This window comes from Cuculus canorus, chromosome 8 (genome assembly GCF_017976375.1).
Source record: "Cuculus canorus isolate bCucCan1 chromosome 8, bCucCan1.pri, whole genome shotgun sequence".
NCBI classification, from domain to species: Eukaryota; Metazoa; Chordata; class Aves; order Cuculiformes; family Cuculidae; genus Cuculus; species Cuculus canorus.
This window is the reverse complement of record NC_071408.1, coordinates 23,907,206-25,060,638: the sequence shown is the minus strand read 5'-3', so window position 1 is coordinate 25,060,638 and position 1,153,433 is coordinate 23,907,206. Positions and strand designations below refer to the sequence as shown.

The window sequence follows — 1,153,433 nt, the reverse complement described above, 5'->3', positions numbered from 1 at the left end:
TGATGTTTTCAGCAATTGGGACACTTGGGCTCCTCTGAGGAGACAGATTTTGTCTCAGATACATAAGAGCTGAGATTGCACAGCGAGTATTCTTGCAGAAGGGGCATTAAGCACTCTCTTTTCTATCCATTTACCCTATTTTTGTGAGATGTATGAACTTAATATGCATAAGAGTTCTCTCGTGTGTCCAGTTTTGTTGAAATTGGCCCATGTGTTTAGAAGTTGCAAGAGATGAGTTGGGGTAACAGGAAAAGGAAGACAGACTGTAAGGATTCATTAAAAATTCAGCTGCAAAATAATGCTAATTGCACAATCACTTACTGCCATAAGAATTGGGGATTCCATTAGAAAATTAAATTCAGTCTCAGATGAGATACACCACAAATGAGATTCAGCCACAGCTCTACTCTCTCTCTCTTGAAAACTTTATGAATATTGCTCTTTTCATTTCCCTTGCTGACAGGGCCTCAAACAACAAGGGCTACAATTGCAAAAGATGCTGCAAGAGCCCGCTGACAGGTGATTAACAGCTCCTGGATGCTGTGAGCCTGACCACACTTCTGACCACGGGAGCAGTTAAACAAATTATGTCCAGAGCAGTTTTGTGGTTAACTAACCCTTTTCTCTAAACAAGTCTGCTAATGACATTCCCAGGCCTGACACCCCATGCACTTGTGAGCAGGCACTGTGTGCCAAGACAGATTGTTTCTTATATCTAACAAACTCCTTTAAAATACAACAATAACAACAATTAAGACCAAACTGGAAAACAGAAAGAAATGTGGACTCTCAGTAACATACACCGCAAAAACTGAAGGAAAGAGTGCATTTTAAAAGACTAATTCTTTGGAGAGTCTTTTGGCCAGATGAGGAAGCTAGAAATGTTTTGGTCCCATTTATTTCAGGGCAATCTTTAGCCAAACCTTTCTGTCAGAGACAATATTCTGTTCTCCATCTCAGCCAGAGCCTAAGAGAGTAAAGCAAACCCCTGACATTTTCAAAGTCTTGGAGATTAGAATCCAAGAAAAGGATTCTGAAGGTGGGCAGCAATTGAGCAAATTGTTCCCCTTGCTACTTGTTCAAAGCCTTTGTTGGAACCAATCCTAGGGGTCACAGCGTGGAATGAGAGGGAGAGGAATCTCCTGTCTGTATTGTGAGGCATTGACCGTGTGGAGAGGGAAGGAGAGATCCATTTAACTCTAGGGTCACCATGGGCTTTGTAGAGTGATGGATGCACAAAGCTTCACAATAAGTCACTCAGACAGGATTTGATCACAAATAAAAGTCACTGCTCTGATAGGTAAAGGAGACAGGGGAAGAGGTGGCATTTGTGGGTCTGGGGTCTGGGGTCTCTCAGAAAGGAAGACTTTGCCTGGCATAGCAGGATGTTCCAGAGCTGCCTCTGCCTGCTGCTTGAACTATATTTGTCATTTGTCATAAACTCACGTTTTTATTGCTGAGAATTATTTATTTCTCAAGTCAAAAGTCTTCTCCAGGTTGGTTGAGATGCAGCTTTCCTGAGAAATGTACTACTAATATGCGCTTAGCTCCACATGCTGGGTGTTTGTTTGTCTGCCATTGCCCAGATAATTAATGAACTTCGTATCTCACAGGGGTTTATTCTATCACTTCACCTTCAATTCACACATGAGAGATCCCTTATACCTGAAGGCATGTTGCTGAGGCTCCAGCACTGCCTTGTTAGCAGTGTGGAGACAGACTACTGTCTACCTTGGATGCCTCCCTGGCATATCTTATTCACTCAAAGTTACATTTGATCAGTGGTATGAAGGGTGGAAGGAAGCTGAGGAGATTCCACACCCTGGGGTGGTTCATCTGGTCATGTGGACATCATCTCTGTGACTCTGAGGAGGCTTTGGATTCTTGGCAGCTATCTATGATTGAGAGTTTAGTCTCCTCAGGAAAGGGGTGATTAGGGCTAATCTCAGTCTTTGCACTTCATTTAGAGGTGTCTGGGTGAAATTGAACACATGAGGATGAACACAAGAATAACCTTCCAGCGTGTGGTGATGTTTTGAGAGATTCCTGTCATACAATGGGTCTTGGAGCCAGTCCTAGGAAGCTGCAGTAATTCAAGGTATAGGAACGGCTTCCACCCCAGCTCTACTGAAGATCTAAGCAATTTTCAAGAAGCCAGGAGCTCTAGGGCTGCCACTCATTTGGACTCCTCCAATGTCTTTTCCTGAAACTGATAGGGAAAGAGGATGTTCCAGACATCATCAGATCGTGTCATGAGGGCATAGGGAGGGAGCATTCAGAGTGCCACCTTGATTGTTGCAGGTTTGATGAGACAGGAGTTACCAGGAGAGCTGGAAAATTGTAGTAACCCAGATAGCGTGTCCATTTTAATTGTAGCCTCTCCTCTTTTGTCTTTCTTCCTCTTTTCTTATAATATAGAAAAAAATCTTTGTCATGACAATGAATTCAATAGCTCTCCAAGGAATGAAAGCAGATGGTTTCACACTCTTACAGAGTGAATTGTTTAAGTCAGAGAAGAGCCACGAAATACAATCACTGGCACAGGAAGTTTACAGCTCCAGTAGCTCATTGAGGTGTGCACACAGAGCACAGAGAGAAAGTACTCACCATACTTAGGCAGGTAGTGTTTGCAGTGAAAAACATTGTATGAACCTGCCTTTTCTTTCCTTACAGATAATACAAGCAGGTGGCTGTGCAAAGTCCAAGCCTGAAGTGCTTTTTCACTTTGAAGGCTTCAGGATACAATGATTTCGTTTTCTCCTTGATGCATGAATGAGAAGTTGGGTGTGCTCAAAACCTGGCCTAGCCCCTGCATACTTAACCCTGCTGAGAATACTGGGTACATTTGTAAAAAATTGAGAGGGAGGAAGAAAGACAAGGTTGATGTTATATTCAGGCTCTCTTCTGAGCCTGTTCTGCTGTGTCCTGCCATTTTCATTTCAGAGAAGGAGTGTTATCCCTTCAAACAAGGCAAATAATGTGTTTTTGAAATCATGCAGTGGCTTACACAACATATAGAATAGCTAGAATAGCTTTTTCTTTAAACAACAGTCCTTGATATTTCTTTAAGTAGCTTTTTTGTTCTGAAAAAAAAGGATGAAGAGTTCTAAGTCCCCCAGCTAGAAGAAGCTAAAATTTATAATGTGAGCAAGGCACTAGCAGGGGAACAAAATGCTATTCTACAGTATGCCCTATGCCACTGTCATAACTGAAACCATAACTGAAGAGAAGCTGTTATGTTATGTGATTTATAACAGCACTGCAGCCTCTTAGAAAATATTCCTTCTTTCCAGTGCTCCCCACACCTGTCTTCCTTTCCCATTTCCCTGTTCAGGCCATCTTGTACCACCAAAGCCGTCTTTGCTAAAGACATTACAGGTGACTGCTGATGGGTTATTAACTGCACCAGGACATCACTACCTGACCACACTTCTGACCATAAGAGCAGTTTAACTAATTAACCACAAGGCAGGTTTGTGTTTATCAAGTCCATTTGTTATAAACTGCCTGCTAATGAAGGCACTCATTTTGGCACCCCATTGTGCTGCTGCTTTGGGAAAGGGGAAAATGAAGGAGAAATATTTAAGGCAGTTTTATTACGCTTTCCACATAACAGTGCTAACAAAAATTGAAGGCTAGAGAAAGAGAAGAGAAATTGCCATCTCCTCAGGAAGGAATCTGGTAGATTCCTTCTAACCAAAATAAAGGGCTTTCCCAGGCCCATTTTTTAGGTTAAAATAATGTGTGACCATGATAGATAGAGGAACTCAATACCATTATCCATCTAACTGTATCTAGTGCTGTAAGGTATATTTGGGGCTTTCAGTTGCCGTTCAGATAAATGTGGATCTCCTTTAGGTCTTGGTGATGTCTGTCTGCTCCGTGAAGACAGATACCAGAAGAAATCTAAAAAGTCTCATTGACGAAATTATTCAGAACTATTTTGGTCCTTTTTCTTTTTATCACATTGTTTCAAAATGTCCTTTAGTTTGAGGAGGAACCCTAGTATTTACATGCAAATTATTCTGAAACATGCTAAGTGTGTCCACATGCAGGATTCAGTGAGAAAGGCGCTGCTAGAGGACAAGGGAGTTATTTAAGAGAGAGATCCTTTTAGACTCTCGGTTTCCAAAACAAAAGCTTGACCAACATGAGGGCTCCATTCCTGAGAGAGGAAGGGTAACAGCCCTTCATTTGCCCTGTAGCCCATGGAGTCAAATGTTTGCTTTCTTTAAAACAGAGCCAATGCAAAAGTCCACTAAAATCTGGTGGTAATTTTAAGTAACGGATGTGCTTTTTTTTTTTTTTCTCTTTTTGTTTCATGGTGGTTGTTCTAATGTGTTTAAATGAAGAATAACGTGCAAATGCATAATTACTAGCATGTTTTCTGAGTAAAGCTTTTTCTGACTTTTTCCTGCCCTCTGATGTGCTGTTATGACTTTTGTTTTTACTATGTCAGAGCCATGGCTTATTTTTGCCAAGAAAAATCCACATGTCCCTGTGTGTCTACACAGCAGTCAAGGCAAGTTTCTAGAATCTTGCTTTTGCAGAGAGATTTGTTAGCAAAAACTATCTCTGTGTACTATAGAAGGACCGTGAACAAACAATATTTCTGGGTTAAATATGTGTTGCTTTCCAATCAGCCATAGAACGACGAGGTTATTTGCAGGTGAGCCTATCAGTCAGACCAGAAGAATGGCTTTTTTTCCCCTCAGTGGTCACAAGGAGAAATGAGGAAAGGGAGGGAGATGATTGTAATTCGTTAGACCAAATCATAGTGCTGCAGGTCATTTAGTAAAACAAGGAAAATACAATCAGTCAATTTGGGCCACTCAATTTAACTTTCCGGTTATATAGTTCTGAAGATAATGACAACAGTTTTTAAAGAATTATCTCAGAACTAGCAGAGCAGACCTCAAAAATACATTGATACAGAGGAAAAAACCAGCCTGCATGGTCAGTTCGTTGTTGTGTGTTGGAGAGACAGCATGATTTAAGGACTAAGTTTTTCTTGAAGTTTTGAAAGCTGATCTTCCTTCAAAAAAAGGTGAAAGCATTCCCTCCTCCCCTTGAGCATGTAAATTCAGCAAAGACGTGGACAGCAGCTTTTGTAGCACTTCATGATGGACTTCTTATTGTGCTTTACTAATGAAACCAATAAAAACCAAGACATGAGAGCAAGGAGCAATTTGGAGCTGTTTCAGGCTCTCTGCAAACTCAGGGTACCATTTCTGCCTTAGTATCGCTACATCTTTTACAGTTTTTTCCTCCTGTACATACTGTAGCAGACAGTGTTTAAACGCTATAGGATAGATGTAGGTAAATATGCAATGTATTTAGCATCATAGATTGCACCTTCGTTTTTCAAGAGTATTTTCATAAAGGTATTAGCTAGGGCCTTAGGTGCTTCACTCTGGGTGTATTAGACAGCTTAGGATCTGAGCCTATGAGTCTCTAAAGGAACTCTTAAGAGGCCTTTCTGTACATCTTGCCTCCCCATACCCAGAGCCACAGAGTATTTCGGAAAACGCTGAATTATATTGTTTACGTCAGGTGCTTGTGTTTCAGATCCAGCACTGCTCTTGTTCCTCTTATGACTTGGAACTATTTGCTGCTCGGTACTTGAATTTCTTCACTTTTTTGGGTAGCTAATCATGAAGCTTTTCACCCCACATATGCTTTAGCAGCTAACTGACTTCTGATGAGGTGTTTAGACCAGTGGCAATGGAAGGCATTGTTGAGAGAAAAGGCTTATTTGATCGGTGCTGAGCTGTGAGATCACTGTGAGGCACAGAAAGCATATGATCTGTAAATATCTAAAGGAAACCTTTATTGGAGAGAAACTCACAAAACAATCTATTGAACCCCTGCATTTTGCATTTCCAGTTCCACAGACTGTCATAGACTCCCTTGAATTTCCTGTTTTACAATTACTGATAAAATGAATGCTGTGCCTTGTAGATGGATTTCAAATGTGTTTGAACTCCACTTCTTGCTCCAAGGCAGCACTTTGCAAGAAGCATGAATCTATCTGTATGTAGTTTTGCAATGAGGAGGTGACATCTCACAGGGACTAGCTTCAGCAATATTTGCTGGTGTCTTCTCTGTGAGAGCAAAGGCAAGCTTTTAACATTTGTGCTAACCATCAATCCCAGTTAGGCTGAGAAGGGGAGGAAGAGAGGGTCCTTTCTAGGACTGTGGGACCACAAAGGTTCATCCTGATGTGCTTTCCAAAGGGTAGTCTTTAGGGTCATGGCCCCTTCCTAGTTCTTCTACTCACCAATCAACCAGACCTTTTTCTGGAGTACCGAGTCCTTACAACAGAAGCTTCTGAATTGTAATATCAATGCAGAAAGTACAGGAGCTGCAGCACTGGATTCTGCCTCCCATACATAAGTCAGACTCGTCCCTAATACATGCTTATTCCCATTTTACATGAAATAAGACTATGGGCAACATTTCCTCCATTTGCCTACTCTCCCTGTCCAGCAAACCACAGACCTGGAAATTCACACATTTATACTTGACTGCAGCAGATTAAGCTCTTGTTACGAGTCAGTGACCAGTCTGTTTACCGAGATATATTTTCTAAGGATTCTCTTCCCCTCCCCAGTCCCAGCACTCCTGAAGCCTTTGCAAAATATTCCTTTTTGGCTTTTGACAATCTTGGTTTCAGATTCCTTTTGCTGGCTAAAGGATTTCTGGGCAGGTTGACAGACATAACATCTCTTTCTTTTAAAAACAGTCCATATACTGGTCAAAGGGCTGGGAACTGTGTTTGTCTTAACTCAAATCACAGAGCTATCACTCAAGCTGGAAAGATCTTCCTTTGTCAGCTATTTGTGAAATTAAAGACCACTTGCATTTGACTCTGTTCAAGTTACTTTAAAGTTGCTTCTGCATTTGTCAGGAGCTCATTTGGATGTAGAAGAGAGCGTTACCATGCTTTTAGAAGACGTACTAATTACAATGAAGTAAAAAAAAAATCAGTGAGAGAAAATCATTGTAGGTCTTGAATCAGCAGTGCCACCTTTCTGGGTGACTTAATCTGAGCTAATGTATACGTTATTTTGCAACAGCAAAGACATTTTTGTTACTTTCTGGGCAGGTCAAAGCAGTCAGAAAGGCCTGATAGGTAATGGCATGCGATTGTGCATGGACCGTTTCGTAGGAGATTCAATGCTTTAAGCAAAATAGCTAACACTAGAGATGGGATACCAGAAGCACTTTGTTTGCACTTACTGTAAATGAACATAAATTCTACTACTACTTTATTGTCGTGTTGTAGTTCTTGGAAGAATAAAAGGGGTAAGGAACCAGTTCCCAGTCAGTTTTATAAAGTACAAGGTTGCTTGTATTGGTACCAAGTCCAACGTGCAATATTTCAACTATGAATGATTGGACGTTTTCCCAGATTCCAAGTCATTAAACACAATGTAAAGGGTCACCCATAATATAACCAAAAGAACAGTGCATGCAGAACTGGAGCAGATTGTCAAGACAGCCCTGGTTTTCAAGGAGATGAGTACACACTTTCAACTGCCATAACCTTGGAGGTAGCCATCGTTGTGAAATTGGGCCTTGAAAAGTGCTCTCTGGAAAGGTCTCTTCTATTGCTCACTATGGCCTCTCCAGATACATCTTATAAAAGCAGCAGCCAAAAGTGTTTCCATCCCTAAAGAACTCATCTCATGTGGAAGTTCCCTTTGGAGAAATCTTGAAAGAATTCCCAGTGATCTTCCAAAACCAAAAAAAAACAATGACTCTCACAGTTATTTTGTTGGATATTGTGGGAAGGTATCATCTAAAGGAATAAGGATGATGCCCAGATGATCTACATATATTATTTTATACCTCTCCATATAAGTAACAGGCAATTTGGTTCTCACCTATGTTTATTGAACAATTCTGCAGAATTTGATAGCTGTCCTGTGATTTTTCTATTAAATCAAATAACCATTCAGCAAACTAGTGGGGAAATAATTATTTTCTAGCCCACTTCTATAGAAGGTGAAAGTGTACCATTGGCAGCAACTAGAGGTATTCTGCCTGCAAAAACAATGCTCCTGAGGAAGAGCTCTCCAAGAAAAACCAGGGAGACATATCATTAGCCAGAAGGGACACTACTAAGCATTGGGAAGTGCATAATAGCTCAGCAGATGATTGACTTTACGGCTTTTTGGTCAGCTTCACCAGTGGAGCATCTCCTTCAGTGCCTTGGAGGTCCAAGCCTGCTGCCTCAGCAGAATGTTTGTCTTTCAGTGGCATGGGAGGGCGAAGATGAGATTGGGAATCATCTCCTGGTTTCTCTCTTAGCAATACAAAGCATTACCACTAGAGCAAAGTAGGTCACCGTGCAGATTTAAATGTTCACAAAGAGTTTGTTTTTCTCAGGAAGTGCTCAGTCCGGGATGGAAAATAAACTTCTTTAATTTTGCTTTTGACATCTGCTGTGGAGTCAGCTCATTATGAAGATGCAACAAGAGGCACTTCCAAATCGAAGCAGAAAATATTTGTCTGCCTATGATACACAAAAAGCCTATGCAGACCATTTCATGCTTGCTTAGGGAAGCCACAGACATGGAAGCAGAGGCTGGATGCAGGGTTAAACTTTTCACAGTCCTAGGTGTGTTTGGGTAAAGGGTTTGGCTTGGTTTGTTATGCCAGAGTAAAACCAGGCCATGAATCTGAATTTTCCCAGAGTTCAAATGTAACTGAATTCAGACTCCTCAGACCCTTGTTTATTTGGCATGTTGTGACATTTACACACACAGGGACTCATTTAAACCATCCAACCAAAATCTTGCTACAGCCACAAACGCATAAAATTTGAATGCTTTTTTTTCAGACATCTTGGCTGAAATGGAACTTTTTTATAGTAATAAATAACAGAATAATTATTTTTACTTCCTACACAGGAACTCAAATGTTTGATTGAGTTTGCTCTTTTTGGCAGAGCTGATAGGTCTGAAATAGTTTTCCCTGGCATCTCAGCAATAACGGTTCCCATTAACCCTGCAGACTCCTGATGACCTAAACTCAACTTCAGGATATTCAATTTCTCCCTCCTACCCACGTGGGAATGTGAGAGGAAACATAAAACAGCATAGTAGTGATGAGAGCCTAACTTTTCTTTTCACTGTCCCTAGTACAACAGTTTAAGGTAGCTTTACATCTGTCTTTTCATACACATGTACTTGTTTTGTACTTGGCATTAATTTTTTGTAGAATCTGAGGGGTTTTTTTTATATTTGTCTGGTATTTTCTTATCCAACAGAAAGAGCAGAGAGCTACTGTGCCATTCTTAAAGGAAATCAACTGATTGTTCCTCCATTACACCACAGAAACCTGACGATTTCTGATCCTCACAGCTCAGTGCTTCCTGGAAGTCCTGGACGAGCCCTGCCTGCACACTACGGAAGATTTTTCAGCATACAGTAAACCATCTACAAACTAAAGATGTTGGTGTTAAAGGACCACACCAAGTAGCTTGGATGGCTTGATGCTTCCCAGAAACTGCAGGCTGAGTGTGTGTGTGTGCAGCATACACTGTCTGTGCACGTACTTCTGTCTGGTAAATGCCAGGTTCCACTCACCATTGGCAAACGCTTACGTTTAATAAGAGCTACTGTGCTGACAGATCTTTGGCTGCTGTGATTACACGTGAACGGTAAAGACATTATTGTTCTCACTAGTGTGACTTAGACCCACATGCTTGCCTGCCCTGGCTTGTTCCAAGCCACTTGAGTTTGGTGGCCTGTGTGACACACATTTGTCTCATTGTTCATCTGAGCTGATTCAACTACCACCAAGCAAACCCAGCTCACATCCAGTTTAATCTCTCAAGCACTGACGAGTTTTATTGTTCCTGTACCCAAAATGATACAGTGATCTCCTTTAACCTTCTGAGTATATTTATATATGAGAGAAAGAAGAAGAGCAGACTTTTATTAATTTAAGCTAATTTAAATAATTTAGGGAGAAATCAGTAATCAGGGGCCTCTACGTGCAAGAGACAGTGCGATGAAATACAACATAGGAGACTTTCCCCAGTGAACACCATCGTGGTTATATCGACTATAAACTGCAAAAACTAACAGGGAACAGACTAATATGCTGAAATAATGTTTTTGGTGTCTCTGTCTTACTGATGGTGGACTCTTGGATCTGTTTGACCATCATTCTACTGGCAAATTATTGGAGTTTCCATGGTCTGCCATGCTTAAGAAGCAAAGGATCTTCTTAGCATTAGAGAGCAATGTCTCTTCCCACTGCACTGAAATGTACAGCAGAGTAAGTATTTAGCTAAATTATTGTTCTGTCAGTGGCTGTGTTTTCCCAGCCCCTATCTCATCAGCCAACACAGTCTCACTCCTACCTTAATCTTTCCAATTTGAATGTTTTTATTTAAACTGTTGACACCTCTAACTTGTCTTCTCAAGTGCTCTATGAAACTTGTATGAAATGAGGCAATAGCACGCTTGTGTTGCCTGCTGTACATCAGGCTTGTAGATGGGGAACCTGGCAGAAAAGACAAAGATGCAGAGAATCACTTATAATGGTGACTTTTACTTTGTCTGGAAAGAGATATGTGGGCATATATGTGCTGAATCATTTGTGCTTTACTGGTTCTTCAGGGAACCAGTAAAGATTCTTAGAAGTTTTTGCCTTCCTCAGGCAGTTCATGTCTTTGGTGGGCTTAGACAGCTTCTGGACATACCAGTTTGTCTTCTCTAACCACAGGCACCCCAAGGAGCCACTTAGATGTAGGCACTGTCTCCATCTGGGCCAATATGTCTGTGTATCGATCTGTCATTGGGAGACTGTCACTGGTTTACCCATATGGTGGCTGTGAGGATAAATGTTATTGGAGATATGTAGAAGTGGAGGGCTGGAGAAGGGTGCATGATAGAGTGGCTGATGTGTATGAGTCAGAGATTGCCTCTGTGTGTGTGCATAATCTCATTCAAATTATGCAGGCAGGATCTAGCATCTGAGAATCATTTTCTCTAAGGATCATAATTGTAAAGTTTAACCAAATAAATATTGAAAGACATTATATAAAACTCCCACACAGGGCCCTGCAACCTGAAACATAAAATATACATACAGCAGATTCTGCTCACCGCAAAACTATGCCAGGAATATAAGAGTATCTTTTTATACAGATTGGCTTGTATCCCATTCCAGGGTCAGAGACATGACGTCCCAATAAACATTCGTGGATCGCTTGGAAATCACAGGCATCTATAAGCTGCCTTGCCTGCCTTCCCTTTTTCAGCTGAACATTTAGTGCTGAGTCGATAAAGCCCCTCACTCCTGCCTCATCATTCTCGTCTCCTTAATTCCACCAAGTAATTCATATGGTGCAGTTTCACCAGCTAAATCATTTTTAAATAGTTAACCCCCTTTTGGGGCTTTTAAAACAGCTGGCTGTAGGACTGACTCAAAGTCTAATCTGTATCTCTCCTGAGAGGGTATTTTTTCCTGCCTCTCACTTTCTTCATGACTATGGACCCAATAAATCCAATACTTGCTAATGTTGTAGTTGCTTGCTTGCCTTCCTTCTCACAGAGGGAGCCACTATGCTGAGAAAACAGCAAGAAGAAAACTCTACAAATTCAGCCTTATACATTCAGAGCCTTTTAAAACTGACCAAGGGATGAATTCCAGCAGGCAACCTTTTCCTCTGTAGCCATGTGCAAAAAAAGACCCAACCCACTGAACCCTCATGCCACATGATGTGTGCTGGTAGGCTTCCATTAGCACTCAGGAGTGGCTTTGGCCTTTCTTGGTTTGAAAATCAGTGTGAATTCCCACTCTGCATCAGCTAGTGGGCAGAGAGGAGGGCCAGCTGCCACACCCAGTTGTCCAATGCTTTTGTGATGCTAGTTGGTTCAAGCTTGCAAAGGCAGCAGTCATGTAGTCTTTAGGTCTGCTGACCCCATGGTAGCTGGTAATCTTTCTAGATAACAAATGTATAAATGCATATCTGTCAAATCTCTCCCCATGAACAGAGAAACCAAAGAACTCTTCATTGATGTATCTCCAATATGGGGAGATTGCCATTTACCATGGAGATAACAAGGTCTAAAGACTAAGCTATTACTAAAAGACTTGTTCTATCTTTTTCCATCAGAGATGGTTAGATAATAAAAACATGCTTTCATCCTGAGTTACCTCTGTGGATTATGAATGCATGGATAGGCTCCTTCAAGCTACAGTAACGCACAGACAAATAGAAACATCACTTTTCATTGGAGAAGGAAAACAGGAGTATTATGAGAATGGATGACCAGAGACAATACTTGGACAGGATAGAGCTGGAAGACCAGATGATATTTGATTCATTCCACTGTATGACTTCAGCAGAGATCATCAGCATATAAATGGGGACAGCTGTCCAAACAGCTACGGAAGTGATGCACCTGCATGAATAGAGACTTGCACTCATAAGTTCATGGTTATGAACTATTTCAGTACTTTTTGTTAAACGCATATTAGGAAATGCATTAGAAAGACTCTTATAAATCTCTGCCTATATCTAGGGGTTCTACTAGTATGAACACATGTCCCTCTTGCAGGCAAACCTCTCATTCAAAAGGGGTAGGTCATACAAAGTGTGGGGACATCTCCTTTCTGTGGTGACCTGCAGAAAACTTGGAGGGACTAGTACAGTTTGCTGAAGAAAAGAGATAAGAAAGTGGTCTGTATTCAGTCTTTATAGATGAGCATGACCCATCTTCATTGACATTTCTGGGAATGAGAGCAGTTTAATAACTTTAAAAAGTGCTTTTCAATCTGAGTATAAAACTTAAGGACAGGTAGGTCAGTTGCTTGTGTTGGGCATTATTCTAAGAATTTTTGGGGTAGATTGGCTTTCAGGGACAGAAACTGAATCCTGAATTCGGTGGCTGTTGTCAGATTTTGTTAAAAGTTCCCTGATGTGCTTGGAACTGCCACCTTCTAATTTAAACATACGCAGACCTGGGCCTGTCTCTTGGATCACTTGGGGACTCAGTCCTGAGAGAACATTGTTATGCAAACCCAGCAGTGGCCCAGCCAGTGAAAAGCAGTTGAGTGAGTCACAGGCTTTGTGGCATACAGAGGCAGCAGTCGGAGATTCAAGTTCACATTGAGAAATGCAGCCTCATTCTGTACTTGCTGCCATCTGGAGACAGAGAAATCAAATACAACTGGCATATGTTAAAACCCCTCCACCCTTTCATATGGTTGAATCTTGCAAATTGCATTTGTTTAGCAAAGGAAAAATATATTAATTGTTCTGCAAATGTAACTAATGGTGGTTAGTCCTATTTTTCTGTCAGGAAAAGGGCTGCAGTTGACTGCATTTAGCTCCTGCTCAAAGCTGCCATGTTTTATGCAAAGTTTTCAGACTTATACCAGCTTCAAAGCCCATATTGCCAATCCAAAGCACTCTGGGGTTAGCAGAAATACCTGCCCACACATACTGCAGAGACTCAAGTTTAAGATCTCTAGAACTTGAAGGAACTCAAGAGGTCTGAACAGAAAACAGTTCCCTTCTAAACAGAAATATCTGTGTTTCTTATCGAGCTTGTGGAGGCTGATTGCTGATTCTTTAGCATTTTGCCTTTTAGTAACTGAAGCCTTCGTAATTTCTAGATTGGATGACAGTAATATATCCTTTATATCCAATCTGAGGCTGGTAGAGTATGCCACATTTTGTTTCTTAAGCATGATAACTGTAGGAACATGACTTATTTGTGGCTTAGAGGTTTCAAAGCTGAGGGCCTGGTCTATACAAACTATGTTGGGGGTCCCCATATTGGTCTAACTATCCTCCTTTCAATGTAGGGAATTTGGAAAAGGCATTTTTTACACTGCTGGAAATGTGCAAATAATAAATGCATCTGCTGAGGGATAAGGAAATGTTGGGATGTCAAATCTATCTGCAGTTCCATTTCACATTTATTTTTTTAATCCTCCTGCTTCCATCTCTGTCTGTGTCTTATAATACATTCACCACTGCAGTCACATAGTGTGTGGCCAAGAGCACATAAATGTGGCTAAGAAATGCCACATAGAAATACGATGTTATCAGCATTAATGGTCTCTGGATATGTAAAAAAACCTCCCACAGAATGAAGATACGACAGTGTATGCATGCAAATCCCTCTCCTCTTTGTATGCAACGTAAAAATAAAAATCTTATATAAAATGGATGATTTCACACGGTCTGAGAAGGTAGTATCTGTGTAGTTAAGGAAAGGAAGATAGGGAGACACAGACTAGCTTAATAGAGAGATCCAATCTCTGGAGAATATTCACTGGGACACAAATATCTGTGATGAGAACAGAGGTGCATGGGAAGAAAGAGCTCTTTTCCGCCAACAATCTTTATACAGAAAGGAACGTGGATGACCAGCAATTCCTTCTTTTTCTTGGTATTCCTCTACCAAGAGGTCAGGGTGACTACTGTATGTGGAATGTGATCCCATCCTAAAGCCACACTCAGCTTCATTATATTTGTGCTACTACCTTTATTGCTGCTCCCTTTGCTTGTAGAATTGAACCAAGAGCACAGAACTGGTAAATCAGAATTGACAGCCTAGGAAGCCAAGTAGTCATATTTCAGCATCGGTCAAGTGCTTTCTCAGGGAAGAATTTGCGAAGTAACAAGTTCCACATCTTTTTTTGGCATAGTCTGGAAGGAATAATCAAACAAAAGGAGCAGCATGTCTTCTGTCTGCTCCAGCAACTTACACAGATTTTTTCAGTATCTTATTGAAGAAAAGAAATATACCAAAGTGGAAGAAAAGTAAAATCCTGAAACAAATTTTGTCCTGCTTTATCAGTGCCATGGAATTTAGGATCTCTTTGCAACTATTCTCTCAGGACTGTCTGAGGTATAAGTAACCCTCTGCTGTTCTTCCAGTGAAAAAGCTATGCTCAGAAACTTAAGCAGGGTTGTGGCACCTCTGTGTATGTCACAGGCTTTCCTTAATTTTCTACTCAACTTGCCAGTCCTTGCCTTTGTACCACATCGACTCAAACTATAAAGACAGCAGAGTTCCAAATAATGCATCTCAAGGGTCTGGCTTCTTTGCCACGGGCAACAGAAATGCATTGTCAACTTTACAGCTTTTTCCAGTGATCTTACTTAGAAACAGCAAATTAGGGACTGATGTGAGTCAAGTCAAATAAGATAATTGGATTTCTTCAGATCTGTCTCACTCCTACCATTTTAAACAGTGTTCCCTACACACTAAGGAGTGTGTTAACTGAGTTCAGATCTGCCTGTATTTTGTATTGTGTAGCCACACAGCTAGCCTGGAGTTTAGCCCAGGCCTGACCAGAATCAACTGCTGCTTGTCTTACCTTCATGACCATTGCACTGTAGGCTCTGCCATTCACTCATTCTGCATTTTCTCTTACTGTAAAGGGACTAAATTAAGGGAGAAGTGATTAGAAACAGAAGGGAACTTGACTTTAATGATCTGTACTTTTTTCACAAAATAACTAAAACCCCATTCACTGATACCTTTTGATTTGCAGACCTTCCTTGCAGGCTCTGAGTCAAATCAGTGATCCAGAAGAGCTCAGAAAGGAGACATTTTCCCCTCTCAAAGCAGCGATATTGGAAAAAGATGTGGCCCTCTGCAGCTGTCATGGCCTTTGATATCCAGCTACATGTTGTTTCCATATTGCATAGTGAACTGTGAGACCAGATGATCTCCATAAATAATTCAGTCTTGTGAGTTCCTCAATTACCATTCCAACACAAACTTCCAAAGGGTCGATATAGCTGGGAGCACTCACGAGGGCATGGGGACACCTAAACTTTTAGAGTACTTGAAAGCATGGATGAGAGATGTCCCCATGTGAGAGGCAATCTAGACATAAGCATCCAATCCTGTTCAGGGCTGTGACACTTGGAAATAAACCTACAGCAATTTGCATTATGGAAAAGTATAGTGCTGGGCATTGAGAGTTGATGGCTAGCATTGTTAAGATGGTTCCTGAGGCTGTTTTACATATGAGATTTCATTCACAACATGATAAATTGTGGACATGGACATAATTCCTTTATTACCTCCTTCTAGAAAGTCCTCCAAGCCTCTTTACAGAAAATTCCCAAATGGAAATTTTTTCTTTTGTGATGTGGTTGCAGTTGTAACAAACTTGTTAAATATTTTTCAAGTATGTAAGAAAACACTTAAGAAGTCTCTTCCCAAGGAGCACTCAGTAAGATGTCTTCTCTCACCAAGACATTGACCACAGGAGTGACAAGCACATATGACTTATTAATGCTTTTAAACTAAATAAAATTAAATATCATAAATTTACCTTTCCCCATCACAAATTAACACCTTTGTGTTTCCTCTGCCAGCAGCTGTAATTATTTTCCAACACGCAAACTTGTCTATTCTCCAAAAGTTCCTTTTTCCCTTGAAAGACTACACCATCTCTGTGCAGTCTTTACGAGGTTAACTGAAGGCATCCTTGAAAGACTGAGCCTTCTGAAAGGACCTAACAGGGCATAGTGAATGGTCATGTTTTTAGAGAAACAGCAGAGCAGGATGTCAAGGCAGACAGCACTGGCAGAGCTGAGTAGATGGGAAGGTGAGCTGAAACAGATCAGTTATTCACTCAGGCCCCAGCTGAAAGCTGATTATACGGAAAGTTGTGTGTAAAGTATTTATAGTCCAACCTCAAAACTCAAAATCTGTTCCCAGTGGGATTGTTTACATAGCCAAATCTATTCCCATTAATTACCTGTATTTTTGTATTAAGATGCTTTGATTAGGCTTGGGAGATGGTGTTTGGCTTTTTGAAAATATCTGCTAATTACTCTTAAACAATGTCATCCTGTGAAATGTTCTTACTGAAAGATTCAAACTGTCTAATAGGAATGAGAATTCCCACCTCACTGGGAACAGATTTATGCCTGAATTCAGCCCTGAGTCTTGCCTCCCACAGGCAGTTCCCAACAAAAGAAGTAGTTTGGTTTTCTTCTTTTCCTCTCTAAACCCTAGATGCCACATGCACTGGGTGATCGTTAGTGATTATGCCTTTAATTTGTTGCATGGCATGAGAGCATATGGTATCATAAAACCCACCAAAAATAGCAACCCAAGTATTGGCTGCAAAAATCACAAAGGGCCTGGAAAGCTCGGAGATGACAATTGTGAGAACCTCCATGACATCTTATTGAAGTTTGGATAGGTCTTCTCAGAACAAGACACAATTAATGTACAGACTTCTTAATGTTTATGTGTACATGAATGTGCTCAAAATAGACACTACATTTAAAACTACCTTTTGCAGTCTGATATTACAGCTGCATTTAAAGCAGCCCAGGAACATGATAAAAAGAGTGACGTGTCATATCTCCGTCACACCCTTTCTGCAGGGTTTTCACTTTGGTACTTTTCAGTCATTGTTTGGCTGATATGTGTTTATATTCATGCATGCAGGCATGTTTGTATGTGCATACAAATATCTCTTCAAAACGGATACATTTCTTCTATATTTTGTTTCTCCCTAATACTGTGATCTCCACAGTCCCGAGCCATACATTCTCCTGTTTGGGTGTTGTATATAGATAAACACATTGTAATAATTCCCATAATTTCCCACACGCCTACAGCCTAATTTATAATGGCTTAAAATGAGGAGAGAATGTCTTTTTCTTAGTGTGGGCTTTGTTGAACTTTCAGGAGGAACTCTGCTGCCACGTGACCTGAGACACAGAAAATGTTGATACCAGTAAAATCTTGGCAGAGCATGCCAAGGAAATCAGCATTTAGTTTACCTAGGATATCCCAGAGGAAACATACGGTTAATACTGAAGTTTAAAATATTGTAGCCCTGGAATCTTAAAACTCCATCAGCACTTGGAAGAGGAGGGAGAAAGACTAACATAAAATCCCATAGCAACAAGGAGGTTAAATACACACATATGCACAACTCAATGGATCACTTTTAGCAGCTATGGATTTTGTCTGACACAGGTTTTGCTCTTGATCTCCTCATATTTGTAGCATTGCAGAAAAAAAGAATTAATAAACCCTTCCTCTTTCTGAGAGTATCTTATAATGAAAACAAGAATATTTTGAGAGGAAAGAATAGGAAATGTTGACTGAGGTGTCCTGCTGCTTTCTAAGTAGTCCAGCTCCCAAGATTTATGTCAAAAGCAACAGAAGGTTGGAAATGAAAGAATGCCCTTGAAGTTACGCTCTGTAACTCAGCCAAGCGAGATGGCTTTTTCATTTACCTTGTCGAAAGCCCAACATGAAAAAAAAGATTTGGAGATAAAAATCTTACACCATTACTGGAGATTTACAAATGATGTGACAGAATAAATGTGTTCCATGCATGAGAAAAAGTACTCCATCCAATGATATACCAGCTCCCCTGCTAAAGATAGGTGATACTTAGTTTTAAATCTGCAGGGCATTGGCTTGAGTTGCTGAAGTTTTACCCTTTTGGTCTGAAGCAGTCCACATACATGGGCTCTCAATAAGGTTCCCAGGGTAGGTATTTCTGAGTGGGAGCACAGACACTGGTAGGGTTGCTGCTGTGGGATTAACGAGACAATAAGAGACAGCAGAAGAAGTTAAGTAAAGGCAAACAAGGCAGCTGTGTGAAGAGTGTGCTATTGCCCGAGACAAGTCTTATTTGTGTACCAGTGTGCAGATGAAAGTTGCATCTCCATCATGTGTTTCAGATTTTGACACACGACACCTTTAAGTCAGTCAATGGTATGAAAAGGGTCTTATTGGCTTCAGTTGATTTTGGTCTTGCAGCATTGGCCTTAGTTGATTTTGGGCTTGTGGATTTTTTTTCTTAACAGCAGGGTCCAAAATTCATTGTGCTGAGCTGTTAATAATTTCTTTTGATCAAACTGATTTAGCAAAGCCACTAATACCTGGAATGAGCTTTCTTTCCTTGGGAACCCCGGCTTCCAAACCTTGACCAACCATGCAAGGAACCCCACATTTCACAGGCAGGTTGTGCTAATACCCAAAATAAGAAGCACATGTTCTGGACAGATCAATAGTTAGTTAGAAATCAATTATTAAGTGAAGAGTGTGCCGCATGCATTAACATGGGTGGTTTCAGTATGCTAAAGTGTGGAGTGCTTAATTCAGACCACCCACCCTCAAACTCAGCCTACCCATACATGATAACCATACCTAAACAGTAATATCAGAAAAGGCGGCATGATTGCACAGACTTTTGGCAGAGCACAGATTAGGGAATGGTACATGGTTTCCACCTTTAACTTCAGTTTGAGGTGTACCATGTATGAGAAGTTGCTTTGGTCTTCAAGAATTAACTACTGTACTGACTTATGCAATGCATATGTAATTCACTACAGAATATTTTATAAGCATTAATACAGAACAATACCTAATTTATTTGATTTATCTAGTGTATCCAACTTAGACACCTAGACCTTAGAATTTCAGCTATATTGGAACTTTCGTCTTCTGTTTATAGTGTAATTCAGACCTCCAGAGTAAATACTAAAGGATCTTCTGTCAGCATAGGGTGCCAGATCCCTCTGGGTGCCTGCAGAGATCTTTCCACCAACATTAAATGTCCACCTCTGTCCTTGCAGGATCTTTTACAGACCAATATGCTATAAAGACATTTCCATTCAGGATGCATATTTTTAAGTCTTCTTTTTACAAACATTCCCAAACATTGCTGGTTCTTGCTAAAATACAAAGCAGTAGTAAAAGTCTTGTGGCCAGAATGTTTGTTCCAGAAAACGGATACAGGTCCTTGGGTTATCTTGAGGAAATCTGAACTAACACTACAGGAAAGGTCTTTAACTAATACATATCATCATATTAAAATGAGCTTGCTGTTCTTAAGACTACTATTAATTGCTCAGGAATCTCCAAGGATAGTAGAGTACTAGATAGGAGATAGGTATATATCCATAGCCAAAATACTTTTGGGTTGTGTTGTCAATATAATTCCAGAGTATGAAAAACTTTCAGGCCAGCGAAGGTGATAATTAAGGGCTAGACACCAATGGATTTGCAAGTTCTGAAAAGTAGATGGATTATGTAGTGAATTTTACTGTGTACATTTTACATAGCCAAATCCCAATTCTAGAGGAATGGAAGCTGAATGATTCTTAGCCTCACATCTTTCTTCCCAGCTAATTGTTCATCATTTTGTGGTCTTCTGTGTCATGGAATCTAAATACCTGTTACTCTAAGCAGATTCAAACAATGTAGCTGTTGTACGTGTAATATGATTTAAGTATCTGCCTCATAAAAAGAGAAAAATGAGAACAGACTAAACACACCCATCCATGAAAAAGGCAGAGGATAGATATGAATTCCAGTTTATTTGTTCACTGCTCCCTCTGTAATTGGCCAAGCCAAAAACCTTAAATCCAAACAGCCCTAAACTGTGAGGAAGTTCAGATCCAAACTCTTACAAGCCAGGCCATCTCTAATTATTGCCTCATTAAGAGTATTATGTTGAGCCATTTCTATTGACCTCATTAACTCTCTGCAAAGAGTTTGTCATGTACAATCCTTAACAGATGTCTGATTTCAGGCGTTGCGAAGTCAGTCATCTGGCCCTTTCCCCAGCATGCACAGACCCTTAGCTTTCCAATCCTATGCTCTACTCCCTCTCAAGAAGGGTTTCATTTTGATGATGCTGTATTATTGGGAAATTTACTGTGGCCCTGCTTGGGCCAGTTTTTAAGCTTTCATCCACTAGCAATGATATCCCACATATTTCTTCTCATCTGCCTTGTTTCCTTCTGCATTGATCCAGATGGGTTGTATACCAGAATTGCACTCTTCTGCAGAGAATATCTTCTGGCTTCTCGAGTCAATGAGGGTTTGCAATGCTCCATTGGGGTTAGGCTGTAAAAATCCTCTATTATGTGTGCAGCTGGGCTCAGAGAGCAGATTTCACTTTGTTCTTTCTTTATCCATGATTTAAATGGCTTGGATAGAATGGTTATTAAATGCTGGGGTTCTGGACCACAGCCTTGAAGGTTTGTCAAAGGATTTTGAGTCACTGCAGCTGAGAGCAGGATGTGGGACTGACAGGATCAACAAGGAAGGAAGAAAGCTACCATGTGAAACTGAGACTCAGCCAGGTCTCAACTGGCTTGCTGGGTAGGCAACATGCAATGCCAGACATCTGGGGATGTTTTTTGGAGAACATGTGGATTCTGCAGCCTTACCCATTCCCACCTCAAGACATGCAGACATTGCCCCAGGAGGTTGCATCCCATGCATTGACATAAGAACAGCCTCGTGCAGGCAGGCCAAAGGTGCATCCCTCTGATCAAAGTCAGCCTACATTGAATGTCCAGAGTAATAGTTCAGGGATTATACGCAGGGATATTTCCACAGAATGTCTCTCAGCCTTTGGCATAATACAGTTCAGGTGACTTCCTGTGTTAAGTATCTAACATTTCTTGATAGATTTGGATATTTTCCTCCCCAGAAGTTTGTGAGCTCTTGTAAACCTTTACTTTCCACAATCTCCAGTGGCAAGTATTTCCACAGCTTAACTACATGTTAGATGAAGAATCAGCTTTTTTTTAAACCTTATCTTCAACTTTCCGGTTTGTTTTTATTCTTTCCTCTTCTTGTTTTGGAATAGAGTTAATAACTATTTTGTTTTCATCTTCTGCAGGTCAGTCATGATTTTACAGACATTTATTCCTTCCATTTGCAGTCATCTCTTTTCATGTTGCTCTGTATCCATTTGCCATCTGACTTCTGATAGGTTAAGAACCATAACAGACTGAAGATCAGGATGATTTTTTTTTTTTTGTAGTGTCAGGGGAGAAGGAGACACAGGAGTTGAGGAGGAACCTGAACATCAGTGATTAGGTTACATATTTTGTTGTGATGGTGGTACAGCTTTGAGAAGGAGACACAGGAGATGAGGAGGAACCTGAACATCAGTGATTAGGTTACATATTTTGTTGTGATGGTGGTACAGCTTTTACCTGAAAGAATATCTTGTTTTGTAGCTTATATTTGCTAAGTTTCAGAAGCTGTAACTATATAAAAAGGGGAGGACAGGAATTTATGCAAACCTTCCATCTCCACATAAAACTTAAGCCCACTTCTCCTCTTTTCTTTCATAAAAGTTGGTTTGTAACATGGTGTTAACTTGAATTATTGCAGGGATTAGAAGGTGAGATGTGTCCAGTTCTCAGTTCTTCTCACTTCCTGGTTTTATAGATATGCAGTTCTCCTGGATTTATATCTGATTTACACCAGGACAGATGGGAGAAAAGTCAGGCCTATTGTTTTTACACTCTGCTTTTGACAGTGTTGAGAATCTTCACGCTATAAAAGTGTCCGCGCTGTGCTGTCTTCCATCTGTATTGCATATATTGTATCTGTCATGCTGGTTAGGAAGAGCTGATATTTTTGGCAAGCTTCCCTTCTTGTACAACTCCACATATAGCACCACAGCATAAAAAGTAGCATTGGATGGGAAAAAAATATCTGACTCATGGGAAATTCACATACTTGTTTTATCCAATGTCAGGATGGAAGAGTACCAATTTTTTACACAGTAGAATGAAAGGTTTTATCAGATTTCAATTAGTTTTTATCCAAATGTAAGGAGTATCCTGAGGCACTTGGACACTTCAGTTATAGGAGGCTGAGATTAATTTCCTATAACTGTAGTTGTCTAAAAGCTGTCTTCTAAAATGAGTAAAAGAGAGGGATGAGCTCATCTAGAGTGCAAGTAATTTCATCCTGAACACCTCATCTCGGATACCAAAGATCATTGCAGTTCAGAGACACTTTACTCTCTGTACTGATGAGAAAAGGAATCCAGACATGCCATTTGACTAACTGCTTGCCTTTTGGTCAACTAAAATTTGAAAAAAACAACCCTTCATTTTTTTTTGTGGACAGAATGTGAAACTCATTCATTCAGAGAAGACAAGGACACAACAAATTCAGAACAGCATCTTCCGTGAGGCTGATACAGAGTTCAGTGCTGGTGAGAAGTAATTTACCTTCATTTTTCCTGGCAAAAAAAATCCTTTAAAAATCAACCATTTCCAGGGAAGACTTTTGAATGAGATGACATCCTGCCTTCCCATGCAAAATTTTTTCACTCAGAAATTAAGAAACAGCTTCAAGAAGTTAAAAAGATAGTAAAAAGTTGTTGGTCAATGAAGCATGTAAGTGGCAGCTGATAAGTTGGAAGCCACGATACTCTCAGTTTCCATAGCCAAGATGAGGGCCTTTTCTTTCACGCTGGCAATGACTTCGCTTATGCAAAATTTAGACATCCAACCTAAGCATTTTTTGAGCTCCTTCCATGCTCAATGTAGATACACAGGCCTTCTAGAAAGAGACCCATCTCATATTTTCTGTAAATGTGTTTAAATGAGGAATTTGAATGGCTGTGAGTAAGGAAGTTGCATCTCACAGTGTATTTATACTTTTTTAGCTCCACTAAAATACTTGAGTCATTTCCACTATGAATTTATAAAGATGGTATGAATAGATAATCTACTCAGCACAAGATGTGTTTCCCAGCTCCAGAAGAGACAGGGAACAGCTCTTTATCCCCAAAGATTTTCTCGCAAACAAAGGTCCAGGGAAAGATAGAATGAGAGAGACCTAGAGAAGTTCTTGATTAGATCCACTAATTGCAGATGATAGAAATCTCCTTAAATATAATGTATTTACATTACTAACAGCTTCTGGCTCCAGACATGGTGTAATCTTTAATTTCACTGGATCAGATTTGGGGGGATTTTCATATGGCAACAAAAACAAGCTGGATGGAATCGTGGATCTGATGGAGGGTAGGAAGGCTCTGCAGAGGGATCTGAACAGGCTGGACCACTGGGCTGAGACCAATGGCATGAGTTTTAACAAGGCCAAATGCCAGGTCCTGCACTTGGGGCACAACAACCCTATACAGTGCTACAGACTAGAAGTATGGCTAGAAAGCTGCCTGGAGGAGAAGGACCTGGGGGTGTTGGTTGACAGCCAACTGAACATGAGCCAGCAGTGTGCCCAGGTGGCCAAGAAGGCCAATGGCATCTTGGCTTGTATCAGAAACGGCGTGACCAGCAGGTCCAGGGAGGTGATTCTCCCTCTGTACTCGGCACTCATGAGACCACATCTTAAATACTGTGTTCAGTTCTGGGCCCCTCACCACAAGAAGGATGTTGAGGCTCTGGAGTGTGTCCAGAGAAGAGCAACATAGCTGGTGAGGGGCTGGAGAACAAGTCTTATGAGGAGCGGCTGAGAGAGCTGGGGTTGTTTAGCCTGGAGAAGAGAAGGCTGAGGGGAGACCTTATTGCTCTCTACAACTACCTGAAAGGAGGTTGTGGAGAGGAGGGAGCTGAGCTCTTCTCCCAAGTGACAGGGGACAGGACAAGAGGGAATGGCCTCAAGTTCTGCCAGGGGAGGTTCAGGCTGGACATCAGGAAAAAATTTTTCACGGAAAGGTTCATTGGACACTGGAACAGGCTGCCCAGGGAGGCAGTTGAGTCATCTTCCCTGGAGGTGTTTAAGGGATGGGTGGATGAGGTGCTGAGGGGCGTGGTTTAGGAATTGATAGGAATGGTTGGACTCGATGATCCAGTGGGTCCTTTCCAACTTAGTGATTCTAAGAAAAGGCTACACCTAAAGGTATCTTCCAGCCAAATTCCAAGCCTTTGTTTCAAATTAACCGATTCACTAGGAATATGGAGAAAGAAGAATGACTTCAGTTCAAATAACGGATGTCTGGCGGGGTCAATAGCAACTGGCCTGTGGGTGTTGTGATGGGAAATGCCCAGTGATTTTCATAGCAGCGCTGATTCCAGCCTATTAATGGTAGCAGTCTATAAGTTAGACAACACTACTTGGTGGCTGTGAAGTTTCACTGAGCCTGTGAACTGACCTCTGTGTCTAAAGTGTTCTAGCATGGGGTGAAGGGAGGTGGCAGGAGGGCATGCTGCAAACTTGTGGACTCATTTGTAGTATGCCAAAGGGGAGAAAAGCAGTAAGGTAGGAGTCCGGGAAAATAAGCCGTAAAGCAGTCCAGAAGTAGCCCCAAAGCTCCTGCTTCATGGTGTCAGAAGTACAAACACAAAATGACAGATCCTTAGGTGGCTGTTGACTCTTATATGGCATTAGTGTGCCATAACATGCACCCTCATTTTATCATATTAGCATGCTAAGGAGGAATATGTGGGAGCTTGCATCCTTGCAAGATGAGTTTTCAGTAAACACTTGATTGCTACCCTATGACTGAGATTAAGAGTTTTCACTTTCAGTGTTCCATAAGCTCATGACCTGAGACCTTTCCCCAGAGAATTTCAAGTGGTTTTACTGGCTGACTTAAGTAAAAATGCAAAGAGGCCTTATGACTTAAGCCTGTGAATATGTTTTCTACCCAAAGCACAATGATAGGGCAGTGTTTATTCTGTGTTGTCTAGGGCTTGCTCTTTTTGTTTTGCACTGAGTTTCTTTCCTGTTAGACATTGTTCACGAGCCAAAGTTTTCTTTGGAACAGCAAATGAGAAAGGACCACCTGGGTTAGGAATTCCTGTCCTCTGGCATTGCAGGCTGCTGTGCCAGTTTCGTCAGTTTTTTCCTCAGAAAAGAAGAATGTAGTACTGGCTGGGAATATGTAGAGATGCTCTTGCTGCTAGTTGCAGATGGACACAGGGGGTAATCTTCCAAAACAAGATATATTATAATGTAATGACCAAGGTCTCTTCCTATTCTTACCAGTATCAGGAGATGGCAATTAATAGATTAACAGTAGATGCACCTAATCATGTTGAGGCTAGGAGGTAGGTCCTAACAAAGGCAACAGAGTCAGTCTGGTATTCAACCACAGCCCTCTGTAGTGCCAAGGAGAGAATGCAGAAGGAGAAGGATTAGTTCTGTGGCACTGTGTCATCCTGCAGGCCACTCCTGGTGGGCATATGGAGACGTTGCAAGATACCCATGTGAGCTGCCACGGTCATGTCTGTGTCTTGTCAGAGCCAAGGAGTGAGGCCACAGCAGAGGCATGTCAAACACATTGTCAGAAGGTGCTGAAGTGGCTGGGTTTATTTTAATCTGGAAATGTGGCCCTTGTTGCCTTTTATGATGTGCCAGTCTAAGCTGCCTCTGGCAGCTGTGAGAATATTGGTTTTGGCAGACAGCTGCAAGGAGCAGCAGACTGGAAGGAGTCAGCAGCAAATGTGATAGAAGGGGAAAGCTGCTGATGCCAGGAGGAAAAGCACAAGGTCTCACTGATTACCAGAAACCCTTCAGGAGTTGTGAGGAAGAGGAGGCCTCCTCAGACTCTGGGATGGGTGGACAGAAAATGACTAGCCCTCTCCTCTTGACTTAAATTGATATGCCACACTGCAAGTTTATGATACTCCACTAGCTGGATGGATGCTCCAAAAAAGGATGCTCCAAAGGAGAAACGCGAACTGATGGAAGATGTGAGGGAAAAATTTCTCTCTTTACCTGGCATTTGGCTGAATTGATCCTCTGATAAAAAGGACTGGGTCTGGCCATGAACAGAACATACAGATCTGTGGAAGATGCTGTCCAAAATAAAGGCTAAAAACATGTATGTAACCTAGTCAGTGCTGCACTAACAGGTCCGGTATTTCTCAGCACTAGAGTTTTATTGCAAAAACCCCTCATCTCTGTCTCACAGTTCCAGCCCTTCTCCTCTTTGGGACTATGATTTTTTTCGGCAGGAAAGAGGAACATTTTAGGTGCCAACTTGAGGATCCAACCTGTTTTTTAACAGTGTGATTTCCAGTTACATCCAGAAATGAAAGCTGATTGTTTACTCAACCTGCAGCTCAGATCACTGCAGGACAAGAGGTTTTGATTCAGCAGGTACAGTGCAGAAAGCTGTTGGCTGAAAAGGGGTATTCCCAGGCATTATTGCTGATGATACAATGAAAGGCAGCACAACATTCAGGACAGGATTCTTCAGAAAATAAATTTATAGGGCTATGTTTGTTTGTTTGTTTGGCTTTTTCCCAAGGTCTGAGATACTGTTGTTCAACAGGATTTATTTTTAGTATAAATACGGAAGACTTCTGTTTGGGGTGTCATAGCCAGCAAAGCAAGATGCTTAGCCAAAGGGCTGCTTACCCAGCTTGGGTGTGTGACGCCTGCATGAACACAGCAGCAAAGGGTAGCAGCTGCCCAGAAGCTCACTGTATCTACCCTGGGCACTCCAGTGCTCTGGACTTTTTTCAACTACACTAATCAGTGGAAAAGGCAAACTACTCAATGTTTCATATTTGTTAAAAAATAAACAAAGGGCAGAACCTCCTGTCCTGCCAGCATTCACTGCAGAGGGGCAAAATGGCAAGAAAATGTGGAGATTGTCACATTGACCCTGCAGTGCATGATCTCCTGCACAAGGACTGAGACTTAAATCGAGTTTCTCCTGGATGGACCTTAGTCACTTGGGCCTGACTTAACCAGATCCACTGGGATACTTTGCCCATAAGTCCATGTATGCCCTTTTAATACACAATGGCTCAGTTTTGCTTTCTATTACATTTTTTATTTCTGATCAGGGCCAGCAAGAGAGAATGGTGGAGAAATAATTTGAAATACTCTCCTTCTATTTTCAGTACAAGGAAGAGTAGAAAAAAATAGGTATAGGAGCTTTTTGTTGGGAAAATTCTAGCTCAACTTCGCAAACAGACCTTTCGGGGAGAGTCAGATAAATCTCTGAAGCATATATAGCTTATCTGAAACAAAAGTGCACTCTGAACCTATCTGAGATATGCCTGTGACTAGCTTTCAAAGAGGAATTTACAAGCCTGGAACAGTTTATAGCCAAGACAGCTTTCCAAGAAATAAATATACGGATAAATATTTACCTCCTTTCTCCAAATCTCCATACCAAGACTTGTGCTGAAATAATTATCTTCCCTTTTAAGTTGTACGAATTCAGATATCTATGTGGCATGGAAAAGGAGTCCACGTTTATATAATAGACACCTTGTGTTGTTGTATACAGAAGAACACCATAAATGTTAGTCACCCCTGGTATGTTAGATCTGCAACTTCATGGTGATTCTAGGGAGTATATTTAGGAATATAATATATGTGGTAAAGCTTGTTGCTTATGATACTAAGTCAGAGTAGTTTGGAGATTTGTATCGCTGAAATGTTTGCTAATGACCCAGATGGAAATAGCATTCATACCACAAGTTAAAGACGTGGTTGATGGTTTTCATATAGTTAGGCACACTTGCCAGGCATCCTTTTTTCCCCAACAATTTCAGATTTTCAAGCAGTTGATTTTAATAAAAGAAAAATCACTATTTTGATCTAACAAATATGTCCCCCTATATTTTTCAAAGGCTTTCAAACTTTCTGAGAAGTTTCCTGCAACCCAGTGATGTTTTGCTTACAGACCGCATTCGAACACTTTTCCATTAGAATTCTTTCAAAGTAAAAGAAAAAAAATAAAAAAGAAAACAACAAAGCAGACTGAAGAAAAGAAAAACCTTTTGTGCCAATGAGCAGCTTGAACTTGTTACTTTATCTCTGTATTTTTCAACCTAGAGCCCTGATGTCTATGGCTGAGTGATCTGGTTCATGGCATTCTGTTGTTATTTATTAGGGGTGTAACAGCAATGCCACACCATCGTAAGTCTGAACTGTGCCAGGTGGTACATTTGAGCCTGGAGAAAAATCATTCCCACTACAAAGATAAAACCAAGAAGGTGACAGAAAGAAGACAATGTGATGGTTGCTACATAAAAGAGAATCCAGCAGAAAATGACAAAGATAATGAGAAGGACAGAAAATAGAACTTCTGCGAAAAAGATTGACAGAACTTGGATTGTTTAGTCTAGAAAAAAAGACAACTGTGAGACAGTTGTGATAACAGTCTTCAAATATGTTAAAAACTGCAGCAAAGAGGGAGGTAATGAACTCTTCTCTGTATCCGCTGGGGATAAAGCAAGAAGTAATGGGCTTAAATTGCAGTGGTGGTGGTTTGAGTTAGAGAGGAGGAAAATCTTTTTAAGGGCAAGGCAAAACCACAGAACAGGTTGCCTGGGAAGGAGTCTCTGCCTCTGTAGGTCTTTAAAAAGCACGATGGAGAAAGATACAGTTAGTAATGTCTCTCAAGGTCTTCAGCTCTTTTGCAAGCTTTATGATTTTCCTGGTAGAGATTGTAAGGACAGAAAATTGAAGCAACTCGTTGGCAGCGCAATGGGTAACCTAGAGAAGCAGTAGAAATCAAATATCCTGAGTTTATCAGCTTACTGAACAAAAAAAGAACAGTGTCATTAAAAATAAATAATTACCCCACTGCCTGATAGCAGCTAAAAACAAACATTAATTGATTCTAATGCTTACATTTTGAAGATTTAGGGAGTTTTTTCATATGCACTCTTAATGAAAATGGGCAAAAGCCCCAAATTTCCAGTCTGCAAAAATTCCAATATTCTGAAATGCTTTTATTCAGAATCAGGTTCAAGATAATATGTTCCATTCAATGTCGAAACACAATGTTAAGTATGAAAGGATGCACACATTAATGTGCTGTAATAACTGATGTGTACTATATGTTCAAACAGCAAATCAGGACATTATCAATGACACATAACATTTTAGCATTAAAAGAAGAAAAGGAAAGAAATCAAAATGATTAGTTGTTAGTTTGCTTGTGCCAAAAATGTAGTTGTATCAGAATGCTTTGTTGAGCCAAGCAGGATTCATATTTGCCTATTTCAAACATGAAACTATGTGCTGGCGTTTTTTGAGCAACTCTGTTCATGTATTTTCCATTATTCTCATTTTCTTTCTCTGCTAGAACAAAATCGGAAGGGCCACAAAAAAAAAAAAAAAAAAACCCCACAGGAAAAAGCTTCTCTAACTGGAAGCGAGGTTACCTGATATAACCCCAAAGGACCTGCTCCCTTCACATTTCCAATCAGTGAAATTACTGAGTTGTCATCTGTTTATTTTTGTATCAACATGTTCAGCACAATGAAGTCAGCTTATCCATGAAAAGGCGAAGAACTGTGCTGGTATCCACTAAAGAGTCACTTTTTAAAACACATACTGGAAACATGATAATATGAGCAGAAATATCTGCACATAAATGGCTCACTCATATTTATCTGGGTGGGTGTCGTGCTATCCATGTCTGTGGTATCTTGTCCTTCACAGATAATCACAGAGAAGCTAATGCACTGTAGGAGTAGCATTTTATCTTAATGTCTTTTATCTGTCCACCTCTTCAACCAGATGTGACACTTGGCCATTAAAAGCCTAGTTTAAGAGAGATGTTTTGAGTCATGCACGAAGGAGTGATAAATACTGGCGTTAATGAAAAAGAACCAGAAGGTCCCACTGTGTGCAGTGCCAAGCACTCCACAGCACAGGGCAAGACCAGGAGAGCCTGAGGACCAGAAGTAGAGGTGTCTTAACTGGATACCACTTGGAGAAATCCTTCACTGGTTTTGACCATGCAGTAGCTATTTTGCAAAATAATTGCATTGCTCAACTGACACCTTTCCCAATCATTAAATCCACTTCAAAATGGTTCCACTGTAAGACACATACCCCGTAGGTAGCACACAATGTACAACATGCACAAGTCCTGCATTGCTATTATTGCTTCAAGGTTCTGACTGGCATATTGTCAAACATTTTACAATCTTACATGTTGCCAAATACCTTCTAATTAAACAAACCGTTCCTTGCATAATGCCAAATAATTAAATAGGTTTGTAGTTTTTAATCTAACACTGGATCTGGTTTAAAGGTCTGGTTTAAATATCAAAATCTTCTGATCACCCAATTGCAGCTGACAGCAGATGATGGAGCATTTCACTCATCCATACTGCAATGTCTGGGGAATTCATGTTTCTTCTATTTTTTCCCTTATGAAGTGAATTCATGACAAGTTGTGCATAAAATATTTTGTCACCATGACCAGGTTTGAGGAAGCATCTTTGATACCAAAGAGAGATTAAGGTTCTTCATTATTTCCTGGAGAGCTTCCCTCCAAGATTTGCTGTGTCATTCACTTGAACAAAAAGAGGCACATATGACCAGTTTAAGGACCAGATCAGAAAGTCAAAATGTAAGTGTATCAACCACGCTAGGTTTAATAGGGCTTTCAGTGTCCAAGGTGATCTATCTGAATGTCCAAGGTGGTCCATCTTATTCCCTGACTTTGCCACTCCAGTATTTGCAAGATCTGGGCCGGAACCCAGCAGAAGGAAAGGAAATAGTCACTGAGGCTCACTGGAGAGCTGATGTGAGGGAGGAGAGCACCCCAGAAATGATCCTGTATAAAAGCTGAAGATTATAGCTTGCACCTGAACAATGAACAGAGATGTTCATCCAGAGCTCAGACCCATAGCAGTCAGTAAAATCTGAAACCTGTTGATGCTGAGACCATTGAATATAACTAATTTCCAAACAGCCATTGGAGGACTTCAAACAAGTTGCTTTTCACATCTATGGCAACCAAAGGGTTGGATTCAGCAGCATATTTATTTAGTGAAAGTTCTCTTTGCTGTACTAAAGATCTCTATCGATGTCTTTGTAAGATACTGTTATTTCCTATTGGTACTTTTCTGTCTTTTCATGAAGATAATCATTCAGGTGGAGGTGGAAGGCAAGCTAGCACACCAAACCGTAAAGAAAACAATGGCTAGTATAACAGCTGGGCATGTAACTGGAAGAGACAATAACCCCACAACCAGCCAGGCCCAGCTCTATTTATGCAGGTGTAAAAGGGCTCTTGCCACTGGAAATAATGTGCAGTCATTGTATTACACATTCTTTCCTCTGTCGGCATCCTGTTTAAACAGGCTGAGTGCAAAGGGGTGTCTGCCTTTCATTTGCGGATGCCTTGTGATGATATGAAACATAATTGTATAATTTATGCCGAATAAACCAAGAAATGGCTGCTGTTCAAGGCAACTAACAAGGCACCAAAGTACTTGAAATATTGGAGCAGGCAGAAAAGATAACAAAGCCTGATATTTTTGCTGCTCCTTTTATTAAGGCTGCTCTTGTATAGGGGGAGAGGAAATGGTTAGTGAAAGAATGTGATTCAGATGTGCTTGGATATTGCTGGAAGTGAGAGAAGCACAATGACTCTGCAAACCTATTGAGTAACTCCACCAAAGCCAACGTACTTGCCCTGGGAATGAATATTGGCCCCTGGACTCTTCTTTCTGTGCAGTGCAGCTCTTCAGATGTTTGTGAAAATGAATGTGCAATTGATTGTTTGTTTAGAGCCAACAATGCTGAGCTGCACATTATGGTCCTGCTGTGTTTGGCTTGTTCATGACTTCTCTGCCTGAAATAGTTTTGGTTTTCTTTAGCCGGAGGAGGGAGGAGTACGTTTGGGACTTTGTTTTATCTTGTAACACAAGATTCAAGTCTTGGATGTTAAATTTGGGGCTTGTCTTCGAGTGAGGTCAAAAGAGAATAACTTGGAATAAAGTGCTAATGCCGAGCCTTGCTTTCTACATAATGGCAGGATGTTTTCATGCTAAGAAGCTATGAACAAGTCCTCTAGAATTACTACAATCTTACCTTACAATGAGATTTACTGGCTTAAAACTAAGACTTCCTGATTTTGGCTTCTCGAGCAGGAATGCTATTGCTACATTGAGTTAATAAACTCCCAGGCTTTTCATGTCCATACCCTGATTCAGCTTACAAGAAATTTTATGCTGGGAGAAAATAGTCAGAAATGAACATGTGGAAAGCAAAATGTCTCAAACTGCACTTGATATGCTGCGGTTCTTTCTCTCTGGCTCAGTTCTTGTGAAAAAATTACTTCTTCTTATTGTTCAGCAGCTTCCTTTAGAAAATCTGGTTCATTCAGTGTTTTCCTGTTAATTGATTTCAACATAATCAGTGTTCAATTTTTGTAACAACACAATGTTTGTTCAATACACAACTCCGAGCCAAGCAGAACATCAGATGCTCAAGAAATGTACACCCAGAATCCCCGTCAGAGAAGGGCAAAGATGGATGTGTGAAAGTGCACCCAAACCTGCCATTGCTCAAGTGGTTCACAAAGATTCCAGTCTGGTTCCATCTTCTGCTTGAAGCTGTATTTGTTCAAAATCTTCTGTGTGCAAAGGAGATTCTGAGGATATTCACTGGGTCAAAGTAAAACTTTAGTATGCTGTCCTGAAATTTATGGGTTTTTTTCAGGTGAAAATAAATGGCTGCTTTTTAAAGAGCTCCTTTGGTACTTTCTAGAGAATCTAGCTGTGTACCATAGGATTTGTTCCGCTCTACAAACACAAAGTAACCTTTTTTTATTTTTTTTTTTTTGTCTTTGACCCTAGTGGAGGCCAAAATCTGAATGTCAAAATAATGACATTTACTATGGAGATAGAAATGGCCTTTTCCAACCAGCTGAATATTAATGAATCTCATCAGAATTTAGTATTATTTTGTAAAACAAACCCCATGTCCTCACTCTGAGAAATATATGCGTATTGAGGCATAATCAAAAGCTGACGTTTTCAGAACACCATAAGAGCAACATTTGGACTGTTTTGCAATCACAAGAAATGCTGACACTAAAAACGACCCAAATTTTTATTATGGAAATATGGTCACCATAAATAATACTGTTCTTTTGGCTGTTGTCTCAGAAGGACCTTTTTTAGGTCATTGCTAAATCTCTCAACATCACAGGGAGGTTGAAAAATGTCTTTCTAGGGTGAAATCTGTGCACTAGTGGCATTCCCAGACATGCCCACAGTCATGCAGTGTATTGAGGATGGACAGAGACCAGAGTTAATACCAAAGATCTGTCTGTCCTGACTGGTGGTATCCTGATCTAAACAAGTTGGACAGTTCAGCTAAACCTAGGCTGAGTGAGTGATCTTGCAGGTTTGGAACAGAGAACAAGATAGACCAGAATGATGTATTCCTTAGGCTAGCATAGGGTCTTACTGAGTCAGGAGTCAAATAGCTCCAATAATGGAGATTTCAAAGCCTCTTTGTCCCTTTTTCATTGTTTGACTACATTCATCATTTCTTTTTCCTAGTTCTTATCATACCAGCATTTCCCTTCTTGTTGTTTGTGTCAATTGCCTCTTGCCCTGTCATTTTGCAAGTCTGAAAAGAGTCGTCTCTGTCTTCCTTATAGATTAAACAGTAGGTAGTTGAAAACAGGAGTAAGATCCCCAATAGCTTACTCTTTCCTAAGACTGCATGAATCAATCTCCAAAGTTTTCTGGGAAAATACCACTAAACCCTTGCCTTGCTTTTATTTCCTTTCCCAGAAAGCTAACGTCAGGTCTGCTGTCAATGCAAGCCAACATGGACCATTTGTCTTGCCCACTATTGCGTTTGCGTATCATTAGGAAGATCATACATACCTTCATCTAAATCCTCAAATCCTTTCTGTGAGCCACAAGGTTGTGATTTCAAGTTAGCAAGAAGATTTAACTTCTAGTGGTTGTTTTAGATGTTAAAAATTTTTTAAAGTTTGAAAGTTGGTGCGGTGCAGTTGCTTTTAGGATCAAGTTCCTTTTCAGATTGACTTGCCCTAACATCTGAAAAGTGATTTACTTCTCAGTGTCTGTTTCAAATTCAATAAAATTTACAGCCGCTATATCTGACATCAACATGCTCCTATCAACAACTGTGCAGTCCTAAAGCAAAATCCACAATTTCATATTTATATTTTCAAACATAATGATTCTCTTCCCTTTCCCTTCCCCTTCCCTACCCTTCCCTCTGGACAGAATAAGAAATTCTGGCCAGGTTACATCAATTAAACTAAGCAAATGGAAGTACCTGTAAAAAGGCTGTATTTGTGTAGTCAATTCCAGAGCATTTCAGCCTGATTTTTGTAGAGTTAAGAAAGTTTCAGGCATGTTAATCTCCACAAACCTCTTATCATGGAACACAAAACTCTTCAGATTCGGTGTCTGACTTTTAGCAGTAGATGATGAGCTAGGGTTACTGGGGTGGCAGGAAGAAGAGCAAGAGTATGGCAGTTACAAGGATGTGAGCTGCTTGATCGTGTTGCCCATTGGGCAGTGAAAGTTTGGGCTTCTTCTGGAAAACATTTTTTCAAATACATAAACCAATTTGCAACCCCATTATGAAATATGGTATCCAATTTTTACCTTGTTATCAATGTATATATGTATGCATGCTTATGAAAGATTTATTGCCAGGTAGGATTTCTTCTGAGCTATGTAGCTGAATCAGGTCTCAAGAGATCTGGCTGTATGCTACTGGTTTACTGGGTGATGCTGGGTAAGCCCTTGCCTTCTCCTGTCCTTCGTCTTCCTCCTCTGTAAAGATAAGAACCCTGATTTTCTGTGCAATGTACAGTTAGGAATTACTGCTTATCAACCTGGTGGTTATTATTAAAAATGAGAAATAAGAAATGATAGTAGCAAGTGAAACAGGGAAATGGCAAATGTCCCAAATAATTTCCACTAACAACTGTTCCCAGTAAGCCTGAGGAGAGGCTCCTGCTCTGCAGCATTTCTCCATTTGACCAGTATCAATAAGCACATGCTTTTGTGGCATCAGCCCTGAAACTGAAGGAGGAAAATTATTGCTGTTACCTCCATAACAAGGCGCATCGCTTTTTGGGTGAAAACTTCTGCCTTTTTGGGTGAAAACTCCTGCCTTTTTGGGTGAAAACTCCTGCCTTTTTGGGTGAAAACAGTTGCAGGAAAAGCTTGACCAAAGGTGTCAAACATTGTGGCTTCACCTACAAACATCTCCATAATTGGGCAGGAAACCAGAGAACATGTTATTGCAGTTGAATTTCTGCCTGATCACCAAACAGCCGGGCAATTTTGTGAAAATTGCCCAGCTGTCCCACATGAAAAAAAAAAAAAATCCTCTCTCAGCATTAACAGTTGTAAAGGGTCAGCAGTTTTTAATATATGGTAATTCATTTTCTTCCTCTTTCTGCCCTTTTTCTCTCTGTGCCATGGATCTCTTTGCACATTGCAGTGCTAAACTGGAGCAGGGATAGATGCTGAGAACTCAACACCATATAATTCACCCAGAACAAAAGGGAGGGACAGCAAGGGAAGGCCAGGAGTTGGGGAAAAGCCCCTTTTAAGGAAATGCTCAAACACTTAAAAGTCTCTTCTCTTGAGGGAGGAGGAAGTGAGTAAGGTAAAAGGAAAATCCTTCTCATCTCTGTGCTCTCACACATGAATTTTGTGACAGAGACAAACAGAGAGCAGGTGAAGAAATAGATGTAGTGAGAACAGAAAGCATATGGGTAATGAGAGCTAAGCACCTTTCTCACAAATCTTTTTCCCAGGGGAATGAGCTGCTGCTGATTTTGGCTGTCAGCAGTGTTGTTGGGATTTACAAGGTGCTGCCGGGCTTTCTCATCCTAAGTCAATGTGAGGGAGGCAACAGAATGCCATCATCCTTGTCGTGGCTAAATGAAAGGACTGCCTAACAGACTCATGCAGATATTTGTGAAAAAGCATTTGCCTACTTTATGGTTTGCATTCTTTAAAGAAGTAAAATGCTCTCCTGACTTTCTTGGTAGTGGAGGAGGGAGAAACTTGCATAAAATATTTTTTGCTTAAAAAAACTCCTGCTAGACAGAGTTGGGACAGACTTGGGTTACTGGGATTTCCCTCCACTTCTTTCTGAGCTTAATTCAATAGTGATATTCCTGTTCCTTTCAGATCTGACTCGTTAGCAAAATGTCTGTATAATTATTTTCTCTGGTGAAGAAGTGGGTGCTGTGTATGCTTATTTATGAAGAATGTCCATATTTCCATATTTTCCCAAGCACGGCTGGAAACAACCAGATGAAAACAAAGCAGCAGGTCACGGTTTCTTTGCACATGGTGCTGAGCCTCTTTCTGCCTGCAAAACCTCTGCCTTTTCTTCCCCAGGATAATGCTACCAATTCTCTCCTGGCAGTCTCTAGTGCTTCTCTCACATCTCCTCTGAGAGTTCCTGGGGCTGTTCTGACATTTCACTCTCATATCAACCTCCTCCACTTGTACTAACCCTCGCCTTCCTTGGAAATGCTTCCTGTCCATCAATGACCCAGCCCATACCCAGATGAATGCTTGGGAGGTGGTTTTCCCTTGTCTCAATTGTCATTGAGCTCAGACAGTATAAGATTTGTTCCTTTTAGCCAGAATGGAAGATGGCTTTCATGCCTGCAGCCTTACTCAACTGATACAGAGGAGAAAGCAGATCAACAGGAGTTCATCTCCTTTGAGAGATTTTTATAGCTGAAAATGGGAGGTGGTCTGCTGCTCCGTGTGCCAAAGTACACAGAATTTCACCTATCTATTACATTATCATGGACAGTGTAGTTCTCTGGCTGATACTAACCAGAACTGAATGGCATACATTGCTCCACAGCAAGAACTTCTTCCCTTCCACTTACAAGAAGTGATGCAGGCATGAGCTGAGCAGGCTGGTACAGGACCTGGAGATCAGCTGCGTAGCCTCAGCCTGCACTCCTTGACATCTTCATCTAGCGATGATCAAGGTCTCTTCTGAAATGCAACCCCCTTTCCAGGGCAGAAAGGGCGTCCATTTGACTGGGTTTCTCAGGAGTGAAGGACCCACTCATGCATTTTGTACCTTGTTTTATACGTCAATATTTTCTGTTATGACACCCAGGCAACTTTCTTGCCCTGTAGCTGCTCCACAAGTCAAATCCTGTGTGCTTAAGTCTGTTGGAGAAGAACAAAGACAAATGAAAGAGGGCAGAGGAGTCATCAGTGATAGAAGACATCAGAAGGGATGGGCTGCAAGGAAAGACAAAATAGTTCAAAGAGCTCTGGGATGCTGAGATGCCATGGAGAGGAGATGCTAGGAAGTATACACCAGATATAGCAACAGAAAGGCTGCAAAGTATTTTTGAGTGCATCTGAGCAGAAATGATGTGCTGGTTGATTTCAGTTTCCCAGGTGTGAAGAGCTTCTTGTGCTAATTCAGAGAACATACAAGAAACAGACATGAGTGCACTCTCATGCTCTTGACCAAGCCATGCCCTTCTCTCTTCCTGCCTTTGTTCAGCTAAATCTTGAGCTTGTTAGGCAGGAGCTGCTTTTCAAGATCCTCCACAGAGTACTGGTGAAGGAAATAACAGCTTATGTTTAAAAGAAAATAATCTGGGGAATTGCAGGGACACCGCCACAGAGTTAGCTGTGATGTCCAGTGAGGGATCCAATATTATGCACAAACTCTTTCATTGCCTCCATTTCACTGAAAAAGAAATGGAAATAATGCCCCCCCCAGCCCCACGAGGCATGAAAGTGTTATTCTTCTTTTTTTGAAAACAAATGGTCTTTTCAATTAGACAGATTTGTCCCTGAGACAATCAATCTGAGGTTTATAAAAGCAAACACTGGAGTAATTAGTTCTATCCAGGAAGAATATTAACTCTGTTTATCTTTGTGTAATTAATCACTGACCCTGCCAGCTCTACAAAGCCTGCTTTGCACAGATGGGGCAGTGTAGGAGGTGAACACAGGGCAGGGGCAAGGCGAGTAACATGTGATAAACAATAAGAGCGTGTCAGGGTGCTGTAACATACATCTTCCCCCCTACACATCTAAACAAGTGCCCATGTGAGTTCTGTGAAACTGTATTCCAGCCACAGAGCCACGAAGATATGAGAGGCTGCTACTTGAAGAAACAATAAAAAACATTTTCAATATAATTATATCTGTTAAACTTTTAGCTGTGGGGACATTCAGCTCTCTACCATGATTCATTTCCCTAACTGCTAAAGCAATTGTAATATTTCCCTGTAGCACTGCTGTAACCAGGGCCACAGCAGGTGAGCCTGCACTCAAATGCCTTCAGCCAGAGGACTCTCAGTCTCTGGTCCACCTGGACTGAACACTGACAAGTGCTACCCCAGAGCTGGTTATGTCTCAGTGGCTGATGTTACAAGCTGGCTGTGACTTTGATCTCAAGTCTACAGGGAATTAAATAACAACTAGTCTCTTTCTCTATCCCTGACCTCCAGTTTAATTTTGAGGAAACGTTTGGATTTAGTCAAGTGTTTTTCAACAGCATGAAACAAGATTGTGGTCTATTTCCCTTACACTTGGTATGATTATACAGACCATCTCTCCTACACTGCTTCATTAAGAGTTTTTATTAATTTTACAGCGGCAGCTGAAAGCACTAGAATGAAATAAAAGGTGACAAATACAAAATTGTGTATATATGTAACTAAGAAATGTTAGGCAAAATGCAGCAGGTGTGCGCATCAGGCAGATGGGAAGATTAGCCATAAGATGAACAGAACTGATGTGCATCTTGTCATGACTCAGGTTAGAGAAGACCAGAATCCTTACTGTAAGAAACAGTCTCAATTTCTGCCCACAGTCCCCGAGCACTTTTATGTGTCCTGGATATAAAATTAGAAGATGAGATGCAGCTCTCCGGACTCGTGGCAGAGACCAGGGTGATAGAGGAATTGTTTTGTCTGTCAAGTCCTTGGTGATCCCGTTCATGGCCACTGCTGTTGCTGATCACATGCGTGTACAGTGGGTGTGCAAAGCTGGCTGGTGAGAATGGGTGGGTCTTGCTCCTCCACACCTCCAAAATGGCCTTACATGGGTTAACTCACTTTGGCTTCTTTCACTAGCTTCGATTTACCAATGGGCAGAAAGAGCTCATCTGAGAGGGTTAATTTCAAAAGAAATTATGTCTGCTGGGCAAAACTTGTGTTAGCCAATGTTTCCATGAATGTGAAATGTATTTTCATCTCTGAAACATGTTTTCATCTGTCTTAGGTCCTAGAGTCTGTTTTATTAGCCCTGGCAGAAGGGACTGTGCATGTGCTCATGTGTCTCTCTCTCTCTGTGTAAGCAAGGGACTTCTTTGCACTGATCTCAGTGCTTCTCCCGGTAGGGCTTTGCTGTGACATGCAAAACACACCACTTTGCATGCAGACCATTGCTGCTGCTGGCAGCTCATGAACAGCTCAAGGCCAAGCTTTTCCACTGAGGAACAAAAAAGGGTCCCCCTTTTCTCACTTCCCTTGTGTTGAGCTACCTTGCTATCTCAGCCACTCTTGGTTGCACCCAAAGAAGTTGAACTCCAGGTCAGAGGAAATCTGATCGTCCTCTCCCACCTCCTACCCTGAGTTGCTGTTCATTAAGGTGAGGTATAGCTTTACCTTCACGGGACACTCCTTTTGCTCTTTCTCAGCCCCGCTGAACACTAAGCAGGTCACATATGGCCTCTGTCAGCTACACTGCAAATCTTTTGTACCTTTTAATGAAAACATTGCCAGTGTTTTCCTTCTGTCGCTGTTGGAACCCAGCCGCATCTCAGTGATAAATGGTGCCTATTGATGAAGGAATGCTTCAGCCAGACCCAAGACTCTGCAAGGACACTGTGCCAATCCGAAACTTAAGCCAGGGGTTGCCTCCATCAGCCTGGGGTGCAACAAGGGTTTCAGCCCCTCCCTGCAGATGGGACAATTAAAAAACCCCTCTACTACTTTTTTCACTGGCCCTCAAGAAGACTGAATTTCTGTATTAACTTACATTTTTATGAGAGCTAGTAAATTCTGAGATAGTCTATCATCAACTTCAAAACACAAGCTGAACATTTTTTTACAAAAAGTCTCTCAGTTTTCAGTTGCCACAGAGCTTGTTTCAGTTTGATAATGGATTGCACTTCAAAGGCTCGGTGGAGAGTGAGAGTTTGTGGAAATCCAGTAAATGGCACTGCATCCATGTTCCATACAACTAGAGGCCAAAAGGTGAAAGCAAGGAGTGGAGAAAGAGTTAAGGAACTGGGTGCAAGCTTCTGTGTCTTTTTTTCACTTGAACTAACTGTTGTTCTGAGGAGACAAACCTGAACTCCATTTGCTGCTCCTTCTGAGTTTCTGCCTGGGTCAGACAGTTGGGATATAAGTGTTATTCCTTGGTTTTGTAGTTTCTATACAGTGTAGATTCTGACCTGATTTGAGGCTCACAGCTCTTCCTGTCATTCATCCCTGGGGTCCCTGAAGAGACAGTGCTTCTCCCACAGTTCACCAGGACCTTGCTACTGCCAGAGAAGACATTTACTTCTGTTTCCTTTCTGTGGTGACATCCATGGCTGTGGAAGACTCAGATCACTTCATTGATCTAGCTTGCAATCACCCTAACAAGAAAACATTTGTAATTATTATTTTTATTTCAGCTAGGTCACCAGACAGATTCAACTCCCGCTGCAGCAATGTGGTTGCTGACGTTGAGACAAAAGAGGGACCAGGTCCGTATGGCCAGGAGCTGGAGAAAGGCAAGTGCCTTAGATTACTTTAAAGCAGCCATTAATCCTCTTCCTTTAAAGAGTCATGATTTCAGTGTTAGATAATCTCAGGTCAAGCCCAAGTGGCTGTCAAGATGGGTGGTCATCACAATAAAATATAGGATATCAGGATGCAACTCAATTTAGCAAGTAATCTGCCAAAGTCAGTGACCCTGTAATTAATGTCTTAAGGGAAGGAAAAGAAAATCTTTTCTTACAGGAAGGCAAAGACATTTTAATGTCTTCAGGGGGTTATGCAACGGAGCAACGTTGTCTAAGAATGGTAGCTGGGGAAAGGAATCGCTCTCAATTTCCGATTTCAATACTTCACTCACTGATGCATGAGATTTGAGAAGTCAACGAGTGTTTCCTGCAAGTCAGCCTAACGATTGTGAGTTCGAGCATATTTTTTTCTATTCAGCCTGCATAGGTTTCTCTGACCATTACTGAGAATTTATCACAGAGATCATATGGAGATACATCATCAGCCTTTGCTATTTTTCTTTTCTGTTTCCTTTTTTCATTTAAAAAATAAAATGAATTTTCCAAAGCCACTGTGGCTGTAAATCAAAATTCCACTCAGACAGTGCCTTGGACACCCAGTGCTTCAGTGCTTCCGTCTGCACCCTTCAGTGTAAAAAGTTTCTGGAATACTCAGGAAAAATGGTGAAATAATGCACCTGTATTTCTCTTCACAGTAATGCAGCTGCATAGCGGTCAGATTAACCTGATTGACAGTTACATTTCTACCTTTGGTTTAAAACAGCCCTTTTAGGTGCACTCACCAGACTGTCTGCCTGGGACACCCTCCATGTAGTTTGAAAGCATTCGCAGTGGAGAAAAGCAGTCTCCTTAGCTTGAATGAGTCCTGCACAACTGGCTCCAGGTTCTTCAATGGAATAGGAACAGCTGCATTGCAGTAGTCTGTGGATGAGTACCAGGAGCAAGGGGAGAGGAGAAGGTGGCAGGAGCAGAATGAGAGGGTAAGTAGGACAGAGAAGCAGAGGTAGATTCCTGGGATTGTGGATTACTGCTCGTGCTGCCAAAAGGGAGTTAAGAGGATGGAAAGAGGAAGCAAGGATGAGCAAGGTGCTTGTTTTCTGCATGAACCTTCTTTCCTGGGCAGCAGGACATTTCCATAGAAGCATCTGTTTTTTCTTTACTCAACTGCAATTAGTTTCCTCGTACCTGTTGCCCCTGATGGAACAGAGCATGCACAAGGAGTCTGTACACCCTAAACATTTCTCCCTTCCATCCATTAGATGTGAAACACCAGTTCCAGAGACTTCTGTGTTTTTTAAGATTCTTCACAAGACTGGGGAAGAATTTTCATGGTTCTTTGGCCTCTCCTACACACAACTGACACAGGGCTAGGTATGAGTTATTCATAAGCTGGTGAAATTTAGGTGTAGAAGCACAGTAGAGGTCACCTTCAGGTGTCCCAGTTAGCTGATGACCATATCACCTGTCTAGCATACAATCTCTGCAAATTATGGGAAGACTTACCAGCACTTTCACAGTCCTAGCAAGACACAACTGCAATAGCAGAAAATGTCCTGAAGCAGGGCTGGATTTTTATTCAGTTCTGGCCTTTGAGGCCAAAGTGACACTATGCAAAGTGTTGAGCTATTTCTCTCTGCTAGTGAATTTTGGAAAGTGAATTTAAAGGGAATTTATTAAGTGGTTTAAGGCGATTGAGAATCTGCAGTGAGGGAGGGAGTACCTGTCTGTGCGAGGAGCCATGGCTGTTCCCACAGAACAGAGAAAGACACAAGAAAATTACTTTTTCCTGCCATCCCATTACCTATCTGCCTGGGCATGAACTGCTGTGACTGAGACAAATCTGACCTTCAAAAAGAGGAAGCAAAATGTTTCTTTATATTCTACGCATAGCCTTTGGGTGAATGCCTTGGTGGTCTGATACATACTGGCACAAAGGAGCCATTAATGGCACGGGGAGTCCCAAGGAAGCAGTGATACCACCTAGGAAGGCACTGCAGCTGTAATTCTCCCAGAGGCTTTTTTTCTTTCTTTCGCACCTTAAGACCTTAAGGAAGATGGATTTTAGGAGGTGGAGGAGTTAGCTGTAGTGAGCGTATGCTTGTGTGTTTTACTGCCATGTCCCAGCGGCTGCGCAGCTCCAGTGAAAACTGGAGGTCTATTATTAATTCTCTTGTATCAGTAGAAAGGAGCAGGGCAGCAGGGTCAAGGGAACTGAAAGAGGTCTCGCAAGGCAAGCAATAGAAAGCATTGAGGGGAAAGTAGCGCTATCAACTCTTGTGGTGTGATAGCAACTTTCACCATCCTTGACCTCTTTCTGAAAAACTGTGCCTATCAGAGATAAATGACTGTGCTGTGGAAGCCTAGAAATTGGATTGGAGAGTAATTAAAATGATTTTTTAAAAGCATTGGGGTGAAAAGGGAAACTACACGTTTTATGTAAGAAGTTCATGTAGTTTACAATGTCAGTTATATTTTTAAAACAAGAAACTAGGCCTGCAGTCATTAATGATATTAAAATGAAATTATACAAAGTGGTCACAGGCTGAAAATGAACGGTCTAAGGGTTCACAAAAATAATCACAGATGTACATATGCTTTCATGAGAAATTATATATTATTTATATATAATCATTGCCTATGGAATTATTTAGGTTTTATCTTAGATATAACAATGTGTGATCTAAGCTGAACTATACTCATTTGTAAAACACATTGTTTAAGACCATGTCCCTGAGCATGAGACAGACACATGAGTTCTAATGGGGACTGAAGCACAGGTGGTGGCCAGCGTGAAATGCTGCTGCCTGTGGTGTGGAGCACACTGACCAGCAGGGTGCCTGAGACATATCGCCTTGTTTTCGTTTTTAAATGCTAAGGGAAGGAGATAATGACTCAAAGTTATGATTGTAGGGTAGAGGAAGAAAGAAGCGCATTATGGCTTCAAAGAGGCCCAGAGCAGCCTTGCCTGGGATCACCACCCCTTGCAGAGAAAGGACTATGCCTGTGGAAAGCAGCAAGTTGTTGTCTTGTTTTTGTTTTATTTCTCTGTTTTCCTACAAAAAAAAAAAAAACAAAACCAAAAAACCCCACAAATTCAGAGCTAGCCTAGTTTGGATGCTGGTTTATAATCAATGAGATTCCCATCCGCTGATTTTACTTGTGCAGTCACTTCAGCAAATGCTGAAATCTTCATTACAGGAAATCACCTTGTGCAAGTATTCTCCAACTGTGAAATGCTTCATTCCCTATACAGGCTTTTAGGGGTACTGTTAGACTCAGTGCTTTCTCTGGGGAAGGAAGAGAGAGAGGAAGCTATCTGTTTATCCAGGTTTCTATGAAATTGCTATTAACCTGTGACACGGTGCAAGGCTTGCTGGCTCTACCTGCTGGCTGGAGGGGAAACCACACTCCCCTTAACAGAATGTCCTTAAAGTATTAACAAACCGTTTCATGAGACAGTGGATTAGAGCTAATAGAAGAAATCAAAAAACAGCTGCTACCTGATCAGTTTTGAGCTGTCAGGTACGCCAGCAGAGCAAGACTGATGGTCCAGAGCAGTGGGAATTAATAATATTTCTCTGCTTCCTGTCAGGCTCTCAATAACTGAGCGATGAGAAACAGCAGCCCGGAAACCAGTCCCACTGCAAGAGTTTCATCTGTGTGAAGATTAAAGCTGAGACCATCACATGTCCTGCTACAATTGGGGGACTTGGGGCTTGACTCTGTTTCACCTCAATCTCCTTGTGTTCTAGGGCACTGGAAAGCCATAGGCTGAAGGGAAGGTTTTCATTACTGAATTTTAGCGCCATGGTGTGAGCTGTGATGGAAAAAATGAACAGCTACGAAAGCAAAGTGGGGCTTGTCTGTGGTTTAGCTGATCCCTTTTTATTTGGTGTATCATTAGGAATGAAGCGAATGGCCTCTTCTCTCAGCTTTTTCTCCAAATAGTGATTGCCTCCAAACACTGATTCCTATGCAACCAGTACTACAATACTGACATTATAATCCTTTTCTGAATGTATTTTCAAAGTCCACAGTAAAAAATAGAGTGTTTTTTCCTTCCTAATTGCCATCCCAGCCTGGTTCTTGATGTCAGCTTGAGCTCTCCTGTTCATATCTTGTCACAGGCAATTCAAGGTATGCCTCTCCAGGAGCCTTAGGGAGCTTGGATTCCAAACCCAGAGATGAAAATCAGTGGGTTTCCTGTGGAAAAAATGCTCAGAAATCTTATCAGCCCAATAATGTTCATTTCCAGACGTCTAATCCTGAGAGACTTGCCACTGAATTTACATCTGGATTGTATAAGTTTCACTGAAACACCTGCATTAGGCTCCCTATCCAGTCAGCGGAAAAGATCAACGGGGTTCAGAATTCTACTGGAGATACTCTGCTCTGCTGGAGGCTGTGGCAGGAGCTTAAGGTGATGAGCCTCCTAGCTTGGACAGCTCAAGAAAATGCAGAAAATTGTAAGGATACACTTCATCCAGAGCTAATAACTTTGAGTTATCAGACTAGAACCCTGCTCCAGTCTTTCTGGAGTGAACCCCACATAGTCTGGCTTTTATCACTTAGAGGAGTAGCTGATCATCAATGTCTGAAAGGCCTGTATGTCTGGAGAAATTATAAGTAATTTTTAAGGCAGAACTACTCAGCAAAGGAAGATTTTTGCCCAACACGTGCCCCATATTTAGCAAACTTTGTTCCCCCTGGTCAGGACTCAGCAGCTGGATCACCCTGGGCAGCCTTTGGAAACTTCTGTTGTTCTGAATACGTGCCTGTGGGATTTTCCTTGCATAAAGTTTTACTTTTTCTCTCTTTCTTAATTCCTCAAACTTTTTTCTCACACAAACTAATGGTGTCTTGGAGAGATAATGTCCTCCCTGAGAGATGTGTTCTTCACCCATAAGCAAGAGACTGGAAGTGGGAGTCCTCAGCTGGGCGTTTGTGGCTCCTTCTGGGTACAAACTGGACAGAGATCTTTCAGTTGTGCTGTCCAGCTACAAAGAGTTTGTATCCCAGATTACTTGCCCAAAATTTACTACCACCATCAAGCACGAAAAACAAGTACATCAAGACTTCACAGATCAAGAGTGTTCTGTTCACTGTTCTGGCAGAGCTAAACCACAACAGGATCCATTTGTCATTATGCAGGGTGAATTCTGAGCAATTTCCTTGTAGGAGATAGAATCTTTCTTTGGGGTTACTAAAAGATGCTCTGAAGCTTGGCTTTTTGACTGTGTAAAAGAGATAACTAAGAAGAGCTGTTGCCTCTTTAATACTTGCCTGCCATACTGATTGCATGTTATGTGGCTAGAAAAGTGGCAAAACTCTCCTAGAATCTTTGAAAGGTCTGATTATATGCACGGGGAAAAGAAATACCTTCTAAAAAACTGCTCGGCACAAAGTGATGTCAAAATGCTTTACACAAATTTTATGTTCACAATAGTTCTATTAAGTTAAAGATCCCATTGTGCCCAGTACTGTCACAACACAACACAAGGTAAGATTACCCTTAGTCCAAAGAAATTGTTCTTAAGCTGAGAAAATAGAAAAATTAATTTTTTTCACTTCATATTTGAAAGCAAGTAAGTGATTCACCCAAGGTCACAGAGAAAGTCTATAAAAGAGGCAAAACCACTACCTAGCTTTGCTGACCTGTCTTCTGGAGCTGTAACCGCAAAGCCGTTCCTCCTCTCACAATGCAGAAATTGGTTCCGGTTGCAACAATTTTTAAATGAGGGGATTTAACCATCATTTAGGTCTCTGCCATGGTGGGCAGAGCTGAGGCAAACCTCACTGTTAAGCCAATGATGGTATTCGTAGAATTGACCTTTTGGATGTCCTCGATGCCCAGAAGAAATTCATTATGGAAATGATTCTCAAAATCAGCCTATAATTTCAAGTTGCTAATGGAAAACAACTCTGCCTAAACTGCATTTCCGAAACATTTCCTCCAAGCAGCAGGCTTTAAAATATATATATGCACATATATATTTTTTATTTAATCGGTGTTGTATTTCTCTGACAGATTGGTCCAGAATGCAGAGGGAAGGGAGAAGCCACTGGAATGTGGTCTAAATTAATAGTGAATTGTGACACAATCCAGAGCACTCATAATAATCAAGTTAGTATGTTTTACATTTTCTCTCAATGTGTTTTGCATTTTTGCTGCATTGGGAAGCAGGCTTTAGATATTGAAACAACATAATGTTAAACTTAAAAAATGACAATTCAAACACTGGCTGCTTTAAATAGTTTATACCTTGATAGTCTAATGCTCTGTGCAATGTAGGCATGGTTTTGTTAGGGACCCCTCCAATAAATATGGATTATTTGTGATTAATGGATGAGTATAGATTAAAAAACTCCTGACTGCTGCCTGGCTAGCCACTCAACAATGTTTTTTTTCACACATGGGCAGTAACAAAACTGTAGTAAGGAAATGAACAAGTATTTGCTTCTATTGTTCCTGACCTTTACCTGGGACTTCTCACAAGGCATGGACGATGTGTCTCCATGGTCCCTGCAGTCCTGTTTAGTGGTACCAGAGTGATATTTTTAATCTTTCCCAGGACATCCTGCTTTTGTTTTCTCTTCCCAGCTATGTTAAACGTAACCCTACATTCATCTGGTGACCTTGAGGAAAGGGGGTTTAGGCCACAGAGTTATTCAGTGGGTCTGTTTTAGGAGTCAGGTAATACAGATTTTAATCCTCCAGTGAAAGGGTGAAATTTCCTGTAACTTCAGTGTTTCAAGCAACAGCTGTCTTGTTTAAGGTCATTGCATGATATCTCTTCCATTCATCTCGGCCGTCTTAGACATAAGAGATGAGTCACAACTGAAGATGCCAATGTCTCTGTGTACCTGCAGTGGGATTCTCTGTAAATGGCATAGTCTGGAAGCCAAAATTTGAAGTTACTGCTATTAGGTTAGAGTAATTCTGCCATATTGAGTGAGAAAGTCACATCAGGCATCATAGCTAGGGTAACTGTGAAACTCAGCTCAATGACAGATAAAACAGTGTTGTACCTCACAACAACAGTGTCTTGAGAACAACATGGCAAGTATATAAAAAATTATTTTATTTAGGCAAAACATTTAAAAGACTTCTACAGGAGTTCCATCTTCTGTGTAATTCTGTAATATGTAGTAACCATTCTAGAACTGATAAATAATAAGTGATTTGTGTTGGACTGATGATTAATTATACATTTTAATGTATACCAAAGGCATTTTTTTAGTATCCTTCTTTGTATGTGTGTTGCTGGCTGGCTGGTCAGGCTACACCTGTCTAATCATTGGCAATTGGTATATTAATTATATCTCCTACTATGTTGTTTTCTAAGTCAGAATTAAAGATCACTTTGACTATCTAAATGACAGATGACTTAATAAATGGTTCTTGGGGAAAGAAGGAGAATTGAAATAAATTGATACAGAATAATACCTCAATATGTGTATAGCTTGGATTAAAAGAATTTTAAATTAGCTATTGTATGTCACCTTTACTCAATTTTTGAAAGACTATTTACATCCTGTCGTGATTACTTTGGTGCCTAAATGGGATTCTCAGAATGAGACCGACAGTTAAGATGGTCCATTATGTTCAATAAACAATGTCCTATTGTAAAATAGTTCTTTTTGTACTAGAATTGTGCAGTTTGAAGACTTCCCATCCCCATGCTAAGTGCTAACCATGTCTACAGCCAGACACAAACATCAATGCCAGAGATCTTCAAGATAAATAGAGCAAATTGGAAGAGTAAGAAGGCTTAGCCAACATCATGCAACAAGTCTCTAGAGGAGTAGAGAATAGAGCAATTGACAGTGGGTACCCATATGATGATGGCCAACTGTAATACCATTACCCACTCAAGTTCACACCCTAATTAACACACAACTAAAACAGACTTGAGAATAGTATTTAAGATAACACTGTTTGTCAAAGTGCCTTGTTAGATTAGCTCAAATATTTCAACACATTAGTGGGAAGGCAAAAAAAGCTGTGAAAAATATGAGGTGAAACTTGTATCCAAGTACTGTATTCCCATCATCTTCTCTAAAGTGTCAGAAAAGGAGGAAAAAAAAAAAGATAAAACCAAGAAGAACTGATGCTACTTTCTTGCAGAAGAAAGAAGTCACTGTGTAAAGATCTTCTCGTCAAAACCTGGAACATTTGGGAGGCTCTTTTCCTAGGAACATCCTGAAATCTATTTTTCCTGACAGAGAAAGAAGAACATCTCCTTTATGCCTCTAATGCATTACAAGGGTTTTCCTAGACTCGCTGTTCTCCTGCTCTTCACAAATCAACTTTCTTAGTAAATGACTATCTCCTATGCTTGCTGTAAAGGATACTGTGGGTCTACCACGTATTAAGCAAAGGGGACCTAATACAGTGATCATAACTCAAACTGCTGCATGTTTTCCAGATGGAGCTTTGTTTATCTATGATACATATCAAGCAAATGAACTCAACCTTCTTGAGTCCAAGTGTGCTGTTTTACATTTTGGACTTACTTAATTCCTTTTAGTTTGTTTTTGTAAGAATTTCAGCATATACAAAAAGCTTGTCTATCCATAGCTTAGTAGCAGTTTGTTACCAAGAACAAAAAGTGGGTTATTGTGATGGGAAGAGAATTTTAAAAGACACATACAGTGCATACTCGTTTGCTTTGCCATGGAAATACTTGCTTATAATTGACTAATTCCACAAATTCATTACTTGAATAGTATCTAGTCACCAGATACTAATTTTTAAAAATATTTGTTACCTTCAGTCTGATCATACCAACTATTCACTGATCTTTGTATATAACTGGTTATTTATATTGCACAGTATCCCTTTCTGTTTTATTTTTCAATGCCTAATGCTTTCTGATTTCATAATGGCATAACAAGACTCACAAGAAGCAAATAATGAAGAGCGATTAACTATTTAAATCCTAGCAACACATTCATTACCTGCAATCTGGGCTTCGTAGTCACCTATAAATCTCCAGACACTTTCAGCAAAAAAATAGCATGATGCCAGTCATCAGAACGAGTACATTTACTGCTTGTATTCACAAAAATCTGTCCTCAAATCAAAATTTTATGTTACAACTTTTTGGAGCCTTTTTTCCCCAGCATTCACGGTGCTACTAAATTTGCTGGCTGATTAATATGTTCGCAAAAGAGATAGCTGCAGCTTTGTTAAGTAGAAGGTGTGTACTATTGATGCTACTCCAGGATATGTACCATTGCAAAACAAATCTAAATCAGTTTATGTGACAAATGTTTGATATGAACCACTGAAGGTTGAGAGAAGACACTATTGACTAATGTGAATGAACATTTTTGTCTGAAGAAAGTGGAACACAAATCATACAAATTCTGGATCATGCCACATTATGGGGGTTTTGTACTCTGTGGTCAAAGACTTCATGAAGACCCAATCTAGAAACATATTCAGTGATAAATACACATGCAAAAGAAAAAGCTATTTAAGCCAAAGGACTATGTTGCCATAGGAAAGAAAACATGAGGAACAGGATAAAATGTGGCTGTAAATATAAACTGGCCATGAAAAAGTTCAAAACTAAGAAGAAGGGAATTGTAATACTCTACAAGAGGAGGGAGTGCATAGAAGGAAACGTCAGATATCTTCTCCCTTATATCCAGTGATAGGATATGTGGAAATGGTTCAAAGCTGCACCAGAGGAGCTTTAGACTGGACTAGGAAACATTTCTTTACCAAGACAGGGGGCAAACACTGGAACAGGATTCCTAGAGATGTGGTTGATACCTCAGGCCTGTTAGTGTCTTAGAGGAATTTGGACAATGCTCTTAATAACATGCTTAGCTTTTGGTCAGCCCTGAAGTGGTCAGGCAGTTGGACTAAGTGATCTCTGTAGGTCCCTTCCACCTGAAATATTCTACTCTATTCTATTCTGTTCTGTTCTGCTCTGTTCTAAAAGATCTATGGCAGGTTTCAAGATGGAACATGATGAAATTTTGTTTTGGATGTAGGTCCAGAAGGTTATTTCAGACATATGTCATCTCTCAAAGGAGTACTCCACCAGCATGAAAAAGAGGTTGATAATGTGACAATGACCTGTGGTGCTGTGCTTCTGGTATCTGTCATTGTTACATTAAAATCATGGTCTACTTTCTATTAGAACATATGTATGGAAGCTATCTTGATGCAAAAACAGTCCCAGCAGCAGATCTGGACAGTGGCAAGTTACTCACGTGTAAGTAAAACGTAGCTGGAAAACTGTACATACACTTTGTTACTTGTCATGGCAGTTTATTTCTTTTCTTTCTTTTTTAAATCAATCATTTGACTCCCCCCAAATATCAGCCTTTAGATGCAGAAGACATTTATTCAGGCTGGCTATTACCGTATCCACCCAGACCTCCATGCTGATTGCGCAGATTATATAAACCTTTTGGTTACATTAGCACCTGAATATGATTTATGTGGGCAGACAGGAGATGGTGATTGACCTGCTTGCATGAAAGCAGCCTGTTTGCTGTGAAACAGCTTCCGGCATAAATCATTTTAGACATGCTTTTACACCAGGACTAAATAAACACTCACTTACCCCTGGTACCTGCTAATATGTTAACAAGTAATGTCCTCAAACAGCCTCATTCTTTGATTACATCTGAGATTGGGGACTTTGTGCTGTTGCTTTCTCCTCCTGCCAGGATCTCATGAGGCCAGACACATTAGCTCACTTCAATACAGAGAGAAAGTAGGAGTTTTATCAGCCTCTGTTATCAACCCAGCATAACAAAATAGAGCATGAAGGCATTTATGATCTCATGGCTGAGGCATTATAATGCAAATGTCTTAATCCCTGCAGTTCTTGACGGTGCTGTTGCCATGTCTTTGGGTCAGTAACACAGTGCAGGGTTAATTAAGAAAGACAAATACAGTGGAAGCGAGGGAAGCTGGAGGGCTGCCTGCATCCCATTTCTGCTTGCACTTGTGACCAACATTACTCTTTGTCTGGGGAAGATGTTACCTGTTGCTGCAATCTGTGCAGCGTGCCCCTCTTCAGCAACAGTTACCGAAGTAGATCATGGCTGTGGCTGATGTTGCCTTCAAGACAGAGGAAGGTGACCACCCAACATGGAAGAGAAGCAAAAGTAGATACACACAAAAACAGTTTTTATCTCAGGTGCAGACTTTAGTTACCTGCTTTGCTGCTGGAGTACGCTGGGAACCAGCTCAAGATGAACTTACCCAAACCTTTATGTATCTTCAGGTAACCAGCTCTGTAAGTAATGCAAATACAAAATCAGACAATGTAGCTGGGCCTGTATTAACTACAGTTATCCAAAGTTATATCACTTTTCTCCTTTTGTGGCCCAAGAGTGTCAACATTGACAGCTGAACTTACTTATTCTACATAATATCATTATTTCAATATGACTTTGACATGTTAACAGGCCTCATGAGCCACTTGGGGACCAAACCTTTTGGTCCGGCACCAGTGTTTCTAATTCTTCTTCTAGGCACTGAAGGGCTTTGTAGAAAGTGCAGGAACTCAGATTATATAGAAGGGCTGGGGTGGTGTGTGGGGGGAAATCATCCATGAAAGAAGAAAGGGAAACACCACTTTGGGAGTTATATGAGCTTTATGTCCAAAATGTGGTGGCAACCACTTGTAATTAGCATCAGCCACCAGAAGCACCTTCAGTGATTTTGTCAATAAATGACTTCCCCCGAGATACTTTGTCAGCTCACTGCTGCAGCAGCTGTGATCTTACAAGGAGTTATTTGCTACCCTCTCAGGGAAATCAATACGTATTTGTAGTTCATTAAACTGTACTTCTGTTATCTTGGGCACATGAGGATGTGGGTCTCCATATGGCATATTTGGGAACCCTCAGTGAAGAGGACAGGGTGGTCGAGTGGTGCTTCCCTGTCATTCAGGAGTGCAAGTGAGAAGCCAGGCTTCACCTAAAAGCTGTTTAACCTACTGATATGGATCTGAAGCTAACTGCATGTAGATATATCCCACCTCCAGGCTTTGGGAACATCCTGGTACCACAGCTTGATCTGCCTTCTTAAAACACAGAGCAGAATCCATCTTCACATTAATATATATGTATGGATAACAATGAAGATTAACTCAAGATTATAGGCACACAAGGATTCAGGCTTACTCTGAGAAGAAAGTCAGAACTGCAATGCCAGGAAGTTGTCCCTATTTTCAATATAATTACCTGAGCTCAGAAGTTTAACAAATCCATTTAAGTTGCCAATAACCAAAAGCTTTAGACCTTTGTTTCATCACCTTTGATGGAGCCATGCCATGCCTTGCAATAAGATGTGGTTGTCTCTCATAAAATGGACAGTACATGTAACAGATTTCAGATCCTGACTTAGGAAAGCTTTCAGCTACTGGAAAATGTCAGAAGTACATTTGAGTTCTGTAGTAGTGAAAAGGACATAGAGGCATACGGTCCTAAATGCAAGCTTCATAAATGCATTGAATTCCAGATACTTCTTTACCTGGGACTGCCTCCCCCCACCCCGTCTTTGCTAAGAAAGGTTAGCAAAACTGATAAAGGTGAACACTGAACAGAGACTATTTTTATTTTATTAGATTTACTTTGCACCTCACATTTATCATGGCTGTCCTAACAGTGAGGCTGTCCTTGCCATGATGTAATCTGCAATTAACTAGTCTCCTTTTGTCAGCCTGCATCATCAAAGCCTGTTTTTATGGAGTGTTAAGTCTAATATTTGCTGTGTTAAATACTTGAACAATATTTAAATTGGTTTCATCACGTACTATATTTAGTTAGAGTGATATTGTCTGGTTAACAGCAATGAAAACAATTCTGTTCTTTTGGGTTTTACATTTTGAGTGGGTATTAGGTAACTGGAAAATATGGTCATTATATTTGTCTAACATTTCTACAAGTTGTAACATGGCATTTCAATTTGGGCTTTAACTCATGAATTATCCATACGCAAAACTTTTGAGAAGTTTCCAGGTTCAACATCCAAACAAGCACAGAGTTCAGTGGCGTGTCTGAAAGGGAGGCAGTTTAATGTTTATACACATATATAGAAACGTATGAAGACATTTTTCAGGACCTTTTCTTTCCAACAATGCTGTTGTTACACAAAGCCTGCTTCAGAGGTATTTTTAATGTCAAACAAAAATCACAACTAATGTGTGATCTCACAGAGACAGACAACACTAACTTTCTGGGTACTGCTCCTTGGAGTTTTTATTTGTCTGTGTGATTCCTGTTTGTCTCCGCTTGTAGCTTGTATGAGCTATCTTGCCTGTACTCTCCTGAGCAATTTTGTCCTTCAAACCAAAGCCCTGTGAGACACTGCAACTGTGTTGACTTCTCATTTCCAGCAGCAAGGAATTCCTTCTTCAAGCGATGAAGACGTCTCCCTTCTTCAAAGTAGAGGTCTTTCCCAGAGTTTTTTTTTAATCTTTAGGCACTAAAGTGACTGTTATAGGAACTTTTTTTTTTTCAGCTGCAGGGAAAACCTTTTATCTTCTTTCTTGTCCTTAACGTTTCTTTTCCTAGTGTTGGTGTTAAGATATCTTCCCATCCCAGCAATGTGATTTCTAGCTATCCCACTGAGTTAGTCATTCCTCTCCTTGATGATCACAGCCATGGTCTCTGGGTCAGAACAATACATGCTCCATATGTTGGCTCTTGTCCACCAGAAATTTCTGCTCCAGAGACTTTTGTCTATAGTTCTACACAAGAGTCAGAACCATGAGGGAGCATGACATGGACAAGGATTTTCTTCTGCCTCTTAGAAAGGAATCTGCTCACAAAACCATGACTGACTCAGCTTTGTTGAGCTAGGTCTCTATGCAGAGGATCTCACTAACAAGAAAGAGCTGTAATCCTTTCAGACAGCCTTTTGAACTGCCCAGGAGCTCTTTGAAAAAACCTGATATAGCTTCTGAAACACTGGAAACTTTTAATCACCTATATTATTTGTTTTTAGCAGACAGAAATAAGAGATTCTCTAGAAATCTACAGTCAGGTTACAGAAAATAAAGCATATCCCAAGAGATACATGGTAATTTTGTTAGTTATTGTATGAAATAAAAATTAGTGCATTTGTCCTTTGAATAAGTCACAGGTTTTTAAGATTTGAAATCTACCTGGTTTTAGAGACTTTTGAAAGAAAATCAGTAAAGACCATTTCTCTCTGTGAATTGCAGTTTCTCCTTAGCACTGCAATGTGCATTTGTTCTTTGGATTTAAAACAAATTTGGAGTATGGAAGCAGTTCTACATACTCTTCTGCTAAACTTGTACCCAAGCCTTTGCAGGTGTCACAAAATTGTTGCTTGCACATGGCTGGTTAGAAGAGGAGTGGGGAAGTGGAAGGAAAATCTAATCTATGTATGATATTGCCATGACCAGAGTCTCCAGAGTGTGTTTTTAATAACAGCTTGAGTGCTACCTGCTGCAACTCCAGTTTTCAGAGTGTCTGACTGAATAGAAAACCTACTCAACCAATAAATAAATTAATAAAAATATCAATAATCAAATAAAATATGCTTGAATTCACCATCCCTGGTACATCACTTGGGTAAGGCTGCATTCTACCTTCAGCTCCTTCCTCCTCTCACTAGCTAAGTATTCCCAAAAGAAGCATTACAAATAAGAAATCTTTGCATTGGCTTGAATGCCAGTGCCAAATTGTCCCAGGCTAATAGAGCAACATGGGGAGCATCAGAGCCCCTGAGGAGTTACTTCCAGAATGTGGAAAGCCTCAATAATATTTAGCTGTTTTTTTTCCTATACTCTTATGAACCATCCATTCTTACAGAGGTGAGCATCTCCACACGACATTTCCTTTTCTACACAGGAAATGAAGCGCTGAACACTCCTTTGGCAAAGACTGATCTTGTGGTTTAAAGCATGCTTGAGACTTTTAGAAGGGCCTGAGTGGCCAAAGTTGAATTTTTAAATTCTTTTTCATTCTGTTCTTGCTTTTGCAGGTTGAACATCAGTATCCAGTGCCTAGCAAGTATGGTCTTTGACTGTGGTTTGGAAAGCCCTGGTGAAAAAGTCACAGAATGCTATAGGTGTGGGAAGGATAAAGACCCGGGAATCAATTCTTTGCATCTTATTTCCTACTTTCCACATGGCACTATGTAATTATCACATCAATTGTTTTATATAAAGTATATAAAATGTAGCATTTGGTAGCTCTCAGTTATTGAAAGAGTAGTTTGCATTATTTTTCAGAGAAAACTTACTTTCCCAACAATCTTCACGACAATTTGTAAAACTTTCAAAATGTTGTCTGTACAAACCCAGAGTTTTTATCAAGCCTTTCTAAAGCATTCGGCTGGTTTGGGAAAGTGAAAGGGAAACATTTAGTCATATTCCTTAATGAAACTGTGTTTTAACTTGAAGATGTCCCTTAGCCCCCCAAATCCACATATGACTTCTGAGTTTGCTACAAAGCAAGCAAAAAAAGCAGGAAACATAAAACAAACTTTGATTAAGAGCCTGATTCTGCTGATTAAAATCAGTGGCCAAACACTTTCTGACTCAGAGATCAGACTTGAACCTCTGCTGTGCTGGACCTGCTCCAAAACCCACTAAAGGCAATAGGAGCTTTTCTTCTGAGCTGGGTCACTGGATGTCTGTCTGCCCTTTTCTCTCTTAAATTATAAATCACCAGGAGGAGTTTAATCTTGCACTTTTCAGTGCCAGTGTGACATTTATTTTAACTTTAGCTGTTGACAAAGCACTCTGCATCCTGCATTTCCCTGCTGGCAATCACGTGTCTATTCTAACTCATATGTTACTTTCTGTCAGGGATTTTATTTTATTTGTCCTCTGCTTATTGCCATCCACTTCTCCAACCCTCCCTTTTCATCTGTCCATCACATTTGGCAGCAAGAAAAATGAATCTGTTTTGCAATACCAATTTCAGTGCCACTTGCCAGTCCAAATAAGAGTTGTGTATCTAACACACCATACAGGGTCTCAGTTTCTGGATTTTGTCACAAGAGCTGTATTTTCTCGGCAGCTTATTAACAGCGTGTGTTTGGGGTGAAAATTAGGCAAATGGAAAAAGGATGTCACAGCAAGGAGCTGTGTTGCAACACTTAGGTTATTATATTGCATTAAGTTAAACAAAGACTGTTTAGCCATGTTATGACTATGATTCTCATTCATTCCAGTCTCTTGAGAAAATGTATTTGAAAAGAGGCAACTTTGCTCAGTCAATTTCCCTTTGGTCAAAATGCTCCCAGGTGCCACTCTTGTGAATTTGACAGGAAAAAAAAAATGTTAAAAGGGACTAAAACTTTGGAGGGGACACCAAGGGGAAGATTGCCCTAACTCTGATGATGCCAAGAACAAGAAGAATAATGGGATCCGCCAGAGATTGGAAACTTTCTTTTGGTCATTTATTAAACTCATATTATTTTCTCATCTTTCACTGTCTTTGGAGACACGTGTGTTTGGTGAACAAAAAATGTTACGAGAAATCTTGAATTGCACTCCACTTTCCCAGGAAAATGTGCTGACCATCTCTCCTGTGCCTGAGGTCAACCATTTGACTTTTAAACTGGCTCTGGATCCATAAATAGCCCTTGGACAAGGCTGCCAGACAGCTCAGAAGGCTTTGAATTTCTCATTCAAGAAAGAGGTGACATACAATTGCTCTCTACCAAACCTCCAACTGGCTTTTTCCAACATCTGGCCAATGACTTTGTTGACTAAATGGGAGCTGAGCAATTCTAGAAATTGGACTCTAAGTAGAAAACATTCCCACTTCTGCTCTGTCAGTCGTGTTAGTGGGGAAGCAGAGCACAGTGACACTTTTTCCACATGTAGATCTCAAGAATAATTTCTAAATCCCCTGTGCCTGAGCCATAGCTTGTTGAACAATTCCCATCAACTTCTGTTTCTGATTAGGGTGGAAATTATGCAGGTGACTTTGATAAGATGAACTTCTTACGTGACCAAATTGAAACACAGTTATTCCACCTTGCAAATGCCTTGTCACTTGGTGAGTTTTAGCCTGAAAACCGTCAGTTTTAAAATGAAAGAAAGGGACAACTGTGTCTGCGAGGTCTGACCTCTGCAGAGAAATCAACCTCCCTCATATGCTGCAACAGTGGGACAGTGGGTGCTGCATCCTTTCTCCCTGTAGGGTTTCCCACTTTAAGGTCTTGCTTCTAGGTCTTTGCATACAAACTGAAACTCTCTTTTAGTTACCTGAACTGGGCATAAAGCTGTTTGAACATGATTTCTACTTTCCTGATCAGGGATGCTACCTTCAGTCACACCGTTCTCTACTGATCATTCAAACAGATTTTCTCCCATGCTATCCTTCATTCATTACCCACACTGTACCCATCTTCTCCTGTTTCTGCTCACTCTAAAAAACTCACTTTTTCCATAAAGCAGACAGCAACAGGTGACCTGTTAATGACCAGGCAGGTGAGGATCTGTGTCTTGGCTCCTAAAACACACCCTGCTGGTGGCCTACTGATAATCTCACATCTCATCACAAAAGCCACGTTATTTCAGACACCACCCACTCATCCATCCATTTCTTGCATGTGAGCTGGATCCAGGGCTAATCTTGAGTGGCATCCAACACAGGAAACTCATCCAGCCTTGGGCTATGAAAAAATGGGCAACATTAAACAATACATGTTGTTAAGCTGTGAAACTTCTTGCCACAGGAAACTGTGGATACAAAGAGATTTAGAAGTAGCTGGATAAATTCCTGGAAGCAAAATTCACCAGGGGCTATTAAATACAAAGACACTATGTCTGGCTCCGGAAATCCCAGCACCACAAATCACTTGCCCTGAGCCACGATTTGCATGTCCTGTTCTGATATCCTTCCCTAAGTACCTACTACAGCTGGCTGCTGTAGGCACGTATTGGGCTGGATGGGCCTTTGGTCCTAACCAGTTTGGCTATTCCTCTATTTTTGTATTAATAAGTGACCTGGGACTGAATATCACATTTGGCACTAATGTTTCTGTGTTCACCCAGCAGCATTTCTATCACCAGCACTCTCCAAGCTGCTTCTGCTGTGACATCTGGACATCACGTAGCACCTGAAGCACATTAAGCTTTTTCAGCAGGTAATAAACCCCTGGATAGTGTACAGCAGGCGAGCCCCTGTCTCTAAATACCCACCATGGACATTGCTTTCTCCAGCAATTGCTGAAGCCTGGTTTAGATTAAACTACTTCAGACCAGCCACTGCAGAAGGACAAGGCTGGAAATGGAAGTCTCTCCTGTTTTGGTTGGGCTTTTTTTCCCTGCTGATTTGTTGTTTTGGGCTTGTTTGTTGGTTGTTTTTTTCTTTTTTTTTTTGCAAGTTATGTAAAGGAAAAATATAAGGCTAGGCAGCTGAATGCATCAAGAAGTTCAGCCAATTTTTGAGGCTACTGTCTTTTTCTGGCTGTTCCACATGAAAAAAAAGGATCAGGCAGGGCTGTATCTCCCTGGTTGCTTCCCGCACTGTAAGGTAGACTTCTTCGATATAAAGCACGGGGTTATAGAGGTTAGAGGATGCTGAGTGGCAATGCCATACAGAACACCAGCAAGACCCTTCTCCCTGTTGGGCAACTACTCTTTTCAGAGCCATTCCCAGTGTCATATATCCAGGACCATTGTCCTTCAGAGTCCTGAAACGCAGCTGTGCTGTTCAGCTCTGGGTTTCTGAATGATGTGGACTCGGAGCTTTCCATCAGCGTCTGGCTTCCTAAACTCCAGGGATTATAGGGAAGTCTGGGCCACAGCAGTGGAAAACTTCTTGTGAGACATGGGTTGTGTCAGACTGTCCCTTGCAGCCCTCTCTCTGGAGGGGACCATGCACAGGCTGCCCATCCCCACCAGTGTGCAACCCAGTATATGAGCACCAATATGCCAGATCGCCATGAACAGGGGAAGATGGAATGCAGAGCTCCTCTGGGAATTATTCTCCGTTTCTTGTCTGTAAATGGGACAGTTCAACCTGGAAAGGATTGCATCAAGGAAGTTGACATATGAAGGAAAGAAGGGAGGAAGTGATGTGAGAAAGGAAGGAATGAAAGCAAAAAGAAAGAAGGAAGGAAGAAGAAAGTAAGAAAAAGAAGAAAGAAAAGGAGGAAAAAAATAAAAAAAGGGAGAGGGAAAGAAAAAGAAAAAAGAAAAAAGAAAAAGAAAAAGAAAAAGAAAAAGAAAAAGAAAAAGAAAAAGAAAAAGAAAAAGAAAAAAGAAAAAGAAAAAGAAAAAGAAAAAGAAAAAGAAAAAGAAAAAGAAAAAGAAAAAGAAAAAGAAAAAGAAAAAGAAGAAAGCAAGTATACATTTCTGATGACAGCTGCACAAATGTGCCTTATTCTGGCAGATCTCTCAATTAAAATCAAGCCACCCTAATTTAAGGGGAAAATAAACACAGGCCTGATGTTATGTGCTTTGCTTTCAAAAAGAATCAGCCTGAGGAGAGGCAGCTGGGCCCTTAACTGGACGGCTGGCTAGAAGGGAGAGGCAGACCTTGCTGCATCAGCTATTGCCCGTGGATGCTGAGATGAAGCCGAGCAGTGGTTTGTGACCCTGGAGCAGCGTGGGGCCAGGGGCAGGAGAGCCACATCTGCATTGGCTCCACGTATGAGGGGAAGAGGCTGGTGTACCCCAGAAAACTGGGGCAGAAAGTTCAGAGCAGAGACTTGCTGCTCCCTTTTGACTGAGTCCATATCAGCCAGGGGACAGAGGGGAGGGCTTGGACAGTCTGTGCCCTGACACTCTCCCTTACAGCGCAGAACAAGTTCAAAGCGCAACCATATTTTCTCATGTTCTCCACCCACGTTTTTAATTAAAAATGAGGGCACTTTCTTTACACATAGGTATTCTAACACTACTGGTGACCAATGAGAGAGACTGCTCTGTGAATAAGCAAGCTAGAAGTGCCCTTCACGTGGAATCCACGTGGTTACATACAGTGCTCTGGCTCTACTGTAGTGCTCCTGCAAGCTTCAGGATGAGAAACTGCTTGATGGCTATACTCCTACCTGGGAATAGCTAAACTTTCTTAAAAGCTCCTGTTCATCCTTCTGCTGTAGTCTTTCTCCCTCTTCTCACTGGACTCATGGTGAAAAAAATTATCACCATCCAACTTTGGATAAGAAAACAGCAGAAATCAAGTGAGTTAGCTCACAGACTGAGTTCCCATTGTGCCTCCCATGCTTGTCCAACGAAACTATTCATAGAACATTCTGTACCACTTAGGGACCAGATAACATGGCATAGGCAAACCTCTATGATTAATCTTGGGGCTCTTAGAGATTTCTGCAAGCCATGTACAGCTCTTAGCCTGCACGGTGGGAATTGCTACTGTGTTGTGGTGGAAGAACCCAAAACCCAGCAGCACAGGGATGCAAAGGTCCAAGGGTTGGGGGAACCATAAAAGCATCACTTGCTCTGGTTGGACAGTAAAAATTTGCTGTACAGAAGGAATCTTTCTGAAGTTTCAGGGGAGGAAATAAGAAAGAATTTAAAGAGTGTAACAACAAGAAAAAATATGCAAACTCTTCAGCATAAGCTATGGATTCAGCTCTGGATTACAGAGGTTCAAGAGATCAAAGCAATAGCAGTAGCAGAAGGGGCAAACCAGAGACAGCACACAGATAAAAGAGGTGAAAACCAAAGAAAGCTTGCATAGGAGGCTGACGTTGGTAAATGAGGAACTGGGGTTGGATTAAACTGTTAGTGCTCAAAGCATAGTCCCTTTTTGGCACCATTTGTTTATGCAGAACTGAAGATTTGGGGGCTGGTGAGGGGTGGGAGGCAGAGGAAAATGATACTTTCATTTTTTGTCATTGCCAGAAAAAGCTTCTGTGTGTGAGTCATCTCCACACTGCCTGTGGAAGGCTGCAAGGAGTGGAGACAGAAAGGATGCTCCTGGGGGTGAAATACTGCTCAGGGGAACGTTGGGCCCAGATTCAACTGTGCTGCAGGCTCCCCAGCTGTCAGCCTGGTGGGACGCACTGCCTACTCTTTGTCCTACATGTTTGGGACAGGGGGCTCGGTTGATGCATAGTGTTTCCTTACTCCCTGGGATCAGGTGTGGATCTGGCCCTCCTTTATGTAAGCTGATGGGGTTTCTCTGGGAATTTTATAGATTTAAAGAAAGCACTCCTCTTGCCTGGTCTGAGAGAGTAACCCAAGCAGTTGCATTAGCAGAGCCCATCATGGCCTCTTGACAGAGGATCAATTAATCAGTCAGTGCATCAGAGAAGGGGCAGATCCCCTCACTTCTGCAGCTGTTCCAGGTGAGCAGGTGGGGCTGATCACTTTCCACAGCTGCCCTTTGTGAGCTCGGGTATTTGCATCTCTCTCTTTTCTAAAGCAGTACACCTGGGTCATCAGTAGGGAGGTGGAGAGGAAGAAGAACAAGAAGGAGGAAAAGAACAAGGACACCTCAGAAGAGCATGGGGAGCTGGAGCAGGAGTTGTGGTATGGTGCAGTGAGATGTTCTTGTTGCAGGACTGACTGGGATGGAAGGAAGGACCTTTCTGAGTGGTGAAGCCTGAAAATGAAAGGAGTAAGTGATAATAACAGGGTAATGCTCGCTTCTGGCCCTGGTGCTGTGGGGAGCTGCTGCAGCCCAGCAGTCTGATGTGTTCTAGGTAAGGCTTTGTTGCAGAGAGGGAGCAGGGACTGCTCCTGTACTCTGAGTTACTCTGCCCAGCTTAGACCGGCATGAGCAAGTCTGAGGTGAGATCAGGTTAGAGAATTGGATCTGAATGATTCTGTGGTTTGAGAGGTCAAGCTTGAGGTGGAGGGAGGAGATACATGTCCTGTGAATTGGTTGATTTCTTCTTCCTTGGCAGAGAAGGACAAGCTCTGTGTCCTTCCCAGCCTCTTCTCTCTGTCCTTGCTGGAGCTCCTAGTGCATTCACCTTCTACCCAGGGTGAAAAGCAGGAAGGTCGCATCCCCACTCAGTGGTGAGGCCATATCTGTGCTAAGGTCACCCAGTATTTGCAAGCTGCGCTTACAAGGCCAGAGAAAGCCCAATTGTCCCTTTGTGCTGCTGTGCAGCAGCACCGCAGTGATCTCCAGCTGCCATCTGCTGGTAACTGCACTGTGTCGGAGCTGGACAGCCCTCCCGTCCCTGCCAGACAGCTTTCCATAGCTGGGACAAAGGCTGGGCATCCTGGGGACCAGGGACCTGCAGCAGCAGCTGCTGGCTTTCCGTGCCATGAGAGATGGCAAAGGAAGTGGAACTAATGGGACATTGTTTCCAGGCATGCGTGGATGAATCCTGTTAGAGCAGAGCAGTGAAGGATAAGCAGGGTTTAAGTGCTGCAGTAAACTTGATGATTTATTAGAGACTATTTTTTTTCTGGAGAGATATTAAACCTGCCTCGGCGGGGCGGGGAAGAGGTGGGAAGCAATCTGTTAAAATACATTTCTGCTGTTTTCTGGTCACTTAGGCACAGAAAAGCAAGCTAGCAAAAAGTAAGGTGCTTATTGAGAGTTTGTGTGTTTGCATAGTGATTTGTTTTGGTTTTTTTTTAAATTGGTGTCTGCAACTTCAGAGCTGTTCTGCTGTGTATTTGCCAAAGAAAATATAAGCCAGATGGGTCCTATGGCCATTGCATGAATAGTAACTGTCCCTTACAGCGTGAACAGTAGGCTCGTGGTGCTATTCACACCTCTGGTTGGGCTGGAAATACCCTCTCGCTGCCTGCAGCCCTGAACTGCTGCCCCTCTTATCTCGGACCTTGTCAGGTACATCACGTAACACGGTGGCCAGGCATGGCCTGTTGTGTGACCTGCCAGCAGGCATCCGTCCCCTCTGCGTACAGACCAACACATCACCCCTTCTGCTTTGGGTTATGGTATAAAGCTAATAAGTGTGAAAGTGTCCCAGACAGCGCCAGGTCCGGTGACGCCATTCCTGCCTTCCTTTTGTGCAGGACTCTTTTAGGTGGGAGGCGAAAAGCTACAGATACTGCCACAAGTTGTCCGAGTAATTTATTTCACTGGATTTAGAAGAGGGGGAGGGTTCCTGTGGTGATCACAGGGAGGAGGTGGCAAGGGTGATTTGGTCCTTGTGAGCAGCAGTCATGGCCTCAGTCACTAATGAACACATTGGTTAACACCAACTAAGCTTGGTGGAGTACTAATAGTTTTGAATATACGTTCTTACAAGGTTCGTAAAAATAAATGAAGGAGCAGAGGGGGAAGTCTATCAGTCTCGCCAGTGAAGGAAAAATTAAAGTGTGAGACATAATTCTCGCTAACCGGGAAAGAATCCACAGCAGTAGTGTATTCTGACCACCAGAATGGATGTGTGATACCTCACACCTTCCTCTGACACCAGAACCTCCTGTCTTAGGATGTACATCCAAAGGAAAGCAGGTTTCATCAGCTTAATTGTTCACAGAAGAGCTTGTTTCCTGGAGTCCTCTTGGAGACATGTCCTTGCAGCTGCAGCTTGGAAAGCTGCACATTGAAAAGCAGAGACTGTACTGGGACAATGGGGGAGTGTAAGAATGGGGCCTCAGCTGAGCACTAGCACTGGCAATTCTCCTATGGAACTGGTGAGGTTTATTGTTTTCCCTGGAGTCCCAGTTTCTGGAGCCATGGGATTGCAGTAATCATCCCAAATTTCATGCAAATATGACTCACTTCTAGAACTCCTTGTGGTGGAGAAAAGTATAGAGAAACACTCTCCGGGAACACAAACCAGAAGGAACAAAAAAGTTTCACTGCTAGAAAAGAAGTCACCATGATAGCTTAGCCAACATAATTCGATTTTGGCCCCCAACTCAAGATGTTTTAAGGCTTGGAGCTGGCAGTAACAACGGTCCACTGTTTTTTGGCCAAGAATAAGGGCATTATTTCTTGTGTCCTGGTCTGTGTCCTGAACTGTATGATTCCCCTTCCATGTACTCAAAACTATCTCCTGGAAATTCAGCTCAGCATGAGGTGCTTTATCACGTTTTGCCCTTGGCTTCTCCAGGGCATCATGAAACAGCAGCATCCTCCCACACTAAGTCTCATCATACTGTGCAAGTTGATGGCAGAAGTTTATCAAGTCTGATGCATTGCTCAGGATACAAGCTGCTCAGCAAAAGTATAGGAGTCATAAGTTGTTATTACTGTTATTAGTAGGAACACTAGCATTGAGGGTTTTGCTAGTGAATGTCATGGTTTTTCCATCTCCTTTTGATTGGTTTTATGTAGTGCAGTGAGGTTGGAAACTGAACCAAAGAGGCTTTTTATTTTTATTTTAGTTTTGTTTTAAGAAATCTCAGCCCTGTGGGGAGCTGTCATTTTGGGATGCTGATTAGCTTTTGCAAGTTGACAGGGAGCAAGGCGGCTTTCTCTGTAGTGATCCCAAGTTCTTTCGCCTAATCAAGCCAACACTGCAGGCTCTCTGTGAAGGAAGTGTAACCCTATCTCACTGCCTGACATCTCCTTCAGTTCCAGACTTTGTTTGTTCAGTCCCCCCAAAGCGTAACAAACCATTAAGTTTGATTTTCCTCCCCCTTTCCCCCCCACCCTTTCATTTTTTCAGCAACCATTTTGGCTCAGCCATCCTTCCTGTGGCTCTTTTCCTTAGGGATAGCAGCTCTGAAGACTGCGCTCACTTCATATATATCTTTCACCCATAGAGCTTTTCAACAGCTATTTTATTGACTAGACAAAGGATATGCAGCATCCTTCAAAAATTCTCCGTTCTACAAAAGAAAGAGAAATGTATCTTATCTGAACAGTTTGCTTTGAGCAGTGTTCCAACTAGAAGTGGATCAACAGGCTTTGTAGAAAGCTCTTGCTGAAGCTAAACAGAGGGTCTTGCAGCTATAGAGTTTGACTTAAAAAACTTGGATTTCATTTCCAGTTGCGTGAGAGTCTGTAATGCAGTGACTACAGGGAAGAAATATAGCTGTCTTTCACTGAGGCTGGATGTGAAAGGATGCTTGGCTTGTTCATAGACAGTTCATTGGAGCAAGAGAAGCTGCTGCCCCAGACTCTCAAGATAGCATTGAAGGGAGGGTCAGCAGCCAAACCATGCTGGCAGAGACATTTTCCCTGAGCCCCCAACACAGCCAGGGGGAACAGACACTGAGTGAGGGAGCTGCATATGAGGAAGGGAAAGAGGTAGCACAGAAGATCATGAGGAAGCCCTGCAGAACTCTAGGATGAAGTGCCAGCTGGGAAGAAATCTTTCTTCGATTCCTTCTGTTGGAATTCAGTATTTCTAAACAAGCAGGTTTACCCCAGACTTCACCTCCTGGTGAGAACAGCTGCCAACTCCCCAAACATTGACTAATCTGTCAAAAAGGAAAATGTCCTTACCCAGCCTCCTACCACTAAAATGAAGAATCTAATTCATCCTTGCCGTTTTTGTCCAGATGTGAAGAAGAATTTTCTAAATAGTCAGCAGACAGAGATCGATCAAAACTGCCTATACCTGTCTGAATCTGCAGTTCTAAAACATCGAGGCTCGTGATGTCTGTGATTTTGTTGTGGGACAATTTCTCCTGAAATGGGCATTTGCAAGAAAATGCTGAGAGAGCGTGGGATAAAACAAAATGATGGAGAGGTTTTGTTGCCTCCCTTGGTGTGATCTGTAAAAGTCGTCAAAGGCCATATCAGGAAACAGAGACATGTACCCTGTTTCCATGCCCTACAGGAGCTTTCCAGGTGATCATGCCTCAGCTCCAGTTTTGCCAGTCTTGGTCTAAGTTCTTTGTGATTCTCAGACAATGGATTGCAGGGGAATATCAAAAGAAACCAGTTGTTCCCATAGTTCCTACCAAACATGCTCTTTGCAGGTGCTGTGAAGCATTACCTTACCTGCTTTGCTGTGGAGCATTACTATTCCAGGCAGCATGACTTGTCACCTGCTGCCCTCCGCCTTGGCTGGCTGTCATCTGCAGAGGTACACAGAGAGGATGAAATAACGTGGATGTGTTCTAACTGCAACTCCTCCATCTCTTTTTCTTGTTGATTCAATATTACTGAATCTTTGTCTTGCTGGTAGTGGCTAATGGTCACAGCTCGCAACATCCTCATTGTGGAGCATTACTGTGAACACATTAATTCAGAGCTCAGACTGTAGAGCTTATGTGGCTTTCACTTCCTTGGTGTTTCTTGGACCATCATTTCATTTGTACTCCAAACTTGTACCATCTTTCCAGAAAAGCAATACCTTAATATAATAGTCTTAATATAAACTACCGGTAGATCTCTTCATGTCTTAAATTCATTAAAAATACCCTTACAAAAAGATTTATTCCCAGGGCTTTTACCTAGACTTCTGCATGGAATTGGCAAAGACCTTATGTAATAGCTAAATCTTCATTAGCTATGTCTGTTTGCTTTGAGTCTATGTGACAGTGATGAAAGCTGTAAATAAGTATATTGTCCCTTCTTAACAAGGATAGTGTATCCATCAATAAGGACACTTACTCTGCTGAGATCTTTGCGAGGCTGTACGGGGGAGTAAATTACAGGGAGAACAACATCCTTCATCTAAAGTGTCCTTGTTCTGTCACTTAATGTTTTACCCTTGCTAATACCTTTCAAAATCTGACTGTTAGTCAGAAAAGTCACTCAGTAAATGTGACATATTTTACTCAGCGTAAGTCTACTTGGTCCTAGAATGATTTTTCTAGGCAGAGACAGCTGGAAGTGCAACTTGAAATGCCTCCTGTGGCTTCTTGTCTTGGTTTCCCAGCACTCACTGAAGCTTTCCAGCAGGGCACATAAGGATGGAAGGATGACCAGAGGAGTCATAGCACCTCAGTTGAACAGGGAGGCAGACACCTTTGTTTGGAATGGCATATGAGCTGTCTGGATAAAGGCAGGTGGGATGAGACTCCACTCAGTAGTGTTGGCTTCAGCCTAGACTGACTGGTTAGTAGCACCGTGCTTGGCCCAAGGCATCTCCTCTCGGCCACTGAACCAATTAAGTGCAGCAAAACCTATATGCTGACTTGAAACTGCCCTGTATGTCAAGGCTGTTCTTATTCTACGCACAGATGACAGGGTTATGGGTTCACATTGCCCAGGCAGGAGCTACAGGTGGTCTCTGGGACAGAGTGAGGAGGGAGTAAGTGATGGTAGTGCCACTTGCTGGCAGAAGTCCTTGCTCCTAGCTCCCTGCTGAAGGGAGAGCCCAAGCAAATCCCACCACATGTAAGCCCATCTGCCTCTGCCCCAGAATTGCATGGCTGAGGCTGAGCAAATGCATCCTGTGCAGGGCGATCCCCTGTCCCAAAAGCAGACAAGAGGTGTCTCCAGTGCATGGAGCTGTGAGCTTTCCTGCTGATGTGATGGGTGCGCAAAGGAACCTGCTGAGGAACTGAGGTTCTCGCTAAAAGCAGCACCTTCCCTTGTTTGTCTGCACAGTGTTTATACTACTGCTTCAGCACAGATATTCCTGACTCACCCTAGGGTTAAACAAAACAAACAAAAAAGGCAAGGAGGCTTGAAGTGATGGACTTGTTCCAGGTTTTTGGGACAGACCAGGAGTGAAAATCATAGTGTGGCCTGCAGAGGGAAGAAAAGAGCTTTGGTAGCACTGCTGCAGCTTCCCGGGTGTCTGCTCCTCTTCCCCACCCCTTGCCTGCTTCCCAAAGCACTGCTCCTCTGGAGCAGGCTGAGCTGAATAGGCCGCCTTTAGACATTCCATTCATATCAAACCAAAATTAAACTGCTGGATTTTATTCAAGAGACATTCCCCTTGAGAAAGAGCTGAGAAGAAAATAATGATTAGTGGAATGCCTCACCCATCCAGCACACAGATCCACCCCCATCCTCCCCCCAGGATGAAGGGGAGAAGTGAGCCTTGGCTGTCGCCTTGTCTCATTGCATTGTTATCTGTATATAAGCTGATTTCTCAATCCATTTAGGAATTCAGAAGTTGTCGTTGGAGTTATTTGCTGACGGTTGTGAAGTAGCTTTGTAGTAAAGAGAAAGTCCATTTACGGGTTAACGTTTGAGAAAATAATCACCTGTCACTTAACCAAACATCCTTTGCCCCAGACGCACTTGCTCTTCAGCACGTTTCCTTTTTTTCCAGCTGCACGCTTTGAAACGCCACTTATAATTTGCAGTCCCTGAAGGGCTCGTTCTCAGCTGCTGTGACATGAGTAAGGGAGCACACTCCACAAGAGGACACTAAATGTTCTGTCGCTTTTGCTGCAAGGAGAGGAGACTGCATTAATGGTGCTGCAGGAGACCTCCAGCAGGCAGGTTGCAGCTCCAAGGTACTGTTTAAATTGTGTGGGTTTATGGGGCTGCTGCTCCTCTGCAACCTGCTCTGCACCTCTGCTGGGCATCCCAATGGTGTTGGGAGAGGCGGCAGGGCCCAGTGCTAACAGGCCCGTCTCTGGCCAAGGATATGAGGTGCATGAGGTAGACCCAGCCCCGCTATCTGAGCTCCAGAGGCTGTTTTCTGCCCCTCACTTGCTTGCCCTACTCTCAGCCCTCACAAAGGCCAAAATAAAAGACTGTATGGAGCCAGGCATGCACCAGGGAGTAAGTTCTGGAGGGAGGAGGAAAGGCTTTTTGGGAGGTGGAGGAGTGATGTCTCATGAGGGAAAAGAGGAGAGGAAATAAATCTATATTCCTCAGGTTAGTTCAGCCCATTGTGCCCATTACACCCATGAGTGGACACTCCACAACAGCTTTATTCCCTGTGCATAGCAATTGGTCCCTCCCCACCATGGCCAGCACTTCTTCCGCCACCACCACTGCTCCCACCAGCACAGATAACATAAACCAACCTGCCCCTTGGCTTTGGGGAAGAAAAAAATCAGCTTTGACCAAGAGGCTTTGAGGTGCTCTGCTTACTGAGAAAGACAAGTTTGCTGTAGCGGTTAACCAGAGTATCCAAGGTGCCGTAATTAGTCCCCTGGAATAAGAAGGAACAAATGAGTGTGCCTCCCCAAGAATCAATAGAGATCTGTCCTGTTGCACCTCCTGGGCTTATGCTGTGTAATATCTTTTACTCCAATGACTGGTCATTTGTTTGTCAGCTATGTTGAATTTTTATTGTTTCCTGGACACGTGAATTCCCCCATTCATTCCCAGGGCAAGGAGCACCACATCTCCTACAGGTGGATAGCTGCCGATGTTGACTTAAGAGTGCGTGGAGCAGGAGATAAGCACTGCCCTGCTGTTGGGGCCCAGCGGAGCCGTGCATCTCACTCCGTGCACCACGCTTCTCACCTGGGGCTCCTGCTGCAGGGCTGGGAGCCAGGGCAAACGCCACGCAACACTGGCATGCGTCATCCAGCCCCTTGGCTTTGGGCAGGGGCAGCAGCCACATCCCCGGGGGACAGCAGGAGGAGCACACCTCTGCAGCCAGCCCTGAGGTGTGGGGAGCAGCACAACTCCTGCCTAAGCAGGATTGAGGGAAGGAGAGCCACAAGACCACCAAGCACTGAAGAGGAGGACCACTGCAGACACACCAGAGGTATTGTCCATGTTCGAGGTGCAGCTACTACAATCCTACCCAATTGTGCCAGCAATGAGGGTGGCCACTACCGTTTGGGATGGTCAAGTCGGTGTAATAACACTTTTAGATAGAGTCCTTCCACTATAAGCCAACATCATTCTAGAGGGTCCAATGGTCTTATGATAGCTCACAGCTGCTGGGAATGGCTTATTAGATGTATTTACTTTTCAGGTGTGCAAGCTTTCAAGTGTTTGCAAGTGCTAATTACTACTGGTACAGTGCCTTGGGAAAGTGAGGTGAAGGGCTGGGTTAGGCAAATACTTCAGGCTGGGCTCCCCAAGGGGAGCAGGATTCCTGGTTTGGGAAGACTGGAGATACAGGCTGTGCTTGCTTCTTGGGATGGAATTTGATGTGTTTCAAGATTAGGTGACTGCCTTTTTGCTTTTGGGTGCTGGAGTGCTGAAAGTGAAAAGTGTATGGGTGAGTGTAAATCAGCTCTGCACAGGGAGAACTGCCTGTTTACATCAGGGTATTGGGGCTTCCAGATATTTAATTTCTGGTAACTGTACTTCAGCTTGCAAAAACATTTCGGTCTTGAAAGCCCTCTTCAGAACAATGAGGCTACGTTGAGGTGCTGCTCCCAGAGAGCCTCAGGTTGGGGTGCAGGAGTGGGCAGGGTCCTTGCTTTGGCAGTGCAAGTAATGAGCAAGCAGGTAGCCAGCATGTGCAAGAAAACACAGAGAGAGAAGGGGATGAAAAAAATGAGAGAGAGATTTTGTTGCCTCTCTTGAAACCAAGAACAAGCAAAGCTCACGTAAGTTTGAAATAGCCCACCTTTTATGTCATGGGGTGAGTGACCAAAGATGGCTGAGGTAGGAGCTCGCTCTGCTTTGAGGACTGGGGAACTGCTTGGAGAAGGCTTGTGCCCTACAGCCAGCTCTGTAATGGCTCTGCACAATCTGTCCTAGCAAAGGAGCAGAGGAGCAGTGTGACCTACACACTGTGCCCTCATTCGGAGGGCAGGTGGTGCCAAGGAGAGCTGGGATGGTGCTGGATGGTCCCTGCTTTGTCTCCAGACCAGGCTGGTGCCCTCGGCTGAGGTGTCCTGTCCCCCACCAGCAGATATGGGATAACTGCAGACAGAGGTAACGGAGGGATGTGCAACCACATTGGAGCTTGAGTCTTGGTGGCTGGACCGCTCTATGTGTGTTTCCCAAGTTTTATCCTCTTTAGCATCCAGATACAGCTTTTCATTATTTCTTTTTTTAATGAGCCCTGCTGAGCCTGCCAGGGTGGCAGCCCCGAACCAAACCTTTCCCAAGGACATTAGTCATAGCCTCTGCCTTTGCATGCCAGCCTAGCCCACTGCCCTGTCCTCCTACAGCGGCATTCCCATCTCCAGCATACTTGTAATTTCCCTGATGCTGCTGTGAGTGGGGAGAGGGAAGCAGGGAACTGACGCTGTCTGGGAGGGGCATGCACAGCACTGTGGGCACTCAGTGGAAAAGACAAAAGTAGCTCTTCCTTAACCAGTGAAGAGAGAGGAGAGATATCTCCAGAGGGTGACCGGGGTCAACCATAATCTGGAGAATTTTGTATTTATAAACTAAGGAGAAAATGAATGCCACAAGCCTCATGGCTTTGAGGGTGGTGTCAGGAGCCAATATCTGCAGGAGGTGAATGTCTTTTAGAGTAATTAGGAACCATGCTGCCTGTCTACCTGTCTTGGGCTCTTAGGTTATGATCATCAACTGAAGCACCCACAGGGACCATCCTGCACTCCTCCTGGCACCTCTGAGCAGAGTCCTGGTGCAGAGGGAGGTCGAGGAACAGGTCCTGCCTGGAAAATGTATTAAGAGACGGAGAAGGGTGAGACCTTTCATGCAGCTGGGCAGTAACTGCTGCACCAGGCAGCTCCCAGGATAGGGAGGAGGATCTGCAGTTTGAAGTTTGCTGCTGTGGTAGGGAACAAGCCCCCTCCTAACTGCCTATGCCTCAAGACAGATGCTGCTCCTGCTGAAATAGCAGCTTTCCTGACTCACACAGGTGACCTGGAGTTTGCTCTGCTTGTCACCCACGAAGCTTAACTCTTTCACTGCTGGCTGTGCGAATGCTAGAGAGCCTGTAGAGAAAACTCAACTGTCTTCTCCCTACACTTCCGCTGGGGCTGTAGGGCTCTCTGCAGCATGGAGTATCCCTGAGCTGCAGCACTCGACTTGGAAGGAGGAAGCATATAACTGGACTTGTTTAGGGAAGGAGCACCAGTGCCCTTGTCTGTGGCTGGTCCTGCCCCTTGGACGTGGGTGCAGGTGTGCGCCCATCCTGCATGGATGGATATCCTCACCACCTGCACCACGAAGAAGGACCAGCTACCCTCTATGGCAACTACTCCCCTTCAGGATGCTGTGGAGAAAGTGATATGAAAGAGGGAGGGGAAAAAGACAATTTGAATGCTTATCCATTTGCCATCCCAGTGGCTGTCACTGAGCTATAAATAAGCAGGGGAGGGGACTGCTGGTAAAAGGACAAAGGAGCAGTCAGCAGGAATGCTTACACTGCAGAGCTATGGGGAGGTCCTCACTGATGAACCACAGAGACAAAGCTCCTGCTGGGGGCTGCTGGGAAATGTTAGCTGTAGCCCTGCTGGGCTCCTGCTCCCTACTCACATCTTCTCTAACCTGTTAATTATTACAAGGAAAGCGATGAAGGACAACGTGCACCAAAGTCCAGTGTGAGAGAGACAATCAGCTCACAACCATGAACCAGCCAACCTCAGCTGCCACGGAACTGCCTACGCTGCAGGGGAACACAGCCTTTGGGGTGGCAGACATCATCGTTGTGGTTGCTTACTTCGTCTTTGTCCTTGCCATTGGGATATGGGTGAGTCCCAGAGGTGACTGGGTTTACACCTGTCTAAGGCAGACAGCCTTTGGTCCTCCTTGGATCTCTCCTGGGTACAAAGGTGTTTCCTTCAAAGAGTATCCTCTGCACACATCATTATCCCACAGCCTGTTAAGCAGGTTTGTGGGGTGACAGTAATCTTCCTGTTAGCCCTCACCCCTACCCCTACGTGAGGATCACCAGGGGTCAAACCCTGGAGGTTGTTCCGGGGATGATATCTACCTCTTATACTGCAAAGTAGTCTCACACTAGGATAAGGGCAAACAAGGAGTAAAGGCAAGCGAAAAACTGGGGTTGAGGAGGAGAAGACTAAAACAGGACTTTAAAAAGCTTTGGGAATACTGTTACTAATTATTTGTTCATGTTGTTTTTGAAGGTCTCTTACATAGAGGCCTACAATCTTCTGGCTGGCTGATGTGGTTTTGTCTCATCCCCAATGGGTAAATTCAAGGAGAAGTCATTAAATGGGTTTAAACAGCTTCTTTCCAAATCAGAAACCTGCACAAAGAGAGGTAGAAATAATGGCATACTTAACAGATACCCCCAAAAAATTTTGGAGCTAATGCTTAGACCAGGCATTCAGGCTTCTGCTGGCTTCGTGCAGCGCTGCTCACCAGTCTGGCTGCTGCCACGTGCACAGGCATTTTGCAGCAAACCATTTTATTGTAGCTCCTGACTGTAAATTCCTTGTTGCTGCAAACAGCAGGCACAGTCAGCCTCAGTCACATCAGAGGAATTGCTGTCCTATGAACAGCCTATTGCTCTTGAAATCTTGCAGTTCTCGTGCAGTTCTTAGATAGGGCTGTGTGATGTGTCCATACAAGGGTGGGGCTGCTGGAAAGCCTGAATCCACAGCAGTGGGAAGAAGCAAGACAGCAGGAGCTACAGCAGAGCATTGCTAGCCATCCTGGAGCGCACCTGCATGTCATGCTTAAATGCAGTCCTTGATGGCCTCCCATGGGGTACGAGATTGTCTTCTGATTCTCACTCCTTATTTGGCTCTGAAGACATTCACTAGGGATGCTGGACAATGAGGAGGGAAATGCTCCCTCTTAATGCATATCATTGTCAGGAAGTAGGCAGCCTTTCTCGGGAGCTATAAACATGTACCTTCACATGGCTGAGAGCAGCTAGACACCCAGATTTCTCAAAACTACCTGCCTTTCACATGGGCCCTGCTTCAGCCTGCGTCAGAACCATGTGCTACCTGTCTGTGCTGCCCCGGGTAGGGCAAGCCGGTTAACTGTAGTGACACCCAAGGGAGTAAGACGAGGGTGGTGTAGGAGGCTGCTAATGGGATGTTTCAAGGTTACTGGGATGGGCATTGATTCTGACTTGAGGGTGGGTGAATGGAGGAAAACATTTTTCTTTTTCCTGTGCTTCCAGTCATCAATACGAGCAAGCCGGGGGACCATTGGAGGCTATTTTCTTGCTGGACGATCCATGACTTGGTGGCCTGTGAGTGAAATGCATCTCTCTGTTTTTCATCGATTGAAAGCAATACCAGGTGTAAGGAGGGCAGTCCTAGTGAGGTGACCCAGTCCAAACATGTTTTGACTGTAGTACTGAAATGAAGAGGATCCACCAGGAATCATCCCATGCAGCTTTGCTAAATGGTCTACACCATGGAGCTGCCAAGACAGAACGGATAGTTCAGCATCTTCAATTTTTTTTCAACTCTTGTTTCCTCTGTTAAAGTTAAAGCAATAATAATGTTCACATTGGTGGAAGTGAGGGAGTGCTGACTGTCTAGCTGGGTTTGAAACTCTTTGTCCCCAGCTCACCAAAGATACCGTTGTCCCCGAGCCAAGAGAGTATTAGGTAGTCTAGGAATGTGTTATCCAGTAAAAAAAAGCATTTAGAGACTGAAGAAAACATAACTGCAAAGCCCAGGACTTTGAGTCCTTGCTGTTTAGGGTAAAGTTGAGATTATTGACTAACGATGTAAAGGATATAAACTTCAAACCACCAAAGTATAAATCTTCACTATGAAGAAAAAAATCCATTGAAAGTGCCTTTTCTTGGGAGTGAAAGGTACATATAAAGATAATTTAAAGTTTTAAGGGCATAAAAACACCACAGGAATAAAGATCTTTCTCAGCCGATACCAGACTCTAGCACCATATGTCTCTCCAGTGAATCGTGGGGAACGGAATGCACTTCTCAACCAAAACATGGCATTTTTTTTCTTTTTTTTTCATTTGAATGTACATTGCCTATAATTCACCAGGCTAGACTTTCAACCTCTGCCATCAGAGAGACAGACCTCTAAAATCTGTTACTTCTTAAATATTTTTTATACTTCTGTCTTGGCCAAATGACATTTAATGGAAAAGCTTAGCTCAATGGGTGTCTTTAATTAAGAAGGGCAAAACTAAAAGATACTAAAATGGAACAATTTTTCCCCGGCATTTTTCTTTTTGTTCTGTTTTTTTTTTTTAAACAAACAATCCCCAGAAGCATTCTCGTTGGTTTTGGCTACAACCACAGGTGGCCACAGAGTCTTTTGTGTACATCTTGGCTCTTGGCATTCCTGACTTGCCTTTCTAGGTTCAAAGCAACCTCTAATGCTGTTCACGTTTTAATTTTGTTTGTCAGAGAGCTGGTTCCTCTTCTGCAGCACTCCTTCAGGCTCAGCTCTTTGTGGCCTTCACCTTGAGTACATAACTGGCTTATACATGTTTTATTTTTTTTCTCAGAGGTGGTGGATTTCTGCTGTGTGTTAGGCAGTCTCAGCTAAACCCTGATATTACATCACTGGTCCCGTGCGATATATCTTTTGTATTTCTGGTTGATAGAGATATTAGAAAACTGTTTACATCTTTTGAGAGCCCCGGTCCCCATCTCAGTTTCAAATTCATGTTGCAGCAGCCACCTCTCTAATCAGGACTTTTCGTTGACAGGCAGAAAGGCAGAGCTGTTGACAAGAATCATCGTGGGTGTTGATGCCATATTAATGTTTTACCTTGCTCAACAGTGAGAAGCAGTGGATCAAATTCCATCATTCTTTATTTCATGTTTAGCAGTACTAAAGAGAGAAAAGCTCTTTGTAGGTGATGTGGCTGAAAGCAGACTTTCTCTGGAGACAAAATGGCTATGTCCTTTGAGTAACTTCTCATTTGACCCTGAGATTTAGTGTCGGCACACAGAAAGGAGGTGAGGCTTTATGCTAAACAAAATTAGTAATTAAGTCAGACAGTCTTTGCCCTCTTTAAAGCACCTTGGAGATTGTATTCTTCCAATTAGAGTGTCAATGAGCCATGTAAGGGACAGCCTATCATGCCTAGAATTAAAGTTAACCCGAGACTTTAGCATTTTCCAGCCTGCTGCAGAGCTGAATATCTTTGAACATATATGTTGACATTATATTCAAAAGGCCTCCATGTTTCTAATATCATCCCTGCTATGATTCAGGAATCTCCTCCCTTAGGAGGAGCTTCAAGAATGCAGTCCTGTCGCCCTGGCTGTGTAAATCACTACATACATATTCGGTGTAAGATTTAGAAGAGACTGGACTGTCAGCAAGACATAGAGAGTTAGAGCAAGGGTCACTACATTGGAAATACCACATTGCTGGCTGAGTAACAAGGGAATGAGGAAATCCAACATGTTTTATGGATACTCGGGTATCTGTGGCTGTCACTAGACTTCTCTCACCCCTTTGTAATCCCTCTAACAGGTGTGTATCTCAGGAGAACCACTGACAAAGTCCTGAGATTAAGCTTTACATTGGAGTCGAGGTGGTGGAAGGGAGTGCACACACCCTCTTTAAGATATAAAAATATAGTTCTCTTTAAAAGGAAAACGCAACTCTTCATTAGCACCCGGCTACCTACCTGCAAGGAAATGAGGTCCCAGGGAAATAGAATGCTGGGGAGAAATGCTTGGGCTGATACAGAAGTTCATCAAGGTGATTTTCTGGGTTTTGTGCCTGTGTCGTGTGTTTCAGATTGGAGCATCGCTGATGTCCAGCAATGTGGGCAGTGGCTTATTCATCGGTCTGGCGGGCACTGGAGCAGCTGGGGGCCTTGCTGTTGGGGGCTTTGAGTGGAACGTAAGAGCTGGTTGTGTTGTCAACTACGATATTGCTGCTTAAAAGGAGACTTGAGGGTTTGTTTCCAAAATCAGATGCTAACAGTACTGGCAGGTCCAAGTTCTCAAGCCTCAGGAGAGAAGCCTCCAGACACTGACACAGCTTTAAAAACATGATATCTTTATTTTAGTTTAAGTGGAATCTGCTAAAATTATTAGCTCTTTGACCTTCTCTGGAGCACGCGGCCATATTTTTAAGCTTTAGTCTGCACTCATCATGGTTAAAATAAAGGCAAAGAGTGCTGAAAAGGTTTTGGATAATCGCAGTATTCTGGGTAAGGGAGTCTGAAAACAAAAAAAGCAGCATGTGCTCCTAAATTCAGTGGAAAGCCATGAGAACTGACAACACTGTATTCACCTGCCAGCTGCCAAACTGTGATGTTTCTGGGGTGAACCTCTGGGTGCAAAGTCAGGCCTCATTTTGCCCTGTTGAACTAGCCTGGAAAGTTGCCACAGACACAACACAGAGCATGCACACCAGGCCTTTTGTGTGTGATGATAATGAAATTTCTCAGCTGCAGTGATAAGGAGTGAGATTAGTGCCAGCCTCACAATAAACACCACTCACCTAACTCTAAATCTCTGGTCTATATTAGCAGAGACTGCTAATAGTGTCAAATACTTGCCAAGTACAGGCAAAGCCCACTAAAAGCTCTTTCCTGGGATATTGCATTGAGTTGTTTTCTTTTCCTAAACCACTAAGATCACCTCTAAGTCCTTGGAGAAGAAAGCAAAGCCTATGTTCAGCTGGGTGCTTGTAGGACATACCAATATCGCTATACTTTAGGTAAATCTATTCAAGTAATTTTAGCAGCCCATGAAGATAAGATTGTATGTCAAGGCAAATCTAACATCATGAGTTTAGATTAATTTCTTTCAGACTGGAAAGGGACCTTAGATATGCCATTATTTTCTTCCTTTGGATGGGTCATCACTCAGCTGCAGGGATCATATAAGCATCTTTTACTAAGCCAATCTCTGCCACCGCAGGAGCCATGGCCGTTCTCCTTGATCATTCACAATCTCTGCTCCCAGGGCTCAGTTTCATTTCTGATAACTTAAATAACCAATCAGAGTAAAATCTGGACTAATATAAGGTACTTGGATGAAAGGTAATGGCCTGAGGCAGCCAGGAAGAGGCTTGATAAGAAGTTTGATAATCCAGTGGCTTTTATTTATGTTCAGGATCTCCTGTTTGGGCTTTTGTTTGGTTTCAGAGAAGAAATATGTAATGGGAGACACCTTTTCACCTTCTAAAAGGCCCTTCAACTGTGGCAAAGTGACTGAACTGCCCCTTTATCTACCAGCAACAGAAGCACATATGCGTTAACCTGCAAGGAAAACATCCCGGCAGAGTCTTGCTGTTGCTTATTTTTATGCTCCACAGGGATAGACTGCTGCCTCAGCCTCATCACTTGCTAATCAAGCAAGAAACAGATGCTGCCATCCTTCTCTGAATCACTTAACTCTTTGCTGCCACAGCATCACTGATTTTAAAGGCCATCAAATACACCATCTTTCAGATACCCAGAGTGACAGAATATACCAGCTTGCCCAAAAGATTGTGAGGTGCAACAGAATGTGCCACCCATGAAAGAAAGACACAGAACTTGAGAGGAAAATTTCTAAAGCTTTTAATCGTATAGTAATAATTCTTACATTTGTCACCTTACCTTCTGAGCAGGAAGAAAAGTTTAGGCTGCTTTCCTTTCCAAACATATTGCATGACGCTGTACCCTTCTATGTTCTTAGGATGTCCACTTGAAGAGAAGAGGAGAAGGATATTCTCATGTGTTGAGTAATGTGCCTTTATTTTCTCTGTCTCCTTCACAGGCTACCTGGGCACTTCTGGCTCTTGGCTGGATCTTTGTGCCTGTCTACATTGCAGCAGGAGTAGTCACCATGCCCGAGTACCTGCAGAAGAGATTTGGAGGGCAGAGGATACAAATCTACATGTCCGTACTGTCCCTCATTCTCTATATATTCACCAAGATATCCGTATGTATCCAATTGAACACAACTCTTGTGTCTAGGGCACTGGCAGGTCGTCCTGGTACATTGCAGGGCTGCTCAGAGATCACTCAGATGTCCTTGAAAGGACAGCTCATCTACCACAAACAGCAGCAGTGTGTTAGTGTGCTGATTTGCTCAAGTAAATACCTGCCTCTGTGTTGATCATGGGGACCTACCCTAAGAGAAAGAGCCCTCATTAAACAACAACGAACAGTGAGAACATTACAGGGATATGGCAGCTAATTACTAAACAGTATAAGTATCATAAGCTGTCTGCCTGTTTTTCCTCTTCTACTGTATCAAACTTTAGGCAACGTAGACAGGAACTTACCCCATCTAAGGATCTGGATGACTGCATCTTTGGGATGGGAGATTCTCTTAAATTATGCGTCTGCATTGTCCTAGTAATTATTTTGCTGATGGTCTTGTGGCTTAATTTCCAGCATTAGGTATGTTATGGTTTTTCCTCTCTCTTTCTGTCACTTGTCTTGTATAACAAGGATATGGTGAAAAGGAGGTGGGTTCTGGCTTAAGACAAAACTCAACTTCCTTCTTGGATTGCTTGTAGCATTGTACCCTGCAGGCAGCCAAAACACAATGCAAGCTTTTGGGAATTTCCCTTAATTTAAACACCATTAATAGAGGCAGAACTTGCGCTCAGGGATTTGCTAAGATCTACCTATGCCCTTGCAGGAAGGGAACTTTTATTTGAGAGTCCATTACAAGAACTGAAAATGTCAGTCCTCTGTCTCCAGCTGATTGTCCCTTGACCAGTACGAGTCAGTTTTTTCTAGGCTCTATTGAACTATTCAGATGTCAAATTGCCTTGGAAGGCATAGACTGGAGATGAAGTACCCGTGTGCCTTTTGTAGCTGCTTTCAGAGTCCTGTTCTCAGGCTTATTATGACTTGGGTCCTGGAAGATGCAGTTCCAGGCTTGAGAGCGTGGGATAGATTTCCTCCTCTAATTACCAGCTCTTGCTTACAATATGTACTGCTGTCATGACCGTCTCCAGGAGATTTGCTCTGTAGGATTGCCCAGGGAGAGGTCCTGCAAAGAGGTATTTGGAGCAGAATTGGGCGCATGATGGGCAAGTGAAACATCTCTCCTGCAACAGCACTGCAATATGCACAGCTACACAGCCAATGTATGTGGTGAAAACGGACCAGTCTTTCAAAATGACCTTCAGCAGAGCAGTATTTGCTAATGCTTTTCAGAGCAGGACCCTGGCCTTAGTCATTGCTGTTTCATCTCAGTGGTTTCTCCTCTGTGCAGCCAATTCACCTGTACTTGATGGATGTGGCTGGTGGAGTTTATGGGCATGACAGGTGCTTTCTATTAAGCAGGGCTATTGTTTGTAGGGAGCTCATTTAGCGCCTGGCTGGACAGCAGGCAGTTGGTTACAAGAAGGATTTTTCTCCCTGCGCTTTTTGCCCAAACATAGGTTAGCAACTAGGGCATTGCAGTCCTCCCTTCTCACAAAGAAAAGCAGAGATCTCAATAAACAGTGTTGTCAAAGAACTAATCCTGCATGGCTAGTGTTAGGTGTTTGTATTTCCTTCTAGGAAGTAAAAAACCAGAAGGCACAATGGTTCCTGTGATGTGATGACTGTGGTTGTCCTGTCTCAGAGCTGCAGAGGTCAGGAGCTGCACTGGGTTCTCGGTTTTAAGGTGCTTATTTCAGGCACAGCAAACAGAAATCTTGCTCCACACCTCCTGCCTCCCTTGGCAAATCCCTTCACCTGTATGTCACCCCATACCACATTTGCACGTGTCCTTCAAATTGATTTCCCAACATACACATCTCCCACATCACTTTTTGCATTTGAATGATGTTATCTTCATAATTCTAGGTTTCACCCAGTGTCTAGTTTTACTCCCTCTGCTAGTAGATCCAAACAAAACGAAGCTGATGGGGGTTTCTGTTTTTCTAGTGAGGTCTTCAGCAGTTAAAACCTGTTTTTCTGGGTCCTTCTTGTATGCCGACCTGCATGAATTGGAAGGCAAGCTATTGACCTTTTCACACAAATCACTCAAACAATAAGGAGTCTTCTTAGCAGGAGTGTCTCCTGGCCACTAGGCCACCAAGGTGTAGTCTTGCGAAGAACCTGGTCTCTGTCGTTTGCCATCCTTTCCTTTCTGTGTCTGCCTGTGGATACATTGGCTCCTGCTCCCTATGAATGTCTTCACAGGCAGCAAAAGGAATGACAGTTTCCACCAACACCTCTCTGTGCCAGTGAGTATTACATGCCATGGATGCTGCATGTAAGAAAGTCTTTATTTTGATGACTTTTTATTCTCTTAGCGTAGGACCTTGATTTTCACCCTCCTGCTGCCCCAGCTCCCAGATGCTGACAGCTCTGACCCAGAGGGAAGATTTTTCCTTTCATAGAGAACGAGAAGGTTCACAGCCAACAGCCTTGTCCTCTGTCCTCCGCTTCCACTTCACCTTGGTGGTGTCCTCCTTCGTCAATGCTTTCAGCCGCAGAGGGCTGCAGACTGCTTTATTAGATATCCCTTGCACGAAGCACTACTAACGCCAGACTGCCCTTGTGTTTTTTTCTTCCAGACAGACATTTTTTCCGGAGCATTGTTCATTCAAATCTCTTTGGGCTGGAACCTCTACTTGTCCACTGTAGTCTTGCTAGCAGTGACTGCTGTCTACACCATAGCTGGTAAATAGCTGATTTTAAAGGAAATGTTATAAACTGCAGCATAGGATGTAACTTTCCCCTTTCCTGCATAAGGGAAAAGTATTCAGGTCCTGGTCTGAGGGAGAGATTCCTTCAGCTGCTGGTTGTTCCTGCCCTGTTACTCCCAGCTTTTGAAGATCTTTGGCTACTCCCTTCTCACCTCCTGGCCTAAGGGAATCTGTTATATGGGGAAACATCACTGTTTCTAGAGAATATTCTAATATTACAAAAGACTTTGTTTTGTAATGTTAGCATCTTTAGATATTAAGATGTTGAGCTGCCTCCAAGTCCTCTCATAAGCATGGACAAGCCCTCTAGGCCAACCCTCATGGGAGGGCTTGTGACAGCAATAGGGTCCTGGGGACCAGCTCACTGCCAGTTTCTCCCAGAAGGTCAGTCTATCCTGAAACCACAGGACTGGGGCCAAGGGAAATATTTCCGGGTGAGGTACCCATCTGATGGTGATGCACTCTGCCTGTTATCTCTGGTTCTCTTGACAGGTGGTTTAACAGCTGTGATATACACAGATGCGCTACAGACCCTGATTATGGTGCTGGGAGCTTTGGTCCTTATGTTCATAGGTAAGGGGAACCTGTAGTGACATCCTACACTAGTTTAATTGTCCCAAGGGCATTAGACCTTATCATGCTACCTCACCCTTTCACGTAGAGAGCAGAAATAACGTTTAACCACTTGCAGAAGTGATATCAGCACAACTCTTGATAAGACATGAGACTTGCTTCCTCCTTTGCACTACCTGTATGGAGATGAAGTTCTGGATAACTTCACCTCACCAGTTTGAATTTATCAGGAATTGCCAAAGAGCTTGCAACACTGCACCCCCAGAGCCAAATTCAGTTCTCTCTATGCTCATGTAATTTCTGCTAGCTGTCCATGTTGACTTTAGGAGTCACTGTGGATTCACCACGGTGTAACTGAGGGTTATAAAAAAATAAAAAGGTACAAGGAACTGACCATCATCAGTCATTGCTTTAAGCCTTCTTGGCAAACAGAAATTTAGACGTATCTTTGTTCTTGTCATGCTTCCTGCTACAGCTTTTGCAGAGTGTATGAGTAAAGACTGGATGCTGAAGACATGGTGGGGATTAGGATCATGGAGATTTTCCTCTTCCAGTATGCACCGGTAAAACCACAAAGACTCTAGGCAAAATCCAGCTAATCCTGTGGAAACTGTGACTGCCAAAAGAGAGGGTGGCATGAAAAGAAAGGAGATGAAGAAGATGGGGGAAAAAAAAAAAAAGTAATCGTGAAACTCGGATAAGGAAATAACTTTGCAGGATGGCACCAGAACTTAAATCACTGGTATTTTCTTTTCAGGATTTGAAAAGGTTGGGTGGTATGAAGGGCTCCAGGAGAAATACAGCACAGCAATACCGAAGATCATAGTCCCAAACACGACCTGCCACCTCCCACGTGCAGATGCCTTTCGTTTGTTAAGGGACCCAGTCACAGGAGACATTCCTTGGCCTGGCCTTATATTTGGCCTCTCTGTGTTGGCTCTTTGGTGCTGGTGCACTGATCAGGTAAATGAAGTCTTTCCTTCTCCAGGCAAACCATCACACTGCAATTTTCAGCCCACACCTCAGTTTGTAGATCTGTGAGCTGAAGTACGACTGTGCTTCACTGTGCAGGGTTTATTACCTTTTTACTGGTTTAGACCAGAATATCTCACTCCTTCCACCTTCGCAGGAAGCTGCTAATTTTGTGTACTTCTTAGTGCAGAAAGAGCAGGTTATTTTCTTTCGTCTTTATCTCAGTGTGGGCTGGTGAGTGCCAGGGATCTTCATGCAGTTAGCGTGACAAGGATATGAAAATGTGGATGTGGAGCTGCCTGTGCAGTGAAATTGTGTAGGTCTCCAGATAAGCCATTCACATTCCCAGAAGGTCTCACATTTCTTATTCCTTTCCAAGCTAGAAAAAAGGAAAACTTTTTTGTTTCTCAAGACACAGTGCTTTTGTGCATTAATTATGAAAACCCACCACTGATCTTTTACCAAAACGCCTATGGACTGCTTCATTCCTTGTCTCTTGCTGTCTTACAGTTGCTGTCTCCTGTCCTCAAGGTGGCTGCATCTCAGTCAAGGGCGAAATTATTCTTGTAAAGGAAATTTCCATGCTGCCCTCTCCTGTAGCCTGTACACCGAGCTTTGAGCAGTGGTAGCAGGCTGCAGTCAACCAAGATGGGAAAGTTGCCACTGGCATGCAAAACACCCTGGGATCCTGCCAGATCAAAGTCATCCATGAGAACAAGAGACAGAGAGAGCATGGCTCGTGCTCTCTCTGTACTGCTTCTGTTTTACTCTCTGCTCTCTTTCTGCACTGATTGTAGGTAATAGTCCAGAGGTCTCTCTCTGCCAAGAATCTCTCCCATGCCAAAGGCGGATCTGTGCTGGGAGGATATCTGAAAATCTTCCCTATGTTTTTCATCGTCATGCCAGGAATGATCAGCAGAGCTCTTTACCCAGGTAAGCCTTCCCATCTTCCTAAGGCTTTATATCTGTCATAACCACTAATCCCACACAGGTCTGACAGCACTTTTACGCTTCAGAAACAGCTGTCCTTCAGGCATACTCATATAGATTCCTGTTGTACAACGGTGTTCCCATGACCTTCCTCCACTGCTAGTGCTCCCACAGTGGCAGAAGTTGCTGAGTGTATGAGTGTGGTGTATCAGTATGAGGTATATTTTACTCTTGGGGTCAGAGAGCTCCATACAGTGGACATTGCATGCATCTGTCTGTCTGGAGGAAGTCAAGGAAATTAAATACGCGAAGCACTGACTTGCCCTTCAGGTCCTATAGATTATTTTTGTTAGGTATTTGGTGAGAGTTTTAGCAATCATCTAGCACACAGATTCATGCAGTTCCTGGTAGATCATGTGAAACAGCCCTCCTTTGTGAAAGAGCAAGTATTCCCCTCCTGGTGTCTCCCAAGGAGTTCTCATTGCTGTTTTCTCCAAAGCATGCCACTTCCCAGGAAGAATTCCCCAGTTAGGACAACTATTCCCAGAGGAAAATTTTGCCTCAAGTGCCTCTCTCCCAGATTTCCTCAAATAGGAGCCAGCCAACACCTCTAGCAACCCAGCTGACAGGACCGTGGCAACAGTTCAGTTCCCACAAATGATAAGTCATCAAAGATTACAATTATGTAAGGGAGATTTTTTTCTGTTCCCTGAACAGAGCTGCAAAAAGTCATCTTGAAGTTTTACCGTTATTTTATGATGTAATATGCTCTTCATCTTCATTCTAGCTGTATTCCAGCTGCGTCTCTAACTTATATAAAACCAAACAGGGCATTCAGATTTGTTCCCTTGAATTAAACAACCTGTGGTTCAATGGGTTTTACACTGGCTTCTTGTCCTTTTCCTGTTTTCTATAGATGAAGTGGGCTGTGTGGACCCAGACATCTGTAGAAGGGTCTGTGGAGCTGCAGTGGGTTGTTCCAACATTGCCTACCCCAAACTCGTGATAGAACTCATGCCTGATGGTGAGGAACCTTTACACTTGTGGAGCTGGGCTTGATCCATGCTCTGCATTGGGGGATCAGACTGCGCTTATCCATCCTGAGGATGAGGAAATCTAACTGCAGTTACCAGACATCAGGTTGAAAAACCAGTGCTGAGAGGCCAAACATCTAGTCCTGATTTTTCATCCTCTTTTTATTCCCCCAGGGCTCCGGGGTTTGATGATTGCTGTGATGATGGCGGCCTTGATGAGTTCCCTCACCTCCATTTTCAACAGCAGCAGCACTCTCTTTGTTATAGACATCTGGCAGCGGATCCGCAGAAAGGCTTCGGAGCAGGAGCTGATGATTGTGGGCAGGTCCTTACATTTCTTTATGTCTTAGTTCTCTCATCATCTGGTTTGAGTGAAGCATTTACATTCTTCAACCTGTACTCACCAAGAAAAATCTGGTGTCTACAATATAGAACAGGAATGCAGCCTGAGAAAAAGCATTTTGTTTTCCAGCTTCATCTCAGACAGACCTGGTCAAAGAGGCTACTGTGCACCACTAAGCTAAGGGAGATCATTGCCTCTCTCACCTCTAAACTTAACAGAAATACTGCCTTAAATATAGCTTTTAGAAAAGATAAAGGTGCTCTGGAGTCCTTGTCACCAGAGGTCTTTAAGAACATGTTATTTTTGCATCAAACAGAAGCAATAAATTGCAATTATTCCTTCTTTCAGGAAAAATGTGCAGAGAGCTGGGCCTTTCAGCTCTCTGTCTCTCTGATAAGTTATAGTGCCCTTTGTGAGCAAACGTTGGTGCTGCATTATATCAGAAGCATATAAAGTTATCCTCCTGATAACAGAGTTTAAGCTGCGTTCCACCCGTTTATGATGCTTTTCCTCTCTTGTCGTGAGTATTGAGTCTCTAAACTTTGTTGTAGGTTGGGGGAAGGCTGCAGGTAATCTCACACTCCACCACTGTAAAGCAATGAGAGGGAAAGTATCTCTTGTTCAGTGGCGTAGAGAAGCCTCTATAACATACAGTGCAAAGAGGAAGAAGGGTTATGATATGCACCTGAGACCTCAGAATAAATTCTAATAAGCAGCAAATGAGTTGGAATTTGGCAAAGGCATGAGGCTGAACATGTTATCTGCTTTGAAAGGTGGCAGAAAGATCGCTTCCACAAGATTCCAGCTCCCTCTCTTTGTCACATCCAAGAGCTAGTCCTTCAAAGAACATGTTGCTCTCTAGGACAAATTAGGTTAAAAGGCTTGTGCTGATCCAGCTCACGGTGGGAGCCACCATGCCCTTGTGGATCTGTCCTGCACATTGACTGGCAAGTTCTAGATCAGCACACTCTCAAATCTGCGAATTTAGCTCTGCAAATTGATTGAATTGACTTTCTAGAAGAGAACAATTTTATCTTCTGTATACACATGGAAAGATTCTTCTTGAGAGTCATCAATGGATTTTTTCCTTAGGAGATGCTGAGAGCAACTGGAAGCGTGTTTTCCTGAAAAACTTCATTTTCAGGTGGACTCCACCACCTGCAGAGCTAATACGACTTTATCCTCATCTTTCAGAGTCTTCATCCTCATCCTCATAGTCATCAGTATTCTCTGGATCCCGATCATTCAATCAGCTAACAGTGGCAAACTCTTTGACTACATTCAATCCATAACCAGCTATCTAGCCCCACCGATCACAGCTCTCTTCATCTTGGCAATCTTCTGCAAAAGGATTAATGAGCCTGTAAGTAGAGTGTCGACAACAAACTGATGTACATATTTAATTTCATAAAATGAATAAATAACTCTCCCCTCACTACCTAGCCTTTGAGATTCTATAAACTCAAAGCCAGTCCAGCTAAAGAGTGAAAATGAAACAGCCTTTCCCTGGCATACATTATGGATCTTGGCCCAGTCTCTAATGTATGTGTATCTGCTTCCAAGAAGCCAATGCAAGCGGTACTTCTTTGCAATTTCATTTGAAAGCACAAAAGGCAAAGTTGTTCTTTGCTTTAGGGAGGATGTGTCATAGTCTTGTTGGAGGCACGTTACTAGGAAGAGTCTTCCATTGTCTGTGCTTTAGCTGTCCTATGTTCAAGGACAGAAAGACGAAATGAGGATTTTTAACTGAAAACAACCTTCTTTGATGCATGTCAGTGTGGGTTTCCATCAGGCATAAAAGGTCTTGGTATAAGAAAGAGAAAGAAATTAAAAAGGGGTGGGGCGGGGCAGGGCAGGGAAGGTGAGGGGGCGGAGGGGAGGGGGAAGCTTAAACCAAAGGTATCACGCAGTGACTTTTTTTTTTATGCTTGCCTTTTCTCAGGGTGCTTTCTGGGGCCTCATGTTTGGGCTAGTTGTTGGTCTCATTCGGATGATCATCGAGTTTATTTATAGCACACCATCTTGTGGTGAGGAGGACAGAAGACCAGCTGTGCTAAAGGACTTGCACTATCTCTACTTTGCCCTCATCCTCTGTTCCCTCACTGCAATTGTCATTGTCCTTATCAGTGTCTGCACCCCACCGATCCCTGAAGAAAAGGTAAGTGACTTGCAGTGGCATCCTTTTCTCAAAGGCCCTGTTTGGTTTCAAAAATCTCTGAAAACTGTCCTTTTCTTTTCCTCCCATGGTTAAAAAAGTGGTGTGTAAGGCATATGCTGCAAAGGAGCCCTTGCTCCTCGGCTTTCTATTTCCCAGGTAGCATAGTGTTAATGCTTCTTGAGGCACCGAGTGCTTCAAATTGAGTGTGAGTTCCCATGCTGTGCCTAGAGCTGAGCAGACACCACAGCCCATCATAACTGGAATAGAAAGAAGAGAGGGAAGAAGGTGAAATCATATTACAGACCACCGCTGAGGAGGAATTAAATATATCTAATTGTAGCTTCTTCCCAGTTTCAGCAGAGCCAGCATCAATCTTGCAGGTAAACAAGATTAATACCTTTTGCAACATGGGCATTTAGGAAAATAACATTTTGTCCCCATGTGATCTCAATTACATTTAATAACTTTGAGTCAGGTAGAGGTTTCTTTTACTTAACACATTAAAATGGTGCAGACTTGGGAGGTTTTATATAATAAAACCTCAAAGCAACTCTTCCCAGTTCCAAGGTTTAAAGCAGCTGTCAATATAAAAAACTTGCCATCTACCTCCAAATGAAGGTTACGGGATAGATTTAAAAGGCTTCTTTTTTTCCCTAACTGCATGAGGAAACAAGGGTGATGCCACCATAGCATTTTTTATCTCTTACTTCCTCGTAACTTGTAAAGCATTAACTAGTTCCATCGATGTTTGATTGAATGTCAGTGGTGTCAAAGATACCCGGCTCCTAAAGATTACATGAAAGCAGGTGCTCAGATAGAGGCGACGTGGGGAGCGAGAGACTGTCTTTGTGTCTGCTTTGAGATAAAGTCTCAGCTTTTATTAGCTATCAGAGGATCCACATGGGAGAGAGAAATACTGGCAAGGAGGCACTATTAGTTCTGCTGCTTGCGTTGTTCACTACTGCTCAGGGGTGGCCAGATGGTTGCCAGCAATTAATTACTGTAGTTTAATGAGTTCCCACTCATCATCTGACCTGTGATAACATGTGCAGTGGTCCCTGCCCACAGCAATAGCAAGATAAGATGCATTATGCAAATAATGAACATCATAGTTCAGGAAATGAAGAAACTGGCCACAGCACCTATAGGCGTTTTAATCTGACCTCAGAGGTACAAAACATCTAAAACACATTTTAAAAGGGGATTTCAGGATGGAGACCTACTATAACAGCAACAGGAAAAGAGAGGTTGTGATTATAAGAAATTCCCTAGAGGAGATTCTCAGTAGAAATAGGTGAGTTTATAGGTGCTGGATTTAAGTGATCTTATTTGACATATTGTTCAAAGGGTGAATACTCAGAAAAGGTTGGTTCAGACTGGGCATGGTCCAGGGAAGAAAGGCAATGGGTGGTCAGGGAGGTTCAGATTTCACCTGCAACAGCTGTGTGCAGTTTTCGCAGAGCAAATGATGAGGGGTGGTGGCTGGACCCCATGTACATCTGGAGTGCCAGGGAGCGAGGGGAGCTTTCTTAAGGACAGTGTTGGCCATGAACAAGCATATGTTGGGCTTTTTGGGGGAAGTTTTCTAAAGAAGGATGTTCAGGATAACGTTTTCGGAGGCCATGGGCCTCACATAATGCTGAGCTCAGTGCTTGACCTTTGTATAAGAGATTCTGTTGAAGAAAATTGATAAGAAATAATGATTATTGCTGGCAGTGAAATACGGTAAGAATAATGGCAGTGAGAAGCTGAAAACAGAGACTCGGATCAATCGTCTGATGGTGGTGATGACTGCCCATGTCCCATGTGCCCTCCTGCCCTCAGTATCTTCCCACCAGAAGTAAAATGAGATGGGCTACCAGGCAATTTGTGCCAGTAAGTAGTAGCTAATTCCCTCTTCTCATAGCTTAGTAAGACTGGGACAGCCAGCCTCACTTTGATTTATTCTGATTTCCATTTGATTTCTACTCTTTATCCCCAATTTCAACAGAAGAGGTATGACCTTGTTCCTCAGAGAACAGCCAAAGCGAAGGCATGTTTTTTAAGCTGAGGTAAGTGCTAACATTGCTTGGTTGCTGCCTATCTGGCACGAATCTGAGTGGACAACGTTAAAACCAAAGTTTTTCATCTTCCTTTAGTCAGACTCACCCCAACTTTTGCCCTAGACGTGAGTACAGGTGTAGGTTTGGACCATCGCTCCTGGTGGCATAGTTTCTCATGGTGTCCTGGAAGCAAGGCTTGTATCCTCATCCCAGCTTAGTCTGTGGCTGTGCTGAGATGGCTTATGGACAGAAGGGTTTTGGAAAGGAAGGGCAGGAGGTAGAAATCAAGATGGATATGTCAGGCTCTAACCCTCTGGGTAGAAACTAGCACCTGAACTTTGGTTTCGTCATTAGTGACCTGAGGTTGCTGGGTTCTGGCATACAACTGAGCAAACCTGTGGTGAAGAGGGCTGTATGTCCCCATGATAGTGGCCGAGAGGGGGAAATTGGTAGTGGGTGTCCTGGCTGAGGATGTCTGAAGCTCTGGTTCTTCCCAGTCCCCTGAGTTGGTCAATTCACTTTATGAGCCTCAGATACTTTCCCCATAAAAACTGGATGGGGCTAATTCTGCTAGTCTTTATCTGTGCAGAGCTTTGAGATGCAATGATGAAAGACATCGTATAAGAGCTAAGAATTACACCATTTATTTTGTCAAGCCAAAGGAAAAGAAAAACAAGCCACCAAAGAAAAAGTCAGGGAAATATAGTGATAGATCATACTTCAGCAGATGTAAATAAGCATAGCTCCATTGCCTTCAAAGACCGGGAGCAGCTGTTGAGCTCAGTTATCCCACTTTACACCAGCTGAGGATTTACATTGGACAGCTTTAAATATGGAATCTCAATGCTTTTCAGATAGTAAATGGGCAAAAGGAGAAAAGAGATTTGTATCTGATGTTAGAGTGGTACAGCTAATGTGCCTGACTTTAAATGAATTACAATCCAAGAACTGCAAGCTGTAGCATTTTCTCCTGCTGTTTTGGACACACTCCCATCCCTGTGGTGATTGATGCTGTGCTGGAAAACAAGTATGCAAGGAATTTGTTTGGTATGCTCCAGAGTTCATATGTCTTCATTGTAGGTAGTCCATATTGTGTCACTCTGTCCTTGAAAACCCTGCAAAAGAGCTTACAATTAAATTTGAGACTGTGAAACTGAAACACAACTGTCAGGTGCCAGATGGCATTTTGGAACAGAAGGATTTATTCTACTTTACAAAAAACAGAAGAAAAACTTTGCTGAGTTCTTGCAAACTCCCTTCTCCAAGGAGAACGTGAGGGTGAAAAGGGAGAGGAACAGCCCACGGAGCACAAGTGCTACAGGAGGCGACTTCCCCAGGGGTCAGGGCTCACCCAGACAGGCTGATGGATTGGCAGTTCCACCTGATCTATTCTGGTGTCAGGGATGTTTTCCCTGTGTTGTGAGGTCTGGTTTCAGTGTCTCTTTCAGGAGCACAGCCTTGGAGGAGCACCAAGCCCACCCTGGCTGGCCTGAATTCACACTGTGCACTCCAAGGTGCTCGAGCTGAAGCTCCAATCATTTAGTGCCATTGAAAGCAAATCATGCTCAACTCTTCTGGGAACCAGGCACTTGTAGAACAGCAAACCAAGGGGGACACAGGGCTCCCCAACTGGTTCCCACGCATGGCGCTGCAGTGAGGAGGAGTGGTTGCCTCCTGCTCCCTTGGCCTTGAGCATGGCAGCCTCAGGCGGCATTTCCAAGGTCCAAGCTAATTATGCTAGTGCAGCTTCCCCATCAGCAGTTCTCCTTGTTTATGTATTTGCCTGCTTTCTCCAGGAATGCAAAACACAAACCATCCTCTGCCTTCCTCATTGCTTTAGGAGTCTGCACCAGGAAAGCATAGCCAACCCTGTGATGGCCTCCATGGCCTCACGGTGCTGCCAGTCTGCTGCACCATGTGTCCTTCTGGTGATGGCAAAGAGAAAAAAGGGAGATCTCAAGGAATTCAGCCAGCCAAAACCCACCACAGGGCAGCTTGTTGCTGGAGCATGGGTGTGACACTTCACCAAGAAGCCCTTTATGTTGATGGTTTGATTTATTTGGCCATGGTCAAAGTACCAGCTTCTGGGTGGGTTGGTGGGATTATATGCGATCAGGTTATCTTTGTGTCTATGCTGCTTTCAACTGGGAATTGATCCCATTTGGCAGAGCCTGAGCCCCACGTAAACTCCAGCCTTTGCAGATTTTGCTGCAATGTGAAGAGGCAGTCATTCAGAGACACAATGAAAGAGGAGGGAAAAGAAAAAAAAAAGTTTTTGGGAATCCTTTAGTACCCTGAAACTTCGCAGTGTTCCAGTGACATTTCTGAAGTGATTAAAAAAAAAAAAAGAATCCTTGAGAAAGATGAGGATCATCAAATCAAAGCAATTTAGCACATCGTGACAAGAAAGATTAGCCTTGCCCAATGCTCATCTTGGTTGAAAATGATTTAAATAAAGCTATAAATCTTCTGGAAATTATGCAACATTTTGTGTCAGCTGGAAAATTCTGCCTAGATTTGCGTGTGTAGAATTCAAAAATTAAACTCACGTTACTTCATAGTTTGAGACATTCGTTTCCATATGGGTACAGCAGGGAGGCAACCACTTGTCAGACAAGCTTGTGACTTTGCCTGACCTGTTATCCCCACTGCAGCATCACTGCCCTGGTCCCATCCTGTGGCTCCTCTGCAGGGCAGCTGACAGGCTGGAGCAGGAGGGCAGCCCATGGACCTGGGCAGTTGCATTTCAGTCAGATTCATGAGTGTGGTCCTTGCTGCCTGGCTCGACGAGAGCACAAAGAAGTTAGGAAGTTCTGATTCTACCAAGCTGCATGGTGTGCCATGGTCAGCCAAAGAAGCAGCAGAGTGGTTTAAATTCAAAGACCTGAGCCCCTGGGATGGTTAGTCCCACCCCACAGGTGCAAAAAGACCCACTCTGAGGTTTGCAAGATTAATGCCTCCTGTGCTCAACTGGCGTCCCAGGGAGAAGACATTCACACTTGCTCTGGGATAATAGCTTCAGGCCTTCTGCTTTTGTAAAGCAGAACAGATCACAGCCATGGCAGCCTGTCCAGGATGGATTCATTCATGGCTTTCAATGGTTCTTTCACTGAAAGACTGCAGAGAGGTAATGTCTTGTATTGGCACAACTGGGAAAACTGGAATTGAAAAACAAAGTGAAAAAAAGGCAAACAAACACTAAAAGAGAAAAGGGGTTTGTACAGGCAAGTCTCACAGTGTGTGCCCAGAGCTCTTTTTTTTTCTACTTGTAACTGGTAGACCACCTGTTGCTCTAACGTATGGTATAATCCTCCCTGTGAATTGTGATTTTATATTGACCTTTATGTCTTTGTCTGCCCACATGGCTGCACTTCTTGTGCAGTCACAGAGCAAAAACAAAATACTGATGCTTTTCCCACTCAGAGCCCTGAGATAAGCTCTTTTTGGAGTGCAGGTTGCTGCTTTGATGTGAGCTTGTCCCAGGGTTCAGTGTTCACACTGTGTTTTCTTTTCCTATAAAACAACAACTGGGATGAGACAGAAGATCCTCCCACGTCCCAGAGAAGGAGCTGCTCAAAGACCAGTGTTCCCATGGCCGTATGTCTGAGTTGTGACCCTATGGCCATATATCTGTATGCCTACACCCAACCGATCCTTCTCATCTGAGGGTACGATTGCTATCTGTGATTGACTTTATCCAGATTCTTCTTTTGTTGTTGCTTTTAATTGACTTTGTTAGCTTTCCTTGTTGGAGGGCTGCCATTCTGGACTCAGATCATCATTACTTCATGTCAACCAAGTGAGACTAGCAAATAGCTACTTCTTCAATGTCTACTGAAAGACTACTCCTGGTAGAGAGACAGGGATGGAACAGGTTGATTAAAAAAAAAAAAAATAGAAGGAAAGAAACTAGATTAATTCATGCTTTTTCTCAGCTTTTCAGCTCAAAATGGATGGTTCCAGCCTTCTTTTCCAAGGCGTGGGCATCCATCTAGAAAAGGGAGGTGAGAGGAAGTGGGGGAACAACTGTTGCCCCAGAACAGATCTCTCAGCACCGTCTTGGATCTGTCTTCTTCAAAGAAGGAGATGACTGGCACGTCAGTTTGAGACTGACAGGCAACAACATGTTTGTTCTGTGTATTACTTTGCAGCTCGCTTGCCTGACGTGGTGGACAAGACACAGAAAAGCACCTGCCATTGACCTGAAAAATAACCAAAATGAAGAAGCACAGATCAATCCAGCCAATGGAGAGAGTGACTTGGACGAAGGTGCAGATTCAGTTGATAAGGAGGAGGCAGGTAGGTGATTGTCTGTGAACGAGCATGCTCATGTGCATGTGAGTGCACAGCCAAGATCTCATGCAATTCCTTCAAAAGCTCATGAGAGGCCATTTGTTTTATTCATTGGAGCTGGGGCTTGTATTTATGGGTATACCAGTTATAAGGATGTGACAAATGAAAGTGTTGCAGATTTTGGTCCTCCCTCTGTATCTTCTATCATTTACTTTCATGTCATAATCTTCAGAATGACTCTGAAATGCTGCCATTCCTGAAAAACACAGAACCACCACCGTTCAGTAAAATGTTTTCCCTCCTTCTCCCTAGAACAAGTTATTTACCTTAGTGAGCTACCACAATTGAGCTCTTCCCAAGCCATAGTGTTAATTTAGCACTTCGTGTCTGGACTCCTAATGTGTGTGGGACTCCTTAGATGGAAGTCAAACATCCCTTGGGAGGGTGGAGTCCTGTGCTGCTGGGACAGTATTGACGCTGGGACTTTGTGCCGTGACACGACATCTATTTGTTTCACCAAGATGCTTGAGAATCTCCGTAGCACTACTGCAGGCATAACCAAAGCAGCAACTACCACTAACGCTATGAATATTCCTGCAGGCTCTGTATTTTCAATTTTTAGCACATAAAAATGGCATCTCTTCCTGTCCTTATCATTGCTAGGAGATAAAACTCTTGTGTATGTGTTAGACAGGACTCCTCCTTACTCCTGCATGGGCTTTGCTGGCCAAACTCTCTCATTGGTGCTGTAACTTACTGTATCAAAATAGCATCACAGTCTGAAGGGAGCGTAAGACACTGGGAGCAGATGTGTACATTTTGTGGATGTTGTAGGATAAATCTACAAGCCTCAGTTTTCTGTTTTACATTATGCCAATAGTATCTTTCACCTTCCCGTAAGATATAAGCCGTGGCTAAAACTCAAACCCAAGTTGCTTAAATAGGTGTGTATCCTGCCAAAGGTATTTAATAAGAAGGAAGGTGAAGAGTCAAATGCACTTAAAGGGCTATCAGGAGACAGAACAGTAGTGAGAGATGCTACATAGGCAAGTTCTTTTTAGAGTGGACAGAGGTTTATTCTGCAAATCCACTGAAAAAATGAAGCTTTCCGATTTTGATCTTAACCTCCCCAGGGTTACAAAGCAGAAAAATTCAGAAGAAAGACTCGTACACAAGATTTCACTTCTTCCTTTTGCTGGTCAGCTCAAAGGATACTGGTACCAATTACAGCCAAGCTAAACAGAAGTGAACAACTAAAGAAATCTGGTTTGCTTTTTTTTTTCAATAGAGTAAGCTTGGTTTTAAGTTGAATGTAGCCATGCAGCATTATTTATTATTTCCTATCAATTCCTAGTTCACGTAACTGGCTCAGATTTTTATAAACAAATGTCTTGGTATTTCGGTAATTAGTAATGATGGGAAAGGAAATGTGAAACATAGCAGTTGACAGTTTAATGAGGTTCTTTGGGGGTAACACCTTTTCAAGGCTTTATGACATCTGTATTTAAGAAAAAAAATATATATTTAGAAAGAACATCCAGTGAAATACACACAGCACAGGGCTGTCAATTAGAACACATACTACGTCTAGCAGGTCACATGTAATAAATAAACCAGGAGATCTGTGAGCGGACAATCATGTTGTCAGGAATTTGTGAAAGTGGATAGAAGCTGGGTTGAGAAGGACAGGGAAGAGGTCTGTTAATTAGCTAATGAATGATTGTTGTTGCAATCAGCCAACTGTAATCAGGCTGTGCAGTACATGGTTAAGGCAAAGCCTTTCCCTTCCGATTCCCCTTCCTCCCTCTTTTCCCTCTCCCATCATCATCTCACATCTCCTGTGCAAAGTGCCTCTGAAGCCCCACTCCAGGTTTGTCAATGCACTTCCAAATTAGTGGAAGGAGAGAGGGAAGACTTTCAGCTAGACACCCATTTTTTTGGTTCGTCTCTTGCAGCAGCCAAGATTCCCTGCTGGAAAATGCTGTACTTGTGGTTCTGCGGTCTGTCCACTGGCCCCACACCCACCCTGTCCCAGGAGGAGAGAGCTGCCCTGGAGCTGAGACTCACCAGCATTGAGGAAAAGCCGCTGTGGAAGACTGTTTGCAATGTTAATGCTATTCTCCTGCTGACCCTTAATGTCTTTCTGTGGGCATATTTTGGCTGAGGTAGGATCAGGTAACATTTGGTTTTGGTTTCTCTTGGGGATCCTCATCTTCATGTCTAAGTCAGAGATGTTGGATGACAGAGACCCTGGTGATGGTCTCCAATGCCTTGGCACAGCCCTTCCCTGAAGGCACTGCTTGCTGGAAATGACTGCAGGGTTCAGTTTCTCCATAAGATAAGGTGTGACCAAGACTCAAAACTGGTCATGTTCAGATGCAGGGGAAGTGGGGGAAGTCAGGAGAACTGAGGTCAAATTTAAAGGTGCAGAGCCAAGCCCATCAAGGAGCCAAAGGCTTTGGGAAGTCCAGTTGTGCCATGGCTGGGTCCTCATTCCCCTCATGCACCAGTTCAGGGCTGACTTTGCACCACTGCTTCTGGTTTACATGGATGTGAGGAAGGAGACTTACGCACTACCTGCAGTTTTTATATACAGCCAGAATTCAGAAGGGGTTAGTTTAGGACCAGTTAGGTTAGTCTAGGTTAGCTCAGCAGTGACAACCTTGAGATCAGCAGCGGGGACAGGGGCTTCCCCACCCTCCCTGACCTCCCCCACCCTGACCACTCTGCCGTGTGACAGTGGGTCTTTCAGCAGCCTGAGCCTGTTTATTCATTGGGCCAATCCTGCCCCTTAACAGCATTACCAGCAATAAAGGTGCCTTAGTAAGAAAAACAATTCTGACTTTGGGTTATTGTGGTTATATATCCTGCATTGACACACAGTGATCTCTCTGGGACCACAGTGATCTAGCTGTGGTAGGGAAAAGAAACATCTCTCCTTAGGCCAGGTCCAAGGCTGGACCTTGCTCTTCTTGGACAACTCCAGGCCCCTCTGAGTCACCTTGTGTCATCATGAAATGCGGCATGGCCGTAACCTTTTAAACTGCGTCTAGAGAAAGAGGTGGCAGTACCCACTGTTAAAATCCCTGCCTGATGGTTAGGATGCTCACCTGAAGAAGGCCCACAGAGGTGTGATCCCTCCACTCCAGCATCCAAGGGGCACGTCCAAGCCACCAGGCATCTGCTGTGTAGGAAGGTGAGAGCATGTGGTGAAGCACAGCACCATGAAGATGAAGAAAATTATTCACAATCCAGCAAGGAGAGGGGAAACAAGGCTCAGTACCCTCTTGGAACAGCGAGCTCAGGTTGTGATGCCACTCAGTTTGGCATGGAGGAGACCGAATCAACTGTGCGGGATGGGGTCTGTCCTGTGCTCGTGCAGGTCAATACAAGCATTTGCTTTTTCTAAGAGGAGAAAAAGATTTCCTTTGAATAAGGGAGATAGCTCCATCATGGCCCAGCCATCCCCATGGGAACAGGCACAGAACGCAGTGCTTCCCTTGTCTTTCCACTATTCGATTTTGAGCCCATGGTGCCCAGAACAGAGGGTGCCTTAAAACATTTAGAGGAAATCAAATTACCAGCTGTGATTAATAGCTAGTAAATGTCTAATAATACCAGACACATTTCTAATGCATTTAGAAATACCAGTGCTCTTGCCTACAGCAGTGAGGCGCCGAGTGCTCCTGAGCCACAGAGGCCCTCAGATGCACTAAGCTCAATGGTGTTATTGCCCTTTTTGGACCACGAATCTGCTAAAGTAAGTAATGCAGAACAGAATGAGGAATAATGGAGCGGTTTTTCAAACGTTTGTTGTTATTCTTTTTCCCTAAGAAAATTCCAGTTTTGCAGAGAATAGAAGTGAAATTAAGTAAGCCTCTTTTTGTTTTTAAATGAGAAAAATAGTTTCGACCTTTGGATGTACAATGCTGACCCTTCCACATCTCACCCCATGGACGCAGGAAGATGATGTTTCCTTTAAAATGATGTCTGTGTCAGCTAAACAAAGTAGTGCACTTTGAGAGACACGACTGTATGCTTGGCCCACAGAAGGAATGATGACATTCACAGTGCCAGATGCAGGCAGCTGTGTGCTCCACAGGAGAAACACATTTCAATGGTAAATTTATTTGACTTGCTACTCAACTTTGAACCACTAAAGCAAAACAAAAGAAAAAAAGATTCACTAGGGAAAGGGACTCTGAAATGTTTTACTGAACTAAACCAAAGTTGTCTCAAAATATCTTGAACTTCCTTCGTGTTCACTAGGGAAATAGCATATTTAGAGGAAAAAATTTAAAACCAAACCGAAAAGAGATGACGTGGAAGATTGGGAGTGGAGGGAGTTTCCTTTTCATGTCCCTCTTCTCCATCCTTCTTGTCTCCTACATCCATTCCCTCTACCTGCATCCATGTGCAGCTCTTCCTCACTGCCTCTTCCAGCTCCTCTTTCCCAACCCTGGTAATTTCCACCTCGTGCTACATCTCTCCATAGGTTGCACTTGAACACACGAGAATCCCTGCAGCAAGCGGGACTTTGCTCGCCCCAGCAGCACCCCATAAGCCTCAGCCCTGTGTGCCAAGAAGTCGCAGGGACAGGGATAGGTGCAAGGATGGGAACAGGATAGGATGAAATGGGTGGGGTGGTTCTCAGCTCCCTGCTGCTGTGAGCGTGACGCTATGGCAGAGCTCTGATGTGATGGTGCAGCTCTTTGCGCTCTCAGGTGCACTCTGGGGTTTTTAAGAGGGGAAACCCCAACAGAGGTTGTGCAGGTGGAGTGCTTGTAGGCCCCAAATAAACTGCTCTTTTTACTAACAGGGATGATCAAGGGCAAAAGAAACAAGGCCCGTGACAGTCTCATGTTGCACCGGTGAAGACACATTGTGCACCCATTGAAATGGGGGTACTTTCTACAGCTGTGTTAGATGAAGACACACAAGTGCTTAAATGCCCGTGGTAGGCTCTGAGGAAACCTTTTCAGAGATACACGAGGCGGGACAAGGGCAGACCCTGAGCAAAAGAGTATGTCAAATACCAGGTGCTGCAGCCCAAGCCGCTCTGTGCCAGGAGCAGCTTCTCCATCAGCATTGTTCAATCCACACCACGAGGGCAAAACTCCCAAGAGAACAAGAATTATCTGCAAATCCAGCCAGCCACATCCCCAGAATCAGGAAGGAGTAAATTCATTGGATCTGGAAGAGTTTTTAGCAATAACATGGGGAAATGCACATGGGAAGTCAGAGCCCAGCAGAAGCGAGGCTTTGGTGACGACAGGCTCATCCGACAGCGGATGCGGCAGGCTGTAGTGCGGCTTCGGCATTTGGCTCCTTGTGAGCCTTTCCTGGGGAGAAGCTTGTCATCACCCCAGGAGCGCTATACAGCCTCGCTCCTCACAGCACATGATGAATGGCAATATCCTAACAAGAACACATCGCTTTCAGAGCTGTAACCAATATACAAGTCCATTGGCAGCAGATGTTATTAATGATGCCAATACATATTTTCCTATTAATCTTCCATACTAGGCTTGTGTCTATCTGCAAATGATTATCATTCATTTTCCTGACAAATCTATCAAGATCATTTATTACTGTTCGGCGAAGGATCTTCTTTTAAACAAAGATTAATAACATTGCATTTTATCTGGCTGGCTGAGCCAAAGGAAATGAAATTAACAATGAACCCTACAAACATGTCATCACTTTAATTTACCGGAAAATATTTTAAAATGTTACTTAAAAGAATATACGCTGTGGTGGGCAGAGTTTACTACAAAGGATAGAAATGCAACTGCATGCATGCAGGATGGTGAGTAAGTTAGCAAACAGGGCATCGTGTTTTCTCTGGTTCCTTGCACCTGTTTCCCTGGACAAGGAGGGAGCAGCACCCACAGCCTTCTTGGCATGCACACATGGGCACATGCATGGGTGAATTGTACCTGGAAGTCACTATTTCTGTGTTAAAATGGATCCTATCCAGGATCACAATCTCTCATCCCTGCAGAAAACATTGCCCTCCCTGTATTCCTGTAGGAGGAATCTTCAACAGAGTAAAGCTCATGGAGACCCGAGGGAGAATCACAGAATCACAGAATCACAGAATCACAGAATCACAAGGTTGGAAAGGACCCATTGGATCATCGAGTCCAACCGTTCCTAACACTCCCTAAACCATGTCCCTAAGTACTTCATCCACCCGTTCCTTAAACACCTCCAGGGAAGGCGACTCGACCACCTCCCTGGGCAGCCTGTTCCAGTACCCAATGACTCTTACTGTGAAGAATTTTTTTCTGATATCCAACCTGAACCTCCCCTGACGGAGCTTCAGGCCATTCCCTCTAGTCCTGTCCCCTGTCACTTGGGAGAAGAGGCCAGCTCCCTCCTCTCCACAACCTCCTTTCAGGTAGTTGTAGAGAGTAATAAGGTCTCCCCTCAGCCTCCTCTTCTCCAGGCTAAACAACCCCAGCTCTCTCAGCCGCTCCTCATAAGACTTGTTCTCCAGCCCCCTCACCAGCTTTGTTGCTCTTCTCTGGACACACTCCAGAGCCTCAACATCCTTCTTGTGGTGAGGGGCCCAGAACTGAACACAGTATTCGAGGTGCGGTCTCACCAGTGCCGAGTACAGAGGGAGAATAACCTCCCTGGACCTGCTGGTGACCCCATTTCTGATACAAGCCAAGATGCCATTGGCCTTCTTGGCCACCTGGGCACACTGCTGGCTCATGTTCAGTCTACTGTCAACCAGCACCCCCAGGTCCTTCTCTTCTGTGCAGCTCTCCAGCCATTCTTCCCCCAGTCTGTAGCGCTGCATAGGGTTGTTGTGCCCCAAGTGCAGGACCCGGCATTTGGTCTTGTTAAACCTCATCCCATTGGTCTCGGCCCAGCAGTCCAGCCTGTTCAGATCCCTTTGCAGAGCCTCCCTACCCTCCAGCAGGTCGACACTTCCTCCCAGCTTAGTGTCATCTGCAAACTTGCTGAGGGTGCACTCAATGCCTTCATCCAGGTCATTGATAAAGACATTGAACAGAGCTGGACCCAGTACTGAGCCCTGAGGAACTCCACTTGTGACTGGCCTCCAGCTGGAGTTAACTCCATTGACCACCACTCTCTGGGCCCGGCCATCCAACCAGTTTTCAACCCAGGAGAGTGTGCGCCTGTCCAGGCCAGAGGCTGACAGTTTCTGCAGCAGAATGCTGTGAGAAACTGTGTCAAAGGCTTTACTGAAGTCCAAGAAGACTACATCCACAGCCTTTCCCCCATCCAGTAGTTGAGTGATTTTGTCATAGAAGGTGATCAGGTTAGTTTGGCAAGATCTGCCTTTTGTAAACCCATGTTGACTGGGCCTGATCACCCGGTTCTCTTGCGTGTGCTTCATGATAGCACTCAAGATTACCTGTTCCATGACTTTCCCTGGCACTGAGGTGAGACTGACAGGCCTGTAGTTCCCCGGATCCTCTCTGCAACCCTTCTTGTATATGGGCACAACATCAGCCAGCCTCCAGTCTAGTGGAACTTCCCCAGTCAGCCAGGACCTCTGGAAGATGATGGATAGGGGTTTGGAAAGGACATCCGCCAGTTCCTTCAATACTCTTGGGTGGATCCCATCCGGCCCCATAGACTTGTGGACGTCTAGCTGGGCAAGCAAGTCTCTAACCGCCTCCTCTTGGATCACGGGAGGCTCAATCTGCCCCTCTAACTCTTGGATTTGTAAACAGAAGGAACAACTTTCTTTGCTATTAAAGACTGAGGCGAAGAAGGCATTAAGTACCTCAGCCTTGTCCTTATCCCCTGTCACTGTTATTCCTTCTGCATCCACTAGAGACTGGATATTCTCCCTCGTCCTCCTTTTCCTGTTAATGTACCTGTAGAAAGACTTTTTGTTGTCTTTCACAGACTTAGCGAGTTTTAATTCTAGTTGGGCCTTGGCCCTCCTGATTTTTTCCCTGCACGATCTCACTTCGTCCCTGTAGTCCACCCAAGATGCCTGTCCTTTCCTCCAGAGCACATAGAGCTTCTTTTTCTTATTGACGCATCTTGAGATCACCCTGCTCCACCAAGCTGGCTTTTCCCCCCGCCGGCTCCTTTTCCGGAACACAGGGATGGCCTGCTCTTGAGCTGCTAGGATTTCATTTTTCAAGAGCGCCCAACCCTCATGGGCTCCCTTGCCCTGAAGGACTGTTTCCCACGGGACTTTGCTAATCAACCTTCTGAACAGGCCAAAGTCTGCCCTCTGGAAGTTTAATGTGACTGCTTTGCTAACCCCCTTCTTAATCCCACCTAGAACTGAAAACCCTATCATCTCATGATCACTTAATCCCAGGCGTCCTCCAACCGTCAAATCCCCAACAAGACCTTCCCTATTCACAAACAGCAGGTCTAGGAAGGCACCCTCCCTTGTTGGTTCGCTAACCAGTTGTGCAAGGAAGTTGTCTTCGATGCACTCCAGGAACCTCCTAGACTGTTTCCTTTCTGCTGTATTGTACTCCCAGCAGACATCCGGAAAGTTAAAGTCTCCCACAAGGACAAGAGGCAGAGATTTAGAGACTGAAGAGGGCACACGTGGACTGACAGAGTCCTAGCAACCATTGCACTTTTGTACTTTATGAGGAAAAGAAACAAATTTAGTAAGTTTACATGGGTTAGTTTCTTTCCTTCTGCACCTTCTTCTTACTTTCCTTTCCCTTCATTTGAGGAAAATAAAAAAAAAAAAATTATAAATACATAGCAAAGAACATATCAGAACTCCCCTCCTACTATTACTGTGAATAGTTATGTAAGAACTTAATATCAGCTTTGCTTTTGCATTGCTTTGTTTGTACCCATGAACTTATATTTTGAGCCCCATTTTTGTGGGGGTACCTACCGCTGTGCCTCTGCAGGACTTTCCCCATATACCTCGCTCTGCACTGTGAGGTTTCCAGCAATGGGAATCTCACCACTCCCCTTCACAGCCTTCTTGTGCCTGGAAGGAGCTTCTGCTGATTACCTAATGCTGCAGATCACTTATCTGTTTCTCAGTGACCACTGTTTCCAACCCCAGGGGTTCGGGTTATTTGAGGACATCCAATTAGGACCTGGGGTTACTTGAGGTCAAAGCCCCTCTCTGGCTGCAGTGCTAGGGGTTACTTGAGGTTATGCCCTGAGGTTGCTTCAGGTCATCCAGTTAGGCTCTGAGGTCACTTAATGTCAAATCACCTCTCTGGGGACCATGCTAGGAGTTACTTGAGGTCACCCAATTAGGCCCTGGGGCCATGTCAGGTCAAAAGACCTCTCTGGGGACACCCTAATAGTTACTTGAGGTCATCCAAATAGGCCTTGGATCACTTGACGTCAAAGAACCTCTCTGGGGACCACCTAGGGGTTACTTGAGGTCATCCAATTATGCCCTGGGGTTACTTGAGGTCATCCAGTTATTCCTTGGGGTTACTTGAGGTCAAAGCACCTCTCTGGGGACCCCCTCGGGGTAACTTAGGTCATTCAATTAGACCCTGGGGTTACTGGAGGTCATCCATATAGGTCTTGGGGTCACTTGAGGTCAAAGCACCTCTCTGGGATACTCTAGGGGTTACTTGAGGTCATCCAATTAGGCAATGGGGTTACTTGAGGTCATCCGGTTAGGCCCTGGGTTTACTTAGGGTCAAAGCACCTCCCATGGAACCCACTAGGGGTTACTTGAGGTCATCCAATTAGGCCCTGGGGTTACTTGAGGTCAAAGCACCTCTCTGGGGACCCCCTTGGGGTTACTTGAGGTCATGTAATTTGGCCCTGGGGTTACTTGAGGTCATCCAGTTATTCCCCGGGGTTACTTGAGGTCAAAGCACCTCTCTGGGGACCCCCTTGGGGTAACCATAGGTCATGTAATTTGGCCCTGGGGTTACTTGAGGTCATCCAATTAGGCCCCGGGGTTACTTGAGGTCATAGCACCTCTCTGAGGACTCTCTAGAGGTTACTTGAGGTCATCCAATTAGGCCCTGGGGTCACTTTATGTCATGTAATTTGGTCCTGGGGTTACTTGAGGTCATCCAGTTATTCCCTGGGGTTACCTGAGGTAATAGCACCTCTCTGGGTACTATCTAGAGGTTACTTGAGGTCATTCAATTAGGCCCTGGGGTTACTTGAGGTCATCCAATTTGGCCCAGAGGTTACTTGAGGTCATTGCACCTCTCTGGGGACTCTCTAGAGGTTACTTGAGGTCATCCAATTAGGCTCTGGGGTCACTTGAGGTCAAAGAACCTCTCTGGGGACCCTGTAGGAGTTACTTGAGGTCATCCAATTTAGCACTGGGGTTACTTGAGGTCATAGCACCTCTATAGGGACTCTCTAGAGGTTACTTGAGGTCATCCAATTAGGCCCTGGGGTTACTTGGGGTCATAGCACCTCTCTAGAGGCTCTCTAGAGGTTACTTGAGGTCGTCCAATAGGCCCAGGGGTTACTTGAGGTCATCCAATTAGGTCCTGGGGTTACTTGGGGTCAAAGCAGCTCTTCGGGTACCATGGTAGGTGTTACTTGAGATCATCCAATTAGGCCCTGGGGTTACTTGAGGTCATCCAGTTAAGCTCTGAGGTTACTTGAGGTCAAAGCAGCTCTCCAGGTACCATGGTAGGGGTTACTTGAGGTCATAGCACCACTCTGGAGGCTCTCTAGGGGTTACTTGAGGTCATCCAATTAGGCCCTGGGGTTACTTGAGGTCATTCAATTTAGCACTGGGGTTACTTGAGGTCAAAGCACCTCTCTGGAGACCATGCTGGGGGTTACTTGAGGTCATCCAGTTAGGCCCTGGGGTCACTTCAGGTCATGTAATTTGGCCCTGGGGTTACGAGAGGTCAAAGCAGCTCCTTGGGTACCATGGTAGGGGTTACTTGAGGTCAATCAATTAGGCCCTGGGGTTACTTGAGGTCATAGCACCTCTATTGGGACTCTCCAGAGGTTACTTGAGGTCATCAAATTAGGTCTTGGGGTTACTTGAGGTCATCCAGTTAAGCTCTGAGGTTACTTGAGGTCAAAGCAGCTCTCCAGGTACCATGGTAGGGGTTACTTGAGGTCATAGCACCTCTCTGGAGGCTCTCTAGGGGTTACTTGAGGTCATCCAATTAGGCCCTGGGGTCACTTGAGGTCATCCAGTTAGGCCCTGGGGTTACTTGAGGTCATAGCACCTCTATTGGGACTCTCTAGAGGTTACTTGAGGTCATCAAATTAGGTCTTGGGGTTACTTGAGGTCATCCAATTAGGCCCTGGGGTTACTTGAGGTCATAGCACCTCTCTAGTGGCTCTCTAGAGGTTACTTGAGGTCGTCCAAAAAGACCCAGGGGTTACTAGAGGTCATCCAGTTAAGCTCTGAGGTTACTTGAGGTCAAAGCAGCTCTCCAGGTACCATGGTAGGGGTTACTTGAGGTCATAGCACCTCTCTGGAGGCTCTCTTCAGGTCATGTAATTTGGCCCTGGGGTTACGTGAGATCAAAGCAGCTCCTTGGGTACCATGGTAGGGGTTACTTGAGGTCAATCAATTAGGCCCTGGGGTTACTTGAGGTCATCCAGTTAGGCCCTGGGGTTACTTGAGGTCATAGCACCTCTATTGGGACTCTCTAGAGGTTACTTGAGGTCATCAAATTAGGTCTTGGGTTTACTTGAGGTCATCCAATTAGGCCCTGGGGTTACTTGAGGTCATAGCACCTCTCTAGAGGCTCTCTAGAGGTTACTTGAGGTCGTCCAAAAAGACCCAGGGGTTACTTGAGGTCATCCAATTAGGTCCTGGGGTTACTTGATGTCATCCAATTTAGCCCTGGGGTTACTTGAGGTCATTCAATTTAGCACTGGGGTTACTTGAGGTCAAAGCACCTCTCTGGAGACCATGCTGGGGGTTACTTGAGGTCATCCAATTAGGCCCTGGGGTCACTTCAGGTCATGTAATTTGGCCCTGGGGTTATGTGAGGTCAAAGCATCTCCTTGGGTACCATGGTAGGGGTTACTTGAGGTCAATCAATTAGGCCCTGGGGTTACTTGGGGTCATAGCACCTCTCTAGAGGCTCTCTAGAGGTTACTTGAGGTCATCAAAGTAGGCCCCCTTGGGGTTACTTGAGGTCATCCAATTAGGTCCCGGGGTTACTTTAGGTCATCCAGTTATTCCCTGGGGTTACTTGAGGTCAAAGCACCTCTCTGGGGACCCCCTCGGGGTAACTTGAGGTCATGTAATTTGGCCCTGGGGTTACTTGAGGTCATCCAATTAGGCCCCGGGGTTACTTGAGGTCATAGCACCTCTCTGAAGGCTCTCTAGAGGTTACTTGAGGTCATCCAATTAGGCCCTGGGGTCACTTTATGTCATGTAATTTGGTCCTGGGGTTACTTGAAGTTATCCTCTTAGGCCCTGGCATACTTGAGGTCATTCAATTAGGCGCTGGGGTTACTTGAGGTCAAAGCATCTCTCTGGGGCCCCCATATGGGTTATTTGAGGTCATCCAATTAGGCCCTGGGGTTACTTCTAGTCATCCACTGAGGCTCTGGGGCCAGTTGAGGTTAAAGCACCTCTCTGGGGGCCCGCTAGGGGTTACTAGAGGTCATCCACTTAGGCTCTGGGGTTACTCTAAGTCATCTAATTAGGCCCTGGTAGCACTTGAGGTCAAGGAACCTCTCTGGGTATCATGCCAGTAATAATTAATTAAGGACATCGAATTAGGCCCTGGGGTTAATTGAGGTTAAAGCATCTCTCTGGGTACCCCCTAGGTGTTACTTGAGGTCATCCAATCAGACCCTGGGGTTACTTGAGGTCTAATTCAGTGGAAATACGGGTCTTTGTATTCTTATGTGTAGGCGTAGTTGAGATAGTAATTTGGGATGCCTTTTCATGGATAGTCCTATCAACCTTTCCGCATCCTACTTTGATTTTTCCTCCTACAGTCCCCTGAAGTTGCTGAATCCCCTGTTCTCTACCCACATTCCATTTGTGCCTCACATATACTTGATTTTCATGTGTAACCGCAGTTGCTAGATTCAAATCCTTTTGATCAGAATATTTCCCAGGGCTCCAGTACACTAAATAAAAGCTTGAGACCAAGGTCACTCAGCATGCTTTTGCCTAGAGGTGCCTTTCACTCCCTGAATTATAATTATAATTATGAAAAAAAAGTTTATTGGTTGGACTTGTGTGACCCTCCATGGAGATTTATGTGCCTTTTTCACTCAGGTGCAACGGATCCATGCGCTCTGCTCCTTGATTTCAATTGCTGTGAAGGAGGCAAGGAACATCTGGAATGGTCCTTCTCACTGCAGTTCCAGAGTCCTCTCTGCAAGACACTTTACATATACATAATCTCCAGGTCGTATGTTATACACAGGTTCATCCAAATCCCTACTTTGCATCTCAGCCTTGTGTTTTTCAATCTTTTGGAGTTGTTTGTGCTATGCCACCATGTAGGAGGTCATAATTTCATACGCAAATAGAGACTTATCTGTCGTACTAATTCTGAGACAAAATGTGGTCCCCTATCAGGAGACATAGTTGCTGGAACCCAAAAGTGTGGTATTATCTCCTGTATTAATGTTCTGGTTATCTCCTTGTTCTAGTAGGGAATGCCTCTGGCCAACCTGAAAAGGTACCAGTTAATACCAATAAGTATCAACATCCCCCCTGTCTTGGGAGTCCTGAGAAATCAATCTGCCATTATTGCCCAGGCCCGTTGCCTCTTCCAATTTGGCCCATTCCTGGTTTCGGGTAATTTGGGGATTAGTCTGGAGGCAAAGGTCACACTGCTGAGCCACTTGTCTCACAATGGTGTATAAATTTCTAGCTGCAATCCCTTTAATTAGGTGTTTATATAAAGCTTCTGTCCCCCTATCTCTCTTCCTGTCTTCTTCCCTCATCAAAGGCCGTGTTAAATAGGGGGAATGATTAGTTTCCCTTGTGGAGCGGGGACCCACCCCTCTTTACTATATGACCCTTCCAGGTCTATTATAAATTTCTGATTATCTGATCTTCCTTGGTATATTCTGGCTTACCTTCTACAGAGATTCGCCTGTCAGGGATCAAAGCCCCTTTTGGTTTTATCTCACCTTTGGCTGCCAGTTTTGCCTCTCTGTCCACCAGCTCATTTCTTCTCCCCAATTCTGAATTCAATTTCTAGTGCGCCTTGATGTGCATGATTGTCACTTTCTCAGGTATGGACTGCTGGACTGCTTCCAGCAGTCTCAGGATCCCTCTGCATACTTGATGGTTTTGCCCTGGCATGTCTTTTATTGCTTAAGACATAGCTGTTTCCATCCATGAACCAGCCTTCAGTGTCTTCCATGGGACTGTCTTTCAGGTCCAAACGGCTCAAGTATGTGGCCTCGATGGTCTCTAAGCAGTCCTGGTGCACTGGTTCTCCTGTATGTCCACTGAGAAAAGAAGCTGGGTTGATGATGTTAGTAACCACAATTCCCATATCATGTTCCAACATTATAGCTTCGTATTTTAGGAACCTTTGTGGAGAAAACCAGTGCCCACCTTTTGCTTCCAGACATTAACACAGTCATTTTCTGGTCCCAGGGTAAATCTTCGTGCCTCCTGGATGTTTAGCACGAGCTGAAACCGCTCGTAAACAGCCAGGCCCTAGGGTAATCCCTTGCTTCTCATGAGAGAAGAGGAAAAATGGCTTACTCACATCTGTAAGTCCTAAGTCCGGGGCCGACATCAGGGCTTTCTTCAGCTGTTCAAAGGCTTGCACAGCCTCTGCGCTCTGTTGGAGGTATTTCTGTTTGGCGGTGGTTAGTGCATACAGGGGTTTAACAAGCAGTCCATAGTTATAGATCCATAGCCAACACCATGCCAAGAAAGTTCATAACTCTTTCACTGTTTACAGTCTCAGACTTTGATATATTGCCTCTTTTCAGGCCTGTCCCAAAGTTCTTTGTCCAGCGCTGATTTCATAGCCCAAATAGATCACTTCGTGTTGCATTATTTGGGCCTTCTTTTAGATACCCGCTATCCCTGGAGCCCCAAAAAGTTTAACAGACTCACCATCCAGGTCATGCAAGCGTTGTCTTGGTGGCAATCAGGGTATCATCTACATATGGCAACAGTCTCCCTTCCTCAGGTGGGGCTTCCAGGCCTCAAAATCCTTTGCAAGTTGATTACCAAATATCCAGGTGAGTTGAGCTCTGCACCTGCTTTCAAGGTTTTCCCATTCAAATGCAAATATTTTCTGGCTGGCTTCATGGAGAGGGAGGCAAAAGTAGGCATCCTTCAGGTCTAAAACAGTAAGTCAGGTTAGTTCAGGTATTAATACAGTTAATAGGGTATATGGATTTGCCACCACATGGTAAAGGGTTTGGTTATTTTATTTACAACCCACAAGTCCCAGGCACATCGGTGGACCATACCTCGCAGTATACCTGGTTAGTGATTTCTTCACTGATTTTTCCTTCTGTGGGAACACTGACTAAGGATAAACCCATTATTTGTATATACTGCTGGTCATCTACCTCCAGAGTAGTCTCTCCCTTTTCAAATTTGATTATTGCACCCAATTGTTCTAATAAATCTCTCCCAAAAGTGCCTTCGGGGAGTTGGGCATATACAAGAATCTGTGGATGCCCCATTGTATTCCCAGTTTAGAAGTTCACAAAAATATACCTTTTCACTTTGGCCAGTTGCCCCTTTTTGTAGTCATTTCTTAGGGACATCAAATCTTAGTTCAAAACCGAATATGTTGCCTCTGTGTCAACTAAAATTCTACTTTCTTCTCCTCTTTCCCTGGCTTCATTATAACTATTGAATCCACTAGGGTGGATTCCCCACGTCCATCCCTGTCAATCTTCCTTCACATGAGCCACTATTCCTCTTTTAGACTGGCCCAAAATAAAAACCTTGTTGTTGTATTCCTACCCTTGACCCAGGATCCAGCAGTGTATTGCGGCACATTATATCCCTCAGTCAATTTAGAAATTCAGATGGTGATTTAGAGGGACCTTGTTTACTTGTTTGGGAATGGCCCTTTTCATTCCCTTTGAGATTTACTTCTGATATACCTGTAAATTTTCTATATGTTTAGATCTGTCTGGATCCCACATTGGGTCTTGGATGGGAAATACTCTTTCCAAATCCCATACATTTTTACAATCAGTTTTGTTTGGGTTTTGGTTTTTTTTTTCCCTTTCTTTTTCATCTCGGTCTTCCCGGAGAGGTGCCTGTAAAACTGTCAAAGCAGACCTTTCCCTGACGCAGGAGGATACTGGGCTATTCGGGGGGGTGGGGGTCCTGTCTGAGCCCGTGTCCCATTCCTGTGATCAAGGGGGAGGCGTAAGCAAATCAGGTAAATCTTGTTCTGGTGTCTGGTGAATTTTATTTATTCTAGTGCACCCGTGCTCAATACTGCACATCACACACCACCACCTCAGTTTACCTTTAAATTCTTTGTTATTTTCCCGCTCAAGGGCGAGTTAACATAGGGTCCTGCAGAGGCAAAATCCCACAGTCCCTTTGCCACACCGGATGGTTTCGGAAGGTGAAAAACATTTCATTCCACTTTCCCTCTCTCCTTGAAAACAACATTAGTTGCAAAACGGTACTGCAATCCTTTCTAACTCATTGAGCCCCCGGCTCCCCCCACCAATTCCTTCCAGTGCTGTCCTAAGGGGCTTGCCTAAGGAAATTCTCGCTCAATTTTGCCCCCATACTACCTTCCGACTCTATCTTTCTCTAACTTCTACAAAACATTTAAACACTTACAAATGGCCTGTCTCTAAGTTCGCAGGGACTTCCCACAAGACTGGAAACAACAACAATTCCCATCTACAGATTATAGACACTCAGGACAACAGAGTGATCCCAGCCTAGCTGAATAGCACAATAAAACATTATGAACAGTCTGAACACCAAATCTGATTCATTTCCACAGCCTGCAGAATTCTGGCTCCCCTGTCCACACAAACCATTTTGCTTTTACACTTTCAAATTACTTTTTTCTGTCACACAGAACACTTAACTCACATTCCGGGAGGGTTAACTCATACACATAGCACCTAACTTGCACACCAGGAAGGGGGGAAAGGAAGAGGCACTCTCAGCCGCTTCTCCTGTTTTTCTTTTTTTTCTATGCTAGGTATTTTAAAATTTCATCCTTTGCAGCCTTCCGTTCCAAAGGTACAATGTAAATATACCCATTTGTCGGCTCAATGGACGTTTGGAATTAAAAAGCTTTGTAGATGCATTCCTGGGATCAAGACAAACAGGGCTTCTAAACAATCTGCAAGTCTTTCAACATTTTGAGCTCAGCCCACGTCTGGTTCCTGTCTATGGAGGAAGAATGTCCCCTGGTAAGCTGTCCCTCTCAGTTCCGCTGGTACTCTGTTATATATCAAACAACTCACAGAGTATACTTACGACATAAACCACACAACGTATAGCAGTGATCACTCGCTTCGTTCGCCTCCGGCTGCCTCCTTTGCAGGAGAGCAGAACCGCGGATCAGAACTCCGCACTCGCTTCACGCTCAATGCTACCACGCATTCACATACAAACACTCCACAACATATGAGAAATTTAAAATGAGCTCTTAAAATATATATGGTATCGATAGTGAAGATTTGCAAGAGGTGCAGAAGATGATAGCCCTCTCATATGCAGCACTCCTGCTTCCCCAGCAAGGAGTACCCAATTCACAATAATACTATAACATTATTTTACCTATAATACCATATATAATACCATAATCCCTCACTCCGTGTCTACTGTCTTATGAGAATCTTGGAATTATATTTTACCTGGTGCTTTGCTATCACAGCAGGGACCACCCATACCATACCACAACAGCGAATTCGCTATTTTACCCAGAGGTGGGCAGTGCCACCTCCTCACCCGGCACAAGAAGGGGATTCATAGCCCTCACGGGCTTATGGGATCTCGGCAAAGTGACCCTAACCCTTTGTCATCACGTGAGGTGTCCCATACATGATTTACAGACTCATCCCGTAATTCCCCTGCAGGTACATCCAAATTATCATACCATATCATACATAAATCACATACCTGGTCCACCCGCTGATGGGCCAGCTCTTCCCCCACAGCGATCGGGTAGAGATGGGAGATTCTCCGGAGAAATAGCTTACCGGGGCATGCCTTAGAATGTCCCACTCCCCACCGATCCCACATCCGGGCAGAGAGGGTGTCCTGTCTGGGTGGCCAAATTGTTTTGCGGACTCAAACCCTATAACCCAAAATGAGCTATAAAGCAGGTATGTTTATTTCCAGCGCTGGGGTGCAAGAGGGTTCTCCTCCTCGCTTGCACACCGTATAACTTAACAAGCAGCTACTTATCGTGTAAAGACATGCATAGTTATAAGCGCCTACTATATATTCATAACCTTTCCCAATTCGTATTATAATTAGTTCTGGGAAGTTCGCTCCAGTCCTGTGCCTGCATAGTGCCTCCTGGTGATCGTGGGCCGGGGTCTTAAGGGTGAGGAAAGAAGTCTTCCTCAGGATAAAAAAAGTTTTTTCCTTGAACTGTGCACAAGCACAGCTTCTTCTTGTTGTTTTCCAGCTTTCTGCATACCAATGCCCACTTATCAGTAAACTTCTGCTAGCTGGCTCCTTCGTTATCAACTTCCAAGGTCTTCAAGGCAAACAACGTCAAGCTCTAATGAACACACCCAACCCCCTTGTCTGCATTCGCTCATCAGTAGCAGTCTCGAAATGCTGATATATCAGCAAGAGGCTTTCTGAGTATGCGTTTGTGTACCTCTGTGGAGCAGCAAAACACAGTCTCTAAACTGGCTGGTATTTAACCATATATTTTATTGCTACATAACAAAGTCTTCTGGTTTTTGTTGTTTTTTTTTTAATTAAAAAGAAAAGTCATCAATGCAGCACAGGTCTTTAAAAAATTATAATGAATAAGAAAAGCCTGATTATACCCCAAAGCAGGGTTTGGCTTGTTTGCAGATTAAAATGCAATGAGTTAATAAGAGAAACAATCTGGCAGTCTGAAGCTGTATCTCCAGTTACTTTGGGGACACTCTGTAGTTTTAAGTGGCAAGAGCTCAGACTGCACATATCCTGGCCACACATGCTGGAGTAGGACCAGACTCCAAGCTTCTAAAAGATCTCATCTTCTGCTTCGTGCTAGCATTTACTGGTAGAATTTGTGATCTTTGGCTGAGCAATAACCACAATGCATATGCAGAACATCACTGCCTATTTCTTTATCAAACTTCCAGCTTAGTCATGTTTCCTTTTAGCATAATTGTCAATCCCAGCATAAGGACTGCAAGCTAAGAAGAAACCACTTTCTGGCTAAAGTGCTCTAAAAGCCAAATACTCATTATATTAAGAAAAAATAAAGGAGCTGCACCGTATTTCTAGTGTGACTGCACCTTGCTTCAGCTTTCAACTGCTGGATCTCATGAAGCGTCTTCTATTACATTAAGGAGTTGTCTGTTATGAACTTACATCACACTAATGAAAATCATACATAGTGCATGTAGAGAAACAAGGCATTATAATAATGGAAAGGCAAAAAAGGGGATAAAATCAAAAGGAAGTGGCAAAGGAGAAAATGCAGCAGGTGCAAAAAACAAATTCAAGCCTTTCATCACACAGTCCTGTATAGATATGTTTATTTTGGGATATGGGATATGTTTATTTTCCCCATTTTGGACTAATACTGGCATAAAATGGGAGATATTCAACCTCGGTTATTTCTCAAAGCCAGGTATGAGCAATTTTCAGTGTTTTCTCAACTTTCTGTGAACCAGTGAGTCTTGAAACTCATACAGGAGAGACAGAGAACGCTGCTGTCCCAGAACAGCCCCTCAACACAAGCACTGGGCATTCTTCAGAGTCTGTTATAGGTTTAAAGTCTTTCGAGGGAGCAGAGAAGTCTGCGGCTGTCAAATTGCTCTTTAATTCCTGACCTGAGATTCTGTATAATACCAGAAGCCATCTTCATGCCTTTCCTCCTCTTGTCTCAAATACAATTTCCAACACTTCTGTGTATCCACGTCCATCACAGTACATTGGGGCATGTTATTTAAGCATGTGCCATCTGGTCAGAGGCTGGCATCAAGGTGTTGGTGTGCCATTCAAGCACAGCCCAGGATTTCACGAGCAGAAATGGAAATATCATGCAGTGCAATATTATGGATAAGCTGTCCAAGCAAGACCAGATGGCACCACTATGCCAAGGACAACAAACAGATATTAAGTTGTCAGAGTGTGAATCAAAGTGAGCCTGAGCTGCTGAGCTCATGCCATTTCTGCAAACGATTCCCAGAAATGAGAAAGAAGTCCCGAAAGACGCTGCAGAAATGCTCCTGGAGAGGGGACTTCAACAACGCTCTGTGAGCCACAGGGTGTCACCTGAAGAGTCCCAGTGCCACACAAGAGGGAGTTTGCCTAAGAGTGTGCATAAGAGTACATGTGTACATGCAAAACATAAGAGCCACTGCACTTGCAACACTCAGCTAGTGCTCTGTGGTGTGGTTTTTCTACTAAACTACGACTGGGTTGGGTTGACAGCACTCCTGATTCACTACGGGGATGGAGATCATCGAGGACAATTTCGCTGCCCACTTTCTGGTTGAGGCTAACAAAGTGGGCTGTATCTCCGAGTGTGTATGCTGGGGTCTGGGGTGGGGGGAAGGACCAGGGTAACCATTTTAAGAAATCCATGATTTTTGCTGCATTTATTTAAAACAGGAATGTTGTTCAAAACATTCAGCTGTGACTCACTCCTGTAGCTTCCTCAAAAGAAGCATCCAATTTAATATGTGAGGCTCATAACCAACTCATGCAGTGCAATAGTTCACATCAGTTTGGAGAAAAAAAAATTCTGCTGGCAGCGCAGGCAAGTAGCAGTGTCAATTTTTCATTAACCTCCAGCTACTCTCTCTGTAGACTTACAGCTATAAGTAAGATTACTGTTATAATTTCTTCTGGTCCCTAAGGAAAAAAAAAAAACTTCTCAAAACTTTTAAGGTCATTAAAAAAACCCTACCTTTAAACTGTAGGTAGTTTCAGCTTACTTTCATATTTCAGAATCAAATCTTAGCTTCAGCCTCACATCAAAGCAGAAATGTCAGTTGTTTTGTTTCTACATCTTCCATGAAAGAAGTTCCAGCTTATACATGAGTTGACTGCCAAGTAAATAGATTTTCCTGGGGAACAAAAGCAGCTTTTTTTTTTGTTTGTTTTAAACATATGTAAATAGAGTCCCAGGAGCTGAACTGCCTGTCACTTCAAGCAGGTTACCCTCATGTCACTCCAGCTGGTTATTTCTGACTGACCTTAGGTCAGAACTGCAGAAGTTTTCCTCCCCACTCCTCCATGTGCTCCTATCAAGCAGCCATTCAAGACCTTTCCCTCCAGCCTCATACCTCAGCAAAGGCGAAACAGTTTAATGTGCATTCTGGTTTTGCTCGTCCCTTAATTTCCCCCCCCTTTTTTTTTTTTTTTCATTTTTAAGCTCCAGTCAGAGAATCACAGAAATACTTTGGTCCTCTGTCACAATCACCCAGACGGTTCTGACAAGCTTTCAGCAGATCAGATCAGTAACTGACAGCCTGTGATGGCTATCAATAAACAGCCAGGACTGTGTCCCTATATACCAGCAGTATGCAAAGACTGATGGTACCCAGTGGTTCACAGTCAAGATTACAGGGGGGAAGGAAGGATCAGGAATGGATATGTGACAAAAAATTATTTTTTTTTTTTCCAAACAGGACGGCACTTTCAGTCTATTCTCTTTGCAGTACCGGGCATTTAAACAGCAGTTATTGTCCACAAAGCCAGAATACAACAAAAAGAAGTACAACCCATTCATATGCCCATCTTCTGTTGCTCACTTTATTTTTTTTTTAATTTAAGAGCACAGATCAATGAAAAATTAAAAGTACTTCATGCTTGTCATTTCCAAATGGCTCGGGTTATATCTCAATCTTCAGCACTTGCTTTGGGTGTAATACTAGGTAGCACAGAGGGATGCATCACTTTGTAGGCTACACATAAGCCACAATTAAGGAAAATCCTCAAGTACACGAGAAACCTCAATTTTTATTGGCCGAATTACCATAATGTACTGATAATTCAAATCACTTGAGTATTATTCAGTGTTTTCTTCTCTCTTTTTTTTTCATCTCTTGACAAGTTTACAAAGAAAAGAATGGAGCAGAGCTTAGCTGCATTACATCCAATATGCTGCCTACACAAACGCCAGAGAAGCTAAATGAACCCCAGAACATATGGCACTCTGCTGACAGAGCTCAGAAACTGGTTCTGCATGAGCAACAAGGAACATCTTGAAACGCACAAGACATATGTGTTTTAGGAAGAAGATTGAAGTGTTTCATAATAAAACAGGACAAAGTGAAATACAAGCGCTGTATAAAATTTTAATTAAAAACTGGTTTTACCCCTCAACGTGACTATACAATATGTTTCCCAGATGGATTTCATATTTAAGCATTATCCAAACCAAAAACGTAAATGAGACAAATAAAGCCTTCAAAAATGGCACAGAGGCTAAAATGTATGTAAACACTAGATGACTGTGGTGAAAACAAGGCAGGCAAGGAAAGCAACCTCTTAGTAAACATTTTTACTACTGGAGTGCTGAATCAAACAGTTCAAGAGGGAAGATGCTTTGCAACAGCAAACTCCTTTCCCTGAAGAGGTGAAAGGAGGCTCAGATCACTACTTCTCAGACTGCAGAGAGTTCTCTGCTAGGTCAGAAGCGATCACCAGAACTGAGCGGAAATATACACGAAGAAAAAGCACAATCTCTACATTGATCAAGCAAAGTTCATCAACACGGGTTCACAAAAGGCAGGTCTTGCCAAACTAACCTGATCGCCTTCTATGACAAAGTGACTCGACTACTGGATGAGGGAAAGGCTCACTCGATCATCCAGTGGGTCCTTTCCAACCTAGTGATTCTATGAAAGATTACAATTCCTTCACATTGCCATCTAGACAAATTATCACTGCACTTCATAGAATTTCTCACTTAAGACAAACAGGGAGCAAACTGCAAGTCTTTGCTAAGCCAACACCGTTAACAAAAGGAGATACTGCCTCGTATTTTAAGGGGGTTGGTTGACGATGCTTTGAATTCCATGGACAAAGCAGTATAGAATCATAGAATCAGTAGTTTGGAAAGGAGCCACTGCATCATTGAATTCAACCATTCCTAACAATCCCTAAACCACGCCCCTCAGCACCTCATCCACCCATCCCTTAAACACCTCCAGGGAAGGTGACTCAACCACCTCCCTGGGCAGCCTGTTCCAGTGCCCAATGAACCTTTCCGTGAAAAAGTTTTTCCTGATGTCAAGCCTGAACTTCCCCTGGTGGAGCTTGAGGCCGTTCCCTCTTGTCCTGTCCCCTGTCACTTCGGAGAACAGGCCAGCTCCCTCCTCTCCACAACCTCCCTTTCAGGTAGTTGTAGAGAGCAATAAGGTCTAAGGTAGAAACCAATGCAGTCACAATGTGGTTTGAGCTTGATAGATGACTACGTAATAGAAATGGGAATATTAGGTGTTCTTGATCACTTCCCATAACATTGCTTTATTTGTTGAAACTCAAAAGAACTGGGCAAAGACTGGTCATTCACTGCTAGCAGAGACCATCACCTAAACCAGAGATCACTTCTGTCAGTGAGGTAGCTCATTAAGACCATCCACAGAAGTGCTTCTTAGCTTCAGTCATTTTCACTGGAACCAAGAAACTAAGCTTCATTGATTTGAATTTTCCCAAATCCCTTGACTACAAAACAAATCTCTTGAGATCCTCACAGCATCCTCATCATAGTGATCACTCCATGACCACTGAAGCAATTAACATCGGGGTAGGCTTTCCTATGACCTAGAGATTCCATGTTACAAGATATACACAGTTAAGCGACCACCGCTAAAAGGCTAATAATTTTGTTGAATAGTTCAGTGTTTCAGAATACACTTTCATACAGATCTATCTAAAAAGCTGTTCCCTGTACACAGACTGAAAAGGCTGAGATTCCTTCCAGCTTACTTTCCCTGACAAACCCGTGGCACACCATACAAACTTTTCCACTGTCAAGTTGCACACAGCATCGTACCTGAGGAGAGGATGAGAACAAATGATGTGATGGATGTTAACAGTGCTGATTAGTAGATGCAGCAGACAGCACTAAGACATCAGGAAGAGAAACAAAATACTTTGCATTAAAAAAAACCCCAAACCCCGATACCATAAGATCAATCCGTATGAGCATGATGAACCCGGATCATGCAGGCGACAGAAGCTGAGTAGGATACCAACTGTAAAGATTAGCTGCTAAAAGCATGTGCAGTAAAGCAGTTCATTATCTTTTTCAGCTGTCTATTAGATTTAATAGGTTCCTATCTTGATAAGATTAAGACCTGCTTAATAATTTTGATTAAAACATAATAAAGCTAGGAAAATTAAAATAAAGCCTTTTTAGTAACCTGGAGATGAGATGGAACTTTTCATCCAGGCTTCTACAAAACAATTTCTGTAACATTCCCCTCAGGATCCCAAAGCACTTCACAGTCATTTAATTAAGCTTCAACAGAGCACAAACTCCCCATTTCACAACTGAGGTAACAATGAGAGGGAGTTTGGATAAGACTATCTAATACTGAGTAGAGATAAATATTCTGTTATTTTACCCCTAAAATAGATTCCCAACACCTATAGGTAGATTTCTTTTTCCCCTCAATGTTTTGGCAGCCTTTGAAGTAACAGTAAAATTGAAGCACGTGATGCATAATCTAAAGAACAGCTCTCATCATCTTCCGAGCTGCTCAGATTTGCTGTATAAGCACTGCTGACCGTCCATCTTACAAAGCTGCTCCTGCCTGTTCCCATTACTCCAGCCATCCCTATGTCTTTTGTTCCCAGTAGACCAATTTAACCTTCCCTTCTTTCAGTTGAAAACTTAAATAAGGCAAATCATTAAAGAGTTTGACACTTTTTGCCTTTAATCCACAACAGGTCAATGACTGAGTGATTTCCAAAGCAACTACTGCTCAGTATAGGATTTGCGTTTCTTCTGAATGATGCCAGGTAGTTTGCCTAAAGCCACCCCAAGACTCCAAACTACACCAAGCTGTTAGTAGGAAAGAGGGAAGGGAGCAAGTAGGAAGCAGACTGTGACTTATTAAAATGGAAGTGTTTAAAATATTGCACTGATTGCATACTGCAAGCAACACTGGCTGCTGAATAGCATTTGGTGAGAATACTTATGGGTTATAATAACTTGAGGAGGAAGAGAAAGAGACCAATTCTACAGAAAACCACTAATTCACTCTTAATCTAGCTCATTATTTCTAGATTTGAGTAGGCAGCTTTCCTTTAGGAGGTAAAATGATGGGGGTGGAATTATGCCATCCCACTGTCACTAACAGAACACTTTGTGGATGGCAAAAGATAAGGAATGAGCATAGAAAACGCTATTTAAAGCTCCACTCAGGAACCTAGAAATTTGCATTTGATAGAAGGGATTTAAACTGTATTAGAAGACAAGGTGCACTAAACAATTACAGTTTATTATTATGTTGGTTCACTGCCTGAACCTGTACTTATCACATACTGCAGCAGCAAAGGAGCAGCAGCGCTCAGTGCACTTGAGTTGTATGCATATTAAAAGGAGGGTTAGTTGAGTAAACAGGGAAGGGGCCAAATCCTCCTGAACACAAAGTGGCTTGCAGATTCTATGGACAGATTGGAGTAATTTCAGTCTTAAGTCACCTTTCATAGAAAATTTTTCTATTAACCCAACTCATTTCCAGCACAGTGCTTGGAAGAGAACACTCCTTGCTGTATCATAGCATACAAGCTGTAGAATGACTCTGACCAAAGACAGAAACACATATCCTGCAGCAGCCAATTCAGAAAGACATTATACACACCATCTCCCCTTGCAGCTGGAGCAGGACCAAAGACACTCATAGCTTATCATCTGCTTCATTTGTTGCTATGCTGCATATATAGGCTATGGAAAGAATATTTATACTGGTCAAAATTTAATATATGGCACCTTTCCCCCCCTCCCATCTGCTTTTCACCATTGATAAATATTTTTTCATGTTTTTTTTTGAGGAAAAAAATCGAACCATACTTCTATGTCACAGAACCAGATTAGGCCAAAGGGGAGCAGGCAACCTTCAGAAAACCAACTTTTACTAAGACACGACAGTGCGAAGGGAAAACACAGAGAATATTGAATGAAAACTGTGGGATACCAAGAGAAGGACAGTAGATCTTTTGGTTCAAACACATAAAGGAATGTTTAGCAACCTTCAGATTAATTTTAACCCAAAAGCTTGGAAAGTATCTCTCAGAATGTGCCCTACCTATTTAGGATCCATTTGCATATACCTCCTCTCCTGAGCAGCAAGAAGAAAGAAACTATTCCTTTACAGACTAAGGTCACAGGGACAGGTTAATGGAAGAATACCTGGTGCCAGTAGCACAAACACTCCATGGCCACCATGCCTTCCGTGGCACAAACTGCCATTCAAGTTTTACTTTTCACTTCTGCAAAAAAATATTCCGCACTTCATAGAGTGACTCAACACTTGCCCATCACATAAGACTGTGCAACTAATGGCCTTTGAAAGCATTAATGTGCTAAATGGCACCAGGGACAGGAAGTTATCAATGCTAATCCACTTCAACTGGTTTAACAGTTACAAGGAATAGAAATGTCTACATGCAAGATACTTCCTCTGAGAGTCCCCTTTCCTGAAACAGAAGCACACAGCCTTACAATGTGCTTTCCCACTAGCATAATTGCTCACCAACTGCTTTCTCAAATCAATTATGTTGTCTCAGCATTAAAGGATAGAAGGCAGAGTAGACCAACTTTTTGTTTATCTAGGCTTGCTGGCAGGTTACAGTCATATGTTCCGCCATCTGTACAGTTAGCTTTATCCTTTATCCAATCACAACAGGTAAAATGGCACTGGTGTAACTGTATCTGTTCGCTCAGTCAGGGAAGGAGCGAGAACAGGCATTTGTGTTTTCCTCCATTCCTAAAGGAAGCAGGAGACGGACACTCTTGCCCTTTTAAAACATTCCGCTTTTCAATAGATGGGCAATTTGCCCTGGTCTGCTAATGTGGGATCTGTTCAATGCAAGGCTGAAAAGGTTCCATCCCCAGGGAAAGCATCGAACTGCTGATGAACATTTGGTGGCCTTTAGCAAAAATGATGCAATTTCTGCCAACAGTATCCCAGCAGACTGGCAAGGACTGGCTCCAAATTAGGTGGGATTGTGATGCAGGAACTTCAGAAGGCCTGTACGGAGTATATGAGAGCTTGTGGACAAGCTCCAATCTTTCCCTCTCCACACTCCTTCCTATTTTATATTTTTAAAAATAGAGGTATATTGGCAAATGTCATGGCTGCATTCAAGAGAACCCGGAAACATCCAGATGCAGAGGGTGTGCAAAGATAACCTTTCTTCTGACAAAGGCTGCTGGGCTGGGTGGGTTTCTTCTAAAATTTGACAGTATTAGAAAATTTGTGACTGAAGGTACTTGAAATCACTTTGAAAGTATGTCTATAGGTCAGTATCAGTTTCTGCCTGTCTCAAAAACAAACAATCCAAAAGCAATTTTCACGAAAACAATTCCCTCTAGTCATAGATGGGATGCTTTTAAATCAGCACTCACATTCACCTTCCTCTTTAGAGCCCCTCTCTAACCACTAAGAATATTGCTTCTTCAACCAATTCTGTTTATGTTAATAAATAGCTTTAATTATTTATTAAGAATTGGCTGCAGCTGAAACTTGAGGTGATGTCAGACTGGAATTTCCAGCAGACCTATTAGTCTTCAAATAAATATGTTTTCATATTCTCGAAGGAGCAACACCATCTTGATTAACTGTAGAGGGGCTTAGTTGCTGTTGTGATTGGGTGAGAGGGCAAAGGGATATTAATAGTTTCCTTTTGACAACCCAGGCCTAAACACTGCCCAAACATAATTACATATTAAAACCAGAGTACAAATATTTGTTATATAAAAATAGGTTTTGTTACAAATACGAACACTGTATACTGTGCGTTTCCAGGTGAATTGCTATTAGGAGTACATTTAGTCTGAAACAGTTCCAGAAGCTTTTAGGTACATATTTCTGTATATTTTCTCAAGACTGTCTTCAAAGATTGCTCTGTGAGGCTTCCCTTTGTATACAGCTGCACGACTAGACCAATATTCACCATTATCCAAGTGAAACATAGCGTTCTTCCGCACTGCTGAACTGTCAAACAGAAAGAACAAAAGAAATAACAATCAAAGTGAGACAAGGAAGAGGAATTAGAAGCCCCAAACCAGCAGAAATCCAAATGCAGAATTTCCTAATCATGGATTACCTTTCATAAATTGATAAAAAAAACCCCCGCACTGCAGCTATTTCTAAGAAATGGGAGCCCCACGTTATTCATTCACACAAATTCTCCCCCACTTATCTGAGTGTACTTGATAATGCCTCCCAAATAGAAAGAGAATTAATTTTCAAAGAGCATGCAGTAATTTTGCTGTATTTTCATAGGCGGTGTGACTAGGCACTAAGCCTATGCAAGAGCAGCACAATAGGATTTTTGTGTCCTTTGAAGGTCAAAATGTAACCACAAGCAGTTATTTCAATATGAAGACAATCTATCAGAGGTATATTAAATTACTGTGGTTGCAGCTGTAAAGTGCTCTATCGGAAGCATCTTGGATTAAGTATTCTACCAAATACATTATGATATAGTGGCAATCGAGTGTTCCTTCCCCACCCCATCTTCTGTGTCACTGTTTTAATACTAAACACAAATACAGTCTCATATTTCAGTTTCTTTGAGAAATTATCTCCTAGAGCTATGAAGTGAAATTTATTCTCTGAAAATCATCACGGAACACTGACAACTCTGAAGTATGTATATCTAAACTTCCTGACTATTTACCCTTACTTGAAAATTCAAAACAAAAGCTTGTGTCATACAATGAAATCAGCCATTTTACTGTAATGAAGCACGATACAAGCAGCTCAAAAATCACAAGCAAAAAATTACCACTGAGGTGACATTTTTCATCTCTGCTCAGAGATTTAGGCACTTGAGACACTTAAAAATTAGGACTGAGTATCTGCAGCCTTTCATGAATGTTTCATTCTGGGAAGTGAAACTGGAAATGAGGCTTACAGTGTCTATCTTCACATACGAAATGGATTACACTTCACAGGGAAACGTTAAATATTCTTAGAGATATATATATATATATATATCACTTACTAATCTACTACAGTCAAATCAGTACTTAAAAACCTTGTTCTCAAGTTACTATCAGTAAACATCTGTGACAAAATTGAAGAAAATTTATGTGAAAGAATTCACAAATATGCTTATAGCTAGCTGCAACAAAACACAAATTTTTCACTTTAAGAAAGGAAAATGGTGAGGAGAGGACAATGTGCGATCTGTTTTCTAAATTCACATTTCTCAGCTTCCACTGTCACATGGAAAAGAAAAGAAGGAATAGCTTTTTTAATTTCTTATGTTCCAATATTATGGTGCTGCCAATCTATACCACATAAAACAAGAACAACAAGATTTTTATGTGGCTTCAGAATTAAAAAGGAGGAAGGCCACTTTCACACCTTTTCATAGAAGTTCCAACATTTAAAATTAGTCAACAGCATGAAGAAAATGTAAACCCGTTTATCATCCTGAAGCGTGAGAAGTACGCTTGACAGTTTGGACACAAAGAGACCAACCTACCAAACAGTAAAATCAATAGAAAAGTTACACAGGCCTGTGTTAAAGGTAGACAAGTCAATACCCCGGGGACCCTTCAACAACTGAAGTTTTACCTCCTCCTTTCTGCAGTTCGTGTTACCTTACTTCTGATGGAGAAGTCTCAGGCCAACAAATAAACACAGCACTAGGAGCAGCACTTGCAACTAAAACTAATAGCTCTGACACTCTTTTCCTCGGAATCCACTTTCTGCAGTCAGCCTTGCCTTTCCTTCTACTAAAAGCTAAATCTACATTGAGACACTCAAAATCCAACTACTTTAACTTCATTAAAGGAAAGACTCAAAAACCAACAGCAACTTTCACAAACTCCTTATTCTGGTACTGACAAAGACGTTTGAATAAAGACCCTTTTTTTTTGGTGAGAGGGGTAAGGAGATTGGGGGACAAGGGTAGGGTGGAATGTGTGTGTGTTTATGTACTTCCAGTAGCCAGTCCTTGCACGTGAGATGCTTAGCACTGGTGAGGACAATGATACAGCCAAGCTAGGGCAGAGTCCCTCTCCTGTCTCAGCTGGAAACCAGCTGACAACCTGAGCTAAGCAATCTGGGAATTACACTCACAAATCATATTAACAGCAGGATTTCTGCACGCAACTCCCGGCTCTGAAATACCTGTCATATGCTTTTGTTCCCTCATACATCTCCTTTAAGAGTCCCAGAAGTTCTTTTCTGAGTGAATCATATACTAAATATTTCACAAAACACAGACCTTTTCCTCACTCCCAGTGGTTTTCAATCATCTACTTTATTGCCAACATTTGGTGGACAGTACCATGTCCTTCTCTGAACTCTGTCTCTGTCCTTGCATTCTGTTTACGAGCACTGTGGCAAACACACCGCAATCAGACTGTCCTTCAGTCCTTTTACGTCTCGCCCTTCAGTGAATGGGACTAGTGCTGCTGGCCTCTAAATCCAAGGAGCAGTCCTTTCCCAACTTGAGTGCCACATTTCATAACCCATCACTTCTCGATTCTACAGTATTAGCATTTGTTTCTTCTTTTTTTTCACGGTCTGCAGTTTCAGCATCAACCTCAAAGTCCCAAAGCTCCCTCAAAACAAAAACTTGCACTTTCTCTCTCACAAACACATCCTACACAATTTAATTGCAGCAGCTGTCAGGACAAAGGATAAAGGAGCAAAACGGCTGCACGCAGAATACAGGAATGAGTGGAGGTATAGAAATACTAACAAACATGAGTAGCAATCTCACATACATGAGAAATTCTAAGACTAAATAGATCACAAATCATGGGCATTTTTTAAAAAAAGCACATGTCAAGACCTCTCAAATTTAGCACCATAGCACTGGACTCTGTTTATATGAAGAAAACCAGAAAAGCCATAAACCCCCCAAAATATTTTACATTACTTAATATCCTTCCTCCGAAAAGTACCCCAAATGTTATACAAAATACTGCCTTCAAACTTTGAATGAAAACCTAGTCATATATGTGAGGAGCACACAGAATAATTTCAAGATCTCAGGTTTTCAAGAAGTCTTCTGAAACACGGCATGCTGAATCACTAAACCATTGTATACATACTTGCTGTGTTTTTTTAAGATGCTTCTTTTTTTTCCAAATATGTTTTGAAAAAAAGAAAAACAAACAACAAAACAGCCCCAAACCATATGGTTGAGCAAACTTCAATTTATTTTTGCATTTGTAGTTTTAAGAAAAAACAAACAATTGGTTATTTTTGAATTGAAATTTGCTCTCTGTTTGATGAAATTCAAAAACTCCTCCCCAATGAATATTTTTTATGACATTGTCCAGTTCCAAAATCAGTGCTTTGTGAAAACTAAAGTGCCAAACTGCTTGAAAGGCATAACGTTAGCAAATTATTTTGCTTTTAGGTGAAAAAGCTTGGTAGGACTAACTCCTACAGAAGGCTTTTCCCAGTCTAATATATTAGACAGCTCAAAATACAAAGATTAATTTTTAGCTAAATTTAAAGGGTGATAATATGAGTATGACTGTTCTGTCTTGGTCAGCGAAAACTCCTTACCTGCTCTGCAGTTCACTCCTGGATGAGGGCGGTTTATGTGAAGACTCTCTTGTCTCAGTCAAGTCTCCTTTTAATGTGTTACTGTCATCCTAAAAAAAACAGAAATCAAATTCTCATTACGTTGGCTTCTGATTACAATGATCTAATTTCAAAAATACTTTCTTTTCATTTAGTAGAAGACTATTAAAGTGCTTACTTTTCTTGGGGGAGAAAGGGACAAAGTGGAATGAGCCAAATGTCATTTATGAACAATTTTAATTAAGTTCAGTACAGCTCAGCTAATAATTTTCAGGTAATAAACTGGAAAGAATTTCTAGACAGTGTAGATCTAAAGAACTATGCAGACAGTACAAACTTCAATAATCTCCAACAAACACATTGGTCAAATGCTAGGAAACCTACTGCTTACTACCTTACTTTTGTTTCTTGCAGAAGAAGGGAAAAAGAACCCAAACCCTATTATTTATGATCTTTTATAATGAGTTATCATTATCCATTTAATGCATTTTACCAGACAGAGGCATTATACACATCTGTATGCTTCGATTCCGCATACAGGGCTGAGAACATGCTTACCCAACTTTTAAAAATATCTATGATAGACTTAATGACCTTCAGTGCTATTTAGGAGTTGCTAGAAAGCAGTCTTACTTTCCAAATGCTACCTAGATGTTAATTAAACCATATTTGCCCTCTTAGGTAACTAAGAAACAAAACACCTCATGCGAAGGCAGCCAGTTGCTCGCCTGAGACAATATGGTAGAAATTCCACCACAACCACGTTCACTCTACTCTGAAGAGCAAAGACACTATTTAAGAGGCGATATTAAGTGACGATTTTAGCAGAAACCAATTGCTGTAAGGATTGGTAAACAAAATCATCTTTCATGCTACAGGAGAAATAACTGGGAAAAAAGACTGCAGTAAAAATTATGCTTGCTGGTAACACAAAACTGGTAGAAACAATAAATTTAGTGGTAGAAGGCAATAAGGTGCAGAGCAAGCTGAACGGCAGGCATATGGATGAAGAAAAACCTAACAAAATTTATTGTGGTGAAATACAAGGTAATAAGTGTGTTTGTAAACAAGAAAACTCTCTTCCTTCAGCAGTCACAGACTACTAAGCACTGAAGAGGAAATGGGGTACAGTAGTAAATAAAACTCTGCAGCATTTGCCAAAGGCAAATTATGTTCTGGAAAGCAAAGAAAGATGGAAACATTACGATACTGTCAGAACGTCACAGCAGAAAGCTACAACGGACACCCTAAGGAATGTGCAGCAGAGCTCCAGTCATGCTATTTTTATAGAACATTGTAGAAACAAAATTTTGGAAAATAGAGCTGAATGCTTCTGGGAATGGTTACTTAGCATTAAGCTCTTCAGAATGAAACACAGGAAGGGATACTTTTTAAGCATTCAAAGTTTGGAAGAGGATCCAGACTGGAGTCAAGATCTGCTCTCTACATGGCCAGCGCACTTGCTTTGCTATTCTCTCGCTTTCAAGATGACCTGTTCGCCTCATCCATCCACTGCAAAACAATGCAGCCCAGATTTTGGGTCATCTGGGGAAGCACAACCAACCCTGGTGTACTTTACAGCACTCAATGCAAGTAAACCTGAGTTTTCTTTTGAAACAGGTCAGCATAAAAAGCTGCTTTTAGCACAGCTTTCACAAGTCACCTGTACACAATTACCAAACACTCCAAGACTTCTCTGCAACATTTCCCCATTCCTTTTGTCAGCAGAAGAAAATGGACTGAGAAAACTGGACCTTTTCCAGCACTCTGCTCTGACTGGGTTGGTAATTAATGACTCAAAAATCCTACCCAACACCCTGATACCTGGATTTTTTTTAGAGCAGAAGAGGTAACTGGAAAGCATCACCTCTGATTACTAATCACTGTGAGTATTCAGTAAGCGTTTGATACTAGAAGTGACAAGGTGTACTAACAGAAAGCCAACAGAAAGCACCATGCTTCAAGAGCCTAACACTATGCTTGCAAATTCATGTGCATTTGTGCAAAATTGTGGTAACAAGTGAATTCTAGCACATATGTAAGTCATTCTAGAGTAGAATGTTTTAAATTATAAAAGTAAAGTAAGTAAATAGAAAGAAACTGATCAAATTCTCCTTTACCCACTATTATACTTAATAGTCTTTATGACTGTATGGAGAGACCATGTAACCAGCTATCCAGCTCTCCCCACAAACCAGTAATTCTTTTATAATAAAGTCATGGTCTACTGTTCAAGGAAAGTAGACTTTCATTATATGTAGGTGCTGGGCCATCATGAAATCCAATTTGTTACCTTAAGTTCATTGAAACATCAGAGAAGCATTTGACATGATTTGTACCTATACCGGAGTGGCTAAAGCATAGAAAAATGTGATGGACATCTTCTATTTGAGAGGCAGCAGCTTGCAAGACCTTAACGTTCATATATAAACTCAGAGAGGTACAGAATGAACAGTCGTAGAATTGTTGAGAAAATGTTTTTCTGAGTTTAAGACAAAAAGCACAATAACTAAGCTAAAAGTGAAGGTTGAACAGAAATGAGAATATAATCAGATTAAGAGAACTTACAGGCAACACAAGGAGCTGGCCAGGTTGGTTAAATTTGAGGAAGTAAATGGGTCAAGCAGCAGTGGATCGAGGCAAACACCTTCACCCAGCCCTCTGCTATGGGTTTACTGCAGTTAGTGGAGTCGCCGTACCCCAGACAGCACAGCTCGTATGCCAGCACACTCATGTTATGCCTGCCATTTCTGTGCTGATGCATGAGGTGGGAAGACCAAGACTCTCACACTCTTTATTACAATTCCCACTGATACAGGAAACTACATCAGAGGGGAAAGGTGGACAGCTGGGTACAGTAGTAACTTAGAATTGCAGCAACATTCAAAAGCAGATTTCTGTCAACACTCCTTTTTCGAGGAGGAGAAGCTGAAGCAAAGACGTCTTTCTCCACTTTGAAAGACTCATGTCTCTTCTAACCGATCAATAACATTTACAGGTTAGATTGACAAAAGTAATAATCATATCAGAAGTCCTTATCTTAATCTTACCTACTCTCATCCTTACATTGTTTTACCTTAGCTTTCTTTTACCTCGCCACATACTCAAGACCCTAAATTCTTTGCATATGGACAAACTTGTTCAGTTTGCACAATGCTTTTTAATCAGAGGTTCACATTAAAGACCATGTACTTCGTAGAAATTCAGTTTTGAGGTGCATGTGTGCTTTGGGTTTGAACAAAACATGGGACAGACTATTCACTTTGGCCAGTGAGATTCTGTGCCACAACCAGGTTTCTCAAAATTGCAAAAGCAAAAATTATTACCTGACTAAAACCACAATTCAGAATTCCATCATGCTCAAGGACAAAATATTCTGATTGCAGGAATAATCCTGTTCATTGAAGGTGAGGTAATGAAGGGAAAAAAGCATGTATCTGAAGAAAAATATTAGCTCTACAAATGGCTGGACAAAAGAAGCTGCTGATGTACAGCCGCACAACACGTTAAGCCTTGATGTTCTACAACACATTCTTTGCTTAAATTGAAAGCAGGAAACCAGATATAAAGAAAAAATGTAATTGTCCTCATTACCCTGTGAGAGGGTTACCTATATCAGCTGTCCATAAGAGCTACACTTAAGGGGGCTACTGAAGTCAATGTGAAACAGTTCAGCTTATTTACGGAATCCATGCTTTGACAATCAAGGCTGCTTCAAAGGACAACATTATAATAAATCCACGATTGTAGGCACAGTTCACTTATTCAGCCAACTAGGAGAAAAGGATTTAATTTGCAGTCAAACTTACAAATATGAGGTGCTGTCTAGCACTGTGTGTCCTCAAAATATTTCTCACTCTTTTATGGATCTCATCTCCATTTGCCGATGAAGGCCACACAGAGCTAAATCTGCAAGACAAAGAAGAAAAAAAAAAAAAAGAAGAAATATTTCCTTGTTGAAAAGTTCAAACATACTTTTGACTCAGATTTGTTTGGCTGTTTTTTTCTAATTACGAAGCATGCATTAGTTCTCTTATTTGGAACATACATAATGTTTACATTTGATACTTTTTCTCCTCTAGGGTACACGTGCAGAAAAATTTCAAAGCAGAGCATAAATGGTATGCATCCACAATACCAACAGAAGATGCAAAACATAGAAAATGTTGATCATTTTGTAATTTGAGTAATATTTCCACAATGTTTTTATTGTTCCTACAGAACAGAAAAAGCTATAGAGTTATTCTATTCCTAGTGATCAGGTTTCATTTTTTCCTTTTTAAAGGAAATTCTTTTCACTGGAATAAATCAACAGGAAGAAAACCCCAATGCCTGCAAATTGGAAAGCCCATGGAGTCAAAACCCCTGCAAATTCACAATCTCCATTTCACAGGCTGAAACTGCATTTTAGGTTGCTTTTTTTAACATTAAAACCAAAGTAGCTTGCTTGATATGGGTGGCTTTAAAACCAACAGCTACTTCTGGATTTTACCCTTTTATGTTTCGCAGCACAGTTTTTTCTCCAATTTATTAAAATAAAAAACCCCCTCATCCTTCTCAGCAAGGCCAGAAGCTGCTAGAAATTTGATATCAATAGTTGTTCTCAGACTGTTAATGGAGGCAACTAAGATTTTAAGAATAGGATTACTTAAACACCAACCTCCATGTGTTAGTACAGTCAAAGAAGTATTATTTAAACAAAAGAAAGAGATCATCACGAGGAAAGAATTATCGGGGAAAGGTATGAAATGTTTACTTACACAATTCATCACAATGGATAGAAACAAGGCATCAAATCAAGACTGGACATCTTCATTTCACTGTTTCCTAACCTTTGAGAAACTGGCTATACACAAAAAGGAAACAAAACCTGATGATATGGTATCATGCTAATATGAATATGGGTCACCAGACCAGCTGTGAACTGGTGAGCCATCCTGCTGCAGTTTGAGCTACAGCCAACAGCAGTACTGGGCTGCCATACTCGGGGAGGATTAGGAGCACAAGACACAGTGACATGCTTTGATAGTTGCCTTCACAAATTTGATGCAGCATAACTCTGAACCCTGAAATTCTAAGCTAGTCTCTGTATGGGTTTGCGGGACTGGAACTGGAAGCCTTTCTGCCCTCTTCAATTTATCACATTCCCTGTCTTATCCAGTCTATCACTCCAAAAACCCAAATCTCATCATGCCTGGCTTAGTCTACCTTCAACAAACTTGAAGAAATTTCAATACAGCTAAAGAACGGTACAGCTCCTTCCAAAAGAACAAACAAAGGTCACGTAAAAAGCTTCAGTCCAAACCCAGTAACTTGGCAATGTTATAATAAATGGAAGCAGGATTCTGAAAATCGGAAGCACCAGGCTGCCCTGAAGGATACAGGCAGGGCAGGGAGCTCCTTGCAATCATTCCTTCTGTTACCAGAGAGAGACAAAAATATAAAGTGATCAGTTCTCTGCTGTTGAGTAACTTTCTTCTATTTTCTTGTATCTAATCATTTTGTTTGGACTCACTTATTATTCCCTACCTTTCAGAAATATCTCTCTCTGTTCTAAATAGCCCCAATCTTTTCACAGCGTTTTTATGAGGTTCCTTAAATAAAATTGTCTATTTCTGAATGCTTCTGATTTTCTTCAAGAAAGGGTGCTGAGAAATAACACAATATTGGAAGGATGAATCATATGATCTATATGGGGATACATTTTCCATATTTCTAATGACATATAACACTATTTATGTTTGGATCACTACAGGCAAGAATTTTCACAAAGCTGGCTATAACATTTGTATTAGCATCCTGAATGTTTACAATTAATTTCAAACCCAACGGCATGTATGGCAAACCTATATTGTCCAATTCCTTTGCAGGCTGGAATCTAATTATCTGCTGCACTAAAAGATCTCACATAACTTTCTCTAAAAGAAAGTAAAACGGTTTGTGAATTTTGTTAGGGGAGGAAAGCACTACCTTTAAAGAAATAAAACTCTAAGTCCCTTAAGCAGGCATGAACACTCATTTCCCTAACGTAGTCAAACACAGTTTGATGTACTGCATTACAATGCGTGTGCTCTATCACTAGCAGTGTTTTGAGAAAACCCTTTTATTTATTTACTTATTTTAAGAAGAAAGGTAAAGGAAGAGGGCTGGAGTGGTACTACCATCTTCCACGATGATCTTCCAGCTTCCCATTAGCATTTACAAACATTTACTAATGTTAAAGAACCTCTGAAATGCATGTTTAAAAATCTGCATCCTAGATGCAGTGAGAGTGAGTCATTTCCCATCTGACAAATAAAAGATAGACCCATGAAATCATGACATTTTCTCTTCTTTATACGGCAGCTGCTGTTCTTCCAACATCCAGGTTGCTGGCACTGAGAAGAGATGTTGAAATACACTGCCTTTGGGAAATATATTTTATGATGTTCCTATGTAAGATTTCAGATCATTGTTATTAATTTTAAATTTACAAATATCCTTGGAGATAAACGTATTTACTTTTGGAAAAAAAGAAAACCTGGCTTGCTATTGTATTCATTTAGAAAATACATAGCTGTGTCTGCAAGAAGAGGAAGAAGATTTAAGTACTTAATTCAAGAACTATTAAGATTCCTTTCTTCAGGTGATTTTATTGATCAGTCCACTAGTGTGCGCTGTGGTATAAGAAATGTTAGCCACTCACACATACCCCTTACTTAATCCACAGCAATAAAAAAAGAACAACAAAAAAGGAAAAAAAAAATCAAAACCTTAAGTGTGATTAAAAAGCTTCTTTTTAATTATTTTTTTCTAGTACTGCTATTGCCTAGTTTTAGGAATAACTATAGAGTCTAATCCACATTTAAAGTCATACTGTTAATATTACATCAAAACCTCAAACTAAAATAAAATCACGTCTGAAATGCAACAACCATAATCTGAAGTGGAACCTTTTTTATGATACCCTAACTCTCCTATTGCAAATATTTTATAAAACTGACTTTAGAGCACAGCTTCTTAAAGTATAAATAAAGGGATTCTATTTGCCCAAAATCACCAATAATGAGTTTTTAAAATGACTAGCCACTTATTTATGTGATTAAGGTGTCGCTATCATATTGCAGTGTTGAAAGGAAAGTAATTTCATTTCAATGACTATTTGTCCTGATAAATGAAATAAACTTCTACAGCTGTATTCTTTGTCATACTTTCAATTTTCCCTGGGACTTGCAAACATTCTGCAGTTACATCAGTTTAAATTGTTTATTGATTCCAATAGATTGTATAAACACTTTGAAAATATAGCTCAGTGACCTAGAAAAAGCCAGATCAATCAGAGAACTTCTCAAGATTAATTTCAAAGATGTTGTGTCGAGTACGATCAAGGAAACAGAACCATTTTCCCTTGTAATGTGACTAAAGGCATTTATTTTCTTTTATGAGATAAGGATTTTTTTTAAGGTCATACAGACAACATCTACCTTGATGAAAAATAAAGCAGCCAAGCAGACAGTCTAGATCTTGTGCTAAAGATTAAAGTTAGTTTCATGTATAATTTCATCCATTAGGATGAAATACACCATTAGGAATACAAACAAAATATATCCACCCATGTACTCAAGTCGAATAGCAGCTTGCAAACTTGAGAGCTGAAATAAATAGAAAGTTTCAAATGTCAGACAATCTAATCATCCACTTGCACACAGCAAAAATGTTAATATCACATTTCTGCAGGAGATACTAATACATTTCATATAAGTAGAATTAATGTGAAAGCCTAGTGCAGAATATTTGCAATGCCTATCGTGACCCCTTCCCCCAACCATCACACCTCCTGGCCCTGTGAACAACTTGGTGCCTGTGGCCTCCGTGCAGAATTCATCAGCTTCAAAGACACAGACTTCATGCTGAGCAAAACCACAAACAAGGACAAACTATCAGAGGACAGAAATCAATGAAGTACTGTAGTACCAGATTCACAACTGGAGAGAATGCTTCTGTAACTGGGGAGAAGAGAGAGAAAGAACTCTTAAAGCTATGTATAATCTGAAAAAACACAATCTACAAGAACTTACACATGGAACAAGAAAGATTCTCAATAAAACCAAATATATTTAATTCTGAAATAGAAAAAAAATAGGCATTTATGCAGCATTCACAGTAAGTGAAGCTGTTTTTTTCTCATTTAAGAGGACATGAAGTGGTAATTCAGGACGACGAACCTGGTTCTCAGTGTATACTGGTCTGTACAACAGAAAGACTGGGCTACACTCCAGTGTTTTACTGGTCTACTTAGTAAAGGATGCAATTTTGTTTTGCTTTTTCTTAAAATGACTGATAGATATGAACCTTAGTGTAGATGCAGCTATATCACTGCAAAAGCGTTTTACATACTACACTGGTACATACCACTTCCTGAATTGTAATGAAAACACACCAACCTACAAATACTGTAAGAATGTAAGAATTTAAGTGTAAGAAATATGCTGCTTTCCACAATGCCAGGATACTGCTATGAAACAGAAACAATTACACGCAGACAAAGCCTTAAATCAAAGCACTGCACCCTGTATATTTGGAAGGAGAAGGTGACAGCTTACCTGTGTACCCATTTGTTCTCCCTCCTCAGTAAGAATTTTTGAAAAAGTAAAGATTTCTTATCCTTTCTAAATAGTTTCTCTTACTGCCAAATGTCCTGTTTACAGTGAGGCCCTGAAGTACTAGAGCTACATTCAGTGCTGCGTTTTTAAATCAGTACATGCTTTTTTTCCCCTCCCACGCTTCATACCCACTCCTTAAAACTGGGGCAAGATACATCCTAATGTAAAAAGTTAAACCCAAGGGACAGACAGTTGCTGAGATTTCAGGGAAGGCCCAATAATGTAACTGTCACCCAGCAGTTGTCCCAGAAAGGCTTGAGTCATTCTGGTACTAAAGCATTAGTATATCATAGATGGGCTGCTCCTCATTATCGCCTTCGGAAGCTTCTCCACCACCTTCTATCTTCTCTGAATTTATTCATTTATATACAAAACAGCTTTGACAGCAATCAATTTCAAATTTCCCTACCGCTGCTGCAAAGTCAACCAATGAAGATGACAAATAGTACAGATGTTGGTCAAAAATATAAAACAAGGCTTAGGTACTGCTCAGTTTTGCAGAATATAGTATGAAATAACTAATCTTCAAGTGCTGATTTTCAGAGGTTAACTTAAAGAATGCAAAATAAGGACATTTCCCCACGAGGTGAGATTGATAAACCCAAAAGATTCAAGAACAATCTCACTACCAAACTAAACTCAAAATAATCTGAAAGAATAACTTTTAAATCGCTAAACATAGATAGGAAACCTAGTAGCAGTCTCTCCCTAGAGCAAGCTTTTTCCTCTCAGAAGTCTGCTGAATTTTCCAGTGTTCCACTTTGTAGTAGAAAGTTTTCAGAACTTAAACACAGTCTCACAGAAGTAAACCCTGTCTTAGGATGCATACTACTCTCTAAAATATTTGAGTAACAACCTGTGGTCTGGAGTTTCCTATGCAACAAAACTAGTACCCAAGATCTTGGGGTGCCATTTCAACATGACTTCATCAAAGCTTTATCACAGCTTCTGATAACTGGAATTTGCAAGGACTTCATGTAGGATCTAAGTCTTTCACTAGTATTTATCTATTAGAATCATTACAGCTATCATTAGTGAAAGCTAACTTCATGTGGGTATTTCCCTAGTGCTTAGAAAAAGATAACATAAAAAGATGGTAGTAAAACAATAGAGGAATATTACAGAAGAGTATCTGACCCATACACCAACAAATGCTTTCCTTAGATGACCTAAATAATGAAAAATGTAAAATAAAGTATGAAAAATAAATACTCAGAACATTGCTGCCTTGTTCTGCAGTAAATCTATTTACAGTTCTGCTTCTGGCTCAGACCCAGTGGAAAAAGGGAGAGGATTGATTTGTAGTCTCTCTAGCAGGCTCACAAAAAGGGACTGGAAACTGCTAGAAAGGATACAAAAGGGCTCAGAGGACCTTATGCAAGACCCCAATTTCTGTAACACTGAAAAGTATTGCAGTGGCATAACAACTATTCAGCAGTGCTCTGCTCTCAAGAAGGCAGACATTCACTTCACTCTACTTTTTTTTTTTTTTTAAAAAGGGAAAAAAGGAACTAAAGGTCAAGGTGGGGAGTCAAGTTCCATATTGACTGTGGGTTGACCAGCATAAAAAAAAATAACCTGGATATGCTAAGCTCTTTGTCTTTGTAATTCAAAATAAAATTGAGGAAATAAACACCAAATACTGTGAGATAAGGCTCTCTATCCTTGCAAATACACTAACACTGGTGTACTTTCAGCAGTACTGATTTTCTCTGCATTTCTATGACCTGAAGAGTGTTTGCATGCATTTCCAAACACTGACCTCTGATCGATGTTTGTCATTCCAACTCTCAGTACACAGCCAGCTAAAGCCATTGGTATCCCAGCAGCATGAAATAGAGATAAATTTTTTTAGACTATGTCCTTTACCTTCTCTTTTTTTTTTTCTGATGACATTAGTAAATGCCTACATCTTTAACAGAAAGAGATGTTACATCTCTAAACAGTAGAAAATACTTGTTCTAACAGGAAAAAAAAAGCTAATTTCACAAACCTCTTCTGGAGAGGGGTTCATAAAGAGAAAAAACAAGAACATTCAGACATTTTCAAGATTAACTGGCAGATGACTAAATTACTATGCATGTAACAGCAGCTCAAAACATACAAGACTTTCCTGCTATCAATATAAAGGGCCCTGTCAGCTTTAGAAATAACGCATTTTAAAATTTACAGCCTCCCCCCAAAGGAGTCCAGCTGAAAAAAAGGATAAAAAAGTCACCATATCTTTTCCCCAGACATGGGTAACTCATGTCACATTATTGCAACACAAATGATGTCAGGAGAGAGTGGGGAGGTAGACAAGGCGACAAAGAAACCTCCTCCAAACCCCAGATACATCCTAATCTCTGTGTAACAGTTCTGAAGAAGTACTATTACACAGAACAACAAACAAGCAGGTTTTCAAGCAGAGGAAGATGTTAAAACACCAACTTGATCTTCGTAAGTATTAAAAATTCAATCCCCACCTGTCATTTTTCTTTCAAAGAAAAAAAACTGGGATAACTTTTCTATCTTCAAAAAAAAGCACTGGGCTGTGTATAGGCTATGAAAGGCACGCACAAACATTGACTAACAGAAGTACCAATGACAACAAGGATTAAACAACCTGAAATGAGTGTGAACTAGCCACCAAAGTACATCTCCAGGCAGGATCTCAGTAAACACTTCAGCATTTAGGACAGGACATCAGTTGAATCCTCAGCTTCTCACAATTATTTTATTTATTAGCTTATTCAATCCCAGCTTTGTATATAGGTTTTCTGCTCCTGGAAAGCCATCTAGTAACTTACTAAACTCAATGTACAGTAGAAGCATCGCACACCATGCACGTGTTGTCCTCAGCAGGAGGTAGGGAATTGAATGACTAGAGGACTTCAGCATGTAAAAAAAAAATCTATCACTTTTTGACATTTCTTTCATCTCACCCTCATGAGACACTGAAGCTGTGAGGCTTGCCCAAAATATTAACCCAAGGACTAAAATGTACTGAACTAAGGAATATTAGAAACTGTCTCCACTCCAAGTCCATTGGGGTCAGTGGAGACTACTAAGAAAACTAATTTAAATATAGCAATTAATACACACATACACAATTGATGCAGAGGCACACACTTCAACTCAAATAGAAAAAAATCTGAGGATGACTTATAAAGCAGAAAGATTAGAAAATACAGTGACTAAATCAGAGCTAGCCCAAGGATGTTAGGTACACTAGTCACGCATCTGACTACAGCATAGCCACAAGTATGTGCTTACAAACACTAGACTGAAAAAGTCAGAAGGAAAAAAGGTTTTCAAGTACCTCCCATAAATACTACTTGACATGTATCTATATTTACATTCCAAGGATTCTAATCCACCCTGAAACAGTGACATTTTATTTATTTCAGTACACTTTGTTGTAGAGGGACATTGACAGCCTGAAGTCTGGGGCTTCCTTGTTTCAGAGAAGGTTAGCAACAGCTATTTCTAAGATCCTTTCCACTGCCGTGTTATTAGGATTGTATTTATTAAGCAGAGAAGTGATGGCAAACACAGCACCTAAGGAAAAGCCAAACAACAACATAGTTGCTGGGGAAGACTTTTCAATCTCATCAGCCTGCACACCTCCAAACGCGCAAACTACAGTCATGCAACTACCGTTATCTTCTGCTTATGTTAATGATTCCAGAATTTCACAAACAAAACCAAGTCATTACCTTTCCCTGAGAGAAGATCGGTTAAGCACAGAACTTGGAGAATGCTTCGGAAATGCTGGAGGTGTTAAATGCTCTAGTGGATCAGCAGAATGCGACTGTCTGTTGGATGGGTCTAAGATCATATCTTCACAGCATACATGAGAACTGTCAAAGCCTTTTCCATGAGTAGATTTTGCCTGTAAAAGAATTGACCAAACCTTCCTAAAATATATTATAAATATGAAGAACACAAAATAAATATAAAAAACATAAAATGAGGTTTTCATGTTTTTATTTTTCAAACCAGAAGGTTAAAGCTTGCACAATGTATGCAGGAATATGCCTGCTTAGGAAAGAACAAAGACCCTCATTTCATAGAAAGAGCCCTGATTTAAATTAAATCAATGAATGTCAGAGGACTCCGTTGGCATCCAACACCCCATCTCATGGCAAAGCCTAGTGTAACAGGCCTTTTAGCACGTTTTCTGACTTCACACTTTAAAGACCTACACCTCCCGGGAATCTCACAGATTGAGAATGATGCCTGAGAGTCTAAACACCACGACCCTCAGACCTCTCCTCAGACTGGGAACTCTTGTTCTTTGACCTCATTTTTTTCATGACTCGCTGTTCCTCAAGGGAAAACTCAGGCCCATCTATTCATCCTCTACTCACTTCTCACTAAATTGCTCCTCATTTAAGTTGCTCCTTTCATAGTTCCTCTTAAGCTGAAACATACCACTAAAATGTCTCCCTTGGTTACCCTGCTTTACCTGGAATGGGGACTTTTACAGAAGCTGTTACCTACAGCTGAAAGAAAAAAATCCACAACAAACCTAGGCCAACAATAATCAGGTTATATTAATTAGCTCTTTCCAAGCTGCAGGTTTTTTTCCTCAGCTTTGGGAAACAGCTCCTCTTAAACAAAGCTATATTGTATTTCTGGCAAGAGAAAGATACATTCTCTTCAGCTCTGACTGTGTAAGAATCACAAGTAATTAGAGGCACCAAGAACATGATGAATTAACCTGTAGCTCAGCTCTCTGAATTCTCCAAACAACAACTGCTTCTAAAATCTACTTTCGCATTGGGGAGGATCATATGCCCTTAAAAAAGCCATCATTAAAAACAAAAACAAACCTACCCCCCAGTGACATATTTAGTAGAAATTCTCTATTTTCTTTACAGTTTTTCATTTACAGCCATGGAACAATCCAGAAGTGGCACAATATGGTATACATATGGTATACAAGACTGCAATTCTTGGTAACAAAAATTGAGAATCAGACAAAAGTGTGCTTAATATATATCAAGGTTTATCCTTTTAATTCCCCTTCCTTCCTCCTCCCTGTCACCGTGAGTTTTCCCAGCCATTAGGAAATCTAAGATGGCATATATAATTAAATACCTAAAACCACATTTTCTACAGTATTTCAGCAACACAGGCAACAACAATTACATTGGGGTGGAAAGAATAAAAAAAAAACATCAAAACCCAAAGGAACCCTGACATCAATCTTCAGAACCACTTAGCATACAAAGCAGCTAAAATCTGAAAAGGCAAGGATGTGAAAAGTAACGGAACAGTGGCTTCTAGTTGTACCAGTGCCATGTCTGCATTCAATTCCAGAATGATGCGTGCCCTCAGAAGGGCCAGGAAGGTAAATGCTGACTGCCTTTAAAGGCTCTTTTACAGTCATCACAGGCCTTAATGCCAAGGAGAAGCAAGTTCTGAACCTACAGGCATGAGTAACTTATAGAGCGTTAAGTTTCACACATGTATTTGTAAATAATCTGTCATCAGGCCAAAACTATTAGATAAGATTTAATATGTCCCTTTTCCTGCTTTTGATATTACAGGAGATGAAGGCTCAGAAACACTGAAACAGGACAATCCTCCTCACTCGGGGCTTCCCAAACAATCCAGCTGTAACAATAGCACTTCAAAGTACTCACTTTGGCTTTCTTGGGTCTGTAGCTTCCGAGAAGAGAAGGATCTAGAGAAAGAAAAAAGGTGTATCCTTGAAGGAATTCAAAAGAAAATTGGAATGTCCTAAATTTTATGAAATCTTTAACAAAATAGCTTATCTCTCCTCCCAAGCAATACTAAAGCAATATTCTTCTTCTTTTTATTATTATTATTGTTATTATTATTATGAAATTCTGAGCAGTCTCCTCAGAATATTTCAGAAAATAACTTTCTTTAGCTGAAAACATTTAATGGAATACAATGTTTATGATGATGAATCAGCGTATGCATCTCTTCTGCATAGACAGAAATCATACATTTCTTAAGGTATTACTTGCCTAAATCAATATAAAATCAGGCTCTACCATTCCCAAAAATTCTCATGTACGTTATGCTACCTTACTAGTCCTCTCTGAACAAGCTTCTCAATGACCATTTCTCCCTCGTTCTCTCACTTCTTTATTCCTTCCCTCACCACTGACCTACAAATATGAGTATGAAGCTCATGGAAACATATGTTGGGAAACTATATAAGGTCCATATAGGCAGGATATTTCACCAGTGTCAATAAACACCTCATGTCTGAGGGACTGACATTATATTATGTCTGGCTTCTTGATCGGTTATATCAGGCTGTACTGAATAACTCTCATGCTGTGACCGAGGCCCAAGGAGGTGCTTCTATGTTGTACAGCAATGTAAAGACACCCTTCTACCAGCTAACTTCATGAAAGCAAAAAAAAGGACTAAACTCTACTGTCAGCATTAAGATTTCTAATCCTAGGAATCTGATTTTTTCAGAAGTTTTAGTTAAGGTTCAAGACACCAGCAGGTGTCTAGTCTATCCTCTAGATATTAACAGCGAGGTAGATTTTGATCTCCTAACCACTGGCCAGAAACCACCACTTCATTTCCTAAGTATGCAATGGTATCAGATGATAACAGGTCTGTTACATTATCCTGTTACTAAAGATTGGTATGACTGCAAAGGGAACGTGAAACCTTTAAAATCCTGCACCCAGTGCCACTACAAAGAACAAACGTAAAATAACAGGTTCATAATGATTTGCTATGTAACAATTTATAATTAGTGAGGAGGCGCAATGAGGCACAGTACACACAACAAACAGATACTGATGAGACTCACTAAAGTCCTCATATTGCCAGACACCTGCAAGAAAAGCAAGTTTTAGGGCATTTCCTTATATTTCTGTTCCCTCAATTTCTAATAATTCTCACTGGTATTGATGAATGCCACAGCAGATATTGGAGCATATTCTGGGTGCTCATTAATAATGGTAAGCCACTGATCTACTCCTCACAAATACTGCTAAAATAAACATTACTCATTTTTGAAGCAACAGAGCCCTTGAACTTCAAAATGATCACTACTCCAAGCCTGATCAACACACCCACAGAATGTGGTGCAGATTTGCTCCACTATCCAACTCATCAGAGCAAGAGAACTGAAACAGAGCACCTGCCTGGGCTTCAGTGTTTTTCACTCCTACCTTAATATCATTTAGAACTCTGTTCCAAGTTTCAGGAGGTAAAGAAGTAATCAAAACTACCTTTTGCAGCAGCAGCTTATATGGTATTCTTCCTATTCCCAGGAAGAAAGAACAGATCTTTCCCCATTATCGACTGACTTTTTTTAATAAATAAAAACCAAAACAACCCCTCCAAAACAAAATAACCTTACTAAACTACTGCAGAAAACAAAAGTATTGATGAGATACAAATAGTAGAAAATACTGACCATTGTCTACCTTGGTCCAGGCTTCCGTAGTACTCTTCTGTGTGGGACACCAGGTTTGGAGTTTGATAATAGGACTTGGTTGTTCAACCTGAAGCAAAAATACTGTTAAAATTGTCAATGCCAGATGTATCAATTTAGATTTTTTTTCAGACATCCAGTAATTTCTGAAATATTTTTATTCTTACTTAAATACTGTTTAAAACTACTTTCACAACAATGTTCATGTTATATGCACTATTAACATAACTGTGTACACATTAACAAACAAAAATAGTGCTGGAAGGGTCTAGAAAACTCTGAATATCATACTGTTCAAAGAAAAAAAAAACACAGATAGTTTCTCCTTCACCTATAACGTTTGCAGTTATTTTTAAATGGCATCTCATATTTATTCCAAACAGTTCAGATCTCACCAAGAGAGATCTGAATCTCTTCCTAATTAAAAAAGTTACATTTAACATAATCTAATTTTAATCTTCATGAAAGACAAAATCTCTAGGCCAAGAGAGTCCTCAGCAGTAAAGGTGCTCTGAAAGGAGCATTCTCAATCTAGAAAGGCCACAACAGTCAGGGAATGGTACGTTAAGTGATAAGCTTTTTTCTTTTTTGTATAAACATAACCAAGCAATCAAAATCAATAACCAGTGTTTAAAGATGCTATAATTAAACTGTGAACTTCACCTATAGATCAAAACACAGAATAATTGATTAAAAGGAGTTAAAAGAAAAATATCTGAGAGAGAGAGAGAGAGGAATAAACAGTAGGCTGATGAATGATTAATGGCTTATTAAGGCTAATCTGAATTTCTAAAACGTACCTATACATAGAATAAAACTTGGAAAAGAACTTTTAAACTTGACAGGATATTATTAATTACTTTGTATATAAACTAGAAAAAAATTACATAAAGCAAGAAGCAAACTAATTAAACAGTAAATTATCTTGATGGCTGTGAAAAGTGTCCACAACTGTAGACAAATCATAATGTCATAGCACAGAATCAGAACAATTCCAGTTCTGCCCATACACATTCAAAATGATATTCTAAAAATAAAGGACTGTTGCAATCATAACAAAAAGTAAGAGGTGGGAGGAGAGGGAAAAGAATATGATCCCGCAAGAGTCTGGGAAATCTGGTCCCTTTGTATTAAAGCCCTTAAATAGAGTTTGTTTAAAGAAGTACCTAATTTTAGAACACTTTTTCACATACAGTTAGCAAAAAGTCCTTATGCAGGTGCTAAAGTCAGGCTGGTTATGAACTGTAAGTCAAAGTGTTATAGATGCAGTTCTGCGCAAAGGAAATATTTCAAAGATCATGGGATAACAACATAAAAAAAGTTGAAAGAGAGTAAGTGTAAGCGTTCATAATGTGACTAGACACTCTCTTTAAAGTCTTATCTGGAATTTTTAATAGTAATATCAATTACTTCCAAGCTGAATTTATACACCTATTATCCTGTCTAGTGCGTTGGAAGAAAAGAAATGGGGCCTTAGAGAGTTTAACCAAGATATTCATGAAAGAATTTGATCTTTGTCTGTTACTAACACAGATAAAAGAAATTTTATTTTAGATAATTTTACGTTTCAATCACTATGTGACAGATTGTTAAGGTGAGAGAAATTATTCATCTAAACTAAGAGCTGAATGAAATTTTGGAGCAGCATTTAGCGAAAGAACAATATTTGATCTCAGCTTAAACTGGAAGCACTTATGAGAGAATACAAACCCGTCTAACTACAAACGGAGGTTTATTGGTTTCTCTTCTGAATTCATAAGGACCAAGGTTTAAATGGGCCAGTCGTTGCCTGGCATCTTCTGATAGTTCACACATTCGTCTTTTTGTGTATGGAGATGGAGAACGTGATTTAGAAGCTATTGTAGGCTGCTCGTAGTTCTTTGTTGCTAAGCTGTGCCTACTTTTCTCAGATGAATAAGTATTTTTCTTTGGTAACTTTGTTTGCAATTTTCCATTCGGTGTTGAGTGATGTACCCAATTCAAATCACCCTAAAGTGAAAAAGAGAAATTATCTGGTTTTACCGCATGCAGAATAAAGATCACTGAAAATAATGCAATCAGGAGACTAATAATTGTAAGAGAAGTGCCATGTCAGCTCAAGTTCCCTCACAAAACTACAATCAAACAGCAATTTAAAAACCAACAACGTATTAACCATTTTCTCTGAAACCAAGAAGGGGTTAAAACACACATTACTACATCTTAGATGTTAAGTGTCTCATACTTACCCAATTAGCTTTCCCACAGTTAGTGTACAGAGACTGTAAAAAATTAAACTGAGTTTTGTCACAACTTAACGTAACACAAACTTTACATGAATAGGACATACACAGATTTGAAGCATTTTTTCATTGTTTAAATTTTTTTAACCATTTAAAATTCTCATCCTTTTAAAATAAAATACATAAATTAAAACAGAAGCCTGTTTAATAGTTTAAATGACATCCATTTAGAGTTGCCCAAAGCCTCACAAGAAGTGCAAATATATTCCCGGATATTTATATTTTCTTGCATCATGGTGAATTTATAACTGTTTAAAGAAATAGTAATCAAGAAGCTATAAAAAAAAAATCATTCCCTCCTCTCCAAACACTTAAAGATCATCTTCTAAAGATCCTCTCAAATCATGTGAATAGTTTTGCAAAAGAAGAGGCAAAGCAGCTCTTTATTGGTAAAACTGGCACTTGACATCTGAAATATGGATTTGGTAGCTAAAATTTATAAAAGGCTGCCCAGGAAAGTGGAATCATCATCCCTGGAGGTATTTAAAAGTATAGCTGGGGCACTTAGGGACGTGGTTTAGTGGTGGACTTGGCAGTGTTAGGTTTACGGTTGGACTCAATGATCTTAAGGGCCTTTGCCAACCTAAACAATTCTATGATTGTGTGATTTCCATCTACAAATTTACCAGGGATTGACACTTCAGTCGATCATAGAACATAGCAGCTTTTAATTGTTTCAGATTCAAGGAACTCTCGGTGTTTACTGTCATGCACTAAACCCACTCTTTACTTATACTTTATTAAATTTTTAATCAAGTTGTCAAGCACCCATGACAACTGCTTTAACCAAAACAAAAGAACGAGAAAAGTTCGAAGTGAGCAGCATATGCAAAAATTGGAAGCAAGGCTATCAATATTAAATCTAGAAATTAAATTGCAAACAATTAAATTACGCTAACCTGTATGTGACTCCTTCCTGAGCTTAACAGACTTTCTGCAATAAGGGAGCTCGTAGAAAATCTCAATTTTGGTGCAATTCCCTAGAAGAGAGACAATAATTGAACATCAAGCTCCAATTCAAGATAAAGGGTATCAAAGAAGTAAATGTCACCTAATGTAACAAACCATTCCTAATTTTCAGCCATTTCCTTTGTTAATTTCAGCCTTTAATAAAGATAATTAGAAAAGACAGAACAGCAATGGTAAATGTCAAGATGCTAACATTTGCATTTCTGACAATTCAATTACAGATGATTATATTGCTTCTGTACAACAATTAAGGTCTGACTTTTATTTCAATACATATCTTTGTCAAAAGCACTTTTAAGGATTTTTCATGCCATGCTATATAGTATCAATAAAAATTCCAGTCATGCTCTAGAAGTTTCATTAGTGCCAACTTCAGAAACTTATTTATAAAGCCTCAATTGTGCAACCTTTTTTCTTGTAAAAATATTTTGAAAATCAGTCAATTACAATGCCACTAACTATTAATTTGTACCAGAATGATTTAGAATCCTCTTTATTCTGTAACCACTAGAGCCAAGTCTGATTTCTGTGGATTGCTTCCCATGTTCTATAACCATGTTCTGCTTCCTCTCAATCCTCTCTTACACATGTGGTTGGCAAGAGGCAGCCCTAGTCTCAGTTTGGAGTCAGTGGGGTCCTCCTGGTCAACCAGCACACATGTAGTAATGGCCAGTAGGTCCTTCCGTCTTTACATGGCTATCAGTTCCTGTTCAACTCATTCTTTTACTTCAGCCATGTCTAGAAACATCATGTTTAACAACCCTACTTCCTATACTTTAGATAGAAACAGCCAACATATAAAATATTTACAGTGTAAATGGCACAGACCATGATGCACAATCTTTATTTCCCAAAACTGCAATATTAAAAGACATAAGAGAACTAAAGCTCGTATATTCTATAACGGGAATCAGCTATGTGCATCTTACACAGCTCTGGAGAAGCAAAGAGAATCAATCCTTACAATTTTCTACCCTCTCTTCTTTCACACGGACAAAGTTTGCTGCACATCCAGAGGCATCTGTGTGCATGGGCTTTTGTGCACATGAACACACAAAATCACTGAGAAATGAAAAGTTGCTGGTGTGTTTTTGACTCTGCCCCACATTCTTAAGAATTAGCAGGAACTTCATGAGTGAAATCTACTGCTGAACCAAACCATTCTCTACCACCTGCCTAAACAAACTGATTTCCCATAAGGGAGTATGATCTAGCCTCAGGCTAGATTATGGAAATGAAATGACAAAAATGCCAAGAAAACTCAGTCATAGCAATTAACAGAGTCCAGGATTCAATCAAGTCAATTTATGGCATATAAAAAGAGATTTTAAAGCTGACCATCCTTAATCAATTCATTTTTATTACTAATGGATTGTCAAGTGCTATCAACAATTTAAAAAAGAGACATCAGGATAACTAAGCCTTCTATAAAAAGCAACAGCAGTTCACCTACCGCTTTTACAGCGACTGAGAATGATTACAGAACAGTTAAATGCTTATAGCTAAAAAAAAAAAAAAATCACATAAACCCGTATTTTTTTCAGATAAATGGTTTGTAGAGAGGGAGTATGGGATGGCAGTCACATACACAGGCATGGATATGTCAAAATTAACTTACAGGCTAAAAGCAAATCGGAGGAGTTTTTCTGCTACCTGCAGTTCTCAAACTAGGGATTGATGAAGGATATTCAATCTACTATTATGTAAAAACTGCTGTACAGCCCCAAACACACCTGCAAATGAAAATCCAGCCAGAAAGCTTTTGGGATCTATTCCTCTGCTTCCAGCTTAGAAGTGTCTACAGCCCTGAACAGGCTTTTCATTCTTTCTGTACCAGTCCTTAAACAGATGTGATATGGACATATTAATTTCACCACAGAGAAAATGTAAAGGTGGCTTGTATTTGTAAGAACTCGAGTTGGAAAACAAGACTAATATGTGCTTTTTGACTGTAAGGAGCACGAAGACAAGTCTGTAGCTTAAAAAAGTATATATGAATCTAATAAGAAGTCTTGCATTGGTATGCTAATGGAAGAGAGTATAACTAAAAAGAAACTTAACGTGGCAAATACTGCATGAGGTTGGGGAATGCAGATAAGAACATCTGTAATAAGTCACCACCAGTCAGGGCTTAAACACATTCTGAAAGGCAAGAGTTGCAGAGAAATACAGAAGAGCCAGAAAGGCTCAGCTGGGCAACACTGGACCAGGAGAGATAACTGGAGGCACGTCTTGTATGCGTATTGTGTTTGTAAGCCTCATAAGACATTTAGCCAGAGACATTATCAGCCAAGTGCCAGATTTCTGGAAGAGTTCTGATCCTCTCAACGTGGGATTCCTTCCAACTGGCAGATTAACAGTGTTAATCAGACACTGCTTGTCATTGCCTATCTGAACTCCACAACCGTAACGCTGCTGTTGCTACCTTTATTTTTCTAATAAAAGACAAATTTATTGGGAATCAAAGCGCCACTGAAGCACAGATGTCAGTCAAAAATACTCAACATCTCAGCTAGCTACAAATAACTTTTCACGTTGGAAGAACATGGCTTGACCAGCACCAAAATAATGTGAGCGTTCTCACGACCTTGTTTAACACTTTCCCTTTTGCTTAGCATACACATTCAGGACTTGCTGCTGACAAGAGCTAGGAGACAATTGCCAGTAAAGCTCAGGAAACGCTAGAAGATGGAGGCATTTGAGACTGCATTTCTACTGGAAGTAAAAATCCTCACAGCCATCCCATTTGTCACACGAGAGGAACCACAAGTTCTTATGGGGAGCATCCCCTCAATTCCATCAAGCACAGCTTTTTTATCATTCCTCACTATGCCAAAACCCTTTCATAAACTTGTTCTTTTGACAATGGAGACAGAATGGAGCAACAGATGCTTCTGCAGTCCTCGTTCCAGGGCAAAGAAGAATTTCATTTATACAGTTCCCAAGGACACGGAAATATATTTCTATCTTACATCAGTCAACTTCTTAAAGCTACTACAGTGTCATCATTCAGCTACACATCAAACTGACTTTGATCACCTCTTCCCACAGCTCACAAATTATGGCACCTTCTCTTTATTGGAAAATACATAATTTTTGTATTAAAGAACTCAGTCCAACAGAAAAAAAAACCCACACTCAAACTTCTCTACTGTATCTGGTTCTAAAAAGGTTCATTATATTGCAATTACAAAAAAATCTGAAACCATTTTGCTAATACCACCTCATTTATTAGTCTCTCACTATCTACTGTTTCTCAATACTAGAAATGTACCTATTCCGTAAGTAGTATGAAGGCAAAAGAGTCCCACCTCCTCTCCTGGGCCACCACTAACACGATTACGATAAGCCATATCAAAGAGATGCTATGGCCCAAAAAAGGACGGCTGCTTTTGCATGGATAGTTTAAGCTGTTGCAGAGCCATGCATTATGTATCACATCATCACAGCTTTAATTCATTCAAATGTAACACAGCATTAGACACCAAATTAGTACTTCTAATTGCAAGTGACTGGACAATGTCCAGGTTGCCCTTGCAGGGAAAATATTATACCAACTAAGAGATACCAATGACCTTTAATTCAGGTTCCCCTCCTGTCATGTGATTTGAACCCAATCACAATAGACAGGGCAACTGAGTCCCTGTCTTCCCAATCCAAATGTCCTGCTACTCCACTAGTAAAACGTAACCAAAACAAGACAAACAAAACAAACGCCACATCAGTCACATTACCACCATCATCTTCAAAGTGTCTTCCTCAAATTATTCCACTGACACCTAAGATTCAATAGTCAAACTCTTTGAAAAGGCACTGTGAGAGAAATTCATTTTCATTTACTAAGTACTTGAACCCTTATCTCCAGAAAATTAACATTAATCCATTACACTTTTGCTGCCAATTAGCTGTCATTTATCATGCTTTTTTGAAACTGTAGAAAAGGCAAGTTACTAAATAAGCGTGAATGGCCTTAAGGAACAGGCACTGGAACTGAAAAACAATCGTGCAGTGCTAAGCTACATTTCAGTTTCTTGCTATTTTAGTGTCGATCTTTCATCTCAGCGAGGCCCGCAGGTCAGGTGGTACAGCACTATACATTTGCACAGACTGTCATTGTCCTAAACAGTACCAAGGTCTGAAATGAATGCTACAAAGAGAGCCCGAAGGGGAGGAGGTTACAAGGTTTATCTGTTTAGAACCACGAAGTTGATATTATATCTCCTTTTTCTCCTGCACCCGCACCACAGATTAAACTGAATGGAAGACACATCCTGATGCCACATTACAAACCTAGCGGAAACTAACTTTTTCACATAAACTAATTTCTTAAAGCATTTTGAAGAAAAGAGTATACCTTCACTGAAGTTCAACTTGTGGATTTGTACATTTAGCAACTGAAATGGCAAAATCTGTCAGAAGTAATCGCTTTTCATTTGAAGTAGTTCAAGGGGTTTCTTCAGTGAAACACACTGTATGATAAATAAAATCCACAGATATTCACTCACTGTAAAAGAAGGGGACCTCTTCATTAAAATCTCACGATCTAAACCATGGTGCCCACGGGTAAGCTTAGGGTCAGGGAACAGGAAATCTCTTGTATTTTCTTCATATGTAGCTAGAATTTTTCCTTCTAAAAGAGAAAATATATACTTTAACTGGAAAATAGACAAACCCATCTAGTACAAATGCCACACACAAGACCAAATTGAAACTAAAATAACTTTGTTCTTTACAAATTAACAGCCTGGCTCTAAAATTTGTATCACACTACAAAATAACCTCCTGAAGTTAAATCATCAGCAGAAATGTACAGAATCTACTCTGAAAGTATGTTTTGCTGTTGTAAAAAACCTATACAACAGTTAACAGAGTCTTCTGTAAGAGACATATGAGAAGTTTTCTCCAGGCAATTCTTCACTAGTTTTCCTCTTTCTTTCCCTTCCGTGCCACAGAACAAACTAGTATTTATTTAACAGCAGTCAATCCCTTATGAAAAATTGTATCATTCCATATAACAGAATAGTAATAACAGTAGTAACGGTAGGCACAGTAGTAAAAAAGAAATACAAGCAACATTAAAATTACTATCTCAAGTTTTTCTCACTATCTTCATTTGCTACTTCTAAAATATACATTCAAGGTTTTGCCCTAAAGAAAATATCATAATAAAAACTTAAAATGTGCTACTGCAGTCATCTTGTCAGTCTATGCTAGGCTCTGTCACTGACCTCTGAAATTAAATGCCTTATCAGAGATATTTTACCCTTTCACAACAAAAATCCACTTTCAGTACATTTCTTCAAGTAAACAGTCTGGTGGGCCACCCGAGAGAAGCAATACTTTCCTTGAAAGCACTAAAGACAAGTGACAGAGAGTGCTTTTAATACCACAGTTTCCAAACGAGTCTTCTTTAAAACTTGACTTTATTTCCAATAAAATGCAGATTTACATTATTCATGGGAATACTTGAATTTCATTAAAATAGATTTTATAATTACACAAACCAATAACAGAAGTATGACAAATCGCTATTTATTATCTTCACATATCCCATGAGACCTGTAATACTTATAGTGAGGATAAGAGTTTTCCCAATGGTGACCATTAAAATGGAAAGAAAAAAAGTGTCAGTCTGAGAACAAGATTATCCACTCTGAAATTCCACAGGCAGCCCCTTTGCAAGTGAATTTTGATGCAGTTAATAAAAGTGCACTGGATGATTTCAGTTTATTTTCCATTTTTAAAATATTATCACTTTCCTAAGCCTGAGTACGGTACATTTCGATATTCAGTTATTATTCTCTTTCAAGAATGAGATCCTCTTGATCTACTAACATTTTATTTTCAGAGGACTATTTGTTGAAGAGCTTTCTACGTTGTTTGTGTGTTGGAAGAATTGATTGTGCTGTAACGGGCAATGTCCTTATGGAAATTCACCTTTTAAACTGCATAATTTATGAAGGGACTGATACAATACCTGGAGGAATGAGCTGTATTAGTTCAAGTACTGTTGTGTCAGCTAGAAAGGAAAAAAGTTTTCTCATGAGTTAAAATAGACTAAAGTGGAAAGTAATTCTCCTAGTCAAAAACCATCTGACTTAGAACTTGGTAAATTCTGTCTGCTGCCAAGCTTTTCCTTCTTTTAAAGGAGACAATGCAAGATTCGTCATTTTTTAAGATAACTCCTAGTACGAGAGACTATATTCCTGGAGCTTGAGTTAAGGGTCAGTGTTGTCTCACTACAATTCGTTAAGCTCCATGTGTGGCAAGACATATAATTTTCTTAAAAAATTAGAAGAATAATTTTACCAAAATCAAAGGTTTATGCTTATATTATTTGAAAATTAATCAAATAAATGATCAGGTAAAAGAATCCATTACCTATCCGGCTAACCAGGTAGATTTTCCATTCATTCTGACGTTTTACTCTTTTCCTGTTCTGAAGCAGTTAGTGTACATTTCTAGAGGCATTTTGTTAGATAACAGTATTTTGGGTAAGTTACTATTCACTAAAGACAGTAAAAATCTGTCTGCATGGAAAAGAAATCTTCTGTTCTGAAAACCCCCTACTGCTAGGGTCCTACTAGACTTAGTGTATGAATTACTAGAATGGTTACTGACTATCTTTTCAGAGAACAGATTCCTGACAGAAAAATTTTCACATACTTTAAACCTCCAAAAAGTCTTTAGAGCCCATACATCCATGACAGTAATACATACAACAGAGTAAACACAGAAGATGGAACCTACATTCCAGTAACTTCACAAGGTCTCCAGGGTCGACTGTATCAGTAAATGCCTGGAAAAGAAATTAATACATAATAATAATAATGTCACAGTCAAAGTCATCAGATGGACCTCTGGGAGAAAAGGAGTGAGGGGTGGAAAACAAATATTTTTTCTTGCTTCAGATGGTTGCCAAGAGTCCTGTCCTCACAGAAAAAAGAAAAGAAACTCAAAATTATCATTTGGCACACAATCAAATTAATTGAAATCCAGAAGTTCTTGTCATTTGCTTTCTAGTTATTACAGGTTACCTTTCCATATTAAAATTAGGAGGTATTGTGAAGAGTTGAACACGTAGAGGTAAGTATTGTCTCAGAAAACTTCAAAAGAGCAAGATAAATTGCTGAATGTACTACAATTCCGATAGACAAAAAATATGGTCTTCTCTATACTAGTAATGCTTTAAGCTCAATTTTCCTGGAAGTGATTATCAATGTAAAGAGTACCATTCAGGGTTTTTTCTAACCTGAATCCCATGTGAATGGATGACAAGGAATAAGGTAGGACGTTGCACTGGGTATTCAGTAGGTAACAGTCTTCCCCCTTATTCTGTACAAAAGTCTCAGCAGAGTGGTGTAGATCACTTTTCTGGTACCAAACACTAAAAAAAAAACCCCAAGCACTTGCTCCACAAGTATCTAGACCTATTCAACAGTTATTTTAGGAAGACAAATATTATTCTCAGCTTTCTTGTTCACCTCTTTTGTAAGCACATAGATCCTGGTGTCTTGGAGTTCCCCTAAATCACAATGAGAACAATATTCGGTACATTTCCCTTAAACTGCCTGTGGTATGCTTGCCTTTAAAGAACTATGGGCTATTTTACTCTTCCATATCTGGTGAAATTATCACTATTTGTATCTTACCACATCATTAGAGCGTCATTGGTGTTTACTCGGTCTACTTTTCAAAGTGCTGAGGGATGCTTAAAGGAAAAGAAGTAGAAAGGGCAAAGTATTATTATTCATAGGTAGTCAAGAAGCCAGATCATATCTGTAAGAGACTGCGTTTCATTATCCCTGTGGTACTAATAATGACGCTAGTAGGGACTCAGAATATGTGATAAACAACTATAAATTACAATGCCAGAGTACCAACCCGGGAATTCTGGTGACAAACCATGAAAAAAGGATCTCAGAGGGAGAGAGGCGTCACCAAAAAGGCTCGAGCTGCTATGCTATCTCTCTACTAATTTAAGTTGGCTCTCCTATATTGTACAGTCTTCGTCCTTCACCTTGCCATAATTTTTAGAACAAAAATATTCAGTTCCTTCCAAGTCAGGAAAACAGACACTGAAAAAGGATAGTGCGCAAAAGAATGAACAAACACCTAAGAAGTTCCACCATACACTATAATCTTCAGTGCACATAGTTCTTGAGTCATCCTTTGGATAACATAGGCACACACCTTCTTTGTGTCAAAGAAAAGCAGGAATCATAACATGATGCTGTCCTCAATGCGATTACTTGTCTTGAGAGGCTTTTTAGTGAGTTTTTGTGGAGTTTGGGATAGGTTTTATTTGGCTTGTAATAGCTCTTAACATTATCTTACCTTTTCAAATACTAGTTTTTCTTGAAAAAAGAGTGGAAATGCTGCAGGGACACATTGAGTTTTTTTGTACTGCCCGAGTACAGAGACACTGAGATAGAGTTCCTCTTTGTCTTTCAGCAGCACTCCAGGGCAAGTTATCTGTAATAGTAACACACTCAATTAAACAAACTGAACTTTAGTTATAGCAGTAACAGCTGTTTTCAAGATAAAAATGAAATGGTCAGTGCTGAAATGGTTGATTTCTAAAAGTCAGGTTATAACAGACTACAGTGAAAAGTTTTCTTTTCTAAAGCAATTCTGTTTGTACAAACTGACCAGGAAAAATAGTCACCATTTTAAAATAACCAGGACCAAATTCTTCATACTGTAAAGTAAACATAAACCATTGTCTTCAACCAAAACTGAAACCTAGTATCCCAGTTCCAGGTTAATACACTTAAAGGCATGCACTGACTTTACATAAGAGTTAATTATCAACGATCACATCAGGTTCTATGTGAAGAGTCATGTAGAATGAAGTCTACGAGATGCCAAGACAGAACCACACCCATCCAAATTTTAGCCTAGCTTAAAGAAAGAATGAAGCTAGTACATATGCACTCTTAGATCACCATACTCTGTCCAGCCACCAAAAAGGGCAAGTTTATTTGCAAATAATATATTAATTTTGCCTTCTAATATGTAATTGAGAAAAAGCAATTGTTGCTCTGTTGAAATCAGACAAACAGCACAAAAAATTTTATCCGAGCAGTTTGGCCACCTTAGAAGGTATTCAAGACAAGGAAGGTTCCTCACTAGGCTGCCAGATAGTGCCACTAATCTCTCAGCTTCCTCTGGGCAATTATTATTCTTTAGGTAAGACGATGTTGGTATGTTTTTATAGCTCTGATGAACATCAGGCATTTTTACTTGTGTTTTCACTGCAAGGATGTACACAACTCATTGCAAAACCATTTGCTGTTTTCTCCAAGCCATGCAGTTTTATTCTATTACCCAGACAGAGAATTGTCACCTTTCACTTCAGTTCTACTGCTCACTTTTTATCGCAGTATAATAAATACAAGGTTGTCTCTTCCAACATAAGGTTCCTGGAGAAAGTGTTCAGACTTTCAATTGCCAGGTAGAAAGACAAAGGAGAGTGACAGGAATTAAAATAAGTGCTTTAGTTACAGTCTTCTACTCCCAAATGAATGTTTTACTTGAGAAATCCTAACTGGATTTAAAAGAAAACTATATAAACAGCAGAAAAACAGCCTGGGGTGAAAGAAATAACAGAAACCAATGTGTGATAGATCATTATAGATGCAGTATAAGCTAAAAAAAGTGCTTTCACTCATGAATATCCAAAGAGGAAAAAAAAAAAAAAAGGGTGTCCTCTCCATGTAGATGAGGGCTTCAAATATGCAAGAAAAGTGCTAGAAGAATAGATATCTGAATTGAAACAGACTGTCAAGCATTAAACAGCTTGTATGACACTCGCGCAGTTGCAAGTGTAAATAGGAGTAAGTGAGAGAGACAGATTTCATTCATACAAGGCAAGATGCCCGAAACTACATACTACAAGTCAGATTAGCTTAGTTCTCACTTTTCATATTGTCATTTTTGTAGAATTGCAATGATTTTTAGCTGGGGTTTTATGCCTTTCACCTTAGAGAAGGCAACCAATAGTCACTTATTTATTGAGATGAAAAGTGAGATGTTTGAAGACAGAGGATGGGGCAAAACTGCGAACAAGAACCACTTACTCTGGCTATCCTGTAAAAGAAAATGAACTCTTACAAATCAGCATGTGGGGCAAGGTAGCAGATGTGGAAACTTGTAGTTCTACTGCCCTTGAGATAAATTGCACAATGCAGCACCTGGTCAGGAAGATCAAATTTGCTTGTTCACTGACTTGAAACCAGCTCCAAAAATGAAGACACGTGTGTCTGCAGTTCATTAAATATATTTTGTAATACGTGATGCATGGAGCTGCATTATACTTAGGAGACAAAGCTCTTATCTAACTGTTCAGGCAGGATGAGGGACCATTTAAACACCACAGTAGTATTACCTGTGGATCAGCTACGGAAAAGGGATATCAATGCTAAAATTAACTGGTCTTCCAACCAACTAAGAGAATTATGATAAATGCCTAGGACAGTGGATTTCTTTCCTGCAGTTCCCAGAAGGATGGAAAACTTGTACCAGCCCAGTGTCAGGACATCACAAGTAGCCATAAAGAAATCACCGAATTAATCTCATGGAAAGGAACAGAACTCTACTCATCCACCGCCTCCTATACTATTTGTTTGTTACGCTCTGTCCTAAAACAGTACCTGCAAATGTAATCAATGGAAGATGCAGGCCTTGAAAAACATCCCTTTAATTGCCTATTTCTATCAAAACAAGAAGAGCTCCCTATGAAGGGCAGAAAAGCATTTCAGACATAGAGTTGTAAAAGTCATCTTCTCAATGTGAATACATGCCATTTTAGTCTCCTCACCTGACTGCAATCCACGATGCTATTAATTCATCTTGGTGCCTAAAGTTTTACTTACCTTTACTGCTGCATTTGTGAATTCTCCATGTAACAATGACATGAAGAATAACGTGAATTTCATTCTGTTGCTACAGGAGCAATCTAAATGCCCGCAGCAGAGGTAGGTACCCAAATTAGTCTCAAAAAGTCCAAATAATGATGAAATCTCAGTCTGAGCAATCATGAATTATTCTATTTCAATTAATAGCAGGATAAACCAAGTATGGTCTTTCACCAAGGTTTTCCATTTTAGAAGAGCAGTCTTTCAGAAATGAAGAAAATTAGCAGTGAGATAAACTAAAGAGCTGTTGGACTCTGGAAAAGATTTTGGAATTTCATTAGGTAAAAAGGAGCAAAATCTATCTGTATCCCGAAGCAAGGGAAAACCAAAGCGGCCAGAATTTCTAACATGAGTGGATAGGTTTCAAAGAGGATTGAGAAGTACGCAGAGCACTGTAAAACAACAGGAAAAGGAATTAGAGATCTGGACAAGGCTTTAGTGAAAAATAAAGAAGGACAAAGCAAGTGGATGTAGTACAAATCAACCAAGATATGAAAACTAGCAAAACTACGTCCCAACACAACTGAATATTTTGCCTTAGTTTTAGTGACACAACTCAGGAGAAAAATAAAAACCAACCTAAAGAATGAAATGATGGAAACAGAAGTTACCCAAAATGCCTTAGGCTGGAACCAAGGAGCCACAAGAAAGCTGAATCACATTCAGCCTAGGTTCTGAAAGAATGTAGGTTTTCTTGCTGGATATATAAGTGCGTTATGAAAACAAGGATAGCATCATCTGCTGAAAAATAACAAATGGAAGGCCCCTGTGAGGCATAAAAAGAGATCTAGAAAATTATAACCCCATCAATCAGAATATTTAAATATGCAAAAGTAAAGAATAAAGATGCAAAGGAAAACATGACTAGAAAAAATCCCAGCAGTGCATGTTTCTTAAAAACAATCAATCAAGCAAAACCTGACACACATATGGTGCTATATAAGAAATTATTACTTATGATGCAGAAGATGGGAGGTAGTATGGAAGTCCTAAGGTGGCACAGCATCAATAATATGCAAAACTGGGAGGTATCAAGCTGAGGGTTACTATTAAAAACATTCCTCTATATACCCTGGGATCTATGCCTTTTATTATTTTTAATGATCCTGAAACAAGACATCTCATGATTATTTTTCCAATTAAAATCCAGAAATCGTCAGAAGCCAACAAGAAGATACAGAAAAATCTGTTTGCAGGACCACAGTAACAGAGACAAGATGCACCTACTGTGTATTAACAACAGCTTTTGCTTTCACTAGGGAGGCTAACCTTCAAAGCTGTCTGAGGGGGAAGATGATGACTGTGTTAATAAATGACAGCATAAGTGCAGCGCGGCTGTAAAGAGACTACTATTAAGACATACAGGATGAACGTTCTTCACTGACATCACCTAAGGCAACAGCGAGACCCCTTCTGGAATGCTGAACTCAATTCCAATCCTAATCAATGCAAATTCAAAGCAGAAGAGCAGTACCCATCCCTAAGATGAGTAGAAGACTGGTGAGCCTATCACACAGAATACAACCAAAAGAATCAGGCCTGTTTAGCTGACAAAGGCGAATTGTGAAGTGACAGAACTGCTGCCAAAAAAATACATCAAGAGTGCAAACACCAAGGAAGAAAAAAACATATTTAAGTGAAAGGCCAGTGTTGACATTTGGGTAAAAGCAGGGCATCAGCTAGCCAGAGGGAATTTAGGCTGCAAAGTTTTCAAACCATCAGAGGAGTAAAACGCCAAAGCAGGCTCCAGAGTCTAAATGCACCGATTTTTAATAGGGATATGTGAGAGAAATTATCCTGCATTGCAGGGATATAACTGAATGACCCACATGCGCTGAAAGGGCCATTCAAAATCTGTGTTGTAGATTTCATGTTCTGTCCCTTTCCATTGTTACTTGTAGCCTCCAGAGCAGGGTGAATAAAAAAGGAACACAACTGAAGAACTCTGACCCCAGGGAACCACGTTTCCTGTACCCCTTCCTGGGACAGGAACAGCTCGTAGCAGCAGCAACAGAAAATGAAGAGATATTTACTCCTTTCCAGGAACCACATTGGCCTTTGCATTATGAAGACAAACACCAGCTGTTGGGAGAGCAGGACAACATCGTTAGGGTGAAACCCTGACCATACATGTGCACAAATTCACACCTCTCTCAGAACACCTACACCAATTTGAGAACATAAGTGGTTAAATAATCAGGAATACCATATTCATCTCCCAGCATGTGTTTTCCAGATCTGCACTGGAATGTTTTGGATAGCACCTTGGGTTTTCCTTTCAGCAGCAAGTATTCAGGCAGCACTTCCTCCATAAGGAGGCCAAACCTCTGGATTACAGTGACCAGGGCCTAAGAAGCCAACAACTCAAAACTGACAGGGTACAACTCCTTCTTAAAAGTTAACAGAAGAATGACACGCACTCTTACTCCCAACTGGCATATAAGCAGAAAAGTTTGCAAAAAAACCACAAGGAACTGTCTTAACGTGACAAACATTACGTCTTCCCATTTTCAGACCTCCTGACCTCAGCTCCCCATGCAGCACTGGGTCCTTTGGAGCTGCCCAGGGGCACCCCTGCCCCTCACAGGGACCCCATTGCTCATGGGGGTGCGTATCCCACACACAACCTGCTGTTTCCCGGGATGTCTTTTGCTCTGTTTTTAGAAGAGTGCTTTTCCCACACCATACAGATTCCCAAGGATCACCATCTCTGAAAAAAAAAAAAAAAAAGGCCTTTTCCACCGGGAAGAGGGAGCTGCGAAGGAGTAAGGCTGCTGCTGACACCGACACAGGTGCCGAGGGAGCGGCTGCCGCAGGACGGGCACACAGGAGCTGGAGCTCCGAGGGCTGCCTTTCGCTAGGCAACAGGGCCCGGAGCAGCCTCCCTCTGGGCTGAGAAAGCTGGTTAACAGGGGGAAGCGGCGCCGGAAGGGACAAACGGCGGCTTCCCTTTCAGCGTCGGGCACTCACCGAGCGGAGGTCCAGCTGCAGAACGCAGCGCAGCGCTCTCCGCGGCATGGGCCGCCGAGCGGACGGGCCGGGGCAGGGAACCTGCCGGCTCCCGGCCCGCTCCCGCTCCGCGGGGACGACGCCGTTACCGCGGCAACCGGACAACTTCCGGTCTGCGCCGCGCCTACGCAGATTCCTTCCGTGGGGAGGGGCCGACCTCGCCTCCCTGCCCCCGCTTCTCTGCGCATGCGCATGCAGTCACCTCCCCCTCCCCCGAGGCACCCGGAGGCCATCACTTCCCTGGAGCTTCCGCTCCGCTTCCAGCCCCGCCCCCGCCGTAATACGCATGCGGACACTTCCCAGGGCGGGGCGGGGTCAGGCCTCCTCAGGGCTTCGGCTCCGCTTCCGGCTCCGCGCATGCGCATTCACTCCCCCGCGGGGCCGGGGCTCCATTTCCGGCCCCGCCGCATTGCGCATGCGCACCCGCTCTTCCGCGGTGCAGGAGCCGTCTCCCCGCGCCTGTTGCCCGAGACTGCGTGTCAGCGGGGCCTCTCCTCCTTCCGTCCGCGCCCCGCGGCGTGTGGCGAGCCGGTGGCAACCATGGTTCCCACAGTGCTCTGCTCGGCAGCGCCTGCACTACCCCTTCCTGATAGAACCATAGAGCGGTTTGGGTTGGAAGGGACCTTAAAAGATCATCTCGTTCCAACCCCCTGCGAAGTGCAGGGACATCCCACTAGATCAGGCTGCCCAAGGCCCATCCACCTTGGCCTCGAAGTAGTTGCTCGTAAAGAAAGTGGAATATTTTGATTTAAGCTAAAGTTCATAAAAATAACTGCAGTCTTTGAAAGTTGGACAGAATGTCCCTCATAGCCTTTTCTTTGATAGCATGTTTTTTTCAAATAGTGTTTTTCCAGACACTGTTCAGTTTTGTTTCAAGCATGATCTGTGCTGAACAGATGTGTCGTCTGTCATCATAGAATTATAGACTCACTAGGTTGGAAAAGACCTCTTAGATGATCAAGTCCAACCATTCCTCCCAGCTTCTGAACCATGTCCCTGAGCATCTCTTCTACCCGTCTTTTGAATACCTCCAGGGATGGTGACTCCACCATCGCCCTGGGCAGCCTCTGCCAGTGCCCAGTGACCCTTTCTCTGAAAATTTTTTTCCTGATATCCAGCCCGAACCTCCGCTGGCACAGCTTGAGGCCATTCCTCGTTGTCCCATCACCTCTGTTTGTAGCCTTTCCCCATCTCAATGTGAGGTCAGGCAGAGGTGGCTCTGAAGCTCCAAATTACCAAGAGATATGACTGTTGTGAAGTTCATAATAACATTAAAATTAGTGATTGCAAAGTAATTGAATATGCATAACATTTCTGGGAAAATTTATATATATGCCTGTAAAATGGAGATATATTCTGGAATGAACTCTTGTCTCTTTGCACATGATTGATGGAGATGGCTCGCTTGTGTTGCCCAGCCCTGATTAAAGGATGCTTGCTTTCTAAAACTCCAAAAGTAGGCTTGGAGAGTGGATTTCTTGGCATTCTTGGTATCATCCCCACAGTGCCCTGTGCCAGTGCCAGGCTCTGATCCATGGCCCCTTTCAGCCTGCCTGTCTCCTGCCTCAGCCCAAGCTCCCGCTCAACCCCACAATGCGCCCAGCTGTCCCCTTCCTGTGCCCCCGGCCTGGCCAGCATGGGGCCTTCATGGAGTAAGGAGCCGCAGGGCTGTATTGCAACTGCATCAGGAGTTGGACTTGATGGTCCTTGTGGGTCCCTTCCATCTCAGGACGATCTATGATTCTGTGAACTAGAGTCATTTCCAGCCCAACTGAAAGACACTCGGCTGCAGTGGTGAGGGCTCTGCTGTGCGATGGATTTCTGGTGCTAAGGCATCCAGCCTTGGGTGGGGAGCCAGCCCTGCTGCACGAGTGCAGGGCACTGCTGTAGGGCATTGAAAAGGAAGTGCAGAGCCTGGGATGTATTTGTATCCCGATCTTTCTTGGGTGTCCTGCAGCCTCTAGCTCAGAGAGCCTTCCCTTCAGAAGAGGGGGACACTAGCCAAGTTCTACATAGCACCAAGGCTCAGCAGCTGAAAGACAGTGAATTTGATGCTTGGTTTTGTCTTTTTTTTTTCTTGTTGTTATTCTGATGCGTACTTGGATTTTGCCTACATCCAGTTTTGGGCACGTGGGCCATTTTAGCTCTGAGAATCCTGTTTTAGTGTTCTCTGTGGGTGAGACGCAGAGTGGACATTTTGACTGGCTCCATTTTCATAGACTCATCTCCACACTCATGTTTGCCACTGTCTTTTCAGGCCTCCCTTTCTGCTGTCATTACTGGACAAATTAAAATTTATGCCACTGATCTTGACCACTTTTATCAAGGATATTCCCCAACATCTTTGCTCCTAAGTTGTTCTCAGAGTATTTACAGTCACATATGTCACCAAAATAGTTCAAACTTCTGTTTTGGCAATGGCAGTTAATTTCAGCCTCAGACTGTGAGGGGCATTAAGCCATCAAATATGCTTTCCAAATTCAAGAGTACAGCTGTAGAGAGGGAAGGAAACTCAGTGGACAATTTTAATTTCCTGCAGAAGTGAGCAGTGGCTCAAATGCATCATGTGGCTTACTTTATTTTAATTCCTGAATTTCAAAGAAAAATCATACTGAGCGATGTAGAAAGCTTTGCTAAGTGATCTGGAAAGAAACAGCATTCTCAAAATGTTTTGATTTTCAGTGGTTTTTTTTTTTAGAGGAAACTATACAAAGAACATACCATGCCAGTGTCAACAAAAGTGAAATCTATAGATGGATCAAATGCCACTACTAATACTTGATGCCAATCATTTAAAATAAATAGATGACTGGAAATAAAAGCGTTATTTTCATGAATGTTACTACTGGAGAAGCTCTAAGTTTGGTGTTGTTTTTTTTTTTTTATGTCTGAGCAAAGGACAGGATTCTGTATTTAGATCCTGGAAAAGACTTCTTTTTGAATTGCAGGCCTATAATACATATATTGAGGAGCATTTGACACTTGGATAAAGTCATTTTCTATGCGTTATCATTCTCAAGGTTATGAATAGCATTCCAGAGTTAATGAAAATAAAATTCTCAAAGATCCATAGCCTCAGATGGTGACAGTATTAAAATGTTTTATTGCTTATTTTCAGGTACTTTTCATATGCATGCTTTTTGGAGGGATAAATAATGTGTTAAAGATTGTGAAGTATGAGATATTATGGTAAGTGTGGCCATATAAGAACAGAAGACAGATAAATGCTGAAATCAAAAATGGCATCATGCTTGTGATGAAAATTTAATATCCATGTGCAGTGCCCTGGAACAGAAGGACTTTATAACCCTTGAAAAGGGAGCACGAGGCAGGACAGAAAGCTTCTCTGAAGTGATAAGGCAGTGATGAATTTCAGTGTTTTTCCCTGGCAAATCAGGGAGACTCTGTAGTAGACTAGAGAGTTATGCTCTCTGCACAGAGATGCTTCTCCGTCCTTCTGGTCTGCAGAGTTTCTGCTGCTTCGCCCCGCTGGGCCTTGGAAAGAAAGGCTGTTGTTGCAGTGTTTTGCCTATCCAGCCCTTTCTGCAGTGGTGTGAGATCCATCTGGTCCTTCTTGTTATGCTGAAATGGATGATTTAGTCTTACATTTGTACTACAGGAATAATGATGCAGGAATTTGGGGGACGGAAAGGGGAAACCTTGACTTTTTGCACAAATCCTTTTGCTAATAAGCAAAGCCACGAGAAATGTCTGCTACTTTAATAGACCTGAGGTCTTAACTGCTGTAAAGTTTCCCTGCTGTGAAAGCGCATTAATTCCTTTGCTTTTACAAAAGTAAATCTTCTTGTAATGCTACTTATACTTAGTGCCATGTAATAAAAGAGCCTGGATGACAGCTCTGCTTTATGTTGAGGTTTTTGCAATCTCCTCCATTTAAAATCTTCCTGGTTTTCTGTCCTCCAGCTGCTCTGCCATGCCTGCTATGCAAGAAGCCTGGTGTCATCAAAATATGCAATTCTGCTCATGTTTCTACCATTGCAAACCAGGAGTAACTATCAAAAGAGTGAGGTTGCACTGGTTTGAGGTAATTATCACAAGATTTATACCATAGTGTTGCAGTGCTTATGGTGGTAGGGCTAGAAGGAGTCTCAGTATATTGAAATATGCTACAGAATAAGTAAAGTGGGAGAAACAGGAAGAGTCAGGCTTGCTAACAGTGGGTGTTCTAAAGTTCAGAATCTAAATAATACTGTAGATCAAGCAAAATTAGATCAGATAAGACCAGAGATCAGAGAGGAAGTAACATCACTGAGTTTGTCAGAGATTCATTTTCTGCTAAGAAGCTGAGAATGTTTTTCCTGTTAATCTTAGGGAGCATTACACTGGGTGCAAAGTGACATTGCACAATTATTCTGGCAATAAGAATGAAGGAAATAAAGGAGCTTTCCACATTTTTCCATCCTCCACTGCAGTTCTTATGAGAAGGGCCTGGTGTTGATGGGGCAGCCAAAAGAGACCTCTGTCTTACTGCACATCGAGCCCTTTATTTAGATATCATTACTCCGTATGATTGCCTTGTCATTAGTAACTGTAGAGTATTAAAGGAAGAGATCTTCTCAAATAACAGCAACAAATTAAGAGATATGGAAAGATTTCCATATTGGAAAAGATAAACAAACAATATATTAATATTGTTTTACTTTGGAGAGGAGAAAAATAAGATGTAACACAGAAAAAGGTACATACAGGACTGAATAATATGTACAAATGCTTTCTTCTATTTACCCATGCCTATTTATCCTTTCAAAGGACACATGCAGTGAAATTAAAAGACAGCACAATCAAAACTGATAGAAGAAAGTACGTTAGATAGTGGAACTCATTATCACAAGATACATTAAACAGTGTTTAAAGCAGAATTGGAGCTCTTTAGAGACCACATAAGGCAATACCCACATGTGTTATTTTGATCTTTTCACTCACTGCTAGGTTAAAAGTGCAATTCACAAAAGTCAGTTCCTGTGTAAAGAATTCATAGTCAAGGAAAACAGCAAGCATAAGTTAGGACTAAACAACCCCAGTATGCTGTAGAGCAGAGCTGGAAGAATTTCGTAATATGAGAGTTTTTAAGGAGGGGATCTAAGGGGACCAAAGTGAATTGTGTTACTGCAGACAGTAATGTAACGTGGAAGGTTGAGTGTTAGATTATTGATGAGGACAGAGGATGGAGATTACCTGAGGGTGTCAGCACACTCTTCACAAAATACGTTTTCATCTAATCTTTTTACTTTAAACCAGGAGAAAAGTTGCCTAGAAGTTAGCATTCATTAATATCTATTGCTTTAGAAAAAGGCCACAATGATTTTGTCGATCCTGTCATATTGAGCGTCTTGCTCTTTTCTAGCATGCAAGGACACAGCTGAGCAGAGCTCTCAGGCTTCCTTGATGAATCTTACAAGTTGCTACAGACAAAAGGCTATCCGGTCGTGTTGTTATGTAGGCAAAGCAGCAACCTTTCTTCCCTGTGTGCTCTTAGTCTCGCTAGTGTCTGTTGAAGAGCATCTTTCACTGCACATCTGGAGAAACTCAAATGTCTCTCCGAAAATTTCAGCATCGCTCAGCCATGACAGAGCAATTCCTCTGTATTGCTCTTAAGCCAAGACTCGCTTTGGTGGATGTGACCAGTGACTTCACTGATTCTTAGTGTATGTTGTGTCTGCAACAAAGAAAAAAGCATGCTACCTAAAGACACCGAAAGTTTTTTTAATGTGTAAGCTCTTTTTCAGGTCTGCTAAACTCTTTCTTGACTGACTGTAGCTAGAGAAGGAATCTAATATGATTTGATTACAGCCACTAGAGGAATGTTCCAGTTCTTGAATTCAGTTATAGTAATTGAAAACTTGCATTTTAAAGCAATGGTCTAAATTCATCTAAGAGAGAACTTCTGTGAATACAGTTCTATGAATTCAGAAATGTTACAGATACAATCAGCCAAAAGAGCATTAGCTTTGTACCCGTAGAAAGTTCCTGGGCTCTCCCTTAGTACCAAAAGAGGTAACACTTCCCTTTGTGTTTTACATTTAAAAAAAATCATCTTAGATGGAGCCCCAGCAAAGTTTTTGCATGAAACAAAATTCTTCTAACCACGTTATAAACCTCTGAAAATAGGGGTTTATAATGGGAGTGCTGATAGACCCTTAACAATAGCGTTGTGAATAGCGCTGCTATAATTAATGATACTTCAGAAAGATTTATGGTCCTTAGACAGAGATAAAACAGAAATATCATTGCTTCTTTGCCTCCCATCATTTTATCCTCTATGAAATTTTATGTGAAATAAGTCAAATGAAAAATGTAAGCTCTTAATCTTTTCCCAGAGTCCTGTCTCTCACTTGATGAACACTTTTGCAGAATAAATTAGAGCTTTTTATTCCTTATGTATGTACAGCTTTGTATTTAAAAAGCAAAGAAAAGAATATTATCAGGTTGGCAAAGCAATTGAAGATGATGGTCATGGAGGAAGCAGAAATTACCTACCAAATATTCCTGTCCATTCTTCTACCATTCCAGAGTCAATGACTATGGTCCTGCAGGAATTCAGGGCAACTGGCTTGGAAGTGTTCAAAAAGGCATCTGTATTCTGTATTCTCTATTAAAGAACTGCTGCTCATGGGAGCTTAGCCATGATGGCTTTAGCTGCAGCACTGAGAGCACCGTGGCCTGAACAGAGGGCCAAGACAATTACAGTGGGTAGTATCACGTTGAAAAATGCAGGATACTGTATGGTTCTTTAATATAACTGGGAAAAGCACACCAAGAGGCAGCCGCTAGAAGCTGAAGCCAGAAAAATTTGTATTAGATATTGGGCTTTATATGGTAGCAGAGAAGGTGAGTAACCTCTGACGCAAGCTGTTGAAGGGAAAGTGACTTCTCCATTTTTCTGACAATACCAAAGGAAAATGAGGAGCTGACTAAAGAAATACTTTTGTCAAAATAAAACATAGTTTAGTCAAATGAAAAGAAGGGTGCTAACAGTATTTAATGGTCTGTGATGCATAGGAGACTACCTGAACAGTCTAAACCTATGTTCTGTCTTTAAACGCTGCAACTCTGTAAAGCACGTTAAAGTGAATGGTAAAATACTGCTTACTGAGCAGAGACCTGAGGAGAGGATTCTGAACAACTTGTTTCGGAGCTCCTGCATTGCAGCACCTGGTGTTGCCAAAGGAGATGCTGGGAGGGCAGCAGGGAGCGTTGGCTTCTGAGGCCCTTAAGGCAGAGGCACGGCGAGGTTCCAAGCTTGTCAGAATTGTCTTAACTGAGCTACTTCTGAGCATGCCAGGAAGCGAGCGTCAGACACCAGTCTTCATGGGGAAGAGCTTCACCTCTGGGCAGCCAGGCTGAGGCAGCAGCTGAACAGGGGGCTGAGAAATCACAGTTTTGGCAAAGACCACCTGAAAATGGCACTTAAAGCTCAAAATCCATCACATCCCATTATAGTCCTAGGCTCTGCCTTCTGTTAGCCTCATCCAGCTCAGATGGCATCTAGCTGCTTGTTTTTCAAAAGCCTCTCTGCAGTATGTCAGGAGTTTTGTCCTTCTGCCCATTAAAGTAGCAGTATTGGAGCATCTTCCATGTTAATTTGATTGACAACAGTGAAGTCACTAGAGAACCTCAAGGACTTTCTGGCTGGCTTGTTTTCCTGTTATAAATTGTAGCTTGTTATTGTATTAGAGAAGAAAACCGAAACGCTTTCTTTAAGTAATAGCCTGAAGTTACCCTGTTTAAAAAGGGAGCTCTGAGATCTATGTTCAAATTCCCCGTAAATTATAACATTACTCCTTTAAAATTTCTCCAATCCATCAGGAATAGAGAGGGATTTTTTTTTTTTTTAACAAGAACTTTCGGATTTCAATGGAATTCACTCTGGAGGGCAGGACATATTTTTTTCATTGTAAGGAAGATTTTCAAAGGGGCAGGATTGTGGCTATTATTAGAGTCCTTCCTAAAGAAAATCATCAAATCCTTTACAGTACTAGGCAGATCTGGGCTAGAAAGTATAACAGGATGGCACAGAGCAGCCCAGATAGCAACAGAGAGAAAATGGAGCAGGAAGAAAGAAAAAAATGGAAACCCAAAAGGAAGAGCAGATGCCAATTAGAATTCTTGCAGTCTGCAGCAAGGGGTGAATATAAAAGCTGCAGGAAAAGAAAGGGTAGAGTGGGTTAGTGTTAATCACAGGCACAGGAAAGCAGGAGAGGTTTTAAATGAGCTTTAAAAAGCAAAAATAGAGTTAGCAGCTCGGAAGAGAATTCCAGATCCATCAAGTGTAGGAGCAAAAATAAAATATAGAATACCAGGAGATATACATCTGAGTCCTAAGCAATTAACTTCAGAAGGTAATAAGACATTTTTGTTTGCAAGCAGAGTCTTCTCCCTCTCTCTATTTCTTTCTCTATAAAGACAGCACTGTTTTCCTTATCCCAGTGGAAAGGTACATTTAGTGCTAGAAGAAAGTGACTCACACCTGATTTTGTTTTCATTGTCCAGTTGATATATACATACAGCATCCCCCTACAGGAAAATAAGTAATAAGGAACTAGAACTTACCCAGTCTCTTGCAATGAATTTTCCCAGGCACATAGTCCAGATGAATTTTCTGGAGTTGGGTGAGTTACACCAGGTCAGAATCTGGCACCCTATGGGGCGGTGTTTGCATCGCAGTCATGTGTTGTCTGAAGACCTTTGCCTTGAAGACGAGTTCCAAAATGCACTAGAGCCGTTATTAACTTCAGTAGACATTAAAGGAGAATGGCTGGACCATGAGGGTAGGGGTTCTCCTTACAGCTCTGAGATACAAAACATCATTTAAGATTTCTATGCTGCTGATTTAACCACCTGTAAAGTGAGGATGGTAACACTTAGTCACCAAAGAAGAAAAAATACGTAGAAGTATAAAAAGAGAAAAGAAAGTGAAAAAGGCCATTGGTTATCTGTTCTTAGGAGCTACACAATTCTATCATTAAAACCCACTATTTTTAGCTGTGCCTTTATCTGCAATGTAAGAAAGAATAGCATTGTGTTTGAATTTTGGTTTCTTTTACAGATGAATCATCATTAAAGGTTAATGAGGAAGCAAACAATATATAAAATGGTTGTTTTCTCACTAGTTAAACACTTTCTTTTTAAAGCTCTAGATATTCCTAGAATATAACAAATTTATTATTTAGTAAATGAAATCTTAGTCCCTTTTTATTTCTTTACACACCATCATTTTACACAAATGCAATCAATGCCTTAGTTCCAGTCATCAATTCTGGACCTCTGCACCACTGGATCTCCAGCAGAACAAATGCCATCCAAAGAAAGTGCAGATTTGTACATCAAATCTGTCAGAGCTCCTGACACAGAGTTCATGCCAGGTTCACGCTTTAGCATTAGCTTCGTACTGGCTGCTGAAGGACAGACGATGCGGGATCCAGAATGATGTTAGAGTAGAACAAAGTCAATACCTATTGTAGCATAAAACCCACCAGCGCCTTGTCAAACCTTCCACCATTTTTTGAGTAAATTTGAACCAGCAGAGTGAGTGTGTATGAAATCACTGTTTCACACCGCATTGCCACAGTGGTTGGGATCCAACGCTAAGAGCCTTAAAGTTGTAGTCTGGTCACACCCAAGCCTGCAGTCTTTTCTTGCTCTCTGTTTACAAAGAAAGAGCACTGTCATAAAATATCATTAAATTCCAACAAATCCTAAAAGACTCACCCATTTTCTATGCAGTGGGATATAATAAGTGATGAAACCAACCCTTGTGGCATGATAGAAGAAGATGGGTCCTAAATCACCACCAGCGTGTGTGTGGTGCCTGGGAAAAAGATGAGCTCTCAGGGAACAGAAAAGTTTACTCAGGCTTCTTGCTCCGTGCCAGGGGCGCACGTGCCAGCTTTTCCAGTTGGACATGGCTCTCTCTTAATGACCAAAGTTACATCCCCCTGCTTGCCTCTGAAAACAGGGCTTCGTGACAGAAACACCTACACAGCTGTAGCAGCCACTTCTCAGATGTGCTGCTGCTTATGAACCACAAGAATAATATGGCGAAATGTGCCGACTTTTGCAGTTTCCCCCTCTTTTGTCGAAACTAATGAGTCACGATTAGAGTAATGCTTTTCTGTGACTCGGAAACCATTTTGCTTAATGAGGTACTAAGTCTTTATAATTAGGCCCAGAAGGGAACTGGGATGTGGCCCCTTAAGAGCAATAATTATTTAGGTTATTTATGGTAATAAAAAATTGAAAATAGGAATTCTTCCTCAGAATGTGACTATTTATTCTTTTACATATTGCCTAACAGGCAATTACCCTATTAAGGCAACGTTTTGTTGCTAAAGACATTAATTGAAATGTAAATTAAATGTAAATCAGCTAATTAAATTGATATGTAATGAACTTGTCATGCAGGCGTTTGAGATCAGATGCATTTTGCTAATAAACAAGTGTTATAGTGGTGCCATTGCTCACTGGAGTTAAGGTTGTTTAACGTGTTATGCCGATAACTTCCTCTCTTCCCAAATTCAAGGGTTTGGATTGTGTCATTAGAGCCCAGGATGGAGTTGGCACTGAGAATTTCCACATTTATTCCCTTCAATTACTTCCTGATCAACTTCATTGCAAGGCAAGGTGTTCTTCTAATGGCGAGTGCTGCACATCCCATCAGGGTGCATTCCAAGCTCCGTCTATTCCTTCTGCTCCCCAGAAATGACAAAGCACTTTGAAAAACCCCTTGCCAAGACCGATGCTGCTGTATCAAGCAGCTTCTGGAGGGGTTGGTGTTACTTCTGCCTCTGTGCGCTGTGGCCAGTTTTGCAGGGAGAGTGAACCCTCACAGCAGTGGAAAGATAGCTCTAGACATTCCCGATTTACAGAGAAATAAAATGATAAATGAAGCAATCAGAATTTGCTTGGCAATTATGTTGATAATGTGCAATGTAAACATCAAACCTGACATCATCAAGTCAATACAGCAACGGACGAATGAGCCAGAATAATCTTCTGTGCTGTCCATAACACAGGTAGACTTAATCATCGAAGTGTGAGTCAAACCGTAAGTTAGAGGGAAGGAATATGAAGCTGTTAGGTCTCATATGAAACAGTCAATTTTCTGCAGCTACATTTTGAGACAGATCTACTAAAATTTCTGAAAATAGGACCTGTACTGAAAATATCTTGGAGGATAGACATCCCTCTCCTGCCAAATACACAAACCTCACTGCCCTACATTATGCAACTCTAAGACAAACATCACAGATTTTGCTTTTGAAAAATCTCAGGTCTTCAACTTATAAAATCCACTGCTCACTTCCATTCGAATGATGCAGACATTTTGTGTGCACAGTCTTAAAGCTCCATGAAATGTGCCGAAAAGAGCTGTGCAAGCAAAAGAATAGAAACATGGTTTGGAATTGTGGAAACACTTTCGCTGAATTTTTTTCCTGGATCCATCATGCCACTGTTGCACCCGAACATGCATAATTGTTCTGCCTTGAATAAATCTGATGCTGCATTTCTAACTTCTTCTGCCTCCACCCTGCAGTCCTACGAGGCCTGGAGGTATTTAATAAACATGTTAACTACCACTCTTCTTTAGCTTGAATGCAGCATCTTGTTTTTTCCTACTGAAGAACACTCCAGTTTGAAGTTTACAGAGCAATTAAAGACCCTCATGAGGCCCCTGATATGTAGAGATTGTCAGCATATGTAGATTAGTAATTGTCAAGTTTCTCCCTAAGGCCAAAGAGCTCTTAGTCAAATTCCAGAGATCATCAAGTATTCAGATTTCAGTGGGCTTTGTCTCGTACACAACACTGTGGCATAATTAAACTACAATGCCTCTTTTCTAATAAACTTTTGGATCTGACTATGTTTCTATTAATTTCTTTTTATTAGCTGTGATCGCAAAATAAAAATGAACATCAATCTAAAGCTGCAACTTTGCTGCTTCCAAAAGATGCCCTGGGAATAGCTTTCTCTTTAAGATGTTGTGGTTTGGGGACCACATTTACTGGCATGACTTGCAAAGGCCTGATGGAGGACAAAAAAACAGCAGACTGAAGACACAGTCCTCTGGCTCCTTTTTGGCTGACGAATGGACACAGGTGAGTGAGTGGTACGGCTGTCTTGAACTGTGTCTTCATTGAACTATTGGCTTAGACTCTAGCTCAAATTTTAGTCTATTCATCATCAGTTTTCGTGTCTTTGAATGTTGATCTAAATAGAAACTGAAAAAATGAAGATTTACTTTAGAGGTCTGAGAATGAAATTAGTATAAGTGTCCTCACAACCCATCTGATGCTGTGATGGCCATCTCCAACGTTGTTGAGCTCTCTGACCTCCATGCTGGGCAATTAAATATGCACCTGAATTTAAAATTCATTTGCTTCAGTGTTGAAGAGGAAGTGTCCTGGCTTGCTTTGCATCTTGCATGGTCCAGCCCTTGAAGATCAAATCAATGCTCCAATATGATATTCCCTTTAAGCCACAGGACAGCAAGAGCAACTGGATGAAGCATTCATGCAGTGAGACTGGTCTGTGCGTTTCTGCCAGCTGGATCTTCTGCTGTGGTTCCCACGTACATTGTGTTGTGGTCCCAGGGCTTGGAAGGTGCAAAATGTTGGTCATCCATTTGAATTCCACTCCATCGATCTCTGTTTGCAGACAAAGCCAATGTCAAGGAGCAAGTTGTTACAAATGTCTGTGGTTTTTTTGACCTACAAACTGAGATTTTCAAAGCCACATGTGGGATCTGAAAGTTTAATTCCTAATAAAATAAAAAATAGTTAGACTTGGAAATTGTGAAGGCAGCTTTAAGAACCTTCATTGCAGCATGTTACATAAAAGAGGTAAATTATTACTCATGGTAAGTAGATGTTCATTTCCAAGCTGTTCACACTTTCTACGTATGGCAGAGGACAAATTGGCTGTGCTTGGGTATTGTCAGCGATCTTTTTAGCATCAGACTGCCCATGCACACATGCGTGTGCTTTTTCAGGAGCATTCAGACATACATGCACAAAAAACTGGGCTAGTAGGTAAGACCCTGTGAAACCCCCAAAGCATTTGTGCATCCTGGAGAAACCTCTGTATTATTATCTCCATCACTGTACTTGCACAGCACTTCTTCCTCTGTAAATCCCATCTTATTTGTCACAACTTACACAAACCGTCAGCACTGGAGACAGCTCTGAAGATCGAGATCTTTCACTAGCCACAGAAAAGCCAGCCAAAGCATCCCCTTCCCAACAGAAAGGATAATCTGAAGCCAGTGGGTAATTTCAGAGTGGTTTTCTGCAGTCTCAGGATAACTTCTAAGCTAGGTTCTACTACTTTACCTCCTAATCTCTAAATAGTCTCTATGTCCCCAAGCCCCTTTGTGAGCTAAATCCTCATTTCACAAAAATAACTTGAATTCTTCCCATCATTAAGTAACACCCATTGGTTAAACGGCTCTTCTCAGCTTGGCCCAATGGGCATAGCAGAATGTTATGCTGCTTTCTATTCAGAGGTCTGTTCATGCTGTGGTATGAAAGCTGGATCCAAGCAGCATGAACAAAGTTGTGCTTTATGTAATAGCCCAGGAGGAGAATCTCAAGAGTCCCAATAAAAAGAAGAAGAAAAAAATCCTCATATTCTTCTTATGATGATACATCTCAAAATTATTAATTTTGCTTGTCCTGTATCATATCTTAGAGCAAGCTGCTTTTCCCGACTGAATTGCAACGTGGCGTTTGCTTCGGTAGGTTTAACTGAAGCATGGCTATCTGGAAAAGGCAGCGTTATCTGTAATAAAGTAACTCCTTCAAATTTCCTTTCTTGATCTTGTACTTTGGTTGGGCTGCCAGAGTCTTAATGACTGGAAAAGTATCTGTCACCCAGGGACCCTCATTTTAAAGGACTGTAAGTTTTTAGGGGCTGGATGGCGTCATCTCCCTGTATCGATTTTGTCAATGTATTCCTGTGAGCAAGCCAGCCTGAGCTGCTTGCTAATTTCCCATCTCCTCTTTGGCTGACGACAGTCCCTGGCTCAGCGAGATTTCAGTTTTTCTCACTGGACTCTTCTTTCCCTGCCCTCCCTAAGCTATTTTTTCTAAGCACCAATTTCACTCCAAAATTAAAGATGAAATTTAAAGATTAGAGACTGTAGGTTTTTTTTCCAAAGGCATTTCGATGTCTCATGCTCATTGATTGAGTTAGGTATCTAAATCATCCAGAGCAATCTGGCCCCCATCCCAAATTATGTGATGTAAAAGGCCAATTTGACTTTTAAAATGCTTTCCATTTTAATCGCCTGCTGTGCGATTAGCACCACACGTAATAAACACATTGTGTGCTGTGTGCATAGGGCAGGTGTAGGGTGATGTAATGAATCCCGCTGACTACCTTGAATAAAAACGCCAGGAATATCAAATACTACGTGCACCAGTCTTAGTCCCAGTCAATTCTAATTACTTCAGTGGTCTGATTCCAAATTCAGATGTACCATGGTGTAACTGAGGTCAGGATACAGTACATGAGTCTTATCTTAGTACCACTTTTGTACTGTAAAGGTCAAGCTGAGCATCATCCAAGGAGAAGAGGCGAGGGCTTTGTTAATTAGTCTTCTCTCTGCTCCTTGAACAAAGGGATGAAGATTGTGGCTCTGCTGAAGAGCATTCTGCTTTACTGTGTATTTAAGTTAAAAAAACAAGGAGGAACAAAGGAACCGTTCCTGCAGTAATGCTTAAATGAGCCTTACTAAGCTTTACCTGAAATCTTACAGCACTCACTCTGCCAATCTTTCAAGCTACGACTGTACTAACCCCTTTCCTGCTGTCACATCCAGGGAGGGCAGCGTTCCCCCCAAGGCAGGGGTAGCTCCCAGTTCTGGCCATTATAAAAAGCCAGCTTTGTCTGCCACGTAACAAGTTCAGAAAACATTAAGCCCCCATGCTCATTCATAGGTGTTCCCGCTGTCAGAGGAATCACTGACTCACTGAGCCGAAGGTTTGAAGACTCTCCTTTCAACCTGCTTACAACTCTCCCCACTTGAAAAACAAATAAAGCACCACTGAATATGAATGTTCCCTGTATGCCAATGTGTCGTGGTTTAACACAAGCTGGCAGCTAAGCCCTGTGCAGCTCCTTGCTCACTTCCCCCCTATGGGATGGAGGACAGAATCAGAGGGGTAAAAGTGAGAAAATTTGTGGGATGAGATAAAGTCCATTCAAAGGTAAAGCAAAAGCCATGCACGCAAGCAAAGCAAAACAAGAAATTCGACCTCTGCTTCACACTGGCAGGCAGGTGTTCAGCCATTTCCAGGAAAGCAGGGCTTCATCATGCGTAACAATTACTTGAGAAGACAAATTCCATCACTCACCCACCTTCCTTCTTCTTCCTGTAGCTCTACGTGCTGAGCGTGATGTCATATGGTATAGAGTATCCATTTGGTCGGTTGGGGTCAGGTGTCCCGGCTGTGTCCCCTCCCAGCTTCTTGTGCACCCTCAGCCTGCTGTCTGGTGGGCAGGTGGGAGAAGCAGAAAAGGCTTTGACTCTGTAAGCACTGCTCAGCAATAAAAAAAAAAATCCCTGTTTTATCAACAGTGTTTTCAGCACAAATCTGAAACATAGCCACATACCAGCTACTATGGAAAATATTAACTCTATCCCAGCTAAAACCAGCATACAGTAGTAGTGTTTTGTTCCCTGTTTTGCATTAGTTTTAACCACTCTAATGGGTAGAGACTGTGAAAATCTGAGTTCAGAGCTGGTTTTAGTTGAACTTTCTGTTCTACTGACTGTTGAGATGTTGTTATTAACTACACCCATTTGATAGAAACATTATGGTTGGAAAAATCCTCTGAGATAATCCAGTCCAACCAACTGTCCAACTTGACCATGCCTAATAACCATGTTCTGAAGTCCCATGTCTACGTGCTATTTAAACACCTCCAGGAATGGAGACTCCACCACTTCCCTGGGCAGCCTGCTCCAGTGCTTGACCACTTGTTCGGTAAATATTTTTTTCTAATATTCAGTCTGAACTTCCCCTGATTGAGTCCATTTCCTCTTGTCCTATTGCTTGTTAATTGGGAGAAGAGACCAACACACACCTCACTACAACCTCTTTTCAGGTAGTTGTAGAGAGTAATAAGGTCGCCCCTCAGCCTTCTCTTCTCCAAGCTAAACAATCCAGATTCCCTCAGCTGCTCCTTGTAAGACTGGTGCTCTAGACCCTTCACCAGCCTTTTAACACATTTCAGCAACTCGAGGTCCTTCTTTTACTGAAAGGCCCAAACCTGAACACAGGCTTCAGTGCCAAGTACAGGGACACTATCGGTTCCCTTCTCCTGCTGGCCTCACCATTTCTGATACAAGCCAGGATGCCGTTGGCCTTCTTAAGCACCTGGGCAATCTATTGCTTCATGTTCAGCCAGTTGTCAACCAGCACCTTCAGGTCCTTCTCTGCCAGGCAGCTTTCCAGCCACACTTCCCCAAGCCCATAGCGTTGCACGAGGTTGTTGTGACCAAAATGCAGAACTCGGCACTTGGCCTTATTGAACCTCTTGCAATTGGCCTCAGCCCATTGATCCAGCCTGTCCAGGTCCCTCTTGCCCTCAGGCAGATCCACACTCCCACCCAATTTAGTGTCATCTGCAAACTTACTGAAGGAGCACTCAATCCCCTCATCCAGATAACTGATGAAGATATTAAACAAGACTGGCTCCAACACTGAGCCCTGGGGAACAACGCTTGTGACTGGCTGCTAACTGGATTTATCTCCACTCACCACAAGTCTCTGGGCTCAGCCATCCAGCCAGTTTTTACCCAGTGAAGAGTACACCTACCTAAGCCACGGGCCATAACATTTCCAGTCTATTTTCCCATAAGTCCGCACTCGCAAGACATTATTTTGTTCCTTCTCCGAAGGCAGTGAGAAAAGTCTTTGCTAAAACCTTAGCGCAACCCCAATCCATAGCTGTTTCACTTGTTTTGTTTTCTGGTATCTCTAAAGTGTTAACTGCTGAAAGCAGAAACGTGAAACCCCACCACAGTGAGAGCTGTTTAAAATTCAGCCCACTGTGTCACACATAAATAGGAAATAGAGAATACATGGCTGTGATTAATCGTCCATAAATGGCCATTGCCTGATTCCTCTATCCCACACAAACACAATCTATGTATTTATTCAGCTCACCAAAAGAGTAACAAGCAGATCATTCCTACTTGTCAGGATCTGGGATTTAAATGAGTACTTAAAGTGGGAGCTCTGTTCTTGTGTGTCTGTAGACGTGCACACACATCTGCTCTTCTGCCTGATTTTTAATACTCATGGAAAAAACCAGAACATTATCTTTTTAATAAAGGTGTATTTGTCAATAGATCAAAATATATTGACATGCAAAATCACAGCAATGTAAGCTTTAGTTAAGGAATTTTTAGGGTATTAGAAACAGCAGTGTCTAAGGATTGATAATAGTAATAATACTGTTAAAGAACATTTCTGTTGTTATCTATTGCAACTTGGCCAAATCTGAGACCTGCAGTAAAAGCACTCGGGGAAAAAAAAAAAAGGAATCATGTGATACACAGAAACTAGACCTGCAGTTTGAAGCACTGGTGGGTAAAGACTGTTTATGCCAGTTGTGAATACGCTTTCATTAAAGCACCAGCTTGCTTGTTTGTAGTTCAGCTGAGCTCACCAGAGCAGAGCTGCCTGTGCCATTGTCTCCCTCGCAAAGCACAGAAGCATTTCTCTTTTGCTGTGATTTACAGTCCAAGGGCTGCATCCATGGGTAAAGTGCTGCATCCAGAACCTTCTGCTGTCACTCAGCGCTACATACACTAAGCATCTCTCTCAAAATACTGCTGTCACAGGCATTGCAGTTGCAGTGATAGTCCACGAATGGGAGGTGACACTCAAGAAATTTGGTCCCTCAGCCCCCATCCTCCTGAATGTCCTTAAGAAAATCACGTTTTCTTACTGCTCCAGTTCTCCTAGCTGTTAAAAAGGGATGGTGAACTATAAACCTCATTAAAGGTGTTACAGGTCAGTGAAAAATGCCACAAAAGAGCTAAATATTTATGTTATTACCCTGCTTGCTGCAAAATGACTGAAATTGTCAGAAATTAGTATAAGAAACGGGAAACAGAATCACATAATGGATGAAAAGGAAAGGATTCTGAGGTCATCTCATCCATCCCCTCTCCTCAGGCCAGGTCAGCTAGAGCAGGTTGCCCAGGGCTACGTCCAGCTGGGTTTTGAATATCTGCTGGGATAGAAACTCCACAGCCTTTCTGGGCACCCTGTTCTAGTGTTTGACCACCCTCACAGTTAAAAAGTGCTTTCTTGTGTTCAGATGGGATTTCACCTATTTTTTTTACACCTTTTGTGTAATGTATGGTCTCCATACACTTCCAAGCAACCAGCAAGCCCTGGTTGGGAACTGCACATAACCAGATTTGATTTAAGTTTTGTCTGGTTACCTTTGAAATCCTAGTATACGTTCCCTTTTTCCCTGTTTATCTCTGTCAACATCAGATTTGTCAGCTTTTGTGTGGAAACCAGTATCAGATTGTTGAACCAGTGAGTTACCAGCCTCACATCTCCTGGATATTCTCTGGCGCTATCCTAGGGCCCAGCATTCCCAGGAAGTCAGCAGAAGCTGTGTAGCCTTTGCTGGGACAGCCTGCTGAATTGTAAAACACAAGGATTAACACCACCACCACCATGAGACAGCTCTTTCAGTAAAAAGTTCATGCCTAAAGATGCTATCATGCATAATTCAGGGAAGAAATCCATACTGCATTTAAAAGATTACATCTTATCATCCAGGGTACTTATTAGCTTGATGATTTAGAAGTACATGGAGATAGAGTCTTTCCTGCTATTCTGCACTGGCAGCAGTGCAGTTGTGCTGATGACTGATTAGCTTTATGGCTCGGTTTGGGACTGAATTGCTTTTCTGATGCCAGAACTGGCCCAGACGGGTTTGGGATGTACCTGATGCATGGTGAGCAGCTGCGTCTCTGCCTGGGTGTGTGGTCCCTGTGCGTTATGCCAGACGGCCATCCATGGTTACACCAAGGACTGCTTCTTTCTGTTACGTTTGGTTAAATTTGTGGCAAGCAGTAACAAGGGGTTGGTAGTGTTTAGCTCCACTGATAAATCCCCTCTCCAGAAACACACAGCACTCCTGTCTTCCCAACAGCATGAGAAAATGCTTTGGGGCAGCCAAGGGCTTAGTATGTTGGATATGCTTCTCTTTCTCAAGTGCAGAAACACAAAGCCAGCCTGTACCACTGCTGATCAATGTGCTTGCGGTCGTTATTATTGTTCGTATTAGTTCAACTGTAACTGTTCACCCAGAGGACTCACAGTAACACAGGATTTTGGCCTACAGGCATGTAAGAGTAAGGGATTGCAAAAATATCTGTGAGTTGTTGCTACCCCCAGGCACCCCCTCCACATCATGGAAACATGCAGACAGGAAACTGACCACAAATGCGCCGATAAACTCATGTCAAAGAAGCAGCAATATGCATCTCTCTCTGTCGCTTTCAGTTGTGCCTTTGTTCAAGTCCAGTGTTTGAACCTGCAGTGTCTGCCTGGGGTATGAACGTGTTTTTCTACAAACTGCAGACCTCTGGATACTGGAAGAGTGGTGACACTGAAAAGAAATTCAGGCAAGTTTACCTTGGCCATCACTAGTTGCTCTTATGGCCCTTGATGATTTCCAAATACAGGATCCCCTTCTCAGAACGTGCCCTCCTTTTGCCCTTGGATGTCCCATGCTGCGTGGCATCCTAGCTCAAAACAGGGCTTGGGTTTCTGCCTCTGGCCCTGTACTATGCAGACAGATACGATTTTTCTAAATCAGTGAAAATTAGAGATTATTTCTTTCCAACCCATACACAGGCTGCTTTAAATCCAGTTACAGATTTGACATTTACAGTTTGAATTGTTTAAAAATGGCATTGGCACCAGGAACAGTTTTATTCAAATACCACATGTCTTGAGGTTGAAGGAAGAACTTGGCTGTGACTGTCTTTTTTGCACCATTGTGCTGTCTCTATTATGTCTTGCACCTCCACTGGATCAGAAGGCAGGATGGTTGCCATTCATGCCAGACTATTCCAGCTAACTATCCCTGTACCCATCTGCAACATCTAAATGAAGTACATGAATTTAACCTTTTTGTTTATGGGTTACATGGATATAATGTGTGAAACAATGATGAAGTTGAGCAGGGAAGCTTAGGAAATACCAGTTTGTCATCAAAGATATCTGGAGGTTGTCCTGGGCAAAGAAGATTAACCCCAAAAGGTGGCACCTGCACTCATTACAGCAAGTAGCAAGGTGGGGTTCTGGAGTTCTTTGTGTGGTTTTCCACACAACCTCTTGTCATCTCACAGATCCCTTGATCGTATCATGGGCAAGGGACCAACTAATAACCCCGGGGACTGTGATGCTTACAGGCATTTCAGTCAGAAATCGTCAGATGAATGGTTTGGGAAGTCTCAGTTTGGCTGAGCAATACTTTGCTTAAGGAAGAGGATGTATCAAACATGTAGTGTGAGACTGACTGAATTTTGAAAAACTCTTTCCTGTTTTTTTCAGGATTGAGAGGTTTGAAATACCTGCATTTAACAGCCATTATTAATTACTGTTTACTCTCTGACAGCACTGTCTTGGGAGCATCTGTGATGATTTAACCAAGCACCCACTGCCATCCCTCAGCTGTCTGCCCTGGCTCAGCGTGGAGTCCCATTCGCTTCCCTCACTGGCTGTGACCCACTTCTGTCCTGCTTCAGCTCACTCCAGCTTCCTGAGTCTTGGGCCACCATGTGAAAAATGGATGTCTCCTCACGTGAAAAAAAGGTGTATATTAGTATGAGACAGAATTAATGTGGAGTTTTGGATGGTAGAGACGAATCACAGAAAGAAATACTCCTCACCTAATCTTAATACATCAGATTCATGGAAGAGCTGAGAGTTGTATTCAAGATTTCCAGGGTAAAGTCCTGGCTTTATTTAGAAGAATAGCAAAACTCTTCTTCACCTAAAAGGATCAAAGGTTTCACCCAACCGTCAATGCTGAACCACAAGCCCTGCCATAGCCACTCCCATGCTAAAGAGCACCTTTATGCCTTAACTAGTTTCCTGAGCTGAAGTTAAATTGTGTTTCTCCATTGTTTTTTCTCCTCTCTTCCTCCTACTACCTAGGCAAACCTTCACAGACATGCTATGTATTTTCCACTTGGTGACTCAGGATCAGCTGCTCAAACTCTTTGGGAGCGTGACAAGGCTGTGACCAACTGAGAGGGAAAAGGGATCTGCCTTAGGGAAGAAAGAAATGAAAGTGCTAAGTACAACACGGATTTGCGAGAGAACAACTTCCCCACCAAGAGCAGACTGTCTCCCTGCAGGACTGCACTCTGCATTTGGCACTGCAAACACCAGCGAGCAATGGCATCTTGCAACTGAGTCACGCAACACGGGTAACACTTCGGGCCTAAAAAAATTACACCTCTAGAAATTTCTTCATCCAGGCTTAAAATGGGTCATAAATGCTAGAACAGAATCTTAGTGGTACACACAGGGAGGAAAACCAAAAAAATCCTTCACCTTCTCTTAGCACGGAGAGGAAATGTGTACAAATCCTCAGCTTTTGTTTATGCTGCTTTGGCTGAAAGTACCAGGGGTAACAGCCCTAAATGTGCAAAACGAACAGGGGACTCTTTATACTCAATATAATTTTGTGTATGTGACGGGGGATCACAGTAGGATATTTGCTTCCTTATGCCTGTGAGAAAGACTTCATCCCCAATGGCAAAACTTGCTCCAGTACTTTATGTTTTCTTCTGAACACTAGCTAATAAGAAAATATTCCTTCATATACCCAGACGGTTGATACTGCAGCTTAAGTTAGAGTTGATGGTTTCTGTTCCCACTGCTTCCAGACAGTAAATTTCAAGCCTTACTGGAAAAGTAGTGGTTTTATATTTTGTAAATTTGGATTTTTTTTTAACATTTTCAATTAAGATTTCTTTAATGAAAGGCTTCCTGAGGCTGATTCCAAAGTTCTTTCACATACCCTGGCCATCAGTACTCAAGCTCTCAGTCTCCCCTATGTTCCTTCCACAGAAGGATTCAAACCCCTCCAGACTTGCTCTCTGAAAAGCGTACCTTCCTTCTGTGTGTGCTATTCTGGCATGGAGAGCTGCATGGAATGGGAAATAAATCGCACCTCCCTGTATTAACCATTTGTGACAACTCCTGACTGCCATGCTGCTGCAACGGAGTTCACCTCAGGTGTCCTCAGATCTCTGCTCAGAGCTACCAGATGGGGAAGAACATGAATAATGAGAGGTGCTCCTCCATGCCCAGGCAGAACCATGGCAGGATATATGACATCTGATCTGAAACGCCCTCTCGTGCACCACAAAAGTCCAGACCATAGCACACTTACCTTCAGAAAACAGATGAGGTGACGGTTCAGCAGCCTCGCTGGGTCTGGAGCATGCGGCTTCAGGAAACCTGGCTCTTCCGTGCCTGGAGGGGACCCTGTTGCGTTATAGGGAGATGCTGAGGCACTTGGGAGGCTGTGGGCCATTCCTCCTCCTCTGAACGGTGCTTGCAAGGTGCACTTACTCACACGGGCAGGCTGCACCTGGCTGTGGATGCAACAGATACATCTGCGCACATCTTCCGTGTAGCCTTGGGCTTGCAGAGACACAGTGAACTTTTGCCGTCTGTTCAAGTGGGGCTATGGACCACTGAATGCTGATACTAAAGCACAGGGAAAACCTTAATCAAGTCTTGCAAAGTGCTTTGAAATGTTTGTCTGCACAAGGACAGAGAGATGTTAAAGGGACAGAAAGCAGTTCCTTTGCAAGCCATGTAAAATGTTTTTTAGCAGCCTCCACTACAAAAGGAAATGCAGTGAGCTCTGCTTACGAATCGTTACCATCCAGCACTGTGCCTCCATCTGCTGAGGAAACTGGTTCAACTTAGTTTATGAAAAAAGATAGACATAAACACACAGACACATATATATAAAGCAGACACACACACACACACACACGTAATCTAGGAGGCAAAGAGACACTCTGTAGCTGAATTTGTGATATCTTCCTGCATCAGGTAAGGAAAACATCTTTTTCCTTTCAACAGAGTGCTGTACATATATTGTTTCCTTGCAGTCTATCTTTACTTATAGTGGTTCACAAGGTTTTTTCCTGCAGATGTGTTATTCAATTACTTCAGGGCTTTTCCATTTGTAATATTATGAAGCAATGATAGCCAGCAGACTTCACCTGTCTTTTAGAGATAGCCAGCTTGGTAATTTTAACTCTGCCCATTTTATCCACACCAGTAAATCTCATAACATGGTTATAGAGAGATTCCAATTTTTGTAGAAACTTCTCCTGGGAATTCCCGTATACAATATTGCCATAGTCTGTAATGGACATAACCTGTGATTGGATTAATGTTTCCCTAGTGAAGAAGTCAAAGCATTTCATGTTCCTATAACTGGTTTGCAGCTCTGCAGTAAAGGTCTTTGGTGTGGCAGTGAAAATAATTGCAAATGCAGCCCCAATCAGAATATATAATCCCTTCACAGCGAGGGTCCAATTCAGCTCAGTCAGACTGCCTGCACAGGGGTTTGTAGTGAGATTTTCTTGTCAGGAAAGCAGAATACACAGAAAACAAGTTAATTTTGTCATTTCAATATTTATCACCCAGTCCCGTACAAAGGGAGGTAAATGCATTGCTACTGCTCCAAGGGAGGGCCCTCCAGATCCCCCAAGCAGGGCGGAAACAGGCAGGGCAGTTCAACAGGGCTCTGGTATTGCCATAAGAGCCCTCCATTTGTGCTCAGATAAACACATGCTTTTGCATTTAGGAGTAGATGTCCAGTTTTGGACCATATTGGGTTTGGGACATTTCAAAATTCCTGGTGTTATCTTACCTTGAATCTGACACAAATGACTGGTAAAGAATTACTTGAGCATCCAACATGCTTTACTTATGTCTGAGACACAGATCATCTTCTCTGGGAACAAGAGGCTCATGGAAGGCCAGAAGTAGGCTCTGAAACAGCATCTATCTCCTCAGATGGAGGGAAAAAGGATCTCGGTGTTCATATGGCAGGAAAGTGAACTAGAGACTTTCTAGTCAACAAAAGGTCTAGGGAACAAAAGGTCTCATCTTTTCAGCTCCCATGATACTCTCTCCAGGCATTTGTGAAATGGTGTGTGTACATCACACATACTCGGCCACACCAAAGTGTAAGCTGATCATGGGAGCTACAAAAGAACCTGCAGTGCAAGGCTCTGGCTCCTGTCCCCAGATGGCCAGGGAGAGCTTTCAAGAAAAGAAGTTCATTGGTGAACCCCAAAAGCAGACGTGGGTCTCTGGAGAAAGCACTGCAGAGTCAACTCTGCCTATAGAGGTCAGAGGAGATATGATAGGGACCTCAGGGTGGAAAAAATGGCTAGGGGCAGCTGTGGGTACACCAGGAGGTACCAGAGACAGATGTGAAATGGGAGGCAAGAAGAAAGAGTTTGAACATGACGTGCTGGAACAAGGATGGGGAGAATAGACTCCAGAATGGGCATGCTGCCCGACTGAGAAGTAAGGCAGATGCTCTTGGCAGATAACCTTATTTTTGGATGTTATGGTATTGCTAGGCAGGTGGAGAGGATGGGAAGAAGGTTACCAGCATGGGGCTTGACAAATGAGATGTCATTGTTTCCCATATGGTAAGTGTCTCCAGTCTGTCCTTTCTAGCCACCTGAAAGCTTAGGATATCTCAGCAGAGATGAGCGTTCTACCTTAGGTCTATACTAAGGCCTGGAAATTATAGACTGTGGGGCAGATATGGGTGGCAGAATCATAGAATAGTTAGGGTTGGAAGAGACCCTAAAGATCATCTAGTTGCAACCCCCCTGCCATGGGCAGGGACATCCCACTGGATCAGGCTGCCCAAGACCCATCCAACCTGGCCTTGAACACCTGCAGGAATGGGGCAGTCACAGCTTCCCTGGGCAACCTGTGCCAGAGCCTCACCACTCTCATGGTGAAGATATTCTTCCTATTGTCCAGTCTAAATCTGCCCCTCTCCAGTTTATACCCGTTCCCCCTCGTCCTATCACCACAAGCCTTTATGAATAGTCCTTGTCCAGCTTTCCTGTAGCCCCTTCAGGTACCTGGAGGTCGCTGTAAGATCTCCTCGGAGCCTTCTCTTCTCCAGACTGAACAACCCCAACTCTCTCAGCCTGTCCTTGTATGGACATCTTTGTAGCCCTCCTCTGGATCCGTACCAGAAGAAAGCAAGTAAGAAGTGGTAACACTTATTTCCAGGAAGACCCAGTTATTAAATCTAAACTTAAGAGACTGACTTTTACAAGTCAGATAGCAGAAGCCTCTTGCAGCTGATAGTAGGGCAGCACAAAGGCTTCCCCAGGACCCGCTCATCCACATCTTGGTGTTGAAATGACTCTGGGGGCCTGTGAGGAGGAAGGAAACAACAGACTCATTCCACAGCTGCATTCATAACTTTATTCATATTTCTAGAGTATTTCTGTTCAATGGCAAAGCAAATACCCGAAACTCTCTTGTTATATATAGAGAGATATATATGTATATCTAGAATCATTCAAAAAGAAATAATGGATACGCAGAAGGAACATTATCACCCCAGTAAACCAACTTTGAAAGTCTTCCACTAAAACCATATAAAACCCAACCTTAGTCATAAATTAACACTAGATTAATTTGAAGGAGAAGTTATCCCCCCTCTGCGTACCTTCTAATCCATATCTCCAAGAGGTCATTTTAATTATCAGACTGTCACTGCTATTCATTACTCTGCTTTTGGAGACAGAGAGCCAACACTGTGCCTTTTGGATGCCTTGGAATTCATCATAGGAAGGCATTTTATTCCCCCTAAAATCTGCACAGTTTAACCTTCCTCACCTTGAAATACTGACAATATCAGGTTTGCTTGGCATTTTAAATAATTTTCCTTCCAGTGGTGTATCTCTTGTTTTCAAGCAAGTTCCCCTTACCAGAGAGAAAACAATTAACTAATGAAAGCCCAGGTAACGAGTGCCTAATGCACAGACACACAATTAGCTCAAGTTTTGTCAGATCCTGAGTAACTTTTCCTTTCTGCATTTGGTATGCAAAGCCAAACATTTGTCCTGACTTGTACCTGCTCACTGTTTCTGGCTGCAGTTATGCTACCTGTATAGAGACCGTATGCTAGTTGCTCCCTGGAGGGCTGTTGTGATGGGGCTTCAGAAGTGCATGTGAGGTCCCGAGACACAGAACGCAGACCTCAGCCTTGACTCTGCTTGTCTTGTTTTTACTTGTATGGAAGGGAGCTCAAGGACCTCACACAGACCTCTCTTCTATCCACCACGACACAATATGGGAACTGTATTCAAAGGCAGATGAGCACTTACGAGGGCCTGCCAGCTTCCTGGCTGCATAAATGTAACCTGAGTTGCTTTCACTTCTTCGTAGGATCACATCTTGGTTCAGTGTTGGTCATGCTCAGGCCTTGCAGCCAGGTCTCCATTGCTGAAGAATAACAGAGTAGTTTCAAAAGTAACAGTAAATTTAAGTTACCTGGAAGGTCTGTTTAGTCCACAATTCTCAGTTTTTCTCACACCGGTTCATTTAGACTCAGGATGCATTCTTCTCACACAGGCCAGTGCAAGGACTCAGCTGAGCCTGATTATTCCTAGATCGCGACACTCAAGTCCTGGGAAGGAAGAAAGGAGCAACCAACCCAGCTCTTTTACTAGTAGTTAGACCAACCAACTACTACTCTTTTACAACCCAACTACTACTCTTTTACTGTCAGAGTAGCGTCTGGGGCTACTACTGACATCAAGAGGCGCTCCTTCAGTCTTGTTTCACATGTCTTTGTTCACTTCCAGTCTGTTTCATCCTTTGCATCTCTGTCCGTTGGGTCTTCGCACGTTTTCTTCTCCAAGCCACCATTGCAGCCCAACTCCTAGCAGAAGACAGGGAAGAGAAGCTGCTTCCCAAGTCTTCTGATGGGTTGGCAAGAGGGACTGATAGGTGCACCATCCCTTCCAGTTCCCTGGGAAACACTTGGACTCTGCTCAGAGTCATGCTCTTCTACTCACTATTGGCCTTGAGCTTCAAATCCACATCACTGGCAGGTGTTCAATTAGTCACACAAGACAGGGGACAAGAGAATCTAATGATGGTGGCTTTGAGCAGATATTTCATGTGCTGCCCATATAATGGGAAGATGGTGAGGTTTCACTTGGGATTTCTTATTGTCATGGCACAACACTGTTTGTTCATCCCTTTCAGCACTACCCCTAACTCACACTGCCTCAGTCATACATCTTTTGGGAAGTCTAGTCTTTCTAGACCCCAACAAGTTTTTGCTGGAGGACCACGGTTCCTGCCTGTTAGATGGGTCTTGCGGCCAGTTTTGTGCCTGCAGCCTGACAGTAACATTTCTCTTATGACCATTTTCCTCAAATGGTCTGATGGAAGAGCAAAAAACCTAACCATGCAGCGGATGATAAACGGCACACTGAGGAGCGCCTGCCTGACTCCCAGAAGCTATTTGTCAGGCTCTCTTAATGCAAGCTAACAGGGCTAGCACATGCAATTGGCATAAGAGCTTCTGAGCCTGACACTAAAAGGGGGAGACATCACATGGTGCAGCAGGGGAGCCAGGACTCCCTCGTTAGCTCATCATATGGATTATCCCTTTAAAGAGAAAGAGTGAGGCTGGTGGAGGAAGGGGAGGCTTTCTCATTTTAACAAATAGCTTTTCAGACCCTGCAAAAGATTTCTGTAAATCTATTGAGTCACTCTTCTTTTCTCAGAGATGAAACAAAAAAGAAAAAAAGAAAAAAGCCCTGAAATTGATTTACCATCCAGAAATAAAAAGAATCAATGGTAAAATTTCTAGCTAATTTCCCTCTCCCTTTTCCCTCCATGGACTATTTGTTATCTTAGAAATAGTTATCTGGGAAAAAAAGAGAAACATCATTGGTTCCAGACCCAGATGTGCTCTTCCACCCTGCCTCATGCCACAGACCAGTCCTCCTCTTCTTCCTCCTCCTGCTCCGCTCCTCTCCTCTCATCGTGTGGAGACAGACTGGTCCTTCAGATGTGCCTGGCTCCTCTTCTCTGGCTTGCCACCAGCATGGCTGTTCCCTTGGCCCCGCTGGGTAGGGCATTTAAAAAGTGGCAGTTTTTCTTTCCTGCCAAAGGGAGAGAGAGAGAGAGAGTGAGAGAGAGGACGGGTACTGTAAAATGCTGTGGTGTTTCAGCAGCAGGTAAGCTGCATGTGGGATGTGCTCTGAGGAGAAGCCATGTGTAACATCTCAGTGAAGTGCATCTGCAAGGGAGGCTTTGGCAGTTCACGACAAATTAGAGGTGGTTAAAGACCAGCTGGTCCCATCCTTCTCTGGCCAGAGCAGGGTTAGTCCTTCCAGGAGTCTTCAAGGGCTTTGTGCTAGCTCTGAGCTCTTGGAGAGAACGGCCCCACTGCTTCCCCTTGGGCTAATGCACTTACTGCTGTTTTCTCCTCACTGCAGCCCCCACCTGCATGAAATGTTTTACTTAATTTCTGCTCATTAACAAGCCCTTGTATCACAGAGCATATACTGTTCACCGGGCAGCTGGGTTCATGGGTCTGCTCACCACTGGATTACCCCCACTGCCAGGGGTGTTCACAGCTGGGGTCAAGCTCTTTAGTGACAGACTCCCACTGCACAGCCGGGGAACACCCATTGTCCAATACATGACGCCAGTGCTTCCAGTATCCAGACCAGTGCCTTCCAAGAGCCTGATGTAGTGCTACTATTCATCGTGCCTGTTAAATCCAATTATCTAAAAGTCATGCAAAACTTCAGTTGTCACTGTAGTTTGCAGTGTGGCATTTCCAGACCACCTTTTGCACTACAGTCCTAGAAGAACAGTGGGAGTTCAACTGCTGACCTCCAAAGGAGCAGAGTTATTCTAAATACAACATACTTTTGCAGTGATGCCCCAGGAGTTCACGGGCTCAGAACTGAGCTCCTCACAGCTCTGCACCACAGAAACATCTCCTTGGCTTCCCACTGCTTGTCTGGGGGAGACAGACCTATTTTGTAACACTTTGGTTCTTAATAAGTCTCACTACTTGTTTCCCAGACAAAGTGCTGCTGGGTGTGCGTTTATGGTGTGCAGGATGAACGTTTGCTGCTTTAAGGAAAAGTAAATCTCTATTCTCTCTTTTCCATTAATTCTGTAATGTTCCTGTTCTATTTACTTATATAGCCTCTGCTTAGAGGCCTTAATGAAACACCCCCCCCCCCAATCCCACAGCCCAGCACTCTCGCTGCCTCTCCTCCCTCCAGGTCCTAACACACCTGTGTGTCACAGCAAGATGGGCACAAGTGACTGGACGGCCTTAGCGCTGATCTGTCTAGCTGCTAGGCAGAGCCAGACCTCGGAAAAAGCAGCACAACTCACACCATTGTACCCCGAGCCATCGCTTTGATGAGAGGCTCAATGGCAAGGGGTGTGGGTCCTGCACCACCGTCACCTCTGCTCAGGCAGACTGAAGCATCACCAGATCATGCCAGAGCAGGGAGCTTTGCTTCACCCCCTGCAAGCACCAAGGTGGAACTGCAGAGGTGCCCCAGAGCCAAATTCTGGAACCAGGAGCCAGAGGAACCAGGTGTTGGCTGCCCGACAACTCTGCCAGCAGAGAACGGAATCCCAGTATACTTTCCCCAAGCAGCATGAGCTCCGAGCAGCCATCATCATCCCTTGTGTGTACTAAACTCCAACTCTGTGGTTCTGCATCTCCCACTTGTCTTGGCAAAGTGTAACTCACTAGGGGTTCCCATCCTGAGGAAGGAAATAAAATCACACTGCCAGCCTTGCTCACACCAGTCAAGGGGCTTCAATGAGCCTTCAGGATGCCCACTCGTACAGCTCTGGGCTCGCCCCCAGTACCTGCCATGCCATGCTGGTTCTGTTTGTTTACCCCTCCCACTGCTAAGGCAGGGCACAAACAGAGAGGGTCCTCTTCTTGTGCGTGATCTACTCTTTCAGCACTCAGTCTGCTCCCTCTATAGTATCACTGTGCTGCAGCAGCTGGAGACCCAAACCAAGGTCGTACGGGTGCTGTATCAGTGTGTAATGAGATGCGATTGCTATGAAGGGGAGAACCTATCTGTTCGCATAGCCATGGTACCAAATGTGAAGTGACCTACTGAAGGCCATGCAGCAGATTTGTGGAGAACTGAAAGGAAATGAAACTGAGATGGAAACCTAGGTTTCCTGATCCCTCCACCCTGACTCACCCCTGAGGACCTGGGCTCCTCTGAATCTGCCTTCCCCACAACACAGGTGTGGTTTTGTGAGTGCATCTGCTTTTATTTGCAGAAGGAGATTTCAAAATTGATTTCAAAAGAACTGAAATGATGTAGGGGCCAATGGGGCACTGGGCTAAGAGGGCTTTACCTCCACCAGGCTTTGCCTCCCCTCTGTCATCACAGCTGCCACCAGTTCAGCATCTACCGCATCTCCACAGTTGTCACCAACCTAAGGCACACTGGTATTTTGAAAAGATAAACACTGAGACAAAAATAAATAAATTAGGACCCTGGGAGGGAGACCCAAGAGGCACACTGAAGTGAGAACCAGCACTTTCTCTCCTTCTGTGTATAATTGCATTGACATGTTCCTAGACAACGCTGGAGACCCAAACACAGCAGCAGCTGTGGACCAAACAGAAACCCCCAGAAAACATAGGAAAGCCAGCCAGTCAGTCCATCCCTTGCCCTGGGGCTGCATCACCACTGCCTGTGTCACTGCTGTCAGCCTGCCTGCTTGCTCCCACGAGCAGAGCCAGCTCGGGACCGGCAGGCAGGGCTCGGCTCATGGCCACGCTGAGGCTGGCTCTTCCATACAAACACCGATCTCTCTGAGCTCACTCGGCCAGTCCACTAGTGCGGAATGCCATTCCCACTCTCCTCTCTGCAAGTGAGGGAAACAATATGATATGAAACATGCAGAGGATAAAAGTGGATCTTAAGCCTCCTTCCTTTTTCATAGAATCACTAGGCTGGAAGGGACTCACTGGGTCATCGAGTCCAACCATTCCTAACACTCCCTAAACCATGATTTGGGTAACACAGACAGGAAATCCTGTCTGTCCAACAGCACTTATAGGTGGGATTCGTAAGCCCTGGTCTTTTTCAGCAGCCATCCAGGCATCCATTGAACTGAGGCATCATGAGTATCAGCCACTCTTGTTCACATCAGGCACTTGTGACAAAGTGATTTTTTTAGATGTACAGCCAATTGACAGACAGTCATGATCAAATCACGACTTTGTTGCATGCTCATTGTACAGACAACAGTTAATCTTGCAGCCATGCACACTGTTCTGCAAATTGAAATCTCAGAGGCATAGCAATTACAATACCAAATTTTTACCACATCTCTCAGTCAACTAATTGTACATCCAAAAAATCACCACTTGAATAATCTGAATACATTCACCTTTACAGCTAAAAAACCCTGCACTACATGCTTGATCTCAACACAATTTTGAGTTACAGAACCCCATGGGAAAAAAAAAATGCCAGCCTCTGATTTCAACAGCAAAATTGCTTCTATCTAAATACAGCAGATGCATAATTCACACTGAAGTCTAACATCGCTGTTTCTGGCGATGCTGTTTTTTACATTTTGCAAAATGGGGATATTCCTATTGCTTCCTGTGGTGCTCTCAGCCCATGTACAGGAAGCCAAGCCCTATATACATCTACTGAAAATTAAGTGTACGTGTTCACATCTACAACAACTGTATCTGGATTTTTCATTGTTAGGAAAACTTAAGCCTTAAAGGTCTTAAAAGGAATCAGCAGACTTGCAACCCAGGCTAATGCTTTAGATGAGCTGAGCTTTACAAAGCCACCACCATAAGCATGCTTGTGCCACTGTGGCATTTTGTGACTTTTGCTTCCATCCAGTGAAGCAAATTGAGGCGGGGTGCAATAGATCTGTATGAGTGATTTTGCAGCTGACATATTAAAGAAGGCCAAAATAAAAGAGAATTCTGTGTTTAAATTGCAAAGCAAAGTTATCCAAGCCGTGAGTGGGATGAAAAATTAATCGTCAAGGCTGGAAAATAGCTAACCTCTGATCCCTGAAACCAAGAAAACTGGCTGCTGCCATGTACCTGCTGATCTAATTTTTACACTTTCCCCTCCATACAGAGAAGATGCGTTTCCATTGCAGCCATCACAGCTGAACAATCAATGCCTGATTACTTCAAATGCTACACTCTCAGGGATGCGCAATTAACCAGGCCCATATTTGACACTGCAAAGGGAGTGCAGTATTTTCTGGGGATGTCTGACAAGTTTAAAACATAAAAAACACAAATCAAATGGCCCAGCAGATAATGACAGCCAGTGCCCTGGCAGTTAGATGATGTGTGTGCTCCAAAGCAAGGCCAATTAGAAGCAATAAAAACAAATTTGAAATGTTAGAGCAAAGGTCAGAGATCCTCAGTCATTACCACAGGCTTGATTTTTTCTTTTTTTTTTCCCAAGTGGACGCCAGTGTCTCTTTCCAGAAAGTGAGCACAAATTCATGCTTGCTGAATGACCGCCCACCTATTAAAACAGATGATGATCTCTGGGCCATATGAACCTTACTGGGTGGTGCATGGAGAATCCCAGCACCGTCTGAAAATCTCATCAGATCCATATCCTGTGGCCAAGCATTTTTGAGTGCAGAGCCTGATACATGCTGCTTATAAAGGAAGCAACATATTAGAGCCCGCTTCCCCAGGAGAGTTTGCGGGCGTCTCTCCCTCAGTCACAGAAAGGATCCTGCTACTGTCATCCATTCCTCCATTCCTGCTCTCCTTCCCCAGCTCACTGCAGCGAGGCACACCTCCTTCACCAAGGAGATGGTGCACCAGAGGCAGAAATGGTTTGCTCGTAACCGGAACCACATTACCACACATGAGAAGGAGAAATAGACACAATTGTGGGCAATACACGTGGCTAAGACAGAGCCATTGATGTACCTCTTTACTGACCCTGGATAGGAAGCTGCAGAGAGGATAAGAATAGGTTTTGTCTTGCCTCCTATCCTGTTTCCTAAGGAGCAGCGGGACAATAGTGGGTTGCACTTACCTGATGAGATACTAGCAGAGAATGACTACATCTTGAGCTTGTGCTTGCACGAATTACTAATACAGTATTAGGATTAACATGATATATATATATACATATATATATACATATATCAGATGCCACCCATGTCAAACCACCCTACACGTAGTAGCTCTGTCTGCTTTCAAAGCAGAGTGCTCTGTCCTGCTCTTTAGAAATACAGGAAGAAGCCACACGGGGGTGAGGTGTGAAATAACACAGATGCTGTAAATCTACTTACTGAGCCCTGGCTTTCTCAGAACAATGAGCCCAAGGAAGGAAAAGGAAAGCAGGTGGATATCTCCAGGAGTATCTATATAAGGATGCCTGTGAGAGCTAATTCAAACACATTTAGAGTGTAAATGTAAAGCTGATTAGTGAAACCGCAGTAAGCTCCTATGTGGATATGCTCCTTCAGAGTTAACGGAGCTATAATTCAATTTATTCGTTTAGCTCATTTCCAAAAGTAAATTAAAGTAGAGTAAATTAAATTATATCAGCTGACAGCACCTTCATTTTGAAAGGGATTGTTAACATAGACCCAATCTACTTCATACAGTAATGCAGATTATTTTCTCCTGCTGGGCCACCTGTCAGGCACACTGGCTCCCTGGGCTAGTTCTGAAGTATTTTTACACACACACATTCTGTTCAGGGATTGTTTGAAAGCAGGACCAAGCCAGAGGTGTATTTTGCTGTTTGCATATGCTTTAGTTTGTGTGTGTTTAAATCCAGGGTAAAATCCTTCCAGACGGCATTCTGGTTCCCAAAAGCTTGTTGAGTAATTGTAATGTGGTATTTTGGTGAGCCCTCTGCTGGGAGCTGGCCAAGCACTGCAAATCTCCCCAAACTCTGCAAATGGATCCTTTTCATTGAACCCACGCAAATGTGTCACCATTTAAAACCTGAAAGGTTTTCTTTAACGACAGCTACAAGTATCAAGAGTTGCATAAAATGTGCAGACATGTGTGGGAGTGAGCTGACAGATTATAATTACCAGTAGAGAAGGGGGAAAAAACAAAAATTAATTTTTCAGGCAAAACATATAATTTGCCTTTAAACCATAGTAGTGCTCCCATTACTAATGCAATTTACAGCCCTGGAAATCAGATTGTAGTTGTTTGACTCCTAAGCAGTTTTTCCTTTTTTTTTTGTTATTTTCCTTTTAAAAGAGCACCGACCAATGTGGGAGGATAAAGCAAGGGGATTTTTAGACGCTAATATGAGCTTTACACTGTTTGAACACGCAGAGAGTGAGGTTAGACAGTCTGCAGGCTCTGGCTGGTTGGTAGGATCATACACCACTGCAGCCCTGAACGGTCCTGCTAGTAATGTAAGGAAGATTTAAATACGGTCTGGTCCCACTTGTCCCTACAAAAGTGACACAGCATAGAGCACCTGTGGACCAGGTGCTGGTGAAATCTCTGAGACAGGCTGCAATCCGCCCTCCAAAGGAGCTGGCATGATGATGGAAAGTTTTGCAGCTGACTCTCCTTTTTTCTACCCTCATTTCATTTCCTCCTTTCTCTGTGAACTCTAAGTGGTTTTGCTGACCTCTCTCTGGAGCGGCTTTGGAGAAAGGGGAACGAACCATTTACTTTGCTGTGTCTGCACAATTCAAGAGGCATTGACAGTAGCGTTTATGATACTATCTCCATTTTGGTGCCTTAGGACTCTCAGGGAGTCCTTTAACATCCTTGAGGCTGTAGAAGGGTGAGCTGCTGATGCTACAAGTAACCTGGGGTGGCAAAGAGCCTGCGTGTATCCTCTGCCAGACCCACAAGTAGTTTCAGGATTGCTCTGGGACACTTCTGATTGGAGACCAACATCAGTTTTATTTTGCAGTAACTAAAAGCAAATTAAAAATATGGAGCCACTGAACTTGCTCTTAATAGCAGCAGTAGCCTCTCAGAATGGCTGAAATGTGCAGCAGAAATCGGAGCTGCCTCTTCAGTCACGCCGGAGAACATGTAGCTTGTTTGGCCCGCATAGGTCTTTCATTCAAACCAATTTGCTAACTGGGTTATTTTTTCCTATAGTAACACATGCCTATGCCTTGTCACAAGAGCCCAAGGAATGAATGGCTCAAAGATTGCCAACAACATCTCCTTCTATGTCAGAGCAGTTATGAGAAAAAAAAGAAAAGGTGCCAGATTTTCCTTTCTTTCACTGTCATAGCATTGCAGGGCTACTTAGAGTACTTCAGATCTCAGTTGCACCAACATCAAATTTGGTGTGGGATATTGTTGCTCTGACAAAATTTATAACTCTTGCTAAGAGATCCAGTTTTTATTTTTTCTGTTTATTAGGCTCTGCTGTCCTCTTAACCAGTGAAAATGGCGGGGGAAAAGATGACAAAGACAGTGATTTAAATTTGGGAGAAGTGAGCTGGGGATGGCAGCAAACACAGCCTCTAGAGAATGACAAGAGCAGCCATCTACATAAAGCAGACAAGTGGCTTCACTCTCAGCTCACTTCACTTTCAGCTGTCATCTCAGTCCTATCCAGGTCAAAGAAAGCACTACTGGATGTAGGTGAAACCTCAAAAATCCTGAAGGCAGATTTTAAAAGTGTACAGAGTTTTTCTGGAAGGCAGCAAGAGATGGACTGGGAACAACATCCCATGCAGTGGGATGTAACCCACACACAGCGTGTGCCAGAAAGCAGTAAATCCCTGGGATGACATCAGTCTGAGCCAGTAAGACCACACAACTTTTAAACACAGCTCTTTAGTGTCAAGATGGGGCTTAAAACTTGAAAGATTGAATTGTCCTCACAGAAGTGCCTCCCATCAGACTGTGCCCATACGGAGAAAGACATTCCCCAGCTCCACCCAGCGTGATGCCCATTGCCTCTGAGGATGACGGGACAGTCCCATGGGCCTACCCAGCTTGTTGGATATGCAGCTGTGGATTCATACATCATCATTAAGGCTGCAAAGTCAAGCAGCAAAAGGAGGAATTGTCAGAATAAAGGCTGTCAGAGCAATTTTAATTCAACCTCCCGGCGGATATGCCTTCTGATGTGGTCTTTAATTACCTCATTACAGCCTACTTTTTCTTCAACATGACTGCTGCTTCATTTGGGGCACAATGGACAGATGGCAATTAATGAAGGGCCAGTCAATATTTTGTTCTGTCCTTTTTTTTCATTCAGTGTATGGCCGCAGGCATTATTTGCTGCATGCCATCAAATCCTCACTCTTAGAATTATTCATCTTCTCCTGGACTTTTCTCTCACATGTATCAGTGCAGCAACTGTGAGCATCCCACACAGGAAGAAATTCTCTTTCAACACCCCTGTGAGCAGAGAGCTTGGCTTTTACCTACAGGAAAATATGGTGCAGATGAGGTACAGAATGTTCCACTAGTGAGGCCCAGGTGGGATTTTTCAGGGTACCCATATTGTATCTGTTCCAGGCTGAGCTCTCCTAACCTCTTCCAGAGCTGTAAGCACTCAGCACTTCTATAATTTGAACTTGAGTGTCCAGAAAATGAGAAATATGGAATTGGTGGCTCACAGAGAAAAAACATCAGTGGTTTAAAGAGGCAACAACTCCATTGCTGAGGCTGTGCTGGAGCAGAGCTCTGTTGTGGAGCCAATGAGCCAGAGCAACAGTGAGCAACACTAATATGGGCAAAGGGGTGGACTTAAGGCAGTTCAAGGTCACTGGCATTTGCAAATTTTTCGGCAAAATTTATGTTTTCTACCTTACCCACTCTCTGTAACAGCTGTGTTCTGCTTTCTCTTAGTCTCTTACAAATGTTTCACCTTTTACCAAAGGTTTCTGTGGAGGGCATTTCTTGCTTTTGACCCAAACACTCTTAACCTTTACTCCAGCACAAGTAGAAAGAAGTGAGTGCAAGATAGAGACTCAGTAAGAGGAAATGCTCCCTGTGCGCTGGTGGCATCAAAGGGAGCCCCACTCAAATGCTTTCCAGTGAGTGCAACAGGAGCAGAATTTGCTGGTCACTGAACAGTTTAGAAAAGGACAGGAACAAGAGGAGAGGAAGAGCACGAACCTTTGTGCCACCTGACAGCCCCTTTCTGCACTGTACTCTCCTGCTCTGTGCCCACTTAACCCAAACTTAGAGAAATGTCTTTGTGTCCAGAATGGACTTCCCTCAGCCTCTCTGAAGAATGTCTAAGTGGCAGCGCCCTCTTCTCCAGCAGCTTCTGTAAACAGAACAGAGGTCTCTTTTACTCTGTTAAAAATTCATTTTGTCACTCCAGAAAATGTCCAGCATTTTTAGCAAGGCTTTTAATTCATTAGCTCACATAGGAAAATATTCTAACCTCACTGCCCTCCCCAGCTGAGTCATTGATGCTTTCTTATCTCGCCACAGACACATCACCTTCAGGAAGATAATTGCTTAGTATGCTGATAAAAACAGACATTATCTTTCTGAGCTGGACGTTTGTTTGAGATCACAGGGTCTTCCCATGATGGGGACTGCAGGACACATTGGGGTTGCTGTTTGAAACAAGCCCTGACCTTGCCTTGTGGCTGTGGGAAACTTTGTATGGCCTCTGGGCTGGACTCCCAGGGGACCAGGGGGAAGGTTGGAGAAAGTTGAGCAAGAGGGAGGGGGCCAAAGGGTCCTGTGAGGGACTGGATGAGCTGTGGTGGGAGGGTGGGTGCATGAAAGAATAAACTGTGAGATTTACCCAGAAATTCCTTCAGTTACAAGAGGGAGCATAAGCCTCTAAGCTTGATTTCTCTGGCCTGCAACTGTGAATACCTCATCTTGCTGGTGAGGACACGTTGGGAGGGAACTGGATTGCCTAGTGCAGAGTGGTGTGTACGCGAGCTCGCTCCAGCCCTTTGGAGACTACCACCACCACAATGTGTTCAAGATTAATTTCTAGCAACCAGCCACTTGGGCAAAACTCAGGACCCCTAGTGCCCCCCACCACTGGCAGGCTCAGCAAATACTTGAGGGCTCCAGTCCTAACGTGACTTTTGTGGTGGCCTCTTGGGAGGTTGGTGGAGACTGACTCCTGCAAGGATACTGGGCACTGTTTCACAACAAGGAACTGAAGGCCTTGTCTTCAGGTGACATTTGTCTCAGGGCTTCTGTAGACAAGGGCAGGTAGAATTTAACCACAGGTCCAACCGACCAGTTGGATTCACTTACAGGTACATAAGCACCTATCACCGGCACAGGGGTTCCTCTTTCTCTCTTGGAGTGAGGTACACAAGCATATGGGATAGTAGAAGGTAACTTAGCCCCAGCCTCAATCTTGGTTCTTTAATAAGAGCTGTTGCATCAGTTTTTGCCTCTTGTTCCAGATGATCCTAATTCAGTTCACACTGAACTGCCAATTCTCTAGGATGGCTGCTGTCACACGGCCTGACTGCGAGGGAAGAGGTGCCTGAATTTGGGTGCCAGCTGTGTTTTGGACTCTCGGGACTATTTTTCCTTTTCTGTGCCTCTATTTCCTTCTCTGCAACATGGCGATACCAACATAAACGTTTCCTCCTTTAAGATCCTTCAGTCAGATGTGCTCTGGAAGTGTTGCAGGTTGTTGCTATTTCCAGGGCTATCATTATAACACATTTTGCCTGCACCAATTCCCTCAAACAGAAATAGTTCCGCCTGTAGTAGGCTGGGACAAAGCAGCCAATTTGTTGCCCCTTACACGTTTATTAACTCTGCAGCTTTCTTCCAATGAGTATGTGGAATCTGGTAATGTTTTAATATATTTTCATAAACTGTGGGCACAACATGTCCTGTTTCAAGCTAATAACCATGCCATATAATTAGTCCTGATTACACAGATATTTAATATCATTTTTCATATTCCAGTCCTTTCCTAGTGCCACTGCCTAGCCAAGGAACATTTAAAGCCACAGCCATCTCCCTTCTGTTTCCCAGCAGTTTGTGAGATTTTGGTTTGGACAGGTTTGCAGTTAACACGACAGCTCCGAAGAACAATTTCATTTCATTGATGTACGTTTTATATGTGTACAGGCTCTGATCAAATGTCAAGTGACAAAGCTCAGGTTACAAATAGAAGGCATTTGTCTACTTAGAGGGAAAAGCTGTTATTTTAAAGCTATAAGGAAATTAACAACATGAATCTTTAAAAATCTATTCCTTAAACATCTGTTGGCTTTGGGCTGAACATTTACTGTATTTACGATTTTACTGGGAGGTAGCACTCCCCAAACAAAAGATCCCTCACCCCATTACACTCTGGTGGGGAAACGAGAAAAATTTGCTCTATGCAATCTGATTATAGATGTGTATCTTCCCCTGCTGGCATGGCTGTCTCTGTAGAGATGGACATGGATATTTAATGAGATTAAAATGCTTCAGTTACCACTGTCAGTGGTTCTTCAATTTAAAATGAAGAAAACAAACAAACATTCCTTTTGATGAGGTAACTGAATGATGCTACGGAAAAGGACTTTGCTGTCAGGTGGTAATTAGGTTCAGTAATAGTCATGGGTTTTTAGCCTTGGAGGCTGTGGCCCCTGGGAGTCTGAGAGAAATGATACATTCAATTTCCAGAGGAGAGGAAGATGCTCGCTGCTTTTCTCTGCTAACCCTGCAGGTTTCTGCAGATAAGAGCATTCAGAACTGCCGTGCTGACAATCCTCCTTGAGCCAGCCTAAACTGTTGTGTCAAGATCACGAACAGAGAAAGGGAGATGGTCTCAAAGCAGGGCATTTAAACACCTAACACAGCCTGCCTCAGACCACATATATAAGGCACTGCCAGAATGGCTGCACCAAGAGGATTTTTAAAGGCTGCAGAAGGAACTTCAGCAATTGCTCTATGGTCTGGGCTGATATTTGTAACATCTATCTTATACATCACTAGAAAATCTTCTATAGGAAAGTGTTCCTTTGCAAAAAGCAACAATTCCTACAAGTACTTTTTTAATAGGGAGAAACGGTAGGGGAAAAAGAGAGTGAATTTCGAGGCTCAGCTACCTCCCTTGCCAATTTGAAATTGGCTTTTCCACCGAAAAATATAAATTATATCTGGTTGTGGCATTAAAGAGTTGAAACCTGAATGAAACATTCCAGTTGGCTCAAATGCATTTAACTGGAAAATTTGAGTTTGGAGGCATTATTGCTTTTTCCTCAGAACAGAGAAAATTCTGAATATGGTGTTTCTCATGAAACAAGAGGTCTGGTTCCTGCTTCGCTCCCCTCCTCATGTTATTATGCAGCTTTGCCTGTTCAAAAAAATGATGTTTCTCTGCAAACAGTTCTGTGGCATCTCCCCTGCTCCTTGCACGAACTAAGAGATGCTGAATGGACACCAACTGGCCAACACCATAGAGAGGACCAGTAGCACTGCAGGGATTAGACCTCCTGCATTTCAAATCCTCTGTTCACACTTGTGTGCATTGCTCACAAGTGCCTTACTTCATGTCCCAAAAGACTTCCATTTGGACAAACACTAAAACATCCAGTAAACTAGTTGTAAAGCTTATGGCAAGAGGGGTTCCCCAGGCAAAGGAGCCCAGTCGGACTGGCAGAAGGAACCTGCCACCTGGCTCCTAGCACTGCAGCAGGTCCAAGACCAGATGGAGAACCCTGCCTTTAACACAGGTTTGCCAGTGGCTTCCTGAAGCTCTGAAAAACTTTTCACTTACGGAATTAAAACTTTTCAAAATAAAGCGGGTCTGATTTTCCTCTCACTCTCAGGAGATAAATGAAGGGTAAGTCCATTAAAGATACTGGTGTGAGATTGGTGTACAGCAGACAGAATTCAGGAAAGATATCGATATCTCCAAAATCCTCTGAATATTTTTCAGGCATAAACCAGGTATCTTTCCTGATCATAAATGCTTTATTTCCAAATGGAATTTCAATAAAATAAGCACAGTTAGACTAGCACGCTTATTATAAAGCCATAATGCAGTAGCACCAAAGTTTAGTCATGAAAAGTATTAAAAAAGCAGACCTGCTAAAGCAAGAGAAATTGCTTTCTGACCTACCGAGTTTTAGGAGTAGCTGCCAGTGGTTTCTCCACCAAGGAGTTCAGCCTGTAGTAATCCAAGAACGTCCTGGCCACATTTCTTCCAAGCCTCATATCTGTGAGTTTGTAATTAAGGAGCATTTTTTTTTCAAAAATAAAAATAATAATAAAAAAGCAGAGTCTAAAGGTAAATTACTGCTATTTGATGCATGAGCCAGTTTTAGATTAACCATCCCACAGCACTCAGGCTTCAGGCAAAATGACTTATGCAAGCAGAGGGTCATCTTGATTGCTTCTTGTTTTCACAGGCATATGCTGCATGAAACCACAGATAGGAGGAAACCATCTCCCTTGTCCCCCATGCCTAGTTGTAGACCCCTTTGTTGGTCATGAAGTCATACACTAGACTAAAGGGCCTTCCGATTTCCATGTGCAGGGAAAATAATACCTAAAAATGCTTGGATACAGGTAGTATGTCTGTGCTTGTATCCAGGAAACGAGGTCAAAAATGACAAGGTATGAATGAGCCATGGATCGGTGTACAAACTTAAAGTTGGGATTAAAGCTGTAGTCCTCCAAACCTTTAGAACTATCCCCACATAGACTCGCGAGAATATTCTGTTCTTTGACTGTGTTGTATTCATGTCCTGAAATTGTGATTTTAGCGCTGCACTGGAAGGACAGTAGATTACCTTAAGGAGGTCAGCAGGCACTCCACGGGCTCTTCCCTCTCACTAGCCATGATTCCTCATTCAGCTAACCCTGAGCCCTACACTAGGCAGATGCTGCACATCAGAGCTGCCACACAGATCTCACAGGGACAGGAATTAGACCTTCCTGAAAACTCACTTGCCTAAAAAGAAGTTGAATAACCTGCAAATGCATTGAAAAATTATATCCTTGACATGTCTATGGGGTAAATTTTCTGCTTGTGTCATCAGCACTAGATCCGCCTGTTACAGAGCAGTACCTGCTGTTATCTACAGGGTGATGTCCGGCTGGAAGAAAGGCAGTCAATGATATTATCCACGGATTTATTTTGGAGGCTGAGGACTCTTTCATTTGCCTGTTTTGAGCTGATGCCTACCCATGCTACAATAACCACATACTTCTCCACGACACTGCCACAGGTGGTCATCACAATGGCCATTTCAAGGACGCTGATGCAGTAAGTGAGGTGTATACATAACCTGGGGAATCTAAATACACCTCTGCATCTGACACGCAGTAGTCTAGAAGAATAATCTGTTGCTGAGTTGTTTTGTGTCCATGCATGCGTTGTGCTTTATCAATAGTTTTCTGGTGATGTTTCCATTAGAGGAAAATTCCAGAAGTGCAGTGTCCCAGGGGCTTCCAGCAGTGCCTGTGAAAATGCTAGCTTCTAAATGAAGCTTTTATTACCCGCCCACTTACATTAGACACATCAAAACAAGTGAGCATGAGACATCAGGTTCAGGCATCACTATGAGCTCTCTGTTTATAATTTATTTATTTATTTAAAAGGAAGGTCAAACTGATATGACTCAGTCTCCAGCTCTAGTTCTGCAAAAACCCATCCACCAGCTCTGCTAGCACTGCAGTCGAGCCCTGATCTAATGACTCAGGATGATTCCTGAAACTGCTTTTATCTCCAGTGATATGGTCTCACTTGTCCAGTTCTCACTGCTGTGCCCGAGGATGGTTACATGGATCTATCCCTTCTGTTTCAGAGTCTATCCTGGTACATTCATTGCTATCCTGTTACCATATGTGCGGTGGGCATCAATATTCTTCTGCCCAACAGTACAGTGCAGCCTGAACAGCTGGTGTTCACGGCTGTTGTCTGCATGGACAGGGATAGTTGGTTGTGTGAAACAGCACCGGCTGTTTCCTGCTGGCTGCAGTACCCAGTAAGCTTCCCTGCAGCCTGCCAGCACTGACGGAGGAGATTAACCATACGTGCACGACAGTTCAGAAAGTTGGAGATGGCTTAAAGTTTATCAATTGCAGAGAGGGCAGCATTGCTTTGAAGGTGTTTTGTGATTGCTACTGGAGTTTGGGGATGGCTGGGGTTAGTTTGGTATCTGCAGATGTGAACTCAAAGCAGCGGCAAAGGTTAAGAGTTCAAAGTAGTCTGAGAAAGAGAGAAAGAAGGGGATATGGCTGTCAAACATTTAAGGGATTGAGAAGACTAACATGGCTTGATCTTGTAGTTTCTTTCAATTACTCGACACTTTAAAGACATAAAGTGGTAATTGGACTCAGTAAAGTCTCTAGGACATTTTGTCAGTGCCAATCTCAGAAGGCTTCTCTGCCAGCAATGGCCCTGCCGCCCTTTGCTTTGCCTTTCTACATTGCTTGTGTTTGCATGGTGGAAAACACCTCACCTGCTGTCCTGGGGGAGGAAGCCCTTAGATGAGAGTAGGTGCAGCCAAGGAAGTGCCTATATGAGCTCCTGCATGATGCCTTGCAACTCTGCCTTAATCCTGGCATGGAAGAATCCGGTTCCACTGCTGAACTTAGGTCTTAGTAATAGCTTTTTAAAGGTAAGGACAGTTAAACACAGGAATAACCTGCCTTAGCACATCTGGAAATCTCCAGACTAGGGGTCTTCAAGAACAGGTTAAGCTCCCCGCAGACAAAAATGCTACGTGGTAATGCACAAGTTTGGAAAAAGAAGTATAGAAAAGCCTCTAAAGGCCTGTCACCCCAGTTATCTACAGTTCTTGACATGCAGAAGATCTTAAAATGCAGCCCACACAAACCTTCTGTTTGTTAAGATTACCAGGAAAGGCAAAGGCATTTTGCGGAATATGGACCCATGGCTAGACAGACACTGTGAAGAAACTGGAAATGCGAACCTATGCTATATACAGCCACTGAAAAGTCACAAAATGGGAACAACTTGTAGTCGGCACCAATGGAGAGAGACTCAAACCAGCATGGGATAAAAAAATGTGCATATTCTAACACAGTCTCGCAGGCCATACTACCCCCACTGCTCTGCCTGCTGCCTCTGCAAAGGATGAGCAGTTTCTGTCATAGAAATTGCACACCTGATACATAAAAACAGAGAAAGCAATAACAGTCTCTCCCTGTGACTGCCTACCCTGGGCGAGAAATGGCCAGTCTCACTCAGCAAGTGCAGGTAGCACACGTGTGCAGAACTGATGGAGAAAAAAAATAAATCAAAGAAATAACATCTGCATTTATTTCAGATGCACAGAAGACCCAGGTTCCAGTTTGGCCTACAATATATCCTGGGCACATAGATAACTGCAACTAGAAGCAAAACTCACTTTTGATGGGTGGTTTGTTTGTTTATTTTTTAACCAGCTTCCCTTCTCCAATCACAGATGTTGTGCTTTCGCCCACAGGAACTTAGCTTGAACCACACTTGACAGAAGGCCATTTCCCAGCTATTCCCACTCCAGGTTCTCAGCTCATGTAAGGCAGTAGAAATTCATTTGAGAGAGTTACAGTGGAAACATCTAGGTGAAAACTCACCTTTATTAGCATCTGTGGTTAATTTTTCTCTCTCTTTCTCCTCCACAGGTTCATTGTTCTCCCATGCTCTTTATTTCTACCTGGAAGTGGAAACCAGCACGCCCAAGGCCCCTCCTGGAAGCTCCATTCTCACAGCATTCACTGTTTGAATGGCATCAGTAGTTTTGGGGAGATTTGAGAATAGTTCGCTTATGCACAACTGACAAATTTCACAGATATTTCTGCAAATTCTCCCCATATTTCTGATCCCTACCACGCCTCACACCCCTAGCTTCCAGGTTTGGTAAGAAAAGAGGACAGAGGAGTGGCGAGTTTCATCAGCTATTAGGAATGTTCAACTGAGAAGAATCATCAATCCTATTATGAACAGCCTGCGTAAGCTGGAGCCTCTAGAAACACGCTCATAGCCTTGTTCTGTCTGTGCATGGAGGCAATAAAAATCTCAATTTGGAAACCAGTTAGCAGTACAAGTCATTTGGGGAGGTACTAAATGTTGCTGCTTTAATAGCTCACTGATCATTTAATAATGTCACTGCTGCAGAGCATGGTGGCACCATTTGCTCACTTTTGTTTTGCCTTCTGAAATTCAGGGTCATTCCACTTTCAAGTGAGTGGATTATCTCTCTTTCCTTCTCTTGCCAGACATGGCAAACTGCTTTAAATAATTAGAAAAACGATGGCTCCTTCAAGTTCACCATCTCATTTTCATGAGGTCCAGTGTCATTGCTTTGGAACAGGAAAAGAAGCTGTGGTGTTGGTAAGGATTTGACAAGGGCAAAACAGTTAGCAGCCCCCACTCATCTTTGATAAGTCCTGTGGGGTCTCTGCCAAGCAGATTGGATGTCTGTTTTTATGTCTCATCTAGAGGACGACACCTCCATCAATTTGAAACACTGCGCTAGGTTATTAGCTTATGGAATTCATCCAATTTTAGTCCTAAGCAGGATTTGAAATCATGACCATTCAATCCAGAGGCTGCACTGACCAGACCCACACAAGTCTTTTGTTTCAGACAAACAGCTTTAAGTTATCCTAAAGACAGACAGAGGGGAAGAAAAAAAATAGAGAAGGAAGAAAGAGGGGAAGGGAAATGAGACACAAAGAGAAAGATGAATCTTTTTAATAGCTCAAATTAAAAAACAGAAGCAGCTCTTTGTTCGACGAAACTGAATTCTACAGTAAATCTCAGTCCACCACCACAACAATCCCATTATTTATGAAAAGAGGGTTATTTTGTGTAGGAGAGTCCCAGATGACTGTGGTCAGCTAGCATACTGTCAGCTTCATACAATCTCAAGAGAAATATGGTTTAGGTTTTCTCGTCTCTTTATAACAGCTTCCATCAATGGATCAAACTCCTGACTCGAACAAAAGCTCTAATGGAAAATGGCATTACACGGCTTTAAACCACCATGATATATCATGCCCAGCCTGATAAGAACGAGTCCTTTATTTTATCAGAGCTGTTTTCACCAGTTACTTACTTTTTTTGTTTCATGGGGCTGACCCTATTCTCTATTAAATAAAATATGCTGCCCATATCACATCTAATGGGGGGGGTGGGAGGGTGGGAACGGGGACGACACACACGTCAAACAAAGTGTAATTGGGGAAATTCAGAGATTTAGTGAGAGAGGGGGGAGAGGGGCTACTCTACGGCTTTTCAGGAGCATTTAACACTGTGCAAGTCTGGAGCTGATGATGCATCCATCTTTCCTCAAGACTGTCATTCCAGGGAAACGAAGTTCACAGTGTCTAGTATGTCTAGTTACATATTTCAAAATCCTTATCAAAGGAGGAAGCTTCTAAAAGTGAGTATAGGAAGGGGTTAAAACTTACCCTTTCCTCCTAACTGACTTTATAGAAAGCAGGTCCTGTGCAAGCAAGCACTGAACTTTCAGGTTGTTGGTTTTGCAGGGCTGTGAGGTGTGTGTAGGCGTGCTTTCTGGGGAGAGTCTGCCACTTTCAGTGAGAGTGGGGCTTTTTGTAGCTCCAGGGTAAGAACCAGGCTTGATGCGGGAATTACTGGTAACACTCTTTCCTGATAGTCCACAGGTCAAGCTAGAGAAATGCAGCCAGATCATCCAACCTTAAAATCTACAAATGCCTTGAACATGGCCAGCCTGGAAATAGCAAAGTAAGTTTCCCAAAGGAGATCATTTCCATTCCCACAGCCCCAGATCCAGATCCTGATCCCAGGTGGGACAGATGCTTTTGGAAATGAAAGATAACAGAAACTACAAGTCTTCATTTTTATTCCTCTTGTGTGTTACCAGGGAAGGAACCAGGCGGAATGATCCCTGACTGACTATTTCAGGCTTTCAGTCCGTTTTCCTGAAATGCTTGATTGTGGTGGAAGAAATTACAAAGATGGAAGTTGTGCACTCTTCTCCCTGAGTAATCAGAGGCCTGTAATTTTTCCTGCTCTGAAAGAGGAGGTTGGAGAGTAGGAGAGCACTGCTATATCTCTGCCAGAGGGACTATGCCACTAGGACTGTATTTCCCACGAACTCCTTTCAATGTCAGCTATCAATTCTGCCCTTCTTCTGAACTAAGCTGAAACAAGAAGATCCCAGCTAACACCTGGACGTGGGGAACAGAGGGCTCTCAACAAAGAGAGGAAAAGGCAAGAAAGTGGAGGTTCTGCACGGGAGACAGTGCCAGGATAGAGCCAAACATCCATGACCCTGCCAGGGTGCTGCCATGGAAAGACAGCAGAGACTTTGCAGAGGGAGCAGTGGGGACCGCGATGGAGTGCCTGTGTACCCCAACTCTCCCTCTGCAACACAGCAGCACCAGCAAAGGAGCCGCCCCACTGAACCCATTTTGCTACTGATTGAAACCTCCATGCAATACAAAACTGCAGAGCTACTACTGCACATGGCCATGGAAAGGGAACACTTAATTCAACGTGAGATTTGAGACATACGGACAGGGAAAGGAAAACCAGGCTGTCCGGAGCAAGCACAGAAATAGAGAGGAACAAGATACTACAGGCATTGCCAAAGTAACACTAAACACAACAGGGCCATTTCCCATTTTTGCCTCTGAATCCACATGGCATTTACCAGCACTGTGAGCATGATTTTGCAGGGGCACCTCTGACTGCTGTTCCATTATCCTAATGCCATGTTCACGTTGCTTCGTGTAAGTTACATTTTATCCATCTTACAGCTCCTCTTCAGCAGTGGGAGATGGAAATGAGCCCTCCTTTAAATAGTAATCTGGCCTAAACTATAAAATTACAAAATTACAAATGCTTTATGTAATATCTTAGCAGCAGTGATTCCCGATGAGGTAATCCAAGGGGCAGAGGTTGGAATCAAGCACATAGCTGAAAAATAAAAACCTAGAAAGGGTGAATTTCAGGACCAGTATATTTTAATTCATGAAAATATTTTATCATCATTGCTCTGTATGTTGGTATGATTTAAAAATTATATACTTGAAACCTGATTGTAACAGCTTCTATCAAATTGTCACAAAATTAATTTGGCTCTGCATTTACTGGCCTCACATTAATGTTTGAAGGATCTTTAGTTAGAGTACAAGGAAAACACTAGGATGAGTCTCTTCTTGTGATTTTAATGTTTCTGATCTTTTGTATTGTTTAATTCTGGCCACTTGCCAGATCTGGGAAGGAGCCCTTGTGGATTAGCTGATCTCAGCTCTTTACGCAGTCAATGAAAATTACAGCACTGATTCTCTCCGATATACTGAAAAGATATGAGAAGAGAGGAAGAAATTTCCACATAAAAATCCAGCACCCACAGTCTTCTATCACTGAAAAATGTTCTCAAATGCCCAAGGGAAAAGTAGTATGAAAACTTAAGTCTTAACTGCTTTCAGTTTGATTGAAGATGCAAGAACAACACAATAATTTCCAATCCTAATTAAAATCTCCCAAATATACTAGAAAATAATGAGCTGAACTTTTGGTGGATCCTTTTGGTTCCTCATATCTCAGCCTAGAAGTGTGATGACATCCAGTGCTACATGTCTGACAGTTCCCAATTTACATTCCTCTCACAGCTTTGTGCATAACATTCACCACCACCCAAACAAAATTGGTTTGAAGATAAATGGTAGAAAGACTGTTTCAACACACCAAAGTGTGGATAAACCATTTTTCATCCCTAAATTGTTGGAAGCTTATGAGTTGTATAAATCGTAACTAGGCATCAGTAGTCTGTTGCATACTGTGTTTTCCCTTTTCAGCTGCAGCTTGCATTTTGAGACAGGGCATAGGCAGTAACTTTGACAAGAGCAATCCTAAAAAGAAGAAATAAAGACATATGATTAAATAAGGCATACAAGGAATTAAAAAATATAAGGATTGTGTTCCTTTGTGATATAAACCTGCATATAACTATTTTAAAAGTTCTTGAGTAGAGGAAAGTTAAAGAGAATTGCAGAACACTGACAGTGATTGCAAGAATTCCAATTATTTTGGAGGAACTTCCTTCCCTGGCTGGGATGCCCCAGGCTCTTCTGTGTCCAAGCGCACCTATTTGTAGTTGGGAACACGAACACTGAACAGATGCAGAGGACATTCTGGAATCTACCGTAAGTCACTTGTCTAAAAAACGGCTCAGTACAGTGGCTATTAGATTATTTCAGTCAATATGCCTCTTCTTCAGGATTTGCTCAAAGACCCACTGCATTTCTCTTGCTTTCAGTCAGTCTTTGATAAGTCCCTTCAAGGCAAGTCAACATCTGCATTTGTAGTGAGCAAAATGAAAGGAAATACAACTTATACTCAGGAATTGACTTAGTTCCTATCTCAGACTGTCATGGGAGAAAAAAGGACCACGGCCTCAGAGGCTGTACCTTTAGAAACACTTGCAGTCTTCATGTAATAGTCATGCTTCAGTGTGTTCAACATTTTGGCTGAGCTCAGTACAAAGTGCAGTGATTTAAAGCTGGGAGATCAGGCGGGATTCAGCAAATTCAGAGTTATTTATTTCTTTGGAGAAGAAAGTCTGGCTACAGATTATTTACTGCAAATGTGTCTGTTTTGGGGAGGGGAGGAAGGTGAGAGGTTAGAGAAGAGGCAAACTGATTGCTTAGATTTTTTCAATTAAAACAAGCAGTTTTTAAAAAATATTTAAGGCTTTATTGAAAAATAGAAAATAATTCAAGAGTCTGGAGCCCTGCAAAGTGCAGATCATAGAGATGAGGAGGAGAGGAAAGGAAAATTTTATTCTGTAGGAGAAGGGAAGGAAGAAAAAAAAGGAAGCAAAAATATCATTATCTTTGTTTCTTTGGCTACGTTAATGTATTTCTCCCCCTGAGTTATCTCCAGTATCTGCAAGTATTGATTCAGAATAAGGCATTGTGGTGTAGGCTGCAGGCAACAGAAAGCTCTGCTGGGAGCGGCGCATTTCCAGTGCTGTCAGAGCACAAAAAAGATCTGGGGATTGGTTTTGCAATGGGATCTATGGTTTGCCAAACCAGAGACAGGGCATCTGCACTCTGTGCAAGGACCTGGCTGGGCTGGGGTGGCACAGCAGGTCCAACTCAAGGGATGATTCAACCGTGGAGGTGTCTTTGGGTGCTTTGTTTGGGATTGAGTGACACTAAGGGATGAGAGGACAACAAGAGTTAAATGAAGTTAAATGAGAAAGAAGGGGCATCAGCTCATTCTGCCTACATTGCTGACTCAGACTCAAGAGTCAATGCCACGCTTGAGCTCAGGCTACCAGCTGTAGGGGAGTTTCCTCCCCAAAGCAGGGACACACATGGGCCAGAGCTCTCTTCACATCAGCTAGACACACCTTATTTGTAGCCCGTAACTCCAGAGTGGTGTTGGTGAAAAAGAAGAGGACAATTAGAGCTGTTACTAGTAAGTAGAGAAACTAATGCTATTTTTGTCTTTGTAGGGAAGGAGTAAAATATTACCATAATCTCTACATCCCCACCCTCAATTAATTGCTTCTTTGCTATTATAATTCCCATTCCCAGATAAATTTAGCTTTTTCTAAAACCTTTGTTTTTTCCTTTGTGTTTTAAATTCAAGCTGGAATGCAGTGATAAGGCACTACACACACACACATATATATTTAATCTACACACGCACAAATATAGTTATATATAGTCCCTGCCACAAATAACACTCCTCTGCTGTCACAAAGCCCTTGCTAAAAAGAGTTACTCACCCAAGCTGGCTTGTTTTCCCACATCCTGTTCCCCAGGGAAATATGGCTGGTGGTGGTGGTCCTGTGTCTAGATAAAGATGCTGGAAAGGTCTGCAACTCTCCCCTTCCCCACTGCCTGTCTCTTGCCCTCACTTCTCTGATGTGATGGGAATAAACTATTGCCAAACTTCAGATCCACCAACTCCACCCTTTGAAACAACAGTTGACTTTGCCGAAGTGGCTGGAAGTACACAGCTATACAGGCAATGTAGGAGCGGTCCTTGATTTACAAAAGGGGAATCTCAAGCAAGTGCTTGCGAGGGGATTCAGCGTTAACTGGTGGGCCAGCTTTAGAGTCAGAGCTTTCCCTAGTAAGAAGGGCTTTCATAACAACATGCTTGTGACCATAATCTAACCACCAACCTCTGTATTTTATGAGAGACCTAAACAGCTACTTCACATCTCTCCATTTTCCAGAGTGTCACTCATGGCTATAAAAATCACTTCGCCTTCAGGCCCTCCTTATAGCATTGAGGCCCTCCTGCAGCACTGCTTCTTACTCTGCCGCAGCCCCTTACCAATAAAGTGAGAGGCTGGACTAAATAAGAGTTCCAGTGGATAAAGATAACAAGTATAGAAGACTGTTTGTTTGCTGAAAATTCAGTTTGTTCATATGATTTTTTTTCTATTAAACATTCATATTTTTCAGGCCACATCCTACTTTGCTATTGCCACAGTCTTGCTGTCTGCTTGTGTTGCCCATCTCTGTCTCTGTAGTACTGATAAGAAATAATTCCAGCAGCCCTTCTTGCCTCCATTCACAAGTTCCAGTATTGCCCTGGGCAATTCACACCGATCTGCTGCTCAGGTGACATAGCAACACTACCATCTGCATGACCAGAGTTAGGTCCCCTTTCCCAGACCCACTTCTGACACTGGTGTTTGCATTGTGCTGAGGAATATTCACCCATGGGTTCTAAAGGCCGTTTGCTGCAGCTGATGCAGATCCTGATGCAGAGGGCTGGGACTGACTGACTGACTCTTCCCTGAGCAGCCCTCTCTGGTCACTGCAAAGTTGGGTGGCCGAGCTCCCGGCTGTGTCCCAGGCTCTTGCAAGAAGCAGTATTTGGCTGTGGAGTCGCCAAGCAGAGTTAGACTGTGCTGCTCCTACAGTTAGTTTGAATTCAGCTTAATTGTCCGGGGACTTTAAGAGCTTTGGAAAGGATGATCAGAAGTCCAGAAAGCCTGAAGAGGAAAAATTGAAAAAGATTTGCAGCCTTTGGACCACAGAATAGTGAAGAAAGAGAGTCTACAAATAGGTGAAAGCTGCTGTAGAACAGGATAAACTTCTCTGCATCTGTTGAGGATGGGACAAGAAACAATGGCTTTAATTTACAATAAAACAGCTTGAGATTAGATTTTGGAGGAAGCATTCGAATGAAAGGACTAGTGAAGTGCTAGAAAAATATCTCCTGGGGAGGCTACGGTGTCTCTAAGACAGAATTAGGGAAACAGATATCAGGAGAGGGGAAAGTAGAACCGACCCTGTTTGAGGACAGGAGGGGTGGGCAGAGGGTTGCCTCTGTAACTCAGTTCCTTAAGTTCAGATCTTGTTGCATAGTGGTACTCTCCCCTGGAGTTTTTCTCACTCGTTGGCAATGCAGATATGACAAATCTCTGTTCCTTTCCTTTTGCGCTGTCAGAAACAAAAGAAAGGGGCACAAATTCACCCCTTTGTAGCCTAGAAGTCCCAAAAGACCACTGTAACCATCTCACCACTATGGCCTGAAATTAAAAATTCAGCCCCTCCTTAAAGATGTTTTGTGCTGCCTTCTTCAGCTGGACCAAAGCCCAGTTCCCTTGCCCCACCTATATCTTCTCCTTGTGAATTCTAACACTGTTCTTTGAAAGCCTCTCTGCCTTTTGCTGCTAATTAAAATATTGGTTGCACTCTGGCTTGCTTTTCCAAGAGGTCTGCACAGCATTGTAGGCAGTTCAGACAACCAACCAACCAAACAGAATCCATTAGGAACTGCCACTGCTGACTGTCGTCCTTTCACATGCATCACATTGAAAAGGTTAATGCTTCCCTAAAGGGGTGGAAGAGAGGAGCGGAGAGGAAGGGCAGGAGGGATCCAATCCTGCAATGACCAGATGTCAAAGATGCTCGATACTTCTCAGAATGGGCTCCCCCATGAGTAAGGCAATTGCCCATCCCTTGGCAAAGCTTCCCTTTGAGGGATCTATAATTTATTAGGGAAGGTGGAGTGCTGAATAAATTGTGCATAGAGATGAAGCAGTGACGATCGCTAACTCAAATCCCTAGGAACTTGGCATTTTCAATCTTTAGCTCCCATTTGCATCCCCCTGGTCCCTACTAAGTGAGCAAGCCAAAGAGCTGAATATCGACAAAACATAATGAGCTCATTGAGATCTAAGCATTGCAATTAGTAGGGTGGAATAGAGCAGAGGGGCTGAGAGGCAGACTGTAATTATTTATAATGCTGATAATCACTTACATGTAGTTAAAAATATAAATACCACCCAATGCTTGATGGCATTAACTACCCTTCAATTAGCTCCATGCCCAATAAGTAAGTGATACCCAAGTATTTACAGGAGAAAAGCTAAAGGCATCTGTCTTGTGGCTGTACTCACCAGGAACTATAAAGTGATGGTGTGGGTGGGTGGAAGAAGAATATTTGAAGGAGATACCATCATGACAGCTCATATCACTAGATAATGTTGCTAATGAGTTGTGGAGCAGACCACTTAGACAAGTGGTTCACGTTCACATAGTGGTAGAACACCTTCTGCTATCCTTTTCATAAATTTCATGACACCCATCTTATGGATATCACTACAGTTTCTCATCCAGATGACCAGAATTTGCTTAAGTCAAGGGGTACTTGTACAGAGAGCCCTGTTGGAGGTGAGGAGTTGTTTGTTGTGTGACGGGCTGATATCTCTGTACTGCAGTCACAAAAGTAACGGTGGTGTATTACAGTGCTACTTGAACTGTCGTTAGAAGCACTCAAACTACAGCATCATGTGTCTCTGCACAGCTCACCTCATGCTGTTTTTTCTGTACCTAAGCCAGCTGGTTTAAAAATAGCTTGAGTACCTTTGTGCTACAGATATTTCCTTGTTTCTGAAGATTTTGACCAAAGCAATTTTTCCACAAGGTCATCCAGTCTGGATGATTTCACAGATAGACAAGCACTTTCCTTTCGTGCAGTATCCCATGTCTTTGTAGTTATTGAATCAAAATGTCTTTCTTACAAAAACCTAAGAGATGCTATGAAAGAGTTGATCCAAAGACAGTCATATTTTACTAGCCAGAGGGAAGGGAGAATAGGCAGTGAAAGGCAGCAACTCTAAACGTAGGCAAGTTCTCAGGGAAGATTACGTACTTGAGAGCTGATCTGAGGATCAAAAATGCACCTTCGCCTGACCAATAAGAAGAAGTGACCCTTATCATTTCCACAGTGCACTCCATTGGTGTAGAAGTAAAGCATAAGTCAAGTTTTAATGGAAAACCAGATAAGAGTCAAACTACAAGGGAGGAGGAGATTACTGTACATTAAAAAAAAAAAAAAAAAAAGACATTTTGGTGTGGGGGAGTATATAAAACCCCAATCTGCCTGCACCATTGACTTCCTTCCAGGTGAAGGGAGATTTTGACGTACTGAGTTTAAACTTGGACCCATCTCTGAGCAAATGTACAGAAAGGGCAGCAGCAGAGAAATGGTCAACAGAGTTTAGTAAGGGAGCTTAATGAAAACATGAAAAATGTGCAAAGAAGAAAAGAAAGGAAAAAAAAAAGAAAAGTAGGGAGAACAGAAGCAGACTGTATTGCAGTTGAACAAGCTCTGAGAAAATACAGGCAGTGTTCAGTGAAACTGAAAAGGAACAAAGCAAAACCAGAGTAAATGGAAATTGTTCAAAGATAATTGAATGTATGTCCAAGCCCTTGCGTTTGCCAGCTAGCAATAAATACAATGCCGGCAAAAGCAAGCCAGTATGGGAAGGGGAAGAAGTGTAAAAAGCAATCGGGGGAAGCAAGAAGCATATGCAAGCAGGGCTGCAGTGCTGTAGGGTATAGGAACAGGAGACAAGGGACCACAGGTTAGGGAATGAAGCTGTGAGGCTGGAAATGAGGCAGAACTATGCATCTTGAACTGCATTCAAATAGGGCCCTTAGGCATATCTCGAGTGTGCTGGAAACCTGAAGGAAAGGCAGCTGAACCATGTGTAAGGGTCTGGCAATGGCTGGAAGAGTTGGTGTGTTTGGGACTGTGTTCAGTTTAGTAAGAAGGCACGGGAAACCGGTCCTTGCTCTGTGTATGACTTTGCAGGGACTGAAGCAGCTATCAGAAATATACCTGAGCTATTGTAGCAGACAAAGAACAGAGAAAGCAGAAAGGACAGGGAATTTCTGGCCTGTCTAGAAAACCCACAGAGAGCAGGAATAATGGATTCTTTCACAACAAATATCAAACCAGGTCAGACCAAACCTAACCTACTCCAACAGCCTGTCTTTCTCATCAGCCAGTGTTCAAAGGAAGAATAAAAGGTGTACTCCAAGTGAAGAGAACTTTCTCCTGGTATGAGGAGCAGCAGTGTTGCTACCTCAGCAAGGTGCCATCCCTGAGCTGAGCTGATCAGTTATCTGCTCTGATTATCTTGGGCACAGGACTGGGTAAACATGGCTCAGCTTTTTCAGGACCAATTTCCCTTCTCTGTTGCCAGGAAAGCCTTCCGAGAACCAAAGGGAACACCACACAGGCACTATTTCAAATACCAAGCCAGGAGTCAGTATTTGCTGCTTCACATTCTTTTAAGTGGTGTTCCCAAATGCAAAAATTAGTGCAGAACTTATAAGGCATGAAAAGCTTGTCACAACAACAAATAAAACAATACCTGCCAATAGTAAAAACCTTTCAAAGGCTGCCAGGCTCTTCCATTTGTCGATTAAATCCAAGGGGTCGATTAAATCCAGCCCCACCAAGGAAATGTGGCAGCAGAAACGAGCAAAGGAACAGCATCCTCACTTGGCCCATAAAAACATGCCTGTCTTTGGTCAAGGTGCTTCTTGCACGAGAGGAGACAGCTTAAACGCATTGTCTGGTGAGGAGACCGAGGAGGTCATAGCATCAAAAATATTTCCACAAAGATTTTCTAGGAGAAAATCCCTTTGCTCCAGCTAAATTTGTGCTTGCAATTTACATTTGTGTTTTTGTCTTTCTCACAGTTTGCAAGAAATAAGTGTTCTGGTGGCTCACCTCTCACAACCACAAAGTAATGCCTCATTCACGTTCAGCCCATTCAAGCACAAGGAAACAAACCCATGGGAGAGGAGAGCCCACATGAAGCAGGTCACCTGTCAAAACATAGCTCCTATGAAGAACGGCTGGCAATTGAACAACCACCCAAGAACTGCTTGGCAAAGTAATTTTGAACTGAAGTAGCTGAGAAAATGTGGGTCTGTTAGCAGATCAGTTGTCTGGCAGAAGAGTATACCAGACTGATCAGAGAAGACAAAAGCTGTCAGAGGAGTCAGGATGTGTCCTATTGCTGAAAGGGCACAAGAGCTGATACCTGTCCTTTACTTAGGCCGTTCTGAGCAACCTGCACATTTTTGCTTTTGTAGAAACGCTTGAGCTGATTGCAGCGTTTTGGTTTTTGTTTGTCTGTTTTAAATTTATTGTATTTTTAATATCAAAACCATTATAAGTGCTTTTTGTTTTCAAGTTGGGTCTTTTCAGAAAAGGACATCTGTTAATAACAACTACTATTTGAAATATGGAAAGAAAATTAAAAAGGCATTTTTTCCAGTCTTGCAACATGGAAACTTCTTCAATGTTTCAATGTTTTCATTGCTACAACTTTTTTTCTCTTATGCAGCCAGATCGACTCTAATTAGTTCTGACTAAAGCACCTGCTTTAGCAACACCTGATCTCCAAGCCAGGGAAACCAACAGAGAGACTTCTACTTATTTCAGTGTGCTTTTGAGAAGTTTCATGTTGGATTAACCAGTAAATCCAGTAAAAAAACCCCGTAAACAAGAAGGAAAGTAATTCAGGCTCCCCAAAAAGGACATTCTGGCAAGCAAAATCTGAAGGTGGGCAAGTGTCTAGATCAAAGCCCTTTCACCTTCCTGTGATTCATGCAGTAATCTATTGTACATTAGATCAATTTATGATAGAAGGAGCCAACTCAGCTAAGACCACAGTGGCTCCACAACCCTGCTATTCTTGTCCTGAAAGCCTGATACATTTATTGCCCTGTTCTTCATGCATGCTAAAATCCCCTTTTTTCTTTTCTGTGCTGCTGTTGCCTTTGATTGCACAGAAGGGATTTCTAAATGCTTATTTACTACCGTCCTCTTATAATTCCTGTATCTTGGAGGAAAGACAGACCAGTTCATTTTGAAGCAGGATGTTCATCTTTTTGACTGCTAACATAGACTGAGGCATCAATAAATTAAGGCTTCTGAGGATTAATTGATTGGAACAAGGTTGGTTAACTTTATGACTAAATGGGAACTAATCTGCTAGCAGACGTACTGTAGCTGGGTTGCATTTGTACTCAGTGAGTTTGGGCTGTGAAAATGAAAAATTGATGATGATAATAATAATACAAACAGGGAAGCTGAATGGAAAAGGAAAAAGGAGGTTTTTCTCCCTAAAGAAAATGTACACAGGCTCTGTTAGATCTGAAATGATATCTCCCTCAACCTTTTTTCTTTGTGAAAATCACTACTTCTGAAACAGAAATTCTACTGAAGGAAAGATCCTATTATCAGCAGCAGTCACATTTCACAGCAATGTGATTAACTGCCGGTCACATGGTCCCCTCGCTTACTACTTGTAGACAGCTCAATAATTTTAACGAGGAAAGAAGAGGATCTTACCCTTCCTTTCTTTCTTCCTTCTTTCCTTCCTTCCTTTCTTCCTCCTTTCCCCTCCCCCTTCCATTTTTTCTTTCTTTCTTCTCCTACCCTCTCCCCATTCAGACGTCCCTTACAAGGCACACAGTTGAAGCCGACCCTTAAGGAAAACCCCACTGGGACCCGGATATGACTTGTCAAGTCTAAATATGGTGTCCTGGTCCAGGTTGATGTGAAGTGCGGCAGCCACATCTCAGAAATCTCCCCCTTTCAGAACAAAACCAGTCACCTTGGCCAGGAAATGTACTACCTCCATCACAGTCACACTTCAATCACCAGCCTCTCCCTTGTCTCAGCTCCTGTCCTTGGTTTGGAGTATTTACAGCCCATCTGTCTGTCTCAAACACACTTCTCACTCAAGAGGGAAATTAATCTCTCCTTCTCTCCCCTCTCTGCTTTCTCTCTCCTTCTCCCTCCCCCTTCCCCCAACACTTGCAATTTGCCATGAACAGCTTCCCTTTTCTCATCTAAAATTCTCGATGACTTTGAAAATTGACTGCACCCACACACCTGGGCACGGCAAGAGATAATTGATTGCATTTTTATTTCGTCTCTTCCCTAAACTGTTTTCCTTGTTAATGGCCAGTTCACTGCTTTTTTTTTCTTTTTCTTTTTTTTTCTAAACTGACACTCTGTGTGAGGGACTGAGGAAAAAGAAGAAATAACCAGCTGCTGAATTTTGTCTCTTCTACTTCTCTAAGGAATTAAAAGCCATTGGAGATGGATCAGATCTCACAGGATCCAGGTGATAGAAAGCTTTGAAGGCAGACTCTCTGTGGCTTTGCAAATGGGCATGGCCTCTGGCACTGTTAGTAGCAAAGGTCACACAGGCTGCACAGCCTTAGACTACAGTCACATCCACATTTTTCTGTCTCACCATCAAGACTTAAGTTACCCACTGCTTCTGCACTCTCTTTTCAAACTGAGCAGGCTCCCCATTTTACAAACAGAGAAACTGAGGCATGGTGGAAAAGGGTGATTTCTATGAAATCTTTTGAGATGAGAGGCACCACAGCTGACAAAGTGACAAAGCACAGGACTGGGAGTTGAGACACCCTAGTTTAACAGCCAGGTCGTCCAGCTTGACATCAAGTGAGGACAGAGAAACCAGAATAATCAGATATGAACATTGCCCTTGGCTCCTAGATCTAAATGAAGGCTCTTAAAAAGACAGCCATATTTCTCAGGTGAAATACTGGTTGTAATGTCTCTGACTCAGTTTCCCCATTGTAACAGTAACAGGCCAATCTGAGCATGAATCTAACTCTCACCATCAGGAACTGGTGACGGCTCTCTTATGCCTTCTGAGCTGAAAGCATATTACTAGCAAATTTGTTGGCAGCAGACCCCGCTTCTCCTCACGTCCTCTTCATGGGGAAGAGTAAAAGATGCATCAATATTGATTAATTTGGTAAATGACTCAAAAAAGTGATGGCAGCCCTTCTGAATAGCCCACAAGCCAATGCATAAGGACAAATACGGGCGAGAGCTGCAAACAAAAAACAAGTCACTTAGTGGGGGGGAAACCTGTGCTAATTAGAACTGCTCTAGCTCATATGGAAATCTAATTGCAGAGGAGGTAGTGGAGACGATGCAGAATGGAATTAGGCTGCAGGTATGCACGATATGTTTCATAGGAGGAGTAAAGCAGAACTGGTGAAGCAAAGTCATCAGTTAAACCTAGAAGGCATCTCCTGGTAAGGTGAATATTTCCTACGTCCGTCTACCTCCTTAAGGCTTTGCATTTTAGTAGGTAAAAGTTGTTCTGCTAAGTGGTGACTCTTACTGCAGGAATGTGCTGAGGAAAAATGCAGAAGTTTCTGGATTGTTTGGGGGCAATCCACCTGCAGCTGAAAGTCCAGCAAGATCAGTCTGGAGACAGATGGCAACTCAGGAGAAGCCACCTTTCAGCGACACAGTCATTTGATCCTCAAATTCTGACAGACATTTGATCCAGATTGCCTGGAGTAACTGAAGACACCCCTAGGCAAACTCACATTTGTATCTTAGAAAACTAGTAATAACTGGAAAAAAGATCATGGTCTACGGTTTAGGGAAGATTATGAGCACCTTATAAAGCATTTGTCTTTGTGAGTCTATGCCTAGCTATGGAAGGAATGGGAATGGGGCTACTGGGGAGAAAGGAGGAAAAGGACTGGATTCAAACCTGTAGGATGCGCATGCCTCTGATTTCCATGCTACCTATGGCCAGCAAGATCCTGGCACTGGAATCAGCCTTCAGCTTAATCCTATACCTGGGAGCTCAAGAGAAATTTGAAGAGAATTTGCAGTCCTATCAGATTTCTGCAGTGTAAGATGGCAGAATTCCTGTGAAGTAACCTGATTTTGCCAGATCACTTTCCAAGACCTGAAAGCATTTTGGCATTCTGCAGTTTAAAATCTATCCTGTGCTTTAGTTTCCTTTCAAGTCTATACAGCAAAACTTGATCCAAAAGAAACATCTCCTCTATCTATGGCTATAATCTGTCCAGCAAACTGTGAGTTTGCACTTATGTGGGCTAAGCCAATTTACCTCAAGTGTCATAAGACCAAAGCTACTCTAGCATTTTGCTAATCTGTAAGTCAGAAACATCCTTCTCTTCTAACCTTTCCAGCACAGATCAGCTGATTACATACATCAAATACTAGTGGCATAGATGAGCAAGAGCAGGAACAGTGGGAAATAAGATTTAGCCCTTACCTTCATTTAATTTTTATGATCAAAATGTTTCAAAACCCAGTTACGTCCAAGGATATTTGGAAGCTGGACCCTTCTTATCTCTTAACCCATTGCAGAAAACAGGACAGGCTGGACAGGTTCCTAAGCAGTGCTTCCTGAGGATACATCTCTGAAGGATTTCAAGGTGGGAGTTACCGAGCAATAGCATTTAGTGAAGCGTGGATGATATTTTTAGGGACAATATAGGTTTGTTTGATCTATTCATCCTCACTATACAAAACTGTTTCCTCTTCTATTTCAGTAAGTACATAGTTCCTCTCCAATTTTATACTCCTAGATGTTTACATAACCTTCACTCAAGGATCACAGATTTAACCATAAATATGTTTGATCCTTTCCTTTCACTTCATATATAGATTTCTGTAACTGCAAGAGAGGAGAAGCGCTCCCCAAGGCAAGCTTCCGTCTTATCAGCTTGCAGTGACCTCAGGTCACAACCTCTAGTTTTGCGAAATGTGAGCAAACACAAAATTTGTACAGGGCTGCAGTCCAATTCAGTTTTAACATTTCCTTTAAAAGTCAAATCTTTTTGTTTTCTATTGTCAGTCTTTAGACTACAGCAATGATAACGATTTCTGTGATGTGCTGTGATCTGCCCAGCTTTCTTAGCTATCCCCAACATTACCCAAAACCATTTCCAGAGCTGGTGGCTGTGAACAAGAATTGGCTTTCACTGGCCCTACACAACTCTGTTCTCAGACGTGTCTGATGGCAAACAATTGGCAATCTCTCTGTTTGCAAACTGGAGATCAACTTTCCTTTTCCTGAGTGCTCCACTAACAGGCACTCCTGAGCGAAAGGATGAAGAGACTCAAACCTCAGCCCAGTTGGGAAACCTTCCTCTGTGTCCAGCAGGACCTGGATCAGGCTTCTTAACAGGTAGTAATTACTTGAAAAGTAAGCTGTTGTAATCTTTGGAGGTAGCGTGGGGCAGAGAATCATTCACAAGTGTTAACCCTGGTGCTGGTGTGTGAGTAACTCATCTCCCTCCCTGCCTTACAGCATTTTTGGGGTCAGCCTTCTCCAACTCAAGTACTCGGTATGACCTCCTGCACTCCTGTGGGAAAGGAAAATCTTAAATTTGAAACCCCAAAGATGCAGTCACCAGCAGGCCACATGCCTCGAACTCTCTCAGCAAGGGTTTGTGTCTTTGCAGTCAGGCTGAGCTTTTTTACAAATACATTTCATACAAGAAGGGAAATGTAACAACCAAAGCATTTAATTAGCAGGTACTGCAGAAAGCAAGAAAAGAGCAATGCTGTAGAGAGTGACTGTGTTTTCCTCTCCATTTATTTCACATAGATAGAAGTGTTAGCGACGGCAAAAGAAGTAATAGTAATTCCTGAAAGAATAATTAAAAAAAAAATCAAGAAAAAAAAAACCCAAATAAAACTTAACAGTGCCTGTTTATAGGCAGCCTGTAAAATAAGCAAGGCCCTATTTGATCCAAACAGTATTTGATCTGTACGAGAACCATCCTCTTTGGGAAGTAATATAAATACAATTGATTCTTCCACTGAAGCACAGGAGATTTACACTGATCACAGCCAGTCTCACTAATGAAGGTGCCCATACAGAAGCAGGAAAAAACAGACTTTTGGAGAATCAATATATACATTATGCACATGCATTAATTTTTTGCTACTCTTTCCTTAGCTAGAGTGCAAATATACAAACATTTTAATCTTCACAGATATTCCAAAGCTTCATTCCCCTTAAGTGATCTGACCTTGGTTGGAGCCATAATGGAGTTGCTGCCATGACTCCACCACAGTAGAGACCTACCAGATGGTACTTGAGGACCACCAGCATTAAACTCATGGCCCAGTGTTGGTCTGCATTGTCCCGAACAGATAAAAATCACATCTTGCCCGAGTTATCTGTGATCTGAATATGGTTTGATGCCAAGACAGTACTATGAAATCCAGAAAGGTTTCACTGGTTCCCAGTTAAAAAACATTTACCACTCTCACTGTAGTCACAGATGCTTTCAAAAAACATGTTTTTCAGTCCAGAGAAGGATTCAAATAGTTCTCACTACCTCACAAAGCCACAGGTGATACAAAGCCTTCCTGGGACAAGGAGTGAACACAAGAGTACCCAGCATGGCTTAAAATTCATGATGCTTCTGTAGCTTTGTCTTCTGGAGCAGGTGAGACCTGAGCGAGCTACTCTGCACAGAGCACTGCAGCTACTAGTTAGGCTCCAAACCTGCCAGAGCTAGTGGAAAAACGATATGCAATTGCTGTGTTTGCAAATGCAGGGATGCTGGGACTCTTGTGTAAATAAGAGGTATCTTTAGCCACAGCGAAGTGAATTTAATAACATTTAGTAGGAAAAGCTACAAGTACAGGATGATGGAAATGTCAATTACCCACTAACTGAAAAGAGTCAGACTCTGAATATTCAGAGCAGAAGCCCATTGAGAAAGCATGTGAGAGAGAAAAGACAACACAGTTATTTAAAGTGCTGTCAGTTTCTGAGGCTGCAGGAGGCTTAAAATGAAAAGGAAGCTGAAAGGCTGTCTTACAGACCTGTACAGTATTCCCTTCCAGATGACCAACACCAAGAAAGAAGCAAGAGGAGGTGCCAGAGTTCCAGCATGCTCACCTGCATGCAGAGACAAACTCAAATCTAACTTTCTACAAAACACCAGAGGGTGGTAGATGACGATGTTCTGTCTCCACGTGGATGAAGAGACATTTTAAGTTTGCATCTGCCATGGCCAGAAGCTGATAAAAACATCTCACCAGCTGTCTCACAGGTTCCATATGGACTGGGCCTAGGCTTTAGAGGCAAGAAGATCAGGTGGTCACCTGCAAAATGCTGGAGAAGGTCACCTTGGAGCAGATAACTATTTGGAATATCACATCCGTTGTGTGCATCATGCAGCTGAAGGGAGTGTTGTGGTCTTATTTGCCAGTGGAAATGTGTCCACAAGACAAAACTTGCTGCCAGGGTTGGCACTCTTGTTGTGTAATTTCACAGAGAAACAAGGCACTCGTGGGCTATTGGGAGGTCTTTACTTTTCACTTCTAAATCCAGTCCCCCCAGATAAAGGCTAAGACACAATGGCATGGGTAGGCTCTCCTGTGGATATATTTTTGGGGGCCTGTTAATTCAGCACTAAATTCACACACATGCGCAAAATTGTTATCCGAAGATATAAAAGCAATTCCTTGTATATGTCACAGCATTCACAGTATCTCACAGCCACTCTCTGGAGCATTCAAATACAGCACAGTCAGATCTATGGAGACTTGGAGCCATTGGGTTACCTCTGAATGCAGTTACTAGCCTTTTCCTACACCCTTGTGGCCTGACTGGTAATGGATGTTTCAGGGAAGAGCTCAGAAACACAGAAACTGTTTCACACCGATTGCATTTTAGAGCATTATGCTGTGAAAAAGATGGCCTGCACTCAACAGCTCTCCAGAGCAAAAAAACTGGAGGCAGCTGAAAGCACTTGATTCTTCATGGAAACCCAGACCTGCCTCCTGGTAACTAGGAGAGATCCTTTTGAAACACCCACCTGCAGCACAGTAAATAGCAGTCTGTCTTGCTATGCTACATTCTCATTCAACTCGGACAAACACTTTTGCCACAGCTGGAAGACAGTGCTGATGATGCAAATTTCCTGAGCTAGAGATTTAGTCACTTGTGACTGTGTTGCTCTACTCCTACCTCTTAACTTCAGTCAAAATCCACTCATCTGCCTCACTGAAATGAGTCGTATCCTTCTTGTTATTTTCTGTTAAGAATATAAACACCACCAAGTGTTTGTAACTGTTGGGTCCTACCTGTCGATGTTTGCAAGCGTGTCCTGACACAGGCAGTGGACGCTGGGACAGACAAAGCCATGAAGTGAGGTTTTCTGAACTCAAGCCATCAGTGTTTGCATGAAGAGCAACAAACAGGAGGGCATTTGAAATGTGCATATCCACACAAGTGCATTTCAGTGAGCATCAAGCCTGTGATGCGCATCCACAAGGTTTTTCCTACGTATGGATAACACAGCATGTACGTGTGGCTGTGCCCCCATTGGCTAAGCTAAGTCTACCCCAGCTGCTGACCAATGCGGTCAAAATGGAATTGACCCACCTAGGCTTATGTTTGCTTATCTTGCTTCATGAGTGGTCATAGAACAAAGCTCCTGTCAGTTTAGAGACAATCAGGGCTTACCCTTTTCAAAGTCCCAGTAGTAATGGAAAGGTGAGAAAGAAAAAGAAAAGAAAGAAAAAAATGATTTACCTTAATGATACGGTTTCGTTAAGAATTAAATGTTGATGAAAATTTGAAAGCTAAAGCCCACTTTTTAATTCACAGACCAGCTGCAGCACAGCATGCAGAAAGTAGGGTTGTCTGTCTCATTTGCTAAAACACCTCTTTCCTGGCACGGTGATGACTATACTCTTCTGTAATTCAGTTTAATTGAAATTCTATGCCTGTTAAATTCTGAGTCCTATATTGATCAACATATGTCAACTGTGGAAAATTGTACTAAATTGTGTTGTGTTACTGTGCAGCACTAAACTGTCCATTGGTGTCTGAAGTTAGTTTATTTCACCTACTCAAAATTGGACCTGGACTAATATTACATCTAGAATTGCATTTTCTGTTCTTGATTTTTAATAACTAGGATTTGTGCCATACTCTGAGAGATAAGCAGAGCTAGCAATCCATGGATGAAGTAGAGCTTTGCCTGATTAGGAGCTGCATGGAAAACCTCCTAGGTTCCCATTTCCAGTCTGCTATTGGTCAGGGTGGTGCTGAGGTTTGGATATACAGCTCTCTCCCCTCTCTGCTGATCCTGAACTGATCCAACTTCCTACGGTATGTGGCAGTTAAATATGCTTCTGGTCATATTTTTTCCACAGTATTTCCCAGGACTTTTTTCCTGTTCTGAATGATCCGCTGGGGCTTTCTGCAAGAATCATGATGCTGAAATGCTGCATCCTGAGCACTGGAACATGTGATATTCTGATCTAGGCAAGAATCCCTCAAATATAAAACAGGAAGAGGAGGATAAAATTATGTCAGTGTATATAAAGAAAGCAGATAAAACAATAAAGTGGCCCAAGTGTGCTTGCAGGTTACTATACCAGCATGGGATTCAAGCATACTGTGTTACATGGGATCATCTTTTGGCACACCAGTCACACTAGACTTCAGGAAACATAACTCAACATCTAACACTCCAGAAAATGCAAAGAGGGTGGAGATTGCATTTCAAATGTTTCAGACTGAAACTCTCCATGGGTAAATTTTTCATCATAAGAGGTTCTCTTTGTGGGGCTAACAGGTGACTTGTAAAAGAGGCAAACACTAATAAAGGTTTTTGCCTTTGCAGCCTAGTGGTAAAGATGCTTCCCTGTAGTTCTGAAAGTGAATTGAAGGCACTGAATAATTACAAACAGACTTTGGGATCTAGAGACTATTCCTGTATGAATATTTTCTCCTTTGTATTTATTTCAGCTGGAAGTAACTAGCACGGTTTCGATTTTTTTTTTTTTCTCTATCCAGTCATTGGATAACAAAATCTTTCTGCAGAACAACAGAAAAAGTAGTTCTTCATTCTTTACATCTCCTTTTGCATTTACTGTTCCTAGATCTGCCAGCTTAACTATCTGTAGCCTAACCTCAAAAACTGGCAATGGTGAAAGAGAAAAGTGCAAAAAATTGCCTAGACAAGAGAGACAGAATGAGATGGAGCCAGTTTTACCTTTCTTTTGCTAGACAGAAAGCGACTGTAGTTGTCTTTTCCACTTGTTAGCCAATATTAAGCCAGATAAGTGTCCCACATTGGTTCTTCTTGGACAGCAGGATGTTGCTTTAGGCTGACCTATTTCAGCATGGAGGATCTTCAATGAATTCTACCCATCTGGTTTTGAGGAATGGTTATAGGAACAGACTGAGCAGTGTTATCTGTGACAAGATTGGAATGGATGCTCTTTTATCAGATAGCTAACCCTCAAGCTGAGTGTGGGTGGGAGATCCAAGGAAGTAAATTGCCTGTCACAGAGCTACTCTGAGTCACACTAGTGATTATATGGCTGTTGGGCCTACATCTGCAGCCTAGCAGAGGGCCTGAAGATCAAATGGACCTGCTAAAATGAAATTAAAACACAGAGACTTCTAGGAAAGGACCTTCTGAAGTTATCTAGCTTCTCTATCTCTCCTACGTTGCTCTGACAGCTCCTGATAGATGGGTGTCCCCTTTGTTCTGAAAGCAGCAATGGGGATCCCTAAGCCTCCCATCCCTTGTGCTCCTCCCTTAAACACAGACCTCGCTTTCACACCCTTAGTACTTCCATCATGTGTCAGACAAATCCACTCCTTGCTACAGGTTAAGCCTGTGACTCCTACTGTTAAACACCATGGCCATTGAGAACAGATTATTCCTTTCCTTTCTGTAGTCATGCAGGTATTTAAAGACTGTAATGTTTCCTCCCTCTGTCTGGCTTTTTCCCATGCTAAACAACCCTGAGTTCTTTTGGCCTTTCCTCTCAAATCCTGTTTTCCAGATCTCCAATTGTTTCTGCATCTCTTCTCCTCCTGACTCTCATTTTTTTTGTGAAAAAACACATTCAGAACTAGCCACAGTGCTTTGGCTTCTGATCTAACTAACCCTCAGAAAAGCAGAGGAGTCATTCTAGTACTTATTTCCAAGGAACACTGCTGGTTTCTCCCCACAATGGAATGTATGTCATGCTGGTGATCCACAGTTCCCAAACCCTTTTTTTTTGCAACTAGTTTGTCACCTGTCTCAATCTGTACAGCTGATTCTTCCTGCCTATGTATAAATTCCTGCCTTGGCTTTCACTGAATTGCATCCTCCCTCTCTTTCATTTTTGTTCAGAACATTTCTCCAATTTGTTTGATCTTCTTCAAGTGGAAGCTCTTGCACTGAGCAGCCTCTACAAATACATGTTGCAGTTTAAATTCCCCAGTGTTAAAAATATATGCTTGACTGTAAAATACTCTACATCTTATATGGAAATAGCAGCTCACTGGGACAAAAGTGTCATTGCATTGCATAGCATGCTGAAGCAATCTGGGAAAAGAAAAACTATTACATAGCAAAAATAAGAATACAAAGTAAGTAAATAAATAAAGCCAATGGGATTGAATCTACAAACATATCAAAATCTTCCTACGCAGAGACATTTACTTTCCATGCAAAAGTAGTTTCTTATCTGCTTTTATCTCCATTCTATATGCACGCTGTACATCTCAGGGGACTGACTAGTTGACATGTTATTGATTTGGGGGGCAGGAGGACATAGAGAACTGACACATACTTCTTTAGCAAGTAGCACAACTATTCGCTCAACATCCATTGGCTTCAAAAAGCAATTCTGTCCTGTTTTCCCTATTTTCTCATTTTCTTTTCAACCACCAGTGACAGATACCTTCAGCTTTCTTCTCTTTCATTCCACACAGGGGAACCAGCAGTAATTAATTCTAATCACAAATTAAAAAAGCATAACTGTAGAGCATATCCAATGGAAAACTATGGTGAGAAACTCCACACACACACTCCTGTCTGTCTGCATCTATAATGCACAAGGAACTGTGAATCCAAAGGAGAGAGGAAATGTACGTCTCGCTCAATATTTTGTGCTTGTAGTAGACCAGCAGTGAAATAGAGGAAAATAAAAGCTCTGTTTAAGTTTTCATGCAGAGCATGAATAAACACCTCAGAGTGAATGTTGCATTTTAAATGGTCAGCAGAACCCTGGGAACACATATGCTACCAGACTAGGACAGACTGGTAGACTCCCTAAGGACAATATCCACTTTCTGATACTTCTCAGTTCTCTCTAATGCTTACTACATGATATATTCGTGGTTTGACAGTATGTGTAGGCAGAGACCCAGTAATACTACATTTTAGCATGGATTAAGGATAACCACTTCAGGTCTATATATAATATAAATATTAGCAAAGTGACAGGAGATACAATCTTTTCTTCAGCTGTTTCTTCCAGACGTCCTTCTACAAGGAAGTTTAACCTTTTACACACACACGCAAACATGAATATTAGGCACCTGTGCCTAAAGTAATTGCCTCCTACACCAAATAGCTCAATAAAGTTGAACACTTCTTAGCAAATTGCTACTTTTTCCTTGCCAGTTGGCTCATCTGCATCAACTCAAGACTTGCTTGTCCTTCAAGCCATGTTTGACTACAAGGTTTGTGCGCTAAACACCTCTCTCAACACCACCTTCTCAAAGTAATGACATATCGAGTCCTTTTTTCTTTTAAGATATTCATTGAAATGTTTTTCTGAATAGTACTACACTGAGGTTCACAGCTCAGTATACATAGCAAAACAATTCATGGATGCTAAGTCATCTTTGATCACCAACTTCCACCTGTTTTACCCATCTTATAGGAAAGTATGGACACACTGATCTGCCAGCTCCACCTCTGTCAGCTATTAAGTGAAATATTTTTTGTGAGCTAAGTGAGCTAATAGAAAGAGGAAAACAGTTAATATCTCTTCCAAAACACCTCTGATAAAAATATCCTCCATGGGAACCTTCCATGCTGCATTTGATTGTTGCAAACTTCAGTTTGGACTCTGTTGGAGAAGCACTTTGCATTACAGAAATGGCAGCATAATTTTGTCTTCTTTCAGTCCAAGTGGCAAAACACAGCCTTCTTTCCTCACCAGCAGTGTCCTAAGCACTATGCAAACTATGCATTTCAAACCAGCAGGATTCCCCAGCCAGGCTGCTTTTACAATGAAGCAGCACTAGCAATCCCCCAATAAAAAGGATAACAGTAAGGAAATAACAGACATGCTTGGACAGAAAGACTTCATGACAAAGTGCTTGCATTCACTCACAAGTCATATCTGCACAAACACAGGATGAGGAATTCAGGTTTAACAGCAGCACTGAGTTTTAGTGACTAAATAAAAAAGGTGCAAAGAAGTAGGAGGCCTCTGGTGGGCAGACCTGGGTTGCTCATCTTGGTATCCAGGTTTTGGTACCTAACCCCTTAGCTAGTGTTAGGTCAACACTTTATCCAATTTCTAGAATAGAGACAGATCTGTCACCAAACAAGCATGGTTTACCCTTAGTGGGAAACTAAAGTCTTTTAAGAAATGTCAAAGGTAGAACGATACCTAATTGGTGTTTTTAGAAAAAAGCTTTCTAAAAATAAAAAAGGCAAGGAAAAAAAAGATCAAAATTTTGTCCAATATAATTAACTGATAGGTGTCTCTAAATTTATAAATCTGGGCATAAAGCAAGTTTCTTGATAGCTTGACAACAGAGTTTTATAGTATTTGGTATTAGGATTTAGACGTGTTTTCTTTTTAATTAGTGATGTCTCTGAATTTCTGAAATTCCATGCCTATCTTACATTCCATACTGCTTTTTCTTCCAATAAAAATATATGAACTGGAATAATCTAACAAAACAGCACTAATACTTCCTCAAAGGATCCAAAATCTTCTAGATTATTACTCACTACTAACAATGGCCTACAATATAAGTAGCATTACAATATAAGTAACTGTTTAACAGCACACCATAACACTAACAAGCCTTAAGAAAAGCATGAAGAGCAACGGGTCTGCATGAGAAGTTCAGAGAGATAAAAGATCATTACATCTGCACCACCATTTAGCTAAGACAGATAGCTGCTAGAACATCAAACACTAATATCAGGCCTTAGTATTATATTATCATTTAATCCAAGGGCATGTGTTTTTTTATTTAAAAAAAGAAGCACTTGCTTATTTCTACAACCTCTGAGCCAGTAGAAGACAACAAGCATAAACTTCCTTCTATGTGTTCAGAAACACTTAATGGAAGGGTCTGTAGAAGTGAAAGGATGAACTTAGTCAACATTTTGGATTCATGGAAACTCATAAAAAGTGGCTCTTTCAATGTCCCACTTCCAGGTGGGTACAACTGGATTCTCCTTAGCTATTTATTGTCCGTCTTACTTCTGGTTTCTACCAGAACACAGAACAAAAACTGCAACAAAAGGATGTTATGCAGATAGTTTGAATGCAACAAAACATTTAGTTTACGCTTGGGGTATACAAAGTCAATGGTCCTTGGAGCAATTTTGACTGGTGTTAATTTCTGCTGCTTCACGTAGGCACTTGGGGAAATACTTCTTGTGCTATTTCAGTAGCTTAGGCATCATATAGCACAGAAGCTAAAAAATTTCTCTGTCCTCATCCCTCTAACATATCACTGGAACAACAGAGACAGCAAAAAACCCCAGCAAATACAGTCTGTTGATTAGCTAGTGGCATGTGTAAAAGGAAGCAAGGAAGATGTGAGTTCAGGTATTTTATTATACTCTGATTTTCATTCAATCTGATTTAAACCATCCATTTCAGAGTCAATACTTTCTTTTCTTTCAGAGAAGCCTCAGATGAAGAGACTTCTTTTTTTATCAGTATGAGAGTAACTTATTGCAGTATTGATTTATATCAAGGAGCAGGTGGGATAACTTGAGGCCAACTTGAAGGTTTACCATTTAATAAGCAATGGGCAAATGCAACTCATTACTGTATGGTGTGTCATAAAAATGCTACTTACTATTTTCATTTCTACAAAAGAGCTGATGCTTTTGTAAAGGATGTGTTCTGTTCCTGAAGATGAAAGAAACACAAATGATCTGAAAAACATTCATTAATCAGCTAAGCATCCCAAAAATATATCTATTTAATCTAAACATGCATACAAGTATACATGAATACTATCTATTGGGCCTAGAGATGCACTTGTACTTGTGTCAGGCCTTTCACCTCCTCCTAAAATCCTCATGAAAAGAATAGGCAACGGCAGGGTCAGAGGTCAACAAATCTTTGGAAATCACACAAGGGTTCAGTTTCTTCATGAGTTATGGGGAGTAGTTGGTACCATGAAAACTACCTAAGGAGTTCTTATTTTCAGTTCTTCCATCACTAACTGAATTACCAGGCAGCATGAGCTAAAATGCACACTAATGAATCAAAGTGGTCATTCTGTTCTCAATTGTGAGTTGTGGGTTAGTTTTGCTAGGTTACTAAGATTTTGTCTTCAGTCCTGGATGAGATTTCAAATTCCAGACCATGGCTGGAGGGAAATGGCATTGACTGGGCAGGCACAAGACATAAGTTCTGTTCTCAGCTCTGCAATATATTTCCTACCTTACTTTGCACATGCCTTTTTCTTCTCCCATAGTACATTTGTCCACCTAAATTGTACATCTTCTTGGCAAGGATGGCCTTTGTCTTGGTGTTTATATCTGGCATCACGCAATAGATCTCCTGTTTCCTCCCGAGTTTTGAGCAGTATTGTAAGTCAAACAATTAAGAGCAGCAAAAAGCGTGATTATTCTGCCTAAAAAAGATGGTAATGGAACTAACACTGTGCAGATGGGAAAACAGATACAACATATGACTATTTTCTTCCATTACACAACAAAGAGTCAACTGTGAGCAACTCTCTAATAAGCTGGATGTTGGTAATTCTTTGTCCAGGCCTCTCAGCAAATACTGATAAATAACAAGTAAGTGTGTATTTACGAGTGATTTATTAACCAAAACCAGAAGCTAACATTGTAGCACAAACTCGACTAAAAATGAATGGGCATACTTAGTTTGCTGTCACCAGTAGAGGCATCTTCACTAGTGATAATGGAGACTTGGACTGCAGACTCTGCAGGACACAGATTTTGCTCTGTGTTCATATAACAGTTAGCACAGCGGGATCCTGGTCCATTATGAGATGCCATGAATGCTAAATTAACACAAATACATACTTAGTAAGGAGTAAATGATAGTTGTTTTGTGGGCAGCCAGACTGCCATATTATTACAGAGTACTCCTATAGCCCAGGCAGTTCTAAGAAAATACTATAAAGATGCCCGGGATATTTTCAGGAGATGTCTCATGCAATATTCAATCAACTGAAGTGATTCGAAGCACTGCTGGTATTAGAGAGCATACTTTGCTGTATTCATTTGTGAGCTGCTGCATACAGAAATCTGAGCACACAAGAGATCCAGAATCATGGGTAATGTCTGACAGAGGTCTTTATCTTAGAAATTCAGCCATCAACAACTGCTGAGCTGGGCTCTGGTTTAGATGAGATTTACGGAAAAGCTATTGATTAAACTACAGCTTTAGCTTTGTTTACCACTCACACACACACACTTACACACAAACAATTAAATACATTACAGAGCTGAATAGCATTTCAAATTATACAAGTTTCCGCTTCTAAAAGGACTTAAAAACAGTATCCACAGAAATATATGTTTGCACTATTTAATAGACATTGTTTTCCCAACTCCTTTGAGTCACCTGTAATATCAAGTCAATTAAGTATTATTTTCTCAACATATTTACTGAGCTACCTAGCAATCAATCCACCTACACCCAGAGAGAACAAATGCTCATGGGGGATGGTAGAGCTTAAAAAAATGCTGAAAAACTGTCAGCCTCCTCCAATGGCAGCCAGGCTCATAGCTTTGTGGGATTACACAGCTTGACATCTTGCAGAAAATAAGTCCATGGGATAAAAGCTCCATGTTCTGACAGTGCCATTTCTTCTTTTCAAGTCAATACACTTCTGCATAGAATAGCATTACTGTTTCAGGTTCTACACATGCTAAACATGTTTTGGGTTACACTGGAATAATTAAATAGATGGGAATATGTCTCTTTCCCATCTCTGGGCATGAGGTCATCCTTAGAAACTAGTGCTGGAACAGGACAGTAAGCTAGACCATTCAGAAAAATCCAGTTTGTTTCCTGTCATTGTCACATGCTTCCTAGGTGATCTTGGGCATGTCATGCAGGGCCTGACTTCCAAAGGAGGCTATGCACATGGTGGAGATACAGTAAATCCCAGCTGCTTGGTATCAGCTAGTCACCCCATCTCAGCTCATCCACAGCTCATAGCATACTCAGCTAACTAAATGGTCATCCATGCAATATATTAACTTTTGTTATGTGTGTGCACCAGTGCTGAAGGAAACAGAGATAAAGACATCATCAATTGCTCTCTGTAAAGCTAGTTTAATAATGATCGATTCACAGGTGGTGTATTTGCAAAGTCTCACTGTGGTCTCTCTCACCAGGAAGTATGTGGAGTCATGTAGCAGGGGAGCTCGTCCTATCCTCCGCCATATCAGGCTTTGCCACTGCCCTGAAAGGAACTCCCACTGCAATTTGACATATAGGACCTATCTTGTGAGAGGCCATATAATCCATTGACAAATACTTTTTTGTCTATGTGCTCTATTCCCTAACCTGCTAAATCAAAGCATTAAATCCTTTTTGTCCTCCCTTTGTGCTGCATCTCAGGCTTCATCCCTGAGCACCAGTAATGTCCCTAGCACAAGGGGGCTCCAATTTACACAGGAAAATCTGGGTCTTTCAACATGAACCAGACAGTAATAAATCCTAGCAGTACACTGTACAAAGACAGCATGAGGCTGAAATCAGAGATGGCTATAAAGCTCTTTCAGAGTGAAAACTACTATTATTTGTATTGCTTCATTTAGTAGAATGGCAAGTCAGACCCCTGTACAAATATGTACAATTTTGGACGCCAAGCCAGGCATTGAAACAATAGCAACTGTGACTTGTCAGGTGAGACAAGATCAGTCAGGCCAGAATGTGGAGTTCAAATCACTATTGGAAATAGAGCTTCCTGGGAGCTAAAGCAAACTAAATTAAAGCATAGGTATTCATACTGCCAGAGCATCTCAAAATGAAATTTAAAGGGCTTCTTCACAGAGATCGGAGGGTAATGCAAACAAATGTCCATGAATATTTGTTCACATTTTACAAACCTTTGCTTTGGACATTTTCACCTGCCTTCAGTACTTCAGTGTGTCTTAAAGTGATCCACATTTCATGGTTCAAAAGTCACAGCATTTCAGTGTTCACTGCAAATGGCTTGTCTAACATTTCCAGTTGGGGAATAATACCAGATGATTCCCCCTGCTCAGCTGTATCTGTTAAGACAGTCCTACTTCTGAATTCAATGCCAAATGAAATTTGGAAACCTCCTTTCTCCACAGACCACACTAGTTTTAGCAAAGGTACCTGCTTAGCTTTTTTTCAGAGTGGTGTTACCTTTTTTTTTTTTGCCTTCTATGCTCATCTCAGTCAAGGCTGAAGGAGGGTCTGAAACTCAAGTCTTCCATCATGATGGCCCTTTGCTACTTTATCCTTAATATCTGTTCTTCCCTTTACGCATTCTGTGCTAATCTTCCCCCACTAACAAGTTGATGTGCCTACGTATCCTGTACAATGAGACACACCGGCAGCTGTCAAAGCATCACTGAACCTATTGTTTGATGTAGTGCATACGTACTCTTTTCACAGCGCTTTTAGCTTGCCTTTTCATCACATTCAATGCAAATATACCACAAGGAAGCAGCAGAATTTCCGTTTAAATCAGCCACTCTTATGTACTGATGACAGCTCCGGAACAGACATTTTATCCCTTATTGTTCTTTTTCATAAGAAAAACACGTTGTCTTCCATAAATCTTTTCTGTGAGTCCACAGGGTCATCTATTTGCCAAAAGAGCAATTATTGATTATTACCGGTCTACAGCGTCTGTTGCTGTTCCTGAAAGTGTGTATCCATTTCTAATCAGAGCTAAGGCTATGAAACCTTTTGTCATCTGCTTTCCCGGAAAACAGTAATATCCCAACAATGTCCACAACCAATGCAGTGGTGTAAAGCACAATAAAGAACAGGTTCTTCGTCAAGAATCTTCTTTTATTAGAATCCCATATTTTAGCAAGGTTGACACCCTGCACATCAGTCAAATCAGCTGCAAGTGCAGCCAGTCCTCTGAGTTTGTCTGAGCAGGAATCTCTGCCAACTCTTTCTAGCACATTAAAGCTCAGAGGCAAAAAATGTGTTTCAAAATACCAGTTAAGCATTAAGACTTAGCCAGGCATTTAGAGTAATGATCAATCACTTGAAATTCTGAAACTAGATATTCTGATCCTTCTTGCTCACCAAATAATCACATTCTTTCACCAAGGGACAGTAAAGGACATGAATCTGCTAACTGGTGTTCAGAGGTTTTATATGAAAACTTCACACATTGCTGGGACTGACTGGCCCCAGGAAATGCCAGTGACACTCCTTCTTAGATCATTAGTTTGAATCAATGATGATGGGTTGGAGGGGCCACTGTGAAATTGAGTTCCTAATTATCATCATGTGTACAGACGGCATTATAAAATGGGTTGGGATGCCCCATGTCAGCCTTTACTTTATGTTCATGTGTTTAATCCCCATATCAGATAATTCACACCCATTTAAGAGTGCCAGCCTGGGAAAATAAATCCTCAGATAACCCACACAGTCAAATAATCCTCCAAATCAGATGTGGAGGGATGACCAGGGATAGAAAACTGTTAGGAAAAAAAGGTGCAGACTGGGGGAGTCAGAAGAAGTAGAGCTTGTAGAAGAAAAGGAATACTGAGGTAAATGTACCCTCATCTATGCATAAATGTGAGCAGAGACCAGGCTGCTCCAGGAGCATTTTGACTTGTTTATTTCACAGAGAATGAGCAGCCTCTTCATGAGAGAATGTTATACTACATGGAAAAAAATGAGATTTGAAAACTGCATATTTTCCACCCACACTACAATGGGCATTATTGCTGGCAGCCAGCAGTGGGAATAGCTGGATAGACAACCAGCCTTAATTAGGAGGAAGGTATATTCTTCTCAAGAGAAAGCCAGGCTTGCAAATGTTTGCAGCAAGCGACTTCCATAGATTTTAGATGCAGCGCCATTTGCAAAACAAGGTCTGATTGAAAATGAGTGCACTGTAGGGCATAATTTTCAAAATCCTGCACAGGATATTCCTCCAGACAAGCAAAGGAGAATGTTTTTTCAGATGCTGTCGCTTCTTACTGTATGAATTGTAGGTGATGCATTTATCCAAAATACCAAGTGTCAGAAACAAGAGCCACAATGTCTGCAAGGGTTGAGCCCTCTGAAACATCAAGATCCCTGAGCTGGCATTTAAACAACTCAAGTGGAGCTGGAAAATTGTTCAGGGCTCTCTTTCTGCTTTCCTATGCGGCCTTGGCATGTGTGACCAAACTTGGTCTGCACCGACACTGGGAGTGAGCAAGTTGGACTGTCTGTATAAGGCGTAAGCAATTATATCCCCTTAAATCACAATGATGTTATTAAGGGAACTTCCTGTAGGAGTATGAGGGGCTAGGAAGGCCAAATGGATCAAGAGTTCCCAAAGCAAATATGGCCCTTCATTCGTGACACATCTGCAGCTGACCCTCAGAAGCATTAGTTCCTCATGGAGTCCAGCGCTGCCTTGGCCGCCAGAGCCGATGTAAGAGAGATGGAGGAAGTTGTTGCTGAAAAGCATTTTGCAAAAGCATTTCCTATGCAAGATCAACACTTGCAGAACAGTTTTATGCCCTTCCTGCATTTGTGTAGTTGTTAGAAAACTGTTTGAAAACAGAAAGCTAATTATTGTTCATGGTGAAAAGCTAAAATGTTGTGTTGTTTATTCTGTTTTGGAAGTGTTTTGGTTGCAGACATCTGAACCTGGCTCCATTTCTTCTGTATGGCTTCCAGCCTCCCCTGGAGACATACTCACACACACAACAGCCCTGTCCTCTGCCCTCCCACTAGCAGGCTGCCACCAAGCCAGGAGGTGCTGCTTTCTCTAAAGTAGTCGTCAATGTCAGCAGATGAATCTACTGACAGATGGAGACTGAAAGTCATGAAAAAAACAGTCCTGCCCTAGAGATCAAATCCATCAGCTTCCCACCAAGTCTCACTCCTCTTACTCACCCAGTAACTGACTTCCTAAGTTCCCCTGGAAGATGAATCTCCCTAGGGCCAAAGCACAAACCTGCCAAGAAGCTAGCTGAGCTGGGGTTTTGTTGTTTCACACTGTAATTACACATTAAGTTTTGGAATGTTTTACTGGTGTTTTTTTTAGAGACAGCTGAATCTCTATGGCCTGTCCCATCCAGATGGCTCTCCAACTGGATGCAAATCTTCCGACAACAATTTTCCAACTTCAACTAAAAACCCAACAAGAACAAAAAAGAAAAAATGTAACTGAGCGCATTCTATGCCCATGAAAGAAACACAGATGCGAGAGGGTGGGAAAAAAAAACCCAAAACACCAAATCCCTTAAATACCTGAGGTGTCCATATGAGACACACAGGTCTGACTTTTGGTGACTGGGGGCCAGGTGGCACCCAAGGATCTGGATCAAGCCTCTCCACTCTTTACAGGACACATGAAGAGAGGCTGGTACCCCACGGGGTGACAGGAGTGTTGAGCAGGAGCTCCACAGATGGAAGAAGAAGGAAACAACAGGCAGAAAGCTAGTGCCATAAATTCCCCTGCTCTGTGGTGCCTGAAGCAGGGCTGGACAGAAGGCTTTTCCATCCACACAAGCCCTGTCCTTGGACTCATTTCCACTTTTATGTCAGGATTTTTTAACAGAAATTCAATGCACAAGCCTTGAAAGAGAAAAATTGCCTCTAAACTCTCTCCTGTCAGATGGAGGTCCCACCTGCTGAGCTCTCTAGCCTTGAGGCCTCTCTCACCCTCCTTCTGACCCACAGCTCTTCCACTCCTTTCTACAAGGGAACACATATCTGAAAGTAAGATGCTCCTAGCAAAGTTGTCACTGGGGGAGACAGGCCAAGAATGTGCTTTTCAAGTTGGGAATCACATTAATTGGGATACCCTTCTTTGAGGGCAATTATTTATCTACAAAATGATTCCATGAAAGGTGATACCTGTCTCCATTTTCAAAGCAAAGCAGATACATCTGATTTTGGGGACAGCCTCACCTTTTCATTGGGTGGTGCCTCTTCAGAGGGTCTGGGTCAGAGTGGGGTCTTTGTAGCACCACTCTGTTTTTAGTGATGGTGAGGCTCCAAAGCACACTGAACAGAACATAGGTGTTAGGCTGAGTATTTAGGCAAGACTGGCATAAAAAAGAGATGTATCAATATGTGCTTTAAGAGATGGGCTCTAAGAATTGGCATTTAAAAAGCAGGTTGTTATGGAACACAATCTTGGAAGGATATGCTAGAAGACCCTATGGATTTTGTTTTGGGTACCCAGTCCTTTCCTTGATCCTACTTCAGATCCGGTATTTTACAGAGCGGATGCAAGCATCAACACTGCAGATCTCCTCCACTGCCTTCACAACACGCACTGCACCAACCCCTCTACCACAACTCTATCAGTCCTATAGGCTGACCTCTGAAGAACAGCAAGCAATAGCAAAGGCCTCCATGATGTGGCACTGATGATATGCAGGCTCCTGAGACCTTATCAGACAAAACTATTTAGGCATGGATTCACTAACTATACCCGAACTGTAAGGCATGTCCCACATATCTTTTTGCTTCCAAACTACCAATCCAGCACAGCCTGGGTTCAAAGTAAAATGTGATGCAATCCCTCTAGTAGTTGACATAGGTTGTTTTTGTTTGGTTTTGGGGTTTGTTTTTTTTTTTCTTTTAAACTCAGAAACAGGAAAAGGTTGTAGTCAAGCAGGCCTGTCTGTCAGAACTGAATTGAGATCATAAAGTCATGTAGATAAGAACAGCAGTTAGAAGAATGTACTGCGTTTTGATCCTACCAGGTAAAGGATTTCTACCTCTTCCTTAACACCCATGCAACGATTTACACCAATTCATTCCTATAAATCCAGAGCCTGGGGAGCCACCATGACGCCTGAGGCAAGAATAGCAAGATAGTAGATGACAATCCAGAAGAAACTAAATTTGATTTGCCTAACATGCAATTATAAAGGAAGCCCCTCCATCTAAATGGCTTCATGTTAATTTTCTTCATCTGTTTCACACTTCCTCCCCCCACCCCCTTCATCTCCTCACTTCTCCAACAATACAAATGATGTTGGCTTGGACATATTTTCTCTCCAGCAGTTCAATAATTTGGAGACAGTGATGCATCAGAGCTCTCTGTTGGAAAGCACATTCAAACATTTACTATTCACTCCTACGCTGATTACTCACTCAGAGTGCTTAAAAAAATAATAATAGCAACATTAAAAAACAACAAAAATATCAACATAAAACAAAAATGGGAATATGGAAATGTACAGCATTAAAATAAACTCTGATTCCCTTGCCAAACTCATTAATAATTTTGGCTTTCCAAAAAAAAAAAAGATTTGGATTGCTCTGCTCTTCAAGTATCAAAACATCCAATTAACACAGCTAATTAGCGTCACAAACAGCAGTCAAAAGAATGGTAATTTAGATTCAGGATTTCAAAGGTTTCTTAATCCCAGGCCAATGCAACTAATCTCTCAGAGGCTGAAAGTGTTTTGTTGTTGCAATGCAATTGTATAGCATCCCATCAATTAGTGGCATTGCAGGGAACATGCTTGCATGATTCATTTGTCTAATCAGAAAAAAAAAGAGAGAAGGAGAGAGAGACAAAAGGGAACAGAAAAATCTAGCTCCTTATACTATGCCTTATCAATTTTTTCAAATAATTTATACCATAGCTGGAAATGATTGTTAATAACACTATGTCCTTCCCAAAACCGAGCCAACAGGCTGAAGGGGTTTTGCTATTTTTTAAGAGATTAATAGGACAGTAAAGCCAGCCACACAAGTGGTATCAGATGGCCTGCAATTAGATGTGTTGGCCGACATGAACATTTTCTTAGAGAGGGAAGAAATAAGTTTGAATGAAAAGACTGCTTTCTTACCAACCTTCTCTTTATGCAGGAAGCACACAAAAATGGCAAGATTCTGAGTAGATACCGTTACATCCTCATCACAGTCAACTGCATATTATCCAGGGATTTGACTCCCAAAACTCCTGACAATCCCAAAGTTTACCACATATCTTGCAATGTCACTCATGTGTCTTAAAGCTCATTTTTTTCCACTGGGCCAGGAATGGAGGAGCACTCAGCACCACTGTTATCATCACTATTCTTGTCCTGGCTTCAGAACTGAAGTTACCAAATTAAGATTTGAAGGAGTATCTGTAACACCCAAACATCTCTGCTTGTTCAGATCTAGCATCAGCTCCATTTTAATGGCAAAGTCCCTTGGAAAATGAGCAAGGACCAAGTTCAGATATTAACCTGCTCTTAATTCGCCGTGTTTCTCTATAAATTCGAGTCTGCTCAGCCCCAGTTTCTGATAAAATCTTTTAAATTTTTACCTTCTTTACTCTACTCTGCTCTGCCATCTGACCCTTCCAAAAAAAATGTTGCAGTCTTTTTTTGGCCTTCTGTTGAATTTACCTTTATTTCAGACTAAAAGATTTGTATTTCACACTATACCTTCCTCAGCACCAACAGACTAGGATGCCTTGTACTTAATCCTTGCTCTGGCCTATAATGTGACCTTGCAAGTGCCTAGTTTCCCTGAATTCAAAGCAGTGCTAAATAGTTCCAGACTGCACTCCAAAGGGATCCACAGAGATACAGTAAAGTTGGCATATTAAAAAAAAATACCCAAAGCAATACCTGAGCTCTGGAATGAAACCATTATATTCTACGAGGACGATAATTTGGGGGGATTATGACAAAGAATACATTTCAGAATAACAGTGGTAAATCACAGAATTACTTTAAGCAACTTGTAGGCAGAACTGAGCTGTTTAGTATAGCCTGCACCTGGAGGAACTAGAGTGATCCAACTAAGTAACAACAATGCCTTTTCCTTCCAGTGTATGCACAGACTGACCCATTCTTCCTTACAACAGGGCCTTTCTGCTCCATTTTGTGTTGGGTACATAGCCATTTTCCAAACCTCACCATTTCTACCACAGAAGTCGCTGAGGACTTCTCAGTTCTGGATGCTTTTAGTCTAGTCACAAAATGCAGTCTATGCTTAGAAGAGGCTGGAGGTGAAATGCTCACTGTAAAGGAGGTCCTACCCACAGTATCCCTTCTTAGTGTCTGGAAAGAGAGTGAGAAATCCTGAGAGCGAATGGACTTGACTCAAAATAAAATCAAGCAGACAGATTCTTCGCGAGAGGAGGGAACCTTTGCCCTCCCCAGTCCTAATTTCTAGCTCCTGTATTGGACCTGCCATATAACTGCATTTACTAAGAGCGCATTGAACAAGACAACCCACGTGCAGAACAGGCTCTGTAATGAGTTAAGTGCATGGCCAAATCTAACTGAAATCAAGAACAGAGAACATGCAAAAGCCGGCACTACTCTCTACTTGAGCACAGTAAATGACCCCAGTATTGGTTCTGGTCCAGGCAAAGTAGGTATTCAGAGGTGAAAAAGTTAATGTACAAATAGTGTTCACTCTTGAAACCATTACCACGTTTTAAGGCATAAAGCACTAATGAAGATGTATAGACTCAATCTCATGGACTTATAGACTGAATCTTTGCCTCACTTATATTAAGCTCTGGCTGCTCTTGCCCACTCAATCATCCTTAACACACTCATTGGCATCAACTGCTTCTTTTGTCCTACACAGAGATCCCATATGCTGCAGGTTTTGATACAAAGTCTAAGGAATGGATAATTATTAGAGGGTGCTTTGTTGTGACTGGGCTCTACTGGTTGGGTTGAGCTGTTGCCATTTACTCAAGAAAAAATCAGGAGAAATAAGACCTTTAGAAAGCTCAGACAAAGCAAAAAATTTCTCTGAACAGTATGCTTGATTAATGCATGTTATTAGAAATGACCCAAATGGGAACCTTATCTATAAATTCCTGCACTGCTTCAGGACTAAGGAATTCTCAAATCAAAGTCTGCCTGCATTATTTTCACAACAGAATGGGTGTTAAAAAAGAGAAAGAAGGAATCTATATTCATTTCTTATTCATGCAAGTGAAAAAGATTACCAGTCTTAGAGGATTCAAGCCTCAAATGCAGGTATCCTTCGTAAAGAGGGTGATATCATAGGAACATTTATACTATTTCTTTAGAAGTACTGAACCCCAGACCCACCTAATCACTCAATAACACTAGGAACACTCATCCTTAACTATCCCCTCAAACAGAACCTAAATCTCAGTATCATTCAGCTAAGCCAGCACTAAGGCAAGACACTCTCTGCAGCACATTCACATACAGGTAACAGATGGAACTCAAACATTAAAAAAAAAATTGGGAAAACAATTCTGCTTCTGAGCATTAAGTATTCAAATTATGTGGCACTTCAACTGTTGTTCTGCTATTATATTAGGAACAATTGCTATCAAACTATTCAAGAAACCTTCTGTTTCTACTTCAAAGGAAAAAGTGGTATTTTTGATCAAGATGGTTCAACTTTTTCACCTCCTGGTACGGCTCGATAACAGAGCTCATAGACAAAAGAGAATGAAAAGGTAGAAGCAGTTATCTTCAGGATACCCCACACCTGGAAGAATTCAAGACCAGGGGCCTTGGGCAGCCAGAGCTGGTGGGAGGTGTCCCTGCCCATGGCAGGGGTGTTGGAACTAGATAATCTTTAAGGTCCCTTCCAACCCAAACCATTCGATGATTCTAGAATCTCTAAATAACACTGTAAAAGTTAGCAGGTAGCTGGTGAATTTAGGTTTTAGTTGAAATCCTGTTTTGCAGCCTTACTGAAGATCAAGCAGTAAGAGGTGCTCTTACTCTCTAGCTAACTAAACCATGACAAATACTGTGCTCATAAATAAACACATATGGCCTATTGTCTTGTAGTCCAGTGAATTGTTTGCCAAACATGTTCCTGATGTATAAAATGAAAAGAATATTGGCCTTCCTTTCTAAAACAGTTTGAAACTCGTGAACGTAAAGGCTATTATATAGAAGCTCAAATGTATTCTTTATGTAGGGCACATTTACTGTCGCTTTTTCACCTTGTCCTTTCTAGATGCGTTTGGAAATGTGCAATAAATTCATAGCAAGAAACAATGTTTGCCCAGAAAAAAATATCTTGATGTCTGGACTTCCTAGTGTTAGTGAGTCTTAGTCAGGTGCTGAAACATGATCTTAGTGCCATTTCTATGTATATTAGCTCAGAGTTAATAGATAGGTACATAGATCTACATTACAATTAATAAGCCTAGCCAGGGAAAAGTAGGTCCCACAGCACACCTTTCAGAAGCAAGCTGTTATTAATCAGCATTTTAACGAAGCATAATTACAACAGCTTATGGCTCCCACCAGGTAAAGCAATAATTATAGGTGCAACCAAATAAACAGAGAAAATAATTACCTGTTTCTCAGAGCTAATATTAATTTAACCAGGCCCGGAGTGATGGCTAGACAGACAGCTCAGTGCTTTTGCACTGCCAGCCAGAAAAACTGTTCTGATTTAAACAAAGATCACAGTTGCTATTGTCAAAGAGAGGGGAAAGTACACAGTCTGTTTAGTCCCCAGGACACCCTCCAGATTTCAAGCAGGCATTGTGATTATTCATTGGGTGGTGAAATTCTTCCTGTATGCAGTGTTTATAAGAAGCATATCTTCTGCTGGGAAGAAGAGGTGAAATACTCTGGACTGACACACACAACCATGCCGGATGGACAGCATGAAATACACAGTTCTCAGCAGGGTGTGGTCACCCAAGTTTGAGAATGGGCCACCAAATTATTCAGGTTGTCTACAACAACAGGGGATTGGATTCAAGGAGGATGTCAGCTTAAAGCACTCTGTGCACTGACAGAGACATCCAGACAGACAATTCCAAAGCAGCCATGCAAAGGGCAGGCAGGACATCATACATTCAGTGAGTTTCTTATATGCTTGGCAGGAGAGTTAACCACTGGCAGGTGAAGCCCCTGAGTTAGTCCTGCCACCATGACTGGTTTACAGTAAACAATGCTGTTCAGATGCATCAGCAGAAATCATTTAATAATTACTTTCTAGGGAAATTTCTGGTCTGCTGTACTTTCTATCCATGGAGACAAGCAGATGCAGACACATCAAGTGCCATTATAATATCTAGAACACTCCAGGCTTCCTCTGGATTATGGTGACTTGTAAGCACACCCCCTCCTGGACTCAGTGAGGCTTTCTGATTGCATTGGGGATCCCCCACTGCATTGATGCTGCCTTTTGCAAGCAAGTCCCTAGCATAAGAAATAAAAACAAACCAAAGATCTGAATTTGTTTTCATGATGCTCCCATCTCACTATAGAAACACAAACAAAATAAAGAGATTGATGATGATTTATTGCACACATGAAAAAACCTACAGCCCAGTTGTGTTTTTGATTCCAGATCTAATACTGTTAAATATAAATACCTTAATCATTCTAATACATGCTAGTTTTACCTCGTGATCCAAAGGAAGGAGGGGGGTTCAGTGAGAAATGTGGAATGCTGCCAAGCACAGCCTATTCCTCCAAAGAGCTGGAGACTACAGTGTGAAGGCAGAAACAGGGCAGGAAAGTAGGCATATAACAGGAATAGCACCCCATAAAATCACAAGCTGATGGGCCAAGATTGAGACCAAATGATATTGTGAGTGATGTCATTACGACACAATCACAATGTGGCTCTACTAAGCCACTGCATTTGTCCTCAGGCCACTTTCCACCCCTCTGAGTGTTTCAGCACTGCTTCATTGGGTTCTCCAGTGTTTCAGAACAAATTACAGTGGTAAACAGACTTGTGGCCACACTTCAGGCTGAAAGACCAACTATGCCTTTGAACAGCATTTATTCCACTGATACAAGTCAGCACAGATATCTCTGGCTCCAACAATACAACTGGGAGGAGTGAATCGACTATTTTGAGAGTTCACTTAACTGGTTCACTAAATCGGTTCAAATCCACAAACTGTTTTCCCTCCTCTCTGAGTGTCAAAGCGTTGGGTTGCCTGGGTGTGAGGGCCAGGCTCTGCCGAAAGCATGTACCTCACAAGCATCCTTTGTCAGGGTTGCTTTGACTTAATTATCAGAACAGCTCCTTCATTCTCATTCTTCCCTTATTTTTTTTCTCTAGTATTACCAACTCTGAAAACATTCAATTGTGTTTCATGTTTAGCAAAGTGACTGCGCATCCGATGTGAAAAACAAAGGAAGAAAAAGAAGGCACTTGCCAAGGACAAAACTAAAAAAATAAAAGCCATTAAACAGGGAGGGAGGAGATTTAAGACATTTCTGAAATTAATAAAAAAGCCAGTGATACAGACATTCCTTAAGAAACCATGTTCTCCTGAGGAGCTCCAGAACTAATCACTTGGGAGAAAGTTTGAATGAAGCCTTGATATGTTTTAGCTAAACTAAAGCAAATCCCAAAGCCTTTATAGCTTCACCAGCACTAAACGTGGGCTTATGCCACTGTAATTTGGACTTGAATTGAAGACATGAATGTCAATAGAGTCAAGAGGTTTGGATACAAGTAGGGTGGAAAATTTACCCTGAGGGATAGATTTTACCCCTTGCAAAAGCTGTAACACAAGGATTATGCAGAAAATGAAGCTATATTGCCAAAAGCAGGATATTTAAACCCCTCAGGCAACTTCTATGTAATTTTATTATTTTTTTAATTTAATTTCTTAAAATGTCTTTCTCTCTCCACTCCAAACAGTAACCATGAAATGACGCACAGAAGAAGAGATGATGGGACCAAATTCTCATCAGCTGAAACACTCTAAGCTCAATTTGAACTGACAAAATACCTACACGAGGCTCTGAATCAAGTACTTGCCCTGTGTAAAGCAACTTTTCCTTGCAACAGCGGGCCTTCAGGGTCTCAAGGCTTCAAATCTTCCTGCTGCCAGAGCTAAAGTCTTAACTGAAAGGAAGATGGAGAGGGACAGCTAACCTGCTGTCCTGCTGCCTTTGTTTTGCTTGGCACAGAACAAATGAAGACAAGGCTATTAGTGTCTACGCAGAACTCAAAAGCAATAGGTACATTACCCAGATGTCTGGGTTGCCCATATGGGTTTTTTAAACCCAAAATGTTGGACCATGTATCCCTTTGGGCCAGAAGTACAAACAGAGTGATACCCTCCACTTAACTGCTTGAATCCGACTTCCTAGGATATCCCTGGAATTAAAAGGTGTTCAAACACTAGGTGTTTTATAAAGTCTTAGGAGGAACTTTTCTGCATTTTAAATGCCTCTAAAACCCTTCACCCATCTTTTGCCTCACTTCACATATTTTAAGTACAGTAATAAGTATCATCCCCTGTCTCAGAAGTGTGCTATGACATTTCTTGAAATACATTAGTCAGCTCTCATGAGAGGACCAAGGGGTAGAAAATTCTTACATAACTATAGGTGAGAAGGACTCATCCCATGCTAAACATGGTTACATTTCACAAGAAAAAGGCTCAAAGTGAATATGTGAAGTGTCTCAAAGTACACAGTTTCTGTTCAGCTGCTGTCTCAAAAATGAGAATCCTCCATTGAATTTTCCAAAAATCTTTCTCATTGGAATCTCATGTGATACTCCAAGTAGCTGCAGGAGTCTTTCCAGGCAATTCGAAACCAAAGTTCCTGCTACTAGCTGCCTGAGTCACTTTGACAAAGGTTTATTTTGAAGGGTGTTACCTTAACTTCAAATTCTAAGAAGAATAATAAGGGGAGGGTTTTGCTTAGCCTGGATGTAAGTTTAATGCCTGGCTGATCAAAGCAGTCTGTCTCAATCCTGTGCAATATCTAACTTCACAAAGCTACGTTGAGAAACTGGTCAAATGCTTTCCGCAGAGAAGGAAAATACACTGGAACAATGTCAGCATGTGAGGGATCAGAAAGGATGCAAAAACATCCATCACTGAACCAAATACTGCAAAGGTGGGCCAGATCCAGGGAAGAGCTGGATAAATGCCTCTACAGAAAGAGAAGCCTGAAGTCCAAGACCGCTTTACCCAGCTGGTTGCCTTATCCTCAACACTAGATAAGGAACTGCACCATACAGTAAATAAGCAAAGTATCTCTTCCTGCACTCACAAGCCTGCAAGTAGTTAGAGGAGTTACCTTGAGGGCCAAATTAACTAAATTAACTTTTTTTTTTGCTTAAGTGTTAAATGGAAAATATGAATAAGGTATGTGAAATCACCAGTGTCCTTTCCCATCCCTATTCCGTGTCATCTGACAGAGATGTGGGAGCTGCATGGTGACAGTGTGCACAAGGGGACTTGTGTGGCTGGGACCTTGCCTCTTTGTCTCAGAAGTATGGCCATTCTCAAGCAGAGAACACAATGAAAAAGAGACCTGCCACTCTCATCCAGCTCCCTTTTCTCCCAGGCTATGCAGCTACGCTTACAAAGAACTGCAGTTTTTTTTCTGGTCTACAGTATTTTCTGTAAAAGTCTAGGCTCTAGGAGGCATATGATTATTTGAGGTTTCCCTAGCATTCATTTAAATATGCAATTGTAGGCTTCACAGTTGGAGAGAAAAGCTTAATAATGCAACTGTATGCAGACCTAAAAATAGACTCAAAAAAATTTAAATACTCCCAAATTCACCTGGCAATGCTAGATTCCAGCTTCACTGATGCATTCCCTTGTACTTCAATCTTTTCTTGCATGCACAGGGAAACAGAAGAGAGAATTAAAAGAAAAAAAAAAAACCAAACCCAACAAAAAATGAAGAGGAAAATATAATTGTAAAAGTTCAAAAACACTGAGGTGAGAATTAGGAGAAGATTCAGTGCCAGAAATTAACTCATTTACAAAACCTGCCTGGGTCCCTTTAAATGAACACACTCGGCACAAAAAAGAGTCCACGTTGTGTGCAATGAAAATGCTGATGAACATCATCACTGGCTTTAAGATTGATTTGTGGGGGGTAGGAAGGTTTTGTTTCACCTTCCTTAGTGGGGAAGCCAGACAGAGCTTTAAGCTCTATTGACTCTGGTATTATAATCACCGTTGCTGGTCTTTCAACCTGTTCCAGAATTGGAGAAAGGTTTTCTTCTCTGTACGACTAGACACTGTAGCATGGTCGATTCTGTGCTGAATTGAAATTCATCAGAGCCTGCTTTGTCTCAACAGAGTAATAAAAGCCTAAAATGTTATTATGCATGAAATGGTTATGGAGCTGGCGAAAGGGTTGTTTTTCCCCATTGTTGCAATAACAGGGAGGAGAGGGGAAATCTGACCTCACAATGAAAAGTGACTGAAAGAAAGATAAGTCTTTTATACAAAATTGGCTTTATCTGCAAAAATGTGCAAGAGAATCAAAAGCACCAAATACATCTCAAAGAAGGAGCCTAAAGGATGAGATGAGAACTTCATCAAGACTTGGTGCTGCTCAGTGCAAAGGACTCAGCTAAAACTCTCTCTGCTTATAGATAACCCAATGTTTAAATACAGCCATAATCTGCACACTCAGTTCTTTTCTTCTTCTTTTTCTAACATGAAACATTATCAGAGACTCCAGTGCACAACACAGCAAAATGCTGTCCCTAGCTCCAATCCTGCAGAGAATTATGTGCTCACCACACACTCTGTCCCAAAGGAAGCATTTGTAAAAATTCCTTGTGCATTCTAAAGGCCTCAGCAAGATTCACCTTCCTTAATATAAACTAAATCGTAAAAATACATGCACACAGTCAAGACGTGACTGAGGTAGGGACAGAACCACTGTTACAACTCAAGACATCTTCATCTTTAGAGGTTCATCTCTTCCAGCCTACGCATTGCCTGCCGAATACCTGTGATTCAGGCAGCATTTTGTGCAGCTTGAGGCAGACCAAGAGTGATGTAGCAGTGTTCCAGCCCGGCTGCATGTGCAGTGGGAAGGGGCATTGAGACAAGCACTTAAGGATCAAGGGCACATCCTGTGCAGTCTTTCCGAGTACCTATTAGAGTTAATTAGCAGTTAAGTAACTGATTTATATACAGTTACATAAACAAAAACCCCATACATCTATGGATAAGAACCATGAGCTAGTCTATGCCTTCCATATCTGTGCAGTGGCATGTACACAGAAAATAAGACACAGGGGGAAAGTTTGACCTCAGTGAACTGGATGGGAGTTTCCTAACCAGCTTGAATGGCACTTAGACTTAGCTTGTGGCTGTTGGCCAGGGAGGACCCTACCTCTGAGGCAGCTCCCTAACAGGTCTGCCTATACCTATATATCAATACCTGCAGGGCCAGTCTCAGGCTCCTTTGATCCATAGCTGAGCTGGGTGGGTAATGCTAGCTTTACAACCACGTCAAACAACCTTGAGCCACTAAACACTTCCAAGTGTTTCAAGGAGGTAAGAACAAGGTCCAAAACACATGCTAAACAAAACCACAATTTCTGTGTGCTTTTGCAAATAGCTCAATATAAACCACACATTTTTACCCTCCCTTAAAAAGAGGCTTATGAAAGTATCTGGTTGCTAAGCCTCTTGATTCCTCTCAGAGGGGGGGCTTTCAAAGCAATAACTATTAAAATGTTACTGCCATTTGTCTAATGCAATTCCATGCTCCACATCCATCTTTGGAGAGCTGACTTTCATTAACACTTCAAAAATAATTTAAGGTTTTCTCGGTGAAGGTTAGAAACTTTTCACAGCTCAAAGCTAATAGCTCTGCTGTTTACATGCTATAATGTCTTGATAACCTTTTCAAACACACTGTGGCCGGCAGCTGGGACCTGTCCCTGCTATTTTTGTTCCCAGAATATAACAGCAGAAATGTGATGACTTTGTGCCCCTGAAATGGTCACATTTCTTCTCTTTAGGCTTTGCTTCCATTACAGCACTAACAGAAAGGGCCTCACCTTTTCAAGAAGCTCCTGATGTATTGAAATACAGCCCTGGCTGTCCTTTCTCTGGAGAAATGAAACAAGCTGATTGTCTCATTGGAAACCAGGTTCAGGGGGCACAGGAGGAGGGCAGGCAGTCTGCTTTTCCTATCTGGAGGTGCCTTGGAGAAGACAACGAACTTATGTGAATTATTTTGCCTGGAAGAATAAGGATAGAATTCTTGTTTGCAGTAACTGGACAGACAAAGTCATAATCCCACAGTGTTTATTCTGACACTGCAGCAAAATCAGTGCTGCAGCTCTCTTACTTTGTTTTACTTGAGTTGTATGTGAACTATAAATCCTTACTGGAGATATGGGAGGCTGGCAGTCATAGCTGAGTGCAGTGGCATCTGCAGTCTAGAAAACAGTGCCTCTTTCTAAAAGCAGATATTTCAATGCTTTATGCTCCGGCCCACTCAACAGCTGGAACAGGAAGGCAGGATGGAAGGATGCTGTGGTGTCTACACGCCTTTCTAAAAATGTCACACGGATCTAATTTCATCAAACTGTCCTTAAAATCATTGGGCCCAACAGTGCCCTCAGATACAATTTACATGGAAATATTCAATCCATGGAGAGCTCCAAGAGGGGGTTTCTCTCCCCTAAACCCAGAAGCAAATAAATGCAGCTGTTCCAAACCGATAGTGAGTAAAGACCCTGAAGCTAAGAGCATGGGACCAGTCCATTCTTATTAAGTTAAAGCATTAAAAGTCCTGGACAAGCTGTAAAAAAAGAGGAGACATAATCAACTCAGTCAAATTTACAGCAGACCTGGGGGCACATCCATGATGTTCGCTCTCCTGGGAGCTCTGCTAGATACAGCCTCGGAGCAGTCACAAGCACCACAGCACGTGTTGCAAACAGCAGGGTAAATGAGCCCTAAAAGAAATCGTGTTAATGATTATCTTTCTCCTTTTGGGCAGGGATGTGAGAGACAGAGGTTGATTTGTGACAAGCTCCCTGTAGCCCTCCTGAGCCCATTCAGAGACCAAAGGAGGTGAAAACAGGGTTTGTGAGTTCCTCCCAGTTTTGAGAGGATTTCGGAGGGCCAAGTGACTACGGGTAGCATGGGCTGCTGCCACCACAGAGAGCTTGTCCTTTGAGAGAAGGATCTGCATGTGAGATCCTACAGAGCAAGGTGTAAAGTATTTCTTGCTACTACCCAGTCACTGTAAATAGCTTGAAGCTAAGAACAGGCTTCTGGTCTCCATCCAAGTGCTTTAATTTTTTAAGGTTCAGAAGTGATGACAAAAACTTTCAAAAGATTCTTTGGCTTAGAAGGAAAGGGGAGTAAATCAAAGAGTAAGGTATAGATCATACAATTTATGTGTCTTATTTAGGCAACTTGGCTAAATACACCATGGAAAGCTGCAAATTCAGCAGAAATTTTGCAAGAAGTTAGCATAGAAAATGAGAACAGATAGTGATCAGGCTACAGAACAGCAGAACAGAGTCATCATTAATTAAGAGACCTAAATGATGAGACCTGCTGAATTAGGTCAGTTCTAGTTTTAGGTTGTGTAAATGACTTCAAGTGAGGTCATTTTCAGAGTCCCTGCAGTTGCCAGTGGGGCCGTATAATGGACGTGAGAAAAGCAGCGAAGATATATCCAACAATTTAGATCTACTCTAGAACTGGGTCAACATACGGCAAAAGAAAATTAAAGTCAACAAATGCGAAGTAATGTTCATCGCCACACGATCCTTGGAACCCCTGCTAAGCCTAATTTATATAAATGGCTTAGAGAAGCTGACTACAAACTGGTTAAGCCTGCTGACAACACAAAATTGGGGAAGTGGACATGGAGAGGAAAGAAAAAAAAACACTCAAAGAAATTCTATGGAGTCTTTAGCTTTGCTAGGTAATTTGGACAAGGTGCGGCAAATAACGCTTAATGTTGACAAATGCAAAAGCAATACTATTTAATTGCAAGATATCAGGACAAAATAGGAATTGCCTTGGACTTGAGCAAGGGGAGGCTAAAGGACTATAGCAGGAAGACAGTAGCCTTTTCTCACAAAGGCCAGTTAGCACAGCCATGTGTTTAATTTTTAATCTAAGAAAGGAACAAAGCTGGACACAAAAAAAAAAGCAACAACATTCAGGTTGCTTAAAGATGACCCCTCGAAAGCAACAAAATGTACCTGCATCTATTTTGTACCTTTACAGCAAAGTCTTTAGCTGGCAACAAACCTGCATAGCTAATACGCTACAAAGATGAGCATAGCCAGGACGTTGATACAAGTGAATGCAGCAACCTTTCTGTGAGCCAGATGGAAAGGTGGTAGGGTTACTCCTGGGTTATTTCTTGTAGGGATTGCTTTTTAGGCTGTTTAGAAATTTCAGTCCTATGTTACACTAGCGGTCCTAGAGAACAAAAGCAATGAAAAAGAATCCTTAGAGAGAAGATGTTTTGGGGGAAACTTGGCCATTACCTCAAGATTGATTCCAATGTCTCATACCCAATTGTGTGCAAGGATGGTTTCTTTCAAACAACCAGGGCTTAAAAGCTGTTAGCAAATGAGGCGGTGAGAGGACAATTTTGTAGAACTATCACACAGTTTCTAACACTGTCCAAACTAGCATAGCCAATTGATCACACTGCAGCATAGGGCAGGCTAAAGATATCAAGCCTAAAATTGAAAAGGAAGCGGAATCAACTTATCTTAAAAACAAAACTTGCCAGACTGTCCTCCATCTTTATAAAAAGCAATACAAGGTAACCCTTTGGAATACTATTGTTCAATTCAGACCTTAAAATCAGACCGCACAATACTTTGACAAATACATAATACTACACAGGGTGCGAGAATTGACTGACCTAGATACAACAAAGTGATACATGCTGTAATAGTGAAATGAGCAGTGTGAAAACCTATAGGACTACTGTAGGCTGTAAAGGCAGAGCAGATGAGGAAGAGTTCAGAAAGGAAACTAAAAGGAGGGAATAAAAAATACAACACAGATGACATCACAAGTGCTGTAGTCAAGGAAACACGTTTCATTTTTTCCCTCAGTTCAGAGAAAGCAATCATAAAATGGACAAAAAGAGGAATTCAGAGCCACTCCTGTCTTCTTCCCTGAGCTTATATAACTCTCAGGGACAATAAAAAGCAGGTTTAGTCAGTACAGATTTGGAATCTAATCTTCACAAAGGTTTGGTCTTTCAGTGTTCAGTTCACAGTAATTTTGCTCCTGACTTCAATGCACATTGCGTCAGGCCAAAAATACACAGAACACAATCTATGTAGTGAGAACATCTTACCTGCCCCTTTTTTAGGGAGTCTTTCAATCACTATGTGTTAAAATATTATATTAGCTAGTCTAAATTAAGTGCTTGCAACATTGTCGAGGTGTTATGATTGGATAGTTGAACTCCCTTTTGAACCTTTTTATGAATGTCATCTCCTTTAGCATAACAATAAAGAAGGCATTATATTTCTTACCCTAAGCTGAATACCTCTGGACCACAGAATCTGCAGAACGGTACAAATTTCCCCGTTCCACTATCAGAGGTTTCTACTCCCTGAAGTTTACAAAGGAATTAAGAGGATTTGTACACAAGCATGCCTCACAACCTGCTAGACATCCAAGGAGTCATGGAAAGATCTTTTCCCCAGTACAATTCAATAACAAAGCAAGAAACAAGCCCACAGTGGAAAAAAAAGAAAAAATATGAATGACAGGTATTGTACTTTACCGTTAGTTAACCAACATATTTTAACATCCTAATTTACTTTGTCATTCTTAGGATAACATAAACAAGCTTATCATATAGTCCGCACTTCTACACACTATCCTGTCTAAGGTGAATCCCAGGCATTTCCAAATGTAACTCAAACCCCAAATGCTTTGTATTTTGCAAATCACTCAAATTTTTCTTCACTCAGTGTCACAAATATAGTCACAATGAGGGGCATGTTCCTCTGTTGCAGGGCACACAGAAACTGGAAAATCCCCACAGAAAGCTATAGTCCAACACCGGGGAGCATTTGCCCTGTGCCTGGACATAAATGTGTCTGGGTAGTGATCACGGTACCAGTATCAGCTCCACCCATCCAGTGGCATTCTGAATCAGGAAAGGGGTAGCAATGCTGTGTTACCACTGCAGGATTGGAGGAATCGCAGTAGATCCGCTCTCCAAATCTTGGGTGTTGGTCTTACTGAGTAAGCCTTCCGTATGAGGTCAAGGCAGGACCGGTTCAGAAACAGTGTTCCTTTTATTGTCTGTAAAGTAATTTTTCTCCTCTCTCTTTCAGAATGAGCAGGCAGGGGGGGAGGGGAAATGTCTTTTATTTGCTCTTAAGCTACTGTATCTTCTTACATTTTTATGTTCTTACAGATCCCTAATCTTTGAGTTACTTCTGTAACTAGTGTTTAGATACTAAATTAGGAATCACAACTGGATCAGTGGCTATTGAGACAACGGTCTGCTGTATCCTCTGGATCAGGAAGTTTTTGATGCCTTGTTTGCAAAAACTGGGTGAATACTTCAGAGTTTCCTCTGCCTTAGGTTTCCCAGTTTGCTTCATTTTTAGTGCTATTCAGTTAAACTTTATTATCACTAAAACCTTTATCAAAGTGCATAATGTTGCCTGAGGTCATACCAGGAAAATCTTGAGCATCATGTGAACTGTTTTGATGCACAGAAAAAATTCTGTCTTTAACAATTCCAACCTTTCCTGATAAACTGGTCCATCTCTAAAGAATACTGATTTCAAAATTTAATATACCTCCATGTATTCCGACTTGTGCTGCAAATAGCACCAGGAAGAAAGATTTTTTTTTTTACCCTATTTACTCTTAACTGTTAAATCATGATTTGTTTTATGACATTTTTCTACACTTCATCCTAGTGGGACATAGAAACAAGTTTGGATGGATTCATTGCCTGAATTCAAGCTACCTGGTGTGGTTACATTCTCTGCACTGGGAAAGAACTTTTATTTCCTGTTTCTGTACTGTCTCTACCACTTTTCCTAGGAGGGAAAGATCTTCTCCATAATACAATTCAAAATAAATATAACAAAATATTTCTTCATTCTATATCTAGGAATTGTAAAGCCATTCTGGGGAGATATAGTTATACATCTCCCAATTTAATTCAGTTTTATATCTGTTCAGTCAAGCAGAAGATTTGCCAATGTGTATAGCTTTGCTACAGAGAGGCCAGACCAGGCGGGTCTTGACCTTGTATGGAGGGCTTGCTCAGGACACCTAATCCCCCATATTCACTGGTAACCTGTGGAACTCCTTGTTGGCAAATATCAAACATATTAAGAGCTTGACAACATTCAAAAGAGAGGAGATGACAGAGCCAGATCTTGGAAACACGCTTTAGCCTGCAGACCAGGGGAGACTGTGAGGTTAGCAGAGGGGAAGGAGGAGAAAGATCCAGCACGTTTAGGGAAGACAGTGCACAAGAAGATGTACAGCTCACCAATAAGTGTATGGGCCTTGATAAATTTCTCAGATCACCCTGGGAGTATGTGTTATCAAGGGGAAAGGGGAAAGCATCATGGCCAGCTTTGCAGGCTGGGTACAATCCTGCTGCTGCTTCTGCTGTTAAAAGACTGGGGAAAGGATGACCTGGCTGACAAGGGCACACTGTGTGCCCATTTCAGGTCCCCAGGCCAGCACACCACCTTCCAAATCATCACTAGACACCTACAAACATTCCCACTCCCTTGTTGGCAGTTTCAGAGAAAGGTCCTGGGTAGGTCCAGACAGGCAAGGATCAGCACACTGCTTCCACTGCACCTCTTCTGTACCTGCAGCCCGTTTTGTAATGTTCATGGCAGAGCTGTTACAAGCACTAAATTCACTCTTTCTCCTACATGCACACCTTGTAATACCTGTACTTGGGATGCCTTCTCTTGTCATTCAGACTGGCTGTTCAGTGGCTCAGAGCTGAGCTAGCTGGAAAAGTGAGAAGCACAAGAGCTGACATTCTCAAGTTGCAGAATTTCTTCCACAAAAAAAGGCATTTAGTAAATTTATTATCACCTCAATTTAGATGGAAAGACAAGGAGACAGAAGCGACCCATGAGTTAGAAGGGAATGGGGCTGGTTGGAAAAAGTTCATGAGAGGAAAGTTGTCTCCACAGCCATCAAAAATGTCTGATCTTCCCGACAGCTGCCTTGCTTAAAGCATCCTTTTGTTATTTGCCCAAATGCAGCCAACGCCAGCTCTCACGCCTAAAATAATTAGACTTGTGCCATTTAATGGAAGGACTTTGGCAGGTGAGAAACAGCAGAAGAAAAGTACAACAAAATGCTATTCCTGGCCAGCCTTCTAGAGAGCGGTGATATGGGGCAGCAGCAATCCAACTGGAAAAAAAGTGGCATGAGACAAAGGGGACAAGGGTTGTTGAAAAGACCAAAAAGGCTCAAGATGTCATCCTTGCTCATCTAACCTGCATGTTTCTCAAGCAGAGGAGCAAAGTGCTGTCTCTGCTGGTTTCCTGGTGGGCAGCAGTGAAGGGAAGCAGACAAAGTGATATTTCTCTCCCTCTCTTGCCTTGAGCAGGTGCCAGCATACTGCTTTGGCAGCTGCCGAGTGTTGTGCTCTGGGAATTTCTGCAGCACAGAGTGTTGGTCTCACTGCCGCAGTTGGATGACACCAGACCCAGTGGTGACAATGAGCCTTACAAGGAGAAGTGAAGGTGTAAAAACAAGATGAAATCCAAACTGTGTTCTTTAGAAGGGAAGAAAGCATTTACTGACGTCAAGAGATGCAGCCGGTTCCATTTGAGGTGTGTGTTGTGCCCAAAATGAATTTGAGAGACCAGAAATTCACCTGGAAGAACAATTTCATGGCCTGAGAGTCAGAATGTTAACTCTGTATCACTCAACTCCAAAACAGTCCCTTTTTTTCCCTTTGTGCGATTTTTCACAGCCAAAGCCGTCCTACCTTTTTCTGCCGAGGCTGGGAGAACGCTGTGTTTCAACCCCTCACTGCTCACCAGCATCCAAGAGGCACTGGAAAAGCAATTAAAACTGAGAGGATTAGGGAGCAGTGAAGTATGTGTGGTGTGGCAAGGGGCCAGGGAGGCAAGAGGGCTTGCAGGGCTGGTCTAGGCTCACCCCTAACTGCACGTGGGATCATTCTGCCAGTCAGAAGGTCGCACAGCAGATAGGGCAACAACTGATTTTTGTTCCCAAAGAAGCTAAAAAGTGGAATGAAGGATTTCTTTCTACAGAAAGGAATAAAAGCAAGGCTAATTAAACACTCTGCCTGCTTCTCTGCTTTGGCTCTATGGTTTCATTGGTGCAAAGGCTACAGAGGTGACTGTGGGACAAATTTCAACTTTGGGGTCACTTGGATGATTTCAGGAGGCTGATGCTGCAGCAAATTAGCCAACTTACTTCAACAAGCTTGCACCCAAGATGCCAAACAGCCCCAAAGTACAGTCAGTTCTTCATTGTCCTCCCAGTGAATGGACTAAGCCTCCCTTTGGGTGACACCAAGCCCTGTGCCCTGCTCTGCCCACTGTCTCACTTGGTTCCACTCTCTACACATGATCAGATATGCTTGTCAAAAGGGACAATCAAGACACATCCTGGGTGACCCATGCTTCATCCAACTTAACTAGTTACTCTTATTTTCAGTCCACCTTGAACTTTCTACTACCTGGAGCAAAGGAAGAGGCAATCAGCTCACCTAATGCTGAAGGGAAAACATGCAGACATAGACATTGAAGCAGATCAAGAGCAGTCCACACGGGGAGTCTCAGCTTTTGGAGAGGGGAAGCCTTTGCTGCCTCTATCCTCCCCTCTGGCCTTCTTCAAAACTCCCAAACACACTGCAAAGCCAACACAGATAATACAGCAACCAGTGGCATTTGCAAAGGGTTGGGCACACAGCAGCCAGATAGCGTGGAGACAGACTCCCACCAGGATCTGGTCTTCAGTGTTTCTGTTTGCCCTGCAGCAGTTTCTGAAGCATGGAGGTGTTTGCAAACTTGCTCCCGCTGATCCTGTGCCACAGCTCAGCTTTTCCAGGGAGATGGGGAGATGATTAGATCTCTGCACTGCCTTCCTCAAACACTCTCCCTCCTCAGCTCATTTTCTGTTGATGCACCCAGTGTGGTTTTGTAGCTCCTGACAGGGTTAATTGGCAAGACCCAGTAGGGGAAATAAAATGTTTCAGCTCTGTGGCTGGGTTTTTTTGTCCTTGTTTGCTCTTGAGGCTGTGGGAAAGCGCTAGCTGCTGAAGGGTTAAAGAGCTAGCACAGCAGGCAGCCGGCTGCTCTAGATCTCCACAACTTATTCCTGGCCTATTCAGGCCTCTGCATGCTGCCCAGGTGTGTATGAGGGCCACTGAGGGCAAACACAGCCCCTGCTTCTCACAGCCTCCGGCTCCAGGGAACAGAGGGCACTGGCAGGTGCTGGGGGAGATGGCCAGGGCTGAGGGGGGTGAGCTGTTGGGCACAGCCACAGCCACCCAGGGCCATTTTGGACCCAGCAGCCATGGGGCTTCTCTAACCCTTTTGCTCTCCCCCTGGGGCTGGGCTTCCACAGAGACAGAAGCCCCTTCCCAGCTTCTTCTCTGAAAACACCCTCATTCCTCTTCCATTTTCATCTAAGTTTCCAATGAAGATATATTATTCTGAGTGATTATGCTGCCAACCAAACGAGCAAGGAATGGAAATGTTCTTTCTTCTTGCATTCCAGCCACTGGTCCTTTTGGTTCTCAGCGAAAAGAGCTGAGATGATTTTAGTCCCTTTTTCTTACAGGTATTATTTATTTGCAAGCTGACAGGATGTGGGAAAACCCATCAAGAATCAAACCCCAGGGCATGAAGTTTCATTATTATTCACCTATTTAAAACCTAGAAGGAACAGTGTGGTCAGTTAAGTGCAAGTAATGCTCCAAGGCAAAGGCTCCCTATCAGCACCAAAGACAAGTCAGATATAGCATGAGATGCAACTGAGAACAGGCAAAGGAGGCTGTGAGGAGACAGAAATGTCAAGATAGAAAACAGTAGTGGTTTCTATCCCACACTCAGAAAACAGAAATTTTACACAACATGACAATCACCAAGGAGATGAAGCATGCATGGATGCACAAAGAAATTTTTTTCCCAAGACCTACAAGATCAAGATTTATTTTTGCAGATTGATTTATTTGGGGTGAGAGGGTGTGATTTTGTTTTAATTTTCACTTCCTTGCAATGAGAATGTAGCCCTGTGTTATGAGAATGTAGCTGCAGCAGTAGCACTATGCTATACCTGATCGACAAGAGCACAAACCCAAATGTGAATAGACAGAGAACCCAACTAGTCCAATTTTGGTGCCCACCTGAGAGAAATGCAAGTAACAAACAGATTGCAGCAAAAAAAAAAAAAGCCCCCCTCATGCTGGATTTCTGACACTGCTGGTTAGATTATTAAAATGGTAATCAGTAAAAAGGGCAATTTCAATCAATCAACTTCATCTCCTAAGGAGAAGCCACAGGAGGGAGAGTGAAGGAGTCAGGAGATCTGGTTGTGCAGATTTAGGCAAATCACTTTGCCCTGTATGCTTGTTCCACTCTCCTTTTATCTCACTAGACTGCGTCCTAGCCCCGTGTCATTGTCTAGACAACACCATTTCTCCTGTCTTGCATTTTCATCCAAGAAAAAGCTGGAAGGAGAAAGGACAGGCACCAAGTCTGCAAGCTTTTTACAGAGCCACAAACAGAATTCAGATCACCAAGTCTTAACATCTCTAGTCATCAGTAAATGGCCAGGAAACCCTCTGGCAAAATGTACCTTTTTTCTTTCCTTATGTTGGTCCAACAGAACGGCAACTTGCTATTCTGTTATCCCAAGCAGCAGCATCCTGCTCAGTGAAGCTGAAGGCTCAGCCCTGCTGATATACTGTGCGTGTCAGCACAACAACACTTCTGCTCTCAGTTTGCTTTGACAAAATCCAGGAAATTGCACACAAATTCAATGTTAAAAAAACCCGTTACAATTGCAAAGCTGAAAAGCCTGCTAACTGGGAAAAGCAGTGAGGAAGATTGTGAGACTCGCCTGAGGCCAGGCAAGGCACACAGGTATCCTGACACGCAGCTAACCCTTAACTACAGATCAGATACAAGGTCCCAAATTGATGCCCTTAATCAAAACAGGGCTGAAACGTCCTACCAAGGTCACTGCAAACAAAGCTCACCAGGAAAAATACAGCTTTTTGGGGAGACTGTTTATGCTAACAAGGTTTGAGGTTTGTCAGGCTTCCCTACGACCCCCTCCGACAAGGCTGCATGAGAAACCAGTGGGATGGGGTTCCCAAACTGCCAGCTTTGCAGAGCACACTTGGGAAATAAATGAATTACACAGAAACTCTGTCCCTTTGGGTTTTTCTCTTTCTCTTCGTATTATCGTGTCACTGTGCATGTCACCTTCTAACACTGGGTTATTTATCATCACTGAGTGCCTAGATTGGCCCTCCTAGAGAAAAATCAAAGAAAGCAGCAGGGGCTGAGGTTTGATGAGAAGGAAATAAATTCTTCCCTTCGAGAAGCATATGCACTTCTCTGCTGCCCCATACACACCCCCACATGCATACACACATTTCCAGCCTGCTCCCCTTCCCCCCACCAGCAGGCTTCTTTCAGCCTAGCGAGTCCCTGCTCTTCTCCCTTTTCTCTGCTCAGATTCAGTGCCTCGTTTCTATGGATTTCTGTGTCAGCTCCCTCAAGGATATTCACTGGAATGGACACATTTACAGGATGACTAACGTTCTGAAAGCAGGTGGTGCTATTATAGTCATACAAAAGCTGCCTATTTTTGCTGCCTTGTGCTGTCATCCTGTTAGGCTATACTTTGCGTTGCCTTGTTATCATACCGACTTCTCAGCACCATTACTCCAGGCTGCTCCAGTTCCAGGGCTGTCTGCGGAGGACTGATAGAGGGGCATCTTTGTTCGTTGCAGTGGTAACTTGGAGCTCCCACACACAAAGAGAGGCCTGCAAGTTTCTCTTTCTGTCATAATTAATTTCCTTCATGAATCTTGAGAAAATACTTAAGAAAAAGGAAAGAAGTTCTGGTATATATGCATATCTAATGTATGCATGCACTCACATATATATATTTTTCTATGCAGAACAGCGTCCTTAAAATGATATGTTAGAAGATGACGGTGTTCACTTTACCCTTATGTCATATTTGGGATAATATCTTTGGAAGTCATAATGTAAATTTTGAGTATTTTCTGCTATCTTGAATGATGTCTGTTCACATTAAGTACTTTAATATCTCAACTTGTATTGGCTTGGAAACTCTTCGCTTGCCTGGTCTCAGTTCTTGGCACGTGATCTTATCTGTCCTTGCACTCTTGGTTTCAGTGCAATAACATTGCAAGGGTGATATACTTATCCTCAGCCACAGACCATCTCTGTCTAAATGACATCTAAGCACCCAGGACTGAGAAGTGACCAGGAAAAAACAATGTCAGCATACGACAGTTTTAAAGTGCATGTAACAGAGCAGGGACCACTGCAGAAAGATCCTCAGGCAGACCAAAACCACCAGAATCTCCTATGTCCTTTTCACCTTGAAGGGAGAAGCTGGATTTTCACTTCTAGCTCGGCACTTTGCAAAACCTGGCAATCCTGACTCCAGCTCCTTTTACGCTGCATAAACCCTGTGGAGGGCAGTACAAATTGTATGTGTAATTCCTAAACTAGTGTATGCCAATCCAGCTTGCGTGAAGAGATTTGCATTCAGAGAGCCTGCAATAAGTACAGAATTATTAATACAGCATTTTACTCAATAGCTGAGACACTGCTTGTAACCAGGGAAAAAAACACTACCCTTCTGCTATAAAGGATCTAAATGGGCATCAGGCTCAGTCTTGTCTCATAACGTAAATGTCCTGACCTACTGTTCCCTTCTTTGTAACACAAATTCAGCTATAATCAATTATGGCTTGAAATGCTCCTTAAATATAGAGAAAAATCCAAAGCACATGCAAAGGCCTCTGATGGTAACTGATATGATAAAGCAGTGCAGGAAACTCCTTTTTCTTATTAAAGACTGATTTTAAATCCCTCTGCAGACAGATGCAGTTGCTGTGCTGTGTACTACTAACCTTGAATTCACATTAACAAGTGTATGAAAAGTTTCCTTTTCCAACTGAGTGCTCAGCACGGGAGCATCTCTGACAGCGGCTGCACGTTCCTCTCTCCCCACATTTCATCACCAAGCATTCCCTGCTAATCAATAAAGGTCAAATCTGGATCCCATTGGAATTCACAGTGAAAACTATTGACATCAACAGGTCAAGAATAGCCAAGGGATTATTTTTATGATAGAGAGCAGAAAACATAAGCAGGAAAAGGCCACCAAATTCTCAGTTGGTGTAAATCAAGAAGGATACAGATTTACACCAGCTAAAGATAAGGCAGGAAAAAGAAAAGACAAAAGAGAGAGTCAGAGAGGAAAAAAAAAATATTTCTATTTAATGACCTCAGAAACAGACAAAATCTCATCACAGTACTGTACTACAGAAAAGCTTTGACCTATCTAGGCTGATATAGCAGAGGGGCTCCTTCTTCTTTGACCGCTGTTGCCTGCCAAGACAGCCTGAGACACAGAGGGGAAGGAAAGGAAGAGAAAACCTGCTTTGTTTCTGATTTCAGCAACCATAAGAAAAACAACTTCTCTTCCATCGACTGCCACTGAGGAACGAAACGTTTCGTGCCAGAAGAGGGCACTTGAACTACAGGCAAGAGTCAGCTGTGCCGCCTGGGGCTGGCCGGGTGGGGAGGGGGCATCGCTTCATTAGCCCGGGCCTTACACTGGGGAACAGCCACAGGGAGGTGCAAAGAGGCACCAGGGTGATGGGCCCCCACCCTCCTCCCAAGGGCTGACCCTGAGTGCTCATCCTCATTGGTTTTCCTGCCTTGGATTTGCTCATTTTCCCCCTCCCCCATCAGCAAAGAGCTAGAGCTTGTGCTCCTGGGTCACACGGGCTCCTGGTCAGGCCAGGCTTAGTTTGAAATAGGAGGTAATTGTCCCACCAACAGTGCGACTATCGAGACCCAGTCCCTAGCCTGGGCTTCTCCAGCAATATGGGTTTTGTGCCAGCTGAAATTCTCCCTGAGCTGTAGCATTTTACAGCACCTCCCCCATACAGACCCTCTGGTGTGTAATAACACATAAACTCGCTCCAGCCTTTTTCCCAGCAGAGGCATCGGCTGAGTCTCATTCCTTTGCTCAGCTGCCTGTTTTCATAAAACTTGCCCAAACGTAATACCCCTGAGAAATCTCTCTAGTTGGAAACAGAAAAAAAAAAATAGGCTCGGAAATTTGGGGGTGAATGTATATGAAACACACATACACACCTACTGCCCAGCAAAAGGACTCTTAAACACACAGACTGTCTGCTTTTTCCCACTGTATCAGCTGATTCAAAACCAGATTGGTCTCCCTACAAGCCATACTTGTTGAAGCACACGCAGTAGTCCCATGGCTCTAAGCACAATATGACCAGTCATGTCTTGTCTCCACAGAAAAATCTTGACAGCACAAATTTCAGAGGTTATGCAAAACCCTTAATTAGAGGCGAGAAAGACCAGAAGAGATGGAGAAAAACAAGCTGGATGATATAGCAAGTATGAGAATTTAGGTCTGGCTTTGAGAGTTTTGTTTCTTTCCTGTGGTGTTCCCTATGATGAATCTCAAGATATTTTCTTGTTTGAGATAGGCTAGCACAGAGTAATAACTAATGTGTCTGAACCAGTCCATAAACTCCCACCGTATCTATCTATACCATCAAATTCTCAGTGACTGCCTCAGAGTAGTTAGTCCTCTGTTTGCATTTCAAAAGTTTCCAGACACATAAATAAACCAAGCACGGATAAATTGGGTCTGAAGGTCTGTTTCTCAGAAGGATCTGGCAGCTGCCTTGGTTTATTGGCAGTTCATTTATCATCTCAAGAAAAATATTGATGGTCTGGAGACACAGGCCCTTTCTGTATCCTGGTTGAAGGAAAGCTGTCCTTCTGGGCAAGCTTTGGAAAGAAAGTCAATGCAACAAATTCTACTTGGCAGACACATGAGGGATGCAGTACAGAGAAGAATCATCAAGCAAGGAAGAAGAAACACTAGGATGATAATCCTGTTGGCCCAGAAATAGCCCAGTCTCAAATCTTCACAGTATCACAAGAATATGAGATTGTGAGACTGCCATCAGGCACAGTCACAGGAATCTTCTCAAGACAAGGTATTTATTACTGCTACACAGTAAGAGACAAGCAGCCTGAAGCTGCAGTCTGCCAACAGAACCAGTCACTTACCAGACCTTGAAGAATCCACAGAAACTCCAAGAAAAGGCTTGAAAACAGGAATAATAGGTCTGAAGTACTGTAGATTCTCTCCCCTTGGGTTGGCAGAATCGTGCAGTGCTGACTCCAACATATAGGAGCATTAGCAGTCTGGCTGCCTCTCCAGCAGAAAGTCACCAGGAAGACAACTGGATCTTCTTTCCATCGCCTACCTTGATTAAAACAGCTGTGTTCCACTTAAACAGCCTGGTAATGATTTATTGAAAGGAAGCTTGAGCTTTGTCATGGAGTAATATGGTGGAAAGAGATCTCACTTTGCACTTGTCCTGCAACACTGCTCCAGCTGAATATCTGCAGAAACCAGTCCAATGTGAGCTTTTGCTACATGTGACTCTGTAGAGCCCTCTTTGTTACGTAAGAAGTCTTGAGTAGTTAACCTACATACTGGATTCCTTGAGGGACTGGCTGATAAGGAAAACATGAATGGATTGTCACCTATCATTTGGTCTTTTGTGGCACCAGATGACAGTTGCTGGTTTAATAAGGATTGCCTAGTTTTAGAAAAAGAAATCAGTAGCCTGGCAGAATCATGAATGCAACCTGACTGCAGGAGCGTGTTATTCAGAAGTCGGTTTGCTGTGGAAGAGTGATGCACACCAATCATAATGACAGAAAGCAAGGTATTTGGGATGTTGCAATTTTCAAAAACCATGTATTCCTTGAGCAGGAGTTGGTTCCTAGACTCTTTTAGCCAGATGACAAAAACTCCAGCCTATGCTGAACTGGAATTCATTTGTTTCAACAAGCTTTGAGTTACTTCTAAATTTTAAGAAAAAGAGAAGTACAGCAGAGAACACAGACTTTTAAGTGCATGAGGAACTGAACACATAATGATTGCAGTGTGTGCTCTGAAACCAAGCATCATATCTCTCATTTTGGTGCTTATACTTGCTGCTTGTGTGATCAGCGCAGGATTTATCTGGACCACAATTAAAAATCATAATGCATAGCAAATACAGGCTCTGCCATTAGAGTCACTGGAGTTGATTTTCCATTGCTTAGCAATTCATACAGTTGTGCATACCTAGAAAAAAAGTGTAAAATCATATACCAACTCTAGAAACGAAGGAACGATCCTGATCTGGTAGTATTTTTCTGCTTATCATGTAGAGAATAAATACTCAGTGAATAACTAGGTAGACTTGAAACATTTAAAAAAGGGGACTGATGTGAGTGCCATGGGAAAAGCAGATGGGGTTCAATGCTCCTTCCAACTTAACACTTGGGAATAGCAAAATAAAACTTGCAGGTGGTAGGCTTAAAACAAACAAGATACTATTAAGCTGTTGAAATCCCTAGCAAGGAATGCTGTTGGCGCTAAAAATGTATGAAGGTTCATGGGAGACAAATGTATTGAGTGTCACTACAGGCATAATCAACATCTCTGGCTCTGGGATCCCCAAACCAGTAGCTGCTGGAAGCTGGAAGAATATTTAGGGGAAGTATTGTTATATGTTTATTTTATTATTATATTCTCAGCAACTGCTTTTGGCCTCTATCAGAGGAAAGATATTACAGAGGGCTCAGTTTGATCTGAGCTGATTTGGCTGTTCTTCTGTTCAGAGATGAGACATGGGAGAATCAAACCCATTCTGCTCTTATCAAAACATGAAGGTTTCTGAACACTAGATCAAAGCTGGAGATTATCTTTAGTTTCTGCCTGAGACACATTCAGACTTTGTTGATCACCTCTAAGTGACAAGGAATGCTGTTGTCTTGGGGTGGGCGTGTATTAGCCTTGGCTTGAATGGGTATTCTATCCACCTATGAACTGTACCTGCCAGGTTTCTGACCTCTTTCAACAGTGGCTTGATGGAGAAGGTGAAACCTGCTTTTCAGGATGCCATGAGATATTCTTTGTTAATGTTTACAGGGATGTTAGGAGTAACAGTTTTGTAGAGAAAAGGAAAGTAAAGCAGTGTCTCTACTCAACAGTGACATGCCCAAGAAAGCAAGGAGATGCGGAATCTGTTTCCTGTGACTTTCATGCCTACTGACCTCCTTTGGTTTCTAACAATAGAGATGCAGCTGTCCCTGCTAGAGAGATTAATTTTGGTCTTTCTACTCATTCAGCGAGCTATTTCTCGTGAAACTCATAGGAATCTAATATCTCTAAGACTTTTATCACTGTCAAATTCAGTTGCAATTGCTCAAGCAGCTGAAGAAGACAGACAGACACTAATTTCTTTGCTGAATTTCCTGAAAAACCATCTCTGATTTCTTTCCAGGATGTTGGTATTTGTGACTAAGGAAGTTGTAGCTAAAATGTAACTTCTGCTCCTACCCTAGAATTCCCTTTAATCACCACTAAGCCCTGCCAAGCCTTTAGGTGGCAAAACATAAAAGAAAAAAGGGTGAAAGACAGCATAAAGTAAACAAAAAGCAGAGGCTGGGTGTGTCTGATTAATGAAATGCCACCTCCAAAAAATCAAATGAGATGACAGAAAGGTGTAGGGTAGGGATAATGACCTAAAACTGTGAACAGGGTGGTGAGGATACAGATGCAAGACAGGCAGGCACAAGGGAGAAGACTCAGCCAGAAGTAAAGAGACACAGCAAAGAGGAAAAAGATGACAAACATAGAGACACACAAACACCAAAACAGTCTGGCAGAAAAACAGATACCTGTCACAGAGACACAGCAATTTTTCCGTTTATTGCCTTTTGAAAAACACCTCATTCTGAATGGCTTTTTTCTTTTCATTCTCATTGACATTTGGGAAAGATCCAAAGCACAGCACTGGCTAAAGCCCTCTTCCAATCTAAATCTTCAGCTTACAGACATTACTCTTTAGTCATATTAACCACTCCCCTGAGACATTTCCAACAAATTGTTGATATCTTTTAAGTCTTGCTGTCCACTGCCTTTCAGATTAGCCTTGCCCTTTCCTTTGCACTTAAGTTTAGCAAGTGTTACTAATAGGAATTTAACATTTACCAAAGAATTATTTTAACTGTGGGTCTAATAGCATTTGTATGGTGCTCTGTGCACCCAAGAGCCTTCCTATCGGTTCTATATGCTTAGTTTTGTCTAAGTTGTTTATAACATGAAGGAAAAATACAAGTTTATGAAAAAAAACGGTTCATAAGTGAGGTGTTCAAAGCCTTGAGAGCCAGTTCCATGAGGGACAGCAGTGCCTGGAGGGAACTTCTCCCCTTGTTTATATTAGCCACAATTTGCAGTCATTCATGTAATCAACTTCACATTCTGACCATTCAGTGAATACATCACTTGTGCTTGCTCTAAGTTATTTTCTCCTGTGTGCAAAAGAAATACTAATGGAAAAATGTATTAATTATCATTAACTGGCAAATTTTATGATTTTTTATAACACCATCAAAACTATTTGAAATTAGAGAGCTCTGTGCTTGCAGGCCACTGATTTATCTGGCCTGATAGCAACTATAAGTCATTGATAGCTTGAATGGAAACTACTGATGAGGATTTCAATCAGTAAAACCTCAATGACAGTTTGGCGGCAGTTAACATGCAGTATTTCAACAGAAACCCCAAAGGTTGCATTTGGTATAAGATCACTGTTAAAGCTGGCCTTTCTCATCTTATATGGCTTAAAAGGATCTGTCTTCCCATGTCACTGGATACAGCCCTAGCTAGCCCAAAGAGCAAATTCTCCACCAGCACTGGTTGAAGACGGCTGTCAGGGAGTAGGGACTATATTTGCACATGTGTCTCTGTAGGACACTTATGCACCCATTGTCCCTGCTCTTGAATAATGTTGTAAATATTGGCAGCTCTCAAGTCAACCTGTGCAAATTCCCTACTCCAGGCTCACACCTGTTGAAGTCTTTCTGTCCCTCAAATACCACAAGCTCCTTCATTTGTGTTTAAAGCTGTCTTGAGAACATTTCTATAGGTCTGGATGTGTACACTGCTTACATTCTGGTCCCACAACAAGTCTCATCATCTCTTCCCTGTATTTTATATCCCTATGAAAAATCTGTGTACACAAAAGGAACAAAATTAATCTACACCCTCACAGAGTCCTCCCTTACTATGCTGAGGGCAGCTCAACTCTGGAGCAAACCATGGTGCTCAGTTTAACTTGTGCCTTAAAATCTGATTGGACAGGTTGGTTTTCTGTACTTCTGATGCTTCATCCCCCTCAGGACTAGATCCCCAGCTCACAAACTCCCTTTCACTTCTACTTAAAACAGGCCCATGAGTCTGACCTGCTCTCCCTCCTTCCCCACAGAAATGCATGTGAATGGCTTACTAAGAGGACACATGCAAAGCACCTGGGCACGCAGAGAAATGAACCAGTTATTCAAGACCTGTCTTACTGCAGCAGTTAATTGCAAGACCGTTTCCACACTCACATATGTGGTATTTGATACTTGGCTCCTAGCCAAAAGGCAACTGGAATCACATGGTTAAATCCCCAGGAAATACTTTGAAGATGCTTCTCATATTCTAAATTTCAGAAAAAAAATTCTTTAAAAGAAAAAAAACACCTTTATAATAACACTTTGCACTTTCATAGCATCTTTCATCTGAGGCTATCAAAGCACTTTGGGATACAGATGCTAAGAAATCCATTACAAAAAATAGATATTCCTAAGTTGACTGTAGTCACTTGCCTTAATTTCCATTTCTTTACTGATACTCCCAGATGGTGTCTGCATAGATTGATGCAGTCAGTACTACAGGCAACTAGATAAACAAATCTACATACAAATATCCACTCTCCCACACAGCCACCCTTTCTTATGGTAAAATAAGTATTATTCTACAGTACTGTCCACTGTATTGAACTGAGGGAGGGAGGGAGGGAGGGAGGGAGGGAGGGAGGGAGGGAAAAAGGTGTACATACTGCAACACCATACACTGCTTTGCACTTTCATTCCACTCCATTTCATTAAACAGACATTCACTGTTTCTTAATTTTCTTTGAGCAGGTCCCCCTCTATATACCCAATATGAACAAACACACAGATTCCTTCTGGGTATGAACCAACAGCTGCAACTCTGAAAAATATCAGCTTCTTATATCATTAACTGAGTTTCCATGGTGCCCTGGGGCAGAGATATTGATGCTTGACAGCATTATCACTATAAAGTAACTTTACAACTCTATAATTTAACTCTGTGCTTCCAGTAATATTAAGAGCATTTGAAATTGTGGCTGTAAACCTTGACACTTTCACATAGACAGGGGAATTGAAAGAAGATTTTGTTTTCTTTCCTCAAAGACAGTCCAAAACATGGTACTGAGAAATAGCCAGATACTGGAGAGATGATGTGCACACGTCACTCTTAGGAAAATTTTCAGGATTAAGATTAATGCCACTTTTTGCAACACACAGAAGGGAGACAGCTTCTAGGAGCTTAGCAGAAGAAGGATGAAGATGTAGACCTTTGGAGGTCTTTTCCTGAGTATGTGCCCGATTTATTTGAAATCATCTTGGCAACAAGCTCTAACTCAAGTTCAAACATAAGCCACACTAGATAACCTCTGCAGAGCTCCCTCAGCTTTATCAGCACAGCCTTTCGTATGTCATTGGCTTTTGCTAGTAATGTTGTCTTTACTGGATGGGAATGAACCTGCAAGGGCCATAATCTGGCTCATGAGGACCTTCTTTTAAAGATATCACTAACAGAGCTAGGAGGATCAGGACACGCAGTTGCCGGAAAAAAAAAAATGTAAAAAAAGACCAAAATAATTAAGTGCACTTGCCCTAGAAGACTAGCAAGTCCATGAAGCTTTAAAAGTTATGGATGCTTTTACTGGAATTGTAGTTTGCATATATATATCTTTTCCCTGGGATAGGCGTTTACTGAGATCCAGGTACTCTTTAATCTGGATGTAAGTAAATGACTATTTTCTCCAGAGTATTTAATTTCTCAAGTTCCCAGTCAAGAAGCAGGCTGGTGCTATGTTTGAAGTTAAGAATAAGAGTGAACTCAGTGGTGCCAGCTGTGCCAAGAGTCCAAGATGTAAGGTCCTGTTACACACCCAAAGAGACTCTAGTCAATCTAAGCTTTTGTTCTGTGGCTGTAGCTGCATAAATACATTTTTAGTGTCCATAAACAGGCGACTTTAGCAGTGCAACTACACCCTGTTTAAGGGATGCAAAGCTTCCAATTTAACATATTCAGTGAAATGGCTAATATCAAGTCATATCTTTGATAGTTGGTTCAGCTGTAGTGTTTTAGAGCATTGAGATTATTTTGTAGGCAATTGTAATGTGAAAACACCTTGGGGTATGTCTTTTTCTTCTGTGTTTTTCACCCATGGCTTCCAAAATGTTATTTTGATTATTTTGTTTGTTTGTTTGTTTTACAAAAAAGTAAATTGTGTTGAGGACATTAAATCAAAGAAGTGAAGTGATGTGCTTAGAGAAGCCTTACGAAAGAAAACTGTTCCACCAGACTCTCAGTCCAAGGTTCCATTATCCTGCTTCACTCAGAAGTGATTTCAATGAGTAAAGCCATACACATAGATGACTAAATAGGATGAGGGCCTTCCCCACCTGGAGGAAGCTTAGAATTAAAATTACAGTACACAAAATAGTCACAGACACACTAGCAGTTTTGATGCCCACCACAATTCATCATCGTGATGATTCTCCCCTACAGCTACCAGGTTACAATCATACCAGTTCTTGCCTAGTCTCCATAATTTCTATTTTCCTACCTCATGGCTAGTCTTTGGAAGAGTAAAACCTTTTATGCTCTCTTATGGGCTGCCTGCTGTGCAGCAGGGATTCAGTTCAAACACTAAAAAATGAACCCAATAGATTTTAAAACAGTTGATGTGAGACTCCTTTACTGGCCACTCTCAGGTCAGGCTGTGACAGCTGTGATCAGCAGCTGTAGTGGAAAGCAATTCTGGTTGTGCTGTCAGAACAGCACTTAGAGTCCTACAGCTGGGGATTCATCCTTCCTCCCCCTCTTTTATCCTTTGTTCCCTGCCCAGCTATGAGGCTGGCATGTAACTAGACAGCTCAGCAGCTGAGCTGCTGGTGGTGAATGTTACAGAGCAGTTTGCATGCCTTGTGTCGTGAGCCTTGTAAATGCCTAGTAAAACACGGTATTTAATGGAAGCATATCAGCTCATTTTAAAGCTTCTTTAACTGGTGCTGAGTAAACTATATTGCTGTCCTTTTTAATCAGTTACCACCAAATGTGCACACGTGTGAAAAGGGTTTTACAAATTTCTCTGCCCACTTCCAGGCGACTAACTGACAAGCCTACAATCCTGTTATTATGCCTTCAAAACAGAGTCCAGTCACTGTTATCTACAGCACATGTTATCATAGGGTATTCTGCAGAGCCAGGCTTATAGAATATATCCCTAATGTTTCTCATACACCAGGTACATATCAGTTAGACACAGACCTACCAGACACACACATACCTCTGAAGGAAACTATAACAAAATGTTCAGTAAGTTACACCTGATGAAGTGCTTTGTTTGCAGGATGAAAATAGAAGAGACACTCGAGCAATAACCATTATTAGTGTAACGCTAACCGAGGCCTGAGACATTCATGCAATCATGTTAAATCCCTGTTAGAAGGTGCCAGAAATTCAACTCTCCATGGGATGCTATTATCCTATCATATATGTACGAAACATATACCCCCTGAGCAAACTCAAGAAGATCCTTTGCTTGTAGATGTGATTTAAATTGTGAAGGCTCAGGAGCAAATTTCTTTTTATAGGACGTAGCAGGTATAGTACTCTAAATTCTGAATCTTTGAGGTATTTAATTTAGGAGAATGCATTCAGTCATACTAACTGGAATAATTTGGAACAGATTTTTACTTTTAATGATACCTTCTGTTCCTCTTTTCTAAAAAAAAAAAAAATTCTTACTTTTCTTATTGAAAAAAGTTACTCTCTACACTAAAAATGTCAGAATTCATGTAACACTTACCAAACTAGAAGTCTGTCTCCCATTTTCATGCATCTAAGGTATCCATTTATCTCGATAATTACCAAGTATGTTTCAGTCACGCATGTCTGAAAAAATGTGTAATCTTACCAAATGTAGAAATATATCTGTTACAGGCTCACGTAGAGGTTTGGATAGATCATAGAGTTAGCATGTAAGCCCTGAGGAACATGAAGAGATTAAAAAAAAACCAAAACCCACAACAAAAAGCCCCAACTTAATCCATTTATACTATGTCATGAAAGGGGGTAGTACTATGATCTTATTTGCCATGAATGCAGTAAAGGAAAGAAACTGACAGGTAGAATTAAATGCCACCAGTGCAAAGAGAAGACACTTCAGAGGTTTTTTTCAGTTTTCTCACTTGTCAACAGGAACAACATTAGGCTAAATTAATGTTCTTGTAGAACCTTGAGATCCTCATATGTTTTCGTGTCTACCTGGAGACAGTATGGCTAGTTTCTGAACGTGGGGTGTGATCTCATTTGTAGTCTCTGTTCAAGGCCATGGATTCCCTAAACTTGAGGCTGAGTCTCAGCCCATTGTTCTTAATCCAACACTAGAAGCTATAAACATTCCTAGCCTCCCTGATTCTTTTTCTATTAAAAATAAAACAAAACCCTCACAACCCAATACATCACAGTGGGATGAACAAAATCCTAAGAAATACATCTTCGAAGGTAGGTTTCCTGAATCAGTTCACAGTTTTGGGGCTTACTGTATTTTCTTCATTTATTTGCTTGACTTGCTGCCTGCATGTAGCTAGACAGTTAATAGAAGCACACCTGTCCTTGGAGGCCAATATGAATTGACTGTCTGTGTCTTTGGTTCAGGTCCATTAAAAAATCTGAGCATTAATTAATCACCGGCTTGCAGATAGCTTGGAAGAGCTGTTTAGGCGAAATTGGAACGTTCTGCAATTGTTTTACTTTTGGTCACAGGCACTTCAGTGATATAAAACTTCTCCCCTCCGAGACAGGATGTGCATAAATCCAGCCACTCCTGTGTTAGAGCAGACCAGCCTAGAGACTGCTTCAGGCAGCTCCATTTCTTTCTCTAACTAGGAAACTGCACACATGAGAAAGAGCTGTCATAAGCAGCACTCTTGATAGAATCCCTCAGCTGAAAAGGAAATAATAAAACCTACTAGGGCAAAATGCCAGTGGAGTGTACTACATGGGCAAAGAGCCTTCCCAACTTGCTGTCTGCTAGGCCAGTCAAAACCAGTTTTTTCACTCAGCTAGGTGAAACCGTAACTGTAGAAATCAAGCTACTGCTTGAACTTTCCATAAATCACCAAGGAGGAACTCTGTGATCTGGGGTCTGTTTTCTGTTCTCTAGCTGCTGATGGTCACAATTAATAAATTGAGAATGATGCAGCTCTGTCCACAGAAGTCAAGCCAAGCAAATAGATAGAGCTGTTAGACCCCACACCCGAAATGTGAAGCACAACCCAAATATCTTTAGGGAAATGGAAACTAAATCAGGATGATCTAAAAGTCATGAAGAAAAACATATTCAAGGGAATCAAGAATCAAAAATACCAATGTTGGAATATAAATACCTAAACCTAACAGTAAAGACAATTTTTTCCTCAGTTGCAAGATATACTACATATAAGTACAGTGCAATGCATGTTACTGGACAAAAAAGAGCTTGTATTCCAAATGCTCAAGACTGATAAGTCACCTTAATATATTCACCTTCCTCCAAAATTTCTCTTTAAATGCAGAAGTCAAACCAGAAACCCCAAATGACTAAGAATGACTTTCTCTGCACCTTATTTCTTGCTCTTATTCCCACATAGTGCACATATGCATGGATGGTGAAGAATTAGGTCTCATATGAAAATTTCCTCCTTGCCACCCTAAAGCTGTAAACCTTCCCGAACTTCTATAATGTAATGGAGAGGTAAATAGGCAGTCACAGCTAATCTTTCTCCCACTGCGTTTTTTCTAAACCGGTGGAAATCTCAAAAGCTACCAAGATAGAATGATGAAATGAAACAACACACCCAAGCTTGAAGCACAGGTACTGGTTATTTGATTGGCCATGGTGACAAAAAGAAAAGGAAAACATAAAACCAGATCACAAGACCAGTCAGAACAATTCTATAAATTGTTGATATGTTGAGATAGCAAGGTGGATGTGTGTATTCTGTGTATAGAATTTCTCAGAATTCTATAATTCTAGGTTGGAAAGGACCTACTGGATCATCGAGTCCAACCGTTCCTATCAATCCCTAAACCATGCTCCTCAGCACCTCATCCACCCGTCCTTTAAACACCTCCAGGGAAGGTGAATCAATCGCCTCCCTGGGCAGCCTGTTCCAGTGCCCAATGACCCTTTCCATGAAAATTTTTTTCTTGATGTCCAGTCTGAACATCCCCTGGAGGAGCTTGAGGCCATTCCCTCTTGTCCTGTCCCTTGTCACCTGAGAGAAGAGACCAGCTCCCTCCTCTCCACAACCTCCTTTCAGGTAGTTGTAGAGATACTCTTGGGTATAAATGAGACATTTCTTTGTCAACTGGTATTAAAGACCTGGCCCTGAGGCAGCCGCAGAACCTAATGGATCCTTTAGAAGCTTTTGACTGCAGTTTAAAGACAGAGAAGATATTTTAAGTTAGTACCAAGGATACGCTTTCAACTTGCTATTAAAACAATAGTACAAACACAAGGATAATGAGAGGTAAGAAGAGAAATGAAGAAAGAAATGGAAGACCGTGGAAGGGAATGGATCACAGACTCTCCAGGACTAGTTTCTGTAATAAGTGTGTGAGACAATCTCCTACAAGAGGGAAATGGTTTATTTGATCTAATATGCCTTTCTCTTCTTGAATTTCCACAGTATGGAGAATCAATACAAGGGAAATTAAAGCATCAGGAGCAGACTCACATTTCCACTTGTGTGTTCCTATTTCAGCAAACTCTTATTGAGATAGAAGTATTTACCTTAAGTGCCCAGTTCATGCGTGCTCAAGACGAGGAAGACTTTCAAAAGGATACATGCTTCTTCAGTGTAGGGGACAGTAGAAGTAGGTCCACCCAATATGTAGCTGTAGAATGAGACTTCCAGAGTGTAGCAGTAGGATGTATCATTTAAGAGCCCACCAAGAAAACGCCGCCCTGTCCCTGCTTTCACAGCATCTCTGTTGAATGATGTACTGGACTGCAGGAGGAAGAACACAAAGACATGAGTGAGTGGAACAAGGGAAAGACTGGGATGCAGTCTGTTAAAATTCACATTGCCAAGTCTCATTTACACTATATGAGACTGCATTATTTTTTGAGCATGGCCTGGAGAGACCATGAATGGAAACATAGATTTGGCACATAGACTAAAAATAATGCCTTGCAGACTTCCACAAAATGACTCTCAGCTCGCTAGTAACATCACGTTTTCTCCTCCTCTTTTGGGTAGTACAAAGAAAGCCTGTTATATGCATGAGTTGAAAGTGAACTTTCCAGACCCTCTATTCTCAAAAGTTAAGCTGAAATGTTATTTGAATATTGGTTTCCTTCCCTCTACTGCATTCCCCTATAACGTAGACATTCTCCTCCCGCTTTACCCTGGACTCTTCTAAGCAAAATAGAAATACAGTGGCATTTACGTTTTGGTGAAACTTTCTCACCTAAGACATTTGACTGGTTCTTAAATTAGGTCATACAAATTTCCACTTCACGATTTAAATGTTAACTGGGTGTTGCTCACAGGGTGGAAAAATATACTGCTCTATTTTATAGCATTAGCAGGACAGTATAAAAGGCAATATTTTGTGCTATTACTGAAGATCGTGCTTTAAGAACCCTACGGCTTTATGATTATTCATTTGAGGGGGGAGAGGAGGACTCCAAGTATTTCCATAAATGAGTTTCAGCTCTCCTTTGAAGGCCTGACATCTGGAGACTAAAGGGGAGCTCATCTTCAGGTTGATTGAAGTCTCAGAGCTTGTTCCTACCAGCTAGACAGAAAAATGGATTCTGATTTAATTTCGGTTATCAGACTCTATTCACAAACCTCATAACTATAATGCTGAGTCAATCTGGGCTCAGCACAAGCTAGTGTCCACCACAATAAAATAAAAGAAAAAAAGTGCTTAGTAGTTCTGACTTGAATATGTTGCATAAAAGGCCTTGATATCTCCTGCTTTAAGAATTCTACATTGCCAGTGAAACATAAAGGAATTTTAACGTAGATTGCTGTTCAGTCATCGTGCCCACGGTAAATGCTCTGTGCTATTCAGGGTCCTTCTTTTGAGCCTTAAGGCTAGTACCTTTTCTTGCTAACATAATGTTAATATTTATCGAGTCCACCTCCTATCAAAACAGGGAAAATAAGAAATGTTGAACTTCTCTAGACTGAGAAAATCACACTAATACTGAAATGAGCAACAATTCTTAATGAATAGTGTGCACCAGAAGATATATAGAATGGAAGTGCCTGTGGGTTTATTAATATTCTGAATGTTTTGAAGTCTCTCTCATGTTATAAAAAGGAAGTCTTTCCAGGTTAATTAGAATAAGATGAAATTATGTTTCTTATTAGCCTTATATATAGGAGTTTCCAAATGCAACTTGTTGTCTTTGTGCTAGCATAATATTTAGCTTTGTGGTAAACTGTACACAGAATGTATTTTGCTATGTATGTATCATATAATTTCCTCCAAATTATATAGCTGAAACCTTGAGGATATTCTGAATATCCATGGAACAGGGAGGTAAGGTGCTCATAAGGACTGATGGGGAAATTATTGGTTTGATACATGGAATAAAATTCTTAAAGATGTCTACAAGAAGGAATGTTCTCCAGCTTCCTCCTACAAAACTCTTCAAAAGACCACCAAGACCCTGAAACTGAGGAAAGCTTTGTCTTCAGTTAGATTTCAGAAAAATAAAGGAATATGATCTCTGGGGATTGCTTCCTAGGTCAAGTAAGCATTTATTTCAATGGACAGTGCTTCATGTTCAAATGACTGCCTGTGATGGAACTTTTAATGCACAAAAGCGTCAGCTGATGAATATGGGTGTATGGAGGTAGCTCAAAGGAGATGTCAACAGATGTGTCAGAATATAGTGTTGTGGTTTGTGAACAGAAGCATCACTCACAAGGGAAAAGACCTAGTTCTGTGGCTGTATTTGGCACAGTGAAAATAACAAAAATGTTGGAGAAGTGATTCAGGGCAGAGATTGGTGACAGAAGTACTCCAGTCATTAGGAGATTCAGTTACTGACATGGAGTATCTAATGAAGATTATGGAATCTCATCATCTATGTTTAAGAACAAATTGGACAAGTATCTGCTGAGTATAGTTCATGTGTTTGGGATACAGTTTGGACTTCAGGTCTTTTTTCATCTCTATTTCCCATTATTTCAGTCAGGTTAGAGAAAGGTTATGAGTTGACTTCCTCAAAGGAGATTCTTGAGATAGAACTTCCACAGTGTTTTCATCACAGTTCTTGGTATGGTAAAGGAGGACCATGCAAAAAAAAATTTGCTGATGACACACTGTGGAATGAATCAACATTATGGAGAAGGCTCTGAATATCATAAGAAAAGCAGTGGGATGACTTCGAGGACCAGAGTGATAGTCAGATGAAACTCAGCTACAGAAGTGCCAGGTCATGTACTCAGGGCCTAATAAAACACAATCTCTTCTATAAGCTGAAATCTCATCTGCTGGAAATAGATGAAGAGAGAGTCTGATCTATTACTTCACTGAAGTGATTTTTGCTTCCTGGCAGAAAATAGCTGAGAAGTTGGATCTAGTTATTGGCAAAATTATACTTGCCATAAATCAGAAGTGAAGCATAAGTAGTTTAAATAATTCAAATGTTTTGTAAATAGCCAAAAAGGAAAATAAAATGTGGATTTTTCTAGAGTGTGAACTTTTATAATGCTATTTTGTGGGGTTTGGGGGATTAGGGGGGGGGGATATTGGTTTTTCTTTTTGTAATAGAAGGGTTCTAGTTTCACCTGTGCAAAAGGACTTGAAATGGCAATGCTGTTAATAACATCACCCGTTCATTTCTTTGCCAGGTACAGCTACACATACAGGATTAAAAAATACTGAGCCTTCATTTAGGTGCACAAATGTAGATTCTGGAGGTTACATTTGTCCTGGCTTTGAAAAAAATCTGATGGCATCGACCAACTTGATGTCTGAAGTAAGAAGTAAAATCTATGATTTGACTCAAGAATGTTGTAGTAGTGAAAACAACAGAAACCCTTCAAATACAAACACATGCAGGTTTTGAAACACTAGCTTGAGCTTGGCTCTAGAACAAATGTGATAATGCAGACTGTGATTTGATGTTTTAGATGAAAGGAAGAAAATTACAGATTCAAGAAAATTTAGCTAATGACAAGGAAGGGCAGCAGGTACTTGTTTTGAGTCCAACCTTCTACCAACTGTTTCAAGTCAAGACAAATGGAATGGAGAAATAAACAGCAAAACTTTGACTCCTCACAAAAAGTGATCTTGACAGCTGATAATGCTGAAACAAATGCTATGAAAAGTCATGAGTTTCGTGGCAAAGAGCCATATTTAATCAAACTTTGATCTGGGGAAAAGGGTCAGGGGAGGAGTCGGGGCACAAGAGAGGGGAAATATCATAGATAAGGTTGTCCGCAAATGAGTCTCTTGTTTTTTTTCTGGGAGAATCTATTGCCCTAAAACCCTTGGAAAGCTGAACTGAAGTCATCATTAAGCAAATACACTGAGCAGGCACAGCAGGGGAACAGCTAAACAAATATTTATTTCTCCAAGGCTGAATTGGATGGGAGTGCCATCAATAATAGCAACAAAAAGTACAAAGTCTGGAGGGTGGAGAGAAACACCAAAGACTTTGAAGTACTTAAATGGGGATATTTGTATAAAATCAACTGTAATTCATTGTTATAACACCCAGATACGTTAAAGCTCACAGAAGGACTGTGCTTCTCAGGTTGTGTGAAAAAAATCAGTGAACAAATAGATATCTTTAGCATTCAACAAGAATATAGTATTAAAAGAGCAGAGCAGGAAGAGTGAAGGATTTCCCCACTTTCTGATGGGAAGATACCCACCAGAAAACTACACCCGGATTTCATACACACTTGGGCACCTTAGAGTGTGCTGATCCTCTCTATACATCTCAGGCATTAGTGGCAGACCTTCCTACCAGATTTCGTTCTTCTTCCCCATGCTTTGACGAATACCTACTGTACAACCAGTTTTCCCACTGGGAATGAGAATGAGCAGCCAGCCAGCACAAAGACATTTGTAAACCTATTGGACCTTATTCAGACATTACAGCAGGCAAAGAGATGTGTGGAAGGAAATAAGAAAAAAAAACCATGCAAATTCTTTCTGGAGAGGGCTTAAAACAGGAAAACAATCTCGGCCAATCTTGGTCAGACCTCTCAATGTGCCAGAACCCCTGTCTCCAAGGCAGTCTTGTCTTTTGGCTGGTAAGGACACTCTCTAAATTATAGGGTCTCTCCTCAATGAATTCAGCCTCCTTGTAGTTAGCTTGCAAGCTCAACAGCTAAAGCATCTCCTATATGGGTAAGGGATACTCTTGGTTTCTCACCACTGCTCCACTATTCTGCTGATAACTACTGAAACGAATGCCCTGGACAGTCTATATTCACAAAGTAATGGCAGTCAATTTACTGGCTGCCCCTGCATGCCTGCATCAATCTATCACAAGAGAGCCTCCAAAAGACAAAGAGGGAGAACAGCATATTTCTCACACATCTGAGACTGAATTTGCCCAAATCCACCCTTTGGCATTCTGATGGACTTGGAATCTGAGGGGTTCTGCTTGGTGAGACCTTCCACTGCTGGGACCTCCTTCTCAGTGTATGTATGACTTCACAGGGCACTTGTCTTGCTGCAGCATCAGAAAACCTCAGAATCCACAAAAATAAAAATTGGAGGCAAAACCCTGTAAATCTGTGTCCACTGTTCAGTGGAAGAAGAGATGCCAAAAAAGACTGAAATCTCAAGCAGGCCCCTTGTTCAGACAGTAACGTATGGGAACTTCAGTTCTACTGTTCACTGATGCAAGGGCAAAAAGTCAGGGCACAAAATGGTACTTTTACATACGGAACTTATTGGGGAATGAATCTTTGTCATCTTCCAAAATTTCTCAACACATTAGGGAGAAAAAGCATCAACGTATGACCACAGTACAAATAAGACCTTGCCAGGCTCCTAGCGTGGGAACAAGGGTATAGACTGCACATTACTTATGATCAGTCCTGAGGTATTTTTCCCACACAGCAGGGAAGAAAAGTACAAGATACAAATGATTCAGAGTAATTAGGATAGAAATCATCAACCAGACAGAAACATGGTCACAGGCTTTGACAGATTGATAAAGATGAATTTCTGATGTAGCAAGGTTTAAGGGGGTCCTGAAATCCAATAGATAGATTTTACCAGCTGTTCACATCTAATGCAACACAATTAATGCCCATGGAAGGAAGTAGAAAACTGCATATATCTTCAAAAACTTGAGCTCTAGTGTGCACATGGATGTTTCCTGTTTGTTCTCACAAACAGAGTATCTGCATGAAAGTCAGAATAAAGAGATCCTCCCATTTGCTGATATAGATAATGAGGTAGGTCAAGAGTTTTACGAAAGGATGTATCATGTTCAACTGTATGCTCACAAGAATCAGAGTAATGTTAGAAGTACTTCCTGGAGACAAACACAGACATAAACAATGCCAGAATTCATAATTAGAGAATGGTTTCATATTACAACACATAATTAAAAATATGCTGTGTCACCCTATGCCATTCCCATTTGAGGAAGAAGATGTATTTCACAATTGAGGCCGAATATTCCTAAAAAGCCAACAAAATCAGAAAAATTGCTCACATTTTTCTTGAGCAATAAGCACTTTACCTACCAGGGTAAACTGGGATTATGCATACAAATTGCTTCATGTTCTTCACCTATCAGCACTGGCAATGGCCAAATGTAATCAAGACTCAATTACAATTTCACCAGAGTTATCTGCTGATGCTGCTCTTATAGCTGAAGAGCAAGCTTTTTTTCTAAAGCAGGTCTGACCTCTATGATCCTTCAACTCACTGCCCCAGTGTAGCAAAAAAGTGATAATAAAAAGTTAGTAGTTAGTGCTCTAGAAAAAAGGAATGACACACTTGTCATCAAGGAAGAATAGATGTGCCATTGGGAAATGGACTGGAGCCCAGACAATGTCAAATCCATCTCGGTGAAGAGTTTTACAGTATCAGCTATAACTCACTCACTCTCATTTTCTACAACGCTTTATTGAAGTCTGCAAAAGTTGGAAAGAGAGCACAGAAATGCACTGGCTTTGAAATCTTTGCCAAAGAAGATCGTAAACAGCAATACTACAAATTGTGACTCTTCTGTTTGCACCTCCACAGGGTGAGGGGTGAAACCAGCAGCTCACTTTCCTCATTTGGATAAAGCTAATTACTGCCATGGTGTGCTAAGTAGTCACTGCTTTGACCCTGCCATTCTTGCAGCTGGTAGCCCATCAGGCTATCTTACAAGCAAAACTTATCTCCTTACTTCTCTGGAAACACTGAGGAAACTTCTCTCTTGAAAAGCCAACTTAACTCCCTCCTCACACCCACTTCTCACCAGCTCCATTAACTCTCTTAATAGACTGGAAAGCGTATGTGTTAGTATTTTTTGTGATAGACTATCGACTCAGTGCCAACTGGGTCTGGAGACTTGGAAATCATGGCATTTGGGAGGCTGCTATCAGGCTGCCTTCTTCCAATTCATTTTACAAACAAACTGCAGCCAACATCTGAAATGTACATGGCATTGTTAAACATAATATTATGAAATGGGAGCACAGCTCAAAGTTACTCCCTGATTTATCTCATTTTGCAACTTTGCTGTGTTTCTGATCTACAGGAGGAAAATTTATTTTGCCTCAACATCATCTGTGACTACTGAGATTTAGGAAGAGGACGTTTTGAAAAGTCCAGGATCAAAGAGAGATCCCATTACTTGGAGTCTTTCCAGATGCCTTAGGGACAGTCAGATTGGACTGATATTCCTGTGAAAAGGGTTTGGTCACTTACTCTCACTGACTGCTCTGCAGCTGACAGCATTTTGTTTCGTAACTTCTATGCCTGGTAGGAAACACTGAGGCGGGCAGCAAACTATAGGTTTAAGAAGGTAATATTCTCTGAACTAGAATTTGACTTGCAGAAATCCGAGAAAAGACGTGCAGAGGAGATCTGTAACAGTTTGACCTGCCCTAACAATGTGAGAGAGAAGAGCATGAAACTGAAATCTGAAGATCAAATAGCCTCATATACTAAGATATTTCTACTACCTGTATCTTTTTGCCATTTTCCTGCTGCTCAGTGGAAAGCAGTTGGCCATCACCCTTTCTTAAAGGCAGCATCACATTGTAGGAGTACCATGAGCACAACCTGCTTATACCACATAGTCAGGCTTTAAAGTGTAACTCTCCTCAGAGAAAGAACAGGTTAAAGGTACTTTGCCACCACACACACACATTTACTCCCTGAGGGGTTTTGTTATCCCTTTAATGTGCAGTGAGAGAATGCCCGATCTTCCCCCATCCTCACCCGTCCCAAGTGTCTTTCAGTCATGCCTGCTTAAGTTTGCTGATCAAAACACATATTGGCATGATCATTAGGAGAGGGATTGAAAGGAGGGAGCTTTATAAGCTCTTAGTTTACGCCTCAGAAGCAAAGCTACAAAACGAGCTCTCTTTTTGGAAACTCTGTAGTTAAACAAGCAAGTGGGTTTAATGCTTCAGAGTTTCAGCTGTTGACCTGCAAGAATGACAATAGCTGCACTTTTCTTCTCACTGCTCAAAAATATCTGTGCTCTGTTGTCTTCAGCGCTCTGCCATACAGCATCAGGACTGATGGAGGTCTCTGCAACCTGCTGGCTGACTCTCTTTGCACCTTGTACTTGTTACACTAGCACCATGAGTGCATGAACTTGGCCTGTGTTTCACATTCCCCAGAATTCATCCTCATATGCACTGAAACAGGTTGTACTCGCAACTCCCACCTCCTCAAGTGCTACAGCACCAAAGATGCTTATTGAGCTCAGTGGCTTCACCACAGCAGCCAATGCAACTGGAATTCAAATCAATACAACAGCTCTTCTGGGAGAGCTTCTTAAACAACAACCTGCAGTCAAACAAAACAGGTTGGCAGTGTCCTTAGCTGAGACCTTCACGAAGTCAGTCAAAGGCTCCCCTACAAAGCTGAGCAACCCATCACAACCTACTCGTAAAAGGCAAGAGAAAGAAACCAGTTTCACTCCATCCTTTAATGAAAGCCTCGGTTGGAGCTCTTCTTGCCACTAGATTATACTAGACTATGCCACCCTAAACAGATGCGTGCATGTGCACATACCAACCATTAACCTATGCACAAACCCATCACCCATAAACCAGAGAATTAGTCTAGAACCTACCTCCCTTTAAATAGCCAGCCCAAGCTTTGTCCAGCAGCACACACAAATGAGGGGGTCTGCAAATGCTTGAGGGTAATAATGAAGAAAAGATCTGTTCCCCCTCTCCGCCTTCCTGTTCTTTATTAATAACAACTTCTGCTTCTCAGAGCATATCATTCCCCAAATATGCCAAAGCTGGCATTTCCTAGTCTAAGCTCTACAGAACAATCACACCATTTAGAAAATAACATATGTCTCTGGAGTTCTCAGTTTCCCTATTTGTCAGCAGAAAACGAGACATTTCCTCAAAATATACAATAAAATAGCCTCTAGCAATAGCCTGCAATACTTTTCTTTAAAATAGTTTTATGAGCGTGTGTGTGGTCTCCTGAGAGTGCTTTCATAATCATTTATACAAATGACAGAAGCTTAGGACAATGAGAAGCAGAAAGGGAAATACAACCATCATGCATACATTTGCTTTGAACAGTCTGCAGAAAAATTGGTTTGCTCTGCGACAAAGAGATGTTTTCTCAGTTGTAGGTCTAAATCAGGAGATTACAACCCCTCCCAAGGAGGGGCAGCAGCTGTACGCATTCCCAAGGCAACCCAGTGGAGCCTATTTCTCAAACTCTGCTTGGGCTCTCTCACCACCCTGGAACAATTCCCAGAACCAGACTTGCATTCTACATATGTTAAAATATTGCATAGTTAAAGAGGTAATATTCAGAAAGAGATTCTGGGAAGGGGGACAGGTGTCCAGTTCTTAACCGACTTGTTACCCCTTCTTCATAGCAGTTTGTCCCAGCAGAGTGAAATTTCCAGCACTCTGGAAGAGGGGTATAGTTTGCTTTTGAATGTAAAGGGGCTCTTTTCCTGTGTGCTACTCTGGGAGACTGTCACCTGATCCCAGCTTGTTGACATTACGTAAGAGTAATGATTGTCTTTGAAAATACAACATAAAATTGCTATTAAAACTTGTTTCTTCTGTAAGTGTTCAAAATTTTTACCTGTGTCGGGGCAGAGAAGGGACAGTCAACTCCTATAGCACAAACCACACAGCAAGAAGGTAGAAAGAAAATCTGTTTTCTCAACACTTTCCTCCTTCACTCCTTTTCCTTTTCTTTGCAATACAAATTAATTCAACCCTCGATATAATGAGAGGAGTGAACTGTTTCAGTATGATATAATGGAGTAGTTTAATTTAGACATGACTCTCCAGAGGGCAGAGCTCTTCTGAAACCAAAACCTGTACTGCTTAGAAGCACAGGCTTTACAAGCTGTTCCCTGTGCCACCAGAAACAGGTTTTCTCTTTCCCCTCACCGAGCCTCCAGGATAAATAAATAAATAAATGAGTGAACTTATGGAGCAACATGTCCAAGAAGCAGCAAGCACAAATGCTTCCCAGAGGGGTGCTAAAGCATATAATAGCTGTATTTGTCTTCCTTGTAATGCCCTCGTACAAGACAACAAAAAGAAGGTAGGATCATTTGTTGTGCTCAGGTTTTAAGAGATTTCTGAGTAGATCTGTTAAGCTTGCATGATGTTAACAAAAGCTACCTGAATGCAACAGCTTATGCCCTTCTGAGACAAGAGTCTTTTATACCAAACTGCAGAGGGGCACTTAGAAGACAGTGTTGAAAATGAGTATGGATTTTACTTTGCGATGAATTCTAAGTCTGAGCAACTTTCTTACTGCCCCTCCCTACTTGCCCGACTACATGCAACACAAACTGCTTCTGTTTTATTTTCAAACGCGTTATTGTGATTTGCCTGTTCAATGTTCATGAGGTGTTATTAATCCCTCTCACATTTGTGCCAGCACTTCCTTCAGACATGGTCCAAACCACACTGGGATTAGTAATAGGGATAATAGGATCATGGGAGGGAGATGACCAGCCAGGGTAAGTGATAACAACCCAGCAGGGCTGCCTTGGGTAGATGGCACAAGGCTTGTCAAAAGAAACCCATCTTCCCTAAGAAAGCTTGGATGGATGAGAAGGTGCTGTGGAAATGTGAAGAACAGACCTGGAGTATGTGGAAAAAAGGAAAATGAAGAGAAAATATAGATAGATTATTTTCTTTGGTTTCACAATTTTAGATACCCAGGCTAAAAAAAAGCCAAAACAAATCATCACAAAAAGTACCAGGGCAAATCATTCTATATCTGAATTGTCTTATATTGCTGAGACAATGATAGTTTCAAAAATATGTTTCGGATCCCAGCATTACAGCGCTGGGGTTAACAAAGTGTTTCCCTAAAGGAAACCGAGTGGGTTGTTGTTCAGAGACTTTACTGTTCAGTGCGTAGTGTGGTATAAACGTAGGGAACTGCTGACAAAGAAACCAGACTTACTCTTTGGAGACCTGGGTTTTATTCTCCGATATCCTCAGCAAGTCACTTCCTACCCACCCTCTTTATGTTTCCCAGGATGACTGGAAGCTCTTGGGGTTGAGGACTTTCTCAGTAACTACCCAGTGCCCGACATAACTGGACTCCAATTTTAGCAGGGTCTTTGGTTAACCATGGCATGTAAAGGATGAGAAACGGTATTTCTAAAGAAGGTGCTCTGCTGAGAGACTGAGTACAAGAAAATAAAATGGGAACTCAAAGGCAACCCAAGCACCACCAGTTCAGAATCCAAACTAAAAAACCCAACAAGATTAAGCCAAGTATCTCTGGCTGGTCTTTTTCCTTTAACTGCAAAGAAAAGCAATCTTTATGCAGTGATAAAGCCATCCAAGAATGGCTGCGGTTGTTTCTTTTAAATGAACCAGAGAGAACAGATGGTCTCCTCTCATTCTGTCACAAAGGTCAAAATTAGCCACCTCTAAGACTAGCAGGTTCTTGAAATGCTGAAGTGCCTGTGTCTGGTTGTTATGACTAATCCAATCTCCAGAACAAGAAAGGTCAAATGAAGAACACCCCTCCAAATACTGCAAGAACTCCTAGCCATGGCTGATGTGTAATGCACTCAGACACGGTGTCAACAGCTGCTCCTAAAACCCAATGAGTCAGCCTTTCAAAAGACCTTGTCAGCTCTCACTGTTAGAGCTTTCATGCAGATTATATTTACTCCTCAATGTTTAAAAATATCCATATTAAACCTTGAAAACATAAAATGTTTTCCTTACAGAATTTGTCCTTTTTCGTCAGACAGCTGCCCAAGAATCTCTCATGTATTTATTTGGCAGCGAAAATTCCTAGTTCTTCTTTCACATTCCTCTTCACATACTGACAGCTAAACCAAAGGCAGGACTCTGTTTCTGAAGTCATGTACAAATGAAGAATTTTTGGTTCCTTTCACACCTTTTACCTGGAGAACACTGTCAAGTGTTCCAGAGTACTGTGAGGTTAAGTGTTCTGCTCGACAGATAGGGTGCAGAGACATGGGGTGACTTGTCTTTGGTCCTAAACCTGCACGCAGGCACAAATCCCCTATCCATCCCGTACTCTAATCACCAATCTCCCTTGGATGCTGTCATTTAAATAAAAAGGCCTATTGGAAATGACAGGTGAAGAAAGCAGTCCAGGCATGAAATGCAGTCTAAAGTATATTAATAGAAGGTTGCCAGACAAAAAGGCACAAGGCATTTGATCGCATCATCTTAGGCTTGTTGTTCATGCTCCTTTGCATCTGGCTGCGTGATTTCTGCCAGATTCTTGGCTGGAGGAGCAGGCTAGGATTTGCCTGCTTTCCCTAACCCATGCCGGGCTCAGCTGCAATCATGCAGAGCACTGAAAGAAATCCCTTTGAGTCGGGATTCATTCCGAACATGTAAAACCCAGACAAATGACTGCTTCTCCAAAGTGAATCCCATTTCACAGCAAGTAGGTTATTAGTGTGGAACTCCATACAAGTAGCCTGCATTCAAAAGCCCTCTGCATTATTAAGAGAAGATGAGCTTTTGACATCAAAGGAGAACCATTATGTATGCTAAACGGTGGCAAAAATTGTACCCGCACTTCAAACCTTTTCAGTTCTTTGTCGCTTGTAAATCAATCAAGGTTGACAGATGCTTTAAGGAGAGTAATCTTTTCAATGATACTGTCAATGGATAACATAATGGAACATTGTCTCTGTGCTGTGTGAAGACATGGAGCTAGTCAATTATGGACAACACTTCATGCAGCCGCCAGTTTTCACTTGAAGTGCTGCTGTTGAAGTATTATAATCCCAACAAATGGCCGCAGCAGCATACAATGTAAATGAGACCTCCTGAAGCTTTGGAAAATTAATTAGTAACAACAGTGGTCCGTTCCCACACTTTCAAACACCAGCTTGGTAATGTTAACGATGCACTTCCCCCCCTCTTCCCTTTGGGCAGTCAATAGGGCATATTTACATACACTATTTTTAATCTTCAACACTTCCCCCAACCCCCCTTTTAAATGCAGGAAGCTCTGGATTCCTTTCCTCTCTTTCAAGCTGCAAACTTCACCCCTGATACTTCCAACCAGTCACATAAGCCACATGGCTGGAGCTGAAGCAGGAGAACAGAGACTTTACCACTTGGAGACAACAGTAATAGTCACTCCTCTTGCTTCTCACATGTTGGACACTTTGCGGCTGTTTCCTTTTCCAACACTACTATCCCCTCAGTTGCCCCTAGAAGAATGGCTTGGGTGGATGGCAGGGAAAACTACTGGTCTCAACAAAAAATCAGGATGTGAATTGTAAGCCCGTTACACTGAGTGCCAGTAGCACCTAGGTCAAACTGTAGTGCACTGGATGCCAATGTATGTATCCTATTGCCACCTTCTAGAGAAAGGAGATTGAGTCAATGGGGAGAGTCTACTCTGTTTACGTAGCTATTGGCTTTCATTTTCCTACATATTTTTGTCAAAGATTTTCTCTTGTCAAACAAGGCTTGCATTAAGAGGAACACCTAATCTCTCACAGTAACAGTGAGAAATCCTACACTTGAGCACAAAATTTCTAAACTATCAACCACAGGTTTTCATTGCTATGATCCACAAATGCTCCCTTATCAATAACGTGATTTTGAAACAACCCGGTGCAGATATGAAACTCAATCACTGAGGTCTCTTCAAATAAGAACAGGCTGTTCCTTGAACCCAACTCCCTTTTCCTGAGGCTCCAAACAGCTGGGAACAGGTGCAGCTGCTGTCCCTCCTCATTTAGTATAGTTTTGGTTTTCTGCACTCTGGACAGCTTTCTGAGAAGCCCTTGCAGTGATTGACCACAGAAAGCTTTGCACTGCAAACTCCCAAACATACAGTTGATGGTTTAATAATACCAACAATGGTTAAGCAATACTATGAGGCAACAGAGGAAGCAACAACATCCACACACTCCCAGGCATTATTCAGCCAGTTGCCACTGCAGATCCCAAGAAGAAAAGGGAAATATTTGGTTTACTAGAGGTGCCCCTCCTGGGAACAGAAAAGAAAGACAAAAGTGTATCTTCTGCCTAACCTGAGAAAAGTCAGCGACTTAAACAACCTTTTTTCCCACTCTTGCATAAAACAAACCGCCATAGAAATGGACAGGAGTCAGAAGGTTTTAATTCCTCCTTCCTTTTACCGGAACAGATCTGTCAAGCAAACAGTGGCACAACTGTGTTTCTATACTCACTTCCCACTCATGTTCCATGGTGCAATATGTACAATCACAAGACAAAAATCCTTTAGTGCATCTTGATGAGAAAGCTTTAGGCTGGCCTTTTTGCCATGATGAAAATGGATCTTTTTTCCAATTACAACTTCTTTTGCAGTGCAGAGTAATTTGGTTTTGTATTTGGTTTTAGATTTTTTTCTCTAGAGCTAAAAACATGGAGTGCTGTGGGGTCCCTATCTTCCCTCACCCACCACACCTCTGCCATAAGTTGGTTGGGAAGGCACAATGCCCCAGTTGTCTCTGTCTATGACACAAGACGGAGTTTTATCTCTCTGTACCAGGAGGATACAGTATAAGCAAAAAGCGGACAGCAGAGACTGTGAAAATGTATGATGGGTGACAAAGAGGGTTAAGAATACAACAGGCATAAAAGCAGAGCTCAAACAATAGTTTCTTCTGCTTGGTGCAGAATTCCGAAGTAATTTTCAGTTAAGCCCAGTCCCACTATAAAGCTGCCAAATATCATCCGCCACCTTCCCTCCTCACAGCTCATGGCTGGAAGTTCTCACTGCATTGTCTGAGACACAGTGAACATTTCTTATCCCAATTAAAGCAAAATAGGTCTCCAAACACCTCTTGCTTGAAAGACTGTCCACTTAAGCAAACCTGGAGAGCATAGATTGAAACAAGAGCAAAGGACAGCTATCTAGAAGTAGCTTAGCTGGCAGCTCCACAGGTGAGTAAGATGGGCCAGGAGAAGAAAACAAGCAGTTGCAGGCAGACTTGGATGTTGTGTGCACTTTCACAGCTTTCAAGGAAAACTGGGACACAGGTGGCTATGGAAAGGGCCACGATATTGTACTCGGACACAAAGTTGCACCACACTGGACTAGAGCCTTAAATCTACTGACATCGGCAGGACTACTACAATTAGTGTGCGCTAAGGAACTGTTCTGCTCTATTCAAAATTTGATCTAAAAAATATACGCCTTTCCAACTTATTTATAGAGTCTACCATTTATTTCCAATAACCAGACATACCTACATATATACTTTCTTCTAAGTTCCAAGACACTTATTGAGCAACTGCAGATTTTCTTGAAGAGCAGTTTTCATACAATCATAGAATAGTTAGGGTTGGAAGGGACCTTAAAGATCATCTTGTTCCAATCCCTCTGCCATGGGCAGGGGCATATTACTAAATCACGCTGCCCAAGGGCCCATCCAACCTGGTCTTAAACACCTCCAGGGATGGGGCATCCACAACTTCCCTTGGCAACCTGTGCCGGTGTCTGACCACTCTCATGGTGAAGAAATTCTTCCTAATGTCTAGTCTAAATCTGCCCCTCTCCAGTTTGTACCCGTTCCCCCTCATCCTATCATCACAAGCCTTTGTGAATACCCCTCTCCAGCTTTTCTGTAGGCCCTCTTCAGGTACTGGAAGGTCACTATAAGATCTCATCTGAGCCTTCTCTTCTCCAGGCTGAACAAGCCCAAATCTCTCAGCCTGTCCTCATAGGGAAGGTGCTCCAGCCCTCTGATCATCTTTGTAGCCCTCCTCTGGACCTGTTCCAACAGCTTCATATCCTTCTTACATTGAGGATTCCAGAACTGGACACAGTATTCCAGATGAGGTCTCACAAGAGAGGAATAGAGGGGCAGAATTACTTCCCTCGCCCTGCTGGCCACGCTGCTTTGGATGCAGCCCAGGATACGGTTGGCCTTCTGGGCTGCGAGCGCACATTGCCGGCTCACGTCAAGCTTCTCATCGGCCAGAACTCCCAAGTCCTTCCCTGCAGGGCTGCTCTCAATCACATCATCCCGCATCGTGTACTGAAAATGGGGATTGCCCCAACCCAGGTGCAGGACCCTACACTTGGGCTTGTTGAACCTCATGAGGTTCTCACAGGCCCACTTCTCCAGTCTGTCCAGGTCCCTCTGGATGACATCCCATCCTTCTGGTGTGGCAACTACACTACTCAGCTTGGTGTCATCTGCAAACTTGCTGAGGGTGCACTCAATCTCACTGTCGATATCATTGATAAAGATATTGAACAGCACCGGTCCCAGTACAGACCCGTGAGGGACACCACTCGTCACGGATCTCCATCTGGACTTTGAGTTTTCCATGGTAATATCAAATATAATAATTTCAAAAGCATACATTGCCTTTGTCACAACTTTCAACAGAAAACGATCTAACCTTTTATCTCAAGTTTATTATTTTTACTCCTATTTGCTATTATATTATTATTTGAAGTGTACAAGTGAAAAAAATTGCCAATATAATAAAATCTAAACAATGAAACAATATAGTTGATCCTGTTGATTGAAAGACAAAAGATCTTCTAATGAAAACTAAATGTTCCAATAATTCAAAACCAAAGGTTATAATGGAGAAAATTAAGAACCTTCTCCTGCTCATGTGTCCAATGACAATATAGAAGATCACAACTTACCACTTTTGGATAAAGTAAGAGGGAAGATGGCAGCTAATAATTACAAAAACAATTTAAATAGCTTTCTATTAATATTAAAATTCACACAGTCCAATTAAGCCAGAGATTAATCATTAAAAATAAATTAGGAAAAAAGAATTAAGAGATACATTGCTTACATAAGAAAAGTCTTCAGCATTCTGACAGAGTAGCTTGGGAAAAACAGCCTGTCGCTGAAATCTTTCCTCATCTTCAAAGATGTTCCCATACATGAAGCCATTCATCATGGTGGAGTGGGCATGGATGTCAATATAGAACTCCAGGTTAATCTTCTGTTGAGGGAAAACAACAACAACAAAACATTCAGCGTGAGATAAATCAAAACTGTGTTTTGTAGGTGAAGCCACCCATAAATCCAGTACTGCCATCCTTAAATCCATGGTGCCAGCATCAGAGCCATGCTAAAGGCATTGCTTTGTTGCATCCCACCATTCATGCCTCTTTGTGGGTGTATGTGAGATGCAACACAGGACCATAATAGACATTGCTTTCCCTCTTCCGAGAAGGCTGGAATATTTATGCAGCACAGGACATTGTGCAAAATAGAGCCAAAGAATTATCCTTCACTTTGATACAGAGCTTAGTACCACTGATAAGTTTATGCACCTTCCAGTTCTAGAGCATGATGGTTTGGACACAGCTTTGCCACTTCTGCTCAATTCTGCGTCACAATATAGAGATGTACCCTTCAGCCAGGAAGGAGACCTTCGGTATTTCCTGTGCGGTTTATTTCAGTTTGTAAGGAGAAATTCTTCAAATGTTTTTGTCTTACTCTGCTTTGTAGTGGTAATTCAACAGAACAACTCCCAAAAACAAGCACCATGAATGCTTCGCTGCTTGTAGCTTCCTACATGATTCTGCATCAACTCTTGCTTCAAAAGAAAACACCAGGACCCTCCAACACAGAAGTGCCCGCTCTCCCCAAACCCTTCCTGGTTCGGTAATAAAGTGTCAGAAGGCTCTGTAAGAAAATGCTGCACAGGTCTCTAGTCAGGGTCACATCATCTTCTTCACATCGTATATGAGTAATACTACTTCCTCTGCTCTCAGTGGCAAAGAGTGAACGTTCACCTTGATCACCGTGTACAGTGCCGTTGACAGCAGTGAGAAGGCAACATCCAGTACCAAAAAGCGTTAGCACAGCAGATGCCACTGGGTTACCCATAGATTCCATGAACTCTCGCAATTTCTGGTCCTGAACAAATGGTGCTCTGTGACTAGACAGTGACAATGCTACCCCTGTCACCTGGCCACCGCTGGGCCAATAAGAACCTTCCTGGTGACCAGAGGGCTACAGTTCAGATCTCCATTGCCCAACATCGTGATGGAGAAGAACTCTGTTATCAGCACAGAGATTACAACGTTTAGCCCTGTACCCTTTGGTGCTAAAGGGCCTGGTCGGTAAAATATAACACACAGCTCTCTGGCCACATCCTGTCTGCTCAGACTACTGGAGAATGCTGAGCTACAAGAAAGGCCAATGTAATACGAACACTGTATATTTTGCTGTTCATGTGACGGAAGGGTCAGCCCTTCAAGATAGTCTCTGATGGGGAGAGAACATCATTCTGTGTGTGAAACTAATATGATACAGATTTACTTTCCCTTGGCAGAAACCCAATGTGCAATGCACAATGACTGTTTAGTCTAATTAAACAACCTGAAGTAATACTGTATCTTATTAACCCTCTCCTATGTTAAAATGTTAGCTAATGCAATGCCAATATCTGATCGTGCTTCATAGGGAAAGGAACATTTGATTGCATTTGACTCTAATACAATAAATTGTTTGACCCCACAAAAACATTATGCTGTGCAACAGAAGACCAACACTGCAATAAAGAACACATCTGTTATTTGGAGATCTAGCACTGAGAAGAAAGAGTTTCACTGATGGGATGAAATACCGCATAGGATTTTTTTCATCTCCACGCATATAGAAACTAAAACAAAGATGGCATAATATTATTTTTCATAAGAATTTCCCCAATCAGAAATAGAACTTGATGAGATCAGATGCACACCGGCATATTGCCATAAAACAGAATATGTTTTAGAGTCTCAAACCAGCGATTTGATAATGAAGTGAGGAGATAATCTCGTTAAACTGGATATTTCTAAAGCATGAATGTCCTTCACACAGAAGCCAGTGATCCAAGTCATACTTATTTTAGAACAACTAGACAGAATTAGTTATAGGGACATATTTACTAATATATAGTAGCTGAGGAGCACAGTGAGATATACAACAATAGATTAATATCATTGTGTCTTAACACAAATAAAGATGCTGACATAAACAATACGATTTGTGCTGTGTCATCCTACACTTATTCATCCATAGTTACCAAATTGTTTCCAAAAGAACATGTCTACAAACAGGGACACAGAGGTACAGATTACTAAGATAACTTTCCATAGGCTATCCAGCAAGAAATTCACCAGCAGAACATGAGTTACCTGAGCCCCAGTTTAATATTCAATGATTAATTCATACAGTCTAATACAGTATCACTAGAAAATATTTTCTAAATTCTCCCGAGAGCCTCCCCTAAAAAAAATTTCCAACAAAAGTGTTCCAGAGAATTTTAATTAATCTCTTGGGTGGCTGAAATTTCTTTAAGGGTCTTGGTCATCAAAACCATTTTCAAATAGTCTGGTTACAATGGCTATTTGTGAGGGAGCAGTGTCCTTCACAGGCATCGCCTTCACCTAAAGATGAAGCTTCCAAATTACTTATTTGGAAATCATGACATTCAACAGATAGCTCATCACCTCGGCAAATGTTTAAAGGCATTTATCGAGTCATTTATACACATATATTTCAAAAGTAGCTTCCTAAGTCAGCCCTCAATAACTGTTCAACAGTTTTTTCTAGTCTTTTATCCTTACCCTCCTACTGAATATATTAAAAATTCTATTTCCCATATTCCTGCCCATTAAATTTAGTCCAAATTTGCAATTGTACATCCTCTTCAGAAAGTTGTTAAATATTGTTAGAGTAATTGCCAGTTAGGTGTACTACACCTAGGCACTGCTATATGTGAGCAGAACAGTATTTCAGTGTTCCATGTTTCTTTTCTTCTCATCACATACATTATTTTATCAAAGAGAAACATCTTGAACATTCTCCATTACAGAACAAAATAATTCAGTGCATTGTTAATATAACGCAAGTTCCTAATGGAAAAACGCTCTTTATTCACAGACACATGGATATTGTGGCCTTAAAATGGATAATAACAGCTGAGTCCCTGGGACATTAAACTCAAAGTTTGCCACCTTGCACCCTAAATAGTAGAAAATTTGTTTGCTGACAGTTTTTGCAAAAGAATTAAGATCTGCTCCTAAACAATAGTGGTATTCCTTGTCTTTCTTTAAAGTCATATATATTCATGAGTACTTTACGTGTAGGAATGTTTCACCCGCTGCCACACTACCAATTTAAGCCGGGGGATAAAGTTTCATATTTCAGCTGAGGTTCTCTATAAGATTTTGACACAATTGCTGATCTCCTACAAATTAGGCAGGATCACAGAATTAACATATTCTTAAATATATAATGTCACCTATTGATGAGAATTTCAGAAAAATCAGCGGAGAGCTGACCTTCTGAAAAGGTTTCTCTTTGAGACAGGGAGAACAAAGTTAATAAATGTATGCGTGTATTTACATGGGCACAGGCAAACATACTTAAAACACAAAACAATACTATCTGCTGTTAAACTGCAGGGATATCTGTCAGTATCTACACAGCAGAACCCATCCCTGTTATGGCTTCTAATGCGGTTTGCATCTACAATAAGAATGGGAATAAATTTAGAGGTGGCTCGAAGTCTTCTAGTCACATTTGCTTCATCCTTAGTGAATAACCAGGCTGAAAGATCTCTGGATACCATAGCTGCCTTCGGAGAGACAAGTTACATCTTACAATATGATATTAAACTCATAATTTTCTGTTTCAGAAGTGGAATGCAAAATCATTCAGATGCCTTATAAAAATCATCATGCGATTTAATTTCCTCAAGTGCCTTTTCTTCGTGCTTAGAAGCAGTAGCAGAGATTTGCTTTCTCACACTCTTTTTCCTAAGTAAAGCTGTAATTACCTGGATGACCCAGCTTACAGAGTTGGAGAAAACAAAGGCAGACTTGGTCTTTCTTTTCTCTGTGTGTCAAAACAGAAACCACTCACTAGACTGACAGAGACAATGATTGAATCACACTTCCTAGAAAACAACAGTTAACATACTTTCCCTTGAAAAGAATGGTCTTTGCTTCTTCTTGCCACTTACCACATAAAACCAGAATAAATAAATAAGCAAACGAATTTCAGCTCCAAAATTAATTTGAATCCCTGCCTTTGTGACACACACTTTCCACTGTTTCCCTGAGTCAGTCTAAAGTTTCTGGCAGCTTGAGAAATATACATATAAATTAGAGAGGGGAAAAAATGAAAGAAATCTTGGATAAAGAATAAGAGCTCACATACATTGTCAAGATATGAAATAGTCAAAGTAGCACAGAAACTGGAAACTGGTTCATGATACTATGCAAAGTTTTGAGAAAATATATTCTCACTTGTCTGCATTTTTATTTCATTAGCTGAACGCCTTCAGAAGGTCAGTAACTAAAAAGCAAAAGGAAAGAATGATGTTAAAAGCTAGCGTGGATATGACCAAAGTTAGATTTTGAACAGTGCAATTATGATTCCTCAGGAAACAGAGATTTAATAAATAAATAAATAAATAAGAATCAATAAATGCCATAATAAAAGGATAAATGTGCATTGAGCCTGGAACATGAGCCACTAGAGAGACAAGTGATGCAGGAAGAAGCCAGTTCTGTCCACCAGCTGTCACTTCAATATGGATTTTATTAATTCTTGAGCATAGCAATTGCTTTAGGGAGAGAGCATCCAAGAGCCTTGTTCACTCCAGTATTTCATACAGGGGGTAGGATAAACTCCTTGCAGTGTTTTGTACAAGCCACTAAAACCATGGCTTGCCATCAGTGGCAGAGAACAATAGCCTCCAGGCAGACTTTGCACTCTTACTGCTAAGCTACTGTTTGAAGCAAATGGACTTACACCACTTGGCACAACATAAATAGTTTGCCCATTTTCGTTCAGAAAACATTCAGAAATTCCCAAAAGGCCAGCTGTTTGATGCTCCCTCAGCTCTAGAATCTCTCAAAAGAAAATTCTGTGTGGGTCTCAAATATATCCATTTTGACATACGCGTCATAACCCATGCTTAGTTATTTTGACAATGCCTACAATGGTGACACCAGAAAACACAAGTACAATGTGCTAATAAACAAAATAGAGGAAAACTAACCGTTCAGCATCACTTTTTCAGCAGTCTACATGAAACTAGAAAACACTAGGCTTAGCCCTTTCAGCTCCAGGGAGCTTTGCCCAGTGCCTTGAATCACTCTTCAGGGATGCATGACACTTGATTCCCTCTGACTATACATGGCAACATGAAGTAGGATTCAAACTGTCTGGGTATGGTTCACACTTTCAAGCTTCCATTGAAATACCTGGCTTTGGATTCCTGGTAATTTTACCCATATCACTTTTGTTATATCTACCTTCTCCTGATGTTTTTTTTCCCCAAAATTTGAAAAGGGCAAGGTAAACACTCACTAAAAATAAAAACCCCAAAACAGATACCACCCCCAAAAATCTTGCAAAAACATTTTCCTCTGCCATTTGTTATCACCTCTGACAAGTCAGTCCTACAGTGTCTTATCCAGTTTTGCAGGTAATGTAAGCCACACCTTATTAGAGGCACTATTTCAGCAGCATGCCACTACTCCTTTGTAGCCATAGGGGCAACATCTTTTTCCTTTCATACGTCATCTCATGGATCACCTGCTCCATTAACCTTTGTAAACACCATGGCAACAACAGCAATTATTTACATAAGAAATTAATAGTATAGGAGTGGTTTATTATTTTTAAAACCCTTCTAAATGTTAAAAACTTCCAGAAAAAGTTTCCTTATCTTGTTTCTGGAGAGGGGAAAATGCTGGTTTAGAACCACTATTATTCTCACTGATATGAAGCACAAAAGCCAATTTATTCTTAGTCTTGTAGACACCTTTACACAATTTGACAATGTTTTTTTCAGTGTCCTCACAGAAGCAGCTCACAGATACTGATGTACCACTAACATTGCATGCCCTTCTAGCAATTCTTCATAATATTTCATGCATTTTTTTCAGATTATTTCATTGATGTTCCAAGAGCTGTTGTCTTTCGGAATGAACCACTCCATCCTAGTTGCATTCAAAAATAATTATTTACCAATCCAGTTATACGGCAAGTTTTCAATTTAAATAATGATAGCGCTTAATTATAGGCATGATCTGATATGACTCATTACTGCCTCACAGAGGCTGGAGGAGAAATTTTTGTTGGCTCCGTGGGCTCATACAGTAAAAGGATGGTGTATCCATCAACACTGCTTTTCTGCCTGTCTTAAAAAATAAGGAATACTTTTATCCATGGGAGAACATGGGACCCTCTTCAATGAGCTTGAACCCTGCCCTGCTGAGCCTGTCAGTAGCCCTGAAAGGAGCTAAAGTCATAGTTTCAGCCTCAGAGTGGGAGGTCAGCAACATGCATATTCTGATCCTGGTTCTTTATCTGCTTGCTTCTCTCCCACCTGCCAGTGCAGATAACAACACCTCCTGAGGATTCGCTGACGTTTGTAAAGCACTTTGAAGATATAAAGCATCACAGTGTATACAAGTTAAGTATTAATTCATCTGCCAGGCTGATTCACTCTTTGACCCCTCTGCAGAGATGTCCAGTTAGTGTCAGCTCTGACAGTTTTTGCAATTCAGGCACCTGTCCACCAGCCACTGGACTGAAGCCAACAATTCAAGCAGGACACAGAAGAGCCGTCAGATGGTAGTAACATTTGGTCATGACAGGCCTGAATTGCATTTGAAAGGGTGACCTGGAGGTGAAAAGCTCTATCGAGAAGCCACTTCTGTTCAAATGCATATTAAATTAGAGAGGGGCCAAAGAGACAGTGTTAAGACCTAGATCAAGTTTAGACAAGACTTTTGGGTCAGCTGCATGCACAATTCTTGTATAATTTTTGAGCTAAATGAATAGCAACCAGGAATTACACTCTTCTGGATTTTGGGGCTGACCCCAAGCCAAAACTAGATGGGTGACTCTGAACAAGGACAGTCATTGTTCTCTCTCATCTTTTCTCTTTCCCTCATATAAAAGCAAACATGCACATACACTCAGCAACATGGGTTTTGACCTTCACAAGCTCTGAAATCTTTAGTTGCCTGGTTAATTAGCATAAAATCTTGGGATTGAACTGGGTCTCGGGGCATTACCTCACCCTCAACTTTGCTGATCTCACTCAGCTCTGCATATCTCAGACCTCACTTACACATCCTCACCATATGTCTCGCAGAACAAGCTCTGTAAATCTTACCTTGCTCGTTTGTCTGCTACTGAACAGCATTTGCCCAACAGAAAGAGAGCTTTTCAGAAATGAGAGGGGAGAATTGTGGCAAAAGAATCAACAGCTTTTTATGGGAGGGAAAGAATTCTACTATGAAAAAAAGAAATAGAAAAGAAGAAAGAAAGAATGAAAGAAATAAAGAAAGGAAGAAAAAACGTAGAGGCAGTAACTGTTTTAATCTGATAATTAAGAAATTTGGGTTACAAAACAGAAATATGTAAATGACCATGTTTTCATCAGATAATTCAATTTGGCTCTGGTCTGCTTCTGAAAGTTTGCTCAGCTGAAATGCTCCCAATAGTTGCATTGAGGGTTTTAGCACTCCTCGCTACTGTACCTTAGACAGCCACTTGCTTGCTATGTAACCATACACAAGTCACTTAATGTCTTCAGGCATCATTAATTGCTGCTTATACATCTGAAAATGTATTAGGCTCAAGAATTCCTGTTCAACTATTCATTTCACAGTAACATTAATAGTTCTGTGTTTTGCCAATAACTTTTAATTACAACTCTGCAGAACCTTCTAAGGTACATTGTCTTTACTTTGCAAGTACATAAATAAGGCCCAAAGACATTGCCTCTGCCTTTCCTCCAATTACAAAGGCAGAGTGGTAGACTCAAAAACAATGGCTAGGAGTTATGACTCCCTCTCCCCTAATTTTCTAGGAACTATTCCAGTTGGACTAATTGTGTTTCGTCAAATCAAACTCTGTTACAACGAGTTTTTCTACTCTCTCAAATAATATATAGCAGTATTCACTATTTCTTACTAAATAAATAAGCTGGCAGAATATAAAGTTATCAGACAAGACCAAAGGCAAACAAAATACATTGCCTTTTAAATCAACTTATACTTGTACTGCAGAATTTACTGCCACCAGATTTTGGCCAAAATACAGATGAACTTAAAGATCTATTAGATAAGTTCAAAGAAAAATATTACATTGTGTTATTACATATAAAGCAGTTGATACAATTTCTTGATCAGAAAGTCCCCAAATTACATATTGACAACAGCTTTGTCCTGTTTTTAGTCTATCCCTTAGCATCTGCAACAGATCAGTGGATATGAGCAAATAGACCTTGGGTTTGATGCAGCATCACTGTTTTTATTTTCCGGTTAGACCTTAATTTATGCTGCAGAGTGAGACTTCTGTAGTTCCTAAAAAGTTAAGGTGTTGATTGGTGGTAAAAAAATGCAAATTTCTACAGTTTAAAATGTCCACTTTAAAAAGAGATTAGTTAAATTACTATAAAGCAGTAATTAGCTATGAGTGTCTCAGACTCCATATAAATGCTCTGCATGAAGCTTTCAGCTCAAGAAGGTCTGTAACCAATGATAACTACAAGCTGGACATCAAAGGTAAATATTCATTTTACACATAAAATTTCTTATACAAGCCCCTGAGTGTCTTTTCCAGCCTACTAAAAACTTACTCTGAAAATCTGATTAGTTGGACCTATGAGAGGATTTGTAATGGATGTTTTTGTCTTACATAGGTCCACATAGAGCAGGTCAGAAATAAACATATTTGCATGCAAACTGAAAACCCGCCCAGTCAGGTGGAAGGAAACAACACTAAATATGTCATTCAAGGGCTATGTGGCCATCTACTTGGTTGGGAAGACAGAAGGCTGTGAATGGATATTGTATTCTTGCTTTAGTAGTGATTAACAGCTGAAAAGCAAACTAACTCTTTCTCTCCATCTTCCTGGCACAGCCACAAGTTATCCATGGTCATCAGTCTTATTCTGTTCCTTTGCAAGTTGCATCTTTCTTTTCCTTCCTTGTACTCAATGCAGGCAACAAGCACATCCAAGTAAGAGATAAAAGTGAAAGCCGATAAACAGGAACAGAAAGACACTGAGAGAGATTAGGGACTATATATCAGACATAGCTACTGAGGGGATGGACAGCAAGCTAACAAATAAAAAGAAGAATTGTGCCTAATATTCTCTTGTTGACCCAAGATTCATCCATGACTGGAAGAATAGTTTTCTTGGGTTTGACCAACTCAGAGACAGATCAGAATAGCATTTTGCACCAAACTGCAGAATGTTTTTTCTGTGGCTCACATCTAGCAGTATTTATTGTCTGTACAGTGCTATAAAAGCTAAAATGTAATGGTCATTTTGGCAGGATGTGCTTTTACAACTGAAAGGACAACATATCATGCCTTTTGCAAGGCACTTACCAGCATCAGTTGTATCTGAAAGTTTTTTCCTCCAATACTCTCCTACCCACACCGGCCAATCGGAAAACATGTTGCTGCAGGCAATAGCACCTTGTGTTCAGCCTATCACACCAAAGAGCAGAGCAGATAACTGTGCCTATAACTAAAGTCACAAGATCTCAAAGACAATGTATCCCCTGCAAACACATATTGGGAACCACTATTCTTTTCACCGTTTCCTACAGAAAGAATATTGAGGTCTTGCAGAACATCAGAGACTCAAGATTCAGCACAGTGGTATAAGAAAAAATCGGGGACAATCTTGAGAGGTTTCACCGGGGCATAACTAAGAAAAAGTGTAGTAGGACTGAATAACAATATTTCCCACCCCGGGCAACTGCACCTGATCCATACTGCCAATGGCTGACTTCTAGATTTAAGCAGGTTTTGTCTGCTTTTTCTTCTATGTGCATATATATATATATACACACCTTTACAAGTGTGTGCGTGTAAATGTATGTTTAAATAAAAACAAATATTTTAAACTTGTTTTCATCCTCCTCCTCTGTCACTGTTACAGCTGTCTATAATGGACGGCAAAGCAATTTGCTCTGAATTCTAGATATATCAGAACAACATTTGATCTTTGCTCTCCTAAATGCTGCATCAACACTGATGGGCCACATGCTTTCAGCGTTTCACCAAACGCTGAAGTGAACAGCCAGTCACACATTACTGACAGTCTCGGGAGCTTGGCCCTAAAATATGACTGCACTGCAAAGCAATATCATTGTGATTTAACCCCAGTAGGCAGCTAAGCCCCACACAGCCACTTTCTCACTCCCCCGACAGTGGAACCAGGCAGAGAATCAGTAGGGTAAAAGGGAGAAAAGAAGGTTTACTATCTTATTCCAAAAAAGACTATACAGCAAGACAGAAATCAACCACACGCAACAGCATCACAGTGAAAGTTCTCTGGAGGCAGAAAGTGATTGCACAAATTTCAGAAAACTCATGGGCAAACCAAACTTCTGGTGAACTTGCTCTGTTTCTTCATAGTTTCACTGTCAGTTTCCTCCTGTCCCCATTCCTACACACCACGCTGTGAGTTGGAGAAAGTCCGGAAGTCTACTTTAATAAAGCTTCCCCCTTTTCCAACCACTTCCATTTAATTTTAGATTTCTCTGAAGGGAGAAGGTTTCTGCTATCTGTGATGACTGGAACCTGATCCTGTCATCATTAGCTTTCTCAGAGACTCTTCATTTGTTGAATGTTGGTCTGTAATAAGAGGCAGGAAGGATAGTCATTTTTATAGCAACTACCTGCCATGGATTTCAATTCTTTATCCCTTCAAAATCTCACATCTGTCTATGTCTCCAGGCACTAGTGGGAAAAGCTCTGCATTAGTTATTTTTATTATCAACATAAAAATCTTTCCATTTATTTATTTATTAAGAAAAAAACTGAGTTATCTACAAAACTCAGTTCGTTTTGTCCTTAGGCAGACATTTAAAGCTGTCTGCCAAGTTCTTTTCTTAATAAAAAATAAGCTAAAGTCTTTATTACACACAGTGTAACAAAATGCAACTATCTGCATTTACCCAGTTGAGACGTGTGCCATCCATTTATCAGGTAAGGATTCTGTGACTGAAAGAGGAAACATCTTATAAAGACGGCAGCCCATTTTCTGAAGCCTGGCCACTGATGGGTCCTGACCACAGCACTGGGCCCCAAAATGTGCCCCATCCCTGCAGGCAGCTGAGTCCACACTGTTTAGTGAAGCAGGGACAAACATTAAGCTCATTCTGACCCAACGACAGAGAGACAGTAGAGACCTGCCAGTTCAGAGCATGGAGGGATCCACTGCATGACTATTGTGCTTTTGGGACTCAAGTCTCTACGTGATGCTACGCCAAATGGCTTCTCCAGCACTTCCCTAACACAGCGGAGAATGGTAAAGCTTGTACTGTGGGGTGGACCCTGGGGAGACACCACCACATCCTTAACCACCAGCCTCTCAAACACACCAGCCAGATCTCTTTGAAATAATGCACTCTCAGACTGGGTCTTTGGTTTTGCTTCTTAACAGCGTGGTATGCTGAAGACTGAAAATAGATCCCAAACCACTCCAGTTCCTTGCACAAATGCCTCTTGGACTCTCATACGAGGACACGGTAGGTGATGACAACTGTACCTTCTGCCCAAAATCCTGTGGCCTATTTCATAGTGAGCACAGTCTCTGAAAAGCAGGAAGGATTTGGAGCCATAGCCAGAAGATGTGTCAAGAGCTGGTGCCCGCGCTCTTTCTAGGCTGGTGACTGGCATGTTAAACCCAAACAACACATCTTAGACTGACACAAGATGAAAAACATTAGGCAGATGGCATGTTTTCTCTGCACAAGCCAGCACCAGAGTATTTCTTCCTAACGATCTCCTGTTCTTGTTCTCACAGCAAAATTAGTTTTAAAGTAAAAAGAAACAGAAAAATACGTAACATGATGAGAGCATAGATTACTATGTGGAAAGTATATCAATATCAACAAGAGAGGGATTTTGTTCTTCCAGTTCTATGGCTTTTATTTATATATATATTGTTTATGAAAATAAACACCTTTGTCAGACCTGAAAAGTCAAAATTTACATTTAAATGGAGGCATTTAGGTGGTTGAGTTTTTTTCTTTTCCTCTCATCTCAGAGTACAAAAGACTAAAACCTCTCAATTTTCCTAAATGGAAGGATAACAGGTGAAGTTTGCATTCTGGGGGCTATTCATTTAGTGAACAATGTTCGACTCTGCAATGACCAAAGACCAGCTGATCAAGGGGAAAAGAGCACTGGCTATTAGGCCTGACAGGGATTTGCTTAACAGCTGAGACCAAGAGAAGCTGTGATCTCATTATGTCCTGTTCCCAAGGAGGAAATTACGCCAAATACATCTCCCTAAGGGCAACACCTACATTTCCAGATGTACAGTGGATCACTATCCAACTGAAAATCACTACAATTTTAGAAATTTCAGTGCTACAGTAGTTCTGGTTTCATTGCTGGACCTGCTGCAGATATTTAAAACATGAGGTAGTTTGCTTGTGAGAGAAAATGACAATACTTAAAACAAGTCCATAATTGCACAGTATTAAAGCCATGGTAAAATAGTGGCAGTAGAAGCAAATACTGTGATGACCCTTAAAACTTGCCATCAATTACCTTCCTTTATTTTTTCGTATTTTCTCCTTGGCAAGGAAAACTAATACCGTTAGATTCTAACCAAGGAGTCTATCAAACAAGTAAAATTGAAGCAACTTGCTCAGAAAATGCCACCCTAGTCCATGGGAAGTTGCAGCACCGACAGTAACAGATCAGGTACCATAGCACCTCATTCAACTCTGGGCTGGATTGCCCCTCTCTGGCTATTTCTGACATGCAGCTAATCCATAGCATTAAAAGGACACAGGCTAAAATTAACTCCATATTTTTTTAAAGTGCCAGCACTTTGTAGGGTTTTATGTTGATTGTTTTTAACTGTCTCTCACGTGTTACATTGAGAGAAACGCAGACAAAACAAAACCCAAACACCCCCCACCCCCAACTATTCCCTCCCACAGTAAAAATAGTCTGGCTGTGTTTTAAAAGCAGAGGAAACAGTAAAAAATGTTTGGAAAAGACACATACACAAACAAAATGCCTGGGAGGCAAGAGCACTATCGCTATGCACCCAGCAGCAGGAAATCACTGACTCACTCTTTTTAAAGTTACAAGCAGTATTTCTAGTCTCTCAGGGCTAGAAGCTACAAGAATGTTGAAAGCTTATGGGTAAGGACTGGAGACTGAGATGAGAAAGGGAACTTTGTGGCTGCCATCTACTACAGGCCACCCAGTCAAAAGAGGCCTATTAACGAAGCCTTCATACTCCAGCTACAGGAGGCATTGGGCTCACAAGCTCTTGTTGTGCTGGGAAACTTCAGCCTGGCTGCAGTGATCATGCACTGGTGGAGTTCACAGTCCTGGGGGACGTGGGTCAGATGAGGAGTAAAGTCAGGACCCTAAATTTTAGGAAAGAAGAATTCCAGCTCTTCAAGGACTTAGTCCATAGGACCCTCTGGGAAGCTGCCCTCAGGGACAGGGAGCAGAATAGAGCTGGCGGATATTTAAGGTTGCTTTCTATGGAGCACAAGAGCTCTCAGTCCCCGCATGTAAGAAATCAGAAAAGGGAGGCAAGAGACTGACATGGCTGAGTCAAGATTGCTGGTCAAACTAAAGGGCAAGAAGAAAATGCACAAGCAGTGGAAGCAGGGACAGGTATCCTGGTAAGAGAATACGGACGCTGCTCAGCTGTGTAGGGACGGGGTCAGGAAGGCCAAGGCATAACTGGAGCTGAACTTGTCAAGGAATGCAAAGCATAATAAGAAACGCTTCTAGAGATATGTCAGCCAGAAAAGAAAGGTCAATGAAATTGTATGCTTCCCACCCTCACTCCCAATCAATAAGCAAGATGAGCAAACTGGTAACAACAGATGAAGAGAAGGCTGAAATGCTCAGCAATGTTTTTTTGCCTCAGTCTTCACTGGCAATCTCTCTTCCCACACCTCTAAAGCTGATGGACCAGAAGATGGGGACAAAGGAAGCAAAGTCTGTCTCAATGTAAGAGAAGATCAGGTTCAAGACCACCTGAGGAAGATGAACATACAGAAGTCAGTGTGACCTGATGAGATGTATCACAGAGTCCAGAGGAAATTGGCTGATGTAGTTGCCAAGACACTTTCCATGATATTTGTAAAGTCATGGCAGTCAGGAGAAGTCCCTGGTAACTGGAAACGGGGAAACATCATACCATTTTTTTAAAACAGGTAGAAAGGAGGAACCTGGGAACTACCAACCTGTCAGCCTCACCTGTGCCAGGGAAGATCATGGAACAAATCCTCTTAGAAGCCATGCTAAGGTATGTGGAGGACAGAAAGGCGATTCAAGACAGCCAGCATGGCTTCACCAATGGCAAGTCCTGTCTGACCAAACTAATGGCCTTCTCTACTGATGTTACTGCATCAGTGGGCGAGCAAAGAGCTTTGCCTATCCAGACTCCTGTAAGGGTTTTGACAGTCACCCCCAACATCCTTATCTCTAAATTGGAGAGGTATGGATTTGATGGGTGTACTGTTCAACACCTCCTTTTCTAAACTCATGTCTCTACAACTGGGCTCCGTGATACTCTCTATATACTGCTGCCCCACTTCAGTCAGAGATCGAGCATGTGAAGCCAAGGTGGGCTGTTTCCTCACATTTTGACTGACTTCCTATGGGAGGACGCATCAGGCACGTGAGCAGATACTTCAGATAGACACTGCATCTGGGCAAAATCCTGCCCTGCAAACCACAGACTGCACACAGGTTTTGTTTCTCAACACCTGCAGTGCCTTGTTTTTATTTATTTCTGTCCTTAAAAAAGGCAGCTCTTCAAATCCATCCAGTTGCCTGCAATCTTCCAAAGCAAACAAGGCCTGTTGACATGATGTGGCAAGTTTCCCAGAACTGCTGTCCCTTCAGTTTTATGGAGGAGCTCAAGACTACCAGACATGCTGTCTTTCACGATATGTGGGTAATTAAAGCCTACCTGGTCTTTTACCCCAAATATGAAGTATAACACTAAGATAATGTTGAGATCACTATGCTATTACTTCAGCTGCTATAACGAATGCTTTAACACAACATGAGGTAACAGATACTGTTCATGGATACAGACACATCTGAGCAAAAAAGCAGGAGTTTTTTTGCTTCAGATAACCCATAGGATAAGATTTTAGCTTCCAAAGTGATATCAGCTTGATTCACCCCTCAGTTCTCCCCAAAATCCACCAAGAATATATTATAGGTCCTGTAAAACATTCCCTTTCTTTGCCATCTTTTACCGTGACCTGTTCTAACTAAGCTACACAAGGGTTGGTTTTATTTATACACATTTCTTGTGGCAGCCATGCCTATAATGTCCAAATCTGACATCTATTAATTCCACACAAGTGAACTCAGTTGGACAAGAGGATATAAAGTAATATAAAATGTCACCTTTCATGCTATACAGATTAAGCCAGCCATGTAATCAGGCACTCCTTATGATGGGCATATCATGGGCAAGCAATGATGACAGAGTTTATCAGATACCAAAAGCCACTAATATATATGCCTGATTCTGTCTCTCTACGAGTTTTTAAATCAGCAGTCCCAAACTTAGGCACATGGTTATCACAGCTGATGGAAACATTAAACCTTCTGGGTTACCTTCAAGCCCCAGCAAGGTTTAGTGTGCCCTTGAATTAACCTTGAATCTTACCCAGGGGAATAACTATATAATAGATTGAAATGGGCAGTGCTAACTGGCTGCTAACGTGTAAGCATTGGGACAGAACAGGGCCATTGGAAACCCCACAATAAATCTGAGGCACTTCCCTCATCTATCTGCTTGTCTGAATGCTAGACTACTTTGCTCAGCAGGCTGCTGTGCTCCTTCAAATAGTGGCAACTGATCCCCAAAGGGCCATGCACTGAGTAAAACTGAATTACATTTCATGCTGAATATGCAACTTCTCTGGAATCTCTTATCTGCTGGAACTGCACCACGCTGGTGTGAAGAAACATCTTCCAGGTGGGCTCTGCAATAGAGATTCTCCATATATATTCAGCTATGCTGTTTCCAGATACTGGGAGCAAAGCTGAGTGACACTTTTCTGAGTTATCGGAGGCATTCTTCTTGGCCTTGAACTGGATATGTGTACATTTTGTGTTTGTTCCAAAATTAATATCCTTATACTCTTTTCAAAAGCCAAGCTGTGGGGAAAGGAATTTTTTTGGATACATTTTTCAAAGAATAAACTTTGCACACAGCAGCATCAGGTGCCTCACAGCAACAGATCCAGCTCAGACATATACTGTTCTTAGCAGTGTCCCATCTTTTTATCAGTGTTCCACATCATTATATCCACTAATTGCCCTCTACTGGAGGGATCTTCATATAGCTTTACCTCCTCCTCCTCCAAAATAACCCCACAAGCCAACAACATGCAATTTCCTGTACAGTCATTTTGACAGGTCTTTAATCTTGAACTGTAGATGGGAAGAAGACACACAAAGCTTAGTAATAGTGAAAAGCTGTATAGGAACCATCCAAAATTGAGTCCTCCTCTGTGCTAGTATGCTGAATTTATACTCAAGATCACCAGAACTAAAACTGTTCTTAGCTTCATGTCTACTGGGAAAAAAACAACACATATCATCATGCCATGCTAAAGGATGGTTCTGGTGATTGGTGATGAGTTTTTTGGTTTTCAGGGGCTTTGGGGTGCGTGGGTTTTTTTTTCTTCTTTTTTTTTTTTTTTTTTTTTTTTTTTTTTGGGGGGAGGGAATTCTTTGCTTTGTTTTTTAAAGGTTTCCAGGTTCCTGTAAATGTCACTGCATTGTGTATAAGGCTGTGGCATTTTGCTCTCTAATATCAGGAATTTCATATACACACATTTTCAGTTGTTTATCTTGTGAATACAAAGACTGAATCAAAGCATCACAGGAAAATAAAGTGAGTTCTTTACTTCCCTAACTTTTCTGGGACTCAATAATATTGCTGGTTCCTCTTTCTCTCCTACTTTTATTTTGTCTTAAGGCTCTGCATCTTGGAAGACTGTGAAGCTGCTGTGTGATTTTTATCTCCATGATTAAAGTGCTACACTTTATTGAGCTCTTTGCATCAGCACCAAAATCTGCAATGCAGGATTTTACATAACACTTCATTTTCTCCTCGCACCATTACTGTTATTAACCTGGTGGCAATAAACAGAAAATACAGCTCGGCTCATGATGTACTCCTGAGTTTTTGTGTGCATAACAAAAAAGGAGAAGAAGAAAAAGAATGAAAATGAAAGAGCCTCCGCCCTGTGAAAGATTAAGAATGGCTGCATAAACTTGTATTTTCCTCAAAGAACAATCACAGCTTTTCAGAGTTAAAAAGATAAATACTGTGCTATAGCTTCTGCATGTAAGGATTTCTTCTAAAACAAGAGATCAGAGGAAAAAAAAGAACATCCAAACAACTTCAAAATTCTCCAACTCATTATTATTCTTCATTAGACTTCCCAGATGGAAGATTTGATTTATATGCTATTTTGAAGTGTTGCTCTTTTCTTTGTTTAAACGTTTGTTTAAATGACAATTTTTTGGAGAGCATGAGATCTGCCAACAGGATAGCAATAAGGGTCTGAAAAACAGCTGAAAAGCTGCGCGTGCATCCCAGCTCAGATGACCTTCACACTCCATCAATGGATGAAAACAGCATGTTTCACAGACATGTGATCGCTGAGTAGCCATGAAAACAGTGGGAGTCATATATCCTAATATCTCTAGGAATCTAGGTTACTAACAGAGATACTCTTTTTGCTGAAGTGGGAAAGGCCTGCAATTTCTGGAGCTGAGGCATCTAGATAAGAGAGCAGGACCACAAGAGTCATGCAGAAAAGGAGGGTCGTTATTGAACAATTGGTTTCCAAAACCCAATCAAAGCCTAACAGTAATGAGAGAGAGAGAGCGCGCAAGGGTGTGCATGCAAGAGAAAGTGCGTGCAAGTGAACATGTCAGCAAGGGGAATTATCTAACTTGACATTTCACAGAGAGAGCATTCAGATGCAAAGTCAGTTTTATTATGAAACTTGCAACAATGCTTCAAGTGCCGAGATAGCATCTTCAAAAAGGAAAAAAAAAATAGGAGTGCAGACTTCATAGTCTTGCTCTGCATCTCTTCCCTTCAGATGACATAAGCACTTCTTCTGCAGTCCTGGAGTGTTGAGAGTGGAGAGTTGGGGGACATGCTAAAAACCTGATTCCAACCCACCTTCAGCAAAGTGCTGTAGATCAATATGAACGGCACTGTGTTGCCACATCCACCCAAGCCATCTCCTCACAGAGTGGTTAAGCGAGTCAATTCAGATTGGGTTGAGTGGTATTGCTATAGCTTCCATCCAACCAGTTGCCTACCCTGAAATGTTCTAGTTATTTTTGAAGGATTGTTTTGTTTTTTAACCCAAGAGAAAGCTTTTAGAAAGCTCTCCAATCTTCTGCCCCCTACTTATGTGGGTTCCTGCTCTTTACTCTGGCTATTTATTTTGCACTTGCTCTTTACTCATAAATGCTGCAGTTTGAAATATAGCAGGACATTTTTCAGTTCGTCAGTGTGTTGTTTGCTGTCAAGGAGACAAAATGTTACTACTTTCCTCTGGAGAAGCTTAGGACATGATGGATGAAATGTCACAAATAATTAGACTTTTCTTATGAATTACATTTTTTTAAACTTCTGTTTTCATGTCAACAGGTATGTTACAGATAGGCTGCATGAAAGGACCTGGGGAAATTTTAGTTCTCTGGGAATAGCAGTAATGCAATATCTGATAAGCCAAGGCATAGCTCCAGCTGAGAAAAACTTTAAACAACTTCCACTATGAAGATTCAGGGCTATGAAAGCTTGAGTCCAGCTGCAGAATCAGAGAGGTCAAGTCCAATTCCTGACTAGCATGGACATAGTTAGGAATTTAAAGATTGCTTGATATAGTTTGACCTAAAGTCCATCTACTCCAGTGTCTTGTTTCTGACTGCAATAATTTGTGAGGCTGTTAAGCCCCAGACAATACAACATCCAGTGATAATCTAAACAACTATGAGGCTTAGAGGAAATGAAAAATGCAGTTCACTTTCACACTTTGAGCGGAGATGTATTATAGATAGGCAGATATTCAGATTGCATAAAATTATCTGGGAGACCGACACGAACAAACCCTCCAACTCTGAACTATCTCTAGGTTGATTGAGTATGATAGCTGATCTGCACCTCATGGATTGGGTACACTTCTGAACAACCCCAGTATCTGCCAAATCCCTGAGCGTGCTGAGGAAAACTGCTGGAGAAAATCACAGGCATTCATATACTACTACTTCTTCATTATTGTTATATGAGTTTCTAAAGCTCTCATCATTTTAATCTCTAAGTTTATAAACTGCAAGTTGTTATAGTAGGTAGGCAGTAAACGCTGGATGAAACATAACACTGCAGCTGAATTACTGCTTTGAAATCTTGTATCACATGCAATGACTTTAAATTGCTTGCTTTGCTAGAAAGGCTCAAAGAATATGAAGCCATGACACTCTAAATCATGCTAATCAATGATGTAAATCTTAACTGACAGAATGTATCAATAATCAAGAATACTCTAGGGGAACAAATCATGGGAATGACACACCTTTTAGGTCTCTCTTCCATAACACATTTATTGCCATTTATTGTAGAATCATCAAGAAAATACAAAGATTAGCAATGATGCAGCAAAATTTGTTTACCCTTTGGCATGGAAATAAATTCTTATTTTTATCTACAGGGAAAAAAAAACCCCACATGTATTTGCTAAGCAAGCTCAGCTGATTAGAGATTATTGAACTAAAATAAAAGTGTTGCAGTAAATGTCTTGAAAGGATCACTGAAATTTTCTCAGGAGATTTAAATTGTTATTTTTAATGATAAAGATTAACTGTACCCACATATTCATGTGTGGAGTGGAAAGGGAGACCTGAAGTTCCAGTTTTCCTAATAAGAACACAGCTAGTGCTGGACTTCCTGATACTTCAGATACTTACTGTAGATATGGTATTATTAAAACAAGGCCTGGGAAAACAGTTTTCAAATATGAGAAAAAGGAGAAAAAAAACTTCAAAACCTTTTCTCCTTATTCAGAGAATAAGGCTGTGATCATCAGCTCATCACTAAGGATCACAAAAGAACGAAAGAAAATTGCTTTCCCATGGCTAACACAAGGGGAAAAAAAAAGAGAGGTTGAGTAGCTTCTTGAGCGTGTCACTTCCTTCCAGCAATACCTAATGAGATTCCCTGTCAAGGTGGAACATGCCACACATTTCTCTCCATCGAAGGGGATCTGGAGGGTATTTTATTGCCTCAGACTATCACGCTGCCTAGTATGGTAGATAGCCGCTTCTAAAAGTCCTCATCACTCCCCAAAGTCACCTAGTGCTCTATAAGGAGCTTGGAATTTGATAAAAACTATCATCAAGCACACATTTCACTGCTTCACAGCTGTTTATATTCTAACAGCTGTGTACAGATTTATCAAAGAGTTAAGTGGTTGCATTCTTTCTCTTTCTTAGTCAAGCCCATCATAACTTATATTGTATAATAGCTGTGCCTCCTTGCTCTTTGTTCACACTGCACCCAGATAAAGCTTAGGAATACTAACAAATTCCCTGTAGTGAAATCATAGAGATGGTCCCATGATAGATTCCCAATCTATTAATCTACTGTTTGATGTGATACAGCCACCACCACCACCGTGTTCCTAATGGAACGAGTCTCAATAAGCCACACAGACAACTGTGGCCGCTGCTCAATATGCCTGTGCTCCCTATGGCACTTTTAATCTTCAGCAGGTCCTAAAACACTTCACCAATTAATTTAAAGTTATCTGTGCCACATTGCAGCTTGGCAGACTGAAGCCCAGAGGTAGAACAACTCACCCAAGGTCATGCAGGATGTTAGAAAAAGTCAACCAACCTTTTCAGATTCTGTCCATTATGATGCTACTGTTATTTGTTTTGAAGCGGTAGGTAGACACTCTGGGTATTGAACTGAAATCTTTCTTATGATAGACCTCATTTTCAAGTAGAGGAAAAGTGGACATTGTAACTGCAAAAATGACGTGGAGATGGGAGGCTACTAATCTCTTTCTTTCCTGCTTCTTCTGGATAAGTACTTAATTTAGAGGACACAGGAAGGTATAGTTTAGTCCAGGTTCTACCAGTAATGAATGTTGGCGAAGGAGATAATTTCCCTGAAAAACAGCTGCTATTACACGTCCTTGCTATTTTCTGCGCTTTTACACTGTGAACCTTGCTTCCTTCATTTTTGGGACAGAGATATAAAGAAGTATTCTGATATGAACACATAATTTTGATTTTGCTCCACTTGACTGGAGATAAGGATGCAGTGTCAGCTACCTGGGAGCATAACTCTCAATGCTGTGATATTTTGTGGATTTCTGTGGTTGGTTCCCAACTCACTGTGCTCATTTATCACACACTGAAGACTGTTGTTACTCCTACTACAATGCTAGCTCCAGGAGGCCTTGCCTCCACTGTTCCCAAGCCAGGAGAAATGGAAAGAGCAGGAAGACTCCATACCATGAAATATGTGCATTGATTTCTCAGTTCTGACACGGGCTTTGCATTTGACCTTCAAGCAGTCGTTCGGTTCTGCTCAGCTCTCACTCTTATAATGGGGACTGAAGAATGCCAGTCTGTCTGTTCTTCATAAATCACCACATCCTCCCGTAGTGTTTAGTAGCACAAATTCAATGGGGTGCTGATCAGAACAGGAACTGCTGTGCTACAAATAACCTGCAATTTCACAGACCTTAACACAACGCCTTTTCATTGTGCTTCAGGATGGAAGCGCAAGAGTTATTGTAACAGGAACATCCAGATAACCTGTTATTTGAAAAGGTGCTGTTTACTTAAGAAACCACCCTTACTTTGTGTTTAATGTTTTGTACCTCAGGTTAAGTCAGTGCAGGAAATATTCTTTCTACTCCCATATCTCAACAATAATGATGCAAAAGGTCATACAATATATCATCAATAACTTACTGTCTCTTGAAAATCTGTTTCGCCCCACAGTTTTCATATAATCAAATTATTTTTGAAACAGAAGTGTCATTCTTTAACCCCGTCAGGAAGATAAAGGCACAAAGTTCAGTTTCCATTTAAAAATCAGTGTAAAAGGGTAGAAGGAAAAAAAAAACCAACAAAAATTACTAACACAAATGTCAGTTGGGCCTCGCAAAAAAAAAAAAAAAAAAGAATGCAGAGATTAAATGTTACCCACCCTTTGTAGTTTGCAGCCCAAAGAGAAGATCACTGAGCTACAGCATGACAATAAAATCCACTGCACATATGCAGACAAACCAAACAGTCAAACCAACCGGTTTGTCTCTCTCCAAGCTGAAAAAATGACCAAAGGAAAAAAAACAACAAAACAGAAGAATAAATAATGCTTAAAAAAATGTTTCTATTTCAACCTGATAAAATAAGTTGTTCCTGAAACCAGGGGGCAAGTCTGAGGGCTTTTCTTTTCCTGTTAACATGGAATTTTTACTCTGACAATTTCTCTTTAATGCTACTTGAACATAGGTTACTCTAGCTGCACGTCAAAATATATTGGCCTGAAGTTTAATTTGGGGACACTTAACATTACATTTTCCCAAGAAATGGCTGTTCTTTTCCTGAATTTGATGGGTCATTGAGCTTTCAGGTAAGAGATGGGTTTACAGGGATATATCTCTGTACATTCTTTACAGTCCTTATAAAACCGCCTGGCCAGCCAGCGCACTCTGATTGCCTGGGGAACATTTGGTAGGGGTAGGTTAATCTCTGTGACCTCCATAGTTCATCTGAAACTGCCCCACAACTTTCTAAGCAGCCAACCTTATTTCCTCCTCATACTCTCTTCAGTTTCTGAGTGATTCCCAGACACACCCTTTCTCAAGGATAGCTGGAAACAAATGCAAAGATGAATCCGGACACATTTCTTCCGGTAAAAACATGGGTAGTGGTACAGATAAAGATTCAGGCCTACCCACACACACCCAGTCCCTTGTGTACCAATTCAAGTGCAAACCCATCTATAAACGCAATTATTACACTCCATTAGTATTTCTGTACCAAGAAGAAACACAATTCAGCTGCTGGGAGGGGTGCATTACTAGCGAGGTGCTGTCCTTTCCAATGATGAAAATAACTTGTCTGCTTTCTAAGAGGGAAGGACAAGCAGATATGATTCCTTCCAGGTTATAGTCATTTTCCTACATGTAATGTGTTTGATTTTTAAGCTGATGGTGGGTTATCTATCAAAATTATTCTGACTTAGAGCAAAGAGGTAGCTCTGCCACTGCTGGTAAGCCTTTCCCTCACCATCCTCCAAAGCAGCATTATTCAGAATTGCTGCCTAAGCCACAGACCATTTACTAACCCTACCCGTCTTCTTCCCACCCCTTAACACCTCCTTTCCTCTTTTCTCTCACCCCATCAACATTGTCCCCCCCAGCAAAAATTGCCACACATCTCTCCAAAGGACAAGCAGAAGAATAAGGTGACAGTTCTTTAAGGAAAGAATAAAAATGCAAATTAACAAACACCAAATTTGCTGTAAACATTAAATACTTCAGACATGAAACCTTCTGTGCTACAAGAGTGCTTTCAGCATTATCTATTCACAGCAGTTCCTCTGCTCCTGAGGGTCATAAACACTGAGAGATGGAGCCAGCAAAAAAGCTCTAGTTGAAATTCAGCTCACAGCAAAAGCAATTTCCGAGTGTGCAAAGTGCTGTCAGCAGGCCTGATGTTTGTGTATGAAATATAGACAATATGACTGGCCCATCGGCAGTCACTGTCAGCCTGATGGATGGTGCCTGAAAAGAAGTAAAGCGGCTGCTGTTAGGGCCCAGTCTATCAGACGCTTGATGGAGATTCGGGGGCTTAATAGAGGTAAAAGTTTCTTCTAATCGGACAAAATTTCCAGCGGTGATCACAAAGAAAATAAAAGGGATAGCAGTGTGATGCGAGGGCACAAGTAACACTTTCCCTTCTCAGCCACAATACAAAACAGAGGAGGAAAGCAAATACACTCTCAATACCAAGGAAAATTGGTACCTCTGTCCCTGGACCTTGACTGCCCCAGAACAGACGTGGCAGTCTTACAGCTCACTGCATGCACAAGCATCTTCAGGAATTCTCCACAGCCCAGATCCCCCACAAAATTAAAACATCGCCTTTGCAATTGTTTTGATGCTCTTTGCAGCACATCTGTTGCCATCACAGTGAGAGGGAGTGTACAGAGCAGGAAGATACTTACACCAGCACAGAAAACTTATGAAAAAACCTGTTCAAATGTCCTCTTTTTGTTTTACTATTTAGAAGCCAGTCTTGACTTTTTCTCTGCTCCCTCACCCCCAAGCCCAAGCTTATGTGGATAAAACTTCACAAGTGGTCCATCTGAAATGGAAACACAGAGGGCTAAGCTCCACATCGTACTTCAAGCTAGGGATCGCTTAGCTCACGATGTCAGTCAAAGACCCTCAGGCAGAAAAAGTAGAGACTGTGTAACAAAGGTACAGCATGGGTCAGAGAGCACATGCGGTAGTTCGGTTCCTAATACGTGTGCCAAGAAACCATGAAAATCAAAAGGCTCTGATGAAATAACACCAACCACCTCAATAAAACTGGAATGGTTTGCAATTAGAAGTGAGCTTGTGCTTCAAAGTTCATGTGCCAGTCTATATCAAACTATATGTATTTTGAAACTAAATTAACCTGCAGCTTTGATCTCTCCCTATTTGCAAAGGCAAAAAAAGAGTTGACAGCTGGCTACATTTGCCTTCCTTCAGGTACATGAGAAGGGAAGCTCAGAGCAAGAGGAAAGGAGGAATTATTGGAAGTTCTCACTCCAAAACAGGACTGTCAAGCAGAAGAAATTTCAATAAATGCTTAAATTTCTTAAGCAAAACCAAAGCATGAATTAAGGCAAAATGCAGAATAGGAAATAAAATATGCACACAAAAGGGAAATCTCCTCAGGTCTAGGAGCCTGTTTTGGAAGAAGCAATGCATTTCAGCAAGAAACTGTTCCCTAAAAAAACTCCTTCCTTTTCACTGGGACTTTATGCTTTTCACATCCTCATCAGAAGCTCTGCTTTGATGAGAAATAGAACCAAGAGTGGCTGCTGGGGCATTTGGGAAATTGAAAAGTGGTTGTTTCTTTGCAGCAGTGTTTAAATAGATCATACTCTATCAAGAGAAACAGCGAGTGTTTCAATACTTTAAATGGTCATGGCACAGGACACAATACTCAACTGGGGCACAGAAGGACAGAGTACGCTTGGTTAATTCCTTTACAACCTTCCAAACATACAGCCTATGGCATTCTAGTGGTTCTCTCACTTTCTACATGTTCTCTGAAAATTCAGGTTTTATTCTCTGGACAACCCCTCCCCGAAGAGACGTAACACGGAACAACTCTCTGCTCTCAGACTTGGACCTGGACTTCACACTAAGTCCTTTAGTGTTTCTGCAAAATTCAGTGGGCTTTTTCCTTCTGGGGCCAAGATAATTCTACCCCAGACTCAGCTGCAAATTCTGCCGCCCAAAGCCACGCTCCAAGATTTGTCACAAGGGCTGTTAATTTCTTACTTACTGAATGTACACAAGGGCACTCAGAACTCTGTTTGAGTCTCTGGTAGCAAAGCAGCTCCTGACATTAATATCCTTTAGCACAGGCTCCAGAAGAGGTGGTATCAGTGAGCTTTTAAAAAAGATCGCTGCATCTCTAACGGGTTTTAAACCAAGATCCTTTACCCTATTACTAGCACCTGATGAAAACGACTACCCTATTGAACTCACCAGCGGGCCATTAGAAGTGTGTCAGATTATATTAACTAGGCAATTAAAAAAAAAACACCCAACCAACAACAACGAGCAGGCAACTCAGCACACAAGGAGAGCCTGTCTGTCGTTTTGTAAATCCCCAAATTAGTTTTGAAAGGCCACTTTCAGCCTGGAGTTAAGGCCAGATTTACCCTCTGTGCGTCTGCAATTGGCTGAATCTCTGCAGTAACCTGATGAAACTGATTATTTATGATAAGTGACTGACACTGGACTGCTGCCCAAAAGGCAAAGAAATAAAAGCTGCTGTGACCCCAAATGAGAAGATTTTGTTTGATCAGCTCACACCTCACACAAACTTCTAAAGAAATTATGACTTTCGGTTTCATGCAGAAGATCAAATAATTAAACAAACAGATGTGCAGATATTGGTAACAAAAGGTGTCACATGGGGGAAGCATCCAACCACAAACAAGCCATTTATTTTAAGACTTAAGTGTTGCTGAAATTCCCAATCAGAAGAAGAAAGAATGATTTTTAAGTGTGGTGTGGGAGGCATTTTGGAGAACTGGGGATAATTTAAAGCAGAATATGTTTTTTTGATGAGACTGCCAAAACCGAGATGCCTCTGGATAAAAAATAAAACAAAAAAGAAAAGTTAATTTACATACAGACAGAGTTGTTGGATGACCTGTCAGCAGAGAGAGGGATAACAAGTCTTTAGGTAACAACTCCCTTGGTTAGGAAGACGGCAGTGAGAACCAGGATCAAGGGAAAAGGAGAGTCACTGTACAGATGTTTTAAAGGAACAGTTAGCATTTTCTGTGGCTTGGAGGGCTGACATTGCAGCTGCCTGCTCAGTACAAATATTAAAAAACACCTGCATGAAGGATATGTATATGTAGCTTGGGAAATAAATAATACCTCCAATTTCTACAGAGCAAGAGAAGGGTATGAGCATGGAGTTTGGATCTAGACTCCAACCTAAACTCTCCCCAGCTTTGAGTTTTTGGGGAAGGAGGAGGAAGTATATTATTTTTGGGGTTCAGTCAGGCTCTCTGTCTCCAGGATAGTCAGAAAAAATTTAAGGAGGCAAGAGGGAGATAGTCACAGATCCTGTCCAAGAAACCTCAGGGACTAACATACAATGCGTCCATGAGTCCAGCCAGCTGAATCAAAAGCCCGTCATAAGAAAAATAAATGAAAAGCCAAAGCAGTTCCTTCATAACCACAGAATCACAGAATGGTACCAGTTGGAAGGGACCTCTGGAGATCAACCGGTCCAAAACCCTTGCCAAAACAGGTTCACCTACAGCAGGTTGCAGAGGAATCCATCCAGATAAGTTTTGAATACCTTCAGAGAAGGAGACTCCGCAACCTCTCTGGGCAGCCTGCTCTAGTGCTCTGTCCCCCTCAAGCAAGGTAAGAGCTGCAAAGAGCAGACTGCAGAACTGCATTAACACAGCAGCTGGTCCTTGTCCTCCATTATACGCCTACAGTGTCAACAGCAGTACAGGGACTGCTGATATTCAAGATTAGGAGGGAGATGTGCCCCAGACTGTGGTAGGTGTGCGACTGGGCCACCTGTCCTTCCTCACCCTGAATATCAGTGGACCTTATACAACTCCCACTTCGTAAATCTCTGTGGATACAAGGCCCAGCTGTAAGCACAGGTGCAAGAGATGGGATTTGTCTGCTAGTGCGTTGCCTTTTCCCAGGAAGATGAGGGCAGAGAAGATGGAAGGATCCTGCTAGCCAAATCCAGTCACAAGCCATCAGCTGAACAAGACTGAAATGGTTTGATTTGCACATCTCTTCTACCAGCTTTATCTTTCCCTACTAAGAAACTCTTCCCTGAATCATGAGATCTGCCATCCTCTTCCATCCCTTTAATCAAAGTGCCTCAAAAAATTGTGAATGTCCTGTGAAGACTTGATGAGAAAGAGATTAATTTCAACTCAATCTCTCACTTACTCTCTACAGCTATGGATATGTGACATGAGAAAGGGGAGAGCTTGTTTTACCACAATTAAATGTTCTTGCATTCCTGAAAAGAAAATATGGAATATCCCTTAGTGTCTCAGTGATGATGCAGAAAACTGAGATAGATCCCAAGAAACAGTATATGATCCATAAAACTAAGCCACTGGGTATAATGGTCACATGCTTTTCAAGGAACTCAGCAGCCCACTGATCACATTGCAAAATCAATCATTCTTCTCAATCAGCTTATTATTCTGACTCACGGAATCAGTGGCTCACCAGCTGGCTGGCTGGGGAGTCAAGCCCAGCTGACATTTTAGCTGTGTTCAACAGTACGTGGGTGCCTCTGCCTACTCACATGGAGAGCCTAGCAGAAAACAAGACATTCATCACATTTTTACTGGAATCAACTGGAATGCTGCCTCTGACAGAGGGAGTAGGTGCAAGCAGCCCATATCCTCCAAAAGAGAAGAGTGGAGCTGGTCAAAGTGTTAATGCCCAAGTTTGTCAGCTAAAAAAGTACTACCACAGGGCACATAGATTTTCAGGAGAAATGATTATCTTTTTGTCTAGAAGGGAGTGCTTTTCACAAAAAGTGCATTTTTCTGTTCTTATGCCTCACATAAATAAACCCTTAAACTGTTTAAGCTAAATATCACACAGAAAATTCATTTTAATAAACACTGAAGAATGTATGTCACAAGCTTTACAAAGAACAAAAAAAACCCAACTAGGACCAAACCTCTCCTAATACTGCTTTAACACTGCCATTTTTATGTACATAGTACAAAGTGTCCTACATGCTGCACAGAACTGTCCCTTTGTGATCAGTGTAATATTTAAGTAAATGCAGTTTCAATGTGACAGTGAGTTTCTTCATAACCCTAAAGAAAACAACTGTTAGAACAGAGCAAAGTGGTTTTTAAAATCACAGTAGGGTAAGAAATAACTTGTCTGGGTGTGGGGGTGGACTGGCTAATCTTGCAGATTGTTCCCATCTCTGTCTTCCAAGTTGCTAGAGAAATGACAAATCTACCAGAAAGCCTCTACAGGTGACTCACAATTATCTGCATTTCACAATCATACCCTCTGATTGTGATGATGTGACTGAAGATCAGATGGGGTCTAGTTTCAAAAAGCAATATGTACCCACAACTCACATTGACATTATCTTCCAGCAAGTACACAGAGCTTGATGCATTTTGTCTTACAGATACATAGCAAACCAACAACAAATCTTTCAACAGTATATCCTTTCACTGTTTCTGTTGAAATACTACCCAGAAAGCAGGTACTCACACATAATTCAGTGAGGTGAGATGAAAGAGACAGAAAATCACTAAAATCTAAGTTATTTCACTCAGCCAATTAAGTAAACATATACAGGATAATAATTCTACAAAAATAAAATCAAAGTATTCTAGTGTTATGTATGTGATGCGATATTTTTGGCTGAGATGGTGTTTTTATCTATTACCACAATTTTTTAAATGTTTCAGTCCATCCTTAGAGTTTGTAAATTTCTTCTTTATTTGGACTGTGATTTATCATGCTTGCTTACACACCAGAAAGAATATTTTAAAGCAGAACAAAACAAAACAATACTTCAAAGAAACACAATTTCAACTCCTCTGAGCACAATACAAATGGGGGGCGTAGGGGTTGGGGAAATCATAGTTTCCAGTATAGTTCCAGTTTCCATAGATTTATTCATATCCTTCCTCTCCCTTATTTTTCATGCTTCAAAATAAGTTCAAATTCCAGAAATCAAATTTATGAAGTAACCCAGTCCTCAGCAAACAGAGATGCTCAGACTGGAGAGGCTTCCTGGCTGCAATGGTCTACCTATACCCAAGTCTTTCCTTTGACAGAATCACGTGGACAGATCACTGATAGCTCTTTATGGCACATGGTCTTTCCTGCCTTCCTAGCTGACATCATGTTTTTCCCCTGCACAAAGCCTTGCAAACATCTATTTGGAGTCTCTGGTTTTATTTCTTCTTTTCAAAATTCCTTCTCACTCCTGAAAAGGCAAAAGTTAGCCTTACTCGACAGATGACAGTCAAGGAAAATCGTTCTCTTGTTCATGATCTGAAATAGGGATAGAAAGGGTGGAACAAGGTCTCTTTTGCCCCTTAACCTTAGCATAACTGTTCTATTTGACATGTTTTCGAACAGAACACAATTAAAGTAAATCTTCCCTTACCATGTACATCTCAACATGCCCCTCCCAGGACACTGGATTGAGAATTCATCTGCATGTGACCAGAGACAACATGGTGATTCAAGTCCAACACCAAGCGATTAGGAATGGTGGGGGCCGGGGACCAGGGAGAGAACAGGGAGAGAGGAATGACTACAGAAACTGAAACTGATAATCTGGCACACACCCCGTTTCCTGTTAGTGCCATCATGTTCCCACGCAGACAGACACTTCACCTCCCTTCCCTTTACTGAGGTTGTACATCCCCCTTACTAAAAATCATTCTTAAGATTGTCTTTACTCCGACCTCATGATACAAGAAAATAGCAGCACCAACAGTAACAAAATGTGTCCTTTACTTTGAGGAGTCTGCTTTCCATTTAAGCTATGAAAATAGAAAGCAGCAGCAGCTGATAGCTGCATAAACATAACTGTCTGCAGTGCATAACCGGCACTTTGCTGAACTCATCTTTGCAAAATAATAGGTGTTACTGTTCTGATGTGATAATACGCGATTGATGTAGCCACATGGTCTTTAAAATGCAGCTGATGTAACCCTTCTGCTGATATCTACCCATGAAGCATAGATCTAAAATCCACATATTAAGTGGATTTCTTGGAAAGGTAGAATTCCCAAATCAAAGAGGCTGCTAAGGTTCAAGAATATGGTTAACATGATGAATATAACTCTGTAAAGCCAGGGCTCATTGCATGCCAAGTGCTTTGGATAAAATGGCATCTCGACAATATCTTAGTGTGATCCTCATTCTTTCTTATGTCATGACCTTTACTGAAGTTTTCCAAAGCTGTGAAGCCCAGATTTACGGACATATCAATACAAAGAATAAGTAAATAAAATGTCTTCTGAATAAGTATCTGAATGTTTGAGTGTTTATTCAGATTTTTCCTTAACTTCAAACCCTGCCAAGCTTAAGCACTCATCAACAACTGTGACTCCAATTCAGCATTACCCAGCGACTGTATTTGACCGCCACCACCACTTAGCAAGTCTGTAGTTCTTTATGTCTTGGAGGAGTGCTTCATTTAATTTGTCCATATAGCTCAAACACTTGCTTTGATACATAACTGAAAAGAATGAAAGGGATCTCTCATAACTGTTATTCAGTAAGGCATCTACCAACATGTTTTTGAGAGCTACAGGCAATTTAGGGGGAGGACGTGATGGGAATCACGGGGAAACAGCAGTAAATATTAAAATGCAATAAAGGAAAATGAACATTGCTACAACAAGAAGAAAAGAAAATGAAGTTCTGGATTTGAAATCTTACAGGATCAAAACTTGTTTCTCCTAAATAAAACTGAAAGAAAACCTAAAAATTCTCTGTAAGAAAGCTACCTATTGGAGGTATTTATTGATTCCTGCTTTGTGAGTTACAAAATAAACTTTATCAAGGGAAAACCTGAGTATTTGTTTGTTTTTGCCCTTGACAATCATAAAAACACACGTCCAGGCCTGATAAAACTCTTCATTAAAGAAAAACTTTCTCCACTCCATTTGTTTCCCATATGTATACTTTTTATTATTCACCCTTTTCTATCAATAACTTCCAGCACTTGGAATTTATGTGCAGTATTTAATAAGAGCTGCTATGAATGTTGAAAGTATCTTGGTAAGATGTTATGTGTCAAATAGCGATCATGTTACAGTGTGATGGATTAATATGAAGAAACAGCTTGAAGGCAACATATTAATCTTTTTTTTTAAAATGACAACACTAATACATTTGTTTCAGTTCTAAAATTAATTTCCTAATAGTAAGAAAGGTCAAAATGAACGAGAGGCATATAAGCCTTTTTGTCATCTTTAACAAATTATCCAAAACAAGCCTGTCAGATCAAAAGGGATAACATTTTGAGTAATAAATGTTAGTACTGATTAACTGGTCAAAGTTAATTCCTTTCAGGAATCACTATATTCAAAAGGTACAAACCCATCCATTTGATTTTTTCAAAAACTTATTTCTTCTATCCTGTTTGCAATATTTTTTTTGGAAATAGACTTACTAAGAATCTTCTGCAAATGTGCAAATGTTGTCTATTAGATGGAACAAACTAAAGATATCCGAGTGTGTCGAAGATATCTTCAGCAGTGCTCACATGGGAATCTACTTCAACTGTTGAAAAAAGTCAGATAAACACTAAAACCAAGTCTTCCAATTTATGCAACACTACTGAGCTTAGGCTCAAATTCAGGAAACACAAAAGCTTCTGTATTGTAAGTGCTCTCCTGCATTTCATTTTTGAAACGCAGGTATTTCTGAAGTAATTTGAAATTAAGTGGGAAATCAATTGAAAGAAAAGGGAAGGAGATATTTCGCAGTTCTCTCCAGTTTTCAGATACCTGCTTTTCGGTGGGATTACGGTAGGGATTTCTCCTGAAAGATCTGCTCTCATAACTATGCAACAATTTAACATCCAGTTACAGAATCCTGAACTCTAAAATAATGAAAAAGATCTTTATGACTGCTTCAAAACTGCTAAGGACAGGCTTATCATTAGTGTGTGTTGCTCTTCCAGGTATGTTTAGAGGCCCTGAATGACTAGAAACTCTTTGGGGTGAGATTGGGGAAGAGAAACCGTAATTCCCTCAGACGAATTGGGACCAGTCTGAGAACAATAGTCAACAATGTCCAGCAGATGTTACCGGCTCCTCATCTTTGCCACCTAAAAGACTTTTTCAGAAAAGAAAAATAGTTCCTCCATTCTTAATTCACAAAGACCATATTACGTGGGAAAGATGGCAGTCATACTCAGTAGGCACCAAAACTGTTGAACAAATTGTTATGAACATCTGGTTATGAAGCCAGCATACACATAATTTAACTAGAATTCTAGGAGCCTGGATTTCCCAAATGAAAATCCAACCTAGCTCTCCAGAGACCAGATGTAACTCATAAGATACAACTTGTTGGCAGAATGTCTGTGGCACAAAGCAATGACAAACTTGTCCTCCTTGTCCAACAATAACAGCTGGGCTAAGAAAAATTATTACATCTCTTCCTAAAAGCCTTCCTTCTTTCCTGGTCTGAAACAACAGCAGCCACAATAACGTTACACCTCATCCCACAAGAATACCCTCATGTCTCCCAGAAGTCTTCACTGTGTCCAACAAACTTTTTTTTACATTTTTGTAAGGCGATTTCACAGAAGTTGCAGTTGATGAACACAGACAACACTGTGCAATACTATTCAGGGCAGAAGACAATTAGTTGGTGTGTGCACCATACTACATCCCTTATGCCTCTGAAAAAGGGCTACTCTTAATTTAACACACACAATTTCAGTCATTTTCCTGGGCAAGCAACATTTTCAGCTTAATGTTACCATTCTGTCCTCTCTGATGACTTCAACGGCTGCTGTGTATCCATCCATATTGGAAGAATCCAGTGTAGTTTCTAAGTCCCTGTATAATTCAGTTTCCTAATTAGAAATATTGACATAACATTATTCATCCAGCTCACAGTGGATATTTGTGGAGACACGGGCCCACCAGTGCCTCCAGAAGTATCAGAGTTGCACCAGTATCAAGTCCTCCACTAGTGCGTATCCTCTTATTTTAGATCATGTACTACAAATACCCTCTTAACGATTTCCACAGAACTAGTAAATAGCGTGTCATGGTCCTGACACAGCAAATAAGCAAAGGTTTTTTTCTGTGTCAGTTTTCAATCACTTAGAAAATGAGTCCCTTTCTCTGTTTTAATTGTGACACTACTTCAGCAGTCTGTTAGAGCCCACAGTAAGGGAAGTTCTCCCGTTAACTTATTTCTGTTAACTTATACTGATAAATCTTTGGCCAATACTGAATAAATCCTTTTCTCTTTGGGGGTTATGCATTTCAAAGAAATCTAGAAGAGAGCATAAAGTTAGGTGACAGGGAGGGGAAGAAATATGCTGGATTCTGATAATTATTGGATGCTCTTCGAAGAATAAAGGGTTCTCAATTTATTACAGTTGGAAGAATTTCTGCAGCATAGAGAAGGCTGTATCAGTCCATACATATTAACACAAATTTGGGCTTTCTATTATATCAACACTTTTCCAAAACAGATAGCAGCATGACTAATCTCACAGCTCCAAAAAAGAAAGCGTCTCCTCTTTGTTTGGCCTCTGAAATCTTCCAAGTATTTTTTTTAAAATGTTCCCTTCTCTTCACCTCCTTCTGCTACTAAAAATTCCACAAAACCCTCAAACCCCAAGCAAGAAAAACAAAACCAAAACCACCTCAAAAAAAAAAAAAAAAACCACAGAAAATAAAAATCCCTGAGAAGAATTTAAAGTGAAAGAGTTCATTCAAAAATAAAACATAAAGATAAAACCTCCAGTGGTAGATTCCTTCTAACCGGTGAATTTATTCTAAACTCAGTGTGGAGAACTGAGTAAAATAAAGGTCAGCCCCTGTGCTGGGAATTCCCCTGACCTTTCAGGCTGCATCCATCATTGGTATTACATAGAATGTGCCATTTATCACACCAAACAGAGAGCAAATCTTTAACTACTTTTCTCTTCCCAACAGTACAGACCGAACAATTATTCAGATTTTAAAACACAATCGATGCTTATCCAGCTTCTTTTTACAGCTCTGCTTCTTTGGGCTCCTCACTTCTCCAACCACAGGATGCAGAGTAGGCAACCGATAAAGCAGGGAGCATGTGAGAACCAATATGTCTTGGGGAGATGAGTGTGAAGGGATGATAAAAGATGTGTTTGAAAAGGCCTTTTACAAAGGGTTATGCTTTCCTACTGACACTTACCCCATTTGAATGATATTTGAATTCTCTCCTGAATTCAGGATCATATCTAGGGAAGTCTGTCACTATTGAAGAGGAGGATTCTTTGAAAGTTTCAGACCTTTAGAGAGCATCATGTAACTGCTCTGCTGCACTTCCTACGGAAGTTTGGCACCTGCTTAAGACAGATTTGGCTAGTTTTTGAGGAGACCTCCAGCTGTGAAACCACTGGAATGGACTCCTGCAAGCTGCATAGAGCAGCCCGCCCATCAGCACACAGCCTGGCTCATCACCATGGATGAAATTTTCTCTGACACAGAAATTTCTCATTTTATTCTTTGCTCTTCTGGTACCAAAGTGTGATCAGCCCAGCAGTGGAGACCAGAAGAAGAAACACAATATGGGGAGGAAATATTGCCATGTGGAGATTCAGCTTCCTCAAAGCCACAGTGATCAGACTAGCACTGTTTCTCCTCCAAGAGTCTCCAATACATGTTCCAGAGAAGAAAATGGATGAGTGATGGTGATAGGGTTTAACAAAATCACATCAAGAGCAATGGAAGGGAAGCCGATCCCCGTCTAACTATCGTCCTATATTTACAGCTGTACTCCTGCCCCAAAAGTACAAGGATCTCCTCAGAGACTTGTTCTCTGGGGTGTTCCAGCTTAGCTTTCCAGACTCAGGCAGCATACATCAGGATTCAGAGCAAACCCCCTTCATCCAGACAAGGGGATCTCTTCCTTCCCCTAAAAGCTAACAGTATGCCTAAGCCACATGGTGCCCTGGTGCCATTCAGTGTCTTCTGCTTGCATTTGATACATGCATTACTGGAACTAAGGCTCAATTTAGGAGCTCCCAATCTTCCTGCTTACAGAGAATGAAGGAAGACTGAGCAATTGCCAGGTTATTTATAAAAGGGTGCATGGGGCAACTATATTTGCGGGAGGTTAAACAGCCTAATGCCTGATATGAGCATCTGTGTCATGAATCAGTGATTAAAGTAAAGTCTCTTTCATCAAAATTCAGCTATCTCAATCATGGTAAATAATAGGCTAATTAGGCATCTGCTCATTCAACATCCAAAGGGACAGGCCAGTTCCTGGCACAAAGTGAAACAGTTTTTGCACCAGTAAAAAGTAATTTTCAATCCTGTGAACCACATACAGCAAAAGGGATAATTTTCCTTTACCAAATGATGCTACCTACATGGAGGAAAATAAGAGTACCTCCACCTTCCTCTTCCTGCTGGCACGGCTTACAAACTGACCTTGAGTGGGCAAACCTGAGCCAGTGCAAGGTGACAGGAAACTTAAGACCTAACTTTTAAAACATTAATTGCTTAGAAATGAAAAAGTTGGAAATTATAATGTTCTCTGCCTAGATGTGTCAACTGTAAGGTTTGACCTTTAAATACAGTCACAAGGGGACAGAATTTGACCAGCTAACCAAATAAGCAGGTTTGGTAAAACAGTGATTATTTTTCCTTGCATGAACTCTGCCAACCACTACATTCTTATGGCCCAATAACTTCTAGCAAAGATACATTTGACTCCTGACTGCTTCCCTCCCCTTCACTCTCAAATTAGGTTCGCTTTCCTTTTCTGTTTTCTTTTGGCTCCGTATGTGCAGCACAACACAGAAATCAATGCATTATCTTGTTGTGGTGGTGATAGCAGCATCCTCCACAGTTGGCTGTGGCTGTGGTAGCACTGCAGTGGGCACATCCACTTGAATTTTGACCAGATTTAAGAGGTGGTCTTCTAAGGTTGATTGAAATAACCCTAGAACTGCAAGGATTATATTCCAGCAGGGAGACTGCAGATGCATCGTTATTCAGAATAAATGCTGTTTCTTCCCAAGCACTCTTATCTATCCCTCACACATAGCTCTAAGAATCCTTCAAGCAGTGAAGTGCTGCTGCCAGGAGACTGAATACCTGAAGGCCACTTGGCACCAGGCAGCCCCTCAAGTAAAATTTGTAACAAATTTCTGTCACACCTTTAAAAATAGCCAGGTGAAAGTTTTTATCTCAAGATTCTTCATTTGGCTGGATATTGGATAGGAGGACAGGTCTTCAAAGGAGACATGTTGGCCACCCCCTCCTATACTACCATAAGAATAGTCAGCAACTCACTGAAGAAGTCTAATGAACTGCTTCACAGAAGGTTTATTTCTCTTAGCACACCATCTTAATGCATCAGCAAGGCTTTCTGTGGTCTAAAACAAACAGGCCATGTGCCTGCTCTCGCATTCCTTGGACTCCTGCGTTGCTCCCCTGGGACAGGTTAGATTTTCGATGGCAGCTTGCAGCAGGTTTAAGAATGGAAAATTTTGCTGAATGCAATATGGTCATGAATAACATGAGGAGTTTAATAACCTGTGTGTTATTTATTTTGCTACCAAATCCAATCCATCCAGTTTATTACATCCAGGTGTCACCTCACAAAATATGTCAAGCCTGCTCAGTTATTGCCCAACGTACAATAAAGCTGTTTCCCTCATATTGCATGAGGTTATTCAGAATTACTTTAAAAAATATTTTACAAATTACAAAAATACTACAAGAAGCTCAGGGAAATCTAACATCCTCTATCCTATGCTGTTTCCATTTGTCTGCCTGACTATTTGACCTTTTACACTTTCAGCAAAATTTCAGCACAATTTTTCATATGTATCCCGACAGAGAATTTTTTCTGAAAGCTACAATCCTCAGGACCATTACTAGATGCATTTTTAAAGACACTGTGAGTGGAGAGAAAGAAACAGATCTTAAAAATATCCTCCTTTTGCAAATATAATTTCACATGTCAAACTGTTACAACCAATTTGGTCCTTTCCACATTCATAGGTGTTAAACATAAGTATTTTTAGTCTCTGAATTTTTGTCTCGTACCCTCCTCTACTTTAATTTTAATGCACAAGGACTGAGTAGCACGGTGATAGAAGTATGGACTACAAAGTATAATTGGTTTGGGCAACCATAGGAGTTTATTGGTACTGAAATAATAAAGCTCAGAGAAAGCTGCACAACAACATCCGCATGCTTGCAAACCAGAACTAGCTATTTCGTTTATGCAAGTGGTAGTCAAATCAGACTATTTATCAGATGTTCAGAAACAAATTGTACATTCCCATGCCCAGGACTGATGGAGATCATGCTGATTGTATTTCAAACCTTCAGTACAGATGTAGGGATGCTTTCTAGACAGCCAGATCAGGGAAATTTGACCCAAACATACACATGCATAAACAATCAACTCTATATTTAGAGTTGGCTTTACAAATAATTTTTTCCACAATCTCTTGTTCCCCATTTACATTTCACCTTACAGGCCACAATAAAAGCCACCTACAGAGCACATTGTTCCTCAAGCAGACATCTAGGAACATTCCTAGGGAGTTTATCTGCGTCTATGGTCATTCCTTGGTCACAAGTTTGGCTGCAGAAGGCACGAGAGAGTCATTTCCAGGAACAGAGAGACTAAGCATGCATTTCAAGATCCCATGTGCGTGCCTCCTCATCTGGGCACCAAAGGGCTGAAGCCTGCTGGATCAGAGCTAGGAACTGATACTTTAGACAACTCCCTGCCTTGAAAACTGAGGGAAAGTGGGTAAGCTGCAGAACTAATGTCTGAATAGAGGCTTGGGTAAATTCAAGACGTGGTATTGAGGACAACTCTCATGTCATGTCTACTTAGCTGCCAAGTGCTAATCTAAGAGGTTTTCAGAGTACATAGGAAGAAAATACTGATTTCAGGATGACTTTACATAATTGTATACCCTAGCGTAAATCGGTATCACTCTGTTCCCTCTGTGAAATACAGCAGCTCCCTAATCCAACTTTTTGAGCTTCACCTATTCATAACTACAATGACTCCACAAGGCTGAAGAAAACAATGGCTAAGAGAAGGGATACTTAGGGAGAGATAATTCAATCCATTCTATCTATAGTCTGTTCTATCAATTCCAGTCCAAACGACAAAAAAATCTAAAATATCTCACACAGTCCCAGTATGGTTCAAGAAAGCATAGACTTTGTTATGAATAAAGTCAGCCAGGGTGCAGAGCTAGTTAGCCAAAGATCAGCTTTATTCTCTCTACAGGGTCCTGAAAGAGGGTGGCAGCTGGCAGTGCACTCCAGCCAACTCTCCATCACACAAGTTAGAGAAGGAAAATTCCTATCAGGTCATCCGGCTGGTCTCCAAGTTCCTGCATGATGGCTCCCTACAGCTAACTGAAGGTCTGTGCTCCAATTAGCATGGACCCTTTTGATGCTGGCCAGCCTGCGAAACCAGATGGCAGCTTCTACTTGACATTTTGGGCCTGGGTACCTGGTGTAGACCACAGTTTTTCTAATAGCCTGGTAAATGGCTTCCAAGCGGTATTTCAAAGGCTGTGGTCTTTCCCTGAACTGCAGCTTAACTATTAATAGATACAATAGTACCTCTGAACTCCACAGGGAAGAGATGCAGATAAATACCTTTGCAACAGGAAAACAATACATAAACTATACTATAGGTGTAATATATTTATAGACACACACACATGCATTTTTCCTACTGCTCCTAGTCCACAGACATTAAGGGGTTCAGATGATAAATCAATCTGAATGGCTAAAAGCAGCCACAGCTTTCACTGACTTCAAGATGATACTGGGACTATTAGAAGAAGACTGAAACTAAAATAATATTTCACTTGAATGAATTTCTGTGTTCCAGATCTAGCAAACTGCATTTAAAGTTATTTTCACTAATAACATAAAATCACAATGCCTGTCTTTATATACATTTTCATTGACCTTTGTTATTACAATACTGCAGAAATCAACAAAGTAATTTGCAAACGCTCTGTACAGAATACCATGTTATTATACAACAGTGGTATATATCAGCTTGACTAATACAGTAAATAATTGCTAAATATTTGTTTTTGAGGAGAACAATCTACTGTTGTGACAGATGTATTATAAAATCCTTGCAATAATACACTAGGTCGAAAAGGTCTCTTTGCACTACTCTCTAGCCAACCCACTCCAAATCACACTTTCCAAGGGTCTCTAGAGTGCAACTAAGCAGTTCACTGCCTCTCTCCCTCTAATCTTGTTAGAAAGTAACCATGGTTCTTGGAGAATGATCTTTGGAATTAACAGACTAGAACCAGGATGAGATGGGATCAAGCAATCAGTATTTTCCAGCTTTCAAGCAGAAGAAAAAAATAAAACCATTTTGCCCTTTAAATCTCTCCTCCATCTTCAACTCTGGGAAGAAAACAATCTAATAATCTAATAGCTAGTCCTGTTACCTCACCACCGCCCTTTCTCAACTATAATCTTAGGCCTTATGCTTTTAAAAGAAGTCTAGAATCCATCAAAAATTATTCTGTCATGACGAGACACATTCATCACTGCAGAGCTAGGATAACTCTTATTTCAAAGGACAACTGGGATTTTGTGCTAGGAAAATCAGGTAAACAGATTTAAATTGTTTTCTAAACAAAGAGCCAAATCCCCCCAGCAGTATTAGGAGATTCATCAGTTCTCACTTCTACAGCTCTACTTTGAGTTGCCGCAAGTAAGAATTTCAGTTCAAAACCTTTTCTCTTATCTTTCACCTTCTAGTGAAAATTCCTTGTTGAACTGAGCAAACAAGGAGATTAATAAGTCGTTTGCCTAGAGCTGTCAGGGTAGACAACAGCACACCTTCCTCACTGTTCTTACTCCTGGATCAGGTCAGTTCCAGCAATTTTATGTTGTTTTTGTAAAGGAAAGGAATGCTCAGCTTATTTAAAAACAAAATCCATAGGTGTTCTTGCAGAGCATTGTTGTTGTGGTTTTCGTTTCCCCAAACCTGAACATTAGGCTAACCTTTAAATGTTCTTGCGTTTCTTGGCAGACAAAACAAACGTGACAAAATATACACTCTTTCTACTTTTAGAAACATCCAAGTCTGACATATGCCAGATACCTACACATGCCATTTTCCTGAGTCACCAAAATGTGTCATTCTACTGCTTTGTCTGTCACACATCAAGGTTGAGAGATGATGGAATGTGTCTGCTGGTGGCAGTAACAGCCCGGCGCCCTTAGAAACATTTGGCCAACCGTGAACCTTTGCTTACATCAGGCCAGATCAATACAGCCATTTTCAAGGGACATAAACAAAATAAAAGGCTGACTCTATTGCACAAGTTAACCGCAGCAAGGGGAGAACATCCAGCTCTTGAAGGGCAGACTCGCCAAAGAGACACATGCAATAATGTTTCCATAGACTACAAGTCATCAGAAAGGATTAAATCTACTCCTGCTGAGATTTAATTCTGTAGTGAGTACTTTTTTGGGGGGGAAGTCATAAACCACCACAAATTCCCTAGCAGAAGACCAATATTAAGATGAAGGCAGTTTATTTTTGAAAAATACAAAACAATAAATTAGCTGAACTCAGAACAGAAAAAGATTTTTTCTTGATGCGCATCTAAGCATAGAGCCTTAACATAGCACTCTACTGATGGGGTCTTCTCCAGAGGTAGAAGATTTCAATACATACATTCAATACATACATGAAATAGATACATTTCAATAGGGCATAAACTGATTCCTAACTTGTATTTTAAGTTTCAAACTTTGCATTTAAGATATAATGAGAGAGGACAGCATAATATTTTAGTAGGTGCTTTTGAAAATCCAAGCCTAAATGCAAGATATTCTAACAGTTAGAAAATTATTTTATTGAGGATATAAATGTAAAACATTTAAAGCAGCAGTGTAGTTAACACAATAAAATGCTAACATTTTATTTTCTGCTGTATTATTAATTCAGCAAAAGCATAAAACCCACTATCCCCCTGAATCAAATTCTATACATCAACACATAAAAGGGTAAACCAGACCAAAATGCTGTGATGAAGGAAGGAGCAAAGCTGTACTTGCTTTAGAAACTTTGCATGTAAATTATTTTGCAGACCCCCTTATTCATGAATATTAAGAGCATCGTTCACTTCTCCTCCCTGCTGCAATTGCACCATGGTATGTGGTGTTCTTAACAGATTTTGTTCTTTATACTGAGGCAACCCTCTGTTCCTCCCAGATAATGAAGGTTATCAGTCCTCATAATGCAATCCTTCCTCTTCTTACCATGTTTGAAGAAACAGTAAAATAATTATCAGCATTGTCTCTCAAGGAGTCACCATGGAACATGACAAACCCCAACAGAAATGAAGGAAGCAGCTCACATTTTGTTATACTCCTGGCTTTCTACACACTCGGGTGGACTTCACACATGAAGTATGTTTAGATTTTACAGCTAAGGCCAAAATGACTCAGCTCAGTAATCCTTGCTCTACATTGCCATTTCCTACAATAGTTCCCAGCAGGCAGATACACAGAAAAAAGAAATAATTAATTAAAAAAAAAAAAAAGGGAAAAGTAAAAAAGAATGGTGAGCCTAACAGCCTTATCGGCACAAGGGTAGGGTTTTGAAGATATTTGGAGAAAGATTTGATATTCCAGATGGTCTTGTGAGATAAACCCTCTAAGCTCTTTAAGATCAGTCATTCTCTCTAACAGCTAAACCACCACAAGTTGAGGAAACTCAGACTTTGATACCCATTTAGGAAAACCATGATGGATGATATTTAGTACTTTGTTAGTCAGACTAGATTATCACGGTGATTCCTGTCTGGTTTTAAAAAACTATTGATCTACTGATGTCAGCACTCTAGAAGACAGCAATCTGAAGCTTTCAAAATACTTCTAAGATGGAAACTATTGCTAACTTTGATGCTATAAAATTCCAACGTCACGATGCACCTCCTGAAAAGCGTAAAATTAAACTTCTGCTAATTAATACATTAATTTTAGTTGGATTTTTTTTCACGAGGCATGTAGTAATCAGATACTGAAAAGATAACTGAACACATCCATACAGGAAACAACGATCTATTATGTAAACTTTGACTTGAAAGAGTTAAGCTACTAACACAGTTTTCTTGTCTGAATAAACTTCCCAGCACAGTTTTGCATAGAGTGGTCTTTCAGATTTGGGGTAGTCTCTAAGCATTTATAAGTAAAAGTAGTCAGCAGAAAAGCTTTAACAAGAATAGGAATTAAGTCTTGTTCCAGAGCAGCTTGAGCAAATCTATGAATAGGTCACATACATCATGAAAATCAGCCATGAAATATAAGAACTTTCAGCCATCCAGAGACTGATTAATGATTCAAATAAGCAATCTCTTTGCATAATAGCACTTAGGGAACATTATAGACACAGACCCCATTCAACAGCTTAAACTGGGCTCTAAATCAAGAAAACATATGCAAAACTGCAGGGTTGCTGCCTGCAAATTCCAGCTAGCAATGCTACTGCCATTAAGCTATTTTTGATGCCTATGACTCAAAAAGTGCAGTTTTTCTTGTTTAAAAGTAAGGATTCTGGAAGCAGCTCTGCTTCATTATAATTCTCATAGGATGAGTTTTTTAAAAAGCAAAGACCCTGGAAACTCGAATCATAAGGATGTCTAATATACTTTTCAAAAGAGCAACAGTGTTGTTTGTTCAGCTCTAGTCATCCACTCTGTAACTAAGGCCTATCTGCCTAAAATGTCCCCATTGGATCCATTAGTTATTATACCTTTCTCTAAGCTGTTAGTTAGGCAGCTGCTGTGTTTTTTCACACAGGATTCCTGTTCTTAGACGCAGGCTCCGGATGACACAGTAAAACAGGCACAAGATTAAAATAAGCAGTGGAGGATCCTATCCACATGATTGCTTGAGATTATTATTTTGGAATGAGATATGCCAAGAAATCAAGGAACCCAGACTATACCTTTGGGTACTGTCAGAAAAGGGATATAATGGCCTCCACTGAGGATAATTCTCTCTTTTCTAGGGAAATTATAAAGTTTGTAGGCTTCCTCTTCCCATTCAAAATACAGTTTCACATCAGTTTTTGGCAATTTAGTGATCCTGTATGCACTGCATACTACCTCCTCCAAGTTTCAGGTAGCCTCAACATAATTACAAGAATGCAGAGGTGCACAGGATAATCAGAAGGGAAGACCAGAGCTTTCATTTAGGCAGAACAATATTGTTTGTTCATAAAACCAATAGTGCCAATCCAGCTGTCATACAGGCACTGCCTTCTACTTTATTTCAAGAATAGTACAAGAGACTGGCAGAGGGCAGTAGCAGAAGTTGCGTCCTTCGCCACGCAGGGGCTCAGGTAAGAGCAGTCATACAGAGATTCCTGAATATGAACAGCACAATACATATAAGAAAACAATGCAAGAAAAAGCACAAATATGAACTTCCCCAAGTAAGAGCATCCCTATTTTTGGCATTTTCTAGATCTCCCAACTCTGGGGACAGCATTAATAGCCTTCGACAAACTACTTCTTGTTTCTCAGGTTTCGATAACTTTCATATATTTAACTATTTTTTTAAAATTAATTTATCTCTCTTCCAAGCTGCAAGGCCTATGCTAGACAAACTTCTGCTGTAGACAAATAATTTCAAACTTCTTGTTGTCTTTCTTCTTTACCCTTCTCTAGAAGGAAAATTTCTGAAATAAGGTTGTTGGAATCATACTCTTTTCCCAAGATACAGGTAAACATATGAATTACCATAGTGATGAATCTAAAGCAGTCTTTGCCTTCCTGAGCACAGCTGATCATTGATAGGGTATTTTTAAAGCTGTCTCACAAGGTTCTTTCCCAAGTGGTATTATATTACTAACAGGCACTGGATTTTTTATTGTCTACTTCTTTGACTTGACTTCCCTCCCACATCATCATGAAGACACGCAGTGTCTTTGCATTTGTTGATATTGGATTTCATCTGCCATTTAATCACTCAGTATCATAGGATCTTCCTGTGGTGCAACTTTGGCTACATCAAGTAATCGTACACCATCAGAAGAATCTATTCATTCTTATTTTATGAATAAACTATGAATATTTTGAATAATACCTAACAATCTGCCCATGTAACTTTAATCCCACGTGAAAATTTACTTCATTTGTCTTTAGTCCTAAGGAAGGATTGGATCCTATCCAATGACAACTGAGATTCTTCATTTCTTTAAAATAATTCTTTTAGCAGCTTTGCCAAAGCTGTTCTGAAATTCAGATTATGTAATCAGTAGTGGATTGCAGCTATTTTCATGTCTGTCAGTTTATCTAAAAAAGGCTAACAGATACACAACGTACAAATTCCTCTTCCAAAAAGCTACATACTATTAAACCACTGTTATCCATGTCATCTGACTTGTCTGTTATAAAGAGCAGCTCTAATTTGGGAATTCCCTCTGGGCTTCTCACAATGAACACCAAAGCAAATAATTCATTTAGCTTTTCTGCAAAGACCTTATTTTCCTTGAGCACTTCTTTTACATCTTGATCATCTATCAACCTCATAGACCTTCAGGCAGGCTTCTTACCTCTGATGTGTTCGAAAAAGTTTTTATTATTAGTTTTTATGCCTTTAGCAAATTATTCCTCAAAATTGTTTTTGTCCTCCATTATTATGGGTTTGCATTTATCTTGCCAGAATGTACTGGGCTTTTTTCTTAGTTCATTTGGGCAAAACTTCAAAGGGTGGCCTTTTAATGCTAATGACCTTCTTCAGTCTAATAATCCCCTTTGCTAACTTCTCATGCAACCTTTTATAAAGTTGTTGAGTTTTTCAAATAGGAGTAATAAGCTTACCATCTAATGGTAAAGCTGCAAAAATGCATTCCTACAACAGTGATTTTATATAGCTGCCATGTCACCTGAAAGTGTTATCTTATTCTGGTTTGCCCTTTTAGCTACTGCTTTTAGTTTTCTTCCCATTTTATGTTGGTCCTCTTTCAGAAGCGTGTGCCAATCTAAGGACTTTTTTTGCTTTTGTACTCCACCAGGATTGAAAAATTTGAACATGTTTATATTTATTATTACAGAACGATTCTTTGAAAGTTACATCTTAAATCAAGACTTAATCATTGCTCAGGGAAAAATAAAAAAATCTAGTCTTCTCTTTTGAGCTCTCTGATTTCTTACTTCAAGAAGACATATTTATAAATGCAGTTTCTACATCACATTTAATCATGACACTTAATCACTCCCCATCTACATTCTTTCAGTCCTCATTGGTTCTTTGGTAAGTCTGAGCATGCCATTAACATCCCATTTTGGCATGAAATTTTAATGCATAGAGATTCTGAGATTGTTCGGTACTTGTTGATAGGATTCTGCGCCACTTCCTTCTTTTTTATATTTTTTTCCTTTTTTTGCTTCTGACCTTTCTTTCTGTCACTCCTCCACTGGGTGGTTTTCTCTGCTATTCATAAGTAATTTTACACTGCTATTCCACTGCCGATTGAGATGCTATTACGTCAACAATATATCCTCATTTAAAATCAGCACTTTACCCATCTTCATTACATATGTTGGGCTAATTGTCCAGTGGCTGGGTGAGCCTCTATTAGAGCTATCTTACACCAGTAGAATAGCATGAACAGACATAGCCAGGTCAAACACTTGGCCAGCTGTCAGTAAATCATTTTTGAATAATAAGAGCTCTTTTGTATTAAATAGAAAAGCCCTGGCAGTGACTTTGCCCCTGATTCTTAAAAGGCAAATGCAATCCCAGGTGGAAAATTGAGCTACATGAACAAAGGGCATGTTCCCAGTGCTGTCTGAAGTAGGAAAAATAAAATGGATCAGCTCATTCCAGGCATTTCCTCTTGCATCCTGTGAAGTCCAATCTCTAAGAAGCTATAGCAAGAGCCGGCTGGAATTGACTGTTCTGTGGCTCAGGAGCTAATTCTCCTCAAATGCTCATCAGTTCAAATGCAACCATAGACTGAAGCAGACTTACGAGTGACTTTGACTCTGACCCAGTTTATAGAAGCATGTAGGGGAGGAGCAAAGGGGGGTATTTTTCATAAGTGGGTAAAAAGAAACCTAGAATCCTCCGTCTCACAGGAAAGCAGAGATGGGGAGGAGAAACATGAAATCAGAGCTACTAAGGAGGAGCTTAAACGTCCAGACTCAGGAAAACTCTCAACATAGCACTGAACATGTCAGATTGCCACATCCTGATTAATGCTGCTTAAAATAACAAAAAGTCTCTTTCCCCCATGCAGATACTGAAAGAGGAATTTGATAACATCACTGCTGTAGGAATCACAGAAAGTAGAAACAGAAAGAAGATGAAAGAGAGGGAGAAAAGAATCCATACTGAACCTCTCTTGTACACTCAGACCAAGAAAAAGAAGTGTATTATATAAAGGAAATATTTTCCTCCATTGACAAGGGGTAAATTCTTTGAAGAGATGGTACTGATTCATCAGCAGGGTGCTGGCAGATGCCCCTAGAAAAATAGAGAACATGGCTGTACATCACCAAAAGAACTATTTTAGGAGACAATATTTCCTCAGAAGGATCATTTGAATTGTGTTCAGCCCGCTGGGCATGTCCCAGGAAAATACAACCATGTTTTGATGGTAGAGAAGATACTCAAGCTTTGATGGATAATATTTTGATTCAAGCTAAAGAGAGGAGTTTTACTAAAGGCTCTAAAGAGCTCTGGAAAGAGACAGCTGCTGAGCTAAAACTAAGAAAGCAACAAAGCAAGTTCCATGTAATAGTAATAACACATCTGGAAGAAAAGATAAGGTGCACAGTAGAACACTGTGAAGTGGAAGTCATAACTAACAGGTCTGCCCCAAACAAAAACCAACAGTACAAGGGTTTCTCAGAATGGTGAACTATAGAAAAACACCCAAATGTGTGCCTGATTTATATGTTTAGAGCAGCGACCTGCAAATGCTAATGCACAGATACCCTGAGTTAAGGATGCAAATATTAACCCACTAGAGAAAATGAAAGAGTTAACTAAAGGAGTACTTATCTAGATATATGTTAGTGAACCACACACTAATTTGTCTACAGTGCTTTAAACAGGTGTTTGAGTGTAATGGAGAAGACCAGGATAAAATGTTTCATTCTTTGGGAGATAAATTTTAGCTAAAAGCATTCCTATTGTAGATACAAACATTACTAAATGGGGACAACAACAAACCCAACCAATCAACCAAAGAAACCACAAGCTGTGTCAGAGCTTACCAATAGGTGATATGATTAGCTCATTGAGTAGAAACAGAAAGAGGTTTGGGTACTGTAAACAGATGCCCTGGAGGCTCTAGAGTATATGACCCAAATATAGTGGACACAGCTAGATTACGAGAATGTCAGTGTGATTAAAATGAAACAAAAGCAACCAAAAAGCCCATCTAGTTTAGATGAAACATGGCTTGTAATTCTCCGAGCCTCTGCAAAAAAAAAAGATATAAAAAAGACTATTAGCAGAGGATGGCCTAAACAGCACTCCCATGATTATCACTTCAAGGACTTCAGTTCCAGGTGGGATTTCATCTAGTTGCATCAATGATTCCTACCAGGGAAGCTATACATAAATTTTTATATATACATTTATATATATGATGATGTATGTGTGGGCAGTTTACATGTTAACACCAAGTCAAATAGAAGGGGCAAGGATCATAGATTAATTGGCGATACGAAGGGAATCTGTAGTGGTTATTGAGCCTATTTGACTGCCTCAAAAGGGAATTCACTCTATCTAAACCTTTCCCAATAAATACCTGTCATAAAACCCTCTAGTGATAAAGATTCAGCATCTCCTGTAAATAATCTATTCTCGTGCCAAACTAGCTCTGCTACTAGTGAGTTTGTCATAATATTGTGTGTGTTTAAAGGACTGTGGGAAGGAAGATGCTAAGATCAGAAGCTGCTTTATTTAGCAGAATATAGAACATACTCGTAGATCAAAAAAGAATGTTTACTCCAGAACAAAGTGGAAGTAGATTTGTTAAAACTGAGTGAAAGAGACTGAGGAATTCTTCTCAACTATTACTCCCACTCTCACGAGACTGCTTGTCAGAAAATACCACAGCTAACAAACTGATCGCGCACATCACATTTATTTCTGTCCACAGGCACCCAGTGTATTAATATTTAACAATGGGAAGAGTTTAATGGGAATACTTAAACTGTCTATATAAAGTATAGCGTTAGTTAGAGGATTAGTAAGGTGGGAAATACAGTCGAAAGCCTAAGCACCCACTAGAAAAAGCTGCAGAATCAGACACTAATCTGTACATCTGTTAAATCACGCTCTAGCACCAGTGAAACACAGGTGGCACTTACTACCATTTTGTTCAACAGAGAACTGAAATAAGAATGATAATTGCAATACTAAAAAGTTACACTACAGTCAATAAGGGCTTACAAGATAGAAGAGATAAGGCATTCCTAAAATGTCAAAACACTGGCACAAAACCAAACATTACTGTGGCAAGCAGCCACAGGGTTATCATAGTTCAACATATACTGCAAAAGAAGACTCTTAATTTCAGGAGGAGGGAAATAAGCAGCACTATGTTGGTCATTTTGCCTAAGAAGAACTCAGAATAACATGCACTGTAGTAGGAGGAGAACTATTGGCAAAAAAAATGAAGCCTGATGTTAACTGTTTTGATGTCTGAGTGAAAACTATCAGGTACAAATGACAACTCAGAATATCTGAGGGACTATCTGAACATCACTTCCTAGTAGATTGTTAAAATACAATATTCTTTTAACAATGATTATTCATTACTATTGTGGTGTTTAGCTAGGGAAGGAAGTCTAAAAGCTCTGCAAACAGCAAAATGGAACCAGGTAGTTTGTTATCCTACAGATCTCATTACCCAATATTAATCTCCTATGACTCCATATACCAGATGATGCAGACCTCAGCTGATTTGTTTGGCTCTGAGTGGTATCTGAGCAATACCATACCCCAAGCCCACTGCCTTTCCAAACATTTATTAACATCCAAACTGGCTTCAGCTGGAACGAGAACCAACTTATAATTTTCCTGTGAAATATATTCCACTTTGCCGCTCCAATTTAGAACAGGAAAAAGGGAAATGGTGAGGAAGAAGATGAATTTTGGAACAGAAAACGATTCCTTCTAGTTATCCAAATGCTAGATTATACTTGTGGGCTTAAAGTACAAAAAGCCTAAGTGTGCAAATCTGATGTGGAACCTTTGCAAAATCTTTTACTATACTTTATACTTTATTCAAGGAAGGCAAGAGACTGGCATACCTCAGTAAGGAAGGCAAGAAACTGGGTGTAAGGACACTGCTCATTTGTGTAGGAATGGTTTTAGGAAGGCCAAGGCATGGCTGGAGGTTGGACCTTGCTAAGGGATGAAAAGAATAATAAGGACTTCTACAGATACGTGAGGCAGAGATGGAAGGTCAAAGAAAGTGTACCACCCTGATGAAAATGGCTGGAAAATGATAAAACAGAAAAGGAGAAAGATGAGGTGTTCAACAACATTTTTGCTCCAGTCTTCACTGACAATCTCTCTTCCCACACCTCTGGAGTGGATAGACTGCAAGACAAGGACTGGAAGAGCAAAATCCCTCCCACTGTAAGAGAAGATCAAGTTAGAGACTACCTGAGCTGTCTGAACATACATAGTGGGGTTGAATCACCTCACTCGACCTGCTGATCTTACTTCTTTTGATGCAGCCCAGTATATTCTGCTCTGGTGAGACCCAGCCTGGAGTATTGCACCCAGCTCTGGAGCCTTCTGCACAGAAAAGAAGTGGATCTGTTAGAACAGGTCCAGAAGAAGGCCATAAAAATGGTCAGAGTGATGGAACGCTTCTCCTATGAAGACAGGCTTAAAGAGTTGGGGTTGTTCAGCCTGGAGAAGAGAAGGCTCCTGCGAGACCTTATTGCAGCTTTTCAGTTTTTAATGGGCACTTACAAGAAAGATGAGGACAAACATTTTAGCAGGGCTAATTGTTGTGATAGGACAAGGGGTAATGGTTTTAAACTAAAAGAGGGTGGAATTAGACTAGATAGGAGGAAGGTATTTTTCAAAATGAGGGTGTTCAAACATTGGAAGGGGCTGCCCAGAGAGGTGGGAGATGTCCCATCCCTGGAAACAGTGATGGTCGGGTTGGACAAGGCTCTAAGCAGTCTGATATATTTGAAGATGTCTCTGCTCATTGTGCGGAGTGGAGGAGGTGGACTATTCATAAAGGCTTGTGGTGATAGGACAAGGGAGAATGGGTATAAACTGGAGATGGGCAGATTTAGACTAGACATTAGGAAGAATTTCTTCACCATGAGAGTGGTGAGAGACTGGCACAGGTTGCCAAGGGAAGTTATGGATGTCCCATCCCTGGGGGTGCTCAAGGCCAGGCTGGATGGGGCCTTGGGCAGCTTGATTTAGTGGGATGTCTCTACCCATGGCAGAGGGGTTGGAACTAGATGATCTTTAAGGTCCTTTCCAACCCCAACTATTCTATGATTCTATGATTCTACATTGCCTTCAAAGGTGCCTTCCAACCCAAACTACTCTGTGATCCTATTCTATGATTCTGTGATGCGTCAACTATGCAGTACCACATTGATATTAATAAGTAACAAATTCATTTCAGAAAACAAGTAGAAGTAGAGCCGCTAAGATCGACACAATTTGCAGGACTGACAAAGGAAAAGTTATGTCATATTCCAGTGAAGTAAATGCATCTTGGGGTTCAGCTACATTTTTCTTTATGCGGAGTTGCGTGGTGGAGGATGTAACACTGCCAAGGGCAGAGAAAATGGGAGATAACTAAAACAATGCTGCCATTAGAGATAGATGCAAGCTGTAAAATATCAGTTAGAGGTTTCCAAGTCTTCTTTTTGTGATCAAGTTTTCCATGGAGCAAGAAAGCTTCTCTCCAAGTACGACACTGCCTTTATAACCAGGGACAATAAATACAAAAAAGAACCTGCTTTTCATCAATGCAAAAGTTCAGAATTAAGTTGGGGGTTGGTTGTGCAGCACATGGAACATCACGATGCTTTGAACATGGCTTCTGCACAGTTAAAAGTACTAGCATTGATAGTAAAGTCCAAGTCATGCTACTGAAGACCTAGAAAAGAACTAGGTTGAACAACATAATTGGTTGTCACCAGTTGAAATAGTTTCTGAAGACAACAGAGTCAGTCAGAATAGCATGAAAGGCAGTGACTACAGGCCTACGTCAAGCATTAACATCTGGATTGTATCTTTGAATGAGATGGGGAGTGTTTTGGAATGGTAGGAACAGACGTAATTTCCTGACAGAGATGAACAGATCTTAGCACCAGAATGAGAGAAACAGAAGGTGAAAAGAAAGTCTGTGGGCACAGGGGAGAGTTGAGGCTTTACTCTTCAATGATGGTGGTGGGAAAACCTAGAAAAAACACTTAGCTGAGTAATATAATAAGTTACTCTATAGCTCTAATAAGTTACAGATCGTCAAGGAGAGAACACATTCGCTTTCAACTGGCTACACTGCTCTGCTTTACGCACCTCTCAACATTCAACCCCCCCTACATTTTTGTGTCTGGGTTTATCAGCAGAAAAGGCAAAAAGGTGGAACTCAGAGATCAGCTCAGACCCTTTTCCCCAGGCCAAACTCTCTCTACTGTCTTCCTGCTGTAGTGAAGGTGCATGACACACTGAAGGGAGCCAACCCTAGTGAAGGGTATCCAGCTGCCTCTTAAAACAGGCGTAGAGATTGATGACAAGAGAGTGTATGTTCAGTATGCTTGGGAGGGAGTAAATATTTCTCTTTATGTAAAGAAATGTAGTCATCTGCTGAAGAATCCAAAGTTACATTGACTTATCAGACAAACTGATTGCACCCCCAATCCTACCTGGATTGAAAATGAAGTCTTCTCAGAGACAGGAAGATTGGAAACTTATGCATTTTTTCAAGTCCTAGCCTCTACATGGGATCATAAAAAACCTTCTTGAAACCATAAAAGGTGTCATTCGGCCTTAAATATCCCCCAGTACCTGCAGTATTATATTTACTCGTCCTTTCTTATTATTAGTTCAGTTGTCAGCAGATACCAACAAAGCCCACAGGCAAAGTGTCTCTTTCCCCTGCTCACACCAGTCCACTTCAATAGCAGATTGCCATCCTGTATCAGTTAACTCATCGGTTCCTGTGGTGGATGTCTGTGTGGTGGATATAAAGGTTATAGCCCAGCAGATGACTCAGATTTCAGCACACTGGATCTTCATTTCAGCCGTAGTTTTTTTGATTTGAATCAATGAAAACCTTCTCCTAGAATAGTATTGTAAAGGCTGCAACATCAAGCCCTCCAAAGTCAGGAACAGAACCAGAAAAGTTGCCTATGTGGAAATAATTTCAGAATTTGGTATAAGTGTGCATGACATTGAAGATGATAATTAATGACCACACCCCAGATAGGTGGGGTTTTTTTTGTTTTCTTTTCTTTTTTGTCTGGTCTCCAAATCACTCGGGGCACAAGGCGAATAGTGTCTAACACAGGGATCATTCACGTGTAGGACTCTAGCTTCAATGACAATGGGAGGTGGAAAATGGGCAGAATAAAAAAAAGATGAATGCAAGAAGATAAAGTACAGTGTTGCAATGAAAGTGCCTGGGAGCACTGCACACCATCTCTGCATTTTCATTTGAGGGGGACAAAACACTCAAAACAGATTGTCCCCAAGCAATCAGTCACTACCTATTCCTTGTCTTCTAAGTCCTAAGAACTCCAAATGACAGAGACAGTCTATCTCAATCTTCACTTGTGGAGGATGCAGTAGAAAAGAGACAGTGAACTTAATCAAGCCTTGGTGAATGACATGAAAAAAATCTGATCCCAAGCATCTTAAATTATCTATCTTAAATGAGTAGGTACTTCTGCTTATAACTGTCTCTACTTCTGTTTCCTATCCATACAAGGATAACTTATTTGTCTCTCACAGAGGTCCCTCCAAAAATAATTAAGGCTTCTGAAATGCTCCCACAGTACAGCAATGAGCAAAACAAAAAAGCCCACAAGGAGATTAATAATTCTATCCTCAGAGCAGGATCTGAATAGAGCACAGTAAATACAGAACAGGCTGCACAATGAACACTGAAGCTGAAACAAAACACTGAATAGCTGCTTATTATGTGAAAGTTTTCCATTTTGAGAACTCAGTGAGGCAGAGGTGTAGCTGAGAGAGTAACGTGAGCCCCTATGACTAAAGACCAGATCACAATGCACATGCTCAAGGGAACTGAGCTGACACTGAACACACTACCTAGTTCACTCATTAAATCTGTTTTAAAGAGTGCATTTCCTTGTTGGGAAAACTGTTAAATGGTCACACAGAACCCGTCCAACATTCTAGCAGTTCTATTGCTCTCTCTGTCTCTAAGGCTTCATGTTATTCCAGAGATAAGGACTTTTTGATCTCCATAGACCATCCATATCGTGCTGAGCATTTGATCCCCCATCCAAAACATTTAAGCACCTGCTTTACCATAAGCGTACAAGGAACACTGCTGAATCCCAATCAGATGGTTGATGTGTTTAAATTGATCTATACAAACGTACTTTATTAAATTACTTACCTAGACGTTTGTTCTCCAAACCGCTCTCTACTTCAAGTGTGTTATCATGCCCAAGCAGAACTTCCTGGCCCCACAGCTCAGCTCTTGGAACAGCTCATATGAACATTCTTTGTCGTGCTTCAGGCAAAAGTCAAATGAGTTGGTTTAATACATTCATGTTCTGAGCTAGTTCCACTAACCTACTCCAGCACAGACAGGGGAACCACCTATGCCTATCACCTGGTGGAGATGTGGGAAAGCAGTGACATCTGGCATATGGACAGGAAAAGGTACTTAAGACCTGAAATGTTTTCAGCCCATAGCATATGATCTAGAAGAGCAAGTCTGTCACTTCAGTCTCACCCGCAAGATTGACACTACTAGAAACAGCTGAAAATATCCTCTCATCTCACAAAGGCCAGCACAATGGCAGTGACTTACCATCAGGAATGATTGTTTCAAAATCAGTGATGTGGAAATCAAAAGCTACCTATCATTCTCCAATCTCCTCACCCATCCACATCCTCGGAAGGATTATATACTCACCATGGAATTTGAAATACTTTAAAAATAAAATAATCACGTTTTAAAACCCAGAAGAAAAGAAAGCCACAAGGGCTTTGGTTTATTTTTTATATAGTAACTGCAGCAAACACTTAGCTTTGGACGACTCGGTGCTGGAATCACTGTAGCTATGGCATTGTGTGCGTGCCTCATACCCACTTCACTTATTTCTGTGCCAGTCATCCTCTCCCTACAGAATGAACTTTTTTCAAAGGAAACAGCTTATCTTCCATACTGCAGTGGCAGAAGAAAAATCCTCCTGTATAGCAATATTTAAAATGTGGTTTTATGCTCTTATGGCAGCTAATTTTCCTTAAATGATTTAAGAGAACAAGAACATCTAAAAGGCCTGCACTGAGCCATTCTGCAATAGCATCATGAAGCCAAACTTCCTCAGCTTTAAACAATCCAATCTCTTGTGGATAGCTCCTCACAGCAAATCTTGACTAGAAAGGGGGGGAGGGAGGTTATTTTTGTTATATTGTTTTGCAGATAACTTTACTTTACATTTTATTTCTTTTCATGCTTCCCAGTGTGGGGAGACTTCAAGTGAGGAGGGGGTGTGTTCAAGTGCATGATCCCCGATCTGTCGCAGTTTGAAAACAGCCCCCCTGCAGTTGGTTCACCTATACAGGCAGCCAAAAAACTATCATGTATTACTCGTCTAAAAGTTACACTCTACTCTTGCAGAGTAGCTAAAATCTTTAGGAGCCTGAAGTGATCCAAAGCAGGTTTTTATTCTGATACTCTGTCATGAGGGCAGGAGCGGGTTTTTTATCTCAAGTACTTAATAAAACTGGTCATTTTTACAGCAGGATGGCACACATCAGATCTCATGCCTTCTCTAGGAAACAGGTGGCATGTTTTCCCCTTTTGTCCCAGCCCTTTGAATATGGTCTGTTCATGCAGAGAGTACTAGAATCAGAGGGACTAAATATCTGGTTATTGCCCAAAAAGAAAAAATAATCCTTTATACTGCATTCCATTGTTGAGGGTCTCTAAAACTGTCTGAAAGGCTGGTACAAATTTGTGGATTGTTGATACCAAACAAAAAGTCTTTTTGGTGAGTAGCTAATTCACTGAGAAATGAAACTCTGAAGAGCCACCTGAACTTTGCTGCTAGTTTAATCCAAAACAGAAGATTCCTAAATAGTATTTTTAAAAAAAAATAAATAACCCTGAAAATGAATTGCTACATTTGTGTTTGAAAGGCTCTTTTTTCATTTGCTGAGAAGGAAATGAACTGGAACTGGTTCATCTCAGGTTGATCACTGGAAGTGGGGAGGGGAGAGATGGAGGGAAAAAATTATTTCCACTTCAGACCTACTCTGACGAAATATTTCTTTTGATTTTTCATTTTAGCCGCCACAGCAAATAAATTCATTCTTCACACACAGGGCAGCTGGAAACTACCAGAATTTTCATAGCTTCCCAGGAATGGGACAAAGTTGAAAAGCACTCCACCCCCATCATCTACCCCCAAGAATAGTTTTATTTTACTGACAGTGACTTATAATTGTGCCACAATTTGATGCTTTACTAGCTGAGAACATTCCCCTACGCTCAACCTTAAAGTTTGAGGATCTCTTTATTCTTGGAAAAAAAACTTTCTTCTCACACAAAGGTTCTCACCATCATCTACAAGGAAAATTTTCTTGCTCTTTTGGGGTACAAAATGCAGGAAAGACTAGGCTGGCTGTAAAACTCCTTTCTTTACTTTCTACTATCATCACTCTAATACAGATGGGCTTGTCACAGGCACAATGTTAGGTGCTGCAGTTTAAGAAATTATTTTCCATGCAATTGGATTCCACTCCGTATGTAAGGACCTTATCTATTAACCTATCTTCCTGGTACCTAAATCTCCTTCTGCACAGGTCTTGCGACTAGCTGAAAAGTAAAAAGACGGATAAAGATGTATTGGGTGAACCAGGAATTAAATTAAAGGAGCTCTTACCCTATACATGATGTAGCCAGGGGTAAGAATGCTGTTTCCTTATTAGCAAGGAAAACCCGGTCCTTTCTCACATTAACAGACAAAAAAAAAAAAAAAAAAAAAAAAAAAAGTAAGACCTCAGGGAATTAAAGATCCAAACACCACACTTGTAATGGAAAGCAAAAAGAAAGGACAAATACTAGGAATTCCATACAGAAAAAATAATCATCTATAAAATTTCCTCTTATGTTTTTTGGCAGTGATTTTTTCCTACCCATCATCATCTTTGTTCAGCAGTTTTTCTTAGGTGCCACGTTCAATAATCCTTCTGTGCTTTGATGTCAAACATTCAATAGCTGTCTGCCTCCCTCCCACTCCTCCATATTCTCTGCAATCCATCTCCTCTGATTAGCTAAGATTTCACCTTCAAGAACACCTTCGCTTTTTTGAGTGAACATGAGTATGTGAGTGTGTTTATATAATATTTGCAAATATGATCCCCCTCCAGCTCTGCATGCTACATAGCAACCCCTGCCGGAGCTCTGGATTAAACATCAATGCCATTCAGTAATTCAATTTGGGGGGCCTGCTGTTTTGAATCCAGCTCAGGACATCACGAGAACTCGATTAAATTTAGGTCCTGTTTTCAGAATTATTCCATATTTTATCTGAGCTGAACTTCATTTCACTTGCTCTCTCCCTTCTGATGTTCCAGTGACAAAAGACACAAAAGTTCCCTGATCTCATGCTGTAGGAGTGGTGTTTTTTCACTTTTCCCTTATTTCGGTTTTACCACTGGATTAAGCCACATCAGAGTTGCTGGCATCTTGTGCAACCCCACAGCGGGAAAGACTTGGTACCTCAGCAAGTGGCTGTTCTGGCATCACATTTCCCCACTCACCGGATTGTTGTACATCTCAATGATGAGCTGTTTCACTCCATGCAGTGTGGGATGAGCCCAGGGAGATGGATTTGCCCAGTGCCGGTTCAAATCAAACCCCATCAGGGAGCACCTGCACACACAAAAAACAGCACACACAAAGGAAGTGTAAGGGCTGCAGTCTCTTCTGGCTTCAGCTGCAGAATTAGGGCTATATCCAGAACCTTATACATTTAAACAAATAGTTGTCATTTAAAAAAACAAAAGCAAATGCTCCCCCAGGGTTGAGGAAAGCCTGCAACAATGGCCACTTTCAGAAACAACATGAACAACAGAGTATTCAGCTGTCTTCCACTCCACAACACATGTGCTCACTCTGTCCTTTGCCTTTTGCCAGCTTGCCGCGCTGGCACTGGAAGAGCTTGCTTGGCCTTTGTAGTCCCCTTCCCTTTGGAGTTCTAGCTGGAGGTTTATAGCTATGAGGATGATTCATAAACTACAGCACCAGGCCTTTACTTTGCCCTCAGTCAGGCCTTGAGTCAGCAAAGTTGTTAAGAGCATCAAAATTAATGGCCATTATGCATGTGATTAAGGGATTTAAAGCACGAACATCATTTTTCCGCTAACCCATGGCCTCGGTCTCTTCCCCTCCAGCAATTGCCTACACAAAAGTTAGCCAGCCAAGACACTAAGTTAAAATGCTTATTAGCCATCAAATCTTGTGGATGTTGAGGCATGTATGCCACCTTGGCTTCTCCTTCCTGCCCTGACTCATATCCCGCTCAGTACACTGTCTGAGTTTGATACTGCTGCTCCCAGTCCCACAGAGTTATATCCCATTTTTGTGAATTTCTATTGAAACTTAGAGTGAGCACAGAAGATATTAAAAAGCTGGAAGCTACACAAATAGGATGAGGAAACCGTGTCCCTTGCTTGCTGCAGAGATCACCTAGACCATCTGTGTTCACTGATACAAGCAGTCAGCTCAAGCTGAACTTGAGGCCAGAGCATTTTGGGTAGATCTTACTAAGAATTCTATGAAAGATCACACAAATAATAAAAGCCCAAGCAAAGATGCAACTTCCTCTATGCTTAAAACAAACAATCAAAAAAATCAAGCTTGTTCCTAAGCCTTAAAGCTTCTTGAGAAAAGAAGAGCTTTCATTGATCCCTGGTCTATTAGGAGAATGCCTGTTCAGCCTTAATCTTTAAAACGCACCTATGCAAACAATAGAGATTTACTTCAGTAGCTCTATCCCTTCACAAAAATTCTAAGAATCTGATGACCAAAAACCGTAAGTTTAGTTGTCAAAAATAAAGGAAAATTCCTTATTCTCTAACAGCTGAAATAAATGTTTACATACATCAAATCCATATGAAAACTAAGACAGAGAGGTGAAATGCTAAGAAAAGTGAGAGGATGAAACCATAGGATTAAATTCATTTCCAAGAAACGGTTAATATTTCTCTATGAGCCAAAAATGCAAAGTTAAAGAGACATTCATCTGAAAAAATTATTGTGGGAATCTAAACAGGCAGGAGCTGCCGTGCTACTTGGCCTTAGACAACCCAACCGTAAGTCTTTCTAGCAGTTCAAACACCTGACTGCCAGCTCTGTAGCTCCGTAACTGCTAACCAGGTGTACCGACGAGCTGGATGGCTCACTTGGTGGTCACTTGTCTGCTTGTCTAGAGAACAGATGGATTTCTTCTCTGGACACTCCAACAGCTACAATTGCACAAACAACTGTAGCAGTTTCTCCATCCCACTATAAAGCAAAACATATAAGATTTCTCTCTCTTTTTTTTTTTTTTTTGTCTTCACATAAACTGTCTCCACTCAGTTCTACTAAATCCTATCTTCTTTTGAACTCACAGATATTAATGTAAACCCAGAAATACTTCTAGTGACATAGGTGGAATTACATTGGGATAAAACTGGTATAAGAGCAGAATCACAGGAATGAGTTTTCCATTTAACAAAAATAAAATCTATGGTGATGATTGTGGGTCTTACTCTATTTTGGCATAGTTCCCAAGAAAACAGCATGTTCACTCTACAGGATAACAGTACTCTACAGAGGAGATCAGAACTGGAAATCATATCCTCTTATATGGTTAATCTGTCCTATTTAAATTTTGGTTTAAGAATATTTAAAAATAATAACATGACAGGAAACAAATACGTTTTGATTCCATTATGTTCATCTCCAGAGCACATTGAAGCAGCCAAGCTACAGAGCATCAAAAGCAAATTTTAAATTCAAAGATGGATTGTCAATAAATTTTGTGTTTGGAACTTTTAGATAACTTTATATAGCTCATCTCTGCAGGGAAGAGAAGTTAGCAATATCTAATTTCTGGAAGATACAAAGATATTGCCATTTCCTATATTTGAATTTGCCATGAATTTCTAGTTAGTGATTATTTCATAGTTCATTTCAGGCAACAAAACCAGCTGAAAGTAGTTGTCTTTACTAGAGAAGACTTTATAAACAGAAGGAAGCAATACTTGACAGACAAGATATTCATTTGGGAAGATCTTCTGTGATCTATTTAATAGGAATTAATTTCCAAATATCATTTAGCTAGTCTTTGATGTGGTGCATCACATCTTTATCAATGTAACAACAACTGATTAAATACATGATGTAGGTATTACTATTTCTTTTCGGTCTGGGAACACAGTAAAATTTTTTTCTCCTCCTTTTTTTTAAGTCTTTTCTCCTTTTTTTTTTTTTTTTGCCTAAAGACTAATTTGTATCTACCACATTCTCTCTTTATTCATCTGCTGCAAACTTGTGGTTTCTCTAAGGAAACATCAAGTCGTGTTCCTGGGTACTTCAGATTTGATTATTGACTCTATTACATGTAGAACTGTCTCCCAAAGCTCACGTATATCAGGACATGACTAAAACATACGGTAAGAGTCTCCCACATGCCTATTACAGATCCTGCACTCATTATATTCTCTTGTTCCCAAATGATGTGGTCTCCCTTGTGGCTAATACCTCCAATGCAAGAACTTGAACAGGCTAACTTAAAAATTGCATCTTGCACTGCTTTTTAATTCCCCTTACCAATCTTAAACGAGCTCATTTCTAGTACACATTGCTTGCTGCATCCATTGCTTAACTGTTTACCTGCTGGTTCAAGCACTGGGTAGGCAAAGTAGAGATATAGATATACTCTGGAAACAGCAGCTGGAAAATAAGAAACAGGTGTGTTCCAAAATAATACAGGATCTTTCAATATCTGAGACTTTCTTACACAGAGAGCAAGTGTCGTTCTTGTCTTCAATAAAGTTCCTCATGTAACTATAAATGTTCCTCAGATTTAGAAAGGTCTTCCAAATCTGTTCTATACAGATTCAGTTTATTTTGTGCAGTAAATAGACTAACAGGTTCAGAACAAAATTAACAAGGGGAAAACACCTAAATTAGATCACAGGGCTGTTTTAAAGATGGTTATTAAAAGGGGATATGAAAGAGAGCAAAACAGGAGAGGTTACAGAATCCGAGAGGTGCAATGGAAGACAAAAGCAGCTTCAAAATTAGTGAGGGCTGTAGCAGGTTAACATTTCCAAAGTAAGGACAATGGAGAGAATAATCCATTCCATGAAGTTTAATGGCCATGCCCAGGAATGCTCTTATAAACATCGCAGGTAATATTGACATGGAGCCAGATAAGAATGATGTGCTGACTCTCATAGGTTAGAAAAAGGTGCAATCAGAAGTAGGTGAGCTTTCTATAATAAGCAAACTAGCAAATGCTACTGTTATCTGATTATGGTCTTCATTCATATTGTGAAAACCTGGTCAGATAGTTGTTGGCACCGCAAAAAATGACATGTATGTAATTTAAAATATTTAAGCCATTAAGAATTGGTTGAATTTTGGAATATGCTTGTTAGGGTTTGCTTAGATATACAGACAGCATACAATATTTCTGCATTGTGATTGAGTGTACATTCAAATCAGGTTCTGTGATTACGCATGTTGAATTAGGATTTGCATTTCACAAATGTTCTCCAGTCTTCTTCTAAAATTTCTGTTTTCTATAAGTAAGTAGATAAATTTATTGCAATGTTTATAAATTTACATAAACACACTGCAGATTCAGTCAAAGCAAATGAGTTTCAATATTGAAATGGAAAGTGAAACATTTTGCAGTATTCATCCTTCCCTACTTGGGAAGCAGCCAGCTCTCAAGAGGTTACTAGCTCAAATCAGTAAAACCAAAGATGTTCAGACCAGCATTCAGCTTGCTGGGCAATTACCTGGACAGAACCTCCTTCCCTCTAGGGGCTTAACTCATCACTGATTTTAAGGATATCTTATGCAGCTGCTTTAATGAAAACATCCCTGGCCCTTTTTAGAACTGAGCGAGGTTTAGTACCAAGGGCCACGCCAGGTTTATTTTCAGGGCTACTTCCTATTCTTTCAGATTGCACCTCTTCTTTCTGGAATCTACCGGTTACACAAACCTCCAGGAACTCTGTCTTCCTTTCACTTCAGTTCTCCCTCCCCTGTTCTTTTTCCTACTATGTGAGTCTAAGTCTCTCACTAACAGACCCATTTCCACAAGGTGAGATATGGAGAATAATGGAGGAAAGGAGTTAAAGAAATCCTTTTTCATGGCATGTGATTTATTACAAAGAGAATTCTACACTCTTCCCTTCAGCTTTGTAGGGTTGCGTTGGTTCATTGGATCAGCACCAGGTGAATCTCCAGATAATGCCGCACACAAAGCCAGGGAGTTCAAATCCACAAATGGCACTACCAACAGGGTTAGGATTTGAAATTGAAAAGGTAGTGGGGGGAGAGGGGGTACACTCACAGTTTTTTTTTCCCCTCGGGCTGGTTGCAAGAAGAGTGGAGACAGAGGGTAATTGGTCTCTATTGTTGCACTTCGAAGCAAGAGTTATAGCAAGAAACTGCTGTGAGACTGCAGCCTGCGATATCATGCAGGAAGAGTAGGTGTGCAGTATGAGAGACCGAATACAAGGGGAACACAAGGAAGACTTGCTTCTTTTAATAGATGTATAATTTTAAACATGATATATTCACGGCATTTTACAAATCAACTCTACACCTGCCGTCAAAGCCAGAATTAGTGTGCCTTTCAACATTTGGGTGCTTGGGGTTTGCGATTTATGCATTTGCCTATTATTCATTAAGGAGGATTCATTCCAGCCCACACATTCTAAAGCAATTAGGTAGCAAGACATCCTAACACTCCAACTAGAGAGAATCCTCCCTCCCAACTCTCTCTCCCCCTCTTCCTAGTTTTCTGCATTTTTAATTTAGAGCTCTGGAAACCTTCACAAAGGCTGGTTAACATAACCACTGCAGTGTGCTCCAGGCGGAGCACAAGTGGTCATACGGAGCAGAACAGCATTAGCTCCCAGAGACCACATGGTGGAGTAGATGTTTACAGAATGAGCACTGCGTGGTGTACTGACATAATTGTAAATAGTACATGACGGTTAAAGATGTGTTTCTCCATTTTCTGTGTAAACAATGTTAAATAAGAATAAACACAAAGGGATATTTTCTCTTTTTGATAAATACATGCATTTCTCAGAGCTGGTAATAGGCATTACAGACACACGCCCCAAGTAGAACACGCATCCCCACCTGGCACCGGCAAACTGCTTTCTCTGATCTTCAGGATATATCTCAATGTAGTACTTAGCACTCCCTACACACCCTGGGTCCTCAGTAATGCCAGAAGGATTCCTGGGCATGAAGCAGAATGCTGGAACTGAAAATCCATCCTGCCATTAGGAGAATAATGTCTTGTGAGTGTTCCTGGGATGAAAGATGGTAAGATCCTGTCGCTATCATAGCTCATCCCTACCACTAGCATAGGAGTCACCCCCACACACATATTTTCCTGCACAGTGCCCAGTCTGATTTTCAGTTTTTGAAGGCACAGGGTGCCCAGCACATCCTCTGGAAGGCAAGTCACAGTATAAGAAGGTTCTCCTAAGAGGAGCGCATATCTGGCCCCATGTGTGGATGCCTCCAAATGAACACTCTGCAGGATCAGGTCTCATCTGTCCTGGCCCTGGAAGGTGTTCTCGGGACTCCCACTCTCAGCTGCACACTGAGTCACACTGGAATATCAATCTTGCACATCAAGAAGCTTTAACCAAAGCATTGAGAACACCTACAGTTCTTCCATTTTAAAGCCTGAATCATTGTTTGCCCTTTTCAAAACCAAACGTACCATTGACTTAATGACAGGAACACAGAAGACAATGTCTTTTTCCAACTTTTCGGTCCCCAAAAATTTCCACTGCAGGCATTGACTCTTCAGAAATTTCACACACATAGACTATAATGCAGTATTATATGAACTTTTTTTCCTGAAGTAGTTAGTCCAAAAGTTACATGCAACTCATAGATCATAAGCTGTAAATGATCGAGAGAGTTTTAATTTCACATGGGCTTAATTTACTGGACACTCACCTCTGTGAGTGCTGTCAACAGGTCGAACTCCTCTAGGTCCTCCTACTCAGTCTGACACCTCCATACAATGCCCTAATCCTGCCTTCCTATGAACCTATCCCTTAAGACAGACAGACCTTTTTCAACTATTTGTATTTCTTTGTCATTCTACATTTCTGGAGGTGGAGTTCGAGTAGAGATGAGGCAACCTCCCACAGTGGTTAACAGAAAACAGCTAATATACATGTAAAGATTTCTGGAGACATGGCTCTTCTTGAATTATACTTTTGTTCCCACTTCCTCCTTAGACTATGCAATGAACCTGATATTTAATACACTTCACAATAGTTAGTAAAATACCCCAACTGCTGTAGAATGTCATTTCCCCACTTCACAACATGTATTTCACATACTACTTAGTAGATGAAGCTGGCCATCTTTCTTAACAAACTTATGGTTGGACTTGATGACCCAGTGGGTCCCTTCCAACCTAGTCATTCTATGATTTTCAGACAAGAGGAAAGGAGTGTCATGTTCCCTATAGTCCGGCATTATACATACATCCCCTAAAGATAGTTAATCTTTTACTATCAGACCTATTATACACAAAAAACTGTAGTTAAAGGAGCAACCTTAATGTCACAAAGTTGAGCTCTTGAAAGTTTGGGTATACCATGAGTGCACAGGTACATACAACCTTCATTGAGCGCTGCATCTGTCATTTTTGTGAGACATCTTTTAACTACAGGAGCACAGTGTGTTTCTCCACAGGACTCTTGCTTTATTCTGTGCACAGGATCAACACAGTTTGTTAATGAGTGGATTATTCAATATTTTGGCTTTTCCTTATTGTTCAGTATGCAGCCCTAGGCTCCTGCTTACTGCATGCTACTCAAAGCCTGCTCTGAGGACAGAGCTATTCAGTTCATGACTTTTCTGAAGTGCTTAGCACTGCAGGAGACAACGGCTTTATAAACACTGATGGACTAATTTTCCCAACAGCACTAGTACAAGAGGGGATCACATTGTCCCCAATTCATGAAAGAGCAATTGGGACAAAAAGTGACCTACATAAGAGACACCCGCTAATTTGTGCCACCACATCTGAGAGGCCAAGTACAGGATTTTTAAGAGAACTTAGATTTATACACCAAGTTACATACTCGGCATCTAACTTACTCTGATTTGAGCTGAAGCTAGCTGTACTCAAGGCTTCTCCAAATCTGACCCCCAAATGGCGATATAAGTGAATAGGATATTAGAAACCTCTAAGTTTGTGGTATTAGGATAGTCAGAGGTTACCATAAAATGGTGAGACATTACTGTATCTAGTCATGAATGGGGTTAGGTCATTTTTCAATTATAACTCAACTCAGTCATTTTGCTTGGCTTTGGATCCCAATACTGCTGCTTTCAACTGTGTCTGAGAACATGCTCTAAAACATTGTGGTTCAGGTTAGCACTGTCCTTGACATTGCCTTTACTCTCCTGACTAGGATTAAATAATTACTCTGCTACATTACAGGCTACCAGACTATTTGCATCCAGAACATCACTTATGCAAAGGCAGCAATGCTTCACACACATTCTCAGTAGGCCATGCCAAAACTCAGCCAGCAGAAGTCCATCTCCATCACTGCAAAGACCTTTTCCTCTTTGATGTTCCGAAGTGAGGGACTGACTTGATACCAAAACTGTCAAGAAGTTGTGGCCTATTCTGATGAGAAGCAAAGAGAAAAACAACACAGGACTAGCAAACTGCTGGCTGAATACTAACTGGCAAGGCTTAACTGCCCAACACCAGAGAGCACAACTGCTGGCTTCTTTTTATAACTGTGTTTGCTAACACATTTAGGTTATTTCTCACACCCATACACAGCCAGAACATTGATTGTATTACTGCATAGTCTTGCCATGTCTGTAACACATTCAGCTTGCAAACAACTTTTTGGATACAGAAGTATCCATCTGTTTTGGATTGGTGGAAGAGAAGCCCCTTTTTATTGTCTCTTTACAACCTTTCCCAGCTGATATAAATTGCCTGCAAGCAACCTAACCCTGCTTTATTTGTTAGCATGTACTGTTTTCACCAAAAGTTAGAGACAGGGATGCGTCCATTACCCAGACTCTCCAATACAAAGTCCCTTTGCCTCTAGTAAGTGAAAAAATTACAATTGTGTGGAAAGTCCTGAAAGAAAACTCAAGTCTCATAATATTGCAGGAGAGGGGAAAATGACCCAGTAGTTCACTTATGGTGACAACGTGAGACTGTTAAGACCTCTTATGCAGCTTAGGGAAAACTTGCAATTCCTTAGTTCTTCCTTTGTAAAAATAGTTTCATTATCAACCCTCCATGGTATTTTGAGAGGAAACACATGAAGGATTATGAAGTACTTTGGAGCTACAATGATGGGGATATATTAGAGCCTACAGATGGAGTTTAAATGATATATAGAATAGCAGAAACATTTTCTGGGAGACCCTGAATTTTGGTGAGGTTTACTTCCAACTAAATTGCACTACTTCACATTTAACAAACACTTCTGAAATGCCTGTAGGAGCAGTAAGATATCCCAGTCCATTTTATGAGAAAAATTCTGAGAGTTTGGGTGGAAAAGGGAGATTGTGTGGGGATGTTTTGTTGTATCAGTGTACATTTCCTCTTGTTTCTTGTATCCCCAACCGCTTGTTACTAAAGATATTTTCCTCTCAAATGTGTCTGACTTTAATTTTCAAGGTCATCTGGCCTACTGTGTGTGTTACATATTGCTGTCTAATTAAAGAGAGAAGATTAACCTTATTCTATTAGATTGTTTTAGTACCTGCCAGCTGACTACTCTGCATCAGCAAGGGGACAACGTGGCCAAGTCAGTTAAAAAAACAAGCAGGACCCAACCAAACAAGAAAAACCCCAGCCAAACAAAAAAACCCACACCAAAACCCAGACCATTCCACCCTTGGAAAGTCCACCAAAAACTCTGAGCATTATACAAATGTTCTTTCCATAATCAGTGCTATACTAAACTAACAAAAATTTCAGAGCAGAAATAATGCCAGTGTTTTGTTTGTCACACAACATTTCAGGAGATGGCAGGCAAGCAGTAAAGCCCTGATCTGTCTCTGACTGCAATCAACAAAAACATCAGATGCTTTCAAAGAGAGTTAGATCAGGCTCAGATCTTTTCTATTCACTTGTTAATTTAAGAGGCAGTGTTTTACCAACTGAGCTTCATTGTGTTGTATGCTTCAGCCCAAACAACACAGAGAAGGATGAACTGTTTGACAGCATGGTGGTCTGTTATATTACCAGCTTCTACCACACATCACTTAGCCTTTGTATTTTCCACCAGTCCCACTAGTCAAGAATGCTGTATGCCCTAGAAGGCAAACCTGGCAAAGATATATTTCTCATAATGCTCCATGTCATCTCCTCTTACTAACTCAAAACAATGTATGAGGGGATTTGGCTCCATCACATGAGATATGGGTCACTTCTCCGATATGGATGCCTGTCCGATGCAGAAGAATGGGAATGTAAAGCATTCAAACTGTAACTTCTATCAGTCACTGCAATGCACCAGCAGAATGTGATTTGATACCAAGCCAAGCTGAAACTACACATTTTGATTCCGGAGCACTGAAACATCTCATTGCAATGAATAATGATACAATGAAAGATCAGTTTGAGAATCCTGATGAGAAAGTTAAATGTGAAAAATTTAAACCTTCAGGAATTCAGAGCATTATCTTTTTTTTTTTAATTATTATTATTATTATCCCTCAAAAACAGGCACTTGATGGTAAAAATGGTCTACTATTCTTGTCTACCACTTAATGGAAAATCTATTATTACACACTTTTCTGTGATGTAGAGAAGAATGCAACAATTACTGAAGATATGTAACAACTGAAGAAAGAAAGTGAGGATGAAACACCATGCCAGACTAAATCTTCAGGTAACCATTACAAAGGCAGACCAGGAAAGAATTCAGGTAGAAGCTGGTCTTAGCATGCTTCTTACTCCTTTCCATACATTTAGCTTACTTAATCAAAACAGCAGCTGTGTTATCTAAATATTCACAAATTAAAGATTGTTTGTCATTCCAGTTACTTGAATTAAACCTGAGATGAAGAACTGATTTATTTTCTTATGTAATCCTTTGAGACATCATCCAATGTGAAATTATGACATACCACCTGACTTGCCTTTGTCCATCTTACCTCATCCTTAGATACTTCACTTTCAAACAACTGTAGAAGGCTGAGAGTATCTGTCAAAGACAAGAGTGCACCCTTCAGTCTAACTGTATCTCTCTGGCATTACGGCCTACATTATTTTACTAGTGAACCCTCCTTTCAATCAGTGAAAAATTACCGATGAATATTAAAGCAGTAATATACATGGATGCATTAAAATTGTGTGAGCAAATTGAAACAAGAGATCAACCATATATTGGTTCAATTGTAACCTTGTACATTGTCACTCAAAAGGTAAAATACATAAGTAGAGCACAAGCCCAATATTGATATAGCCAAGTTTTATTGGGAAAATTACATTTACTCCAGTAGCACCTCTAAGAAATTCTTAGACCTGACACTGTCAGCACAAGTGCAAGAGTCAGCCTTTGTCAGCCTCTGTCGAGATGGTGAATGTTATACCTGTTCTCTTAAGCACATTACATGTAAAATGTAAGATGCCATGTCAGTGGAAGGAAATTCAGTGCAAGATTATCTCATGGTTAAAATGTACAAATGCTTATGTATGCTGCAGCACTAAATATCTTTTTTCCCCCCATGCTGGTTGTTGTTGGTTTCATTTCCTCAACATATCTGTACTAGAGCAAGAGAACCTGCTACTTCTCAGTCCGCCTTCTTAAGAAAAAAAGACTTGAATAACCGTACTGATCATTAATAAAAGTGTAGTTTTGCCTCTCTGACCTTCTCTACCTGTACCCCATCTAAATTTAAACTCACTGGCCAAATTTTGCTCAGTTTCACAGAAAAGGGCATAATGGTAAAGAGGCTTACGTGTACATATAAAATGAGTGCGTGCATGTGTGCATAAACAGAAATGGTCAGGCTTAGGGATGGAGATGCATTTAAAGTTCTTTCGTAAATTCAGGCAGACCTGAGCTCTGCTCTCCATCTGGCTCCCTGCATGCCTCTAAATGGATGAGAGATGAAGCAAAGTGACGTGGCAGTGCTATGAAAAGCATTCCCTACAATCAGCAATGTAGAGATATGAGAGAAATTGGAAGTTTGAGAGGAATTTTGATTGAGTTTTTAGGATTTTTATTTGAAAGAGATTCCAGCAGATATGTCCAGCACTAGAAATCACTTCCTCCTGTGCTGGGATTCAGACCACACAGGAGAACGTTACAGTCATTTCAACCAAGGCTGTTGCTTTAAGAGGGTTAAGCTCTATCATGTCCAGCTGAAAGCAGAGAGGAATTTAAAGATCACAGCACATAACAGCCTAAATCCTATCCTATAGCACTGGAGGGGAAAGACTTGCTACTTGATTTGTCTTCTTTTAGTTAAAGGAAACAAGACTGATTATATCATGCTGTTTGTGCCCGTATTGGTTCTACATTTCAGTAACTTTTGGGTCAATTGGTGAACTTCAATCAAATTTGACAACAACTTCAAAGATTTTCAATTTCTGTAAGTTCTATGAATACAGGCAGCTAGGCAGAAGAGAAAGTAGAAGATTTCATGAACATTTCCGAATAAAAGATTATATAATGGTGTTAGTCTATCAGGCAACAGAGAATCCACACGGGGAAAAACTCACCCAGATTATGACTTTTTATCCTTGGAGATTTTAAAAACTTCAATGTAAAAAGCCTTAAGTAACCAAATGCAACACTGAGGTTAGCCCCGCCTTGAGAAGGGACCTGGACTGAAGATATCCAGTGGTCTACATTAATCTGTTTTTTTCTATAATTCTATGAAAATCTCAAATATATAGAAAGTTTCAATTGTTGCCCATACCTCAGACACCAGAGAACCCAGCTGTGGGACAGCAGACTTCACAGGCTCATGGAATGACTTATTTTACTTTATGCATATTTGCAACCTCACACAGTTCAGCACCCTTGAGATAAAATCCGATAGCAGAAATGTACAGTGAATGAAAACATATATGAGCGGGAAGTGGAGGAACAAACAGATTTCAATTTCAAGCTTTCATGGCTTAGCATAAACAAACATGAAACAATTCATCCTCAGAATATAAAGGTGGGAGGGAGATATTGACAGTGTCCTCTAGACACACAGAGAGACTGAGAACTAGGGAGCCTGAAGCGAAGAGAACAAAACTGTTTAAAGGCTTAGAAAAGTCAGAAGGAAAGATGAAGCTTGCCCGATTCATTCACTGGGGCTGTAACAACAATTGTCTTCATACACTGGTACCCCCCAACTGTCCAAAATAAGCCACCTCTGTCAAATGTTGCTTCCTCCTTAAGAAAGGCGACCTTTTAAATTCTCAGTTAAAACTTGGAATGGCTGAACAGATTTTGGAAAACTAAGAACAGTCTAATAACTTTCTAGAAAAAAAACACAGAAATGGCTTCCAAGAAACTCACACTGAGCTGTCTCTTTATGAACCTGCAAAGGCTATTTGAATTTTTTATTTTGACCTCCTTTATTTTTCATAAATTCATCCTCTGCCAATCTGACATGGGACTAAATCTCAAAATTCTCATCTGAGATGGGGTCCTTTTTCTACACCTTTTAGTTGACAGTGCAGTGATCTTGCAGTTATTATGAAGTGATTATGGAGATGGCTTGCTTCTGTTACAGGTTCTTGTAGACATTCATTTGAGCTGCAAATGGACAAAGGAAGTCTACCTTCCCAGCTAATTTGCCCATTAGCTTGCTGTTTCCCATAGTAGTAAAAGCAATGATTAATTGTGTAGACTGTTGCTCACTGCTTTAGCACCTGCAGTGCCTCCCATGGTAAGTCTGTTTTGAAGCATGTCTGACAAAAAAAAAAGGCTAATATTGGTCCAGACTATACCCTTAAGCCTCTAAAACCACTGATCCTTGTACAATGGAGCAAAGTGATAATCCTTGTCTTTTCAACTCATCGCGCAATGTCACCTTCCTGGTTGGGTGTAGGAATTGGTCCTTTTGGCTATACCCTGCCCTGAGAAGTACTTCAATATTTAGCAGGAAAGACAGAAAACTATTCAACAGACCTGATATACTTGGTTTGTTCAAGCTAAGACTAGAGTCTGAGCGATGTGGCTTCCAGCTGTGGACTGATTTAGTTCTTTGATTTTGGTAGTTAGCACTCCTACCTTTGAGTAGTTCAGAAACTGATTCTTATTCTTGCCTGCTGATGAACAAAATGCGAGGCAACTTGATTTTTAGGCTTCTGGAATGAGATTACTGGAGGCTTGTAGAGAAAAGAGCAATTCATTGCTCTCAAAATCCTATGATTCCTCTACATTAGCTTGACCTGAATGCTTGCCAAGAGCACTATGGTATCCCTATCTGAAACTCACAAGGCAGAATTAATAAAGTAAAACAAACTTTGACGCTAGTGAAATGGGTTACTCTGACCACGCGTGTGCTTGAAACAGAAAATGGAGGTAAAATCTGAGGCTTACAAAACGAAGTGGCTTATCTGTAATAGAAGCACATGGAAAGAACAGTTTCATGGCCAGGAAAAGAGGAGATGAAAATTACTTTCTCCACTTTAAAGTAAAATTTATTGAAACGGGAAGACAAGAACAAAACCAAACCAAAACAAAACAAAAAAGCCCAGATGAGCTCTGAAAATCCAATCTCTCCCATCAGCCTCTGGAAAATGGATAACCTATGTGTGGTATGATTGAATTTTTCTGTTTCATCACCCTAGTGGTAGCATCTTGTATGAAACTCTGGTTTATGAATTGAGTTTTGAGAAGGACCTGAGAGAGCAGGAGTTATACCAATCTAATCAGGATGTGACAAACACATGCATCAAAATATTGCATTGTCAAGATCCAGAAGCCACTTAATTCCAGAAAGATTTTAAAGTTGAGAAAGCAGTTTTGGCAACAGGATTAAAAATGATGAGACAGAAGATGAAAGTGCAGGTGGAGGAAGATAATACAATTTTTTTCAAAACATTCTTTTAAAAATTAGGCCATGTTCCTACATTTTTTCTGACTAATTTAAACAAACATGTTTTGTTCAAATGAGGAACACCGGTGCCTTCTTCCATTTATTCCATCTACTTTCTAAATATATTATAATAATTGAACGAAAGAGACATGAACTGAGAAAAATAATATATTAAACTCCATAAAACTCACACAACATTCTGAGTAAAACATCCTGACAAAACAGTTTAAATACAAAAATAACATGTAAATGTCCTTGCCATAGAGCAAAGAAAGAAACATGCTGATGCCACTACCATATAGGGAAGAAGGTGAGATTCATGAGATTGCTTTGTAATGGTTCCTAAACAAAAGCAGTGCACAGAAATAGTCCACAATAATCAATAACATGAGACCAAATTGAAAAGCATGTGCATTTAAGAGTGAAGACATCAAATGTTTCCTTCAAAAGAAAAAGAACATTACAATCACTTTGTATTTCCCTGGTCTCAGCCTGCATTTCCTTTCTAAATACCAAAGACAGCTTCACAGTATAAGTACAGGTTAGCAAAATATTCAAGGTGATTGAATGGATTAGTATTATTGTTTAGCACAATGCAAGGTGATAGAAAAATCCACAGAAAAGGAAGGTCTGATAGCTGGACAGCTATTTGAAATTATGCTCACACATTGAATTTCTACATTTTTTATAACATCATCAAGCATCACAGTAGATGCCTGAAAACAATTCCAACTAAAGAGTGAGATTTAAAGCTGGGAATCTTGAGCAACAGGTGGAACAAAAATTCCTAAGTAAACTGCTATGTTCTTCATCACATAAATAGAAAATCCATATGTCAGTGCCAGAGGCAAAAATAACATGTTCTAACAAATTACACATAACAAAATTCTGAAGAAACATTTGTCTATAGGAGCAGAGGAGAAGAGAAAAAAAAGAATTTAAATGCATCTAGAAAAGTCTAAATTAATTCCAGAGGAATTCAACCCACACTAGATTCCAGACCCATACAAACCATAAATACATGGCACCCTCACCATTCTGGCTACCGTAATTGTGCCCAGCACCTTGCTCTCTGTTTTCCCTCATCATCATAGAGATAGATGCTTTAGTTGCAGGTTTACTGATATGTTTATTCCCCTTAGATCACAAAAATGAAATACTTTATCAAACAGAGAGACTGTTTTGTGCTGGTTTTTGGTATTTGGTTTATTTTTAGATATCCAACATTAACAGAGTGAGGCTGAGGTCAAACTATGAACAATTCCACATAGCCTGTAATTAGGGATGGAGATTTTGCATTCAGATGTTACAATTCTACAGTTTTCTTTTATTTCAGAACCAAAGAATCTGTACTTCAAGAGCTAAATCAAATCCTTTCAAAATTCAGACACCTATGGTTTGCTTTTCGACGGGTTTCTTGGAGCATTTCACAAACATTAATGAAATGTCCTCCAATGCTGCAGTGAGGCGGGTGCGTAGTATTAGTCTCGCTTTGCAACTAAGATGACTGAGAAACAGAGGGGGATTGAATGAATCACCCAAGCTAATTCTGGACTTGTGTGACAGAGTCATAAATGGAAATCAGGACTCTGCAAAAAGTAAATAAATCCCCTCCCTCTCCTCCCTGGAAGAAGTAGCAAAATATTTGTTTAATTTTAACTGCGTGCATCCTTCCATGCTTCTGGGTTGCAGCCAGGAAAAGAAATATCACTATTCTAAGCAAGATTGTTCCCACAAAAAGTCTAGGAAGACTTTTAGCCATAAGAAACTTGCGCAAACCTCACATATCCTCACAAGAATTTTGTTTGAATATTTAAGGTCCAATTATATCAATGCTGGTATAATGATTTGAGATATCTCAGTAAGACTGCTTTATCTGAAGAGAACCTCAGTTCCAAATTTACTCATCTTTTCTCATGGGTAATTATTGAGGCAGGAATAGACAGTAAGTGACATTAACCAAGTGGACACAGGACTGCTAAATATGCAGGTTAGCAAAATTATCTTCAGATATGAAAAAGTGACTTGGTCTAGACTGGGATGAACAACTTTAACCAAGCTAAAAACAAATTAGTGTTGTTATTTATATCTCTCCAACATAGCAGATCAGCTTTACTGGTTTGTATGGGGGGAAATGAATAAACCCAATGAGCTCTGCTTGACCAAAGCACTGCAGATACCTCACTGACTCCCAGGAATGCAATATTCAAGGTTAACTGGAAAACTTAAAATACATTATTTGGGCTAAAAAGGCTGTTTGCTTTCTATTTCTCTTGACAGTTTTTACAAGATGACTTATCAGATGGTGGTTCAGAGATAGATGTAAAGCTGAAAGGCCAATTACCAACTTTCTTCTCTTTCAGAAATATTTGAAACTGCTTCCCGTTAATGAACAAAACACAAGCATATCATTGAAAACTGAAAGGTGGCTTACCTAAGGCAATCAGCACGATAACTGGGACAATTCTCAAACAAAAATGTCTCTTTCCAAATTTATGTTCATAATTCTTCTGAACTTCCCTCAACCTCTGAATTATAATTCAGGACATCCATTTGCCAACACTGGCACTCTCTGCACTGGCACAAAACATGCACTGCAGTCATCTCTTTGGGTATATTGCTCAGCAAATTAAGATCATAAACCTGGCTGATAGTTTGACCAAATTGGAAAAAAAAATAAACATTGCAAAACCCCAAAGTCCTACTGCAAACAGGGAGCATTTGGGTTTTATTAATCCTTTGTAGCAGGAAAGGGACATTTAGAGATGAAGTCTGACATCGCAAAATCTCTTTAGCCCTGTTTGTGTCTTTCTCTGCTGTGCCATCCTGCTTGCTCTAATATTTGAACAGATGACAAGAAAGTTTGAAAACAAAAGAAACTTTTAAACTTAAGAGACTGAAAGGAGTACTACATAAAGTAGAAGCCAGGTCTGGACAAGATGAAATATGCACATTAAATAACACTAGACATTCATGAGTAAAGGTGGAGGAAAGAGGGATGATGCAAAAGCACTATGACAAATGGAAGCAAATGTGTTAGATTCAGAGTTCAAGGGGAAAAGTGGTGGTGGTGGTGAAGATGTATAAAAGCAGTACATCAGTATCGAGATAAGAAACTAAAGATTCAGGAGACAGAGATAAGGGAGAGATGAAAACCGGGATGATAATAACAGAGATAAAGGTGGAAGGGAGTAGGAGCCGAGCACACAGCTGATCACAAAAAGTGAAGAGTTCATAGCCAGAAGACAGATATTCAGGGTGGCCAGAGGTGAGTGTGCCACTCTTTATGACATACGGAGAATGTTTTGAAGTAATCACAGAGTTTGTCTTTTGTATCTATTTCTACAGCACCATCCAAACTCAATCCACAAATGTAGTTGTTTCCATCATAACATACACAGGATTCCCAGGCAAAAACGTGACAGACTGGTAAAGTTGTGTTCGGAATTATCTCAAAATTAAAAGAAAGAAATACAGAAGGAGGAAGCCATACAGGAAAATGAAAATCGAACAAGATAATTAACACATTACTGAGACCAGTATATCAATACCAGCATATGGCACTAGCTCATCACAATTAAGATACTTAACTAAATAGACTGTTGGTTTAGTCTTCTGTAGCAATTCTCATGTTCTTGGAAAACACTTCAATGCAAATAAGGAATCAGACAGACCATTCAGGCATGGTGACTGAGCCAGAGTCTAGCGATTGTAGCATCTGGTGCTATTATACTTATTAAAAATAATAATAATAATAATAATTTAAAAATCCAGTTAGTGTTAATTGATAACTGTATGCGTGTACACCAGTAAACTGATGGCAGCTGGAGAGCAGATCTGACTTGTGTTAAACAGTTTAAGAAAGGCAAGATAAATCTCACAGTAAACCCAGTCTCCTCAACTCCCACAAGTCAGCAGGGTTAGAGAAATCTGTCCATATGGCACTTCAACCCGATTGTTGTAGATGGCACAAATCACTTTCAGGAAATGCCCCACTGACCACAGACAGCTCTAAGCCACAAGTCTAGAGCAGATGACAAACTTCTTTATATGGCTAACAGTTAAACAAAATTAATCCAATTTGTATTATTCAAAAAGGTATTTAAATCATAGGGGGTGTTATACCTACTAAGCAAAGTCCAGAATCTATAGGGTAAGATCTGACAACATGAAGACAGTAATCCACTAATCAAGTACACCTTTAGGCTTTTCAAAATACTAAAACCCCAAGGGAAACTTTGTCCTGAAGAAATTTCAAGTCAAGTTTCACAACTCAAAGAGGTGCACTGTTTTTTTTTCACGGAGTTTTCCAAATGGAGCATCCAAACCTTTGAAATCCTCTCATGGCTCATTTGTAGGCATCTCACTGCATCCCAGTGAGAGTGGATGAGAGGGATAATTGAAAATGGGACACGTGGGCATCAAAACAAGCAAAATGATCCTCTCCTTTTTCTTTTTCTTCTGGTTCAGGCTTCTAAATGAAATCCCAGGCTGTCTTCCAACTGCTACCCAGAGCTGTCACAGAGAAAGAACATGTAGAGAGCACTTAAACGACTGACTGACCTATTTCCATCCTTGTCAGTGCTGCTGCATCTAAACCCTTCGTTTTGAATTCTGCGCACATACATGCACACATGCACAGCAATTTTCCTGTATACTCCCATGAGAAACTCTTTCCGAAGTCTAACCTCAGCTCCTAAAGGAGTTCTCTTTTGCCTCCCAAACAGCTGTTAACCCCATGGCCTAAGTGCCCTCCTTAATCAAGTTAACTTTTGGGACTCTACCCTCTGGGGGAGATAAGGAGAGCTTTGGCTCACTGACTTGTTTTCTCTTGTGTCAGTTTGATCTCCATTGGATGATGCTCTATATCCAAGGAATTCTTATACAAGGATACTTTCATCCCTCTTAAAAATGCAAACACACCAAGCACCACTGCCTAGTGAATAAATATAAAGGCACATTAATAGCTACAAAGTTCTTGCAACTGAATTCATGCATATGGCAACACATCACCAAAAAAGGACCCAAAGGGCTAGTCCCCTCCCCCAGCACTTAAATAAATGAATCTCAAGAATGGTAAAAGGTGTCTAAAGCTTAAGGTTTCTCTAATCCTTCCTACCCCTTTTGCAGTAAAAGAATACATGAGCTTTGTTGTCCTAGTAATTCTGCACTACTGTGTGCTCCTTTCCAGGAAAAAGCAGTCACTGTCTTGCTGATCTTGGCTGAACTTCAAAGATACAGAAAAGTTAATTGGATCAAATGAGACTTCCAAAGAAAAACTTTGTGTGAAAAGACCTTCAACAAAAGATTTTAGTGAAATCGCTAATCAGAGGCACTGCAATACAGAGTGGCATCAGCATTCTTGATATTGTAGTGGAACCAATAGTACTTAGGAGGGAACTTTTCTTAGTTGTTGTTCCTCCAAAATGTGTTGTTCCTTCAAAATGTGTCCTTCTTATGCTTCTTCCCCCTCTAAATTAAAAGGTTTATAAAACGAGAAATGAAAAAAAAATGTTAATGAAGGCAATATAGAGCATTAAAAAAAAGATTCTTTTTTAAGATGGTCACATTATCCTTTAATGGCCCCTGAAAAAGAATAAAGTAAATGTTGTTTCATTATTATTTCTCGTTATAACAGTGCACTGACATGAGTGAGTATAATTATTGCATCTGCAATTTTGTATCATTCTTTCGATAAGTTTTCTATTTCTACTTAATGTGTTTTTGTATAGAAAGAAGCCCTGGTCAGCAGGGTGCCAAGTGCTGCAAAATGTTCTTGGGCTTTCGGGGAGCTGAGAATGCTCCTTTGGGAGATTTTTCAAAAGCTTTGCAGAACTGGACCAGAAAACTAGTCTTTGAGAAGCCCTGAAAACTGTGACAAACTTCAGACTATTCACTTACTCTGATAAGCCAGGGGAGACCCTTAACTGATCCAGGCTGACTTTTTTAAACAACAAACCATTCAATGATACCAAGCTTCTACAAACACATCCGTAATGGAAGGAAATATTTAGTTTTCATCTGCAGGCCTCATGAGATTACAATCTGCTACTTGCTTTGGTAGCTTGTTTCCTTTTCAAAACCTTCACTCTTCAAATATTTTTGTCATATCCTCCACTGCTAAAGTTTTCAGTGCTTGCCTTATGCCTCTGACTGAATGCGTGCAGGATGCTTTCTATATTAGCTACCAGTTTCCTGCGTAAAATAATTGATCTTCTTTATCTTTCACTGCAAGATATGTTTTTCGGTCCTCAGACAGATCTTTGCCTCTCTTCTTCATGCTCCCATTTTAAACCTCCTTGGCAGAGTCAAGGCAAGAAGGTGTATTAGCTAATTAAGAGCACAGGATTAGCCCAATGACTCAACCAGGCTCTTCCAGTATCTGAGTGTAGTCCACATGCCTGTAAGATTCCCTGAACTCTCAAGATGATGTTGCACAAGCCCAGGCTAACAAAAGGTGTCTAACAGCCCTTCTAATCAAATAGCAGCAAACACAATGTGGCAACGGCATATCAGCCTAATATAAGAAACCAGAAAGCAAATCATACCAGCACAGACCAGTAAGCAAGAAAAGAAAGAGAGAGAGAGAGAGAGAGAGAGAGAGAGAGAGACTAAGAGAGAGAAAGCCCCATCACTGCAAATGATCAGCCATGCTCACAGCAGATTTTAGCTTTTACACTCTGGTTCTGTTTATGTCAAGGCATAAAAAAGAGTATCAAATGTTACTATGATTCTGCTCCGCACAGCCATTCCCAGAAGTCCCCCGCACTCTATCTTCTCTCAAGTCGAGGATCGCTACAGAAAATCTAACTAATGCAGTCTATTAGAGCTCACATTTAGCATGTTCTGTGGGTGTTAGAAATGAGGTCCTTGTCTGTCAATTATAAGGGAGCTAATTCTTATTTTTTTGTTAATAGGTTCTGTCCCAGGACATGTTGCTGGAGTCGATGGGAATTAGCCACATATTACCTTTAAAAATTTATTCCAGAATAGCTGCAGTCCAGGTGCTCAAATTGAAGCACGTGTCATTGGTTGAAAGGTAATTTAAGTGCCAAAATCAGCATGAGCATTTGTGCTAAGTTCTCTCTCAGGACTACACTGAGGCTCATAATTCAATTAGATATTACAGCACTAAAGAAAGACCTTTGTTCCTAATCTCCAAGTAGACGATTCGGTATTTTAAAGAGACAAAAAAGTAGATGACAGCACTTTCCCTCCTGTTGAGGTCTGTATACTAAGGGCCTGTTATCCAGCTTTTTTCAGGAGATTAGAAGACTGAGACTCCTATATGCTGTAGTTACAGAGGTGGGTTGAATAGACAAATGCCCCCTCTAAAGAATTTCTTTCTTTTTTTTTTTTTTTTGATTTGGGATAAAGAGAGTTCTGGAAATGACTCAGAGCATGTTGATCTTTTAGAATGACTGAAAATAGTCTCGAGTGGAGCCTTGAAACATGCAGCTGTTATTTTCCTGTTACTTACATACTATACAGACTACACATGCCAAAGATTTCTGCCTTTTTTTCTTTCCCTTTATTTTTCTTTTCTTTTTAATAACAGATACAGAAGCTGAGGTTTCCAGGAAGTTCTTGGGAGAACTTTAGCAGTCTCAAGAGAGAAAAAGAAAAAAGAGAGAGAGTACAGCAAGGCATAAGTCCATTCTGCAGCTGAACACTCTCCTCCAAATTCCATTTCTCATAAGCTGTGTGTCCTGAGGTGCCCCATCCTGCCCTAAACAGATCCTTAGTTAACAGGACAGAGGCAGCTGCTCTGTCTCAACACTGGTGCATTTATGCCTGCAGGCAATCCCTTGGGAAATTTTACTTGCAGCTGGTTTAGGCCTGCTCGTCCTTTTGGACTCATTCGTGCAAAGGAACAAAATCCAGTGGCAGCAGCTGTGTTACGAAGCCAAGCTGTTACCACCACTTGTGGGGCAGAACTGGGCGTCTGACTTGTGGGAGATGAGAAATGCCAAACAGGCCACCAAGACACGTGCATCTAAATGGAAACAAGCATTAAAACAGGAATAAAAGTGAAAGCTTTATGCATCTGAACATATACTTCTCCCTCTATTCTATTTGCAACACAAATAACTGTAGAGCCTTTCTATGGGATCAATGCGGATCTACAGTTTAAACTCCAAAGCCAGAAATTTTGGGATTTTCTGTCTAGGAATCTGATTTGAGACATGCTATAGAAGCGCCTGTATTTTTAAACACTGCTTAACACTCTTCATCTGGACTCCAGAAGCCTTTGACACATCTCATTGTCAGCAACTAAAATATCAGCTCCTGAGAACCACCAGCTGCGTATGGAAACCTGAGCGTAAATCTCCGCAGACCTAAGGCTTTCCTCATGAGTAGAACAGGACTATCCAGCTGGGTAACTGTGCCCCATCCTGCTACAACAGGATAAGAAAGGCACAGGAGCATGTGAAAAGCACAGAACTGATGTCTAGACTCCATCTCCCTTGCAGTTTTCTTGAAGTACTGATTAAGAAACATGGAGTGGTACAAAACAACAGTCTTAATATCAACCAGTTATATTAAAGTAGTTCCAATCATGTAAATGACCATTTGGCATTTTTACTGTATTTTATCAATATGTCATTGGCAGTAATTCTAATTTGCAAGATAACTCTTGAGGTAATTAAATGGTACTATGAACACATTTGCAGGGAGAAATTTAGGTGATCACTTTAATTAAGATGACCAAAGACAAAACATTCTGTTCCTGATAGAACTAAATACCAGCTTTCACCTTGATCGCTGGTCAAAGTCCCATTGGAATCATTTAAGAGCTCAGAGTCTAATACAATTTATGCCCTCAGATATAGGAAAATACTGTATTGTTTCCAGGAGAAAATAAAAGATATGTTGACTATCCAAGAGATCCATTTATAATGAATGTAGCTATTTTCTTTGTTCATGCCAGCATTTAGTCATGGCTTGCTTTCAGCTTAATTAGTTGTTCCCAGTTCCATGTTCCAGCCTTTTATTTTACAGGTTAGAGATTGTATCTTTTCAATTAAAAAATCTTTCTTTTCATGCTTGACTTAAACTAAAGCACCATGTCTGTAAAGAACTTAACTGTCATAGAGGAATATGGAGGTACAAACCATTTTTCATCATGCCAGTAATGATGGAATGGTCAAAGTTGACCTTCCTACTGCTTCTGCAGACCTGGAACAGCTACAGGGCTTGTACAGCTCCAGCCCAACAGCTTCTGTTTAAGGCAAGCGTTCAGGGATGGATCAACGAAAGTTAACTGGATTTTCTGAGAAAATATGGAGTTATATTTTGTAATGTTTCTTCTTTACCTTATTAAGCTTCCACAATACCAAACTGTGAACCCCTCTGCATTGGACAATTGAAAGAAAAAGCCTCTAGCTTTTACTGATTCTAATGTAATGTGTCCACTGAAAGGAAGAAATTCTCTCCGGAACTCATAGCATACGTTAATTTGTATGATTTAAGTTTATAGGCGGTGGGGTCAGTTTTCCAGTCAAACAAACTTATTATTCAAAGAGAGACCAAGAAATCATCGGGTATATGAGCTACTTTCAAAAAAAAAAGGAAAAATCAGCACTCTACAATGGTTTGAAAATCATACATTTTAAAGCCAGGAGGAGGACATGGTTATTATCTTTACTGATCTACCATTCACACAGAGATCTTCCCTGAAACCATTCCCATTCACAAAAAAAAACCCCAAAAAACCAAAGCCCTCAGCAAAACAAACAAAGAAACAAAACCAGAAAAGTATCTTTAGGAAAATATTTTGATTTTGAAACAGTCCACCAGGAAAAATATACCACAGTTTTTAACTATCCTCCCAAGCACTTGAATCTTCATTTCTTGAACAATAGTGTCAAGACATTCTGCTCTTTTATGCCCTCCCCTGTAAAAACTGAAAAGTAACGTTCATGTTACTCCATGGTAGTATATTCCTTATGTACGTACTCAGGCTTGGATCACGGACTGGTGAATCTCCACATATGGTCTCAGATTATGTCATTCATTCCTTTGCCTGCTGTCTGTTATTCTAAACAAACTAAGCTCCAGAACTGTCTTGTCACATGGCAATTTTTTAATTCTTTTTTCATGCTTGTAGTTCTTCAGAACAGGTTGAACCTGCAGCAAACACGACCGTTTACACATCTACGGATTGCACTTGTCTGACTGTCAACTATTTCAAAAGTTATATTTCTGAATATTCCGGTTAATAAATAATAACTTGAGATAAAGCCAAGATACAAAAATCACAGCCGAGTGACTCAAAACCCCAGGGTTCTTAGAAACAGAATATTTATCTGGACCTTTTAAGAGAAGAAGCAGAAATAAAAGTCTGAGATGGATTTGCTGTTCAAAACATTTTAGTTGTCTGGATTGAGAAAGCTGTGGTTGTCTCCTCCTCCAGCTTCGAGATGAAAAAGGACTTGACTGAGTTCTTCTAAGGTAGAAGTCATTTGACTTCCATGGGAATTTATGAATCCTCAGCCGTGTTGTTACCGTTAACAAGACCTGACAGTTAAATGCATTTCATTAACAGAAACTAGAATGAGAATGACAAGACTTTAGCATATCAGATCTGTAATTGAAAAGGTGACCAATATAAGAAATAAGAACTGTCTGCTAGGATTGCACTTGCCTCTCACCCATAGCAGTAACAGCATATCTCCTGGACGTGACCTGCCTTTCTTTTACACTACTTAGCAAAGCTTCAGCAAGATGGAGATGTCAAGAAGAAACCTATGGCAGCATGAGTTCCTCCTCGCATGTCAACAGCAGGAATAAAAGTAAACCCTGCAGGAATAAAAGTAAACCCTACCTGAAGAATTAAAAACAGAAAAGATTTTAGCAGCTGAAAATGTACAGAAGATTATCAAAGGCACAGTAGAGAGTAAAGGAGATAGACTGGCAATTTGTGGATTGATTCTTTTCTGTCTTGGAAAAGCAGACAGAAGATCTATCCAAGGAAAACTGTTGGGGTACAAGATTTGCTGGGAGTGCTTTCACTGAATAGATATTCTCACTGTGTAGTTTTCTCACTAGCAAACATTGCCAAAAGATTGACTGGGCCTTGAACATCTGTAGGTTTCCAAAACCTACTGAGCAAACCTACTTCCAGATGCACAAAATGACAATTTAATCCAGATGTAAAACAATGGGTAGAACCATAATACTGCTTAGCTGCAAGAACATCACTAAAATCCTAGTGCTAGAATTTAAATGATATTTAAACTGGGAGCTGAGTAGAGTTCCACAGTTTTGCTCAAGGAGCAAAGAACCGGAGAGCAGAACATCTAAAAGCAACTCGTTCTGAAGAAACACCTTTTGGGTCAACCTCCCTTTGCAAATGTATTTTGTCCCTGAAAGCTCCTTCCCTGGGTTCACCAAATTTAGAATAGTCCTACTATCAGCTGGTGAAGGTTATTCAGCCCGATTGTACAGTCAGCTATTGTGTTTCCTGCCACCAAGCGGCTGCGGGGGGCAGACACATAAAAAAGGAAAAAAACCTTACCACTATTCATCCTATTATACTTAGTACTCTGTCTTCCCCTGCTATAACAGCTTGCTTGATTGCCTTGTCCACCTGCTGTGCCACACTCTTTTAGCTCTGAAAGCACTTTGGGAAAGTGAAGATCATTTATGATATACCTATACAGTACCTAGCAGAACAGGATTGTGGCTTCTGGTCAACACTACAGTGTCAATGTATTATTGATCATCTGAACATTCAGGCTTCCTTGCTATCCTATTTAATTTCAAATTAATATACAAAATTTATTGTTAATAATACAAAATATGACCAGCCTGAGAAGCTTTGCATACTTCTGTGACATCCTTCTTTCAGTTCTTGAGATTCTTAAATCTCAAGATTTAACACACAACCTTCCCATAAGCCCTACTAACAATGCAGCTCACTCACTGCTTTGCACAGGATCAGATCACAGCTCATCCCACTCTGTGAATAGAGACTGGTCTTGTTTACAAGAAAAACCCATTCTTCCACCCAGCTGTTACTCCGAGAATCAAATGCAAGGCCCTTCCTCTCTTTCTTTCCCTGGGCATAGTGCAGAGGCACCACAGAGTGTTTCAGGCTTTTCCTAGATCCAATAGAGCTGGCAGACTCCCAGGGTAACTGCTGCATTAGCCTCAGGGTTTTGGAAAACTCCAGGCTTTTTGAGAGCATTTGGATGTCTGAATGGCAGCAATGAAAGGGAGGGGGCAGCTACCCCTCCCCCAGCAACATTCCAGTGTTATTAGAAATTCAGCTGCTCTCTGCAAACAGGCAGGATTTACTGATCATATTTTGGTTAAAGAGACAGATGAAATTCCTCTTCCCCATCCATTATCATTGTATAATCTATACAATTCATCAGCTCAATGGCCGTGTCAGTAAAGAAAAAGGAAAGGGAGCATTAGTATTCAGAGCACACACACCACACAAGGCAGCAGGTTTATGATCTGCACAACTTGAAATAAGCACTTCTTTTCCCTGGAGACCCAGGTTAACACCGAGTAGCTGCACATTAAGTCGCATATACTTCTATTAATATACATCCTTTCCAGTGTGGTAGGGGGAAGAAGAGGCAGAATACCTGTTCCACTAACACATACAGAAATGCCTAATGTTTTTGTGGCTGAACACTGTGTGTCCAGAAATGTCACATCCCCTTGCTGGTCCCAACCCCTACATGTTAGCAGAGTGCTCTTCCTCCAGCTTTTAGGCACCAACCAGGCAAAGCCATCAGGTGTCAATCAGCTGTCACATCTGCCTCCTGCCAGACTACCCTGACATCCCCCTTCTGCCTGGTGCCAGGGGCAGCAGAGAAGTAATCTGCTATGAGATTAATTGCTCCCTCTGCCATGTCAGCACAGCTATGATGACTTCTGTATTTATAGGGAGTAGAGGGAGAAAGGGATTCTGTGGACAGTTTTTCACTGTGTGTGTGTAATGGGGTATAACAGTTGCATGGAAACAGCTCATTTCCAGCCTCTGACAACATACAGTCCCTGTTTTCCTGAATGGACATCTCAAGCCACCCAACTTGTTACCAGGTAGTATAAAAAAATCATTTGCTACTGTTAGTGAACAATAATCCTAAGAAAGAGATCATGCAAGTCACATTTGAACACACCAACAACCACACAAGAAATCAGTGGCTACCTTTGTCTCTCATTTCCAAGTTCCCCTGAATAACTGTACAACAACTGCCTAGATCCTGGGCTCTGGCTTCAAAATTGTTTTAACCCCATCTACATCCAAGATGTCACTAAACAGGGATCCTTCTCTGCTCATTCCTCCATTCTGTCTTGGTCACAATTTTCTGGATATATAGGGAACCAGATGAGAAGTGTTTTCTGTAGGATTGGTCATTTTCTGGCTCACAGCACTGCCAACACCAATCCTGGCAACAAGGAGATGGCAGGGATGCATAGCCAGGAGGGAAACCAGAACCTAACCACCCCTTTGGGTACCAGCACACACTTAGCTTAAAGCAGCTTTGAAACTGAAATCTCTAATTTCTCTCTGCCTCAGCAGAAAAGGCTTGTGTACTATAGCTAAGTAAATGCTTCTTTTATAGCCACAACCTAAATTTTCAAAGGAGTACCAGAATTAGTTTTCAAGAACTCAACACCTTGCAAACTCCTGAGACTCAGTGCTTAGCCGTGTTTGGTTTGGGACATTTCAGCTATGAGAATTAACCAAAGACAAAAAGGTTTCTTCTCCAAACAGAGAAAAGGAAAAAACCACAACTCTGAACCACTTAGAGACAGTTTACTGCAAAGAGTGAAAGCAGACTTTTCTACATCACCAAGAGATTATGCTGTCTGAGAGCCAGCGTGCTGACCAAGACATGCGAGTGGGAGCTATGGGCAGGTATCTGCCTTTACACTCTCCAGAAGTGATATACATCCTCAGATTATTTAATGTTGTTTTATTAACACAATATAGTTTTAGATAATGGATGTTTATCATTTAGATCTGTCTCAGGATTGTTTTCATGTTACACGACGCAGCCCTTAGGACTAATATTATAAATTATACAACAAGCTGCCATCATTTTAAATGCTGCAATTTAAAAAAAAAAAAAAAAGAAAAGAGAAAAGAACAGCTGTCATCAAGGAAAAGAAAACAACAAAAAAGCAACCTAAATAAACATTCTCTTAGGCTGTTATCGTTTTCCTAATAATTTGGATGGGATTTTCCCCTCCCCGTGCACATAGTGGCAGTTGGAACATGAAGATAGGACTTTTCTATTGATAGTTGATAAATCCTTCCCTGGTGAACTGAAGGCAAGTACAGAATCCCTCACTTGCATAATGTGATAAAACTTCACTACATGGAAGGGGACTCTTGCAGAAACTTGGGAGTGATCATTGGTTGTTGGTGATCTTGTATAAGTGTGTGAAACGTCAGAAAATCCCAGGATGTCTGCCCAGAAAGCTCTTCATAAAGAATTAATCCCTCAGCTGCTTTCCCTGACAGCTGGTGAACAATAGGTGCTCTCATTAAGGGAGATTTTAACCTCTATTTGATTATTTCTACAGTTAAGGAAAATATCTTGACTTGTAGTTTACATTTTTCACTTAACTGTTCCAGGAACCAACACTGCTGGCATGAACCAGCACTGCAATGTAACCTGTAAGACTGAAATACAAAAGTAACCTGGCTTTGTCCCTTGGACCAACAGACAGAAGGGTTTTGGTCCTCTTTGATGGTCAGGAGAATACTGCCAAGTACTGCAGTAACACCACAGTAACCAGGAGAAATCCATTCTAAAGTAACTCCCAAAGTGAGGGAAAAATGGAGGAGTTTAGTTAGGCAACAGTCCCACTCAATAACTGATACTACCAGGACAGCAAGATTCCCTGTTTATAGCCTCAACTGCCTGGGTGTGTACTGGGCTGGATGCAGCTCTTGCTTCCCAGGACAGAAAAATACAGGCTGGAGCTGAGCTAAACCTCATCAACACTTCACCTTCCAGGATTTTCTCCCAAATGAGTCAACAACTCAATGATGCTGCTGGCAAGGCAAACGTAATGCAGATAAAAGCAGCACCGTTCATACTAAGCTTCTACTGCTCTTGATTTCTGCAAGGAACCACACCTGTTTGGGCCATTAATTGTGTTAAGGAAGGAAAGCAGAACAAAGGGCAAGGAAACAAGGGGAGGAAAGCTCACAGAGAATCAAGGCGTGCTCCTGAGTCACAGGTTTCATTGCAAAAGACACTCCTGGGCACTGCTCTGTGAACTAGACCTTCTGCAAAGCAATGGTATCATTAATTTTGTTTGGGGGAAGGGAGAAAACAAAGGAAATGGAAGCTGGATCATCACCATGCTGACAGCCAACAGCTGCCATACCGTGGATCATCTCCTCCTGGGAGAAGTTCCCCACGGACACCTCACCTGTACACTGCTACCATGCTGAAACTTGCTCTCTTCCAAGGTGCTTTGGTGCAGCATCCTTATGGCACCTGCTAGGGTGAGAGGATCATGTCTCTGCATCTGCAGGTAGGTGCAACGTGTTAAAAGCTAACGATATGTACGGTGTACGCAGGCAGCTGCCTGAAAAACACCAACGAACATAGCCAGTTAAAGGCAGGTCTTGCACCTGTCTCTGGAAACAGCTCAATAAACTGTACCAGTAGACAGCACTTGTAAATGCATTGCATATTTCTTGGGTGGCGTCACAGCCATCATTTCCCATGTCTGGCAAATAGCCTTTTTGGAGCAGCCCTCCAGTCTTTCATATCGGCTCTTAAATGCTGTGGATTGTGGCCTGGCAACTGCTGTTTGAGAAGCAGAGCTCAGCTCATTACGACAATAGACAGAGACCAACTCAGCATGTTTCTCTCTTCTCTCACTTGAAAAAACAAACAATAAAGTACCGCTTTAATTACATGGGTATATTTAAAGATATCATTTTTCTAAACAATACTGCTTGGTACCTACCTAGTGCCTCAAAGCCAAGGAATGCAACATGTTTTTTTTTTACACACAATAGTAAATGTAGTTCCACAGCTAATTTTAGATATATGAGACCTAATTATTGCTAAATTGCAGATGGGTAAACAAACAAAAAAAAAAAAGGCCTACAGCAAATTGGCTGAAGTTTACTGCAAGTCATTTGCAAAATTAAAAGAAAAAAACTTAAAAAAACCCCCAACAATCCCCACCCCATGGGGAAAAAACCAAAAAACACAAAAAAAAAAAAAAAGAAAAGAAAAAATCCAAACCAGAAAAACAAAGCAACCACTGGAGCCTTTGTTGCTTTTCTCCCAGAGACACAAGGTAGCTCAAAAAGGGGGATGGGGAGAGAAGAAAGCCCAACATGTTTAGTTACTTAACTGCAAGTAAAGCTAAGAAATGCGGGTGGGATTATTCAGACCTAAGATTAGCTATAGAGGAGGGGAGGAAGAGAAACATATATCTCAACCAAATTGACATTATTAATTACAAATACATTCTAGAAGACAAAAACATATGAAAAGTAAGCCAGTGAAGGTCAAGAATAGGCTCTGACAGCAACTCACAGACATAAATGGCAGTTAGGTACAAAACTTTGATTCACTTGGCTGGGATTCATGAGTTGGGTGCTCATTCTCTGCATAAAGGCTCAAAGGTAATAATCACAAATGGTGGTATTTAAATGGAAAATAAATAGCCCTGTCTCTTTAAGGACATCGTGTCTCATTCTCAGTGCAATAATGGCAGATATAAAAAAAGCTATGATTTCAATACTTCTCTTTATGACTTCTCTCCTTGCTCATCTAAAAATAAAAGGCTACTCTCTAGTCACAGATCAATCTAACTAAAAGAGAAGGGTTCGCTTACAACAACAAAATAGCAGCTCTGACACTAGTTATGTATTCATCACATGTGAAAATGGCCCTATAATGCTGCCTTCAATCCCTTCCAACAAGTTGTATTAAATTACGTTGGGTTCGGATTTTTTTTTCTTTCACCAAAAGCAAAATAAATATAGCTTTATTTAATGCTACTAAAAGGTTCAGATTTAACTGGAACCCCAAGGCATGTGGCTTTGTTGTTAAAGCACATATAGTGACTCTATTGATTGGTGCAGTCCTCTGTGCAAGAGAATTTGTCACATCAATAGCAACTGAAAAGTACTCAGGAGCTGTAATATGGTTTAAATGAGCAGTTACTACATCAATATAAAGAGCATTTTCAGTGTCAGTAGATAGGAACCCTTTTGCAAGCCTAGTATTTGTTTTAAGATAAAGGATGACAACTTTTTTTACAAGGAATCTTTTTTTTAAGTAATGATGAGCAAAACAGCCAGCACTGTAACTATCTTACATTCACAGCACTCTCTGGGCAATAACAGCCACAATGGAAAGAAAACTTCCAAGCAAGAGAGGACTAGCAATGCTATGGGCCAGGGGGATGTAAGGGCCAGAAAAAACCCCTCTGCTGCTTGCTTGCCTCCCTAGTCTTTTCCATTGCTGCTGCACAGAACACACCTGTGCCACAGCTGCTGATCCAACCTGGACTTTGCTTTCCAGGGCCCCAACCCGACACACTGTGTGAGCTGTGAGATCCAAAACAGGCGCAAACAAATGCAGGAGGTGGAAAGAAATTAGTACATAGTATTCCTGACCCGTCCTCAATGCCAAGCAAGAACTGGAGAAGGAGAAATCTTCTGCCATCCCTCATCTTCTTCCCCAACTACTTAGGAGAAGGCAATACAAGGAAAATGCCTTCTCCTCACAGCGTCAGGTGTCTGTGTTTGTTTTTCCCCCATTATCGGGGCTGACTGCAGGTATATTTTTAACCTAGCAGGCTGTCAAGAGACACTAAAGCATTGGAACAGCACTTTGGATTTCCAATTTTGAAAATGTTAAGGGAGGAAAAGAGGAGAGCTCGGTTGCCACTATTCCAGCAGCAGGTCAGCACCGTACTCAGCACCCTTTGTCTGCTCTCCTGTACTCCTAGCTGGGATGGGGAACATCATTTCCTTCTACATGAGCCACAACTCCCAGGTGATACCAAGTGTGATTTAGGCAGGCACAGACAGACTCCCTGGCCTGAATAATATGCAATCTAATTTAAGATGACAAACAAGGTACAAGAAGGATCACTGAGGAGAAGTCCGTGAAACTCAAAGCAGGCTGAAGTGGGTAATGGACTGGGGCAGGAGCTGAACAGCCTTGGACCAGAGAAGACTGAGAGCGCTTTCCATCTGAAGGAAAACTGGACAAACACGAGGAAAACACATCCACTGAATATTAAGGAGCAGACAGAAATCCCATGAGGTCAGGAAATGCCTGGAATCACTGGAAGCTGGGGAACTGCTTGGGGGAAAACACCTTATGAGCATCTCCTGCTCTTACAAGGAGTGTCACTGTCCACTCACACTGAGAATAGCACGGCTGTTCCCACAGATCCCCTAAAATGCCTGTGCTTTGAGTTGGAAAAAAATAAATAGCAAATTCATGGCAAGGAACAAATCTCTATTTCATGGGACTGAAAAATTCCCATTTTTCAATAATAATAAATAGTTCTATGTTTTCAGGGGATGGAACATACTTTTCCTGACTTGGTGTATTTTTAGAGTGCAATTCTCTCTCAATCACATCCCTTCTTCCCTTGGGTTAATGTACAATGGACATTCTTGTCATTCAGGCAAAAATCCCACTAAATGAAGACAAGAAGCGGCATGTGCTGCAAGTTTTGAAGGAGATGAGAAATCTCACACTATCCTGATATCTTCCGGGTAACTGCTTATTTTATGATGACTAATGGGCAATTACTATGGTAATACTGCAATACAACATGTGTGAGGTTTGGGAATGAGAAATTATAGGTAACTACTTTGGACTCATTTCTATGGTAACAAAAAGTAATTGTCATTAAATACCAGTTATATCGTGGCTGTACCTAGTAATTATAGAATTTTTATGCCGAGTAACATAAATAAAACCAATAAATTTATTCAAAAGGTCTATGATTGTTTACTTATACGTTGTTATATAGAATACACAATGACAAACACCTAATTAGGAAAAATAAACTCCACTGAGAGCTTCATCGTGTCATCTGAGATAGATACCCTGTTTTTCCAATTCAAGGCAATGCATGAATTTCATATGCATTAAATGAAGCTAAGAAAAAAAACCTTTCCCCATCAGAAAAACAAGTGAAAAACAATCAGGATGTATTATGTAAATGACAACGTGTTTCACAACTGGACAAGTGATATTAAGAGCCACACAATATATCCAGTCATTGTGAATATACATATACATACTCATATGTATATATGCAGGTATAGGTATATCCCTGAAAGTGACACTATCAGAGACCAAAATCAGCACTCCTCAGTGCTATAACACGTAGCTTTGATTTAGACGTATAATAATTTGGATAAAGGCCACATATGCTTTTACTATTGAAAGACTCCTCATAATTTACATATGAACACAAATATTGAGCTTTTGACTATTTTTAGAGTCACAGAAAAAAAGTCAACAAAAACTTACTCAGGATAAATCTGAAATATTTAATCTGATCCAAAATTTCATTTTTTATTTGTATTTACGAGTTGTCAAGATGGATCTTAAGAAAAAACAGTTTTTAAACAAATCATGCCATTAAACCAAAACAAGAGAAGGTTGTCCTTTACTGATATGAATAATTTTAAATGTTTCTCAAGCCTTCCCAGCTCCCTTTTTCACTTGAAACAGTTTTCCAAATTCAACTCACTTCCAGAAAGCATTTCAGCCTTTACAGAACTACATTTCTGGGGTCAAAATATACCATTTGCCCAAAACATGTAATCCCAGCAGAGCTTTCATTTTATTGTGGACTCTGGCAGTGTTTATGGTGAGTCTGGGTATGACTAGCCTTCTTTCTGTTCAACACATTGCTTTGTCATAGAACAGTTTGGACCTTTAAAGTTTCTCTAGCCTAACCCCCCTGCAATGAGACAGGACATCTTCCACTAGGATCAAGTTGCCCAGAGCCCCATCCAACCTGACCTTGAAAGTTTCCAGGGATGAAGCGTCTTCCACCTCTTTGGGCAACCCTTTAAGGTGTTTCAACAAATAATTATTTTATATCTAGTCTAAATCTACCCTCTTTTAGTTTAAAACCTTTTGTCATCCTGCAGCAGGCCTTGCTAAATATTTGTGCCCATCTTTCTTACAAGCTCCCTTTAAGTACTGAAAGGCTGCAATGAATAAGGCCTCCAGGGAGCCTTCTCTCTTCCAAGCTGTCTTCATAGGAGAGGTGTTCCATCTCCCTGACCTTTTTTATGGCCCTCTTCTGGACCTGCTCCAGCAGGCCCTTGCCTTTCCTCTGTTGAGGGGTCTGGAGATGAACTCAGTGCTCTAGGTGGGGTCTTGCCAGAGAGGAGGGGAGGGGCAAAATCATGTCCTTGACCTGCTGGCCGTCGTTCTTCTGATGCAGTCCAGGATACAGTAGTTAACAATTTGCCGGAGTGCTAAACCCTCACTCAAGCAAGCAGTATGAAATGTCAAAAAAAAAATACTGTGCCTGACAGTGAGACAATAAAAGACTAGAATCTGGTGTGCCACCTTCTCTCTAGTCACACAAATTCTTGCAGTCCCTACAATCAAGCTAGAATGATAAGAATGATATTGTGGTGGTGATCGTTCAGAACATTTCAGCTAATTAATGACTTTAATTTACTGAAGGCTGATGCTGTCGCACTTAACCAACTGAAGACAACAAGGAAATGGCAAGTAACAGGAAGACTTCCTGGGTCATGCAACAAAGCCTTTAGAAAACGGTCAGGATATTTCAACTGCTTTGTCATGACATTTCAGGGATACCTCAGTGAAGAGTTGTCCAGACTAAGAAACGCATTCCTTTTGGTGCCAGTATAGGGTTTCATCTCTGGAAGGTGAGCCTGACAAATTGGAACTAATCTAAGACAGTGTGGTACAGTCATCTCGCCTGCAGGGACACATTTCAGCATTCAGCTGCAGAATGCCAGTTTAAGAACAAGCTCTCGATAAAGGAAAGTTCAGGCCAAGCCTGGGGATGCACGACTTTTAAATCAAGAACACATTTTTTCTCTTAGTCTAACCCCACCTCCCTGGGGATGGTAATAGGTTCAGAAGATGATAAGGCTATACCACAAACGGAAGAAGAAAAGTCAAGAAATCTCTCTTCTCTGCACTACTTTTCTTTTTTTTTTCCTAGATCTGTTTAACAGTTTAATCCATCAGAGAGGGTGAGATTAGTGTTATGGAGAAAACCACAAATATTTTTATTTTTTGCCATTTTCTTTCACAAAGCTGAAAACCAAGTCATGCACTATCCCCAGCAAAAGGGGTGTCTCAATTCAGGTGAGAACTGAGGACAAATTGCCAGGCAGAACAGAGGGCAAATTAAGCTGAACACCCACTATTTTACTTAGGTCAACCAGTAGCATCTTCTTAGACTATTTAATTACCAAGCCCATGTAGCATAACATTTTCTACACACTGTAACTGCAAAGCCAGTTACACTTTAAAGTACACTATTTTCAGGCTTTAAAGACTTCAAGAAAGGGATGAAGGCTGTGTTTCTGTTTTGGGAGAGACCCTAGATCCTTGGCCACAAAAAATAGCAGGTACTTACCATTACCCTGCATGTTAGAAATAACTGGGTGTACTCATGTACCAATAAAAATACTATAGAGGGTTTTTTTTTTTTCCACTGAAGAGAGAGCATAGTGTAGCAGTCATCTTCAGAGAAGGGTATGATGCTAGCAAACCAGCAAACAACAGCCAGCATTGCAAGCAGGAGCAATCCCAATTAGCCATTCAATACCTGGGCTTGGAGGTGAATTTGCACTCTGGGGGCTTGACTTCTCTGCGCCTGACCCCTCTGACACTCGTACCCAGCCAGCTGTGATCTACTGTAGTGTGGTTTGCCAGTGATTTTTCATTTTTCAGCTCTTTTCAGAAAGAAACAGCTGAAGGCAAAAGTTAAATATTCTGGTTTCTAAACAGTCAGCTAGAAGTTTGACTGGAAATTAAGTCTGGTAGTACTTTCACCAGCTCTCTTTGTTTATGTACAAAAGTAACAGCTATTAAGATATAGAACTCTACTAGTCCACTTCCTATTAAAAGATTTACAATCAAATTGCAACTTCCTCCATTTATTTTTAAAAAAATACTTTTTTAAAATTGTGTATATACTCTACAATCATTCCAAATTAGAGGAGATGCTTAACCACTCCTTTAGGTCACATAGGCACCTTATTTTTTCCTTTCTAACTGTATGGGTCCACAAATATTCTCAAAACTCATTCTTAAATATTCTTGCATCTACTCAAATAAATCAGTAAAGTTTAGCACTTTCCATGCATTCTGATACATTGAGCATTGATGTTCATTTCCATGACCATTTCTTTTAGAGCTACCTGGATGTACATGCAACATATAATCAGCCCTCCTCACAGACGTGTCTGCACTGTGAACACTTGTGCTTTTATACCCTTGGTACGAAACTCACTTGTTGCCAGTTGTAAACATTTCAACACAAGAAAGTCCCTTTAGAGTCACAGCACATTGGCTCTGTTCTCTTGAGAATGAGCAACAATTTATAGACAGTTTTTGGCATTGTTGTTGCAGTTTTGGCTTAAACTCCTAAACCTCCACTCACAAGCACACAGAACAAAGGAACAAGGATTTCGGAGAAGAGCACAGAACCCACACACTTGGTGAAAGTCCCACATCCCCAAACATGACACCAAAGAAAACCTTAACAGCCAACTACTACGTTACCATCCTGGGTAAAGGAGTGGTTAGTTCCTGTTTTAATCACAGGAAAACTAGTATATCCCTTTCATGAGAACTGCTGACATACTTAGAGTTTTAATGGTGACCATTACACTTGGGATTTCAGAGGACAGTGAAGTGCATCTGACGGTATACTTCGCCAATTGTACAAAGCTGTGTACTGGTGGGGTAAAAAAAAAAAAAATCTCTCTCACACTGGCAAGAGATCAATTTACAAACTCAAGCATGAGGTTTAATTACCCATTTCATTATCTTAGCTTGCATAGCTCTGAACATGAACCTTCAATGAACCAAAGAAACAGTCACTGGCTACCGCTTTGAGAAAGAGGGAGATAACAGGAATTAGAAGTTCAAATGCTTAAAACTGCTCTTGCTGCATATGGCACCACAGACCTTGTTTGGAAAAGCAGAGAGATTGTCCCCAGCCAACAGATCTGTGTTACACCCTACTACGTGGAAGGCTTCTGAAAGTTCTATTTATGTGCTAATCTGGAAAAGACCAGAAGAGATGAAACAGACTTATCTAGCCTTATCTAGCCAATCACAGAGAAACTTCAGAGTTAAATTTTCAAAAACTAGCAATTGCTCCTTAGAGATTTTTTAAAACTTCATCCAGTAAATTCAAGCAAATAAATTGTGATGTGCTTGAGGATTTTGTATGAGAAGGAAATAAAATATTTGCTGCAAATTATTCACTCAGCGCTAGTTAACTACAAGGCCGGCACTTTACTAGGCTTTTTAATATTCTTCTCAAGATAATAGGTAGCATTTTGCTTATTACCCTCATTTTTAAGTTATTGGTTACATTAGGCCTTTTGTAAATAAAGTGAATAATTGCAAGAAAATCAAATGCTTTTCCAACCACCTCATGAAAAGTCTCTTTAGTTCAGTAGGGCCCAAAATTCTGCATATCATGAAAAATTAAAACAATAGTATACCATCAGGCTCAGAAATTCCAAGTGAATTCACACGCCATTCCATAGTACCTGGATTCCCCAAAAGCTTTTTCAAGTTATGAGCCATATGCTGTAAAGCTGCGTGCCTTTCAAAAAGTACAAATAATAGCATAGCAGAAAAACCTACAAGGACAAGTCTATTTATGGGGGAAAAAAAAAGCTACTTAATTGCATCTGGAGTTGCCCGTGCACAGGGCACCTGGAAGTGCATCTGGCACTGTAGTGTCAGATACTAGAGCGATTTTGGGGTTTTGTTCCCGTAAGGTGACATAACCATTATAAATTCCTAATGCCGTCAGATGCCAGGACTGCAATACTGATTTGCCAAGAGGTGAGGGAGTAACAGCGTAGCTGAAAAGAGACCATGTGTCTTCAGAAGTTTCACTTATAAAACATGTATATAAGCATTCCTGAAATTACACCTATGCAATTCCCTGCTATTTCTGTTTAGTAACCAGCAAGCACAGGAAGGCTATGAAGCACAAAACAGAACGGACAGAACAAGTAGCACCATTTTCTGCAACTTCTAGCTTCTTCCTCAGTGGTCTCCTCATTCACACAGTAACCCAGTCTTGCTCTGCTTAGCAATGGAATAGCTAATTAAATCAAAGCTCAAGGTAGCCTGGTTACAGAGTCTGTTGTGTTATTTAGTCTTGCGCTGTAAGCAAAACCACACACAGTATATTACATTTCTCAGGGGCTGCTCCAGAGAACTATGTGGTACATGTAATTGCCCCCACAAACAGATCATCAACTAATCAACTGCTTTTCATTATCACCTCCAGCAGCACATTTATTTTGTAAATAAATGCATTAAGGGTAAACAATTCTAGGGAAAACAAAAGATTATCAGAATACATTTTCAACAGAAGAGGTGGTAAAGTAGTAATTCTAAAATTACTAAAATGAAGCAAAATTAGCATAGGGTGGAATAATTATTCCATTCCATGTATCCCTATCTACTACAGTACAATAATAGACTGAAATCTGTGACTTTAATGGATTATCTGAGTAGTTGAAGGGAACTATGCTTGACTGACACATTTACATTGAGCCTGATAAGCAGCATAATGAATGCATTTATGAAACACAGCTAAAGTCTGACTATAAGCTGACTTCAACTCCCACACCTAGAGGAGGCTTGCAGAACAGATACCCCGCTGTCTGCGAGAGTTGCCCTCTACCTCCTAAAGCAAACAGATCTCAATGGGAACTTCAGGAAACATACAGCCACTTGAGAACCTCTGGTTCAAGAGGAATTAATTGAAACAAGCCATATAAGGTTGAATGACAAAACACTGCAGGATGTAGAAGGTAGATATAACAATACTCGCATTCATACTCCGTACCATACCTGTAATTTCCTAAGTATACTCCATCGGGATTGAGCATGGGTGCAATCTTGAAAACCAGGTGGTCTCTCAGCACTTTTGCAATAGGATGCTGGCTCACAAGGAAATCAATTATACCTGAGAAAAATTAAAGAAGAGTTTGAAGATGTAGGTTTATCACATCAATGATTTCCAGATATCTATCTGAAATTTCACATATAAAAGATTAGAATGATCATTCCTCTTGGTTCCTGGCACTGCTCCTGCTTCCAACAGAACAAACCACTTGCAATCACATAATACTTCTAAAAGTGCCAGAAATAAGAGCTTTAAGGGCAAATACCTTAGTTCGTCCTCACAATGCAAGTACAATATGGCTATACTGTCAGGCAGTCAAATTTCCAGCAGAAGTTGTTACTGCTCACCAGTTGAGTCACAGTAAAAAACCATTTCTCCTCCTAAAAGATGAAATGAAGTAAAACCTACCAGTTTAGGCCTAGCACCTTACACAGCACGCACAAATGGACATCTACTGCAGCTTATCTCAGAAGTGGCAATCTGTTGAGCTGAGGCATCTCAGATTTGATTGAGCATGTGGTCAGACCTGCCTTTGATATATGATCACAGAGTTCAGATAATCTGCATGTATAAAGAGGTATTAAATGCCTCCCTAAAACTGGGAGAGTTACATAAACTGTGTACTAGGCATAGGAAAACTGTGGGATAGACTGAAACCTGTAAGGTCAGATTCTTCACTTACTTGAGGCTCAGAAAACCTAGGAAAAACTCTACCTCATCAGTGAAGCTCCTTTAATGTGGAATCAAGGCAAGTGACGGGGAATGAGATCCTAAATGACCTTCTTTCAGCCACAGCCTCAGCATCAGAGCCTGCAGGAGCTCCTGCCTCTGGACTTTGTGCTCAGGGAGCGACTGAACATTTCCTTGCTCCGAGGCTGGTGGTGGGGCAGGAAGCAGGCAGTCTGGCAGTTTAATTCATTGCTTATTCCTCCACTGAGTTGGTACTGACAGAAATAGCTTCCAGGGAATGAATGTTGAGATAAATTGAGTTCCTGTGTAATCTCAGGATACCCACAGATAGGTCATGACAATTTGCTATTTATTGTAAGGTCCATCCTGTGAAGCAGGAACCATTTACTGAATTTCCCCAGAATACATCAATCACTATGCTCTAGTAACAGGATAAAATTAAGCAAAGAAAAATTAAGGCTGATCATCAGTAAAATTTCACTATTGGCAAGCTCTATTAGACTGTAGAATTGTCTCTCCAGGGGAAGAGTGGAACCCCGTCATCAGAAACGTTTAACGCTGGACAGGGCAAAGCACTAGGGAATAGATATAACAATTCAGCATAGAAGAGATGGCATGGGCTAACTAGTTGACTTCAAAAAAGCTGACTTTAGACTAGATTTTTTTGTGATGCAATCGATACCTTTTAAAACAAACAAACTTAAACCCAGGTACATGCCAGGTTAAACACATTTGTTTATAGTTTGGCTGAAACACACATTAAAGATGGGAGCAAAATCTCACATTCTGTAGACCTGCTTCATTTAGCCCATTTTCTAAGGCCCATTTTATATTTCAAATACTAACAAATCTGAACCTATGCTGCTGTTGGAATGAATTACAATTTATTGAGGCACATGGGGAAAAATTAAGCTTCTGAAATGTCTAAGATAATCAAGGTATAGTTGACTCTAAACATAAGCCATTTTTTTCATCCGTTAGTGACTAAACCTGAAGAAGAGAAAGTCCATTTCTGTAACCAGGTTCTTCGACTCAGTAAGAGAATAAACCTGAATTTCTGAAGCAAATTAGCGTAAGCATAATTGTATTGCTCAGGAAATGTTTCTGCAATTACCTCCTTCCAATGAAGAAAACCAAACATCGATCTGCTTTTTGGCTGGCGCTGTGTCTTTTGTTCATTATACAACAGCATGATCGTGAAGAAATGACAGGAACACAGTTGGATCCTGAATAACCATGTTTCTTAACTGTATGTGAACATGAAAGGCTTAGCCATGTTAAACTGCTGTCCTCACTGTTTTCTGGCAGTGTCTAAAACATAACCCACAGTATGCACAGCTGGAGGGCTCAAAAACTACTTAAAGGGATACAATCACACACTTAGTCCACTTAGGACTTGAGAGAGTTAACTATTCAGAAAATATTATGTCCAGAACATTCTTTATCCTAGGGTGAAGTATGACCTTTCAAAGCAGTCACAGTAAAGGTGGCATAAATATCATTGTGTACTTCACCAAAGACCCTGGTGGAACAGTTTTGCCATGAGATTTGGCAGTGCACCAAGTACGTACTTGTGACAGCTCTTCATGCAGTAGGGAGGATAACCTCGGGGATAACATGAATGCTTTTCATTCAGTAGGTGACACAAGAGCTCAGACTCTCAGAGCTTTACTCCAGTTGTAACTGCTCCAGGGAAGCGGCTTGTCCAGGTCCTGCTCATTTTGTTCCTGTTACTAGTGCAGCCTCACTCACAGAGCTTGGCAAAGACATCTTGGCAACGAGAAGCCACAGCTTTCAGCTTCATGCAGGGAATTATTATTGCCTAACCAAGAACGTGCTATGATATGGAAGGCTGGGTATAAACACATAACGGGTGAGCCTCTGCTCTACTTGACTCACTGTTGCACCAGGCGCACCAGACTAAAGGAGAGAGATTGACCTTGAGCACCCAGCATCTTGGTGGCAAATGAGACCAGTGTTTCCCAACGTAATACAAGTTATTAGCAGGTATTGCAGCCAAGTTCACCTAATCCAAAGAGACTTACTGTATTTTCTTATTTAGGAGACAGTTAATTAAATCTGAAGAAGTCTTACTCCATGACAAAAATACAAAGCAAGAGTTAAAAATAACTGACTCGCTGCAGTATAACCTGGAAGTACAGCCAGTTCCAAGGAACATAAAAGAAGCGTTAGATGAAGGCATACATCTACACATACAAGCCTCACCATAAAATTATTGTAAGCATCCAAATAATCAATAGAGTCAGCAAATAGCTTTGTCTTTCATAGGAACCCAATAGTCTCCGGATCAATAAAATTCAAGGTAAAAAGACAGATATCAGACTATTAAAAAAATACCATAGCAGAGAACTTGGTCATTCTGTTAATAAATCAATACAAACTAAATTTTACAGCTTCTATAATCAGCAAGAGACATATCACTATATCTCATTAGGCCAGGGTTAAGAATTTGGCAGCAACCAAAGCCCATTTAATATCATTTACTTCAAGGCAGACATGGCAATACAACAGATGCCCTAATTTATTTGTTGATCTTTGTATTAAAATAACAGTTTGCTGGTAAACAGGAAGGGTAATGATGCCAGTCACCCTTGTTAGTGCCTAATAATTGCTTAATTTGTCCACTAATTGACCTGTGCTACTGTTGAAGCACTGGATCGTGTTGCAGGGCATGAAGTAAACAAGGCCACTGTAATGTTACTTTAGAGAATGACTTCTGGAAACAGAACTACTTATTGCTATAAATTTTCTCTTCACAGATGAGCAGATTAATTGGTCTGCCAATTAGCCTGCTATTAAAGAAAAAAACCAGCTGTCCACAGATTGGTTGGACCTTCAAACCGCAGCTCCAGTTTGGGTCAAATGAAATAATCCAATCTGAATCAGTCACATCAGCTATGAAAAATAAGACAAGTATTATTTAAAAACAAATCTCTGTGGCTAGAGACCAAAGAAAACAGCCCAATAACCAAGTATTAGATTTTTCAAGTGACTTTAAAATAAAATGGAAAACATGATGGATGGGCCTACTTAGGCACATTGCAGTATGGAAAAGTTCTCTGATTAAAAGACGCAAAACAATATAGATTATTTTCCTATCATCCACTCTGGAAAGTAATTAAAATCATTATTTTTCAAATAATAACATGCAATTATAGATGCTGCCTAGAACCGGAACAGCTCAGAAATCAGCATTCAGGCATGTCATAAGAAGAGGCTTATCCATAGTCCACAAAAAAACACCCGAAGTCTTTACACTAAGTTCAAGCAGCTTTTCATACTTGTGAAGGAAAGGAAATAAAGAATCAAAAAGAAGGAAAAGGGAAAACAATATTGACAACTGTGGGTCATTAGACACACAGTCACAATAAGTCCAAAAATTTTAGCATTTTTTTAATCGGTCTTTCTTGGTAAACACATCGTCACTGACACTGTGCTAAATCAGGACCAAATCTCCCCTGCTCCGAGTCACTTCTCTGTCATTATTCTTTCTCAAGGCTAAAGATAGTTTCTCAAATTTCTCTTGCCTTCTGCAGCTCAGCATCTCTCGCCTACTCCAACTCTAGATCTTGTATCATCTCTCTGTCCATGCTAATTCAGCCTAAATTATGTACTGGTGCTTCACAAGCAAGTTAGTGGTTCCCTCTTCCATAACATGTCAAAGAAGCCACCTCTACTCAGATGATTTTCACCACACTGTCTAGACGTTTCCTCAAGCAACTACTTTAAACTCTATTTAAACTTCCCACTGTCTGTAGCATGACCTCTCCACATTGGTCCTTCCAAATGAAAGCCTGTCTTATCTCCTGTTTCTCCATTATGACATCCTTTCACTCTCAGTCTAACAATATGTTTAATTGTTTAACTACATGATACATTCACCCTGCTCCTATTACTGCAAATCTAATCACCGCAGATCCTAATGCAATATGGCAACTGCTAATGCAAACATATCCTGGACTGTGTCTAGTATATCCCAAGAAAGGAGTGATTTATTTTTTCAGGCTTATTTCCTAACACTGAATAGCTGCTGGTATCCTGCAGGCAGCTCACCATAGCCTGCAGGTTAAAGAGAATGCAACAGTTAGGTTCTAACACCAAGACATATTCATCGGAAAACAAATGCAAGGTAGTCCTGAACACTTATGTTTATATAAAACTGCTGAAATGTTCTGTTAAAGGAGACTGAAACCAATGTGAAAGACACTATGCTTACACTTTCATGGAGAACAGGGAACCAAAAATCTGGGGTTGGGTTTCTTTTGAGAGGTTATTTAATGCTATGGTGAAATAAAATAGGATAGAATCATAGAATCACTAGGTTGGAAAAGACCTTTGAGATCATCAAGTCCAATTGTATCTGTGCACTACTAAATCATATTCCTAAGCACTTTGTCTACCCACCTTTTAAATATCTCAGGGATGGTGAACAGCTCTTCCAGTGCCCAATAATCCTTTTGCTAAAGAAATTTTTCCCAATGTCTAACCTGAACCTTCGCTGTCGCAGCTTGAGGCCATTCCCTCTTGTCCTATCACCTATCACTTCGCAGAAGACACCAACACCCACCTTGCTACAACCTCTTTTCAGACAGTTGTGTACAGCTATAAGTCTCCCCTCAACCTCCTTTTCTTCAGGCTAAACAACCCCAGCTCCCTCAGCTGCTCCTCATAAAACTTGTTCTCTAGTCCCTTCATCAGCTTTGTTACCCTTCTCTGGACACGCTCCAGGACCGCAATATCTTTCTTGTAGCGAAGGACCCAAACCTGAACACAGTATTTGCAGTGTGGCTTCACCAGTGCTGATTGCAGGGGTAAAATGATTTCCCTGGTCCTGCTGGCCATGCGGTTTCTGATACAAGCCAATCAGATGATGGGGCCAAGCTAAAACATCTCCACAGAACAAGTAAACAACAGCAGGACACTACTGGACTACTGTTTGTTGGGGAAAGAAGTCTTTTGGCAAAAAGGCTCTTGTCTGGTCAGCCCTTACACTTTCTCATGAAGCTACAAGATAACAAAATGTGGAAATGACAAAAGGACACTCTTCTCCCTCCCAGCACGGTGGGAAACGTCACACTCACACTGAAACCTACTCAGCACAGGTCACAGGAATGCTATGCCAGTATGGTTTCTACAGAGCTCATACCTATACTTTCAGTGCAGACCCATCACAGGCCAATAAACAGAAACGCTCCAATAATGTCTTAGGCTGAAGTGTTTCCAATTTTCAACACAACAGCAAGGGGAAAAAAGAGCCTGTGAATGGTGATAAACGAGCAGAGGTGACTCACAGCAGGATTATTGACATGATCTAACATCATGCTGTCACAGAAATTATCCCTACACAAGATCATGGCATGGAGTGTTCCACAACCACAAGACTGTTGCAGATGCTGACTCTGCTCTTACTTGCAATGCTGTTCCTTCCCTTAATGTGTACAGACTGCCAAACTCGACTGCATTTTTCTTTACTTTTTAGAAACATATTTGTTGCGGAAGAGGGGTTGTGGTGCACAAAGGTGCACACATTGTTTATAACATCAACACAGAAGGAATTTGTAGATTTGGAAAGCTTTATTAATTGCTTTCCCTATCTTTCCAAAGGTCCCTTTGGAATCCATGGCAAAAAAAGTTTATTTCATGAAAATTGTAAAAATAATATGGATGATAAAGGAGCACTGCAAAACTGGAACAGGCACCTGGCTACAATGTTAGATGAAGGAAAAATTGTTGCCTGAAGTATATCAGACAACAGTTTCCAGTTGCCAAACCTGACGTATATCTGCATGCATATGCCTCACTCTGAGTTGTTACTGCAGTTAAGTGAGAGTGGAAAAATCCAGAACACTGGCTGTTTTTCATTAACTCTCTCTCTGGATGTCCTCAATACACACAAAAGTGCAAGGGAATTGCATGTGCTCAGAGAGGGATATAGTAACTTGCACATAACCTTAGTGAGTTTTCATCAGATCCTGCTTTTCACATCGGTCTCTGCTCTTCCTGTTTCCCCCATGCTGATGCTCGAATTTCATCTCACCTTCCCCCAGGACAGGCCCAGAGGGGGCCTGCACAGCCCTGCAGGTGCCACATGATGAAAAATAATCAAGTTCTTAGAAAACGTAGAGAAGTTAACAATTTTTCCCAGTGGTTCCCATAGAAAGATAGCTCTCAAGGGAGACAGGATAGAGGGCCAGACATGTCCTGGGATGCATCAAGCATGTCATTGGTAGCCAGTCAAGGGAGGGGATTGTCCTGCTCTACTCCACACTGGTGCAGCGTACTGTGTGCGGGTTTTGGCAACACAGAATAAAAAGGATATAAAGCTACTAAGAGTGTTCAGAGGAGGCCACAAATTTTGCTTTAGAGGGCAAGTCATAGGAGGAGCTGCTGAAGTCACTTTGTCTGTTCAGCCTGGAGGAGAGGAAACTGAGAGGAGACCTCATTGCGGTCTACGGCTTCGTCACAAGAGGAGGAGGAGGAGAAGGCACTGATCTCTTCTCTCTAACAACAAACGATACAAGCTCAGGAAACAGCACAAAGATACGCCAGGGAGGTTTGGGTTGGATAGTAAGAAAATATTCTTCACCCAGAGAGTGGTGGAGCACTGGAACAGCTCCCCAGGGAAGCAGTTATGGTGCCACATCTGACAATATTCAAGAAGCAGTTGGACAACACCCTCAGACGCATGGTTTGAATGCTGGGGTTGTCATATACAGGTACAGGAGCTGCATTCAATCCTTGTGTGTCCCTTCCAACTCAGGACCTTCTATGGTTCTATGAATTGCTAAACAACACAATCAAACCAAGGCACATGAGACAGCATTACGAAGGACGCAGTAGGTAAACCAGATACATTCCTGGTTGCAGTTCATCTAAAGTGTCCAGAAAAAGGGGGCTTAATTGATTCCCCTGGAATACCAAGTTTTCTGATTGCTGAGCATTTTGTCAACTGGACAAGTAAACATTTCAATGCTAAGTAAGATCTATTTGCTTGAATGTGGTTGGTAAAAAGCACCCCAAAAAGTCTTAAGGTCCCTGTGGTCATTTCAGTTGTTTTATACCTACAACCATCATTGTGAAAAAAAAAAAAAAATTTAAAAATTTTTAAAAAGTAACAGTTAAGTCCCTAGTGGATTGTATACTTGGCCCCAGTTCACTTATTTTTAAAGAAGTTTTAATCAACTTGAGACAGAAAAGTTGCAAAGCTAACTTTAAGGATTCAGCTATGATAAGCAGATTGATTAGGAGCGTGTCAAGCTATATTATGGCATATTTGTTCTTTTATTTACCATTTACACTCTCATCTATTCTCTGCTGTGACTCCATGTCTCTTCAAAACACAGGATTAAAAGCAAAGGAAATCTCAAATAATGGGATAAAATGAATGTGCAGGAAATGAATGGGTGAATTAGATTACAGCAGATGAAACACTGAGGTCTCAAATGCAAAATGCAGGGAGTTTATTTAATTTGTTACTCTTTTTAAATGAAAATATGCTCACTGACTTGAATTAGTAATTTCCCTGTTTTAAGATATGTTAGGCCATTATAGCTAGGCCTGTTTCCAGAGCAGTGAAATAGATGGAAAACAGCCAGTCTCCCAGGGAACTCACTAGCTTACTGCATTTCGCCAGCCCAGTGAAACAGTGCTAATATCAGCTCCAGAGAAAGCTATGCTTCTGCTATAGGGGCTGCATGCAAAGGAATTGTGACAATTACTAACAACAAATACTTAAAATGGCAGAACAAGCCTCTATGGATTTTAACTCGAGTTTTAATGTGCATGATAAGCACAGACAGTAATTGATTTAAAGAGTATTTTAAAAAATTATTTTTCCCAACTTCTCTCTCCCTTTCTCTTCCAGTTAGCACAGAGTTCAGCAATTAATTTAGTATTCAGTGTGGCTGAAACACAAACCCATGTGAAAGAAGCAAGAGGTGGAAACAGCAGTCATGAACCTCCCAAAAGGGTTCTGCCAGCATGAGAGAAAGATTGCTCTGTCAGCCTCTGACCTGAGGGTCTAGTCCACAAGTCTTATGAGGAATGGCTGAGGGAACTGGGGTTGTTTAGTCTGGAGAAAAGGAGGCTAAGGGAAGACCTTATTGCTCTTTGCAACTATCTGACAGGAGGCTGTAGTGAGGCAGGTGTTGGTCTCTTCTCCAAGGTAACAAGGCAAGAGGAAATGGCTTCAAGTTGCACCATGGGAGGTTTAGACTAGATATTAGGAAAAAAATTCTTCACCAAAAGGATTGCCAAGCATTGGAACAGGCTGCCCAGGGGAGTGGTTGAGTCTCCATTCCTGAAGGTACTAATGAAGTGTAGGCGTGGCACTTAAGGGTGTGGTTTAATGGTAGACTGGGCAGTTAGGTTTATGGTCAGGATCCACGACCTTGAAGGTCTTTTCCAACCTAAATTATTCTGTGAATCTGATTCTGAATCAGGGCATCCCAACCCCTTACCTTCACTCTACCCATCAAAATTTCTCATTTCTGGCATTACAACCCCTAGTAACATTAAGACTGTGATTCAAGGAGGATTCAGGAACACCTTGCCATAGTGAAACATTCTAGGACTACTGGGTGATATGATGGACTGTACAATGCCGCTAGGCAGATCTTCTTGTCCGTTTTAATGTATCTGCTGATTAAGAATGGATGTGACAGACTGAGATGGAAAAACCCTGTTTATATATTTCCTTACATTTATCTTCCTTGTTTCCACATAAAGGAGGTACGCTTACACCAGCTATCTTTCATGTGAAGTGACTATCCCACTCTTTTTGAGAGATGTCTACATTTAGACCATGTAAACATTGCCTTTAGAACCCCAAAGAGTTCCAGTCCAAGGTACTACAGATGTATTTCAAGCAGGGAGGCTATATAGAGAAATGGATATGACTGGAAGAGAGTTGGCCACAAATCATCAGTCTAGAAGTAAAATCAATTCAGTGCAAAAAGTTTTAAGTGATGAGTGTTTGGAATTTCCTATGTATTTTAATTAGCTATGACTCTTTCCTCATAAAAAGATTCACATCTGCTTTGGAGGATATGTGACTGCTGGTGCTGGGCTGGAGCACAACATCCTGATTTGGTACTGAAAAGACACAGATATGAATTGCCAGTAAAACATAATTAAAGTTGGCATTCCCAGTGACTAGGATGCGGGACCAGGAGCCAGAATGATTGATCTTGGTCTCTAGCACTGCTGATTTTTGGCAGGTTACTATCAGAGTCTGCTATTTTAGTAAATTCAACTTGTGATAGCAATGGCCAGATTTACAGGGCAACAAAGCTAGCATCTGTGGGGCCAAAAACAGCAGATGGATTTTTCAAGCAAATTCATGAAGTTCATTGGTGCTGACTGCACTTGGAAACGTGGCAAGTGGCAACAACAAGGGTTTGCTAGGGGTTGAGCAAATTCTGAAACTTTTCTAGTCTTACCCAGCTGGCACTAGGAGAGATATGTGCCACTGATAGTCCATTCCCTTACCCTTTTGCCCCAAAGTTCTAAAAACCAGCTCTGTAGCTGTCAAGAGGGAAAGATTTTTAGTAACAGAGGCAACCAATGTTGCTGATTGCTTCAGAAATACAAGCTTCAGTACTCTCAGTTGTGCTGTCTTTTCTTCCAAACAAAATCAAGGAACACTGAAACTGTTCCACAAGCCACAGGTGGTGCTCAGCACCTCAATGGATCATCTGGGGAGGGTAAAACACTGTATTTGAATTTGCTTCAATCAAAAAAGTGAGAATTAGGCATTTTGTAAGGGCAAGTCAAGTTCCCACATGAAAGTTCTCCAGGTAATTCACTCTAGCCAGCACCTGATCTTGACTGAAAAACTATTACTAAGTGCACTTTGGTAGTTGATGGAATCAGACCATAAGAATTGCCTCATTATTAAAGACTGCCTAGTTTGTATATATGCAATGTTGTTCTGATAAAACAGTCTTCTAGCATACCTTAAGATTTGATCTGATGTTTTGGCAGTTTAACAGCTGGAGACCCCAAGGGACTTAGCAGTTTGACCCTTTCTCTCATTTGTTGGAACCAGCAATTTTTGGTGTCAGGACTCATTTTGGTGCCATTGATTTGGAATGTGGGTCTTTTCAGACTTTAGGAAAAAGATGTATAATGACAGAAAAAACTAGATTCTCAGCAGTCTCAGACTTGGAGATTTGTGGAAGCAGCAGGATGCTTGAAAACTTGATCAGAGTAGCGGTAGGGTGACTGTAGAACCATCTACCTCATCCCACTACAGCTCTGAGCACATGGGACTCGTACACTCCTTGCAGCAGTACCTGGTATGCATTGCGAGTACGGGTAGTACCACATTAACTTCTCCGATTATTTCATGGTATCTGTCTCTCTTTTTCCTTACAGCAATAAGATCCCCACTAGCATCAAAAAAATTAGACCGACATAGAGAAGGAAAATGAGGCCAAGGCTGGATTAGTCTGGTAAAAATTGCAAGGCTGAACAGAGGGGAGCATACTGCCTCCTGACCTCTGCAGTGATTAGCCCATACCTCAGCCACTTTATTACCCTGATAGCTGATGTAGCTTGCTTAACTACAGACTAATCTGCTCCAGACCCAGAGGGCAGTCATAAAGGTCTCCAGTAGAACAGATGCAACAGTGAAGACCTGTGGAATTGACTTCAAAGAACGTGTCAGGCTGTCAGAGAGGACATATCAGCGGGAGTATACAGCTGCTGCAGAATGGCCCAAAGGGTTCGTAAATTCAGTGCACAGTACAGACTGAGTGGGTGGCTTTGTTGGTTGGCTTTGTTTTCTTTAATTTTCCTAATATGCTGTAAGGAGCTTGGAGTTCTCTTTGCATCAAAATGAGCCTACTATTACCCCCTAGATGATGCCTCTCTTTTCCTCATGGGAAGAAACAAAAGGGTTCATGGAGTAACACTATGGGGATCAGCTGATCTTACTTTATTAATGAATTACTTGGGATTTATTAGAATAATTCTAAAGATGTTACTCGAGAAGATGATGTGTTTGGTCATTATTATTCAAAGTCTGTCCTTCCCATGAGTAAGAGTCCTCCAGACAGCTCTAAAAACATTTGCTGGATTATGGGCCTCAATTTTTAGACAATTAACTCATGTTAAATATAGTTAAGATTTAAGCCTTAGAATTGAACAGAAATATTCAGATCTTACGTTGCAACCCAGAAAAGTGTCTCTATTGAAAAGTAGGGAAAAATAGACATAAGTAAAAAAAAATCTGAATGCGTAAACCAGAAGTAAGCAGGTACATACCTTGACAGAATTAAACCCAGGTATCCTTGCATTGTTTCCTGCTACCCTTATTGATTACAAAACATCAGCCTTACCACTATGTCCCTTTAAAGGAGAGTTTCAGCTGTACACCAGTGTCTTGCATAGCACTAGCAAAGAGGGGAAAAAACTAAAACAGAAAATCACTTCATTCTCCAGTTTTCTTTTTAGAGCCATAAGGGCCTTCCAGGGAAAATAGGAAACTAGAACATTACATTGTTTCTGCTCCACTCAGGACCAGGATAAGCTGCCCAAAGCCTGGAATATGACTGTTCTCTTCCCTTCCATGACAACCGGACATGTGGACATCCAAAACCCTTCCAGGTTAAGCAAGGAATCTGCACCACAAGTGTGAAGTTTCCAAAGTTGTCTGCACCAGGGGAAAGATTCCCAGAAGAGCATTGTAAGTGACAAAAAGGAACTTTTATGGGCCCAGGGAGGACTAAACAAGATTTGTTCTAATTGGGAAACCACTAAAGTTTGCTGTACTACAAGACATAGCCAAGAACAAAGACAATTCTCCTCTCAAACCTTTTGTTGCCTTGTCTCACCAGGACTACAAGCACTCCCTACGCCCAGAATTGACTTTCAGAATCTGGCACCAGTATGTTTCTTTGGGGACCACGAAACTTGGAGTTTTCAATATGCTTAGTTTAACAGAGGTGGGCACTGGTCATGGAGGGACAGACTAGTTTTACCTAACGCCTCTCTTGGGAGCTCATCATATAGTGCTCCTTTGCATATTTAGTAAGAACAAGCAAACAGCTACATCGTGCTTTTAAGTCTTACGGCACTAACAGTGGTAGCAATGAGAACTATAGGAGTCTTAAGATGGATAGATCAGACCAAGCAAAGAATGTGTTGTAAACTAAGAAGACAAAGTATTTCTCTGGAGGGAAATGGAGAATACGTTTACATATGAAAATCCAATATACAGTGAAAAAAGGAATTACATAAATAATGCTAGGGAAGAAATGAAAAAGATAGATTTTTTTAAACACATTCTAAAGATGGTTTCCAACATCTGCAAATGTGTTGCTCAGTCAAGTAGAGACCCAGAAGCAATAGGTAAGAACCAGGCATGTACACAAAGCTACATGATGCAGAGAATAGAGAGGCACCGCAGAAGGTCATTCACAACTATCCTTTCCAGTTTCCTTTAGCTGTAGAACATTGCAAGAGTATATGGGGAAGCATCTATATTATCTTCCCTTGACCTTTACTAACCTATGGGCATTTGCTATTGGCCACTGTCAAAAGTGAGCTACTCAGCTAGACAGACTCCTGGTGTGACCCACTGCTCGTGTAAAAGTAGAATATGTATTGCAGCAAGACCACAAGGCGAAGTAGGTGCCCCCATGGGTGATGCATTGCACGAACTCTCAGAGTCTCTCAAGATAAACATGCAGGATTCAGAACAAAATGGGAACGTAAGCTCAGGGAGGAGCATGCATTGCATTTTCTTGTGGTCCAGCTCAGAAGTTTAGTCTACTCAACTGCAGAGAAGAGCTGAGGTGTCCACTCCTCAGGGCTGAATCCCAGTTGCTCATCTCTACTGGAGCGGCTGCTTTGCCATTCCTATATGAATATGTGCATATGTACATTTCCCAGATCCTAATAATGGCAGCTGACAGCCTGACCCTATAGGAAACCAGCACAATTACTTGTCCTTATTTCCCTTGTGGGGACACGTGAAGCGATAGCTTTCTGGTTACTCCTGATACATGAAAACTTACACCAAGCCAGCTATAATGGCACCTTTTGGCTGCTTCATTAATTTCCACTTTACTAGGTTTGCAGTTTATGCTGCTTCGCTTTCACAGGATTTTCCTGTCTTTCGATTCAAATCAACTATAAAGGTACAAGACCTGTTGCATGTTTCCACTCAGGGAAATTGTCTTGTAAGACTTCTGTAGTAAAGCGGGGTACAACGTCCACAGGCATTATGCAACGCTGGTGTCACCCAGTAAACCATCCCTTCTGAAACGGGCAACCATCAAATTCTGAAAATTGAGAGTACTGTTAATTTAATGAAGAGCTATTTTACACTTTCCCGTGGTTGCCTTCTGGTCACGAGAAGCAAGAGTGGCAATACGGTTGTCTTGCTCTTCCTGAGAGGTGGCCACCTTTGCCCTGGATCTAGCATGAGATCTCTGCTTGTTCTGGGTTTCCATCTCAGACAGACATCTAAAAATACAGCATGAGCAAAACCAAACAGCATGTGAGATGAAAGTAGATCTGTATCCATTTTTCCCTTGATACATGCAAGTTGGCAGTAGACGCTGAGCAGTTCTAACCTGTGGCAAATAATAGTCAAAACCGAAACGAAACACAAGAGTCCATTTGCACAAATTCTGTAACTTCAGCCTTGGCAGACAATGAAAGCAAGGACTGTATCCAACACCTGAACTACTTCTGGGTGACTCATGAGCTGACCAGACTAGGAAAGAAAAAAAAAAAAAAAGGAGTGATTTATTAAACAAAAAACTAATCCTGTGGGAAGAGCCGATGGCCAAGAAAATGCTGTCTGCATCTGAATTTTCTCCTCTTTAATCCAAGATGAAAGTTGTATATCTGTAAATTACTTCCAGTGGTGCTGGAGGGGACTTGTTGGATAGCTACTTGTACTGGACTCCTGCAGGAAAAAGCTTTTTTCTGTGTGGTTTGGTTTTTTTTGCCTTAGCGAAAGAAACAAAAAAATTGCAAAAGCTGTGCTTTGCCCCTCACCAGTGGAGTTGGATCTGTTCTTTTATTTACACTGCATGACATCCAGGCAAGAACAAGCTCCACAGAAATAAATTAGGGCCACTCCCTGCCAGTATGGATATGCTCCTGGCTGATAAGCAGCAAAATACATTGTAAGCCCCCACCTCCCCTCCAGAGAAAATCTTGCTGTGAAAATGGAACTGCACTGCAGATCCTAAAGGTGATGGTAATTAGCACTGAAGACAGAATATTCAGAGAGAAAACTGTCCTTACGTGAGTAAGGCCGCCATAAGCAACTGACATTTCTGCTTGTGAAGAGGTAAAATTCTCCAGGAGGGTATAAAGAGCATGTTTCCATCTGAAGAACACAATGAAAGAAGTTAGAAAGATATAACTTTCAGGCCTCCTCTAAGCACCGAGTGCTTTTGTTGCTGTTTTAGTAAGAAGAAAAAACCCACAATATCCTAAAGAATTCTGTTTGGAGACAGTCTTATTGCTGAATCTACTTTGAAGCATATTAAACTAAGAAGGAATAAGATGCTCTTGTTCCAGAATAAGAATTGCTGAAGAAATATTCTATTACACTCTACATTCACAGACTGCCTCAGATGCAAATGAACTCTCAAGTGCTGGCAAGCCCTTAGACAGAAGCTCTCCTCAAACACTTTGAGCAATGGGTTTAAACTCTGGCAGCACTGTGACCACATAAGCTAATGTCAAGGTGCTATTTCTCTCATATGGCCATTAGGAACGCTGCCAGGAAGAAGAGGAAATGACAGAGTTCACATGTAACCAGAAGCAAAAACTGTCTAAATTCCTACCTCGAATATTCACACTGAATTTTAACATCTTAAAGGTGAATTTAACTTTAACAAACAGCCTCTTTTACTGCATGAAAGATACCGATATCAGAAGGGAGGGGTGCCACTGGACACACTGGACAAACCGAGACTGCAGAGTGACGTGCATACTGCAAACCAAACTGTTTGTTTCAAAGCCGCTAGAGGGGTCTGTTAGCTGAGCATGGTGGCAGTCACTTCCCAGCTGCTGTCTCCAGTTCAGAGAAGGCTGGGTCACAGCATATTTCAACTCCATTGTTGATTCTGTGATTGACTGTCTCCTGTTTGACGGAAGATGGCTACAGCTCAGTAACGCTGAATGGCTTCTCCTGTACCAGGGAATTAGCTGTGCACCTGTTCTTTGATGTTATGACACCGAGCACTGGTGTTTGTAAGGGGGTTGAATTCGGGGGTGATTAGTGCCATACAAAACCTGTCGTGGCAGTAGAAATTTAATAACCATGAAAACTGAAATCTGGCATTGATGCTATAAATAGCTCCTTTTGACTAGGTGGAGGGCTTGGATTAATAGAATCACTAGGTTGGAAGGGACCCACTGGGTCATCGAGTCCAACCATTCGTAACACTCCTTAAACCATGCCCCTCAGCAACTCGTCCACCTGTCCCTTAAACACCTCCAGGGACAGTGACTCCACCCCCTCCCTGGGCAGCCTCTGCCAGTGCCCAGTGACCCTTTCCATGAAATTTTTTTTCCTGATGTCCAGCCTGAACCTCCCCAGGCGGAGCTTGAGGCCATTCCCCCTTGTCCTGTCCCATGTCACTTGGGAGAAGAGGCCAGCTCCCTCCTCTCCACAATCTCCTTTCAGGTAGTTGTAGAGAGCAATAAGTTGTCAGCACCACATCTGTTTTGTGGCCACTCAAAGATCTGCTTTATGCTAGACCATAATATGAGGCAGGGTCCAGCTTTGTAAGACATTGCCTTACAAAGGCCTGTATCACTGGCCGAACAACAACTGAGATGTTATATCACTGGCTGAAAACTGTGAAGTAAACTTTGAAAATTTTGAAGAAAATTTGTCGTAAGAAAACTATACTTTCCCTTTCCTCCTTTTTTTTTAACTGAACACTGTAACACATTTTGAACTTTCTTTGTCTCTTCCTTCTCCCCTTATGTTTTCCCTAGAGTAATAAAATGACAAAAAAAGCAGGGAGAAAATAAAAAGACAGAAAGGGAATATAAGAGACAAATAAAAGTAAGCTTGTGTGAAATTTAAAATAAAGCGTTCTCTTTGAAAACCTTTGGCATAACCCCTACCCCCAAATTATTCCTTTTCACCCATCTCAAATTATCTTCTACATTTAGCAGCAGAAAGGACTAAAATCGTAACCTCCAAATCAGAGCATGGAGACCAGGGATCTATTACCATTTGCTGAACATAATAGGTAATTAGACACTTGAACTAACACTATAGGGCACATATGGAAATCATCACTTAGGGGCCACATCTGTCACTAAGAAACAACCTACCTGGAGACAGTGAATTTTTAAAGAGCTGTGTGCCACTGTTCAAAACCACCCTAAATCCACACTTCCTGTCTACAAAGTGTTTAACAGGAGTTTGCACACAGATTACAGTACCAGCAAAGAAGCAATTTGTGCCCACATTTCTTCCAAGATAAAATTAAGCAGGGCTGGCAAAGAATTTATGACCCCTTTTGGATGGGGCATGTGTCCTATTACCCTTCCTCTCCATCCTCTGAATCCAGAGAAGCAGGGCTGTATTGAAAGAGCAAAAACAACTTCTAAAGGGCTATTATCTGAGGCAGGAGCCTGCTTTCATCCCAAGCTCCTTCCTCTTACCCTCCATACACACTTCACACCCTTTTTCTCTGTAAAATGCAGAGGTCAAGGAGACATGCCTTTTATAAACGCGTACACAGTACCTTGCAACAGGCACACACGGCACATGTGAGCAATGTGCAGGGGCAGAGGAAGAATTTCACCCAGGTGCCCTTGTGTCAAAGAAAAGTTTCCAGCAGCCAAGTCCTAGTCACATACAAATGCTGTCTCCTCAGAGCGGCAGCTACAGGAATGCAGAAGGAGCAAGAAGGCAAGTGCAGGGCACCTCAGAGGCAAAAGAACTGGAAACAAAATGAAAACAAACTGAAAAAAAAAAATCAATTCATCTGAACCAAGTCAGGGCAGACAAAGTACAAAGGGTCAGAAGACAAAGCTGGAAATGATAGACTGGCATGATTAATATCAGTTGTGAGGAAGAACTGGAACACAACTGAAGGAGAATGGAAAAGGCTTAAAGTATAACAACTAGAAGAGATTTCTAATTGTGATGCCTTACATACCATGGCAACACCTGCAGCTTGGTCAGTACAGATCTCACACACTGCTGCACTCACAGAAAAGACTCATCTCACAATTCAGGTTCCTCGAAGTTAACGCTGGTCACTTAGTAGAAGCATCTTCTTTTTTTCATTAACAACAGAGTCATGCAAAAGAAATCTAAAGACAACTCCAGCCTTCCTGTGGTCTTTACAGCTCTTTTTCAAGTTTTGCATATTCCTGCCCTAGTCTAATTCAACCAGGGCAACTAGAATTTCAAGATTTCTGCCTGGAATTTTCCCACTAGCAACAGATGCTCCAACACTACTTGAACCATGCATGTGAAGTCTTATTTGAGGAACGCTGCGCTCACAGTACACGGGATGCTCTTGGCCATCTGCACAGCCACAGACTTAGCAGGAAATGCCATGAGTGAAGTATTAGCTAGCCCTTCCAGAGGGCCTGCTCTTCCATAGGCCCAGGGAAGATCTGTTGCATGGGCATAATGCTGCTCCCTAAAACTGCAGACTTGATCTTCGTGGCCATTCAGAGCAATATGCACAGAAATGACTTTGTAATTGGGAAGACATGGATAAGTATCTTCAAAAACCACTTGGACTGCAATTTCTAGTGGGAAAACCAGGTCATAGTATGGAACACTGAGTGACCATGAAGTTCAATTGAATCAATATTTTCTCTTTTTCTTATCTTCAGCCGTCAGCAAAGTGCCACAGTATGCTGTTACAAAGATGATGTGCTTTGCCCTAAAGGCAGGTTGGTTAGGGCTGAGATAAGGTCGTCTTCAAACAAGCTAATGCTATTCAAAAGTAGGGCCAGTCCAGAAACATTTGCAAAACCATTATGTTCAAGACATTAACTGGACAATCCCATCTGGAGACAAAGGAAATTTTGCTGCTGTTGTATAATGAAGCCTTTTTCAATTCTCCATCTTGAAGACCAAGGGCTCTTTTAGCTCTCTGAGTATTGTAAAGAGATTAGTTAAGCAGAGATAGTCAAAAACCTGCCCTGGGCAAAGGCCAAACTGAATTAAAGCCACTTGACATTTCATAGCTGTATAGGCAAAGCTGACCTTGTCCCAGGAATGAGGAGTTAGGATTGATCCATTCCTCCTACTGGAAGATGCAAGGTATGCGTGCAGGGCTAGGCTTCAGGGCTGAGCCTACCTGGCAAGTCCAATTTTCCTTTCCCACTGCTGCTGAAGAGAGATGGAAGAGATGAGACAGCAACTTCTGCTGTTGGTGGGAAGGGGTGTCTCAGCCACACAACAAGCCTTCTTCTCAGATGACACAACTCTTCCCTCAGAGGCAGCTTGGATCTCTAGAGCTCTGGAGATTCCTTCTTTCCTTTGCAGACTGCAGATCCCAACCCTTGCACAGCCACCTCCACCCACCCTGCCACCATCACGCTGCCTTCTCTTCTGTGCAGGCATTCTCTGGCATATGCAGAATGCAGAAAGCATTCACGGCGAGAGAGTGAAATGCATAACTCTATAGCCAGAGAAATTTAACCTCATTATGAATTTCCTCCAGCTCAGAAAACCAGGTGTGTAACCTTTCATACTTGCCTGACACCATAGTGAATTGATTCAAAACCTGTAGTACCTTGTAACAGCTAATGTCACTTTGGGTAGCAGAAATCCTTCTAACGGTCTGTTTACATCAACACAATTTTAAGAGGAGCTTTTATTACCATTACTTCAATATGAGTGTTTTATATTCTCAAAACAGCCTCTCACTCTCCCGGGATACTTCACACTAAAATCCCATCCAGGAGATTTATAAGGGACAGACAATAGTGTTTTTCATGTTGCTTTAGAAGTCAAGGAGAGTGTGTTTCCCTTTGTATTAAAGCTTAGGAGCTGTGCACTTAAAAAAGAAAAAAAGAAATCTTAGTGGGAAGGATGAATGCAGCCTAACACCTTTAAGTGAGCCCTGTATCTCATTTTATGGCTGGGTTGTTGAATTCTGTTGTCTTTGTCTGCTTCTCATCATTTGGTTTCCTGAACTCCCGTAAAAGAGACCATGAACTGCATGGTGAACAGAAGTTCACCATGTTCCCTCATCACCTGTAAGTGCTACGCTACTGCTAAATGTACAGAAGAGTGTTCTCATCCTCTCCTGCCATGACTTATGCATAAAATCTTATGCACACAGAATACTATTAATTTTGTAGGAAGAGTTTGCTCTTCTTCTGACCAAGATCAGTCACCTCTAGAGTGGAACTGTGCAATATCATGTGCATTTTCCTCTGGATTGAAGCCAGAAGAGGAAATTTGCAGAACCTACAGGTATTGAAAGGGAACAGAAACTCCCTGGCTTTGTGGCAAGAGAGTATAAAATTCCACTAAAACTGATCAGTCCAGTTCTCTTCAGTATTAGCAACGGAACCCACAAACTGAAACGCTGGCATCAGCCCCCATAAAAGGCATTTCTGCATCAGAGAGTACTCACAGGTCTGCTGCATGCCAAGGCAGAGCATCCTCCTACATCCGAAGATGAATCACAAACTAAGTCTTTGTACATATGGAGGTGTTCACTTTGAGTCTAGAAGTGTTTGTTTCCATTCTCTTTCATTTGGCAGAAAAGACAGAACTCAGACTTTACAATAATATAACGAACATACGTATATAAAATCTACACTCCTTATGGAATCCTATTTTGTTTCCTCCTCTAGTAGGAAATATAGCTGAGAAATTAAGATTATTTGACTCACTAGAAGGAAGAGTACCACAGATTAAGTACCTAGAACAGGTCAGATGTGGTGCAACTCATTCAGATGCAAATTCAGTTTGATATGAAGTCTGACGGCTAATGCTGTCAAGATTCCGAAGGCTCCATCATTAACACAAAACCCACATTCTGGTCTCCATCCATTATAGCTGCTGTTACCAAAGCATCCTATACCAATGCCTACAGAAATGGAAACTTTCTTTATGAGAAATTTATCCCCTGGAAACAGCTAAGCAAGGTCATCATCTCTGTTACTTCAGAAACATTCTTTTCACATGCAAACATTTCATCAGCTGCGTTTACTCTTGCATTTAAAACATACCCTATCCTGTTTTTCAGTTATCATTTATGCCTTAGTGCTCAAAAGCTTTATGCTTAGTGAAAGAAGCAGAAAAGCAGTTTGTAACCCCCACAATTTCTCCTCTGTCTTCATAATAAAAGAGAGGTTTGCTAGAATTCCAAGCAGTAGCAACAGGTTTCAAAATGACTCTTCTCACACATACAGCTGCCTTTTCCACAAACAAGAAAAAAAAAGGGAAAACAAACAAGTGAAAAAAAAACCAACCAAACAATTAAAAAAGCCAAGTCCCACTCATGTTGTAGCAACTTCACTCTTTTACTAATTCCTTCAGGGTTCCCGCAGGATCCAATTCAAAGAATTTGAAGGCACTACCCTCTATGAAGTGAGCTAGAAAACTGCCACTACTTTTTTAAGAGGTTATCTTAGAATCTGTAGAGGAATAAAATCCTTTATAGCATGGGGCACATCTTGGTCACATGGAGAGGAAGTTCAGTTACCCACTGGCCCAGTGAGTTATTGTGCAAAGGCAGGAATCTGAGAGAGCTCGTGGAAGACTTTTCCAGGCAGTCTGTCCCCTTCTACCCCATTTTTTAAACTTCTAATCAAAATTTGTATAAATGTTTTCACATTCTTTTGCTGTCCTTCACTAGTAAGAAGGCAGGGATTAAAAACATAAACCAAGAACTTAACAGGAAACCAAGAGACATTGCCCAGTGCAGTCTGTTTTTTTTTTTTTATTTCATATCACCTGTTCTAAGGTGAAGCAAGAGGGAGCATTCATTTAAGCAGCTATAATGAAAAAAGATTGATTGAAGAGTTATTTTTGCTCTATTTCTTATTCTCATCTGTCTGTTTTCCTTATATTTTCTTTTTAATGTCTGTTGCTTATTCAGTCCATAGGCTTCAAGGTCAGCTTTAGGTCAAATTACACTTTGCACAAGATGTTCAGTGTTCGCAACCCAAGCTGTGGGATCCCTCTCCCTCCTTTCTTGCACTGAATCTTCTGTTCTGGGCTCCTAGCCTGGCAAAATACATTGAAGTAAAACGCTTAGGGCACGGATTCTTATTTTTGCATTTAGATGGCATGGTAGATGCCACACTGGTAAATGTGTTAAAGGAATGACAAATGACATCCTAAGTCTATGAGTTAAGTATGTACCTAAATCCATCCAGACATGTTTAAGCTGGCGATTCCTGACTGCTGACAAAAACCAAAGCACACAGGACAAGCTTAAACATGATAGTCATCATGGCTCCTACAACATTTCATGCACATGAATAATGAGGAACAGTTGTTTATGTCCCACAAATAAAATAAAATAAAATTCAGCAGCCAAAGGATGGAAAATAACACTGTAAAATTACTGGGAGGGCAGGGGGAGGAATGCTCCTATTGTCAGATCTTATAAAATCCAAGCCTCTGGAAAACTGCTTTATCACCAGTGTTTAGAAGGTAGGGACTTGTATAGATTTTAGGCATGAGTTTCTGGACACTACACACATACGGCATTATCTGATATCTGACCTCATAAGAGTTAATAATTTACTTCGATTAAGAGTATGATATGGAAGACAGAAAATAATATACATTTTCTTAAATAAAAATACTGGAGGGGAGAAAAGTAAGGACGAATATCTAAGAAAGGGGAAGAATCTATAACAACAACTTCAGAAAAATCCCCCAGAAATCTGAACAGCTCATGAGACATGAGTTGGAGCTGTAAGATGAATTCGCACTCTTTTGTGTTACACTACAAAAGCCCTCCAGGAGCAGCAGTGACTCCAGTTGGTTAGAAAATGGTCTGTAAGAGCAAAGTGAAAACAACAGTCCTCTGCATTCTAGATCCTATTTATTCATCCCCAAACATGACAGAGGCATCAATGCTACTGATGACAGTCATAGCCTGAGGAGGAGAGCACCGTCCTACCTTTGGATGTAAAGGGTACTCATGCGAATATACTCTCTGGTGACTATTCCATCTCTGTCCCTGAACTTTGCAACAGTCAGTTAGAAACTATCAGAAAAACTTCCTAAAAAGGCTAACCTGAAGCATCGTAATAACTCTTAAAAACCGAAACAGAAACAAAACGTTCTTAATCTATCTTTCTATGAAGAGGTTCTCTGGGATTTTGTCTACCTTTTAAGGAAGTGAGCTACAGCTCAGCAGCTGCACCATGTGCAAAATATTATAGCACTTGCTTTTAACTGCTGGAAGAGGTGCCTAGTGATTCTAGGGAGGTCTGGCTGCAAGCAGTCCACAGCTGTAAGGAGACAGAGGCGCGTATCCAAGTTTACAATACTTGTACATCTGCAGGAATATGGGATGTTTGTATCCAAAATTCAGTTTTCAGTGGATTCTTCATAACAGAATATGAAGAAGCATGGCACTGAAACAATACAGCTCTGAATGGGTAGACAACGTCATGGTCTACCCACAGGAAAACGAAGATCCTTGCTTAGATCCAATCTATGGGTAAAGTGAAAGGCGAAGGACCAAGAGACAGCACCAAGTATATCCTGATGTATCAAGGCTAGACAATTTTCTTCGCATCAGGGTATCTTGCCAAATCAAAAACCAGAAGATATACTAGGGAGTGTCTGTCAGGCCCCGGGAAGCCGGTATTGGTACTATCCATTGCTGTATATACTTAGCAGAGGGCACCCCAAAGAGAGCAGGAAGAGGGCTGGCTCAAAGACAGGTAGAAAAATGAGTAAGGGGTTAGTCACGAGCTCAGAGCTTTAAAGGTGAAGACAGAGCCTGAACTGAATAAAACCAAGAAAAAATGAAGAGCAAAAGAAAAAAGAAAGCTTGTAATCCATTATCTAGTCACCTATTGGCTGACTCTCCAGGCCTCATTAGTCACAATTCTGCTCTTCTGTATAAGAGGTGCTGCTTGCACCTGGGGCATCTTTGGGATTAGCTTCCATATCTTAATACTTCAGGTGGTGAGCATAATCAAAGATTCAAGAATAAATCTCTCTACCAAAAAAAAAAAAAAAAAGAAAAAAAAAATAAAGGTCCTGACATGTTGATGTGTTCCATATGCACTGGGCTGGCATTTGGATACTAAACCTACAGCACCTAACTCTGCCAAAGTGCTTCCCAAGACTCCAGAAATAAAATTCCTCATTGTGCCCTCATTTGACTGCCAAAGGGATTCTTTTTAACATTTCTTTTGACCCTCCCACAAAACAGTTTCCAAAGATGGAGCAAGCACCCAATTTCACATTTGGCCATGCCAGAAACAACACAGCAATGGCCCCAAAACGTTTGCCATTTCTCCTTGTCTTAGCACTAATTATACACACAAGGCAGCTTCATCTGCACTTAGCAGAATGGCTCAATGCGCAGTGAAGTTCAGTGCTTTCAGATCTGTGTATTTCCAAGCAAGTCAAGCGTGCATTATAACTGCAATCACAGCAAGTTTCTGAAGTGCTTCTCCAAGACTGAACCCCTTCTTTTTCTTTTTCTTGTTTTTCTTCCCTCTCTTTTTGTTCTCATTTTTCTTACCAGACACTGAGGCAATCAGAGCATGACTTCCTTCCAGTTGTTTCAACAGACTAAGCAACATGCCACCCTCTTTTTCACATTCCCCACTTTCCCCCCCCTTTGCATCAACTCTCCATTATCAAAATAAAATATCATCATTTACAAAGTACCACCTCAGCAGCACGCCTCAGCCCTTATTCCACAGGGCTGTTCCAGCAGCCACAAACAGAATCAAAGCATCCAACTAAAAACTTGTATTCGATAACAAACATCACGTCTACTATAGTGCCCTGCATTGACCATACCACCGCAGATGAGAAACTTGCTGAGTTTTTCTGCTCTTAGTCTAAAGCACTGTTTTTTTAAAGGAAAGCACCTTCTCTGCAAGAAGAGACCAAGTCTTCTGTAGCACAATGGGCTACAGCAGCAGAAGTGGCAGCTGTTGACCTTTTGCCTTAGAGAGATGCCAGAGACAGGACCTTGCCAGGATGAGAAGCACACAGAGAAGACCATGGAACTGCGCCAGACCTTCCCCACAGAGGTCTTTAGGTATCAACAGGGCCAGTCACAAACCAATCTCTGGCATTACAAGCAGCCAACGTAATAAACTCGGCATATGCTTGATTGATGCAACTCATTGGCTAGGCAGAGCCAGATCCAAGCTAATGTTGTAAATTAGCATGTTGCCTTGGCTTCATGGAAGTTACGTTGATTTATACCATCAACAATTTACTGCCTCGGAAAGCCACATACCGTAAGTACAATATTTCAGACTTATACAATGATGTCATATGAACACATGCCGGGATTATTTATTTATTTGTACCCACAAGCGTGAGATTTACAACTCTTTATAAATACAAGCTGAGCAATTTGCTTTCTATTTTTAGCAGAAATGCTTTATGCAGGGATGGCTGTCAACCACTGGGAGCTGTGCTTTTCAGATCAGCAGCTTCCAACAAATAGAGGCCTCTTAGCATTAAACTGAAGAAGTAGGGTCACTGCTTTATGGTGGAAATGAAGCTGAAGATAGTAGACATCAAAAAAACATAAGCACTTAACAGAGAACCTCTCCCAGAGCTTTTCCAGCCTGTTTTCCTAAGAAAATGAGGCTTACATGATCACATTGCATATGTCCAAGTCTGAGTGTTGGTTCTTCCTGAAGAGCTTTGGAACCCACTCTCCAGTTCTGACCAAATTCAGCAAACATTCACATGATCCAGTGATAATTTAATTCTACTGCTTGCAATAAGACAGGCAGCTGGGTAGAGGTGAAAGATTCTGCTAATATCCTCACTGTGGAAAAAACAGTCAAATGACCTCAACCTTCTATCAGATTCAAAGCTATGCAAACCCAATACACACAATAGGAAAATTCAGGTCTTATCGGATCTGCCATCTTCATGCAGCTACTCACCTTGGCACACGAAGGAAGACGGTGTTTCCCCAGGGTGGACTCTTGCAGTGATGAACACCACTTTCTGTTCAGCCCCTGGACGCAAGTTCGCTGCAGCAGAAGAGGGTGGAAGGGGACAGAGGGGAAAAAGAGATATAAAGATCCTTAAACTGGGTCTCATACGTAGGACACAAAGGGCTATTAATATGAAAGCATATAATTTATTAAAATTAGTCATGCATTATAAATAAACACAACCTATAATTAAAGGAGGCAGCATCACTAGGTCTCTATAGCAGGCCATATAGCAGACTGCGCAAGGGCTGCAAAACTAACAACATGCTGCCAAACCTACAACAACAAAGTTAGCTCTCTTTTTAAAAACCAAGATTTACTACAGTGAGCTTAACTGCACTGTAATTGCTCTCTCACTTGTGATAAATGTCCCCCTGGGGCGACAAGAAGAACAGTGGGGGTCCATTCACAACGTAAAGCCAATTGCACCCTGCATTACACTTGATACAAGCCTTAACAGTGCCAAGCAACAGTAAAGTGCTAACAAATGGCATTTATTAGGCTATGCTCTGGGGGATCTTAGGGGTTATTTTTTTTTAATCTCTTAACTATTTGAGACTGTATCTGCCCTGACTGAAATAGAAGTTCAAAAACAATAGAATACAGAAAACAGACCAGGATTAAATTCAGCAACCTTCTCCATTGAGGGTGTGAAAATACGCTGCATCCCCTTCAAATTACAGATAGGTGGAAGTGAGACTTAGATCCCAACTACACTGAAATTAATGTGGGTTAATCTCCCAGTACTGAAAACACACTTCTCTCACTACTTGCTTCAACAGTAAACTGCACGGATCAAGCAGGATGTATTTTCTGTTTGTGTAGCGACTACATTTAATAAGCAGGAAATACAAATTACCCTCTTTCAAAATGGGTTCTGGGAATTTTAAAGGCCATGAGGGGTCAGAACTTCAGTTAGATGTCTTATCTAGATCTGAATACATACAGTAGAGGTAATACTAAACACAGCAGGATACAATTGTTAGAGGCAGTTTAAATCTTCGTTTTGAAATAAAAAGTTTACACACTGAAAGGAGACTGGAAACAAGATTTTTTTCTTTTTTTAATTAGGTAGGTGCATTACATATGTACCCAAATATAAACCTTTAATTTCAAAGATGTTTGAGAGTCCTTGAGACCATACCTGAGTTATTTTTTTAATTTCCTGCATTCTTAGAAATGCTCAGTTTCCCCAATGGTAAATCACACCTAACAGCACCACAGGAATAATCAATATATTTTTGGTTCTTCTCAGGAGACAATCTCATCAGATTTCTTTATTTCCTTAACCTCTCTAAATGTCCTACAGCTGCTCACCCTTTAACTCAATCACTCATTTGTTCTCTCATACTCCAGCTACACAAATGTCTGGTGGTTTTGAGCCACAGAGAAAAAGAAATATAAAAAAGAATGTCTCTGACAAATATAGTACCTGGTGGGGTGAATTCTTTCTGCTGAAGACACGTGGGAGGCAGCAAGAAAGAACACAACACTGTCAACTAGAAGTTGATGACCACTCCAGATCATATGCATTAAGTAGTGTGGGAGGATGGAAAGAAATCATCAAACCAGCTTTAATAAGCAAAAGAAGTAGGCTGGGATCATTTTCACAAGAGGAAAGGACTTTTCCTCTTCTATTGGAAAACCAGCATAACTTTAAAGGGACAGTGGCTCAGCACAGAAGTGTTGCTCTGCAACATGACTGGCACTATTTGGTGCTGGAATGGCTTCTTGGTTAGGAAATCTTTTGGACAGAGGATTAGGGGTTTTTTGTTTTTCTGTTTGTTTGGGGCTTATTATGGCTCTGGTTTGGTTTTAATTACAACATTTTTTTTAATTTATGCTTTACATTTTTTAACAGTTATTAAAATCTTTAGTCAGTTCACTCTTCCTGAAGCTGATGAGAAATTTCCCAACTTAGGGCTTAGTGCAAAGATGCTTGGAGATGGGAGATGTCCACTGGGTGATAACTAGGACCTCCCTTGTCCTCTTCCTTGGGGGATTAAAGACCATCAAATTACCGTCCACATCCAGTGTCGAGCAACTTCATTCTACCGTGGCTTACAACCCCAAATAAATCATTTCCCAGCCCAGCAGTTACTGCAGAGTGTGAGTGCACAACTTGCAATGTGCAGACCCTTCCACAGTGCCCAGCCCCGAGACACACAGTGCTCAAACTGAGCAAAGGCACAGCTGACTGTCCATTTTCATGTAGCAGACATTTTCTCCAAGTTTGTCAAGACCAACAACACTACTATAAACCTTTCTCTTTAAGCAACATCCTGCAGTATTGATACAGAGACAATAAAACACACGGCCTGTGTGACTGTGCACACGTGTATTTCTTACTGATATTTGGGCTGGATGGAATAATAAGACCTGTTAACTATTTCTTAGGATTTTTTTTTTCAATATTTGGATTTCAGAATGTGTGCATGTGCTTGAGCAAAGAAACATTTCTTAAATGTTTCTCAACACTTTGGAAAAGCATATGTCATTAATGCAGCTCAGAAAGCCTAGAAAATTCAGTAGTGTCTTCTAAATATGAGTGAGTCCGGTATAAGTTGCTTTGGTGAATAAAGTCCTTGCCTAAGTACAACGCTCTGTGAACATATAGGAAGAGACAAAAATGGCAGACAATCTTTCAGTTCCATGCATCTTCTTTGATCACGGTCCAGCTACTCTGAAAACTCTGGTAGAAGAGCAACATATGAAGAAACGCAGATGCCCATTAACCAGCCAAAGGGACAAGGTGCACCAAGGGCTTCCAATATGAACCAAAGGCTAGTTTATGATGAATACCACAGCACCCAAGAGTTTGAGATGGGGAGTTCGAACCCAGATGGTGCAGGGACTTCTTTATTTACAGGCTGGGCTCCCAGCCTGAACTCTAACCCAGCACCAGCACATTATAACTCATCCATTCAGACATTCTATGGGCCATCTTGGAAATCATATATTCAGCTTCACATGCTTGCCTTGGTCTCTATAATATCCTGTGATAAAAGGAATGGCAAATAAGTATGCACCCACTCCCTTAAGTCCAAACCTCAACAATGTCTTCTCTCTGTGGTTTTATATATAGCTTAGAAACAAACGAGTGACATAAAAAGAGAAAGAAAGGATAACTCTGATCAAGCCACAGTAGTTAAGATTTTGAAAAAATAAAGAAAACAACTCAGAAAAAATATGCTTTGTGTTCTTTTTTCATTACCATGTGTAGTGGTGTCCATGCCCAGGTGCGGGCAGCCAGGGTTGCAGGGCTGAGGAGAGACTGGGCTGCCCCAGGCTGGTTGCAGATGGTTCCAGATAGCACTACAACTGTCCCACCACAGGACACAGATGAACTCCTCAGCAAAGTTAGTGGAGATGCCTCCTTGAAAGTGCATTTAGGGAAGGACAGAAGTGCCACACAGGCAGTGAGGTGTGAGAGGAAAAAGAAGTGAGAAACAGTCCTGTGAGCTCCAGGGTTAGAAGAGAGTGGAGAGAGTGCCCCAGGTATCAAGGGAGAGACTTCTCTGCAGACCCTTGGAAAGGCCAGGCTGGAGCAAATAACCACACTGCAGCCTACGGAGGACCCTATGCCAGACCACATACTTCTGAAGAACCACAGCAACGGCCCAGACTGGAGCAGGGGAAAATGTGAAGAAAAAAGAGCAACAGAGGGGAATTATTTCAGACTGACTACAACCCCATTACTCACCCTGGCACCGCTGGGGCCTGGTAGATGAGAGTGAAATCAGTCCCCAGAAAATATGTGTGGGTAAGTGGAGGGGATACACATTTATTTTTTTCTGTCTGATTCTCACTATACAAGTCTACACAGCAATAAATTAAATTATTTTTTCCCTAAGTCAAGTCTCCTTTGCCTGCAATGGTAATTAGTGTTATCTCTGTCTTTATCCTGACCCATGAGCCATTTAATCTTGTTTTCTCCTCCTGTCCTGCAGAAGAGGGAGCAGCTGGGTAGGTGTCTTGCACCTGGCCAAGGTTAACCCACCAAACCAATAATAGATCCAACAACTACAAAACATCGTTTCATACTTTAATTTAAATCTTACATTGAAAACGCATCCCATTTTCTACTTCAGGATTGAAAAGATCAATCAAAATTTAAAAGATTAGAAGTGTACAGGTCTGCTAAGTAGGTGCCAAAAGCACTTAAGCAAAATGACAGGAAGGCACACTCTATTCAGCCACAACTTTGCCAACTGTGGAAATGTACAGAAATAGTCAGTTCTGGTACCCCCTCTACCCTCCCAACAGCCATAGCAGTGAATCTTGGAAAAAAAGCTAAGCTGTTTGACAAAAAAGATTTCCAAGGGAAGAAATTCATAGATTTCTGGAATTATTTCTTTTTTTCATTTTCTCTTCCAGAAAGTATCTTGAAGATTGAACTGAATTTTTTCTTCCCCCTCTGAAAGCTACCACTACCACCATCAGTGATAGTATTTGCATTGACTTAATAATCTGACTCGGACCTAAACAATCTGCTACTACTCACCCACCACTGTCCTGTTGCTCTGCTGGAGAGGATAATTCCCTTGGGCAAATCTGAGAATATCTAAGGTGCTGCTCAGAATAAACAAGCTCAAAATCCATTCTGGCTCTAAAGATACCACAATGGTGATAAACACCAAGCGAATGTCATATCGAAAAGAAACCCTGTTAGCTGCAAGCAAGTAACTCAAATCTCTCACTCCAAATACAACTTGTGCTGTTTGGACCTCAACTTATTTTCCTTCTCCTCTAATACTAAAGGATGTATAAGCCAACTACTTCAAGCAATCCCACTGGCAACACTCCTCTAGCTGTCCCCTGGGAAACAGCAATTTCCACTCTTGGTTACATATGACACTAGTGCAACTAAAACAAATTCCCAGAGAAAGTATTTTCTACTGAAAAAAAAAAAAAGACAATCAAATCAAAATCTAAACCTTCATGGGATGGTAGAAAATTCACTTAGCCATTTTCATTCAATTTTCATTTTTATACTACTATAAAAACGTGAAAATGACAGTATTTGTATGTAGAAGTTTAATAGTAAGTATCTAGAAGTTTCATGCAGAAATATTAAGTTTATGGAATCCCATTTACACTACCAGAATGAAATGCTGCAACAGAACTGAGCTAGAACTTCACTCAAGTTCCAGGATCTTTACTGCTACCACGTCAGACCAGAATAGATGGCACAGACATTGCAGATTTGTGGTTTAGGTGTTACAGCAGTGGTATGGTAATGATGTAAGTTCACAAATTAGTACTGAGGCTGATGGAATACAAAGGAAAAGCAAGCCTGACCCAGAATTCTCCTTCAGAAAGCTTTTATCTGGCACCCAGCTAGAGAACTGGGAAGTGAGTTCCACTCCTTTGCAGAGAACTTTAAGGTTGGGTCAAAGCATTAAGGAAAGCTTGCCCTTCTCCCCTCCCACATTACGTCTCATCTGAAGATGGCCGGAAAGCGCTAGTCAGAAGAAATGGAAATCCATCATTCTAAAAACACATACCTAAAAAACTCATTTGATTTAAACATCCACATGTATTTCCATGAAATGTATGTATCCATTGCAGATAAATTCCATAATATCTCCCTCTTTCTCAGGTACTTTGAACTACGAGCTGGGCTGTTGACAGCATTTTATATACAAACCTCTGTGAGTTAAAGACTCTATAGATGAAATCAAAACAAAATCTATTGCATTACACTTCACTGTGTTGTCTCCGCTTGTCTGTGTCCCACAGAACCGTAACACCTGTGTCAAAATAAAACACTGATGTCATTGCTACCCTGACTGCCTAGTCTCTACCACATTAACCTGCTTTGGCAAATCAAATCCAAGCAGCATTTACTGTACTCTGGCTTTTCTTAAGAGACCGTATTAGCACCTAATTCCATTTACCTTTTGTTACTTTTGGTCACAATATCATTTCAGGTAAAAGTGCACATCTCAGCAACGCTGAGTGCAAAAGAACACTGTTTTCGGTCACTACTAAATCCCACTGGACCTGGAGAAGTCAAATAAACACAAGATTTCCTTTCTTGCTCACTTACAGCTTCTTTCTGCTGCTCAAGCTAACTAAGTAGCACGGAAGGTAAAAATATGTCATTTGTATCGCGGAGAGATGATCCAAGACTGAACTACATTTTTTTGAAAGCCAGACACCTATTCCTATGCACTTTTACCTGGAAAGTAAAGGAAAGGATCTTGACTGTCATGACAAAATCCATGGGAGGTCTGGTCTGTGCAGGGGTAGCACTGCCACAAGGAGCCCTCATTGCTCATTGACTCACTTGCTCATGTCTGGATTGAACCATCTGAAGCACAGAGTGGCTTTATTTAGCAAAACCTCACTTGTGCATTCACCTTATACCCAATGATGGTCCTGCATGTAATGCTCAGAACTGGATCCAAACCTCTAAAGTTCTCAATTTTCATTCAGGTTCTGGCCCCAGCTCTGTCCGGTTCTTAAATAAGTGATTTGTTTGATGGACTTCTGTTTTGTTTAAAAACACGCTTAAATACAATTGTTAGCATAAGAGCTTTGCTGAATTGGAGCCATTTAGCAGGAAGTCTGCCTCTGAGATCGTCACAATTTTTTAAAGTTGGAGATTGTGCAACTATTATCCTTTATTACCCATTTTATGCCAAAGTCTCTCTTTCTTTTTACATTCCTCTTAAAAGCAAAGCTATTTTGGAGCATTTAATATTATTTAATCCCTTTACTCTGGCAGCGTAGAAATTACAGAGACCATTACAATGGTCCTGTGTGTGCATATGCTTTATTGATGTATATGCTGACCTAATATCAAACTGATTTTGCTTAGCTTTTCTGCTGACCATGGAAAAATGCAAATTGGATATTATATTTGCACACTAATTTTATTGGGCCCCTGTGTCTTCATAAAAAGATAAAGTTTGGGCTAATAAAAATAAAACATTTCTGGTGCTAATATAGGCAAATGTTTATGTAGGCAGGTAACAAATTGGTTTGTCATTTAAGGGAACATAAAGAGTACTAAAATCATCTTTAGGCAAAATAGATTGGTGGCTTTTGCTTAGCTTTTATCTTTCATTTGCAAAATCAATTTAATGTAGCACAGCGTCTCAAAGACAGGGTGACACAGGATTAAGACATTCATTGTATTCCCCCTCTGCAGCTCTCCCTTATTCAGAGGCCCTGGGATTTGGGTTTGCTCTTGCTCAAAGCAAATTAAATGTATTCCAGCAGGAAAGAGGAAAAAGAAATATTTGGATTTACACCACAGGCACACATGCTATAGGGAAAAACACAGGGGAAGGGCAAGAAAAGGGGACTCTGTGTTCTGAAGGTAGATGCTGAAAGAGTTATCAACAGTTGTCGATGTCACCAGGAATCTGAAAGCGTAATACTTGTATGATCTCCTTGCCTTGCTATTTCTTTGTTCCTCCTTCCTCTTCCCTCCGAGTCCTCAGTAACAATGCCTTCCACATCTCTAACGGCCAAAAATCTCTGCTGGAAAGCAGCTAAGTGAACTTCGATGACAGTTTAAGTAGATGGGCATATATCAACAGCCTAAAAGTTCTATTTATTGAAATAAGTTGACCTATTTAAATCCCAGAGCAGACACTATTTCTATCCAGCTTTTGTTTTCCAGCTTTTGTTTTTCATCCCTTCCTTCCCCTTCTTTCCCTCAATTGCAGGGTATTTTGGAGGGGTTCCATTCAGTGGGAGGTTACATAAACAGTTTCAACATTAATACTTGACTGCATTTTCAACCTAATAGCCCAGAAAAGGGATCTGTAAAGCAAAAGGCCAGAAATATCTCCTGGTAAAATTATACTGAAGCACAGATCAAACTACACTGCAGAGTTATTTGCAAAATCAGAAATGACAAACATCTATAGAGCAAGATCCCCCTTACCTCCCAGCCCCAACTGTTTGTTTCTAATCTTCATTACATCTTGAAAGCAACCATTTTTGCATCTGGGCTTTCTGATACTGTCAGTTTGCTACACTTCTGTAACAACTGAAGTTTTCTGTAGGAAAATTAACTGCGTGCAAAACCAGTCAAGGTACACTCACATCTTTCCTCCCTCCTTGTCTTCACTGAAAAACCACTCCCCAAAAACTTGAGGTTTTGTTTTTAAATTATACATATGCATTTGAACCTTAGAACATACAGTCCTATGAATAAGAACAGAAATATGGAATACGAACAGCACATTGTTGTCCTCAAATGGCCAAGGTGATGACAACTCACAATTAAGGATGCAGACAGCAGCATTTAATGTCACCTACCTGCACCACCATCATATCATAACAGTTTAGTAGGCAGGTCCCCAGCCTGTTTTCTTTTTCCCTCTCCTGCTTTGCTATTTATAAAGTCAGCTTGGAGGTAGATAAACCCCTTGCCCTCCAGAGACCAGAGGCAGGCAGTAAATTATGGGAAGGCTAAGTGGTACATCAAATGTGTCTCCTCAAAGCTATATATCATCTTGTTAAATTTGATGTCTAATCCCAGAACCCCAGAAATCATTCCCAAAATCCCAGAAAATGCATGTGTCCTTCAGATGATATAGAACAAGAAAGTAAAGTTTACCTGCAGGGAAAAGAAAAAAACACTAAGCCAAAAACATTCTAGACACGATTTGCTAGAAGTCTTTATTTTACTTAAGTGTCTTTCAATGCTATTTCCTTAAATTCCATAGAGTCAGAACTCATCCATCTGTGCTTGAATACTTGAACTCTGATCTACAGTACTCATCTCATTTTTTCTTGCAAAGGTCGATATTAAATTACAAACTGAATAAACCACAACACACCCACACCCTACTTATCTCTCTGAAAATTTTACACCAGATAAAAATGCAGAAGCCTATAAATGTCGCAGCACTTCTCCAGTTACCACCAGTGACAACAATAAAGATATTCAGCCATAACACAGGGTTCTCTAAACTGAGATCCACAACCCTACATCAGTGAAGATAAAGTAGAAATGCTAAAGAGCTGCCTGCAGCCACAAAGGAAGCGGGCCTCATCTTTAGGGTAGGAATCGATACGAACTGGTACCGCTCTTTCTCTCTCTTTTCACAGTTATCATCCAACTAGAAATGCTTACCATCCCGGTAGCCTTCACTTTATACAAAAGGATAGAAATAAAATATTCAGATGCAGGACATTTCTACCTGCAATACTACAGTTACATGTGTATCTTTTCAGTGTCTTTAAAATCCAGGGATTCAAAAAGATATTGCTAGGGTCTGTTATAATGTAATTCTCTATCAGCTCTCTCCAGTGGAAAGGGCGAAGGCTATGTTTGTTTGCTACAAGTATGCATGGGCTGAAAGATAAGAGAATAATTTATGTCAGAATTTCAGCCAAGATAGCAAAGAGGGAATTACCAACCACTCACAGAGTAGTCCAGCAGTTACAGGAGCAGCCAGGACACCTTTGTTCTGTTCTTTCCAGTTTTTCTGTGGATTTGCCTGTGATTAACTTCAGTGCTTAGATTTTTCTCATACAAAAATCAAGTAAAAACATGTGCACTTCAGAACAAAACTGAAAGTCCTGGTAAAGCAATACTCAAAAATCTGTTTTGTTTCTTTCAGATGCAGCATCACATCCTTGCACTCATCATGGATCCTTCCGAGGAAGGCAGTGCCAAAAAGGATAGCTATAGCTGACATGAGATACAACACCAGAATCCTCCAGTCCATCATCTCTAACTTCTCAAGGCCAATGGACAAAATAATAGGGAAGGATCAAGATGCAAGACATCATGCAAAAATAGAAAAAGATGTTTCTGGGAAGCTGTAACTAGAAAACCTCTATTCACTGTGGCTATGCCTCGTTTTTCACTTAAGAAACAGGCAAAAAGCACAACAGGAACAGAAGTGGAAAAAAAGGTGGTTAGCCATGATATGGTGGACAAAGTGGAATGGATACCCATTCAAGTACCTATCATTCTGTGAAGGAAATAAAGAAAGTGAAACGAAGCCAAAGTTTCAGTCAGCTGGGCTAAAGACTCAAATTTGAAGGAGCAGTGAGGGAATACAACCAACACCATCACTGGATTCATCTCCTACATTCCACCTTTTAGACATTGACTTGAAAAACATAAACCCTTCTCTCTCTTATTAGTCCTGAATCATTAGTTATAAAAAAGTGAGGACACATCATGCTCAATTGCAAGACACAGGAGATAAAAATTAATCTACCCACCCCTCACTGCTCCCGGGTATTGGGCCCTGCCTGGGAGAAAGGAGAGGGACTGGCAGGGTTAAGCAGAATAAAGCTTTCAGTGTACAAGACCTGGCTTGAAATCAGTGATCCTAGGCAGGACGTGCAAGGTGTTCTGCAAAAGGTTTTGGCCTTTACTGAACTATGACTGTGTGTTCTTTGGTAGCTGAGCAAGCGGTCAATAGAAAGCAACCTGCTGAAATGAGATTAATGAAAAGCAATGCTCTTCAGAATGTGACACTGACCTCTCCAGGAAGTGCCAATGCTCTCTTTGGAAAGAAGCTTGAGCCCGCAAGACAATAAAAAGACACCACTGAACAGCATCTGTCTTCACATTCACAGTTTGCCCAAAATCAGAATTCAGACCTGAACGTGCAGCACCAAAAATCAAGATGTTTGGTAGAGGTTCTTACATACCAAATTCAAACTTTGAAATGCATCAGCAAGATGGGAGAAGCAGACTACCCTCAGGGCTGAAAGACACATGTAAGGGAGACAGAACTAAATCCTTTTTACAGTAATGTTACGCACTGGTTTTGAATCAGGCTGAGAGACAGGTAAGAGGGATGGCAAAGATAGGGTGGAGAGTGTTCCCTTTTCACAAAGAAGTGGAGTGACCACTCCTGGACACACTGCCAGGCACCTGCTTTCGTTTATTGATTCTTCATAGTTTTTAATCACAGGGACATCAGGAAGTCTGTGCCTTGGGAGGAGTCTCATTAGTCCTAAATCACCTTTGCTTAGATGTGTGTATTTCCCTCACTTTTGACTATGACTGCAGTATCAGCAAACGTCACAGGCATGACCTCAGACTGAATTGTACTAGGAATATTTACCTATACCACATATCCCACAATCTGGCAGAAGAATGTCCCCTTGTCCTTTCCTTCAAAAGAAAAGGGTGAAATGCAAGCCCAGAGGTAGGGCACCTTCCATCCTAATCAAGGAGCAAGAATTAAGAAAGCTACCGTTCTTATTCAGATGCTGCTTATGACATTTTCCCCTCTGTTGCAAAACAATTATCACAAAGGTGTTTAAATTTCACCTGGACGTATAAAACCATCTCCCACTTTAACTACCCTGCCATATCTGTCTCCTGCCTTATATCAAACCGAGAACAGCTACTTCACAGCTGTGATTCTTCTCTAAAATATCTGTAAGAGCCACATTATCTTCATGTGCAAACAAGTGTCTATCAATCCTAATTGTCCTTTTTGTCCCATCATTAGCTAGCAATAAATTTCAGAGGCGCAGTCAATCAATGGTGTGTATATGGAAACATGTTTTGTTGTCTGCATATAAACACTCTGGAAGGCTGTGTGAGCTTTGTAAAACGTATCTAGTCAGCAAACTGTTAAAACCAATTTATACACACAGGCACACTCTCTCTCAAGGCAATAAGCCTATGGAGAATTTTAATTAAAGTCAAAGGAGCTTTTAAAAGTGGAGGGGGGAGAAATCTAGCACAGCAAGAAATAAATTAATAAAAACACACTCCAAGTTGAAGCTCAAGGGGATCACTCTCAGTCATCATTTATTTAAAGGATGGGACACGTCAAAGATAGGAATGTCGAGTGGGAGATGCTGTGAAGCAGTAGAGGACAGAAAGGGGCTGAGGAACTGGATGCCACAGCTTCTGTAGCACATCATTTTTTGTCATATAGGTTATATTTGTGGCTGCCCACCTGCTGCTTGATATTCACTGCCTCTCAAAGTCAGCCATAAAAATACCTGTATTCCCTTTCACATCTGATCTGGAAAGGACCTTTAGCTTATCTAAATAATTCTTATCTGGCCAGCACCCAATTTCTGTGGAAAACTATTCCATTGTCTCACCCTGAGGATATTTGTCTTTGTACTCAGCCAGCAATTTCTTGTGTTGAATTTCAATCTATTTCTCACTTGTATCTTCCCTTGGTGTTTATATATTTTTTAAATGCCTTAATTGTGTATGCCTTGTTTCTGCTTTTACTCAGGCCAGATTATTCCAGAGGAACAAACTGATGCCTTCAAATGAACCCTTACACGAAAGCACAGCACAGATCTGCTCAATTCTCATGTCCTTATGATCTTTTTATAAAGATTCAATGCTCAGATGAGAACTGGCATTCTGCTCTTCACTTGTCATTCTTGCAGCCACTGCATCATATTTTTTAGCCTTTTCCATAGCAAGGGGAAGAGATTTCTTCACTTGAGGCCAGTTGCAAACAAGCAGTGCCACATTGCTTAGCTTTAACAGCTCCCAGTATCAGCTGCTGCAGCAAGCTCTTGTCACCTCTGCCCGTCTGTCTTGTAACAACTCACTAGGGTGTAAGATGCTTGTGTGGATCAGCATCCTCAGCAGCTGGGTCTCCAGCCCCGTATCCAAGGGAATAGAATGCTTCTAGTCTGTGCTCTGTCACAAACCTCCCAGCATCAGATGCAAATGAAAGTAATCATCCATAATCAATCATGTGATTATGCTAGAGACCCATGCGTGTCTGATCCTTCAACTACAAGAATTATGGAGATCCAATATTAACTGCATATCTTGACACTCATTATCTCATTTACAGAGTCTTGGGCTTTCTATTCTTTGCCAGCCAGATCCCCTGGCAGAGACAAAACCGCCATGGATTGGATAAGATCCCACTTTAATTTCCATGCAAAAACAGGGAAGTGTAACTCATTTCCGACATAAAAAATATCTGTGAAATATTTTAAATATTAACATGTATATTTATTAGAGAATGTAAATTGAATTATGTTTTGCCCTTTTGCATAAAGGAAAAAAACCCGTCCTCTTCATGGAAAAAGGGTTAGAAAGGTTAAAAAATGAAGAAAGTCGAAGTCATTACATTCCAATCAAACTTGATAAATATGTAAATTACAGCAACTAAACAGTTGGCTTTGACAAATGACTAGCACGTAATGGATTTTTCATAGTAATGAGACTACAGTGCAATTGTTTTTTTAAAGCCTTACATTTCTCATTAATACAAAGTGTGAGCCAGTATGCACAATGGGGATATTTACCAAAAAAAATTAGAGGCGGGGGGGTGTGGGGAGAAAACTCAGACTGCAGTTGACATCACAGAGGGATGCCACAGCCTGAGATGGTGTTGTTGCTTTCATCAGCATTGACACGTTGTTGACTAGTCTTTAATTAAGTGGCTTGAACCCAAGGAGCTACTCAGTGCCAAAAGAAGCATAAAACCTAGATCTTTGCCACTTGCAATTCATTTGATATGTTTATCCATCCAACACTATCAATGGTGCCAGCTGCATATGCTATACAGACTCTAGGAGACAAAAAAAATTGGGAAAAGGTACAAGAAAATCACTTTAATAATCTTTAAGTAACTTCACTGCCCACCAGTATCCTCCTCCCTTTGACATTTCAGATCATGCCAGTCATCACAGTATCTTTGCACCCTATTATCTTTCTAATGTATGTTGAACGCTAGTCAATACTTAAAGATTCATACAGGAAGATGATTCTCATTCAAGGAATACTGTTTTCAGTTGTCTTACCACTGTCCTGAGAATAGCTTCGTATTCAGTAAGGCATATTACAGTTTCTTACTCTAGACTTGTGCTTCACTTGATGCAACCTACTTTGGAATGTCCAAGGGACAGCATTCAAAGGTGGTTTGTGTCAGCAACAGCTTTTCAAAACTAAGGTGTGATGATTGCAGTAAAAATATCTCCAAAATCATGGAGGTTTCATTGCCATGCACACAGCTTTAGAAGGACCACATAGGGTTGTGAGGGTGTTCTTCCTTTCAGTGCAGACTGCTGGTAATCAACTAGCCAATTGGTGATGGCATCGAGACTGTATTTAGATGACCATGTGCAATGGCCCACGTTTGAAACAGAATTCTCTGTTCTTAAGCAACCCGGTTTTTCCTGCATACAACTAACCACATGCGCAGAAGCATTGTTATCCCCACCTTCATCCCAATTTAAATAGGAAAACACAGATTAATTAAAAGGGGCAGAGAACATTAGTTTCTCCCCCTGTATTTCCATTTACCCATCCTTTGCACCACCCCACACAAAGTCAAATTACTCGGGTGTCAACAGGGCTCAGTTTGCATATGCTGCATGGTACAGAAGTTCTTGAACAGATATAGGGGAAATTTCAACATGCATACATATGTCATTTGATACAATTTTGGCTGCTCAGCCCTTCCTGTTTGAAGGAAGGCTGTATCCACATCTCCTTACTACAAGGAATGCCACCTGGCATTTGAATTCCTAAGCCTAGGCTGTGGAACTGAGCTTATATTTACCCCTACACACTCTCTGTACACTCAAGGGTCACCCAATACAGGATAGTGATAGATCAAAGACTATGCTGCTGATTCTAAGTTATTTCAAGTAAAAACAACCCTTTTCACCCCAATCTGTTGAAAGTTCGTAAGGTTGAGGAAAGGAAAACACAGCCAGGGGGAATGTCAGCAGGAAATAAGGACAGAGGAGGTGGAGCAGAGGACTGTTTATACATCTTCTAATAAGCCTATAAACCCTGGCTATATCTCTGCATGGATGCATTTCTTTTGCTGACATAGGATGCTCACTCCATGTAATGCTATTCTTGTTAGCCAGGAAAATCTGCATGTATTACAGCAGGAGAATGCTAATGACCTTCAGCTGAGCTGGAATCCAACACCCCTTCCCTTTATCAAAGGTAGACTTCAGAGCAAACAGTCAACCTTGGGGTTCCATATGGAGTTAAAAATCAATGAACACAACACGACCACGTACATCCCTGTTTATGTTGAGTGTCCCCCAAGTGCACAGGAACTGATAATCCCTCCCAGATATCCCTCAGGCTATAACACAGGTACTTTTCAAACAGTATTTTGTCAGTAAGAGAAAAGCAATTTCAAGCCCATTTAAGTGAGGAATATTTGAAGCAAAGATGGGTTAAAAAGTTCACCCCACACCGGCTACTAAATCACTGCCATAACTACCAGCAGAACATCTGTATTCCATCTCCCCATGCCTCCCTGTCCTCATCAGGCTATGGGGACAGTAGCTGCTTGGTTTAACCCACATCTGATAGAAGACACCTCACTCAACCATACTGTTCTCCAGTCAAAAACTCTTGGGTGATTTGGGGCTGTTTCAGATGAAGGAAAAATTAACAGAGATATTCTAGACAAGTGGAAAACCAACAGCAATTGATGGAATTAACCCTGCTAGCCTTACCCATAAATGAGACAAAAGCTTGATTTGAATGGGAAGATAGGTCAGCGCTTGCAACGACTGTCTTCTCAGTTTATGAACTGATTTCGAAGAAACAGAATGGATTGCTCCTAATTTGCTTTATCTTTGCATTCCTGATCTACTGATTAGAATAATTGTAGAAGCTATCTTCACATTAGCCACAATTATTACCATACAGACAGCATGCAAAAGTGAGAGTGGATTTAAGCAGTTTTGTTAGCAGCATTCTCATGTAATACAGTCCTGCACATTTCCAAGACAGAGAAGGAAAAATAAAGCTTCCGTGCCATTAAGTTTCAGTAGATTTTCTCATCATTGCAGAATTTAAACTTTCAAACTGGTCATGCCCACACTGATGACATTTAGGACTGAACCCTGAAGAGACTTTTCAGAAGTTGTCAAGGCTGAGCCCAGACCACTGTCCTAATTTTGAAAGAGCTTTTAAAATAATGGAAAACTTTTTGAAGGTCGTTGTCCTCTATCAAATATATGATGTAGCACTGTCTGAACATAAGGATAGAAGTCAAAAATCCTGTGTTCTTTTCATTGCTCTTCCTGAACTGAACTGAGGAGTAACCTTTCAAAAGACACTCAAGAATAAATCCACAAACAGATTTAGCAACTAAAGTAGCCTAAATCCCATTTAAGTCCATAGTTTAGAGCTTCAAAAACTGCATTCAGCTGTCACCTAGTTCAGGAGATGTTGGTATCCATAGGCAACCAGAGTCCTCCCTTTGGCCAAGCCTCCCAGAAATTCACATACCCCTGCCTCTCTCACTAGTTTTAACAGGTATTTCTGAGTTGTATCTAATGGAAGAGCACCAAAAACACAGTGGTAAAAAAGCAGTGGCAACAATCCCCTATTTTGCCATACTTCCAGGCTCAGCAGGCTTAGCCACTGTGTGGAAGGACCAGGCAAAACTTCTTCTCAGCCTGAAGGCATCTGAAAGTACATTTGTGTTTGCAGGAGTACCCTAAACACATTATATTGCAAGATTTTTTTTTTAAGTATAAATATGTATATGACACACTGAATAATAGGCTACAGGATCATAATTGCTTTTGCTCGACAGCTGACTCAGTTAATACTGACTTGGTTGACAAAGAAAAGTAACTCCACAGCATGAAAAAAAAGACCCTCTTCCCATCCCCAAAGCCTGAGAATGTGGCCTCTGCCAAGGTTCAAAAATAGAATGCACAGTTTGGAAAACCTAAACTTACAGGGGTTGTGTCAGAATCTTGTTCCTCTTTCCCAGTCGTCCTCTGACTTGCCTGACTCCAGAGTGAGAGCACCTTCTCAATGCTGACAAAACAAATGAATTCAAGATATGGACCGAGTTCAAGGTCTGTTCTTCATCATGCTCTACTTGAGTGCCTTGAGTTAGCAGCTTTTCTAAATCTTTTCTGCTTTATCTGGGAGCACAGACGACTACCAAAGGGCTGATGATTCTTGTAAACAGCAGATCAGGTGTCTCCAAAACCGGCACAGGGACCGTACATACCCACACTACTTTTTTTGACTTTTATTTTCAGAACTCTGTTTTCCTCCATTTTAAAAACAGTAGTAACGATTATCTAGTTTTGTACATTGCTTTGAGATCCTTGAATGGAAAAAAACCTTTACCTCTGCATGCATTTATTACTAAAAACAACTTATGTCTTTTTCTTCTCTTCACCGGAAAACAATCTGGAAAACGCTTTCCCCAAATCTGCACCTTAATCATGCAGTACTTTATCTACAAAAATGCAGACCTTAGGTTGTTAGGTTTTTTTGCTTGAATGAATAGGAAACTTGAGAAGAAGGAGGGAAAAAGAAAACAACCAAACCACCAACAAACCTTTTTTTGAGTTTGTTTTTAATATATTCCTTTCCTACTCCTCTAGCTGTGGGTCACAGAAGCCTTTCACGGCAATGTATGTCCAGATGATACCAATATAAGTCAGTAGTGGATATATTTTGCTTTTATTTTTAATATGCCATTTAATTCTTTTTCAGATAGAAAATGAGTACCTGAGCTGCATACAAATGGGTCACAACACCTCATGTTTACTGTTAAACATGAATTAAATCTGAGTAGCTTGGCATATCTCTATAATAAAAATAGCACCATTAATAAGATTTCATTAAATGGAGAGCTAATGTGTAACAGCCTTATATCTGATATGTGAAAAGAGAATTTCATAACAAGGCTGGGAGAAGTATTATCAAGGACCTAAGTAGAAAATCTGTCTTTCTCGATACTGGAGGAATTTATATTTGAAGAGTGTTCTTTCCTATTGAGATCTTCATTGACTTGTACAAAAATACCGCTTTTAATCTCAAATCCCCACTGGCATTTTCATATAAGCACTGAAAATGCTATTGGGCTTTAGAGATTTAATTTAATGAAGGAAAAGTATTTCTATTAAAGTGTGTAATTTTTTTTTATTTTATTTTTTCAAACACAACATCTTCTGAGGAACCAGGGAAACGGGATTATTTTAAGCTCTGCAAAACTGACTAACCTGTGCCCTTGTAGAACTCTTGCTTCACAAAGAAAGCTTAACAGCTGCGGCAGAGCCTGTAGGTGCACTTGAAAAGGGACCCTACTGTCCCAAGTCACATGCACACTGAGAATGCCAAGCCTGTAGAAGGCAGCAGAAAGAGAGAAAAAGAAATGTCCTCATGCAGTCAGGCTGTTTATGCTAAACTGCTGCATCATTAAGCTCCATTCTGAAATGTCAAAGATGGCAAAAACTCACCAAAGAGGTACTAAATCTTCTGCATTAATGGACTGATCCTCTCATCCATTCCTGTCAAAAAGTATTAGGTCTAGCTGGGTAGGTAGCAAATTCTCTGTTGGGGTAGATGAAAGCCACTCCATCAACTTGGGCAGAGCTGCACCTGTTGGCTCCTGTCATAAGATAGACTTTGAATTTTGAGATATAGGATTCCCTTTGTATTAATTTTCACAGTACTGCTTTTGTGAGGATAAAAACCTTGGTTTTTTTTCCTGTGGATAACCCATGTCTTCATTGTATGAATATTCATTAAAAATACAAATTCCTTTTCATATCGAGAGAGTGCACTTGACACCAGGAGGCCTCTCAACAGGACACTGCCAGGGCTGACAAGCTCAATGGTGCACATAAGTTAGAGCAGTTGCTCTGTTTGTGTGCAGAGCTTACACAAAGTTAAATTTCCTGAATTTAAAAAAAAAAAAAAAAAAAGGAAAAGGCTGGTTTTCACTTAGCAACCAAACAGATCACTATGTCTTCGCAATACAAACCCTATAAGTTACCTACTACAACAAAAGTTGGGCCAAGGTATTATATGAAAAAAATCTGTGACAGTCAAAAAGGGTAGTCCAGAAATAAATACTTGACTTCTAATGAGATTCACTAATTATCTCCTATTTGGACAGATAACTCTAGAAAGGGGTCTGCGTAAGGAGGTGTAGATAACAGAGCACCCAGAAGCCATCATAGACAAGGAAAAGGGTCATCTCCTCTTTCTGAAGTGAGACAAGCTCCGCAAAATGAGAATGTCCAAGCCTATGATGAAAAACTAGTTCCTCGTAACTGGCTGATGGAGCTGGTGTAGGTTCCAACAGGCCTGCGGCACGAAAGCTTCCTCATAGCCCAAACAATAGCCCACTTTAACCTTTCATTTCCTTTTCCCATGTTTAGCTGCCCATTTTGCCTATTAATAATTCTCAGACCTTTCAGGTAAATTATATTTCTCCCGAAGCAAGAAATTGTGAACAAAGAGATAACTCTGCTATTGACTTCAGTAGATCCATGATCCTCCTGTGTGTTTATAGACTGGCCAGTACAGCAGAGTACCTTACTACTTGAAGTTTCCGTAACGAACAATAAAGCCAGCCTAAATGGCAATTGGGAACTTGCATAGCTTTCTGAACCAGATAGATCATTACTGTCAAAGAAACCAGTGGTTCAATTATATTAATATTATATATATCAGAATATTAAAACAAAATATATATATCAGAATATTAAAACACTTAGCAGAAAGAAGTTAAATATGACAAATCTGGGGAATATGGGCAATTGGCTGAAGTATTTGGAAAAGCAAAGGTTCCATCTGTGGCTTCTGTGCATAAAAATATTTTTTAAAAAAAAAATGATCCTTGAATATTTTTTATTAAAATAAACATACTGTTTGGTGGATGCCTTGATAGCTACACTTCTGAGCTTGACACATAACTACTTTACCTTACTCAGTTTGTTCTTTTGGTGTGTACGGGCAAGCATGATAGATCTGATTTCATTGATTGCTCTTGAAATGGTCCTGTGCAGGTGGACCATTCAAGTGTGAAGATAGACATGGTTTTGATGTTTGGATTAAGAAGCATCCAGAAGTTCCTATTTTCACTCAGCTGTCACTCAAAAGCATGCAAATAGTCACAAGAGAACTTTTTTGGGGTTTGCATGAAAGAAATCAGTTTTGTCAGAACATTTTTACAGTGGCAGTTCTGGCTCCTCACTAAAGAAATAAGATACACACTGGCTTATACCCTACATAAAAACACAATCCATCCTTGAATGCTGTCATGAAACTGGCAGAATATTTCCATTCTTCCACAATCTAAGCATAAACAGGAGAATAAAAATCTGATTTGATAGCACGCGATCTTGGATACGACAAGTGTTCATCTAGCCTCCTGCTTTTTCTCCAGCAGTCGTCACTATTGAATATTTACAGAAAAGGAAAAGCACATTGTACTCAGAAAGAGACCCTTTCCCAGCCATTCCCTCCCAGGTTCTGACAACTAGGCTTTTTTTAAAACATAGATTTTTCTATCAGAAGCCAGACTTACGGTCTACCCAAAGCAATTTAACCATTTTCTATTCAGAACCACTCTGGAAAACATTAATACCTCAGTCATGAACGACATCAAACTTTGGATACAGGTGAAAACTTTACAAGCAATCTCTCTTGCTACTAAGACCCAAACAAAAATCCCAGTGCTGTAGGAAAAAAAAAAAATAGGCTGGGTCAGGTTCAAACCATGAGGGACTGTACTTCAGCACAATAAAATATTACCGCTCCATTGAAGCCAATGGAACTATGACTACTTGCCCCAGCTAAGGAGCTGGCCTGAGTCACTGGCTCACGTCTAACAACACTGCCAGGGGACAGAGTGGGTGGAAAGGAGAAAACAGGCAGGGAGGAAGGTTGATGTAGAGCAGCAGTCAGTATCTTTTTTTTTTTTAAAGAACCTGGCAGTGTTAATAGAAATCCTCTCTCTTCCACAGCATTCTTATGCAAAGCTCAGATCTGAAGGTTACCTGCTTCCCCAGTGACTTGAAATGGAATTTTTGTGAAGTAATCTCTTCAATCTGCCTCTTCCTCTATTTACGGAGTGTAAAAGTAACCATAAAATGCCACCACGGTTTTGAGCAAATCTAATCTGCCCTTCCAGTAATACCAGGCCACACAATTATTATCTTATTTTCTCTTTGACAAATGTGGAATTATTGGCTGATGATTGTAAAAAAAAAATTAATGTCTCTACATCAGATAAATAACAGTAAAGACAAATAAAAGTATGAAACACCGAGCATAGGCAATAAGAGGCTCATGTCTCTGACCAGTGAACTGTTCTGCAGAGTCAGGGACACAGCAGTCTGTCATTTTTTATGGCTCTTCCACTCCTCTTTTCCACTTCAGTTTTAGACAAGACAAGAGGGGGGAAAGAAGACAAGATGAGAGGAGAAAAGCAAACTATTTTCTTCTGCTTGAAGGGGGGAAAACATCAAGCTCTTTACAAAAGGAAAGCAGTGAAATAGCCTGGTTTTGGACAGCCTCATCTAGGGTAATGCAAGATCTCCATAGAGACAAGGTCAAAGGTTTCTAGAGGGGACGTTTCACTCAGTTACCTGTGTACGGAGAGAGATAGACTCTAAATGAAGCTCAAAAAATGTAGGATGCAAACATTAAAAGAGGAGAGAGAAATGAACATCTATTCCAGACTAATTATTGTGGCTTGAGAGAAGAAGAACCTGTCCTTCGAAAATCCAAAGCATCACTAACTCCAGCGAGAAATAACAAGCAGTCAAAACAAAACAGTGACAGTCTCAGTAGGGATGCTATTCCTGCAGCAGGTACAAGCTGCAGGAGTGCCAGCACAGTGTCGACCAACTTGATGTGACCACTGAAAAGCACAGCACAACTGTTTTCCCTGAAGAAAAACAAGGAAGTCACTGCATGACTGAACAATCCATAACCATATCTGGGTCAGACACAGTGCCTCTGATCCTAAACTCAAAGGAGAACTTTGCTTTCCCATTCAGCTTGACTTTTAACAGGTAGAAACCTTGGATATCTTTAGTCTGCTTACAATGGTGAGGTTTGTGTATCAGTCCCAGCAGTCAAACAGCACAGAGTCAACCTGATGTGAGAGCTCCTCTGCCAGAACTAGCAACAAATGTTACATGGAAAAAAAGGTCACTTGTAGCCTCAGGCAAAGGAATGGAGAGTTCCTCTGGCTCCCTGGAAAAATACAGGAGAGCAAAGTCTAACAAAAGAAGTCCTGAGGCTGCATGAAAGAGCTTAAGCAGGAACAGATCCAAGAGGTTACTCAACAAACATCTGTCCTTTTTGAATCCATGGGATTTAGATGATAAAGGAGGAGTCAGGCACCTAACTGTCTTCTTGTACCCTGGCTTTCAACCAGGGTTCATCCTATCTGGCTTTAAGTGTTCAAGTAATGAGCCAACTACCTGCAGAAGGCAAAGCAGGTCTTAGAAGGATCAGGCACTCTCTGCAGCTTCCAGTCTCCTTGCACTGACTGCAAAGTCAGCTTGGAGTCTCCAACCTGGGCAGCTCAGGCAAAGACTCGGATTTAGCTAAAATGAATCTTTAGTTTAGTCTCTCTTCTTTTCTCCTTCTGTGAAATAAAGATCAGCCCTTACCTATTGTAGCATATCCATACCTACCAGAAGCAATTCTCACTATGAAGGCATCAACCTGCTTCTGCTTTATACAGGAGTCTTACAGCTGAGGTGCCCGAGTAAAACCTCAGATTAATCCACAGTTATGATTTTGTTAGGTGTAACGTAGACTACATTTTATTCTACAGCAGCCTAATCCACACCAGGACTTGAGAATACACTACAGCAGGGAAAAAACACAGCATAAGCCAGGCTTGTTTGGTGTGGAGAGCAAAGAACTGGATGAAAACTACAGAAGTCTTGCTTAGGTCAAGCAACTGCATTAAAGAATCCCCATTATAGTCATTACACTTTATTCCTGCACTTTCATTTTCCACTGTCATGAGACACACACTAAAGGCACATTTGCGTTACCCAGGTGTCAGTAACGTGAAGTGAAACAGCTTAAAGTTTTTTTATAGACAATTCATCTATTTATAGTAGATAAAGGGATTAAAGATCCTACTAAAATCCATTAGAATAAGGAGTAATACTGCCACATATAGTTTTATTTTGCATTTTTTCTTGTATCTTTCCTCCCAGGATCTGAGAACACTTGTCAAATAAGAAATTAGGTTCTGCTAGTTTAGCAGCATAAAATAAAAACTATGCTTTCAGATAGAGAGGACAGCAATAGCGACAGCTGAAGGTCACAGAGGAACAGAGCCTGGGTACTTTGGCTTGTGGGTTTCTGCTCTAAAGCCCATTCCCTTTTTCAATTAGAGAGATGACAATGCCACATACACACAGTACTTAGGGTAAACATTTGTCCGAGTTCTTCATCTCCTCCTACCATTATCTGTACCATTTTTATTTGAATGCCTCATTTTTTTCCAGAGTTTTCTGCAAAATTCAAATGAACCGTGAACAAGAGAATGAGAGGTTTATTGAGCCATAGCAGGCTAACGCTACCCATGTTGCTGCATGATTCGAATACTTAAGTGGCCCAGATGCTCTAGCATTCAATTAACGAATTCTGGAGATTCGTGAAGGGGGTGGATAGAGAAAAAAAAGAAAACTACACAAGATGTTGGCTTTGCCATTGCATTATCCTAGGTGTCTCAGTCTGATGAAGGTTAATGAGGAGAGTTCAAACGCTAAGACATAATTTAAGAGCAGTAATTAAAGAAACTGACACTGCTAGTAGCAGAAAACAGGAAATAAAGCAAGATTGTTCCCCTTTAAAAGAAAGTAAGCAGTTACTGTTTAAACACAACCCTATCAAGTTTGTGACGTGGTTTCCGATATTCCAAAACATGAGGCAAGCACTCATTAACTGGTATCATTACCTGTGTAATGCTGTTTGCCTTGCCTTTCCTGATCCCATTTGCCTATTTTTGGATGGTAGCCTCACCACAAATGAAGCTCGTTTGGCAGCAGTGCACCCTAAGCAGAAACAGACATGTTGTTGCCCCAGCTAACACAGAACTGAGAGACGATCCTGCGCTCCCCAGGTAAGCCCAATATGAAAACTGGCAGGGAAAAGAATTATAAGGCAGGCAACACTCTGACCCATATCATATGTGAGCAGTTGGTGTAGGACAGATAAGCTAAGTCAACGTTTGGAAAATTGGAGTATTCAGATCCTGAATGGTATGATGTTTTGGAGCATCAGCCATCTCTGTTGTGGACTAGCTGGTGCACACAGCATGCAGCAGAAAGGAAGAAAAAAAAAAGTACAAGCAATTTCTACTATATTTTTCTAATTAATTTGCAGCTGCTAGTTAACACACATCTTTTGTTAATGAAATCAGAACTTCCTACTGTTCAGAAAATTTCACTGATTTACTGAACACTTGAAAATCACTCAGCACTGTCAACAGGGCAAGCACTACCATGGTAAACACAGGTTTGCCTGCTGTTGAAATCTAGCTCTGCACTAACTGAAATCAGGTACAGATCCTGGCAAAAGCAGCATTCATGTGCACCGGTACCCTAAAAACATGACCATCCCATCACTTCCACACTCTTCTCCCTCACGTGGATATCCTGATGGATTCAGATGGATTATTCTACATGGCAGAAAGAAGGACAATGAAAGTGCTACATAAAGTTGCCAGTTAAAGGGTCGTCTATATACGAGCATATCAAGTTCTATGTCAGGCTCACACATCTCTTGATGCTGCCCCAAGGATTTGACGAAAAAGTCAAACAAGGAGAAGGTCACCTCAAGCCTACAGATATACATTTGGTGGTGAATTACCAGGCACACTAGAGTTTCCTCTCGGTGTTCTGTGTAGATAAAGCTGGATGATTCCTTTTTGTAGACCCAGTAAGGAATCTCTTTCCTTCCTTTCTGAAATAGTCTTGTCTGCAGGAGTGAGTTAATTGGTGACATCAAGGATGTAACCTGAGCTGCAGTGATCACACACTGGTGGAGTTCATAGTCGTGAGGACTGCAAGACAGGCAAACTGGTAACAACAGATGAGGAGAAGGCTGAAGTGCTCAATAACTTTGTTTGCTTCAGTCTTCTCTGGCAATCTCTCTCCCCACACTTCCAGAGCAGATGGACCACAAGATGGGGACAGAGGGAGCAAAGTCCCTCTCACTGCAAGAGAAGATCAGGTTTGAGACCACCTGAGAAGATGAACATACAGAAATCTGTGGGACCTGATGAGATGCCTCCCAGAGCCCTGAAGGAGCTGGCTCATGTAGTTGCCCAGGACACTTTCCACGATATTTATAAAGTCACTTCAGTCAGATGAAGTCCCTGGTGACCGGAAAAAGGGAAAGAGCGCACCCATTTTTAAAAAGGATAGACGTGAGCAACCTGGGAATTACCATCATATCAGCCTTGCCTCTGTGCCAGGGAAGATCATGGAACAGATCCTCCTAGAAGCCATGCTAAAGTGTATGGCGGACAGAGAAGTGACTTGAGACAGTCAGCATAGCTTCACCAAAGGCAAGATCTGCCTGACCAAATCAGTGGCCTTGTATGCTGAAGTGACTATATCAGTGGATGAGGGAAGAGCTATGAATGTTGTCTATGTGGACTCCTGTAAGACCTTTGACACAGTCCCGTACAACATCCTTCCCTCTAAATTGTAAGGATATGGATTTGAGGAGTGGACTGGTCAGTGAATGAGGAATTGGTTGAAAGGTCACATCCAGAGGGTAGTGGTCAACAGCTCAATGTTCTGATGCAATTTAGGTGACAAGTGATGTCCCTCAGGAACCTGTATTGGGATTGGTCCTATTTATTGTCTTCCATGACACAGGACAGTAGGATTGAGTCCTCTGCCAGCAAGTTTTCAGATGAGACCAAACTGAGAGGTACAGTTGACACACCTGAGCGGCAAGATGTCACCAAGAGACACTTGGATGAGCTTGAGAAATGGGCCCAAGTGAACCTCTTGAGGTTCAACAAGGTCAAGTGTAAGGTCCTGTGGCTGGGTCCAGGCAATCCCTGGTATCAATACAAGATGGGGGATGAAGGGTTTAAGAGCAGCTGTGCTGAGAAGGGCCTGGGGGTACTGGTGGAGAAGAAGTCAGATATAAGTCAACAGTGCGCACCCACAGCCCAGAAGATATTTGGGGAAGAGGGAAGGAGAAAGTGTTGTTAAAAATTCGGTGTAAATCAACCCTCATTAGAAAGCGGCTTTTTCTAAAACAGATCAACTGACACTTCACCTTACTCCTTACCAAGGGCTCCACAACACCGATACAAAGTTTATCATTGCAAACACTTAAGAGTAGTATGTTTCCCTGTGTAAACTTGCCAGGAGTCAGTCAAGGCAGAGCTTGCAGCATTTTTACTGAAGGTGCAAAATCCAGTATCGGAGCAGGCAAGTAGCAAACTCATTTTCATCTGAAAGTCAGACTATTATTTGAAGGCAAGTCTCAATGGGTGAAAGTTCCATGCATCAATCCCCTGAACCCCCATGCTTTCTTTGGTCATTTTGTCTTATTCAGAGGCTAAAATTGTGAGGAAAACACCACTGAGAATAAGACAACCTAACTAAAAAAAAATAAAAAAGTACCTCTATGCCTATCCACATTACTAAGGTGTGATGACCTTGTTCAATGGTGACCAAGGGGAATTTGGTTACAGATGACTGGTGGCTGAGTTTTTGACAGCAGAAATATGTGTCCTATAATAAGTTATCCCTTGTCTAAGGTAAAATACTCTGCTGTCTCTTTCTACCTACAGATGTCTTAAATTTGAGGCAAGAACTTGGCAGTAGTTTGAATCCAGGCAAAATGCGCTGCATATACATCCACGGAATTTATGCAAGTTGAAGCTCAGATAGAGACCTAATTATAACTTTGTAAATTCTTTCTAAGGCTGATTCTCCAGTGGCAGGACCTGGATGATCGACTTCATAAAGCTGGTCACTAAGAAATTGTTTTCGGGAAAAAAGGACTGTTCCAGAGACACAGGAGTAACAAGATAAGACAACTGGTTCCAAAAGATCGGTTACCCATGGTAGCCATGATACCAGCTCACAAAAAAACCCAAACTAAAACAGCCAGAAAACAACCAAACACCAAACCAAAAAACCAAAACCTAAAGCAAACACCCAAAGCTAAAACCTGTACGCAAAGAACTCTTGACTCATGTACTCACAACCAATTCAAGATCTGCACCAGCACCCAAATGTTTCTCACATCAACGTGTACCATAATAAATACACTTTTGCTCTTCGACACTTTTTTTTTGCAGAGATTTATAACTGCTGGATAGTCAAATTGCACACAGAGAATTGAGATAAATGAAACCTGTCTTTAGCTTTTAAGGCCCAAATGAGTTGGAATACCCATTACGATGACTAGGGGGCACTTAAACTGATCTGGGAGATCATGGCGTATTTTCATTCTTTCTCTGGTATAACAGCTACAGGCATATAATCAAAAAGCTCTTGCTGATTTCATGATCTCTTATGTTTCATATTTCTTGATATGTTTTTGGGGTTTGGTTTTAGGGGTGGGAACATTTAAGATTAATTGCTTGGATCGTTAATTAGCTGGAAAAGAGTCTCAACAAGTATTTAGAGAACTTGCATAACAGCAGTTCAGGCTTCAGTGTACTGACCTTCACTGTCCAGATTACTGAGAGCTAACCCTGAATGACTTGAACTGTTTTATCCTTTGAACTATTTTTAATGGAATAGTATAATGCAAATAGTCAGAATGGCCTTTAATACAGTACAGGATGGAAAAGCTAACATTGACTCTTAATAATCTAAGCCTAAATTTTGATGAATTTGAACTACCCAGCTAGATCATACAGATGGAGACAGTAAACTCTCGTAGTCAAATAAACATAGGAAAAACTTCCTCAGAGACAGGTGTCTCAGCATTTTACTGTACAAACCTTCATGTCTGTCTCACTACAGCTTCTTGCAAAGCCTTTTTTTATTTTCAAGAAATATTATTTTTGAAATAAATGTGCTTAAACACCAAGAGCATCTAGTCTGCCACCAGAACATCAAGCTCAGAGCAGAGAAAAAGAAGGACCAAGAAGATAAGGAAGGTACACTGTACATCAGCAAAACAAGTTTTGTCACATTGGGCAAACTTATAGAAAAAAACCTGTAATTTATGTTTATATAAACTAACATAAATGTCTTTATAATTTTGCTTTTATGTGTAACTTTTTTGTCACCCCTCACATTATGCATTCTGTGGGATAAGAACTGCACCATTGTCTTTTATCCAAGGCTAGCACTTCTGTATTACTCCAGCCTAACGAAACACAACGTTATCATAATCTCCTCTGTAAAGCTTATCATCAGTTGTTGATTATCCACAGCACTGGGATGAGAAGAGGAAATAACAGAGCTGGCATAGCAAAAGAAATTGATAAGGTGAAATATACTTAAATTGGACAAAGCAGGAACTGTATTTGGGATACATATTTTTGAAAGGTGAAGTTAAGAAGTAGAATGATATTTTCAATACAAAAGAGCTTTTTAAAAAGATTGAGATCAAGATGATTCCTAAATACCATAGGTAATTGGCTAGTGAATAATCAAAAGTCTTGACTATACTCTGATTTCTTTCTTTCTTAGAGTGTGTTTAAACACATCATTTCATCTCCTACTGTGATTTATACTACTTTTATATAGCCTATACTGCAAGAAAGTTTTGGCCTTCAAATCAGGTAGGTCCACTAGGAAGTCCATTATTCACCCAATGAAAAGCTACGTGAAAGCCTTCCATCTAATGACTTTTTCAGGCAGGGAATTATAGTGAAATGATGTCCCAGTCAAACAAGATGGTGGAAAAAAAGGATATTTGCAAGCAGTACATTCCAAATTACATATGGACAGTATTAAGTTACAAGTGAGTCATCAATTTCACTATGTCAAGTTTTCTCATAATTAATAAGGAGGCTATTCTCAATTTTCAAAAGTAATATGTACAATGCAAGATCATACACAGATGTTTGAGAGAAAAATCAGAAGATTTTGCCCATTAAGAGTGCCAAGAAATTTTAACAAGCACAATAAATTGAAGTTTTGGCATTTGCTTCAACATACACGCACAGCCCACATGGTGGGTATAGCAAGGAACTTCTGATGCTACTTTTAGAAACATAGATGGAAAACATGCATTCCAGCATCCACCTGCTTTCTGGTCAAATGACCCAAACTCACTCTCTGCCAGCACTAGAGGTGAGGAATATCTGCAATCACCTTAATTCATTTAGAAACAAAAATATTAAAAATAAGGAAGAAACTATAATAATAGAGGCCTTTTACTGACATTTTACAGAAAAAATATATTTATTATGCCAGAGGCCAGATACCTATGAAAACAAATACAATTATAAATTATTCTATTATTATACCTTTCCCTCATTCAAATGCTTCACAATTGAGAAGTAGTAACAAGAAGGATGAAATTAAGAAACATTAGAGTGCAAGAAAAAAATGAGTCAAATACAATCCTGTTAAGACTGATCATCACACGAAATACTATCAGCACCATTAGACCTCTGTTTATTGTGAACCTGTACAAAGTTTATTTTTCAAAGGTGGTTTCCTTTAACCTGCCATGCCTGTTTGTTCATGTGGAGATGATGTGTATACTTCAAAAGATTACATTTCTAAAGCTAGGAGACAGATGCTGAAGTGATGCTGGGAACGCATCAACAAAGTTTTGCCCATTTACATCACAGAGTAGTAATCCATGATGTAATATCCTCTCTCATATCCACTCTCTTTCACATTTAATGGTTAACAACTCCTTACTGGGAGTCAAGTTTGTATGAAGAAAATTTTCCGTAATAGGAAACAAACCGTGCTAAACATTCATCTGATTTGTGTTTTACCTGGGGTATCCTGCCTCCCATGCTCTAAACGTACCCAATATCCTCAGGAAACAGCACAATATTAATTCCAGTCATACACTTATCTCCACCTAATAGTCCCCTCTCTTCCCTCACTCCCCTAAACATGAAGACAAATTATATATGGTTTTTAAATTCATTCTTTTGGTAATAAAGAAGCTTATGTTATCAGTTATTGCATGCATTAAAGCGTTGTCCCCTGGAGGTATAATTTTCCACTATATCCTGTCCTTATTTTAGGATCTGCTAGACAAAACTATATTTACAATCTCTCTATATACTAATACCTGACCCTTGGCCTTGAGGTAGGAATGCAGATCCCCAGCTTTATCTGATGATTCTTGTTTTCCTGCAGTTGCCTCTAAAAGTAAATGAAGATTAGTTTGCTTTCAGGGTTTATTGATTAAGCACTGTAAAAGATGGTTGTTGTGAACGAACTTAGGTCATAATCGCTTAAATAGGTCTCAGGAGCAAGAATAGTCATTTTCGTGCACAGATAGCTGAAACCACATAACCACATATACAAGATAAACACACATAGGTTTTAGGGTTAGCTGGTGCTTTGTGTTACAAATAAATACCATCCAGAGAAGCGTGTTTACCCCTCCTTTACAAACTATCTCACCACTTTCCTTTAAGCTCAGGAAAGGAAATGGTGGTGATCGTAATCTCTGAGATGCTACTGTGCAGTCACATATTTTCTTCTTACACAGTGGCTTTCATCAAGGATCTCGAATTACATTTCGAACACTGATTAATCCCTACCTGGAAGATAAGCATTCTCATACACACAGGAGGACACAGAGCGCTCAACAGCTTATCCAAGGACACAGAGTTCATGAGCTGTAGAGCTGGTAACTGAGCCCAGCCTTGGCTGGGAAGCAGGGTAGGCTATCTCCAGAGGACCCTTTGAACCTACGCTACTCTTCGCGATGCCATGCAAGCATGCCAGCCCTCACTTAACGTAGTTTTATAAGCACCTTCACACAATTATTAAAGAAAATCATCATAAGTTTCAAAATAAAATTCATACATCCTAAGGAGTAGCGGTGGGAAGGAAGATGGCCTCAGGCTGAAAAGACATTATGTTGGAGGTGGCTGGAGAGAGTGGGCCTAGCAAGAGTTTACGGCTTAAATTGGTTCCTGCTGAAGACAATAACAGATCATTTGTTATCTCCCAATGTAGTTAAACCCCAGATCTAAACCCAGCCCCCAGGGAACAAGCATAAATAACAGGATTCCCACTGAAGAACACCACTCTCTAACTTTTAGATAGTGAAAAGACTGCAGTGGAAACATGAACTCAGTATTTGTGTACTGCAGTTTATGAAATTCTGTATCATCAATGCAGAACCATTAAGCTCAATACTAAAAAAAGAAAAAGGTAGAACTTTAAGGCGTACACAGTAGCCATTTCTGAAATCTGTGCTTACTACCAAAGTTACTTCTCTGAACTAAGTTTGTTTGGAAAGTACTTGGCAGGTATTGGCAGAAACCCCACACAAATATGTAAAAATACTTAGTATTTTTGTAGATGAAGACAACCAGATTGCTTAATAAAGTGCTGTTTAAACTTCAAAACTAAACAGGATTAAACACATTAAAATCTGACATAAACCAGATTTTAAAGAAGATATACAAGGCAAATAACATTAAATATACAAAGATACACAAGTTCAAAAAATGTACAAAAATGTACAAAATATTCGATGAATTACAAAAATCAATGCCGCTTATTTGAATACTGCTTTATTTAATAAGCAAATTGCTGAAGTCTTTTCTTTCTGCTTTAATCAGTTTCTGAGAATCTGCCTTGCAATAACTAATACTTTTCTCATCCTGTATCCACAAGAAAACCTCTTGTGACCAGAAACGCAACCCACACACCAATTCCTCTCCCTTCCTGCCCTCTCTGTGCATGCATTGGTTATGCTGTCCTATTTTCTTGCCTGAAGTTCATACTTCCTATTAAGCACAGTTATTAGACCCTTCAGCACAAAGAGCGAGTTTCAGGTATCTCTTTCAGATTCAATATAGATTTCTGCAGTGTGTAGTCAGCAAGCATGACAGAAAGACTAACTCCAAGTGAATGGATAATATGCCAGTGGTCCTCAGTGTTCACTATGCAATTCTGCTTTCCAGTTACTCCTACTCCTTTGTCATATATAAGAGCAATAAAATCAGAATTCATGACAGGGTTTTTTTTTTCCTAGCTCCTCTATGGAACTAACAACACGGGTCTTATACAAAATTATCAGAAAAATGATAACTAAATTTTGTTCCTCACTGAAGATTCTGAACCCAACTGTGTTGGCTGACCATTGTGTCTAACAAGATCCAGTTCAGCTGAACACTTTCTGGTTATGCTTACCATTAAAATTTTTCAGGCTGCATAGCAATTTGTAGATCACATTCATTATTATCCTAATATCTAAAAATCTTCAGGTGGTATTGTGAAACAAAACTTGAGAAAAGATGCAATCAATAAGTGTTTCAAAACCAATACATGAGATAGAGAGAAATTTGAGCTGACATTTGTTGCACAGAAACAGGTGTTGACACTCACCCACCCTTCACAGAACAGCAAAAGGGGGGAAAAAATATCTACATGCATTATAATGCAATTTTCTGTTTCACTTGAAGGTGGAAGAGCTTATTTGCCAATTCTCTGAGGCTGAAATATCTTGTTTCCAGTCAAAACTCTTGGAAAAATTAGAAAATTTAAAATCAGGTTGTCTTCTCTCGGGATGTTCTGTTGTAGTAATGGCTGATAATAGATTTTTCTGGCCTCAGAAGATGATCCCAGGTATCATTTGTGGCAATTGTCAAGTCAAGCCCATTTTTTTAGTGCACCTTTTGTCTTACTCAAAAGAGAACATGTATTCTATACATATATACACATGCACACGTAGTAGTGCTTCAAACTGATCGAAAGAGTACCTGCACAAAAAAACCTGTGTTGCAAGACTCCTAAATCATTGCTAGCCAGTAAAAAAAAGGTTTGAGGGACAGTATTCGAGGGGCAGAGGACAGAGTAAGCAGAGTTCCTCATCGTTACCCTAATACCTGAATCTGGAAAAAACAGTAAAACCCACTCACACTTTGTTCTCTGGCACAGTTCAACCAAACATCTCCAGAAAGACTAGAAAGTCTAGAAAAGCTCCTTCATACCTGTGTACTTTATGCTCTTCCATTTTGGGATCTTTTATAAAAATGATCCTGTTTTATTTTTTTCTCGTAAAAAGCCCTATTATATTCTCTGACCTCAAATAGAGCTATTATGGTACCTTTCCCCTTTGCAAAACACGGCCACTCTTGTTTGTTAATTATTGCATTGACTTGATTTTCCTATAAATAAGAACACACAACACTGGAGACTCTCATTCACTCTTAGCCTCTGAACCTATTCCTCCTCTGATTCTTCTCAAAATGCCACCGTTTGGTTGACTTTCTGCAACACACTCTGTTCTGAATTTCAATAGGAGATGCACAAAGCCAGCTTCACGCATGTCAGCAGAAATACACGGAGCATATAAGAATAAAAGCCCAGACACGCAATCAAGGTGTGAGAAGCTACCATGTATCAGTCGAGACTATTCCTGTGGTTCGGCATGTTAAACTTGTGAAATAAATAGTCTTAGCTGAAATCTTAACAAAAGGTGTTTGAGCAGAATGTTATTACTGCTTCTGAACAGAGTGGCATAAGAACTGGGGCAGCTATCTTGCTCATCTGATGCAGGGTAACTGGATGAGCAGACGTAATTTAGTCAGGTATCTTAAATGCACACACTTTTTCTGCTGCTACATGTCTGATGGCATACAGCAAGTGTATATGCTATGTATAGTGTAAAGCACAAGTTAATATTTTAAGGAATTATCCTCAAAAATCCTCACTGCAGGTTTGGGTAAATATCTGAGATGATGGTAGCACTGAAGTCTTCTTGTACTCAGATGTTTTCAGTGAGCTCTGCCTACAGATCCCTCAATGGTTCTGGTTCAGGCTCTTAATGCTTATTTCTTAAATGCAAGCTTCTTAGATGGCAGAAAACAAACAAACAGCTTCTCCCCCAAGCGAAATACTTAACTGCTAGAAAGATATTAAACGTTCCCTTTGTTCTTAGTCTTGGAGAAGAGGGGGAAGGAGCTGAAATTTCCTGGTCCAAGTTACTCTCATCATGCTGCATCAGAGCTGGCTAAATCAGTCACGCTGCATTACGTTACATGGCTGATTTAGCCTCGTATGATGAGTCACTGCAGTCAAGCGTCAGCAGAGAGATGTGCTACTTAAGAAAAAAAAAATCAGGGCAGGTGCTGTGTGGCTAATTTTCCTTTTAGTGTATATATATATATAATTTTTAAGCGTGGTAAGCATTTAATTGATCAGCTGTGGCAGTTCAACAAATTGTAACAATCATCCTTGTTCTTTATTAACCTGTGTCTCTGGGTTCCCAGTGCACACGGGACTCTGTTGCACTAAGCACTGTGTATTTGCGTGGGAAAAGGCAGTGACAGTGTTCTGTGCCATCTCAACACATCAGCGCAAGCAGGGGAATGAAAGAGCTGAAAGCAGTAGGAGTCTGCCATAGGGTTCCCAGACCTCAGACTAAACATTTTGCTAAAATTCCGAAACCTAAAAAAATAAATGATGTTTTCAAACACAGGGGGATGAAGAGGAGGAAAGCTTAGAGACTGTTAAATACACGGGGTCTGTCAATTAATAAGAGAAGCAGAGAAGTCAATTTTGATGACCTTGACATCTCACCATTGTCTACTTAGGCAGCCTTGTCTCTATGGACACAAGAACTTTGGCAAGTTCCCTAAGTATTCCTGCCTCCCAAAAAATGACAGTGACCAGCCTTCATGTCTAGCACATCATCTATGCGCTATGGAAAAGCAGATGAAGATCAAACAGGTCACTGGCATGCTTTAATGGAACATGGACCTCACTCTGATGGCAGAAGAGGCTTTTCAGCATTTGAAGTAATGTTTTGGTTTGTATTTTACAGCAATCAGAGTCTGTATTTTGATGCTCACAGATCTCAGCATAATCCCAGAAAACTATATAAATCATGGTCCCAAGATAGATCTCCTCCTCCCCTTTTTTATACTGCTTTCATTTCCTACTTCCTCTCATTTGCTTTTAGATGCCTGTGTAGATTTAGATTAATCTTAGGGCTGAAATGTTACGTTGAAGGGTTGTATTAACGCCTGTTCTATCTACTGCATCCTACTGTAATTCATGTACATTGGTAGTAAAAATAATCCTCTGGGAAAATACAGAGGGGAATGGATTTTTTTTGTCTGTGACTGTCAGCACATTTTCATTCTAAAGAAAACCAAAAAAGAGTTTCTAAAAAGATGTTGCAGTAGAAATCTTTAACGGGAATATCTCTAGGCAGCTAATCATTCCAGTTCACTAAAGACAGTTTGTTTTCAGTCTAAAATAAAAAGAGTGGGAGAAGTGCAAAACCAAAATATTATTAACTATATTCCATGTATTTCTTGCCTTCATTATTACTTCACAGTTTCTAGTTTAAGAAGCCAGAGATCAGACTTTTCTACATATTGCAGAACCTATTCAAGTACCACTTAATCACTTGCCGACAGCTAAATGAGTGCTCCAACAAGACCCAGTCCTGTCCTCTTCACATGAACATAATGTATCAGAACCCAGGTGCACCACTTCTAAAAAGCAGAGTTAGCACCAATTTTTCCTACTGTTAGGTCTCGTTTAAGCAACCTTCTAAAATAAGCATATTCTAATTGAACTGCTCACAATACTTGACAGCATCTTTTGCTGCAGAAAACTTAAAGTACATTTTTTGTTTCTGAAAAGGCACCTAGGATTAATAATTTTAAAAGTTCATCCCAGGTGGTAAAATATCACAGATTTTCTGCAGAATTGATATGCATAATGTAGATCAAACAAGCAGGTGATAATTTTTAACAGTATTTATTTATAAGATATACTGGTGAAGGAAAGGAAAAGAATTTTCCTTTGCTTCACTACACACACTGACATGAGCAAGTAATCATTCAAATGTTTTTAAGAGATGCAGTCTTGCTTGTACAACTCTGTGGAGTCACAGGGAAATTAATGTAGATTACAGCAGCAATAGAGAAGCTATAAATACACATACTCTGCCAGTCACATCTGGTAAGTTTTTTTTTAACACAGGATCATGGTATTGATGTATGTCTTCTTGTAGATGATTTAAACAATTATTTAGGATGTCAAGATTCAAAATAGTCTTTTAAGGAGCAGGTAAAGCTACGATTCCTTGATTTTCTTTGCTATGCTTTCTAGATACATATTTCACCTCAGAAAAAAAAAGCTGCTTACTTATGGCATATCCCAACCCTCGATCAAGGATAAGGCCTTTAAACAAATAGGAAGCTTAAAATAGATAGTGTTATCCGGGAAAATAAAATCAAATAACACACCAACTAAGTCAAAGAAGTGTTTTGCTAGAAAGGATTACTTTTAATGCAATTTTAATTTCAAAATTAGTCTAAGTTTCCTAACTGTTGATGTTTATCGTATCTGCAATTTGCAGATGACCTCACTTTTTTGACTGGTTTTCATTCAAAGTGAGGAAGGAGGGGGATGGGGTTAAAAATGAAAAAGGCATGTTTTCATTGACTTATTCTCAAACAAGCACACAGCAAATCTTCCCTCTCCTAGCTCAACACAAAAAAAAACCTGATCACTTGTCATTTCACAGCTTCATCCAGCTCAAAATGGGAAACATTTCTGAGCTTTTAAATTGTCAAATGGTGACACCACTTGCTGCCTAGTTTTAATGATTATTCTTTTAGTTTCCTTTAAATCCAACAGTTCCTGACATTCTGTCTGCCCCCTCCACCACCTCAAATAAATACCAAAACAAAAGGAGAACGTATGGAAATCCACTCTCACAGCAAAGATTTCTTCACAATAGAATAGAAGTCACACAGGCTAATATTATTAGAGGAAATCCTACATCTTCCCCCAGAACTGGCAGAGGAACCTTAGAAGAATCGAACCAGGAAAAGACCTCTGTCTGTCTCTAGTTCAACCCATCATGCCAGAAGGGCTAACTTCCAAGTCGGATTTAGTTGAGTCAAGACATCTCATTCCCATACAATTTTAGGTGCCAAATCAAGTGATGTAACTCAGAAAGAAAGATTTCACATCGCAGAAATTTGATTTTGCAGTCTTCCTCTCTCATTTTCAACCAAACCACCAACACAGCATTTAGAGACTACCACGGTTTACAGCGCACAGTATGCAATATTCAGTGATCCTGTTTGGTAACACCTTATTTAATAGCTGTATCCTGTGAGCAGAACACCAACACATCCATTTTCCAGAGCAGGACAGCAACTACCAGCCCATATAAAAGGCTGTGTGTTATGCAGTCAATTCAGATAGTCAAGGAGTCCTATCTTTGTTTGCCAGCTGTCTCAACAGCATTTGGGGCAGATGGAAATCCAGGTGAGGCAGTACCAACCTCACATTCTCTTCTCCAGCATTTGAGGGCAGTTGTGCACAGTACAGCTGTTCTCTAGGCAGAGTTAAGCTGCATGACTTGCACTTCTATCTGCAAGTCTCCACAGATCATACTAACACTGATAATTTACAGCAGCCATTTCTTCCATACAAAGAAGACACAATTTTCTTGAATGAATTCTCACGTGGGTTGGAATATAGTAAGATTTTCTTAAACAGTGGACGAGAAGGTCTCCTCTCTTGTTCCTTATGTTTATCAAACATTCATCTTTGTCAAATATCAAACATCACTTTCTAATTCCCATTTATACTTTTCAGTACCTCTGTGTTCCTCTGAGGAAAATGCTGCATCAGTTTGTTCTACAACTTTTACATTTTTTAGGCAGCTTTTTCCCCCCTAATCTCAAGTGGAGGATAATAACTGGTAAAGTTTTCTGTTCTATTTATCTACGATTAGATTGTGCTGAGCACAAAGACAGTAAGTTTCAGAGGTGGTGAAATTGGCTGCAAGCCGGACTTACTCAGCAATTTCTGAAGAATTCTGAATCACTCTACAATTTAATTTAAGTTTGAAGTTATGAGTATCGAGATAAAAACATGGTCCAAGCAAGAAGAGAGCATGTAGAATTATGTAACCCAAGGATTTGGCCCAGTATACATTTATTTCTTAACATGAGCAATAGGCTGTGTAGCAAACCAGGACCTTTCACGATGAGATGAGCACAGCAAGATATATACCTTGTCTAGCCATTCACCTTAAAACAGCGCTAGCAAATGTAACTGTTTAAAGGCAACACCACAAGACCTTTCAGAGCAGTACATAACACAACTCATCTTTATTAGGAGACAAGCATCATTTTTCATGGGGGAAACTAACTGTATCCAAAAAGAACAGGAAAAAAGAGAGATGGATCGCTTAATCCTTCAAGAGATGGAGGCAGATCTATGTGAAAGCTAGCATGGGAGAAGCCATGACAATAAGAGCTGGTGATCAAAATAAAAGGAGGTGTTATAAGCAGAACACTTGAACGTGGAAAGAAAAGGAACTTGAGAATAAAAAGATATACCAGACACTTGCAGCTTGGTAATCCAAGGCTGGTCTGGGACAACAACAAATTCTTACTTTCAGAAGTCCGTCCGACTATCCTACCACACAGGTAAGTCTCTAAATTGTAGCAGCCAAATTATAAGGAATTTTAAAAAAATGTTTCGCTTTACCCATTGAAATATGCACCGAACCTTCCATTTAGCATGATGCATTTCAGAAGCCAGTAGCAGTGTTGGAATAATATTACAATGTGCACAAAGCTATTTGTCAGGACATAATGAAATGCCAAAATTGGTTCTGATGGAACGTGCAACTGCTCACCCCAGACAACACTTGCTGTCCAAACAGATAGAGATTTTGTAGCTAAAGAGAGAAATTTTTTAATTATTATTTTTTTAATCATCAGTGCAGTCATCCCATTAATATGAGCCAAAAGGAACTTGACCTAACATAATACACTATGTCAGAAATGAACAAAAGATCATTCCCTTCTCATCAGCAACCATTTTCAATTAAAATATCCACATTTGAATTTAAACATATTGCAAGAGACTTACTTTGGTGAATACCCTAGCTCTCCTAAGCTAGTCAGTCTTGTGTGAATAAAAGATCAAGGTAAACCTGTAATTAATTATTCTTTCAGACAATCACATGCTATGTATGAACCAAACGTGTGAAAAAATGGGTGCTAGATCCTGTGCTTACATCCTTCCATCACAGTGGAGTACAGTTTGTAAGAATTTGACTCATTTCTGTCTATGGAACACTCAGAATTTCCCTTTTTATTTATGATCTTTAAGTTTTGTTATACTCTTGGTGTGTTAATGTAGCCTAGACTTGCTGGGCTTAGGTGTATTAAGGACAATGACAAAAATTAAGGATAAACATTTTCATGCATGTTCAGAATTACAATGGCATTCAATCCATGATCAGTACCTCCAGAATTTCATGTAGATAGGCCTAAGCCAGACAACACCTTATGAGAAGACACTACTGAGCGTATTGCCACCAGTAAACATTTTCAAGAACATAATGCAGTAAGTAAGAGGGTCTAGAAGTTTGGCGGAAAAAAAAGAGGTCACGCATGTTTGGCAACACATCATTAACTTGCTAATTATGCACTAATGGACATCTGATATTTCAAAACCACTACTTGATGCAATTACATTCCACTTTCCTACATTAAAGGAAAGATATAACAGCACTACATCGTCCACCTGTTGCATTTTTGTACATATTTTAAAGCCCACTTACATCAGAATAAATTAATCACTTCTATCTACCATCAGGCAACACAAATAAAACTAGTTTTAGTACACAAAGAAGTAAAAATATTTAAAACTTTCAATCAGCAACTAGTCTCAGGTACTGAAATATTTAGGATGTTAGAAATAGCCGGTTACTGAAAGTTTTCTCCAGAGCCCCGTGGTAATGAGTTACAAGGTTTGGGTCAAAAACTCTGCAGTTATGACAAACGTTAATGAATGTCTTTTACTGCCAGGTCTGCAACATCAGAACCAACATTAACAAAATAACAGTGCTTTCATGTTTTGTCTCATTACTAATTGCATGTGCCCCTATTCCGTTAGCTGAGATAGTAAAAGCACAGTTTGCCATAGCAGCCCCAGATAGAAGAAATTGTTGAAGCTTCTATCTTGAAGCGGAATGGAAGAGGAAGAAAACCACTGCATTCCCATTTAGTTTTTCTGATAATGCAAGTGAACCTGAAAAGCAGCTGCACTTTGCCCCCACGGCCTCTCTGCTGGATGCTTTTTTCACCATCTCTCTCCTAGCATTGGAAATGTTTTTGTGTCATGTTTTGCACAGACAGAGAAGATACCTGCTTCCACATAAATTGTTTTTTCCTGCCTTCCTCCACACATGGGAGACAATGCATGGCAGGGAAATCGAGGATGTCTTGCCTGGATGCCCAGACAACATTTGCGTAAGTAACAACTACTGAAGAATTCTATTACTCTTGAGCTCCTGAATGCCTGCATTAATGGCACAGTCTTTACGCTGACAGTCTTAGCAGTGGAGTCCTCTTCTTCCACTTACTCCTGGGGTTAACTTACTTACTCCATGGGGTTAACATGTTTTACTGCGCCAAGCAGAAGAGATTCTACCACAGTTGACTTGTGTTCACTCCAAGTGTCAGGAAAAAACAGACCTAAAGCTCCACAAAGGCAAATCTCCTATGGACTTCAATGGTTACATCGTTAATTAATGTTGTATTTTATAATGGCATTGCAATCCCCATAGAGATACAGCTTCTACTCCCATGTTCTTCACAGACTTCCATTTTAATCTACAAATACCTAAATAACCTCAGAGCCCTCCAAGCTGTACAAAGGGATCCCTGATGCTGATTAACTAATGACTATTATCCCCTAAGCCCTTCAGAGGGAACTCCCAGCTCAAAGGAGGGTACTGAGACTCCACAGGTAATACCCAAGGAAGTGAATCGGACAGAGCGCAAGGAGCAGATGGTGGCACTGCAGGAAATCCTAAAGAAGCCAGTAAATCCCAAACGCTGCCCACTCTGGCTGAGGTGGATTTTCTGTGTGGAGAGAGCATATATTAACTTTATACTCTTTTTCTGGGCCAGGATGGGAACGTAGCTCACATTTCTCCAAGCTGGGTGGCCTCAGGAGGCAGAAGAGTCATGCTTACACACTGTCACCAGTGAACATGGATTTTTGTTGTTGTTTTTAAACAGAAAATTCTTGCAAGACTGAAGAAGTGCCACGCAAATAGGACTTCTGTAATTTCTTAATTTTTAACTAAAATATTAGTGCCTTTTCATGTCAGACAAATAGAAAGTGTGCTGGGTGGCCCCAAAAGGAAGTTCTCCATTTTGTGTCTTCGATCAGACAAGACACCCTTCCCCCCTCCTCAGAGTAGCAGCTCAGACACAAAAGAACATTCATACAGCATCCCAAAACTGGTTTTAAACCATATGTTTAAAAACTGCAAACTAGATCCAAGGGAAGAATTTAGCCCCGATGAAACATAAATTAAATCCCATCAGGAAAGGCCTGTTTACATCCCAGCCTCAAAGGGCTTTTTGCAAAGTTACGAGCATTCTCAGATAAATTTGCTACCATGCTTTATTTATAACTGGGGAAGACCTTAGATGAAAATCACATGCAGAAATCTGCAGTGCTGCCAGCTGGCCTCCAGAGGGAAGAAAGTGCTGTGAAACTTCTGGAATGGTTTAAAGCTCCGAGTCCCTACAAGGCAATTTGGATTACATGATGGCCCACAGCAACATGCTGTTCTTGAATGCACAAAGCATAAATATAGCAAATCGAGTTAATGGGTTTTGTACTGCATGTCTTGTTTTGTTTGCAGACAGAGCTACCAGAAGCAGCTTCCAATACAGTCCAGCTTCTTTCATGGTTGTTTTGGTCCAGCTCCTGGCTGTTTATGCAAATATCCATTGAAGAGTGGCAATTGTAAAAAGCAATTGCAAATTAGCAAGCACTGTCCAAGGACTAGTAGAGACTGCTTGGATCAATTCCCTCCTCCCAGACAATCATGTGAGAAAATTCAGGATCAGACAGGCCCATAATGATGTCTGCTTTCCCAGTTTCTTCTCTGCCCTTTCTTGTAAGCTTCTCAGAGCACGTTTCATCTGACAGATCTGATGCCAAACTGGCAGGTGTTGGTCAGGACCCGTCACCAACTCCATGCCAAGGCCATGTATGAAGAGCACTGCCAGCCATGGCAGACAGACCTTCAGGGAAGAGGGTGTCAAGTCCGACACACCTACTGTAAGACAATAGGCCAAGCTTAAAAATTTAGTCTTGGTTTTCACGTCTTAATGGACATACATCCCCACTAACAGCAATTCTATATGCTCTGCAACCCTAAAGCGCCATACAAGTTTAGCCAGACAAAGAGAATAGGATAACGTCACCAGTCTAATTTAGGTTGTCCGAATGGTCAAGTATCATCCCTTCATATAACAATAAATAGGAAACCTTTGAAGGCAGCATGTTCATCTTTTGATGAAACAGCAAGTCCGGAGAGCTGAGGCAGTGCCCAGACCTGCAAATGACTGCAGGCTGGGCAGGAACTGAACAGGCAGGAGGCACAGAAAGGGAGCTGAGAAACAGCTCCTCAGGTCAGACTGTGTCCGGAAAGGCATCCTAGAAACTGGCAGTGAATAACGTTCGGCTCTGCTCCATTCAGCAGATCAGGGTGATGTTTTAGTTGCAATAAAACAGAATTACACCATGAATTGATGGTTCTGCTCATGAGGAAGCCCTCGCCCATGATCTTGCATCATGGCAATTCAGCCCAAGAGGAAGCAGTGCCACTTCCAGATGTGCACAGGCTTCTACAGTCTGACTTTTTAGGGGAGAAAGCCCAGCAGATTTATCATGGAGAATCCCAGCCTGAGGAATCATGGACTTAAAACAGTATTTGGTCAACAAATTATTTTGAAGTGTGACTCCTCTCCCATAATCACCTACTGTATCTTCTTTTTTTTTTTTTTTTTTGCTATACTTCTTGTGCAGAGCAAAAAAAAATTATTTGATTTCTGAGCAGCAGATTATTTAACACATCACAGTCACTTTGGGGGTGCAGAAACTAGCTGGAGCTTCATCTGAGAGTGCCTTCCCCTGCCTTTACCAAGAGGGCCCCTAGCATACACATCTTTCTGTAGCACCGGATTCTAAAATAAGCCTCCCAGAAATGAAACGGTATCCTACATGTAATTTGGGGTGGGGTTTTCTTTGCACGGCTTTATTTTCTTTTCTAGATCAAAGATAGCAAAAAGAAATTATTCCATGTTTCTAACCTTTCTCCAATCTGCAGTGGATTGTTTCATAATTATTTGCAGACAGCTGATACACTGAAGGATTGCTCACCCCTCACTGCAGGCGCAGCCTCAGCAACTCACAGAGCCAGACACCCATATGCGAGCCTGGGCCCTTTCCAGTCTGCCCAAGAGTCCTAGTCCCTCTTGAAATACTCCAGAAGGCCTCATTTAATCTCAGCAGCTGTAAAACTTGTCCTTATTATTTAGCACAGACAGAGATGTGCTTATAGTGCTGGGGAGTGAGAGTAGAGAAAAACAAAAATACCCACACCCTACAGAGGGAGAAGTAAAACTTAAAGGGGAACAAAAAGAACAAATATATATATATATATATATATAAAGCTAGATAGACACCACATAACCTAGTTATTGATCTTATAACAATGTACATGGTTGTGAACTTTCCCAAGACTTTTGCACATTAATTCATTGCTCACCTGGCACTTTTAGCTGTGCAAACTAAAGCTGTACACTCCAGTTGTTTGAGAAAAACTCTCTCTAGGCTTGGCAGGCAGCACTGCTTTCAGTTTTCATAGCTACAGCTGAATATATTGCTAATCATCATTCACGCTGTGGATCCCAACATACATAAACATCCCTAAAGACTCTCCTTTGAGGGACTAGCAGGACCAGACCATCAGCTGGACAAAAAAACAGAAAGAGAGCTTCAGTGCTGTCTTCGTCAGCCACATGGGATGCAGAAAACGCATGAAATCATCTCTGCAAGAAGAAGCATGTGAGCATTACAGGGAACTGCATGTTAGGAGAGGGCATCATTAGATATGGCACAAAACATTGGAAGTTTGGTGGGAATCTGTGCTGGGAAACAAGGAACAGGGTGAGTTCAGTCTGAGTTTGGCACGTGCACTTCTTCACTTTATTGACACTGAAGTCGTTTGAAAAACAGATCTACAAGCAGATCAGGGAAACATTCCAGCTGAGTTGCAATTGACTGCCTCTCCTGTGCAATATCATCTTCGAGCCTTAATCCAGAGACACTGCAAGACAAGACAGGAAATCTGATGTCCCATCTCCTGCTGATTAGCTGGCAGATGTGTCAAGACGACCTGGGAGATTCCCTTTTAAATAAAAAAGTCTGTTGCCAGCACCAACTGATTGACATTAATGCAAATAAGCCATTCCAGAGTTTAATTCAACCATGCCACGTGTCAGCATCTCATTACCGCATTACATTATGTAAATAAATCTCCAAGAAAATGCAAATAGAAAAGAAGAAACTATAATCTCAGCAGGCATCACTGTTGAGTGCAGACCCAGCTGCCAGTCCCATGCAGGAGTTATACTTAAATTCCTGTAAAACAGGTTACAGTCTTTGCACTGGGTCTCCATTTGCCTCTACTTCCATATTATTTACTCTGTATTAAGGACAAGTACCTGCACACTGAGGAAAGAGGAGCTAAGAGGACTCTGACCCCCATCCCATGCTGCTAGCACTACTGGAATAACCACCACTGCCCAACATATGAAACTGCTGACCACCGTGTCACAGCTCTACTCTCCCAACTCAGACCCAAATCCATCTCTGTAAACCCAGGAATGCTTTGTGCTCCAAAACTGAAGTGGAAAAAAAACAGTTTGAAAGATACTTATTTCATACTTTCTTGGGAATACTGAAGTTGCTAAGCACTGAACTCCTGTTCAGTTTCACAGGGACTGAAATCACCCTTCCATCTGCTTTTGCTCACACACTATTTGCTTAGTCTAACCTTGAGTTTTGTTTTCAGAGATCCAGGTCCAACCCTATTCGCCCTCACTCTCTACCCACGGTCCAGCCTTGGTGCTTTCTGCCTCTCACCTGCTTTCAATCTACTCAATGCACTTCCTCCTCTGTTCTTTTTCTGCATTGGGCTGTGCTAATCTCATTTTTCAATCCCACCACTGGCTTCATCTCACCTACTGCTCCTAAATCCAAGCTTCTTGCTCCTCACTAACACCCCACACACACCCCACAAATCTCTTCCTCCTCCTTTACTCCCTGTATTCCTTTTAAGACTCCCTCTTCCATCTTTTGCTTGCTTTTGTGAAATCTCACCTTCCACCCATGCATAAATCTACTATTTCTTATATGCCCAATGTCACAGTTTAGCCCCAACCTGGCCAATTTTGACAGATAAAATTGAGAAGTTGGGCTCCCAAATCCTTCCCCTCCACCCCCAGAGAAAGAAAAAAGACATGCAGGTTAGAAACTAAAACTACAGATTTAATTAATTAATGATAAAAATAATGAAGAAAATTATAGAAAGTAATAAAATATAAACAAATATATGATATTGTGCCCGCACTGCATCCTTCAATGACTATACGTCAGCACAAGTACTGTGGAGCAGACACAAGGGAATGGGTCCACAGCCAGGAGGCAGCTGGACTCAGGAACTGGATTCAGGAATGCAGGGATCTGGGATCAGGAGCAAACAGACAGACAAAGTCCTTACTAGGCGTTGGCCATCACAGAAGAGAGTGAGACTGCTGTGATTTCTCAGTTTCATATGGAGTATGATGTGTATGGAATAGACTGCTCAGCTGGTCAGTTTGGGGTCACCTGCACAGTCCACCCCTCCCTGCAGGTGCAGCATTTTTTTTTGCCAGCTCGAGGATGGCCTTGGTTATCTTAGGAATAAGTTTAAGCACTGGCCTTTCTGCATACCAATGCCCCATGTTATCACTGCTAAAGTGAACACTGTCTGAAAATTATGCAGTTAAGTTTCAAAAAATGAGGTTGTTTAGACAAGACTTAGCTAAAGTCAGAAAACTGGTTCTGCTTTAGCTCAAACCACAACACCTGATCATACTTCAAATTCACATCTTTGCAGAGACATGGCTTCCATGAGATCTTTCAAACAAATGCACCAGCCAATTGTAACAAAAATATGTGTACCGCTTTAAGACCAAGCTTTGGTGGTCTGATTCATCCCAGACATTGCTTATTTGGATGCAATACCCACTGCTTTGCTCAGCTCATGAGAGTACACAAACAGGGGCTGTGATTTCTTGTTTCATGGGGCACAGCCTACACTATCAGGGCCTAATAAACACCGAACGATGTTTCATTTCCCTATAATTAAGTTGCATCATTTGACCCATATTACAGAAATGGAGGCACAAAAGCCATGGATAGGATTCTTACTACCTGTAAAAAAAATCAATCAAATTCAAAAGCAGCATCCAAGGGATGTTTAAAGAACAATAAAACTTGAAAGACATCATCATAAACTAAAGTAATCCTGCTGTGGGGATTATGTGCCCTATTCAGTCAGAGAAAGGAAATTTAGACAAACAACTTCTGTCCAAAGTTATATTTACCATTTAACAACACTTGGTGACCATACTGGGGACGTAGAAGAGGGACACGGAAAGGATATTTTTTTTTTTTTCCTCCTTTTACTATGCAACACGTTGTACTTATTTTTGTATCTCAACTTCTCAGAGTCCCTTCCCAGCGGATGACAGTTGGTTTCATTTATTGGGAGATGATTTAGGAACTCCAGAGGCAGAATTAAATGTAGAAAAGGTAAACCAAGCAGCAAAACAAACTGGAAATGCTTTTACGGTACGGGGATAGCTAAAAAGAAGGTACAGGATACTATATAACCACAACTTATTTTTGGGTATCACAATATAAAATAGAATTGACAGTAGTGTTATCCTCAAAACCTACAAACACGTGGTCATACCAGTGTCCAGCTTCAATCACATAACACCACATCCATTGGCTTTATCGGGGTTGCTGTGATCCTCAGCCCCTCTAGTCAATCAGCAGCTGATCTTTGCAAGCCTCTGCACTGGCAGTGAGAAGGGCTATCTCTTGCAGGGCATCAGTTCTCACTTTGAACCTTCATTAATATTCCTCTGTTTGGAGGAGAGTAGGATATGGTAGGGTGGGTCTTACTTCGATCTCATGCTTATGTGTACAAAGGCCTGAAGGTGTTGGAATGGTCTGATGCAAGAATAGCAACAGTTCTTGAGAAGAGGGTTCAGCACAATTAACTGCACTGATGTTAGCTGGATGTGCGTCACTCAAAGGGAGACTGCATGGTTCCAGTCGTGTTGCAAGAGTAAAGAACAAGAGAAGAACAGAGCAGAGTCTCAGTGGAGGAAGGATGAACATCTGGTCTGAGGCAGATGACACTTCTGGAAATGACGGGCATGCAAATCACTGTCTGTACAAACTCAGAACAAAGACCGCACACAACAGATGATATCTAGGCTCATGCTGCCATATAAATGGAATCTGCTAAGAAACAACCATGCCATTTTCATCTGCAGCAGATTTGTTTTATGACATGCTGGGCCTGACTGGGCTTCTCTGCTAAAGAAATGAAGAATTCCTGAAGCCAAGAACGTTAGAAGGTAGGACATGGTGCCTGCCAAGTCCATCTTCCCCCCCCCCGCTAGGATGTACAGGCTCCCAGCTCATCCTAGATCAGTCACGACACTTTGGGCAATCTGCCACCTCAGCCTGGTCAGACACCAGCCAAACATCATTAGGAAAGCTACAAATCCATCCATTCAAAGAAGTGAAAAACACACATAGTGCAATCAACTCTCTGCATCTGTTAGGGCTTTAGTTTGTGTCTATGTTTCAGAGTCACTTTATGAAGTGAAACCAGATTTAATCTTAGAGCTACCAATAAAGTATGGGGGCATGCCAAGAGAGATAGCAAGGACATCTGTGCTATGATATCAGCCACAAGCAGGTGAGCCATCACATGAGGTCTCGTTATATCCAAGCAGTGCCAAGGCTACAGATTTTATAGCACCTGTAAATATAGAAGTTTTGGAGGATATGGATCTGGGTGCAGTTCAGCACAGAGAAGATGGAGATTGGGTTGCCGAGGGGAAAGGAACGAGGCTTATTTTGAGAGGACAACAGTTGTGCTTCCATAATCAGGAGGCATGATGGAGGATAGCGATTTCCAAACTCCTTGAGAAGACATACACCTTTCATCCTGGCATTGAACTACAGTTTCATCCACATTTCCCATTATCATCACTGAGTCATAACAGCTGAGGATTACAGAAGAGTTCAATTAGACTTCCAAAGGCAAAAAAGCAACATTTACTTAGCCAATGTTTTCCAATATTTTAACATTCAAATGTAAAGAGAAAAGCAAACGGTAGAGAACTAACCTTGAATGGAAACCGCAGGGGATTTGGGAAAGCCTCCTGCCTTTCCCTCTGCATTACTCAACTCCTTTGGCTCATCAGTCCTTGATCCAAGCTGCATTGCCCTTGGAGTACCAACATCAGTTTTAGAGACTGGGAAACTCACATGCTAAAGGGTTTGTTTGCCTCCCAGGCCAGTCGTGCACACGTAAATGGTTAATAAGGCTTGCATTAGGACTTACGCTTCTGCATAGAGGCTAAATCAACCCTCCAGCTCTGTCAGCCTTTATCTGCTGCTCCTAACAAGACCTGTATGGGAAACTTTGACTGAGCTACTTGAAGAGAGAAGGAAGAAGTTAAACCCCTGTGAAAGGTCTGAGAAAGCCCACCAGCAACATGGGAGGACCTCAGCAGCTGAATTTGAATACTTAGAAGTATGCACCCTGTAGGTCGCGTAGGGACCTCAGCAAGTAAAGGATGAGGCCTACTTCCCAGAAGACCCATATCTCATCACGTACAAAGAAAGAATCAAGATTATATAACCTTAAACCAAAATCCCTCCTACAGACAGGCCTTCCTCCAACCTCTCCCTTGTGACTTTTCTCTGGTCCAAGAGCTAAGCCCATACTACCATTTTCAATATGGACAGAGGTCACAGTCATAGAAGTGCTTCATGAACTACCTTCCATGAAGACTTTGGAAGCTCGTTTTTGAGACTACCAATTTTCTGTCAGTTTTGGTTAGCTGACAGCAGCCAGTGGCTCTGGAAGTTATGATGACATGGTACAGTGGGAAGAAATAAAGACATCTTTCCCATGATTCGTTTTAAAGACTCTGAGTTGAGTACTTAGGTTGAGGACTTGACAGGAGCTGCCCACACACGTACAATTTGTATAACCACTATCCAGTGGAGCAAGCACTATATGTCTCAGCTGGCAGCTGAAAGCAGGGATGCAAGTCACAGAAATGAGTTGTTTCTGAACCAGCCATCACATGAAAGTAACTCTTTGTGGAGTTTTTCACATGCATTGTTAAAGTTGAATTGTTGCTTGAAGGTACAAAGCAGAAAACCAACAAAATCAAAACAGACTTTCCGAAGGGCAAGGAAATATGCCAACAAATACACTACACAGGGCTTCACCTTGTCAAGATTTTGGCATGCACAGACTTGAAGAAACAAAGAAAATCACCTTTTGCCACTTGCTTTAAGAAATTTCAGTCCTCTAAAAACATACAATGAAGTAGCTCGTAACGTCAAAGCTGATAAGCAGCTCCTGGATGGAAGACAAGGCAGCTTTCTGTTTTGCACTGTAACATTTTGTCATGAAACCAATCAACAACATTAACAGCAAGTAAACTTACTCATTAAAGGAAAGATATTTCTACATGTGTTCTTTGCACTGGCAGCTGGCCTCCCACAGACTGCATACTTCAAGTCTAGCCCCAGAGGAAGGAACCAGGAGAAACATTTTTCCTTCAATATAGATAAGCATAGCTTGAGTTAACCTTAGAGGGGGAGGAAAGTAGATTATCCAACTAGCTCAACTCTATGACTACACAGAAACTACACTGACATTTGGGCTGACCTTTTTTTTTTTTTATATTTTCAAAAAATACAATTTATTTTGTCTTTCTGCTTCTGCCAAAGGTCTTCCATCTAGGTCCAAAATACAGAAGCTTGGCAAGAAGAAAAAAGGTACAGAGATGCCAGAACATTCCTAAATATCCAAGAACAGTTTATTCCTCTCAACGTCCCTAGCAACTTCCCATGCACAATGCAGGGCAATCAAGCCAAAACCAACTTGGCAAGAAGAGAGCACGATTGTCTTTCTTAATAGAATATCACTTTGTTGCTCTGTTCAGGCTAAGAGGGCTGAGTGACAGAGAAAACTAAGAAGATATAGGAATGCTTACTGTCCTAACATTGACAAAATGTTTTCTTGCACTCTTTAATTATTAATTCCTTCTCTGCATTTTAGTAAGGGCTCTTCTGAACAGGGATCAGTGGAATTCCTAATCAAAACCACAACAAGGAAGAAAAAAAAAAGGACTATTTCTGCTTCCCAACGTGAAATATTTAGTGTAAAAATCCCATGAGCTGCAGCAAAATGACATCATACTAATGGAAGAAGAGAAAACCTTTTGACAATTAAGAAGAGCCTTGCTGAGAAAACACACAAGAAATTGTCCAGCTGTCATTAATATATTAACCACAACTCATTGGACAGTACTGCAGGCTACTGTAAACCCATTTGTCTTTTTAATGGGCTGCATCAGGAAACAATAAAGACTATAAACTGAAGGAGGTATTTCTTTGTTTCCTTTTAAGCAGAGGAGTAACATCAGTTAAAAGGCACTGTCTACCACCCATCGCTGCCCTCGAAGCCTGTTCCAAGTCTACAGTCCTACTGTCCCCTCTACAGCACCTGCGCTGCCTTGGAGCAGCTCTGAAAACATCAGAGTTAGCCCACTGCAAAAGAGAAAGAAGTTTGGCTTAATGCGTGTTTAGTTTTCTGATAAAAACAAAATTTGCATAGGCCAGCAATTAAAATTTTTTTCCACCTCCTGCGTTTCCAGCAAAATTGTCAGCAAAAGGCTGGTTCCAGAGCCGCGACTGCTGACACAGTAATACACACGGCAGGAAGAACACAGCTTGAGTTTTAGATGCCAGGCTGAGCATGCGGCACTGGCAGGTACCGAAACTTTGTTTTGACTTTAAACTTGAGTAAATCTGATCTGGGAGTTCACTGATGGAGTATAAATATGAAAGAAATTGATTTGAAATTGTGTCTTTTGAAATGATGAGTTGACAGGACAAAACCAGCAAATTCAATAGGTACCTGACTACCATTGGTATATTTCTTTAAGCAGAGATCGCTGCAATGTTCCAGAGCTACACAAAAGACACTCCAACATGCAATCAAATTACAGGTCTGAAAATACACCAAGAAACATCCAGTAACGTTCACAACTTCTAAGAGCTGGACAGATAAAAGAAGCAATTGCATCTTCTTTGAAACTCTGGGTAGCTATTTTTAGTGTTTTAATCAAATTCTTCCACCTTTCTCAACACCAAATAATCCTTTACCCTTTAATTATTTAATTATTTTCACTAGTATGGCTACAGTCAGATTAAATTACTATGACGCTAGAGTTCAGGTAATCGGAACCTGGCCCAAAAACGTTCTGAATCGGAAACAGAGACTCTATCCAAGCAGCAGCATCAGTGGCTAAAAAAGCACCCCTTCACTTCTCAGCATCATGGATCCAGCCCAGAGCTGGAGGCTAAGGTTTACTCACTGTGATATTTAGCCAGTGGCCTCTCTAGGGCTGTGCTAATCAGACCAACTGAGCTGGATCACAGTTTGACGCAGAGAGATACAGATGGCTATTAAGGATTGGATTGTGACCAACTCATTCACAAATGTTATCAGGCTATCAGACACCAGTAATTTCTGGGCAAAGCCCAGGAGAGAAGGGTAAAAGGGAAAATATATTTTAAACGACAGGTTTGCAGTATGAACCTCCATATCAAAGCCTGCCACAAGTGCCAGACTTGGGAGTGGCTCTGTACATTGTGCATATGGTGTTCTGCACTGGTTCAGTGATCTGAATCAGGGTAGAAAGATCCAGAACCAATGCAAGAAATCTTTTGATTGATGCGTTTTTTGCTGTGTCTATACCAACATGAAGTCCAGCCCTGGAGAGAATGGTGGAAGACCAATACCCAAACAACTACACCCAAGAAGTATGCAAGCCAGAGATATTCAAGTTTTCATTGCTTTGGAGACTTGAAGTAGATCCAACAGTCAGCACAGCACCTTGATGTGGTCCTCGGTGCTTTAAGCGAGTATCAGCATTTGTCAGGTTTTGTATTCCACCAAAACAAGTCATATTTGGGTCGTATTTCAGCTTCAGCACTTTGTTCTTTTTCCTAAATCTTCACACTCAGATACTCTCACTCAGCACAGCGCTCTCACCCTTGCTCAGTCAAGTAAGAAGCACCAATTGCCTCTTTCTGACTGCCTTCTCTCTGGCCTCCCCAAAGTTCTCTCTGTGCTGCATATTGGGGAATTTTTAGAAAAGCAACAAAAAAAAACAATACAGAAAGGCACCAGAAAGAGGATTAGTGTCCCACTCCCATAGTAGTTAATGTGTGTTTCCACTAAAGAAGCCAAGTTTCTCTCTTTCTTGTCCAGCCTTTTTCTGGAAATGAAAACATAAATAAGAAGAAAAAGCCCAAACACCCCTGAGTGTAAGACTTTTAAAACAACCTTAAATGGTAAAATAAAAAAAGAGACTGGCTGCAAATAAATGAGTTTCTGAACATGGTAGAGTGTTGAATGGAACATCCAGTCCCCCAGGAAGCGTGCAGAACCTGGGCATGGCTGGGAGAGTCATATCTCTGGGAACCAGGCCACTGTGGCTGTAGCAACCCTTCGATCTTGAAGGTGCTACTTAAAAGACTGCAAGGAGGAAAGAGAAGCAGCAAGGTAGAGACCCCTTGCCAATTGTCAGGCATACAGGAGAATCTATTCCAAAGTTAAGAGTAAATCCCAGGGAGGTTCTTGCCCCTAAGTAGTCCAAATTCCATCTAACAATAAAGCACATGCAATTCTCTCCCTCGCTGCAGCCTGATCCATATCCTCTTCAGCAGCCCTCCCTGGCTTTGCCTTCTGACAATCATTAAAACATTTCCCTTCTCTCTGACTCGAGTTAGGATAGGGGTTATATGTGCCTGAAATGCATCTTTTGTACACAATGTCAGGTCCAGTCTTCTGAATTTGGTGATACCCTGCAGTACTAGTGAGTTCAGCCCAGGTAAGTCAAATATGAAGCGCTTCAACAGGATAGTGAAGTCCACATAAATGACTATAAAATTCAAGTATTCCTGAAATCCAGGACTACTTATCACAATTAAAAAAAAAGATGCACACCTCCACCTTATTGCCAGCATCAGAACAGACAAAAAGTGGCATCACATTCAGGTGCCTGTGGGGCAATTCAGGGCACCCTTACACAAGGGAAGGTGAAACATACGATGCAATAGAGCATGGAACTGCAGCAGGTTACCACGAATGAGGTAATCAGGAAGGATTCTGAACAACTCTTACATCATCATAAACACTGATGAAGGTGAAGTTACTTTGTTCCAAGGAGGATTTCCTGCTGCAGCCTGAAAACCCTCCTGAAAGGGGTACAAGGTATTGCAATGTGAATTAACCGTGCTAACAGTTGTGGTATACACTGACCTAAGTCAATTGAATAAGTGGAATATTATTCCAGGCTTCATTTTCCGAAGAAGCCATGTGACAGCTGTTGCCTTGCAAATTGCTCTGTAGAAACAGGTGCAAAATGAGCAGAAAGAGCTCCATTTTTCATCCTTATTGAACTGAAGCACCCAGAAAAAAAAACAAAACAACATTTACTAAGAACTGTATCTTCAGAGAGCTGGAAGGCCATGAAGACCTTTCAGTCTCTTCCACAAAGAAATGCTACCAGCAGCCATCTCGTGGCAAGCAAGGCAGCCCTGCAGAAAACCAGACCTCAAGTGATGTACGGCTTAATTACAATTCGTGAGGTCTTCAAAGACTCTTAGCTGGGAAAGCACTAGAAATGCAAAGTGTATTACCTAAAAACAATAATAAAAATATCTCCCTTCACTTCAGAAAACTGCTATGAATCCAAAGAACAGAAAAGGAAAAAGCCAAATCCTCCATTTGAAAGAATGAAGCATAAAACACTCAATTCCCAACATAATCACTAAACAAGACAGTATTTCCAAAGCAGCTTTATGAAATTACAAACAGCGAGGGCAGATACATCTAAATTCTCACAGAAAAAGAGCAGCTCACCCACTCATTGTTTCGGGATTCTAAAAGGATCAAAAAGGGGCATTTAATGCTCAAAATCTGCCACAAAAAATCTCTCTCACACACATTCCAAGCAGGCTAGATGGAAGAGAAAGAAAACTGATCAGACACATCGTGATTCAGGGAGATCTGAGTGCAGAAACTTGTGAGCATTTCACTGAATGCAAAGCAGTAATTAAATGCTTCCTTAGAGAAAAGAAAGGTTGTCCCTTGGACACCTCTGTCAATCTGTATTTAACAGACGCAGTGGCACACAAGTGCTCCACTTCTTCACTGAAGTGACCTTAGCTGTCAGACCAGCCTGTCCTGTTCAATATCTCCAGCTCTGCTTGGTATGTTTTGTGAACACGTGTGGGGATGAGAAGATGTAAAAAGAAAAAGCATGATGAACAGGCAAACCATCGGTCCCAATTAAAAAATTAAACAGGTGTCCCAAGATTGTCAGCTTGAAGATGGAGCATCTACATTTAATTAAAGGGATAAGTTTAGCAGAAAAAGCCACTCCAGCTACTGTCAGAATGTATGATTAATTTGTGATAAAATACCCAGCACTTCTAACAGAAGCAGACGGCTTGGGGACAAGTATTTACACGATCACTTGTTACTTCTTGAAGATATTACCAGTGACCCCGGGCTTAGCGTCAGTGCACCAAAATGTAGTTCTCACATCTGATCTTTTTAAGTTTCAGTCTGAGGCTTTTTGAAGTAGCCTCAAGCGACAGCACACCGGAGCCTGGGAACAAGAAACCAAGCCACCTATTGGAGGCTGCTGCCTTTCAACCATCCGTGGAGGTCACATGCTGGCTCTTAGTCTCAGTTCATCCACCCATCTCCTACAGTGACATAAGGGTATGGCTCATCAATGATGCCAGTCCTTTCCAAGAGATTCCCTGGCACAACAGCAGGTGCTGCACCCATTGCTAATCAATTGCTGTTACAATTAGTAGTTAGGGTAGGGTTTGGGGTTTTTTTTTTGCACATGATTGATATACTCTGCTATTGAGATGTTAAAAAACACAACTATTTCTCCTTAATCATAGAGACCGTTTTGCAAACCATTCGGGTCAGATAACATGCACAACCATACCTTGGAGTTTGACTTTTCCGGCCCATATGTCCGCTTTTGAAGTAACAATTGTAAGGTCCCCACAGGCTTTCAGCAAAAAAGAGAGGCTGGTCTTATTTACAGGCCCTGACACTGAAGATGAAGCTTCCAAGTTCACAGCATTTTCTCCCTCACGGAGGGAAGATTCCCTTTTACTAGCTTGGGTTGTCTCAGACCCCACCTGTGGATAGAGTTGTTGCTGAGCTAGAGCAGTTTTAAGCATTAGACCAACAAGGCTCTGAGGACACATCTGTGGAACTTCTGCTGAGTTGCTTCCTGGGCCAATGCTCTGACATATCATAATAGATAAAAAAAATCTCCAAGCAAAGCTCTCATCGTTTCACATAATAGGTAGCATCAGAAAGCTAATAATCATCCCTTTTCCTACTACCAACTTAACACACAGGACCTATACTCAACATGCCAAACTCCTCCAGAAAAGAGATTATTTCCCGAAGTGCTCCACAGTATGACAGCCATTGAACAGACTTTATCGATAAAGCTGACCTCTGAATTTTACTACTTAATTTTACTGCCAGGAAAGCCCTTCTTACTGGAAGAATTGGACACAGCATACACCGATGCACGCGCAGCTTCAGAACTGAGGGCATCATCCTGGTGCTAAGAGAAAAGCACTAAAAGGAAACAAATTTGAAAGTAGAACTATTTCTTGAGGAGGGTATCCCATAACCCCCTGGAGACAGCTGGTATATTTTATGTTAGCCTTAGGAAAGAATGGAATGGAGTAATTAGGGGGCCCTTTGTCCTCTTTTCTAGTTGTGAGACTACCTCATTGCTTCCTTTTGCTCCCAAAGAAAGATGGATTTTTTTCAGGCTTTCTGCAGTTCTAGCATTTTCAGTAATTAAACTTATCTCTGAGGCAATCACATTTAGGATTACCAGGTTTCCTATGTGCAGGCTAATAGGGTCAAAATGCTTAGCCGCCCTCCTGCCTGCCAGTTTATAGCATTTTGCTAATGGATCGTTTCCTTCCATGGGGATAAGACATTGGCTATTAGGTGCTCTCTTGTTGCACTGCAATTTTAGGTGGTCAGGCAGCAATAAGAAGTGTTCTTGTTATATGTAGACCGTATTGCCAGATTAAATAGAGTAAGAATAACTTTTTGCTCCAGTTTGCTGGAAAGGGCTTCAGGCAATGACAAGGAGGGCTGCCGTAACTTCCTCAATGGTTCTCCAGTTTCCACCTCGCTTACATTCAGTCTCTCGTTTTTACAGCACTTGTACTAGCAAGCTGCACTACTACTTAGGTGGCTACACTTAAAAGTTAATGCGTTTGAAGAATCCAAGTTCAACAAGTTTCTGCCTACTTCTACTCCTTTCCGGAGAAAATCTGAACCTGCAGTGCCTTTATTTCCAAACCAACAAATAAGACTGGGCCTGTAACTCTTTTTACTTAAAAAATTAAAAACAACAACTATGATCACCTTCAAAATGGTTCCCTTCCAAGTTAACTCACAGCTGCATATGATTCTGCTAACATTCAAAGCAAAACGGGTATAAACTGGAGAGGGGCATATTTAGACTAGACATTAGGAAGAATTTCTTCACCATGAGAGTGGTGAGACACTGGCACAGGTTGCCACGGGAGTTGTGCCTTCTCCATCCCTGGAGGTGTTCAAGGCCAGGTTGGATGGGCTTTGGGCAGCTTGATTTAGTGGGATGTCCCTGCCCATGGTAGGGGAGTTGGAACTGGATGATCTTTAATATCCCTTCCAACCCAAACTATTCTATGAATTTTATAGATCATTTTCTGAAAGGTTGTTGAGGATCTCCGTCATTTTCGCTTTCACATCTTTTACCAACAAAAAAAGGTGTACCTTTGAGCACCAAAATGATCTTTAGGAAGAGGAAGCCAAGCCTAGCTGTTCAAGCACAATCATGTTGACAGGTGCTGCCCACACACGTACAATCATGTTGTTATCAATTAAAAACTACTTCCCAGACAAAGTGCTGGGCACTGACACACCCCAATGTTTTCGGAACAAGGGTAAGAAAATGTCTGTATTTGAACACTAGCTCATGCATACTGAGTGAAGCAATCAAGCTGAGCCTTGTCTCACTGCGACGGGTTAGAATATACTCTATAACCACCTCTTTTTCTCTCCCTTCCCACTCTTGGTTCTCGAACTATAAGGTCAGTCTCGTTTTCGGGGGTTTTTTTTGTCAGTCTTCGTATTCCTGCACTTACTTTAGATCTCACCCTTTCTTGCCTAGAGAAGCCTACTGCAGCCATCAAAGGTTTGATCAAATTGGCATCTCCATGTGTTGATAAGTGGGGGGAGTAAGAAAACACAGTATGCAAACTATTCATTTCTACAAAATGGAATCTCTTTTTAAAATGGCATCACTTAGGCTATGTTCAGACACACAGAAATTATTATTTCCTTCCTCTCTCATCATTCTAAAACAAGTTTTATGTATTTGTGCAAAACTAGAACACTATAGTCATACCTAATACATCCTAGTCTTAACGTAAAATTGGATGACAGTGGTTTACCCCCAAAACGTTGATTTTCTGTTAGGAGTGTTTAATATTACTCATTAGGCCCTACCAAGTGAATGAGTTAAAGTTATAGGGTTTTGGTTTTTTTTTTCTATTAGACTTCAAGGCCATTACGTTGCACAAAAAGTAATAATAACTTATCAGGCTCTCCACTTTGCACTTACAACCCTATTTCCGCAGGGGTGAAAATATAATAGGTCACTCAAATGCTCTTGTTTTAAAGAATTTGATGCAATCAGTGCGAATTTCACATTTTTGCCCGTTTTCAAAAAGGACCTAAGATGACCAATCTGGCAGGGTTACCATTCTCAACAGCTCAGGACAAGATGAATTCAAGTTAATTGCGGGTAAAATGAAGCATTTTAAAGCATGCCTCTCGAGCTCACATAACTGAAATAAGCACAGAGAAGATGTATTCACTTATCTTTGGTTGTAAGACTTGTTTTGTGGAAACTGTAATACTCAATCCACTTGTTCCTCTTGCTGCCTCTGTTTGTGATCCCATCAGACCTCATAGGCTAAGCCATCTGGCTGGATCAGTACAATAAGTGGAGAAGGGCAACAAAACCCAAACTTGGACTTCATGAAAAGTGGCTCTGCTGGTTATCAGAAAGAGCTTCTTCCTAAACAAGAGTCATTTCACCAGTGTCACTTTACAACCTACTCAGCTGATCACATTGGAGATGAAAGGGGAGAGAACAGGATTTTAGAGAACACTCAAGACTGAAGCCTTAATCACTTATTTCCAAGATGTTTTCTGCAAGAGGAAGAATCAAACTCCAGAGAGTAGCTGCTATCCGAACAAGTCTAATTCTCTTGGCTAATCTCTACCAAATGTAAATTTACTTGCCACTAATCCTAAACAGCTTGGTTGAAAAGTTAACCTGTATGTTTCACCCAAGCCGCATTTCAGCATTGGTTGGAACAACTGACCCACAGACAGCTGTATCCCAGCACCACACACACAGATTCAAGTTGTATGCACACATCTAGCTTAGGCCTAAGCCTGGATATGGGTGTACCAAGAGCTCGGCATAGGCTACCCAGCTCCAGTTGCATGGGGTGAAGGGCAATAGGCTGCACTGGGCTCATGGATTAACTTAAGAACAGCGCAAAGTGAATGCTTGGCAAATTATTATTTTTCATGCCACCTAATGGCACTGTAGTACTAATGAAACATGCTTCAGTCCAGTCCAGGCATGCTTTTGACTGCAAAATACATTTATCTTGCCGAGTACAATCTATGATTTGCTCTGGGATCTCTCTGAATGAAAGACAAGTCATTCCCATCCTCAAGGTGTGGTAAGACAAAGAATAATCATGCACAGACTTAGTTTTGAATAGGATCCTGATTTAAGCATCTTGTTTCTTATCATTCATGTTGTAGCTTTCAGCAGGTGAGCTGATTTGCTTTCTCAGAGAGATCTGCGCTCCACGCTGAGCTGGCCAGGAAATTTTAGGTTGTTTATCTGTGGGTTTGTTGGATTTGGGATGGGGGTGGTGTATTTGATATTTTTTATTTTTTTTAGTTGATAACTAATGAAAACAACATGACAAGGTAACTCTTGGGAAGAAGAGGTTGTTTTCTTGTCTGGGGTGGGCATGCCGGACTCACTCTGCCTTTTGGACAAGGCTGCTCTGTAACCTGCAACTTACTCATTGAACTCCCACTCACATCATGGAGATATCAGGTGCAGGTATGCCTGGAATATGAAATCAGGTCTGCCACAGAGAAGCAGGCAGAGAGGAAGGAAAGTTGTGCCCTGCCTTGTTTTTGCACTTTTTGATTCAACCTGAGCTACAGGCATCGCCTGCTTCTTCGCAGCTGCCTCCCACAGAAGGCCAGGCCGTGCCCTGACCTTCAGGTCTGAATTTGCAGACTTATGAAGTGCCTGGATGTCAAGTGGCCCCTCCAGGCTTCGCGTTCCTCTAAGGTTGGCAACTCCAGCACAGAGTGTTTGCAGTCCAATTACAAGCATGACTAAAGAGCACGCAGTGGCAAACAGGCCATGCAGCAAGGAGCCCTTTCTCTTTGAAAGGTTTTACTATGGGTAGATGAGTGGAGGCACTGCTTCAGTTTTAAATATGGTGATCACCATCGACAACAATGTAAAGCTATTGTTCTCTATCATTACCAATAATAATTCCTCAGGGTAAACTATTTGGTGCACAGAATCCTGCAATTCTAAATTGCAAGCCTACGTGTGATAACAAATCATGCTCTTGTTAAAGGAAATTGGCTTGCAAAAACATATTAAGATGACCCCAACCCATGAAGTATCAATGCAAGGTCTTGATTTAAGACCTTTTTCACTCAAAAAATTACTAAATATTCTTTTTCCCCCCCCTCTTCCTTTATGTTGTTTCTCTTTGAGTAATAAATAAAAAGGCAGTTGAAAACAGAATCCAAGTGCAAAGCCCCAGATCTGAAAGGGACAAAGACTCCATCTGTCACAGAGAAATCCAAAAATCCAAGTACCAGTACAGAGCCCACCTGCCAAAAAGGTTTTATGTTTATGTTAAGTGTGGCTTTAAGAAACAGAAATGTTCTTGCAGATAAAGGCAGACACAAGAATGACTGAGATGCACAGACAATAATTCCCTCCTTTGATTTCCCCTGCTGTCACCACTATCAGTTAGACATCTGAATGAAAATCAGCTTAGAAACTTTGATCCTTTCTAAAAACAGAAAAACAAACTCTGTAATCCAGAGATCCTTAGAGGAATACAAAACTTTCCCATCCTCCTACACAGCACCTTTCGGTGCAACACTGCAACCATGGGGAGAAACGCGCCAGGTCCCTGTCTCCCTCCTTTACAGCACTGTGCCTTACACCAAGCAGCCTCCAGCCCATCACAGGCAGGTGGTGCAACACTTGAACACTTGTCATTGTCTTCTGGTCCTGTCTCGGTCCTGCATGAAGGGGAGGGGCTTTGCCCTTCAGCCCCACTCAGAGAACAGCATTCCTTTTCCAAGGCTTGCTTGCTGCTTTGCATATTTTAAATAAGGAGAAAATAGGATTGATATTTCTCTGCCAGATATGCAGAGGACTGAGGGGGCAGCTCTACAAAATAAGGTTCCTTAAATAGTTTTGTTGTTTTCCTTCTAGTACCCACAGACTGCAACATCAATCTGCTGCCCCAGAGCTCAGCCCTGCACCTTGAATACAGGGGATGCTACTATGCCTTTACCTTTATGTTGAATTAGAATAAATTTTGTTTATTTTGTTGGCCAAAGGCCAGGACCTAAGCGATGGAAAATGAAGATGCTATGGCAGTGCTCCTCAGCAGAAAGCAGAGATGAGATAGGGGCAGCTCTGTAGTGACATCATTACTTGTTCTGAGATAGTACTTTAAAGGACTTCATTAACAATCTCCACACTAACCCTTCTTGAATACCGACATCACAGAACTAACACCAATGGTATGCACTAGATATAAGAAGATCCAAATGGCAGCAATACACCTACTTCATAAAAAAAAAATCAAAATCTGCTATAAATTCAGATTGGAATCTGCCCACTTAATTACACAGTCAAGCAGATGTAGTCAAGTTAGAGACTTACCACGCTATCCCCATGACACTTGGGTATGTGCTCCCTTCCCCAGCTGTGAGCTGAACTGGATTACCTGGCTCTCTCCAGTGGCTTCCCATTGGGACTGGGGCTGCAGTGCAGCAGCAGGAGAGTGAACCAAGCTCCCATCAGCATCACAGTGGCCGAAGACAAACACATAGGTCCAATTCATAGTTATATCCCCCATACTGGTGCAAAATCATTTCTTTTAATGGAGTTAGCCCTGACATGCTTTAAGCAGCTCCCCTGCAGGCACACGATCAGCCTCTGTGTCAATTTTGCACGTTTTCCTCTCTCCAGTGACCTTCTGGGCTGGATGTCTGCTTGCTCCATTAACCCATCTTTGCGGGACACACAAAATACCTGAACTTTCTGGAAAAAAGCTATCATGGCCAATACAGGCAACAATTTTCCTCCTAGTGTCTCCCGGCACCCTTCAAGCAGAAGCAGTCAGGTGTTAGATACTCAGGACCTAAGCAAATCAGGTTTTTTTCCTCCCCTTTCCTAATGCAGCAGTCCCTACAGATAGCCTTTTCTCTACAAAACCTGAGAAATGCTATTACATTTGTACATGCCTTGGTGAAAAACTCGACTACTACAAGCTAACCCTGCTCTCTGCTGTATATTAGGCACCTCTCCCCTCTCAACAGGGCAGCTTTCAGGTGTAATGCACACCCAGATGATGCCCTTCAGCAGGGTTATTGGGAACAGTCCCCTCCTCCAGTCCCTGTGACTCACAAGGAAGCACCGGCCCCAGCGTGCCAGAGATTGAAGAGTGTTTCTGAAAAACAACAGGCTTCAACACCCTTGCACCCTGATCATTAACTATAATTGTATTCTACATCAATCACATGAGTTTTCCCCTTAAAGGTTATTAAGTATAATTTCTACTATGCAAATAGTTCCAGCTTCATTAATGGATTTTTGGTTTCTAGTAGAAGTTATTCTTTGATGAATGACTCTAGATGTCAGTATCTGAAAAATGTATCGGGGGGGAAGAAAAGCCTCTCTGATGCAGTGTAAAAAGATCCATTGCAGAGAGGGGGTTAGTGAAGATAGAAATATAATCAAAACAATTAAAATTCCTATCTCATGACCATTTACAGATGCTCCAAAGTGGCTCTAAATTAAAGGGAAATGTCACAGAGCACTGATGCTTCTGCCAAAAAGCAGCATTAAAAATGACATATTCCAAACAGCCTGAAGACTCTCGTTAAATCCAAGGATCAGGACTTTAACAGCCCAACCAAGGCAACAGAGTGAATAGACAAAAAAAGAAAAGCAAGCCCAACAGTGAGCTGCAGAAATGAAGGGGAGGTGACCAGGGAGAAGTTATCCACCAGAATAACCAACCAACATGAGACCTACGTATTTTTACATTTATTCCCACCACATCAGCTCTCTTTTCTATCATCTTGTCTTTAATGGATGCAGACAGTCTGTTATTATGGCCTCAGATACTGCTTTTCCTAACCACAAATTTGTTGGCTTGATTGTTTGGTTGTGGTTTTTGTTGTTGTTGTGGGGAATTTTTTTCTTTTATGTCCAAAAGCTCTGATGAAAAGCTACACCCAACATGAAGAACCACTGGTTGAAGGTTCCCCCACACATCCACACCCCAAGTCCCAAATCAACACAGGGAGAAGGATGTAGGGGATGCATTCCCTATGCTTTTTCTATTGTTGTTTTTACCCCCACCCCCCCTTATCTGCATGCTAGGAGAAAACTCTTTTGGAATATTTTTTCATTTATATTGTGAGAAACCTCTGTTGGTGTGCTGGGGTGGGGGATCTTGTTTTATTTGTTTGCCTACTTTTATTTTTTTTTAAAAAAAGAAAGGCCATCTGCCTAAACTTCTCCTTCCACTCAGGTTTACACTGAAGAAACTCAATTATAAGAAATACAATAAATATTTATTGAAGTGGTGAGAGCAATAGCATATGCTGAACACGCTCTGTTTTCCCGGATTTTTCCCCCTGCATCAAGCTCTTGTTCTGTCAGAATTGTTTTCATGTTAGTATTAGTCAGTCACTCGCCATGTGTCAGTAAATGCAAAACATGCCTGCTGTGAGACAGAGAGCACGGGTGCCACTTTGCAGTTCCTCAGGATGCGAGCTGGCACAAAGACAAAGCACACACAAAGGATGACAGGCACCACAGCCTGCTTTTCCAAACAACAAACTGTGGAAATGATAATACCTTGGGAACGAGGTAGGGCTGGGGTGGGGGGGGGAGGAAGCACATAGACTTCAAGAAGCTGAAGTTGAGCTGGAGAATGTAAGGGAAGGTTTCCTCGGCAGAAAGCAGACCTGCACGGTACAGCTGCTCAAGGAAAGTAACATCTGTGCATGGGGTCAGGTATTACAACCTGGTAGCAGAGCCTATTAAGTGGCCATCTGTAGATGGTTCGCTTATTTACAGGCATTTCAATAGCACAGCTCATCATTACCTAATAAATGTTAACGAACTTGGTTGTATTATGTTGCTGTAAAGTAGGCAGGCTTTCATTCCCTTTCCAGATGACAAAAAGCATTAACTCTGGATACCGCCGATCCTAGGGGCTAGGCATTGGCTTAACTGGAAGCCTCTTCCTCTGGCTAGGTTAGACCTAGAGGGGGATTCAACTCAGGCTATCTTCTGCATGGCACTGGCCAAATTGCACAGGATCCAACCTCCAGAACACTTGGGCATTGCTCAGTACTGCTGAGCTGGCTGCGGGCAAGCAGACCTACAAGCCCTCTGCAAAGCCTAAAGAACACATCCAGGCTCAGACACGTTCAGCACAAGCACTGGAAGAACAATCAGCTCTAAAATTATCACAGGGGAATCAAGTCAGGCATCCAAAATGAGGACCATGGACCTATATGATCCCATCTCACATCATACAGAAAGACTGTGGTACAGTCCGGAAATTAGCTCAACCTTTCAGCTTGCAGCATAGTGCCACAGCCAGAAGAAATTATAGTACAGGAAATTATTGTTGACTGGATACATCATTATTCTTTTACCATCTGTTACCTTCAGGTTAGTGTTTTTCATAGCTCATATTGGTTTTCAGCATTGCATCCGATTTTTAGTGACCAGAAGACGTAAAAAAAAAAAAAAAAAAAAAAAAGCAGCTCAGATCATGATCAGGAGTTCACCTTCAATTCCCAGGGAAGATTTCTGTCATGAAAAATGCTACAGAATCATTAATGAGCAGTTGTAGTGGAGACCTCTGTTTAATCTCCCATCCATCAGATGGCACCTTTGGCATTGCAATGACCCAAGTTTCCCACAACACCTGGCCTTACATAGTGCTTCACCTCCTCTAAACATTTAATTGGCATAATAGATTAATGTTTATAGATTAGCTGACTTGGAAGAATACGACCACCACATTCCACATTTCTAATGTCACCCTCTTTCAGCATATAGTCTTTAGTTGGTGGATAGGAAGCAACCAATTAACCTCTTAGCATCCAGGATTTTGCAGGTTACTGCAAACCTGTCAGCTCATAGGCATTAGGCTCGGAATACCCCCACAGATATGTATTATGGTTAAGACAGTCAACATCTCCTAACTCTCTTTCATGTCATCACTAGATATGAAATTGAATCCCCTTCCACTAGTCATGGGCAAAGACCACACACCCAGGCTGGTTCAGGTGTCACGTGGTACCCTGATCAAAACCTTCAGCAAGCATCTCTAGTAGGCTGAACTGTACATGGCACAGTGATTATCACTGTCATTATCACAATCATTTAGTGGGTTTCGGAATAAATATATACTCAACCACTGAGCCACGAGGATTTGTCAACATTCAACCCCCCCCATTCCACCCACTATGCAGTCCATAAATTCACACACCCTTTACAGAATCCAAACCAATTCATACATTTACTTCCTATACAAGATGGATATCTTACCAAAAGGAAAGCAGGGAATGGGCGAGTGTGGCCAAGTTGAGACCTGCTGGTCATACTGAAGAGCAAGAGGGAACTTGCACAGGCAGTGGAGGCAGGGACAGGTAAAGTGGGAAGAACATAGGGATGCTGCTCTGTTGTGTAGGAATGGAGTCAGGAAGGCCAAGGCACAACTGGAGCCGATTTTGGCAAGGGCAGCAAAGAATAGCAAGAAGGGTATATGTGTGTAAACCAAAAAAGGAAGGTTAAAAAAAGAGTACCCCCCAACGAACAAAAATAGTGACCCCATCTCAACAAATGAGAAGACTGAGGCATTCATCAACTTTTTTTTGCCTTAGTCTTCACTGGCAAGCACTCTCCTCACCCCTCCTGGGTCAATGGACAATAACATGAGGGCCAGGGAGGTAAAGCCCCTTCCACTGTAGGGGGAGACCAGGTTCATGACCACCTGAGGAACCTGAACAAGTATAAGTCTATGGGACCTGAAGAGAAACATCCCAGAGTCCTGAGGGAATTGGCTGATGTGGTTGCCAAGATGCTTCCCACGATATTTGAAAAGTCGTGTCAGTCAGAGGAAGTCCCTGGTGACTGCAAAAGGGGGCAACATTGTGTCCTTTTTAAAAATGGTTAGAAAGGATGAGACAGCCAGCATGGCTTCACCAAGGCAAGTCCTGCCTGACCAACCTAGTGGCTTTCTATTATGGGGTGACCACATCAGGGGACATGAGAAAAGCAATGTATGTAATCTACCTGGACTTCTGTTGGTCCCCCCCCAACATCCTTCTCTCTAAATTGGAGAGATATGGGTTTGATGGGTAGACTATTCACTGGATAAGGAGTTGGTTAGATAGTCATGTTCAGAGAGTAGTGGTCAACAGCCTGACATCCAGATGGAAATCCATGACTAGCAGTGTCCCTCGGGGGTCCATACTGGGACCAGTGCTGTTTAATATTTTCATTGATTATGTAGACAGTGTGATCAAGCGCATCCTCAGCAAGTTTGTAGATGACACCAAGCTGAGTGGTGTAGTTGTCACACCAGAAGGCAGGGATGTTATCCAGAGGGACATAGACAAGCTGCAGAAATGGGCCTGTGTGAACCTCATGAGGTTCAACAAGGCCAAGTGCAAAGTCCTACACCTGGACCAGGGCAATGTGCAGTTTCAGTACAGGGTCGGGGAATGACATGATTGAGAGCAGACCTGCAGAGAATGACTTGGGGGTGCTGTTGATGAGAACCTTGATATGAGCTGGCAGTGTGCACTCACAGCTTAAAAGGCCAACCGTATCCTAGGCTGCATCTAAAGGAGTGTGGCCAGCAGGCAGGAGGCGGCAATTCTCCCCCTCTACTCCACCTGGAGTACTGTGTCCAGTTCTGGAATCTAACATGAGGATATGGAACCATTGGAACAGATCCAGAGAAAGGCTACAAAGATGATCAGAGGGCTGGAGCACCTCTGCTATGAGGACAGACAGAGAGAGTTGGGGTTGTTCAACCTGGAGAAGAGAAGGCCCCAAAGAAACCTTACAGAGGCCTTCCAGTACCTGAAGGGGGTGTACAAGAAAGCTGGTGAGAAGCTTTTTACAATGGCATGTAGTGATAGGTTGAGGGGGAATGGCTTTAAATTGGAAGGAGGAAGATTTAGATTAGACTTAAGGAAGGAGTTCTTCCGAATGAATGTGGTGAGACACTAGAACAGGTTGCCTAGGGAAGTAGTGGATGCCTCATCCCTGGGAATATTGAAGGCCAGGTGGGCCGGGGCCTTGAACAACAGAGTTGGGTGGGAGGCGTCCCTGCCCGTGGCAGGGGGGTTGGAACTAGGCAATCTTTAAGGTCCCTTCCAATCCAAACCATTCTATGATTCTATGTACCTGTGCACAGACACCTCCAGGAAGCAAAGAAAGGCTGTTTTAAATGCCTGAGCTTCTCTCTTCAGCAAAGCATACCAATGTCCTCACTTCAGTCAATGAACACTGTTCTTAAAGGATAACCACCAGCTTAAGACAAGGTTTAACAAGCACAAATGCTGCCTGTAACAAAACACTTTCAGATAGAAATAATATTCTTTGACACCTTCTTTGGCTAAGATTTAATAGCTGCAAAAATCAATGCTGTAATCAAACAAAATACTCATCTTCTAGAATAATCCTCTAACACAGCACTTGCTATTTCAGCTGATTAGAAGCATTGCTCAAATAATAGAAATTCCTGATCAGTAACCTAGGAGTCCAAGGCAAGATTTTTATTTTAATCCAAGGCAGTTAATTCCCTTCATCCTAAATGTTTACAACTGGAGAAACACTTGTAGAAATTCTTGTGTTGCCATCAACTTAAACACCAAGTTCTCACAGCAGTGGATAAGTCATAGAATCACCAGGTTGGAAGGGACCCACTGGGTCATCGAGTCCAACCATTCCTAACACTCCTTAAACCACGCCCCTCAGCACCTCGTCCATCCGTCCCTTAAACACCTTCAGGGAAGGTGACTCAACTGCCTCCCTGGGCAGCCTGTTCCAGTGCCCAATGACCCTTTCCGTGAAAAAGTTTTTCCTGTTGTCCAGCCTGAACCTCCCCTGGTGGAGCTTGAGGCCATTCCCCCTTGTCCTGTCCCCTGTCACTTGGGAGAAGAAGCCAGCTCCTTCCTCTCCGGTAGCTGTAGAGAGCAATAAGGTCTCCCTTCAGCCTTCTCTTCTCCAGGCTAAATAGTGGATGATTAAGCTTTTGATGCCTAAACGCTGATGTGGATGGTATTAACAGCCAGACCTGTGCTCCTAACATTTAAATTTTTTTTTTTTTTTCATATTTCAATAGGCACAAGCAAAGACAGGATATCAGACTCTGAAATTCTGAGGGAGCACAGTAAAGACCTCAGGCAACAGCGATGGGATGCCAGCAGTCCTAGGTGAGTTCTACAGGTGGGAAACATTATCTTCAGAAGACTCACTGTCAGACAGGATAGTTTTCAATAAAGAGATGAAACTGATAGGAGGTTTTCTTTCTACTTTTCTGTCTGCATTTGGCAGAGTAGACCTGTGTGTGAGCAAAGAAGTTATGACTTGACAGTGAGTTGTAAAGCTTTTCCTCTTTATCAAGGCAGAGCAGCTGAGACAGCTTCTTCTACAGTTGGCTTTTTAATTGAAAGATTAGAAGTTCTCTTATGCAGTTTTTGTGAGACAGCATCTTCGAAAAGTCACTCGGGGCCCAGGTGTTCCTATACTCTGTCAACATCAGGGGTAGAATTAGTAGGGCTATTAGCATGGGGAGAAGACAAGCTGGTGTCTCTTACCATCAGGTCAAGATGTGCCAAGAAGAATTTGATCAAGCACCCTCACTACAATTAAATGTACTCCAAACTTGGTGGCCGGTGGCTACAGGAATACCTCAGTAAATAAAAAGTTCTTTCGGAGTCACACCCTGATCATCTTTTCCCAGGTGGCTTGGGCTTTCTGGTGCCAATGCAGTGGCACCAGCTTGCCCAGTGAAAGCACAGATAAAAGCAGCTGAGCCTTTTGCTGTGGCTCAGGCTGAAGGCCAAAGCTGAGACTCTGCAGAGATGTTTTAAGGAGGCAGTCAGCTGCATCTACTGGTGATATCTGAAGTCACTGCCTGGGGAAAAGCATTGACTTCATTCAGGAGAGAGTGGAGAGGACAAGCTGGCAGCAGCATTAGCAGGACTTTGATCATGTAGTTTGAGCTCTTATTTAGACCTTCTAATTTAATTCATTTAACCTATCTTTGACTCTTATAATCCCCCAGCGAAGCAGCAAATACTCCAGCACTGCTGCCCAGTGGAAAAGAGCCAGGAGACAGTTTTAGCATCTTCCAGCTGAAGAAGAGAGGCAGAGGAGCTTCATCCTATAGCATCCCCCTCTCAGCTCAACTGCTCCTGGCATACCACGGCTGCCCTATGTCCCGGCAGGGAACAGCTGGAAAACTCAGCTGGTGGAGGGAGGCAGGGACATGCACTCAGGCCCACACAGGTACAACACAATATCTTTTTAGTCATTTCAATGTCACAGAAAATACCCAGCCCCTCACAGGCTGATTTACCAGAAATAATCTCTAATCACTTTAAAAATGAGGAATGCAAAAATCCAGGTCATAAAATTCTGATATCTACAGTACATAGCACAGAACAGAGGTGATTGCCAACACGCTGGGAAACAGGAACCAACAATAAACACGTTCAGAAGAGACAGCCTCTGTCAAAATAAACAGATGCATATTTCCGCTTGTTATTATGCTGCCACACACGGCCCAAAGTGTATTTCTAGACTCACACAGTTCATTATTAAGTAGAACAGACAAAAAAAAAAGGCAATGTCACTAAGGGAGAGCACCTGTGTGAACACCCCATGCTTCAGGTTTTAATGCCTAGGGAAATAACACAAACCCAGTCCACTGGGGCAGCTCAGGAATGGCCAGCACTGTTGCACCTGGAGACGCAATTACTTTAAATAAGGAAAACCTTGTTTTCTTCAACCCAGTTGAAATGAAATTCCAATTAATTGGGAGGATGTGGATTTTTCCAGCCGATAATCTAGTTCTTTTGTTTGAATCAGGCTTTTTAAAAAAAATATATCAGTAAAAGAAAACCAAATTCTCCTTCCTTTAAGCCTTGCAAAAGTCATCCATCACCCATCTGTCCACCTTGCACCTCGTTATTTATTATTCAAGACTCCACAAGCTAGCATGCCAGTTAAGATTTTCCCTGAAGAAAGCTGGCATCTAGACAGACAGCAACTGCTATCAAAAATGTTTTTTTGATTTCTCTGCCCTCCTTCATTCCACCTCTTGTGGAGGGAATAAATACAAAACCTTTAAAGTAAATAAAACAGTTTTTAACGAACCAGCAAAAGCAAGAGAAAAAAACAAAACACAGAAGTGTTTTCTTTAGTCGGACTTTATCAGTGCTCCATTAAATCACCATCCAGGTTATTCCTTTCATCCTCCCAATTTCTCATCCAGAAGAAAAAAAATCTGGTCTTAGACACATATAGGCTTCTGAATACAAGATACATCTGTTATTCAAGCCACAGGTCCAAAACATAACTACAGCCATGATGTATCTTTTCCAGGTATCCGTCTAATGAGATTATTTAGTTTACTGGATGCTGGAATGGCAGCCACCATAACTGAAACTTCCTCGCAGCTGTTTGCTGTAGCAGCAGTGAAGCCGAAGACGAAGCAGCCAGCAGCACTTCTAGGACTGGGTCCATCCCAGCCATGCGCTGGCAATGCTCTTATGGGCACAGAGAAAACCTGAAGGGCAGTATGAACTCAACTCTGTTCACTAGGGACTACGTGCAGGTCTCCTTAACCCTGAGAGGGTATTCTCAAAAGTGGTATTACTCTACAGCTAGAACATGGTGGCAGTCTCCAGTCAGTTTGCCTCTACCGATAGGTACTCCAGCAAGAATTCCCCTGTACATGATAGTGTTGCCCAAAAGCATCAGCCTCAGTGAGGTTCCGACGTGCGGTGGGCCAGCCATACAGCTCTTCTCTGTGCAGGTGTCACAGCATACAAGCTGCCTACACAGGAGATGCTTGGCTTTTGGATCAACTGCTTTGTCCGTGTATTTGAACCAAGGGTGTCTGGCCCTGGATTTGAATTCTCAGCACTCAATACATTGAAAGATAAACACACATCTGCTGCTTTGACCTCCTCCTCTACAGAATAATTTAACAGCAAGCACCACTCCCAGCCTGAGGGTTACAGGCTCCACGAGGCAGCCTAACACAGAGCCATGCATTAGCCCATGTTAAAACGTGCCTTAGAGTAAAGCCTCAGATGTCTGAAAAACAAGGCCTTTATTGCCTTCACTGTTCCAGATAGGTCAGCTCCGTGACGAAGACGGAACAGGGTAAATAAAGTGCCTTCCTCTCCATGATAACACCTTCCTATTTTCGTATCTTGCATCACAGCCTCCTTTATAGCAAGAACATTTATCAGGAAAATAAAACCCACAAACCAGAAAAGGTGAGATCTTTCCCCCCCTCTATCTGCTAGTTTCCTGCCTGTCAGAGTTTCACACATTGGCTGATGTGTCTTCCATCTAATACATAAATATAATTTATGCAGGAATGTATCTGCAAGTGTATGTGTTAAGGGGCTCTACCCTGTGCATGCATACAGGCACATCTTGGGGCAAACAGCTTACGCAGAGGCTGTGTAAATAGTTAGATTTGATGAATATAGGGAAAACAGTTAGTTTTCTCAGGCTCACAGCGCTCGGAGAACACAATTTTTGGAAGGAACAACACAACTGTAACATGAATTGGGCTTTGGTGCACAGGCTCATGCAAGTGGTGCATGGTGTTCACCACTCTTGTCTACAGCTGAGAAGTTCCAAGCACAACATAATACTGGCATCAACAGGTATGCAACATGTATCTCCAGTGCCAAAAGGAATACAAACCCATGGCAGCACCTGCACATGCAAATACGTTTATCATCCATTCATCAGGACTCTATCACTAGTGTGAGCGCCACGTCACGCCCCCCAAAATAGAATCTGAGGTTCTTCTAGCATTTTAGAAAAAGCTGCTCTGGAGATATGAGTTTTGTGTTCTTGATTTTCCAAATACCCATTCCTCCCCCTCCCAAGTGTCTCTTTTTTTTTTTTTCCCCCCCAAAGGAACTTATACTAGTAACCTAGTGTATTTCATTCTCATAATTCATTATGGTCATTAAGTTTTAAGCCCACTCAGCAGTAAACCAAGACAAGAAGTAAATAGTTTCTCTCTGGTTGTTCTACGAGGGGGAGCAGCAGTATTATACGTGCTGATACACACAGCTGTGTCAGGCCATGATGATGGAGAGCTGCTTCTTCTTCAGTCTCCCTGGCTAAGCAACATGTCACCTATCATATCAAGTTACTGAAAATACTAAAAAAAAAATCTGTCTATATGTAGTGCTTAGCTTCACACACACAACCCAAAGCGTGATGTCCTGATAGGGAAATGGTCTTTTCAAATAGCTTGTCTCTAGAAAGAGAAGAGTAGTCTAAAATGTCAGTTATAGTTATTTCATAAATATAAAATAGCAGGGTTTGCAATTCTCCTTGGTTTTTGGGGGGGGTTTTTGTTTGTTTTTTTTTTATGAATCTGCTTTACTCCTTTAGCTGCTTACTCATTTGCACTTAACTTTTAGTCTGATCATGTAGAAAGGTTTTGGAAAAAGTACAGAGGAACAATAAAAACATAATGGTTTCTCACTGCTCGAGGGCATAACTCTAATTAAAAAAAGAACATTCTTGCTTTTAGCACACAGACTTTTCCCTCTTCAAACTCTGAACTTTGACATTTTCAAGCTGAGATTTAAAACAAGAAAATAATTCTCAATGCTATGATGAAGGACTGCCTTCATTGTACAATGGAAAAGGGGAGGGGTAAAGGAGAAAGAGGTTCAAAGCTAATAGACTTAAAAGAATTTGAGCTAGGAAAATGTGGATTTGTCCACCAGCAAGACCCCAGCTCACATTCACACCAGCTCTGTGGTATTATTTCTGTGCAACACTGGAGTCCCTGCACAGACCCCTGATGTGTGGTTCTGCTTAAATGAGCATGCTCACTAATATATATGCGCTCACTAATATATATGCTCTCCACAGACTACATACACATATATATTGATCTGATGCAAACTGCCGTGCACCAACACACATTACTCTCAATAAGACCATACTACTGCATGGAAGTGCTTGTATTCAAACCCATTGCCTGGTAATGGCATCAGACACCCATCCATGTGCCACGCCTCTCAGGATGGTTTCATTGCCCTTTGGTCCACCAAATTATACATGTGAACACCTCTACAAGCAATGTAGACATCTCTAATTACATTCTACATGGCCACATACTACATTTAACAGGCATAATGTAATCAGTGCTACACGTGAACCCTCTGGTTGGGGGCACATCTTTACACATTCCTACTTTCACATGCAAGTAAGAACCTCAAATGAGTGCTACCTGCTGACATACCCTGCAACATTAACACTGGTTGGTGTCTGCACATCCAGAGATTTCTCCTGGCTCACTTCAGGAATTCCCCTCTGAGTAAGGGCAAGGGGAGACCTGACAGGTAAATCCCTAGGGCCAGGCCAGGCATTATGAAGTGCCTTGTTGTTGCTCTAAGCCCAGCAACAGTTGCTCATCCCAGTCTCAAACCACCAGCTATGGACTTACCACACGACATCTAACACAATCTTCTGTAAGTAGTCATACAGATACATAAATTCATACACATACAAGAATCTTCCAGAAGTTCAAGGCAGGTTTGCCTGGTGCTACTCTGGGCACCAAGTATTTAGCAATGCCTCCACTCCCATAGTACACCCCCATACAGCAAGACTTCCCAAAAAGACTCCCATTAGGCTTAGCTGCTCCTCCCAACTCCAATACAAGCAAGTTCAGGTTGGAGCTGCCCTCTTGAAAGCCTCTCTTAGGTGCTCTCAGCTATGTAAAGCAACACTGCACCTTTGCAGAAAAAAAAACAACAATTCAGGATGTTTGTAGCCAAGACCCTCCTCCTCCACACATGCTGGAGAATGATCCTTATTACTGCAGAAACCATGAGGAAATAATTACTTTAGAAACTAGAGCATTGCTTAGCAGGAGTCTTACGCCACCATTCCACAAGTCACTTTTGACCAACCACGCTCACACATACCTGCAGAGTGAAAGTAGAGTTAAAACACCATTTCCACAGCCAGAAGATTTTGCAGAAGCCTCAGGGCCCATGTCAAACCACTGGGTCAGAGCTCCTAGCTGGCAGAATGGTTACAGAGATGTCCTTTCAAGGGCAAGGCCTCCCATTAGCAGGTCCTAGCCAGCTACAGCCAAAAACCTCTCTTAAAAAACGTACAACTTCAAAGCTACAGATATACCCTCACACTACTCAATCCCCTTTCCTTGTTTCTACCCTATCTGAGGGTCAAAGCCTTCAGCTACCCCTTTAAGTAATTGAACAAATTGGCAGAACAAAATGAAAATCAGCAACACATGGGGCTGAGCAGTCACAGCTATAGCAAACTAACACCTTGTTTTCTGCATAAGTTTTGTTTAGAGCCCACTTTATTCTTGTGAGATATCAACTATACATTTGAAAAAAGAAAATTAAAAATACATATTTTATCATCAGCTTCTTACGGTAAATGCTAAAAAGCATTTGTTCTTGGATCGGGAGTGGGAAAAATAAGGAAAAGTGTAGGCCACAACCTCCGAAAGCAAAACTCAATAGACATAAGATCAAGGATAAACAAAGAAAATTTTCATTCATTTTGGAATCAAGAACTATTGAAAACAGCAATTTGGAAAGGGGCATTGCAATTAAAAAATGTGGTAGCAGTATGAAAAAAGCACATAATACTCTATTTTAACTTTAACAAATTAAACACCATAGTTCATGTCTTCTTGTAACAGGAGTAATTCAATCATTACCACCTCCAACCAATATTAGTATTAATTTTATTTTAAGTATCAATATAGAGGAAACATTTACTAACAGCAAATCAAAACCCACATATAAATAGATTTCCATGCTGAAAATCAGTTAATCAGCTAATGTGAACAAATGACTAAATTATTTCAATATTTCATATCCAGCACTTATTCCTTTACAATGCCTTTGTAGCTGTGCTTAACATGACAGAGTTGAAGTGTTTTACAAGTGAAAAATATGCACACTGATGGGACGGGCTACCCACCCTACTGCCTCTGTAGAAAAGCAGATTCTCCATAACTCAGTATTAACCTGCCTGGCAGAAGCACTGAGCTTGCCAGGCAGAGAGCTAATGAGTAGCTATCAGAACAACACGTGTTGTCCATCGAATCATTTGTACAAGGAGCATCCTCATGGCAGGGTGTGCTAAAGAATTCAGAAGCAGCTGGAGAACAATTTATTTTTGGTTTTGAGTTTTCATCCTGCATAACAACTTTAACTGGCTTCTGGATGATTGACCAGCTTCATCCATCAGATGTTTCAAAGAAAAGTAAACCCGTGCTGGAAATGTTACTATAGGCAGATTCCCTCTTCCTCCCTTCACTTATTTGCCTAAAGGAGAGGAAAAATTTTTCTTCAGTCTTCTTTTATAGCAGCAATGCTGCATGCACAAATAGGTGTGTGCAAAGGAAAGGTCAGAGGGAGGGAAAAAAAAAAAGAACAAGACCTGGCGAAGCTGAGAAACCTTCAAAAGAACTGGACGTGAACCAAAGACAGATGCACAGCAGCCCGACAGAACTACCGGCTCTGGACTTTCACACAGTAGTGAAACAAGAGAGGAGGCATGGGCCGTCCTGTTCCTCAGTGACGAGTGGTTTGCCTGGTTTGTGAATTTCTATCGATAACAGAATTTTGCAATTATTGTCCCTGAGTAATGTGAAAGGGAAACAACCTTCTGTTCTGCTGGAGTTTCATTTATTTGGGGTTTTAATTCTGTCTAAGAGTTATGTTTGAATGAGAGCAGAGGCTGTGAAATTTGCCCACTAAGCCAGCACACACAGAGGCTTTTTTCAAATAATTTAAGTGTGATTTAGGCACTTGAGAAAAATCCCCAAACCTCAACTAATTGTTTGCAACTAAGATACGGATGAATTTCAATTATTCCAGAGACTGATCTTTAAGCGACAGATTTTCAAAAGAACCTAATAAAGAAAAGTGTCCAGTTCCCATTAAAATGTAATGGAATTGATACTTAATCTGTTTAGGGTCCCCTGAAAAATCCACTTTAAATTAATCTGTGGAGAAACTTCACACTTTTGAGACTATGAGTTAGTAGAATTGACTGTTACACTGTATAAATCTGATGAATGCTAAATAAGATGCTCCTAAAGCATCTGTCCATACATCTCCATCTTGGACACCATTCAGTCTAATCCAGTCCTGGACCTGGGCAATAGAAATACTTTATTTTCCACTTACCATAGCATTGCCATATGGAAAAAAAAAAATGCAGCAATGACAGAGGTGATGGAGCCAGATTCCTTTCCATATGTCATCTAGAGTAAAACAGAACTAAACACAGGTCTCTCCAGAGGAGAAAGCCAGGTACAGCCCATTTATGGCCCGGCAGGAAGAGCTCAAGTTGCCTGGCAAACACATCATAAAAAACTCTCACAATTCTTCTCCACTAGGATGAATTCTCTGCATAATTATTTTGTAGTACTGTACCCAGATACGAAAGCCTGGTTGTCTGCCATGAGTACTAAGACTTCAAACTGCAAGCAAAAACTTGAATTACTTGGTAATACTGAGAATGCCATTCTTACAGAAATTCAGAAGTGTCTTGATGGCATTTTATCAGCATTTCAGCAAAAAGGATGTATCATTTATGCAAAAAAATAAATCATGGTTATGAATTTATGTTCTTTTCAATGTAAAGATGCTGCTAACAGGCATGCTGCAATCTGAAAGAAGTAATGCAGGTGACACAGCTGGGAAAACAGTGAATATTTTCCCATCTTTGCCCAACAGAATGTAGGATTAAGTCGTGGGCAAGAAGCTAGCAATTGCAATGTGTTCCCTCACCTATTCATTTCCCTGCAGACTGAAAAATCTACAGTCAAGGAAAAAAAATAGAAATCTGGGGAAAAGACTTGGCAGGTTTGCAGTTATTCAGCTCAACTATCCATCCCCATTGTTTCACCTCATTGGTCTATGAAAATGATTATTCCAGGTCAAGAACAAGTCCAGAGGACAGCTCCTTTGAGCTGGAAACGGCTTTGTATCTGTGCAGTGGTAGGAACCCACACTGATGGTGCAGGGACCTGCCCAGCTCTGGGTCTCTGCCCACCTGCCGGCACGAGCAGCAGTGCAGAGCACGGCAGAGGAGGGGCAAAGACAGGACATTAACCACCTGGAGTGAAGCATGGAGATGCTTACCTGGGGCTGACTTGGGTTCCAGTGGTTCTGACCTTGGATTAGCTGCTGCCTCACGTTAGGGCAGCTCTCAGAGAAATTATTTTGCTTAAGCCAAGGACTAAATAAGAGGTATTACCTCCAGTCCTCTGCTAGGCTAATACCTTCTCTCTGCCAGGAATTCCATGTCTCCAAATGAAAAAAAGCCTCCTCCTTCCTACCATGGGTGCCTCCAAGCAGTTGGTCATATGTTCCCTGTTCTAAATGCCGATACAGCCCAGAAAGGTTATCCAATTACAGAAACAATACTTATTGGATGCACTAATGCTTCTACAATTTTAATAGCAATATGATAGCTAGGATTTATATTATTTTCCCTTTCTGATTAATTATTTACACGGAGACAAGCCTAGATTATTAAGTACGTGCGTGCCATGCCAGGCTGCAAAGAGATTTTTTGAAAAGGAGAGGGAAGAAAAACTCTAAACTTTTTGAAAACAAGCATCCTAGGGTTTCCATATCCTGTGACCCAGCACTTTGCTTCAAGGCTACTGGTACATTAGCTCAGAGCATAGACTTGATCCAGGACATTACAGGTAATGTTATAACTTCCTAGTTTGGTGTTTAGCTACAGGAGGGAAAGGAAACCCTAATGTCAATGTGTCAGTCAAGGAAAGCTGTGTTTAGCCATAAGCCTAATAAAATGCCACGCAGCAGCGCATGACAGCTGGGAAACAGCATGTAATGCTGCAATGACTGTTCACCTATGCTCCATGCAACAGGTCCCTAGGGTGCTAACTGGAAACAGGAGAAAACTTAGGAATAGTCAAGACTTCAGGGGGATGTTTGTCAAATACTCAACCCATTTCAAAGAATAACCATGAGTTCTTTAAGTAGACTATACTCTAGAGGAAACACACATTTCCCCCCTTTTTATTAAAAGTGCCCAACACCTGTCTAAAATATGTCATCTCTTCCCAAGATCAGGATTTCTCAGAGATTTGCCCCAATATACTTTTAACAGACAAGTCAGATACTTCTTGTTAAATGGCAACACTGCGCCTGGCCAGCTATTCAAGTGGGATGATCTCATTTTGAATATTTCATTAAAAAAATTCAAATGAGTTCAAATGAGCCTAAGGCACTCTTAAAGCTATGGATTAAATTCTGCCAGTTTATAGAAATTAGAAAAATGTAGCCACTGTACAACTATTCAGTCTGAAACAGAAATCTCTTCTACACTTGTGCAAATTCCTCTGCTTTTTTTTTATCATTCTGCATATCAAAAAATCTCTTTGTTAACTTTCTACAAGTCCAGATGTTTGCAGGAAATGGTGCCACTATTCTCCTTTGCTGCAGTGGTGAAATTAAAAAAGGAAATTCCTAAGGAGGCAAAAGACAAATTTTTATGCTTATGTCATTAAATCATTCAGCCTGGAAAGAAATTAATCCTATCAAGTTTTAATCAGGTGTCAACCTTGCTTTGATTTGTGAATAACAGTTTTAATAAAAGATATTTCACAGAAGAATAGCTAGTGCAAAATGCTCCAAAGTCTCCTCGTCTGACTGGGAGTTTCTGGTCATTTGAAAAAAAAAAAAACAAGACAAACCCAAACCCAAACCAAAAGCAGAGCCATCTCGATCCACTTCATCTGCAGTGATGAAAACATGAGTGAGAAGACAGATGAGAAGACAAAAAAGTAAGTCCTTAGAAAAAAAGTGACCAAAAAAAAAAGAATCTAATTGGAGTAACTGTAAAATCTCAATATAAGCTCACAGATTAGGAGGGCAGGAAAAGCAGTAGGCTATGAGATTCAGCAGGCCATGCAGTTTCTTCTCACATCTGCTTTCATGACATCACAGATGGATTAAGAAAATCACTCCAGGCATAAATTTATGATAATAGATGGAGGGGATGCTTCCTTCCCCACTAGGATCAGGTATCCATGGCTGTACAGGCTGATATGTCAGCCTGCCAGAGCACAGATCATGATGCAGTGGAGGGAAGGATCTGTGCCTGTCCCTGTGCGATGCCTTCCAGGCAGCTGGAGGACAAAGTGAAACAAGAGACTCCTCCTAATCCCTAACACTGGAACACAGATGAGCAACCATTGCAGTGCCTAGAGAAGAACTAGATAGGGTGACAGCCCGTGTCTGCACAAACATACCCCCAGAAGAGGGAGAGATTTAGGAACAGAAAGACGTATGCATCACAAAACTAGTAAAGGTCATGGTTTAGCCACAAAGTGACACCACAGCCACAGAAAACCCCTTGATCTATACCAATGGCTGGAGATACTTGGACCAAGGATGACTCTCAGCCTCTCCAAGACCAGAGGAAAATGAACTGCTACAGCAAGGGGTCAAGAAAGGGGCAGATTTGTTTATCTGAGAACGGTAAGTAACAGTCCCAGTAGCTTCATAACCTTGGGTGGTGGTGAAGACAACAAACGCCAAAGTAAAAGGGAATGCAGAAACACTCTTGGATGTATCCATTTGCCTGTGGTGTTTGCAGTAACACTGCAGCTTTGTGAGCATTGCAGAAGTATCTTCTTCGTGCAAGTCCCCCCTGCTTCCTCCAGTCCAAAATGCATTTCTGGAACAGGATGGGGCAGGAGCAGGCACCGCTCTGCCTGTGAGGAGAAAAGGCAGATCTAGCACGTTTCCACCCCCACTATTTTCTAGTGAGAACTTCACAATAGAGTAAATCTCAGGTTGCGATGAAGCCTGCTGTGTAGGGAAAATCCAAGTATGAATAAGAGACACTTCCATCACACTGTCACAGAAAGCAAGTTCCCTGGAGATTGAAGGAAGGCTGTGCCTTAAACGATTTGCTCCTTAATGGGCTTTTTCTTTGCAATCAGCATGTGAACTTTAAAAACCACTGGCTTGGTTTCTAGAGCGCATAGTCTTGGTCCCACCAAACCCACGCAGCTCCCTGCACATGAGCTGCCTGATTGGCAACCCTGCCATCAAGAGCCTCCATGCAATTTCTACATTATGTATTGTATTAAAAATAACATGCTTCTGAATTTAAAGAGTTTTTGGGTTTTTTTTATTAAAGACATTTGACTGGCACATGACTCTTCTAAAAGCTGAAAAGAAGGGTTTTTTAGTAACAGAAATACAAGCAAATGTCTGCAACTGGGCAATATGGCACACCTGCACATATAGAGCCCCAGGGTCAGATGAGCCCTTCTGAAACCAGCAGGTCTCAAAGTGAGAGTAGAGGGTTCATCAGGGCCAGTGGAAGCGAAGGATCAGTTCTTACCCCTCTGCAGAGGGAGGACTGCAGGCAAGGATGTTCCTGAGGGAGATCCTGAATAGCTGGTTGCAGGGAGGTGGCTGAGTATTCTCCAATGCAATTACTACATTGCAACAGAAACGGTAGGGTCTGCAAGATCCAGCCTCAGCTAAAGGGAAGTGCCAGAGTTGGCATTATCTGCATGAAAAGACTTCTCACTGCCTGTGTCACCGCTTCAAGACCCCTCAAAGCCTAATCAACATAAAGAGTCATGATTGAGCCTCCAGCACACACCCAGGACAGGACAGATGTTGTCTCCTGGGTTACATGTGGAGCCTACTGTAGACCGGACAACTGGACCAAGTGCTCAGCTATCTTCTTTACACCTAGACCAACCCTCTTCTAGCTTGTGTCCTGCAGTCTCCCACATCGATTGCCTCCTAGTCCCTTCCTCTGAAGGCCCAATTGCTATCAACATATCTTATCCTCTAGGAAAGTTACAGAGGCCTAATGCTGAGTAGCAGCTTCTAACCCCTTGTCATGAAACTTGCTTAGCCTTCATTGCACTGTATTTACTTCTGTTTTCCAAGGCTAAGGAAAAGCAAACAATGTAAAAAACCTTTAATTTCACATTTTTTCCCAGCTGGTAAAAATGATAGCTAGATATACACACATCAGTACAATCATCTTCTAAACAAATGGCACAATGACAAACCGAGGGGGCGGGGAGAGGGGGAGCAGAGCACAAGCTGGTGTTTTCAATTTAGAAAGTATGCATTATTTACACTGCCATTATTCCACTCAATTTGAGTTCATGCTTTAGTCCTAATTTCAGTATAATCAAAGTCAATGAATATTTAATCAGCATTGCTTCCAGAAATTGAGTAATGCCATTAACATAATGTCCCCAGGACTTCAATGCTGATTTTCCTCAAAAGCATTGGACTTCCACTCTTCCTGCCCTTCCCCCCTTTACTTTAACCAGTTGATGCTCTGATCTTCACCTTTGCTATATTTAACAAGGTGGAACTTGTACAAAATGCCAAGAATGGGAAAACCACTTCCCAAATGCAGAGGTGTCTCCTCACCCATATTGATCCAGCCCCAGCATAGTTAATAAAAGTAGAACATTTCACTTCAATGTGGCTCAGTATGAAAAAGCGTCATAATAACAATAATCCATTTGCACTTCTGGAGCACCTTTCAACAGAGGGGCTCAAGTCATTCTGCAAGCATTAATTAATCTCTTCCACTCCCCTGCAAGGAAGACACTTATTAATGTGATAGCTAATCTACAGATAGCAAAATCGGAGCATGACGAGGTTAAGTGCCTAGTTTACAGCCACCTGGGAATCCAGCAGCATTTGGGCAGAAGTTGGAGCTCTGACTCACTCCAAGTTTCCTTTTCTAACTAACAGACTGTGCTGCTTCACTAAACTAAGATCAAGAAAAGCAGCAGTACCTATGAATATTTATGAACAATACAAAATTACAGCATAAAAAATTGTACAGACATTTCAGAGCTGCTAAGTGATGGCTCCAAAGCTGTATCTCTGTGTGCAGTGAGCATTCAGTAGTCTGTGCACACATGCCCCCTCCAGTGGGACTGCATCTAATCTATCATCTTTTCTAACATGACTATCACTGTAATATCTCAGCAATGCCTTCAGCTGAAGACCTATCACAGCCTTCCATCTATCTGGGCTAACTTTTAAATCTTTTCTCCATAGTGCTGGAAAATCTGTGGGGTGTATGCTTTTAAATACTGGATAAATTCCCCACTTACCCTTCCTTAAATCTAGATATAGTCTTAATGCAACCTTTATCAGTAATGAACAATCTCTTGTTCTCCCATAAAATTAGAATTAATCCTGTTTTATACCAAGAAATAAGCCACAAAGTTCAATTTTGTCCATACTAACAACACATGCAGTTGGGAAGTCTAAGGTTATGTATGGAAAGTACTTCGAAAGCTATTCTAACTTGATTATTTAGAGGATTTTAGTAGTTTGGGATCATCACACTTTCATAAACTCTTCCATGAACAATTTCTTATTTCATAACAGTTTACTACAGCTTTCCCAAAGGTAACATATTCACAAATCCAACCCTTGCTCTGACGAGGCTCCAGCACGGCACAGGCAGATGGCAATGCAGGTGCTCTTTACATTGAGAATCACTTTAGAGCTGCTGAATATTTTTTGGTTGTACCTGTGCATGTGGTATAGACAAAACTTCAGATTCCACCTCTAAAAGTGGCCTTCAAAAATATTTTCTCTTAAAGTTTTGCAAAAGTCGTTCAAGCTCAAAACCAGTATCACTAATATTTGAGAGGTTTTGCTGAATTACAACACGATTGTGGCCAGCTCATGTGTAATCCTGTGGCAACACCATGCATTTGGTTCGAAGTTAGTGAGAATGAGAAGCATCAGACAAATTTACACCCTAGGTTTATGTAATTTTTCTGATGTGGGTAAACACGAAGAAGTACTATGTAATCATTTACAAAGCTTTATTCTTGACTCATCTGAAGAGTTTTCTTTTGCAGATGAAATGGAGGAAACAAGTGATGCAGCCAGAACAGGGATAGAGGAGTAAAATATGTGCCTGCAGAGGGAATGAGGAACTGTTTTGCCTGAGCAGGAGTGGAGAAATATTTGTTAGAGTCTGAAGAAAGGTGGAAAGACTTTGTCAGCTCAGAAGCTCAAGTCAGCAGCAAGGAATAGCTTGTACATGTCACTCCAGCATTAACTATCACAAAATAAAGCCCCTCTATAATCTCAGCGGAAACTGTTCTATAATGCCAGGTAGCATTTTTCTAAATTATCTTGCTCTTAATAACAAGTATTTTAAAGTCAGAAGCTTAATGGTTCTGTGTAAGTGACATATTCTCCTGTCTCTTGAATGAGGTTATCTCAGCCATGTTCCACCAACACCGTTTGACACCTCCTGTTCATCATAATGGCTTTAAACATTAGCCTTAGAAAACACCATTACCATCCTGGCTGAGAGCTAGGAAACAGCACCAGCTGTCTTTCAGCAGTAGAAGGAAAGAAAAACAATGATTGTGCCCTGGAAAACCCCACCTTCACTAACTCCAAATGAAAATCAGTAACTCTGACAACATCTAGAGATATTTCCCTTCAAAGAAGAACAAATCAGCCATCGTACATGTCCACACTGCAGCTCACCATCACTGAAAGGCAATCAGGTTTTTGCAACGCTGTTGGGGTGGTATTTCATAGTGCATCTCCTGACAGGCAAAGTAAGAGTTAAGGTGGAGAGTGGGGGAGAAGCTAGAAGATTGCCATAACATATCATCAGTGGGTCTATTAATAGGGTACAGGTTATAACTTATTCATGAACTTCTGCACTTTTCACTCCTACAGTATGGCAGGGTAACACAGGAACACTCATGAATGACACTACTAATGCACCAAAGAGAAAGGAAACATAATTCTGGTGCTGTTGCCCATTAAACATATATATTGTTCCTCAAGACTATAGCAGATCAGTCAAGCAGACATGGATACTACTGTTAAAAGATCAGCCCTCAGTGCATCACTACCCCTGGTGACCCTTAGATGACTTTGGCAGATACAGAACACATGAAATCTTTTAATCTTGGGTGAATTTGTATAACTTGTATGATTCCTGTTTCTGCAAATACTTACGAGCATTGTCACATTCAACATGTAGCACTCATCTCTCCAAGGCTCGAGTTATCGTGGCCCAGTGCCAGAGCAGAGGCATTTCCCTTGATTTTTGTAAGCCAAAACCAATTCAGAGCAATGACCTTCCTTTAACTGTGCACAGTACAGTTCACAATAGACTACTGCTAATTAGTTGGGCCAAAGCAAATGATCGAAGAAGCTTCACACCCTGGAAAACCAGTTCCATGCTTTTCGAATTTCACATCCAAAAATTCAAAATTGAGCTCACAAGAAACATGAAGGCTCAAATTCACATTGTTATTTCAGTTCCTGAAGGAGACTAATACTATGGCGCAAATAATTTAGGACTTAATAGCTATATCAAAGGCAATGGGCTGAGTCAGTAGCAAGGCTGCGGAAAGAAACTAGATATCCCTAGGGACCAAGTTTATTCCTCTCACCTACTCTCCTGGCAAGAGATTTAACACTTGTCACTGGTCACTATTTTATCTCCGCTGTCTTAATTGTCTTCCTGCTAGTTAGACCTCATTGTATGTGATATTGATTGTTTCTCCCCACTAATTGGCTGTGTGTTTGTTGGCTTCTTTAATTGCCATCCTGAAAAGCACTGTAAATTGTACTACATCAACATTTGTGATGGCAAAAAAAACATAGCGGGGCCAAGGAATCTCAGTGTTAATAACGTGGGGGAAACATATCAAAGCAGACAGCCTTTCTACCCAGCCCAGGTACACAGTCTAAGTCCTGAACTTTATCTGTTTTCCAGCAAGCTTTTGATACATGTATATATGAAGATATGAAGTGTGTTCTATATCAGAACAAGAAGATCCTTAAATATCTCCCCAAGAGTCAAGGGAGCTTTCAACCCCTTGCAAAGGAAATGTTCCACCTTTTGAAAACATGCTGCCACCTGATCTACAAGATTTTGCAGAGCTTTCAGCCCATTAAATCCTCTCAGCTAGCTCATCCTAATGTTTTACGCTGAAAATGAAGATATTCAAATTATGATTTCAACTTCTGGTTTTGAACCATATTCTGGTTTGATATACATTGACTCAGATGATGTACACAGCCTACAACACACATATGCACTTCCTGGCTTCTCCTCCAGCTATCTGAAGTCTGATCAAAGCCAAAGAAATTTGGGGGTATTTGCTTTAGAATTCTACAGGCCTTTTGGTTCAGATCTTAAAGCATTTAATGCTCCTCTCAGACCTAAGGATGCCTAGAGAGATAAAGAGAGATTTTCCAAGTCATCTAATTCCTCCTAATTGACTGAGCCATGTAAGAGCCTTTGAAAGTTTGACCAAGCACTCACAGACATTTTTAAACAGTTAAGTTTCTTTACCAGGATCAGTCCCTCACCCTCCATATCTGCAAGCATTGTCTGCACTTGCAAATCCAAGCTCTCAAACCAGCTGCACTGAACAAGAAGAGTCATTCATACCATGTATTTAAATTTTGTGGACATGAGAGAATACTACAAGAAGAAAGATTAATTGAAAACCTAGATAAGAAAATAAAGCATTCAAGAAAAATATTTAGTTTGGAGCTTGGAATAAATATCCCCTTCTAGATCCCATTTAATGTTAAATTAGTTGTATGCACATTTTCTTCCATGCTTTACACCAAAAGTTGCTTGGGCCTTTATCTAAATGTTTGTTCTTGAACTAAAGGGGAGCACGGCAAAGTTTATGAATCAACTGTTCATCTTTCAATCATGCCAGCTGGATGAATTATTTAGCTTCCTTTTCTGACTGGAATGAAAATCTAGTTGCTTTATAACTTCTTAAAGTTCCTAAAGTAATCCATCCAAATGGCAGACCCAGAATTGACTAAGATAAATAAGAAGAAAAAAAGCTATCAGTACTTTCAACTGGGCTGTGATTAATCTAGTCCCAACTGTCATTGTAAGGAACTCCAACAAAAACCATCATCCAGCACTGAGTCCTGGCCTCTGTCTTTGGTGCTGTGGGGCCCACAGCCTGCAGCACCTGATGGAGCCCCTGCTATATCAGCTGTTTCAGATGCCTTTGAAAATGCAATACCCTTCCACCTTAGCAAGCAGTAATACACCAGGCAGTAAAGGCAGTGGCTTTCTGAATACATGCTGAGTCTCTCTTCTCTGGAATAGTGTCAATACTGCAATTGATTCCAGGCCTTTTCTTAGAAGGATCCCAGTTTTAATTTAATCCTATTGAGCAGCAGACAGAAGGCCACCAGGGGAGGAATTTCATTCATTTTAACAAAACAGCCCAACAGTGGTGGGTTCTACAAAACCAAAAGACAGGATGTCTTTTGGCTATTTTTAAAGGATAACCGTGACTGCAGCAGTCCCTGTTGCTGCCACTGTCTTCTCCCAGGACTGCAACATCTAAGACTTTGCTCTTTTCCCTATTAAGGCAATAAAAATACTTGGTTTAGTTTTGTGCAAAAATGAATTTATTTTTTTTAAAGGTGCTAAACTGCCCTATTGACATCTGATGCTTCTCAGAACTTTCCCTTCCCTTCCCTTCCCTTCCCTTCCCTTCCCTTCCCTTCCCTTCCCTTCCCTTCCCTTCCCTTCCCTTCCCTTCCCTTCCCTTCCCTTCCCTTCCCTTCCCTTCCCTTCCCTTCCCTTCCCTTCCCTTCCCTTCCCTTCCCTTCCCTTCCCTTCCCTTCCCTTTTCCTTTTTTCTCCTAGGCAGGTAAAATTCCCACCCTACTCATGCAAACGTGCATGAGGAAACGGTTAATGTCCCTTTTTCACAAGGCCCTTTTTCATCTAACTGTCCTTCTAGACTAACCAATATGTAGTCCCATTTCTCAGTACTTTCACATGGTTTTTCACCCAGTCAGTACAGGGATTTGTATGGAGCACATGAACATATGTTAAGAAAACTCATGTTTGATATTCCCACATACACTGACAGTTCTGCTACTCCTTCTCACATCTAGAAGTAACAATAACATCAGGAGACGAGTAATTCCCCCTCAACACTTATAATCTATCCTCCTGCCTTCTCCAAATCACTTGAGTAGCTTTTACTGTAAGTGAGGAGCCAAGGGAGAGTATGTGCTATCCTGCCAAATTTACAGACCTTTCCTTAATTTCAGGACACTGTTCTTGAACTTTAATGGAGTGGTTAATAATGCGCACCAGTAAGTGAAAGAGGAGGAATGCAACTGAAGCAAGAAAAACTTAGGGATGAAATCCCATTCATCTTTAGATGCCATATCTACAAGGCATCTAACAATGTCTGAGGTGACTACCAATTCATTAGACTGAGGCAATCTATTAAGCAACATCCACCAGCCTGTCCTCCAACTGCCTCTACAAAGCAGTCTGTTAAATACTCACAAGGATGCGAGTCAATACAGAACCATTTTTTTTAGGCTTCATTGTTTCCCAGCATTAACTTATTAACCTCTAACCATGGCAAAAGGGTTGTTTATTTGCTTAAATATTTGCTTTGAAGTGATAAGTACATGGTAGGACGATGTGGAAAAGGGAGAAACATCTTTCAACCCTGCTGGCCTATCCATTGCCAGGCTGTTGGCAGGGAATACAGCCATCAGCCCTGTGAGTACATTGAAATAGGATTCATCTACTGACATGAGAAATAGCCAGGTTTAGCTTGGCTTTTTCCAGAGGAGAGGGATGGGGGAGTTTCTACTTTCTTTCAGTCCTGCTGCCCTGGGTAGATGTTTTGTTAGTCTTCACTTTGCTCTTTTATCCTGTAAAAGACCAATGCACCAAGCATCTCCCTCTGCTTTTGGACTTCTGCATTTGTTAACCGAGGGTTAACACTGTATCCAAACTCATCTCATAGCTTTAAGTTCTCCTAAAACTCAGACAAATGCAGAATTCCTTTGGTTTTCTTTCTGCTATCTCTTTTATGAATCTGTCCCTATCGTTCTCACACTAACTTGGATCTATCTCTAAAATTGGATTCACACTCTGCAGCTTGAAAAAGAACCGTATGCTTGCACGCACACACAAACTAACCAAATATGCATCTAATTCCAGGGCATTGATGGCTACTGAAGGAACAGTTCACTTTAGAAATGGGAATGTGTAAGCTACCCTGCCGAGCAGAGATAGTGCTACTCAGTATTTTTGCAGCCCTGTCCAATGCTCCGGTATTCTGAAATATTTCCATCTTCTGTCAGTTTAAGATCATTTTGTCTGTCCGAATGCCTTTAACTCTCACCTTCCACACAAAACTGAGGTCTGTTGTTCCCACGTCTCCCAGTTCAGTCTCATCACCTATTGGAAGTTCCATAGTGAACAACAAGAAATTTGTTTCCCTTTATCCATACATAGTTTTATGTCATGCCATGTATGTGACACTTGTCAACACCATTGAACTGCAAACTTCTTGCTGGAACCTGATATGATGTTTGGTACCGTTTCCTAGCTGAATGCCTTATTGTAGAAGCACAAACAGGGAGGGTGGCAGAGTTTCTTAAAACGAGAAAGGGAACAGGGGCAATCTCCAAGAGTTTTATATCTGCGTTTTGAGGTGCCTGGCAAAAGTTTGCAAGCATATTTTGCCTGTGAAGTGCACACTACCCTCCAGAATTTGATATCTCTGAAGGTGCCAGAAAAGCAAGCCTGAAACACACAGGGGAAGGGCTGAGCTGAAAAAAAGCCAACTTAGTATCTATCCACTCACAGCAACCATCAAGCACGTAAATGAATCTTGCACTTGTCTTTCCTCATCTTCACTCTGTGGCCACTCTCCAAAGAGAAGGCAGTGTGATGAGCCAGAGGAAAGCAAAGCGAAACAGCCCTGTTTCAAGATCTCATTAACTGGGAAGTTAATAAGTGCACTGAAGCTTTCATTCCTCAAGCTGTAACAGGATAAGTTCAGAGGAGAAAAAAAACTTCTATAGTGCTAGAATTTTTACTTCTCATCTTTAATTGTGCCTCTGTACATTTTTAATAGCTGCTCCTCCACAGGAAACCCACAGGAGCAAGATCTAGGGAGCCAGAACTTCCCGGAGTGCTTACATCCACATTTGACAACCCAAAATCTTTTCCATAGAAAACAAGATACTGATTGAACAACTACAAGAATTGTCTCCTCCACGTACGCTGCAAGCTTAGTAGCTAATTTTTGACTCTTGAGCCACTAAGGTTCACTGGTTTCATGCCTCCCATCTCATCTCCTAACATCTTCCTCAGAGCCAAAAGCCTTTCTTAGTCCTCATGCAGCCTTCTATGGTTTAAATAGTGGCTTGAAGCTTCAGACATGAAGCAAAACATTAAAATTACCAGACATCAACATATCTCGGCAAATTTGATAATAATTTCTTTTTGAGCTTTTCTAGGGCATACTGAACCACCAGGACTCCTATTTTGCCACCATGACCACGTTGAATAGATACAGAGGGCAGAACAGAAGGTGTTCAATGGTTAATGTGGGGACAGAGCTGCTCCAGTAGGACAGGAGACAGCTCAGAGATGCAGATCCCACTGGGCCCCGACCTCCTCAGAACTTCACCCTTCATCTCTGCAGTGGAGAAGAGGAAGGAAAGAAGACAAGGAGCTCTTCTATCCAGCAGCTAGAGGGGGTCAGAGATTTAAATTTATCCAAGCAATAGATGAAAAAGCCCACTCTGGAAACAAACAGTAAGGTTCAAGGCAACACCAATTGTCTTTGTTTTGAAAACAAGTCTTAAATCAAATGCCTCTGATCATGACAATAGGATCCTTCCACCTTTAGGAAAAAAAAAAGCACTTGAATTCAATGGTAAGGTTTTCCACAGGATACAGCTAGCAAAAAGATCAGGTTTTGTTTACACGCAAGGAAACGTAATCCAAATGAATCTGGAAGTCCATTTAATTTTCTAAGTCATCCACTATTGAAAACATAGAGGGCAGAATCAATGGCTTCAGCTGAAATTCAGCAAAAATTCCTCATCACTTTGGAATATCTCTAATTTTCATTTGGGGTGATTTTTTTTACTTTCAAACTAAAATTTTTCTTTTGGAAGAATCAATAATCAAACAAAATAAGTCCTCAATTGCTACACGTTTATTTGCTTCCAGCTTTTTAAGATCAATGTACTTATGCATAAAAAGAATCACAAGGGCTACTAAAATTACAAATAGATTCTAAGAAAAGTAGCAAAGCAATGCTTATAAACTATATTCAATGTTCATAAGCAATCCTACCACAACAGATGTGATAATTATTAAATATTGTTTATACTGTCCTAGAATTTTAGATTGCTATGCAGACTTGATCCAAATCATCTGCACAATACTCTTACAAGATAGATGTTTCCATTTTATTGCAGATATCCATAATCCCAGTTTCAGAAATTCTTTCCAATCCAGTCCTTTAGCATTTGGTCAAAATTAAGTAAAAAAAACCAAATACATTGTCATTTACCTAAATTGGAGCCTAAGATTTTTGTTGATTTTATTTTCCCTCTGAAAGCACATTTGCTACTTATAAATCAGTCATTTAATTTGTATCTCAGACTAATACTCATTAGTTTCAGAAAGAGAGAAGGGCTGTGATACCCTTCAAATCATGCTGTAGATGTACTAGGCTAGATTTTTTTCAATTACTGTTAGACCATATTTAAAGATACATGCAAAGGTGAACTTTTAAGATGCTTGAATTCTTCTCCTTTTCTTGAGGGAAACTGAAGACACCTAAACACACCCATAAAATTGGGTGTAGATACCTGTCGATGAACTATCAGTAGCAATTTCATTGCCATAAACATGTTGACGGCATAACAACGCAATGTCAAAAGAGAAACCGAAATTAAGGGATGCCCACCTCGTAATCTCTTCAAAATTGCTGCAAAACAGTGAGAAAAATGGGTAGCCCTAGATCCTGGCCCAACATGCCAGAAATACCCTTGCAAATGTTATTACTGTTTGCTATGGAATTGCCCAAGGAAAATCAAAGCATTTTCACCATCACAGAAAACCAGTGGTAGTGAAACTTGATGCTTGGGAATTAATGGCGAGAGCCCAAGTTTCTGAATGCAAGACTTGAATATCTGGCGTGGCTCCTTTTCCTCAAGTGCCTCAGACACTCAGTCCAACAGCCACAAAGGTTGCTGTTGAAGCGAGGTTAGTATATTCCCATTAAGCATCTTAGCTTCCAAAGTATAAGAAATGTTTTGCTTTCTCTTGTGCCCTTTATGATTTTCACTTTGGGTCACCTCCTTTTCAGCAGCAGAAAAGGTGAGATGATTCTCCCCGGCTGTTGGAGTCAGTTGCTGACAGTACATTACACTTAAAATTCCTTTTAATATTCTGCTTAGACACACTGTAAAGGAAGAATGGATATCCAGAATAATTAAAATATGTTTAATTTGCATGGAGCTCAGGGCATTGTTCTGACATCAAACATCACTGTCAACCATATGTGGAATTTCAACTGCCAAGTGCTTCATTTATGTGAAAATTAGCTTAAGTGTACAAAGAATGAAAAATTTATGATTATTTCACATTTTAATAAATGCAGTGCTATGCATTAATTTAGACTTCTAAAACAATTTTGACAGTGACAAGGAAATCCTTCACAGACTAAGTGCTGTAGTGTGCTGGGTTTCGTGTGTCCTGCGGAATTATGTGGTAGAGTGTTAAGGCAGTCAGATTTTTATGTTTTTAAACAAAGACATTATATAACTATATCACTTATAATACTGCTTTAGTTCACTCTTTTCCCTTCTCTCCCATGAGGAAACATAGAACCTATCAATAGCTTTAAGACAGATAGGCATCTTGCATTCACTTGCATAAAAAATTATTTGCAGTGAAAAAAAAAACTACATGTATTACATTGTTCAATATAACAGGTGTTGGCAACTTTCCCCAGACTTTTTTTTCACAGGAAAATCACTTGGATGGTGATAGGATCATTCCCAAGGTGCTAAGACCTGACACCAGTGCATTATTTTTCATGAGTATCTTCTGTTCTACATAATAAAGCATGATATTTCACCATCTTTCACTCCTCATGGGCTATCTGGGCTTTCTCCAGACCTAGATGGAACTCCCATGGTGTGTTCATGTCTAGGGCATGCCAGACTAAGAGGAGAAACATTGGCAGCATATTAAGAATTGCTTCTTCTCTTTGTCCAACCACAAGCGAACTTTCATATGACACCTTTCATATAAGGACCAATTTGGCATTTTCCTTTGAGGGCAAAATTAATAAAGCACTTCTGTAAACATCTGGAATACTGTTCAAAATGCTACTCAAAATAAAAATGACACAAAGAAAAGGATTTCAGCTTTTCTCAGCCCACACAAGTCTGACTTTTGCACTAAGATATATACTGATGTGTAAAGCACAATGCGCTTCCCTCTCTGCATGAATTGCACGCTCAAAATTTACATTAAAAAAAGTTATTAACATTGTCCTGCAAGAGTTCAGAAAAGAGAGAAAAACCAACTTCATTCTACCATTTCCTAAGGTGGAGCTCTTTGAACAAAGCTCTTTGGTGTATTTCCATTTCTCCTTTTTTTTTTAAAAAAAAAAAGCAAACTTATAAAAATGGAAATTCTATCATGTAGCCTCACCTTGAGCACAGATGAATTATAAACAGGGTTTGATCCTTCAGATCCACCTAGAGCTCTCAGCATGTGAGCTTATCTAGTAACTAAAAGCAGCAAAAAAGCCTTCATTCTATCTGAGAATCAGCTCTGAAACGAGATGAGATCAGACATATACTTTGCTATTAGGTTTCATGGATGTTTCCTGACAGCAAAATAGTACTATAAATAAAGAACCTTAAGACCCGTTCCAGCTGCTTTAAAAGGGTATGATCTGGCAAGCACAGCTTCTCCTGTAAACTCTGAATCGTGAGTCAAAATCCTTACTTTGCAGTTAGGTTCATTGTAGCATTAATCATCAGGAAGTAGATCTTACTTCGCATTTCAAATAAATGCAAGAACAAGACTAATCTTTCTGGGTTAGGGAATAAACTTTTGCCATGTGTCTCCTCAGCACAAGAAAGCCTCATTTGGTGGTGGAATCCAGTTGCTTAGAAAATCTGCTCACCATGTACCAAAGAAGCGAACGTTATATATGCTTATATTTTTATTTTGCAGGTCCATCAACTGCACGTGGCTTTTTGGGTTAACTTGTGAATGGTTGTTCTCTCTTGCTGTTGCAGAGCCCAGGACAGTGCTGGAGTTCCTCCTATATCATATCTAGGCTGTTTGGATGCCGCCAGCCAGCACAGAATGTCCTCAGGCATTTATGGACTAGGCGGGCGGGTGCAGGTTGATAGGGAAACCCATCATGCTCCCAGTTGCTCTCACAGAGGGATCTAGACAGAGGCATTCTATCAGCAGAAGAAAAATCAAGGGAGGAAGGAGGTTGCTGTATGCTGTAGAGAGAGCAGGAAAGCACTGTGGAAAGATACCTTTCCAGGAAAAATATCATGGAACCTTGAGGATCACAAATTAACAAGAGGATGAGCAGACCTGATAGCTCTACCTAAAGAGCTTCCAGCCACAGTCAGTAAGAAGGATACCTTTCTATGAATACTTCTGGTATGAGTTTAAAGCAAGTCCCTCATTCTGCAGCTTGCCCTGCAAACACTGTAAAAAGGTAATGGAGGAAGAGCTGGAAACTAGCATTGCCCTCCTCATGTGCTCCCTGCGAGCCTGGCTCTGCACAGGGTCCATGTGTGCCACCAGCCTTGGCTGGTCCCTCCTTGCAACTGCACTGCCACATTTATAGTCTTAAAGCAAAGAGTTTGCACTTGTCCAGTTTGTGTCTGTGAAAAGAAAATGCAAATATGAACAAGAAAATAAACATCTGGATTTTTATAACATGCTATTTTATCAGCATTTATGCTGGACGTGCAATGTGATATTTGATACCACTGCCCTACCTGGGCAGGAGCAATACTGGGTCAAACAGAAACTCCCTTGGTATTTAAAACATCTTAATGGGCTTTGCATTGGGTGGTAGATATCTCAAAACTTATATAATCACTCCAAGTGGGATTTCAAAAGTATTCTGCTCTAGTCTTATTGAATTTTCACCACAAATTAAAGTTTATTTTAAGCAGCAATTTGAATAGAGACTTAGTATTTCTCAGACACATTTTACTAAGCTTTTGTGCAGTCAGAAAGTTAGATGAGACCGGTATTTGCATATTTGTAAAAAAAGCACATGGGTAATTTTCATTTGAAGAATACAACCGAAAACTAGCGTCAGAAAATTAAAGGGAAATCTGGAAGATGTATGCATTTAAAAACTAATGAAGGGCTGGCATCTGGTTCTTTATTCAGCTATTGATTTCTGTAGAATAAAACATTCTACTTTTATTGGGGGAAAAGTTTCATATGATTTGAGGACTATAGTGATGTTTTCAGCAAAATGAAATCGAGATCATTCCTGTGTTAAATATTTACTAGAGTAAGTTATGCCTTCAAGCTAATACCTACAGTTTACCCCAAGAAACTGATCTTAACTGGAGAATAATTTGTCCAAAGCACTATCATCACATGGATTTTCCAAACCAGTAACACTAATCCAGAGTATTGCAGATGTGGGAGATGGAAGAGGCAGCAGAGGTTGCTTGCACTAGCCAAGAGAGCGAGGCAGCTGCAAAGAGGGTGACCTTATGTTTATATCGCAGGTGACCAAACCAGAACTTTCTCTACCTCTTTTGCAGCACCAGTGAAAGCCAGTTACTAATAATCTTGCTTTCATGATTTGACAGCCTTGAAGCATGCTAGACTGAGTTATCAGTAATAAAACACCCTTCAAGGAGGTTTGCTGATGCTTCAGCAACAGCAGGATAATTTCAGAGAAGAGACGAGTGTAGTCAAGGACGTTCAGCACCTCTAACTCAAACATCAGCTCTGAGGCAAAGAGGAGGCTGAGCTGCACCAGTTGCCCAAGGCCTCTGTAACACACTGATTCAAATTAATCACTACTTAGATGGCAAGAGAGAAAGAGCCCTGTGTATCAGCTTCCACTCATAGCCTCTATAATTCGCCTTCACTCTGCAGAGAACCTCCATCCTCACTCAGTTTTCAAATATTAAATTCATTTCCACATTTTAAGCTGAACATTGCCTTTGGAGACATGGCAGAAAAGGCACAGATCAACCTTTCAGACTTGGGACTCTTCAGTGAGAAAGAGAAAAAGAAAGAGGGAAAACAAAGATGAATTGAGAGAGCTGAAGATACAGGGGCAGAGAGTGGAACTGAAGATAGCAATGGACTGCGGAAGCAAAATGGGCAAAACAGGATCAAGATAGACTGAAACTTTCCAAGTGAGACTCTTACTATGAATGAACATGAACCAAGATCTTGTTAGTTACCTGACAGATACCAAAACAAGAATTATCTCCTCACCGCTTGGCTTATATGACCCCACACACTGCAGAGCAGTAAAAATCCTAGAAGCTCTGTACACATGGAGCTGCGGGATGAAGATGCTCATATAGTGGGTTAGGGTTTCTGCACTAGTTCAAGGCCAAAGTCCAAGCAGAATAGAGAACACACAAATCATTAGCTATAAATTCCTCAGAGGCAAGTGAGAAAGCAGCCACCACTCAGGTTAATGCCTTTGGTCACCTCATTTTTAACAGGCATATACATGCTCAAACTCTCTTGTCTAACACTGTATCTACAACTACAAATACAGCACAGGCATAGTGCATTGAGGCACTTGGGGTGATTTTATGATCGGGTGTAACAAAAAAATCAACCAAGCTCTTCATTAACTGAGGCTCCGTCCCAGTAAGATTGTCTGTACAACTGTCTACAAGCAAATGTCCGTAAGAGAGTAAAGCAGATATGCACACAACGCAGCTAATACATATTGACCACCTGGCATAATAATTAGCTAATATCTATTTAAGTTTCCACCCAGGATATGTCCCACCCAGAGCACGTACCCCTCCTGTGTTTGCAAATAGTGACATGTACATCACAGGAGACCCTGGTGGGACTATGTCCCCGAGGTCCTGTGGCCCAAACACAGCTCTGCATTCATGGCAAAGCTCAACTTGTGGTCCTAATCCTCCAAACAGGAGGCAAGGATAAACTCAGTCACTGGAAAATGGATGCTGAACACATCCTTCACACACCTCCTGCCAGCTGCTTGCAGCAGGGCTGGCATGAGATTTACAGCCAGCTGCTAACCTTAGCAGGAGGTACAATGCCACAAGAGCAGGTAGATGAAACAGAGAGAATCTGTCAAGGATTTAAGAGAAACAAAAAGAAGAAAAAGCAAAAAAGGAAGAATTAAATAGAAAAAGGGGTTGGGGGATAATTACAAAACAGGTACTTTTAATGGTTGCTGGCAGAAGCCCCAACCCTTGTATTTAAATGGATTTTTTAATTAAAAAACAGCAGGCTATGAATGCTAATCTTTCTGAGCAGAAAGCTCCTGATGTTTTGCCTGTTTCCAAAAGACTAAATCAATCAGCAAGAAGGCTAACCCCACCTTGGGAACATACATTTCAGAGAGGCCTAAACTTTCAAAATCTATGTACGCTGCATTCCTGTATGCACAGAGCAAAATACATACTAGAACCGAAAGTATAGCATTCACAAAAACATCCAATAGTGGTTTAACTTCATTTTTTTACTAGATCCGATCTGTCTTTCCTCATTACTTCAAAATGTTTTTTTTCCAGATAAAAATATCAGTGGAGGCCTGCCAGGCTGAAATGTGCAGTTTGAGTCCCTAAGAGTTTGGGTAGGGAATATTCCAATTGCTCTGCTTTTTTGCCTATGTAAACTATTTAACTTGCAAATCAGAAAGCAATGTTGTATGACACACTCGGGTTTTTCTTGGAATCTCAGCAGACACGCAGTGAAAAAAAACAGCATATAACCAGCAGAGAGAGTGAGAGAAGAGAGAGAGTGATGTCAACCATGTAGTACAAAAATAAATTGTTAGCAATTTTTTATGAACTGAGGTTTCCCAAATGTAAAGCAATTTAACAATTTTGTGCCGTTGCAATTCAAAGTATCTGTGGTAGAGGGATTTTAAATGAAAATCCAGCCTTATTGTATTCAGTGTCAAGAATTATGTGTCATTTTGTTTCTTCCTCACATTTTATATTTGTATAAAGTGTTAGAGAAAGAAAGCCTCATAGGGAAAGGCCACCACCAGGAAACAGCATGAGAAGGTTTTATAACCTCGCACTGACATGACCCAAATTAACTAGACCTGGAGACTCCTTTTCCAAGTCTGCAAGTCTCTGTGCCCTTTCCCAAGCTGGGGCTTATTCACTGTGCTGTGACCGGGAAAGAAATTACACTCTCTCAAAGTGAGAGACTTTTACAGTGCATCTGTAGACAGTGGTACCTGGGGCTGTGGACCCAGGGACAAAGTATGTGCCCCAAGGCTGTTGCTCAGCCCCCTGTCTCTCTCAGGCATGTGGTTTACGAGGCTCTCCACACTGTCTCTCAGTCGCAGTGTTGGTAACTGGAAATCCACGTGCGATTGCTGGAAGCAGAATTAATGGAGAGGCTAAAATCAAGGAGCAGAAGGACAGCAGGGCGGCACTTCCATATACATTTGGTACACATCCAAAAATCATCTCAATGAGACACAACTTTAAGCCCTGCCTGTGGAGGCTCTCCTCCTTCCCTCTTTTGCCACAGCCTTTTCTCTTGCCCAGCCCATGCTCCCAGCAGTCACCTCTTCACCCAGGGATGGATCTGTGGCTTGTGCTCCTGCAGAGCTGCTTCCCCAGTGTGTGGCTCCCAGGATAAAACCTGGTAGACTCCCTGCCCTGCAGGAGTGCTCAGGCTGTGTCCTGCCCATACTTTCTCCAACATTTGTTCCATCCCCCAGTCTCAGGGCAGATTCTGAGCAGCCGGTGTTGGGCTGCGAGCTGGACAGCAAGGTGCAATTCACAGACTTCTCTGGAAGCATAAGATCTCCCCCTGACATACAAACGCTTTCCTCTCCACTCCAAATAGCTGGTCTTTTTTAGCACCGTCATCCAGCACAGCAGTTGCTGTGAAAATCTCCTGGCCTCTGCTTTCTCTCTCTACACTGCTATGTCATTTCTTCCTCCTCCATCATTGTGTCAGCTCCTGCTGATGGAGCTGACCTCCCTGCTCCTTCATACGTTGCATCCGAGCCCTCCAGCACACACATCCGTCTCCAAGCACACCATGCCGTTGAGAAAAGTACATTCAAAATTAGAAGATGATTACACAGTTTGTATTGGAGCTTGGGAGTATATAAACCCAGCAGGCTACTTGCACTGCCTGTGCCTTTCTTAACTGAGTGCACCTTGTTCAGGCAAACCACATGTGAGAAAAATCCATATCAGGCAAAGATTCGCAGTAGAAATACCACAGTATGTGGGGAGAAAAAAAAAAGTATCATGCGTCTGCACACAAGTAAACCCTTTCTACTGTTCTCATGAAGCACAGAGATGCTCAAGAAACATTCAGTGCCAAAGCTGTTACAGAGAAAGAGGAGATAAATAAGACCATCACTGATGTGCACATCTTTCCCAGCATCTGACTGGTTTAGGAGCTGTGGGTTTTGGATGGTTCTTGCAAAGACAAGTCACTGAGACAGCCACTGAGACAACATCTATCAAGAAGCCTCAGAGATCATGGCACGGTCTGCGTGACCACACATGATGTGCCTTGATGCTTTATAAAGCTCATGTCATTACTTTTGGGCACCTTTCACACACTCAACAGTGAAAGAAGATTTGCAGAGGTGCTCTTCAACTTATGGCCTGGGTGCCCTTTTCTTAAATCAGGCTAAGCTTTTGTTAGCATCAATGTAGGGAACAGCTCTAAGGAATTTCTCCACAAATTAATTTTGCAGGAAGGTGATTTCTCTGTATGAGAGAAATCTGTTTGACAAAAAACGTTCTCTTTACATTCTCATTTTGTTTCAGAACCTATGGTCTAAACATCAGGTGAATTTGCAGACAAGTCAGTGCTCATAGTTACACAGGAATCTCTAAAGGAAGCAAAAGTGTAGAAAACATTGGCATCTTCGGTTTTATTGCAGAATGCAGTGAGAAAGCATAGGAACACACTGACTAAAGCTGTGCATCTCCCCCATACTACATACAAGAAACTAAAAATATTTTGCAGATTCCAATAATTATACCCAACAACCCTGCCCAATTATTGGGTTTTCTCCCTTTTTCCGATGGGGGAACCTAAGGAAGAGATGGGATAGGAGCCGATGCAAACTCCTGAAGTGATCTGGGAGATAGAACAAATAAAATCTCCTGTACTTAGGGAACTAGAGCACACTGTGTTCCAAAACCAATAAATTGATGCTTAACACAGTGATGGGCTGAGTTTGTACATTTTGCATTCAAGTGTCACACTGACACTTGCCATTCTTAGCACCAAGGAGCTGAATTTATCATTGTCTTCCTTAATATGCCCTAAGAAAGACAAAATTAGAGATCTGCTCCTGTCTGAATTGCAGGCAGCTTCCTGTTGTTAATCGAGCCACTAAACAGGCAGCGCTATAGCCATACCAGAAAGCCTTTCCAGTTTGATTTGCTCTCTCCATTGAACAAAAACATGTGGATCAGAGGCTGAGCAGCTTGCCATCCACCTGCTTCTCAAGTGCAATGAAGCAGAAGAAAACTACTCTGACAATTTGAAAGGGGACTACAACCAATTTAGAAAGAAATGATTGCGCGCAGTCCAACCCAATGCCTCAAACAGCATCACAGAGCAACCCTCCATCACTTAGTGTTCTGGGCCTGTCACTCTTCTGATTTAAAATGAGTTTAGGTAAACTAGTTGCACAACCATGATTCACTCTAAAATACTTCCACTCAAGAGCTTGCCTTTGCCTCACTGGCACTTTTATACTTTCAAAGATTATCTCTAATATGCCTTTTATTTCTTGAAACAGACTTGTAGAGATAAAATATAGCAAATACATCCCCTGATGACTAGGAATCTGAGAAGCAGGATATGGTCTGGGTCGTGGATATAAACACAAATTTAGTTATCATACCTAGAAGTAGTTCTCCACCTATAACAGACCTGCAAGGTTGTGATCAGAGTGTTAACTGGTATCGAGTAAATATTGTTGGGAACTATATTTAGCGAAGACTGATCCTTAAGCCTCTGGATTTTTGTACAAGAGAGAGTCCCATTTTTGTCTGGTTGAATGCTGTTGACCTTAACATCATCTGCTGTCATGCAACTGCATTAACTATTCATTGACTTTCAGGCCCAAACTACAGTTCAGCATTTTCCTAGATACTTCAGAAAGAAGCTTGGCTGTGGCATTTCATCCTGAAGTCCCTAATGCCTTCTACAGAGAATTTCATTGCCACGAATCAATGCAGTCCATGCCCCTCTGTGCTCATAGAGATTGCAGAGACCGTCAGAGCAAACCTCATGGGACATCGCTAGAGATGTCCTGGGGAAGTCAGTGGAAAGCCAAGCTGAGCTGTATTACTTTGGGCATGGCATAAGCACTACAATGGATGAAGAAGCTCCATCAAATAAAGAAAAAAAAAAAAGACCACTAACCAACTAAAAAAAAAAATCCCCATACAAGCAAACAAAATAAACCTGCGCATATGCTTCCAGGGAAGCATCAGGAGATGCCTGCTGTCTGTGAGTCCTTTAGGATATGTGAATGGTCAAATAACGTGACCTAGAAGAAGAAATCAACAGGAAGAGTAGAGAGTTTTGCTAGCATTCCACAAGCCCAAACGGCATCTTTGTGTAAGCTAAGTTTAGTACATGATGTACATCTACAAGAGATGTAGAGCTGGAGCCTCTGCTGATGTTGGCCGTGCTGCATGCAGCAGCTCAGGGCGGAGCGCCATACAGCTCACAGCGTTCTGCCCCACCACACCTCCCACCCACAGAAACCTGCAGATTGCTCCCATCCACTACTAGCGCACTACGTCCTAGAAGATTAGACAAAAAATGGGTGCAGTCCCACTCTACTTTCCCCTCCACACTGAGAATCGGCACGGGGACGCTTAGACTTAAGGAAAAGAAGTACAATTTCTAATATCTTCATTGTATTTATTGTAGCATTATGACCTCTCCCCCAGCAAAATTAGTGGCTTCCCACAAAAGAAACTAAACAAGCTTTGACCCAATTGGACAACTGTTCCTTTCTTTGACAGCTCTAGATAGAAGCTATATAGCTACAAGTTACAGACTTGTAGAAATTTCAAAGACTTCTTCAACAAACCATCACAGATAAAGCACTTTCGCAGACTATTCTCATTCTCCACTTTCTGTACTCGATAAAGTGAGTTTTCTTTGAAACTAAACAGACAAAATGCCTTTATTTTTTTTTCTTGGTGTTTGCCCCTGTTTCTTAAGGAAAGAGTGCCAGAAAGCTGCAGAAATAATGAATAATAGAGGTGGGCATTTTTCCACAGATTTTGAAACCAGAAAGAATTGTTAGACTACCTCATCCAGCTTGTAACAAAGCCCCTTCATCCCATTAAGGTGCTTCACACATTTTAGCTTCTCAATGGTTCTCATGGTACTGGCCTTCTTAAGTCTTGTTAGGTAGAGAATAAAGAGTAACTCCACCACGATGCACCCTCACTTCCCTATAAAGTCCAGCAAGCCAGGGAACAGGAATAACATAGAAGCTGAATTGTTTCCAAAACTATTCAAGTTACACTTATTGCCTTTCAGTCCGGCTTCTGGAATTTTAAATAATGGAAAGCCATCTTTACCTAACTTGTATCTGCAAATTTGGCAGCTATAATAAAGCAATATTGTACAGTTTGCCCCTGATTCTGGTATTATTGAGGTTAGGTTAAGAGGAGAGAAGATCAAGTCTGCAGAGCAGAGGTGAAGGACTGACGGTTGGGTGTGATGGGGTAGGAGGTGCATCTTAGTGCTGGTAGTCCCAGGAGCTCACCCAGCTGAGGGCTAACCAGGTCCCATCCTGCCTAGCGTCCCAAGTCAGACACGTTACAGACACTATGGTGCGGGGTTTGTCCCATGCCTTGTTTGGCTGAAAAACACTCATTCAGTGTGTCTCCTTACTAGTCCTGACCTATCAGGAGTGGAAAATCAGGCGACTGAAACACTGCAGAGCAAACCATGGCACAGGGTCCCCATGTTGGAGCCATTGTGAAAACGCTGTGCTCTGGGGAAGTATGGAGTGAAACGCAAGCAAAGCAACACCACCATCCTTCAGACACATCAGGACCTCATGATACAACATGCTCCTGTCAATGAGGCATCTACTCCATGAACTCCTGTGGAAGAACAAGGAACCGTATTTGTCCTCCTCCCCACCACCATCCCACAGAGCAAGAAAGCCATCCCTCCCCTTCCCCAACCGCAGTGCACAGTGACAATCCATGTATTTCGCCTCACTGAAACCATATCTGCTTTGTGGTCATCTCGTCATTCCCTTTCTAATGGGGACATGGACTAGTAGCTCCCCTTAAGCGCCTTTTGAAAGTTCTGGTTGCAGCTGGAGAGCTCTCTCTATAGTTTGCTGTGCTTGACACTGGGCTTTCAATTACATAATTACAGGCCTATTTTAAAATGTTTTATTTACATGATCTTATTCTTCATCAGCAAAGGATATTCCTAACCAAAACAAATTCTTATATATCATTTATTGTATTTAAAATAATTTAATGGGTTTCTATTTATGCTGGGAAGCAGCAAACGAATAAATTCCATTGCACTTTATTCAGATATTTTAGAACAAATCTTGAAGGATGTTTTCATTTAGCTGAAAGCAACCTGATAGCAGTATTTTTCTCTGCCACAATAAAAAACTATGGGTTTCTTTTTATTGCACTTGTTAAAATAAATGGCATTTTTAATAAAGACTGTCCCCATAACAACATATATGATTTGATCACATTATGAAATAAATGTCATGTGAGATTATACATTTCAAAGCAGACAGTTTGTGTTCTCCTAGTTATTAAATTCAATCAGTTTTACTTCTTTTTTTTCCTGAAGGAAGGTATGGTTTTGATTAAAATGTGACCCCAAAAGCAGAATAATTTAAGTGAGAGTGTATTTTCATTTTTTTGAAGGTTTATCTACCTTCCCATAGGAACTTAAAAGAACAAAAAAAGCATGCTTTTCAGTTGTAGAATTAAAATTTGTTTTCCTTTGACTGACATTTTTATTCCCAAGAAGAACATGTTAGAACACATTGCCATGTGCAAAACTTAAAGCTAACGAACTAGATATTGTTTTTAGTCTATAAAATGGGTTTAGATGACACCAGTAGGTTGTAGAGCCTCCTCATATTCATTTCCTTTGCAGAGAAACCCAGAGCCAACCCAGAGGAGCCGACTAAACCTTTAGACCAGGCTCATCTAGAAGGCTTTTTGTCAGTGAAGCACACCAGTGGCTGTTCACCAGGGATGGGGCCGGCGCGGCGTTTTGATTTCCTCCAGTAATTAGCTGAATGACTAGCAGAGGGGAAGACACGAATGAAGGGAACAGACCAGTGGCAGAAGTCACTCTGAGGACTGCATCCACAGCTCATTATAGGCTGTCATTTACTCCACAGGCACCAGATTATGCTGTAATGGATGTCTATCTTCTCTTACCATTTCTGACTCTCTACCTCCTGCCCGCCAGCCCCCTAACCGATATCACTTCTTGCAGAAGCTCCCAAGATTTCGTCACAGTCCTGCACAGGAAGCCCAGAAGTGAGAAGCTTGTCCAAATTTTAAACTGAAGCTCGATACTTCAGCGGTTTAGCTTTGATGCAGTGCAATAAGCTGCCTATAGTACCCATTCACATGATGCATTTGTGGTCAGTGAAACATCTGGGTGAAAAACAATATAGACTAATAATCTATTTTCAGTCTGTCCAAAATTCCCACTGGGAAGTGCTGGATCCCCATCTCTGTTTAGGAATGTAAAAAATAGTGACCTTTGGAAAGGGAAGCTTCAATTAAGTCCCCGAGGTTGCATTCACAACAATGAAAACATGGAAGCTGGATATTCCAGCTCCAAGATGTGACCATCCCTACCTCCTCTTCATTACACTGTATTGGTTTTAGCCATATTTCTCAGCTCTCCATCCATTTCTGATGCTTCAACTACGTAACTGTCTTGTTTCAACAAATGCAACTCCTGTTAAAACTCACTGAGAACATGGGCGTTGGCTTAATAAAGAAATTGCATTTAATCTAAACATCACCATCTGTCAGGCCCTGAGAAGGAAAAACAAGAAAAAATGTGCAGTGATGCACAGCCATGGAATAACATTTGAAAGCACATCCCAGCTCTCACCAAGGATGAACACTGAATAATAAACAAACACCTGAAGCTACATGTGCCACCACCTAAAACTATCACTTCATTTTCTGTTACGTGCTGTGACTTAAGGAAACATTGCAGGCGTCGCCATCTGTGTCGCTTTTAATTATCAATAGGAAGCACACGCATGGTATTTCACAACTCATTCAGAAAACAGAAAGCTGCAACCAGGGCACTGCAGATGTCTGAGGAACAATCCTTGTGCCATGGGTAAGGGACATGTGTGGCTACCAGAAAGCACAGCAGTAGGTGACAGGCTACATTGCAGGGAGAGGTACAGCTTCCCATTTGACATCAAAAAGTAGAGGCTTCATGCTTGAAATCTGCATCTAACCCTGGGACCCAGTGCCTGGTGAGGGTAATGATTATTAACACCCTAGATTAGCTGTTGGCTTATTTTCAGCTGCAGAAAGTAGAGCTATCACTATGCGGAGCCAAAGTCTCTCTATCAAGCAAAAACAAAGTATAGAGGAAGAACTTTACACAAAACTGTCAGGAATCATACCAAAGTAGAGCGATCAGTGACTTGTGTTGAAGTTGGATAAAATGAAATGATAGGAAGGTGGCCAGGGAGGAAAGTCAGCGACAGCCTTTCCCATTATTCCTAACAGCTCTGAGCACAAAACAAGGCTGGGGGTAAACGATTTTACCAGCAGCTGAACTGAAATAAAGCCTGGTCTGTGCTTGCTGTACCTCCCCTGTGCCACTCAAGTAATCCCCACACCCCCATGCTCTGTGACCCTTTCCCCAAAATACCCGTGGGCCTTCTCCATGTTATTCCCTGCCCTCATCTGACATGCACGGCTGGCTGCCCACCCTGTCCCACAAACAAGGGGTGTCTGCATCACCATGGAAGGGGTTGACAGAAACGTAAAAATAGCCCCATTACCATAGGCATTTGAGGATGATTGTGAATAAATACAGAGTAAAGAGTGCTAGGTTAGTTGTTTTATAGATACTAATCTGATCTCCTAATATCCTGTTAATTCTCTCAGGAAATACTGAGTAAATCTTACTGCCAGTACACTGGAAGTGAGAGTCATCTGCAATTAAAAATGTCTGGAAATGGCACTCCACCCATGTGCACAAACAATCTAGACTATAAGCAAACAAAATCAAAATTGCTTCTTTGGAAGCGACCATGGGGCATTAGGAAAAAGGATGCTCGAGAAACCCAAGCAGAAATGAGTGCCCCAAGCTTGTTCCTCTCAGTGTTTCCTCGCCTGCTACTTGTCCCCTGTTTTCTGGAGCAAACTGTCACCTGCTTCTTCCTCGTGGAGGTTTAATACTGAACCAATACCAAAAGAAAATAAATGTACCTTCTTTTACCAGCACCTTTCCTCTTTGTGAGGGTTGTCCACAGTGCTGGTAATGGTAGGAATAAAGTGAATTAAAAGCAAACTCAAGAAATCAATCAAATTTTTCACCCTCTGTTCCTTTGTTGTGGGTGAATGCTGTGCATTCTCCTCCAGTTACCTCCCCAAGCAACAATCCCATTTACTTGACCTCTGCAAATTAAAACAAATTCAGGGATCTCTTGGTTCAGAGCAGTGACTCCATTTACTTGTGAAATTGTTTATTCAAGCAATTCCCACTCTGTAGAATCAAAGTTTGTTGTTAATAGTTGCAGACCGTTAATCTACACGATGAATATAACAAAGCTGGTAGAAGAATCCCAAATGGACAAGCATGATAGGAGATGGGAAAAAGAAGCTGGCAAAGCTCCAGGTACACAATGTTTTTTGCCTGACCTCTTTAATTACTTGAACACTCAATTGACTGCTAGATAAATTCTAGATCTACAGTGGATGTTGAGGACTTTAATTTCTGTGAAAAAAAGATGTGATTTAATTTTTATTCTGCAGTGTAGAGTTACATCCATCCAGTACATATCATCATAGTTTAAAGAGATAACTAAACAGAAGGAGGAACTTCACAGCACAGAAAAAAATGTATACAAATACCTCTTCCAAGTCTCCATCTTAGAGATGTAGCAACATCGCTAACAAAACATTGGAGACTGTTTTGCCACTTCAGTGTCTCAGATGCAGGGAAATGAGGCTGAGGAATCTGGAAGGATGCTCTTTGTTGAAGACCCTTAACCTAAGTGACCATCACGGAGATCATTTCTGCAGCCACTAATCCTGGCATTGGGGAAACCAGTAGGAATAATGTTTCAATAAAAGTTTATTGGTAAATGAATGCTTTACTACTTCAAAGATTAGGGTTTGTTTCAAATTGTATAAAAAATATCTGCAGTGCTTCAAAACAAGAACAGCAAACCAAGTAACTACAATACTTTCATTTTTCTCATTTCATTTGCTGGATACATAAAATCAAATGTAGATCTGCTGCTGAAATTGGCATCAAGCTGGAGAGATCCTAACTTCTGTGACTTTTCTCAAAGTGGCAAGGAATTCCCTTTTCCTCTGCCAACCCAGCAAGAGCCCGTCTCCATTCACCACATCTTGATATAGTCACTCACTGAGAAGATTTGAAATTCCTCAAAGATTTTCACCAAACCCCCGTAACTGGCCTCCATCTAACATTTGAAACTGGAAGTTGAAATCATGAAGCCAAGACAAAATCTTTCACTAGTTTTTGTGCCAAATCCCTTCTATCAAAAGCAGCAATATCTGTTCCTCCAGAAATTCACATTCAGGAAGAAGAAATTAACAAATCACACTGGGACATTATCTTGCACTTAAGAATTGAAAAGACCTTGCAAATGTGGATTAAATCTCACAAAGTGAAAAAAGTTGTCATTATTATGCACATTTACCAAAGAAAAAAGTTCAAATGATTGAACTAATGTTACTCTCTTAATTGATGAGAAAAATCACAGGATTTTATAATGCAGAGCTCCCTCCTGAAATCAATCAAAACCACGTGATTCAACATTACTGATCTGTGTTAGGAACTTAGCTTTGACTGATGCTCCTTAGGTTTTTGACTACAAAGTAGAGAGTTATTACTGACCTTCCAAGCTGAACTGGAAAAATAATTCTATATTGAAGTCCTGTCAGTCCAGAAAGTATCAAAACCTGAGCCTGAAATATCATTCTTCAACTTGAGATACGCAAAAAATATCTGCTGCTGCTGAGAGATGCACAAGAAGGATTAGGACGAATTTTTCCTTTGGTTTGATGTTCAAATTAGATTACTAATTCACAGAGTCCTTTTACTGTTAAATAAATTCAGATATAAAGGAAAGATACAAATTCTCACAGTTCTCTTCCTACTTAATATATTTTGATGAAAAGAAAAGATAGAGTAAAATCAACACATGCATTAATTTATGCAGATCTTTCCCAGCTGCGTGTTTTAAAATGTCTTTTTAGATAAAAGACCAATAATGCTCAGCATTTCTCATCTTCAAAGTGCTTTGAAAATATTAACTAGTGAATCGGCATAGCACACCCATCAGGTCCATAAAGATTAGCATCCTTATTATGAAGAGCAATTCCAGGCAGAAAGGTTACGGGATTTCCTCACTAACCAGAAGTCAACGCCAAGGAGAGGTGCTAATTAGCAAACTCATAACTTGCAGAGCAGCACTTAGATTACATCTCATGCCCTAAGCCATTTAGCATATGAGATATGTGTGTTAAATTTTGGTATTTCCATACTACTTGAGGTTTAAAAGATGTGAAAGAAAATGGCCATCTTATATAAAAAAAAGTGGATGGGTGTGTGTTTCGGTGGTACATCATATTGTTCTGGAGAAGTGCTGTGCGATAAGAGAAACTTTCACAAAGAGGAAGCTGTCCATAACTACTACATTAAATCAAACTGTACGACACGCTCTGCCATCAGCTCAACCGGGCTGTTGCAGGCAGTGACCTCCCCGCCTTCCCTTGCCCGGCTGCGTGGGATAGGGGGCAGGTGTTCATGGGAACCAGATCCAGGAAGGGGAACAGCCACTGCCCTGAAAACAGGGCTCCAGCAGCACACCTAGATGAAACACTTGATCCACTCAGCAAGCATCTCGTACTGCACCAAACTTCACCCCACCTCTCCCTTCAAACCATCCCAAACCAGGCAGTGGAGGTGAAAAGAGGAGCCAAACACAAACAGGCGGGTGAGTGCGATGAGAGCAGAGCTGATAAGCAGATTCAGACTTTCTGATTAGCGCCAAGGGTTATGTGAACAGATGCCTATCTCACACAGAGGGCATAAACACATTGCAGAGAGGAGTTTCTGCAGTTTATTTACAAAGGAAGAACACTTACCAGCTCTCCTACTGACAGTTTGTTCCTGTCACCGTGGTTCAATCTACACAACGCTGCTGGAGAAACTTTCACTATAAGCAGCCTCAGCACTTCTCTTTTTAAGTTCATTATTTCCTTCCTGTTCATTATTTTCTTTCTGCAATGTAAAGGCACTTTCATGCGTGATCCACGGATCAGCAGCAATGAAAGAGACAGAGAAGGGTGCACTAAGACAAGCGCACATTAGGTTCACCTTAACTGCTATGGACAGGGAGAGTGAGAACAGGGAATGTCCTATATAAAAAAAAGTAATAAAGACACACAAGGGGCTGCCAATATGAAAATTCCAATGAAACATGAACTTATGGAGGACACACCACAGCTATAGAGAAGTCTTGTTTTCTTTATCTCTTTTTTTTTAATTTAATCAGCATGGACTTTAAAAAGGGACAACATGGGGAAAGTGCAAATTCCTGCATGAAAAAAGCCAAAGTGAAAATTTATTAGATTGTAAGTGGGTCATGTACAACACTGGATCTTGCTGTAATATTAGCGTACTGAAAGCTCCGAGAATTCATGCAGTTCCTGGTTTTTTTAGATAAAGTGAGTTGCTATGGGTTTTGTCTAGAGAGCACCCCCTGGCAAAAGCAGATACGCAATGGCATCTTCTCCAGTCATTCGTAACAAGGCACAATTATGCAAGGTTATGCCCTGCTGTGCTGGCCCCGCAGTGGGCTCTGGGCCAAGAGGTGAAATGCCACACAGATAATCTAGCCCAGGGCCTCTAAGACAACATCAGAGTGAGAAAGAAGAGTTCACAAGTTCAGCATACAGCAGCACGCTGGTTTGGTTTGCCCTTCCCTACAGCATCAATCATTAGGGTCGCTCCTGCACTTTCAAAACCTCTAAGAAACTCTCAAGAGACCTCCAAAAATGTCACCAGCGGTTTGGCTGCCAGAGTGCTGAAACCACTGCTGATGGTTTTGATCACGAGTCATGGCTTCCTCGTGGAGGACCTTCCTCCTTCTACCTGTTGTGCCGTATCTTGCAAGCAGATTGCAAAACCTTTGCTGGAACAGCACCTCTTTCATAAGGTGTTTTCCCAACACCAAACACCTCAGGATCCTGGATAAAGGACAGGACTCTCTTCTGGCTGCAGCTAGGCTTTCTGAGTAGCTATCACAGCCAGCCACCACAAAGGTAGACATTCACACCTCCTGTTGCTGATTTCACAGAATCACAGAATCACAAGGTTGGAAAAGACCCATTGGATCATCGAGTCCAACCATTCCTAACACTCCCTAAACCATGTCCCTAAGTACTTCATCCACTCGTTCCTTAAACACCTCCAGGGAAGGCGACTCGACCACCTCCCTGGGCAGCTGTTCCAGTGCCCAATGACTCTTACTGTAAAGAATTTTTTTCTGATATCCAACCTGAACCTCCCCTGACGGAGCTTGAGGCCATTCCCTCTTGTCCTGTCCCCTGTCACTTGGGAGAAGAGCCCAGCTCCCTCCTCTCCATAACCTCCTTTCAGGTAGTTGTAGAGAGTAATAAGGTCTCCCTCAGCCTCCTCTTCTCCAGGCTAAACAACCCCAGCTCTCTCAGCCGCTCCTCGTAAGACTTGTTCTCCAGCCCCTTCAGCATTTGCCCTGAGTCCCTCCAGCAGAACGAAGCCAGACACCCAATCCAAGCAGTGTAATTTTGAAAGAGTTCAGCTCTGAATCAAAGGCTGAATGTCACATTTCAGCGCTATCTGTAATTACAACTGTTTGTTGCTATGTCTCCCAAAGCAAAATGCTAGTCTGTTGTAAAGAAAACAGTCCCACCCCCATACATTTAAATGCTTTCTAAATACAGTGCCTAGCTTACAACACACTTTATTGAAGGTTTAGGCTATCAAAAGAAGGCTATGTGCTCTATGAGAAAAGTAATATCCATTTTAGCTTTCAAACATTTTCGCTTTTTTATTAAAAATTTGTACAACAAAAGCCTTACTCTATTGTCATATACAAAGCAGATAACAAATGGCATATACAAAGCAGATAACAAATGCTAAGAAGTGGAAATCTGTCAGCTGCTAATATCAAAAGGCTATGCAGAGAATGAAAGGCAAAAAAGTTTTTCCCTGCGTGCTGTTTATGGTTTAAGCAAACCAGAATGAGCCCATTGTGGCCATGGACCCTCCATCTAACAAATATTTGTTGCATGGACACCATCCGAGTTATCATCAAATTTAAGAGGTCTTGTCTAAAGAGACAATGCTGAAATAAATGTATATTAAAAATATATATATATATTTATATGAGAAATAACACCCTAAACTATTGCGAGAGAAAGAGAGAGCACGCATTAGAAATCCCACAGCCTAGTGCTTTTACTGAGCCTTATGTTTTCCAGGCAGTATGCAAGGGGACAGTCATTCCTACAGTGTTGTGCAAGACAGAAGCAGCATTATCCAAGTTCTGTGGCTGGGAAAAAATGACACAACGGCCAGGAGAGCATCAGTGAAAGGATCATCTCAAGTCCCACAGCTGATAAAATGGGAGCCTCAAGACCCCACACCAGCCGAATCTGCAACGAGGGTGCAATAAATAACACCCTGATAGATGTGATCAGCAGTGGGGCAAAGCTGAGAGCCACAAAGCTGCAAAAGCTGCAGCTCCCATCTCTGCCCCTCCCTGGCTCTGGACCTGGGCGAAGCCGAGAGCTGCTGACCTGCAGACTCAAACGCTGGGCAGCCTGACAGCGCCTCACCTCTCTGGGAGGCATCTCCCAACTTCTGCAAGTTTCTTTTGAAATTTTTAGGCTCTTATTCGAGAAAGAAACACAGCGGCTGGTGCAGCAACTTTGAACAGTTCACTGATTTTTGTGCTGGAAAATCCCCCACACCCATTGTCAGATGACATTAGAGCAATTGGCTTCTGACTCCAGTCATATGCTTTTGTACACACAAAGGCAAAAATGCCTGTCGCTTGTGATTTCAGACTGCAGAAAAACAGAAATCTCCACAAATTGCAGTAATTGAAAGTTCCAGGGGATTTTATTAATCTTACAATGTAATAGCAGAAAGCTTTGGATGGATGCTTGTTGGTGGAAAAAAAAAGAAAATCTAAATTTCAGGCTAGTGCTTTAACTTCTAATAATAAATATAATAATACTGCTAAAAAAACCCACCCCGGATATATGTTTTAACTTAGCATTTCAGGTAGAGTAGAAAAGTAATGTATTATTACCCCTCCATTCCAGTCTTAAACCAACATTTGATTTAAGTCTCTAGTTTTCTAAATCTAGTAGTCTTCATGTAGCGTCAATGTACACATTACTCTGCAATTCACAGCAAAGCACAAGAACATAAGAAGTGGAAAGCTGCAGCATCCATAGGTCAGGCTGAGACCATGGTGACGCTGCCCTGGCCAGGGCGGGCAGGAGCGAGAGGGCTATATCCAAAAAAAGATGCTGTAGCTCAAATAGCGCAGCAGGTGGGCTGTGGAATTGAGAGGGTGAGGTTATGAAGAAAAACAGTGATTCTTTTTAGCCTTAAAACTACATGATCATTCCTAATAATTAAAAATAAATCAGTAGAGGCCTGCTTTAACTTTTTTTTTCTTTTTTAACCTATTGCAAGGCTATTTCATTTACAACCTTACAAACATTTTAATTAGACTCCCTCCTCCAAGGGCATCAGTACTGAGAAAAAACTCCTCCCTTCTTACAGCTCAGTGAGTAGCATGCCCTAACATCATCTTGAAAACAGTGACAAAGTCTCTTTCAAGGCAAGAAGAACAACTGGAAAATACACGGAGAAGGTGGTCATGTTGTGCAGGGTGAGAGGGGCCAGACCTGGGGAGGGCAATTCACTTGTGCCGTTGGCACAACAGCAGAAGAGGTTGCACTGTTGACAAGTAAAGGGGCACCACTTTAATTTTCTGATCCTGTAAATGCTCTTCTGTGCCAAGATACTTGCTCTGCTGCACGTGGATACTCAGTGGGTTTTCTTGCAATTCCTTCGAACATTTTCTTGACTGACTTTCCTTGCTACGCTTTTCTTGCCTCCATCTCCTTCACAGGGCAGTGTTATCCACAGAGATTAGATCATTGCACATCACCTATCCCCAGCACCTACAGACCTCCACCAAAGGTTTCATAGCTACAAATCTGCTTGCCTTTCTTCCCTCATCAGTTCTAGGCTGCTTATGTAATATTATGTCTCATGTCTGCAGGCACTCCTTTCTTCATTCATTAATCTCACAGCTATAAAAAGTTGTTCCATGTGCAGTACGACTAGCAAAATCTCATTTTCAGCGATTCAAGTCTTACACTCTCCACCTGCCTCACAATACAGTTCACAGTTCTTTTTGCAAGCCCTCTACAGCAGTCCTGGTTCATCCTTTATCCACTCAGTACAATGTACTCCTGATAGCTTCTCCTCACTCCACATCACCAGCTTTTTTTCTCACTAGTCCATTCCCAGTCAATAGACCATATCCCTGTCCTATATCTCTTAAGACTTCCCTGCAGTGTGCCTGCATCCCACTCACATTGGCTACCCTTGCCCCACAAAACCCTCAGTTCTTTTCTCCATTGCTTACTTTTGATCAACCTGAGGTCTGACGGTCAGCTACCTAATGATTTAATATGGACAACTTACAATTTATTTTGGACAGAGTATAGATCTGTTGGAAACAAGCATAATTTGAACTCATAAAGATAGCAATCTAATTTACCTAAAGAGACAGAGTGAAGAAAATGAAAGCTAGAGACCTCTGGAGTCCCCTAATATTCCTGCAAAGGAAAGTAACGGATCCTTCAGGAAAGAAGCCAAAGAAACAAAGGGAGAGGAGAAGAAAAAACAGAAGACACCAAGCACAAAAGAAATTTCAGTGACACAGGAAGGACAGAAGACACACCAAAGATGACCTAGGATGCGATCAGGTGGAAGGACCTCCAAACGAAAGAAGCTCATGCAATGAGTTTAGAGTTGAAAGGAAGGACGCAGATGGGATGGTACTTCGGTCAGCAAGCAAGGGCAAGCACTTTTAACATGAATGAAATATACTGAAAGAGGAAAGTAGCAGCACAGGCTGTGTATACAAAAGATCAGATTTTTTTCAAACAGACACGAAACTGCACTGCGAGGAATGAGATTAAGGTTCATAGCTCTGAAAGCAACCAAGGCAATAGGTTTAAGAAACCTTTGCCACACAACATCTCCTTTTCCAAGTCCTTGATGCAGGGGAGGCAAGTTGTTCTCTGAAAGAGTTTTGAGATCTATGAGCACAACTGCACAGAATATGCATCAGTTTTAGATTATTATACAGAAAGATAAGTAATAGTAAGTAATTTTAATTTAAAGTCATAAGAAATTGTAAGATTTTCTTTCCCCTCCTCCTTCCTTTTCTAGAGAGATACATACAACCTTTTTTGTTGCCTCAGTTCACAGCCAAACTGGATATGGAGACTGATATTTCCCGTTTTGATTGAAAGCATGAGATGAGGCTACAAAGAATCAGAGTTCATCAGGCAACCATGAAAAAATATTACCTACCCTTTGTTTGACTCTATTCCTATTTAAAAGACTTACGTCTCCACACCTGAAGATCCTTTATAAAGTAAATTAGTTTTGACAACCTATGTTTCATTTTTAGTAGGGAAAAGATTGATGTCTGCTGTTTTGCATCACTATCACTGATGATTTGTAGGCCTTTGAAGATAGTAAATGAAATGACTTTTGTTGTTTTTTCCCCTAAACTGATATTAAACTTTTCTCCCTTAGACCTTTTGGACTGGCTTGCATATGACAGCATTTCATTTGTATTCCAGATAAACATCACGCTATCTAGTGTCATATCAGGTAGAGCAAAGTTAGACAAATTCAGAAAACAGAAAAATAGAGGCATTTTGGATTTTTTACCAGCATGCAATATGCCCACTGGCCATGACTTCAAGGTTGAAAAGATGTCACCTTTTTAACAGAACTTTTGTATACGCCACCACTGTTGTGAAAACAACTACCAATGCATCCTGGCATCAGAAAGCTCTTGGCCGAATGAGTTATCAACAAAAGAGACCCGACTGATCCAAACTGGCTATTTCACTGGCTTCCCCATGTCTGCTGGGAAAGTTCAGAAGATTCAGATGAATTTCTGTGTATTTGGGTACAGAGAAGTTTGCTCAACTTGTTAAACCACTGGAAGGGCAAGTATACAATGAAATGTCCTCCCATGCATGATTTTTGTTGGTAGAAAGGAGTAATTAGTATTTACAGAGCAATAATTGACCTGTGAATAGGACTCTATTTAGGAATTAAGAATGGTTGTCTACAAAATGGCAGTTAGAGACAAGCAAATCAGTACTCACTGATGGAATATATGAAATACCAAAGCTTATGGCTTTGGGAACGATAATAGATTGAATATTTTTTTATTTTTTTTATTTGCCACCTCCTCCCACCCCAACAAAGGTAAATTCTACATCTAGTATTTGCCATCCTTACTTACCAATGTTAAGTTCATTTAGTGACCCTGAAGTCCCACCCAGCTCCAGCAACTAAAGCTCATGGTGTCCTCCATTACCATAAGGATCCCAGTGCTCACCATTACACTGCCGGAAGGTTCATCTCACCTCCCAGATCACTCAGGAGGAACACAGACGTGTGCCCGCAGTGTTTACACACGCAGCACCATCTCCCACGTCATTTGCTACAGTCAAGCCTGCCTCACTTCTGTTTCATTGATGGCCACTTCTCTCTCTCAGTCTCTCTAGCGGTGACATTTTAATTGTTTGTGTCCTTTTTTGGTCTGTTAGCTCCCAGTCTCAGCCAAACAGCTGGGTAATTTTGGCTGGAATCCAGAATTAACATAAGTTGGCTTTAATCTCTTGATACAAAGGAATTTACGCTGCTCCCCTCTATGACCCCCGTGAATAAGAGCCTGCTATTAAAATAAGCCACCATATGCAAACCATCAATGTCCCGAGATAGCAGTCCGGAGACGCTTGGCCATGACCTGGTTTTGTGTGTCATTCGAGCGCTATCACGGATCAGCAAATTATTCTCACCTCTTCCGAGCCAAGCACATCCTAGCATAGCCCTAGAAATAGGAACATATTGGAACCCCCCCAAGTCCATTTTAACAATGTTCAAGTTTTAGTTCTGTTGGTTTAGCATCCAAGTCCTCTTCTACTGTAAGGTAATCATGTTCCCTATCTACAAATCCCTGGCACTTCATCCTGCCCACACTGGAGATACGACAATGGGGCCGAGTTGCCTGACGTTATCAGGGCTGCTGCAGGATTGAGAAGGAGAGTTTGAAGAAGAGGTGTGAATCCCACTATTTAAGAGCTTAGTTGTGGTTGGCAAGTAGAAGCTGCCACTGTTAGGTCACTCAGCTTTGCCCTGCAGCAGCAATCTCTACTCCCAAGTGCTCAAGTGTGGTTGTGTCAAAGCTGCGTTTACCTTCGAATTTGCTGATGAAAGGACCTAGAGACAAAAAGTTTGCCTAATTTTTCCAACTTTCCAGCTCTCGTGTGAAGGCATTATTGCTTTCTACAAACCCTATTTCCCCTGAAAAATCAGGACTTTTCCACTTAAGAGGTTAAACGAGGGCTTGGATACAAGTTCACTAATGTTGACTTACATAACTTCTCAAGTAAATATATGTAGTGTGGCATGCATCAGTTGTCTGAAGCATACAGGCAGTTTCCCACTTGCAGAGAAGATATTATCAAGTACTTGGCAATGTGGGGTCGGCTCTTCATCTTTAATTGCAGAACCACACAAAACACGAGCAGTTATTTGCTTGCGTGAGCAACTTTGTCAGCAAATGGTTATTCAGAGAGCAACAAACTGGCCTGCACCCCATTCTCAGAGGCTGCAATCCCTATTTTAGCCATCAGTGCACAAAATCTGGAAACAAATACACACATTTGAGCCTGCATGCTTAAAAGGCCCCTAAATATTTGTGTTGAATCAGTAATTCAAGAGATACACTGATAATCATATAACTAAATATCAATTGGCCTTTTTTTTTTTTCTCATTCAGAGAGGACAGAATGAGAAATCATTGGTTTACTTTTGGCTTCAATACAAAATAGTGCACTCTCCAAGGCAGCAGCCATCCATTCTATTGATGTTAGCAGAGCACTTCCAGCAGCAAGGTCCTGGTCCAGAACTAGGGTTGCTAAGCAATATGGAAATACAAATAATAAACGAATAACAGCCACCTGCAAAAGATCACACGCTGAATTGTACCTTACCATGAAAGCTATGTTTCAAACTTCATCTCATTTGGATTCAAATTTGCTGAAATTAAATTTAAAAAGAAGGAATGATTGTTGTACAGAATGTTTCGAGAGATGTAAACACTTCCTTTTCTATTACTGTGATCCACTTTAGGGTTTGTTTTTTCTGTAAGGCATGTAAAGCAAACAGCTCTGTGTGTTGAACACAATGGCTGGTTTACTTATTACAGCACAGACTTGAAACTGCTGAAATGTATTTTTCTGTCAAGGCGTATTTGTGATTCCCATATTTAAAAGGTGACTGTTATTCTGTGTACAAATGTGTTGTTAGCATGATTGATGTCGGAACAGTATTTGCATTCCACATCAGAGAAGATTAAAAGCCGCTCATAAGAAATCCTCTTTACAATGCACAGCAATGTAAACATACCATACCAGGAAATCTCACAAAAGAACCGTCCTCTCAAGGCTGATTCAGATTCACTGAATCTGCTCTGATCTTGAGCAATACAGTTGCTACCATGCACCCTTTAAGAAGGCAGATTCCTTCTCTGTAGGCTTGGTTTGGAACCCATTGGAAAGGTTCCCATTGACTTTAATAGGGATACAGTGCTGCTCTGCACCACATCCCACTTCAAGGGCCAGACAGGGCTGAGGCTGAAATGCACAGACCATGCAGAGACTTGGAAATGCAACAAGATTATCAGACCTGAGGCTTTAGGAGTAGATTACACCCTTGGAATTTGATCCAGATAGTTAAAAAGAAAATATGCACTTTTATTTAAAGTTGCATTGCCCTAAACCGGTGAACAAGTACAGGTCTGTGATTCTGTGTAACAGGAAACTCCTGCAAACAAAACTAATTCGGGCTCATTTCTGGTTTCAAGTGAAATGGTGAGATGGTATAAAAAAAACAAACCCTTTTTCTTTCCCCCAATAGGTTCCCAATAACGCAAGTCACTCTAACTCTTGGCATCCACCTCACCCACAGCAGCACTCAGACTCCTGTTCTTATCATACACCAGGAGCCACAGTAAGCCTCCATGTGTGCACTTCCACAGCAAAATCCTGAAGTGCTTTGACTTTTATTGGCTTGCAGAGAAAGGTGTTGAATTTGTACTTGCTGTAGATCAAAATGCTCTCCTGCAGAAACAGTTACGTAAAGGTACCATTTGCTAAGTTGCAGCAATTTAATTGTAAATTTGAACCTTTGTCATCAAAAAGATTATCCTATCTAGGAAAAAAATGTTATTCTCAACCCTTATACACCATTGGGATAGTAGTCTGTACCCAAAACCCCCAAAAAGGTAATTTGCACAATTTAAAAATAAAATAAAATTGTTTGTTTGGTTAAGAAGCTTACAGACACGGTGCTTTCTCCCTGGCTTAGAGGCAGGAGAGGAGCTTCAGAGCATGGACAGGTAGAGCTGCGAGCAAATCTCAAAGTGGCAACTTCTGTGGTAAAATGTATGTTTTGGATTGTGGAGAAATGAAGTAAGTTAAGGCAGCGCTGAGGTAGCAGAGGAAATTATGCTAATCCAAACTACCAGGGAATTGTGATGTTACACAGCCGCATGTGAAGCTTAGTATTCATTTTATCACAAACACACTCTCTGTAACTTGGTTACTTAGGAGATTTCACTCCAAGTTATTACTTCAGCTCGCATCACTCCATGCTTCAAGATTAATCTTCCCAATAAACACAACAATGATAAGCAGAATTGGGGGTATCAGAGAGAAACATGGATATTTGGGTTTTTTGCTGAGATACTACATGTGCAGTTTGAAAGCTGGAAAGTTTCAAATGAGTCTTGCCCAAAGCCCTAAAGATAAGTGCTACTGAAACAGCAAAATCAGATGTGTGGCATTATGTACTATCAGCTCACCTGAGTGATTCCTCTTTAATAAATACATAAATTAAAATAATGGTGAAACTCAGCCTGGTGTTGTACATATGATACTCCAAGAAAGTATATTTGTCAGAATATCAGCAGCTAAAATATCCAGGCATCACTTTTTGAAGCAAACAAAGAGCTTTGAAAACTCAGTCCCCATTAAATTTATCTTCCAGACAGCTTTCCAGATCCCAGCCTCAAGCTTGCACTGGCATATACCACCTTTTCTAGAAGCCTGTGGATGGTCTCCTGATAAAAAGCATACAGTGTTATTTAGCAATTAGAGCAGAAGACTTGGGATTATGTCATCAGTGTTTATTTCTGGCTCGAGGCATGATGCTGAACAAGTCACCAGCTGCCTGTTTCTGAGCATTATCAGTCATTTACTGTCAGGAAAACTACCTGCCCCACTGGAACAATCTGAGGCTTCAAACTGTTTTAGAATAGGTCCAAATTTACAAAAAAGTAACAATAGTTTTTGTATAAGCAGTGGTTAAGCAGAGACCTGAGAGATCCCTAGTGATGGCACCATACTGTGAGGTAACATTTGTATGATGTAGCAGCAGAAAAATATCAGATGGGAAGAAAAGATCCCTCCCGATGACTTTCAGAAGTGGAACAATGGAGGTGAGATTAAGTTTGACAGCCTAAATACAAGTTCCTAGAGATTGATAGGAATGTTAGGAACTCAAAGGAAGGATAACAACCTGAGCAGGGCCATTGATTACTGCTGAATTATGAGCCCTCAAAATGACAAAGCCATGAAAAATGCAGAAGATATTTCTAGAGAAAGGCATTTCTAGAAAGATAACGTCATTGCATAACGTACTGTTACCACCCCAGATAAAATTCAGCGCAAAGCATCACTGATCAAGAAAGATCAGTCAAGTACAAAAGCTCAGTAGGATAACAGCAGATGAATAGGTGAGCATATCTCCCAAGTGAAATGTAAAACAGTCTGTCTCTGGAAGCTGAGAGTGTGGGATATTTCAATTATCAAGTCCTGAAGAACAATTTTCCAGGCTTATCTACCATTACATGTAGAAAAGGAAAATAGGAAATAATGCACTTGCATAACACTGAGCCTTTGAGAGTACAGGTCCAGTAACTTCAATCCTGTGTAACAAAATCCAACAGCAGGTCCATCCACCTACAGAACGTCGGCACATTCTTGAAGAGTGCTATACTCCCCTAAACGAACAAGTTGATCTTATATTGTATAAATGTTTCTTTTCCATAACAGACTGTAGAGTATACTTTACTTCACCCTAAACATCATCGTATCCCTCCATTAGCCCGAGCCTTCCAAATGTGAGTTATCTGAAACATCAATACTCTTCTCTTTGATGTAAGCCACAGCAATGGAGTTCAGGCTAAAGCTAGAAGTGTTATTTTGCTGTTTATTCTCTCTTTGAAGGGGAAAAAATACATATATATTATAATGTATGACTTTTTGATTTGATAAGGTACTTGTGCTCTATTTAATACATCCTTCCCTATTTTTTTACTGTAACAACACACCCAGTATCCATATCACTCAAGACAGCAGTCATGTTTCCTACCATCATCTTTAATACAGAAAATTAATTTGTATCCTTCTACGGGAAAAGTAACTTCAGATGAATTTAAGGACACAAGGAATGAGATTGGCACATAGTTTACAGCATTGCGAGACAGTTAGGGATTAACAACATGACTTTCTGTCCTGAGCCCAGACACTACTAACCAGTGAGGGATTCACGATTCTGCAAGGATGTAGGTCATGCCAGAGGGGACACACAATGTCCTGCAGGAGCCTGGAGGCAATTAAAAGCAGTGATGCAGCTGAGCATCACCACAGGCACTGAAAATGGACTTCTCTTGAGACTGGAAATTGCAAGCAAGAGCCATCTATCCATCTTCTATGTCTCTGAAAGAAGGGATGACTTGGTTTTAAAGCCTCTAAAATGCAATGAGTCATTTCTCAAAAGAGGTCACTGGTTACTGAAATTTTGCTGAAGTATTTAATAAAGAGAAAAGCCTTGAACAACAAATATGAATTCCTTTAATCATACTGTATCTGATTCTTCCAGTACGTTTTGGGGTACCCAACAGTAAAACCAGGTAATTTTCATATGCAGAGTAGAGGCAATACTGGCCAGCAAGGCATCCTTCTGCTAAAAAAGCTCCCCTAAAGGTTAGTTCTCAGACCAGAAAATAGTTGTTAGCCAGCAACAAAAGATCCCCAACTATTGCAGAACTACCTGTATATTCCTTGTTCAAGGAGAAGAAATTACTATGCAGGTTCACCGAGGAACTTCGCACAAAGCACCAGCTCAGGAGAAATCCACTCATAAGTACATATACTAAACCCTATAGCCTCAGTGGTGCAGGCTGCCCCTCAGGTGCTGTGAATGCCACACAAGTTACAATAACTTGACTACCATCAACTTTTACATCAAACGCATAAGGCATGTCTTAAACACTACAAGCTGACACTGTGGTGGTAGATAATACACCATGAAAGTACTGAAGATCCAACTCAAATCCAATACAGAAGGACACCCAAATTGTGTAAGTTGTAACAAGGTCACACCATCACTTGTGGAGCATCAGAAGTTGGCAGGGAACAGTGGCCCTGCTCTTGACTACCAATGTTGCCCTGCTAGCCCGAGCAAAGCTGGCTGAGCTGCCCTCGGGAGGGGATCAAGTGGTTCTTTGTAGATCCCAGCACAGGTCAGGTTATGATGAGACAGGACAATTCTACCCGAAGAGGATGAAAAACCAGCAACATCTTGCACCACAAAGTTGAAATATCTCAAGTACAGGTTCTATGTGACCTCCAGAAGAGGAGATCATAAGAGTAACTTCTGTACCACCCATAACCCTGCAAAATACCACCAAGGCCTTGCCCAGTGTTTAATAATACTCCAGCACCAGGGTGGGATCATCAGAGAGTCATCTGGTTTCTGCCCTTGATATTACAATGTCCACTTGAACTGCTCTGATCTTACCCCTCCTATGATTAAGCTTCTCATTAGTTAAAATCTACACTACTCCTCCTAGATGATGCAGGAAAGTGTCACCTTCAATCACCCCCAGAGAAGTACGTATTAGACAGAACATCGTAAGTATTTATTTCTTGAAGTTATGAAATGCAGATCATTGTTTTTTGTGGATCAGTTCAACCATGCTGTCCTGTCCATTCTTTGTAAACGAAACCTGACAAACCGGCATGTGAGCTTTAAATTGGCAGATGTATTAATTTCAAATCAATAGAAATATAAAAATATCAATAGGCATTTAAGAGTGAAACATTAATTACTTCTCAGAAGGTGCAGTACACAAATTTCCTGATGGCTTTACAAATCTGAATAAGCCAATAACATGATTTCATAACATTTATAAATGACTGTCCCGGTTTTGGTTGGGATAGAATTAATTTCCTTCATAGTAGCTGGTATGGGGCTATGTTTTGGACTGGTGCTGAAAACAACGTTGATAATACAGCAATGTTTTATTTATTGCTGAGCAGTGCTTGCAGAGTCAAGGTCTTTTCTGCTTTTCACCCCACCCCACCAGTGAGCGCTGAGGGGGCTCAAGATGCTGGAGGGCCTTATCTCGACCCATAAGTTTTCTCACAATTTCCTCTCCCATGCCACCAGGGATGGGGGAGTAAGTGAGCAGCTGCACGGGGCTTAGTTGCCAGCTGAGGTTAAATCACAACAGCCCTTTTTGACAGCCAACACAGGGCTCAAATGGTTTGAGATAATGACAGATTTGATTGGAAGGTTCTAGATCAAATTTGTACCTGTTATTGCTGTTAATCAACAGGCTTCTTTGCTTGCCGTGGGACTTGCTTCCCTTACTTTATACTAGTCTGGTGCTCGTTAGGAGCTACTTTTTGCTTTTGCTGCTTGCTGTGCTGCTTAGCATTTTATTCTGATGTCCCCGTGACAATTTTGATAACAGTAACGTGGCTGGGCTGGCAGATGGCCAGGGCATCATTGTGTCTCTGCGCTGCTGTACCAGACAGGATGGAACACCACTGTGAACTCAAGTCAAAGGGACTGTCACCTGTGGATAAGTCCACACGGGAGCAGGACATCCCAAAGGTTTTGTGGTCGTGGATAAGCCTATCCCAGAGCAGGTACATCTCAGACAGGCTGTGGCTATGTCTGTCACAGAAGGTATGCCTCTAAAGGGAAAAAAGAGGGTAAAACCACACTTGAGAAGGTATACCTCGAAGCTGTGGATAAGTCTGTGCTGCAGCAGTTACACCTTGAAGCTCGGTAGCAGAGCTGTACATGCTGGAGCACTTCAAAGAACATGGTAGATGGACAAAAGTGAAGATTGAAATAGAAATACCTTTACATTCTTGTAACCTGGGATTTGAGTTGCATGTTACAGGAATTACTACAGCAGGAACCACGTGAACCAATGGAATAAGCCCTACTGAAGCAGTGGAAGTGCAGAAGTGACCCAACCCGAGCTGGCTCTGCTGCCCATGGCTCCTATTTTTGGTCAAACACATGTGTAAGTCCTATCCAAAGCAATGTTTAATTTATCAAAGTAGACACAGAAAAAGTCGATATATAGCAAGCTCTTCTCCTGTCAGAGGTCTGATTCCTTTATGGGGTTTGGTTGGATGCTCCAGAATCAAATGATTCCACAAAAAAATTGTTGTCTCTCTCCAAGGAAACCCTCCTTACACTCTGAGGATATGTAACAGCATAACAGTAGCATCTCTTCACCGTTCTTTGGCAATGCATAGGTATCCTCAACCAAGAAAATTCTTTAATTATCTTGAAGATGTTAAGATTTATACCAATAGTAGAATGACTGTGGGGTCCCTTTCTTCTGAGTTTTACTATTTCATGTCCTCTTCTCTGTGAAACTCTGCTTACCTGTTGTTCTTTTCAGCCCAGTTCAACACCATCACCCACCTGCCTGCCTGAGGTATGAATACAGGAATAAGTAGTTTGGCAAGCAGGAAGAACATGCTCTGTCTCATTGGTGGCACACATATCGTACCAAGTTGAAGAGGAAAGCATATTAGAGATACTCATTTTAAGAACAATATTTTCATGACAGAAGAGTACAAAGTGAATTATACTGGGACATCAATTGGTCAAGAATGAATTAAGTATCATTTTTTTTCTACAGAGGCAAATAAGGTTTGCCCCACAAAATGAGATTACAGCTATTATATATGATCTTCTAACATAAAGTGATATGTGTCCTAAACCATGAGATTGTATCACATTAACTAATACAGTATTTAAGAGAATATCAAGTACTCCTCTATAGAAAGTATTTCCATAAAACTACCATGAATTCGGGTCCACATAAAGGAAAAAGTATTACAAGAACGAGTTGCAACCTAGAAAATGTGTGTTAGTGGAAGAATGAAGACACCCAGACTATTGAGATGTTAATAAGATAAAGAAATACTGAGGAAAGAGAATATTAAGAAAGACAAATCAAGAACTAGAAGGAATTAGAAGTTAAGCCAGGAAAATTCACAGAGAAGTAAGGCACAAGGTAGGCAGTGAGTGTAGTTACCCACTGGAATAAACTATTAAAGGACAAGAGGCATTTAACACTTTCATGCTTTTGCAAGACTTTTTTTCCTAAGGAGCATGCTGTGGTCCAGCCAAAGCTTCTCTTCACAGGAACAATGGAGCAAAGCTTTCTGACCTGTTCTGCAGGGGGACCACATCATCTCACTGAATGACCCACCAGCAGACACACCACAACCTGCAGTCTCCCTGTGCACCTTTATGCGTGTAACTCAATAGCCAAGAACATCCTTCTCAAGAACTGTACTTAGGTCACAGTTTTGAAACAGCTCTTTCTGAGATTAAACAGGTGGCTCTTTCTCATAGAGTGAATAGGAAAATGGAGTCCCAGAAGGCAATTTAAATTCATAAATCAGTATAATCTGTAAAAGAGCCTAATACTTTCCATTGTTCATCCAATGGAAAATACAATCCAAACTTAGGCACCACAATTAGGTGGGAAACTCCCAGGCCATTGAGACCCTGAAAAAAGAAGGGATCCTCTGTTTTGAGAAATTAATGTTTTAAAGAGATACTGCTGAAAGACCTGCTTATTCCAGTTTACCTCTTTGAGACCTTCATGTAAGAGTAAAATTTTCTTTGCTACAATTTATGCTTTGGCACAGCAAGAAAGGAGAAAATGCTGCTACATGAAATCCCTGAACTGCAAAGTCTGCCTTACGGTGACAGCAGTACTACGCGATCTCCTAAGGAAATGCTCTAGCTCTGTCACTGCTGACAACTTGCAAAGCAGGAATCGTGAAACGATTCCATCTCCTTACCTTTAAGGCAAGCACAGAAGACTGCCTCCCACTTGCAGAAGGAAGAGAAAGAAGACCAGGACAACAGACAGGGCTGGCTAACACCAGGAAAAATCGTGCATTTACATGATTTATACAGAGTAACAGTACCTTACGTCTGTAAACATACAGCTGTGTAACTGCACTAGAGAGAGGTCCCTGACTGCAGAAGAAGATGGTGATTATTCTACTTATTAACAGTTACTTGGCACATAAGAGTGACTGGACTTTAACAAAAACTTCCTACTTACTGAAACTTGAAATGCAAGTCAAACTGCTTGAGATTTTGCTCCTTGGCTACTGACTTCATCTAAATTGCATGCTTTAATTCTCTATGGGAAGGTGAAAATGCCTATGTGACCACTCCGCAACCCAGGCTTCCACTACCATCACATTTGGCTACTGTTGAGTGGATCCCATTTACTCGTAAAGTTTAGGAAAGTCACAGAACGGAAGTTGCATGTATTTACCTATGTGGCAATAAACATTTGCGGGCTGAATCGCCTTTAGAATATACCTAACAAAAAGATATATCTCTATGTTGTCTTACCAGACCCTAGCAAGGTGGGTGGGTCCTTGCACAGTGCTCCAAAGCAGAGGTGATACTATATCACCTTTATCCCTACTTAGCCCCAAATTCTACATCATCACTTCTTTATTCCTGTAAGAACACACAGTGAAATGCAGAACTTATGGTGCATTAGTCTTGGAAGGATGAAATTGTCCTCGCAGCCCCCCATCCCCAAGAAGTGTCAAATAATTTTAATATACAATTCAAGAAAAGAAAAGTAAAATCCTACTTTCGGTTTTAGTTTTTTGTAACCTAAGACTCTTCAAAAAATGGAAACACAGAACTTTAACTTGGGAGACAGATGTTTTGCCCCATACATCTCAAATTCTGCTTATTTTGTGAATTACTCTTTAAAGGCACCTTCATAAGTACTGCAGAAGACTTCATATGGAATGGGAAGACCGCAGGGCATCTGGCTCACAGATGCAAAATGTCTAAATGGATGGGATTTCAAGTATCAGTGAGCCGATATCTCAACTTAAACATGGAGATGTCTCCCATTAAACTTCTATTCTGCTAATACAAGAAAAAAGGAGCACATGAAAATAAAGTTTTTTCTTAAACTAAACTACAATTCGATAAATTTACATAAACATTAGGGAAGACTTTAAAGGTATACTTGAGCATGAAAGAAAGAATATGAAACTCTCCCATGTAAGCTTTTCATTCATTCAAGACTCACGTGGAAAGGACTGGTATCAGTGTGACATGGCAGTATCCCTATTCCCTCAACTGCTGTTCCAGTACACCCTTCACATTCAGTAGGGTGAACACCAAAGGGTGTTCACAGCCAATTCTTCTGGTAGTCAGCCCATCCCATGAAACCTACATCTTTCTCCACTCCAAAAGCATGAAAGCTCACACTAACTATAAAGCATACACAAGCATTGACAAGCATAATTTCTTATCTTGTATTTCACACAACTTCAAGCAATTCTTTTACTACAATAAAATCTACGTCAACCATAGCCTCCTCCTGTTGAGTGTTCAGTAAATTTTCTGTGACTCTTTAATTTCAAATCACTAAAGACTAAAATGTAATATGCAAGTAGGTAGCTTGACTCATTAAACTTATATACTAATCCAGTGTTTTGTTCTGTTAAGGTTTTACTATCAATAAACAAGGAACATAAAGTTGCTATTCTGCTAAAAGGAAATAAATTCCTTAGTAGGAAAATGTTTTCTAGTCAGACATGAATGAAGGAAAAATATCCTTTTGGCTCAGCTTCTTCCTCTCCTCTCAGACTCACTTTCACCTCTATTCTGATCCAAATAAAACACAACTTTGTCTGATGTCATAGATGAGGTATTTTCCTCTTTACGGTAAACAAATGATGTCACATCCGCAGGACTGTGATTTCACTGAAGGACTGAATGAGTGGTTATATGATGCACAGAACGAAAGTTATTGTTCAGACATAAACAGCCAAAATAATTGCAAAAATAAAGCAAATGAACAGCTAAGTAAATTAATTCCTTCTTGAATCACTGTTCCTGTTTTCCAAGTCCAAATGATTCTTTTCCTATTTACGAAGCCTGAGGGGATGAAAAAGTGTCCAAGATGGTAAAATTAAAAATTAGCTACTGAGCATGAAACATGCAATGATTGCACTTCATAACATTTTTATCGCCTCCGTGTTGTATGAATCACTCCACAGTTCCACACTGTTACGATGAAAAAAATGGCACCAATAAAGTATAAGCAATTGATGTTATGACTTCATCAATTCAAGACTTAAGGCAGGCATGGAATGAGAAATATTTTAAAAAATGCTGAGAAAACCACCACTTAATTCTGAAAAAGCACAAGCTCCATCCTTGTATCTTTCAGAAGAGTGGCCATTTGCACATCAAAAGATGGAACATTGAAATAATCCTCAGTATGGCTCCATGTGACTTAACCTTATTTTCCCCTCTCAGAAACAGTCCAAGTTTGGGTTTCTCAAGAGTTATGAATACAGCTAATGCACAGTGAGGCTACAGCTAATACAGGATGTTCTCAATTCAGAACATTTCACTCCTTTGAGGTTTTGCATCAAGGTAGTATTATTTTAACAGTGACCTGCACTCAACTTTGTTTTTTAAATGTCTACAAATTCTGGAAGTGTGAAGCGGAATTATCTTTATCACTTCACTAAATCCAAAAAAGTTCAATTTACTGCTACTTAAAACTTCTAAGAGGACATAATCTATGCTTAAGACAACAAAGAAGCATCGCAGTAATCTATCAAACACAGCATCAAATGTACAGTGCAAAGAAGTGACCTCCCACAGGGAGGCTGTACCTTCTTTTCACGGTCATACTCAATAGCTAACCCAATGCAACTTTAAATTCCTTCTACTTATAGTTCAACTTTGACTTTACTAAATAAGCATTTTAGCCTGGCTGTATTTAAAAAAAACCCCATAAATCTTCCATAAAGCATCACTAAATCCAAACCTGTTCTGCAACAGCTGAACCAAACAATTATTTTTTCTAACAAATACTAGCTTTCTTTTTTTTAATTGAGTAGCTAGACATCTCAACTGACATTAAAATCTCTGTTAGGATTCTTTCCTTTAATATAATAGCTCATTTCCCCTATAAAATCATTAATGGAGAATAAAGCCCTTTTTGTTAACTCTAATCTTGCCTCCTTGCAAGTACGCCAGAGGCACTTTAATATGGATCACATCATGAATATTACAAATCACAGCAGCAATGCGTGGCAACAAAGGATCAGATTATTCATAACAGTAATACCTTCTTCCTTCTTTGATATAAAAAAGAAGGAAAGAGTATGCACTGATCTCTCAGGACAAAAAGTCAGTTCGTCTTAAACCTGTTTTTTTCTGATGCTTACAAATTCAGCTTTACAGTACGAAGTAACAGCACAGTACAAACGTTAGAATGATGAACAAGGAGCATTATAGGATGTAATAAAACCTACTTAATTTTATGTCAAGATTATCTCCTGTTTCAAATGATGTATAGGGATGAATACACTAGATCAGGAAAAAGTTAGCAGGCACTATTTTAGCATAAAGTCTCCTCTGGTAGATTCACGGCAGATGCATTATGAAGAAAGCAAAACTATGTACAGGCAAGCACAATTATAGAAGAATTAATGTAACAACAAAACCAGTATTGGCCATAAATGCAGTATAACATAGTGAAATTAAATTCACAGGTAACTTATACATCAGTATTTCAATGCAGAGAAAACATACCTCACTAAAGTTTGTTTTTGTTTGACATTTCCTTGGGCAATGCTGAAAAACAGGACAACCATTGCCTATTTCCCTACCTTAAACAGCCATACTGGAAAAGAGGAGAGGGACTCACGGGTAGGGAAAAGACAAGAGTAATGACCAAATGTAATTGCTAAGTTGTTAATCATACACACCTGTAACCCATTTCAAAGCCCTTCCCACACTGCCTTACAAATACAGTACACAAAACTAACTTACTATTAGCAAAAACTTATTTCCAGAAGTCCAAAGATTTAGGTCAAGTTATAATACAATAAATAGTTGTATTACCTTTAATATGTCCTATGTCATATGTCCTTTACCATAACGCAACAAAGCTTCAGGTGATGCTCACGTTAAATGCTAGTTCCCCAGCCTGAAAGACACAGTATTAGCCTCCCACAATGCTACACTTCTAAGGAAAGTCAAACTTCTTGTGCCACCCAAACACTGTTGAACTCCACTGAGAGGCATCTGCTGGTCCTGGGCTGATAGAAATTCCAGGAAGATATAAACGAAGACCTTGAAGATATCTTCCCCGAAAAGAAAACTGAAATTCTTCAGTAATATGCAGCATTACCATCTGACAGGACAAGTCTGTCAAGGAGAAGCTTTATAAAGATGCTGAAGGTTCTGCAGAAAGACTTAGAATCTGATTTTTAGGGCCAGGCTGGAGTCCTAACTCTAATTAAATTCTAATCTGCTTTTCCCATGTTTCATAAAATTCTGTCTCAAACAGGCTTATCTTCTAAGAAATGCAGCATGATCTTCTCATTAAAGAATCTGTTACAATGAAAACACATTAATACTAAAGCCATTAAAGACTGAGAAAATTATGGACATTTTCCCCTAAACTAGTGAATTGTCCTAATATCAGTTTTAACAAAACATCATACACTCACAAGTCTGCCTGAAAAATGGGAACTTGCTGTTTAAGTGTTTCATCAATGTTATCTCTATTTTGTTCTTTAATTAATGAAAGGATACATGCACTGACATTATAAACACTAATTTGCTATTTAGCATCCCAAATTAGGAAGCATAAACATTTATGCACTTCATTAAACACTACCTAAGAACACTTTGAGATTAACAGGAGACAAGCTAGGCTATTAAATGCAATTTCAGAATACGCACGAGTCAACATAAAAACCAATCTCCTCCTCTCCCCATCCCTTGCTATGAATGCTCCCTGTCTCCATCCTATTGGCACCAGCCCTTTTTGAGTGAACATTGAAAAACCAGTGAGATTCGACATATCGGCACAATCACAAGTGCCAGTTTAAGGAAATCAATGGGAACACAGGGACACGAGCAGCAGAAGTGGGGCATACCTGTCTGGCAGCACGGCATACTTTCATGTGCTCAAGCCAATCATGAAATTGCACTTCCGAAAGCATAAAACAAACAATTACGTCCTGAATTAAGACATCATTTAAGGACGTGGTATATAGGAAGAGAGAACAGTGCATTTTCCTCCATCACTTCTGAAACAGTAACTGCAGTTCTAGCGTGCCGCACCCTCTCCCTTCCCCTCATTCCTACATCCACCCCAGCCCTTAAAAAAACCTTTGCATTGCTCCTTTCAAATATTTATGCACACAGAAATTGAAATAGGCTTAACATTAGGGTAGACCAGTGCTACAAAAAGATATGAAGAAATGGTAAGGCTTTCAAAACTACAGTAAACAGCACTTCAGTGGTAGAAAACAAATGCTGGTATGCAGCAACAGCCAGTCAGAAGGCAGATAATCACATCTGTGCACGTAAAATAAATGGAAAGTTAACTAAGATCACTAACATAACAAATCCACAAAATTGGTCAGTACAAGGCCCTAAGTTATCTCCACAAACCTTATTCTCAAAATTCTTCATAAAGCAAGACTTGAGATAATTTTCTTTCACTTACAGGCATTAAGGTGTAATTCAGACAATAAATTATTCCTTATAATTCTGCATCACAAGTCTAACTTCAGTGTAGAAAATTAGTTTTATTTTTTAAATAAATATGTGCTAAAAGTGTCCATCATTAAATTATGGACTCAAGACGAGATGGTACTGAATTTTCTGTTATACATAATGTTCCATAGTGTGGCAATCTTTGTATGATTTGAAGCTACAAATACACTAAAAAGTGTTTCAAGAACAGTAATATCAACACACTGAAGAACTTTGTACCATAACCAGAAATCTGAAAAATGTCTTTGTGCCTGAAAAAGAACTGCTTTTAGATATTTTTTTCATAAATTATCAGGATTTTGCAATTTACAGCTTTGAGTTCTTCATTGGCTTTGTGTTGGTTTTTTGGTTTTTCTTTTAAAACTATGACAGCAACAGTGATCTATCCACAAGATAATAAGTGAAAAGGAAGCGCTCTTTGTGTATTTATGACCAAATGTATTGTTAGAGATCAAAACAAAGATTTATAAAAACAAATGATTAAAACTTCAGTTCAGAAAAACACTTTGTAAAATACAGTAAAACCCTTGTCAATACCAAAGTGGATTTTGTACAGTTCTTTCTTCTAAGCAGATGTTTACTGCGGCCCAGACCCAGTAACTCCAGTAAAACAAAATGTAGGCAAAATGTGTTGGTGTTTGCAGATTTACAACCTATATACAGCACTGCAGGTAACATACTGCAACTTATCGGAAAAACCTTGGAAAATTCACTGTTTCATTGTGAGTGGACTTACAATATATCTTACATTATTTAAAAGCAGCTTACACCATAGAAAGGCTTTTGACAGAACCGCTCAAAAAATGAATCAGTTATAGAAGAAGGGTAATGAACACTTCAAGTCAGCCTCTCCCATTAGCCAAAATGCCACACAAATCAAAAAACAACACTTAAGTAAAACACGAAGACTTTATTAAAAATCCAAAATTTATTGCAAATTGTACTTCGCACTTTCCCTCCTTTCTTCATTTTTACACGATTTATTGATATCCATGATTTTTTCACAGATGTACTTGTTCACTTTGGAGAGTCTCTGTGCAATTTCAGTTTCATCCACAGTTTCTTGTGCTATTCTATCATACAAACATTCTGGGGAGAGAAAAAAAAAGAGGAAAGAGCCATTAGGATATTTTTAGAAAGGAATATAGCCCTGTGTTGGGCTAACTACTCAAGAGACAGTACCGTGTATATTTGTTCTAAGACAACAGCAACTTTTATTGATTCACTGGCTAAGTTGTTAAAGACAAGATTTTTCACCAGACTGGAATCCTTGCCATGACCAACTTCCAGTTATGCTGTGACTACATTAATAGGCTTTCTATAAAGAAACAAGGCTAAATTCAACATTTTACAGTGCCAGTCTTGCCTTCCTAACTCTTCTATTTGTCTATATCTCCACAGCAGATTTAGAAACTTTTTCCGGGTGAACAGACTTACTGGAACTGCTGTTGTCTACACTTCCCTGTAAGTCACTCCTACTTTCACACCTTCAAGATGGTAAATAAATGATAATGGTTAAGAAGAGAAGCAGTAACCAGGAGAAGACAATAACTGATTTATTTTCTTTTTTAAATCTGTAGAACATACATTAATATATGCACTTTTATCAGACACCCTGTCCCTGGGCATATTGTACTTTTATTCAAAGTGAGAGCCATCTTATTGCATGTTTGCACAATACATTTTGTGAACTTTAGCTGGACCACAAAAAGTAAGCAACGGTAATAACTGCAGAAGCACTAAGGGCAATGAAAGTTGGGCCAATTCTGTACTATGGTTGGCAGTTCAGTGCCAGAATCCTGAAGAGATTATTGAAATAAGAGGCAAAGCAACACACACAACTCCTTAGTGACAGGCAGGTTTGTTTTTTTGTTTTCATAACCAGAACAATGAATTTTGTTGTGTAGGCTTCCCACATTGATTAAACAAACTCTGTTCTGATTTGCCTAGTAATCTATTCCAGCAGCCATTTATTGTTTCCTACACCAGCCATAGAGATTATTGCTTAAACAGTTTGCTACATTTCTAACACGTCACATTAAAAAGTTATGAAAATTAAGTGGTATGCATGCTTTGTAGTTCTTCTTGAAACCTCTCAGATATTTTATAAAAGTTTTGCATTAACAAGCTCTTAACAGTGCTCACGCATCATACTATTTATAATTCCTTTTTTACATACTACACAGTAGGAATTTAAGAAGCTAGAGATATCAGACATATTAAGAACTAATGCTGTTGTTCAAAAATATATTTAAAATAAGTTCGTCTGTGTTCACAGAATGAGGAGAACATCTAAACCAATGTGAATTTTATGCTGCAAGATGTACTGAATAGAAAATATATAAAATTAATCAGCATGGAGCCTGACAGCTGAAATGCTGATCAGCAGTAAGCTATGATTTATACTACGGCAGCTAAGAGGCACATCACTGAGAACCTGAAGAAACCCAGTGTTTGCAGGACATAAACCTGTACTACAACAATCTCAGGAATATTTCCACATTGCTGCAGATATACCTAGTAAGGCAAACTTCCAGTGAAATACAGGCTATATTATTAGTTTAGCTGCAATGTCAAGCAAATGATCACTTGACAAAACTCATTCATTAGCTGTGACTCTTAAAAGTCAATGTAACCCAGATGGATCCATGATCATCACAGATTTGCCTCTTCTATCTCCTCCACTTCTATGAGTAGCTGTAGAAAAAGTAGTTTAACAGTAATAAAAGGATGCTGTCTTAGGAACTCCAAAGAGTGATTTGGGGGTGCTGCCTCTTCTGTCTTTTGGCTTTAGAGAAACATACAGATGCCACTTTGTATTTCTGTCTGGACTAAACATTCAAGTAGACCTCAAAGACTAACAAAGAGCTTCACTTCTTTCTGTGATGCCTGATCCAAGTTATTGGCCATTTAAACTCAAGCTTCCTCAAATTTCACCATTTGTGACTTGCTACTATTTTTTTTTTTTAATTTTCTTGTCAATAACATAGTAACAACTACTTATTTGATCACTTCCAGCTTTCTATGGAACAAAGCAGGCATGATTGGGCGAGATCTGCTAACATTGATGCAAATGCAAAGGACACAACAACATGTTAAAAAAATGCTTATGTGCTACCCAAGACCACTGACATAGGAAGTTTGTCTGCCACCACCTAAAACATCGTCCATGTAGCTTAAGTGGTTCAAGAAGTTTGCACAGTCTTGAGACTAACAAAAAGGAAGTCAAAGACAAGGTGAAATAAGCACTGGAAAGAGGAACATGGAAAACCAGGGCATGGAACAATAGAATTCAAATGAGGGTAGAGGCTGAAACCAAAATTATGACAGAAAACACAGAGAAAACAAGGAAACAGGGAAGAGCTGAATTGCTAAAGAGTGTAAAGGTATGGAAGAGAAGAAAGGGAAGGGTACCATCTGCATCTCACCATGTATCTGTTGGAGCATACTCCCCAACTCACTGTAGCCAAAACCAGGGAGTTAGAAGAAAGCTATTATTGAAATGGCTCAAGCAACACAGACTGGCCCCGACGGCCGCAAAAGCAGAAATTCCCCCCCGGAAGCAACCTTGCCAGCAGTGCTGAAGAGTGGTCACCTCCAGCAGGGAAACTACAAAGCTCTTTGCAATGGGCCAGTGAAAAATAACCCCTTTTTACTGTGTGCTTGTAAGTGCACATCTGGGTAACCAAGTCTCTTTCCCATTAGGGGCCAGCAAGGGTAGCCACAGCCACAGAGTGGATTCATTACGTGACCAGTATTACCTTGCTATATGCGTTACGATGTACCAAAATGTCCCAGTTAGAACTAGAAAATCAGTATGGAACAGCTTGCACTTCCACACCTATTCTTGAAGCAGATTACTAAAAATCCCTACGTCTTACTCATTTTTTACACACTACGAAAGATGACAGTATGAAGGTCAGTTTCCAACTTCTCCCCACACAACACAGACACATGCACACACTCAAAGAGGAACCATATTTCTTAATCCCAAAACATGATACTTGAAAGGCAGATTACAAGAGCTCTTGAAGAGTTCATAATCAAGAGCACAGAGCGACTAAGAACAGGAAATGCAGAATAACGAAGCTCAATCAAACAGGGAGATTTATTTCAGCCCTACTGCAATTTAGTACAACACAAAACCTAAAAATCCAATTTCAGTATGTATTCCACGAGGAACCAACTCAGTTTTGACTTAAAAAGAAGCCTGAAATACCAAGAGAGACAGAAATGAATACAAAACACAAGTGTGATGATACAAAGGAACTGAAATTCACTATTCAATTTAAATAAAGGAGAAGGCCTTCTCTCTCAAAATACTTGCAGTTACTGAAAGTGTCATTGCAATTTTTCCTGCCAGATTTACACTTCCTGTTCAAATTCCAATTCAAGGGCAACAATTAATTTTTACTACTTCCATTTTCTCCACTTAGGCGGGTAAGACTATTCTTTCTCACCTTTGAAGGTATGCATATTTTTATAGTTACACCTATAATGGTTTCTGTACCTCATGTCAGAATTGGTTACATTCTGGATGAAAGAATGTGGTAAAGCTACTCTCAGGCTTGTTAAAAGGAATATATGCATTTTAAAAAATCATTGTTATAAATGAATTCCAGAACAACGTGTTGTTCTCAAGGCTCAGAGTCCTGTCCTGCAAGTGGTTTAACGTGATGATCTTCTCGAACCTTACTGAAGTCAATGTACAACTCTTCAGCTGTGAAGGCCTGCACTGTGCACAGCTATTGCACAGTGTTTTACTTTTCCTGGATATGTATGCACTTCACAATGCAATAGCAATTTGAATTACAGTTTTTAATCAGTTAATTTTATATGAGCTGAAAAGAGCATCTTTCAACTCAGTGATTAATGGTTAAACTCCAAAGCAGGAAGCAAAAGTTTTCAAATAACCTACCTCTGACAATGCTTAATTTGTGAGGTGAGAGAGGTGGCTTGGGAACGGCATCTTTCTTTTTTTTGGTTGCAACTCCTGTGACACTTCTGTTCTTGAGAACATCTGTTCCCCAAATCATAACCGCTAGATTTTTTGTATACTTTGAATCTCCTTGTGTTACTTGCAGCTGGTGCCATTTCTCCTCATCTACCCAAATTCCACTGCCAAGATGGACCTAGAAGGTAGTAATAATAACAACTTATCTATGGTATGTAGCACACAACAGTATCCAAGTGCTGTAGGAACATTAATATTAGGTACTATAATAACAGTAATTAGGGCTGAACAAATGTATTTTGCCTAATTCTGAAACTTTGCCAACTTGTGGGTCAGGGAGTTCAAGTCAACCTCCTTTTTGTATTCAATTCTTCTCGCCCTCTATTTTCCTCCCCTCCCAGCACAGCCTCTATTCTATAAGGCTGTGGTCAGGCACAGAGATAGAAGAAGGAAACAGCAAACACATCCAATATTATAAAGGTATGCACAGCATATAAAACAAGCAGTTGCACCAGGCTAATTCAGGCACAAGATGAAACATTGTCTTCAATATGAAACAGACTTTACCCAAAGCACATTTCAGAGGCAGTAGAGAGGGAAATACTTCCTAAGTCCTGTCCTGTACCTGTTGGCAAAATTCAATCTGATTATTTAAATTAATTAGAACTAGAGAAGGCTTTCGAGAGCTCCAATTTCAATATATGCCAAGACTGTTAAGAAGCTTTCTAAAACTTCCAATTCTATCATGAAGTTTGCTTATCATGCAGTATCAATCACCTCAGGTGAGTTCTGTTTTGTGGTAATACAATGACCCATTGCTGCAACATCATAAACTTTCCATTATCCAGACAACGGGCAGTAGACATATTTCACTGGACTAGTAAAGCAGGATAACACGGGTACTGTGAAATGCAGCGTGAAGCCACTGCTGAGTCTCTGCAAGGAAGTTGCTCTAGTCTAGTTGTGTTTTAGTCTTGCTCAGCAATGACTACGCTGGCTTGACTCCCACAAAGCTACAGCGTATCTCTAGCCTAAAGTTCCCAGCCCTCCAGACTTAAGATGGATACCCCACAAGTGCCTGAGTACCATCCTTAGGCTGCCACTACATATGTTTGAGCTCATGGTCCTTAAAACCAGACACCATCAAGCAACAGCAAGGAAAATATCCCCACCAGTAATCTGAATGGGTCTGACACGAGCACAACCAAGACAAACACTGGCCCTGTGTGGAACCACAGAGACTACTTCGTACCTTGTAGCTCTATGCTCCTAATTCCTGGAGTACGTTGCAGACACCTGCACTGCCTCTACACGCAGAAAGCTTTGTTCACATGGTGGTGAACTTCATTCTGTCAGACCGACACCTGCTCCTCATCCCTTTCAATAACACTAATGCTTTCAATAAAAACTTACTGCCTTCTCACAATTTTTTATAAAAAATTCTGTGAACAAAATTCTGTGGCAAAACTATACCAGAAGACTCTTTGCCTTAACTGTTTTGGTCTTAGTTTTTTGTTTTAACTCCTTTCAAGTGGCATTACATAAACTGTGCCTGCTACCAATACAGATCTGAACAGCATCACGTAAGTCCCATTAAATGCAATGAAAACTAGACAAAGCTACTGTAAAATTTTATATACCCATAATTTTACTGCCTGTATTCAACCAAATACCATTTTTCCTTTAAATGGAAACCTGCTTTAATTATTAATGAGGGCTCTAACCCAAAGAAATTTTTTATTATGACAGCTTCCTTCAAAAGCAACTCATTGTTTAAAAACTTAAATAGAAAAATATGAATGGTTTGGCTACCAGCTACGTTATAAAGAACAAATGAAGAACCATTAAGAAAGCCGCGTTTCCTGCAGAATATTCTACACTAAATGGATTCTAAGAAGCTTTTCACAAGTCTGCATGGTATTTAGATTTTGTAACAGACAGAAATAGAACTAGTAATAACCATAACATGAACACCCCTTTTTTCCTTTCCTCCTCTGTTGCTGAGACTCTTCATAATTGCTTTACAAGAATTCAGGCTATTTTGGTGCTCTCTACATACATTGTAAGGAAACTTCAAGCACTGCGCAGTCTGTGTTCAGAAAACAATCACGTTACAGTTATAATTCAGTTATTTCTGTTCTGATCTTGGAAAAGTTATCAGTAAAAATGAGTATAAGTTACTTAGAAAATAACTAAGGATTTGGGATGTCTGTATTACATTAGTTGTAGAGACTGCTGTACTTGATCAAAAACCTGACTCCCCTCTGCCAAGATTAGGATTTGTCTTCATTAAAGATTGTTTAGTCTTTTAAGCTACTACATTATTAGCTATAAGCTATTTAAAAGAAAACAAGTTACAGCAAATATTTTTATGTTTCAGACAGATCATGTCTTCTTTGAAGATGCTTCATTTATATATAAAAAAAGAAAAGTTATCAGTGGAATGAAATACCTATAGTTACAGCAACTACATCGCAGACAGCCACAGACGCAGAAAGCTTATGCTTCTCTTTTTCTTTTCCTAGCACTGTTACAACAAATTCAATCTGTTCATGTCTCAGGTTACCTGTCTGTGCAACAGGCTTGGGACTGTTTCCTATCACTCCTATAGCTACACGAAGTTTTCTGTACTCCATGTTCAGAAGCCATTTCCTCTTGCTCCATGGGCCAAACTCTTGGCTTGATGAAATCAAGAGGAACTTTACTCCCAATTTCAGAAACTGCAAGATCAACCTCCAAGCACGACGCAACAGAAACAGCAGCAAATTCAAAGTAACGCTCACCACTGTAACTATGCTAACATGCAATATATCTAGACTGTATGTCAGAAGACAAACTATTCTTTTCTTTATTTTTTTGCCTCCTTTTCTTTAAATGAATGGCATGGGCTCTTTTTCAGTAATTCTGTTCTCCCTCTGGAGGGGCGAGATTTATCTGCTTTGAAAGAATCCTACTAAGATCAAATCCGATGCCACAAAGGACAAGATTTCTGAAAAAGTATTCCAACTACTCTAGTGGTGCATGTCAATAAAGTAATGAAAAAAAGGCCTAAGTAAGAAAAACTGAAAAAATACACCCTCCAACACTCTAAACACATTATTAGTTCACATTTCTGGCATGTGAGCTGGCTGAAGCCCCAGCAAACAGGCAAACAAAGAAAGACCAAAATTACAAAAAGAAAGTTAAAGAGATATTAATATCTGTAAAGACAGAAAATTTCAGCAACAGAAGTGCCAAGAAGCTGGCAGATGAAACAGAGATGCAAGAAAAGCTGTATATAAACACTAAAGGATGTGCTTTATACCAAAGATCTTAAGCAGTATAAGAGGAGGTAAAACAAACTCTCACAGTAATACATGCTAAATTTTCAGTGCACAAATATACACAAAATACACGAGGAAATGACATGTTAAATATATTAGAGATATCTGAATCAAATACCTGTCAAACTGCTAAGATTATACTATTTCTCACATACATTTACGTCCTCAACAATTACATTGAATTCATCTTCAAGAATGACAGACACTTGTGCAGTTAATCTTGTAGCATAGATCTGAAAACATAATATTTCATGGTATTCAATCAGTAATTCCACTGTATGCCAAAACTGAAATGGACGTTTCCTTCTAAAAGGTTCTCAGATTATGGTATAAAATGCATACATATCCTAAGAAACAGGATCTGCACAGGCAACTCTGAAGGACATAATAGTTTTTTAAAAGAAATACAACGTTCATTTAATGATAATGGCAATACCTATAAGAACACGCCTCAGTAGATGAGCAGACAAAGTGCTAAAACACTCTGAAACCTAAAAAGCTATCAGTCAAATTCTGGCAAACTGTAGCTATACGGTACTTCACCAGCCTTACAAAAGTATCTCTGAAGTAGCACTACACCAGCTCAACTCTGTGGCTACACTCCTATCAGATTCATGAAAGCCTATTTTCATTCCAGGATTCATAATTATCTACCGAACTCCAATTTAACCAAAACATAAAAGCTTCTCTGCATTAGACCTACAGCACACTAAAAATGTTAAAGACCTTTTAGGAAAAAGTATTTTGATTAAACAGACTAATGTAAATTTACAATGTGGGTTACTGATTTTGGTCTGTATTTGGTGGATTTATGCTTGCGCATGCATATTTAATAATTACATTCCCTTTGTTACAGAGCATCCAGTCAGAGCATCACTGAGGATAATTTTCGATGCTGTTCATATTTGTGTAATTTCATGATTTTCCTCAGCATAATAGCATGCCTTTATAAAAACTGAGGAATTTTGTATAAGCTGCTACATGCAAAACCCCCTATGTCATGAAAATTCCACACAAAAATCTCCTGATGGACATTTACAAACTATTCATGCTATATTTAATTTAAAATACCTTTCCATTTTCGAGAATGTACTTGTCCATTACTGGAACAGGGGCAGGATAGTATGTTGATGTATTTGCTTCCTCACTGAAGGTCTTCTGTACCTCTGGTTCGGGCTCAATTGTTTCTGGTTTTACTTTTTCAAGCTCAATGGCAGGTCCTAGACAGTTAAGAAAAGAGAGCTGTCTGCTATCCCGGAGAACATGAAATCAATCACTTCATCACGCATGGTTAGCATAAAATAACACATTAGTCATGTTCATTTTAAAGTTAGAATGAGCCTAATAAAAATCCTACTTCTGAACATCAATAGCAGGATAATTCTGCTTTATAAACATTGAAATGTTTAATTTTAATTTAAATGTTTAATTTTATTCCTAAAGCACACGAACAACTACAGATATAGGTAAGATTGCTTCAATGCATGCTACAGATATTATGTTAAAATGACACTGAAATTATAAGCCAAAAGCAAAAATTGTAATTCTTCAAGAAGAATTACCAGAGACTTGCATAGAAACCTGCAAAATTTACTATGATAATTACATAAATTATGCATATTGAGTTAAAAATTATATAGAAATTTGAAATCTGTTTACATATAACAGAGATATATTAAAAATAGGATCTATAGAAATGCTATAAAGCAAACAGGTTTGGCTACTTATGCTAGAGCTTCATGCATAGAAAGAATATCCAGGGTTACAAAAAACACATATAAATTAGAATTTTGATTGTCCAAATCACCCAACACAGTGACTTTTGTTTTTAATGTAATCAACAAAAATTATGCACAGACTAAACAACAGACTACTACTAAGCATATGTTTGAGGCTTCAAAAGAGGAAAATTATTTTGTCAGTCATGAACTTTCCTTTTCCAGATCAAATCTATAAAGTGCTCCTAAAAAGACAGAAGAAGAAACAAAATATTTTATGAACTGGATTTCATTATTCCATTCACTGCAGCAGTTATACCAGAAGTCTAGGAATAGGCTACTGCCCCAAGCCTATCATTGTCTTTCGATGTCTGTCTCTAGGATCATAAGAAGCTCCAGCAGTCACTGAAGTTCCACGCAGGGATGGAGGTTTCTTAACACATCCAGCTTACACCCTGGACACCACAGTAAAAAAGCCACTTCCAAGAACTATAAGGATAAACTCACCCACACTTGTAAGAACTATATTGTACCAGGTTGGTGCTGAGAGCGCTGCAGCACTCTGTAGCCCAACCTTGACATCTTCAACAAACGACAGTTCAATAATCAGGTCACCGTCACGGTTCAGCATCCTTCCTCAGTGTTTGTGCACATAGACCAAGCCCTGAATCGATCTAACTCTGCAAGTCAAGCTGGCACCAGAACTCACGTCTTGAGCCACGTATCTTAAACAGTTCCTGTACCTGGAACAAGCAAAGCATTCATTTCTCCTACTTTGTGCAGTTTCATTTAGAGGTTATTTATACAGCGAAATCAGCATTTCTTCCATTGTCAGCATTTGACATTCATCCTAAAGCTAATTCTACACCTACATAGCTAGCTGAATGTTCTCAGCTGACTGCCACTCAGCACTCAGCAACAACTAAAAGCTGTCTCGGCAGCCCAGACAATCCTTAACTACAGTGCAACTACCAAGAGTGTCTTAAGAGCCATATGCAATGCAAGCGTGGCGCAAATAGAAAAATCACAAATCCCAGAATATTTGCTTTATAATTTCCTAGTAATCTTAATAAGGATTTCTACTATCATACGTATACAATGGGTGCGGCCAAGACAAACTAAACTTTCTAAACTTGAGACTTCCGAACTGATTCAGGTTGGGGGAACTGATTAAACCTGGACTGATTAAACCGTCCAAAGCCTGCACACCTCTCAGTGCGGGCAATACCTGAACAAGCAGATGCAGTGATGTAAATAGCTCCAACAGGCCAGAAAAACCTCTGCTGCAATTCATGCTTTAATGTTTGCTTATAAGTCATCAACAGAAAGCCTTTAAAATGCCTTCTTTTCTATTTTACTGATTGTTTTCTTCCCTAACAGAAATCTGCTTCTATCTAGGATGTCTTCACAGCTCCTTTCACCACCTACTAAAAAGTGCATTTCCAACCCAGCATGCTGTGAATTAGACATGCAACCTGTATTATTGCCTTAATGCTAATGGGAGCTGTGTGCCCAATTTACCACGCACCACACCAGAAGTTTCTTTTCTCTGTAGCTGTCACGCTCTACATATATTTTAATGATGATGAATATGACATACAAAAATATATGCCACTATCTAAAGGCTTAAGAATGATAGCTCTAATGTAATAAGCATCATAAACAACATAAAGACAGTTCTTCAGATTGCAGAAAGGAAACAAATGTTTTATTGCAAAATCTTTCTCCCTCTCACTGTAGAGTTTCCATAATATCTGAGAGGCTAAGGAAAGATGAAGAGGCAGAAGGCTTCCCTGTATCATCTCTTTTCCTCAAAAATGCATTTTAGGCTACATGCTACTCAAAAAATCAGTAAATAAGCTAAAATAAATAAACTGATAAAGTGGTGAATATACATTTGTAAGCAGCAAACTGTTTTTCCACATCATCTAACAGAATTTGAACAAAAAAACCAGGAGTCTGAGAAGGAGAAATATTATATACAACATTTCCTGTACTTGTACCTGATAAAAACACTGGACTTCTTTTTACATCAAAAAGCCAAACAAATCTAGAAAAGCTGAATAATAGTAATTCCTTACATGCGGTAAGTCACAAACATCATTTTATTCTCCCTGCCCTGACGTCAGTCCCAAGACAATGTAAACTGTATCACTGCAATTAAACTGGGATTAAAAATAACCACCTGGGGTGCCGCATGTGTACTGATGAATGAATGCTAGTGAATGAAGGTGAATATACTTCCTGACTTTAGAGAAACACTAATTCTTAGCAATACGACATGAAAATGCAGCATTTATCAGAGAGGGAACAACACCCAAATATTACCCTGATCCAACTTCACTACTTTTGGCCATATAAAACCATAGCAAACGGCATCGATCTTACCCTGGAGACAATTATTTTTTTAAGAAGTTATTGAAATTCTTATCTTTTGCAGTCAAAGGACTATTTAAAGTCAGGCCTACAGGGAAAAGTCAGTGATTCAGTTCTCTAAATCACTTTGCTCTCTATTGATAAAACTAGGCCAAATTAGCATGCTTTCAGGTGCAACAGAACGAAGACAAACCGCAAAGGCCTATGATCGCAGGGCTTTCCAATCCCAAAATAGGGAAGGGAAACAAGGCTTTGGCTGCACGTGTTCTCCAGGGAGTTCAGGCGAGAGATATCAAAACCTCTTTCACATTAGTCATCATGTTCTCCCAGTGCTTTAGTCCCTAAAGCCCTAGTCAAATGCCTGGCTTCTCCAGGAAGGGATCTGCTTGGCAGATCCAAAATCAGAGAACCATAGAATCATAGTACAGTTTGGGTTGGAAAGGACCTTAAAGATCATCTAGTTCCAACCCCCCTGCCAAGGGAAGGGACACATCCCACTAGATCAGGCTGCCCAAGGCCCCATCTAAACCTGGCCTTGAAATCCTAACAAAGCTTTGATATTTCCCCATGGATCAATACTGATTTCACTACTGTCATTTGCCCTATGTACTTTCAAGACTTAGAACAAAGAGCAATTCAGTGTCACCATGCAGAAGATTAAAAACCTTACTCTTCCCACTAGAGTGGCGCACGTTCAGTAGCAGAGATGAAGGCCTAGGTCTAAAGCAGAATATATTGACTTCTAGCTTCTCACCAAAATCAACATATTGATGGTAAATTGGAAGACTGAATACTTGACTGAATGTTAGCTCAAGAGGCTGTTTGTTCTATATTTGATCTGCAAGTTTAAAATGGCAACAGGCACGCATTTCCCACAGCTGCAATCCATCAGCACAAAACAGCTGTCATCTCATGCAAACAAATCAGAAGTCTCTAAGGTGAAACAGAGATGCAATTAGTTTGCATTAAGTCCAGCCTGCTAGAAGTGCAGCGTAACATAAATTACCTGTAATTTGAAACTCTAGATTTAAGAGATCGCTGCAGCAACCAAAGATGAATTCAGAATGTAATCTATTTTCTGAACAATTTTCACAGATTATTCACATACCCAAACACACCTCATTTATAAACTGGAAAGGTAAGGAAGACTAAAGAAGCCTTTACATATCTGCTTCTTGATTAAAAGTAGTGCTTTTTCATACTGTCATCAGACTCTGTAATTTATAATTTGCTGAAGATGTCTTCCTTTCTAATTATTTATAAATTTTGCACTGATCTTTCTAGAATCTGGTTGTTTCTCCACAGCGAATGAGGCTACAAGTGAAAGAGTCATCACTGGATAATACACTGAGTCTTGGGAAACACATATCCAAGGACACAATCTACAGGGCCAAATTTTACCTCTGTCATCCATGAAAAGTTCTATAACAAGCAAGTAGTATAACAAGAAGAGATCCTTTTGGAAGTAACCTATAATTCATATTTGTCCAGGTACGTGATTAAATTAAAAGAACTTGTCTTCAACGTAAGTACCATTTATTTACAGTTGTAAAGCAGGTGCCAGACTGATACAATAAAAATTCAAGCCCAGTATTTACAGAAGAGTCAGCATTTTTTCCAAGAAGTTTAGGAGTATTTTGTTGGTTTGGGTTTGGTTTTGATTTTGTTTATTTTTCCTTTTTTTTTCTAAGCTTTTGTGATTTGCCTCAAGTAAAAAATACATCATTTCTTTCTTAAAGTGAAAGAAATGAGACAGAATTCAGAAGCTGTCTTCATTTCACTGCTGGTCTCACCACTCACGATGCTGTCAAGTCTACCAACTAAATTGGTATTTTACGCTGTTCAGCCCCATTGCCTACTAACATCTGGCTGGTGCTCCATTCACATAAATTCCCCCTAACTACTTGCAGATGAAGAAACATCTTTCCATCCAAGGAAAATTTTAGAAAGCTCAGTGGAATCTACTGCCAACCACATCGTGTTTTGCAGACTGTGGAAACCTTGCCTATTCAGTTTTATTTAAAAATTTGACTGAAGTGTTTATAATTAAGTAATGACATTTTAATTATGCACATTGATGAGCATTCACAATCAAACACCCAGTTTAAAACATAAGATGCTCCTTCAAGAACCTGGTTCCAAACTTGTGGGCACACCTTAACACATGCTACAGCACAGGCACATGCTCTCCCAGGTTTAGGTTTGTACATGAACGTAACTCAGACCCACATGCTAATTGCATGCACTCGTTCCAGTCAAGTAGAAGAGCCAAAATCCAATTTACATGCAAAAATTAAGTTTCCAGATACACAAAGGCAGACATAAGAAACAGCATGCTAAGTTTGGATGCACAAGTATTAACCAAGTTTCAGTCACCGAGCAAATCTTCAACACAGCAGTACCACATTCTAATAGCAAATAAATATAAATTAGTAAAATATTTGAAGGTATTCCGAGGGTACCAACTTCAATGAAAAGGATGAACTTTTTATTTTGTCTTTTTTTTCCCATTTATTCCAACATAATGGATAAATCATTGTTATAAACCAAAACAAATGAGCAACTGACTCAAGATATTTGAAATTTAAATCCAAATTACACAAACCTGCATTTTGTAACAAGTGTTGATAAACGGGACACTAATATAAAAAGTTTTTTTAATTATTCTTTAATAATCCATTACTTTTCCAGTAGCATAGCTGTTAAAAGCCACTGCTAAGCAGTTCATGAATATACCACATTCTAATGAACTACTAATCGGAAGTGGGGGCAGAAAATTGAAGGTAACACAGTCACTTACATAACAGTAAACAAAACCCCTAACTGAAAGGAATAAAATAGTTTTAGCTCAAATATTCATTCTACTGCCTTTTCTTTCTTCTTTTTTTTTTTTTCTTTTTAAACTGGAACATATTAGTATATTTTGCAGATGATGCTTTATTATCTTTTTCAGCATATACTGGACGGTCAGAGACTCTTTAAAATACAGCTGCTTAGAATGGAACTGATTCAACCATATCAGCACAAAGACCTCTACTATCATTAAAGAAAAACCCAGACGTACATAGCATACAAATTTGACACATATTTTACAACCATAGCAGAAACCCCTTTTAACATTCAATGTCCAGTTTAACAACCACTGCTATTCTTCAAATACGCTTCCATTACTATTGATCACACCTGCAAAATTCATTAAAACTAGTCCCATTTATGTCCGGCACTTACCACTACCTAGTCTTAGAAGCAGTACATCCTGGAGTCTCCTGTTCAAGTCTCTGAGCTCTTTCATTTCTGACACGAGTGCCCCATACTCCTTTAGCTTCTTTGCCTGTTGCACAAGCTGTCTCCGTGTCCTCTCAAGCTCCTGTTGAATGTGTCTCATTTCTTCTTGTTGCTGTTGGTAACTCCTCAGTAATTCTTCATACAGAATCCGAGGAACTACAGCATCGTCCATGTTGTTCATGCCTTCCACAGTCTCCATAAAAGCCTCCTCAGGGCTGGAAGTATTACTGAGACTCATTCCATTCTGTTTTTCAAGCCGAGCAACAACTGCTTCAATGCTTTTGTGTGTACCTTCACTTTGCTTTCGCCCATCTTGTCTCTGCATGTCACAATAAAAAATAAATTAGGAGAGCAGTAAGATGTAATACGATTGAAATTATACAGACTTGGGAACTGTTAATATTCTTGTTTTCCAAAAAAAGCAAGACAAAGCCTGCCTGCAAAAATGTTTTGCCTAACAGATTCTTGTGTATATACATCATAACTATCAAGCCTGCATAATTCAAATAAATGCATATACAAACTTCTGAGGCAGCTAAAGGTCCTTCTTTCTGCATTTGCGCAATACTAGCAAACTGAGTGTATGTAAATCACTTGATTCAATATATGAAGATACTTAATTTCTTTAAAACAATGGATCTTTATATCTCTTCCTTTAAAGTTTACCTTTAACACTTAGATTTCCAACAGCAATTGATTTTCTGATAAGAGAAAGAACCAACTTTGTGCTACGTTTGTCACCTGTAACATCAGAGTTGAAAGCAGCATACTATACAAAGCTGTTTTGTGAACAGAGGGCTTGTCCTTCCCACACTTTGGGAGACAAAACCTTCTCTGACTATTCCTCTAGAGTATTCACTCAGTTGCCTGATGCAAGTGACTGAGTTAACACTATCAGCAAACACTGAAAGGGAATTGAAAACACAGAAATTGGAGACAGAATATGTAATTCAGTCCCACCTTCCTATTCAACAGATTCCTTCTTTATTAGCACTGCAATGCAGAGGCTTCAATCTCCTTTGAACTCTCAGCAGAAATATATCTTCAGTCATCTGCACAAACTCTACAAATTAAAGCACACCTCTTGTCTGGGGTGTGGACAGAGGTATTAAAATGTGACCGTATGGGTAAAAGTCAAAGATTTATTGGCCAAATATGGGAAAAAACATTTGAACGTCCAAGCAACTGCAGGGAAAGTACATGTAGCTTCTCAGTTAGAGACAAGAAGCTGACACTATCAATTTCCATACCACAATATCCATAAGTAATGTGGCACAAAAGGAGATTATTTGATGTTACGCCTGCTCCATGCAAGCTCCATAAATAAATAAATATACAAATGCTGGCCCACCATAAAGAAATGTACTGGTACCACTTCTGCAGCTGCAAAACACATGGAAGCCAGAGAGCAGTATTTTATTCTGAAGGTTGGCAGACTTTTAAAGAAATCACTTGATATTAAAAAATAAATAAATTCACATAGCGGGTTTCTGGCATCTGGACCTATAAAGGCAACTGGCAGTTATAATGGAGGGGTGCACACCCGTCACATTGTCTTGTCACCCAGTGCTGTATAGTTAGGAAGTTTCAGTGCACCCCTTCAAATTCTAAACAAGTAGCGTGCAATAGGTCACAAGTGCCACCAACAACAGCTGCTCGACATTCATGTAACCGGTGACTTTTCAAGTATTCTGGGCCAAAGTGGAAGAGCACTGTTCCAAAAATCTCAAATGGCAATTAAACCATGCAGACATTATAAACAGGAAAATGTTCAATTGCGTATAAATCAGGTTTTGAAAACTCATACCCCACCCCCATACAGAATTTGACCCAATTTCACCAAGCACAGTATATTTTAAGGGCAGCAAAAGTAGGCCTGGAATTCTTAAACTATGACATCTGTAAATGCCCCAAGCACTTTAAAAAAAATTTAAAAAAGAAGAAAAAAAAGAAAGGATAAAAAGAAATAAAAAAGGAAAGGCTTCAGTACCTTACTGTGTCTAAGCTCCACATCTTCTTCCCCATAATCTGTAATCTCCCCAGCTTCTTCTATGTGATTGAGAGAGAGTTTGGGGATTTTAATTTTCTTCTGCATCACACTGTTCTCAAGGTCAGTTTTGTCCTCTAAAATGTATATTAAAAATAAATTTTTGTTACATTAGTCAGTGCTCTGACTTTCAAACACTACACGACTTAAGCAAGACCCGTTAAATAAAAATCAACAAAACAATCCCATGCTTCAGTCCCCTTATAACACTACGATCAAATTAACCCGTGGTGTAAAACTGATGCCTACTGACAATTTTAGAGTTTCAACAGGGGGTCAATCTGGCCAAACACAAGAATAAATATTGTCAAATGCCAAGCTAAATTCATGTGAGTGATCAAAAAAGTCAATGAGTAGCTTGTGCTATCACTAAAATAATAGAGAAGCTGCAAATAAAACAACTTCCTAAACCCCATCTGTTTTGCTTGAACTTCTGTTTACCAGTAGTATTTTCATATTCATAATCTGCTGTTGTAGTTCAAATTCTGCTTGAGTTTAAAGTTAAAATAAACTTGGTAATTCATTCTATACTCTAACCATCATCTGTCAGCAGTACTGATCTATTTGCACACATGGCAGATTCTGCTGTTCTGCAAAGTGCAGGGCTGGAAAAGGCTATGCTGCAGGATAGACTGAAAGGGCATTACAGAGAAGTTGTGTATGGACCATACCTGTTATAAAATTACTATCCAACCCTATTTCATTAGTTAATGGTACTAATCCTTCTCCTTTAGATACACAAAGCAAATAAACGGCTATATTAATCTTTTAATCTCATAGAAAAATGAAGTAAAACGTTTTAAAGTTTAGAGCATTCTAACCTATCTCAAAGTATTTCAGAACATGACTCTGAAAATTAAGTTTGAAATATTTTAGTATTCCTGAAAAGGTGCAGAGGGGACAGGGAATCAAGAGTATAGTCTACCCAAATGTGTCTGTGATCCATAAAATTCCTGCAGAGCAGACAAGGTCACAAAAGAGTCACAAGCTTGGCTACCTGGCCAATACACTGACAAGTAGAGATGTGTTTAAATTCTGAAGTGTTGTATTTGTACACTGAAAGCTTATGAATAACAAAACATTTGGAGTCTTCACATCCATCTGCAAACCTATTTCACAAAGTGTCCCATGAATATTTTCTAAAGTGCCAACAAGGATGGCATTTGTGAGCGTTCAGTTGCATTGACTTCTGCTTTCTCAAACTAACATCTCTCTACAGGACCTCAAAATGGTTAGTGTTGACAGTATAGAAAAGGGAAACAAAGGTAAATCACTGTTTAATGAGGAGCAAGGCATTAATTAGAAATGAATTACAAAGACGAATTCAATTCATTTTGTTACAGATAGAAATGAATCTCTTGTAGGCAAAAAAAGCGATATTACAGCCCAAGGCCACGAAAAGAGAATAGGCACGTAACATGCCGCATAAGACATTAGACAACCTGAAATGGAATCAGTTGGTAGCAACAAATATTAAGACAGATGCAAAAAGAAACAGATACACAAGAAAAAAACCCTAGGCTTCTTTTATATCATTCTCCATTCCCCAGAGCATCACGGGTGCTTATCCCAGCAAAATAAAAAGGCAATCCAACTGTTTCAGTTTAAAAAATAAACCCCTATGTTTTCATTTCTGTGGAAAATATAGGTTCATCAGAAAAGTAAGATAATCCAGTTCTGCTGTCAGAGGCCAAAGAAGAAAATAAAAGCACCTTTCTTAAAATAAATACAAATTCAGAGACTAAAGGACAGACAGATGGGTATTGGTTTCTTTTTGGAAGGACAGAAATTTAAGAATAAGTAAAGTCATATTGAATTAAAAAAAACAAACAAACAACTTTTTTTGTGTGGCTCTGCATTTTGAGGTAGCTGATAGACTGAGGAAACCTTCACTATAATATGTTCTCACAATTCCTTAGAGGAAGAGCAGCACCACATGCATGCTGCAGAGCCAGCTTCTCTAGACTGCCTGGCCAAACTGTCTTCCACAGAACGTGCAGATGAACTCCTCCTGCATTTAAAGAATGCAGATCAGTTTCAGTGCTCTGAAATAACCCTTGGCCTCACCACAAGATGGACACAACCCAATTACTTTACATAGTTAAGAAAATTGGCTGCTGGCTACTAGCTGAGGTCACCAGTAGCCAGAACCCTACACAAACTGGAAATGGATGCTAGCCATTCTTCCCATGGCCAGGGAAAAGCAAGTCTGGGAACAGTCATGGAAAGGGGTCAGAAAGGAGTAAACACATCTGCAGTGGAAGTCAGCAAATACTTTCCAATGAATAAAACAACATTATAATAAAAACAATTAGGATGAACAGAAACATTTACATTTTGAGTTCAGCTTTTTATTTTTTAAGTAAATTTATCAAAGTCAAGAGCACATTTTACGCATTGAGCAACACACATGAAAGAAAATACTTAGTTTGGGGTCAAATAAAACAATCCGAATTCTTCATTTTCTCCTCTCTCCCAATTTCTCAGTTTTCCTAAGAAACCTACGTTTGCAAAACTTCACTGGTAGACTGAAGGTGAAAGTTCATTTATATACCTCCTTGTAAATTCTTAGTTTATACATTATCCATGTGTAAAAATTTATAATGTTCTCTTTCACTTTTAGCAAACCTTTTCATTTTACTTTGATTTTACTGCTTATCCTGCAAATGAATCAGTAAACTGAAGAAGGAATTCTTTTCTACCCACACAAAATTTGGATGATGAATGGTGAAAATGAGTTCATAAAAGTTAAAGCTTAGGATTTTTTTATTTAGTCAATGAGCAACTGACTAATCGACTAATTGACAATTTCTCTGCCTTCCAACAACAATACATATAATATTTTCTAATATTTTCTTACATATGCTCTGGTCTTTGTAGGCCTATTTATACCTAACACAATTCACCTAGTGTGTTGGATATAAAAAGACCTTTTCTTTTTCTTTTCTTTTAAGCGCATTTCTAACCTCTGTTGTCTTCTACATTAGCTGCAGATAGAGCGAGAAAAATCTCATTCTGAATGTGAAGCTAATGCTGGAGTACCAGCTCTTGTTCTGTAAATATTAATGGCATTTAGGAAGAGGCAGAAAAGAGAGAGAGGAGACGATAGGGAGGGGTAAGAGAAACATAAAAGTGCATTTAGTGCAGTTCTTAAGACTCTCTGTTGTTATGCCAGCTGACAAAAGACAGGTACAAAAGAAGAATCCAGCAAAAAAGCAAAACATGCACAATTGTGAGCCAGAAGAAAACCAGGACGCAAATTAAACTGCTGGACAAGATGCAATTCAGTGCCAGAAGCTACAGAACATGCTAAAAGAAAGAAGGGCAGTCTTAGAAATGTTGTAGCTCAAGAGCCTCATTTTGTAATGACCCTAATAATTTGTCTGGACTTTGTTCCCAGTCATTTAAACCTTGCAACAAGTTAAAAATTATACCTTCCTTAGGTGGCCATGATCAGATTGTCGTAAATTTGTGCCTATTGTTTTTCCTATAAATGGAATAAGTGGTCTGGTGACACCAGGTACTGAGGACTAACACTTAAAACACTTTATTAGGCACTTGTACAAACTACACAAAATAGAAGCACAATACACGAATGGACAACATTGAAGCCTTCTATTCTCTAAGAAGGGGCACTCTGGAAAAGACACGTAAATTCAGAAAAATTACTTTTGTACACAGTACCCATAATGCCAGACGAAGAGCACTGTATTCTGTGATTCAATATACGCAATAAAGTATGCTGGAATAACTGTACTCCAGTAAAAGGTCAGACTGGGGAGATCTTGCCAGTCAATTCCACAAGGTACCGAAGGATGGGACTGACTCAAGAGCCAGTGCACATGACAACACCTCTCCCCATATGGCCATCCACTGAAGTTGTCCAAGTAGCAAGATAAAAGTGAAGGGATGAGAAATTTAAGACTGGCTGGGAGGGCTACCACCCTCAGTAGCTGAAAGGAAAGCCAAAAAAGCAACCCCGCATTAGATAATCTGTATCAGCTAGAAAAGGATAAACTGTTCCTGAATGTTTCCTTCAGTCAGGCCTTTGTTTCAGTGTCAGGATGGGTGGATCCAGGCAAAAAGGTAACAGCTTAAGTCCAGAGCAGCAGAGAACTGAGGCAGACAAAACGACTTTTGACAGGGCAGGGAGTTGATTGAATTCAACCAAAAAGACATTGGTACTCTAAAACTGAAAACCCTATCATGGGATGTAGCATAAAACTGCGGAAATCTCAGTCTTCTTAAAACATTCCTTACTTTCTAATTTAGGGAAAGAACTGAACAAACTAATCTCTACAAAAAATAGTTCAAGTGCTGATTTTTCTTCACCTTTGGAGTAAAAGCTGGAAAAACAGAAAAGAGCTCCGCACTCCAAATGGATGAGGGATGGCAGATCTGGGATCAGTCCAAATAAGGGGCTTGGCAATGCTATAAATCTTACAATAATAAAAAGAAAGAACCTTGAGCAAAATTCATCTTTTCTCTAAGCCTTCAAAAAAATTCCACCCCTTATGAAAAATTATATACTGACAGATGAAAAAAATTTACCACCACCCTTCCCATTTCCAGGCATACACCCAATACATATGGATAACACCTGTACAAAATTCCCCACACACTGCTGCACTGAACTGCTTTGCTACCATTTTAGCCAGGCTGCTTCTACAGAGCAGAGAACATCACCTGCTTCAGTGGGCTGTGCATCACTTACAGCCTATAAAGCAAAAGACGCTTAAGAACCAAAGCAAAAAACCCAGAACCAAAGGTATACTTGGTGCTTTAAAGCAAATACACGCACCAAGCATGACAAGGCATGGATTTCTAAGTGCCACTTAAACACAAATAAACAATAATCACTAATGCTGTGAGTAAGAAGAAATCCAGCATGACAAGATAAAAAAAAAAAAAAAAGCCACTGAGTTTACTGTTATAAATTACTTTCTTAGATAATTTAATGCAAATCTTAAAGAGGGACTTTAACAGGAATAACAGAAGAGATTTCTGAAAACATAATGATTCTGCAGGCTCAAGATGTTCAGGATACAGGGGAAGAAAAACTCATCTCATAAAAAACACCTCTGTGCTAGCAGTACACTGAGATTAAGACCATTACCAAAGAAGAAGAAAGTCAGAATGAGAGTAACAGATAACAGTATAACAGGCAGTAGTGTAAATGCAGAAGTTACTTGAAGAGACCAGGTGATATCTAACTTGATGCAGCTAAAAGGAGGGGTATGCAAAAGAGGGGTCAGCTGGGTCCAGGATTTGGACAGTGTAATTTACTATATTCTTTTGCTTTTTTTTTTTTTTTGGCAGATTAGAAAAGCTTTATTGGAAGGACAGAGACTGGGTACAGGATTTAGATAGTGTAATTTAATATATTATTTTGCTTTTTTTTTTTTGAGAACAGAGACAAAATTTACAGAAAAACACACAGGGCACAGTGAAGAATACTACATGAAGTATATTTAGTTGGACAGAAAGGTAAAGCTGGGCTTAAGCAACAAAGTAAGTAAAGAAGAGTAACAGACAGCAAGACTTCAGGTTGAGAATGACAGAAAAGACTATTAACCTTCCCCACAGTAAAACTAAAAAAATCCAGACAACAATGATGGGAAAATATGTTGGGCCATCCTAAACATAAACTGAAGGGAAAATTTCTGTGTAAGGAAGCCAGAAAGGGAAGCTGACAACAAATTTAAGTGAGAAAAGTTCGGAATAAAAAGGTAGAGCTGAGAGTTGCTGTCATCTGGACTGATATCACAAAAAAAATTAAGAACTAAACAGCCCTGCAGCACTTCCCCAGAAAGAGAAGATGACACTAAGCACGTGAGGAAGTGACTAGATGAACGTCTTCAGAACAAAAAGAAGAGTGAGCTAAGAAGTCAGGGAAGAATAACATATCAAGTAGCACTGCTGACAGGCAGGGCCAGTAAGGACGTGAAGGTGAAGACATGCATTGAGGAACCGGCCGAAAAGGCTGTTAAATCTTGTGAGGTGAATTTCAATTAAGTGTAAAGAATAGGAAACAGACTGAAAGTAATTCTTAATCAAATTCGGAAAAGGCAAGATAGAAAGGTCTTAAACTATGGCTTGACAGTTTGAGAGATGATAGGCAAGAAAGATGATGTGCCAGAGGCCTGAATCAAGGCTGCTCACAGATGACTGCGAGAAAGCCACACCTGTTTTGTGCAAAGGCACTAAAGAAAGAAGAAAAAGATTAAGGAGAGAAACTTCTACAAAAGCTGAGAACACTATATAAATAACCTCTACCTCTAAGTTCTGCCTGAAGTCCTACACCAAGACTGACTCCCATTAATATTCAGTACAAAAATAAAAATAAATTAACAGAGCACAGACCTGCCATTGCTCTCACAAAAACAGTGAGAACTGAATGCACACTTTTCCCTCTAGTGGGAAAAGACATCCAGGGGTATCCAGTTTAATACTTGTAGAAGTGACACTTAGTGAGACGGAAGCCCATTTGTAGTCAAATTTCTAATGCACATGAAGACATCCAATATTTTGTAGCATTCTCCTCTTGCATATGCTCATTTATCAGCAGAATGTTCAGATTTACTATCAGGCCAGATGTAAGTCGGACACGTGCCATAAAGGAAATGTAAATAGATCTTCTTTCTTAATTTCCATTATTAATACGAAATCTATTTCTTAATTCAGAAATTAATATAAAGCCTCTTCAAAAACAAAAACCCAAAGCAGCATGGCTTAAAACTAAGTCTCTGCTAGAAATAATTATTATTTTTTTATTCTTTGCCAGCAAAGCTCTCCTTTCCATTTAACTTTTAGTGGTATTAGAAGAGTGTTTGCCTGCAGTAGAAAATGATGTTACCGGAAGATCAAGTAAAGAAAAGACACTTCGTTGAGATAGAGGAAATCACGCTTTTTACAAGACTTGGGACAGTTTTACTCCTGGATCCAATATTTACTTAAATACTGACCTTGAATAACTCAACCTTTCCATCTTACTGTCCCCATCTACCCCTCTGAAGTGTTGTGCAGATTTGTTAATATTTGTACAATACTCTGAGTATGTTGAACACAAAGGATTACAGCTATTATGGAACAACTCTCTTAATCCTTTCTGAAACAAATACAGTTATACAGTATTACTAATACACTGAAGAGAAGAAACTCTGAAAACAAGTAGGATGTTAAAATGCCATCCTTTAAACCTTTCACCTGTACCTACATAAGAAACTTAACCACATGAACCTGCATCAGAAGAACTGTGGCCAGCAAGTCAAGCAAGGTGATTCTGCCCCTCCACTCCACTCTGGTGAGACCCCACTTGGGGTACTGTGTCCAGCTCTGGAGCCCTCAGCCCCGGAAAGACATGGACCTGTTGGAGCAGGTCCTGAGGAGGGCTACAAAGATGATCAGGGGTGTGGAACATCTCTCTGACAGAGAACGGCCAAAAAAGTTATGGGTTGTTCAGCTTAGAGAAGAGAAGGCTCCCAGCAGACCTTACTGTGGCCTTTCAGTACTTAGAGGAGGCTTATAAGAGAGATGGGAACAAACCTTTTAGCGGGCCCTGCTGTGATAGGACAAGAGGCAATGGCTTTAAACCAAAAGCGTGTAGGTTTAGACTAGGTATAAGGAAGAAATTTATTACAATAAGGGTATTGAAACACTGGAACACATTGCCCAGAGAGGCAGTAGAAACCCCATCCCTGGAAACATTCAAAGTTACATTGGACAGGGCTCTGACTAACCTAATGAAGTTGAAGATGTCCCTATTTACTGCAGGGGAGTTGGGATAGAGGGCCTTTAAAGGTCTCTTCCAACTTTAACCATTCTATGATTCTATGGATTATTTTCCGAAAGTTTGAACATAGTAAATATTTTACAGAAAACTATTTATAATAAAAGATTTTTCTGCCCTTAAAAGTTCAAAAGTTCATTTAAAGAGATCATCAATCTCAATGACAGCTATGATTTATCAACCTGGCTGCCCTGACTTGTCTGTATCTCAGTATAAAATTATATTAGGACCAAATCCTGATTACCATTTCATGACCATAAAGGCCACAGAGCCATGGAGATGACGCCTACCAGCTACTCTGAAAATAAAGCAGAAAAAGCAACAACCTACAGGGAACACGCCAGGAAGCACCCACAACTACCTCTGCCCAAGGAATGACCTGGCTATGAAAAGAGCAGGTAGATTTACGCATCTTTTAGTTTACATATAAAAATTACTATGTGGCTCAGCCTCCATTTTCAAAGGGCTTCTTAAAAAAAAAACAACAAACAAATAATTGACTGGCACTTAGGCAATCCACTGGGAAAAAAATATTTAAATTCTGAAAACAAAAACATGTAACTTACGTTTTTCCCCTCTTCACTCCCCTGCAAATTTTAGCAGATTTTAATTAGTGTTAGTTACCATAGCTACCATAACCGTACTATCTTTGAAGTCAATTTTATTGAAATCCTGAAATTCATACTTTTACTGTATCATAGTACAGCTTATACAATGCTTACAAGCATAATTGGGGTTATGTGGCACAATGAACTAAGAAAATTCTTATGAACTAAGAAAAAGTAACAACACTGCAGGTCACCTCTATGTCTCAAAAACAAATTAAAAAGTGAGCTCTGACTATCAGTGAGTTTTGAAGCAAAAAGCGTGACTGATGAACAACCATGTCAGTTGAGAATGGTTTAAGCCCCCCCCAAATATATTTATTTCCAGAATAAGTACAGGAATACAGGGAAAGAAACAACTAAATATAAGGGCTTTTAATTCCTCTTTACTGTTATTTAATCCTGCTGATATATAACCATCAACACTACCATAATGGTTACTCCAAGCCACTACTCCAGCAGCTGCAGTTTCAGAAGTTCCAAACTGTTTTTGTTGTTGCCACTTAATGTTTGCATGTATGTGCCATATTGACTTCAATGCTGAACAAGCAGAAAAGACATAAGAAAACCCCTAAGCTGTGCCTTTGTATAAGCCCTTCCTATTACAGATATCCTCCTACAGCAGAATTCAGAAGAGGAAAAAACCCTACCCTTCACCTCAATAAATTAAACATAAGCCAGAAATGGATCAAACACAAAATCAGAGTGACATTTAGCTTTAAACATTCTTTAGGAATACTGCCACACTTCTTCTATTCAGGACTATATTTAAGAGTGTGATATAATTACTCTGTTATACAACATGATTTGGTGAACCTCTGCATACAGCCAGATCTTTCAACTGGTGAAAGCGTAACAGCAGTAGCATGCTAGTTAGGTGTCTGACAAAGCAGGCCAGGCACCTCAAATATCACATCAGAAAGTTTAAAAAAAAACAAAAAGACAAACAAAAATTATATTTTGAACAAGGTTACTTCAGCCCGGCCTAACCTGCTGGGCTTACTTTCTCTCAGCTACCACAGAGTGCCATTCGCATGGCAAGACCTGATGCACAAGTACAGCAAATGGCTACTACTGACAGAGCTGGATTTGCTGCGCAAGGGCAGCGACACATAAGCTCATCCACAGGTACTCCAGAAGTACCTCAGGAAAAAAAAAGAAAATAAAAAGAGTCTGTGAACTACTACCACTACAGGAAGGTTTCCTACAGCCTCCTGGCTGGCATTTCTTTCCTCAGGGCAACACTTGGGAGTTTTCCTGGTGCCATTTCTCCCCAGGTCCCTATCACAGGTGATACAAGTTGCATACTACGATAGGAGATAGACCTAGAGTTTTCTAGGAGAAAAGAATTAGCAAAAAGAGTTAAGAAAACTACCTCACCGTGAACTGTACAGGCTTTTAAAGATGTAAAAAGATCACCTAATTTATTAAAATAAGTGCAGTATAATCTATTAGAATGGGGCAAGAAATAATATAGATATACACAGGTATCAACACGTCTGCTGTGGCAGCTACAGAATTGCCGTAAGAATCCAATGGAGATGCATTTGCTATGACTGTGTGGGTGGGAAATGTTGAGGACAGCAGCTAGAGAGAACAATTGTTTACTGTAGTCAGGAGAGAATGCCTCCAATTAGAACAGTCACTATCAACTTGATAACAAATGTAGCCCAAGGTAGTGAACTTCAAGGAGTCCCTAAATCTCAGTTCATTCCACCTAATATTCATCACTGCAAAACAAGAAGAGGCTCCAAGAGGGTCATCTAAGGATCACAGTAGCTCCTAGTGACTATTTGAGGAAAGTGTGAAAAAGTTGCAAGCGGCACACATATTTCCAGAAGAGGGACCAGAAAAACAGCTTTTCAGCATTTTGAGGAGAGGACAGAGAAGAAGAAAAAAGCAAAGGTGTGGATGATAGAGTCAAACTCTTCCTGAAAAACCATCTAGTGTTTTTGTATTCTTAACAACACAAACCAGTTAATGTGTGACTTCAAAAAGCTGCTACAGAGAGAAACTATAGTGTGCCGAGCTATAGTTTCCATTCGAGAGGTAAATAAAATTATTCCTTTATTACTACATAATATCAACTGACTGTTAACCAAATGTTGAATATGCTATGGCACAAAATGTTTATTTTAATATGCCTCTTATGGCTCAAAAGTCTAGAACTGTCTTAGTCAAGGGTTAACCTATCTGGTTTGAGCCTTAGTCTTCAGCAACTTCTGACACCTCCCCCAAGACCAGGCTGCTCAAGGCCTCATCCAACCTGGCCTTGAAACTTCCAAAAAGGAGGCATCCACAACTTCTCTGAGCAACCTGTTCCAGTGCCTTACCACCCTCATCATGAAGAATTTCTTCCTTATGCCTAATATAAATCTTCCCAACTCCAATTTTTCTCAAGCTATGATTAACTCCCACTCCATGGACAGCGTTTGATTATGAAACTATATATAAATAGGTAAAACTTTTGCTTACTTGAGCAGCCTTGTTTAAACAGTGTAAGAAAACTGGGCACCACTCAAACTGTAAAAGAATACAGTGCAAGCTTGAAACATATTATTCACATTATTTATCTTACCATGAAGGTAGGCTGAAATCCTTAAGAACGAAAAGCTCTATACTCCTATATGAAACGCTACTGCAGACTTGCAAAATTAATTTTTAAACTAATTAGTCAGCTTGCATAACATCAGGCTTGTAATGTTTGCCACAAAAAGTTGTCATAATGTGTAAAAATAGAGTTGGTCAATATAAACCAAAAATTGTGTAAAGATGTCTTCATCTAAGATCAACTTTTAACCATAATAAAAACAAACACTGGTATTAAAACTGGTATTAAAACTTCGGTGCAGGGTGGAAAGAACAGAATTAAGAATCTATTTGGTGTTCAGGTGAGAAGTTTTCGAAGCATGTAAATTACAGATCTAGTCAGACACTGAGATGTGACCAGTGTAATAAAGATGTCTGTATGTTTCTTCGTGTTCCTGGGTCAGCACGAGAACTTCCTATAGAAATTAAAATCTCTAGGGCACAATTAGTGCAAGTACAGGTAATGAGCCTTGTACTCTGGAGGAAACAACTTATATTAGTTTGTTCTGGTTCAAGAGAGATGCAAAGGGAAAGTGTAAAGAACAGTTCTCTGTGTTTGCCTGGAACAAGGCAACTGATAAAATAGGTGCACTTTCTGCTGGAAAACTGAGGCAACCTAGCAGGCTCAACATGTGAGCAAATACTAAATATTTCTCTGAAACATTTTAGTTATGTTGAGATGAACATGAGGAACAGAAAGGGCACTACTTCTGCAGTTCCCCTTGAGAAAGAGGAAGGTGAAGTCCAACTAGGAAGCCTGTGAGAGAAGGCCAAGCAAACCCTGAACACTGACACCACTGTCTTCCATGGATGTGATGGGTAACTTGCAAGAAATACTTCATATGCCAAACACCTTCTATTACAGACAGGACAGATAAAACACAGGCTGGCATAGGACAACAAAAACTCGTTGGAAAAATCCACTCCTCTGGCAGGCTCTCTCATTAGTTCTTTCCGAATATTTGCATTTGAGATGCAAATATTCAGAAACTGGAAAAGCTTTACAAGGAAACAATATGCATGTTTGCCTGTTTCTTGTTCTTTCCAGGCATCCATTTATGGCCACTACTGGGAACAGAATAGCGATAAAAGTCACTGACTCAGGGATCAAATGGATCGCCACCAGGCTGAACTGGTTTAGGAACTATTATTTTCAAAAATAAAAATAAAAAATACCAGCTTTACATGACTTTAACACCAAGTTACTCTATTTAAGGGTCAGAACTCAGTCTTCCCTTCTTAGAACTCAATACTAGATAACAGAGTTTATTAAACCCATTCCATATTTGGGGAAACAGGCAAAACCAGTACTTCTCCCCAAGTGGAAAAGTCACGAGCAGAACTCTGTGTCCTCTTTGCTACCCAGACTGAGTTTTCAAATGGTCATTGCTGTCTTTGGCCAACATCTTCGGGCAGGCCCATGCTAGCAAGTAGTTTGCTACAAAGATCATAAAACTTCCTTTCTGTGTCAACTCCGACTATGCCAGTGAGTCTTCTGTGGCTGCAAGGAAACTACAGGAAGTCTTCAAGGCAATGTGCTGCCAAAGAGTTGTAATTTCGGGGACACATAGCAGAAGCACTATCTCAGAAGGGCTGAACTCATTTAAAGGGCCAAGACACAGGTTTATTTCTTAATATACAGTTTAATTGGCCCTCTTTACTAGAGAAACATTCACCAGTTAAACATGAAACAAACCAAATGTAGCAAAACCAAGCTTAACAAGGGCAGTATCTAAAGGAAGGCAATAGTGGAGGCAGACCAATTTGTGAAGTCACTTAAACTAACAAAGTGGATATAAACCAGTACACCCCTAATTTGGCACCACGGTGCCAAACTGTGAAGGTACACAAATGACTCCACGCGCTATAAATACACCATGTTTGAAAACCTTAACTTTTTTTTCTTGTTGTTGTTGAAGTTTCCCATTTGATCCCCAGGGTGCTGGAAGGATAGGTCCCACCGGGGAGCTCAGCACGAGAGTTCCAAGAGTCACTGGCCCACGGGACACCACGAGAACCACCACCAGAACCATCAGAACCACCTCCACCTCCCTCCAGCCGGCCCTGCCCGGGCCCGGGGCCACCAAGGACGGGCTGGGAGAAGCCCTCGACGCCCTCCCCGGGCTCTGACCGTGTGTGGCCGCGATGCCGCCCCCTCCTCGCTGAGGGAGAGTAGGGAGAAAGAAGGGGGCGGCATTTGGGGCTCCCTCCGTCCCCCCCCGACCCGGCCCGCCCTCACCTGCCAGCGCCAGGATCTGGGCCTTGTGAAGCAGCAGGCGGTCGCCACACTCGCCGGGGCTCTCGTCGTCGTCCTCCGCCTCCTCGGGGTTGCGGTACACCGTGTAGACCTTCTGGTTGTCGAAGTCGAGCTGGGAAGTGGGGCTGAAGTCCTGGACGCGGGAGACGGGCAAGGCGTAGCAGACGTTGTCCTCCAGGAACCGCACAAAGGCGTACATGGTGGGGCGGCGGGCGGGGCGGCCGCGCTCCCCGCGCTCCCCGCGCTGTTATTGTTCCTCAAAACCCGCCTCTGCGCTCGGCTGAGCTCGCCTGGCCGCGCCGGCACACGGCCGCCCGGCAGGCACAAGCAATCCAACGCGGAGCGACGCGAACCGGGCGGGGGCCGTGCTCCGCCGCCTGGGCCCGCGCGGGGACCCGGCGCCGAAACAGCCCTTCCGCCGGGCCCGGGGCGCCAAAACAGCCCCTCCGCCGGGCCCGGGGCGCCGAAACAGCCCTTCCGCCGGGGCCGAGGCTCCCCGGCAGAGGCCTCGCAGCGCGGCCCGGTGCCGGGCACCTGGGTGGGAGGGACGCGGCCCGGCCTGTCAGTTCGGCCCGGGTTGATATAAGAAGTGGTTACCGTTACAAATAGTGCGATATTGTGATTTAAGCTAAAGTAACGTTTTGTCTAAGCAGTTGTGTGTTTTGAAAGGTAGGTTGAGTGTCCCTCCGATAGCGTTTTTTCTTTAAAACGGTGTTTTTCCAGACACTGTTCTTTGAAGGTGATAACATCTTGTGTTCAGTCTGATCTGTGCTGAACAGATGTGTCTTCTGTAATCACCTCTGTTTGGAATTTTCTTCCTGTCTCAAAGATGATCAGAGGGCTGGAGCACCTTCCCTACAAGGACAGGCTGAGAGAGTTGGGCTTGTTCAGCCTGGAGAAGAGAAGGCTCTGAGGACATCAGAGGAGCTATCAGAGGAGCTGGAGAGGAGCTATTCATAAAGGCTTGTGGTGATAGGACAAGGGGGAACGGGTATAAACCGGAGACGGGCAGATTTAGACTAGACATTGGGAAGAATTTCTTCACCATGAAAGCGGTGAGACCCTGGAACGGGTTGCCCAGGGAGGCTGTGGATGTCCCATCGCTGGAGGTGTTCGAGGCCAGGTTGGATGGGCCTTGGGCAGCCTGGTTTACTGGGATGTCCCTGCCCATGACAGAGGAGTTGGAACCAAACGATCTTTAAGGTCCATTCCAAGCCTAACTATTCTGTGGTTCTATGATTCAAAGGCAAGGTCAAGCAGAGAGCTGGAGTCAGTTACAAATTAGCAAGAGTTTTGACTGGTGTGAAGTTTATAATGACATTAAAATTAGTCCTTGGAGATTAATAGAATATGCAGAAGATTTCTGGGAGAATTTATGCGTATGTATCTACGTGAGGAAATCCATTCTGCGACAACCTTTTGTCTTGCTGCATGTGACTGATGGAGATCACTCCCTCATGTTGCCCAGGCCTAATAAAGGATGCTTTCTTAAACTTGAAATTGAGTCTTAGAGTTTTATTGCAAGCATTTTCAATATCACGGTAAAGAGCTTTGTCCAAGTTAAAAACTCCTAGCGCCTCTCCTAGAGAAAGAGGTCATCTTGCAGCTCTGTGGAGCTGATGCTTAAGAAGTTCTGCTCCTAGGCTGGGCAGTGCCAGGGAGCACAGAGAGAAGGGGCAGGAGGGACCCCTGAGGAGCTGTGGACACATGAGGAGAGGAGATCAGACCAGATCCTCATAGCCAAACAAAACAGAGCCCCAAGTTCATCTGCCAAGCATCAGTAGAATCTGAACATTTTTTTTACCTGGAGGTCTTCAGGGCAAGGCAGTGCCCTGCCTTGAGAGACCATGCTCTTTTAGCACAAATTGTCAGGCTTTTGGAAACACTTACATACTGAGTGTTCTGAGCTCTCTGTCTGAAAACACAATAACATGGCAACGTTGCTTATGGTTCACAGCAAACCCATCCATGTTTCTAATGCTGAGATTGATTTTGCCTGATCAGTCTTCAGAATACATGAGGAAAAAAACCCAAAGCAAAGTTTTGACTGAGCATGGGCACAGGTTGCTCAGAGAGCTTGTGAAGTTTCCATCATTGGAGATAGCTCAAAAGCCATCTGGGCATGGTCCTGGCCAGCCAGCTCCCAGTGGCCTTGCTTGAGCAGGGTTCTGGACAAGATGACTTCCTGAGGTCCCTTCCAACCCCAGCCATTCTGTGAAGGTATCAGTTATTATAGTTATGTCCTGCAGAAGTCTGCCTGTCTCTTAAGCAACACATGAAAACATAAGGAATACACACAGGTATAGTTAAGGTGATGTAAATATTTCAGTAACAAGCTGTAAACTTTCCATACAATAATGGCAGCTTTATTATTTTAGCAATTATGGAGTTTTGCAAATACTTCAGTTTAAGATTGGGGATTTAAATGGCAGTACTTTATGTTAACAATAAAGTATTGCCAGACTGGTATGTAATTACAGCAAATATAAGTCTGCTACAAATGTATTCTAGTAGCTATGCTGCAAGGGAAATGAAATTCCAGCAAAGATTGTGTTGCTGATCAAACAATAACAGCTGCTGTAGCACTCCTATCTCCTCTACCTCATGTTACAGTGGAGGTAGAAGGAGCTGCAGAAAGACAACAGCATAGACTGATAGCTGGAATTGCTCCGTTGACACTGTTACAATTACATGAAGGACAATTTTTGTCCCACTAAGTTCAGTGGCTAGTGAGGGATTTGGTACTCTAACTCTTACTGGGGTTCTCTTTCCTCCACATCTGGATTCTATCAGCAACATCTAAGGCTGCTGTCGAGGGAAAAGAACACAGAAAAATGGAGAGACTGGAAATAACAGGGGAAAATAAATTGAAGCTGAGAACTCAAAAATTAAGTTGACTTGGAAGGGGAAAGATCTCTTCAGGTACAAAGGAGGCGTGGGTAATTTGCCTCAATGAAAGAAAACTGAAAGACTTCATGTGGCGGCATCTAGCATCATAGTGGCATCAAAGCCATTTTTGTCTGGCTTTTTTTTGGGAAAAGAAACACTATAAACCGGCATTTGCATCATTTAAAATTTGAAGAAGGTTCAATTACAGCAAAGGCTGTGATGATCTTTGTACTTGCAGCAAAAAAAAAAAAAAAAAAAAAAAAAAAAGTCTCAAATCCTTTAGGAAAGCTGTTTCACAGTTCTCCACTGAAGGACATTTTTGGGAACAGATTAAGGGTCAGGATGATAAATGTGTGTTTACACTTGGTCCCTAGCACACTTATTGAGCCAGAAGGCATTATAATGCTAAAGAATTAATAATGATCCCATACATTTCTCTTCTGCCTACAAAGAACAGTGTTAATTTCTATAAATAGTCTACACTGGTTAGCTGTGAAACGGAGGAAAAGATCCGTTTAAGCACAGAATGAAACACAGGTAGCGTCCTTCGTTTCTTTTGGACCTTTCCCATTTCTGCTAATGGGTAGCCAGCTATTTTAACACAGAGGTTAGCTTGAGGTTTAAAGACATAGAGCTATTTTACAGGTGTAAATTTTAATACTCATTGTTAAGGGAATTACTGGATCTGCACCAGATTTAAATCCTCTAGAAAGTCCAGCTTTTAGAAACAGCACAAACCTGCTGAGAAGTAGACTGTCACACTTTCAAAATACAAATGAACCCACAGCTTGAAAAGTAAAAGTGTCACTCTGAGAGTCAGGAAACCACAAAGCACAGTCCCAGCCCTTGTGGGACTTCTGAGTGGCTGTTTCCTGGAACACTGCCTATATTTTGGTGCTGTTATTTTTCTTGAGAAGTAAAAAAAGTGCTAAAGCAAAAGCTGATGCCTGCTGTTTTGATGCATGCTCTGTGTTTTCACTTAAAGATACAAAATGAAAAGCTATAGTACCAATAGTAGTTATGCAGGTGCTAAATCTCTTTCACAGCAACAGATTAAAATTAGGCTCATCAGTCACATTACTTCCACGTTTAATATCAAGCCCTCAAAGGACCCTATATTGATTTTAAATATAAGGAAATTATAAGGAAATTCCTATTTTCTTTTACCGTTCAAGTGGAGGGGCTTTGCTACTACCTGACTAGTCAGCAGTAACAATACACTGGACCACTACCAGGAATCCCTACACATTCATTATGCAGTTTAGAAAACATTATTGTTTTCTTGTGAATTTATTTATCCTCCAAGTGGTGCATTTCTTACACAACTATTTTCAAGCTCAGATACACACTGAAGGATAAATATATTCACAAGTGTTTCAGGCAAGACTGTATTTTAACAATGGTATTTTAGAGTCATAAAGCTTAAAGAATAAATTCAACAACGCACGCAAACTGAGGACTGTTCAAAGGTTTATGTGTGTATACACATACAACCTATTCACAATCTGGTTAATTTTTACCCAGAATATGATCAATAGGGTGGTCAGAAGATACTTCTGTTCCGTAGTATCACATTTTTTATCTCATGATGAAATATAGAGTAAAGTCATTTCCAGGTATACATGAGTCTCGCTCTGAACAAAGTTACGTACATCTAGGTGTTTTGAGGTAGAGGAGATGGTTGGAAGGGGGTAGTATCCTCACTAGACAAACAGAACAGTGGAGGCATTTCAGAGGGTTGTTCCCCTTTAGATTTTTAAATAAATTTTTAACTCTTAAGACACTGTTGCCACACTCTGCTTTCAGTGTCACGATGATTACATATAAAATTTAAAAAAAACCCAAAAAACAAAACCCACAAACAAACAAACAAACAAACCAATCTGAAACAAAGAAAGCTCCAATTCCTGTAGGATCCTAGAAGATGGATGAGATAGTTGTGTCTACATACAGTTTCCAAGGGCCTCCAGTACCAAAAAACCAGTATGGGAACCTAGATTACATAGATAAATTCCTAAGATTTATTTTTTCTAAATCTATGGCCTTGAACCATCCTCAGAATAAGAAGGGCATCACTGCAAAGCTATCTAGTCCCAATTCCTGAGAGTGATCTAAACTTTCTTGGGGCTGAGGGTAATGCTCAATCATCTTTAACATTAAACTCTCACATCCTAACAGAATATTCTTTCAAAGAAATGAAACCTAAGGAACACGTTATGGATCCACTTACAGAGGAGACACTTATTTCCCAGCTGGTATATTCTATAGCATGAAAAGTTAATCATTAAGTGACCACTGAAAAAGGCACTTTCTTCACTGTTAATGACTGGCTGGAGAAACCAAGGGCCAAAGAAAAAGCCAGACAGTCATTAACTGCTGAAAATTCCTGACCTAAAGGTCATTATTACTATTATAAAACTGGAAAATGAAAAAAGTAATTATTTTCTTTGGGTTTTTATATGTATTGAAAAGATAAAATTCCAGTGTCTGTTGCTGTGGATACTGGACTGTAAGTTACTTATCTTTCCCATTCTGGCAGGCTGTGCGATGGATAGATCTGCGACTGGCAACCCTTCAAGAATGTGTGCCAGACTATATTTTCCTTTTCCAAATTACAGGTTAAACGTGCCCACAGAAAGTCTACAGGAATCAGGAGATGCTGCCAGTCAGCTCTGCCTTGCCTCGCCTCGGTGTGAGGCAATAATTCTCCCCACTCTCACCCAGTCCTTTGCTCAGTGGGAGCCAGAAGCTGAGTTGTCTGGGAGCTGCAAAAGACTCTCAAATCATTGTGACTTTTGGCTCCCACCCTGCTGTACACCATTCACAATCTTGCTAAATACCATCTTCTGTACTCAGGCAGTATATGCTGTTTTCCGTGCTATAAACGTCTCGCCTGAGAGGAAAGAAGGAGAGACTTTTTTTTTTGACTCCGATGTGCATAAACTCACCCTTAAAACCTTATGTCCTTCTTGTATAGTTGCCACTGTCTTCAAGAGTCACTCCGAAAACAATATTGCTGTTGCAGCCTACATGATCTTTACTGCTACTACCATCCACTGATGGCTTCAGCCCGTATATTTTCACTCTATCTGGAAGTTTAATGTGAGATTTTCCCTTTCCTTTTTTAAACCAGATTTTCCCCTGGCTTTTGACAGACACTTTACTAATATGACTTTAGAAGTAGCTTCACATGCACAGATTTTGCACCACTGCAAGAATTTGATTCCTTCTGTACCTGAGATGACAAAGTGACTTTCATTTGTCAAGGACTGAAGTGTTGTTGTAACCTTTGGGCTTCAGTGTAAAATATCATTACTAGACACTGCCCATGATTGTGTTATGCTTTAGACAGAGCTTTTGAGTAAAACGGCATTAATGACCCTTCTTCATAGTATTTCCACTTTGGTTTTTCTATTTCACATCTGTACATCACTGTTCTGACTTGAACCAGCATTTATAACTCATGCTGACAGGGAAAATGATCCTGCAGCCCTTTTCTGCATAGACCTATTCTGCTTGAGAGGGTCACACAAGTAATATGGGATACACACAGAAGAAGAGGCAGTCAACTGCTACTGACTGCATTTTGTCCAGAATGGTACCTCCAAACACTCACACTTCTCCTTCCCTTCAGAAGTCTGTTTTTAGGGGGAGATTGGCCTGGGCCTAGAAATGTTTCTTGCTGTTTTGGAAGGTTCTTGACAGTCATCAGCACCAGGAATGGGATTGCATAAGTGAAGGCAGAGTCAAAAGCAGTCAAAACTGCTTAAAGATATATATTTTCATGCCCCAGTGCTTTTTAATTCATACTCTTGACATACTCTTTCTAATCCCTTTCAGGGCTGGCTATATTTAAGTATAAAGTTAGTTTTTAAAAAATATTCCCAGGAATTAGTGCTCACATCTCACCGCTTCAGAAGACAAGGTAGAGTTTTCTTCTTCTAATGAATGTCACAATCAGAGATGGACCAGCAACTCTTCTGAAGAACATCAGCCAATGTGAGCACATAAAATCCTTCTGTGGAAAGTGAATGGGAGATAACAGAGCAGGAATAATCCTAAGAATATTTCAGAAAAGTGCCTTCCTCAGCTGTGTCTTCTTAATAATCACATTTAAATTAGAAGAACATAATTCTTCACAGTTGGCAAACTGAATGCTGAAACTGCTGGAAACTGAAAAGTGCAAGTGTTCATTGACATGAAAACCTTCACCATACTCTGCGAACTTCCCCACTTCTATGAAGATCAGACATCTTTGTAATTTATGAGTTCCAAAGGAAGTTGCACCTGGTCTGCGCTATTAAGTGAATTAAAAAAACAACAACAACCCAAACCAAAATCAACAAGGAAATGTTACTGGTGGGAGTTGCAGTCACCCAACAACCCAAAATTCATAGCATGAGATAACTGCGATAGACTTTGACACGAGTTTTTCAATGAAATCTCACACAGCACAGAAAATTGGCATTCATCTTTGCCCTGCTTACAAGGAAGGTGTTCCCTCAAAACAGAAAGTGGCATAGGAAACTGATAGCCCAAGAGGTGTTTGGAATCTCAAGGGGCTTCGTGCTTTACTAGTATTATCCACAAAAGCCTGAGCAATATCTGTTTTGCAATATTTAACATTCAGGGGCATCAGGATCTTTTTAAAGTGTGATCAGAAAGGAGGGCTCTTCATAGGCTGTCACAGCATTCCACAGTATTCCTCATAACACAGAAAGCTTTGTTTCATAAAGAAATATCTTGTACTAGAAAACCTTAGGTAAACTATAGTTATGTTTGGTTTTTTTTAAAACAAAGATGGGAATTTTCCAGTTCGAGTTTCCCTTTAAGTACTAGTCTAACATGAATACGTTTAAGGATGCTCTATCAAGTTCATGCATGAAATGTCATCCAGCCATTGCTATATTTCTATGCAAATACAGCTGTGAAAGCTAATAACTGAAATCTGCATTTTTTTCACATTTCCAGCGTATTATACAACTTCTCATTTTTCCTATGTTGTAACTCACATTAGCCTCTCATATCAATAAAACAAAGCTCAGGTTATATTGCCTCCTGCTTAAATTCTCTACAAACATCAAAGCTGGACATTTGAATAAGCAATTTAATGTATACATTTTTATTCAGTTCAATATACTGATATTCTTCTGGTAGGAATAAGAATTCTGCCAGATGACTGCAGAGAAACACACCATTCAGAATATGAATTGGAATATTCTCGCAATGCATTTCAGTGAGGATGGTGTGATATTAAGATTAGATCCTGCATATAATCAAATTTTGATGCTTGTACACACAGTCTGATATTTCTTTTCATTTATAAGGTTTGTATGCAAAAACACAGCAATCTAATATTTTGAGCATACACTGTCTGCAGATACTACACAGTTCAAACTGATGAAAAAATAATGTCAGTGAAAACAAGAAACTGTCTAGAGCACTGCAGCATTCAGACTTTGCTAAATTCATCATAACTAGTTTTTATTATTTTGAGAACAGAAAATATTGCAAACCCAGTCTTTCCAGAACAGCTAGAGTAAAGAGGGCTTGTGTCCTTCCCTAAATTCAGCCTTAATGTATAGATCGACTCTTTGTGAGCTGTAAATGTTTCCTTGATCTTTCAGATTTCCGGAGGGACCTTGAAAAGTTGGAGAAGTAAGCTTGTGAAAACCTTATGAGGTTCAACAAGGCAAAGTGCAAGGTCCTGCAGCTGGGAATCCTCAGCACTGACAGAGGCTGGGGAATGAAGAGATTGAGAGCAGCCCTGTGGAGAAGGACTTGGGTGTCCTGGTGGATGAGAAGCTGGACATGTGCACTCGCAGCCCAGAAGACCAACTGTATCCTGGGCTGCATCAAAAGAAGCGTGGCCAGCAGGGCAAGGGAGGGGATTCTGCCCCTTTACTCTTCTCTGGTGAGACCATACCTGGAATGTTGCGTCCAGCTCTGGAGCTCTCAGTACAGGACGGGCATGGACCTGTTGGAGCAGGTCCAGGGGAGGGCCACAAAAATGATCAAAGGCCTGGAACACCTCCCCCATGAGGAGAGGCTGAGAGAGCTGGGGTTGTTCAGCCTGGAGAAGACAAGGAGACCTTGTTGCAGCCTTTCAATATATAAGAATAATAGGGACAAACTTTTTAGCAGGGCCTATAGCCATAGGACAAGGGGTTATGGTTTTAAACTAGAAGAAGATAAGTTTAGACACGATATTAGAAAGAAATTTTTCACGCTGAGGGTAGCGAAACACTGAAACAAGTTGTCCAGAGAAGTAGTGGATGCCCCATCACTAGGAACATTCAAGGTCAGGTTGGATGGGGCTCTGAGCAACCTGATCCAGTGGAAAATGTCTCTGGTTGCTGCAGGAGGGTTGGACTAGATGACCTGTAAAGGTCCCTTCCAACCCAAAACATTCTATGATGCTATGAAATTCTCTGGTATGATACACATAGAAATTTCTGAATGGCCTATAAAATCCAAATTTTCTCCCTTTTTATTTACCAGTATATATGAGAGGTAATAAAACAGAAAAGATAAAATAGGTGGTGAGATAGCAGGGGTTATATTGCAAGCAGAAGGTGGCACTATTGAGAATAGATCACAGTATTTAGTGAACATATATATAAAGCATACGTACAGGTTTTTATCCAAAATCACAAAAAAGGAAAAAACACAGAGCAAAGGAGGTCTGAATTACATCTCAGGGCTAAAGCAGAAGCAGCACAGTGCAGTAGATCAAGATACTCCTTTAAATAGTAAACTGGTTGGGAAGTAAGCTAATAATGGTTTAGATAAAATTTTCCCCTATGAAAAGTGCTGAATTGACATATTTCTTAACAAGTAAGGACAGTTCAGTACACACCATTATCTGCCTTGCCTCTGACCTGGAGGGACTCTACAATGAAAGGCATAGTCAGTCTCCAAGGGCAAGTCAGTCTTTAATCCCATAGTGTGATTACTAACAAGGACACCAATTACAATTTAACAAAAGGGGGAGAGAGCAATTTCACTATATAGAGGCTTCTATATATATTTTTGTGATCAGCTACTGCCCACAGAGGCTTTTCATTGATTTTACACGCCAGGTGTGACACAAATATTCTGATTTCCACGGTGCCCACAAAACTCACTGAAATCACTCCTGACCATGATCACAGTTTTTTTTTTTTTTTTTTTTAAAAAAAAAAAAAAGTCTGTTAATTAAGAAGAACAAGGACAGTAACTTCTGCTGCTCACCCTCACATTGTGAAATGGACTCAGAGAGAGGTTGGATCGAGAAAGGACTGGAATGGTCCTCAAATAACTATATGCAGCTTTACAATCCAAGAACTCCCACAGAGTTATTGCTTACCCTGCAAGGTTATCTCTGAACAAGATCTCAAATACCATCTGTGCTCATTGTGGAAACTGCCAAAATCTCATCCACGGAAAACATGGATCACAGAGCATTGTAACTCCCATCTTCCTCTGAAGCAAAGACAGAAAGAGGATACCTCTTTCTTCTTACTTTAACAGCCTGAAATTCTCAACTGAAGGTAGGTGTATATAAACCTCCTTTCAGAACACAAGCCAAGAGATATTTCTTTCCACCAGCAAGACCAGGAGGACTCCACATTGATGTCTCCCATCTTCTATTGGTAAACTCCTCACTGGGGCCCTTACTTGACAAGTGAGATACCTGCCTTTGGTTTCCCTGTCTCACTGAAGGGGTTCAGACCCCCACTCTGTACCTCTGGTTGTAAAAGTCCTTTACTTCAACTCGACACACATAGTCACACGTACACACACCCCAAGGGAAGAAATGTGTGTCTCCCAATCTCAGGCTCAGTGTATTACTCTCCAGCTGAATTCTTACTGATCGTTGTAAAGCTGAAAGCACAGCGGGTGATCAAGTTACCATTGCAGGATAAGTTATTTCTTCCACTGAGAGCAAACTACTTTGATTTAACTCATGTTTACCAATTATAAGAGCAGATACATGGACGGTTACTGCAAATCAGTTGATTTATGGGAAACTTGTTATTCCTCAGTAATATATTTAGGAGTCTGTATTCCAGAGAGAAAAGTGTTGCTGAAGTGGTAAGTAAGAAATGTAAGACTTAAACTTACTCTTAAATGCCTCAAATAGCTCCAAGGTAGTTTCCTCTGATGAAATATTCTCAGTGAGCATACTTCCTGCTCTTACAGCGCATCACATGTTTTGGCTTGCTTGGGGGTTTGTGTTTTCATGTCTTCAGATTTTAAGACAATTGGAAGTTAAAATAATGCTCACATATGAATGCTCAATTTTATTTGCTTTACATTTTGATTTTTTTTTTTAATTGGGGTCCTTGCTGAAACAGCAAGATCAATAAGAACTCCATGCTTAGGAAAGCTAAAAAGAATATTACAATTTCCTCTGCCTTATCTCTTCCTCTTAAATGGCAGCTATGTCTTTGGGATGCTGTTTAATGAACATCAGTGGAAGATTGTCAGTAATCAGTAATGCTGAGTGGTTTGTTACTTGGAAAGTAACATAGGTTTCATCTTCTAAGTTTAAAAGTTTTGGTTCTAGTGGTATCATTTACCAAATTATGGAGAGGGACTATTCTTAAAGGCTTGTGGTGATAGAATGAGGGGGAACAGATATAATCTGGAGAGGGGCAGATTTAGACTGGACATTAGGAAGAATTTCTTCACCATGAGAGTGGTGAGACACTGGCACAGGTTGCCACGGGAAGTTGTGGCTGCCCCATCCCTGGAGGTGTTCCAGGCCAGGTTGCATGGGCCTTGGGAAGCCTGATCCGTTGGGATGTCCCTGCCCATGATGATCTTTAATGTCCCTTCCAATCCTAACTATTCTATGATTCTATGAATTAAAACATATTCTATAATTTAATTTTTGGATGATGTATAAATATATGTATACACTCCTACAAGGCAACTTGTCTGCCACTGTGGAAAATGTTAACGTATAGTCAATAAGTCAACAGTCTGCAAATGTTAAATTATGAAAACAAAAAGGAGTCTAGTTTACATTCAACCTGGATATAAAGATCATAAGAATTTCCAATGTTCTATGTGGGACAGTAAATTTCAAAGATGACTGTATTCTGCCCCAATAATCACGATCTGCACAGCATGTTCAGGTATTGTTAGAGAGATTAAAAACACAAAACCAGAGCAGAACAGCTCAGCATCAGATAATCACAAGCAATTCTATGTCAGCAACAGACAGCTGGAGACATATGCCAGCAATATTGCAAAAGTTGTAAAATGGAGATTTTGTGACAGTAAAGACGTGGGATTCATACATTAAGCTGAAACTCAACCAAAAACATTGAAATTGTTGTTCACAAGTAGCAGCTCTCTGTGATAGTGTTCAGAAAGTCTACCATTTGGCTTAAAAATATTTAAAGCATATATTAAGCAGAAGAAAGTATTTTTGTCTCTCTTTAATATTTTGTGTATTGAACCTCTGTATACTCTCAGTCTTATTCTCTTGGACAAAGAGATCAGAAATTTTTTTTCAGGTTGGCTGGAAGAGCTGTCCGGTTATGTACCAAATTGTGCGAAACTGTGAAAATTTTGTGTGAGGAATTTTTTCTAAGAGTATTTGCTTTAAGTTTTTTTGCTCCAGTTTAAAAGGAAATGAACACTGTTTCATTTTCAATTGACAGCTTGAGTCATTTGTTATTCCCTTCTCCATGAGTTTCAAGTGTCCATCAACTATTATACTTCTCTGATAGTCATTCCCACCAATCCTTGCTTTTCTCTTTCACATTTTTAATTCAAATATCTACTGCTAAAAAGTGAGTCCAAAAACCAAAAAAAAACCTAAACGCTGAAAAAATCCTTTTACATTAATTGTTGTGAATCAGAAGAGAGAATTGGGAATTTTTTTTTTGTGAAGCAAAAAAAACCCCTCTAGTTTTAAACTGCTTTCTCTTAGAGCCTGCCTTGTAGTCACCCTCAAGACTTTTCCTTCCTTTTTTCGTAGTTTACGATGTAAAATTGGGATAAAAATATTCAAGGATATGAACCTGAAAAAAACCAAGTTTTGTACTTTCACATACAAACATTTATTAGAAAACCATTTGTATGTTAGTTTTCCTATAAAAATGGAAAATAGCTTGAAAATATTCATGAGACTTCTGATGAGTTCACATTCTCTGCATAGGAACAACACTTTCAAAGCAATGTTTTGTGGAGGTGGATAAGACCGAACACTTTCTCATCTTATTGCTTAGGCTCTGCCTTTGTATCTCAAGCATTTTGTCCAGGGATCTTCCTGTGATAAGGTTCCTGAAGCCGCATCTCTCAGTGAGGTTAACGGAGAGAAGTAGCTTGTGAAGAAACTAAGGCCCCAGCCCCTGAGATCTTTGTATTTTAGGACTAGGAACTTGATGCATATTGAAGAACAATGTACTGCTTGAGGCACTGGCAAAAGATTTTGAAAAACCAATGCAATAAGAGGAAACGGCAGATTAGTTGCAACATCTAATGCCAAAAAGTTCTGAAAAGAACAAATATGTAGTGCTGAGTTAAAGAAATCAAGAAGAAAAGAGGAAAAGGATACTAAGGGCTTCCAGGCCACTGCCTGAATATCGATGTGTATCTGGAGCAATTAATCAAGCAATTTTCATAATTGTTTTTTACATAGATGCGTAAACTTTGATAATGTTATTCAGTCTACTTAAGTAGGTGGACTTGACAGAATCTATCCTAAATTTAACGTTCTAAAGCTTGAGCAGCTTGTTGAAGCTTGTCTTTTGGGCCAATGGAGGGCCAGTGCTTTCAGAGGAGAGATCACCCGCCTATTTATGGGTAGGAAAAAACACTCTCTTCTGAGACTGTCGACTGGACACTGAGTATGGGTGTGCCTGAAGAAAGATAGGTTGAATTTTAACCTACGCTTTCTCCTTCCCTCCTCTCCTACCCCCACATAGCAGCTTTTCTAAGCAGGCAAGCACACAAACTCTAGTTTTGGGATGTGGTGAACAACAAATCTATCTGAACAGAGGGACAAAGCCAGTATACCCAGCCTTGAGAGGCTCACAGTAATACAAGGATGATATTCTAGCAGCACACATCCCATGCAGTGCCTGTCTGCTGTTATAGAGGGATGTGGCTGAGACACATCCGATGATGAAAGTCTGTTTTAACTTGTGTTTGGGGTCGCTACCATGCAAAATACATTACAGTGGCCTCCATGCTTCTCTCATCTCCAGCTGGAAGCCAGCCCATCAGACCAGTTCTACTGGAGAAACACTAAAGCCACCTTGCAGCTTCTCCTTACCCAGGACAGAACGCTGACTGCTGCAAAAAACATGAATCAGGAGTAAAACAGAATGTTGAATACATTAATCAAAATGATCACCGTTGCAAAATCTGCTCAGAACAAAGAAAACAAATCCAAGGGAAGTTAACAGTAGAAACCATTTGCAAGGCTCCGTGAGTCAGCTAATGAAATAACCATCAATTGTAGATGTGAAACTTTTGTGCTTTCACGCAATTTAAATATAAAGTCATTTGCATTCAAGAATCCAAACCTCCCTGAAAAAAAGATTAACAATAGGATTCGCTATCTTTCCACAACCTTTCTTTTTCTCTCCCTTCCCCCCAGGGGTGGCTCTGATAAGGTCACCTTATTAATGCAGATCTCTGTTTTTCAGAAAGCAGTCAGGAGTTTAACTGTTTCACTGTGAAATGATCTATGAGATGAGAACAGTCCATTTTTTATCCTTGATTGATCATTTCAGCATGTACAACAGCAAATCCTAAGGGACACCACTCAAATCCTTGCATCAGAATGACCTAAAGACTCAACACTAAAGAGTGTTGCACTCCACTACACAATCCTTCGTTATTTTTTTCTTAACTTAGCATTTTCCACAGAGCATAACAGACTTGCCTTGCATCATTACAGTTCTCAAAAGAGAAAAACTCTTATAAACAAGCAAAAAGTTTTAACTGCTGAGAGTTGGGTGTCACTACAGCCAGCAGCGGAACTGAGGCATCAAGCAGTTAATACCTTTTCTTCAGACACAAAGGCAGGAGCAGGTCTGTGATCTCAATTCAGGCATTACAGCTTCTCATTTCCTTCCCTGGCCACCAGACACCTGTTTCCCTGCTCTTAATAGCCTCTGATGGGAACTGCCTACTACCAAAATCAGAGGCTCTGGCTCCTATCTGCTTAGTTGAAAATAAAGCTATTCTCTCTTTTCTTTTTTTTAGCTATTTACTGTGTATAAACTTGATCTCAAGTCCATTCCTGGGTTGTTCTTCTCTATTCTATGCACTTTCAGCCAACTAATCTTCATTTTGTCGTTTTTTTTGGTGACTTTTTGCTGACATGTACAGAGTCCTTACATAAATCATTACGAATATAAATAGCAATGGCTGGATTACAAAGGATTCTGGAGCATTTGTGACAGTAAATTAGCAGGCAAGCAAACCTACAGCTGCCAGTAGCTGATGTAATATTTTATAGTATTGTTTTCTAAACTGCAAAAGGGAAAATTAATTTCCTTTGAGCCTTTTTCTCTTTTTCTTTCAGTCTGTCAAACAGTTCAACAAGTTGATGCTTACACAAAGTTCACAGAGAAGCATTTGATAGAATTCACAGCCAAAGGTTCTCTATGCTTATAAATCCCAAATATCACATACACAGATTAGAGGAGATACGTCTGAGACAAAAGCAGCAATTAGAATTTGGAAAAGAAATCGCAGGGATATCCTTCCATCATCAAGAGTGTTTCTAAACACATGGACATCATGTACACAGGAGGAGCTACCAAGTCAAGAAACATTTGAAAGAACTTTCCTCCTTTTTTCTTCCTATCCTTTTTTCATAACTACTGTACTCGAACAGACTGTTGTATCGTGACAGTGCAACCTATAAATTCCTGTAGTCAACTGATGGAGAAAAATTAATCACAGAGACTTTGTATGGGCTACATGCATCTTTACATCCCTTTATAAAATGATGACGCATTCCCTATTTAAAAGGGATTACCCTCATAGAGGATGATGCTGCAAATGCCTACTATTGAATGTAGCATTTGCTATCATGAGTAAGCCAACTGAAGCTACCAGAAACTCACATGGCTGGGACAAAAAGCTCTGATTCACACATATGACTAACAAAGATATTCAGGCCACAACATTTTCCATCTGACTATGCTTTTGCAGGCAGAGGTTTAGAAGGTGGCTGTGAGATGATGCAGGTAAGAAATGCAGGGAGGGTTACCCTCAGAAATAAGCTTAGAGGAGTAACCGAAAATTTGGAAAGCTCTATCAAGAATGCATCATGAAGTTAAGTGATGATAATGATGATAAAGATGATGTTGAGATTGGAGGAGTATACGAAGTAGAAGGGATATAGGAGATAATTGCAGAGATGCACCCAGGACAAGATTTGGATTACATGGGACTTAGCAGGGACAGAAGGCTCAGTGCTAATATGGAAAAGATGGGTAAGAAATAAAAGGAATCAAAGAGCAAGAGGTTTAGTTGTGAGCAGCAAGAGAAGTGATTCTTGGCCAATCTGTTGCACTTTAGTAGTAGCTATTTATTCCAAGCTAGGATGCAGAAGATAAATGTCCACAAAAAAGTCTCATAAAACTCCCCAATTAGAGAAAACACAGTCTGCTAGACTGGTTCCTGATCTGTGTGACTATTTTGGCAAGGGATTATGTAGTGCAAGTCATGCAACAAAACAACCTTACAAAAACCATGTTAAGTAGCTCATGTAGTGAACACCCTGAAATGAAATGTCCTCAAATTGAAAGGAATATGCTGTTCCTTGGTACAACATGTAACTACCTTTCGCTTGTCTCATTTTTAGAGACTGATCTTAGTCTTTTGGAGTGATGAGTGGCACATGTTGTAGGTATTTTGCCTAGGGTGTGCTATTTCATTAATTCAGTGTTACCTAACAAAATCTCATAATTTCATAAGGCACACTGTAATAAATTATTTGCAGGTTATCACTGACATACCTAAAATCTACTGAAAGCATCAACTGTCATTCAGCAATAACATGGTCTGAATATTTATGACTTTTATTTACATTATGTCTATTCTATTTCATGGACACGTAAGTATTCTAAAACATATTTAAAAATCATTTCCAATAATAAAAATCCACAGTGTCACAATAAATCTCTTTTCATCCCCGCCCAAAACAAAGCAATTTGCTTTCTGCCTATGCCCTTCTATCAGTAAAGATTTGAGTTTAGGAAAAGTTCTTGCTACAGTCTCCGAGTATAATCTAACTCATATTCTTCCACATGCAATAAAAATGTCCCTAAAAAGTCACCAATGTCATGCAACAATCCATGGACAGAATAAACCAAGAAAGCAAGATTATTGGAAAAATTATTAGCTATAGTGTAGAGCATTGTAAGGTCAAATTACTGGTTGCAAATTTGGGTGACTATTTTTACAGCTTAGTGTAACTGAGAAAGGGGCTGCTGACTATTCTAAGCGTTGTGTTAAGGCTCTTGGTATGCCTACTGTGAACAAGAGCCTTCCCAACAGCACGACACCACGCTAAGCTTCCTTTACCTTATTTTTCTAGGATGAATTAATGCCTGTTGAATATTACAGACCTACTCTCAGTATCATGCTATGTAAAGAACAGCTACATTTTCCTGGAAACCTTATATTTCCCAAAGTTATTAGCTTTTTTTTTTTTTTTTATTTAAAAACTGTTAGTAAATTACAAAGAGATAGAGGTCATAGAGCTCACACACAGCAGCTTTTAGATGAAACACCAATTGGAAGTATGGCTAGCAAAGATGTAGAAACAAAGAAGCAAGAAAAATATTTTTAAGTTAATCCTGTAAAATACAGCTTGAAGTCATAAAGATGTCCCTATTAAGAGAAGAAATGTACACAATTGTGTTCAAATTTTTTTTAAAGAATAAACTAAATGAAAAGGGACAGGATTAAATGAGATCTTAAATTGCTTCGAGATAGTTGCAATAACGAAAGCTGAACATTTCTTTACTCTTCACTTCTTTTAAGCAACATTGGCATAAACATAGCGACAATGGGTATAAACCCAGCAATGGCAATAAGTCAAAATACAACTGGGCAACAAATGTGGAGTTCTCACAGCAAGCTTGTATCATGACATATAAAGCACTACTGCAGAGAGAAGGGAGGTGGAATGGTTGCATTTCTTGTAATAAAATACGTGATTTAGTTTTGTTTCTATCACTGGGTTGGGTTTTGGGCTTGTTTATCATTTGCAGGTGATATCCTGAGATGAGCCTGGGTTTCATCGGAGTAAATAGACTCATTTTTGTAATGGCCTTCTCCTGCTTATAATGACCTTAACCTGCTGCTTATGTGTTGGTCTCTTAGGCCCATAATGGATTTGGGGGAACTGGATAAAAATAGAAAGAATCCAAATCAAAAGAACAAGCCTAACTGGACTGAAATAAAGAAGCCTATGTTGCTGTCTTTGATTATTGACAACTTCTTGAATTATTACTTTTGAATTTAAACTGATGTGCCTCCATGTGCTGCACTAAAGCACTTTAAAGCTAATACAGTAATTTAAGGGCTCAACTCCCTCCTTAACATAAAAATACAGTGTTTTGATCCCTTGAAACTCGGGCAATTAGTGGTGACACATTTGAGTAGCTGACAGGTCTTTAGTAGCAACAATCGCACTGTACACATGCTACTAGATTTATTTGTCAAAGTGCATGCTTTTTAATCTGAGTTAAAATGGATTTTGTAAACTGATTGTGATTAATTAAAGGCATAACTCAGGGAAGGAAAAAAAATGAATTGCTGCACATTTATTTTCAGATCATTTTTCACTGGGCAGTTTGCAGGTCTAACAAGCAGACGCTACTGGCAAAGCATGTAAACATCTCTGCTTTCACATCAGAGAGAGAGATGTTTTTTTTTCCTCATTTTTCTTTGCTTCGGCTGTCTGAAAGCTAGGTGTCCAGTCTGTGAGATTCTTGCCAAGGCACCGGGGAAAGATGTACATTTCTGAGAAGAAACTGATGTTACCTGCTTTAGGAAAGAGGGAGTTGCTATCTGGTAGGTCTGAGAAAATACTCTCTATATGAAATTTCTCAGAAGTCAGAAAATAAATATGGAAGAGCTTAAAATATATATTTTGAAACTTCCACATTTGCTCACATATATTTTTTAATGCTTTAGTCTATAAATACCAAAGAAGATAAAATTTATATAAAATATACGGAATTCAGCAAGGACTCACAGGTTGCAGTGTCCCAACCCAAACAGACAACAATGTTTTTCTATTTAGAATGACTCAATTGTTGTAAATTGATAACCCAGGAAGTAGCTGTAGTGACACCAGTTTACCCCATGCAGGGCTCCCTTATCGTTACTCGGGTACAGCACAGTGGAGCTGGTGAGCATTGGGCATGATCCAACCCTTGAATTTCTTACCCAAATCAGTACTTCTGCCCTGAAGATGGGAACTGCTGTCATACGGCAAACACCTTTCACACTGGTGGCCAAGACCCCTCAGCCCGTGAAGTGATGGTGCCACAAAAGCTCGCAGCGGCAGCAACCTGAGTTTTTCTTGCAAGCAAGAAGATGTATTCCTGCCCCTTTCTGGAAACAGTGTTTCCAGGGAAGTTCAAGGAGGCCATTTAGAAGGGGTGAAAGGATGGAATGTGGTCGCTAGGATAGATGGAAAAGAGGAGCAAGTACTAAATCAGTAAAATTTTACTATTTCTCTTATTATCCAATGTGAAACTCAGCAGAGATGCTAGAGCTTAGCATGATACTGTGAAACATCAAAATTATCAGCTGTGCCCAGACCTAGCGACAAAATATAATTTATCAAAACATTGGGCTAAAATGTTAGAATGGGCAGCTAGGAACAAGGAGAAAAGACTTCTTTTTAAATGTGAAGTTATCCCAATATTTCCTTCAGGTATTTTTACTCAGTGTTTCAAAGAGCTTGTTAGCAGGCAGGCTTCTCAAAGACTGCACCATTGCAATCCACATCACCGCCCCTTCTCAGAGAAGCAAGTCCTTAAAGGCAGCATATGTGAACAACAGAAACGAATGGAAAGTGAAAAGAAAGTTCGAGTCAGAGCTGCCGTTCATACTTGGTTATTCTGGTATTGTTCTCCCAGGAACACTCTGCTCCCCACCACATCTGCAGAGAGAGACTTTCACTACCCTCCAGCCAGGCCAAAACGGATAATCTATCTCAGTGCCTGTGAAAATCACATAATCCTTTTCCATCAGGATTAATATCCAGTGCCACGCTAGTCTGATATATACAGGATGAAGTCTGACACTTCTTGTTATAAAAGTCACGCAAGGAAACAATCTCTGCAGTCCCCAAACCAGAACCCACAAGTGACAAATTTCCATTCCCCCTGCTATATCTGTTAAAGAGGCAATCTTCATCATAATCATTTTTATTTATTCCTGGGAACAATTTCAACCTGACAAGCTTAGAGCCTGCATCTAGGTAGGCTTGTTCCAGCTACAGCAATAGTTTAATCAGAGCAAACCTAACGGCAGCATCTCTTACTCCTTCCCTATGCAGTTCAAATGCTGGCTGTCCCCCTGCAGAGATACCTGTTGTGATTCTTGCAGGAGAAAAATTACCCATTTTCAGGTACACACAAAGAAGCATTACAAAATAAACTAAACTACTGCCTGCAGTTCATCACAAGTTACAGAAACCTCATCACCTGCAGAAAATGTGTTATTACATATATGAGACAGATCATAACAGAAAGTTGGATGCTCAACAGTCATAAATTTGGGCACGACCAGTAAGGAAATGTATTTTTCCTCGTCATTTTTAGCCAACAATATATGAACAGCAGTTTGAAAAGCAGGTGAAGTAAGTAGGCTTGGAACAGCACATTCAAAAGACATAAGGAAGGAATCAGGTTATTTTATGTATTCATCTTATTCTATCTTGTTAAAATCTAATCGAACTTGCACCATTTTCAAGACCTGGAGCAGGCCCAGAAGAGCAAATCAAGTTTTCCTAAATGGCACAGAGCAGGAAGGTCCTGCCATTTGGGATTATTAAAAGCTCCCATTTTACATCCTAACCTTGCAGGCAGAAACAAGTCTGCAAGTCACCTTACATGAAGAAGTGGAGGAGAGGTGTTACATCATTAAAAGATAGGCTAGTATTGTTCAGTGTAGTCACACATGTTAACTAACTGAATCACCATCTCCTTAACTTGAGAAGCCAAGCTGATGTTACTCCAGATTAAATTGCGAATGTTCACCATGTTTGAAATAGTAACGTAAATTTGAAGTTCGGGACTAACCATTCTGTAGGCTTTAACTACTCTCTCTACGCTCCAGGCATGCAAACAGCTGGTATTACTCTGATTGCTCAGATTGCTGAATCCAAAATATCTATCCATAGTGGTATTTTGCCATTGTTTGTCACCTTCAGCTTCAATGTTTCATAATTTTTCATAACAGTTCAATATTTCATAAACAATGTACCTTAGGAAATAATAGCTATACATACATCTTACTGATACTATGGGCATCAGCTTACTAATAGCATTTCATAGAGACCAAACAATTCATTGTAAATGACAGAATTAGGAAATAAGTTATCCAGACTGAGTATCCTGTTCCTCCCCCTTCATCATTTTCAGGGACTCTGTCAACGGTATCAGGCTGAAAAGACCACAAAAATATTGTAGGACAGGATTAAAATTCAGAATGAGCATGAAAAATCGGAGAAAGAACCTGATGAAAAAAATGGTGACAGATCAATAAGGACAAGGTTATACATAAGGAATAACTAACTGAACAAATACAGGCTAGAGGACAACTTCAGAGAGAGATTTTTTAAGAAAAATTGTAGCATATTTTAAATCAGAAACTCAACACAGGTTAACATCATCAAACTTTACAAATAAGGCAAATATCAAATGTGGGATTTAATCTGCTCACTTTGTTCAGCATTTATAAGGCCTTAGCTGTAACAGTGAAGAAAGTATTCTGCAGGGAGTCCAAGAGAGAGCAAGGTTTACAGAGGTGACGCACAAAGAATGGCTGGAAGGAGTGAGATTGTTCAGTCTCATGAAAAGCAAACTTCAGATGTTTAAAAGTCTGTTGTGAAAAAGGAAAGGAATGATTCATTCTCTGTGGTGGAGAGGGCAGAAGCAATGGACTTCTTATTTCAGCAAGGTCTGTTGAGTTTAGATATCAGTAGACTGTTCTGACCTGAGACTGTAAGATACCATGGGTACTTGCTACTAAGAACCGTGAATCTGTCCCTCAAGGTTAGAGAACCATCCCTCTCATAGTATAGGTTTGCCTGGCTTAAGTTGGGTGTTGGATTGGATGACCACTCCAGGAATCTCCTGTGACGACTGTCAATGACTTTGTGGCATGAGTTGTATGCTAAGTTAGTAAGAGTGCTAACATAAAGGAAGCAATTTACAGCACATGGTGACACTATTCTGGTCCTACAAACCCAAAGAATTACATTTGTATGTTCCTGTTCCCGAGTGCAATTGAATCCAGGCACCTGGCATTTTAGTGGAGATAAGAAGTATGATAGTGAGAAAATTCCTCCTGTATTTTGCCTACAGCAAGCCCAAATTAGAGCCCTGTGCCACATTGCCATGCACATCCTGCAGTGGGGGAGAATATTGTCACATAACCATCAGGCAGAGAAGCCAAACAGGCTCCTTTGGACACTGCTGGAGCTAACAGACAGTGGTGTTAAAGACACGACGTAGCAATGTGGTCATACCAGTCATGGGCTGGGAACCATCAACAAAACCTCCTGGCTTGCTTCTGTATACAGGCTGGAAAGTACAGATGTAGCTTATATGAAAAAGCCTCTCCCGCAGGAGTTAATAGCTGGAGTAAATAGGAGGAATAGAAGCATCTGGACTGAAACAATAAGTTGATAGCAGGTGTGATAAATACTCCTGTTATTTAGTCAACAACAATCCAACTCAATATATTTGCTGTAAAGGAGGGAAAGGAAAGCTGGAAATAATAAAATGAACCCAGGGAGGGGCAAAGGGGTAGAAGATCCATTTTAATGGGTTTTTTTGTGACCCAGATTTTTAAGCATTTATTCATGTTGACTTTTTAAAGGAGAGAAATACACGATTTGCACTCTGGGATAAGTTGAAGGTGTCCATGCAATTTCATGGATGGCAGAATACCAATTTTGCTTAAGTGATAGAGTCCCACCACATGTCTCTTATTTAAATGACCTGAAAATAAGAGATATGAAGGCACAGGTAAGAACAGAAAATGAACTTAAATGTATAAAACTAGTGCGTTCAGTGATATTTCCCAGTATGTCTTTCATTGTGAGCACCAGGCCCACTCTCCGAGATTGTTTGTTATCCCTTGCATTATCCCTCTTCAAAGCGGTCTCCCTCATCACAAGCAATACAGAGTTCTGCTGGGTGCGTACAAAATAGCCACTCACTTAGGGGAACCTCCCTGACTCACTAACAAAGCGAGAAGAAGGAAGATTTGTTCAGAAAAAAATACCTTGCAATTTGTTGGAAGATCAATATAATCTGTCTCTGGAACCTACCATACAACAAAAGCAGCAAAAGTTGGATACCACGCAGGATTTGAAATGCTGGCATTGCAAACATTTTATTTCCAAGTCAGAACAAATAAATAAGTGCAAAAAATTCAGAATGTTGAGGCTTCCTGAGGAAAATAATATCAGGTTTTATTTTCAAAAATAAAAAATAAATTATTTAGGTTTTATATCATAAAAAAATAATATTCTATGTTTTGTCTCAACTTCATCAAGTCAACTTTTGTTTCATCTACTGTAACTGCTTTTCTCCTATCCATTTGCTTTGTCCTTTATACAGTTTCCCTTCAGATTCTGCTACTCCATCTTTCACTTTTCCTTCGTCTCTTCCTGTTACTCAGAGGAAGAGATGCTAGTAAGTTTTAATAAAATTTTCCCTTCTGTCTTTCTAGTAACTACCATAAAAGCAACTGTCCACCTCAAGTGCCACAAAGCCTTCAAACCCAACATTCTTGGCCTCAATTTTGCCCACTTACTGTCTCTTCTTAGCTTTTACTCTCACAGTTCCATCAAAATAAAACACCATGCCTGGTTATTAGGTAACATCTGACTTCTGAATGAAGTTTCTTGACATCAAAATCAAACCAGGATGTTCTACTCCCAACGGTGCCCGATATGCTGTTCTAACTCATGAGGTCAACTGTCTTTCTGGTCTTTTAGACTCTGTGCACATCTGTCAGTCCACTTCTTGCCTGCCCTTAATCTGAGCATGAAACTCTACCCAAACACTCTGCACAAATAACTTCTATAAAAATACTTACTAAGAAAGTAATCAGTATTAATCCCCAGAAGTAAATGATGGAGATAAAGATCTTTTAAAAATTCAGAGTGAGTGAGATTTAACCTCTTCTGCTTGGTGATTTAATCACCATCAAGCTCTCTGGCATTGTGTGTCCTTATTTATTTATTATTCCCATGCAGGATCTACTCCTGTTTCCACTCACCTCAATGGGAGCTGAGTGAATTATAAGATCTTAACTTCCATTGAGATGAAAGCAAATGTTAATTTAGCAGCAGCTAAACTGGCAGAGCACATGTGTTATCCGTAATATTTTCAATGGGTATCTTATTCCATCCCTGCAGGAAATCATTCTGTAGTGTGGCAAGTGGAATCATTTTCATCACATTTGATCATTTCATACGTGATACCTTTTGGAATGACAGGATAACCAAACCTGTGCGAGCTGTGACTCAGGATATGCAAAGCGCAGAAGCCTGTGCCTCGCTCACCACCCAGGAGGCTGCAGTAAGCAGATTTCAGATGAATGAATCAGCAGTTCATTTTTTTCCTGCACATTCCTTATTCACTGTATAAGCATTTAATAAAAGCTTTACTGTAGCGTTTTTATTTTGCCTAATTCTTTTTAATTTCCCTTCACTTTAATTAGCTGCATTTAATTCACAAGAAATAAAGTATTAAGTTTGCGCTTTCCTTTGGGCCAAGTCATAGTGCTTCCAGGAATCGTTAAGGTACACATGGGTCCAGCAATGTAAACTTACTTGTAATATTAAAAGGACTATTTAGCAAAAGCAGTAGCTGTTTATTCCCTGTCCAGATTTGTCACAGTTTGAATGCTGCAGGCAAGTAAATACTATATTTCATAAGACATATTATTCTGACATTTGTTCAAATAATGTGCTTTGTTTTGTATGACCTTAAGAAAAACAAATGCGTTACTTCAGAGCAGAATACATCCCCCTGACTTTTAAAGAGCAGCAGATTTCAATACGGTTCAGTACTAAGACACGCTTGTGCAGTTCTACTGTAATTAGTTTTCCTGGTTTTGGGGGGTCTTTTGGGGACTTTTTTATTTAGTATAACCGTGTCACCTCTGTAAACTGAAAAACAGTCACTCTGTTCAAATTGTAAGGAAAAGTATGTCAAGGAATGAATGGTAGCATTTTCAAGTGTTCATTCCACTTATTGAAACAAATGAATGCATTCACTAGAGCCGCCCTAACAATGCCACAGATCATTTCTGCAGCACTGAAATCCCTATCCAGTACTGGGATGGGTTATTGTGTAAATTTTAGAAGACTTCTGAAAAGGTAGAAGGCTAATTCTGAGCAAACTGGGACAATAGAACCATTCCATTAGACACTGCTTGATGAACGTGGAAGAAATTTCATCTCCACCTTCTCTAATTGGTCTAAGGAGAAAAAAACAAATCTAGCATTGAATATTCACGTATAACAGAGAAATTATATTCCATGTATATCAATCCTTATTTCTCCACATTTGTTTTCCCAAATTGCTTGTTTAAAGGATAGTATGCCATGACTTTGTCCCTGTTGCTGAATCCATTAACCGTAGCTCTTGCACAAAGCTGTGATTCTGCAGTAATAGTCCCTATCCCCAAGTCAGCATGTCCTCTTTAAAACAAACCAAACGAAGCAGCCTACAACCCTACTGTGCTGCTTAGTCATACTGAAGCACTACAAACCCACCCAACAGCAACATCCATCATGTTATAAATATCCCATTCCCCTTCTCTAGCAGATGGAGCACAGCACTTGCTTCACTAATCAGCAGAGTATAATTCACCTAAACTCTCAAACCAAATACATTCCTGCAAGAGGAAATTACTCAAATTCACCTAGTGTTTTTCTGAAGAAATACAAACCACAGAGGGAAGTGAATGCCTTTGCTGACAAAAGCTCAAAGGAAAATACTGAAAATTAGTGAAAGATAATAAACAGCTCCATATGTTGTGAGGGAAATGAAGACTAAATTGTCGTGCTTACTAGCTTATCAATACACAGGCTTAATTTATTTGAAGAACAGAGTTATTTTCTGCATTTTAGTTTAAACAGCATACAGAACATAGTTAGACAGATCTTTCAACTATTTAAGCATAAAACTTTAACTTCTAAAAATTGATAAATTTACTAGGCATTAGAAATGGAGCTGTGGTTTACACTAAGATTTTTATTTCTATTTTTCTGGCTGGTCACTTCCTGTTGGAACACGCAGCAAGCAAAGGTGAGAAGCAAGAAAGGAAGGTGGAGGAATGTTGTAAACGAAAAGAAATAATCTGATCCATTACTATTGTCGATCAGGAAACAAAATGAAAGGCTAAACCAGCAAGTTTCAGCCTCTGAAAACAGACTGCTAAATCACAAAAAACCAAAACCCAAACCAAACCAAAACAAAACAAAAAAAAAAAAGATTTCGTGTGGAAGCTTCTTCCCTGTTGCAGCCCAATTTTCAACTTCTCAATGCCAGCTTTTGGTGGAGAAGCGTGGTGACAGGTGTTTTTTTCTTTCTTCCCTGGATTCTCACATTTCTGTACCAGGTCACATCAACAGGAACTTTCAGATGTTGAAGAGAATAAGTGAGCATCTTATTTGCTCTTACCACGATCAGATATTTCAAAATCTTGTGACTAAGGCTTCCTGACCCTAGTGCACAGTATAGTGATAATTATAACAGAAGTTTCTACCCTGCTTTACATGAAATGAGACAGATTGAGAACACTGCTCTCTGCAGGTATTGTTGAATATCATCTGGTCACCCCATATCTGGTGAGAGGAATTTCTAGTAAAAATCATGAACAAAAATAGCATCAAAAATTTCTCGAAGTAGAATATTCCTACAAACACAGAGATTGCTTTTGACCTTGAAAGGGAACTATGGAGAGCAAAATTGTATAAAATTCAGAAATCAGGGAAGAGCCTGATTTGATTAAGCCATACATCTGAGTAACCGGAGACTTTACAAAATCAGCATTGTAATATGTATGCATGCGCAAAGGGCTCAGTGCAAGCCTGCAGCATGTGATGCTTTGGAAGTGAAGTTAATTCCACCTAGAGGTGTGCTCAAGGCCAATTTACAGCATGGTGTAAAGATCATATTTTATTTAACTGAACATATGGTATGAAAAAAAGTTACCTTGCCTTATCCAAGGAACTTCTGAGCAATGATTTATCTGCTTCTCCTCCAGTATTCAAATGAAAATGCCGTTCTACTTACTGGCTCATTATCTTGCTGGGATTGGAAATAAGACTGGTTTTCTTATACAGCATGCGTGCACATCTGTGAGCACGCTTACATGAATTTAAATCTTTTTGTGAAACTAAGGTGGAACTTTCATTTGCCAGTTTGACCAACAATTTCAGAACCAAAAGTGGAGTTCTGTTATCCTGTTTATCTAATCTTGATACAAATAATTTAAAACTTCCAAATACGTTGCCTGATGCTTAAAAAGAACCAATTACTCAGAGACATCAGGCAAATTTGAACCACAGGAAACCTTTAAACTTTTGAAATGAGAGCAAGCTGAATCCTGCCTCAGGCAGACTGCAGCTAGCTGCCACCCTTGCAATTGCTTGTGGGATAAACCACCATCAGACTGGAAATGGCATTGAAAGAGCTGGAGGGTGAGATGCAAACAGAGAGAAGGGACTTTGCAAGGCTTAGGTGGGAAAAAAAAGGTCATGCTGGTGTTGGGAAAGACCAGGAGAAACTTTCAAAAAGGTTTCTCTATGCATATGAGCCATAATGAGCTGGGTGTAAAGCTAAAGGGCCAAATTATGTATTTTGAAAGAGTTCTAAATGAAGGAACATATGCGTTAACATATTTCAAGTGATATGTTTAAAAAACATTATCAAGCTTTTATGCACATGTTGCATCATTCAGCTCTGAATTTTTGCTGCAAGATCTGTGGGAAGAGCTAGCCTGCTTGCTTTCATTCTCAGCCTTCATTTTGTGCTCTGCCTGAACACTCTCCCAAATGTTCTTTGAGAACAAAATTAACCCCTGATGGGCGATCACGCAACACGTTTGCATGGTTTCTGCTTGTTCAGGGAAACAGATTTATCTGTGACCCGTTACTTCATCACCAAGTAAATCAGCAATACTTGTACCGCATTAATGGAGGACTCAAACAAAGACAGTTATTATACAGAGGTGCCATTTTGCCTAACATCTATAGAGGTATAATAAGAAATAAAACAATGTTTTAAGGTTATATTTATTTTTCAACCTCTTTATATGCTCAGAAAGATTACCCCAGAGATCTTGAAAGCACAAAGGGTAGCAAATATTGACCCATTCCCGATGTGCGGCTCATGTTTGTTCAGTGTATCCCATAGAAAACTACACAAATGCAATCCCCTACAAAAATGTTTTTTGAGCCAATCCTACAGAACATCAGTACACACAACTGGTATTTATATCAAGCATTTCAGCATCAGTTATGGAGATCAAGGTTTTTTTTGATGAAACAACTTCAGCGGCTTGACAAGTATTTACGAGTCAAATAAAAGACATCTGAGAGCTGCAAGAGCACAAACATACACTGGTAGCAGGGCAGGATGCTGGAATTGGCAACAAAACTTCCCAATGATTAAAAACGCAAAATTTATCATTAGGGATTTTAAGACAGAAATGACCGTATAACAAAGCCATGCTCTAGTCTGAATACCATACTCGCTTCGTTTTTAAATGGACATTTTAACCAGAAAATCTGTTTTACTTGGAAGTAGGTACAAGAAACCTGAAGCTTTTGTGTAGTGAATTTGTTGAAACAGAGAAGTTGTGGTTACAACAACAAGAAATGGATATTTTATGTTAGCAGTTGTCTCAACAGTATGAGATTTTCAGTGCTAGGGAAGAATGGTCTGACAACTGAGAATGGGAAGACAGGTGGCAACAAGGTTAAGGCACGGTCAATACTGTGGAGAAAAGGGCTCTGGCTCCTGTCCTAATAATTTCTTTACTAGCATTGGTGGAGGTAGAATAAATATCTTATTTTGCACCTTAATTTTCTTAAGATTTTTTTCTTATGAGTAGGAAGTTTAAGCTGGTATGTGGGTGAAATTAAGAACCCATGAAAGTAAACATGAAACAAACTGAATACCTCACAGGTCTGACATTATGGTTTGATCCTATACAGCAGAAACTGCTAGAGCCTACAAGGAAAAGCAATACTGTGCACAGCCCTGTTCTGCCACCTCTCTTCTCTCACTAAGCAGTGTTGACTGGCATTGTTAGAAGCAGTATTTTTCCTTGTCGCATGGGGAAATGTCCCTTTTCTGTGGGGACCCATTTTTACCACAGTCCCAAACAGGTCCAGAAACTCTTTCCCACTGAGCTGCCAAACACATACGCGTGTACAGAAAACAAGTTTACAGGAAACTTTTAGCAGTCAGCTCAAGACCTTGTGGCTTTTCATCAGGCTCATGCCAAACTAGACTGCAACTACTGCATTTTGATTGTAATGATCGATGATTATCTCTGGCTTCTGGATGTTGACATCGAGTCATCAGGAAACCTGGACCTACAAGCTCCAGTGTAGCACCTAGTTTATGAACCTCTTCTCTGCAGGACTGAGAGTACTCCTCTAGCATGCTGTTACCAACATCTAAATGCTACAATATCACTCACTAAATCAGCCATTCATTACACAAACGTGCTGGGTTTAGCTGAGATGGAGTTAATTTTCTTCATAATAGCTGGTATGGGAGCGTGTTTTGTATTAGTGCTGAACAGTGTTGGTAATAAACGAATGTCCTCATTATTGCTGAGCAGTCCTTAGGCAGAGTCAAGGCCTTCCCTGCTTCACACCCTGCCCCAGCATCAGGTAGGCTGAGGGTTCACGAGAAGGTGGGAGAAGCCACACCTAGAACAGCTGACCTCAACTGACTGAAAGGATATTTCATACCATATGACATCACGCTCAGCATATAATGTTGGAGGAATAAGAAGGAAGGGGAGGATATTTGAAGTGATGGCGTTTGTCTTCCCAAATAACTGTTACACATGTTGGAGCCCTGCTTCCCCGGAGACAGCCGAACACCTGCCGGCCAACGGGAAGTAGTGAATGATTTCCTTGTTTTGCTTCACTTTTGTGTGTGGCTTTTGCTTTCCCTGTTAAACAGCCTTTATCTCAACCCATATTTTCTCACTTTTACTCTTTTAATTCTCGTCCTCATCCCAACCACAGGGAGCGAGCAAGGGCTGTGTGGTGCTTAGTTGCCTGCTGAGGTTAAACCATGACAACAACACTACTGGCTTCCCTCCTAGTAAAACACATTCACCCACCTTAGAACAGATGATAAACTTTGGTTATCATCATAAAACCTCAAAGGTTTTGTCAGTCAGATGGCTGACTAGTTCATAGCCGCTAAAGTTACAGCTGTGACAGTATTACCTGTTAATTGTCTATCCATTGATAGAATCTCTTCTTACAGTTATATATGCACTTTCTTTAGGAAACAACCTGAGTTTCAGTAAAATATCATTAATATAATTAATATATTTCATTACCTTTGTTCTGCTTCAGTTATTTTTCAATGAAAAAGCTGAAGAATTTCAATAGCTAGGGGAAGAAATAATGTCAACTTGAATAGAGAATTTCTTCATTATGATTCCTGAATTTGATTTCCAGAACAGAAGTAGAATGTATTTGTCAGGATAATAGTAAAAAGGAAAACAATAGGAAGCCTTTGTTATTTTAAATAGTTAAGTTGTTACACAATATGATGGACTTCTTCTGTTGTACCTTAATGGATAGTAACACAATCAATAAATGGCTGTAACAATTTTGTTCTGCTTCACCTGCTGTAATTGAAAAATAACTCAAGCAGAACTTTGGAGTAGTTTGTGATGTATACTTTTTCTTCTACCCCCTTTCCTTTTTTTTTGGTTTCTTTTTTTTTTTTTTGATTGAGATAAAGATTACGGTTTAGTGATTGAAGTAGGTGTAATTGTTATTATAAACACCTTTCAACAAGCTGTTCTACCCTGAGAACAATCCTGGAAGGCTACAATACAGTGAATGAAATCAGGGGGAAAAAACATGGATCTGAGCAGCACGAACAAGAAGGTCATTGGTGGAGAGAGGATATAGGAAGGAATGAGGTCCTGACATTCACTGCCTGAGACTGTTCAAGGTAGAATGGGCAGCACTTCCTCTGTTAGAAGCTGACCAATAGAAAACTGCTGGACTAAAATCTATCAACTTTTCTTGTGAAAATCTGAAGTGACCCTAGTAATTCCAGACAGATTATTTTTCACCATTTCAGTTGCATTTTTGCTCAGTTGCAGTATTAAGACACAAGAACTGCAATTATGTCCAATAAATTGGTTATAAGAAGAGCTTCCATAAGAGAATTCAAAGCGATGATGCAGTAACCACAAAAAGAAGCACTACAAGCTATGGAAATTTGGAATGGAAGTTATTTGAAAGGAGATATGGAAACAACTATAAGGCACTCAGACAGCCCACCACATACACTAAAATAATTTATCTTTTTTAAGAACTGCAAAGTAATTTGGGAATATCAACACATCAAAGTGGCAAAGTGGGAGCTCCTAATTCTAGTCCCGGGTACAAAAGACATGACAAAACATGCCTAAGAGCCACCTTGTCATGGGTTATACTGGATTCCTAATAGTGGAGGGAAGAGGTTCCATTTACTCTCTTCATTAATTGGTGGTTTGATTTTTTTATGAACATACACTGATGCTCTGTGTTTCCTACTGAAGAAAATAAAGCTAAAGGAATATGCACTGAGCTTGAAGCATGTGGATATGTGATAGTTTTGCATTTTCACCACCAGTCTGAGAAAGTTCTGCCCTCCACAAATGAGTTTTCCTGTTACTATAAAGAGCAAGTTTTGTCACGGCGAAAGGCTGTTGCTAGAATCCTCTTACAAGGTGAGAGGCAGCCTTGTCGGGGAAATGTTTGCCTTTAGTATTTTCCAGGTATGACCATGCATATAATACCCAGAATCTTTGTGCAGAAGAAAGAATAGTATCAGTTTTATATTTCAGTATTTCACACAGCAGCATTCAGTCCTGCAAGGTGAGATTAATCTCAAAGGCAGATTAATTTGTTGTATTGTGAAGTAAATGCCACTAATGAGCAAGTCTGAGCTGAAGTAGCCAATGAAAACTCTTAGGTTATATAGTAACAAACCTTAACATTAAACAATTACAAAGTTGTCAGTTAACGCCTATAGTAAACTTTTAGATTTAAATTCCAAAGGAAACACAAATGTTTTCTGTCAAACTCGTCAAGCATCAATGCTGTTTGTTTATACAGTTAGCATTTCTTTCAAACAAACATTTCAAAACACCATCTTTTCCCCCTCCTATTTAAAGAATACTTGGGAAAAAAAAATGCATTTAAAAAAACCCTTCAAACTTCCAAGTCTTCTCTTTGGGCACTTCAGTCCACAGCAGTCTCATTTTCTGGGTTCCTTTACTGCTCACTTCCCTCTAATTAGAGCCAAGAGAATAGATCACAGCAAGTAACTTACTCAACAAATTTAGCTTCCTTTCTGCTCTCCAAATGTCTGCAAGCAGATTGCAATTTCCTCAAAATTGTTCATTATTCAAATTTACTGTATATATTTTTTCTCCCTCTGAGTATTTCTCTACGGATTGATCAAGAACAGTTTGCTTTAAGTATTCTGTATTCAAAATCCCAGCTGCCTTCAGTAGTTGTGATTAAATATAGAAGTCATGTGATATCATTCCTGCTTCTCAAATGCAAAAACGTAACTGTTTTTTAGTCCCCAATTTGGCAAGGAACTTAAGCATGTGCTTAAAATTAAGCCTAAATTTTCTGCACCACAGAGAAGAGACTATTTACCTCATTAAAGTTTAAAATGCTTTTAAGCACTTTCTGGATTTATGCCAAGCATATTTTTTCCCTTCAAACAACACAAGGAATGTTACTCACTGACTTGAATTATTTGTTCCCCTAGCTCCAATCTTTTACAAAATGTTTAATATATAGGACACTGTTCAGTTCATGATTTGCCTTCACTGAGTCTCTCTCCCAGCCACAGATAGTCTCAGTTACAAGGGTCTTCCCAGTTTGGGAACCATTTTAACTAAATACCATTCTTAATTATATGACAAGGCTAAGAACACATTACATTTAACATTATCATGCACAAAAGTATAACACATACAAGAATCCAACACTCCTCTGATGTTCCAAAGCCCATTCAGGTGGAACCATCAGAGGGCCCTACTGTTTAAATCCCACCAGCAGCCACCACTTGAAAAATCAGATGGAAATTATTTCTGTTATAATGAATAACAGCATGTCTCCAAGAGGTTACAGGAGTGTCTGTTTGACAAAGTTTAACACCTTCACATTGCAAGAGTTCACACATTTCCTTCCATACATCTTCACCAAGAGATCAGCGTGTTAGTAATGACCTGAGATGTCAAGATTTCTCCTAGTCCATGGCAAAACCCATCTTCAGTAGCTTGATAGCAAGCAAGACTTACGCAGAAGGAGAAAAAAACATATACCAAATAAACTCAGCCTTCCAGGAAGAGAATTAAAAATAGTGGAGCCAACAGTTTTATGACTATCTTGGTCATAGAAATGCCCATCAATGAAATTTTAGCACTGATTGTCCCGAGCTGTTCATTGATATTCTTGGGACTGTGCCCTGACAAACCTCCTAAAAGTTTTCTCTGAAATATATTAGCAGAAGTTTACTAAAAACTAGCGATGTCGTAGCTCAGATGTGTTGTGTTCAACTCAAAGAAGAAAGCCGTAAACAGACCAGTGAAGCTCAGAGAGTGCAGCCATCCTTATATTCAGGACCAAGAGCATGACAGGGATAAGAAAAGAGCAATTTGCAGAGGGCAGGTCTGGACCACAAGGAACTTTCCAAATCCTGGCCTAATTTTGATTAAAAAAATCAAACTTTTTTCCCTAGGTTCTCTACTGATCTAGTATTTTCTAGTTCCATCCGTTCTGGTGGAAGAAACTTCTTAATGGAATTTTAGATTAAAAACAAATGTTGTTCATCTAATAGAAGCTCAAGAGTAGTACGTGCACTTGGAAAACTGAAAGGAAGACCTTGAAGTGGAGGCTAGATGCAAGTGAGGGAGATTTTCCTATTAATACTGTTTTTTTCATGACTTGCAAGACCAAAGGATCTCATAAGAAAGCAGACTAGCTGAAAGCTTTGAAGAGCTAGAGACATTATATATCTAAGCAGTGCCAAAGCAGTCCAAAGTACAGTCACAAATGTGTTATGTGCCCAACACTGTTTACATACATCTTTTGAAAATGTGTATTTTCTTGAAGAAGTTTGGTCATAGCTAATGCTGCATTTGACATATGCACAGATCTTTCGTGCTTTAATGTTGATATATATATTTCCAAAGAAGACCATGTGATATCTAGTGTACACCTTGCCAAAGCAGCAGCTGATTCTGCCTGACTCAGGTCAAGTTATACACACAAGAGGAATTCTGAGGGTTTATGCTAGATACCATATGGGAAAGAGCTGACTATGTGTTTTGGCTGTAGGATAAGGGCTGCATAGTCCATGGCAGGCAATTTCCCTCATAAATGCAAGGTTCCACAAAATAGAATATATTAGTTAAGTAAAGTGCAAAAATGTCTCTGATCTTTTTCTCCTACCTGCTGCTACAACCCAGATGTGCCCATCATTCGACAAATGTCACATTTGCTTTTTTGGGTGCTGTCACTGTAAGCAGGAAGAGCAATGGTAGTAGGATTTATTTGGAGGGGAGATTGAGCAGTGACTCAAAACTTAGGCTGAATGACAAAAATACCCCAATCCAAACCAAAACTTTAAGGACAGATACATCCTGGCGCTTCTCACTGCATGGACCAGTGCATGCAAGCTTATCATATCCAGCACAAGATACCTGGAGCTGGCATTTGACATATATGGTGATGCTACTTGAAAGACATGTCTCATGTCACCATCTTGGACTCTGAGTTCAAATGAGCACTAATTTCCATATTATTCTTACATTTCCAAAATTATTCTTAAATAAACACACACACACACATAGGACTTGTAAGCTCATTTAAAAATAAATTAGTGCATTCAGTGGATGACCAGCAAAGGGTGTTTTCATTATCTTTCAGCAGTTCTTTGAGCCAAAAGGTACCCAAATATCTAACAACTATTGCACTGCTGAAACAGATATCCTCAGCTGGTGGTTTCAAGGTCAGAATTTAACAGAAAAAGTGCCATTTTTTAAATAAACATGAAAGAGAGTATATAGACTTCAACAAAACTCAGATTTCATTATTCCTCTGAAGATCTGGAAGTGAACTGTAATGCTGGGTGGTACTTAGCAGACTGTATTGCACAAGGTGCCATTCCTGTAGTGTGAAATTTAAATTCTGATCACACTGTCAATTCTAAGTCAATCATTTGCTATAACCCGCATTTCTAGAAGTCAAAAATATTTATATATCATCCATTTATGTTGCACCTTACATTCCATAGCATCTGAGAGAGTGAGCCAAACTGATCTATCAACTATACATAAGGATCACTTCATCCACCGCTGAAATGCAGCAGCTGTTGAACTGCACATGGCAATCCTACAGACCTTTTTATAAGAGGAGAGAGCATCGGACTATACGCAGTGGAAACGGATTGAGATAGGCCAAATGTAATTGCTTAGATTGCAATCTGTTGCTAGCGCACTGAGAAAGTAGCTGAGTATCGTTGCAGTATTACCATTCTCCAGGCAGCTTTAGTATTCTGCAGGTAACTTGCAGATTTTCAGGATAGTACCCTAATTTAGCTTCCAGTGCCTTTTCATCTCTAGCCTATAATTCTTACCTGCTTGGAAACAATTTTAATAAAGTGTACATGTCACTTTAAAGCAAGAACTAATGATACAGCAGATTTTATCCTCTAGAGGCCACAGGTTTTAAAATGTATTTTGGTGAAACCTTTGGCAGCTAGAGGTCAAACTGCTTTAATTGTACATCAGCAAAGAAAGGACTAATAAATATATTCACACCTGAAAAGGCCACCAAAATAAAAGGAGAAAATGGAAGTGTGAAGCAGTAAATTTTTTAATGCTTATCAGCTGCAGAAAGCTAACCAAATAATAGACTTCACAGGACAAATTTATGATTCTGCAAATGTTCCCTTCGTTTAAATCAGGATCCCAGTGACTTGATATCTGCAAATCATCCTAAAATCCTAATGGGCTGAAATACTAAATGCCACAATGGACCATCTCATGTTCATTCTTCCTGGTAAACAGGGAGGAGGATCTATCATAATGACACTGAGGCCTTTTGAGGAGCCCAGGGTCTGGCAATTATGCATATGAGGCTGAGTGTTCAGGTCCAATAATGGAGCTTTAGTGATGGATGGATCATCCTTTCCTGTACTTCTAAGATGCTTGTGATAGCTGAATTGTCCCCAAGTGGCACCCATAAATTTTGGCCTTTCAGAAAATCCCACATATTGTGTAGGTATCAACCAAAGCCCTCATTAGTTAGACTGTGACCTTTGCTGCGTGACTATCAGGCAAAAGCCTAGAAAAGGCCTGTGTTCGATTAGCACTGCAATTTGTTCATTATCTCCTGACAGGAATTTGCAAGTGTCAAAGACAATTCTGTTATGAAAAGGTCAAGATCTAAATGGCAGGGGGAGAGGGCATCACTCTCAGAAATTCTGCCCCAGCAGTATTAACCACCACCTGAATTGTCATCCCCATCATTCTGGGTACCAAGAGCCAGGAGCAGGTAAATCACAATTTCACATAATTCATCTTCACAGGAGTTAAATCACTTCAGGATAAAAATGGGTTTTCTGCTTTTTTACTTAAAATTATGGAAATTGCTTCTGACAGCAAATTGCTCCTAATTAATTTACAGTCTCTGCTGGGAAAACGCACTGTACTGTTGATTTCTACCTTCTACAGACTTAATTATAAAAAAAGCAAAATTTTCCTAAACTATTAACTTCTGTGCTGCCAGAATTAAGAGTTACGAGAACTGCCAGGGAGGCTGGGTCTGGCGTGCAACTAGTCTGAGGTTACACAGCACACTCACGGGTAAATGATCCCCTCCAGTATCACTCCAGTAGTATAGGAGGATTGTCACCATTTTAGAAGATTAAATTTTGTTTAATTTTGGACAAAAGTCAAGCTTCTACAACTGCAACGTTGGCTGTCACACCATTAAGCTGCCCTGTTTCTCTGGCATCTCTTCACCGTTGCCTTGGATGAAACTACTGTGAACAATGGACATGCATCACTGGTTATTCCTTAGCTCTCAGTTCTCCTATCCACCACCTGTGGCTGTGAAGCAGCTACCAACCCTTCTATGATGAAACCTGTTGTGCCACTAATATTGGAAGGGGAAAAAGTGACTACATTGAGAACTCCAGGTTCACCAACTCATGGAGCCTGCATGACAAAGGAAAGTGGTCAAGATGGAAAAGACGCAAAGCATCTTCTTTTATAGACTAGCAGTCAGATGGAATGTAGACTACAGCAATAAAAATTTCATCAGTTCTACCTCAAAAAAGGGGTTGTGGAGAACAGAACCATTTTTACTTTGAGAAAAATGAGCATTGGATCTTTAGGGCTGAGCACTGCAAAGAGCCAATAAAAAGGAAAAAAAAACCAGATGGATCGCAAAATCTTTGTGTTAAAATTAGGAGACTTGAGCAAGAGGTGAATGGTCAAGACCCCGACCAGGCTGCTAGTACTTAAGGGGAGAAAACAGAGAAGAAAAGCTCCCTTTTGAGCCACAAACCATCTTTCTAGTGTAGATCACCTGCACCTCCTGGGCACGGCAGCACAGCCTCGACTGGTGGTTGCAGAGGTCTGAGAGGGGCACTGAAATATCTTCCTATGTGCAAGGATAAAACCCTCTCCTTTCTCGTCTCCAGCTGAGCCTTAGTGCCAAATTTCCTGATGGCAACATAGAGGCATAACATCCAGCTTCACCCATTTCTCCTCCCTCCCCACATTATTTTCTTGAGAGACAGTCCCTTGAATACACTCTTTATTGGAATTCAAAACTTGTAGTTATCTCTTTGGCAGCCAATGATAAAACCTTTGATAGTGCATACTGGCGTTGGCAAAATGTCAAAAGACCTACTGTACAAGCACAGAAAATTTGACCCACTTTTGTAATACCACAAGGGTCAGAGTCTTACATTAAATCCAGTGGGAAAGTTTGGCACAAGCCCATTTGATCCATGATATTTAATTCTATGAGTCAGATTTACTCAGCTGCTATCATTTTCTAAGCTGTCCCTGCTGAATGATTCCCATCACTTGCTGCATGAGAGAAAGTAGCAGCGGATCACAGAAGAATCTAGAAAATGTTGTTCTAATATTTTTTACATCACTCCTTTGCTGACAGCTATGACATTTAAGAGAAAAGAAAGATTAGTGTATGAGGATTCATGGCACTCTCTGTTACCATCAGGGAAACAGCAGCACAGGCACATAGGGGATGTGCATATTATTAAAGTACAAACAAATACACTCAAGCTTGTTACACTTTAAACCTGAGACTACAGAAAAAGGGGTATTGTTGCCATGAGGGGAAAGACTTCATATATTCATACAGAACACAGCAGTAGAGTATACATAAGCAAATTAAAGGCAAACAAAAAAAAACCCCAAACCCTGCTAGAATTAGCATAACTGTTAAAAAAAACCCAAACCAAACTCCCAAACTATGAAAAAAAAACCCAAACAAACAAGGAACCCCAAATCTAGCCCCAAAACCAAGCAATAAACCCCCAAAAATCCAAGATAAGGCTATAGCTAAAAGAGAAATATACAGGCATGTGATAAATTGGGCCAAGCCAACCTTAACTCTGCACTTTTAGTAACAATTTAAAAAACAGTCTAAACAAAAGAGGGAAACAGTTGGAAATCAGGATACACAGGATTACCGTGACAAAAAAATCCAACCCTCTATAAAATGTTAATATAAAATTTGTCACTCAATAATCTCAACTCTTTCCTTTTTTCTTACAAAGAAACATTATTCAAATTCACGTGGTTTAAGGACAGTGAATGATTTCCTTTTGGGGTAGTAGTTTTACTTAAAATGTCAAGTGGTGATCAATATTGCTTCCTACCCACCAAACTTTTAAACATGTACCTCAATTAGAGTTGTAAATAAAAATTTATGACATTTATGAAGACACGTTTGATGTTCTTCACTGTCTCATGAAGCAGGCAAACACCACAATCAGAAGTCATCTCAGAAAATTATAACCTATGCTTACAGCCAGCTAGGGCTGAAATATTCCTTCAGCTAACTGCTGCCATTAAAGAAAAAGCCTGAACTGAATGACAATAGTGTATGTAGAGCAAGTTCTGCCAATTCAGCTTGAAAGGGAGCACTAGTGAGTTTGGTGTTTAAGAAAAAGAAGTTAATAATTACAGAATGTAACATAACATTTTGTAGAGACTTAAGGAAATTTCTTGATAAAGAAAAATTTACTGTTCCTATGATAAAATACAGGATGAGTAAGTAATTCACTGAAGGTAATCTAAAATGATGTCAATGATAGCTAATGTGCTATCTCATCAGATGGGAAAACTAAAAATTTAATATGCAATAGGAGACTCCCAGCTCAAAAGAGTTCCCCTTCATCTCAAGGGTATTCCTCAGGAGGAACGCAGAATCATACATACTGGGAGTTTTATACTGGCAGGCCAAGGTAGCGACACTGGCAGGGACAGTCAACAAAGCAAACGGCAAGTAAAACTCTTGACTACTGCAATGCACGTGATGTGGGACTGACCTGAAGGACATCTGGCAGCTTCAACTGGTGCAGGACATGGCTGCCTGCCATAGAGAATGAGTAAATGGACAAGAGCTTATTGCATCTGCTCTTGGGCTCCTGCTGACTGCCAGTCTCATTCCAGGTGCAAAATGAAGTGCTAGTTATTAACTATGGAGTCCTTGGTGATCTAGCAACTCAACAACCTCAGAACGTCAAACACGATGACTCGATATTCTTGTGAAATTCATACACAGTAAAACTATCGACCTAACTGAAATATTCCTTGATCACCACCCCAAGTCACCACCAGTGGCAGCCTTTTGGCTTCACGTCACTGGTGCTGAAGGTCTCTGGACACAGTGCTCCACCTAACGGTCCTTCAGCACACGAACATCCCTCACATGGGTTTCATTAGATGAGGCATCTTTGATCTGGCTTTTCTATGACAGCAGTAGTGATTCCCTCAAGTATCCGCTTTAGAAAAATCAAACACTTTTTCATTGAAACTCCAGTACAAGAAACAGTTTTACAGGTAAAGCAGACAGCGTTGAGTATACACTATTTATTTAGAGTTAAGGTTTTGCCTTTCATTGAATGTTGTGACACTTGAATGCTCCTGTGATGGGCATTTTATGAATGTCTGCAACTATAAAAAAGGAGCAGGTAAGATGGAGCAAAAATATTTAGAGAAATGGAACGAGTAGAAACATTCCTTCTGTAGCAGTTTACTGAGTAGAGGCTCAGACAGAGGACAGAGGCCATGAATTCCACAGACTGTTCCCGAGTCGAACACTGAATCAGATTGTAGAAGTCATGTATCTCTGCCTGTTAATCATAAGAGATGAAAAAAAACCTGATTCTTACACAAAGACTGAGATTATAAAGTGACAAGTTACAAAGTATACTGCTAATATTACCACCATTAGCATTCATGAATAACCAACTTTAACATGAAAAGATTTCCAACAACCCAATTCCCAAGTGTCAAAACAGCAAGTCATTTTACAGACTGAAGGGAACAACCATAAAGTCTTTCTCGTGCTCAAAAGAGAAAAAACCTTCAAGGTCCCAGAAAATTCCCCATTTTTCTGCATGCTCTGCGCATGCAAACCTAAGGGACCTGAACAGCCAATTATGTCTCCTTTGCTAGTATTGTGTGGTTCTACGAATACATGTCTTAAGTCCTGACTTCTATTGGCAGCATAAAATTTAACTATTCTGTCCTACAGGTATGGCGACTGAAGAAAGAATTTCTCCTTGTTTTTTAACTAAAATATCCTAAAGTAGCGTGTTAGGCTACCAAATTCACTAACTTCATCAAAATTTTCCAAAAGTGAATCTTTATTATGTGTTAACAAAAGGACACTCACAGTAATTAACTTCAGAGAAAAATTATTGAAGCGTATTGCTTGTTGCCAGGCAAAGTCTCCAGGACAATATCAGCTTGGCAGAAGTCAGTAATAACATTCCTACTTGAATTTGTCCTGATGATTTTCACAGATTAAGGAAAACTGTATCTTCTTTTTTTTTTGCCTGGAGTGTGCATGCTTACAGTAATGGTTAAACCTGCTGAACTATTTCAAGCTATTAGACAAAGGGCAGTAGCCTGCAAAATAAGAAATTCCTTCATTTTTTTATGAAAACAGGCAGACCATTCAAGGAGAGAGAGGATATTAAAATGTCTTCATCAGAGGAAAATTTGTAGTATGAGCTCAATACTAATTAAAGATCAGAAAATCCGTACTTGCAAGCAGGCATTATTAATCTTTCTGCTAACAGAACTGCTTATTCGAAAGGGGTGCATGGTATTGCTGTGCTTCCAAGATATAAGATGACAAATTCATTAAACATCAAAGTAACTGTTTATACATCAGAAATGGAGCAGACACAGGACTAATAGGGCTTTTTGTGAGCAGTAGGTAAGCTTCTCTCTCTCCAAACACCCACCCTGCTCATTGGAGTTCCTCATGCTTGTTTGTGGGTCAGAAGACAGTACAACTATGGGATGAAGAGCAAATCTTGGGGAAGCAAAGCAGAGCCAGGCAAAATGCAGAGTCTCTGCCAAAAAGCTTTTTACACAGACCTCACATGCCTCTGCTGGAAAAGAGGCAAGAGCTTTGCATCTGGCCAGAGCAGCTGCCAAAGCCACCCCAAGAGTGACAGAGAAAAACATAGAGGAGGAATGCCAAGGGCAGCAGAAACATCTCCACCAGCATGAGAATGTGATGCCAAGTGAAGAGTGCAATTGCATGCCTCCACCTTGAAAATAGCATGCCTGTTTAATAAAGTAAATTTGGATGAAGGAACAACTTGCCTGGGCACATTTTTTTACATGGTTTTATGTTCTATTTAAAAAGAATAAGTGACCAAAACACTTGTGTCTACACCTATAGCAAGTCCAGTAGTAGCATGAAAGCTGCCAGCATATCTAAATGAAATCTGTATTGATGCCAACCACAATCCTCAAATGAGCAAAATATTGCAGAGCTTGGCAGCTGGGGTCTCTGATTGCCATTCAAACAGGTGGAGAGAAGTAAAAATGAGACCTTAGTATCTGGTGATCCCAGAGCCAAAGAATCAACGGATAGAAATGTTAATGCCAGAAATTGCAGAAAATGGTGAAAAGAAAAAAACGGACAAGAGTGAAGCTATACTAGGACCTGAACATCCAGGGAACACCAGAAAACATTGCGTTTCTGAACAACTAAATGGTAAAATCATACTGTATTTCCTATTTGTATTTGTGTCACAGAATTCTTAATGTGCAAAAGCACGTTGGTATTGGAATAGCCTCTGGAGCAGATGAAGCACATTAACTTTGCAATTCACTGATCATACATCACTGTTGTCATGTATCCATTTGCAAAAATCCAGATTATTCCTTCCTTTGATCCCTGAAAAGCAAAAACCTCAGATGCCTTTGAGAAAACATCGTCATCAATATTGAATTATTACAGACCAGTCTACCGCAGAGAGAGAAAAAGAAGCAAAATTGGAAAACTAAATATTTGAACTGCAGCCTTCCAGTATTTCTTCAAAGACAGAAGAATATGGGAGGAGTGCAGACTCCCCAGAAAACCTTTACCTTTGGGTCTGCCATTACACCACAGCCCAAGTTGGTGGTGAATGAAAGTCGTGTCCATCTGCAGACTGTTTGCTGGCAGACTAGTTTAGCAAATGCAGTTGTGGCACTAGTCCCATTCCTCACTGTCACAACTGACACCAATTAACATCCTCGCTGACAGCCTCAAGGGAAAAGGCCGAGTGCTGAATGGGCATAATGACTGAATTGCCCTTCCACGGGGGAAGAGTTGGGGCACACCGGGACACAGCTTGGCTTGCCAGAGCCTCGTTGTATCTGGTCTGGGCATGACCACACCCAACACCACTGCTAGAAATTTCTGACCAGCCTGGATTTCTGCAAATTCATTCCATACAAGAAAAGAAATGGAAAGCACAATTTACAAATAGACCCTAGAAAAGACATTACAAAGCTAGCAATAATTGTTTGTCAGCATTCGGCATACTCTCCCTTAAAATTCAAAAAATAACCCAGACACTGAAAGGCTTATGGATATGAAATACAGTTTATGCAATGTTATTTCTACTTCGTATGCACAGGAGCATCTTTCCTCTAACACCGTTCTGGAAGTGTGAGGTTACCCTGTCAAATTTTTCAAGCCTGCCACTGAGAAGAAAACACCAATGCTGTGATGAAACTGAAGAAATGTACCAGCTTTTTCAGAAGGTAATGACTTTGTTGTGTCATTGAATAAGGTCTTCGCACTCTTAAAGCTGATATCTAGTGTGTAAAAGACTAGAGCCCTTATACAAACAAAGAGTCACCCTGGAAGGTGGACCATGTTTATACTAACTAGGAAATGACTGCTACCAAGTGAGAAGTCATACAAACTAATCTGCTAAACAGGGTACTATTTCTGAAGTAAATCAGTCTCTCATTTGGCTTTACTTCAGACTTCTATTGAATAGGTTCTCTCCTTACAGACCATTTAAGGAATGAAAACTAAAGAGATGAATGAATCCACTCTGCTATCAAATCTTTGACCTTTTCCCCGTTGCAGCCAAATTAAAAAAATCTTCATACTGGTCAGTAAAAAGTCACAAAAGTTGAAGGGCAGAAGAGAAAAAAGTGCTTCATAAAAGGAAACCTCTAAAAATAATTTGCATTAAACCCCTTCCCCAAATATCTGTAAAAGATAGTATCAGTAATATTTATAAAATCCTTCTTGAAGTGAGATCAATTGATCACTGAGAGTTCCTCAGAAACAAAGAATTATCATTAGAGGAACAGACTGGCAACCAGACTGGCTAACTTATTGCCTCATTTCCTACATTAATCGATGTCAATCGTTTCCTGAGAAGAAAAATTTGGCAATGTAGTACCATAGTCTGCTGGGATAACCTGTGCATCAAGCTCTGATGCATAAAATGTGATAATGCTGTGTGGTTTTCAGCTTTGAATATAGTATATACAAGTGCAATACTAATTAAAATCAGAAAAAAGAAAAAGCATTTCTGAATGGTTTCACATATTAAGATCAACACCATTTTGTTTACCAAGTGCAGAAGTCCAACCTTCCAGCAACAGAGATACTAGCTACTAAATATTGTTCAAAACAAAAAAGAGCAAATTCTTAGATGCTTGCCTTTCTACATGATGCACTACAATAATAGCTGTTATTTTACTGTGTTAACAGTGATTTTTCTTTCTACTAAATTAAACGATACTAAACCAAATTCAATTTGAGAGCATTTCGGTGGTGCCTTGAGTTAAAAACGAATTTGGGAGAAATGTTTGACAAATACAAAGTTAATGAGACATTCACTAACTCTGTATGACATCTTAAGCACTTTAAATTTTGGAGCCGGTCTCCTGATTATCTGCACTTCTCATACTTTGGTTCACATCACAGAGCAAACCTGGAGCACACAAAATGGATTCCTCTCAGATTAAATTGAAATAGAAGATATATTCCAACCATCAACAAGGATTCAAGTCTTGGGAGCAGACTACAGCTGGCCCGATATAAAACCTTCAGGAATGTATAGAATAGGTATGATATCATCAGAGCAAACTGTTCTGCTCCGATACCCCACTGCTGTCAGTTCATAATATTAACTAATCTAAACAGAGCTAGAGTATTTCTCTCAATTGTTTCCACCCCAGAGCTTCTTTGCATGTTCAAAGTAAATGTTTTCAGATATTTTAGTTATATGGGGCAAAGAGGAACAAACATTTTGTTACTTTTCACTTCTGTTGCAGTGACATAAGAGTGCCTGATGGGAAACAAAACAAACACTGCAGATTGTTTTGATATCTGTCAAGGCTGTTATTACACTGCTTACATATGAAAAATCATTTTCTTTTTAGGAAAACAGCTTCCAAAATAACGTCTGCTACTTCACGTTGCTGTTGTCAGCTAGTCCAGACTACCTCCACATCCTCCATGTCACCTTCCAGAGGATGGAAGAGGATGGATCAAAATGATCTTCTGGGTTTTGGCGCTAAAGCAGAACATGGATCTGCACAGTGAATGCTACTGTTCCTTGGCAGTATCCTGAATCTTTGAGTCCTGGTTGCTCTTCAGAATTACTCTGAGGATGAGCAGAAACAGCAGATTTTTTTATTGCATTTGCAATAGAAAAGGGATTTATGTGTAACCTTCAAAATGACTCTCAAGCATGGTGACATTCACTACCTTGCTTTAATTGTTTGGAATCTGAAAGTTAAATTCTATTACTGCCAAAACAACTTGAATATGAACTCCTAAGACATGCTTTTATTTGTCAAGTTTGTTGAGCAAGGAGAGCACTATCCTTACAGGGATTCCAAATCAATCCTACACCAGGAGGTAACTGCCACTACTAATAAGGATTTTGTTTGCAATTTGCTGTGTGTTTCCTCAGGATATCACTTTTCTCATCAAGCAAGCCTGCAGGCTCTCACTCAACTCCAAACAATATAAAGCCATTAAATTCTTTTGCCTTGTTAAGGGGAAACACAAATTTCCAACCACCCAAATCAAAAATGCCTGTAAAGCAACAAAGTAATGTTCAACTTCATGCAAGCTATTTTCCTTTCATGTTATTAGTGTAGCATTGTAAGCCCCCACTTCTGTATCTTTTGTGAGATGTAGTCAGAGTTCCATGGCTGAAATAAGAGTAATACGGTTTTGTTTCAGAAGTTTGCCTGCTCTCTTTGCTCCTTATTCTGCATATTTTCAACATTTTTTACTTTTCTGGGACATTGCAATGTAGCCAGAAGATTTCCAGCTGTGGTTTATCACGTTAGATGCTGTTCAAAGTGAAAGAGGAAGGCAACAGAAATATCAGTTTTAGTAGAATGTTCAGAGCTATGCCTGACCCAACCATTTTTGGTTTTCTGTGCATCTTTCCATTTGTCCATATAGTGCTATTAACTTCACAGTACTTCGGGAGACAAATTATTATGTTTTACTCCCATGTTGCTCTCTTTTTTATGTCTTCCTTGCTTAATACAGCCTTAAATACTTTTACTAGCTTACACGGTGTAATTGGTCACCTAAAAGTCAGAAAAAATACACGGAATGCTTGAAAGCTTACTTCTGAGCTCTGCTCCTGGGCTGAAACCACAGTAAAGCTTCACATATTCTATTGAACTCTGACTGTTATCACTTCTGCTTGGAAGCTTTCCTAACTATACTGCTCTCTGCTATTGTAATAACTCTTCACTTTGATCACACCCTGGTAACACTCAAATATGTGTATCTCCTTTGACTAAAGGGCAGATCTTCCCAGAAATCTATTTCTGATACTCTGCTCATTTTGACAGTGTCTGAGCATTATATAGAGGTTCAGAGCAAAACAAAGCTGTAAATTATTTACCTACTTGACTCTAAACTCCGGCAAGCAATGATTTCATCCCTCTGTTGTAAGCAAGTTCATATCTTTTCAGCCAGCCTTTGAGAACACCAGTCTATCTCATGCACCATCCTCTGTAGTTAATGTTACTGAAAATACTACACTTTAAAGTCCATATGATGCTGTACAAAAGACCTTTGCCTGTTGCCATGAGATTCTGGTCCTGATCATGAGAGATGCACCAAACATCTTTTGGCAGTTCTTAGCTGTAAATACGTTCTTGCTGGTAAATTGACCTCTTATTTTTGTGTGTACACAGGGACAGAACTCCAATACTTCCATGCCTTTTACTTCTAAAATGGATATCAGAATAGTACAGATCGAAGTATAAAATATTTTGAGATATATTTTTTACTTTCTGGTTGATTCTGCTTCCCTGTGTATACTCTGTATATTTAGAAAAAAAATATTGCTTTTGTTATAAAACTTCCAAGGCTACATTAATTTTAATTACTTGACAAACACAATCCCAAGTTCTTTCAGTCAATATTGCTCCATTAAGCAGTCTTCGACTCTATTCCTGGCTTTAAGAAGCAGAAATCTGGTTTTCTTGCTATATTGAACTGCGTATTGTGTCAATGGATCCAGCTCATCAAGAGATCAAGGTTGCAGTGTAACACTAATGTCTCCACATCTTTCTTTACCACTCAAAAGTGATGTTTTAATCACCGACAAATCATCATTAGAAATAGCATTGGGCCCACTACCGTGGAAAGAAACCCATTAAAAAGAGCCTTATTCAGGTGAGATTCCCTCATGATGAGTGATTCGTGAGATGTGTCAGTTGTCTGATCTTTAACCTATTTAATACATTCTGTATTTTTTAAAAGTTGTAAGGTACTAAATCGAACACCTTAAAAAGATCCCACAGTTAACTTTATCATCTAAATTTATAACATACTCAAAGACTGAGATGAATAGTTTGACAAATGCTCCTTCTTATGAAACACTGACTGCCTTTCATTAGTGTTTAACTTTTGCTAACTCAACGTCCATCAGTCTTTTAATTAGTTTCCTGGGGGTTGTTGTCAAATTACCAGTTTGTGCTAACCTGAGTCACACTAGTTGCCTTTTTGAACATTTGCACAAGAAAATGCCCCCCTCCACCCATGTTCTAAAATACCTTCATTAGCAATGCCTGCATCCAAAGTGATCCCAGAACTCCTAGGACTCCTGTACAAGTAATGTCTGTCCCAGCCTGCTGACTTAAGTGTCTATCCCTGACAGATATGAGAACAACATCCTTTTCAATTATTGGTGGACTTGAAAGCATTCAATCCTAAGGTGACAGAAACAAAAAAGAAAGTCTAACTTAACACAACTGCCTTTTCTGCATCATCATTACGAGCTAAAACCTGTTGAATTTTACTCTAGAATAAAAGAGATTTTACCAAATATACTAAAACTGGAACTTTCAATTTTGCTCACATGGACTTTTCCTTCACGCCTTTTGTTTTTTGGGTTTTTTTTTCTTCTATATTTTCCCTTCTTCTATATATACTTGATAGTTATATACATACCCTATTTCCATTAAGGATAAATACTTCAGTTTTACTTTGAACACTGTCTTCACTGAACCAGTATCAACTTTTAATGAAAATTGTTTTCTTTCATGTCAAGGCATGTGGTTATGGAGATAAGCAATTAATACATCTTTTAAAAGAAAAAATAAATGAAGGAAAAAGTACATTTTATGTTAAAATATTTGCTAAGAAATTTCTACAGCTGTGAGAATTTAGTCCTTATGGAACACATAGTACAGGTTGCAATAATCTTCCCTTCACCAGTAGCAACTTGTATTTATTGCTGTATTTATCCCTCATCATGTGCTTAAAAATACAGTTATGCAGCAGTGGCTACAGCATTTTATAACTTTAAAAAAAACCCCATGAACTTTAGACACGCAGTTCAAGTTCCATTTACACTATTGGCAGATCTACAGAAAGATCTCATTTCTACGTGATTTCTTTTCTGATGGAAGCCATTTTACTAATCATTTTCACTGTCTTTCATGGTACTTTTGCTAGCTCTGCCGCCTATTTTGAGAGGATTGTATTGTTACATCTGATTTCTCCTCTAGTTTCCCCAACATTCTCAAATAATCTGTTTGCAGACATTTGCAATGACTCCAAGTTGCCATTCTTGAGAGGTAAAAGCTGGGTCAATACTACTACACAGAAATTTGGGTCAGTGCACCTATTAATCTTAAGGAGCTTTTAGTTTCTATATAGTGAAATATGATCCTGGAAGCAGTGACTTGCTTCATGGATTTCATCAACCAAGGTAAGTCTATTACAGCCTAACATCATTCTTGCCAGCTACATCTTAAGGAAATCAGGAGCATGGGAGAATTCTGGCTCTGGATCCCAAATGGACCAGCTGCCTGCCCAAGCCCTGGAGAGAACAGAACTTCAAACATGTCTGTATTCTCCATGGTTCTTAGCAATGTCAGAACAGCACATGACAGGTTGGGTTACAGGAAAAGAAATTAGGGTATATTATTGGCAGTATTACAAACATATCTGCAATCTAACTCTATAGCATTTTCATGCACATCTGAACTGAACTGGGTGTCTGTGCTCCACTGAGGGAACTTTCTGGAGGTAATATCAGCACAGGCACTGTGTTTCTGTCTGGAACTGATCATCTATGAACAGCGGACAAAGATAAAATACAGGAGAAAATGTTCCAGCTTTATCAGCCATTGATCTGCGAACCACTAAGCTGCATCAGGCAACACAACGGTATCATTTAAAGTTTGAGGAACACACTGCAGATTTCCAAAGTCATTCATCTCTTTGCTGGGTAAGGTTTGAAGCTAAACTGATGAGCTATGCAATTTAATACCCAGCTTTTCAACTGTTAATATAGATAAGTCCATATAGATGATGTTAATATAGACAAGGGCTCGTTTTTACATTTAACTTGGCAAACAAAGAAAGAGATAAACACATAAATATATAAAATTTTAATCCAAAGTGCCTCCTTTGCTGTTGAAAATAGTGATAAAGTTTGTAATAAATAAGAGATAAAATACGTAAATATTTGTACAAAAATATAAATAAACTAAATGAGAGAAACTCCTGTTTTCAGAGCTGGTCATTGGTGCTAATTGCCAGCCTCACATTTCATCTTCAGGACTCAGTTGATAAAGGTAGCCATGATATATTTTCTGTTAAGAAGTCATTCATTTGTAAAAAGATATATAGCCCTTCCAACCCTCTGCCTCCAACAGCAAGTTCAGTCAGCAGATTTTGCAAGCTGTACTTCTGCTGCAGCTTCACTGATCTTCATAAAAGGGTTTTGCTTCATTTGGCATAGGTAGAAAAGCTTTTTATTACTTGCTGATTTTTTTTTTTTAATATCACCTCCTATTGTTTTTCTAACTCCACAATTTCCAATGCAACTTAGAAAACACTTAACCTACCACCAACCTCCCACTAAGTCCATTCACCAGCAACAATAACCCTGATAGGAAAAAGGTTATGCCAATGATGCTTCACTACTACCAATGACTTAATTATAAAAGCCATCTTAGTAGACTGACGCTATGTAGCAAACACAAAGTGGACAGAAGCCGGGAGGCTCCTCCACTCCAGCCCCTGTTATTTCTCAACCTTGGTGTTGAGAAGCTGTCTTTTCCTGAGATAAGAGGCTAATTTATCATCAGTATTATGATGCACCTTTCTTGCTTCATCCAGCTGCCTTCTTTGGAAGAAACAAAGAGCTAAAGAAACTAGATTATACCCTACTTTATAATTAACATTTAAAGCAGATATACAAAATGGCTTATAGCCAAATGGTAAATAAAACTTTTTTTTTGTTTAAAGCTACAATTAATTTCTTCTAGAGATTAAATAATAAGAAGTTCAAGAAAATATTTAGACACGTTTATGTGCATATTGAAAGACAAGCAGTATGATATGAAAAAACTGTGGAAAGGTTCCTGACATCTGGTCCTCCTTATTCTTCCATGATACTCCAGCCAAATGCTGAGTAGCAAGTACACAACCAAACTCTGTCTCCTATCCCCAAAAGCTTGATTTTGCCCCCTCCACTCCTATTTTTTTTTTTACTCCTTGTCTAAAAAGTAAAGAAAATGTATGAAATGAAGGCAGCGTAGAAAAATATTACAGGAGTCAAAAGGGAAGTCCTTGCATCTCTACTTATTCTCAGCGAAGTCTGAAAATAAGTGAGATTCGACACCAATGCAGCTCAATAGACCCTTCCTGTCATCAAGTATTGCAGAACCACTTTGCTGCCATTTTTAAACTCCTGGCTGCTAGACTATGAATGTACAAAGGGATATTCCTTGGTATTGAAGAAAAACCTAAACCCATGCATTACATTTTTTTTAAAGTAAATAAAGCGTCCTTTGCCCCTTAACTCCGGCAATGAATTTTAGTAATACTAAGTTCAGTCCTTATATTTGGATTTACTAAATCCCTTATTATCCAAAGAGCATTTCCTCTTCCCTCAAAACTATGGCTGCTTTAATCCCAAGGCCGAAAATACAACTCAGCGTTGACAGCAGGGGCCAAAGCAGAATAGCCAAAGCAAGAACTACTACCTATAATGGCTGATGTGACTCTTTCTACCACAGATCTCCACAGAGCACGTTTCTCTCTGTCCTGCATACTTCTGAAGCAGCAGGCATAGATAGATGGTACCCCTCCATCCTGCGTCTTGACGTATAATAGTATTTTGGGTGGAAAAAATGTGGAGGATTCCGTCAAAGCCTCCTTCTGGCAGGTGCAACAAAAGAAATAACCAGCACGTGAATCTTCTTGCACCCCGAGCACCTGCAATGCTCCTGACAACACCTTGCCAACTCCATGTGGTTGCTGCTCCAAGGCTTTCCCTCCCTCAGTGTCCTCTCCCTTCAGCATCACTCTACAAGTTCCACCACCAACACTGCTCACTGGCTTGCATGACCTTCTCCTCCCTCTCTAAAGTTGTCTTGTCTATGTCTGTTCCTTGTTGGAACATTCACAGACACCAGTGACCAACAGGTCTTCTCTTGTTGGAGGCTATACCTAGAAAAGTAGAGGATTTACCTGTTGATTGATCCTTTGGTACCACTGTAATAATCGGGGTAACTACAAAATGTTATCTTGTGCCAAAGTGTACAAGACAAACTGGCCAAGACGCTTCAAATGGAAGCTGATAGCATTATCTCTGAACAAGTTTGAACATTAAAAGAAAGAAAACTGAACCTATTTTTAAGGCTGTGCTAGGAAAACATCTCTTGCAGAAAGTGAATAATAAATATAATGCATGCCATAGTAATGTCCATGGGGGGAGGTAAGGGATTGCTATAAAACATAGTATTCTAACTACTACAGATGTTGCTGCTAGAATTTACAGCTTTCTCTGCGTGCTTATCTCTCCTCACCAGTTTCTGCACATTGAATCGCATTCGAACATGGGTGATTTTAAGCCATCTTTTTATTATTTTAACCTTTTTTTAAAGCTCAATTAATTTCTTCTGCGCTGTTCTGTAATGTTAAATAGATTCAAGACCTGTATTTACAAACCACATGCAATCCTATTTTGGCACATGTAAATTACATGCAAATACATTCTAAATTAGTTTGTTTATCACTCCAGAATTCTAATCCAAAGGTTTTGGGTTTTTAAATTTAGTTTTTATTCTGACATGTTTACAAATGAGTTTGACTCTGGCAAATAACTTAATAAACTCAGGGTTAGCTGTGCAATTAGAGGAGGCATCTGGGAACCATAAAACCTGAAAAACAATATTTACATCTTTTGTACATCCAAGATTCCATTTTTTTTCTCCCTTAAATTCATCATTTCAAAATATTGCAGTTATTTTTGTGTGAGGGCAAACAACAAGAACTCATTTTTATAACCAATGACCCCTCTTTCCAACCAGCAATTCATGGGGTAGCACTGGATAGAATGCACAAAGTAGAAGATTTCATTATAAAAAAAAAGAAAATGAAAAATAACTGAATTAACATTGATCATGACTTTTCAACAGCATTTCTTATTATTACGGCCAAGCAAAGTCTCCTGTGGGCAGTAAAGCTTTCCCATGTATTATTAGCCCTCTACAGAAAGCTATGAAAAGACACAAATCTGTTTTGTCAAAGGACAGAAGAGCATTTAGTTATAAGAGAAAGTATGGTCATAATCCATTGTGGGGTTAAAGGTGAAGAAAACAGAACTATAACACAAAGCCTTAAGAGAGTAATACTCCTGCAGTTAATTCCTGAACACCACAGTAGAGCCGCCTGGTTTGTGGGAAGAATACATTCTCAGGGCAACCTGACATCTATACGGTTTATATTTATTAGCAGCAGCACTATTATACAGCATCTCTATTCGTGCTAGGTACAAACACACACAGCACCATGGCTCCTGCCTTGAGGGCATTCGTTGAGGTGCCACAAATGTCCACGTAGCCAGTGTGAAAGTCAATGGTGCAGAAGAGGTGACCACCAGTGTCTAGGTGCCAGGGGACAGAGGTATGGGAACATCTTGCTTGGCCATGCTATAGGTGGTGGTCCAGCCCTCAACCCAAAGCAGCTGTCCCGCGTACTCAAACTAGACTATTTAGCAAATGTTTCTAGTATGTAGAAAGCTATTTTGGGCCCTTCATTACAGGAGGGACATTGAGGTGATGCAGTGCATGCAGGGAAGAGCAACGGAGCTGCAGAAGGGTCTAGAGCACAAGTCTTATGAGGAGTGGCTGCGGGAACTGTGGCTATTTAGACTGGAGAGGAGAAGGCTAAGGGGCAACCTCATTCCTCTCTGCAGCTCCCTGAAAGGAAGTTTGAATGAGGTGGATGTCAGTCTCCTCTCCCAAGTAACAAGCACCAGGGTGAGAGGAAATGGCTGCAAGTTGTGCCAGGGGAAGTTTAGACTGGATATGAGGAAATATTACTTCACAGAAAGGATTGTCAGGCATTGGAACAGGCTGCCCAGGAAAGCAGTAGAGTTGCCATCCCAAGAGGGATTTAAAAGATACGCGAATGTGGCACTTAGGGACTTGGCAGTGTGAATTTTATGGCTGGACTCAATCTTGAAGGTCTTTTCCAATCTAAACAATTCTGCAATTCTATGCTTGAATAACAAAATTCAAGTCCATCTGCTGGAGTGGAGGTTTGGTTCAGGATCACACACTGATGCAGTGTATGAAATTGCTCCCGGTGTCAGGTTTGTCAAATCTTTGGCAATGATTAGGGGTTTGGTCCAAGTAAAAGGCAATGTAAGTGCTCTGAATCAGATCCCAAAGCAAATTTGCAGCAGATCTAAGTGACTAGATGGGGATTCCTTTTACATCCAGTCATGAGTCCCGCATCCTCACCGTCCCTCAGAGGAATGAAAATCAGGGGGCTTTAGCACAGGGGACGGTGGCAGCATGGCAGAATTTAGCAACGTTCTGAGGCTACACAAAGAATGGATAGGAAAATCATAGTGTCTACAGATAATTCTTCTTTCTGATAGTCCCTAGAGGATAAGTGCAATGGATGCAGCTGTGTAACAGGGCAGGTAATATAATAAAAACATCAAGAATAATATAATCGTTTGCTGTCTCCCAGATATTTCAAACACACTTATTTTCATTTTGAATCATATAGCCCAGCAAATATGACTTTATGGTTTATGTTGACCTCTCCAGGCCTCACTGCAGACCTTATCTCATGCTGCCTTGTGTTCCTTCCTCTCCTGTGCCTTTCTCATCTGCCAGCACTCTCCGTCCTGACACTCACAGCATCTACAAGGTCCAGTGCAGCGTCTTGTACAGATACCACAGCTAGCTGCAACATCAGAAGCAGACAGTGGTGTTAAAACAGTATTTCACCTTCCTTTAACCTGCTTTTTAAGGACACTGCAGTGATACTACTGCCTAACAATAATCACATTATCTCATTTAGCAGCATCTCAGATAACTCCCTCCAATTCTGCACTGAGCTGTGTGATGAACAAGTCACTTTTCCATCACAGCTTATCCTGCACATCGTGTCTGAATTCACAAAACCATCATACCTTCCCCATTCAAATCTCTCCTAAAAATTCCTTTGTGCCTTCAAGGTACAAGCTCAAAATAATGATAAAGGCTCTAGGTTATGCTTTATTGTGGGTTTCCTGGTGACCTTGGCAGACTGCTTTAACAGAAAATGTTCTGCATACCAAAAAAATGAGCCCACTGGCAATTCTTAGAAACAAATGAGCTAGGGAATAGTCTTTTGTGTGGTTCCAGCTCCCTTCTTCCTCAGCCCCAGCCATTGTAATCATCGCTGTTTTGTCATTTTCCGTGACGTCAAAGACTGGGGAAAGGGATAGCAAAGAGGCACAGGAGTCTAGAAGAAGACAAACAGCAACGGGCTGCTTCTCAAAAATAAAATGCAATTCTATTAAAATAATCTTTTATTTTTTATATTCCTTTTTCTCTTGTTTCCTGCCCACTGCCCTTTGCATTATCTATTTAAGTTTGCAACTATTCGGGAGCAGCTTGGTGTCACACTGTGTGCATCCAGCACAATGACATCCTTGTGGACTGGGATACATGGATGCTATTAAAACAGAAATGAAGCTGTATGTGCCCAGCTAGGTTAAAAAAAAATAAATAAAGTCATAAGCAAAGGTTTGGGGATTCAAGTCCAGGTGCAATTTAGCAGCATTGGAATGACAGCACTCCAAAGCCAGGAAAAAAAAAAAGGGTTGAGGCTTACTTATCTCAGGCGTAGCATGCAGGTAACATGCTTGTCAACATCTGGACCCACACTAGTGAGTCTGCTGCAAACCACACAGCTCTGCTATTCAGCTCTCTGTCAGCTCATGCATTTCTGCACTGTACTCCATTTTGTAGTGTCAATATAATCCTCTGCTGTCTTCTAGATATTTCATACGCTGATTTTCTCTAAATCTTGTTCAGGTCACTCAGCAAAGAGTTAAACAAACAAAAAAATACTCATAAGTGAAGAGACTATTTCCATACAGATGCCCTTGCAAATTAAGATTTCAATAAAAAGGAAGAAAGCTTTCAATTGTCTCTAAAATATCTGATACTCAAGAAAGGGTGGGTTTTTTTGGAAGAAAAAAAAGAGATTATCTCAAGATTGGACAAGAAGAGAAGGAGCACAATACACCTGTGCAGAGAATTGCTCATTTTCACCGTCTCTGAATGAGCCAGATGCTCATTCTGCACACTGTGAAGTAAACCAGAAAGCATTATGTGCAAACATTTACAGCATAAAAAGCCTTGTCACCTGGGATACTTGCTGCTTCTGAAAATTCTGATCAAAGATAAAAACCAAGACAACTCCTTGTAATCAATTATGCACACGTAGTTCTCAGCGTTATGTGCAATTCATAAAAATAATAAAAAAACAGAACATGGACTTATATGCAGAAAAGAAATGCGGACACAGAACACTAATCTTGCGATTGGTATCTTAAATCGACAGTCCCAGGTCTTGAAGCAAGTCTCTAGCTAAATATTGTTTCCTTGAAAAAATTTCCAGCAGCCCTTGAACCGCTCTCGCTTACACAAGAGGAGCTGCAGAGACACAGCCCAGGACTGTGTGAAGGTTACAGCAGGCTGCAGCCAGGGAATTAGCACTGCAACAAGGTAGATACAGGTTTTCTCTCTGCATAGACACAGATGATTAGCCTCCATACATCCAAAAAGCGCTCGTGGTGCAAAGCAAGCCATTACTTGACAATCTGGCTTTTCTTAAAGGAGGAACTGCAATAAAGGGTGTCAAGCCAGATGCAACGTGCAGCAGGACCCCTTGCAGAAGTTCACCTGCACGTGCACCCACCGGAGGCAAACTGCAACGATCACCGATCACCCTCCCTCTGTAGCCACTAGGTTCATAAGGGAAGTTGAAGATGTATTCAAGTTTCAGGCATGTATAAACATGGTATCATGGTTATCCTCACTAATACCAAATTCACACTTCAAGGTCTTTTCTATGTCATTTTCGCTCAGCCTTGCAACAGTCAAATCAAAGAATTCACATCACAATGTCAAATCTTTCATCGACTTTACACCCCCACCGACCTGTAAAATATTTATATTCCCGTGTGAGGATTTATTCCTGTTTTGTGCTAACTGACATCTTTTTGTCACGGGTCTTATACATTTTTGCCTAGGTGAGCCCCAAAGAGTATGCAGTGACTTAATGAGCAGATCAATTACTGTTCATAAGAAAAGATACTGTCTCTCTAAAGGTTATTTGAAGGTTGATTGCTATCTTATTGCTTATATCCTGCAAATCTATTCAGCCTTATGAATGAATTTGACCTTTTTATACTTACTGGGGAAAAAAAAAAACAGAACAGAAGTTAATTTAGAGCTCCAGAATACAACACTTTTTCCCAGAGAAATGAAAGGGCATTCAAATCGATACCTGCACAATAACACTCTGATGAATGTTTGCACCCAATTTTCTCATTTTGCTAACTTGAGATTGGGCATTTTGAATAGTTCTCAAAGAACATATTCTTTATGTGCTGTGAAGTATGTGGTATTGTGTCCAAACAATGCTAGAAGATAATCATTATAGGAGTATCACTGGGCCTGAAAAGGTCAGTTAGTTAGAAATGTCAGCTTTCAATGCAACTATGCTGGACCTTCCTACGTAAGGATCCAATTAAAGGGACATGCCAAGGTGCGTGGAAACATCATGGTGACCCATAATAATAATAAGGTATTGTGGAAAAGCTTGATATTTTCCTTCAAATGTAATGGATTAGCCTTTAGGATATCTTCTCTGCAGTCTTATTTTGACTTCGTAAATATCACGTATTCTACATGTATCCAAAAAAGGTCATTTTTCCTAAAATGCAAAGGTGGGGATAAAACTGTCTTACTAAAAGTAAATATTTTGCAACTAAGTGGAAAAAATATTCCAGTTTCATTATTGGATAAAAAGTATCATTTCAACAGATCTCAAAACTGTGGTATTTGAGGTGGATATAGATGGTGTTTGGGGAGACAGATAGGGATAGGTCAGGGGACAGGTGGACTTATTCTCTTGAGACATGTTGAGAGTGAAAACTGTCCATGCAGGAAAAAGACAGTGGTCACAGCAACATCATTCAGTGCGTATGTAGCATCTCTGCAGTCATTATTCTGGCACATGGAGAGGTATAAGTAAGAATTAGGAAGGTACTGATCTGCACGAGTAAGTAATTACAAGCAACAATATTACTTTTCCTTATCGCAGCAAATGGAAATTCTTAGAGCTCTTCAGACACAGTGAAGATGAAGAATTGGATACAGTCAAATTTCCTAATTAGTCTCTGGAAAGCTGAAACCAACCTAATGGTACAAAAAAAAAAAAAAAAGCCCACATTTTTTTCTCCGCTAGTCCATCACATTGCTAAAGTTTCATCAAGTCTGGAACAAATTTCTTCCTGGAGTTTTAGGGTTCAGCTACAACTGGCAACCCAGGAATCTCACTTAATATATATTTTATTATTGCAGAGAAATTTTTCTATTGTGTTTTCAAACAAAAAATTTGATGTCTATTGACTTGTTGAGCAATGAGATGTTGCCCACCCAAACTATGGACAGATGAGTGGATTAGCAACCAGAGTTTTAGTGATATGAGAAACAGTCCCACTCCCGTCCATCAGTGAGCGTTAAAAGATTCAATTATTACTGGAAAGATAAGTAATTTCTTTTCCTCACCGCCTTTCCAAATAAAACAGCATGTGAAGCTTTAGTAACAAACACAGACAGTAATTACATTAGGTTGTTTAAAAACTCAGATGCTATCCCTTGACACATACTTAGACCAAAATCAATGTACTATTAATTAATAAAGACTAGCAAAAATAGTACTTGAGTTTTAGCAGCAAACCAACTTTGTGTCACATTTTATTACTTTGCATCATTTTTACTAATACTTGTCTTATAGCTTCATGACTTTGAGTTCATATTATTTTCATGCTTCAATTAGAAAGAGGTAGATAGCCAGACTATCCAGGAAGGTAATGGAAAAGTCTTGTAAGGGGGCTTAGCGGTGGAATTTATAGTTAAATGAAACTTTCAAATACACTATAAAACTTCTTCCTTTATGTAGTTTTACTTGAGGTCTCATAAGCCATAATATGAAGAAATGCATAACTTAATCAGCTAAAAAATACAGCATATCCCAGATATTACTTTATGCTATGCCAGGAGAGTAAAAATATATTTTCCTAACCAGAGGAAATTAACTAGGCAACAGTCCTATATCTATAATTTAAAGCAGTAAAATATGTATGGCAGAAACTAAAGCCACCTTAAAGGATTCACTATAGCAGCAGATCACAAATTAATGAAATGGAGACATTTTTAGAGCATGCAGCACTGATGATATTAAAGGGGGAAGAATATTTCACCACATAGATGAGTCTGATAAATACTTTCAAAATCAAGGCTTTTTCCCCCATTTAAAATTGTGAGAGCTTGAATAGTAGGGGAAAGCACACACAAAGGCATTAACATATCTGATCAAACCTCAATGCTGCACCAGAGAGATCAGGAATATCTTAGTCCCTGCATGTAAACCTTTAACGTGGTCAGAGGAAAATCTGAGTAAATGAACAGGAAGGAATTATACAGTCAGTTCTTACTTTATTTCACCTAAAACAGAGTTAAAGAAACTTAAAATACTTCATATGCCATGCTGTAGCCAAGCTACACACTATGGAATGTTCAAATACCCTAGGTTTTTTAAATGCAATCAATTTACTGCTGCCAAATGTAGTAGGTTTATATACATCTGGGAAACATGCACCTATGGTGCTGATGAATTTCTCCTGACATTGCACTGATTTCAAGAGAATGTTATTTTAAATTGGCAGTAGAGAGACTGGTAGAAAACGATAAAGCCCTGAGGATGGCTGAATCAAAGGGAATTTCAAAAGAATTTTCCTGACGCTTCTTGGATAATATCACATGTTAGCTATTTTCAAAGCCAATAGTTTCCAACACACTTCCATTTATGGCATCAATAATTAAAAAAATACTTCAGTGGGAGACGAACTTACCTCACTGAGAAGAGAAATTGGAAAGCTGTATTATTATCGTAAACACAGGAGGTGCAAAAAGCTTTGTCTCCATGGAAAAGCTATGGAAACAGGGATGTCTTATTTGCAACTTCTGAGTGGTTACCACAAAATGTGATGTGGTTGTATGTGCACGTTCAGAACACTGCGAGAACATGATCACATAGAAATTAAGGGCAGACCCACAGGCCTTTTGTGCAGCAAGGCCAAATTAAACCACCTGAAGTTTCGGTTCTAAAACCCAAATTCAAGAAGAAGTGTTGAGGAAATGTTTTGGATCAAATTCAGAGGTAAAACTAAGTTTAAAGACACTTTAAATTACCAAAACTTAAACCTCATTATGTCCCGCTCCCTGCCAGCTTGTCCCTGCCAGCTACTAATGAATTTTTAACATCTTTCCCCCACCCCACTGCGCACATCAGCTCTGACTCCAGCACCCCGAACCATACAGCACGTTACAGTCTAATTGTAACTCACATGTCAGGGGGCGAGAAGAAAGGAGTGTGGCAACAGCATTGATAAATTTAACTTAACATTCCTCCAGCTACTCAGCAGTAAGGCAGAGCAGTGATCTCCCCTCCCCATTTTACATGGGTGTCAGTTACTTCAAAGGAATATATTTGAGCGTGAGGGAGTCTGGCTCACTCCCAGCTTATGCATCATTTGTGTCTGGCTGCTTCTGGAGACCCACAGCAAAGCAAAGACTTCCTCCAGTTTGAGGCATATCGTGGAGCTTTCTGCAGCTGTTTTCTTAGGGATGCCAAAACAGGTCAGCTCTGTATGTTGCATGAAAATCTGTAGCTGGAGCTGCAATCTCACTCACCCTTTGCATTTTTTCCTTTTTCTTTTATTTCTTTCTTTTTCTTTTTATTTTTTTTTTTCCAGCGTGTACTCAGTCCAGGTTACAGATTAATGATCTATTCATCTTCAGTTTAACGTAGAAATGTGCTTTCAAGTCAAGCACCTGTTTGGTTTGGTTTTGCAGAGCTGCATGGGCACTGCTCAGTGTTTGGGAGATATCTGGAGTAAGATAAGAGGCAGTGGAGGGTCGCCCTCGCAGCATGGGCTCGGTGTAGTGCGGGCAGGGTGGGGGTTCATGGCACAAGGAATAAGCCCTTCTTCCTACCCACTGGTGATGTCCTGGGTAATCATGCAACAGCCACGGCCGTGGGGAACAATGCGACTACCATGAGGTAAAGTTATGGTTTCTGAGACAACACAATGTCTCTTTTCAATGTTTTGGCACTTGTGTCTCAATATCCCTTAACTGACATTTACAGCATTATTTTACCTTGCAATTAATCTCATTAACGGGCTGATCAATTTGAGGCCTTTTTTTTTTGGCAGCACATGGAGAAGAGCTGTTGTAATACCTACATGGGATCACCAACCAATTCCTGACTAAATGTACAAAAACCGGTTTGGGAATTTCACACACATAGAAAAGAAAGACGAAATTCATCATGACAGAAAAGCAAATTACAGAGGTCACCTTTGGTTTTGAAGTCCTTTTTCTATTCTTACGATTAAGCAATAAGGCTTTGGTGGCTGATACTGCTTGTGAGACACAGAGGACTTTCATACTATAAATAAGGCTGAGTGACCTCAAACGAAGGCTGCCTGCCTGCGGCAAGGTGGAGAATGGGAACAAGTCCTAGAGGATTAACAGCTGCAAATAAATAGCCCACTCCCTAATTTGAATCAGTAAATTAAGGAGCAACAGTGGTTATGGCTGATCTCAACCATCATAAACGATATCACGACTTTGTAAAAACAGTCAGTTGATGTCAGGTCTTAGAGCTAGAGCTCAAAGAAAGAAATATTTAAAAGTTGCGGTCTCCTAAGACAGATAAAGGTCTCAAAACTATGATTTACTTTATTTTATTTTTGTATTTGTAAGGTCCTTTAATCCACAGGTTGACATTTTCCAGTCCTACTAGGAATTAACTGCCTAACTCTTTCAGCCTTTTGGAGAAATCTCAGCTTTAGGCTCTTAGGTAAGTTTGACCTGATCCAGCATTTCATTTGAAAATGCCTTTACTGAAATCAAAACTGTAGGTACTCAATTATATAATCATGGCAAAAATCCTACTTTTTTTTCTCTATGTAACCAATTATTGTAGATTTCCAGCTAAATTTCAAAGGGTAAACATTGTATTCCAGAAAAAATGCATGGTATCGAAAGCTTTGTCCTCCTTTTCAGTGCAGTAAGTCTATGTATGCAGTTATTGAAAGCTGGTTTAGTATTTAGCTATTTTTATCCTTCCAACTAATTTTTACGTTGATTTAGTATATTGCTGTATTAAGCTCAGAGATCTGAAGTGATAACTACTTAATGTGATCCCATCTGCACAAACTCAACTTAATCGATACTTTCACTGTTCCAGTGAATACTGTATCTGAAATTATGAGGAAAGTATCATAGATCTGTTTTACAGAAAAGTCTCATATTAAGTTATTCTGGCCCCCAACTCTGTTTTTCTCCCATTAAAAAAAAATATGTCTATGGCCTTTGGTGCCCTTATCCAAGATCTGAATGTTTACTACGATTAAGACCTTCAGAGATCTTTTTTCCTCTAGAAATAGGGAATGCTGAAGATATGATAAATGAAAAATGTGCCATGTTTGTCCTTGAAGTTACAGGCAGAATAGTGACAATGGCTGTATCACACTGTATTGTTGCTTTTATCAGCAAGTGCCCTGAGCATACATTAACATAATTGCAAACTGCACGAAAAGTGAACACACAAAAATGTGATGCAATTGCCAATAGCCTCAAACATCTGTCCCAACAAAGTATTCCTCCTCCTTATTTCAATCCTTGTTATTTTAACAAGGTTAGTGAAGGAGAAACTATGTCATAGATGATATCCACATTTAGAGTGTCAGAACAATTATTGATGCAAAATTGTTATCCCAGTAAATGTGTGTCACGTTTTGTTCACTTCCCATAACACCTGTTCATTTTGCTAACATGTTATTCCCTGTTAAAGCCAAGACTTATTAGTCCCTGTTAAAGCTAAACTGAAAGCTTAATACGTACATACATCCGCAAAATTGAAAAAGTTAACCAAAAGGTAAGCACCGTTCAAGCACAGTGTACATCTGAAGCTGGTGAGCAGCAAATTTCTGTACCAGCTAATGGAAAGAAACCGAGCCAGAAAATAGCAATAAATTAAAAGCCATTCAGCCTTAAGAGCTGAGATCAGAGAGAAGCACTATTTAAACAACCTGCATTTCAATCACGGTGCTGAGACCTTTGAAATTCTCTATGCCAAAAAGCCCAGTGCTTTCCCAGGATGACACATTTCATTTTATCTCCTTGATAGGCAAATGACAGAAGTCATTATCAAACTGATCATTTAGAGCATTTTACTTTTACCTAAATATTTTCTGACCAACTTTGGGGTTCTTCAGACCTAAGCCTGGACTTCCTGTCTTCCACCATGAGCACAGAGGGCCACCGTCTCCTTAGTCCCTGAACTGCTCACATTTGCCACCAAGGGAAGTCAAACTTGCACTTCTGTGATACTTGAACACACATTGTGAATTCGAGGGCATCTGCCTTGCAGACATACTGCTAAATGTAACCCCAGGAGGCTTAAAGAAATATCAGCACTCAAATTCATAGAGTAAAGGTCTGAAGAGGCAACTCTGTGAATGGATAACTGCCCGGGGCTTTGCCAAGCACAATATAGCTGTCACTTGTTATTACGTGAAAGATTTTCTGGGGAACAGTGTTTTTCATTCTGCATGTCAGAGACGGGGAAAAAACACATTTAGACAACCATCTCTTTAAGAAGAGAGAAGAGAGCCATGCAGCAGAGCTCACTTACCAGGGCTGGTTATTGTCAGGAGGTCAAGCCGACGCTTCTGCTGAAAAACAAATGATAAAAGGAATCGTTAAAAGGGGACTAATTTTAGTGGGTCAGCTTAGACCTGCAAAGTAAGTGTTCTGACATTTATAGCAGAATTAATTACAAGTTACATGGCTCACAGGAACTCTTTGGGGTGGGATTCACATGCACTTTGCGAGGAAGAAAAAAAACCTTGCTCAGTCCTTTTAACATGTTTTTATTTGTACTTATAACGTGTTACTATTTCTTTTTTGGAACATATACTTAAAATGGATAGCTAGAAGCACAGATGGATCAATATATTTATAAAAGTGATTTCTGATTCCACAGGGAAGAAGACAAGGAACCAAGACAAGAAACTCTAAGTACTTTATTCATATCAATCACTGACTCATAGCCTGTATGTGATCAAACACAATTATATCGCCTTGGGGTGAACCTTTCAAAGACGTATAAGAGGATTGACACAAACTCAAGACTGATAAAAGGAAACTTTCTTTTCATGCTGAACACAGTCAGCCTGTGGATCTCATTACCACCAGATATCCCTCACCCCAAAATCTTGCAGGACCTGATCATCACTGATATTTGTACAGAGAGCAAAATACAGGCAGTTATAATGGCAAATAATCAAGTTTCAACAGAAAAATGGTTTCTGGAAGGACTGCAGAGCTTCACAGGGAAAACTAACATGTACTACAAGAAGATTAGGAAAATGTTTTGCCTAGAAGAAGCTATCCTGCCAATGGGTTGGTGATGGTGGTGTGCATTTGAGGTTTCCCTTCCGCTGTAACATGCGGCCGAGACTGCTGCCTACTCCCTGTTCCCAGCCTTAGGTGACCTCCCTGCTAGTTCCTCCCTGTGGCCTGAACAGAAAATCATGTGATCCTGGAGTACTATCATCCCTTTCATCCTTTCTATGAGCTGAGAGCTTTCCATCACTAGCAGAATTTTCCCCATCTCATAGATAGACTGTTACTGCCTCTTCTTCAGAATACTTTCCAACTTATTCTCTTCTCCCTAACTTTGCGCAACACTTGTGTGTCTAGCTGGCATTGAAGATTATACTGTCTAGTTTAATTTCTCTCTCCTAATCTACTCAATAATGTCTGTGTTACTTTCATTTATTGTCAGCCCCATTGATCTTTTTCTAATCTAATTCTCATCACTGCATTCACTGTATTCCCTGGTTGACAGCTGAAAGTCCTTGAGGAGGAAACATTGACTTGGTATTCTCCACCATGAACATTCTTCCTTGGAAATTATAACTGATGAAACTCCTTTCCAAACTCATAATTTCTTTATAAGTAAAGCCATCCACTGAATATACTTGAGCTGCATGCCCAACAGTGACTGTGGCCTGCTGGGAAGCCAAGTAGGGTGCTGAAAAAACACATTTTCTGAAACCTTTTTGGCCTTTGGAATCTTAACTGTTATACAATACAAATCATATTTGTAAGAAAATCTGTTCCTGTCTGCTTTCATAAGTACTCCGTGTTCTCTTAACTCTGACAAGTCATTCTGAGTATGACCTTAGCAGTGTGCTTGATCACATTTACCTTATTATCAAACACTAAGGCCAGCTCATGCCAAGCATTTTTCCAGGTGTGCCAGGGTAATTGTGAAAGGGAGCAGAAGACCCTGCTGATGCCTTGTGTCACCTCCACAAGAGCCATTCAGAAATGCTGTAACTGCTCTGTTATGGTCTTCTCACCCCACATTCCTCTCCCCAGGAGCAATAAAATAAAGCAAGCCATAGTGCAAGCAAAGGACCCACCTCACCAGTGGTAGTTGTAAGACAAAATATCGCCTAATGAGCTAACTTTATATAGATTCTGTGCCTTAATCCTGATTCATATGTACAAAGCTATGAAATTCCAGGGCTTAACACCCACTAGGCCAAAAGATTTGCTTACATTCCTCAGCAAAACTGGAACTCCAAATGCTGCATATGTAATGAACAGCTAGAGCAGAAAATATATATCCAAAGCCTATACTCTGTGAAAGAGTCTCTACTAGGAAAAAAAAGGTGGAATATAAATATCCTGCATCAAAGAAAGTTGCAAAATATAGAGATTTGAAATACAGAGAAAGGCATATAGCCCAGCTGGCCCCCTGGTCCAGGCTTCAGTCTATTAACTAGGGTGAAAATAAACATTAAATAAAAAAAAATAAAAAAAAAATAAAAGAAAAATAGCTTAACTTGATTCTGCAGGAAAACAAACATACAGAATAGTCTAAACAAAATGGGCAGTAAAATTAAATTATTAGCATTCAAATGTTCAGTTCGTAACTTTTTTCCTGTTTGGATGCTACCTTTAATCTGGCCTTGAAAAAAACAAATTACCTCAAGATCCAGGAAATCTTTTTGTTGTGCTGAACTTTAAGCTGAAGTTATTTCTCTGACTTCAAGTGGAGCAGCACTGATCTTTTGCATCTAACACCTAACTGCTGCAAGGGATTTGAAATGCCACCAGGTTCTTGGCACTGACTCCACCCAGACGCTCTGGGCTGGAGCGTGATGCTTGCTACCTGACCAGTGCACTGAGGGAGAAAAAAATCTCTCTGCTCTGACCTTCAGCAGACCTTGAAGAGGTTTCTCTAATTTAGCTCGGCAAGGGACGTTTGTGAATGCTCACCCAAGCCCTGGAGAGGAGGAAACATCAAAGTGCATTCCAGAATCATGCATTTAAACATGCAAAAATGCACCAATTATGTATCCAATCACTTTCTGGAAATACAAGCCTGCACTCAGATCTCAGGGGCTATCTCTCTGCCGTTTCCAGGGCTCAGCTGGATACAAGCAATCTAGTAACTAGATGGATTTTTTTTTTTAAAAAAAAAAAAGAACCATACAGACATACTTATGAGTAGCTATAAAATCAGCAGAATTTGAATTTAAAGAGAGAGACTTTACAAGTGTCACAAAGATTAATAAAATAATTGCATCAGAAGTATCATGGCTGTGGGGCTTTATAGATTCACTTTTCCCTTCTGTTCTGAAAGACGCAAATTGCAGCTGTTGCCCCCTTCTAGCGTGATCACCCTCTCCCTGTTTTGACAGATTTCTTGAAAGACTCATCTCACAAGATGTCTGGCTTTTTTTTTGTTCTGCCTTTAGTAATTTTCCACTTCTCAAACACCTGCCCTTGCAGAGAAGCTTGAGATTAGCCCAAACTTCAGGTAACCTGCTGTCCCAAGAATCACCTACATCCTGAGCACGTAAATGTGATGACTATTGTCCTTGTTCGGGTGAGAGGTGACAGTTTCCCAAATCACCAATTCTGGATTTCAACTGCTTTGACAGAAAGGCATTCTGTGAGAAACGCTAAAATGATTTCCACAGCATCAGCTGTAGTTCATGAGAGGCAAACAGGAAGATTCCCTGTACCACCACAGTATCTCCATTGCTATAATCGTATCCTACCCTTAAGGGGCAGCATCCTCATTTTTACTTTGCTGGCTATTTGAAAACCCAAAGACAGGAAGAGGCCATTGGTGATTCATACCAGCTTCCCACCTCGTGAAGTTTTCCATCATTGGTGCTACCCAGAGGCACAGTCCCTACAGTGTGTTCAGGCCCCGCAGCAAACCTGCAGCAGATTGTGTACACTTCCACAAAATTAACACAATCTTTAATTAATGCAATAAGCACTGATGAGTAATAAATCATATTAAAATACAAGGAAGGCAAATTTTTAATAAATTAAGCACTGATTCGCTCAATAAATATTAATCTACTAAGCATCAAGAATTTATTACATTTTAGAAAACCAGCTGAAAAACCTCACTGGTGAGCTGGTCTGAAATGTGCAGAATGGTCCCTGTTCACCCATAATATACACTTATTTTTAACTAATTCCTTAATTTATCAAGTTAAACAATTTGCTTGAAAGTGAACCTAGGTTATTATTTCATTGCAATATGCAATTTTCTCAACAAAGATTCTAACCGACCCCTCGAATCGTTTCCTGATTTTTTTTCTTAGCAACTCCCTTTCTGGGTACCTCCTTTCTCTTCCTTAGTATTGGTGGTCTTTAAAATAAAGTTGCTGACTGGTGCCATTTCATTTTCACCTCAATTAACTCAGCGAGAGTTGCAAAACTAGAAAAAAATTGCAGAGGAGTATAAATTAACTCGTTCATTTTAGTTTAGCTTATCTATGAGATGTTCTTTCACATTTTGCTCTCTGCAGAGTTCCTCCAACCTTTTATATAGATGTGGGATGTGCTGCACTTGCTTTGACTCTTATCTTCAGATTAGCAAAAGAGAAGGAAAAAAAGCCAGATGCAAAGATGCCCCACGAGACTGATATGGAGCTGTTTCTGTAGCAACCGATGATTTTCTTCACATGTAAGAATGAGCCTAGTCATATCTAATTCTGAATGTATCTGGGCCTCACTTACCAGCCAAAGCTGTGTCAAGTATAAAGTCAATACAGTCAGAAAGAGTGATAAAAAAAAGCAATTATAAAGCCATCTTCCTACTCCCACACTCCTCCTGCCAGCATCCAAAATACATCCTTACCCCTGCCTTCTGTCCCAGCACAGCACGTCCAAGACCATAACATCCAGCCGAGATGGTAAGCAGAGATGGAGGTGGCAGCCAGAAACCCAGGAATCCCAGGAATCACACACATAAGACTGCCGAACTGGAGGCTCCATCAGCAGTCCTGCGCCCCCATATCCCGGGAGATGGTGTGCTCTGTCTTGGGTTTCTCTAGAATGCATTGGCCTCTATGTCCGCCTTGCTCTGAGTTTCCATATAAAACTCCTAAGCCCAGAGCTGAGATCAACTTCACCTTTAGAAAGCTATTGTTGGGTTTGCACATTTCTCTCCTTCACTCTGCAGGCAGTAATTTCTGCAGCTGTGTCCAAAGGCAGACTGCCCACCTCACCAACACCGCCTGCCACGGTCCACCCATACAAAGCTGGAATTGACTCCCTGGGACCACAGGAGGACTTTGTCTTCCTAAATGGATTTTACTGGCCTGGTCTCTGCTATTGATTTCTTCCATCTAATTTTAATGTGGTATGAGCAGGTTTTTCTCCCTATCACATTCAATCTACTATGCAATTCAGAGGGTTTAAAACTGAAATCAAGTGCATTATTTTTTCTTTTTTCCTGGAAGCCTCGCCACAAGTTGTTACTAATTGTGCCTTTTCCTTTTAACCTTTAAATTAGCACTTCTCTTCTATGAAAACTGTACTGACATAAAAGTAGTTGAAACCAACGCATCTTCTCACAAAATAAAGCTGAGTATGTATTGAAGGATGAACTTCACATTTCTATGGTCTTCGTTACAGCCAGACTCCATAATGTCCATGCTTTTAAAAGATATCCTCTAACATTATACCACAAAAGAGCCACAAAGTTCAGAAAAAAATCGAAGAGATCCCAACAGTGCAGCTTGGCACACTGTGGATGGCAGAACAAGGCTGTCTGCAAGCACCACCATAAGCCTCCTTGGTTTTGCGCTGCAGGGATTTACAGTAGAAGGGAAGAAGGAGGGACAAGGTGCAGAGAAGGGAGAGGTTAAAGTCTATGTTCCATCCTTTCACATTGGTACCTGAGAGGTGATAAGCTGCGCACCTTGATGTGCTCTGCTCCTATGCAAAAGACACTTCTGTCTAGAAGAATGTAAATCTTCTTTTGGTTGCCTGTTGTTGGACGGTTTAAGAAATATTCAGGACTAATCAACATCTAGAAAAACTTCCTAGTGAAGGCTTAGGTAAAGGAAGGTGTTAGAAAAAAAGCAAATATAACTCAGTGAGCATTTCACATCAGTCTAGTTTCTCAAATGCAAGTTTTGCTACTTCTATTCTCCTTCCCTTCAGAGTGCAAGACTTACCTCCAAAGAGGAACTCTCTAGAGTAATGACCCCGACAAGCTACTAATTCAAATCCTGTTAAAATGGATAATTTGATGACTTAAAGGTTTTTTTTTAAAAAAAAAAAATGTAGCAATCAATAATATTTTCTTTTCATTCTGAAATCACAGGCTTTTGTTCATATAATGAAGCAAGATCTCACATTTTCTACTTCCTTTATGCTTAGCTGCTAAGGTTTCCTGGTGTAATGATAAAATGAACCAGTCAGCTTGTTGACACTTGACTGGGATTTTAGTAAATTGCATCTGCTGTTGCCTACTCTGTGGAATCAATTTTTGAAAATATAGATGTGGGAGAACATTTATAAAGTGGTTTGGGATATGTTATCGCTCACACTAAGAGCTATAATGAGCATTTTAAACCATTTTAACAGTGACCTCTGCAGACATTTGGTCGTTGCAATATTTGGTAACTCTATTCTGGTTTAGAATAAAAAAACAAGTCCAAATGATGAAAGGCAGCACCAAACCATTAAGCTACTTTATTCATTCTTCCAGTTCACATATTCTTCTACTTAATATCTGACACCAGCTCATTTCTCTCCAAAAGTTTGCAAGTGCCAATGATACATGTACTTTCTTATTTTTCAGAAACACTGCCAAACAATTAACTAAGGCCTTTTCTTCTCCCTCCTTTGACTGTCTCAAGAACACAACAGATGCATAATATTCTTACAGTCCCGTCGTGCTCAAAAGCTATTTCAAAAGAACACTAGTACAATGAAGTTTAAGGAAAGACTGAAAAGCCATGCGAGGTATCTTTTGGGCACGTATACAAACATTCTGTATTTCCTATGGCAGTAGAAGGAGGGTTCAGCCCCAACGCCTTGCTGAGTAGATTACTACCAAAAGCAGATCGCTGCTCAAAGCAACATCCATGGGAGGCTGAGCAATCTCAGCAGCTGTGCAGCAGAGGCCATTTGCAATGTGGCCACTCAGTTTTATTGGTCACACAAATTCACAGTCTGTTCCATGTATTCTTGAGTGACACCTACTGGTGCTTTATCTATAGGTTGCCTTATCTACATATATAATTTACTCATAGCGTACAGATTCTTACTGAACCACTAGGAACCGAAAAGAAAGCCCATCAATTTGCTATAAATATTTCCAATCACAACAAAAAGTCCTTAAGACTATCTTATCTACGGAAGGAAGGAAAAGAGGAACAAAGCACTTTGGAATGAACTGATCTTTAACTTTGCCAGTGAGAGTCATGATGACAGAAAGCCTCTTCTCTGATGTCTGCATCTGTAAAATAACAAGCATCTTTATGTACCTCAATGAAGGAACACAAAGGTAGATTCATTGCGACTTTATGATTTGATGAAGTGTACTATGCATACATAGGGTACCTTCTCAGATGTGCATGTAAAAGGATGTTCTTGATTAGTTAATAACATTCTCTTTTTAACCCAAGACAAAACATGGCAAGCAAATCTGATCACTTTATTGAACCCAATTGTCAAACGCAAGTGAGAGCTCCCAGTTTTATAGGCTTCTATCCTCATTGTTAACTCAAGCCTGAAATGCTGAGACAAATTAATGCACAAGTAGTCAGTGCTCTAGTCACTCTGCCACCTATGTAAGGTATGTGAAAGTATGGAGTACACACACAAACGCTGGTATTTCTGCCCAAGTAAAGACCGGGAGAAAAGAATGGATGATATAGCCAATACCTTGTCTGTGCTTAGTTCTGCTCTTCCCCAAAAGCTTTGGGTCTGTGAGAAATGAAGGAAGAGAATAAGGCCTGATTCTCCATGGACTGGCCCCACATCCAGGTTTGAATTAAGCCTCTTTGTAATTCCACTAATAAAAAGGTGGCTGTGGCTATATGCACGTTTTAAATGAAGCACATGTACTTACACAGCAAGGGCTCAGGATCTACTCATTCTACAATTTAACTCAACATTTTAAAGGGTTTGTTTTGGTAACAAACCACCATGCAAGTTTTTCATAGTTTGGTGTATTATTATGTAAATTGCAGAGCCGTGGTTATAATCCTGTGCTTGTGACATCAATTACTCAATGCCTATAGAGATTACTGTAAGGCCACAAACAGCAGTCTATGTCTTAAAGTACGTAGTAAGCAGCAGTAGCTAATTCTTCTCTTCAAAATTTATTTATTTTGAAAAAAAGAGTAAACTATGGCAGGAAAAACTGTATAACCACACACGGTGCCATTAACAACCAAGATCTATACATGAAGCAGATCACTTTAGGCATTGCCCAGTCATTCTCAGTTGTGAATTCCTGTCTTACAAAGGAGAGGAACAACATTAGTGAAAGCAATTATGAGCTTCCAAAGTCCACAATTTGTTGGGGGAGGGGGATTTTGGTGGTGTAAGCAACAGTGTTCAATGAATGTTTAATTAGAAACAAAGCATATCTACCTATACCAGTAATGGGATATTGACTAACTAGCCATTGTTTATGGGCTGTTTTAGATAACAGACAAGACAGATTAATCCTAAACATATGCAATTTCAAAACTAAACATGTAGTTGTAGGAGCCAGTGATCACCCAGTAAAGCAGCACAAATCCAGAGGTTTGTATCCCTCCCCTGCTGCACCTGAACCTCAGGACTGAACTTCAGCTCCTTACATCCAACTACGAGTGCTTTGACAAGCAGATCATTTCTTCCAAACTTTCTTTTGCTGCATATAGCTAACTAAATATTTCTTGGAATGGAAACTTAAATTTCAATATCCACATTTGACCTGAGCAGTTTGGTTACCAGCTAGTAGCAGTTGCCCTACTCTCTCCATGTCAACGAATGCTAAATTTAACAAAATGTCATCATGTCATTACAGCCAGCACATTGCTGGTGAGAAGCATGAGTTCAAAGAAAACAGTGTTTTGGAAAAAAAGTGAAAAGAGAAAAACAAACAAACAAAAAAACCCCACTGGGAACTCTGAGGGAGTTCCTGAGAAGTTTTCTGAGACATAAGAAATTTTCACTAGAAGAGACCTTCTTTGTAAGAAGTTAAATACTTTCTTGTTTGGGGAGCAGCATGTATTTGTGCTCAGTTTGGCTTTTGCTCTGTATTAGAATTCTGCTCAGGGCAGCACTTAACCAGAAAACAAAGCTCTGAATTACAGCACTAATACGATCCACTTCCTAATACACCTGAGCCCAGTCAAAAGAAACAGATCCTTGATAAACCTTTAAGAAACAAGGCTCCTGTGGTTTCACACCATAAGGATAGCAATACAAATGGAAGGAAGAAAAAATGCAACACGAGTAAATTCCTTCTGAATATAAAATGCCCCCAAAATGATTGCATTTTCACGCATAAAACCTATGGATTATGTGTTGAAAAGTCCCTGTGATTCAACAACAAAGTGAAAATAAACACGAGAGCACACAACTTCCCTAGCTGCCATTTTCTCTGCTTCCCTAGAGCCTAAATTCCTCCCCCTCCAAGAGCTCTCTGCCTTTACTTCTGATTTTGTCAGAATTATCTGGTTCTGTTTATCTCAGGTGTTATTTTCTCTTAAGGTGTTGGATTTTGCCCGAGATGTAAGCAAGTAGTGCGAGAACATGGCACAGCAATTTCCATATCACAGTTCCAATGCTTGAAGGTATTCTGCACGCATTCCAAAACTGTTCCCTTTCCACTCAAAGAAGGCAATATTTAAAGGCAATCAGGTGACTCCTATATAATAATGATGCGTACCATTTTATTTAGAAGATAGACTCAATAATAGGTTGCAATTCTGATATCTCACATTCAAACATCTCAGAAACTTAAACATTCAGCAGAACCTATTTCAGCTCTACAAGCAAACCTGCAAGCTTTTGCCTGCAAGCTCAAGTAGATGGGTTTTCTGTACAACACAAAGCAGAGTAAATATTGGTAGAACTTTATGACTGCAAGATGGAGTGCATGAGGGTACAGGCTATACCATCTCCAAAATCCTTCTGTAGTGATGTCCATTTGCACCATCACCACTCGATTTCAAAGCTACCACTTTCACACCTACAGCAGCATGCATCCAAGCACTCGAAAGGAAAAGACAGAGCTTATTCTGTTTTGACACTTAGCTTTGAACTTACCCTTACTATAATTGTGTATAAGTACATACATATTGCATATATATACATACAATTACAGATACATGTAAACATTCATGTACTTATACACAGGTGCATATATAACGAGGAGTGAATTGACTTCTAAAATACCCAAAATTATCCTACCTATTCAAGTCCAAGCTAGCATTTTATCACCAATAGGAACATGATAGCACACGCATTTCCTAGTTAAAGCATCATCCTTTTAAGGATTTAAAGTAAATCAGTGTGAGGGGAGTCAATGTAACTGATTTCTAAAGCACTAGACAGGACAATTTGGTTTTTTAATGGTCAGTTCTAAATTCACTGACCCTCCACTCCTGTCACATTCACTTTTTCTCTCCCTTTCCCTATTTCCTCATTTCCTCCATCCAGCCAAAGTGCTATACCCCGGTTTCATCTGCATTTTCAAACTGCTGATATTATGGGAATGTAAACCAATAAGATAGGAAATGCCCAATTCCAAAGACTTGCACAACGCCTGGACAAAATCAGTCTTTTTCTCTTTTGCAGCAAGGGGGGCAAAAGAAAAATTCTGCTCTGGCTGTTGAGGCACCAGTACAGCCAAAGACTTTTCTGCAATGAGGGAAGTCAGGAGGGAAGGGGGGAAATAATTGTATGTGTTTTCACATTTAATTTGGAAGGATTACTTTATATGAAAATCTTTCCCACCATACTGTGCAAGGTTCCTTGCTTACTGTATATAAGTCAAAATAACATTATCCAAGTAATAGTGAAAAGTTAAATTAGGATCTAGTATGTATGAACAAATATATAAATTTATATCTCTGACTACTGTGATCTCATCTAATTTCAAGCTTTTCATTTCATTTCAGTTTGAGCCTGTTCCCTTTCATATTCCATGGCAGTAAGTTAGCTTTTCTATTGCTCGAAAAAGTAATTTTTTTCCAAACCATACCACTGCTTGTCATGTTCACTTAACAAATGATTTAGAGCATCACAATCTTCATTTTTCTAAAAACTGCATATTTAAATACAGCCCATGAAAGCACTGTTCAAAGAAGCCAAATGGCAGCAAGAACCTGGAGCCATCCCAGAAGTAAAAAGAACAATCTTATTTTCCAAACAGATACAATACTTTCTCATTCATTTCTGAAGTAATTTTGTTATAGTTTGCTATGGTAGATGCTAAAATCATTACTAAATCCCCATGTCTGAACATCTTCAGCCACAGAACTTAGAACAAGGTCCACTCAGGCTGCAACCTCTATCAAAACTCCCCAAAACTGACGGGGCAGTGTCGGAACTCCTTACAGCCACTTCCAGGGTCATTATGCTTTTCTATACTCCTCAGTGTAATTCATGTTTAATCTACAGTTGGTGTTTCCAGAATTGTTAATAAAAACAATAAAACAGAGGCTACCAGAACCAAAGTAGTATTTAGATCTATACATCCAAACATTTTTATCTCACTTTTGAAATTTGGCGTTTTAGCCCAAACCCTTTACTCAGGTGCTTTGAACTGTGAAAAAGATTCCAGAGGCAATTTTATTCACAACAGTTGAAGAGAGCTATATGTGTCATATATAATATGTCATGTTATACTAAAGAAGAAAATAAAAGTTTGGTTCATCAAAATCACTGCCCGAGAGCAGCCTCCGATGGAGATTTGTGTAAGAAAACGAGGCCATCAGATACTACTATTTTATTCCACTCTTCAGTCCATGCGAGGTTATTCTGACTAATGAAATAGGGAATAACATTTGTTGTGCATGCTCAGAGATAAGAGGTTTGAAATCCTCTTTTCACTGGCCTTGTTGCTAACTTTTTCAAATTATCACTCTTTTACATTGCCTCCATAAGTAATTCATAGGGGAACTGCTATCTGATATACATTTAATAGTGGCTAAAAAACTCTTGCGAAAAACCCATGACTGACAAACACAAGACTTTTTTTGAGAAGCACCAAAAGCACAGAGACTTCAGTGGAAGAGAGAAGGGAACAAAATACCCTATTAACCAACTTTCATATGAATCTGCTAGTTTTGCGTTGCAAATGTGCAGTAGCTTCTGGGTTCAGTCCAATCAAAGGCTGAGTTTCCTTAGTCCTCCTTCCTGAGAGTCACTGAAGGTAGGTCACGTCTCTCAGAATCAGATCTCCAGGAGACAAAAGCTGAGATTTACTGATGTATGTGTAACGTTCAACCAAGAACATAGTAACTATGTCATGAAGTTACTGCGAAGCAGTTGTTGTTTGGGCTACACAGAAAATATGTTTATCTGGCTAATATGAAATATGGATGTTTATCCATGATTTGTGACTCACACTGAAACTTCCATATTTCAGAAATATATAGCTTTGATTTGAACTGCTTCCATTGTCCCTATTTACATTCTTCCCTTATTAGAAGGAAGCCAAGAGGTTTCTAAGCATCCATTGAATATTATCCTTAAAAATTATCTAGATGTTAACAACAACATTTATACACAGCAGAAACACATTTTGCTTTGCCAAAGAGTTTGTATTTTTTTAGTTAGCAGATGGGCTATCATTTATTAAAAGTAATGGATGGGGAAGTATCAGTCCATCATTTCAAACCAATTTCACAGTTGCAGGAGAGGTGAACAAAGCTTCTATAGGTGAACACGTGAAGAAAAGTTATCCTTGTTCTTACCCTGAACCCTATTGTGTCAGAGAGCTATATTTCAGCTTTTTTTTTTTTTTTAATATTATTTTTCAAAGACCAACACAAATGTAAATGTTCCAATTTATAGTGGCAAAAATAGCTATCAGACACACTCCTGTTCCCAGTGAGCTTAAATTTGTCTTTTGGGCCTTGAAGACAGAGAACATCTTTTCTTTTAAAATCTAGATCCCTCTGCCACGGTCCTGCAGGTTCAGGTTATGGAGAAGACATGGGGCCAGCACAGGAGCACAGCCTACCCTTGCCCTCACCAGTCCCAGCCTCCGCAGAGGCAGACAGGCGTTAACAGGCAGCTCCTTTATTCCCTGTAGATCATTCTAGCAGAGAGTCTCTCTACCATGTTAGCCATCAGATACATATCTATGCTCATTTATAACTGGAAAAAATACGAGAAGTCAAGTCCTTTTATATCCCCAAATAAATAAACAGAACAGTTCAGACAATACAATTGAATCAGTATTTTCAAATGAGCTTTTTAATGAAGTCTGAATAGATTTTCAGCCCATATGATCAGAGAACTAAGTAAAATCATTGGGGATTACTGTCAATAAAGCTCATTGAAAGACTAAAAAAAAAAAAAAAAGAAAAATAAAGACAATATAATCTTAGGGCAGAAAAAAGGACTTTTTATACTAGGAGCTGGCAAAGCAAGGGCAGCAGCGGAGGAAATATGGGAACTGAATGTAGAAAAGCACCATTAGGATGCTGGCTTTAGAGGAGATTACATAAAAATAAGATGAACCTTCTCTTAAGAATAAACAGTCAAACAAACCAGCTCACTCAGCCCTCTGATCAGCAAAGAAATCAGAACTGTCAGCTTTTATCTACCTTATACAATAAACTTAAACTAAAAAAAACCAGTTAAGTTCTGATTTAAGCCACAATAAGCTAATTTTTACTAGCCACAGCTTTTCCTGACTAGGTGTTTTGGACTCTGAGAAACATGAGATTTTCAAGGTTGGGGAGTGTTTTAGTATTGCTACTCTGTCAAATTTGAATTACGCATAGATTTTTAAATATGGAACTGGTCCTCTACTTACAATGACTGGCACATTCACATCATATAAAAATGGGAATGGAGAGAACTAAACAAAGCCAGTGAGTTCTGAATTGATCATCTGAAACATCTGCTGTATTGCTTAGGAACTGTAGCACGTATGGTATATAGGAGCATCCAATATTTGGAGGCACACTACCTATGCAGAATATCCATAAAATGTCAGAAACACCAATTTTGGCCATTTCAGTCTTAACTCTGAATGTTCTTCTTGTAAACAAAAATGCGTAACATTATTTTGGGTTGATTTTTCTGGTTTATACTAATAGTGTTCAAAAAGTCAACAAGAACATAATGGAAAAGACAAAAAAAAAGTTATCTTCTAAATGTGATCCTTCCTTTCTCAGCCAATCTACTCCTTGCATTTATTCTGAATCTCATCGCTATTATGGTATGATAATCACACAGCAATCTTCACACAATACCTATTAACAATGTATCATCAATATGCATTTCTAAAATGGATTTTACTCTGATGCAACAATCCTGCTATATAAAGCTCCACTCTTGCCAAGAGCTAGGACATAACATTTTCAAGAACCGCTGACCTAGGAGTGAATTAGGCACCCAAATGTCTTTTAAGCACTAAAGTATTTTTGAGGATCTGGTCCTGAGCATCAAAATCTCACTCAAACAGGTCATGCAGGCCCGTTTGAATTTGCATTTAATAACAGTAAGGCAAAATATTTCAAATTATCAACTAAAAATATTTTTTTAATCATACTGCGCAATTATTGGCTTTGAACTCCCATGAAGTTAAGCCGTTTTGTAAGTTTGGCTTTGATTTAGGGGAGATAAGAAACACTGGACTGTCATATCCAATCAGACTCCATCCCAACAGGAAAGAGAGCTACTGTGCAAAATACCAAATGGGGTATGGGAGCCACAGAGTCATAGAAGCCATTTGGTTGAAAAGAAATTCTTCAAAAGGGAACTAGTCTAGGGAACACTACAGGTTCAGAAGAGTTGGCAGAGATCAACTAAAGTACTTGTAATTTCTCTTGGCCAGAGTTTCCTTTAACCAGTTCAAGCTCAGAAAGAGGTAAGGGTGAACCATGAACATTTATACGGTCTCTCTGGTAAACTTATTTCTGCAGTTTCCGTTGTAGAATCTGAGACAAAGGCTTGCCCTCTAAAGGTAAACACCAATAAAACTGCCTGTACTATCTCACTGCTTTGAACCTAGTCCACTGGTAAAAATCAGTAACCAGCCATGTAATTTTCAAAGTCCCTCCAAAGTTCATTGAATGACTCCCTACAAGTGACTACAAATTAACCTAGCACTAATTTACCCTTTACGTCATCAGACAAATTGGAAAGAACCTGCTCGCCCTTCTCAAACACTGTCTTCCAGAAGAAAAAAATCATTCTGTGATGGCCAAGATGTGAAACAGGTACCAGTTTTGATAATTCCAGCTCACATAAAGAGAAGGCAGGATGGAACACAAATTACAAGAAACAAAATCATGCATGATAAGTTCAGTGCCCAATGAGTATTGTCAGTTTGACAGGATCATTATTTCTAACACTGGAATTCTAAAATACAGTATTTAATTAAAAGCACATCGTGTACTTAATAATAGCCGGCTGCATAACTCTTGAAATGAAAAGCTTATTTTCTTTATTTATAACTTGAGGTCACCATGAACCTGAAGAGAGCAAAACTCACAGCTCATGTTATCTGTGCCATGAACTTATTTTATTCTAAACAAAAAAGGCCCCAAGTTTTGTAAGAAAAAAAAAATCACAGCCTTTTAAAGAACAGATCACAAAAGCAAAAACATTGCTAAGAGCATATATAATTCTGTGAGGGCTCCCTCTTTTGGCAACATAAAAAAGCTTCACAGATCGTCACTAAAAGTTTTCATAAGAGGTTCTTTGCTTACAGGACTACAAAGCTCACACCAATGACACAGACTGACCTTATTGTATTTTATCTTTCTGGGAAGACCTCTTCTGTACAAAAGTCTTCATTTACCAACAGTAGAAATGCTGCTGCTCTTGAATTTTGGAGTTACTTGCACTGTCTAATTCTGCAGAGATCTTGGATCAAGCACTTGAAATTTTGCATTTCTCCCCATGAACTTGCTGGGACCTAAGAGTCATAGGGCTAGCCGAGAGCAGCCAGAAACAGAGGCGATTTGGCATTGGCTGGGACAAGAATCACAGGATTAGTCATGAAAATAGGTCACAGAGGACAAGCCAAAGAACAAGTGTGAAGAACGGGGTTTCACTGATTAGTCCATTCCTGGAACACGTGCCAGAAAGTACAGAAGGTCCCCAAGAAATTTCCTTTTGAGTTTCAACACGCAGCTTTTCCATGGAAGCTCAGGGTTAGAGTTGAGCTGTCAAATGGAAAAACATCTAGGTTTTTGGTTTTTTTTATCACTAGTGGGATTGGTAGTAGATAGTTTAAAAGCTTTCACCTGGACACAAGGTTTCTAAGAGATGCTGATCACTTGAGAAGGAGTACTACCCTCAGCATGGGTTGCATTGCTACACCTGACTTTCCAGTTAATTGGGGACTGGGATTTCCAAGGGACATCTGTTCACCTGAGCTGTTACTATATTTCTCAGTAAAATGGAGTTTGGGTTCAATGTGCTGAGCCTAGAGTTAATCTAAGGTGTATTCTTTAGTGTTTACCTGTACCAAAAACCCTAGACCTTTTAACATTAATTTGGCCTTGGTTAAGAAAGAATACATCTTTGGTTAACATTTTCCTTTTACTTCCCTGTAATTTACATCAGCTGATATTCTGAGACTAATTTTATACCATGAGAGCTTTTTAACAGCTTTTGTTAAGGGTTATTGAAATTTAGAAGTTCATTATGTTACCATTCTCTCACCTAGGCCTCAAAAGCTATTGCAGTACTGCTGTCCTGTGGGGAAACTAAGCAAGGGGGTCCTGCTAAAGTGAACTCACAGAGTGTTCCTTATAAACATTATAGGTATTAAAAGGTCTTTCAATTTAAATAGCCTGTCTGCAAAAGGTAGATTATTCTGGATTTATATACATAAAGAGAGTATCATGCTAACATTTTATTAAAAATTAAAATCTTTTGAGTCACAACAGAAATCAATATCCCACAATTTGAGTGAAGTAGAATGATGATTCTGTGGTTAAGTAATTGAAAAGGGAATTGAGTCATCTGTCATTCTTCCTGCTCTGGGCAAGGTAGCTCTGGATGTCTTAAGCACTAGGCTTCTAAAAGTGTTAGATATCACGTTTTCAAAAGGAATACCAGTGAGTAAGACAACATTTTGGGTACATAGCTAAGCACAGGTCTGATTTTTCCATTTTGCACATCCTGGAATTCTGGCCTTTTTTAACATCGACTGAGAAATGAGGTGGTTAAAACAGCTGACCTTAACAGTTGTACAATAAGAATTAAAGACATGTCTGCATGACCAGATACAGTGTAGTGTTTCCACCTCTAATCTTGCAGGTGATAACTGACTGTGGTTGTAAAATCACTCAGAAATATGAGCATGGGAAGTAGTTGCTAACAGATCTATAAAATGCAAAGAACAATGCTAAACTGAGTCCCTCTACCTCAAAGCAGTGCTAGACCTATCTGCAACCGACTTTGTAAAAGCATCCTAAGAAGTCCATAACCTTAGATCAGTTTTGAAAATGAGACTGAACTTCCTAAAGAACTTATGCATTGCTCTGTGTAGTGTTGTGGAGGTCAAGTTCTAAATTCAAGAGCTCTTCTGAAAACTGAACCACTCAGCTCAGCAAAAACGGTGTTATACTTCCTTTCTTTCATTCTTTTACTCTATTAGCTGAAACACCATAAATCCCTAAAGAGAAATTACATTCCTTCAGTGCTTACAAACCTCTGGTCTCAAGTATTATGCCTCAAAATAGAAGTTATTACTCCAAGCAGGATCATGGTGGGTATGAGTAGGTTTGCAAGACCAAAAAAACCCCAGATATACTTGGACCAGTATTCAAGATCATAGTGCAGCAACAATGGGGTCTAGCAGCTGTGTGAGAGATGCACTTAAAACCTGTTTAGGAGCAGATGGACTTTTCTTGACATCTGAGAAACTCTATATTAGTCGCCTTCAGAGACACCTACAAAATGCATATCAACAGGCCCCCAAAATAGCAAAAGCAAGGTGGAGGTGGGCATGTGCATCTCTCTCTTGAGGAACAGAATCTCCAGTTAGCAATAATAAACAATTAATGAAAATAACTTTTTTTACTCCACTAGCAGTGCAAGTTTCTTCTGTCTGTACACAAATCTTGCAGTGTTAAGATGTTAGACTAAGTTTTTTGTGCACAAATTTTTCTTTGCTGTATGTATGAATATACATCACTTCTTGTTCATACTGCGGCATAAATCAAGGATTAAGTGGTCATGGCTAAGCTCTGTGTTTTAAGGAATAACACAACACATGTGGGACATGATGGATGATGAAGACAGGCAAATCATGATGCAATTCTATATGAAGATATATCTGTGTAAACAGTACAGGCAAAATCTGTTCAAGTTTCAGTACGGATCCAAATAAATTCCAGAATCAAGGCTGATGCTTTTTTTTCATGCCATGCTGTCAGTGTCTTTCTCACATCCAACCGCAGCAGCTTAGGAAGGGAAGTATTTGCCTCCGTTTTGAATTTGCCTGCCTTTTGTCACAACCTTAATTTAACTGAATTGCTGTGTTTTCTGTCTTTATAAAATGCACTTTTCAAGCTTGCAGCAGACATGCAGATTAGCCTTATCCTAAAGCACCTCATCTCTATTTATCCTGGGATAATTAGTCACATAAATTAGAAGTCATTACCAAAGGCTACAAAACCCTTTAGCAAAGGTTTGTTGACAGGCTAAACATGTTTAAAGTACCTTTATGGTCTAGGAGTGGGAAGAGTGGGGTATGTCAAGGAATTGGGGAAAAGAAATATCATAACAGTAAGAAGTAAATTCTGACACAGAAAATTAGGCTCTGCTAATCCGTATTCATTCCCAAAGAAATACTTACACTATTGTATGCTGCCACGGTGATATATAACAGAGGACATTTAAAATGCCAAGCCATGAAAGTGTATTTTGTTCATTACATTTTCGTTGAATGCTTTGATCTTCCCATTTTACAGCATAAGTTTGATTCATCATTGCTTTCCAGTAAGAAACTGCCACATTTGATTGTGGAAAGAAGAATTCTTATCTAATTGCAATTTGTAAGCACAGGATTTAGTGTATTGTTGTCTGAAAAATGGAACTGTCTAAATTATTTTCCCTGAAACTAAAATGCTCCACAAATAAAAGCAACATATGATAGCTGGGCATAATTAAAGAAAAATGACACCTACTGTTACATGAATAAAAAAAATGTGCTGATGACAGGAAGGGGGAAAAAAAATGTGATTTCCTCACAGTTTGGTTGAAACACAAAAGCATCAAATTTTAGTTCTTTAACATATTTGTTCAATGAATTAAAAAAAAATAAAAAGCAATCCCATCCTCCAAACAAGTCTGTAATGTACAGTTATTTCCCTGCAGTCAGAGCAATGCACGTCAGACATTTCAGATTTACTGTGCATTCACAGCAACCCTGTCTGAGTGTCTGGACACCCAACAGTCTTTTCTGAGCGATGGCACAGAAATGAGAAAACAGCCATGGAAATCTGGACATGTAGAAACCTCTCTTAAAGGTTCCTATTTACAGCTTCACTGTCAGCAACCATTTTGATCTCTTAAGGTGCAAAACATATGTTATTCAACCAGTTTTCAAGGAACTTTCAGCTTCTTCAAACCTGTTCTTTTTTCCTTCCTGCTTTTTCACTCCTTATTCTTCCTCCCTCACATGCACTTATCTATTCCATTCCCCAATATTAAACAACTCATAGAAAACCACTGTTAACAAAACATGTAATATTCTGTTATCATTTGGCATTTTACCATCCAAAGCTTAGGGTATTTGTCTTTTTTTTTCCTTTGTTTTCAGCACTGTCCTGCTTCAACCTCCCCACAGCATTCACATATTCATTACAGATGCATTGATAAACAAGTTTTCAACTCTATGGGCTGTGAATAGGATTATGGAAATCACCTATCTATAGCAATACTTGATAACAAATAAGCAGTGATCACTCTGAGAGATGCGTTATTCGCCATTCTCAACAGCATAAGAACAGTATAATTTTTAACATGTTGGAGGAAATGTTGTACTGACATTAGCAAGTTTTCCAGCCCATCCTGAGATCCATTATGCTCCAGCTACTTTTCTGTCGCTAGGTACTCAAGAAAGTTTAAAACTAGGTTACATATTTCTACCAAAGTTTGCAGTACAGCTTTAACTGCAGAGAAGATATATTCCAAGAATAATGTGTAATATACTTAGAGAGAAATATACCGACAATATCACTATTATAGAAAGAATGTCTATTACTATCTATTATAATTAACTATAACTTGTAAGCACATATATATGACAGTGAGGAGAGACACTATAAATCCCTAAAAAGAAATTATATTCCTTCCGTGCTTACGAACCTCTGGTCTCAAGTATTATGTCTCAAAATAGAAGTTATTACTCCAAGCAGGATCATGGTGGGTATGAGTAGGTTTGCAAGACCAAAAAAAACCCAGATATGTTTGGACCAGTATTCAAGATCATACTGGAGCAACAAAGGGGTTTAGCAGCTGTGTGAGAGATGCATTCAAAACCTGTTTAGCAGCAGCTGGACTTTTCTTGACAACTGAGAGATACTCTATATCAGTCACCTTCAGAGATACCTACAAAATACATATCAACAGGCCCTCAAAATAGCAAAAGCAAGGTGGAGGTGGGCATGTGCATCTCTCTCTTGTGGAACAGAATCTCCAGTTAGCAACAATAAACAATTAATGAAAATAACTTTTTGCAATAGTAAAATATGTTTTTCAAACATCCAGTTACAGAAAGGGGTGTTTGTAACCACTGACCTCTGATACTGACTGTACAAAAATTCCAGAGCTGGAGTCTTACAAAATAAATGTGATAATAATGGCCTTGAACAGTGCCATTTTATCAATATTTCACTTATCACAGGTATAATGTCACATTTCACCTTGATACATTTCACAAGCAATTGTTCTCTGCATTGGCAACTGCTAGGACAAATTCCAGTATCAGGGCAGAGGAACCATAGTGGGAAACCAAGCAATAAAAGCAATTATTCCAGTCTCAGTGGGGGCACTGTGCTTGCCAACCCGTGCTTCCCTCTTAGCTGCCACGGAAAGCAGTTGTTATAAGTTCCCGAGTAGCCTGGAGTAAAAGGACCAATCAGATTAGAAAACACTTATGGACATTAAGCGTCCATTAGACGATCTCCCAAGGTGCCTTCCAACCTCAATGATTCTATGAAATATTCTTTTATGTCAATAAACACAAGCAGATCTGATCAAATATTGATTTCCAGCACTCCTCTTCCCAAAGAGGCCTCCTTCTTTCTCTATAGAACATTGTGAGTTAGTCAAGTGATGGGGAGGATGAGGGATGTTTTCCACTACTGTGTCTCTCTTTTGAAGCCTCAGGGGGTTCTCTACAGATTCAAGAGAAACAAAACACATATGGCCTTGAGGAGAGCTCTTTCTTACGACTGTCAGTACTGCTTTGGGTTTGTGAGGTTTTAAAGGAGAAGTTTTGTACCAGGATCTAGATGCCTCCTTCAACACCTGAAGGATTCCACATGCTTCTTCCCCAAATCTAAGTTCTTAATAAATATAAAAGAAACAAACAAACAAGAACTTCCTCCAAATTTTAGCCCAGGGAAGACGTTGTCCTGTAAAGGGAACATCTCCACTTCCCTCAAGTAAATGATGGGTAGTGCTGCTGATATTAACTTCATATGGAAGATGTTCAAATATTGCAACGTTAGATAAAAACCCTCAAGTGTTTGGGAAAGGGACAGTCATTGCTTCACACTGTTGCAAAATATTTGCCATCTAGACAGCACAGGTTGCCACTTGCCTCCTGCGTCATTTCACAAGTGCACCGTGGGGTAAGGTATCTGTTCTATACTCTTCTCCATGGGTAAATCCTGCCTTATCTCCTCATCTACTGATTTCCCCTTCCTTTTACCCTCTTACCCTTTCCCTTCTGCACATCAGACTACACTGCAAGGAGAAAGCAGAGTGAAATCCCTGTCATCTCTAACAATTCCTTGAGGGCAATGGAGTCCTATATGTTTCATTCAGTTTGCTAACTGTACAGTATTTAAACCTCATCTGAATTGGTAAGTAAAGAACATATCCCTGGGGCTGCAGAAAACAAATACAACTTCCTACTCCAAAAGCATACAGTTTAAAAGGAAGGCTGGGATAACACGAGATAAAAATTCAGAAGAAGGATGAAATATAAGCTTTGTAGATAGCTATGGCTTTTTTTCTCCTCAGAAATCATAGCAGAGAGGAAGCAGAAAGAGGCATGGTCATTCCACACGAATACTGTAGAACTCAACAAGTAAAGAGGGTCTCCTCTGCTCATGGACAAGCAGGATTTATGTTTTCCATCTACTTCTGTGGCAAGTTTTACTGGGTTAGGGAAGATTCTACTGAATTCCTGTCAAAATAATCAAAATGTGCCCTTCTTCAGTAAGAAAGGGAAGATTTTTTTTTTATTTTTCTATTTCCACTAAAAATCGCCCAAACTGCAAAGAAAGCAGTATTAGGGCAGGGCACACCACAAGTACTTGGGAGAGCAAGGAAGAAAAAGGAAAACTCTCCCACTGTTTTTCTGAATCAGTCTTTCTATGATCAGGAGTCAGTTCTTTTGATTATTTCTTTCATTGCTTTCCTATAGTTTACCAGATATTCGTTTCCTTGAATGCAGAAAACACTTTAGGTCTGGAATAATTTTTAACTACTTCATTAAATTGACCTAAAAGAATTTTAAACCATTGTGCTCTTATGATTTGAAAACCCATCCTAGACCTTAAAAGAGCTACTGCTATGAAATCATAAAACAGCATGGTCAAAAAAATGAACAAAAATGAAGCATAATATCTTGCACTGATATGGAAGGAACAGTTTCTGGCCTTTTATATGACTTTTAATCAATCTTAGGCAAGTAGTATTAAGATTGACTTAGAGACACTGACAGGGTTTGAAAACATGTATGGTAAAGACAAACAATTCATTATTACCCAGCAAACAGCGAAAACTCGGGGCCTTTTTAAAAATGTCTGAGCATCCTCAAACTGAAAATGAAATCGGCTGAGTACTGTGGCTGTTCTCCGCCGCAGAAAATCAGTTGCCCATTTTTAATGGAGAATGGCAAAATACCTTGTGGGGATATAGTGCAATTTAAAGTATTATTAAGACAAAATACTAAGTACCACTTCTTAGAGTACACACCATTTCATCAGGGCATTTTTAATCAGCATGCCTCGGAGAGAACTGAGCTCAGCTCCACAATATTTAATGTCAATGGTTGCTGGTTAGCAGGGGTGGCAATTCTGCTTCGCGGGGACATCTTACAGTGATTTAGCAGTGATTAGTGCTTCTCAGACTCCTGCTGACTGTTGCTGTTCCTTTCTCTAACAATAGCTGCTTGCTTTCTTCAGCTCTCCGGCATGTTAAAAATTGTTTTTAATGTTTTTTCCAGCAATCCCTCTTCCTGCATGCCTTCTCATTTCCTAGAAAGAGCTTTGCTCCCAAGGGCTTGGGGAAGGTCTTACTGAACAATCAGACGTGCTGTGACTGGCCCAGCCGGCAGCGTTGCAGTTCTGTGGGAAAATTCAGTCCCTATCTCAATGCATTCAGCAATTAATTCTCCCTCCCTGAACCTGTCCAATGTCAGTGAAACACTTTGCTGCAAGTTTTTGGTTCCCTCAGTAGAAGTGTTGTCTTTGAAAGGGAAACTTCTACAATCCGCTTCAACAGTTCAACAGAGCGCTCAGCAGAGATTGTCTAATTAAGAAATTCAACGGGGTTTTGGTAATTTTTATTTGGTCCTTTTCTTTGGGATAGAACTGTTCTTCTATATGTTCTGTCTTTAGTGTGCTCACACATCTAATACCAGTAAATGTATTAGCCATGTTGAAGTCTGCTAAAATTCCAGACTTGTGATTTCTATCGTATCCTTTAAATATGTAATATCATTTGACTATCTGCTTCCCAACATTGTTAAAACAGTGGTTAATTTTTTTTGTTGGTGGGGCAGATTAGGTGATGCTTCATTAACTTCCTAGAAAAAAATGCCTTGCAGATTTTGATAATTAGTTTTATTTCAATTTGCTAACAACATAGCCTGAATAAAGCCCTGATTTAATGATATAAACTAACAGAAACAATCCTTGTTGTTTCTTTCTTTTCACTGTACAACAATACTCCCTCCTTCAAAGGACATTTCCTCTTATTATATCACAGGTAGATGATACCATGTTTAAAATATCACTGATCTATTATTGGTTTTGCCATAAACCTCTTGAGCAATCTTCAGTAAGTTATTAGTTTCCCACATACAAAAATTTCCCTTACACTGCACTCTACCTGTTCTAGACATTATATGGTTTCCTTAATAAATATAATGACAATAATAAATTGTAGGATATGTTTAAGTATTCTAAAGCAGAGGTGATTCCAAAACACTAGTTTATGGGGTTTTTTTACTAACAGCCAGGAAACTTTGAAAGATGTCTTTGAGCAGTAGTTGTATTCCTGGCACCTGCTTCTTTTAGAAGAATTTGAAAATTTGTTGGTATTCAAATGGCATCTATAAAATGATCATACATGAATGATTTTTAAAATGCAGAGAGGAAAAAAGATATAGAAAACTGTAAAATAGTTCAATATTTCAAAGACTGCTTCCTATGAACCCAAGACAATAAGTACTTTATAACAATGGAAGTCTACAGTGTACGTAGAGTTTTGATATCAGACTTCATTTTTTAATCAGAGAATGAATTTTATCAATGTTGATCTAAAGTAACCTTGGGCACTGTTAAGATGGCTAAAGAAGGAAGGAGCCTGGATAAAATAATTGCATATAAATCTCCCAGAAGAAATTGCATTTGATCCCAAGTACACATAGAATATATTACCAGTAGGCTATTTTTAAAATGCTTGCTCAAAGAGATTGAATAATAAGAATTTTCTTGGGTATAAAATGCGAAAAAAAAAATCACCTAATTTTAATAAACATTTCATAGATTGCCTTTATACTTCTTTAAAGACTGCAGGAGAAATTCCCACTTGATTTAAATGCTTCTAGATATGCATCTTCAGAACACGACTAGAAACAAGACCACAAAGTCTCAATGTTTTTTATCCCTAGATTGTAAATTACAAGCAATTTCAGAACAGAAACAAAAAATGACAAATCCATTCGCTGTTGAAATTTGAATTCGTCTGTACTGCTGTATTGACAGTATCTAAATTTAGATATTCAATTTAGGAAATTTCGTTAGCTGGTTTGTCTCCATTTTTAGTAGCATAAAGAAAGACTGATGCAGAGGGTAATTCAGAACACATATGTGAGGCTTCTGCTCTGGGTGACTCTCAATGCTACACAGTCATCCTAAGCTGATCAGCCTCTTAACTTAAATGCTTCAGTATGTAATGATGTATGTATGACACTTAAAGTAACCCCTCGAGTGCCGAGATTTTTCAGCCTTGTTCAGGAGTTAACATATTTTTTTCCCTGCATCTTTTTATGATAGTTAGCACATTAAAATACATTGAAAGCTATGCTGAATGAGTGATTAGTACATATTCAATGGAGACTAAAGTTCCTAATCTTGGGATAAGGGTCCTGCTTGAACTTCTCACTGAAAAAGATATTGCCATGCAAGAGCCACTGACAACTTAAAGTATCATTGAGGCAGCCCAAATAAAGTTTAGCTATATTTCTTCCTCAGAAATAATTTGCTTTGCTGATTTGGATAAAGTTGTATGTAATTTTTGTAAGATTGTGTGTGAGTATTCCATGTTTCACAGGACTGAGTGATTTCACAACTTTTGATTTTTAGAAACCAGTCATCTCGTGGAATCTAGTTATCTTGGCTCTCTCTTATCAATGGAAGGAGAAAATCACTTCTACAGGATGAATCTTTTTACTTCTCTCAGACACGTCTTAGGAGGGAGTGAATCATCTTTTAGAGCTTCCTTGCACACACCAATCATTAAAATAAAGCCCAAATTGGTGGCTTGAACAAGGTCTCAACTACAGCTTGTCATCAGATAAAATTAAGTTTATCCTAAAGTTTGTAAAGACTGGAAGGCACATGAGGACAGCCACTTCTCTGAAACATCTGGTTGCTGATGCTTCTTTCTAGATTAGGTATTTTAAACTTAGTCTTGGTAGGAAATTTTTCAATACAGTAGTAAAGAAATGAAGCAGAAACTTTCATTTCTAGTTGAAGTCTCTTTAGCAAGAGCTTATATAGAATAAGAAAAATCTAAAAATATGGTAAGGAGTTTTGAAATACTTAAACCACATTACATAAGCAGAAATAATGAGCAAAACAAGCCAGATGAATTTCAAGTGGTACTAAATATAACCTCATAAGTAATACCATTCTAGAAGGATGATTTCTGAATCAGAAAGCCAGTTAGCATTAATGGATATAACTTCTATGAGAGATAGCAAAAGGAAAGGAGGTTAAGGGTTGAACACATTTTGTTCTGTTTATCCTCTGAAATCCAATTAACTTCAGTTATTTGAGAAGACAAAGCTTGAAGAACACATCTGAAGAAATGTAAGAGACTGAGACTCCTGAAGGAACAGGAAGAACTCTTGATACAAACATTTCCACACATCCAACAGGGCAAATTCTTTGAATTAAGCATGAAAGAAATGAGAGTCTTTCCAAACACTCTGGAGTGGAATTTTTTCGTAATTTCTGATCTTCTCTCTGTGCTTCTAAAGTCATCACCTCCAGCAGCTTGAAATCTACCACTGCTGTCTGTGCCAGATACCTGTATTCATTAGTACGAGCACATAACAATTGCTGAGGCTCTGTATTGTAGCAACCTGCTCAGCATTGAGGTTAAGGGCTCATTTGTGTTGCACTGCTTGCACAGTCAAGTAGAAAAGTTGAGATGCATAAGCAGGTTTTGCACAATTTGTTTGTGATTTTAAAAAAAAAAAATCCTGAACAAGATGGTGGGAAAAAAACCCCAACTTAATGTACTTGAATATAGCTGTGTTGAGAACACCCTTCCCTAAAGTTTGTAAGCTCAATAACTAGGAAAACTTTTGGCTAAGGTGTATGCAGGTAAATCTGTCCTAATACTTTTGCAGCTTTGGGGAAAAAACATTCAGCCACACTGGAGAACAAGACAGAGAGATGTAAACTCTGACAGAATGAGCTATAACGTTCTAATCATCAGGTCCATGCACGCTCAACTTGTTACTATATCTGTTCCTCACATATCATTCTGCTTTCACAAGAACAAGCACAGAGAAGGTAAAATAAAATAGCTACATCATACTGAACAGTCATAATTGACCCATAAGGGACAGATACACCACAGAAACCCAAATAAATATACATATAAACACACACATATATAACTATCTTTCAGAGTCAAATAAAACCAAAAGCAAACTGTAGAAGAATTAGATGTGCCTGATGTTATATTTGTGCAAGTATTAAGAAACCCCAAACATCTGCACATTTTTGTGAGAAGCAGTTCATGTGAGAAATTATAGGCACAATGTTAATTTTTTAATGTAATTGTTGGGATGGGGAAGCCTCTTTGTAAGTTAAGCCCCTGGAAGAAATAGTAGGGATGAAATGAATTCAATGCTCTCAATAGGAGTTTCAAATAATTGCTTTTAAACGCATTCCCTCATTTTCACCCAGAAGTTCTATGTGTAACTCCATCGTACATCATGTGTAGGAACTGGTATTAACTTCTCTCAGGTCATTATACTAAGAAGAAGTAACACTAAGAAAGTAAGTTAGGAAGTACTAAACTAGTAGCAGTTTGTGCAGCTAGAGGCATAGGTAGATAAATATCTGAAAGCAAACCATACAAATTGACAGTTTGCTGTCAGAGGGATTTCAGCATTACTTGGCCATCTACAGTCTCTCAAACAATAAATTTGAAGGAGAACTCTCTTTATAAACTTGTTTTGAAAATGGCTTTTAGTCGAGTTACAGCATATGGGATCTCTCTCACTTATCTTTAAAGGATATGCATCAAAGCTAAACTGGCCAACAGAGATTCTTTTAAAATAGGAGAAACAGGCACCTCCAGAGGACAATTAGTCTCATCTATTGTAAATACCTTGTTCAGGATGGAATATATTGCCCTGTAGTTGTGTTGGGTTTTCTTCCGTCTAGTATTGAAGAAATCTAGACAATGCTTGACTCTAAATGATAAAATCAGGTGGGAAGAATTATTCCAAATAAAGCAATAGATTAGTAAATTCTCCTTGAGTCACAAATTGAATAATAAATGTTTGAATAATAAAGAGCAGACTTGGCTGAGGAAGGGAATGGAGAATTGGAACCCTATAGTGCTAGACAGCGAGTCAACATTAGTGATAGCTGAATGGCGTGAATTCAGCTCTAATATATCCCTAATCTGGTTGATTTGGGATTAAAATATGAAGGCAACTAGCAGAGAGAAGTTTTATTAAACAGCTGCTGTAGAGGATGACTTTGAGCTACCTCCTGTTACTTTGAAAGACGGGGTGCCAATAAATCTAGTACTGAGTAACAGTAATAACATGCTCAGTGTTAGTGTTGGTCCTGCCCTGTGAGAAAGATGAATGATTGTCATGCCTCACATGAGAATCACAAACACCCTGGTATCAGAAAACTAATTCAGTGCTTATGGGGCACCAGTGCCAGTGGAAGCATTTGTTGGGAACAGGGCAGCAAGCTCTGGCTTGCTTGTGAAAACAACTGAGTTTTCTCATTTCACATCAGTCCTTTTAGTAAAGAGGCCTTTGGGGTTTGTGTCCACATTGGTGCAAACACAGTGAGGGAAGCAGTGTCTGGTTTTAGTTAGAGAGAGGGTTACCAAGTTTCTGTAAATTATTTTCTAAGCCTGTTGTTGCAGCAGTGAAAAAAAATTAATAACAAAAAAAAAAATCTCTATTTGTTCTGCTTCTATGAAATCAGAGATCAGCTATTTCACAGAAATAAAAGATAGAATGAAAAAGCTGTATGGCACTAAAACTAGGAAAAGAAACAGAATTTTACTAAATGGTCTGGACCAAGATTATCAGTCTAGATATGGCCACATTCTTAGTGAGGGATTCGTAGGCACAATAAAGTAAACAATATGAGTGGCAACACAAAGCCTTAGTTATCTGGATGCAACTGTATTTGCAGAGATTAATTTTGGAATCAAAATGTCTCCCCAGATTAATATTCAATGTCAGTTATATTGGAGAATTTATTGACTCTGCTTTAAAGAGGTTCACATATATTTGCATCCAACACTCTAAAATAGGTGATGCCAGCCAGTTAGACTGGTTCCAGTTACTGTCTATGAATGTTTAAACAGTCATATTGAATACGTTGCCAAATTTTGAAGGTTTTGATTTAAATTGCTGGTCACAAAATGTACTTCTAACTGGACTAATATAAAATTTGTCAAACCAAGCTTTTGAAAATGCTGACATGACCTTGAGACCTAAGTTTTTATAGACTGATCTGGACCTTTATTACGCAAGATTTCAGTTTCTTATCTTAGTTAGACATTGTTTAAACATAAGACCTGATTCCTACAAATATCTGGCATGCAAAATTACCCATATCATTTCATCCAAGATTAAAAATATTGAGAGATCAAACCTTACACCTGTCCAAAAGGAAACAAAAGGCACTAAAAAATGACGAATATCAATTGTTGAAGGATCTAATAGTATAAAGAGCCAACATAACAGTGTCCTTAAAAAAAAAATAGTGAAAGAGAGAAACAGCATTTCTGAAATAAATTTGTCTGTATATACAGCCCTGAATGGACAAGTCATTACTACCACAACACTCTCCATATGTCTTGGTTTTGACTGCTTGGGAGTGTCATGTGAAGAGATTTCCATATTCTTTTTCTGGTATCCATACTAAGGGAACAGAAATAGCACCTGGCTGCTAAACTCCTCACTTCAGAGCTCCTAAAAATTTGAGCCAAGTCCTCCAAAAGTGAGTGGTTATCAACACAGATAAATGTTGTGTTTCTACCACATGCCCTAAAGCACCTCTGATCCTAATTTTACTATGAAAAACGCAGCCCATATTCAGTCTCTAATCTAGCGCGAGTTAAACTGATTTGAAAATTTCCAGGCTTCTTGAAATCTATGGCCAGACTATCCAATCAGATAGCACTTGGAGCCAAATTTTCTGCTGGCTTAACACCACTAGTATTGGTGGAGCTGTGCCAACAGGGAATTTGGCCCTTGAACTTGTAGTCAGTTTTCTGAAAACCTGTCCATTTCTAAGCAACCACAGGATGTGCTGCTGAGGGCACACAGAGACTAAAGCAAATTAGAAGCACTTTTTTTAATCCATGTGAGTACTTTTTGGTCTGCCACCAAAAAAATAAATAGCGCCTTCAGCTTTCCACCATCTGCAGCACCTGTAACTGCACAACCGGAACTCCAAAAGGGCCAGCAGGCTGAAATGGCTTTGCTTTAGGTTTTTAGATCTTACAAACGCTTCATTTCACATGATGCAGTAGAAGCTTTGTAAGACCTTTCCAGGGTTTAACTGTCTCACAGTATACATACAATTCATTCCACTTACTTGAATCCAAACACTATTTCTAATATGTTCTGCCTATGTTTTTCATACCATTTGTTAGTGATCAGGAAAGATTTTTCCACTGTATTCTTTTCTCCTACTGTTCTCATTTTTGCCTGCTGGTAATAATTATAAGTTGTGCAGGACACAAAAAAGCGGATATTAAATAGACTGTATATTATTAAAGATACTGTCATAAGCTTCAGTCCTGAACCAGCAGTCTGACTAATACATATTTGCCTTACTTTGGCACATAAACGCAGTCATTATTCCTCACAAAACAAAAAAGAAAAGGGGGGAGGGGGAAGAATTGTAGCTATTTAGTAATAATTTAAGGTTTTCATTTATTTCCTTGAAATGCAATAATGTACATGCATCTGTGTAATTGTTTTTCCTGTGTTCTAGTTGAAATGCATCCTACTTTTTAGATTCATGACAATTAAACATTTATACCCTATATTCTGGGATTAATTTATAGCGATTTTTTCATATTATGTTATTAATATTAAAATGCCACTCCTCCCCTCTAATTGTCCTTTTCTCTTCATAATAACAGCTACTGTGAAAGAATCCAATTTGCCAGAAATTCTGCACAAAATTTTTTGTCCTATCCTAAGTCCAAGGATGTTGGGTCAACTCTTCAGGTGTTATAGAGTTAGCTGATGTATATCGGCTGAAAGTCTCGTATCTCATTTCAAATTGTGTTTCAGTTTAGCTCTTGGTCTTGTGGGATAATTCAATAGCTTGATCACTTCTGTCTGCAAGGTTGTGATAGTCTTTCTTTTTTGCCTTTTTTTGCTGAAAACAGTTGTATATATAACCTATCCGGAAAGCTTAATTCCACAAAAATCTGAGATCCAATGCACAGTGAAAGCATCCTCTTTATTGGCATCATGCCATATTCTCTGCTTACTGCTTTGTTTTCAGAAATGTTTGCTGATCACTGTTGAATACAATTCTGACTGGAACCAAATGAATTGGATTTGGATTGAGTACTTAGGTTCAAATGCTGTTTTACAGCTCAGCTCTATTTTCCAGAAAATGTGAAAAAGAGTTAAGTTCTACTGGAACAGTAGGATTATACTAAACCAAATTGGGCATAAGCTCTAACTGCTGAGCTACAGAGTCCAGAGACACTCTTACATAAAATATCTCTAATCAACTTAATACCACATCAGTTGAGGAATGATCTCATGTCATGTTCTGAGGATGAGAGATCAGAGTATTCTGAATTTGTACATAGATAATACAGTGGCTCAGATATTGGTTTCATTTCTGTCTGATCCAAGAAATGGAAGTCGTCTCTAAGGCATACAAAGCACTGGATAATACCATCACAGTACTTTGCTTCTAGGTAGTATTTATCCTCAAATGATCTGAAAATGTATTACATATAGTGAACTGCACAGAAATTCTGTAAATCATAAAGATATGAGCTGATTATCAGACAGGAATAATGATCCAGATGTTATAAATATTTCTCTACCTGCTCCACTAAGTTTGGGTCACTATATCTCAAAGAGTAAGATCCCTTATCCACCCTTCAATTTTTTGTTTACACTGAGAAGACTCAAAAAGAAAGCAAAATATGCTGATATAACTTCATTTAGTTTGCTTCTAAAATTATTTCAGTCATTAGGGTGTAGGCTACTGTTTACACTAGATGACTATCCCTTGGGTAAAGAGCTACCTAAAGGAATGGAGCTTTGGGGAGAACTGCTTTTCCTGCATGAATTCTGATTTTGCTTATGAATTCCCAACTCCCAGGCTTCACAGCTCATACACCGTTGAAAGGGAGAAGGAAAAAAATGCAATTAGAAGTATGTGTCAGTGTAAGAGCTGCACAGGAAAGTGAAGGCACCTTTTTGTTCACCTTGTGCTTTTGTAGCTGCTTCCTTATGACCCCAGGGTTCTTTATGGCCAAGCACGCTTAGTGTTAGCTCAGCCTGGGTCTTCACAGTAGAGCAAACGTTAGGCATTAGTAAATATAGGTACAGCTCAGTGAAATACCAACGGAAATACCAATGCTCCCTGTGTGTTCAGTTTCACCAGTTTCACTGTAACATTTATCACTCTCTTTATTTCTATTTTTTTTTTCATTTGGTAATATTCTATTTCTAGCTGTTACAGCAACCCATAGAGACGCCGCGGAGGCTCTCAAGAAACCCTGCCCCATAGTGGAGACTGGAAGAGCTACTGCTCTGACTTAAGGTAGAAGCCTACTAGGATTAGGAATCCACGCTGGTAACTTTCCCCTGACTATTCGCACTGAGCATTGCTGGAGTAAGAAGCTGGAAGGCACAGACCTGTGGTCTACTCCAGAATGGATGTTATTTCATTATTTAGTATATGTCCTGATATTTGCCCAGGGACGTGAAAGTACAAGCACCAGGCTAGAAGCTTCTCACAGACTCTGGGAGTTTATTACACAGTCTTCATGTACAGCCCTGTATGAATAATTCTAATAACATTACCATTAGCACTTGTGTAAAGGAAGAGATAGTTACACGTCTAAAAACTGAGGGAAGCTAGGTATTCATTCATCCATGTGCCACCTAATAATGCCATACACCTCTCTGTTGCTCAAGTATGTGTTATAATACAGGGTGACATCAACGTTAGACACCCAAAGGTTGAGGCCCACATATGTATTTTTTTCTTAAGAAATCAAGTCTTTAAATAACTATATTGAACTTTTCTTATTTAGTCACATCTGTAAGGTTTTACTCACGCATTGCTTAGTATTAACATGCTGTGTTTATCTCTGAGTACCAAACTCCTTTCTGTCCAAAAAATGATATTGAAAATGCATAAAAGCAACATACTGTGAATAAACAGCTTATCTTGGGGGAGAAAGATAAAATTCACAATACTAAAAATGGGGAAAACCTTCTTCACTGTTGAATTTGCCATTTATAGATTAATCTGTCCATTGTGCTTCTATGAAAAGCCTTTCTGGCATTCCACTCAGAAAAACAAAATCTACATTTAAATGAATGTAAGAGTGTGCTACAGCAGGAGCCTGTCAGACTGTTTTATACCTCATTGCCATAATGTAATGTTATTGATGCAACCTAGATTATGTTTGAGAAATGAGATCGTGCAAATTCTCTCTTGTACATCAACCAATGTGGCACAAAATATTAGGCTACAATATTATGCAGTTCTGAAACCGTTATATGACCTCAAAGTTCCCTAAAAGGCTTCAAATTGGCATAGGCTAAGAATTTGCTAAGGGTATGTTTTCAAAGGGAATAGCTGTTGCTTGTTTATGGCTTAAACATTATACTATGCCAGTAATAAAATACCAGTGATGCATGCAAATGGAAAATCGTGTTGCTTTTTGTGGTAAAAAGGTTAATTCCTTTGGAAGAAACCAAGTCCCTGGATAAAAAGCATATCTCAGCCACCTGACTAACACAGAAGCATTTCAGTACAGTTTTATTGTATACGAGGGCTAGGAAAATCTAATAATATCCTGTTTTTTTTTCCCTAAGATTCAGCAGGTAAAAGCTATGATTGAATTTCATCTTGATTTCATTAAATATTCATAAAGGCCAATTAGAAGGGCAGCTAAGTAGGCCACAAGGCCCCCTTCTATCATTCTGTCAAAGGCAGTCCGTCAGACAGTCCTGTTTGCATTAGGGCCTGGTAGTCAATATCTTCATTCAATCTTTATGTAGTATCCCTCTAAATCACTGCTCCATCCCACTTTACGGCTTTTATGGACAGACAAGGGGGGAAAAAAATCTAATAATTCTGAAGGCAAGATGCTTACTCGGTAGAAAGCAAAATGCAAATGAGAAAAAACATCCTCAATCAAATGTTGGAATGAAAATCTTTTCTTTAATGAGCAATGACATTGGTAGAGCACTGATTACATTGAAGAAAAACTGTTTAAAATTCATAATCAATCAAGCAAGTTTATTTTAACCTTTCATGACTAAACCGCTGGGTTACAGTTTAATTTATTGATGGTGCTTATCTCTTCCTCCAACCACTAATTTTAAAATTACAACCCATATAGAATATGCTGAGTTGAGTCACAAAAATATATACTGATGTTGATATTCAAAGAAACCTATTAGCTCTGCCTGTTTCCCTTTAAAGATTCAGTGGCCATGTTATATGCCATGTTATAGGCCATGTCATTTGCAGTTTATGCAGCTGAAATGCATTAACTCCGCTACTGCCTCGCTGGACTAATGTATCATAGCGGTTTATATTTCCAGGTCTGTTTGTCAGGTAGAGCTGAGCAAGTATTCTTTTCTGTAGACAAGCATAAGGTAGGGCTTCATCATGCCACTAACTACCCACAGGTAGCAATAGGGCTCGAAAGGCATTGCCGGTCTCGACTTTATTACCATACACTTTGAAAATGTTGCAGACAGGCTTTTTCTGTGTGATTTTTAAATTTGTCTGTATTAAATGTCAAAGAAAGAAAAAACATCTCCTGTACTATTGACTCTTTTTCCAGAAGGACTTAGGGATGCTGTGGGTTATAGCAAGGTGAGAGGTTTTATCTTGTTTAAATCAATTGCCTTGACTTGAATTATCGTAAATGCACCACCAAAATGTTTTCCTAATACGTTTTTTTAAAAGACTTTCAAGCTCTTTCTTCCATTTCCTGAACATAATGATATAACTTTTCAACGTAACACAGTGTATGGAAATGTAAGTTTCATCGCTATGTGTTAAAAGGATATTCCTGTCAATTCCAGAGACCTAATGTGAGCAAACTCCACCAATTTCAGAAGCTTGTGTTTTTCTTAGACAAACCACATCTCTTTACTTCATCACTATCCCTTTTAAGTAGGCTGAGTCTTTAGTAGAGCAGTCTCTGCAGGTAATTTCCTACATAGCAAGTACTTGTTTCCTTCTTACAGTATTACTCATGTTCAGTTAAACAAGTTACACCTAATCCTTAATTAATATTTTCCTTTCTTTTTCTTTTTTTCTTTGACATATTTAATTACTAACTACTTACTTCTTTTAATGCCAAAGAAATTGAAGGATGAATATCACTGGGAGTCACTAGCAAGCGTAGGAGACAATTTTATGTCTTTTTTATACAGCTTCACCTGAGGATAATTGATAGTCTAAATAGGGTTGCCATGAAAATAAATATATTTTTGAATACTGACTCTTTATTTTCTTAGTAACAGATTAGTAAAATATACTATCATTATTCTTTATGATATAAACTGTCCAAGTGGAGTCCAGTGATGAGTGGTATTCCTCAGGAGTCAGTATTGGGACTGATGTTTAACAACTTCATTGCAGACACGGACAGTGGGATTGAGGGCACCCTCAGCAAGTTTGCCAATGACATCAAGCTGCGTGGCACAGTCAACACACTGGAAGGAGGGAATGCCATCCAGAGGGACCTGGACAGGCTGGAGAGCTGGGTCTGTGCAAACCTCATAAAGTTCAACAAGGCCAAGTGCAAGGTCCTCCACCTGTGCTTGGGGGCAATCCCAAGCACAAATACAGGCTGGATTGAAAATGGATTGAGAATAAATAGCCCTGAAGAGAAGGAATTTGGGGGCACTGACGGATGAGAATTTCAAAATGACTCAGCAATATGCACTTGCCACCCAGAAAGCCAACCATATTCCAGGCTGCATCAAAAGAAGCATGGCTAGCGGGCCAAGGGAGGTGATCATCCCTCTTTGCTCTCGTGAGACCTTGCCTGGAGTAGTGCTTTCAGTTTTCGTCCTCAGCATAGGAAGGAGAGGGATCTGTTAGAGCAAGTCCAAAGGAGAGCCGCAAAGATGATCAGAGGGCTGGAGCACCACTACTGTGAGGACACGCTAAGAGTCTTGGGCTTGTTTAGGCTAAAGAAAAGAACGCTCTGAGGAGATCTTACAGCAGTTTTCCTGTACTTAAAGGGGGCCTACAGGAAAAATGAGGAGAGACATTTTATCAAGGAGTATAGTAATAGTACGAGGAGTAATGGTTTAAGCTGAAAGAGGGGAGATTTAGATTAGACATTAGAAAGAATTTTTTTACTGTGAGGATGGTGAGACACTGGCACAGGCTGCCCAGGGAAGCTGTGAATGCCCCATCCCTGGAGGTGTTCAAGGCCAGGCTGGATGGGGCTTTGAGCAACCTGATCTAGTGAGAGGTGTCCCTGCCCATGGCAGGGAGACTGGGAGTAGATGATCTTTAAGGTCCCTTCCAACCCAAACCATTCTATGATTCAGTGAAAAATTTCATAAAATTTAGTTTACTCAAATTCGAACAGACTGAAACGGTCATTTCTACCCAGCTATCTGTCCTTTTCAGTACAAATACTGCTACTGAGAGACAAAGGTGGTGGCTTTGGTCTGTGTTTGTACCACACCACACCACACCCCGCTTGCTTAGGTCAGGCAACGCGCATGAGAGGGAACATAATATTCACAAAATAGTTAGAGCTGCCTGTAGATGAAGTAAAACATGACTTATAGTTGCTGTAGGAAGGCTGGAGTATGCTCTCTGCAATGGGGCCCAGATCTTTTCTTCCCTCTCCGAGCACATCTATGTGCAAGGTCTAGCAAGGTCTAGCAAGGTCTCCGGGATCCAGATGCACATCCTGGCTGCTTCCTGACTTTGTGTCTAGGCATGGGCTAGTGTACAGTCCCCTCTATTATACCCACAACTCTGGTTAGTCCTACAGTCATTCCTGTGTCTGTCAGCCTTACCAAAATATCTGTGTGGTAAGTAAATCACAAAAATAGGCTGCAACAGCTGCTGCATATCAGAAAGAGGAAAATGTTTGTCATTTTATTTTGTCTGCAAGGATTTGCAAATGCCCTCCCTAGGCTGCTTGAATGACAGAGTATTTAATATATTTCAGCATTATTTTAACTTAGTATACATTTTCTGCCTGTTCTCTATTCCTTTTCTTAAATCTTGATCCAGTTTCAGTATGAGTTAATTTGAAAAACAATGAGAATAAACCACACAGAAGATACTTTAACGAGACTTCTTTAAGATAATCTGCTCTATTGTTCATTCCTAGCCATAAACTGCTGGCATTAACCATAAACCATCATAATCACCATTGGCACTACTCTTCTGTTGTTTTCTTAAACTGTGAACAGAGAAAATTGCTGACCTGTAAAAAGACAAGAAAATTTTTAAATGGCTCAGATTGCAGCTTGTGTTCGAGTGATTTTTTTTAAGACTCCATCCTGAACAATTTGGAGCTCAAGTATGCTACTTCTTTCCATTCCTCCCCCACCATGTTAAGAAAAGCCATGTCAAACAGTAACTTCTCACTTGTATTTGCTACAATGACAGCCAAAAAAACCCCAACAGATGTTGGGAACTAGCAGAAAATGTGCTGCACACAAGCCAAAATGATTTTGCTGCTACACACACCATTGTGCACATGAATCTTTTGAGTACTGTGTTTGTTGTCTGCACACTAAGAAGGACATAGCAGAATGAGAAAAGGTAGGTAAGTGGGCTGCAAATGAGTAAAATGGTGCAGAAGCTGCCCGACGAGAGGATTTTGAAAATGCTGGGAATTTTCCACATGGAGTGGAGAAGGCTGTGAGATGCGATCAAGGTTTACAAAATCCTGAGGTAGAGGGTAAGACGAGTTTAGAAAACAGAGCAGTTACTCACTAAATCTCACAATTAAAACCAGGTGCCATCATTCTCACTGAAACTAATGTAATCTGACATGTTTCTAGGGGTTACAAAGAAACTATACCAGAGACTATTATGGTGCAAAAGACTCTGAAATGTCAGAGACTAGGGGTGAAAGAGGAGTGGAAACCAGAAATATAATGGTGAAATGGTTTTCATAGGGCTGAAATGATGGTAGATACCCAAGCTTGAATAATTTGTGGCCTTAGTTCTGCCAGTCTGTTACAAGACGCTTATGCTATATATTCTGGCAGAAAACACAGAGGCTTGATTTGTTATGTTTCAAAGAATTTTGTAGAAGCTGAAATGCAAATTGCTATGAAAAGGATCAAAAATGTACATAACTCAACAAAGCATTTTCATTAACATCCAAGAGTTTGGTTGATGCCCTGTAACATCTAGCTCTTGCTGTTGAATACCAGTTTTAACAGTGACCAACTGGATAAGAGCAATTGTTTTGTAACTGATGCTTTTATAATCTTCTGAAGTTAAACAGAGATGGATGAACTTTTAAGTTCCTAACAGCTACAACCTCACAGAAACTGGAAGTCATTTCCCCTTCCAGGGGAACACTGTATTATAGTCACAATCCTAGTTCATCATGAAAAGAAAATAGTGGCTCCTTTTTTGGTTAAATGGAGCTATTTATACAGAAAAGCTATTCCTAGTCCCATACAGATGAAAACTGTTCAGCAGCCAGCCTTAACAATTTTTGGTAGCTCTCAGATGTGGTAACTGATCTAAATATCAAGAAGAATGAGAAGAATCCGTAGTCTGTTTTCCTTCTCTCTAGGAACACATTTTTCTGTCCAGAATTCCACATTTTTTTCACATTTTTGTTCTGGATACACACAATTACTTTGATTAGGCAGCCTAGATACACCAAGAGAGAAATAGGAATGTTTTGCTTTATCCTCCAACAGGAAATGTAATCATGTTCCCTTGCTGATTTGTGTTTAGAAATTACCATTCTAATCCAATAGTTTAATTTTATTATACTCTTCAGTCTAACAGGCTAAGCAGAGAATGTGTAATCACACAAAGGGCCAAATCCTGCTTGCCATACTAATGGGAGTAGTCCCACTGATTATAATGGGACTACATGGAAGCCTTACCCTTAACTAATGTGAAATACTCAGACTGTACTGTAGGGTTTTCTTGGAACTTCTCTTAAGGCATATTACTGAGGTTTTCAAACACAGTCCAACGTAGTAGTTAAAGTACAACCAAAGTGAATAAAGCTCTTCTTTACTGGAAAGTGCAGATGTTATATTTACCTTATGCTGAGGTAAAAAAGCTCAAATGTTTCTAGCTATTTGGAAGTTAGTATTTATACATAGGTATTTGAAATGTTTAAATAGAATAGATTAGCACACTTTTTGCCAAAGAAACCATGTGATCTTTCAGATCTAAAACAAAAAATTCTGGCACTTTCTACTTTTTAACAGGATTATTTGTAAGAGTCATCATTTCCTTGTTACCACTTCTTTTTGCTTACACCTCGCCTGCGAAGTGGTGCTCAGCCCACACCAAGGTCCCTTTGATGTCTATGCTTAGCAGGTCACACATATATCTGCAAAATAAGTACTGGGGGAAATCCCCCAGTTTTGATCTTAACATCCAAACCCACATATGCCTAACATTCTCAAATCTTTTTAGTTGAGGCTTCAGGGTAAAGGAAGCCTAAGCTAAGGTGTAGCTGAGACTTATAAAAGAAACCAGGAGGAAGACTTGCAGCGAGACATATTAAATAGTTGCAAAATGGGGCAAAGAAAGAGGCATAGTGAAAAGTAAATACTGAAAAAACAGAGTGCAATTATGCTGCCTAAGCAGTATACATATAACCTCTATAAGGCATTAATAAGTTACTTTAAAATAATCTAATTGATCCCCCCCTCCCCAGTCTTCTGTATAACCAAGATGGAAATATGTAGAAAACAATTCATGGCAGAAAAGAAATAGAAAAAGGGAGGGGAGAGCTTTGCTTGCTTGGTTGTTGGGTTTTTTTTCCCTGTACATTTTTACCTCTAATACAGATGGTTACCAATTGTGTGTCAGGACCTAGCTAGCTCTGCATGAAAATAAAAGTTTTCAGTCCTTTAACATCATAATGTGTATTTCTGTCCGCTGAGCAATCTCTTTATCCAGTCCTCTGATTTAGTGTACTACAAACCAAATACAGCTTTAAAGCCATCAATCGTATATATTATCAGGTCATATGTGCACATTTTGCTTTTCATTCCTGATGGGATGTTATTTACACAAAACATCTTTCCTTGAACTCATAAAATGTCTAAATGACCATGTTTCTGATATACAATAGTCAGTCAATATAAAAGATGCAGAATAAATTGATGTCCAAAATTTGACTTTTCCAAGACATCAACAGCAGTGCGATAAAAATGATTCAAACACTTAGTATGAGTCATACTGGCAATTTGATTGGATCATTGTTTCCAAAAAAAGATGTCCATACAGAAGCCTCTGTGCTATTCACCACAGCACTTTGTTTTTATAATAATAAAGCCATACAAACTTACTAAGTGCCCTGACCTGTCAGAAATCAAGTCTTCCCCAAACAATCTCTCTGCTCAAACATGGATGTTGTTCCGGTTTTTCTAAGAAAGCCTGGGGACACATACGTCCTTACAGCACATCTCTCAAATGGAAAAATAAAATCCAGGCTTCAAATGACAGAAACTTTTTCCAAAACCAGGGCTCCTTACCAGGAAATAGCCTGCCAACAGCTCCTTCTTTTTTACGCCTCTTTAGATCCACTCATCCACAGATTAGGTTAAGGAGGACATACGATTTTTTAACTGAATTGGTGGACCTTATTTAGGAGTTAACTCACCATAAGCAACCTGTACAGCTACAGAGGAGAGACAGACACCTTCACAAAGCATTTGAGCTGACCTTAGATCAAATTCACACTGAAAGTGCCTTTTTCTTCACTGATTACTCAGAAAGCCCCAGATCAAGCTCCTAGCTTGGAGGAAACCTCAGCAAAAAGGGATCAGTTAGGGCTGCAAACATTTACATAACTGGTAGGTATCACAGCTCGCTAAGAATATACACTCCCAGTTTGGAACAATGTTCTGTAAAGCAAGACAAACCATGCAAAGGACTTCAGATTATCAGTGAAGATTAAGGACAAAACCAACATAAACTCACCTCCTTTCTTCCATTCTCAAATGATAACAACACAGGAAGGCTTCCCTTCAAGCGTTTCTATTCCTATTTGTTCATCTATGAATGGCAAACAGGGAAATTTATTATGTGATGTGATGACCCCAGTATAGTGTTGGTGAAGTGGACCCGAGTCTGGGATTCCACTATGGTGTTCCTCATCAACCAGCCACTCATATTGGGGAAAATGTGCTTGTAGCATACACCAGCTGTTCCGACATGTAACAACACATAGTATCAATTCTGTTCGGAAGACAATATACAAAATTGGTCATCTCTAGTTCTCAAACTGAGGTATTGAGATTAATGACATTTTTCATGTGAAGTAGTCAGAAGTGATCTTTTTCATCCCAGCAGCGATCTTTTTAATTTCTATTTACCAAAGGAAAAAAAAAATCAATAATGTTCCAAAGTTTCTGACCTTTCCTGTCTTTCTGTGTAATGAGATAGAGAGCAACAAACTTATTTTTGAGTTTTGCCTAGGATAGGCAGGAATTATAAATGCCTTAGAAGGTATTACCAACCTTTCCACCATATTATGTACGTTGAAAGCTGGGAAGGGCTTTTTTACAAAGGCTGAAAAGGGGTTGATTTGGGTTAGATATAAGGAAGAAGCTCTACAGTATGAGGATGTAAGGCACTGGAACAGGTTGCCCAGAGAAGTTGTGGAGAAGATCTGTTCCTGAAAGTGTTCAAGGACAGGCTGGATGGGGCTTTGAGCAGCCTGGTCTAGTGGGAGGTGTCCCTGCCTTCATAGCTGGAGGAGGGCTGTGGAACTGGATGATCTTTAAAGTCCCTTCCAATCCAAACCATTCTATGATTCTGCGATTCTTTGTCATTCTCCTCAGAGCTCATGAAGAGGGTTTACTCAACACAGGAGCTTTGAAGCTGGAATGCAATCTAAAGGAGACCAAGGACCACCAGGACTGAAGCACCTGAATCTTCTCCCTGAAACTGGATTTGGGAAGTCACTGGGAATGCTATGAAGTCACTGAATCCTTCTGTCTTTTAAAATGCAGAAGGGCGGGCAAACTGACTTCAGCTTCAAGCAAGACCTAATACCCTAAGAAGGAACCTATAAAGTACCTGCAACCTTTCCTACTGCTACAAGAGAAGATCCTGCGTATTGACAGCCGAAGGAAGAATGACAATAAGCACAGGCTCAGGAGGCAAGAGTGTGGCATCTGAAAGACAAAATGGAAAGTCAGAGGATGAAGAAAGCAAAGAGACACCCAAAACCTCTGAGGCTGAACTAAGGAGTTCAAGCTTCAAGTCAGTTCTTACAGGAGAAAGTTCTCTTCCAGTTTGGGTCAGCACATTGAACAACTCTGCAGGGTAAAAAGTGGCACAAGATATCATTTTATGGCTGTGATTTTATACCCTTCTACTCTTCTGTGGTGGTTTATAAGGACAAGCAGTCTCTTTGCAGAACACCAGAAAACAGTCAAAACAGCTTTATATTAAAAGCACACTTAAAAGCAGTTTGGGAGATCAAGAGGCAGACAAAAATCACAGACAGAAAATGAGGCCACAGAATTGTAATAATGGTAAATAACAGCTATAGCCAGTTTAGAGAATATTGTGATTGATCCTTGCCAGATGTTGAAGTAATGTTGAGTGACCGGCAATGGACTGATTTTTCTCTGTAACCTAATGCTGTTCAGTGTCTGAATTGTACTTATTATGCTACTGGTAGCTAAGAACCAAAAATCTACTCAAGAATTTCCTTCCTCATGCACCAAACATGAAATCCAGGAGGAAGAACTCAGCAAAGAATTAATATAAATATAAGGGGCTAATATATATTGGTGAGAAGGGCATAACTTTTTCTCCAGCTGAAGCTAATCACAGTCCCAGTAACTAAAATCTAATTCAGAAAGTCAGGATTTCAGCCATCATATAAAGCAAAGACAAGGACTCATGGTTAGCTATAGTGTGGTGTACCAAGGCAAGCATGCCAGATTACTATTATCACGATGAGATTCCATGACTACGTCAAGCCAAGTTGCTTGACAGCTATGAAAAAGACAGCTTCATCCACTTTCATCAGAACACTGACCTTTTCAAGAAATAATAGGATATATCCTGCTATCATTTCTCACATTAAACTCCTGTTGAGGTCACTATGAATTTGGTGTAACAATGAGAAATCAGTACTTGGCCCATAATGTGTAGTGCTACATAACAGGGTGTTGGGAAAGGATCCAACGGTAAGCATCAGTTCTCATTAATTACTCTGCAGATTCCATTTCAAAAGACGTTCTCACATTTATTGTGCAAATTAAATACTGAGAGCCAGATCCTCAGCTGGTGTAAATCAGCATACCCACAATGAAGTAAAAGAAATAAGGTCAATAAAGATCAGTCAATGAACTCAGCACAGCTAAGTAAAATTACAGAATGGAGAATCTGGCCCAATGAATAGTTCTCTTGTCTAATCAATATAGCAATTTTTTTATCTGCAGCAACCAATCTTTGCTGCATATTCTGTGCGTCTTCATGTGTGGAAGGTCAAAAGGTGATATTAGCGGAAACCCAGTGTGAGCAATATAGAAGAAAAAGCTGTAGCATTAATAAATTCAGCTCTGGACTGTAATACTGTTTTTTTCCTCTAGTATAATAAATACTGTTCTTTCCTGAATTTAAAGAAGGTTAAGATTTTTTTCATGGAGTAATATTGTAATTTACTATTTTATAAGATTCTGCTTACAGTTTGGAATAGAGGGGATGATCACTTTTGTAACTTGCCCACTTATTGTGATGATTTTTACAGTATTCTGCATTATGTACAACAAGAAACAGCTTGAATGTTTATTTTGAGATGAAACTGCTGCTAAGTACCTAGCATTCCATCCATCTGGATGATTTTTCAGGATCCACACTCCTAAGAAAATACGTTTGAACTACCTTACGCTTCATCAGCTTATAAGTATTTGGAGGTCAAAAGCTTCTGCATAGGCTTTCAGTCAATCAGACATAAACTTTTGGACAACAGTTTTAATTAAGTGATAGAACTCATTTTCCCAAGTGAACAATTATTTTTAACAATAATTCATAGTGCCGTAATGTGCTAACAAGACAGAACTCTACTATGCTAATCACTGCATAAATACAAACCAAGGTAACAGTCCCCTCCCAGAAAAAGGATTAAGCAACTCAATTAGTCCAATCACAACCTCTGCTACACATCTGAGAGTAGAGTAGCCCTCCATGCAAGCACGATGGAGCAGTCAAAGATGCAGTCAATACAAAGACACTTTCTAATACTGTACAGTATCAAGTAATTTTCTCTCTGAATATAATATGGACAGTAGCTTTTGCAGAAAGTTATTACTTTCAGTACAAATAAAAGATGGAGAGGAATCTGGAACCTGTCTTAGGCCACACAGCATTCTGACACGTCTAGCAAAGCACTAGATGAAGCCCACATAAAAGCCAGCAGAATTACCCTCCTCCTTATTTGTAATATACTTTCAACTTGTGTTTGAAGGCCATCAAAATATGAAATTATCTTAAATATGGAAGCTGCATGACAACATTTCAATTAAAAAGCTTTTAGGAAAGGTCATGGAGAACATCTATAATATATTTCGAAAGGTCTTAGAAAGAAGGAGGGTACAATATGGGTCACATCACAATTATGGTAAATTGGGTAAAAGAACAGTTTCCAGAGACTGTCCAAGCAGAATAAAAGTGGTTGAGAAAGTCACAATATGACAGGTATTAATAACTACTACCTATCATAATGTCTGATATAGTATCTTTTATCTAAAAGGATCCCCAAATGCTTTGTAAAACTCTACATGGAATAATTTCTTTTATCGCTAATGCGTTTCCAGATTTCTGAGAAAGCAGTGCACTGATGAACTTCACATAGTAGCACAGCATGACATTTTTCAAAATCCCAGGAAATGAAGAATAGCATTTCTGTTTGAAATTTGGGCAGAAAAAAGGTGCGTTTGTGGCTAAGTTCTCGCTAGCATAGTACATTTTCAATAGCAAACATCCTGAAGTGCTGATGTACGTCTGTCCAAAGAACATCTAGTACTGCTGTGCACTTTGTAACAACTTATTTAGAATAAGTTCAGAAGAGAAGCATTAATTACTGAATCACCAGGAATATGCCCTTCAAAATCCATGTTCTATACTGAGGTTTCCTATCGAAGTACTACCTCAGATCAAGACAATCTGACTTATCAGACTTTAAAAGATTCCAATCACAGTGACACAGCAAATCACACACTACTACAGTATTTAACGGTCAGTAAGCTACCAAAAAACCTCTTTAAGTCTTCCTAATACCTGAAAGTCTGGGGACAATGACTTGTATTAAAATCCATGATACGCTTATAAAATAAACAAAAAAAGGAAACAGTTTGCTAAAGAGAAATCTTCAAGTATCTGGCTCTAATGGGCTTGTCAATATTAAGCAAAAATGTATCCTAGAAGTATTTAAGAGGATCTAAACAAAGCCCTAAAACCAAGCATAAAATATTTTCACTTGATTCATGCTGCCATCTTCCTAACTGTCTGTCTTGAACTCTGTGTTCATTCTTAAATATACATCTATATATAAATAAAAAAGAAAACAGCAACGCGACTCACTCATCTTTTCCTATACCCACAAGGCTGGAAGGAAGCATGCCTAATGTCAGAAGGATGCAAAACTACAGGAAAAGAGCTTCCTTCCAAAAAAACCTGCCTCTTATGTCCTGGGAGAGTCCTTCTATGACTAAGGATTTTATCTAGGGATTATTTTTTCCCATGCCTGAAGGCTAAAAGAGTAATTATGTTGCAATAATTTAGTCTAACAAAACATACAACTTCATTTGTTATTCTTAAAATCTCTCCTTTTCCAGGTCATACAATTAAAAATGTGCTGCTTTGTTTTGGGTTTTTTTGGTAGGGATTTTCAGAATTTTGATGACAGCAAGACAAATATTCATTTAGTTTTTCAAAGTCAGAATAGTTCAAGATCTTTAAAAATAAGTTGAACTCTTTTTACTGAACTCATTATGTCTCATATGAAGACTCAGTTTTCCAAAATACAAACCCCTTCCACATTTACAGGAATTGATCTAGGTCATATCTCTCCCTCACCTTGAATTTGTCCTCTCCAAGCTTCTCACTCCAAAACTTGGTTGATGTGTTTGAACAGGCTATGTGGGTAGAGAACATCGCAGTACTCTGTATCCTATGAATAACCATTCATGTTGTTTCCATTATTTCCCAGATATCAACTAAGACCTTCATATGGGGATTTCCTCCCTCCGCAGACCACCACATGTGCATATGCACAAACGCACACACACACACACACAGAGCAATATTTTATACTGACATTCAGCTGCCGGCTCATTTTATTCTAGTCTTTATAAAATAATATCCTAAGTAGCCTATTAGCTTTAAGGTCAAAATCTTTGTCTATTTTCTAAATCTGTTCTCTCCTCTCCTCCCCCCCTCCCACTTCCTTTCCTTTCATTACCCTTTCCTATCAATTATCTCATCCCTGCCTGCTGCCCATCTGAGCAAGCCAGCAGGACCCCCTCAGTGCCCGCCAGATTGTCTCATTCAGCTCGCTCTCAGGTTGCTGCTGATTGCCGTCTTTATTCATTACCAAAACACTTGCTACACGGTGCTTGGGCCCTGGCAACCAAACTCTAAATCCTGCCAGCGAGAACATAATTACTAGTACACCACAAACAGAGAATGGAGTCTGCTGTGAGTTGTTAGAAGCAGCCGTGAGATAGACCTGGGCTATTTTCATGTAACTGGAGCTGACTACTTGTTTGTCAGTTGGTAGGTACTAATGATTGGCTTTACTCGTTTGTTTTTTTTTTACAAGCTTTCTCTGAGACAAAATATATCTTTAGATAAACTCTCAGATCTGTCAAGGGTAGCAATTTACAGGTATACAATATGGTATAAGAGAAACTTCACATGAGCTTTCATCTACAGATTTGTGAAGTGCCTGGAGCTATTGGTGCTACCTGAATGTGGAAAGTATCCTGAGAGCCTTCTCTGATCCGTGGGAGGCTACAGATAAGGGCAGAGTTCATTTTCTGCAACCATTGGTTGAGCCAAAAGAGTTACTAAACACTTTGTGTTAGGCAGCCCAAAGTTTCCAAGCAGTGATTGTATACCCTGAAGGAGATGGATGTTACTTACAAATGATCTCAGGCACAGATTATACTTTTCTCTCCTTGTATGCAAATTGAAAGAGTCTTCTTATATGGTACCATGTATTTATTACTTTTCCCTTTAAAAACCTGTTTTAAAATGTTACTCTTTCACTGGGAAGTAAAGCTGACAAGTTTCATAGTTTCTAAAAATTATTTATTAGAGGAATATAACTCTGACATCAGCTGAAAAGTTCTGTGTGTCTTTTGTATCTGCTCTTCAAATCTTTAATCTTTAAAGTGCTCACAAATGAGGCAAATGCCTTAATGTGAAGCAGTCTCTAGCAGATTTGAAAGTTAAATTCAAGGAGCATTTATCTCCCCATCAATGGGAAGGATTTATCCTATTACCTATCACTGCCATTGACAAGGATTGGCCCTGTAAATCTCCAACATATAAAGCGAAGCAGACCCATCTAAAACTTTTCGTATATAAAAAATCACCTTGGATCCAAGTAAAATTGTACAACGATGGTTATAGTGACAATACTGGCTATCACAGGGAAAAAAACTGACGTATGAAAGAAAGCCAAATGGATAATTTTTTGTTTTCTAAAAAAAAGGAAAACTCTTTCTTACCACAGAGTTAAGAAGACCTTGCCCCTGGATTTGTTTGCAGTGCTTTGCTTAAGGTTTAATTCTATTGATTACACATTCCATTTTCCAAAGTGCCATTTGCTTGAAGGAGCAGGTGGTGTTTGCTGTTTCCATTTAACTGATATATTAGCCATGTGGTGCACTGCATCAGTGGGCAGTATTAATCAATTTACGGCAAGATGACAGAGAGAATCACTCACAGTAAAATTGCAAGGGGGAAAAAAAGGACAAAAGCAGGAAAATAATGACAACTAATGGGGAACTTGGAAAGGGGGGTGGGGTGGGGAGGAAATCTGCTTTTAATACTTTTCTTTCACAGCAAATGGAATTGGAATAATTTAAGAACAGCCAGTGTTTTAAAGGAGACAAATATTGCTATGTTCAGTACAGTACTTCTTGGAAGTACTTTACTGTTTAGTGTTATGTGATGACTACACAATTAAAGATCTCAGATACTTGCTGAGAAACTTAAATTTCCTTTCCTTAAATAAAAGTGAAATGCATCATACAAGATCAAAGCCGGTACAGGTCTTTTCTTGGAAGATCCATTAACCTTTTCTAAGTGAAAACCATTTTTTGTGCTATACTATTTTACATGCTGTTTCAATAAACATTTTGAATTTATGAAATTAATATGAAGATTTCTATGACACGGAGGAGGTTTGGCTTCAAATCCGCAGGTTCCTTCTATTCATATGATTTTTTTTTAAAAAAAATGACCATGTTACACATTTTCCTATAATTATGCATCTTCAAAAATATATCTTTATTTAAATTCAGAGAAAACAGAAAAAGATACATGCAGAGGAGAGCAACTGACTTCCTATTTGTTTGCAGTTAGGAAATTCATACCTTTCTTCAGAAATCATAGAAAATGCACAAGACTTTAGATGAATAGTTTCACACTACACACTGCTTTCTCAGTCACAAAGCAGTGGAAATAAAGAACTGGCAGAGGAGCTATAGCTCCCCAATGGTGTCTCCAGCAGGAACTTGGAGGGCCTTGTTCTTCACAAATATCTCAGTCATACCAGAGGATGAGCAGCACATGCATGTGCCACAAATCTAACTATTCATATGTCTCAGCATCCAATCTCTTTTCCCTGTCCAACTGAGTCAAGGCCTGCCCTTGCATGCTCTTTCTGCAAACAAATAAATGCACCACTGGGTCAGATCCAAAACTGCGTTAATTGGAATAGTTCAACACAGATTCATAGCCTAGCAAATTGATTTGGTGACCAGAAGCCACATCAAAGACCCAGGATGGCTGAAGGTTCCTTGAAGTTTGCAGGATCACAGGATCCCACTCCTCAGAAGCCAGATGGTGCCTTCCAGCGGGGTGGAGAGTCTCATACAACTTTAATGAAAATGCAAGCCCCTGCATTAAATTGTCGGCAACGACATACCAACAGCTTTTGGAAGGCAATAGCATGGAAATGCTTTTCAGAACACAGTTAATGCATTCCAAACACAACAATCAGAAAGGATAAGAGGAGAACAGACATCATATTTATGTCAGGATATGAACACTAATGTTTTTTCAGCATTTAATTGTACTTCATGAACTGATCAGAGCTTTAATGACATCCTTAGCCCCAAGATGTTGTACCATCTCTCAAACATATGTCAAAGAAAACCTGTCCTCCTGGGGAAGGAGAAGAAGAGAAACCATTATGTAATTCTAGCAGGTCAGATGAACTAGGAGAAAACTGAAGATGGATGCAGTCCTTATGCCGCTCCAGGTGAGGAGCGCAAGAAGAAAAGTTCTCACGTAACAGTGAAACACAAGCAGGGAATGGGACACAGCTAAAGGAGAGGCCAATGGATCAGCAAAGCATTTCTTCACTCAGACTGTGAAATTAACACTGGACACAAGTCCCAGATGCCACACTGGAGAAACACGGAAAATTGTGTGCATGCCTATACTTAACCAGGTTCCTGAAAGTTTTCATTGGAACTTTAACTGTAAAAGCACGGTCATATTTATGTCGCATAACATGTATTCCAAGAATGGCTTATAACAACAGGAAATGAAAAAGATTTTTAGATGTACTGAATCCAGAAATTATTGTAAAGACATTTTAGAAATGTCAAAATTGGAGCAAGAGCATCAGAAGCTAAGAAATACATAAATGCACCCTTAGCAAGACAGGTTTTGCCAAAATGCTTGTTTCACATAGTTTTGCTGAAGTGTAGGCTATAACGAAAAGGAATGTGAGCCCCTGTAAAAGGAAAGACACCATTTAGGAAGACCGTCAGGTGTTCCTGAGGGACATATAATATATCTCCTTTGTCTCCTTACACATGCTGTCTCCCAGAAGCTGACTTATCCCTGAGTATCTGGATGCATTTTGTTGTTTAATATTCTGTCCTTCCTTAGTATTAAAAGTACAATGATACACTGAATTTGTGCTTCATAAATTAACAAATGATAATAAAACACTGCTTGAGGAACCTGTCTAAATGATATAATAGTAGCATGAATCATATCCTTAATGAGAACCAAGGAAATGTTTGACAATGGACTATGATATTGCATAATTCAATACAATAAAGTTATAGCAGCTCTCAGTAGCATCACATCACTGAATAAATTTAGCAAACTTTTCAACTAGACACCACTTCCTAGTAAACTCGATAATAGTTTGCTTTTGTATATTTTGTGGGTTTTCTTCTTTGCATCTCTGGATAGAGAAAGGGTTTTAATATCTGAAGAAATTTACAGGTTGTAAGTGAAGACGATAAGAATGTGAAAAACAGCACTGAGAATATCACTTTTAAATGTTAAGTGAAATTATACATGGGCTACTTTACAGATTAGGGACTTTTAAGGGAATTTCTTTTATCCTCACACATTATTTCATAGCAAAACATTATCAAGAAACCATTTCAAAAAATCATGCCAGCATAGGAATTGCCACAATTAATGAATCTCATGGACCAATCTTTTCCATTGTTCTTTCTTTAACAACGTCTAAAAAGTACGTATTTTGGAAGAAAATGCAAAAAAGTCCCAAAGCCTTACTTTACACAGCTGTTCAGGTAAGGTTACTCCCTTTGGTCTCTTCCTAATCCCTAAAATGAAATAATTTAATGCCGAAGCATATACTTCAATATCATCTGAAATTCGTCAGGCAATTGCAACTCTAGTTTTTCTTGACATGCATTTAAGGATATAATCTTAGGGGAGCATTTCTATATTTTTGGTGTCTATCACACATGGTGGTGAGGAGTTTTACACTGAATACTTTACACGACTAGTATTCCAGTAACAGGCACTATTCTTGCCAGCCTGTGTATAACTAATATTTTTACTACATTTATGTCTGTTTGCTGTGATTTTTGTTGTAATGCACCACATAAAGGAAAAGCTGCTCTACAGCAGATGTTAATTGTTCCACCATCTTTGCAAAGCTATGCAACATTCCACTCGTGCATGCAGACCTTGGGTAGGAGATGCCAATTAGTTCAGAAGATGTCGTGTGTCCAAGCACCAGTAGGAAGGACTGCTCACATTTCTGCCCACTGAAATGCAGAACATGGAAATGGAGCTATTACACATTTGAGATTTCTACTTTAATAGTCTAAGTTAGTGTCTCCTGCTCAGATGTTAAAGTGGCTTTAGTGATGCTGTAAGTCTCACTGAAACAGACTACTAAAAGTCATGATGCAGGAGCAAGGGCTTGGCTTTAATATCTCTACCTTATTATTTTCGTTGTTTTTTGTTTTACACACCCAAAACCATTTTCTGGGATCAGGCTGCTTAACTGCTGTTGTGAAGGTCCTAACAGAATAATGCTACTCACACTTCCTGAGAGAAGGGAAAGTTGCATTAGGAGCTGCAAGTGCCTTCAACTCTAAAACAGGAGTCGTGAGAGACCACTGTGCCCATCCTTAGCAATAGATATGGTGCCATTCACAGCTGTGATCCTAGTGCACGTTCACCACACATTGCAGAGCACCGTACAAGGCTGCCTTTTACCTCTATCTGCCCCACTACCTTCCAAGAGTACTGTGATTACAGCCCTATGCTGATTCCTCTCCTTGTCTCCTAAGGAAGATGAGCAATTTCTTTTCTCAGCTGCGCCCTCTCTCCTGGTCTGGCGCATCACTTAAATTCAGTTGGCGTGAGGTAAGGGAGGGCAGAGGCTGGCCCTCATCAGTAATTCTGCATAGATGGGTCCGTGTAAAATAAAAGCAGCCATTTCCACATCAGGCTGCTTATTAAATGGCTCTTAATGGTCTGCGAGACCTTCCCTCTGCCTCCAAAAATGTACATTGTTTTATGGGGCTTGTGGGAACTACGGGCTGACTACGTAGAACCAGAAAAGGATGAATTCTAATTAAGAGATAATGTCAGTGGAATAGAACTTTGTCACAGGATAATGATCCCCTGCTGTTAGATAAATATGGAAGCAAAACTTAGGCAGTTTTTGAAAATAAACAGTGAGGTGATGCCAAGATGTTTATATTCAGAAAGGGAAACATTTATCTCTCTCCAGTATTTCTGTTTCATGGGGGTTTTAATTAAACAAAACCAAACCTTCCCTCCCACCCAAAGGAAAACATCTTCATTAACGACCTTGGTCTTGGAAATCACCATGAATATGCGATCTTCAGCGAAATCAAAAAAGAGATGTAAAGCAGTACCGACAGATTCACTCTACAGAAGTAATAGAGTTTTGAGAATGTCATCAATAAAGCTTAGCAACTATTAGTAATATTTTTCCACTTATTAATAATCAAATTACTAGCTATAATGAGCCAAACTACCTTCTGGCAAAGCTCCTTTTTGTTAATGGATGTACGCCAGCAGGCAATTTGGTTCAGTGTTTTACATTTACTGTATACGGATTCAGTGGGTAAATTTTGATCTGTTACCTGTTTATATTTGGAATACATCAACAGAAGTCAGAGGAATTACAAAGTGAAAACTGCAAAATCTGCTTATTAATGCTTTCACAGTTTATTTCTTTAATTTAAAATTTCTTGGTAACTGGGAACAAACTACAGCATGCGAAATACTCTCACTTTTCAAAACCTGAAGAAAAAAGCTTCAGAGGTCAAACTGTATGTCAAACAGTTTGTTTGCTACCTCTGCCGGATGTAATTATCTTTCTCCAGTGCACTGGAAGTTGCATGAAAATCACTAGGTTACAAAAGTGTGGGGTGAAAACCTGGCTGCTTCTTCCAGGTAGCAGAAAGGGATGTCAGAAACATTGAGCTTCAAAGCTTTGAGTAACCAACCAAAAGCCATGGTTTTTATCCTCTGTTTAAGGGGAAAGCTTTGTTCTCACTCCATTGCATCATTTATGAATCAAGTAAAAGGTACAGTTAAGGTATACTTGTAGGTCCCAAGTCCTTGGATATCTTTTGGATAAATTCTGCAAAAGAATGCTGCAAGAACAGGCCTGCACCAGTATAGTTTCACTTCACTAATGCCAGCACTGGAGTTGATTTGCTACTACTAACAGCAAGATGATAGGATGAAATATCTAAATGATGCCATTGAGGCATCAATGTGCCAACAAGAAAGAAGTAGCTCACACATGCCAGCCGTTGAAACTCGTCTCACATGACAGAACCTACAGCACAATGATTCAGATGCTTCCTTCCACAATTTACGCTCTATTCTATTTCATATTACATATTCTTTCAATTGGCAGTGAAGTGTCACACAGATCTTTCTGCAAGAATAAGTGTGGTTTTAGTTAAATTAAATAAATTAATCTGGTACACTTCTTTATGATTTTTTCCTATTCTGTTAATTTCCCAATATAGTATCTAGCTGCCTGAAATGACATTCAGGAAAATTCAGAGGTTTGTGTGGCTTTTTTTTCTATATAAGCATGTAAAAATAAATTAAAAGCAGAAATGCAGTTCCTAGTGGCGCTTTGCAATGACTGATTAACATATTTTGAATATTTTCCACTGAAAATTTGCTTTGCTCAACACTCTTCCCTTGGAAACTGCTATTTAGTAAAAACTAATCAACATGTCAACATTTTGTTTATTCTTAAATTGCATCATTTATTATTATTATTACAGTGTCACTTTGTTGTTTGCCATCTAGAGGATTCCAGGAGCATCGGCTCCTCACATGTCCTGCCTATTTGACATTCAGGTTGCTTGTCCCTTCTTCCATTGCTATGACAAGGTTATACAAAGTCTGCAGCCCTGCAAAAACAGGTTCCCTTGGAAGCTGAAACTCTGACAGACTTCATACACAGCAAGGCATCCGTGACATCTTGGCATCTGCCAGCATCGTTCTTGCTTGATTAGCTCTTGGTTACCTCAGTGATAATGTCTGGAGGCACTGATTAATGTACAATAATGGTACATCTCACTGGAAAGATACGCTTATAGAAGATCAATTAAACAGTGGCAATTTCACACAGGCTACAAGCTAGAAGAATGGTACTTGCAGCCTTTTCTTGGAGCTATTTTTTAATCAGTTTCTTCTGCCTGGTCTAGAATTTTCATGTAAAACAGTAACTATCATAAGGGAAAAAAAGAAATACCCTGAAAATGAAAGGTGACGGTACCCATTAAAATTACAAGGAAAAATGAATATGAATCAAGGCCCCTGAACATTCCTTCAACTGTCAGAAGGTTACAAATTCTGCTTTGATGATAAGATAAGAAGTTTTTTCAAATGCAGACATGCCATAAATGGTGCATAGGAGAATGCCATTGTTTCATACAATTACATTGTTGCCTGGGCAACCATGTACAAAAGTTAATGTAAGTACAGGTTTAAAGACAAAGTGTCTCCTAAATTGGAATAAAAACTCATTTAATAGTACAGATCATCCACAGGAAAAAAAAAAAAAATGACCTGAACGTAACTATAAAAAGACCTCTTCTTGAGCAGGAGTATAAATTAAAGGTTACTTTCCTCCTTCGGGTTTAGTCAGTCATTTTAATAATAATAAAAGCAAAAATCTTCAGGTACTATATGTTAAATAGATATAACAGTGAAAATTTAAAGAGCATATGTCTTGTCTGCCTATGAGAAAACTTTAGAGAGATTCATCATGTAAATAACAAAAATCTCAAAGGACAACTGTTTTTATAAGAGGTTTTAAAATAGACAACAAATTATTTTGCCCTAGAAATCAGTACTTTGGGAAAGTATATTACTGAAATGTATCCAGAGACTGTTCTTCCAGTATTTATATTTAATGCAGATGGGGGTGAGAGAATGCCTATATTGTACTGGGCAGTGAGTTTTGCTACTGGAATGACTACACTTCTTCCCACCATCAGCCTGATTTTAATGGACATTTATTATGTCTATTGCAATGACTTCTCCAGAACAGGGTGGCCAAAGATACATTTGAATCTGAAACTAAACCACATTGTTGAATGTATTCTTTAGGGTATTTTGCATCCCTGGTCACATGCCAAAGTGGAGAAGATGAGAGAGAGAGAGGCAATGAAACAGCAAAAGAGCAGAAATACAAAGATCTTTGTTATGCATTCCTTTTTTAGAAAAAAACCCCAAAAATATAACCTTTAAAGAATCCTGCATTTACACCTCTATTTCTAACAACAGCAGCTGCCTCTAATGACAATATGAAAAGGAAACTGCCTGTAGAATACAAAGGGACACATTTCTCAATTTGGAGGGAGGATTAAAAATATTCTGCTTTCTTTTCTTTTCAAATATGCGTACTCCTTTTGAAAGAAAGATAAACTGTTGTTCCACCTTTTTCACTACAACCTCAAACAAGGGTATCTCCAGTATTTAGGAGGGACAAAACACAAGAGACCGTATTGAAAGGAACAATGCTGTACTACTGGTGACATGGAGTAGCTGACCAAGTAGGTCTTTTCCAACTCTTATTTCTTTGCCTCTGTGATGAACAGTAAAAACATATAAAAAAGTCCAACACATGTATTCAGCAAGACACCAAGGAACTGGGAAACATAATAGAATAATACAATTTTGCCTCTTAGAAAACAGTAACTGTGTTTTGCTGAAAAAGTCAGGTAGGAAGAAAAGAGATTTCTGGTTGATGTTGAAAGAAAAAGCTCTTTGTGCTAATGCAGTTGGGCATGATTTTCACAAGTGCAGAACACTTAAAACTCCACTTGAAGTCAATAGAAGCTGCAAGTGCTCAGCACTTCTGAAAAATCAAGCCCTTGGGGAACTGGTGAAGAACAAAGAGCAAGGAACTTGTGCCTCATATAAACTGACTGTCAAAATTTGTAGAGCTGCCATCATCTTCTCATTTAAACATGTTCTTAACACCTTCCTCTGTCTCTGAGTGATAGCTAGAAGTCACTCCAATCTGGCACTGGTTAGGCAAGCAGCAAGCAAAAATTTCTGCATTTATGCTAATCCATTTGGTTTAGAATTGTCATCTTGCCTGTGCAACCTCTCATCTGTCCTTCTTTATCTGTTTAACACACCTGTGGTGTTGTTTCCTACCCAGGCTGAAGTTATTAGAATGGATACCTTCATAAAACAGCAATTAGAATTAATCAGTTCTTCTTTTTGAAATGCATTATTACAGATATCTCTGAAGCTGGATGACCAAAAACCCCATAAATTATTCAGCTTCAGCACAGTGGTTATTAGCCCAAGTTTGCACAAATTCAAAATCATCAAGTTGACATTACAAACCACAGGCAATTGGAAGGTATCAGTCTTTGGGCGTCTGTCAGATTAGAGGTATGTGTCAACACTGTTCAGAACAAAAAAGGATTTGGACATTGAACCAGTTTCTTAAAAATGTATTAGCCACTTCAGCAACTGTAATTTACTCCTGAGGAAATCCTAAAACAGTATCTCTGTGCAATAAAGAAATGAGATCTTATTGGAATTCTTATGAAGAAGAAATGTCTGGACATGTCTCATAAAAAAAAAAATAGTAGGAATAACTTGGCATTGTTTTACTGCCATCTATCTCAGAAGCTGAAAGTAACTTTATAAAAGTTAATGGATTAAGCCTAACAATACACTTTTGTGGTGCAGCATTATCTTTGTTTTACAGACAGCAAACTGAAGGCAGATTCTAAATGTCTTGATAGACTAACATTTGGAGAAAGCTTTAAATACAGTTTGCTGCTCCGTGGAAAAATTGGGGTTATCATGGTGGGGTTAGTGGACACATGATACAGATTGACAGGATACCAGGTTTAAATAGTTTTGCTAATAGAATAACTATGCGCGATTAGTCAATATATAAAATTCATTTCAGAACCTGTCTCTTTAGAAAAGAACACCGAATACCTGAGTGCTAAAATACATCTTTCAATATCTATCCTTCATTTTTGCCTAATGACATGTGCTTGGATAGCCACCAATCCAGCATACTTTGGAAAAGATCTTAATCTGTTTGAAATGGAAGAGCTGTCACACTGAGATAAGCTCAAAGACCACAGTTTTACTAAAAAATGTTATCTGGAAATTCTTTCTGTAGCAAGGTAAACAGTTCCAGCTAACCTACTTTCTGCAGAGTCAAAGGAAATGTTTTCAAAGGATACCAGAGTTTCACACACCAAAACACATAGGAATTTCTCTATGCCTGCTTATATACTAGCCTTTATCATGACTGGGCTCGTATCAGTGTCAATTTAACAGGAGTGAAATTCAAAAAACATCTAAGTATATATTTTTCTGCACAACTGCAGTAATAATTCACTTGATGACTGTAGGCATAAATGTAGTCATGCAGGAATATGAGTAGGTGAGCTTCAAACTGAAGAAAACTCCAGCTGGGATGCACATCCCGGGGACAAGCCACAATCACGTCTTACTAAGAACTTGGGTTCAGCGATACAGATCTTACTGACCGCAGCAAATCCTGGGAGTGTATCGTCATAGATGCATTATTATGTATTACGTATTATTATTATGCTACATAAAACTAACACAACAATCAGCAAATATTGACTATCTCAGCAAAAGAATCTCTCACCTAATCCAACTTCTGTTAGTAATGCATGGAAATAAACTATTTACTTTATCTTCTTCCTGACGTGAGACAAGAAGATACGCGAGTTCCCAGATGTAATATGGACACTTTTCAACTTTTTTTAAGCCTGGTGTAAGAGTCATATGGATCTTTTTGAAAGATAAAAGGTTTTTATATATGAGGGATGGAAGACTATGTACTTCATTTCACCTCAGACCCAGAGCTCTAATGATAACATATAAATCATCAAGCCACCAAGGCTAAGTATCTTTGAAGGATCCTTGCCTTTGAAACTCTCCTAATCTCAGATTTGATTCTTTTTATCTCTTCAAATCAGAAGAGAACACAATATGTTAGAGAGCAGTGTAGAAGCATAGCTGATGAGTTCCCCATTTAATAACAACACAAGCTAAAAAGCAGAAATTTCCAGGACTTCAGACCTTCAGGGTCAGGTGCCTTTGCTCATGCTCATTCTCTGTATTTGGAAGCAGTTTAGCAGCAGATAGATTTATAGACATGACTTTGGAGGATGCTTCCAGTACAGTAAGTGTACACAGGACCACAAGGTTCAACAAGTTTGGCCCATTTCATGATGTTGTAGCAGTGATAGGAAAGATTATCTCACCTGCACTTTTGATCCTTCAACATAAAGGCTACTAACTCTCAGTTAGCTATCAAACCAGCTAAGCATACCAGAGGGAGAGCTGCACAGTGGCAACACACTGACAAGCTGATTCAATTTCTATTAGTATTTCAGCTTCAGCTGACAAGTCAGAAAGACAGAGTGAGAGAAACATGTATGCGAGATGGAGATACTCAGCACAGAACCTCGGCAGACAGAGAAATAATGTAAAGGCTGCTTGATTTGCAAATTGGCTCTTACAGCAAAATCAGGTTTTTTTATTATTGTTTTACAAGACAGAAAATTAAGGGGGGGGATATATAATTAGATGAAATTATTTAAATCTCAAAGAAGATATCAGAAAAATGTGAACAGTTCAGCAGCTTCTTAAAAACACTGTAAAAGTAACAGCCAGGGGGAGCTCCTCTACTGGCCAGAGGTGAAAGGAAAACCAGAAGGTCCATTGCTGAGCAGAGGCAAAACTGGCCACCTGCTAATTAAAGGGTCTGAGTTAGCTACCAAAAATTTTAAGGCTGTGGGATTTCCCGCCAATTACAAGCTGAGTGGATGCAGAAGTGAGGATCTATTACAAATGGCATTTTTGTTGAAAATGAGCTACACTTCAGATCTATTTTCCCTTGGGGTTTTGAAAAAGGGGGACAGATGGTTGGATAATTTATACCATTTGGCATGTGGCTACATTTGGAAAAGAAAAAAAAAAAAAGAAAAAGAAGAGGAGGAAAAGAAAAGAATCCGAGAAACCGAGAGAGACAGACAGGACATGAGCTATACATATCTGAGCAGAGATACAATCATTTTAGACACAGCTTTGCTCACAAAGACCATCAGTACATGTCACTAAATATTATAATAGCTATTTTAAATGAAAGATAGGGATTGGTGACTTCATTGAAGAGAAATTAGAATGGACAATATGAACAGTAATTTTCTAAATACTCGCAATTGAGGATCCAAAAAAGCCTTGCATACATTTGTTTACAATACATGATCATACTTTTCACTTCAGATTCTCATTCATAAGTTCTCAGGTTTTAGTGGTTTACTTCCTCCAGGTCTTCAGTTTGAAGTAAATAGTACCATTTTTCTTGTACAGTGACAAAATAGGTAAAATTCTAGCTGATACTAGATCACTCTTAGAAATGATCATATTAAAAAAAAATTCAAAAGTGATGTTCAAGTGCGGTTGCATGAAATTCAGGGCAGCTAAAAGTGGAGATGAACCCAATGGAGTAGTAAATGCTCCACTTTCTCCAACTGAGACGTGGCAGATCACTCTGCAGGGCACTACAAAGAGAAATGCAGCAAAAGGAGGGTCTTTTTGAGCCTGGCTTCCTGAAATGAGTTTATGTAAAAACGCCCTCTGATCTGTCAGTCTTCTCCACCCCACTATACTCACCATCCAATTTTACCTAAATTTCTCAAAGACATCTGATTGATATTGCAGTTAGGTAGGTTTTACAGAGACAGATAAAGGAGGGACACTCAAACTACATCCCCAGCTGAGGGAAAACTCACAATCTAAACTTGGCAGTGTTACATACCACGGCACCCAAATAAAGCAAGGCTGCAGGGAGCCAGCATGCATAGTCCACTGCTTACCCATCGATCTACAAAACGAATCTCAACCAACTAATTTCATTGAGGCCCTTCTGGCTTATGGAGGTGCGACACCCACCTCAGCAGCTCAGTCGATTCCCAACTCCAGAACTGCTCAGTAGCTAACATTTACTCTCTTAAATGTGTTTCTCGAACAGCCATCTCAGAAAGCGCCAAAGCAATCAGAATACATAAGGAGAACTGTGTCAAATCTAAAGCTCTAAATATTAAAAACCCATCACATGAATATTGCAAAGCTAAATACTGCATGTTGGCAGGAAGCCCACAGTTACCAGTGACCTTCTTCGGGAAGGGAAGGCTGACCTCCAAACAGTCATACGGGTGTTGCATGTGTTTGTGTTTATCATGCATATAAATACACTCTGGTCTGTTGACCAAGTTTGTGGGACATTTACAGTAGTTATTAAACCCGATCTGTATTGTTTCAACCTTTTCAGAGCTCTGCCAATGTTTGTACAGTAAATGCTCTCATCTACAAAAGAAAATGGGGGAAAAGTAAAATGAAAGAATGACAATATTGGACCCGGACGCCCTTACAGCCCTAGTGGTTTCCTAGGCACAGGGACGTGGTGCGTCAGCGTGAGTATCCAGTGCTGCAGACTCAGGAGACTCCACTGTTAAAAGCTAAAGCAGAAAGCAGCAGCTCTGTCCTGGCCTCACACAGGCCATTGCAGAGGCAGCTATGGCTAGTACAGACTCTGCTGCATTTACACTAAAAATCCCTGTTGCATCTTGTTGACGTGGACTGAGAGAGAGGCACAGCAAGGTGCAAGATGAAGAGCCTTTGGAAAGTGCTCAACGTTCACAGCTTATACAATGCGACAAGAAAGCCTTGCTTTGTTCCTTGGACTTGGGATTTTGGGTGTGAAACCATTTACCTCGGTATTAAAAATCCAGACAAACCCTGCCACAATGAATCTGAACTTTCTCCAGTGGAACAAAAGTCATACAATCATAGAATCATTAAGGTTAGAAAAGACCTCTAGGGTCATCAAGTTCAACCATCAGTCCACCACCACACCTAATAAAGCACGTCATGAAGTGCCATGTCTACACATTTTTTTAATACCTCCAGGGATGAAGACTCCATCACTTCCCTGGGCAGCCTGTTCTAATACTTCACCACTCTTTTGTTAAAGAAATTTTTTTATAATATCCAATCTAAACCTCCCCTGGCACAGGTTCAGGCCATTTCCTCTTGTCTTATCACCTGTTACTCGTGAGAAGAGAAGAGTACCCACCTCACTAAACAGAACAAGTTTTGAACACCCCAATCATTTTCCCAGGGGAGAAAAAAATTAAAAAGATGGCATTTTCATAAAGTAAGAGTTGGTGAACACCTTAGACATGCCTGGCACTAGAGGTTTTTATTCACTGGGCTTTTAATTTGTTTTCACAGTGGTTTGAACAAATTGAATTTGTTAATTAAAGCGGTAAAATGAAATGCTGAACATTATTGACTAGATGCTAATTACATTAGAAGAGATATCGAGGGAGGGAGGAGTCCTTGTTTTCAATAGCCAGGACAAATCATATTAAGAGAGACAAGTGATCAGTCTGAGCCTAAATTCTGCAGGGAAAAAACTGTTTACATGTTGTGGTTTAACGTTTATCATTCATGATCTTCAATTGGCAATACCAATAGAAACATGATTACTGCAGCTTGCTATTGTACCTCTTTTCAAATTTCACTCTAGTTTATAACGTTTGCTAAGCAGAGGTCATTACCCAATTAAATGCAATGATGCTCACTGCGCTAATCAGGAAGGACATTATTTTAAAGTTGGCCCCATGAAAATGCAAGCAGCTCACATTCCATCTCTGAAATGCCCTTTGAGTCTTCAAGGTGTAACTTTTAGTATTAAAAAATTAATATCAAGTTGATTGTTTTGTTTCTTCATACTCTCTTTCATGACCTTAATTCCCATATTAGTGTATGATTTTCAGTCAAGTTTAATTTTACCCTTCAGGTTTTAGTATGAGAATGGCTGGAACTTGGTATTACTTTATTCAATCTAATTTAACATGAATCTGTACCATAATGTCCACTATACAATTTCTGCTATGGGGATACCTGACCTCAAATCTACGTGCATTACTTTTAAACAAAATATGTTCCCCATTGGATTGTGATCATTGTCTTCAAAGAAAAACTCTATAAAATACCATTGATGTGAAAACATAAAGATATTTGGGCTCTTAAAGTAGCTAAGTCATGTCTGAAAATACAACAGAGCCCTTAAATCACTTAATTGACAATTAAAGTTATTCCCTTAATGTATAACTGTCTTTCCAGATTGAAGGTATAGATAAAAAAATGTGTGAGTCGAAGTAAAATCCAACTTATGCTCTCAGAGTTATATTACTCTACAGTACTCACAGGCATAATAAAGATTACTGGATTATATGTCACTACTCTCAGATGATGATTCAGAATACAGAAAGAGAGGATTTGCTGAGTAAGAGGAATCATTTTTAGATTGACAGTTTTCTTCCTCTCCATCACACTCATAATCATGTTCCCTATTTTTTTTTAACACCACCAGGATACTTAGTGTTTTACAAAAACATAAGAAGACTTTTAGAAAGAATGAAGGCATTTCGTTCTAAAATGCTTAAAGTCTTTGCTGCTCGTAAATACACTGTAAACAATAGATGATGCCACATCATAGAGAAACAAAGAACAACTGTAACACAAAGAATGAGTTTTAAAGCTTGATGGGCAGAGGGAATAACATTGTTCTTGCTTTAGACTCACAGCAGAGAAGTGGCAATAAAATATCTGATAAAGGACTGATAAATGCAAATGAAATAAACTGAAGGAAAAAGTGGTGATGTCTAAGAAAAGAAACATGGGCTGAGCAAAAAAAAAAACAAAAAAACCCCCATAAACTGTAACCATCACTAACAGCAAAACCAGCTGCAAAGCAAGGCATGACCACCTGCATTAGTTTAAGCAATGAGAGCAATAAAGCCCCGAACACAAGAAGGTGATAAATTAAAGGTTCTCAGCTCTGGCATGTTGAGAGTATCTTAATAGGGACAAAGAGAAAACACACAAATACTCCTCCTGTTAGCTGTTAAGAGCATGTGCTTTGTCCTCCTTTCCAGTACTTACAAACAACACACAGAATAGCCTAAATGACACGTTTCTTTTTTATTTCTTTTGGGAAGTTAGGTGCCTGACAGCAACACAACCTGGCTGGGCTCAGCATGGTCCCAATATTACGAGTGCTCACCCCATGCAAAACTATATGCATTCAAGCAGGCTCATTGAATTTGTGTGTTTGCACAATGAACCCTTCAAGCATGGTCAGTGCTAAGGAGTGTGGTAGCCCTGGGAACTGCGGTGCTCCAGAGCCTTTCCAGCCTGGAACAAAGCCAGTCAAATCACTGCACATACATTGGTAATGACTCTGTGCATGTGCAGTTAGTCTGATAGAGTCAGTATAGATGCATGATGCATACGTAAGGTCTAACTTGCGGCTGATTTTCACAATTATTTTATTTAGGTTAGTTGCAGATTCCTCCAAAAATAATTCAGGTATTTTATCTAGTATTCCTTCCATAGTGGACACAGAATGTAACCTTATAATATGGAAAATCAGATAAAATACAGAGAGGTGACAAATACAGACGGGTCTGCAGAGACTCCTTCAAGTTGCAGATGTACAGCCTGGACCTCTGGGAAAGCATCTCTTAAGATGACACTAACTTCAAATAGAATCAGGAACTTATTCTCACCTTATTCCTTTTTACATTTCTTACTTAAAGATCAAAGAATGGTAATTAAGAGTCTGATACTTCCTGCCTAACTTCATTCTGTTTTTTCCACTGAGCATAACTGAGTTGTTTGGGATTTGTAACAAACAAAACCTGGGTGTGGGTATTTCACAGAATTACAGAATGGTAGAGGTTGGAAGAGACCTCTGGAGATCATCTAATCCAACCAACCTGCTAAAGCAGATTCACATAAAGCAGGTTACACACAAACATGTCCAGGCTGGTTTTGAACACTTTCAGTGAAGGAAACTCCACAACATCTTTGTGCAGCCTGTTGCAATGCTCCATCATCCTCACAGTAATGAACATTCGTCTCATGGCAGCACAGCCTTCTGATGCATCAGCCACTCCTCCCAGTTTTGTATCATCAGCAAATTTGCTGATGACACACTGTCATCTCATCCAGGGCACTGATGAATATGTTAGATAAGACTGGGACTGGGCATAGTACTGACCCCTGGGGAACACCACTAGCCACAGGCTTCCAACTAGACTCCACAATGCCATCACAACTTTCTGAGCTCTACCATCCAGCTAGCTCTCCATTCACCTCACTGTCAATTCATTTAACCTACACTTCCTAAGCTTACATGTGAGAAAGTTATGGCAGACAGTGTCAAAATCCTTGCTGAAGTAAAGGTAGACAACATGCACTGCTCTCCCCTCATCTACCCAGCTATTTATGCCATCATAGAAGGCAATCAGGTTGGTAAAGTACGATTTCTCCTTGGTGAATCCACGTTGCCCATTCATGATAACTTCCTTTTCCTGCAGATGCTTAGAGATTACACCCAGAATGAGCTATTCCATCACATTTCCAGAGATAGAGATGGGGTTGACTGGCCTGTAGTTTCCAGGGTCCTCCTTCTTGCCCTTTTTGAATACTGGATTAACATTGGCTTTTCTCCATCCTCAGACACCTGTCCCATTCTCCATGATCATTCAAAGATAATGGAGAGTATCTTAACAACAACATCTGCCAGCTCTCATGTGAATGTTGAGTTTGCTTAAATGATTTCTAACCTAATTCTCCTCAACCAAGGAAAAGCATTCCATTCTCCAGACTTTCCTCCAGGGTCTAGGATGTCTGAGGGCCAACCTTAGCAGTAAAGAGTGAAGCAAAGAAAGTATTCAGTAACTCCATCTTTACTTCAGTCATCAGGACACTTGTCATTCAGCAGTGGGCACACATTTTCCCTAGTCTTCCTTTTGCTGCTGATAAGATTGAAGAAGCCTTTCTCCTTGTCCCTGGTGTCCCTTGCCAGATTTTATTCCAAGTGGGACTTAACTTTTCTCAGTGCATACCTGCACACTCTGACATCATTCCTATATTCATCCCATTTCAAAGACCTATTAAAAACTCTTCACATCAGTCCCTACACCGAAAAGGAATATTTGATCTTAATACATTTAAGTAAATCTTTGCTGTATCTAATAGTAAATCTGTTGAAAGACTACTCTCCAAGTTAATCCAGTCCTCTCATACATTACTTCTTCCCTTTGTTAGTTCTAGCTCTCTTCTGATACATACTTGATTTACACTCTCAGCCGTGAGTGGCTTGGGTATTTGGTTCGCCTGAGAATCCTCCTGAAGAATTTTACTTGAGACTTTATGAACAAAGCACATATAACAAAGTGAAGTTTAAGGTTGAGTCAAATTCCTGACCAAAGAAATGGAAGAAAATAAAAATAGAAACCTGAAGTAAAACGCATGGAAACGCCATACAGAGGAAGCTATTACCACTAACACGTCTGAGTTCCTGCTGTGTTGATGTGGTTTCACAGATACTCAGTGCAGGTCTGTTGCTCAACAAAAGAATTTAGCTCTATGTTTGCATGAAAGAAGTAATAAATTTGTTACAATCAGTAAGCAAAATCCAAAAGGATTGGACATCTGCCTTGGAATCTGCTTGCTATACAGAAAGCAGTTTAATATTGGCAATGAAACAAATCTAAGAAATGCACAGGACCCAATTAAAGGAGACGTGCTTAGAAAACAGATATTAAAATAACAGTGCATTAGTTTTGGATTAGAGATGAGAAACTGTGAAGATAGAGTGTAAATCTTAAGGGGTTGATTTCCTGATGTTGTCAGACAGCTCTGCTTGTTAAAATTCTGTGGTTACCAATACAGCGCAATGCTAACAGTAGTTGAAAGGCCATGGAGGTAATACTGTTCCATAATGTTGCTGGTCTTTACAGTGTCCTTGACGGGTTGTCCTCATGTATGTGTCAAAAAGGTTAACTTTATGAACACAGTGTGAAAGTATGAGTACATACCTTTGCAACAGAAGTATATACTAAGAGAGAAGTTTTATCTCCTTTGATATATCTGAGAAAAACACATAGAACAGATTTACCATGAATTTGCTATTCAGATGTTTTATTGATGCCTCCCAGAAGTATAAAAATAAATGCCCAATATGGCAAGTTTCTGCCCACATATTTGTTACCTTTTTCTTTTCAACTAGCGAGCAAAGCGAAAAGTGTGGTTTCGCTTGTGCCAAGAACTTCACTGCAGGGCTGCTCCATTTCACTCACGTCCTGGGCCTGAAGAAGGTAGTCCCTGGCATCAGAGGGCTATTACCTAATTTTCCCTCATATGGGTCTTTTATTATCCTTTCTTTGGCTTTAATAGTTTAATTCATGTTCTGACTTCATGAGAGACAGAATTTCACCTTTTCCATGTGACGGAAAATCATTTCTATTATACTTAAAACTTCAAATGCAATTTTGCCACTGACTTCACTGAGCCACTGGAGCTCAGGACTGTGTTCTGCAGGACATACAGATGTGGACAGTAAGATAGCTCTGGGGCGCATTACCCCATACAGCTGTCTACATTCTGAGAATTGTGTCTGGACTCCAAAGATCAAAACTTTGCTTTCTACCTTGACTTCCACCTGCATTTCAGAAAAGCAAGCATTACAAAGAGCGCTTGTTAGAGAGCACTCCCAGCTCTCAGTTTCAGGAGCTACAACTGTCTCAGAGGAAACTAAAATTAAAGGATGACCTTAGTGACCTTCCTCATGCAGCTCTGTGTCAGCTAGCAATAATTTGGTTCATATTTTTGGAAGTCAGTAGAACATCATCATGAAGAAAAGCTCTAAAAATGAAAATAAAAGGCTAATGGTATCAATATTAGCACCAAATTTGGACAGCCATTTAAATTTCAATTTCAGCTAGTTCCTAAGTGCAGTCAACGAACATGAAGAATTTCAGTACATTTTCTCCAGAACAGACTAAAGCTACAAAAGCAATAAACTAAAACAGAAAATAAAATTGGAAAAGTAGAAACCACAAGTCTTTGGTCAGCCTAATGGATATAGCAACTAAAGCAATTCGTGGGCATTTGTTGAGTTCCATCTGAGCGGTCCCCTACCACACCAGCAACAAGGCAGTAGACCATGAAGTTTTTCACAGGAGTATGAGAATCAAGTTAGCAAGGAGGCAAAATGTATTTTAACTCTCTAAAATACCATCTCCAGATTTGTATTAGGAGCAGAAGAAATATATATTGCAGTGATTTGGACTAAACCTACTGCTTGTTTGCACTTATTCAGATCTGCACCCATACTGAAGGTATTGCAAAAACTCTGGCATTAATATAGAGACATACATACATATGGAGCAAAAATTTTCTCATAACCTTCTTCTGGCACAAGTGTGCATACTTACACAAAAGCTAGACTATATTCTACCTAAAATACTCCAAACCAGACATGTAAAGTTATGAACCTCCCATGTTATGAACCACACATGCTGCACGCAAGGGTTATCCCAGCAGTACAGCAGGTGACACATTGAATTAAATACCGGTATCCATAGTGTAAGAGGTAATCATTGTATACTCCATGACAAGCAACACTGCAGAACTCTTACCAGTAATTATACCTATCACATAACACTGCAGCTGGGTGATTTAAAGAAGAGGATTCTGGACTTAAAATTTCTTTGTTTTGCCATTCACATTCTACGGAATCCTACATTCTTTTCAGAGCTGATGTTATGTCAATGAACTCATTACAGTTTAGCTGAGGTCTGTGTATTGTTCTTCATATATATTCACAGCATACAGTAAACTCTAATAGCTCCTTTGGAGCTGTTACACTGTATGCTGTAAATGGTTATTAACAATAGTATTCACTCATTTACATGTAATGGATTCATAATAGCAAAAGTAGAGTGAAAATCTTGTGCTGTAATATGAAAAGTAGACACTGCATAAAGGCAGCATTTTAATACTCAATACTCTGACTGTTTTAATTATTTTTTAAATATCAATAGGTCCTGCTTCAGTAGCTTGTAAAATTACACAAACCAAGGCAGCCTTTAAGTCAAAGGAGCGCAATGAACAGTGTGGACAACACCAGAATTCTCCATAGGCCTAACTGTTCCCACAGATCTGCCCATGGTGGGGATGGGAATCTTCTTGTGTAAGCATTTCTGCCCGTGATGACCCCATCCCCAGAGCTGCCTCACGCTCAATGCCTCTCCTTTAGGTACTTACAGGTGTTCCAGAGAGTTGCACACCATGTGCTGGAAGGTGGAGGAGGAACAAGAAGACAACTACCAGGCAGAAATTCATATCGCTTTCCACAATCTACAGGCAGTCTGTATAATCTCTTACTGTTTACCTTTAAGATGGCATCTTTCACCCACTAAAACTTCTGTGGAAGGGAAATTAAAGCTGGCAGAAAAGACTGTAATGGCTACGTGGAACTCAGAAATGAAGCCCTGCATCTCTGAGAATTACTGTTGTAGAGGAACAAATCCTGCACCTTCCAAACAGGAAAATCCCCAAAAGACCTTCTCAGGGAAAACATTCATTTTCAGCCCCAATGTACACTACGAGGACCTTATTTTTTATTTCTTTGAATAAAAATACCAAGAAATAAATCAAATGGATCCAATTTAGGAAGGAAAAAGACACTTTACAGAAAATGTTCGAGGTGCCCACTGCCAACAGACACAGTGGGAAACATCTAATTGAACCTAACAGATGCTAACTCTTCACTGGTGTGGAGAATGATGAGAGATAAAGCAGCGGCTCAGAGGTCCTTCCTAATAAAGTGAAGAAAAAAGTGGTCTTTTCTTTGCAGGTTATTTTAGGGTTTCTGTCAGTTTAAATCCAGCTAAAGCTAAACAAAGGAACAGAATTAAAAATGGAGTTATGAGCAAACCAAGAACCACTATGAAGGCTGACTGACACTGCTGTGAGAAAGTAGTTCAGCTTCCAGTATACGTTTGTTCAAGTGATTTTTTTATTTATCTAAGAGTTTAGTACAGTTGGGAGCACGTTTTCCATGGATGATTTTTCCTTTCCATAGCTTGGGATGACTTCTACAAGCTTCTGTCAGTACAGTCTGAGATGGCAGAATAACTCAAAAATATCAAGTCTTATTATTTCAGCTTAATAATTGGTTTCTTTAGTCATCCATAAATTCAATGGAATTTGTAAAAATACAAATTTAGCTTTCGTTGGTATTCTCCGCATACCACTAATTTAGCTATTAGTTAGATTGCCTTGTAACCTAAATGCAATGCCTAGGTTAGGCAGGTAAAATAGAAGAGGAAAAATATACATGGATTCATGACGGTCAGGACAAAATAAGCAGTTGAAAGGACTTTTTACCAAAAATCTGCACAATTTCATATATAACATAAAAGGCCTTAAAGTTTGTGTATAGCAAAGGCACAGGAAAAGAAATAGATTTTTACAGGATTCACCGGATAAGCCGTTTTTTGAAGTTGAGTCCAACACCCAGTAAAATCCACCAGCAGTTATTTATCACAGAAGAATAATTTGCCTGAGTACTCGAATACTTTATGGTGAACTGTAAAGAGCAAATGTTGTTCTTTGTTTTATTGTTCCTTATTTTTATTGGGTAGTACAAAGATACTGTAATCATACTGACATAAGCCATGTTCTAATTTACCTGTGGTTTACAGCTGTTATTTCTGAGCTTACACTAAAGGTCAATGCTGCTATTTGTATCACTGGCAAAGGCATTTAAAAAATCTTAGAGATCAGGAATATTTTGGAAAAGAAAATTATAGTTGCAATGCCATTTATTTTTGCCTGCCTATTAAGCAACTATTCCAATATATTTTACATCTGTAACTATTTAATATAATTAGCTGCATGACAATGACATTTTTTTTTTATAGCACTGGAGATAAAAAGCTAATATGTTAACCCCCAGGACCCAGCCTTTGTGAGGTGAGGGTTGGCTCATTATATTCAAATTAGTAGAGATACAATGGCATAGACAGTTATATAGCTTATCTTTTCTGCAAATATATGTAGACCACTCTAAAATTATTTGCCTTTTTTTTTTTCCTGGCTATAAATAACCAGAAGGATAGACTTCTGGTTCATGCTAAAACTGAGTCTTAAACTGTGAATACCACAGAAGAAACCAATTATTCTTTTAGATCTGTATGTAAATGTTTACTTCTATAGCCTAACTATCTCTTTGTTTGTAGGAATGAAAAATAAATCTTCATATATTCATAGTTTCATCGCTATTAGCAACAGACAAGCCTGTGTTCCCTCAGATCGCAACTTATTAAAAATAATATTCAACTGCAATTATCAAGGTTGTACCCAATCACACAAGCTACTGTATTGCAAGCATATTCAAAACTTCAATGACAGAGGGCAAGGAAGGAGGTTAGAAAATGTTAATGCAAAAGCTATTTGTATGATCTGCATGGTGCGGTAATCTACAGTAAAAACAAAGTCATTTCTTCTGTGTTCCTACTTTGTATTTTTATGTTTAACAATGTTCTGAGTGGTGCCAATTACCAATGTGATAGTTACAGACTTGATTATCTCCCCGATTTGAGAGAGTCCTGTTCCATTGATAACAATCTCTGGTATACAGTCTGTATCACACAATGCTGCTCCATCGCCTGATATTGAGTTAAAAGGACCATAAATCCTGCTTGGCAACCTGGTCTGCTGGAATAATGGAGAGTGCTTGGCAGCAGTGGCTAAGCTGTAATTCAAGCTCATCTCCTCAGACAACTGGAGAGGGACACACATGGCCGCAGAACTCATTTCAGAGTCTGAAAGCCATTAAACATCTTTTCCTGGCTTCTACATGAAGAAGTGTGATGCCAGCACCTCAGTGCCAAGGGATACCCAAAAGGAAGGCATATGGTCTGCTTTCACTTGTGTTAAAGAGTTTATTCTTGTTATTAAAGAAATAATAGAATGCATGTTCCTTTCTTTATCAAGAGCCTGCCCATCTTAAAACAGTAATATTGATATGTGATCAGGTCAAATACAATATCATAGGCTCCTTCAAGCTGTGCACAGGTTGTATCTGTAAAATGGTGGGATGTGCAAAGAAGGAGGGAAAAGTCCCAGGAGTCCCATAAGGAAGTCCAGCTGATCCTTGCGTACTTCAGAAGAGTGCCTTGAAAAGTGTAAGAGGTATCACTTATCTATGGCCTACCGGTCACGTGGTAAACCATGTTGTGAATATTATCTATCCGTAGGATAAGTAATGCTGTCTCTGATGTATAGCAAGCACAAAAATTCACTCTCTGGCAGAAACGAAAGCTTGTAAAAGCAAACAGAGTTTCCCCTTGTGTAATCTGGTCTCACATCAATCCCCCCATTTTAGCATGCGTTTAGCATCCTACATCTACAAAATTGTCAATAATATTAACATTGTCAGCACAGCATGTTAGAAGTGTGTGCAGAAAACCTAGAGCTAGCTTAGAGCAACTGCTACAGCAAAAGCTTATTGTGAGTCTTTATTTCATTCCACATAGGAGAGCAAATTTTAGTTGCTGTAAGATTCACAGACTGGCTTTGACATCAACGCTAAATATAACCAGCAGCCAGAAATAAGGAACAGAAAGAGCAGGTACAAAGAGATGGAGGAGATCAGTGAGAAAAAAACTGGAATGGCATTAGAATTCTTTGCATCTTTCTACCAAGAGTATTTATGCAGCAGAAGGAGTGGAGATGGTGCTGCTGTATAAGCAGACCATTGCTCAAGCCTTTTAGATCTGCTACTCTTACAGCTCATTTAAAGCCATCATTATATTTGTTGAATCAATACTCCGGCAGCGGTTTTGACAATTTCAGTCTGATGGTATTTCTCCTGGAAGGACAGACATAGGGGGAAAAGTAATCTTTTCAACAATGTCTAAAGTCCTGAAAGGTTTCCAAGGCAGAAACAGGCTGAAACATTGGATACCAACTTGCTGAGATCAACACCGTGAAATCCAGCAGCTGGTAGTCTTAAGCAAAGTTAGGTGACTGAGTCAGTGAGAGAATGAATGTGGCAAGAAAAACAAAGGTAGCACTTGTAACAAAAATGTAAACCAATTTACACATCTCGATTTCTTGTTATAAAATACAAGTTAATCTTTAATATCTGCATCTGCAACTCTACAAAAATCTGACTTCTGAGTAGTACAAACCAAATCTGAAATACTATGATGTATCTATTCCTTCTTCCCTTCATCTTTCATCCATTTAGGAAATGGAAATTTCGCAATCAAATAGTTGCATAAAAATCAGGTTTCGAAAAAGAGTTACAAAACAAGTCAGATAAATAAAAGCAGGTACTATTCCACCTCCCAGAGTAAACACACTAATGGAGGGCTAATTAGTCCATTAAGGCACAGGCTACAAGAAGACAATGAAACTGAACATAGAAACATCAATTTTATAACTCACAGTGCTATAATTATTCTCTGGCTCAGTGAATGCATATATACCCTTTCAGAAACCTACAGTGCTTTTCATCTTACATAAAGGATTAAATCTTTAACTAACCCACACAGAGGAAATACAGCCTTCTGTAATGTTCCCACATTACTACCTTCACACCGGTAGATATGGCTCATTTATAGTAAAATCTGACTATTTACAACATCTGAGGAATGTTGTCTGAATGTTTTTTTCAAACGTGTGCGTGTCTCTGCCCCGCTTATGTCTTCCACAACTACACGTCCAAGAATATAATACATTTCTAAGCAGCAAACTAAACTATTCATGGGGAAAGCTGGGAATAATTCAGTCTTCAGGATGAATGTTAATCATTATGTGTAATAGGAAGATAACGGTATTTCCTTTTAAAATCCAGGAATAGGAATGACTCCTTCTACATAATACAGCACAGTTTCTACTATATGTCATCTAAACACATTTTCCAAGCAACATTCATCCAATTAAAATCACACACAAAAGATCCAATACAAATCAAAATACAGTGATTCAAGGGTTTCGCTCATATCTACTATAACTATAACATTAAACAATGTGCCAATCACATGGCAGATCCTCCTAGTAATATTCTGTTCTCTCCTCGTGTACAGGAGGCTTAGTGATATGAAGAGGAGTTTATATATATGGGGAGACTGAATGCAAATTAATCATGTATAACTTCAAACAAGATTCTTCCTGTAAATTATTTGTGAGGTTTACTTAGTAAACCACTAGTCATTTTTGTCCTACAGTCTTTGTCCTTTCAAACATAGTCACTATTTTGTGCAGAATATATTGCCAATTGTGTTTATTTTTTATGAAAACACTGATTTACAACAATTTTCTGTCTTTGCTCTAGTAACACCACACACACACAAACCTGCTGTTAACACTCACAAAAAGAGCCCCGTAAGTTCATTCTGTATTATATTATCTCTGTAGAGCTGAATAACAACAATAAACAGAAAATCATTCAAAGGATTTCCTGTAAAACACGAGGTTAGTAATCAATGGTCAACTTCACCAGTTTCTTTTATCCCTATCAAAAGTAAATCATTGCCATACTATTTGTTTGCCTTGAAGCTACAGAAGGTAGGCACTGACTCCCTCTGCTCTGTCATTCCTGATCGTATCCTTTCAGCTGGTAAAAATGCCACTTTAGTGCTATCAAATGCAACGAATCAATATGCTGGCAGACACAAAGTAGCACGTTGAGCCATCAGACCATAACAGACTGAGATCAGTTTTATTTTTTTCTCTCTTTTATTTTTGTGCTTCTTTTTCCCTACTGCCTTATCTGGAGTCCCTGGATAGAAGCCATCTATCAATCAAGTAAAGTCTCAACAAGGTTTATTACTCAGCTGCTCAAAACACGGAATGAAGATCAGGCCTCATTATTACCACCGAATATGCTAGAATCTGCTTTATTTTGCAGTGATCCTTTTTCTTTGCCACATTAACTTAATGACATAATTTTAATTGACCCACAGGGCTACACACTTACTGAGAAATATAGCTGAGATTTTCTACATATGAAAGGTCCTTCCACAACTTGGAAGAAAATTTACAACGCCAGCAATATTGTTGGCTAGATTTCTATTTACCTTACTTGATTCTGTTTGTACATGTGCCTGCAGGAACCGATGGGCACAGACCATTTCTGTGAATTCTTGGAAATGTCTTCTCCATAGCAATCAAAATTTATGATTGCCTCCATCCTAATGCAAAGCAGACTGTCTTCCAAAACAGTTCTTCAATGTCTGGTTCTTGCAGCAAGGAAAACTGAGTATTGTTTTGCTTTCCAGCTTCAATAGAACTTATCCTGAAATATGAGTTAGCCATATTTTTATATCCATCAGTGGCCACAGAGAGAAGACAATTTGCAGAGGTGAGGGACTCTTAAGTGAGCCAAATACCACCTCCACAGTGGATTCATGTGTCCTCATCTGTAATGAAGCTGATCATCTGAGTCAGGCTGGTATAACACTGGCATACAGTACTAGATTGCTTTACTGCTGCATAAGATACAGGAGCCGGCTCTGTTGTTTCTCCCTTATAAACTGATTTTTTAAAATTAGGCCATCCCATTGTAGTTTTATCATAATTAAAGACAGAGGCATACAGTGAGAGCAATGCTCTCTGAATCCACGGAGATTCATTCTGGGATTTCTTAGTATCCTATAATTAACACAATGAAGAACCTTGAAATTCACTTAGCAATTAGCAGTGATGAACAAAAATGAGTTGTCTTTAAGGCACTTAGGCCATATTCACACATCCTATTTTAAGAATCAAGATGCTTAATTTCCACACCTGCAAACCAGGCTCCTGGATCTGGAAGGATGATTCAGACAGCTTCAGTTAGGAATGAAGGTTTTTTATATCCAGCATTGCGCTAACATAATTTGGATCCAAGTGCACTCATTACTTCTCAGGAAACTGCTTTCCTCCCTATTGCTATTCCCACCGAATGCTTCTCTGGTCTCTTGCTCTAAATCTGAGATATGCCACATATAAAGGCTTTAAATCCCTGGTCAAATAGCAAGAGAAACCAACTAAAGGCCAGCTCTGCATGTTGTGGCTGAGACTGTTCGGAAGGATTTCCAGGATGTGTCAGTATTACACGTGTGAAAGAACTCAGTAAAAATGCCCTGTACTTCAGGAGAGTTGTCAGTAATTCTAAACCTGAGAGAGAAGGAGAAGCAGGTAGTTGTAAAATGATGCTTTGCATATCCAACTGTTCGATAAGCTCCACAACTGAAATTTAATGATGCGGCACAAATGCCAGGATTGCTGCTCTTTTAAAAATTAAAAGATTAAAAATCAATATATATTGTATTATCCCTCCCTTGTGCCACCAAGGAAGGTGCCAACCAATATTTCTTATTAAAAAACCCTCATTTTTCACCTCACATTTTGCAGTTTACCACGGCTCATGATAACAAATATCTCTATGATAAAGCAGATAACCCCATTTCTTTGCTGTGATATATCGGTGACAAAGTAATTAAACTATTTTTTTCTTTTGTATCTTGAATCTATGTTTAAATAGGTGAAATGGATAACAGATGTTATTTTAATCCCTTTGTGTTCTGAATTTGTTTTATTGTGGGCATGCTGGGAAGGTGTTTATTTCCACATGCCTCTAGAAGCCGACAACACTGAAGTCAAGGGCTGTTCCTTTCCTAGGACTCACAGACAAGACTCCTGCTGAGCGCTGCAGCCATCAGCCAAGTGCAAGTGATGGGACATACAAGGCCAATGGAATGTCTTCAGTTTTGTAAAACCCTAAGGGTTCTGGATGTTTCAGTGACTGATACGTACAATTATGATGTGGTGTCTCAACATTAGTGGATACAAGCACATTAATGTGCTAGCATCCCTTTTTACTTGTTTAATTGAGAATTGCTTGTAATATGGAAGCCTTACAAAAAGGTCTTTCTAGATAAATCACTACTCAATAAGAAAGTTAACTGCTTTTTTTACTCTTCCATTAAATGGGAAGAACTTAACTTTTCGTTAAGTCCAGTTTATGAGAAAAAAAAGTTCTTTTGGGGGGATTAGACTTCTCAAAAAAAAAAGCTCACCAATTTACGATTATTATTATTATTATTATTTTACGAAATCAGTAGGAAAATAAAAACTCTAATATTCACTCAAAGAAGTTCACAAGACAAATAGTTTTGATTCATGCTGGTAATTGCGACCAACAGTGGGTGAAGCCTGACAGTAGAGTTCCATATCTTAGTAATGCACACTTTATCACCCTGTCATACCTTACACTGAAAAGTTTTACAAAGACTGCAACTGACATGCGTCATTTATTTCCACTTGAGTCAATTAAAGAATGACGATTGGAATGGAAATTTAATTAAGCAATTTACATTTGGACTACACAGTTGGGCAGATCTGGAGTTCTGTGATAACCTTTTTTCAGTATTTTTAAGGGACTGATAGAGAGAAGTGAAACAATACCAAACAGATCAGGGCATTATCTATGCAATTAAAAAAGAGAAAGAAACACTCAACTCTTGAATGATTTGGCTAGTAATATATCTGTGTATATCTGGTTTTTTTAGTTTTTTAGTTTATTATTACAAAGCAATAACTTGCAGCTATAATGTTTTATCTTTGTAAATATTAAAGCACATTACTCAGTGACAGTTCCACCTCATTTCAGTAAACTAGCTGCTATTTACCTCCTTAAAGACAGGAGGGGATAGGTAGGAGGAGCCTTACTTTAAAGCTTTTGTGGGCCTGGACCCAGTGGTCCAGTCTTGCTGCCTGTCGGTATGAAGGAATTTTGTCACTGACATCAATAGGAACCGGAGCAAACCACTGAATTTCAAACCACTCCCCCAGAACTTTAACGAAACAGGGACAGAAAATGCTCATTGATCAAAGTGCATTACTACATTGACTACTGGAAGAACTATCAGTTGTCATTCAAAGAGATTTCCGAGTAGAAATTTAGAGAGTATTAAGTAGAAGATGGTTATCAAAAGTTTAGGCGCTGTCAGTAGTTTTTAAGTTGAGTCATCCAGATGCACGGAACTAGAGCAGAACAGAAAATTACCTGCTGCATCTGGATGTGCCACCATACTTTAGAGCATATTTCAAGAAATGCATTAAGACTTTGTGGATGAAGAATGAGTCTGAGAAACAACTTAGTCTTTATACTGTCTTCCTTTGTGACCACGGAAAGGCATTCATCTTATTTACTCCATCTTTAAAATCAAACTAAATATATATTATTCATCTTCAAGCAGGGCTGAGTTATTGATGGCAATGGCTGTGTAACTGTTCACCATTATTTATTATTATCAGAAATGAAAGATTTGCAATAGATCACATAATAAAACAAAACTCTAATCATTTCTGATATCAGTGAGACAAGCGAAACTGAACTTGATTTTGTTGTAACAGAAGTAACATACTCGCGTCTTCCTTCTTCTCTCTTTGGTAATCAAATGATTACACCCTCCTACATTTAGAAAAGCTGTTGAGAAAAATTATGTGCAGAAAGTTTACCACGGCAATCTATTGGACTGTAAACCTGGAGCTCCAATGTTTTTTGAGCTTGACTTTCTTTCATACACTACAACAGATATTTTGAAAGCTGAAACAAATATCTAATCAGTCTGATAACTTTTAAGCATCATTCTTATTACAGGAACAGTGACTTTATGGTGTTAAAACCTGTATAACCCATCTGCAACCTGTTAACTGCGAACCATGAACCACGAACCACAAATAAATCACATTGACACCAGCACAACCTTCATGCTATTTCTTCCAATTTGCAGGGGTAAATGATACTGGAAAGAAGTGAGGAATAAACACTTAAAAGGAAACATGGAAGACTTGTGCCCAGTTGCAAGTCAGAGGGCCGAACAACTCCAGGGTAGAGTATTTTACCTTGTGCTCTAGAAAGTTTAGATAAGAGAACTGAAATTGCTCATTTCAGTATGTTTTTAAATAACATGCTTTTCACTTTGTGAGATAGGAAGCTCATTTAAGAGGGTGCACTACCACAGAGCTTACGCATACAAACATTTCTGGGCTAACTTGTTCTTGTTTAATGGAAAATAGATTGGCATCACCAAATCACATGCTATTCTTTATCATTTTCCCCATTGAAATCAGTGCAACTCCCTTCTCTTTTCCCTTCAACACAGGAGCTAAACTGTTGCTATTAGCTCAGACCGACAGAAATTACACAGAGGAAGTGGAAGGATGAAGCAAGAGTATGAAAGTTAACTCAACTGTGATTTTTACGATTTCATATAAATACTGATGGTAACATGAAGCATTTATATTCATATAAAATAAATGTTTTTAAAGTTATTTTTCACCAACACAGCCTATATTTTTTCCTTTGCCCCAATTACAATCAAAATAGCCGATAGATCTTCAGTGATAGGGAAGATACACAAAGCAAGGAGTACCAAAGAAATACCATGATTTGGCATTTTACATTCTTCATACAAGCTAAGAAAAAACAAGTTCGCTCTTGTAGAGTGAATGTTACTAATGGACGTGTAACTCAAAACATCTTGGCTACATATATGAGTGATTAATTAAAAGAAAAAAGTTAATCAAGATAAACTTCTGCACCTAGCTAACAGAGGACCGAAAGTTTATCATGTCTAAATATGTTTCTCATACATTTACTGCAAATTAGTTTTTGAAAGTGAATTTCAAGGTCTACTGACTCCAAGGTTCACTAACTCAGTTTTCATTAAGTTTTCACAAATGATCTACTGTAGCATTATTCTTTTATAGTCGTGCAGATTTAAGGCCCACTATGAAAAGCAATTATACTGTCAGAAAAGTGTATTTTGACTTATTAAAAAATTGAAAGGTTTCATAAAATTATTTATTTTGGTGTTCATTGGGAGTGCATATTGACAGTGGAAGAAAACATGTTTCTGAGGCATCTCTCCTGGACTCTTCTTATCATACCTTCTTGCTGAAAACTTGAGTCAACCTTACTTAGCAGATACATTAAAAACCTGTGTAAACAATAAATACAAAGTATTTTGTGATTCTACCCTGCAAATGGCCAGCAGAATTTATTTTGCCAAATCTGTATTACAGCAATGATGCAAGTGTCTTAGTTAAAATTATAATAATTTTGTTTTAGTAAATACTGAAGATGTTTAAAATGAAAATGTGATATCCAGAAGTCTTATGAGTTAGACAATGCATGTCAGGAAACAATTTTGTCCAAATTTTTTGGATCTCTTGTTTCAACTGCATTGCATTAACTTTTTCTGATTACCTCATTATCTCCCAGAGTGTTATTTTTGTATCCTATTTGAGCACTATTTATCTAAAATAACTATGACTCAGAGAATAACCATAATGCTGTCTTGTGGTGAAGGACTGAGGAAAGCTTAATACATGAGTAAAGGATTTACCCTTCAATTGTTAGACGGCATCTAGGAGTCAATTCAGCTGTTTGCCTCTTGACTTCTTTTTCAGAGCAAGTGACTAAGAAGCATTTAAGAAATGGACAAAAACTGGATGATAATTGATTCAACTTGACACTTGATCTTGTTACACAAAAGCCATTGTAGAACATACAAGAGGAAGAAGGAATGCTACTTACAACAGAGCTATCTGTAGAAGACAATGCTTACACTGTGTCAGCAACTAAGTTTTTCTTGCCTCTAAAAGTATAACAAATTGTAAATTCTTTGTTTTATCCATTTCAAATAGGTTACTTTAATTAATGTGCATATTCATCATGAAAAATGAGAATTCCCAAGCCTAAGCTTTTTTCCTAGCTTTTGCCAACTGTGCAATCCTGTAGAGTGACATGAAACTCTAGGAACTACCAGAAAGGAATCAAGCACTCTGATAGTTTCCTTTCCAGGAAATGCACAATGGTCAAAACAGACAAGAGCAGGTCAGTCAAAGATGCGTGTGTGTACTAATGCAAGGCTTACAGGAAATAAGCAGGAAGAATAAGGAGTCTTAGGTACTGACAAGCTCAGCAAATAGCTTTGTTAAGCAGCGAGACGAGGAGAAATAATGCATGGGGTCTGATTATGACCTACAGAGAAGAAGAAAGCAGAGAAAGGACACATCAATCAGTTAACAAGTTTTGAGAAGGAAAGGGCAGCAAAGAATAAAATAAAGACAAAAGCCTACTTTGAAGACAAATAACTTCAGTGAACTGCAGCATTAGAGAGTGTAGAAATCAAGTGTTAAGAGGAAAGGTATTCAAAATAGTTGAATAAACTGTTTTAGGACACAAGTGCAGTTTATCCCAGTATGAACTAAGTACACTCATTGTAAGAGACAATCTTGGTGAAATCACAAGCACTTTAATGACCTAAAACACAGTAAGAAATGGTACAAAACATGAAAAGTATACTAGATTACAAAAGGTAATAAGTAGAGATGACTTTGGAGAATGGAAAGAAAGAAACAAACAAAAAAGGCCATGTCAGATAGAGCAAGGTGGGTCCAGAAAGCTCTATGCAAAAAAGTTCTCTAACTTAATTAACTGTAGGAATAGATCAAGAAAACACTGTCCACTCCTGCATTCAGAAACCAAACTAGCAGTTGACATTAAGACTGCTGAACTGTTTAAAACATATTGTCCAAGCCTTCCTTAAGAAGGCAAATTGTCGTAATAAAGTTGTGTTCAGAGGGACCTTTGACTTCCCTCACTCAGTACAGCTCTTATGCTCTCACACACAGTTTTCATACACTAAATGCAGCACAAGACCAGGAGGGTGGTCTCAAAAGTCACAATGTTATTCTTATTGAACAAATACATGTACAGTACTGTAGTATTGCTTTCCTTTTACACTATAGCCACTAAGCAAGAAATAGTTGCCATACCATAAGCACAGAAAAAAAAATCTATTTGATCTTGCAGATGTGCTGTGTGGTAGAAACTGGCCCTACCAGCTGCTGGATAAATGTTGACATATTGAGGTTTTGCTATTGTTATTGATTTTCCTTAATTACATTGATCTCAGAGGTTGCGCACTGCTATTGTGTAAGCTATAAATACTCATTATATCCATCAGGACTTTTACTTCGAGAAGTAGAAAAGAAGCTGCCTAATATCTACACAAAAAAGCTTTTGTTATAATTTGTGCTAGAAACAAATTGTCAGTAGGATCCAGTTCTTAAGTGCGAGTAATAAGTTTTCATCAACAGGGTTAACTACTAATAAAGCATCCAATTACGTGAGCGTATGAGCATACTTTATGTAATATGTATATATACTTTACTTTATGTAAAGTACACTTTATTTAATACTGTAGCATACAAGAAGTGGGACTTTATTTTAAAAACTAAGAAAAATTTTCCCCTTTTTGACAGTTTTACAAAAACCTTCATATTTTTAATAGTTCAATGTCTAATATCTTGCACTGCAAACAACTTAATTAAGGCTCAGGGAAAAGAAACAGTTTTAAATAAGTTAGTGTGAACTCTTTATTATTAACTTTCCATGAGTTCTTCATGAGTTTTCCCAGCACAGAGATGTTACTTTTTCTCAGCTCTTCCTTTCTACATTGTCTATTCCTCCAATGGCTTCACAGCTTCAAAGGCTGTAACTAACATCATTTAAACCATTATCATTTTTTACCAAACTATTATTAAACAAGTTGATTTTCCCCCTGCCTCCATGATAAAGAAAACCATTCATTCATTTTATGTGTTCTTGGCAATGTATGTTTCTTCTTGAAATCACATAATGGCAAGAATTAGGAAAAATGATCGTTTATCTGATGTCAGTAAGTTGGGCAAAGCTATTACATTTGTCATCACGTAGGAAGCTGCCACTGCATTAGGCCAATTTTTGCAACTAAAATTTTTTGATTCATTCACTCCTCAAAAAATCATAATCATCTTCGAATCTTTTTAAGTTTCCCAATGAAAAGAACATATAATGAAAAAATGAGATTTGGATTGTGTCTGGTGTGACTTTATTAGCATGTTGGAAGACCTTGAAATATGGGGAAATCTTGGTTTAAAATAACCTCTGTTTTCTGTTCATCCTAGTCAAAACTTCTCTAGATTTATTTTTTCCTTAGTCTTGTTATGGTGGTTGGAACTAGGTGATCTTTAAGGTCCTTTTGTACCCAAACCCTTCTATGATTCTATGTGTATTGAATACTGGAAATGTTAGCAAGATCATTAAAACATTTTTACTTCTATGTTCATCTTAAACACTTATCCTATGAGCTGGAACATAAGAAGTGTCCAAGTGGGTCATGTTCATTACAGAAAAATAACAAATATGTACCTGTGTACAGAAAGCAGCATTTATGATAGCAAATATTTATGGAATAGAGAATGAAAGATTTGCCAGGTCAAATGCTCCATGGTTCGACAGTCTTTTCCATCTCATTGCATGTTTTGCCTGTGCAGTAGGACTTATGTGAAAAGGTTGATGGTGTTTGTGCCAACCATAAAGCCTGCATATCTACACAAAAGTCTTTTGTAAAATGATATAGAAAAACAACGCAATGACATCTGTGATGAATCAGAGTGGTCATGTGAGAAATACCAAGCTCGGCACACAGTCTAGTAAGAAACAGCTGAGATCTGTTCCCTTTTAATAGAACTACGTCTCTTGTTAGCAGAATAAACAAAGTTTGTATTTATTTGGAGGTTAGTTATATAAAAACATTTAACATGAGTGCCTGCTAGCAGAGTCTGAAGCTAGAGAAAGCAAGCCAATCCTGTTCATTTTCATAACAGATGGTATAAAGCGGTGTTTAAGGCACTGATGGGAAAATCAAGAAAGAGATTTTACTCCTGGATTCCCCATGGTGCTGCAGCGTAGCCTGTAAAGCCAGCTCACCATTCCATGCCTCTGCTTACATTTTTTTCTTTCTAAATTTTGGAGGAAAGCTTGTCTGCCTGCATGCACTCATATAATGCCTGCATGAAAAGGCCCAAATACCAGCGGGAGCACTAACCAGTGTCCCAGTACCAGCAGTGATATTAGTTTTACATAAACTTATTTACACTATAAAAGCACTACAGTACACAAACAGTGTTTATTAGGAAAGGCAGCCTACTAGAGATTTTCTCTCTGGAGCGTTGCTTTGCTGTATAATATGTAAGACCATAAAGTTCACCGAAAGGGTTATCTGAATTCCATGGCTAGTAAATGAGTGAGTTTTTTGGCAATAAATTCATGCTAAAGCCAGGGCTGCTGAACTTCAACAGCTGACACTGGTTTCTGCAGGTGCGAAATCACAGATGGTGACATGTCATTACTGTCACAGAAGTGCTACTGAATTCACTAACATTTGCCAGGCTGCGCAGAATACTCTACACACAATATGCTACAGAATTCAGGCAGCCCTGGACACCATATATTCAGAATACTCCACTGTGTTCAGTGTAATTAGCAAATGGCTGAATGTGTAGGTCCTACATTAACTCCCATATCTTTGTTCTTCAGATGTCACCTTGTCCTTTCAAAGAGGATTACAATTCACATTCAAGAGGACCTTGTTTTATGCAAAACAGGTGGCAAGTTCAAAATAGACATATATAAAGCTTTAGTCTTAAACATGGTCTTCCTGACACTATGTAGTTAGGGATGAGAGTTTGGCCAATCACCAATGGTTATTTTTCGTCCTTGCTTTCCCTCCTCCTGTCACAGGAGGAGAGAAACAAGCCTCAGGCTACTGCAGGGAGTTCATACACTGGGACAGAGCAGGTTTAGTAATTTGAAACCAATTATTTTACAAGGGAAAGAGCTGTGATCCTTTTTACCCTCCTCAGAAAACAGCATAGAAATCAACAAGACATCAGGTTTATACAGTCAGCACACACTTTCTCATTGATTTAAGCCCTCATTTTTCTGTCTCATTTTAAGAAAAAATTTTTATATTGAAATCACACTCAAGATAATAACCAATTTACAACTTTTCCACATTTCTACTGCAGCCAAATAGATTGTGATCAGAAGGGTTTTAAAACTACAATTGTACTAATGTTATCTACTTGACAAATTGCCCATAATAAGTGAGGAAACCAAACAAAGTTACAATAACGTAAGACTTCAGAGAACAAGAATATCAGCAATGTCTCATTTTGTAGTTCATTTTGCTTCTATTCAATACTTAGATCCTTAAAATGGAACAGAGATGAAGGACAAAGAAATACTGAGAAGTCACTCTATTGCCTAAAAGGAGCTTTACAGATTGACCACTAAGTTGCAGGCATCCAGAGGGCAAAAATCCAGTCTTTGTGTATTTTCTGAGATAGAGAACACTCTCTGTAATGGGAGATTATATAAAGTGGTGAGAGGTATTACTTTTTTTTTTTTTTTCCCCAAAAAAAGATAGTGGTGAATAAGTAGGTACAGGCTATGAATTCTCCTTTGCTAACCTGTCTAAAATACAATAATTTCATGAGAGGGTAAATGTGATACTGTGCCAACAGAAATCCATGGCAGCTAATCACACTGCTGTATGGTTGACCACATACTTTGTGACATAAACAAACTAATTCCCAAAAGATGTCTAATCCAGCTTTTTGAGCCCCCTAGTAACATTGTGGAGACTGTGCACTAATACCTAACAGCATGTACTTTATATCATTTGGTGGCAACTTTTCCATTAACTCACAACAAAGGCATTTTTTTATTTGGATTTAGAAACTCCCAAAGCAAATTTCTGAAGGGCAAACTTACATAACACCATTTAATTTGCAATGATTCCAGATCCCAACAGTCTGCGAGCTCCTACTGAAGCCTGTTCTGTTTCTCTTAGCCAGAAATGTGATGGTTCTAACAAAGACCGAATTAGGGATGTGTCTGCAATACCAAAAAATTTTCAGCCACTCAGATAAAGACAAATGGACAAACACACAGTTCAAGACAACTTTTATCACACATTTTGGTTAGACTGGCATTGGACTGAATGAAGTTACACACAGTTCTCTAATGAGCCCTTGAAGCTGCTCTAATTGAAGGAAAATAAAAAAGGTGAAAATCTCACAGATTCATTTGCACAAGTCCCCCCATTGTTTCAAAGGAGGAAGGATCTGTCTCCACACAAGCTTCGAAGCATGTACTTTTGAGGGGCACAAAAAAAATAACTCACACCACATTCTTACAATGACAAGAGATTATTCGCAACGATAAATTAAAATAAAACAATCTCATAAGACCCTCGCTGTTCCCTCCAAAATAAATACATCAAAGTTACCTCAGAAGCTACTTTCCCCAAGAGTCCTCTTTTCCTTCCACATTATGTGGCAGCATTAGAATACTGTTATGCTATGGCAATAGATGTTTAAGAACACTCTGATAGTGTTTAAATATTTTTTTTTTTAATTTTACTACTGATAGATTGTGCATTCCAAAAATACCCTGGAGCAAAATATTTGCTTTAGTTTGGGAAAGGAAAAGAGGAAAATATATTTGCTATATTTATCTCACTGTCAAACCCGAACTTGAACTCCAAGGTAGAAAACCAAAACAAACTGAAACAAGCATATGCAGCCCTTGTTCCTGTCCTCCTACTTCCTCCTCTACATAGATATAATGCTTGCACCTCTAGCATCATAACAACTCATTCTTTGAGTTATTTTTTTCCTCCAAGTGGCTATATTGATGAAAACTTAATACCATGTTCCGAAGTCCTTTTCCTTTCCCTTGCATATCTTCATTCTTTGTAATTTCTGTTGTGAGACCTTATCTAATTTCCACATTCTTTTACCATAATGTATTAAATAATGCATATGCCCATAGTTAGTGATATGCAATAAAAAAACACAACAGGACACCTGAATAAACAATTCTAATTGTGAAGGCAAGTCTACTGACCCACATATAATGCACCTTGTACACTGGCAAAGGAAAGTGTTTACACAGAGACCGAAATTAGATAAAATTGGTCTGGGAATCAAGGTTGATCTTCCAAAGGTGGTTTCTAATTGTTGTAAAAAATGCCTTTTGCTTTAGTAACTGTTTCTTAAAGGCTATTGCCTCTAACCCAAGTCTATAGAGAGTTGACAAATACTGGTTAAGAAAAGCAATGAATTCTTCAGATCCAGCAGTAACTGAATAAACCAAGTAACTAAGTGAACTAGGTGAAATCATTTCTTTTTTATTTGTATGAAAAAATATAAAATCGTTGATGTCGCAAAACTGGGAGGAGTGGCTGATACACTAGAAGGTTGTGCTGCCATTCAGAGAGATCTGGACAGGTTGGAGAGCTGAGCAGAGAGGACCTTAATGAAGTTCCACAAAGGCAGGTGTAAAGTCCTGCAACTAGGGAGGAATAACCCTGTGCACCAGTACAGGTTAGAGGCTGACCTGCTTGAAAGCAGCTCTGCAGAGAAGGACCGAGTCCCAACGGACAACAGGTCAACCATGACTCAGCAATGTGCCCTCATGGCCAAAAAGGTCAAGGGTGTTCTGGGGTGCATTCAGAAGAGTGTGGCCAGCAGGTCGAGGGAGATTCTCCTTCCCCTCTACTATGCCCTAGTGAGGCCACACCTGAAGTACTGTATCAATTTCTGGACTTCCCAGATTGAGAAAGACAAGGAACTATGGGAGAGATTCCAGTGGAGGGCCATGAAGATGATGAGGGGATTGGAGCAGCTCTCTTATGAGGAGAGGCTGAGCAACTTTGGTCTGTTTAACCTGGAGAAGATTCAGAGGGGATCTGATTAATGCTTATAAATATCTAAAGGGCGGGTGTCAAGAGGATGAGGCCAGACTCCTTTCAGTGGTGCCCAGTAAGAGGGCAAGGGGCAATAGGCACAAACAGGATCATAGGGAGTTCCACCTTGACATGCTGGGAAACATCATTAATGTGAGGGTGATGGAGCTCTGGAATAGGCTGCCAAGGGAGGTTATGGAGTCTCCATCTCTGGAGGTATTCACAACCCTCCTGGGCACGTTCCTGTGCAACCTGCTGCAGTGAACCTGCTTTAGCAGGGTGTTTGGACTGAATGTTCGCCAGAGGTCCCTTCCAACCTCTACCATTTGGTGATTCTGTGATTATCCCAAGAGAATGCTTTTCTGATACAAGCTCATATATTTCAAATTAATTACTTCAATTTTTTTTTTCCATTTTTGGTTTGCAAGAACAACAGATATCAAAGCCTTAGAACAGTCTGTATATCTCATTAAGCTTAAAAGTTTAAGAGAAATATGAAGGATAGCTTTGTCTTTTGGGCAACCGGCATGAATTCAACTGCTTAAACATAGGAACTTAGTGTAACTGCAGTCTTCCACTGCCATTTTGGAAGAGCCTTACTCTGCTGTAGGTCTCCATACCTGCTAGCCCAGGTATGTCAATGCCCCAGATGTTCAACAGTATCTAAAAGAACACTAGAAAACACTTCTGAACAATTGAGTCTTATCTCAATCTGCCAACAACTGGAGTTGAACAAGTGGAAGAAAGTTCAGACAGAAGGGTTTGATCTTAAAGACGTTATACGCTTTTCACTCTGCAAAACCAATAATCATGTTGGTAAAGTTACCTGTATTTACAATGGCTGTAAGTCTAGACCCAACAAGCAAATATTTTTTCTCGCACTTGTAACTCCATTTTTTGCAATTTATTATCTTTGGTATTTCTCCTAACAGCATTGCTGCATGAGTAGCTCATTGCAAATACCTTCTAAGGGGAAAAGACGAGTCATTCTCAAGAAAAGTTGTTCTCTTTGGACTAACTTTAACTGATGTGGACTAACTTACACTGTCTTCCATTTATCACCAGGTCAGAGCATGCACATAAGCAGTTACTATGGAACAGCTCATGCATTGCAAATTAACACCGCTGTTTAAATATCAGTAATTTATTCACATGCTCATTCCCTTAATCTCAGCCAGAGGATTTCATCAGACTGCAACAGCCATAGAAAGGCAAAAATTAGTTACAAGCTAGCTACATTCAAATATATGATTTATAATATTTTAAACTAATCCTTTGACATATAAATCCTCAGTATTTACAAAATGAAAATTATATATTGCTAAAGAGATTATTAAGAATAAAATCCACTAGTATTTGAATCATTCCACCACTGTTCAGCTTCCTATGCACAGAATACATATTGACCAACTGTGGTAACTATACAAGCTTTTATACTAGAGCAATGCATATGGAATGTCGCTAAAATGAAACAAAGCTACCTTTTTGGTAAGAATCCTGTATTAAGTACTCACATCTGCAAACTAGCAGCAGTGGCATTTTAACATATGCAATTTTTTTCTCCCCTCTGAATTCAGCCAGTGCCTTCTCAGCTGACAGACACCAGTATGAAGTCATGGCTTCCTTCCCAGTAAATTCATCTGTCTCGGAGAGCAAAGGAGAAAGTAGCATTGGGATTATCCATGACAACCCAGTATGAAAACTTAGCTGGATTGACCAAGGAAGGAAAAATAGCCCAGACATATGGGATAGTGTAAGAAAAGGCACAGATTCTCCCATAGGAGCATAGGACTGCCAGAATGGGTAAGCATAAACAGCCAGCTGATAACAAGAAATAAGTCTGAGAACGAAGGACAAAATGAGATGGGTAGGAGGAAGAAGCCTGCTACACTGAGTTGAAAATGAAGGGATTTGATTTCCTTTAAAAGGAAACTACAATCCAGCTCTTAGATTCAAGGAATAAGAGGGTAGTGGAGTATCAGGCTAGAAAGACTAAGTTAAGAGTATGTTTCACAGATTGCAAGGTTGTGATCTATCCTTCAATGAAACCAGAGAAGAGGAGTTTAGTGCAAGATGCTAAAAATATTGCTAGATACTAACACAGTAATGCAGATCATATTAACATACAGCTTTTTAAGGAATGGTATATAAATTAGAACTATTTGCAAAGGACTGGAAATAATAAGCTCATATAGAATGATAAATGTGTGTTATTAATGTTCTGTTGTCTTAATTGCAAGGCTTTTGTTCTGTATTACAGAATGAGAACATTCCCTGCAAAACAATTATTCTCCTGATTGTTGGTTAGATTAGCATTTGCCACAGGGCTTTATGCTTCACAAAATATTTTTGCTTGCATAAAGAAACCATGAAAGGCAGGCAGATAGCAAACAGTGAAGTCATAGAAAACAGAAGATGTTTGCTCTATCTTTCTGGTTTTGTTATATAGTTGGTCATACATGGATAGGAGTACTTCTCATGTAAGGAAGAATGAACAGAGCTCACATGCTCTGTTTAGTGATCCAAGTGTGTCTATTTTGTGTGCCATTACAGGCAAAGAAGACATTTTAAGCAAACTAAATATGGAGGTATTTTGTCTGAGTTTTCCCTTAATTTCTAGCATCTTTTGGCCAAACCTGAAATTTTCTTATTTGTTCACACGCTGCTTACTGATAGTTTAATATAAACATCATGGAACAGAAAACACTAGTAAATAAATGTTTCTTTAAAGACAGTTATGACTCAGCAGGTCACAGTTTTCCAATCAATATTATGAGTCAGAACTAAGTCTGTGAAATGGTGTTAGAAAGCAGAAGACGTAATCTTTCGTCTATAGTGCAAGAATCATGGTCCTGACCATTCTTGTAATTAAAAATGCCCAGGCTGTTTCTGTAACAGGAACATGTCCCAGCCAAACTCCCAGTCTGGTACATTCTGCCTGTCTCAACTCACTCCTGTGATTTCATTTGGATATAGAAGACTGTACAACCTGTCCTGAACATAGCGGTGTGGCTGTGTGAGGCTAAATGACTGCTGTCTTGATTAATGGTTATAAGCTGTGTTGAGATACTTTTGTGAAACAGACAACAGAAATGATATACAAAGGACAGATACCTAACTTCTTCATGGAAGAATTGAATCATAACATGCATGACACTAAAGGAGATACAGAGATAGACTGAGCAAGCCACACTGTGATGTTTATACCAAGGCAATGAATGCAAATGAAATCTTCTGGCATTATTGACAGTAACACGAAGGTTACAGTGTGTGTGCGTATCATGTATATTGCTGATTGAGATTATCGTTAGTGTTTATTCAATCAATATCAGCCTGTCTGAGGGGACTGAAAAAGCACTAATAAGGACACACACTGTTTAGGGTAAACACAGAGCTGATTACAGTGACACCTACTTGATTTGGCAACTAAGATTTCAACGGACTACTTTCAAGATGCTGATAGTGGCATATACAATTCACTTGACAATGAAGGGAACAGTTACTGGGTTCTCCCTTAGTCTTATAGACCCAAGGTTTGGACATTCCTTCTGGCTCAGCTTCTGGCAGACTCGCAAGCCACTTAAGCACTGGAAGTATTTAGTATATAACTACGCTCAGCAGCAGGTAACAGAGACACAAGCCAGGTGAGTCACCCAGATATTCCTCTCCTACTAGGGATGCCCAGGCTTCCAAATTCTGTAGCCCAAGAGGCTTCAGCCCTATAAAGGATATGACATAGACAGTATGTACCACAGGACAATGAAGCACAGAGATGCTCAGAAGTTGGCTCACAAGAATCTCGGTTGGATACTGAATGTAAACGATATTATCGCAACCATATTGCATATAGTACACAATCTACTTCAGAATTTGCTCCGATATCAGAATAGTATGAGCGTTGTACAGTGTAGACATCCTTTGAGAATAAATATTCACATTCTTATTCCTCAAATGACAAATGATGGCATAGGACTCTGAGGATGCCCTCATAATATAAGCTGTTCAGACTACGCAGTCATATACGTACATGCCATTTTAAGTGAGGAATGAAACAATCTTGCCTCAATAGAGCTCATATGCCGACAGCAGTGCCAGCTGCATTGCTTGGGCTTTGTCTAAAAAAGGACTTGAAGGCATAAAAATTGAAATCAGAAGGAATTTTGGTACAGAAATCCAGAGCTGTGATCCTGAGTTGTGAACCTCAGCTGCCACTTGTGTTCCATTCATTCTGCATTTTGTAGCTGTAAAGCTGACTAGAGACTAGCAAGTTCTGCTTTGGCATCCACACAGAATTGCCTGAGTTTTGACAAAGCTGAGCAGCTTGGCTCTTAACCCAGTCAGGCAAAGGAGACTTGGCATTGCTGATGGCAAAGAAAATAGTTTTTGGAGAAAGAAATGCATTTTTCAATTTGCTGCAATAGACCAATTCTAATAATTAGCAGAGGTATAAAATGGATTGACCATTGCATTTAAGACCTTGGCTTTCCTGCGCATGAAACAGTAGCAGACATTTGCTCTTATACTAAAGTATTCCAGGATGACATTATGTCTGTATTATGACGTATCCCTATCCACTTCCTGGAACACATTTGTGCAGCCCATAAAATCTAAGTAAGTGTTTGTGTATGTGTATATTTTTGCAGACACAAGAACTTCGAAAACAAACCAAAAACTGTCAGTCACAAAGTACTTAAACTTTGTCAAAATATTCTCACCTTTCATGGCCTCATCTGAGACAATCATCTCTAGATCTCATGGCGCTGAATATCTGCAGCTTCTGTGAAAGTCCTGTATAGCTGAGAATGCCTGGAAACTTGGAAAATTATGTCACAGGACTTTCAGATTGGGTATCAGTGGAATAATATTGGGAAATCTGACGTTTGCTGCTTCCTTAGAACTTTGTCACAAAATAGTATCTGTTCTTTGACTGAACTCTATAGATAAATAAAGAACTAAACAAAAGAAAAGAAATCATACCATTATCATCCATGGGCAAGTCTGGAAGCTGATGCCTGACAATTCTTTTGAAGTCAATGACAAAATTTGTTCACTTTGACAGTGCAAGACAGAGTGTAAGAAAAAACCACGCCATTCCACCAAAAAATGCAAACCCAAAACACCACACATGAAAAGATTATTTAAAATGATTTCTAAGTGTGCATACAGTCAAACACTGAGAAGTAGCTACTGAGGTCTTTAACATGGCACAACAGTACAATTAAGTAAAGAAGTCCTATTACCATGAAGAGAAATCACATGTCACACAGCTTCATCTCCTATCAACCTCTGTTTCCCTAGAAATCCATCAAGTGTTCAGAGGGAGAGGCAGTAGCAAAAAGGGCTGAGAGGGTGGGCATGAACAACAGGTTTTGAGCAAGAACTACAATATTTTTTTTCTCCTTCAAGCTTTTTTGCATATACACTCTAACACTGCAGGGAATGTTAAATAGTGATATAGACTAAATGTCATTCCTTGACTAACAACACCGGCTGAATAAATCCAGGAAGGATTGCTCTCCCAAAAGCAGCAAAGGGGAGGGAATAATCAAAAGTTCTTTCAAATCCAAGAAAGAAACTGAAAAGGCAGCAGGCTCAGGTGATCACTGTCCCACCTGCACCCGGGCACTTCTGCAGGTTCTGAGGAGGGAGGGGATTTTTTTCCTTCTAGGTGCTTGGCTGCATGCATAGAAATACCCAGCATGGCTCTAAATTTTGAAATGCCTTCCCTCCAGCCCTCCTTCCTTTCAGGGCTTAACTTCACTCACGATATTCCCCTCCCTCAAAAGGCACAGGAGGGTGGGAAAGGGCACTTGCAGTCAGTTCATTATACATTTTTTCTGCCCCTCCTTCCTCCTCAGGGGGAGGACTCCTCCTGCTCTTCAACTGCTCCAGTGTGGGGTCCCTCCAACAGGAGATAGTCCTTCATGAACTTCTCCAATATGAGTCCTTCCCACAGGCTACAGATCTTCATGAACTGTTCCAGCATGGGTCCTTCCCACAGGGTACAGTCCTTCAGGAACAGACTGTTCCAGCGTGGAACACCCCTCGGGTCATAAATTCTGCAGCATGGGAGCATCACACGTAAGCCATGCCTGTAACCTCCTGCTACCAAAACTTACCACACAAACCCAATACACTAATAAATGGAACTTATGTTCATGCATCAGTTATTATTTCTCTCATGCTCATTTAATCTCAGTGCTAGAAATGTATACAATTTTTTGAATAATAATGACTCCTTGGCTCACCAACAGTAGAGAAGAACACCAGAAAATTGAAGATAAAAGACCTGTCCTTTTTAGGAAAAAAATATAGGTGATTCAACTAATGGGTGAGAAAGGCTGTGGCAAATATAGAGGGCAAAAGCCATTTAATCTAATTGTAGCCATCTGATGCCAGAGCAAATGCATGATGTTTTTCTCACAAGAGACAGAAAACACGTGGAGGTATTTTAATTTATTATTAAAAGTATTGTTTGAAAGGTACGCACAGAGTCACATTCTTTAAAAAAAAAAGGAAAAAGAAACAATTGGTGGCAGAAATCAAATACTAGTTTTCTCTTTATTCATGGCAAAATACTTTTATAGTCATAAAAGGTTCAGATGTAGATGTCTTATGTATCAAATATGTAATATATGGTTAAAGATTGTAATAGCTAAAACGTTCATCTTGTTAATGTAAAGAATAATGTACTCTTTACCTGGAAGATGTAATCATAAGGTATGTATCACTAGCGCTATTTACTATTTGTTATTGGCAGTCCAGCTTTTCCAGGCATGTTTGCAAGGAATATCTGGACAGTGCATCCAACAATTTTAGAGCTTGTCCTGATATTCTTTAAAGGGTTCCGCCAGAAGTGTTATTTCTAATAATTTAGGGCACTGTTCTCAAAATTGTCTTTTTTAACAGTTGGGCCTAATGCCTCACTCACTACACACACACATATCCCTCTCTTTCTCAACCTCTTAAACCTTACAGTTCCAATCCTTAGCCATGAGCAGCCATGTGACACAGGAGGTTTATAGAAGTTGCAGGACATCATTGAGTCAAATACTGGTGGATCAAGGTCATTATCAAATCCAACAAAATTTAAATCTAACACCTCCCATCTTCTGTCCTTTATGAAAACAGATATAAAGATACGTGGCCTTACTTAGTGGATTAAAAACCAGAAGAATGTTTATCAACCTGGGCATCAACAGCCAAAGTCCCCATGAACAGACTTAAAAATGAATCCTTCAAAGCACTCTTTAAAACTGTCCCTTGAGATTCTGGTGGACACCAAAGTGTTGCAGCATGAAAATTAGGAGGTACTGTCTGTCAGTACCTCTCTAAAAAAAAATCAGCAGGCAGTGCTTACAGTGATGTTATTACAATGATACTCACTTTCAATTCAAAATTTTCTTCTTCCTTACCGACCATCCTTCCACTCCCCTTCCTCCTCTCCCTGTCCCTCCCCCAAAAGCATAACAGTTAAAAAGCATGAAAAAATGCAGTAACTAAAAAAGTTCCTATAAACTGGGAACTGACATGACTATCCGTCTTTAAGTGTGAGCATTCATAGCTTTGTATCAAAACCTATTCAACCTGGATAGCCTTTTGTGGGGACAAATGAGGCTGCTGCCAGTTTTTACCAAGTTATAAAATTTTCAGCATCACAATAAATTGCGAGACAAGCAGGAGAGAAATTCAATTTAACAAGGAACTCGTAACTTTTCATTGAAGGAGTGCTCAGTTGTGGGATAAGGAAGAAAGAGTGAGAGGTACAGTGCACATCGATATCTTATCCCTTTCTTTCTGGGTTGTCCTTGGAGGCTTGTCCATAATTCACTCTCCCAGAGGAAATTTAGCACAAGTGCAGCAATTTTTCCTTTCATCCTGCTTACAGACTAAGCTAGCATCAGAAAAAAAAAGGAGGATAAAAAAGAAAGAGAAAGGAAAGATCCATAGACACTATTTACACTGCAGATCATGTATTATTTTACCTTCAGATGCTCATACTTTGATAGTAGTACTAACTGCACACACACACACGCACACATGCCAGGGCAGCATGATCAATGGTAGGGTTCAATAATCCCATTTCAGAAGCAGTTCTACTGCAGACCGAAACGAAACAGAGTAAAGTCTAAAGTAATGAAATGCGACAGAGCCACATTCACTGCCATCCTCCAAATATAGAACAAAATATATTCCTACACGAGGAAACCCTAACTGGCAAGTCAGATCTAGTCATACAATAAACAAAGCTACATATAAGTAATGGATGATTCTCATACTTAGCATTTGCCTTCTTCAATTAACTATAATATGATATCACAAAGTCTGATTTTTTGTTAGGGTATGAATGATTAACCTTCAGGTTTCCTTGTAAGCAAATGGCCTATCTCATTAGTTCACAATATTAATACAATCTTCTATTTGCTCTTTATATTTGTTTTATTGCCAGTGATATTACAGCCACTTCAAGTGGTTAAGTCAAGAAATTATCTATAAACAATCACATTTCATTTAGTATCATAATTGTCAATGCATATCATTATATTTGACAGGGCTGGTGACAGCTAGCAAATCTGGCTTTGATCTACGAGCAATCACAGACCTCTGTGAAGCTGCTCTTCATTCAATATAAACACCAAAAGCAATGGTACTGCATTATAAAGCGTGATCACTGAAAGAATGGAAGCCACTATCCAAAGATTAAGATTGAAAGGCTAGAAGTAAGCTGAGCAAAATGGGCTTAGAGGTTTTCCTGTGGCAAGTTGTAGATGTAAGTGTAAGGACCTTTATTTGGTGGAGCTTTGCGTGACTGTATTGGAGAAGCTTAAAGAAATAGGAAAAACAATACAGCAGACATTGAGGAAACATATATCTGAGAGGAAGCTGCATATACAGGGGTATTTTCTTGTTTTGTCTTTGTATTTTCCCCATTTCACAAATTAAGTTCTGTATTCTGTTATGGATAAGATGGAAGGTTTTGTGTATCACTGTATTAGTCATTTACTCATCCCAGTCCAGCCTTTCTGTCTTACCTTTTCCTCACTTTTGCTTCTGCAAGGCTGATATCCATTTCTATAAAATTAAAAATCAGAGTACAGAAAAAAATATGCAACTGATTTCTGCAGAAATAATTTCATGAAGCTTTTGACTTACTTCAAAATGTCACTAGAATTTAAAAACTGGTAATTCCATAAATTCAATGAAGCATATGCTCAATGCATGAAGAGCTAATTAAAGGAAATTCCCCAGAACTAGTAATTAAAGAATTAACATGTAATGCAGATGGTTTTGATGGAAATCCACAAAAATGCGTATTACCCCAACACTGTCCAATCTTTTAAGTGAAGATCTAGAAGGAAAGATGGATGTACTATAGCTCTCACCTATGGATGAGAGAGGCAGGTGGAGAGTTGAATGATGACGAGTGGTAGGTTAATCATAGAAACTGGGTCACTTTGTTAATTGGGGCAGTTCAAGCACTGTGATTTAGATGCAAGGAAATGTAAAATTATGAAATTATACATTTATAAATAAAAACACAGACTATACCTCCAGAACAAGCAGTAGAAATGATTTAGCAGTAGAAACGAACTACCCATGGAACTACCATGGTGAGAATGAAAGTAAGAAATCCAAATGTGTACGTAGAAGATGAGATGCAAACATCAAGAAATAGAAAAAGCAATAAAATCACTTTAGAAGTAGTCCAGTAAGAGGGACATCAAGGAAAAGACTAGCCCACTCCTTAAGAAAGGAGTGGAACATGATAGATGATGTCAAAAAGATTAATGAATATATCTCTTTTTTCACCTCAGTCTTTATTATAAGGTCAATTGCAATCATGTATCTATCATAATTAATATTGCTGACAAAGGGACACACTTCAGCCTCAAATAGGGAAGGCACAATATTCAGAGTACTTGGCTAAGGTGGATGTTTTTAAACACACTGAGTCTAGTAAACTTCGTCTAACTGTATTTCAAGGGCAAACTAAGAATCTCAAAGCCATTAAGGCTTACCTTTGAGAACTTAAAAAAGACAATGGAGAAAGTGGAAGATCAAAAAAAAAAAAAGGGTAAGCGTGATGTATATCTTACAGTTGTAAGCCAATCAGTCTATCTTCAATCAATGAAAAAATACTGAAACAAATAGCAAAACTATTTGTAAGTGCCTGGAAGGTAATGAGTATATATATAACATCCAACATGGATTTGTCAAGAACGATCATGTCAAAATCATCTAATTTTCTTCCTAGATAGGGTAGCAGGTCTTGTGGACAGAGGGAAAGCATCATATGTCATGTGTGCTTAGGACTACTTCTGATTCGCTTCCGTATATTAACCTTCTAAGCAATCCATGGAAGCATAATTTAAATGAAAACAGTACAAAGTGGGTACAATACTAATTCAGAATATCACACTCAGGGAATGGTTAGCTTGAAAAGATATTTCAAAGTAAGAATCCATACAAGACACTCCTAGGTCTGGTAGCATTTATTTTGATTAATGACCTAGAAAACAGCATTATAAACATACTTGCTGTGACGATATCCTCCTCAGAGGCATTATAAATACATTGGACTTGAGATCAAAATTCAGAATAACCTTGGCAAATTTAAATTCTGATTTGGAAGCCACAGTGCTTGTTCAGTAGGGATAAATGCAAATAATGGATTTTGCCAAGAATAATTAACTGCTCAGGATGGAGAACCACTGACTTGGTAACATTCTGTAAATGTGAGAAGTTGCGGATCGCAAGCTGGATAATCAATCAATAATATCACACTGCTCCAGAAAAGACGAATGTCCTACTGCAATGCATAAATTAGGTACATTTTGAAATTTACAGAAGAATCCTTCTACTCAATAGTGGCCAAGCTGCAGCCGCATTATTTCATCCAGTCTGAGGAACTGTACTTCCAAAAAAATAAAGGAAAGAACCATAACCCCCCCAAAGCTGTTGGCTGAGGCTAAATTTTAGGGGGAAAAGAACCTCATCAAGTAGTAACGCAAAGAGAAGACAGATTGCCAGCCGATGTTCTGGAATACTTCTGCTAAAAAAAAGCTGTCAGAAATAACACAGAAATCTGTCTAAAATAAATGCTGATCCTACCATTAAGGAAGGGTGAGTAAGACTACGCGAAGGTCCTCCTACTCCTGTGATTTCATGAACCCCACTGAAACTTCGCAGCAATGAGAACCTTGCATGTGTTTATCAGGAAGCCACAAATAAAGTTAAATGCCTCCTTTTTCCAAATATAGTATTTTTAAAGTTGAATAAAATGACTGAAATCTAGAATCTACATTATTAAAAAGATTATTAAATATATGCAGCAAATACTTGAGGGCCGAATAAAATATTTTGAAGTAAGAATCAAGTACTAAAATCTGTTGCATTACCATCAACTTCCCCTCCCTGCCTCATCTCATAAAGAAATTATTTCTTAATCCTGTAGTAAAAAAACAGCTTCCAAAGGAAACAAATAACTAAATAATCCAAGATTAATTCAACTCAAAAATTAGATTTATGTTTTTAACAGTGAGATTAAACAGACACTGGAACAAATTGCCAAAGGAAGCAGTAGATATTCTGTTTCCTGATGCCTAATAATATTATTATTGTGACCTAAAAGTACTGGCATTGTCTCCATTACACATGATCTTTTCGTATACTGTGGACCCTTTTTTTTTGAACTCAGAAATATCCTTTCCCACCAGAACAATGGGAAAAAATGAAATAATATTAAAAACTCCCACTTAAAACCCAAAACTTATTTTGCTTAAAACAACACAAGATGAAAAGTTCTAGAAATCTAAACTGGTTATTGGAAGGTATGTTTCTCCTCTTCAGAACTTTAAAAGTCTACTATTTAATGTGTTATTTAGTCTGTAAAAGTTCTGCCTGCTTTAAGAGCAAAAGGATTAATGGTTTCAAATTCCAGTGTGTTGACCTTTATTCAACATTAAAATTCTTATTTGAGCATTCTGCCATGGTACCAGTAAGCCTCTTGCTAAAGAAAACTGTAAGGGAAATAAAGTTTAACTCCCATACGGCCGCAAATAAAATTATTTTGCATTAGGAGGTTTAGGGGATCTTTACCGCACACACACAAAGTTAACATTGATGCAAAGAGCATTTAAACCACAGAGTATACATGCAATTACTCTGGTTACAAGTTGAATGTTAGAGCAATATTAATGAAGATGATGAAGAATAAAACTGCTTAAGAGATCCTGTTCCTAAGTTGCTGCCCTGAATGTCAGATATGATGTCAGACAATTTTAAGCAAAGTAGAACAAAAGCAAATCATACCAGTTATTTCTGAAATAATTTACAGAGATCTGTTTCCAAATAGTAAAAGCTTGATGGAAACCGAAGAAACGACTTGCATATCAGGACACATGTTCCGCTAAGAAAGCTAATTAAAGTTGGGACTGAGTGGGCAACATTGATTTTTAGCAATGCTGAATAATAGAAAGGGTAAGTTGTGAACACTTTGGCTGACACAGCAGAAAGAGTTGTAGGAGAAGTTAAAGGCAATAAAGTCTGGATACTGCTGCAGACCTTTGGAGCATTTGCTGAGCCTAGATAAGGAAACACCTTTACAGACACACAGAGACTGAGAAAGTCTTGATTACACTGAATCTTTACTAGTCTGATACTGATTAAAATAAGAACCATGCAAAAAGTGAGGCGAGGGACGCTTTTCTCAAGGCAGGTTTCCGTTCTTCCCTAGTTACATCAACAAGTTGCACTACCAAATGCCATCCAGAACATAAGCCATGCAGAGATGCTGCATACAAGACAAGCTAATTCTCAGTTAAGATTTTTTGGTAAGAGTCCTATTATATTTTGATAAAAGTCCTATTACATTTTGATAAGTCCTTTTCCTGCATAGAAGATTACAGGCCAAGAGTTTAAGTGTTGAAAAGTTTCCTGGACAAATATAGTTGTTACAATAGTTTGTTGAATTAAAAAAATGCTCAGAATCTAAGAGAGCAAAAATAATTTCCCTAAAGGAAAAAAGTAATCAATAGGTTACCTGAAGAGAGAGTTTTGAGGTATTGCATTTTAAAACAGAGCAATCATTTCGCTAAGAATTAAGAAACATGTCATAACTAAAGTTAGTCATGACAAAGAAATTATGTATAGGACATGTAAGGAAGAGCAGGATCAACTCTGCAGGAATATGAGAGCTTAAGAAGATGGGAATAGTAGACCAGAAAATAAATTTATTGTGTGATAGATGGTCATATGCAAAGTAGCATGAGCAAAATAACCCAGCTTCTGTGGCTATGAAGGGGATCACATCATTATGCATCAGAGTGAATATTTCATAATTCAAACTTTCCATGCAAATATTAACAGAACCACAGAAAAAAAATCCTTAAAAACATGCCAGTGTTTTACTAAAAATACACACAACTCCAGACCTACCAATATAATTCAAAATTTCTGACTCATTTAGGAACCTAACTTCACTATCTTAAGTGCTAACCCCAAACATGGAATAACTCCAGGCACACAGTAAACCAAAATAGAGAAGCTAGAAATGGATTAATTTCTGCCTCAAACAACTTTAAATAAACTTGAATTACAGAAAGAGGCAAGCAAATCATTTATATTAATACTTTAAAAAGAAGACTTTGAAAGAGTTAATGTAGGATAAATCTGTCATGTTACAGACTTCACACAGAAGGTGAGGTACAGCAGTTTATTCGGCCTAAAGGCAATACAAGATATGCTCACAGTGAATAAGAGGAACAAACTTGGAGGGGTGGAGACAGAAAAAGTTTTCTGGAAGTTTTTGTTGTTTGGGTTTTTTGAAATATAGTTCTTTTATGAGATATTGACATTTAAAGTAATATTTTTTTTTTTAAAATCAAACACTAAAAAAGCACAAGAGCTTTCTTTAAAAAAACACTATCACGTAAGTTTCTGTAAAAGTAATGGTGCCCGCCAAGAGCACCGGTGAGTCAAAAGAAATACATAGGTAGTATGGCTTACCCAGCAGTGTTCCAAAAATCTGTATAAAATTGTTCTGGGTAGAATATGCAATTTTAATAAGTAAAAAAGAAAATAAAAAATAAATTCAATTCAGAAACAAAGCCTGCAAGTTTCCTCGAGGTCTGAAATACAAGCATGTTGTCTTATCACAGGTTCTTTTTCATTCTCATAGACTGTACAACAATAAAATAAAGCAAGTTTTAACTGAGGCCTCTTTATTTATATAGATAAAAATGATAGTACCGTATACATCACTGCCTGTTGCAAGGAATTAGCTGCCAGAGCAGTGATTGGTGGATACCTCCAGTGTGTCACCTTACAGCACAAGGGCAGTACAGATCATTGCCAACCTATACAATAATTTAGTCCTATTTCTGCCATGAATGCAGCATCTCAGATACAATTATTGTATCCTGAATCAAAATACCATATTTGCCATATCTCATTGTCCATCCCATTCCAAATTTTATGCAGTGTAACTAACAAACCTAGTCTAAATTTATCTCCAAATTCTATGTGTAGTATGTCGGACTTGTGAAATGAAATCAAGAAAGTGGTAAAGCATTTTCTTGCTTTTGCTGACTCTCAGCATAAATGTTTCCTCCTCTCTCATCAGTTGCCTGAACACCAGAATGCTACAATCAACTTCCTGCTAGTTAGTTAAGATTCTTGCTTGCTTGCCTTTCTTCTCTAAATACGGCACTCTCATGGGGTTATTGATCAGTGACTAAAAAAAAGCCTGGATGAAACTCCTTTTTCTTTCCTTTCTTTTTTGTTATTGATATTTTTTTAAAAGGTCCTTTCATCTCCTCCTCTACCAGGAAAGCATTACTTGATGGAAATATAAGAATAATGAATCTAAAGATGTTCAACACCAAACTACCTAAAAACTGAAAATATCCCCCTAGAATTCAGCCTCCTGCATTTCAGTAAGGCAGCACACACATGCTCCAATTACTTTCTCAGTTACAACATCAGTAACTCAAGAAAATTCCGCTCCAGTCAATAGTTCTTCCACAGGTTTTATACCATTGGGAATGAAGACAGAATTTTACCCACTTCTCTTTGGTCATTAAAAACCACAGATGATAGGTAGCATATCAAAACATTAAATAGATTTTTATAGTTTAGGATTTATAGCCTCACACTGCTCCTGAAATCTCTAATTTCAAGCAACTTATGCTCTTATCAGGAGGGGTTAATTTCCGCAGAACTTTTGAAAACCACTTCCCACTTTCCCGGTCATCCCTCTGAACACAGGAGTACCACTGGTAGCTGAAAACAGGACAATGTATATTTAGCCTGCAGTGTTATATAACCTGTCTGTTAACAAATGCAAGACACAAAGTAAAGTCATGTAACCCAATTGAAACACTTCGTACTGGAGGTTGATTTCCCTTGGGAACTGAAACATCAAGTAAGAAACTGAACCAGTTAAATATAACCTTTTTAAAGGGCAAAAGAATTTAAAGGTAATCAAGGATTTTTTTCCTCAGAAGGGCATTTATAATTATATTCCACTTTTATTTATAACAACCCTTTTAATGTTGGTACTACAAAAGAACTCCACAGAAAACCAGCTTTGCTTTATATAACGGAATTCAATCTACACGTGGTTTTTATATGCAAAACATCTTCGAGACAGCTATACACTGATAAAGGTGCATTTCCCTTAAGAAACAAGGGATATATTTTCAAAGTGGTTTACGAGGATACAGCCACATGTCTTTCATTAGTATTGTGGGAGACCCATGAGGAGATTTTTAACTTTTGCTTTGAGAAAGTACTGGCATATAACTACATAAGATCCTACTGTGAGCTCAGAATCTAGTGTTTAATTTCCTTTATTACCCTAGAACACAACTAACATTTTGCTTTAATGCACTAATTCCTGATGAGACAGAAACAGACTAGTTCCTAAACTGATCTTTTTGTCTTCCGTTCCACTGGTTAAGTAGTTATGAATTCAGAAGTAGAAAAGGTGGCCATGAGCCAAAAACATGAATTCACTCCACGAAGAAAAAAAAATCTCCGAATTAAATGAGAGGTGTTCTGTTTGAACAGCATCAAACATGCGAAATCCCACTGTGGATTCTAATGTATATACCAGCTCAAACTCTCAGAAGAGAAACTGCATAGATGCAAGTCCCAGACAGAAGCAACAGGGCCAGCTATTTCTTACTCGCAACAGGCAATCTGTTGATATACTAAGAAACCAGTATTAGGAGATGCTCTAGTCAAAATGCTGTAAGTTATTAATCACAGCTCTGGGGCTTCTGACAGGATGTTTTGATAAAATAAATCTATTTTAAGTGACTGTAATGAAATACTAACCCATTTTTGAAGGGCTTTTAAGATGTTTTTAAGAAGTTTCAGATCAAAGACTCAGTTAATGTAACCTCCATGCATTAAATATTTAGTACTTATTCAGTCACTTGAGCACTCAGGCATCTTGACATTGTAAAAGGGGGAGAGGGAAATTGAATTTAAGTCAGTTTTGCACAGTGGGATTTTTACGTTTTTATGTTAAAATCCCAGGCATGTAATTTTAATACAATGGCATCTATTCTTTTACAACAGTATATGCACCACCCATTAAAAGAATTCTTTATGCACCTGCATAGATTGGAGAATAAATCCTCTGTAGAGTCGTTTCAGTAGAAACTGTTGTGCTATGATTAACAGTGTGATTGAACATTATTCTGGCGCTGATGGATGAAACCAAATGCACACGCTTCTCTTTCCAGAACAACTAGGCACTTGCAAAGACCACAGAACTTTAACAATAGCAGGTACATTTAAACAAGATTTTTTCAGATATTTGGATTATGTGACTACGAGATATTTCCCCTTTCTAACATCCCTGAATCCCAGCAGTTATTCCTTACTGTTCCGTTTCTTCCAAGGGGCATGTTCAGAGATCTCTCTTACAGATAAGGATGAGGGAAATAATCCTCTTTTCGGATTTATTAAAATAAACGTCTCAAATTAATTAACTGCAAATTATTAGCAGTTTCATATCCATTCTGAAATGTGACACTATATAAATTCTAGGAGTTCTTGAGTATAACCTTTCTTGTGAAATTTCACTGACTGTAGTAAGAACTTGCAGTTGGCTTCAAGCAGAATGAAGACATTCCTATGTGCAAAAGATTATAGACACTAAAATGTTAAAAATTGCCTTTGAAATTAATGTAGAGAAATTTAATTGACCCATGGTCTAGTCTCAGAATCAAGATAAGCGTTGTGTATTTCAATCCTGCTTAACACAGATATGAGTATGATCACATTCAAGTTCTTTGATATGCATCAAAGAAACATGTACTCCAAGGCTCTCAATTTTCACAGTTGTTCAAAATCTAAAGAGAAAAGGAATAACCTGAGCTCCAACATAGCCAATATATAAGGGTGGGAGGGGGGAAGAAAACAAAACAAACAGGTTTTGAGTATCTTTCATTCATCACAGATATTTTCCAAAAACTTACAGTGGGATTGAAGATAATTGGACCCTATTTTGAAGTTCAAAAAGTTAAAACTGACCTCTGAAGTAATGGTTGAAATATATGTTCCCAAATCTGTTAAGCATCATCATTATGTAACCCTATTTGTCATAACTGTCTTCTGATATTAAGAAAGCACAAGGGCTGTATGTCATCATGGGCTCATCCATGACACTGAAAGACAAACAGCTACTGAGAACATCTACATATCTTTTATGGTAACTGGATGACCTCATCTATTTTTCTCAAATACTTATGCCCAGTTTTTCCCTGATTTTACTCCTAGTTGTGAGTCTGGAGCTCCGGTTTTGCTGCCGTAAAAAATAATATGAACTCAATATGCAGGGATGTGCACAATGATTTTACAGGAAAATAACATTTCTGTGTACATAACCTTATCATTTCTTATGCATAGTTGCCTCTGTATGCACATCACTGAGAAACTCCCAAGTAGTAAATTAAAGAAATGAATGATTACTCTGCTGAAGAAGAAACTATCTCAGAACTGTTCTATCCAACAAGACCGAGAAGAAAAGCCAATCCTAACCACACAATGTGTATGAAAGGCTCCCACTGATTTACCTAACAATAGTCAGAATGTTATCTGCAAGGTACTGCTGAAGCAGTTTGTGTCTGTCTTTAGATGTTTTAGATACTGTTAAGAGTAGAGACCTGCGATGAGATCATAAATCAAGATGATATCTGAAGAATTTAGTTCTGTGAAAGGAGAAGTTTAAAGCTTTCTAGAATCTTAGAAGAGAATGGTATTCTCAAAACTAGCAGAAAGCTTAGGGAAGATACAGATAATTTAGTAACCTGGTTAATTCTGAAACAACTTTGAGAAAACATTTTGGATGACATCTAGGATAATGTTTGTTATAATGAAACTCAGCATAGGAGAGGTCAGATATCGGATCTCCTTGCAGTGCTGCCTCTGTAACAGACACTATACTCAGAAGAAGGCAACTTTGATGGAGAGAGAAAGATGAGACTGTGACCAACGCCTCAATGTAGATGTTGTGAGAAATGAAACAATATAAGCAGTTTTGATGATAATGAAAATAAAACCTTAAAATGCTTTGACAAATTTTATAGAAAGTAACAGCAATATTATGAAATACTCAGTTTGACTGTGGTGCTCTCAGATGCTCTACGATTTATAAAAATAATAATAAAAAAGACAATAAAAAAAGGAAAGGAGAAGAGAGGTTTCCCAAAATTATCAACAATAAACAGTTCAAGTGGTATTGATTTGAAAACAGGAAATGCAAAAAATATCACGTAATACATTTTTTTCCTTACAGAAATTCATGCCATTCTAGTAAGTACAGCTTATCATCAGATAGCATGTTTAAACTTGTAATGAATATCATCTTCCGAAAAAAGCTACGTCTACGTGTAATGCTTTAAGATGTAGAAGAAGACTGGTATGAAACAAATTTCTTTTTTGTTAGAATGAGAGAGAAAAATACAATGGACATCTGAAGAGAAGAAAACTTGGCTATATGTTATCTATTAACATGAAAACTGTTTTACTTTTTTGGCTTTCAGGATGATTTGAGTAAACAACATACAATCAGCTTACCCAACTGTGACATGCTGAAGGTCCCTCCTAGAGAGATTTAACTCAGTCTGTCCCTGGAACAAAAGCTGCAAAATTTCATATTCACGTTGGCTGCAAACAGGGCTGCAGATGGGTATTCCCAGCATAGAGAATATAGCATGAAGCTGCTGTAAGGAATTCTATCCATGACCATTCTTGAAATACAACTGCCATCATTGCTATAATGGTAAGTGTCATCAGGGAGATCTGATGAAGTGTGATCAGTTCCAGAGGTTTACTATCATAACACGTTATTTTTATGCAGTAGACTGTGATCACCGCTTTACAGTCATTCAGAAGCGTTTTTGAATGAAAGGAAGAAAATATTCAAAGTCCAAAGATTTTGTTACTTCTTGGATATTTCTGTGTAATAACAATTCCCAGAGAAGCCCCATGTTTTGAATTGCCTCTTTGTGCACATGGGCTCCCTATTCCATTAAAGACACATCTCTCTGATGTTTTCCAATAGTTTATATAAACACTACTGCCAGAGTAAAGGCTATTTTACATCCTAGCACATGAAACAGATTTCAAATTATAGTCAGCAACTTCTGAAACTAATCAAAAAAGTTGTCTTTTGTAAGCTAGTAGTTTATGGATGTTAATCACTACCAGATCATGGTCTTTGTAAATCTCTTGTTGTGATTTAGCATTAATTCAGATAAAGTTAATAATTTGTGACAATACAAATGAGAGATTATCTGCACTAAAAAAAAAGGAAAACTAAAACCAAACAAACATAAAACAATGGTCACTTTCCTAAGCTATTTAGGAGAAGGGATAATGGAGCAACTACTCCACAGCCATCAGTTGCAGGAACGAACTAACTTCCTTTCAGAGTAAGTTTTCAGATGGACCATGTCAGGAAATTTGTGTCATTATTTGACACAAATACACGTGTTGCCATTTATCCCTTAGGTGGCAGCTAAACTGTATGCAGCCATTCTCTCACCCCTCCCCATCCAGTGGGATAGAGAAGGGGAAATCAGAAAAGAAACTGGAAAATCATGGGTTGAGATAAAAACAGTTTAATAAAACAACAGAGAGAGAATGACGATACTGGTACTGCATTTCCAGCATTGTTCCCCAGATGTTAGAAAATTAACACTGGTGCATTTTTTATTAGGTAAAGGAAAGGCATATGAGATCGGAAAGGATTTTGACATCCAGTCCTCATTCACTTATACCAAATGTGTGATTAGTCAGTACTGGAGCTTCCAGAGCTGATTGAGGTTGGTAGGTATACAGGGAAGCATCAGTTTACTTTCCTGGTGGTTCATACTGACACTGGCAGTATATAACAGAGGAGATGGTTGTTGTACAGGAGCTTTGCAATCCACTCATTCTACTTTTATTTTTCTGAGTTAACTTTCTAACAAGCAGAGAGTGCTTTACTTATTTTGTAACATACCTACATAAATTCATGATAGTTCCGAAGGAAGTCCAGCTTGCTAAGAGTTTGTATTTAACTAAGTTTCTCTGTGAAGACGAAAAATCTAAGATTTCAGATACCACAGCTATTCTGCTTCATTATTGTCATAGTAACAAATGGTCTTAAAGCACTGTATGCAACATCTATAGCCATTTGTAGTAAAGTTCTAGCTATTAACTTGTTTTTGTTAATTGCAAGCATAAACTAGTCTCTGTACTCTTTGGAATTTAATTGATGAACTGCAAAACAAACGGTAATAGTTAATAAAACTGTGTTTTGCCATCTGTGTCCAGTAATGAGAAAATTTGAATTATAGGAATGAAAAATAAAGTTTTCTGCCAAATAGATTAATGCATCCCATCTCTTTGTCAGCATTAAATTAGATATTATCGGTTGCCTTGGCTAATGGGAATTTCAGCCAAGATGGACATACAGGAATTCTGTTTGACCATGAGAAATATAATATCCTTTTCTTTGTCTTTCTATGAGTCTGTAGTATGAGTCTACAATGCTATTTGGTCTGAGTGCATCCAAGTCTCATTTATGGGAGGACAATTTTGCTCAGCTCTGCAGTGGTATTTGCTGTTACAAAATCTTATCTATCTCTATAAAAGAAACCTAGATGATATGTGCAGTTTTATTCCTTAGAGCTCCAAAGGATTTCAAAATCATCTGGAGCTGATGGTAGATCTGTTGCTGCCACGGTATCTTGTAAGGATGATTGCAACAGCAGAAAAGTACACCTATGAAACACTTATTTTTTCCTCAGTTCATATTCTGAGCAGTTTGTTCCCTTGAGAATGAGGGTGTATACTGCCTGTACTCTTAGGAAAGATAAAAAGTCCACACACAATTTAAAAAAACCCAAAACCTCAATCCAGCTTTAATACATTCTCTGGGACCTTACAATATCTTTAATTCATACAAGAGATGATTCTCACACAGAACATATCAAAGTACCTTATGTTGATAACTCAATTGCTCAGAGCATGCTAAAGATCTACACCATTTCCTTGAGCATTAGAAAAGAAGACAGACTACAGGGCAATACAGAGATTATGCATTTCCACTCACTGTAGACAAAGAAGACACAATAGTTTTGAGCATCCTGTTGGGAGTGGTAACACTATTCTTATTCTACTTGTTACCTTTCAGATTTTGAAATATTAATTGTTTAGACTACTGTCTATGTCCAGGTCTAAGACAGATCTTGATACCCCTCACTGTATTGCCAAAATACCTCCTATTTTTCCAACACAATAACATCAACCTCCGTTTTAGTCTTCAGCTGTTAATCTATAAAGTGCCCTTAATCAGTCATCTCTGACATTCCTATAAATTTTCGATCAGACATAACACTTTACTGGCCATTTTTCATTCTCAGGAGACAAATGAGAAACAAAAATTTTGAGGTCTTGAATCATTCAAACTGTGCCAAATTGCAGACCGCATTTCTAATTTTCATCTTGAACACTGTGGACTATACTTTGAAGAGCACAACAGTCACAAACAGGGCCTCATGTCCAAAATATTAAACTTCTTTTTGGTGTGTAACTATCCAAAGTAGGGCTTCAATTTTGTGTATTGACAATTCTGAAAAAAAATCGTTCTGATTTTCAGCTTGTCAAAACTGTGTGCGAAAAGGTTGTGAGTGCCTCAAAGAGGCAACTCAGGCACTGTCCATGGGCTTGAAAGTGATTGAACAGCTTGATTCTGAAGTGAAACTCCACATAAACTAATCCTGATTAGCATGGCTAAGCTTTGAAAATTAATACCCAAGTCTTTATCACAGTCTGCTTCTAAATGACCCAGGTTTCTGCAATAGTCTTTCTTCTTACAAATGACAGTACAGTCAGAATAATAATATAAACCTTTACTCCATGGCATTTATGGAGTATTTTGGAGGCTGGCAGAGCAGAAGTTCTAAAAAAAATTTGGGTTTTTAATAATAGGCATAAGACTTCCCCACATTCAATGCTGCAGAATACTGCAGTTTTCATAAATATAGAGAAGGCTTGTTAATATTTTAATTCTAAGAAACTTAGTTTTAAAAAAAACAAAATTACCTTTACCAATATGTAGCTGTTCTTAATGAACTGAGAAGCTGATTAAAAATATCATTATGGGTATTAATGAATTATTATAATCCACCTTAGTACAGAAAATCTAAATGGAAAAGGAATACATGTATTACAAAATCCTGAAGTCTTTATATTTGAGAAAGTAAGTCCTATTAAATTTAACTAATTAAGACTAAGAGCAAAATTGCATGAAATTAATGGGAAATTCAAAATAAAAAGAGAGGAAACTGATTTCCAAAACTATTTTGGTTTGGGGTTTTTGTTGGTTTTGTTTGGTTTGGTTTTTTTTGTGCATACTTATGAAACTTCCTAAAATAGATAGTTTCTCTCCTTTGCCTTTCTCCACATAGCACATTTGTTAGAACATCAGACAAGATAGTTCAGAAAAACAAATATACACCGTAGAAAGGTATGTCCACAAGTACAGGGAATTCTGAGAGAAAACTTTTAACTGTGGGCTTAAGGCTGAGTTTTTTCATTGAAAGTGTCATGTAACTGAGACCTTTTCAATCTGTATTCATTTTCTCAGATTGTTCTCTGCTGCCACAGTATGGTGCTCAGCTGCTGTTTGAAAACATGAAAAAGAGGATCTTTATCAGAGCATGCAGTTCTTTTTCGTGTACCAGTATGACTGGTTGCGTGTAAGATAGCTTTTAAAGAGTACTAAAAAGGCTTTAAGCTGTATGTTATATTTCCTAAGAAGTAAAAAAAAAATAGTTTTCAATTAAGCACCTACCGCTTTACATTAAAAATCCCCTGTCTCCTCACGTTATTTGTATGTTATTTTGTCGTCAAAACAAAGATAAATATTGCTTTCAGTATCTACGGATAATAGCAGCACTTCAACAGAAGCTAGCATTTTCTAGAAATACACTCTTTCTTCTTTTCACTACTATTATCATCTTCTAAAATGAAACACATTTGAATGTAACATGATGTTTTAAAGTAAGGATGGCACTAGCCTACCTTGCATGTAATTTTGATGTCCTTCTTCATGCACTATTGTTTGATTCAAAAATACTTTCCTAATGGTGCAGAATAGTAAGGGCCATTACAATCACACAGAGATCAAGAACGGATCACAGGCTACGTGTTCTACAAATTCATTAGGTTATCATGAGCTTTAGTTCTTCTCCTCAAGTACATATATTGAAACACGGGGTGAATAACAAAGATGCACTTAGACAGCTTGGGCCACCTGAACTATCATTCTTTGGTCTACATTATCTTGTAATCTGCATCAAAACATGTTCTTACTTCTTTATTTTCTCATCCCGATGTGATACAAAGATATATCCTGGATTCCCATCTGACGTGCAAACTGAAGACTTTTTAGAGACACCTTTCAAGGCTGAAGGACAGCAGAGATAGTCTTACTGAATATGTGATGGCAAAGAAAGAATTCCAGGATCAGCATGGATCTCTTATGCAGAAGGCTTCAAGTGCACACCCTACTCATGCACTACAACAAGGGGTGGGATTCACTTTAGACATAGGCATAAAGTGTATTTAAAGAGAACTACAAAAAGGGTTGCAGAGTACATTATCTGAACCGGCTTCTGCACCTGGATGTGGATAAACAATGAAATATCCAAGCATAAGGTAACATACAAGTAAAAGCTTCCTTGAACCAAATTTGAAACTACTTTTTATTTGTTATTTCGGTATTATCTACTAGATATATAGGGAAGATTATTCTGAAGTGAGAGTGGATGCAGGTACATAGAAACTTCAAACCCTGACTGAATGTGTCAAAAAAAAATTTTTTTTAATGCTTTGTGGGTTTTGCTTTTTTGGTTTTCACATTATGTTTAAAGTGGGAGTAAATGTCTTGCCCACGAATCTTAAAAATATTGAGCAGTGTAAATATTGTAGTACTGGAAGGGTATTTGAAACCATACCTATCTCATTTTAAATTTGTTTTATTCTTACCGCTACAAGGACATCATGAAGTCTCTGGCCAAATCCATTGGCTACCAATAACTGTCAAATTCTTTCCAAATCCTACAATCAGATCTCTAATTTAGCTTTTTAGCTTCAGTGGTGTTGATGTAGTGTAGGTGAAGGAGAAATGTCAGATAGTAAACCTCTGGGAGCTTATTAAAACATTTTAAAAGAACTGAAATATAAGTCAAACAATAGCCAGATCTATTTACATTCACATAAGAACAAAAACATTATTACTCCTTTTTGCTTTATAAGTAGGTTCAGCTGAAAATACTGAGAATCTGGGCTTATAGTCTAAGATATTTTTATTTCTTTTCAAACATTAGGGCATCAGGCCTTGATCCTGCAAAGTGTAGATTGTTCTGACCTTGGAACTTAAAGATATTTTAACACACATTTAACTTGATGCCATGAACTGTGCCAGTGACCTCAATAGGACTATTTAACACACTTAAGTTTAAATCAATGCTTAAATGTGTTGCTGGATCAGAGCCACAAAACTTGGTTTACACAAATTATGTAAGCAAGAGTTTACCCAAGTTATTTACACGTGTATTTACATTATATACTTAGTATAACGCTAAATCAATAAATAATTCTTTATTTTGTTTAATTAAAAGGCATCAATCTAAATACTTCAGGCCAAGCAGGCTTTAAAATAACTAGATAAGCTGTCAGTCCCAAGGTCTCAGCCCTACAGGTAACATGGGCCAGGCTAACCATCTTCTGCGGTCGCAGTCAAAGAATACAGATTCAAATACAATTTCAGTCCCACAGATGCGTTACAGAGTCATTGCTCAGGAGATCTAAACAGAAACCAACTCAAACATAGTCAAAATCCCAGCAGAGTCAATGCAGGGAAGTGCTACGGGGCAAATGTAACTAATAGCTCCACATAGCATGATTTCCCCTGCATGCAAGTACATTCAGCATCACTATTAACATAGTAATTACTGCTTAATGCTGCGCTACAAAAGAGAGAAAACAAATTTTTTTAAATGGAAGTGAAAGAAGAATGAACATATTCTAAGGTTTTCACTGATTTCTAAGGGCCATACATATGTTCAAAATGTATGTATGTCCTTCAAGGCAGGTAGGTAAATTTTAAAACAATAACAAGCTTTACATTGGTCTATATAGAGGACTTAAGAGTTGTTTCTTTGATGGTATGATATCGATTGGTTGTGGTATGTTATTTCTCAAGCACCAACCAAAAAAGGACCTCCATGAGCAAAGGAATAAACATGGAAAGTAAAATAGACATTCCGTGTCCCCAGAAGTTTAAGGCATAGTAACTAAATGAGGCTGCCCAGATCTAGGGGTTGAACTGACTGTGTGGACAAAGACAGTTTGTTTCCTACTGGGAATACAGCAGTCACAATGAGCTGTGTGACACCCACCAAGCAGCAGAAAATGCTGAGAACAGGAATGAGTAAAATCTGCCTCTCATCGGAAATTTTCCATTGCCATAAAACAAGAATCCAAACCCTGAAACACCTTCCTGCACCTGGGTGTTATTTCAGGTATGTCAGGACAACTGACTAGATCATTTATGTTTCATTTTCAGGCTGGAGCCTGGGCAAAACATACATGGCAGCTGCTTTGGAAATGTGGGTGTACGTATTAGAGGATGGAGCAAATAGAGGCCACAAAAGACATAAGGACAGGGAAGACAGATCGTAGACCAGGATATGAAGTTACACAAAACGGCACTGGGATGGGGATATTGAGTGCATGGAAGACAACATGACTACTTTATGCAGTCCTGGTATTTAAAAGACCTAACAGCTATTTTGGATTTTCCCTTCACAATTTCAAAAGGTAAGAGGAATGAATGGGAAAGGACAAAACAGAGTAAGTAACATAAAAGCAGCAAACAAATGCCACAACTTCCTTCTTGTAGTTAGCTTAGGAAAGTGTAAAGTAAATGGAAGAGGAGGAGAGGTTAGATGTGAGGCAAAGAAGGGACAAGCCACCAGATGAAGGACAAGTGGAGTGAAGGTGAGCTGAAGACCCTGACATGAAAATGGAAGGGCCATGAAGCAAAAGGCCAACCTGCACAGCTATAGAATGTCCAGTGCAAACTTCAGAAAGGCTGCTGACTTTCCAAAGGCTTTTCTGTGTGGCTATAGGATCAAAGGGTGCAACTTGGGATCTGCACATGAAAAGTTTGCATAGACTAACAGCACCTCAGAAAATTCATTTACTGTCATTCCATTCAGGAGGTTTTCTTCTTATAAAGTAGATCATAACAGGTCTCCTGCAGGTGAATTCTTAGCTCAATGGATTCCTTATAGTCAAAGCTTCCTTTCTGTGAAGTTTCAAGCACTTTTTTCCTCACGTTTTGATTGAATAAGGACAGTTGCAAGTTGTAAGCTGCAAAATTAACTTGAGATTTGAACATTTCTGTCCATTTAAGACTTTTTTTCCTCATAGTTAGATAAGTACCAATTTATGCAAATCCTTCTAGAAATTATTTTATTTTATAAAACAGTGCTCTTTCTGGAATTCAAGAAATAACCAGCTTATACATTTAGTAACCTTGCAAAATGTTAGCTGCAAATGATTCTTTTATTGAGTTTGGTTTTCCTAGATCTATGTAGGGCTACCAACTTAAACCTATTTCTTGTTTTTACCAGGAACAATTGTATATATCCTAGAGAGAGATGGCAACTTTCAACAGTAACGTAGTTTCACCTATCTTCCCTTGTCTATGATTCCCATAAGCCAATTTTTCTTCCAGAACTTCCTTCAAATTCTAACAATGAAATTTTCCTTAAAACTGATGGTATAGAGTAGTTCCCTGTTATTTTTCACATTATTTATATAATTTCCCTGGTAGCATACTACATACACTACAAATTGTATTTTATTTCAGAAAAAACTGTTGTTGGTGTTATTTTTAGGTCGAACTCTGCTTCTGCTGATATCCAACCCAACTAAGAAAATAGCCATAGGAACATTTAAAATCTCACAGTTTCAGGATGACATTCATATTAGGAATGCTATGGGAACAGCAGTACTTTATGAGTAAATAGATACATCATTGAATAAAGAGACTGTGCCCTGAACATACATGTAGGTGCACTTTTACTTTCTAGAGAAATGAGAAGTTGGGTTTACTTTTTTTAAACGTTATTCCTGTGGCCTTTTTCAGACCAAGTAAATTGCCACAAATTGCATTTAGATGACATTTCAACCCAGTTGCAGCCAGATCCATTGTAAAGTATAGAATCTGATACCAACACGATTTCAAAGCTACGATACATCAGGCTGAAGCCTGTAACTTCTATTTTTTTCAAAGACAAAGAGTATACTTTTCTCTTACAGAACTGTTATTACATAACCTAACACTGAACATAGAAATGGGAAATTTAACCTTAGAAAATTGTCTATTTTCCTTGCTTCATGCTTTAAGACAGTCATAACAGAGCTGTTAAAAATGGACCAGTAGATATCAGTAGAACTGATCAACTATTTTTACTGGAGTACCCAGTCATTTAGACAGTAAATGAGGGATATTTGATCAATGAACCAGCAATGTGACATCTGGTGTGCAGTTTCAGTCTTAGGTCCTCACTCTGATCTCTCTGATATCAGCATAAATCAGGAGTAACTTATGTAAATTAAAATCAGGCATCAAAGTGGTGTGGAGTCAGAATGCAGTACCTTGTGTTCCAATCTGTTTCGCTCAGTACCTCATGTCTGGCTGAAGAGATTGGCTCACTTACAGAGCTCTACATTAGACATACTGCCTTCTTGTTTTAAAATATGTATGTTTAATATTTAATTTAAAAGAATTCCATATTCCAGTCTCTGTGTACAGGGGAAGTCCCTTTGAGGCTTGTGGTTTGTATGTGCAGTTGCAATACTCCTCAGGTGCAATTTGGAAGCACTGTTGCCTAACAGGGTGAAAGGAAGTATCTCTCTCCAATTAATCTTGGCTCTCTTTAGAGTGAGTAATGAATATATTGCCAAGCCAGTGGCAATTTGTAAAGTGGGCTGCAGGAGCTGAGCCAGGCTCACCAAGACTCAATTTATTATATGCGATAACAGAATACTGGTACAGGTACAGGTCTTATCAATTGTCCACACAGCTCAAGTGTATACAGCTAATTTCAACTACTGCCCTAAAATGATGATACACTCAAAAATTTTGCCAACTCTGAAATATTGGATATAATGTTACACATTATTGTTTCTGCACATGAGCCTGTATAAGGGTCATTAAACAGGTACTGTAAATGTACCTTGAACTTGTAATTATATATTCACAAAAAATATAAAAAATATTTATAGTTATATTATGCCATACAATATTGCCTAATATATGCCAAGATGAGAGCTACAACAACAATATGCAGAAAACTAATTTCACAATTTAAACACAGATTTTGAGCTTATGATCTGTTGAGACAAACCGTAGAAAGTCTGAAGTTACCTACAGACAACAGTAGAATGAAAATGGCAGTTTAAATGATACCTAAGTGACCGTCATAGCTAGCTTGCAGGAGAGACTATTTTCAAGACAATTTGGCACATCTAGAATATAGGATAGCTCTATGAAGTAAAGAATATAAACATTAAAATGTCAGAAATAGAACAGCTAAGTTATCCATTCACACTGGCAATGGGAATCTTTTCCATTTGGCCCTGAACCACTCCACCATTCTGCATCCTAATGACAATTACATGTCCCATACTGATATTTCACTTTCAATTTTCATAGAATTACTTGAAGTATTTAAGGAGTTAATGGAGGTATACTACTTTCTTTAGGGAAAATATGAAATTACATTAGAAATTAGATTGCCTTGAAAACATTATATGCAGCAAAATGTGCACTCAGAAAGCCTTCAGGAGTAATCCTGGAAGCATGGTTCCTTGTGACTTGTATTTTACTGTTCCACAACAAAGAAAAATTAAAAAAAAACAAAAAAACCAAAACCACCAAAGAACTGTGACAAGATTCTGTTGTCTCCAAGAGGCACAGTTCAAAACCTCATAACCCAGAAGTGAAATTGTTTCAAAACTTTCTACATTCTCACAATCACAAACTGCTGCAGGGAGCTGTAAAATTCCCCTGGAATGAACCAGAGGGTATCAGTGGTTACACGGCAGCCCGACAGGTACGCTGCGCCCTTCTCCTAGCATGCTACCTTGCTTCAGCCCCATGCCCAGCATGAAGGCTTCAGAGTTTATCCTCAGATGACATCTTTAAGCTACCTTTCACCATGTGCTACCAGGGGTATCGTCTCTTCGCCAGGAATAGAGCTTTTAAGGGCCTCTTTATGCCAAGCTGATTCCTCTTAACTTACATAAGGGTCCAGAGCAGGGAGGGAGCTCACTTTCTTAGCTCTAAATCTATCCTAGATGGCACGCAATTCTCTGAAGTACAGTCAGCTTCTGCTTTGATGAAGCGCTGTGCGCTGAAGACTGAAGGATCCTGTTTTTCACCATTTAAAGATGTATGACAGCAACAAAGCTCTATGTTAAATATTTAACTTGCAGAGAACTTATGGAAATTGTCTATTCAAGCTCAGCAAAGACATTGAATTACCAAGCTGTTCTAGGACAGTTGTGTGCGGAGAAAAGCCAGAAATGCTCTGAGATTGTAATGTTGCTTTCAAAGATTGCAGCATGAGCCTGATTCAGAAGCTTTTTATACAGATCAGCATGGTAAGTTGCAAAAATGTTACCATATCAATTTCTACAAAACATACTGTGTGTGTACATATAGATATAAAATCGGGGACTTACACACAGCACATTTCCTGCCACATTTTGAATGTCATCTGTTTGTTTAGTTTGCAGAAATACGAAAAATAATATTTAACAACTACTGGTAACACAATGTTAACAAGATTTAAGAGTATAGCTCTGTCAAAATGCAGGTAAAAAGACTAATCCTTCTATCTCAGTGTTTTAATCAGTCAGATCAGGGTTTCAACGAATATGCAAATATGACTGTTTCTACATTATTTTCAAAGTGAAAGGAAACACATTCAGTTTCATTATAGAATTAATGACAACTGCCCTCTATGATAAATAATTAAAATCTTCCTCCCACCTTCTGAAGATCTGACATTTCATGGGTTTTTTTTTTAATACTCTTTTCCCTTAGAATTGTTTGTCCCCCTAATTGGAATGATTAACAATTAATGCCAGGTCAGGTATATGTAATAGTCATCTTTAGAACAAGAACTATACTTAACTGACTAAAGGGTTAAAAAACGCTTTCATTAGTTCTGGTTTTACTCCTCCATAAGCTTAGTTTTCCCTCCAAGTTTTATGGCAACACAAGGATCGCAATGGCCTGCCTTGATGCAGGAATACTTTTATTTATTCCAGTGTGGGCTATATATACAATTTCCTTCTGATTTTCACAAAATACACTGAGATTCTTTGTAAAGCCTGAACTGCTGGCATCAGCAGCCTTCATAAGAATCACAGCTTTCTTTTTCTGACACACACACACTACAAGTTCAGACCAAATTGAATCTCAGAGAAAAGATTAAGTGTGGGACAAGAACACTATAAAGTCTGAGAATGTAAGAGGAAAAAAAAACACCACAAAAAAAATAAAACCAAATCAAACGCAAATAAAACCAAATCTCCCCCCCAAAAAAAAAACAAAAAAGATTTCAGCTATTATTTTTTTTATCTGATGATTTCTGAGTTGATATGGGAGTGGCTGAGTCATGCTTTCCAAATCCTCAGGATAGGCAACATTTCAGAGACGGGTTATAGCAAAGTGAGTACATGTTCAGCCTTACCATTAGCAGTCCTCCCTGCATCAAGAGCTATCACATTTTATTTTCATGTAGCTGCTAGGATCTATACTGAAACCACTAAATTCCTTTTAATTTCAAATCACCAAAACAGATATTTTAAGAGCAAGTAAAATAGGTAGTTTGTGTATGTTTTGCATTATTTTACCAAGAAAAGCTGTGCTGTAGTTCCAAAGACACATATTTCTCCTGAAGAGAAAAGCTCTTCCAGGAAGACAAATGAACAGAGTACTCTAAAAATCAGATTTCTTCCATAAAGCTGTTTCATTTCCATCTTTTTATGTCTTTAGAGGTGAACTGATCCTACATGGGAATTTAGCATTATTTTGCATATTGCAAAGGAAGTATTTTATACGAAATTAAATTAGCATTTGTCTATATTTCACCGTGTAGGTATCCTACCTCTTGTGTCATTGATAGCAGTAAAATAAATATGTGCATATGTGTAGTTTAGCAGGGAAGATGAATTATACTCTATAAGCATTTAAGGGAAGACATTCATAACGAAGCATGTTACTTGGCAAGCACGCCTGCTACTTACCACACTGAGACCTAGCAGTTCTCTGAAAAAGTATTCCATGTTCCTCCGCTGTAGGTTGTCAAGATAGTGCTGAAGGCGAGTATAGGTGTAGGGATAGCAGTAAGCAAATTGGTAAGTATCATCCTCTCGGTCAAAGCAAAAAGCAAATGACATGACATAATTCTTCCTGTGGTCTGGGCAGCGATAGTAATACACATTTTTAGAGGGTATTCTTTGCCTAAAAAACAAAACCAACACATATATACATTGATATAAAAAATCTGAATGAAGAGGCTGTATGAGATCTAAATTTCCTCTCAAGCAAATGAAATGTAATAGCTTGAACAACTCAAGACCTGGCAAGCAGATCCCAGAGCCTGCATTTTGTAGCACTTGTGTAGATGACCTCCACATCAGAGACCCATGCCACAGAAAAAACCACACACACAGCCCTCACACCCTACCCAAAACTTCAGGTATGAAAAATAACCCAGTTTTAAATTAGAAAGCAAAGGAGAAAAGGGTATTTGGGCCCATTCCAAACTGCATTACTGCCCTCCTCAAGAGTTCTGGCTTATAGCTGACAAGATAAAAACGAATGTACATGATAGTAAATAATTATAATGAAGACATTTATGTCATTGTTATCAAGCTGGTATCTGTTTCAGGAATAATAAATGTCTGCCTGACATCTTTCATGCGACTTCAATTATTCCATTATTTCTCAACAGAAATGAGTAACATTTCAGAGGAGGGTCAAATCCTTGTTCTATGGACTTAGAAATGTTCAATATTTCTGTTCGTACTCTTTCTTCATTTCATAGATGGAATCTCTAGTTTATTTAAGCAGGAGATTCTCTAGTCATGCCATGCACTTGTAATTTGATGTAACTTACTAGTCGTGTTTGACAACAAAACACTGTGGTCCTGCAGACTTTAACTGATTCAATTACACAACGTTATAAACAGGTCTCATCTAATGATTGGAGCAGATCTCAGCTAAACTAAGATCATGGTGAGGGAAAACATAATAAGAATTACAGACGTAGCATAGTAATGTGCCTCTTTGTAATAGTTCTGAGAAGCTGGTCTACTGCAGAGCACCAGTTTTGGCCTTTCATTGCTAATATGAAATAGAGGACAAAACCCTCTCATTAAGCAGAAGTACGTGTTTGCCAATTAGCAGCAGTTAAAGAGACTGATCAGTAAGACTCAGGATTTACAAAGAGAAACAGAAATGAATTGAGATGTTCTTGAAAAATTACCATAAAGAGCCAGTAATGCAGCTAATAAGACTTCAAATTAGGATTTCTTTGCCCCTTTTATTGCCCTGTTTCTTGAACATTCAGGGTTTCAAGAATTTATTTCAATATTTTTGGTTAAATAAGGCACTTGCTTATCACTAAGATCTGGAAATTATTTTTAAGCCACAAATATGAAGGACAGAAAAACAAGTCTTTTAATTTTTTCTTTAAAAGTAGCAGTCAGGGAAAAATGCCACCAGCTGTCTGCATGCAGTACCCTAACCTAATAGGTTTCTCCAGTATCTTAACGTATTTCTATCTTTCAACCTTACTCTGGAGTGCTATAGGACATCCCTCATTTGATCTCAAATCAAGCAGATGATATGTCAGTGGGTAAATGTATTCTAGCTCCCAGCCCTCAAACCGTAATGCAAGTTTAAACAGTATGTTGCTGAGTTGTTGAACTTTATTTGTTTCCAAATTAGCATGGGAGAAATAATAAAGGACAAGCTTCACTTTACGCTATAAAAATTTCATGTAAAATTATACCAATAGGAGGAAATTCAGGATTCCAGAAAGGCTAGTGCTAATTGAAATTCATCTGCTGATAGTTAATGTTTAAATGACACATAGTTCTCCTTGGTTCAATAACTTTTTACTTTTAAGCAAGTTGAAGACAACTTTGTTAATGTATTAAAGGCACTTTTGATATTTCATTCCCTTTTCCCTTCATTATAGAAGCTAAGCATCTGTTTTATTATCCACTTTGACACATCACTTTATGGCTGCATTTGGCTATTATGGCTAATCTTGATGCTCAGGACATCTGGTATTGACATTTCACTATCTGGTGTCTGACACAACAGCAGAAACCATCCTCAGTTCGTAGGTTTAAATTCACCCTCTCAGGGCAGCAAATGCCCAAACTCTTAATGCAAACCATATCTTCCAAAAAATAATTATAATAGTACTCCTGTCACTGCTAATCTATTTTTATCTCTCCTCGCACTTTGTCACTGCTAATCTGTTTGTGAGTCATATAGAGAAAGAGAGTTAGTGTTTAGGTACCAACAACACATCTTTACACACAGGAGCCTAATCAGATTGAGATCTTATCAGGGAATTAAAGAAAAAAAAAAGAAAAAAGGGAAAGAAAAAGAAAGAAGAGAGACACAATGCTCAATATCACCAACTGAGTTTTTGATAACGAAAAGACATTGCTCAGTTCTTGAATTAACCTTTGTGTCCTAGGCGCACTATTGTTTACTCTTTCCCTTTTTTGTTTTATGCCTTCTGGAAAAGGACACCCACACACTGTGGCAGCAGCTGCTCCTATTAATTTAAAGCTATTACAAAAATTAAAATTAAACCCAATTACTTTGGCTGGTTTATAGCCGGGGAACGGCTTAGTCTGATTGTTCCCTCTGGTTATGGACAAAAACAATATTCCTACCTACAGGCAGCTGCCAGTGGAATACTAATGCATCTAGGGCCTGGCAGGGACAGATTCAGAATGCAGAGTCTAACCGCATTTCTTACCAGAGAAAAATATCTTATCATGGATCTGCAGAAATGCACCAGCTTCTTACAGTGTAAGTCACAATGAAGCTGATTTGTAGTTAGAGGTAGGAAAGCAAAATGATGGTAGAAAGCTTAATGCTCAGATTTGTCATTTTGCATTTCCAGGCAGCTCACACCAAGAAATGTACCCTGCTAATTGATACACAACTGCCTGGATTTTTCACTGCTTCTGCGCGGTTATTTAAAGGAGAACCGCCCCAATTCTAAGAACAACCAGAATGCGTAACACACAAGCAACTAATTCCCAGACTCTTTTAAAAATATATTTACAAAAATGAAGCTTGATATTTTACATCACTTGGAAACATGTTCGGACTTCCTAGTCTTAAGAGCAAAATTCTCTCTGTCAGAGGAAGAAAGAAGCAAAGAAACAAAGATTTTCTCTGAATTTTGACTCTCCCAGTCCAGCACTAGTCAGGGGCTTGAGCCAGTGCGTTTGAGTGTCTTTTCTCTGACAAGGTAGCACTCCCAACACAGCAAATTTATCAATCAGGTTGTGAACGTACACATGCTGTCTGTTCCTATGTGTGTGCTACATTGCAGTCTGGAGTCGGCATTTAGTCTGTTTTGGTAGCTCGCAACAAGATCAAATTTGACAATTCACTAAAAAGAAAAAAAGAGACATCATTTAGTCTCAAAAAAATGATAACTGCAAATATATTCTTTGCGACTACAACAGGCAGTGAGGTGTATTACACATAACTCAGCTTTGAAAATTTTACCTTAACTGTATTTCTGTTTTGAACATTATTTTAATTTCAACTCTACCTTGGTCATAATACTGATCTTAAAGGCAAACCTTATTACCCGTTTTTCTCTGCTATCTTATTTCCCTTTGAAAACTGGGGAACAAACACAAGGGGGTGAAGGGGTTGATGCTGTGTGGAATCTCTTCTTCAAGTTTTAAACTCATAACAGTGTTAATCAAATCAATTTTGTGGTATCACAACATAAATAATTAGAAAATAACAATCTTTGGAGCACTTTTTTTTTTTTTTTTTTGCATGACCAAAGCAGAGAGCTCTTAGCCAGCCAAATTCCCAATGACTTTAATGAGCAGCCTAAACAGTTTTGGACTGCTTTTAATTTGGCATTCATGAAGTAATTATTCAGTTCCTTGACTCTACTGGATTGGGTTAGAGATATCTAAGTCACTAGACTTCAAAGTACAATGATGATATTTGGAAGAAAAACAAAAAGCTGCAGATGCTGTAAAAGACAAGTGTCCAAAAGAAAAATTAAGTGATCTGACTTGTAGAGAAATGCTCAAGTGAATCTGATTGCAATGTGGTGTTAGCTATGATGAACCACTGTGGTGATCATTTTTAATTGCCATCAGTTTGCAGATGTAGGGATACAACATAATGATTTTACAAATTTCCGGGTTTGATTACATAATTCAAAGGGGTGGGCCTGAGTTACAACCTCAGAGGAAATTAAACTGAAATTTGAAAAACATTTGAAGCACAAAACCTGATTCCAATTCAACTTTGGGGAATAACTTTCAGGTATTTCTTCATGCTATCCAAAACACTAGATCCAAAAAACTCCTTCTGAGCGTTGACATTTTATTATTAAAGCTGGATGTCCCTATTTATAAACTGCAAAAAATCCAATGAACTTTGGAGAAAATATAAGGAAGTCAATCATACATTGCAAACTACTCTTCTGGGAGGCAGCCCTTTCAAATTCAAGGTCTTACTGACTTATTTCTCTGTTAGTCTAAGCCATTATTTTCACTCTCGCTTATTCTTGTTGACAAGTGGACATGACCGTCTTCAAAACTCCTAGTTTACTTGTGACAAAATAAGTTTGTAGGTTTTTTTCTTGCACAAAATTTTGCATTTGATTCACAGAGCATGGAGTAACAGTGAATGTGTCATATGGTGTTATATTTTTTTTCCAGATAACTGAATGAGTTTTGGCACAGCTAACTCTGTTTCAGACACTGCAAAATAAGTACTCTTTTTGTTCGTGCTTATATATATCAGGATGCTTTCCAAATGTCTTTATCATATTTAGCCGTCTATTTAGCACCCGAAAGTTTTCAAGCTCTACCAATACCTGGTTTCTTCTTCTTAAGTATAAAAATCCACATATTCTGTAATTCAATGATTTACATGAAAATCAGGAAAACTGCACAATAAACGTAGTTTTCAGGGGTTAATGTTAACTGCAATGATTAAGTAACCTTTCTAAAGATTGCTAGGGAATTCAAATAACAGCGAACTGTAGAAAGATTGCTTGTAAACTCTCTGCATTCTTTACAACTTCAAGGGGAAAACACTGACTTTTTTACTTTTATTAAATCTAAAACTTTAGTTAAATAATTAAGCAATGAGAAGGTAAATTTAATTCTTTGGGGAGAATTTCTGCATGTTAAATGTTTGTAATCTACATGGTAAAACTTTATTGATATTAAGTAACTGTATCAGTGCCAGTCTAATCTGACATTTTTTTCCTTTTATGAGATCTGCACATCAGATGAATCAGTCCCATCAGCTGATATGAAGATAGCAAAATTCTCCTGAAAGTTACTATTACCTTACTATCGTTTCAGTACTTGAAAGCCAAAACCTAGAAACAAATTTGAATGAGCAAATGTTATGAGAATAATTCTTAATATTTCATACACGCTTGGATACTTTCAGCAGGATCTTCCTCAGAAAGGTTTTTAACAAAACTATCTTCAACACAGCACAGTGCTCTGACAAGGAAAATTCAACATTGAGGAGAAACAATAAGTCAAAAAATAGCAGTGGGAATTGTCTTTTGTCCTGTGTTTGCAGAATACCTTACAGAAATGTGGTCCTTGCACACAGGCCAGTCTCCTAGGTTCTACAATAATGCCAATAACAAAAATGTAATGAAACCATCCTACCTAAAACCACAGGCAACAGGTACAAGTCATTATTCCTGAAATGACAAGAAATGATTTACCTTCTTTTTGCCATTCCTACCTTCTATTATACACAAAGCTACACTCCCTCCTCCATCTTTCGTTTATTCTGTCCAGTTGCTAAAGCTTATATTGTAGTGACTTTCCTCTGAAGCAGCAGTTCCAATACTGCAATTATTCTACATAAACTCTCTTTTAAACTGCAGGGATAATGAATGGTGCTGATTTTTTTCTGCAGTTGAAATATGATTTGCCTACTGACCACAGGTGTTCCAGCCATGTGTTGATTCAATAGCAATATCTCTATGCAGTACTTATAAAGCAAAACAGAAAGAGAGCGTGGAAAGCTGACTTTCCACAAAAAAAACTAGAACAAGAAAAGAAAACAGTACAGTTAGCCATACAAGCCTTGTGATTCTCTGAATACATCATAAATGCAAGAGAAGAATGCAGGAACTAGCATTTCTGTCCTGAAATGCAGCTACTGGGAAAAAAAACAAACAGCAAAACAGAACAAACAATCAAGAAACACAAGGTTTAAAACATTTAAAAAAAAAATCAAACAATTTTCACAGGAGAATTTGTGATCGAAAACACTGGGTACGGAAAGGAGAATGTCTCAGTGTCTCAGAATACCGCACAGTTGCAGCTCCAAAGTTAGAAACATGCAAAAAAGAAAAACAAGGCTTTTGGCAGCAATTGAAAAAGAAAAGCCACAAATACTGTTAAAGAAATGGACAGATTTAAAAGAATTAAGTCAGCATGAATAATGTTGCATTAGAAGGAGGTGAGGACAAGAAACACTCCACCTCAGCACATAAATCTGAAAACCACGTAGCAATACTTGTCCTGGCTTTGACCTATACCAGACTCTCTGGCCATAAAAGAACAGCCTACTGACAACTTCAGAACACAGTTTGAATATACTGACATTAGGGAGAAAATAAGCATACAAAAAACCAGAAGAAAACGTATCACTGACTGGATCAGAAAGGAAGACAGGTTAGGAAACACAAGGAGGAGACAAGACTGGCACACCACAAGCTTACCAGATTCAAACTGGCCAGAAACAAGGTAATAGAATGACATTGAATAAATGACCTTTTAGGCCTTTCTTATATCTACAATCCATGGAAAAAATCCCATGCTTGAGAGATTCATGCACTGCACAAATTTTAGGAAAGACCACTAAGTGAGAAATAGTTTATTCCTATTCAGAGTCTCTTCAAAAACGTTTATTTCAATCAGATTTTTTCTCTGACAAACAGTTCAAAGGAATTCCAAAGAATTTCACTAAGTGTTTTCATGGCCCCATTCTTCAGCATTTTAGTCCATTATTCTTTCCTGTCTCCACTGTAATCGGACATACAATCCCTCCAGATTATGTTGACTGGAAAACACATACTTACAGAATCATACAGGCTATAAAACTGAGTCCTTACAATGTTTGGAGCACGTGTTGGCCTGGGAATGAGACCAACCTCAATCCCAAATTCAAGTCCCTGGACCGCATTACCAGTAGGCCACTGGGTCAGCTCTAATAGACTCTTAGCCTCAATTACCTAATTAGCCTTTTCTTCACTCTCCTCTTCTCCCTTTCCCATCTGTTCATCTATTCCCACCACTCCCTGTTCTTCTGCAAGAATAATTTTTTAAATCTATGTTAACTTCATTTAGGTTAGTCTCAAGTGACTTCTCCTCTTTGCAAGAATAATTTATAAGTCTCATAAGAGTCCCAACTTGAGGAATTATTTCAGTAACATCTGAATTCTGAAATCCATGTTTAAAATGTTGATGATTTCGTAGTCTAAATATAAAGCTGAGATTGCTAATTTATGTCATTTTGATGTGAATTTTAACTGACTAACAAAGAAAGGAGAATGGATATTAAACAGTTTTCTATCAATTGTAGCTTTATTCATACTGAGCTGTCCTTAGTAAGATCTGAAACTCTCTGGAAGCCTTAGATTTTCTAGAGTATATTTTTCGTCATAAAGATCAGAGCATCTCTGATAGTAGATGATATATGAGCAGGATAAAGACAAAAGAAAACATGAACTTTTCATCATAGTTCAGACTTTGTTAGGTGGACAAACTTACCCATAATATTATACTTTATCCTATCCTCTGTCACCACGTTATGAAGACAGAGTTCAGTAATTCATTTTTAATGTCACTTTTCTTACACCTTCTAGCGCCGTGTTCACATTTTCTACCATAACATTACCTCAAACGGCTTCTGTTATGGAGCTGCCAACAGCAATCTTCAGGTTTTTTTCCTTTCAGTTAGAGGATAAGATTTTTGTGTTGTTTTCTCCACATATTAACTTCTCATTTATCAGGACTGAGACTTCCTTATCCGAGTAACTTGTTTAGATTACTCAAATGTTTCTAACAGTGTGCTACAGGCTTAAATTACTTAAGTAATTACATAATTTGTAAGTGTTACCACCTAATCCTTCACCTTTCTCCTCAGGTCACTAATAAATATACTTAGCCTATGACCTGATAGGTAACTTTAAGGAACACAGCTGCTAGGCTTTTACTGTGATGAAAACTGACCACTTAGCCCTCTGCCTTTCTGCTTCCTTGTTTGTTTTTGATATATGATGATACTTGCCCTGTCACCATATGTGACTACTTGGGTTTTGCAGCACTGTCTTGTGATAGACTTTGTCATAAGCTTTTAAAAAGTCAAAATACATTATGTCAGGCAACTCTCCTCATATGCCTGGTAGCTGAAACCTAAAGGTGATGAGACATTCCCAGGAATCGCCAAGAGGAAAGGGCACCTTGGTATCTGACGGGATCAAACACAAAAGACTGGTGAGCAACCCAGAAGCACCTTCTTCTGGTGCACATTATATTTTTGAAGGACACTTCTGCTACAAAAGGAGTTATTCATCATGTGGAGAACATGTAGGAAAGTCTAGGCCAACTTATTCTGTCCAAGACATTCAACCCAGGAAGAGGCATTTAGCACCAAAATGCAAAGGTTACACCTGAAGCAAAAAAAGAAGGGGGAGGTGTGGTTTGAGTAAAATTCTTTCACAAGATGTGTGAGCACCAGAACCTGCTTAAGCCTCCGCTATGAATTGGGAGCCTGTGCCTAGTTCTCAGCACTGTGCTTACCCTTCCAAGCCTGGAAAGAAACAAACCTGTCAGCAGAGGGGTAGGAGCTAATGGGAATGGTAGGTAAGAACACTGAAGACTGCAGAGCACCCAGAGTCATGGCTAGCAGAAGCACTATGTGTGACTGGAAGGAATGACGGTAGGAGAAAACAACCTAGTGGCCTTATTAGATGAAAAGATTATTGTAACAATTATATCTCGGGAATTTTTTATTGTTACTCAGAGTATCTAAGTTGTCAAGATTTCTCTTTTCTCCATTTTATGAAAACTTTGTTTATTTTACCCTCTAATTCCTTTTTGTGAATGGGGAGAATCTTCCCCCTGAGCATCAGTAAGATCAGGATTGGTTTCTGGAAAAGGGATGATGTCAGCATGTATGCAGTGACCCCCTCAAGTTCAAACCTGACCCTTGCTGCTGTCAATCAAGTCCAGGGGAAAAGGGTTACCTTATCTTTTTTATTCTCTTCTCTTTCTCCCATGGCTGTGGCCAGGCGTTGTTAGAGGCAGGGTGCTGGGCTAGAGGGACTTTTGGCTCATGCGGTGTGGCCATTCCTATTTCTTTTTATGGGCACATTCACAGACTTCTAAGCATGTAGTGAGACGTGATTTTTCTTTGCTGGAGCTGCTCTCATTAAAGTCTCTCACATCATGATCTTCCAGGTGTTTTATTATTCCCTTTTAAATTTCTGTTAAGACCATTTGCAATGTGTAGATGTAATGCTTACTGGCCTAAATATAGGATAAACCCCAGATATTTGCCAACCTTCTGGAACAGAGCTTCACTTTAACGACAGTGCATATCTGTATTAGCAGCTCAGATAATTCATTCTTAAGTTTCTTCAGAATTCTTTTCTACATAAATCATGTGTAGCTGATGATTTACTGCTTTCTAAATAATCAGTTTGCCCCATCTTTTCAATCTCTGATCGTGCCTCAACTTTTTTCTCAGAAAAGAGAAGATCTAAGAGAGGTACCTCCAAAAGTTGTTTGCTATAAAGACTGATTTACGATGTAGAACCACCTGATTTGTTTGCATCAAAGCACATAATCTTAAAACATGTACAAGATGTGAAAATGTGAGAGCAAATAATTTAAATTCAGTATTGCAAACCTTTTATTTTCTCCCCAGGCTACACATCTTGCACATAGACAAGTTTTATTCTCCATTCTCCTCCATGAGCCACTTCATATTTCCTCCTTCCACCTTTCTCTGCTAAAAAACTAATTTATAGAGAGTATCTATCCTCAAGAATGCTCACATTTCTTCTGCTACAGGGAGTCTGTAGGTCTCCTTTTATTCCCCATGCAAGCAGGTGGTCAGTTGTTAGCAATGGCAATACTGCATTTCCGGGGCTGAACTTGCATTGTGCCATGCAGACGTGCCTGTTGTGTCCTTCATTTATCCCTCTCAGAGGCACTACCCGGAGCCATTAAATTAAATGAAGGAAAAGTCTCAATTCTCAGTTTTCTTATGTAATAGGAGAAAGACAAATTGGCAATTCCCTCTCTTGAAAGACAGAAGTGAATGCACATATGCAACAGAAGTTCGATACTCCATCTCACAGACCAAGAGATACAGCTTTGCATACACCTTGGCTCCCAAACTCCAACACATGCTGGTCCTGATCCTTCTCCCCACTGAGCCCAGCTTCAAGAAGAAAACATGTAAACGGCCACCTAGGCATTACAATTCTTAGTTTAATGAGGGAAAAAATCCCTAGGAATTTCTTATTCCTTACATTCTTTGCTATCTTATTCCTAGTGGTCTTTTTGCCAGCTGATACTTTTTCAGAAATAACCTGTGCAGGCTTTCTTATCCAGGTAAGAGAAATGAATCCAATACAAAGGTGTTGGCCTCAGTCTACATGGGAAATAAACCACCATTCCCTCTGTCTCTCCTTTCAAACATTTCTAGTTGCTGACCCACAGAGTAGTGTTGATCTAAGAAGAGACTAAGTATCCTGCCCTCTCAGTCGCTTCTTTTTTACAGTACACATGGAAACACGCAGACAGAGGAAAAAAGCTAGGAACAAGGGGACCAGGCAGCCAGAAGCAATCGTGCACACATGGGATTTCTCATCCTAAACACAAAGTTAAAAAAATGAGATGCTGTGATTGCTGTTGAAGACAGGAGAAAATGAAAAATGGTATGTGTGGCACTAATCTTGTTTCTCCAAACTGTATACGTGATATCACCAGGCCACTCCAATTTTTCACAATAATAGTTGCAGCATCATTTTTCTTGATAGCCCTTTAAAGAAGTATTCATTTTAGGAAAAGTCTCTGGTTTGTTTTTTTTGCTTTTTTTCCTCTACCTGAACAGTCAGTGTCACAAAACGGAACAACTGCAATCCTTATGCATATTTTAAAGTACTGTCCCATTTCACCACGCTGAGTTTGTTTAGACCACAGAAGCATTACCTCCTTTACCCTTTTCTGCATTAAAACTAGACATGACGGTGAGGGGAAGGGAAACGTAGGACACATTTCGTTAAATTACACGAAGTTTTATTTAGCCTTGAAAACTCTTCACTTCTTTTGCTGCTAAAGGTGATGACAAAGTTCTAGACAATTTCCTTCATCTTTAGACTGTTATAAAACATAGCGAGAGAATATACACAGTGCTTACAGGTCAGCAAGGAGTCTGATACACTGGGAGAGTATGGTTTACATACTGTAAACGCACCATGACTGACATACAAGTCAGCGATCCCTAATGCAATGCAGAACTTTACATCTTGCCAACAAAAGTATTTTTTCTGTGCTCTCAGGGAATGTAACCAGTTTAAACAATAGGAGACCCTTCCCCCTCTTTGCCTCTTAAATATTCTCCAAGCCAAACCTTCACCCTACTCTGGGAAAAGGTATGGAGATTTACTGTAAGTAGTTTGAGCTCCAGATAATATATAAGGACTTGCAAAAAACATGCCTTCAAGGATTTTCAGGCACACACTGTAGCGCTCCAGAGAGGTTACTCTTAAAATCACTGTTCAAATGTTTGCTTTTCCAGGGCCTAATCAATGAGATTATCTAAGCAGATGCTTCACTAGTTGCAAGCCCAGGCACATAATCACATATTTCTAATGCTGTGGAATAGGTATGCTACCATAAGATTTCATACGAGGAAAAAGTGGGTAGACTAAACTCTAAGAGAGAGGTCATAGTCTCTAATTTATATAAAGAAAATACAGAAGGGATCCTGAGTACTGTGTCCAGTTCTGGAATCCACAGCATAAAAAGGATATGGAATTGGATAGCATAAGGACACAAAGATGATCCAAGGGCTATAAGGACAGGCTGAGAGAGTTGGGTTTGTTCAGCCTGGAGAAGGGAAGGCTCTGGGGACACCTTATAGGGACCTTCCAGTACCTGAAGGGGTCCTATAGGAAAGCTTGGGAGGGACATTTTATGAGGGCATATAGTGATAGGACGAGAGGGAATGGCTTTAAATTGGAAGTGGGTAGATTTAGATTAGATATTAGGAAGAAATTCTTCACAATGAGGGTGGTGAGGTGCTGTAACAGGTTGCCCAGGGAAGTCGTGGATGCCCCATCCCTGAGGCCAGGTTCAAGGGAGACGTTCAAGGCCGGGTTGGATGGGGCTTTGAGCAGCCCGATCCAGTGGGAGGTGTCCCTGCCCATGGCAAGGGGGTTGGAAATGGATGATCTTTAAGGTCCTTTGCAACCGAAACCATTCTGTGATTTTATGCTGGGACAGCATTCTGTGTTTCTCAGTATTTCCTGCACTGATAAGCACTAACAACTCTGAAGTGTAATACATAGAAGGCTTCAGAGAAAACTCTATGTGAAGCAAAATACTATCCATTCTATCAGTTTCATCTTTCTGTTTTGCAAATATAATATTAGTGGGTAGCAGTAGTGCTCCTCAATGTGCTTCAGGCTTTTACAGTATGATTACCAACAGCAGGTTAGACCAACCTACATAGAAAGTATTAACGTACAGAGAAGCCATTGGGACTGTCACAGCATTTTTCTTTAATTTGAGGCAGGGTTTCAGAGGATTCTTTTACACGTATCTCAGGAACTTATCCGTTTCACATTTCTGTAGGTTTGCCCCAAATAGTAACTTCCATTTTAGAAAAGTAAGGCTTTATAGGACTGCCATTTGTGCTAAAACCAATTCTATATTGCAATAAGGCTGAGTTTTCGAAAGAAAACAGCTAAGAATCTTCTGAATAGTGTCAAGAAGCAGTAATATTTATGCTGAGATAAATAAGAAGACGGGTGCAAATAAAATAAAACAACATAAGGGATACAAAAACTTTTATAAGCCTAGTGCCTTCAAAATGCTCCATGTAATATGTATTTTCAGGAGAATGACAGGACATTTGACAATACACCTGTACAAAATGTTTGTAAGAGTCCACGACATATAATTTATACAGCTATCAAGTTAAAAAACAAATGGTGAAAATGTAGGTTGTAATAGCCTTAACTATTTAAAGACTTTAAAGCAAGAGTCATATTTACATATCTGTTCCTTTTTTCAGGCCATATCATGTATCAAACATTGTCCCCCTGGTCCTTAAATGGGACAAGAATGTACTGAGGTGTTATATATACTCATATATGTGTTAGCTATTATGGCTAGAATTTTGGGATATCTAGCCATGTATCATTCTAAGTAAGATAAAGGTAAAACATTTTCACTGTAATAATAGGGAAAATTTGATACACATACACGTGCACTTAATTAAAAAATTACATCAATCTATTACTTAGCATACTGTTAAAGAATGGTTTGAAATAGTTATAGAAGACTTTGCATCAATCTCATTTTGCCTACAGTTGTGCATTAGCTCAGCATTAAGCAGAAGCACAGTCCTGCTGAATGTGAACCACAGTTTGAAATAGGATTCATAAATCAGGGTTAAGCATTAACAGACAGGAAGGTAGATGCCATTTCCTATTCCATTAATGACTATAAAAATTCTAGCATGGGAAAAAATATATACTGAAATGTCTTAAAAGTGAACAGATAACTTTTAAAAAGGAAGCTCACATATTACATTAAAACATATGAAAATAGAAGAATGAAGTTATTTCTAAGTATTTTCATACATTATTTATATATCTAAAACACATGAGTACTATTTTAAGTGCCACTCCTCTAAAATGAAAGAGTAAACAAAATAAAAGCCCTTTAAATATATTCACCTGGATTAAAGCTGTGAAAAAATATGACTAACGTTATATCTTACAACATTTTCAACTGGGTCTGGTCATGGTCATACTCCTTTCTGAATCTCCGTATCAGAAACATTAAACTTGATGTTCATTACCCATGAGGATGTGCTTAGTTAAACCATTTATAGCAGATATAATACATGTTCCATACACAGTAATGCTAATGCAGATAATGTGAACCTGCAATATTCCTGCTGTACAGATCATTGGAGTCTCCCATTGAGAGATGAGAGTGCCTGGTTTGTGTTTGTCCCATGTTGATTGTAGGATGTGGACACACGTTCTCAAGGGAATGGGATAAAAGGGCAAGCCATTCTCATAATTCAAGAAAAACAAATCTGCACATAACTTTAAATGACAGATCAGTTTGCTCAGTTGCTGCTCTCAAGCAGTTTCTAGTACACATTTATTAGAATACAGGATGGCTTTAAATGACAAGACACAGCTATCTCGCAGACAGACAGCACAAAAACCGCCTATCACTGTTATTATTTTAAAATTACTAGGATTAAATTCAAAACAGACAATATAAATGATGCAGAAAAAAAAATCCCCCAAAATATTGTTTTAAATTTAAATTACAAACATTGGAAGGGAAATTAAATGACCTCAGGAAGACCACAAACAACAATAACCCAGTGCTTTTGTTTCACAACTATCTGTACAGTGCCTGGCTGGCCGAAGGCTCTGATTTGTCAGATAAATGCACTATAACTCACCATTTACCCCACAAAAACCACTGATCAGCTGTGTGCTGTTATAAACACCCAGTGTCCCAGGATTTACACAATCAGGCTAAGCTCCTCAAAACTGTGTAGGAGAAATCCAAAAATGAAGACTTAAAGAAAGGCTTATAAATGTAAAATTTCATTCTCTCTGAATGATGACACAAGATCTCTTTTCTCTGACAGTTGCCTGAGAGACAGCTAATGGAGCTGGCAAATTCAAGAGATAAGAAAGAAAGAGTAACGTTGCTTATTAGAACAACAGACTGAGCTAGAAAAAGCAAACCAGTCCAACCAGAAGAGCTCATGGGCCTTAAAGCTTTCTGCTTTTCCTATATCACTCAGCTCAGTTTATATTTTGTATTACCTTTAATCCATATCCACTTCGTGATTGAGCATACTTGTTACAGGTTAGCTATACCTTTGATTCCCTTTCAGTCTCTCCGAAGCAAACACTTCTAAACAACTCATCTTGCATGTCCGCAGTTCTCAAAGTCAAGTCTCATGATTTCCTCCCATTTCCTTCCACGACTGTAACACATTTCATCAGCAAAAAAAAAAAAAAAGGAAAAAAATACCACAAACTTCCTTTTGGAAGTCATGGTCACAAGAGAAGTACAATTACTTAGAACAGCATCCTGAAATCAGAAGTGTTATTCGTTTACTCAAACCTCACAATCAGAGTCAAGAATTTATGTGTAGCATACTTGGCATATCCCCTAAGGTGACCGGGCACCTTCCTCAGTCATTGTTCAGCTTGGGACTACTGCTGGATTGGATCTGGAGATTTTGATTCTCACTTCCACCTCCAGAGCTTCAAGTGCAGTACTTGAAATACTTTGCAAAATCACCTGTGTGGGTTCCCCTCGCCTTGCAGGCAGAACATTGCTGGCTAGCCAGAACAGGGAAACATCAACACAGAACTTATAACTGACACTGGTGCTGACAGAGACTGGTGACTGGGATACTGGAATTCAGTCCTTGCAGGCATTACTAAGTAATATACTAAACCAACCTAAACAAACAGAAGTTAGTATAATAGCAGTAAATTAAAGGCCTCTTTCCTACACTATAATGCATCTGGCAGCCTTATGCCCTACAAATACTCATATATTAGCATTTAAATATTTTTATTCCATCTCATAGAATGATCCTGTCTCTGTCAATACCTTGCTGTATCTCGCAGGCCTTTTAAGACCAGTTTCAGCCATGTAAAGAATAATGAAAAGTTCAGAAATTTATTTTGATTTCCTGCAATATGCTACCCAACAGTTTTCTGTTGTGTTATATGACCTTTCTGCCTAGCTAGTGTTTTGCTATTGATTTTAATTACTCAGTTTAATTTACTGCATGCCAACACAAAGCTGTTTACTCCTACTTGCCAAAATGTTGTCGTAGTCTCCCAGAGGAGGGCAAAATGAGAAAACTGTATGTGCTTTACAGTTACATGCTATTCATTATAAAGAATTTAATAGTTTCACTTTATATAAATGTCATCGCTCTCACATGTAGCCACTAAAAACACAAAAATAACATACAGAAAAGAAAATGCTATGCCTATCAGAGGAGAAGTAGAATATAAAAGCCTTAATTTACGAAAGGCTTTGACTTGAAGCAGTTTAGATTTTTTCTTTGCTATTCTTCTCTGAACAAGTGAGGGAGTTAAGGCCATATGTTCCCCTTCTGCACAAAAAAATCATGAACAGAAACAAATGAATCCTAGAACCTCACTATGATTACATATGCCAGTAAATTCTACCTTGCCCTCACAATCCAGTTGCATGATGAGAAAGAGGGAATGCTAATTTCTGCATAATTACCCTGGCATCACAGAAATTAACTGAACAAACCACTTTGTGAGAGGATGCTACAGATATTGGTAGAACATTCTTTCAAGGGAAATTATGTTGGCATGATGGACGTTTGCAACACTGGAAGATGAAGAAAGCTCACTTGTGGGGTAACAACCCTTTTAACCAAGCAGCACACTCTCAGTCCGGTTACTCTGCAGATAGACAGCCAGACAGGGATAGTAGGGCTGGAGAAAATCCTGACCAGTGTGTCTTAGAGATAGCATTTTACTATAGTTTGGAAAACCTGTATTTAGGTGAATGTAACTTTTTTTTTTCTTTTTTTCCCCTCAGGATAGCAAACATTTAAAAGAAAAGGCAATTTCAAAATCCTTATTCCAGCTCATTACATTTCTGGTAGACATGCAAACTGTCAAAGAAAGGGGTAATTCAGTTGCCATATTTTATTTTTAAACCTACTTCGGTTGTTCTTTTCTCTTTTAACTCTGACCAATGGAACCGCATTGTACTGGGAACCTAGAACAAAGAAATTGCCCCAAATTGCCCCACTAAGGAAATGAGAATGGATTTGGTGCATTTTATTATCATCAATGGAAAGGGTGTGTTGTACTGACTAAGTTTCATGGTTTTCTAACTCCTGTTTATCTACTAGCTCTTTGATTTCAACTACATATAAAAAAATAGGACCTTCTAATGACAGCACTGTATTATGAAAGCCTCACCAGCCTTGCTCAATTGTAGAGTGCTCTTGAAGAATGACAAATACTTTGGACAAAGTTGAATATCAAGATGATAACTGCTGGGAATATGAAAATTCTCTGACTATCTTGTTTACAGTGTTAGAGTGAATCTCCTGCAGAACCTTTGAATACTGTTTTTTGAATTAGGAAAATAAGATTGAAAAATACTGAAACCATTAATTATTCATACTGTTTTGTATTTGCTTATTGTGGTTTTATATTTACTATAATATCCCTCCAAAATTAGAGATTTTAACCTGAGAATCTCACCACTACAAAGCATTTGTTTAAGTATAAAGTCAAACTCTCAAAACAACACTTGTTCAAAACCACAATAATTTATGGCGAAAATATGCATAGCTCAAAATTTTCTTATGACCTTGATATAAAGCATAAACTGAACAAGTCTTTCCTAAGAAGCCTAGAATTGCTCAATGTAGTGATAGATTTTTGGGAAGGCTTCCATAAATCTACCCAGATTTGTAATGAGACAGAAACATGTACCATTACTTTGTTTCCCTCCTATTGTACTTTGTACAGCTTTAAGACCAAAGTGGTTTTGTATGTGATACTCTTCCTTAGAACACTGGCTGGTAGACCTACATCTACGAAAAACTCTCAAATCTAAATAAAGTGTATAAGCTCCCTGTCCAATACTTACAAAGAGTGAGGCACCTCTCAATGTGAGGCAGCATAAAATTCTAAGGATAGAGCCATTTCATCTGCTTTGCTCTTCTATAGTCACAAGATCATAGGATAATCCAGGTTAGGAGGGACCTCAAGAAGTCATCAAATCCAACTTCATAGACAAATCAGGGTCAGCTATGAGATTAGACCAGGTTTTTCAGAGCTTTATCCAGTCAGGTCTTGAAAAACTCCAGGGATGGAGACTGTACAACCTCTTTAGGAAGTCTTTTCCGATGTTTTTGCCATGAGGACAGTAAACCTTCGTGTTGCAAGGAGTTGTCTCCTGCTTTGTAGAATTAACAGCCCTGAAGAGCTGAATGGAATTAGAAACTTCTAAGTCCAAACAGATACATGGAGATTATTCCTTTCTTCCAATATGCAAGCACTGGAGACAATGACAGCACCCCTTGTTACGCATAATGCGAACACTTAAGTTAGTAGTTAGGACACTAATCCAAGCTTGAAGGAGACCTCTTATGATTCTCACATCTGCCCAAGAGGTCTCCCTTCAAGGAAGGAAACTGACCAGTCTGCTGTTGGCTCAGCTTAGACTGGGACAGAGTCAATTCTTACATGCATAGTTCCATTTTATATGAAGTAATCAGACTTTTTGAGTAACAAAGGATGCAGCAGCCCAGTGGAGCCACCTGCACAGCAAGATCTTGGTACGTTTCTGTTTCCAACTACTGAAAAAGCACTTTTTTTTTCTGGAAGCCTAGAAAATTCTTCATGCTCTGACCACACGCGCCAGATCAGGCAATGTAACAGGCTGAAGAATGCTCAATTTACAGGTCTTGTCATGACCCACTGCCTAGGACTTGGCTGCTGCAATTACTATGACTGAAGCTGATATGGACACATCCAGCCATAGAACTTTAAGCATCCAGGAAAGTCAGAAGTCAAAATGTAGGATCTCATACACCACAAATACTTGCAAACCTGCAAAGCTAGAGACTAGCTCCAAAGGGACTTTGACAACTTTACTACTATACTTCGGTTTCAAGAACCAGAACAAGGCCGGATTCTCACCCAAGTCCTTTCAAGGATCCATCTTCTAGACCAGACAACCAGCAAAATCCTAACATACCAAATGATAACAGTACCAAAACACAGTGGACTTTGAGAAAGCTCATTAGCAGTCCCACACAGCTTGAATAATTCTGAGGCAAAAATGAAGGGAAAATAATCCAATATTCAAAACCTTATTCCCAAATTCTCCAGGTGGCACTGTGCACAAAATTATATATCTAAACTTAAATTCTAGTCTTCCAATATCTAGCATTTATAAAAATGCCAAATCTGAAAACATTTACCAGCAGGTGTAATGCTTGCTATCATTAGCAGCACTGATCTAAAAGAACTGCATGCCATAGTAAATCAGAGAGACTGCTGATGGCAATAAGCATTATGCCCAAAAGTAAGAGTTTATAGTTGCCAGCACAAAAAATGACATACTGTGCTTTTTCTAAATATATCAGAAATAAACTGCCAAACTACGCTGTGAAAATTTATGTATATTCTGAAAACTTATTTGGCTTTTTACTTCTTTACATGTGTGCTCTATACAGATCCAAAGAGGAAATGGAAATCCATTCCCCTATATGTAAGAAATAAATTAGACATACAGAATACTACACTGTTCCATCCTGCAGATTTTCTCTGACCCCTGGTAAGTAATTTTTAAGTATGCAGTAATGAAGCCTACTTTTCTACATACTTTCTAGGGTGTACCATTCTTTTCTAGATCAGTGCTTTCAATTAAAACATGGATCATCATTTCTTTTTTATTGCTCAAGAATAAAGGAACAATTAAGAGCTCCAAAATAAAAATCAATGATTATGAAAAAAACAGTAAAGTATTGTTCAGACTCAAGTGTGTATATTTTTTTTCCCAACAATGTGTAGGTCCGGTTAAAAAGAATAAAAAATTCACTTTTCCATTACCCCAAAATTAAGAAGTGTCTTTGCTTTTTTTGGCAACTGAAATAGCTAATCGTGGAACGATCTTCTTTAAGTTAAAATAGCTCAGCCTACATTCCACCCCATGCAGATGGTACCCATACCAAAAAGAAGAAATGTCTTCACACAAGTCTCTATGCCAAACACGACAAGTGAAGTACAGGTTGTTTCTTAATAGCCCACAAGTATTTGCAGGTTCACCCTTGCAAATCAGTGACTGCATTTCTGAGCATGCCTTTCACACAGTTGATCTCACTGAAAAGGTAAGGCATTCCCATGGCTGCAATGGTAGAATGGACTTTATAAGACCTGTTTTCAGTGTTCAGCTCTGCTCATGTGCTGCTTTACGACATTTTGAAAGTAACTTCATCTTCCCAGGTCCTTCATTTAAATGATAACACCTCCATCATTTAAGATCATTTAAACCAGATATATTATCTCACCTATTATATTTAAGTTTGTCAATAAATTATTTCTGTAACAACAACAAAAAAAATCTTGTTTTTAAGAGGAGCTGCTTTCTTTCATTTTGGTTTTAAAAAAATTAACATCCTTGTTTACAGGTTCTGTAATTTACTGAAGACTTCTGTTTGAATCTTTAGGGCAGACTAATGACCTTAAGTGACCAGCAAAAGCAATCTATACCTGTCTGATAACTCCTTACGGATCACAGCTATGAAGATCTTCATAGAGCATAAACTAGTAATGAAATTCTAATATGCTATGCTTTCTGGCTTGCGGGTTTCTGGGTTTTTTTGTGGGGTTTTTTGTTTGTTTGTTTTTTTTAGCTAAAACCAGGGAGGGGCTTCTCTTGAAAAATCATTACAGCTTTCCTCCATTATTTGTTATGATAAATGAGACTTTACCCATAACCAGTTTGGTGACCTTTACAACTTGTGGGTCCAAAATTTCCATTTGAATGGGCTATGTTTTTTTCTCACAATAACCCCCATTCTCTCTCCCTGTTAATATGGTTGCCCCTGGTGCTGCATTAGCTAATCCTTTCAAGAAGCAAACTATCAGGACCAGGAATTGGAAGTTCAAAGGTCACCCCCAAACTGATCTCTCCCCAGTGGCAATGTGAGATGAGGGATGACACAGAAAATTTCTTTTTTTAAAATAGATTTAGCACTCTCTGCTGCCGACAAAATCACTCTCTATGACCTTGTAGCATGTAAACACTTCCTATAGTATACGATATCTAGTAGTTATTCTGTTAAAGAAACTTGAATCTTGAGATTTATACTCCTGGTTGCATTACATTTCAAAAATATATTGGACTATCCTCTCTACTTATTCCTCTTCTCTTCCTTACTCATAATAATAACCTAGACACTTAAAATGGTATCACTTCTCTTATACTAAAGTGGGCTGTCTGCCAAGTGCTGGCATTTAGCTCTCTAGCTAGACCTAGTCTTCTTTAGCATTAAGAAGATATCGATTGTTGTTTTAAGTGGGATACATTTTGCTACACACAGATTCTTGGAGTATCTATATTAGAACATAACATTTAACTTGATTTAAACAGTTATGCATTATCTAGATAATACAGATTTGGTTTCACAAACTTTCACAATCAAAACAATAGAATCATAGAACCAGTAGGGTTGGAAGGGATCGTAAAGATCATCTGGTTCCCACCCTCCTGCCATGGGCAGGTGCATCCCACTGGATCAGGCTGCCCAAGGCCCCATCCAGCCTGGCCTTGAACACCTCCAGGGATGGGGCAGCCACACTTTCCCTGGGCAACCTTTGCCAGTGCCTCAGCACTCTCATAGTGAAGAAATTCTTCCTAATGTCTAGAAACACAACATAGCTGTACAAAAATTCCTGCACCCATTAAGGATTGTCAAGCTTTCCCCCAAGAAATCAAAGTTTTTAAAACACCAGAAATCTTTTGTAAATGCTCAGTCCCTCAGAAACAGAGCTACAGAGCCAAATACTTCACGGACAGAAAGAAAAGCTTACATTCAGACGTTCTTGTTACGACTTCTCTCTCTGGAGACTGTATAAGACAATATCTTTTCCCACTACCAACCCTTTTTTACATGTTCTGTTTAGTCTGTTTTTTGAAAGAAAAAAGGCCATTTTATTTCTAACAATCTGATTCAGAATAAGGCACTTATCTAAAAATAAGAGGCAAACTGGGCATATACACATGCATATGGTATTTTACTGTAAGCTGTCACATCACCTAAAAAAATCCCTAGAAAGTAACTACCCTGTTTCCTGCTACTCTTGCACTGTCTCTAAAATAAAGATAATTTTTTTTACCAATACACACACTTCTGTGAGAAGTTGTTTTGCAAAGACAGTTTTCTGAGGTTATACTTTGACATTTGTACTACGAAGTCCAGATTAGCTTAAAAAATGAATAAATGACAGGGGTTTATCTTTAAAAAGACACACCTATGCAAGAATATTTTTAAAATATTTTCTTCAAGGAACTATTTTTCATTGACATTCATAATTTCCCTTCTTAGAATGCTACAGCTACCTTGCTGGTATAAACTAACCTTGTATTATACTATTTTTGTAAAGAAATAAAAAGGAAAAGGTTTATTATAATAAATTGCAGAGGTGAAGGAACACTTAAGTTACTGTTCTGATTGCAATATCATAGCTTTGCTAATGGCAGCTTGCTGTGCAGTTAAAAAAAAAGAAGGAAGGAAGAAAAAAAAGAAAAAAAAAAAAGAACACTGGTTAATTAGTACAGTTGCTGCTTTATTGCAGCATTACTGCTAAGTGCACTGAGATGCCTTCCCATAGGCAGGTGCCGGTGGCTGTACAGCTCATTTAGCCTGGGTGAGTAATGTCAGTTCAGGAGGAGAGAAAGGCTTGTGTCTTCAAACTTTCAATCTGCCTCCATTATCTGTGATCAAGGTGGAACCACAGGGGAGTGGAATTACTGGCAGGTCTAGGACAAGTGAAGAGGCAGTGAATCTATAAGACATATTAATCATCTTTCTCTTCTCTTCACTGGCGCCAGCCTGTGCCTCCGACTCCCCGGCGCCAGGCAAATGGATTCTCTGTCCCCACAGGTACAAGCGAACGCCTTTCAGGGGCAAGTCATCAGAATAATAATTACTGACACTGCTGAGATCAGCCCTAACCAGTCCAAAAGGGAACAGAAAGTATTATGGGAGAAACATATTTCCTGAACTTTCATATCAGTATTTATGACATTAAGATATTTTTCAATTACATTAAGGACTTTCAAATTATATAATTCTAAATCTATGTTTCTCAATATTGTAGTAGCATCATTAACATAGTATGAATATTTAAAATCCCTACAGTTTCTCCTTAAAATATGATTTGGATTTGTTGCTTAAGTGTGAATACAGAAAAGTGCATATTGAATCATTTACATCACAACAAGTGTTAAAATTGAGTTGATCTTAAAAAGGACACGATCATTACATGCATAGCTTTGCTTAATTCTGAAACAGAACGCTGCGCTCTGTTTTGGTATAACTGCTCCTAATTATAAATATGAAATAATCATTAGTATAGGGACTATGCACTATGTAGTCATAGCCACATGTGTACATGTGTACAAATACACAAAACCAGACATATTTTGAAGGCATAGGCATCATTTAAAATCAACTAATTTAACACAGTATGACTAGTCTGCGTTTTATACTAATATTAGCATTTTTACTCTCCTTCCTTATCAAAGCATATTTACACAAGCAATAAAATACAGTGCATCATCAAACTTAAATAGAACAGAAGAATAAACACAGCAAAAAGCTCGTTCTGTTTCAATTCAGTAATTGTACCAATACCTAAAGAGATCAGAATAAGAGGTAATTTGTAACATTTTACACTATAAAGAATATCTTACATTGCAGCGTATTGTACATTACAGCATAGAACACATAATATTTTCTTGATTCTGATTACAATTAGCCCAATATCTGACTGTTGATGATACTGAGCTCAATATAAAAGTAATACAGCAAAATGTCAAATTACTTGGCAGAATTACATGACAAAATTGGCTCATTAACATATGCTGATTGATGAACCCTCCATGTAAACACAAATCTTTTCTTCAAGAGTTTACATCATAAAGTACCTGACCTTGAATTCAGCTTGGAGTTCGCCACACACCTGCAGTCATCTAAGCAATAATAATGGTACTATTTGTGTATGCCATTTTTTGTGAAGTACTAAAAAAGTAAAAGAAACAGATTCAAACAGTAATATGTGTTCATTTATTTTAGTATCAGCAATTTTGAAGTTTACTGACAGACAGTAGAGAGAAAGGGAATGACTTGAAAAATGCAAAATCAAATCAAATCACTGCTTTCTTGGTGATCAGCCGTAGCAGCAGCCTCTAAGTCAGCCAATCGGCGTTCGCTATTGATTTTTCTGCTAGTCTTAAGTGACTTTGGACACTGATCAATGTTTTAAAGGAGAAATATTAAATCTCATAAAGAAAAATGCACATCTGACTAAAGAGCAACAATGAAAGTAAAAGTTTGCCAAAAGATAAAAGGATGTACATATTTAATTCTATTCAGGCTCTCAGAACACATATGACCAGTCTAAGAGCAAAATTAAGCTATATTTTTTTTGTGAGAATTGCAGAATGAAAATTTTTCGCATGCTCTCTAGACTATATAAAACTTTATCATCCAGAATAAAGAAACACAGTGCCCTCAGTGATTACTGCTGTTATAGATATACAGACGCCAAGCAGCTATAAAATGGCAGTGGAAGTCTGTTGTTAGGTTTTTGAAAAAAATGATGCTTCTAAAAAGACCATTCATAACTATTACATTATTTTTTCATATGGAATTGTTTATTGTATTTGTCTTATCCTTTTTTTTCTTTATTTTAAAGACGATACTTTTTTCAGGACATTGACCATTAAGTTAATGAGATACACTTTTTTTCTTCAACTCAGATGTGTAAAGATGGGAACCTTGATATAAGAGAAAGCCCAGCTAAAACCCTGTGGATAGATACAGTGTATTCAGATATCAGCTGGCGTGACAGTGCCTAATCCTGACTAACGTGCCCAAGAGCCAAGGGAATGCTATTTCTCTCCGTTGTTCCAAACAACAGATGCTGTCAATTAACTTTAAGCAGCGTCCAAGAAAACCCTTTTGTTATATTTTGCAGTATTATGCAGAAAGTGTCACCTCTGGAAATGAGGGAACAAGCTGTTTTTCATTATCATTCAATTGTCCCAATCAATCTGACAATTACAAAGAGAAAAAGTCTTAATCACTAGACACATGCTAGTTGCTGCTAGTTTTACCAGCTGCAAAGGAAAAAGAAAAGAAAAAAAGAACACCCCCCCCCTAAAAAAACAGAAACAAAAAAACCCAAACCAACAAACAGAAAAAAATCAAACACTATTTTCTACTCAGAGATGTAACCCAAAAAACATACCTGCATTAGGGTAAAAGTTAACTAAATATGCAGCGTTACGATAGGTATGGGAATAGCCATTGCAACAAATTAGTAATAAGATCAGCTTATGCTGTTGATTTACTATGGCTTTTATGTAAGTAGCATTTGCTGTGTACAAAGAAACAGCCATCAGCATCTTATTCATTTGAATACGAGAAAAGTTGTTCATTAAAGTTGTGACTAGTGAATTTCCATATAATTAAAGTACTGTATATATAAGCAATATAAAAGCTTTCTGGGAACTGGTGACAGAATCGGTGTAAATACAGATGGCCAGATTCATTTATTCTACTTGAAAGGCTGAGGCCGCAGAATGGCAGCCTCATCAGCCAGGACGTGGGCAGGGCCGGACCTACGGCTTTGGTGACTCTCTCCAAGAGCTTCAAAAATTAAAGACAGCAACCTCCACTGGTTTCGAGAACTCCTTTTATCTTCTAGTCTGTGCTTGCCTGCAGTGATGAGGAGCATGCGTAGCATACATTATGCACAGAGAAAGCAAGCAATATTCTACTATGTCTATGAGGAAGGGCACCCACACAATTTCTGGCCTATGAATCCGAGATGTTTGCTGAACTGACCCAGACCCAGTGTGATACCTTCACACAACATCCTCATCTTACCAGTGTTGCTGAGAAAACAAAGGATAGATTGGTGCTTTATTCCTCAGGGGGCATAAAGTCCCTACAGAATGTGCATTTGGACAGTGAAAAAACAGCAAATTCAGCCTGTCATCAGGAGCTTGAAGGTTTGAATCTACTCGGAATTTCCACAGAAATAAACACTATCACATGTCAATAAATAATCGTACATCCCTTTTCTGTAGCATTAAAATGTTCTCTTTCCTACCATCACCCAGAATAGAGCAGCAGGCAACAGCTTTTGGAACAGAACTGGCATAAAGAGTCGCTCAGTGACACATGTGCTAGATGGTGAGTGACATCCATTAGAATAGGTATTCCGGTAAATGCCAGATATGTGACATTGAAAGTATCTGTCTGATGCAAGTCTTTCACTACATGCCAGTTATGTTTTGTCATCTCTTCTCAAATAGCTCCACTGTCACTGAAAACACAGTGAGCATTCAGCATTCACAGTATTCACAACCACACTGCTCTGGCTATCAGCATCTGGCCACAAAAGATGGAAATTATTCCAGAACTACCGGCAACTTTGTTGAGACCTTCTGCCCGATGTCATTCATGAAGGAAACAAGGGTAACACAAAGTTGGTCTGCTGACATTCTCTCTCAAGACGCTACACGTTGCTTTTTAGTGCATTGATCAAAAAGGGCCCACTTTTCCTTATCTTTGAATCTTACAAGAAGTTGACTTATTCTTACAGTGAGATTGCTGGGCGCTGTTGCAGTTCGGATAAAAGATTTGTGTGTGCTTACACTCTGGAGTCCAGGACTATTGACTGTGGTACATAAACCTGGATTTCAGTTTTTGTCCTCAGGAAATCTGCTAGTCACAATAATTACAAACCATACAAGTAAAGATATAGAGATCAATGCACAAAAGAGAGTCACAATAAGTATTAAAACAAAACACATATCTTACAGAAATCCATAAGACTTAGATGAGAAGGAAACGTTATACCTGAGGCATGAAGAAGAAAGCACAGGTAAGCCTTTTTTTATAAAAAAAGAACTCTCAGGTGCTGGATTTGGCAATCACAAACTCACACACATGGAGCTTTATACCAATAAATCTATGAAACTGCAGTACTGGCCTATAAGGTAATAAGCATCAAGGTGGAGACAACTCAGAGAAGAACAGATAATTTGATTTCTAAGCTCTCTAGAGAGGAGGCTTGAGGACATCATGGACCCTCCAAAGGCCACCTGACTAGGGCTTAAAAAGAGTCTTTTGTTTAGAGCCTGTCTATCATCATGGGGAGACACCAATACAAGAGGCACTTAGGTCCTGAGAGTTTTCTCAAAAGGTGACTTTGTGACTGCCTGTAAAACTACTCATTCTTCTCAGCAGACTTCAATGTTCTATACTGAAGGCTTCATGCTAGTTTGGGTTTTTCTAGAGGCATACCAGATAAAGCTGGTACGAGGTTTTTCTTTCCTCTAGGCACTTCCATGGGAAACTTTTCCACGCCATTCATGATTAATCTGCAAAATTGATACAAATCACTCTTGAGGGGGAATCACAGGTACTCTAGCTTTGCTGACTCATTAAAGACATTTTGTTGTTGTAGAAAGTATTACTTTTATAAGGTACGATTGCCATTACTAGCTACAATAGTAGACAGAGGAGATCCCACTTAGAACCATATTAGCCATGTACTGGAAGTCCAGTACCTTCTATAAAGCAAGTAGAAAAGATGACAATTTAATTTTTATTTTTAAAAGAGAGACATCTGTTTTGTACAATTTTTGAAAGAGATAATGCATTTTTGTTGTCTGTGCCTATTCTAAGAAAGTACAGGAGAATGAAGCTAATAAGTCTTTTAATAGATCTTTTCATTTTATTTATTATTTGTCAAAAACTGAGAAAGGAGAAAGCTTCTTGATCTGTTTCTCTTTGGAGATGTAAACTGCCTGTGCCATAAAACTAAACCCTTCTGTAAGAAAAAAATCAATACCAGAATAGAGTTAGCATATCTCTTCTTGCATTTCACCTCAATAGTAGGAGAAAAAGAAAGTATTTTTCCTTGTAATTACATTTAATCTGTCTATGTGTCTCTTCAGTCATACAACACTACTCCTTTTTAAAAATTCTTGGGCGTATGTTGCTTTCTTCTTGCATGTTACTCATACTATTATATAGAAGAATTTATAGAATAAGGAGAACAAGAAGAAGACAGCACTTATGCCTTTATTAACAATTAAGAGGCACTCAACCAGAACTGTGTAATTTTTATTTACAGTTGGATTGCAAGTGTGCTTATGTAACAATGCAACTTTGGAATGACTTAAACTATTCAAAACAGATTTCATCCATAAGAAAAAAAAACTGTAAGGAGGAATTAGCCTGGAAGAAACACCTTGTTTTGACTTATGCAGAATAAAACACTCAGGTTGTCTTAAAACATGCTTTGAAATGTATCAAGATTTATTTTCTAAAAGATATAGGACTCTTAAAAGAAAACAGAAGTATTTAAAAAATAAGAAACATGAATAAAATTACCCATAAAGCTCTATTTCTAAACATAGTGCTGGGCAGCCCTACAAGGCAATAGAGACTAGTGGCGCTCTGAGAAAACATAAAGGCTGACACTGTCGGAGGAGGAAATCGTGTATATTGCATATTGCAAGTCAACATAAAGCAATTTAATAAGAAGGAATGGAGCCACTTCAAGACTATAAAGCACGCAGAGGGCAAAAAGAGCAGCCAAATACCATCCCATGGTTTCAGCAGGATTTGTGCTATGTTCAGGCCCTCAAAGAAAGGACAGAGAGGTAATATAAGGAGGAAGTTTTCCTCTGCTGCTTTGGAATATATATCCGCAAATAGTCACATTCAAAAAGCCAAAGGAGCAGGAACTAATTCTTTATCTCACACTGCTTCTCCTTGGCCTTCAGCAAAATTTCACTGCTGTCACTAAGGAAGAGATGCTGATCTAGTACCTCAGAAAGATGTATAAAAAACAACCTTACAGAAGCCAATTAAAACGTAGGCCAAATGCTTAGGGAATATTTCTGTAAACACAGGAGAAGAGTGCCAAGTTTTTGTAAAGTGGATGTTTTTAATAAACATGATGGGGAAGGACTGCATGACAGACGGCTGAGGGTGTCAGAAACCTACGTCGGCTTTCTGAATATGAGAGGGAAAGATCCAGCAAGATCTGAGTCAACATGGTAGGTCTGGATTCTGTTAACAGGGTAGACACGAGAGAAAATAAGAAATATAATTTTGGAATGATTAGAGTAGCTGGCTGTCAAAATGCAGAAATACTCTTTTTAAATAGAGAATTAAAAATGGCACTTTGGCTGGAATAGCATTGTGCACTTAAAGTGACTCCGGACCCTTTCCTTAATCCACTAGAGATGAAGGCACACTGAAATACATTTGAAAACCTACATGTTATACAGCACATTTAAACAGGGATGAATTCGGGAGAAGCTTTAGAACAACTCTTAACAGTTATTTAGGGATCTACACAATGCGCCCATATCATTCACATAAGGACGAGACAGGAACAGACATTCCAATATATTCAGCAGCATAGTTTGATCATTTCCTCATTTTTCCCCCACTCCAGGAGGATCTTACACTCTGAATCCATTTACCACAATGGATGTACCACTAGTCAAGACAAAGATGCCAAAGAAAGAGCAGCTAATGGTACTAATCAGCTAGTGATGAGAATCCTCAAGGATAGCAATAGGCCAAGCATTAATGAGAAATGCTGATTGTTGATTTATTAGCAAGATATTCATACGATAGTGAAGAACTGTTGTTAGAGAAAATGTCTACTAGACAGGATCATAACAACATGTAATAGCAGTATAACACACAGGTTTAAGCCATTCTGTCGTGTCCATTTCTAGTACACTATACGAGCTATTGTAAAGATGATCTTACTGGAAAGCATATAAAATGCAAGATACATCTCTGCCTCAGGAAACTAATTAAAAATAAAAAGCTACAGAATAAAATACCTGAAAATACTTTCAGCTAATTCAGATCTCTGGCTGATAACTAAGCAAGACAAATTGCAAAGATCTGATACAAGTTCTTATACTGTATTTTAACTGCACTTCTTTTTTTTAAAACTCCACAAAGTATTTTCCTTGCAAAATTAGACAGAGTACTTTTGTTCTTAATAACTGAAAGTGTAATGTAGTGTATTTTATGCTATTATAGAATTTTGTAAAGGTTATTTTGCTGCTAGTTCAATGCATATTTTCATATGCAAATGACACAAATTAAATTATCTCAAGTAGTAGCAGAAATTCCAGCAGAATAGTATTTTTAAAATAAATCGTCACCCCCTAAAGCCATCTTACAGATACAGAATTGCTTCTGTATTTATATTTTTCATTAAAAATAAAATGATTAATTTCACAACTTAATTTATTTTCCCCATCACATCACCAAAATTGAAATTAAATATTTTAATGCTTAGAGATATTAAAGACTCGTTTGTTGAAAGCAGCTTATTGTTTTAGGAATATTTTCTTGATAAGTGCACGTTGCTGCTATACTACTATAGTATTTGTCATGATTTTATTGAACAAATTTTGTGTCGTTACTTAGGTTTTGTTAAGCTTTACAGAACCCATATTTGTCTGCTCAGAAACTTACAAGAGTAATCATCTTTTGATCATTTTTACTATGAGTATTTTTCCAGTTTTGAATATTTGAACACAACAGTCTGATAACCTTGGTCACGCATTTTACTGAAGGGTCAAATTATAATGCAATAACTGTTGCTTCCTTGGGCCTCAGTACATTTCATGGAAACTACCTGCTTCCCACACACACCACATGCAACCACACTCTTACTTCCACACGGCTTTCTTTCTATTATAACATGATCATAACCTTCAAAGATGAATCTTATGAACTATAGTAATAAGTTTATAAGAAGAAGACATGAAAGACCTTTCAGCATTTTCATAGCATCATCTTCTCCATCAAAAGAAAAAAACTCTTCTTTTTCTTTAATTATATGGCTTATTCTTTCTTCTATTAAAAAATGATAGGGTTATTCTATTTTAGATTTTCATATTGTGCCTAACTAAGGTCAAAGAAAGCTCAGACTGGGTTTCTCTTTAGAATAATTCTATGGTGAAGGAATAAGAAATATATATAGAGGGGATATTATCCCATCAGCTAGACAAGAATCTGAGTTTAGTGACTGAGCCACTTGAAGGTTAATCAGATCTTCAACCAATCCCATCAACATGGATGTAATGAATATTTGATTCAGACTAATTAGTACACAAATCCAGACATTCTGAAGGTTTTAGAATGGCTTAGACAGCGACCCGGAAAAGAAATATAGATAGTAATACCACACATTAATATGCTCCAAAAATTTCTACAGTCCCACTTAGGTCACCTTCACAACCTTAGAAGAGTTGCAGGTGTGAATAACAATAACCACTAATAACAGTAGAAGTTGTTGCTCATCTTTCTTTTATCAGTGCTTTCCTGGAAACAGACATTGTGAACCTCATGGTTGTGTTTCATCTGGAGGAGAAAGTATAGTAGTTCTATGGAACGTATATATGTGTGTGTATATATCTATATCTATAAAAGACATTTTTATTTCAATTTATACATTTCCAAAGGCCTGAAATAAGATAATCAAACACAGTGTAGGGCAATACTTTCAGAAATATCAACTTCACGCCAAGACTGCAGAAAGCAATTCATTCCTGTAAGAGAACAAAATACAGTCTAAGGCAGAAAGAAAGCCCTCCTGCTAGACAGATTGCTCCTTCTCCAAGGATTTCTTCCATTGTACAGTCTTGTGCAACACAGACACATATGGTGTCACTATACTTCATAGCAGGGTAAGTAATTATTGCATTATAAGCAAAAGAATTGGGAAAACTGTGATTTCTATAACTCTATGACTAGTAAATACTGTTACCAGTATCAGTTAATTTTGCCTATCATACCTTTTTACCCCTTCAAAGTATCACAAACCTTGAAGAATTAAGGTTCACAAACCAAATCCACCAAATCCCAAATCTGGCCTCCAAGCAACAACATTTAGAATTTAGAAACAAAAGAATAAATTATAGAAAAAGAGAAGGCATGGCCTTTCCTCTTCAGGAACAGAAGGCTGTACAAGGGGAGTACAAAGGGAACTTTGTTGGCCAGAACAGATTTCTTGTTAGTTTTTAATGGTGCTTCAATCATACAGTGAGTATTGACTTTGTAGGAACATACTTATTAACTAAAAAGGTTAACATCTTCACTTAGGTTTCTGGGGTTTTTTTAGAATGAAGATGAAACAAAAAAATATTATAAAGATTTTTAAAGAAAATCACACAAATTCTAATTTAGAAGTGTCAAAAAGAAAACTTGTGGTTAACTTCTATCGAAATGGGATGATGCAGAAAACCAAAATTTTATCTTGAGTGAATACCAAAGAGAGAGAGTATACCTCTCATTTCGTGTTTCCCAGATAGCAAGTGAGAATATTTAATCCATGTATTTTCCTGATTTTGACTGAGGGAAAAATCCTGACTTTAAATAAAGCAAAAAGAATTGTCTTCTGTAAGACAATCCAAGTATTTTTACTACCAACCGACAGATAGAAATAAGAATATCAAAAACATGAAAAAAATTCATACACAGGGTGCTAAACCTTGTCACTTAACTGAGGCCTGACCGTTGCCTAGCTTTTTCCATGGTCACTTCCACTCAACAGAGCTAACAAAGTGTAGGCTTGAGCTTGAATGATGAGTTTCAGCATATCGATAAAACCAAATAATTGGATTTTTTTTTCTTATTCAGATCAGATTACCAAGAGATCTATTAACACTTTTATGTGTACATAGTCACACAAATTACAGAAAAAAATATTACTAAAAAAGCATGGTCCATGACTTTAAGTTGTCAGGCTACACAGTCAAATTTAGGAGTTTCAACCACATCCTTCCTCCATGTGTTTGTATGACTGGGCTCTATACTAACCAGTAAAGTAATCTTGAGGATAAAAAAAGCTCCATCCTCCTTAAACAATCTCAGTTGTCTGTTCAGAACCTGATCTCAAAAACAGGTGCAGAAATAGAGAAGAGAGGAAACATATTGGTGGGGAGTGGCTAAAAGAACCTCTCAGATTTCACCTACAGAGAAACCCCATATGAAACTACACTTGTAACTCTCCATCAATTGACCACTGAAGTAACGTTTCCAGTCAAAGGTGTACAGTTTTTTAAATAATCTGCAGAAACTTCTACCCTATCAGAAAGCCCTATAAACTTTATGCCAAAAGCATGCCTAGAGTAATATATCAAATTTTAATATTCCTATATTAGTGCATTTGAATTTTAAAAATCATGTAAAGCCCAGCATTCATGTTTAACAAATGTATAAAATAAAAAAGTAATTATGGAAAAAAAATTACGAGAGAAACATTTCATAGGTGTCTGACAGCTTTACTTAGAAAAAATAACTTATCGGCAGACATTTCTTTATAAGATAATTAGGTTTTTTTCATAGTTCAAGGAAATATGAAAGATATTTAAAAACTACATAAGCAAATTTTGTCTTTCATGTTTTCATTACACATCCTGGAAATATAACAAAAAGACACTTTTTTTAAACAAAAAAATTGTCTCTGAATGAGCCAATATTTCAAAATGATAAGACATGACAAAATAGATCAAAATAATTATAAAAGTGATTCAGAGAAAAATGACTGTACATATTTTAAGTTAAACAGCAAGCTGTTAGTCCAACCAAGAAATTCTTCTGCTTCTTATTCTTTTATCTTCCTAGATTTTAAAGAAACACTGAATGGTTGAGGTTGGAAGGAACCTCTGGAGATAATCTAGTCCAACTTCTTCCTCAGAGCAGGATCAGCTAGTTCAGGTTGTTTGGCAATGTGTTCAGTGGGGTTTAAATATCTCCAGAAATGGAGACTTAAAAACAAATTTCCCTTTGTGCCCATTGTCTCTCTTCCTGTCACTGGGCGCAAATGAGGAAAAACCTGGTTCCATGTTCTCTAGTCTCCAATATCAGGTATTTACAGACATTGGTAAGACACACCCTGAGCCTTCTCTTCTCCATAGCAGAGTCCTAACTGTATCAGCCTCTTCTCACATGAGAGATGCTCCACTCCCTTAATCATCTTTGCAAAAATGAGCTGCCAATGTTTGTCTTGTACAGGGATGCCTGGAACTGGACACAGCATTCCAGATGTGTCTCACCAGTACTGAACAGAGAAGGACGATCATCCCTCACCCTTCCAATAACGCTTGTCCTAATGCAGCCCAGGATGCTGTTTGCCACAATGGCACATTGCTGGCTTATGTCCAACTTGCTGTCTACAGGGACTCCCCAAACCTTCTCTGCAAAGCTTCTTTCCAGCCAGACACCTCCAACCTGTACCTGTGCATGGGATTACTCATACCTAGGTGCAGGACTTTGCCTTTCCCTTTGCTGAACTTCATGAGATACGAGTCAGCCCATTTTTCTAACCTCTCAATGTCCCTCTGAATAACAGCACAGCCATCTGGTCTATCAGTCACATATTCCAGTTTTGCATCACTTGCCCCTTTCCTGTGAGTGCACTCTGCCCTGTTGTCCAGGTCACTAAGGAAGACGTTAAACAACATTGGCCCACATATCAATGCCAGGGATTCTCCACTAGTGATTGGCCTCCAGATAGACTAGTCCATACGTCTTCAATTCATTTTTCATTCATTTATGTTACCAGGGACAGTGTTGAAACTCTTACTAAGGAAAATGTCAACAACATTCACTGCTCCACGGAACTAATCATCTCGGCTATGATTTTCCCTTCATAAACCCAAACATTTTGATCTACTGCATGTGTCTGGAAACAGCTTCCAGGAGGATTTTCTCCTGTAGCTTTCCAGGGACTGAAGTGAGGCTGACTAGGCTGTAGTTTTCTAGATGCTCCTTCCTGGGGACAGAAGTAACATTTGCTTTCTGTGGAAACCTCTTCTAATTATCACAACCTTTAAAGACAATCAAGAGTGGCTTCATAAGGATATCCATCAGCTTCCTCAGCACTCGGATTGTATTCCATCCAATCCCACATACTTTAAGTTCATTTAGTTGTTCCCTAACCTGCTCCTCCTCCACAGACAGCAAGTACTCCTTGCTCCAGACTTTCTCACCGATCTCAGGGATCTGTGATGCCTGAGAGCAGATCTCATCAGCAAAGACTGAGAAGAAGGTGGCATTGAATTCCTCAACCTTTCTGTGTCTGTATCACCAGGTCCCCCACTCCTTTCAACAGTAAGCCCGTATTTTTCCTAGTCTTCTTTCTACTGCTGACACATCTGCAGCAGTCTTTCTTGCTGCCTTTTATGTCCCTCACCAGATTCATCTTGTCTTAGCTGAAAGTCTTGGCTTAGGAAAGTCTCAGCTTTCCTAACCCCATTCTCTGCATGCTTGAAGAGTATCTTCGTATTTCTCCCAGGGCACTTGTCCCTGCTTCCAGCTCTTGTATCTGGTGTGGTTTCTTAGATGAATGAAAATACATGAAACTGTTGGAAGCTGTTAACAAAGAATTAAGATCACAGAAGACAACTAGAAAACATGAGATGAGAGTTCAGTATGAGAATATGGACCCAGAGTTCTCAGATTCAAGATATCAGCTTCTGCAAAGTTGTTCTGAGAGCAGTGTTACAAGAAATCCCTAGCTTCAACGACTGCTTCACTTTTAAGAAAAAGGATGTTTTGACACTAGTTTTGGGTAGGCCAAGATTTTACTTTCAAATTTTATTCATAAAGAAAGAATTGTGATCACAGATAGAAAAAAGAAGGTATGTTAACAAGCAACAGGGAGTTGATTAATACACAGCTGAAGACCTAAAAATGCCATGAATTTCCTGGCAAAGTATGCTAACGAGCAACAGGGAGCTGATACAGCTGAGGGCAAAAAAATTCCACAAATTTGTGGGCAAACCCATAGAAACTGCACGCGTTACTGCAGGACAGTAAATGCATAGCCCTGTGGGATGCTGTCTGACCCCAGCAATTAAATTCTTTGCAAAGTCAAGCCCCGATTTGGGTTCAAGATTGGTCAGATTAAGGACCCTATTTTTATTATCTTTAGCATATTGTTTACACTTCTCAGAATAAGTCTATTTCCTTGTAATTACGGTTTGGCAAATCATCGCTCGCAACTGTTTTTTCAAAGATGCTTTGAAAAATAAGCCTTTAAGTTGCAGAAGAAAATTATTACAACCACACACAGTTACAGTCAAAATCCAAACAAGAGCATAGATTGCTCACTGAATGACTCATGATACTTCTTCCTAGAATCTGGATGCATCCTCAAGACGTTACACACTCAAAAATATTTAGTTTTCCAGATCGGCCAAACACCTAATAGCGTGAGTTACAGAAAAAAGACAATACTGAGCAGGTATATGTTTGTGTAAAAATTGCTGTATTATGTCAGACCAAAGGTTCATACAAAATGGTGTTCAGTCACTTATAGTGAACAGGAATATTTTCAGAATATATATATAACAATATCAATAAAAATACTATGGAAAAATTGATTCAAACAACTGAATTTTACTTCTCACATATAATTCACAAATATACAAGACATATTAAAAAAATCAAGAAGGAAGAAAATAATATGATCATTACAAGTGAACAATATGATTTGCAGAACATAAATAATTTCAAAAAACAAAGATTAGAATTTCATAAAGATGCATCTACACAAAACAAAGTTATATCATCTAAGAGATCCCTGAGGTTACAATAAGGCTACAAGAGATCCTAACTTGCGTCCAGGAAATGGTGTGTCTTTTCAAAGTACTAAACTTAAACAGAATACATCCCACTTCTCAGGAATGCCAGAGGCTAAGGACAGAACCACATGGAAGCAACTATTCTCTCTCACTTCTGCAGCTCGCTGAATATGTCCTGGTGTGAGCATTTACCCTTCACAGGGCAAACACAGGGACTTTATCAACATATTGCTCTCCAGGTTTCACAAAGTATTTGGCTTCTTCACACACAATATTTGGAATGAAAACAGCACTATACAAATGTCATGACTCTCCATTTTCTTTAATTAAATTGCCTACAACGATGGAGCCAGGAAAGCTTCTGTACATGGAGAATCGTTCCATGAAATATTTCTAGAGTGGATCCCATGGAAATTTACTCTTCTTTAGCAGCTTTACCAATGAACATTGTAAAGAAAACACTGTCATATGCCTGGTAACATCTGCAGAAGACACCAAACTTTCAGAAAAACGATGTGGATAAAACCCTGATACATATACTTTAATATAAGATGTGTCATATCGTGTCAGGTCAGTGGTCCATCTAACTCAAAACTCTGTATTGGAATTTGTCAAATATCAGCACTGCAGGATATAACTTGTGTTTTAATAATAAATGCAAGATCCCAGACCTAAGAATAAACAGTAAATCAGCAAGTAGCTTTCTCTGGAATAAGGAGACACTGAGCAGGAAAGATGTGTGGTAATAAGCTCTTGAAAGGACAACAAGGAATGACAAGAAAGAATACAGATCAATCTGTGTAATGAGTTATGGTCTTCACTACCAGGCAGAATGCAGTTTAGACAGCCACCTTTCAAAAAAAATAAAAAGTTGAAAGAATTAAAAAGTTCAGAACAGAATCATATTTAATATTTATGTCACTGAAAGGTCACATCTACAGTACAGTCATTGCTGATACTGAAGAATATAGATATACACAAATTAGCTTTAACTTTGCATGCTAGTAAGTAGCATGGTAATGTTCAGGTAGCAGTAAAAGCCCAAGAAGCTATCCAGCTTTCTGGGTGTGCCTAGGAGCTCACACTGATTCCTCAAGAAGTGATATTACGAATAGTACCCAAGCTAGCTTTGCCCAGGGACACGGGTGCCTCAACGAGGCCTGCAATAGCTGCTGTTAGACACACCTACAAAACAAAAATAATCAATGTTTAGCTTACCAAAAAGGTGGTTGGGAGTTATATTATCACATGTGGGAGGCAGCAGCATTAATAACTTCAACTGAATAAACGGGAGAGATGGCCCAAGACTGAGAGATGAAAGTAAAAGAATTAAACCACGAATAGGGTGTGTATTTACAAACATGAAGATTACTGACCATCAAAACCAAAAAATATCTTAAGAGGTAGTAACTGAATCTCTGTTACCTGATTTCTATAAATCAAGACTAGAACCCTTTCTTGGGGACGCAGTATAGCCCAAATGAACATTCAGCTCACTGCTGAAATTATGAGAGTATTACCCTAAAATCTGTTCTCTCTGAGAAGTCATAGCAGACGACCCCAGTGCAACATATTTTTCTTAGCGTGTAGAATAAAGCTTTCTTCATTCTTAAGAGTGCATATAATGTTTTATCTTTCAGTTTTTCTTAGTCTTCCTAAAATCAGTTACTCCAGCAAAGGAGGTAGGGAAATAAGCCCTTAGGTTATTGTACAGCCACTGTAATCAGCAAGGTGATCAGTATAGCATGTTGCACCACTCACAAAATATAAGTTCTATCCACAAAACTCAGAAAATTGTGGTAGGGAAGATTTGAGTAATGAGAGAAGTCAAGCAGGGCTTGACCAGGAGCAAACCAGGAGCAAAATGTTTACATCTGGATTCTGTTTACTGGCTGTATCTTTAAAGATAGACCAAGATTAAAAAAAGCCTCTTGTTTCTATTTACAATACATCTTCCTTAAAAACTATAAATTGTTTTAGCTGGAACTTTCAGCACTATGCTGACAATGCTTAGTTTTATTGATTTTATGATGGAATATTATCTGATTTGCTGAAGGTTTTGCAGAGCTGTTTCTAATCCAGTGATAGATGTTGGCAAACTATCCTTAGGAATTTTAGCATTCTGACAGTTCTTGCAGTCTGAATATAATTATTTTAAAAATGCCATGGTAAACTGCTTAGCCAAACAAGACTATGGTTTGAGTCATTTCACTACAATCTTTGACTAACAAATTGGAATCAATTTGTAAGGGTGGAAGAGGAGATTATTTTGGCATTTAAACTATATTCAGAATAAGGGAAACATATGAGATAACTCTTTCTGTTCCACCATTTAACCCATTGTTTTCAAGAGGCTTATTTTATTACTTTTGGGATTACTAGTTTTAGACCCTTTTTTTGCCGTTCCTGTCTTTTCACCTGTAGTTACCCTCTTCCATCTCTTGACCCTCACCGTTAATCTTACCAATAACTTTTAATATAATAAGTAAAATTGAGAATTACTAAATAATCTTTTACTTTGTAGAAGAAAAAAAAAAAGAGGTAGCCATAATAAAAAAGAAATAAGAAACAATATTTTAGTACAGAGCTAAGTTATTTTGATACAGTTTCTGATATGGTTTCCCAGACAAGCAAAAGAAAATACTCCATTTGAGCAAATTAAAAGTTGGCCAGACAGAGCATTAGGGAGAACATTACAAGAAACAAAGACCGGGCTCTGAACAATGAAAGCAGTGAGGTGTTGGATTTTGTCACACTAAGGCTTGATTTTCAAACCATCTGCTCCTCAGAGGTGAAGGAATGTAAAAAGTGACCTGTATACATGACCGGATCATACAAAATACAATAGGGAGGTGCATGCATTTTAATTAAAACCAGTGATGAAACAGCAAAACATCTGCTGAAGAAAAAGGCTGTCCTGGGTTTCCCACCTTTATAGTACATTCTCAGTTAAATGAAAAATTTAATAATCCTACTTGCAATGCTGCAGGGGAATAACCATACTGCATTTTGTACATTGGAAAGGACCTTTCACATTGTCTGTCTTTCAGAAGTCACCCCTCTTTTTTATCATCAAACAAGAGGTAACACCATAAAAAAAAATACTAGTGTTGATTCATATTTGATTTTAACTGTGATTTAAATAAGCTTCTATAATTCCAGAGCTGCTGATGGCTCTGGGAATTGCAATGATACTTGGCAGGAACTATAGGGATGAAATGGACGCTAGGGCAAATTGGTGAATATAAGCAAAAGGCAGAAAGGTAAGTAAGAAAAAATTTATCAATGCACAGGAAGAAAGAACAGTTATATCTTGTGCTGAGACCACCCTTCATGGCTTAAATAGAAGAAAAAAGATATTTTGGAACCATGCAGATGAACTGAAAAAGGCCTGTGGGAATATTAGATTCTTAAAATTTCCAGGTAAGAAAATTTCTGTGATATGTTATTGGTTTTATCTTAATTTCACAGCACATAACAATTCTAGATAAGAATTATCCAACTTTTCAACTGATTAAAAGGATGTCTTGTGGTAAATAGCAGCTGAACAGTATGTTTTTGGGTTTTTTTTAAACACTTCAGAAATTCTATAGGTTTAAAAAACCATCCTGCTTCAGCTTCATCTCCAAACAAGTGCACAAAGCTAGCTATCAATAAAAATAAATTATGTGGGAAGCAATCAGAAAACTTCACAAACGTTAAATAAAATGCCATAAGGTACTATACCAGGAGTACCATACCATAAGGTACCATAAACACTGAAATATATTGTATGTCAAACTGTGTTAGCAAATATGCTTCGCTAACACTCACCAAGGAGCAGAAAAGAATCCCAGCTTCTATTCCCCTAATCCTTAGAGAAGAAAGCATTCCATAAATATATGTTTTTTAAAAAACCCTAGTATATCACTGTTAGTCCAAAATTTTACCATCATTGCTCTCTTACAGCACCTGACTTGCCTCCTAAATACATGCAATGAAATTAATATTTAGAACTGTGTAAGCCCTGCCTTGGAGGAGAAAAAATTCAATGTTACCTTGAAATTAAGGTTGAACACTGCCTGGATTCAGTCATAGCTTTCTTGAATGCTGCCTGTGTCTTCAATACTCATTATAAAAAATTTCCAAATCCTTTCTCTTTATATCTGCAAATATTATCACAGTCCCATGGATGACATATTCTGAGTTTAAGCTTAGTTGCCTGAGAGAAGATAGCTGAGAGAGATGACAGAATTACACAAATGAAGTTTCAAACTGAACTAGGGATGTCAGCATGGGAGAGAAAGTTGTGAGAAAACATTAGTCTCACTCCTGATGTCCCACATACAACTATGGTAGTACCAGTGTGATATGTTTGTACAAGATGGGATGGGATCTTACCATTCAGCCCCACTTTTAAAAAGGTGTGATTTGATGTCTGAAAAGCAAACCATAAGATGGGGAGAAGCTGAATACACTATTAGCACCTTCAAATAGTGAATGGGAATGAACACGGGCATATGTAGACTTCCGTAAACCACTCTGTATCAGTACAAACCCAGCAGAGGTTCCTACATCCCCTCCAGTGCTAAATACATCCCCTTAACAATGGTTCGTATCAAAGAAATATAAACATATGAAATACACACCACAACTAGTAGCAAGACCATAGCTCTGTTCTACAGGACAGTTAAGACTATTTGCACACCACCACTTTCTCCACTTGGACTTCCAAAAATGTGTAAGCAAAAATGTTAGAAGCCTAAAGTAGAATTATAGCTGTGCCCAGGTATTCTGGCTCACTGGGAATACCCTGAACCCTTGCTGCAAAATAAGACAGACCCATATGTGAAGGCAAATGTGTTGGACACTAGCCAGCAGATGGGACTTGATAGCTTTCACAGTACTCCCGCTGCAGATTCAGCACGATATTTGGTATTGGATCCTTCCTTTTAGCAGAACATATGCCTAAGAAAGAGTCCAGGCACCTGAGCTACAAAACTTGGGCCAGTGCGTCCTCAATTCCTGCTGACAAGTCAACTGCCAAATGGACTTAGATTTACAATGCCTTTTTTTTTTTCCTTTTGCAAAAACAGCTGCCTTGAGCAGAGTGATGTTAAACTGACATTCTGCTTAAAAAAAAAAAAAAAAATCATTATTTAACATCTTTATTAAACAATTCTACCTGAATACTTAACAGCAATTGTAAAGTTTCTTTGGATTTTTAGGATTCCCTTCAAAGCAGGAGTTATTTCCTCTTTTTAATGTTGGTGGTTCCCTGACAGCCTACATAAATACTCCAAACGATACAAAAAGACTTAAAAGTAACTTTCAGGCACTGATTTAAACTGAGCAGCAGTAGGAAAAAATGAACTCGTGTGCAAAAGGTTTGAATCTTCTGACATACATTTCCTTATATTTGCAAGCAGGTTGAATACTGCAATTGAATAACTGCAAAGAAAGAAAAGATATGAAAGATATGAACACTTTCATTAATTTTTTTTTGTATCTTCCAGTGATAATAATCTAACAAGAAACTTTTTTTCAATCACATCTCATTTGTAAATGAAAATAGTCTTTTTTACTTCCTCAAATGGAGATCAGGCAAATGGGAAAGTCGGCATCAGCATTCAGCAGTGATGAAATTTGCCATACTTATTAATAGTCACCATCACCAGACAGAGAAAAGTAGGCTTTGTTGTCATTTCAGCATTATAATTTTTCCCATAAAATTTTTGTTTACCCCCACAACCATTTTCAATAAAAGGAAAGTAGAAGGAAAAAAGTGGGCTTTTTAAAGCAAAAAATGTACCTTGTAACATAAACTTCCCTAAAAAAAATATTGTTTTCAGATTTCATACGCTTGATTAAATCCCAAAGACGAAACATCGCAAAGCATCAGCATATTTCTTCATTAAACCAAAGGGGCATCCTGAAGATATCCTTGTGCTTTATTTCTGCCTGCCTAGATCCTGGGATCAGCAAAATATGCAACTAGCATAACCTTGACCGCTGTCTTATATATTCAATAGGGAGATGTTTTTACACAGCATTTTTGCTAATGTTATCTATGTCGGTTTTTCCATTTTTATGTGTTTAGACTGCTAACACAAATAATTTACAAATGAATCACTGCTGGTTTGCTGTAGAATACTACATTTTACTACTAATTTTCTATACAAGAATTAAAATCAGCAAAAATCTTTAAAAAAAACTCAGTAGAGGCTTAAGTAATTGAGGGGTGGGTGGAAAAAAACCAGAAGGAGCAAGAGAATAAGGCAACACCTGATGCCAGAATCTTTATGTTGAAGTACAGCCCAGGATGGAGGGTACAAAACAGAGAATACATCTCAGTCAGTTTCTGGATTGGAAGAACATTGGTTATCAAATATATATTCCTATCCACTAAAAATGCTCAATGCAATATAACAATATTGGGAAAAAGATTTTTGAAATTCACTTCTGAAGAAAAAAACCTATGAATTATTAAGGAACAAAAGGCATTAAGTTTGACAGAAATACAGGAATGAGACATCATAAAGACCAAGAAAAACGTTCTCTCATTTGGAAGTGTAAAAAATTATAACTTTTTTTCATTAGCATGCATGTTTCTTTTTATTAGCTTTGAATCAATAGAAATTGGTGACTGGGGAAATTTTGATTCCAGCAAAGTTAGTTTGCAAAATAACCCTTCACAAATTAAACCCTTCAGAAATGAAACCCTTTCCTGTACAAATTCTAACAGTAATGGAGCATGTATGGCTAACAGCATAACAAGCCGAAAATAAGCTCTCACAGATATTAAAAGAAGATGCCAAGAAGGAGATCTGGACACTTATCTGAATTCAGATTCTCACTTGGCAATGTTCTGAAGGCAAACCTAATTAAAGGTTACAGCTGGCTACATTGCATTACCCAGATATTACAGACTGTAATTGTTCTAGGCTCAGGCAAGTGTTTAATTTCTGCAAAAAATATCCCACAGCTAAATTAAACATTTTTCTATTTAAGATAGTGAGCTTAACACCCACTCAAATAAAAGAAAAAAACAGAAAAGGTAACCGGATGAATAGCAACATAACCGTTTCAAAACTTTTGCTAGTTCAATTCCCATCACAATACACAGCGTGAAGCTGACCAAATTTGTATTACCAAATGCAGAAGTATGTTGCATAGTGAAAAAATTCACTTGAGAAATACGGGATATCTTTCTATCTTCTTCTGTTTCTAAACAATTAATACAGCACCGTTAGGCATGTTCTGAAATTGGGCACCTGACACCATCCTTAGTAGTCCAGATTGAAAGGAGACTAAATTTAAGAATGAAGTTGCACCTTCTACTCAATGCACTATAGCATCAAACGTTATATGGATTGCCAACTACATGTTCAATTAGGTTTTTTTCCCAAGTGGATTCTAATTCAAATCTCCCACCCCTCAAGATGCAGGTTAATTTGGGGGTGAGTTGGCCTCATTCCCTGCTGTAACAAGTGATAAGGACTCTGTCCAAATGGAAAGGAATTGGGCCTTGAAGCACAAATCATTTATGGATCTGAAGCCCACCAGAGTGCTGAGCAACTCTCCAGTCCACTGATTTTCTGGACTACCTAACCTTGAAGACACCAAAAACTATTGGACAACTCAAAGTTCAGGAGTTACATATTGATGTCCTGAGCTTTATCTCCACAATGTGATTTTAACATACAATTATCTGGAGGTCTCTACAGCCTCCTGGAGACACTCAGAAAGTCAAGTTTGATCAGGACTATATTCTTTGATGCTGATGCCCCACTTTTCTGTAGCAGTGTAATGGCTGGATTACTCACACTGGGAGTAGGAGGCACTGAATTCAAAGCTCTGAACAGTCTGAGGGAACCAAATCTGTATTTTCCATGTCCTGGGAGAATGACTAACTCCCTGCCTCCAGCGTAATGACTGTAAGTGACTTTCCACATTCCACTGCCTGCAAATAAGAGATCTCCACTAGATAAAAAGAAATACTGTCAGCTGATCTCTCTGATACTATGAAAATTTAAGTTTTTGATGCAAAGTGGAATAGTTTTGAAAACAGAGTACTTTCTTGGTACTTCAAAGATGCCTGAAAGGAGGAATAAAATACAGAAGGCCAACTTCCTACATTTCAAGTAAGACCTTTAATGTCTGAGATACTAGAGAATAAGAGGAAGAAAAATAGTGCTTTACTCTATGGTTGGAGGTGGTTCGAGGACTTTTATCCAATTAACTCCTCTGACAAGAATTTGTTGTGCAATTTGAAGAGACTGGCTCACTATACTTATGCACAGACATCAAACACACAGGTGTTATAGGTCCGTCAGTGGAAATTTAGGTATTGAACCAGATTAGTGCCTTCACCCTCACCTAGGACTTTCAAGGATCTCAGCTGCAAATAGCATGCTAAGACCTAAATCTAGCCAGGTACTCATCACCTTATTGTAGTTTCCCCAAGTTTAGCCTCAAGTTTCACGTTGATCAGCTATATCCAGGTGAAAAAACATGGAAGATGCCTGGTTTCAACTAACAGTTCATGCTGAGACAGCTATTTCATTTTGCTGTTTCAGAATAAAACTTTCAGAGTTGTTCTGTTTGCTTAAAGACAAAAGCTCATTTATTTCTCTACCAGCTATGTACACTTCCAGAGGATGGCTATGTTTAGAAATTCAGCTATGTAAATAAAGTGTCTTAAACAACTGAGTACTTGAATAACACGTTTACAGATAACAAAGTTTTAATAATGTTCCAGCCAGATATGATTCACCTAAAATCATGCGAAGTAGATCCTGTTTTACTCTGTACATCAGCGAAATCCTCAGCTGAATTTTGGCTCCACAATATTTCCTATGAGTGACAAAGAGAAAGGGACAAAAGGGGTTACTCTGTTTTAAAGATGAGGTGGAATCCGTAGAATCTGCCTGCAACAGCCTACATTTTCCAAGTGTGTCCATGTCCCACATTCTCTTTTGCACGAATGATAAGGAAGTACAAGCACAAACAGAAAAAAGCGACAAATGCACGTGCTTCCACTTTATTAAAAAGCCAATGTTCTGTGAGCCCAGTGTTTTAAGTAATTTCAGATTAAAATATGAAATTCTCAAATAACATGCATTTATCAGGCTGACAGTCTCGGAAGAACTGCACTGAAACTGAGACATCTAACACAACTGCAACATATACTGATGCACAGAAAAGACAGTTATTAAATACAAAGAACAAGGTTATGATCAAAAACAATATGAACTTCAAAATTCGTGGTGAGTCATGATACACCATATGTCCTCCACCACCTAGCCACAACAGGGTGCCCTTTAATTACTCTGCTAATGTGCTCCTTGAGTCTAAGTGCTGGAGGACATATGGTACATTTCACTTGTAACCATGAATTTCACGTCTTTAATGCTTTCTGTCAAAATTCAAAAGTCCTTTTAAATTTATGCCTATGTATACTTTTGAATTTGTATGTCGATATTGTCATCTATTTGAATCCCTATACCATTTTGTACTTCATGATGCAATGTATTTATACTCCATTTCAGAAGCAAACTGATAAAAGATTGAAATCTATTACATTCTTATTGCATAGACTTATTAAAAACAAAGAAAATCACACCACCATCTACTTAATGACCTGGAAGAGGGAGGGACAGGCAGCTAAATCACCAGTTATAGAAAAACGACTTTCAAACTTTATGGCTGAGCTTACACAAAGAAATACTAAGTGAATAAACGGTACTTCTGTTTTATTCGTCAAGATTGTGTCAGGCAGCAGCTTTGCAATATATCGCCATGTGCTTCTGTCCGTTAATGGACAATATTTTTAATATATTTTTTCATTTCAGGTGAAAAAGGGAGAAGGTATCGTCAGTCTCCTCAATTTTTCTGCAAGTGACAGTTCAGATAGGAGTCGATGAATGAAAATGCCATTCAGATGCGTCTCATGTATTGTAGGCAGTGATCAGATCTCTGGTATAAACAAGGTGCAACACAGGCTTCAGTCTTCCTGCTGAACACGGTATTCCTCATCTTAAAAGGTGTCAGTGTCTAGACAAAGAGGATGACATCCTTTAAAGTGCCTTTGGAAATCAGACAGCGATTCAATGCATCCTGGACTCAGATGGTGGTGATGTGCCTGATGTATGTACAGTCAAGACAATTAAGTTACATTAATCACATTCTGAGTCAATTACAGTTCCAGAGAGATTTGGGATTTGCCTTATGTAGAAAGAAGCCTCATTTTTTGTTCCAGTTACAATAAAGAATTTCCCAAGCATCTCCTGTATTGTTCAGGGCTTTCAATCAGAGACAGCTACTGAGACCAGCCACTGAATTTTAGTTTCCTCCGGTCCCCCATACATTTTAATACAAGCCGCAGCCCACAAAAACTTCAAATATCGCTGCTCAGACTGAACAGATCAAGACCAAACACTGTGCTAGAAAACACAGGCTTTAACTACACCATGCCTTTTTAAAGGTTAGGAAACTTACAGACTATTCATTTTTACAGTAAGTAGTAGTCAGCTAGAAATGTAGCTCTACAATGGGTCAAGTTTACTTTTTCAAGTTCAGTGCTGCATGCGGCTACTTTTAAATAAACCCGCATTCAGACACTTGCAGATCCTTTGATCTGCAAACTAATAGGAAGTGCTGTTCCCTCACCTGGAGGATTATTATGTACAAATTGGAACTCCAGCACTTGGCGGTTCTTACTCTGCATAGCAAAACCAAGCCTCTGATCTAAGCTAGGTTCTGGAAAGGTCCAAAACAAAAAAATCTCAAAATTAAGCATAGGAAGAGAACTGTCAAAGTCAAGGACACAACTAGCTTCCTCTCTATAGATGGCTAATAGATTTATATAATTTTATCAATGCTTATAAGGAGTATTGTCCTTTTTTTTTTGTTGCTTTTTCTCAGCATATGAGCTCCATTTGAGAGAAAAGCAAAAGAATTATGGCATGAAGAGATTAGCTTATTGGGGATTATATGGGCAAATTCCACACATTTTTACATAAAATGAAAAGTCTCCATAGCCATTTATGATGCAGTTTGCTTGAAACTCTGCCAACTGAATTATAGCTGTTTGGTGCCAATCTGCTGAAATTCACAGAATAAAGCAAAATGTTTACAAGAAAATGCAGCTCAGTGCACAAGGTGGCAAACAGCACATACAGCTAAAGATTCACAGGTATTCAGGAAAGAAGGTACAAAGTGCTGTAAACAATTTTCAACGGAACAGCTTTTAAAACACTGCCCAAGACAGGTAAAACCACTAGAGATTACCAAAAATTGTCAGAAATTGCAGGCTCATAGGTTCAGTAACTGGCCAGTATCTTTCTAAAACTGCATTCAAACCCTAATATATTTAAAAGGACAAGAGGCTCAGTTTTCGTATTTCTGACTTCAAAAAATTATCAGAATTCAGTACAAGGCCAAACTGTGAGGTCAAATTAATTACAACTCTCTCTTGTTAAGGATTGTATATTGGAAAATTGTAATTATTCTGAATTCATATATGGCACAATAAAATGTTATTTGAAGCGGAAAGACAGAATAAACTCTTTTGTGAAGGATTAGTTAATCTCAAACAAAGTACAATAGATGACTTTGAATCCAAATGTCTTTATAGGAGATCAAGGATTATGCTTATTTTAGCACTAGGACAGTGAGTCAGATTTCTTCAAATGTAAGCAGCAAAAACAAAAATAAAAGGGAAAAGTTAGTCATACTTAACTTATTATTTACTATTATTGTACCTAGAACATTAACCTTTTAAAAATGTTTTTAGTAATGGCTGCATAGGACAGCTATACACAACTGACAATCTAAAACTTATAGAAAGTTCAAAGTTTCACAAGTTCCTTAAGAACTAGGAGTGCTCAAATCAAATGAAGTGACCATAGATATCCAAGTATGCTCAAACAGTTACACATACGGATGAATCAAATGAACTATGTTTGCTAAAAGAAGACCTAGAAAATGAAATTATACAGAGTATTTCAGTGTTGGGTTCCTCAATTAAGTTGATTTAATAATGAAAGTTACATTTATTTTTCTTGACTATCTCTGTTCAACAAATGTCCTATCAAAATCACCAGCATTAGCTGGGGGCAAGGAGGTTAGTTTTCTGCAGTCACACGTTAAATGGATTTGGAGGATGAACTCTAACTTCTGGCAAGCGCCTTTTCCTCAGGGTCCTCCTCTACCAGAGAAGAAATCTATATTGGCTGCACACTTTGGGAAGCACTTCTGACTTGTACTTTTTCTTTTCCCTGTAGGAAACAGCACTTCTTAAGCTACCTACTCCTCACTGTTCATAATCTCTAAATTCACATTGCATCTAAAAGAAGAATCAAGCCAGTGGCAACTGCAATGATAAAATTGCAGATTACATTTCTACTTTTTAAACTGACTATTAGTGAGATTTATTTTACAGATGGGTTTGAGATGCAGACATTCTAAGTATTGGTATAAGCTTGATAATTTCTCATCTTTGGCAAATTTAGGCTACACTAAACAAAACTGAGAAGCACCGTTTCCTTAAACAACACGATTCTGTGGTTTAGGCTTGATTTTATATCAATTACTAGATTGCACCAACAGTTAGAAGAAATTAACAGAGTGAAGACCTGAGTGGTTACATCTGCGTACACAGAAATAAGTAAAATAATATTTAGATAGGAAGATACATTCAATTATCAGACCACTTACAGTGACAGCGGTTTAGATGGCCTGTTACTGTGAAAAATACCTAATAATTGTTCCTTCCAGCATTAAAGAGTTAAGTTAGTAGCTACAGCTTCTGTCCCTGCCCCCCTCATTTGTTTTTCTTTTCTTAGGTTGGCGGTTTGGAAGGGTGTCTTAGTTTTCATTGTCTACTAAACATGAGAAGACTTTTTTTTCTCTCTTTTGTCCAGAAAAAAAGAAGTTCCCTTGTGGTTGACTTTCATCCAGTTTCTTCATGAAAGAACTATCAAAGAAAGTTACAGTGTATATTACTTTTCATTTCAGAAGGATTTCAGCAATCCCTAAACCTCCAACGGTATCCTCTTGACAACTTAATCTCTTTGTAGTGGTAGCTAAATTAAACCAAACTGTCATCAATGAAAGCCCTCAAGAGTAACTCAAGGATATTCAGCATGTGATCTATGAAAGTACAGTAACCAATCTTTAAAAAACACTATTTAAGGCAGAACACTTAAAGACACCACTCTTACCAGGACATTTTAATTTAATATTTTTATTCGTCTATTCTCATCTTTAAAATATCTTCAAAACTGCTTATTTGAAGTTTAACTTCAAAAATTACCTCTTCACTGGCAAAAAAAATTGTGAAAGATTGTAAACCTCTAGAAAAACAAACTGCTGTTGATTTGAGCATAAAAAAAAAACTTAGAAAATGCCACAAATCTTATTTCCATACTATTAGGGTAGTTCTCGAACACCTGTATCTGTACAAGCATTTCCATGTAATTACTTTTCTTGATGTATGTGCTCTTATTTCCACAAGCCCTTCTGAATACTGAAATACAAGTGGATTGTCAAGCCTAGGGTCTATACGTCCTTCTACATTCCTTGCAGACCTACATTGCTAAAATGACAGACAGCATATTTTACAGTCCACTTCCAACAGAATCACAGAATCACCAGGTTGGAAAGGACCCACTGGATCATCGAGTCCAACCATTCCTAACACTCCCTAAACCATGTCCCTCAGCACTTCATCCACCCGTTTCTTAAACACCTCCAGGGAAGGCAACTCGACCACCTCCCTGGGCAGCCTCTGCCAGTGCCCAATGATTCTTTCTGTGAAGAATTTTTTTCTGATATCCAGCCTGAACCTCCCCTGACGGAGCTTCAGGCCATTCCCTCTTGTCCTGTCCCCTGTCACTTGGGAGAAGAGGCCAGCTCCCTCCTCTCCATAACCTCCTTTCAGGTAGTTGTAGAGAGTAATAAGGTCTCTCCTCAGCCTCCTCTTCTCCAGGCTAAACAACCCCAGCTCTCTCAGCCGCTCCTTGTAAGACTTGTTCTCCAGCCCCTCACCAGCTTCGTTGCTCTTCTCTGGACACACTCCAGAGCCTCAACATCCTTCTTGTGGTGAGGAGTCCAGAACTGAACACAGTATTCAAGGTGCGGTCTCACCAGTGCCAAGTACAGAGGGAGAATAACCTCCCTGGACCTGCTGGTGACCCCATTTCTGATACAAGCCAAGATGCCGTTGGCCTTCTTGGCCACCTGGGCACACTGCTGGCTCATGTTCAGTCGGCTGTCAACCAGCACCCCCAGGTCCTTCTCTTCCGTGCAGCTCTCCAGCCACTCTTCCCCCAGTCTGTAGCACTGCATAGGGTTGTTGTGCCCCAAGTGCAGGACCCGGCATTTGGCCTTGTTAAACCTCATTCCATTGGTCTCGGCCAGGCAGTCCAGCCTGTTCAGATCCCTTTGCAGAGCCTCCCTATCCTCCAGCAGATCGACACTTCCTTCCAGCTTAGTGTCATCTGCAAACTTGCTGAGGGTGCACTCAATGCCTTCATCCAGGTCATTGATAAAGACATTGAACAGAGCTGGACCCAATACTGAGCCCTGAGGAACTCCACTTGTGACTGGCCTCCAGCTGGAGTTAACTCCATTGACCACCACTCTCTGGGCTCGGCCATCCAACCAGTTTTCAACCCAGGAGAGTGTGCGCCTGTCCAGGCCAGAGGCTGACAGTTTCTGTCAGGCAACTGTGTAGATGCATCTTTTCCAGAAACTACCTGACCTCAGCCATGCACAAAGAAAAAAAATCTTTATTCTAAGGAGAGGGTTATTAGAAGGCAGAATAAATTCTTCTTTAGAAAGTATCATGAAAAGCATAACGATGCATACCATGTCTGTTGCATCTTCATAGTGTCCCAGTACAAGAAAAAGCACCAATATCTTCAATGTTGCTTGTTCTACAAGTCACCTATGAAATATTAAATAGGGCCTTTCATTCTCACAGCTTTTGGTGGACTACACCGAGGAACCCATATCCCTCTATGCTCCGTCTGCCTTCAACGGCTGTGTTCCTACAGAGCAGTAAAGTGTGTTGAACAAACTAGGCACAAGTACAAACTATGCTTTCTCATCGCTGGAAAAAAACTGCACAACTCATTGCCATAGAGCTAAGTGAGGAATTAAGTTATTCAATCTTTTTTAACGTATCACCACATTTGCAAAAGACAGAAACAGATTTTTATTCCCAAAAGTTGAAACAGAGGAAGGAAATAGGTATGATATAAATTTCCCTTTGACTGCGTAGCTCACTTAAGCTTTTATACTTGGTGAAAACCTCAAACACATGATAATGGGAGCAGTACGCAGATCTGAGCAGGACATAGCATCCAACCACAAAATCCACACACACTATAATCTGCCAACCTATAAGTCAGATGCTGTCACTTTCATTTAGTTAAAAGTTAACAAGAAAATACGAAAGATTCTGCTGAATCATGAAAAAAAGCTCTGAATTCCGCAGTGAATTCTTTGTCAGCTCCATGAAAAGAAAAAAATATTACTATATTTAAAGTATTAGTAATATTTGCCTTTGTGAATCATATCTGTGGTATTTTCCACGCTCTGAGCAAAGAACGGGATATATAGAGATAAACTTTATAACTAAATGTGATAAACTAAATGTGATAAAATAGACTTACATGTTGAGAATCCCTAAAATAACAGTTACTAATTACACAGTCTGAAAAATGTCAAAGTTCCAACACTACTATGGTGATTTTCACTCCTATTTGTCTAAGGCCAGAAAGATAAATCTGTTATAGAGCACCCACAGATTTCTAGTACTGATTTCACTACACAAAGTGTGCCTCTCTTATTGAAAATCTAACTCTTTGCTAGTGGTTGTAAATGTAGCTTTAAAGTAACAGTTTAGAAATCCATGTTTAGAAACAATTTACCTATCTTCTTAATTATACTGTGGTTAATAAGATGGCACAGTCACAGGACCACCTTGGACATAACGCTAAAACAAAGCAGGGACACATACTGTTGGGAGCAAAGTTAGAAATCACTGCTTTAATGCCTCTGTTATTCTTCAGGTTTGTGTTGGGGTTGTTTTGGGGTTTTTTGGTGTTATGGGGGTTTTGTTGTTTTGTTTTTTTAAAAAAATAATGAGAAAATAAATAAAACATCTTGCCCATTTTATAACAAGATATAAAAACTAATTTGCATGCTGTCCTGCTTTGAGGTCGCAGCAACTGATACCATTTTCAGAGGCATGGACACACTTGTCACTAAGTAAAACAGAATCCTGATAATCTCTGTTACACAACAGAAAAGGTTTGCTAAGATGAGGAAACAAAACAAAAAATCCAAAACATTTTATTTTCCCGTTTGTAGGAAAATAATTCAAAAAATGTGAGGCAAAGACATGCACAATCCATGTGCAGTGGGTTGTTCTGCAAGACCTGTCACAACGCAAAGAGTAAGATTTAGGTGGATGTAGCACCCTGAACTTCCAACTTTACTGAGCTATATAGGTGACAGCTCTTTAGAGAAAGAGCATTTTAAGATCATGAAGTGAAAAGTCTATATTGGGTGTTATTAGTGCACAGTGTCCTCCGTGTGACTGATAGAAAGCAATAACTGTTAAATGGTATCAATCAAATATAATGATTTGTTACTGATGCTGTCACCTACATTAAAGAGTTAGTTGCTCTCCCTATGCTCCGCTATTCACAGCCGAGGAACATATAGCCAATGTTTGTCAGCCTGGGGTTATCTCTACTGTTGTCACATAAAGTCATATTTAGACATTGTAGTACATAAAATACCTTTTTCTCACTCATCAATGCTTTGCATTACAGTGTCAGAGCTAGACAAGATATTGTACAAAGGATTCTGACTATCCAAGTCGATTGGGGAGATGTCAAAGTCATTTTCTGGCCATCAAATGAACATGTTTATTTACCGATGAAATAACTGAACATATATTTATTATAGTTTTGATTCAGTCCTCATTCCCTATTCAGGAACAAACAAAAGCTTTTATCTTGCATAGCAAATGCAGATACTAAAAGCAATAATAAAAGAACATTAGAGTAAAAAGACCAGTCTTAAAATTCCATCCAGACTTTATATGATAAATTACTTGGAAGGGCAAAAATACTCTCATCCATCTCTACGTTAGAAGGAGCCCCACAGCACAACTTTTATTTTAAATAAAATGAAACACTGTAAAAGTTAAATAATTAAGAAAACATCAGGCCTTAGTAATTGGAAGGGTCCCAAAATCCCTTTGTGTTTCATGCTGAGATGCACAGAGAGTTGTTCATATTTAATTGAAAATGTATTAAAATTACAATTTCAAAGGATCAAAAATAAAGGGAGTTTCCTGAAAATTTAAACCAGGCTTTCAGTGTTTCCTGTTGTGCAGAAGGAAGATCTATTTTTAATGGAATAAACTGTAGAAAAGGACCTAAAGAGGGCAATTTCTTCATTCTTCAGGGAAGCTGCTGGGAAGTAAAATGGTGTATAATTAGTTTTGGTGCATTTTCTTTTCAAATATATTTAAAACTCTGTGAAGGTTCATGCACCCACACTGCTGCATTCAAACATAAACTTTATCTGAATGGTGTTTTCACTAATTTTAGGTCATACTAATATGAATTTACAAATACTAAAGGCTACCCCTTTGAAATCCTTCAAAAGTTTTGCACTTTCTTTTTCTTGTTTTGTAACACTTGCTTGTTTGTAGACTGTATATTCTTTTAATGATAATTACGTCTCCTTTTTCTATATGGATCATGTATGTCCATATAGCTTCAAGAGAAACCCTTGATTATCCATATAAAAACATATGTAAACTAAAATGTAAAATAATAGATTAACTCAAGATTCACTTTTGAAAAATTTCTCTTCCCTGGTGGACATTTGCAACTAAAGAGAATCCAGGGGCATCCTGTTTAAAAGAAACTGTTAGTTAGAATTGCAGTCAAACATCCCAATACTTTGTGAGTTTCTTTTTTTAAAGCTGGTTTCTTACACCATCTGATGTCAGTTGAAAACTGTAACTTTTAAATGAATAATTGCTCATCGGTCATACCATATTATTAAAAAGTACAAATCAGTGAGACAATTGTAGTTGGGAAACAACAAGCTTACCAAACCACACTTTTACTTTGGTCTCCAATCATGTGAAACTCCAAGAGGTCTGATGCATAAACCAGTCAGAACGCCTTAGATCAATACTGGTAGAGAGAGCAATTGACACTTCTTAGCACCATACATTAAATAATTACATCTATCATTTTTCCTTTATGATGTAAACAAAGTTATGGTAACAGAAGAATGCTGCAGGATCAATGTCTCCTGCTTAGAAAATAAATTCTTCAACACTTATGCAGCAGCAGGAGATTATTATTGTACAACAACAGTCTATGCCATTTTCTTAATTACAGCAACAACCGTTAGTGCTGCTGCTATGAGGAAGAATTGCTGTTTCTTTTACAATGCATTTACTTCCTATTTTTATTGTCTTGGAAGGGGCAGATGCTGTTGCTTTAAGGTGCTGCTGTTTTATGAGAACATAAAGTGACCAGAGAAATAGGTAGGAAAGTCTATCCAGGAAGCAAAGAGCAGGCAGAAGCTGATCCACGCTGCTTTAAACCCCATGTTGAAGCTGGTCAGCAGACAGCAAGGGTGAGGTCAAACCAATTTGTTGCACAGAGGCATCCACACCTTCTTAATGCTGGAAACCTTGACACATCTGACATGCTCACAAGCAGTGGGAGGATGGACACAAGAGCTGCAGTCTGTGGCCCCTTCTATAAGCTACACGGGAACCCCTATCCGCGTATTCAAGTTCTTTTCAAAGCTATGCCAGCACGCTTGGCTAAGCACCTAGGGAAAGCATATGGTGCACCTTGAATGGATGGTAACAGCTAAAGTAAATATTCTCACACCTGTATTACCCACCCATATTAATATTTCTCCAGTGTATCCCTACGGTACTTTTACCCACATGTTCAGCCCTAACTACTGATTTTCCCACTCCTTCCTTATTCAGAAGTCACCTCTGCAAATGGAGATACAGCTGGTCAGCATCTCGGCTTTTGCTAACATAAAGGTAGACCTGATTTTCTCCACTGCTACCTATGACCAAACTATAAATGCAACGATGGCACTAGTGCCAAAAATCATTTCAGTATCTCACACTACAGGTGCCATTTTTTTTTTCAGGCATATATTTATGCCCTGAAACTGTAGATCATCAGTGATGCTGACTGTTCACAGGCTTCCATCAACACCACAGCAATGATAATTTTTCTGTTAATATCATAATCACAGAATCATAGAATGGTTTGAATTGGAAGGGACCTTAAAGATCATCCAATTCCAACCCTTCTCCCTCCATTCCCTGCCATGGTCAGGGACATCCCACTAGATCAGGCTGCCCAAGCCCCATCCAACCTGGCCTTGAACATCTCCAGGGGTGGGGCAGCCACAGCTTTCCCTGGACACTCCGTTCTAGTGCCTCACCACTCCCATTGTGAAAAGCTTCCTCCTCATGTCTAGTCTAAATCTTCTTCCCTCTGATTTATAGCCATTCCCTCTAGTCCTGTAACTAAATGCCTTTATAAAAGGTCCCTCAGCAGTTTTCTTGTAGCCCTCTTTGGGTATTGGAAGGTCACTATATGGTCTCCTTGGAGCCTTCTCTTCTCCAGGCTGAACAGTCCCAACTCTTTCAGCCTTTTACCAGGGACCTCTAGATAACATCAGGTCTGGAAGATGCCTGATTCCAATTATCTCCTTTTAGTAACTGATATTTTCTCCACCATCTAAAGCCAGCACTAATACTAATTTTACACATAAACAGAAGATAGGTCCCTTTTCCAGGCAGGCACTCTGGAACTGCTATAGCTCACGTTGGGCCTATATGATGATGTTCTTTGTGTCTTGTCTATGTAGCTCCTTGTACAGACAGTTTTAACAGGGAGCCCTGGTTTCATGCATTCCCAGGAAAACCCATCGTACTGTATTGATTCAGTCTTTGTAAGGCCCAGCCGCCCAGGCAGCTCCCTGTAGTGGCACACAGCTTCTACTGCTTCTGCTCTCTCTAAACATGGGGACGGGGACACTTTACTGCTGCTCACTGAGACTGAGAGGTAGATAACACAGCTATTAGTGTCAGTGGGATAACTGTACAGCAAGCTCCCACTGGCATTGCAACCTCCCTGATAGAGAAAATCATGAGACTTGATACCTCAAGTCAGTTTTGCAAACAGAAGTAATAACAGGCATTTTATTTAGAAGCATTTCATATCTGCCAACTGCGCATTGCCTTCCTAACATTCCTTTCTTAAAAGCATCATCAATGTAGAGAAGTTGAACACTGAAAAGGGAAGAAATCAGTTTAGCTCACTTACATCCATCCATTGTGCTACAGCCTTTATTTACAAGATTATACATGGAAAGATACCATTAGGGTTTATTTATATGACAGCCACAGCACAATCTGCTAGTGGAGCAGCCAATCCTAAGTGCTCTGCTTCTCTAGCCAGACTAATAACCAGTTCTTGAACTGCCAATGATGAAAGGATACAAGACCACAGTTACCGCTGTTAGTGTAATGTAGAGCTCTCTAGAAAGCACACACACCTTGCTAAATCATGCTTGGTAAAATATTATCCTATCCCTGATGAAATTAGGATTTTAACCATGACAGTGAGCCAAAATGAAAGACAGAAATAGAGAAAATCTCACACGTAACTTCATTTAAGTTTTCCATGGTCCATTCAAACAACAGCATCGAAGACAATACTGAGACGAATGAAAACTAAAGCTCCCAAATCATAAGATTGCAAAAATTTGGTGCAACTAAGAAAAGCAAGCAAATGACTTTTTTTTGAACCAGTAGCCTGTAGATGAAACCCCAACAGGTTATACATGGCCTTTGTCATATCTAGTTAAATAAACACTGTGCAAAACTATTGCTACTCTAGCCATTAAAAGGTACTAAAATAATTCATCCTTTTTCCCTCATATTTCTATCTTTAAATGTATTCTTCACGCAACCTACAACAGATAATTAAAGAGTCCCAAAAATCAAAATTTATCTTGTTTTTCATTTACAAACACCAGATAAATCACATAGATTTGCAATTCACAACTCTCTGGCCTTTTTTACATGCAAAAAATTACAGGGACATTTGAGAATAATGTCCAAATGCCTCCACATTTCTCTATGGGTTAACAAACTGTTTAAAGTTGTAACAATACAATGCTGCCTTGGCCAAACATGCAATTTATAAAAAATTTAGAAAAATATATAAAAGTAGATATTTATCTCCCTAATCAATAAAATTGGAGTCATAAATTCTTTGTACTGTATGTGAAATAACGGATAGTTTCTATTCAGACAGATTATGACAATTTGGATGTTATGCTCCAGAGAAAGGGGTCATGTTACATTTCAAGAATTAGATTACTAGAGTAAGAGAAATAAAATATTTTGATCACATCTCATCTAGCAAGTATATCAGATCTCATCCTGAAAAAGCTTCAGCAGAATCATATTACGTTACTCGGGGATATTAGAGAAGCAGCTTCCATTACAAATTTCTGACACTATCTAGCAAGGCATTAGGCTTTGGGACATAGTTACCTCTCTTAGAACATCCACTTTTGTCTTTAGCACTCAAAAATGAGGCTATGTAACTGGAGAGTGGGCCCTTGGGAACAAGCATGCAATTTCCAGAATTCAGCTAAGACCTCCTGCTTTCTTGGTAATGGAGCAGACTGAGCAGAGATGAACTTGGGAGAAGATCCTCAAAGAGGGCAATGTTGTGGAAAGAGATGCAGCTTTCAACTCTTTCCCAAGTTGAGTAAGATGTCTCTGTTACTAAAACTCAGTAAATTAGCTATCGCTTAAAAGCAGGAGCTTGTGGAGGTGACTAATTATGAGTATGACGTATGTGATTGGGAACATCTGATATGACTGCGATTGTGCTGCCCAGCACTCAACTACAATACAGTTGGAAGATACTTTTACCGTGAGCCTTTTCTAATGCTTCATAATAAAAAGAAAATCCACACCAGGGAACGGAATGAAAAGCTCAGCATTAACCTTGAGGTAGCTACATCATCTCAAGCAGCTGACAGATTTGCTCACTGGAATACACACACACACACTCACATCCCAAAAAAAGATTTGGCAACAACTATAGATGTCCTAAAGCAAGACTTTCAGTTTATGATGACTCATGTAGTAGCTGCATTCTCAGAAATTAAGTATAGTGTAAGTGATACGGCTATTTTGCCAAAGTGTGTTACAAGCTAAGATGAAACATCCAACGGAATGATTCTATTATGGCCTGACAGCTGGATAATTGCAAGAAAAGAAACAAGTGTTTTACACATCTGAGTCATCAGCTACTGAACTAAATTATTTCAATGTGAAGGCTGAGAGCTTTCATTAATGAACATATGGGAGGAACATTCCTAATGTTAGTCCACAAAGACAGGTAAGGCAAAAATGAGCTGTAGAAAAAACAAGTTATATGTAATAACATTGAATAACCAGAAATAAAATTCTGCTATGAAATACAGAGCTGGAATGAAATAGAACAGCTTCAAAGACAGTAAGAAAGTTGTTCCAAAGACAGTAAGAATGTTAACTCTGGCAGTGCATTTAACCCTGTCCAGTTCATCTTCATGAATGTATTGAGAGAATAAAGGATTGCAAAGAAGAAATACCATGACTGAGTATTTTAATGGACACTTTTATCTGTTAGACAAAAAAAGAAAACCTTTATCTGCCGCAGAGTTCTGATTGTTCCTTAAAGCCAGACAACTATAGTCCAGGCTATTTTGAATTCAGTCCAGTCTGGTCTTACTGATATCTGAAGTTTGCATTGAATGCCAGGCGTTCGGAACACCCCAAATGAATTTGGGGCAGCTATTTAGGAAGTGCAAGCACCAGCCAGATGCGTACGTTTTGGCATATTTAAGTGCTTTGCCAAATTGAGCCTACATAACAAAAGACACTCATTTTTCACTCCAACTCTACACAGCGTAACACACAAATATATTTAAATCATGCTGGAATCTAAATGCATGCTTATGGAGTGAACCATACTCTTGCAAGTTTTGCTGAAAAGGAACTTCAAGAAAAGATTCTGAAAAGTTCAGTTTATTCATAGTTGTGACTATAAAATTAGGAGATGTTAACAATTACTTTACTCTTTTACTCTTGCTGTAGCAGGTTATTGACTTTTACCTTTCTTAGTGACAGCAAAGGAGTTGGTATAGATGCCAACATTGGACCTGCACCAATGAAAATAGGTTCGAAAGATATTTATCTACAAATTTGACACCGGACACTATCACACTGAGCAATTAAAACCATACGTTTCTTGAGTCCAGACAACTGTCATTTTGAAGCAGATATGATGAAGAAATATTTCTTTATTCTTTTGGGTGCACGGCCTTCTGGAAATTACATACCATCATTCAAGTGCTGCAGCAAAGTTTAGGGAGATCATTATCTTGCTAGTAGAGCTCATAGCTATGCTCTGTCATAGGGTCCAGGCATGCTGCGATCTCACCTTCCCAAAAACTGGCTTGAGCCCATTCAGGCCAACCACAAGGAAACAAAATGATCAGAGGGAAATGGGTGAACAGTAACAGGAAATTAACAGCATAGCATAAGCCAAAACATTAAAATAAAAGAGTATAGAGGGAGGAAGTGATAACAGTTGCCTCCCCACAGTGGATATAGTTAGTCATGATCAGGATTTCTCCCAGCTGACATACTTCACCTTGAAGTAGTCAACACTTCTGGGCTCTGTCATTCATTACTCACCTAAAGACACATTGTTCTTCAATAAAAATAAAAAAACTCAAAAAAAAAAAAAAGCAGGCTCTATACAGTCGTGTCTCAGAGCCATCATTCAAATTCCAACTCATCTTCACTCTGTGATTAATAACATATCACCATGCATTCACAGATTAGATACTGCCAGCTATGAATTTTAGCTGCTTACTTTGCTGTTTTTTAAGGCATTTGGTCTATTATGGGGGACAGCTACCAGGAGATGAAGAATGTTGTGTTGAAATTGGGTTCATGCACATCACTTGGGTCAACACTTTAGCGTAACAAGTGATAGGACAAGAGGAAACCACTTCAAGTTGTGCTAAGGAAGGTTTAGATTAGGTGTTAGAAAAAAATTCTTTACTGAAAGAGTGGTCAAGCATTGGAACAGGCTGCCCAGGGAAGTAGTGGAGTCTCCTTCCCTGGAGGTGTTCAAGAAATGTGTAGAAGTGGTACTTTGGAACACAGTTAGCAGGCATGGTGGTGGTAGGCTGGTGGTTGGACTGGATGATCTTAGAGGTCTTTTCCAACCTTAATGATTCTATAATCTCTAGAAGTCTTTGTGCAAGTAGCATTACAGATAGATGATAATACCACACAATTTTTTCATCTTCTTTTCAACGATTCCACTTTTAGAAACCATTTTAGAATCAGTATATTCCATATTGTAGCTGAAGACATTGAACACACACACACACACACATTTCAGTCTTAGAGCAAAGTTGTAGTAATCATACAACGTTTGAGCATGTTTAGAGACAAGTGACACTGGGCCAGCAGTTTTAATTGCCTTGAGTTGGTGAGAATCAGATATAGCCAAACTCTGTCATGGTATAAATGAAAGTGTAACAGGTATCTGAGATAAACAAAAGCACAAACAACTCAGCTGCAAATGAGCAAAATCTGTTCACGAGGCAGTCTTATGAAATAATTGGGCACTTCTGTGCAATATATTTTCACCTGGACTATTAGATGCATCATCCATTACCAGGAATTGCAAATTGATTTCTCATGTACTGTGGTGAAAATATGACCTGAACAAAAAAAAAAAAAAAAAAAAGCCATCAAAACTAGATCCTTCCTCTCTTTCTCAGGTTGCTCCAGCTTGTTGCAGAGCTCTCTCTGTGTTTCAGCCCTGCTGGCAATCCTTAGCTTTGACAAGAGTTTTACATTCATTAATAACAGCACTACTTACCGATAATGCTAACCACATTGATGAATTCTGGGCTCTGCACGACCACCCCTGTATTGCTGCTGCCATAAGTGTTCCATAATTGGCCTGTCTGCAGAGGGGACCACGGCTTCCCTCTCAAATGATTTTCCTATGAGGTCTCAGCTCTTGCTAATCGCTCCTGACAAATAACTTCCAGCACTCCACCGTTCTATTCCCCATCCTTAGCAGGAATGGGAAAATATATATTTCTACCTGTTAACACACTAACAAACATTTCAAGCACAGGTCACTGATTCAAACACAGGTCTCTGTCTCAGGCAGCTTCTGTTCCTGCCACAGTCCCCCTCCCTGGCAGCCCCCTCAAACATTTCCTGTAACTATAGTGTTCTGAAACAGCTGTGGCTCCATGTTACCCTATGTTCTAAATGCTAATCTAAGCCCTAGGAGATGACCAACCTCAAAGTTAACCCTTTTGTTGATTCTATCCTACATAGATTTAATGTTGAAAAGGGTATATTAGCTCTCTAGCAAGGGTAAACATCTGTATTACCAGCACAACATTGTCTTCCAGGATAGCAGCAAGTTTGGACAGTGATTCAGTGAAGCATACATCCGTATTTTTACATTAAGGAATTTTACTGTGAAGAAGATTGTTCATTAATTACAAAATGATCTTTATAGCATAATAATTTAACATCTCCCTACTGGAAACAGATCCAAATATTCAAATCATTCTTAGAATGAACATTTTTTAAATTCTTTTTTTTTTAAATATAGATAGTTATTTATATGGTCTGCATCACCACAGCATTAGACTACTTAGTCCCTGAAGAAATAATTCTAAAACATCTTTCTGGCACAGCACACTATGTTTTATGGATTAGTAATTTAGGAAAAGACTGAAGATTAACTAAGAAATGAGCATCAGACCTGGCAGTCATACCTGCTGTTCAAATTCAGAATCTGTTACTCAGAAGCTCTAAAAAAAATAAAACCAAACAACCCATACTTCAGTGGGCACTATGTCCGACCTCACAGCACACTCTTATGAACGGAGTAGGCCACTGGGTGCTCAAATTTCTGGTATGGATGCTCTCTCTAGTGCTTTAGCACGACACACGAGTACTAGACACCATCATATGCTTCAATATAAATACCACCTTCTTAAAAAGCAGACATTCCTGACACATTGGGACACGTCCATCCAAGAAGGAGCCCCATTACACAATCTGGCACACATGTACAATCATGACATAAGGATATTCATATATTATGTAAGAGGAGATGCTGACATTTCGGTTCCAACTTGCAGAATCTCCAAGGAGCCTCTAGGAAATGGGATAGCGGAAAGCAAGACAGATACGTTTAATGACAGCAGAAGGTGGACAACCCTGATTTAAGTTACAATTAATAAAAATGTATTACAGTAAGACCTGATAAGTTGAATTCCAGCTATGTTCTCTTAATTTTATCATTTGTTATTTATCATTTTTATCAGTCCTCTCATTTTAAATGTATGAAGAAAGTTTGAAGAAAACCGTTTAACAAAGCCATACATCAAGTGCTGTGTCTAAGATGGCCACCTGCTCAGCTAAAATTCTAGTACCAATGCACAAAAATAATCATTCCCTTACAGAGTTATATATGTAATCTATTCAGCTTTGATACTTTGGATTAAATGACTTGCAACTACTACTTGTAACTACAGGATATGATCAAGAGGTGGCAGCAGAATTGTCAAGTACTCCTCCCTACACTCTCTATTGTCTTCATTTTAATGGCAGACAATTTTCTTGACATCTCTAATAATGGAACAAATCTCAAGCCTCATTACTAACTTAGATTTTTACCCATTTTCTGTTAAAAGGTTTGTGTTTTTATATATGCTACATCTATATGGCTGAGTATACAACATAAGAAATGTTCTTTAAATTCATTGCTTTTATACTTTCAGTTTTTCTGGGATCAGCTCACTACGCAGTCACTACTACTAGCTAATTTAAACAACTTGTACTGACAGAATATCTTACAGAAATTTCATGTTGTACCACGACGTGTGTACAAGCATTAGCATCACAGCCAGAGTGTTAGAGCTGAAACACAAAAAGGAGCACAGGAATAAATTACTAATTTTCAGGATGTTCTTATTTTTGACTACAGATACATAATTCTAGGAGGATGCCTGTGTTCCAGTCAACATAAAGTTAGCATTCAAAGAGAAACATTTAACAAACAAACGTATGAATCAACAAAAGACTGCATTAGGCGCTTTGTCTGCTACTGTCATTCTCTGCATGTGACCAATAATAAAAGCTGGAAAAATTCTAGCAGCTGTGTTTAAGTGTCTGCAGTCTTGCAGGTATGCCCAGTAACTTTCTGGACAGCACGCATACCAGACATTGCTCATGGGTAGAAAAAAATTTCATGTCAAAATAGCAGCAAGTTTGCGAAATTAAATACTCAAACGCTTAAGTCGTAACCTACAGTATTCACGAGCAGCACTTCTATACATCAATTTCTACTTGTCAATTAGTACATGGCCGCCTGACTTGCAGCACACTACAGAAGGTACAGTCAGCAAATTTGTGCATGGGTTCATCGATAGCAGTCATTTTTGTAGTACCCTCATACCTCCCCAGCACTAGTTCCAGCTAAGCTTCCCCGCATCCGGTGAGGCAAAGCACTGGTGAAACGCAGCTACTCCTCCTCCTGACTAGAGAAATGCAACTGCCCCACCTGGTTACTGGTGTATTCACCTAAAGCTACATGGGCAAAAGGGGGATGTTCCCTGAATCTGCAGCTTCAAAGAAGCTGGAACTACTATTCTTCGTTAGTCCTTTGGTGGAACTGCTGTTCCCAGATAGTGCTTTGGCACACCTCGCAAAGTGGTGGAGGACATTACCTGATCTAAATGCGGCAGCAGCAAACAGTCCTCCAGGAGTCGGAAAAGAGACAGCAGCACTGTCTGGGACATGTAGAGAATTTTAAACCAACAGTTTTTTTCAAATTAAATAAGTATTTTAAGGCTAAGCCATTTTTTGTCAAGATGACAAAACACAAATCTTTATGCATTCTGTGGTGAATTTTAAGACCTCACATTTAGTCCTAAAGTATTAGGACACTGATAGATCACTTACATTTGTTAATGCGGTTCAAATAAAAAGTCTTATTTTAAAGGAAAAATAATTGCATTAAGGTTGTGGTTTTCTATGGTTAAAAGCAGTAACATTACTGGAAAAGATATAAAATGTAATACATTGCATAACTCCACTTTCAGTTAATTATGTTGTAATTTGATGCATCTTTCTGAGGTTTTTTTCCACCTCTTACTGAGCATTCAGCCAATAGAGAAAATGCTTTTGCAGAGTAAATCGAAACTAATATTGGAAGCTGTATCACACTTAGGACCAACGTCTTTTACGATGAAATGATACACCTCATGAAAAACACTGATGTCACACTGATGCTGCTGGAACAGAATTCCATTAAATTGCTGAACAATGACACATCCATCCCCTCAATTTAGGAAGAGCAGTTTTGTAACTCATTTATTACCTTACATATATCAAGCAGGGGAAAAAAATAAAGATAATTGCAAACCACAGTGTCACAAATAATTAAGCTAATGTCAAAGAAAATACTTACACTCATACTTTGTGTTTCAAAACTGAAGTACATAAGTGGTTAAAATTATAACGCACCTTAGATATTGCACTCTTTTGCCAATAATTTAGGGGCTATGACCAGTCACAGCAAATCACCTCGGTCCCTGTTAATCACAGGCATCTAGAAACAAAACATTTGCATACTGCAGAAATCCTCATCACCTCGGGCTTTTACTACTGGCAGCTATTTGCATTCATCACTATCCCACTGCTACTGTGATCCTTTGCACACAGTTATCTCCATAGGACCCATTGTAATAGAGATGAAGAACATGAAATAGCGTCAGAACAGAAGACCATTTGGCCCAAAGTACTCACTTTCCAAATACTAAACATACAGACTGACAAAGCAAACTCCCTTTTGAACAGAAGCTTACGGTGTTGTAGGAATACAAGATGTGTGAGACAAAATAACAAACCCCATGCTACCACGAAGTCATTTAGCAGTAGAAGGGGTTCCTCTCACAGGCTGCTGACTTTGAGGTAGAAGAGACTTTCTTTAAAACAAATCCTGTCAAAAATAATTAATGAAGGCAACTTCAGCCCACCTTACGTGGAAGATACTATAATTCCACTAAGATTGAGAATTATTTTGTATTATTGTTTTGTATGAGTGCCAGGGGCAGTGGAATTTAACCTGATAAATTATTTACAAGGCCTTTATTCACTGAATAATCAAGTTCCATATATCACTGTATTTGTTGTGCATTTATCTATACACAATATACAATAAGAAAACTAGAAATGCTGTGTAGAGGGCCTGGTAGGGATTGAAAGAAAATAAGATATTCAGATGAGCACCAACTGTTTTAATAAGAATTAGAACATATAGAACAGGGAGAAGGAATCTATTCTAATAGGAAATGTATAAAAGCTAGAACTGAAGTGATGATCATAAACCAATTATTTCAGAGCATCTGTGGGGAAGGCTGATGGACAGACATCAATCTGATTCACAGCAAGAAGCAGGATCTATAGCTGACCAGTAGCAGATAAGAGTGAAGATGAGAGATGGAGATGGCAAGCTTTTGTAGACTTGTGGTGACTAAGAAGATATATGTTACCAGAGACTGGACAGATAATATATAACTGGTGATATGAACCAGAACAGTATCTCAGCGTCACTGCAGGTAAACTCTAATATTATACAGCTTGTGTGTCCACATTACAGCCTGGAAAGGATTTACTAGTATTCATATTAATCAAATATTTAAAATCCAATAATTTTAAAATTATTATACATTGAAAATAACAAGCCACTCTTCTGTCATTCTTTGTTTATGCTGCAATGCAACAGCTGTGATAACATATTTTCAGTTATTTGATGCACCCACAAATCATAGTCTCCAGGAACACAACAAATTAAAAGTGAAAATAAATAAATAACTCGATTAAATTAACAAATTATACCAGCCACGCTCAACAGAAGAAAAACATTGAAGTAATGTACCACAAGAAAAGCATCCAATCTCCACTGCCCCCAGGCTGTTAGAGCAGCTAAGGCGAACGGCAACACATAAACCGGAGTCTTGGGTGGAATTTACCCCATGTGAACATAGCAGCTAGGAAGTACCTCAATCAATTTCCACCACTGCAATGATACAGGAAGAAAGCCTGATTTTCTGTCACACTGATACCCTAAAACATTAATGTTCTCACCCTACTGCCCAAAGGCAGCACCTGAAATACCCTTCCACCTACTCTTCCACCAAGTAGCATTGATTTTAAAAGAGGTTAGAGCTCAGTCACTCTGGAATCAGTACGTCACCTAGGCTGTGTAAGAGTAACTTGTCAGCCAAATCTTATGCAGCCAACAAGGAAAAGAATACATGTCTGTAAAATTTCACATGGAGTTTACTCAAGACTGAAACACATGTTCGGTCTAACCTACCACCCAAAGCAGGGCCTGCTGTACTCTGCACAAGCTGCAGACTCCAAGCAACTATCTTTGAGAAGATTACGGTAAAACCCAGTCAGGGGTGAAAAATCTAAAATTTAATGCTTATTGTCAATTTAGCATCTCCCACAAGTAAGTCCGGAACCCTGAAGTTTTGACATCTTGAGAGTTATCAGACTCAATGTAAGTAGTTAAAAAATGGTTATTCTCATTATAATGACCACACTATTTGTAAAGTACCCAAAGAACCCAAAATTTAGAGGCATTCAAAAGGACTTACCTGTTCAGAGGCTGATATGCTCTATAAAGTGGAGGATGTGACAGATACAGTGCAACCTAAAAGGCTATGAAGGAGGATTACAAAAGGACACACAGTCCCAATGTTTCATAGTAATTAAGCACCCAGAAACAGTTATCACAGCAATTACTGTATACACATGATTGATGCAGACTTTTCCAGGTTTTTAAATGATACTCTAAATGACCATGGCATGGCAATTCTAGAAAATGGCTGGTCTTTTTTTTACATTAAATTAAGGTCCAAAAAGAATGTACTGGGGACAAAAAAAAAGCCACAATGCAATCAGTTCTTTAAATAGATAATGCAGGACACAGGAATTGGTCAGGATTCTAATGAGACTTAGTGTAGAAAGCAACAACAATAAACCTGAGGCAAAACCTCAGCAATTAGGAGACTTTTTATCTTGCATTATGTTTAACTTAGAAACCTTTGCATCCCTGCAGTCTACAAGAAAAAAAATTCTTTACCTAGCAGGTTTCAAAGATTGCCTAACAATCAATATTTGGGAAGAGCTACATGAGAAATTTCCCTTGTGATTTAGCAATGACTCCGATTCCCCAAGGTCTATGTTACTGACATTGCAGCAAATGTAGTGCAAGGAATGAAAAATGGAAGCTGCACGTACTGTTCTTTCCCCGTTGCCTCTACTCAAGTCATAACTCACTCTTGCATATACTGTAATTTAACCTGTGGAGATCCCAGAGGGTGCTGTATAAACACTGTGTGAAAACTTAACCCTATCATTAAAACAGTATAGCATATTTTGCAGATTACTGAACGTTTTCTAGTGGATCACTCAGCTGAACTTTTTTGCATTAGGAAAGGCCTTATCTGATTGATAAATTAAGTTTTCATACTAGACAGATCAGCAGAGTACTTTGACACCTAAAATGAGCCAAGAAATGAGCTAAGAAATGAAAGCCATACATGTCAAACTTCTGCATGTTTTCTGTCAGACTATAACCTCTCCCTTAGCACATCCCTTAAGGTGCCATAAGTCACTTTATAAAAAAATAAAATCTACCTCTACCTTTCAGCAGCTGCTAAAGTTACTCTTTAAATAAAAGCTTGATCTTTGGATAAAGAACTTGCTTTCTCTCACAAACGCTCAGCAGAAGCCTGGCACGCATTCAGATCTGATACCCACCGCTCAAATTGTTAGCAGGTATTAGCTGCTACATTACATTAGCCCCTCATCATGTTATCTTGCATCATGCCAGCATATAATGTGATTTAATGGAACATGACATGACATATGTGATGTGACGTGATGTGACAGTTACCGTTTAAAGGGGAACACACCTATTTTCCAATCAGATGTCCATTATCAATTAAGCTGCTCTGGTGATGGTCAGACATTTGTATGTCAAGCCCAAGAAAAACTAACCGGCGTGTGTTGCCTGTGCTACCGAACTGATGAGCTGGGAATCTGCCAGCTACCCAAATCATCCTTGGGTAATTTGACAGATCTGTAATATAAGCTCCGTGTATCAGTTCAATGTCATATTTGCTCAGTACTACTGAAAGCATGTTTTTGCCATTTTTCTTCTTCATCCATCATAATTAAAATCACTTAAAATGCTGACTACCAAGCTGTAACTTCAGTTCTGTTATTATCAGCTGCTGTGCTTGGTATGTGAGAGAAAACGAGGACAAAGAACATTATTCTGTGGCTGCAGTGAAAAAAGTGCTGAGAGCATTACAAAAACGGTCATTTAACTGACCAGATACAGTGTGGAACTAATACGCAACTTAGTAAGAGCAGCATACAGCATGAGTAATAAAACCACTCTGTATCCACTTCTGCACAACAATTTTTCTCCCTCAGTAGAGAAAAGACATTAAATGCTTGATGTTTAAAACCAAAAAAAGAAAAAAAAAATTTGCATAGGTGCAATGAGATTGTCATAAATCTGTTATAGGCAACAGGCTGTGTAATATATGCATAATTCAAAAGGAGAGGGCTTGCAGATGAGTTTAGCATATAACTGAAATTCAAGACACTGTAGTGCAGCAGCTTTAGAATGCATAAGGAATCCACCTTTATGCAGGTTGAAGTATCGATTCTTCATCATTCTATAGTTTAGCCATTAACGTTCACGTGAACCCTCTAGCCTGGTCACCTCGCAAGAATGCAGAGAGCAGAGATCAGCCCTGCTGTACATCAGTGCGTTAGCGCTGGAGAGCTTTCTGTGCACCATAGTAACATGGCTCCCTGCAAGTGATATCCCTGCAGTTGCTGCTCAGTTGAATGTTTCCGATCATCTTGCTGCTGCTGCAAAAAGGGGAAAGCTGCTGCCTCTAGATTTCCTGATGTAAAAATTGCACTTCAAGGCCGTATGGCAGCTTGAAGGTCACACACGCTGACGCTTCGCATGCCAGAGACAGGAAGCCTAATTTTAGCCCACAAGAAACTAGACCACTGATTAGAAAAAAAATGAGATTCTATAATGCTTCAAAAGCTTTACAGGGGGAAAATGATTCTTAGCACAAGATATCCCATCATACTTACGGGATTCAATGCTTCAAAGATGTTGAAAGAAGAGGTTTCCATAGTAAGTGGTGGAAATAAAAAGTAATTATGCAATTGTCTAAAGCTGAGAACGTTGAAAAAAATTGTGGATATAATAGGATTACATAGTGATTCTTGCCCTTATGATCATCCAGCATTGTAGGATAAAAGGGAATAAGTAGCAAGCTATGAATTAAAGATATGGGAAATATTTATATTTTTATTTCCTCATATTAAAAACTGCAACCTGAATCATACACTATGCAACGTTTTTTCTTCACAAAATACTCCCAGATGTAGTATGATGGCTCCCACATGGGTCTGTTTTAACCAAGAGCCTGTTCCCACCTGATTTCTCAGTCATGGGCAGGGAGGTTGTGTGGCATCTGCGCAAGAAATACTGCAAAGAGGCAGCAATTGTTTCATGAACAAGAGCCTCAAGAAAGGAAAGTTATTTTATTAAGAGGGTTTGTTCCCTAGGCAGCTCATTCCATTGACAATCAGACATCCTTTCCCTTTCTCCTCCTTGTAGTCCATATTCCTGCAGAACATGCTGCACTTGCATTCAGAAGAAAGCAACTCTCTCCCTGTGGTCATTATTGAAACCACGCTTAAGAGAATTTAGTGGCAAAAAGAAAGAGGCTGACAGAGAAGGGTCACGACCAGTTCCTTGCAGATCAGTTAAAACCACTGCTGAAAATCACACTGGGAATCTCCAGCTGGCCAAACTCCTGGAAGAACCCAGCAGGGGTTTCATGGCTACATGGCTAGCTCTGCATTCACACACTGGCTACATCCAGTATACCTCTGGCATACTGCACGTGAACAAAAGATGGGTATTTTAACTTTCCACATCCTTTGTTTTAATAATAAAGCAGCTTTGGAAAAGTATTTTTGTCCCTTAGATTTATTTGGTATTTTCATTTTCCTGTCTAAAATTACATATATTGCTTAGCATTCAGCTATTCTTCATTATGAATAATTTTCAGTTCTCAAATAGTCACAAGAATAATCTCTGAACTTCATATAATGCAATTATAAAACAAGCATAACCAATTCATAAATTATGCCACAAGGATTATTATCAACATTTCCCCTCTCCCAGATGCAACTTTTTGCATGTGTCAAATTATAAGAACAATGTAAAGATCCAATTCATAAGCATTTTTTAGTATATTTTTCCTGAAAATCTTTAATAGAAAAAATAAAAAGAAGCATGCCATGGAAGGAAGCAATAAATGTAACAGAAGCAGCACCCCATTCAAAAATTACAGTAAAACTATCATCCTATAGGCACTTGGCCCATCAGATATGGAGAAATATGCACGCATCTACACATGCCTTTCGACATACACTTGACTTAACACATCATTGGCAGAAATTGCAGACTATGTTCATTATTCTACATTACATTTCAATGACAATTTTGAGCTAAAAGTTACATCACCTAAATTGTCCCTTTACTTCATTTCACATAGAGTTCTTGGAAATACATTGCAAGCAAGCATAGTATAACTGGCAAAGGGTTATCAGTGCTGAATTGTTTTGGGTTATATTCCTGTACTTTGCACTTTCAGACATAATTTTGATTTGATTATAATGATATCTTTACCATTAGGAAATTTCTGTTCTCATCCACATTTTGCAAGTTCACTTCAAGGTCAGAAATAGCATTTTGGACGTAGACTTCAGATTCCAAGTCTGAAGGACTTAATACCTTTTTTTTTCAGGACACAGAGTACACAATTCCTCAAACCAGGTAAATATGGAAGGTAGTGAAGAACATAAAAACAGCTGTACTGAGTAAGATCAAAGACCCTTCTAGCATGGAAGTCTGTCTCTACCAGTGGCCATAAGTGCATAACCAGGGAAGAGAATAAATCAGGACAAGCATAAATGCTGTCTTCCCTACTAATCACCCAGGCTCTACTTATTTTCAAATTATGGACTTCCTGAACCAGAAATGATATCTATGTGTTAAGCTAGCATTCAGTGGATATCTCTTCCACAAACTTGCCTAGACTTCCTTTAGACCAGTACAGAATTTTATCATCCATCACTCTTTTGGCAAGATCAACTACCCACTACAAAAAATCCACGCGTTTTATTTGTTTTGAATCTGGCTCCTACTACCTTCATTTGATTTTCCCTGACTCTTGGACAAGATATTGTGAAGAGAATGTGAACAACTGAGCCTTATCTGCACTCTACACCATTTTATAGACTACCATCATAGCCTCCATCAGTCCTCTTTTCCAGACTGTAAGGTCCTCATTTATTTAATCATTCCTAATACAGAAACTCTTCCGTGTTTTGCTTATCCTTTTAGACCTTCTACGGAGTCCTTTAAAGTCCTATTACAGCCTTCTGGAGACTAGGGGGACTTTGGGAGTGCCAAAATTTCTCATTGTGTAGGCGCAGGCTGATCATGGATTTTCACATAATGCTGTAATGATATTCTCCATTTTGTTATTTTTTGTTTTCTAATAATCTCTAGCATTTTATTTGTCTTCTAACAATTACTGAGCACTGAGCTGACACCCTCAAAGACTTATTTACTGTAACTGGAATAGCTTACTCCAAAACATTCAGCATATGATTGGAAGACATCATCATAGGTACAGCAAATTTGGGGCGGGGGTTTCCTCTCACGTGCACCACCTCACATTTACCTATACTGAATTTATCTTCTATTTTATCCCACAGCCACTTACTGTGTCTGGTTTTCATCTGCTAAGTAAAACAGGGCAGATTATCTGTGCAATCCACCAGCATCCTCTAGACACATTTTTCAAAACTGGCTGTTTGTCCCATCAACACTGGATGATTGTGTTAAGGTATTTGCCCCATCTGTCCACAGAGGGATTTATTACAGCTTATTTCATGGGAGCAATATCCCTGTGGAGGCTCCACTGTACTACACCCCCACCTCCCATGCTTCTGAATAAGTAAAGCTACTCAGAAAATCACACGCACGTTTTTAATCGAATATTGAAATAAAGACCATTTGTAGAAACAGTTCCGTTTCTAAACATCCAGCAAAATTCAGGCAGAATTCTTGCCTGTTTGCCAATTCCAAAGATAAGTCTTGTTTTTTCCTACTAACTCATGGTGCTGGTCCCTCTCAGGTCAGCAGGACTCTGATATTCCCTAAGGCTTCGAGGTTTCCTTCTCTCTTCAATCAGCAACTAAAGGCCTTTTGGCAGCCTGTTTAGCTGCTGTGGAGCCAAGGGTATTGGAAATTGTGACAACTGAAGAGGGGGAGATTGTTTTTTATTTTATTTTAAAAAATGGCTTTAGCGGGCTCATTAGTTGCGCTGGTGTTATCTATTAGTGGACAAACACAACTAACAAGAATTGTGTTGCTTTCTCCCTGCAGTTGCAGGGAGTTGCCAAGGCTTTGCTGCAGAGTTCCCATTCATTCTCCAAAAAATCACTTGACTGTCTTTGAAAAACAATGTAAGATTTTTACTGAATATCAATACTTAAGCTATGGAGTTGAGGGTTTTTTTCTAATTTTGCTCCCAATTTGAGAAGAAAAATATACAAGGAAAACTCAAAAAACTTTTGTAGAACTAAATTTTTGCATGCACCACTGTGCACTGAAAGCAAGGAAAGAATCCTATTGTTTACGTTCTTGCTATCTCCTCGTGTTTCCTTTTTACTTCAATTTCATATATTTTTCATATATTAATTTTAAAGATGTACATTTTTTAATAAATCACATAAGTAGAAGGATATCTAAAATAAAATCCATTACGCTGTCAATGGGCAGAATAAAGACTGCAAGTTTATTTCTGCAGGACAATAACTTATTTATACGTTGATACCAGTAAGTATTTTTTCAGACAGAAGGGATTATTTTCCATATACACCTTTCAATTCTTTAATGAAGTCTTTCATTGCCATATGAAGAATTTTACACTTGAATAATCAGCTGCTTGATGGCTTCCCATAAAAGAATTAAATCAACAATGCAAAAATTGTTTAGATTCCCACAACAAAAGAAGGGGGGGAAGCACGTAGGAAAACATCACAAATACAAATATTTCTAGAATGTATTTTAACATAAAACTGCCTAGCATATTTGTTGCCTGTAAAGCTTCAGCTATATTGGCATTTCAAAACATCTGTTTCCAGAGTAGATTTTTTGTTAGTATTTAAAAATACTCAAAAGTACCTCCTTTTATCATTGAGAATCACAAGCAGAAAACCCCAGACTACTAAGTTTTCTTATGATTCTGTATAGATCTTTTCTCATAGGTCTGCCATATCTTCCTCCTCTAATTCATGCAGATGATCTTTACTCCCACTGATTTAAAAGGGCAACTTGAATGATAAAGGACTGCAGTATAGGTCTACTGCATTTCCATTTCAGATTCCCCAAAAAAGCCAAAAGGTTTTGGCAGCATCACTGAAGTGTCTGTTCTTCTTAAAATAGAAAAGAAATAATACATTTCAGCCGCTATTTGATGACACAAATCAGTAATTGCAAAGATCCTATGGTTGTTCTTTTAGTACAGTAAAGGACCTCAATAGTTTTATAATAGAACAATTCCCATGTGATTTGGCTTAGAAGACACAAAATATAATCATTTTAACCCACAGACGAAAGTGCCTTTCTCCTTCCATTATTTAAATCCAACACCAGATTAGTAGACAGTATCATATCTCTGTCTCCATTATGACCTAAACGAAACAGGTTTTATACTGTATTGACAGAAATCTCCATCTCTAGGGGTCTGCATTTACTCTTACTGAAGTTAAAGCAAAAAATCTAATTGGTTTCAACGACAGCAGGATACAGTCTGAGGCTCCATTCCAGAGGAAACACAGGGAAAATACTTGTGACCATTATCCCCTCTCTATGAATATTAACCCTTTCTTTTTGTTTTGCCCCATATTTCAAAAAATTATTAGTTAGTCATCGTTGCTGGGGCTAGAAAGAAACTTATCATGTGAGAAATATATTCCTTTGGACTTTAAACTGCCAACTCTCAGAGACTTCTGGCTGGGTAGACTCCAGCTCTGTTCCACAGTGTCAACTGCTATGTTGGATACAGTTCATTTTTTGGAAAAATATACAGAATTATATTTGGATTTTGCCTTAAAAAAATATAGCTAATTTTTTTATACATGAGCCTCAAGATGCAAAATATTAGATTAACTGGGTTAGAATTTCATGGAAGAAAGTGTTGAAAGGCAAATATATAAGGCCAAACCATACTCCCAGCGTACTGAACTCAACTCTGTTACAGTATTCTCCGTTATTCTGTCACAAAAATAATTGTGCCTACTTCCAGCCTTTCAAACAGATACCTATAAAAGACTGTATGACCACCTGCACCTTCACTGAAGATAAACAAGATAAAGAGGACTTATCACTGCCTTTCTAAAACTTAGAATTTTGCAAAATCAGGGCAAAATCGTAGGTGTTTCCCTTTGAAGCTGCAGACTTTTTAATTCTCAAGTTCTCAAAAAGTCTGTTCTAAATGGCCTCTAAAATTCTGTGGGAATTTCCAAGGCATATGCAGCACAAATTTCATTCCTAATTGTATTTAATAACACTCAGACATATGGTAGATCAAAGTCAAACAGGAAAATCTTCAGTTACAACATCACAATACTAAACTTTCTTGCAAATACATGAGTCGAGGACTCCCTGCACGCTAAGCTGTTCCCATTCTGAAAATTAGTACTGCCAGAACAAAAGTTGAGTAAGGACAAGAGTATGCACATACGTGGAAAGGGAGAGAGAAACATAGAAAAGGTAAAAATGTTTTCAGCACAAGTAATGCCACCATAGAAAATTAGTCTGTTTCTATTGGTTTTTTTATCCCTAGGCATGGCTTTTGATTGTTGCTGGTTTTTTTTCAATATACTTGAAATAAAGAAGAGAGTATCAGCAAAAATTTAGGAAGGAATTTGGTGAAGAAAATTAGAAGGAAAGAACAATGGCCCATGGCCAGACAGGAACAGGAAAGCTCAGCTAATATTCCCAAACAGAACCACAGAAAAGGTCAGAATTCACACTGCTAGTATTAATATTGCAAATCCTCAACTTCAGAAACTGGAAAAAAAATTCAAATTAATTCCTTGTTTGATGGTTTCCATATCCTCAAATCTTCTCAGAAATCAAATCTAAAACTAGTACAAGGTGACTATCTCATGTGTCTTTCTAAAAGAAGCTAACTGCAGAAGAGGATTTTCCAATTACTTTGTTCTCTCCAATCATTTCCATACTGTTAGAAAAAGTATTTCCATAAGTAGAGCCCAGTTGCAATCTAGTCACACACTAATAATGCACAGCTCTTTTCTGAGGCATATTATTTACATTATGGATTTATTATTGTCTTCTGTTATGTTGACATGAAATAATCTTTCATCTCCTTCTATGTTAAAGGAGTGCGAGCGTCCTTTGCTCAGTAAATAATTCAAAGGCATATCAATATTTTAAGAACAATAAGCAGTATATTTCGAAGCAGTGTAAGAGAAGTGAAATTAGTTATTTGTATCTGAGATCTTGATTGCAGCAGCATAATTGTTTTTCAGCTTTCATTATCCCACAGTGAACCAAATTTCTCTTTTTACTTTCAGACCCTGAAGAGTTTCATGTGCAACTGTAATTTTTATGAAAAAACACAGAGGCACTCAAGCATGAACTTCCAATGCTTTCAAAATTCCTGTGCTAAACAAAAGGAAATTTACTTATAACAATTTGTTTGTCCTGCATACATCTCTTTAAAGCATGGTATAATAATCTTTTTCATAAATATTGTGTTTATGGGTTAGTGGATACAACCTCACAGAGTACTGGAATATAATTAACTACTGAGAAATTTTCAGTCAAAACTGTTTTTTTCTTTATCAGGCTGACATAACAAAGAATAAATTTTCTTATTCTTTTTACATTCACATAGAATCCACAGTTGAAATGATAAATCAAAACTGACCTACAGTCAAAACTAATAGAAGTATATAAAGCTGAATAATGTGCAGACACAGCAAAAATTCATTGGGGAATCACTTATTGCTAGTTATTTTTCTATGATCTGAGGCTGGCCCTCAGATCTGCAATGCAGATCTCCAAAATCTGGAATAAGACAGGCTATAAGGCCTGGCAGGAGCTCTACATTAATATTGTCAATCCATTCGCGTGTTGTCTTCTTTCCCTAAAAGATTAGCACAAAATTTGTGTATCTCTTTCTCTTTTCCTTGTTGGACAGGCCTTCTATAAAACACATGAAAGAAGCAAATCTTGAGCCTCTACACAGTAGAGAATTTAAGACACAGTTGATCTGGTTTTAATTTTAAAATACAAAGCACAAAAAGTTTCAGAAAAAAAAAGATATAAAGCTATACATTGCTTTGGTTCATTGCTTACAGAACAAATAACCCATCTCTGAGCAGTCAACCCCTCTCGCTCCCTCTCTCTCTGTACATAAGGATATTTTATAATGGAGCATTTAGCTGCAGTTCTTCAACAAGGCTTTGACAGCTGCAAAGCTCACTGCAATAGACAAGTGGTTAAAACCCCAGAAATTTACAACTTCAATTTAAATCGTGCTTCTAAGTCACAGACAATGCAAAATCCAAAGAAAAATCTCTCTTTGATCAGATGTTTTCTATAAAAATATTTGCAAATATACTTGTGTTAAATTATTTTTAACAATTTATGCACATACTAAAAAGGGATTGTGTCCCGTGCTTCCATAAATTATGAGTGGGGACTCTACCCAATGCTCTTCACCAGACTGCATTGCATGATAAATACAGAACTTGGAATTTAGAAGACCTTTATCTGATTTAAAAGAAATAACATTTTGAGAAGGTGAGCTGACCAGGAGTGGCAAAGCTAGGGGTTGACTTCACTCGATTTCTCTTACAAAGCAACATATCCTTTGGAAATCTTTGTCCATCTAAAACAAGGAAATGTTATAAGTTTCCCTTCATCCTGTTGTGATTTTCCTTACCTTTATACTGAATACGGTTTGTTATCCTTTGTTTTTTCCCATCTTCCTGTTTGTTTTAGAAGCCAAGTATGATATAAAAAACTCTCTGAAGTCCAGTGCAAGTTTAGCACCTGCCCCTGTGACCTTGATAAAGATCAAGGACAGACTTGACATAAAACTGCTAAAAGGCAGTAGCAACAGAGAGTGGAAATATCCCATTAGAAAGGACAGGAGAAATAACCCCTTCAATCCTCAGAAATATCAAAGATAAAACCAATACATTTGCCTGCTCTCAAACATAAAAAGTAACTATTTCAGTACTGCAGCTTTTCAAACATATTTCTAACCCTGTGAGAAAGCAGATCATATATTGGAGAACAGATTCATCGTCTGGTAAAAAGAAATTAAATTATTGATGTGAGTATTTCTCTAATAATCTAATGAACGTTTTCTCACAGGCATTTTAGCATATTTTACTTTCAAAACCAGACTAAAATATTGGAAAATACAGAAACACTGTTATTCCAGGTCCAGATATCCAAGGCAAGACAGATATTTTTCCTTTCACACAGCACCTTTACAAGCCTTTGTCTGGTAGCTCAAAGAACATTTGAAGAAGATTGTACCTGAAAACATGCAGGACTTTTAAACTTTGACCAAGTTTCTAACTTAACTGGCTCTCCTGGTCAGTCTACCAACTTGACTTGTCATTTGGGGACAGACACAATGTTTCAGACAAGCTTTATTACAACCAGAGTTATGGATGAGGGCCATTGCAAATACCAAAGAGAAATATTTGAAAAAAAAGGTTACTGTGGGAACTTTAAAAACTTATCAGTATAACCATGGATTTTGTTTAGATTACTTTATGAGGAAAAAACACGATAACAAGACATCCTAATTGACTGTATCCCATGGACTTTAAAAGTGTCAGAGCAATTTAGCCTTTAAAGCACTACATAAAATATTTTATCACATCTCTGCCTCAGTAACTTTAATAAACTACACAGCCTTCAGGGACCAGGCTCCTTATAAATTAACTGCCTTCAACTTGCTGCACAAGGGTCTTTATCTCTTGTCAGCTTAATTATGTGTTTAATTTTATTTTTAACATTTTTTAAAATGACCCACACCACAAGAAGCCTAGATTGTTTAATTAAACAAATGAATATGGTTATATCTGGCACGATCAAAGCGCTAATTTGTCATACTAATGTTTTATACAGAGCTGATAGTTCCATTGTAGTGTTAATACACTAGTTTAGTCTAAAGTCTATCAGCTCACCTTTCCAGTAGTAATTTAAAGTTTAACTTTGTTCCACCGCCCTCTTACAACTAATTGGCTGTAGCTTTTCCCCAGTGTCTCAACTGAAGCTAGACTCTAATAAGTTATTAAGCAATTACTAATGCATTATTGCTTATGCACATGTGTTCCAAATTTACACTCAACTACAGAAAGGCTGAAATGAGTGTCTGGGTAGTAGAACACAGCTGCACAAGACTTGCATTTCAGCGGCAAAATTTCTATTTCAAATACAGGACTAAAACAAAACAAACCAAAAAAAAAGGCAGTAGGTGTTACAGATCTACAGCAAAAACTGGAAATAAAACCCATATAAGGCTTGAGGTGGTCAGCAACAGTATCACCACTAGCCAAAACGTGGGGTGAAACACATAGGCAACAATGAAGGCAATAGGAAGAGGAGAGGCCAAGTCCGTGAGCTGAGCTCCAAGCTCTGAATTGCACAGCATCAGCCTCCCGTGCTTTCCTGCGATCCCCAACAAGTCTTTCTCACAAAATTCATCAAGAGGAAAAGTGCTGAAGTTACAGGATTTACACTTAAGGTGTGCATGACTTGCTTCCCACTTGTCCACAAGACCTCTAAAGTACGTCAACCACTTAGGTTATAGGGTAACGCAACAGGAGGAAGAGACTCTTTTCGTTTCTTTCTGTTGATTTGGTTGCAAAAAAGAGGAGGAAAGAAAAGGGAAAGAAAAGGAAAAGAAAATTTCTTAGTGCTAGTCCTCAGGACAGCGCTCACCTACAATAGGAGTCAGTATCCTATAACATGCTTTCAAATACTTAGACTAAAATGTCATGAAATCGGAACAAAATTGTTGGAAACCAAGCCATTCAACAAGGATACCGTCAAGTATATATTCACTCTCACCTTGTGGCAAAAATGTGGGAAGCTCTGATAGATGAGAAGATTAATCTCTCTTCTCTTCTGATATAAACTCTAGATCAGAGGCCTCATCCAGGAATGAGATTTTGAGTCCTTTTGAATAAAAATGGGAACTGAAGTCAAGCCTTCCACACTCAAGAGAAGGGCTCTGAACACTAAACTACTGCATAGCAGCACTGCAGAAAGAAGGACAACAGCAGCACAGTAGTTTTGGGAGCAGAAACAGAGGTATTTAGTTCCCAAATTGAACACAGTTTCTCATATGCAAGGTTACAACAGAAGGATAACCCCTTCAGGGGCAGTGAGTTAGCTACTAAGCCCTTGACTTTAGCTGAATTTAAGTAACTCCCCTCACACTTCAGAAAGTAAGAAAGGGAGTTAACAGGACTTTGAGAAGAGACCCGAGAAAGAACTTTGGTGACTGTAAGCTGGTGGGAAGGCACAGCACCAATGGCACTCTCTGGGCCTGTCTTATTCTATAAGTTGTATCTCCTTTGGGGGGCTCTCCATATTCCCACTTTCTCCCTAGCATCTAGCCTTTCTTCATCACAGAATTATTAGTTTTTCAGGCTTATGATTTTTCAGCCAATATTCTGATATTTTTTTGATGGGCCGACTCATGACCTGTGCACACCAGAACTGGCAATAATTTTATGGTACATTTTCCTGCTTTAATATTAATATATCCTATTTTCCCCTTGCAGGAATGTCCTTAGAAGACATAGTCATGTAACAACATACAGGAAATCAGTTGTTTCACGTATATTGGAGGCATGGAAAGCTTTCCTTTACCAGCCCTGTAACAGAGTGCACGTAAGCCATGACAGCAGGTGTATGTCTGGTAATATGATGAAGCGGTAAGCACAAGCTGTTTCCCTACTTGGCCATGCCATCTATCTGGTCAACGGGCTCATCACTTTGAGAAAGCAGAGCAGTGAAAGTCAGTAGCATTGACAAAATCCTTCATGTTATGGAAATGCAAACTATTACAATGGCTACCTTGTATCAGGGTTTTTTCTAGATATGGATTTGAGGCTCAGGTCAGTGGAATTCAAATGTATATTTTTTGAAACCTTCAGTGCCAGGATGACACTGGGCAGTAGATGGGAACAGTGCATAGTGACATGAGTTTGATTGATGATAGCTGCACTGTGCATATGATATGCACAGTAACTTCAGAAAGTGATAGAAAGCACCTAGAAAAAGCCCACTTCGAAGGTCAAAGCTGACAAAACCTTTATAGATGTGGGAAGATGCCAGTGAAAGAGCAATAAGTTTCAAGAAAAGTAGAAGAAGTAAAAAGCTGAGAAGTACAATTGCAAGATCTTGTAGAATTTATGGCTTGCTTGGTTAATATGTCTGTCTGCCTGACTGATAGTTCCATTGTGGTAATAATACAATAGTTTAAAGTGAAATTCAATTGTCCATCTTTCTAGACAAAATGTAGAACTTCCAGTTTGTTTACAGCACCCCTCAAACCAACAACTAATGACTGCCAGTTTTCCCAAATGCATTGCAGATGCTAATAATTTGTTAGCCAATTACTTTTTGCCACATGCATCCAGAAACATCAGTTAGAACATGAAATTCAAAGACTCACAATAGATGGGAAAGTTTGAGAAGCATTTTAAGTTAGAATGCTTGTTGATACAAAACACTGATTTTAGCATTTTCTTGCATATGTTTTCTGGAAGCCCTTTTGTTTTAGAAATTTAATACATTCCTCTGCTTTTGTCTTCGTTTGAAACCAGGATGCCTTACTCATTATTCTCCAAAGAAATTAAATATTTTATCAATGAAGCATGATGATTTCAAGGCAGAAATACAGAACAAGCTATAAGCTACAAACTGCAGGGGTAAAAGCACTAAACAATCAATGGACTGAACCATCAAATGAAAGAAAACAGTTGATTTAAAAAAAAAAAAAAGTACTATGTTAGTTTCTCCCTAGTTTCAAAACTATCTGAATTAAAGGTATGACTGATGGCACCTTCTGTTCAATCTTCTTGAAACTTTACCCATTAAAAGTGGGTTTCAACTGTAGAAAGTATGATGAAGTTAACAGTTTAAGCCAAAACTTCCCGCAATGAATAGCCAGACGCGGGCATTCTCCTTTGATTCCTGTATGAATTCTGCCCAATTACAGACTCTCATAAAATAAAAATTTGCTCATCTTTGTGCAAGTTTGTTAAAATCTCAACCAAACTCTCCAAAGAGTCATGTTCTAACTCACGGCAGAGTCACTATGTTTTCCTCTTATGTTCAGTTGCTGTTCTAAAAAATAAAGCAGAAGCTTTTCCTCCCATGCTCCTGATTTCTCTCTTCCCAGCGATAAAGCACTGTGGAAGAGGAAGCCTTCTGAAAGCAGAAGACAAGAGCTAGACCTAAGCCATTAAAGGAAAGAAGGAAAAAAGGAAATAGACCAACAGCCCAGGAAGCAGTTTGAAGATAGGAGATTGTCCTTAATGTCCTGCCCACTCCACTCTAAAACAGCAGAACTGGTTTTGCAGCTGGGTACCAGAATGCCTTAGCAATTTCAGGCCCTGCATTCCTTTGTCTCAGAGACAGGTAGTCAGACAACCCAAGTTCCCTGCCTCAGAAGTGCTGTTCCAGGAGCCAAAGGAAAGATGAGCCATATACAAATCAAAAGTCTGTTATGATGCCCATATGCAACAGGGTGTCCAAAACAAGGTTGTCCAACCTCATTAAACCTGACTGTTTACATGAAAGTGGTTGTGCTGCTTTAATAATGTTCCCTTTTTATAGATTGATGCATAGTCATATTTTTATATATACACATATGTACAGTCCATTAGATTAAATAACCTCAGGTAGGACTGAAGCAATCCTCACTTACTGCAGGTAGTAAAAAATGGCGTATCATAAATAACATTTGCTTTTATAAATCAAAAGAATCACATTCCCACTCCACTACTAAGAACATCCTTACTCTAAGCAACACGATACGCTGCTTTTATTTCCATTGAAAGAACGGATGACTTATGCAATAGTTAAAACCTTTCAGAAGTTAAGTGGGTCATGTAAATTCATCAGATGTTTTACTTAAATTGAGAAGTCCATTTTAGGTTAGTACCAGTTAAATGTCCATTTTGTTTCTTCTTTGACTTCCTCATTTGCTGAAGGCTTGGGCCACAGCACACTTTAGGTTAATCCTAACATTTTAATTAGTTTAGAACTGACAGCTATTTGTACTTTCAGTAACAGGTTTCAGAGTCACTGGAAAGTAGATTAGCCAGCAATTTGGGAAAGCTTGCTCATGTGTTTCACTTCTCTGTGAAAGACAGACACACTCATGAGATTAAGCTCTAGCTGGCAGAGAACCTGTTTTTCCTAACACATATTTGCTTCCTGTATCATAAATCATGTTTAAATCCTGATTTACCTGGCCTGCTAGTGGCAAGTAGTTAGCAAAAACTCATTTGTAGACAGAATACTTAGAGAAGTGGTCCCATTCTTAGAGATACTGGCTGTTTGATGAAATGATTTGGTCTTCCTAAGTTCTTTTCTGTCACACCTCTGCTGCTCCAACACAACTGCTTTTGGAGGTCACTGTGTTTGCAAGCAATTTAGGTTGGTTTCCCCTTCTCTCACACTTCTGACTAGTCCACCACTCCATGCGTGTTTCTATATGACCTGTTTTACCAGTGCTCTTATTCATCTCAGGCTGCAGTATGTCATTTATGACAGAAAGAAAACTAGTGTGCTCACAGGTAAGGTCTTATGGGAAGGGTTGCTTGTTTGGGTGCTTTTCTTTTTTTCTCTTTTTTTTTAGAAAGTTGTGAGGAAGCTGATTCTTCAAGTAGAGAAAGTGATCCTGGCGGTTTGACAGGGTCAGGTCAGATTTAGCCAGTGACATAAAATTATGCACTGGCCATCATTTTTCACTATATACTCCAGGGAATGAAAGAGAAATGAAAACCTGTTCCACGGTACGCAAATCATCTTTCTTTGTGACTATAGACATTACACAAAAACACCTGATCTTTTTTTTCAGATGTCTTACAATATTGTAAAGTTATAATATTGAACTTTACAAATTTATTCACTGCTGTACCACCAGACTCGAACCTCACATGTGCTCCCACAAATAAAATAGGAACGCTCTTGCTGTTACTGATGCTGGAAATGACTAAATAATGCATTTCACAGCCATGCCAATGATTATTTTCTTTCACTCATCATCCTTTGTTCACTGCCAGTTATTTCAGTTGGCAGATGCAGTTTCACAATCCTCTATAATTGTATCTGCCAGCATTGCATAGCTGAAAGTTCCTCCCAAGAGCATCTTTAGATATTTCTTATGTCCTCTGCAGGTCTGTTTCCCATTAGTTATTTCCTTACAGAATAATTTCTTCAGTAAATGCCTCTTATCCAACTGTGGAAGGCAATCTCCTTATCTCACTGTGATAGGAAGTGGTACCACACATTCCCTTTTCAGCTTCTGGCTAGACTGGCACAAAAATGAAGTGACTGTGCTCCTCAATAAGAGCTCAACTAACTCCACCACAGATGTTTCTATATTTTCTCTTTCTATAATATTCATTCATATCCCCGTAAGGGTTGACCAAAGAAGAACCTGTCAGAGATTTTTCCTACCAAAGGGACAAAAGAAGCAAAATAATGTACAACATACAAAAAATGATAAATTTAGTGGCCAATAAATGCAGACGTGGCTATAAAACGATTTGAAATATTTTAAGAAATTCTCCAGGTGTTTTGAGAGTGGGTATAACTGAGTGATACTTTATAGATGCTAGAAAAGATGCAGCAATTCATACTAAACATGTTTCCATTATATATATATATATACACATCTTCACTCTTTTTTTAAATCTGCCCTGACCCTATAAACAATCAAGCACTATGTAATCTACATTTATCATTTTACCCACCACTTACTAAAGGTATTTGTAAATCACCTCAGGAAAACACTTGTATTAACAACAAAAAGTTGTTTCTGTTGCTAGAAATACTTTGAAACTTCATTGTTCTATACACACAGCTAGTAAAAGTAAATAATTACTGTAAATACAGTGAAAAACTGCTGCAATTTGGACTTTACTATGAAATAATTTGATTTCTCTGTTATGTTAGAATTATCAGAAACACTAACCTACAGCTGGCAGTCTCAATTCCTCCTTCACTTATATGTTGCTAAAGATGGTTATAAAATTCTAAAATAAATGTGCAACTGTTATTATAATTGAAATTTTTAAAAAACACTCCTGAAACATTATTTTTCAAATATATAATTAGGACCAAAAGAAAGGGTTTTTTTTTTTCTTTTCACTTCTTTGTATTTCAATTGAAACATATTTCTCTAAATAAATGGTTTACTGTAATCTGGATTCTGGTCTCCTGTTTTTGTACTGCTAACATATAGTGTAATAAGTTTTGTAGGAGGATAAACACCTGTTTACCGCAGATTTTTATACTCATGCTATATTGTTCTCCACTTCACTTTCCTTATCTAGATTTCTATTTATGGTCTTAATCCCAAACAATTTCTGATCTCTCTAAGGAAGAGTTGTGTCAGAAGAATACTTAGAATCACTAAAGGGAGATTTTATATTTGCTCTTCCCATCCCTCTCTGCTTCTTGTATCACATGATTAAAAAACTACTCTTAATTACAGAATTACATTCAGATTCATTTTGAGTGTGTTTCCCCTCTTCGTTCACTGTACCCAGTGGGCAGAGGAAAGATTGTCCCCAGTCAGTACTTAATAGATTTGATTATGATAGGACTTCTTCAGGAACTAAACACCTACAGAAAGAGTACACTTCTCGTTAGAGACATTTGTAACATATTATTTTTTAAATTAGAGGTGAAAAGGAAATTAAAAAAAAAAACACAAAAAGACTCGAACCTAAGATGAATAACTATAACCAGACCAGAGGAAATTATTTTTCTAATTTTACAGGTGTTTAAATTTTTCCTTCAGCAGTTTAAAATATACCCAACATTCCTTGCAAAGTATACTTAAAAATTAAAGCATTATAAAATTATTTTTACAGACAATGAGCAATCAAAATTTATAAGGCTCTCAAAATATTAATTAAAATTTAATAACTTTTCAAGAAAAAGGTGGTAGGTTCTTTCAGATACATGGAAATGTTAATCTAAAAAATTCTCTTCTTTTACAAGAAAAATCATCAACCACATCTAACAATAAACCATTGTGTGATTTACATCCTTTCATTTAGAGAAAAGAATATGTCATAATAAAACTAGTTGCCCATTCCAGGGCATCAGATGTACTGAACTCTACACGGAGTAGGATATTGGGATGTCTCCTGTCAAGCAAATGGAAAGAATAGCTGGGGCACAACCCAACAGCATCCAGTGTGGGAAATACAGATCTGCACTGATATTTGGAAAAGCTACCCAGCAGCGATATCACAACAGAGATGAGTAGCATAACCCAATTCTCAATCTTCTAGTCTGAGCTGTCAAGCAGCACCTTGTACTTCGCTAATATGAAACTCTCAAGAATGTCCAACGCTTGAGTGCTGTCAAGCATTTTGCTGAAATCTAAAGTCCTTAAGCAAGGAAGCCTAATACGATATGTATAAAAATCATGCAAAGTTTTACTAAGGATGTGACAAATCGTATGATAGCAATAGCTTCAAAGCCCAGCAGCATGTGCCAATCTGTGCCTTGATTACTGATTAACATTGGGAAACATTTCAGAGAGAAGCCTGACTCTAGACAGGATTGGAAGTGATATATGTTATGTGAGAGTTACATTCATTTTCATAAGTGACTCTTCAGAGACTTTTGATAATTCCCAGAGGGACCTCCCTCTAATGATTTAACAAAGTGATCAAGGATCAAGGCACCTAGAATTCATGAACAGCACGACACTGCCTCCCTTTCATGTCTGACATCCTAAGGACAAAGAAACTATGAAAGGTTCACAGCCGTAACGAAACTGAGAGTTGTTAAAATACAGCACTATAGCAGTAACAATGGCAGTTACAAAGGAATGAGTTTGAACTGAGCAAAACTTTTCATAAAACAAATTATTCTAGAAAAATTACTCTCTAACATTCTTCTGTATAAATCAATAATACCTTTCACACACGTCCCATATTTTTCTACCACAACTCCACCTGTGCAGCAGCACATTAGTTGGACAATTACTGTTTGGTACTCAGAACAGCTGGGCAACTTTTACATCAACTCCTCGTGCTACGCACTGCCTGTATGACTGCCCAGGTATTCTCAGCTGCTGCTAGTGTCTGCTTTCCTTAGGATACATTCACACTTAGATTACATTGAGCATAACCTAGTGTAGTGTCCTGACAAAGAAAAGAGAACATTCTATCACGCCACATTCAATATGCTGTAAGAGAGGAATAACATGCTGTACCAGGTGTGGTTTACTATGAAGATCCTGAAATTTTTCCTAGAACATTTCCAACTACTAAAGAACTCTCCATATATGGATAAATAGCAATACAAGGAAAGCATGGACTGGTACATATAAAAAGAAATTAACAGCAAAAGAAGTCCCTGGGGAAAATAATGCTACTACTACTGTGTCGGCTTCTTGTGAAGAGAGACACAAAAAGAAGGAAGTAAAGCAGATAGGGATGCTAACGTCCATATGTTACCATAAGAAAAATTCTTCTCTGAGGTCGGCATCTGGGGCCAGCAGATGCCAGGTTTGCCTAATGAGAGGCCACAGCAGTTAACAACACTGTGACAGGTTGAAGGGTAATGGAAATACACTGATTCCCGAGCACTATCCACAGCAGCAAAATGTAGATCTATATTGGAATGCTGTTGTCAGAGCAGATAAGAACACTATGATCATATTGAATTTAAAAGAAAGGGAAGTAACTTAAAAAAAGCTTAACTACCAGCAGGTGTTTATGATTTCCATATACTGCAGTCTAGGTTTGTTAGCAATACAATATTCGTGTATGACAATCAAGCACAAATTTTTCTGTCACATGTGGAATTGAAACCCAAATTCCTTTCCCACATCGGTATTACTAAGCAGTTACTAACATCAAGTTCATGAATTCCACTATGACTTTCACCCAAATTCTGTTTCAAATCGTTTCTTTTTAGTCTTGAAGGAAGTTACATTCATTTGCCTAACTAAACTGTTTCGGTTCTTGAGATAGCAAGAACATGTTTCAGCAACTCAGGATACATTTCCTTAAGGAACAGGAATTGTGGGTGTTCTTATTCCTTTAATTGACCTATTTGTGTAAGCAATAATGTAAGTGAGAAATATCAGATAAATATGCACTGAGCAGTAGATAATTTGTTTGCAAAATAGGTAAATGTAGCTTAACCTAACTCAATTGAAGTCTACGGAAAGCTCTGACAGTGACCTCTATTAGATCATCTTGGGATTTTGCACTGAAGCTCTAACATCTGAGGGGCAATTACTAGGGAAAGAAACCAATATATTAAGTGTACTGAAATACGTGTGGCTTGTCTGCTGTTATGAATGTTTTGCAAAACAGTATTTGAAATGTTGCCTTAAGGGAATCTGATCATTTCAGTGCATTTCACAGAACCTTAGAAAGAAAGATCCGTGCCAAGCACCGAATATTTTTTAAAGTGAAAAGAAAAAAAGGCAAGCTGCTTAACATTACTAAACACTGAATGTGAAAATGAGGTTCAGGTAAGCATTACAGAATTAGACCCTGACTCAATGTATTATAAAATATATTTAAATAGAATGTAAATTTTTTTAACAAAGATGAGACTTGTGTACAGATGAAGAGTCTTCCCCTCTGATATTTTATCCACATTTTAATAATGTTGCTGTTTATAGTATCTCCCTTCTAAGAGAAGGTTATACCTTTAAGATAGGCAAGGAGCACTTTAAACTATTCACATCCAGATTTACACTTCCTCAAAGGTCTTTGGCATTTGAACATAATGTTGAACAGGTCGTCATTGTGCCCAGGAGACATATAGAATCCCAACTCGTGTTTTTCTTCTTTTATCCTCCTCAGGACCTCACACCATTTCTACACAAACAGCTTCTAACTTTTCTCAGTGGACAAAATACAAATCTCTATGAAGACTTCTTGTCCGTAGCGATCTTCGGGTAAGAATTCGTATACCGTTGTTGACAATTGCTATACTTGATATTCTTCATTCTTTCCATTTTACTCCATCGCTATCTTTTCCCCTAAGTTAATAGCAGTGCCTCACAATATTTACAGATCTAGCAAAAATACCTTATTTGGAAAGTATTCATAAAAATAGGTGTATTTTTAATGTTTTGCTAACTGCTTGGTGAGTTACAAACAAACCTATAATGTTAAGCACTGCATGCAATTTCTAGTGAAAACTCTTTTGGCAACCCCTGTCTAAGATTTGATTACTGTATTTGGTACATTGATTTAGCAATGAAAATAATAACAATATCATCATTTTAAACTTCCTTGCAGTAGCGTTGCAGAGATACACTTAAATTCATGTTTGTATAGTTTTCCCTGTCTGCTTTAAATTATGAAATGCATTATTTAAGGAGAGAGATAACAGCTCTAATTGCAAATAAAAACAGGGTATATCTTTGAAAAGTGCCCCTGTGAGACATTGCAACTAAACCTGGTACTATAGGAACAGCACATAAACCCTGATAGATTATAGAAAAAAAGCCCAGTGACAGTTTTCATGGTCTGTTCGCTCAATATTGCATTTCTGAAGAAAGCATTCTTAGTTAAATTTGCTCAGCAAGGAACAGAAATGCTTACTGTTATTTATGTGTACTTAGAAGCTTCTATTATAGACTAAGACCTCTCTGTGCAAGGTGCTGTACAAATATAACATGACTTGCCTTAGCTAAAAAGTATGGATGACGTGAATATCATACATATGCTGTGTTTACATTTTTATTGCGTTCTTTACTTGAACGTTTTTTTCAGTTCAGACACTTCCTTTCTAGTACCAGCTACTTCTAATGTCCTACTGAATTCACCAGTGGTACCATAACAGCTCATGCTGACCCACTGTGTTTGACTCCACTAAAGCTGCACTTCAGAAACAGATTCTAGAGGACACACGCACTCCTAAGACATACAAAAATGTTAAGAATAATTGGCATGTTTTGCACTAGATTTAAGGTTGGGGTTTTTTACTGCTGTACAAGCTTGCTAATTTGTGGTTTAATACTGTTTTTAAAATAAGTGCTAACAATATCAGCAATGGGACTAGACTTGATTTATTATGCAGATACTGCTGCCTGACAAAGAACTTACTTTACCCTCCATTGATTTCTTTTGTCTGATGTAAACAAAAGTTCAAGACAGTTTTAGCCTAATGAATGCTCTTTTGCCCCTTAAAGCTTTAAACTAAAAATTCCCAAATTTATGAATTATGCACCCAATGCACCTCCCAGCTAGTGTGCAACTGATGACTCTCTTCCGTCTTAGCTGTCTCTCACTTATAATGCACAAAAATGTAATTAGTATATCACTCGGCACTCAGTGGTATGTTCTTTATGTTCATGTAATTTACCTCCAATTTGTCAAAGCTCCAGTCAAACTGCCTATCGCTACATGGTGCCTTATTCTAGGTCTGTCCATTTATATGAAAGTCTTGAAACCAGGCAGATGGTTTTGTGAAGTAAAGACTGTTTTGCCTCAAGCAAAGAGCTTGTAGATGAAAAGAAAGGTTAATCCAAAAATAATTCAAGGTAAAGATAAATTTGACAGATTTGTGCGGTTCCTTCGTCAATCCCTTTTCCCATCATGTCACCGTAGTATTTATATATTCTAGATCATACCTATGTGAAAGTCTACAAAATTTATCATGGGAATAGGAATCTGAAATTAATTTCTAATCAGCAAAGAATATCCTGGCAACACTGCTAGTTTAAATTCCCCTAGCCCATAGGCCAGAAATAACCCCAGCATCTTTGCTTTCAAAGTCCTATGAACAGATATTGTAGAAACTTCGTGATATAGATTATCTAGTTTGCCAGTATCACATTCCGCTTATGTGGAATGTCAGTGTAGGCTTGTGAAATGATCTTTAAAAAGCAAATTAATTTTTAGAAAAATGTTATCTTCTAAAGGAATGTAATCAAGACATTGCATAGAAGATTGCAATGCCTCCTGGTTTCAAAAGTATAGTGAACAGAAAAACAATCTTCTTTGTATCTGCCTATTTTATGTTAAAGTGTTCTACATATATAATTAAAAAAAAGCAAAACCAAAACAAACCAAGCAAAAAAACAAACAACAACTTGCAAGCTGTCCTGTGCCTGGCTATTTTTGAGGGAAAGAGAGACAAGTGAGCCCTGTTCTAATAGGGTAACAAATCAAAACATTATTCCAAATTTGCCCTACGAGTTGTATCCCACTCATGCCCAAGGGGTCAATTTAAATATTTATGATTTAAAGGATCTCTTAATGAGGGCTCTCTTAGCGAAGATAAGCATTAAATGAATGGTTGCAGTGAGAAGTTATGAATGAGCTTTACAGAGCTTAGAGGTTAAGTTTAAATAAATACCCACGTCTGGCAGTAAATTATAGGACCATCATACAAGAAAAGTTGTTTTAATACAAGATAAGCATTTCTTAGATAACTGGATCTTAAATGCTCAAAAAAGAAAAAAAAAATGTTCTACTTTCTGTTGTTAGAGGGCTTGGAAATGTCTTCAACACAGTCTTTTCCATGATGTTTTGTCATTATTTTAGACTTGTTTTATATGCCTACAGTTCTCATTTAGAATTGTCCCAAATAAACCAAACAACACCTCAAAACAAGATAATTTGTGGCATATGTTCTTTGCGATTACGCCTCAGATTTAATTTCAACAGCTTTAACGCAGAAAAACCTATATGTCAGGTTTCACACGCTTTGCCTTAGGAGAAGCGGCTGACTTGCATCACACCCTTCTCACTACAAACAGTGGAGATCGCTGTTTTCAGGACTGCTGAAAACCTCCTCCAGCTTTGCAATGCCTGCTTGGTTTATCACTGTCTACAGCATCACAGCAGCTTGTATGTAAAAACTGCAGCTGAGGTAAAACTTTTTTTGCCCACAAAGTTCGTGTTGGCATCCAGGCCCTGCCAGAGAGCACAGAAGAGGGGTTAAGGACAGGCAGGAAACTCACTTTGGATTTGACTCCAGTCACTTAGCGGTAAGATCTTACATGTAAACTCAAGCACAGCTATTAAAAACAAACAGACCCAAAGGATCTAAGCTTTACATTCAGAAGTGATGAATCTTCCTAGAGTCTCACCAGCCTTAGGTATGCAAGCCACATTTTATAATGCGGAAAAAAAGCAATAACTAAATACCTTTGCAAATCAGAGCCTCAGAACTGAAACAGGTGCACGACTGTTGCCTTGCTAAAATTTTGAAAAAATTGTAAGCCTCGTTCCCTCTCCTTCTCTTCCATTTCTGACCCTGAAAACTATTCTTATTTGATTGCAATATATTGAAGTTCCTCTGCTTGTTTCAGTTTCATTCATCTCACTCTCATACAACTGCTAGGTGACTTCCCTAGCACAGATTTTAGGCCCTACCATTCTGCACCAGAAGGGAGACTTTTGAACTCCAGTGTTTTCAGAGGTTGTTCCTGCAGTCAGGCACATCTAATGGTATCTATTCTGAACCAGTCAACATCTGCTTCAGTACTTTTACCTCATTTTTATCAGCCACTCATTGTCCACCATTCTAGTTTTCTCCTGCTGTCATTTTATAGGACATTTCTCAATCTCACAAACATTACTCTGATGGAGACTATAAATGAAAACATGTAATTGGCAATGTCACTAAGCTGCAAAGTTTCATCCGGTTCATCGTGGCTAATACTCAAGGTTTAAAGCAACAGAGCCATGGCTTCTGTAGCTTTCATGCTAACCTTAGTTTTCCCTTTCAGCATGACTTCTAATTTGATCAAACCGTGTAAGTATCTAGCGCGAAACAGATGGTGTGTGTTTGGGAAAGTTTAAAAAGGGAGCATAATATACTCCCTTTGGCGGGCAACTCTGAAATGCATCTGTTCTCTCTGCAGCGAGGCTCTTCTCCCCACTGCAGGCAGGCGCTGTGAAAGCCTCCACACACACAACTCGCAGTGTGCTGTCTGAATCACATTGTTCATATTACTTTCATGTCCTGCGTTCCTCTTGAACCGAATGCTAATCAAGGTGGTATTCTTTTAATAAAGGACAAACATCGACAAAATTACGATGAGACTTCCAGGAAATCTCTTTCATTTAATGAAAACTTGATCAGGTTTTAAATTAGGGTTGCGCAGCCTGTGGCCCACGCACCCGTACCAGGGCACGGGCAGGCACTAAACAGCAGCAGGGCAAGGAGTAGGTACATGTAAAGCTTGGGAATTAGCGGCTCCCACCTTGTAACTTCCATCAAAATCCAAGTTCAACAAGAACAAGAAGCTAAACAGACAATAACCATCAGGCTGAGGGGCAGCCCCAAAGTGATCACCTCCTGGCACATCACCTTCTCATTTGGGGAAAAAAAAAACCAATACAACTGGGTATTCCACCTTTAAAGAGATTAAGCCCCCATTAAAATGGTAAGAAAATTATTTATTATTTCTTAGCTTTAAAAGGTAACGACTATGAACTTGCTCTGAAGACCAAGGGGGGAATCCTGTGATTCATTGGCCTAAATCAACAGCCATACTGACATTGATTTGGTTTCCATGTATCATTTATCATACAGATATGGTTTTAAAAGAACCTCATATACATTAGTGCAATAGTAGATCAGAGTTTGGCTTTGGCTGTCAACAGAAACAGGATTTAGGCCCAGTCGGGAGTATGGATATGTGTATATTGAGTAGGCATTAATGAAAGTGCTACCCAAGAATGCTAAGAATGTCTCATCAATAATCACCTTCGTATTAAAATACTGGTGAGTCACAAGCAGTACTGTTTGACTATCCAGACCTAGCGCTTGCAGCACAGACACTGACTTTATAGACAAACTCTAACGGTCATTCCAACTTCACCACTTCAGAAACAATAGATACAGCTCAGGAAACAGATTCCAAACCAGAACGAGAAACTAGGGGACAAAAAAGTTAATGATGTACCCTGTATCCAGAATGCTGTTCATCCCACGCAACCTCCTCTCCCCAGAAATTTTTTTCTCCCTTATCAGGAACTACACGCTAATCATATGAGAAAATCACTTGGACCCAGGATTCATCTATTTCATTCCAAGTGTTTTGGGCCTTATTTTTATCAACAGTTACCCACAGAGTAAACAAGACAGATTTACATATCCATTCATCAGCAAAACAATTTCATGCACTGACACCAAAAAATATTAATTTAACTACATTTTGGTACTTTCAGTATAATACTCCTTCAAAAGGCAAATCATTACAATATTGTGTAAGACGGCAAATGTATGATTGCATTTTTTAACTCTGCTAGTTTTAGTAACTTATTTTGATTTCTGACATTTCAGATTGTTTATTGTTATCTCTTACATTTGAGCCAAAGGTAGAAGAACCAAAAGCTAAATCTCAGCAGCACTTCAGAGTAGTACTAATTTTGTGAAATGACCTCTTGGTTACAGTATTCCCCAAATATCATTTTTTTTCAAAAGTCGCTTTTTAAGGTAATATAAACATTTAATTAAAGTTAATTAAGTGCTTTGTGACTGCCAGATTAAGACAGAAAAATACAGTCAATGGAAAATATGTATTAGGTACTGAAGAATTCAAAAACATTAATAGAAAAGGAGGAAATTTCCATTGTAAAAAATCAGAGGAAAAATAGTGTATTTCTTTATTTAGTTAATATAATTTTTATTTTCCTGTTCAATTCATAGTATAAAGGGTTAGCCATGAAGTCCACAGCTGTTAGAGACATAAAGTATAAACCAAGCTTCACAATAAGCAGTTACCTATTCTACAAATATTGTTTCATTAATCTGAATGGGCATTCTATATTATTACTTTTTAAAAGTATAAAGTGATTAAAAAGTGATAGAACATTCTGGAAAATGGAATTCTGTGCTACATACAGTAAACCCCAGTCTCACTTGTTATAAATACTTAAACAGAAAAAAATAAACTTTATTTATTTAAGGACAAATAAAACTATGCTTCTCTTTCAAACTGGAAAGTCCCAAAGGTTTTATACTCTAAAGCCTTTCCTTTAAAAGACTTTTCCAATTTATTTTCAACATAGGAATCAGCAGGACAAAGGACTAAAGGGTCCCCATGGAATGAAAGTATAGGAATGATCTTCCCTTTCTCTCTACTCAGATTTGTTTAACTATAAAGTTCTAAAACATTTGGTCACAACTGGGGAGAATCAACTTGACTAACATCTTGCTGCCGAGGACCTTATGGTCAGCATAAAACAAGACAAAATACATTCTGTACTTTCAGCTAACTATATTCAAATATAAGAATGACAGGATTTTATCAGCCTAGAATATATAACCAAATACACAAAAGACAGCCAGCTAAGTTGATTCTTCAGTCATCTGCACTAACTTACCTTTGACAGCAAAGACTAAGCCACAGAGCCAGAGGGAGGCCCAGAGTTCTCCATTTGCAGATAGATCACCTCAACAAAGTCCCATGAGTGCAACAGACTCACTAAACAGTCAATGCCTCCCCTGCAAACTAATATTTCTGCCCCTCTCCTCTCACAGGACTTGGTATGGAGACAACCCTTGCAATACTCGGTCAATAGAGTATCATGCTTCAAGGACAAGAAAGCCAAGGCTTCCATATATCAGTTCTCGCAGAGGGCTTGTGTTGACCAGCAAGTGGGGAAACAAAAACTAAACCTTCCCTCAAGAAGGAAATTCATTAAAGCTTTCCAGTTTTGCTCAAACAATTTCTAACCTAGTTCCTGCATAAATACAATCACATAGAGTGGGAAAATGTACTGCAACCGTCAAGAACCAAAAATCAGTATACCCTACATTAAATCACATTTGACTAGGTGGATATTCTTGCACCTACTCAGTAGTCTTGGACTGATTTCATGAGCATTAATCACGTGAGAACTGCAAGGTGTGACCCCTTGTTTCTAAGTACAAAATGGTGACTGTTTTACACCTTCAGGTAAAGTTCGGAATAAACAAGTACTACATTTTCTGTTTAAACATCACTTGCAACCCTGATAATAAAGATCTAGGTAATAAAAAGATCACTATAGCATACTGTTTAGATTCCATCATTGAAAATGACTTCTGCATAAAATGAGACGCTCGTAAACATTAGTTTTCAGATGAATACCGTGATGAAATTAATACAGCTTTGCCATTTCACTAGAGCTACTCTCAAACATTTATTGTTTGCTCACCACAAAGGAATACTAGTGAGCTTGTAAGTGACTGAATCATCTGATCAAGCAGTGTAAAATAAATGACACAGTTGTCTGGGGAAATGATGCACCTCCAATCAAAGCCAGTAGAGTAGAACAGCAAACTCATTTTATTTACAGGTTTAGATGTTTATCAATAACTCTCAGTTATGTGACTGATGCTCGGTGTTACACGTGACTGATACTAACAAACCTTAGTACACTAGTTTTAAAAGTCACATATTCAAGGAACGTAACTGTAGCTGCAGTTTTATTGGTAACAGAATAAATTGTATAATTAGTAAATATTTGGCAAAATGTTTATTTCAAGCAGTAATATACAGACACAATCTGAATATAATTTGGTTTTAATTTACAAGTGCAATAGTAAGCCATGTATGAAGTTTATTAATCTCTGCCATATTTCTATGAAATCCAAAGGTACACTTTTCTTTTGCAAACATATGGCACAACTGTAGAATAAAAGCAAATGTAAGATACAAAATGTCAGTTTTGTACACACTAGCAGTAACCAAAAAGCTGAGGAAGCAAAGGTATTTGATACCAAAAATAAGAAAAGCATATAAAAAGTAAAAACATCTACAGCACATGCTAAACCTTTTATAACATGATAGCTAATTATATAGCATTTATGTGCTGATTATTAATTTGGATTCTTCACTTTGCACATAACTAAAAATGACTCTGGTATTAAAACCAGAGCTAAAACCAAGCAAATAGATACTGTATAAAAATAACACACTGTTTGATTAGGATATCAGAGGGAGAAGGAAAGACACAGAGAGAATGAGCATGACTACACCTAGTACTCAACAGCTTATAAGAGGCCAAAAGCTGCTCCAGCACTGCAGATGCTCAAGACTTACGATGCTCCTCACAGCAACCTGCTCCCAAGGATCTGCAAGCTCTGCAGCTGGGGAACCCAAAAGTCAAAGCCAGAACAAGACAGCAAGGTGCCATTTCGGCCCAAAGAATAACTGAGGTTGTCAGGAATCTGGTTTGTAACAAGAATTTAAACATTTTTGCTAAGGAACTTTTAATTCTGGTATGAAAGTCCAATACAAGAAACAATAATAACCTGTTGACTGAGCTGTTCAGCCAGAAGACAGGAACCAGAATTTGGTTGCTATTTTCCCACTCTGGGCTTGTAGGCCTTCTGACTAGAAACATCTGCCTGACTTATTAAGTCAACTTTCTAATAATTAAATGTACATTACACCATTTCATAATTGCCTTGAGTGAAATATAAGGTAGAGTTATTTCCCCTGTTATTAGAAAGCTATTTCAAAAATTCTCTACTCCAATATTCAGAAACTGCCTTCTACTTTCCAGTCTAAATTCCGTGTAACTTATTTGGTTTTCATTTAATGCCAAATTTTCCTCTTGGCTATCAGTCCTACAATATATTTATCAGGTAAATTTTACCTGTTCTCAGACCTCACTTTACTGGAACAAACAAAAAATCTTTTCTAGTACAATTGCTCTTTTCCTCCTTGACCTTCTCTGCACACGTGCCAGGGGTGGTCACCATTTATGAAAACAGATGTTAAAAAACGTACACTGTAGTCCAGAGAGTATCCTTTGGCTTAATGAATACATCGTATGGGCAACTGCAGATTCTTTGTATAAGTAATTCCAAGACAATAATCTACCTCCTTCAGTGGATACAGTAAATAATAGCTCCAAAGAATGAGGTAGTTATCTGATCCACAGAAGCCAAACTAAGAAGCTTATAGGTGTTCATAATACGATTCTATTGTATTGTCCCCCTTTACATTAGTACTGAGGCCAGGATAGGAGGAACGAAATATCATAGGCCCTTAGTAACTCCCAGATCCTCCTTCCAGACCTTCTTATAAAAGGGTGTCAGCCCTTCATGGTGTCACATTAGCAAGCCTTCAGTCATCTGGGACCTCTCCTGTTTACCAGCACTGCTGATAATGATGGAGAGCCACTTGGCAGGTTCCTCTGCCAGCTCCCTCCTCAGGTGGATCCCTTCTGGCCCCTTAGAATTGTGAGTGTCCAGGTGGCATAGCAGGTCATTGACTACTTCCTGCTGGATGCTAAGGGGTTTATTCTGCTCTCCATCCCCATCTTCCTGCTCTGGGGATTGAATAACCTGGGAATAATTAGTCTGACTATTAAAGACTGAGGCAAGGAAAGCATTAAGCACCTCAACCTTTTCCTCATCCTTAGTAGCAATGTTCCCCTTCACATCCAATAAAAGATGGTGATTCTCCTTTGCTCTTTTTGTTGTTGATGCATTTGTAAAAACATTTTTTGTTATCTCTTATAACAGTGGCAAGATTGAGTTCTAGCTGAGCTTTTGCCTTTCTAATTTTTTCTCTGCATGACCTAACAAGAACCATGTACTCTTCTTGAGTACAAGCTGAGGCAGGAGCTTTTGAAGAGTAGAAATATATCAAAACTAAATCTTGAATGGCCAAAATATAAATTGACCTGAATTTGACTTCCAACAGACAATAGTGAAACCAGCTAATGCTGGACTGCAGGTGAAATATATTCTTAGAAATACAATAGAAAATGTTTCTGTAGATCAAAGACAAACTTTTGAATCTCCTCACTTTCATTCCTATATAAGCATAAAAGTATCCTGCACACTGTTTCTCCTTCCTTTTTTTTCCTGCATTAAATCTGCCTTTATAATACATCTTGTCTATTTATCATATGTTGGAGATGAGTCATCTCACACTCCAGTCACCACTAAAATTCTACTTCTTATACCTACGTGTGTATCAGCATATGCTCAGGTTATTAGAGACTTCTAGTAGAAATAAAAGGAAGACACCATAAAATACACTAGCTTTGTCCATTAACAATTGGTCAGATAATCAATGCCTGAAATATACTGAAAGTATTAATTATTTAAAGGAATAATGAAGACAGTTCTGCTTATCCTTTCCCTTGTAATATGAAGCAAATTGTGATTGGAAAATCTCCTGGCTCATCACAGGGCTCCTACACATTCTGTTCCCAGAGATTTTTTGCTGTTTGAAATTAATTCTAATTTTAGGGAAACACTGAAACTCAAGACAAGATAAAATGTTAAGAACCATGCATACCTTCTTTTTCAGTCCTTTTAAGTGCATATGTTATTGCCCACACACATCCAGCATATAATTGTTGGCAGTGATGGTTTTTGGCTGGCACATCCTTTAGTAGTTGAAGGTTTCTGTATTGCTAAAATGAAATGGTATGACTGCCTCAGAAAGACGCAGAACAGAGGAGTGGGGAAAGTTCACATTGACATACTGCACTTTCCCAATTAAGTTAAATATCATCACACTCGCAAATTGCTTTCCTGAAAGATTTGGTCTCTACCTTTGCTACAAGACTTTGGCAGTTTGCTGGCATTCGGCAATTAATATTACCAAACTGTAAAAGGGACAAAGAGGACTCCATTATATTTCTGTCTGGCAGACTTACATTTGCCCAAGCCAAATCTCCTAGATTAATATTTTTTAAACTAGAGTGGCTCATCTGAATTATCTGTTTTCAGCTGATGTAGGTGATTGGTTCTCTCTGGTAATTAGAAAGTAGCAATTGCATATTGGGCAACTGAAAAAGAAAAAGATAGCAGCCACACAGAAGGCATATCTTTTACAAGCTTAAGGTCTCTTGAATAGACAAAGGATAAAACTTGTGTGTCTGCAAATTTCCACATCATCCTGCCAATTTGCCTGAAGGCTAATCTGGAAAGATTGCTTTAAGATGTCAGAGGGAAGTTCATCCTCATGCTCACAGAGGCTGCCAAAAAGAATGTAATTGTGACAGGTTTTGTTTTTTGTTGTTGTTTTTCTGAATGTGAATACCATCAGTTCCTTTCAAACAGACTTCCAAACAACCATCAGATGATAATGAATTTCTGTCAATACAGATCTGAGCCAAATATGAACTGGCAAGCTACAAATGAAAGACTATGTATCTGTTACCTATCACCTGGGCTATCCATTCCTTCCTACTCACACTCATTCTTAATTTACAAATAAACTGTCATTCAAAGTCAAAGATTAAAATCAACTGGGAAAAAAAAAAAAGGAACACTGTTTAAAAACACTTCATGCCTTGATTTTAGGGTAGCAATAAATATTGGCGCCAAGAAGTGGGAAGGAAATACACTGGGCACACTATTGCTACAACTATAAGTGCTTACTGTGAAGCATCAAGCACATTTCAATATTCAACCACCACTTTTCATTTTCAGCCTAGCCTCAACCACTGTCATTGAAGGGGGACACTGGGAAAGAGATTATACTTGTTTTATGTAAAGGTGTTTCCCAGATGAAAATTCCGTAATAGGGAAGCTAGGAGATTCCCATATTTCAACCATATCACAGCCATGACCCTTCACCACTCTCTGCTCATGGAAATAGTTGCAACAATCAAAATTATCCCACAGCTAGATATCACAGCAGACAACATGTTACTCACTGTGTTTTCCTCCTTCCCATGTAAGGCGTTCGCTAGACTTACCAAAGGAAGATGAGACAGAAGTAAATGTCAGTTACATGGTATTTTACTCAAACTACAACTAATGGGTTGATGTTTTTCATCTTGATTGAGTAGACTGGATATTTCTACAAGCTACTGATTTTTTAATGTGTTCTGAGATTCAAAGGATGTCTACACAGTCATCACTAGCAAATAACCCAAATTTAAATGCTCACTGGTTTTGCAAAACACTTTCCATTTCACAGATACACTGCATGCACTGGATTTTAAAACTAGTATCTATTAAGGAGTGAATTAGTTTTCAATGTACTCTAAACGTCTGGGGATTTGTTTTGCACAGCAATGAAGAAACTGCTGAGAATAAAAGACTGAGAAGTAAACAGATATATGAATGGCTCTAGGGGTGACAGAGACATCTCAACATCAAATGAATAGGACACTTGGAAGCATACTTATTCAGAACCAGCTACAAAGTACATTCTCAGATGTTTGCTGAACCAATAAGTACATAAAAAGAAAATTCTTTCAAATGCAAAAAATTCTTACAAATACAAAGGCAGTCCACCAGAGATGGCTTTCTAAACAGCAAGGCCACCCCAACAGCAGATTGGTGTTCAAACCCCTGTGCTCTTGCAAATGAAACTCACGTCTTCTCCACTGCCATAAAACCCAGTATCATCTAAGCCCAGTTAAATTCTTTGCGCTGGCAGACAGAATGAAGGAATAGATGTAACTCAACAAATTTGAAAGGTATGTGAATGGCATTTTTAAAAATGCAGTTCTTTGCCTGCATGAGGAAACTGCATGCAGTAATCCTACAGACCAAGAAATAGAAAAACAAGAGTAGATCTCTTGTAGCTGTATTTTCTGGCTCTAGCTTTAAGTCAGGAACTTCCAACCCACTCCTAGCAGAACATAGCCCGTACTGTTTCATTTAAATTGAAATATATCTTAACCTGAACTGTCTTTGACTTTAACATTAGAATTTCTTCCTGCTGGGTCATGCAATCTCTGCCTCCAGCGGAACAGGCACGCAATTACCACTGATCCTCTTGGCTATATCTTCCCACCTGTAGCAGAGAGTCTGCTGAAATAACCCTGGGTCTGCATAGCATTTTGGACACCCAAAACAGCAGCAGCAACGCACTGCAACACACACAGCTCACATACGAGTAGTTTGAGCAGAAAAAAAACCCAAAACATTAAAATGTCTCAAGTACTGCAAAACCTGACAAAAAAATAAAATAAAAAATTAACCAACCCTAACGAACCTATGTTTCAGTAACAGAGAAAAAAGGAAAATGTCAATAATTCATTTTAATCACTAAATAAATGTCAGATAAACATCTGGAGTTTAGTATCAACGCCACACACACAGTGACTATGTCCTTTAGTTTTCAAAACTCTGTCAGTTTGGTTTTTATTTAACAACAGCACAAGTTCCATTTATAGGTGGAGACCTTTGTTTCACTGTTGCCTGCAGCCCTATAGTTACTGAGAATAATGGCTATTGAATGTGTGGTTTACAAAACGTTAGTATTTCATATTCCTCTACATTAATTACTAATGGAATGCAATTAAATGATTCGCTCATGAACTGTGATACCAGGTATAATGACACTGATTTTCTTTTGCTCTTAGTGCGGCATGAATTAGCAGTAACTTCATTAATGTCAATAACATTACATTGTACAGAAAAAGAGGAATGGATGAAAAGATAGAAGAGTTAGGACAATATAATATCAGGGCAAAACATTAGAACAACGTATCGAGCCAAGGAATGGCAGAAAAAATATTTTATTGGACTAATATTTTTTAAAACACTGTTACAAAAATGTGTTCAAAACTGTACTCCTTACATTTCTAGAAGCCTTGCAAAATGCAAAACCAGCAAGAAATGCAGTTTAGTGAATGTTACCTAATGTCTTGGCAATCCACTGCTGAAAGGTCACAGAGAGTACAGAATTTGGTGATTCAAATTTACTTTAATGGATTAAATTTTCTCCCTCGTATTAATTTAAATTTTCACCTTAATTTGCCTCCCTAAGCTGTAAGCGTGTTTGAGTTTTGTGATTAAATGTAAATACTTCTATTTTTCAAAAAAATCTGGTTTAAAGCCTGTAAGAAGGTAACACCTGGTCTTAAAAATGTCACATATCTGGAAAAAATTAATTAAAGTTTTACGTACAAGTAACAAGATTTGTATGACTTTGAAGGTCACAGGTGAAATGTTTAATTCCTATGACTGCTGTCTAGTATCTTCCTAAAACAAAGACTACTGCCACAGCCTCCAAAGCTCATGATCTTAACTGTGACAGGAATTAAGAAATTTCCAAGCAGTTATTAGAAGCTGCAGTTTGGCACATAGGTAGTTAAAGTCTCCATGTGTTAATAAGTCATCCACAATTCAGAAGATCTCTATTTATCAAGATCCAAACTGTACAGTCTGGTTGGAGGAGAATAAAAGTGGATAAAAAGAACAAGAAATACCATCCCCCTCTGGATACACACCACTGATTGTTTTGCACCTACCAAGTTAGAAGGACTTGACAAGATATATTTGTTTTTCAGTTAATATTCATAAAAGGTGTGAATAGGATTCAGAACTTTTTAGTACAAAGCAAATCCAAACAAAAGAAATACTCAAATTAAAACTCTTTCATTTTTTTCAAGACACAGCAGCCTTTTCTAAGCTTTATTAGAAAATTATCATGCCAGCTGTCTCTTTTCCTTGACTGTTATTCACACAATATGCCTCTCTCTTGTTTCTTTTCAGCTTTGTACATGTATAATAATGAGTTTTCTAGAATGGAAAACCCAGTGGAATATTAAAATTGCAAAGAGCAGTTCTTCGAGTTAATTTCACCAAAGTGCATCACAACATAATGCAATGTAGTAAGAATGAATTTCTAATAGGAATTCATTCATGGAAAAATTAATTAAAGAAAATGTTATTGCTAATATAGGTTTCACATATGTACAGTTCTGCATTGGCAATAATAAAAGCTAAGCATTTTAAAAAACAAACGGCTCATTACATACTTCCTGGGCTATATAATGAACAATGTTTTAGCACAACACCACAAAAAATGTTGACATAAGAAATTTATGCTTATTATGATATTACTGAAATACAAAGCATAGCAGAGCCCACTCCCCACAGTTACACTTTACCAAATGATAAAATAAGAAGATCTGCTGTACCATTATCAAAATGAAAGTTAATAGAACAATCAAGTTTCCATAAAAGTATTCACTAAAAAAGGTAATAATACAATGGAATTTCCTAATGAACAAAGAGAAGGAGGCAATGTCAACACATAAGAAGACTGGGATATCGCATATAAGGAACGAGAAAACCTTGAGGGAAGGACTTATAAGTGATTCAGATAAACCTCAGATAAAGGCAAACATGATCACAGGTAGGACACATCCATCAGTACTTTTCCAGAAGAGATTAAGTAAATATTCACAGGACTGCATAAAGCACTGAGCAGGTCCCATCTGAATTCCTGTGTCCAAAAGTGGCTTGGAAAAGATGCTATATTACAATAATTAGGAAGGGACATACTGTCAAATAAAAGGAACCTGCAGGAATTGCTTTGTTTATAAGAGTCAAAAAAAGCCTGCAGATAACAATCAAGCTAGAAGTCAGTGCTGGAACAGGAACAAATGGCCATGAAAAATACCAAAATAAACTGGTCATGAATAAATTTAGCCTAGAGATTAGAAGCTCCTAACAACCAGAACACAAAATCAGCATCCCAAGTTAGGGGGGAAAAGAAAAATTCCTACTTTTAATCTGACGTGTTAGATTGTGAAAAGTTTAGGTGAAATAATTGCCTATGATACAGGAGGACCAGGCAATATGTTTCAGGAGATTCCTTCCAGTCTCAAGTCCTTAAATTCACATTCAACAATGCAAATTATGCTCACTCTGCATCAAACAGCAGAAAAAAATGTTTGCCTGGTTTTCTATACTTTGGTTTTAAGCACGTTTCAATTATAACTTTGAATGGGTTTGTTTTTTTTTCCTCAAGCCCGCCTTAAATTCTTGCTCATGAAACCACATGTAGACATCTGATTTCTCCTGCTCACTGCTCCTGTTCCACACTACTTCTGTAACAGGACATCCAGAAACAAATCCAAAACAAAGTAGCCTTTACCTCGGTAGTAGGATATTTATCATGGGAGATGCAAGTTTTAATCTCCTTAAGCAAAAGAGGATTCAAACTTGAGAGCTTACATACTACCTGAAAACACTCACTATATCCCACATGAATATATCCAAATTAACATTTATAAAAAGAAAACAACATAGAGGAGATAGGAGGCAAGAGATATTTTGAGATGGGTACTAACTGTGGAAGCTGAGCAGGTGGGAATGGCTCCCTATAGTCCTAGGCAAGGTGGCAAAAAGCAGAAGCCCCAAAGCTATGCTCAGAATTTCTAGATACTAGACAGCTGCCTGTGAATCTCTGACCAGAGGCTCCCTGAGCAGCATGCATGCTATTTTACACCGTCTGCTGAATTGCCTGGTATCCTCGTATACCATCTATGTCATCTAAGCACATCACCGAACACTCTGGGTTTGACCTTGGAGGCTTTTTCTGGATATATTTACACAGATTTTACTTTCTGAAGATTTTAAACAGGTTTCAAATGTTTAACCTCATGCAGGAAAGCAAGTAATGAGCAGACTGATAAACCCGTTGCTAGCGAGTTGCTTCTCCCCCTCTACCCAGATTTTTTTTAATACATAGAGTGTACTGTTCAGAATATCTGATAAATAAAAAAATAAACAAGTCAAATAATGGATAACTACTGGAATATATTACAGATTGCTATTCATTGCCATGTGCCAAGTTACATACTTAAAAGCAAGTTTACAATTCTGTGTTTTAGTCCTTCGAAGTTTTTTCAGGTTTTAGTTTCATGTCAAGGCCTACAGACATGTTATTTTTTTCCTATCGTCTAAACATTAAAACTGCAGCTCCCTTCGGATGAATTACTTGTGCTCCAAGTTGACTTTTTATCAATCATGTTAATTTGGAAATAAGCTATTGGTTTGACTTTTTATTCATCATAGTCAAAAGTGGATTGTGTTAGCCATGTCCCATTTGCCCTTAATTAACAACCATTGAATCCCCATATTAATTAGCAGAGCTGTTAGATATTTTACATCACTCTTCACTATAGTGGATAATTAAAAGTCCCGTTAATAAAACTCTGGTATTCATAATTTGTATAAACCTATTATGAAACAATAAAGCTGATTACACTGTAGCTTTTTATGTGCTTGTTTATTGATATGATACTGCCTTAATTTAAATATAATTCACAGCCTTATAAAGGCTTAAGTGGTGGATTTAGTTTAATTCAAAAAATACGTGAAATTTCCAACATGACTGACAAATACCGCCTGAAAGCGCCCAAGAAATAATTTCCAGTATTAGAAATGAGCAACGTTTGGTCTACATGTTGGTTTGAGTTTGGGAGATTTTTTTTGTGCATTTACAAAACCACAAATCTTCATTTTATTTATAGCCCAGAACAAGAAACTGATTGATTCCTGCTTGTGCACAGGAGGCACAATCCAGAAGACGGCAACTTTAAATGACAGCTACAGCTTAATTGGCATCATCCAAGGGAAGCTGTCCTGCGGAAGCACTGAACCATCATTTCCCTACGGCACCTCGGCCTCACCACATCCCCAGACAGCATCACTTTTGCATTTTCAGATAAAGTGCCTCAGGGCCCTTTGCTGAAGGATCTATGCCAAGGAGCTCTGAAACCATAAAGTCCAAGGCCTTAAAACTTTTTGTCACAGTCTTTGATGAAAATGAAGTAGAGATTTATGTTCACAAAAATTTGGACAGGTGACAATTGTCAAGGATGTTCAGTTGACAGTGAAAAGATATTAAAAGCTGGCTGAATCCTGCTTACCTTGTACCCACAGTGTATCTTTTGAGCATTAACCATAAAGTCATAGGTTATTCATGAAAATTCAACTAATGCAATTTGGTTCATTTCAAAAACTCTACCAGTCACATTTAAAAGGGGTAGAATTATAATTTGTAAGGGAATCTATAGTTCCTGGGTTGCAAAGAGGGCAACAAATCATAAATGCAATCCCTTGGACAAGGGACACAAATTTTATTTCAGCCATTTGTACCAGGCCTTTCATCAAGGATAGAGTTTATCTATTTCCTTAATAGTATTTCCATAGTTTTCAACTGTTTTTTATAAAACATTGGTCATTGATTTCAAGGGTCTCCAAGTTCTTCTGTGAAATTTGCTGTTATATCAGCCTTTGAAAACCATTTATGTTAAACATTGCTAGCTTAAATCAGTGCAGCAACTGAGTGCTCACAGCCCAAAGTTAATTCCTTTCCTGTTGTTTTTTAAACTTGAATTAGGCTCTAATCACCAATTAATATTTCTTTTTGAGACAATTCAAAAATATGAAAGCAAAAGCCTATTCCCCAAGATTTTGAAACCTGTGTGAAATAAGCAGCTACTTCTCTGATTTAAAGCAAAACACAATTACATTTCATGCCACCCTGAGAAAAAAAAAATAAATCTAGGGTGACATTCAAGAAGTCACCACAGTTTCCTCAAAGAAATTTCCTTCAATTTCAAGTTTAAAGTTAAATCTAATTCTGCAACTCTGTTTAATTAATCAATCTTTAGGTCTTTTCACTGAGGATTTGTTATTCCCTGTTGCATTCTCACAAGGACAGGTTAGATTTGTTGAGTTTAATTTTTATCACGGTTCTCTGGCTTTCTACCTGTGTCGTGTACTCCCAGGCAAAATCCACCTGTTAAAAAAGCCCTACAAGCTTTCATTTGTAATAAGAGGTTAAAAATTAGAGAAAAGCGGCAGAAATGTATGCCAAGTCTGACATTCCCTCAGGAAACATTGCAAGTTAGGGAAATTTTTCAGTATTATGAACTAAAGGCTTGGCCTGTCATCTCCATGAGAGCTGCTGATATTCTGCTGCTATGACTTTTGTGCAAATGAAACTCTGTGTGGGTGAGAACTGTATTGAAGTAGACTGGCTGTGAATTTATAAAACGCAGACAAATGTTCTGCTGCAATTTAGCAATTTAAGGAGAACCTCCAATTGCAAACAAACAGGAAAGATACCTTAAAGCCAGCTTATTAATACGCAGGTGAAAGTGAAAAGAGTATCTCCCACCAACCACCTCCCTTCTCCTCATTCTTTCAACTAAATGAATATTCACGTCAAAGTACTACTCAGGATTGTGTTAAGGTAAGTCAGACATGATAAGAAATGTTACCCACTTAATGTATCATCTTTAAATGATGTGCACTTCTTGAGCTGTGGTTTGCAGAAAAAGAAAGATACATCTATACCATATTCTGATTTTATAATTTATTGTTCTTGCATTTGAAATTCAAGATGGCGAATCACTCTCCAGTATGTTTTCCACACAATACAATATTGATTCTATGAAATTATTTCCTAAAGCTACATAAAGTTTCCAGCATCCAGATATTTTGGTCTTCTCTATCACTTGTATCATTTGGAAGTACCTATGGGCATAAACCAAATGCCCAGGAAAACATTTGTTATATTACTGAAAATCCGCTTAATATTTCTTACAAAGCCATATTTTGAAGTGTATTGAAATAATTAATAAACCAAAATTCTGAACCTTTTTTCTTAAAAAAAAGTCAGAAGTGTTTTTAACAATCTTCCTAAAGAAAGAATAAAACACTTCTCATTGATGACTTTTTAAAAGTGTTTAACCCCCATTTTCAACAACAGCTGAGAGGAACAGGAACCCTGTAAACATCAGAACAGCCAGTTTGCAGGTATGTATTTTGACGGTGCATCAAAAATCCATTTTTAACTGTGTAAGCGATAAACATGCTGGTATCAATTACTTTACAAGCATTTTCCCTGCTTTTCTCTACTAATTGCAAGGAAAGATACTCATCACAATGAGTAAGGTATAAGAGAATGCAGTTTTCAGAATGTAAATGAATATTATGTATATAAAATAATATGGTGAAAAGAGGGAAAACTCACCCCTCACTTTATAATCTAAGGATGAATATTTAGAGTTGGGTTCACTATCGTTATACTTAAAATACCTTCCCTATAAGCAGCACATCACACTGACATCAGCTAGTGGTGGATATGACCCTTTAGCTGCAGCAACGCTTCATTCACAAGTGAAATGCAGCCGCTTTTCAGATGCACGACACTATCAGGCATTTCATAAAAATAACATGATATGACAGTACATCAGAGGAGGAAGGAAAGAAGATTATTAATTGGAACTTTGAGAGAAATTTTTGGAAGAATATAATTAACTAGCTTGGAACACAGCCAGAACACAAGGACTAAATAACTCTTACTTGTGAGAACTGAACCTCGAGATATTTAAGTGAAAGAAGCTTGGACACATTGCTGATTTTTCCAAGACATGACGCAAGATGCCACTGACCTAAGTGTCAAGCATAGCTGAAAATGAATTGTGAGTTAATATTGTGTTTGTTTGAAACAACTAAATTCTTACCCAGTTGAAATAAATACCTTCTTTTGATTAGATTTGATGAAATCACTAATGATTTCTTCAAGACTAAAAAAACACAACTATTTTACCTGAGAACTGTGTCAGATTGGTGGGTCTTAGATCACCTCAACTGCTTGTTCTATTTAAATCAAGATGACTGGGACTAACAGTCAAAGTCCATGATGGCTACACATTTCCCCCTTCAGCTATTTTACTTGTTCCACAGAAAATATTTAAAGCATTGGTTTTTATTATTAAATATGCTGCAATTAAGATAATCAGAGTAACACCTCATGTTGTGATAAAGCAATAAAAAGAACAAAGTCATTAAAACAATAACTAAAAAATCTGGAGAGCTACAATGACTTTTTATTAGAAATCCTATGGGCTGTATGCCAACAAGGCTGCAAACTGAAGTTGAAACTCTCATCTGGTATGTGTACACTGTCATTCGTACTCTCAACTCATTCCCCATTGTGACCCTGTAAACACTCGTTAACTTAGGGGGTCTTAAGTGAAAAGGTGATGGTGAAGAGAAGACAAAAAAAAATACAAACCAGTTCAGTAAGCATGCTGAAAATTTTAAACAGTGCTAAGGAGATCTGCCATCTGGGATGCTGGAATGGAAAGAAAAGGAGCGTTTGGAGTTAGGTGTATGGACCTGGTATGGTGTATATTGTTTTTACTTCTATGGCTTCACCACTCTTCAAGCCAGAGTGATCTATCTCCTGCAAATTCATAAGGCAAGGATCAGGAATCATCAATCAAACCTCTTGGAGATTATTTTCTACAGTTTGTTATTGAGCTATAATATTACTACAGAGCTATAATATTGCTATAGATTACCATCCCTTACCGAAAGGCAGGCTACGCTGGCTCCTGAACATACTTTATTGGCTCACATACTTGAGGATGAACAAATCTTACCTCTGCCTCCACGTCAATAGATTTCGCAACATCTTTCTGTCCAGTATGACAGAGGTTCACGTAGATTAACTTTGGTTCCGTCTTTACTGTTCAGCCTGCCTGCGCATATATCCCCATCAGCAGAACTACACCTAACATACCCTGCATGGCTATAAAAATTCTTAACTGCCCCACAACAGGAAGGCATTTTCACACATAGCAGTAGATTTTCGCAGGTTATAGAAATTATATTTTTATAATGACTGCAGAGGTGTGCATATGTAGATGAAAAGAAGAGAGAAGGCCAGCCAAGTCGCACTCATCTGGTGGCATACGATTTCTTCATTCTGCATTTATTTTAAGACAGTGTTTAAAAGTATCTGCACCTACAAAAAAAATACTCAGTGTGTATTTCAAGAAGACATTTAGGATCACACAGTTTGGTAGCTGAAAAGAGTGTAGAAATCTTTCCACCCAAAGCGTGGATTGCCTTTCAATAAGTCTTTAGAAACAAATACACACACCCTTGGCCTTGATATTAAACTGTATAAGAATTCTGCTCTGCATGGGGTTATCAATTAAACACATACCATGCCTAAAAGCAGGCCGCAGAAAAGCAAGCCAAAAGCAACTAAAAAAGGATTACCTGAAAATCACTGTTTCTACATTTTGGCTTAATAGATAGAGGAGCACTTTCTCAAATAAGTATTTGAAGCCTCTACCCTGTCCCTGAAAAAAAAAAAAAAAAAAAAAAAAGAGTTTCATTTTTCCTGTGTATAAACACCTACCCTTGTTATGACAGGTCCAGAAGAATTTGAGACCACTGTCACATCCAAACATCTGCCTCCACAGCTGACTGCATACACACCGTACCGCCAGCTGTGCATTACAGCTGTAACAGCCTGGGCAGTCAATACAGCAGAGCGAGCATCACTGAATACCGTCTCAGACAGCAAGATGATCGGGCACATAACTGCTCCACTGTTACACTGAGGTCTGAAATAAGAGACGCAACAACAGGATCATGCCACTTTGCAAATTCCTTCCTGTTTTCTCCTAAAGTAACTGGTAGTAGTATATAGAAGCTCAAAATATGAGTCTTGTTTTTTTCCGGTCTTAACCATAGAGCACATATTAACAAAGAACAAATTATTCTAGTTTTTTATCTAAAGCACGTACTTTGAGAAAGAAAGAAAGAATCACTGCATTATATCACAGAGATTTATTTTCTGTGGCATTCAGGACAGAATGTTCCTTCAGAAAATTTATAGCCACATTAAAGTGAGTCCTTGTGACAAGAAGGAGAGTGACTATAAGAACAGAGGTGCATATAGTTTCAGGCTATGCCAAGGTTAAGGATTTCTGCCAGCACAACTGCAATGGTTGTGGATAAGAACTGGTTAAATCCCTGAAAAATTGCCTATTCTCAGAAGAGTTCCCTAGAACAGTCAGTCAAAATCTCACAGATCAGCAGCATGGAGTACAGCAGCTCCACTCTAATGTTATCCTGGGAAAGATTTTCTACTATAAACACTAACCTAGGAGGCTAAACTATAAACTGATTCATTGCATAAACTTCTGGGGAACAGTTATTAATGAAATTCCTGCCTTTCTTGTAAAATTTTAAAATTTTGGCTTCTCTTTAACTTAGTAAAATCTATTCTTCAAAAAAAAAATTGTTTAAATAATAACTGGTGAGTCAGAAATGCACAGTAAACATGACACTGAAAGATGTTCAACCAACTTTGGATTTATGAATGTTTAACTGGCCATTTTACTGCCTCCAGCCAACTCTTCTCTTGTAAATTAGGCTGCAGAATGACACAGAAGGAATAAAATGGTGAAAAGCGAGGTCAGTAGCAATGCTGAATCAGACCTCCTCATGCTAGCATCCAAGCTGGTATCATCACTGCACACTGCAGTGCCAAACTAACTCATTCAGAGCAGGAGTGTCTCAGTACCTGCAGCCTATTTCCCATCCATCAGCTGGATAATCTACCCCAGGATAATTGAGACACTACAGTACTATTTTTCCATCCAAGAGTGAGCTTGGCTTTGAATGCTGCAACAGTGACTTTGCAAGGGCTGATTTACCAACGCATCTGAAGAAGCAAATGTACCACTTTAATTTCCACAATGAACACAGTGAATGATTTATTACAGTCTTCTACACAGTTATTTCTACCACTATGAAGTCAGATGAAATCTCAAAAAATAATAAAAAAAAAAAAAAACAGATTTCAATTTAGGCAATCCTGAACTCTGAATTTCCTTCCCTAGAAAGTTTGTACGAACAGCTACGTTCAGCATTCTTAGTTACCTTACCACAAAGCCACATGAAATGCTTAACTTTGTATTTTGAGTTTACATTTTAACTGGTATGTTTTTGTTTTCGTTTAAAATTTCATGAACTATTTCCTTAGAATGTGCCTCTCACTCAGCAAATTCAGTTTAAGACATTTTAAGTTTCTGTGAAGGATTTTGTGACCTTTGGCCACAATATCCTTCTGAATTTATTTCATCCTTTGTCAACTGCAACTCCAATCTCTGCAATAAAGGGATGGGCCTCTCAGGTAAAGGGGTTCACATGGTTCTCATCTCTACAGACCAGCTCTGCAGTAGCTGGTAAAATACCAGGCAATTTTAAGATACAATAAGAAGAACAACATTAAAGTGGAAATGTGTTTTTAATAAACAGGCTCTAAATTTCCTTATATGCATCATAAGCTCTTGTATCCCCAAGAGGGCTTATTAGATTCAGATAAAATGTTTTAGAAAATTCCTATCACCTAACTACTTTAAGCTGCATTAATCATTTTAAATTCCACCCAAATCATGAGCAAAAAGTCTGCTCTCATCTAATGAATATAAATGCTTTCCCTTCCATAGCTAAATTTCTTGGGCTGAAGTTTTACAAACATTTAATGGGAGATGTTCACAGAAAATCCATTAAACAAATAAAAGGTTGTGTGTGCAAATTTCCTGTGCAATATGTGGTGTGGAAATTCATCCCCTTTATTGCTTAGCATTTTCTCTTCAAATATCAGGGTTGGATTGTAAGTATTTAAAAGTCATTCTTTTTATACTTTTGATTTTATTTAATTTTTTTACATCTGATTACTCATAATATCACTTTAAAATTATTTCTTTGCAAATCATCCCGAGCCTGCCCCAGCCAAGAAAGAAAATGAAGAAAGGCACAGAAATCACACAAGTCAGTATTGATGATCTATGGACAAATATCTTAATTCTTATAGCACACATAACATGAAATGCAGATGTTTTGTGAGATCAAATTCCCTGGTGCCTTTATTTGGTGTTATCTAAATGAACAGCACTTAATTCTGCAGTTTTGATTATGTCTTTCAAATTCTGACCAGAAACTCTCTCCTTTCTTTCATAAGTCCACAGGCACTGTTCTTTCCCATTTTATGATCTGCATGGATTTTGAGCAGCTAGCAGGTATCACATAGTGCCACGGGCATAAATCAGAGAAATATGCCTATGACTCCTTCGTATGCATTAAAATCTGTCCAGCTGTCCCAGTGTAGGATGACACTAACAACTTGATGAAAGCAGCTGGCTGAAGTAAAACCTCGATCACAAGATACCAGATTAGTTGAGGATTAATGATAAAGGCACTGGACTGGGATTTGAGAATTCTCTGCTCAGTTCCTCTTTCTGCTCCATTTGTGACCTTAAGTAAATCACTTGGTCCCAGAACCCCAAGAGGTAATTAGACACCAAATTTCCAAGGATTTCAACGTCATTTAGGCTTCCAAACTGAAGTGAATGTAAACCCTAATTAAATATGCCAGATCTGACCTGAGCCAAACCTGTCAATGCTAAGATTATCCTATCTGTTGTGGTACATATCATTATGGCTGTCTTATCTTTTTTCAAGGCTATGGCAAAGATGCGTTTCCTCAGTGCTCTTCACAGACTCCTCTCAATGAGATCAGAAATCTGAAAATCTAGTGTGCCATTCAGGCTCACAGCACAGAACAGCACACATGCAGAGTTTAATGCTCTGTGAGGCACCACAAAATATATTTCTGGAATACTATAAACAGATTCAGTTAAATGGAAAACCAAAGGAGAGGTAAACCAGCTAACCTGAAAAGAAAAACCCTGCCTTAGCAGTGTGAACAAGGTATGAAGTGTACCTTAAATGGAAAGTGCAGGAATAGAAAGAGATGCACAAAGCAGCTTCTTCCATCCTTTTCTGACCAATCAATTATGCTAAAAATCCAGACTACCTACATTCAGAGAAACTAGTGCAAGATCTTCCTCAGCATATCACCTGGCACCCTGGGAACTCTCTCTTCTCAAAAGCCTTGTCTTTGGCTCCCTTGACTGGGTAGGATATTTTAAAAGGTTCAAGAAGATTCAATGCCCAATGCAAGAAAAATGAAGTAAAAGTTCTATTTTTAAACATTTTAAGCCTTTTGCGAAAATCCCAAACAATATTCTTAAGTAAAATACAGCTTTGACTTCACAACACCTGACTTTGCACATACTTTCTGTATTAGTAATAAGAACTCCAACAGAACTCATCCATGTAATAAACTCACTGAAGCCAAAGAAATTACTGTGATGACTACTTCAGTCTACTGTCTTTTAACGAGCGACTTTCACATTCAATCGACTGTGTTTTTAGCTAGCTCTACAAAGACAAAGGTTACTGTACACGGAGTAACTTATTTGGCACAGATGTGCTAATTTGAAGTCATACTGATCTCCAGAAGATAAGGAGTGTTTGCACCCAGTTCTCTCCATCTCTGCACAGGAACAGGAGGAAGCTGCTCTGTGGCTCAGGCAGCTGGACTACGCAGAAGGTTCTCTGCAGATCTAAAGTTCTGCAGCTGGGAGGAGTTTGGCCATGGGAACAGGGCAGATATGCAGCCAAACATTTCCACATAAAGCCAGAAGAAAATGAATAAGTCCACAAGCAGCATTTGGGTTTTTTATCTGCACCGGCAAGTTCTCTTTGAAGAGCACCCTGGAGACACATACTAGCTAGGAAGCATCTACTGCCGCAAGTGTCTCCAGGGGCAGGAAGAACCAGAACTTCTGTGGTCACAGTGAGGGTACAGGGATACTTACTGACCTTGCTGGATGTTGGGACCTACACAAACCTCAGGGAAGCAGAAAAGTGTAAAGGCTATATCCCTAGCATGTTATACAGAAGACAGAAAAAAATATATATTTTCCTAAGTTGCAGAAATTCAGTACATATGCTAATGAGAACCACCATGTGTAATTTCTCAGCCTTACCATATATAAATTCCCCAAAAGCATAGAAAGTCGGTGACACATGAATTTAGACATAGATTTCCATCATCAAATATTACCAAGTCAGAGCATTTTTCATACAAACCTCATTTCATTAGGTATTTGTGAACTTGTTCGAGGTTTGGAGTTAACACCCAGCAATAGGGCAAATGCTCATGCAAGTCTTCACATAACTACCCTCCACCACAAAACTTTCAGGCTTCCACACAACTCTTTTCAATCTTCCTTTCTATGTCCAAGAACCAGACCTGGCATCCCGTCCTTCCCATTTCAGAACTTTTCTGTAAACTAAATTAATCTGCTCTCCCTTCTCCAGAGACCACTCTGTCAGTCCTTTTGTTTGAGCTCTCTGCATACATTCCCATAGTAAAGCCTCATTCATACAGTCCACTCCTTGTACATGTCTTAATAATGCTTAAAAATACATAAAATTCTCTCACCTTATTCCTATTTTCCATCATCAAGATTCTTCTGTTCTTTAAATTTTATGTACTTTGAGGTTTAGAATACAGTGTAAAATGAAGTGTTTCACAGATCCAGACAGAGTTGGAAGGGTAGAGAAGCAGACACTTATCTAGATAGTTGTTTGGGGCTTTTTAATAACGTTGATTCAAGCTTTGAGTAAGTGGTCTGGAAGGGTTTTCATAACTATTCAGGAAGATGCATATGATATTTCAGTTTTTCCTAGCACACCCACTCAATATTTCTTTGTACTTGCTTAAAATTTGGATTCATCATTGTTTTTAATGGGTGCACAAAGAAAGACATAACTGCCATAGGAAAGGTGTTCAAGAGAACAGAGAAACCAAATATAATGAAGTATGAGACTCAGCCATGTTAAGTAGATATGATTTCAGTGGAGATAAAAGAAATCTTGCAGTGTAATTCCACACAAATTGAAATTTCCTATTTTCCTACAGTTCTTAACTACAGAAAAAGAAGAGAAATATTTCTATGGCTTTTGCTCCCATAAACATGTTATATTCACATTCTGCAGAAGTTTTACAATCCCTACAGCTCCACATATTGTAGAAGGAATTGCTGCTTTTTTTTTTTTTTTTTTTTGTCTCTTTCAGGACAGTCACAGTATTTCAGAGGCTTACATAGCTGGAGCCCAGCAAGATTTTGAGTATTACAGCTTCTAACAGCTTCCTCAAATACTTCCTTTATATTTTAAATACATACATAGATAAAAAAGGAGTACAAAGTTAAAAATCCATTTTTAAATTCTTTCTCCCAGGAATATAAGCTAGAGTGATAAAGAACGAGGCATTTATCTTCATTTGGGGGAAATGACAAAACTCAACTCAGTCTACTTTGCTTTGCCACTTGTGAATTGTGTCAGCACCCCAAATGTATGAAAATCAACACTGCTATTGTACTTAGCACCCCCTTTCTTCCTCTCTTTCCTTGTATATATATTTATCTTTTCATCTTCTAAAAGGCACAAACAACCTGTCAGACACACTCAAACATATGCAAAATTCCAACTAGACAGACAAAAATAATCTTTGTTCTTTTCCCCATGTGCTCTGTGGGAGTTTTGTCTTGTTTGTATGATTGATCAGTTTGCATTTTACTTCAGCAAAATCATTTTTCAAACATGTATATGCACTTTGAAAGCAGAAGAAAAATATTTGAGGCAGATCTTTTACTGGACAAAGCACAGGCAATACAGAGAAAAAGAACCACAATGTTTAACAAGATGGTAAAATGTCCCAACAAGTAACATTAGAATGCTTCTGAGAAACAACGGGAAAACAACTGTTTTCCCAGTACTCTAGTATTCAGGGTTGTATGCTAACATAAATTTCCTAGGGCAAGGGGGTGGGGAAAAGCACAAGAATAGCCATTCTATTTTCTCTGACAAATGAAGTCTTTTTGGGATCGAGTGGCAAATGAAACATCAGAAAATTGGCAGAATAAGTTAAAGCCAGCGATGATTGCATCAGTGACCTTCAAAACCAGGTTGCAATTCTTTTGATCATTTTTTGGTATGCTGCAATAATAGAAGCATCTCAGTACTTCCCATGTGTTTCAGTCTATGTTTTCTCTTTCCGTGTGACCTTAAAAATATACCCTCTATGCATTCTTATTTTGCAATCAGAGTATAGTAATGCATTCTTTTGTCAGCAATGAAGCTGAAAGACAGTCATGCCGTCTTTCAGTTCTGCTATTTGGAAGACAGTCTTCTTTTTACTGTTGGCATTAGTTAAGATTGTTTCTTATAACTTAGCCCTTAGCTTCCTTTATTTCTTAAGACACTAAGTTTTAACTGGCATTCCTTGTACATCTCAAACTTCCATGTCAATGGAAATGAACAGGAGACTGAGACACACACAGAATGCAGAATTAAATTCATTGTCCATTAATTACTTCTAATCCATAGCAATTCTTCAGAGTTCTTTACCACAAACGTTCTGTACAGACTACGCCTTTCCTTAGCAGAACTTAAATTTGCAAAACACGTCTAAAACAATGGCTTGTATTTTCTTCATTTTAGTTACAGTAATATTTGTTGAATTACACGAAACCACAAAATTTATAGTCAGAGGTTTAAAAATCATGAAAGTGAAAGATATCACTACAACAGTGAAAACATTTTTGTACATATTTCCAAAGCTTAAATTATGCTCCATCCACAGCATAACATTTTTCTCCTGTGAGATGCATGTGTTCTGCTAATCATAGTCGTCACTGCGTGTTACTTCACTGCCGAATGATGGGGCAAAGGATCTTTCATTCCCAAAATAGCTATGATTTTATAAGTGCACTCATCAGCTATTTTAGACAGTGTAATTTAAATGAAGTCAATCACTGAAAAAGTATTAAGAAACAAATTTGAAAAAGCAGTGTGTAGTAACAATGCAGTAAGCTCTCTCAGTCTTCTGCCTTAACAGTACTCTTTGCTTTTGCAATGTGTAACTCTCCCATTTTTCTAGACAAGAATTTTTAGAATCCTCTACAAATAACTCACACTATCAGTAGTAATCAACACAGCAGGAGTCACCAGCTTTAACATTCCTATCTTTTTTTTCTGAATAATTCCAGTGTTTACCTAGAAGTTTAGAGGAAAATCCTGTAATCTTTAGAAAAAAGTAGGTTTCTTTTTAAGTACGATTTCCAGATACCCATTTCTTCCTCTCTGACACCCTGAGTGACCTTAGGCATTTCAGTTGACCCCTGTAAACCTCAGTTAGCCCAGCTAGAACACAGAGTGCCTTTGAAAGGCAGCTGTTGTATCAGTGCTGTTTTCTTAGATAAATGCATTTAAAATTAAATGAGAGCTATGGCTGTTCAACGACCTTTCAGTAGCCTTAATGTCATGGGCCTGTCTATCTGGACTTGCTAATGCAATTTGAAAAAGGGAAAAACAAATCAAATTGCGACAGCTCGCATACAGAGTAGGGACTGCATTTTTGTTCATACTATACACTTTGGCAGTATCACACCTTTTCTCTTGGTCTGTTTCAACGTCATTCATTTATAATATATTAACATCTTATATTCATGTAGCTTTTCATTTTAAATTCTCTATTTATGCTGGATCTTTAATGCTGAAACATCTCAAAATACATCCAAATTTAAACTCGTACACAGACAATACACACTAGACCAAAATCTATAACAACACGATGAATATAGTCAAAAAAGCAAACTGACAGAAAGATAAGAAACAATGTTGGAGATGTGCAAAAAGAAATAGAGGTTTATGTAATGAGGATGCAGTGTCCTGTAATATCCCCAGGCCCTGCCATCTGAGCATGGGTGTTTGCACTTGTCAGGTACCGATTCCACAGGCTGTGCTGAACACCTGTGAACTACAAGCCGAGTGAGCAGAGCAGGGTTTGCTGGCTTGGATGACTGACAACCCCAGAGCCAGGGATAACTCTGGCAGTAGCTGAAGCAGTCCCTGAAGTGGGCAGGAGTAGGTGTTCATCAGCTCCTCCGTCAGTGACTCAGCAAGAACACACACAAATACATACTTCAGTACGGTTCCAGTGTAATCTCTTCTGGATTTTAAATCCTTTCAACCACTGCCTGCTCTTTTCATCATTTTATTCCCCCCACTTTTTCCTTTTAAGGCAAGAAAGTACAAAGTTCACCCTTTTTTTTTAGCCTAGCAAATCAGGAATTTTTTTTATTCATCTAGTATGTAAAATCAGTTACTAAACAGTTATTTCCTAACTGCTTTTAGTGCATCTCTCCAGGAAGTAGTCTTAAGCCAGGTCAAATTCTGCTTACTCTTATATCCTGTTACTCAAGTGCAACTACTTGTAAGGCAAAAATACAGCACTATTTAACACAGTAAAATCATTCCGAGTTTTTTTCTCATTACCAGAGCTCTGACAAGTATGACAAAAAACAGAAAGGAAGGAGTAAACACAAGTTTACAAATTCCCACATACAAAACTAAATCCCTTATGACTCCATTGTTCCTAAGCCCTTACAAAAGTTCTTTGCAGCGTAGGGTGTTACTATGAATGTGCTGATATGTTAGCTTTAGAGGACACAGCGCTGCTAACTGCATAGCTTCTATTTAACAATGCACTGCACCAATAAATTCCAAGAGAAGGTGAGAAAGAAGTTGTTTTGGTACTTGACTGACTTGATCCTCATCCCCATGCAACACTGTTTATCAGAAGCAACTGACTGCAGCTGAGTGATGTGGCAGAAAGTGTATCTCTGCGTATTCAATAAACTATTGTATAGGGAGGGAGGAAAGCTGAACAGATCAACAGTGCCTGACACCTTCCCAGCTGGCTACTGCCCACTTCCTTCAGGAGGAGAGCATCTGCTCCGGCTTTGGAGGCAGCTTCCTTCTCCACTAGCCCTCTGGATCTCCCAGTTCATAACGCAGTCATCTCTTAAAGCAAATTAAAACCAAAAAGGTTTATTTTCTTTTTCTTACTAATAGTCATGCGTACGCTCATTATTGCAAACAAAACAATTCTCTGACTTTCTGGGCTATGTTTAACCACACAAATCCTTAGCTAGAATGAAAAAGAAAACTTGGGAAGGCTTACATAATGAGGACAAAAGGTCACCGCCCAAGCACATGTTAAGAATCCAAAGTTCAGCTAAATCTTCAATATATTAATATAGAGCACAGTATTTTAATACATAATTATCCTTACAGTATAATACTAGTATATTGGAAAATACACTATTGGGAATAACAAAAGAGCATAGTACATCCTCAACTACAGCTCTGATTTTCCTCATGAACAAAAAGACTGTCATTTTCAACGTTTGCTGACCTCCTAACATATAGTATTGCCATAAATGGACAACAAAAATGACAATTTGTTAATACAGAGGGATAATAAGTAGGAGTTTTAATGTTATAATATTACTATAAATCATGATTATTCCAGCTTTAGTACATACTCTTCATTATCTTCTGTTGGCTTGAATACCGTGTGTAATATTGAAGTTGTATGGCTTTTCTAATAAATAAAACTCAAGTACTGTTTAAGCATTGCAGCCTTGCAAAAATTAGGCAGTTTTATCACCTGAAAACATTTTGCATCATTCTCTGGAGATCAGTAACTGGATTCCCTTTAATATTCTCAGGGCCTCCATTTTATATTCAGATACCCAAGTTGATATCTGAAGAAAGTCCAACTGTTCACGCACCAGACAAAAGCATCTTAACTTGCAAAAATGTTCTCAAAGACCATACTAAAAGCCTTGTTAAATTTGGTGTATATAACCACTTTCTCCATCATTCAGAAACCCCTTTATCTTACCATAGAAAGCAACCAGTTTCATTAAGCATCCAAACACTTCCCCCTTAGCATGCCCAGAAATATCATCCAAAAAAACCTGCTCCATGCTTTTCCAAGGGTCCAAAGAGAAGTCAGCTGTTCTGTGCTTCCCAGCATAGATCTCTTGGCCATTTTTGAAGACAGACAAATGTTGTACCTCTCCCCATTTCCATGATCTTTCAAAGGTGACAAACAGCAGCTTTTATAGGCCATCAGCACACTCTCCAAGCATCTTGGATACTGCTCATGGCCCTGAATGGGTTGAGTTACTTCAAGTAATCCTCCCATCTCAATTTTCATCCTCTCCTGGCAGTTCTCCTTGAACTCTGCCTTTAAGCAGGTCCTGGAAGCTTTAGACACCTTGTCAGAGAAGACTGTAGTAAAGAATGCAATGATTGATAACGAGATTATTGACCGCAGAGCTAAATCCAGTCCTGCATTGAGAGAGCTGTCATATCAGCAATACAATTATCACAGTCTAAGAGTGGGCATTGAGCTTAATGCATTTGTCATGCACAAAACATTTTTTTTAATGCTGTCCGTGTCTCACAACCTTATCATTTCCTCACACCAGAGGAATCAATCAATTTCATAAGCAATGTCTTCCAGGTTGTTTTTGAGATTAAATGGTAGGATATCATTCCCAACACCTTAATCCTCACGTGCTCATACACATTCAGCTGCAACGATTTTGACACTCAGGTCATAAGGTTGATTTGAGAATAACCAAAGCCATTCATAAGGTTAATTTGATAACATCTAAACCTGTAATCTGTAATCAGATGAAGTAAGGACCTCCGGCTGCACAGGTGGTACAGAGATACCCATGCTACCCATAACAGCTGGAGAACAAATATCAACAACATCGTTGTAGTAAACGTGTAATGTGTACACAAACCTTTTGAAACAAGGCACAAACACCTCCTGTGAGAAACGGAAGCAGATAAAATAAAAAATACAACAGTCTGCTGTGATCTACATTATTTAATGTCTCTCATACTATCGTGCCTATGATTTTGTATTAATCTAATTTCCTACAATAGGTTCATAATCTGATTGTTGATTTCTTAGACATGAATATAGACCTGACATACCATGACCATCAGAGGTTTCTGATTTGGAATTGTATATTCACCTGTACTGTAGTTTTATCCCTCATAACTGCAATCTGTCAAAACCAAAATACGTATGCATATCTGCAATGCAAACAATGCTAGTGCATAACTGCCTCCGTCTTCTGTTAGACCTGCAGGTAAATCTGGACAGCTGATCACCCTAAACAGCTCTTACAATACAGAAGCTTACACTCTTCCAGACACACATGAAAATAACTGAAAGGATCTAATTAGAAAATTTGATTGAACATACAGGCACAGCAGTAATGAATTATTGTTCCTCTATATCTAGAAGAAGTTACAGTTTCATATATTTTAAAGATAACTGGTGTCTAGCTCTTCCCAACCTAGAAATGTCACTTACCCCCCTGCAGTAGCAGCGCTTGGTGTTCCCACTCCTCTTACCAATCTAGATAATATATTCTTTCTTCAATACCTTCTGCATTTCCTACCATCAAATCCCATACTCAAGCTGTTCCCAGAAGAGCCCTACAATGTTCCCACTTTCTCCCTAGAACCCTACTGTATTTGCTTGTTAATAATTTCTTCTGTACATTCCATGTAATACATTGGTTTTGTACTCTTCATTATATTCTACTGGGCTGCTTGCCCCACTTTCTGTGTCTTATTCTGATGTTGCCATGGTACCATAGTAACTATCAGAAGTAAAGACTCTACAAGAGCAGATCCCCTTTTACTGCACTACCCTTTTACTAGGAAGGAAACGGTTCACCTCAATAGTGAGTATTTCTCCTAATAAGCTTATTTAAAATGCTCAATTTATGCTTGTAGACCCAACTCCTTTAAGCCAATGGCAATTTTGCACACCGAGAACCATATATTTTTCTTTTTTCTTCTTTGTCACTGAAGTATTACCTAAAACCACAAAAAGCTTTCTAAAATGTTTGCCCACTCAGGCTTTTGGTTTTTTCTTATTTGAAGTCTCCCACTGGCTGAGACATTTCCCAGCAAGCTAAAAGTTATTTCACAAAGAAGTCTTTACAACAGTAACCTTTGGTAGATACCACTCCTTTTCGTAGAAGGGGCTCAGAGGGAGGGGGACACCACAAAAAAAGCAGACTTGAACATCAGATAAGCAACGTAGTTATAGGAAATACTGAATCCTAATTACCACACTCTTGTTTCTTGCTAGACTCTCATCAAGACTAGAACAAACATTATCTATTTTGAGCTTCAATGAGACAAGTTTATTGAAAATGTGCATTTTTGCAAGATAGTAGCAAATGTCTTAGGAGATTAATGGGTATCTGAAAACTTTCATAAAATAATGTCGAAAGTCAGCGCTGCCCACTGCCATCACAGAATCTTTCTGCAAAGAAATGACATTCGATTCAAAACAGGGAATAAACCATCGAACCAAATAATGTTTGAGCAAAGCAGAAAGTCCAGCTCCGTGTACACAGATAGTTAATGAATTTAGTCTTTAACATTCTTCACAAAGAAGTGGCAGACTTTTTAAAACAGCACACATATGCATACATACAAAGAAGCGCACCCAAATACACCCTGCGGGATGCAGCAACCATGCAACTCAGCTAGGCTCCAGGAAGAAGAGTTATATTTCTTCAAGAGATCAGAATTTGGGGACCATGCTGCATTCACCCATACAGCAGCATTTTTCCTGCCAAGGTCTGTTGAAATGAGTCTCACTACTACTCAAAAATGAGCCATAATTGTTCCAGCAGTGAAAAAGAGAAGCATCTCTCAATCTTACACAGCTGTGGTGAAACTGCTCTAAGTCACTTTTACACTAGCCAAGCGGCAGCTAAAAGTCTGCTAGTTTCATTACTAAAAGCAGTGTGCTGGAAGCAAGAGAACAGATAAGCTTGGGAGGGTCTTCAAGATTATTCACAGGCTTTCTACTCGATTTCAGTAGAACTTTTAACATTAAAAAGCTTGCAAACTGAGATTATCAACAGTACATCAGCTCGTATCAACTATAATCCTTCTGCAGGTTTCCAGTTATATGTAGTGGGCATTAGCAAAGCATAAAGTGCTTAAAGACTGTAGGAATGCGGAAAATGCAGATATTTCACGCACAATTCAGAATTTAACTGTTGCTTATGGTAATTTTATTGTGTAATATACCCTGTTTAATTCTTGAAGGGTATCATCTGTATTATTTTCTCATCACAAAACTCAATTGTGTATCCATTAAAAAAAAAGAATTGCATGATTTTTACAACAACAGGACACTACATCATTGAGAATGCAATTACCAGTGCAAAGTTTTTGATATGCCAAGTAATACTTAAAACAGAACTTGACCATTTTTCATGTACATAGCCATTGGTTTTGTAACTATCCATTTTTCTGCAACTCAGGAGATGTTTACAGGTTCAAGAAAAACTCCTTTAAACTTGATGTTTGTGAAGAAAGACACACATATACGAGACATTCTACCACAACACTGAAAAGTTTGTGACAGTAATGCTTCCATTACATGCAAAATAAAATTGTACTTTTGTAAATCTTTATGAAATTAAAGAACATTTTTCATTTGAAAAACATTAAAACTCTCCTTTCTCTAACAATATTGAGAAAAATTTTAGGTCTCAATTTCCATACCTACTTTAAGTCAATTTAGTAAGTGGGCATGTAACATTAATGTCAGTTTATTTCTTCCTCTTTACTACCATTTTTCTTCCTTAAGCTTGCCAGATGCATTCTGACAGCTGGGAAGCCACCGAGATTTACCAGACTCAATCTCTTGTACGGAGGTTCATCTGTTATTGCCAAAATGAAAAATATACTGTAATTATTTAGATATGTCATTAAAAAAAGAAATTCCTAATTTCACTTTTAGACCCAAATCTTCAGTTTCGCTGTTCTGATAATAGGCTGTATTTCTGTTCAGTTGTCTGTCTTTACTGTTAACTACACAGAGAATGGTTCTTCCCTTCTTTCTTGTTTAGAGATATTCTATTGTAAGCACCGCAAAAGCAACAACTTTTATATTGCAGCACCTATTTGGGGAATTTTACACTCACTGAGGTGTCAGCTAAAACATCCATTGATTTCAGCAAGATGTAGATTGAGCTCTGTTGATGTGAAATGTCATAGCAGACACAGCCCACGTGACCATTTGCAGTTTTTACGTGAAATCATCCCCTTTTTATTTGACTAATAAGCAAGCTAATTATCATGACTATTCATGTCCTAGACTTTCAGACAAAAAGTACACAGTTTAGTCACTGATGTAGCAGAGCACTTAAGCAACGCGTTGTGTATGACCTCAAAGAAATGAATAATCTTCCTAAAGTCCTTAGCAGTAGTTTTTAACATATACGTTTTGCTGCACAGAAGTCCAGACTATGATGAAAGCAACCTACATACACATCAGTGTAAAGCTTAACAGCTGGAGACAAATTACTTATGAAAAAAGATTAAAGCTATGGGCATCTATCTCATTGTCCTTGTAGGATTCTTCTGTACATCTCCCTCTGCAGTGTTTCATCAAATCCTCTACACAGTGAGACATTTACCACTTCCCTTGCAAAACTATTCAGGCTAATACATGTTATTGCTGAGGATTTTTACTTCAAGTACTTACAATATGAAAGAAATCCAGCATGGCATTTTTGGGGGTTGTGTCATTAAATTGGTTTGTTAATATATTATTTCAGAGTCACAGGCATGACTGAGGAAATTCTTAGTATCTCTGACTAAGGTTAATTACCCTCATAAAGCTCACCTATAGATACTGCAAGCTGTTCTTTGCATTTTGCACTCAGATGAAGGACATAGTAGTTGTTCTTTTATGGATAACTAGTTGGAAAAAAAAATCAAACAGATGATATCCCTCTTGATTTCAGAAAGAATTTGGCTATCCATCATAGGTATGGATCGTATAGAATAAATATGCAATTTCACAAAGGCAGGTGTTCTGGTTTGCATCATAATTCTGTTCAGACTGAATATTCGTTAAAATATTTTCTTATTTCTCCTAAAGCTTCTCCTATTATTACAAATCTCTTTTTACTTTCTGCTCTTTCTCCTCTCTTAGTTTCCATTGGTTTTCATCACAGATGCTAACAGTTCTCCCCATTTCATTATGGAGGACAGTAAGAATCCTCAGTCTTCTAATCTGTTTCAGTAGGACAGATGATAACCACAAGCCCTGCTGAGAAACTGTCTTCTATCAGCTTGAGCTTTGCTACTTATGACCACAGGATTTGAGAACTGTCACTTTGACAATTGCAAAAGACTGTCTCAGTTTATTATCTTAGGCCAAGATACACGACAGCTTCTAAGACTAGTATCAGTTCTGTTTGGCCTGTATGATTAAGCCTACAATTTCCCCGTATTTTCTGAGGACACCAGGAAAGAAGCACAACAGTATCTTCAGTAGTTGGTGCAGCTGAAAAGAAGCTGCAAGCATATCAACAACAGGTATGGAACTAGAGAAGAGAGTACAGTCGTCTAGCTGTTCAGTGAAGGAAGTGAACTGAGTTTGTTTATACGCTATCAGCATTTTCCTGAAGCAGCATCCCATCCAGAAGCATTCTCTAAAATAAAAGTGTCTTCCCATTTTTTGCTGTGTTTTACTTTACCTAAAATCCCATCTCTATCTGCCTTTAGATTGGCCTCAGTCAGCTGATTTTCACATGGGTGCTGACCTCATCTAGGCAGGGGATATTTGGGATACAGTTATTTGGATTAGAAGCAAGTAGGATACAGAACTGATGGCTATCTGTACATTGCTGGCATTTAAAATGAGAAGCCTATATCCAGCAAAACACTTACATTTGTGCTCAACACTGACTTCAGTGAACTGCTCCTATTTCAAGATTAAGCAAGTACTTCACCAGATTGAGACCACAATATCCTGTAGTATAATGAAGTACAGGTAAGTAGCCTAAATTAGTGATGTAAATCTAAAATAACTCCAGCTAAATCCAAAGGTTTCTCCAGATTTACACTGACATGAAAACAAGGACTGTCCTATTGTATTCACAATCCACACAGCTACTATACTTGATTCTTTACATCGTAAGTTCATTCTTTGCTTTCTCAACGAAAATATCTATATAATTATCCTGCGCATGAGTTACATCGGTTCAGAAAGTCAACTAACAAGGGACTCAGTAGGCCTAAGAAGCATGCAAAGACTGTTTTAATCAGCTTAATATTTAAAAGAAACTATTTTGTTTTATAAAAAGTGTCTACCACAAGTGTAATAAAGTTCTTAGTATACAAGCAAATTACTAGTATTTTGTCCTTGCAATTGATGGGCTGTGATAACTGGAAATTAAAAAGTCATAGAAAAGCTGTGTAGTAATAATAAAAATGTCATTTTAAAGCAAACACATGAATTTCCTTTTTTGTGTGTGTAAATTAGAATTAGATGGGAGAAAGAAGGAAAAGAGTAAGCAAAGAACTTTTACATCAAACCAAAGACACTAGACCCAGTACAAAAACGGTCACTCCTGTTACCAGCTGTGGTGTTACCACAATTAGTAGAGCCATATCAATCTACTTCACGAGCATTTTTGAGGGGATTTTTTAGGAATATGAGCATACATTTGAGTATTTCAGTATATATTCGGAATACAAGTAGATACATGTATAAATACAAGTATAATATTGCCTAAATGTATTCAAGCTCTAAACAATATTACCTTAAAGTTATTTCTTCTTCATTGCTAGCATTCATACAAGTAGCATATCTTGCTGCTGTCTTTGGATGTAGATAGATGGGTTTTACGAAACATTTGCTCTTGTATCAAGGACTTACTACCTCCACTAACCTTATTAACAGTGAGTGTTTGGAGGAACACACATTTAATTAGCATTGTAAATAGTTACCAACTACATTTTTGCTCTAGGATGCTGAGAAAAGTTGATTTGGAACAAATTCCAATCCAGGAATATTTTTCTTTTTATCTGCAGTTCAGAAATACAGATGGAAGAATGGTCCTCACTTAGAAATGAATGGCAACCTTTTTATAAATTATTTGTCAGGTCATTTCACTGAGTGTTTTGCAGGTATTTCATTTCATTCCTTGACAACTGACCCAAAATTTTGAGCTGGGTTACTTGGGATGTAAGCATTGTCTTTGTTGTCCTTGGGTAAAAAAATGAACTTACTTCTCTAGCCTGAAATTCTTCCCCATGAACAAGTGAAGACTCCCTCCGAGCTTTCACCCTTTTTCTTTACAATGGCATTTTGGCCTTATTACTTGTTAGGATCAGAAGCATAACATCCATATCCTTATAAATTAGAAAATGTTTAATAAGAATGAGCTTGAACAAATTTTTATTATAATGAAAGGATTAAGGTGCACGATAGCATTAATATTAAGGAAAAATTAAACAAAATTGCTTTTTATCTGCTGCAAACTATGTTAAATATTTAATATGCCACATTACAGGGGCACCATTTCAACAAAGGGTACGACAACCTTTGTGTTATGAACCTTCATTTCAGTGGTTCAAACTTAGTTGGAAAACTTCTGAAAGCTAGGTTTTCTAGGCAGTTAGAGCTGGGACAAGCTTCCAAACCTCCATGGAAGCTCTATAGCAGAAAGTCGCACAAACAGGGAGTCTAAAGAGGCCATCCCTTGTGAGCTCTACTGAACCAGCACATGATTTATTTAGAAGAGCTCACTGAGTTTAATAATTCTGGAGCTTATGGGAAGTCTTTTTGTTGCTTTGTTTGGAGTGCCTGGGTATATTTTTAGACAGCTTTAAAACACACCAAACAAAGTCATGCAAGTATTCTAAAGGGATTATTTTCAGTAATCTAGAGCAGATAACTTCTATATAAGCATTGTGAGAGGTAAATTCTAGCTCTCGCATTAGAGTAAATATTCCTTTATAACTAAAAATGTGTGATAAATCCTGCTACAGGTAGCAATATGCTTCTGGAATACTGCAAACAACTTTCAGTCTTTCTCTAGGAGCTTAAAAAATAAATCTCTGAAAAAAAAAAATCAAAATAAGTAAATAGCTAAACCCAATGTGGACCTGCTTACAGCCAAGCTATGTATTGGATCAAATTTTAAGGTAATAGTGAAACAGTATAATGTAGTAAATGTGGTAGAAGATTTTTGTTGCTTTCAGATCACTGAACTGAGAAGAAAACAGAATGAAAAAATTCTGAGTTAGTTCCAGAGCTGATCCTTACAATGACCTTGGAAAAATCTATTATCCTTTGCCTTTATCTCTCCTCCTGTAAAATGTGATAATAAACACTAGTTAAGCAGTATATTTCTATCTTGGGATGAGACTCTAAGCTGAAGACAACAAAACATTATAACCGCCTTTGCTGAGCTGACTGACTTCCTGAAATTAGCCCTTTACTTTATGTGCCGCAAAAACTCAAACAGAATTACCCTAACTCTTCAAAACCTGTGAAGGTCTCATTAGTTCCTTTTAAACACTCCTTCTACCTCAGCTGACTTACATTTTATCTGCCCAAGGCAAGTGCTTTCACCTGTATACATGTCACAGGCAACTATTGCCATTTGACCTGGGACCACTTTCAGAGGTTCAGTCCTGTTGTACAGTCAAACTGTGGTACCACCACCTGAAGCAGCAGTCATTGGATTTTTTTCTTTATTTCTTATAGAAGTTTTCTTCACTGAATAAAATCAGTTTCCTCCTTTGCAATTAAAGACTTCACAATTAGCTAATTATTACCGTGCAACCGAATATATCAGTCCTGAGCCCTGCTGAATTTTCATGTCTGTAATAGACTGTACGTATTTCCAAGGCACTGCTTTCTTAAGTTCTTATCTCAGATTCAATAAAATACTACATGAAACAGCAGGAGGAGCATAGAAGCCAAACAATGTCAAAGATGCAGCAGTTGTTACTAGTTTCCAGATTTTCTGGCCTACCTAACCACATTTAGATAGGCCACAAAAACTTGAGACAATTCTATTTCAGCATTTGCCAGTTTTCTATATTGAAAAATATATTATTACATATATTTACAGGCTGCCCAGGGAGGTGGTCGAGTCGCCTTCCCTGGAGGTGTTTAAGGAACGGGTGGATGAAGTACTTAGGGACATGGTTTAGGGAGTGTTAGGAACGGTTGGACTCGATGATCCAATGGGTCCTTTCCAACCTTGTGATTCTGTGATTCTGTGATAAAAAAAAAAATACTAATTGACTGTCATTTCAAAAAGCTGTTTAGTTCGACACCAAGATGGAAGATATCCAGCACAGTCTCTTGCAGAAAACAGAAGTAAAAAATAAGTTGTTGAATAGTTTAGAGGTTTGAGTTTCATTTGTTACTAGTACAGTAAAAAGATACTATATTTTAATATAATTAGCTGAAGTATTTTTTAAACATTAAGCTTGACTTCAGTACCTGTATTATGGTACTAAGTGCCAGAGGGTTTTGTGACAGTTGTGACAGGTTTGGGTTACACAAACACACAAAACAAAAACATTTTGATACCAACATAACAGCGGAGTACAAAAGTACAAATCAAAATATCAAATATTTTTACTTAAAGGTGACTCTTCAGAAAGATATTCCAATAGTTTCTATTGAGACATTAGTGACCATTAACCTCCCATACCTGTGGCACATGTTATCAGGCAGGATGTATTAAGTGATACTTGTAAATGTTGTATGTGAATATATGCACCAGTAGCTCCGCTTCAGTTAGCGGAAGGCTTTCCAAACCTTAATCCACATTTTTTGTGTCTTCAAGAGAAATGGCTTTTATTAATTACATGTTAAGTTAATGCTATAAACAGCCTTCATTTATTAGTACAATATTCTCTCAGTGGATGTATATCATTTCACTGCAGCATACTTTAAAGAGCTAAAACCTTAAAAAAGAAATTCTAATAATAAGTTTGGGTTTTGAAACAAAAAGTAAAAACCTTCATTTTCAACTGTAAACATTCAGGTATTGAAATGCTAGGACAACACATATTTGGAGCTTTACAAGTATAAAATCCCTCCCTCAAGAAAGGCAAACTAAAAGCAAAAATACAAAAACTAAGCCCTTCGAAACACATCCATGCAATTTCCATAGCCACCATTCTCCTTCCCACACGGACAATGCTGCTTCGAGTGTCTTGAAGGTTTGGTAGAGAATGGCTTTCTTTACCTGCAAAATTTCAGGGGAAGCCACACAGTGGCAGTACTGTGAATGTAAATGCTATGCTCTATTGTGCAGCAAGAGTCTTTTAAGAACTAAAATACCATTTCCCGTGTCTGGTTATGGCTCACTGTTACTTTATATAGGAGATGGATTCTATATCTTTAGGTGCAGAAGACAAAAGCATGCAATTTATTTCCTTCTGCAATTTTTAGTATCCAGAGGCCTCAGACAGAGTTAATCACACATTTCACTTCGCACTATTTTCTCTCAAATTTTAGACACTTTTATTTCCTCTATTCAGATTTGGTTTTGAAGCCCAGTCTAACGGCATAAAATTGGAGTTCTTTACCAAAATAAAAGGAAAAGAAAACAAACCAAAGAAGCATCTCCTACACAAACACATATGAAGTCATATACCCAAGACATTTATGATTCATCTAGGTTACTGGTTTCTATACTTTCATAGTACACAGACACAAGCTGATGAGTATTAGAAATGACAAATCCAGAATGCTCTGTTCATTTTCACTCCACTGTGAAACTCTTGCCAAAGAATACAGCTACACAGATTACAGATGTTGACTTCGGATGTATTCATACCTCACTGCAGGATGGAGGGGGTGGGGAGTATTTCAGAGTGAGCCCAAAAGAAGAACTCTCAGTAGATCCCACAGTTACAAATTTACTGAAGGGTATCACACATATCCAATAATGTGGTTTGGAAAATTCTCATAGAATGAAGAGTACTTTTTACAACAGCACCTGAAAAAGGCTGAATAACTGAAGTCTCCAAACAAAAAGCTGACACAAACTCAATTTCCTTCCTCAATCTCAATAGCAATTTCCAGCTTCAGAAGTTACTAATTTTGCTATTTGAAATAATTTCAATGCAAAGCTAGCTACCCAGCACAATACACTAATAAATTTACAACTAACTCCTACTAAAATTCTAATTCTTAAACTGCTACAAGGCCACTTGCTTTTCATTACTATGCTTCTCGTGACACAGTTCCCTCAGCCACGCTGTTTGCGGGCAGATGGCACCCGACTTAACACACACAACCCATGTACACACCTGCGGGAACCTCCAAAGGGACAGGGCACACGGGCAAATCCTGGGCCCTCTCATCACCAACACCTACTATTTCCACTCCAGGCTTGGAAATATTGAGGAGGGATAGCTGTGCAAGAGCACAGAATGGGAAATGTGAAAGAATATGGCCACAAAATTGTGCAAAGTAGAGCCTGAGCAGCACAAGAGAAAAACAGCAGCACCCGAGGGAAGGTGATCTCTGGGGAGAGGGTGGCAGCCTCCCCCAGCAACCAGAACCCCTCAGCCTGGGGCTACACTGAGCATCTAACTTCAAACAAAGCAGTTCAACCAAATTAAACGCATTATGGCTTACTGTCAGCATTTTCATGTATATCCATACACAGCTCATTGTTAAAAGATAAAATCACTTAAATAGCTCACATATTAGTTTGGAAGCTGGGAAAAAAAAAAAACCTTACCAGCCAGTACAAACAGAGCTCCCCTCCTAGAACCTCTGGTCTGTTGTAGGTGAGGAGATCAGATACAAGTGCCTTTTGTTTCAACTACCTGCACACCTGTAGCAAATATTATGCCCTGAGGATGGACACCTGCACCACCCAGTTCCCTTGCCCAGCACAGCTCTTCCTCTCCGCAGCAACATTCTTGTTTTCCAGAGGTACAGAACCGTCAGTAAAGCTGCCAGCTTTCCACTGAGAGACTGGATTTTCACCTTTCCATTACCCAAAGCATCTGACAGCCAGTTATCCTTGTGCTGCCTGAGCAGTACTAGACAGAAAGATTGGAATTAGTATTTGCTGCCAAAAAATATTGGACAGTTTCTAATCACACTAGGAGAGCTCTTGCTAGGTTTTCAATCTCATAGATGTTTAATACAGTGAAGCAGGAAGACAAAGTTTCACTTTCAGGCTAGAATTCAATAATCCTACTTGAAGCAGTAGAAAAAACAAACTTTAGCCACTGCCTCAGCATCTAGAGATGCAGGAAAGATCTTATCTCTGTTATATTATCATTACAATTTAATCCTCTCAAACCAGTGACATATCATAGAGAAGTTAATTCATAACTTAGCCCTAGTAATCACAGTATAAAAATTAGGTTTTCATATTTTAGGTTTATACACAACTGTTGAATCCCATGAGATACAGCACCTATTATTTTAATGTTCTGTTCCTGAATTAGCACCTGCCATACTTGTTTACTACTTATTTTCTCTACAATTCTCAGTTTCCACAGTACAGCAAAATGGAACTCATTGCTTTGGCTTTTACCATGGCACTTCAAATATAAGGCAGATGCTGGATAAGCATCTCACTTCTATCAGAAGTTCACAATTAATAGATCCTGTTACCTTTTCCTCTACACTAAGTATTATTTCCTCACAGAAACTGAAAGAAAAAAATGTTGTTAATGATTCAAACAAACATTTAAAAATATTAGGCTGGATATTTCAGTGCTAACTTTACCTAGAAGTGTATTTCTGATATATTGCACATCATATGATTGTATGTCATATGTAAATTTAAAGAGTACTATGTAATTTTTAAAATTATATGTTGAAAGATCTTTCAAGTTGCAAGGCTAAATAAAGGAATGTCAAAATTTAACCTGACTGCACTGCATCCTGGTTCATTCCCAATTATATTATGTCATAGGTTATTACATCTCGTTAAATTCAACTTGTATAGCGCTCTTCAGACTATTAAAACATTCTTAAAGAGATGTTGCATTTTCTGATTACAGTTTTTGGCTCTTATTTGTGTAGTCCTATGTTAACAGTCTGATTTTCAAGTACATTTCTTGGTGACATTCAGCTTTGTCGGTGTAGGGCTCTTACTACTAAGTACTTACGGCTGATAAATGCCATTCTTAGCAGAGGTGATTTTCATTCTGCTTCGCTCCATTAGTTCAAAGTACAAAATTGCAATGAAAAGCTGCAAAGTCCTCTTGGTAGTTTGACTCTGCTTTGAGTTCAATGCTGCCCATATTTATCTAACTTACAGACTCATTTGGGGGGGGCAGGAGCCTCAATTTTATATACTTTTTTTTAAACCTGCAAAAGTTAGGGACCCAGTTCTCTGAACACTTTTCATGCAATCAGTTCCACCAAATGTCCATCACCTGAAGAAACAGAATGACCTGTTTCACGATGGGATGCAATGCACAGCTCTGGTCATGTTTTGCAGCCATTAAACTCAATACCATAAACTGTAGTGGGAAAACCCTACAATTCAGTTGTTTTAAACTGCCACAAAACCTCTCAACTGCAAATTTCATTGTGATTTGCAGCGGTGCTGAGGGAATTATTTTCAGGCAACAGCACTTTTTAAAGATTTTGCATTTCTCATCAGCACCCCAGTAATTAAGTATTTATAGATGACAAAAATCCACCTAGCAGGAATAGACTCATTTGTTTCCTATGTGCTTCAACCCTTTCATGAATAAAGTAGTACCAAGGGTAACCTTTCATGAATACAACCTTAGGGATCACAGAGTGCCCTCAATCAATGCAGGGAACTCATGTTGACAGAGTATATGGGAAACAGATTGAGGTATTAAAGCACATAGCCTCTGGTGTTTTAGATGTAAATACTATAACCATCAAATATTTAGACTCTTATGTAAGCAGTATGTCATTTTTTAAACAGTTACTGCTTGGAATAAATCTTTAAGGATGGAATTTTCAGAAGTGCTCAGTATTGGCCTGACTTTGCTCTTACTGAAATCAATCATAAAATTTTCACAAGTTTGGAAAAGGACTTTGTCAGTTTATATGTTTCCACAGCACTAAGCACAATGAGTCTTGATCCTGGCTGGGGCCTTTTGACTCTGCTGTAATCTAAATAAATTGATTTATAGGAGATCAGTCAGATAAATGATGAGGAAACACACACATACATATAAAACAGCCAGGGTTTTTAAATGATTATTTAGCAATCTTTTAGAGCTTCTTCATTATTTTCTCTTTGAATCCTAAAATTCATTTGCCTTCTCTTATATTAATTTAATTTCCTTGTTATTAATTTTCCCCAACATAATTACCATGCATCTTAAATTTCCAGTAAAGTATCCAGTCAATAAAATTTAACTTCCTTTCTTGCCACAAACTAATCTCATTAAGTTTGCACAATAAACACATTAGTTTGAGGATCTGATTCATACTTTGTGTCAGCAGAATAGGACTTCTCCTCGATTTCCACAAAAGCTGTTACTCATAAAAGTGATATGTAGCCTATTCTATATTCCCAGGAAGAACTGCCTTTGCTGGACTGGGAAAGGGGAAGAGAGCACATTTCATTTATGTTTTTTTTAGAGTGGTTTGGTCTGTTTCTTTTGTTATTTCAAAAGATTCACACAAACATTAATTTACCAGGGATTTACTACAGAGGCAGTTATTTTACTTTCATATACATGCCAACCTCAAAACTGTCTATAAACATCTTATTTTCTTCCAAAGACCAAGATAAAACCACTCCTGCTTATCACTCAGTGTGGGATTTTAAAAGGTCAATACTGCAATGTCTTTTTCACTATTTTCTCCAATTAAAATGCTACAAGTTACTGAAATGGAGGCTGTTGTTCCACAGACAATTCTCTAGGCATTATCCTAGCATCTGCTATCCTCACTCCTTCTCCCCTGCTCCAGCCACTTAGTCCCATCCCCCTCGCTGTTCCTCTAGTTGGACTCATACAGCTTGTTTTGGATACATGTGATGAACCAGACCAAGATTAAATCACAGAATTGTAGAATGGTTTGAGTTGGAAGGGTCCTTAAAGGTGATCTAATTCCAACATCCCTGCTGTGGGCAGGGACACCTCTCACTAGATCAGGCAGTTCAAGACCCCACCCAACCTGGCCTTTAACACCTCCAGGGATGGGGCAGCCACAGCTTCCCTGGGCAACCTGTGCCAGTGCCTCATCACTCTCATTGTGAAGAATTTCCTCCTTATGTCTAGACCAAATCTTCCCCTCTCCAATTTATAGCCATTTCCCCTAGTCCTATCACTCCATGCCTTTGTAAAAAGTCCCTCACCAGCTTTCTTGTAGCCTCTTCAGGTACTGGAAGGTCACTATAAGATCTCTTCAGAGCCTTCTCCAGGCTGAACAAGCCCAACTCTCTCAGCCTGTCCTCATAGAGAAGGTGCTCCAGTCCTCTGATCATCTTTGTAGCCTCCTCTGGACCCATTCCAACAGTTCCAGATCCTTCTTATGTTGAGGATTGCAGGACTGAACACAATATTCCAGGTGAGTCTCACAAGAGAGGAATAGAGGGGCAGAATCCCCTCCCTCGCCCTGCTGGCCACGCTGCAGGATGCAGCCCAGGACATGGTTGGCCTTCTGGGCTGTGAGCGCACATCGCCGGCTCTTGTCAAGCTTCTCATCAATCAGCACCCCCAAGTCCTTCTCCACAGGGCTGCCCCCTATCACATCATCCCCCAGCCTGTACTGAAATCTTCTTTGTCTCCTTTGAAAGTTTACTTTTATCCTGGGCCAGCTGCCTATCTGGCGATCCTACGCAGAGCTGTCCTAGTGCATGGCGGGGAGCAACTCTGAGGAGCAAGGTCTGCACCTGGCAAAAACCACATCAGCACACAACTGTGACACGGGAAATATTTCTGAACCTCCAAAAGCATTCTCACCAGATCCCTGGGGAAAGCAAGAACAAGTACACATTACTTTAGAAAACTGGTAGATGAACAGACTTCAGAGAGTAGCAAAACTTGTAAAATAGGCCAAGGAAGGAACCAGGTAATGCTAACCGCCTCTTTACCTAAACTCAGGTGATTGTTATCTCTAAGCTTAGCCTGCTATAGATTTTATAGTAAGCAATTCTAGTATTTCAGATTAGCAAGCTATATGTATATTTAGTGCTTTATTCTCAAACTGTTTCACCACAAATGACAGCTCATTTCACAAATAGCTTATCTTATGGCTAAAGATATATAAATGCATACTAAAAATGCTGTTGAAAGTCTCTGAATGTATAATGCAGCCTGGTAGACATGGAAGTGATTGTAACACTGCATTGTAGACACAAATGTTAAAGAAACTTGGCAAGAATCAACACATTTTAGCTACTCAAAATTCAAATTTTCTCAGTCTTGTCCCTTTCTGATGAATGGAACATATGGGAGTATTGTTCATAAAACTTGCATTGCTTTTCTCAATGTCTACCAAAATTCCTTATCTTGACAATATTTACCAAGATACATATAGATTCAAATTTGAATTAATTTGCTATAAGTTTTTCTGTACTTCCAGGTTTACTGGAAAAGAAAAAACGCTTCAGAAGCAATGTGTTGTGAGTATTTAACAGTAGATGTTATAGCAACAGAGGTAGTGGAGTGCTTGCTGGGGAAGGCAGCAATCCAGTTAAAAGCCATCAGTGCTGAGTGAGGTAAAAGACAGGGAAGTAGCTGCTTTGCCAAGTAGCAGTTTGAAACCTGACATTACAAATGAAACACATGTAAATCTAAACATAAATCCTCTCTCATATGCTGAAGGCCCCATAATATTTTAGCTAGCTTTATTACTTACAAACACACAATTCTTGAAACACAGCATCAAAACTGCAGCACAGCCTTTAACCTTGTGTCCATCCACTCAAGAACCATGTTATTTATGATCCTTTATCCCTTAATTATGGGGACTGCACCTACTGCCCTCCACTCGTTGGAAATGCAGAATAAAATACAATGGATATCTAAAAACAAGTGTCAACCAGATATTTGCCAGCTACCGCTACTATTCTACTGGGAGGAGTTGCTGTTCTATAAATACTAATTAGAGTTTTGCACATGATCTTGCTGAAATAACTAGGGTGATGAGTGGCCAGTTATTACTTTTAAAAGATTAGCACAATTTGAAAAACTAATGTCCCCAATGAGGCAATGCTCACACTGAATAATCAAGAGTTATAGCTGTTCTCTGCCTAAAGGGAATATTTGCTCACTTCATCATTTGGAAAATCTGCTGCCTCTCCAACAACTCACTCTTCTGTTTCACTTTGAGAAACTTCTAAAACTTCATGCAATCGATCTAATACTACGGTCTATTTACTTGAATTGTCTTCCACTGCTATGCCCACACGGTAGTCTGTACTTACACCTTCCAAGCACAGAGCATGTAGTGTGAATCATGATTAAGAAACTGCAATAAAATTAGGTTGCCCTTAAATTAAGTAGCAAAGAATAAGATTACAATAGAATCTAGAGCTTGCATCAGCATAGCAAAAGTTTAATTTTCTTAAATCCATCTCCCTTGAAATTCTTCACCTCCATAGAACAAACAAAGCAAAAAGACCCAGGCAAATTAGAACAGGTCTCTATGATATTAATTGAGATTTTACATTTGTAGTTGTCATTATTGAGGAAAAGAACATCAATTCTCTAAAATTATTGTAATAATTCTGAATAACCAGCTAATTTTAAGCAAAAATGTTCAGCGACCAGATGCAGCCCATTCTACTGGCTTGAAATAAAATTCTGAGTATCATCTTGTCCAATTTGCTATGAAAAGCAACTGATGTAACATAGTGTGACACAATGCTGCATTTCTACGTATGAGTTGTGATTCATTGCAGAGAAATTTGATGGATGCAACTGACAGAACTCCATACTACCGAGTGTCAACACAGCACGTCCAGAAAAAAAAAAACATGGGTAGAGGGACTTGGAACTTAACCTGCTTAGGGGTTGGAGTTTTTTGGCTCTATCCCCTTCGGAATGAATACTCAGTAAATTCATGACCATGTATGGAGAAAATAGATATCATTTTAATCAGAATTCTTTTTTTTTAATTTTTCTTTTTAAAAAATAATCTTTTTCTTTACTATGAAATCTGTTTTTTCCTTATCCTTCTTCATACTGCTTCCTCTTTCTAAGTAGCTCATTACTGGAAATGTTTGGCCTTACTTCAAAAAAGAAGAATATGTCAACACCAGAACATCTGTGTTCACATAGAGTGCTTTGATGACAGTGATATACTCCATTTACATCAGTAACTCCGAGCTGAACCTTGATGCTGATTGCATTTAAAGATCTTACCCCACAGGGCAAGAGAATACAGGTCAAAAACGTTGATCTGTGTTTGACACACTCTTTACTTCAAGAGCACTTGGCAGTGATTTGTTCCAGAGTCAAGAATCAAACTCATAAAATGTTGCAAAGCTCGGAGCCATGTTCGCATAACCACAGTCAAAACAAACATTAAAATTCACAGTGTCTGGAGGCCAATCCACTTTTGATATGTGGGACTTCAAGAGCAATACGGTCAAGTTCTAGTCTGAATACACTAGGAACTTTACCATTTAAATCAAAAAGGCACAACTTAGGCTTGAATATCTGTTATTAAGAGGAGTAATGTACCTACATCTTTTAAATGCAAATCAGAAAATAGACACTTTATTGCCCTAATACTCAAATCTGATTGTATAAAAAAAAGGGAGTAGAACAGTTATATGTGCCTATCAGCGTGTCCAGGGAAAGCTGGGAGAATTTCAGTATGGATCACATAGCTCCATAGGCAGGCACACTAATGATGAGTTCCTCAAATATTTAACACAGAAGAGTTCAGAGACGAATGACTGAGCCACGTTACAGAATGTTTGCAGCCCATGACTTCTGGTAATCTTCCTTTCGACTTGATTTTAAAGCCTTTTGTGTTTCTTCAATTTTTTGTAATTAAGATATCATTTTCTAATTTAATTACACTAACCTGCAATGCTGAATTAAATCTTAATATCAGGTGGTATGAGTTCCAACAGTCTACTTCCACTACTCTGAATTCTGGCTACCATCATATAAACCTCAGCACCTTTGCAGCATTGAAGGATTCAGTGTTGCTACCAGATAAATTTATACAAAGCATCATACAGGATCATATCAATGTAGTTGGATATTGTCCTGTTCATGTTCAAGGAACACAACTACCTGTATGGTGCAATAGGAAGTGAAAGTACTAGTAAATCCTACTTCAGCAAACAGAGAAAGCGAAAATTTTGTTTACAGGTTTCACTAGAATGCCATGGAAACAGATACAGAGGTAATTGTAAAAAGCATAATCCAAATGGAATACAGCTCTAATAGAAACTATGTATCCAAACAGGAAAATACATACATAATTCCTATTATAATCAAGACAGAAGATTATATTGGGTAGACCTTAATATCACTAAGGCCTCTGATAACAGTATGCATTCATGTGCACCTTCAATATACAGCAATAAGTTTTCATACAGAGACTATGAGAAAAAACAAATCTTAATAAAATAATGATTTTTTTAAAGAAAAAAAAATACAGCTAGAATTTCTGAAACGAGATTAAAGTATAGTAGTAGCCCTGTACAAGAAAGCTGCTCAGCACCTGCTGCCTACGCTGTGCCTGGCTTCAGGCAATGTTATTCATTCCTCACTTTCATGGGAGCAAAATACATCCCCTAAAAGTATAAAATACAAAAATAAATAGATCTCTGGGGAAATGGAAGAGAAATCTGTTTTAAAAATAGTGAAGGAGCCTATATGTTCTAGAAAAAGCCCATTTTGCATTGTTTTGTAAGATTTACACTTTAATTTGAAACCAAAGTAAGGCATAAAATTTGTATGAAAGCAATATCTGATTTATAGATAAACTTAACACACAATATACTTTGCTGCAAATACCAGACCCCAGTGAGAGAAGGAAAAGTGTTTGAAAGATGATTAAAGTATGCTTGATAAATATGGCCCTGAAATGCCCCAAAAGATTTTTCTGACGTTGAATAGTAAACACAATTAACATGGCTTTTGCTACAAAAACACTAAACACAATGGATTCTTTTAATTAATTTTCAATGTTATTACATGCTTCTATCGAGCCAGAATGGATTCCATCCACTAACTGTATTGAGAGACAGTTCTTCTGTCCATACAACCTTACCATCTAGGGGAAAAAACAAATAGCTTGTTGGTCCTATGAAGGGAAAGCCATACAATAACAATGATCTTATGGCCACCAAAAGTTTTAACACTATGTGGGTGGAAATTTTATGACAGTTGAAGTATTTGAGAAACATACATTTATAAGGCTCAGATAATGTGCAGATCGATCAAATGTATTATTAATCAACCAATAAAAAAGTAGCAACTGCAAAAGCTTACAAGAATACATTACTGTACACTTATGGGCTAACCTCGCTATCCATATTCAAACAAGTCTCCTAGCTAAAGGCAAATCACATAATTCTTGGGAGTCTTGCATGCATTAGGACTCATTAGATTTACATTTTATTATTATTCACAGTAGACATTTCATTACATTAGCTTTGAGAAAATGTACCATCTAGATGGGTATTCACGTGTTTCATACGTGCACGCCTCTCTGTGTAGGTTACAACCAGGATGTTTGGCTTGCTTCTGCCTTAGATAAAGCAAACACCAGATCAACTCACATGGCAGAGCTCACATTCTTCCACTAAACTCCAGCCATCCCAAAAAAAGAGAGAACAAATCCAAACAGCCTTTTGGATCAGGCCCAGTTCATCTCACATGCTGCGAGTCCATCTCACACACAGGCTTTTTTGGGGAAATTACTAGGTGACATGGGCAAAAACCAGGCCAGGGACTGTCCTAACTGTTGGACAGCGAGGGTGTCATTGAAAAATAATTTGGCCCAAGCTCTGAATGTTCAGTTTGCTCAAACAGATATTATTTCAGTTATGCTACTTGAAACAAGGCACTACAACACACCATCACAGCAAAGCTGAAAGAAGCCTCCAGTAATCTTACCAAAAGCTGCATTTGAGCTGTAAGGTATTCACCACAAGAGAGTGCCAAGTAAAACACTTTTACCTCATCAAGCAAATCTTTGAAAGGATAACTCACCACTTCGGTCTGCTTGTGGATTTCACCATTGGAGCCATCCCATCCCTGTAGAGGCTTTTTGTTTTACTGAAGTTGACGACATTAAAAATTACTCTCTGGGGGATAAAAAAAAAAAAATATGAAATAGTTTGAAGTAGTTTATATGTGTTTTACATATAACAGCTGCATAAAAATATACAGAAATATAGGGAATAGGTGTATATCTCATGAATTATTGTACTTTGCATAGATCCCAGATAATGGATTCCCCACATATTCCTAGTATTTTAATGGTCCATGACAGCTTACATTGCAATGATATGTATAGAATGACTGTTTCAAATTTAGTATGCTGATTTTTCAGCAATATCCTAGCCATAAAAATAAATAGGTTGCTCAGATCTGAAAAGAGAGAAATGACTCCAGTTTGCCGCAGTGTTAGAGAAGTTGGTGCAAAAGCTGGGAGATGTGGTAGCAGTCCTAATGAAAACCTTCCAATTGGTTCATCACTTACAGCTTCTTACTTGCCTTTTTTTTTTACCTTCTTAGGCCTCACACAGCAACAGGAAAAAATAAAGATTTCTGATTTTCTTTCCACAAAGAAAAAGACTATTTCTCATCATTTCCTTTGGCAAAAGGAAGAATTTTCCTCTGCAAGAACTGTAAAGGATGCCTACGCAGTAGAGATCACATATAGCCATCACAGAGAAGATGAAAAGAGTCCAATTCTGATGGTAGTTTATACTAATAACTTTGGGAAAACTGTATCTGATATTTTACAGTCCAAAGCAAAGGCAAAATCTAGCTCTTTGCTGGTAATGGATTGATACTGAAATTAAATGAAAACAGAGACAAAACCTTCTTCTTTACCATCTGTCTGCTGTAAGTCATTTTATACAAAATTACTTATTCTGTTTCTGTTAAGAAATTCTAGCTTCAATTTATCTCATTTCATGTATTACATCTACTTTTCAGATATTAAATCTAGTACTCCTCGTTTTTCATACTTTTAATACCCAACAATAATGTAAGCAGAAAAACTGAAATACGAACACTAAATTAATTTTAATATAATGTTCCAGGATATACTAACACATTACATTTGTACCTCTCTCTTTAAATTTCTTTCCCACAGGTGTCACTGAAGACAGACCACTAAAAGTTATATTTGCCCCTAGGTACTCACACATTTGTTTTTAGAACAAACTGTTACAATATTTACACTCTTAAATAATGGTTCATGAGAAGTCTGAGCATTAAATAGCCACTCTTTGAAGCAATAAGATCAATTAAGCTTTCATATGTAAAATTTTGCAAAAAAAAAAAATCTGGATCTTCCAGGCAGTCTGCTCAGACAAGAGTGAATTATAATACTAAAGCAAAAGCAATCAGCAGTGGGACACTGATAACAGGAGCAAGTAGGGACCCAGGTACACTATATAGCCCTCAATAAACACTGTACTCAAGAAAAATTGAATACCTTTTTTTTTTGAGGTGAGGCAGTGATGAAGATTTTGTAAATGGAAGCACAAGCTGCTACATAAGCGAACTCCGCAAATTACTCACATAAAGGCTAAGAATAACCTGTAGGTTTTACTGGGAGTGACTCAAAGAACTACCAAGTTGAGGAAAACACTTTCTTAGAGACGTTACCTCAATTTTGTACCAACGTTAATAAGCAAATATATATCCACGTACTTGAGGTTTTCATGTATTTTGTCTATTGCAGCATTTAGAGAATTTCTAATGGCCATGAGATGAGCTTATTTTTAAAACTCTTCATGAAAGCATGCACATAATTTACAAAACATCCTATTTGTAATTTTAAGTATTTACGATATTGCTTATCTGATGAAATATCCATCTTAGGATCAAACTAGTTATTTTCCATCTTGTTATGTTTATAACGTATGGCTCTAAGTCAGATGATAATATTTAGATCTCCATATATTCCACTGTACATGGAAGCATCTTCCTGTATTAGAATGCTGAGTTTTTCCACTGTTACTTAACTCTGTTCATATTTGTGAAAACAAATTAAGTTGCAACAAATTGGTTTGTTAATCTTGATGTTTGCATAGAGTGAATGAAACAAACAAGATCTCCAAACCAATTGCCTTAAACTTTGGATGCAATCATGCCACTGTTGGAAAGAGAAAGTTGCTAATTTTGTTGCATACTGACTCAGAGCAGACAGCTGGTAGAGAATGTTCTTATTCCAATCAAGCTTATTTTGTATAATGACTTGGGCAAATGCATAAAACTGGGTAAGCAACATATATAAAAACAAAAATATGCAGCTCATTTAACAAAACGCTGCAGATTATAACATTTCAACCACTCATGTTCACCGTGGAGTAAGCACTTAGCAATGCGTGCAGTTCTCCCAGCATGGTGTACAGTTAGATTGGCAGAACCAAAAATTTAACAGCACAGAACAGAACTTTATCAACATACACTGCTGGAGTAATAAAGTACACAAACCAAAGCACTCAAATAAGCAGCTGAACTCAGTCAAGTATTCCTGGTGATAGTTAAAGTAGTCCATGCAGCTCAGGCAGTGAATTGTGTAAAAATATAATAACTACAGTATATACATTTTAGCTGAAAAAATATGCAGTTTGCTCAAAAAAGTATGCAAATATCTTTGAACTGAATACCATAATAAAAAGTTTGTGACACAGCCATCAAACATTTACTGAATAAATCTAATTTTTAGTCTTTGTCTATGCTGACATTCTTTAACACCACAGCTATGCCCCTTAGAGCAACGCAACTATATATACAGTATGCAAATTAAAACACTCTTTTATAAGAAAATTATCTCTATTCTGGATGTTTTTATGAATCATAAAGAGATACAATGGGTGGCATTTAATATACACTATAATTTAGAAACCCAAAAATTTTAAATAGAATGGTTTTCATTTTTTTATATAAAGAATCATCAAATTAAGAAATTAAAAATTGATGAAATATATTAAAAATGATTTAAAAAATCCCTGGAAACTGCTCTGGTCTCCAGAACATCAATCCAGAGAAAAATGGCAGAAATCTTCACCATAAAAATTCTTTTATTCATTTCGGAGGGTATGAACACCACTAAAAGAAGCAATATTCAAACTCATGTTGTACTCAAAATGAAAACTAATTTCATTTCACTCATGATAAATTGTCAATCTACTATGTTATTCTGACAAACTGATTTGCAACTTCTGGGTAGGTGGAAGGAGCACAGTGCAAAAAAGCCTTCAAGTAAACACCATCAACTAAAACCATGCTATCTATGGGTGCGATTCGGGATGCATTGGGGCTTCACAGCATGAGGGAACATAATTGCTGCTGTTTCGAGCTCTGTGCAAGGAATGCCAGATTGGAGACAGATGTCGGAGAATATGAGACAAGGCAGGTATGTTCTGCCCATTGACAGAAGAAGGAAGACGTCGTCTTCCCATAACACGTGCAGTAAGCACGCACTTGGAGGTATCTTGCTGCTAAAATGATTCAAATGAAAAGCAAGGCAAGGCTTAGTCTTGCCTTAGCCTTAACATTTACTGAATAAATCTGCTTTTCCCAGTAGTCCTTTGCAAATTATTTCAGGAATTAGAAACATAATCAGATGTTAAAGGATGCCCAGTATTTTTAGTATGAGCAATACAAAGATGAACCTTGAACACAAGGAGAGAAAAAATAGTTGAAACGTGTCACACATTTTATCTTATTACCAGAAGTTTGCAGTTTCTTGCGCGGGGCTGGAAGGAGCTGCTAGTTTTTGGAGGGCATGCACACATCAGGGTGGTTCTGGACTGGAGCAGAAGTTGTTGAGCAGGGACAGTCACAGGGGACATCATATTTCAACAGGTCTGTGTGAGCACAGGGTCAACTGTGATCTCTTAAGCATTCACTGTTCACCCACATTCTGGCAGGTTTTCCATCTGAACCTACCAACCTAAGCAGATTTCAAAATAGAAGTCACACATTTGCCAAAGGTTAACGGCTTTCCCCCAGGATACGGACACAATAGGTCCCTTCAAAAAGACTGCCAGGTTTATTTTGCATCATTTTCCCTAGCCAACTCCTCAGAATAGCTGAGTTGCTTTGGCTGACATTAAAACAAAAAAAAAAAACAAACCCACAACAAATAAACCAAACAACACCACAAAATTCTGCCTGAGGCAGACACCTGGCACAGAAAATTTTGTGTCAAATCATTGCAAGGATGAGAAGTTATAACTAACTGAAAATAGGGTTTGCAGTAGGAAGTGTCAGGCATTCTTAATATTGATGTAGCATACACATATCAAATATTAATTCTATAATATATTGAATAGTAATGGCACGATAACGTCAATTCAGTGGATGATGCCGCATACTACAAGTGTGGTACAAACTTCACTATGAGCTGCCAAAGTATGTGGGAACCAGTTGTTCGAAGTCAGGCAGGACCCATGTCATCATTTAACCAACTAAAATAAGAGAACTGGGCACTAAGCTTTCAACTGAAATTACTAATAACTAATACTAACAGCTTTCAACTGAAATTAAGTCTGAGGTCTTGTTCTCTGAATAAGCGTTGAATATCAAAAGGTTCGGGATACCACGGGGCTCTGCTTCACTTTCTTGGTTTAATGTCTTGATTTCCCCTCCTGTTGCTTCTTCAGATATTGCAGTGTTTTGTGAGTTCCTGAAACATGCAGCTTTTTGTGAGCTGGGTTCTTGCCTGCCTGCCTTCCCTCCTTTCCTCCTCCTTTTTTTTTTAAAATCCCTTATCTTTCTTTTATAAATGTAAGTTTTCATCCCTTTAAAGAGCAGATCTACTTTAGGATTGCATTCCTTTAAAAAAAAAAAAAAAAGGCCATCCCCATGACTTGTGAGATTTTGAGTCACTGTTTCTGAATGTGAGAAACTGGCAATGTGGGATTGCTGCCTTCTCACAAAAAAATTGCTGTATTTCTGTATTTGTGTCAGAAGGTCTTTGGAATCTTTCCTGACAAAGTACCTTATACAAAGCCATACAAAAATAAATCATACTGGAGGGACTTCAAAATGGAGAGGAAAAAAAAGTGTCACTTGCAACTGTTATCAAGAAGAAAACAAGTCATATGAGTCAGGTTTGCATAAAATTCCCAATGAAAACTTACAACCTCATTTTTCTGACCTTTTAAAATTTAAATCCTTCATTACTGCTAACATTTAAAAACAAAATACACATTCTTTTTCTCTTTTTTTAGGAACTCATGTCCTTTTGAATGGAAAAGTTTTTAAATTGATAGCATTTAGCTTTTTTCCTCTTCAGCTAAGGAGTTTTTCATACTCAGCTACTGAGGGAAGATGTCAGGGACCATGCAGAGCTCCACCAGACTCACTAATCAGCTGCACCTGTGTCTTGTTAACTGGAATTTGTCACATCCTTAAGCAGTAACAAAGCCTTAGAAAAGTGATGCAGAAAATGGTCTACAGATTGTGAATTACAGGATTTTTTTCCCTTGGTAGAGCTCTTCATTTAGTTACTTAAAAGAAAGAAATGCTGAAGTCTGAGATGTTACAAAGAGCAACATTAAAATAAGACTCAAAGGGTTTCAGTATAGTAAGACCTCTGACGCACTGTTATGCTACCTATGAAATGAGCTTAGCATAGAAGCATAGAATCACCAGGTTGGAAAAGACCTTTGAGATCACTAAGCCCAACCGTACCTGTCCACTACTAAATCTTATCCCTAAGCACTTCATCTACTTGATTTTTAAATACCTCCAGGGAAGGTGATTCAATGACCTCCCTGGGCAGCCTATTCCAGCATTTGATAACCCTTTCGGTGAAGAATATCAGCATCACTGTTAATTCCGGTCTAGGGAATGGGGACACTGTGGAAAAGGCCATCTTCTATCAGAAAGTTTTCAAAAGGATGTAGAGAGGAATCGCTGTTCCCTCTTTAGTGTCATGCTGTGGACTCACCTCTAACCTTGCTTCTGCTTATGGCCTGTTGGACTTAAACTTTTTGAGGGCAAGAGTCACTCCAAGTTTGACCGTTCAACCTTTCTTGGAAACATGGCAAATTTGTTATTGAACACCCTCCCCTGCCAACAGAAGTCAACTTTCTGTTAAAGTTTTTACTTTTCATCTGAACATCAATAATCTGAAAATTTCAATCAGAAACCCAAAAATGTCCATTTATAAAGCCAGCAGTTGTGTAACCAGACCAACTCTCACTCCTTGCTCCCTTGGGCCAAAATCTCCAATAAAATTGCAAATATTGTATCAGCTGATTAATCAAAAATAGTAAGGGTCCTGACAGGGTATATAAGCAAACTACAGAGGTATTTAAAACAGGTTTGAAGCTGAAAGGTTCTTGACAAACTTATTCCATTCTTTGTAGCAAAAGGTCAAAACATTTGAAAGAAAAAAGCATCTTTATTCAATCAGATCTGGAAAAAGCTTTTTTTTTTCCCTGGAAAAAAAGCTGTTTTCTCTTTCCTATCTTTTCACATATATACCATCTTTGGCAAAACAGCCACTTCTAGTTACATTGCTAGGAAATTGCAGTGCTATAGGAATGTGTGAGCAGCTTTTTACCTGATATTTAACAGTACGTCTGAGTCCTGTTGGTCTTGTCATTGATTTCTCTGTATATATGGGCAATTTTTCAGGACTCCGTTGAAATACAAAATAAGGAACCAGCGCATGGTCTTTCACTGAGACTTTCTCAACCAATGAAATTACTTCCTAATGTATTCCATGCTATGTAACAGCCGTTGCCAGGTGACATTTGAAGTAGAGTCATGTATTAAACTCTTTCTGCATAATTACAGAAGCTATCCATGCTTAGGTTCTATATTCTTTTCAATCAATATTACGGCTGCAGGTGGATAGTAACAGCTGGCTGTTCTGGAACATGTTAGCAAAATTTGCTGATATCTTACATCTCTCAAGAGGAAGCAGCTGAAAAGACTTAAGTTTTCCTTTTTCTAATAGAAATTATTTAGCCCATGAGAAGCAGTGCTGCAAAGTCTCGTAGGGTTTATAACAGTAACAAAAACTACATATTCTTGGTGGTACAAAAAGATAATGGTACCAACAAAAAGTTTACTGGACCAAGCCCTGTTTGTGGTGCAGGACCCACTGGAGGCCTCAAAACCTTGAAATTAATCTGAAAAAAAAGGGAAAGTGCTAGGAAAAGTCACCACATCATGGTTATAGGGAATCACTGTGGAAAGAAAAATTAAAAAAAAATGTTTATGAGCACTGCCATAAGGTGTGCCACTGAAGACAAGAGAATGAAGTAGCAAGTTTATGTGGGAGCATTCTGCTCATCCATTCTTTCTTCTCTATAAAGTCTCCATTTCTGAGCCCTTCTTAAAGTGCAACAGTCAGTCTATGATCCGAAATTAAAGTCTCTGTTACAAGCAAGATATACACTTAACAACAAATTAGACATTTATGGTGGATACCGAAGTGATGTACAGCCATAATTACTTATTCTTAAAGCATGCAGGTGGAGCGCTGAAAACTGACACTCGCATAGAAATGCTGTGAGACAGTAGGTGAGAGTGGCGCTAACAGTGAGAGAGTGGCAATGATATTTGTATGGATCATGATTCTGCTCAACCCTTGAAAACACAGAAGGTAATAATCACAATTTAAATTGCATGCAAACACAAAGGCAGCAATCCACCTGATACCCAGGCTGGGAGATGAGAATGAAAAAGCCTTTTCAAGCGCAGGTCCTTGTGAGAAGTAAAAGGAAGATAAAGAAAGCTCTGTTAAGGGAGAGATTTGGATGAAGCGTTTCTAGCAAATGTTTAGTTTGGATTTTTGCAGCTGTCATTTTTCACAGTTAAAAGCTATTGTTTATCTGGAGCTTCTGGGAAAAACCTGTGAAGGAAAAGGAGATGATAACACATATAAAGAAATATAGGAGAGCTCAAAACCAGCACCAAGATATGTGCCTCAGTGTTCTCTGATGGGTTGCAAAACCAAAGACATCTTGATGTGCACAAACACTAGTTATTGCTGCTAGGGGTCTTGGTTAAGTTACTGGGATCATAACCATGCAAATGTGTAAAACCTCTCTATTTACTTCTCCAGTAACTAAGCACAGATAGGCTTTGTGTCCAGGTTATTTATGGAAGTCCTTTTCTCTTCTTTTCAAGAGTTTTGGTTGCTATTACAATGAAACATTTGAACCTCCTATGTTCTTCTACACATGGTTTTGAATAGTAATGGAATAAAGGTTTCTCCATATTGTGTAATTCCCTTATATTTAGACAGAGCTGAAATTGGATCCTTACAGGAGTAGCTGCAGCGTTGCTGAAGAAACACTCACAAAAAGGGGGAGGGGAGAGGAAAAAAAATATCTGACACGTTATTAGTTTCATGAAATTAAGGGATATTGTTATAGCATGTACTTTCTTGTTTTCTTTTGCAAAATTAATAATCCCTGCTATTTTTACTGTAGAGTTAAAACACATTTTTCTGCTCTTTCTAGCAGAATCTTTGCAGTACTGCAACATTGACACAATTCACCTATTTCTTTAAGAAAATGTAATCGATATGTTAGTGTACATTGGAATCTTAACATTGACAACCAGTAGCTTGTGGTATTGATTTGGAAAAAACTGCTTATGATTTCTACAGTACTTCAGCACTAGTTCATGTATTTTCAATTTTCAGTGCCTTGAATTCTACTCAAAGTGTCCAGCTCATGTACCAACAGACTGTTCAAAATTTCGTGCTTCAAAAGAAAACCCAAGGGTAAATAGAAGGAAATCTGATCTAGTTCTTGCTATTCTTGTATACCTGTGTATTTGACATTTAGAGTAAGATTTCAGACCTGCCTTAACCAACCACAATAGTAAAGCGATATATGAATTGTCCTCACAGCTTTGAAAGTCCCATTCTGAAGCTGAAATGCTGAATGTTGGATCCAAATTATGATCTCTGTCTGTTTGCAAAGGTGATTCACAGTGTGTGAACAAACATGTTTTGGCAGTGTCATGAACAGAACAGCTAAACAAAAGAACTGGGAATGCTTCGATAGGAAAGTTAAGTGTCTTAAAGCAATGCGCCCTGTGCTGCAATTGTGTAACACAGGTGTCATTCCTCCCTGGCACTAACCCCAACTTAAAGTGATGAAAATACCAGTAATGATAATGTATCATTGCCAGGGCATGCAGTATAACTGCAGTCCAGCCAGTCATGTCCTTTTGATTTCAAATGCCATGCGTAAAACTCACATCTTGTCCTGACTGAGCTTTAAATACGGACAAAAGAACATTTGTATTCAGAAGAGCTCTCAAACACATAAAAATTTAGTCTCACTTTTAAGTGTTTCTAGAGACTTAAAGTTAAGCAAACAGTCACACTTCCTTCGTGAATAAGGATAGATTTCTGATTTGGGATTTAAGACAGTCTAGCAATATGGAAAAAAGCTGCTGGATTTGCCAAAATCCCACAGGCACAATTCATCCTTAGCAACTGATCACCATGGATTGGAAGTGACGTTTCTGCAGCTTTGGGATGCAGGAACATTTTTATTACTGTTACAGATCATCTTTAAATGTAATATTGTTTTGTTAGTTTATGCAAATCAATCTGAAATGCTGTATGAATAAAAGGAATTTGAGAATGGATTGCTTATCTTTATTGGTTTTGAAGTACTGAGTATATAGTACTTTGTTGAAACTATTCTTATTACATTAAGTTATAAGAAATATTACTTAGATACAGAGCGAGTCTCAGTACAAATTCTGGTAATTTTCCACCAAAAATGAGTCTCCAAAAAGCAATAAATATGGTACAATGCTGAACATCTGCTCTAAAGAAATCATATTGTATATGACCAAAGCCCCTTTCAATATCTTACAGACTGGATTTTAGTTCAGCTCACTTCCAAAAGCTAGTGTAGAAATCTGCTTCAAAGTGCCCTCTTGGTAGAGGAAACATCACCTCTAAATGGTTACTTATTCTTCTGCAAAGCAACAACAACAGAAGACTACATCTGTGATGCAACTATGAATGCTCTGTGCATTTTAATAGGTAAATTCTGCACCCCTTAATATGCTGCCTTGATGGAATACTAAAATTGCTGAAAACCCTTCTGGAGAAATGTGAAAACTGATAACATGGCTTCATAACACAGTGTTTTAACACAACATCTCAGTTCCGGGTGGAAAAGAATCAAGAGGGGTTTTTTTGGAAACACTATGTAAATATAATTGCTTAATTCCTTTCAAATTTCCTATAATTTTAAAATCATAACGTAGAAGACATATTATTAGCAAAAAAAAAAATTGCACCTGAGACATTTCTCAGTTCCCTTATGAAGCAATTCAAGCTGATCATCTTTAGTTTTCCAAAGTATCATTTACACTCTGAGAATACCTTCCCAAAATACTAAGGGAGTTTACACTATTATTTTTTTTACTGCAATGCATATGACAAGTCTTCCTTTGATTTTGCTTAAATCATATTAATTATCATATCATGAACACTGTTTCAAGAGTCAGCCACGTATCACAAAGTCAAATATCTGCAAAACTGCTTTGGTGGCCGAGCATGGGAAAGGGGAAAAACTCACTTATCACAAGGGAAGCAGGAAAATAGGAACAAAAAGAAGTGCATGCAGTGGCATGAGTAGATTTCCAATAAATAAAAAATACAAATAATGAGCTTCAAAATTAACAAGGAGTTCCACACAAAATTGGGCCAGCATTCTCTCAATTGAACATAAATACATATTTCATGGGAGAAGGGTCTTCTGTGCTCCTTACACACTTGACACTGAATTCAACAGGAATTTTAGGTATGCCAGGAATGAAGTTTTAAGATGTAAATGCGACTGAAAATAAAATGGTGATTCAGAGTGTCAGCTGCAAGAGGAGCACATAGTGTGTCTCAAGAAGGCAAAATACATGGCTTAGCACTGCCCTAGTTCGGGATCATTAGGGATTTCCTCAGCATAAATCAAAGCAATCTAAATAATACACTCTCACCCAGCTGCTACGATCCCCCGAGTGGGAAAGCTGAGTCATTCACTCTCTGTGATTGCACTGATTACAAACTTTCCCAACAAAGACTTCTCAAAATTGAGACCTTCTTTCTTCAGGTGACAACTACAGCACAACATGCAAAACCTGCCCACACCACAAACTCAGATCAATATGTGCAGATAAATAATCCATTCACATGAAGCGGCATTTGTGCTTGCTTTATGTATAAAGGCAGTTCAATAGTATTGTAAGTTTATTTGACTACACCAAGGCAACTTTTATTAAACTCTGACATAAAAATGTGACGGGGAAAATTTTTCCCTACTATAAAAACACCCATCTTCCAAAAAAGTATGGCAGTCAGGTACCCTCTTTTGAAAAGAACAATTCCTTTTCTCACATTGTTCCTCACAGCTCATGTTTTAAGAGTCTTTTTCCTAAGTAATTGAATTTAAGAAAGCATGCTTATATTAAAAAAAAACAAACAAAACCACAAAAAAACCCCCAAAACTTGCAGGATACATTAAAATTTTGTCAAGGCTTGTAACTCTATTACCCTAACCATAAACCAGATTATATGATATTTTACTAGAACACTGACAACTCCAAAACCTATTAAAAATATGAACAAATCAATAAAGATAAAACTGAATTATACATATAAGGAACATTTTCTTTATTGAACTATTCTCATAGATCGTTTTGAAATAACACTGTTCTAGGCATTTGCTTGGATGACCTTATTGCTAAGTTTCACTGTGATAACTACAGTAGTTTTGCATTATATCCTTACCAACATCAAACAAGAAGGAAAACTGAAAGGCATTTAGGTATAAACATATATAAAGACTTCTGTAAATATTTTCAGGTTTTAATCACAGGGCTTATTATTTAAAAGCTCTGCTAAAATGCAGCTGGGAAATGGAAGAGTATCTTATTGACAACATAACTATTGGTAACTATGTGGAATTACTTGTTACTTAGTTTTGCTGAGAAGACCTGTGTTACCTCTTAGAATTGGTAAAAAAAAAAAAAAATCATTGATATCTTCATGAACTGTAAACTTGAGGAACAGCCTGGCAAATTTAAAAGATCTGATTCAATGTTTACAAAACTATTTTCTTTGTGTTTCAAACATTTCAGTATTTAAATACAAGATTAGCAGACTAAAACATAGTTCAAGGCTAGGGCAGGTTTTCTCCCAAGATTCTGGTATTGCTGACCAAAATTGGATTTATTTTAATTTTGATAGATGATTAAGTGAAGTAAAATGGTTATTTCAGCACCAGAACATGTTATGGCAGACTTCATTGTATTGCGTGTACCTACATTTCCCAGAGACATAAAACATTGCATATACAGATTTCTTATGAAAACATCGGGGAAATTTAGTCTTCTTTCACCCCTGGGATGACCTCTTGCAATAAGAATTGTCAGTGCTTTATTTATAATGGCAGATTTCAGGTTTGATTCTGGCAGCTTTTGATCTCTTGATGGCCCAAAATCATTCAAACACAGAAGAATGTGATGTTTTTTTGGCATCCTGCAGTGTGCCTAAACCTCAAAAGCAAGTTTTAGTCCCAGAAGTGAATTACTGAAGCTGTGTAAACAAAACAGAAACATCAGAAAATGATGAATATCTCAACCAAAATATCTTCGTCAGACAGATGACAACTTCAGATCACTTGAAAAGGATCTGCAGAAACTCTACAATCTGCAAACAAACTTCTGTTTTACACGCTGAAACTAAAAATTATATGAAAATAATGAAGTATTAAATCCTCAAATATTCTTTTTTTGACATCTATATAAAAATTTCAAATATATCCATTATTTTAAACATTTATTCCCTGTAAAAAAAAATCCTGCATGTTTCTACATCACAGAAATGCGTACAACTGACTACTGACTAGTTACAACATAACTGTCAGTAAGTACAATGCAAGAACCTCATTGAAAACTGTTTTCGAAGAAACTCTCATATCTGATTTATTGAAAAGGAAAAGAATAATTGAGAGCCAAAATATGTTATGTCATTTGAAGAAATAACTTCTGATGAGTTATGTGACAATGCCAGTTACATTTATCCTTAGAGTCCTCTTCTTGACTATAGACTGTATTGATTAGGAAAAACCTCTAAACAAATGCAGAATACAATTGTCCTAAATTTCAAATGGGAGCATGTTTAGTTTTTTCCTCTGTTAATATGCTATTCTTTAACTCTTAGCAAAGCCTAAGGTATTTCTTTTCTTTCTTGCAGTGAGAGGAGGGGAAGGGAGAGAGGAGGGAGAGGGAAGAAACCATACTGGGCTACATAAGGTGATGTTGTTTCTTAAAAAATTTTAGCACCAAGGTACAATAGACGTGGCTTGCCAATTTTCAGTTTTATATGTCTCAGTGCTGCTTTAAGGTTGCAGTAGATGCCATGAAATACTAGATATGTGCCTCAGAGTATTAGGCATCATCCGTTATTTTTTTAAGCAAACTGGAAACAGAGATAAAATGTTGTAGATTAGCAGACTTAATACCATAACTTTTTATATGGGCAATAACTACATTAACATAAAGATAGTTGCTATAATATCATTAAAAAGAAACAAAACACTGAAAATGTGTTTTCTGTATGCCAATTTATGGAGAAGTTAAATTAGCATTGAAGCACTGTACTAGCGACACAACCATTAATGAAAAGTACAACAGAAATGTAAGAATACATTTGGAAACAATTCAGAGATTGGGGAATGACAGCAGAGGATTTGCCAGACTAATGAAATTCCTTGTTCCTAACCTTTAAATACCTCCACACACAGTACAAGGCCCCATTCTGACTAAATCTGCTCTATTAGGTTTACAAATAAACCTCCTAAATGTTTTGCATTATCGACCAGCGATGGCACACTTAACTCACATGTCCTACCCACATTCCATTTCTTTTACACATCTGAAATATAACATATCTTTTTCAAAAAAAAGAACTCTTTCCATTTAAACCATGAAGTTTGGATTCTTCATGCATTTTAACGGTTGTAAGTAACTTAGAAGGTTTTCAGTAGTAGATAAAACTGGCAATATTTATTGGTAAATAAATGTCTAATTATAATAATTTAGGAACATATCCAATATCGTATTTTTTTCTAAATAAATAGCTGGAAAATTATCTCCTTTGTATACTAATACTACTTAAATAAAACCTATGTAACACCATTCTAATGCTGTAATGAAGAGATTTTGCACCTATTCTAAACGCAGTGCAAAAATGTTTTAAATGAAAAAATAAAAAATAAAAACTGGGGATTTAAATGCAGTCAATTCATTTCCATGTTTTGCCCAGAGACAAATTCAGCCCATCTTTCCAAGGCTGGTGAGAGTGGCTAGCACAGCCCCAAAGACAAATTGAGATGACGTGAGCCAGGTCTTGAAAAATCTCTTGTTTCAAGACACATTAGGAACAATTCTGATTCTCTGTGCCTGCTTCTGACTGTCTGAAGCAAGGAGATGAAAAAATCTTTAATAGTAGGCGTGATACAAACCCACACATTTCCTGACCAGAATCATCTTATAAATTCTTTAAAAAGATCTAAAGAGAAAGTTTTAACACAGTTCCCCAGTTTGCAAATCTGCTCAGAGCATTCATACCACAAAGCAGTTTAACCACCAGTGCTTCTGAAATCAGAAAAGGAAAATCGTCAGCCACTTGAAGCAGGTCCTGCTTTGACATCAGAAAGTCAATTCACTCAGCTTAGTGGCATTCAATTCTCAACAACATTTTGTTCTGGGTCTCTGTCAAGCTATTCTAGGTTGTGAAATTGTCAGGAATGATGGATGACTATCAGCCTTCTGCTATCTTCTTTCCTTCTCCTTAGAGATTTGCGGCTGCTGACTGCAAAGCAAATTCCTTTTTTCTTTTTTTGCACAACACACCAAATGAACAACAGTAATTATGAGAAAGCCTACACTACAATTATTTTAGCACTTAACTTTGTATTGACATCTGTAAGAGACAGAGCTCTCTAGATTGATTAGCAATGATATAGCTTCCTGCCTTTTACTAATATTACTGCCATCATCTTTTACATGCAATTTGCTCAAAAAACCCACTGTTTTTCCCTCTTAATATTTTAAATTACAAATTGAACTAATTACAGAACATTTCTAATACTTTATGAATATAACATATTATTATTGTACCAATGTTTCAAACTGTAGAGTGCTTGTAACAGAATCAAAGCTGATATGAGAGAATAATTTAAGGATATTAAATGGAATTTTGTCACAGAAGATGGTAAATCTGCATTACTGTTCTAAGTTGAAATCTTTATTTGAAGAAATCCTGTTTGGCCAGCCAGTTACAGCCCTGGTATATATATACGGGAAAACCTTACTGAAAACAGCACCAAACTTACCGAGACATGGACTAAATTTGATATCAAGTATTTAAATCATTTACTAAAACTAAGTAAAGGAAGAAACATCTGGTCTGAAAGAGAAAAGTAATGCAATAGTAAGAGAAAATAAACTGGGACATCCTTCAGCTCCATGCCAATTATATTCCAGTCTCTCATATTTCTGTTGTATTCAAAATAACTGCAAAATTTATCACAAACAGTTCTCTAGCAATAACACTACATTAATTAATCTCCATTACTCTCAGCCACATAGCTGTTATTTTCAATTAGACATTATATCTGCTCAGCTCGGTACACAGGGCTATGTATACACCACCAAATGAAAATCTATTCCATCTCAGACAGTATGGCAAGTCCTGAAAAATATAGATTTAGTACCCCCAAGGAAATAGTTACCAGATATCATCGTTGCCATTACCATTAAATTCAAACAAAATAAAAGCAACTCAACTTTCCAAAAAATCTTATATATAACATAAGCATTTTTCTCCTAACTCACTAATATTCCCTGGCCAGACAAAAGGCTTACCTTTGCAAGGAGTTTTTCTTGATCATGTGAGATACATATGAGGTGGAAATAAATGTTTCTCCCTCACAAGTTGCTACTATGAAGCAGGAAACATTTGCAACTTATTGTGGTTTACGATTTACAAAAGATGCAAGTGGATGTGTTTAAATGGGGTCGTATTAACATAGAGATTTCCCCCTTAACCTTTTCTTCCTTTAAATGCCCCTCATATGTCAAGTGATTATGTCATTTCTTTTAAATAGAAAGTGTTTAATTCACTAGCCATTTAATACAGATTTTGCTGGGGTTATTAACTAATTTGCTATTGTCTCAGCAATCTCTTGTTTCCCTCAGCCTTACTAATGGATAATCATTTTATTATGGAACGATTATCTATGACTAAATCCAAAGGAAAAAAAAAAAAAAAAACTACAGAAAAACAGAAACTGCTTTCTAGAAAAAACAAAATCCAGGTTATAATGTCAAAATTCAGCTCAGTGCCTTTACATGACATTTTGCCACAACCACTGGATTTGTCAGAATACTTTGAAGGTTTTACCATTTGATGTGTATTTTTATTTATATGAAAAGCAAGCTGTCCACTGTACTGAAGTATTTATCAGGAAACCAGGAATAGTTTCAGCTGGTATAAACATTAATTTACTTTCATGCTTCAACCTGTTGTGACAGAATTCTGTCATATCACTCACAAAGGCATTAATAAGTGTTTAAGCTGCATGGCTCATTCCCACAAAAAATACCAAAAGGTCAGTTTAATTTTGATGAACTTCAATGTATAAAAGATTATTTCTCTTAGATGTAAGGGAAAAAAAACCAAAAGCCCATCAGCTTTCTTCTGTGATCAAAACATGCTCTTCAACACAACCTTTGAGTACAAGGATTTGACCACTTTAATGGTAAATAATACTTTTGTATATCAACGGCAGTATTCAATTTATAGAAAATTTTCACTTAAAAAAATGCAACTCGGCATGAATCAAGGTTTCAGAACTTGGCCTTAAATAAAATAACCTCCACTCTGGTCAAAAAAGTACTTTCAAAACATTAGGTCAATACCAGGTCAAGACTATCAAGCTGTTTAATCTAGAAATCTGTAATATATGAAGTCAAATTTTACATTGAAGGTAGCTAATCATTGGGACCATATTATTATAATTAATCCTTAATCAGATAAATTAACTCAGTGGTATGTTAAAAAAAAAATTCAATCTTTTCCTGCGGTAGAAAAATGAATATAACCTCTCCTAGGAAATGTCCTAAATGTCTCCCTCAAAAAGTCATTAGCTGGAATCTGCAGTATATGGTAACTTAATGTCAGAAAAAGAGGTAGCAGACGTTAACAGTCCCATAATGACATGAAATGCAATTTAAACTGTAATCTCATTACCTAAAAAATAAATAAACCTCTTCTACCTTACCTTTTGGACTTAGCTTAGACCTATTTGCTTTATCTCCATTTAGGTTTCAACTTTAATCATATCTCAGAAGCTTTTACACAGAGCAACTGGGTTTGTCTACAATATTTGCCTGCTTGCAGTTGTTTACTCTGAAATTTCTCATTTGCTGCCAGCTAGAAGGCAACGTCCAAAGTCATAGAGCAGAGATTTAAAGCCACTATCAAAAGAATCATCTTCTCAACAGAGAAGTTTGAACCATATTTAATTAAATACTCATTTGCTTTTGATGCATTCACTTTTTTATACAAAGAGTAAGATCCAGATATATGTATAAATAAATGCTGCATAAACCCTTTACATCATTATATAATACTATTATCTTCCAACTTGTAGAAATGCAGAATTTTTATTGGTAATTGTGTTTCCTTAAAAATACATGTCTGAAAACAGTTCACACGTATGGATATCTTTCTATATTATATAAAAATCTGACAGGGAAGGTGAGAGAAAAAGAAAATTACTTATTCGCCATCATGCATGTAATCAATAAAATACTGATAATTAAAATCTGCAACAAGACTGAGTTTACCAGCTATTTCCAAAACAAAAAGCAAAACTCTCATAACTCCACAAGATATTTATGCACAAAAACTGTATAAACAGTCTTTCAAGAATACCCTATGAAACTCAAACAGCCAATTAAATTCCAATTTCCCCAAAATCTCAAGTACAGCATATTTTCACTCTAGCCCATTAATAAGCTTCAGCCAGACAAAGACTCACATTTACCAGGAAATTTTCTTGATTATATTCGATGTAACATACATACCCCTTATACTAGGTAAAAATTAATGCCTCTTTCTCACAAGTTCCTTTTATGAAGCAGGAAACATTTGCAACTTACTGTAGCTTCAAATTTGCAAGATGAGAGTGGGTGCCTTTAGAAAAGGTCATCTTTTCTCTGTCATTCTCCACCCCTCTCCAAAGTATTTTTTATATCAGAAAGAGAACATTTTCTACGTTAAATAACTATTATCATGTCAAAGTTAATTATAACATCTCGGAATCTGTGGTGTTCTACTACACAACTCTGCTATGTTTCACTTATTCTTTGGCACCATTTTGCATAAGTACGTTACTTGGGACATGTTGACTCATTTTCATAAAAAATGAACAAGGAGCAACAACAAAAATAATAAGCTAGAATATTAGTATGTATATAGAGAAGCCACACCACATACATTTCTGGGTATGCAGAATGTGCAAGGTTTCAATGCATGGGGAAAGAAGAGCCACCCCATTGGGTAGCAACCCAGGGGAGACACAAAAAGAAAACTTCATAACACCTAATAATTCATGTAAAGAGCATTTTACTTAGCAGGTCATGTTTTTCTTTAAGATGTGCATTTCTACTATTAGGTACTAAATTTAGTTCCTCTAAGCCTGAATACGTTGAATCAGATTTATGGTCATACTTGAAAACTTTCTAATCCATTTTTTGTTTTAGTAAATCCACAAGGCCCTTTACATGCATGACTGAATGAGCTGTTTTTTCTCTCGATGCATTTGAAGATAAAAACATATAAATTACAGATACGTTAAGAAATGGGGGTAAATAATGTGTTGCAAGATTGAAAATTTCCTAGTTGAAAACTGCAGAAGTATGCACGGAAATATACATGGCCAGGGTAATGTTCTTTTCCAAAATCAAATGCTTGTTACTGAATACAATCTTTTCCCTTCATTTCTGAGCTATCAGCATTTATTTTCAGATGAGGAACATTTTTGCCAGAAAAACTTGTCGTAAATACGTTGCTGCAACCTATCCTCTAATTAAGGCATTGCACCAAAGTTGATCAATGATCAGATTTTAGACCACATCAGAAACGGAAAAACTTTTGAAGCATTGTGACTGAAACCTAAGAAACATTTAACAAATTCTGAATATTGTCCATCTTTTTTATTCTCGAAGAATTATAAGATTAAAATTGGGCAATTCTCACTTGACCTACAACAAAAAAAAACTTTATAGATAGAACATTTCTTATGATCCTTTCTACTACAGGATATAAAGATAATTACACCATGGACATGTCTCATCATTTTCTTGTTTCAAAGGCTGGCCAACTGAAATCAGCAGTATTGCAAGCAAAAATGACCACGAGTCCTGTTACATGCCTATAAGTAATTATTACTTTGCTATATCACACTGAATATTATGAAATGGGCAATAACCAAAAGCAAATTTTTCGTTTTATTTTCTGTTAGTCTTCAGTAAGAGTGGTGCCTCTGTAAGTTAACACTAGCATTATCAGCTGCAAAGGATAATCCACACTCAAAGTTCAAAACATTTGTTCACACTTTACCTTTTATATTACCAGATATTTTTAAGATACTTTCACTTTCTTCTTGAAAGTAATCAAAAAGCTATATAGGGATGCAAAAGTATTTAAACATTTTATATTGTTGGTTTGGAGTATCAGTAGCCACAGAGAATGTACTTTTTCAACCAAGGTTTTAATTCTTTTTCCCCAGCTGAAGAAAGGAGCTAGCATATATTTGGCAAGAAATGTTTCCTATCCACATGTATTATTTTTTTTTCTACATTGAATCTTAGTGAAAGACAATATTTCTGAAGTAAAAGACAATATTATTTTCTTTCACAGTCAAGTGACCTATCTGATGACTATGGACAACACAGTTTGCTATTTCTTAGCAAAAAAACCTAAAACCTTGAAGGACTTCTGGTTGTGGAAGCTCTGCTAGGATTGTATTTACGATCCACGCTTATTTCTGCTTTGGCTTTCATCTCACAGTGCTGCTTGCCTTTATATTACAGAGGAGCGTGACAAAGTCTTAAGCAAGTAGGATGAGATGTCACACTTGGTGGGCCCTCCAGTAAGGCTGCAAAACACGACATAAGTTCATGTTACAGTATCTCCATTTCCTATTCCTCCTCCACCTTCATCTCACTCCACTGCTCACTGACTCACACAACACAGCTCTCATTTCTACAACTCCGTGACGAGGTGATGAGCCCCGACTAGAGACCAACAAAACTCATGTGATATCCATATTGTAACCTCCATCAGCAACAGTCTCAGCCCCTATTGATATCCAGTTTCTCAAGAAATTGCTACAATCGTGAGACAGAGCTGTAAGAAAATCTGTAGAAGGTAAAATTATAGAGACAGACACCAACATGCGAAGGCATAACAAAGTAAAACAATTAAACAGAAAAAGAAAAACAGAGTTTAGTCAGGAGCACTCCAATCACTGAGTGAGACAAGAGATGCTCAGTCATTGGTGTTGCGTCCACCCACACCCACACCCACGTTGGGGCAGGTGAAAGGCAACTCAGCAACACCAAGTGGGAGCTCTAACAGCACACAGACACTTATGCTGGCTTTAGCAGAGATTTTGCTGGCCAACAAAGACCCCTGCAGGTAGTGAGCATGCTAATCTTAGCCCCACAGCTCGTTAAATCCAAGTTATTTTTTGTCTGCGTTGGGCAAGAAAACAGTTACATTATCATTTTAGGCGGTGTGCATGCTGCTTGCAGAGTTGGTTTGTGCAAAACTAAAGACGTCCAAACAGAATGGTTAGTGGTGCTACAATGATGCTCATGTATTTTTGTGCCACTGTGCTGTGTAGCATATCTCCGTGCTTTGCCTGCACTCCTGTGCTCAGGTAGCATTACTTCTATGGATCATATCCCATATTAGGTGTTTTGATCCTAGCCAGCCAACAAAATAAGGGGGCAGCTGGCTCTGGTTCTGGTCTCAAATTGCCTCTGTGAGGCAGCCACCAGGTAAGGCCCTTGTTTTTCAGCAGGAGAGAGCAAGCTGAAGGGAGGTGGGAAATGAAGTAGGCAAAATAATCCAGCCTTATTCTCCAGCTTCCCCGTTATCTCACAATCATTTCAATCATATTGACCCTCTCAACTTTAAAAGCCCTCCATGTCCCCTACATCATATCCCCCTGAAAAAGCTTACTGACCCTGGCACCTCTCCAGGGGCAACAAAATTCAATTTTGCCTACCATGCTGAGAAGACTTAAGCTGGCTCTGATAGGAATAATGAGCCACGATCACATCAGGCTAAGCATTGCAGAGAGACATAACAGTGAGCTGGTCTCCGCCACAAAAGCTTAAGAGCTCATTAATGAAAAAATAGGTTTAGCCATATCTGTAAAACCATCTAAAGATATGAATGGGAGTCCCATAGTGAGGCGTCCAATGCTGTATGAAGTGCTGCGAAACTTTTACTCCAAAAAGGCTAGCCTTGGGCACATTCCTATATTACATACAAAATACCCTCCCAGAGCCATCCAGAAAGAAGGGATGAGGGAAACACATGAAAAGGACATGCTATAATTACAAATATCTCTGTGTTACAGTCTCGTTTTTATTCTGGTTAACTCCGTCTGTTGTTCTTGCCTTAGCCTAGGTACTTTATTGTTCCGTGATTCTTTTCCTTTGCAACAAAATCAGTATGATCACAGTGACGTATTCCTCCTTTATGATTTTTAACAACAACAATATGAAAAGAATACAATCCAATACACCGTTACATCCCCCCAGGTTTACAGACAGGTAGAGGTGATAACTCTAAGCTGCGTGAACTGCACTTTTTATCTCCCTGATGTTACTACTATTAACTGTTTCACTGTTGACAATTTCAGCAGAATCCACTCAGTAAATTTACCTTAAAGTCAAAAAGCAACTTAACTTCTTCCAAGCCATGAAAACTGCAGCTTCCTCAACACTTACTCAACCCCAGCAACTTTTTTCAATTTTTTTTTAATGGAAATGTTGGTAAATCTGCAGCAGCATGAAAACAAACTATTAAATTCAGTGAAATGTAAACAGTTCAAGGTGCTACTAAGAAAAAGCATGTGCTGTGGCACTTTAAACGGTGGCCTCTAGTCTGGGTGAAAATACCAGTTCCAGTGCTATTCCCAGTCGTAAGGCATTTTAAGTACCGTGGCACAAAGCCTGTAGGATTCATTTGCAGAAGCTTCTGCAAGTGTTTTCTCAAGGGTTTACACCTATCCACCTGAAAGGTTTAGAGTGTGGGAAATTCCCAAGCCCATATCTGGTGCCTCGTTCTTTTTATTACAGATTCTGTATGGCTGCGGGCTCAAGAGTATCATTGCTATAAGTATCAGGAGGCCTGAAGAAAAGCTCTTTGAATAAACCCAGGTAAAGCTCTGTCTAGACAAAAGAAGCGAGGCAGCACGCAGTCTGGGGTCCAAAAGAAGAAGTGGAATCCAGCTTTACATTGAGATTTCCGCCTATACATTCCTGCCTGCTCTTGGCATTCAAAAGCTAGCTTTTTGTGTTCTATAAGGTGATTCTTTGTTAATTCTTGTTAGTACTTAGTTTAGCCATCCAAGTTGCTGCTGAGACAGTCTCTCATTCTTGTTATAAACTTTAAAATAGAACCAAAATTTCAGATAAAGCAAACTGGCTTTCTGAAAAATACATTAAAAATATCAGATAATGAAAATACACACAATTGAAATGAGATTATGTTATATTAGATTGGTTATAAACAGTAGTCTTCACAATGCAAATCATATGGAGTGACGTACCATGAGGACCATGACACTACTCACAGAGAAGAGTGCATGCAAAAAATGTATCTGAATGTGGAAATTTAAGTATGTCAATCTATTATTTCTAACCATAACAGAAATGTTGCTTTTAATGTTTTATCTACATTAATTAGAGAGATAAATATAAAAAAAAAAAATAACTTCATGAAGAGGATGCTACTAGCAAAAAAAAGTCATTATTCATGAACTAGTCAGTACATTAGGCTGTTCTTTGCAGAAATCAAAAATGGGAGAGGAGGGGGGAAACAGATACAAGTAGTACGAAATACTGTGAGAGTTTCTAAATGCAACAGAATTACAGAAAAATATTGACTTTGCAGATATAAGGAGAAGCAAGAAAATTCACACTATTCAATATCCCAAAAATTCTTCATTATTTATTTGCTGTAGCTGGTCTAGCAGACACATAGTAGTATGCAATGTATTGTTTCTGTGTCTCTGAAATCAGGCAGAACGGATCTCTGCACTTAGTGTCTATTCCACAACTTAAAAATTGAACTCTACTTTCTATATCTGAAATTTCTATTTATCCACTAACAGCATATTTTTAGTCATCACATTGTAATATTCTAATTTGACTCTTCCTCTTTTCCTACATATAAGTTGAGATAATTTTCAGCAAAATGCATAATTGACTATAAATTTATCTAGAAACAGATTTAGAAATATTTGGGGAAGGTAGTCCTTTTAAGCCTTTGGAAATTCCTGCTGCTTCTTTAGGTCTGGAGCCTTTTGAATTTGATTTCTGTTCGTCAAATATTTTTGATTACCAAGACTGAATTGTTTAAAACTACTGTTAGAGTGGAGATGAGTTTCTGTGTTTCCAAATACTTCTAGCACCTGTTTGTTTTCCAAAACTTTCAGGTTCTCTTCTATTAATTTGCCTCTGCCTGGATGCACAGCTAACTGCAATGTAAATCATCTAAAGACATGGATTTTTCACATGTGGAAGGTTCTCTTCAGTACCATCTATGAGGTAAAACCTTTACTTTTTCATCCACCTGTATTTAACATTTCACCATTTTATTTGGCACACTTCAACTAGATGCCAGATATACTTTCTACTTAGTCATGAAATAACTACGACAGGATATAACAGTTGTGCAAAATGGAGAAGATGACCTTTAAAAGGTTCACAAAACAGGATACTGGGACTCTGAAACGCTGCTGCCACATGTACTGCCAAGCAAGAGTCGATTAATCAAGATACTATGGCAGGAAAAATGTTTTCTCAAATTTGTAACACGGAGCTCAAACTGGTTTGTCACCAGGAAATATTAAAGGAGCAGGTTTCAGTCCTATCTTTCAGCCCTGATTCTGACACTGATGCATTTTGTAACCTTGTGGTATATCATACAACCTCTGTAAACCCCACTTTTCATCTGCATGAACAAAAATAGTAGCACTAACCTGTCTTCCCATGTTGTTATTACTAGTTTAAACTGATTAATATCTGTAAAATGCTGTGATCATCAAGTGAAGCATTATTTATGAAAGTAATTAATCTTATATCTCTGATAATGCATAAACAGGAAAGATAATCAAAAGAGGGAAGAGCAGCTTCATTGCCAATGCGTCAGCTTTCTCCTATTGCTCTCAGTAGTCCTTCCTGTTTTAACCACTCTGTTTTTCAGTTTTTCCACCAGTGGAAAAACCTGTATCTACTACATAAAGTTGGAAATACATTTGCAAATGATTAAATGGAAAGCTCCAATAAGTGCTAAGGTGAAAGAGCATCGAACCACAGACAGTGCAACAGGATTTTATTCCTAATAAGTATTATACCCAGATGAAAAATCTGGTGCTTAGACACAAAGTCCAGCAAGAGTGTCTCAGTCTAGGACTTCAGCACTAGTAGAATAACAGCAGAAGCAGCTCCATTTTGTATATTATTGGTTCAATTCAAACAGTCCCTTCATACCACAGATACTCAAGTAGAAAAATTAGAAAAATTCAAAATGTGTGTTAAATATCGGAAAGCATAAGGACTGACACTTATCTGAAAGTATTTTTAATAATGGCTCCGCTTTCTCACAAAGACTATTCTCGGTAACACCTGCCTCCTTCTGTTACTGGGAGGAGGCATTTCTATCACTCTAGTGTGAAAAAGGGAAAAACAACCCAAAACTGAGCAAGCCTATGTGTGCTCCAAAAGAAAATGGTTTCTGAATTAAAACAAATCTGACATGCATTTTTAAAGCTTGCCTCTGCCTAGATAGGTTTAAAATGTAAGCAGCTTTGTCAGTAAATAAGCAAGTAAACAAGAGAGGAGGGCATGATAAGGAAAGGACCAAGTCAACACATGCCTCAGAAAATGAGAGCCTACAATTAAGAAATAAGATAACACCAGGAGGCTTATCCCCATTTCAGTCGTGGATGCGTCTATATGATTTATATGTGAAAAACAATATCAAAACAAAACAAATCAAAACAATCTTCACTTTTAAGGGGCTGTGAGTTTGTACTTATCTTCAGTTACACAGTGATAATTAAGAGAAGACATTTGAAACACCCACTTCAAAAACTGAACATACTTAATATAGGGTAAGATAACACAGAACTTAGTAAAGATGTCAGCTCAGTCTAAAATCATAATTACTGTGCACAACTTGCTCCTGAGGGGTTTTCCCAGTAGAAATAATTGCATTACTTCAAGTTCCTTTTATTAAAAAAAATTACAGATAAGCATAACATGTAATTTTGCAAACAAAAAATAGTGGTTTTCTTTTATTTCGAGATTTTATATTTCCCTGACAAAATGCTGCAGACTGCAGGGAAAACAGTAGCGTTCAGCTTGGAGTAAACTTTAACACTTTGGATCAGATTATATTTAAATTAAACAGCTGCACAATTAACGATAGAATAAGCCAACTTCCTAATTACCTGAAGTATAACTTTAATTTTTATGATCATGTTATCTGTAACCCGCCAGCTGGACTACTATTTTCATTTCTGGCCCTCATAGAATTATAGAACAGTTACTGTTGGAAGGGACCTTAAAGATCATCCAGTTCCAACCCTCCTGCCATGGGCAGGGACATCCCACTGGATCAGGCTGCCCAAGGCCTCATCCAACCTCGCCCTTGAACACCTCCAGGGATGGGGCAGCCACAACCTCCCTGGGCAACCTGTGCCAGTGTCTCACCACTCTCATAGTCAAGAAATTCTTTTTAATGTCGAGTCCAAATCTGTCCCTTTCCAGTTTATACCCATTCCCCCTTCTCCTATCACCACAAACATTTATGAATAGTCCTTGTCCATCTTTCTTGTACCCCCTTCAGGTACTGAAAGATTGCAATAAGATCTCCTCTGAGCCTTCTCTTCTCCAGGTTGAAAAACCCCAACTCTCTCATCCTGTCCTCGTAGGGAAGGTGCTCCAGCCCTTCGATCATGCTTGTAGCTCTCCTCTGGACCCAGTCTAACAGCTCTGTATCCTTCTTACGTTGAGGATTTCAGAACTGCACAAAAGATTCCAGATGAGGTCTCACAAGAGAGGAACAGAGGGGCAGAATCACTTCCTTCGACCTGCTGGCCACGCTGCTTTTGATGCAGCCCAGGACACGTTTGGCCTTCTGTGCTGCGAGCACAAACTGCCGGCTGATGTCGAGTTTCTCATCTACCAGCACCCCCAAGTTCTTCCCTGCAGGGCTGCTCTCAATCACATCATCCCCCATCGTGTACTGAAAATGGGGATTGCCCCAACCCAGGTGCAGGACCTTCCACTTGGCCTTGTTGAACCTCATGAGGTTCTCACAGGCCCACATCTCCAGCCTGCCCAGATCCCTCCAGATGCCATCCCGTCCTTCTGATGTGACAACTATACCACTTAGCTTGGTGTTATCTGCAAACTTGCTGAGGGTGCACTCAATCTCGCTGTCGATATCATCGATAAAGATTTAAACAGTACCAGTCCCAGTACAGACCGAAGGGACACCACTCGTCACAGATCTCCATCTGGACTTTGAGCCATTGACCACTACTCTTTGAGTATGACCATCTAATCAGTTTCTTATCCAGTGTACCGTCCACCCATCAAATCCATATCTCTCCAATTTAGAGAGCAGGATGCTGTGGAGGACCACGTCAAAGGCCCTACAGAAGGCTAGACAGACCACATCTGTTGGTTTACCCATGTCATAAGGGCTTCAAATGATAGAAAAGTCTACTATGTTCCTAAGTCAGTTGTTGTGAACGTTAAAAGTGCTCCACCGCTGCAAATGTGTGCTCTCTTTCTATGGCCTGGATTTGTTTCCAGTCACTGGATATTTCTTTGTCACTGTAGACCAAATACAAGAATTGCCCCCAGCCTATGTAAATAGTTTGTGAGTCTGAGCAGTGTTTGGCATGATGGCTTTTCAGGTCCTTAAATGCTACAGCATTAAAAGTAATAAATCACAGTAAGAGAGAAAAAATGGTATTTATGGTATTAATAGTTCTCTTGCGCATGCTGAAAACACTGGTTCCTTCAGTCAGTCTTTTCAACTTTCTGTACCACTTTTTGCATTATGTTTGGCTTCCTTTAAAATGGAACAAAAACCCACCACATTTCAAACTGTTAGCTCCCTCAGAAAGATATTTCCTTTTAATGGCAAAACCTGTTCTCATGGTTAAAAGTTTATACTTCTAGAAATGTGTAACATCTACAACGTATTAGAAATGGGTAGCGACAGAAAAAAAAAATTTCATTTATCTTTTCACCACAGAGGCTCTTATCAAATGCTGCAAAAGCAACCTCAATGTTTACAGATACATCCCAAAATCTACAGTCTATCAGTTACAAATCAGCCCTGAAGTCTTGATCAGTCTGGGGGGAGGGAGAGTGATTATAAAAAAACACAAACGCCTTTACTTTAAAGACTGTTTATCCAGGTTTTCTCTTAAGTCTGGAGTTAAGAAGAAAAGATTTTTCACTTTTAAGTTAATCAGCTTTTACTTGCAGCCTGGTAACTGACCACGTTCACATTTTTCCATAGCAACTTTTAAGCCCTTGAGCCCAAAAAACATATTTTGCCCCTCGTGTTTAAAGTAACAAGGCTGAAAGCAGAGTAGAAACACAGCAAAAGTATCACTGCACGTTGTAGTCTCCATGCAATCAAAAAAAAGAACTAACTTTATGTGCTATTAACATTTTAATAATCCAGGATAATATTGTATAGTGAAGCTTAAATTCTTCCCTCTAAGCGCATCCATCAGAAATCTACTGTGCACCAAAATGCAGTTAGTCTGCCCTCGTTTTCTTCTATGGGATATTGTCAATCACCATGAAACTATTTATAAAACAGAATTTCAAAGGGAACGTCACAATAGCACCTCAAGTACCCTTAAGCTTAGGAAGAAAAATTCCATCTTGAAGGTTTAATCCAATTTCTACAAGTGGGCTGAGCATGAAGAATGATACAAATAAACCTTCCATGTAGGAGGAGTTCACTTTTGGTTTTGAATTTTGGGCCTGTCTTCACAAATTTCACAAATCAGCTGCAAAAACAATTCCATTCACAGTGGGAAGATTTCTAAGCTATTCTATAACTCACTAGGTGTCTGTTAAAAGTCAAATCAATTATTTCCTCATAGGCACCAAACAAGCTCTAGCTGCATAATAAATAGAGGAAACACTATTTATTAAGTAACAAGTCTAATTATTTCCTGAGCAATCACATTCTCTTCCCTTTAAAATTACCATTTCCTTTGTTCTCCCAGCCTTCAGCTTCTTCCCCATTCACTTATGTCTTCTTTACAAATTTCTTTGCAGGTTGCTATGTTGTTTGGCTGCAGAAAGTGAGTGAGAAAGAAAGGAGTTTCTCTGGAGCAGCTTTTCCAAGAAAGAGTATTTATACCCACACTTCAGAGCTGCGGAAAACCAGAGACTTCACCATGCTTCATTTCCTCCCCAGGAGCATGAGTAGAGTCCCCATCACTGAAGGTTTTCAAGATGCTATAGGGAAGAGTGCTAGATAATCTCTTCTAAGGTCCCTTTCTGACAAAAAGGTTCCCACAATGTACTTCCAACCTCAGCTATTCTGACTTTGTATTTTGAATGAATTTTCAATTTTGTCTTCCTTCGAGCAGTAAAACACCTTCTAAAATGCATGCCAGCTCAGAAATAAAATTGAAAACAACCAGATAATTGAAATTGTGATGGGGAAAGATGTGTTATCTCTGGATGACCTCTGTGCACAAGGCCACTCTGCCTATGCGGAGCTTCACCATTGTTCAGTAGAAGTTACTTGATAAAATGATGACTTTACTTTCTTTATCACAATCTTCCTCTCCTTTTCCATCTTCATTTTAATTTTGAGTGTTCAGCACTATATTTTATTAAGCATAACCTGATTACATGAAGACACTGTGGTGATATTACTATTGACTAAGATATTAAAATAACCTTGAAAAACATAATTCTTTTATAACATTAAACAATCATATTAATATTTTTGACCTCTGCTCCCTGCTATCACTACCCTCCATGGACTCCATAATGCAAAAGTAGAAACTAAATGAGTCTGGTACAATGCAATGTCTCTATATAGTTATATAAATATGTAAACACTCAGCATATACTTATTTCTATATATACATACACATGCATGTTTACCTACATCTACATGCACGAACTACCTCTGTTCTTCAGTCCTGAAGGTCAAATTCCACAAAAAGGTCAACCATTCAAAAGTTAGCAAATTTGAGATGTTCAGCATCAGGTGGTAACGGATGTTGTTCACATCTGAAGAAGAACAGGCCGGACAGAGGAACAGACAGGTTTCCAAATAGGTGGCAAGAAAAATATGCATACATCCTTGCCTGATGTATTCTGCTTTCAACAGCCACTGTGTGAGCTAAACTGCTCACCAGAGAGAGAAGCAGCATCACCCAAGACAGTGCTACAACATTGGCATCGTGAAGTCCCATTGCTGCCTCTCAGCTATGGATGCCCTCCAGGAGGTCTGGCTGAGTGCTGTGCAATCACTCAACTCCACGCAAGCACAGTCCAGCCCTAACCCATCTCTCCCATAGCCATTGCACGCATTGGAAAAATGACCTACAATCGGGAAGGCTGATTTAGCATTAGAGAATAAATAAAAGACGTATAACACACGAAATGGAGATGGAGAAATTAATTATTTCCCAATCAGATAGCTGAACAAAAACTGAGTTAGAAGGTCTATGGTTTCCAAAGCAGTTTTTCTTTAGCCCTGAGAAACTATCTAACTGATTATAGTCTATTGGTCCTAGAACTCAGGAAATCTCAGGGAAATCTCCATTGCATACCTCCACTGTCCTGAAGTCAAACACGAAGTAGATGCCAAATTTTCCTTCCACCTCTAAGCTGAGCATCTAAGCTTATAGGCTAGAGACTATTTGCAGAAGTGAATCCTCTTCTTGTGAGACTTCACCTGGAATACTGTGTCCAGTTCTGGAATCCTCAACATAAGAAGGATATGGAGCCATTGGAATGGGTCCAGAGAAGGGTTACAAAGGTGATTGGAGAGTTAGAGCATTTTCCCTATGAGGACAGGCTGAGAGAGTTGGTCTTGTTCAGCCTGGAGAAGAGAAGGCTCCAAGGAGGTCTTATAGCGACCTTCCAGTACCTGAAGGGGCTACAGGAAAACTGGAGAGGGGCTATTCATAAAGGTTTGTGGGGATAGGACAAGGGGGAACAGGTACAAACTGGAGAGGGGCAGATTTGGACTTGATATTAGGAAGAATTTCTTCACCATGAGCATGGTGAGGCACTGGCACAGGTTGCCAGGGGAAGTTGTGGCTGCCCCATCCCTGGAGGTGTTCAAGGCCAGGTTGGATGGGGCCTTGGGCAGCCTGATCTAGTGGGAGGTGTCCCTGCCCATGGCAGGGGGGTTGGAACTAGATGATCTTTAAGGTCCCTTCCAATCTTAACTATTCTATGATTCTCTCAGCCATTTAGTATTTCTAATGTCATGACATCCCTTATCAGGTCTTTCTGAATTTATCCTTGCTCAGATCATGGCCGTTTAAGAAACTGCTGCAAAGTTTGTTCTCCTAGTCAGCTACTTTGACCATATTACTCTTTGAATCCTTCCATGGTTTTCCTTTTCACACCTGCATCCAAGTTATATACCTTCATTTACAAAACTCTCTACAGGCTCAGATTAAACCATGCATTTCAGTCATTTCGCTTCAGAAACTCTTCCCTCCTTGACACATTACACAAATCCCAGTGCATCGTGTAACCAAATTTGATGAGCTGTAATGAGAACAAAATAATAGATCATCACCTTCCTAACTACCATATCAAAATGATGCAGTGGTTAAAGAACTAGGTACAAAATAAAGCAGACCAGACCACTGCTGTGCTATGCAAGTGTAAATCTACAGCAACTTCGGTGAACTCATGCAGGTTTACATGGTTGTTCTTAGGAACAAAATCTGATCCACAGACCTTTGTGAAGTATATTAGGTACATGAAGTTTCATAACTAGGACATAGATGAGGATTACATCCAATTTTAATAGAAAGACTGCTCTTGGAAGTGGAGGATTTTGCTCTTGTTGGAAGGTGCTTGTCAAATGAGAAATAGGAGAGCAGGAGAAACTAAAGAATAGCAGCCTTATGTCATGCATAGTCTTATGAAAGGGAGCCTTGAATACAGCGCACTATAAAGAAAGAATATTTTTATGTTTTCTGACAAGGATCTGGTTTGCTAAGTGATTCTTGAACTCCACACTGGGACTTGTCTCTTCACCTTGATTTAAAAGAATGTACAAACAATAGCACTTAAACTCAAAATATGCCCAGACTGTCTTCTGATTTCACTGAAGGAATCTCAGAACCAGGCAAAACAGATGGTACTGAAGCCCTTCCCTTTAGCTAACACTGATTGTACTTATAACTCTGAATAGAGTGAGAGAGGCTTTAAGAAGAAAAACAGTCCTTATGTTTTTTATGTTTCTTTAATTGTCAGGGTTTATAAATACAGAGAAAGTTATTAATGTGATCATTTTCCATAGTCTGTGGAATCATTGTGGAGTGATCCAAGCTAACCGATACCGTGAGATACTGCACCCTCCCTTTTCAACAATCTCAACAGGAAAGAAGAGCAACTACATTGGACCAGTTCTCCATAATAAAAAATGGACTAGAGTTTATTTATCATTTAGATTAAAGCAAATTCCCTATAGTTTCTCATGTAAAAGGCAAGAAGCAGAATTCTTTGATGCAGTTACAAGTGTTATACATGTTATATATAACTCTTTTATTACTATTTTCTTTTCTAAAAATACAATGTTTATTTTATAATTTCTTGCATTTTTAATTAGATTTTGAAGGAGTGAAAAAAAAAAAAACCCTGCATCATTACAAAAGATCAATCCACTATAATCAAAGGAGAAAGGCTTTTAGTGGCAAGATGCTTACAAATTATTACAGAAAATTTACAAAGAAATCATAGTAGAAATTAAAACAAACTGCTAAAAATACTTATTATTATCTATTCTTTCAGGGGATAAAAAGGCAGAAAAGAGCACCAAGAAGTCTGAGATTGAAGAGAGCCTTTGTTACCATAGATACTGGGCAGGTGTGTCATTTTCAACTATAAGCACACATTTGATAAGAGGCTTCTGACTGCAAATGCACCTGAATAAAATGAGGAGTTGTAAAAAAAAAAAAAAGAAAAGGAGATAGATAGACTGAGCCGTTTCACACCTCCAGCTTATCTCACAGTTGATGTGTTATCAAGCCTCTGAAATTTCCATCTAAACAAAGAAAGAGCAGATTTTTAGAATTTACTGGGTTGTGAGCTTTCAAATCTGTTCACCCTTCATTCTACCACTTACACGTAGATTTTAATAGCAAATTCTCATGAGATTAGTGGTATTTCTAGACATCTAAGTCAGTCTTTCAGACTTTTCTCTCTTGACACGTGCAAGTTGAAAATATTGATTTCTCCTTGGGGATCTGGGAGAAAAACTTGGTAGAAAAAATAGCTGATGGCAACAATTGTTCTTCAGAAAAGAGACAAAATGTTTAAAAATTCGGTTTCTCGAAACTTCTAAATGTATATTAGTGATGCACTTGCTAACACTCAGCAGCAGTAACAACCTACACAGTGATGCAAAATTCATTCAAATTGACAGTGCCAATATTATATTCCTTAAACACAAAGGAAAATATTCATGTAACAGTTAACAGTAGAAGTCAGCCTTCTTTGGATGTACACGCGATTATATTTGGAAGACTATTAAAACTGGTTTCATTAAATAACTTCCACTAGTCATCTACAAACACAATTGATAGTTTCTGTCAATTACGTGTACGTGAAAAGAAAAAACCTGAAAGAAGTGAGAAACACTAAGACTTTTTTTCCCCTCTATCACTCTAACTGGGATATATTAATTTCCATGCAATCAAACTCAGTAGGGATAATTTCTTGGAATATAAGCTGCTAAACAAAAAGTCAATCTGCCCACTAGATCTATAAACTGGTTTATTTGGAAGATTATTCCCCATGACTCTCACCTGCTACTTCCCAACAGGCTGAAGACTGTCTCTCGCAGCGTTATGCTAGAGGTAAAAAATAAATACAGATGAAAAATAAAACTCTAACCTAAGCCTTTCTAGACTCCATAGAAAGGTTTAGTTTCAGCTGTGGATGATGATTTTATCAGACCTATTTCTGTACTTGCTTATTTCACCTCCTCTATAGCAACTTCACGCGCATAGTATCAAGACCATCAAGCTTTTTTTCCCCTGAAAGTACAAGTATATTTTCATTAAGATGCCAGAAAATCCTGAGTGAGCCAAAGCATGGCAGGTATTTCATCAAAGCAGTAGGCCTCTGGGAATATACAAGGATTAGTCATTACTGGGAAATTAATCATTATTTTTACCTTAAATATCTTCTTCATATCTGTGAAAAATAACAGCTTGCCATATCTAACTATGTTTTTAAGTCAATCCACAACTGTAGGCAGAAATTACATCCAGCATTCCAAAGATAAAATCACATTTCTGAGGAACTCATAGGAAATGGGATGCTGCTTTTCTCCAGAAGGCTGTTCCCTGGCCTAGTAGAATAGTTTTAGTTCCTTCTTGAATTTTAGAGCCACCTTAGAAGAAAACAGAGTTTCTTCAGCTTTTCTCTAACTTCTCTTCATAATGTTTCCAGAAAGTCCACGTCATTAGTGTGATCTTTGATGTCTGCACATGGCATGCCACAGCCATAGGTTCTATGCTTATTTTTCACATGTATAAAGCAGTATGTCTTCATTCTTAGGTTCTGAAAATGCCTTTTATCAAATGAAACAAAGTGAGACCTGACCACATGATGTCACTGAAGCTCATACTTCACAAGAGCATGGGATTTTGCATTGCCATACTAGTCAAAATACAATACCCAATTCTTCATATTTGCTTTAATTAGATCCAGTCATGTTCTTCAACTTGATGATGGCATAGACTTCTATGACTAATTATGCTCGGTAATCATAACATTAATAAAAATCTTTGTATAGCGGAAATCATCCGTTCATTGAATGTTAGTCTCATGAGGCCATTTTATCCATTTATACATTTCTGCTAAAAGCAAACAGCATATATACATTTTTCAGAGAAGCAGAAGAATAAAATATTTCTCTAAGATTATCTTGAAGCTATACGCCAGATGAAGAAAACGCAATTCTTCATCTCCAGCCATCAAGTCTTACACCAACGAGCTATTCAAAATCTAAAGCGTATCATCAATCTGTCTGCAGACAACAGCATTGCCCAGATCTGTGTGCTGAACCTACTTCAGTGGTCATGTACGTTTGATATACTTATTAATAGACAAGCAATATCCCTCTACCAGACAGGAAATAGCACAATTTCACTCTAAGTATTCAACATCTTTGCATCACAGAAAATATTAAACATGGTCCAATTCTTAATAATTTCATCTCTGCTCTTCTGGTAGGTAAAAAAGCTGTAGGAGTAGCAAATCCTCCCTTGGGCCAATTTGATAGCACTTCCTTTCTCCTTCAACACAAAAGGTTGTCTAATAGCGAATTCTTCCTCACCTTCCCTATTTTCCTTAATAAAATGGACAGTCAATTACCATACAAAACTGAGGTTTGGTTTTTAACATATTCACAGGGAAATTGACCAAAGGTTGCCTAAAATATCAACTGACTGAGTTCAACATCTTCAGTTAGCACAGTGTGGATTGGGACAAGGACTAGGACTAAAGATTGTTCTAGTAACATTGCTCAGCTTTTGATGATGGAAGGCATTTTTTTCACTCTTTTTCCTGGACCACAGCAGTATGCAATAGATTCAATTAATACAGTTTTCTGACCCCTCACTGGAAGGAAAGACTTCTGAAATTCCTTTGCAGATCCCATGTCTTCCTTTGATGGACACATGCACAGTGGAGAGATGAAAGACTACACAGTCCCTCCAGACTCCAGCTGCAGCAACACTCCTGTCATCAAACTTGGCTCTCTGTTAAGCCAAGATCAGCTGCCCAACAATCAGTGGACTGCCAAAACTAAACTTAGGAGCAACAGTAATCAGATCCGCTGAGTGCAGGCAATATTTTGAGGAACTGTCATTGCAGCATAGTCTTTTTCGGGTGGAAATACCCAGCTGCAGGTGTCTGAGCCATTCTTCAGTTTCATGATTCTCAGACTTCCCAGGCACCTCACTGCAAAATCTGTTATTTGCCTGTGAATTCGACTAGAAGACTATTCGATGCTAAATGTGATGATCTGGTTTCATTAATGCCTCCTACCAGTCTTCTCTCACATACTTCACTCCTCTAGCCCTCTCTCCATCCTTTCCCACATTCTATGAAGTTCTTCCTGGTTGCTGCCACTACTGTACAACTTCAAACTCCCATTTGCAGAAGACAACAGTAGCAGACACCAAAAGATTAAGGCATACTTCCTTTTCTTCAGTGTCCTGTATTTTCTATGACTCCTCCTGATAAAGACATCGTTCATAGGAAACTTCAAACAGTGAAGTATGCAGCAGTGCATTTTGTTAGCAACTAAGATTTCCAAGAACATTTCAGAGTTCTGCTTTTCATATTGGCTTCTCATAGAGTTTGAATAAGTCTCTCCTCAAAGTGATCTATGCGCCTATCATGGGGCAAATAAAAGACAGCAAAAACCTCAATAATAAGGATTTTTGCCCACAATTTTTCTTCTGACACAGAAGGGTACAGCTCCTTCATGTAACAGATGAAAGTTTGTAATGACCTGCTCTGAAGCCTAAGATAAGTTATGCCACAGTCTATGTCATTCCAAGTACAAGCACTCATTTGACTTGTTTTCTGATAAGAAAATCGTAACATAATTTTAAAAACAAATTGTGGGATTTTTTTAAAATTACCTTATTGCCTACAGGAGGGAAGGGCATAAATGTCACTTACGAATCATCTGTCTATGACAATGGTCTAAAGAAAACAAGTTAAATATGCTGTTATTTCTAATCCTGAATTATGCTTTTTGTGATGTTTTGTGTAAATAAATGGGAAAGAGCCTCAGTTAGCTGGACTACAGTACGTGGAAAAAGGACATTTGATTCTGGTCACATTCATTTCTAGTATTCTTATATTTTCCTATAACTTAAGGTTTTTATTTCATAAAGGTATAGTTCATTTATGAAAGCTGTAATGGAACAAATAAGAAATCCTCTCAATCTTAGGTCAAATGAAAACTAAGCATTAACCAGGACAGAAGTAGGAAAGCACTACTGTGTTACTTTTTTTTTTTTTTCTGGGAATTTAAATTCTGCATTTAACAGTGGTAATGGTTGAGAGATAATCCCTGGAACCACTTAAGACAGAGAACTTTGTTACTGGTTGTCCTTATCTGGGTAATCAAATAATAAAGTCCAACTGGCTACCAAAGCAGAGCTTTTAAGCTAACTCTGAAATACTTTAAATGTAATTTGTTCAGTAAACTGCAGTACATTAAATTTCTATATTAAGTAAATTATAAGGAAGAGTGCACTTTGCAAAATTAAAAAGTGCTCCGTTAACTTATCTATTATTCCTCTGGGAAAGTTTCCAAAGTGTGTTTAGTACAATTAGATACTTTCGTTATGGACAGACTATAGCCAGGAAAGAACTCTTGCAGCTCAGCAAACGTGTTTCCAGTATTGTTGTAGACTCCTTTTCATTTTCCAAGGTGAAACTCCCTGATCACAAACATCATTTTTCTAGCTTGTATGGGCAGACTGAAAACTTGTAGGTAAAAATAACTACCTAACTCACTATCTGGCAGTGAGAATCAAAGAAACATTGATCACTCGCATGCTTTTAAAATTATTTTTTTAAAAGTGCTCTTTGGAAATGCATTGAGAACGGAAGTAATTGGAATAAATGATACAATGGATTTATTTCAGTCCCACCACACAGCAACTAACAAATTGCCTTCATCACTTTCTATAGGGTATAAACAAGATATTATTTCCAACAAGTTATTTTATAGAACAGACACAAGTGCTTCACAAGGATATGAAAAATGCTTGACCTGAATTTGTTTAGTTTCTGTAAAGCCTGTCATTCTGCACCATTTTTTTTACTGTTCGGATACTGAAGTCTAAGAGTGTAGGAGTCTCAGCCACCTATCATTTCAATGAACTAACTGATCGATGCTTTTTAGTTACAGTCTCTTCATTAATTATTGTAATAACAAAAATCTTATTTGAATGAGACATGCCTCCCCTTGGATCTTGCTAGACCAAGTCCAAGATGAAAAAAAAGCAGACTTCTTACAGAGCAAGAAATGCCTGAAAAAAAAAAATTCAAACCCAGAAATTCAACATTCCTCAAAGAATTGTTGTATTTGGTTAGTGTATGTCAGCCAAAAAAAAATGCATGCTGAAACTGCATCTATGCAACCTTACAAAAGTATCAAAGGAAGATTAAGGTCACAGCATAGCGAGGCTTTCCCATCAGCTGCACTGAGAGCCCTGCAAGACTTTGAGGAACACGAACGTTAGACAGAACAGGTACCACCAGGAAAATCCTTGCCTAAATAAAAAAGCACCAGCTGAGAAAGGATAAACATGTACAGCAGAGTACCTTTGGGTCTTTGGGTCAGTGGACTTTGGGACTTTGGGTCAGTGATGTGCTTGCTAGAATTTTAATATCATTCCTCACGTCGTAAATACTCCCCCAGCTTCTGCTTTTAAATAGTATGATCCAAGGCAAATTGACAAGGTTGCCTGTGAACCGGAGTCATGCTACAATCAGAAAGTATCTATTAGCATGTGTGCAGTCTTTGAATATCACAGCTTAGGCTCTCTTTTCATTGTCATCAAAGATTTCAAGCAGCCTGGGTTGTTCATGACCTGGCCTTCAGCAGCGGACACACGGTTGAAGAACACACCTTCCTGGACATGTTCAAATAATGAAAATTTACCATATTAGATGATTGTCTATAGCTCTCAAAAAGGACCCTGTCTCTACCACGCTGTTGCTGTAACTGGCTGCTGACTATAATGTGATTAGAAAGACACCTTCTACGTATCCTTTCAATCTGTATGAATGATGCATTATTTAAACAAGTTCATTCCAAAAAGTGTTCTTACTGAAATACCTCTCAAGGACTAAGACAGGTTTATTACCAGTTGAATACTCAGCAACTCTAAATACAATAACAATTTTGTTTCCAAACTATGCCTTTTCATGAACTATCTCTTCGAGGGCATAGCCAGAAGGTGGAAGACCACATACCGCACGCTGAAAAGCCTGCAGAAGAAGAAACAATCGTTGATAGCTTTCTGGCTGGAGACAGCTAGTGCTGACTCAGGTACAGTGGAGCCTGGCAGATGCTGTCATTCACATCTTCAACCCCTTTGAGGAGTTGCCTTGAAAAACAAGCTCTAGAGATGCATGTATGTATGTCATCATGCCAGCTGTCAGGGCTCTGACAGTCCCACCTCAGCATGTGAGTACGGGATCAAGGCAACGAGGCCAAGAAAAAGAAAGTGTTATCTCGTCTTTCTGAGCATTTTAACAGTGTGGTGTCAGTAAAGACACCATGTAGCATGAGTTCTAATTCCTTAGCTCAGGCACTTCTCTGCCAGTTCCCGATTTCACCAAGACAATGCCAGGACTGTCACACACAGTCAAGCTGAGGAACATCAGGGGAAAATCCCAGTCATCCAAGAAGCAGTAATAAAGACCAAAGAGTATCATCCAGCCCACCTGGAAGCTGCAAATGTAATGAGCTATTTGGAAAAGATCATGACAACTTCAAGCTCAAGTGACTCTTGTTTCTGCCAAATATGAACTAGTTCTGTACCTCACTGTGCTCACTACACACATCATAGGTCTTGTTGAGTGGTAGAAGTCTAATGCTAGCTCACTTCCACATCTTGCAAACCTGGCTTTGTCTCCACTTGGAGCTCTTCCCAGCAACATTCTTTCTGAGAGGCTTTTCAGCTACACTGAGGATGTTACATCTAAAAACAGATGCCAGATCCTGCCAGTAAATGTAAAATGGCTTGTCGCCTTGAAATGTAATCTGCCCACACTCAAATTTTGTATCAGTGGCTATTTGTAATTTTTTTACCAGGTTTTTTGAGATACTTGTGTACATTATGAATCCAATTTTTAAAGAAAATATCTGTAAGTTACTATCACACAAACTAAAGTGCTTATCAGATATTCCCCATTTTAATTTTTCAATTGATCTACAAGCACTGAAAGCAAAGAAGCACTTTGCCTCACTTCCCAGGATTATTTTCCCTTCTATTCCTCAAGTCTATGAAACATTTGTCACAGGTAACATATATAAAATGGACTGACAGACATCTGCCATCCCACATGTCCCTACAGAACAATCTATAGCCTTTTGGGATGCATGCTGCAAGTAAGATTTTAATTTTCTGTATTTATACATCTAATGCATAGCAGATGATTTAACTGTTACTCTTGTTTTCTTGAAGTCTTATATTGTGGATAACTTAGGAGGATTGCTGTATAAAGTACAAGCAGGGGGAAATATTATTTTATGCACTATATTCCAGTCATAGAACTGTATTTAATCTTAAGAGGGGAAGAAAACACCTTCTGTACAGAGGAATTAATAAATGACAACCAGCTCATCACCGTCTCTAAGTGTAAGCATTTGCCCTGGAGAAAAGGAGGCTGAGGGGAGACCTTATCACTGCCTACAACTACCTGAAAGGAGGTTGTAGAGAGGCGGGTAGTGGTTTCTTCTCTCAAGTGACAGGGGACAGGACAAGGGGGAATGGCCTCAAGCTGCACCAGGAGAGGTTGAGATTGGACATTAGGAAAAAAATTCTTACGGAAAGGGTCACGAGGCACTGGCAGACGCTGCCCAGGGAGGTGGTTGAGTCACCATCCCTGGAGGGATTTAAAAGACAGGTAGATAAGGTACTTAATTACACAGTTCAGTGGCAGATAGGTATGGTTGGGCTCGATGATCTCAGAGATCTTTTCCAACCTGGTGATTCTATGATTCTATGACCTAGGTGCTTGAAACACTTTCTGGCAACGCTTACTTCTTCCCAATATTAACAGTACTAATAATCAGTGCCATAGGCTACATAGGTAATAAGGTCCTCAAAAATGGATCTGAATTATAGCCTAGTTAGATAACAATAATCTAAAGTCCTGACTGCCTATTATTTTAAACTCTTCCAAACAAATCAGCCTGCTTAAAAGAACATTTCTTCACGTCACTCTTCCCTCCTTCTTTTCACCTCCAGGAGGTGCAGCTTGCTGTCACACCTTCCCAGTTCTTTCCCCATCTTTTCTTTCATTCCTACAGGTACAGCACCAGGATGCAGCCTCTGGACTTCTCCCACTCACCCTGAAACCTAAAGGCACGGAGGGAGGGCCAAAAGAAATTTTTCCCCAAACCAGGCGACCATTCCCAATATTCTAGTTTAAACCAGTACCTCCATTGCTTTTGAAGTCCAGAACGTGGATGAACATTATGTTTGGGGAGCCGACATTTTGAAGGCTGCATTATATTGCAACTATCACAGCTTTTTTAGGTCTCTCTTAAGCTGGAAGGTTAAGCACTTTCTAGTGGTGGACTGTTTCCCTGAGTGGTCATAGATCCTGAACATTAACAAGGTACAGTAAGGAAAGTAAATCTGTTGCCAGGGCACTTTACAATACCCCTCATTTTCCTGCCACTGCACCAAAGTAGCACATCCTACCTTCTACGTAGACCTGACAGTATAAAAGAAGAAATGTCTTATTGCTCATCATCAGATTGTTAGTAAACAAGGGACATTAAGCAGTGTTTCTGTTCAGCAAAGACCCTGCTGGGTAATTTTGGATCATTTACCCCTAGTTAACCATTAATTGCTACATAAAATTTTAATCTCCATTTAAACAGACTATAGCTCTGTATCCGTTTCTGTGTCAGCCTCAAGACAGTAGTAACTTCGCAGCTGTGGAATACTGACTGTTCTGTATTTCCTAAACAGAAAGGCAACATCACGCAAAAATGGTATCTTAAATGAGGAATTTAAAATAAAAAAGAAAGGAGAGAGATTGTCGTTCTGAAACAGAAAGAGCAGGAAGAGAAGGAAAGGGAAAGAGCAAGAGGAAGGCAAGTGGGATTTTTTTTCTTTAATTTATTAATATAAATATTGCTTTGAAAGAGACTGGCAGTTCTTTGAACCTCCATGAATATTTTTTTTAAAAAAATATTAATATAAATAATTAACCAAAACCTAAAGCATTTTTTTCCCCATATCACTTTCTTCTGTGGCTCTTAAGCATAAAGAGTGACCACCACAGACTCCCAGCACTGTTGGTTTCTGGGCTCTGTCATGGGCTGTAGTCACTTGGCAGTACTATCTGTAGTATGGTGACTAATGTTAAAATAGACATATTGATTCAGAACACCACATCCTTAGCAAAGCCCCAAATAAAAATAGCACATTTATAAACATCTCCCCTTGATATAACCACAAAGGATAGAAGGAAATTCACCATTTCTCAGGTGCACCTACACACACACAGAGGAAGCCTCCAGCTTCATGCCAGGCAGAGGCAGGAAGGGACTGATCTACACCTACCAAAGTGAGAAGCAGATCTCCTGTGAGCAAAGTCAAATGCAAAGTCAATAGCTCCTCAGAGTCAGAGTTCTAAAGAAAGATGGAAATAAAGAAGATCTACAATTTTCCTCAGCCAGAGTGTGAAATCCCAGCTCCACTGATGTCGGTGGGAGCTTGTTCCTGCTTTCAGTCAGACTAGAATATTAGCCAGCATGGTTAAGCATAAAGAAAGAGGGCTTTTTTTCAACAAATTTTACCACCTTCTTTTATGCTGAATGCTAGGGAACTTACTCACAGCTCCTATTTTATGCTTATACAAAACCTCCTTTTCTATTGCTCCTTCTTCTTCTACTCTGCAAGCTCTACATGTGGTCCTAGGCAGTATTTAATCCTCATTTGAATCCTGAATTAGATGAAGCACTATTGAAATGTTGAGCTTTCTGCAGGCCCTCTACCTAGAAAAGAATACCTGCTGACTTTCAGGTATTTTGACATTATCTCGCTCCTCAGCATCACGTGTCTTTTCAACAAAAGCAACTGTCTGTTTTAGAAATAGTTTGGCATATAAAGGATGTCTATGCACAGATCACTAACAATAAATAGCCGAAAAATAACAGTGCATTTTCCTACTATGCATCTCTTTGGTATTAATAACAAGCATTCATAGGCAAAAGTTTTAAAAGTTGGTGGCTCCAACCACAAAAATTGTCTTAGTAATTACTATTTTCATTTCTTTTGTAAGCTGTTGTTCTAAAACCAAAAGTGTAAGTCTTCAGATTAGGAAATATTTAAGGCATATTTAGACTCAGGAAAACCTGAACAGGAAAACCAGGAAAACATTTTAATTAATAGACCTTCAAACGCAGATACTGGTAAACTACCTCTGTGGATACAAACCAGTTCCCTGGTCCTCAGGAAAAAAAAAAAAAAAGACAAGATCTCTCACTAACTAAATATAATTTATTTCTTTTTCTGAATAAAAATAAGGGGGAAACTGCTTACTCTTTGTTAATTGACTTTTGTGTCCAGGTAGAAATTATGAACAGCCTTAAGTAACCATAAGACTTTCTTACCCAGATATAAGAAACATAAGAATCATAGAATAGTTAGGGTTGGAAGGGACCTTAAAGATCATCTAGTTCCAACCCCCCTGCCATGGACAGGGACATCCCACTGGATCAGGCTGCCCAAGGCCCCATCCAACCTCGCCCTGAACACCTCCAGGGATGGGGCAGCCACAACTTCCCCTGGCAACCTGTGCCGGTGTCTCACCATGCTCATGGTGAAGAAATTCTTCCTAATGTCAAGTCCAAATCTGCCCCTCTCCAGTTTATACCCGTTCCCCCTCGTCCTATCCCCACAAGACTTTATGAATAGCCCCTCTCCAGCTTTCCTGTAGCGCCTTCAGGTACTGGAAGGTCGCTAGAAGATCTCCTCGGAGCCTTCTCTTCTCCAGACTGAACAACCCCAACTCTCTCAGCCTGTCCTCATAGAGAAGGTGCTCCAGCCCTCCAATCATCTTTGTAACCCTCCTCTGGACCCGTTTCAACAGGTCCATATCCTTCTTACGTTGAGAATTCCAGAACATCTGAGGATAAGGATATTATGTGGATTTCTGTCACACAAGACAACAGTGGAAATAAATGGATTTTTAGAAGCCATATGCCAAGAGCAGTCTGCCAAAAAAAATGGGCTTTCTCTGCTTGATCTCCAATATTTTTAAAATCCTGGACAACACACAGCAAATACAGTCTAGGAATTTCAGCTATAACTTTTGTAGTAAATACACCTACTCCACTACCATCAAAATGTTGGGGATCCTAGTGAAGGGAATCCTGAATATTTTTTCAATTGAGGGAGGAACTATTAGTGAGACACTTCTCTTATTTTTTTCTCATTGGCTTTTTATTTTAAAAAACCTTTGGCTGCAGTAAATTCAGGGCTCGTAGGATCAAATCCACAGCATATCCCTGAAGATTCCATCACGATTCCATCACAATTCCAAAGTTGATGGAGAAACTTTCGTAAAAGTAGCTGTTTTAAATCACAAAAACTGTTTTTCAAAAGACTCTAGAAAAGGAAAATCAGTGGTGCTCCTTTCTGTATATAATGGTAGAGGAAATAAAAAGAAAAACACATCAGTCAATTGCTTCTGTACATGAGGAGAATTCAAATAACAAGAAAAACCTTGCTCATCACCTCTCCATACATTTTGAAAGGCATGTAATGAAACGTCCGAGTAGTGGATTTGTAAGATAGGAGCAGTTCATTCAGCTAACACAACAACTCAACTGAATTTGGGATACCAACTTTGAACGTCAGTATGGCCATTCCTCTTCTAAGGTTTGGGTTTATCAATGCTCCCATAATGCAAATAATACAAGTTGTGTTACATGACAATCTTCACAAAAACTTCTTAAATACAGAGGATGTACTTCACCAGCAAGACAGCAAAGTCACTGAATAAAACCACAAATTAATTATCAAACTTCTTAATAGAGAACTAAGTAGTGTTCTTGTTCCTGCAAATTACTCCAATAAAGTATTACCAACAATACCAAAATGAAAAGGTTGTCAGCAAACACATAGCCCAGAGAGGCACATCAAAAAGGAAAACCATGAATCAATAAGTTGCAGAGTTCCACTTAAGAAGTTTGACTCAGAGGTATCACTTAATGCACACATGTTGCACTGGGGTTCAGATTCCCATCACACCAGGAAGCGTCATTGCTTAACTCTTCCCTGCTTTTCGTTAGGAACTAGCTGCACGAGCTTCTGCATTGTACCATCTGGCATTTCCATTTTCGTAACAGTTCAGGGAAGAACCCACAGTACAAGTTCTTCCTCTCTGCAAGCTCAGTTGGTGAAATACCCGCTGCTTGCAGAGTTGCAAAACTCTGAATTGTAGGTAAGTATTGGCAGTCCTAGCTAATGGCTAATTTTTGCTTGATCTCACAGATCTCAGCATATGCAACGTTGGTTTCTAAAATTGAACTCTAACAATCTAGTGCAAAGAAAGGATCCACACCTCTGCCATGCCCCTAAAGATCCTGTACATTTAACAAGTCTCCCTGTTCTGTTTCTACTTTATTATATAGCATGAATTTAAATCTGGGACAATTCCAAGCAGTAATTATCTATCATTAGCAAGGATTAGACCTAAAACAACAAAAAAGGTACTTTCTATTCTTGCTGCCTCACTACCTTTTCTATCACCAAGACTTTATGTGAGAAAGGAATCACCTGTTACTTCTTTCACTTTCTCAATACAAGTACAAATTCCTCTTCTCAGTCTCATAAGAAGCTAAAACACTTTCTCATAAAAGCTTCCGTACCACAGTCATTACTCTGTTTTCATGGAGAGATCGTAACAAGACCAGAAAGAATAGTAAAACAAGAAAAAGTGAAAAACAGACTTTGGGATAAGAAAGGAAGAAGATAAAATTTGAGTATTTGTTTTTCAGAACAAAATTAAAGATACATGAAATTGATGGTTGACAATCATTTATAGACCTTGAATGATTTGACTGCAAACTAGATTTAAACTTACCATTATTTCAGAGTAGCTTGGAATCTGAGCTGAATATATTCCGAGGCCTAATAGTAGGAATTTGATAACGTTATGCAAAGTAGTATATCCAGCATAATACTAAACCACCATAGAATAAAATAGAAACAGCAATCACTACTATAATATGCAGGAGTTGAAGGCGTGAAGAGAACACAAGCCATTGATAAAAGTCAACGTTTGCCAGCCATTACCATACAGTTACTGCAGATACCTCCCATTCTAAGTGAAGAAAAAAAACAATGAATCTTTATATACTACTATAAAATAACTGATGACATGTTTATGACCTTTTCAGATCAAAAGCAAATTATAGCTTATAATGAGAATATTTACACAATAATGTGAATTCAGTACGCTGCATATCAAATTTACCCACAAATCACGAATTGGAGCAGTAAAATGCCACACAGTACTTCATTATGATTCAGGATAGCCAGGTGATAGTTCTAGTGCTTTGCTGATTATAATTTCTTTAGCACAGAATGTAATGAAAGAAAAAGTGGAAACAGTGGAAACATTTTGGCATGATTAAATGGCCATTGTGTTCAAACAAAAGTTCTGATCTAAATCTATTCTGAATTAAATAGCTGCCAGAAAGAAGATTAATCTAACGCCTGGGCAGTGCAATAGGACTTGTGATTTGGCTTCCCTTTCTAGTCCCATGGGATTTTACACCAAACCCTTATTTTTTTAGGGTTTTCATACCAATTTGTAAAATGGACATCATCATATATTTTACAGCCAATATACTGACCTAATAACATACTCAGGAAAGATATTAGTGTATCTACCTTTTTCCAACAGCATATGTAACACAGAGGGTCTTAACATAATCGAAAGTGGACAGCATGGTGTAAATGTCACAATTTAACCCAAAATAGAATAGATATTTGACACAATGATATTTTAAAATATTATATACTTTAAATATAAGTATGGTTTAGTTAATTTATGTTAAGCTTTCTGTTCAAACTACAATATAAACAAAAAAAACCCCAATATCGTCAAAACTCTGACTCTAAATTGCATTGCTTTGTTTCTACCATGCTAAATATTAGATACAGCTGCAGAGGAAACACATAGTAATATTTTGCAGATTTAGGGAATTGAGCTTGGGGGATTGATCAACACGTTCGAGGGCAGGGCTGCCATTCAGGCTGGAGAAACAGGCAGACAGGAGCATAAGAAATTCAGCAAGGAGATATACAAAGTCCTAGAACTCTTTGCAATGACACAGGCTGCAAATTGACTGACTGGAGAGAGATCAAGCTTCACATTAGCCAGTCATGTGCCTTAGCAGGGAAGAAGGAAAATGGCATCCTTGGCCACATCAGCAGCAGCATGGCCAGAACATCTAGGGAAACAATTACCCTTCTCTACTCAGCCTTTGTCTAGTTTTGGAGCCCCCAGAAAGCTACTGATCAACTGTAGTAAATTCAGCAGTGAGTCATCAGGATAATCGAGGGTTGGAGCACTTAGTCTGAGGAGAGGCTTAAGGAGCAAAGCTTCTTCAGCCTGGAGAAGACACAATTACATGTGGACATCCTAGACACCCCCCATGCCTACAGAGGTTATGCGGAAGACTGAGTAGGTTCTTCACAGCGGTGCATCCCAGGAGGATGAGCAACAACTGACACCAGATCTAACTGCACAGAAGGAGAAGCTTGCTCTCCCACAAGGACTGCCGAGCAGTAGAGCTGGATGCACACAGAGTTTGTGCCATTGCCACCCTTAGAGGTTTTCAAGCTCTGACTGCATAAAGCCTTGAGCAACCCGGTCTGATTTCGCAGCTTGCTCTGCTTTGCAGAGGATATTGGAATAGAGATCTCCTGAGGTCCTTTCCAACCTCAATTATTCTGTGATTCCATGATTCTGTAATTAACTGAACAAGAACCCTAAGCTGCAGAGAAAGTACATTTCTTTCTTCTTACCCCAACCCCCTACTAAACTCTTTTCTTTTCTAATTATTTTATGAGTAATGACATGAGGCACTAGTTTGTAGTACTCTCCAGTAAATAAAACTATGTAGCTTACATTATTTGATTGACTGCACAAAATTTGACATATTATAAACTGATGCAGGGAAGAAACCATGTGGAGTTATTGCCAACTGTGTATATTTTTATATTGAAACTGCCTGTGACACAGACCAATTTAAGAAAGGAAGAAACCAAGTTAGTAAACTATTGCACAGCTGGATACACAATCAAGGACCAGTTTCCTGGCTTTAAATTTCCTGCATATTTACTAAAGCATTACTTCATGAACTTTTCTTTTTTATCTCTTAATCTTAAAAGCAATAGAAACTGCAGGAGAAGAAACTGTGAAGTTCAATAGTTATAATCTTATCCTAAATAGCATCACACATTTCTAAATGGACATTTAATAATTCACATATTGTCAGTTCTGTGAAACTCATGTATATAAAACAATAAATTATGTTATTGGGCAGGGGCTTGGGTACGGTGGCAGAAGACCTTTATCTACCTCAGGTGAAAGCTCATATGTCATCCTTAGTGGCTGAATATGTACATCGTGCTCACAGTAGCTTTGTCCTAGGTTACCATCCTGCCACATAAGAGAGTTTTGGTCATGTTTGATTTAGGTTTTGGGCTCTCCAGATCAAATCAGAGAATAGCCATGATCAGCCAATCCAGTAGAAAAGAGTTAAGATCGTCATAGCTACATTGTAGGTCGTTTTCTCTCCTCAGTACACACCTTCCCGAAGGCAGCCAGGGTGGCTTATTGGCTCTCCTATCCTGGATATTGACGGAATGCGGTAGAAGCTAATGGCTGAACGCAGCAATGGGCTTCACAGCAAAAAAGCAAAATAAGCACATTACACACAGCTCTAGTTTTTATTAAATACAGTTTAGAGCCTGGCATTAAGAGTGTCGGGTTTTGTTTTTCTAAAAATCCCAGATCATTTGAGGACAGGCTGCCAAGTTCATCCATCAACTCAGCCACTGAAATATTTGTGTTCTAAAAAATTTATGCAGCATGAGTTCTCCATAACCTGCAACTATGGGGACTTTTATTTTTAAATTATAGTCTTCCACTTCAATTCAATCTTTTTTTTAAAAAAGGACAGGGCTGCATTTAAGCAAAACAAGTTTGCCTTCTGTGGATTACACGGCCTTGAAAAGAAGAGGTATTTTCTGCACAATGGAGGTACTAAAGGCTGAACGATGGGAATTTTAAGCATGTATTTAGTTATGCCCACGTTAGAGTTACGGTTTTCTTCCAGGAAATCTCATTTTCTGTTACTGTGAGTCAAAATGTTCTACAATGAACTCCGACTTCTCAGAAACAGAATTTTAGGCAATGAAATGTTTCATTCTACAATAAACACACACCTTCGACTTTTGTTTTCATAGAGTCAGAACAATTCAGGTCAGAAGCAACCTTGTGAGGTTATCTCATCCAAGCTCCTTCTCAAAGCAGGTTTTATATTCAATAAGGAAATAAGGCTATGTATAATGATTATGCTGGAACTTAATTAGTCTGAAAAAGATAGCATCCTAACCTCTGTCCAGTTCTCTTTAGCATAGAAGGATGACATAGAGTTTGAAGCTTACAAGAATATAGCCTGCATTGTGAAACAAAAATAGACCTGACACAAATGTCATAAGGCATAAAACAGTACAGGCAAGTTGAAAAGGTAAAGTTGAAGTTTGCACACGAAACAATGCAGACAATTTATGTTGAAAATCTTCCTTCATGGCAAGTTTCTCTTTTCAAAAAGATTCAACTTCTTTAAAAACAGTAAAGGCGAGAAAATATTGATGTCAGATAAAAAAGTGATTATCAACAGTTTATTAAGGAAACACGCAAACTGTATTTCCAAGACATTAAAGTCTGTGCAAGTATCTACACAAGCTTCTAATTTTATTTTGTTAAAAATTAAAAATTTTGTTATAATTAAAAACCCTTCACATCAGCGTTCTTAGTGCAGCAGCCCTTTATGTTTCTGGCCTAAAATGCACGCAAATGCATGTTCACTCAGCCATGACTGCAGCACTGCAGTGGGCTCACAGCTGACTCCTGGGCTTCCCCTCCTTTGCTTTCCCCAGCACGCAATCTCAGCAGCTGTAAATTCCAGATGGAGTTGTAATTTTGGAAAGCCATGTATTAAATGCATGGACTACCAAGGGCTGCTGTTTCTCAGAAGAGTGTGGCCAGCCTTATAATGTCTCACCTAGAGGGTGAACTCCTTGGACAGCAGTAGCTCATAGGGAGGAAACACTCCCTATGCCCAGCTGGCTTCACTAGTGCACCATTTGGATACTAACAGCTCTACCTGTAGTGCTGTTTCAGCCATACTAGTCTGGAGCTCTTAAAACAGTGTACAACCACGAAGACCTAAGCTGCTACCTGAAACTTTTGAAGTCCAGGCAGAAGATAAGGATGATCTATCTCAATAAGATGCCAAAGTAGTGCGGTAACTCCCCTCCAAATTCAGACAATTTTCCTCATTAAACCATAAGAAAAAAGTACTCGCCCACGCAAAAATTCTCTGCAAACGGTAAAAGGCAAGGCAGGACAATCTGTAGCCAATACAGTATTTTCTATCTGTGTGAATGTTTTTTTTATTCTGGCAGCAAAAAAAAAAAATCACCAGCTTCATTGAATTCATAACAGTATTCCTCCTAGCACGTTGCAGCAAATCTGTTAGTTATGCATGGTGAAGAAACTTTGTAAAGTCAGTCATATGGGGAAGTTTGTTTATTAAGCGAGTTGCAAAATTGTTAATTATTATATATACTAATACAAAGCTTAAAAATTGCAATAATTTATTAAATATAAAGGTTATTTTCTATGATGAACCAGCTTCACACATTCTTAGCAAATATTCTCATATCCAGCACTAAGCTAAGCCTTTAGCATTGCTCAGCAGTTTAGCAGCTTAGTTACGAGACTAAGGACAAAGTAAATGGCAGTATTCATATAAATAATAAGTGGTTTAACTATTCTAGAAAATCTTTTGAAAGCAAAAGATTTCTACATGCTGAAATACAGTGATGGAAGAGAAAAATACTGCAATTAGAGAGTCTTAAAAGTGTAACCAGTTTGTCAGTTTGTATACAGTGATCAAACAATTTGTGGTTTATTCAGATACAGGAAAGTTTCGCTGGAGCTGGTATCTCTGAAACAATATATGAATAAAAATAGTTTCGCACTTGTAGAGATAAAAGCCATAGAGTTGTTCAAAAGCTTGTAAATAAAGAAACTTTAAACTGAAACTTCCTGTCAACAAAAAAATACCACGTAAACAGCTTTTTTTTTTCCCCTCTATACAATTTTTAAAGGGGAATCTCTTTAATCAGTGAGGAGATTAATTTCTTTTTTCTTTTTTACAATATCACACAAACACAACAAAAGCACAAAAATAAAATTTTGAACATACCAACACACTGAACTTCCCATACAACTGTTACTGGCTCAGGCAACACTTAGTGACAAAGCTTATGCCTTTCCATCTGTCACGTAAAAAGCCGGCAATAACACAGTATAGCCTTAGTGCCGAGATCAACGACCTGCTGGAGGAAGGCAGGCAGCAGCTCTTATCTGGCTCCTACAAAGCTGAGGGTGGAGAATGGCTGTCCAGCACAGCCTGGCCATGAAAAGAGGGGCCAACTCATCGCAGTTAGGGAAACTGCCTACTTCACTCCAGAAGCATTTCTTGCTAAGACTGGTAGATCGAACAGCCAATAGGACAGAGCGAGCACTGGGAGAAAGAGGAGATCATGTTTTCATCTGTTTTTTTGGGAAGCCTCTGGAAGGAGGTTATGTTCATTCCAATTTCTTCAGCCCACATGAAATGAACTGTTCTTCTCAACACAGACAAAATATAATATTTTGTGCATGTAAAGAGTTTCCTAGGCCAATGAAAACTGTATATGAAATTCAACGTGAATCCTACGTCTTACCTAGACACCAGCCTTTTAAAGCACATAAAGCCAGGCAAGCGCAACAGTGTAATAAAAAGCCTAATGTAGTGCTTCCATATTGCTGTCTGTGATCTTCTAGTGAAAAATATGTGCAGTCTTTGTGCAATGAGTACATTGAACCGATTGACCGTCAGAGAATCTGCCAGTGCTCCTGCTGGAATAAGGGACATCCACAAATCACTGATAAATACCTGAAGTCTTCGGCTTGCACCCAGATGAGAATTTTTAATTTAAAAAAGATGACACAACTAGGAGAAGCTTAGATAATTGAAAGCAGTAGCAAAGAATAATTTTCATAAACAGACAAAAGTTGTAATTAGTTTAAACCTTCTTTGTCTGTTTCTATAATATTTTTGAGCAGATGGCTTTGGCAAAGAGCTAGAATTGCACGCCCACTTGCATTTTGCAACGATAAAATAAAGATGAAAGACATATCTTGGGTCACCCAGTCCATTGCCCTATCAGTTAAGGATTGATCTCTGCAACATATAAACCAGCAGCCAACTATTTGCCATCTGATGCGCACAGTTATCCAAACAGAAGGGATCTATAGGGAAGATCACTAGGCATATAGAGATGCATAAGAAATCAGAAACGTTTACACTGGTAAAGGAAAAAATATTTACTGCAGGATTAGCCTCATGGAGAGTCAATAGTCATGAGAGAGCAAGGCCACAGTTCTAAAAATTAAATGCTTTGTAAGATGGAGATTTAAAGCAACTTATTGTAAATCATTGGTCTTACTATCAATGCAGCACTGGCACCTCTGCAGCTTCCAATCATTGTGAAGAAATGCAAAGGGAATTAGATTCATTCTTGCAAAGTCAGAATTTCTGAAACCAAAATTAACCGTATAGCTTTTATGCAGCCTTCCTGATCCTGAAACATGGGCAGTTGGTAATGTTTTCACACACGGATCACGAGACCTGCGTAATGGTGACTGTCCTAGAAAATGTTCTATTTTACTTTTTATTTACCATTTATTTAGTACTAGAGTCTGCTGCATATTCATTACAAAATTTCCTATCTTTTATGTTTTGTTTCTAAAAGTTCTCCCTATCAGTTGTCTAAATCAAATTGAAATAATGATTTAGACTGTCCCTACCACAAGGGCTTAGATCGTCTCCTTCCTTTTTGCATTTAAATACACAGCTATTCTGCAAGTCTTTTATGAATTCAGCTCCTACATAATCCATATTTAGCAGTTTCATTTACTATAAAAAGCATTCAGTACTTCCTGTACAGAACAGTTCTGCAAAACAAAAGCAAAACATACACAACTCCATACTGTGTGTCAATCCATGCAATTGAAGATCTTTATATTTTATTTCTATATACGCTGTAAAAATTCCTTCCATTTGATTTTCCATCTCAGATATGTACTTAGCATATAAATATTCAAATTATTATTTGAACGAAGGTAAGTGAAAACCCCCAGTAGCCTATTGATGAGTGCTTATCACATCTCTAATTCATATTTGTGCACTTCTTACGTCCCTTTTGAGCTTGTATTTCAGCATTTTCCTAAAAATAATGGGAGCTATAATTAGAGCCTAGTAGTAACAAGACTTAACAAATAACAGTCAAAAGAGAGCCACCGACAGCTAAAATAGCGAAGAGGAACATCAAGGCCATATATTACTGAGAACTCTCTACAAATCAGAGCAGCACAGACAGTGCTCAGACCTCCGATAAATGTATACATCAGAAATGCATAGATTAGATTGACAGATTAGATAAATAAATCCATTCCTTTCTGTCTGAAAAGGAGAAGATACAATGCCAGGTACACACAATACAGTAGAAGCTTTTGGCTTATTATTCAAGAAAGGAAAAAAATGAGATCCTTTCTTTAGCAACAAAATGGGAAACAGTCCTTTACATGCCTTTCGTGGATTTTGTCACCCTGCAAGGCTACTACCATTGAACAACACTGCACTCATATCCAAAAGAAAAAAAAAATTGAAAAAGAAAAGAAAAAAGATAGTTCTTTCCTTCAGGGGAGGTAACATTTACAGATCTGTAATACCTACAACTGGACCGCATCACACACAAGACAACAAATCTAATAAAAAAACTTCTGGCTAGATAACAAAGATAAGTAGTGTCCAGAAAGCTTACTTCTGCTTTACTTCACCTGCTTATTTATTTTTTGATTTAGTTGGATAGACACTCTGAAGTAAGGGAAGCAGAAATCAAAATAGGAGGAAAAAATTTCTTGTGTGTAAAGAAATAGTACAAAAAAGGCCATGGGCTGTATCAGTTTTTCCTAGAAGCAAAATACCATTTTGCATGTACGTCCTGCTGTAGAGCTTCAGTGTGTTCTAAAAATCATTAAATACACTAACACCTTTCTGAGGTGGGACACAGAAAGATGGAGGCATTAAGCATCTTGCTCTTCAAATTCTAGATGTAAAGCTGTGGGAAGACCTTAGAGTGGGTGTCCTCCCAACATTGCATTCTTTCACCATACGTGCACACTTTCTCCCATTCCTGAAACTGGAGAAATCTCAATGCGCCAAAGAAAATGCCGCAGATTTAAAAGCAGTCAAGCTGTTTTCTAGACCAAAATGACTGCCGAAATACCCTGTCTACTTTGGTAACCACAATTCTACAGTATTGCAAAACTGACTATGTAAAGCAGCATAAAGTCCCACCGACTGTCAAAAGGAAAGTGATTATAATAACAGATGCTTCTTGTTCTGCCTTCTCCAGTTCTTGAAATCTCCTTTGACACTACCAAAATTAAAACAAAACCAGTCAAAATTTAATAAAGTAAGTTCTCCAATAAGGTTGAAATTACAGAAATTATGACACCTATCAGCATCCTGACTATAACAAAAACAGCCCAAACAGTGAAGGTTTTGTCTGGTCCACTAAGTAGGCAAAAACAGTGATTATACAGGTCTGTACAAATTCAATGCTACTGACAAAATCCAACATTGTTTTACATTTTCTTCAAACATTCCTTTACTCAAACAAGGGATATAGTCTGCAGTAGTAATAAAACTCATTATCAAATAATTTAATCCTTTGCACTTATTCTGAAATTTCCCTATAAGCATTTCAAAGGTCCTATAGGTATCAACTTATTCAACAATGCTCTGCAACATAGGATCACATTCATGTTTCTACTTTTCAGGAATGGAAACTGCTCAGAAAATATATAGGATGGTATTTGAAAACTGTAGCATGGTAGAAGCAGCTGAAGAGTTTTGCCTGTGTTTATGCATTGTTATTTGTTGTTTGTTACTGACAATCCTTTTTTTAAATCACATTTCATATATTTAAACCTTTCTAGAGTACAGCCCTGCTTTGAAATGTATAGTCCAGTAGTGGAAGAGGGAGGAGACCAGCAAGTACAGTAATTTGGAATTACATTAATGCAATAATCCAACACCATCAGCAACCAATACTGCATGTAGTGGCAGCATGATGAGAGATGAAACAGAATAACAATGAATAGAGAGGTGACCACCGGACCAAACTTGCCACCTATATTCTGCGAACTTTTTAAATAGCCCTACTTCCTATGAAAAGCTGATAAAGATGTGGTTGGATCTGCAAAAACCTGCAGAGCAGGTACTCTGTAACTGAGGTACACTTCTGTATGGTCCTATCTAGTATGATAGACAATCGCTTTACAAAACCTACTATTACCTTCTGAACATCCAAAACGGAGTGGCATTCTGCAGTATTCTATCAATTTACTATTGTGAAACTAGAATAGATCTGAAATTGAGTATATGGCAATGAAGTCTAGAAGACACTCCCTTCCCTTTTGAAAGCTACATAGGAGACCCTATTTAAGATCTTTTCTGATGTTCCAGAGACTCTAATTCCAAGTGCTTTTATGTTGAGTTTCCATCGCAATAGCAGCTAGTTCGATGGCATGAAAACTCCTTTTATTGGTGTTTCTTAACAACAGAAATTCAATGTTTCATAGTTTTACAATAAATAGAAAGGTTGTTACACTAAATCTTTATATTGTCCTAACTTTACAAGACTGTCTTTGGCAGAGCAGTGCTAAAATATCCTTATTCCAGGTGGCTAAATATTCAGAATTTCAATTTTTATTAGAAACGAACAAATACTCAAAAAATGAGACACAATCACCTAAATGAAACAGATACGAGAGAATTGGAAACACACAACAGTCAGAAAGCTCTCCCCCAAAATACCAACTTTAAGCAAGCTAAATTACTTCTCTCAGGCTACCCAGAGTCTCCATTAAAATATGATAGAAGTCACGGGCTCTGTGATGTTAGAAGTTTTGCCTGTATTACACCTGAGCATGCAGATGAAACAAGGACATTGGTTTCCCATGGTGCTGTTCTTCCAGTTCTCAGAAGCACAAACAAGGCTCCTCACTTCTGAGCATAAAAAAGAGGATGTGATGCTAAGCAGACAATAATCAAAATTATGATTAAAAAACAAAGATTCGGTGAAAAATAGGCCCTGGGAATTAAAATGCAAGCCTCTCTTGGCACATTCAAGAGAAATACGATGTCTTTTACCTAGAAGACCATCATTTGCCTTTCCTACAGAGACTAAAGCTTCCTTTAGATTCTTTGTGAGCAGATATTTTGTAAGGGTAAGACAATAGTCCTTAAGCACCTTTCAAATCCTTCATTTAAACATGAATGCAAAAACGAAGAGGCTGAGAAAAGAACCAGCTGATTAGCCAGTCTGATTTTGCATGTGTATTTAATAATAAAGATGAAAAAGCACCTTTTTCTGCTCTTCAACAAAAAAAACGCCTAATCTATCACCTTAAGTTTTTCAAACGTTTTATTCCTTGGAATGAAAAATAGTAAAATAAGACACGATCAGCACAAATTTGCTGAAAAAAAAATAATCATCTCTTTTATAGTTTCATTTCTATTTGCATGCCAGATGTAAACTTGAAACAAAGTGACCTTGGTTATAAAAAATAAGAAAGCAATGTCAGAATTGATAGGACCTACCATTAGTATTTCATTCTGACAGGTAGGAAATAGGCATGTCAGCAGTGAATGTTACGGACTGAGCTGTGGCCCTGATCGCAGTCAAAGCAGTAAATTTCTTCCTACAAAAGTAATTTCCATCAAAACAAAAAGTGCTTAAATAATACAACTATCAAGAGATGAGAATAACTTTCTAAGGCTGAGCGTAAAGACAAACAAATGAAAATGTAATATATAGATTTTGTATTGTGCAGTGGCCAGAAAAATAACATTAGGTGTAATTAAATTGTACAACGGTTAAGTGTTCAACTAGCTTTGGAGCTTCGAGAAACTTTTTTTCATCGGAAAAACAGTATTGAAAAAATTATTACACAAATGCTTCATATATAGACTTATTATGTGTGTCCACAACATCCAAGTTATAGTACGGAAATTAAACAGGCAACATCTGAAACTATTCAAGTTGTCATTCTATATGAATATCATGTTATTATGTGTCAAATAATTATTCATATGTACAAAAATTAACAGGTGCTTGAACCAAACAGGCTTGGATCAAAGTTCCATTACTAATATAATTAATAATGAGGTTTCTTACCATTATTAAAAAAAAAAATTAAGATAGCAAGACTAAACTAAATACCAGTTAAACTGAGTTTTTATAATCAAGGCAAGTCCATGAGTAATGCAACAAAGCACTAAAACAATTAGTTGTATTTTGATATATCAAGCTCCAAGGGCATTCTGGGTTCATTTTCCCAATTGTATTCACAATTCTAATATTTAAACAGACTTAATACCTTAATGGACTTCAAAATGCATAGCAAAAAGATATCTTGGTTTATGTAGTTTCTACCGTCATCTTGGTGTGAAATTAAATACTAAAGAAGAAATGATAGAGTAAATATTGCTCACATGTATTTGCCATCCAGTTTTTCTTACCATTTATCCAATGTAAATAAACAATGACAACCATTTTTCAAAACTCTCAAGATGAGCACTACCCAAGCGATTCCTTCTCACTTTACTTGGAGTCACATCATTGAAACAGTGAAGAATCCAGAATTACACAAGCACAAATGAGACAACAATCACACTTGTTCTTGATATCTCCCTGCATACCTTCATTTCTTCTCACACAATCTTAATAGCAGTTACAGGTTATAATGCTTCTTCACAATGTCTTTTCTCTCCCATGAGAATCTCATGGTGTTTCACACTGTAGACTAATACCTACCTTACCAAGAAAAGAAAATAAAATTTTTGTAATCATAAAGATCAGACGTACCTTACAAGGAGTGGTAAAAAAATAGTTAGTTACAAACCTAATATTGGAGCTTTTTACTAGGAATGGATGAATCCGCTATAACTCTTTATTTTCATCTTGAAGCCAAGGTTTATATCTGATGTCACAGTTTGCAATCAGACCCCTATACAGGCTATACCATTTAACGTTCAGGCATTCCTCATTCAAATCCAAACATTCACCAGCTAAAAACTTGATAAAGGTTATACAGAGAGGAGACAAGAGTTCTCTAGAAGGTAATAAAATCCATTCTTCTCTTTCAATAGAGGAAAGCATGGAGTATCCCACTCTCAAATTCTAATAGCGCAATCTTCCAGTTAGGGAAAAACAAATAATTCCTTAGTGAATGAGCTATGCTGATACATCACTTGTCTTTGTTTATGGTTTTGATATGTAATGAAAGGTTTCTCCTGCAATCAGACTTAGGATGGTCTAACAATAATTGTTAAAACAAATTAAAACCAACATTTAAATATACATGACCACCGCTTTAGGCCAAGCTGGTTCTCCAGCCTGCTTATTGTCAACATGAAGATGGGCACCTCCAGAGGTGCCCCGCTCCTCCTACCCCTGGTCAATCTCCTGATGAAATCCTGTACTCAGGAGCCTTGTTACCCTCAGTGACCCTGAGAAATGGGCTTTTTCGTTGGAAATGACTGTTCCTTTCCATTGACTCCCCTGGTGTATAAAAGATTCACGTAGATAAGATCCCTAATTTAAAGCAATGCAAGACAAACCCCGTCCCAGCTGCACTATTAATGCCACAGACTACTCAGCAAATTACTTTCAACGGATTCACTAGTTTGTTCTTCTTATGTTTTTTTGCCATCTTGACACTTGTATTAGACTGAAAAACATCAGGAGAGATGAAAAACCAGACTGGAGCAGTCTGGGCAGAAGAAGGAATCAGACACGGTTTCCATCACATTACATTGACTCCAGTTAGTGAACTTGCTGAGCATCTTCAGCAGGTTCTACATTGGGCTACTTCATGCCCTCTTTCATTTAAGCAGAAATTGGACATTGCAAGTAAAAGGGGAAATAACTGTCGAAACAGGGAATTATTGCTGCTACAAGTGTTACTAAAAGTAATATCAGTTCCTCTTGGCTCCTGCCTAATATTTAGTCGCATTTATCAGGAAGACAGGCATTTGCCTTTCTAAATACAAAAATATCTCCTGAAAGATTAGCCACTGTACAGATATACTGTCTTATACTTCAGTGAATGAATTTGAGCATTGTTTTAATATAAAAACTTACAAGCGGAGCAACATTGCTTCAACTTGCTCTCCTTTTCATCACATCTTTAACAAAAGCTAAAATAGGGACTATTTTATTCCATTAAGGATTAAAAAAATCGGTCATAGATAAATCGAGAGCAAAACCATTTCAACAAATATTCTATAAAATAAAAGACTTTATGAGCATCTGTAGAAAGAATGTGCAGAAAGACATCGAAGAAATATAGGACCCCATCATTCCACGATATTTTTCAATACTTAGTCTTTATTTTAGAAGTCTACCGTGTAAAGGATTTATCATAACACAGTGGGAAGAAAAACACCTGTGACTCCCTGACCTCACTTACCTGCTGCTATTGGCACCTTTGAAATCATTTTCCCTTCCCCCCTCAGTGGTCTATAATACCTCTGATCTCATTTCCTTCTTATAATTGCTGAGCACACATACACTTTAATATATGAACTTGTACCCTTCATATTGTCTGAAGAACTATCAGAATACTTACACTAAATCCTTGTACATTTTACCTTATTTTACTAAGGGATTACATATCTGTCCTACTCACTTATAAAACATGTCTTTTAATGATGTACTTTTAGAAAAGTCTAATTAAAATTCAATGCATAAAAGTGTGCAAGGGTTGATAATCCACAGAACTCAGCAGACCTTAGTTAACATTCTAATGCATCCTCCATTTGGAGAGAGACAGTGAGACTTTTCCACCTCGGTGGCAGACACTAATGATACTTGCAAATATGACTAATGTCTTCATTGGTGAAAAATTAATGCACCACAATAATTTTTCTACCTGGGGTTAATGAACATGTCAGATGCTGAAAATGAGTTGTTTGAAAGTAAATTACTATAATCTATATTTAGAAGACTCTGCTCATAGAAAAAAACTCTATGGTGCTTTTGATGTCCTCTGCTTACTTTTACCATGAATTCTGCTGTTTGCCTAGTGAGACTACATTATGCTGACTTTTCTGTTGGTCCAAGGGAACATTTTCTTTTTCATAGAGTGTTTATTTTTTTTTTCACAGGGAGAAGTCCAATTTGACTCTACTTGCTATAGGCGCTGTAACAAATATTCTTGTAGTTATGCAAGCAGCAGAAGCAAGCCAAAGTCCTTGAAAACCAGCTCATCTTTGCTACAGGTAGCCCCAAAGCCATGTCTCTGTAGGCATTTTGGAAAATCCAGGTACCCACTTTACAGCTTATCTTTCATCTAAAGAGAAGGGAAGAGTTTCACAATTTAGATTGCTTTCTCTCTCTTGACTCCCCTTTTCATTACCAAAGCTATGTGAACACTGCGTGCAGCTGTGTGAATAGAAAATAGCTTCAACAAATAGCCATATCAGAGAGAAAGGACTTGTGTTGTAAGTGATACACTTCTAAACACTATAGATCAGTTACTAAAAAATTTTTAAAACCACGTTCATTCCAGAGTACTTGGGGTTTAAGTTGTCTCGTGGGAACTGGTGGGGTCTAATAACTGGGAACTAGTAATGAGTTTGACATATGGGTCATATTCCTCATCTTGCAACCATGCTTTCCTTTCAACTGTGATCGTTTCTTCAGAAAATATGCAAATGCATTCATCCTCTAAATGTCTTTTCCAACAGAGCACAGAACTCCACTCTACATTTAGCACAGGAAGTCTAACTCCACAACATTTATTTCAAAACGTGGAAGAAGAGAAAAAAGAAGACTATGTCTAGCTTTCATTCTGGTTTCAGCTGTAGTTCATGATGGGTTTAAGGAATTGAGACTCCTAATTAGAATTTAAAGGCTCAAAATCATGGCAAATTCATTTTACAACTCCACAACCCATTCCAAAGCTAAGTATTCCTTCCCACTGGCAAAATCTATGTACTTCATTGAGTTTTGACACCTCGCTGACTTGAATTCTAGCCATAACGCATATTTAACTTGCTTTAAAAGCCTTCCAATATTAGAAGCCTTTACCTGCGTGAGCTGCTCTACGCCATGACTTGGTTACTTCTAGATAATGCGTTCAAAAAGCAGGGAAACAGAAATTCTGTAAATGACAATGATTTGTAAATCTAATGTGTGATCTCTCCAAACACTTAGAAGCAAAGCAAGCGTTGGTCTTTAAAGAAATGGCACAAAGTCCATTTTATGCTCACACTTCCAAGTTTCAGAGCAGGCATTTTTCTGCCTATACCCAAGTTTCACCAGAATTGCAATGCAGCGCACCTGCCTGTACATTTAGTGTACAGAGAGTGCACAAATACTCCACACCTCTGAATGTCCTGGTCACATACAAGTGCCTGAAAAACCTGAGCTAGCGCTATGCTGTCACAGTCAGTTCTTGGATTTAATCCAGTTGTGAACACCTGGAACAGAGAGATTAATCCAGCCCACTTCCTGCTGAGTTAAAACTTATTCTCAGAATTATGAGTTCATTATATTACAGGAAATCTGCTAGAATTTAGGTCTCACAGGCTACTGAAATAATAACTTTTCAGATGAAAATATGTTTAGGATTTCTTCAGATTCCTGTGGGGAAACATTAAGATTTTTGCTATTAACCTTTCTTTTTTTTTTCCCAATGTTACATCAACTTTCAGAGCAATGATTGCTTTCCCTCATTTCTTGTTTTGTACAGCACTTTGAGTTAGGATAGCAAACACACAATAGAACTTTACTATTCTTAAATAAGCTGTCTACCTACAAAATTTTTGTCACTCCATTTTGACAGATCAAGTGATAATTTTATCTACCATGGGAGAGTATAAACTGTACTGGTACAGGAATCATAGTGGGCGTATAAGCTGTAACCATCATAAATGACACTTTTTATTCCCTTTGAAAATCCTCCTGATTTATTACATTTACTTAGAGACTGTCACAGCTTATTTTTACTAGACACATTTTTTTTTTTAACATTCCATCAAGTGAGCTCCTATGTGATGCAGAGCAAACTGATAGAAAATGGTGACACTCTCACCCAAGCTGTCATTATTCAAAATGATTTCTTCTGCTCAGGTTGTTTTCATTTAGTAAAATAATTTGATTTTTCTATGTCTGCCCACATTCTATTCACAGGAGGCAAAGGAAGCTCAAAACAATGTCTTCTGCATTTAATATGCAAGGAGAATGCTTAATAGAATCATTTGCAGGATAATTAAAAGTCTACTGATACATCTTAAGAAAGTGTGAAACAAAGTACTAAATTAATAGAGCCAAATGGCAATTGCTTATTTCTGTAGAGTAAGTGTTAAGTCAAAGAGGTCATAATTGCTGTTTTGCATAAAGCAAACAGTTAACAGGGTTTTATAGATATATTTCCTGCAGAAAAAAATAAAGCTGGCTGTTTTCATATGGAAGTTGGTTGAATATCACAGATGAAAAGGTTACAGGGTATTGCTGGTAGGTCTGTATGTGATATCAAGGAAACTAAGTCCACAAATTCAAATACAACTGAAGAATGGCTTGAGCTGACGTTAATTCCTGCTTACATTTATAAAATGGCACGTTCAGCACTGATATATTCCTCTGAAACAAATGACTTTTTCCAGCAAACCAAAATACATCTACCTGACTCATTTACATGACATCCATCAGAATACTAATGCTGCATAATTAATAAATGGTTGCACTGTGTTCCCCAAGCTCCATTCGCACACTCTGTAAGCTTTAATGCTTCAAATCATTGATCTAAAAGAAATTTTCTTAAGTATTCACCTTCTGAGGCAGATACATAACTCCTGTTACGAATTATGGGAATTGTGTGTGCTCACTGAGGACAGACTATGGCCACCAGCTGTGCCAGTTATCCTGATTATATTCTCCTCTCATGAAGTGGATAGCCCCTTATCTGGCTTTTTTATGACTACAAATTAGTTCTTAATTACAGTCAGTCATTGTAATTTCAGAGCAACTGCTAGCTCAAACATTGACCCATTTTAGTGCATTATAAGCAACATAGATAGCATAGATTCCTTTATTTCCCAAACAATAAAAAGGAGGCAAAAAACCCACTTAAAATACAGCATTACTGTCGCACTCCTGCTTACTGTTTACAACCATTCCCTTCACCTGCAAATGTTCACCTCCAAATAACAGTTGCCATGATACAATGCAATTCAAGGAAAAAAAACAGACTAAGAACTAATACAAAGGTCCTGATATCCAAGTGAAGAATCTCACTGTAGGCCCAACACATTGAGTTACTTTTATGCATCAGTAACCAATTGCTTCAGTGACTTTACTTGTGCCTGCTTTTGGGTCAAGGGAGAAGAGAATTATGCTACAGCCACCAAGTCTCTGTATTTAGAGTGTAAGTATTGTAGAAATTTCTATCCAGAGATAGAAAAACTTATGCCTGACTTGAATTATTAATGCTATTGCTGTGATTTCAGTAGCATTGAGCAAGTTAGAAAACTAGGCAGCATTTACCACTAGAAATCACAGAATCACAAGGTTGGAAAGGACCCACTGGATCATCGAGTCCAACCATTCCCAACACTCCCTAAACCATGTCCCTAAGCACTTCATCCACCTGTTCCTTAAACACCTCCAGGGAAGGTGACTCGACCCCCTCCCTGGGCAGCCTGTTCCAGTACCCAATGACTCTTACTGTGAAGAATTTTTTTCTGATATCCAACCTGAACCTCCCCTGACGGAGCTTCAGGCCTTTATGTCACATTTTATGTGTGTGTGGCTATTTGTCAACACCATAGACTCATTGATCCAGCCGTGACACTGACTTGCAAGCTAGATAAACCAAACAAAAACCAATATTATGTGAAATCAGCATTTAATCTACTTGGATCCTATTGTTAATTGAGTAAAAGCTTTAACAGCATATTGTAAAGTGCCATTTTTTCCTTGACTCCAGTAGTCCTTCTGTGCTAGACCTAGAATGTATATTCAAATCTCACTTTTTCATTTCCACCCTATGCGTATTTTGCGTTACACATGTTTCCACAAGGATCTGTTTTCCCCATACTTAATCTCCTAAGAACTCAGCAGGCACGTGGCAGGCAATAGGTTTGTGTCTCAAGATTGCATGGTATATGTTCATCTCTCCTGGAGGACACGTCAATGCTGTGACACTGATTTTTCCCTGCAGGTCTTTCCACTGGGTGTACATTGGCGTACACCTGCGGAAAAGGTACAGGCTGCTCCCCTAATTCCACCAACTTCAGTGAATTGATACAAAGATCGAGGCAGAGCAAGAGATGCAAGGGCATGGGCTGCCTTCCCTCCTGCCTGTTTCACTGTCCGTGCGCCCCAGGGAGCGATGACAGAGCTGCCTCTGCAGTGCTTTTAAGCACAAAGGCAGAGGAAGCTCCTTGCATCCTTACCAAAGAGTGTACTTGTCAGAGAAAGCCCTGAGCAAGTATTAGAATTCAGCTGCCAGAACTAGAAAGACCAAGACACAGCCACAGTCTCGGTGTCTGTCATGTTGGGAAGTGAGAAAAATGTAACACATCCACTTGGAGCACTGACAGATACTGAATAGGAGCTGATGTTTTTTCCTGCCTAAGAGGTAACACAGAGATCAAAAAATTCAGGCACTCGTATTATATATCCTGCCTTAACCTGGGACTAACGCAATGTCCCACACAGAGCAAATGAGGCATTGAAATTCTTTAGCAAACATAGAGATTCATTTTGCTTCTTTTATATCCAAAACACTGAAAGAGCTTCCACAAAGAAGATAGACTAAACCAGCCTAACTATCATATGTCAGTAAACTCCGCACCACCGGTTTTCAAGTTCTTCTTTCTTACTTTTCGGCTTCTGGGCTAATTAATTATACACTAAACATACTGCTAGTGCGATACAAATAATTAATTAGACATAGTCACAGGCTACAACATTAATTGTAACAATATATTATACTTACTGCTTCCTGTCTCTTTTAACTAATACAAACTTAGCTACATGCAGGGACTCCAGCTTGGAAAATATGTATGTACTTATAGTACACTAATAAACTACAGTATTTACTATTTCTATGGGCAATGTCTGGATAGATGCAAGGAAAGCAGTCTTTCTTTACACCATGATGGGAGTTTACCACTTCCTTGTGTTCACCAATTTCCCTCAGAAAAAAAATAAACCACTAATTTGTCTGCATTTTTTTTTTTTCACTGAGGATTCTCTGAAGAACCAGAGTCTGAACTGGTGAAAAGAGCAGGAAAAAGAGGTGAACAGAGAAAGAACAAACTTCAGGAAATGTAATACTAAGCCAATTTCAGGGATTCCAAGGCTAGCAAGCACACAGGTATTATTCTCAGCAAGACCAAGAAGATTCCTTAAAGAGATTAGTAACATCTACCTTGAGCACAGGAAATATTCTGAGAATTCATCATTTGATGCCTACAGTGCTGAAAACACAGCATGTTGTGGTAGCATTAAGTATTATTAGTGTGCTTACCTGCAGCTCCTATAACCTACCAGATGGCATCCAGAGTTTATTTTTCTTTCTCTTTTAAAAATGACAAAAACCTACCTTATTTGTAAGAAGGCATTATAGCACTTTTTGGTGCATAAAATATCAAAATTACCATTTCGAAGAGAATACTGATGTCTGAGGAAACCTTCCATGGGGTGGGTCGGACACGGTATGCGCACAGCACATAGGAAGAGAATAATTCATAGCCTACACTTACAGGAACAAGAACTTTGGGGCAGATTAAACTACATATGCATAACAGAGAGAATCAAGAACTAAAATGCCTTGCCAAAGGCTGTTGGCTTTTTATGCTTTTTAGAAAGAAATCTGTGCCATAGATACACAACCATTTCATACATAAAACATTTAAATTATTTGTACAATTACATTTATGTGTAGTGTGTGTGGATAAAGTGCTTTTAAAATATGACTTAATTTTCAGTTGTTCTACCATTTCTCTTTGGCTGGAAAAAGAAGACTTTTATGACACCTTTTTTGGCAAGTAGATTTAGCACCTTGGAGTACTGAAGTTCAGTCATTAGCATAAGCTTTTATTATCTCTTCTTTATTTCAAGTGCTATGGATGAGGACATCTAGATACCATCTCTCACCAGTGGTAGATGAAAACATCTCCCATTTGACTTCAGTAAACAAAGCACATATTTGGAACCTTTAATGCAAGCATCCCCATATTTTATAGACTACCATTAGCACAGCAGCATGTGAAAGTCAAATTATGTCAAATATATTTAAAAAATGAACCCTATAACATCGAAACACAGAAATCAAGCAAAAGTTACCCAATTACTTTATAGTTTTTTGAATTATGCAAGTTCAAAGTAATTATCTAGAAGTCAGTAAAATTTCACTGGTACAAAATTTATGTTATGGAAGGACAAAGATTCATTGATTTCACAGCTCTTATTTCTGGACTTTTTTTTTTTGTTCATGTGATTAGAATATTTACCTTTCTTTGATATTATTTTTTAATCATTTATTCCACCTCCATTATCAGGAAGGAATTTTTTACAACAATGCCTTCTACAAATCTGATTATTGTTAATAGAAGTATCTGCACTGCAGTCATGCCACCAAGACTGAACCATGAGTTAGTATCCTACCATGGAATGCCAACCCCTATTTAAAGGAGAATTACAGTTTTACAGAATTTAAGCGTCTATATCCTCTCTATGGGCATCAAATCACTTTCTGTCCTTTTAGAATTCCTCGAACTCTTTTCAAAGGAGGAAGCACTGGAACAGAATAATTTCTCCTTATCCAACTCTGAGCTGCAACCTGATCTCTTTAGTCCTCTTTTCAAGACTTAGTGTCATTTTACAATTCATGCAGATATGTTTCAGGATTGCTATATAGGTCTACCATTTGTTCTTTCTGTACTCCCTCAACAAGAACACCTGACACAATAAAGTTGAGTATGACTCTTCACACTTCACACTCACTGTGGTGGAAAAGAGACATACAAGAGGATAAGTTAATGATAGAACATCAGCCTTCCCTTTGAATATTCTGGCTCTTGGAAGATTCTTCACCTTAACTGTATTATGTAACACAAGTAATGTTTTTATTTAGTTTTAAAAGCAAGACAGTTGTATGTCAGACGGCTTCTATGTTTTTTTCAGCTATACTGTTCTACCATATCACCTGTCCCTCTAAACCTCACTCATCTTACAACTTCAGATGATCCTAGTTTCAAACAATACCATCACTGATAATACAAAGAATGGAATACTGAAACATGCTCTGCGGTATCCTTTAATTGACTACACAGATCATAGAATAGTTTGGGTTGGAAGGGACCTTAAAGATCATCCAGTTCCAATCCCCTGCCATGGGCAAGGACATCCCACTGGATCAGGCTGCCCAAGTCCCCATCCAACCTGTCTTTGAACACCTCCAGGGATGGGGCAGCCACAACTTCCTTGGGCAACCTGTGCCAGGGCCTCACCACTCTCAGAGTGAAGAAATTCTTCCTAATGTCTGTGGACTCAATAGGTGTCCAAAGCACTGGGGAACGCCAAGAGCAAGTACAGCCACTGTTCCTGAAAGCTGGCCAAGTCTTAAATATTTGGGCTGGCTTTTGTTCTGTGTACCTATCCCCCCAGGAGGGTTGCAAGTAGAGAACAAAGAACACCTGTGAGGCAGGAGACAGACAGTATGCACTGCAATAAATATAATACTATTTCCCAGCAATTCCAGGGGATCTACATTTAATGCCTAAAAACATAAATAGAAGCTTCCACTGTTCCCATTTGTTTTATAAGACAGTGCAGGCTTATTGTGTTTCAATGGACTTGAGACGTTGGGTTTTTTTCCTAAATAAACTAAACAAATAATTACGAAGGAAAAGGATCACTCATAGGATAGGCTGATATACAGAGAGAGGAAGTAATGTTATATACCCAGTGGGTTTTCCCAAGAAGCCAGCTGCCAGGAGAAGGATTCCTACCTCTTAATAACAGAAAGTACATCATACATAGTCTTCAATTCTACACTATCAAATTTCAGTTACTGGTCTTAAAACACACAATGTTCACAGTGGCTCTTTCCTCTAATGAACTCTGTCCGTTGGAGGAAGAAAACCATCTTTTTCTGGATATTATGCTAAACAATTACAGTCATTAAATAAAATCTGCATGGATAGTTTTTTTTTTCTATTAAATAGATACAAAAGCTAATACATTTTTATCTAGATATTCCAATTTACCCTTTTTTCCTTTTGAGAAATAAAAACTGTAATGGCAATTTGTTCCTTAAACTGATATGTTCCATTTTTTATGATGTTTGGTGAATTTTATCCATATCAGCTTGGTGCAATTTAGCTCTTGTTAGCGTTAATCTCTAATAAATTCCTTTTGCTTTAATACCATCAGGGTACTCAGCAGGTTAATCTTTTTATGAAAATAAGATACAAACAAGAGACATCAACATAAAGAATTCATAGAAGTGTATTGCAATTCAAGAGAAAGCAATCAGAGACATAATTTTAATTTATATTGCTTCCTAAAGACAATGAACTAACGTGAAAAATATTGCTTCCTTATATATTAACATTCATTCAAAGATGGGGAAAAAAACCTGTCAGTATAAACCATAAACCATTTTAAAACATAAAGTTCATGTTAATGATTCTTGCCTGGATAACAAATATAAGGTGTTATTGTTTAATATTTTTATTTCTTGTTTGTTGTTAGGTGATTGTAGAATGGAAAACACTGCTTTGCTTTTACTTTACAGAAATGTTTCTCTATTTCATATACAGAGTCAATCAGTACCTTTGTTTATGAGGATTACAAGTAACAGGAGGAACACAATGGGGATACACAATCAGTTCAGTTTCTCGCACTACAGTGTAAGAAATATCACTGGGTATTACACCACAGCACTCCTGCCTCTTGAGATTTTAAGCATTACTTTCAAAACTTTCCCCCATAAAAAAAGGCCACGTATTCTTTCTTCAAACCTCTGTGAAGCTCCCGCTAAAAGTAATGTAAAATTAGTGCTGTGCTTTTCCTGAAAAAAAAAAAACCAACAACTTTGCTTTCTGATAAAAATAAAGATTACAGGATAACACTTTACATTTTCCAATGAAGGAAGAATTTAGAAGGCTTTCTAGGATTTTCTCTGAACTACATTTATATGCTGCTGTGCTGACAGCAAACACAAGGAAACGTGCTTTCCTATATTTCAGCACTTAAGCCCCACTCATAAAAATTAGGTGCTTAGGAACCAATTAAATAACTTTGCCTTAGCTAGCAGTGTACTACAAGTGAGAGGGAATAGTCACCTGTGGTCCCAGTGTGGACTCATATTTCTCATTAATAGTTGTTTCTTATTAACAGTTGTCAGGAACAGAAAAAAATATTTTGGAAATTTAATCACTCAATCTCTTTCAAGAGAACTGTGCTAACTCAATTTGAAGGTGAAGTCAGAGCATTGGGCAACTTGAGAAACAACAAATAGATATAACGTGGGGGGTGCCTTGCCTCTCAGAGGACACACACATGTAATTACATCTTAAAAAATTACAAATTATTTTGCATTGTATGCAGAGTTTGAGCACAAAAGAAATAATGAAGTACTAGTAACTTGGAAGTAACATATATATTTTCTGATTTCCTGATTTGTTGATTTGATGCCATGTGAATAGGCTGTATTTGGTAGCTGTTGTGTCGAATTTTCACCAGAGGCACAGAAGAAGGAGGAAAACGTGTTAATTCAGAGTGTGTTTATACAAAGAATCCACAGGGCATCCTCTCTGGGGTCACCTTCTATACAGCAAAATGAGTTCTTCAGATTTTTAGATCAGTCTTTTGGCCCTCAACACCCACAGAGATGATGTCCTGTTTAGGGGGGAACCCCCCCATGCAGTCTTACTTGCCTACCTTGTTTCATTACCATAACACATAGGTGAGAATGGATTCTGCTTTAGCATGGAACAAGAGATCATAAAACACACATTCACACAGACGCCAAAATTGCTTTGGTAGTAAAAATTTATCTTCTCTTTGAGGGCTATCACATAGGTTATCCACTATTAGTGGCTCAAAGCCTGCAAATGGTTGTGAATCGAACTAGTGAATAAATTAGCCTACTTAGATAAAGACCCAGAATACTGAGTATACGAGTACGCAAGAGAGGCTCCAAACAACGACAATCTTCCTGTTTCTCCAAAGCAAATGGTTTAATGATGGATGAACCCATTATTTTAATGTCCACTTAGGTGCTCCATGTAACTATTTGAACACTCACTTGAACTTAACTAATTTGCCCATCTATTTTGGGACCTCTAGAAAATACTGCTTCTATGTAAAATACAATAATAGCTTTGTGTCTTCCAGATAGCTGAAGATATCCATTGCTAAACATGTTGCTTTCATAGCTGAACTGCTTCTTCACAATGAAAAGAAGCATATTCCTTCTTTCCTTTAAAAATCTGTGTTGTCTGTTATCACTTGATTAATCTATCTTTAAATTAATAGTAGAGTTGCACAAAAGCTTGAGCTCTGACTTTCAGTACGTTCATAAGCTTCTCCAAGTCTTTTACCTGATGATGATTAGTTTGGCCTTTGGCAGCGGATTAGAGAAAAAGATATTTCCATTTGAAGCTGAGGTTTTTTTCATATATTTAACAAAAGGTCACATCTATTATTTGATGGATAGATAAAGCAGTAGGATCCAAACAACTCAAAAAAAAACCCCACAACTGCCTTCTTTTGTGTTAGGAGATATCCTAAAGAGAACCTATTCCTTCAGTTCCAAAGAACATTGTCTTCTCCAGATCTCCGTCTCCAACCACAGAGATACTTCGGAAATGGTTCTGAAAAATAGTGATAGCTATTACAAAAATAAACATAATAATCAGACTGTTTCATTTTTGCCAACTTCTGTGACTCCAAAAACTTATGAACAGTTCCTAAACAAGAATGGTATCAACTATTTACAGTAATCGTAGCACAACTTCCAAACAAATCTTCCCAGATACAAAATAGTTACGCTTCTTTCTTGGGACTTCTGCAATTCATTGATGGAAAAAAAAAAATGAAGCAGGAGTGTAATATCTTCCTTAGTTCTATAAATAAAGGGCAAAAATTAAACACCTAGAATAAAAATATATAGCCCATAAATGTTTCGGTTGCCTCTAACTGAGATTCCCATGAAATAATAAGCAAAATCCAGACCAGTCTGGAGCGATACCTAGAACCTAGGTACCTCTGTAGACGAATATTTAATATCCTCTCTGCTCTCCCACTAGAGTTTACTGTTGAGGTCCAGTAATTCCTTATATTTAAATATCATCATGGACATTTCTTTGCTTCTGTATATGAAGTCACCATAATGGGCTCCCTAAGAAATTACAGAAAATTTCACTGCACACTGGTAGTTCCAGAGGTCACACGTGTGCCCTCTGTACTCGCGCCAGTTGCTCTGATTTGCCACAGTTCCCAACACAGAAGACAGCAACAACACAAATTGAAGACTTGCCTTCTACGTAATCCTTATCAAGTTTCATTACCTGCTCACTCTCTACATATGGCTATTCACCATACAGGAAATGACCAAAGGAAATAGCTTTTGGCAGGTTTCTCCAAAGCACGCCTTAAATATCTTGGATGTGTAAAAAGATTACAAAGGTACAGCATAAGACAACATATTACCAAAGCAGCAGAATTTGTTGGGAAATTGTAATACTGCATTATCAGCTCCTAACTTTAACCTCACCTGCTTCTCACAAGACCAAAGCTGGAACTGTACTATTTTTTTTCTGTGCTGACAGACAGAGAAACTTTGCAACAGAACTAATACAGTCAGTAACACACTTCACGTCCTCCCGTGCGCCACCAACAGTCAACTCATATCAAGAATTTGTGGTCACTGGTAATGAGAAGATTGCAAATTTGTGGCCTTCAATACGTAGGTCTGAGTGGGAAACTACCATTTAATGCTTTCTGCTGCCTCTAAAGGCATCATGCAGCTGTTACAGCACAGAAGGACATTCTGGACACTGAACATCCCTGCCACTCCACCTTGGCAAAATCTCTGTTACCACTCCATTGGGAAATAAGAAGGGGAAAAAAAAATAAGAAAACAAATGAAAAAAACCAACAAGTATATCTATCTTAGTAGTGCAATTTGTGTAGAGACTTCCTGAAACAAATTTTATAAAGCTGGAGCATGTCCATTGCACTCACTTTAAGATATATTTGATTGCAAAAAAAGTAATCTGGACTGTGCCTCACCTAGATCAAAAGCTAATTTGACTGGAAATTCAGCAAACTCAATCTCATGCCTGGCATGGCTCAGGAAATCATTTTGTCCAGCAGCTAAAGAAAAGTATATTTTTATGACTAATACAGCGCAGGTGGTCTTTTTCATTTCTTTCCAGAGGGTAATGTTTTCTGTCTTTGAACTCATTAGAAATTTTCTCCTTACTCTATAAGCTGGCAAACAAATGTTACTTATTTTTCCTCCTTCTTTTAGGCAAGGCATTGACTTCTGTATTTGAACGTTTCAGGAAGACTATCACTGGGGTCTCCTGCTTCCCCCTTGTGATGTCTACACGAGAGCTTTAAGAAACTGCTGCTGCTGCTGTGTGGGGAAGAGCAGAACTTCATTTAGAGCTTTAGACAGACAGTGTATTAAACTGCTGAAATGTTTGTGCCAGTGACAGAGGATTTTCCTTTCATTCAGTTTGACAGCATTTGACCATCTTCACTACAGAATGTTATAACACCACTAATTTTACAGCCAGAGACCGTTTTCAAGCTGTCTTAGAAGCTTTCCAATTTTTTCTAACAGAAGCATGCTGAAGTTTTTCCATCTTTTTTGACTGGTTATCTGCTAGCATACGAACATTTGCTTCTGCTTTATGTTTATATCTTTGGTAAGCAGACGGGTTTGCCAATTTACTTATTTTTTTTCAAACCAAATGTGGTATACGTTATATATATATTGAGGAATCGGATGGAATCACCACTTTTCAACATTGCAGTCTTAATGTTTGCATTTGACAAAAGCCTAAGAGCTCTGCAAAGGCCTTGTATAGCATCCTGCAAGTCTTTCATGTGTTAGCCATATTTAACTTCAGTTTAATAATTGAAATACAGCGATATTTAGTATTATTCATAATTATTCATTTTCTTCTTGATATCTGCCCCTGGAAGTAATTAATGTTTCCTAATGTTTTTTGTGTGTAGTTGTGAAAAGAATCAGAGAAAAGAGGACAGAACAACAAGCACACTCAAAAATAAATACACTAGATCAGAAGGCTCCAGCGACATTTGTAGAGTATGTGCGAATGACACTGCAGGGGCATCAATTCTCTGAAGATCTCCACGTCCCTTCCAGAAGCAAGACTGTCCGCAATAGCTCCTGTGAAGACTAAGGAAGATCCTGGCTTTCAGACAACACCTTTCTGAACCAAAAGCCTTCATGGCCATACTCAATGCTGCCGCCTCCTATTTTGTTTTAATTACTGTCAAAGTAAACAGACAAAAAATCCATGCAAGAATCTGGGATAATAACATAAAAGCAAGACCTTTTTCACACTCTATTAGGACATAGGACTTTGGTGCTGTAGAGAACAAAACAGCAAAACTCTGCGCCCATACTGACAGTATTTTTAAGGTAATTCTTCTTATTGACCATTCCTTACGATTTGTACAAACTCATCATCTATGTTTTCTTCTTGGTCAATACCTCTTTCTTTTTCCCCTACATTCATTCCCAAAATATTACAACATGAAAATGACTATAGAATTTGTGTCATAAATCTTGTTTTGTAAAATACAGAAGATCCTTTTATTTTATACACATAAAATTGTATCTGCACTAAAAATTGAATTCCAGGGCCATGGCCAGGGCCATAATCTTCTGGATCATTTTTAGCGAAGCACATATAATCCAGTTTTTCTTACCTATCTAGCCATCACCAATAGTTGTTTTTGTGAAAGTGAGATAAAACTGAGTGGAAGTGTGTTGTTGACATTTTACTTTACATATACTAGCAGAGGATAGATCCAGTATGGAGTTGACATATGATATTTACAGTATAGAAAGAATTTGTTACAACCTTTTCCTGTCCCATGAGGGACCTCTCCCTGAGGCAAGTCTATAGTTTTCTACAGTCAAAAATGGCACACCTTGCTACGAACGGCCTCTTGCTTCAGGGCCGTGGACTCTTCTGTCTGCTCTTGCTATTTCTATCTTGTAGCAATTCTTTAAAGGTTATTCACTGTTGTTATATCCCAAATGGTCCTGATTTCTTCCCCCTTTGCTTTACAGTCTCCAGTGAAACTTGAAATGGTATTACCACCTCCCAGCAGCACCACTGTATTCCTGTTCCACGCTGGCTATTGTACTTTAAGGCAATTTTCCCTTAAAATCTAATCAGAATGCCCTTATCCTCCACTATCACCAAGCTTTACCATGGATCACAAAGATGGGCAAACATAGCACATAACATATACTGATGCAACATCATCCTTAGAATATCAAATAACCTATCAGATAAGAGATAGTTCTCATCTGGACTCTTGTCATCATCAGGATATTTTCATTAATTTATAACTTCTTATTTCTGCCTCCGGCTTCTCTTCATAAATATTTTCTTTCCTCGCTAAATTTATCTTTTAAATTTATGCTGAGCAGCAAGTAAGACAATGTGTTTATTGTAAATAATTCAACAATGTAAAATATTTGATAAAACTCATGGGGAAACTAGTTATTTACATAACTAAACTTTCTAACAGGTACGAAGTTGACAACAATACTTGCTTTATCATCATAAAACTTTATAGTTTTTGTCATTGACCAGGACTCTGTTGTGCCAAATGCTATACAGTAGATGCTGTGTAAGCGTAGAACAAAAACACAGCTCCTGCCCTACACAGCTTGCCATCTGCAAGACAACAGAGGAATACAGACAGATGGAGAGGTATAGAAGGCGACAAGATGATTGTGATCATTGGGGTAGGCAGTAGTCAGAGAAGAACAACCCTGTTGTCAAGTTTTAAATAGGCATCACAGGAAAGAGAGGCTTTAGGGAGCTATAACTCTCATAAGCCACTGTAATATACCAGTGACTTTTCATTTATTTCTGCATTCTGAACCAACTCTCCTTTTCCTCTCTCCAAACTTTCAATTTCCCTCTGAATAAAAGTATGGAGCAAAGCACACACAATAACCACTACCTTTGTTGGAGAAGTTCTACTTGCTGGCAGATTTCCATAATCTCTTTTAAACGCATATTTAAAGCTATAGAAATATATTAGAAAAGCATAAAAGTGTATACAGGAGTATGCTCTTGTATGAATCCAAGATTTATACCTATATTAGTGTCGTTAACAAAGGCATATCTTGACATGCAGACACAAACCATTCTGGCAGAAATAAAAAAAAAAAAAAGGTGAAATAACCAAAAATAATTGATTCTGATGTAAACATTAAGGTTTAATCTACTGTGGTATAAGGCAACTCGTCAGGCTAAATTTCATCCCAGCCTGCATAGAACTCCTGCTGGAGACACTGAATATACTAGTAACAGGAACACTGCATTTAGACAAAAAAGTTTATCATTTTGTACAGCATTATAAAGCTAAATTGGGTAATTGTTTGTATGCACGCATACAGAAACTCATGAGTTTACCTTCTTTTTAAATCTGCTCTAACACCAAGCCCGATGTCCACATAACCTTAGGCAGCCCAGCTGGCAGGTGTAGGACCCATAGTCTGCCAGCAAATACCTTGTAGGAACCATGACAGAGGTGTCCCCAGAGCCTCCTCAGTCACATCTCCAGCAGCCTGTTAGCTGCATCTACGTGAGCTCCTGATGAACTTGCCTCTCAGGCTGCCCACGGGTCAAGCTTGTTGATGAGCTGGATGAGCTGCCTCATTTTGCTGGACAGTTTTGTTTTGACTTCTACCCAGCTATGAGCACTTTGCCTCTCTTGTCTTTGTATTACCTCCTATAACAGACACAGATGAGTTATATTCAAGTTTTTAACAAAGAAAATGTGTTTATAGCTCCAAGAAGTCAATATGTATAGAAGGGAGAGAAACATATCCGCCATGTCTTCAAATGATCTACATTCCAGTAAATTTGATAACTTGCTTTTATTAGTGAAAGGCAAAATATACACCCTTTAATGATTTACACTGCTTGATATAGCAGCTTCTCAACAGTCAAAGGCCAACTCTTCTTCAAGGGGGTGTAATTTTAAGAGGAAAACAAAGTAGCAACAGGATTTAAATTAGGACTCGCATTTCAGCTTTGAGAAGTATCAAAAAAAAGAATAATACAGGTCCAAGCCAGGGGTGTATACTTTGCAGATTCAAACACGAACTGTGGCTGTAGGGAGCAATCTCTCTGTAGGTAACATCTTTTTTATTCACAAAGTATTCACTGATTTCAACCATTAACATACTTAAAAACCAATTGAAAACCATAAACGCAATTTACATGCATTTGTGTTTCTCCTGTCAGTCTAGGTCCTTCCATCTTGTCTCAGACCGAAGAAATATCAACGCAAATCATACTGCTGACATAAATATCAACACTGAAGCCATACTGAAGAATAAAAAGAAACTATAAGTAAGCAGAAAAATGCTTCAGCTTTACTATTTGGCACATTCTCCAACTTCCTATGCATTATTCCTAACACCTCTTTATGCAGTCATACGTCACAGATGCCTTCGACAAGGCAAAGACAAAGCTAAGACTTTCTACGGGTTGGTAAACATATACTTTGAAAAGTAACGTATCGTGGTGTCCAGTCTCAACTCTTATACACATTTTACATCATTAAGTTGTAAGACAGAATTCATGTTTCTCTTTTTCCTTATCAAAATATGCAGCTGTGATAGTCTCTTTGACTTTATTCATACTCATCACCATCCTGGTTTATTTATCAGCGGTAATACCTCAAGCTTGTAGAAACACCTTGCTGTTGTCATAAGCTGCAGCAGTGTATGCACTGCCTTCCAGTGTCTTTGCATAGCCCAGGCTTAACATAAAAGGAAAATGCTTCCATCCATGTGTCAGCAATATGACAAATTGCAATGATGGAAGACAGTAAGGAGGCCTGTGTGTTTAAAGGAATTTCCATATAACTCCCCACCCCTCCTAAACATCAAAGACTGCTCGGTTCTCTGAAGTGATCACAAAAGACAAACCACGTGGTGCTGCAAGCTGTGGCAAGCAGAGCGCTGCTGTCTGTGCGTGCACTCTAAAATACACAGCTAGAAATGCAACATGTCCGAAAGGCTGGAAGAGAGAAGGGAGGAAGACAGAAGCATTAGTAGAAGCAAGAATGAGGCATGACAAGAGAAACTGAGGATGCGGAAGTTAAATAGACAACAGGTTTAGCCAGTAGGACATATGCAGTCAGACAAAAAGTGTAGCGTCTTTCTTTACATGGCACTGAGCTACTGAAATGAAAAGGAAAATAAAAAGAAATTATTGGGGAAAAAAAGACACAAAAAACATCAACACAGAAAAAAAAAAACACAAGAGAAAAGAAAGCAACGCTGAGATATGAAACAAAACAAAAATGTCCCAATAGCATAAAAGCAAAATGGGGACAAATGTTGAATAAAAATGGTTTGTAAGAGGCCTCAGTTTACTGCTGGCGTTTTTAACATTCCATACCAGGTTGAAATTAGAGAACAGCTGCCGCCTTCTCTATGTAGAAAAATATCTACCTAGTAGAACATTCACTCACCTTGCAGTATGCGTTAGCCTACAGCCACTACCACTGAAGACGCGTTGTGCAATTAAATATTCTGGTAGACATGAAAATATTTGAGCAAATGAAAATACATTTTGAAAAAAAGACAGTCAGCCACCAATGCCATATTGTAATAGTTGCCAAAGGCAGGAAAAGAACAAGAAATAACCATTCTCTATATGGAAAAGTCTTTAACGTTTTGGAGATGCAAGAAAAAGACATATATTACACCTGCAGCAAACTTCATGGAAAAAAAAGGGGAATTGTGCTGGTGAGAACTAAATAAATATTTGCTAAATAACACATAATATGCATTTAGATTATTTTAATTTTTAATTGTTCTTTTTAAATGCCTCTAATAATTCAGTAGCTGAGTCTAGTAATGAAAAAAAAAAATGCCCCAGTCTCTGGAAAGGAGCCCAGATGTAGAAGAATTAATATTCTGAATTAAGATATCTTGGTCACTAATCTCAGGGATTAATATACTCAGTTTGCCTCCAGGAAATGAACAAATTTTGGTGGGCAATTTGAAAACTATTTAATTTCACCCATAATCTATAATCTCCAATAACAAATGCGGTGATTCTAAAGAAGCTGTTAACTGAACAAACAACAGAAAGAGAATCAGCTGTCTACCATATGTTTCTTGTTTATTTAAACAAAAATATCCATCTTGAGCTCAATCCAAAGTCCATCCAAGTCAACTGAAAGATTCTTGCTAATTTGAACAAGCTCTGGAATAATGTTTATGTGGTTTTACATGTAGAAACTGTATTGCGTATTAGCCCTACAATCGTCCCAGACCTCAGCTGAAACACTAAAGAAAATTTTTGAAGTTGTATTTGGTCAGTGTGTGCTGACCTGTAAAACCTCAGCCTCCAGGAATTCAGTACAGCAGCTGATTAGATGCCAGGAAAGTGCTCATGGGTTCCCTTAGCTACCCCTTTGTTGATGTAAAAATTCTATTTCAGCATGGGTACATGAAGGTAAACCTCTCATTTCAAGACTTCAAGACTTCCTATTTGCACTCATTTCAGATGGAAGACTTTGAGAAACAGGAAATTAGTTTCTTGTGAACTAAATAAATTCCCTAAAACTTGAGATAAAACCTGGCTTGAGCAAATAAAGATATTTAAGCATATTAAGCATTTGGATTTAAATTCATTCAAATACCTTAATTATTTCAATTTAAACATACTATTTAATTATTTCAATATACAGTTTAAAAACATTAATTGAAGGTATGAGAAAGCATTACTTTTTAATATAATGTAGAACAGCCCTCAGGAAGTTATATCAGCTTTAGTTCTGGAACAATACCTCTGCCTCTGTTTCTCCTCACAAAAAGACGAAGTTTAGGGTCATTCTAATTATACATACTTCAGATGATCTGTTTCCTGTTTTGCTCTCAGGTGACTGAAGACGCGCTCAGAGACTTTGCAGATGGAGCTTTCTGTCGTGCAAACATTAAGTACCTCCATGAAGAGGTCACATTGTGACCAGATCCTGCACACTTATAAAAGGTGGCACTTACCACATGAAACCATATTTTTCTTTTTAGAAAAATGTTTTTCCTTGACAACACTGACTGGGAGCTCCTCTGCTTCATTAAATATTGACATCTTATACCTTTTGTTTTATCCAAAGACGATATTTAAAAAAAAAAAACAAACCACACAAGAAAGAGGGAAGATCTCTTTGATACTTGTGTCTGACCTCCAAAGAGTCATTACACAGCTACTGGGCCCAATACATTTTAAGAAACCAGATGTTCCTCCCTACGTGAAATTCACAACTGAGACACAATAGCTTTGAAAGTCAGTACGCAGAGATCTGCTGTAGTAGCCAAGATGTAGCAGCTTCCTCTGTCAATACCGAGAGGAGGAATTCTGACCCAGTCAACGGTACCTATGATAGATACAGTGACAGACAGAAATAAAGTGTCTTATATAATTTACTGGCCTGCAATTTAGACATTACATTAATCTTTAATCAAATTCCTTCAAATAAGCATACAGGAATCCAATATGGTTTGAATTGCAGCCTCTACAAATGCTGCAAATACAGTTTCAAATGTTAAACACGTTGTGTCTGAAAATTTTCAAATGCACTTTTGTGAGAATTATTGTACCACAAAGCCCAGTTCTTCAGACCATCAGTCTCTAAAGGGGCTGTGAGAGAGCAAAAATGGAAGGTTTCTATTAAGAGGTGGGAAGATGCAAATAGATTTTTCAAGTGCCTTTCAGCTTTGGTCTGTGTAACTCACTGCAATCTATTGCCTCGTTGCTTATTACATTTAACTATTCTGACATTAAGGCAACATTGAAGATAACCATTTTCAAAAGAAAACCAATTTTTATCTTCAGTTCCCCTCATTCAGTCTGAAACGGTTGTACAATAAGTAGTTGACGGCGCAGTATCAGTACAGTAAGAGACATAAAAGAAATCATATTGCCTTAGCCTACATGAGGAAATCCCCTCAATGCCAGAGAAAACAGGTTTTGAACATGGAAGTTACACACCACTATGTAAGTAGCGCATCCTTTTCCTCAGTTATAGCAAAGTTCTGGCTGCTGCACTCACACTTGAATTATACAGACATCCACAGACCTCCCATCCCTTCCTCCCTCTCTACCCATTTTCCCCACCTTCCTCCTCCTTTCCCAAATGGTTGAGAGTACGAAGTTTCATGTAGAGTATGATCCAGATCTGTGTGGCTCTAATTCTCTAGTTACCTCTGGGGTAGGAAGGGGAACAGAGAAAAGAGATAATAATATAAATAACTTCTATAATTTATTTCAGTGCCAACTGATTTTATGTTCAGTCAGTGATTCTTCCCCAAGCTTCAAAGAAAGAAGCAGTAGATCCTCTTTGTTTCAAGATATATTCCAATGCTAACTTAAATTTAGCATATTCTTTCACAATTTTATAATCTAGTCCCAAACCACTGGTAAACAGCAAATACTATGTTATCAAAAAACTCTTATATTTTCTGTGATGATACTTCTATATAACTAGATAGCTACATTAGAAATATTACCTTTAATCAAAAAGAACTGTAAAACAATACAGGGATGAAATTTCTTAGTAAGGAGATATTAGCCTAAATGGTTTGATTGCATTATGTTGACTCATAAAATGAAATTTCTACACTATAAAAGCATTTTAGTAGATTACAAAATGCTTAAGTAATGGATATGACTAATTCAATAAACATCAATAGGAAACTGATATGATTACAGTTCTTCCATCTTTATTTCCATTGTGTCTATCATTTTCTCTCAAAACACATGCCTACATTTTTATGAAATTGTTTATTATTTGTATAAGCAACATTAATCATCAATTTGATCAAATTCAGAAACTGAAAATTACTTGTAATCTACCTTATTGGGCTTCTCCATTAAAATTCTGACCTACATGGCCCCAGCTAATAGAACAAGCTGTTATTCAAGGCAGGTTTTACTTAAGATGAAATAAAGAATCTGTATTTTACTTGGAATGCTGCAGCCACATGTCAAAGTAAATTACTGAAACAAGTAATTCTGCAAGCAAATGTATCCATTAAGCAGTAGGATTGTATACAAGAGCAGGATAGCCCCTGCTCCAAGGCGAGCAACAACTATCACTCCTACACTCTTCTCCATGAAGGTTGAGTAATTCACTGCATGCTGCAGCATAAGTACAAAGAGTTTGTGAATGCATAAAGCAGCACATGGCAAAAAAAAAAAATGAGCTATCTCCATAAAATTAATCCTGAAGTTCCTTATTGAATTTAAACTCAATCAAATTTCCCTTTCAATAATATTTAAATCTTGTTCATCATAGAACTCAAAATACTTAGCAAAACAGCATAAGTCATTATGCTTATTAAGTCATTGAAGTTAAAATGAGAATGTCCTGAGAAGGGAAATAATAAGAATTTCAGGATTTTTCTCAATAAAAGGTATAAATAAAAAGTTGAAAAGATCTATTACATCACAGAAAAAAAAATAAAACTCTATGATGTTTCATTTTTTCCCATGACATTACTAGCTTTCTTTATCAAATTAATAAACATAGGATCACCGAGTATTGTAATACTGAAATATAAAGTAAGTATCAGAGTATTTACTGATTTAAGTTATGGTTACATGCTTAGGCATTTTTTCAAGCATCAAAGATAATTTTCAGGAACAAGTTTTATTTATCATCTAGTGGAGTGATAAATAAAGAGAACTAGAAGAGTGATTTATAAGATAGACACAGAACAATTTTCCATCTGACTATGTGGAAAAAGGTATTTGAAGAGTACCGGATACAATTACAATGGTCTTTTCCAATTCAGTTCAGTAGCTACGCACATGAAGCACTGCTAGAAGCAACAGATGTCTAAGAGTTCCTATTGTAACGCTGGGGATACTGGAGGACACCTAGAAAAGCTGGGTACGCAATTTCCCCTGAAATTCAAAGGCAATTTAAGTTCAGGACCACCAAGAGATTTTCATGCTGTGACACGACAACTTGTTATACCTAAGAGCAGGTACATGAACCTCAGGTGGAAGATAGAGTTTCCTAAAAATCTTAGGAAAAGCTGAGTGCTTTAGCAATTCCCAGCAGGGAGTCAGTAGTTAGAGAGGCTAAAGAAACCAGAAAAGCTTAGGAACAAGAGTAGACCTTAAACATAGGCAGTGCTGAAGGGACATGTTTTCCCTTAGGACCGCTTAGCCCTGAGCTAGAGCCCAGAGAAGATATAAGCCTCTGTTTACAATTCAATGAAAGAAGATCACCTGGACACGATCCTGTGCAACCTGCTGTAGATGAACCTGCTTTAGCAGGAGGATTGGATTCTATGTTCTCCAGAGGCCCCTTCCAACTCCAACCATTCTGCGATTCTGTGATTCTCTAATAATTGGAAGAGTGTTTATTTTCAGAATATGGGGAGCACTTAGAGTAGCCAGGAATGCACATTTATACGACTTGGACAGCTCTGGCCACGCACTGAACTAAAGGCACAGATAGAACTTCAGTGGCAAAAAGCCAAGTACTTACCAGCCTTCAGACACCTAATAGTTTAAGGGATTTCAAAGATTACATAAATAACGTGAATAAATCCAAATCCAAATTTAGGCACCATTTGTTCACCACTTCCTGGAGGTATTTTTTGAAAATCACATCCTTTTTATTCGTAATAAGAGGCAATTATATATTTGCATTTGAGATCAAGTAATATTTTGTAAATGTACAATATAAATATTTCTCTCAAAGTTGTAATTTTCTTCAGGTGATCATAAGAGCTACAGCACATTCATCTGACTAACAATGCAGGAAGATATATATGTATTTCAGGATTAATCATAGGGTGTTTAAAGTAGCTTGCAGTAACACTCTGAGAAGAATAAGAGGTTGTCATGAAAAAAAAAGAGGAAAATTTTGGGATTGCAAACTAAAATTATTCTGCATAGGTAATTCTGTTTGATACTTTTAAAAATATGATTTACCTATGCTGATGTCAATGAAGAGAAAGGTGCATTATCAAATTCTATTTTGTTTATTGTCACTTCAATGGTTCTTGAGCAGTGGTGTTATCTTCATTAGACTGGTCATAAAAACATATATATTTAAATTAACACACCGATGGCTGCAAATTTTTCCCTGTCTTCACAATATACCATTTACTAAAGCTGGTAGATGAAACTCCAAATTGAATTTTGCAGTGTCTGCAATGACAAGGTCACCAGTTCCAATTCAACATTGTTTAAAAAAAAATAGATGTCATTAGAGTTTGAGAAATTTATTTAACATTCCCTAGCCTGCAGTCTAAGCCCCTTGTTAAAGGAAAAAATGCCAGTGGTAACATACTCTAAAAGCCTCATCTTCTACAATTTAAAGAAATACAATATTTGTGTATCACTCACAGTTCGAGGTATTTATTTATAATGTTGCAAACTGTCAGCTCCTGTTCTAATTCTTTTAGATATAGGATGTCAGGAACTGTCAAGAGTAAGAGATTTACCAAGGGATAGGCCACAGAAAGGCAGTGGATTAGGGAGACACTGCACGGAACACGCACCGCTTGCCATTAAGGGAGCTCTTACGGAGCAACCATGAAATGGTGGGTCATTAAAGCACCCAGGGCAGCAGCTAAGCACAATCACCTTCACATGGCGTTCAGTGGGACCAGCTTAGGCTAGAAAAATGAGGAATTAAAACCTATTTTATATATGTATGTGTGTGTGTGCGCGTGTGTGAATATATCAGGGAAATTGGGAGTCAAGGAAGGCACCAACAGTTTTATACTAAAGAAAACCTCAGCGCAAGAATAGGTAGGAAACAGCTATGAATAAATTTAGGCTGAGAATTAGATGACTATTTCTAACCATGTGAGAAGTGAAGTTGTGGAAACCTGTCTTACTATGAGTGCAGGGTTAATAACCTAACCCATAATAATCTATGATGCTCAGCCTCTGAAAAAACATTGTATGTATGTCTCCATGGTACAGTGTCAAAGATACAAGCTTGCTGAGAACAAACAAGGACACGAGAAGCAGATTAGGAGCATTAGCACAGCTCTCCACCCACTGTTTGCTTTCTCGTCTGCACTATGCTTCCTCGTTCCTCTATAGCCTTACAGAGGACTCTTCTAACTGATTTTTGGAGTCTGCTGTTCCCCATTTCCTCCCACATTTTTTTATCTCTTTCTTTCCTCCCATTTTTCACTCAAAGTCCTGCCCTCAATTTTGTCCAGTCTACCTCTTTCCCACAAAGACTATTCTCTTTCAATACTGCATTCCCTTTCATAATTTAACAGTCCTTTCCTCTCCCACACATCCTGGCACCCACAATTTTTATTCCCATCTGCCGCTTTATGCCTAGGATTGAAATATTTACCAGAAACATAGTAACTAGTGAACTAAATGAAGAAATGGAGCCCATTTTCTAGAGACAATATGTAGACAGCAAACCAAATTATCTTGTTTCTGCTCAGATATACTGTTACCTTTAATCTATACTGGTAAACAAAGCAGCAGCATTTGGTAGGGGTGAAGAAAAGTATTTAAAATAAAGCCAAGACATAGCAGCTTTAAGAAGACTATTTCTTTATGAACTACAGATACACATTTGTTGCAAGAAACTCCTGCAAATTTTATCATTGCATATGGAAATTCCTACCAGTGCACTGTTCTCAAACTCAAACCCATGTTTTCTTGCATTCAACCGATGTTGTATAATAAACTTGAATTGACTTTACTGATGAGGCTTTGTAGGAAAGAACACTTCATTTTTCCTTACTTTTCTCTCACATCACAATTCTGTTGGGGTCCTGAGAAGAGGTTACAAATGACAGCACAAGAGGTTAGCAGAAGGCTGATAGTCTCTCTTCAGGAGGGCTATCCTACACGGAATTGTTCCACCAATACGACCTGCTTCTAAGTGATTTTTAAGCAGCATCTGAGTGGAAGTGGACCTGGTCTAAGCAGTTTCCTTCCTGTTTGGCTCATGTTTCTCCAGGGACTTTCCTGCTCTACACTGTACCCAGGACTAAAACTGTAAACTTACTGACTCGATGATAAGATAAATCTTAACAAGCCTGATGTGGCTGTTACATCGTGCCCCAGTCTGCCTAGTATGATGAGGAACTTGGGCTCCACACAGCCAAAAAGCCGAAGAAAAATGGAAGTGGCACAGGGAGGCAGTAAAGGAGGATTCCTTTCCGTGTGTTTTATCAGTGGTGAGCAGACTTGAACTGCAGATAACCAAATAGTACCAGCTCTAACGTATAGGCTTGCCTGGGAACAGATTTTCTAGACAGTCTAATCCATTTTGTTGACAGTTACAGTAACCGCCAATTTCTCACCTTTTCCTAAGACATTTTTCCACTGCTTTCCTGTTCCCCTTTTCCCAGACCTGCTTGTTCTGATGAGCGTCTGTCTTCTGGGCAAAAAATTCCATTGATCTAGATCTATAAAAATTAGGAACAATTACAAGCCTTATGTGCATTTCTCAACACAGAAAACTCAAAGTTTTAAATTACGAGAGGTCTCTTGAATACAAAGTTGTATTATTGGTCTATTAAATGATGATGATAAATTTGTCACTAGTTTAACACAGGAACTGTTGTAGGCACATTGAATCCTGCACTTGATTTTCTTCATTTTCTACAAAATGGACTACATAAGCCACTTTGCTGCTTTACATACTAATCACTTTCAAAACACATTTATCCCCTTTGTCAACTGTGCATCCTTTATTATTATTGGTGAATACTATTTAAACGAAATTCTCACAAGTCCCAGATATGAAAGAACAATCAACATGTCAACTCACACATTAGTAAGAGACTATCACACATCAGATCTCTCCAGTGTTTGTGATTCTATTGGGATAATATGGATTGAATTACTATATCACAAATACAGAAAGGAAGGTCTCTAGTGACAACAGTACATCATTGATGTCAAAACACTGTCAAATAAAGCTATTATTCTTCCAGCTGATACTTTCACTTGCATAGTTTTCTATTGTTATTCTGTAATTTTCCCTGTATTTTCATTGTTCAAAATTCAAGAAATTATTAATTTTACACATGCACATCAGTTCAGACTTTAAACAGAAGAAAATTTTAAATGTTCAAGACTTATGCTTTTCATTACAGAAGCGTCTTTCCTGTTACGAAACCCTTTCACACCATACAGAGTACCATAAGCGTAACCTCTTTGATTTTAAACACTACTGTATACGTACATGAAAATTTCAGACAAGCAACTAAGGAGTGTTACATGTAATTGAAGTTGTTCCATCCAAACATCGATTATTTCACAGTTTACTATAGCAATGAGCAGAAATATTTTTTATGGAAAAAAACTTTCATAATATTATCGTATGAAGTCCTCTCTGCTGCACAAAAAGACAAGACACAAATCCACTTCACTTCCTGGAAAGACTGGCAAAGTCACTTAAAAAAATAATCACGGAAATGCTTTTTAAGAGCTCTTATCAGTTTGTTCAGGCTTTGAAGTTAGAGCACACCTTAAAAGTAGGTCATTGAATGTTACTGCACACATAGATATTTTCTTAAACTTCTCTTGTAAAAACAGTAAGTGATACTGAACCAAGAGAGACATTTTCTAATTTACCATTGATTTTATCTGTGTAACCTTGAGTAAACACAATCCTTTAAATACATCATCTGTGAAAAGGAAATAAGTTATCCACCCTTATAAAGTACTCTGAAATACCGAATGAAAACCAATTCCTCAGTAGAAAATATTGTTAGTCCTAAAAATATTGGGAAACAATATACTTACATACTTGAGGTCTGAGCACACTGCTCAGTAAGGAACTAATAATGAATACTGCTACCAAGAAGTAAGTACGGTATTACATCCTCCCTCCTGCCTTTGAGCTAGTTTTCTATGCTGTTTCGCAAAAGTTTCATCTTTTCTGTATTAGTGGGTAAAACAAAGCCAAAAGTATCAAAATGCCTTACATTTTTACTTATGGAGGGAAATAAACCAGTTATAGTTAGTGTCTTGTCCTGCAGTACTAATATATAAAACCCTACCAGTAGAGTAATTAAACACACATAGATATCTCTTCAAGCTCCAGTCACAGATGACATCCCTGAAGACCTAAATCCCTTGAAACCCATAGATTTTTCAGGCTGAAAGACGAAGTAATATAAATAGCTGAAAGGAGAAAATAATAATATCACAATTTCATACAGTCTAAAATATTCATGAAGTAGATATTTTTAGCAAGTTTTTTAGAGTATGGAAATATGAGTAACAGACCAATGATTATACTCCCATTTTGAGTACGTCCTTTGTTTTTAACACAGACACACGTAACATAATACAAAATATAATACAGGTTTTCTGACAAAATTGTTTGTTGCATATACCCCTTGTGCTGGCAAAATGAAAAGACTCATTCTTTTTCCTTTAATCTCCTACTTCTTTTTGAAGATAGCATTGGGCTGCTTTTGTTGTTTGTTTTCGGGTTTAGTGGATTTTTTTTTTTTAAATGAAGAAAATAATACCTTTGGCACATTCTATCAGTCATGCTGTCATTTTGCAACCTGCCCACACAAAACCTGTCTCTATAGTCCTTCTTTCATCTACTTAACGTCACTTCTTCAGAAGAAACACTTACACTTGTAGCTAGAACAAGCCTGACTTGGGCTAAAGCCTGAGATTACAGGTAAATGTGATCTGTCTAGGGAGGTTGTGTTGCCTTCAGGGCTGCCTCTGGCAGCCAAAAGATAGTAAATCGGAATGTTAGGACTCCCCTTGAATCCTAAGAGGGGACAGTTTACATCCTAGGATCTAGTAAGCAGCAGTCTCACACCCGGGACCAGATCTTGTAACTATGAATCAAGAAAGTCATTATTTATTTATATGTCTTATGATAGATAGATTCCCAATAATAGCTGGCACTGGACATACATGGGAGGCTCGTGCTCAAGGTATTTTTAAAGAATGCTAGAGATTGTGGAGATTTGAGACTACACTGTCAAAATAGAAGTAGTTGCACTACATTTAAACGGGAGATAGCTGCTGCAGCCTCTGCCCTAGGACAGCAGTGAGGGGGTGTTGACAGGATTTAACACATTAATTCTGTATTTCACTTGACTGAATTAACTCCCTTAATGATCTGAAATTATTTCATAACATAACAATAACAATAACATTTTATTCCATAAAATGTTCGTTAACTAGGGGAGAAGGCACAAAGAGCCCATTCCTAGGACTGCCATTGCTGTGGTGTTCTAAGAATGTAAGATAAGCACTGAAACGACATACTATTAAAGCCAAGAGGCGTAGCCGAGTGGGACCAAGGCAAGATTTTGAGTCCCAAAATGCTTCCATGCTTAATAGTTTATTTCCTCCCACACTAATTATATCAGTATATCTGTCAAAAAAAAAGAAAAAAGAAAATGCTTCTTACAATCGCTAACTTCCTTAGAAGATAGGCTCTCCATGTAAAAGAGACTTTCCTAGTACAATAAAACAGTTGAACAGGGCACATCTGATATCCTACCCTCAGTATTTTTTTGTAACCTCATGTTGCGGAACAAACGTTATTTTAGAGCAAGGGAACAAAAAAAGAGCCAAAAAAAAGTTTTCCTCTAGGAATCAATTCCAATAAACTTGAAATGCAAATTAAATAGTACCATATTAACAGGCTGCCCAGGGAGGTGGTTGAGTCACCTTCCCTGGAAGTGTTTAAGGGATGGGTGGATGAGGTGCTGAGAGGCATGGTTTAGGGAGTGTTAAGAGTGGTTTTACACCATGATCCAGTGGGTCCTTTCCAACCTAGCAATCCTATGAGTCTATATTTTGAATGCCACTTTCCTAAGTCTATAGTCTGGTCAGATAAGACTTTTATTTAACAACAGAGATTTTTTTAAAACATTCATTATTATAACTAGTCAGTTTGCATTTGCATTAATAGGAAACGCATACTAGTGTATGTTTATTCAGTTCAACCATTGTAGCTGGCTTCATTTCTGAACTGTTATATACATATATTTCACTGAGTTTGACACATTTCTATTTAATGAAAGTATTTTCACAGTCAAGTATTTTTTTTCCACACGTGATCACCCTTTAATAGCAAGTATCTCATTTTTCTCCTCTCTTTAATCTAAATCCATTTAATTGCTTAAGCGAGTAGTCACACGGCCTTGTATAAATGATGGCCATGGTCTCTCATCAGAGTTACAATAGTTTTTCCATTAATAATGCCAACTCATTTTGCAAGAACAAGAGCTCCTCTCGATGATGATGACTAAACTATCTGTGTATCAGAAAGCATGGCTTAGATTAAAAATAGAGTGGACATTTCATGCCTCTTGCCCATTAGAGTTTGGAGAGGAGACAAACAGAGAGAAGACCTAGAGAAAGACTTCTGGAATGGTATCATAAACTACAGCCACTCACCCAAATTAGTAATGTAAATCATTTATGCTTCACTGGGAATGGTACAATGGGGAGAAGAAGGGCAAGACAGAAATTCACTAACACTGGCTTTGATGTTTATATTTTACCAGTTAGGGTGCAATAGGATGTGGCTTACAACCCATGGAAATAGGCTACAATGAATTAAATGTACTGTAGAGTTACGCCTGAGGTTTTCAGTATGTTCCACACATTTTCACATACTGCATAGCACTGCAGACCAAAAGGCTGAGTTCTGGTCAATCAGAAACTAATTATTTCTTGGTAGACAAGTATATTTCTGTAGGGTGAAGCACCATTCAGTACTTGTCTCCAAAGCATTTAGAATCTTATTATAATCCATGTGACCCGTTTCTATTTTAAGTTATGTAATTCACCAAACTGACACTGATAATTCCAAGTAAAGTTTTACAGTCAGTCACATGAAGTAATGTGTGTGGATATTTCTTTATTATTTTCTTTTTTGGATCTCAGTATATTATAAAAGTAAAATTTAATCTTGATTCCATGCCATTATATACTGGTATATACTGTATACATTCTTAAGACACAGGCAAGGCTAGCAGCAACTGTTAAATTGTCACAACTGGTGTCTTAGATATTAGAATAAGGTGTTTTGAGAAGGCTGACACTTATATGATTTATTTTTTTAAAGTATTGGAGTTTTAAGTACAAGGATAAGATAAAGTAAATCTGATGTGATAGGAACTCATATAGTAACTTGCACCAGAGGCAAAAGCATCAGCTTGTGATCTCAAGAGTGTTCTGCAGTGAGTACCTGTGTCTGATATGTTTTTCTTAATTTTTTTCTATAAAGAGTCAGAAGACTGATTTTTTCATATCATTTAGCACCATTTCTGTGGGATGCTTTAGAGAGATTCAATACCCACATGCTTTCCAGACTTGCTGTTTGAGTTGACCTTTCAAAAATCACTTCACCGTTACATGCCTCAGCTTCCCATCTGTAAAGCAGTAATAATATCTCTTATAGTGTACACAAGCACCTTCCAGATTTACTCATGAGAAGTGTTCATAGTAGAACAAGTCAGTACATACAGCTTTAGCCAAAAGTGAGATTCTTAGAAATGTGTAATTAAATGAGAAATAAATATCCCACTCTGCTCAGCACTTGTTCAGCCACACCAGGAATAACATATCTTGGTTTTCCCACACCCCTCTCGAGAGATGCTGAATACCTGCCGAAGGTCCAGTGGAGGGCCACCAGGACGATTAAGGTGTTGGAGAATTCAATACATGAAGAAATAGAGAGATTTTGGTTTGTTAAGCTTAGAGGGCTGAGAGCAGTGAGTACAAACACTGCCATACAAAGCTGCGGCTAGCATTGAGCTATAACTTGAGCCATAACTTGACAGATCTTAATTCTACTGGAATGGTATTAAAAACGTCTCTAAAAGCCTATACTTTGTCCTGCTCTGGAGCATTACGTATGTAAGAAATGCAAGATCGACCTTCGTGGCATTTAAATAGCCAATTCCATTGATCCAATGCAGACATAAAGATCAAACCCTTGACTGTCCATTTTAGACTTTGTGAGAAATGTTTGCCAATACAACTTGTCAATGTATTTCTAAAGCACAGGACATGAATCATGGATATTGTTATTCTGTGTGAAAATGCACTATTTCCCTAGACAAATCACCCCTTTGCATTAAGGAGCTGATGTGACACTTTCTTGCTTGTTCATGCAAAACGCTGCTATACTGTTGTCTGTCATTAAATGGATGCTTTAACCAGAAACTGGCCAGGAGCTTTCTCCGTCGCTTTGAGACACAGCAAAGATTGAATCTCTTATCACAGTAAACCATTCTGAGAAAATGCCTTGATCTGGGATGTTGGGATGGGTATTGTGCTGCTGGCTAAGGTAATCTCATTGTCCAGTGGCAATGGAACTGGGAAAAAATAGAAATGATCCTCAAAGCTGGTAGGCAAAGCATAAGAATTCTGATACCCAGACAGCTCTCAACAGAACGAGCAAATTCTCTACTAAACAGCCAGAGCGAAACAGCACCAGCTACATTAACCTTTGATCTGGAACACCCTGTCTTGTCCTTCCATGATTCTGAAGAGTTTTGCTACATGCACAGAATGAGAATGGACATCATTATTATAGGTGTGGCTGTTTGTTGTTCACAGCGTGGATGGGAATATCTGAAGACACAATTTTTTTGCATGCACCAAATTCAACCTGCTCCTGAATTTAAACCATCGGACCCCTCAAAAGAACGAGCACTAACAATTCCTACCAGAGTAGCAACAATGATACTCTCCAGATATGGGTGACATGGAAAGGACAATAACAAAATGATAACTTAAAACACTCATATAATGCACATCATCAGTAATGCTGTCAGAAGATCGATTCAGACAAATTTAAGCCTCATCTTGAATTCATTACTTTTCAAAAATATTTCAGATAATCCAAAACACTTATCCATGCCAAGAATTTACTCACAGCTGTATAACGTGTTGGCGGTGACAATTTTCTTCGCTGTAGAAAGGGATAGACAGGAATGTCTATTTTTGCAAATGTAATAGGCATGGAAAACAAACCCGTATATGCCAAGTTGCAGTAGATAACCACATAGATACATTTCTGCTCAATTATCCTGACTATGTGCACAATGCATCCAGTTTTGAAATGATTTAAACTGTATTGTTTTTCAACATAACACTACACCGCTGCATCAAATATGAAATAAAACCAGTAAGTCTTTCCTTCTAAAAAGGGATCCTGGATGCCATGAAAAAATAGATAACAAAGGCTGTGAATCATACAATTAAAAAGTGGCCACAAACATTTTTGTTGCTGGTTTAAAAGAAGGAACCAGTGACTGAACTTAGTGTCATGTGAATGTAAATGGAAGAGGTCTATAAAAATCACATAGCAATAATAACATTTATTTACTTTTAAATTAAATTAATACAGTCAAATTATGGGCGGCAAAGTTGCAGTAGACTATCAAGAAAATTGTCTTAAATTTTCCTCCTTTTCTTTCCATTCATAATACAGCACGGCTCAGTTCTCCATTTCCTGTATTTTCCTGAGGGAAATTTTTTTGGTGTGCTTAGCTTTACTTCTTCAGTACTATTATACATACTTCATTGCAAGAAACTTATAAATTTATTTAAGAAAGTTACCAAGCAGAAATAAGGGGAAAAGTTGTATTCCGAAGTCAAATCCAAAAGAAAAATTTTCCAAATTCACACTTCCCAGAACCCCAGGGAGAAGAAGAGGCAAATCCAGATGCAAATCTTAGTGCAAAACCAAAACAGAGAATTTAAGAGACTTTTCAATGCACAGCTGGACATGCACGTAGTTTAATAGCTATGGGGTCATAGGTATGGAACAACCAGATACGAGATAAACAAAGATAAGCAATAAGCAGATTTGAACAGCACTACGTACTTTCAAATCCTGGGGACTGTAGAGGTCATATTCTCACACTCACTTTGTGAGCAAAGAAAATCCCTAGAGGTTTTAAAGATGATCTGTACAGGCTGTACTGCCTCTTGTCAAAAGGAGAGAAGAGAAATGGAAGTTCAACAAAGTAAAAGCCATCCTGTCCAATGTGAGTTAAAGAATGAATTTCTTTCAGCACTAGATCAGGTGAGGACAGACTTGTCTGTGGATTGAAATAAAATTTTCATCTTTGATTTAAACTGTGCCACGCAGTAGTTGAGGAAATACATTGCTGCACTTAAGGCAGGATTTTGAAGTGAGCAACACTCCATCCTGTTCTACTCAAAGTTGCTTATCAAGGAAAAGATACAGATACCTATTGGGAAAGTTCAGCATTTCATTGGCATTTACAGCACAGGGAAAATTACCATGATTTCAAGAATCTCCAGAGGCCCTAATAAATTAAGAAAGTTGTTCTGTGCTACATTTCATCATATGTTCAAGTTCCGTTTATTTACTTGTTGGAAAGCTCCCCAGCATGAAAGTGTTATGGTTATAAGTCCACATGGGGCTTACAAAATATTATTATTCATAAGAATAATATACCATAAAAAGGCAATGCATTAATAAAGAAATATAAAACATCTTAACATAAAAAAGCTGTTTTCTAAGCAGAAAGAAGGAGCAGAATCAATGCATCATAAAAAGAATTAATTGGATTTTTGCAATGGACAAACACATTACCTCTACAACCATGTTGTCATTTTGCTCTTCCCAGATTTCCATGAATATTTTCTATACTTCTTAATCTATCCACTAGCACATGCTCTCTCAAAATTAAGAACGGTTGCCAAGACATTTCAAAGGACCATAACTTTTGATCTGTGAGCAATATTACAAGATTAGCCTCCTGAACCAAAACAGAGGCAAGACAGCACTCTCCTGTATTTTAGGAAGGTCATTGTCTAATAATAATTAACAAGTATGGAGAAGGCACACCAGTCTTGACAGCAAGAGATATCACAGTATCTTCTCAGAGAAGATTCTGAAGTCTACTCTTCTGTTAAATCAGTCACGTTATTTATCGAATAAACTACGGTATAATAATTTCTGCCAGAATGGTACCTTTGCCACCCCAATAATAAGTTGGAAAAACATTCTCATTCTGTTATTGAGATCTTTGCGAACTGGAATACTTCTTTTTTCCTACTTGAGCTGTTGGAAAAAACGTACAGAGAGTCTCTCCTATGAATGCAATCATAGGAGTTCAAAAACTTTTCTCTTAACTAAAACAAATCCAGAAAGCTTTACCTTTGCATAGTTTTTTAGGCAAAACAGAAAAAATGTAACTCAATTCAGACTTATGCATTCAGGTTTATGCCTACAAAAATGCAGTCAAATAAGGAATATTTCTGCATTTACTCCTACACTGACATTTATACAGGTTATTTATGTTTACCTGCTACCTGAGACTTAGAGGTGGTGCAAGGGATGCAACATATACTTGCAATTTTGTATTCAAGAGGAGTTGCTGTGCTCTGGGCATTCTAGCCAGCAAGTAAGCTTACATGCACAAACCATATTTATTTATAAGTATGACACAAAGCTGATTAAAAACAAAATCAATCTCTTAAATACAACTGATGTGAAGAAACAGAATGAAACCAGTTGATATTAATATCAGCTCCCATGAGTGAAACAAGATGATCATAACTGCAAACATTTAACAGGCAAGCATTTAACATCCCAGAAGCCTTGCTGCTTGAAGCATCTCTATTATAGTGTAAAAAGCAAAAACACAGAGCCAGAATTAATCACAATATATATTTAAAAGATCATTTAATCATCATTCTACTCCAGCAGTCTTAATTGAAGATTTCAGTTAAACAATTGTGTGTAAACCACACATATAGCAGTTCTTCCCTTGAACGTAGCATTAAGTTTCTTTTCTTAAGGAACAGTTCATAACACTTACCTATCATTCGTGTACTCTTACACTATATACCTTTTCTTACTTTGTGCAGTTTCGTGGAGCAATTATTTTGATCGGTTCTTCATATGCGATCTTTTTACTGCTCTCGGGTAACACAGGAAACATTCAGGCCTCGTTCTTCAAACACATCTTACATATTTCCATCATCTTTTTCCTTACTTTTAAGGCAAGGAATTTAAGCATGATGAATTTCAGCATTTGCTATAAATTGATTCCACTTACTTAGAAAATATTTTCCTGAGCATTTGCTTCAGAAAACATCTTGAAATTTGACTGTATACTTTATGCTTTTTCTAGCTTACACAGCTATACAGCACAGCCAAAGCTATATTCATATTGAAGATGAATAGTTTGGTCTATAAATTTTATGTTATCAGAGACTAGATGTAGTGTAACTAGGTGAAAAAAAGCCTGCTGTCACCAGGTGTTAATCAGTCCTGGATATCACCACTGGCTTCAACTGTCAAAAGATGTAAAGTATCCCACATGATAAGCATGGTGGTGCCCAAGTGCAGAGACAGTGGAAGGGGAAGAACAGCTCAATAAGAACCCCGTGATTAATATGAATTAATAATTAATCCCACCTTTTTAATCTTTGCTTTTAAACAGTTAAGCTGCCACTTAGAAGAGGCATATTGTCAGCAAAACCTAATTAGTTTTAATCCGTGTACTGCCCGTATGCACATTCCTGTGCATTTTTCCAACACGCGTTGCAATCAGTAGCAATGCCAAAGAGACAGCATCTTGCTTAACATAAAATCTGTGTTAAGCCTTTGACTCAAGTAAAATAACTCCCTAAGTATCTATGAAAACTTACTGCAAGCACTTTCAGACATTGGGTGATCTCTTTCATTTTGACTTTAAAGCTGAAAATTTGGTCAATGTGTGATCTTTCATATCAAAAATTGAAACAGAACACCCATTAGCCTTGCTCCAATGAGCTTCATCATCTGATAATGAAGCCTCTCATAAATATAACACCTTTTTGGTTAGTTTACTGCATTTACAAAGGTAATGTTCAGCTCTAATGCCTTTTTCTATTGTTCTGTTGCCCTTTTTTGATCTCTCACACTACTGAAAAATTCTGTGATTTTAATCAATCTGTAGTTAACAGCAAAATACTGTAAAAACATCTTCTCTAGCTATGTCAAAACTTCCCAGTATGCCATATGCAGTATCTACAGACTGACAGCAAAAAACTTGTCAAGTGCCACACCACTAAGCACTAGCCAGCTCTTATTTTAACAGTATTCATAAATGGTGGCTAATTTAAGTGCATTGTATTGGACTGATAATGGAGTCTCAGTTATTGCTCATCTCTAGAAGCATCTATTGATATGTAAAGCAAAGACATTAGCCATGTAATTAGCCTGCAGCATAACTATCATCCTTCACTCAATCATTTCAGTTCCAACTGCCCAAACAATAGTAACATTTCACAATGTTTTTACTTGAAATAGCTGGTGCCGTAATCATAGTGTGAATTTCTTATGAAAAGCTCCCACAGATAGTGTACATCATGCTGGGAAAATGAGTTTAAGTACAAGAAACCGATTAAAACTCTAACAATCTCCTAAGGATAATTTGTTAAAGAGGGTTTGTTACTTTGCATTAGCTCTAAAAATAATCTAGTTCTTTATTAAAAGGTTCAGCACCTTAATAACTATTTAAGATTGCATAAGAATAATCAATGTTTTTCTCTTTGTTGGCTACATACTTTTATATTTAACATAAATGCAATTTTACTGTTCGTTTTAATAACATTTCTACATATTCCCATTTAATTATTCACATTATTTCTTTCTAAAATAAAAAAAAATACACTCTGAGCAATTATTTGAAAAATTCCAGTTTACTTTAATACAGAGTTTAAACTGAAAGGACTTTTACGATGTTACCTGCAACAGTAGAGCCCTAAATTATGTGACTTCCATGATTTCTATCTTCCTTTTGTCCTATGTTTCTGCATTTCTGAAGGCTGTTTCAAGACATATTAGGCTTTTCCTGCTCTGTAACGTATTCCTTAGTTATTTCAATATATGTCTGCAGTGTCATTTAAGACTGATTTTGAGGGTCACGCTTACTCAGGCTTAGACACGAGTCATCCCTCCTAATCAATATATCGATATCTACAGAAACACATCCATATTGCTTCCTAGAAGTGGTCTGTCTCAGGAAGAAGATGCAAACTCATTCCTGCTTCCCAATGCATTTTTAATTATGGGGTCTTGCCCATATAGGGCAAGAAAAAATGGTTTAGCAGAAAGGTTTACCTCAGATCCTGAATTCGGCACGTCTTTTGAGCACAGAACAAGCTCTAACTATGAGACAGCGCAGAGATTTTTTTGAGTTGAGAAATGCCAGCTCAAGAAGATTGTAAGGTCACTTTTACATATAGTCTTACACCCTTCAGTGTCTAAAACTCATACATTAACTATAATGGGTGTGTAACTGTTCAAAGGGACTCCAAGAATAACCTCATATATAAAATGTAGTAAACTAAATACTGGTTGACTATAAAAAGCATTATTAGATGCAATTTGATACACAAACATATCACCAGGAAAAAAAAATAAAAGAAAGAAAAAAAAAGAGTCATAAAAGAGGAATAAAAGAGATCCAACCTCAGAAGAGCCAAGACAGTCACTTGGAGTCTGGAATGGAGAGGATTGCTTTGTTCTAGATTTTTGTCATGATCCTAGTAGTACAGTAGCAGGGATCATCCCTCATTAGCCTCAGTTAAGAGAGGATTGGTCTTTTTTTCTATTTCAGAAAGTAAGAGTCAATCCATTAATGCTACAAATGGTATAGGTTGTTTTGATGCAGATGGAGCTCACGTTCCAGGAATGGCCAGAGCTATAAAATGGGCTGGACTTAATTTGTGTTTTCACAAAATGTTATTTTCATTTTTCAGTTCTCAGATGACAGAAGCATTCCATACTTAAGCAGAGAAATCAAATTCTAATATTACTTTTGCCCATTCTTGAAGGCTATTCCTGTGTCCTGTCTCAGTCATCTCTGGAAGTGTTTTAGTTTGACAAATCTTTCTTTGGAAGTAACGATTTAAATATCTTAGTCTCAGTCCACGCCTTTGAACAAGAGAAGGCAGAACACTTCAAAGGAGAAGCAGATAAATTGCACCTGAAAGAATACAATTTTCCAATACAGTGCCACAGTCCAGTAGCTGAACTAAATTTACCAGCCCAGCCCTATATTCAGTAAGCCATGCTGTTTCCAAGTGCCTGGTTGCTTAAAACAAAAATCTTTGCTATAATTAATGAATTAAAAATAAAACATGCATCAGTTCTATTCAAATAGCGGGAAAATCTACAATCACACCTATTCCAAATGTTATTTATATTCATAAAAGAGGAGACAAATTCATAGTACAGCAGCTGCATCGGTAGACCAAGATCCACAGGAAAAAAAAGACTTGCTTTATTTTTTAATTCATATTTAACAATTGTGTTAAATGTGTACTAAAAATTCTTTAGGAGATCAGAATGACGAGCAGCTACCATTCTGTACCTTCAAGTTTTTACTGAACTTTCACGTTGGTAGCGGTCTAGCATACTCTTCTTCACATTGGGGAAACAAAACATTGCAGCACAACATGCTAAGAACAAAAACAAAGCAAACAACCTGATTCCTCTCCCTCTCACCACCCTATCCTTAAAAGGCCATGCCTCCTCAGGAAAATGAATATTCTTACTTCTCATTAATTTTAGAAAGACTGGAGAGCTGTAAGTACCTAGGATTTAAGTATTAGACTTGAACATTTTCAAGATTTCTCCAGTCATATTACAAACATTCTTCTTTGTATTCTTTTTATTTACGTAAGAAAAGGTAAGATAAGGTAAAGTAAGGCTTTAAATTTTTTCTCTTCTGACACTGAAGACTTTTTTAGCATTTCATAAAAATTTTAAAAATCTTCTGAAACATCCTTAGTTGGTAAGAAAATATTTCAAAAACTACTACATTTTGCAAGAAAAGTCTATATAAATTAACTTCAACATATTATGTAAAATGACAGAAGATCTCAAAGCTTCACTGTTTGTTAGCTGGCAGGTTTCCCACGCTATTACAATAATTCCTATTCCAATAAGAGTATAATAAATAATTTCACTACGCAAAGATAGAACTGAAGTTGTGAATACATCCATGAAAATATTATTATCTTGAAGTTAAATATGAAATTACAAACTGAACATGAATAAGAGCTGCAAATATGATGTCACTGTCCTGGACTGTCCCTAACAGTAATGGAACTGAAGTGACATGCACTTAGTCTTATCTGTCACCGTAGTTTGAAGTCCTGGTTTGATGGATAAGGTAGAAAAACAGCACAGGAAAATATGAATGAATTAAGCCAAATGATACTGCAGAAGGTACTTTCTGACCTGAGCCACAGATATTGAGAAAAAAAAAAAAAAATAGGCAATTGCATTTCTTAACTTGCCAGAGTCCCAAGGTGAAGCAAGAGTGTAGTTCTCAGTTGCTCGGAGAAACTTACTGTACGCCCAGAATAGAAAGGGCCGCTAAAGTACTGAGCGCTGGACCAGATCCATTTGTTTTAAGGGAGCCAGCTGTTGTGATTTACCTAAAGTGTGCTTTATTAATCCACAGGGATTCTTATGGCAGCTTGCCTTCATCCAGAAAAAAAGGAATGCCTTGTCATCCCCCTCATGTCTTAGAGTCCATGCTGCACAAGAAGAAATATTGTGCAGGTTTTTGTGTTAACTCAGAGTTTAGAGTTAATGCAAAGACCAATCCAGGTTAGGGCAATTTTGACTAGTGCAGTACCAACTAGAAATACAAGAGATTAGGTCTGGGTTTCACGCGGGGAAAATACATCAGAAACAGAGACTGGAGGGTAAAAAAAGGCATGTAAAACAGCAGGGTAAAGATGGGAAAAATCAGAATATTTTTGCATGATCTCAGGTTTCTGTCTCAGCGTTTTTTAAAAAGAGAAGTTGTAGATTTGTGGGGGACTGCAGTAAACACAGGTCTCTAAGGGCAAGCGGCACAGTACAAAGGAAGGCCCCGAGGACGCAAACTTTCACATGAACTGCCACTTCAATAAGCGCATTGTAGGAGACAGATAGAATTAGACAACGTTTGCACAGTGCTGTGAAAGCTGTAAATACTGTAAGAGTGCTAAGCATTTTTATGAAGTACCAAGTATATGCAAAGAGTTCTGTAAGACTGAAGAACTTCCAGACACCAGCTAACCTAGATGTTATAACTAAACCTACCCACCTCAATCAGGTACTCAAACTTGTTTGCATGCGTATCTGTCAGCCTCTGCGTTAGCCATGGGCAACTACTAGGAAACGAGTAGAAAAGGAAGAAAACCAAACGTCTATTGAGCCATGGGGTGTTGGGAAAAGAAGGCAGCACTGGAGCACTGCAGCACAAACCTCAGGCAGAACACTCTTAGTGCTCTGCCCACCCACAGACTGCACATAGCTGTGGGCTAAAACCCCATCTCAACCTGAACGTAGCCAATAAAAAATGACAGTACAACATTCAAAGGTTAGTTTAACACTAATTAAACCATTACAGTACCGAACCATTATCCTCTTTACTTATTTCTTTTGTGGATTTTGTGGATTTCTTTTGTGGACTTTCTTAAGAAATAGTCATTTCCAATTAGAATCTCATAATAAATCTGAATGTCAGAACTCCCCAAGTATGAATGTCATCTTTATTTAGAGGCTACAGGGAAGAACTGAAAGCCAAGATGTCCTGGAGCACTAAAACTAGCTGCGATAGTGATCTATCATAGGAACTTGAACACAGCATTAGACCCCAATTGGCTAAATCAGAACTGCCGCAAAACAGTGCTCCAGGACTGACTGCTTCACTGAAAACCCTGCACTGTGTGTGGCAACGCTACGCTCTCGCAGCACTGAGAATCCCAAGAGAATTAGTACTCAGCTACTGCCAATACAACACAATTAAACTAAGTACATACAGTCTAAAAGCTGCTCTTTCCCACCAACATTTTGCCAATGAGAATTCCCTTCTTCTACAATATCTTTCTCTCTGACACGTCAGGACCCTGTGAAAGTTTGGAGTTGAGGAAAATAGTGTTAAAGTCTAAGTGGCTCACTACTCTTTCTAAAGTTTTTGAGCAAATGACATCTCTGTGGAGGGGTGATATGTATGTACACACCTTCCTAATCAATGACCAATATTAATTCATTTACAATAACTAGCTGCACTGAAAGACACTTCACATAGAAATATGTTGCCACATGAACTGAATCTAGAAAAACTGTCCCTTCTGCTTTTATTTCAGCCTTCAGTAAAAGTGAAAACTAGATTAGAGATGGTTTTAAACCTTTTAGTAAACTTATTGTAAGTACTTTGAATATTTTCATATGTTTAAGTTTGTTTAATATTTCATAAGTGTTACAGAGGCAATGCTTTGTGCAGAGATTTTTTTTTAATGTAAATATGGTAAAACAACTAACAGCACAGAGTACTAACATGAGCGCATACAAAACTGCCCTTTAAGATCCCACACACAGTCCTGATTCCATACATGGGAGAGAGAAGTTTATAATGCGAGAAGTTTAACATAAGGGTTCTTTAGTAATAAAAATTATATAAAACACACAGTACCAAAACATTTCTTTAATTATTGCCAGTGTCTATAATGACACAAAATTTGGTATTTTAAAGTTCAACCTTTTTACCATTTGATTTACAAACCCCCAAACGGGTTTCCTTATAAAGCTATATATCTTTTTGTCAATCTTAAATTACATGGCTTACGGTGCTGAAGTTTCATTGTTATTATTGTATTTCACCACTCAGGTATTTAGATACTCAACTGTATAAAAAAGTACTTCCAAACAGTTAAATCTCCAAAAGAAAACAGGATATGAGCCAAAATTTTTAAGTGAGATGAACTGAAGCCTGGAATACATCTGTGTTTACACATGGTCTGTTAGTCTGCAAATATATGTGGGCAACTGTGCACACCTAATTCCACAAATCTGAGTTTATAAATTCAGTTACTTCACTCCCAGTTGACACTGTCAATGTATTCTTTAGTCTTTTTGCTGAAACAGGACCAAATGTGCCAACCACGATGGTGACTTTTGAGGCTGCAAATACTTTCCACGAGAAACGGACTGATGAAACTGACTAACTTTGCATATGGTAGAAAAACAGATGATACTAATGGTTATTTATTATCGATATGTTCCACATTTAAGAGAAGAGTCTTGAGCCCACTGGCTGTCCCTTGAGCCATCTGGCCTCCCCATTATTAATTGTTCTAACCGACCTTCACAAGAGAAGAAAAATATTGTTATATCTTCCTTTATCTTGTCTTATAATAGGAATCATGTTTCATAGTGTTGAAATAAATTACTTGCACCGTGATCAAACATCTTAGCTTCGTTTCAGCATTTAATCACCCGTGAAAGCCATTTATTGCTTCGTATACTCCAAAGCCATGAACATTATTTCCTAACTACTCTATGGAAAGTGTCTTTCATTTTTGTTTTTCAATTATGCCTTAAATTCTTTCATTCTTCTAGCAGGCACTTTGGTGTAATCTTACTGTATGAAAGACCTTTGTTTCTCTAATATTTATTTCCCTTTAAAATACTTTTTTCTATGTAATAGGTAAAAAAAAAGGCAAATCAAAAATGGCTAAATCAATACTAATTTGATTGAGACTACATTATTTCCATTCAACGTATAAATTACAAAGCCTGAGAAAATAATAGAGAGTCAGTACATCACCAGACCAGGGCTGTTCTACAATCCCTTATATTTTCTAGGCTGTTTGTTAAAACATCATTGCTTTTTTAAAACAACAGCCCTGCATCAGTTCTTTCTGAAATCTTCACCAGATTCAGGGATGCAATAGAAAATAATTTCCTTTTACACACTTCAGTGGGGGTTGTGTAAAATATTTAGATTTTTATTTTGTGAAGTAGTTCAAGCTGCCCTCTTAAATGCATAAGGTGAATCCACATGTTTACCAATTAGAGGGAAAGAATGTCACACTCTAAGCTTTTTAATAGCAACACACACACAAAAAAAAGAATTTCCATTCTATAAAGCTGGATTAAGCGTGGTATAATGGAGAGACAACATTTCTTGAAAAACCGGTCAATCTTTCTGTATTACAGTCAAGGAGGTTTTTATCACATTCTGCAAGTATTAAGCCAGTTGAAATAGGTGTAACAACTTACGGTGAAGGAGGAGCTAACAAACTAAAGCCTGCTCCAATATATTATTTTTATATAAGACTTCAGCATGAAAATGTAGGAAAAATGGCATTTGCCAATACTCCAAACCTGAAGTTCATTGCCAATAAAGTACATGAATGGAATAAAATTATTCCCATGTGACATGAGCTTGAGATTATACAGAAAGTCGATTATATGACTCACTGTTTCTCTCATACAAAGAGAGGATTCATTGGTTGAATACCACAAAAAAGGGGAAAGATTCCTTCATGTTTGTTGACAAGAAACTGAGTACCACTGATGCATGGGATATCTACGCACAATCACGATCCTGAAATATATTAAGGGAATTATTTCTAAGAAGAAAAAAAAAAGCTGCCGAGTTCTTCTTTGGAATGCTGCACACAATTCTATGCACTGACAGCATTTACATTCTGAAATGCTAATAAAACAGCCTGGCAAGTAAAGGAAAAACTAGCTATTCCTTATGCCTGCTTAGGTAAGCCGGACATACACAATGTGTGTTCACAGGCTGCACAGAACAGAGGGAAGTGAATATTGCCCTTGACACTCATTCACAGTACTGTGTCTTCTTTGGGGCTTTAATTACAAAGAGGAGACTGAAAACTGAAGACATGCCAGTGGAGACCACTAAGATAGTTCGGGGGAGCTGGAACACTCAACATAGATGAGGCCAAGGGAACTGAGTTTGCACACTGGAGAAGGGAAAACTAGGGTGTGATGCTATTGAAATCTTTCTACATCTAGAAGTCAAAGTAGTGACGAGAAAGAGCCAGGTTCTTTTTTGAAATACACAATGGAATGACAACTGTCACAGGTTGCACCACCAGAGGAAACTCCAACCAGATACACCAAAAAAAAATACTCAAAAAATGAGAGTACTGAGGCACTAGTACAGGTTACAGCTGTGGACACCCATCTTCAGATATCTTCAAAACTCTGTGGGACAAGGCCCTGAGCAGCTTGACCTGAGTTTGTAGTTAGTCCTGTTTGGAGCAGGAAGCTAGTCGACAGATCTCCAGAGGAAACTAAAATTTTCTTTAATACTATTCATGTGTACATCACAGAGGCCAATATCCAGAACTACTTTAAGAATATATTAATTGAAGCGATTGATAAAGTATTTAGAAGTCCTAATTTTAAAATAAGTCAAGATCTGGAACAGTCTTCCAGTAAAAATATTGGCAGCAAAAATCTAACCAGTTTCAAGATGAAGTTTAAAAACTTACCACCTTTACAAGATAATGCTAAAAGTCCTGCATTAATACAAGGTGAGCACAGATGAAACAATAGCTCCCTTACACTTTGATGTTCAACGTTACTGTGTTCCACTGAAAATCTTTCAACAAACAACCGTTACATATCCTTTTATATAGAATTAAAAAAATGTGATACCTGAAGAAATAATTACAGTTTAATATCCTCATGTGTTTTAAATTAGAGTTGAACAAAAAGATCAAAAAGTTCTCTAAATCACAAATGGCAAAGTCCAACCGTGAAAATGCCAATTAACAGATTTCACATTTTTTATCAAGTTCACTTTGTTTTCGATGTATAGAATAGCAAAATGATGGCAATGAACTTGTATGCCAAATTCCAAAGTAAAACGATGTTATTTCTCCTACAGAAGCTTTTTTCTAACCCCTAAGAATTTTTCTATCTTCATCAATTTTGTAGATTATGAGTTTTTTTTAAAGCAGTATAGCTTTTTATACATAAATATCAGGAAACAGTAGGAAAAAAAGAAAGAATAAATAAACAGCTTTTGTTTTGAATGTGATTGTCTAGCTGGCAGATTTTGGTCTTAAGCAAATAAAGAAAAGTGCATACTCTAAAATGAGGAATGCCTGAGAATCTTAGTTATTTACTTGTCCCACCTAAGACAGGATATTTTTCACTGAACATAGCCAACACAGCATACAAAAAGATCATATTGATTTCAATTAGAAAATCGTGTGAATAGATCCATCACCTTTGATAGCCCTTCACAATAAGTTGCAGCTGAAACTGCACGTATAATTAGAAAGAAGACTCATGTAATAGTTTTCTCTAGAAACATCAGAATTTATTTGTAACAGTGCTAAGTATTATCAGTACGGTTGCCAGCATTGGTTAGGTTATCAGTGTTTTCAAGAAATAGTTCTCAAAAGTGATGGATATTTATTATAATGCTTTTTTATAAAGAGACATTTCTAGTTAGAAGATATTTAAGAACTCCATCAAAGTCTATAGAATTCCACTTGAAATTAGCTAAAGTTTTAACTTCCTGTCAGCACATAACTCCTGCATGGACACTGATCCATTCTGGAAAGTCTAAAAAGATAAGATGATACAACAGATTCTGTTAATATCGATTGTATTTACATCAATGCCTACAGTTATTCAGATTCTGCAAAGTAACCTTCAGCTAAACGGCCAGTACCACGATTTCACTGGTCCAGCTCATGCAAGAACACGAAACTAAGCTTTATCTGAACTTTCAGCAGCAGCAGACATGCAAAAGGGGTCGACGGTCATATCATTGTCCCAGTAACCCAGATATGCCAGAGTTTCCTGTTGAAAAAAAAAAACCCAACTGGCTGCCTCAGACCCTCCATATTAATTTTACAGTGAACATTGTGAATTTTAAAAGTTTGTGAGAAGATCACAGAGGTTTCATCTAGAAATTCCAAAAAGAAACATTTTATTAGGTGATTAAATGAAAAGATATTCAAACTGTTAAAGCTCAGTTTGTAAAGGGATGACAGACTGAAAGGGAGGATATTTCAAACTAAATTGCATCAGTGAAATAATTGGGATACCTAAAATTGACTTTTATACAAAAATTGTACATAGCTACAGTTTGGGATGCCTTGGAAGGGAGAGGCCCTTTTCCTTTTTTCTTGTTAATATGTTCACAAATAGCTAGAGGTCACAAGGAGAACCAAAAGATCACCTCCAGCATACATCTCTGGGAGCACAGGCTACTGCAGAGCATCCTAAAAAGCCCAACTCTGTTTAACCCCCACCACTGGAGATCATCACTGGAGATGCACAATGTAATCTAGAGGAAGATCTCCCTGCCCTGTTCCATGGCTGGAACTAGATGACTTTTCAAGGTCCCTTCCAACCAAACCATTCTACAGCCATGTTCAGCCATTTGTGTTCAATATCATAGTTGACATTTCTGTTGCCAGATTATTCTGGTTTTAAAGACCTTTCCATGGCTTCCTAGCACTTCCTTCAGTAGTTTCCTTTATGAAATCACTTACTTGGCAAAACTCCTCCTCTCCCCATCAATCACAGATGTTCTTTAACAAGAAGAAATTAATTTCAGTGCTTACTGAGTCAACAACCAGAAGAACCAAAATATCTCATTTGCTTCTAGTTTCTCCCATACCGGTCACGTAACTGTAAAGTGTACTGCCCTGTTTACCTGAACTCTAGGTTTGCAAGCTTGGAAAGCTACAAATGAGAATGGTATTTGAGGAAAATTAACTAAACTACCACTATTTTTAATCTTAGTATATATTCCTCTGTCTTTCCTTACAAGCTTCGGCTTCTATATCTGCATATGACAACAACGTCTTCTTTTCTCTCCTGTTTGACCTTGTGCTTTTGTCTCCAAGCCCTGTTGGGTTTTTTTCAGCATGCATCAACCCCTCCTGTAGGCAGCCTGTTCTCACTGGGTCAGGCACAGTACAGCCCAGGCAGGCTCGATGTTAAGCTCCCTTTTGTCCAGCTGCCTTCACAACACAAAGGGAATTCCACAGTCAGGTTTGATTACACCAAATGCCCACTGACTCAGGTTCCTCCACTAATCTTCACTCAGACAAAAAGAGGGGGTTTAATCCTTGAAATCCTGTTAATGACCTTCCAAAAAGATACTGCCATCAATAGTCTTCCTACAGCCCCTCAGGCAGAATCCTCTACGTTTAAAAGCTTTCCAGATAACTTTTTATAATGTTGACTGACACCACAAAAATACATAAAGCACAGACTGTAACAACTGCCATATCGTAACTTGAAGTGCCAAGACGAGAAATAATAGCTTTTCAGACAAAACAAAGACAGGGTAAGTTAACTCAGTTTTAGTAAATAAACTCTATGAAAGTCCAATTTTTGTGGAATGGGTCCTACTGAGCACAATTCTTCCCATTCGTCACACAATAATTATGCAACTTCACACAGCAAACAAACCACAGACCTTCCCTTTCTCCTGCCTCAGTTGCTGAGGACACGGCCATTATTGAGTAAAAGCATTAATCTCCTAAAAAGCATGTTTGTAATGCTCTGTTTTGTCCTATGAAACAAATACGAAACCAGAAATTACCAATAATTTCACTGTGGACGCACAGGAAAGTATTTGTGAGTAACGCCACACACAGTGCTTTGAAGGAGCACACCACTAACTGAATATTTCAATTTAAGGGTATTCATCTTAACTAAAAGTGGTAAATACTTGAAAAAAAACTAAAAACCAGAACTGATAAAAACACCAGTAATACAGGACTTTGTTGTGGAAGATACAACTAAAAGTCTCACAGATGTGTATCAGCACAGTACATAGTTTTTAAAGCTTCCACTGTTACCAAAGTAGATTAGAGTTTATATAAACTATTTCCACAGAACTACTTCACACTCAACCTTAACAAAAAACACGTGGTTTTGAATCTCAGCACAGCTTTAGTTTCAACTTATAATCACAGTGGATCCAACACGTCCATCTTTCAACAGCAGGAAAAAAAACTCTTCTCAGTATGGTCAATATCTTATGATTGGTTCAGATCATTAATTTCAAGTTAACTAATATTTTGTGTTGTATTAAAAAGGCTTAATTTAATTCTGCTTAGTGGGATTTAATATTTAGCTACTTATTTAAAGTTATCATTGTGATGATTATTTCTAAGAGTTTAAATATCCTAAACTCATTAAATGACATACTATAGTCAGAGCAAATCAAGGTATTGGGTTTTTTTTATTTCATTCAGAAGAAAAAACCAACAGCACATGCAACCTCACATGCTAAATAATACAGGAACAGATATTAGAAATGAAAAGGAAAATAATTATAGAGATTACATTCCAGTCCCTAGGTAATCCTGTTACACAGGAAATTTATTTTAATTGAGTTATACTTTCTCAAGATTTGTGATGGAATAATTCTCATTTCTTCAAACAATAATTCTCATTTCTTCAGATGTTGAAATAAAATTATTCTAAACAATGTACTGAGAAGAGGTTTTTCCTACTAAATAAAGTAAAATCGGCTATGTTAATCTGTTCTATAAAGTAGCAGGCTCCTGCTCTGTGAATGTCTTACACTAGGTGGTTCCTTAATCTTTAATCTAATTAATCTGGCATCTAATCCCTCAAAGCAGACTGAGAAGAAAAAAAAAAAAACAATGTTCATGGCAAGGGTGCTGCCACTAACTTGGTTTTCAATCAGATGAGGAAGAAACTGAAGCAGGGTTTTAATCCTTTAATGTAATGGAATGGAAGAAACATCTGGCCAAAAAGTTGGTTTCTGATTAGGAAATAGATTTTTAGTTTGCATCTATTATATACTGATTAAGCAATTTTTTTTTCTGGGCTTGGTTTTTGTTTTGGTTTTCTTTTTGCTGCGAGGCACTTAAAAGTATACACTGTTTATTTGCAGCTTGAGGAATAAATAGTATGAAAACAGCCACCTAATTTAAGATGTTAAAATTAGCTATATATCTTTATAGCTATAAAAGCGACAAAATGCACTGCAGTAGGTAGTCCCAAGTTTTTACTATTTAACTGAGGACAAGATCATTAACACAAAGAAATCTTAAATCTGGGAAATACAGAAACCATGGAAACCTTTTGACAGAAGTATAAATTGTTGAGATATCTTTAAAAAGTTGTCAGGCAAGTTAAAGTTTAAACTATCCGATACCATATTTGTGTTAGAGAACTTAAAAGATGTTTTAAGCCTCAAAATCAATACTGACTAACACAGTTGCCTTTGCTATCAGTAAAATACATCAGACAAAACGCAGCTCTGCTTAAGCCAACATGATTCTTACCGATATCAAATAAAGGTGAGGCTTTTTGTTCACACACACTTAGTTCACTACATGTTCTTCAGTAACTGGTTACAATAAAAACCTTACAATGGAAAGAAAGTACTCCTCACTACTCACTATTGACCTCATTTATTAAGATTGAACTGTGCTGGGGAGGGAAGGGGAAACAAACACTCAATTTGCAAAACAGTATCTAAAAGTAACTACCAACACATCAAATATTTGACATTTCAGAATTTGCGGTATGTAACATCAGATACTTCTAAGCAAGCAAGTGAAGATATTTACATAAAAAATGAAAACAAATCAGACTGTTCTTTCAAAAGTAGGCATAATATTCAGTTATACGCATGATACTTGTTTTGTATTAAATATTTCCACTTCAGGATTCTTCATAAATTCTTGAATTTAATAATACTGCGGTAAAATAAACTGTATGTAAGCATTGAAAATCTTGAAAAAAATTGTTTGTTATGCTTGATAGTATTTTCCGATGAACAGGTTTTCTCACTGAACAAAATATTTTCATATAAGATGATGTCAGTCCTGCTACAGTTACTGAAATTGCCACACCTGTAGATAATATGTGCCTCTGGTGTGCAAATATATCAATAAAAGGGCACTTGAAATCTAAACTACGCTCCCACAATTCCCAGTTCATAAACAAGGGGAGAGGGGAAAAGTGACATCATTTAAAGTTCATCACCTTTATTTCTCAACAGGGCTGTAAAGTTCAAAGTTTTCAAATTCCTATTTCTGTCCATCTTCTACTTCCTTCTTCCACGATTAGAAAGGAGGAAGGGTAAGAGACCAAGTCCTCTCATTCCTCCAAGCAATAGTAAGAAGAAGAATTCTTTTTGTTGTAATTGTTTTCCAAGAGCAGACCAGTGGATAGCCTTCCCACGGTTACCTCTCGTTAGACACAGGCAAACAAGCTATAGTATCATAGCTATATGCAAAGCGTTACCAGTTCCAAGTAAAACTGTTTGAAGCTTCAAGCCACATTAAGAGTTTCAAGACCCTCAAATTCTACTGTTAAGAGTGACTGCTCTCAGGTGTTCGCTTCTGCACAACCACAAAAAAAGTGCACATAATTTACGAAAGACAAGTCTGTTTCTTCGCTTTCAAACAATGAAAATATTTTTCTTTTCTTTTAATATGCTAAAAGCAGATGTATATAACTTAGTATTTTCATTCTTTTCATTCCTCTCTGGAGGACACATAACAATGAAAGCTTTTTTACTTAAAAAAAAGAATCCCTAAGGTTACTTTACAGATAAATTCACATCTTGAATTCCAGATTTTAAATGTTGCCAAGAGATAATTTTATACTTTGATTATACCACAAAAAGAAGTTTTGTTTCTAAACAATCCAAGTTTGCTAGAATTCATGTCAAGAACTTATCAAAAAAAGCCTGAGCCTCCAAAAATTCTGTAAAAGAATCTTCAAATACTTAGTGTTACATGCAGGAAAAAAAATACCTCTAGTGTAATTATTCACAAACTAAAGGGTAACCCACATGTCATTGAAGAGGGACAGATAAAGGTTCAGTCGCAGATGACTGCACAGTTACAGACATTAAAGACTGCAATGCTTCAAGGAGACAGGAAAGCTCAGCGAGAACTGTCACACAACAGTGCACAGCCACCTTTCCAAAATTCAGATTAGACCAAATGGCCTCAAAATCGCTCATAAAGTCAGGACATCAGACCAAACATTTAGTCTAAGTGGTACAAAGTTAAGGAAATGAAAAAGCTTCAAACTCCTGCAAGCCTGACATTTTTATTTGCGATCACCGAGTAAAAATCATTTCATAGAACAGCAATGATGAGATGTTTACTATGAATTATATATCTAATGACATAAATTTACCTCAGGAACAGTTGCATATCTTTCAGCAATAGCAGTTTTTCAAGTTGCTGTGATTTCTATTCAACATGTCATATGCGTGTGCCTTGTGGCATAAGACAACTATTTTTAAGAGTGCTTTCTGTGGTTCAGTAATGGTCTTGTGATCAGTGTAGCCACAGGTATCATAAATGCAAACACAGGCTTATTTCCTACCCAGTAAGGATCTCAGGTAGCAAGAACAATGTTTGGATCAGAAAATCCACATTCACAAGGCACGTCAGTCAGCCAGAAAAGTTAACTGGGAAAAATAATTAATAACTCCTTAAACAATTTATTCATTAGCAATTATTCTTGTAATTATTACTTGTAAATATTATTTCTCGGATGTTCAGATGACCAGGATGAGAGGTCTGACCATAGACACATTACAAAGGAATACCACATGCTGTGTCAGGTTAAGTTCAGAGAAACACACAGAAAGGTGTAGGGAATACAGCTTCCTGAAACTGTCTAGGTAAGTCGCGTCTTTGATGGACTGCACAAGAGTTTGGTCTAAAAATGCTTTTAAGGACAATGATCTCAAAAAACATGTCTTGGCAGAACAGCACCTTTATTACACCTCAAGTAAGTTCCTTCATTTAATTTAGATTTAAATGACATTTGGAAAATTATTTTGAAGGAAAAAATCAGTCACTGAAATGAAAATCTGGCTCTTACATAGAAATACGACAGTTCACCTAATGATAACTTATCTTAATGCAAAGCGGTAAAATAAGGCCCAGTGTGGGCTCCTGTTTTCATCCTCTACAAGATAATGGTTACCAGAAATATTCTTTCTGTATATGTTAGGAGTAGATGGTTATCTCATTATGCAACAGCAAAACAGTTAAAGAGACTGCCTTAGCACAGTTGAAACACAACTGAAGCCACAAAAAGAGTAAAGAAAATAATTAGCTAAGCAGGAGAAAAATAAGTATCCTCAGCATTTGATACTGCAGGTAGGCAAATATTTGGCAATTCTGCATTCCTGTGCATATATCAGAAATAGTTATTGATGTACTTTAAAAAAAACTGGCAGATAGAACATACTCTTTGATGACTTGAGTCAAATGCAGAAAAAGCCAAAGCAGCTAATGATCATCTAGTAAATAACCCATCTATCAAGTCTTGGGCATGTTGCAAACACAGGGCATTCGACTATGAGAAAGTATTCCTCCTCGCTACCAGTAGCGGAGTAGTCAACTCTGCAGCCATTCACTTTGGTTTACCGTAAGCTGAGAGAGACAGAAGTGCTTTTTCCCTAAACAGACTTCAAGAAATGACTGGAAAACTGCAAGAATCATTAGCCTGAGGCAATTCAATACGTCAATAAGGCTGCCAAATATCATCAGTGCAGCAGCACTCCAAATCCTTCATCTAATCATTCTGAAGTCTGATGTCAAACATTTTTTGCCACCTATTATTCAAAATACAAACATGAAATGGCTTTTCTTACTCTTAGAAGAGAGGCATTGTGTCAGCCATGTCGGAAGATGATGAAATGTCATTGTGGGACTTAGATACATTATTTCTTTCAGAAGAAAAAGTTGAAAAGAAGTTTAATTTTTACTATTCTTGCCAATGTACACATAGCTGACAGTTGCTATCTTATTACTATAGTTTCTCTTCCAGCAAAAAAAAAAAAAGGAAGAGTAGCAGAAAAAAACAAATGTGCAAAAGCATGAAAATAGAAAATATAAGAGGAAAAAAATGAACTATTGCTTAGATAGCTCTGTGGCTGGCAAACAGAATATTGTACATATGTGGCTAACACATCAGTTTGACAGAAATTGCAGTTATTCTACAAAAAAATTACAAACTTTTTTCTGTGTTTAAATGAAATAATTCTCTTCACTCAGGGAAATAAATGTATGAAATCGGGTGCTAACTAGACTGCCTCAAAAAGGGAATTTACTACATTTAAATAAGTGAAAAATACATACCAGAGTGCAGTGAACAGAGATGCTTTGGGAGAATCAAAAGTAGTAACTTAAGTTGGACAAAGGGGTCCATTGAACAACTTGTCGGTCTGATGCTGGGTTCCTGCTACTGCATTTAAGTCAATTACAAACATAACCAAAGTTTAAAAAATAAACTTCTGTTGAAGTCCTAGAATGCATCATATCACGATACAAAGCATACATACGCTAAATGAAACTTCAAAAACCTAAATTAACCAAAGTAACAGTTCTAAACTGCACCTCTGTTTGTTACTTTTGTAACAGGAAAAGCTTTCAAGAAAGTATTTTAGTAGATTTGACTATGGAAGAAGATGTAAAATGCAAAAGAACAAACAAGTCCGGGGATAACAGACTCTTCTGTTTTGTAATCTACATACCTTGAAAATCACCAATATGAAAAAAAAGGTCCTGCCCGTGCCCTTCTACTCTGAAGGAAGGTTGCCCTCCTGCTGTTCAGATTTCATTTCATTTACAAGGTATGCTCCAAAATACATTCTGGTGCACAATCATCATCATTATTAAAATAAAATACCCTTTTCAATTAAAGAACAAAGTACACATCAAAATGCAGTGTCTCAGAGTTATTTATTCATTTACTTCTCAGTTTATATAGTTTGGTCATCTCCAATACAAATAGAAATCATTAGTGCAGATTACTGATGCTCTTTTTAAAAGTTTTTTATTAAACTTTTAAACAGAATAGGATGCTACATTCATTACACTACATTTTAGGTACTAATACTGTCATTAATTAATGTGAATAAAGAACTTTAGGTCCTGCATGATGAAGAACCTGTTTAAAACCAAATTCTTTACTTAACATTTAATTATTTATGGCTGTTCTATTTTCAAGGAAAATTAAAATTCCTCATTATTTATAAAGTGATTATAAAAACCTATAGCCCTATTAACAAAGAAAGCAATATAGCTGTCAAGCTTTCAAGATTAAGTGCAAATTTCACCAGCAAGGATTGTGTGCTTGGGAGGACCTAGAACAACCATTATGAAGGGAGTTAACAGAGCCGAGTACAAAACAAGCATAAGAAATAGCATGAAAGAAAGTAGACAACTGTGTGGAAACAGATAACCGGAGCAGTTGAAAAAAGATCAGCAAGAATTTATAGAGTAGGAATAAGCAATAAAATGCACCCTATCTTTGTGAAAGAATGAAAGACAAATGTTATTTAAAGTATATTATACGTGAAATACGTATTCTCAAACTATGATCCTTTCATAATTATATGCAGCATCTTTAGTAGCCATCTATAAAATGTGGGACTCTGAGAGCCAAGACACAGACTACTGAAGGAAAAACCAAAGCATGAAATAAAAATCTCTCGCATAATAGTATTCAAAAACTAAAGTCATGGAGATATGCTATCACGTAATCCCATCTGCCTAGTAGTAAAGTCCCAATGCTAGACACTTCAGAGTTTATTATATGAAACTTGAGGGGCTCTTTCCCCAAAATTCTTTTGTACAATATTGCTCACTGGCTTGACACCCTCCTTCCTTACTTACAAGCTACTTAAGTTCAGCAGGAAGCAGTATTTTCCCTTCTCAGAACAATCACCTTTCCTGGCATGCAGAGCACTGGACTCAGACGCATCCATAGCCACTCCTGTAACACCAGCCAGAACCTGCAGCCAAAGGAGAGGTACCAGGACCCTACGGAGCCCCAGTCAGTACCAAAACTCAAGTCAACAACTTCCAGTTTCCAGTTGTTTATAGGTGACAAGTTTGAGAAAACCTCACCTACTTTCTACTTCCAAGCGGGCAGAAAACAGCTACATATTTTGGCATTCGTTCACTTCTTATTCTTCCCTTCCCTCTGCTCATTTGTAAATGCTCGTTCCACCTGCACATTCAGTCCATCATTCAAAAGAATAACCGATATCTAAATATTTTTTCTACTCTCATAAAACCTTTATGGATTTCTGTTTACGCTTTCAGTATGAAGAAGTCCCTTTGGAACAAAAATAAGCATATCTCATTTTACCTCCCAGAGATGAGTATCAGAAGGTTATGACTTGGTGAAAGCAGAAATTTAGAATTGAACAGTTCTGTATTGACTCTATATTTCTCCCTCTTTCATTACCCATATGACACAGAATGAAGATCTCCGTTTTTTAAAAATATACTTCCCCTTAGTGATTAAAATGGAATCAAAACAAAGGTAGAAACATGCTCCAACAGTCCTAAGACAGTGTCCGAAGAAATCCATCTGTTTGTCGTCTTCTTCTTGTATTGTCACTCATCTATTAGATATGTGCATATTGAGTATGCTCTAAAAACTGTCATGTGCTAGAACTGTACTTACAAATACCATGCAAAGTACTTGAAAAATGTCCACGAAAAAGTTAGTTGTGAAACACTTAACTTCAATAATGCTTTACTTGCAACATAAATTACTACAAAATGCCGTGTTGGCCTACTTAACGTCAGGGCGTCAGCATCTGTAAAAAAAATGGATGCAGAGCCTGTACATTCAAATAAAAAAGGAAATTATTATGCATGCTCCAACCACTTGCACTTAGAGACACATATCCAAGAGTAATAGGTATATTGTATTTCCAATAAAAAAGCAAAAAATTGATCAGATTTCAAGTATCCTGAAGAAGCCTTTCATTGTTCCCTTTTTTTAGTGCAAATCAATAACATAAACATTAAAGGCTCTGACTGAGGAAAATAAAACCAATTCACATCATTTAGAGACATGAAATTTAATATTGAGGAGAATGACAGGAACAAATATGCAGCTGTCGGAAGTGAATATCTTAAAAACCAGACTATATCAAAATCGTTCTTTCTAATCTCAGCCATTTGATGTTTTATTATTAAATAAATTATTATTTAACAAAGCTAGAGGTTCTTTAAGTTCCATAACTTGGATATTTCTTTCCTAATACTTGTCAATTCATATTCTAATTTTCATATCAGAGTCTGGTCTCCAAGGGTATGAACTCTGCCATTGTGAGGCAGTTCTATGCATAATCTATGAAAAACTTCTTTCATATACTGAGGCAAAAATTACCCCAGCATAAAGGACCAGAACAAGCCTCGGTAAAACAAAGCTCTGAATCACAGGGGTTAATATGCACCAGCCGTACATGCATCTTGTCTTTTGTTCAGAGAGATTCAAATGGACACTCAAGTCCATTATGATTCAGAAAGTGTTCACAGTAATAAATAATTTCCTTCTATTAACAGAGGCAATCTTTGTACAGCACAGTCTTCACATAAGCAGACATCCAGCTGAAGTTAATACAGTTAAATTAGACTAGTTTAGACTAGTTTACTTACAACTGTGGGGTAAACTTTGAAGAGCTCAAGAAATAATGTCCTTTTTTTGTAGAATATATCCCAAACATTAATCCAGTGGGATCTTGCATGAAGAAATTCAAATGAGAACTCAAGATGCTTGGAATAAACCATGGATTCTGGTGTGGTAACTTCAGTAACCTCCTTCCATGGGGTTTGGTTTTTTTTTTTTTTTAGCTTCTCTGCTACTATCTTACGTATTTACACTGCCAATATTTTTCAGTTTTCCAATGGATTTTCTGCTTCTGTTTGAAAAGGTTCTACATTTTTTTTTACATTTTTAGCAAGTTGCACCCATATATCCTTTTGCTTTACTATATCATTCCCATTGAACTTTTTAGTTACATATATATTAATTTCTTTTGCATAATTTAACTACTAAAAAATTATCTTGCTAGCTAGCCATATTTTAGACAGCTGTCTTTCATCAAAAGCTTATACACTTGTGCAGAGTTCAGTATAATTTGAATTTCATAATAGTCGTTCATAAAAGATATAGGATGGAATAAAAATGCCACTGGCTATGCTCAGAAGTCTGAGTTTTCCTGTACAGAGCTTCAGGATTACTTTATTTACAGACTGTATGAAAAGGCCAAAACGCAGAGGAAAGTTCATTCTTTGTGTTCTACCCATGATTACCTTAGATTTCCTGGAAGATAATCAGGCATAGCTCGATGTGGGAATATGTCCCGGTAATGCAAACACAGCACAAATGGCCATGAAGAGGTTTAAGTCAATGCTGCACAGTGTTTCCAGTGTAGAGTTTTCATATGAATCAGATTAAATACTCAAAATAAAACTCCAAAATGCATTTTACATTTCAAATTTAATGCCACAGAAGTGTGGGTCAGTTGCTAGGAATTGTCTTTCCTCCCTTTGTAGCACCAAATGTACAAACCAATTCATATGCAAGCTATTTATTTGTTCAGGTGATTAAACTAGATTAAAATAACCTCCATTATACTCTCTGGCTTTCAGTCTTTTTTGATGAGAGATCCTCTTTAATGTTGTCTCAGAATAAAAATATCCTTTTGGGAAAAGGAATTCTCAGTTTTAAATGACAGCTGTCATATTTTGTTATGGAAGTGCAATTCTATTTAATGGATTTGATTGTGCAATTTGCTGCACCTACCTCACATTGTGTGGGCTCATATGAGCATGTCTAAGTAGTTCTGCAGAATCAATGGCAAAATAAAACAGAAACACACATAGCGGAACAGTGGGGGGAAAAAAGAACCGCGAGGAAAAGAACACGCACATCGTATCATAAAAACCAGACTTGGCTGCAATGCAATTTGAATCATAGCTGAGGTGAGTCCTCAGGTGTGCTTAAAGATAGTTCAACATTTTTTAAACAGGAATAGGAGATTAAACTCGTGTCCGAGCGTTGAAAAAGCACCGAGTACAGTTCTGATAATCAGCATTCTGCTTGAGCTCTTGTCAAGAATACATAAAGTGACTCAGCCAGCTTGTGCAGTACTTAACTCCAGTATTTAACTCATTAAGGGCCTCTAATGTTTTCAAAATCATTTTAAGAAAAGCACTGTTTAAAATAAAATTCTGTTCTATTATAAATGAGCAGCCTGATCTAGTGGGAGGTGTCCTTGCCCATGGTAGGGGGGTGAAATTGGATGATCTTTAAGGTCCCTTCCAACTCAAGCCATTCTATGATCCTAAGCTAATACACATCCAGCACCTAATACAGTAAACATGTCTTTTTTCCCTTAAAAAAACCCAACCCTTCCGGGAAAAAAGGAGAAAGTGTTTCAGATCTAAGAGTGTAATATGCCAGGCAGTAATGAGAAATCAGTGATTATACCAGAGAAAAAACAATTCAACTTTTTTCCAGTAAGAATATATGAATTGCCACACAGTGATATTCCCACTTTCTATCTCAAAATCCAGCAATACAAGTCTGCCACTGTAATTTCTCCCATTTTCTCCCCCCACCCCGTTCCACATCTGAAAGCTGCCTACTGCCATGGGCTAACAGACTAGACCAATATTATGTCAGGACTCGGATATGAACACAAAAGAAAGGAGTAACAAAAGGAAAAGTGAAGAGTTGACCAGAATTCCTGCACAACTTCCTCTGCAGTGTGGTTCCCTAAGGTAACCTTAGGGAGACAAAATGTTGCTGTAGCAATATTTTACCCACTGTAACTGAACGGTTTAGAAAAATAAGCATGTTCAAGATTGGTCAGTGGCAATTATGATTTCCATCTGAAGAAGAAAAAGAGTCAATTCAATTTCATTAAGGGTCCATCTTCTCTTCTTCCTTGAAAACTGAAGAGTCTGACAATGAATTAAGGTTTAGAGAAAAGTCTTTTCCCCGCTTAAGGGAAATTATGATTTTGCCATTAACACAGAGTCAAGATGTTTATCCTGTGTATGAAGATAACTTTATTGTAGGGATTGCATCGGTAAGTGATATTGTAAACCGTATTTCTACAGCAATTTCCTAATGGTCTCCAAGGAGCAAAAGACATGATGAATTTAACATCCTCCAAAAAGAAGATTGATCACTGTCAGCACAAGAATGAATTATGCTACAGCCAAATCACAGCAGACTCAAAGATAAAAGACTGGTGAAATTGTGCTTTCCTGCACTTTCTTCACTTTGCAGCAAATACTGAATTTATTTTCTTTCCTACCCATTTCTCTTCAGCAAGCTGGCTGCAGCAAACAAAATTAACAACTGCCTATTATAAATCTTGTAAATGCAGATTTAGAGATAGCAGAACACATGACAGGTATTTGTTATCTTAGATGGAGTTGCTGGAAACCACTCTATTTTCCTGTAGTCCATAGAACCATAAGGAAATTCAGTGCTGGAATCAGTCCTGAATGTCACAGAAGATACTGATGAAAATAAACAGTACAATCCATAATGGCCAGACAATCTGAAACCAGTCTTGGGTTCTATATAGTTTTGCCTACGTCTAACTGAATGATCCACCTTTTCTGCTTCAGCGTGTTGAACTATAATTACTTGGATAAATATTCTTTCAGTCAGCGACTCTTAAAAACTTATGACCAGGAGACTTAAAGAGATACCCGATTGGTCTAGCACTGAGTGGTGCTTTTAATAAATCTGGCAGTGCAGGGGGGAGAAACACCTAAATTCTTGCAGTCTTAGAAGACCATGAAAATATTCATAAAGGGCAAGGCAGTTGACTCAGGTTGACCCCATCAATCCCAAGTAGGTTAGAGGAAAAAGCTGATAGAGGATTCAATTGATAAAGAATTAAAGGAGGGAACATAAATAATGCCAGCTAAAATGATTTCATGGAAAATGAGACTTGTCAAAACTGATTTTATTATTTTAACCTAAAAGTGTGATTGGTTGGTTAATCTCACATGTAATATAGTTAGACTTAAACCCTGTTTTAATCCATACTGCATGAAACTAACTTGATAGTGATTCCCTATTGGTAATAGCTCTGTGAAACCTTTTGGCAGTTTTAGAGAAGTGTTGGAATGATCGATGTGCAACCTGATGGTAAGTATACTCACATCCATCTGCCAACAGACTTTGCAGATAACACAAGGAAATAACACAAAGGACAGGACAGCTACAGAAGCTAACTGAATCATCTATTTTGGCTCATGTGTATATATCAAATGATATAATTATTTTACCCACATAAATATTCATAATGAACTAAACTTTTCACTATATATATCCTATTGTAGAAACTGGAGACCTAGGAAACTCTGGGAGTTCATCCTGGATAAGCAATTTAACATTAGACCTCCACACATTGCTGCAAAGGTACAAATTTGACCCTTGAATGCATAAAAAGGGAATCAAAAAATATGAGCTACAACTTTAATTCTATAGAAGACACTGTAAAGTCCAATATTTGCACTGCATACACCATTCTAGTGTTCCTACTTTAAAGTGGATGCAGAAACTGAATTCCCAAAGTGATTTGAAAGTTTGAAGTACCTTGCAGCAAGACTGTTAAAACTCAGTACTTTCAATCAAAAAACCATCAAAAACGAGCATAGACCAAGGAGTTACCATGATGTTAAAGTGTCATTTCACAGAGCATGAATTACAGTGCATTTAGCACTGTGTACAAGCAGTTTTACATTATACGCTGGCCTTTAACCAAGGTAGTTTCTTCTGCTACAGGGCTGGTATCAGGTGCCCGTTTAAAGCACACTTTTTACAGGGCATTAGTGCTACTTTATAATAAAATCGCACTCTGGCTTATCACATGCAGCTTTGCCAGTGTAGACAAGGACAGAGAAGTGACGCAAATACAGTATATTAAAGCTCTCCAAAGGAAAATGCATTGTTCTAAATGACCCTTAGAAATATTTCTGGAAACGGAAGCCAGACAGCTCTTAAGAACCTGGCCTTCTTTTTTTTTTTCTTCTAATTTAATAAGTAAAAGTTGGAAGAAATTACCCAATCTCTTAATTATTTCCTCCATTGATTGATATCTTTGAATCAAGATCAGACACATTTTCAGGTGGTGTATTTTGGTTAAACACAGTTTATCATTAACAGGTAAAACGCAAGACTGTTGTCACGCGAGGAGGCAGACCAGACAAATGAAGGTCTGTTATATTTTTCTGAAAAACTTTAGTTCCAGCTACATTGTATAGTTGATTTAATGACTGATTTTCCAGACTTGTAAGAGACTAACAGTACAAAGGTAGTCAGATCAGTACCACAATCTCTGAAAGATATTGCAAAAGTGAGTTTAGAGATGTCGGGTTAGTCCACAATCAAGAGCTGGTTCAAACTGAGCTTTATGCTAATGTAATTTATTTATTTCATGATAAAACATTATGCTTTACTCTATATTAGCATATTCTTCAGATACCTCAGAGAAGAATTACAGCAACTAGAAGTATGTAAGGGCAGTGACAAGTGTATGAAATCTGGAACAGGAAAAAACAGCACTACAGAAAGAGACTTAAAATCAAGCACATTTTTGCATCGTATAAATTAGTTACTGATTATGAAAATATTCTTCAGTTTCACAAGTGCTATTGCCTGTATTTCATCCTTTGCTAAGCAGTTTTGAAAAGCAATTTATATATTTCCTTCATATTAAGCTGTTAGCAGTAATCAATGTTAATACACTAAATTACATGCAGCAATTTAAGAAATAATTAGTTTTAAACTCTACTGTGTTGTTATACTAATGGTGGCCTGTAGGTCATAACCACATATACCTTTGCCTTCACTATATTCAATACAGAGTTTAAAATGGTATGAGAGGTTCACTTACACTTCCAAGTTGCAAGTTATTTTTCCAAGTCAAATAAGCATTAGCCTCTCTCAGACAAGGTGTTTTACTTTAGTGTTTGAGATGAGAATATAAGGCTGAAAATTTCTGATGGTGTTAGCAGTAGTAAAGTTAACAACATTGTCTCAAATATATTCGCTTTATCTAAAAGATTCAGTTTTCTTACATAATAGATAAAAAAAATATCATTATATATTGTTCACAAGGCAGATACATTGCATTTATTTAGTTCAGCTATGCTTCTTTAATAGCTTTCAACTAAATTTTTAAGTATTGCTAAAATTTACATGCTGATAACTTTCAAATTAGAACTTTTGTCCTTAAACAATGATATAGATATTTCATCATCTTATTGCAGTATAAAAGAGAAAGCAATTTTCTGAAAGGACCTAAGCTCATAAGCTATTTACATGCTTTTGAAAACGGGAGTTAAACTTCCACGTTGTTCAGAAACTTTGGAAGTTTTTCCATAGTTTTACTTACCTGCCCCAACTTAGTAAAGACCATAAATAATTGCAAACATTTGCCTCATCTGAGCATTGTAAATAACTGCATTTTAACCTAAAGATGAGAGCAGGAGTGCAGAAGATCCCACTTATATAAAGTACAGCTACACATAACACTTTCCTCTACCAGAAATTTCAAACACAGTGCAAGTAACTTAAACAGGAAATTCTCACAGGTACTCTGTATTTGTACCATCTTTTCAATTTGAGATTTGCTGAATAGTCTCAGCCGTAACTGAAGAAAACAGGAACTACACATCAAATAAAGTATTGTATACTAGTGAGTACTCAAAGAAATCAAGTCTCAGAGATTTCAAACTGGACACATGCCTGACATTTGTCTATGCATAAGAGTAGAAAGTCTCTCCTTAACAGACATGCATTACTGTGGCAATTTATTTCACATTCTAAGACACTCCAAGCTTACCACAATGAGTGCTACAGAAAAGCCCATGAGAAAGTTAATTATTCTGCCTTCAGCACAGCATTTAAATATTGTATAATAAACAGCACACACTGTAGCCTGGGACCATACACTGAACATCATAAAACAAAATACTGGATCACTATTCATTAAATCCTTATCTCCTATGTGAAAGCAATGCGAGATTACATATTTATAGACTGTACAACAATGCGCACTCACAAGGGCGACCCACAGCACACCAATTTACAGCAGTCCATTAGTCATCATGCTTTTCAGAGGTGCAGTCCATACCCAGGATTTGTCCTAACTATGTTTTGCATGCTTTCATTATAACTATAAAGTGACTCACCATTAATAAGACAGAAAATTCTTCTTCTCTGTAAGGCTTCCCACCGTCACCAAGCCCTCACAGCCTCAAAAACTTGACCGATCCTTCAGCCTAAGGCCTATAAAGGCAGAACACTCTTCAACTCCAAACCTCTGCCTTCCCCACCCTTCATTTATATCACCTGGTTGTAAATCCCTACTAGATCAGCCTTGTTAAGGCTATCCAATAATGAATTCTCAAAAACAGCTGCCTAAACTTTTCCTTCCTGGTAGGACAAAGCAGTATCCTATCACACAGTTAAATTAAACCTGCAGGTAGCCTAACTTTTAAATGTGAGATACTTCGACTTCAGTATTCTTCCTCCTGTGGGTTTTAAAATATTTAAAAGCTGGTAGTAGTGTGAAATGTGGCATATTTCACATCTTGAAGCAACAGGAAGGTTCTTCCTTTGCACTCCTACTTTGTTTCAAAGAAACAACTTTGCTTTATTTTTATTTTCTCCAGTGTTTTACAATGTGAAGAGTAACTTGATTGCTGTAAGCGGTCTTCTGGGGGTTTTCAGAGTACAGCCACAAAGGTAAAAATGGTGGTAAATATAGCATTGTAGGGTTCCATGTTTATTGCCTTTCAGTGATGTCTATATCTACTTGTTTAATTCACTATTAAAGAGATAACTCCTCTTCCTGCCAGCCGTGTAAACATAGCCTCGTGTGTGAATAACAAGCTGGCTCTTCCTGGCTGCATCTCAAACAGCAAAAAAGTTTTGCAGTCGAACTCCTAATCAATTTTGTCAATGATGCACCATGCAGAAATACAGCCTAGCTCACCTTCCCTTATTTGTGGATACTCTGTACTGCTTAGCCTTAATTTGGAATTTAAAGCCAGGCTCAGACGCTGATATATAGGTACAATCTCTGAAAATCAGAGAAAAGCTTCTCTCTCTCTCTCTGTGCATCTATCCCCAAGCCTGCTTCTGACACAAATGTTATCAGTTTTTCTGCTTCAGTGCCAAAACTAAATATGGAGGGAAACTGTTGTACTTCACCATGTAATAACCAATAATAATTGGTGACTTCTTATGAGCAGTTACTACACCACTTTGCATGGCCTACTAATGTTACGTAAAACAAATAAATTGAACGCACAGACACACAATATATACTATTTATACACTAAAACATAGGTACTTCACTGTTTAAAATTTTGCAAGAGAGTAGAACAATTAACTTATTAGGCTTCAAAAAAGTAAACAGCAAAAAAAATACGTTAATGACAATTCAGTGATGGAGTCTACAGACATAGCTGAGACATCCTTGTTACCAGCCTGCAGACTGAGATGTCAAGTAATTGATTTAATTAATCTTAGTACCTTCATAAGTTAAATGAGGCAATATGACCTTCTGGTTTAAGCACAAGACCCAGAACTCTATAATTTCTAATATGAGTTTGCAGTGGATTTTTCTGCATGTTCATGTACCTTTTAGGAACTAAAAAAAATAAAGGCTTGCCCATTAAGCAGTTTCTTTGCTTTTATTGCACAGAAGGTAAATAAAAGCAACATTTGGACCCAGCTGTTATATCTTCTGTATTTAATGGTTTTATCCTACCATGCAAGAATTTTTGAGGATTTAAGGTTAGCTTTGCAAAGACTTGTTGACTTCCTAATTCCCACTCTTTTCAATGAGGCAAAGATCAAAATGTCCCTGAATTCTGTGCAAAATATTTGTAAGAATGTAAGAAGCCATTTGAATTTTAAGTAACAGTTGCATTAAAAATCATTTATATCCACTAGAATTCTACTAAACATGCACATATTTCTTAAAGTAGTAAAATAAGCAAGTTAGATGCCTGCAACCAAAACAAGCAAAGCGAATATCCTGTCTTCCATTCCTGTATTGTGAAATAGGCATCAGAACAAACATACAGACGCTATGAAAAAAATCAGATCTCCGTCCTCTAGGAAAATCGTTCCCATTCCATTTCTCTTGTCCATAGTTACAGCAAGAAACTAACATACACACTGCAGGAAAAGGGAAGATGAAATCACTCTCATCATCTACTGGCTTCCCTGTTTTTCTCACTTCAACCTTTATTTAAGGAAATAAAAAAAAATATTAGGATTACAGGCTTTGAAAATTATGCACAGTGGACAAAATAGTTTACAGTTTACTGCTGTGCAACAGGGATGTACATACAGAAAATTCACATACAGAGTACTCGTTGAATCACAGAAAAGGCAATTAATCTTAGTAACCGCACAGAAAGTCGACAGAGTATTTTAACATAGTCAAAATGCTGAAAGTCCTTGAATGTCTTCTAGTAGAACCTGGTATGAATTTTAGAATTTTACATTTACTGTCTCATCTCTGTGGGAACCTAATGATAAATGCAGTACAGGAACTCAGTATGGATATTTCATATAAATAATTGCTGTAAGCATTTATTATTGGAAATGCAACACTATGCGAACCTTAATGTAATCTCTATTACAGCTTGACCAATAATTGATTGTGATTACTGATCTTATCAAATTTCTGGTCATGTTAATAACATTTCTAGGAAGAGATAACATGCTAGGAAGAGAATCCATACTTTGAAGAGCAGTGAAAGAATATATTTAGTATTTATTAGCATTTACTTCAGAAGATTCACACAAATTCTGTATGTGAGTTAACTGAACTAAAATCTCCAATATAGCTTAAAGTTTCAAATATAAAATTATACAAAGCATTCTTACAATGCACTGTCATTTTTAGGTTTATAGGCATTAACACTACCCCATATTATCACAAATTATAGTAAAGAAAGTAGAAGTCATCAGTTAATGTTCCTAAATAAGAACAGTCCTTTTTATTCTGGGTGAACTTCTGCAAAAGAATAATAATCCATTATCTTTGATTAAGGGATTTTTTAGTCCGGCAATACTTAAATACTGTCCTTTTTGATGCAACAAAGTAATTGGTTTTACATTCACAGAATCACAGAATAGTCGAGTTCAGAAGAGACGTCTGGGGTTGCTTAGTTTAACCCCATTCACTCAAGCAGTGTGAACTAAAGCAGACTGTTTCGGACCATGTCCAGCCAAGTTTTCAACATTTCTAGACATGGAGACTCCACGCTGCCTCTGGGCAAGTTGTTTCAGTCTTTAACCAGACTTACAGTAGAAAAAAAGAGAAAAAAAAAGTGGTTTATTATTTTTAAATGGACTTTCCTGTAATTACAGTTTGCACATGTAGCCTCTTGTCCTTTCCCTGGGCATCACTGAGAAGAACCTAGCTCTGTATTCTTTACACCTGCCCATAAGATATTTATATGCACTGATAAAATCCACTGCCCTGCAAAGCTAGTTTGTTTAAATTTCCCCTAACTCGATCCTCCTCCTCCACCTTTCTTGCCTTTCTTGCTCCAGAATTTATCATCAGCCTCAGGGACCCGGAATTCCTGAAAATCAACCTCACCAATAACCAGAACAACTGAGAAGAAGGTCAAAGTTCATCGGCCTTCTCTGTGACCTTTATCATCACATCCCCTGTCCTATTTGGCAGTGAACTCACATTTTCTCTCATCTTCTTTTTACTGCTGAAATACTTACAGAAACCTTCCTTGTTGCCCCTCAAGTCCCGGGACAGATTCAACTCCAGGTGGTCTTTGGCCTTCTTAACCATATCCTTGCATGTTCAAACAGTTTCCATATTTCTCCCAAGACACCCATCCCTTCTTCCACCTCTTGTGTGTTTCCTTTTTGAGGTTTTTCATGAGCAACTTGCCCACCTGTGCAGGACTCCTGCTGTCTTTAGCTGATTTCTCTCTTGTCAGGATGGATCCTGAGTCTGGAGAACATGATCCTTGAAAATCACTAGGTCTCCTGGATGCCTCTTCTCTCCAGGGCTGTACCCCATGGGTTTCTTTCAGGCAGGTTCCTGAACAGACTGAAGTCTGCTCTTCTGAATTCTATGAGTGAGGTCTTTCTTACATATATGCTTATTCTCAGGAAGTTGCATCTTTTCTGGACTTCACTTTGACAGTGGTAGGTGAAGATGTAAGGGTTACTTTTATTCAGAAATGAGATATGTAAGATTTTTTCTCTCAGCCCTTGATGAGCTAGATTTCTCTGGAAATGTGACTCTCGCCTATTTCTAATAGGAACTGATGCATCACCTGGAACCCCTGTGAAGAGAACATCAGTCTTTTCTGTGTCACTGCTTTAAATTCACTCCTCTGCCCCCCTTACAATCTCTGGAAGGCACCACCCTGACTGAATGGAGTAGGACATGGGAATGAGCAGTATGGAACTGATTCAGAGACTTTTTTTTTAACTAAATCTATGTAGAATTTTTGGAAAAGAGAATGATATATTGTACCTGTAATGCTACAGAATGATTCACACACCATCATATCCTGTGTGATATAACGACGGATCAAAGTACCAAGAGTAAACAAAGTAAGAAAAATTAATCTTTTACCTATGTACAGACTACTTTATTTCTCAAATGAGTGTTACAACCACTGTGTTTACAACACAACACAGACAAGCACATCTTAATTCTTTGCCATATGTAAATCTAAGTGAAATATAGCCAACACTTAAAACCATCAGAAGCGTTACAGAACTTAAACATGATTTATATAATGGAACAGTTCTTATTTGGACTGAAGAATAAATTGAAAGCAATTCAGGGCATCGGTACGGAGCTACAGTCCTCTCTCTGTGTCCTATCACGAACATCATAGCTATGTGGTTCCTGTTATTATTGATTCCTCAGTTTAAGCACTCTAAATTTCTATCAGTGCTTTTTACAGGTTGTAAATCTGGAATGCTTTCTCCTGATGGCTTGCAAATCCTTACTCTAGGTAGCTTCTAAACACACTGTCACTTTGATTTTGTATTTCTCTGTTCATTACATTATAAACAATACATATCTCATATATGTCATTATTCAGCATTAAATCTTAAAACTGCTAAACAAAGAAAGTCAATAACATTTTTCCCATTATATAGATGTGGAAAATGAGGCAAGCTGATAAGCAAATTTGCTCTAGCAGTGAATATGATCTAAGTCTCAATTCAGTGCTTTGTCAAATAGAATCACTGCTTTTAGCAATTAATACAAAGTAGTTTATCATTTTCTTATTATGCAGGGTTCATTTAGCTACTCTCTGATAAATGTATTTTATATATTTACAGTATTATTTATGTAGGCCTCCTTTACACAAGTATTGCCTGCTTCAGTGATGAATCAACATATGGAGAACTTGCAAATGAATATCTAAATAAATACATTTCTGGATAAAAAGAGACATTTCTTTGTAACTCTTACACTATCTTTACTACGTGATAAAGATAATAAAAACAAACAACATGTAGCTATAGTACAGTAATATATTTTATACAGAAAATGGGGAAAACAATTTGATAATACTTTTATATCATAAACACAAGTGTTTGATACATGAGTGGAGTTACATAATACTGCAATTACAAGTGAAATACAGTTCTCTATAATGTATCAGCTAGAAGAACCATTTGCTTTTAAAACCATTCCCTTCTAATATACTTTGCATCTTTACACATATAAAGCTTTTTAAGAGCAAAGAGTAAAAACAGCAATTTAGAAAAACCTGCAGAAAGCTAACTCCTGAACAGGGACAGATAATCAAGCATATCTGTATTTTTAAAAGCCTCAGATGAACAAGATTTGTGGTAAAGAGTGCATGCAGATCTCAAATCACAGCATGCCACTGCTGCAAAAGAGCTCTGCTTCCAACATCCAGCCCTGGAATATGGCAAAGAATTTAGAGTGGGGTTAATTTTATTTTATAGTTAAGAACCAGATCCAAATTCCTTCAGTATTTTCCACCTTCCCACAGGCAGAAAAAGCAATTTTTGCCTGTATCTCAAGAGAAGTTTGTAAATACTAAAGCAGCACCAATCATTTTCCTTCCTGCAAATCTAACAAAACCCAAGCTTCGTACTGTTTTCACTAGCGGTGTAATGTTTTACACATAGCCCAATGCAGAACCTGCAGAGAAATTAATCCAGTTCTAGATACCTCTTGAAGCTAACGCAGTTATAGCAGAGAAATTAATCCTAATATTTAAGAGTCAGTCAACCAGTTTCTCAGGCCCAAAGCAGCCTTGAGCAAAAGTCAGGAGCTGTTAGTATTGTTTAGACATGAAAACGTTATACTTCAACCCATTTTCCGATCCCTTGTCAGAAAAGTATGAACTGTTAATGCTTACCACATCCAGTGGCTGTTCAAAATGAAATTTGTGTCCCCCCTCTCAAATTCAAAGGTGCCCTGATGGAGAAGGATACAGGCTTTGAAGTCCTGTTGTGCTCACCTTATGCTCTTCTCTTTTTCTTGTGAGTGTTCAAGAAAGAAGATAAACCAAGAGGAGCAATGCTGGGACTGAAACTGAGTGCTGCAGTGCACAAGGTAGTCCTCTCACAAAAGTGTAACTTAACATATGCAAGGCTTGAATGGAAAGGAATATGCAGTGACAGTCACTAAGGAGCTCTGTGGTTTTCTCATGTTGCATTTCAGTCCATTCCCCAAGAAATCCTCAGTAAACTGTGCTGTGCATTAGGCAAAAAGTTAAGATCATCCTGTGTCATTCAGGGGTTAAAGAGCCAAGTAAATGATCTGATTCAAAAATCAACTACTTACTAAACTTAGTCTAAACTACATTCTATTTCAGCCTGTATGCGGCCATCATTTACAATTGATATAAAATAAGGTGATAAAGGCCAATTTAGTGTCTTAGCAGACTGCTAAAAAGATGTTTAAATGTAAGCCAGAAGATGCCACCAATACTGGAAGGAACCCTTTTGGGTCAAGAGCACTCAGTAATATGTTTTGCATCTGCAAAGAAAACAGCATCAACATCAAGGGCAGTGTTTTCAGATTGTTATCGTCACAAAAGGCGCAAACAAGGTGCACGCCACTGCCTTTTTGTCTATAATTTCTTTGCACAAACTGCTCTTCCAATCCTGTGTATGTCTACTGTGTTTTAATAGAAGTGTTCCTTTTCACCATTCTATATTGAAATCCTGTGCTTAAGAGATGCTGAGCACCCCTGGTTCTCCACCTAAAGGTTCTGCCCTTTACCCTGATTTAGTGCAGTCCAGCTGCTAACCTGGCAAATAGTGTCTTTTCTTCCTTTATAGAAACATTCTTTGAATCTTTAAGTATCTCCATTTTTATTTTAAACAATGTAAGCTATTTTAGAACGCTCCTTCTTCAGTTTGGTGAATACAAACATGACAGAAAGGTGAATCCCATTTTAATTTGTTTATTGCCATTTTTATTGTGTCAGGGCAAAATTTTATATATGATAGATTGCTGATCAACATGTCTTGTGATAACAAACTAATGAGAATCATATACATTTTTTCTATTTTAATATTATATTATTAGTAGTAAAAAATAAATTCTTTCCACAGTTGTCACATGGATTTTAATAGGTAAATAGATATTTTAATATTTTTCAACAATATTCATATGAATTATTATAATACCAGCAATTATTTTCTCTAATACTTTTGTATTCCAAGCCTTTCACTTTCTCTCACCCATTAAACTTCCAGGAAAAAAAAACCTAACTGTATTTTTCTTTTAGCAATATTATTTCAATTAGATTAGTATTTCCCAAGTTTATAATTAATTTGATAGAAATGTCATTATAGTAAAAAGTCAATACTCCTTCTGTTCCTTGCTGGCAAACTTTCTCTACAATGTAGAAATTTAAAACAGTGCCAGAAAACATCAATTTGCTTAAATATGGACATACACACGTCAAATATTTATTTCTTTTTACTAATTTCTATAGAACCTATTACGATAGTTTCTAGATATTTCTTCTATTTATGATCTGAAATATAATATGAAGAATTAAAATAGATATTTAATACAAATATCCAGCATCTCTGCTAATGTGGCCACAATCCTTTGGGATCTACACATTTCTTGTGCAATTGCATTCTATCTTAGAATAAACAGAAAGTTATTATTTTGTATTTCAAAATCTATAGTTTACCATAGTCATCTTCATCCTCTAGACTGTGCATAATGTTTGAAAGTATTTTATAATTTTAATGCCTGAAATAATATAACTGTAAAAAATGTCTTTAAATAAGAAGCTTGATACTTGGAAGTTCTTAGCCATTCCAGATCTTTGCAAGTAACACTATAAGCCTCAATCAAACATCACAGTAACTACTAAGCATTTTATCGAATCATTCCTGTAAGGAACTACTCTAAGTTTCATCTCATACTAATAGTCACTGTTATTTGTCCTTTAGTAATAAGTCTAAACTTAGTTTCTACTGAGCAAATACTTTTTCCTGTTGTTTTCAGAGAAGCTGGAGTCAATACGACGCTTTCCTACATCTGTGTTTAACAATAGATCTACAAATAAAAGTAAAAATGTGTATAGATACTGGAATAATAAGGAATAATCTCTATTGTGTGTTCTCACACAACAAAGTATCACCATATACCAGCATGATGAGTCACCAAAACAAAATTCTTAGAGCATTCTAGAATACTTCTTCCACTCAATTAATTTTATAATGAAATCACATTTTCTAAGACTGTTAGAAAAAACAGTTAAAAACAGTTAGGTTAGGTACCCCATTCCAATAATTAATACTGAATTGTTTTTACAATATTTTTTCTACTAATACTCGTTTCTGATTTTTAATGTTAAGTAGTATAGCTTCTATTTATTCTAATCTTGTTTTTATTTTCTAACGTAAACATCTGCTGATGGCCACAAGAGATTGTTATAGATGGACATTTTTTCTGACCTCATACTATGACCTTTACGTTTTTATGCACCACTGCTCTTGGAAAACTCTTCTAAAGTCTATTGATCTCATGATCAAATCTTCATCCTCAAATGTAATTGGATATTTTTAACTTCCTGATATTGCACAAAGGTAGTATTTTCTTCCACTCCATTAGTTTTTAATAGTTTTCTAAAACTGTCTCAAAATCTTTTCCCTTACATTTTTTTACCTTTTAAATATTTACAGGGCATCATCATGTACCTTTCCCAATCTTAGATATTATTTATCTAGATCAATTCTTACTCAGGGGACTATTTAACCAAACAATGAGCTAACCCTGATGTCAGCATAACTATTTATACCTTTCAGCATGTTTTCTTTTGTTGCACTGTGGCCTTAGATCTTTCACTCTATTATAGCAAATAATTATTTGCTATCTCCTTATTACTTTTGCAGTTTTTCTCTTGACTTCTTCAACACACTAGTGTTTTCCTGAATTGAATGTGAAGTACAAATAAATTGTGAGCACATTTTAAGCTGCTCCAACACAAAACTCACATTTTATGCTACTTTCACAAATTCCCAATGGAAACATCATTTTCAATACTTGAAAATTTCTCACATCCTATATGAGGCAAGTTTTTGCTTTTGTTGTTTTAAATTTTTACAGAAATTAAAAAATACAGAGGTAATTAGAGGGAGAGCACAAGGCCAAACAAGCAGGCATAAGGAATGAAGAGCTGTAAGGTACCACATGAGGTAACTGTAGAACACTTAAGAGATAATAATAAACATTGACAAAGTTTACACTGACACAGACTAAAACGACCCTTCACAGATATTTATTCTGTACACTGAAATCACTGATTTCATCTTGACCACACTTCCCTTGTACGACTTTGAGAATATCTTTAAAGTCTCTAATGAAAGAGGCTTTATGACTTAGACAGTCTGTTCCATTTACTAATTATCCTGGTAGTTAGAAAAACTCTTTACAATCTAACTTAAATCTTTTGTTGTGAGTAAAATCTTGTGAGATGAGGATATGAGGAACCATTGATTACTGTATCTTTAGAACGCTCTGCTCAGAAACTTTAAGTTACCCATGTCTTTCTTGAACTAAACCCTAAAGAAAGAGATGTTATCCCTTTTAACATCACCAACCTGAGGCAAACGCTAATAACTACCTCATGTCTTAAATACAACTCCTATTTAGACAGTTCAGAAAAACATCTGGTTTTGCCATTCAATCACAATAATTCAAATTCAGCTTTTGTTTTTCTATTGCTCTCCTTTTTTCAAGAGGCTCAGCACCCTACCCAGTGACTTCACATTTTGCATTTCAGACTTATTTCTCCTTCCTAACAAGTTTTCATCTTGTTGTTACCAAATCGTTCCTGTAGTTTCATCAAGATCCATCAGAATTCTGAGATTTTCTTCCAACAGGCTTGCAAGCCCTCCCACTCTGATTACAAAAAATTAGCTGATTATAGTTTCATGAAGTTCGAAGTGAGGAAAGCACTAAATATTTTACTTGGCCTTTCACTTGCTTTTCTTTAATTCATTTTTTGAACCTTCAATGTAATACTTAAAGTGACCTTTTGGACTGTAGTAGTAAAAAATTAGGCATAAATTTGTTATGAAAGAAAATGACGAGTATATTAATGGCCTGTAAAAATACTGGGTTTATAAATGCTTATGCAAATATACTTCTATGAAGAATAATCCAACCGGAGATACTCCACGATTATCAGTATTCAAGTTCCACAGAGGTGGAGAATGGACACCCTTCCAACCTCTCCCCAGTTCCCTCTGTTTTCATATTCTCCAAGCGTGCACCTTCTACAGTCTGCTCAGTGCCATTGCTGAGCATAAATCCTCAACAATATGGAGATAACTCTAGTGGGTTCATAGGAAACTGCCTAGGAAACAGCTGAGTTGCTGGCAGCACAGCACTAGAAGTCATATCTTTCTGGACTACAATGTGCTAATTTTAATTAATTGTTACAAATATTAAATAATATTACTATTAGAGCCTGGTACTCACTGCATTTCTTACATACAAATTACAGAGAGTGACCCCTGGCACAAAGAAGCAGCTTAATAAATCAGTTACACATTAACTATGAAGCAAATTTATTTATTGTTGCCTCCCCTTTTTCAAGACTTAAAGCATAGATAAAAGATTCTCAAATATATCTTTACAATATAAATAACAGAGGCTATAGTTTCGAAGATGCAATGACAGTGGAAGGGCATCTTGCTGGAAAACTAATATAAGAAGCAGTTAAACTATGACAAAAAGGTGAGATATTATTAAATATAATTCATTTATTCACTTATGAATACTGTATGTGCATCTACAAAGGTATGCTTCTTAATGTAATTTAATGGCTTTGAATGTAATTTTCACACTATTCACAGATCTGACCCTTCTCTGCAACATCAGTTTCTCAATAATCAGCACTTTTATGTTTGCTAACTTCCAATAATATTTGTAAAATAAAGGACATCATAGACTAAACTTTGCATTTGTTACCTTCAGTGTAACCTACATCTTCTTCTAGATAGAGCCATCCTGTGAGCCATCTTTGCTAAGCATTCTAAACAAAAGAAGTCTCAGTTATCTTTCTTTCTATAAATATTATCAACCTAGCAACAATGTGATTAACTATGACTGTTACTAATAAAAGTAGTAGGTAGTTCCCCACATATTTTCATTTTAGTTTCCAGACAGAAGAAGTCTTTTTAATACTGGCAGAGAATGGATTTTCTTCATACTAGAAAGTCTTATAGCACTGAATAAAGTCTTTCTGATCAAACCATACCATAATAGCTTTTGTCTTGTGTCACTTTATGTTAGCTAGCATCAGAAGAGAAAATAAGCAGAGGCTTGCTATTGTGCCTCTATTTTAAAAGGGCCTTCCATCTGGTAGGAAGCAGAAGCCATCAGCACTGTAATTAAAATGCAATTACTGTCCCCCGCCGCAATCCCAGGACGACCATTCCATCTGTGTGATATACAGTGGAAAAAACACAATTTTTTGCACTTTTCTAGCTCCATTAAGTTTATTCTCTTTCTATTAATTAATCTAACAGCACTAAGGGGTCGTTCCTGTTTTGCAAGCCATTGTGTCACAAACTGCGCACTCACAAAGAATGAAACCACATGAATTTTTAAAACTCTCCGCTATCCCTGTGACATAAAACCTTAATTACTTCTGACTAAATCTGTAATTAAAATATATCACCGCAGCAGATTTACCTGCGTGTGGGTGTTGGAGTGCATGCTTCTGTGACTGTCACAAATGAATCACTCTGAGACTGTGTTAAAAAAAGAGAGATTAGGATGTTCAACAGAAAGGATGTAGACAAGGAACTTGAAAATGAAAAACTGGCAGCAATCTAGGAAAAAGTTGTATAGTGGTAAAATAAGAAAGAGTTGTTCTCTTATTTTGTTGCTTTTTAAAATAAAAATATTCATAATAGGTATAGCTATACCAAATGCTATACAGTTTATTCTTATATAGTCCTGCATTTTAATGTGCTACCATGATCTCATAACAATAAAGTGACAAGTAAAATATTGAATACTATAAAATAGGATACCATAATATTTTTCATAGTAATCCATCTTGTATTCACAGGGATAATCTCACAATCTACCCTTTCTTTCATTCACAACTGTGCAGTCCAAGGCCTTCCATCTGCAAACCTATAAAATATTAAAATCTTTGTGAGAAGCGCAGGCATCATCCAAGACAAAAATATTAGCTAAATATTAGGGTGAAATCTTAGCCCTGTCACAGTTTGTTGTAGTTGCGCCCTTGACTTCAGTGGAGTCAAAGAGTATTTTGTATTTTCTTTTAATGCATTTTGCTAGGGGAAAACAAACAAGACCCTCTGCAAATGACCAGCTGCAAGAGGTGAGCAGACTAATACTGAACCTTAGCATGAGAATCTTTGCTGTAAAATGTCATGCAAAAATTACATTAAAAGTCCCAGCAAATAATATATCTCCCCCTCCCTTTTTCTTTTTTGAGTTTTGAGTATGTTGGAACCCACTAAGGTTCAGCATGTGCATAAGTGTTTTTGCAAACTCAGCATGTGCGCTCAATATGTCTCCAACAGAAGAGAATTTTGGCATTTCACAGATTTCATAAAGGGTAAGGCCAGAAGTATTTGTGAAGTGTTTAGGCTAGCTTCCTGCAGCTCATAGGTCATGAAATGTGCTACTCACCCTCTTATTTAGTACGATGACATGAGGTTTCCCAGTACATATGCAGTCCCATTTCAAAGATCCAACAAGACATGGAGTCCCAACTTAGGAGTTTGTTCCAGTCAGTAATGATGCCTACTCGTAAGAACTTGCGCCTCATTCCAAATTGTTTTATCTGGTTTAAGATTGCAGCATTAGTTTCTACCATGGTTTTGTACTTGAATTTAAAAAAAGCCCTTTAATTCTCAGTATTTTCTTCCTGTGAATTTACTTGCACAGTGTAATCATGTTACCTATCAGTCTTCTTTTGATAAGATAAACAGATTGAGCTATTTAAATCTCCCACTATAAAGCATTTTCTCCAGCTCTTAAAATGTTTGTGTCTTCTTCCTGTACCTCCTGCAGTTTTAAAAATGTGGAGAATAACAGTATGTAAAATATTCTCAAGGTAAGACAAAAAATGATGAGATTTGCTACTTTATGTGGATACTAAAATAGCTTGAGCAAGGAATTGGTACTTGACAAGGAGAAAACTAATCGGATCAGCCGTGCCCCATGAGGAAGTGGCTCCAGCAGCTGGCGAGTTCCAGGAGATACCACGGAGAGCCTTAGCTTGCATGCAGTAAATTACCAATGATGACCTAATTGCAATATCTTGTTTTTTCTGCAAGGCTCCCAGGCCAGTCAGCTACAAAGAACCTACAAGAATTTAGTGGCTTCAGGAGCTGTCTCACTGGAACCAGATGGTTTGGCTATAGCTTTTCTCTGCGTAGGAAAGCAGTTCTCACACACTTCCTATAAATGTTGTCATTCAAATTGGTATTTTTGAAATCCCAAAAAGTGATGATTTGGTGTTGCTTAAATAAAAAACAAAGTGATATCACATGTTGCATAGCCTCAAATGCTGAGTATTCCATAAATGAAGGTATATTACTGTTTTGAAAGACAACAGAGAGAAATCTTTAATACATGTGACTGAATTAATAAAGCATCAAATTCAACATTGGTCACGTATGAGGTATGTTGGCATTTACATATAAAAACAAGCTACATTTACAATAAAAACTACAAAATTTTATAGGAATCACTGATAAATATAATTGCTTATAATCTGAGCAAAGATAAAGAGTTTTGAGATATTGGTTTTCTGGCTACAATACAGTTTTATGATAAAAATTATTTAAATACTTGTTATTTTAAATCATTCTGTACACTTATTTGAAAGAGGTATAAATATCTGAGTAGGATACTTTGCTCTGCTCTGATGCTGATTTTCTCATTATCCAGATCACTTCCTCTCTTGTGTGAGCATAACAGACACAAGAGTGCATATCTATAGTTCTAATGCATATTATGACAGTCATTAGTGACCCACTCCTAGATCCTTTTCACATTCAGGTCCTACTGGTATAATAGATCTAGAAATTAGCTGTGCACAAGTGTCCATTCTAAGAAAATATAAACATTACATGACAGGCCTACACAACTTGTTTGATTCTGGTGGGAATCGAATAAGCCTAGATTCACTATGCCCGTTATATTATCAGTATAGTTACAGGTACGTGGAACATAATAATTGCGTATCTCCAAATGCTCTCTAATGCTATTAATTTCACTTTCCAAGGACACCTTCTAGGACACCAGTTATTGTTCCACTATAGAAAATTGTCTGCAAAAATATGAACATTTTGGTGCAATTAAACTGACTAACAAAAATCTGGAGGTTAACCAGGAACCCGTCTCTGCATGTCCTCTCAAAAGCACTTTCCAGTCATCTTAATATATTCTAAACTGGAATGGTAGCCCTTACTAACAATGAATGCTAAGAATTATATAGAAGGACAAAAGAAAATTGGTTCTTCTTCTTTACAGCAAACTACGAGAATACATGTTTAAAACATGGTATCTGCTTCAAACACCCCTTGGTACCCAGAAGCTGCCTGTGCAACGGTAACAAAAGACCTCTTGACTGCTGTTGTGAGCAACAGCTACACACTAGTATTGCACATAAAGCAATACTAAATTAGCTTTCATATCATACGTCTATCACTGTTTGACCCTCCAGGCTGTTTTTATTTATAGAATGTAGTTTCTAGTTTACTTTAGTGTTTTCTATTAAATAAATATTCATGAAAGTGCACTCTTCCTGAAATTGGGTCATTTAGGCAGACTATGCCATTAAAAATAGATTTACTTTTTTTACAGGTGTCATCCATTAAGGCAGGGAATAGACAAAATCAGCCAATTGTATCTGTCAAGAAGATGTTAGTCCTTCCAGAAAGTCAGCCGTCTCGTCCTTTACACATAGCACTTAATAGCAAAATGACTAACTTCCTTTCTGTAGCATTCATATTTCAGGGAATTTTTATTATTGCAAGATTTGTATGTGAGGTTTTGAGGAGATATTTTAGTCCTTCCAAGTTGTTCAGTCTCTGACACCAGACATATAAATAAAAGTATGCTCTTATTGGCTAAGATGTGGCCAAACTCTTGCAAGATTGGCTCAGGGAAGAGCACAAACAAGTGACAGAAGACAAAGAACACTGATGTGATCTCTCCTAGGGCATACGATATAGGAATCTCCATAGAGCAGAGCATCCACTAGGATTCTGTTTAGTGTGGCTCTCAGTCATCTGAACTCATAAACACAATAGTGTGGGTTCTTAAATTCAGCCTTCATCTTCATATACTCAAGCTACAGCAGTTCAGCTGGAAAGAATGTGGAAGAAATTTTTTAGGAAGCATGTCTAGAGGAGAAATAACATCTGTGACAGATGTGATAGGAAGGACTGGCAAGACTTGGATACAAACTGAACAAAGGTTCAAGGTGAGAGGTATGATAAAAAGCATAGGGTTGGAGGAATGGAGAGAGGAAGGCACTTCTATAAAGCCATCCATCATCCCACTCTCTCAGAAACTGTTAAAAAGGGATTATTAGCCTTTCAAAGGGACTTTGTGGGGTGGGGAGTAACGTACAGAGAGTGCTTAGACAGCTAGTCTGGACTGGAAATCTAAACTTTGGACTATAACATTTGAGTGAGATGAGGTTTAGGATTAGCAAGGACACAATCAAAAAGATTCAAGCATATTTGATCGGTGTACTTCCCCAGTCAGAATTGATATTTCCCGTCCAGCCACCACTAATCACCAATATGGATATTTCATCCTTATCTAAGAACACAGTTAGTTATAGAATAACACTGAGTGAACAGGAAATCTTGTGTGAGAACATTTTCAGTATTTCAATGCCAGTGAGCCTGTAGTGAAACAAAATTTCAAGATGTGGCACGAAATTCAGGGTCAAATTTTCTGAATGTGAGTTTCTGCTAATATGAGAGGCAATACTTACATTTTGCAGCCAATACCAACAGATCAGATGTATCAGCCAACAAGTTCTACAGTTTCCTCTTGTTTTAGTGCTGTCAAACAGTGTTATACTAATCAATTAACCAACAAACAGAGGTTTTCCAAAATTTGATATTCAGGAGGGTGTTGGAAGAAATTATACATTTTTCATGGATATAATCCTAGCAACTTGAAGGGTCTTGAAATATATTCTTAATGTGTTCAGTAGGACTTTAATACAGAAATCAATTGTTCCCATTCAAAAGATAAAAACAACTACAGAGAAAGGCAGTTTTCAAATGCACCGATTATTGCAAACACAGGTTGTTTAAAAATAAGACAAACATTATCATGGAACATTAAAAAGTGAAGCAATTCATAAATAACTAATCTTAAGTCAGCCTTGCAAAATTCTAATTGCCCACTTGCCTGGAGTGAGAAATTGCTTTGATGGGCAAGTAAATTATCATTAGTCTTGTCCATTATCCTCAATCATCATGGTAAAATGCTGATGAGTGAATTTACGCCTAGGCTGGTAAATTTTCATGTCAACTTTATAACACAGGTTCAGATAAAGTTATGAATCAGGGCATAAAAGAAGTCAACATTAACTGACGTGTATAACCATTACAATTTTTAATGTAATAGGAAGAAGTCCTCCCAGTATTTATAGGTATAATAAAAATGATTAGAATTATAGAATGTCTTGAGTTGGAAGGGACCCACAAGGATCATCGAGTCCAACACCCATCCTGCATAAGACACCAAAATTGGCACCATGTGTCGTCTGAGGGTGTTGTCCAAATGCTTCTAGAATATTATCAGGCTTGGCCCCATGACTGCTTCCCTGGGGAGGTGTTGCAGTGCTCCACACCCTCTGGGTGAAGAAATTTTTCCTAATATCCAACTTAAACCTACCCTAGCACATCTTCTTGGCATTCCCTTTAGTCCTACCATTGGTGGCCAGAGAAAATACATATTGAAAGAAGATATACAAAATATATATCTTCTTGCTACTTATTAAATATTACTATATTCTGCAATGTGAAAGCTTATAGCCCTGCAAGCTTCATTTCCATTCTACTCACAGTTTTATTTTTGGCATTTGCCTAGGAAAGTCTTTCTATTCCTATATGTATTTTATCTCAGGAAGGCACATAGTCTGGGTTTGCCGAATGACTTCTCAGAATCTCCAGGACTATTACTTCATCTTGAAAATACTTGATAGTTTATGTAACTATGGGTTTCTTTCCTGAAAGAAGCCTTTTTGTTTATCTTACTGGAAGAAAACTAATCTAAAAAAAAAAAAAAAAAGAGTTCATAATAGAGATAAGCTCTCCATATACATTTCAATAGATTCACATTCTTGCAGTGACACATAAGTGTAGCCATACTGCAATACATTTAGATGCAAAGGCAAACAGCAGTGGCCTAGTGCAACAGAACAGCCAAAGCAGCTGGAGAATTTCATAAATTCATAGATTAAAGGCCCGAGGGAATCCTTATGATCATCTAATCTAACCTTTTGCCTAATACAGGTATGAACTAATTCTTTTTTTGAACTAAAGTATATATTCTAGGATAAAACATCCATCAGTTGCCAGTGATGAAGAATGAACCAGTCTATGGTAAATAATTCCAACACTAGTTAACCTAATGGTTATAAATAATTTCCAGTCTGAATTCATCTCAGCTTCAATTTCCAGTCATTCTATTTATACTTCTATTTACTGAACTGCAAACCACATTATCAAAGCTTTGTTTTCTAATTTTTTACTCATTCTTATGGCTCTTCTCTAGAGCATTTCCAATTTACCAGATCCTTCTTGACTTCGTATTCATATTCATTTCATAAAGCAACCTAATTTAACTCTCATCTTTTCGGGGTCTTTCTTCCAATGCCAAAGTCTCCCCATTTAGATGGACATGAACACCTACCCTTTTCATTATTTACTACTTGCCCAGTTCTTTGTCACTGTGATCTTATCCGTGTTTTATGTTCTCTTTCAAATCATAATAATGTTAAACCCTATAGATCTAAAAGTTCAAAAATTACTATGACCTGAGAAAGATGTTTTTTGCTGAAGTTATTCAGACATTAAGAGATATATATATAAAGAAAAAAACAGATGTAAGTTCTAGATTCAAAGCTTTGAGTACTACTTCCAGTGAGTAAATCACATCTTAGTAAAATTTTCCTCGGAGGAAAATATCTTAAGATTTAGACACTGATTCCAGAGAAGATGAGGGTATTTTCTTCTAAAAAAAAACCAACTAAAAAACTGCACAGTAACACTTGATTTCAAACCTAACAAGCTTTATTTGATCAGCATCTGTGTGAATACTATGGTACAATACGTAATAGTAGCTGTATCTTTACAAAGATTATATTAATATTATATTTTCAAACATGCCAAAAGATTTACTAGTCTGATAAAAAGTCTAAACACTTCCAATTTGTTTCATTATTTTATTTTATTTTAGCGTGAAATTTGGTGAACTTAAGATATAATTCTGATTCTGAAGTCTCTAGTCAGTTTTTATTAGTACATATTGCCTGTTGATGATTATTTCTTATTCCCTGCCAACTTGATGATTCTGATACTATTTTTTTACAGTTTCCAGTCTTCTCTAGACTTAAATGAAAGAAGAACAGGAAATAATCTCATATGAACTGTGTCATTTTTATTACTCTGAATCAAATTTAGTTATTTTGGCTTACACAATGAAGAGTCCTTATACCTTTGCCTCATATTCTTTTCTGTCTCCATAAAACCAGATACTAGGTTAATAATAACAAGAAGGATATAGAAAATATAATTTACATGGACCCTAGAAAATAAGAGAATACTCACCTGGCACACAGTCTGGCCATCCATTTTCAACATGCATGAGATACAGCTGAAATAAGTCCACACAATTTGCGAACATTCTCCTCTGTCAAGGACAGGAGACTAAGGGCTTATTCACATTAATAGGAAAAGAATTTTTAAATTAATTGCAAAGATCTAGAAACAGTAGAAATTACAGGAGTAATTGCAGTAGTAGCAGTAGCAGCAAACTACACTGACATAATATGAATTGTCATATAAAGGCCCAAGATCTCAAATCAGTACTGATTACAAACTGCTACTCCTAGAACAAGTGTATGATAATTTTGAACTACACTCAAGATTCCTGTCGTACTTAAGCACCTACACAGTAATGAAAATTTAGCTGTAAGTGTAAGACTCATTTCAGAAACATAAATTAAAATCTAGAGACCCAGTCATCTCTAGTAGTTTGGGTTGAAAAGGTTTTAGTGATTTACTCAAAGAATATAACATCGAAAAGCTTTGAAGAAAGATGGTTGACATTATGACCACATGTCATTTTATGGTAAAAAAATGCTAAGCAATAAAGCCTGTTGTTCTGTATAGTAAACAACCATTTATCACTTTGATGAATATATGATCTGATCATTTCAGAAAAGCAGGTAGAGTTTCAACTTAAACACAGGGTAGACTTACACTCAGAAAAAAATTATTTGGGTAGGTCATTCCTGTTCAGATTTCTAATGTTTATTCCATTCCAAATGTGACTAACCTATAATAAATGGTAAAGAGCCAATAGTTATTTTTCCTATAAAGCCATAGAGTATTCATTTTTGACTATCAATTTTAAAACCTGCAGACAAATACTACAATGACTAAAAGCACTGTAGAAAAATGTTATTGCTGATAGGTGTTAATTTTGAAAAGAATGTTCTTTGCAAAATGCTGGCCATTACTTGATGCCTTTTGTAGGCGTTGAAAGTAACTAGGTCATTTTCTTGCATTCCCTGCAGATCCTTTCTGTCCTTAATATTCTTCTAAACAAAAGCTATCATTTTTGCTATGCATACTGAGATCGGGAAATGTACTCATTACAAGAACTGTATTTTGACCAGGCAAAAGTGGAATGAAGCTCAGTTGATTCACCTTCTACAAAAGATGTCTTCCTGGTGCAAACTAATCTAAGTGCTATATTTATATATTAGTATATAGCCTTTTTAGCAATTAATAAATATATTAGCACATGTATTAATACTATATATTAGTATATGCATTAGTATATATACATACTAATATATATATTAATTCAGAGTTGATTTGGTTGTACTAAGCCTATATCATTTCTAATTAACTCTCTTGGAATTTCATCATTCAATCACATAAAATTACAATTCATTACAAGCATAAAATCTTCTTCAAAATAACCTTCTCTTGAACTTATTACTTAGGCTTTAAACTTAAAATTTCTTTTCTTATCAAACTACCTTAAAAATTAATTATTTTGTACTGCATAACATTAAAACTTGAAAATGTGTGGGTTTACGAAATCATATTCTGAAACAGTGTACATAATGAAAAACCTAGGTAATTACAGAAATATGTAGCATAATATGATATATGTATATTCAAATTTTTCACCTCCCATTGCTGTAAAAGACTTCATGATGGAAAAAACTGTGTAATTAGATTTAAATATTTGATATTTAAATCTAATCCAAACTGATACAAAATTCAGGCAGCTTGGCAACAATGTACAAAATAGGACACAAATGTTCAACCAGAAAGGAGGTGCTTGAGTTAGTTTTCCATTCAAACTTATAAAGATGCAAATCCACCTCTTCCTACTACAGAGAACAGCAAGAGTACCTTTCTTCAGTGCAGGTGAAGCAGGACCACTATCCTGATGGTTAGTTTCTAAGGCTGTTTACTTGTGAATTCTAGTAGCTCCTCTCACAATTATTAGTGTCTGTGCAGTGACGCATGCTTACCCTTCGCCATGTAGTTCGTAATATTATGGGTCACCTATAGTCTAATTCCTACTGAATTCTTGTTCTTAGACATGCAACTCTTCCCAATCCACTGTTAAGATATCCCCATCTCCATTCGCTCCTTAAAGGTTGACTGAGGTCTGAAATTAGATCTGGATCATCATCCTGCTATTCTTAATTTTATAAGAGTAATGTTTGATTATTAGTCATTAGCCTGAAAAAAGAAATTTTTTAACTAAATGCTTGTACTGCACCACAAGACACATTATATGATCCTTTCCAAAGTTCTCAGTTTCTGGGAGCAAAGAAAGCCAAATAATTTTCATTTCTATCTAACTTCCTTTTCTTTTTTGGGGTTTGAGGATTTTGTCTGCTTGTTTGTTTTGGTATTTGATATACTCACAAGAAGTGAACCTCAAGTCTCAGAAGCCAATGGGTACTGTCCTCACAGCATACCTCAGTGCTATATATGCATACTTGAAGATAACATGACTGCATTTCTCCTATTAACCACGGTAATTAAGTTAGGCTTAGATCATTGGCTTACACAGACAAATCTCAGACGGCAAAAGTTGTGCTAAACAGAATAATTAATAGATTAGCCTACAATACAGTATGTTTTGCTTTTAAGCTATGGTGTTTTTAACAAATATTTTCATCTTCCTTTTGTATCATTGGCATCTTGATAGCTGATATTTTTTTAAATTTTATAAATATTTTATAGCAAACTTACTTTTGAAGTCACACTAAAGACCAGATTCAGGCAAGAAGATGGTGGCTAAAGGTACTATTCCAGGTTATTTCTGATGAATAAAGGACTTTCTTAGTTAAGACTCCCGACCAAACTGCCCTCCTTGAAATCATAAATATAGCAGATCTAGACCTTCTAATTACATTTTACAGCAACAGGAAATGAAAAACTCAGCAATAACTAATTGACCTAATATTCAAATACATACTAGCTTTCAATCATTATGTAAGCTTGTTTTATATCAGAGTTTTGAAATTAACAAAACTTCACTGTTTATTTTCACTTTTAACAAGTAACAGTTAAAATAAATTGTTAGAATTTAAAAATCAAATTCTATAATTCTTCTAATGAATCACATCTCAGGTTTAGCATTCAGCTAATTATGTGGTGCACACAAACATTCCTAAGACAAATGTTTATTAGGGAAATGATAACATGACTGCAATATAATGGCAATATCATGATGCAATTACAATGAATCAGTATAATCTCTGAAGTGTTTTGAGATACTTAGATACACAGTACAATTCAGATACACCACTTTACGTTGTCGTTTCATTTATCTAGTGTAAGCAGAATTCTACATTCTTCACATTATTTTATTACTACTCTGTATCGCTGGTATTGCTCTAATGTCTGCGATTTTCAGACCTTGATCAGCACTCTTCTTATTCTGAGCCCTGCCTAAAATCAGGAGGAAGAATTACTGTTGATCAAAAGACCATTTAGCATTAAGTACAAGACACAAGACAACAGATAAAGGCAGACATATGGAAAAGCACAAGGAAACAATAAGACAACATTGGTCAGCCTGAACGAGTGTATGGTATCCATAAACCATCAGTCTACCCCTTGTCACGTTGTCTCATGATCTGTACAGAAGGGGGAAAAATGAGCTTTCCAGAAATGGAAAAGGGAATAATGAATTAATTACATGACTGCAAACACTAAGCAGTCAATTAATTAATAACCCTTATTAACACATTGCAGCATGATGTTTGAGGTATTTGTCCGTGGAATCAAAACCTTACTTTCTTTTTAAAGAACTTTAACTTTAAACTTTATTTGTTCTGTTTGACTCTCTAAGATTCTGTAAGAGAACTTAGATATTGCCTACTAGAAACATTTTTATTTTTTTTATTCCTAGATTTTTTTTCTTTTGAAATATCTTCCTAACTGTAAATAATATTTTTCCCTTTGCATTTAAGTTAGCAGTATATATTTCCTATTCTTGTCTCTGCATATAACACATAGAGGTAAAATACTGAATTTACTTTCTCTTTCGCATTTACAAAAGAAATAACAGTAACTATAAAAAGCCATTTGAGTCTTCATCTGCCTGCTTTTTGCATTCAAATTGTCCCTTCGCTGTCTTCTATGGCACTTTTTCATTCTGTCCTTTACATCTGGAAACCCTTTCTTGGCTACGTCCTCTTCTCTCACTAATTGGACACTTTCCAGAGACTCAAAAAAGCCTAAAACATATTCCCAAAATAGCTCTCAAAAGTTAAATAAAGATCAAGAAATTAACTAAAGTAGGTTAAAAAAAAAACCCACAGATTTTCCCACATTTTATTACCATCCAATCGGTATTGTGAATATTTCAAATTTAAAATCTCTAAGAAACAAACCTTCATTTTCATACTATATGCGAAGTACTTGGCAAACCTGTGGTGTTAAATGAATAGTTATAATAGATACATGGGTGAACAGCATTAAATGGCAGTGGGCACAAAGATATTCACTGGATCACCTGTTCTGACCAGCCTGATTAATGTGGTAATTGTGCATGCATTATTTAGCACACAGACTTTTCCTCAGCGACAAAAGCCATATAGTGAGTGACCACTAGTCCCATCCTGGTAATTTCACTGATGTGCAACAACTTCCAGTGTTAAAAACCTTGTCTCACATCAAAATGAAGAAGCAAACCATATTTTGTGAAGAAATTATTGGGCAAAAAGACAGAACAAAAAAATGTACTAATTTTTAATTCTATCTTCTATCATTTTTGAAGAGAACCAAATTTAGTATGCTCACTTTCCAAAACCTTAGTCCTCCTAACTAGCTTAATTGGTCTCTGTTAATTTCTTATTCGGATCATTTATAAATGGCCTCCACGAGCCCTGCTGCCTTTTCAAAGCAGCATATGGTCCCTCCATTCATGATAGTCACAATTTATATTAGTGAGTAAAGGAGAAAAAAATGTTAATGTTATATTCAGACTGCACCAGAAAAAGCCTGAAACAAAATCTGCGATTCAAGAGTGAAAGTATCAATCAACAATTCTGAACCATCATCCATCCTGTATGGTTTATTAAATATTTTTAGTATATAAACTACTAAAATACTTAGAACAAATATTAGGCTACATTTAACAAGAAATTCAGGTTTAAATACATGGTAATCTGCATCTGTTGAATATGCTGTTTGAACTTCAAAGATTGGCTTTCTTGTTGTGCTTTTACATGTGACTAAAAAAATAATGTCACATAGTTTCTTAGATTTGTCAAGCCAGGATAAGCAAAAAAAAAAAAAAAAGAACATCTCAGTATTTAAGTGGTTAACTCACAAAATATTGGAGAAAAGAGTTCAAATACAGTTAATGTCCCATCCCAAAAGTTTAAAAATCACAACTAAAGGACTAAAAATACAAGTGATCATTATTTTTAGGCCTACCTTTTATAAACTTTTTTACCAGAAGGATACATTTTATTAACTAATCAAATGTGATTTGAATTTGAATTTTTACTGAGTAGAAGAATTTTGCCACAGTTATAAAAATGATGGCTCAGAACATAAACTATAATTCCTTTCACTGGGTAGGAGGCACAGGTATATAATGTGAAATAACCCACAGATTAAGTACTTGGCAAATTATATGGATCTCAAAACATTTCTTAATACCCAGTAGAAATCTTAAGGCTTATAGTCTACAGTTCCGAGGACCATGTGCTGTAACAAACAGCAAGAAAAAAGAAGGAATAAGAACTCACAGGTGGTTTTTTAGGTCTGTGATAGCAAGAGGTGAAAATGCCAAAATTATATTAGCAAGTTCATCATGTTATCAATATAAAACTTAGAAGGAAAAAACAAAAATACCATGCCAATATAGCCCCAGGAAAAGCTACTTCCTGCCTGTAATCCACTTTAACCTGGAGCATGTGAGCAAGGCAGAACAATCAATGTATTACAGAAATGAAGACATCAGCCTATATGAAAGCGTCAGAAGAGAGGGAAATACAACAATGTAGAATAAAAAATATGCATTAAAAAGGAAAAGGATTCATTCTAGCATCTTCAGGTAATTACTCCAGATTACAAAATTAAGATTATCTGGTTTTCTTGTCATTACATGTTTTTATTAAAAACAGAATTTTATTATTAATAATTTTCTGACACAGCATACAAGGTCTGACCTCATATGTGAATGGACCATTGCTATATTTCACTTGTTTAATCCAACTTAAAACACTGACCAGAATAAACTGTCAAAATTCCCATTTGTCTGCTGGAACAGGATTTTATCCTCTTCAGACATACCGTTTTTCTGTTAAGGCTAAGCAGGCTACACTACCTAAGACCAGCTATGGGCCTTTATTACTCCAAACATTTTTAAAATTCTTCCAATATTCATGACTCATTTAAAAAACAAATTTATATCAGACTCAGGAATGTTCATGGTTTAATGTTATTTTGTCCATCCTACTGACAGGCTTTAATTTACTATGAAAAAAATAACTTTTTTAACTTCTTTTTTTGTTCTCAGATTTTTATTTCCCTTTTTTGATAGTTAATCTATTTAGCTTCATTCTGCTACCCAACTTGGATGAAAGGTTAACACAGTGCTAATCAAGATATACTGGATATTACTTTGAACAGCAGAGGCAGCTTTTATAGATGGTGATATGAATTCAATAAAGCTGAATTAGAATGAAATAAAGCTAATTTAGTGCCTGCATATTTACCAATTGATTTCAAATTTTCTTCTTTAATGTTTATTTATTTCATTCAGGAAAATAACTGTTTGTTATGCTGTCCACTAAGTTACTCATTTCAGTCCAGTAAGAGCAGTAGAGGTGTGTCAACTTCAGAACTGTGTATTACAAACTCATTCTCTTTTCACCATATCCCACCTTCATTCTCACCATATCATCACCATACAGATTCAGAATTAAAACACTCCTACAGCTGAATTTTTTTTATTGAAATCCCTTCGATGACTATGTATTAGGTCTATTTTTAATCTGTAGACATTATTTACAAAATATCTGGTTCAAGTACAGAAAGAAACCAACTCTATAATCATCTATATTTAGGGTATATACACAAATACATTATGATTAAGTTATTTGACCTGTTTTAAGAACGACAAAATATAGCTATGCATTTTTAAGAGGAGGCAGAAGAAAACAGGCACTTAGAAGATATGTGCATGGTAAGAATCTATTATTTAATAGTTCCCAAGAAAAGATAAGCTTTCCTATATTAGATACAGTTCTTGTTTCTCAGTAATTTTATACAAGACCAATTTGTTTCATACAATAAAAATTATAATAGAAACATAAATTTTCATATAATAGGCCATATTTCAACAAATTCAATTTGCATTACCTCAGCGCAGGTGGTTATTTATTACAGTGTATATACACATAATCTTGATGTTTTGAAGGTGACTCAGACTGGCTGAGTAAGTAAGCCAGGGACAGCCAGCGAAAGCATTTACTCAGCATCTAGAGTACATATTACAAGCTCACCTCTGCATGAAGGGCAATTTGGACCATGAAGAAGCAGCAAACTGAATCAAGGACAAGTGTAGTTTAATACTTAAAATCTCATGAACTGAGAACAAAATCCCATTTTTAAAGGAAAAAAAGTGAAGATAAAACCCTGGTTCATAAAAATAGTTCAAGTACAGCCCTAAGAATTTAGCATCATCCATAATGAAAGTATGTATTATTGTACGGCTAAAAACACAGCAGTTTGTGGTTTCCAGAAAATTATTTCTAGGCTAGTGGATTTGTTTTGGAATTTTTCTCTCTCTTTCCTTTTCTTCTAAATAGAAAGCAATTAAATTTTATGCCATTGCAACTTTAAAAACTATATGCTTGGTAGCACTGGGGAAAAAAGAGAAGGAGAGAGAAATAACATTATCCTAAAAGCAAAGAGAAAGAGGGGGAGGAAAAGAGAGCAGTTGAATCTAGAAGGATTGATTGAAGGACGATGAGTACTGAAAACAGTGAAAGAAAACCAAGAAAATGAAGGCAAAGGCATAGATTTTACTCTGATTTGAACAAACACTTTTCTCATTGATTTTAATATAAGTAGGACACATCTTTTTGGCAAAGAGGCCCTCAAGACCTTAAAAAAACAAACCCTAAACCCTATGTTATAGCAACATCTTCACCCAAAGAACAGTATTCCCCAAATTTGTTTCATTTTTGTGACGGTTAAAAAATAATGTATCATGTTTACCTCACAATTATAGCTTGTACATTTTCCTTCTTGAACACTGAAAGAAAACATTAGGTCTTAAATAAGATTTATCCATTAATAATTTTGTCCCAGTCTCCTTGGTCTGCCTGATATTGCTGAAGTACTCTGCTACAAGACTGCCAGTTTCATTTGTAATGTCAGTAAGACCCGTTTAAATCAATAGGTATACATGTATGTAGTCAAATTTCATCTTTCTGCCAACAGGCTCATTTTTGATGCCCATAGTCCTAAAGATTTTACAGACTACTTTGTTTCTTTTATGTTATATGCAACAAATACAAATAATTCTTCATTAGGTTGTTATATTTCACAAAAAAAAAAAAAAAAGCAAACCAGTATTTCGGTACATTGCATCGTTACAGCTATCTTAAATCTAATTAAAGAGAAGTAGTACCAAGTCCTGAATTGGAGGTGTTTATTTGTGCAAAAGAAATAATAGTTATGAAATAGTAACATAAAGTAAAAAATATTGATAGCAATATCTATGATACATGTACTACTTTACATGCATATATCTGGTACTTAGAGAATATACATGCACTACAATCTTCTTTTCATAATAAGTGAAACTTGTGTAAAAGATATTTGTAGCCCTAGATACAGAGTAGAGAAGGAATCTGAGCACAGAATTTCCTTATTCCCAATGTTTGGGTTCACAAGCATAACACCATTTTTTCAATATATTGATATGTTTTGACTATCACAAATCTTATCATATATCATGACTTTCAAATTTAGAAAATAATAAATGAAGCTTTTGATCAAATAAGACAGAGCTCAACAGGATGATGCATATTCTGGCCTTTACCCAGTAAAGCATGCTCATCATTTTCAACACAAGCAGACTTACACTGATGTTTCGCACACTTAGTTTAAGTGTAAGCTTAAATTCATTGCTGGGCCCCAGTTTGCACAGTTTAGCAGCACTCCTTCCAAATATATCCTAATTCTGTAAATTATTAGTTATCCTAAAAGCAAGTAGTTTTACACAGCCACTTGCACAAATCAGGTTTCCACATGAGAAAAGGTTTATAAACTAATCCCTATTATTATCATTTGTCAACAGGAGTATGTGAAACTATGCTAATTTGGATGCAAGTATGGTTGCACTACCCTGTTTGTACATGTTTCATTGTGAATATTTTACATTGTTCCATATGCAAGCCAATTTTAATGCAAACTATTTAATTTCCCCTAGGTAATGAGAAGGTAAAGGAGGTAATCAAGATGTAAATCAAGATTCTGCTGTTTTCCTTCTAGTACAAATGTAACATGAATTAAAGTTTGACTTACCAAGAAAATAAGCATTGTTCTAAGGCAAATGACCTCAGATGTCATCTGCTTTATTCCACTACCACACAGAAGAACCAGGTCTACCTTTGGCAACCTGGACCAGCTCTTGTGTAATCTGTGTAGCAGATATCTAACAATGGATGCTATAATCTTCCTAGCCAGGCCACTCTAGTGATTCACCACCTTTGCAGCTGAACGCCTTTACCTAATACCTATTTCGAATTCTCCATCATCAATTCCAATGTGTTGCAACAGTTCAAGTCTGTTACTTACTGTCCCTCTCAAAAGTGACAATGCATAATTGATTTTTTATTTATTTTTTTTTTTTAATCTGAGTATTCTTTCCTAACAGTCCTGGGTTCTTCCAGTTTCCCCTACGGATCACCTGCTACATTTTCGATCATTCTCTTTGGTTTTCTTTCAGCTGCTTCCAGTTGGTCAACAGTTTCCTGGAACTGAAGCATGCAAAACGGGATACAGCTTGGCCTTACTTGAGCTGTGAAGAGCTAAAAAACTACTCCACATATGTAGTAGGCTATGATTCTGCTTATACATCCCAGGATGCTGTTTCTCCTCTCCAAGAGTAAGATCATTTTGAATACTATTTTTATCTCTCAATAATCTTTCCTAGAACAGCGTCATCACACAGAGATTTCATTCTGTCATCTAAGCCTAATGAGAAACAGAATGCCATGGAATCCCACACAATACATTTTTCACAGTTTTGACTGTGAACCATTAACAACCACTCTCTGGATAGCTTTCAAAGCTATATTGTATCAGCCATAACATAATCTGCACTTTACTTCCACCTTTTGTTAATGATATTATTAGTAACAGGGACAAAAGCCCTACTAAATCAAGATTATACAGCATCTACTCTTTCTTCTCCAACCATAAAACTTATAAAATATTTAAAGCCATACAGACTTTGCTGTTGAATGTATACCTTATTTTCTACCGGATTTCACACAAATGTTTCACTTCAGAATTGTTTTATATAAAAAGTAAAGTTAAACCATCTACCTCTTAACTATAAGAAAAACTTAAAAAGCATTCTAACACTAACTCTTTCCTGTTAAACAAAAAGAATCACATTGCTCTTACAGTTTACTGTGAGGAATCTTTCCAGAAACAGAAAGATATATGGTAGGAACATAGATGGGAAAAAATATCATCTCCTCTGCTTCAGCATTCACTAAGATGTTTAAATGAACCTAAAAAAAAAAATTCAGTTTTGAAAAAGAATAATCAAATGAGCATTTCGTAGAATATGACACAGTGCTTAGAATGTACAATATGACAGAGTGCTTTCCTTGAACATCAATTACAACAATGCACAAGTTACTATGTCCAGAAAGGAAATAACATTTATTAGCCATGTTCTGATGCCTTATTCAGTATCTTAGTGGCCTAATGGTCACTTTAGCAACATTGTTGTCAGAGTAGAGATGAGCCCAAATTGAATTCAAATACCCTTGAGCCTCACTTAGCTGGGAAATAGGCTAGGACACAGTTGTTAGACTGGGTCAAAGAGGAAAAAAAAGTGGGTCAAAGAGGAAAGATAGCTCAAAAGTGCTTGAGGGAAGAAAAGTGAAAAAGAAATGGATTAAACTGTAAACAGAAAAGAGCAAATAAAAAATATTATTTAAAAAGAAAAATGATAAAAGAAAAATAAGAGATTTTTGGAAAGATAAAAATACAAGTAAGCAACTACGAACTATACAACTATGTTGCATTCCAGCCTTCTTTCTTTCCTTACATGTATCTAGGTACGCATAACACGAGGGAGCAGAAACAAAGGCATTCTCCAACAGAAAGCCTTTTTCCTGTCAAATTGGTGTGAACGATAGTATTGTAGAATACTCAGACAAGATGGGCAACCAGGGAAGTATAACAAACATATACTTGGAAAGGTTTTCATCCTCCATTGTCCTAGGCAAACCTATCTTAAGGCTAAAATGCCTTACAATAGATCTCTAGACTGTGAAACAAAGGAACCTAATTAAGCCTCACAAAATTAAGTGTCAGTTGTTTTCTAAAAAGTCTGTTTGACTGACATGTATTTTGAGCCTAAAATTACAGCTCTTGTAGATCGCCATTACTAATGTACGCGTTTAGCAAACAAAATACATCCTACATTACCTAACCACAGGAGGAAATCTTAAGATAAGAAACAAAACCCAAAATGCAATCTAGTCAGTATATTTAGTCAATACTTTTATCTTTGAAGAGTCCCAGAAGCTTTAATGTTCACCAGTGATCAGAATCTTGACTTCATCTGCACCTTCAGAGAATAATATCTCCATCACCAGCCCTTCTGGCATTACTAATTAAAGAATAATCTACTAATTTACCAAGATGAGCTGTAATGTAAAAGAATTCACACAAAACTGCTTTGGAATAAATAGTCCTGCTATTCTAAAATCCCAGTTCATTAAGCCATGATAACTTTAGTACCATTTGGTGGAAAACACAATATAGATATCTGTAAACATATTTAATATGCAAATGGTAATATAATTATGTTTTAACATCTTTCCTTAAATTTTATGTCATGTAATACAAATATGATCCAAAAATTTGAGACCACAAGAACTTTTTGTAATGTTGTTAGGGCAGTGTATGTTTTCTGTCCAAAGACTAAAGACTCGGTAAAGATGCCCAACTATATGAAAGCAAGCATACATTTCCGTTTTCAAAAGTCAGAAGTGCAGCTATACAGCCACAATTCTTAGAGATTGGATTTTTTCTGGAATTGTCACAATGTAACGTGAGTAGCCAGTTTTCCATCTTCCTTTACTAATCAAACAAGGAATAAAGGAATTAAGAGAGATTAAAGCAATTTTATTTTTATTAAAACAGAATGGATGTTGTGGCTGAAGTTTCATAGAAAATGCCAGACAGTTATAAACAGCTATTTTCTCTAACAGAAGAAGACATAATGATACCCAACGGTTAGAAGCTGAAACTAGACAAACAAACACAAGAAATAAGGAACATTCTGTTAATGAAGATAATTAGCAACTAAAACAACTTATTCAAGTAACTGAGACAATTTCTTCACAATTTATGGATGTCAGGTAAAGAGAGCACTGGTCATTTCTTGTAAGACAGGTTTTGCACTTATCTGTAATTATAACAAGCTTTCTTTGTACTTTCTCTTTTGATTTCTTTTTAATACCTGTAACGAGAACTGGAGACTACGGGTCTTACTGATGCCTTGTATAATGACAGTAAAGTTACCTTCACTTAATATATTCAAGATAATTTTCATAAACACATCATATTCGAACTTCACAGTCACAGACGATCAGCTAATGTGCTCAACCATTTCTTATGCTTTGTGTTTTGCAATTAATGGTTTCAGTTCTATGGCAGTTTCATGCTATCAACCATAAAAGCTTACAGTTCACATGGCCATACCTTACTTCAGTTGTACTGCTTAAGTTCCCTATGGTCCTCTATCTTTTATCTAGTCTGATCCTTATCTGTAGTGGTTATGCTTCCCATCTTCATATTATTGTTGAAATTTCATTGGTGCAATCCAGTTATGACAAAACTACCAATGAAAATACTAAGACAGACCAGAAGTATATGAAAGCTCTGTTCAACTGAAGAAACTGCTGAATTGGTGGTCTGAAATTCTCCATAATCCAAATAAAAGCAAACCTAAAATACCCCAAAAGAAGCAAGAGAAAATAGGAATGCCACCATATTTCTATTCACAGATAAAGAAAGACCTGGGACATAAATGACACATTACTTGAATGGTTGCCTGGGGTTGAAATCATTTACTGAAACATGGAATTCCGCAATATTAGAGACTGACAAGGCACTTTTACAAAGTGTCCCTTCATAAAAAAAGGATACTCACATCTGTTTATATGAGGCAGAGGAATGGACAGACAGAGAAGAATTAGACTGAAAAGTCTCCACAGGAATGAGGTGACAAAATAAATCAAGTAGTCTGCCGAGATGTAGACAGTAAATATCGAGATTCCAAAATCCAGAGTTTGACTAAGGTTATTTGGTGCACAAGATATAATGTTAACTGAGAATTTTTTATCTTTGAGCCACGCACACACATTATGGTTCACAGGATCAGGATCACCGGGTAAAATTCTTGCATTTCAGAATATCACTGCGATATGCGAGTTGAATTAAAAAAATGTAACACTGTTGGGTAGAAGCAAATATGAACTTAAAAGCAAGGAAATAAAAAAGGAAATGAGAAATAGATAAAAGAAAATATTTTGTGTAAGATAACGTATTTAGAGAAGTAAAAGTTCAGAACAATAAAAGAAAATGTGTTCCTTTAATATAAGAAGTAAACCAATGTGTTCCTTCAATAAAAGCAGAATGTGATACTTTTAAAACCACTGAGTAAATTGAAATGCAGTATGCAATTTGGTACTATTTCATCTTTTAGATAAATTTATTTTAATTTTTTATATAAAAATATTTTTAAAATTATTACCTATATAATATAGGGCTGATATGCAAGCTTCTCGAATCAGTTCATTTCACTGGCTAAAGAAACTGAGGTGGTTTATTTTGGAGAAGAGGTGGCTGAGAGGAGACCTTATCACTCTCTACAACTACCTCAAAGGAGGTTGTAGTGAGATGGGGGTTGGTCTCTTCTCTGCAGTAACAAGATGAGAGGAAATGGCCTCAAGTTGCAGCAGGGGAGGTTTAGACTGGATATTAGGAAATATTGTTTCACTGAAAGGTTTGTCAAGCATTAGAAAAGGCTGCCCAGGGGAGTGGTCGAGGCACCACCCCTGAAGGTATTTAAAAGAGGTGTAGACATGATGTTTAGGGATATGGGTTTGTGATGTGCTAGCATTAGGTTTACAGTTGGACTTGATGATCTTAAATGTCTTTTCCAACCTAAACAATTCTGTGATTCTGAAAACAGTTTCAAAAGGAATGCAGTCTTGAAAAATAACATAGTCCTCTCTTTTAAGTCCTCTCTTCATAGGAGAGGTGCTCCAACCGTCTCATCATCCTTGTGGCCCTCCTCTGGATGCACTCCAACAAGTCCATGTACTTTTTACATTGGGGCCCCTGGACCTGGACATAGTACTCCAGGTGGGGTTTGACGAGAGCAGAACAGAAGAGGAGAATCATCACCCTCAGCCCGCTGGCCACACTTCTTTTGATGTAGTCAAGGATATGCTTGGCTTTCTGGGCTGCAAGGACACACTGCCACGTCGTGTTGAGCTTCTCATCAACCAACATCCCCAAATCTTTCTCTTCAGAGCAGCTTTCAATCCATTCTCCCTCCAATCTGTATTTTTATACTCTCATGTTTTATCAAAACAAAAATGATGCTGCTACTCTATATTCACATTCCTAAAATCTTTCCGTATCTTTGAAGTATTATTGTCCTCATTAATATACAGCACTTTCCAATTTAGTACAATGTCAGACTAATTCAAAGTCTGTTCCTCCCCCACATCATTTATAAAATTGCCAAATAAAATTAGACTTATCACCAAACCTGGCAGTTCTTTAATGAGCAGTTTCATCTCGCTTGTAATTATTTTTTGTTTGTGCATGTTCAATCATTTTTCATTCTCTGTCCTGCAAATTATTTTAACTTTTTACGTTTTAGCCATTGAAAATCATAAATGTTTTCTTTTTCCAGCTTGGAATTTCTACGTACCACATTGCACACATTTTTTTATACCTATATAAAAACTTGAGAAATAATTAATATTATGAAAGCACCTAGTCAATTGCTTTCATGTATTTCCTTAGCTGTTTTGTTATTGTTACCATTGCTGCTTTTGTCTGCCAATTCTTATAACAGGAACTAAATGGAGGTTACATTTGTTTACTAAGCGTAGTATAAAATCACTGTTGCCTACTGATCCATGTTTCCTTACTGAATACACGCACCATTTCCTTAAACTTTGTTCTGTTATTCTATAAGGCTTTCCAGGATGCTTTTCCAAGGTTATTCTCTTACCTTTACTTTATTATTCTGTTTACAGGATTTGCTATTATTAATTGCCATTAAAACTTTCATATTCAGTTAGCATATGCTCCTGGGTTTAAATATGTCTTTCCAAAGATACTGTAAACAGTCTTAGGAAAAACACCACCTCATTTTTACACTTTCAGCCGATCAAAACTAGAAGGAAAAAAAAAAAAAGTCAGCGATTTTAAAAGGATATAAATGACTTCTTTATTTCCCTAATAACAGGGTTAATTTGCTTTTTTCTTGTAGTATATTTATAAGGCCCCGTAGTACATGGAAGTAAAAATCCTTCAGCATTAGAAAAAATAAGAACTACAATTATTCTCAACTAATCAGTCCCTAACATTAAGATTCTAAACAGTCTTTTCAAAGCTAAATGAAGACAAACAAAAAGGTTATTGCTGCTTACCCACTAATCTTCCTGACATTCTTCCCTAATTAAGAGTAAAACCTTAGTGTGAGGGCTCAAAATGCACCCCTTTGTTCCTGTGAAGGGTTTCAGCAAGGCCACACCTGTGCTGGTGCTGCTGTGCAATCTCATTTCAGCCTGATGGAGAAAGAGCTGTAAGAGGCAGGGACCGGTCCCCTCTGCTCTGGAGCTGCATGGAAACTCCTCGTTCCAACTTTGTCCTTCGCCTGAGCTACGTGGTGTCTACTTCTAAGCCCACCTACCTCTCTGACCCGGACTCTGATATGTGGTCTTGACTTTCCAGCTTGTCATTGACTCGTCACCATGGACCTGGACAGTAATTCGAACACTTAGCTGACCCTGGCTACCACCCCCAGGCCTGCCCTGGTTCCCTCATCAGCAAGATCTCTGCTCCTGCCTCCTTTGCCATTCTCAGTTCCCAGCTCCCCAGCCTGCAGGGAGCATCCCACTCCTGTTGCTTCTTAACAATTACTATTACAATGCTACTGCTTGTGATAGTGCTTTCTTCAGCTTTCTTTTATTATGAAAATCAGATTCTTATCTATAAATTCAGCTATAACATTAAATTCCATCGGCCCAAATTTTGATTAAGTCCTTTGTGCTGAAAATCCATCTATTCGGAAATTATAAGAATCTGCTTCCTGAAGAAACAATAGCCTGCAATAAAATCTGTTTGTGTAACTCCTGAAAAATTCCTTTTTTTCTAAATGGAAATTCTGTAACCCTTACAGGGCATCCAGCACTCTGTTAACTGCTCATACTGCAAAACTAGCTCTGTCACTCACAAGCAAAGATGCTGTGGGCTAAAACTATGAAATTCCTGTGAATTTGAGTAAATTCCTGACATTACTGTTGCAAAAAAAAATTTTTTTTTCTCACATTTAAATTATTAAATGACTATTACAGTAAAGGAAACAAAGAACAATGTAGATTTCAAATCATCTCAGTATAATTTCTTCTTGTAGAACATTTATTTTTCACCACTGAAGTCATAGCTTAATTAAATTATTTGCAGCACAGAATTATGGAATCTCTTACCTCTACTGCTAGCTTAAAAAAACCCAAAAACAAAACTCCCAAAAAAACTGTAAAAATAACCCACCTGGCAAAATAAGTCTTTTGTACCTTTGGTTATTACTATCCCAAGAAACCTTAAAGATCACTTAAATACCAGCTACGTTTATACCAAAATTTAAATTTTTCTTTATTAATAGAACCCAGGTGAAACTTAGTTAACCATTTTGGGCAGCCAAGTTTTTTTCCCTTTAGCACATTTTTAATACACCCTTTCCCAAGCACACCACACAGACAGACTAATCATTTTTCTGTATCCTTGGGCAGCAGTACACATATTCACAAAGTATTTATCTTCTAAAACTCTCTAAATTATCATTAGGACTAAAAATCTTGAGGTCATGTAGCCTTCATGATTGCAGGGTAGGCAGAAATACCAGTTTTACGACTGTGATATCTTACTTTTTTGTGTAATTAAAAAACAACTTCTAATTATCTAATATGGCAGCTAAACAAGCACTGCACCACATATTTGTATTTTCTATTCATGCATCTGCTATGATATTCAGCTTTGACTATCAATAATCTACTTATTAATCCATGACAAGCTGTTAACCACTAAATGGAAAATTCTGGCAGTCGTTATAACATTATCATGCTCAACCTTTTGAGAGTTACTCAGGTCACCTTTCTGCATGAACAAAATGATATTAGTGAATTGCATTGCACTATAGTGTAAAAAGGAGGAGACTTTTAGGGATTTTAGTAGAAGACTAGGAATAATTGCTAATGCTTAAAATGCATCTGTGTTGTCTCAAAGGATACATACAGAGAATGTCAACTGCAACTTAATACTATGAAAAAGAAACACATTCCACAGATTTCCCATATTTGATAAAATTCCTGCTGAGTAATAACCTGAAACCTGAAATAACACTTCTGTGACAACCAATCTTACTGCTCTATTTCTTCCCGTACTTTACTGCTTAGGAGCTATCCAAGGAAAATAAGAGATCACAATTCATGCACTTTACCTTCTTTTTCATATCTGATGATTTTGAGATTACAGTTGATATTAATGACAGTAAAGAATTAATGTATTGATCAAACTAAAGTATATGTTTGGCATAAACAATTCTTTGTACGGTCCTGATACTGTACTTCAACCTTGAAGTAGAATTCTAGATCTCTAAGCTAGTTTAGGAAACTGAAAATTCTTACCTATTATTTTATGTAAGCCATTAAAGGCATATACACAAATCTGAACTAGCAGACTTGTCCAACTATACAGGTACTCCCAAAAAAAACAATGCCCACTTTCAGATAAAGGCTTTTTTGCTGTAACATTTCTTGTTTGCAGTATTCTGGTAACTCTTTTAATTTCATTATTCTACAATTTTAATAATCATTGAAAGACTAAATGTTAAAATTATTTGGAAATAAGAGTATGTGTATCAAGCAAGGAGTGAGGACAATAGTCAATGTACAACAATAAAAATAAATCTATTCCAAATACCTGTAATCAGAGAAGTCAGAGCCTGACATTGGAACCAAACGTATAATGAGGACACGCTGCAAACAGGAGTTCCTACTGGAAAAACTAACTGTGGAACAAGAGCCCTTAAAGTGGAGCAAGACAAGAGAGGTTGTCCGCACACCAAAAACAAAGGTGGCACAACACAGAATAAAGGGTAAAGAGAAGAACTCTGCCGACGGGGGGAAATTTTCACTGATTATTCTTCATGTCACTGCAAATGACACTGCCTGCTTCTTGCAAGGATATGGTACAGAAAAATCTACCAGTCAAGGACAAAAGAATCGCTGGAGAAGCAGACACAAAAGTGATCTACAATGGAACTATATTAGTCACTACAAGAAGGGTGACAATGATTCAAAGACTGGTATTTTGAGGAAGGTCTGGGGATTTTCAGTTACTGTGAGATATTCATAGGCTGAGTTTTTGAAGTAGGAATGACACCAGCTGAGCTCTAAAAGTGCTAATTTTCTGTGATCAAATAGCTGATAAAAAGAGCTATTATTTAAAACTAAGGCAGATCTGGTTTTAATGCATAGGGAGATCATGTAAACATGGATATAATAAGTGCTAAATGAACAGCAGAAGTGTGAATAACAACACTGATGGAAGCAGAAGTAGGCAATCTATACAGTTCAGATATATTTTGTAATGATGTATTACAGAAGACCGGTCATAAAAATATCTTCAGGAAAGTAATCATGAGTTACTTCCATTCAGAGTAAACAGAAAGATATTTGAAAACAGATTAGCAACCAGAATCCTTTCTTTCAAAAGGGCATGTGCTGAAAAATTATGGAAAATAATTACTGAGGCCAGTTTTACCAAAGAGCTTATCAGTTTAAAATATTCCAAAGATTTTCAATATCTTTAACTTAAAAGTGGAAATATATCGGAAACTTGCATCTGAAGCAAGAAAAAAAAATGCAAAAGAGCAAATACGAAGAAAAAACCCTGCCCCATTTCTTGTCACGCATGCTCAAGCAAAAGGGATTCAAATAGAAACAAGAAATGATGAATGCAAGTGCCATAAGCAGGAAAGAAGAAGGCATATATCTTTAAAGGAGATTCAAAGGCCTGACTTTATTGTAGGGAAAAAGGAAGTCTGTAAATGGATATGACTGTTCCTCATAAATACGTAGGAGAATAACACCAGTAGGGAGGCAGAACTGCCAGTTAATCTTAAGAATACTATTGACAAAAGAACAGGTAGGTATCAAGTGGTTATAAATACATTTAGTTAAGAAATTAGAAGGCCTCTAACTTTCAGTGGACTAGCATCTGGAACAAGCTTCCTAAAGTTCAATTCAAAGGATAGCTGGCTAAATTTAGGAATTTGTGATACAAAGAATTAAATTGTCTACAACAGAAATTCTTACCCTGTCCAGCGTTGCACTACTTCTGTATATTTGATGCAGGGAGCAGATTGGTGGAGGGATGTTCAACCACTGACCACTAGGTAAATTCTCATTATGTCATACTTTCCCTACTTTCTCAAATTTTAACCTTTCAAAACTGAAATCTTCCATTACACATCTTTTTGTTCATCGTTCTATTTAATTTGATTCAATTTAGAATGAATTGGCACAACATTCTCCTCCACAGTTAGCACTCTTTTAGTTTATGTATATCAAAACAGACTATAATCACATAAGTTTTCTTTTGATTCAGTAGCAATACAATGTTCCTGCCTAGAAATGCCAAATCATTCTCCTATCTGATCTTGCTGTTGGGTAGTAAAATCCCTCATGGAGACAAAGCAACTGCTTACTGTTCAATAAGCCTATCCAAATCATGAATATAATGCTGGGTTTCTCTAGGGACATGAAAAACAATCCCACAAAAAGCAGAATTATAACAAGCAATGTGCTGGTTGAACTGTATTTCATTTTCCAAGCAGTTAGCAGTCAAATAGAAGAAGAATATTGTGTTGGCTATGTAAATTTAAAGACAAATGCCATGTTATTTTTTACTCTATAGTATGAGTTATTTTAAATAAAATGGTAGCCATCATCAATATCTGAGGTTTTTAAAGGAGTATATTGTACAATACAGACAGGAGACACCTTTGCATATCATGTTGCTTACAGCTGCTGCATAAATGTATGTAGGAATAACAACCTGGCAACTAGAGTCAAAATGATCTCTCTTTTTCTGTGTTGAGCATTTCTTTCTAAACAAAGTAGTTACCAAAAAACTGTTAGAAATGCGTTTTCTATCCTGCTATTCTGCAAATTAAATATTAGAAATGATGCTCAGCCTTTCGGAATCATTATCTAGTCATTAACTTTCCTTTTACTCTTCCTCTCGTCTTAAAAAATGTGTAAATGAAACCATTCAAGACACTACATTGTATGCAACTGACTAAATACTTACGCCAACACAAATGAGTAAATAGGAAGGTGAAACATAATTATGTTCATTTACAGTTTTATTTCTGACATCAAGCACTGAGTCTGCTCATTCACTCTTTTACAGGCAAACACCAATTTTTAATTAATTTACTCAATCAGGAAATACAAGGTGAGGAACTAAAATTAAACTGTTAAACATATTCATATCATTTTAAAACAAGAAAGATAATGAATACTTATCTTATTTAAGTAAACCAGGAATCTCATTAACTTGGGAAAATATCCCTCTTTAGAGAGAAGCAGAAACAAAAGTGACTAAAAAAAGGAAAAACTGAGTATTGCAAGTAAGTAGCACAGTACATGCAATATATATAGGGATAATGTCAATTAGGTGGGATTATTAATACACTAGTAACAATAACTGTACCGAAAGACATTGTTGAACAATTCTATTTGCTTGCTTGTTTCAGTAGAAAGTCAGATTTGATTACTTTTCAAATACATTTTTTTGGCTCTGCACTACTGTTTCTGTAAGTGCATGCACGTGTGTGCATGCTTCTCAACATTATATTTTGAACAAACGTATCTTTATTTCTGTTAAGCATAACCTATCCACAATGTCAAGTATTAATCTTCAGAAAGATGCACGTAAGCTGAGCATGCAAAAATGGGCAAACACGCTGCTCACACTGCAGGACTTGCTATGTTTACAAAAGAAAGCTTTTATACACACTCATCTAAATCTGAGTGGGCAGCCCTGGGAACCTGACCAACATGTTTCTAGGCTTTTAAATGCATTTGTAGCATAGGCAATGATTATACATTTATTTAATAGGTTCACGTATTTAAATAATGGATAATTTCAGCAATAAACATACTTATTTTTCACTTGCACTAAACACTACGATTATATCTAAAACATTTTTTCCATGGACTCTACTGAGTGGCTGAATTCATGCAATCATTGTCTGATGGGAAAACTTACCTCCTGCCCAGAACTTTAATATAAATATTTAATGCTGTTTAATCTCAGTGGAAATTTGCATAAAATCTAGCTTCAAATACAGTTTGAGATTTTTCATCATTCAACATACATCCATGACCCTTTTAATCAGAATAAGGTGTCTGCAGAGAAGAGACAATATGTGTCTGTAAGTCTTGAGCATGTACAAAGCAAATCTTAAGACAAAGGGCGTAAATATACTTGAGAATAGTTCCTTAGTGAAAAAATGAAGTCATCAAGGTGGAAGACTTCCTGTTTCTGCATGTTCTCTAGGACTATACTTCTTTTTCTACAGCAAAGCATAATTCTACGCGAATGTCCTTCTGCTCAGTTTATATGTTCAAGACATATAAAAATACAATAAAAAGAGGAAATGCAGTTCAAAGACAGCTCAGTGCTGAGGGATCTATTATCCATACAGCTCAAGCTGTAAGCACTAACAGTTTCTGAGCGAGGTCATTAGCGTATATGGTACATATCATTTTTTCATTTCCAGTGCCAGTGGTACACGCTACACTGGCTTCATAGGTGAGAGTACTATTGTATAAACAACACTGGCTTTAACTGGGTTTCTTACCAACACCTCATTGCCTAAAATAGTTAACACAAAGTTATATTTGAAAGTGAAGGCCAATAAGAACATTTTTTTTCCTAGTGATACAGATTTTTTTGTCTAAAAAACATGGTGCAGTCGCTGATGCTCATTACACCAGCAAAGTATCAGGGTAGCTGCAAGACAGAGGTCAGTATGTGTGGACAAGTTGGTACAGAATAAATAATTAAAGGCATTGATTTTCACCTTCTATAAACTTTGAAATTTTGCTCATGTAAATATAGAAGAGAATGTACACAAAGATATTTGTATAATATAAAAGGACTGTGTACTTATTGTATAGTGCTCTAACACATAATTCCTCAATTCTCTAATAGACAAAACAGAATAAAGAAAGCAGCTGGCTTCCTAACTTATCACAAATAAAATGGTGGCAGGGAGGGAACTACCCATGAGAATCATTAACAATAATCCAAATTCCCTTCAAATAAAAAGGACACTGAAAAAAATTTGATAACTATATTTTCAAAAACAATTGAAAACACTTTTGTGGCATTTTTTGTAAGGATTACAAATAAATTTGTAAGCATTTTGTAAGATTTCTTTTTTTTTGCAAAATGTAAGATTCTCATTTTTTTAATAACAAAAAAAAGTTAGACAAGTGAGGGTATCCACAGGATGTGCTTATTAATTTTTCTCTTTACTACAACCATTATTCATATTATTTCCACGTGAACTGCTCAATATTGGTAATAAAATAATAAAAAAAATCAGCCTAATACAACAATGAATCCTGAATAAAAGCCTAGTGTTTCACCAATATATTCAGAATGATGGAATAAACATGCAGGATATTTCAAGTGCTCCTGATTAGGTAAGTTCCTAATAGAAGAACGTGACATATAATTCTCAAGTTGTCTTGGTGGGACTATATGATTCCAACAAAACCAGCCCAAGTTAAACAAGTACAAAGTTATATTCAGGCTGTATCTTAGTATTCTTCTAGCCAAGCACACTGCAAGCAGAAGTCACGTAAACCCTCCTTTCTGCATTACCATTGCATTTTAGTCTTGATCAATGAGATCCCTGCTCATTAACTGACAATACCAGTTATCTTTTCATTCTTGAATTAATATTATCAACAGCTGCATTTTTATCCCCAAATAAAATTTTAAATTAATGATGTCATTTATTTACACACATTGATATAAATATGTGTGTATACCAACGCATACTCTGTAGCTTTAGATAATCAAAATACCCCTCTGAAGAGAACTATGAATAAAAGCTTTATTTGGGAGAGCAGTATAATTCATCCTCTAAACTTCACATAGTTAGAAGAAATAAGGTGAAAAACAAAGAAATAGAAATTACAAAATGCTTTTTACTGTGATACTTCACTAGAAATTAAGATTATAAAGGCCAAGAAATTTCCAGTCAGGACAAAAGGCTTTTTAAATCTTTTAAATCTTTTGTTGTGCATGTGATTACAGGTTGAAATGATTGATTTTCCTCTATGACAGTGTCTTAAATTGTGTGTCACACAGTCAAAATTTAAAGCTTGATAGGTCCACAGTACAATTTAAAATCATTCAAAGAAGCTCAAAATTTAATTAAGAAAAACATGAGACCAATTAAGACTAAATGGTAGCATAAAATATTAAGGTAAAACATGTATTAGTGTGACATTTGCATTTTTATGAAGTATGAATCACAAAGAAATAAAAACTGCTGCTAAATTTCAGTTAAGTCCCTTTTAAAAATCTTGTTTCCATGGCAATGCTGCGAGTAAGTTTTCCAAGGATGTAAGATATGGATTTTGTATTTAAAAAAAAAAACTAAAAACAAAAACCAAAAAACCCCCCAAAACCAAAAAAAAAAACCCAGAAATCAAAAAAGCCAGTTTAAATGAGAAATAGCAATATCATGGCCTCTTTTCAGTTTTCTGACATGCCTGAGAGGCACAGAAAATAAGTCACCAAGACACCAATGCCAGGACAAATGCAAGAGGACAGACCCCCACTTATTCTGTTCTGCAATACATTTCTAAATAAGCATATTCACCAGTATAATGCTGCTGCAAACACATTAATTGTTAACAGTATTTTTGCAATCTGAAGTCCTAGTAGTGCCCATTCAATCAGGAAAGCTTAATAACAACACCATCCATCAAGATGAACTGAAATTCCACTACAAAGGCTATCTATGACAAAAGTAACCAAGTGATTCTTCTATTACATTCCAGATCTAAGAAAAGTTGTTCAGGTCTCTAATGAGTAATCAGGGATTGAGGTTTCTAGGCTACAAAAATCCTGTTGTGGCAAAAAAGGCAGAAATCTAACACCCAAATCAATACTGTATTACTCTCTCCACAGGCAAGAGCTGCTGGGTCAGGAAAATCATGAAAAATTCATAGTGAAGGTGGTCAAGTCATCCATAAGAGAGAGAAAATAATGCTATATCTAAAGATCCCTTGAGCAATCGAAGACGTTTTATAGATTTCACCATAGATAAGTGCTGGTTTGTTTCATTCCTGTACCTTAATACTGTTCCTCTCTTATTTCAAACGGTAAATGAGGATGTTTAGTCTATATTAACTGTCTTTCTAATTTACTTTATTAATTTCTCAGACTTCGTGCTCCACTGTGGCAATAGCCACCCACGGGAGAATTCTGAGTCATTCCTTCTAGTAGTAAAAGCGGGTAAGGTATCTTGGAGGAGTCTTCCGTATAAAGTTCTTGGCAGGGGCAAGTATAATTCTGGCTAAAAGAATAAGTTAAAAAACGTCCTGCTCCTTTCTGTGAGATCCCTGCTCCAAAGGGGCACAAGTAACAGGCCTTCAGCTTTTATAAAGTCTAAACTCTCAAGCAGAAGAAAAAAAAGATTCAATTTTATTTCATATAAGGGTAACAAAAGGAAAACAAGCATTTAAACAACCACACGTGGAAAAGCCAAAGAAACAAACGTTTGTGCATGATTAATAACTCAGTTTACACATCTTCATTCTTACTACAGCATCAAATTCATATCTAATAAAGCAACAGTAAAAAAATTAAAAGGGCAAAGAAGATCCCCCTGTGTGGTCTGTATTAAGGCAAATAATAAAAAGGAACAACAGCAAGAAATGTCAGAAATCTAACTACCAGATAAAATGGCACATCATTTTTTTAAGCTTCATAAACATTTCTAAAAATTCTGCCAAGATGCATTCCTCCAAGATGCACAGAAATCCAAACTTTCCAGTAGGATGGTCACAGCTATTCCACACCTGCACGAGATTTAAATATTCTGTGATTCAACACACAAGACACTTTGTGGAAAATAGATATCATCATGATTAAATCTGTTATGCCAAATTAAGATAAATGTTAGAAAGACTCTGCAGGAAGAAAGAGTCAAATTAAGGATGAAATTCACTAGTCCATTTTGTCAGTTGTTTGTATGAGGCAGTATTACCTCCTGTTCAATTAGCATTCCCTATTTAGAGCGCTATTTAAGAAATGTTGAATTTTTTTTATTGTATTAAAAAAAATTAGTTGTCTGTGAATATAATTGTCTAAGTATATTGCTTCGCAAGATCCACATTAGATTCAATCATCCCAAAGTTCTTGGAATAACCTAGAAAACCATGAATACAGGAGCAAGACACATTCTCTCTTAGAATGTGCTAGACAATCACCTAAGAACATTTATAAATATTACTGACCTTATTACAAAACGCCAATCAGAGACTCAGAAAGCAATGCTTTCATTCAGGTGTATTTCAACCTTTTTTTTAAAAAATAGTTATGAAAATTAGGGAAGAATATTGGCAGCTAAAAGACAGAAAAAAATAATTTGGAAAATAGTGGGAAACTTTGGAAAACCAAACTAAATAGCTAAAGCTATACAGAATGAGATATAATGAGCCAGAAATGCCTACAACTAGTTTGATCTCTTTACTACCATGGTACCCAAACATATTAATTAGACACAATATGCCAAAATCCAAAGTGATTTAAAAATATTTTTCCTTTTTCTAAAGTGGGGTGGTCCTTCAGCACTAACTTCACAGTTTAAGAGCTGAACAACTTACGAAAATGACAACATTTTCTAGACTTTTTGTGTCTCTGCAAAGTTGCCATCTTAATCGTAGATCAGTCCCTCTTCTATATTTAATGACATTCTTACTTTTGAGAAAAATCAAACCATTACCATTTCTTGCTTTCTTTACAGAGAGGACACTGTGGGGTTTTACCTTTAGGAATCACCAAGAGAATTCCCCTATAAGTTTCATATTCCCGTTAGCAAAGCATGGCTCTGAGTGAGACCACACTGGCTGTTAAAATTAGTAAATTACTGGAGATAGCATACTCAGTCTATTGTACTTTACCATCTTAACAGAATGCCATTGTCTCTGATTTTTATGATAGATGTAGCATATTTTCTTTAGATGTGTTCTGTAAAAACTGTCTAGCATTTGCTACTCATCACATTTACTTAGACCATAAAAACTGTAGATGTGTGACCATCTTTGTCTTCCTTGCTTGCGTTGCAATTAAGCCTTGATTCTTGACATTGTCATCTACAGTATTCTAGCAGTGACAGGATTCAGCTGGTTGTTTTTTCATCTAAAATGACTTACTAATGTGAAGACAGAAAAAGGTACATCTAAGACACCCTGTGTAAAAACAAAGCATACGAAGTAGCAATATTTTCCCTACACAGTGAATAATAAATATGATCTTTTTCATCAGAAAAGCGTTTTTATTTGTCACATATCCAAAACATATTTGTAGACCTAAACTATGATCATCAGTATATGCTTTCATTCTTCAATCTTTCTGTGGCTCGTACCTCACATCAGCTGCATTAAGACATCCATCGTGTTTACAGTTTTTTGAGAAAAAAAGCAATTACTGACAGAAGCTCTTCTCCTAGAAGGATGACCAAAGAGAAGTACTGCATTTACAGGTAGTGACTACCCTGTATCTTCACAGGACGGACACAGGAACAGAGAGAGCTAGGATCTAAACAGGAACAGAAAGAATCTGTCTCTCCCATTTTCTTTAGCGGAAACAATAACAAGAAAAACAATGTCAAAAGTACACTTTGAACTGCCTCATAATGCTCAGATATTTGCAACATATACTACAATTATGGCACCGTCATATATTGTTCCATTATCACTGCAGGAAGCTCTGAAGTTTTATGCAATCTTATTTGAGAGTACACGAGAGAATGTATAGAGATTGGTGCAAGGGAACATAAGGGCTAATTTTCCAAAGTACAAACGGTACTGAAATCTCACTAAAGTCAAAGGAAACCGAAGTTAATTGGACTTCTCAGAAAATGTTTGAAAATAGTGAGTCCACAACAGGGACATTGTGAAATCACTTGTGGCACCTGTATTCCCCTAGCGGAGTATAAATCAGTGCAGAAAGTGGAGAAGGTTATGAAATAGAGGGGTGAAATCAGCTGCAAAGGAAAACTACATTGTTATTATTGGCATCATGCAGTATGATCAGGTGGGATGTATTTGGGATACATGCCAGTATCATAGAAGATAATGCACATTAATATGTATCACAAATATATCACTGGATGAAAAACAGCAGTCAACCAGATTTACCAGTGACTGCATTTGAACAGCAGATGAGAATATTTAATTTTCTTTTTGGATATTACATTGAACATTCAATATACTAAGGTTTTGCCAAAAATTTTTCCTAAATTGAACACTCTATCATTCGATAAATTCAGAAAACAGTACAGTTTTCTTAAGATTGACACAAAGTGTCATGAATAACAGTATTTCTGGGTTTTCTAATATTTCACTGTGTACAGGTTAATCTTTTCACCTTTGTGAATATAGAAAAACGCCACCTGGGACAGATGAAAGTACTAGAAAACCCGTATCTTTGTGAAGCTCTGGTACTTCAGTGACAGCAACACACAGGTCTGAAGCATTCCTTTCTCACAGTGTTCTCCATTGCTATCAGGTGAACTCTAATGATACCAGAGTAATCTAGCTTGTGGCAAGGGAATTTTGTTGTCCCTATTCTGACTTCCTCATCTAGAAGTTTCTATTTACATTGCTTGGGTCACAAGTTCTTCAGCTTAACATATTTGCAAGAGTAGCACAAAAGACTGCCGTTTGTCTTATTTTAACTTTCAGGCATTTATTATTTATTAGCACTAACGTGGTTATTTGTGTGGTAGACAGATTTTTTCTTTTTGTTCTTATACACGTTTCTCCCCACAGAAGTTCTCTGAAATACTTTGTTCTGAGACATACTTATAATAGCATACAGATACAAAAATATAGGAGTTTCATTAGAAAAGAATGAACGACTGGGGACAGGAATACACAAATTTAAGTAAACTAATTCAGTGTGACTTACACAAAGATAAGGATAGTCCCTAGGAGAACGTTAAAAACTTTGCATTTGTTCTTATTAATTATACACTTCATCATCAAAACCAGGCTAAAATGCAGAATATTTTTCATTCATTTTCCACATAAATAGTACATCTTTTAATAAAATAACCTTTGGGTTTATTAGAACACATTTTAGAACCTGATAAGCATTACATTACATTGGAAAGTAAAATGGCTGTATCGTTTACTATGCTCCTATCACTTAATGTAATATCTGTAACAGCCTGCATGTTCTCACTATATTCTAACTTTACATTACTAGAAAACACAATTTTATACATTGTAAAGGTCTGCACAAACAGGAATGTATTTTAATACAGAGAACTTGACACTATCACTGCACTTTTCTTCAAAAATATTCATTCCTTTCTTTGACATTTTTTTGGCTTACACAACAGGGTGCCAAACATTTGTGACAGCTTACAATAGAAAAACAATATTGCTTTTAGTTAACAATGTTAGCTATGAATATATATTGACAGCATTTTCACTGCAGATTTGCTTCCAACGTAATACAAAGCAAATAGCATTCAATATGTTGGAACACTCAGGGGAATTAGAGAGTTTCAAAAACAAATTTATGGCATTAGGTGCTGAATGCTAAATCTAATGAAAATGCAAATTCAGAAGTATCTCCAGCACATACTTCATGCAAAGGAATACAGTTTGGCAAAGTGATAAAATTAACATTGTTTAAGTCAGGGGAAAATTATGTTAAAATGCCTCTGCTTGTTTGGCTTTTTATAAAGCCAGTTTTACCACAAAGATTAATATTTTTCCTGAAGTCTTTCTGCTTTGTTTCCTTGAAGTACATCATAGGGAGGTCATAAAAAAATCCAAACTCCAAATGCTCCCAAATGTTTTCAGCAAATACAAATATATAGGTGTGTAATTTTAATATTTATGACTTTACTACTAACGATATACAACCACAAGCATCACTGTTCCATTGAAAATTGAGTATTGTTTCCAAGTCTGTATTTTTATGATTACCTACAGAACAAGCAAAGCAGTGGCAGAAATTATCATTTAGGTCTTATTAAAATTATTAGCAATGTACAGCCATGTTGTAGTTTCATCTTTATATTAAACCATATTTGTTCACCCATGATTGACAGTACTTTACAAGTGACAAGACACAAATAGTTTGTAAAGCATTTACAAAACAAATTAACGTAGGTTAACAATATCATGCTGCCAAGAAAGCAAAAATTGTTCAGATTTTGTAGTTGCTTAATATAATTTAGTATGAATTATTAGATGAACTTGATATTTATTATCACCCATCTATCAAGTAGTTCAACACTGATATCTAACAGTGCTCACAAGACCTAAAAATATTATGTAAGTTTTAAAATAACTTCTGAATTTCTACTCAGATCATCAGTACCAGTTAAAAATACAACTGACCTACAAAAAGCAGCATTTCTTTCCAGCACATTTCAGCTGTTTTCTTTCCTATTTTCTGATAAGGAATATTGCTTTTACCAGCTTGTGTCACTTACTTTAGTTCTTACTTTCACATAGGAATGACTGTGTTTTATTTACTGCATTTTTTTATATAAAACTCTCTGGGTTACTTGCAAACTAAACAAGTGACCATGATTAGCAGAACCGAGAGGTGAAAGATAGTATTCATCAACATTTTTGCAACTGCATAGCTTTTCTCTTTTTTAACTCAAATGGAATTAACTACAACTTCTGATTACTATTTGGCGAAAATACCTGCTCTGTCAGACACTCATGTTTTGCAAAGTTCTTTCCAATTAATTTAAGAACGTTCTTTTATTCTCTGATCTCCTAGTAAACGCTGAAAAAACAGAAGTGACTAAGATTTAAAGATCTTAATATTGTATTAGATAGCTATAAAATTGTATAGTTTGTGAAAACAAACTCTTCAGAAGTTACCCTCAAGTCTCACTGAATTTAAATATATTTTGTACCTTCTAAATAACAAAGAAGGTTGAAAAAAAGAGAGAAGTATCTCATTTGTATAACAATATTTTTTTTAACCACTGAAGTGTAAAAATTGTATAATCCATAATTATCAAACCCACTGTAACATTCAACAACTTAGGAATTTCAGGACTGAATGAAGCATATTTTAAGATTAAGCTCAGCCATCGCACACAGTTTACCATGAGACTCATACTACTTGCGTTATAGAATAATCTAAGCTGCAAAATTACACAGTACTTCCCACTATGGTGAGAGAGCCACAACTCTACATTTAGATCCGCAAAGGAAAATCAGGAAATGCAAAGCTTCACTTTTTGCTAAGCTACGAATTTCAAAACATGCTTTCTAGCACGTCAAGCACAATATGGACCTGTGTACTATAAGCATCAAATGAGTTATCTTTTTTAAAGCAGAAAGACTCTTACACTGGTGAAGATGGGGTAAACGCAGTTAATTTGTTAACATCTACTCTGTCTCTTCACTGACTGTCAAGGAAATCATATTTTACATTTTTTTCAGTTTGTGCTTGGAAAGGGTTTCCTAGTAATCTACACTAAATCTCACTGAAGGGTGACAACAGAAATCAATATGTGTCTCTGAAGAATAATCTAGCCAAACATTTACATTTAGAATATTCATTTGTATTTATGCATGAGAAATTCCTGGCAAAACTAAATTCTTTTCCTGCCTACATACAATCTCCTTTCATAGGCTGATTTTTATATTGAACACGCTTTAAATCAATAAAATAAATATATATTACTCAAATTATTTTTGTGATCAGAACAGCTAGAATCCATGTAAAATAGCAATTTACCTGGGTAGGTAACTGTATAAACCTTTGCTTCAAAGAGGTTTCTTTGGACCTTCTGCAGCCATAGGGAAGAGACATCCCACAGGGAACAGTTATTGTAGTTTCATCCTGGCTATTCCAAACCCATGGAATTGCCATTCCACATGCCTGCCAGGAAGGATATTCTGTTTAATCTGGCTATTGAGGCAATTCTAAATCTAACACTGGAGATATTCAGCATCAATGTCAAATTTCCAGGGGCAAGTATGTTGTACCATGAATCCCACAATACTCTATAGTCCTCTGATGCTGAGATTAGTTTTACCCGCAGAGTTCACAGAATACAAACATGTAAGGTGCAACACAAGCAGCATTCTACTTCCCTGCATCACCGCTGAGTATGACCTGATCTTGCATTAAAATATCCAAAGGCATAAGAAAACCTGCTAGGAGAATCCACACACCAGTGTAATATATTACTTATAAAAAGCATAATGAGTTTTCTGTGAAGCTTCATGTGAGTTTTCAGAGGGTAACACAAGGGCAACGAACACAACCTCGTTCAAAAAAATTATGCTAACAGCCAGAAAATTAAATAAGCATTCTGTAGAGAAACATCATTTCAAGAGAAGAAAAGTAGAGTCAGATTTTCCATGCTGTTAAAAATCTGTACAAAGTGCCTCAGTGTTCAGTTGGAGGCTATATATAAGAAATGGGCAAAAATACTGATAAAAATATTCTACTCAAAGTTGAAAATTATAATAAGGAAATGGTTGTTTAATTTGTTGTCACTTATCTTGGAAAACTATTAGGGGGAAAAGAGACTGATAAACAGAAGCAACAACACTCCTCGGTGACTGGCTTAGAGAAGACAAATGTTTTGGGGCAGATTATTTATTGCTTGTACCAAGATACTAAAAGCGTCAGAAAGATTATCCTTTCAATGACAATGTAAACCCTATTCAACAACATACATCAGATTGAGCAGAAACACATGCAGTTGTTTTAAGTCTATACTGAATGTGTTCCACTGCATAGATATCCTTTAGTAAAACAGTAATAAAAAACTCATTGCTACTTGAAAAACCTTCTGAGTTTTAGCTCCTACATAACATAATGCATATTTAGACTAGCATGTTATTCAGTAAAAGATGTCCAAATAAGATGATTTGAAGTTGGAACAGTCATCTCGGAACAACCAGAGCAATGTAAGGTAAAATAATTGTCAAGTCAATCTCTAGCTTACACTTTATTGCAGAAATAAATTGAACTCTGCTCTAGCTTTTTGACACGTAATTCTGATACTAATGGGTTCAAATTCATTTCTTTTTTGCTCCCCTTCCTACCAGGAAGCTTTATGTAATACTGTGTCAGAAATCTACCAGTTACTGGCTAATGTTTCCCTTAAATAAAAAGTCTCTGCCTGTAATAGTATTAACAGCTGCCATCAGTTTACAGTAATGAACTACAGTTCATCATGGTAGTGCTACTATGAAAATTAGAAGCTTCCATGGAGCTTCTCAACTCACAAAAAAATTATCACAAGCAGTGGCGTAACAGCAGCTACTGTCTAAGGTTTGCAGGCCAGATCCCAAACTGGTGTGATTCTACTCATTCATTATAATCGTACACAATTTATTTTACTGTGTTATATATATATATAAAATACACCAGTTCTGTTTTGAGAGTAAATATAGAAACACAGTCTTATTTTTCTTAATATTTCAAAGCAAAAAAATTGCACACTTATTTTACAGTGTATTTCATAGTCTCTTCTACTGTAGCATCTTGGGTCACCTACAGAGTGCAGAACAATCTTCCACTTTCAATTAACAGTAAAAAAAAAAAAAAAGGTAAGTAGCTACAAACCATGACTTTTTAATTTTCTTTGATACCTTGAAAAACTAAAAATGTCTATCTTAATGCTTGATAACTCCTGAATTCTATAAATAAGCACATACTTACAAGCAGTATAGCAATAGAATAAAATAGTATTTGGACGGTGTTTTCTGGGGCACTTAACATTGTAGGAATTTGCTCCCTCTGAATTCAATGGGAGATACGCTATCTCATTCTACCATAAACCAGACACATGCTATTTTCCAGATCCTAATGGCAAAAATGAAAAAAACAATTGTACAGAACTAAATTTTATGGGTCATTGTATGCCTGTTCTTTTCCCCCAGATATTATCCTTATCTGTCTTTCAAAGTTACTGGTAAGTATAGGGTATATCCAGTTTTTTTAAAGCTTCTCTAGGAAGAGATGTGAGGAGTATAGAAGAGCAAATTAAATAGACTAGAATTCACTAAGTTGGATGAACTGTATCAATAAGGGGAAATATGACATCTATACAGTCACAAATCAAGTGAGCAGATAAAAAACATTCACTGTTTTCATAACAAAAATTTATATTAAATATTAACCACTATATTTTAGAAAAAGTATGGTTTATACCAACTGCATAATTAAGCTGTACAACTCAGTGCTGCAACATCACAATAATTATGATCCAATTAGACAAGAATGATACAATTCGTAGAGCCTACCTATGCATGTTAAATACAACAGTCTGGAGACAACTACTACAATGACCCTGGTGAATTCTGACAGTCTGTACCTAGTTTAGACTGGTAGGAACTCACAGTTCTGCAGTATTGCAACATGCAGGGCGTGAGGAAAAATCGTCAGGTTGGCCTGCAGGGTACCAGGGTTTCCCCAGAACTTGTGAGGCACGCATAGGTCAGTTCTGTCTGCACCATTGACACAGGAAGTGAAAGTGAGGATTATTCTATGCTCTCGTAGATATTACTATATTTATTTAAGCATCAGCTATTGGCCCTTGTACAAATTTGCATACCAGACTAGGCAGCACCCTAATCTGACCTGCTGTGCCACCTCTTTCCTTTTACAAAGCCAAAGCCAAGACAATGTCTTAAGTGAGAAGATGGACTCAGTTACAGTGGCCACTGATGGGACAGTGGGAAGAGCAGATGAGAATGTGACATGCAGGGCAGTCAGAGCAAGAATGACAGCGGATTATTTTTCCATCTTCTTTTCCATGTTCCGGAGTAACTGTCTTTCTCCTCGAATAAGCATTATTTACACAACATATCCTTTGAAGAAGATAAGTTGCCAGCCCTGAGTTACATTTGGGTGTCCCAGAAGCTTGCTGAACAATGTGCTGAATGCTGGAATTCAAAATGAGTTAAAAATGCCTAAAGAGAGTTTCTTGTATGTGTGATCCTTTCAACAAAGCACAATAATCCCACATCTTTTAGTCACTTGACGTCCAATTCTGATGGAGGTTATAGGCACTCAGAATCAGTGAAAAATTGACCACTCTTCACAGCTCCTTTGCTTTATTTAATACCTTCCACAGAAGCCAAGTGGAAGGCTTTTCTTGCCTATAATAGAGCACAACACTTAACTTTCAGAAATTTGTTTATCCTCTCAGTATTGCTTCCTTTCTCCCACTTCTCATTTTCATCATAATAGAAGTTATCTCTGTTTTTTCCTTTCACTTATTGTAAGGTATCAGATACGTAAAGACACTCCGTACACAATGACTCCATACTGGGTTCATACTGGGGTCATATGTTAGAATAACAGGCAGCCTACAACAATTATGAAGGAAATGTGCTACAAGATCTGGCTCTCTACTTCCACCTCCAATAGTTAATAGCAGAATAGGGGATTACTGGAGCCATATGCTTAATACACAATCAGCAGACAGGATATTGGCTTCCTCATTGCTCTTTCCAAATTGCAAACTAAATTCCTCTTCTGGAATATCACTACTATTTCATTCTTAGACTTCCTTGGTAGCAAGATAAAACACAACTTTCTATAATTTTTCCTCACTAGCTTCTATTTTCATTCCTTGTCATTTAAAGAGCAAATTATTTCCCTCCCCCAGTAACATGAATTAACCAACAGATATTTCAGCTTGTTTTCATCTTCAGGTTCCAAAAATTTCTGCACAGTATCTTAACCTGCCACAGATCAAAATATTCTGCGTAAAAAGATAAAAAAAATATAACAGCAGGAAAGTGTAGGGCATTTTATATTAATCTCTTCAATGCAAATATTTTTTCTTTTACTTTAGTTTTATGCTTCTGCATTCTGACGTAAAGATTTTTCAGTAATAAAAGCAGAACATGAATTGAAGACAATTAACATTGGAAATAAAAAAGAGGGTATTTAATCATAAAGAAAAAAGTTTTTAAGTTGACAGAAAAGTAAGCAGGTCACATCACTGACATCAAGATTATCATAGTGCTGATTTTGTTTACAGCATTTATAATGTAATTCTGACATTTTGAGTGACAGATGCCACCATAACAGGGAATTAAACACACCTGGCCATTACTTCTCTGCAAGCAAGAGCCAGTGTCTGAAACATACAGTACGTATGCAATAATTACCAAACACTGACATCTGAAATACTCTTGGAGGCACCTGTAACAGAAAAAGTTTATGAATTTAACACTGTCTTGCCAAGAGAGAATATTTCATCAGGACAGCAGTTGTTTTACTGATGTTGAATACTGCCTACGTTTACTAACCTATCTGTATTTTTCTCTCTTTAAAGGATGATACATGTCATGACAACTTTGGGTAACTTCATGGAGCTGCACACTAAAGCACTTGCCAAAGCTTCAAATGCACCCTCAATCTATTCCAAGCACAACTGAATTATTGATCCAAAATAAAATTATATGTACTTGAAAAGATTCCAACTTGGAAGAATCATCATTTATAAACCTAATTTTATACATGACCAATATAGGCACAAGTTTCCAAAACAGCAAAATTATTTTTCTTCAAATCTGCAGTATGTTCAACCGATTTTTCTTTTTTTAAATGTTGAGACGAACATGCAATCTATTTCAAATGTCATCACTTTGTTTCTTATTTAATTAACATTTCATATGGCTTCTTCAGTAAATAAATAATTACTTCAATCACTACATATATCATCTATCATCACACGCATTTTTGACTTACAATAAAATTATATCCCTTTCCCACATAGAGACCAGTATAGCTACTTTTTTGATTAGTATTTCAGATGACTCAAGCCCTTCCCTTGTCAAAAGTCAAAATCCATATTACTACATGCTATGATATCTTAAAATCTTACAAAAATTGCATCATGAATTTGGCTCCACCATTCTTTCTTCCATTTTTTTTTTCTTACAAGTTGAATGGCATATGCTACATAAAAAATATTCCATTTGCCCTGTTGTAACTACAGGTACTTATTGTTCAGCTGCACTCAACTCAGCCTCTCATATTTCCAAGGCAGACGGATATAGAATTATGGAAATATGTATATATCAAATATACACATACACTTACAGATAGATTTAAGGAACTTGGCCAGTGCAGTATATGCAGTGCAACATTGTAGTATACCATGATGCTGTCAAACTAAACAAAAAATAACAGAAAGTCCATATTTTTTTCTGCTTCTAGATTCTGAAATATATATCTCAAAGGACGCAAATATATAACTCTTTTTTTGCTTCAACCATTGTCATATTTGCTAGTAAACACTAGAGAATTTTCACTGAAAGCATTCTCTAATTCAGATTAAATTTATTTACCTGAATACAAAACTGATTTTATCTGATGAAAATGTTTCAAGACAGCTTCATTTCCTTTTTAATCTTGCTTAGAAAAAGAATTATAACTTCAACACTTCTGCAGTATGCGCCTTTCTCCAAGGCAAAATAAAACAGTGAATGATAACAACTGTTGAACTCAGCAGCCTTAGATGGACATCAAAATTTAAATCTTGACAAAGTTATCCCACAAGAACTAAAACCCTCTGTAGAACAAAGGAAAAACATCACCCACATATGGAATAAATAAAAATTTGATACTCATCTAACTAAATCAACACTAAAGTTACAGTGAGCAGTAAATTAGAAATTCTAACAGTGATGCTATTTGCACTTTCATTAGGAAGTCAAAATGGCTATGTGAGCTGGAAATTTTGGGAGACAAAAACTATTCAACCCTTTATGACCCGAGTGCTCTCATGACAGCGATGCAAATTCAGATGTCACTGTTGACTGAAGGACCCCAATTTCAAACACGAGCTAGAAAGAACACATATGAACACAGACTTGAAGAAAGAGGAACAGAGTGCCTTCATCACTGAGTTAACAAACAAATTAAAATTAATTTCAGTTTAGTCAATCAAATAGACAGAAGAGCAGCAGGAAGACAGAGTCCGATAATTCAAACTAAGTTGGCTTGACATTTAGGTTAGACTTTGACATCTGTAGAATAAGACCAGATTTCCTGGAAAACTGTCATTTAACATCTCCACTTCAGTTACCATTAATAAAGTCACAGCAGAGATAAAACAAAAAAATAGCCACAGCGCATCTCAAAAATATTAGATACTTAAATATCACTGAGGAACAGGAACTTAAACAAATACTGATAAATAGAAGCCTATTTGGAAACTGCTAAATAGATTGATAATTTTTACTTAAGGAAGCAGAGAACCTAGAGAGGAAAGAAAAAAAAGCAAAATTCAGACTCAGGGTGATATTGTTGGTACAGAAAACTATCCACAAAACTTCTATTTTTCTGTATTTAAATGTAATTTTTGGTGTTTTCATACCACCTACGCTAAACAAAACGCATTCTTCTCAAACTGCTTTGTACTACTTCATGAGTCTACTGTAAAACAAAAAGGAATCAACAACCGAGTTTTGCCTACATCACTAGCCACTTGATACTTGTTTTACAACTGTTTCTGTATTTTGGCAGGACAAAGTCAGTTAGAAAGAAGCTTCAAGGACTCATATGCTCAAATCTCCAAGCTTTCTAGTCCTAAGACACATCTTCTTTTTAGCGAAGACTTGTTCTTGCCAAAAAAAGCTATAAACTACACACCCATAAAACTTTGCATGAAATTTAAACACAAATATTTAATTTTCTTTGGTAGTAGAACAGTAGTAGTAGATAAATATTAAGATAAAAAGTAAATACAGCAGTAGAGATAAATTTAAAATTCACCTATTCTGGTACATTATTATATTCATATTACCCTATGTTTATTTGCATGAACTTCTTCTTCTACACCTACATCCATGTTCTACGTTACTGACAGTAATAGTAATAGATATAAATTTTTGTCACAAAGTTTTCATACAAAATTGAATTTAATTTTAATTGCATACTATTTAATAAGCACATAAAAAAGAGAAGAATCAGCAAGTATCTACATTTTCTATAAACAGCAAATTTAAAACACTGAAACTTTTTGTACAATAAATGCTGTAGTATCTAGATACTAAGCTTCTTTTAAAAGCTAACCAAAATCCTCCTTTAAAACCACACATATAAAAGCAATATAAAATTAAAGCTTATCTTTTTATCAACACAGACCTTGTCTTACACTTTGAAGATTCTGATTTGGAAGCAAACAATCTCACACCACTCCCAATAAGATTCTGCTGTGTTACACTGCAGTGGTTGTATGGATTACAAAAAATAGTCCAACATAAGCATTCTCAGTAATCAAGTTCTTATACGTATTATATTCAGATATGTCAGTGAAACCATCTAAGATGATGGATTCGTTCAGATTGCTTATTTGTTCAATACTCCTATTTGTTATAAACTTCCAAATATCAAATTGCTAAATTTTAATCCATTAAATGAGCTTTGATATGCAGTGCATAGGTATCGGTAAACTTCAGCTTTAACCTCTTAAAATTATATTCTTTTCAAGAAAGGTATCAGAAGCGAGTAAACAAAATTAAGTCATACTACAAAACAAAACTGCTGCATGAAAATGATTAGGTTTTGCCCACTTGAATAAAGGGTGAGTAAAATACCAAAATACAGGAGAGGTAGAGATATCTTTGTAGCTTTGTATACTAAAAATTAACATAAGAAAGGTACATAAAGATGGGTAACAGCTGGGGAGTTCCCTAAAAAGGCAAAATTCAAATAATCCAGTGATTATCCTTATATATTATTATAAAGAGGTAGAGAGAGGTTACATGAGCTGACCAGAAGAGGATTAAGGAATTATCAATGCAAACTACTCAACGATGAATGACTTACGCCTAATTTAGAAAGAAGGTAGATGTAATGAAACACACTACAGAAAATGTATTTTTCAGATTGGTCAGGAAATTCTGCAAGTTTAAAAATGTTTCATAGAAGTTTCAAAATTTCAGATCTGTACTCCTTCATAAGAACATATGCACTTTTCTACTAGCTAGGTAAATGCAATGTAGCCTTTAATGCACAGTAAAGAAAATATCTGTCTTCCAAAACGAGAAACTGGAAATGCTGTAAGGTGTTATAACGCATCTTGATACCAATAACTTAAATCACAAAATGACAGTAGAGTGAAGAATGTCTGCTTAAGAAGAAGGAAGCAGAAAGGTGGCCCATTTCCAACTTTAGACTACCTTTGATGTCGTCCTAACTCCATCTTACTTTGGAGACAGCTTCAGCAGGAATCAACTACACAAGATGAGTTCTTAGGCCAGAAAAAGAGGTTGAATACCTCAAAGCATTCCTGTTTTCTTTCCCCCCAGCCTTCTTCTCCAAAATGTATCAATTCATATAATAAAAGATGCTATCACCCCCCATATACATTCATATCTTTGAACAGTCATAATGATAAAACGACAAACAAGCAGTTGTCCACTAAGGATCACCAGCACGTTTCAGGACAGTAATTTGCGGCCTGAAAAAACTATAAAATTCAGTCCCAATAATAAATAGTTCCTGAAAAATCTAATTAATGACAGCAGATTCTACAGCCTTTTCTATTTTACAAAACAGTGTAGGACAAAAAAAGAGAAAACTCTGTAATGAGAGCTCTGCGTGTTCATAATAATGGCCAGATTTTATATTATCTGTGCTACTTTGGCATTTTTTTACATTTCTGAAGAAGAGATGATGCTTTTTCCCGATCCACATATATGCATAACAAAAATCCCTCAAAAATTCTTGAATCAAAATTCTAGCCTCAGTCTAACTGCAACTGAAGTAACAGAGAGGATGCCTTTGAAGTAAATAACATTTGGGTCTTCGATTTTAACCTCAATCTGGATTGATTTATTAACTGTAACCAACAATCAAATCATAACTGCTGAATATCCATTCTTCTCCTCTATCCTTCTTGGTATATTTTGTCAGTACGTTTGTGATGAAGGACTCCAAATGTGTTTATCAACACTTACAGAAGAAAATTTGGCATATTAGGAAACCCCTTCTGTTGGAAATTCTTTTTTTAATCTCAGTGAAAATACCATTTCTGAACATAATTCTTCAGACAGTAGAGTTGTTCATTGTACATACAAATACAGAACATACCATGCAGCCCAGATGTACATCACTTATTGGAGTAATACGGTTCCTGTTCGTTAAAGCAATTAAAATCCACATAGATATTTTTAACTCTTTCTTCACTTCAACTCTTATCTCTTCTGAGATTCCTCAAAAGTAAATTTTCTAGGACAGACATTTACTGTGGCTACAATATCTGAACAAGGAGTGTCAACTAATTGTGCAGCATTTTTGGCTATGGCCCCCAAGAGAAATAATTATTTTTTTCACCTGTAAAATTCTCCTATATTGGTATACTGGCATATTTTCACAATTTATCACATGTACACACATTTCTTTTCCCCTTCTCCCCTGAAATCTCAAATGAATCACTGCTGCTACTAACATCTTTAAGGACATTCTAGCTCAGAAGTAATCACACACCTGAAGCACTGTCTATTTAAAATACCCAAAATGTAATTTGGAGACGACTTTGTTTCATCCAATTTCCGGTTACACAGAGAAGGAATTTAGCAAAATTGTAGATCATGTTGTAAGGGCCATGGTTGAAGTTAATAGGAAACAAACTCTGTCCAATAAAGAGCATTATCCAGAAATAGACAGCAGTCTCCAGCACGTATATAATCAGTGAAATTGGAGGCTTTGCCCATGAGACTATGTGTTCCACAACAAACCCTATTTCCTTCATTCTCCTTTTCATGGTTATTGTAAGCGTAATCATTGCATGATTATACTCCTTACATATAACATATCCATTTCTTTTTTAGTTTTCTTCCAATATTGGTGTTAATTTCATCCATTGAACACATGACAAATAAATAAAAAAGACCAAATTTTTCAAATCATGGATATCTTACACGATCATTCTTTTTCCCATAGCCATTAGCCATTTCTTTTGCCTATTTCCTTACTAAAAATAAAGTATAAAATAAAACTGACAGCATAAAATGTCTGATGTAGAAGTCCAAATAAGAAGGAGGAATAAGTTAATTTACCAACTTGCAAGAAAAAAAGTCTACCCGTTCCAGTGTAACATCAGGAAGCGAACATCAAAAAAAAACCCAAGTTTATCACAAAACTCTAAAAATAATTCTGAAAATAAGAGGGCTGCCACTGCTATGCTACAGAGGTTAGCTCTATTACCTGCCCTCGTTACTGAAGAGCAACAGTAACCTAAGCCGTACCTAACAGGAGGAAGGATGCAATCATTCAGGAGACAACTTATGTATGATAGTGAACAACAAATTAGGCATGCGTTTCCATAGTGATACAGCAACAAAAGGCTGCTGCAATTTTCAGCTGTCTATACTGAGACAGTAACAGACTAAATGGACTAGAGTCCCTTCTCTATAAGTTAGGATGTTAAGCGTATTCAGAATTGTTCATTAAATTTTAGTTCCACACTAAAAAAGAAAATATTGAAGGAACTGGAAGAGGAATAACAAGAATAAAACCAAGAAGTTCTGCAAGAAGCAAAACTACTAAATGCTATTGATTTGGATTTGATGGTTAGAATCTCTGTTACCTTAAAAACAGAGATTCAATGAGCATTTTCTCCTATGATTCTCCACTGTGGATTCTCTGATCTTTCATAAGAAATTATCTCATATTATAGCCTTTCTACCACTGGGAACACAGATGGGTCTCTTGCCCATCTGGCAGCCTACTTTCCTGAAACTTAGAGGAACTCCTGTCCAGTGGCGTTGAAACTAGCCAAGAGTTAAGAAGCCGTTGAGGGACAAAGGAGAGGAGAAAGATCAGCAGCCATACAAAATCTTGCTAGTTAGGAGACAATGTGGTCATATAAGCTTTGTTTCCCTGGGAAACTAGGATATTTATCAAAGAGCTGGAAAGATTCACTTACAATGAAAGTCCAAAGGCCCCCCAGCAGAAAAATACTTGAACACTTAAAGGTGAAGTACTCTGTTGGATATAGGACTGAAAGAACCAAACACAATAGCTAGGTTGAGACACAAATGATGAGGAATGTTATAATTTACAGAAATATAAATGTTAGCCAAGGATGATGAGGATTTATTTGTACCAAGAGGAGCTATTAGTAAGCAGAATTGCAACTGGGAATAGTGGGATTAAATAAAGGAAAGCTTTAGGCTAAATATCAAGCAACACTGTCAGAGAGATGAGTCTATGAAACAGTTTTGAGACATAGGAATTGGAAGCTCCGTCGCTTAAGAAAATTAAAACTGAAATGGAAAAAGTGTGCTCTCTACAGAATAGTAATGCATGGGTGGTGAGGCTGGCAGGAATGTCTAATAGGACTTTCATTTAATTTATCACTAGATTAATAACACAAAATACTACACTAAACATACTGTAAAAACTGCAGTACTATCCAGCAGCAAAACTGAAACCTAAATCAGCAATTTAGTACGTATCAGCAGCATAGTACAATTATGTATTCCTAGTGTTTTAACGGCCATTGTTATAACACTGTATCTTTTTAATTCACTTTTTTATCCATTTGTCCATTGTTGGGTGTCAATGATTTGTCTCACACAACAGGAGAAAACCAGAATGGATGATTTCTAGTGTCAGGTAGTGAAAGCAGATTTCTTGTTTTCTCACGATGCCATCAAAATCCATTTCTTTGTGAGTAAAAGCTTTAGTCTGAAATATTAAGCAAGACTAGAGACATTCTTATAATGAGAAGAAAATCTTCAACATATTTTCAAATCAAATTAAATAAAGTTGCATAAGTATTAGAAGTTGAAGAAAGGGAACTATGAGAAGGAAATGTAATACAGACAATATGTAAAACTAAAAAAAGCAGACACTCCTGAGTCTTCATCTGAATGGCTGAAACCAATCCTAGGAAACATGTATATGCATAGATCTGCCTTACTCCCATATCATCTATATGATATATCAAAAATGAATAGAATATTATACAGATATTCATATGGAGTTATTAAAATACCTAGTTTTACACACAAAATAATCAAAGTTACTCGAGTATAAGTGTAACATTTTTAAGCAACACTGAATGGTATGGTTTTCATCGTTATTATTTTCTAGTAAAGCATAAAAGAAAATAATCAAAATGCACAAACCAGATTACACAGTATGTTTGATGTAGCAATTTCTAACATTCATTTAATATAGCTGAGCTGCAATGACTAATACTGCCCATGTCCGCTAGTACAAAGACCTAAAAAAGGTTCCAGACTAGATTACATTCGTGCAGGTCTCATTTTAACGGAAATTGGAGAGATGAAAAAAAGATTATAGGAACACACATTATAAAAACAGCCCTCACAAGTCAAACTTAATAGTGAAACCATTCTCTTTCATGTAGACAACCATGAAAACAAATATCCTGTAAGCACCAGATATATATTGTATCTTTCTACCAGATCTCTTTGCCTCCTTGAGACAGATTCCCATTCATCTCATGACTGTATAATTTGATCATAGTTGAGTAAGGCACAGTAGGGGAAAGGGTCTGTCTGATAAAGTATCAGGCTCCAGGAAGACAGATAAACAATTTCATGATTTCTAGTTGTAACAGGAATGGTACAGTGGTGGATATTAAGATATTGGTCTCATAGGAATACAAATACAAACCTTCCGCAGTTTTTTCTCCTGCTAAATAAATTTTCTTTCCATTAAGTGAAAATTACAATCTGGTTATAATAAACTAAAACAGAACATCAGAATAAAATGCAAAGCATGTGTGAAAAGTAGAACTAAATCTTTTATGATTTGTCAACGTGAAAGTTAGTACATAACTTTTTTTTTTTTTTTTTTGCTTAGTTTAGGACGAGTGAAAAAACAGCAAGGAAAATTCTTTCTTAAGAGATATATTTACTGCAAAGAAATATTTCTTAGTTGCCTATCAGGATTTCTCAGATTTAAACCTCCTCTTTCACAAAACATACATTGGTAGGCAACTTCTCCTCCACTACAAGTCACCAGAGTAACGCCTATCTGCAGGGTTACCTCGTTGTTCTACATGCATTAAGTGAAGGCTTGAGTGATAATATTTGAACAGTTATGATGGATAATTTTTCATATATTGAAACATATATTTTGTTTGTATATATTAACACAAATACATAGCAGCCATTACTAATACAACTTCTGTTAGACGGCAAACATTGTATTGTCTTTGTACTTACTTTCTGTCTTGGATATCTGAAAAACGTGGTTATATCCAGTTTTGCTGATACTTGCTTTTACTCAGAAAAATTTGAAAGGATAATAACATATTTTACAGCAAATTTTTTTTGTCACAAACCCTAGCTATCTCCTTTTTTTTTTAAGCAAATATATTCTGGAGTAAGCAATTTTTAAAGCCATCATACTAATTTAGTATCACTTACCTGTGATTCTTTTACATTTTCAACAGTGAAGTTGAACCAGACTCGAAAGCGTGGATTGCAAGTATCTGGTCTAATGAACAGGTCATACTCAAAATCTGTGATGGGATCCACCCGTCCAAGGTTACCTACCAAGAACATATGGAAAAGAATTCATTTCAATGAATGGCTGATAAACTCCCCGGGAAGTACACCAGTAAAAGTTTATAGAGATTTCACCTCTGTTGGTTAAAATATACAAGCATAATAAGCCTTGCAACAGTTCAGAATTATTTTTAAGAGACTTAATCATAATCACAAAATAAAATACATACTAGTAAGATACATGCATATGAATGCACCAAAAAGAAGACAATGTGTATAAGACTGTCTTCTCTTATCTGTCTATTCTTATTAAGTGTCCTAACATCCTTTTAATTGTTTCCATTTTTTTTTCACTTTTCTGATAATGTTTCTGCATCTCTTTTAGTTCCTGTCTGTATGGATTTCTCTCTTTCTATTTGCTGCTCATGGTCAAGCACCTCTAAGACTGAAGAGTCCCCAGGTTTCCACGTGGACCCTCTAGCTTATGCTCTGAGCATCCCTCTCTCCTCACAGATGGCCTAGCCTTTATCCCCTTTGTGATTCAAAAACTACCTTAAAACTTTTCCTTTGCCATTTGCAACCTCTATCACCTCCTTCCAAAGCCACAAGCTAGGCTGTAAGATTTTGAACTCTGCTTTTTGCTGGTGAATTTCATGGAATAATATTTTTAAATATAGTCAAAGCTACATTGTCCCCTATGGCATTATTCAGCAAGCAACCACACTGGCTATAGAAATGAAGTTCAGCACTGGGAAAACTTGCTAAGTGCTTTCAAATTGCTAAATTGGCATTTTTCCTTTGAAGTGTGCCAAGATTTTTAAAGAAAGGGTTTAGACTGTGCATTTCATTTATACAGTACAAAAATAAGACTTCACCTTTTCCCGATCCAACCTAAAACCCATCCTATCAGGTCTTGTAAGACAGGGCCATGCTTTAGTTCACATGCCAATATACTTATTTAAAAAAATAGCACTGTAAAATGACCTGGGGTTATAGTTTCAGATATATTTTGTGAGTTAGATACATGTTTTTGGGTTGGATATATGCTGTTGGGTTCAAATAGTTATTTATAAAACTATTTGAGCAAAACAATTCCCTCCTCAGCACGTCCCATTCGAGTCAATATGTCTGTTTGTTGGTAACACACTACTCAGTATGAGCACAAGTAGCAAAATTTGGCTATTCTAGGTCAGAAAAGAAGCAGGAAAAACTACTTTAAACTCTATTCATCAGTATATTCACAGGATTTCTCCTTTATCCTGAATTGTTTCTGGCTTTACTAATTGAATATTTTTAATCTTCCTTATTTTTAATGTTATACTCTATTTTCCTACCCGCACTCTTCTTTTCAGAAGAAAATGCTCTTTACTGATTCCCTCTGCAGAAAACTGCTTCATGCTAACAATCTGTTCCTAAACACTTGCCTGAAGGATACATTTGGCATATGAAATATTTGAAAAAAAACCCCAGCAATATTGTACGGCTAGAATACCTTTGCCAAATATAAATAATGTCATCTGCTCTATCGGGTGTCGGTGATCAGGTGCCAGCAGCAGGGGCTGCAGGGCTGGGCTCTCTGAGGAGAGGTGCTGGTTCCAGTTGGTTCCAGTCAGCTCTGCAGTGGCCCCACCACAGGCACAGCTCAGACCCTCTGCAAAGCTGGTGGCACCTTGTTGAAAAGGTTTTCAAGCAAAGGCAAAAATGCCACACAGGCAGTGAGGAGCAAGGAAGTCTGAGGAGAACCAGAATCAGAGGAGAAGGAGGAAAGGGGGTCCTCCAGGTGTTAAGGCAGAGGCTTCCCTGCAGCCTGTCGAGAGAGGCTGGAGCAGGTGGATATTTCCTGAAGTGGCCATGGAGGACCCATGATGGAGCAGGCTCTCCTGACATGAAGTCATGGGAATGGTACCAGATGGAGCAGAAAAAGAGTGTGAAGAGGGAGAAGGAGCAGAGAGGAAATGCTATGGACTGACCACAGCCCTCCATATCCCACTATGTTGCGTTTCATAGCAGGTCAGCAACAAAGGAGTGAAGCTGATCCTGGGAAACAGGGAAGGGTTTGGAGGTGTTTTATTTTCTCTTTGTTGGCAATAAATTAATTCTCCTCTAGTGGAGTCTGGTTTGCCTGTGATATCAACTGGTAAGCGATGTCCCTGTCTTTATCTCAACCCATGAGCTCTTTAATCTTATTTTCACCCATTGTCCTGTTGAGGAGGGCAAGGGAGAGAGTGGTTGGGTGAGCGCCTAGATCCCAGGCAAGGTCACCATATCTGCCTGACTTTAGATTAAGTCTCTTACACATTTAAGTGCACTTTCCACCACAGGGGTCAAACCTGTCGCCATTTTTCACAACAACAGAACTTGAATCTTAACACAATTATTTCCTACAGGTTATCATCCAAAGTAACTAAGCGGTAAAATCAAGCTGCTGCATTGTATTACCTTTATTTAAAGGACTTTGTTTTACTGTATTTTTAATTAAATGTCATGAACATGTGACATTGCTGGGTAAACAATATTCTTCATGTATTTCAGAACGTAGGTGGTCCGAGATCGGATTTCAGTTGCCTCACAGGTCATATCTTAAGCTCTTTCCGGACAAAGTTTAATGCGTGAACACGCAGTGTCACTTCAACCTGAGCTGGGAGTGTGATGCTGGTGGATCCTCTAAGATTAAGGCAGAAGGCTGGACGAACGCAGACTGTGGACTAGGTCCAGCTTGTAAACTACTAGGTATAGATGCCTTTCAATGATCCCAGCAATTCCAGATACATATTAAGTTATCAGCAGTAGAGAACAGGAGGTGCAAAGTTTGATCTAATCACTTCCAAAGAAAAATATAGAATCAACTAAATTTCTCTTTTAAGTTCAAAGATCATTAAGAAGGTATACGGCAAGGCATAGGAAACTAAAAGACTATTAAGAGGATAAATACAAACAGGAAAATGTTTCTGACCTATTGCATATTTCAGCTTCTCTTTTAACATCAAACTGACCTGAGCTGTACAGGGGACAGATGGCCCACTTAGAACTACTTTACAGAGTCCATAAAATCGCTAAACTAGCACTGCAGAATTGAACCAATGTCAGTGAAATCACTGATGGTGAAGAGCTGGTGTGCTGGAACTACTCGAACACAGTCTGCTCTAGAAAACCTATAGAGTTACATTAAATACAGCAGAACCCTTAACAATTTAATTATTGTGTGCATAATTTCTGTGAATCCCAATGTTGCTTTCTCTATCTGTAATACTTGATTTGACTGCTCATCTGTCTTAATGCAGTACTTTTTCCTTATGTGAATTGTATCTCACTTTATTACTTTTTACCTACAGAACTGCCTCTTGCTAGGCTCCTTCATAGTATATACATCAGCTGCCACAGCCATTTGCAGTTTAGTATCATTTGTACATTTCATTAACCCACTATTCCTTCTCTGCCTGCCAGATGCTAAATAGGCTGGACCGAACGCTAATGCCTTTGGTAACCAATTCAACAAGTTCCTTGTGCTCAATAGACTATTGTTTGTAATATCACAGCCTTTGCTTGCAACCTATCAGCCTAATTTCAACCCACAGAGCAATGTAATTAAACAAGACAGTACTTTTGGTATAAAGCAGCCTAGAACTATAAGAATCAAACACTTCTTTGCTTTAAGGGGTGCTTTGTAGAAAACTGATAATGCCACCAAAATATATTTTTTGGTGTCCAAGGAAGGATATAAACTTCCCAATGTTAATCTCATAAACAAAGTTAACAATTTTATGTACTTCACACTGAGAGAATCACAAGAAATGGATTTATTGTAATGAGTGATAATTCTGTTCCAATACCATAGGTAACACAGTGAAATGCATTAGAAACTATGAAACAGGAATTAAACATTGATTGCACTATTTCATTTACCCATTATAACACTTTAATATTTTAACACTGAAAATAAATATTTTTTTCTCAAGTGCAAGCAACTTCCAAACTGCTTTTTAGTAGCTCTATAAGGTCCCTTAAAATTTCTCTTTTCCTTTTTTGTTAGATGTATAGCAAGACAGAAAACATGCCGAAATGATGATAAATTTAAGAGAAAGCTGGATAGCACTAATTTTGTGCAATATACCCACCAATGGTTTTCAGTCTTGATAAAACCACTGTAAGACCTCCCCCCCCATTGTACAGTTCTTATTCTATGGACATTGCTAGCCTGGTAATTTGTGATATCAGCAAGCGAGTCTGCTCATAACCCTATCAATTAAGTACATTCTTCTAAAATCAAAGCAAAAAAGTCACACTAATAAAGTATCAGCTTTACTTTACTTTGGGTTCACATCCACATGAAATCATCACTGCTCTATTCAATAAATACAGAAGTTAGACTTACGAGATTATACAACATTATTTTAAACATCATCATTCTGTAATTCATGATTTGCGTTGTATTTGGGGATTAACATTATAAAACAGAGGATATTAACAATGTTCTTTAAGGCTCATGTAAAATTAATGATCTGATTGAGTAATGTGATCTGCAAGGGAAAGAAGCCCAACAAAATTATTAGCAGAAAGATCTGAACTTGGTGGCATTCTAAGACATTTCTTGTTTAATTGTTTTTCTTTTTTTCCAGTTTCTGCTCATGTCTGGCTGTCAAATGGCTTTCTGACTATATCTTAAAGGTAAAATAAGCAATTTATTAGAGTAGCTAGCACTTTACAAAACATTACAGAATTTTTTCTCCTATGCACTCTGAAATAAGTTGCAGAGGTGCTTTTCTATTATTATTTTACTTAAAAAAAATACTGACACAGATCTTTCTAACCCGATGGGAAGAAGTGAACAAATCAAATTCCCAGATGTCTATAAACTGACTTTCACTTTGCCTTGGGGTTTGTTTTTAAGACATGCTCAATTTTCAGTCACAGTTCTGCTCAATACTCTTAGCATACTGAGAAAAGAAGACTTACTTTTCTTTAACATTCGAGCTGAAATTCTTAATTATATTTGCTTAAATTGCTTTAGAGAGTAAAGTTTAGTGCGATACTCTCAAAATGTGGCTAGTGAAGGGGGTCAATAGCATGTTTCAAGTTACTTTAAAAGTCAGAAAAAAATCCAATGTTACTATTTTATTAATCATGCAACACACACTTAGTCCTCATAAAATATTAACGTATATTGCTTCCAACATCAATAAAAAGTGTACTTTACACAAAGAAAGAAAACCTGCTTAAGAAAATGCTAGCTACGCTTCCTAAGCATTCTAACTATTATCATAAAAATGCTAGAAAAGAAAATATAGATATGTTAAACAATCCTAAAATCTTCTTAAACCACACATTGTGCTTCCCTACAGAGAATTTTAAGATGAAAAATAGACCTTGAGGGTCTTAGACAAGCCTGAGGCAATATAAAGAAAAAGGTCAAACACTCTGCTAAAAAGGACCGTTATCTTCAGAACAACAACTTATCAGCCAGCTTGCAGCCCTGCTTATTTACAGTTATTGGTCCCAGAGGAAGTGCACTTCAGCGCAGGGCGCGATTACTTTGTAATGAGTTTGCCAGAAATGGTAAAGGAAACTAATTTGTAACAATGTGCTGTTCCCTGCACATGAACTTTCTCAGACACTTTTTTTGTCCAGCAATGAATAACTAACTTAGCCTCCCTAATAAGCAGTGAAAACAGAAGCGCACTAAAAACGACTGAGCTGCAAGCATGAATATACTGAAATATCAGTGATTATCCCTCTCAGCTGTCCATTACAGTACTCATGATGACCACCAATTCCCCTGTGGTGGATATATAGAATGCAGGTTTCAGGGGGTGGATTTGCACATGAAAATTAACACCATTTGGAAGAAAATAGCCTGCACCTGTCACAGATTAGCAACAAAAGGTCAAATGCCTCCTTTTACACCTAGAGCACTTGCATATTGTATGCCTTGCTCATAGGAGCCTAATTCTAGTTTCTTAATTCAGAAAAGTGAGCACCATGGTGAACTGAGGAGAAAAAAAGAATTAAATCTTAGCTAAAAGCTATCAATAAATCTATTGATCAAGATACATATGAATGGAAGTAGCTAAGGCAATCTCTGTCTCTAAAAGAGGTAGTTTTTCAAAAGAGAATTACACAAAGTGCTCTTCTGTTTTTGTCAATACGCTGCCAGGTTTTGAAATACTATTTTTCATTCACACAATAAAAATCTTGACAAGTAAGCAATAGAAAATCACTAATACACTTGCAGCTGCATTTCAATCTATACAAATTCTTTAAACAAAAACAACCAAGGAGCAGATTGAAATATACATCATTTTCACCAGTTGAACCTGGGATCAAGTCCAAGATAGCCAAACAGTATTAATCTACATTTTCATTCAACTATATACTTCGCAAAATAAGGTAGAATGTAGAACATGGAATACTCTCAATGGAATTCATCCTTAAAGATCACAAAACACATTGAGATCATAATGCAAAAAAAATGTTATTGATATGTTCTAAGTGGAAAAGGAACTACAGGGACCAAGATCTGTAAAAACTTCCCTTGAGTGAAAGATTTAGATATTTTCTGAAAGGAGGGCATCTAAGAATATCAGTTGTAAAGTCCCACTGGCTTTATGGTCTTTGTCTGTGAAAAGAATTTATGAAAAATAGTTCGGTGAGAAGTCCTAAACTACATTTGATTTTTAAACAGGACAAAATCTAATGAAATAATTATGATCTCCGAAAACCTGTGACCATTCTTCCATCATCTACTGGACTCCTGTCCAAAGTATAAGTTGAATCAAGATTCTTGAAACTGCAAAGCACGTGATTTGAATAAAAAGACAATACAGTAAAAAACACATCCACAAAACCTCGTAAAGTAAAACATACTGTAAATTATTAAAATTGTACATAAGCTCTGCAATACAGAGTAGCATCTACACTGCTACAGTTAAATCAATGTTTTGGGGAAAAAACACCCCAATGCTTATCAGCAATATATTATTCTTTCAAGAACCTGATGTTTCACTTAAAACAAAAGTAATGCTCATGACTCAGCTTTCAGCCAAAATCCAAATCACCTTTGAAAAATGCTCAAGACTATCAAATAGGCAAAGCATTTTAGAAGTGCATCGCTTGAGAAGCAGGATGCTTCAGACTTATATCTGTAGTCGCTTTTCCATCCTCTCTCCTCAATTAAGCAAGTAGAAATTGCTGTGTTTCCATTATGTTTTAAGTTTTTATCAATAGTGACATCCAAAGGACAATAAATCAGCAGATTTTATGAAAAAGATTGTTCAGGAACAAATGCTACCTTAGCTCTTAGCAGCAACTGGTAAAAGGCCAGTTAATGTCACTGGAAAGGGTAAACTAAGAGGTACATATTAATGCAGAACTCATAGAGGCTAAGCGATTCCGATTGAGCTTTTATTGTAATTAGACAGTGTGATAAAGTCTAATGGTGACTGACAGCACATGAAAATTTTAGCTTTTACACTTTCTTGTTTATCTTTGAACATAGCATTAAGATAAATTGTATTGCTTTTTAGGTTTAGAAGAGTTATGAGTCTCCACTTATTTGTTTGTTTCTCTACCAAATGATCCAGCAACAATAAGGAGAAGAACAGTGAATATCAAACTTATAAATGTTCTTATCCTATCCAACTATCTTATTTCTTTTGGTGTAATAATATTCATTTTGGTGGTGTTGCTCCTAATTCATAACAATGAGAGCACAATCTGATTTTCCACACCTATTCAAGATCACAGACTGAGTTCCACTCTTCCCAGTATTTTTCCTCTCAAGTGACAAAAGTAAGGTGCACTAGACCAATTTCCTAAGGACAATCTGCCCATAATATCTGAGATCACGGTTACCGCTTCTCAGTGGTCCTAAACAACTCTAATGAACAAATCTATAATTCCTTGGTATTGAGTTACATTGCAGAAATTTAATGAACAGTACGGCTTAGACTAAAACATCCAGGAGAGTTATAAAAATTAAAACTTTCATCTGAATTAGAGTAGGAGGCAGAATTTATCACCCACAGCAGCTAAGTGGAATCAGCAGATTTAAAGAAAGTTGTGGGACTGGCCTCTGAATGAACTGAAAAAGATACAAGGCCAGTTTTTATCGAGCCAAAGAATTGTCTTCCACACAGAAAATTAAGGGAATTGGAAACCTGTGTGAAAGAAGGACTCACTGTAATAAAAAGAAAGACGCATAAACCAGCTTAAATTTGTTTTATTTGTTGAAGATAATAGACAAGAAAGTGGAGGGGATGATGCTGTGATTCTCTTTTACTAAAAACAGTTATAAAAATATTCTCATCTTTTAGTAGCCTGGACCATGCGGACCAATGGATAGTTTTAGGATAAGTTCTTCCTTTCAGAATAAATTACTTCTCTTGGTCACTGGTGTTTGAGTGATGTCTCAGCGAGGGGAAAGGGGGAATACAGAGATTAAAATTTATTGAGCAGTATTTTGATGCTTCTCCAGCAATGAGGATACTACTACAGATTTCACAATATAAGTAATTTTAAAGTTCTAGCATGTGTTTATCCCCAAAGCCACCTACTTTCCTTTAAAGATAATCCAGAAGAGTAAACAATACCATTTTGAAAGACAACACAAGCAACTAGGAGAATTGGGATATTTTCTGTCTTTTAATATTCATTAAGAGGAGCAGTCTTAACAGTGATCCCAGTTTATAGCACAATGAAAAACAGCAACAAGTAATCCTAAAGATTTAGTGATCATCATTGTTCAAAAAAAATACCACAAGCAAAATAGCACAAGAGCAAAATACAAGCAACAGATATTCCAGTATACTACAGATGCCATTGTGCAAAAAGAAGGCTTATATATGTATAAAGAAATTATATAATAAAATCTTGCTGAAGAAATTCAATAGTTTTGATCAAATGAGATTGATATTTAATCATTTACAGCCAAACAGCCTTATTTCAAAATTGCCCTTATCAATAAATAGTGATGCTTTCAGTTAAAGGACCTAAAACCCTGAGCTGTAAAAAATAAAATGTCAATGTTCACTATGCAGGGAAATAGTAGAGGATGGATGAAATGGAGTCAGTCTCTCGACTCCTTCTCCTACATCTGTGAAATTCTTATGAATTCCAAAAATATCAGTAGAACCCAAGACTGCAGGACTAATTCTCCAGACAAAGTCACAAAATTATGTAAATAAAGAAAATGTCAGCAGTAAAGTAGCGATGTGCCTCAAGTGAGTAGGGAGTGTCAAGAAAAATCAGAGGCCCATGCCCTACAACAGCCGACGCACACCCACTGCACCAAAACCACCAAATACCCAGAAAAACAGCAGACTACTGATTTTTCTGCTCCCTATTTATCGATTCCCCAAAGGCCTCCAATGACAGATGGGCAGTTATTTATCCATGGCAGTGAACCTTTGTTAAAGGAAAATCAGAATACAAAGAGGTTCTGCATTAGTGTCACAAAACTCAGCTTTCTTTAACAAAGTATACGCTATCAAAATGGGTACCTCACAACTGCGTCTGTATCACGTCTTTCAAAGAAAAGCTCTTAAAGAAAAAGCATTTGGGGAAATTTCTGCTTGGAAGCCACTTAGCATATAATGGGTACTATCCTAAATAAATAATTAATAAGTTAATAAATAAATTATAACAATGTCTGCAGCCTTAACCATGGGAGAAACCACCAAGGCAGATCAGGGGATATGAACTAGTACCACAGTGGAATGTACCATTATTGCTGTATAATAGGGAGAAAAATATGTCTAATTATGAGAATGTTTTACATTAGAGACTATAGGTAGCAACATATTTCAATGCTTTGTGATGCTCAATGTACTCAATGAAATCTGTTGCTACCTATAGCCTCTAACGTAAAACATTCTCATATTTACCTGCTGCCTAGACATCACAGATGTGCAAGCAGCACATTACAAATGGTTAAAAATATTAAAAGTTGCATATTCTTTATTCTTAAGTACATTACAGTGCCCATACTTATGTAATGCTTCATACTCGATTTAATCATCAGTTTGCAAAGGCCCTAAGAATTTTTATAATGCAAAAGTCAAAACAGTTCTTCCATCCTACAAGTAAGGATATTCCAGACGACTTAATGCTGTACAGTAATGCTGTAACTCTGCATTTGTCCAGGTTTGGTGTCTGATACACGGAATCACCCTTTTTCCAAGGGAATCATTCCATAGTATAACTACAATCTGTCACTTGAGGAAAACTAATCGATAGCGGCTTCAAAAAGTATGGAGACCTATAGTTGAATTATTTTCTCAAAGACCTCTCTCAAGTCACCAGAGCTGTAAATAAATTTGCCTTTCTTATTAAAAAGAGTATTAATGGAAAGGCTATTGTCTTATAAAAGATTCTTGCATTTTCAGATGGGTCCTTAATAAAAACATTCTTCAATTAAAAAATTACTGGTTTTACAGTTAAAACTTTCCTTGTGTATCTCATACAAAAATTTCCTTGAACAATGGTACTGTAAGGATAGACTTTCAGTACAAATACTGGATCTGAATAATATCTGCCCTATACACAGCTTTTGCAGAAGAAATGGTCTTATTTTAGTTTATTATTAAACTGAATTTGGTTCTCTATGACTTTATCAATATAATCACAAAAACAGTTTGGGGGCTAGAAATGTTTTTCCTATTCAATACATTAATCCCATTATTTCACTGTCTAGAAGTGAAATCTTATAACAATCTCCACAATAAAATTTACAGATAGACTTCCAGGCAGCCTAGGCACATCTTTAGCCATTTCATCAGATTAGACTGATACACAGCTTCACCTACTCCTCTGCTATAGTTCCTAGTGTGACGTGGTTTTGTAGACCAAAATGTTTTCCATGCTCTTCTCTTTATTATACAGTATTTTGATCTTTCTGTAGGTTATGGAACTTGTTCCTGTATTTTCAGTGATATAATTTCCTGACTCCTTATCCTGCCATTTTCCTTTCTTCCAGTCACTAGCCTTTTCTGGAAGCCCTTCTTCACTTTCAAACCTACTAATAATCATAAAACGTCAATATTATGTCCTAGTTTTCCTCCAATGTACTATATTATGTCCTGCATTACGTTGCTTTGTTTCTGTAACACTGGTAGAATTTATAGTAGGCCTTCTTAACTGTGCCCACATGAATGTAACAGAAAACTGCTTACCCTCAGTTATCTTTGTTTAGTTAAAGCTTAAATTAGACCTTAAAAATATCTAGTCGATGCTATTTTTTCAATCAGAAGTGATAATTTAAATATTGACATTTTAGATAGCACCAACACATTTTTGTCTTCTGCTATGGTTAGAATATTTTACTACATCTGAATGCCTGTCTTAATTTTGTAGGTTTTTTTTTTTTTCATTTTGCCCAATCCAGAAGCATTCCCTTTTATTTCAAAGTATTTCTATGTTTGTAGTAAATTAAACATTAATCTTTCTCTGCAAATGTCAAGTGATATTTAAATGTTTTTCTGGCAGATAAATGATTATTAATATTAATGCAATAAAATCACAGCTCTTTGTCCTTTCTTTGATATTTAAGAAAAAATTAAGAATGTCAAAACAGTTCTGCAAAAAGAGAATTCATCGGTCTACCATCCACTCTTCATTAGCCTGAGAGGTAAAAAAATTACTGATCTTGTGAGACAATGTGTTTATAGAATCAGAAAGGGTTGAAAATGAATTACTCTATCAGCAGTAGAGTGTGTATCACTTCAATGTGAAAATGCCTTGTTAAAGTTCATTTTAATTTAAAGCCCCCTTTTTGTCATTCAAAAAGCTTTAGCACAATGAAAGAGTCTTTGTCACTTTCATAATTAGCCCCTCTTGCACTAAATGAGAATAAAATCTGATCAGAAGTCCATACAGGCAAGGTCATAAATCAAACAGAAAAGCTCGACTAACAGTTCTGTAAGATGTCCAAAGGCACACACAGCTTGGAATTAAAGCACTGTAGTCAGGATCCACTCCCAGAAACACAGCACAAAAAAAAAATCCCCAATAATATCTGTTTGACAGGCTAAATTTATCTCCATATTCTGTAGCCCTATAAACACATTTTGCTGTTTAGATACAAAAGCAATTTCAGCACCAAGGACAATTCAGGAAAGCAAACAGCTGTTGAAGCACAGCTAGAGCCGCTTGCCAACCAAACGCAAATCCACTTAACTTCATGCTTTAAAAAAATAAATAAATAAAAAGAAAAAAATATAGGAGAAAAAAATTCATATGTGGTAATTGTCATAAAGAAACAAGATATTTTGTATTAACCGATAAAACTCCTTAGGAAACCAAGCTTAACTTACATATATAAAGTGAATACGCAGCTCAGCTCAAATGTAAAGTGGATTTTATTCAACTTATTCTCATTTTTAGATGAAACTGAAAAGATATTTTGAAAGATGTAATCAAAATCTCAGCCTTGGACAGTTATGGCAAGAATGACAGCACATCACTCTCTCTACTCAGGAATCATCAGAATACCAAGAGGAATCCAAGCCATCAACATATTCTTTTACTCCCTATCTTAACACAAAATGAGGGTTTCATCAGCAAATTATGCCTAAAACATGGTGAGAGTGGAGGGCAAGGTGAGGCCAAGGTAGGAAGTCAAGAAAAAGACTGTTATAAAGAGGTAGTTGACAATGAAAACATGTATTCTGGAACAGATGTACTTTTTACAATGTGATGTAGTATGTTAGTGTTAAATGCTGATTTAAAATATTAATCAGCTGATAGTTATTTGTAAAATAGCTACATCTATACAATCAAGAATTTTCATGAAAAGACATTAATAACCATAAAGCATGCATATACATGTAGACATTTGGATACATTTCTACCTTCAAATATATTGCTACATACACTAAAAAAATGCAATTTTCATTCATGAGCTTTTCTTTTCTAACAATATTTTCACTGCAGAACCAAGATATTAAAGTCGCGTCTCTAGCCATGTAAACACCAAATGACTGTCAAAGTAATGGCTTAGTTGGAGTTCATGGGTGATTATATGTCTGTCATACATTCCCAAAATTTCAGGTTACATTAATTATACAACGATCATAAGTAACTTGATTCCACATATTTAGGAGACACATGAGAACTAGTCTGCTAAGCAACAGACTGAAGAGCATTAATGTGACAAACAGGGAGTAATGTATTTTCTGCATCCACATACAGCCTTATACTTTAGTTCACTAATAGTAGACTCCTTGAGTTGGTTAAAAGATAGTGAGGGCACAAGTGAGTGTCCCCTCGGATACAGTCCCCTCTACTTCAGTCACAAAAGAAATGTAATTTGCCTTGTATGCCAGACATAGAGGATCAAAAAAGTGCAAATTACAAACTACTGCACAAGCAAACCAAGTCTGGGAACTGTGACGAGGGCATACAGGTGGTTAAAGAAAGGAAATGGATTTAAGATGGATGGGATGAGAATCTGACTCAGAAATTGAAATATTATTGAAATTGAACTGCCTAGATCTTTTTCTTATAAGTGAGTACGCCAAAAGCCAATAAAGCTTTTAAACAAAAAGCAGTGGTTTTTTACTATATAATAAACTAGATTACTTGGCTTTTAAGTAAAGAAAACTCAAACTACTAAGGAAGAAGAATAAAAATGAAAACAGATCTCCCCTGCACAGTGCACCCTTGCAGGCAGATACTGTTCCCACAATTGCTTTTAGTTTCCTACTCAGCTAACTTGCTAGAATTGAAACAAATTCTGGATAGCCTCTACTGGATCCCAAGGAAAACACCTTCACATCTATGGCCAACATTGGATCTGTTCCTTGTATTTCTCAACAGTTTCACAGTCTCCAGGCGCTCCAGCCTCCTGGCTTGCTGCACCGTCGCTCTTTTGACCATGATGCTTTGTGCTCTGAAAGCATCTCCCTTCAGAGCAGGCTCAGCAGCTCTAAGCACAGGGCAAAATCTCCCCTCCCTCTAGATGGTTCCACTTTGCTTTGTCATTCCCCTTTTGACAGGGCACAAATGAAACAAGTAACATCTCTTTCAATGGATTTAAACAGAAAACTTCATCAAATCAACATTGTAAAAGAAAATTCTAATCTTACCCTCAGATTCTCCCTAATATCTCCTGATTCTTGCATACTATCCATCCACGTGGGGACAATTCAAGTGCTACAGTCAAATTAAATAACTCATATCAGATGGATCCTTCTTAACATGTCCTTAGTATCAGCTCCTTCACACCTCCTCGTGAAAGGGAGAGAGGATACAAAGAAGAGCCTTTGTAACCATGGATTTAAAATCTTTCCTTTTCCCCCATACCAACAAAATTTCATACCTTCTTTTTTACTTCTGATGTTACTTTTCACACAGCAGAAACTATGACTTTAAAAGTTCTATGAAATATGACTATTCTTCTACATCCCATTTCTTCTTAACCAAACACTGCTGCCACAGTGTAAAAAAAACCAGCATCTCTGCCAACTGAGTCTAAATGCCTTTTTTGACTGTCAAAACTGGGAATTACTACAACTGAGACATCCTGAAGACATGGCTCTTTATATTGCAGTTATATTACCAGACAATTAATGGGAGCCAGAGAACCCAGACTAGGGTGGAAAGTTATAGGACATGGAGACAGGAGGATGACTACATCAATGAAACAGGAGTAAGTAAGCTCCTTCCACCTCAGCTAATAGGAAACCCAGAACTTCTGGAAGTGGAAGCGTAAGCAGGTTCTCAACTTCTCTTTCTGAGTCTTTCCATCATACTGCAGGTCTAGTCTCCATCTACCTGCTAAGACAGAAAAGTAGCACTTGGTCTTACAGATATCAGTTTTTTCCTAACGACAAGGGACATAGCCCTTCAGTAGGTCTTTGGCTGAGACGCCTTGATCTTTGCAATGTTTATTCTGCATTAAGAAAAGAAACTGTAAGACAAAAGCAGACCAATTACTCTCATATTATCACATCTATATATGGGCTGAAGCGCAGGGTATAGTCAGAGGCATATTTGAGTCAATAAGCTATTTGCAAAACTTCGGATGGTTGAGCTAAATGGGAGGTTTGGGCTGTATAAAGGTATGGCCTGCAGAGATGCTCCTATATTACTAGAAAAGTCAATCGCATCACATACTGACTTTTTCTGCTCTTCTCATAATTCTTTGATATCCAGAAGGTTCTAGCCTACCAAGATGGCCAGTTAAGCTTGATTTAAGATTAAGTAGATTAAAAATTAATTTTCTTTTATTTGACTCTATATCCAAATTTATTCTCACTAGATTTGTGTTTGGCAGGACCGTATTTCGCACAAATAAAGAAAAAAAAAAAAGAAAGAAAGATGTAGATTTTAAAACTGACAAAATCTTCTTATGTGTTACTTGACTAAACCAGAAAACAAAACAATATTTTTAAAGCAACTAGTTTAATACTTAAATCAGAAAACAGTGATTGTTGAGCTGTATTGTTTCTTGTGGACACGAAGTGACCTTGGTCAATTATATAGTTCAAATGTTGCTTTTGTGTCTTCAAAAATAGTGACATACACGCACATTTAGCAGTACTGTTTCTATAAAAAAATTAGTCTTACTACATTTCTAAAGAGAGGTGCCACTTCAGCTCTATTTATTTCAGAACCTGAAGAGGTATCAAACCTTTTCAATTAAAAATAATAACAAAAGCCACTACTTTCATTTTATATTGTATTTCACTTCTAATAGCACACCCTGTCAGTGAATCCATGGCAAAGTCATTTTATACCAAAATCTAATCCTAAACATAATACTTTGTACTCATATAAGAAGCTGCTAGAGTATTAATAGAAGTCCTTTAGCACATAAAGTATATTAACTATAAGATAAAAGGGTTAATTAAAACTACTTTAAATACATCCAAGGTTAATTTCAATTTTCAGTTTGAATCTATATACATGGACTTTACAACATATTCATTATGACAAGCAAAACCCCTTTTCTCTGATAAATGCATTAGAAAGATATATTACATTTTGAAGCATTGTGCAAGCTGTCACATAACGTAACAATTATCACCTTAAGTAGTAAGTAATTATTTGTGGTTCCTAATTTTAACAATGTTCTAGCTCCTTAACTTCCATAACATATACTTCTTTCATTTACTTACCTAGAAATAAAAATGTGGATATTTAATTTATTAGTAGGACAATTTTTAAATTTTACTCTCTACAGTGAAAAATTTTTACATAAAAGATATATTAATATATGTCACTAGCCTTAACCAAATAGGCATGCTTTTTCAAAAGCCAGTCTTCAAAGCCGGGAATTTATCAAGTCTTTGTCCTCATTTTCATGTTTTTTACCATACTGACATTAAAGCATTACCTCTGTGACTGAAACATTACTTTCTGTCATACTGCTGATGTGCAAGGATGACAGCAACAGAAGAACCTTTTGCTTTTGAACATTCCAGACTCACAAGAAAAATGGCAATCCGACTGTCCACTCCAAAAATGGAAATGATTTATAGTTTAGGAATGAAAATTACAAAGACCCGGAACACCTCCAGGGATGGGGCAGCCACAACCTCCCTGGGCAACATGTGCCAGTGTCTCATCACTCTCATAGTGAAGAAATTCTTTGTAATGTCCAGTCTAAATCTGCCCCTCTCCAGTTTATACCCGTTCTCCCTCATCCTATCCCCACAAGCCTTTATGAATAGCCCTGCTGAGCTACTGGAAGAGCGCTGTAAGATCTCTTAGCCTTCTCTTCTCCAGAATGAACAGGCCCGACTCTCTCAGCCTGTCCTCATAGGGAAGGTGCTCCAGCCCTCTGATCATCTTTGTAGCCTTCCTCTGGACCTGTTCCAACAGCTCCATATCCTTCTTATGTTGAGGATTCCAGAACTGGACACAGTATTCCAGATGAGGTCTCACAAGAGAGGAATAGAGGGGCAGAATCACCTCCCTCGCCCTGCTGGCCATGCTTCTTTTGATGCAGCCCAGGACACGTTTGGCCTTCTGGGCTGCGAGCGCACATCGCTGGCTCATGTCGAGCTTCTCATCACCCAGCACCCCCAAGTCCTTCTGTGCAGGGCTGCTCTCAAGCATGTGATCCCCCGTCGTGTACTGAAAATGGGGATTGCCCCAACCCAGGTGCAGGACCTTCCACTTGGCCTTGTGGAACCTCATGAGGTTCTCACAGGCCCACTTCTCCAGCCTGTCCAGGTCCCTCCGGATGCTATCTCATCCTTCCAGTGTGGCAACTACACCACTCAGCTTGGTGTCATCTGCAAACCTGCTGAGGGTGCACTCAATCTCACTGTCAATATAATTGATAAAGATATTAAACAGCACCTGTCCCAGTACGGACCCCTGAGGGACACCACTCATCACGGATGTCCATTTGGACTTTGAGCTATTGACCACTACTCTTTGAATATAACCATCCAACCAGTTTCTTATCCACCTTACTGTCCACCCATCAAATCCATATATCTTCAATTTAGAGAGAAGGATGTTGTGGGGGACCGTGTCAAAGGCTTTACAGAAGTCTAGATAGACCACATCTGTGAGTTTACCCATGTTTATAAACAAATAGTATTTCTTTTACAAATAAGAACATAATAGGGGTATTTGAAAATTAGGATTATCAGACATACTGTGATTTTTTTAAAAAAAATAACTAACACATACAAAACTTTACTTGCAAAAACCAATTCTATAGATTCTGAGGGGTTTGGCCCCTGCAGAACCAGGGATTAGACAGTCACATGGATATTAGCATCTTTCTTTATTACCTTTTTTCTCTTCTTATTTCTGACTTGCTTGCTGTATCTTACTCCTAGTAAAGCCTAGAATCCAACCTGAAACCAAACTCACTCAGACCTCAGCCTGAACTCACTCCTTTAGAATTGTGTGGTTCAAGGTAGTACCACCTATATATAGTATAGGACAATTAAACTAGCTGGTACTCTCATAAGAAACCTTGTCTCCACTTTCCTCTCCTAAGCATTTGACATAACGATACCCAAATCATATTAAGACATTTTTCTACTATCATCTGGCTAACAATAATAAAAATGGAGTAATGATTTGCTAATAATATTTTTAGCCTTACTACCACAAGATAAGATTGACTAAATGACTAAAACATGTTAATTAAGAATACTACTAATAAACAAGTTTATTTGGTTAGATTGTCTTTGTCTTGAAATCTTTCTACAACATTTTAAATAAATTACAAATTATAATTTCAACGTAGCACCCACATTAAAACAATGCTGGATTGAATTAATCAGCATATACTTCATTTTCTCCATATTTTCTAGCTCATGCACTTTGCAATTTTATTTTTCTAAAGTATACTAGCCTACATTTGCTATCACTATGAAGCCACATGGATAATAAAGACAAAATCACAATTATCAAATTATAGTAATACAATTTTCTGATTTCAGTATTCTTTCTTTCTCTCTCATATTAATCAACAATTTCACATATGTCTTCCAGTTATTATTGTCAGTTAACAAAGCTTTTTACAGTAATCTCAAAGCACACAATATTGTTTATATCCTCATCTAAGTTAAATCAGGCAAAACTGAATAGGTTGCAAAAGACAATACTTGTTCTCCCTACTCTGTGTTTATTTGGTTCATTCTTCAACAATCTGAGTCAGTGGAGATAACCTAACACCATTTTTCCAACAGTATTTAAGTTTTCCTGTACTGCTGAAATAATACCAGTTACTGTTACATTATATCTGAAATAATATCAATTATTCCTAATATCTGCATGGCAGATTGTAAAATAGCACCCCTACAAAGGAAAGTCCACCTCAACCACCATGATTCAGGATGACGCATACTTTGTTCAATTTTAAAGATTAATCAAAGTTGTGGGTTTAAATCTGATTAATGTACTTCAAAGAAAATGTCAAAATGCTTCAAATGGTGATTCTACCACGTAACACTGAAGCTCTTAACTTTTGTGAGCCACATATTTCTAAACCATAAAATGAAAACGAAAGCAGCTTGTAAAGCACACAGTGATCTCCCACAGCAGGAGATTATAAGCATAACCTATTGCTAACTAGGCTAATATTCTAAAGAGAAAACAAAATTAGAGGTCTTGGAAGTCATGTATTCACATCCTAAGAAGTATCTAGATGTCATGATTGTTACACTACAGACATATTGGACAGACACTTTTAATTGAGCTTGATTGTAATCACTCAGAATGCTCTTATTTTCACGCCATCTAATCAGTTATCTTCCTTCTAGCATTCACTCTTACTGACCTCTGGCCCACTGAATAACAGACCATTTTCCTAATTGCCACCAGATTATTAATTCATAGAAAGTTTCACAAGCTTATGACCTCACTCAAAGCCAAGAGAAATTGTAGTTTGCAGAAATGTTTCTACTGATTTCTGCCCTGGACCACACACTCAAGATTTGGCACCTGTCAACACAGACCTCTTCTACTTGAGAAAAGATTTAGAGTGAAGTCTTTGGTAAGAAACATTTCTGCCCAAAAGAACACTCAGACTGATTAAGGACAAATTATCACCAAACATCGGGACAACAGTTTCAGATTCCAATTCCTTTAAATGAAATAAAATCTTTAAAATGAGAAGGAATTTTGGAAAGATGGATTTAAGAAAATCTTTCAAGGATGAATGGTAGGTATGGCAGAGATAGGCAGAGGAAATCACATGAAAATGGGAAACCACAACTGAAATAAAACAGACAAAATGTTTACCAATGAAAATGCAAATACGAGGGAAGGAAATAAATGGATCACTATATCCAAAAGGATAAAGAAGAGCACACAGATGGGAATAATGAAAAACAAAACAGATGCTAATGGAAGGCTGATAACAGACTCCTAGAGAAGAGGATAACAAGGTTTAATTTTATATAACATTCAATGCACAGGCTCAAGAAGTGGGGCTCAATATTCTCTCAACATACAAAAGAAGACACTTCAGCAACAATATTTACAAAACGCAGAGAGGAAAAAGGAATGACAGGCAGGATAACATTGTGATAATCAAGTAAGAGGATGATAAGTATTTGGGATAAGCGAGAATGGATCAATCCTCAAACTAGTGAAACAGAAGAACCACAGGAAATACATGCAGGAATAATCAAAAGTCAAGTTTCTATTTGCTATCATCTTTTATTTTTCAGATGAAAGCATAAATTAATTATAATATTGCTGTCTGTTCCTTGTCTAACTTTACTGTTTCGTAGGGAGTACATCTACAATACACTTCAGAGGAATAAGTGCATCATCATCATAAGTCACCTTAACCAGCTCAGACACAAATTAGTTAACTCTAGTATACCAACAGCAACGCAACAGCACAAAATTCAGAATGAACTAACCATCTCAGTATTTATCCAGTCTCAAGACACTGTGGGCTGTGCTGACATTGCTACGCAATCTAATTTGACTGTGCCTACACAAGTGGCAATCAGCTCAGAGCAGGTACGTGTGCATTTATATGATCACTAGAGCATTGAAAATCTTTCATTATACAATTTAACCGTAATATGAAAGATATATGTAAACTACTATATTAATGAAACAATCTACATAAATCAAAACTGCACATAATAAGATAGACGAAAAATCCCCACAAATGTCAAGAAAAATACGTCAATCCCTTCAAAACTCACTCTGAACATAATTTCTTAAGCTGACCACCAAAATGACGGAAGGAAAAAAACCTACATATATTATTCCTTAGTTGTGTATATTTTTATACGGCATTCAAGAAAAAAAGTTTGAAAGTTTCTCACATGAGAAATTTGACTTTAATTTACAATCTTAGAAAGGGCTACTAAAAATGAATTATTCATAACATGGTACAGTAGCAACAATAAACATTCAAAACCAATTTATTTTTAAACAAAATAAATCATAATTCTTAAAAACAAAATGTTACCTTACAGTTTCAGATGAGAGAAAAAGAGACATGATCCTACCAGAAATTGTTAGAATATAATAATATGCCTTAATATATTAAGATAATTTACCTTCACATTATGTTTCTTAGTGTGATTCTGGAATTCCAGTAGCTGTCTAAAGAACACACAGTGATAAAATATGGTTTCTTCCCAGCTTGTTTTCAGAAATACAAGCACTAAATCAAAATTAGCATGCTAAATGCTGAACCTAGAAAGCAATTAGGTTACTAAACAGAATCAATAAATGCAAAATGAAGCTCTGCATGTATCCAAAATAATGTGTTTCCCACCTAATAGCTTGCATCCCAATTCCTTTTAGGCTGAACAAAAGAGTCTAAAATATTTTCTCCTAAAATCAGAGAACAGCAATCCAAGAATAAAAACACTTCTATTTTACGCAGAAACACCTCTTCTGAAGTATGTTTTTCAACCAGTATTCCTTCAAAAGCACAAACCATCATGTATTTCAGTGTGTTGTCTCTTCTTGCATTTCAGTGGCAGCTCAAACAAGCAAAGATCTTAATTTGGCTTGTTAACTTTGGAACAGCAGGCAGTTGAGAATTTTAAAACAACTTAGAGAAAACCAAGAAGAACAGAAATTATCTGAAGTGTATTTTAATAAAAAGAAAGTGGCAATCTTCTACATCTTCTAGGTGATTTCTAAGGACTCTCTGGAGATTGCCCAGTCCACCCACCCTACTCAGAGCAGGGTCAGCAAGAAGAAGATGCTCCATACTGTGTTTACTGAGCTTTTGAACACCTCCATAGATGGAGACTCCACAGCCTCTCTGGACAGCCTCTTCCAGAGTCTTCAACTCATTTAAAAAAAATAAAAATGTGATCCTACAAAGGTATTCATTTATCAGGAGCTGAGAAGCAAGTAAGAGAGAGATTCTTTTTCCAGTTAGTGCTGCCTAAGCACGTACTGAGTGAATCAGCAGCATCACATGTCCAATGTGACACTCACAGAGAAACAGCAGCATCGCACTGCTGTGCAATACAGTCAACATCCCTCTCAGTGCAGGATGTGATGCAAACGTTTCAAATGTTTTTTCTCTGCCTCAGTCTCTTTCCTTCTGTTCCCTTATTCTTTATAATAACACCATTTGATCAAATCTAGAAGACATAATACAAGATATGAAATTTCCTAAATTTCATTCATCATTTGGTTCATATGAAACTGATGCAAAGCACTCTGAACATTTCTCAGCCATTTTGCACTCATTTCGCACAGCTGAAATTTACTACAAAAGGTGCTAGGCAGTCAAGAACCACATCTTTTGTGCTCCTGTCCTCTGCAAAACAGGGATAATATTATAGGTTATTGAACTGACTGAATAAAATACCACTATTTAGTCTAGCAGAATATTTCATCCCTCTCCCAGGTGAAAATAAAGCCTTTCCAGTACCTCCTTCCTCGAAAACATTTACATTCTGATGCCGCTTTACCTCTTCTTCTGAGCACAACCTTTCTTTCTGATAATGTATATAGCACCAGCAGTATAAGCCGAGTATAGAACACTTCAATTTGTTCTAGTTCTGAATGGGTCTGATTTAAAAAGACAGAGGTTAAGGATATAAACAGGACAGTGAATGCAGAGAACTAGTCTGGAGAAAGAGCAAGGAGAAGAATCTCTAACAATATAAACGATGCCAACATTTTTCCACTGGCACTGTTCTTAGTTGTATTTTCCACGGGTTTTTGAATGCAGCAAGATGAAATTCTGAAAGGCTGGTTGGCAGCTTTTTTTAAGACTCAAAATCAGATAAAAACCTAAGGTAAAGTTAAGGTCTGCACTGCACCCATCAGAAGAGGTGGACCTGGACCTACCAACCGTTGAAAACTAACAGGATTCTCTATTCTAAAAAGCAATTACTTAAAGTAATTATTTCCTTAGTCAGTAACTGAAGAATAGGTCACCTGTTACTCCACACAGTAATGATAGATTAATCAAATCCAGGGATTTTGTATGAGAAGATTTTTGCACCTCTCCATCAATGATTCCCATTGCTGTTACAAAAATCTTTAGGTAAAGCACAAACTCAGCTGGATATTTTTCTTTGTACTTTCATCTGTCACAGCCCTCTATTGTGCCACTACATATACATACCTCTACACATTCAGGAGGGAGTAACTGATGTCACGTTCATGTTCATATTAACATGTGCAGTTTGAAATAAACACAGCTGCATTTATGTCAATGATTTTATATTCAAATATATCTGATTATACTGAAATAAACACAGCTGCATTTATTTCAGTGATTGTACATTCAGCTAAGGATATTTGTTCAGTGTAATGTAATGTTCCTTTACACTGGCCAGGACATTGCTATTCTTCCTTGTATTTCCCTCTATCATTTTTCCAGATGGAAAATTTTGAACAGAGCCAGAAAAACAGAAACTGGAAAATTTATCTCAGAACCTGGTATATACAAAAAAAATCTGTTTATTCTCAAAAGTGACTTAAACATCTTTGTATAAAGTACCTTTGTCACTGATTTTTTTTTTAATCCCTTCTCCGTCAAAGAGCAAGAATACAAAAATCTCACCAAAATCTGAAAGCCTGATGGAATTTTAAGTACCAGGAATGTATAGAGCAAAATTTTAAGAATAGATCTGCATCATTTCTGGGCAACTGTTGTTAATGTTAGCACATCATCTTCAACCACCATCTTCCTAAGAAAATTAGTCTTGATGGAAACAGTTGTAGGATTTTCCTACTGAATCAAATTATAGTTTTGCATGATGTTAACTTTGGCTTGTAACTATAACCTGAAATCTATTTTTTTAGAAAATAATAAAAGATTGATCACTTCTCATACATATGATAATCATTTAACAGATGTATCTATCAGGTGAGATCAAGGTCTAGCCAAGTAACGCCAGAAACTGATCTCTAGAGAACAGTATTGGAACAAAGCAATCATTTGAAGATAGCTCCCCAAAATAATTCATCAGTTTACAACATACAGTTTATGAACATTCTGAGCCAGAGATGGTGTCAGTCTTTAGTAGCCCTCAACTGATTTTTCTTCCCCGGTCTTGTCAGCTGGTGTTTTTGCTTGAAAGCATGGCACATGTAAACTTCCAGCATCCACAACATCCTGCAGGAAGAAGCTCCACAGCGTAGTTTAACAATACGTGAGGAACCATTCTCCTTTGCTTTCAACACATTAACTGCTAGCTTCATTTGATGGCCCTTGGTTCTTGTACAAAGAGAGCAGACAGGGAACCACTGTTTCATATTCATTGACATTTTCACTAAGAATCATGATTTTACAGACCTCTAATACATTCTTCCTCAGTTGTCTCTTTTCCAGATTACTTATTGCTGGTCTATTTCATTGTTCTCCATATAGAGGCTGTTGAAAATCTACGCTGAACTTATAATTATCTGATCCAAGACTTCTCTACTTCCATTTCCAGTTGCTTATTCTGGTCCCTCTCAGGTCAATCAAATAGCACATCAATGCATACGCTTGTACACTAGCTGAGAAGATGCAAACTTGTGGTAACAGGTAGGAGGGAAAGGCTAAGTCTTGAAGAAGGTAGCATGATGATCAGAAGATAAAATGTCTGTGAAAATTGTAATCAGCACGCAAACTACTACTAACATCCCAGTTCTTTACTGATGCTATTATACTAATTCTTCTTGCATTGTCATTACTTCAAGTAAGTCATTAGTACCTATTTCCCTCAAGTTAAGACACGCTGTATTTGTTAGCTGGAATCAACACCAAGCACTCCTCCATTCGTAAAAATGTCTTCCATACTGTATTCTGTTTAGATATTTAAAAGGTTAATATTTAGTTCCATTTGCAATGCTGACCTAGCAAGAAAGAAATTAATTTGGCATTACAGCAGTAACATCAATTTCCCATGTAACTTTAGTAATGCATTTACTGGAAAGAGATTAATATCAATTCCATAAATCATTCACATGCTTTTTCCGGAGTTTGAGACATCTGAGTAATGTCATATATGTTAACTGATATCACTTTGTGCATGCTGCATCCATTAATCTATGCCTAGGGTCATCATTAAAGAAGAAAAAAATAATAAAATCAATCTTTTGTTCTTAATTTTCTTCTGAATTCTAACTTGCAGTAGTCCAAAGGTATTGATTCTCTGACAGAATGACACTGAACTGAACTGGGAAGGGATATTTTCAGAAAAGGTAAACATTTGTTAAATTATCTCTACTGGTATCTACTGAATATCTTTATGTGAAATACTGCATAAATTACTGTCAACAAATAAGGAAATAACTAAAATAAAGTATTTCATTAATCAGACACATACAGATGCTACAAAAGTAGACTGAAAACAGACATCATTACTCAAATATATCGACTTTCATGTCTGTCTTTTGTTTCTACATGGCATATGAGCACTCCCATAGCAGTGAAAGCCAAAAGAGTCTACCTGACTTAGAGAATCATAGAACAGTTTCAGTTGGAAAAGACCTTTTCAACTATCGATCCAGGCCTGCTAAGTCCGTCACTAGGCCATGTCCCCAAGCACCACATCTACTCACCTTTTAAAGACCTCCAGGGATGGTGACTCAATCACCTCCCCAGGCAGCCTATATACAAGACACATTATAATATAGGAAATCTGGAATAATAACCAGTTTTTGCTCCAAAACACAGTTTAGTCTGCTTCTAGAAGGTAGCTTCAGCTTTTGCACTTTTTATTTCGATTCATGTGCCATTACTGTATTTGCCTGCATTGCTGTATTCCTGTTTTAGGATATCATAGTATTGCCACTGAAATTAATCTGTCCACCTAAATATAAGCACATGCAGGATCAGCTTGTTTAACAGTTTTGGAAGCATATTGCAATTGTATATTAGATAGCCAAAATGCAACTATTTCCTAGGGTGGAATGTTTTGCAACTCAATTTTTACATTATTTTATTAAACACAAGTAAGATTAATCTCACCTAATTTTAGCTGTCTAAAGTTACACGTCAAGCCTTAGCAACTGGGACACAGGCACCCTCAAAGGAAAATTCATCCTACATTATCTTTGCTTTTGTTCAAAAGATATCTTTCATGGTAAAGCTCAATGGCCTATTTCACGCCTGTAAGTGGTTACAATGAGATCAGCGGAATTACAATCACTTACTGCAATTTTGAGTGTTGTGCAAAGTGTTTTATAAGTACATTATCCTATTTTTGAAATAAAGATATTTAAAACCTTAACAAAAATGATATGAGGATACTTCTCAGTCACATGGAATCTCTTAATACACTGTAGATCTTAACTATTTCCAGTATCATTTGCAATTCATCAGCACTGAATTTTTTAATCAGGTTTCTAGTACAAAATATTTGGTAAACCTGCTGTAGGAAAAAAAAACATAATGTTTGTCAATTATTTGCAGTGCAAGGTGGTGGCACATCAGTCGAGAAAATAATACGAGGTTTACAGTAATTGACACAATCTAAAACTTGATAAAACTTTAATTACAATCTTTTGAACATAAACCACAATACAGGAATTATCCAATCATAACATTTTTTCATTAAAAAAATAAGAATTCATCCAAAGGATAGAAGATTTAATGGCTTTTGGCGGCGTTCCACTTTTTGGTTGAAATGAGAATAAAAGCAGACGGCAGCTTCATTTCTAATTTCAAGAAACAGTATTTTTTTAACATTTAAACAGCATCATATTTGACTAACCAAAATATGTATTTTCAAAACCTTATATAAAGTCCTTGTATTTAACAGTATGAATGCTGAGACTTATGAACCTCAGTGAGGCAACTCTTCCTTAAGTCCTCAAAAGGAACTATAAAACAAGCAATTTGAGCCACAAGCAGCAGAAACTGTCAAGCTTGGGTTTGTAGGGTTTTATTTTCAGTTCCATGTTCCATCACTATAACCATCCTCAGAACACATCACAGTCTGCCACCTAATTCCAGCTTTCTCCCATGTTCCCTGTGACATCCTACCAGGCAAGACAGAAGGCACTGGGGTTAATCAAAGAATCTGTAGGCTACTGTGACCACCTAATAGATCTGTGGTAACTCACAAGACAGATGATACGAAAGAAAAGGAATAATATTTGAATTTCCATTCAGTGAAGTCAGAATTGACAGTGTCAACAGAAGGTTTTCATATGCCATTTCTCTACATCAAGAGCCCGAGATACAAGAGCTACAGCCATTTTGGGCCCACCTTGAAAGCACTCTGTGACAGAGCCATGAAGGCAATTTGCAGCTACATCTACCAAACAGTCTTTGCACAAAAACGAAAAGAGGCATTGATGCCTCTGTGGGCACAGGTGTCTTCTGAGCTCAGAGGAACTTTGGTCCTGTCAAAGCAAGATAACTGCTGCAGTGATGATGGCTGCTGAAGGGAAGGCATATCTTAAAGCCTTTTTGAAGGTGTACTTCTGTAGTGGTATAGAAATACAGCCTGAATGCCTGACAGCATGAACCGTGCTTTGTATCCTGCTAGGACAGGTGTTGACAGACTCTAGACAGTCCAAGACATCCATATTGTCTGATGGCATCCTCTAGACTACCAAAAGAATTCAGTATGTTTAAGGTTTCTCCTGACTTAAATGAGCGTGCAGGGAACCTGGACTCAAACTGCTTCAACTCTCAGAGAACGCAGTCAATCACCAACTCTCTCACAGGACAGCATAAATCCAAAACAGAAGATTTCAGTCTTCACACAAAACCAAAGAAAAATACCCATGACCAAGAGCTTCTGACATCTCATGCTACAGGACACCTGCAACTGTGTTTCTAATACACCTCCTCGTATTCTAACCTATTCAGTCATGCTTTTGGACTTGGAAGAAAAGTGACGTCATTGTCAGCTATGTTTCTTTTCTCTGAATCCTGACATAAATGACATTTTTGCAGCCTGCATAAGCTACGGTCAAATCCTTGAAGAGCCCATGCTTTGGGGTTGTTGCCAAAAATCATCCTCCCTTTTGCAGAGCCAGAAGATTATACTGGCACTCTGCACAAAGGGCTGAGCTGGCATCAGCATCCATCATAAAAATATTGGCTGCTTCTTAAGAATTGAGACATCTGCTTTATGTTTTCTTTTTCACTTTGCAAAATACACATGAAAGGCTTCACATATATCATGTAAAATTAATAAATTAAATAACTGTTACCTCATGCTGAAGCAAAGCTACTGCAGTTATATAAGTTCCCAGAAAAAAAAAACAAAACAGTTTTCCAGCACTGGCGGTATCATCTACAAAAACATCTGGTACAGGAAAAAAATGACTAAGCAAATAAAACCAAACCTTTGCCACGACACAGCAGAGGATGCTGACTAAATTAATGCCATCAGAAGTAACATGTACTAAGCCAACACGAGACAGTAGGGGCAGCTGGCTAAACTAAACTTTATAGCAATTTAGATCCACACAAAATAAAGTTTCCGAAATATCAATTCGCCTTGAGTAAAAGATGTCAGGCTCCCTGAAGAACATTTTCACATCAACATTTGGGCCTGACTCAATCAGGACTTCTTTCTATCACAAGAGTGAATACAGCCTTTTCCCTAAAGCACTATATTCTGCAAAGTTCCCAGTTTTGCCAGAACAGATAGGATCAGAAGTGAACATTTGTACAGCACTACATTCCTCCTAACTGAAACAGTGTTAATTTAATGCATTCATGAATAATAGGAAAAGGAATTACCACCAATCAAATGTATACATTTCAAATGCAACATTTATTTCCTTTAAATTGGTTCTATGCATAGATAACTGTGCTTCCATTTTTCCCTGAAACTAACTCATATTCTCCTTGTGCAAACTGACATTATCCAGAAATTATGATCTGGTATGCATTGTGATAATGACAAGTTTCTTTCTGCCATAGATATTCTTAGATATTAATAAAGATAACAAGGGAGATTCCAGTTAGAACACTAGCTTGAACTACGGGAAAAACAAATTCAAATTCCTGACATACTTGTAGGTTGATAATTGTGTTTCTCCTTCACTCCTCTGCTATTATTTATAAGACAAATGGTTCAACCACCATTCTTCATTTTCAATAATTGTATTTATTTTACAGCAAGAATGCTTTTACTAGTATTAGATTCATTAAGGGTAAGCTAAGTGCAAGCTAAAAACTGGTTATGTACCTCTTATTCTGAAAAGATTTGGACAGTAAAAGTGATCATAAATTTTATAGAAGTCAACAGCACCATGCTGCCATGAAAAATATTAGACTGTCACATAGCAAAATTAAATAGATTGCAAGGCATGTCATGTAATAAACTCTACATAGTATTGGCACCAGCTTTTCTCAGTACCATGTTCACTTTGGATCGTTACCTGCCTAGAAAGGTATGGAACAGCTGGAGATAAACCAGAGGGAATAAAGAATGATAAAAAACTTGGGAAATATGACCATGAGGAAAATATTGAGGGAAAAAAAAAAAAAAAAAAGCAGTTATTTAAAATGAGGAGGGAAAGGCCAAGGAAAAACACGATAGCAGCTTTCCATTAAGTCAAAGAAGAAGGGAATAATCTGCTTTCTGTGCCTACAGGACTGGACAAGAATTAATGCATTTTTGGTAAGTACGTTTCTACATAGAAAGAAAATGTTTCTCATATTGAGCAAATTGCAATGTTAGAATGAATCGCTGCTTCCTCATTGAAACTTTCCACACTGAAAGTCTCTGGAAAGGATAGATAAATATCTGTGAGGAATGGCAAAAACAGTGTATTTTGCCTCTCGGTGACAAAGTGGACTAAAAAAAAATCCCAATGCCCATTTTTCAGTTCTATTTTTATGATTCTTTTGAAAGGAAAGCACTTCAAAACACCAAACCGGACATTGGTTTTCAGACTACATAAAAACACACCTCTCTGTCTCAAACAAATTCATGCTTGTCAACACAATTTCATCCCATAGTGATAGCTATTACAAAAATGAAAGCATACTAAACAGTGCTTCTTCTGTATGTGTTACTTTTTCCTTTTTTCTACAAATTTAAGACTTTCTTTGCTTGGAAGGGCATTTACTTCCCCTTCTGCAATACAAAATCATTAAAAAATACATCTAGAAGGGAACCTTCAGTTCTATCAACCAAACCATTCAGGATCCCCACCTTTCTTCAGGATCCCCATCTTTCTTATATGCTCCCTTTAAATACTGAAAAAGGCTGCAATAAGGTCTCCCCTGAACCTTCTCTTCTCTAGGCTGAATAATCCCAATTCTCTCACTCTTTCTTCACAGGAGAGGTGCTCCGGCCCTCTGACCATTTTTGTGGCCCTCCTCCGAACTTCTCTAGCAGGTCCATGTATTTCTGGTAGGGGGACGCCGGAGCTAGATGCAGTGCTCCAGGTGGGATCAGTTTTATACCCTGTTCTTTAAAAAAGGCAATTCCAATAGGGTATCACTAATTTTAAGGCAGTACTCAAAGAGCATCAATATACTACTAGTGTATAAGTGTTGTCTACTACCGTTTGGATAATAGGACAGGATGGATTTTAGCATTAATAAAAATGTCATAAAATACCCAATAATTATGTACCTTGCTTTGACCAGTTAAGGTACTCTAAGCAATTACTTAGCTGACATATAACAAAAGATAAAGTGAATTTACTGAAAAAGTGTACACAAAATTATTATCTTCCTAGCTAACACATCATCATCATGAGAAAATAAATGAAGGCATTAATTTTATTCATATTTTAGAGGTGTGTAATATGCAAAGCAACCTCACAGCCCCATCACGCTACAATGTAAATAAACATTTCAAATAGCATCTGCTTCTAACACACCCTATAATTGTCAAACTATATAAAGTATGAACCTTACCCTTGAATTAAATAAATGTTTTTATTTAAAATATAATTAATTCTATTGTTCAAAAATTGGTTAAAGTATCATGCCATGATTCACATTACTTCACACCTAATTTGATGGCTTCTACTGATCTTTTTTATTGTGGAGCAGCTTAACATGGTAAAGTAAATTTCTCATCTAGGCCAACTTATTAATTTGATAAGCCATTTTCTGATATAAAAAGTCATAAAAGTGTAAGTATTAAGAAAAAAATATCAAAAACATTCTTAAATTACATAACTATTGCCTGAATCTTCAGATACATACCTTAAAAATAAGATACCCTTTATTATTCACTGCATCTACAACTTTTAATGTAATCAAAGGATTTAAATAACTTCATTTAATATTTATCCAGGAATTGTTAGCCAGTATTCTACACTGAGGGACATAACTCTTCATAAAACACTTCATTTTACAAGACACTGTAGCATTTCTGGCATTACTAGCACCTCTCACATAAACCATGCTGAAAAGCATAGTTTATCCTGCCAAATGCCTTTTGTACATACGGTGTTTAACAGTGCTCTGTAGGTCTGTAAGCCAATAATAATAGAGTTAAGCTAAAAATCTGGAGAGACATATATGTAACACAAAATTTCAAACAGTGCTACATATTCAGATATACATACATATTTATGTACATACCCCACTTGCATTATAAAGACACAATTCCTCTTTCAATTTGCAGTAGCTTCCCAAAGTTTAATTCTGCTTCTATTAATAACAGAGCCAGAGCTTCCATTAGCTAGCACAGCAGTACAGAATTAGATCACAACAAACACAAAGAAATCCATTTAAAGGCAGCACATACACGTTTGTAAAATCTTCTAACTATGCAAAGATGGACTTGACACTTTACAAGGTTAACTTCCCTAGTAAACTTCCAAATTAAATTTTAAAATAGCATATTTTAAATACTCCATCTTCAATTAGCAGTCTACAAACACTGGATATAACAATAGAATAAAATCCAGTTATGTTTCTACATGTGGTAAGAGATGGACCTGATGAAACGTACACTGAACAAGCCCCACAACCTGTTTTACTTTTGAAAGTCTGATTTTATGTCATACTCTGACTGCAATGAATCAGGGGATTAAGTAGCATTTAAAGCAAGTCTTCTTTAGAATTAAAGCACATTTTCTAAAGATAAGTAGTATAGTTAGAAGTGTTAATATATTGACAGCTCCATGAAATAAAATAATGCTGAAAATCCTTACCACTTTCAAAACAGGCATCAAATATAAGATGTCCTTTTCTAGGCTGTCCACAATAACCAACCGGGAGAACAGTGTACTTGCTCACATTCCCTGCTATGGTATATTCACATCCTATGGCACTACCTGTTGTGATAAAGCAAAAAAGAAGCATAAGCACAAAATAAGTAACTATTTAAAAGCAGTAGAAAGATATTCCCCCATGCTTTTCTGCACAATATGAAATTTTGTTTGACACAAGCATCAGTAAATTAACTCTTTCTTTTCAAAGTTTACTCAAGAATTTTGCTATAATAATGTCATCATATGTTAAAACTTCTCTAACTAACAAACCACACAGCCTGGTTACTTGCACACTCATATGCAATCGTCTGACATCTAGCTGGATTCACTTCTTTTGGCTGGAGCTCTCTAATAAGTATATTCTGCATGGATTATCTAGAATTGGACTCCTCAGCAGCATCTTCTTCACTATGGGCTTTAATGGAATCTTTTTCCTCTACCCCACACCTCCTACTTTCACACTTCTTAAATAAACTTAGAACCTTTGAGACTGTTAAGCCTTAATCATATCTGATTGATAAAAATTATTAGAAGGAAGAGGCATACATTGTGGAGGCATGTGATTACCTGAGCCATGCTTGCTTAGAAAACAAAGCTCAGAAAAAGAACTTAAATATTTTTAATGTGAACTTTATTTCATAATAAAATATGAGGACATAAATTTTCTATACAACAGCATGATTTTTTGTCAAAATATATCAGCAGTGTATACATTAAGAGCTTTGCCCTTCTAGTCAAATTATACTGTCTAATAAATTGCAGTATGCAAAAAATTGTTTCCAAGTAGAGATGGAAGAACATTTTTTTCATTTGAGAAACATACAAGAAAGTACGTTCATATTTGTATATTATAGTATACATTAATATTATAGAACCGTGAAGAAATACACAGTAATGTAACTAGCTTTTAATTCTTTTGATATTGACTCAGCATTTTCTTCACTATTTATGGCTTTGACAACAATCATTTAACAGCAGAAAAACTATCATCTTCTGTGTTACAGAAAACTAGGAAAAATGTGTATGTCTTCAAGTGCAGAAGGCATGTGATGGAATAATGGGATGATAATATCTTATTTCACTCTGATAAATAGGCCTACTAAGGCTTCTCGAAATAGACTTTTGGTCTGCACTGATTTTTTGACATTTAAATGGGTTACAGGGGATGATGGATGTGACATAAAGCTCAATTTGTTTTATTTTTATATTGAAAACTATTTCACACAAATGTTACAAGCAATTCATATTGGCCCTGAATGATGAAAGCAGCTTATTAATTAAAACTGACCTTTCCATACATAAATGTATTCCACCTCTTGAGGCAAAACACCTTGGCCGAGGTAACAAATTATACCAACATATTAGTGACACGACAGTTAAAAGGTTTGTCAGGCTTTCTATTATATACCCATATTTTCAGAAGTACATAAATCCCAGATTAAAAATATGTATATTCAGGTCAACACTGGGATTATAAATCCCCAGTCTTCCCAGGGAAAAAAACTTGAAACTTATTCTCTTTAAGAAGTGCTGCAACAGAAAAAAAGAGAATTTAGGCCTTTTCCTACTTTATCGTAATTGAAACAGTTAGATACTAAATAATGCATGCTATTATTTTTTAGCAAAACTATTATTTGCAATCTCAAGCTTATTAGTTTTAGACTGAACAATGACCAGAGAAAGCTGAATGTGGCATTTAAACTGTTTTCTTTAAATGTAAAATTGTTACTTATGATAATTTTAGCTAGACAGTTTTTACTCTGTAGAGTTTGGCAGCATACTGATATAATTTGTTTAAAGGCTGGTAACACCAGAGGCAAACTTAGACCTGAAAGGGGCATCTCTGTATCCGTATGGCCATGATTGCGTCAACTGATACAATTCATCCTTCTGTATCATGCAACCTGTAATTCCAAACAGCAGTCACAGGAAAACCATTTCCCTAGTTTCAGTTCTGTGTCACTTTGATTAAGAGCCCTCACGTACCGTCGCACATAGTCAAGTTAATCATTTGTAATCCAACACGTGGAATCAAGGATACAAGGAAAAATTCAGAGAAAACCTGAAGATGTCCACCAAGAATGCATGACCTGCCAAGGACCAAAGTGAACAAACGGGAGGGAAGCAGAGAGTCAACTGAGTAGAGCAGTAAGAAGACTGAACTCTTCCTGGCAAATTCCCATTTTTAAATCTCAGCTAAAAGTAATGGGCTTCTTGTAGTTCTTAAAAGATAGCTGGGAAACACCACTCAGATAAAGATAAACTAGGAAAGATTCCATTCATAATGCTGCCACGATATGACAGTGTAAGAAAAGCAGGCAGAAGACAGAGCTACATTTCCCTTTCCACCTAACTAACAAATAAGAAAATCTGTCACTGGAATCTTTACACAATGCAGAAGGAAGCTGTCAAGAAACCGTGTCCTAGCAAAAAGCTTCCATCTGCTCCTTCTGGCCTAATTTAGCCATTCAGGAACGAGAACAAAATCATCAAATAGCCTATAATTCATAGTCACTTAATAATATTAATCTCTCCTTGCATGTTCTTTATAACACAGTACTTTCAATATTCAGAATGTACTGTTGCTATATTTTGAGTTTTATTATAGTTAGTTAATCTCTAAACAAACAAAACTGCAGTCTTTGAGCTTCATGTTATTATATAGCACAACAGCATTAGGTCCCTGCTGGCACGTTCTCCTAGGGTGATAAAGAAAAGGCCAGACTCCTGGCCGAAAAAGAGCCTGCATTGCTGTATTACTAGATTACAAGACGTGGCTTCACATTTGTCTGTTCAGCAGATGCAACGAGTGTTGCTGAGAATACATTACCACCTTCAGAGAGGGAGAACCATTACGCTGTGCTGTAAGTCCTCTGGCCAATAAAAAGATACTGCCCTCACAACTGGGGAGCCCTAAGAAGATTTTCCTGACTGAAGGCAAGGATGTATTCCCTTCCTTGGTAGGGAAGGGAAATAGTACTTCAATCTGAAACAAACTGCAAGGGAAAGAAGAGAATTAACTGAAGTACATACTGCACATTACACGTAAGGAGATCAGATTCTCCTTTGAAAAAAGGTTAGATAAGACAAACAAAGGGGAAAGTAACTTAGCAAAGACAATTCCTCAGACTGTAGCTCTTATTTTGTCCATTATTTTTCTTATAGGTTGTAAGACACATAACTATTTTATTCTAATTCTTCATAGCTTAAACTCCTCGAGTCTCCAGCAAATCCCTAGGATTTACTTTCACCACAGTATTAAACTTTATTGGTAATTTTCTATCAGGTATAAAATCTGTAGTTGTCCAAAATCTCCATAAGTATATAAGATTTAAAAATAAAACCTGGACAGAGTCTTCTGTTATCTGCATTCATCACTATTGTCATTACAGACATATTTCACATCAAACTAGTGAAAATAAACAGCATCAGTAACAGGGGATTTGGATTCTTAGGAGGAAGAGTTTGAAAATTTCTAGAGCTTCTTGTTATTCTTAAGGTCAAAGGCTGAAGTCAAGATCTTTTCATTTAGGCAAAAATCAGAACAGTACTTGCTGCCATACACATCACACAAATTTAGGTACCCTTTCTCGAAAAACTGCATTTTCTAGAGGAGCTACCTCTTTAGAAAATACTAGTTACTCTTTGAATTGGGTAAACAATGAGCCCGGCTTCCAGCTGTGACTAACATCAGAATCCATAGAGTTAGCAGCCAGCAGCTACCCTCATGCTACATTAGGTAGGAGAGCACAGCTGCATTAGAAAAGACATAGAAAAATATAGAGCAGAAAAACCTGCATCATTCTTACAATCAGACTCATTGCCTAAGAAGGACAGCCAATTAGGAAGGTAAGGTAACATGAAAAGAAACAATAACTGCAAGTGAACTTGGTAGAAGTCTTTAATTAAATACTACAAATGTGGTGGAGACATCTCTCACTCTGCTTTGGGATATTTACTTTAGAAGAAAATGAGGATAAATTCTGCTACTGAAAATTTCTATGGTGTAAAGATCTAATAGCCAGATTCCCATCACACAAGGGCCAAGAAAAGTTTCCAGGTATCCTAGCAGAGAGTTTCACCACCTTGAGCAGTGTTGTTATTGTAAACCCGTGCAAAGAAGTGAATCTGAACTCTCAGTACAGTGTGCAATAAACAGAAGTTGATTCGGATGACTAATGGCAACTCCTATTAGCTTCTAAATATCACAAGCCTCTGGATGAACATTGCCCAACTCATGTTTTGGACAAGCAATGCTTACAGAGGATAAGCCAGTAACAGTGTCTTCTCCACCAATCAGAAAACTGAAAACAGTGTAATTTTAGCAAAAATCTTTTACATCTGCATTTGTAGAAATCTATCGCCTTAATAGCTGATTATGTTCTCCTGGGTTTTGATGCTTCTTTTAAATTAAAAGGTTTTATATCATTGTCCCTAGGCTTCAGCAACACTGATATTCAGCAGGACTTGTTATTTCTGCTATCTACTCTGAATGCTCCATGGTCATTCTAAAAATCCTACAGGCAGCAGCAGACAGTAACTTAGAATTCCAGCTCCACTAGCTTAAAAAATGCTAAGATGAAGAAGAAAACACAACTGTCATTTTGATCTTTACAGCCATGTCCTGCAGCAAGGAATGGGTATGACCCTGAGAATCAAAACAAACTGCAGAGAGTGCTGTCAGTCTGAAATGTACTTATTTTACAGTCACCATAATTGGAATAGAAATGGAAGAAATCATGTTAATACCCGGGGTTTGGGAGAATACTCAGCGTGGTACCACCCACGCCTGCTGCCTCACATTTTGAAACTGTGCCCACACTATCACTATTACCTATTTCAAAGGTCAAGCAGAACAAGGAAAATGTTCATTATTACAGAGAGCATTCTCATACAGCTTAGTCTAGTTATAAAAAATAGTAATGCTGTGTTGTTATTTAGAAATAACATTTGAGATAAAGCACCCTTAAAAGTAACTGCCTCTTCAATTACTTTCCTCCTACAGTTTGACCAACAGACTAGTTGTCAAGAGTCTGTCTCCAAACTGCAAGAAGATATTCAAATCCAAGAAAACACAAAGAAAAAAAGAAAAGTACAAGTTTAGCAGAAATTACCAGGTAAATTCTGTCCATTCAAAAAAAAACTAGATCCAGAGAGAGGTGCAATTATGAGTTTAAGGTCAATCACAGCTCCTTTCCAGAATCTAGTAAAGAATATTGAACAGAAAACAACATCTGGCAGACAAATACCGATCTGAACAATGATTCCTCGCTCCCAGTGGCTGGCATTGTCTTACGAATTTACAAGAAAAGAAAATAAGTCAACTTGTGTTGACTTGTATTCATTTTATATGTAATAGTTGTTTCCAACATATAACCTAAAAACATAACTTCAAGAATATTTATTATCTCAGTGTGGTCTATCTCCAAGGATATACTTTCTTGTCAGGGGCAAATGGTAATGGTATTCCTTGTATCACTGTAATGAAACGAAAAATCTCCAGGAAGGTTTGAACAGTTTTTCCTCATGAAAACAAAAAAAGGCAATTAATGTTTCGAACTCAGTAAGCAAAAAAAGAAATCTCTATTATTGTTTTATTGTACTTATAATTTCTAACTAAAATACTTATCACCAGAAATGAAAAGAAAAAAAAAACTGGAAAAAAAAAATAGCACCAAATACGTTAACTGAAAACACATTTATTTAAAAACATTGTAAGAATCAATGAATTTCATCTGATATACAGATATATTCTTTAACAATATATTTGGCATCTTAGTAATATCAAAGATATCACATGATGCAACAGTTGCTATAGTAGCAATACTTCTTTAAACAAAAAACAGGTCAAACAAAAAGCATAAAACATAAATTGTAAAGAAAAATATGATGCATCACATACATCTCCAACTAGCAGAGAAAAGAGTAAATAATAATTACCACGCTCAGCTAGCCCTCAGAGTTGCATCTGCAAAAGTAATCATACCAGCAAGTCCACCATTTCTGGGAGATAAGAGATGGCTCAGAGAATCAGCTCTGCATATGAATGATAGGAGATGCTGAAACACCAGCTGAAGAGTGGATAAGAATTCAAGGTCTAGCTCAGCGAAAGTTTTTTTGGGGGATGTTCCTACCAAGCGAGGGGAAATTCTGTGTCCAGGGATTCTAAGGCAGGAAAGGAACTGACGCATTAAAGCAGATCCCTTGCGTGGTACTACAGAACTTCAATGGGTAAAACTTTCTTTCATAGGATCTCATATGTTTTTTAAATCTGTAAGCAACTCATTTCCCAAAGACAAGGACTGCATGTGACCTGCAAAAAGTACTGAGTCAAAACAGGCAGACAATTGTAGGCTTTGGAATTGTAGTTTGCAGAAAATGCCAGGTAAGAGCAAAAGCTCATGATACTACCCACAAAACTGAAAAATGAGGTTAGTGGTTGAAGTCACTCACAAGTATTCACTAGTGCTACCCTAAGCAGTTGTAAATATTTCCCATGCCACCTAATCCTGGAACAAGTCAGCTTTCATATACTTAGGTTCGTATTATAAGCAGGAGAGAATGGTGAAAGGGATAAGAAAGGAAGGGAAAGTTTCCAGGATATATGATACACACGTATCCATATATACACATGTATGCTAGGTATATATCCATGTTTCACCAGCTGCCCCAGGTACGAAGCACTGATTTAACAAAAGCAGGATGTCTAGCTTAAACTTTCAGGTATATAAATGAAAGACATGTATATACTATGTATTTTCAAAAGCCTTTCTTCAACAAGGTTTTTAAAGGCAGAATGATTACCTCAAAAATGCTCACTAAAAGATATTTCTGAATAACCTTCAAAGAACAGCACCTGCCAAAGGACTCTGATTCAGTTAGAGTTGCTGCAGCTCAGACTTTAATGTTCCCGTATAATCTTTATGTTTCATATGGCAAGGTATGAAACAGATGAACTTAATCCATACTTAGACTGATAAAGCACAGAGATCTGGCCTGCAGACTACATTGACCATTTCCCTCCTATGCAGTAAAACCGTAGTTAATTGCAAGAAGTGTTTTCAGTATAAGAATGTTACTTTCTCCATGTGTTTTTTTCTTTATCTACAGTGTATATTCTAGAATAAATGGGGTTTTTTTCTGATTTAAGAGCACAACACGTGATTCACAAACAGTCATAACATGATATCCTGACTAGGAGCGAGCACTCTGCGAATGAGGCTGTCTTCATCCTACAAGAATAGTATAATTAAAATTGGTTTAAAGACAGCATAACTGAAAGAAGTCCTGACAAAATAAGTTTCTAACTCATGTTGAGACAAGCTAAATGCAACCAATTCAATGGCCCTGACCCATGACTATGTATCCTTCAAGGACTAATAAGGTTGAAATGTCAGTTAATAACTTTGTGTGTCTCTTTTCTTTAGGACTAACTGATTCCTACCTGAAAAAAATAAAATAAAAAAACCACTCAATAGGTAATAATTACTCCTGCTATAATAGCTGAAATAAACCTACTTCCCTTTCTCAAAAGGCCAAGGCTTTATTTACTTTAATTGTCCTCGGCTTCATACTCCTCAGTCCTGACTGTCACATTCAAAATGTTTGCCCACAAAAAGCATCTCCTGAAAGTACTGAGTATGAATTATTATGGAAGTCTTTCAAGAGTATTGGCAAGACCAAGTAAGAAACATATAAACAGTGCTTTTTCTATTTATGAAAAATTACCCTTTCATGCAAAATTCCTTGCATTTTCAATGTCTTAACGTGTTTTCGGATTGAACAGAGGCTTCCCAGACCTACCTTTAAAGAGATGCCTATGCCATATTTTTGAAGACATGAGCTTATCTGCTGTGTTTCCAGCATGGCCAAATGAAGCCAGCAATAGCTGTGATGCTACATCTGAGCTAATAAGCTATAGCACGGACTTAGCTTCAGTCTGCAGCCTTGTTGGCGTTCAGTCCATAGCATTTCTACTATGTTAGTGAAAAAGAAATTGCCACTTTTGTCATTGTAAACTATGATGCTTACTTTAGATTAAATTTTTATTTAACTGTGTTCATGCAGTTACCATTTCAAAGCATGAAAATCACTCTACTTATTAAAGCTAATGGGTTTGTTTTCACTATTTATTCTTTTTTACATTACCTTGTCAAATTAAAGACAGGAAAAAAGAAAACTCAAGCAATTTTGTTGTTTGAGTTCAAAAGGGGACAAAAAACAGTGGAAACTGCTAGCAATAGCAACCAAGCACGTGGCCAGGGGACCGTCAACAAATATACAGTTCAATATCAGTTCCAAAAAATTACATAAATTAAATGAGAGCCTTGAAGATCAGGAGGGTCATAGATGTCCTTCTGTGGTAGGTGACAACTAGTTGAGGGCCCTTATTAAAGCAGAGCTACACAAAACAGATCAAAAGGCTGCAGAAGGACTAAACAGTGACTATTCAACAGTTGTTCAACATTTGCACCAAACTGGACAAATGGCTGCCACGCGAGCTGAACAAAAACCAAAACCAAAAAAAAAAAAAAAAAATCACCATTATGAAGTCTGCTCTCCACTTCTTTTGTGCAACAACAATTCATTTCATGATCACATTGTGACTTATCACAAAAAATGGATGCTATATAACAGCCAACAGCATTCCCTGCAGTGGCTGGACCAAGGTAAAGAATCAAAATACTTCTCCAAACTGAAGCTGCATCAAAAGAAAGTGGTTATGGTCACTGTTTTGTGGCTGGCAAGTGGAATCACCCACTACAACTTCTTGAATCCCAGCAACACCATCACAGCAGAGAAATATTGCTAGCAAATTGACAAGACACACCAAGAACTGCAATGTTTACAACCAACGCTGGTCAATCAAAAAGCCCCATAGCTGGTCAATTAAAAAGTCTCCATAGCAACATCAGACTCTGTATCTTGCAAAAGATTCTGCAGAAACTGCACAAACTCGGCAACAAAACTCCACTTTATCCACTAGACCGCTCTCCCATTGATTACCTCATTTTTGAGCACCCTGAAAACTTCCTACAAGAGAAGGTTTTCCACAACGAAGCAGAAGTCCAAAATACCTTCAAAAAATTCATCTGCTACTAGAATAAATAGACTTGTTGCTTGTTGGAAAAAATGCATAGATTTTAATGGTTCTTATTCCATTTAATAATTTTAATTCTAGACTGAAATAGACTGTTTTAAAGTCGATGGGCAAAAACGGCCATTGCTTTTGCACCAAAATACATAGCATGGGCATTATGTCAGGTTCAGCACTGAGCTAATTCAGCTGTGCCTTCTAATTTGGATCAGGCTTTTAGCTCACTCTTAGGCATTCTCCATAAGCAATCAGCCTGGTGGGCCTCAACACAGGCCAGCTGCGTACTGCACCACACCATACCCACTATTCAAAGGTACTTTGATTTTTCATATCTACAGTGTGACTACTGTAAATTTGTTGTGGATGCACCTGTCCAAAGAAAAAGATGTATTTGATTACTACTGAGTAAGTCTAGCATTCAAGAGACTTGAATTCAATTCCTGACTCAACCACTAACATCTTTATGCTGGTAATGAATCCTTAACCATGGGAAACTAGGCTTTCCACAAGGGCTCCACAGAGTACAAAATCCTGTCTGGAAACACAGCAGCAGTATAGCAACACCTCTCTTTTCAAGATCCTGTATTTCAGAAAGGATTGGAAGGATTGGGCAATTGAACACTGGTACAACTGCTTGGGCTATTGTTATGAGTGTGATAAATTCATTGATAATTAACATCTTGTGTATTGCATGCCACAATTCATGCGTCCTTCTTTGGGTCGAACATCTACTTTTCTTTGGCTCTTGATTATGTGTAATTTAAAGATGTGAGTTTACCCTTGCTTCCTATGTACTCTTTATTCAGAGGTAGGCATGTCTTTTGTCAGTCAACTTAAGTAAACAGTAATTTCAGATGCAGCTAATTTTTTCACTTTGGACTTAAACTGACTATTACATATTTAGAATAATTTGGGGATTTTAATACTACTTCTGTTACAGTTGGTTCCCTGAGGTTGCTGAAATCAATTACACTATTAATTACTGACATAGTTATAATTACTCATTGAAACAACTCCTTTAACTTCTTAGTTGAGAATAACATCTTTCTCGCCACTTTCCAAAACAGTCCAATGCAAAAAGTAATATTTTAAGCCACTGAGGATTTCTTCCACCCAAGCATTCCCCACTCACATTGCTGAATTTACTCTTCAGTTAAGAAGCACTTTAACATAATCTAGTATTTCATGTCAAATAATTAGATCATTGTAATGTTTTATTTTATTCACTAAGTACTGAATAGCAAAAGATTTAAACACTGTTTCAGAATTCCTGTTTTCTTACATAAAAATGTCAGCAAAGCAAACCTGATCTATTAACTTTCTTGCATCAGCAACATAACAGGAGTTAACTACAGAGAACATTACTAACTAATACACCATATTCAGCAGTTTTTTAACTAAGCAAATGTGATACAATATTTATAGGAATATGAAATGCATTCGAAGTATTTCAAATATTCAGAACACAAGCCAAACTTCTACCTACAGGAAGGCTTACGTACAGAAAGCTCCAAGATCAAATTACTGATTATTTTTACTGCTTAGAAATAAAATAGCCAGCAGACATACTGGTATTCTTTGTACTTACAGAACATCTGTTATTCTGTAGTACTACAGACCTCAGGTATAGGTAAGTTTATCTCACAATCCTATTTAACATGCACGGTTTCTGTGAAATAATGCTGCTGCTTTTGGATTTGCATAGGTTATTTGAGGAATTTTTCATTAATCAAGTGCATCACGCTATCTCATGTGCACTATCTATACATGAAAATATGATAGTCACTTGATAGGTGTTACCCAGCCTTAAAGTTTACCATAATAGCATAGTAACTTTGCTGCTTATTGCGAATGAAAACACATCAGTAGAACTGTAATGAATCCAGCTGGGCTTTCTTTGGAACGAATTCCTGTGCTCTGCTTTGGTGATTCACAGGAACTGATGTTCCACTTGCTTTTGTGGAGAATGAAATTCAACACATTTTTCAAGGTGGTTATAAAACAATATGTAAAAGCAAAATCTTGCCAGTTCTCATTTGTAAGATCCACTGCTAAGTAAATAGCTCTAAGAATTAGCACATAAATGGAATGCAGCTAGATAGCTTGTTTATTTAATAACAATAATTTAGGACAACCACTTTCTTCTTCCACTCCCTTCTCTACGCTTGGTTTTTGCCACAATGAATCTACAAAATCAGACCATTAACTACACTTAGATAGAACAGGGACATATAAGTATATTGGAAAACATGTATTGGACTATAGATTCTAGTCTCTAACTTTAATACATTACTTATCCAAAAATAGAGCCAATAATGAAAACACTTTACTACACACATATATACATCAAACTCAATGCCAAACATTTGCAGGATCAGGAACCTAGATGTCATGCTTAAGTCCACATTTCTGAATTTGCACAGCCTGTGACAAAACGAAATCAAAGTCATTATTATTTTAATAGAGCAGAGCTTTCTAAAGCATTGCAACATACAAATAGTAAAATTCCTTGAAAAACACATTTAAAAACCTAAGGTTAAAAACTATACCACTTAAATGAGAGACTTTGCCTCTGTGTCGATGTCAAAATTATGAGTTATGGGGACAATGTGACATAGAAACTGGGATATGGGACACAAAGATGTGTACTCATAACCATCTCTCAACTACTTGTAAGTTGGTTTATCTCTATTGTAGATTAATTGCAGTCACAGCTTATTATCTCAGTTACAATTCAACCTAAACATGGCAATTCTGCATCAAGGCTCTCTGCATGCCAACTGCTTTTGGGGATTACTTCATAAATCTGAGCTGGTTTCTATAAAATCACATAGTTCTGGAAAAGAGCAGCACAATCAATCCTCCAGAAACAAGAGTGATGTGGCACAATGTATTCACCCAAGTGGGTCAGCTGGATCCAGCCTGCATCCAGCAGCACCACTGCTGAACAGAAGCAGCACTGCTGGGTCTGAGTGACACCAGCAGTAAATATCTGTACCAAATTCCTCTTCACCTCCAGTCAAACCTCATTAATCCAGGGGATGGTGCATTCTGTTATCAGGGTGTCCTAGCTCTTTATTTAAGAAAAAATAAACATAACAATGACCACACAGTCATTTCACTCTGTTGGCTGCATCCCTCAACAGGTGTTGCTGGAGGAAAGAGGAAGGAAAAGAAAGGAAAATCTCTCAAGTTGTCCATTTCTTCTGTGAAACATAACAGCTATCGTTACTAGATATCCCTTTTGGAAAGCAGACTTGTGCTGCAGATCTAAAGTTTCCCAGTCCTGTTAGTGGCCCCATGTGGAGACTGAGCCAGTTACATTTTAACACAGCAAGCTGACTTTAAAAACTATTTTAATGGGAATTAAATCTATAAAGCTCAACTTCACAAAACAGAAATGCTATGTAGGCCATATAAATGCACTCTCAGGTTGATCTGTTTTTTTCACGTGAGCCCACTAAGTACAGTGATAGCAACACTAAAGAAACTTGCCCAAACTTCTGTTTTACAAATTTCAGTATAAAACCTATTAAAATTCTCCACATGTCTCATTTTACTTTTTACAAATTCAAAAACGTCCTCTCACAAGCACTAATAATTAATAGGGAGCTTTGAACTTCACTGGAATAAAAAAACGTTGGGAGGCTTGAGGTAAGTAACTTTCAAAAGCTTTGATTATTTGTCAAAGAAAAAACTGTTTGAAATATGGCTAGGAAATGGTAAACCATTAAGAAGTGGCAACTGGAATACCCAACACATTCCTGTTTCTTTCTTTTTCTGAAATTATATCTTCTGGCTGTATAAAGCCTTCATTAGTATTTCTCGGTTCTCCTTATAAAGCAAATTATGTAATAGAAATATGATCAAAGCTGTAAGTACCAAAAAAATATTAGCAGCCCTTCTTCAGTGAATTCTTCTAGTGGGGATTGTTCCCACTAGATAACTGTAAAAGTTGGAAATTAGTTGGATATTAGCCTACTGGTAACAGAATATAATGATTATTATATTTTTCTGCAGCAACTATAGTTAATTTCTATGTATCACTTCAATGAATATTTCAACTTAAGCAGTAAAAACTAAAGTAGTGAATGGTCTTCCAGAATGCTGCAAATTTACTAAAAAACCTTTCTTTAATATCCCCTGGACTTCGAACTGCTTATGCTGAAATGTACTGATGATATTGGTAAGTTCTGGCAAACGTGTTTGTTAAACAAAACACATTTTAAATCTGTTTACAAATACATCCTGCAGCATTTTATAAACAACTCCAAATAGCTCTTTATTGTGTGCAAACATCTGCACGTGTGGGCCCAGTACCCTTTTTCTCTGGCTTTTGGAACCTCTTCATGTTGATAGGAGGATATTGAGGGCAGATCCCTTTCAGCATGAAGACTACAATGTCTTTTCCCAGTCACTGGAATTCAGCTGTGTTTACAGGTTAGTAGTGGATATTGGGAAATAAGCTACACTGTTTACATACGCTTGAAAGTTCAGAAATAATTTAAGAAAGGACAATTCAATTGAAGAAATCAAATTTGCCTGAAAGACCAGAATTACCACTGACATACACTGTTATTTTAAAGGCCAGGATTAAATAATATTGTTAAAGTAGTTAGCTGATTTCTTCTATTTTAAATAACCTTATGATTAAGCTGGTGAATGAGAAGTTCCAGCTATCAAAAAGGCCTACATTTAAAGAAAAATAAATAAGGTTCACTTATTTAGTTCGCCTTTTTATTTAATAATTAAGGCCACCTAAAGGAAGGTATGTTCCTAAAACTAGAATATGTCCATACCAGAATGTTTTCATACCATAAGTGATCAAATATTTTTAAAAGAATAACTATTCTTTTTTGAAAGAATACTCAAAAGCAAACTTTCAAAATAGACCGCCTCAGCACTATCATATTAAAATTAATTAGAAAACCCTACAGAATTTACACAGCTATTCAACCAGATCTCTGAAGCAATGATCTCAACACTAAGTACATTAGAAATGTTAAATAGTACCCAGACTTTGAGTGGAGGTTCAGCACTCAGCAGTGATTTGAAGCTGTCCTCCCTGAAGCTAAGTCAGCCCAACTGTGAATGCTTTCGAAAATTCTAACCATTCTTAATAAGAAATGTGACTTACATGGTTCTGCAAGGTATCTAACATGACACGTAAATAAACATTAAAAACTACACATTCAGCTGAGAAACCTGTTTGTTCCCATAACAAGGATCTTTGGTCTAAAGACATATATTTATATCCTGTCCAGTACTGTTCGTAAATGCCTTTTTTTTGCTTTCACTATGATTTCAATGACAATGACTCAATCAAATATCAGAAATACTAATATCCACAAAATGACTAGCAACTGTGGAATAACACATATTAGAACTGTCAATCCAGGCTCATATGCAGCTGCCCCAGATAGAAAACTATTACAGAACTCAGAGATAACCTGCATCCTGTGATCATTCTAGCCTCTGGAAGCAAGTCTTCTGAAGGTAATACAGATCCCTAGATGAATAAGAGTAACCCAGGGAGAATGACATACAGGCATTCTGTACTTACTCTGATATGCTCCTAAACTCTCATTAGAGAAGTTAATAAGGTCCTCTTTGCTACTGAACTGTAAACATAACATTGATCTGGTTTTGAAGAACCTTGACTAAACTGGCTGTCCTGCTGTATCCTGTATCTTCTAAAGGTTTGAGATATTAAGGTCATCTGAGCAGAACAACTGGAAGTCAAACCAGCTCCTGAAGGTAACTAACTTAAGCACTTTCCTTCTCCTATAGATTTAATTTCCTAAGATCTAAATTGCTTTTAATTTTGATTCCCAACTTAAGACACGAAGGCTTCAGCCTGGAAACCCAAACAGGGAAGCATACAAACTTAGGGATAAAGCTGATCCAAGCAGTTCTAAGAAACCAGCTAGCACCAAGGAGCCAAATGCAATGGGAAAATGATTGATTAATCCAGGGTAAAGCAAGTTGATTTGTAGCACTCTAACCAAACATCAGAACACAGAAACTATTTTAATGGATTAGACCAGATGTCTGCCTGGTCCAGAGAGGATAGTACTAGAATACGAATTCTGTAGTAGACAGATGTGAGATAATCTGCCTTCGATATTAAACCTCAATCTCATTTGAAACACACAGATTGGCTTAAACCATGATATAGAAAATAATGCTGAATATAATAAAAGCTGATAGTAGTCCCTCTTCTGGAGTATTTCGTGCAATTCTGAGTGTCTTAATCCCTCTTCCCCAAGAAAAAAATAGTTTAAAATTTTGCAAAAACTACTGCTGAAACAAAAACCTATATGAAAAAGGAATGAAAATATGAAAAGATTTATATATAAATAAGCAGTAAGTATAATTACCGTTGTAAGAACGATTACCAGATATACTTTCCTGTAATAGAAGAATAAGGAGATACTAATAAAACTGAAATGAAAAATTCTTACATTATGTAAAGGTATGTTTTCCATAAAGTATAATGAATACACAAAACCTCTTGCCATGACATATTTTCAAAGCTAAGAGTTTAGAGTGATTGTAGGCATCTTAGATATATATCACTTGGTATCAGACAATATTTAGGAAGAAAATTGATTTTTTGAATCTCATATTTTTTCAGACAACTTACCCTGACACTGACTCTCATCAAAAAAAGGTTACTGAATTAAACCAGAAAAGAATGATCCATAACAGCAATGTGTGTTGCTATAGAGTATGGATACATTAACTTTCATTTCTATCTCAGTTTATTCATTTGAAAATTAGGAATAACAATATTTCCAGATGTGAAGATAAGACTTAGTTGTTACTTGGGTTTTCTGATCCAGGAATAAAAACATGGTGTTACTGTAAAAATGAAATAGTAAGTATATTATAGTCACATTGGCTAAAACAATTTATAGGGTTTGAACAACGTTCAGTCCATCTGTAAAGGCTTTATTCCCCTTGGGTCCATACATAAAATTTTAAAATTGTGCAAAATGCGGTTGCAGAACTAGATTTTTTTTTTATCTCCTAAAGGCTACTCCAGATGTGACACATCATGAAGACATACTAAGCAGCCAGGATGTGCTAGGAACGCTCCCTAACTACTTTACGTGCATATCAACAATGCCAGTGTCTGATTGGTTAGAAGTGGAATGTTAAAAATAAAAAGCAAACACTGTTAGGTTGCAGATTTCAATAATATAGCAGAGAACACAATATAAAAGTAAGCTTATGCACTCATCTGGAACAGCAGGGAAGTTACATTATGCATTAAAAGAGAGCTACTGACACAGGCACAGGCATAGGTGGCTGAAATAGGGAGGAAAGCTGACAAAGTTGAGTGGCCACTGGAGGTTTCTTTCCTGTTTCATAGCACAGTCAGAACTGATCAACTGTGTTTAGTACAGTGCTGCACAACTCGGTGGATGAAAATAATCACCCGCCTAGTGGACAAGTTTAATGCATAATAAACTTCACTGTGTGCTTTCAGGGGTTCATAAACAGCATGGCTGAATACAGGGAGTTCAAGAAACTTAAGGCAAATCCATTTAGATGTAGCTTTTGTGATATTATTTCCCAGAGCACAATAGCATTTCATGTATTTATCACTTTTTTCACCTTAAGTGGCCCAAAAACCCAAAATTGGTTCTACGGATAATGTATCTTCATTTGGAGACACTTCTGAGGCTGAAAAGCACAGCAGCTAACACAGTAGGGTAGAAAAATGAACTTTTGGTCCAGGAACCCAGATAATCTATGTACGATGCTGTGGTGTATTAAATATTTTAAAAACACAAACTGTCAGTATCTTTGTTTCATCCTCTACACATTTTATCTCTAATTATCATGTATTATTCGGGGGGCTTTTGTTTTCCTGTAGGTTGGTAAAGACCTTAACTGTGTTTTGTTACGCAAAGGAGAGACCTCTGTATCCAGAGCATCCTCATCATTCACGAGGGAACACAAAACTTTAGTTTCCCCTACAAACTCATGTTCATGTACATAGTCAGAGTCACTGTTAACGCATCCTGAATACGACGAATGGCATTTGGCACCTTCCTTAAAGAGACCCTCACAGCACAGAGCAGGTGAGACGCAAGGCGGGCAGCTTTCTGCTCCTCTGCAAAGGGCAGATTTCAGGCTTCCCAGGCCAGGCCAGGCAGCACCTGCAGGTCAACCCCCAAGCTATCAGCCTTGCAGTGCATTTTCAATTCCAACCCCGCGTCTTCACGCGCTGTTTTCCCCTCCTAAATAAGACAGGACGCGGGTTCTCGTGTGAAGGGAACTGCTGTGCAGCAGCGCTTTGCTCTGCTCCTCACCCCTGCCCCTTCGCCTCTGTGTGGGGAGGCTGGTATTCAGGGATGTTACGTGAGAAGGACCGGCAGGAGGGTCTGCAGCGGTTGTGTGCGTCTGTCAGCACAGGACTCTGGACAAAACCACTAACTTCACATTTTCTGGGTCTCGTCCACCTCCGCGTTAGTGCTTCAGTCGCCCAGAATTGTTCCGAGCCCTGCAGTGCATGATGAGGGGGGTGAGGCACAGGTTGCCCGGGGAAGTTGTGGCTGCCCCATCCCTGGAGGTGTTCGAGGCCAGGTTGGATGGGGCTCGGAGCAGCCTGGGCTGTGGGAGGTGTCCCTGCCCATCGCATGGGGGTGGAACTGGATGATCTTTAAGGTCCCTTCCAACTGAAACCATTCTGCGACTCCGGGGCGCAGCCACCCCGCCGCCCGCTCTCCCTCGGCACCCCGGAGCTCCCCGCGCCGAGCGGGGCTCTCGGCTCCCCCCGCAGCGGGGCAGACCCCTCGGTCAGGGCTGCGGTGCCTGGGGGCTCCGTGCCCGAAGGCTCGCTGCCCTCTCCTCCCGCCCGGGCCTGGGCACCGGCCTCCCCCCCGATCCCCCCCGTGCCCTCTACCCCCTCTCCCCTGAGGGCAGGGCTCCGCGCTGCGCCAACAGACGGGCCCCCTCTGCTGCCAGAAGGCCCTGCGGCAGGCGGGCTCTTCCCCTCTCCCCCAGCCCGGGCGCCTGCGGCCGCCACTGACCCGTCTCTGCCGTCCTGCTCCTCTCCGCCATGTTTGTTGTCATTCCCCCCCCCAACGGAGCGAGACGCTGCCCGGCCGTCGCCATGGCAACGCACGTCACGGCCTGGGGACTCCCGCGCCCGCCCCAGCCATGGCGGAGCGGGGAGAAGACGAGCCGGGAGCCCGGCCGGGGCCGGGACGGGGCTAGGGGGCAGTGAGCGATGCCCTCGGGGCTGGGGGCGCGAGCACCGCTTGCCCAGGGGTGCGGGGACCGTGATCTTCCTCCCGGTGGCTGGTTCTGCCTCGGCAGTTACGGCAGCGGCGAAGCGGGGGGAGCGCCGGTACCTCAGAAAGACAGAAAGCGAGTGCTGGGGAAGGGGCAGGAGAACGAGGAGCGGCTGAGGGAGCTGCGCGGGGTGGGTTAGCCTGGAGGAAAGGAGGCTGAGGGGACACTGTGTCACTCTCTACACCTCCCTGAAAGGAGGGTGTAGCGAGGGGTGCGTTTGTCTTCTCCCAAGTGATAGAACGAGAGGGAATGGCCTCGAGCTGCACCAGAGGAGGTTCAGGTTGGACATTAGGGAAATTATTTTCACCGAAAGGATTATCAATGCACTGGCAGAGGCTGCCCAGGGAGGTGATTGAGTCACCATCCCTGGAAGTATTTAAAAGACAGGTAGATGAAGTGCTTAGAGATGTGATGTAGTAGTGGACAGTTACGGTTGGGATTGATGATCTCAGAGGTCTTTTCCAACCTAGGGATTCTATGATTCTCAGCCCTCACCCAGGCCCCACTCCTCACCTGTAGGAGTCAGGTCTTGTAGGGGCAAATCCCCCTGCGCCCACAACAGAGAGCAACTGCAGCCTTGCAGACCGGAGAGAAGGGTCAGGGGGGCCTGGCGGGTTAGGGGTCCCTGTCTCCCCAGGGATAAGGGTCTCTTCTGCTCTGCTTGCCAGCCTAGTAAACTGAGGTGAAGCACAGGCATTACAAGGAGGCACCCTTTCGTAGAAATGGCAAATCCACGTGTGTGTGACTACACAACCCTGCTCTAAAACTCAGCAGGTGAGTCAGACCCTGTGGCGGTCATGTCAACTGTTTTTGAAACAAAAAAATTATTTCGGCAGCCCAGTGGGGAAGCTTCATTATGTGAGTGTTGCCCGTCTGTCTCTTTCTCCAAGACCTAGCAGGCGAGCCTGACCATATGGCAAATATAGTGATGCTTCCCGGGGACAGGAGGGTTTCTCTGTGCATGTGTTGGCAGACCCACTGGGTGACACTCACCATGTGGCACATCCAGCAATGAAGTCTTTGGTGCAAAGGGGATAATTATGTGTGTGCTTCCCAAGAGACCCAGCGCGTTGGGTCTGATCATGCGTGTCTCACTAACGCAAGGCTGTGATGGAAGCTTCATTGTATGTCCTCAATGCAGACAGACTCCAGGCTCCCACAAGTGAGTCTAGCCGTGGGACAAGCTCAATGCTAGAAGCTTGAAGGTCTAGAATTGTGTATATTTCACACGTATATTTCACTGACATGAGGGTGAATATACTCCAAAGTGGGTGGCTGTTAATACTGTAAACAAAGAGTGTGCATGTGATGTTAAGCAACGCCAATGGGCAGGACTGTGCTTATTGCTATGTAAACAAGCATTTGTTTTTATATATCTAGAAAATTAATGCAACCACTTCCTAGTGACTGATGACTAGTCAGTGAAGTAATCCAAGCTTAAAAATCAAGTCAGGTCAAATTGTATCTTTCTCCATCTAAAGTTCTGTTCTTTAAATATCACTTCAGCTCTGTCTTCCTCTTCTGGAGCCTTTTCTGCTCCAGTTAAACTCATCTGAACCAGACTCACATGGAAAATACCTGCAGGTTCTACACACTTAGATATTTCTGTAGGGTCAGTTGCTTCCTTTCTTCCTGCCTTTTCTGCCCTTGTTCATTTCTGCCCTTGTTCATTTCATCGTTCTCTGGTTATTTTTGCAGCATCTATTTTTGTGGTTTCTCTTCCTTTGCTGTTTCCTTTTTTCTTCAGTGGTACTTAGGTCTCTTTCCTTCATCTACTTCTTTTCACTTTCAGTATCTTATTTCAGTATTATATAAGCTAACTTAACATTACTTTAGCCACATTCCCATGCCAGTGACTTGACAAAACACCTGCCTAAAGTGGTTTACCATGGGGGGCTTTGTGATGGGCTTAGAAGACACACCCTTGCACAGAATATTGGAGTGTGGATACTGCTCACTGCTGACAGTGAACTGCAGTAAGTATGCACACACACCCACATCCTCTCCCTTAGTCTTTCTCCAGGCTGGCAGATCACCCAGGCCCTGTGCTCTTCCTTGTTTGTTGCTGGGCAGACGATCCTGGGACAGCCCTCTTCAGAATACACCATATGTACTCTGATCTGTTTCTTCTGTCCATTCAGATCTCATGGCTGATTGTTTATATTAAATGTTCTTGTACATCCATTGAGAGACATCAGCAGCACCAATTCAAGCTTAACATAGACAAAAACATCCGCTCTTGGAATCTCTCCTCCTATATGCATTACAGTACCTCCTACCTGTCCGTCTGTCACAAAAACCTCACCTGATGATTGTTTCTTTTCCTCTTTACTTGTCTAGTCTGTTATCAAGTCTGGATTTCTCTTTCTCTATGAACAGGTGACCATGCCTCTATCAGTAACTTAGGATGCTTTTTGCTTCTGGTCATCCTTTATCCTGCCAGAATCCCTTTCTTTTAGGTTCCCGAATAGCCATGTCCCATCCCAGTCCTCCTTCAAATAATTTCTCATATCACTTACCTCATCATTCCTTTATCTAAACTTCCCTTTTTCTTTTTTTCTTTCTTGGTTTTGGTTTGTTTTTTTAGGTCTTAGTTATGTCCAAGTCTGCAACTCTAGTCTGGTTTCTTATCATGTCCCCAAGTCCTCTCATTCCCTTTGTTCTACTTGCTATTCCAGCTTTAGTGTCCTCTCATCCATATTTCATTCCTATCTATTAATAGTCAACATTTTTCATCTGTAAATTTCTAAGAATTAAGTGCCTGTGGAGAAACCTTCCATACCAGTTCTTCAGCCTCTTTATTCACATACCTCACTTTTGTGGTGACCACGAGTACTAATCCAAAGGCCTTTTGTACCTAACTGCCATTCTATTAACTCAACTCAAATACCTACAGGAAGGTCTACTGAAATCCAATACATCCAGGGAAAAACACTTTTTCTAGTCAAATTAGCTCTTCTGAGTTAAAACACCTGAAAAACCTAGAAATGCCACACTCGTTTTTTCAGTCTGAGTTTAATGCTATGTTGTAGTCACCTCACCACGCTGAAATGGTGTTAAATATAGATGATATGCAATCTTCCCAAAAACAGTAAGATGATTTGACAAGAGAAAACTGGAAAGTTCATATAGAAAGCTCTTTAGAAAACAGAAAGACTACCAAATGGTGTAACTTGAAGAATAAGCGCTGAAGAATAGTAGTACTTTAGTACTGAGGAGCAGTAGTTGCTCATTTTTATGCATTTTTTTAGAGCACTTGGAAGTCCAGTAGGGTGCTTGTTAGTACAAAGATGCCTTTGGTCCCTGCCCTTCCAAAGCTAATAATCTAATTTTAGACATCACAAAACAACAAAGAATAACAGAACACCGTTGCAAAACTCTGCTGCCCTGGTTATCTTCATAATCACTGTTTCAGCTGTATTCCTTATTTCAGTGTATCCCACCCTCCTTCAGCATCTTAGCAAGCAAAAGCTACTTCACTTTTGTGGCTCTTTACAGCTTATTCCCACCTTATCATCTTTTAATATCCTATAGAGAATTCAGTGTCTCCCCCTCACATTTCATTCAGCAATAACTCTCTACTTGTTACATTTTCAAACCAGCACCTTCATACTTTCCCTCGTTGCTTCTTCTCACTCCCACTCACCTAATTTTCCTCCTTCAAATCCCTCCCAAAAAATCTTCTATGCTGTGATGTCTACTGAAGGAATGATAATGAACAGTCAGCTGTGTGCCAAGATTACTGTCTATCATGGTGCCTACTGTTGTCTTATTCTGATATGTCTCTTGTATCCACTTCTTGTGTTGGACTGAAAGTGACTTGAAGCAGGCCCCCTCATTTTGCTGCATTACTTATGGGTTCTGGAGTGGACTTTTAAAATCCATTATATAAACAAACAAAAGGAAATTGAGGCAATAGAAATAGAATTTGAAATGCTGGCCCAAACCAGGAAGATTAGGCAATAATTCAGTTATGATTCATCAGCTTAGGTAAATTTACATAAAAATTAATGTGACTGACAACTCCCTTCATTACAAATATTGAGAAAGAAATTATTTTTCTAAATCCAGATTTGTGCCATTTTTCTATTTATTTATAAGGACTTGAGTATGTTTTACTTTTTTTCTTGTATTTGACACATTTGATATTCCATTTTTTGTTTGTTTATCTTTTGTCTGCAGCCTGCAAGACTATGTGGTGACTAAAGAACATGAGAAAGCATAATACCACAAGAGCAAAAACTGAAAGGAAAAATGATTTCTGATCTCTTTTTTTTTATACACGAGCATAATTCAAATGTGTTGAAGTTGGAATGATTTGCAATACACATTCAATACTTTCGATTCAACTAGAGGTGGCTGCTGTCAATACATATGCTGTTGAAACCCCAAAGGTCTTCCTAGAAAATCAATAAAAATCTAATTTTACAATCCTGATATTTTGAGAGTGTTTTAAAAATTGGCAAAACCCCACTCTTTTTTGTACATTTAAAAAAGCCAGTAAGGTGCATTATTGATTTTTCACAAATCATTTTTAAGTCCCTGTTAAGGCTGGATGAGAATGAGAAGATATAGTACTAACACAAGTCTTGCATGCGTTTCACACACCACATATATAGTATGGGTCTTCAAAGTAGGAGTTTGAAAATGGAGGTGTAATTGTGTAGAAATCATATAATTTTTTTTTTTATCGCTTTCCCTGTATAGAATAAAGTAGTGGATGCATTCAAATATGTGTTCTAGCAGCACTTCAGCTTTGACTGCTGTCAGAGGAAAGTCCATAACAATGCTTCTGGTACAAACAAGCCATCGGTGTTGGCTGGGCATGCAGAGTAGGTACAATACAACCTAAAAAAAATAATTTTTAAAAAAAAAAAAAAAAAAGAAAGAAGGAAAAGGAAAAGGAAAAGGAAAAGAAAAACATATAGTCAGAGATTTTAGCCAGGATATTCTGGTCTGGTGGATTCAGACAGAAAATTACATCTGATAAAGAAAAAAAAAGCAAAAATGAAAAACCAAAGCCTAGACTGAAGTGAATTTTTAAACATGCATACATAGTGGAGGAATGCTATAATGTTATTACATTAACCTTGATCCACTCTTTCTCTTCTTCCTGCATTTATCGCTCTCATTAGTTATGTAATATCTAAAAGCAGAATGTAAATTTCACATCAAGACAGTATCTGTAATGTATTCTGACCATGGCTAGTATAACTGTAGATGTTCTATACAAAAATAATATTACCTCTTGGGTTTTTCTGAATTATTTCTAAGCATAGGAAAAATTAAAATGCAGCAAGTCTGGAAAGGTCAAACTGTGTCGCCCCTCATTCTGTGCATGACTTCAGGAATAATCAAAAAGTTACGCTGAGATGACTGATATGAAACCTGAGACACCATGATCACAAAACTTGGATCAATTTGTGCCCATGCAGGCAAAGCATCAACTCATTTTACTCCTGAAAACATTTTTTGTTAATTCTACATTTTATGGATATTTTGAACTGTGCATTCCTAACAATTGTCATCACGGATGTGCATCAACATTGTGTAGTTACACAGAGAAACTGTGAGCCTGAAAGAACCCAGTCACATGACACCCATACTGAGTACAGAAGGTGAGCAATTTGTGACTCCGGAATTTTGAATACTACCTTGCTTTTCCATTCTTCCACAAGCACTCTGGAGCTTGTAAAAGCATGAGACTGCTAGCATGTAGTGCTTTCTCAGACCTACTTCCTTCCTTTTTCACGGTTCCTGGAAGCAGGGCAGAGCTTTGATGAGGAGTTGGTTGCCAGTGTGCTCTTACGCCCTACATTTGACTAGAAAAGGAAAGAAAGGTCAGTGTCAGCCACCTGGGTGCAGAATAGAAAAGGAAATGCTACCCAAGGTTAGGAGCAAATGCCATTACAAAACTGATATTTTTAAGTTATTTTCAGGAAATAAAGGACCATTGTTTTTACATTCCCATCAGAAAGGTATACACACATATACAATAAAAGTGCACTTCATCTGAGAAAGATGAAGGGCTAGGTCTGTTCTCCTGAGACTTGAACACATTGATGAAGACAGTTTTGGAATTTCAAACCTGAAGTGTAATGCTAAGCAAAAATAACCCTTCTGTACAATTCAGAGGCAGGTAGAAGGGGCCCAAAGAACTCTGACACTGGAACCCTGCAATTCCCTGGAAGCTCTCAGTAGTGAAAGCACTTTCAAGTTTTTCTAATTGCATAGCTGCTAAAGAAGCTGTTACTTTGTGACATTTCCAAGGTGTCTAAATGATCCTGAAATGTAATTTTTTAGAGGAAAGGAGATTGCACAATGGATTTAGGAACCATGTTAAATTCCATACTTTTTAATAAATTCATTATTTGTGTTTTCTTTACAATTTCTCAATGTTCCAGTGGCACAGAAAAGGGAGCAGCAAATCACTGAGAGACAATCATTACCTGTAGCAGCTGGGAGAGAGGAGGTAAACTGAAACTGCAGGAATTTACTTTAGAAGGCAATAAGCTTATGTTAGCTAACACATGGCAAATAATACACAATAAAATACCGGTGCAGAAAGGCCATTTTTAGTTTTCACATTTGTTAGCAGATCATAGTAAACAGCTGGCTCACCTTAATGTGCACTTGTCTTCCCTAGGATTTTTTTTTTTACATCTTCAGTGGCAAGGAATTCTCTTTTTCTCCTGTCATATACAAGGCCTAGGAGTGCTCAGAGTGGAATTAAATAGATCTATGCCAATGTAAGCCACATGGACTAACAATGATCATTTACTACTTTAGCTCAAACTACAACACCAAGTAATATCAAATTCTAGGTATTCCTGAACATTGTGATTACCAAAGTTGTTTCCCTTATTATAACCGGCAATGCCAGTAAGTGGATATTCAGTAAGACATAATCACACCCAATTATGTGTCCCCAAACTTGAATATAGAGTCTGTAGAAAAAAAAATTACATGAACTTTATTTAAAGTTTGGATCCATAACATCATCTTCTCCATTCTACAGCTTCAGCAGCCTTCACAGCATAAAGACTTTCTGCTCCTCCCTGCAAGAGTTAGTGGTCTTATAGAAGGAACCCTCTGAATTCAGATTGTAAGGAAATGAACAGGTAAATATGTATTTGATCAAAAACTGCAGAAAGCATTTCATGTAATTACTACCTAATCCATCTTGACATCAAGGGCAACTTCAAAATTAAGACATTAATATGAAATTAGAATGACTCGATATTTGGATGAAGGAAGCACACAGTAAAAAACGTAGTTACATACCATGTTTATCTTCTAAATGAAGATATTTGGTGAAGCACAGATGGGCTACTGTATTTCTTAATCCTCTGACCCATAAGGATTGGCAGTGAGACAGTGTTCCCATTAATACATCTCTCACTCCTTGTACTTTTTTACATGGCATTGAAATATTACATTTGGGAGCTCATTGAGTCACTTAGGATAGTGGCTACTATACCAGAAAGGAAGCTGATTTTGTTTTCATATTTTGAGCACACACAAAAGTGGTGGCAACTTAGGAACCAACTCTTAGTAATAGACCAGGAGTATAAAAGCTCTTGAAATCTTACTCACCAGAAAGTAACATTTCATTATACAAGAGAAAGGTCAAGTATACTTGAGGGTCTGATTAAGGAGCAGGCACGGAACTGTTTAGAGCAGCTACGGAACTGTTTAGAGCAGCTAACCTTGACCATTCCTGAAACTGCCAAAAATTAGAATGGGTGGCAGAGGTGCTCACAAACCAGACAGAGCATATGCAACTCGACAATGTCTGTAAAGGAGGGCTTTCAAGTAAATTTCACCTTTGCTTAAAATTCTGTACTGGAAACTGCACGACTGAACACAAGCGTGTAACTCCATCAGCCACAGTATGTTGTATCATCCTGATGGGGTCATACATGACTTGGCATCACCTGAGAAGGCCACTGTAGACCAAAGAACCGATTTGATTTCCCAGGTCTCAAGTGCACCCATCAGGACTTTCCTCCCATACAGTAAGCAAGAACTTTTAATGGGAGCAGCTGCCAACAGCCAGTGAAACAGAAAGTGACAGAAATGTTGGTAGTGTCCCAGTATAGCACTGCACTCTCACAGAAATTTACACAACAGGCAGGATTTAAAACAAACACAAGAATAGATGCTATTTAATTAGAACCTTCACAGAAAAACATCTGGTATAATTGGGTAAGGGGAAGTCTTTATTCAGGCAACATTTATTTGGATATAAACAATGTCCAATTGCAAAAGCTAATTAAACAGCAGGGCTAAGGTAACAGAGTTTTGCCTGCATGACTAGGGTATAAGGTTTATAATCCATGCTGTTTCAGGACAACACCACCAAGAACAAATAATTGTGTATCCAAAAAGTCAATTATGCCCTCCTTTTAGTAATAGCACGCTCCAGAGGTCAGATAAGACTTCTTTTTTTTTTTTTTTAAGTAACCTAGCCAGTTTTCTGTAGAAATGGAAGCTTGATTATTGCTCAGCATTTGTCAGGAAACTGAAAGCAGCAAAACTAGCCTGATGGACACTCCACCCTATTCAAGGGTACATTATTAGCCCATCATTGTGAAGCTCTCTAGGCACCCGCATGCCCTTTGCTTTCACAGAACAAATTCTCTGATTTTGAGCCATCAGGCCTGTAGCAGTTTCCAAGGAACTCATATCATTGACTATATATTATTTCAAAGTATCATTTTAAACAAAGTTTATTTACAAGCATTAGGGATACTTTTATATATATATATTGTTGAGCTAGTGGAAATTAAATGGAAGGTAACCACACATCCATGTAGCTACAAATTCAGTGACAAATGCATCTTGTAGAGCTTCTTCAGGTGTTTTTCTGTGGATGACAGCCTGGGATTACCTAAAGCCTGCAAACTGCCTTCAGGTCATTCATAGTTGAAACCCTCAAGCTTCTGCAGCAGTTCCAGTTGGTTTCCACTTGGCAGCAACATACCAGCCACTACAATCCATTCAAATGCAGTCTCCATAACAAAGAAAATTCTACTTTGTTAACTTTCTTCTTGCTTATCTTCTTTGTACTGGTGGAATTGTAGGGAAAGAAGAGGTTTAGAGGACAGGCATATACTACATCTTCTGTGAAAAGACAGTGGTATTTTCCCTCAAATGTCAATTCTATGCACTGGTATAATCCATGAGGACTGAGAAGCACCATTTGTCATATCATATGAACAACTAATAATAAAGAATCTCCCAAGCAGTCCTCTTCCAAATCAATGATGTTCACGAGAGCTTTACTGTCTTTCATATGAACACTATTAAGACATCTTTTCTTTTTTTTTTGAATAGTTATTTTGACACAGTCTGCGCTAAAGTGCATTCACTGTACATTCCAACTATGGCCCTTAAACAACTTGAATTCTGTGAGAAGGCCGCAGACCAAGCAGTAGTATACAAATGCACTGAAATCTTAAGTTAGCTAGTATCCTTTTAAAGTGCACATAATTTTCTCACAAACCAAATATCTGCGGGAATGGTGGAAAAACTAACTTTAAAGAAATTTTAATTTTTTTTTAATTCATAGCCTCTAGCAATATATTATAATGAACAGTAGGTATAAAACTACACTCAAAACCTTAAATGTTTTCACAATAATTTTTACTTTTAATAAATTAATTTACTGCATTTTAGATTCAAAAGTAGCAAGGACAATTTCAAACGGAAACTTCAAAAACAAGATACAACCAAAGACTTTTTCAGGATGAAAGAACACATGCAAGGAGGATCAAGACCCTACAGTGAGATCAGCTATTAGCTAATTAAATATGTGACTAAAATTCATCATTTTAAATAGGAGCCATATTGATGGTGAGCAATCTGGTAAGCAAACAAATGATAGTGGATTTTTTTTTTCATATCTTCAGAGAGAAACATTTATCTTAATAAGATTCACTATGACATAATACTCATGGAATAAGTCGATGTCTACTAATTAAAGGACACTGTCAACCTGATTTTCTAAACAGCTAATTAAAATATGTAGCATCTAATACAGCACTTCTTGCAAAGTACGCTCTGTTTAAAAAATACATCCCTGTAAATGCTACTTGTTTTTCTATTCCCCTGTGTTTGCTTTTTTAATTGGTTTTTCAACAAAGGAGGATCTGCTGAACTAAGGTTCTATTTCTGTATCAAGTTCCATTAATGCACGCCCCTGTACTAATGCATAAGCCAAATGATTTGTAGATCTAAAAGTCTATGCAAGAAAACAATGACACTAATTCTAAGGGTTTGCTGTTGTTGCTTTTTCAAGGATGACAAGATTTTCTCTTTCTGTTTTTGGAGGATTTTAGATAATCTACACATTACTTGAAACTGAAAAATTTTCAAAAAGAAATGCAATTTTCACATTGATGAGGAATCTTTAACCTTCTCTTGTATAGATTACATTAGTTTCTCAGAATAACCAGGCTTCTCTATTTCTTATTCTGATTCTGTATGTAGCTTTTTCAAGAGAAAGAAGTTGTTGTAGATCTGTCAGCAAGGCTCTGGGAGTAGGAGGATGTTTGGATTTCCGGCATATTGCAACGCAGTTCTTGGCCACCAGCAAAGCTATGTGTGTGAATCTCATTTTATACCCGTTGTTTGCAATACCACATATTTTAAGAGACATTTGAAATAGTCTCTGTACTCCTAATCCTAGACAAGTAATCACAAATCATTTCCTAAAAGAAGCTGAGAAGGCAAAACACATACCTATAAGTAACATATGTCATGAGACTCTGTATTAAATGATGCTGTTATAAAAATAAAATCTTTTGTGCCTTGAATAATTTTAAGTTTGCATTCAAAGTTCTTAGCTCAAATTAGCCTATTCTTTGATATGTTTGCTTTTTCTTTCCAGATTCAGGTTTAACAATATTTTCTTTGATATACTTTTGCATTAAAACATTATTAGCCAGCTAATCATATAAGTAATTTTTAAATTTTTTTTAAAATGTCTATTCTTGCAGTACAGATATCGGATACAGTAAATTATGAACTCTGTGACTGCTAATAAGTGTTACACCTGGAAGTATATGAAGCTCGTCTTCAATTCATATTAGCATTATTTTTTTTTTCTTTAAAGATTATCCGTGCCATGATTCCCACCATTCTTCTATTTTTTCTATACTCAACCAATAGATAGAAAACATTGTTTTTCCAGACAAAGTCTATGCAACACTCTTCAGAATGTACCACAGCAGATGCTTCATCAGCTGGAGGAATCACTGTCTTAACAATAGGAGTGCCTTCCTGTCCCAGGCAGCATAAAAAAGTTTGGGATTTCCAAACGTTTTATCTTCTCTAGCAAAGAGCTAACACATCTTTTTCTTTCACGTAGCTGTGCTCTTTTGCAGGCAAGCACCCAGCTCCTACCGAATTATAATGGAAGTTCAATGGCTGACCACAGAGGCTTTGACAACCTCTCCAGAGGACAACTTGAACCTGATCTGCTCCCTTGTAAATAATTACAGAATAAAAAAATAACAGAGTTGTGTTGACAATGACTTGGAAGAGCAAAATACCTTTTACTCTCTTATAACTGCCTGCATTCTGCAGTGCTGACAGGAGTTAAAACTTGGTTTAGTCATTAAAGTAATCAGGTATGAATCAAAGAAATCTCAGGAGATGGCGTTGTTGAGGAAGCAGATATTATTTTCACACAAACAGCATTTTTCTCATTCTAACTTCATCTTAATAGGTATATATCTTAAATAAACGAAACAATTATCTTGAATTGTATCAGGAAATTTCCATCTTTAATATTCCTCAAACAAAAAAAATACTAAAATGCTAGAAGCATTTTGGTTTTTTTATACGCACATCTAGTATGTTCATTGCCATAATGCAATATTCTAAATGCCAAAAAAAGTGAAGCAGTGATCTATAATTGTAAAATGCCAATAATTTCCAAGCTGTCACTGATCTTGGAAAATTTCCCCAGTAGCACATGGAGATCAATAACTGTTTATAGATGTTTTAGTCCCATTTTATAGGGAGCATATAACTATGGACTATGTCAAATTTTTTAACTGTGAAGTGAAAGATTGATTTCACGCTTAAATCTACCCAAAAGCCCATGATGCTAAAGAAAGGTAAGAAGGATAATCCAGGAAACTTCAAGCCAGTCAGTTTCTGCTTGTTCTCTAGGACAATAATGGTGTAGGTCTGTAGGAGCCATTTCTGAAGCAAGAAAGGTGATTAGAAACAGTAGCCAGCACAGATTTACCATGGTTGCCACGCTTGAACAACCGTAATTACCTTCTAGGACAAAATAACAAGATGTGCAAACAAAGGGAAAGCAGTAGATGTTATCTACCTTGACTTCAGCCAAGGCTTTCAGCACACTCTCCCACAGCACCCTTGTACCCCACTTGGAACATTATAGTGTGGATGGGTAGACTGCTAGATGGATGAAAATTTAGCTTGACAGGCACAATGCACTAATGATTCCTACTGCACCAGACAGCTGGTTATGAGTGTTATTACTTGGGAGTCTACCCTTAGACCTACGTGACTGAATATCTCTATGAGTGGCCTAGAAGAGAAAACAGAGCACAACTTTGCCAGATGTGCAGAAGGCATCAAACTACGGGGTGCCATTAGCTCTCTCAGGATCAGAATTATCATTTAGAGGGATGGAAGAATGCACCAACACGAAAATCAACAAGGACACATGAGCAGCCTTGCACCTGGGACAGACTAACCCCCTTCAATGGTACAAGACTGGACTGAATGGCTGAGGAGCAGCTCTGCTAAAAAAGGCATGGAGGTCCTACCGATGCTGCACTGTAAGCATGAGCCAGCAGTGCACCTGGGCAGCAATGAAGACTAACAGTATATTGTGCTACACCAACAGGTGCAGAGACAGTAGACTGAGAGATGTGATTATTCCCTTTTACTCTGTATCCTTTAGGCTATTTTAGTATCTGGAATACTACATGCAGTCTTGGGGTCCCCTGTGCAAGAAAGATGCTGATAAAGTTACGCAGACAAGCACCAAGTTGTTCAGAGAGCTGGAGCACTTGTTCTTAGAGGAAAGCCTAAGAGATGGGGACTTGTTTAGTCTGGAGAAGGGACAGCTTCCTAAATACCTAAAACCAACCTGTGCCTACTTAAGAAGAGGCTACCAAAAAGATGGAGCAAGACTCAGTACTGAGGTGCAACTGGATATAAGGAAAAAAATAATTAAATACAAGGATGTTTAAGCACTGGAACAGATTGCTCAGAGATGCTGAGGAATATCTATCCTTGCAGTTTTCAAAACTTCACTGCACCAAGTCCTAAACAAACCCATGTGATTTCAGTGTTAACCCTCATCTGAGCAGTTGTTTGCACTAGAAAGCCTCCTAACGTCTCTTCCAACTGAATGGTTCTACGATTCTGAGTACATGGAAGAGTCTTTTCAAAGTTAAGACTTTGCTATTCACCTTA

The 1,153,433-nt window shown here is 39.0% G+C and overlaps 3 protein-coding genes and 4 long non-coding RNA genes across 25 annotated transcripts in view; 3 read left to right on the top strand and 4 right to left on the bottom strand.

Annotated features, from left to right (window-relative positions):
- LOC128852913 (uncharacterized) overlaps nt 1-57,528 on the top strand; it is a 132,125-nt gene extending 74,597 nt beyond the window's left edge. The window contains exons 4-5 of one of the 2 annotated variants that reach the window (XR_008451034.1): nt 9,278-10,293; nt 56,266-57,528. This is a non-coding gene — a long non-coding RNA (uncharacterized LOC128852913). Of the gene's footprint in view, nt 1-9,277; nt 10,294-41,165; nt 41,267-56,265 lie in introns of those variants that run through there. The other variant, XR_008451035.1, reaches the window with a different exon arrangement.
- Nucleotides 57,529-69,351: 11,823 nt separating this feature from the next.
- SLC5A9 (solute carrier family 5 member 9) lies at nt 69,352-110,836 on the top strand. Of its 5 annotated transcripts, XM_054073266.1 has the most exons (17): nt 69,362-69,517; nt 70,344-70,728; nt 73,406-73,590; nt 74,998-75,069; nt 77,561-77,665; nt 79,537-79,701; nt 82,286-82,391; nt 82,910-82,990; nt 83,748-83,953; nt 84,760-84,895; nt 85,809-85,916; nt 86,101-86,251; nt 87,464-87,632; nt 88,212-88,427; nt 94,621-94,768; nt 96,718-96,927; nt 107,940-110,836. In XM_054073266.1, exons 3-16 carry the CDS (start codon nt 73,468-73,470, stop codon nt 96,924-96,926), a joined length of 1,995 nt encoding a protein of 664 aa, XP_053929241.1. In that variant the 5' UTR covers nt 69,362-69,517; nt 70,344-70,728; nt 73,406-73,467; the 3' UTR covers nt 96,927; nt 107,940-110,836. The 5 variants fall into 5 exon arrangements, with proteins under 5 accessions (XP_053929238.1, XP_053929241.1, XP_009560257.2 ...); XM_054073263.1 differs by lacking the exon at nt 107,940-110,836 and having other exon boundaries at nt 69,352-69,517; nt 96,718-97,598; XM_009561962.2 differs by lacking the exons at nt 69,362-69,517; nt 107,940-110,836 and having other exon boundaries at nt 70,247-70,728; nt 96,718-97,598.
- Nucleotides 110,837-116,191: 5,355 nt separating this feature from the next.
- On the bottom strand, nt 116,192-159,955 carry SPATA6 (spermatogenesis associated 6). 3 transcript variants are annotated; one of them, XM_054073051.1, is made up of 13 exons: nt 159,765-159,953; nt 154,213-154,350; nt 152,626-152,674; nt 151,853-151,894; nt 150,381-150,505; nt 145,806-145,886; nt 144,335-144,613; nt 142,607-142,694; nt 140,835-140,875; nt 138,900-139,075; nt 130,369-130,468; nt 126,542-126,630; nt 116,192-122,995 (listed from the first exon to the last, which is right to left on the bottom strand). In XM_054073051.1, the coding sequence occupies exons 1-13, from the start codon at nt 159,810-159,812 to the stop codon at nt 122,830-122,832; spliced, it is 1,422 nt and encodes a 473-aa protein (XP_053929026.1). In that variant the 5' UTR covers nt 159,813-159,953; the 3' UTR covers nt 116,192-122,829. The 3 variants fall into 3 exon arrangements, with proteins under 3 accessions (XP_053929026.1, XP_053929028.1, XP_053929027.1); XM_054073052.1 differs by lacking the exons at nt 116,192-122,995; nt 126,542-126,630 and adding exons at nt 134,513-134,544; nt 136,964-137,006 and having other exon boundaries at nt 130,382-130,468; nt 159,765-159,955; XM_054073053.1 differs by lacking the exons at nt 116,192-122,995; nt 126,542-126,630 and adding an exon at nt 136,964-137,006 and having other exon boundaries at nt 159,765-159,955.
- Nucleotides 159,956-162,760: 2,805 nt separating this feature from the next.
- Nucleotides 162,761-175,316, bottom strand: LOC128852957 (uncharacterized). Of its 4 annotated transcripts, XR_008451128.1 has the most exons (4): nt 175,178-175,316; nt 169,533-172,468; nt 168,375-168,662; nt 162,761-167,466 (listed from the first exon to the last, which is right to left on the bottom strand). It is a non-coding gene; the product is annotated as an uncharacterized LOC128852957 (long non-coding RNA). The 4 variants fall into 4 exon arrangements; XR_008451125.1 differs by having other exon boundaries at nt 162,761-168,662; XR_008451126.1 differs by having other exon boundaries at nt 162,761-168,662; nt 175,182-175,316.
- Nucleotides 175,317-185,366: 10,050 nt separating this feature from the next.
- LOC104060194 (AGBL carboxypeptidase 4) lies at nt 185,367-1,139,802 on the bottom strand. 7 transcript variants are annotated; one of them, XM_054073734.1, is made up of 13 exons: nt 1,139,702-1,139,802; nt 1,121,501-1,121,623; nt 1,089,431-1,089,555; nt 902,062-902,156; nt 759,320-759,536; nt 640,541-640,577; nt 415,169-415,258; nt 389,314-389,428; nt 349,672-349,783; nt 291,871-292,023; nt 275,238-275,400; nt 200,992-201,088; nt 185,367-188,067 (listed from the first exon to the last, which is right to left on the bottom strand). In XM_054073734.1, exons 1-13 carry the CDS (start codon nt 1,139,784-1,139,786, stop codon nt 187,944-187,946), a joined length of 1,536 nt encoding a protein of 511 aa, XP_053929709.1. In that variant the 5' UTR covers nt 1,139,787-1,139,802; the 3' UTR covers nt 185,367-187,943. The 7 variants fall into 7 exon arrangements, with proteins under 7 accessions (XP_053929709.1, XP_053929708.1, XP_053929707.1 ...); XM_054073733.1 differs by having other exon boundaries at nt 185,368-188,067; nt 640,541-640,580; XM_054073732.1 differs by lacking the exons at nt 185,367-188,067; nt 200,992-201,088; nt 275,238-275,400; ... (2 more) ...; nt 389,314-389,428; nt 415,169-415,258 and adding exons at nt 545,895-546,917; nt 550,747-550,960; nt 555,177-555,325; nt 561,434-561,803; nt 563,475-563,608 and having other exon boundaries at nt 640,541-640,580.
- LOC128852954 (uncharacterized) lies at nt 1,027,862-1,044,656 on the bottom strand. Of its 3 annotated transcripts, XR_008451123.1 has the most exons (6): nt 1,044,216-1,044,656; nt 1,041,365-1,041,434; nt 1,038,037-1,038,190; nt 1,037,406-1,037,511; nt 1,028,777-1,037,120; nt 1,027,862-1,028,159 (listed from the first exon to the last, which is right to left on the bottom strand). It is a non-coding gene; the product is annotated as an uncharacterized LOC128852954 (long non-coding RNA). The 3 variants fall into 3 exon arrangements; XR_008451121.1 differs by having other exon boundaries at nt 1,028,777-1,037,511; XR_008451122.1 differs by lacking the exon at nt 1,041,365-1,041,434 and having other exon boundaries at nt 1,028,777-1,037,511.
- A 29-nt stretch (nt 1,139,803-1,139,831) lies between the features above and the next one.
- LOC128852953 (uncharacterized) lies at nt 1,139,832-1,144,601 on the top strand. The gene is made up of 3 exons (XR_008451120.1): nt 1,139,832-1,140,021; nt 1,140,635-1,140,740; nt 1,144,149-1,144,601. It is a non-coding gene; the product is annotated as an uncharacterized LOC128852953 (long non-coding RNA).
- The last annotated feature ends 8,832 nt before the right edge of the window (nt 1,144,602-1,153,433 follow it).

Bases quoted from the DNA above. Each gene is read 5' to 3' on its own strand.
- SLC5A9 (XM_054073266.1), top strand. From the start codon at position 73,468: ATGAACCAGCCAACCTCAGCTGCCACGGAACTGCCTACGCTGCAGGGG. The intron at 86,252-87,463 runs GTCCTTACATTT...CTCATCTTTCAG, and splicing joins GAGCTGATGATTGTGGGCAG to AGTCTTCATCCTCATCCTCA. The intron at 87,633-88,211 runs GTAAGTAGAGTG...GCCTTTTCTCAG, and splicing joins GCAAAAGGATTAATGAGCCT to GGTGCTTTCTGGGGCCTCAT.
- SPATA6 (XM_054073051.1), bottom strand. From the start codon at position 159,812: ATGCCGCGGAGAGCGCTGCGCTGCGTTCTGCAGCTGGACCTCCGCTCG. The intron at 130,469-138,899 runs GTAATGACTTGG...TTTGTCTTGCAG, and splicing joins CGATCTTCTCTCAGGGAAAG to ATTTAGCTCTGTGTGGCCTT. The intron at 126,631-130,368 runs GTAAGTTTGACT...TGTTTTTTTTAG, and splicing joins CTAGACAGCACCTCATATTT to GATGACAGTAACACATTAAA.
- LOC104060194 (XM_054073730.1), bottom strand. From the start codon at position 1,139,786: ATGGCGACGGCCGGGCAGCGTCTCGCTCCGTTGGGGGGGGGAATGACA. The intron at 759,537-902,061 runs GTGAGTTATCCT...TTTGTTTTTTAG, and splicing joins TCCACAAGCAGACCGAAGTG to GCAAAGAATACCCTCTAAAA. The intron at 561,804-563,474 runs GTACTGAAGCCT...TGTGACATGCAG, and splicing joins TGGAGCTTAGACACAGTAAG to AGACAAGATGGGCGAAAGCA.